The 1,082,015-nt window shown below is 38.4% G+C and overlaps 7 protein-coding genes, 1 long non-coding RNA gene, 1 other non-coding gene and 1 pseudogene across 27 annotated transcripts in view; 4 read left to right on the forward strand and 6 right to left on the reverse strand.

The window, feature by feature from the left end:
* The first annotated feature begins 51,297 nt into the window (after positions 1–51,297).
* VPS54 (VPS54 subunit of GARP complex) lies at positions 51,298–179,128 on the forward strand. 6 transcript variants are annotated; one of them, XM_030921131.1, is made up of 24 exons: positions 51,303–51,834; positions 68,086–68,203; positions 78,859–79,014; positions 80,978–81,219; positions 90,823–90,901; positions 94,048–94,082; positions 97,661–97,792; positions 101,821–102,206; positions 117,274–117,400; positions 118,945–119,052; positions 121,772–121,827; positions 123,847–123,943; positions 132,817–133,157; positions 147,563–147,692; positions 148,289–148,470; positions 148,936–149,048; positions 152,015–152,078; positions 154,674–154,779; positions 155,648–155,735; positions 156,286–156,407; positions 156,521–156,601; positions 171,358–171,465; positions 173,351–173,445; positions 177,746–179,114. In XM_030921131.1, exons 3-24 carry the CDS (start codon positions 78,879–78,881, stop codon positions 177,849–177,851), a joined length of 2,934 nt encoding a protein of 977 aa, XP_030776991.1. In that variant the 5' UTR covers positions 51,303–51,834; positions 68,086–68,203; positions 78,859–78,878; the 3' UTR covers positions 177,852–179,114. The 6 variants fall into 6 exon arrangements, with proteins under 6 accessions (XP_030776994.1, XP_030776991.1, XP_010379970.1 ...); XM_010381668.2 differs by lacking the exon at positions 68,086–68,203 and having other exon boundaries at positions 51,350–51,834; positions 177,746–179,128; XM_010381669.2 differs by lacking the exon at positions 68,086–68,203 and having other exon boundaries at positions 51,350–51,834; positions 81,014–81,219.
* A 589-nt stretch (positions 179,129–179,717) lies between these two features.
* On the reverse strand, positions 179,718–240,439 carry UGP2 (UDP-glucose pyrophosphorylase 2). Of its 3 annotated transcripts, none has more exons than XM_010381665.2 (10): positions 239,299–240,439; positions 222,820–222,947; positions 221,297–221,404; positions 188,676–188,861; positions 187,237–187,370; positions 185,458–185,755; positions 184,766–184,963; positions 183,641–183,883; positions 181,107–181,211; positions 179,718–180,160 (listed from the first exon to the last, which is right to left on the reverse strand). In XM_010381665.2, exons 2-10 carry the CDS (start codon positions 222,931–222,933, stop codon positions 180,053–180,055), a joined length of 1,494 nt encoding a protein of 497 aa, XP_010379967.1. In that variant the 5' UTR covers positions 222,934–222,947; positions 239,299–240,439; the 3' UTR covers positions 179,718–180,052. The 3 variants fall into 3 exon arrangements, with proteins under 3 accessions (XP_010379967.1, XP_010379966.1, XP_010379968.1); XM_010381664.2 differs by lacking the exon at positions 239,299–240,439 and adding an exon at positions 238,297–239,265; XM_010381666.2 differs by lacking the exon at positions 239,299–240,439 and adding an exon at positions 237,961–237,981.
* On the forward strand, positions 201,494–203,305 carry LOC104659174 (actin, cytoplasmic 1). The gene has a single exon (XM_010359323.2). The coding sequence runs from the start codon at positions 201,579–201,581 to the stop codon at positions 202,704–202,706; it is 1,128 nt and encodes a 375-aa protein (XP_010357625.2). The 5' UTR covers positions 201,494–201,578; the 3' UTR covers positions 202,707–203,305.
* Positions 240,440–241,201: 762 nt separating the features above from the next.
* Positions 241,202–375,866, forward strand: LOC115894263. Of its 2 annotated transcripts, none has more exons than XR_004054341.1 (3): positions 241,202–241,497; positions 279,853–279,938; positions 375,566–375,866. It is a non-coding gene; the product is annotated as an uncharacterized LOC115894263 (long non-coding RNA). The 2 variants fall into 2 exon arrangements; XR_004054342.1 differs by lacking the exon at positions 241,202–241,497 and adding an exon at positions 277,638–277,825.
* Positions 375,867–478,328: 102,462 nt separating this feature from the next.
* On the reverse strand, positions 478,329–501,015 carry MDH1 (malate dehydrogenase 1). Its single transcript, XM_010372130.2, has 9 exons — positions 500,903–501,015; positions 494,160–494,258; positions 493,258–493,354; positions 490,895–491,070; positions 489,185–489,307; positions 480,802–480,978; positions 480,277–480,390; positions 479,630–479,719; positions 478,329–478,663 (listed from the first exon to the last, which is right to left on the reverse strand). Exons 1-9 carry the CDS (start codon positions 500,903–500,905, stop codon positions 478,538–478,540), a joined length of 1,005 nt encoding a protein of 334 aa, XP_010370432.1. The 5' UTR covers positions 500,906–501,015; the 3' UTR covers positions 478,329–478,537.
* A 153-nt stretch (positions 501,016–501,168) lies between these two features.
* WDPCP (WD repeat containing planar cell polarity effector) lies at positions 501,169–974,426 on the forward strand. The gene is given in 19 exon segments (XM_030920555.1): positions 501,169–501,728; positions 501,731–501,747; positions 593,712–593,796; positions 599,304–599,351; positions 600,210–600,254; positions 602,149–602,219; positions 602,473–602,532; positions 645,400–645,514; positions 647,727–647,860; positions 651,346–651,537; positions 679,908–680,517; positions 697,626–697,814; positions 701,494–701,617; positions 774,382–774,445; positions 830,919–831,021; positions 920,825–920,987; positions 942,462–942,541; positions 943,095–943,126; positions 971,950–974,426. Coding segments are annotated over 19 exon segments (2,238 nt in total). The 5' UTR covers positions 501,169–501,673; the 3' UTR covers positions 972,001–974,426.
* On the reverse strand, positions 820,970–822,672 carry LOC104669213 (annotated as a pseudogene). The gene has a single exon (XR_748956.2). The product of XR_748956.2 is annotated as an ornithine decarboxylase pseudogene (transcript).
* Positions 974,427–1,029,918: 55,492 nt separating the features above from the next.
* LOC115894497 lies at positions 1,029,919–1,030,025 on the reverse strand. Its single transcript, XR_004054602.1, has one exon. It is a non-coding gene; the product is annotated as a U6 spliceosomal RNA (small nuclear RNA).
* A 6,124-nt stretch (positions 1,030,026–1,036,149) lies between these two features.
* On the reverse strand, positions 1,036,150–1,043,172 carry OTX1 (orthodenticle homeobox 1). Of its 3 annotated transcripts, none has more exons than XM_010369132.2 (5): positions 1,043,085–1,043,172; positions 1,042,667–1,042,735; positions 1,040,883–1,041,088; positions 1,039,778–1,039,929; positions 1,036,150–1,038,472 (listed from the first exon to the last, which is right to left on the reverse strand). In XM_010369132.2, the coding sequence occupies exons 3-5, from the start codon at positions 1,040,977–1,040,979 to the stop codon at positions 1,037,657–1,037,659; spliced, it is 1,065 nt and encodes a 354-aa protein (XP_010367434.1). In that variant the 5' UTR covers positions 1,040,980–1,041,088; positions 1,042,667–1,042,735; positions 1,043,085–1,043,172; the 3' UTR covers positions 1,036,150–1,037,656. The 3 variants fall into 3 exon arrangements, with proteins under 3 accessions (XP_010367434.1, XP_010367435.1, XP_030777283.1); XM_010369133.2 differs by having other exon boundaries at positions 1,039,778–1,040,044; XM_030921423.1 differs by lacking the exons at positions 1,042,667–1,042,735; positions 1,043,085–1,043,172 and having other exon boundaries at positions 1,037,011–1,038,119; positions 1,038,150–1,038,215; positions 1,038,297–1,038,472; positions 1,040,883–1,040,979.
* Positions 1,043,173–1,047,491: 4,319 nt separating this feature from the next.
* EHBP1 (EH domain binding protein 1) overlaps positions 1,047,492–1,082,015 on the reverse strand; it is a 352,471-nt gene continuing 317,947 nt past the window's right edge. For 4 of the 8 annotated variants that reach the window (XM_030921086.1, XM_030921089.1, XM_010369131.2 and 1 more), the window contains 4 exons: positions 1,056,451–1,056,550; positions 1,055,271–1,055,344; positions 1,048,800–1,048,914; positions 1,047,492–1,048,569 (listed from right to left, as the gene is read on the reverse strand). In XM_030921086.1, the coding sequence (XP_030776946.1) occupies positions 1,048,479–1,048,569; positions 1,048,800–1,048,914; positions 1,055,271–1,055,344; positions 1,056,451–1,056,550 (380 nt within the window). In that variant the 3' untranslated portion in view covers positions 1,047,492–1,048,478. The remainder of the gene's footprint in view (positions 1,048,570–1,048,799; positions 1,048,915–1,055,270; positions 1,055,345–1,056,450; positions 1,056,551–1,082,015) is intronic. The other 4 variants (XM_030921087.1, XM_030921088.1, XM_010369130.2 and 1 more) reach the window with 1 other exon arrangement.

Below are 1,082,015 nucleotides of genomic sequence, written 5' to 3' on the forward strand. Positions count from 1 at the left end.
CATAGGGGCACTACTGGCATTTTGGGCAGGCCAGTTTTTCATTCCACATAACTGTCCTGTGCATTCCAGGAACTTTGAGGCTCCTAGTCTCCCCCTCCCCCATCCCTCCTCCAGTAAATGCCAGTGGCACTGCCAGTCATAGCAACATTTCCAAATACTCTGAAGGAGGCAGTGCTGCTCCCAGTCAAGAACCTCTGATCTAAATTAATCATCATGATCTCAACTCCCTTGTCACTGTAATTGGCTCAAAAATGGATCACTTAGTTCAGAGCTAAGCAAATCAGCACATGGCATTCCCCTAGTCACCATGATTGGTTCAGGTCGTTGTAATTAATGAAAGGCCAGGATTTTTGTTTGATGGTTAAAGACTCACTCCTCAGTTTGTCTGGACTTAATGCAGAAGCATGCAGGCTCAGTGGCTACTGACCTCCAGCCTGTATAACCACGAGGGGAGCCAATCCCAGAATGAAGCTCACGTTAAGGGTAGTAGAGTGGAGAAAGAGAAGAAACAAGGCCCTTGGTGTGTCTGTCTGGCAGCTAACCCAAGGCCTTTGCCTCTGCTGAATTCTCAGTTACTTGAGTCAGTAAATCCCATTAATGTTTAAACCAGTCAGACTTGAGTTTCCTGTAGCCTGCAAATGAAAACATACTACTTAAAAGAGGGAAGCAGAGGGAGGTTGAGTCAAGGGAGTGAAATACAGGGAAGGATATAAATGACAGTAAGGGATACAACAGATGAATGAAGAGGCTTATGTCTTGGGTAGAAACTGAGGAATACAGGGACAATAGATATGCTGAGTTTGGCTGGATGCAAGATTTTACAAAAATTAGTCTGGTCTCTTAGACTGGGGGTTGGAGTAATCAGAACAGTTCTAGCATTGTGTTGTGCTAACCCAGTGAGGTTTGTATTACTCCAGTGTATAGCAGAAGAAACTTGAGACCCACCCAAGTACCTAAAGCTAGTAGCTGGCAGAGGTAGTCCCTAGCAAATTTGATTCCAGCACCTAAGATCTTTCCACTGCTTCCCCATTGCTATGTGATGCCAATGGGGTAGAAATAACCAGGGTGAGAACAAAAAACCCTTATTTATCCTTCCCACACCTCAGTCCAGGATGAAAGGCAAGACCAAATGGGTCAGTGGAATTGTTTTCCCCTGTGAAAGGCGTGGGCCACCAATAGGGTCGGTGGTGCAGTGTTTGGAGTACTAATCGCAAATGGGCCATGGGCTGGCTGGAGAGGCAAGACAGACAGCTTACCCAACACCTACACAAACGAAGAGAATAACCACAAGGTACAATGAGGAGAAGCGGCTCAGAGATTCTGGTGAGATGAAAACTATTTAAGGGTAATTGCCAAACACTGAATATCACATTCTGTGCATCTGCATTTTTCTCATTTCAGAAACTTATTTTTCCCATTTTAATTTATTTTTGAATAGTTAATGCATACATATGGAAAAAATGCAAAAGGTACAGAAAACGTTCCATGGGAAATAGGTGTTTCTTCCTTCTCTGTCCCTCGGTTTTCTTCCCTGGAGGTAACCACTGTTGACTGACTCCATCTTCCCCCTCCCTCTCCTTCCTCCCCCTCTCTCCATTAGAGGCAGGGGTATGTCAAGCTGAGTTCTCTTTATTTGATAACAATACAGACCTTACTAATGCAGCAGGGTTTAAATGTACCCACTAAAAAATAGATTTACAAAAAGAAGTAACTTCATTGTCAATAATGATTTCTTGCTGGAAACCCCCCATTCCTGGCGTAGGTGGGAACACTTGGTCTTGCCAATTAAAGGTAACGCAGTCTCTTTAGGCTTAAAACAGTTTCCCTTGGAAAATCAGTCAATCGTTCAAGGTTTCTTCCTGATCCAACAGTTCTCCTCTCCCACTTGTTTCTTAAGATGTCATTCGGGTCTTGAAAAACTGGCAGAGCAAGTCTATCTGCCATCCTACAGGCTCTCCTGGCCTCCCTTGATGAGGAAATTATCTCCGGCTTTTGGGCCTAGAACCATTTCCACTGCTGACAACCACAGCCCTTGCTGCCATGGCTCCCAGTGGCAAGGACCATAAGCCTCACACCTTTTTGGCCCAAGGGCCAGGCCTCTTCCAGCCCATTCATCCCGTTTTAGCCTTTGTCGTTCTGCCACTGGATCTCCTAAAGATCATGCACGACCCCAAAGAACAGAAATCACTATCTCAAGCCTGTTGTGCCTAATCATAGCATTTCCACTTCTCTGTAGTTACTCCGGTTCCAAACAGAAAGCAGGGTACATGCCTCCTCTGCTTTACTGCACCCTTCACTCATCTGGGGCAACCCTGTGCTCATACTCTCTGGATGTCCCAACTTCCTGCTTGCTGCCTTTTTTTTTTTTTTTTTTTTTTTTGAGACAGAGTCTCGCTTGTTGCCCAGGCTGGAGTGCAGTGATGCGATCTCGGCTCACTGCAACCTCTGCCACCCAGATTCAAGCGATTCACCTGCCTCAGCCCCCTGAGTAGCTGTGATTACAGGCACCCGCTACCACGCCCAGCTAATTTTTTGTATTTTTAGTACAGACGGGGTTTCACCATGTTAGCCAGGATGGTCTCGATCTCCTGACCTCATGATTCGCCCGCCTCGGCCTCCCCAAGTGCTGGGATTACAGGCATGAGCCACCCACTGCGCCCAGCCTCTGCCTGCTGCTTTTATCTTCGCTTCCAGTCATGAGAAAGTGGCTCTGACATCATATCCTGTGTTCTTCTCGGCTGTATCTATGATCTGTTCAGGGGCACTTTTCCAAGTTCTGCCTCACTAGTGTATACAAATACATTTTTTTCTTCCAACAAAGTCTGGTTTTGCCACTCAAAAGCACTTGATTTCAAACTATTGTCTTCCTATGAATTAATCCTATTTTGAAATTCTAAGCTAAGAGATGACTTATCGGATCTTGGCTGGGTTTTTTTTCTCCCTGTGACTCAATGCATGCCATTGACTCAAGGGCAGAGGAAGCCACAGAGACAAAGACTTACTGGGCAGGCAAATACACTGATTTAACGTCTCACAAAGGTTATCTCCATTACATCAGCATAAGCTTCCCAGAGCCAGCTAAAAGGAAACCAGCGTCAGTGTGGCAAATGCCACTGAGTTTTCACATTGTAACGGGGTGCACCCGCTGCATGGGGAAAATTTCACGGTCCTGAAAGTGAACATGATCAAAATTGAACTACTGATTCCATAACTCTCCAGCCAATTATTGAGGTGCAAACTTGAGTCATTCTGGATTCCTCTCTTTTCTTCACACCTCATGTTTAATCCATCTGCAATCAGAGCATCTAATGGGAAAGAGGAGCCTTTTTCTAATTTTCACAAAGGCACCGTATGAGCCGGTAGTGGTCTGTTGCTGAAACCCTAGGCCAAGCTGCCAGTGTCTGTCACCTGGACTTCTGCCATAGGCTCCTCCCAGGTCTCCCCACTTCTGTGTTTGACCTCCTATAATCCATTCTCCACAAAGCAGCCAGATTAAATACAAATGAGATCACACCCCTTCCCAGCTTCCTTGCTTTAAATCCTCCTCCAGCTTGTCATCACTCTGATATGGCTCTGCTGCTTTCATCCTGGCTCTTGTTCAGCCTTATCTCTTTCCAAGCTTTCCCTCTAACTACTTCCCTCTAGCCACACTGCCCATCTTGTTGCCCTCAAGTACACAGTACACAAGGATCGTTTCTACCCCAGGTCCTTTGCACTTACTGTTTCTTTGCTAGCAGAGTTCTTCCCCAGATTCTCACACTGCTGCCCCCTTCCCAGCCTTCAGGTCTCAACTCAGATGTCACGGAGCAGCCACTCCACACCCCAGGTACCATCTACCATAGTACTCCGCTTTATTTTCTTCATAGTCCTTAGTTCTTGAAATTGTATTATTTATTCGTTTGTTTACATGTTTATTGCATATCCCCCTTCTCTTAGAATGCAACTGCCTTAAACAGGGACTTGCTTTGTCTTTTTTCAGCACTGTGTTTCTAGCATTAAACAGTTGCCTGGCACATCGTAAACACTCAGTAAATATTTGTGAACTGAAACCAACTAATGTCAACCAGGGGAGGGAAGGAGGAAGACAGTATTTTTTTAACTCCACAAGCACCAGTGGATACCATTTTATTTCTTTGCTAGGGAATATTAATTTCTAGGTCAGGAAATCATTCAGATTAATGTGGCTTTCTCGTGAGATACTTAGCTGCAAAACAGAACTAACATCTATATTTATGTCACAGAAAAGCAGTTTTTTCAAATAATCAAGTCGGTCAAAATATCAATTGTTAGCCTTATTTGCCGGGTACAAAATTTGACTGGTTTGCACGTGTGTTAGTGTGTGCTTAACCCGCGGCAGATCGCCTGCTATTTTAGGGTCCCTGATTGCTAAAAGTTTACTTGATTTCTTTCATTTGAAGTGTGGCTGAGGAGGCAGGCCTGATCAGAGGCAAGTGGTAAAAAGAGAAACAATGTGAAAGATCTTTTTGGGTGTGTTATAAAATAACCACCAACAATCTTTAGGTATTTCTTGGACTTTCGAGACTGAAAACTAAGCTCTCTTTGATAGGTGCTTTAAAATTTTGAATGACTGATAACATTGGAAAGTCCTGAACAGCTGTACAAACACTGAAGCAAGGACTTTAACATTCTGCCCTGGGTACTGGGCGTGGTGGCTTATACCTGTAATCCCAGCACTTTTGGAAGGCAAGACAGGAAGATTGCTTAAGCCCAGGAGTTCAAGACCAACCTGAGCAACATACAAAAAATTAGCTAGGTGTGATGGCGCACATTTGTAGTCCCAGCTCTCTGGGAGGCTGAGGTGGGAGGATTGCTTGAGCCCAGGAAGTTGAGGCTGCAGTGAACTGAGATCATAGCATCACTGCATTCCAGCCTAGGTGACAGAGTGAGGCCCTGTCTCAAAAAAAAAAAAAAAAAAAAAAAAATCTGCTCTGAGTTACATGTTTTGAATAAAGGTGCAGAAAAATTAAGCCTTATCTTGATCAGAATAAACAAGATCAAACATCCTTCTCCATCCCTGGTTCATAGTGTCCACAATTTCTACCATTAGAGCTCTATATTTTTATCCTGGAGTCCTTTTTTAAAATGCGTCTATTCCTGGCAATATGTTAGACCAATTCATGAAGACACTGAAACCACTTAGATCCATGTTCCTCCCTATGAGCCCTGAAAGAGGAAGGAAGAGATGCATCAGGGGAGGCTAGATGTACCAACTCTGACTATGCTGAACCTAGAATGGATCCAGTACAGTACAGTATAGTACAGTAGTTGTTGAGCCTTTGAATAATGATATTGTAAAGCAAATTATAAGTTTTGCGATGTAAGTTACTTAATCTAAGAAAATAGATTTTTTGGCTGGGTGCAGTGGCTCATGCCTGTAATCCCAGCACTTTGGGAGGCCGAGGCGGGTGGATTACGAGGTCAGGAGTTCAAGACCAGCCTGGTTAACATGTTGAAATCTTGTCTCTACTAAAAATACTATATATATATATATATATTAGCCAGGTGTGGTGGCACATACCTGTAGTCCCAGCTACTTGGGAGGCTGAGGTTGCAGTGAGCTGCGATCACACCACTGCACTCCAGCCTGGCTGACAGAACACCACTCTGTCTAAAAAAAAAAAAAAAGAAAATGGATTTTTTCAAGTTCAAATGTTGCTATGCAATATAAAATTTGATGGATTTTTTTCTAGTGAGGGTCCCAACAGGCAACAGATGACACACTTGAATTAGGATAATTTGAGGAGAGTTTATTATTTTTTTAATTTTTTTTCGAGACAGAGTCTTGCCCGGTCACCCAGGCTGGAGTGCAGTGGGGGAGATTTTATTTTTAAAGGGACTATTTACAGGAGAGCTGGTGGGGTGTAATGGAAACATAAGGCTAGTCTAGAAACCAGTGGTTAGAAGCCTCAGAATGGCTTATGCCCGTAGGCCCTAAGGGAGTAATGATCAGAACCTGGAAAGGGAGTAGCATTTGGAGGAGACCACCTTGAGAGGAGCAGTGACCTTTACTCAAGGGACACATACAGCCAGAGTCAACCTCTCTAGGAAAAAGCCAAGGGAATAAAAACTTTGATCTTGCACTTCTTCCTTTTCTGCCAGAGCTCCCCATTAGCCAAAACCAACTGGAAGCCAAAGGGAAATGGAGCATATACACATGGGTCAGGCAGAGGGGGAGGTAGAAAGGGTCGAGAGGAATCTGGAGGAGCATAATGACACCCCCATTCACTCCACAAGAAGCACTGAGGAAGAGCCATCCACATCTCTTCCTTTCCCACTGTATGCTTTCAAGCTTTCAGAGTAAAGCAGTCTTGGGCTGGAAGAGTGGAGAGGATGTGTCCTTAAAATCAGATTTGGAGTGTTGATTAATATCTTACCAGATTTGGAGTGTTTATATATATATATATACACACACACACACATATATATATACACACATACACACACACACACACACACACACACACACACACACACACACACACATATATATATATATATATATTTTTTAGTTGGAGTCTTACTCTGTTGCCCAGGCTGGGGTGCAGTGGCGTGATCTTGGCTCACTGCAACCTCCACCTCCCAGGTTCAAGCGATTCTCCTGCCTCAGCCTCCTGAGTAGCTGGGATTACAGGCATGTGCCTCCACGCCCAGCTAATTTTTGTATTTTTAGTAGAGACGGGATTTCACCATGTTGGTCAGGTTGGTCTCGAACTCCTGACCTTGTGATCCACCCACCTTGGCCTCCCAAAGTGATGGGATTACAGGCATGAGCCACCACACTCGGCCTGATTAATATCTTACACTGGACATCCTAATCTCTGCATCAAGACTGTGTTTGTAACTGAAAGTGATAATCTATAGTGATAGCAATCATTATAAGCCAGAAAATGTAAGGACTTACCAGAATTTTCATACTAGAACATATCTATAGACAAATAGATATGTAGACGTCTAGATAGATAGATGGATAGACTTTATATATGTAAAGGGACAATAGGGACAAAAATAAAGTTGCTTTTTTTCTTTTTAAATTGAGACAGGGTTTTGCTCTGTCACCCAGGCTGGAGTACAGTGGCATGATCTCAGCTCACTTGGCTCACAGCCTTGACCTCTGGGCTCAAGTGATCCTCCCACCTCCGCTTCCTGAGTAGATGGGACTATGGGCATACGCCACCACACCTGCTAAGTTTTGCATTTTTTTATAGAGACAAGGTTTCACCATGTTACCCAGGCTAGTCTCAAACTCCTAGGCTCAAGTGATCCACCCACTTTGGCCTCCCAAAGTGCTACAATTACAGGTGTGAACCACTGTGCCCAGCTTAAAGCTTTTTTATTACATCAGAGAATTGTGCTTATTCAACATAATGTTTTCCAATTTCTCACTTTACAGACAATGAAACTGAATCTGAGAGAGCTTGATTCACATACCCCATCTCAGCAAGCCACTTCACACCAAAATCCAAACTAGAAGCATAAATTGAGGCATTTACAGGACATGCCACTGTGGGCTTACAAAAGAAGTTAGCACTGTTACAAATTTCAAACAAGGTCTAAGGCAAAATTTTAAACAAGGTCTATGAGCTATCTTTGCTGTATCGCTTGGCAGCAGACATTACCCTTAGGTAGTGTGGTATCAGGTAGTTGGAGATGTCTCAATGGCCAAGCTAGGCTTCCTTGTTACAGTGACTTATACCTCTCCTCTGAGGTTTAGACCTTAGTTCTGTGATTCAGAAATTCAATTTCATTTTTTCACCCAAGAATAATCAGGTTCTGATGAATTGATGTACTTGTCAACCTCACAAACAGAGTTACTGGTAAATAAAAATGTGCATTCAATTATGCTGAGAAATGTTACTGTCAAAGAAATAAGACTGGTATCAGCTAGTCAGCATATTCTCTGGCTGAATTGTTTGGAGGGAGAATATAGATAAATCAGACATTCATTTTCATTCTCAAGAAAATAACTCCAAGTGTAAATCCCACTGTCAGTGGGTCAAAGGCATAAACTTCACACATAAATGACAACATATAATAACAATTTACTTTACTAAGCATATGTCCGGTTTTTTTGTTTTTGTTTTTTTGTTTGTTTGTTTTTTGAGACGGAGTCTCGCTCTGTCGCCCAGAATGGAGTGCAGTGGCGCAATCTCGGCTCACTGCAAGCTCCGCCTCCTGGGTTAACACCATTCTCCTGCCTCAGCCTCCCGAGTAGCTGGAACCACAAGTGCCTGCCACCACGCCCGGCTAATTTTTTTCGTATTTTTAGTAGAGACGGGGTTTCACTGTGTTAGCCAGGATGGTCTTGCTCTCCTGACCTCATGATCCGCCCGCCTCAGCCTCCCAGGTTCAAGTGATTCTCCTGCCTCAGCCTCCTTAGTAGCTGGGACTGCAGGCATGTGCCACCATGCCCAGCTAATTTTGTGTTTTTAGTAGAGACAGGGCTTCTCCATTTTGGTCAGGCTTGTTTCGAACTCCCGACCTCAGGTGATCTGCCTGCCTCAGCCTCCCAAAGTTCTGGGATTACAGGCGTGAGCCACAGCGCCCAGCCATGCCCTGAATTTTTACAAATTCCTTGGTGTTTTGATGTGCATCCTCCATAGTGTGGTAAAACCTTAGCATCATAAAACTTTGGTTAGACAGAAATTAATTAGAACACTTCATTTAAAATAATTTTTTCTGATGCATCAACTTCTTTCCTCTCAGCTCCAAATCTACCCTGCACTGCTCTGCTCTGTGATGCTGGAGCTAGGCCCTGTAAACATTTCTCCTTTGCAGCTGGCAGAATGTTAAGCTTTGTCTGCAGGGCTGGGGGGCCACTGCAAGAGGAAAGTGCTTCTCTCTTCTTTGTTCCCATGTGATTTTCCTTCTCTTGGGGTAACCTGACAGCCAGTGGGTGCAGGAATCCCAAAAGTGCTCAATTGCCCAGGGAGTCTCACAGGCAACCCAGAAGGTGGTTTCTTGCTTCCCGACACTGACTTGCAGAACCTGGGTGGACTTCTTTACCATCCAGGAGGTGATAGCTACATCCGAGTGAAGTGACTCCAGTGAAGTCAGCCTTGGAGAGAGGGCTCTTCCAAATTTGTTCCTTCCTTGGGTACTCAGCATTCGCCCTGGGGCAAGCATTCTCAGTGGGGGTGAAAATTGGTTCTTTGCGGGGGTGGGGAGTATGTGTGAAATAATCTTAGGTTATTCCTCCAAAGGGCCACAGTACACACACAGATATACAGTATACCTATAGAATTAAGGTTTCATGGGGATGAGGGGACAGGTGGTGATAAGGGGCAAAAAATATCTAAAAATGTCTCCTTAGAGGGGCAAATTTTTTTTATATAGGTTGAGAAACTCTGGTCTAGAAAGTAGCAGCAGCTCTTTATATCCGCCATTCTTGCATTCTTAAGAGTTATGTTTACCCCTTAGTAGTTAATCCCATTTCTAGTTAATATACTTTAAATTTCCCCTATTGGACTTATTGTGTGATTGTTTTCTGGCTAGACCTTGACTGATACAGTGCACTTGACTTTTATGGAAAAAAGGCAAATAATTGTCTGGAGCCGTGAGGCCCGGAAATTGCCGCGGCCTCTGTTGCTTAAGCTCCGCATTGCGGAGACAAGATGGCGCACTTCCTGGTTCTTCATCATCAACTTTTCCCCTGCGCGCGAACTATTCCCGCCGGCGCCTAGATAACTTCCCGCGCCCGGGAAAGACTAAGTCTACTGAGCATGCGCCTGGTGACATCTCTCATTATTCTCCTCCCTGCCTGCTCTGCCGCATTCCTCTTCCCTGCCAGCCTATATAAGGCATTGCACCGCCGCCATTAAACGAGACTTGATCAGGATACTGTCTTGTCTCCATTTCTTGTGTCTCTTGCCTCTCTAAATCCCCACACCCTCCTCCAAGGTCTGTGTTAACGATCCCGCTGGACGGGACAAATAATAATTGAAAATATGCTAAAATCAAAGGCTTGAGTTTTTAAAATTCTAGGACATTGTCTTTTTTTTTTTTTTTTTTTTTTTGAGATGGAGTGGCGCTCTGCTGCCCAGGCTGGAGTGCAGTGGTGTGATCTTGGCTCACTGCAACCTCTGCCTCCTGGGTTCAAGCAATTCTCCTGCCTCAGCCTCTCGAGTAGCTGGGACTACAGGCACTTTCCACCACACCCAGCTATTTTTGTATTTTTATAGTAGAGACAGGGTTTCACCATGTTGGCCAGGATGGTCTCGATCTCTTGACCTCGTGATCTGCCCACCTCAGCCTCCCAAAGTGCTAGGATTACGGGTGTGAGCCACCACACTTAGCCCTCTAGGACATTTTTTATAGCCTGTAGAGCTGAATCCCCAGCTACTTACATCCCCAGCTACTTACATCTTGCACAGTGGGAATATATGTTTGGAATGATGACATTGGGACCACGACAGATGAAGGATGGCCAAAGATAGGTTGCTAGTCTGTACTAGCCTTTCACTAGTACAATGCATTCTATATAGATACGGAACACATTTTTCATTTATAACTATTTTATTAAGTGCTTATAAATGCCAAGCTGCATAATAACAATAATCATCATCATCATCATCATCATCATCCTAACATTTATTGGGCACTTACTATGTGCCAGCACTAATCTAAGCTCTATCACTCTGGTAACACAGCTGCAAATGAATAGGAAAAAGCTGAAAATATAAGCCAGGAAGCCAGTTAGGAGGTTGCTGTAAAAGTCCAGGCATGAGATGACAGTGGCTTGGACTAGGGTGATAGCACGGAGATAGCATGCTGTTGGCTTAGTAAGGCCCAGAGCAGAAAGAGCTCTCCACCCTCTTTAGCTACAAAACAGTCTGTAGCAGAGGCGTCATTCAATCCACTTACCAGAGAAACAAGGCTAGAGAAAGAAACATAATTTATTTGTTAAGTTCCTACAACATGGCCAGTACTGTGTTACACAATGTTAGGGGTAGCCAACAATAATCATATATTTATGAGTACCTTATGACCTGTTATACAGCTATAAAATGATAAGGTGAATAGAAGAATATATAGAATATATTTGAGATTTTGGAATGGGAAAGAATTTTGTAAATCAGACCTAAAAAGCACAAGACATGAAATTTTGACTGCACTAAAATTACAGATTTCTGTTCAGTGAAGCCCATCATAAACAAACTTACACAGACAGAGGATAGACAGAAAGAAAACATTTGGAAGATATTTCACACCAATAAGGAATTCAAACCCAGAATATACAATAGTCCTCCTTATCTGCAGGGGATACATTCCAAACCTCGCCAAGTATATGCCTGAAACTGGATAGCACCAAACCTTATATATACTATGTTTCTTTCTTTTACATACATACCTATGATAAAGTTTAATTTATAAATTAAGCACAGTAAGAGATTAACAACAATAACCAATAATACATTACAACAATTATAATAATATAATAGCATTACTACTCTTGCAGTTTGTGGTCATTATTAAATAAAATAAGAGTGACTTGAACACAGCATGGAGATACCACAAATTATTCTGAGAACTGGGAGGTCTACTAAGTGACTAAGGGGTGGGCAGCGGGTGGATATGTGCTGCACAAAGGAATGATACAGGCCTTGGGCAGGATGGAGCGAGATGACACAAGTTTTCATCACACTAGTCAAAATGGCATGCAGTTTAAAACTTATGAATTGTTTATTTCTGGAATTTTCCACTTAATATTTTTGGACTAAAGACGGTGGGTAACAAAATTCAGAAAGCAAAACCTCAGATAAGTGGGGACAACTATATAAAGAACTCCTATAAATCAGATAAAGTACCCAAGAGAGACATTGACAAAAAGTATGAATAGCCAACTCTCAGAAGTGGAAACCCAAATGCCTAAGAAGGATTGAAGAGAAGTTCAGTGTCACTAGTTAACAGAAGAATGGAAATTAAAACTATTTGAGATACCCAAATAGTGATACTTACATTATACCCAATAGATTTATAAAAATTAGAAAGTTGGGAAATCTTGATAATCTTGGCAAAAGTGTGCGAAACAGAAACCCTCATGTGCTGCTGCCGGGAGCATACACAGATGTAGGTATCCTAGAGTGCACTGTGGCAGTATCTCATTGTATGTGTGTGTGTGTGTGCTCACGCACGTGCATGCTCATTGACAACCTATGATCCAAGAATCCCTTTCCACACAGGTTCATGAAGAAATACACACAAAGATGTCTGTCACAGGATTGTTTGTGGACAAGAGAGTTCGGGGCAGTCTGGGAGTCCATCACTAGGGCCACAGGTATTTTAAGAGGATCAGATGATCATGACATGATCATGACACATAATATGGAACCTTATGCAGCAGTTAGAAGAAATGCACTAGCTGTGCATAAAGCAACATGAATAGAGCTGTAAAACAGTATTGCATCAAAAAGAAAGAAACAGAATGAGAGCCATTGAACAGTACAGATTTAACACATATATTCATAGAGCAGCATTATAGAAAAAACAACCTGGAGATACACTCATGTCCGAACACTTATTAAATACATCAGAGTGACTGCCAATGCTGGCAATCAAGGAGGAAAACAATGAAGTAAAATAAAACAAGGAAAGGGCTCTCATGGATGATCACGTACAGTGATCTGAGGAGGGCAATTAACGCAGATCTTTGCACTTTAAGTCCAAAAGAAGAAAAAAGGAAAGATCTAAATCCCGTCTTCCTTTCTTGAAGCTTTTTCATCCCATAAATGAGATGCGACATCTGATTTTTGAGATAATCCATGTAAACGTCTGTGCAACTAGCAACTCAAGGATCATCCATCTAGCTGGTTCTTCCCGGTCTCTGGGGACACTTGAGCAAAGCACACATCCATGAGAAGCCAGAGGGTAGAAATAAAACAGAGTAAAGGATACCCTTGTAAACTCAATTCCATAAACCAAAGCCTAAATACGGCCTTATTTAAGAAACTAGAAGTGCAGTGTAAGACCAAGAATGAAGAGATTGCAGTGTCAGATCAGTGACCCTAGCGTGGTTAATTCCATCAAACAAAACAGGGAGTTCTCTAACAATGAAGCACAGAAAAGAGAAAACAAACAGGTAGCTCCGCGTCATCTGCAAAGACAATGTAGTTGGTAAAGGCAGATTATTTGGCATAATCAGGCAATATAAAATGTATATATGTACGTATATATATACAATTTTTAAAGTGAGTCAATCTTAGGATTTTGTTCGCTTCAAATTGGTTTCAGCCAAACAGGAAACACAAAAGAGCCTGGTTTGATTCCAGAACTCCTCCTTTTTAAGGCTGCCAGGTCTGTCCTTTTGCAGGGAATGAGAGTGAACAAGGCTGAATATTTCTCTGTGTTTCTGAGAAGGGCTTGTCTGACCCAAGTCCTTGCAGCTGCATGCACCACCTGTGGCATGAGTCTGTTGCCCTTTTTCAGTTTGTTCTTTCTTGTCTCCAACTGTCTGCCTAGACAGATGACTGCGGGGAATTCACATGTTTTTCGTTCTCCTTAGCTTCAATATTATAGCCACCCCACTTAAATTACACTCCCAGGTAAGCAGGAATTGGTTTTAATGGAACCCTAAGAGATGGGGAAGTGAGGAAGGTGGGGGATGACTTCTTGATTCCTTGGTGCTGTATTATCACTGATTCTTCCTCTGAGTTATCTTTTGTACTCAAAATTCCTTTATTTGGCCATTAAAGTGAATGAACCTATAAACTGTACTCTCTCTGGATACTTAGGTATTTGAAAATGATTTTGGCTACCATTTCATTTGGCTAGCATTTTATATTGGACTCACCTACAGCTTTAACTAAATGTCTAAGATATCCTTTAGCAGCACATCAGTTTAGGGAAAGCCAGCTTTAAAATGTATAGAAACTTAAGAGTACATAACTTTAAAAATATATAAAGACATACTACTAAACTAAAACAATCACAAAATCTTAGAATTTTGTAGGAGAAAAGAACCTTAGCAAGCACTGACCAGTTCTCAGCCTCTTTTTTTTTTTTCTCTGCCTCCATACTGTTTACGTTTGCAAATTCTCAGTAACATGGCTTCTACTTAATGAGTCTCACCTGGGAAGAACAAACATGTACTGTAGCTTGGAAAGATCACCTCTCTCCCCATGCCAAGTTTATTAGTTTTCAGAGACCATTTGTTGCTAATTGATGATAAAAGTAATATTGTGATTCACAGACTTACCCTGTTTTTTATCTACCAGCCTGTGCCTCACTTTGAACTTTGTGACATAAGACAGGACCATGGCTGGGCACGGTGGCTCACGCCTATAATCCCAGCACTTCGGGAGGCCAAGGCAGGCAGATCACCTGAGGTAGGGAGTTCAAGACCATTCTTACCAACATAGAGAAACCCCATCTCTACTAAAAATACAAAATTAGCCAGGCGTGGTGGCGGGCGCCTGTAATTCTAGCTACTCAGGAGGCTGAGGCAGGAGAATCGCTTGAACCCAGGAGGCGGAGGTTGCAGTGAGCCGAGATTGAGCCATTGCACGCCAGCCTGGGCGACAGAGCGAGACTCCATCTCAAAAAAAAATAAAAATAAATTAAAAGGGCCATGAACACAAAACAACTGTGTCCCCATCTGCAGAGAAACACTGAGTACCTGGACATTGTTTAGTGTCCTTTTTAACCTTATAATTAAATTCCACACTCCCCCTGCTATTATTTAAAGTATTTAGCACTCAACCAAATGTATTTTTATTGGCTACTAGTACTAAAGTAGTTACTATCTTATCAAAAGCCTATTAACAAAAGCCAAAGCACAATTTTTCCCATGCAGTCTCTGGCTTTGATTTTTTATTTTTTATTTTTTAGACGTAGTCGTGTAGAAAAGTTACAGAATACAGATGAACAGAAAAATAGTTTTTCTTAATCTCACCACCTAGAGAAAACAGCATCTCCCATGTACACTTCTAGTCTTCATTTTCATCTTAAACAAGAATATTTTACTTCAAAAATGTCACCCAAACACACTTGTGCCTACAAAGGTGAGCTTCTGAGAAACCAATTTCCCTTGTGCAGCAGCAGACTCTGCTCTAGGGGGAAGGAAGTGGCTCACATCCTGACTAACAGGGGGTCATTGTTACTCTCTCAGAACTGGCATAATGCCTTCTTCTTCTTCAGCCAGAAAGACAATTATGTGACAGAAAATCTAAGAGGTGGGCCTGCCTTAGGGGAAAGTGGCTTAAAAGCAAATTTGACTCACATATAGAGAATCCTAGGCATTTTCCTTGCTTGCCTTCTCTCTATTACAACCCAGAAAGACATGGGTTTGAGTCCCAGTTATTCCTTACAAGCCAGGTAACCTTGGATAAGTTACTAAACTCCCTCTCTGTTACAGTTTCCTCATTTGTTAAATAGGAACAATAATAGTACCGACCTGACTGAGTTCTTGAAAAGACAAGCAAGTTACGCAGGGGCCAAGGGAGAGCTTTCCCCATGGCCCTCAGAAGGTTTGTTGAAAAACCAACTCAAAAAATGATAGATTAATTGGAGAAAAGATATTCAAATTTATTTAATGGGAATACACAGGAGCCTTCAGAATGAAGACCCAAACACACAAGGGAAACTGTCATTTCTATGCTTAGGTTCAACAAAGTATGGCCAGCTGTGTAGGAATATGACTGGACAAAAAGGGTAAGATCTAATGCTAATGGCCTGAGTGGGGAAACCCAGCAAGGCCTGTCTGTCTAGATTCTTCTTGGCTTCTCTAAGCATGCATTCCTTCCTTCTGGGTGTGGGACAGGACCCTCTCTGGAACCAGGGTCTTATGTCCTGCAGTCAAATAAGGGAGGTCAGGTAATTTCTTCATGGCCAGTTTTTATACAGAAAGGTGGAGGGAAAGTTAGAGTAAAATTGTAGGTTTTATGATTAGCTTTGGGGCAAGGGGTTCTGGTTTCTATGACCTACCTTGGGGAAGAGGGATTCTAGTTTCTGCGGCTGGCCTCAGTGGAGAATGGATTGAAAGACAGGAAGGCAGGAGAAGGTCAAAGAAAAACTTCTGTTTCTGAGGTTGTTTTCTGAGGCCTTTGTTTTAGGGTATTGTTTTCTGAGCCCCAACAGTTATTACAAAAGAGTTTTTAGTGTCTGGCCTGCAGTAGTAAAAAGGTTTCAACAAATGTCAGCAGCCTTATTGTGATTGTGGATTAGTATGAGGATTATATGAGATACTCTATTTGAAACTCCTGCTACACTTAGGAATTAGTATTTCAATAATTAGCATTACAGGGAGGGTTTGTTCTTAACTACTCACCTTTTCACTTGGCCATACTCCGTTTTTTTCTTCTAGTCCACTGCTGTCTGGTAGAAGTTTCTGTGATAAAAATGGTCAATTATCTGTGCTGTTCACTATGGTAGCCACGAGTCACATGTAGCTATTGAGCTCTTGAAATGTGGCTAGCGCAAATTAGGAACTTAATTTTTAGTTTCAATTTTAATTAATTTTAATATTCCACTTAGTTCCTTGATGTCTGTCTGCTCCTATCCTTGTCTAAACACCCCTATTTCCTTTAGGCATAAAGTAGATTCATCTATAGGGACTTTGGTCAGTCTCTACTCATTTACACTAAGTTTTGAATAATGTTTTCTACATAGCACTTTGTTGATAAATGATACATACAATCCTACCATTAAGAAATCCAAAACAGACCTGGTGCAGTGACTCATACTTGTAATCCCAGCACTTTGGGAGGCCGAGGTGGGTGGATTATTTGAGGTCAGAAGTTTGAGACCAGCCTGGCCAACATGGTGAAACCCCATCTCTAATAAAAATACAAAAAACTCCCTGTAGTCCCAGTTACTTGGGAGGCTGAGGCATGAGAATTGCTTGAACCTGGGAGGCGGAGGTTGCAATGAACCAAGATCATCCCACTGCACTGCAGCCTGGGTGACAGAGTGAGATCTTGTCTCAAAAAAAATAAAAAATAAATAAATAAAAACAAAAAAGAATTCAGAAACAAACTGGATATATTTCCAGCATCAAGCTTCTCCACCAAGTCTGCCTTTCCTTCTGTTAAGCACTTAGCAAATTTGAATGCAAATAACTTAATAACCTTAAGAAAACCATTTGGCAGATTAGTTTAAAAGGCTGCTTTACACATCTGGAATGGAAAGGGGGTACTTCTGCTATCAAAAGCCATCCTTCACAAAATACAGCAGGGTAATTCTTGATCTGCTCCAACCCGTGTCTTCCTATGGGCCCTTGCTCAGAGGTGCCATGTGGTGTCTGAACTTGACCAGATGCCCTGAGGGCAGCCACCAGTTTCCTCAGAGGGAGCAGCTGTAGGATTGAGCCCCAGAAGTGAGTTTACACTCCCTTTTCCAGGGTTTAGGGTCTCTGCTTCTCTTCCCTCTGTGATAAAGCCTTTTTCAACTTCAGGGTCAGATAATCACTTGAAACGTCTATCAAGGAAAAGCAATAAAACCCTAAACAATTTTGCATTAGATCAGGCTAGCTCTGTCTTCTCTCCCAGGGAAAGGCTGCCACCTGCTGTAAAACATCAGCATTGGGCTTTTCCAAGGTCACTGAACAACCACTTCCTCCCATACAAAATTAACGAAAGCACAACCCCACTTGCGTTCACCTCTGCGTATCAGGATTGTAAAGAGGAGGGCAAACCAGGAGGTACTGACATAGAACAAGAGGCAAACTCATCCATATGAATGGTGCCCAGAAGGAACTGGCATAGCCATAACTCTGAATACAAGAGCAGCCTCTCTTCAGCAATTAGCAACAAGGTATCACAAATTAGCTAATTCATAGTAACCTTTAGGAAATCTCCCAAGACGGGCTCATTATTTCCTCCATCCTTCTAGTTCTGTGTATCTTTATGTATTCTCCATGCCCCTAGCAAGACTTAGGGAGGTGAAAGGCTTTCAGGAGAATAAAAACTGATCATTTTCGGGACAGCATTCCTGAGCCTTGTTCCTGATTTCCTGCAAAAATCCCAGGTTGTGGCCGGGCTCAGTGGCCCACGCCTATAATCCCAGCACTTCGGGAAGCCAAGGCAGGCGGATCATCTGAGGTCAGGAATTCGAGACCACCTTGGCTAACATGGAGAAACCCATCTCTACCAAAAATACGAAAATTAGCCAGATGTGGTTGTGCACACCTGTAGTCCCAGCTACTTGGGAGGCTGAGGCAGGAGAATCGCTTGAACCCAGGAGGTGGAGGTTGTAGTGAGGTGAGATCCTGCCATTGCACACTCCAGTCTGGGCAACAAGAGTGAAACTCCGTGTTAAAAAAAAAAAAAAAAAGAAAAAATCCCAGGTTGCTCCTTGGGATTTTTGCAGGAGGCCAAAGATGGGGGCAGGCCTAGCACAGTGTCTATCCCATTGCATAAAAGCTTGAATTGTTTGTTTGTTCCGTCTTCTTGGTGGGGACAGTGTGCCCAAGAAAAGGAAGAACATTTCCCAAACTCAGAAAAACGAAAGCAAAGGCATTTGGGACGTGCCACCCCAAAATATGCTACTTTGGTATACTAATTATTTTAAGCTGAAGACACTTGAAAGACAGCAAATGCAGGGAGAGGCTTTCTCTGAACTCTCTCTTACCTGCCTAAAGACAGATCCTCCAAAAGGAACTCAGTTGTCATTAATTCCCCTCCCTGGTAGGTTAATCAACCAGGGAAGATTGACTATTACAACAGGACAGAAGACTAGAAGTGGACACCACTTCTATTACATCTGTAACAGAATGTAATAGTTTGCTACAGACGATTCCATCTCCCTAAGGGCTCATTCTTTCCCCCAAATTATTTACTCTCCCCTAAGTCATCCATATCCCTCTTCTTCTTTCCCCTAGGAAGACGGCATGAGCTCCCAAATCTCACCACTTTTTTGGGTATTCATTTTTTTTTCTTGTGACGCCCCATCCATGCAATAAGTTTGTATACCTTTTCTCCTGTTAATCTGCGCATTGTCAGTTTGTTTCACAGACTCAAATTTTACACCTAGGAGTGTAGAGGAAAAGTCTTTCGCTCCCCTCTAAAAGCAAGAATGAGGTGCTATGTAGGGCCCATCATTTTATGCCCCAGAGCCTCCTCTTCCCTGTCTCCATTCTCCACTCCCACCCTGAGACCATTCACCACCCATGAGCTACTGTAGTCTCCTGTCCCCCCGACAACTTTTTTTTTTTTTTTTTGAGACAGAGTCTCGCTTTGTTGCCCAGGCTGGAGTGCAGTGGCACAATCTTAACTCACTGCAAGCTCCGCCTCCCAGATTCACACCATTCTCCTGCCTCAGCCTCCCAAGTAGTGGGACTACAGGTGCCCGCCACCACACCCAGCTAATTTTTTTGTGTTTTTAGTAGAGATAGGGTTTCACCGTGTTAGCCAGGATGGTCTCGATCTCCTGACCTCGTGATCCACCTGCCTTGGCCTCCCAAAGTGCTGGGATTACAGGTGTGAGCCACTGTGCCTCCCCCCGCCCCCCAATTTTTAAGAGTACTAAACCTCTCTCTCTAAATTGTGCCTTTGTATCTGGGAATTTACCAAACTTCAAGAATTCCTTAGGGATTCCAATGTTGAGTAAGCTCAAATATAAACGACCTGACATTTATAACTAAATATCCCATATCCAAAAAGTTTACAATATAAGAAAAATAAGACCAAACACTAATAACTTCTAAGCAAAAATAGCTGAAACACAAATGCCTTGCTGCCTGATTTTTAGCCTTGTAGAATCTATGGCATTGTTATGGTTGATGCAATTGTAAAATATCTGCAAAACGCTTGCCAGCCTCTTGATGAAACTGAGTTATTTTCTTCACTGTAAACCACAGGAGAGCCCCAGATTGCCACTCCAGCATCTCCTACCTGTATTCACAGACAGGAAGAGGTAGGCTATGAAAGCAGGAAAGGACAAGAATATTTTTGTTGGTGGAAGAGAAGTCTTTCTAAAACTTGCCTCAACAGCCAAAGAAATGAAATGAAGTCTTGCATTATCTGATCCTTCTACACATTTGTGTGTGTGTGTATAGTGTTTCAAGTAACTTTTTTTTTTTTTTTTGAGATGGAATCTCCCTCTTGTCGCCCAGGCTGGAGTGCAATGGTGTGATCGCGGCTCACTGCAACCTCTGCCTTCCAGTTTCAAGCTATTCTCCTGCCTCAGCCTCCGAGTAGCTGGGATTACAGCCGCCCACCACCACACACGGCTAATTTTTGTATTTTTATTAGAGACAGGGTTTCACTGTGTTAGCCAGGCTGGTCTCAAACTCCTGACCTCGTGATCCGCCCGCCTCAGCCTCCCAAAGTGTTGGGATTACAGGCGTGAGCACTGTGCCCAGCCTCAAATAACTTTTAAGGCAATATTTTATTTAAAATTCTACCTCTTTAACTTTTATTTCATTTTTTTGCTTCTACGGTTTTTTATTCGCGTTCATTTAACTCACAGTTTTATAATTTACACATTTTTAATGTCTTGAATTATTCCTTTGAGTTGTTATACAAAAATTTACCCAATTGTTGAAGATTTAGTTTCCTATGTTTTTCATTTTAGCTCATACTGAAATAAATATCTTTCTGGAAAGTGCTTTTCTCCTTACTGCAAGTTGATCTACAATCCATTACAGTGAAGAGCATGTGGCAATGCTCAGCAAATATTATAATTTTGTATAATAATGAGAATATGGGGTAAAACAAACATTAAAACAATTCTGGTGTAAAAAAACAATGTCTTGATACAGATTACTAAATAGCTTTCTAAAAGAATACTACTTATTTGCTATGTCAACAGATAAGTTGTTTAACACGTCATTTCCATTGATATATCTTTTTAAATCTTATTCATTAAGAAGAGGTTAAGGTATGACAAGAATACTGCTTAAATCAAAGGACATAGAGAGTTTGAATGAATATGGAGAGTGTGGGTCACATTTTCAATTTTTTTTTTTTTTTTGAGACAGAGTTTCGCTCTTGTCTCCCAGGCTAGAGTGCAGTGGCGCGATCTCGGCTCACTGCAACCTCTACCTCCCATATTGAAGCGATTGTCCTGCCTCAGTCTCCCAAGTAGCTGGGATTACAGGCGACTGCCACCATGCCCGGCTAATTTTTGTATTTTTAGTAGAGACAGGTTTCACCATATTGGCCAGGCTGGTCTTGAACTCCTGACCTCAGGTGATCCACTCGCCTTGGCCTCCCAAAGTGCTGGGATTACAGGTGTGAGCCATCATGCCCAGCCTCAATTGTTTTTAAAATCTAAACTTGACTATAGTTTAATTTTTCATTAAGTCTGCATTCTAACTTGCAGGGCAGAACATGTAATGGGATCAGTTAACCACTCCAATTTGAACATCTTAAAGTTTGGATCAGTTTTAGCCCAAAGGACCAAAGTGGGTTAGAATTTGTTATAAGGTGAATTTCCAGCTAGCAGGGAAGGACAAGAGGCCACAGAACTTGGCCATTCAAAGTGCGGTCCACAGACCAGCTGCGCCAGCATCAACTGGGAGCTTGTTATTAGGTTGATGCAAAAGCTGTTGTGGTTTTTGCCATCAAAAGTAATGGCAAAAACCTCAATTACTTTTGCACCAGTCTAACTGAAATGCACAGTCTTGGGCTTCAGCCCAGAGCAACTGAATCTTAATCTGCATTTCAACAAGAGCTCCAGGTGCTTCTTATGCACATCAGGTTGGAGAAGCTGCCTTCTAGACAGTGAAAATTGCTACTGCCAGTTGTCTAAGGGCTTTAGTAGAAAAGATAGTTCACTGTGAATATTAAAACATGCTATCCAAAGATAGCAAAAAACCTTCAATAATTTTAATTTGGCTGGTTCTTTTGAAAACATTCTTTATAGTAGAGCCCAGCTTTAAAAAAGTGAAATATCGGCTGGGCGTAAATAGGGGGTAAAACAAACATTAAAACAATTCGGGTGTAAAAAAACAACGTCTTGATACAGATTACTAAAGAGCTCACGCCTGTAATCCCAGCACTTTGGGAAGCTGAGGCAGGAGAATTGCTGGAACCCAGGAGGCGGAGGTTGCAGTGAACTGAGATCGCACCATTGCACACCAGCTTGGGCAACAAGAGTGAAACTCTGTCTCAAAAAAAAAAAAGAAAAAAAAAGTCAAATATATTCTGGAGAATATATATATTCTATATAACAAATATATATATAATATATATTCTATATAACAAATATATAGAATATATTTGTTAAATAAAACAAGGTTCTTTTATTTAAACCATCCTAGCAAATAATGGACTATCTGATTTCTAAAACAAAGCTCTTCAGGACCTGGAAGAGAAAGCTTGGCAGATCAGGAACAAGAAAGTCTGGGGAAGGATGGGTATATGTGAATAGGCCCAAAGTGGGCATGAAGATTACATGGTAATGCCTACCAGCAAGCACCATCTACCACCAAGGAGGCACTAAACAACCAGAAGTCAAAATGACTCAGCTGGTTGACTTCAGCCAGCTTTCTTCATCAGCATCTAGTGCTAATATGTTAGATACAAACAGTGTACCATGGCTGGGCATGGTGGCTCACATCTGTAATCCCAGCACTTTGGGAGGCCAAGGCAGGCAGATCATTTGAGGTCAGGATTTCGAGACCAGCCTGACCAACATGGTGAAACCCTGTCTCTACTGGAATACAAAAATTAGCCAGGTGTGGTGGCAGGCACTTGTAATCTCAACTGCTTGGGAGGCTGAGGCAGGAGAATTGATTGAACCCAGGTGACAGAGGTTGCAGTGAGCTAAGATCATGCCACCGCACTTCAGCCTGGGTAACAGAGCAAGACTCCCTTTCAATAATAATAATAATAATAAATAAAAATAAACAGTGTACCATCGTGGCAGAGAGTAGGCTATGAAAGGTCTTAAAAGCATGGGCTCTTGGGAAGTCGAGGCTGCAGTGAGCCGTGATTGCACCACTGCACTGCAGCCTGGATGACAGAGTGAGACCCTGTCTCAAAAAACAAACAAAAAAAGGGGCTCTCTATGGGGTCAGCTGAAGCATTAGTTGAAACTGCACCACAGCCCAACTTCTGCCTCTGTCCAATTTTGCCTCTGCTCCATCCACAGGTGTTAATCCCAAGAGCAACCCCTAATACGTTTTCTACATGATAATCTCCTCGGAGTCTATCTCTCAACTGACAATGCCAAGTGTTAATAATGATGCGGTACAATTGTTAACAACTGTTAACTCACATACACTGTTTGTGGGAATGTAACTTCGTATAACCATTTTAGAAAACTGAAAGAATCTACTAACGCTGACTATAGGAATACCCATGATCCGGTGGTGCAACTCCTGTGACAGAAATGCAGACATATGTGCAGCAAAATACTTGTTTAAGAATGATCACAGCAGTATTATTTTCTTTTTTTTTTTTGAGATGCCCAGGCTGGAGTGCAATGGCTCAATCTCCTCCGCCTCCCAGGTTCAAGTCATTCTCCTGTCTTAGCCTCCTGAGTAGCTGGGATTACAGGCATGCACCACCACACCCTGCTAATTAGTAGAGATGGGGTTTCACCATGTTGGTCAGGCTGGTCGCGGACTACTGACCTCGTGATCCTCCCGCCTTGGCCTCCCGAAATGTTGGGATTACAGGTGTGAGCCACCGTGCCTGGCTGCAGCACTATTTTCAATGGCCCAAAATAGAAAACAACCCAAATACATATCAACAGTAGAGTTAAAATCTATGGTATATTCATACAATGAAATCAACAGTAGAGTTAAAATCAACAGTAGAGTTAAAATCTATGGTATATTCATACAATGAAATACTCTAGAAACTCTTCATAGCATGTAGATAATCTACATACTAGAGTATAGTAAATATGGTATGTATGAACAAACTACTGCTACACATGACAACACAGCTAAGTCTGACAAACATAATGTTGAGTAAAGTGAGCCAAACACCAAACAATGTGATACCATTTATATATGTAAAGTTTGTAATGCAATTCTATGTATATAAAGTTCAAAAATAGGAAAAACTGATTCAAGCTGATAGAAGTCAAGACAGTGCTTAACTTTGAGTAGTGACTGCGAAAAGATGAAAAGGGGGCTGCTAGAGTGTGGAAATATTCTATTTCTTAATATGGGATGTGGTTATATGAGTGTTTTCATTTTGTGAAAATTATTTGAGGCCGGGCGTGGTGGCTCAAGCCTGTAATCCCAGCACTTTGGGAGGCCGAGACGGGCGGATCACGAGGTCAGGAGAGCGTAGACCATCCTGGCTAACACGGTGAAAACCCGTCTCTACTAAAAAAAATACAAAAAACTAGCTGGGCAAGGTGGCGGGCGCCCGTAGTCCCAGCTACTCGGGAGGCTGAGGCAGGAGAATGGCGTAAACCCGGGAGGCGGAGCTTGCAGTGAGCCGAGATCCGGCCACTGCACTCCAGCCTGGGTGACAGAGCGAGACTCTGTCTCAAAAAAAAAAAAAAGAAAATTATTTGAGCAATATAGATATATTTTTAGACAGGGTCTTACTCTGTTACCCAGGCTGGAGTGCAGTGATGCAATCATGGCTCACTGTAGCCTCAAACTCCTGGAACTCAAGGGATCCTACCACCTAGGCCTCCCAAAGTGCTAGGATTACATGCATCTGGCTGAGCCATATATTTTAATGTATATATTACACATCAATAAAATGTCCTTGCCTGTTAGAGAAACATATGAAAGTATTAATGAATAAAATGGTATGATACTTTAGATTTTCTTAGAAAACTTCAGAAAAATAATTAGGCATGGGATAGATGAAACAAAAATATAGACTGCTAATACTTTTTTAAGCTGTGTGATAGTTACATGAAAGTTCACTATTCTATTCTCTCTACTTTTGTGTATTGGAAGAATGTTTTTATAATAAAAAGCTACAAAAAAACCACAGGTACAATTTTAGTCTTAGTGTAGAGAAGGACATAAAACCCAAAAGTCATAAATGAAAAAAATGTTGATGGCTTTAGCATCCATTTCAGTTCCCTTCCTCCCTGTCTTCCGTTGTAAAGGCTACAAAGTGAAATGTCGGCATTGCTAACCCCCTGGCACTGAGCTTGTCCATATGACCCTTAATGCTAATTAATGAGCTTTAGGCAGAAATGTATTCTACCTACATACATAAGCAATACAAATCAAAATAACAATGAAGTGCTATCCATTTTCACCTATTAGATTGATAATGATAAAAAATTTGTTACTCCCAACTGTTGTTGATAGTTCGAAGACACATTCTTCTACACTATTGGTGGAAATATAAGTTCATATAAAACCCTTTGGAAGAGTACTTTGGAAATATCTATCGAAATTCTCCTGAAAGCAAGAGCCACATTTGAATGGTAAGAGTAAGAATGGAAAGGAAACAACAGATATGAAAGCCTAAGTAGAGTCTAATTAATTTGCTGACTGAATATGGATGAAAGGGTCAAACGTTACTAGGGCATTAATAGAAATAAGGAAGTCATACACACTTGTTCGGGAAAGCAGTTAATAATTCAGTTTTTCTGTTACTGCACAATGAAGACAATTTTTTAATTCCCTCTAGGTCCAGAATCTAGATGTTAATACATATATTTATATAGAAGATTTGTAATTTCATTAAGTATTAATCCAGGAACTCAAAAGGAAGGAAACAGAATGCCACTTAGCCTTAGCTACAAGTAGGACCTACTCATAAAGAAAACACACTTCAAATAGTGGTGAGAGACTTTTTTTGCCTGACCAACTGGCAAAGATTTTTTTTTTTTTTTTGAGACGGAGTCTTGCTCTGTCACCCAGGCTGGGGTACAGTGGCGTGATCTCGGCTCACTGCAATCTCTGCCTCCCCGTTTCAAGTGATTCTCCTGCCTCAGCCTCCTGAGTAGGTGGAACTATGGGCACCTGTCACCACACCTAGCTAATTTTGTACTTTTAGTAGAGACGAGGTTTCAGCATATTGGCCAGGGTGGGTCTCAAATTCCTGACCTTGTGATCCGCCCACCTCAGCCTCCGAAAGTGCTGGGATTACAGGCGTGAGCCACCGTGCCTGGCCAAAGATTTTAAAAAATAACCTAGATTAGCAAAGATGCAGAGAAATGGGTACTGTCATATACTGCTGGTGGGAGTGCAAGGGATTACAACTTTTAGAAGACAATTTTACAGTAGATAGCAAAAACTTTTAAAAAACGTTAGGTCTTGTGATCCAGCAATTCCAACTCTATCTGAAAAGTATATGCAGATATGCTTAAAATAATTTTTTAATCAAAGTAATATATGCACATGGTTGGGTTTTTTGTTCTGTTTTGTTGCTATTGTTTTTAGAGACAAGGTCTGGCTAAGTTGCTCAGGCTAGCTTCAAACTCCTGGGCTCAAGAAATCCTCCCAACTAGCTCCAGCCTCTCCAGCAGCTGGGAAAACAGGCATGCACCATCATGTCCTGTGTGCACATGGTATTTTTAAAATTAATACTCTAGAAGATTTAGATGGGAAAGCAGTGTACCTCGGCTCCATTTCTTACCCATACTGCTCTCCAATCTACCACTTTCAAGAACGTTTTAGTCATTTCATCTACTACTTACTTCTTTGTGTTTAAATAATTTGCTCATTCAGGCTTTTTCTTGATTTATCAACTTAAGACATTGTCTACAGATATCCTGTTAAAGTAGTTGAGGATTTCACTCTCTTACTCAGTCTCCACTTCCTTTCCCCACTTCCTCTCACTATAGCTTTTTCATAATCTTTAAATGTCATAAGGCAGGACTTTTTGGTAAAAACAAAACCTTGTTTTCATAGGGCAAAAGTGTTTTGATTAATTTGGTAATAAGTATTTACGTAATTATGACTATGTAAAGATTTCTAAATATCAAAGGGATAGCAATATTTTTTTCCAAATCTCCAAACATAAAAACATCCAACAACCTAGCAGTTCCATTTTTTTCTCAAGACCTTCCTCTCATATCCCTCTAACTCCTCATCTAATCAGGACTGACTGCTCCACAGACTTGGGGCATAGTTGTCATTCTTGGACTTCTCCTCACTATCCTGTGTTAGCTCTCTCATTTCCTGGACTACTTTTTCTTTCTTAGTTTACTCTCCAGTATTCCTGAAATAGAATTTCCTAAGAAAAGGTACATATAGGTAAAATTCTGAGTCCTTGAATCTCTGAAAATGTCTTTTTTTGAGACAGGGTCTTACGCTGTTGCCAGACTGGAGTGCAGAGGCATGATTGTGGCTCATTGCAGCGCCCATCTCCTAGGCTCAGGTGATCCTCCCACCTCAGTCTCCAGTGTAGCTGGGACTTCAGGTGCGTGACCCTCCATGCCTAGCTAATTTTTTTTTTTTTGTATTTGTAAAGACACGGTATTGTCATGTTGCCCAGGTTGGTCTCGAAATGCTGAGCTCAAGTCATTCACCTGCCTTGGCCTCCCAAAGTCCTGGGATTACAGACATGAGCCACCACACCCGGCCAAAATGTCTTTACTCTATCCTCATACTTTATTGGTGGTTTGGTTGGATCTAAAATTCTTAGCTAAACCTAATTTCTCTTCAGAATATTGAAGATAATAGCCCTTTGCTTTCTAGAATTCAGTGACAATGTTGAGAAGCATGAAGTTATTGTTTCTCCTTTCTTTTGATCTGATCCTTTTTTCTCTCTTTGGAAGCTTTGATGGTGTTTATTCCCAGTGCTGTAGTTTTTTTCTTCTTCATTTTTATTTGATACTCTCTGGATCTCTTACTGGCTAAACAATAGAATTTCTGGTTGATTCTTTAAGTCTCTTACCTTTTTTCTCCAGTGTTCCATCTCTTTGTCTCCTTGTTTGACTTTCTGGGAGACGTCATCAATGTTCTCATGCTCTTCTTTTCTGCTTTTAAATTCAGTGATTGTATTTTAAATTCCCAAATGCTTTTTAAAAATAATTTTCTTTAGTTCCCTGCATCATCTGGGTTTCCTCTGAGTTCCTTTTTGGTTGGTTTGTTACCTTTGCTATTGTGAGCTTTTCCCAATTATCTGGTGATTCTTGGGTTTTTGTTCTTTTTGCATGTGTGTTTACATGACAGAAATAAACTAAAAAGATATATTGGAAGGCCTTGCTGGAGTGAGGAGGACAGGTCAAATGGTGGGTTTCACTTATGGTGATCGGTTGGTACATCAGTCTTTTTATTGACCAACTACCAAATGTCAGTACGAGAAAGGAAAGTAACTTAGTTTCTCCATAGAAGAAACTAAATTCTCCCATCTTAAGTTGCATTTTGTGAGCAAGGTATAGAAATGAGTCTGACTGTCCACTGTTCAGCCAGAACATGTAGGCTGATGCAGCCAAGGAAATTCAGGTTAGATGTCTGTAACATGTACATCTGCATCAAAAAGTAGTCTGAAAGTACATATACCAAAATGTTAAACTAGTTATCTCTTAGTTGTGGATTCATGGGTTATTTAAATTCTCTTTTTTTCTTATGTAAATTTTCTAATTTTTCTACAGAATTAACTATTTGATTTTTTAAAGTATGTAAATAAAATCAAACCATAAAAAACACCCAATTTCTTAAATGGACAAAATATTTCAACAGATATTTCATCAAAGAAGATACATAGATAGCAAAATAAGTACATGAAAAGATGTACAATACTTTTTGTAATTAGAGAAAAACAAATTAAAACCACAACGAGATACTACTATATACTCATTGAATGGTTTTTATAAAACAACACATATACTACCAAGTGCTGGTAATGGTGTACAGCAATTTTCATACATTGTTGATGGGAATGCAAAATGGTACAGCCACTTTGGAAAACAGTTGACAGTTTTCATGAAGTTAAACACATACCACATGGCCAATAATCCTACTCCTAGATATTTACCAAAGAAAAATGAAAGTATATGTTCATACAAAAATCTGTACATGAATATTTACAGTAGATTTATTCATAATAGCCAGAACCTGGAAACAACCCAAATATCCTTCAACTGTAGGATATTCCTTTGATATTTCATAGTATGACTACCTCCATACTATGGAATACTACTCAACAATGAAAATAAATGAACTATTGATACATATTACAACAATATGAACAAATCTCAAATGCATTATATTAAGTGAAAGAAGCCAGACTCAAAGGCTATATGCTTTCTAATTTCATTTATATGACATTCTGAAAAAGCAAAACTATAGGGACATAGGACAGATAGGTGGTTGCCAGGGGTCAGGGGCAAAGGGACAAGCTAACAAAAGGACAGTATGAGAATTTTTTGAGTGATGGCACTTTCTGTTTCTTGATTATATGACTCAATGCATTTGTCAAAACGCATGGTATCATGTGCTAAAATGAGTGACTTTTAGTGTATAGAAATTTTTTGGGCCAGGCGAGGTAGCTCGCACCCGTAATCCCAGCATTTTGGGAAGCTGAGGTGGGCGGATCATCTGAGGTCAGGTGTTCAAGACCAGCCTGGCCAACATGGTGAAAACCCGTCTCTACTAAAAAATCCAAAAATTAGCTGGGCATGGTGGTGGGCGCCTGTAATCCCAGCTACTTGGGATGCTGAGGCAAGGAGAATTGCTTGAACCTGAGAGGCAGAAGTTGCAGTGAGCCGAGATCACACCACTGCACTCCAGCCTGGTGACAGAGTGAGGCTCCATCTTAAAAAAAAAAAAGAAAAGAAAAATAAATTTAAAAAATACAAATATAAAAAACACTGTGTGTTAAAATTACAACTTACAAAACTCTTAAATTAAAAGCTAAATATTTCAGAAGGATCCTATGTATGGTTCCTCTAAATAGCAAGACCCCTCTGGCATTAAAATATAATGAAATTTGGCCGGGCATGGTGGCTCACACTTGTAATCTCAGCACTTTGGGGGCTGAGTCAGGTGGATCATGAGGTCAGGACTTTGATACCAACCTGGCCAATATAGTGGAAACCCCGTCTCTACTAAAAATACAAAAATTAGCTAGGTGTGGTGGCATGCTACCACATAAGGTTGGAAGCAAATTAGCATGATAGGCAAAGCAGTCCCAGCTACTCAGGAGGCTGAGGCAGGAGAATCACTTGAACCTGGGAGACGGAGGTTATGGTGAGCCGAGATCATGCCACTGCACTCCAGCCTGGGCAACAGAGTGAGATTCCATCTATATATCTTCATGTATATATATTTCATATATACATGAAATTTATAAAATTTATAAAATGTATAAAATTAACTCACACAGAAAGATTCTGGCATATATCTATTGCACATTGTCTGAACACTGGCAATGCTGAGCCCATGAAGTCATAAGAACTGCATCTTTATCCTCGGAAAAGATGAGACATTGGTCAAAGAGAAGCTGATGTGACACAGTGAAATTAATACAACTCCATTCCTACTATTCCATTCATTAAACACATATTTATAATTATTTGTAAGTATTTGTTAGTTGCTTATTATATAAAAGCTTATGACAACGCAGAGAATACAGAGATAAATCATGAATCATATGCAAAGATCTAGTAAGGGAAACTAACCACAGAGTATGTCACATAGCCACATTACCAGGCAGGAAATGACTAGTGCTGCATGAGCGGTATGGAGGAGGGATTCAGAGTAGAAGATTACTCTGTCTTAGTAGTGAGGTCAGAGATGGCTGTTTGGACTACACTGCATTTTTAAAAGGGTATTTGAAGAAGAGGTCAAATTTGAAATGCAGAATTGGGCATGTGGGAGCTGGGAAGGAGCCCAGGGAAGGCAATTCAAGTAAAAAAGAAAACAAAACGAAATGAAACTCATATAATTTTTCTTACATATGGTGGGGAAGTAGCTGTAAAAACACTAGCTATTACCCTTATCGTCATCATCATTATGTGAACACTATGTGACACATGGACTACTTTGCTTATCATGCTAATTTGCTTCCAACCTTACTTATCGTAATAGCCATTGTGTTCTTCCAGCAGAATCTTCAGTGTTAGCCCAAAAGTTCTTGGGGTCTAATCACCTGAAACATGATTTTGTTGACTCTGTCATTAAACGCTAAAATGTGTGATTATTCAGTAAAAAATATATCTCTTCTGTCACTTTTTCCCCATGCCTCCTTAGCCATTGTGAATAATATCCTCTTAAAAATGCCACATAAAATCATACATCTCTGGTATTCTCGTTAATATTAAAATGTATTTTAAATTCTCTTGTCCCTGTATTATTCAACCAGATAAAAAGGAGGAACAGATCAATTTTCATGTGCCCTCTGTAATTGCAATTTTCAGTACTTCAACCTGTCCCTTTATACTCTTTTCTCTTTTGCAGGCTAAATAATCACTTTGAGTCAGTTGCTGCAGTGAAACTTGAAACCTGATCATTGAAGAAGCCTGCAATTTAGCAGAAAACAAGTCACACCAGGCTCTACTGCTCCAGCTGCATATTGAAGATCGAGTCTCTTTAAAAATACCCTTATATTTCTAGTTAGTTTTGTTGCTATAACATAATTCAAGCCTTAAATAACTTTGCAAAGTTGTTTTTTGAAGAATATTATATATTCATACCTACCCACAAGTTCTAAGCGGCTCACTATAATCTTGTAAGATCATAGTGATGTGATATATAACTGTATAGTGATATATGATATAGTGACGATGTATGATGTAACTGTAATCTTATAAGACTGTAGTGATGTGATATATAACACGGCTTAAGCATAATTTGTGGGAAATGACATGTGCTGATTAAATGAATTTTCTGGTTAAGCCCTTTTATCTTTCAATCTTGTCTCATGATTCAGGATTTTGAGTTGCTTCGTTTCTGAAAATGATGCTGTTACTGAGAGCAGAACCTATGCTGCTAGATGCTGTTTTGATGTTATTTTGCTGCTGTTGTCATTTGTTGTCATCATTTGTCTCTACTAAGGGCAGATCCTTTCCCCTTCTGTCTTCTCTCTTCTGTCTCTTCTCTCTCTCTCTTTTTCTCTGTCTGCTTTATGTGTGTGTGTGTATGTGTGTGTAACTGAGGTGCCAATTAATGCCAGTTAATTGGGTTCTGATTAACTTGGGGTTTTACTATTAGCAGGCCAAATTACCTCACCCCTAGAAACACCTGGAATATATTCCCTTCTTTTTTTTCCCCCAGTCACTATGCCTTCTTAATTAAAACAAAACAAAACTTATTCACAAAGCTATGTCTCCCAACTACTTGTGAAAACCCATTGTTAACAGCTATGAAAAGCCCATTTATACTTCAATTTGCCAAGTTGATATTTGGTAGTTCTGAAAATATAAAACCCCTTTGGTTATCAAGAGAGATTACAGCCTATATTAGTTTGTTCTCATGCTGCTGTGAAGATATGCCGGAGATTGGCTAATTTATAAAGGAAAGAGGTTTAACTGACTCACAGTTCCACAGGGCTGGGGAGGCCTCAGAAAACTTACAGTCATGGTGAAAGGGGAAGCAAACACGTCCTTCTTAACATGGCAGCAGGAAAGAGAAGAATGAGAGCCAAGAGAAGGGGGAAGCCTCTTAAAAAATCATCAGATCTCGCGAGAACTTACTATCACGAGAATAGCACGGGGGAAACTGCCCCCATGATTCAATTACCTCCTACCGGGTCCCTCCCACGACATGTGGGGATTATGGGAACTACAATTCAAGATGAGATTTGAGTGGGGACACAGCCAAACCATATCACAGCCTATAAGGTATGAAGAAATAGGGCAGATCTAACAATGATTTGCACAGTCCTAAGCCCTAGACAGTGGGGGAAATGGTTGGCATACCAAAAAGTCACCACTACCACCATTAATTTATTCAGCAAATTTTTAAAAAGTCTACCATGTGCAAATCACTATACTAAGGGCCATAAAGAGGACAAGGCATGGTCTAGTAGTTTAATATGGAGACTAATAGTTTGAGCAGAGCTAGTATGTCATACACGCCATGTTCATGGTTCAGGAAATAATATAGCAATTCAAAGGAGGATGATGTCACTTCTGGGTATGTGATAAAGGAAAATTCTGTAAAAGAGATGATGTCTGAGCTGATCCTTGAAGAAGGCGTAAGATTTTAGTAGGCAGAGTTGACAGAGTCCGGTGAAAACAAAGAGGCAGGAAAGCCCAAGTCTGTTCAGGGTCTGTGAGGAAAGATGCACGAATGAGAAAAATGACAAAAAGGGTTAGAAAGGCAGGTAGGATTCAATCAGGGAAAACTACTCCCAGCTAGATTTTGAACCTTAATTCAAATAAATGAACACTTCTGACCAAAGCCCTGGTCAAAGGCTCAGACTTTTTATCAGATAGATTTGAGCTCCAATCCTGATTCTACTTACTATTTCTGATATTGAGCAAGTCACCTACCTTACCGCTCTAAGCCTCAGGTTGATCACCTCTATCTCACCTGGCTGCTGTCAGGTTTAAGTTTAACTGGGATATGAAACACTCACTCATTCTGAAAATATTTACCGACTCTTCACTGTACATGTCCCAGACACTGAGCTTTGTACTGATAATACAGAGATAAGGGTAGAAACCCTTCCTTCAAGGAACACATGAGCCAATGCTTAAGGCAGATAAGTAAACAGAAAGCTACAATATAGTATGAGTGAGCACAGGGGCAGAGGTGTTCAATAACTCAGATCAGGGGTGGGGGTGGTAAAGAAAACTGACCTGAGGAGGTACTCCCTGAGGCACCTCAAAGGATTCTTTGAAGAGGGATAGAAATAGAACTTACTTTCTAAGGTCTGACTATTTTTATTAGCCTTTATGTTAACATGTAGTTTCTAGCAGACACAAACATTTAAAACTCTAAGTAAATTTTTGTTGTTATTGTTATTCACTTTCATCTGTCTGGTTGATTGTTTTTGTCTTATTTCAAAGTCAGAAAAATAGAGATGGAGTAGGAAAGAGTACCCTATTTCTCAGGTGACCAAAAGGAAGAAGAAAAGAGTCCATTTGCAATCATGATAGCAGTGGAAGAGCCAAATCCCTGAGACATGTGATAAAATGAAAGAATTAAAGGGAAGTTAGCCTAACACGAAGTAGGAAATCTGGGTTCTCATTTGCAGGAGATCTGTTACAGACATTTGTTGGGTTTTCAACCCACATTTATTTCTTCTTTTGAAACAGGGCCACCATTTTGTTCTGTTTGAATCTTTACCTATTTGTATTATATGTGTTCTGGTGAAGCTGACTATTTGACTCTGACTTCATGCTTCTCGAGTTGGCTGTGATTCAGGCTTGGCCAATTAGAGTGTCACATTGGTCAAGGTGATTGGATCAGAGATGAAGGCATGATCCAATTAGAGCCAGTCAGAGTCTATGTGGGACTTTTGCGGAACTCCTAAGACAAGTATGCCTTGGCTTCTACTTGTTTGAACGTGGCAAGTTGTAGACTATGAGGTACTGGTCGCTATATTTCCACCACTTGCAGCCTTAGATTGAAGTCAGTCAACAGGGAGGAGAGCAGGGATCCTCACAGTAGAATGTAAAGTCCATGGGGGCAGGAAGCTTGGCTTTATTTTTAAATCTTTTTTTATTGACACATCATTCACATACAGAAAAAAATGTACAAAACAAATGTTTGAGTCAAAAATTATTACAAAATGAATATACCCATTTGTCTACCACCTAGATGAAGAAATAGTACATTACCCCCTCATGCTTCTCCCAATCACTATACCTTCTCTCCTCCTAACTAATAACATCATCGTTTGACAGTTTTTAAAGTTATATAGATGAATGGAATATATACTTGTGTATCTGGCTTTTGTCACTCAACATTGTAAATGTCTTTGGTACATATATGCCTTCATTTCTATTGAATATATTGCTGAGAATAGAATTGCTGGATCATGGAGTACACAAATATTCCACTTTAGAAGATTATTGCCAAATTATCTTCTGAAGTGATTGTATCACTTACTCTCCTACCCTAGTGTGTACCTGTTATTGCATATCCTAGGCAACATTTGGTATTATGAGTCTTTAAACATGAATGTACGGTATATCATATTGCACTTTACTAATTACTAATGAGGCTGAATACCATTTCATATGTTTATTGGCTATTTGTATGTCCTTTTTTGTGGAGTACCTATTCAAGTGTCTATTGAGTTACCCATTTTTTTTTCTTTTTTGATTTGTAGGAGATGTTAAAATTTTTATCTTTTAAAATAGCCTGAATATAAGGCCTTTTTAGCTACAGGTGTTGCAAATACCTTCTCCCACTGGGCTTGCCTTTTTATTCTCTTAATGCTGCCATTGGACAAACAAATGTTCCTAATTTTTTTTTTTTTTTTGAGACAGAGTCTCACTCTGTCGGCCAGGCTGGAGTGCAGTGGCTCAGTCTCGGCTCACTGCAAGCTCCGTCTACTGGGTTCACACCAGTCTCCTGCCTCAGCCTTCTGATTAGCTGGGACTACAGGCGCCCACCACCATGCCCGGCTAATTTTTTGTATTTTTAGTAGAGATGGTGTTTCACCATGTTAGCCAGAATGGTCTCGATCTCCTGAGCTCGTGACCCACCCGCCTCGGCCTCCCAAAGTGCTGGGATTACAGGCATGAGCCACTGTTTCTAATTTTAATGTGCTCAAATTTACCCACCTTTTCCCTTATGGTGGTTCTTTTTGTGTCCTAGAGTAAAATATTCTTCAATATTATCTTCTATAAGCTTAATTATTTTTCCATTTAACATTTGGATCTATAATCCACATGGAATTAATTTTTTGTGTGGGACATAAAGTAGGAATCAAGATTTGTTTGTTTTTTAAAACATACGGCTCTCCAACTGACGCAGCCCTATTAATTTGAAGACATCATTTCTTAATGCTCTGCAGTGTAACATTTTTCGTAAATCAAGTGTCTATGTATGTAAGGGTTTGTTTCTGGACTATCCATTCTCTTTGATGAGTCTGTCTATCCTGATATTAATATTGCTTTACTATACTAATACCATATTATATTATTGTTTTATAATAAACCTTTATAAACAGTAGAGTAAGTCCTTTCACCTTGTTCCTCTTCTTCAGAGTGTTTTGGCCATTCTTTGCCCTTTGTATTTCCACACACATTTTAGAAGCATGTTTCTGTTTTCTACAAAGAAACCTGTTGAGATTTTCGATGGGATTGCATTGGATCTGTAAATCAGTTTGGGGAGACTGACATATTTACAACATTAAAATTTCCAATCCATGAACATGACATATATTTCTATTTATTTAGGTTAACTTTAATTTCTCTTAATAAAATTCTGTAGTATTCTGTATAAAGAGGTCTTGTAGTCTTTCATTACTTTTGTTCATAGGTATTTGATATTTTGTGCAATTGTAAATATTAACTAAAATTAAAAATTTTTTTCTGTTTGTTACTGGCATATAGAAAAATAATTGAATTTTTGTATATTGACTTTATCTATTAGGTCCCTATGGCTGCAAGACAAATTGTTGCACATTTTGTGTCTTAAAACACAAATTTATTACCTTGCAGTTTCCATGAGTTAGTAGTTTAGTAGTTTACATACAGATTGGCTATGTCAAAAGATCTGCTTAGGGTCTCAGTGGGCTGAAATCAAGTTATCAGCCAGGGCTAATATCTCACCTGAGGCTCAGGATCCTCTACCAAACACACAGGTTATTGGCACAACTCAGTTCCTTGCAGGGTAGAGCTGAGCTTCCTCTTTTCATATTGATTGTCATCCGGCAGCCACTCTCAGCTTCTAGAGGCCACTACAATTTCCTGCCATGTGGTCCTCTCCAAAACATGGCATTTCACCTCTTGAAGGTCAACAGGAGAGCATCTCTCTTGCTTCAAATATCTCTGACTTCTAATGTCTCTGACATCTAGACTGCCTTCTAAAAGGGCTCACCTAATTATATAAGGGCCACCATGATAATCTCCCTTTTTGACTAATTCAAGTTCAACTGACTGAGAACCTTAATTACATGCACAAAATTCCTTCACCTTTGCCATACAGCATAACCTAACCGTGGAAGTGAAATCTCACAATATCACATGTCTACCACACTTAAGGGGAGGTGTTCACATAGATTGTACATCTATTGTACTGGCATCTTTGGGGACAACTTAGAATTCTACCCACTACACCTTGTTTCTAGCAATTTATTAATTCTAGTAATATATTGATGGAGTCATTGGAATTTTTTTAAAATGCATTCATATTATCTAAATATAATAACACTTTTATTTCTTCTCAATTTTTTTTTTTTTTTTTTTTTTTGAGATAGAGTCATGCTCTGTAGCCAGGCTGGAGTGCAGTGGTGCAATCTTGGCTCACTGCAAACTCCACCTCCCAGATTCAAACGATTCTCCTGCCTCAGCCTCCTGAGTAGCTGGGACTCAGGTGTGCACCACCACGCCCAGCTAATTTTTGTATTTTTAGTAGAGATGGAGTTTCACCATGTTTACTAAGATGGTCTCAATCTCTTGATCTCATGATCCACCCACCTCAGCCTCCCAAAGTGCTGAGATTACAGGCATGGGCCACAGCGCCCAGCCTTCTTCTTAATTCTTATATTGTTAAAAATGTCTTTTTCTTCAATTATTGCACTGACTAGAACCTCCAGTACAATGCTGAAAAGAAGCAGTGATAGTGGGCTTGCTTGTCTGTTGTACCATTGCATCTCTAGTGCCTAAAATGGAGTATGAGACACAGCAGCTTTTCAGTAAATATTTTTAAATGAATGACAGCACGATTGAGAGATGGGGAAAGACTGGTTCCTGCTCGATCATTTAAGCTGCTAGATCCCACCATGTCTTAAGTCATCCCTAACCTTGGACTTTTTAATGACAAGAAGCAATAAATTTGTTCTCCCTTTTTATGTTGTTTTTCACCATGTTAGCCAGGATGGTCTCAATCTCTTGACCTCGTGATCTGCCAGCCTCGGCCTCCCAAAGTGCTGGGATTACAGGCGAGAGCCACCACGCCCAACTGGAATCATTTTTAACAGCTACCCATTTCTTAGCTTCTTTGTCCAACCAATCACCCAGTACCATCAAGTCTGTCTCCAAGGATACCTCTTCGATCTGTTGTTATGGACTGACTGACTGTGTCCCCCCACAAATTCATATGTTGAAGCCCTAACCCTCAATGTAATGGTATTTGGAGGTAATTAGACTTTGGAAGGTAATTAGGTTTAGAAAGGGTCAGGATGGTGGGGCTCCCCTGAAGGGATTAGTGTCTTTATAAGAAGAGGAGGAGACTGAAGTTTCTCTCTCACTCTCTACCATGTGAGGACATAGGTAGAAGGCAGTCATCTACAAGCCAGGAAGAGAACCCTCACCAGAAACTTGACCATACGGGCACCCTGAGTTCAGCCTCTGGAACTGTGAGAAATAAATTTCTGGTGTTTAAGCCAACCAGTCTATGGTATTTTGTTATGGCACCCCAAGCCAACAAAGACATCTGTCTAACTGCTCTTAATCTTTACCTGACACCTGGACCCCTTGGATACCCTTCTAACTGCAGGTGCCACACCTTCTCTTGATCATCTTCACTAATTCATGTTCCACATAGCGGGTCAAACTGATCTTTTAAAAACATGCTTATGTCATCTCATTGCCCAAAGCCCTATTATAGTTTATAATAAGGCTCAAACTCCACCAAGACCTACACCTTCTTGTATGCTCTGGCTTTGGCCTAATTGTCTCATTTAACGCCAGCCACATTGGTCCTTTGTTTCCTCTACTCACCTACTAGTTCTTCATGCCTCAGAGCCTCTTTCTGCTGGCTGTTTCCTCTTCACCACCAGTACTCCTCTTCCCTGACCAACTCCTATTCATTTTTCAGTTTAAATGTTGCTTTCTTGGGTAAGGATTCTCTATTTATCTATGTTAAATTATACTCACTTTGACAAGCTCTCCTAACTTCTGCCTTCTCATGATATACATCCTAACTATTGTCTAACACTTCCTATAATTGTTTAATGTCTGTCTTCTCACTCCAGATTGTAAGTTCTATGACAGCATGAACTGAACCAGTCTTGCTTGCTGCTAGCATATAGGACCGAGAATGCCCTTGATAAATATCTGGATGTTTATTTGGGAATGAGGATGTGTGCTGGGGGTTAAGGAGTACTTGGATAGAAATATTTTTCCTACCACTTCATTACAATAAAAGACTTAGAATGAGGATCACAATATTGGTTCCACCATTAAGAGGAATCATAATTTTGATAAAATTTAACCTCATTCTGGGGGCAAGTAGTGAGTAACTGCAGTAGCCTCCAATATACTAGAGCAAAATATAGGTGGGTCAAGCAGGCAGTAAAGAATAAGCAATTTCCTTCTTGGATGCCATTAACCAAAGAGAGATGCTGACCACCTGGAATCAAAGCAGCACTCCACTGGCATGCATTGAGTGAGCCAGTTTAATCATAAAGACAAAGCCATTTATACAAGCTTTTTGTTTACTCATTGATTTGATATATGCTTGTTATAGAGATCTGTAGGGGGAAAAACTGTCAGTAGTCTGACTTTCAATTTGTAATAGACATGGAAATACATATGCTTTGTAAATGTGTCCTTTATGCTCATTTTACCATTTCTTTTGCTATGCATACTGATCTGCAAAGTAAAGTTGGGACAAACTTAGAAGAATAGAAATAGGCTTTTGCATATTTATGAAGGAAGAATACACAAAAATAGGCTATACATTTTCTAAAATACTGGATTCTTGCAACCAAACATGAGATCTATCTTTGATCTTAAGAACTGGTAAAGAGTATTTAAAATAATAAATTAATGTATATTGATTATTTCCTAAGTTATTAAATATCTGTTACCAAGCAAAATCTTTCCTACAAGATGTTTTTTTCTTACAATTAATGAAAAACTTCATATTTCATATTTTAGTGAAAGTTCTAACTTTTCCTTTGGGGACAGTGAGAGGAGAATACCTTTTTTTGAAATTCAACTAATAAGTAATTTCATTTAAGGTAATTCTTACTTTTTCAGCTATTTGTTGTTATAGCATTCCCTCAGCATAGTGTGAGGCAAAGATCACCTAGTCTTAATGTCCTTAAACCTGGTTTCTGATTGGAAATCGGCTGCCACCACTAAAACATGATCTGTCTCAGCCCTCGTCTGTCAAATGAGAGACATCTGCTATTCTAAAAGTCTGATTTCAGTGATGTTTTCTTTCTCTTGAGTTTATGAATTCTATTTTATTTATTGGCTTAAAAGCTATTAAATAAAAGCATGGAAGGGAAAAAATGCTGTTCTAAATATAAAGTTAGATTTTTGGAAGTAAGACTTCTAAATTGAAACCAGATTCTGATTGAGAACTTTTTATTAGAGCTCAGGAATTCATAGCAGTAAAGAGAGTAAAAAAATACAGATGTTTTACTGCCTGGTGTAACGGGAACCAAATGACCAGACAGTGGCATGAGAATTAAATGATCTTCATAATGCATTTTGGTATCCAGGAAAATCCATTACATAATTGCAATCCATTGTTATATTAATCTCTTTGGATTATGTTGTTAAATTTTCCTAGTTTTGTGATGCTCAGGGTTGTTTTGTCTCTATTTGCCTTGTAAAATTTTCCTCACTGCTTGATTTTTTTTTTTCATTTAAAAATATTATATAGTGGGGTAAGAATTTGTATCCCTTGTATTCCTACTGCTTAGGGGGTTCTTCCTGAGCAATGACTGGTGTTGTCACATACCCTGTTGATGTATAAGGTGGTTCCTGAGAAAATCCTTTGCAAGGCCAACCCTGGCTTCTATTTTTCTGGCAATGTATGGCTTGAAAATTGCAGAAGTTTAAACAAAATTTCTCCTTTCCCTAAAGAAGTTTTAAATGAGAAATTTTTTTCCTGGCTGGGCGCAGTGGCTCATGTCTATAATCCCAGCACTTTGGGAGGCCGAGGTGGGCAGATCACCTGAGGTCAGGAGATTGAGACCAGCCTGGCCAACATGGCGAAACCCCATCTCCATTAAAAATACAAAAAATTAGCCGGGCATGGTGGTGCATGCCTGTGGTCCCAGCTGCTCAGGAGGCCCAGGCAGGACAATTGCTTGAACCCAGAAGGTGGAGGTCACAGTGAGCTGAGATTGCGCCACTGCACTCCAGCCTGGGCAACAGAGCAAGACCTTTTGTCTCAAAAAAAAAAAAAAAAAAAAAAAAAAACAAACTTTTTCCTAATAAATGTTTGACTGTTCTATCCTTATAGTTCTACTTCATTATAGAATTGCATATTTAAAACATTTTTCAAATCATTATTACTTAAATTACTCCAAATGTAAAATAAGCCAAGACTATCATCTTGATCATAAATACAATAAATTAATAGTGGCTTACAAAAATCTTGAGCCCTATAACATATCAATGGCAAGTTGTTTTCAAGATATTAGACTAACTGGTTATTTATTCTGCTTAGTGTATGAAAGAAAGTGGTGTATACTTATAAGAGCCAGTTTTTTTTTAGTCGTTCATTCATTATTTCAAGTATTTATTGAACTCTTACTTTGAACAGGCACTGTTCCAGGTGTTGGGTGGCAAAGTGGTAAGCAAAACAGAAAAAAAATCCTTGCCCTCAAAGAGCTTGTGTTCATGTCAGGGACAGATAAACAATAAATAAGTAAAACATATGGAGGGTTAGATAATAATAAAGGCTAAAAGGAGAAAGTGGAAAAGCAGTTAAAGCATAGCGTTGTAATGAGAAATATGCATGTCAAGAAACACCTCACTGAGAAGGTGACATTTGAATGAAGACCTGAAGGAAGTAAGGGAGTTAGCTATGTGGACATCTGGGGAAATTCCAGGTAGAGAGAGGGGTAAGTGCAAATGCTCTGGGGCAGGGCCATGTCTGGTGTTTCCCAGGAATCATGAGGAGCTCAGTTGTGAGAAATAGGGGGAGCAGGAGCAGATAAAGTCAGATAGGTAACAGTGGGATGAGATCACCTAGGGCCTTGCAAGAACGTTAACTTTTCTCTGAATGAGATGGGAGCTTCTGGAGGAATGACCTGATCTGACTTAAGTTTCAACAGGAGCAAGCTGACTATTGTTTTGAGAATAGACTGGTGGGGTCAGGGGGGAGAAGGCAGATATGGGGAGATGGGCTAGAAGACTTTTGCAACAATCCAGGCAAGTAGGATCATTGCACCGCACAACTCCAAGAAGCATTATTCACCCTGCTGTCTGTATGAACGGTGTCTTCGGTAATGAGCAGTATATTACAGTCCAACAGCCACAGTCAAGGGCCCTGCAGGCAAGATGGCTTGGATCAGACTGGATGCAGTGTAAATGGTGAGAAGTCTTTAGTCTAGATATATTTCAAAGGTAGAAATAATAGAATTTGCTGACAAATTAGATGTGGTACATGAAAGTCAAGAATGATTTCAAGGTTGCCCACTAGTTTTATACATTATTAATATTCATTATGCCACATACCATTTACTAAGGAGGGGTAATTCATAATTATTTTAGTTCAACAAGCATCTACTGAAAGTCTACTATGTAGTATACTGTTCCAGATTCTGTAGGGAAATTTTTTAAAAGTACGCTGCAACAACAACAGAAAATCCTGCCCTGGAAATATTTACAGTTTAGTTCATTAGACAAATTCTCCATAGAATAAAGAACCAAATACTGTATAAAGCAACATAAAACAAAAATATGATAGCAGGACTAACAAAATGGTATATATAACTACTTTTCTAGGGAAATGGTCCAATTTGAAAGTAATCTTATATTTGACAAGATATGCCCGTATCTCTGATTGTCATGCTCCTCTATTCTACTCAACAACGTAGTCACTGTTTTCCTTTTTTTTTTTTTTTTTTTTTTTTTTTTTGAGACGGAGTCGCTCTGTCGCCCAGGCTGGAGTGCAGTGGCCCGATCTCAGCTCACTGCAAGCTCCGCCTCCCGGGTTCACGCTATTCTCCTGCCTCAGTCTCCGGAGTAGCTGGGACTAAAGGCGCCCACCACCTCGCCCAGCTAGTTTTTTTTGTATTTTTTAGTAGAGACGGGGTTTCACCGTGTTAGCCAGGATGGTCTCGATCTCCTGACCTCGTGATCCGCCCGTCTCGGCCTCCCAAAGTGCTGGGATTACAGGCTTGAGCCACCGCGCCCGGCTGTTTTCCTATAGGAATATGACTCTTGTATTTTCCATTCAAAATAGTTATTGAACTCTTACCTTGTATCAGGCATGGTACAGACACGTACCAGATATGCTCTGTGGTTGACTCCTGCTCCAGCAGGAAGTATATAAAAGGATTCACGTTTGAAGTAGGAATTATTTGTTTCATGTGGTCTTCTGTTGTGTCTTGGGTTGCGTTTTTCAGTTTGGTTGAGAATTCATAATTTTGCCTTGGCCCCCAGTTCCTATTTGTCCAGTTTCTGACCTGTCAATGTTCTCTCTCTCTCTCTATATATATATATGTATATATATAACTGTTAAAAATTCTTTTAAGAGATGAGGTCCCACTATATGGCCCAGGCTGGTCTCAAACTCCTGGGCTCATGTGATCCTCCCACCTTGGCCTCCCAAAGTGCTGGCATTACAGGCATGAACCACTATACCTGGCTCTGACTTGCCAATTTTTATACCTTCTGACCACTGATCTTACTTGCAGCCCATGGGCTTATAAGGACTTTTGAGATCTTCTGGCTTGTCATGCCTCACCGCAGCCACCTCATTCACAGTCAAATTTTGCCCCTTCCTGCTCTGTGGGTTTCATTAATATAGCTTTCCTAATAATAATGATATAGTGAAGATTATAATAATAATTATGATAGTTAACATTTTAAAGTACCAACCATGAACTAAGCATTAAATTATGCTATTTAAGTACAATAGTCCCTCAGTATCTGAGGATGATTGGTTCAAGGACTACCCCCTCTGCAGTTACCAAAATCAGGGATTTGAGCAAGTCTTTTATATTAAATGACTAAGTACTTGCATGTAACCTACGCACATCCTCCCAGATACTTTAAATCATCTCTAGATTACTTATAATACTTAATGCAATGTAAAGAGTTGTTATACTATATTGTTTTTATTGGTTTTTTATCATTTTTAAATATATATATTCAATACACAGTTGGTTGAATATATGGATGTGGAATCTGCAGATATGGAGGGCTAACTGTGCACTTTAAATGTAATTCTCACAGCACATCTATGAAGTCTAAGTACTATCATTACCCCACAACGAACTGAGCTTTACAGAGCTTAAATAATATCCCCAAGGTTACTTAGAAAGTGGCAAAGCTAGAATACAAACTCAGAGCCCATGAACACTATTATGCCAGAACACGTCCTTTTGTGCCTTGTACCTATTGAACATGATTCAGAGGGAGAACTGAAGCCAACCCCAGCAAAGTTCTCTAAACTCTCAAAGCCTCTATGTCTAATAATGATCTTTCTAATGTTATGCATTTATCATTTTATTAATTTTTCCAAGCTCAAGTTGGAGATAACATTTGCAATACTATCCATCCTGTTTTTTAAGGTGTTGATACTAGAGTTGGTTTTGAATGGCCCTAGATACAGATGCACACACATACATGAACTCTGGACCCAGGATAAATACGTAGCAGTTGAAAGGGTAGAAATGCCAACTGGGACTTCTAACAGACCAGGTTCAAAATAAGAAGAGATGAAAGAGGGGTAACAAAGGGAGAAAACTAACAAGTGTTTATTGAGTATTTCATGTTACCAGTTACTGTGTTAAAATGCTCATTTAATCCTTACAGCTGTATTATTAGCCTCATTTTACATGGCAGAAAAATAAAGTGTAAAGAGATTATTTTTCTCTTTGCAGATGAACAAACTATGAATTAGAGGGACTGATAATACAGTCACATAGCTAAAGTGTCACAGCCAGGTTTAAAGCCCAAGGTTGGCCAAACTTCAAAGCCTGTGGTATTTTAATTACAGGCTCGAGGGTAGCCCTTCATGATTGGTACCATCAAAGGCAATCATGACTGTTCACACTTTTTGTGTGTGAGTGAAACTTGTGTCCTGCTTGTAAACCACAGACTATAGAAAATATGCTAGGATATCACTCCATTTGGCTAGCAGACTCACTTTAGAGACTTTAAAGACACTCCTCACTGGCTGATGAAGTAAACAGCTGTGTTAGGGAAACCCACAAGGTGAGGAACTGCAGGTGGCCTCTAAAATCTGAGGGCAGCCTTGAGCCAGCAAGGAGCCAGGGCTCTCAGTCTGTAAATGCAAGTAAATGAATGCTGCCAACAACCTGAGGGAGATTGGAAGCAGATTCCTCCTCAGTCAAGCTTTCAGATGAGAATACAGCCTGATGGATGCTTTGATTGCAGCCTTGTGAGACCTTAAGCAAAGACAAGTTAAGTTGTGCTCAGACTCCTGACTCACAGAAACCATGACATAATAAATGTGTGTTGCTTTAAATTGCTAAATTGGTGATAATTTGTATACGCCAATAGAAAACTAATATACCATAGTATCTTGGTTTTTCCCTATGCTTGGGGTGCAGTAAATTCTTAGTAGATTACAGCTGCTGTTATTATAATAATCAAAATGGAAATCTGAAATATCAAGGTCAAGAAAAAAGTTAACAGAGAAATTTAACAGAGTTAAATAATTGTTTCCAAAGTAACCAAGCGGCTGATGTAGAAGACAAAAAGATATGTTGAAAACTTGTATATTACTCCCAACAAGTATTGAGTACATTATCACAGAAAATATTATAAATTTTCTAGTGATGCTTATATCTACATTTAGCTTTAATATCTTACACCATACTCAAAGTAAACTGGAAATTTTCCTACATTAAGATAGTCCCATATTACCTATGAAGAAATATCAAAACACAGTTTCAGGTTAGAGTCATATTCTTATAAATTATCATTTATATTTTTAAATACTATACATTGGCTATATCAAAAATTATTAAAAAATTTAAATTATAAAAACACATATAATTAAATCTTTATATATATAACATTTAAGAATAGCTCAAATATGATGCATAAAATAATTCAGGACATTGGATAGAAAACCCAAACCCTAATGAAACAATTACCAGCTTGATACCTTCAGTTCATGAGTGCATATAAATTTTGCTTATCAAAGATAACTTATTTATACTAAACACACGATATAATTACACATATTTAGCTGAAGAGTAGGTTAAGAACTTGGATGGGTTTCCATTTGATAGATTCAAGGTTTTCTATCACAGAAAAAAGAAGCTAGTGCTTCTATCTTATTAAATTGCAAAATGATTTTTCTAATTGTTCATTCTATCAGTGCCCGCTTTCCCCTCTGTATTTATATTGCACGTGAATGTATAGTTTCCATCAAATAAATCATTAGAAAGGCAATGTTCAGGCTTGGCACAGTGGTTCATGCCTGTAATCCCAGCACTTTGGGAGGCTGAGGCGGGTGGATTACGAGGTCAGGAGATCAAGACCATCCTGGCTAACATGGTGAAATACCGTCTCTACTAAAAATATAAAAAATTAGCCATGCGTGGTGGTGGGCACCTGTAGTCTTGGCTGCATTGGGAGGCTGAGGCAGGAGAATGGTATTGTGAACCCGGGAGGTGGAGCTTGCAGTGAGCCAAGATTGCACCACTGTACTCCAGCCTGGGCCACAGAGCAAGACTCCGTCTCAAAAAAAAAAAAAAAAAAAAAAAAAAAAAAAAAAAACACAAACCACTGCTCAGTGAAATAAAAGAGGACACAAACAAATGGAAGAACATACCATGCTCATGGATAGGAAGAATCAATATCGTGAAAATGGCCATACTGCCCAAGGTTATTTGTAGATTCAATGCCATCCCCATCAAGCTACCAATGAGTTTCTTCACAGAATTGGAAAAAACTGCTTTAAAGTTCATATGGTTCATATGGAACCAAAAATATAAATAAATAAATAAAGTTCATATGGAACCAAAAAAGACCCCGCATTGCCAAGACAATCCTAAGTCAAAAGAACAAAGCTGGAGGCATCATGCTACCTGACTTCAAACTATACTACAAGGCTACAGTAACCAAAACAGCATGATACTGGTACCAAAACAGAGATATAGACCAATGGAACAGAACAGAGTCCTCAGAAATAATACCACACATCTACAGCCATCTGATCTTTGACAAACCTGAGAGAAACAAGAAATGGGGAAAGGATTCCCTATTTAATAAATGGTGCTGGGAAAATTGGCTAGCCATAAGTAGAAAGCTGAAACTGGATCCTTTCCTTACTCCTTATACGAAAATTAATTCAAGATGGATTAGAGACTTAAATGTTAGACCTAATACCATAAAAACCCTAGAAGGAAACCTAGGTAGTACCATTCAGGACATAGGCATGGGCAAGGACTTCATGTCTAAAACACCAAAAGCAACGGCAGCAAAAGCCAAAATTGACAAATGGGATCTAATTAAACTAAAGAGCTTCTGCACAGCAAAAGAAACTACCATCAGAGTGAACAGGCAACCTACAGAATGGGAGAAAATTTTTGCAATCTACTCATCAGACAAAGGGCTAATATCCAGAACCTACAAAGAACTGAAACAAATTTACAAGAAAAAAACAAACAACCCCATCAAAAAGTGGGCAAAGGATATGAACAGACATTTCTCAAAAGAAGACATTCATACAGCCAACAGACACCTGAAAAAATGCTCATCATCACTCACCATCAGAGAAATGCAAATCAAAACCACAATGAGATACCATCTCACACCAGTTAGAATGGCAATCATTAAAAAGTCAGGAAACAACAGGTGCTGGAGAGGATGTGGAGAAATAGGAACACTTTTACACTGTTGGTGGGATTGTAAACTAGTTCAACCATTATGGAAAACAGTATGGCAATTCCTCAAGGATCTAGAACTAGATGTACCATATGACCCAGCCATCCCACTACTGGGTATATACCCAAAGGATTATGAATCATGCTGTTATAAAGACACATGCACAAGTATGTTTATTGTGGCACTATTCAGAATAGCAAAGACTTGGAATCAACCCAAATGTCCATCTGTGACAGACTGGATTAAGAAAACGTGGCACGTATACACCATGGAATATTATGCACCCATAAAAAAGGATGAGTTTGCGTCCTTTGTAGGGACATGGATGCAGCTGGAAACCATCATTCTTAGCAAACTATCACAAGAACAGAAAACCAAACACCGCATGTTCTCACTCATAGGTAGGAACTGAACAATGAGAGATCACTTGGACTCAGGAAGGGGAACATCACACATCGGGGCCTATCATGGGGAGGGGGGAGGGGGGAGGGATTGCATTGGGAGTTATACCTGATATAAATGACGAATTGATGGGTGCTGACGAGTTGATGGGTGCAGCACACCAACATGGCACAAGTATACATATGTAACAAACCTGCACGTTATGCACATGTACCCTAGAACTTAAAGTATAATAATTAAAAAAAAAAAACAAAGCCAGTGTTCAGTGATAGACTAGATATGTTAACCTCACTACTGCCACCCACACAAATATGCACAGAATACACAGTAAACATAAACATAGGCCTTTTATAGGTGTTATGGCATTAGAAAATTTGCCATTCTCCCTCTGATTAGAACATATAACCTGGATGGACTATCACCTTTCATGTGATTGGTGGTTAACAAATATAATAACAGATATAATAAATATGCCAAATACACTGTTAGTGACATGGTAGCTAAATATTTTTTTCCTGATTACTTTTTTTGAGGGCAACGATGGAATCTTAACTCCTATCAATTTCTTAATTTTTTATTAATTTCTTAATTTTCCATCACCTGTGCTTTCTGGAAACGTAAACTAATAATATAGCTATACCTACTTATTTGTGCTTTGGCTTTTAGTTCTCATACTGAAATGATTCAAGTGATAGCAAGTGAACATACTAATTAATTTGAAATTTATCTAGCTTTAAATGAAATTGCTTGCCCAGTTTACACTCTTTAAAAAAATTTTGCAAACTTGATCATCAGCATTTGCTTTTCTGTTTAGATTCAAGATTATGAACTGTTCTGTGGAAAAGTAAAAGTAAAAGTAAACATTGAGCTGGATCCCTGAAAGAACTAAGCACAACACTCAATGTGTATTTTCTTCCTATGGTATGTTATCAACAGATGGATAATTAAGAAGCAAACCAGACAGTCTTGTTCCAGTGTCTGGGAGACAGCTGATGGCTATCATGTAGTCCAAGTGCCAGCTTGGAATCTTCTATGGAACAAGGTGGGGTATAAACACAAATATTTTGTTAAAGGCCAAACCAGCCAGGCTTAAGGAAGTTTTTGAACTGTTGTTGACTTCCTGAGGTGGGTCAAATTACAGGAATTTGCTAAATCCAATTCTTAGTATAATCTATGAGCTGATTCTAGACATAAAGAAAAATTATTTTCCTTTCTGGCCTTAGACAAAACTTGGTTAATCCTCTTCTTAATATTTTCCCAGTATAAATTATACACATCCTTTTTAATAAAAAATTTTTAAATTGACAAATAATAATTATATATATAGGATCCAATGTGATGTTTTGATATATGTATACACTATATATCAAATAACTAAACCAAGCTAATTAACACATCCTTCACCTCACCTACTTTTTTTTTTTAAGATATGGTGTCTAGTTATGTTGTCCAGGCTGGACTCAAACTGCTAGTTTCAAGGCATCCTTCCAGTTCAGCTGAGACTACAAGTGTGGGCCACTGTACCCAGGTTATTTTTTTTATGGTGAGAACATTTAAAATGTACTCTTGGCCGGGCGTGGTGGCTCACGCCTGTAATCCCAGCACTTCGGGAGGCCGAGGCAGGTGAATCACGAGGTCAGGAGTTGGAGACCAGCCTGGCAAATATGGTGAAACCCTATCTCTACTAAACATACAAAAATTAGCTGGGCGTGGTGGTGCGCACCTGTAGTCCCAGATGCTCGGGAGGCTGAGGCAGGAGAATTGCTTAAACCTGGGAGGCTGATGTTGCAGTGAGCTGAGATTGTGCCACTGCACTCCGGCCTGGGTGACAGAGCCAGACTCAGTCTCAACAAAACAAAACAAAATACTCTTTTAGCTATTCTGGAATATTAACTACATTGTTATTAACTGTGGTCATCATGCTGTGCAATAGAGCACTAAAATTTATTCCTCCTACCTAAAACTTTATACCCTTTGACCCACATTTCCCCTTTCCTCATCACCCTTTGCCCCCAAGTCTTTGGTAACCACCATTCTACTCTGCTTCTGTGCAAACTCAACTGGTTTTATAAGCGATCAGGGATTTAAGAGGACTTTACTATTTTATAGTTAAATTTATTTCATACTGGAGAATGATTTTCTCACCTTGTTTATTACATAATTGTAGAGGATTGAATTTAGAAAGATATAATGTAAGGGTTTTCTCTTAACTATTTTTGATGCTTCCTTACTTTTTGTTCTCTTCCCCCAGTTTTCCCCCTTTGGTGGGTAAAATATTATTTCATAAAAGTTATGTTTGCAGTTTTCAAAGTGACTTCTTAGAAGTGAAACTTGGATCAACTTTTTTTTCAACCCCCCAGCTATAAGAGTATTTTCACTTTTGATTTGTTAAAACATACTATGTCTTATAAATGCTTGAAATGTATTTTTAGGCAAGAATTTCAATTGAAAAAAATCTTCCCAAAATTAAGCCACAAGCACTCAAATGATTGAGGACCTTTTTCTTCCACATCCATATATATATGTGTGTGTCTGTGTGTGTGTGTGTTTGTATTTATATACTAAGACCTTCCCTTTCTTGTGGACTGTATTTTATTGGTTTAAAGTTGCAAGTCCTGTGAAACCAGGCTGAAATCAGAATTAGAAGGTATTAATTATCATACACACTCCAAGTATCTCAGTCAAGTAACAGGAATAACTGATTTCAGTGCCTGGGAGGAAGGCCTGGAACTTGGGAAAGACTTGGAGCAGAGGACTGGATGGGAAAAAGTCCTCAATAGAGACAATTGGGTTGTTGCGGAGGGGTGACCTTTAACCTTTGGAAGGGCATTTATTTGGGAACAGCTGAAAAGCATTTACTTCGAGGGGGTGGGAGAGAGGTGGAATCTCGTGGAAGTATTTGCTTTAATAGGTCCCGGGTGATTTAGGGATCGTTCGAGGCGGTTGGTCTTGTGGGTGGCGAGGGCTACGCTGGAGGGGTCGCGTCCCAGTCTCCGGGAAGGCGGCAGGAGGCATCTGGGTGTTCCTGAAAACTGGGAGTTGGAGGGAAGGGTGGTGGGGAAAGTGGAATTCAGCGTGGATTTCTGCCTGCGTGTAGGACTATTAGAGTAGGCGCAGGGGAGCCACGCGGTGTACTCCCCGCCCCGAGAGAACTCTGGCTGCGCCTGCGACGGGCACGCCGGCCTGCGCCAAAGCCGCTTTCCCCAGGCGGCGGGCGCTCCCCCCCGGCCCGGGCCGCGGCCCTCCCGCCCCGGCGGAGCCGCGCGGTGGATTGTGGGCTGGGGGCTGCGGCGGCCTCCGGCGCTGTCTCCCCGCACCCGACCGGGCCAAGCCGGCTGGGCCGGCAGGGTGAGGGAAAGCAGTGGAGCCGGGAGCAGAAGCACTAGAGGCAGTGGTCGTGGCGCGGCGGCGGCGGCTCCCCTGGAGGCCGGGGATGTGGGAGAGGCGGCGGCAGCAGCGGCGGAGGCGGCGCTGCGGACCCGGGGGAGACTGCTGGCTGACAGGACACCCGGGAGAGACGTGAGGTAGCCGCCGCTGCCGCCTCTCACCCTCGAGTGGAGCTGGGCTCGAGAGGGCGGCCCTGTGCTCCCCGGGCCGACTGGCCAGCGGGCGCGGGGCGGGAAGCCGGGCTCGGGCCCGGCCGGGCGCCGGGCGGCGGCGGCCGTGGAGCAGCAGCCTCGGTGCGACGTGGAGGGCTGGAGGCGGCGGCGATGCACTAGGCCTCGCTCAGGGCGGCTGCCCCGGGACCCGCAGGTAGGTGTGCCCCGCGGCCCCCGCGCGTCGCGGCCCACTCTCACCCCGACCTACTGCGGAGAGAGGGACCGAGACCCCACCCCCTCGGCTCTCCTCCCCAGCCCGAAGCGGACGGAGTTTCGGTCACAACTGACCGGCGCTGAAGCTTCCATTCTCCTCGCCGCCACCTCTTTTTTTTCCTTTTCACTCTCTCTCCGGGATCGGGGCTGGCAGCTGTGTTCCCTACCTCCTGTCGGCGACCGCAAACGCCGCTCTAGCCCCTCTCTTTCCGGGATCCCAGCTTTGGAACTTCCATCACCCCCTTAGACGCTGCCCCCAAACTTTCCCTTTTCTTTTTCCAGCCAGGCCCCTAGTCCTGTTGGATTCTATTGGAATCGTTTAAACATTTGTTTGTTTTTCTCTCCGGGGAAGGCTAACCCAAAGAGTTACTCAGTCTTTTGCATTTTGACAATGTAGCTTGAAATAATTTGTTCAATAATTAATTTTCTTCAGTTCTGCCTCCTTCCATCTCTGCACAGATAGAAAGGGCAGGCCCTCCCTGCCGTCTCTGCTCTCCCGTCGTTGACTTGGGAACTTTGGCTTGCCAATTATAATTAGCCATTTGGTCTGTTCATGTGTTGAGTTCAAGATGGTATTTTTAGCATTTTGACTGACCGGGATTGCGAAAAAAAATTTTTTTCCTTCTAATCAGCTTTATTTTTTGGTCTTTATTGAGGCTCTTACTTTCGAAGAATTAAATTATACTGTTTTTGTTTTTAATTGGCTGTATTTCTGATTTGTCAAATCCAGGGCAGTCTTAATGGTAAACGACTTTAAGTAATACCATGATAAATTACTTGTAGTAAACTGAGAAATGTTATTGCGATAACCTAAACTGCAGATTTTGATGTACATTCACTTTTATAAATCCGAAGGAGAGTTCTAATTGCAAAAAGCACCTTCAGAGCCTAAATGATTTCTAAGCAGTTAAATGATGGAACAGAGGGCATGATGGGATTTGTTTGTTTGACTGTATTTGTAGTGTAGTCAGAATCGGATTTCCTAGAAATGGATGTTGATGGTTCGTAGTGATCATCGTTGCTCATGATAGGTTTGGGTAAAAATGATCAGTATGTGTAATTGATGTTTGGGACAGTAGAGTTTGCAATTTTATTGTAATTTGGCTATTTTAAAATTATGTTCTGATAACTTAAGAATTATTACACTACCAATCTAAGAGGCAGTCTGAGGATCACTTTTTAAATAAATGAAAAATGTTTTAATGGGTTTTTAAAATAAAGAATGCATCACAACCAAATCGTAAACACTGTTTTGTTGTTGTTAATATTCATATATTTTATTCTTGTAGAACTATTGTTACTACAGCATTTGGCTTTCTGAAGTGTTTTTGAAATTAGAATTTAATACTAAAAGTTTACAAGGAAAAGGTGATTACTTTTGCATATGTTTATATTTTCTGGAAAGTTAAAATTTATTTCTGGATAAGGTAATTTTTTGTGTCAGAATTAAAGTCAATTCCTATATAGCTCATGAAACGGTAAATTTTGCAGAATTTGTTCTTCATCACACTATTTTTTTTTTTTTTTTTTTTTTTGAGACATGATCTTGCTCTGTGGCCCATACTGGAGTGCAGTGGCGTGATCTCGGCTTGCCGCAACCTCCGCCTACCGAGTTCAGGTGATTCTCCTGCCTCAGCCTCCCGAGTAGCTGGGACCACAGGTGTGCCCACGCCTGGCTAATTTTTGTATTTTTAGTAGAGACGGGGTTTCATCATATTAGCCAGACTGGTCTCAAACTCCTGACCTTGTGATTCACCCGACTCGGCCTCCCAAAGTGCTGGGATTAGAGGTGTGAGCCACAGCCCCAACCCATCACACTCTTTGTTTTAATCAACAAAAGTTAATTACAATTCCTTTTTCCTGCTCTTAACTTTTTAAAAACTGCTTTATCGAGATAAAATTAACATACCATAAAATATGTCCATTTAAGGTGTACAACTTGGCCAGGTTCGGTGGCTCATACCTGTAATCCCAGCACTTTGAGAAGTCTAGGCAGGTAGATCACCTGAGGTCCAGAGTTTGAGACCAGTCTAGCCAACATGGTGAAACCCCGTCTCTATTAAAAATATGAAAATTAGCCGGGAAATTAGCCGGGCATGGTGGCGAGTGCCTGTCATCCCAGCTACTGGGGAGGCCAAGGCTGGAGAATCGTTTGAACCTGGGAGGTGGAGGTTGCAGTGAGCGGAGAAAGCACCACTGCAGTCCAGCCTGGGTGACAGAGTGAGACTCTGTCTCAAAAAAAAAAATGTGCAATTCAGTGGTTTTTAGTTTAAGTAGTTGTGCAAACATCACCATAATCTAATTTTAGAACATTTTCATCATTCCCTCAAAAAACCTTGTATCCATTAACAGTTACTCCCCATTCTCTTCACCCCAGCCCCATCTTTAGGCAACCAGTAGTCTACTTTCTGTCTCAATATTGGCCCAATGTGGGCCTTTCATATAATGCTGTGGGCTCATAGCTTTTTGAAAAGCTTTTCCTTTAAAATCAGTGTGCATGTTAAAATTTTTTATTTGAGCTAGGGAATAAGCAACTGATCACCAATATTAAAAGTGATGTTGTAAATAACAGTTACACTTTTTGGTTGTATTCAGCATGAAGTTGGAGAAAGAAGGCATGAATGTCTTCAGTAACCTCAAGAGGTGGTTTGGTCAGGTCGGAATCAATAAGTAAAAGTGGGCATTTTTGTCATTGAATACTAGAATATCAGGGTTGGAAAAGATCTTAAAGGTCATCAGCTTACTTCCTACTTACCTCACTATTAGTTGGCAGCAACCAGATGAGGAAATCTGGAGATTAGAAGCTTGAATCTCTAGGATGTGGCTCAAGAACCACAGCGTGGCCATGTAAAGCAAGAAATGGGACTTTGGAAGTTAGAATTGTTTAGATTCTTGTATATATGTATGTATTTGACATTTTGCTAGCACAGCTGAGAAAGAACTGGACATTCCCCCAACTTTGGGGGAAAAGTGAGTGACTATATGTAGCTACATTGATGAAACCCATATTACAAAATCCTCTAAAAATGCTTTAACCTAAGGAAGGATAGCAGATGTATTATTTAGGTATCTTGTACTATTAATGTCTTATTTTTAAAAAAAACAAATTTTAAAAAATTATAATTAACAGGGCCAGTTGGAGGTTTCCTTTTTCAAATATCCAGTGCCCTAACATCTAAAACAATGGCTCTGCAAGGATGGTTTTGACCTCCAAGGGAAATTTGGCAGTGTCTAGAGACATTTTTGGTTGTCATAGTTGAAGGAAATGCTATTGGCTAGGGACGTTGCTAAATACCCTACAATCCACAGGACATATTGCATCCACCTCTGCAAGAAATTATCCGGTTCAAAATGTCATTGGTACCATTGTAAACCTAGGGGTTGCGTGATTTCTGGTAAGAACCTAGTGTTTTTGATTCCTACCAGGTGGGAAAATAGTCTCAGTGGGCATTGTTTGGTGAATTAGATTAACACCTTAGATCCTCTAGCAACTAACTCTGTTTCTTTGCAAGAGGAGGAATTGAGGGAAAAATGAAATCTATTTATGACACAATGCAGATATTCTTTTGTATATTTAGGTTGTCTTCAAATCTGAAAAAAGAAACCCTTTTTTTCCTAAAAATAGACTTAAATTTACTGCAAATTTGGATATTGTTTTGCATTGTTAGTTATTTTTGCATATGTTTTTGAAATTGTAAATAGAATATATTCATATCTTTTATCCAGAAGTGATTTTTTTTTTCCTGGCAGCTTCAACTACCAAGAAAGGAGAAGTAAGCTCAGTGTTTAACTTAATGTATGTATGTTGTGAATATCCAGAAAAATTCAAAGCTTATAATGAATCTTTTTTCCCCCTATGAGCTCCACTTTTGACTATTTAATGTTTTTAACAAGCTTAATTTGTTGATGAAAGAAGGTAATTGACAGTTGAGATCACTTTTGCTATTTATCATCCATACCTTATGGATAAGTTACTCAAGTTATTCTTTCTGAGCCTCAGTTTTCTCATCTATAAAATAGGGGTAGTGATAATCCATGTATTACAAGGCTATTGTAAGAATTATTAAATAAGGTAATATGTATTAAGATGCTGTGTCAACTATAACATACTGTAGAAGAGTTATTCGCTTCAGAAGAATCAAACTAGGAAGGAATATAGGGGTTGTCAAAGGCAGGAATATAGATAGTAAGGCGGAGAATAGTGATGGCTGACAGCCTCTCTAGGGAGGAGAGAAGCACTAAATACAAATATTGATAACTAGTAAAATAACTAGTGTATCAATATTTGAAACTCCTTAATATAGGCAAACTGAAACTCCTTAATATAGGGGCAAACTGACTTCCTTCTGTAGCACCCGAGAGTATCACCATTATAGCACAGTAAAATAACTGATTATTAAAATGGTGAAATTAAGTTATTAAGAAAAGATTACCTTGTTTTCAAATATGCTATTTGAGAAGACTTGAAAATATGTATTTTATTTCAGAGTTAAAAATTTTTGTAAGTGGCTTATACAAATAGTTTTAGTCTTTTTAAGAGTATGCTATAGTTATTTGGATTAATTCCCTTTTTGGGAGTAATCCTTTTGTCTTCATTTACTATGCCTGCCTTCCTGTGTATTTGAAGAGTTTTTCTACCAGTGGTAATTGTTCTTCAGATGTGAGGATTTAACTGAAGAAATAGGGGTTTTAAGCCTACTCACCATTTGTAAAATCTCATTTCCTTCTAGATTTTTTTAAAAATTATTTTTAATCTTTCTATGCAAAAAAGTCACTTTGATTTTTCTATATGTCCAGTAGTCCACAGTTATGCTGTAGCGTTTAGAGTTGAATTAATTAAAATGCATGAAATGAATGGGCAAAAATATAATTTCTTACAATTTTATTATTATTTAAAAAAATAAAGTCTCACTCTGTTGCCCACCCTGGAGTGCAATGGCACAATCTCAGCTTACTGCAACCTTTGCATCCTGGGTTCAAGCGATCTCCTGCCTTACCCTCCTGAGTAGCTGGGATTACAGGTGCACGTCACTGCGCCTGGCTAATTTTTGTATTTTAAGTGGGGACAGGGTTTCGCCATGTTGGTCAGACTGGTCTCAAATTCCTGACCTTGTGATCCGCCTACCTCAGCCTCCCAAAGTGTTGGAATTACAGGTGTGAGCCACCATGCCCGGCCAATTTCTTACAGTTTTGTTAACTGGTCACCTCTCTTTCACAATCATATAAAAATAAGGGTAGAGGTGGTCAAAGGCCCAGCTATTCAGTAAGATTTTTATGGGGTAATTTGAGGGTAGAATAGTTACAGATAATATTCAGAATAAGTAATGTGGTATTGATAGGTATTATATATGTTTTATATATATATATATATATATATATCAGTATTAATAACATTATTTGAGGTATACTCTATACTGAAGTCTTCCCAGTTATCCCAAAAATCTTTATAGCTTTTTCCCCCCTCAAATGCAGGATTCATGCAAGGTTAATGCATTGCATTTGGCTGGTATGTCTCTTTAAGTCTCCCCCAGTCTGGACTAGTCCTACCGCCTTCCTCTCTTCTTTAGGTTTATCTCTTGAGAAGTAGAGACTGTATGTCCTGGAGCATGTTCCACATTCTGAATTGGTCTGCTCCTCATGATTAGATTCTAGTCAGACATTTCTGGTGAGACCACCACACAGATGATGTGTATTTCTACTGCTGTATTACATCAGGAGGCACGTGATTTCAGGCTGTCACTCTATTGGTAATGCAAGTTTGATCACTTGGTTAAGGTGGGACTGACAGATCTCTCTACTATTTAATAAATAATTTATAGAGGATACTTAATAGCCATGTAAATATCCTATTCCCTGACAACCCTTTAACCAGTGATTTTGGTATCCATTAATGATCCTTGCTTGCATCAGTCATTATGTTGGAGGATTACAAATGGTGACTTTCTTTTTCATTCCTTCTGCTTTTATTACCTCCTTTGACTTTTTCAGGGCATTGAGGTCAGGTTAGATAAATTCTGAATATAGGCCACTGAATGTAGAAATCAGGTCATTCCTAACCTTTCCTGGAGCCAAGTAAGTGGTGAAGATGGAAGACAGCTAAGGAGGTAGACCAAAAAGAGAATAGAGGTTTGCCAGTGAAGGGGAGGTAAGAAGTAGTAGCTGGAGGAGGCAGGGAGGAGGGAAAGGGCCTTCATTTGGTGCTTGAACTTTTTTTTTTTTTGATGGGCCGATGAAGAGATCAAAGATAGAATTGGGGAATAACTAATAGAAAAAGGTCCCAGATGAAGCAGGAAGAGGTAAGATCAAGAACAGCTGTTAGGGGATTAACTGTGGAAAAGAGTAGACATCTATACTCTATCTCAGAAAGTTAGGAGTTGTGTATGGATGAGAATTAGATACATTTGGATATGGAGGGAAAAAACTACATCTGGGGCCTTTTTTTTTTTTTTTTTTTTTTTTAAACAGTTACTTTTTGAGCCTTGGGTTGTTGAAAGTAGGCAGGCTAGGGGACTTGAGAGTGTTGAAAGTGTTACACACGTTGTGGGGAATGGAGAAGAGAAGTGTTTCAAGATAAATAAGTGAAAGAATTGCTGAGCAGCATCAGAGGCTCATTGGAGATTGGAACTCATAAATTTGTAATCAGCATATTTTACTGTTTTTTTCTGGCAGTGTTCTGCAACCAGGAGAAAAGCAAAGACAGATTTTATTGAAGGTGGATGAGGGAGGAGAGATGCAAGGGAGACGAAGTAATGGGGATATAGGCTAAGTAATGAAGTTAGTAAAGTAGAACAGGGCTACGATACCCAACCAATGGGGAGGGATGTAAGGGTAATGCCAAGCAGTGATTAATTAAAATACTAATTTATTGTTCGTTTGAGGTTATAGTAATCATAAACCCTGTATTTACTTTTCCCTTAAACTAACATTTAATATTTTTATTTGTGAACTATTTACTGACTTAATGCAGATGTCTCTTAGCTATTTTGCTTTATTTTCCCTAAAATGAAAATTCCTTGAAAGTATCATCTTTGTTACTTAATAAGTGTCTAATAGTTTATATATTTGAGATATTTATTCAATAACTCTGAATGAGTGATTTTAAGATTATCTTGCTAATATTTGGCTGGGACACCAAGAAGAGAATACAAGTGTCTAATGTGGTTCATTTTGACTGACAAAAATTTCACTAGTTATACAGTCATATCAGTGGCCCAAAGGAGTAAGAAACCATCCAAGTTTTTTGTTGTTGTTGTTGGAATTTTTACATGCTAGAGACAGATTTTATCTTAGTATAGTTTATTCATATTCCAGGCCTGTGACCCTTAATCAATTTTTTTTTTTGTTTTCTTTTGAGACGGAGCCTGGCTGTGTCGCCAGTCTGGAGTGCAGTGGGGTAATCACAGCTCACTGCCACCTTCCCCTCCCATGTTCAAGTGATTCCCCTATCTTTAGCCTTCCGAGTAACTGGGACTACAGGCATGCACCACCACGCCCAGCTAACTTTTTATATTTTAGTAGAGACAGGGTTTCACCATGTTGGCCATGATGGTCTGGATCTCCTGTCCTTGTGACCTGCCCGCCTCAGCCTCCCAAAGTGTTAGGATTACAGGCATGAGCCACCGCGCCTGGGCCTCCCCTTAATTTTAATGGCTGCTATAATGTTATAATTCTCTGATGAGTGCTGGGGAAAAAAAGACATTGCTTTTATTTGGAATATTATCTAGACTTAAAAATTATATATTATTTTATGAGGATATTTATGATTTTTATTCCTGATAAAGATGTCACATGAAATAGCATTTGTTTTATAAGCCATTTAAAAATATTTAAATCTAAGGTTACAAATTGTTATAATTTTTATCCTTCTAGTCACTATTATTTCTTATTTTTCCTTGTCACTAAATAAAAAGTAAATAAGTAACTTTAGGAAGCGCATGCATTCAGAGTTTCCTGCAAAGCACAGGGTCTCGTAAATGCTATATGAGGATGTAAAGAAAAAGCAAATTAGATTACTACGACTTTGTTCTTATTTTCTGGGTTCCTTAAGCCTCTTCCATACTTCTTTAATGCTCAAGAGGACTATAGAAGTTCTTATTTATATGACAGCCCCAATGTTAGTATTTCTTGAGAGTATGTTTAGATTGTACCTTCAATATTGAGATTTTTGTGAGCAATAATATATGTGATATGCATTTAAAAAAAATTTAAGGATTTTTAAAAATTATGATTAAACTAGATTTTGTCAAATGATAAATCTTAAGTATAGTGTAGAAGTATATTGCTATTTGTTTATAGGTAGTGTGAAAAACTTAAGTATACCATTTACCAGAAATTGACTCCTACATTTCAAAAATGTTGTGGAAAGTACTTCTTAGAATGTGAGATATTTGATGTATTTTGTAGGCAAACAGCAAGAAACCAACTGAAGGATGAGATTAAAGAGGAATAAGATAAGGTGGTGGAGAAAGGAGGGGGCAGAGTTTTTACTATGGTAACAGACTCCTGAGTTCTATCAAACTGATCTTTGGTAGGACATTACAGTATGGTTAAGTTTTTCTTGCATATTATCAGTACTTCTAAATTTGGGGAAATGAAATTTAAGATTTTTTTTTGTTGCCTTTAAAAAAATAGCAGTCAAGTATGGACTTTAAAAAAAATTAGGTCCAAAATTGTATCAAAATTATGTCAAAAAAGCTCTGTCCAGCTCCAGTGTTAAAAAGAAATTCCACTTTATCCATGTTTTCTCAAATTAGACATTTTTTTTTTAAAGTTAATTTATAAGTCAATTATACGGGGCCAGGCGCGGTGGCTTATGCCTGTAATGCCAGCACTTTGGGAGGCAGAGGTGGGCGGATCACCTGAGGTCAGGAATTTGAGACCAGCCTGGCCGACATGGTGAAACTTCGTCTCTACTGAAAATACGAAAATTTAGCCAGGCAAGGTGACAGGCACTTGTAGTCCTACTTTCTTGGGAGGCTGAGGCAGGAGAATCAGTTGAATCCAGAAGCGGGAGGTTGCAGTGAGCCGAGATTACGCCACTGTACTCCAGCCTGAGTGACAGAGCAAGACTGTGTCAAAAAAATAAATAAATAAAAGGGTCGATTATATGGAATTCAGAAGTTGTTGTTGAGAAGGCCTCTCTCCATTGCCTCGGTCAGAGTGCGGTGACGCCATCACAGCTCACTGCAGCCTCAACTTCTTGGGCTCAAACTTTCTTGAAAGTGCTAAAATGATGGGCCAAAGTAGTGTATTTATCTCCCATTACAGATGCCAAATTAATTCCTTTGGTAAGAAAAATGCAGTAGATTACACTGATGAAAGTGTAGGCTGGGCGTGGTGGCTCACACCTGTAATCCCAGCACTTTGGGAGGCTGAGTCAGGCGGATCACCTGAGGTTAGGAGTTTGAGACCAGCCTGGGCAACGTGGTGAAATCCCATCTGTACTAAAAATACAAAAATTAGCTGGGCGTGGTGCCGGGTGCCTGTAGTCACAGCTACTAAGGAGGCTGAGGCAGGAGAATCGCTTGAACCTGGGAGGCAGAGGTTGTTGTGAACTGAGATCTTGCCACTGTACTCCAGCCTGGGCAACACAGACTCCATCTCAAAAAAAAAAAAAAAAAAATTGTATAGTATCTTTTTCCTTTTGGAATAATCCTAGTCTTATAAAATTATCACAATTAGATGTTAATTATATCATTCAATAGAAGATGGACATAAGTAATAGTTATGAGAGTAAATAATTATTGGTTCAGTCATCGATCTGATAAGGAGACAGACAGAAAAAGAAAGCACCAGGTGCCTGAAATGGGTGGGAAGGAGTAGTGAAATAATTTAAAATTTTTTTATTGGTGCAGAGACAGAGGCATGGAACTTAGAATCAGAAAATCTGAATTCAGATTCCCTCTTCACAGTTAACTCACTAAATGGTCTGAAATCAAGTTACTCTTGAACTTGTTTCTTCATTCATGTAATAGAGATCATTGATTCATTGATTCAGAAATGTTTTTCTTACTAGGTTAATTTGAAGATGAACAAAAATCTGAAAGTAAGCAAGTATGAACTGTATAGTGTTCACTGTATTTTACTGTAGAGTCAGATATTAGTGATGATGCAATTCTTCTTGTCTTTCCATTTCGTTCTTCCCTGTCATCCTTCCTTCTTTCATTGATAACGTATTTTTACTGCGCTCTTGATCTAACACTTCACAGAACCTTGAGAACCTGCAGTCCCAGCTGATTTCCACTCCTCCTACTCACACATTGGGCACAGGAATAGGGTGTGAGACAACTTTTCTAGGTCAGCCTGCTTATTTTCTCACTGTTGCTTGACAAAGTCCTGTCTTTCGCAAGGTGTGGCATAAACCTGAGGTACCTTATAGTCCCTGGGCTTGATCTTCTTTCTTTCTCACTTTGCCTTTCCTTTTCCCATCCCCTCTCACCCCATTCCTGTGTGTACGTAACTCTGACCATCTCCTTTCGCCACCATTTACTTGTTCCTTTTTTTTTTTTTTTTTTTTTTTGAGACAAAGAGTCTCGCTCTGTCACCCAGGCTGAAGTGCAATGGCGTGATCTCGGCTCATTGCAACCTCTGCCTCCCAGGTTCAAGCGATTCTTGTGCCTCAGCCTCCAGAGTAGCTGAGATTACAGGTGCCTGCCACCACGCCCGGCTAATTTTTCATATTTTTTGTAGAGACGGGGTTTCACCACGTTGGCTAGGCTGATCATGAACTCCTGACCTCAGGTGATCCACCCGCCTCAGCCTCCCAAAGTGCTGGAATTACAGACATGAGCGACCGTGCCCAGCCTCTTGTTCCTCTTTAATCTCACCCTTCAGCTGGCTTCTTGCTGTTTGCCTACAAATACGCCCAGGTCTCGGTTTGCCTAAAAGATTCTTGCTCAACTCTTGTTTTTTTTTTTTTTTTAACCATGAAAGAGATGTTGATACTGTTGCCTTTATTACTTCATCACTTACTTCTTAACCTCAGTGGGATGGCTTCTTCCCCAACCACCGTCCTGAAACTGTTCTTAATCCAGTATCCTTTCTAAAGTTAGTAATCTCCTTGACCTCTTTGCAGCATGTTGATGCTACTTACTGTTTGCACTTTACTTCCTGATACATCTTCCCTGTGTAAGAATGGTATTTCTGATTGCTGTTGTCTTTTCCTCTAAACAGATTTGCCCTACCCCTTGCTCAGAGCTTCCATTAGCTCTCTTCTTCGGCACTTTCTCCACTTGTAACATCACTTTCCTGTGACTATCTGTAGTTATCTACTAATTCATTCCTATAATGTAATTGAACTAGAAGCAGTAATAGAAAATTCAGGGAGGCAGGATTCTGTTCACTACAAGAATTTTTTTTCTCCAAAGTAATTATGGTTGTTTTACAGTAGTACTCTGCTTTTGAAGTAGTTAATTCTTCATTATTCAGGTTTTCAAGTAGAGGCAGATAGACCCCTTGTAGAAAGGATTTATATATGAAGTAGAAAGTTGAGGCAGACATTCTTTTAAAGTCTTGTCCAACTCAGACATTGTAATTTTTATCTCGTCTACTCTACTTCCATGGACTTAACTTTGACCTATACTCAGATGTCTTCCAAACCATTATTTCCAGTCACTCCCCTACCACCTCCTCATCTCTCTTCTCTCCCACAGGCACAGTTTTTGTCATCAAAGTTGCTTTTGTTCTAGGCCACCATGTTTTCTGGCTTCATTATCACTTTCCAGTATTCTTTTTACCACCTTCAGTGTCATGGCAGTGAGGATCATTTTTCTTGCTTTGGTGACTTTTCTGAAAGTAAATTATGTGTGCCCATATTGGTTTGTTTGTTCTTGCTCTTTCCCCTCTATTTCCCCTACCCACTACCTCTCTCTCCAGGATTAGGAATGCTCAAGCACAGAAAAAGACACCAGAAGAGGAGGATCAGGATCCTAAAGTTTGTAGTTATTTTAAAATTTTCTATGGCATAGTTGAAATGTTAGTATTTGTTGACCGTTTAAAAAGTAAGATGTTTGCCGGGCATGGTGGCTCACACCTGTAATCCCAGCACTTTGGGAGACCAAGTTGGGTGGATCACCTGAGGTCAGGAGTTCGAGACCAGCCTGACCAATATGGTGAAACCCTGTCTCTACTAAAATTACAAAAATTAGCTGGGCATGGTGGTGTGTGCCTGTAGTCCCAGCTAATCAGGAGGCTGAGGCAGGAGAATGGCTTGAACCTGGGAGGCAGAGGTTGCAGTGAGCTGAGATTGCGCCACTGCACTCTAGCCTGGCGACAGAGTGAGACTCTGTCTTAAAAAAAAAATACAAAATGTTTATAATAATGGTTGTTGCAATTATTTATTGAATGTCTACTGTGTACCAAGTATTATGCTATGAACTTATATAAGTTATTTAAATCTTACGACATTCCTATGAGGAAGATACTGCTGCTGTCCCATTTTACAAATGAGGACACTGAGACTTAGGAAGGTAAGACAGTTGTCGCACAACTAATAAATGACAGATCTGACTCATTGTATGGCCAATACTCTTAACTAGTTTATCGTTTTATAAGGAAGGTGGAGATCTAGAATCAAATTTCAGAAAGTCAAGTAATGTTATACAAACAAGAAAATATATTTTGGATTTATATTTTTAGATTATTTGAAATGTATGTGAACATTTTGAGGTATTGTATTAGTGGTTTATGTGTCTTTACCCACTCGCTGTGATACTCATTCATTTGGTCATTCATTCATTGAATAGTCATGCGGTTTATTGAATGCTTAGACTTTGTATTGGGTGTGGTATAGGAAAGTGAATGAAACAAATGTAAGTTTACAGTATAGTGGCAGAGATAGGAAACAAGTAGGTAAATAATCACGTAATTTATTTATTTTAGTCTAAAGTTTTACCACCTTTTTAAAATGACTAAGTATCCAAGCCAATTTCTTAATAGAATATCTCATACTCTTAATTTGTCTCATTGTTTCCTCATATATGGCGGTTTAAACCTTACTATCCTACTTCCTTCTGTTTACTGTAAACTCAAAGGTAGGTCTAGAGCCAACGGAACTGAACCTTGAGTTCACAGACTCTGTAGGGTCTGTAGAATTCAGAGAATCTGTGAACTTTAGATGGGGAAAAAATGACATCTTTATTTTAACTTATCTCTAACTCAGTGGTTCTCAACTGGGGTGAGTTCGTCTTCTCCTTCCCCAACCCTTGGACATTTGGCAATGTCTGGAGACGTTTTTGATTGTCACAGCTGGGTGGGTACGAGAGAGTCCCTGATAACAGAATTATCCCATTCAAAATGTCAGTAGTGTCAAGGTTGAGAAACTCTGCTCTAACAGGATTTTAGCATTTCCTTTAATTATAAATATAAGAAACCCTTCATAGATACAGTATGGGCAGTACATTTACAGTACCTGTAGCTTTGTCACCAATAGAAATCTTAGGTATTCTCATATCACATTCAATTGCTGCAGATATCTTAAGATTTAATTTATGCTCATTTGTTGTCTATAAATTAAGGTAGTTGCTAGATTTGTATTAAGCAATAATAGACTGGGCATGCATGGTAGCTCATGCCTGTAATACCAGCACTTTGGGAGGCTGATGCGGGAGGACTGCCTGAACCCACGAGTTCAGGACCAGCCTGGACAATATAGCAAGACTTCCTCTCTATAAAAATACAAAAATTAGCCAGATGTAGTGGCGTGCACCTGTGGTCCCAGCTACTCAGGAGCTGAGGTGGGAGGATCGCTTGCACCCAGTAGGTTGAGATTGCAGTGAGCTGTGATTGTGCCACTGCACTCCAGCCTGGGTGACAGAGTGAGACCCTGTCTGAAAAAGAAGAAATAATATTACTGTTATAATTTAAACAATTATTATGGTAACTGTATTTCAGTATAATTGTCCATTGTAGTCTTGTGTGTTTTATGCATTTAGAAACATTATTCTAAGAAGGCATCCATAAGCTTTACCAGACTGTAAAAGAAATCCACAGGACAATAAAGCTTAACTCCTGATCTAGAGATTTGATGGGGTTGGATTAAACATTTCTGGAGAGACTATTTCATAGGTAATGATGTTTATTTCCTATTTTGTCATTTCATGAATTACATAATATCAGGTTGTCCTCCTATTATCAGTAACATTAAGTTTAATGACTTACAGTGGTGACAGCCAGGTTTCCATTTTAAAGATACATTTTCCCCTTTGTGTTGCTAAGTAATCTGTGAGGTAATACTTAGGCACCATGAGAATATTCTGTATTTAACAACTTTTCACCTAATGGCCTTAGCATACATTGGTGATTTTTGCCTGAATTAGCTTTTACATTGGAGGTTGCAAATTGGTGATTTTCTAATTTGGTCATTCCTTCTGTATTTATTACTGGAATTCTTCAGCGGAGATTTTCTTTCCCCACCCCCTTTCCTTATCTCTTTTTCCTCCCTTAAGTATCTCTGTGTATCCATTAAGTTTCACTTATTCCATATGTTATACTCTATTACTTTTAAAAAATATGCTTAAGTTGTCCCAAATGTGGCCCGTGGGAACCCCCTTTTAACTTGGCCCTTTGTCCTCTTGATAGGTCCTACTGGTCTTTGAGCATATCTTGCTTTCTGATGCAGGAGTGCTCAGGATAGACTTGTTCTTTCTGTATTCCATGTCTGGAGTTACATATTTCTTCAAAGAGTCCTGGTTTATTTTAGTTGGAGGCAGTATTTAGAAACAGAGGTCTGGGCACCAGGTGTGTTCATTGCTTGGTGGGGTTCTGGCTGGTGGTTGGGGTTGGGGGAGGTAATGCTTCTAGTGCCTTTCAAAAGAAGTTTTTAGCTGAACATAAAAAGATATTTTGAGCTATAAGAAAGAAAATCAAATCTTTACTCATCCTTAGAAATCCCCCTTTTTTTTTTAGAGTGGATGATTCTGTTTTTTCTTTTCCTTATTAGCCCAGACCCATTCTGTTATTCCTTAAGTATTACTGGCAGCTATCTGTTTTGTCTGTCTGTTCTGATATGTTCTACATACCATCCATTTCATTCATCTATAAAATTTTTATTATGTGTGTGACAGTAACTGTGATAAGCAAATAGAATGCACAGGAAAACAGAAACATCAAGAAATTCAAAGTCTGATAGGGAAGGAACTATATGAAAACCAAAACCTCAGTATGATTGATGCAGAAATTGAAATACATAGAGTGACTAAGTGTGAGAAACCAAAGAAAGCTTCAAGAGAAAATACTATTCAAACATAGTATTGATACAATTACAAGGAGATTACCATGTGAAAAAGGTAGAGCTGTTTATAGATTCTCATTACAGTTGTTAAAATGCCAGATTTGTTTCTAGATGGTAGTTAACTTGAACTATCAGAAATCAGTAGTTCCCTGCGTTTAGTGCTTAGAGCTTTCCATTTTCCTGTATTCTGTGTATTTTGTTTGCTTGTTTGTTTTTTCGAACTGATTTTTTTTCTGAGTAGACAAACTATGCATTGCTTATCCTGAAACCTTCTTAAGGTGTCTCATCATTTTTGTTCTTTAGCCTTTCAATGACAGATTATTTATTTGCCAAAATTTTGTGATTCAGATGTCATGTACATTTGTTATATTTGTTTGTACATCTATGTCTTATGAATAAATCTATCATGTTTTCTTACCAGTGATTGTACTTGTATAATTATGCGATAATCAGTACAAAGTTTGGTTCTTACTGTAGGGAGATCTTCTTAATAATAAGCTGTGGATGGTGAAGGCAGTGGAGAGTCAAATGTTTGGAAATTGGGACTCACCTTTATAGGCTGTCCCCTAGGTTTTTGTAATCCCCTTTTACTAGAGCTCTTCCCTCTTATTATAAGAATTAAGAGTGGTGTAGGAAAAGAGAGAATGTGCATGTGTTTTCCAATTCAAAATCTTTGAAGAGTAAACCATGTGTTTTTCTCCCCAGATACAGAAATAACTTAAAAGAATCTAGAAGTATTTTTTCCTGCTATCTGCCTACATATTTCTAGGTTTCTAAAATGCCACTTAGGGTTTCTTTTTTTCTGTAAAAACTGCATGGTAAATAGAATAAATCAAGATATCAGCATAGTATTGTTAGAATGAATATCTAATTTATCTGACATTAAGCAATGGATGTTTCACATAAATACATTTTCCACATATCTGTGGCATAACACTTTGTGTCAAAATGTATTTATTTTAGATCTTGGGGTACAGAGCAAGATGGTGAACTAGAAGGCTCCACTGGATGTCCCCCTCCACAGGAACACCAAATTTAACAACTACACACAAAAAGCACTTTCATAAGAAACAAAAATCAGGTGAGCACTCACAGAACCTGGTTTTAACTTCATATTGCCCAAAGAAGCACTGAACAGGATAGGAAAGACAGCCTTGAATTGCTGATACCACCTCTCCCCCATCCCCCATGCAGTGACTGTGTGGTGTGGAGAAATTTGTATGCTTGGGATAGGAGGAGTGCAGCAATTGTGAGACTTCTCATTGAATGTATTGTAACAGCAAAAAGCAAAACCAGGCTGAACTCAGCTGACGCCCACACATGGAGGGAGCATTCAGACCATCCCTAGCCAGAGGGGAATTGCCCATCTCAGCGGTTGGAACTTGAGTTCTGGCAAGCCTTGCCACTGTGGGCTAAGGTATGCCAGGGTCCTAAATAAACTTAAAAGGCAGGGTAGGCCAAAAGGACTGCAAGTCCTAGGGCTGAGCTGGGCTCGGCACCAGTGGAATTGGGGGCACATGACTTACTAAGACATCAACTGGAACACCTAAGGGAGTTGCTTGTGCCACCTCTCCTCCAAGCCCAGGAAGCCCAGCTCGCAGCTCCAAAAGAGACCCCCTACCTTCTGCTGGGGGAGAGGAGAAGGAAGAATAAAGAGGACTTTTGTCTTACATCTTGGATACCAGCTCAACCACAGTAGGATAGGGTACTGGTCAGGCCCCCATTACAAGCCCTAGCTCCTGGATAACATTTCTAGACACACGCCTGGGCTAGAAGGGAACCTGTTGCCTTGAAGGGAGGGACCCAGTCCTGGCAGGATCCATCCTGTGCTGACTAAAGGGCCCTTTGGGCCCTGAATAACTAGCAGTGATAACCACATAGTACGCCATGGGCCTTAGCTTGAGACTCAGACATACTGGCTTCAGGTGAGACCTAGCACATTTCCAGCTGTAGTGGCTACAGTGAGAGACTCTGCTTGAGAAAAGGAGAGGGAAAAATAAAGGGGACTTTGTTTTGTATCTTAGATATCAGCTTGGACATAGTGGGTTCAAACACCAAGTGGGCTCTTGGGGTCCCTGATTCTAGGCCTTGGCTCTTGGACAGCATTTCTGGACCTGCCCTGAGCCAGAGGGGAGCCCACTGAAGGGTGAGTCCCAGGCCTGGCAGCGTTTGCCACATGCTGACTAAGAGCCCTTGGACCTTACGTGAACATTGACAGTAGCCTGGCAGTACTCCCTATGGGCCTTTGGTGGTGGTGGCCACAGGGTAAGGCTCCTCTGCCTGTGCAAAGGGGAGAGAGAAGTGGGAATGATTGTGTCTTATGATTTGAGGGCTAGCTTGGCTGCAGTATAATAGAATACCAGGTAGACTTCTAAGGTTTTTGACCGATCCCTAACTCCTGGAGAGAACCTCTGGACTTACCTGAGGACTTGGGGGAACTTGCTCTCCTGAAGGGAAGGACAGAAGCTGGGCTGGCTTTGCCACCTGCTGACGGTAGAGCCCTACATCCTTGAGCAAACATAGGCGGTAGCCAGGTAGTGGTTACGGCGGGCCTTGGGTGAAACTCAGTGCTGTGCTGGCTTCAGGTCTGACCCAGTGCAGTGCCAGTATTGATGACCACAGGGTGCTTGTGTTGGCCCTGCTGCAAGTCCCAGGCAGCTCAGCAGAAAGAGACTTCGTTTGTTTGGGAGAAAGTAAGGGAAGAGAACAAGAATCTCTGCCTGGTAATCCAGAGAATTCTTCCAGATTTTATTCAAGACTACCAAGGTGGTACCTCTGCAAGTCTTCAAGAACCACAGCATTACTGGGCTTGGGGTGCCCCCTAAAGCAGATACAGCTTAAATCATAACACCCAAGTCCATTAGAGCATCTGGAAAGCCTTCCCAGGAAGGACAGGTACAAATAAGCCCAGACAGTGAAGACTACAATAAATACCTCACTCTTCAACATCCAGACACTGAAGAACATCTACACCCATCTACATCATCCAGGAAAATATGACCTCTCCAAATGAACTAAATAAGGCACCAGAGACTAATCCTGGAGAAACAGAGTTATGTGACCTTTCAGACAGAGAAATCAAAACAGCTGTGTTGAAGAAACTCAGAGAAATTCAAGTAACACAGAGAAGGAATTTAGAATCCTATCAGATAAATTTAACAGATTGAAGTAATTAAAAAGAATTAAACAGGTATTCTGGAGTTGAAAAATGCAATTGACTTGCTGAAGAATGCATCAGAATGGCTTAAAAGCAGTTGATCGGCCAGGTGTGGTGGCTTATGTCTGTAATCCCAGCACTTTGGGAGGCCGAGGAGGGTGGACCATGAGGTCAGGAGTTCGAGACCAGTCCAGCCAACATGGTGAAACCCTGTGTCTACTAAAGATACAAAAAATCAGCTGGGCGTGGTAGCACATCCCTGTAATCCCAGCCACTTAGGAGGTTGAGGCAGGAGAATCACTTGAATCTGGGAGGTAGAGGTTGCAGTGAGATGAGATTGTGCTATTGCACCCCAGTCTGGGTGACAGGGCGAGACTCTGTCTCAAAACAAAAACAAAAACAAAAAAAAGGCAGTTGATCAGGCAGAAGAAAGAGTTAGTGAGCTTGAAGACAGGCTTTTTGAAAATACAAATCAGAGAAGACAAAAGAAGAACAAAAACCAATAAGCACCCCTCCAGGATTTAGAAAGTAGCCTTGAAGAGGCAAATATAAGAGTTATTGGCTGTAAAGAGGAGGTAGAGAAAGAGATAGGGGTAAAAAGTTTATTCAAAGGGATAATAACAGAACTTCTCAAACCTAGAGAAAGATATTAATATCCAAGTACAAGAAGGTTATAGGACACTAAGCAAATTTCACCCAGAGAGGACTAACTCGAGACATTTAATAATAAAATTCCCAAAGGTCAAGGATAAAGCAAGCATACTAAAAACAGCAAGAGAAAAGAAACAACATACAATGGAGCTTCAATATGGCTGGCAGCAGACTTTTCAGTAGAAACCTTACAGGCCAAGAGAGAGTGGCATGACATGTTTCAAATGCTGAAGGAAAAAAAATATTTTACCCTAGAATAGTATATCCAATGAAAATATCCTTCAGACATGAAGGAGAAATAAAGACTCCCAGAAAAACAAAAGCTGAGGGATTTCATCAGCTCCAGACCTGTCCTACAAGAAATGCTAAAGGGCTGGCCAGGTGCAGTGGCTCACACCGGTAATCTTAGCACTTTGGGAGGCTGAGATGGGTGGATCATCTGAGGTCAGGAGTTGAAGACTAGCTTGGCCAACATGATGAAACCTTGTCTCTACTAAAAATGTAAAAATTAGCCAGACATGATAGTCCATGCCTGTAATCCCAGCTACTCAGAAGGCTAAGGCAGGAGAATCACTTGAACCTGGGAGGTGGAAGTTGCAGTGAGCCAAGATGGTGCCACTGCACTCCAGCCTGGGTGACAGAGTGAGACTCTGACTTAAAAAAAGAAATGCTAAAGGGTATGTACTTCAATAAAAAAAGAAAAAGAGGTTAATGAGCAAAAAGATACCATCTGAAGATGTAAAACTAACTGGCAATATAAGTACACAGAAAATCATAGAATATTATAGCGTGATAACTGGTGTATAAACTAGTCTTAATTAGAGAAACTAAAAGATGGACCAATAAAAAATTATAACTACAATTATTTCAAGACATAAGGACAGTAAAATATAAATAGAAACAACAAAAAGCTATAAAGTGGGGGGACATAAAGTGTAGAGTTTTATTAGTTTTCTTTTTGCCTATTTATGCAAGCAGTGTTAATTGTTATCTGCATAAAACAATGGGTTCTAAGATAGTATTTGCAAGGCTCATGGTAACCTCAAATCAAAAACCATAGAACAGATACACAAAAAATTAAAAAACCAAGAAATTACGTCACACCACCAGAAAAATATCACCTTTACTAAAAGACAGGAAGGAAGAGAAGACTACGAAACAACCAGAAAACAAATAAATAAATGGCAGGAGTAAGTCCTTATCAGTAGTAACATTGAATGTAAGTTGACTAAACTCTCCAATAACAAGACATAAAGAGGCTGAATGGATAGAAAAACAGGACCCAGTGATCTGTTGCCCACAAGAAACACACTGCACCTATAAAGACACATGTAGACTGAAAATAAAGGGATGGAAAAAGATACTCCAGAGTAGTTATATCAGACAAAGTAGATTTCAAGACACAAACTATAAGAAGAGACAATGAAGGTCATCATATAGTGATAAAGGGGTCAGTTTAGCATAGGATATAACAATTGTAAATATGTATGCACCTATTGGAGCACTCATATATAAAGCAAATATTAGAGCTAAAGAAACAGATTGGAAAGAAAGAAAAAATTGAAATAATATCAATCATCTTCTCTGACCACAATGGAATAAAACCAGAAATCAACATTATGAATTTTGGAAACTATACAAACACATGGAAATTACCTAATATGCTCCTGAATGACCAGTGAGTCAGTGAAGAAATTAAGAAAGAAATTGAAAAACAATAACGGAAACACGACATACCGAAATCTATGGGGATACAGCAAAAACGATACTAAGAAGAAAGTTTATAGCTATAAGTGCCTACATCAAAAAAGAAGAAAAACTAAATAAAAACCTAATGATGGATTTTAAAGAAATGGAAATGCAAGAGCAAGCCAAACCCAAAATTAGTGGGAAAAAAAGAGATAACAAAGCTCAGAGCAGAGATAAATGAAATTGAAATGAAGAAACAATACAAAAGATCAACAAAACATTGGGTTTTTGAAAAGATGACAAAGAAAAAAAAAAAAAAAAAAACAACTGACAAATCTTTTGCCAGACTAAGGAAAGAGAGACGACCTCAGATCACGGATGAAAAAGGAGATGTTAAAACCGATACCACAAAATTCAAAGGATTATTAGTGGCTACTGTGAGCAACTGCATGCCAATAAACTGTAAAATCTAGAAGAAATGGATAAATTCCTATATACATACAATCTTCCAGGACTGAACCATGAAGAAATCCAGGGTGTGAACAGACCAATAACAAGTAATAAGATAATAGTTGTGATGAAAAGTCTCCCAGTAAAAAGTACAGGACCTGAATGGCTTCACTGCTGAATTCTCCCAAGCATTTAATGAGGGTCTAATACCAATCGTAGTCAAATTAGCCTGAATAATAGGAGGATGGAATACTTTTAAACTCATTCTATGAGGGCAGTATTACCCTGATACCAAAACCAAACAGACGCATCAGAAAATGAAACTGCAGGCCCATATCTATTGGAGGAACAAGCCCCCGATGTTTCAACGTAGGTTCTTTTCTATTTTCCCTAAGTGTTGGCCAGTCTGAGAAATAAAGGGAAAGAGTACAAAAGAGAAATTTTAAAGCTGGGTTTCCAGGGGAGACATCACATGTCAGCAGGTTCCGTGATGCCCCTTGAACCATAAAACCAGCAAGTTTTTATTAGCAGTTTTCGAAGGGGAGGGAGTGTACGAATAGGGTGTGGGTCACAGAGATCACATGCTTCAAGGGCAACAAAATATCACAAGGCAAATGGGCAGGGCAAGGTCACGAGGCCAGGGTGAAACTAGAATTACTAATGAGGTTCCTGGTCCCGCTGTGCACACATTGTCATTGATAAACATCAAGAACCGGGTTGAGAGCAGACAACTACTCTGACTAAAATTTACTAGGCAGGAATTTCCTCATCCTAATAAGCCTGGGGTGCTGCAGGAGACTACGGCATGTTACATCCCTATCTACAACTGCGTAAGGCAGACACTCCCAGAGCAGGCCATTTTAGAGGCTCCCTTGGAAATGCATTCTTTCCCCAAGGCTGTTACTTATGAATATTCCTTACTGGGGAAAGATTTCAGCAATATTTTTCTTACCCATTTTCTGCAATAAGAGAAATATGGCTATGTCCTGCCTGGCTCCCAGGTAGTCAGATCTAATGGTTATCTCCCTTGTTCCCTGTTACCCTGTTCTTTTTTCAAGGTGCTAGATTTCATATTGTTCAAACACACATGCTTTATGAACAATTTGTGCAGTTAACGCAATCATCACAGGGTCCTGAGGTGACATACATCCTTGGCTTACGAAGATGACGGGATTAAGAGATTAAAGACAGGCATAGGAAATTGTAAGAGTATTGATTGGGGAAGTGATAAATGTCCATGAAATCTTCACAATTTATGTTCAGAGATTGCAGTAAAGACAGGTGTAAGAAATTATAAAAGTATTAATTTGGAGAACTAACGAATATCCATGAAATCTTCACAATTTATGTTCTTCTGCCATGGCTTCAGCTGGTCCCTCTGTTTGCGGTCCTTGGCTTCCCCCAACACATATCTCTGACTATTGATGCAAAAAATCTTCAACAAAAATACTAGCAAACCAAATTCAACAACAATTGAAAATATTATTCATCATGACCAAGTGGGATTTATTTTAGGAATGCAGATAGTTCAACATTTGCAAATGTGGTACATCATATCAAGGGGATGAAGGACAAAAAACATCAATTGATTCTGAAAAAGCATATCATAAAATTAAACATCCTTTCATAATAAAAACCCTTAAAACTGGGTATAGAAGGAACATTCCTCAAAACAGTAGAAGCCATATATGACAGACCCATAGCTGTTATCACACCTAATGAGGAAAAACTGAAAACCCTTCTTCTAAGATCTGAAACACAGCAAGGATGCCCACTTTCACTACAGTTATTCAGTATAGTACTGGAAGTCCTAGCTGGAGCAGTCAGACAGGAGAGAGAAAGAGCAACCAAATTGGAATGGAAGAAGTCAAATTGTCCTTGTTTGTAGATGATATGATCTCATGTTCGGATAAACCTAAAGAATTCATCAAAAATGATTAGAAGTGATAAATTCAGTAAAGTTGCAGGATACAAAATCAGCATACAAAAATCAAGTAGCATTTCCATATGCCAACACTGAACAATGTGAAAAAGAAATCAAGAAAGTCACCCCATTTACGATAGCTAGAGATAAAATCCTAGGCATTAACCAAAGAAGTGAAAAATATCTACAGTGAAAGCTATAAAATGTTGGTGCAAGAAATTGAAAACAAATACACAAAGGAAAGATGTTCTATGTTCATGGATTGGAAGAATCAATATTGTTAAAATGTCCATACTAACCAAAGCAATCTACAGATTCAATGTGTTCCCTATCAAAATACAAATTACGTTCTTCAGAGAAATAGAAAAAACAATCTTGAAATTTGCATAGAACCACAAAAGACTTGGAATAGCCAAAGTTATCCTATGCAAAAAAAAAAAAAAAAAAAGAAAATTGGAAGAACCACATTATGTGATTTCAAATTATACAATGTATTGGCCTATAACTATACACATAGAACAGTGGAACTGAGTAGAGAATCCAGAAATCCATTCATGAACAGTGATCTCATTCTTAACAAAGGACAGTCTTGGGGAAAAGGACAGTGTCTTCAATAAATGGTGCTGGGAAAACTAGATACCCATGGTTAGAACAATGAAACTGGACCCCTGTCTCACCATATACGAAAATAAAATCAAGATGGATGCAAGACTTAAATCTATGACATCAAACTATGACACATTGAAAAGAAAGCCTCGGGGAAACTGTCCAGGTCATTGAAGTGGGCAAGGATTTCTTGAATAAATACCCCACAAGCACAGGCAACCAAAGCAAAAATGAACAAAGGGAATCACATCAAGTTACAAAGCTTCTGCACAGCAAAGGAAACAACAAAGTGAGGAGACATCCCACAGAATGGGAGGAAAATGTCTGCAAACTACCCATCTGACAAGGGATTAATAACAAGAATATATAGAGAGCTCAAGCAACCTTATAGATAAAAATCTAATACGTTGATTGAAAGATGGGCAAAATATCTGAATAGGTATTACTCAAGAGAAAACATGCAAATGGGGGTATTTATCATCAGAGAAATGCAAATCAGAAGTACAATGAGATATCTCACCCCAGTTAAAATGGCATTTATCCAAAAGACAAGCATTAAGAAGTGCTTGTGAAGATGTGGAGAAAAGGGAACCCTCATACGGTTAGTGGTAATGTAAATTAGTACAATCACCATGGAGAGCAGTTTGGAGGTTCCTCGGAAAACTAAAAATGGAGCTGTATCATCCAACAATCCCACTCCTAAGAATGTGCAATAAAGGAAATCAGTATATTGAAGAGATATCCATGTTTATTGCAGCAGTATTCACAATAGGAATTGGAAACAGCTGAAGTGTCCATCAACAGATGAATGAGTAAAGAAAATGTGGTACATATACACAATAGAGAACTATTCAGCCATAGAAAAGGATGAGATCTTGTCATTTGCAACAGATGGATGGAAATGGAGGTCACTATGTAAGCCAGGCACAGAATGAGAAACTTCACATGTTCTCCCTTATTTGTGGGAGCTAAAAATGAAAATAATTGAAACTAGGGCAATAGTTACCAGAGCCCTGGAAAGATAAGTGTTGAGGAAGGGGGCCTGGAGGAGAAGTAGTGGTGGTTAATAGGTACAGAAAAATAGAAAGAATGAATAAGACTTAGTATTTGCTAGCATAACAGGGTGACTAGAGTAAAAAGCGATTTTAATTGTACATTTTAAAATAACAAAGTATAATTAGATAGTTACACAAAGGATAAATACCTACTGTGTACTCACAAAAATTTAAAAAAATTTCAAAAATGTTTTTAGCCATTTTGTTTAATGGGAAAGTTAACATGGTTGATCTTAAATGTAGAATTGTCTTTATCACTTCATACACAGTGTTTCTGTGTTGTACAGTGTATCTTACCTTTTAAATAAGTATGTGTATTATCCTTTAGATAAATATGTATGTTTATCTCTCTTAAATATGTGTAAACCTTTATACAGAAACAACCATACACTTAATGTGTGTGTATGTAAATTAAAGAGGTCTTTCAAAGACTCTTAATTTTCCCAAATACCATTTTCTTCACAGAACTTTTGCTACCAAACCTCTGATGTCTCCTTATTGCTTAGAGAATCAACTACAATCTAGCTATGCTGTGTGCGTGTGTGTAAATATAATTTATTTGTCACTTCTTCCCAGTGTAAACATTTCACTTTAGTCAGGTCAATTTCCACTATAGTCACTTCCTTAGTCTTATGATTGATTATTCAGTGTTCATTAACTTTTGTTCATGTTATCGTAGGCTTTCTGTTGAAGCACCTTGAGGAAGTTGTTTATCTTTGTGTATTTTTAAAGCAGCTTGTTTCTTACAGTTTCAGTGAATGGTATATTTGGTTATGTTTCCTTTGCATTGAAAGTACTGAGACAGATACATATTTTTAGTTTTCCAGCAAACTAGAGAGAAGTTAGAACAGATGAACTATTTGTCACGGGTTCTTGCCTCATATCTCTGCTCCTTATTTTTTATTTATTGTTTGTTTGTTTGAGACGAGGTCTCACCCTGTTGCCCAGGTTGGAGTATAGTGGCGTGAGCTTGGCTCACTGTAACCTTTGCCTCCTGGGCTCAAGCGATCCTCTCACCTCAGCCTTCTGAGTAACTGGACTGCAGGCATGCACCACAACGTCCAGCTAATTTTTGTAGATAACGAGGTTTCATCATGTCGTTCAGGCTGATCTTGAACTTCAGGACTCAAGCAATCCACCTGCTTTGGCCTCCCAAAGTGCTGAGATTTACAGGCATGAGCCACTGTGCCCAGCCTCTGCTCCTCATTTCCTACTCTTGTTTATCTATTCACCAGATTTTCTAATTTGGCTTTTTGTTTTGTTTTGTTTTGTTTTTTTGGAATTGTTAAACCTCATATTCTTTCTGGGCCTTTCTTTTCTTATCTCCGTTTTGAGAGAACTTAGACTAGGTGATCTCTAAACATTTCAATAATAAAATAATGCATGTTCTTTAGTATCCAGTTTCAATATTGCTTCATTTATAAAATCTTACCTGACACTGTAGCCTATTATGTTGTCTTGCCCTACAAATTCTTTCAGTACTTACTTTAAAATGTAGACATAGGTTAACTTGTGTTTTGCTTACATATATTTGTTTTAATTAATTGCAAGCTCTTAGAAGAATGACACTTCCTTTTTAAAGAATTTCCTGTTAATTTTTTAATCATGATATTACTATGTAGCAGTCACATCATAGTAATAATTACAATGACAGCAACCTCTCTGAATACTAACTTTGAGGCAGACATTATTTTACATGCTTTACTTATGTCCATTCTCATAATTCACACTGGGATGTTTATGAGATAACATCTTGTTTCATCTCCATTTTACTGATGAGGAAAGATGCATACATAAAGGTTAAGTAAATTTCCTCACCACTAGTGAGTAAACATAGGATATGGACCTAAGCAGGCCCATGCACTTGCCTGTTTTGCTATAATGCATAACTATTGTATACTTGTTGAATTAATAGAGTGTTTTTAATCTTTAATATGTGTTGGGTACAACCTTGGTATTTTTTGTACTTTGAATAAAAGATTAAGGATGTTTCACTTTTTAAAAAATAGGGACAAATAACTGTCTTAGTAAATAAATGTTGTGATCAATTTTCCCAGTTAAGAGCAAATATTCAAATTGCGTACTTTGAGGTATTTTGAAAAATTCTTCTGTTTTTGAAAGAAAGTTTGTGACATATGTAATACTTAGAGTTGGATTTTGATTTGCAGTAAGTGTCTTAATTATTATTTCTTACTCGTTTTCAGTTGAGTGGTGATTTTATGCAATGGCTTCAAGCCACAGTTCTTCACCAGTGCCTCAAGGAAGCAGCAGTGATGTTTTCTTTAAAATAGAGGTAGATTCGTCAAAACACATTCGACCTGTACCGTCACTGCCAGATGTGTGTCCCAAGGAACCCACAGGTAATGCTTTTTTTTTTGTAGGAGTTTTACTGATGATTTCTATTATCTTTAAATGAGTAGTCAGGTTTTATATACCTATGTTAGAAGAGTAAATTTTATGATGTTAAAAATCATTTGACGGGGCTGGGCGCAGTGGCTCACACCTGTAATCCCAGCACTTTGGGAGGCCTAGGCGGACGGACCACGAGGTCAGGAGATCGAGACCATCCTGGCTAACGTGGTTAAACCCCGTCTCTACTGAAAATACAAAAAATTAGCCGGGCGTGGTGGCGGGTGCCTGTAGTCCCAGCTACTTGGGAGGCTGAGGCAGGAGAATGGTGTGAACCTGGGAGGCGGAGCATGCAGTGAGCTGAGATCGCGCCACTGCACTCCAACCTGGACAACAGAACCAGACTCCATCTCAAAAAAAAAAAAAAAATCTTTTGGGGCCAGGCATGGTGGCTCACGCCTGTAATCCCAGCACTTTGGGAGGCCAAGGCAGGCAGATCACTTGAGGTCAGGAGTTCACCACCAGCCTGGCCAACATGGTGAAACCCCATCTCTACCAAAAACATAAAAAATTAGTTGGATATGGTGGCACGTGCCTGTAATCCCAGCTACTTAGGAGGCTGAGGCAGGAGAATCACTTGAACCTGGGAAGTGGAGGTTACAGTATACTCCAGCTTGGGTGACAGAGCGAGACTCTGTCTCAAAAAAAAAAAAACTTTTGGAAATGATTGGGAAATTGGAATATAGTTTTTTTCATGTATTTCATGCATTACTTATATAAACTGAAGAAGTTTTGAAAATGAAGGTACAGATTGAAAACTGCTTAGTTAAAACATGGTACAGTCAGCCCTCATCATTTGCATATTATGTATTTGCAGATTCTCCTGACTCCTTAAAATTTATTCACAATCCCCAAATCACTACTTGTGGCACATTTGTGGTAATTTGCAGTCATGTGCAGAGAAGTGAAAGATTTGAAATACCTGACACGTGCATTCCCAGCTGAAGCTGAACAAGGCAAAGCTATGCCTTCTTGTTTCAGCTCTCATACTATAAACTAATGTTCTTTTTGTGGTCTGTTTTTACTTGGTGCCACATGTTTGGAGCTTGGTGATTTTGCTATTTAAATTGCCCCTAAGCGTAGTGCTGAAATGCTATCTGGAGTTCCTAAGTGCAAGAAGGCTATGATGTCCCTTATGGAGAATATACATGTGTTGTGTGAGCTTCATTCAGGCATAAATTACAGTGCTGTTAGCCACAAGTTCAGTGTTAGTGAATCAATGATGTATACTGAATAAGGCATCTTTAAACAAACAAAACAAGGTTATGTATTGATCGGTTGATGAAACTATTGTGACCAAAGGCTCACAGGAACCTAACTCTTCAGTTTCCCTACAAGCAATGGTTCAATGTTTGCTAATTCCATATTCACAATAACTTTATGGAACCAAAATACTATTGATAATGAGAATAGAGTATATATTTTTCCTTCTTGTATGATTAATGCCACAGCAACATTTATGTCACCTAATTATAAGCCAAAGGATATTTTATCCAGGAGAACCTGCCATGATATAATAGAAAAGAAGCCTACCTCTAGAAAACAGTGGGGTATTAAAGGATAGAAAATTTATAATAGAAGGTAGCATAGTTCTGATGTTAAAAAAAAAGATAGAGTAATTGTACATTAAGGAAAAGAATTCATGAAAGACTTTGACTATTCACTCCACCCTGCAACTATAACTCTCAAATTTTGCATATCTTTTATCTTGTGCATGTTTTTCAAAGCCTTAGTAATTGATGCTGGCGGCTGAAGATTATTCAATCAGATTGATTTTTATTAAATCATTTACTGTGGAAGATTAGTTGGTTTGCGTAAGATGAAATCTATGCATTTTTAGTTTTCTAGTGTGTACTTTCAAACATAGAACCAACTTTACAGCATTTACAGAGTTCTCTTGTTTACTTTTTGCAGGTGATTCACATAGTTTATATGTTGCCCCATCTCTAGTTACAGATCAACATAGATGGACTGTATATCATTCCAAAGTAAATCTCCCAGCAGCATTAAATGATCCTAGATTAGCAAAAAGAGAATCTGACTTCTTCACAAAAACATGGGGATTGAACTTTGTGGATACTGAAGTCATACCTTCATTCTACCTCCCACAGATCAGCAAGGAACATTTTACAGTATATCAACAGGAAATCTCTCAGGTAATATCTAATCTTGGCTAGTTATCGTCAGGCCAAACGTAATAGAAATATTTTTAGTATGCTTTATTATAGATTTTTGACCAGTAATGTTTGATGAACCTATAGTATTCTTTTTGTTCATACAAATTATACTGTCCTGGGCTTGCATTTAATTCTTTGCTTAAATATATTTTAATACATTTCTCTTACAGTAGTGATTTTTCAGAATTACACATTCCAAATAATGCTAAGATTCAACATGAAACCTACCCTACTTACTAAGGAGAATGATTCTGTTAGGCCTGTGAAGTCCAGATGATTTGTGAGGTTTGAGAAATTGGCAGAATATTACTGTTTCTTTGTCTGATTCACTGCATACAATTCTATAGAGCACCCTAGCTCTAGCAGATAGTTATAATATCTCTAGACATAATTATAACTTAATATATTACTTTAAACCCAGTCTGAGAGCAAGAACTGAGTATAGTACAGAGTTTTAGATGGTCTATCAATTCATTTTTAGATTATTAGTAAATGCCTGTTATCAATATAATTAAAATCATTAAAGTGGTACAAGGGATATTACATTTTTATAACCATTCCTTTTTATACTTTTTTCATTAGCAAGCCTAATTTGAATTTAGCTGGTTTTATTTTACTTACTTTGCACTTTTTTGAATATGGCTGTATTAACCTTCATACTATATAGCATCTGGTTCATTTTTATTACTATCAAATATTTTTATACAGAACCTGTATATTTTGTTTGCCTTTGTATGTATATATTGCCATATTAACAATCACTTAGATCTGATCATTGAAAACAGAACACAAAAACTGTTTTCAGTGATCAGATCTTAGTGATCGTTAAGTGGATGAACATTACTATGCCTTTGTAACCTATAATTTGGTTTTTCTATTTGTGTATTTATCAAATATTTAATGAATGTCTTCCATGTGTCAGGTAGTCTTCTAAACATGAGGATACAGCAGAGAACAAAACTGACATCAATTCCCTGTCTTACAAAGCTTATGTTTCTAGCAAGGGGTTTAACAATAAACCCTAAAGCAACTACTAAAATAGCAAAACAAAGAATTACAGCTAATAATGGAAGAGAGAAATGGAATTTTAAAAATTCTCAATCCAAACAAAGGCATAAAAAGAAAAAAAGAATGGATAGGACATAAAATAAATTTCAAGATGATAATCTTAAGCCTAATTATATCAGTAATTACATGAAATCCAAATGGTTTAAGCATCCCAATTAAAAGATAGAGATTGTGAGATTTGATGACCCAAGTATATGCTATATATAAGAAACATACCTTCAATAGAAAGAAAGAAACATTTAAAAGGATGAAAAAATATATACCATGCTTAACAGTAGTCGAAAGAAAGCAGAAATGGCTATATTAATAACAAAGTAGATTTCAGAGCCAAAACTATTAATATGTATAAAGAATGTTATTTTATAATGATAAAAGGGTCAGTTAATCAGGAACACATGATAGTTTTAAACATTTTTGCCCCTAATATGCTTCAAAACATGTGAAGCAGAAGCTGAGAATTTTATGGCAAAGTAGCTATTCATAATTGTGGAGATTTCAAATACTCTTTCAATAAATGATGGGACAAGCAGCGTATCAGCGAGATTATAATAGACTTGAACCATTAACCAACCTGGCCTGACTTGAAAGAGCACTCCATATAACATAGAAGAATATACTTTTTTTTCCAAGTGTTCATGAAACATTTATGGACATAGACTATATTCTAGGTTTGAAAACAAATTTTAATACATTTAGAAGACTTCACCTCATACACAGTATGCTCTCTGAACACAGTATAATTAAAATAGAAATTAATAATGGAAAGGTTGGTGGAAAATCCACAGATATTTGGAAACCAGAACTTTATACTTCTAAATAAAATGTGAGTCAAAGAAGAAAGAAAAATCAGAAAGTAGTTTGAACTGAATGGAAATGAAAGCACAACATATCAGGATTTGTGGGGTGATGCTCAGTTAGCACTTACGGAGAAATTTGTAGCACTGAATGCATATATTATTGAAAGAATAATGATTTCAAGTCAGTGACCTCAGCTTACACCTTAAGAAGCTGGAAAAATGGCCAGGCACAGTGGCTCACGCCTGTAATCCCAGCACTTTGGGAGGACAAGGTGGGCGGATCACCTGAGGTCAGGAGTTCAAGACCAGCCTCGCCAACATGGTGAAACCCCATCTCTATAAAAATACAAAAAAATTAGCCAGGCATGATGGCAAGTGCCTGTAATCCTAGCTACTCAGGAGGCTGAAGTGGGAGAATCGCTTGAAACTGGGTGGTGGAGGTTGCAGTGAGCCGAGATCGCACCATTGCATTCCAGCCTGGGTGACAGAGCAAGACACTGTCTCCAAAAACAAAAAAATTAAACAGATAAAGAATAAACATCAAAGTCAAAATCGGAGAACAACAGAGAAAATTAGTGAAACCAAAAGCTGATTCTTTGAGTAGATAAACTTGATAAGCCTTTGGCAATACTGATTAGGAAAAAAAGAAAAGATACAAGTCACCAATAACAAGAATAAGAAAGGTGATATCACTACAGATTCTACAGAGATTAAAAGCCTAATAATGAAATATTTTGAATAACTTTGTGCCAGTAAATTCAACAGCTTAAATGAATTTACAGAGTTCTTGAATGACACAAAATACCAAATATCTTTCGAGAAAAAATAGATAATCTGGCTGGGCATGGTGGCTCATGCCTATAATCCCCGCACTTTGGGAGGCCATGGTGGGCACATCACCTGAGGTCAGGAGTTTGAGACCAGCCTGGCCAACGTTGTGAAACTCTGTCTCTACTAAAAGTACAAAAATTAGCTGGGCGTGGTGGTGCACACCTGTAGTCCCAGCTACTCGGGAGGCTGAGGCAAAAGAATCGCATGAACCTGGGAGGTGGAGGTTGCAGTGAGCTGAGATCGTGCCATTGCACTCCAGCCTGGGCGATAGCAAGACTCCATCTCAAAAAACAAAACAAAAAGAAATAGAAAATCTGAAATCTGAAATAGCTTTATATTTGTTACATTGATGTATAGTTAAATACCTTTCCACTAAGAAAGCTCAGGTAAACATGGCTTCACTGGAGAATTCTACCAAACATTTACAGAAACAGTAATTCCAAATCTACACACATTATTTCAAATTTTGGTGAAGATGTGGAAGACAGAGCTGGTTCTAGGATAAGGTGAGGCAGGTGAGCAAAACGTGAGAGGCACTGGAATCTAAGAGTGGGTACCTCCTTAAATATTGTACCATATGCTTCTTGCTTGCTTCATCCTACTGCCAGCCTTCATGGAGTAACTGGAACTCTCATATACTGTTGGTGGAAATTTAAAGTGCTACAACCCCTTTGGAAAAAAGTTTGACAGTTTCTTAAAAAGTTAAACAGACTTCTGATCTGTCATGTAAGGAGCTTGGAAGTTGTCACTCCTGTTCTCACAACAAAAAATCTGAGCAAACTGAAAATCAACAACTGAGAAGTACCTGTGAAGGTCACAGTCCAGGGACACAGGCTCACTAAGACTGAAACCTAATCATAAGATCATAGAATGCTTCCCCTCCCTTCACACATTACCTCCACATCAGTGGGGTGCTTGAATAATGAGAATACAACTGAAAGGACTACATATCTCAGACCTTATTTAAGAGGTCTGCAGGGAAACCTGAATATAGCAGGAGAGATGAAAAACAAGGACACCAGTGGAAATTTTAGCCTCTGACACCTGAAGCTATAACAATGAGTAAATAAAGCCTAATTCTTAGCCAGATAAACAAAACTTCATACTAAAGTCCTATTTACCTCAGTTCTTTTTAACTTTGGTATATCATATCTGGCTTTCAGCAAAACATTACAGTGCATACCAGACAGAAAACACTGTTTAAAGAGACAGATCAAGTATCAGAATCAGACTGAGATGCGGTTGTGATGTTGGAATGATCAAACTGGGAACTCAGAGTAACTATGTTTAATATACTAAGGGCTGTAGTGGAAAACATGGACAACATGCAAGAACAGATGTAAGCAGAGAGATGGAAACTAAGAATCAAAAGGAAATGCTACAAATCAAAGATAGTATAACAGAAAAGAAGAATGCTTTTGATGAGTTCATCAATAGACTTGAAGTGGCAGGGGAAGAAATCAGTGAGCTTAAAGAAATGCTGATACAAACTTATAAAAATGTGTGGGATGCAAGGGAAGTAAGGCTTCAAGGAAGTCTTGCTTAAATAAGCACTCAAAGCTTCATTGAATGCTTAAGAAGAAAATTTAAAATTAATCTAAGCTTCTACCTTAGGAAATTATCAAAAGAAGAGCAAATTTAATCCAAAGTAAGCAGAAGAAAAGCAGTAATAAAACTTAGAGCAGAAATCAGGGAAATTGACAATAGCAAATCAGTAGAGAAAATCAGCAAAAGCAAAAGCTGGTTCTTTGTGAAATCAATAAAACTGATAAACATTTAGCTACATTAAGAAAAAAGAGAAGGCTGTGTGCAGTAGCTCACGCCTGTAATCCCAGCACTTTGGGAGGCTGAGGTGGGTGGGTCACCTGAGGCCAGGAGTTCAAGACCAGCCTGGCTAATATGGTGAAACCCCATCTCTATTAAAAATACAAAAATTAGCTGGGTATGGTGTGGTGGGCGCCTGTAATCCCAGCTACTTGGGGGCTGAGGCAGGAGAATCACTTGAACCTGGGAGGCGGAAGTTGCAGTGAGCTGAGCTTGCGCCATTGCACGCCAGCCTGGGTGACAGGGCAAGACTGTTTTCAAAAAAAGAAAAAGAGAAGATATAAGCTATTAGTATCAAAAATGAAAGAGGGGCTGTTTCTACTGATCCCGCAGACATTAAAAGGATAATAAGAGAATATTGTGAACAATTCTGTGCCCAGAAATTTGATATCCTAGGTGAAATGAACCGATTTATTTTGAAAGACACAATTTTCCAAAGCTTACACAACAAGAAATAAATATTTTGAATAGGCCTGTATTTATTAAAGAAATTGGATCAATCATACTGCTCAAAACCGAAATCACCAGGCCCAGATGCGTTCCCTGGTGAATTCTACCAAACGTTTCGGTAAGAAATTACCCCAATTATTTATAATCTATTTCAGGAAATAGAAGCTAAGGACATACTTTGTAATGCATTTGGTGAGGCCATCATGAAGCTAGTACTAAAATCAGACAAAGACATTATAAGTAAAGAAAACTTTAGGCCTTTTTTTTTTTTTTGAGACAAGGTCACGCTCTGTTGCCCAGGCTGGAGTGCAGTGGCAGAATCACAGCTCACTGTAGCCTCAACCTCCCCGCTCAAGCAATCCTCCCATCTCAGCACCCCCCAAGTAGCTGGGACTACAGGTGAGCACCACCACAACACCACACCTGGCTAATTTTTGTATATTTTGTAGTGATAGGGTTTTGCCATGTTGTCCAGGCTGGTCTCAAACTCCTGAGCTCAAACAGTCAGCAGTCTGCCTGTGTTGGCCATTCATTATTTTTTTAAAAAAAGAACTCTCAGAAAACTAGGAACAGGAAGGAATTTCTTTAACTTGATAAAGAATGTACTGGGCGTGTTGGCTCACGCCTGTAATCCCAGCACTTTGGCAGGATGCTTGAGGCCAGGACTTGAGACCAGCCTGGCCAACATGGTGAAACTCATCTCTACTAAAAACACAAAATTTAGCTGGGCATGGTGGCACACGCCTGTAATCCTAGCTATGTAACCACCAATGGGTTCACCTTGCCTGCTGCCTAGACAGCTGATTTATTGAGATAGGGGAATTGCAATAGAGAATGAGGAATCCATGCAGAGCTGGCTGTGTGGGAGACTAGAGTTTTATTATTACTCAAATCAGTCTCCCCGAGCATTTGAGGATCAGAGTTTTTAAGGACAACTTGGTGGGTGAGGGGAATCCAGTGAGCTGGCTGTGCTGATTGGTCAGGTCAGTGATGATATCATAGGGAGAAGCCATCTCCATGTGCTGAGTCAGTTCCTGGGTGGGGCCCACAAGGTCAAATGAGCCAGTTTATTGATCTGGGTGGTACCAGCTGATCCATCAAGTACAGGGTCTGCAAAATATCTCAAGCATGGATCTTAGGAGCAGTTTAGGGGGAGGGTCAGAATCTTGTAGTCTCCAGCTGCATGATTTGACCCCTAAACCGTAATTTCTAATCTTGTGGCTAATTTGTTAGTCGAACAAAGGCAGTCTAGCCCCCCGGCAAGAAGGTGGTTTTGTTTTGGAAAAGGACTGTTATCATCTTTGTTTTAAACTATAAACTAAATTCCTCCCAAAGTTAGTTCACCCTGTGCCCAAGAATGGACAAGAACACCTTGGAGGTTAGAAGCAAGATGGAGTTGGTTAGGTCAGATCTCTTTCACTGTCTCAGTTATAATTTTGCAATGGTGATTTCAGCTACTTGGGAGGCTGAGACATGAGAATCACTTGGACCCAGGAGATGGAGGTTGCAGTGAACCAAGATCACACCACTGCACTCCAGACTGGGCGACAGAGTGAGACTCTTGTCTCAAGAGAGAAAACAATCTACAAAAACTCTATTGCTAATGGGGGAAACTAGATGCTTCCCACTACAAATAGGATCAAGGTAAGGATGTCCCGTCTCACTATTTCTTTTAACATTGTCTTGGAAGTCCTAACTAATGTAATAAGACAAGAAAAGGAACTAAAATATGTAAAAATTAGGAAGAAGTAAAACTGTTTCCAGATGAAATGATTGTGTGGAAAATCCCAAAGAATCCAAAAAGAAACTCCTGGAACTAATAAGTGACTGTAGTAAGGTTGCAAGATACAAGGTTAATATATAAAATTAATTACTTTCTTATATACCAGCAGTGAACAATTGGAATTTGAAATTAAAAACCCAATGCAATTTACATTAGCATCAAAGAAAAGCCTTTATGTATAAATCTAAATATATATAAGATCTATCTGAGGAAAACTACAAGACTCTGATGAAAGAAATTAAATAAATAAATGGAGAGGTAGTTCATATATGTGGATAGGAAGACTCAATATTGTCAAGGCATCTCTTTTTCCCAACTTGATCAATAGAGTCAACATAATCCTGATTAAAATCCTAGCAGTTGGTTTCGTGGATATTGAAAACTGACTCTAAAGCTTATATAGAAGAAGACTCAGAATAGCTAACACAGTATTAAAAGAGGAACAAAGCTGGAGGACTGATACCTCCCAATTTGAAGTTTTGCTATAAAGCTACAGTAATCAAGACAATGTCATATTGGTGAAAGAATAGACATACGGATCAGTGGAACAGAGAACCCATAAATAGACCCACACAAATACAATCAACTGATTTTTAACAAAGGGGCAAAGATAATTCAATAGAGAAAGGATAGTTGTTTGAACAAATGGTACTGAAACAACTAGACATCCACTTACCAAAGAGAAAGAATATAGACACACCACCTTGCACTATTCATGGAAATTAGCTCAAAGTTGATGCTAGGCCTTAATGTAAAATGCAAAACTATAAAACTTCTAGATGATAACATAGGAGAAAATCTAGGTAACCTTGGGTTTGGTAATGACTTTTTAGATATGAAAGAAAAGCACAATCCATGAAAGAAAAAATTGAAAAGTTGAACTTCATTAAAATTAAAAAGTTCTACTCTGTGAAAGACACTGTTAAGAGAATGAAAAGACAAGCCAAAAACTGGGAGAAAATATTTACAAAACATGTATCTGTTGCAGGATTGACGGTCGGGTGTGGTGGCTTATTCCTTGTAATCCCAGCACTTTAGGAGGTGGAGGTGGGAGAATCACTTGAGACCAGGAGTTCAGGACCAGTCTGGGCAACATAGTAAGAACCCATCTCTACAAGAAAAAATTAAAAAAATTAGGCATGGTGGTGTGCATCTGTAGTCCTAGCTGCTCTGGAGGCTGAGGCAGGAGGATTGCTTGAGCCCTGAAATTTGATGTTACAGTGAGCAACTTCAGCCTGGGCAACAGAACTAGACCCTGTCTCAAAAAATAAAAAGGGACTGGTAGCAAAAATAAACGAAAGAGTTAAAACTCAACAACAACAAAACAGCCAAATTAAAAAATAAGTAAAGGACTTAATAGACCTTTTCCCAAAAAAGGTATAAAAGTGTGCAATTAGCACATGAAAAGATAGTCAACATAGCAAATAATTTTACATGATAAATTTATGTTATATGTATTTTACCTTCAAAAATAAGAGCGAAAGATCTAAATACCTCACCAAAGAAGATAATGCAGATGGCAAATAAGCATATAAAAAGATGCTCAATATCAAATGTCATTAAGGAATTCCTAGTTAAAATGAGATGCCATTACATATCTATTAGAATAGCAAAAATCTAAAACACTGACAATACCAAATGTTGACAAGGATATAGAACAACAGGAACTCTTATTTATTGCTGGTGGGCATGCAAAGTGGTATGGCCACTTTGGAAAACAGTCCTGTGGTAACTGATAGAATTGCTACCAGAACTCTGAACACTGCTGGCCTGCTGCTTTTCTTAGTACCACACTTCACTTTCTCAGGTATCCTTTCGGTGATATCTCTGAAAATATAATAATGTTGTTAGTGTTCATCTAATTCTAAATCAGAGTGAGATTTTTTTTGTTTTTTGACTCAGAACATGTCAATAATCCCTCCCTCCCTCCTTCCCTCCCTCCCTCCCCTCCTCCCCTCCCTCCCTCCTTCCCTCCTTCCTTCCTTCCTTCCTTCCTTTCCTTCCTTCCTTCCTTCCTTCCTTCCTTCCTTCCTTCCTTCCTTCCTTCCTTCCTTCCTTCCTTCCTTCCTTCCTTCCTTCCTTCCTTCCTTCCTTCCTTCCTTCCTCTCCCCCGCTTTCTCCCCTCCTTCCTCCACTCCTTCCTCCCCTCCTTCCCTCCTTCCCTCCTTCCCTCCCTCCTTGGAGTCTCACTTTGCCACCCAGGCTGGAGTGCATTGATTGGCACGATCTCGGCTCCCTGCAGCCTCCGCCTCCTGGGTTTAAGCGATTCTTGTGCCTCAGCCTCCGCAGTAGCTGGGATTACAGGTGTGCATCACTACTCCTGGCTAATTTTTGTATTTTTAGTAGAGATGAGGTTTCACCATGTTGGCCAGGCTAGTCTCGAACTCTTGACTTCAGGTGATCTGCCCACCTTGGCCTACGAAAATGCTGAGATTACAGGTGTGAGCCACAGCACCTGGCCTAATTTCTATCTTTCTATCTTAAATACATAGGTTTTTGAATTTTCTTTCTTGATTCAAATTATTCTCCTAATTGATTTGTTATATAAATATTTCCCATTTGCTTTCCCACTTTATTCAAAATATGGGGAATTTACTATAATTATATAAGATGGAATGGATATAGGTATATAGATGTGTGTAGATCTCAGAGGTATTTGGTGTATTAAGCACACTTGTTACTTGTATTTAAGTTCAGGGGGCTACTGATTTCATATTCAAAGTTGTAGGACTAATTTGGCATATTCTGATATTCTGTTGCAAAACATTTTCATGCTTTGAATACTCATGTTTACACATACATTGATCATGTTATTTGTCTTTTTATTAGAGAGAGAAGATTCATGAGAGATGCAAGAATATTTGTCCTCCTAAAGATACCTTTGAAAGGACTCTTTTACATACTCATGGTATGAATATGTGTTATTTATAGATAATAAAGCATAGCATAAATATTAGTGAACAAGATCTTTATTTTGAGACCTTATTGCCTATTATATCTATAATTTTTATTTCTAGTAAAATTTTTAAAACCTATGATTATAATATTTTCTGAGAACTTCTAAGAGAAAAATAGATCTGACAGTAGTATAATCCTTCAGTTCAACAAATATTGATTGAATATCTTTGTGCTTGGTATGTTCCTTGTTGCTTAAAAATAGATGAGTAAGCTAGACATGATGGCACATGTGTATATTCCCAACTACTTGGGAGGCTGAGGTGGGAGGATTGCTTGAGCCTGTGAGTTTGAGAACAGTAATGTAGTGAGACCCTAAAGTAAACCTATAGATGAGTAAAAAGTAGCTTTGGTCCTCAAAGAACTGATGTTCTCCTGAATAAGTTTAAAGAAATAAACCAATAATTGTATCATTGTATATTAAAGAGTAAGTTCAGTGTGGTAAAGTTGTATAACATGCCTAACTTAGCTGTAGAAGCATTCCTAGAGTTGACAGTGATTACGTGTGTTTTAAAGTTGTTAGTTTGAAACATTTACATGGGAGAAGACATTCCAAGAAAAGGGAATAGTTTATACAAAGCCATAGAATAAAGAGAGAGCAGAATGTTCAAGAAACTGTAAGAGTTTAATATGTTGGTTCTACTGGGAGCAAGAGATGAGACTGAAGCATAGGCAGGGGTCAGATCATGAAGAAACTTATATGCTATGATAAGGAATTTTACTTTTTCCGAAGACACTGTAAAGCTACATAATATTTTTAACTAGGCATGATCGGATTTATGATTATACTTTTCTGTGAAAATAGTTGTGGATAGTGAATTATGGGATGATGATTAGACTAGAGGCAAGGAGACAGTGGAGGCTACTGCAGTAATACAAATGAAAAATGATATTCCAGTAACAGTTACAATGGAGATGGAGAGGAAATTAGGCCTTTGGGAAGTAACTCAGAGATTGAGACACAGGTTTTGGTGGCCAGTTATTGGTAATGGAGCAAGATGATTCAAGGACAATTCCCAGGTTTCTTGCTTGGACAACTGGATGGGTGACAGTGCAATTCAATGAGAGAGGCAATATAGGAGGAGGAATTTTGAGAGAGATGGAGGCAAGTTTAATTGCAGATTTGCAGTGAAGGACATGCCTTTTTGGCAATGTGGAGCTCAGGTTGAAGATTTAGGCTGAAGATGTAGGTATGGTAGATACCATCATAGACGGGTATGCTGGACAATAGCATGGTGGTTGAATCCAAGGACATTGGGTGAGATTGCCCAGGGAAGATGTGAATAGTGAGAAGAAAACGACTGGCGATGGAGCACTAATTAAGCTGTCGCATTTAAGGGGCAGACAGAAGGTGAGATACCTGTGAAGGAGACAGAAAGTGGTCAGAGAGATAGGAAAGTCAACCAAGAGAGAATTGCACCTTAAAAGTTAAAGCTAGCAAAGATTTCAGAAACTAAGAACAGTTAGTTGGTCTATAATGTCAGAATACTTCAGGGATAGATCGATTTGTACACTGAGAAGTCTCCTTTGTTTTGGCAATTAGGACATCTCAGGGAGAGCATTTATGGCAGGTCCAGAAACCTCAATACTATATATTAAGGAGTGAGCACAAGAGAAAGAAATGTAGACTACCAGTATTATGTCACTAGAAGATTTGAGATAGATTATTGACTACAGGGAACAGAGTGGAAGAATATTTTTTCATGGCCAGGACTAGATCAGGTAAGAGAGGCATTTGACTGTCCCTGAGAGTGAGTACTTTTGCATCTGAGGTCCCACCCTTGCCTCAACCTGGTCCTGGCCCCGTTTTATCTTTTTCTTTACATATATATATAAAATATATATGTGTGTATGTGTGTATATATATACACATTTTAATGGGAAAGAACTGAGCAAGTTTATATACAGAGGTAAGAGAGCTAGTACAAGGGAAGAGGCTGAAGATACCGAGACAGAATAAACTGATTAACCTGACGGCAGAGGCAGGAAGGAATGGAGTCTAAGTGCAGAAAGGTTGGTTTTGAAGAGAAGAGTAGTACCTTATCTAAGTTTGGATTGGCAGGATGAAAGTAAAGTAGGTTCATTTGAAGATGTGTGTATCTCAGCCTTAATATGACTGAGAAGAAAATTAATATAGTATAAAAAAGCAACCTTTGATCATAAGAAATTCTGGATGGGATGATAGATCTTTTAAACAATAAAAACAGTATTCCTACTTTAGAATTTAATTCATTAAAAAAAAAATCTACATAGCATGCCATATCCAATCTTACCAAAATTTAAAAAGATAGCACAGCAGTCCTCAATCTTTTTGGCACCAGGGACTGGTTTCGTGGTAAACAATTTTTCCACAGACCAAGTGGTTTGTGGGGAGATAGTTTTGGGATGATTCAAGTACATTACCTTTATTGTGCACTTTATTTCTACTATTACATTGTAAAATATAATGAAATAATTATACAACTCATCATAATGTAGAGTCAGTGGGAGCCCTGAACTTATTTTCCTGGAACTAGATGGTCCCATCTGGGGGACATGGGAGACAGTGATAGATAGTCAGACATTAGATTCTTATAAGGAGGGCACAACCTAGATCTCTGACATGTGCAGTTCACATTAGGGTTTGTGCTCCTATGAGAACCTAGTGCCACCACTGATCTGACAGGTGGAGCTCAGACGGTAATGTGAGCAATGGGGAGTGGCTGTAAATACAGATGAAGCTTTGCTTGTGGCCACTGCTCACCTCCTGCTGTGTGATCTGGTTCCTAACAGGCCATGGATCACTACCTGTTCGTGGCCTGGGGGTTGAGGACAACTGAGATAGCATAAAGCCTTGTATGTCTGATTAAAAAGATTTGAGATGTATTTAGTTGTTTTATTGCTGCTATGTAATAGATTACAATTACGTGAAACATTGTTTTGTTCAGTGCTTTGCTACTAGGCATATGATAGGTGCTTGATAGATATTTGTTGAAGGAATAAACTTAAGTAGCTATTTGGATGTGACCCAGTACAATACTGAATCTGTCAAAATGCACTTTATGGAGTTAAAATGAAAACAAGTTTTAAAAATAATATTTTCCCTTCTTTTTTAAATAGATAAATCCAGGACAGATCTGGAGCAAGTACCTAAGGTAACAAAGCTTAAACATGAGAAAATTGCTTTTTAATATTTGATCTTTAATTTTGCCTTACAAGGAGATTTCATTTGGCTTTTTTTTTTTTCTTTTTTTTTTTTTTGACACTTTGGCTACTTTGTCTCTTCTGGGCTGTGTTGCATCACTTTTCTTGTTTCTCGTTCTTTGTTTTTTTTCTTTCCTTCTTTCTTTGTCTTTCTTTTTGCTTTTCTTTCTCTTACTTGAGACAGAGTCTTGCACAGTCTCACAGGCTGGAGTGCAGGTCTGTGATCTCGGCTCACTGTAACCTCCCTCTCCTGGGTTCCGGTGATTCTCCTGCCTCAGCATCCTGAGTAGATGGGATTACAGGTGCATGCCAACACGCACAGCTACTTTTTTTGTTTTGTATTTTTAGTAGAGACAGGGTTTCACTGTGTTGGCCAGGCTGGTCCCTAACTCCTGACCTCAAGTGATCCGTCCACCTTGGCCTGGGATTACAGGTGTGAGTCACCGTGCCTAGCCTTTTTTTAAATGAAAAAATGTTTTTAATTGACAAATTAAAATGATGTATATTTATGGTGTTTTTTCTCTTTTGCATCATCAGTCTCTTTCTCATCACTGAAACCTACAAATATTTTTAAGTCTTTCCCTTAAAAAAATTTTGCTGATCATTCAACTTCTTCAAATTATTAAGAGATACTTACTCTGTATAACAAATTTTGTTGAGATGTATAATAGATCCATTTTTTTTTCTGGGAAGAGTTGATTACTTTCATCAGATTCTCAGATAGGTCTGTGACAGTTGTTCTTTTTTTTTTTTTTTTTTTTTTTTTTTTTTGAGATGGAGTCTTGGTCCGTCGCCCAGGCTGGAGTGCAGTGGCCGGATCTCAGCTCACTGCAAGCTCCACCTCCCAGGTTTATGCCATTCTCCTGCCTCAGCCTCCTGAGTAGCTGGGACTACAGGCGCCCGCCACCTCGCCCGGCTAGTTCTTTGTATTTTTTAGTAGAGACGGGGTTTCACCTTGTTAGCCAGGATGGTCTCGATCTCCTGACCTCGTGATCCGCCCGTCTCGGCCTCCCGACAGTTGTTCTTTAGAGTAAGAAAGAGAAGATGAAAGACACAAAAATGGGAGAAGAATATCATTTTTATCATTTATTTGATCCTACAAAATAATATTCAAAGTTTGTCATTTAAGGCTCATTATTCACTTTGATGTAATCTTTACACATTCTTTACTTCAGCCAAACTTTTTTTTGATGGCTCTGTGCATTATTTGCACTGTTTCTTGATCCTGGAAGACTTTTCCGTCATCTTCCCATATCTAATTCTGTATAATCTTTTGCTTAAAATGGCACCTTTACATGGGTACTTTCTTGTTCTTTCCAACAGAAGATAATTGACCCCTTTGCCAAATTCCCATAACATTTTATCTGAGACTCTTCCCTCATCCCTCTGCTACCTCTTTAAGGATTTGTCCCTCTTCTCCTTAAAAGATTTTTTTTTTTTTTTTTTTTTTTTTTTTTTTTAGGCAGAGTCGCGCTCTGTTGCCCAGGTTGGAGTGCAGTGGCACAATCTCGGCTCACTGCAACCTCCACCTCCCAGGTTCAAGCAATTCTCTTACCTCAGCCTCCCGAGTAGCTGGGATTATAGGCGCCTGCTACCAGGCCTGGCTAATTTTTGTATTTTTAGAAGAGACGGAGTTTTGCCACGTTGGCCAGGGTAGGCTGATCTCGAACTTCTGACTTCAAGTGATCTGCCCACCTGGCCTCTGAAAGTACTGGGATTACAGGCGTGAACCACCGGGCCCAGTCTCCTTATAAGATTTTATATACATATTATATCACATCCCTTGGATTGAAGCTCCATGAGATGAGGGTCTCTTTATTAAATTATCTTTGTTTCTCCCTCAGTGCCTAGCATCGGAAACAGTCAGTAAATATTTATTGAATTAATACTTTTAGTTACAATACCAAAGCGGGGATTAGAAAATTTACTCATGTCTCTAGTTAGATTTTTTTCTACCATATTCATTCTAATTTTTGTATGTAGTTAAAATCAGCAAATAAAATATAGCGTATAAATAAATACATAAATTGATTAAACCACGTTTTAGGCCCTATGCTTCGTACTAGAGATACAAAAATAAGCTATAAATCTAACCCTGCAAGAACATATGGTCTCCAGGGGGAGATATGCATACTAAATAAATAATTTCTATAAAGTATGAGGTAAATAATTAAGTATGCATGATATATTTGTGTTCAGAGATGGGAGTCATTATGTCATGCATAAGGAAGGACACATTTGCCCTTTTGATTGCATCATGTTTTTCAGGAAGATGTATAAGAAAAGGCATTCTAGGCCAGATGTATGTATATAAAGATATACATACTTTATATATAAAATATATATATATATATATATATATATATTTTTTTTTTTTTGAGATGGAGTCTTGCTCTGTCGCCCAGGCTGGAGTGCAGTGGCATGATCTCAGCTCACTGCAAGCTCTGCCTCCCGGGTTCACGCCATTCTCCTGCCTCACCCTCCTGAGTAGCTGGGACTACAGGCGCCCGCCACTGCGCCTGGCTAATTTTTTGTATTTTTAGTAGAGACAGAGTTTCACCATGGTCTCGATCTCCTGGCCTCATGATCCGCTTGCCTTAACCTCCCAAAGTGCTGGGATTACAGGCGTTAGGCACCACACCCAGCCCATACTTTATATATTAATACATGCATTATAAAAAGAATAAGAGTATGGAAGAGAATTGAATATTGCTAGAGTGTAATGGGTAAATAGTGGGAGTGACAAGATACAAAGAGGTAAGTGGGTCCAGATACAAAGAGGTCTGTGGGTCATGGGAATCTATTGGGAGTTTTAAACAGGGAAGTTAATACAGTTATACTCAACATTTTAGAGGAGTATCTCTAACAGTAGTATAGGGGATGGATTAGGGAAGGATATCAGTAAGTAGATATTTACTGTAACCCAGAGATATTGAAGAGCTGAACTACTGAATGCTGTGGAGATACAGGAAAGCAGAGATTCAAGGGATATTTACAAAATATAACGGATAGGTCTTATTGCCTAGCTGGTCATGATATGTAAGGGAAAAGTAGTCTATTCATAAAATTGAATTTGTTTTGGTTTTAATATTTATTGTACGCTTAATCTAAACTAATTTTAAAACAATTTTGAGCAGGAGAAAATAGAAATATAGGTTAGAGAAATTGATATTTGGCATTTTAAAACACTATCAGTGGGAAATAATGTGGAAATTTTAGGATAAATATTATATCTGCCTCTGGTATGTACCTGTAGGACTGCATTAGTGAGTATGATCATGTAGTAATAGAATGACCATCTCCATTGGTAAAGGCAAAAAGCATTTTCTATCTTTTATGAGTATTTTAAGCTTGGTGAGAAATTTACACATTTTTCTTACGGATATTTGTGTAAATAACCGTTATTACTTGCTTTTGCTATTCATACTCAAGATCCACGTTAATTTTGTTTAATGATCATGATGTTAGAAGAGATAATGGGTATAAGGAAAATACTTATCTAATTGAGGGAAATGCATTTTTTTAATAGATTTTTATGAAACCAGATTTTGCCTTGGATGATTCCTTAACTTTTAATTCAGTTTTACCATGGTCTCATTTTAATACTGCTGGTGGAAAAGGAAATCGTGATGCAGCTTCCTCAAAGTTGCTTCAAGAAAAGGTAATTTCTTTTTGACTTTATCCATGTAGGAAACTATTCTAGTTAAGCGGTACTGTTTGCATGGGTTCAGATTTAGTTATTTAGTAAGCTGTACTTTTAAATTCATTTTTGTTGTTACTGATAACTATAAGCTTCCCAATCTTAACTAATAAACTAATAGCATTTTGGCTCAGTGGAACACAAGTTGTGCAGATGAATAAGGCAAAACTTACTATTTGAGTACTTCTTACCTGAAAGAGCAGTTGATGGAATTTTAATTGAAAGGATATATTAGCTAACACAATAAATTGCTTTGCATTTATCCCAGATATTTTATTTACATATTGGCTAATTTTATTTATTTATTTATTTATTTATTTTTTTGAGACGGAGTCTGTCTCTATTGCCCAGGCTGGAGTGCAGTGGCGCGATCTCCACTTAATACAACCTCCACCTCTTGGGTTCAAGCGATTTTCCTTCCTCAGCCTCCCTAGTAGCTGGGACTACAGGTGTGCCCCACCATGCTTGGCTGATTTTTTGTATTTTAGTAGAGATGGGGCTTCACCATGTTGGCTAGGCTGGTCTTGAACTCCTGACCTCATGATTTGCCCACCTTGGCCTCCCAAAGTGCTGAGATTGCAGGTGTGAGCCACCGTGCCCAGCCCCATATGGTTTAATTTTAGAGAATGATTTAAAGCACAGAAAACCAATGTTTTCCGAGGTACTGTTTTTCTTTTTCTTTTTTTTTTTCTGAGGCGGAGTCTTGCTCTGTCGCCCAGGCTGGAGTGCAGTTGCCGGATCTCAGCTCACTGCAAGCTCCGCCTCCCGGGTTCCCGCCATTCTCCTGCCTCAGCCTCCCAAGTAGCTGGGACTACAGGCGCCCGCCACCTCGCCCGGCTAGTTTTTTTTTTGTATTTTTAGTATAAACGGGGTTTCACTGTGTTCGCCAGGATGGTCTCGATCTCCTGACCTTGTGATCCGCCCGTCTCGGCCTCCCAAAGTGCTGGGATTACAGGCTTGAACCACCGCGCCCGGCCAAAATCATGTTCTTTTTTTTTTTTTTTTTTTTTTTTTTTTTTTTTTTTTTTTTGAGACCGAGTCTCACTCAGTCGCCTAGGCTGGAGTGCAGTGGCACAATCTTGGCTCACTGCAAGCTCCGCCTCCTGGGTTCATGCCATCCTCCTGCCTCAGCCTCCCAAGTAGCTGGAATTACAGGCGCCCACCACCGCGCCTGGCTAATTTTTTGTATTTTTAGTAGAGACGGGGTTTCGCCATTCACAGGATGGTCTCGATCTCCTGACCTTGTGATCCATCTGCCTCGGCCTCCCAAAGTGCTGGGATTACAGGCGTGAGCCACCATGCCCGGCCCTGTTTTTCTTCATTTTCACATAGGGATGATTATTTTGAAACAAAAATATCTTAGTTAAAGAAATACAATATTCCTGTTGTTTTTGTAGCTTTGCAAAGCCTAGTCTTTTACATGTTACTAGTCAGCAATTCTTTACATTTTACAATGTTCTATATAGTCCAGAAGTCAACACCTTGAAAGTCATTTAATATTTAGACCTTTAAATATAATTTACTTATCAAGAATCTTCTAAAGACATTTCATCTCTGTTCTTTTTTAGCATTCAGTTTAGAGCTCTTCTGAAACTGATGGTAGTTCTTAAATGAGAAGTAGTGATTTTTGTTTTACTTGTTTGGTATCCCCTGGCAATCTGAAAGCTTGTCTCAGGAAGACATCAATAAATTAGGTTCAGTCCTCTTCTGAAACTGAAGAAAAGACTAGCTTGGGGAGGAGAGAAGAAGAAATGTGGGGAAGGAATCATGAGTATTCCTTTTCTCACAATTGAAAATGAAAATGAGCTTTTTCCTTTGGCAACATTTTCACCTATAGAAAAGTTTTTCCATACATAAGAACAAATTCATAAATCTGACAAAAACCATGGGTTTAGAGACACAGGCTTGCTCAAGACACAGGCTTTCATATTCTAAGTATATGCCCTGATAGAATAATACCTTAAAAAGAGAAAAACAGCAAAAGCCAGTAGTCTCATCAATCTATACAGATACTTTTAATACAGATAATTTAAAAATTATTTCCTGTATAGCATTTTAATAGGAAATAAACTATAAAAATGTTATGCCTTGAAAAGAGTAAATCAATGGATTATTGAAAATTCAAAAAATCTTTGAGACTCAAATGTTTTTCTTATGCTGAATGTTTAAAGTGACTAAAGTAATGGAAATTTTTTTTATTTGTAAATTGCAGAATCAGATTTGCTATATTTACATTCTGACTCCTTTTCATTCTGCTCTGTTCTTAGAATAGGAATAGAAGACAGGATTCCAAGAGAGCACTTTTAAACTCTTTTTATGAGGACAACAGCTGGTTTATCGTGTTTGCTTTAAAGAACAAGGATGCTATAACTAGAATTAACGAAATTTGTATTCTATTGTGCTCTGCAAAGTGCTGGTCTGCAGTAAAATAAGGAGTTTGCACTGGAATGCAAATCACTGCACTGCTTACCTCATTTAAAAAGTGTGAAAAAAATACAGTGTGCTTAATGATGTGGTTGATTTATTTTCTAGCAAAATTCTTTATTTTATTATGGCCATGTTAAACAGTCCACAGACTGGCAGCAGCATATAAATCACATTCTGGGTAGCACTGTCCTAAAGTTATCTGTTCTCCATTTACTGTTTTGGGAATTGTGTCCATGTTACCTTGCAATTTACCCTAGTACATTTGTGCCCATTTTGCTTTTTTAGTGAATAAATGAACAGCCATATTGAAGATGAAAGAGCAAAAGGGCATAAACTCAAGATTTAAACTATGGAAAAATGTGTTTGTAACCTATTTAGATATTGTAAGATTATTGAAGGAGCATTATTGAAAATTTGAATGATACTCTGTGTTTCCTTAAGGAAACAGATTTGATGACTAAATAGTCTCTTCTAATCTTATGAGACTTAAATGTTGAAAGTTCATTAACCCTTTGAAACTATGAATTATCCCGAGACATTCAGAGATAATGCCTGAAGTCTGAGCTGTGGGTTAAAAAAAATCTCAAAGTAAAAATTGGGTGAAAAATGGAAAGATATTATAGCCAAAAAAGGCATATGCAGTTAGAAAGGAAGAAAAAACAAGTTTTAGAAGTCTATATTTGAAATTTAGAAAGCATTTTAAATATATAAGAATTAATCTTGGTAGTACTACTAATAAAATATATATGAGCTAATTGTTTAAGGCGTTTGTGGAACTTTTAAGAGGAAAATACATTGGAAATAAACTGAGTTTTACAAATTGATAAAAGAATCACTTTTGAAATGTAAAATAAGCAGCCTGAAAAAATCCAAATGAATTACAGTACCTTATCTATAATTTGTGACTGAACCATCAGCCTATCTTGGATTATTCAGCACTTTGAGGCAGAATGGTATAATAGAAACAGCTTCAGTTTTTCAGTCAGAGATATACCAACATTTTACTTTTGCTACTTAGTAACTACATGACTCTCTGTGTTTCCTCATCTGTAAAATAATAATAATATCTATATTTCAAGATTGTTAAAATTAGAAAAATTAGATGTGTATAAAATACCTGTGCCTAATCCATAGGAGGTGGTCAATAAATGGAAGGTATAATCATCTATTTAGTCAGATAAATGATGTGTGATGATATTGGGGGCTAAGGAGATCATTCTCTTTCTCTCAGATCTTAGAACATATGAAACTTGAATTGTAATTTGAGATGTCTGTGGGGTACTCTTTTAGAAAGCAGTTGGTGTTTGGAAGGTGGTAATGACAGGAACAGAGGAGGAAAGTAAATCACCTTGTACTCTTTTGTCTTACATTTATATCTTTGGGCTGTACTCTTTATCTTCCTTCCATTTTGTTGTACCCAATTTCAAGAATCTCACAATCAAACAATTCACACAATGGAATTTAAAGTATATGTAGAAATCTTTTATCATTGTCATAAAGTATTTAGATAATCAAGGAAGGTATGCTCATAATACTTCATATTTTTTTCCTTCTCTTTTAAGCTGAGCTATTATCTGGATATTGTGGAAGTAAACATTGCTCACCAGATCTCTCTACGTTCCGAAGCATTTTTTCATGCAATGACCTCTCAACACGAGTTGCAGGACTACCTCAAGAAAACTTCCCAGGCTGTAAAAATGCTTCGAGATAAAATTGCACAGATTGATAAAGTAATGTGTGAAGGATCACTCCACATTTTAAGACTGGCACTTACCAGAAATAATTGTGTTAAAGTATACAATAAGCTGAAGTTAATGGCCACTGTACACCAGACTCAGCCTACAGTACAGGTGTTACTATCTACTTCTGAATTTGTTGGAGCATTGGACTTAATAGCAACAACACAAGAGGTTCTACAGCAGGAACTTCAGGGCATTCACAGTTTCCGGTATGTCCATTAAGTAAGCCACTAGAAATAATGTTAGAAATTTTTAAAGGATAAAATTTAGCATTTAATGTTAAAAATGTGAATGTATTTAAAATTAAATGGATATTTTTTCTTCCAGATTGATCATTTGTTTAATGATGTTATCTGATATTATAGTATTAGCAAAACAAAAACCATAAGGAATAATATTTACAGAGACATTTGGATGGAGAAGCAAAATTAAAATTTCTAGGAGATGAGATAAATGCAAGGCCAGTCACATTAAAAATAACATTTTGAAAATGTTGAAATAGCTTTGTGTCACAGTGGTAGGTCAAGGTGGAGAGAATACCAGTATATTTAAAATTAAGTTTGTGTTAAAAGCCTTTAATAGATTTATAATTGAATAATTATTAAAATTCATTTCTGATTCGCAGTCTGTTTATCAAATTGCAAAAGAAAAAAAAATATAACATAGTGATAGAAAAGACCCAATTTCTCCTATTATTTTGAAAATACCTTAGGTTTTAGATATTTTATATGAAATAATTCCAAAGTATTTATTTTATAGACTAATTGCAAGCCATCAAAATTTCATTCCATTAAGCAGGCTTGCAGTATCCTTGTAGAAGTTCCTGTCTACTGGGAAAACCATCCAAACCACATACTAGTAAGTGACTGTAAAGTTTTATGGAAGATGTGCTCTGTAACTTAATCCATTATGGAAAAGTTGGCCTCAAAAAATTTTATTTTAATTGAATTATAAATTCTTATTGACTGAAGATAAGTAATTGGAATGTTTAGGATGCACTTTTAAAGCTTGAAGAAAATTTAATTAGATGAACAATTGATTGATTCATTCAGTTAAGGTATGGCTGTTGAGCACCTATTACATGTCAAGTACCAGACAGAATGAATACTGGGAATATAGTCAGGAATAAAGTAGAGATGTTCATTGATCTAAAAGTCTCTACAATTTATTTGGCATGGGGAAGGAAACACAAATTACTGCATAGTTATGATATAGTGTAATACAGTGTGATGAATGGAAAGATTGCTGTGGAGCTCTGACCTTAGGAGTGGAACCTAATCCAGACATGCATGGTTATAGAAAATGTTCTGAGTCACAAACCTCTTTGAGAATCCATTGAAAGCTACTGTTGCACCATCTTTCCACAAAAATATACCTGTACATAAAATTTTGCAATCAATTTTGGGTGATTCATGCTTTTTTGAAGTCTACTTTGAATTCCCCAGCATGGAAACTACATTATTTTTAATTTTTCTTTCACCTCTGAAATTATAAGGATTTATCTTTTTTGAATTTGTATGTGGTATATATTTTTTCAATAAATGTCAGTGTTGTCATTGCCTTAGAAAAATGAATTTCTGTAATGACAGAAGGTGTGTTTTTAACTTATCACTTACTGTATAATATCATGAGTGTTGATGAATATTGGGAGCCAATATCCTGTAGATAGTACAGGGCTGAGAAGTAGAATCAAAGATTGAATGCTGCCTTGGCAAACACAAATTCTCAAACTATTCTAATTTTTACCTCAGAGTTCATGCAGTTTACTTTTGTTTTCCTTGACTTAGATTTTATGGTCAATACTCATGAAAAGTGATTTTAAGAAGCGGGTTGGATATTTATTTATTCTCAGTAGTTTATGATTTATTGGGCTACAGAATAGAAATTTTATAATCTTGTATTTATTATGAGCTCAAGGAAGAGCTTACCTTTGTTTTCAACTTTACTTTTTTTTGTAACTTAAAGTATAAAATATTCTTCATTTAAAAATGTCTATTATTTATTTTTTTATTTCGAGACAGGGTCTTGCTCTGTTGCCCAGGCTAGAGTACAATGGTGCGCTCTCAGCTTACTGCATGCAACCTCTGCTCCCACCTTCAGTCCCCCTACCCACCACCGGCTCTAGCCATTCTCTCACCTCAGCCTCCTGAGTAGATGGGATTAAAAAACACATACCACCATGCCCAGCTAATTTTTATTTATTTTATTTATTTTTTATATTTTTGAGATGGAGTCTAGCTCTGTTGCCCAGGCTGGAGTACAGTGGCACGATCTTGGTTCACTGCAACCTCCACCTCCTGGGTTCAAGCAATTCTCCTGCCTCAGCTCCCGGGTAGCTGGGATTACAGGTGACCGCCACCATGCCCAGCTAATTTTTGTATTTTTAGTAGAGAGAGGGTTTCACCATATTAGCCAGGCTGGTCTCGAACTCCTGACCTAGGTGATCTGCCCATCTCAGCCTCCCAAAGTGCTGGGATTACAAGTGTGAGCTACCATGCCTGGCCTGATTTTTATTTTTAGTAGACGGAGTCTTGCCATGTTACCCAGGCTGGTCTCAAACTCCTGAGCTCAAACCATCTGCCTTCCTTGGACCCCCAGAGTGCTGTGATTACAGGCCTTAGCCGCCATGCTCGGCCAAAAATGTCTATGATTTTTAAAAAGACTTTCAGATGTTCTGATTTTCTACATTTTGCTCAATATCTATTTTTTTTTTTAGAACCACATGTGTAAAGAATGTTATTTCTTCATGTAAAACATTTCTGTAAAGTTTCCGATCAAATGTCAGTTCCAATATGTTTATAACTGTTTAAAAGTTTGGTATCAGAACTTGAGTCTCTAACTTCTGATAAACATATAGCAAATTATTTTCAAAAACAAAAGTAGTCTAAAAGAATATGTTTTTATAATCAAGGAAGAATACTGAATCATACTTGAAGGTAGTTTAAGACTTGTTATTATAACCCTATTCTTTTGTTTGTGTTTTGTTTTAAATTTCTATCAAATCCTGTATGATGATTTACTTTCTTGACTTTATCTTTCCTTTTGCTAAAGGTTGTTAAATATCAACATTACTTTCTTGTATAGCTTCACAGATATTTTTAAGGCCGTTTAACTTTATTTAGAAGCGTAAGAATTAGTTTTGGATGCTTTATAGATTGATTTTTATCCAGGAAAATATGTATTGGAGGTCTCTTATGGTAACATAAGCATAAGAGATAATTATACTCTCCCATTAGGAAAGAAGAAATATTCTACTTGAATTTCACACACTTTTGTCTTTTTTATATCAGAGGCCACATTTTAGTCATTTTGTGGTCCATATACTAAGCATAGGGTCTTACTTGAAATAAGAAATCTTTCAGTAGGACAAGCAAAGGATTCTTTTGAATTTATTTGTTAATAGTCTTTCCATTTTATGGATATTAGTCCAGGTTTTGCTTTTGGCTATAATGCTCTTTCTATTGCTTTTTAAAAATGCTCTATTTAATACATATATATGCAGTCTTGCCCTGTCACCCAGGCTGGAGCGCAATTGTGCGATCATAGCTCAACTATAGCCTTGAACTCCTGGGTTCAAGTGATCTTCCTGCCCCAGCCTCCTGGGTAGCTAGGACTGTAGACCTGTGCCACCATGCCAGGCTAATTTTTTTTATTTTTTTGTAGTGATAAGGTCTTGCTATATTGCCCAGGCTGGTTCTATTGCTTTTAAAGGAAATTTTCATACCAAAATTTTCTAGTAGTTGAACTACCACAAATGCAAATCTCTGTTTTCCAAAAGGAATTTTAATAGTTTTATTTGTCTACCATTTTTCTGTGTACTATTAACCTAACATCACATTTTTTCTAGTCATTAGTAGCAAATAATGCTTATGTATGTATTCTTTTTTCTCATTCCTTCTGTATTTTTTGACTTTGAAATTATTTTTTATGTAAACCTTTTTGGTGACTTCTGAACTCCCAGAGCACCTTGTTTATATTCTCTAACGAAATTTTACAGTCTCCTACCATGTTTTGTTATGGTTTGTGTTTTTATTTTAGATCTTTCTATTGGGCTTTGAATTTAAATGTCTTGGTTAAGAGCTATGTTGTACACATCTTAATACATATTTGTAAAATCTATGAATTATTCAGTATATTACCAAATGTGTCTTGACCCTTTATTCCACTCTTTTTTTTTCCCATCTATAATCTTTGTCCCTAATTTCCCATTTATAGTCTATATGACTGTGGTTCTTAATCCTGGCTGCATAATAACATCTCCAGAAGAGCTTTTAAAAAAGTGTGCCACACCCTACCCAGCCAATTAAGTCAGACTTTCTAGAGGTTAAGGCTTGAGCATCTGTATTTTTTTGAAAGCTCTCTGGGAAATACTAATGTGCACCATAATTGAGAAGCCTGATTTATAACTACTGTTGGGTTCTCAACTTTTTCATGATTTGTAATTAAAGTGGTAGCATCTTCCTATATAAATTTGTTCTTTCTAAAACAAAATTTTCAACTAACACATCTTCCTGTCTCTATTCAAAGAGGTTTCTACTAATGGATTTGGGGGTATGATGTATCTGTGTTCCAAAGTTCCAAAGTTTGATTTCCCCTCTTCAGAACTTGAAGGGTAATATTGACTCACTGCATAATTCATAATTATAATTCTTTTGTACATTTGTTGAATTTATAAATTTAAAAAATTTTGAATGATTTTACTGCCTGAATTGTTGCAGAATTAGGTGATTTTAATTATTAGGACATAAATTTTTTTTTTTTTTTTGAGACGGAGTCTCGCTCTGTTGCCCAGACTGGAGTGCAGTGGCGTGATCTCGGCTCACTTGCCAGCTCCACCTCCCGGGTTCATGCCAGTCTCCTGCCTCAGCCTCCCGAGTAGCTGGGACTACAGGCGCCTGCCACCACATCCGGCTAATTTTTTGTATTTTTAGTAGAGACAGGGTTTCACCGTGTTAGCCAGGATGGTCTCCATCTCCTGACCTCGTGATCCGCCCGCCTCGGCCTCCCAAAGTGCTGGGATTACAGGCGTGAGCTACTGTGCCTGGCCGGGATATAAATATTTTTAACTATTACATATGCAATGAAATTTTGCTATCTATTACCAATAAAAATGATAATCATTGAAACAATATATATCATTTATATACTAATTTAGCTAAAAGTATTGCTGAGGCTAATGGCATTCAAATGCTTAAGCACATGTAGTACAAAAGTCTCATTATGAACCCACAAGAATGCATTTGAATGTTGATATCTTGCAGATTTTGATACAGAAAATCTTTAGTTACCTTGAAACTTAGTGCTATAGTGTTGTTATTTGTTCTTTCTTATTGTAAAGCTTTGTGTAGAAACTCTTAGTTTTCATCATTGTTGTTAACATTCTTTTCCTATTGCTTCATACCATGATTACTACCACCACCATTCTACAACAGAGGACATATATTGAATACTTAAGTATTCTATACCAGATACTGTGCTAAGTATATGGACATCGCCCACTCCCCAAAAAACTATGAGATAGGGAATGTTACCCACACTTTACAGATAGGAAAACTAAGGTCATATAGCAAGTTAAGTAACAGTACAGTAGAGATTCAACTTGGGTCCCTCTGGACTCGAGAGCTATGCTTTTTAATATATTTGTTTGAGAATCTTATAGGACCTCAGAGAGATCACTCTGAACATCAATACTAATTTAATTGTACAAACTGTGGGCAATTGAACTATAGGTTTGCTCAGCAGCCACGAACTACCATATTAATGGATTTTGGCATAAAAATGACTGCAGCTAGCTTGTTTTCTACTTGTAAGCTTTTTTTTTTTTTTTTTTGAAAGAAAAGATGCAAAACACTCAGTTTATTATAGGTCCCAGTTTATTATGATTTCATTGATTAGTGGCCACCTTGAGATTCCATCTAAGGGATCTTTATTATTAGATCTATCAAAAGGTATTTAACATGTTATTTGACCTTAAATCTCCTATAATTTAGATTTTAAAATATTGTAGTAAGAAAACATCCACATTGTATGTTTTGTGATGAAGAAATCAGACTTCTTGCTATTTGATGAAACTAGAATTGCTACAGAGTTTATTGATATACAAGGTTTTCTGATAAGAACAGCACAGAGGTCACTGTATTGAACATACAACTTAGTAGAAGGTCTGAATTAATGTGCAAATTGAGGCATATCTAAGTAGAAAGTATTGGGATTGTTTCAGTTTACTTAGCTGGATATATTTTTCAGAAAATGATATTTTAGTTGTCATTTCAGTAGATTCTCTCACCACTCTAAATTACTGTATGTGATTATTAGGATACATACTTTTAAAACAAGGTGTTAGCAGATTTATCTTAAATATTTTTGTTAAGATTAATAATAATGCATATGTCGTTATTATTACATCTATTGTCAAAGTAGCCGAGAATATAAAAGAACAATTAGATTGAGGATGAATAGGTGAAAAATATTACAGTTCTGAAAGTTGCATTTAAGGATTTATTTAGACAAATTCTTGCATATATAAAGTACCTGTGATTATAAAATAAATACTATTTGGTGTTAGTATTGAGGTTCTTTATTAAATTAATTATATAATCTGTATTAGATAATTAAACTTTAAAATTACTTTAAGGATGCATAAAAATGAAGCTACTCAAGTTTTATTTAAAATAATATCTAAGGTCAAATAGAACACTGCATTTAAGTTATGCCAAAATAACAGAAAGTTTTATTTTGGTGCCCAAATATCAGTAGGTATAGTCATATGGACCTTTCACCATAATTCTTTATGGTGATTTGTTGAAGAGTATTTACACTTGAAGGTAACACATACCTGAGTGCTAACCTCTAGTCTGCATTAAAAAAGAATCAATGGTCTTCATAAAAATAATTGAGAGCCAAGCAATATTAGGTCTAAATTTATATCCTACACTGTCACTGTTTTTTTTTTTTTTAAAAAACAAACTTATAAAGACTCAAACATACACAAAACTAAAGGAAATTATATGAAAAGAGTTATAGGAAGCTAGATAAATTGTTTATCATCTTTGAGTTGTCAATGCAAAGCCGAGTTTGTGTTATCTATATCCTTTATTATTTTGAAACAAACCCCAAACATTTTGTTTCATTCATAAATATTTCATTAGGTATCTTTGAAAGGTAAGGATTTTTTTAAAATGTAACTCTAATGTCATTTATATTTTCAAATATAGCTAGTCAGTGTTCAGATTTTCCCGTTTGTCTCAAAATTCTTTCTTACAGTGTGTTTATTGTAATCAGGGTCCAAATAATATCTATATATTGCAGTTGGTTGATATGTCTCAAGTGGTTTTTGATCCATAGTTATCCATTCTAATTTTCTTTCAAAATATTAATCGAAGAAACTGGATTGTCTTATAGTGCTTCTCATAGTTTGGATTTTGTAAACTGTTTCCATGTTTAGCATGTTATTTTTTCACCTATATTCTCTGTAATTGATAGTTAGATTTAAAAGCTTGATTAGCTTTACATTTTACTCTTTGACAAGAGCACCTAATAGACAGTGGTGTGTATTTCAGTCAAGAAGCATAAAAATCTTTTTTGATGATTAGCAGCCATTTAACAGTTCTCTAGATTTATCATTAATTATGGGCTACAAATTATGATACGTTAATTCTGTCCCACTTTTCTTTACTTATTCACTGGAACATTTCTATGAGTTGATGTTTCCCCATAACAATTATTTGGTCACCCTTTGAAGGACAGTTCTTACAAGATTAGACAGGATAAATGCTAGATTATTTTCCTTTATTTAGCTGTTTTCAAAATAATGAATTGGAAATCTAGCATCCTCCAAAGATAACTGATGAATTTTTAAAGATATTATAAATACATGGATTTATATGCTTTCAAAGTGTTTTAACTTCTTTGCTTTTTAATTTTTATCAATGTTCAAATTGAATTATCATTTGTAGGAACCTCCTCAAGTTCATTCTTGAGTCTTTTGACATGACTTCCTAAGTAGTTATTGACAGTTTTCTTACTTTGTGTTATGACAGGATGTTTATATTATATATTTCCTACCCCAGACCTGTAATCTGCCATTTGTCTAAGGAGCCCTACTTTCTTTTAGTAGGAAATAGTATTTAGAAATCCATCTGGGTAGTAGGCGTGTTCTTGCTACTGGATTGGCCATTATTTCTAGGCTTTTGTAGTGGACAGAACTGGGAAATAATTTTCTTTTTAAAGTGACTTTAAAACAGTAATTTAACTGTTCATCTTATATGGGATATATCTTAAGGAAAAGAGGAAAAAGTCCTATATTGTTTGTATTAATAATATTGTTCTGAGACAATCTGTGTATGTTGTGGGATAAAACAAATGATGAATTGTGTTAGTGTCATTAGTAATCACAATTTTCAGCCTGATTAAAAGGAAATACATATGTAAGACTGAAGAAGTAAAAATCATATAGTCTTGAATTTAAATTGGAAGTATCAGTATGACCCCATTTTTCTCCCCCACAACCCCTACAATAAGTCGCCATTTAAAAGTTTTAGTTTATATCTGTCTATCCATCCGTCTGTCTGTCTCTCATCTTAGATAAGCATTAGCCCACTGTAGATACTGTTCTCCACCTGCTGTTTTTACCTTACAATATACTCTGGATATTGTACATGCTCTACAGCATGCATTCTCAATGGGAGATACTACCTCAAGAGGGCAAACATTGGCTCTTGAAAGGTGAAAAAAAATCTTGAATATAACAATGGTTTGTGACCCTTCAAAGGGCCATGGTACATAAACAGATATATTTGTGGTATTAAAATTTCATAGGGGTGACTGAGTACGGTGGCTCATGCCTCTAATTCCAGCACTTTGGGAGGCCAAGGAGGGTGGACCACTTGAGGTCAGGAGCTTGAAACCAGCCTGGCCAACATGGTGAAACCCTGTCTTTTACTAAAAATACAAAAATTAGCTGGGTATGATGGCACATACCTTTATTCCTAGCTACTTGGGAGGGTGAGGCATGAGAATTGCTTGAACCTGGGAGGTGGAGGTTGCAGTGAGCTGAGATTGCGCCACTATACTCCCACCTAGGCAACAGAGGGAGACTCTGGAGAAAAAAAAAAAAAAAAAAAAAATTAAAAATTTCATGGGATTGTGTGTGTGTAAGATTAGAAAAGGCTTCTGGAGGGGAAATAATGAAAAAAGACTGCTCTCTAACAGTATGTATAGGTATTTATCAATTCTTTTAAAAGTAATATCTATTTAAAATAAATGCATTGTGATTTATTCAACCATTCCCCACTGGTCAGCATTTGGGTTGTTTCTATTCTGTTACAGTTACCAATAGAAGGGCAGTTAATGTATGTTCTTTGGTATTTTTGCTCATGCATCTTTGAGACAGATTCTAAGTGAGATTCCTAGGTCAAAATTCCTCTGTAATTTTGCTAGATACTGCCAAATTCCTCTTGCGACAATGTTTTAGCTTGTACTGGTGGATCTATTCTAAATTAGTCTACTGTAAGATATTGATGCCATTTATGAGAACCTTTTTAGTCTATTAACTATAAGAAATACAATTTTCATGTAGAAAAATGCAAACTTTTATGTTATTTCACTTATCAGATTTGTTTCATAATTATCACTACTCCTACTTACCATATGTTGTTTATAAAAGAAGAATAATGCATCTACCCAAAAGGTCAAATGGTTTTAACTAACTTTTTAAAAATTGTGTTATATCTCATCTTTCTTAGTAGATATAGTTGTCAATATTAAGGTTTTCTTTTTCAAGTAAATGTAGTGTAGGTATATTTTAAATGTTTTTTTAAAAATTTTAATGTAATATTTAAATGTTTTAAAACTGCCCCTCAAAATAGAGCTTAAAACATTTTTTTCCACTGAGATGTAAACATGTTCCATTGGACTCTTTCACTTAAGTTTTGAAATTCTTTGGACCAACTAGGCTTCTTTAGCTCATTGCTTTTATACAGCTATTTGAAAGTATGGCAAAAATCCCTATGTATGAAAGTACTTCATCCTTACATTTTTCAGTCTTGTGTTTCAATGACTTTCAGCTTAATGACTTAAGGGATGTTACACAGTAACTCAAACTGATTATGGGAAAGATTGAATTGAGTCCATCTGTACATATAGTCCTTCAGATATTTATTTGCACCCAGGACAGGGCCTAGTGCAGGATAGGCACAAATGTTTGTTGAATAATGGGGAGCTACCAGCACTGACATTTAGTAAATGGTTAATAAGGAAAGGACTTAGAATGTCAATATTTTGTCTGTGGAAACAATCATGCCCAGTAACCAGGTTTTCTAGAACACATTTATTTGGAGGCTAAAGATATACCTCTGACCTTGAACAACATGGGTTTGGACTTGTGGGTCCATTTATACACAGATTTTTTTTTTCAGTAAATATATTGGAAACGTTTTTGGAGATTTGTGAAAGTTTGAAAAAACTTTCCACATAGCCTAGAAATATATATGCCATGAATGCATAAAATATATGTAGGTACCAGTCTACTTTATCGTTTACTATCATAAAATATATTTAAAAAGTTAAAATTTATCAAAGCTTACACATAGACTGTACATGGCCCCATTCATACAGTATTAAATCATAACTCCAAAAAACTAGCTGTGGTACATACTGTACCACTGTAATAATTTCATAGCCACCTCCTGTTGCTACTGTGGTGAGTTCAAGTGATGCTAGTCATCTGTATTTGACCAGTTTCTCTCTCCAGTAAATTATTACAGTAACAAGTGATCTCTTACAGTTTTTGCATATTTTTGTTTTTTATTGTTTTTAATACATACTATACACCTTAAATAACACCAAAGAGGAGCTGGTACCATTCCTTCTGAAACTGTTTCAATGAATAGAAAAAGAGAGAATCCTCCATAACTCATTTTATGAGGCTAACATCATCCTGATACCAAAGCCTGGTAGAGACACAACAAAAAAAGAGAATTTTAGGCCAATATCCCTGATGAACATCGATGAGAAAATCCTCAATAAAATACTGGCAAATCGAATCCAGCAGCACATCAAAAAGCTTATCCACCACCATCAATTTGGCTTTATCCCTGGGATGCAAGGCTGGTTCAACATACACAAATCAATAAATGTAATCTGTCACATAAACAGAACCAATGACAAAAATGACGTGATTGTCTCAATAGATGCAGAAAAGGCCTTTGAAAAAAATCAACAGCCTTTCATACTAAAAACTCTCAATAAACTAGGTATTGATGGAATGTATCTCAAAATAATAAGAGCTATTTATGACAAACCCACAGCCAATATCATACTGAATGGGCAAAAACTGGAAGCATTCCCTTTGAAAACCAGCACAAGACAAGGATGCCGTCTCTCACCACTCCTATTCAACATAGTTGAATTGGAAGTTCTGGCCAGGGCAGTTAGGCAAAAGAAAGAAATAAACGGTATTCAGTTAGGAAAAGAGGAAGTCAAATTGTCCCTGTTTGCAGATGACATGATTGTATATTTAGAAAACCCCATCATCTCAGCCCAAAATCTCCTTAAGCTGATAAGCAACTTCAGCAAAGTCTCAGGATACAAAATCAATATGCAAAAATCACAAACATTCCTGTATACCAATAATAGACAAACAGAGAGGCAAATCATGAGTGAACTCCCATTCACAATTGCTACAAAGAGAATAAAATACCTAGGAATCCAACTTACAAGGGATGTGAAGGACCTCTTCAAGGAGAACTACAAACCACTGCTCAGGGAAATAAGAGAGGACACAAACAAATGGAAAAACAGTCCATGCTCATGGATAGGAAGAATCAATATCGTGAAAGTGGCCATAGTGCCCAAGGTTATTTATAGATTCAGTGCCATCCCCATCAAGCTACCACTGACTTTCTTCACAGAATTGGAAAAAACTAATCTTTATATGGAACCAAAAAAGAGCCCGCACACAGGGAGGGGAACATCACTCACTGGGGCCTGTCGGGGGTGGTGGGCTGGGGGAAGGATAGCATTAGGAGAACTACCTAATGTAAATGACAAGTTGATGGGTGCAGCAAACCGATATGGCACAGGTATACCTATGTAATAAACCTGCATGTTGTGCACATGTACCCTAGAACTTAATAAAAAAATTAAAACATCAATATTTACTAAAAACTTAAATTTATCTCAGAAACATAAATATAAAATACAAAACATCTAAATTCTTATCAATAGACAAATTTGCAATCATGATATAACAAAATTTTATCTTGTCACATTAAAATAATTTTCAAATGCTGAGTCTGAAAACACAATAGTATGTTAATTATGAAAACAGACAATACAGACAATAATCAAATATGAACAAAGAAGCTTACATTTCACAGTGATTTCCTGCTATAGTGATCTTTGCTGAATACCGTTCTCTCAAATGTTTTAATGCTCCTACAGTAGGTAAACAGTCTTTCAATTTCGGAAGAGCTTTGTCAGAAGGCAATAGTATTATATCTACCATTGCTCTACCTAGAAAGAGAAAAAGGCTTTTTTGTAATTTTTTAAAAACGTTAGGTCTGAAGTGTCTCAAAATAGTACCCTGAACAACTGAATTTTATGTTTATTTAGAAGAATGGATTTTATATTTATTTAGAAGACAAAGGAAGATTTTTGTTTTAATTTCTGAAATTCTTCAAAACAATATATGCCCTTAGGAGTTCAAACTTTTTAAACGTTCATCATTTGATTTAAAGCCATGTTATCTTGAAATAGCTAGCATATACTAGAAAACAATAAACTATATCATAATTACTTGTCAAAAAAGTTAAAATTTATCAAAACTTACAGACTGTATTGTACATGGCCCCATTCATGCAGTATTAAATCATACCTGCAAAAAACTTTGGTACATATTATACCCCTGTAATAATTTCATAGCCACCTCCAGTTGCTACTGTGATGAGCTCAAGTGATGCTAGTCATCTATGTTTGAGTAGTTCCTCTCTCCAGTAAATGGAGTATCACAGTAAAAGGTGATCTCTTACAGTTTTTGCATGTTTTTATTGTTTTTAATACATGCTGTACACCTTGAATAACATCATGGAACCCAAACTAAGTTCACTGGTGATGCTGGAAGTACTCCCAAGAAGCAGAGAGAAGTGATGACATTTACAATAAAAAGTTTAATTCCTTGATGTGTATAGTAGATTGAGGTCTGCAGTTGTGGTTGCCCACGATTGTTTTAAAAAAAAAAAAAGTTGTCAAGTCCTCACTCTAGCTACAACAGCATTTACAAAAGCCTTGTACTTTTTGCAAGTACCTTTTTATCCAGTATTGAAAATGCAGATTTTATGTAGGTGCAGGCTTACTATGAGAAAGGCATACCTATAGACTCTAATATTTGAGAAAAAGCTAAGATATCAAACGATAATTTAAGGCAAAAGGAAAGTGAAGGATCTAAAGCTGGAGAACTTAATGCTAGCAAAGGATGGTTTGATAATTTTAGAGGTTTGGCTTACAGAAAAGTCACGATAATAGGAGAAGCAGCTTCTGCTGACAAAGAGCAAATGAGTTCCTGGATGCCATTTAGAAAATAATGGAGGAGAAAGAATATCTACCTGAAAGGTTTTAATGCAGACAAAAGTGCCCTACTCTGGGGAAAAAAAGCCACAAAGAACATTTATTAGTAAGGAAGACAAGTGAGAACCAGGATTTAAGACAGGAAGGGATAGGCTATTTCTTACTGTTTTGTGCAAATGAAGTCAGGTTTGTGATCAGGACTGCCCTTATCTATAAAGCTGCTAACCCACAAGCTTCAAAGGGAAAAGATAAATAACAGCTGCCAGTATTTTGCTTATACAACAAAAGACCTGGATAACGCTCTTTCTGGATTGGTGCCATTGATGCTTTGTCTCTGAAGTCAATAAGTACCTTGCCAAAAAGTGACTGCCTTTTAAAGTTCTTTTGGTGTTGAACAATGGCCCTGTCCACCCAGAACCCCATGAATTCAACACCAGAGGCATTAAAATGGTCTCTTTGCCCCAAACACAACATCTCTAATCTAGCTTCTAGATCAGAGAGTCATAAGTACCTTTACAGCTCATTACACACATTACTCTGCAGGAAGGATTATCAGTGCCTTGGAAGAGAACCCCGATAGAACATCACAAAAGTCTGGAAGGATTACACCATTGAAGATGCCATCATTGTTACAGAAAAAAATTGTGAAGACCATAAAGCCCGAAACAATAAATTCCTGTTAGAGAAAACTGTGTGCAGATGCTGTGAGACGATCAGGGAGATCATGAAAGAGATTGTGGATGTGACAAAAATGGGTGAGGAACGAAGGATTTCAAGATAAGAATCTTGGAGAAATTCAACAGCTAATAGATACCACACCAGAGGAATTAACAGAAGATGACTTGATGGAGATGGGTGTTCTCAAACCAATGCCAGACAATGAGGAAAAAGATATAGAAGCAGCAGTGCCAGAAAACAAGATGACATTAGACAGTCTGGCAGCAGAGTTTGCGTTATTCAAGACTGCCTTTGACTTCTTTTATGACATGGACTCTTCTATGATATGGGCACTGAAACTAAAGCAAATGGTAGAAGAAGGTTTGGTACCATATAGAAACAAACATTTTTAGATAAATGAAAAAGTAAAGTCAGAAATTACAATGCATTTCTGTAAAGTTATACTGACTGTGTCTGCCTCTTCTGCCTCCACTTCCACCTCCTCTGCCACCCTTAAGATAGCAAGACCAACCACTCCTCTCCCTGCTCCTCCTCAGCCTGCTCAGTGTGAAGAGGACCTTTATGATGATCTGATTCCACTTAATAGTAAATATATTTTCTTTTCCTTAGGATTTCCTTAGTAACATATTTTCTCTAGCTTTATTGTAAGAATATAGTATATGGTACGCACAGTATAGAAAAAAATGTGTTATTGACTGTTTATGTTATTGGTAAGGCTTCTGGTCAACATAAGCTATTAGTAGTTAAATTTTGGGGGAGTCAGAAGTTATACACAGATTTTTTATTGCACTGGTGTTTGGTGCCTCTAACCCCCATGTTGTTCAAGGGTCAACTATAAAGAGAAAAATGGAATTTAGAAGATGAAATATTTGCAGTTATTTTGGTAAGTTAAAGGACTTCATTTTTTGAAAACATTGCATTATTGCACAGGTACTGTCAGCTGGAAAAGTTTTACCTACTAGTTCCCTTGATTGTGTGGAGCGAATTTGTAGTTTTTAGTGAATATAAATCTAACATTTTCCTCTTCCTTTTTAGGCATTTGGGATCACAGCTTTGTGAATTAGAAAAACTGATAGATAAAATGATGATTGCAGAATTTTCTACTTATTCTCACACTGACTTAAATAGACCACTGGAAGATGACTGTCAAGTTTTAGAAGAGGTATGTGTTTTAACTGTGGAATGAAGTTGATGCCATTGCTTAACAGTCTTGGTTTAGAATACATTGTCTTCAGATTATAGGAAACAAAATTATCTTAAATTTCAAGGGCTATCAGACCTATGAAGTCCTTCACTAGCTATGTGACTTTAGCAAGCACCATAATTGTTCACTATCCTATGGAATTAGAGAATAATATAATTGTATAGCTTAATTAGAAATTAGAGTTAGAATGAGCTTACAGACCGAGTTAAAAATGCAGACATAGGATGAATTAATTTATATTCTGTGTGCATGCGTGCGAGTGTTGGAGCTTGTCTTTTATAAAAAGTGATCATAGTTGGCTGCATTGGCTCCTGTTATAATCCCAGCAGTTTGAGAGGTTGAGGTGGGAAGATTGCTTGAGCCCAGGAGTTTGAGACCAGCCTCGGCAACATAGGGAGACTCCATCTCTACAAAAAATAAAAAATTAGCTGGGTGTAGTGGTGCATGCACACCTGTGGTCCCAGCTACTTGGGTGGCTAAGGCGAGAGGATCACTTGAGTTCAGGAGTTTGAGGCTGTAGTGAGCCATGATCGTAACACAGCAAGACCCTGTCTCAAAAAAAACAAAACCAAAAAAGTGATCATTATCATATGGTAATTACCCGTCACTCAAATTTACTGAGTACCTATTATGAACATGTTTTATATATATGTATATACAAATACATAATATCCAGGCTTCACTTAGCTGGTAACTTCTCAGTGTTAATCACTGACAACAACTAGTAAAGAATCCCAGAAACCCTGATAACCGCCTAAGTAAAGAAACTTTTGTACATGTTAGCAGTTGACTTCCCACAGAGAGTCTAGGTCATTATTTCAGTCTTCTAGACCATGCATTAAAAAGCACAGGGGCAAGGCACAGTGGCTCAGGCCTGTAATCCAAGCACTGTAGGAGACTGAAGCTAGAGGGTGGTTTGAGCCCAGGAATCTGAGACCAGCCTGGGCAACATAGTGAGTCTACAAAACAAATTTAAAAATTAGCCAGGTGTGGTGGTGCATGCCTGTAGTTCCAGCTACTCGGGAGGCTGAGGTGGGAGGATCACTTGAGCCTGGGAGATCAAGGCTACAGTGAGCTGTCATCACCCCACTACACTCCAGCCTTGGCAACAGAGTGGAACCCTGTCTCAAAACAAACAAACAAGCAAAACCCAAAACAAACCACAGGGCCCATGGAGTATTTATTGGTCATCAGGGTGTGAGAAGGGTATTTTTTACTTGTTGAAACTAGAACAAAAAATACCCTTGTATTGTTTTACCCCAAAACCAGCTTCATTGGTTCACTGTGGTGGGGTAGGATTTATCTGTTTTAGAATGCTGACTCCAAAAATCTCATGATAAGATTGCTGTGGGAGGGGGTTTTTCAGGCTGCTAGAAAATACTTTGTGTAGGATAGCAATCTGAGGATCAAACAGAACTCCTGATGCTGAATATTTCTACCTCTAAGTAAAATTACTTCCTATTTAAAATGTCAGATTACATACTTTTATTTTATTTTAACAGGAAAGACTGGTATCTCTTGTATTTGGACTTTTAAAACAAAGAAAACTTAATTTTTTAGAAATCTATGGTGAAAAAATGATTATTACAGCAAAGAATATCATTAAACAGGTAATCGTGCATTTTTATTTGATATATTTTGGTCTGGAACCTTTGCGAAGTTTACTTTTATGTATCCTAGTAATAATATATATAGTGTAATAGTAATATAGCTAATTTATCTAAAAACTGAAAATATAGAAAAATGAAAGTAAAACATAGTCCTACCAGCCAAAAGATTATTGCTATAGGAATATTTCTATGTGTAGACTGTTGATTTTCTTATGTTGTCATTATGTGTTTATGATTTTATACATATATTTGTTAGAATCATAAGCATTTTCTCATTATAAAAGCTTTCAGAAACATCATTTTTAATGATTGTGTAAAGTCCCATTAACATTATGTTAAATCTACTTAACTTTTCCTCTGTATTTAATATTTAGATTGTTTTTAATTTGATATGATAAATAGCACTGTGACAGATGTCTGTGGTATAAAGTTATTTTGTTTGTTTTTCGTACTTAAGAATATTTTTTCTTAGACCGATTCCTAGAAGTATTGGTTAGAGAGTGAAAAGCATTTTTAAGTTATTTGATGTATAGAATTTAATTCCTATTTAAAAAGATTTACCAATTTATACTCCCACTAGCAGTAGACAAATGTTCATTTCCTTTTTATCCTAATCTCTAAGAAATTATAAACTAAAATCCATGTGTTTTTCAGTATTCCCTGATCTTTGTTTTGACTTTTTTTACTCAGATAAATCTTATCCACTGAACTTCGGTTTTTAAATATATGAAAAAGATAACATAATTTTAAATGTATTTATTAGGCTTAATTGATTATTATCATTAAGGTTGAATGTACATATATGAGTTTTTAAAGTTTAAAATAAGTTTAAAAGTTAAATAAGCAAAAAAATTATAATCATCCCCTCTTTCAAGCACTGATTAAAACACTGTATTTTTAAATTGGTACAACCACTTTGAAAAATTGTTGGCAATACATAGTAATGCCAACTTTGCATACATGTTGGGACCCAGCATTTCTATTCCTAGGTATGCACCCAACAGAAATATGTATATAAGTTCACCAAAACACAGCAGAATGTTCATGGCAGTACTATTTGTAATTTTAAAAACTGGAAACAGCCCAAATTCTATCACCAGTAGAAAAGATAAATAGAATTTTGATGTATTTATACAATGGAATACTATACATTAATGAGAATGAATAGATTACACAGAATAACAAATGAGTATTATAGACATAATGTGGAGCCAAAGAAACCAAACACAGAAAGTATACAGTATATGATTCCACTTATGTAAAACTCAAATGCAGGCAAAATTATTCTATGGTTTAAAAATCAGGACAATAGTATATTTTGGGAGGAAGTAGTAACTGATAGGGAATAGGGGAGGAGCTCTGGGTATCAGCAAGGTTGTTTCATGAGCTGAGTTCTGATTACACAAATGTACTTCATTTGTACAAAAGTATTGAGCTGTAAACATAATTTGTACAATTTTCTGTATATATATTTTAAGCAATTTCTAAAAACTGATATGTTTCAATTCCCAGACTTCAAATCTAAGCATTTATTTTTTAATTTTAAACTGTTGCATATATCACAAGGAAATGTAACTTTCAATATGAACTTCTTTTGGGATTTTAATATGGGGCTTACACCTTGTTCCTAAGTATTATAGTTCTACTTTTCTGGTGTATGATTTTGAACAGTTTTGAATAGTAGGCGATATTATTACAATTCAAACATACTCTGAAGTGATTATTTAATTGGCTAATTGTAATCAGCTTTTCAAACACTATGAGAGATGCGTAAGATATAAAAATCTGGTAAAGTAATTATAGTAAGTAAGAGCCTTTTAAATTTTTTTAAATCTTAATAATATTTCAGGGGTACATGTGCAAGTCTGTTACATAAGTAAACGTGTGACATGGGTTTTTTTGGTATAGATTATATCATCACCCAGGTATTAAGCCTAGTACCCATTAGTTATTTTTCTGATCCTTTCCCTTCTCCCACCCTCCACCCTCCAATAGTCTCCACTGTGCGTTGTTGCCCTTTGTGTGTCTGTGTGTTCTCATCATTTAGCTTCCACTTATAAGTGAGAACATGCAGTATTTAGTTTTCAGTTTCTGCATTAGTTTCTAAGGATAATGACCTCCAACTCCATCCATGTCCCTGCAAAGGACATGATCTCATTCTTTTTTATGGCTGTATAGTATTCCATGGTGTACATGTACCACATTTTCTTTATCCAGTGGATCATCGATGGGCATTTAGGTTGATTCCATGTATTTGCTATTGTGAATAGTGCTACAGTGAGCATACGTGTGCATGTGTCTTTATTAATAGAACAATTTATATTCCTCTGGGTATGTAACCAGTAATGGGATTGCTGGATTGAATGGTATTTCTGTCTTTAGGTTTCTCAGGAATGGCTACACTGTCTTCCACAATGGTTGAACTAATTTACACTCCCATCAACAGTGTATAACAAGTGTTCCCTTTTCTCTACAACCTTGCCAACACCTGTTATTTTTGACTTTTTAGTAATAGCCATTCTTACTTGTGTGAGATGGTATCTCTTTGTGGTTTTGATTTGCATTTCTCTAATGATCAGTTATGTTAGCCACATGCATGTCCTCTTTTGAAAAGTGCTCATATAGTAAGGGCCTTTTTAATATACAAATGGAACATGGACTACTTAGGATTTGAAAGACAATTAATCAAATTGTTTTTGTTTTTTCTTGAATTTTGCAGTGTGTTATTAATAAAGTTTCACAAACAGAAGAAATAGACACAGATGTTGTTGTGAAGTAAGTATAAATATATAGGTTGGTGGTTATCAGTCAGAAAAGATGATACATGCAAATTCGAATAATTTGAAGTGGATTTCGTAAAGGAATTATTTACTAAGGTGTGAGCAGAGTGTAGGAAAATCACAAGTGACAGTGCAGGACAAAGAGAGTGGTTAACAGAATTGAGGAGAAGGTAGTTGATAAAAAGCTGTGACCTTGAGTACAGGGAAGCAGTCACCCTGAGGCAACCCTTGAGAGACACAGGAGAAATAGGTACCTTTACTAGAAAGCTAGAGGAGTAGATACCTTTACTTCTTCCAGTCTTCGTAAGAGCTCCTCATGGGCCAAGCCCACAGATTAGCTTCCCAGAGCAGAGAGCAGGATAGAGAGGGGCAGAACATAGATATGGAGAGGTGAAATTGAAGATAATTCATTACAGGGGCATAGCAAGTATTATGTTTAAATTTTTAGCTATATAATTAAACTTCAACTTTTAATTGGCTCTGAGAAGTTTGAGTTTATGATTTTGAATTGCCCATGTTTGTATTTGTTTGTTTGTTTGTTTTCACCCTAGAAATTCCTATTCTTGGCCAGGTGCATTGACTCACACCTGTAATCCCAGCACTTTGGGAGGCCGAGGTGGGAGAATTGCTTGAGCCCAAGAGTTTGAGACCACCCTGGGCAATAAAGTGAGACCCCATCTCTACTAAAAATAAACATTAAAAAAATAAGTTGGGCATGGTGGCACATGCCTGTAGTCCTAGCTACTCAGGAGGCCAGGGTAGGAGATGGATTGAGTCTGGGAGGTCCAGACTTCAGTGACCCGTGATTGTGCCACTGCATTCTGGCCTGGGCAACAAAGTAAGATCCTGTCTCAAAAAAAAAAGAAAAGAAAAAAGAAAAATTCCTATTCTATTATTTTAAGAAGAACAGTGATAATATTTTATGACTGAATTTCTTGTTCATATGGATATTTAAATGTTTTTAACTGGCTTAGATATGAATAGCAATATGTACAACTGTGAAACTTTCCTGGGCCAAACTCACAGAATGCAGTATTAATTTCCACACTATTACCTAGGGAAAACTCAATTTCAGAATTAGTTGAAGCAACTATAATAATGAGAGAATTGTTAGTGGTTGGAAAACATTAAGTCATTGGGACACTGTTAGAAGCTCCATGGATGTGGAGAGTCAGTTTTTCTTCTTCCCTAGGGAATTTTATCCATATAAGTAGAGAACTTTCTGTATATCAAGTGTTGTAGTATCTTTTTAGAATAAACTCTTAGCTGAAGCTGCATTTATTAAAAATTTAGAGTAATAAGTCATTTTGGTACTATAAAATATCTTTAGGGAATGAATTATATTTTGTATTACTTTTTTTCACCTTGAAGTTAATGATTTGTGTCAGCTATCAAAATAGTATTAGCTGCTGCTTACATGGTACTTTTAAAAATGTGTCATGCATTGTTCTAAGTATTTTTTATTAACTCATATAATATTTACAACAACCACATAAGGTCAGTTCTATCAGTTTCCTCATGTTAGATGAGAAAATTGGAGCATGGAGGGGTTAAGTCACTTGCCAGAGCCACATAGCTAGCAATTCCAATAAGCTGCTGCTATTTTAAACCAAGGCATTGTGTTGTGGCAGTGCTCTTAACTACCATGCCATATTACCTCTCATATGATATTTTTAAAGTTGTAGTTAGAAAAGCAGATTATGAAATTTTGGGCAAAGATGTGTTTCCATTTTTATTCCAGAGTATATCTTCACACTTACTTCTCTATGGTTTATTCATTCAGTGGTCATAAAGCTTGTTCATATGAAATTGATGTATGATATACTTAACTTACCATCTTAAAAATATTTAAATAAGCCATAACTCTTTGGTAATATACCTCTTCAACATTTTAGGTATCTGGATAAAATTGCATTTTATCACTAGATAGTATTTAGTATCATTTCTTCCAGTTTGTAGATGCTATATTGGCCCAGAGACAATCATTATTTTTGTTTGAATTGTTTTTTTCTAGGCTTGCAGATCAGATGAGAATGTTGAATTTTCCCCAGTGGTTTGATCTGCTCAAGGATATTTTCTCTAAGTTTACAATTTTCCTACAGAGAGTTAAGGTAAGCTTATATATTAGTTTGTCCAGAATATCCCTAAAATTAAGTCAACTTTCTAGATACGTAATATGTAAATAAAGAATCAAACTAGAATAAAACAGTTTCTTTGTTTTTGTAATTTTTCTAAAGAGGCTTGGTTTTAAATAAAAATTTAGGTACCTCAGAGTTTGACAATTTTAAGAATTTAATAAGTTATAATTTTATAACTTGAAATATGCTTACTTGACATTAAATATTATACAGTAATATTTCCTCTGGTGATTTTTTTGTTTTCCTAGGTTATCTAGGGGTACAATATTGTTAAACACCCCAAAATCACCCCAGACTACCAACTTTTCTGTAAAGTCAATGTTGATATAATGGTATTTTAAAATACATTGTTCATATTCAAATTACCTTGCTAATTTACTTTTTTTGAGATGGAGTCTTGCTGTTACCCAGGCTGGAGTGCAGTGGTGCAATCTTGGCTCACCACAACTCCTGCCTCCCGGGTTCAAGTGATTCTCCTGCCTCAGCTTCCCGAGTGGCTAGGATTACAGGCGTGTGCCACCACGCCTGGCTAATTTTTGTATTTTTAGTAGAGATGGGATTTCACCATGTTGGCCAGGCTGGTCTTGAACTTCTGACCTCAAGTGATCTGCCTACCTCTGCCTCCCAAAGTGCTGAGATTACAGGTGTGAGCCACTGCGCCCGGCTGCTAATATTTATTTAGATTTTTATTTCACTTTTTGGGCACGAATCCAATCAAGCATCATGTGTTACATTTAATTATTTTGTCTCTTTAGTCAAGCCACTTAATTTTAAACCACTTAGTATAACAAAAAGAACAGGTCACATATCATTTTACAGAAGATGTCAGACTCATATATTAGTTTGAATCACCAACAGGTCATAGCTTTGTTTTAAGAAGAATACAGGCTGGCAGTAGATTACACCTGTAATCCTATCACTTTGGGAGGCCAAGGCAAGAGGATCACTTGAGCTCAGGAGTTTGAGACCAGCTTGGGCAACATAATGAGACCTCATCTCTACAAAATATTTTTTTAAATTAACCAAGCATAGTGATGCACACCTGTAGTCCCAGCTACTTGGATGGCTGAGGTGGGATGATCACCTAACCCCAGCGGGTCAAGGCTGCAGTGAGGCATGATTGTGCCACTGCACTCCAGCCTGGCCAACAGAGCAAGACTCTGTCTCAAAAAATGAAAAAAATAGAAAAAGAATAGAATCATTAGGAATTACCATGTGTAACAGTTAGAAGGGGCCATTTGTGAAATTAGATAGTCTTTGAGTTATCAAGTGTTATTAGCATTGTGTTTTATGTGCTAGTTAACATCCCCAGCATCTCCTGAGTACCATGTTGAATAGTGCGGGGGACTTTGCTACTTGTGTATGACATGAATTTTCATTTATTCACATTGGAGCAATGCTAAGTCACATGTGTAAGCTCTCCAATCAGGTTCACGAAAGTTTTTTTTTGTTTTTATTTTTTTTTTTTTGAGACAGAGTCTCGCTCTGTCGCCCGGGCTGGAGTGCAGTGGCCGGATCTCAGCTCACTGCAAGCTCCGCCTCCCGGGTTCACGCCATTCTCCTGCCTCAGCCTCCCGAGTAGCTGGGACTACAGGCGCCCGCCACCTCGCCCGGCTAGTTTTTTGTATTTTTTAGTAGAGACGGGGTTTCACCGTGTTAGCCAGGATGGTCTCGATCTCCTGACCTTGTGATCCGCCCGTCTCGGCCTCCCAAAGTGCTGGGATTACAGGCTTGAGCCACCGCGCCCGGCCTTACGAAAGTTTTATAGAATGGGATTCACTGTGCTTTATTTAGACTGCTTGTAAAATGTTGGTCCTACCTATTGATAGTGATAGACACAAACTTGTATCTATAGGTGTTCAATAACTAAATCATGTTTTCACTTCTTATATTCTGACCATGACCTCATCATCACACACTTCAATTATTGCATGTCTAGATATATAGAACTCTTACATTGCATAGTGTAGAACTGGCCAACTTTTTGTCAGTAATTTTTTAAAGTACAGTAAGTCCTCAGTATGATGAATAGGTCTTGGAAACTGTGACTTTAAGTGAAACAACTTATACCAAAGCTATTTTTTTTTTCACTCATCATTATAGTGAAACATTTCCCTCAATATTTTTTTCAATAACATTGAAGGAAACAGTGTTATTCAAAAACCTGCTGTATGTTGTTTCACTTAAAGTTACAGTCTCCCAGAACCTATCACCCATATTGAGTGATGATTTACTGTCGTTATGCCACTTTAAGGCTCTATGTCAGTTAAACTAAGTAGAGTTATTTTATGTATGTACAGTATGGAAACTGATTTATCATAGTTGTAATTTCTCATTTTTACATTTGGACCACTTAAACTAGTACTTATGTACATCTTTGCAGATGACATGGAATACGGTACTTTTTTCTGTGAAAAAAGTTTGTGATTCTGTCAAGTACTATTTCACTGAAAAATAATGTTAATTACAAGCTGTTCATTTTTATTGAAGAATTTAAAAATAGCTACAAATTGGAAAGAACCCAGATGTCTAACAATAGAGAAATGGTAAAATAAATTATGCTTTACACATTCTTTACCATGGAATATTATATACAGCCAAGGATTTTTAATGGTAGGAGAAAATACATACATTATGATATTCAGTTAAAAATGCAAGACACAGGGCCAGGTGCCGTGGCTCACACCTGTAATTCCAGCACTTTGGGAGGCTGAGGCAGGCAGATCACGAGGTCGAGAGATCGAGACCATCCTGGCCAATATGGTGAAACCCTATCTCTACTAAAAATACAAAAATTAGCTGGGTGTGGTGGTACATGTTTGTCCCAGCTACTTGGGAGGCTAAGGCAAGAGAATTGCTTGAACCTGGGAGGTGGAGGTTGCAGTGAGCCAAGATCATGCCACTGTACTCCAGCCTGGTGACAGAACAAGACTCCGTCTTAAAAAAAAAAAAAAAATGCAAGATATAGATGTACTTATATAGTGTGATCTCAGCTATGTCAAAAAAAATTTTTTTAAACCTTTTTATCTTCCTAGAACAAGGAGAAACCTTGTTTTTTTTTTTGGTAGTTTTCTTTAGCTGGTCAGATTATATGTCATTTAAAAATTTTATTCTTTGCATTTTCCCTGAATTTTCTACAAAGAGAAGCATTACTTTTATAATCAGAAAAAGTTGTTTTGTTTTTTAATAGTACTACATTACAGGAATAGACTATTTGAATTTCTTGTTTGATTAACCAGGGTTAATAATTTACTTTCCTACATTTTGCATTTATTTCTCAAAGACAAAGGATATCCTATCCTATATGTCACTTTAGTATTATATATATATATATTTTTTTTTTTTTTTTTTTGAGATGGAGTTTCACTCTGTCCCCAGGCTGGAGTGCAGTGGCACAATCTCAGCTCACTTCAATCTCGCCTTCCAGATTCAAGTGATTATCTTGCCTCAGCCTCTTGAGTAGCTGGGATTACAGGTGCATGCCACCATGTCCAGGTAATTTTTGTGTTTTTAGTACAGATGGGGTTTCACCATGTTGGCCAGGATGATCTCAATCTCCTGACCTCGAGATTCACCTGCCTTGGCCTCCCAAAGTGCAGGGATTTAGTATTATACTTTTTAAAAGAAATTAAAGTGTACATTTTCAGCCAGAATATTTTAATAGTATTTTTATTTTGAATGGATAAATAATAAACTATTGGGATGTATAAATTTCATATTTGAGTAATTGTTAACAACTTGAGGATCTGTTGCTGTTATTTGTATTTTTTTAGTGTCTGTTTTTTCTTTCTTTTTGGTCATGGTAAAAATAAACATACAAAACTTACCATCTTAACTGTTTTTAAGTGCACAATTCAGTGGCATTAAGTTCATTTGCACTATTGTGCTACCGTTACAAACATCCATCCACAGAACTCTTTATCTTGCAAAGCTGAAACTCTGTATCTATTACATAATAACTCTGGGCCTGGCATGGTGGCTCACGCCTGTAATCCCAGCACTTTGGGAGGCTGAGGTGGGTGGATCACCTGAGGTCAGGAATTTAGACCAACATGGCCAACATGGTGAAACACCGTCTCTACTAATAATACAAAAATCAGCTGGGCGTGGTGGCTCATGCCTGTAATCCCAGCTATTCGGGAGGCTGAGGCAGGAAAATCACTTGAACCCAGGAGGTGGAGTTTGCAGTGAGCCAAATATCGTGCCATTGCACTCCACCTTGGGTGACAAGAGCAAAACTTTGTCTCAAAGTAATAATAATAATAATAATAGTTATAATAATAATAATAACAACAACAACAACAACTCTGGCCAAGGTGGAGCTGAAAGTCCCAACCCTCTAATCCTGCCTTAGTCTTTCAGGTGACCAGCCTTCGTCCTGTGGCTATGTAGGGGCCCTCGGCTGTTTGTCATCTCTTTAGCATATGAAGACATTTTTACCACTCTGGAGATTCCAAGGTTTTTAGGAGCTGTATGCCAGGGAATGGGGACAAAGACCAAATATAGGCCTGACATAGTAGCTCATGCCTGTAATTCCACCACCTTGAGAGGCTGAGGCAGGAGGATCGCTTGAGACCAGCAGTTTGAGACCAGCCTGGGCAACCTAGGAAGATCCTGTCTGTACACACACACAGCCATGAACACACACACACAAGTCCTGGGCAAACCTAGCAAGATCCTGTCTAGACACACACACACACCACCACACACACACACACACACACACACACACACACACACACACACACACAAACACACACACACACACACACACACACTTTTCCACTTTATCCCATCCCCTGGCAACCACCATTCTACTTTCTATCTCTATGAGTTTGACTCATAGAGCACTCATACTGTGTACTGATTATCAGGTATTTCATGTAAGTGGAATCATACAATATTTATCCTTTTGTGACTGGCTTATTTAATGTAGCTTAATGTCCTCAAGGTGCCATCTGTGTTGTAGCATGTTAGAATTTCCTTCCTTTTTAAGGCTGAGTAATATGAATAATATTCCATTATATGTGTATACACTACATTTTGCTTATCCATTCATTTGTCAGTGGACATTTGTGTTGCCTTCACCTTTTGGCTGTTGAGAATGAACATGCATTTGCCACTCTGGAGATTCCAAGGGTTTTAGAAGCATATGCATATACCTCTGTATATTTGCATGCATATGCAGATACCTCTCTGAGGCCCCATTTTAGTTCTTATTTTTGTCAACCCCAGAATTAGAACTTCTGGATCATATGGTAATTCTATTTGTAATTTTTTGAGGAATCTTCGCACTGCTCTCCATAGCAGCTGAACCATTTTACACTTCCACCAATAGTGCGCAAGGGTTTCAGTTTTTCTACATCCTTACCAAAATGTATTTTCTGGATTTTGTGAGACTAGTCATCCTAATGGGTATGAGGTGGTATTTCCCTGTAGGTTTAATTAACATTTTTCTAATGATGAGTGATGTTGAGCATCTTTTTTATGTGCTTATTGGGCATTTTTATGTCTTTTTTTGGAAAAATGTTTTATTTGCCTATTATTTAATGGGGTGGTTTGGTTTTTTTGTTGTTGAGTTGTAGAGGTTCTTTACATATTCTGGATATTAACTTTTTATCAGATATGTGATTTGCAAATATTTTCTCCCATTCCGTAGGTTGCCTTTTTACTCTGTTAATGGTGTCTTTTGATGCATAGAAGTTTTTCTATTTTGATGTAGTCCAATGTGTCTATTTTTTTGTTGTTACCTGTGTTTTTCATTTCATATCCAAGAAATCAATGCCAAATCCAATGTCATGAAGCTTTTTCCCTGTATTGTCTTCTAAGAGTTTTATATTTTTAGAGCTTATATTTAGGCCTTTAATTGATTTTAGTTAGTTTTTATATGTGGTATAAGGTAGAGGTCTACTTTCATTCTTTAGCATGTGGATATTCAGTTTTCCCAGTACCATTTGTTGAAAAGACTGACCTTTCTGCATTGAGTGGTCTTGCCACCCTTGTCAAAAAACATTTTACTATATATGTGAGAGTTCATATTTGGACTCTGTGTATTCTATATGTCACTCTTTATGCCAGTACCATACTGTTATGATTACCATAGTCTTGTAAGGTTTGAAATCGGGATTATAAGACCTCCATACTTCATTCTTTACTATTGTATTTTGACTTTTTATTAAATTCTTGTTTATTATTTGCACCCTATAGATTAGGCTAATTTTTATAGGTAAGAAAGATAATAGGCTTTAAATGCAGCTTACCTTCTTTTCAAGGAATTCCTAGCTTTTAAATTTCATTTCATTGTGTGGATAAATAATCCTAGTCTGTCATTTCAGAATGACAATATCAGTTGTCATTATGGTTATCAATATGACTATCAGATATTTCATTAACTCCATTCTCAAGATTTGAAAATTATATTTGGCTTAGCTGTCCTGGTGTTTTTGAAACATGAACTTGTCTACAGACTATGTAATAGTTCAGAAAGTAAGCGATGTATCTACTGTTGAACCTATTATATATTTTTAAATCTTATTTTTTGGATACCAGTCTTCTGGCATTCTTAAGAATGGCTTTAGACTTGGAAAAAATAATTAGCAAATCTTTAGAAGTGTAGATATGGTGAAAACAGCAAAGAAGAATCCCTAAGAGAATATCTGATATACTTTATGTGGAAATTTTTAATAACTGTATATAAGCCAAGATGTTATTAAAAGGAATGAAGTATTCAAATCAAACTAGTTTAAGCAATACAAGGAATGTATTGGCTCTGGGAATTAAAAAAAAGTCCAAGACTAGGAAGGGCTTCATGCATGGTTTTGTCTTGGTTCTCCAGCTTAGTTTCTCTGTTTGCAATTCAGCTTTGCCTTTCTCTTTCCTCTTGGCTTCATCAGTTCTGGGTCTGCCACATTTGCCACAATTCTATACCACCTAGAAGTTTTCTATTTTTTACTTAGAGTTTTTCTTCTTCAGTCACCAAATGAAATTCCTTTATTGATTAAGCCAAATTTAGAATTTTTCACCTGGAGTTTTTCTTCTTCAGTCATCAAATGAAAGTCCTTGGCTTTAATTGATTGAACCAGTTTAGGTCACATGTCCAGTCACTGTGATCAGGAAAATACTGTGCACTGATTATTAGTTTAAATCTGGATTTTCTTCTCATCTCTAAGCTAATCAAGAGGCAAGGAGGTTGGGAGTACACTGAGTGGGCTATTTAGAACTGATACTTGAAGCTGGAAGGTGGGCTTATTTCTACCCAAATTACATGGCTGTTGTACCGTGGGAAAAGTGATGTAGAATAGATGTTGGATAGGTCTATCATGTCTTTTTATTTTAAAAAGAAAGAAAATTAGCAAGACAGAAGAGGTAAGGAAAAAGAGGCAAAACAAGATGGGGGAACTAAGTATATCAAAGATTGGACAGCAGTGAGGATTAAAGCAGCAGTAGTGGAGCAGCTAGTTTGTGACAATACAGAAGAAGTTAGTGAGCAATGAAGAAAGAAAAAAAAATGCAGTATCCATAGTAGACACTTTGGTCTTAAAGCTCTTGAAGGCTCTATTTTTGATATACTGTATGCGCTATTGGCTCATTTAAAATGCTTTCAGTTTAAGGAAACACAACTCAGAGTGTCTCAGACAGTTAAGGGGATTTATTAACTCATATAACTAAAAAAAATACACAGAGGTAGGTCAGCCTTTAGGTGCTTCATAGAGAGGTTGTTGATGTCATCAAGCCTTGGCTTTATTTCTTGGCAATTCTCTCTTCTATGTACCTTCCTAATCATTAAGCTCAGATTGTGGTGGTTCCATGTACTAACTGGACTAGCTTAGATCCTTTTCTTGATTTTGGAGACCCGAAGTTGGAGTCTGCTTCACTAGAACCGTGGAGATTCCAAAAAAAGTAAGCGTTTTGAGAAAGGGAGAAACAAATTTTAAGATTGCAACTGTGAATGTTAAAATAGGCAAGCAGTCCTTTATTTCCTAATTGTCCATAAAGACATTAGTTTACATAAATTTACTCTTCATTTGCCTAGCTTTCAGTATTTACTGAGCACCTCCTATTTGCCAGGCACTATTCTAGGCATTAGGATTATAGTGTCATGGAATGGAGCTAACATTCTAGTAGGAGACCTAGAATAAACAAAGATAATTGTAGATAATGATTTTTTTTTTTTTAAACTGGATAATGGGATAGGGTTGCTGGGTGAAGAGTCAGGGAAGGCCTCTTTGAGGAAGCGACCACTGGTGCCAGAACCTCAGTGATGAGAAGGAAATATGTGCAAAGATCAAGGTGAAGAGCATTCCGGATAGTGGAAACCAAAGAGGCACTGAGGTGGGAACAATCCTGGAATGAGGGAACAGTAGAAAGAGAACTAGAATGTCTGGAGAGTAGTGAATAAGTGAGAGAAGATATGAGAAAAGGAGAGAGAGAGGTGGGGGCTAGGCATGGTAAGTAACACAGATTCCTTTTCTTTTAGGCAGGCATATCAATGTATATGATTCTGTGATGGGCAAGTTATGTTTAGTGTTACCTTTTTAAGAGGTCATAGTGTAACCTTTTTAAGAGGTCAGAGAAATATGCAACATATTTTAGGGAGATTTCCATTTTAAAAATTAGTTAAAATATAGGAACTTTATTTCTAAGCTTTAGTGAACCCATTTCTCCTGGGCAGTTCTTTTTCACATCACTTTTCCTATGTAATAAAAGATGGTAGAAATTCTGATATACATGACTTTGACTCATTTATGATTATAGATGTCCAAAATTACATGCACAGAATTCTCTTTTGGGAACTTCGGGTAAGAGATATTTTATGTCCCTTAAAAGTGTGTCCTATTTTCTTGTAGGCAACATTAAATATCATTCACAGTGTTGTTCTCTCAGTTCTTGACAAAAACCAAAGGACTAGAGAATTGGAAGAGATTTCACAACAGAAGAATGCTGCAAAAGATAATTCACTGGACACAGAGGTGGCTTATTTAATCCATGAAGGCATGTTTATAAGTGATGCATTCGGTGAGGGTGAGCTAACACCTATAGCAGTTGACACTACCTCTCAAAGAAATGCATCTCCAAGTAGTGAGCCCTGCAGCAGTGATTCTGTATCCGAACCAGAATGTACTACTGATTCTTCATCCAGCAAAGAGCACACATCATCATCTGCTATTCCAGGAGGTGTGGATATTATGTGAGTATAGTGGCTACTGCCAAGTTGACAAGATTTTGAGTCATCTTATTAATGGCTTCAGTAAGACTGATTATTCAGTTTATTGAAAAAAATATGTAAATTTTAGAATTTAACAAAAATTAATTTTCTGAAACGTATCTCTATAAAAAATGTATGAGAAGTAAGGAGGTGAGCATTAGAAGTAACTGAAAATTATAGAGTTTTAAGACTGGAAAAGAACTTTAAAGACTATTTTATTAAATGCCCTCATTTCAGTGATAAGGTAATTGATGCCCAGAGAGCTTAGATGACTTACTTAAAGTGACTAGTGGCAGAACATATACTGGAACCCAGGTCAGTTTTTGCTTTGGTCATTTTTCTGTGTCACCTTTGTAATTTATATGTTGTGAAGATCTGTTTGATTTATAACTTTTGGTTTTTCAAAGACATGAATTTCCAAATGGATCACATCTTTTCTTAAACCTTATTATTATTATTATTATTTTGAGATGGAGTCTAGCTCTGTCACCCAGACTGGAGTGCAGTGGAATGATCTCGGCTCACTGCAAGCTCCGCTTCCCGGCTTCACGCCATTCTCCTGCCTCAGCCTCCTGAGTAGCTGGGACTACAGGCGCCTGCCAGCACACCCAGCTAATTTTTTGTATTTTTAGTAGAGATGGGGTTTCACCGTGTTAGCCAGGATTCTTAAACCTTATTTTTAAAAACTTCTTATTTTGAAACCCTGTCTCTACTAAAAATACAAAAAACAAAAACAAAAACAAAAAATTTATTTTGAAATAATTTCACATTTACAGAAAAGTTACCAGAATAGAATAAAAAACTCTCATATAACCTTCATCCAGATTCCCCAGGTGTTAATAGTTTACCACATTGCCCTCTGCCTCCCTCCCTCTCTTTTCCTCTTTCTGTCTCCTTTCGTCTTTATTTCTTATGCTAATATTTTTTCTGAATCCTTTGACAGTAGGTTACAGACATGATGCACTATTATCCCTGGGCACCTGGTGTATATTTCCTAAACACAAGAACACTCCTATATAACCTTAGTATACTGATTAAATACAATAAAACATTGATGCAATAAATTACTAATATTACCATCTAATCCACAGATCCCATTTAAACAAAGTTTACCAATTGACCCACTAATCTCTGCTATCAAAAAAATAGAACCAATAAAATATTTCTGGTCCAAGAATGTAGTTTGGATTTAGTTATTGTTCAGAATAACAACAGTTGTATTATCTTTATATAAATCAACTCAGTACTTTATTTGTTGTTGTTTTTTTTATTATACTTTAAGTTCTGGGATACATGTGCAGAACGTGCAGTTTTGTTACATAGGTGGATAGGTGCCATGGTGGTTTGCTGCACCCATCAACCTGTCACCTACATTAGGTATTTCTCCTAACGTTATCCCTCCCCTAGCCCCCCACCCCCTACAGGCCCCGGTGTGTGATGTTCCCCTCCCTGTGTCCATGTGTTCTCATTGTTTAACTCCCACTTATGAGTGAGAACATGCAGTGTTTGGTTTTCTGATCTTGTGATAGTTTGCTGAGAATTATGGTTTCCAGCTTCATCCATGTCCCTGCAAAGGACATGAACTCATCCTTTTTTATGGCTGCATGGTATTCCATAGTGTATATGTGCCACGTTTTCTTAATCCAGTCTATCATTGATGGACATTTGGGTTGGTTCCAAGTCTTTGCTGTTTTGAATAGTGCCACAATGAATGTACGTGTGCATGTGTCTTCATTGCAGAATCATTTATAATCCTTTAGGTATATGTCCAGTAATGGGATGGCTGGGTCAAATGGTATTGCTCGTTCTAGATCCTTGAGGAATCGCCACACTGTCTTCCACAATGGTTGAACTAAGTAACACTCCCACCAACAGTGTAAAAGCGTTCCTATTGCTCCACATCCTCTCGAGCATCTGTTGTTTCCTGATTTTGTAATGATTGCCATTCTAACTGGAGTGAGATGGTATCTCACTGACATTTTGATTTGCATTTCTCTAATGACCAGTGATGATGAGCATTTTTTAATATGTCTGTTGGCTGCATAAATGTCTTCTTTTGGGAAGTGTCTGTTCATATCCTTTGCCCACTTTTTAATGGGATTGTTTGTTTTTTTCTTGTAAATTTGTGTAAGTTATTTGTAGATTCTGGTATTAGCCCTTTGTCAGATGGGTAAATTGCAAAAATTTTCTCCCATTCTGTAGGTTGCCTGTTCACTCTGATGATAGTTTATTTTGCTGTGCAGAAGCTCTTTAGTTTAATTAGATCCCATTTGTCAATTTTGGCTTTTGTTGCCATTGCTTTTGGTGTTTTAGACATGAAGTCTTTGCCAATGCCTATGTCCTGAATGGTACTGCCCATGTTTTCTTCTAGGAGTTTTATGGTCCTAGGTCTTACGTTTAAGTCTTTGATCTATCTTGAGTTGATTTTTGTATAAGGTGTAAGGAAGGGGTCCAGTTTCAGTTTTCTGCATATGGCTAGCCAGTTTTCCCAACACCATTTATCAAATAGGGAATCTTTTCCCCATTGCTTGTATGTGTCAGGTTTGTCAAAGATCAGATGGTTGTAGATGTGTGGTATTATTTCTGAGGCCTCTGTTCTGTTCCATTGGTCTATGTATGTTTTGGTACCAGTATCATGCTATTTTTTTTTTAATTTTTTTGCAAATTTTTATTTTTTTATTATACTTTATGTTCTAGGGTACATGTGCACAACGTACAGATTTGTTACATATGTATACATGTGCCATGTTGGTGTGCTGCACCCATTAACTCGTCATTTACATTAGGTATATCTCCTAATGCTGTCCCTACCCCCTTCCCCCACCCCACAGCAGGCCCCGGTGTGTAATGTTCCCCTTCCTGTGTCCAAGTGTTCTCATTGTTCAATTCCCACCTATGAGTGGGAACATGCAGTGTTTGGTTTTCTGTTCTTGCAATAGTTTGCTGAGATGGTTTCCAGCTGCATCCATGTCCCTACAAAGGACATGAACTCATCCTTTTTTATGGCTGCATAGTATTCCATGGTGTATATGTGCCACATTTTCTTAATCCAGTCTGTCATTGATTGACATTTGGGTTGGTTCCCAGTCTTTGCTATTGTGAATAGTGCCGCAATAAACATACGTGTGCATGTGTCTTTATAGCAGCATGATTTATAATCCTTTGGGTATATACCCAGTAGTGGGATGGCTGGGTCATATGGTACATCTAGTTCTAGATCCTTGAGGAATCGCCATACTGTTTTCCATAATGGTTGAACTAGTTTACAATCCCACCAACAGTGTAAAAGTGTTCCTATTTCTCCACATCCTCTCCAGCACCTGTTGTTTCCTGACTTTTTAATGATCGCCATTCTAACTGGTGTGAGATGGTATCTCATTGTGGTTTTGATTTGTATTTTTCTGATGGCCAGTGATGATGAGCATTTTTTCATGTATCTGTTGGCTGCATAAACGTCTTCTTTTGAGAAGTGTCAGTTCATATCCTTTGCCCACTTTTTAATGGGGTTGTTTTTTTCTTGTAAATTTGTTTGAGTTCTTTGTAGGTTCTGGATATCAGCCCTTTGTCAGATGGGTAGATTGCAAAAATTTTCTCCCATTCTGTAGGTTGCCTGTTCACTCTGATGGTAGTTTCTTTTTTTTTTTTTTTTTTTTTTTTTTGAGACGGAGTCTCGCTCTGTTGCCAGTGCTGGAGTGCCGTGGCCGGATCTCAGCCCACTGCAAGCTCCGCCTCCCGGGTTCACGCCATTCTCCTGCCTCAGCCTCCCGAGTAGCTGGGACTACAGGCGCCCGCCACCTTGCCCGGCTAGTTTTTTGTATTTTTTAGTAGAGACGGGGTTTCACAGTGTTAGCCAGGATGGTCTCGATCTCCTGACCTTGTGATCCGCCCGTCTCGGCCTCCCAAAGTGCTGGGATTACAGGCTTGAGCCACCGCGCCCGGCCGATGGTAGTTTCTTTCACTGTGCAGAAGCTCTTTAGTTTAATTAGATCCCATTTGTCAATTTTGGCTTTTGTTGCCATTGCTTTTGGTGTTTTAGTCATAAAGTCCTTGCCCATGCCTATGTCCTGAATGGTATTGCCTAGGTTTTCTTCTAGGAGTTTTATGGTTTTAGGTCTAACATTTAAATCTCTGTTCTATCTTGAATTAATTTTTATATAAGGTGTAAGGAAGGGATCCAGTTTCAGCTTTCTACTTGTGGCTAGCCAGTTTTCCCGGCACCATTTATTAAATAGGGAGTCCTTTCCCCATTTCTAGTTTTTGTCAGGTTTGTCAAAGACCATATGGTTGTAGATGTGTGGTATTATTTCTGAGGGCTCTGTTCTGTTACATTGGTCTATGTCTCTGTTTTGGTATCAGTACCATGCTGTTTTGGTTACTGTAGCCTTGTAGTGTAGTTTGAAGTCAGGTAGTGTGATGCCTCCAACTTTGTTCTTTTGGCTTAGGATTGTCTTGGCAATGCAGGCTCTTTTTTGGTTCCATATGAACTTTAAAGTAGTTTTTTCCAGTTCTATGAAGAAAGTCATTGGTAGCTTAATGGGGATGGCATTGAATCTATAAATTACCTTGGGCAGTATGGCCATTTTCACGATATTGATTTTTCCTATGCATGAGCATGGAATGTTCTTCCATTTGTTTGTGTCCTCTTTTATTTCATTGAGCAGTGGTTTGTAGTTCTCCTTGAAGAGGTCCTTTACATCCTTTCTCAGTTGGATTCCTAGGTATTTTATTCTCTTTGAAGCAGTTGTGAATGTGAGTTCACTCATGATTTGGCTCTCTGTTATTGGTGTATAAGAATGCTTGTGATTTTTGCACATTGATCCTTTTTGCACCTGAGACTTTGCTGAAGTTGCTTATCAGCTTAAGGAGATTTTGGGCTGAGACTTCTAAATATACAATCATGTCATCTGCAAACAGGGACAATTTGACTTCCTCTTTTCCTAATTGAATACCCTTTATTTCTTTCTCCTGCCTAATTGCCCTGGCCAGAACTTCCAACACTATGTTGAATAGGAGTGGTGAGAGAGGGCATCCCTGTCTTGTGCCACTTTTCAAAGGGGATGCTTCCAGTTTTTAACCATTCATTATGATATTGGCTGTGGGTTTGTCATAAATAGCTCTTATTATTTTGAGATACATTCCATCAATACCGAATTTATTGAGAGTTTTTAGCATGAAGAGCTGTTGAATTTTGTCAAAGGCCTTTTCTGCTTCTATTGAGATAATCATGTGGTTTTTGTCTCTGGTTCTGTTTATATGCTGGATTATGTTTATTGATTTGCGAATGTTGAACCAGCCTTGCATCCCAGGGATGAAGCCCACTTGATCATAGTGGATAAGCTTTTTGATGTGCTGCTGGATTCAGTTTGCCAGTATTTTATTGAGGATTTTTGCATTGATGTTCATCAGGGATAGTGGTCTCAAATTCTCTTTTTTTTTGTTGTGTCTCTGCCAGGCTTTGGTATCAGGATGATGCTGGCCTCATCAAATGAGTTAGGGAGGATTCCTTCTTTTTCTATTGATTAGAATAGTTTCAAAAGGAATGGTACCAGCTCTTCCTTGTACGTCTGGTAGAATTCAGCTGTGAATCCATCTGGTCCTGGCCTTTTTTTGGTTGGTAGGCTATTAATTATTGCCTCATTTTCAGAGCCTGTTATTGGTCTAATCAGGGATTCAACTTCTTCCTGATTTAGTCTTGGGAGAGTGTATGTGTCCAGGAATTTATCAGTTTCTTCTAGGTTTTCTTGTTTATTTGCATAGAAGTGTTTATAGTATTCTCTGATGGTAGTTTGTATTTCTGTGGGGTCAGTGGTGATATCCCCTTTATCATTTTTTATTGCATTTATTTGATTCTTTTCTCTTTTCTTCTTTATTAATCTTGCTAGCGGTCTATCAATTTTGTTGATCTTTTCAAAAAACCAGCTCCTGGATTCATGGATTTTTTGAAGGGTTTTTTTGTGTCTCTATCTCCTTCAGTTCTGCTCTGATCTTAGTCATTTCTTGCCTTCTGCTAGCTTTTGAATGTGTTTGCTCTTGCTTGTCTAGTTCTTTTAATTGTGATGTTAAGGTGTCAATTTTAGATCTTTCCTCCTTTCTCTTGTGGGCATTTAGTGCTATAAATTTCCCTCTACACACTGCTTTAAATGTGTCCCAGAGATTCTGTTATGTTTTGTCTTTGTTCTCATTGGTTTCAAAGAACATGTTTATTTCTGCCTTCATTTTGTTATGTACCCAGTAGTCATTCAGGAGCAGGTTGTTCAGTTTCCATGTAGTTGAGTGGTTTTGATTGAGTTTCTTAATCCTGAATTCTAGTTTGATTGCACTGTGGTCTGATAGACGGTTTATTATAATTTCTGTTCTTTTACATTTGCTGAGGAGTGCTTTACTTCCAATTATGTGGTCAATTTTGGAATAAGTGCGATGTGGTGCTGAGAAAAATGTGTATTCTGTTGAGTTTGGGTGGAGAGTTCTGTAGATGTGTGTTAGGTCCGTTTGGTGCAGAGCTGAGTTCAAGTCCTGGATATCCTTGTTAATTTTCTGTCGTGTTGATCTGTCTGATGTTGACAGTGGGGTATTAACGTCTCCCATTATTATTGTATGGGAGTCTAAGTATCTTTGTAGGTCTCTAAGGACTTGCTTTATGAATCTGGATGTTCCTGTATTGGATGCATATATATTTAGGATAGTTAGTTCTTCCTGTTGAATTGATCCCTTTACCATTATATAATGGCTTTCGTTGTCTCTTTTGATTTTTGTTGGTTTAAAGTCTGTTTTATCAGAGACCAGGATTGCAACCCCCCTGCTGTTTTTTTGTTTGTTTGTTTGCTTTCCGTTTGCTTGGTAGATCTTCCTCCATCCTTTTATTTTGAGCCTATGTGCATCTTTGCATGTGAGATGAGTCTCCTGAATGTAGCACATCAATGGGTCTTGACTCTTTATCCAATTTGCCTGTGTCTTTTATTTGGGGCATTTAGCCCATTTACATTTAAGGTTAATATTGTTATGTGTGAATTTGATCCTGTCATTATGATGCTAGCTAGTTATTTCGCCCGTTAGTTGATGCAGTTTCTTCCTAGCATCGAAGGTCTTTACAATTTGGCATGTTTTTGCAGTGGCTGGTACCAGTTGTTCCTATCCATGTTTAGTGCTTCCTTCAGGAGCTGTTGTAAGGCAGGCCTGGTGGTGACAAAATCTCTCAGCATTTGCTTATGTGTAAAGGATTTTATTTCTCCTTCACTTATGAAGCTTAGTTTGGCTGGATATGAAATTCTGGGTTGAAAATTCTTTAGGAATGATGAATCTTGGCCCCCACTCTCTTCTGGTTTGTAGGATTTCTGCAGAGAGATCTGCTGTTAGTCTGATGGGCTTCCCTTCGTGGGTAACCTGATCTTTTTCTCTGGCTGCCCTTAACATTTTTTCCTTCCTTTCAACCTTGGTTAATCTGACAATTATGTGTCTTGGAGTTTCTCTTCTCAAGAAGTATCTTTGTGGTGTTCTCTGTTTCCTGAATGTGAATGTTGGCCTGCCTTGTTAGGTTGGGGAAGTTCTCCTGGATAATATCCTAAAGAGTGTTTTCTAACTTGGTTCCACTCTCCCTGTCACTTTCAGGTACACCAGTCAAGCATAGATTTGGTCTTTTCACATAGTCCCATGTTTCTTGGAGGCTTTGTTCATTTCTTTTCACTCTTTTTTCTCTAGTCTTGTCTTCTCGCTTTATTTCACTAATTTGGTCTTCAGTCACTGATATCCTTTGTTCTGCTTGATCGATTCGGCTATTGAAGCTGTGTATGCTTCACAAAGTTTTCATACTGTGGTTTTCAGCTCCATCAGGTCATTTAAGCTCTTCTCTAGACTGGTTATTCTAGTTAGCCATTCATCTAATCTTTTTTCAAGGTTTTTAGCTTTCTCGCGATGGGCTAGAACATGCTCCTTTAGCTTGGAGAAGTTTGTTATTACTGACCTTCTGAAACCTACTTCTCAGCACGTCAAACTCATTCTCCATCCAGTTTTGTTCCCTTGCTGGCGAGGAATTGTATTCCTTTGGAGGAGAAGAGGTATTTTGGCGCTTGGAGTTTTCAGCTTTTCTGCTCTGGTTTCTCCTCATCTTTTTGGTTTTATCTACCTTTGGTCTTTGATGTTGGTGACCTATCGAAGGGATTTTGGTGTGGATGTCCTTTTTGTTGATGTTGATGCTATTCTTTTGTTTGTTAATTTTCTTTCTAGCAGTCACGTCCCTCAACTTCAGGTCTGTTGGAGTTTGCTTGAGGTCCACTCCAGGCCCTGTTTGCCTGGGCATCACCAACAGAGGCTGCAGAACAGCAAATATTGCTGCCTGATCCTTCCTTTGGAAGCTTCGCCCCAGAGGGGCACCTGCCTGTTTGAGGTGTCTGTCGGCCCCTACTAGGAGGTGTTTCCCAGTCAGGCTACACGGGGGCCAGGGATCCACTTGAGGAGGCAGTCTGTCCGTTATCAGAGCTTGAACGCTGTCCTGGGAGAACCACTGCTCTCTTCAGAGCTCTCAGGCAGGGACGTTGAAGTCTGGAGAAGCTGCTGCCTTTTGTTCAGCTATGCCCTTCCCAGAGGGGTGGAATCCAGAGAGGCAGTAGGTGTTGCTAAGGTGCGGTGGGCTCCACACAGTTCGAGCTTCCCTGCTGCTTTGTTTACACTGTGAGCATAGAACTGCCTACTCAAGCCTCAGCAATGGCAGACGCGCCTTCCCCCACCAAGCTCCTGCGTCCCAAGTCAATCTCAAACTCCTGTGCTACCAGTGAGCAAGACTCCGTGGGTGTGGGACCCACCGAGCCAGGCACGGGAGGGGATCTCCAGGTCTGCCGGTTGCAAAGACCATGGGAAAAGCACAGTATTTGGGAAGGAGTGTCCCACTTTTACAGGTACAGTCACTCACGTCTTCTCTTGACTAGGAAAGGGAAATCCCCCGACCCCTTGCACTTCCCAGGTGAAGCAATGCCCCGCCCTGCTTCAGCTCAACCTCTGTGGGCTGCACCCACTGTCCAACCAGTCCCAATGAGATGAACCAGGTACCTCAGTTGGAAATGCAGAAATCACCCATCTTCTGCATCAATCTCGCTGAGAGCTATAGACCAGAGCTGTTCCTGTCCAGCCATCTTGGAAGCGACCGGTCAACTCAGTACTTTATATAAATCAACTTATGGTCCTGGAGCTTATAAAGGTCACAGTTACAACATAAAGTCAGCTATAACACTGCTCTTCAGTACGAACAAACCAAACCCTGAGCTTACTTAATAAAGTTTACTTAATATAAGAAACTTAATAAAGTTTCTTCTGTGTGCAGGCTAGTATTTTCACATTTACTAGTTAGGGTGCAGTCTAAAACTGCTATAAAAAGAGATGTAGAAACTCTGTAGCTTAAACAATGTAAAATTTATTTTTATATTTATGTATTTTTATATTTATATTTATATTTCATGTAACATTTCAGAGGTAAGAGATCGTCAGCTGAGAAGACAGTTCTACTATTCTCAGTGTGTAGTTTCCATCTGTGTCTAAGGTGGCTGTTCTAGCTTTTAGCATTTCATTTTCATCCCTAGCAGCAGGAAGGAGAGGACAAAGGGCTGATACCTTGCTTACTTTGTTTTGCTTTTTAAACATTTTAACAACAGCCATGTAATTTGGGTAGAACTAAGCCCACCTTCCAGCTTCAAGTATCATTTGTATTCATCTTCCTCTCAGCCCTTTCATGATCCGTTTGGAACATAAGGCACATGTGGGAAGATGTAGCAATTATAAAGTGTTCAGCTCAATTAACTAGCACAAGGTGAATTTGTTGGTGTAATTGTCACCCACCTCAAGAAATATAACTTTACCAGCTCTTCAGAAGCCCCTCTTGCCACTGTAATACTATGCTACTCCTTCCCATAGGAAACCATTAAAACAATTGGTTTTTCCAGTTTTTAAACTTAATGGAATCATATATTTGCTCTTTTGTCTCTGATTTCTTTCGTTAAGCATTACAGTTGTGATATCTATCCAGGTTGTTGGATGTAGCAGTGATTTTATTTTTTCTGTACAAATAATCCATTTTATGATACACTACAATGTATGTATGTATTTTACTTTTGATAAGATTTGGGTTTTCATTTTGGATTGTCATGAACATTCTTCTAGATACCTTTGATGCACATGTTACAAGCATTTCTGTTGAGTATATACCTGGAAACACAGTATGTGAATGGTTAATTTAGCTAACGCCAACAATTTCTCAAAGTGATTGTACTCACTTACGCTCCCCTCAGAAGTGTGGAACAGTTTGTGTCACTCCACATCATCCTTCACTCTTGATATTATCAGTCTTTTACACGTTAGCCGTTTTTGTTGGGTATGTCGCAAGTGTAGTCATTTTATTTCCCTGATGATTGATAGGAGAGCACCTTTTCATACATTCATTGGCTGCTGGGATATCCTCTTCATACATTCATTGGCTGCTGGGATATCCTCTTCTATGAAGTGCCTATTCAAGGTCTTTACCCATTTTTCTGTTGGTTTGTATTGATTTATGAAGGTTCTTTATGTTATGTCAGCACAAACCTTTTGCCAGTTGTCCATATTTGCAGATATCTTCTCCCACTTTCTGTATTGACTTTTCATTCTTACTGGGTTTTTTGGTGAACAGAAGTTCTTAATATAATTCTATGATTCATTACTTTCCTTTATGATTTATGCTTCTTTATGTCCTATTTAAGAAATCTTTCCCTACTTTAAAGACTTGAAGATATTTTTTGGTTACTGTCTAGAAACTTTGTTACTGTCTTTTTCACATTAAGACCTACAGTCCATCTAGAATTGATTTTTATGTTTAGTATGAGGGTTAAGATTTTTTCCCATATGGATATGTTTTTGACGTTGCACCATTTATTGAAAAGGTTGTCTTTCCTACTGCTCTATAATGTCACTCTTGCCGTAAATCAAATATTCAGATAGGTATATCTGTTTCTGCACTCTATTTCGTTCATTTTTCTGTCTTTACACCAGTACCATTAAGTAAAATTGTCATAGTTACTGTAGTTACTATAGCTTTTGTTTTCTTAAATAATTTGTTTGTACAGATTGGGTCTTACTATGTTGCCCAGGCTGGTCACTCCTGACCTCAAGTGATCCTCCTGTGTCAACCTCCCATTGTGCTGGGCATGAATCACATGCCCAGCAACTGTAGATTTTTAATCCATATTAATATCTGGGAGAGTAATTTCTCCTACTTTTTCTTCTTTAGGATTGCCTCAACTCTTCTTGGTCTTTTACAAATCCATATACATTTTAGATTTGTTAGTTCTCTGTTACCTTCACATATATGTTTATATTTTTTTCTTTCTTTTTAAAAACAAGCACAATCCAGAATTCGTACTTATTACTTCCACTCACATCCTAGTGGCCAGCATAATTACGTGACTATGTCTAGCTATAAGGGAAGCTTGAGAAATAAGTCTTTAGCTTGTGGACTATTTGCCCAGCTAGAGCTGTCATTGTGGCAAAAGAGAGAACAGATACTGAAAGATAGTTAGCTTTCTGCCACACCATTTGAGATCCTTTTAAACTGGATGCAGTCTCACAGTTTTGATTCTTCCCCTCCTACCTCCATTGTGGCTTACTTTATACATTGAACCTTCTCTGGCTTTCCCCAATCACATCTTCCTACAGCATGAAGCATAGGTTCTGCAGATGGTTCTTTCTATGTTCAGTAGGCACATAAATGTCTGGGAACTACCCAACCCAAAGGGGCAATGAATTGAGTATATTTATATGTGTGAGTCTAACTAGTTCTTTCATACAAGGGCTCTGACTATTCCTGTAGCAAGTGTGTTTGCAGTATATAATTGAATCACTGATATAGAACATGCAAAAATACATCTGACGTTTTAACTTTGTTAGTGGTAGATTTTCCCTATTTTCTTACTTCAAAATAACCTGCAATTTTGTAAGTTTATTGCAATGCAAATATGGGCACAAAATAGGAAATACTTTTCTAGGCAGGAAATAGGAAAAGAAAAACAATGGAAAAAATTAGAGTTGCAGAACATAATGTCCTCAAGTTTCATCCATGTTGTAGCATATATCAAAATTTCCTTCCCTTTTAAGGCTGAATAATATTCCGTTCACATGTATGTGATACATACATACAAGATGTGTATGTGTATATCACATTTAGTTTATCTCTTCATCCATTAGTTGACACTTGGGTTGCTTCCACATCCTGGCTATTTTGAATAGTGCTGTTATGAACCTGAGTGTACATATAAATCCTAGAGATCTTACTTTCAGTTATTTTGGATGTATACCCAGAAGTAGAATTGCAGGATTATGTTTGAGTTTGTTTGCTTTTTTCCTATTAACGTGAAAGTTAGAGATCTAACTGAAGTTAAAAAATAACAAATCTTTTTTTTTTTCTTTTTTTTTTCCTCGCTCCTTCGCCCAGGCTGGAGTGCAGTGGCGTGATCTCGGCTCACTGCAAGCTCCGCCTCCCGGGTTCATGCCATTCTCCTGCCTCAGCCTCCCAAGTAGCTGGGACTACAGGCGCCCACCATGCCTGGCTTATTTTTTTGTATTTTTAGTAGAGATGGGGTTTCACCATGTGTTAGCCAGGATGGTCTCGGTCTCCCAAAGTGCTGGGATTACAGATGTGAGCCACTGTGCCTGGGCCCCAAAAAATCTTTTTAAAAGCAGAATTACAATGAATGAAATGATTTTTAAAAACTAACTTTGTGGCTTTTTGGATTAATTCAGTCTATTTTTTTTTTTAAGGACTTGAGTTGTTTTTATTTGCTATTTCCTGTTTATATTTTTGTGAATTGGTAGCATATTGTCAAGAGTTTCAAATTCATTAATCATTCTGTTACATGGGGGAAATTGTAAGTAATCTTTCAGGAATTAAAAATTTACTTCAATAGTAAAGTTGACTTTGAAATTTAAGCAAGAATTTTGCAGGTATTCTGTTTTGAAATACCACTAGACTGTTTATGTAGAAATAAATGTCAGAGCAGAGGAAGCTTACTCGATTAGAAGTAGACTGATGCTGGGTTCTAGTTCTACTCTCTAGGTCACTTCAACTTTCTAAGATTCAGTGTTCTCCTCCATAGGTAGTTATTTATTTACCTACCTCAGAGTGTGAGAACCAAACAAGATAATGTTTCTGAGAATACTTTAAGAATATTAATTCCTCTGTTATTTTGAAGCATTAGTAAACAAATTTGGTGATACTATAATTTTGAAGTATAGCAGGTAATAACCTTCTTTAATGCCATAACCAATTAGAATGGTAGTTTACCTCAAAGCAATATACACCAGAGTCTCTTTGTAGTATCTTTGAAAAGTATTTTTATTCAACTGAAAGAGAGAATAATGATGTTAAGGTACTTAACTTGGCTCATGGTAACACTAAACTGAACTGATGGCATGGAATCATTGGTCTTTATATATACCCCTGGGGGAAAATGTTTAAAAACAAAGTTTTACATTTCCCCTCAAAATTGAAAAAAAGTACATTGTCTTACAAATACTCCTCTTTGAGTTTACATTCCTTGAAAGCAGCAACCTGTTATATTCCCTCTAGTGCCTAGCACTTAAGCACAGTAAATGCTTGGTAAATATTAGTTCAGTTGAACTGAATATTTATATTCATTCATAATTATAAGTAAAAAGAGAGTCTGTTTTTCATGAAATAACATTCCTTCCCTCTTTTGCTGCCACTGTATCATCCTAAGTGCCTATGCACAACTGTCCCCTGACATAGCTACTACCTTGTACCTAATCTAAAAATTTAATTTTGCTATGGTTTCTGCAGACTTTCCAATCGGAGTCTGAACTAAGTGTTAAAAATACTACAGTGGAAAATGAAAATTCTTATTTAAGGTTATGATAAAACACATTTGTGGTTGGGCACAGTGGCTCACACTTGTAAGCCTAGCACTTTGGGAGGCCGAGGATTGCTTGAGGCCAGGGATATTTGAGACCACCCTGGGCATTGTAGCAATACTCTGTCTCTACAAAATTTTCAAAAAAGATTAGCCAGGTGTGGTAGTGCATACCTGTAGTCCTAGCTACTTGGGAGGCTGAGGTAGGGGGTTCACTTGAGACTAGGAGTTTGAGGTTTCAGTAAGCTCTGAATGTGCCACTGCACTCCAGCCTGGGTGACAGAGCAAGACCATGTCTCAAAACAAACAATAGCTAGATATAGTTGCATTATCTGAGTATGTTTAAGTAATATTTCACTATAAAAACTATAAGATATTTGGTACATCATAGAAATTTTCTTCAAATGTGAATTTTATAGCTTTTTCATCCTTTTTATTGATAGGTCACCTATGGAGAATACTATGTTTACAACTTTCCCGGACTAAATCTTATTTTATCATTTTCAGGGTTAGTGAAGACATGAAATTAACTGACTCAGAGCTAGGAAAGCTGGCAAATAATATCCAGGAATTATTATATAGTGCCTCAGATATATGCCATGATCGAGCTGTCAAATTTCTGATGTCAAGAGCAAAGGTAGTTATTTTCATAAAGCTTTATATATTTTATATTTTATACATAATAATTTTGAAGATCTGGAATTATGTCTTTGCTTCCTGTGTTCCCCATAATGTATATTATATTTTTAACATTTAATGTAATGTAATGACCTAGTCAGTGTTACCACTAATGTGGTCTACTAGGGAGATGTTGAGATATAAAATAATCTAAATAAAAGAAATAGGAATTATTAAAGCAATATTTTCAGATAAATGATTAAATGACTTGAAATATATGTTAATAACTAATTTGAAATTAATGTTGTTTTACATATATATGTATATATATATATGTATACCTAAATATATGTAGTTAAACAAGTTTATAATAAAACTCCAACATTGTGAAAATTTCATAGTATGATCTAAATTCATTTGAACTACCATATTAGTTATAAAGGGATCAGAATCAAATTTGGACCTCTTAAGCATTTCATGCTCAATTTCTGAGTCTGAAGTATTGGGAAATATTATTAAAATAAAAAATATATTATAATTATTGTTAAACTAACTTGGTTTCATAACTCAGTTTGGTGTTACACTAACTCTCATGATTTTTGTATTAAAATTTAGGATGGTTTTCTTGAGAAGCTAAATTCCATGGAATTCATAACACTTTCTAGATTAATGGAAACATTCATTTTAGACACCGAACAGATCTGTGGAAGAAAAAGCATGTCGTTACTTGGAGCACTTCAGAGCCAAGCTAATAAGTTTGTAAATAGGTTTCATGAAGAGAGAAAAACCAAGCTCAGGTATCATCACCATGTCTGTTCTGTTCTTTGATTTTTTCATTTTTCTTTGTGAAACACAGTTCTATTTAAAAGAGTAAATTTAATTGGCCAGTGAAAATGATAAAGGTTTTTTTTAAATTAAAGTTAGATTGTGGAATTAAAATCACATTTCTTGGCTTTTCAAAGCTGAGTTAGAATGCTTACTTCTATTAAAATACTTATCAGGAAGATCCTCAGTAAGTTGACTTTTTTTGCCACTCAAAGTTAAGTAAATTGTTTCATCATTCTTTTTGTTTAGGCTGAGATATAAAAAGAGAACTATTTTCTAAGTATTGGTCCTGCTTATGAATGATTCCAGTTTATTAAAGTGTTCAGCACTTTTTAAATCTTATGTTCTCACTCAGCTCTTCTTCCTTTTCTTTTAAACCAAGGAAGATGGTATTGAAATGTTAAAGTTTACCTTCTTTTCTCTTTACTGTGGACTAGCCTCCTCTTAGACAATGAGCGCTGGAAGCAAGCAGATGTTCCTGCAGAATTTCAGGATCTTGTTGATTCTATATCAGATGGGAAGATTGCTTTACCTGAAAAAAAATCAGGAAGTATGTGTATTCCTTCACACATTCTCTTTCAATTTTATATTGTTTATTCATTTTGTATTAATGCTTAATATTTCTTTAATTGACAATGCCTATTTCGAAGCTAGAACCAGTATTTCCAGCTTAGTAAATACTTGACAGGAAACCTGTGGTAATTTATAATAATGATTTCAAATATTTATTGTGTGTTATAACCGTATGCCAGACACTGGACCATGTTCTTTACATGCATTACTCCAGTTCATTCTCACAACGATCTGTTATACAGGTACTGTTGTTACTTTGTGTAACAGTGAGGAGCCTTGAGGCTCAGAAGGGTTAAGGAATTTTTATACAAATGATGAGTTGGGATTTGAAACCAGCTTTATATAATTTCATAGCTATGTTCTTAGCTACTGTACCATATTGTTTACATACGTGTATTGAGTAAGCACTAGTTAGCTTCTACTTTGTGTCCTATATTGAGACAGAATTGAGACAGAGATAACAGCTATAATTCTGCTTTAAAGAGGCTAAGTCTAATGTACAAAACCAAAACATGTATAAGCAATCCTAAGTAATGTAGTTACACGATAGCGAAAATCCAAACGTAAAGAAAGAAAACCATGAAGGGGACAAAAAAAGAAGAACCACAGAGGTAGGGAGAAATCTAGAACATAGACGTAAAATGATGAGAGAGTTGTCACTGGTATCGAATACCAGTTGAGTTTTCATGTGGAAGAGATGGCTGGGAAATACTTTTGTACACTAGTTCAGGTAGAGTCATCATGTGATAATAGTGTAAATTTATTTACAATAATCCTATAAGATTTACAATTATGAAATTCTTGAGTATTTCTAATAGAGGAGGTAGTTGCACTATTTCAAATTTTATGCATTTAATCAAAGTTTTACATTTCTACACAGAAATATTTTTAAACTTATACTTCACATTCGCACAAAATGCAACTAAACTACAAGAGAAAGACTTGAGTAAAATACAAACAGTAACCATTAGTTTGACACATAGATCATTTGCAATCTCAGTAATTCAGTGGAGTGATAGTCAAATTGCAGTTCAGTGCTTAGTAACTGGAAAAGTGAGGAAGGGTAGACAAGTATAGACTACTTTTTCAACAGATTTGGTTGTGAAGGAAAAGTGAGTGATGAAATAATAGCTAAAGAAGTTAGAGAGGGAAGGTGATTTATGGGGCAAGGTGCATGGAATCGAATCCAGAGTTTAAGAGAAAGGCTACTACTTCTGCCCCTGTGACAAGGAGAAGAGGGTTAAGGACAAGTATAAAATAGATTAGTTGATATAGGGCAGAGAGAAGAATTGAAGAAATTAGGTAAAGTTTTGTCATATGACAGTTTTTAATAGGTAATAGCGTTGGGTGGTAGAGTTTTCTAACTGTATGATATTGGCACAACTAAAGCATTCAACTAGCAAGAGCTGATGGAAAAATAAAACACTCTGACCATTCTAAATCACTAGTTTAAAATTATAAGACTTATCACTCATCTAGTCTTTCAATCTATATTTAATTGACTTCTCTCTATGTGAGGTGGTGTGCTAGATGACTAGGATATATTTTCTGTCCCTGAACAGCTCATGGTCTTTTGATTCCACTGTTAAGCAAACAGAGTGATTTCTGAATTAAAATCATAAATGTGGAATAATTGAATTAATTGTGTATTTTGTTTGAAACATGAACTATTTATTTTTACTTCTTTGGAGGATATTGATGGTAGGAGGTTTCTCTTACATACCTTTCTTCTCAGTCTTTTTTTTCCTCTCTGAATAGCATAGGTGTATGCTATTAGAAGTCCATTAACATTTTACTAGTTCTTTTCAAGTTAAGGATCCTGGATTGTTATCCATTTATCCATGATATATTAATTGGGTTACTAGCCATTCATCTAGGCATTGGAGAAATGAAGGTTAATGGATAGCAGCTAATATTATTTGAGTATTTACTTACACTGTTTTGTTCTAAGTATTTTACAGGTGTTATCTCATTTACAGGTCCATGAGCTAGACATTATTAGTATTCCTATTTTACAAATTTAGAAACTAAGGCATAAAGAGGTTAAGCAACTTGCCTAAGTTTACATAGCTAGGAAGTGGTAGAGCTGGGATTCCAGTCCGGGCAGACTGACTTTAGGGCCATTTCTCTTTTCTACTATGCTATGCCACTTCTCTGTAATATAGAGAAGTGGTGAAGACACAGTCCTTACCCTCAAAAAATATACGTCTGACATATGTAGTAAATTGTGATCGGAATATATATAGCTCTCAAATATTCAAATGTATATACAAATCCCAGAGGGCCTTGAAGCTTAGGGAAGCATAATGAGTTGCCTATGGTGATCTAATCAATTTGGCTTATCCAGGATACAATCCAGTCCACTGTTCTTTTCACCTTAATATCTTGAATTTTGTTTAAAGAAATATCACATGCTGAAAATAACTTCTGGGTTGAAGTATTAAAAACTAAATATATATCTTTCCATCAAATTTAGAAATTAACTTGTATTCAATAATTATAATAGTAAAGACAACCAATTTAAATGCTAGTTCTGCCTTTCCAAACCTAGTAACTTTTTAAAAAACTATTTGCTGATGATTTACCTTGTGCCAGTCCTAAGGGACAGGCAATTCATAATATTATTTCTACTATTAACAACCCTGAAAGACACTGTTGTCCACATTTAATAGATTCAGGTAGTGATACTCAAAAGAGGTTAAATAATTGCCCCGAAGTTATGTATCCAGTAATTGGTAGTACTGGTACTCAAATCCAAATCTCTCCACCTTCCAGTATACTTTATTTACTATGTGCCAGATAGTTTCCCAGGAAGTAGATGTTTGTTTTCAGAAATGAGATAGTTTTAGGCCTTAAACAGAAACTATCTTCTTCAGCTTTTTCTCCATTATTTTGTTTCATCTGGTACTCATGTCTCTCTTGTTTATTTGCTTTACTCTCTAGCCACAGAAGAAAGGAAACCAGCTGAAGTTCTTATTGTTGAGGGACAACAGTATGCAGTTGTTGGGTGAGTGACACATTTTTCTTTAGTTGTTGAGTCAACTATTTAAAATACAAGTCTTCTAGTTCTCCCTTGAAGTGAATTGGAAATTTTGGATTCATGATTTTAACAACGTTAAATTTCAATTAACAATTTTAAATCCTACAACGAACTTAAAGGAAACTTTATGGATTTCTTTATCTTCTCTATTCTGTAGCATGCATTATTAAGGACTACACTGGCTTGACACAAAAGGCTTGATTTTTCTCATATAACAAGAAATCTAGACAACCCAAGAGTAATTGTAGTGGATCCCTGATATTATTACTATCCCAGGCTCTTTCTTTCTTTTCTTTCATTGCTTTCTTAGAGTGTACCATAACATAGTAGTTTAAGTTGTGGACTCTGGAATCCACACAATGTGGAAAATAGTACTATACACAGAATTATTGTGAAAATTAAGTAATTCATGTAAAGCATTTAGCGCAGGTCTAGCACCTAATAAGTTGATAGTTGTTGATAGTTATTTTCATTGGCATCATTTGATTCACTAGATCTTTTACCAATAAAAGTATCTCAAATTCAAGTTAACTAAGAAGCATACAAATTCCATCATTTTTTGTCAAGTACTATGTCTTTTATTAAATTGGTAATTAAAATATATCTTAATATTCTTTAACAGTATTTCACAGCTTAAGTGTTTTCATATATATGTGATCTCATTTGATCTTTACAACTACATTGTAAAATAAAGATATTGGGGATTATTATTTCCTTTCTACACTATGAGAAGAAGCTTAGAAGATTAAGTGGTTCAGGTGACCCAAATGGAGTCAGAATTAGAATCTAGGTCTAACTCCCAGTATCTACACGAACATTCTTTTTCACTTTTCTTCTTTAGTTCTTGTCACTGTGTAAGTGTTTTTTGAAATGGCCACCCCCTCCAGGAAGAACGTAATTATATGTCCCTCAATTATGGCACTTACCATAGTATAATTGAATTATTTATTTATGTATATGTCTTCTAATTTGGTTCTGAATTCCTCAAAGGTGGAGATCAGGTCTTACCATTTTTATTTTTCTTGGCACGATAATAAGCACTCAGGAAGTATTTATAGAATTAATCCTTTTTCTGAATCTGTATTCAAATACCTGAAGTCCACACATTCTAAACTAAAGCCTCCATTCTTTTCTCTTCTAGAGTCCGTCCCTATTTCTGGTAGAGAAAGCTTTCTTCAGTCCTCCTGTAATCCCATCCCTTCAATCTAATTATGATTTCCCTCCTTAACTACTGGTTATCTGGTTGCTCTTCACTTGCTTGATGGAAATGGTCCCCTCTGACCATCTTGCTTTTGGTTTTTTAGGCAAAGAGTCGGTTGCCAAAAAACTGAATTCCCTGGCTAAAGGAGAACTATTATAATTTCTGAGAGACAATTATAAAAGATAAGCAAGGGACTCATGCTCAGTGAGGCAGGCTCTAGGAGAAATAAGCATAGAGACCAGTATGCATATATGGTCTGACAAGCTGTAATAAAGGCTAGACACCATCTTTCTTGAATCATTAGTTGCTGATATCCTTCAGGCTTTTATAAATCCTTATTTTACATAGATCTCATTTCTGAGCATCTCATAGAACTTAGATATCCTATGATGAATGGCTTTCTCCTTAATTTCAATCTTATTTAACCTCCCAGTAGTGTGTCTTTTCAATGTGTGATTTGTCCTACTATGGAAGTGATAACTTTAACTTTATCCTCTTTGGAGAACTTTTTTTTTTTTTTTTTGAGACGGAGCTTCGCTCTTGTTGCCCAGGCTAGAGTGCCATGGCGTGATCTCAGCTCACTGCAACCTCCGCCTCCCAGGTTCAAGCGATTTTCCTGCTTCAGCCTTCTGAGTAGCTGGGATTACAGGTGTGCGGCACCACGCCAGGCTAATTTGGAATTTTTAATAGAGACGGGGTTTCTCATTGTCAGGCTGGTCTCAAACTCCCGACCTCCAGTGATCCGTCCACCTTGGCCTCCCAAAGTGCTGGGATTACAGGTGTGAGCTACCGCACCCGGCCAGAGAACCTTTTGTGACCTACCAATAAAATTCTTAGGAGATATGTTTTCCTTAGAAGCATTATAGTTTTTTTTTTTTTTTTTCATCTTGCTAAGAAAATCTGGATTTGGTTTTCTTCATCAATTCATTAGTTATGATGGAGGACCTACTATGTTGCTAATCAGAAACACTGAATAGGCTTTTTGTCAGTGTTTCTGAATTGGCTAAGGAATGCAATACCTGTCTTATTGAAGCGACTCCCTTAATAAGAATGCCATACAGAGAGTGTTATGCCTGTTGTGCAGAATTTAAGGAGCCACCCATTCTCAGTGTTGTGCAAGCTGATCCTGCAATTGCACAGAGTAAGTGCCTCTTTAAATTTTGCATTCTAGACACCTCTCTTGTCTTGTGTTAGTCAAGAACCTGCTGTACTAGTAGGTAAAACGCATACTTTAACAGTTACCAAGATCGTTATATTCTCAGAGATCCTTTGTGCCATTGAGTAATTTGATTTTTATATGCCAAATCCTTTTGATTTTTCTTGTTTTTATTTCCTATTGGGCCATTTTTCTTTTCTTATAGAACCGTATTGCTGTTAATAAGAATTATCCTTGAATATTGCCAGTGTGTGGATAACATCCCATCTGTTACTACTGACATGCTTACTCGTCTGTCAGATTTATTGAAGGTGTGTATGACTTCATTATGGAAAAATTGTTTGAAGAATTAATACATTAGGGTGTGACTAATCTTTTAACTCAAAGACATTTCAAGGTCAAGTTATCTTTAAGACGTTAGTTTTGTAACATTTGATTGTGGTTGAATCACAACATGTTGTTGGAAACAGGCTGCCTGCTTCCTTCTTACTCCACAGTTAGTGATCCTCATTCACCCATAGAGTTGTTAATGACATTGGAGACAGGAGATGATTTGTTCATTAGGTGCTGAATATGACTGAGGCCACTTAGGTCAAAAAACCTGGACTGGCTTCAAATGTGCATGGAAGGAATTCACTGAACTTTACAAAATTCACCTCACTAAGGTTAGAGATTTTTCTTGCATCATTCTTTCAGAACCATTGATATAAAATGAAAATGTGATGATTTTATTCAGCCATTTCATATTGAAATATTTTAAACTACCAGTACAGAGGAAAGGCTTTATTATTTTTTTTCAAGCCTCTAATCTATTAATTCTGTTCTGACTTGAGTTGTCATGTTTTAGTGGAGAAAGATTTTTATAACTTTTGAAAATAGAACTTCCCAACAAGAATGACTGAAACCAAATTTGTTTTTTAAATGTAAAGTGAAGTTTAATTTCTGCGAACTGATTTTTAGAATTTTTCAACTTTTTTCTTATGAGTAAATATTATAATTTAGAATTTCCCCTTCTCATTTCTTTTTCATTAAATAAATAGATACTAATTGCTTCTACTAGATAATTCATTTGGCCATTGAATGAGAGGAAAAGAGAATGTATTTTTATAACGGCACATTGCCAGGATATAAAGAATAGTTTTTAATACATTTGGGGTTTTTTTCTCCTTCTTTTGTTAGTACTTCAATTCAAGAAGTTGCCAGTTAGTTCTTGGAGCTGGTGCACTGCAAGTTGTTGGACTAAAAACGATAACTACAAAAAATTTGGGTATGGATTCTTGCATTTAATTCACTTGCTGAAGTGTTGACAGTGATGTCACTGTACTCATCAAGTTTTTTTATACCTGATGTTTTCATGGCTCTAACCAAAGTGGCATTACTCTAAAAATAAATGCTACTTACTCTTTTATGTATACTCATCACTGAAAACACTAACCATGGGGAAAAGGTTACGATGCATTTCCCCTCCAAGTGTAAGTTACTTGGAAGTTACACCACTCTAGAAAATATTAAGATATAATGTGTATAAAGTATTTGGGGGTGAAAGGTATCTGAATGTCAGAAGAGAATCAGTTGTCTTGTTATTGTGATACTGATAATACAACTTGAGTCCTTTGTGAAAGCAGCGTGTTCATTACATTATTCAGTATCAAATTATTAAAATGAAATATGTTGCCTTCTGCCATAGCGCTCTTCATTTATGAAATAAACTGGATCTTTATAAGTGATGTTTTTTATTTGATTTGATTTGTAATTAAAATCAACTAATATCTTTTTTAAAAATCTCTCCATTATATATCCACTCCCTGGACCTTCAGCTCTTTCTTCACGATGTTTGCAGTTAATTGTGCACTACATTCCTGTGATCCGGGCTCATTTTGAAGCTCGACTACCACCTAAGCAATATAGCATGCTTAGGCATTTTGATCATATCACTAAGGTACTTTTTCATATATTTTCTATTGGAGTTCCATAAGTTTAGATCCTTAATTGTTAAGTATTTTTTAAATGTGTCCCAGGGACTTAAAAATACAATATCATTTCTCATTGCAGGACTACCATGATCACATAGCTGAAATATCAGCTAAGCTTGTAGCGATAATGGATAGCTTATTTGACAAGCTGTTATCTAAGGTAATGATTTATAGAAATTATTAGAGTTTGTTCAAAGGCATTATGATTGTCTATTTTATAAGGAGTACTTTATAAATTAAGATGTGAAAAAATAATCTAAACTTTCATAGGATATTTACCAATTAGTAGAATTTTAAATTTTTTTTCAGGAAAATGTGACGATGTGCTGTGGCCAAGACCACCCATAGTGGTCTAACCTGCAGTTATCTAACAAATTATTCAGGGTTTAGAAAACAACTCAACAAAATTTTCAGATTTCCAAAACAGTTGATATTCTTACTCTAGGGGGCTGGCGAGAGTAGGAGAGATGATTCTAAGGATGGTAGAAACCCTAAGCGGAAGTATTTTTGTGTTAATTCATTTCAACATTCATTTCTTGTTTGTTTTTCATTCCCAATATGTCATTAAATGAAGCAGTGTTCCCCAAAGAATTCGCAATTATACTGGGAGAGTATCTTCAGAAAAATGTCATTTAGTCAGCCCCAATCACTCTTGATCTGTCTTTCACTCTTTCCTTTCCCTAAGTTTTTCAATTCATGTCTTAGGGGAAAGGCCAAAATTTCATAACTTGAAAGTCTGAAAGTTTACTCACTGTATACGTTCTGTCCAAGATCATATTTGGAGTAACCTTAATAGCAAGGAACTTTGATTTGCTTTTTATCCTACTTGCATCCTTCAGATTCCAAAATGACAGAACAGCAGGTACGTAAGAATCAAAAGGGCAAGATAAAGTGGTGCCCGTTCACTCACACAAGACTACCCAAACACATACTCTATTAGCCTTCGGAAGAATGATATCACAAGTCGTCTAAAAATCCCCACTGTTCAATCATGAGAGAATGAGATTAAAATAGATAAATAACATCTTATTAATAATATTATTATGAAAGTGACTTTTACTTCCCAGATTCCTTGAAACGGTCTCTGACTCCCAGGAATCCCCAGACTACCCCAACCTCTGGTGTAGTTGATAATACAGATGTTTTATGCTTCACTTTTAAGAAGTGTAAGGAATTCGTAGTTATATACAAACATACCTATACTATGTGATGCCTATTAAATTAGTTTCTAGTTGTGAAGGGAGAAAAATTACTGTTTAGAGATGCTTTATTTTCTTCATGGGTGCTAAGTACAAGCTACATTCAAAAGCAATTCTACCAGTTTCCTTTTCGATATACAGCATTCTTCTGTGTACCAAAAGTCAGTAACATACTGTGTCAGTTCTCAAGAAGCTTACCATCTAACAAGGTAGAAGACTGTAAACAGCTAACAGTGGAGAATAAAACATATGTTAAATAGTGGAACTAGGCTGGGAATAGTGGAACTAGGCTTGAGTCCAGGAGTTCCATCCTGCAGTGAGCTGTGATCATCCCACTGCACTCCAGTCTAGGTGACAGAGCAAGACCCTGTCTCTAAAACAAACAAACAAAAAAATTAGTGGAACTATTAATAGGCTGTGGAATGTAATGAAGAAAAACCAAAAATGTGCTAGTACTCTTAAAACTCTGACTTTAGTCTGTCACTTTGGTCATCCACAGAGTTTTTGAATAAGAATTGTCACAGTGACTAGACTTTTTCCTATGGCAACTTAGTCTTTTTTCTGTAAAGAAAAGAGAATTGGGCCGGGCGCGGTGGCTCAAGCCTGTAATCCCAGCACTTTGGGAGGCAGAGGCGGGCGGATCACGAGGTCAGGAGATCGAGACCATCCTGGCTAATATGGTGAAACCCCGTCTCTACTAAAAAAATACAAAAAACTAGCCGGGCGAGGTGGCGGGCGCCTGTAGTCCCAGCTACTCCGGAGTCTGAGGCAGGAGAATGGCGTGAACCCGGGAGGCGGAGCTTGCAGTGAGCTGAGATCTGGCCACTGCACTCCAGCCTGGGCGGCAGAGCGAGACTCCGTCTCAAAAAAAAAAAAAAAAAAAAAAAGAAAAGAGAATTGTTTAATGAACTTCCCATGTATGCATCACCTATATTTGTTATTAACAATTTGCCTTTTCTGAGAAAATATTTTATAATAAATTCAGGCATTATGGTATTTTATCCTTAAATACCTAAGTATGCATTTTTAAAAACTAAGAACATTTTTACATGACCACACTATTATCACACCTAACAAAATTGACAATTCCTCAAAATCATCTAATATTTATTTTCCTATTTGAAACTTATTAATTGTCCCAAAAATGTCTTTTTATAATAATTTGGACAAAGGCTTCTGCACAGTTCATAGATCGCATTTGGTGATTATGTCTCTTAAGTCTTTTAAGTCATTTAAAAATATATATATCATTGACCTGTTGAAGAATATGGACAGGCTTTTATAACATAATGTTCTCTCTAGTATCTTCTCCATTGATGATTTTTCCTATTACTCTGGCATATTACATTCTTCCTGTGTTAACAAGTCTCTCTTTGCCACTCCGTGTTCTGTTTGCTTTCGTGTGTTGCTCAGGAGTTTGACCCTGTTTTTAATTAATATCAAAATAGCAGACAGTGTTTGGTTTCGGTTTGCCTTTCAGTTTTTAACCTATCATGTTCTTATCTGAAAATATAATTTTAGGGAAGAAGGATGACACAGTAGCATATGGGTTGATTCTAAGAAGCTAGTAAGTGGCCATGCATGGTGGCTCAAGCCTGTAATCCTAGCACCTTGGGAGACTGAGGCACGTGGATCACCTGAGGTCAGAAGTTCGAGACCAGCTTGGCCAATATGGTGAAACCCTGTCTCTACCAAAAATACAAAAAAAATTAGCCAGGCGTGGTGGTGGGCACCTGTAATCCCAGCTTCTCGGGAGGCTGAGGCAGGAGAGTTGCTTGAACCCGGGAGCAGAGGTTGCAGTGGGCCGAGATGGCACCATTGCACTCCAGCCTGGGCAACAAGAGCGAAACTCTGTCTCAAAAAAAAAAAAAAAAAGCGGCCAGCATGGTCACTCACGCCTGTAATACCAGCACTTTGGGAGGCCGAGGTGGGTGGATCATGAGATCAGGAGTTCAAGACCAGCCTGGTCAAGATGGTGAAACCCCGTCTCTACTAAAAATACAAACATTAGCCGGGCATGGTAGCAGGTGCTTGTAGTCCCAGCTACTCGGAGGCTATGGCAGAGAATTGCTTGAACCCGTGAGGTGGAGTTTGCAGTGAGCCAAGATCGCGCCACTGCACTGCAGCCTGGGTGACAGAGCAAGACTCTGTCTCAAAAAAAGAAAGCAGCTAATAAGTAAGGGTACCATTGCCTGGGTAGAATGAAACAATATCTAACTGTACTAAAAGGTAGACTAATGTTCCAATCACCATTCATTTATTCATTCATTCTGTAAGTTATGTATTAATATAAATATAAACTGTTTTGTTCAGTATCAGGGATACACAAGGGTGAATAAGCCTTTGACCTTGTCCTCCAATAGCAAAATATTTAGTTGGGGAAGTAGATCAATAACTATGACAGGATGTAGGATATATGTAAAGTGTTATAAATAAGGAACTAATTTAGTGCTGGAGCTTTTAAGGCTTTGAAAGAGATGGTTGTCAGCTGGTGAAGAAGATCTGGGAAAGCTTTATCAATGAGGCATGCATATAAATTTTGCTTTTAAGGATAGATAAGATGAAGGCAGATGAAGTTGAGGGGAAGAGATCTCTGAGGTAACAGCATAAGCAAACATGTTGATAGAAATCTTAAGGCAATTCATTATCAGAGTTTTGGAATCAGGTAGACCTAAATTCAAATGTCTTGTCTGTCACATACTAGCTGTTGAAGGACGTTGGGCAAATTATTAATCTCCTTAAGCCTCTGTTTCTGTCTCTAAATGAGGATAATAGTGGAGCCTACTTCATAAGGTTGTATTAATGAGATAATATATGTGGACTGCTTTCCTTTTATCATGTATCTGACTATAGCAAGTTCTAGTAAATATTGACTGCTAATGCTTTTGCTGTTATTGTTATTAATAATAAAGATAATAGTTCTATTTGGCTAATGCATCAGAGTGGGCACACATGAGTGGGAGATATGGTGGAAAGATAGTAGAGAGCTGTGACTACCAGTAGAAAACTAAGCAATTTATGTCAGGTCTATTGAGGTATAATTTACACTCAGTAAAATTCACCTTCTCTAAGTGTATGGTTTAATTAGCAAACACAGAGAGTAGAACTGCAAGTTATAGAACGTCATTGGTAAACATTCTCTTGGGCACTTTTGTAGTCAGTTCACTCCCCATACTCGGCCTCTGAAAGCTACTGATCAGATGTTTATCCATGTAGTTTTGCCTTTTCCAGAATATCCTCTAAGTAGAATTATACAGAACGTAGTCTACTATCCCACACTTCATTTAACATGTTTTTGGAGTTCATGGATGTTACAGCATGTGTCAGTGGTGTGTTCTGTTTTATTGTAGAGTAGTATTCATTGTATGGATTCACTACTATTTGTTTATCCATTCACCAATTGATAGACATTTGAGTTTTCTCCAGTTTTTGGCTGTTATGAAGAAAGCTACTATAAGCATACATGTATAGGCTTTGTGTAGGTATGTGTCTACATTTCTTTAGTATAAATACCTTGGACTAAGATGGGCAATTGTGGATTATGGAAATATAAAACTTTATGGTAACTTTATAAGAAACTGCAACATTTTTCTAAAATTTTCTGAAGCGCATCATATTGCCTTTTTACTTGCCATGTAGAAGAGTTCCAGGTGCTCTTCACCATCACTTTATTTTTTAATGTTAGTCCTCTTGTAGGTGTGTATGGAGTGATATCTCATTGTGGTTTTAAGTTGCATAATGACAGATATGTTAAGCATCTTTTCATGTGCTTGTTTTCCATTCATATCTTTTCTTTGGTAAAGTGTTGGTTCAGATTTCTTGCTCGTTTAAAAATACTAGGTTGTTCATCTTCTTATAAGAGTTCCTTATATATCTTGGATACAAGTTCTTTATCGGGTATGTGGTTTCTAAGTGTTTTCTCCCAGTTTGTGGCTTGTCTTTTCATTTCATTAACAGTGTCTTAGAGCAATTTTTGATTTTGATGAAATTAAATTTATTTATTTTTTATTGTTCATGCTGCTTGTGTCCTATCCTGAGAAATCTTTTTTTTTTTTTTTTTTTTTTTTTTTTGAGACAGAGTTTTGCTCTTGTTGCCCAGGCTGGAGTGCAATGGCACGATCTCAGCTCACCACAACCTCCGCCTCCCGCGTTCAAGCGATTCTCCTGCCTCAGCCTCCTGAGTAACTGGGATTACAGGCATGCACCACCACACCCAGCTAATTTTATGTTTTTAGTAGAGATGAGGTTTCTCCATGTTGGTCAGGCTGGTCTCGAACTCCTGACCCTCAGGTGATCTGCCTGCCTCGGCCTCCCAAAGTGCTGGGATTACAGGCGTGAGCCACTGTGCCCAGCCAAGAAATCTTTGTATAATGCAAGTTACAAAGATATTCTCCAAATTTTTTTCTAGAATGTTATTGTTTTAGGTTTTATATTTATGATTCATTTCTAGTTGATATTTATATATAATGCAAAGTGTAAGTCAGTGTTCATTTTTCATAGTTCCAGCACCTTTTGTTAAAAAGACTATCATTTCTCCATTGGCACCTTTGTTAAAAATCAACTGTTTTCATTTGATTTTATTTTGACATTATATTCTGTTCCAGTACCACACTCTTAGCTACTCTAGCATTATTGTAAATCTTGAAATAAGATAATGTGAGCTCACTAATATTGTTCTTTTTCAAAATTGTTTTGGCTATTCTAGGTCCTTAGCTTTTCCCTATAAATTTTAAATCAGCTTATCAAATACTACCAAAAAGGCTGCTCAGATTTTGATTGAAATTGCGTTGAACTTATAGATCACTTGGGGTAGAATTGACGTTGAGTCTTCTGATCCACAAACAGGGTATAACCAGTTTTGTACTAGAGCCAGATTGCACCTGCTAGCCAGAACCTATGTTGTGTATCTCTTCCCAATACTACATTCAGTAACAGCACACTGGTAACTTTGCGCATGGTGTGAATATTTACACCACAGAAATGAACAAATACTACAAACCAGTGCTTTTCCCCCAGCGAGCCCATTAAATGTTTACCACACACCACTGGGCCTATCTCTTTACTCCTTACATCTTTAATGTCTTTGAGCAAAATTTTGTAGTTTTCGGTAAACAGATAATGCACACATTTTATTAGATTTACCCCTAAGTATTTCTCGATTTTTGATGCTATTGTAAATGGTATTTTTTTAAAGATTTACATTTCCAATTATTCAATGCTAGCATATTAAAACACCTTGAATTTTTCTGTATTAACTTTATGTCCTACATCCTTGCTAAACTCACATATTAGTTACAATGCCAATTTTGTAGATTCTTTGGGATTTTTCTACATGCACAGTCATGTTGTCTACAAATAGAATCTTGTATCTTTTTGAATCTGTATGCCTTTTATTTCTTTTCCTTGCTTGATGGCACTGGCTAGGACTTTCAGCACAACGTTGAATAAAATTGGTGAAAGCAGATATGCTTGGTTTCTCCAGTGTTGGGACAAAATGTTCAGTCTTGAACCATTAAGTATGATGTTAGCTGTAGTTTTTTTTTAGAGGCCTTTATCAGGTTAAGGAAGATTATTTCTGTTCAAGTTTGCTGAGAGGTTTGTATGATGATCAGATGTTGAATTTTGTCAAATACTTTTTGTGTATCTGTTGAGATGATCATATATGGTCTGCCTTTCTTAGTCTCAAGAAATTAATTTCTTTATTTCTAAATATTTTAGGATTGCCTTTAGGATTGCCAAGGTGAATTACCTTAATTGATTTTTTACTGTTGAGCCAACCTTGCATTCATGGGATAAACCTACTTAAGGATTTTTTTGTGTGACAGGGGGGATTATGAAGGATATTAGTCTATAGGGTTCTTTATTTTGTTTTGAAGTGCCTATTTGACTTTGGTATCAGAGTGATACTGGACTCATAAAATGAGTTGGAAAGTATTCTTCCTTCTATGTTTCCTGTAAGAAGAATTTGTGGGGAATTGGTATTATTTTTTCCCCAAGTTTTAGATTAGAATTTTTCAGTAAAGCCATTTGGTCTTTGTTCTTGCTTTATAGGCACATTTTTAATAAGTTCATTTAAAAAAATACATATAGTTCTATGTGGGTAATCTACTTGAGTACACTTTGGAAGTTTGTTTCTTTGAATGGATTTATCCATTTCATCTATTATTAACTTGGAAGCATTAACTTGTATATAATATTCCTTTACTCTTTTAATGTCAGTGAGGATCTGTGTTATCTGCTCTTTCTTGATATTGGTAATGGTATTAATTTATAAAGTCTTCCTCAACTCCCCCTTTCTGGCTAGAAGTTTATCACATGTTTTGATCTTTTACTTTTAGTAAAAGTAAATATTTCCTGCTCTTTTTCTGCTTTTTATTTTCCTACTCCAGTCTGTATTATTTATTTTCTCTTTTCTTTTAACCTTGCTTTGAATTTAATTTACTGTTTTCTAATTTCTCAAGGTAGAAGCCCAGATTTTTGATTTGAGACCTTTCTTTCCTTTTTTGAATGTAAGCGTTTGGTGCTCTGTATTTTCCTTTGTGTACTGCTTTTGCTGTGTCCTGTAAATTTTGATACTCTGTGCTTTTATTTTTATTTGATTCAAAATATTTTCTAATTGCTCTTGTGATTCTTCTTTGGCCTTGGGTTATTTGGAAGTCTGTTACTTAATTTCTAAATGTTTTAGGCTTTTCCAGCAATCTTTGTTTTGATCTCAAGTCTCATTCTCTTTTGGTCTGCAAACAAACTTTGTATGACTCCAGTTATTTTATGTCTGAGATTTCTTTTGGGGCCCAGAATGTGGCCGAAGAATATCTTGGCTAATGTTCCACATGCAAATGAAAAGAATGTGTATTTTGCTGTTGTTGGGTAGAGTGTCCTGTGTATATCAACTAGGTGGTGTTGGTTGGTAGTGTTATTTAGGTCTTTTCTGTCCTTACTGATTTTCTGTCTACTTGTTATATCAATTACTGAGAGATGAGCACTGAAGTTTTTTACTATAATTGTAAATTTATCTGTTTTTGTGTTCAGATCTTTGCAAGTTTTTGTTATATGTATCTTGAAGTTCTATTGCTGCATACATGCACATTTAGGATTACTGTGTTTTATTAATATTTGTTATGTGATGTCTTTTTTATTTTTTATTTTTTTATTTTTTATTTTTGAGACAGAGGCTTGCTCTGTTGCCTGGGCTGGAGTGCAGTGGTGCAATCTCGGCTTACTGCAACCTCTGCCTCCCAGGGTCAAATGATTCTCCTGCCTCAGCCTCCCAAGTAGCTAGGATTACAGGTGCCCACCACCACACCTAGCTAATTTTTGTATTTTTAGTAGAGATGGGGTTTCACCATGTTGGCCAGGCTGGTCTTGAACTCCTGACCTCAGGTGATCAACCCACCTCTGTCTTCCAAAATGCTGGGATTACAGGCATGAGCCACTGCATCCAGCCTGTGATATCCTTTTTACGGCTGGTTATATTCCTTTTTTTGAAGTGCACATAATCTAATACGAATGTAACCATTCCAGTTTTTTTGAATAGTGTTTTTATAGTGTTTCTCTTACTATCCTTTTGTTTTTAACATATCTATGCCTTAATATTTAAAGTTAGTTTCTTATACCCAGAATGAAGCTGGATCTTGCTTTTTTGCCTTAGTCTGACAATTGCTGTCTTTTATTGACCTATTAAACCATTTAAATTTTTTTATATAGTTAGATTTAAATCTGTCATCTTGCTAGTTGTCTTCTGTTTGTTCCTTCTGTTTTTTGACTGATTTTCCCCTCTTTTTTCAGATTAAATGTCTTTTATAGTTTCATTTTGTTTAATCTTTAAAGTTGGTATACTAGCTATATTTCTGTTTGTTTCTAGTGGCTGCTCTAGGGATTATAACATACATCTTTAAGTTTACCTTTAAATAATATGGTGACATTACTTCCCTGATTGTATAAGAACTTTATGATAGGATACCTGTTTTCTGTCTCTCCTACTGTGTGCTATTGTTGTTATACATTTTACTTCTATGTATTTTATAAAACCCGTGATACCTTGCCACTGTTTTTGCTTTAGATTATCAGTTATCTTTTAAAGTGATAAAAATGACGAAAACAATGCCTTTTATATTTATCCTCATTTTTATGAAAAAATGAGGGTAAATTTTTGGAGCTCTTCATTACTTTGCTTGGATCTGTCCAATACCATACTCTTCTGCCTGAAAACATTCCATGCATATTTCTTATGTATATACTGCCAGCAATGAATCACCTCAGTTTTTGTTTGAAAAAGCCTGTATTTCCTCTTCATTTTTCAAAGATAGTTTTGCTAGATGTAGAATTCAGTTCAATTGTTTTCTGGCTTGCACAGTTTTCAACAAGAAGTCTGCTGTAATTCTTTGTTTTTTGCTGTATTTGCCTTCAAAATATTGTCTTTGATTTTCAGCAGTTTCACTATGATGTGTCTAAGTTTTGTGTGTTTTTGATCATGCTTGAGTTTCTTCTGCACTTCTTGAACCTGTTGTGTGTTTCCTTTTTTATAGTTTCAGTTTCTCCCTTGAGATTTCAGTTTCATTAGATCCTTTAACATGTTAATCAGTTATTTTATTTATTTTAGTTATGTTATGTTATGTTATGTTATGTTATGTTATGTTATGTTATTTTTGAGACAGTCCCACTCTTGCCCAGGCTGGAGCACGGTTGCATGATCTCAGCTCACTACGACCTCCACCTTCTGGGTTTAAGCAATTCTCATGTCTCAGCTCTGGGTAGCTGGCATGCGTCACCACACTGAGCTAATTTTTGTATTTTTAGTAGAGATGGGGTTTTGCCATGTTGGCCAGACTGGTCTCAACTCCTGACTTCAGGTGATCCACCTGCTTCAGCCTCCCAAAGTGCTGGGAGTACAGGCATGAGCCACTGCACCTGGTCTAATCAGTTATTTTTATGTCTCTCTCTAATCATTTCAACATCGGGATTATCTCTGAGTCTGATTCTGTTGGTTGCTTTGTTTCTTGACAGTGGGATATTGTTTTCTTTTTTGTATATTTTGTAATTTTTAAATGCTGAACCTTGTATGTAGAAGAACAGTAGAGACTGTGAGGGAAATAGTGTTTATGCATGGAAATGGACTTGCCTCTTCTGTCAGGCTATTTTTGTTATGGTTTGAATCAAATTATTCAATAATCAAGCTGGGTTTCTCTTTTGTTGTTGCTGCTGTTATCCTTAGTATGCCAGAGGCTTCCACCTCCTTCAGTAGTAGGCTGCTACTCCCTTGTGTTTAATGTAGGGCCTGAGGTGTTGTTAGAGGGTTTTTCTCAGTGTTTGTTTCACCCTCATCTTTTAGTCATCTCTGTACATCTGCACTATAGAGCAGGAGTCTTTCTCTAGACTCTCAGTGCTGGGCTCTTAAGGGTAATAGGGGAAATATCTGTTCTTCTTGTCTGGTCTCCATCTTAGGTAGAGTCTATATACCTGGCCTTGAATGTGGAGCCCATACTTCTGCTCACAACCTCTGCTTTGATTGGTGCAAGATCCTGGGCTTCAGGTGTTTTTGTCCCTTCCTTCAGCAGCAGGCATGTTTTTTCGTTTCGTTTCGTTTTGAGACGGAGTTTTGCTCTTGTCTCCCAGGCTGGAGTGCAATGGCGTAATCTTAGCTCACTGTAACCTTTGCCTCCCGGATTCAAGCGATTCTCCTGCCTCAACCTTCCGAGTAGCTAGGATTACAGGCATGCACCCTCATGCCCAGCTAATTTTGTATTTTTAGTAGAGATAGGGTTTCACCATGTTGGCCAGGCTGCTCTCAAACTCCTGACCTCAGGTGATCCACCCTCCTTGGCCTCCCAAAGTGCTGGGATTACAGACATGAGCCACCATGCCCAGCCCAGGAGCAGGCATGTTTTGTTCCTGCCTTCACACAGTGACCCCAGTGGTGAAAGTTTGGTGCCCCTTCTCAGTGACTTAGGCCTTTTACTTTGTATGAGAATAGGGTTTGGGGGAAATGGATGGCATTTGTTTCTATTCCCTTGTGGCAACTAATCACCTCCTGAATACCTGTGCTACTGAGAGTGGATTTATATGGTCGTCTCCCTTTGATCCTCCTGTTTCTTCTGAGTACCTCCTGGAGGCCGTGAAGTAAAATGTGCATGAGTGCAGACTCTCATTATGGCTAGGGTTTTCACTTATCGTAAATCTATCCTAGCCCACGTTTGGCCTTTAGGAATCTGTTAAAATTTTAGTTATTTTCTTCTTACTTGCTTCTCTTGTGGTTACCTCTTGTTTTTATGCTCTGCCAAAAGTGAGACAGTTCCTGTGTATCACCTCTCCTCAGAGGGCCTTTTCAGTCTTTGGAATTAGTTCCCTTGGTTCCCCTGATCTCTGTTCTCTGATGTCAAGAAAAATTATGATTTTATAGATTATCTTAGTTTTTTGTATTGTTAAGGTAGTAGCAATGTTCTATTGCAGCTTTCTAAATTTTAAATAAAAGTTTTTTAATCAATGAATCATATGATTAGAATGGTACTTTAGAAGTATTAATCAGAAAGTATATAAAACAGATTTGAGGCCGGGTGTGGTGGCGCATGCCTGTAATCCCAGCACTTTGGGAGGCCGAGGCTGGTGAATCACGAGGTCAGGAGATCGAGACCATCCTGGCCAACATAGTGAAACACCATCTCTGCTAAAAACAAAAAAGTACCTGAGCGGGGTGGCGAGCTCCTGTATGTAGTCCCTGCTACTCGGGAGGCTGAGGCAGGAGAACCACTTGAACCTGGGAGGCAGAGGTTGCAGTGAGCTGAGATTGTGCCACTGCACTCCAGCCTGGCGTCAGAGTGAGACTCCATCTCAAGGAAACAAAAAAACAAACAAAACAGATTTGAGATGATATGGCGTGTCCTCTATTTGGAATACCTGTTTTTTTTTTCCCCTTTGAAGACTGAACACCTCAGGGGGGCAGCTTGGGAAGCCATTAGACATCATTGTGTAAATGTCCTTCACTTGAGTTCCTATAGCATTCATTGTCCACTTTTTGGAACACCAACCAGCTTTTAGACAGTTATCTCCCCAAAGGGACTTTGTTTCATCTTTGTACACTCCAGACAGCAGTGAATCTGATACATTCATTCAAGCATACACACACACACACACACGTACATATATACACACTTTCAGAAGAGTGTTATACAGGTAGTAGACGAAGGTAGTTGGCTGGTGGCAGGAACCAAATTTTATAAATTGAGAGTAAAGAAGTACAATCTCAAGTTTAGGTGACTAAAGAAATGTGTAAAGGTAATATAGAAAGAATAGTACCTTTAGGAAAAGCAAGGGTGAAGGAAGGTTTGGGGGAGTATCTTAGGTTTTTAGGGCCCCCATAATAAATTACCACAAATTGGATGACTTAATAGAAGTTTGTTCTTTCCCCGTTCTGGAGCCTAGAAGTCTGAAATGAAGGTGTGGGCCAGGCTCTGCTCCCTTTGAAGACTCCTGGGAAGAATTCTTCCCTGCTTCTTTCCAGCTTCAGGTGGTGGCTGTCAGTCCTTGGCATTCCTTGGCTTGTAGTTGCCTCATGCTGGTCTCTCTGCCTGGTCTTCACATGGTTGTCTTCCCTCTGTGTGTGACTCTGTGTCTGAATTTCTCTCTTCTTTCTTGTATAAAGACCCCGGTCAGTGGATTTAGGTCCCACTCTAATCCATTATGACCTCATGAGGTACCAGGTGGACATGAATTTTGAGGGGACACTATTCAACCCAGTACAGGGGCCCTGGTAGTTAAGAGGATGTTACCATAAATTATACTTACTAGGAGACTAAAATTAAAAAAAAAAAAAAAAATAGCAAGTGTTGGTAAGGATGTGGAGAATAAATTAGAGCCTGCATACACTGCTAGTGATATTGTAAAATGATGCATCCACTTTGGAAAACAGTCTAGCATTTCCTCGAAAGATTAAACCTGGAGTTACCATAAGACCCAGTAATTCCACCACTAGGTATATACCCAAGTGTACTGAAAACATTGAAAACATTGTAAAAAGAAATGAAATGCTTAAGCTGGGTGTGGTAGTGTGTACCTGTAGTCCTAGCTACTCAGAAGGCTGAAGTGGAAGGATTGCTTGAGCACAGGAGTTCCAGGTTACAGTGGGCTATGTTCACACCACTGCACTCTAGCCTGGGTGACAGAGTGAGACATGTCTCTAAAAATAAATAAATAGCAATAAAAAAGAAATGAAGTACTGATTCATTCATAAACAAAAGCATTATGTTTAGGGAAAGAAGCCAGTCACAAAAAGCCACATATTGTATGATTCCATTTCTATGAAATGTCCAGAATAAGCAAATTCAGAGACAGAAAGTAGATTAGTGGTTGCCAGGGGCTGGGGAAAAGGGAGAGTCCAGAAGGACAACTTTTGGGTTTGGAATTTCTTTTGGAGGTAATGAAAATGTTTATAAATTAGCAGTAATAGCTGTGTAACTATGAATTTACTAAAACCCAGTGAATTTTATATTTTGAAAGAATGAATTTTATGGTATGTGAATTATATCTCAAAGCTGTTATTAATAAAAGAAGATACAAAGATAAGAGGATGTTTGATATCTTTCTAGGGTGAAGAGAGACAAACCCTTGGGTTTGGGTGGTCACAGCTTTGCTTAATTCAGTTACATAGTGATCTATACACAGTTCTTTTACAGCAGTTTATTGGAACTCATCACATTTTAATAAACTAGTGTATATTAGTACATTCTAATGAAGCATACTAATATAAAATTAGTACATTTAAAATATAGTATTTAGCCTAAATTTGTCTTATAAATAAAATGGTATATAATTTCAGCTGTGTGAATTCTAAAATATAAGCTAAAAGATGGTTTTTAAAGTCATACTACCATATTGTTTCATATGTAGGAATAGTAAAATGAATTTACCTAAGTTTAAATTTTTAGCATAGAACATTGCTGAAAAAAAATCCTCCTTTTAGTGTTAGGGTAAAATATGATTACTATATTGACCCACCTACAAAATAAAAAACATCTTAATTCTGCCATATTTTTCTGTTGATTTCAGGTATGATCATGTTCACACATTCTTTTTTTTTTTTTTGAGACAGAGTTTCACTCTTGTCGCCCAGGTTGGAGTGCAGTGGTGCTATCTTGGCTCACTGCAGCCTCCACCTCCTAGGTCCAAGCAATTCTCCTGTCTCAGCCTCCCGAGCAGCTGGAATTACAGGTGCCTGCCACCATGCCCTGGCTAGTTTTTAAATTGTTTAAAACATAATCTGTTTTTTTGGAGGGGCTGCATTGTATATTGAGTCAGATTAGTAGCTAACATTTTTTTGAGTACTTACTTTGTATCAAGTACTGTTTTGCATTCTTATGAGTCCTCTTAAAATTTTAATTCTCACAGCAGCCCTTTGAGATAGATAAATTAAGTAACTTGCCCAACATCACGTAGCTTAGAATGGGAGGAGCTGGGATCTGAACCCAGCAGTCTGTTTTAAGATTGGAAGCAGCCTTTGTTCTTAGTCACTGAGCTATTTTAGCTCCTTTAAAGTGGATTAAGATATTGAATGAAAGGTTCTCAAGATTTGTATGCGTAGTGCAGATCACAGTTGAAAAGTGTAAGCTTGAGTACTATGCCAGAATTGGATATGTGGAGGGACAGTAAATATAGGTCTCAGGGAATGGTGGAGACATTATGCAATTCAGAGGACATGACCATAATTACCATTATTTTTCCCTACCAGTATGAGGTGAAGGCTCCCGTTCCTTCTGCCTGTTTCAGGAATATTTGTAAGCAAATGACAAAAATGCACGAAGCTATATTTGATCTCCTTCCAGAAGAACAAACACAGGTGAGTAGTGATTCCTAAAACTATTCATGTATATATAACATACAATATCTGCAGAATTGGGGTGGTTTTACATGCTTTTGGCACAGTTAAGCTGTTCATGTTCCAATATAATTATCATTTTTTTACATCGTTATATTGACTGGTAGAACATGGATAAAAATTTCTAATTTCTAAGTGCTCCTTGCAGTGACAGACCAGAGCTATAGCTTTACTATATGATAAACAATTCTAAAAAGTAGGTTTTCTGTTTGTCCATGATCAATAGTCCCAGATTCTACTTACGTCATTTATTATGCCATTCCTTGGAAAATTAGAGTTGGCCCTTATCAATTAGTAGCAAAATATGTTATGGTGATTGTAATTCAAATTGGCTATGGGAAGAATTAGTGATAAAGTTAATAAGATTAACACATGTAATTAACTCTATCTGCTTTATTCTTAGATCAGCATAAGTGATCTGTAGTAAAGACAAACTAGGAAAAAGAGCAAAATGCAGGGTCGGGGAGCCTTTGGCACCTCTCAGCTATGAAGTATCCACCCTTCTATCTCTACTGTATTCCCCTACAAAAGTATTATCACAGAGTTCGCTTCACTCTTCAGTAACAACTCTACCCCCTACACCCCTGTTCCCCTCTCCTGGAACTTTGAAGTTTCCAGTATTCTCTTTTTTACCAGTTTTTTTTTTTTTTTTAATTAATGTTAGCTTATTTCCTCCATACTAAGTGTGCCTAGTTTGTAGAATAAATGCTCTCATATTAAAGTCTAGTTGCTGTATGACTAAGGAATTTAACTTTCACTGGGATTTTTGCTATTCAGACAAGTTTGTTTATTTCAGTTTGTCTCTCTTACTTGGTTGAGTGCATGGAAATGGCATTTGGGAGCAGAGGGTGGCTTTCTTAGTATCTCTTGCCTGCTGTTGCTCCTGCTGGTCTCCTTTCCTGTGCCACCTCAAACTTCATCCTATACTAGCTAGTAACATTTTCTTCATATTTCCCTAGGTTTTCATAAATCATACCAAACTCATGAATAAATATCATGGAACTCCTTTGGGACTCACTGAGGACTGAAGGGGAGCCATAAAATATGGCAGACCCACTAGGGTCGTCTTCTTTTTCCTTCTAATTTCTTCTTAGCCAAGCCATCCTTTCCATTCCACATGTAAGATCCTCCACCTCTGACATTCTGACCTTCTGGATTTGCCATCTGAGTTCTAATTCTAGAGCAGGACTTAGCCAGATCAGAGAGCTGGGCATACAGGTACTTCATGTGTTTTTATCTGTGGCATAAAGGGTACTCTTGTCAAAGCCGGGCAAATGTTATTTTATGTCACTATTGCCACTTGAATACTAGTAATTCCACAAAACTTCCATAGATTATTGTATATATTTTCCCCACAGACAATGTTATTTCACAAAATCATTTTATAAATTCATTGTATATAATTTTAGGTTAGGTATTTCCCAAAGAAATATTGGGTCATTGCTTGCGAGAACAATAAAATACTTTGAAGTGATTTCACTAGAATAGAAGCACGAAGGTACCTTTGCCTCTAACATTATGACATTCTTTCCCCTATCAACTTCCTACTTAATATATTACAAAATTCCCCACTACTTTTTATTATTTTTACCTGTCACAGTTGATCCCACTTACGGGCTTTCTTTCCAAAAAGGAGTACTAAGGAGATTAGAAAGCTTTTATCCAACTAAGGAGAAAAAATGTAGTGAAATAGCAATAGAATACTTTCAGGGGAGGATTTTAAAAGTATATGCCAAAGCAAAGGTTTTGGTTTTTAAAAATACTTTCTTTAATATTGATAACTCAGATATTTACATATTCTATTTCAGTAGAACTTTAAGAAACTTAGTTTTATTTTCTTTTTCAGATGTTATTTTTAAGAATTAATGCAAGTTATAAACTCCACTTGAAAAAGCAGTTATCTCACTTAAATGTGATAAATGATGGAGGACCTCAAAATGGGTATGGATTTTTTTTTTTTAACAGTTTCACCATATACTCCCATATTGAATTGTTTTAATGATCAGTTTTGATTATTTATGCCATCCTTTTCTGCTATAAACACACCGAAGACCAACGTTGTAAAATCAGCAAGCTTTTGTGCTTTTTTTTCCCCCGTGGAAATACCTGTTTCTATCTAACTATCTAAAAGTGGTTTATACATGGACAATCACTTACCTGACCTTGTGTATCTGTTTTGAGGCAGTGTGAGTTAGTGCTTCCTTAGATACCCAATAGCTTTCCCCAATTCAAACAGGATTCAGAAGTCCTACTGTGTGACCATGTGAATGTCACTTAACCTCTGTGCCACATTTATAAAATAACAAGGATGAAATATGTCTTAATTCCTTCACAGGGTTATGAAAAATAATATATGTGTGTATATGTATATATTTTATTGTAAGCTATTGAAAAAATTGTATATATTGCTGTTAAAATAGCATAGTACATAGAAAGCATAGGATAGGATTTAGAATCTGAAAATTTGGGTTAAGTTCTAGTTCTGTCACTTACTAGCTGTTGTAACTTTGGGCAAATCACTTACTCCCCCTCAGTTTAGGTTTTTTAGATTTGAAAATAGGGATGATGATAAAAGTTTCCTTAACAGGATTTTTGTGAAGAGTTATGTAGATAAAGATATGGGGAAGATATTTTATAAAATTTAAAGCAGTGATCATTTAGTTATATCTTAGTATCAATTCTTTAGTGTGCTAGGGTTTTTAGGAATAAAATTTTATTCCCTGTTAAAGGAATTTCAGGTTCAAATTTCAAACTCATAAAGAACGAATGGAAAATGAAAAAACCTATGTTGGGGTTAGAAGTTGGCCTTGCCATTTAAAAAGAAGTACAGTGAATCAATTTTGCAAAAACCTATGTGAAAGCTTTGTTCTGTTGAATCTGTTAGGCTGAATTTAAGAGTTTTTTTTTTTTTTTTTTTGAGATGGAGTCTCGCTCTATCGCCCAGGCTGGAGTGCAGTGGCCGGATCTCAGCTCACTGCAAGCTCCGCCTCCCGGGTTCACGCCATTCTCCTGCCTCAGCCTCCGGAGTAGCTGGGACTACAGGCGCCCACCACCTCGCCCGGCTAGTTTTTTGTATTTTTTAGTAGAGACGGGGTTTCACCGTATTAGCCAGGATGGTCTCGATCTCCTGACCTCGTGATCCGCCCGTCTCGGCCTCCCAAAGTGCTGGGATTACAGGCTTGAGCCACCGCGCCAGGCGAATTTAAGAGTTTTATGCAAGAATGATACTCTCTCTTATGACCTGATTCTTCTTTTTAAAGAATCATTTGTTTTCAAAAATTTCAAAGCCATTGAACATTTAAAGGACGATGATGAACACGGAATACCTTTTACCTAGATTTATCAACTGTTAAAATTTTGCCACATTCTCCCTGCCACTTTTGCTCCTTCTCTCTCCCACCCCCATACCTCCCTTTTGCCAAACATCCAAAAAAGTAGGCTGCAGTCATAAAATTTAACCCTTAAATACTTTGGCGTGTGTCTCTAAAAACAAGGACATTTTTATACAATCATAATACCTGAACCCCACCTAAGAAAATCAACATTAATTTAATAATGTTAAACCAACATAGAGTCAGGTATTTTCAGCAAGAACGTCACATGGGTGACACTGTGTATATCTCTCTCTTGATGTCAAATGATACAAATCGTACATACATAAGAGACCTGCTCCTGAAAAATAATAGCGTATGAGAAACTTAGAGACTCTTGGTAGAGATGTATACTGTGTACCCTAAAGAGGCTGTTCAAAAAAAGCTAATAATATTTTTAAGGCCTACCCCGCTCATACCCTTTTACTTTTATTCCCATAACTAAATCTGGGTTGGTTAGTTGGGTTTTTTTGCAGACGAGTAGTTCTGATCTGAAGCATCCAAGCTAACTCGTTAGCTATTTTCTTTTTTAATATAGCTATTTGGAAGTCAGTCTGACCTTAAAGATCCTCACTGTCACATACTAACAGAAACTCATTCTTTGTAAGTCAATTCATGTCTTTGAAAGATGCCTGAAAATTAACCTCTATCCTCTAGCCAAGGACATAAACTACCTGCGTAAAAGGAATTTTTGTTTCTGAAATTGCACTAAAAATGTAGCTTTTGACTTTTTTGATGTAAACATAAAATTAACCATTTTAAAGTGAACAATTCAGTGGCATTTAGTGTCTTCACAATGGTGCGTAACCACCACTTCTATCTAGTTCCAAACATTTTCACTACTCCAAAAGAAAATCCTGTACCCATTAGGCAGTTACTTCCTATTTCTCCCTCTCCCCAGCCTTGTACTTTTATTTTTATTTTTTGAGATGGAGTATCGCTCTGTCACACAGGCTGGAGCGCAGTGGTGTGATCTCAGCTCACTGCAACCTCCACCTCCCAGGTTCAAGTGATTCTCCTGCCTCCGCCTCCTGAGTAGCTGGGATTACAGGCACGTGCTACCACACCTGGCTAATTTTTGTATTTTTAGTAGAGACAGGGTTTTATCATGTTGGCCAGGCTGGTCTCAAACTCCTGACCTCTGGTGATCTGCCTGCCTCGGCCTCCCAAAGTGCTGGGATTACAGGCATGAGCCATGACGCCCAGCCCAGCTCTGTACTTTTTAATGTAATTTTTTCCCTCTATTTTAAAATATTTTAAAAATAGAGACATACGGAGAATAATAAAATATTTATATTTCTACTACCCAGAATTGATCATTAATATGTCATTTTCACTTGAAAAAAAATTTATTGTATTTTTAAAATGGTATTCAAAAAATTGCATTCCAGATGAAGCTGAAGTACACGTTTACACCGCATCTGCAGTTCCTTTCCCTTTTTCTCCTAGCTTTTAGGTAACATTCCCAGTGAGTTTAGTCTACATTCTTTTAGTCTTTCTCATTTATTATACCTAGATTTATGAAAAATAGGTAGTGCTGTTTTGTAAATTTCCTTATATGGTATATTGCATATATGCAGCTTGCTTTCTACTTGGCATTTTTATTGATTTATCTCTGTTGATCTGTGGAAGTAGTCTGTTTTTGACTGCTGTATAGTGTTCCATCACATCAAACAACTTTTTTTTTTTGGAGACAGGGTCTCATGGTCACACAGGCTGGAGGGCAGTGGTGTGATCATGGCTCAGTGCAGCCTCAACCTCCGTTGGCTCAAGCAATCCTCCCACCACAGACTCCCCAGTAGCTGCAACTACAGGTGTGTGGTACCACACCCAGCTAATTTTTTTAGTTTTTTTTAGAGATGAGGTCTCGCTATGTTGCCCAGGCTGGTCTTGGAACTCCTGAGCTCAGGTGATCCTCCTGCCTCAGCCTCCCCAAGTGTTGGGATTACAGGCGTGAGCCACCACTCCATGAATCAACCATAGGTAAATTAGACATTTCCCCTAGTGATAAATTGCTAAGTCATTACTTTTTTCCATTATAACCATGCCATACTGAAGATCCTTATACATGTCTAATGGTGTGACCATTTCTTCAGGGCATATACCTGAATATAAGTGAATTGGAGCTAATACACATTTTCACATTGTTAGGTATTGACAGTGGCTGTTAATACTCCATTAGTGGAGTAGTTTGTGAGAATTTGTTTCCCACATCTTGCCAACATTTGCTATTAGATTTCTTAATTGTTGCCAGTCTGATGGGGGATAATAGTACCTTGTTTTGATTGGCATTTTCCTGACATTTACCATTTTTTCAGTTTATTGGTTATTCAGGTGTTTTCATCTGTGACTTCTTGTTCATGTTCTTTCCTATTTTTCTCGGGTTTTTAAAGAAATATCTAGTAGGGCTTATATACATGAATACTAGTCTGTATTTAATCGCTTAGATGACACTTAGAAAACCTGGCCTGCTTTTCCCTTGAGTTTACTATTTTAGTCAACACACCTATACTCTAGTGCTAACCAATCAAAAACATTTTATTTTAACCTGTTATTTTCTCTGTATATTAATTCATGCTGTTTTAAGATAGATGATTTTCTTGGGCTGAATGTATCATGAAACTGACTCCAACATGCATTGGTGTATTCATTTTCCAAATATTTATTATTGAAATACAGCATTAAATGGCCTACTTGTTGATAACAGGAATCCTGCTAAGATAATATGTTGACACTTGGGTGCTAAGAAATCTGAATTTTAGATAATACTGTAGCAGCCAGGATAGGACTCTGAGTTGGTGAGCACTGTTACTTTAATTATCTGAATAGAAAGCTTGAGATTTAAAAATAATTTTCTCTCCATTATTTAGGTTGGTCACAGCGGATGTAGCTTTTTACACTGGAAATCTTCAAGCCTTAAAAGGCCTTAAAGATTTGGACCTAAATATGGCCGAAATTTGGGAGCAGAAGAGGTGATGTCATACTGGAAAACTGGGTAGTTCATCTGACCATGGGATGTGTTTGTTATGAAGAAAATCTGGATGCCTGTGATTCGAGAATTGAACCTGAAACCCAAAGTGAACTGGGGTGGGGGAAGGGAAAAAGGAAAGTATCAGTGTTGGGAAACTGGATTCAGTGGGATCTACAAGGAATGTCATTTTTGTGCATCCTACAGTGAGGAGTAACTGATCAGGTGTCTATAACATTTTTCATTCTCTCTGGAAACAGACTCAGGTTTCTTTGGACCAAATCCAAAAGAACACATAGCTGTAACACAGCTGTAGTTGACTAGAATGCTCTGTATACTTTATATTAAAAAATGCTTTGCATTTCTTCCAGTGCAATGAAATTCATATGGTGTCCCACCTTATTTAATGATGGTACAATTTAAAATCTTAAAATCTTAGTCAACCTCTGTAGAAAGTTTTCTCTATGAAAGTAAAGCTGTTTGAAAAATTATTTTTTTACAGATCTTTCTATGAAAAATAAACATCTTTTGATTGCTTGGATTTAGGAATTCAATTTTTGTTTCAGTGACCAATGTCAAGTTGCAGGCTTTGTGTGTTGCATATTTAATATTTCTACTACCACCGTATGTCAACTGGGTAAAGCCTTCCAGAGCTGTCTAAATATCTGAAAGAAAAGACTTAAGTCTTTTTTTAAGTAATACTTAAAAAAAAAAAGATACATATTTATGCAACTACTTTTCAGAAATGGTATATAAAAGGCTACAGTTTAATATCTGTATTTTTATAAAAGTATGAAGGGTTTGGGGTGTTTTTATTTGTAGCAGAGGTAAGAATATGTATTCATATAATCTGCCTACTTTTGAGTTCTCATTTTAACATTTACATAACATAATGAAGTATGGCCCCCTTGGATCCTTGTTTTTAAGTTACTTTTGATGTGTATATGAACAAAGACCAGGGAGAAACAGAACTTTTAAAAATATCGGCTGCTGTGTTGGGGCCAGAAATAAGGTGACAAGTAAAGACTTTTATAATACCTACCTTCAAAATGAGAATCAGCAGCACTCTACAGATGAAAGTGCCTGTGCCTCACCTCACACCAAGAATCTTGCCTAACCCTGTCAGAGTGCCTAATATCCTGTGGTGATTATGTACAATGAAACAGTCTTATTTTGTGCTCTTTGGTTTCTTAAAAGGAAACCTTGTTTTCTTTCCTTTATCATTACAGAGGTATGTCATTGGTTCTTAAACTATCTGTCTAAAATAAAGCTGTAAAAAATTAACAGACTTTAAAAGGCAACTTTTTTTTAAATGGTATACAGTGAACTTTAAGTTAAACAAGCAGCCTACTCAAAACAAGTATGGATGAATTTTTTAAAAAGGCATAAACTGAACTACCAGCAGACCTGATTGGAAAGATTATTAATGATCATTTTTCAGTGATAATAAACAAGCTTCAGGAAATGAAGCTTCAGGGAAAGGGAACTTTTTATGAAGCTCTACCCCCTGCACTTCACTATAGAAGAGTACAAGGATGTGAAAGAAATGCCTTCCCTTTGCCCGCCCCGTCAGCTGGGAAAATAAATGCCACTTTGTTTCAATAAATGGAGAGTCTGTGGAAAGCATGGCAGGCATCCCAGTTTTAGAACTAGATGAAAGGTACTAAATACCTTCAGTTTAATTCCTATGGAAATAATGGTATGATTAAGATTCTTAGAAATGCCAAAAACTGGACTTGTTAGGTAACTAACCAGTGTGTACTTCAATATTCCAAGGGCAAATCTTCCAACTAATATAGTAACTGTCTAGCAAGAATAAACCATTTTATTTTACCATTTCATAGTTAGCATTATAAAGTACAAGTGTACACAAGTATTGCTTCACTGCTTTATTTTTGAAATGACAAGCAATTCAATGTGACCATCATTGAGGCTTCTGTTAAAAGATCTTCCAGAGTTGCCCCAGTTTTAAGATTAAACAATATTGCACTTTAAGATGAACTAACTAACTTTTGGGATCCTCTTCAAAGAAGGAAAGTATTGCTCCATCTGTGCTTTTCTTAGACTAAAAGCATACTGCAGAAAACTCTAAAAATCAACACTGCAGGGTACAGTAACATAGTAAAGTACCTGCCTATTTTAGAATCCTAGAGAACATTTCATTGTAAGAAACTAGCCCATTATCAAAGCGTCCACAGTATTTTTCATTTCAGTGGTCCAAGATGCGAAGGTTTCCAGATACAATCTTGTTCTCTAATACTGCTCCAGGTGGGATGTCAATTCTGTCACCATGATTTGCAATGATGATAACTGTTCCCTAAGTGACAGGGAAAACAAGAGTGTACTTGCAACTGCAACGCAATTTGATTAGCAACGCAATTTGATTATCTTACAGTGATCAAGTTTATGTACAACACTTTTTTACAGTGGAGTAACTGTATTTATAAACAATATTAAACACGAAAAACAAGTAACAGTTAAGGAAAATTGTAATGTGTCCTTCTGTAACAATCCTGGCAGTAGTTCTAGATTCTCTGTCTCCTTGTTAGAGGTAGAACTAAGAGTGGGAGGTGGACCCGGTACCACAGCATGGCCAGCCCCCTTTTGAAGGCCTACTTGCAAGGCCACCAGGATTATCCAACCTTCATAGAGAAATTAAAAGGTGCTTGGTTTATATTTACATATAGGGCTTTTGTTGTTGTTTTTATAATGGTTTACTGATAACATTTTTCATGTCTTAAGTCTTTAGGCAGTCTCAGCAATAAAATTCAATATATGTATTTGTTTTTTCAAGATCTTCATTTAAGTAAGCTTTAATGGGAGGAGTACATGAAATCTAGTTAGATTTTTTAAAAAATTACATGATTTGGAAAAAGCTATTGTATCTTTGGTGAGCTTTAATACTTTTATACCCCCATTTCCCTCCTATTTCTTACATGAGGCTGGAATGACACTCAGAGTACCTGAGTTACATTACAATAATGTAAATGAATATTCTTACAGAGATAACATTCCTTTAATATATTCAGTACAAATTAAGTTGTCATCTTTTTCTACTTTTATTCAAATATTCATCTTTCGTAAGCTAACGCTAATAGTGATCCTATTTTAAAGATTCTCATTTCAGTAAAATAGTACCAACTTAATTACTAGTGTAATTAAGACTAACAAGTATTCCTTAAAGTAAATGTAAATTTATGACTAGAAAATGAGACCTATATTGTAAAGGTGTAAGAAAAATGATTTTCACTGTAACAACATACCTTTAATGAAACATTTTTTCCAAATGTCACATCTCCTGAAACTGTGAGGTGATCCAATTCAAGCATATCTGGTATACTTTCAAATCTTCTTAGATAATCTTGAACCTTACAGAAAAGTAGAAATATAAAAATTTGTCTCAAATGGGTTCACAGAAAGGAAAAATATTAAAGTTTAACTGAACTGTAAAAATATTTTATGGCAAAGCTCAGGTCCTCTAATGGGAAAGCACCTATTTATTAAGCACTCATGATATGCTAAATGTCGTGCAGAAAAGACCAGGAACTACGAACACTGTTTCTATACCAAGCAATTTACAAGAGAGTTGAGCAGATCTTTTTTTTTTTTTTTTTTTTTTTTTTAAAGATAATCAACATGCCAAGAGCCAGATGAGTAGTTCACATAATCTGAATTTAACTGGAAAAAAAGAGATCATGCTTTGAAGCAGGCTAGACTGGAGCTGGACTTTAGTGGATAGGTAGGATTCTGAACAATTAGAGCACATTTTAAGAAGAGCAACAGCACAAATTTATAAGTTATCACCATCTTTGTCTTTTTATTTTCTCAGATTTTACAAGCACTAGAGATTGTCCTATGTGAACCCGTTTCCTATTTTTCTGGGAAAATGGGAGCAATCAGAAAACTTCCACTTGTTTCCATCCACCACCACCACCTTGCCTGCATTGCCCATTACTCTGTCTTACTAGTACTGGAATTGGACTGTTTCTATTCCTAAAGCCAACCTCTCCACTTGTGCATCAGATCCCTTCTTATGGCCTATTGAGTGTTGTTTCAGCAGTTCTCCCTCTTCAGTGTTTTTTCCCTCCTGACTGCATTAATTCCCATTAATGTATAAACATCCTCCCATTAAAAAACTCAAATCCCATATTTCTTTCTACCTATACCCCCATTTCTCTTTTTCTCTTTAAGGCAAAACTCTTGAGTTTTCTACATTCATATCTCCAATTCCTCCTTTTTCATTCTCTTTTAAATCCACGCCTGTGAGGCTCCCAAACCTCCATACTGATACATCTAATTCCCATCTTTCTTGAGTCAGCAGGAGCATTTGACAGATGATCATTCCCACTGTCTTGAAATATTTTCTTCATTTGACTCTGAGGACACATGCATTCATAGTTTTCTAATTCCCCATCTGCATTCTACACATCCACAGCAGGTGGCACCAAACCACACCCAGGACTAAAATAGACTGGGATGGCAGAGCAGGACCCCATAGGCCAACCACAAAGGCTCACAGTGTCATATTTCATTGATTACATTTTTTAGATTTCACTCATCAGGCTAAGGTGGAGTTTTACAGCAGGTCCACAGATAGTGCTGTTTTGTTCAATGTTATTTTGTTATCACACTGATGAGGAAAAAAAAAAAGATTCCCAGCCAGGACTACTGTCTGTGTGGAGTTTGCACATTCTCCCCACATTTGTGTGGGTTTTCTCCAACTATTCTGGTTTCTTCCCACATCCCAAAGATGTGCATGTTAGGTGAACTGGTGTGTCTACATGGTCCCAGTATGACTGTGGGTAGGCGTGAGTGTGCCCTGAGATGGGGGCGGCCTGTCCAGGGTTGGCTCCTGCCTTGTGCCCTGAGCTGCCGTCTGGTCACCCATGAACCTGAACTGGAATAAGTGAGTCAAGAATTATCTTGTTTTTATTAGTCAATGTATGTACAGCTCACATTTATTTCAGAGTTTAATATTAGAAGTGTTTTGTTTTTGTTTTAAAATTTGGTGATATTTTTGTGACCAGAAATAAACTATAGGAAATGAACTCTTGTTTATATAAATTAGCCTATGGTAAAATGTGTTATACATTGTTTTGCTTAATGTGGCAGTTTCCAAGAACATACTGATGACACTTAGGACTTAACTGTACTTGCTATTCCACCTATCTAGAACACTTTTTGCACTTTTGCACTTTTGCACCCATTTGTCAGACCCAATCAACTTCTCAATGAGGCTGCCTGTGGCCACTCAACGTAAAATTACACCATCACCACCCCCCTCAATCCCCGCCCCCCGAGGCATTCCCTTTTCTTTATCCTTGCTTTGTTTCTCCATAGCATTTTCCACCACTTGGCATATCATACATTTACTTATCATCCTTTCCCCACTAGAATGTCAATTCTGTGAAGACAAAGATTTAGTCTGTTTTGTTTACTACTAAATCCCTAGAACCTAGAACACTGCCCAGTACATGATAGGGGCTCAATAAGTATTTGTTAAGCCAGAATTAACCTTTTCCCACTGATGAAAGCAGTACTTGTCTTGGAAGAGACAGAAGATAAAATGCCCCAAAATTTAAAGATTATTTTCTACTCCCCATATGGAAATCATGTTTCAAATGTGAAGTAAAATCTTTATCTTCTATGATCAATTCCCTTTAAAAGATATCAAAGACAGAGGAATACAACAGGTCAGGAGTAGAGACTGTAATTAGTCTCCAATTCACATGTATATCATATTTTCATAATTACACATTTAAGAAATATGAACTCACATATCTTTATAGTTACATACCTTTGTAAAAGAACTGCCTAATTTAACCAAGGGCACTGTAGGAAATTCCCGCTTTTCACTCATTGTCAGAGATCCTGCATTAAGGCTATAGAGGTTTGACATCACCAGCAAGAGATCTGATGTGGTTTTGACAGGCAGAAAACGGCTCCTTGGCACATTAATACCTAGAGAATTCTCAAAACTTTTGATGGCAGCCCCTACTGCAGTTTCTAACTGAATGACATTCAGGCCTCCATCCAAAGTCTGTAAGAAATTAGGGGTGGGGAATAGAGAATAGAGGTTTTAAGCACCTACAACTTAGTTCCATGTAGGTTAGTTAATATTTGGGAAGTGACTTCAGAGATCCATTGATGGAAAAAAAAAATTTTCTTTTTGAGACGGAGTCTTGCTCCGTCACCCAGGCTGGATGGAGTGCAATGGCGCGATCTTGGCTCACTGCAGCCTCCACCTCCTGGGTTCAAGCAATTCTTATGCCTCAGCTTCCCAAGTAGCTGGGATTACAGGCATGTGCCACCATGCCCAGCTAATTTTTTGTATTTTTAGTAGAGATGGGGTTTCACTATGTTGGCCAGGTTGGTCCCGGCCTCAAGTGATCTGCCAGCCTCGGCCTCCCAAAGTGTTGGGATTACAGGTATGAGCCACTAAGGTATGAGCCACTAAGCCTGGCCAGAAAAATAATTTTGAGAACTGACATTTATTAAGCACCTATCATATGCCAACCTCTTATACATGTAATCTTTTTTCAGTCTTAAAACTCTTCTGTTCAGTAATATCATTTCCATTTTATGATAAACAACCACAGGCTCAGAAAACTCATGCAAAGTACCGATGGCCAAATGACTTATGAGTGTCAGCAACAACTAAGACTGAAGTAGGTTCTCTACTTTTGAAGCCTGATGTTTTTGCCACTACCACAATCCAGGGTCAAGTATAGGGCACCATAACTTGGCATACTAGAGGGGTGACAGCAGATTCTGGAAGACAGGGCTAGGAACTAGAGAGTCTGAAAAGGCAAAAGGGAGTGACCAATGGAATCGATGGGGCAGAGGGAGTGGGCGGTGGGGTCTGTGTGTAGCCTATGACCTTAGGAACCAGGAAGCTCAATGGGCCACAACCTTGGCTTACCTTTGGATTCACAATGATTTCCATGTCAATGGCATTCTGCTCCTGCAGTCTTTTAACTGCTCCAAGAGAAATCCATAGGTTGTTTGTGTTAAATATTTTGAACTTTGATACAGACTTGAACTCATCAACATGTGCTTTTGGCACCTGAGCAATTTCCACCAGTCTCAGTTTGCCTTCATATTGAGTGAGTGTCCCGCCCTAGAAAGGCAGAAAATAGTGAGTGCCTCCACATCTGTCCCAAGTGCATTTTTTTGTAAGTACAAAGATAGTGATAATATAAAAAATATATAAATACATTATGTAGAAACAGTACATTTTCATAAAAGGGACAATGGAATAACATTTAAATGCCAAACTAAAAGAGTATTAAAGGTCTGGACAACTTTATTGAAAGTTTCACGTTTCAGATTTTTGCCATAAATACATAAGAAACTATTTTAGTTAAAATTACTGATGTAGCTTATCCAAAAAAATAGAGATGATTTTGATACTATTTATTATGGATTTATGATACATATTATTATGTCAAACAGAACTGAAAGTATTCCACATATCATCTCACCCTTTCTTATGATACCAAGTGGTTAAATGTGTTGTTTAACATAGAAACTTTCAAATAAAAAAGACTTGAACTTCATAACTTATGAAATGTGAAAACATGAAGCCCTAAACTGCTTCCTCTCAGTATTTACCTTTACATCTGCACGTGTTTTATTTGTGACTTCCATGACAAATTCACAGCGTTTTCCATTGGGTGGGTTCATTAGATGATTAAGAATATACAGATCCACTGTGGCACCCAGATTATCTATGTTAGACACAAAAATATATTCTTTGCCTTCTCCTATAAAGGTATCAAGCAAACCAGAGTTGTAGAAACTGGCGTAAATATCACCATGACCTGGAGGGTACCAAGCTTCTGTATTTTCCCCTGAGTAAGACACATCCTTTGCTACAGGAAGTAAAGATTCTTTATTAATCCTCGGGTACCTTAAAAAAAAAAAAAAAAAGTTCTTTTTCAATATTGACCCTGTAGAGCATTTCAGACCTTTAAATAAAATAATGCATTAAAGTTAAATAAAATTTCACTTCTTTTCAGAGTCTTATCAATAATTACAGGTGAATCCATTTAAGAAAATCTCTCAGTATCTGTGTTGTCCAAAATCTGTTTTCTAGATGGTGATAGCTGCTGCAAAAACATGTCTCTATGGTTATAAAGACGGGAGGACCCATTATATTTTAAAAATATTAATGTTTTATGACTCTCCAAGATGAGGGATATATCAAATAAATTTTCTCAAACCTATATAGTTGTAGGATTGTTCTTTTCCCTGAAAATCTATCTGGGAAAAACTGCCCATTCTTACAAACGGCTATATTGAGGGGTGGATCTCTTTCTTTCCCAGAAAATAAGCACCAGGTTAGCATTCCAAGATGTCTGCTTCCCACCACTAGTGAGAAAGGTAAAGCTGGTGATGGGGCAAGAGGAAAACAGGAGCTAGCACTGCAACAGACGGAAGACCAGAAAATAAAGGCAAAACATCTGCGAAGTAAAAAAAAAAAAAAGTAACCATGGGAAATAGATCTTAAAAACAACCAAACAAACTAATGGTACAACTGTAGAAATGTCCCTTTTTTATTTTTATTTTATTTTTGAGATAGGGTCTTGCTCTGTTGCCTGGGCTGGAGTACAGTAGCATAAACATGTCTCACTACAGCCTCGACCTCCTGGGCTCAAGTGATACTCCCACCTCAGCCTCCCAAGTAGCTGGGGCTACAAGGGCACACCATCAATGCTAATTTTTAAATTTTTTTCGTAGAGACGACGTCTCATTATGTTGCCTAGGCTAGTCTCAAACTCCTAGGCTCAAGCAATCCTCCTGCTTTGGCTTTCCAAAGTGTTGGAATTACAGGCATAAGCCAGCACACCCAGCCTCGAAATATCCCTTCTGTACAAGTTCATGTGGACTGATGTCCATCCCTTAAATGGAAGTCTTATTTCTCCAGTTTCCTGGCCTTCAGTCACAACTCATCATCTGAATTTACTTTTTACTCACTATTCCTCAAAAATTTTCTCCAGAATTTATTAAATTACCCCAAGCCCATAAAAGATGTTGAAGAAATTCCTTTCCATAGGAAAAGTTATCAATAATGTAGGAATATAAAAAGATTTTCACAGACCCACCTGGAGACCAAATATGCTCTCAGAAAGCAAATGCTTAAGCTATCCCCAAATATTCTGGACATGGAACAGAGTCTCAAGCAGATTGAATTTTAAGAACTGGAAGTTAGAGAACCAGAGTGATTATAACAATCACATATCAACAAATGCTTAGCTTTTATGGGCATCAAACACTTGTGAACATCAATATTTGGTGCCTTTACATCTTGAGACTGCTCTGTTATAAACAAGATAAAGAAGTCCTTTCCCAGGAGTAACACACCCAGAGTTAATTTTTTACTCATTGTACCTGCTTTGATTGAAAGTGTAGATTTTCACACGACAATGATTGTACTTCTGTAGTATTTTTTTGGTATCTTCATCCGTGTTAAAAGAGTTCATTAAAACAAGAGGAACATCTGTATTGTAGGTTTTATTCAAATGCTAGGGAGGAAAATGACAATTAGATTACCCAGACTCACTTTTCTTTTGCTCAAATATGCAAAATTAATTCTTAAGGGTTACATCACAAAATGTCCAAAACATCATCTGTACGTATCCAAATATACAGATTTGACATAAAACTGCTCAGCACAAGCCAGACATTTTGCTAAGCAATTCACCATGCACTTGCTCATTAAATCACCACCCTCTGAGATAGAAACTACTGTCTGTATTTTACGGATGACTAAACTAAGGCCCAGATAGGTGATGGGTCTGGCAATGGCAGAGGCAGGACCCCCACCTTCCCACCCCAGGCAGTTTGAGTCTGGAGCTTGTGTACAGCTACAGTGCTCTGTGGCCTTACTGGGTAGGCAAGTGCTGATTAAGCATTTACTCTATGTTAACATCTCTGTAGGAATGAAAGTACAAATGTGACAAAGACATGGCTCCCTACTCTCAAAATTAATGATGAAAAATTTTGAATCACACCCCAACTGAAATCTTTTCAACCTCAGAAGAGCTAAGAGGCAACACAGAGTGTGAAGAAAACAAGGTCTTAGAAGCCAGACTGCCCTATGTTAAAATTTTAATTCTGCACTTACTAACTAGCTTGGGAACCTCGGACAAGTAACCAACCTCCTTGTGCTTTGGTTTCCTCATTGGTAAAATGGGGATCACAGTACTTACCTCACAGAGTTGTTGAGAGGAACAAATGAGTAAATTCATATCAAGAGCTCAGAATAATACTTGGTGGACAATAAGTGCTGAATACATGTTAGCCACTGCTACAACTAGCCGTTAGGATTATAGTTGCCAGCACCATACTAGGCAATAGGATAAGGAGATGGCAAAAATAAGGCCACTGCCCCAGAAGAGCTTATGGTATACGATTAATGACTGTCGTAAGAGAGAAGCCAAGTACAGTTCTTAGCATGCAGGGCCTGCAGCCAAATACATAACATCTTCTCCACCCTCCCAAAAGGGTAAAGCAAGATCATCCCAGCCTTGATGAAGGCTGCCCCCAGAAAGAAAGTGGGTAGAAGGGTGGGATATCAAAAGAGAATCTCAACAGACCCAGAGATTTCAACAACCACAGGTGCTATTTAAGATCAAAAGCCTTTACATAACCTTAAGGATTTGCCCTTAAGAACACTAAACCTTTTTTCCACCAATAGAGACTAAAGATAGCAAGCTCTTTGGTTAGCTCAAATTCACATCTGCTACATTTTATAATATAACATTTATGATAACTTAAAAACTAAAAACTAGTTTAGTATCTCATGAGAAATGCTAAATGTTACTCACTTCAATTTGCTGAACAGTCAGATCCAGAAAAGTATTCTCATTCCTCACACCAATCAGACTTTTAGGGCCTTTGCAGCCCATGCTGGTTCCCAAACCACCATTGAGTTTCACCACCACTAGTTTGTTCAACACAGAAGATATATTATCAGGCAAGCCCCTGGCCTTTATCTTTTCATAGGGTTGAATCTGAAAGAAAAATAACATTGTAGGAGTAATTCAAACAGCTTTAAGGGACATTAAAACATATCAATCCCAGGGTTATTTCCATGCTTCCATAAAGAGTTTTGGTTTTTCTGTGGAAAATTTTAATCAACTTTTCTTTAATGTCATAGTCCCTTGTGGTTCAAAATCAAGTACTTTAACAGGCAACTTCCCTTGCACACAGTAGTTCAGTGGATCATTTACTTTACAAAGGAGTACGAGAAGGGGGAAAAAGTTGTAGGCCCCATATATTGTCTGGCTGGTAAGAACATCCAGATCTCTTGGAGTATCTTCAAATACTCAGAATTCCCAATTTGCATCAACATAGCAAATGATCAAGTCATTTATTTAGACTCATCAAGTCTAAATATTTCTGGTGTATTATGGCTCTACTTCAATTCTGGAGAACCAGATAAAAAATTACACATTATTCCTTTTACCATAGGAGGCAAATACCAAAACACACTTGTTCCTTGCCATTCTCCTCTATTCAGTCATAAGTTTGCCTTTCAAAGGAAGGTGGCATAGACTTTTTGTCAAGTATGCACAAGGACAGAATTCCTTCCTCAAGAATTTAACTTTCAGGTGTCACCATATAAAAGCCAATACTGGAAAATTAAGTGTTGTCACTGTTCTAAGAAATGCCCTGGAAGGGAGGGAAAGAGCAAGAGATGGGGCTGAAGAAAACCCCAACTCAATCTCCTCCCTAGCATCCTCATCTGTTTCTGTGAGCAGAGGGCCTTAATCTATAACTTCTCCCTTATAGGAAAGGAACAGGGACAACTTACAGTGGAGGCCCAGATTCTTTTATTCAAAGCAGAGGCACAAGCAAGTCTAAACATCTTACAGTAAGAAGGAAACCTTTCAGAAAGATCGCAATGTATTTTCTATCCATTTATGTGACATGTTTGCTGTTATTTTGTTTTAATGGAATAGGTCCTCAAACTGACTCTTCAGTTACATCATGGTGTAGGACAGCTAACACATAATGGACTGAAAAAAGTAAAACTACCCCATAAGTGCTTTGTGGACATTAGCTGTTATTTGTTCTGCTACTGTAGGAACGTGTGTGAGAGAGAGAGAGAGAGAAACGTGTAGGTGTGACTGGGAAAGAACTTGACAGGCTCACACTCTAGTGATCTAAGCATATGGAAGCAAAAATCTCTTTATGCTTGGTCAAAGGAGAGGAGAGGAGACAGGAGAGGAAGGGAGGGGAGGGGAAGGAAAGACCACTATGATGCAATGGCTGTAAGTAGTCGATTAATAGTTTAGAAGAGTCAGCAAATGGGACCAGGCCAAATGTTTTCCCATTATTTTGTAAAAGCCAAGAATTTCCATTTATCAGTTATTTTTCACTTCCTAGCAAGAACCTAATATTTACACAGGTCTCACAACGATGTGGAAATCAGTTGAAAATCACCAAAAACTCCTAGTTCTTATATTCATTTTAGGTTAAATTGTTAGTTCAGAGATAGTGTTACCTATTTATGTTTTGACTACACTTAAAAAAAAAAATAAGAGTACGTAGAAGCTATTTTCCACATGGTAGGACAGGCCTGTCTTCCAATTTTACCTAAAATTTTTAATTGTGATACATCACATGCATAAAAGTTTATAAAAGATATAAAATATACATATACAGTTGAAAGAATAACATTTTTAAAAAGGAACACTGCCATGCATCTGTCCCTAATCACATTCCTCTTCTACCCCTATGGTAACCATCATCTGGACTTCTATAGTTTTACCACCTATGTGTGTAACAATATTTTACGCCATTTTATTTGTCTCCAAACTTTAAAATAAATTGAATCATACTATAAAGTAAGACCCATCTTGTCATTACAATATCAGGAATTTCAGCAAGGCATACATATCACTGGGTTTGTTGTTGATATTTGAATATTCTATTTCAAATAGGGGTAAACATTATCTAGATGTAACTTGGAGTGAAAATTTTCATGTAACATCAATATTTTATCAAAGTATAAATGCTTATTATAAAAGTAAAAATGCTACAATAATTCTGAAAGCTATTAATTTTATGTATAACAATTAATGTTTTCAAACAATTCAATAAGTTGGAAAACAGAATGACAATAAACATAAAACTCAGTACATCAGATAGGTATCTTTAGGAAAATATCCTTCCCTTTTTGAGGGAACAAATATTTATACAAATTTAAATAATAACGTGAGGCAGAAAACTCTAGATTACATCTTAATTCGAATCTTTACAGAAATGTTTGGAATACTAACATTCATAGCATTAAACAAAGTGAGCTTTAGGAACCATGTTTAATTTTTAGCTATTTAATTTGATTTAGGACATAAGTCATCAAGAAAAAGTACTAACAGGAACTTTTTTTTACCTCCAGTGAAAATGAATTAAAAACCAAATGTCAACCTTGCTGCCTTAAAATTTCACCAGGAGAAAACAGAACTCCAAAATCATATGTATTCATGCTAAATCAGCTTTGATCCACACACCATAAATAACAGAAAGTTCTGGCTGGGTGCAAGGACTCACATCTGTAATCCCCGCACTTTGGGAGTCTGAGGCAGGAGGATCACTTAAAGCCCAGGAGTTTGAGAACAGCTTGGGCACTATGGTGAGACCTTGCCTCTACAAAAAACAATTTTTAATTACCTGAGCATGGTGGTGCATGCCTATAGTCCCAGGTACTCGGGAGGCTGGAGTGGGAGGACTGCTTGGGCCTGAGAGGCTATACAAATATATTAAAAGCACATAAAAATGATTTATATAGACTGCCAACCCTTTTAAGTAGGAGAAAACAAATTATTTGCCCAAGTTCTGAGTCCTAGGTACAAAGTTCCTTGTAGAAACATGTTACTGGAAAGTTTTATTATAAATTTTAGTTAATGAAATTAAATGTGCTGCTTTTCTTTCCTGTACTTAGTCATGGAGACATAATCAGAGTCTGTTTTAAGTGTGAAAGCACAATACAATGATCAATTCAACAATGCTAAAAACATATCTGATTGAAGAACTATTAAAGATAAAAGTGTTATGCAATTATCAGTGACAAATAGGGTGAGAGAATGATTTAGGAATCACCAACATTCAGTGTTTCACCCACACTTTTCACCTGCTGGCTATGAGCTCTCATCATTCTGCTTCAAAGAAAGGCTATCAGAGAACATTTGCTTATATGAGATGTTCACACAAGATGGAACGGCAGTTATTACATTTTATATAGGCTGTCTGCACAAAAAAATAGTCCCAAAATTATGCTTTGGAAGCAACAAAACCAACACAGCAGGACTTACTAACAACAGTTCAATTACCAGAACCTGCTAAGAAGTAACCAACTTATGTGTCCTAAGCATGCAGACTTCTTACAAGATACGCTGTGAAGATCTTCCACTCATTCTGTTTTACAGAAAATGTAAAAATGTATGTTTATGCAATGAAAACTGATATTCAGAGACACACTTGTCAAGAGAGCCATTACTCCATCGTCACATTTCTAGATCCAAAATCTAAGATCTCAAGTGATTGTGGGGAGGAACAAGTGCATGCTGAAATATTTTTGAAAACACACACAAAATAAGGTAATATAAATGAGAAAGTATTCAGAAATTATCTGTCAACATGCACAAAACTTCAGTTTGTGAGATAACTTCAAGGAAATGGCATCATTGCCATAAATTAATGAAATTTACAAGCTCAGGATACTGAGAGGACAGAGCTTCACTTCAGTCAGTTACTATTAGAGAGGAAGGAAAACTTAACATCATGGCATCTATATCATAATCAGCACATTCACTACTAGCAAAAATAGTTGGAAAATATCTTGCTCCTCCAACAACCTCTGTTGACCAAAGTAAGTCCATTTACTGTTACAGATGTGCATTATGGTGACCGCAACGCAATCTACCAGATAACCATGCTGATGAACTATTGTTCTTGCACTGTAACATCAACATGTTAAAGCTTGGTTACTAAATTTCTAAATAGAACTGTAACAACTGCAATTTCTTTGTTATCCCAAAAACTTACTCTATGATGGTGATCTAGATTCTCAGCCTCATATTGATTTTAACACTAGGACATCTGGCCTTCAGCCAAAAGGTATACTAAATATACTTCTAGTTTTAACTCAAATATCCCCAAGGTTGGCATCTTAAGAAACTGAGTTTGAATTTAAAATGTGATTCTGAATACTGTTCAAATATTTGGTATAAAATAAAATGAGCTGATCCACGGACAACATTCAGAATTCAAAAACCAAGTTAATAAAGACTTTTGGGAACAGGTCCTGGCAACTCACCATATAAAGACTTATTTACCATTCAAGTAAGTGCCAGATTTCTCTGTGATGTGTTGTATTTATAACCTTGCATGCTAAGTTAAGGGGGCAGAAAGTCACCCCACCTCTCAAAATGTCAAGGAACCATGGTTCTTTATGTGGTGCTTTCAACAATACCTTCTTGTCTTGCTACATCCAACCCTTAAAAGCAGCTAATTAAATGTAGGTCCTGCTGAGGAATTTGTTAACCACAGAGGACTCTCAGAATAACTGTGGAAAGGAAAGAAGTAACAGGGTATGAAGACAGGATAAATATTTAAAGTGGTCAAGATAATGTTACTGTTGGAAGCCTCCAGGGGAGGTCTTTCACTGATGTTCCCTGACGTACCCAGCCCCTACCCACCACCACCCCTCAACAGACACAGAGGTGTGCACAAAGGCACTAGTCATTCAATTCCAGGAAGCCAGGACACTTTTTGTCTAAAGCTTATTACATGTTAAATTTGGTGGTAAGCACAGCTTTCCATCACACAAATCACCCTATATCAGCAGAGGTGCTCTTTCTTGGTGACACTGTCCACACTCTCTACCAGGCACCTAACCAAGCAGTCCCACAGAGCTTTGTTCAGTTCAACAACCCAAGGGGCTATGTGTTAGAAAATTGCTTTGCAACAGCTGAAGTCACAGAGGACACACCTAGTCACAGTGACAAGTTTTAGGCCTGCCTTCCACTTTCCCTACTTAGCTCCCCCAGGAGAATGCACAAAGACATTTACTCAAGCAAAGATGGCTAGTATTCAGAGACAATCAGGGAGCATCACATACTGCTGGATACAGCCTCAACGTTACTCTGACTGAATCACTTTAGTCAGTCACTAGTGCAATCTTTGTGCTCTCAATCCTAATCACCCTGTTTCTCTCTTTCCCAAAACATGAATAAAATTCAGTGTTCTAAGACCTCTACTGCAACTAAACAGACAGGAGGGAAAACTCCACAGGTGAGGTGGGGCGAACCGCATAAGGCTCCTGGCAAAAGGTCCAGAGGAGGCCAGGCCACTCATGTTCTCCTCTCACTGGTGGAAAAGAATTGGCCAAATAGCTAACATCCTCTGGGGAATAAGTGAAAGAAAGTAATTGGCAATCTACTGAAGAACATGCTCTCAACGACATTCAGCCCTCTAGGATGTCAATGTAGTTTTTCTGCAGAAACTGGAATGAGAATTTTAAAAAGATCTTTTTAAAACTATCTACCATGATCTGTACCTTGCCAAGTTTGTTCACAACTTAGTTTCCAGTTAGAAGAAAAGCCAAATTCATCACACAGTCATAGACACACTGTTCCCATTAGTAACAGGATAACCCAGTTCTTGGTAGCATATTTGTGCTATTTCTGGAGACACTGCCAAACACCCAAAGCAAGCTAACAGTACCTGCCCTGTATGCTTCACAAGGGTATGATTATTGCAATCTGAAAGAATTTTTTTTCAACAAAAGCAAGTTTGCTTGAAGGGAAATGAGCTGTGTAAACAGTTAACAAATTAGGAATGCCACTCCATATGTACAGAAAATGTTCCAAGAACACTGGCTTATTCACTAAACCCTTACTGCACAGGGTTTGTGTGCCAAATTCTGTGCTAGTCACTTTCATGTACTATTTCACATTTCTAAAGGTAATCATCAAAATCTAGATCATTTGCAAGATCCTACAAATTTACTTTATAACAGAAAAGTCATACCTAGAATATTGTTTTTGTCCGGTTGTGTTGCCATAAAGGAATCCCTGAGGCTGGGTGGTTTATAAAAAAAAGAGGTTTATTTGGTGCACAGTTCTGCAAGCTGTACAAGAAAGAAGCCTGGTGTCAGTCAGCATCTGCTTCTGGTGCGCACCTCCAGAATCTTCCACTCATAGTGGAAAGCAGAGGGGAGCTGGTTTGTAGAGATCACATGGTGGGAAGCAAGAGAAAAGGGAGGGAGATGCCAGGCTTTTTTTTTTTTTTTTTAAACAATCAGCTCTTACTATAACTAATGGAGAACTCATTCATCACCACAAGGACAGCACCAAGCCATGCATGAGGGATCCGTTCCCATGACCCAAACACCTCTCACTTTGCTAAGTTGCTAAATCCTATCAATAACATCAGTACTTCTTATCTGCACTCGCAGATACATGTGACACAACAGACCACTCTCTAAACCTTGAAGTACTCTATTCCCCTTGACCTATGAAACACCATACTCTATTTTCCTCCTCTTTCTGCCTGCTCCTTGAAAATCTCATTCTAAGTAGACCTCCTCTTCTACACAATCAGCTTCAATTACTCCTGTCTCTATGGCAACATAACATACTCGGCTGCAAAGACAGAAGCCTGCTCATATGTGATCAATGACCAAGTCCTGTCAGTCTCATGACCTGTGTTACTGCAGTGGTCTCTATGATCCTTTACTTCTTTCCAACCCACCCTCCATCTCTCAAGTGGCAATCTTTTAAAAAAAGAATTTGGCATGTTTCCCTTATTGCATCATTCACAAAATAAAGCACTGGTACGGCATGGCAGAGATTATTAGCTGCCTACCCCAACATCATTTTTTTCCCTTTCACTTTAGAACCCTGACTTTCAGCTGGGCACACTGCCATCCAAAATAAAAGACTCAATTTCCAGTCTCCCTTGCAGCTATTTGTGCCAAAGTTCTGGTCAACATAATTAACTAGAAGTGAATTAAAAGATTTTCAGGAAGTCTCTGTGAAAGGGCAGGGTCTGTGCCATCTTCCTTCTTCCTGCTGTTTGGACTAGAGGCATGATGAATAGTGTTCATTCTGGTGGCCATCTGGACCAAGAGGAGATACTCTAAGGATGGCAGAGCAGCCAGACAGAGAAGCCCAAGTTTCTGATGACCACATAATTGTCCTACCAACTGTGGATTGCCTCTCTCCAGATCTATTGTATTATTCTGGGTTTCTCTATTCTATGTAGCTGAATCTAATCCTAACTAGAAGACAGAGTTTGCAAGGTCCTTAATGATTTGACCTTTTTTACCTTCCACTCTTTCTTCTCCTACTACCCCTAACATGCTGCTCCAGGAACATGGAGCACTGGGTTCTCTAACATACCACATCTCTTGCTTGTAAGGCCTTGCACTTTTTCCCCTCACACAACTTCACCAACTACTTTATCTTTCTCCTCCACATCTCAGCTAAGACTGGCAATTTACAGGTTTTATGAGTCAACAGGTACTTGTGAAGATAAAAAAATGGACCCTCTTTCAGACTAGTTCACCACCCCCCAAAAAATAAAATGTTTGCTTACAATTTACTTCACTACATTGGAAATTTCATTCACAGAATATAAAATTAATCTTAGTAAGAGAAGTCATTTATTTCCCAGTGAAAATTAATGTGCAAATAGAGTAAAAAATAAACTTTACCTCTCTCCAAACTAAGTTTCAATGAGAAGGCTTCTGTTTGGCTTGAATAAGAAGTTGATGCTGTGATGTGGTTTGAGATTATTACATGCATACCATCTTTAACTGCCATTTCATTTTGACTTTTCTTTTTGATGGTCACAAGTGCCGAAAACCCTAATGCGCTCAAAAGCAAGTTCCCACAACTTTTGTTCTGTTAGTTGTATGCAGCCTGTGCTACAAACACCAGAATTCTCTAAGACTCTGAGAACTGAGTGATTCATGTGTGTCCTATTTCTTTGAAAGTCAATAGGGTCATCTTTGCAGAAGTCTGCATCATTCATGCAGGATTGCACCATCCTGGATGTAAGGCTCACAGATGCAGAAGGTGAAATTGCAGTAATATGTGGAGCTCACTCTCCTCTGCAGCAGGACCAGAAGTAGTGCTGGCTAGCATCATAGACACTCTACTGGCATACAGAGCATCAACACCTTGTCCAGCAAGTTTTGCATGTTATCATTTAAAAAACAGTTTCAGAAGAGGTTCGTAAATCTTTTTTTTTTTTTTTTTTTTTTTTTTTTGAGGGCACTGGCACACAATAGCTGGCTGTACTGAGAAATGTCTGAAATTGCAAGGACATGCTGAAGGGAAATTATGTAGTTGCTGTTTCCTCCATGACCCGATTCAATAAACTACATCAATTCCAACATGAATTATATCATTTGACAAAAAGCCTCTTTTAAAATTGAATGAGGCATTAAAGTATAGTAACTGAGAGAGAACACAGGCTTTAATGCCAGGCTACCTGGGTTTCTTAGAATCCACCACTTATTCTGGCAAATTATTTAACCACTCTAAGTCTTTTTCATTTACTTCATTAATTTGCTATGAAGATAAATGAGATAATGCATATAAAGTGATTAGCAAAGTGCCTGGCCCCACAGTAAGTACGCAAATGTTGGCTGGTATTATTATTGCTTCACTGATTGAGACACACTCCCTTCACCCCTACCCAACATTTTAACATTTCTGAAAACAAGATCCACCATATAACCAACAGGTTCTTACAATTAGTTGGTTGATTTATTTTCTTTTTTAGTGGTACATAAAAGGTGTAACTTAAAAACAATGGCCCAAATTTGATGAAATACCGTATTGAATTTCTAGGTTTCAAGTCATGAACTAGCTGAATGATCTCCCAGACATGGGCTTCAGCCAAAGTTTCTCTCCAGTCATGTGTAGCCTGAGGATATTAAGACAGAGGTCAACGAACTATGGGTCTGAGAGAGCTGCCACTTGTTTTCATAAAGTTTTATTGGAACATAGTTTACATAGAGTCTACGGCTATTTTCATGCTACTATGGCTGAATTGAGTAATCATCCCCAGATTGTATGGCCTATAAAACCTAAAATATTTACTATCTGCCCCTTACAGAAAAGGTTTGCCAACCCCTGGTTTAAGAAAGTCTTCTGGGAAAAACCCAAGTTTTGATAGTATTTCTCCCTTTTCAAACCATGCTGCTTCTCCTAAAATAGCACCATACTGCCTGAGATGCCTCAGGATGGCCAGAGAAAAGAGGGTCTCTCTAAGGCTATATGTTGGCTTCATGCTTCCCCTGGCAAGAACACTGCCATATAAACAACCCCCTAGGGCTTTTGTATGTTCTCAGATTTCCCCAGGAGAGCAAAACCAGTAATATGTAATTGGTAACAGAAATCAGGCAATTTTCAAAACAACAGAAAGAAAACTTGAGATTTAAAAAGGTTTTTGTGGCTGTGCACAGTGGCTCACGCCTGTAAACCCAGCACATTGGGAGGCGAAGGTGGGCGGATCACCTAAGGTCAGGAGTTCAAGACCAGCCTGGCCAACATAGCGAAAACCTGTCTCTACTAAAAGTACAAAAATTAGCCGGGCATGGTGGCAGCCGCCTGTAATCCCAGCTACTCAGGAGGCTGAGGCAGGAAAACTGCTTGAACCCGGGAGGCGGAGGTTACAGTGAGCCGAGATGGCGCCACTGCACTTTAGCCTGGGCAGTAAAAGCAAGGAGGAAAAAAAAAAGGCTTTTGTCCACTTGTGAGTCATCTAAAGTAATCAAATTCATAGAGACAGAAACCAGAATGGCACTTGCCAGGGGATTAGGGGAGGGGGAGTAGAAGGGAATGGGGAACTGTTCATTCTTTAATGCTTCCGAGTCGCAGTTTCACAAGATGAAAAAGTTCTGAAGATTGGTTGCAAAATAATACAAATATACTTAACACTGAAGGATACATTTTAAAATAATTAAGATAGTAAATTTTATGTTATATGTATCTTACAATTTAAAATTTAATTAAAAAATATTTTGTGTAAGTGTGTATGTGCAGTCACACATGCATGCCCCATCAAGGACCAAAAGGCAAAAGTATCACTTCCTTTAGAAGCCATTTGTGACCCTCATCCCTAGTAGTGAATCTGGTGCAGCTCCTGGCTTCAGGCACTACCACCTCCTATCACAGCAATTCTTACAGTCTCCAAACTGTCTGCTAAGTTCTCTGACTGTTATACGACCTTAAACTCCATAAGGGTAGTAACTGCCACTTGATACTCCCCACCATATTCATCACCTTTAACTAATGGGTTAGCTCCCCAGTGTTGGCAGCACTCAAACATTTGTGAATAAGTGAATAAATGAATGAAACAAACAGCTATTAATTAATGAAATCTGTTATCTGAAAATTATTCCTTGTCCTACTTTTAAATCTTTAGTTTAAAACAAAAGTGGTTTGATCACTGATTAGAAACCAGATTACAACCACCTACTACTTTAATTCAAAAAATAAAATACTGGATCAACAGATATTATATACAAGTTTGATGAAAGAAAACCTAAATAGAAAACTTTGCTTTGCATAAGAAATTTTATAGGTCACAAAACTAGTACAGGAATTACAAAGCAATCCCTCTGTAATAAACAAATAGAATGAACAATCACATATTACAAGCCTGGAAAAGTAAATTTCCTAAGAAAGTTTTTTGTCTTCTACCACTTATAATTTATAAGCAAATTATCAAATCAAGTACATATTTTTATTTTCCCAGCTATTAACTCCCATATATTTGGGGTTTTTAAAAATTAATTTTAGGGCCATGCGTGGTGGCTAACACCTGTAACCCCAGCACTTTGGGAGGCCAAGGCAGGTGGATCATGAGGTCAGGAGATCGAGACCATCCTGCTAACACGGTGAAACCCCATCTCTACTAAAAATACAAAAAATTAGCTGGGTGTAGTGGCAGGCGCCTGTACTCCCAGCTACTCGGGAGGCTGAGGCAGGAGAATGGCGTGAACTCGGGAGGCGGAGCTTGCAGTGAGCCGAGATCGCGCCATTACACTCCAGCCTGGGCAACAGAGCAAGAGCAAGTCAACGAACGAGAAAAATAACCAGTTAATATCATAATGACAGGATCAAGTTCACACATAACAATATTAACCTTAAATGTAAATGGACTAAATGCTCCAATTAAAAGACACAGACTGGCAAACTGGATAAAGAGTCAAGACCCATCAGTCTGCTGTATTCAGGAGACCCATCTCACATGCAGAGACATACATAGGCTCAAAATAAAGGGATGGAGGAAGATCTACCAAGCAAATGGAGAACAAAAAAAAGCAGGGGTTGCAATCCTAGTCTCTGATAAAACAGACTTTAAACCATCAAAGATCAAAAGAGACAAAGAAGGCCATTACATAATGGTAAAGGGATCAATTCAACAGGAAGAGCTAACTCTCCTAAATATATATGCACCCAATACAGGAGCACCCAGATTCATAAAGCAAGTCCTTAGAGACTTACAAAGAGACTTAGACTCCCATACAATAATAATGGGAGACTTCAACACTCCACTGTCAACATTAGACAGATCAACGAGACAGAAAGTTAACAAGGATATCCAGGAATTGAACTCATCTCTGCAGCAAGCGGACCTAATAGACATCTATAGAACTCTCCACCCCAAATCAACAGAATATACATTCTTCTCAGCACCACATCGCACTTATTCCAAAATTGACCACATAATTGGAAGTAAAGCACTCCTCAGCAAATGTAAAAGAACAGAAATTATAACAAACTGTCTCTCAGACCACAGTGCAATCAAACTAGAACTCAGGACTAAGAAACTCAATCAAAACCGCTCAACTACATGGAAACTGAACAACCTGCTCCTGAATGACTACTGGGTACATAACGAAATGAAAGCAGAAATAAAGATGTTCTTTGAAACCAATGAGAACAAAGATACAACATACCAGAATCTCTGGGACACATTTAAAGCAGTGTGTAGAGGGAAATTTATAGCACTAAATGCCCACAAGAGAAAGCAGGAAAGATCTAAAATTGACACTCTAACATCACAATTAAAAGAACTAGAGAGGCAACAGCAAACACATTAAAAAGCTAGCAGAAGGCAAGAAATAACTAAGATCAGAGCAGAACTGAAGGAGATAGAGACACAAAAAACCCTCCAAAAAATCAATGAATCCAGGAGTTGGTTTTTTGAAAAGATCAACAAAATTGACAGACCGCTAGCAAGACTGATAAAGAAGAAAAGAGAGAGGAATCAAATAGACGCAATAAAAAATGATAAAGGGGATATCACCACCGACCCCACAGAAAAACAAACAACCATCAGAGAATACTATAAACGCCTCTACGCAAATCAACTAGAAAATCTAGAAGAAATGGATAATTTCCTGGACACTTACACTCTCCCAAGACTAAACCAGGAAGAAGTTGAATCCCTGAATAGACCAATAGCAGGCTCTGAAATTGAGGCAACAATTAATAGCCTACCCACCAAAAAAAGTCCAGGACCAGATGGATTCACAGCTGAATTCTACCAGAGGTACAAGGAGGAGCTGGTACCACTCCTTCTGAAACTATTCCAATCAATAGAAAAAGAGGGAATCGGCCAAGACCGCGTCCGCCCCGCGAGCACAGAGCTTCGCCTTCGCCGCTTCGCCGCCCGTTCACACCCGCCGCCAGCTCACCATGGATGATGATATCGCCGCGCTCGTTGTCGACAACGGCTCCGGCATGTGCAAGGCCGGCTTCGCGGGCGACGATGCCCCCCGGGCCGTCTTCCCCTCCATCATGGGGCGCCCCAAGCACCAGGGCGTGATGGTGGGCATGGGTCAGAAGGATTCATATGTGGGTGACGAGGCCCAGAGCAAGAGAGGCATCCTCACCCTGAAGTACCCCATCGAGCACGGCATCGTCACCAACTGGGACGACATGGAGAAGATCTGGCACCACACCTTCTACAATGAGCTGCGTGTGGCTCCTGAGGAGCACCCCGTGCTGCTGACCGAGGCCCCCCTGAACCCCAAGGCCAACCGCGAGAAGATGACTCAGATCATGTTTGAGACCTTCAACACCCCAGCCATGTACGTGGCCATCCAGGCTGTGCTGTCCCTGTACGCCTCTGGCCGTACCACTGGCATCGTGATGGACTCTGGTGACGGGGTCACCCACACTGTGCCCATCTACGAGGGGTATGCCCTCCCCCATGCCATCCTGCGTCTGGACCTGGCTGGCGGGGACCTGACTGACTACCTCATGAAAATCCTCACTGAGCGCGGCTACAGTTTCACCACCACGGCCGAGCGGGAAATCGTGCATGACATCAAGGAGAAGCTGTGCTATGTCGCCCTGGACTTCGAGCAGGAGATGGCCACGGCAGCTTCCAGTTCCTCCCTGGAGAAGAGCTACGAGCTGCCCGATGGCCAGGTCATCACCATTGGCAACGAGCGGTTCCGCTGCCCTGAGGCTCTCTTCCAGCCTTCCTTTCTGGGCATGGAGTCCTGTGGCATCCATGAAACTACCTTCAACTCCATCATGAAGTGTGACGTGGACATCTGTAAAGACCTGTACGCCAACACAGTGCTGTCTGGTGGCACCACCATGTACCCTGGCATTGCTGACAGGATGCAGAAGGAGATTACTGCCCTGGCGCCCAGCACGATGAAGATCAAGATCATTGCTCCTCCTGAGCGCAAGTACTCCGTGTGGATCGGCGGCTCCATCCTGGCCTCGCTGTCCACCTTCCAGCAGATGTGGATCAGCAAGCAGGAGTATGACGAGTCTGGCCCCTCCATCGTCCACCGCAAATGCTTCTAGGCGGACTGTGACTTAGTTGCGTTACACCCTTTCTTGACAAAACCTAACTTGCGCAGAAAACAAGATGAGATTGGCATGGCTTTATTTGTTTTTTTTGTTTTGTTTTGGTTTTTTTTTTTGGCTTGACTCAGGATTTAAAAACTGGAACGGTGAAGGTGACAGCAGTCGGTTGGAGAGAGCATCCCCCAAAGTTCTACAATGTGGCTGAGGACTTTGATTGTACATTGTTCTTTTTTTTAATAGTCATTCCAAATATGAGATGCATTGTTACAGGAAGTCCCTCGCCCTCCTAAAAGCCACCCCACTTCTCTCTAAGGAGAATGGCCCAGTCCTCTCCCGAGTCCACACAGGGGAGGTGATAGCATTGCTTTCGTGTAAATTATGTAATGCAAAATTTTTTTAATCTTCGCCTTAATACTTTTTTGTTTTATTTTGAATGATGAGCCTTCGTGCCCCCCTTTTTTGTCCCCCAACTTGAGATGTCTGAAGGCTTTTGGTCTCCCTGGGAGTGGGTGGAGGCAGCCAGGGCTTACCTGTACACTGACTTGAGACCAGTTGAATAAAAGTGCACACCTTAAAAAAAAAAAAAAAAAAAAAAAGAAAAAGAGGGAATCCTCCCTAACTCATTTTATGAGGCCAACATCATCCTGATACCAAAACCTGGCAGAGACACAACAAAAAAAGAGAATTTTAGGCCAATATCCCTGATGAACATCGATGCAAAAATTCTCAATAAAATACTGGCAAACCGGATTCAGCAGCACATCAAAAAGCTTATCCACCATGATCAAGTGGGCTTCATCCCTGGGATGCAAGGCTGGTTCAACATTCGCAAATCAATAAACGTAATCCAGCATATAAACAGAACCAAAGACAAGAACCACATGATTATCTCAATAGATGCAGAAAAGGCTTTTGACAAAATTCAACAGCCCTTCATGCTAAAAACGCTCAATAAATTCGGTATTGATGGAACGTACCTCAAAATAATCAGAGCTATTTATGACAAACCCACAGCTAATATCATTCTGAATGGGCAAAAACTGGAAAAATTCCCTTTGAAAACTGGCACAAGACAGGGATGACCTCTCTCACCACTCCTATTCAACATAGTGTTGGAAGTTCTGGCTAGGGCAATCAGGCAAGAGAAAGAAATCAAGGGTATCCAGTTAGGAAAAGAAGAAGTCAAATTGTCCCTGTTTGCAGATGACATGATTGTGTATTTAGAAAACCCCATCATCTCAGCCCAAAATCTCCTTAAGCTGATAAGCAACTTCAGCAAAGTCTCAGGATACAAAATTAATGTGCAAAAATCACAAGCATTCTTATACACCAGTAACAGACAAACAGAGAGCCAAATCAGGAATGAACTTCCATTCACAATTGCTTCAAAGAGAATAAAATACCTAGGAATCCAACTTACAAGGGATGTCAAGGACCTCTTCAAGGAGAACTACAAACCACTGCTCAGTGAAATCAAAGAGGACACAAACAAATGGAAGAACATACCATGCTCATGGATAGGAAGAATCAATATCGTGAAAATGGCTATACTGCCCAAGGTTATTTATAGATTCAATGCCATCCCCATCAAGCTACCAATGAGTTTCTTCACAGAATTGGAAAAAACTGCTTTAAAGTTCATATGGAACCAAAAAAGACCCCGCATTGCCAAGACAATCCTAAGTCAAAAGGACAAAGCTGGAGGCGTCACGCTACCTGACTTCAAACTATACTACAAGGCTACAGTAACCAAAACAGCATGGTACTGGTACCAAAACAGAGATATAGACCAATGGAACAGAACAGAGTCCTCAGAAATAATACCACGCATCTACAGCCATCTGATCTTTGACAAACCTGAGAGAAACAAGAAATGGGGAAAGGATTCCCTATTTAATAAATGGTGCTGGGAAAATTGGCTAGCCATAAGTAGAAAGCTGAAACTGGATCCTTTCCTTACCCCTTATACGAAGATTAATTCAAGATGGATTAGAGACTTAAATGTTAGACCTAATACCATAAAAACCCTAGAAGAAAATCTAGGTAGTACCATTCAGGACATAGGCATGGGCAAGGACTTCATGTCTAAAACACCAAAAGCAACGGCAGCAAAAGCCAAAATTGACAAATGGGATCTAATTAAACTAAAGAGCTTTTGCACAGCAAAAGAAACTACCATCAGAGTGAACAGGCAACCTACAGAATGGGAGAAAAGTTTTGCAACCTACTCATCTGACAAAGGGCTAATATCCAGAATCTACAAAGAACTCAAACAAATATACAAGAAAAAAACAAACAACCCCATCAAAAAGTGGGCAAAGGATATGAACAGACATTTCTCAAAAGAAGACATTCATACAGCCAACAGACACATGAAAAAATGCTCATCATCACTCGCAATCAGAGAAATGCAAATCAAAACCACAATGAGATACCATCTCACACCAGTTAGAATGGCAATCATGAAAAAGTCAGGAAACAACAGGTGCTGGAGAGGATGTGGAGAAATAGGAACACTTTTACACTGTTGGTGGGATTGTAAACTAGTTCAATCATTATGGAAAACAGTATGGCAATTCCTCAAGGATCTAGAACTAGATGTACCATATGACCCAGCCATCCCACTACTGTGTATATACCCAAAGGATTATAAATTATTCTACTACAAAGACACATGCACACGTATGTTTATTGCGGCACTATTCACAATAGCAAAGACTTGGAATCAACCCAAATGTCCATCTGTGACAGACTGGATTAAGAAAATGTGGCACATATACACCATGGAATACTATGCAGCCATAAAAAAGGATGAGTTTGCGTCCTTTGTAGGGACATGGATGCAGCTGGAAACCATCATTCTTAGCAAACTATCACAAGAACAGAAAACCAAACACCGCATGTTCTCACTCATAGGTGGGAACTGAACAATGAGATCACTTGGACTCGGGAAGGGGAACATCACACACTGGGGCCTATCATGGGGAGGGGGGAGGAGGAAGGGATTGCATTGGGGAGTTATACATGATATAAATGATGAATTGATGGGTGCTGACGAGTTGGTGGGTGCAGCACACCAACATGGCATAAGTATACATATGTAACAAACCTGCACGTTATGCACATGTACCCTAGAACTTAAAGTATAATAAAAAATAAAAATAAAAATAAAAATAAATAGTAATTTTAATTATTCTAAAATAAACGTTACTAACCTATGGAAAGGAAAATGTGAAGGCAATTTTTCCAGTGGTGGATTGAATCAGTTGACATATTCATAACCCTCACAGTCCAAAGGCAAAAATTTGTAACATTTTTACATGTAAGTAAACAGGTCTTTTCAAAGAGCTGGTTAGAAATCTTGGCACCAACACTGTCCTCCAAACAACTACATACACCAGTACTAACCCAATCATTCATGCTCAATATCCTTCAATATAATCTGCTACTTCAGCAGTTACTGAAGTCAGCCTTAGTAAAATTCTAAGCAAAAACTATATATTTGGGAGCCAGAATTATAAAACTCACTTATTTTCAGTCTAAATTTTGCACTGTATTCTCTAGGAAGCCAAACTTGAATAGTGTGCCTTTTTGTTATATTAAAGCATCAGAGCAATTCAAAATCCAATGACCGATTACTACAAATAAAAGGTTAGTTCTGTATTAAATGTGTCAAACAGCAGTTAATACAACAGCCAATGGAAAAATGATCAACTTGCTAATAAATAAAAATCTAAAGAAAAATTTAGAAATTTAAAAATATTTTTCATCTCAACTGGCAAATATGTTTCAAAGTGATAATATTAAATGCTTTAATAAATACAGTGAGATTGGCAATAAAACAGACTGTAGGTCTCTACTCAAACGTCAACTTAGAGAGAACTTCTCTACCCAGCCTATCTAAAATATTACCTCTACCCCTTCATTCTCTGTTCCTTTATCTTTCTTTTTCTTTATTTCACTTATCACTATTTGAAATCACATTACATATTTTTCATTGTCCACTTCTTTACTAGATTGTAAACTAGAAACTAGATGAGTGGAGGGTTTTATCATTATGGTTCTCTACTAATATACATACAGTTGGTGCTCAAAAAATAGCTGTTAGACCAACAAATTAATATGAATGGGAGTGCAAATTGATATACTCTTTTTTTTTTTGAGACGGAGTTTCACTCTTGTTGCCCAGGCTACAGTGCAATGGCACGATCTCAGCTCATTGCCTCTCAGGTTCAAGTGATTCTCCTGCCTCAGCCTCCCAAGCAGCTGGGATTACAGGCACATGCCACCACGCCCGGCTAATTTCTCTATTTTTAGTAAAGATGGGGTTCCACCATGTTGGCTAGTCTCGAACTCCTGACCTCAGGTGATCTGCCCACCTCAGCTTCCCAAAGTGCTGGGATTACAGGTGTGAGCCAGTGCGCCCAGCCTGATATACTCTTTTTGGAAAGTAATTCGAAATACATAACAAAACCTTCAAAAGTTCATATCGTCTGAAGAAAACACCATTTCTGAACATTTATTCTTAGAAAATTCAGAAATGTAAAGTTTTACATTTATTACACGGTTTTTATAATAGCAAAAAATCGGAACCAACCTACCCAACTATAAAAGAATCCCAAGAAGTAACACACGCTGATACGCTCACACTACCATCAACTACAATATTTCCTTCAAGTGATTAACTGAATCCATTGTCTTATTTTCCACCATCAAGAAATTAAGAAAAGACATTTCATTTCCAAGGTTTTGCCATGCTTAATGATAGATGATCAAAGAACTGATCCTATGATGGCCATTAACCATCCTTCCTAAAATTTCACCTAAACTTTGACAACTTAATGCCAAGGACACTGTGCAAAGCCTCCTCGGCCCACTAAACACCACATAATGAACACACACCAATTCTTTAAACATCTCCACCTCCACACAATATGAAAACAGGTACTTAATTATTTTAATAGCTACAACAGTCCTCTAAGACAAGGCCTCTTACATTTATCTTGAGTTTGGTAGACACAGAACCTATAAACATGGTTGAAGTTGCTGGTTAAAGGTAATTCTACATATAACCTAGCGCTTGCAGTATGTGAATCTAGATATCCTTCAATAAAACTCATCAAACAAAATACTCACCTAAGCATGTTCATAATGTTGTTTAGTCTCATCAACCTGACAGAGTAGAGGCCTCCTGCAATCCTGAAGGTTAAAGAATTAGCTAAAGCGTATCTTTGCAATAACAAAAATTTGTTAGGATAGATGAGGTTATTTAATACAATGAAAACTGCAGACTAACATGTTTGATAAAGAAAATTATAAGAATGTAAATATGGTTCTTCTACTTTATAGAATATTTTGCTAAAAATAAAAACAAAGTATTAAATTATTCATGAATCATAAATGAAATGTACATCAAATTAAGTACACTGATAACAAATATATAAACATATATTTAAAACCAAAGGTGAAGAATAAATATGAAAGTTATAGAATTTTAAAAAGAAGCACAATCTAGACTCTTAATTCCATTGTTTTTACTATGCCCAGCATAATACCTGACATATAGGAGGCACTTCATAAATATTTGTTGAATGTGTAACGATAGCAATCTTTGCTATGGTGGAGCCTTTGCCAGAATGCCTGGCACACAGCAAATGCTTTTATGAATTTTATCAATAATCCTCACTAAAATCCTATGAAGTAGGTTCTTTGATTATTTCTAATTTTTATGAGTCAGGAAACCAAACTTAAAGCAGTTAAATAACTTGCCCAGTGTTACATGGCTAAGGAGCAATGAGGCTAGGACAAATCTCTTAAGCCTGTTTTTTTATCTCACTGCCATTACTAACAAATTGAAAAAAAGTGTTAAATACACTGAAGGCAGAATGAATTCAAAATGTATACGTAGGTGGTCTTTGTAATAGTAGGATTTTTTAGTGATTTACATAGAGCTTGAAGTAATTTCTCAGATACCTGTTCACTGTGCACTTGGTTAAGATTATAGTTCTCTATCATAAAATTAGGGATTTTAAAACTATAAAAATTCACACAATAAACATCATAAATATACAGAAATTAAACTACAAGGTCAGCTATCCCTGATAAAGGGTGTTAAAAATAAAAAAATAAAAAACCAGGGAAATTTCAAAGTAGCCACTTCAATAACAGTGACCAAGAACCATGAGAAATCTGTATTTCCTATGTAATTTGGGGTTTCAGATTGAGGAATTTAAAGCACAGCTACTCCCTATTTGCTTCCTAAAAAATACATTTCGCTTAGCCTGCTATAAGGCACAGGACCGACCTTCCATCCCCTGTGTTTTCCAGCATCTTCTTATTTCAGCCACAATGATCCCCCAATTGACAATGAGCTTGCGGCGTGGCCCCTACTTACCTTGCCTACCTTCATTTCCCACCTATTTGCATTCTTATTCTCTAGGAGTACTATAAAAATTACAGTTCTTAGAGCACCTTCTGTTCTCTCATGTCTGTGGGCCTTTGCATACCACATTCTCTTCAACCTGGAGTTATCTACCCCTGATTTTTTGGGCAAACTTTTACTCATACTTCAAGTCTCGGCTCTAACATTACCTCTTATCCTTAACTTGATTAGGACTTCACCAACTCACCAGCTGCTCCTTCTCCTGCTACACTGAGCACATATACCAGAAACTCACTTATTTAATTATTTAAAACATCTGAACAAGTAGTCAGTTAATTTTAAAAATAAGTGCAAGCACAGAATCATGAAAAAGTTTTAGATATATTAACTATTTTAACTCTTTACAAATAAGCCTACACTCATTCACCAAGGTCTTTTGCTTAGTTATAGCACGAATCTGTTGACCAGAGCTGTGTCATATTTCTTATATAAGCCACATCAATAATATACATTCTGCGATTTTCAGTTTCAGTTTCTTCCAAGTGGACCAAGAGCTTAGACATTTGTGAAACAATTTGCATGCAGAAGAATCATTCTAGATTTATGCAATTTTCCCAGTCTTTCATAGTTGTCACACCTACTCAACATGTTTTTTTTTTTTTTTTGCTATTCATCTTTATCCAAGTTTCCCAAAGCATTCAACTCAGTTTTCATAGTAAGAGTTTTTTAAAACCCATTTCACTAGTTTATATAAAATTTAATTATATTATGTCATTATAACCAAGATAACTAGCATGAACACATTTGAGAACAAGCACAATTAACTTTGGTGAGCAAGCCACTCACTTTGGTGGGAGAACATACGCATAATAAAAAGTAGACCCAAGGCCAGGTGAGGTCACTCACACCTATAATCCCAGCACTTTGGGAGACCTAGGCAGGAGAATCGCTTGAGCCCAGGAGTTACCAGCCTGGGTAACATAGTGAGAACTTGTCTCTACAAAAACTTGGAAAATTAGATGGGCATGCTGACACATGCCTGTAGCCCCAGCTACTCAAGAGGCGGAGGCAGGAGGATCCCTTGAGCCTACAAGTTCAAGGTAACAGTGAGCTATGGTCACACCACTGCACTTTAGCCTGGGCAACAGAGTGAGACCCTGCCTCTTTAAAAAAAAAAAAAAAAGTAGACCCAAGCATTCTGAGAATGGAGAACACCAGTTATTCTTTGTAGGTAGAAGCCAGTTAGTGAAATATCTCCTAAACCACATTCATAGCTATTGCCCAGTTGCACAATAAACATATTTTTGTACAAACATCTCACTAAACCAAAAATTCAGAACTGGCTTGCTATTGCATGCCTGTGTTATTGATTCCTTCAGCCCTCTAGGCAGCTGGGCAGGGCTGGAGGCAGTCACAGTCTCCTTCCCAACTAAACGGTCTCTTTACCCTACTCATTTTCTATGTAAGTAACATGGGAAAATTTGGGAAACACTGTGTTATACAAAATTTTAAGTTCTTTAAGGGGAGTGACTGTCTTTATTTTTGCATTTCCAATAATTAAAATAGTGGGTATTTGATAGGTTTGTAGAATAAACGTAATGAATAAAGGAGACTTCGATAGCCTCACATAGTGACTACAAAAACTTGGAAAATTAGATGGGCATGCTGACACATGCCTGTAGCCCCAGCTAAACCAGAAAAAAGGACTTCAGACAGGGAGATAGATGTGACTGTTAGGGGTAAGACTGGGCCAGAAGAGCAGTGATGGGAAATTAGTCTTCTAAATTATTTTATTTATTTATGAATTTATGTTTTATCTCTCCCACTAATATAGAGCTCTATGAGTATTAGGCCCTTGACTATCTTGTTCGCTTGTATCTCAGTGCCCAATGCCTATCACACAGTAGCTATTCAATAAATATTTGTTAAATGTATCACGGGAAGAACTTCAAAGAGAAGTGAGGGTATTTCAGGCTCTAAAGGAAGGAATGGAACCTGCTCTACTCTACTCAAGGAAAGACGGAGAACTGATGGAAAGGCCATACTTTAAAGACTTTCAAGTTTCTTTCGAACATCGATGGCAACTGGTGAGTGTTCTACAATACATCACAGTGATGAGGAATGTGGGCTGAGGTAGACCTGGACCTAAATTCTGCCTTATTAGCTAAGGAAACTTGTGTGGATAACTCAATCCCTCTCAGCCTCCACTGTGTCTTCCATTATGAAAAAAGGATAATAGTGAGCTCCTAGAGTTATCTGAGTAACATGTAAGAAATACATGTAGAAGAGTTGAGAACAATGCTTAGCACATTAGTGCTGAATAAATGTTTGTTGCTATTGTTATTAATACTGTTGTTGATAAGCACATAAAGTATGCCACATTCTGTGCACTAGAGATAAAGAAAGGGATGTACTCCTTATTGTTACTACGGGATACCAAAGAACCAGGTCTTGGGGCCTATGTACCTGGTTCATCAGGGCCCCTTCTCTTAGGCAACTTACTCTGAACTTCAGTTTCCTCTTTTGTAAAATGACATAATAGTACCTATCTTCCAGGTCTGTTATGAATATTAAATGAAATCACAAACATAAAGGATTCAGCACAATGCCTGACATATGAGTACCCAAACATTAGCAATAATCATTAACTACAGGATATAGAGCTTTGCATACATAACTTTTTACAAAGTTTTTAAAAAGGAAAAATGCTTAAAGCTTTGCTTCATTAAAAACCAAAAACTCTTTGAAATGGTGTTTCATGTTCTTTTGAAATAAGAGAATATTTTTCAATCTGCTTTTGGCATTAGGACTATATGTACAATGAAGACACCTGTCTTAAACAAGCCTGTCTATAAATAGAAATCTGTATTTAATGGCCCACTTCTACTTCTTTCCATATTTAGTCCAGTCATAGGTATTCTCCTTGTACATCCATGTTTCTTCTCAGCTATCTTTTATGTATTTTCACTTTTGACCTTGAAAGAAAAATTCCATCAGTACTCTTAGTAATTACCTTGTGCTTTGTTTGACTCAGTGGGAATTTTAAAAATGAGATACAGGTAACAAATTAGCTTGGATAGCTTTATAATGTTTCTAGTTAAAAATAGTGTATCTTTGCAACTTTTTGTAAATCAAACTATTCTAAAATTAAAAGTTAATTTTAAAACACATATTGTAAGTTGCTTCTCACTTATTCAATGCTCATGTGTTAACCTACTTATAGCATTTTATTTCTTCCTCTTGATGTACTTGCCTCTCAAACTCCTGTAACTACTGCCCTTTCAATAAAAATTGTAGGAATTTCTAAAATGCTAAAGAGATATAAAACTATAATGCTCCCAACTGTGCACTTTAAACCTGGAAAACTAGAGAAGAGATGACAATAAAAGAATTGGCAGAAAACTCAGATGAAAAAAAAAGAAATAAGTAAAACACTGTGGTTACAGATGGCAAACAATCCTACAAAGTAGATAGTACCTATGAAGAAAAGGTACCAATTGCTCCCTAAACCTTATTATAATCTAGAATTTTTATAGAAATTTTAAGAAGTGGCCAGGTGTGGTAACTCATGCCCGTAATCCCAGCTCTTTGGGAGGCCGAGGCGGGTGGATCACGAGGTCAGGAGATTGAGACCATCCTGGCAAACACGGTGAAACCCCGTCTCTACTAAAAAACAAAAACTTAGCCAGGCATGGTGGCGGGCGTCTGTAGTTCCAGCTACTTGGGAGGCTGACTCAGGAGAATGGCGTGAACCCAGGAGGCGGAGCTTGCGGTGAGCCGAGATTGCGCCACCACACTCCAGCCTGGGAGACAGAGCGAGACTCCGTCTCAAAAAAAATAAATACATAAATTTAGACATTTTAAGAAGTTCAAAGACTTCTGAGTATTTTCTAAGTGTAAAAGGTAAAAGTGATATACAGATGGTTTAAAAAAATTCTAACACTACAAACAGATATGTATATTCATCACCTTTTTGTAGAAATCAGCTGAAGTCATAAAATTAGTCAGCCTTGTGGAACATCTGACCCATATCCTTATCAGCTAAGAAGACAGTTTTAAAAGAACATTCCACTTTAGTATGGATTAGAAAGGACAAAGGTAGATGACTCAGGGAGCTGGAAAGGAATGCTAACAGAAATGGAGTTCCAAACACCAACCTGCTTACGACACAATCTGTTCCAGTAAAGTCCTTAGTAAAGGACTAGCTCTTTACTAAAATCATCTTGTATCTCCCTTCTTGTTAGCCTACCTGTGGGCAAAAGAAGCTTCAGAATAACTAATAATCCTAAATGCCAAAAACAAAAAAACCCCACAGCCTCTTACATCATCCTGCTTATGCTGTATACTAGCCTTAAACTCTGAGGTATTGAATAGCCTGTGATTAAAGCAGTGTAAAATACAATGATAGTTGTTTTTTTTATTTGAGGCAGAGTTTCGCTCTTTCACCCAGGCTGGAGTGAAGTGAGGCAATCTTGGTTCACTGCAAACTTTGCCCCCCAGGTTCAAGTGATTCTCCTGCTTCAGCCTCCTGAGTAGCTGGGATTATAGGCACCTGCCACCACACCCGGCTAATTTTTTGTATTTTTAGTAGAGATGGGGTTTCTCCATGTTGTCTAGGCTGGTCTCAAACTCCTGACCTCAGCTGATACACCTGCCTTGGCCTCCCAAAGTGCTAGGACTACAGGCATCTGCCACAGTGCCCGGCCTACAGTGGTAGTTTAATTATGTAATTCACATTGTTGGAACAGCTCCAGAGAAATGGGTGGGAATGGGGAAAAGGCCAGAGGCTTTATTAAAAACAAAGTTCTCTATAAAAGGTTAAAGGGCTGGTATGGGTGTGTTAGACAAAAGACAAGATGACATAAAACAGTGAGGAGGCAAGGCTGACCTCTTTTTTGGATGTATAAATGAAGAAAAAGGCAAGATCTGCTTAGCTTGCATGTTTAAGGGAAAATCTATAAAGAAGCCCATTTCAAAGGGGCACAAGAAAAAGGTTGGAGATGATGGAAAAGTTCTGTATATTGATTGTGGTGGCAGTTACATGACTATGAGCACCTGCCAAAACTCATAAAAATGTGCACTAAGAGGGGGGAAAATCCCAAAGCTATTAACAGCTAAAACTCTGATTAACCTTATGAGGTTTGCTTATCACAATGGAAAACAAAAACAAGCATCTTTTAACTAACTAATTGGGTTGATGTTTTATAATATTGAAAAATTGAAACCAACTGTTTGAGTTTTATAATGAAGCATGGTTTTACGATTTTGTTTCAATCTTCTCTCCCTCAAATGGAAATTGAAGTTTCTGATATCTCCCCAGTGCAACCCACCAAGAGAAGAGGGAGGATCTCAGTCTGGAACAGGGGCTGCAGTGGCAGGCAGACAGACTCAGCATCTGGCTCTCAGGGGCTTTCTTCTGGCTCCAGACATGGAGCAGCAGACCCATCTACCACATGCTCCACCACCAAAGAACGGCTACATGCTATTCAGTTTATTATTTTTAGACACCTACTACTCTCAAAGCTTTTTTCTCTTTGATCATCCCTCTATCCTCAGGGAAATCTTGCCTCAAGGTTACCCCAGGAGTCTAGCCTAATGCCAGAAAGTCTTTGCTGAGCCTCAAGCCAGTAAGATCCTTCCACGGCACCCTATGGACTGTTCCTTGCTTGTTCTGTAGTTAGCTGTTTCTGGACCCATTTCCTCCACAAACATGGGGCCAAAATTCTGAAAAGAGATCAAGACTTATTTTTGTAGCACCAGCAACCAACTAGTGCCTCACAGAGAGAAGGTACCCGAGAAATGTATCTTGAATGAGATTCTAGGACAGTATTTCTTATAATCTTTACAGGTCATGAACCCCCCTTTGAAAATCTAATCAAAGTCAGGTAATCTACTCTAAAAATGTACATTTATACATAGTTTCACATATAATTTTAAGAAATCTATGAAGGGACTGCAATTCCTACAAAGACCTCCCAAATTGAGATGTCTGGTTAAACATTCTAGTCTCATCTGAGCTATACAATGCAACAAGTGAAGTGTCAGCTGTTTAAGTCTGATCTAGAACAAAAAAATGAATTAGTAGGCGATCCCCCAAGTAAGAGATGTCAGGAAAGAAAAGAAGTAGACATGGGCCGCCCATCCCATTTTATACAAAGATTCCCCCAGTATCTGTATTAAATAAAGATAATGGGGCCTGGCATGGTGGCTCATGCCTGTACTCTCAGCACTTTGAGGGGGCCAGGAGTTTGAAACCAGCCTGGATAACACAGTAAGACCCAGTTTTCTACAAAAAAAAAAAAAGATTTTTATAGTTAGCCAGCCATAGTGACACATGCCTGTGGTTCCAGCTACTCAGGAGGCTGCGGCAGGAGCGTTGTTTGAGCCTAGGAGTTTGAGGCCACAGTGATAAAATCATGCCACTGCTGCACTACAGCTTGGGCGACAGAAGAAGACACTGTCTCCAAAAATGTATATATGTGTTTTCATTCCATTGTAAGACATATGATACACTTAGGGAGTAGAATACCAAACTTATCTTTATTAGTTATCACTAGCCCTGTGACACATGAGTTGAGGTCTAAGAAGACTATCTGTGGGGTAGAAATTGGAATTGGAGTGACTGGCAATGTTCAAATAGTATTACCACCTAAACTCACACTCTGATTTTCCTAATAAATTCAATTCTGTGGAACTGAACTGTCCTCTACTTTGGACACAAAGGCAGTAGTTAGAGACCCTGGTCCAACAATAATAACCTGGAGTCTATCAAATCAAATATGTAACTGCCATTAAAGTTCCATGTATTTACTATTGCTATTTCTAAAGTGAAATTATAGACATGTAACCAGAATGGAATGAATAATTATGGGCTTGTTGTCAGTTCCTTTATCAGGTCCCCATTTCTGAAAGTCCTGTACACAAAGGAATGTGAAGGAAGGTAATCCCGAGAGAAATTCAAAAACGGTTTAATTCATCATGAAATCAAAAGCTGAAGCTTTGGCAATATTTGCTAAATCAGTATTAGTATGTTCGCTTAGTATCAGTATTTCTATACATTACTGTTTTAAAACTTTACGTCAAAGAAACGATGAGACTCTTTGGTATTCAGCCATATCCTCAGAGCCATTTCTTTAAATGCCACTAATTCTTTTCTGTGGAATACTTTTTAGAATCTCATTTGTGTGTGTATCTCTACATACACACAAAACAAGTCTCTAACGGCTTTATTACTGGCTAGTTGCAGCTGGGAAATCTTTACATGCCCAAAGCAAATCATCCTATATGGCATACTGTGTCAGATGCTTGGCCAGACTGCCTCAAGATTTTTTTTTTAATGTGCAAACTTTAAATGCACAGTGTACTATGGTTCACCTTCAGGAAAAAAAAATGCTATGTATCTGTACACATAAACTATAAGTTGCTCAGACTTCCTTATAAACAAACAATAGCTTTTAATGTTTTTGTACTGACAGACTAAGAAAAACTCTCAGCAATTTTACAGAACAAAACAAAAACTCCATTGGAACTAAATACCACATTGATGCATGCTATTCTCTTCATGCTAATTCTCTACCCTATGACCCCATGTGACTCCTCCCCATTCGCAAATATACCTTCACTCTTTTGATCATATTTAATATTGAAATGAAAAGTCGTGGGTTTTTTTTTTTTTTTTTTTTTTGACACAGGATCTCGCTTTGTTACCCAGGCTGGAGTGCAGTGGCGAGATCACAGCTTACTTTAGCCTCAAACTCCTGGGCTCAAGTGATCTTCCTACCTCAGCCTTCCAAGTAGCTGGGACTACAGGCACATGCCACCAGGCACAGCTAACTAAAAAAAAAAAATTTGTAGAGGCGAGATCTATGTTGCCCGTGCTGGCAAAAAAGCCTTCTTTAGAGAATATTTTGTATAGAAATGAAAATACATCATCACCAGGGGTCAGTGCCAGCCATGTGACTAACAGATTTTAAATTAGCGTTCAACAGAACCTGTCAGCTCCAATACCTTCTTGAACAGGCCCCATACTTTCTCATAACTCTGATCTATTACCCATTCCTCTCCATGACCAACATGTAAGCTTGGCAAGGACCAAGACACTCTCATAACCTCTCTGGAAAACAATGAAATGGTCCAATGAAGCTACACATGCTGGCTTGTCCTTCCTTGCCCTAATTTTAAAACATTAACCTTAATATATATATATATATATATTTGTATAATCTTGATTATTACATTTAGTTAACATTTACAAAGAAGGAGCAGAGTACTATCCATAACTCTATAAACTGGGTTCTTGTTAGCCATAATTCAATAAAACATGAACTCAAAAGACTTCTCACAAAACATCTATGTACTCACCAAGAGTTAAAACGAAGCATTCAACACAAAAGGTAAGAATGAGTAAAACCTCACAATATCAAATTTCAATGTCTATCTATAAAGTATGTCCTTCAATCTAGTATTTATGAAAAACTATTTTTATCTAAAAAGTGGTTAAGGCAGGAGGTCACTTGAGGCCAGGAGTTTAAGACCAGCCTAGGCAACATAGTGAGACCCTGTCACTACAAAAAAAAAAAATTGGCCCAGCCTGGTGGCACATGCCTGTAGTCCTGGCTACTCAGGAGGCTGAGGCAAGAGGATCCCTTGAGCCCAGGAGTTCGAGGCTGTAGTGAGCTGTGGTTGTGCCACTGCACTCCAGCCTGAGTGACAGAACAAGACCTCATATCTAAAAGAAAATAAAAAATAAAGATAAAAATTCTAAAAGTGATCATCTGAAATGACAAAGGCATATGAGGTCAGTTTTCTGAGAGCCAAAGAAATAAAGAAAGCTACTAAAGATGTTCTGAAAATACATACGCTAAAATGGGGTCAGTAAACGGGCCAGATAATAAGTATTTCAGGTTTTACAAGTCACACTGTCTCCACTCCAACTATTCAACTCTGCCATTGTTGCAAAACAGCAGTTATAGACAATACGTAAATGAATGTGTGTGTGTGTTCCAATAAAACTTTACTTACAAACCAGGTGGCTGACTCTGCTAATTGTCAACCCATACACAAAAACATAGATTCATTGGTATGACAATGTTTATGTCACACCTTTGATACAAGACATACAATGTTTATGTCACACCTTTGATACATTTCTCATTGACATGAGAAATGTTACTCTAAATGGCTGTTCTTCCACAGTAATTTCTTTTCACTTAGGAATATAAAATATTATTTGTATTTTTTTAAAAAAAGACCTATGTTCACTTTTAAAAATTACGTTTTGAAAGGAAAATTGACCTCTATATAATCTCTAAGGCCTGAGAAAGGAAACCTATGGGAAAGAGAAGAGTGGGAAGAGGAGGCTGGAAGGAGGCATCCAATAGAACCAAGGTGAACAAACATTAACCCACAATTTGTATTCTCAGAGCTATCTACAAAAGCTGGTAACATGCATACTGTATATAAAACACATTTGTGCCCTCAAGAAACTCATGACATAGTTGAAGAGCAAACTTATTTTTTGCCTCTGCATTCCAAAATTTTCAACATTAAGGGCATACAAGATTGCAAAATACATTTTTTGAAGAAGCTTAAAACTTAGGCTTCAAAATAAAGACACTTTTAATGAAGACTTACACTTTTATAAACAGAAAAAGACCGCATGAAATCATATTACATCCAGAATTTGTTCTATATTTCTATTCTTTTGTCCTACATCAATTCTGTATTACTATCAGTAACTATGGCTCACTACACGGGCATAGCCTCCTGAAAGAATTTATCAGAACTTTCTTGGGAATGGGGTAGGGTAGTACTGAATTGAAAAAATCCCAAGGTGATTCTGATTCCTCTTCTTCTTCCTTCTCCACCCTCTGAACCCCACTTCAAGGATCCCTACTATATATCATGATCTCTCAAAGTACAAAAGATAGATTTCTCCACTGAAAAAAAAAATTCTTGAACCTTAAAATATACTGAACATAATAAATCTGTGTGCCTTCCTTCAAGTAGGCTCTATCTCCAAAAAGTTAAGTTTGTATAGTAGAAAACAAAAAATTCCCAGGTCTGCAAGCAAGAATTAAGACCAAAACCACTGTCAGGAACAGTGGTTCATGTCTGTAATCCCAGCATTTTGGGAGGCCAAGGGAGGCAAATTGCTTGAGCCCAGAAGTTTGAGAACAGCCTGGGCAACATGGCATAACCCCATCTCTACAAAAAAACCCACAACAATTAGCCAGACATGTTGGTAAACACCTGTGGTCCCAGCTACCGAGGAGGCTGAGTGGGAAAACACAAGCCCAGGGAAATAGAGGCAGCAATGAGCCTTAATCATGCCACTGTACTCCAGCTTGGGTGACAGAGTGAGACTGTCTAAAAAAAAAGAAACTATACTTCTATACCTAGGTCCAGGTCCATCATAAACTATATAAGGGAGGTTACTTAAATTAGGATAATTCCTAAGCAAAAGGTGTAAGTGTTTCAAGGAGGGGGGAAATAAATAGTGCCTAAATTTATTATAAGTTTAGGCTGTTCCCAAACATTTTTAAAAATCTGACTGAATTTATACCTACTTATTTTCTTAAACAACATACCTATCCAGAAGAATTCTCTTCTAACTCTTTCTTGAAAGAAAATACTATTAAATCTACTACTTAAAAGTAGAAAAATAAATCACTTCATTCACAAGGGCCAAGGAAATCAAAGACCAAAATAGCAGACGCTAAAAATGCATATTGTAATTATTAAGCATTACAGCCAAGAGGAATTTTAGCTTTAACATCAAAAATAAGAGACTCTTTAGAGTGAACATTATGTGAGATTTTTATTTTTTGGCTTCTTTTTTTTATACTAAGAATGTCATGCATAATTTTTAACAGTTTAAGAACTGAAAGACATTTTCCACATGTGCAAATAAACATACTTCTAACTAGGCACTATATATTTAATTTTCTCATTAGGAAAAATAAGAGGGATTCCATTAGCTTGAGCTATGGTAGATAGTATATAAATTAATGAGTGAAGCTGTATTCTAATAATACTTCACAAACACGGGTGGCTTTCAAGCAATAGTTTGCCATACCCCTGCTGTATAAACAGCCCAATTTTTAAACCAATATTAGATTATGTAAGATTATAGACATATAAAAAAATGAACTATCTATATTTAATTATTCCACTGTTATCAAGTCTTTTCTACTTGCAGTGAAATGTGCCAAAAGAAGCATGGTTCCAAAGTGCTGAAAGGACAGGGAAGAAAGCCAATGTGTTAACCAAATCCTTAAACAATCACTTCATTTAGATCATCCATTCAACAAGTATTTGCTCAAGACACACGAACCCCTGGCTTCGGGATCTAATATGAAAGACAACACAGTTACAAACACGACTAATTAGGCTAAGTGCCACATGATGGTAGAAATAACCACTAACATTTGCAAAATGCTTCAAGGTTTAACATATTTCCACAGAAATTAAAAAAGCTTCAAAATAACCCTGTAAAGTACATAAAGTACTTGGTATTATTCTCATTTTACACAAAACTCATAAGCAGAAGAGCTAGGATTTGAACCTCCAATACTACTACTCCATACCTCCACAGTGCAGCTTTCTGCTAGAGGCTGACAGATGTACAGGCATTTGAATAGAACCTCCAAGAATGGGCAGTATTTTGATAGAAGAGACCCTGGCATTCCGAGAAAAAGCACATACAGAAGTCCAGAAGCAAGGGAATACAATGTGCGCAAAGGTAATGCTAGGCTAGTTCACATAAGGCAGATGGGAAATAAGGCTATAAAGATGAGTTGAAAGCCAGAAGAGAGCTTTAAGGTCTGGCAAAGAATCCATGACCCTATGGGCAATGAGAAATCAAATGTTTTGGAAGAGAGAAGGAAGAAACAAAGTAAACGAAGCTCTTATGGTATATTTAGTACTTTGCAAAACAGTCGTTTCATATCCAGGGATATTGGGTACTGCCACAGGGAGATTAGACTGTTAGAGGACCTCAGCAAGACTCTGAGAGGTCTAAAAGAAGAGAAAGGAGCTGAAGCCTGTCTCCATAGTTTCAGGATGAGGGGTCAGAGAATTTAAAGAAAGTCCTGTCTTGTCTCACATGACGATTGTAACAGGTCCCCTATACTACCCTACCCTCCTAAGTTAAACCAGCATCCAAAATTACCCTAGATTTTCCTACATTTAATCTAAAACTTACCGAATCTTCAGGGGGTCTCTGGATTTTTCCCCAATCCACAGAAGGCCCCTTTTCTTGCAAAAATCTATGAAATAGCTTCCGAAATCCATCCAGGTCTTTTTTAGTGTGCTGTGAAAATAGAAGTCATTGTTACAACCAGCACAATGCTAAATATTTAATAAAAACATAAAGACAGATACAAGTTACACATTTAAAATATCTTTGAATGAAATTCTTATACCATTAGGACATGGAGTGAGCAGAGATTTTTTCACATCCTAAAAGCTAATAGAGGCTGGGCATGGTTGGTGCACACCTGTAATCCCAGCACTTTGGGAGGCTCAGACCGGTTGATCACTTGAGCTCAGGAGTTTGAGACCAGCCTGGGCAATATTGCAAAACCTGGTGTCTACCAAAAAAAAATACAAAAACCAGCCAGATGTGGTGGTGTGTGCCTGTAGTCACACCTACTCGGGGGCTGAGATGGGAGAATCACTTGAGCCCAGAAGTTGAGGCTGCAGTGAGCAGAGATTGCACCACTGCACTCCAGCCTGGGTGACAGAGTGAGACCCTGTTTCAAAAAAAACAAAAACAAACAAACACCATTTGTTTAATGGGAATTCCAACTGGCTCTGTATTTTTTTTTTTTTTTTTTTTTTTTTTGAGACACAGTCTTGCTCTGTTGTCCAGACTAGAGTGTAGTGGCGCAATCTCGGCTCACTGCAACCTTCGCCTCCCAGGCTTAAACCACCCTCCTACCTCAGCCTCCCCAGTAGCTGGGACCACAGGCGCACACCACCATGCCTGGCTACTTTTTGTATTTTTTGGTAGAGACAGGGTTTCACCACGTTGTCCAGGCCAGTCTCAAACTCCTGAGCTCAAGCAATCCTCCTGCCTTGGTCTCCCAAAGTGCTGGGATTACAGGTAGAACCACTGCTCCTGGCCACTACACTTACTTACCAGTATCTTTCTCTACTTCTAAATGAAAATTAATCTTCACTAAAAGAACAAAGAGAAATAAAACACAGCTAGCTTCAAAACATTAAGTATAAATTGAAATATAAAAATGAAAATACTAACCCATTGCTTTATAAGTAAAAAAGTGAATGCCTCCCAGTTCTGGGAAACTTCTATTACAATTGTCAAAGTAGCATGGTTCTAACAGAATTGACTCTTTGGAAACAGCATGCAGGACATATGAAGCTAACCTCTCTCAATTCCAACTGAACACAGGTATGCATTCCTCCACCCAATGACATCAAAACACAGAACAAAGTATAATTTGGTTCTCATTATTTTAATGACTTTGAAAACTTCCTAGGCTTAAATGAAAAAAAGATGATGGATTTACAAAGGGCAAATGTTAAAAGCCCTTAATTGTTAAGCAATTCTATTTTTTTTGTTGTTGTTTTTGATGTTATCGTACATCTTGTGCTGATTTGAGGCTGAATGATGATGATCATCACTGGCAGTAACTCAGCATGAAGACAGATGAAGCAGGAAAAAAAAAAAAAAAAGAAAAACCACTGTAGAGACCTCCTTACCTCAAACTCATGTGATGATGCTGTGGTGAGTATTTTTTCTAGTTCCTTCTTCACAGATAATTCTAGCTCTTGCCGAATGACTTCTTGGAACTGAGAAGCACCATCTTGAGACATTGCTTTGCTAAGATCTTAAAACAAAAATATAAAACCATCAACTGAAAACTCCAGGAAGCCACTCAAACAGCTGGTAAGCTATAACTGATCTATTTCTGGTATTCAGCAAATGAAAAGGGCTCAGTCTCATGGTCCCCTTATCCTGTGGCAGTAATTCAGTGGTGTCAACTAGTTAGGACTTGTTTCACTCCAGTTTCATATTCTCCACTAAACAAGAACCCCTTGAAAGGTACTGGCAATTCCAAGGTGCCTCTACTTTCCTGTATCAACGTTTTCATTTTAAAAGGAGAAGGGCATAGGGCTGCCTGCCATCTTCTGGTTCCCAATTTCAGCTAAGACTTACGTGTGTCAGACTAGACTTTTAATGCTTTTGGCACACCTGGGCACTTCTGTGACAGATGGATCTCACTAAAGGTGACAGAAATCCCTTTTAAATAAATACAAACAAAAAAATAGAAAACCACAGAAAAAGGCTGGGCAACGGCGGCTCAGGCCTGTAATCCCAACACTGCGGGAGGCTGAGGCGGGTAGACCCTGGAGCCCAGGAGTTTGAGACCAGGCTGGGCAACATGGCAAAACCTCATCTCTACAAAAAATACAAAAATTAGCCAGGTGTGGTGGCACTTGTCTGTATTCCCAGCTACTTGGAAGGCTGAAGCAGGAGGATACCTTGAGCCGAGGAGGCAGAGGCTGCAGTGAGGCAAGATCGTGCCACGGCACTCCAGCCTGGGTGACAGAGCCAGATCCTGTCTCAAAAAGAAAAGGAAAAAAACAAAAAACAAAACAAAACAAAAAACACAAAAAGAAACACCCCAGACCCAAATGCCTTGGGAGAAAAACACCAACACAAGCGGCTGTTTTACACTTTATCTAGAAAGTAATCATCTTATTTACTTCTCATAAGATAGGGACAACTGGATTATTGTCCACCCCTCCCCTTCTATCCTCAGTACTTGATTCAATCTTATTTTTAAAATGTATTTGTAAAGTTTATATTCAAATATTTTGTTTGATAACTAGTTATTTTTACAAATGTCTGTTAATTTAGCAGAATCACATTTCATTAAGGCTAAAAACTCTTTCCTCTTATATACTCCACCTACTATAAATTCTTTCACTTATTATTTGAACAGGAGAAGACATTTATACAGATAGAATTAAAGCCAACGTATTTTAAAGATACTTTTGAGAACAGAAAATAGTAAACTATGTTAACTCTTGGGGTAATTTATTTAATATAAATAGCCTCTACCTCCTGCAAATAACTAAAAGTGTTAACAAATGAGGTATTTAACATAGCTCTTCAAAAATCTTTTCATATATATGTTCCATCACATCTAAATCCATGAGAAAAAAATCCAAGGAAATTTGCTGAAATTGAACTCTAAAATACCCAATTTCCAACCATGGTCTTTTTACAGTTGTAAACCCTAACACAACTAAGTTAATACTCTCCAGTAATACTATCAAAGTGGACAGGGATTGGGTGGTCCACACCTGTAATCCCAGCACTTTAGGAGGCTGGTGGGGGGAAGATGGCTTGAGGCCGGGAGTTCAAGACCAGCCTGGGCAATACAGCAAGACCCAGTCTCAATGAAAAATACAAAAATTAGCAGAGCGTAGTGGCATACACCTGTAGTCCTAGCAACTAGGGAGACTGAGGTGGCAAGATCATTTGAGCCCAGGAATTCCAGGCTGCAGTGAACTACGATCATGCCACTGTACTCTATCTAGCCTGGGAACCAAAGAGACCCTCTGTGAGCCAAGAAGCACCATACACCATGTGTGCTTCATAAACCACCTAAAGGTAAATTGTGGCTAATAAGTAGCAATCTGATTATAATCTGTAAAAACCCATGACAATGGATGAGCACATTTGCCTAAACTATGAGAGGTAACTAAAAGTTATTGCAGAACAGTTCAAACTAGAGTTAACATTACATCATCCATATATGTTCATCCCTTGACAGATTTAGCTGTAATTTAAAATTTGTCCCTGGTTAAGTATCCTACTCCAACACCCCATGTGTACCTGGGATGCCTCTTTCCCTAATCTTTAAGCCAATCCTCATTCAATGTTTGGGAAATAATTTGAAATAAAAATCTACTAAATACAGAGGAAGAAAAACCTCTATATTAAAGAACATATGAATTGATTCTTTAATTTTATTTTTTTTGAGATAAGGTCTTGCTCTGTCACCCAGGTCGGAGTGCAGTGGCATCATCAAAGCTCACTGCAACTTCCACCTCCCAGGCTCAAGCCCACCTCAGCCTCCCAAGGAGCTGGGACTACAGTCATGGCTAACTTCTGGTTTTGTTTTGTTTTGTGTTTTTGCAGAGACAGGGTTTCCCCATGTTGTCCAGGCTGGTCTCAAACTCCTAGGCTCAAACAACCTGCCCACCTCAGCTTCCCAAAGTGCTAGGACTATAGGCATGAGCTACCATGCCTGGTTTGAATAGTCTGATTCTGATCAATTAAAATACATCAAGAAGTAACAATACAATAATTTTTTAAAATAAGTTATTTTGTTAGACTCAAACACATCTATAGACTTGTTACTTTGTTGCTGAAGTTAGATCCTGAAACTCAGCATTCACAGGCACATTCCTAAAAAATCATGACGGAATCATTTAAGTTACACACTGGAAAAATGCCAAAATGATAAAACTAAATGTAACTACAAAGTTTAGAAGTAACTAAAGTAGCTGTTTCAGATTTGCCTAAATGAGAACCATTTGAAAACAAAAACAAAACATTTTAGAAGCTCCCTCTGCAGAGCAATAACTTATTAATTTACATGATTTAAGGCCAAAACACACAGAACCCAAGTCACTATCCTATCAAGCCAAGCTAAGGCTGGCTGGCTAAAAGACTCATATTTAATATTGCATGTGCTCTCTGTCAACACAGGTCTAAGTTTCAGAGGCAGATTTGAAAAAATCCCAGACAGAGGTTCAAACTTGAGAAATGTCTGTAACCTTTGTTTCTTCCTTTTGTTTGATACAGCACCAATGCACACGAAGAATAATTTGTTTTCTTCCACCCTCTTTAAACATACAATCGGCTTAAACAAAAGAACATTACAACAAGCCTGTCACCTCTTCTACCCCTCTAAAAGCTCTGTTTTTAGTGATTAAAGAATCAGTAAGGGCTTGTAACAAACAAAAAATATTCAAGAATAAAGAACAAGGAAGAGTGCTTAGACAAGAAGAGTAGCTATCTTAAGCATCTGGGCACAGACCAGAGGCACAGAGCAGGGAACCATTTCCCTTAGTGGTGACTTCCTCATCCATCCTGAATTTTTTTAAGAAAGGTCTGAAATTTCTGGTAGGAAAAGTAGTACAGATGTTAGAAGCTTTCTTGGATTTAACATTCTCAGGTTACACTTCTGACAAGGACAGCTGAGTTTTTTAAAGGAAGGTCAACTAAAATGCTCTGAATAATGCAAGATTTCTAACCTCATAAAGTGTTTTGTCCCTATTTCCTAGCAATGTAAAATTGATTTCCCCACGACTTCAGACATAGAGTGGATTGGGAATCAAACATTTCACTACCTTAGTCATAAACATTTTTATAGATGGGTGGGAGCATTTAACCTACTCTCATCATTTTACAGACGAGGAAACAGGTTGAAAATAGTTAAATGACTTACTCAAGGTCACAAAGCAGGCCAGTGTTGGAGCCCAGAAGCAAAGCCATGTTTTTTTAGCTGCATTCTACCATAGTGAGGCAGACATACCTTGCTAATGTTTTTTTCCTGGCCTGGCTCTCTTTAACCTTGACGTAAAAGCCCTAAATACCACACTCTCCTCCAAAAACATTTATATCAGAACCTCTTCTTATGTTCAATCAACAGACAAGATAATTTCCCACCACATAAAACTGGACTTACTAGACACTTTAAGTCAATTTCAGATAGAACAGGCAGTAACTTTTTTCACAAGTTCCTCCTTTCCACCAACTTCCTAATTCTTCCTGTTCACAAGAACTAAAATTTCAACATCATGGGCTTTTTTATCCAGCTGGAGCCAAAAAAGAGAGAGAGATACAGTCAATCTGACAAGTGAATGTTTTTGTTTCTTAATTCATGGATCTCATTTCATGTATTTCAGCAAGTCAGAGGTATATAAAATATCCTTCCCTGACACCCCGACACTGGCGCAAACAAAATAAGTACACAAGCTAGTTTCAGAATGCACAGGCCACGGAAAAACCACAGGGAAGGCACCAAGAGCAACAAAGAAGTTGAAGAGCCATCCCCAGGCCACCGCTATCTGATCAGTCCCAACCTTCCTGGAAAACCCACAATGAGAGATACTCAAAGTCAGAAAACTGGAGAGCCCGCTTAATCTTAAATCAGGAAATGATGTGTGATCCAAATAACCATAAAACCCCAAGAATTTAATGGCAACTGGAAATAATCAAGATAAAGCTATCTTTATTATTTCAAGATATAAGTAAAAAATAATCAAGATAAAGCTGTCTCTCATCCTAAACTTTTTTCCTGAGCTCCAGGATCACATTCTTTACTGCCTTAAACACTTCTGACACCTGGATACCCAGCTGGGTACCTCAAACTCAGCATGTCCAAAACATGACTGACCATCCAAACTAAATTACTCTTTTTGCCCTCCCTGTTCCCCACGGCATTAACATTTTCACAGAAACTAAGGTTTAAACCTCATAGTCACAGCTGGCTCTCCCCACCTTTCCCCTCGCATTGCACAATCCAATATCAAAACTTCTTAAATGATTGCCATAATTCCATTCACTGTTTTCCATTTTCATTACTGCTACCTTAACTCCCCTAGCATTTTTACTCTCCTAGTCATGACAACCACTTTCTAACTAGTCTGCCCATCACTCTAATCTAATGGTGCCAAGGAGGATGGATTGATCTTAAGTTGCAACCCCCATCATATCACTTCTCTTCCTTGTTTGATGAAATTCTCATTGCCTACAGAAATAAATACAAATTCCTTATCCAGGCATGTCTCAAAAGTCAAGCTGAAGTATCTGAGTAGACAAAGCTAATGAAAGTGTGAAAGCAGACTGCCTAAAGGCTGCAATTTCCTATTCCATTTGGGACATCTAGAATAGTGCTTCTAAAACTTTAATGTACACACAAATCACTTGGAGGCTGGTTAAAAGAGATTCCTGGGTAAGCTCCCAGAGAGATTCTGACTCAGTAGGTTTGGGGTGGGGAGGATATGCATATCTAATAACCAAACATTGCCAGTATGGCTTTGGGTAGCTCTGGTAGGTTACACTCCATTTATCTTAACATATTTGTAACAGCCATATTCTTCATCCTTCTTGCTACTTCAATGCTATTCTGTCACCAACCCCCTGCCCCAATGCCCTGTGTTTCAGAGATGGCACCAGGCCCAGATTGGTCCAAAGCCTTCCTAGTGATTTGGTTTAAGCATAAAACGTAATACGATTCTGGTCAGTGAGCCATAAGGGTATAATCTGTCAAAGAACTTTGGAGAAAGGTGTTCCTCACTGAAAAAAGACATACATCAGAAAAGATAGTATTTTTTCTACTCACATAATGAGTATGTGTCCACCCATCACCCCACATTTCTTCTGTCATGATTAGTGCCCTTGAAGGAAGCTGACCCAAGAATGAGGCAGATATGTCAAAGATAGCACAGCAGAAGGAAGGTCTGATAAACTTTTGTACTGAATTAACCAACCCTGCATATCGTACTTCAGGATTTATGAGATAAAAAGACCCTCATTTTTGAAAGCCAAGTGAATTGGTATTTTTCTGCTCCATGAAGTTAAAAGCATCCTAACTATAAGATTGTTCTAAAACATGCACTTCAAATACCACTCAACACTTTTAGAAAAGGGGAGGCAGAAATGAGAAAAAAAAATAGAAAAATAAGAATGGCCCAGTATGAGTTCCAGAATAATGAGCATCATCCCAATCTCTGGGAAACTGCCCTGATCTCTCAGTACCCAAAGACTCAAACTGTTTTACTTGATTAGCTTCTGTCATTTTGATGGTGGTATTCCTAGTGCTCTAAGCAGTGGCTTCTGAACATTCAAAGAGGCCTTTCTTTCTATCACAATTGATTTGGGAGTTTTAATCATTCCTGTCTCTGTACTATATCAAACACTCCTCAAAATCCCAATTCTTTAAATGTCTGTCTGCAATCCTAGAACATATTCTCTTGAGGGGGAAAAAACTATATTATGTCATGCAACTTTGTTTTCCCAAAACCTATCTTAGCACCTTGCACAGTATAGGTGCCTAATAATGGTATGTAACGAAACTGTAGATCACGACTTAAATACTCATATAGTAGTAGTTTGAATAGCTCCTATTCATTTGTCAGAGTTCAGTTTAAATATTACCTGAGATTATCCTCCTAGAAATCTTTCTAAACTAAGTTACCTATTACATGCTCATATGCTAGATCCTTGTACCTCTCCTTGATAACATCATACTTTTAAAAATTTATTCAATGTTTATCTTATCCAATAGACTGTAAATTCTGCAAAAAGTATATGTCTGTAATGTTCACAGCTGTATTCCCACTGCCAAACACAGAGCCTGAGATACAGTAGATACTCACGTAACATTTATTAAGAGCCTATTATGATCCAGCTATGCGCCGGGTATACAGAAGGCAAAATCTAGTCTAGTGTAGGTAGTGCCTAATAAGACTACAGTGAAAGTGTACAAGAGCCATGATGTCTGGTCACAGAAAGGCAGAGTTAATATAAGTACAGACTGTCATAAGTACTTGAAGCTCCAGTCCCTAAGGTTTCTCAAGCAGAGGCTGATTTATTAGTCACGTATCAGGCATATGGTCAAAGAAGTTTCACACAAGTAGGTAGTCCAGATAAATGACTACTAAATTTCTTTTCAATTTTATTAACCAATATAAATGCCAATGTAATGTTTTTAGTAACTTTAGAGATTAAACAAAACTGGGCAATTTATGTTTATATTTAGTTTAATCTAGGGAAAAAATATAGAAAAAATATTCCAAGTCATTCAATGATATATTAGGAAAAGTAAATTCAATTAAATTGTATCTTACATGATTTTATGTGATCTTTTCTTACTAAAATTATTAGACTGTCAACTATAATATGACTACACTGAGATATTTTTAGATGACTCAGCTTTACATTCATATGAATGCTTAATAAATGCTTTTTGATAACAAAAATAAAAGGATATCAGGCTTTCAACAACTGTGGCAGCAACAAATATGCAGAGCAGGTTGCTAAATAAGATTTTTGGTAATCATGCAATGATTTACTTAAAAAAAAACTGCTACAATTTATATATAAACCAGACTTCTCATTAACAATTAAAATTAATCCTACTCTTACACAATAGAGTAGCTCTTAAAATCTCAGGAAAAAGAAAACACTACTTATGGAAAACAGAATATTCAGAGGAGATTTGTTAAAAAATACCACTTTGTTTTATGTTTAATAACATAAAACACTCCTTTGTTGAGAAGAAAAGAGGTATGACATAAAACCACGATGAAAAGCCAAAAAATGATCAGGTAGTCCTGCCCTGTAACTTGATAATGTGTGCATTTAGAGAAACTTTTATGCTTAGAAGGGTTTTAAGGTCAGTGAGTCCAATTCCTTATTTTGGAGATAAAGAAACAGGGGCCCAGAGATGCTGACTTGCCTAAGGACACAATGCCAAGCTGGAACTCAAACCCTGTTGCCTGGTGCCCTGTTTCTCCTTCTTCTGGAGCAAGGTCTCTCCTTTCTCAGTTACAGTGCATTTATGTGGTTTACAACATCCAGGTGTTTCCCATCAAATCTGAATGAAAACCGGCAGCTCAACTATGTCTGCTATGTGAGGTTAAAACTACAATTAGAATAATACTTTCTTACTGCATCTCATGCTCTTCAACTTCCTTATACACTGTGTTGTCTAAGCAATGAAAAAACTTGAAGAATGCTTTTATGCGTTCCATAAATATTTTATTACCAAGGCTAAGCATTTTGCCATTGGCACAAATAAACGCAAAACAGTGGATATAACTATGTTGTTGTTTTCCTGTGCTCTTTGGAAGTTTTAAAATTCTAGGCAGGCATATAACACAAATGAAATATCACATCAGCCTCTGCCAGAGCAGCAACTACAAGAAAATACAAACTCCAATCACATTGTTATTGTGGCCAAGGAGCAAGAAGAGCTACTGTCAAAGAAAGGATCCCCTAAAATAGTATTTTTACAATATGTTGACTAGCAAGTAAAAAGGAGACTAAGCATAATACAATTAATTTCTGGTCCATGAAGACAATGAATGGCTTTTTTTTTTAGGACACAAGCGAAATCACAAAGAAACAGGGAATTCTCTTGATTTACACAGAAAAAAACTAACGGAAATATCTAAAAATGTTTAGGGAAATGAAACATTTTATTGTTTATGTACATTAACTGAGATAACATAGCCAATTTCTCCATGTTTCTCAAAAACAATCCTTAATTGTCAAAATGGATTGGGGGCACAATCGATTTCATTTGTGCATTTAGAGAAACTTTTATGCTTAGAAGGGTTTTAAGGTCAGTGAGTCCAATTCCTTATTTTGGAGATAAAGAAACAGGGGCCCAGAGATGCTGACTTGCCTAAGGACACAATGCCAAGCTGGAACTCAAACCCTGTTGCCTGGTGCCCTGTTTCTCCTTCTTCTGGAGCAAGGTCTCTCCTTTCTCAGTTACAGTGCATTTATGTGGTTTACAACATCCAGGTGAGAAAAATAAACAATGGTACTGTTGGCAGAGGCAAAATTTGAGTCTTAGACAATTACTGTGCAACAAATTAAAGGAGATGCCTGCATCACTAATCAAGAAAACTGGGAAACAGCTTTCAAACAGAGTGTTATCTCTTTTCTCACACTTAAGTCACCCAATCAAAAAACACACAGTTTAATTTTCTTTGATAGCTTCATAAAGCCAACTTTTGAAGAATGTGTTATTAATAGAAGGATATATGCCTGGTAGTGGAATTTTAAATATCTAAGAAGTGGCTGGGCGCAGTGGCTCACACCTGTAATTCCAACACTTTGGGAGGCCAAGGCAGGCGGATCACAAGGTCAGGAGTTCAAGACCATCCTGGCCAACATGGTGAAACCCTGTCTCTACTAAAAACACAAAAATTAGCTGGGCATAGTGGTGTGCACCTATTAATTCCAGCTACTCGGGAGGCTGAGGCAGGAGAATCACTTGAACTTGGGAGGCAGAGGTTGTGGTGAGCCGAGATCACACCACTGCATTCCAGCCTGGGCAACAGAGCGAGACTCCGTCTCAATAAATAAATAAATAAATATCTAAGAAGTATGGTTTCAATTAATATTGTGCATGGGACAATCCATTCAATTACCAAGACTAAGATGGCCACAATTTCAAACACTATTATTCCAAATTCAAAATATGATATTTAGAAAAGAAATTGTAGGCTATGTCAAAAAGGCAACAGTCTTTGGAAAAACTCTGTCTTCTAAAGAGATTCTATCCAACCAAAAAGGTAGTAACTGAATCATATTTTCTCATCCATTAACTCCCAAGCCAGAGAAATTGCCCCACTAATTTATTCATATTGCTGGAATTTTCTCCAACAGTATAAATGCTGGACATCAGGATGAATGGTATTACAGAAAGTTAACATACTCTTCTTCATTTTCACAGACAATCCAGGTTGACTTTCAAACATCTGTTTAACTTTTCAGTAATTAATATGGCTAACTTTCTGAGAACTCATAATGCCTACACTTCTGTTCTGAAAAAAAATTGGTAGGAACTAGGAAACTACAGTATATTTTCTTTTATTTGAAACACTTTCATTATTAAGCCAACTGATGTTCCCTACACAATCTAAGTATCCCATTACTTTAATTAAACTTGCTACAATTCATTTATGAAGGGAAAAATAATACATACCGACAAAGGGAACGGTCTCTGTGAAGCAATATTACAAGAAAATACCTATGGAGTAAAATAACACCTTAGAGTAATTTCCTTTTAAGGTCATTTTTCAATTTATTCAGAATATTAAAATGGTACTCCCCAAAAGTATACCAGTTAATATTTCTAATTTCTCAAATGTCCCTCATCAATTTTTTTTCCTCAATAGACTTTCACAAATGAAAATCATCCATCTTATTAGAAGAAAGGCTGAGTTAGCAAGAACAGGGACAATTTAACCACAGAGATTACAAGGTCCATGTTGGAAGACAGTCAACACTTTTCATCAGCTCAATTCTTCATTTTAGATTTCTTTAGAATTTTTTTTTTTACATTTATAACTGTGACCAAATTTAACTAAATCCTTCTTTTCAAACAACATAGTAAATCTTAAATCAGATCTTTAAAAAATGAGGGGTATGCCCTGGTCATTATTTTCATGCCTCTTGTCCTCACTCAAATCCATGCCACTATCCCTGTGCTAAAAGTGTCCTCATCATCTAAACAATCAGCAACAGGCTAAATTTGGTTTAAGGATTTGGGAGGAACCAGGCCTCAGAATGCTTCTCATCTCTGTATTCCTCGGAGACCCCCCCCGCCCCCCCACCCAGTTATAATTAGCTCAGTAATCTTCCCTGGCTAGTTGCCATCTACCAAATAGGAGTCACCAAAAAAGTTACGAAAAGATTTTTAACAAATGGGAAAGCTGATAGGCCTCAAGCATTTTTTGAGTGACAGAGGTACTTAAATGGCTTTCCCTGAAATGTAAGTACGTACCTTAATTTAAGAACATTAGGGGCATTTTTACATAATTTAGATAGATAATGGCATATTTAAAACCATTTAAAAAAAAAAAAAGTGCCTCTAATATTAGAGCATAAGCATCCATTATGGCTTTAGCTGGCTAGACAACATTAGTCTCTTCACTATTAATTAAGTTTCAAAACGTTTAGAGTGATTACCCCAAAACTCTCAGAACTTTTTAGAAGCAAAATTCCAAATGGCACCCACTGACAAACATGACAAAAACCCACAGCTGCTGATGACCCCCACCCCTGGTACCTTCAACTATGACAGGGAGCCCCCTTTCTCACTCAGCTAGGGAAGAGATTCATTTAAAATAACTGGGGGCCCTGGAACAATCCCTGGGGTAAGGAAAACCAGAAGAAGAAATGTCACAAACCAGCAGAAGGTGACTCAACAGCAGAATAGCTAGGAATTCTGTTGCAGATCCAGTAAGGAAAGGTCTTCCTAACAGAACGAATCTTAAGTGCCTGAGGGACAGAGACCTGGGGATGTGGCCAAAGAAACCTGAACCTTTTTTTGGCTAAGAAATATATACTAAGAACTCTCCTGCCTACCTAAATATTTTTATTAACTGAACATTTCCACTTAATAGTCTGTGGTCAATGCGCTTGAGGATGGAGATACACGGCTTTCCTGTAAGGCACAATGCCTAGATTTGGAGAAGGAGATACAAGCCAAGTAAAGCAACCATTCTATCACATTCAAAACAGGTGTACACAACACTTAGGTGTAATGCCCAGATCTGCTCAACTTCAGTGCCTACCATAAGGGATACGCCAGAAATCCTAATACAGTATATTATACATAGTAAGAGCTCAAAAAAAAAAAATGTGTTCACTGTATTCAAAAGAAAACTGTTACCAACTTGTACTCAAGTTAAGAGGTTATAAAAACTAAAACCAAATTCACATTGTCCAAACTTTACCTTGCCCCACCCCTGCACATTTGTTTTTTTAACACAGTAACACCTAGGCCTGAACATGAAATCTGGAATAAGAAAATAAAGAACTGTTATACCTGCCTTTTTTCAGTTCTGTAGATGACATGTGGTTATATTTCAGGTGGCAATGCTATCTAAAAGGCCACCATTATTTCAGGAAAGAAAAGTAAAATTGACTGGCCACCTAATATGTGCCCAGCACATCCACAGAGTTCATCTCATTTCAGCTTCTCAATAACCCTAAGGCATAAGCATTACTGCCCAATTTTTATCTAAGAAAAAACTGAGGTTTGAAAGTTATGTGTCTAAGATCACCTACTAGTAATAGTATTCAAATCTAAGTCTGTACCCTTCCATCTTTCTCAACATTTATGTAATCTAAGAAGTGTTATAAAAACTACAACCAAAAATGTAAGATAACCTACTAAATAGCACATGGAAAGTGCTAAGCTGTGGGCTTCTCATTCGTCAACCATGACAAATTCATTTAGAGTATCCACCACTTACAAAACACTGTATTTCTCCCAAGGATATAATATTATCTTTGGCCAATGGGAACTGACAGTCTAGCTGGAAAAACAGGCCATTTCCACAGTTGTTAATGTCAGAAGCAACAAAAGATGTCAGGAAAGACAAGGGTTTTAGACACATTCACATAAGAATTTGTGCTGGGCGCTAGCAGCTCACACCTGTAATCCCAGCACTTTGGGAGGCTGAGACTGGAAGATCACTTAAGGCCAGTTTGAGACCAGTCTGAGAAACATAGGGAAAGCCCGTCTCTTTAAAAAAGGAGAAAAGTGGCCGGGCGCGGTGGCTCAAGCCTGTAATCCCAGCACTTTGGGAGGCCGAGACGGGTGGATCACGAGGTCAGGAGATCGAGACCATCCTGGCTAACATGGTGAAACCCCGTCTCTACTAAAAATACAAAAAACTAGCCGGGCGACATGGCGGGCGCCCGTAGTCCCAGCTACTTGGGAGGCTGAGGCAGGAGAATGGCGTGAACCCGGGAGAAGGAGCTTGCAGTGAGCTGAGATCCGGCCACTGCACTCCAGCCTGGGCGGCAGAGCGAGACTCCGTCTCAAAAAAAAAAAAAAAAAAAAAAAAAAAAGGAGAAAAGTAGCCAGGCATGGTGGTGTGCACCTGTAGTCCCAGCTACTCAGGGGGCTGAGGTGGGGGAGATCAAGGCTGCAGTGAGCTGTGATCACACCACTGCACTCCAGCCTGGGCAACAAAGTGAGACCCTGCCTCAAAAAAAAAAAAAAAAAAATTCAGTGATTTATACAAGCTGCGAACTTTGGACAAGATACTCAATTTTCCTCACCTGTAAGGGCAGGCTAAAAATCTACATCTCAGGACTCTTAATAAAGCTTAATGAGAAAATTCATGAAAAAAATAGTTAAAAACCTAACATTTGTTAACTCTTTCCCCTGTGAAGGAGCATGAACTACTAGGTGTCAGTGATTGGAAATATCAATATTTTCTGCAGCAAAGATCAAAGAATTTGATTTGCTTAAAAAAAAAAATCAAAACCAAAATTTCCAACCCTTATACTTGAAAGCTCTTTTGTGGAGACAGCTGTGTCATTTGTCAATTAGGTTTATCATTTATAACAGCAGCAGAGTTAAACATAAAGAGGGCTCACACTGTACAAAATTTAAACAAACAGGAGCACATTCATGTCAAAAGATTTTGAGGAGGTGTCATATTTTTGTGCAAAACTGCCCACCTTAAAAGGAAAACTACCATTTAAAGCAAAAATGTATGGCAACCATAGGCTATGGCACATGCCTAAATCCCATCTACTCAGGAGGCTAAGGCAAGAGGACAGCTTGAGCCCAGGGGCTTGAAGCTGTAGTGCACTATGATTGCTCCTGTGAATACCCACTGTACTCCAGTGTGGACAACACAGTAAGACCTTGACAAAAAAAAAAAAAAAAAAAAGAAAGAAAAGAAAAGAAAGAAAGAAAGAAAAAGAAAAAAGAAAAAAAGGAAAGAAAAAAAGTGGCTGGCAACTAAATGCAATCTGGTATCTAGGATTGAATCATGGCAACGGTAATCTGAACAAAGTCTTTAGTTAACAGTAATGTACCTATGTTAATTTCTAAGTTTTGACAAATGTGCAACTTTTCTATAAATCCAGAAGTATTCCAAAACATAAAAAGTTAAAAAAAAAAAGTGGATGACAAAGTAATGACATACACAGCAATTCTTACCACTTGATTTTGAATCTCCTGAGGACAGCTGGCCTTACAAAGCAAAGGCTGTGAAATCAGTCAATGCTTGCCAATTCTGTAACCTATTCTAAAGCATAACTCTACATAGAACACCTTGGGTTTAACAATACTTCTAACTTTTAAAGAGAAGTAACTTGTCCACTTTTACCTAGCATATTCTTGCAAAATACCGCCTTTATGGTAACTGAATATTGTTATTACAAAACCAGTACGTTTCTAACAGTTCTGCCTTTCTATTCTTGAATAAGACATTTACTCAATCAGAACATAAGCATCTCTTACCACATATAAGGTATAACATGAATTTGGAAGTCTAATAACAAGTGACATTTCTGAGCTTAGTGCTAAAGACAAGCATAGTGTTCGATCTGTTTCGGTAATAACACATGCAGTCGAATTCTCTTTAATCTACCACACAAAATTTAAAGAAGAGTCAATAAAGTGATGTAGAACTCAGTAAGGCATTTTTATTCCCAGGGTCAAATGATGGCCATTACTGACACTTTTTTTTTCCCAAAAGTACACCTACATTTATCAGGAAGCACAGTTAAGTGTTTGTGAACTTTACTAGCTGTGTGTTCATCAAGATGGCTGAAGCTTTCACACACTGGAGTCTACAAGTAAAGAGTTTACTTGCATACCAGAAGGCAAATCTCATGCTACAAACTGGTGTCAAAGGTTTATGGCAGCACCAATTTCAATGAGTACACCGTACACACATGCATTCATACACACAATGTCATTGATAATCTCAGTTGTGGCATTCCCTAACCCTTTTTTAATACACATGTGGAATTTAGAGGACAGTTTTCAAATTTCAAAGAAACCTTAATCATCTTTTCATAGTTCAAAAAAGGAAAAAAATAAACACAGCAATGCAGCAAAGTCATTTCTCCAGCTGAAATGACCTCCAGCTTCTTCGGGCTACTCCCGGTTTCGCAATAAGTGAATCTGAGACGCAAACCACATACACACAAGCGAAGTAAAAGCGAACACTAAAGCTTCCCCAACAGTCCCAGCAAAACCCACCTGGCCTTTCCCAATCCTCCCGCTTCCCCAGCCCTTCCCGTCTGCGTGCACGCACAGGTACCTTGACACAGACCAGGAAAAGAGAACAAGATTAATCAGCAGCCAAAATCCTGTTTTATCACTTACAGCCACTATCCAGAAGAGCGACAGTACTACTAACCTGATTTCAGGGAGGCAAAACTAAACCCAGCAGGGTACAGGAGCATAAATTATACGTGTCTGGAACGTCAACCCAGCAGCTCAAGGCAGCTCAGATGACAATTCAACGAAAAGGATTTCGCAAATGTTATCTATCTCAAATGAACATTTCCACTTGCAAACCACCCACCAACCTCTCCACTGTCAGTACCGAAATTCGGCTGAAGCAACCCGGGATATAAGCAGCAGCATTTCTTACCTTGTACAAATCTCGACATTTTAGGGGTTTAGTAAAATACTCCGGTTTGTTTTTTTTTTCTAGAGGAGTCACGCTATAGGGCAGGTCTCTCCTCCTCTCCCGCTTTAACAACCGACGTATTCTTTCTCCTCCTATATTTAACTACTTAAGGGAGTATTTATTCAAAGCCATTAAAACTGGCTCAAAAAAAAAAAAAAAAAAAAAAGAAAGAAAAGAAAGAGAAAGAAAAAGAAAAGAAAGAAATTCCTTCTCCAATTCCAAAAGATGGAAACTTGGTGCGACTGAGTCGACTTGGGAACTCCTAAGCTCCTGACACAAATGAGGGCCAGCTGGAGACTCCCGGAAAAGGTAAAACCACACGAACTTAAATTTCATCAATGAAAGAGGCGGACCTACAGCGGCTATTTCACCGCCCCCCAGTCCCCACGCCCTTCGGGGCTGGACTGCAGGAGGCACTGGCAGGCCGCGCCCCTAGCTGCCCCCTCCCCGCCTCGCCGTCCAGCCCCAAGCCGCTTCCCCCGAAAACCTCGGTTAACAGCGGCTCCCGCCCAAGCAGGGGTCGGGGAGGCGGGCGAGGCCGGCAAGCGGGGCAGTGCAACCATTTTCACCCGCCATAAATATCCTGGGACTAGGAGGCGCTACCAATTCCACGCTCTGGCGGGCCGACCCGTCGGGGCCTCAGCTCCCCCGCCTTCCCGCCTCGAGCAGTGAAACCGGCCGCAGCTTTTTCTCGGGTGGGGCCGAAGGCTACGTTGCCCCTCCCCCGCAGCGGACACTAAGGGGTAACTGGCTAGGGGTAGACCCGTGCACCGGCGCGGGAGTCCCAAGGAAGGGCCCTGACCCTTCCCACATATTCTCGCCCCGCCTGCCCTGCGCTCCTCGGAATCCCAAATTCCGCCTCTGAGACCACACAGCGGGCTAGCGAGAGGGGAGAAACACACCCATCCAGGGGGTCGCCGGAAGCCCAACCCCGCCCCTCCTCAAGCCGCCAGCGAGACCCACCTTCCTCTTCCTTTAGCAGCTGGGGAATTGGGGGCGTTTATGGCGCCCCGGGAAGAAGGCTCGCAGGCTGAGAGAAAGTCACCTCTGAGGCGCCCTTCTCTCTCTCCCTCTTCCCTCACACATGCACACCTTAGCCCCTCGCTAACGGTCGCAGCCCAGCTGCTAAGCCCCCCTTGTCCACCCGTCAGCCGGCTCCCGACACCCAAGGCCCCCACTTTCGCCTAAACACCTCCCCTCCCCCTCCATTAGGAGCAGCCCCTTCAATGCGGAAATGTCCCTGCCGCACAGACCGACAGGCGCAGTCACCAGTCAGGAGCCGAGGCGGAAGCAGGCTCTGGCCAATGAGATGTGCGGAGGTGGCAAGAGGCGGGGCATTGCGGCACCTGGGAGCCGGTCGGAGTTGGGCAATGAGCAGTACCCTGGGATCCCGCGCGTGGGAGCGGCACCTACGGCGGCGTTGCGGCCAGGGAAGCCTCGGCAGTATATCTCAATAAGGGAGAGCACCTGAGCACGACTGGTTATTTTTTTCCAATCGGTAAAAATGTTCCCGCTGACTAGGAACTGAAGAAAGCTCTGCGGATAGAGCCGGACCTCCCCACCGCAGCTGTCCCGAGGGAGCCCAGACACTTCTCAGGGGACGCTTGCTCCCCTCATCACATCTGGTTGGGGGAGGGTGAGGATGCGTTAGGGAGTAGGCAGTGGCCTGTGTGGGGCCAGCTAACAAAAGGAGGGTTTAGGCATTGAAGAAAGTGACAAGTGAAGGCTCCCTCACCGGAACCACCACCATCCCCATTGCCCGGGTTCCTAATCCTGTAGAGATTTCTGCTGTAATAGGCATTTACTTTTCTGTTCAACATGGAACTGGCTTAAGTTACTCCTCAAGAGATGCTTTTCTTTTGGTAGATTCTTGAAGTCCTCAAGGAAAAAGGATGTTAACACGGAACTTGACACCAGCCTGGGGACTGTTACAGGGCCAGCCCATGGCTTGTCAAATCACACCTGGTATCGCCAACCCCACCTGCACCTAAGACTCAGTGCGCCTGGCAACGAGTGCATTTCAGACTTTACATTTCCACTTTAAGACTCAAATAGCAGGCACCAGGACCGATGAATTGCCAGGCCTTCTCTTAAGTGCCTCCAATAAACAAGTACAGTAATTACAGAAGAGTTTGAGGCTTTGGGCAACACTAATCAACCAAGGTAAAGTGAGAATTTTTTAATGACTCATTGTCTAAACAAAGGAACTTTGATTTTTTGGTTCCACGTCTTCATATGGAAATGTTACTAGAACAACACGGAAAAGGCTAGTGAAATTTTGTTATACTAGAAAATGACAACCGTTGGTACTGTGTTTCTTAACATGAAATCCAAAAACATTACACTCGAAAACCTCTCAGCCATAAAACGAATTTTCCCCAAACAAAACCAAAGAAGTGTCTAAAATCCAGATGTCTACAGTTTAATAACAGCATTTGGAGACTGAAGATCTTAACAAAATCTCTGCATTCTTTGTGTACAGTACAAAAATTGTTCCAGCACTGAAAAAGCAGTCTTTACCAATAAGCATTAGTACCAAAATAAAATACTACCAAAAGATTTGGGCCACATAGGGTTACCTAGCCTGCAAAAGATAAAGGACAATGAAGAGATTTATTTGTTGTTGTTTTGTTTTTGTTTTTGTTTTCGTTTTGAGATAGAGTCTTGCTCTGTTGCCCAGGCTGCAGTGCAATGGCACAGTCTAGGCTCACTGCAGCCTCCGCCTCCCGGGTTCAAGTGATTCTCCTGCCTCAGCCTCCGGAGTAGCTGGGACCACAGGCTCGTGCCACCACACCTGACTACCACCTGGCTAATTTTTGTATTTTTAGTAGAGACAGGGTTTTGCCATGTTGGCCAGGCTGGTCTCAAACCCCGCCCCCCCCACCTTGTGATCCTCCTGCCTCGGCCTCCCAAAGTGCTGAGATTACAGGCATTAGCCAACGCGCCTGGCGAGTTTTTAATTATGCAAGGTTTATTATAAGAAAGAATGATCAGTTACTGTATTTTCTGCCTTCACAGAAGATTAAAGAAGAAATAGATTTTAATTGCAGCAAGAGCATTTGTTAATACCTAAGAATGGCATCTTGATTTATGAGTGATTAAATTTTGAGATGTAGTACCAAAGGTGGTTGTACACTTGCTGCCTCAAGAACGCTCCAAAAAGTAAGTAACTACCCATCTTCAGTGGTTACACCTATAGCTACTCAGTCACTAGTTCTTAGGGAAGTAGCACTCTGGAAGCCAAATTTCCAAATATTTCTAAACAGTACCTTATAAAATGAAATTTCTTTATACATCGGTATAAATTTAAATTTCGAACCCACAAACACTTTGTAAACGAGCTTCCCACTCTCTCAGAGCCACTAGGAACAACCTCACTTGACAAATCATGTGGAGATAGGAAAGAGGTGGAGTTCTTGACGGCCATGGAGCAAAGGCATGCTTAGAAAGCAGTTACCTATTTCCCTTTATGTATTTCAGTCATTGAAAAATTGCTTTCTCTGGGCAAGTGTGTGTATCTTTAATCCTTTTTTTCGTAAGATACTACTCTGGAATATCCCTTGGAGATGCATGATGTTGATAATCTGTATCATTAGAAATCTGTAACATCGGTAGATTTACAGATTTTACCTTTGCAGAAACTTGGGGTGGGGGGATCTAAAGAATGAAGATGGGGGCTGATAAGAGTGTGTGCAGGGTTAAGGAGTGAAATGGATTGCGAATTAAAAAGAAAGCCTGGAAGCCAGTTTTTGTCGGGTTCCATATGCAACCATCCAAGGATGATACAAATTCTGCCTATAATTTCTTCCTTCTTTCTACTTTCCCATAGAAGCTTGAGGAAACTCAGTCTGGTTTACCCAGTCCCATATCCTGAGATGTATAACAACTTCACCATATCTTTTTCCTTTGCTTTAGACAGGAACTTTCTATCAACAACAAGGAAACCATGTCTGCGGTCCTATTTCTAAGCATCTTTTTTGGTGCCTTTTTAGATTTAGTGCTTGGCACGGTGTCTGGTACATAGCAAAGATTCCATAAGTGTATATTGAATGACCAGTTTAGTGCCACTAAATCATTTTAACTCACAATGTTGTATTCTACCCTCCACTCTTTTTTTTTTTTTTTTTTTTTTTGTTTGAGATAGAGTTTCACTCTGTCACCTAGGCTGGAGTGCAGTGGCGCAATCTCGGCTCAATGCAGCCTCTGCCTTCTGAGTAGCTGGATTCTCCTGCCTCAGCCTCCCAAGTAGCCAGGATTACAGGTGCCCACCTGGCTAATTTTTGTATTTTTAGTAGAGACAGGGTTTTGGCGTGTTGGCTAGGCTGGTCTCGAACTCCTGACCTCAGGTGATCCTCCCGCCTCGGCCTCCCAAAGTGTGGGATTACAGTCTTAAGCCACAGGCTTGTGCCTACTCTCTACTCTTTGAGAGCCATATAAAACATAAAAAGTTTATGTTTAGAGATAAGGTTTTTTAAGTTTCAGTTATTTCCACCTGGGAGGTGAACCTGGGCCAAAGTATAAGAATAATAGCAGCAGATGTCCTGATGACTTTACAATAAGCTGTGCTAACTACCCATGAGCATTATCTAATAAGGAGTGGTTTAGGAATTGTTAAAGTATGAAATAAGTATACAGATTATCAATGTGTGGTCTTTTATTTTTTTCTTGCCTGTCCTGCCCTATCCTCTACATTCAAGAAAATAAAGCAGTGTAGTTTGAGTGAACATGTAACAGGCATAAAAATTTCTGTGTCATGCCCAACATGTTTAGCCAAGAGACCAGGCAACAGTTATTCACTGGACTGTTGCCCATACTCAATATTGGCTCCCGTCTGTACCCATCTAAATCCTAGGCCACCCACATGAGAGAGGAAAAAGGGGCTACTGTTACTCAGTCAGCAGTTGCCAGTTACTGACTACATCTAACAATAGGGCATTTCACTTGAGTAAAAAGGTAACCAAACAGGCTTAACTGGAAAAAGATATCAAATTATATCTATGAGGTGGACTACTAATGAATGAGTTGTCTAAAAATGAATGGGTTTCCAAATACTTGAGGAAGAGAAAGACTTCGTTCTTTCCTGTTGCCAACACCCTGTTGTTAATGAACCAGGAAGTTTGCTGAAACAAGTTGTGAATTTAAATTATGAAATATCCTTCCGTTTGTTCACAGTATGATTTTTAAGTTATATTTGAGAGTTATATAACTTTTACATCAGAACAGTAGCAGTTATTTCAAATAACTGAGATGCTTTTAAAAAAATGAAGTTAGTTCACATTATGGATTGTGAATTAATGGTTCATAAACCAATCTTCTAAGTGGTTTTAAAAGTCATTAGGCTCCCAAGCATGTTTAATCAAAACATGCATTATGTTGTTCATGTTTATCAATAATTCCCCTCTAGATTCTCCTTTGAAAGTTGAAGGAAGCAGGTCCTTACTATTTTGTTTTCTGTTTAGTCTGTTCTGCATGTTCCCCAGAGGAGAGTGTTGGTGAGAAATGGTGACACCCATGAGGTTGTTGTATTTCTGTCATGTGCAAAACTGTATCTCCAAATCGTGCCCGCCCCTTTGATTATAGAGGCAGTAGAGCCATTCCCTTTAGTGAATAGGCCCAGGAATAAACATAAATGAATATCCTATATTGTCTCAGGATTTTTAACAAGCATAGATTGTAATGTGATTATAATTTGGAAAGATAAAAAAACTAATAAGAAATAAACCATCTTTCACCAAACTCATAGATAGAATAAATACTATTTTGGTTTACTGTAGTGATATATGTATAGATGATCAGGTTACTTACTGACTTTGAAATCCTCATAGAGAAGAGCTGTGAAAGAGAAAAGCATTCAATTTAATTCTATTTTTTCTCCCTCTTTCAACTATATTAAAGATTCCCTGTTGTGCATTCCATCAAATGGCTTTTGATGGTTTTCTGAACATCTCTGCCTCTGGTCTAGTTTATTAAATTTCCTGCCAGTGCCACCACTGGGAAGGGAAGGATAAAGAACTTCTGTTTCCTAACTTAGTCTCAGGGAATTTATTTTAAGCATTTCACACCCACCAACCTAACTAAATATTAAAAAGAATATTCTCAGCCGGGTGCAATGGCTCACACCTGTAATCCCAGCACTTTGGGAGGCCAAGGCTGGTGGATCATCTAAGGTCGGGAGTTTAAGAGCAGCCTAGCCAACATGCTGAAACCCAGTCTCTACTAAAACACAAAAATTAGCCGGGCTTGGTGGCAGGCGCCTGTAATCCTAGCTACTTGGGAGGCTAAGGCACAAAAATCACTTGAACCTGGGAAGCAGAGGTTGCAGTGAACCGAGGTCGTGCCACTGCACTCCAGCCTGGGCTACAGAACAAGACTTTGTCTCAAAAAATAAAAATAAAATACAGAGAAGATTCTCAGGACCGCTCTTTGCTCTTTGGGTGAAGATTAAATAATTGAATAATTCTATGTCATTAAATGGATAATATGATTAGAGAATAAAAGGTAACTTTTTTCTCTCTAGAATGAAAAAGAGGAGGAATGTCATATTTAGAGAAAAAACTACAGGAAAAATATGGAATGTTAATGTTAACTTCTGGTGCCATTTTATTTTTTTTAATTTAATTTAAGTTAATTTTTTTCTTTTTTTTTTTTTTTTTTTAGATCACACAGCTACTGTGTGACAGAACCAGGATCTGAACTGAGGCTATCTGACTCCAAAAACCCACAGGGAGGAAAATTTTCTCCCTTTGGTTTCTGGAGGTTGATTTGCTGCCCCTCTCCATCAAAACAGGAGGAGTGCAATGGTCAGGCCTTTATCAGATCAGGGACAAGTAATCTCTTAATGACTGACATTCCCTAGTATTACTGTCTTCTTCTTCTTTTTTTTTTTTTTTTTTTTTCAAGATGGAGTCTCACTCTGTCGCCCAAGCGGTGCAATCTTGGCTCACTGCAACCTCCGCCTCCTAGGTTCAAGCAATTCTCCTGCCTCAGTCTCCCAAGTAGTTGGGATTACAGGGGCCTGCCACCTCACCTGGCTAATTTCTGTATTTTTTTGGTAGAGACAGGGTTTCACTATGTTGGCCAGGCTTGTCTCAAACTCCGGACCTCAAGTGATCTGCCCACCTTGGCCTCCCAAAGTGCTGGGATTACAAGTGTGAGCCACCACACCTGACTTCTGGTGCCATTTTAAATTGCACTTCAATTTTTTTTTTTTTTTTTTAGTTTCAGTAAGAATACACAGCTTAAAAAAAAAATCCAGATAGTACCAAAATTCCAATAATGAATAGCCGTACTTTTTTCTATAAAGTACTTTAAAATAATGGTGAAGCTTTAATTTGTAAAACATGCATGCATTGTTGGATCAGTCAGACCAAAACTACTTTGGATGCCACAAAAAGGGCACTTCAGCTGCTAACAAAAAATATTCGATGTCTATGAAATCAGAGTTTCAGAGCCAGCAGAGCTGCACCATCCAGGAGCTCCATGTTGGCTGCAATGTGCTGCGCACAGCCAAGGAGGTAGGTATTCCATTATCTGGACATCTACTTCAGGAACCAGCTGCTGAACATACCACTGTTCAGCTTAGATAAGAGGCCTTTGGAATTATTAGATGTTTTCCATCATCCACTCTCCCTGTGGAGGCTGTTCCTCTTGGCCACCTTCCAGGAAGCTCTGGTAAATGCTGCTAGCAGCTGGAATGCAACCAGGCCAGGGGCTCCCAACTTGCGTGCCTCAGGCCTGAAAGGATCAATATCATGCTTCACAGCTTTAAGTCATTCAAAACATATAATTAGAAAATTCTGGTCTATATTACCTCTCTCACAACTGCTGAGCAGCATATTTTAAAAAAAGAGAGAGAATTTGGAGCAGAGAGCAGTACTGGAAGAAAGAGGCCATTCTCAATTTTCAGTGACTTACAACAAGAGTTTGCAAAGAAAATGTTAGAGGTCAGCAACTTACTGAAGTTCTAGCTTTGCATGGATCTGTATAGCAACAAATTAAAAACAGGACTATTTGAGTAATAGAAATAAATTTATTGAAGACTACTGTCTGAATTTGGAGCATCACAGACAGACTGAGAGACTTTCAGCTGTTTGATATGTAAGCCTTTCTAACACAGACCAGCATGGGATGGAGACCAGATAAAGTCACAAATGGAGTAATAGGATAATGAAAGAAAAAAGCATACAGATAGACCTTTGCTTAAGCCATGTTAGGCTGAAGGTTTTACCAGTTTCCTAGTGAGAAGGAATAAAACAGTGCTAAAACCACATTGATATTTATTTGAAATTTGTGTGGGGGTGTGTGTGTATATATTATATATGTTGGCATACACTTACACATGTTCACATATTTGTTTATAATTTACATTCTTATTCTAAAAAGAATTTGAGGCCAAGCAAGGTGTATATATTCCTGATTAAGTTCATTGCTTAGTAAACTGACCATACTGTAGTTCATTCTATAGTGGAAATTCACTTTAGTCATTCTCATCTAAAATTCTTTTTCTTATCTTTAGATTGTCATGTTAAAGAACCTTTTCTTATATTATTTTTTAAATGGCTTTTTCTCAACCCAGTGAACCCAAGTGATAACACTCTAGATTCTGGGTCTAGAAAGAGTTAGGAAATAAGCAAAATTCCTCAACATTATGGGTGATATTCTAGATTATTCTAGGTATTCCTAGATATTCTAGGTATGCTGTATATTACATGGTCAGTCTCTGAAACTGTAAACACTGAAGTCTCTTCAAAAGAATCTCCACAAAGTATGTACCATCACGTAAGGGTTGGTTGGTTTTAATTTATTGGTGTTTTTTCTGTTTTCGCATATTGGTGTCTAGGGAAGCAGAGGAGTACATTGGAAAAAGCAGAGTTTGGAAAATAGGTCTTGTTTTTTAATTTCAAATTTTGTTACTTAGAACCTGAGTAACCTTGGATAAATTACTTGGATAACCTTATGAACCTTAATTTCCTCACTTAAAGATGAGAATGACAACTAATAGCTTGTCTCGCCAGACAGAGACAGAGACAGAGACAGAGTTATTATATAATATAATACAGAGGTTTTTTTTTTTTTTTTGAGATGGAGTCTCGCTCTGTCACCCAGGCTGGCATGCAGTGGCACAGCCTCAGCTCACTGCAACCTCCATCTCCCGGGTTTAAGCGATTCTCCTGCCTCAGCCTCTCGAGTAGCTGGGATTACAGGCGCCTGCCACCATGCCCGGCTAGTTTTTATATTTTTAGTAGAGACGGGGTTTCACTATGTTGGCCAGGCTGGTCTTGAACTCCTGACCTCAAGTGATCCTCCCACCTCAGCGTCCCAAAGTGCTGGGATCACAGGTGTGAGCCACTGTGCGTAGCCTGAGTTATTATAAAGATCTTCTCGCTCTGTTAGCACAGAGTATAAGTTCAACTAATGATTATTCCCTGTATTGCCCTGTCATAACATTAATCTCAAGTTATTGTTATTTCTCGATTTACTATTATTACTTATTAAATATTTATTTCCCCTCCATAGACTATAAGCTCTTTAAGAGCAAGGACCATGTCTCTCTTGTATCCCCAGAGTTTATCATAGTGCTTGACACATAATAGGCACTCAAAAGAAATTTGTTCAATGAATTATCAAATGAGATATTTATGAATGAATTTAAAAACTGTAGAGTACTGTATAGGTGTATATTAGAGTTTTCCCATTATTTCTATTGGAAACATGTTTTGAATGGCAAATAATCAACTTATAAATGTACTTTTGTAACACAAAAGTGATCACTTCTCAGCAAGTCCTGCAGTAATAGATTGTTTGCAGAGATGGCCACAAGTCTTCCCATCCCTGTGCCCCTTGCTCTTTTGCAGTGTGACTTTGTCACTCCTCCCATTAGGAGGTGGAATGTTTTCCCCTCCGACACCTGGAGTCTATGTTGGCCTGGTGATTTTCTTTGACCAATAGAATACAGCAGAAGTAATGTTATGTGACTTCTAAGCCTTGACCGCAAGAAGCTTTTCAGTTTTCAACCTCATGCCTTGGAATACTGACCTGAGACTGCTGCATGAGGAAGGCCATTATTACCTGCTGGAAAATGACAAGCTACATGAAGTAAAGATGAGTTTTTCCAGTTGAGGCCCCCCTAGACCAAACAGTACAGACAAATAGACTGCCAGACGCGTTGTAGCCCATCTTAGGCTATCCAGCTCTCGTTAAACTGCCTAATGAGTGGAACTGGCCACATGAGTGAACTAGGTAAGAGTAGTAGAAGGATCACCCAGATAAGCTATATCCAGTGCAGTGTATTGATACATTGTAAAAGTTAATTGATATCGTAATTGTAGTATCAAAGAAAATTCAAACCACACTTAAATGAGTGGCTCTTTGCTTAGTCCCAGAACTGCTCTACATCTTTCCACAATGGGACTATGTTTTCAGCCCACACATTTTTCACCTCTAAACTGTGTTCTCCAAATCATTCTGAGGAAGAGATCTCCTTTTATCACTTTCCTTGTCAAAGCAATGCCCCCAAACTCAGAGATCTGCTTTTCCACTACAGTTCTGAAGATTCTTTAAATGGAAAAAGATTGATGTTAAAATCTGTTTTTACACATGATTTAAACATATTGCTTTGGATATTTGCTGTATATACACAAATATTCCATACAGTGTTTTAATAGTTTAAAAACATTTTAAACATTTAAAAACTATTTAAATGTTTAAAAACGAGGATATAATTCAAATATCACTAATATGGGGATTTAAATTATGTTAAATACATTTAGCATCAATATAAAAGGATAGTGTCACTCTTTAAAAGATGTGGTGGCAGTGTGTATATTGACAAAGATATTCTTTATGTCTCAAGTGGAAAAAAGATCAGCCGTATAATGACCTGTGGAGCAAGTATGCCATATAGAAAGTCAAGAACCAAGGCTCTGAAACAGATCATTGTGTATTCTAGGAGAAAGGAGACTGGAGTGAGGAAATGAGTAAGTGCAGAATGGCAAGAGGCAAGAAATTAGTTTGGAGAGGCAAGAAATGAGTTTGGAGGGCTGGCTGTATATGTTTTAAATTTATCCTAAATGCAGTATAAAGCAATCTAATCCTTTTAAGCAGAGAACTGACATGACCTGATTTACATTTTTAAGAGTTTAGAGATATATTTTGAAAGTGGAAATAACAGGAATTACTGATGGCTTAGATGAGGAGGGAGTTGTTAGGAGGAGGGAATGAAAAGGAAGAGTCAAGGGGAACAGTTAACCATAGGACCATTTTTTGAGTGGTAAAGGGTGAAGGAGATCCAGATTTAGAGAAAGAGATTCATTTTGGCCGTTTTAATTTTGAAATGCCTAGGAGACGGACAAGACAGAGGTCAAGAAGATATTTAAAGATGTGAGTCTGAAACTCAGAAAAAAAATCTAGCCAACTGATATAAATTTAGGAATTGTCAGCATATAGTTTTTAAACAATGAGAATGGATGAGAGCATATAGGGAGAAGACACAGAGTAGAAAAGTGGGTATAAACTCCATCATTTAGAGCTCACATAGAGAAAGAAAAACTGAGAATGAGGAAGAATAGCCAATTATTTAAGAAAACCAGGATAATGTGTGCTATAGAGCCCAGAGAGGAGGGTATCAGATATGGCCAGTTATGAAGGTTCAGTTAACTGTGGAGAGAAAAAAGAGTCAGCCAAACAAAAGTTGTCAGTTACCCTTATAAGAGCAGTAGAGTGATAGGAAGATTAAAGTAGACTGAATTTTGTCATTTATTGGCAACATCGATTATTAGATGACTATTATTAGATTATTCAAGCAGCAATACCTTTATAGTTCTGAGAAAAAATTATTCGGAACCTACAATTCTATAGACAAAACATTTAGGGATGAGGATAAATTAAAGATGTTCTCACCTTTTTTTGACTTTTTACCCATTTCAGGGGAAAAAAATTGCTTAAGGAATTGTTCTAGCAAAATAAGAAGAGAACTGAAGAAAGAACATGAGATCCCAGTTAGGAGATCTCAGTAATGGGGTTCCAGTAAAAATCTGTTGTAGGTGTACAATAAAAAGGTATTTAAGGACCACAAATATTTAGGCCATTAAGAAAATTGATAATAATAGGACAAGAAGCTAGAAGATTTCAGAGAATGGCTTTAAGAAAAAAGTACATTTACTTTATGAAATAGCATTATTAAAACCGTAATCATCTTTATGATATGCTGATGATGCTTCTCGTCATCAAGACAGAAGAAATACAATTGAAATCTTTAGTAAAGGCAAAAAAATTATATGAGCCATGGCTCGAAGATGAAATGAACTAAAATGTGTCATTATTATGAGTAATCAATGGACATAATAAGAAAAGAAAATCCGTTTGACATTGACACCTAGAACATTCTCCTTCAATAGAAGCAGATTAAATAACACAGTTTACATTCCTCTTCTCACACGTCCATTCATACCACTTGATTCTGCAGTGAATAAGATTTACAAAATTATAATGCTGAAAAAATCTTTAATTTTCAAAATAAAAGACAAAATTTAAGACAAACTGCACAAGACAATTATTCTAACAGAGCAAATAATACAAATATCAACAGTGTAAAAGTACTGGTGTAGCCCATGGTATTTGGGAAATGGAAGGAAGTGAAAGGATAATTTTTTTTTTTTTATACTTTAAGTTCTAGGGTACATGTGCACAATGTGCAGGTTTGTCACGTATGTATACATGTGCCATGTTAGTGTGCTGCACCCATCAGCTCATCATTTACATTAGGTATATCTCCTAATGCTATCCCTCCCCACCCCCCCAACAGGACCCGGTGTGTGATGATCCCCTTTCTGTGTCCAAGTGATCTCATTGTTCAATTCCCACCTATGAGTAAGAACATACGGTATTTGGTTTTCTGTTCTTACGATAGTTTGTGAGAATGATGGTTTCCAACTTCATCCATTTCCCTACAAAGGAAAAGGACAAGAACTCATCCTTTTTCATGGCTGTATAGTATTCCATGGTGTATATGTGCCACATTTTCTTTTTTATTTATTAATTTATTTATTTTTATTATACTTCAAGTTCTAGGGTACATGTGCATAACGTGCAGGTTTGTTACATATGTATACTTGTGCCATGTTGGTGTGCTGCACCCACCTACTCGTCAGCACCCATCAATTCATCATTTATATCAGGTATAACTCCCCAATGCAATCCCTCCCCCCTCCCCCCTCCCCATGATAGGCCCCAGTGTGTGATGTTCCCCTTCCCGAGTCCAAGTGATCTCATTGTTCAGTTCCCACCTATGAGTGAGAACATGCGGTGTTTGGTTTTCTGTTCTTGTGATAGTTTGCTAAGAATGATGGTTTCCAGCTGCATCCATGTCCCTACAAAGGACGCAAACTCATCCTTTTTTATGGCTGCATAGTATTCCATGGTGTATATGTGCCACATTTTCTTAATCCAGTCTGTCACAGATGGACATTTGGGTTGATTCCAAGTCTTTGCTATTGTGAATAGTGCTGCAATAAACATATGTGTGTATGTGCCTTTATAGCAGCATGACTTATAATCCTTTGGGTATATCCCCAGTAATGGGATGGTTAGGATGAATGGTATTTCTAGTTCTAGATCCTTGAGGAATCGCCACACTGTCTTGCACAATGATTGAACTAGTTTACAGTCCCACCAACAGTGTAAAAGTGTTCCTATTTCTCCACATCCTCTCCAACACCTGTTGTTTCCTGATTTTTTAATGATTGCCATTCTAACTGGTTTGAGATGGTATCTCATTGTGGTTTTGATTTGCATTTCTCTGATGGCGAGTGATGATGGGCATTTTTTCATGTGTCTGTTGGCTGTATGAATGTCTTCTTTTGAGAATGTCTGTTCATATCCTTTGCCCACTTTTTGATGAGGTTGTTTGTTTTTTTCTTGTATATTTGTTTGAGTTCTTTGTAGATTCTGGATATTAGCCCTTTGTCAGATGAGTAGATTGCAAAACTTTTCTCCCATTCTGTAGGTTGCCTGTTCACTCTGATGGTAGTTTCTTTTGCTGTGCAGAAGCTCTTTAGTTTAATTAGATCCCATTTGTCAATTTTGGCTTTTGCTGCCGTTGCTTTTGGTGTTTTAGACATGAAGTCCTTGCCAATGCCTATGTCCTGAATGGTACTACCTAGATTTTATTCTAGGGTTTTTATGGTATTAGGTCTAACATTTAAGTCTCTAATCCATCTTGAATTAATGTTCGTATAAGGAGTAAGGAAAGGCTCCAGTTTCAGCTTTCTACTTATGGCTAGCCAATTTTCCCAGCACCATTTATTAAATAGGGAATCCTTTCCCCATTTCTTGTTTCTCTCAGGTTTGTCAAAGATCAGATGGCTGTAGATGCGTGGTATTATTTCTGAGGACTCTGTTCTGTTCCATTGGTCTATATCTCTGTTTTGGTACCAGTACCATGCTGTTTTGGTTACTGTAGCCTTGTAGTATAGTTTGAAGTCAGGTAGCGTGACGCCTCCAGCTTTGTCCTTTTGACTTAGGATTGTCTTGGCAATGCGGGCTCTTTTTTGGTTCCATATGAACTTTAAAGCAGTTTTTTCCAATTCTGTGAAGAAACTCATCGGTAGCTTGATGGGGATGGCATTGAATCTATAAATAACCTTGGGCAGTATGGCCATTTTCACGATATTGATTCTTCCTATCCATGAGCATGGTATGTTCTTCCATTTGTTTGTGTCCTCTTTGATTTCACTGAGCAGTGGTTTGTAGTTCTCCTTGAAGAGGTCCTTGACATCCCTTATAAGTTGGATTCCTAGGTATTTTATTCTCTTTGAAGCAATTGTGAATGGAAGTTCATTCCTGATTTGGCTCTCTGTTTGTCTGTTACTGGTGTATAAGAATGCTTGTGATTTTTGCACATTAATTTTGTATCCTGAGACTTTGCTGAAGTTGCTTATTAGCTTAAGGAGATTTTGGGCTGAGACGATGGGGTTTTCTAAATATACAATCATGTCATCTGCAAACAGGGACAATTTGACTTCTTCTTTTCCTAACTGAATACCCTTGATTTCTTTCTCTTGCCTGATTGTCCTAGCCAGAACTTCCAACACTATGTTGAATAGGAGTGGTGAGAGAGGTCATCCCTGTCTTGTGCCAGTTTTCAAAGGGAATTTTTCCAGTTTTTGCCCATTCAGTATGATATTAGCTGTGGATTTGTCATAAATAGCTCTTATTATTTTGAGGTACGTTCCATCAATACCGAATTTATTGAGCGTTTTTAGCCTGAAGGGCTGTTGAATTTTGTCAAAAGCCTTTTCTGCATCTATTGAGATAATCATGTGGTTCTTGTCTTTGGTTCTGTTTATATGCTGGATTATGTTTATTGATTTGCGAATGTTGAACCAGCCTTGCATCCCAGGGATGAAGCCCACTTGATCATGGTGAATAAGCTTTTTGATGTGCTGCTGAATCTGGTTTGCCAGTATTTTATTGAGGATTTTTGCATCGATGTTCATCAGGGATATTGGTCTAAAATTCTCTTTTTTTGTTGTGTCTCTGCCAGGCTTTGGTATCAGGATGATGTTGGCCTCATAAAATGAGTTAGGGAGGATTCCCTCTTTTTCTATTGATTGGAATAGTTTCAGAAGGAATGGTACCAGCTCCTCCTTGTACCTCTGGTAGAATTCAGCTGTGAATCCATCTGGTCCTGGACATTTTTTGGTGGGTAGACTATTGATTGTTGCCTCCATTTTGGAGCCTGCTATTGGTCTATTCAGGGATTCAACTTCTTCCTGGTTTAGTCTTGGGAGAGTGTAAGTGTCCAGGAAATTATCCATTTCTTCTAGATTTTCTAGTTGATTTGCGTAGAGGTGTTTATAGTATTCTCTGATGGTAGTTTGTATTTCTATGGGGCCGGTGGTGATATCCCCTTTATCATTTTTTATTGCGTCTATTTGATTCCTCTCTCTTTTCTTCTTTATTAGTCTTGCTAGTGGTCTGTCAATTTTGTTGATCTTTTCAAAAAACCAACTCCTGGATTCATTGATTTTTTGGAGGGTTTTTTGTGTCTCTATCTCCTTCAGTTCTGCTCTGATCTTAGTCATTTCTTGCCTTCTGCTAGCTTTTGAATGTGTTTGCTCTTGCCTCTCTAGTTCTTTTAATTGTGATGTTAGAGTGTCAATTTTAGATCTTTCCTGCTTTCTCTTGTGGGCATTTAGTGCTATAAATTTCCCTCTACACACTGCTTTAAATGTGTCCCAGAGATTCTGGTATGTTGTATCTTTGTTCTCATTGATTTCAAAGAACATCTTTATTTCTGCTTTCATTTCGTTATGTACCCAGTAGTCATTCAGGAGCAGGTTGTTCAGTTTCCATGCAGTTGAGCGGTTTTGATTGAGTTTCTTAGTCCTGAGATCTAGTTTGATTGCACTGTGGTCTGAGAGACAGTTTGTTATAATTTCTGTTCTTTTACATTTGCTGAGGAGTGCTTTACTTCCAATTATGTGGTCAATTTTGGAATAAGTGCGATGTGGTGCTGAGAAGAATGTATATTCTGTTGATTTGGGGTGGAGAGTTCTATAGATGTCTATTAGGTCCGCTTGCTGCAGAGATGAGTTCAATTCCTGGATATCCTTGTTAACTTTCTGTCTCGTTGATCTGTCTAATGTTAACAGTGGCGTAGGGCCGGGCACGGTGGCTCAAGCCTGTAATCGCAGCACTTTGGGAGGCCGAGACGGGTGGATCACGAGGTCAGGAGATCGAGACCATCCTGACTAACACGGTGAAACCCCGTCTCTACTAAAAAATACAAAAAACTAGCCGGGCGAGGTGGCAGGCGCCTGTAGTCCCAGCTACTCGGGAGGCTGAGCCAGGAGAATGGCCTGAACCCGGGAGGCAGAACTTGCAGTGAGCTGAGATCCGGCCACTGCACTCCAGCCTGGGTGACAGAGCGAGACTCTGTCTCCAAAAAAAAAAAAAAAAAAAAAAAAAACAGTGGCGTGTTGAAGTCTCCCATTATTATTGTATGAGAGTCTAAGTCTCTTTGTAAGTCTCTAAGGACTTGCTTTATGAATCTGGGTGCTCCTGTATTGGGTGCATATATATTTAGGATAGTTAGCTCTTCCTGTTGAATTGATCCCTTTACCATTATGTAATGGCCTTCTTTGTCTCTTTTGATCTTTGATGGTTTAAAGTCTGTTTTATCAGAGACTAGGATTGCAACCCTTGCTTTTTTTTGTTCTCCATTTGCTTGGCAGATCTTCCTCCATCCCTTTATTTTGAGCCTATGTATGTCTCTGCATGTGAGATGGGTCTCCTGAATACAGCAGAATGATGGGTCTTGACTCTTTATCCAGTTTGCCAGTCTGTGTCTTTTAATTGGAGCATTTAGTCCATTAACATTTATGGTTAATATTGTTATGTGTGACCTTGATCCTGCCATTATGATATTAACTGGTTATTTTGCTCGTTCGTTGATGCAGTTTCTTCCTAGCCTCGATGGTCTTTACATTTTGGCATGTTTTTGCAATGGCTGGTACCGGTTGTTCCTTTCCATGTTTAGGGCTTCCTTCAGGGTCTCTTGTAAGGCAGGCCTGGTGGTGACAAAATCTCTAAGCATTTGCTTATCTGTAAAGGATTTTATTTCTCCTACACTGATGAAACTTAGTTTGGCTGGATGTGAAATTCTGGGTTTAAAATTCTTTTCTTTAAGAACGTTGAATATTGGACCCCACTCTCTTCTGGCTTGGAGAGTTTCTGCCGAGAAGTCTGCTGTTAGTCTGATGGGCTTCCCTTTGTGGGTAACCCGACCTTTCTCTCTGGCTGCCCTTAAGATTTTTTCCTTCATTTCAACTTTGGTGAATCTGGCAATTATGTGTCTTGGAGTTGCTCTTCTGGAGGAGTATCTTTGTGGCGTTCTCTGTATTTTCTGAATTTGAAAATTGGCCTGCCCTACTAGGTTGGGGAAGTTCTCCTGGATGATATCCTGAAGAGTGTTTTCCAAGTTGGTTCCATTTTCCCCCTCACTTTCAGGCACCCCAATCAGACGTAGATTTGGTCTTTTTGCATAATCCCATACTTCTTGCAGGCTTTGTTCATTTCTTTTTCTTCTTTTTTCTTGTGGTTTCTCTTCTCGCTTCATTTCATTCATTTGATCCTCAATCGCTGATACTCTTTCTTCCAGTTGATCGAGTCGGTTACTGAAGCTTGTGCATTTGTCACGTATTTCTCGTGTCATGGTTTTCATCTCTGTCATTTCGTTTATGACCTTCTCTGCATTAATTAGTCTAGCTGTCAATTCTTCCACTCTTTTTTCAAGATTTTTAGTTTCTTTGCGCTGGGTACGTAATTCCTCCTTTAGCTCTGAGAAGTTTGATGGACTGAAGCCTTCTTCTCTCATCTCATCAAAGTCATTCTCTGACCAGCTTCGATCCGTTGCTGGCGATGGGCTGCGCTCCTTTGCAGGGGGAGATGCGCTCTTATTTTTTGAATTTCCAGCTTTTCTACCCTGCTTTTTCCCCATCTTTGTGGTTTTATCTGTCTCTGGTCTTTGATGATGGTGATGTACTGATGGGGTTTTGGTATAGGTGTCCTTCCTGTTTGATAGTTTTCCTTCTGACAGTCAGGACCCTCAGCTATAGGTCTGTTGGAGATTGCTTGAGGTCCACTCCAGACCCTGTTTGCCTGGGTATCAGCAGCAGAGGTTGCAGAAGATAGAATATTGCTGAACAGCGAGTGTACCTGTCTGATTCTTACTTTGGAAGCTTCCTCTCAGGGGTGTACTCCACCCTGTGAGGTGTGGGGTGTCAGACTGCCCCTAGTGGGGGATGTCTCCCAGTCAGGCTACTCAGGGGTCAGGGACCCACTTGAGCAGACAGTCTGTCCGTTCTCAGATCTCAACCTCCATGTTGGGAGATCCACTGCTCTCTTCAAAGCTGTCAGACAGAGTCGTTCGCGTCTGCACAGGCCTCTGCTGCTTCCCCTGTTGTTTTTTAGCTGTGCCCTGTCCCCAGAGGTGGAGTCTACAGAGACAGGGAGGTTTCCTTGAGCTGCTGTGAGCTCCACCCAGTTCGAGCTTCCCAGCGGCTTTGTTTACCTACTTAAGCCTCAGCAATGGCGGGCACCCCTCCCCCAGCCTCGCTGCTGCCTTGTGGTTAGATCGCCACAGACTGCTGTGTTAGCAATGAGGGCGGCTCCGTGGGCGTGGGACCCTCTGGGCCAGGTGTGGGATATATTCTCCTGGTGTGCCAGTTTGCTTAAAGCGCAGTATTGGGGTGGGAGTTACCTGATTTTCCAGGTGTTGTGTGTCTCAGTTCCCCTGTGTGCCACATTTTCTTAATCCAGTCTGTCACTGATGGACATTTGGGTTGATTCCAAGTCTTTGCTATTGTGAATAGTGCTGCAATAAACATATGTGTGTATGTGCCTTTATAGCAGCATGACTTATAATCCTTTGGGTATATCCCCGGTAATGGGATGGTTAGGATGAATGGTATTTCTAGTTCTAGATCCTTGAGGAGTCGCCACACTGTCTTGCACAATGATTGAACTAGTTTACAGTCCCACCAACAGTGTAAAAGTGTTCCTATTTCTCCACATCCTCTCCAGCACCTGTTGTTTCCTGATTTTTTAATGATTGCCATTCTAACTTATGTGAGATGGTATCTCATTGTGGTTTTGATTTGCATTTCTCTGATGGCCAGTGATGAGCATTTTTTCATGTGTCTGTTGGCTGTATGAATGTCTTCTTTTGAGAAGTGTCTGTTCATATCCTTTGCCCACTTTTTGATGGGGTTGTTTGTTTTTTTCTTGTAAATTTGATTGAGTTCTTTATAGGTTCTGGATAAAAGCCCTTTGTCAGATGAGTAGATTGCAAAAATTTTCTCCCATTCTGTAGGTTGCCTGTTCACTCTGATGGTAGTTTCTTTTGCTGTGCAGAAGCTCTTTAGTTTAATTAGATCCCATTTGTCAATTTTGGCTTTTGTTGCTGTTGCTTGTGGTGTTTTAGACATGAAGTCCTTGCCCATGCCTATGTCCTGAATGGTATTACCTAGGTTTTCTTCTAGGGTTTTTATGGTTTTAGGTCTAACATTTAAGTCTCTAAGCCATCTTGAATTAATTTTCGTATAAGGAGTAAGGAAGGGATCCAGTTTCAGCTTTCTACTTATGGCTAGCCAATTTTCCCAGCACCATTTATTAAATAGGGAATCCTTTCCCCATTTCTTGTTTCTCTCAGGTTTGTCAAAGATCAGATGGCTGCAGATGTGTGGTATTATTTCTGAGGACTCTGTTCTGTTCCATTGGTCTGTATCTCTGTTTTGGTGCCAGTACCATGCTGTTTTGGTTACTGTAGACTTGTAATATAGTTTGAAGTCAGGTAGCATGATGCCTCCAGCTTTGTTCATTTGGCTTAGGATTGTCTTGGCAATGCAAGCTCTTTTTTGGTTTCATATGAACTTTAAAGCAGTTTTTTCCAATTCTGTGAAGAAAGTCATTTGTAGTTTGATGGGGATGGCATTGAATCTATAAATTACCTTGGGCAGTATGGCCATTTTCACAATATTGATTCTTCCTATCCATGAGCATGGTATGTTCTTCCATTTGTTTGTGTCCTCTTTGATTTCACTGAGCAGTGGTTTGTAGTTCTCCTTGAAGAGGTCCTTGACATCCCTTATAAGTTGGATTCCTAGGTATTTTATTCTCTTTGAAGCTATTGTGAATGAGAGTTCATTCATGATTTGTCTCTCTGTCTGTTACTGGTGTATAAGAATGCTTGTGATTTTTGCACATTGATTTTGTATCCTGAGACTTTGCTGAAGTTGCTTATTAGCTTAAGGAGATTTTGGGCTGAGACAATGGGGTTTTCTACGTGTACAATCATGTCAGTCATCTGCAAACAGGGACAATTTGACTTCTTCTTTTCCTAACTGAATACCCTTTATTTCTTTCTCCTGCCTGATTGCCCTAGCCAGAACTTCCAACACTGTGTTGAACAGGAGTGGTGAGAGAGGTCATCCCTGTCTTGTGCCAGTTTTCAAAGGGAATTTTTCCAGTTTTTGCCCATTCAATATGATATTTGCTGTGGGTTTGTCATAAATAGCTCTTATTATTTTGAGATACGTTCCATCAATACCGAATTTATTGAGAGTTTTTAGCATGAAGGGCTGTTGAATTTTGTCAAAAGCCTTTTCTGCATCTATTGAGATAATCATGTGGTTTTTGTCTTTGGTTCTGTTTATATGCTGAATTACATTTATTGATTTGCGTATATTGTACCAGTCTTGCATCCCAGGGATGAAGCCCACTTGATCACGGTGGATAAGGTTTTTGATGTGCTGCTGGATTCGGTTTGCCAGTATTTTATTGAGGACTTTTGCATCGATGTTCATCAGGGATACTGTCTAAAATTCTCTTTTTTTGTTGTATCTCTGTCAGGCTTTAGTATCAGGATGATGTTGGCCTCATAAAATGAGTTAGGGAGGATTCCCTCTTTTTCTATTGATTGGAATAGTTTCAGAAGGAATGGTACCAACTCCTCCTTGTGCCTCTGGTAGAATTTGACTGTGAATCCTTCTGGTCCTGGAGTTTTTTGGTTGGTAGGCTATTAATTATTGCCTCAATTTCAGAGCCTGGTATTGGTCTATTCAGGGATTCACCTTCTTCCTGGTTTAGTCTTGGGAGAGTGTAAGTGTCCAGGAAATTATCCATTTCTTCTAGGTTTTCTAGTTTATTTGCGTAGAGGTGTTTATAGTATTCTCTGATGGTAATTTGTATTTCTGTGGGGTCGGTGGTGATATCCCCTTTATCATTTTTTATTGCGTCTATTTGATTCTTCTCTCTTTTCTTCTTTATTAGTCTTGCTAGCAGTCTATCAATTTTGTTGATCTTTTCAAAACACCAGTTCCTGGATTCATTGATTTTTTGGAGGGTTTCTTGTGTCTCTATCTCCTTCAGTTCTGCTCTGATCTTAGTTATTTCTTGCCTTCTGCTGGCTTTTGAATGTGTTTCCTCTTGCTTCTGTAGTTCTTTTAATTGTGATGTTAGGGTGTCGATTTTAGATCTTTCCTGCTTTCTCTTGTGGGCATTTAGTGCTGTAAATTTCCCTCTACACACTGCTTTAAATGTGTCCCAGAGATTCTGGTATGTTGTATCTTTATTCTCATTGGTTTCAGAGAACATCTTTATTTCTGTCTTCATTTTGTTATGTACCCAGTAGTCATTCAGGAGCAGGTTGTTCAGTTTCCATGTAGTTGAGCGATTTTGTTTGACTTTCTTAGTTCTGAGTTCTAGTTTGATTGCACTGTGGTCTGAGAGACAGTTTGTTATAATTTCTGTTCTTTTACATTTGCTGAGGAGTGCTTTACTTCCAACTATGTGGTCAATTTTGGAATAAGTGTGATGTGGTGCTGAGAAGAATGTATATTCTGTTGATTTGGGGTGGAGAGTTCTGTAGATGTCTATTAGGTTCGCTTGGTGCAGAGTTGAGTTCAGTTCCTGGATATCCTTGTTAACTTTCTGTCTCCTTGATCTGTCTAATGTTGACAATGGGGTGTTAAAGTCTTCCATTATTATTGTATGGGAGTCTAAGTCTCTTTGTAAGTCTCTTAGTACTTGCTTTGTGAATCTGGGTGCTCCTGTATTGGGTGCATATATATTTAGGATAGTTAGCTCTTCCTGATGAATTGATCCCTTTACCGTTATGTAATGGCCTTCTTTGTCTCTTTTGATCTTTGATGGTTTAAAGTCTGTTTTATCAGAGACTAGAATTGCAACCCCTGCTTTTTTTTTTTTTTTTTTTTTTTTTTTGAGACGGAGTCTCGCTCTGTCACCCAGGCTGGAGTGCTGTGGCCGGATCTCAGCTCACTGCAAGCTCCGCCTCCCGGGTTCACGCCATTCTCCTGCCTCAGCCTCCCGAGTAGCTGGGACTACAGGCGCTGCCACCTCGCCCGGCTAGTTTTTTGTAGTTTTTAGTAGAGACGGGGTTTCACCATGTTAGCCAGGATGGTCTCGATCTCCTGACCTCGTGATCCGCCCATCTTGGCCTCCCAAAGTGCTGGGATTACAGGGTTGAGCCACCGCGCCCGGCCTCCCCTGCTTTTTTTTGTTTTCTATTTGCTTGGTAGATCTTCCTCCATCCCTTTATTTTGAGCCTATGTGTGTCTCTGCATGTGAGATGGGTCTCCTGAATACAGCAAACTGATGGGTCTTGACTCTTTATCCAATCTGCCAGTCTGTGTCTTTTAATTGGACCATTTAGTCCATTTATATTTAAGGTTAATATTGTTATATGTGAACTTGATCCTCTCGTTATAATATTCGCTGATTATTTTGCTCGCTAGTTGATGCAGTTTCTTCCTAGCATCAATGGACTTTACATTTTGACATGTTTTTGCAATGGCTGGTACCTGACGTTCCTTTCCATGTTTAGGGCTTCCTTCAGGATCTCTTGTAGGGCAGGCCTGGTGGTGACAAAATCTCTCAGCATTTGCTTGTCTGTAAAGGATTTTATTTCTCCTTCACTTATGAAACTTAGTTTGGCTGGATATGAAATTCTGGGTTGATAATTCTTTTCTTCAAGAATGTTGAAGGCCGGGCGCGGTGGCTCAAGCCTGTAATCCCAGCACTTTGGGAGGCTGAGACGGGCGGATCACGAGGTCAGGAGATCGAGACCATCCTGGCCAACACGGTGAAACCCCGTCTCTACTAAATATACAAAAAATTAGCCGGGCGATGTGGCGGGCGTCTGTAGTCCCAGCTACTCGGGAGGCTGAGGCAGGAGAATGGCGTAAACCCGGGAGGCGGAGCTTGCAGTGAGCCGAGATCGCGCCACTGCATTCCAGCCTGGGCAACAGAGCAAAGTCTCCGTCTCAATAAAAAAAAAAAAAAAAAAAAAAAAAAAAAAAAAAGAATGTTGAATATTGGCCCCCACTCTCTTCTGGCTTGGAGAGTTTCTGCCAAGAGATTTCCTGTTAGTCTGATGGGCTTTCCTTTGTGGGTAACCTGACCTTTCTCTCTGGCTGCCCTTAACGTTTTTTCCTTCGTTTCAACTTTGGTGAATCTGACCATTATGTGTCTTGGAGTTGCTCTTCTCGAGGAGTATCTTTGTGGCATTCTGTGTATTTCCTGAATTTGAATGTTGGCCTGCCTTACTAGGTTGGAGAAGTTCTCCTGGATGATATCCTGCAGAGTGTTTTCCAACTTGGTTCCATCTTCCCCATCACTTTCAGGCACACCAATCAGACGTAGATTTGGTCTTTTCACATAATCCCATATTTCTTGGAGACTTTGTTCCCTTCTTTTTCCTCTTTTTTTCTCTACACTTCTCTTCTCACTTCATTTCCTTCATTTGATCTTCAATCGCTGATACTCTTTCTTCCAGTTGATCGAGTCGGTTACTGAAGCTTGTGCATTTGTCACGTAGTTCTCGTGTTACAGTTTTCATCTCTATCAGTTCTTTTAAGGTCTTCTCTGCATTGATTATTCTAGTTATCCATTCATCCATTCTTTTTTCAAGGTTTTTAGTTTCTTTGTGCTGGTTACATAGTTCCTCCTTTAGCTCTGAGAAGTTTGATCGACTGAAGCCTTCTTCTCTCAACTTGTCAAAGTCATTCTCCATCCAGCTTTGTTCTGTTGCTGGCGATGGGCTGCATTCCTTTGGAGGGGGAGATGTGCTCTGATTTTTTGAATTTCCAGTTTTCTGCACTGCTTTTTCCCCATCTTTGTGGTTTTATCTGCCTTTGGTCTTTGATGATGGTGACGTACTGATGGGGTTTTGGTGTGAGTGTCCTTTCTGTTTGTTAGTTTTCCTTCTAACAGTCAGGACCCTCAGCTGTAGGTCTGTTGGAGTTTGCTTGAGGTCCACTCCAGATCCTGTTTGCCTGGGTATCAGCAGCGGAGGCTGCAGAAGATAGAATATTGCTGAAAAGCGAGTGTTGCTGTCTGATTCTTGTTCTAGAAGCTTCGTCTCGGGGTGTACCCCACTATGTGAGGTGTGAGGTATCAGTCTGCACCTAGTGGGGGATGTCTCCCAGTTAGGCTACTCAGGGGTCAGGGACCCACTTGAGCAGGCAGTCTGTCCTTTCTCAGATCTCAGCCTCCGAACCTCCATGCTGGGAGATCCACTGCTGTCTTCAAAGCTGTCAGACGGGCATTTACCTCTGCTGAGGTTTCTGCTGCTTTTTGTTTAGCTATGCCCTGTCCCCAGAGGAGGAGTCTACAGAGGCAGGCCGGCCTCCTTGAGCTGTGGTTGGCTCCACCCAAATTGAGGTTCTTGGCAGCTTTGTTTACCTATTTAAGCCTCAGCAATAGCGGGCACCCCTCCCCCACCCTCGCTGCTGCCTTGCAGTTAGATCTCAGACTGCTGTGCTAGCAATGAGGGAGGCTCCGTGGGCGTGGGACCCTCTGGGCCAGGTGTGGGATATAATCTCCTGATGTGCCGTTTGCTAAGACCCTTAGTAAAGTGCAGTATTAGGGTGGGAGTTACCCGATTTTCCAGGTGTTGTTTGTCTCAATTTCCTTTGGCTAGGAAAAGGAATTCCCTTCCCCCTTGCGCTTCCCAGGTAAGGCGATGCCTAGCCCTGCTTCAGCTCTTGCTGGTCAGGCTGCACCCACAGACCAGTGCCAACTGTCCGACATGCCCCAGTGAGATGATCCCGGTACCTCAGTTGAAAATGCAGAAATCACTCGTCTTCTGTGTCACTCACGCTGGGAGCTGGAGGCTGGAGCTGTTCCTATTCGGCCATCTTGGGCATGCCCTCTTCTCCAGGATAAAGTTTTTTAATCTTACACAATGGAAGAGTCAGGAGACGCTTTCTAAATTAAGTACATCAAGAAATAGGTTTACATATTCTTTAAAGGAATAAAGTAGCAAATAGAATGTAATGTAATTTCATTTTAAAAATTGCAAAGAGAAGACTAGGGGAAGAAAAATGGAGAGTACTGGAACTGAGCTAAATTCTCATTGTTCATTCTCAAAGTGTAGAATCAATTTGTTAAAAAAGCTAGGAGTTGAACCAAAAAGTGGCAGTGCAGTATATGCATATTATTTTAAATTATGAAGTAACTATCAGAAGTGCTAAAAACAGTTTGTTGGTACCTTTTGGGCAGTGTTTTCAAGCTGTGGGAATGAAATCAATTTAGTAGGTTGCACCCTACATTAGGGGACAAGAAGAAAAAAAAAAATCAGGTTGCGTTGCACTAGTAAAGACAGTAAAGACAAGTAAAATGTGTGAAACGTTTTTCAGCTTTCTGCATACCTGTAAAATGTCTTTCCTACTTGGGTTTTGGTCAACAAAGTACTGTAGGAAGTAGAACTTGGTTGTAAGACAGTTGTTTGGCTGCATTTTTATGTTTTATTTTTCTGCTCATCTGTAGTGTTTGAATTTTTAAACTCGTGTATTACTTTTATCATAATTTTAAATGTTTCTGTTTTAAATATATAAAAAATACAAGTTTATAAGCCTTTGTAACACAAAGTGGTATACGTATTTTCTAACAAAAGCAACTATTAGACAATTTTCTTGAGTAAAAAAAATGACAGGCAATCTTACCATTGCTTAGCAAAAATAAAAAGTTAAACTTAATAATTTTTAAAGATTACTTAAGGCTCACAAGAGGGAAGGCTAGGGCAGGGGCAGGAGTTTAAAACATTAGAATCCAGGCAATGGATTGAGTAGGAAGAAGACAAAGCAAAAGAAATAAAAAGTCTTAGGTATCATCGTCACAAATAAAACCAATGCTAAGGATGATCTTGAATACAACCTTATTGATTGTATGTAGTAGTGTTCCATCTGACAGTGAAAATATTTGGGCCTTCTGCATAGTTACACAGGAAACCTCCTCTGCCTAGAAAGGAGAAAGTGAAGCATAGAGAAGAGTTATTTTTTCATTAAGTCAACAAATGTTTGAGCATTAGGCACTGTTCTAGGTACTAAGTATATAGCAATGAGTAAAACAGTCTCTCCCTGTGTAAATATATGTTCTTGGGGGAAGGAGAATGATGAACAAATATTTCATATAATATCAAGTAGTACTAAGCTCTATTTATAAAGCAGGGTGAGGGATAGAAAGTTTGAAGAAGTTGGGTTCATGGAAGTCCTCTCTGAGGAAATAGTTGGAGCAGAGGCTTGAGGTAGTTGAGAAAGCAAGCCAAAAATATATCTGGAAGAAACACTTTCAAGCTGCAGTGCTAGGACAATTAAAGACTTTGAGTTGGGAGCATTCTTGGGAAATTCAGGAGACATAGTGGCAAGATGAATGAAAAAGAAAAGAAAAGTAAATCCAGACCTAAATAAAGATAAAGAAGAGATCTTAAAAACATCCAGGGAGAAAAGACAGATTTCTCAATTGTTACATAAATGGGTTCAAGATGGCCCCTGTGTATTAGCCCATGCTTACTTCTTTGCAGCAGGCTCGGACCATTAGATCAAAGCCTCCAGTGCCAGACTCAAATTCTTGCATGTCTAGTTGCCTTAAATATAGCTCAAATGAGCATATTTTAGCCATTAGATCATACCTGCTTGGCATAGTCCCACGAAACTGCACCCAACATCTTCTAGCCATAGATAAGACAAACTCTGTCACTGTAAAAGACCACAAACTGCTGCTGCCCTTCAGAGCTATCTGACCTACAGATTCCTCACCTTGCTGCTTAGTGACGTTACCTAGACATTTTAAAATCCCTCTTGTTAGAAATTCCATGATGCCTGAAAATGAAGTCAACATAGTAGAGAATGAAGAGACAGAGTTTTGATTACAAGGTTTGAACCCTTTAACGGAGACCCACCTCTGCAGGCTATCCATGGACTTTTAAATTATGTAAGCCAATAATTTTTTTATTTGTTTAGGCCATTTTAAGTTGGATTGTCTGTCTTATGCAAATGAAATGATCGTGTTAGAGATGGTAGACTCAGCTCACTTTCTTAAATAAATTATAGAATCCATGATCAGTGAATTTCTTAAAATGTTGCTGGCTATAAAGATGGCTGTGAGTAATAAGGCCAATGTGCAATCAGCATATATAGGAGACCATAAAGCCTGTGCACTGGTTTGATTGAACTGTTTGAATCATAGTAATATTACATCTTTTGAGAATTCTCAGAAAAACAAAGAGAAAAGAAACAAGAAAAATATTGAGCATATTTTGTTTAATAAAACAAAGCTGAAGGATTGAGAAGAATACAATGACATAGGGTCAGAAGGAGGGCTTAATTTTGTTAGCCAAGTAATAGGGTAACAGGGGATTTATAATAGAAAATAAACTCTTGCCTCATTTTTGGGGTTTATTGAAGGAATTTTTACAAATATGCAATATAAGCTGCTTTTAAAATATGCACGTTTTGTTCACTAGGGAGTCTTACTAGGATGACTTACAAGGAGGAAAGATTCAAGGTAGTCTAAAAGTCTGGAGACACAAGAGATTACATTTGCATTTTCAGAAGATTTTTCAAAATATGAGAGATCTAAAAGTCAAATAAACACCAAATGAATTTGTGATGAAGAAAATGGTCTACAGAAGTAGTTCTCAAAATTAATTTTAGCTTTGGACCATTTTTCCAAATTAAATCTTACAGAGAACTTCAAAATTAGAACTTCAAAGGTAGAAAAATGATATATTTGTTAGTACAGATTTATTTTTTAAGTTTAACTGTATAGCATTTATTTTTTAAAGAGTAGAAGAAAGATGCTATTTGGTGAACATGCAAAATATTTAAAATCAGGAGTTATGGATGACAGTTCCACTCTTGTCTGCATTATCATTTAATTTATTTCTCTTTTGGTTATGCAAGAGTAAGGTAAATATTTGCAAATGGTAATTTCAGGATACTTCTCAAACTAACTTAGAAGCCTAAGAAAGAAGTAGCAGACTTTTTAAAAATTTTATTTCAAAGTTACACCACTAGTGTGTCTGTTAGTGGAATTAATTATCATAAATATAAAAGTTAGAGAAAAAAGAACTAAAAGTTACAAGGACTGCTTAAAATACCTGTAATAGGATACAGAATACTGTATTCTATTATAGCAAGTAAGACACCATACTTACTTGTTAATGTGTTATTTTTGGTTCATAAGTGACTATTTTTCCTCAACAGAGAATTTGGCAAACTGATGCATCTGAACTTGTAATGGCATTGAATTGAGCAAGATACATGTGTATATTGACTTTTTGCTCATTTTTATAATTTTGTGTCAGGAAATATTTGCTGATGTGTTTTAATTAAAAAAAAAAAAGATAATGCAGGACTGTAACTTTCCATTTAATCCTCATTTACAAGAAGTTTAAATGAGCACACAAGGATGTAGATAAGGAAATCATAAGGACTGTTCACAAATATTCCAATTCTCCTCCTGGATATTTGGTAAGATTGCTCTTCCTTGTCTTCTTTGGAGTTAGTTGTAGCTATGTGCCTTGTTTTGGCCAGTGAAATGTGAGCAACAGTAATATGTATCACTGTGGGGCAGACATTTTAAGAGTAAGTGCCAGTGCGCAATTCTCTGTTTCCTTTTCCCTGCCACATGATTAAAGTTCACTTTTGAGATGGAGTCTCCATCAGCCTCAATTCCTGGGTGATGATGAACAGAACTGGATGTGTAAAGTCAGAAACCATGTACAAGCAGAAGAATGTAGTTAGCAGAGAAAAGAGAGTGGGACAGACTTGCAGAGAGAATTGGAGATGCCATCAGAGAAAGATAAGAGAGAGCAGCTGATCCCTAGAACTCTTTTGGTTCGAGGTGCTTGCCAAGTCCCATGGGTTCTAACAGTAACCCTCACATTATCCTATGAAGCTTGAATAGGGCTCCCAATCCTTGAACAATAGTAACAACAAAAAACCTATATAAAACATTATTTCCACTCAGCAAGATGTCACCGTAAGGAATATTGAGAATTTTGCTGAGTCAGAAGATAAGAGCCTTTTAATATGTATTGCCAAATAGCACCCACTAGCAAGGCAGAGTGGCCTTTTCACAGTACTCTTAACTCCTGATTCTGAGGATATGTATTAAAAAAAAATTAAGCAAAGCAAAAAAAAAAAAAAAAAAAAAAAAAGGAAAAACTTTCCTAGTAGGCAAAAAAGAAAAAAACTCTTCATCGGTATTTATTAGTGAGACTGAAATTTTTGAAATGTTTCTAAGTCATTCACCCTTTCCTTTGTAATTTTAAAAATTTATCTTGTGCACACATTTATTAAGGTCTTAAAGATTTCTTAAATATTTATATGAGCTTTTTGTATTATAATACCTTTCACAAATATTTGCCCAATTTGCTTTCAGCTTTCACATTTTTATTATGTGAAAATGTCAATTATTAACTGTTATATTGTAAAATATGTATTTTCCTTTACTAGTTCACCATTGTGTCTAAGACTAAGAGTTTTATCTAACCAAAGATTATTTGTTCACTTATTTCCCCTTTACTCTCTTTTTCTCATCTATTTGATTCTCATTTATATTGTACAAAAACATTTATATCAATTGAAGAAAACTATAAATACAAAAACAAATACACAAATGACCAAACTATTATTTTCTCTTTTAATGGTAAGATTTAAGATTTTTTTGACCCATAATTTATAATCTATTTTAATTTGGCATACAGTATAAGATAAAGGTTTGATTCTTTTAAAAAATGGCTAATTATCCTGGCATTTTATTGAACAACGTGTCCTTTTCCTGCCCTTTTTTTTTTTTGAGACATGGTCACTATGTTGTCCAGGCTGGAGTGCAGTGGCGTGATCACAGCTTACAGCAGCCCACTTCAGCCTCCCAAGTAGCTGGGACCGTGGGTATGGGCCACCATGCCTGGCTAATTATTTTTTTGTAGAGTTAGGTGCATTAGTGCATTTTTATGCTACTATAAAGAACTGCCTGAGATTGGGTAATTTATAAAGAAAAGAAGTTTAATTGATTCATAGTTCCACATGGCTGGGGAGTCCTCAGGAAACTTACAATCATGGTAGAAGAGGAAGCAGGCATGTCTTACATGGTGGCAGGAGAGAAGATGTGAAGGAAGAACTGTCAAACGCTTGTAAAACCATCAGATCTCATGAAAACTCACTATAATGAGAACAGCATGGGGGAAACTATCCCTGTGATCCAGTCATCTTTCACCAGTTCTCTCCCTTGACATGTGAGAATTATGGGGATTACAATTCAGGAAGAGATTTGAGCGGGGACACAGAGCCAAACAATATCAACGGGGGTCTCCCTGTGATGCTCAGGCTGGTCTTAAACCCCTGGGCTCAAGCAACCTCCTGCCTTAGCCTCCCAAAGTGCTGATATTACCAGGCATGTGCCACCATGCCCAGCCCATTTCCCACTATTTTGTTGTGCTTTTTCCAGCATCATTTTTGACCAAATATAATGAAGTCTTTATTTCACTTTATCAGTTCTACAGTTCACATTTATCTGTTTCTTTGTTTCATGGTGGCTCTTGAAAGATTCAATTGAGTATAACAAAATTTGGTTATCAAAATATCCCTTAAAGGTTACTGGTGTATTTAGGGGGAAAGTGTGATGATGTCTATGATGTTTGCAACTTAATTTCAGTTGGTTCTGGAAAAAGAGAGAGAGAAAACAAATGATAAAATGTTACTCTAGTGATTGTAGTGTTCATTGCACTATCCTCTATCTTTTATGTAGGTTGGAAAAGTTTTTTTGTTTGTTTATTTTCGTTTTTGAGACGGAGTCTTGCTCTGTTATCCAGGCTGGAGTACAGTGGCATAATCTCGGCTCACTACAACCTGCGCCTCTCGGGTTCAAGCAATTCTTCTGCCTCAGCTAGGAATACAGGCGTGCGCAACCATGCTTGGCTAATTTTTGTATTTTTAGTAGAGACGGGGTTTCACCATATTGACCAGGCTGGTCTCGAACACCTGACCTCATGATCTGCCCACCTTGGCCTCCCAAAGTGCTGGGATTACAGGTGTGAGCCACTGCGCCCGGCCAAAGTTGTTGTTGTTGTTGTTGTTTTTTAGGGTGAAACTTTTTGTTCCTAAATGGAATTTTTTAAATTGAGGTGTAATTTACAAACAGTAAAGTAGTTTTGAAATTTTACAAAATGAAAATGAGAAAAAAAAAATAAAAACAATACATTTTAAATGAGATTTGGGATTTGGTTCAATGTTTAAAACGAAAAACTTGGTATCAGAGTTTTTCTGATGAGTTATTTGTTGTGCCATTTTTTCAAAGATTTAATTAAATTTGTCAATGGTTGTTTTGTGTTTTTACAGATGCCAAGATAGGTTAATGATAACAGAAGCAGATCTGATCAAATAAATGAATATGTATACTGAATATATATATCAAATAAATATATATATTCTAAATATACATATCAAATAAATATATATATTCTAAATATACATATCAAATAAATATATATTCTAAATATATATATCAAATAAATGTATATATTCTAAATATATATATATTTAGAGACAGGGTCTCATTTTTTGCCCAAGCTGAAATGAGTTGGCTCAAGCAATCCTCTCACTTCAGTCTCCTGAGTAGCTAAGACTACCGCTGCATGCCACCACACCCAGCTAATTAAAAATGTTCTTTTAGAGACAGGGTCTTGCTATGTTGCCCAGGTTGGTCACAAACTCCTGGCCACAAGCAGTCCTCCCACCTTGGACTCCCAAAGTGCTGGGATTACAGGTGTGAGCCACTGTGCCCAGCTGACTGAATAATTTTCTCTATCACTCGTATTTTGGGATCTGTGTAAAAAATAAGAGCTACTTTTAATTATTATTTGACTTTTTCAAATCTGTGAGTTATATGTTATTAATATAATAAAGTAAAATCCAAATTTAGTGTGTGCAAACTGATACTTTGAAAGTTTTAAAATAAATCTCCAAAGCTGAATTTTAATATAAAAATTCTACAAACTCTTAATTTCTTTTAATTATGTCATAATAAATAAGTAGCATATTGGCCAGTGCTTTGTGTTTTGACAGCTTCAGTGTCAACGGTACAGAGAGTGGACCATGGTGAACTACCTCAAACAAAAAGTCTAGTTAGGATGTGGTCATAACAGGCGGTCTATTGTTGTTTCCAATGTTTGACTCAATGTTACTCTCAAATTCTATTTTAAAATTGTTACATAAAACAAAAACAGTCATTTTATATAATAATTTTTAAAACAGAGAATAAAAAACGGGATAATTTTAAAAAACAGGGAATAACTATTAGTATTATTCCCCATATTTTCCCTTTGAAGTTCAGATTGATTGATTCACAAACCCCATCTCTTTTCTACTTTCTTTAATAAAATATTGAGTTGTTTCACAGTTTATCTCAGCAATCATAATTCCTCTTCCCTCACACAAAGGTGGCTCATATTTTAGTCTTATGTTAATTAGTTGAGTGACTGAAAAGGTGCTGAAAACCTGTCCTTACTACTTAACTTCATACCTTAAGTGTGTGTTTGTGTGTGTATTTTTTTCTGAAATCCTTTGATATCGTCAATTTTGAGCTTTAGGCCTTTGAGTTGGGCCTATAGTTTTAGCTCATTTTCACTGTTTTCATTTTATGTAACAATTTTAAAATAGAATTTGAGACTAATATTGAAATATGTCAGCATTGGAAACAGCAATAGACAGCCTGTTGTGACCACATCCTAACTAGACTTTTTGTCTGAGGTAGTTTACCATGGTCCACTCTCTGTACTGTTGACACTGAAGTTGTTGTCAAAACACAAATCTGATCTTGTCACTCTGCTGCTTACAAAGCTTCCATGTCTCCCAGCCACCTACAGGTAAAATCAAAACTCCTTAGAAGAGAAAAAGAACCTTTCACCATCTGGTCTCACCTAACTCTACCTTCCTTGTTTGTACTACTCTTAAAGAAACACAGGAGCTGTAGCCACGCAGAGATACTTGTAAATCTTAACAATTATTTTCCATGTCAATGCTTGTGCACTTATTCTGTTATTTCCATTTAGATTGTCCTGCCCTTCTCTCCCTACCTCCTCACCCCAAATGTTAATATCCTTCAAGAGCCAACCCAGAGTTCACCTTCTCAATGACACCTCCAAGTTCAGACTCCCTGGCAGAGTCAGTCACCTCCTCCTCTAGAGACCAGACCAATCATAGTCTAGTGGGTGAGAGAGACATGGAAACAAATAATCAAACACATGGTCAGAAGAACTGTGAACTCCTCAAGGACAAGGACATCATCATTTATTCATGTCTGTGTCTCCACTACCTACTACTCACTTGTTGATTTAAATGTAACTGAATCATGTAGAATGAATTTATAATTGCATTTTCACTTCTAAGAATATTGGCTATGTAGATTTTCTGAAGCTGTAGGCTCATAATTTGGCTTTAAAAAACAAACCACAAAGTGGTTGCTGAAGTTATATAAATAAGTGTACATACTATAGTTTTTAATAAATTTAAGTTAAATTTATATGGGATTTTTGTTTGGCTTTTTCTTTTTTACTTTAAGGTTTGTGTAATTCCTAGAACCTAGGTAAATGCCTCAGAGTAATTTGAAAGTGTATAAAGCATAGAAATAATATTGGAATGGATAACTAAGATACGAATATTAAGATTGTCCCCCCAAAAACCACCAACTGTTGCCTGCAAAGAACACACGTTTTTTGCAGAGACCAAAATGCTAAAATATTTAATGAGGCATTGCAAAATATACAAGCCCCCACTTCTAAGGGAGACAAAGTCAAGGTTCAGACTGAACTTCGCTTAGCAACTTTGGAACCATGTGTTTAAAGAATGAGATAGGTTTGTCAAGACTTTCTGCCAAAGCACATCACAAGCTTAATATGTGCTTACTGCCTGCTCTCAAAAACGCGTCTCTATGAGCCAGCCAGCTGCTAGCATTTGTGTTACCCTCTAGCTAGTTAGGTCTCAAACTGGGTTGCATCACTATTTCCCAAGAGAAGCTCCACAAGCTTTCTGTTGTCTCCTGTGTCTCTCAGATTACTAATCAAGTCTGTTTTATAAAATCCCCCAAGTTTAACCTTAGAGCCATGATATAAAAATTCATAAATATGAAAATAAATATAAAATTTGTAAATATTAAAATGTTCCTAACTAAACTATTCATTTTCCTGACAAACCTGTTCATCTCACATACTGTTTCTGTTACGATGCAAACAGCCACTTCAAAAAAGTTGAAGTCATAACAATGATGGCTAACATTTATTAAGCACTCTTAATGTCCCAGACATTATGTTTTTATCTCCCTTAATTCTCACAGAAGTAGTTTCTGGGAAGAAAATGAACACATGTTCCTGATCTCTCTCTTTCCACAATTCCTTACTGGAGCAACTCAGGGACTAAAAGCAACCACCAGAGTCCCTTGGAAGTAATCCATGCTTCTGAGGACATCTGTGAGCTCTCATAGGAGAGGGTAAATGGGGGACATATGAAGTCTGTAGCTCAGGAAGGCTGACCCCTGTCTAAGAGGAAAAGGGGGCCTGCATAGGTAGATGGAGTCAGTCTCTTTCCAACTGTCTGTGAAAACTGTCTTCTTGGTAGTTGGAGAGACTGAGAGCAAAGAAGCTCCTTCCTCTCTCTTTTAAGTGAAGGGGACCAGTTTACCAACTTTTCTGATATTGGACTAGAATAGAGATTCTAGAAATACTGTGCCTGGACCAGAAGCAACAGTATCACCCGGGAACTTACTAGAACCTGTTAAATAAATTCTAATTCTCATGTCTTACTGCAGGTCTATGAATTAGAAACTCCAAAAGTGGGGCCCAGCAAGCTGTATTTTAATACAAGTCATCCAGGAGACTGTGATAAACACTCATGTTTGAGAACTACTGGGCTTGCAGAGCAGAAAGCTTAATATCCTCCACCTGCTGGTTTATGAATATTAGACTAACCCAAGCCACCTGACCTGTAAAGGTGCTGAGGAGCTCACAGCCATTAATAAAGCACAGGAAATTACAATGTAGGTAATAACTTCAGTAAATTGAGGGAGATCCCTCAGCTGATCAATCAGAAAAGGTCACAGAAAAATAATCAAAGACAGGTCAAAATTTTAATCCTAGTAACAGCCCTGTTAGTTCCCCTGATACAAATTGAAGCTTGGAGAGGTTAAATAACTTGTTCAAAGTCACACTGCTAATAAATAATAAAGATTTGAACCCAGAGCTGATTCCAAATCCTTGGCTTTGCCCTCCATACCTAATTAAGTTGTAACTAAGTGTACCTCAGCTGTTGTCGTATAATCCTTTTTAAAACCTTGATTTACACTGTGATAACGGAGAAAACATACATAAGAGTGCATATATCTGTGTGTGTATATTATATATGTGTGTATACATCTATGGTAAATATATATCGAGACATTTTTGTTTATATATATTTGTATTTGTTATTGTTACACAGCCAGCACCCATATAATTGCCACCATTTAGGGCAAAATAGAACATTGCAGCCCCAGAAGCTCCTGTATGCCTTTCTCTTCCTCCTGGAAGTAACCATTAATTTGACCCTTATGATAATTGTTTAATCACTTTTTCTTACTAAATCACCTCTATAAGGATTCACAAACAATATAGTTTGGTGGTTTTTTCCCCCTGTTTTGCACTTTTGAAAGGAATCATACTGTTTATATTCTTTTGTATCCTGCTTCTTTTGCTCAATATAATGTTTGTGAATGCATCTGTGTTGTATGTAGCCATAGATAATTTTCATTGCTATGTTGTGTTGCATTCAGTGGGTCATAAACATTTTCTTTATCCTGGAATTCATTTCTTCATTCCCATTGTCACTCTCCTAATTCAAGCATTCAGTATATGTTTTCTTATTAATTAAATTATCCCAGTGACCCCTAACTGTCTCCTCATCTCCAGGCTCTCTCTGATGGTTGGCAGAGTAATTTTTCTGGAGGTCAACACTGATCATGTGCCTCCCGTTAAAAGTTGTTGTCAAAAGAGAGGAAGAAGAAAGGCTGGTGGTAGACAGTGACCATATTATTCAAGGCATTGGTGACCATTTTAAGGATTGTGGTTTTTATTCTAAAGGCAATGGAAAGCCCTTTCTGGCTGATAGCTTTGACTTTCTAAGTTCAGTTACTCCTACACCAGAGTCCCTAGACCATCAGCTTAGACCCTTTTGATAATTATGTCTGCAATAATACAATCAAGTGTGCTAGGCCCTTATTATGCTCTGCATAGTGCCTTGGGATTGCTTAGGCTGCTAGTTGGTTCTGTCAGCCCTGGCCCCATTGGTTGCCAATTCTCTTTCATTACTCTGTAATGAACTATTATGTGCCTAGCATATCTCACAGATGAGGCCATATAAGTTAATGCATTTGTGGATTAAATGTGACGACTTTTGATAGTACAATAGTGAACTATTAATTTTGCTAAAAATGGCAAGTGAAAGAAAAATAAATGGAATAACTAAGAATTGTAAGATTCAGCTCAAAATCTCACCTAAGTGCCCTAGGGTAAAGACATTTCAAGTATCTTAACAGACATCTCTGATTCATACCATTAAATATATGAGAATCACAGAATGTTAGAGCAAGAAGAGGCTTCCATAGTTATAAATGTAGTTACAGACTATAATTTTCCCCCCTCTTGCTGTCATCTTACAGACTCTAGTAGAGAGGTTGGCAAACTTTTTTGTAAAGGGACAGATACTAAATATTTTCAGCTTTGCGGACTGTATGGTCTCTGTCACAGCTACTGAACTCTGCCTTTGTAGGGTGAAAGCAGCCATAGACAATATGTAAATGATTGGGTCTGGCTATGTTCCAATAAAATTTTATTGGTGGCAGGCAAGATTTAACCCCTGGACTGTAGTTTGCCAACCCCTGCCTTAATGTATAATTTCAGTCCTCATTGCTGTTTTTTTGTTGTTTTGGTTTATTCCTTAGTTTTTAAAAATTAAGATCTAATTTACACTCAATAAAATGTAACAGCTCGGCCGGGTGCGGTGGCTCACTCCTGTAATCCCAGCACTTTGGGAGGCCAAGGTGGGTGAATCACGAGGTCAGGAGTTCGAGACCAGCCTGGTCAACATGGCAAAACTCCGTCTCTGCTAAAAAGACAACAATTAGCTGGGTGTGGTGGTGGGTGCCTGTAATCCCAGCTACTCAGGAGGCTGAGGCAGGAGAATTGCTTGAACCTAGGAAGCGGAGGTTGCAGTGAGCCAAGATTGTACCATTGCACTTTAGCCTAGGTGACAGAGAGAGACTCTGACTCAAAAAATAAAAATAAAAAATAAAAAATAACAGCTCTTGAGTGCAGTGTCTGATGAGTTTTTGACAAACTATTCACCTGTGTAATCCCACTGTCCTAATCAAGATATAGAGTATTTCCGTTGCCCCAGAAATTTCCTTCGTGCCCCTTTCCCATCAGTCCTTACCCCTGCCCCCAGAGGTTAACCACTGTTCTGGTTTCTATTCTCATAGAATAATTTAGCCTGTTCTTGAACTTCATATAAATAAAATTACACAGTGCATGTCTGAGTGTATGGCTTCTTTCACTCAACTTATTTGTGAGAGTCATCCATGTTGTTGAGGGTGTCAGTAGTTCATTCCTTTTATTACTGAATAGCATTCCATTTTATGAATATACCAAGGTTTTATGAATATCCTTGTATTAGTTTCCTAGGGCTGCCTTAACAAATGACTACAAACATGGTGGCTTAAAACAACAAAAGGTTATTCTCTCATAGCTCTGGAGGCCAGAAGCCCAAAATCAGGGTATTGGCAGGGCTGTGCTCCCTCTAAAGACTCTAGGGGATAATCCTGCCTTGCTTCTTCCAGCTTCTGGTGGCTCCAGATATGCCTTGGTTTGTGGCAGCATAGCTCCAATCTCTGCCTCTGTCTTCATATGGCCTTCCTCCCTGTGTCTCTATGTCTTTCTTATCTTCTATCTCTTATATGGACAGTGTCATTGATCTCATCTCAAGATCCTTAATTACACCTGCAAAAATCCTTTTCCCAAATAAGGGCACATTCACAGTTTCTGGGTGGACTCTTTTAGGGGGTCACTATTTAACCTACTATAATATCACAGTTTGTCAAGTCACCTAATAATATACATCTGAAGTATTTCTTTTTTGTTGTTATTATGAATAAAGCTGCTATGAGTCATACCATACCAGGCTTTTCGTAGATTTGTTTTCAGGCTCACAGTTTTTGAATTCCAGTTTTAATTATCTTAATATAAAATGTGATTAATTTTCTTTTTAGTGATAATTACCCATAATATTTTTAATTTTGGCAGGAATTTCTGTAAGAATTGTTCAACCTGTATACATCTGATTTAGATATTTTGTACAACTGAAAACATAATAATGCCAAGATATAAGATATGGAATTCTACTATCTTCATTTTTGTTTCTCAAGATACCATCAAGAAATGAACAAGTTCCATGAGGCCGTGGCTTTAACTCCTTAAAATATCGGGAGTACCTGATTGAAGCGAAAAAAAAAAAGCAAAAAACAACAACAGCAACAAAAAACAAAGACAATTTGACTCCATTGTGTCTTCTGTTTTGTTATGATGCTTTATTAGTGCTTGCAGGTATGACCTAGGCTAAATTTGATACATTTATCTCATATGGGAATGACTAATACTGACCTTACACTGTTTTGGAATTTAAATGCAGCTCCTTAATAAACAACCAAATAAAGCCATTCATCTGGACTGCCCTCCCACCCTTAGATTCTGATAGACCTAAATACTACTGGTATGTGGTTTAGAGGCTTTCCGGCTGTATTTAAGAGTGTGTGTCTGAATCCCACTTTGCAATGAAATCTTCTTAGAGAGCAGGAACTCGGTCTCATTTATTTGTGTATCTCACAACTCTGGGCCCAGCTCAGTGCTTTCTTAATCTTACAGGTGTTTCCTGGCTAAATAGTACCTGTTAATAAAAATTAAGGAAGAGAGTATCTTATTTCATAGTAGAGTAATTCCACTAATGTAGAACAATTCCAGCTAATGAAATTTTTAGAAATAGGTTTAATGAATGATTCCTTTTTTTAATCCACTAGAAAGTCTCTATGATTATTATTTATTACGCTGGTGGTTTCTTACTGAATATTTGTTCCCTTTGTTTAAAATTCTAGGAACTGGTGAGTGGCTTCACTACTCATTTATAAAAGCAATTTAAAACACTTCTCAGTCCCTGTTGACACTTGGCAAATCTAACAGAGAAAAGTAGAGTTCTCATTATACTTTTTAGACAGCTTTAAAATGTGGTCCTGTAAATGATTTGGAGTTTTTTTTAATGGGCACAGAATTATGTAATGTGCTTTGTCATTACCACTCCAATCTTTTGCAATGTCTTTAAATCAAAAATCTTATTTAACTGTTTTAGAAAAGTATAGATACAGCTTCATTATTTGGAATAGAATTACTTTGAAACTTTTGGGTAAATAAATTTGGAAGTTTCAACTAATCCTGATTTCCATTTTACTTTATTCTGTTCCTTTTATTTCCCTTTTGGTTGTAATAGTTTTACCTCTGAAATCAGAGTTGACAAACATATCCTATTGAAACCATATTTTCTTCATTTTTGACAAAATTATTCACAGGATGAGGTGTAACAGAAAAGACAGTGAAGACTATGACAACACAGCCACATGCTAGATAGTGTAACTTATGATAAGTATATTTAAAGGCACATAGTGCTATTTTCAAAAACACAATTTAAAATCAAATAGGCATTTTAAAGTCATTTCGTGTGTGGCATTATTAACCAGATAATATTATTAGCCAGGATTTCTAAGATATCTTCCACTAGTTCAGGAATATTTTCAACTGTAAGTAACAGAATAACAGACTAATAGATCTTAAACTAGAGAAGTTTGTCTAACAACAAGAGTTAGGTGCCTTCTGGCATCAGTTTAGTGGCTTAATGTGAGGGCTCTGGATTGGTATCTCTGTGATTTCCTTTGCCTTCTCTTCATAGTCACAAGATGGATGCAAAAGCTCCAAGCACCAAAATTTTCAAACGTAGGAAGCAGGAGATATGACTAGACAGATCTTTCTCCTTTTTTTTTTTCCAGACCAGGGAAGACATTTTTCTTTTTTCAAATCATCCATTGAGTAGATTTCTCCTGCATTTCATTGACCAGAATGTGTCACATGACTATCTCTAGCTATAAAGGAGGCTGGGAAAATAATTGTTTACTTTCACCTCTTAATTAGAGGGAGGCAAGGAAGAAGGGGTTGGGAATGACTTTTGCGTAACCAGTCACATATTGTATATACTAGGTGTTGGGTAACTATATGTTAAGTGATCCATACTCTTAAACAGAGCTAATGTTCAGGTATACATCCACCCCTTCATTATCTTTCCTATCAAATTTGTATTTTCTTTTCCTCATTTGTTCAGAAACAGAAGTTCTTAGTTGTACTACTAGTTATCAGCAAACATTTATATCTATCTATCTATATATATATATATTTATATCAGCAAACATTTATATTTATATGGAATACATTAGTATTTATTCTGTGACTGGAGAGAGAATAAGGAATGGCTTTATATAAGACATTTATCCATTCATTCAATAAATATTTATCGAGTACCTATTATATTCCAGGTTTTTGAGACATCTGTGGGGAAAACAAAGTGCCCTGCCCTCAAGAGAGCCCACATTCTAACAGAGCATATCGACATTTTTAAAAGGTGAGTAGGATTTTTATAAATTTGATGAGAGGGGATTGCATTTCATTCAAAGTGAACAGCATGAGCCAAGATATGGACTTGTGCATAGGCATGCCCTGTTTGTGGAGCACCAAGTAGCTCCGTGAAGTGTAGAACACATGATGAGGACTGAAAGGGCAGCTCACTGTCAGATTGTGAGCAGGGAAATGTGAGTTTTTCCAGATCAGAACTAGCATCTTACAAAGTTAGTACTGAAGCTTAGTAGACATCTTCACCTGGAGGACCTATAGACACTTCAAATTATCGTGTCTCAAATAGACTCGGTATATTAATACTTCTCATGAAACCTGTGCTTCTCCTTTATTTCCTAACTTGTTAAATGGCACTGCTGTTTTTCTGGTTTAGGCCTTCACCATTTCTCACCTGGGTTATTGCCATTATTTCTTGCCTTTTGAATCCATTCTCTCTCAAACTGCCAAGTGATTTTTGGCTGGGCATGGTGACTCATGCTTGTAATCCCAGCACCTTGGGAGGCTAAGGTGGGAGGATCACTTAAGCCCAGGAGTTCAAGACCAACCTGGGCAATATAGTAAGACCTCAATATAGTAAGACCTTCATATATCAAGACCTTGATTAGCCAAGGGTGGTGTTGTGTGCCTGTAGTCCCAGCTAATCAGGAGGCTGATGTGGGAGAATCACTTGAGCCCACTGCACCACTGCACTCCAGCACTCCAGCTTGGGCACCAGAATGAGACTCTGTCTAAAAAAAATTAAAGTGATTTTTTTTCTAAAACTTACATAACCCAGAAGTTAGATAGGGGACATAGATTATGGAATATCTGTAAATTTGAGGGATGGGGTACTGCAGAGGGAGCAAATATTTGTATTAGTTCTCTATTACCATGTAACAAATTACCACAAATTTAGAGAGGTTTAAAACAATACCCATTTATTATTCCACAGTTTCTGTGGGTCAGGAGTCACAGGCACAGTTTAGCTGGGTCTTCTGCTTAAGGTCTCACAAGGCTGCAAAGTATGGACAGGCAGAATGGCTATTATTAAAAAATTGAAAAAACTAACCGATGTTGGTGAGGCTGTGGAGAAAAGGGAATGCTTACACACTGTTGGTGGGAATGTAAATTAGTTCAGCTACTGTGGAAAGCAGTCTGGAGATTTCTCAAAGAACTTAAAACAGAACTACCATATGACCCAGCAATTCCGTTAGTGGGTATATATTCAAAAGAAAACAAATCATTCTACCAAAAAGACACGGCACTACATGTTCATCACAGCACTATTCATAATAGCAAAGACATGGAATCAATCTAGGTGCCCATCAATAGCTGGCTGGATAAAGAAAATGTGGTACATATACACTATAGAACGGTGCCATAAAAAAAGAACAAAATCACGTCCCTTGCAGCAACATGGACGGAGCTGGAGGCCATTATCCTAAGCAAATTAACACAGGAAGAGACAGCCAAATACCAGCCTGGCATGGTGGCTCATGCCTGTAATCCCAACACTTTGGGACGCCGAGGCAGGAGGATCTTTTGAGCCCAGGAGTTTGAGACCAGCTTGGGCAACATGACAAAACCCCGCCTCTACAAAAAAAAAATACAATTAGCTGGGCATGGTGGTGTACTCCTGTAGTTCCAGCTACTCAGGAGACTGAGGTGGGAGGATCACCTGAGCCCAGGGAGGTCGAGGCTGCAATGAGCCTTGATTAGGCCACTGCACTCTAGCCTGGGTGACAGAGTGAGACCCTGTCTCAAAAACAAAAAGAAAATCAAATACTGCTTGTTCTTATAAGTGGGAGCTAAACATTGGGTACACATGAACACAAAGATGAAAACAATAGACACTGAGAATTCCAAAAGGGGAGGGAGAGTGGGGGACAAGCAATGAAAAACTGCCTATTGGGTACTATGTTCAGTACCCGGGTGACAAGGTCTTTCGTACCCCAAACCTCAGCGTCAAGCAATATACCCAGGTAACATACCTGCACATGTACTCCCTGACTCTAAAATAAAATTTGAAAAAAAAAAAAAATGTGTGGACAGGGCTGTGTTCTCATTTGGCAACTTGACTGGGAAAGAATCTGCTTCCAGTTTCACTCAGGTTGTTGGCAAACTTCATTTCCTTGTGTTGGTAAGGCTGAGCCCCAGCTTCTTTCTGGCTATTGGCTGGAGGATGCCTTTAGCACCTAGAGACCACCTGTAGTTCCTAGAGGCTACTTACGTGTGGCCTTTTCCAACTTGGCTGCTTACTTCATCAGACCAACTTGGCTGCTTACTTCATCAGACTAGAGTGAGTCTGTGAGCAAGACTAAGCAATATAATTATGGGAGTGATATCCCATCACCTTTGCCATATTTTATTAGTTATAAACAAGTTACAGGTCCTGCCCACACTCAGAGAGGTATGAACACCAGAGATGTGAACACCAAGAGGCAAAGATCATGGGGAGCCACCTTATGGTGTGTTTATCATATTTTCAGAGTCTTCTCTGTCCTTGGGGTCCGCTTCACAAATACCGTCTCTGGGATTGATCTTGAAGTGAAGCCTGGTTTCTGCCAACGAACAAACCAAAAAAAAAAACAACCACTCAAAGTGTTTATAAGTTAGTATTTTATAGAAGATATAGGGGCCCTCTGCATTTGGCAATTTTGCTGGTTTTTCTCACTTTTCTCCCGTTTTCCTACAGTTGTCCTAGGAAATTCCTTCTCCCTCTGGAAAGCACAGCAGTCCAGCTTTTCTAGGCTTCCACTCACAAATATATACAGTCAAACTGCTTCAGGGCTCAGCACGACAAATTTAGTCCATATTGTTTAGAAAGCAGTAGGGATTAAAATAGAAAAGCTTTTCCCCACATTATATCCAAATTTGATCCTGTTTCTCCTTTGCTTAAAAAGCCCTTTAATGCTTGCTTCCCTATTGCTACATAATAGGTATAAAAATTACGGAATAAATTTGAATTCCCAAGTATGACGTGTGAGACCTTCCCTGATTTGGTACTTGCCTGATTTCTGGTTACCCCCACCCTGTACTATAAGGCCCAGATTTTAGCGAATTATTTTATAGCTTGCTTCCTGGTTCAGAAACTTGACTCCCACTGTTCTTTTTCCCTCCAATGCCAGTTGTCTGTCTCCCTTTCTGTCACTCCCTCCTCTAGACATCTACTGTAGTATTATTTCCTCTAGGAAGCTTTTCCTGTCTTCTTATTTTGTAAACTCACAGAACCTTGTATGAACTGATACTAGTATCTATAACACTTTTATAAACTTGTTTATATGCCTGTATCTTTTTAGAAAACTTGAAGAGGTTGTCCTATCACAAAGATAAATACAGGTCACAGCAGGACAGAGGGGATAGCTGGAGTATATATCTGAAAGTAATTAACATGAAAGTGGTATTTGAAGTCATGGAGTAGACGAGATCATCCAGAGGAAAATAGAAGAAGGCAGAACAAAGCAGTATAGAACCTGTAATTAGGATGCCCAGTGAAGTATAAAACCAACTTCTGTTTACAGTTCACCAGGTCTTTAGGCGCTATTTGTATATTGCTTGTTTTTTGAATTACTTTTAGTCTACACTAGATTAGTCAAATGTTGTAGAGTAGTGTGGATTCTGACAATAGTCTAAATAAGGTATACGATGAGAATTTTCATTTAAGGAAAAAATATTCCTCATGAAGGAATTAATTTTAAGGAACCTCAGATAAAATACTCTCTATGTTTTATAATTTGAGCAACTTAAATAATTTTTCAGTCTCCTGCCAGTTTAATTTCAGTAAATTCCTGTCCTAAATAGCATTTCTATTACACACCATAACATACAAACTTACAACCTTGTGGCCTCAGTTATTTTCTTGAAATGATGAGCCCTGAGTGAATTAAAGGTCTTAATGTTCAGAGATAAGAGCTCAATTTCTCCAGATTTTATGTAGTCACTCTTTGTAATAATTCAGTAAGTACATTGAATATCTATCATATGAATCTGTTATTGCCTTTGTTGGTTTGATTGTTTTCTGACAGATGGCTTCCATAAGATATTTGTAAACTTCGTCAACCTAGTATAATGTCACTTCCTCAAATTTAATTTTTGGTTTTAAAAATACTATAAATTAGAATTAAATTGCAAGCAAAACTCAGTTTTAATCTTCAAGTTCTTTCGTACAGAACAGTCTTATATTTAGTATTCCTTCCTTCAAAATAAGTTTATTGCTGAAATTATTCACAGTTTGAGAAGTGAGACAAATTGTTGTGATAAGATTTTGAGAGAGGAAAACATACTTATAATGGTTTTAAATTTATTAACTTTTTTTGCTAATATGTTTGTGAGAGATTAGTAAAAGCCTTTTATATTTATTTATTAAGAATAGAGTTTTATGTTATTCCACTTGCATTGCCATAAAGAAATACCTGAGGCTGGGTAACTTACGAAGAAAAGAGGTGTGATTGGCTCATGGTTCTGCAGGATGTACAAGAAGCATGGTGCCAGTATCTGCTTCTGGTGAGGGCCAGAAGCTTCCAATCATGGTGTAAGGCAAAGAGAGAGCAAGCACATCACATGGCAGGAGTGGGAGCAACAGAGAGAGACAGGGGAGGTGTCACACTCTTTTAAACAACCAGATCTCATGTGAATTCAGAGCTGGAACTCACTCATTATCTCAAGAATGGCGCTAAGCCATTCATGAGGGATCCCCTCTTATGGTCCAACACCTTCCTCTAGGCCCCTCCTCCAACAATGGGGATTACATTTATTTTCCTTTTCTTTTTCTCTTTTTTTGAGACAGGCTCTCACTCTGTCGCCCAGGCTGGAGTGCAGTGGCGCAATCCTGAATCACTGCCACCTACGCCTCCTGGGTGCAAGTGATTCTCTCACCTCAGGCTGCCCTGGGACTACAGGTGCTCACCACCACGCCTAATTTTTGTAACTTTTGTAGAGATGGGGTTTTGCCATGTTGCCCCTGTTGGTCTCAAATGCCTGAACTCAAGCAATCTGCTTGCCTCAGCCTTTCAAAATGCTGGGATTACAGATGTGAGCCACTGCACCCAGCCGGGGATTACATTTTAACATGAGATTTGGAGGGAACAAACATCCAAATCTCATACTAAGTTCTGTATTAATAATTTGTGATACATTCCTGTTATACTGCTCTCAAATTATTTTGAAATGAAATGGAGGATTTTATTCATCAGAATTCCTATGGCATTGCCCCTCCTAATGTTGGGAGGTGGTGTGCTTCTCCCTACTCTTCTGTTTTCATGTGGAGGGACTTCCCCAGAGTAGTAGCACTCTGACCTCTTATTCCACCTGGTTGGTGGCTGACAGCCATTAATCTACAGATCATAACCGCGTGGAGTGAATCTATCAAAAAAATCATATGCACATAAACGTTCAGTTCTGGACCAAACTGAGTCAGTTTCAATTTCTGTTCTGGGGTCTGATTTGGGGACAGAATGTGAGTGGGATAGGGCAGAATATGTTAGGAAACATTAGCTAGCTCATTTAGCCCTCAGCCCTAACCCTCATTCCACAAACAGTTTTATCAATAATAAAAGTGACAATTTGACCTCTAACTTCCTAGTTGGAGTCACTAAGATTCCTTCCAGTTCTGAAATTCCGTGATCTTAAATGAAATTAAATGGGTGGGTACACTCACTGAGCATATGGGTTCAAAACCCAGTAGAAAGCAATAGGCTTATCAAAAGTACATCTACTTCTTGATTTAAATTGTAAATTGTCCCTGACACTTTTCTTTCTCTTAAGGGAGAATAAAACTTAATAAATTTGACATGAAATGAGTAGTTTTGTTTTGTTCCTGTCTTCAGCCAGAGACAACCTGGCATGGATTCTTTTTCTTTCCTTTTCTTTTTCTTTCTTTCTTTTTTTTTTTTTTTTTTTGAGATGGAGTTTTGCTCTTTCACCCAGTCTGGAGTGCAGTGGCGCCCTCTCGGCTCATTGCAACCTCCGCCTTCCGGTTTCAAGCGATTCTCCTGCCTCAGCCTCCCGAGTAACTGGGATCACAGGCGCCCGCCACCATGCCAGGCTAATTTTTATATTTTTAGTAGAGACGGGGTTTCACCATGTTGGCCAGGCTGGTCTTGAACTCTTAACTTCATGATCTGCTCGCCTTAGCCTCCCAAAGTGCTGGGATTACAGTTGTGAGCCACAGCGCCCAACCCAACATGGACTCTTAATATGACAAATCCAGACCATCAGGAGATAGGCCTGAGGGAGAGGGAGTTGTAGAAAGAGAGATCTTGATTCCTTCTGAGTTATTCTAGCACCAACATTATCTTGCAAAGGTGGGATCTGGCGACCTTGCAGCTAGGAGAAGGACAAATACATGGAGTTAGGATAAAAGTGTCTGGCTTGGGTTGGGCGAGGTGGCTCACGCCTGTAATCCCAACATTTTGGGAGGCCAAGGCGAGCTGATCACAAGGTCAGGAGATCGAGACCATCTTGGCTAACACGGTGAAACCCCGTCTCTACCAAAAAATAAAAAAAAAAAAAAAAACAAAATTAGCCTGGAGTGGTGGCGGGCGTCTGTAGTCCCAGCTACTCAGGAGGATGAGGCAGGAGAATGGCGGGAACCCGGGAGGCGGAGCTTGCAGTGAGCGGAGATCGCGCCACTGCACTCCAGCCTGGGCGACAGAGCAAGACTCTGTCTCAAAAAAAAAAAAAAAAAAGAGTCTCTGACTTGTTCTTCAGGACATTTTTATGCCTCAAAAAGCCTAGGATAGGAACTGAGAAAAACACTTCTCCTTAATGTACTGGGTAAAGTATGGTGCCACCCCTGCTCTAGATCTGAAGGGAATAATTCAGCCTGATAAAATTTCATAGTCACAAGCACATTACCAAGTGAAGTATCATCTAGGATAAACCTGGTTTTAAATTAAAAGTTCCCCCTAGAGGCAACTATTTCAATTCAATGCCATTTTTTCTCAGTCTATCACATGTAGTTTTCTGGTAATAGAAGAAATATGGAAATAGATAATTGAAAGAACAATGTGAAACTAAATATAAAAGCGTGGCATTTAATTGTCAGTAATGTTAAGTACATATCTAAAACTAAACACTGAAATTGTGTGTTTTCATGTTCCATAACTTAATTTCCCAAAACATATCTGAAAATGCCTAACATGTAGTAGAACACTGAATTTCATACATGTTGAGTAAAACTGAGGAGAGCCAGCCCTAGTTGTAGCCTCCTTAGTAATAATAAATAGGTAAGTTAATAGGAAATAACATACTGTTGTGTGCGTCTGTTTTGTAAAAATAATGAAACAATAAATAAATGTGATATTTAATGGCTTTCTATATTTTTATATAATTTCTATATTAACAGCCATTAAAAAGTACCCCAAAAAGCCAGAAAAATAAAGAGGTAAGTGTTACAGCAGATGGTAAATGCTGGCCAATTATGTAACTCACTACTCAAAGTTACTTAGGTAGAGAGCCAAAATTTTCTACATTTGGAGTATGCTAGTTTCATATTATTTAACAATATAATATGGTAAAATGGTGCTTTTTGGGTTTACATTATACAAATTCTGCCAAAAAGAAATACCATACCAGTTTTAGTGGGTATTCCATATATTTATTGCAAGAAATAAATCCAATAATCAAATTTTTTTTCAGTATCAAAATAGATTTTTCCTTGTATGTTTAAAATACTCATGTCATACTTAACAGCATTGTCTGCCTTTAGGGTTGGTATCTCTGCCAGAGTTTGAATGTCAAAGTGAAAATGTCTGAAATCTCATGAGTCAGTTTCATAACAGCTTAATTTATTCATAATAAATACCTATAGATTGAAAACAAATGCTTGTGGGCAGGCATGTGTTCCTCTGATCACCCGTTTTAGGTGTCTGTGTTACTCTGTATATAGTTTTCAAGGTTTGGGCCTGTGAAATGTCAGGGTCTCTAGAAATGCCATAAATGAACTAACTACAAAATGAAAACCTTGAACTTTTTGTGTTATTACAATGTAAAAAAGGTTCACTCCTTGAACAGGTGCAGTGTTTCAGATGGGTAGAATTTGAATAATGCCCCAAGCTATATGTGTACAGTAATGTCCCAAGTTACTTCCAATAATTGGTTTAAAATGTCCTAAGGAAATCTAAGAATCAGAATTCTTCACAACTCTTGCTGTTTCTCTTCTGGTGGAAGAAACATAATACATCTCCGTGTGTCTTTTTTTTTTAAAGCTCTACTATATAGACTAACAGTAATATAGACAATTTCCTAATACATTTTCCGGGCTAGGTACAATGCAGTAAAATTCTTAGGTGAGATGTTGTGAATTCTATGCAATTAAAAAAATTCATCATCTGTAGGAAATGTTCCTTTAAGAAATTCAGTCCAAAATTCTTCACAATTTTTTTTATCTTCAGTCACAGCTAGAAAAAATCCAGCAAGATAGTTCTTTAGGCCAGTACTATACCTTGTGACATCTGTAAACCTTATCATGAGACTGAAATATCACTGGAAATATTGTTATATGGAGGAAATTCTGTAAATGATATTTGGTATATATGGGTTAAAAGAAATATTTTGGTAAACTACTTGAGGCTGGTGAGTGGGACCTCCTTCCCATAGGGCATGCTGAGAATAATAATTTTTTTTTGTTTGTTTGTTTTTTTAAGAGACAGGGTATCATAATGTTGCCCAGGCTGGTCTCGAACTCCTGTATTCAAGTGATCTGCCCACGTTGGCCTTCCAAAGTGCTGGGACTACAGGCGTGAGCCACCACGCCCAGCCTGCCTTTAATGATGATGTTAGAATATGCAAGTTTGAGGTTAAAGCTAAATCATTCAGAAAAAGTAGAGGAGAGGCAATGTGCACGTTCTTTGCTATTTGTTGTGGTTAAGACGTGTCCACAAATTCTTTGATACACATTTCTTGAAGAGGTGGTGCTTACTGACTTTCCTCTTGACTTTATGGACTTGCTTTCCCCTGCTTGACTTTATGGACTGCATGATTTGCTTCTTACAGATAAAATAGGGCATAAGTGACAATGTATGACTTCTAAGACTAAGTCCTAAAAGACAATGTGACTTCCTCTTTGCTCTTTTTCTTGGATCACTTGCGTTGGGTGAAGCTAGCAACCATGTCATTGAGAAGTGAAGCCAACTGGACTTCCTGGGTAGAGTGGGAACTTGGGGAACTTTCCTGTCTTACAAGAGGTTTGTAAAATGCACCAATCAGTGCTCTGTAAAATGCACCAATCAGTGTTCTGTAAAATGCACCAATCAGCTGGAGTCTAAAAGTAGCCAATTGCAAGGAGGATTGAAAAAAGGGCATTCTGATAGGACAGAAGTGGAACATGGGCGGGGACAAATAGGGGAATAAAAGCTGGCCACCCCAGCAGCAGCAACCCGCTAGGGCCCCCTTCCAACCTGTGGAAGCTTTGTTCTTTTGCTCTTCATAATGAATCTTGCTGCTGCTCGCTCTTTGCGTGCATACCACCTTTAAGAGCTGTAACACTCACCACGAAGGTCCGTGGCTTCATTCTTGAAGTCAGCCAGACCACGAACCCATCAGCAAGAACCCACTCTGGACACACCATGAGACACTTAAGGAGCACTATGGAGGGGCTCCCATGGGTGAGGAACCGATTTCTCTGAGTGAGCCATCTTGGAAATGGATTTTTTAACCTGAGGCAAACCTTCATATGATTCCTGCCCCGGCTGACAGACTGACTGCAAAGTTATGAGAGATCCTGAGCTGGAACCAACCACCCAGCTAAGATGCTCATCAATTCTTGACCTACAGAAATTGTTAAAGAATAAATGTTTGTTGTTTTATTTTTATGTATTTATTTATTTTGAAACATGGCCATACTCTATAGTCCAGGCTGAGTATAATGGTACAATCCCTGCTCTCTGCATCCTTGACCTGCTGGGCTCAAGTGATCCTCCCACCTCAGCCTCTGGAGTAGGTGGGACTACAGGCGCACACCACCATGCCTGGCTAATTTTTAAGTTTTTTTTTTTTTTTTTTTTTTTTTGTAGAGATGGGGTTTCTCTCTGTTGCCTAGGTTGGCCTTGAATTCCTGGGCTCAAGCAGTCCTCCCACCTCAGCCCTCCCAAAGTGCTTGGATTACAGGCATGAACCACGGTGCCTGGCCTGTTTGTTGTTTTAAATTGCTGAATTTGGGGGTAATTTGCTATGTGGCAATAGGTGCACTCTTTTCCATGAAGCATTAGTGTTACCTATAAATAAATGTTGAGCATTTTTTTTAGATATTGCTTTAAAAAATGCCAAATTATTACTCTGCCTGGGGGACCCACATATTTAACCCTGGAGTATTCCCCAGATTTCTCCAGGTTCATATCTGCTATGGGCAGTAATCTTTCCAACATACTTCTGAACTTTTGATTGTTTTATTTTGTTCATTTATTTATTTAATTAGAAAAAAATACAAGTCTTCTATGCTTGATGCTGTGGGAATATGGAAACATGGAAAAAATATGGTCTGTGTCTTTAAATAATTTACAATCACTTTTCTTACGCGACACCATAATAAGAGACAGGTCCTGAAGAAAGGCTATTTCCACTATGCAAGAACCAGAAATGCAGCTGGACTGAGCTCCATTACTCACTGTACAAAGTAACATTTTATCACACAATAAAAGGAACTCAAAAGTTTCTCAGTGGTTCTGAAATAATTGCCAGACTTCCATTGGGGTTTTTTTAGAATTAAGTTATATGTTGCCATTCAGTTGTGAATCCCATTTGGATACATTCTAAAAGCCTAAGATGCCTTATTTGGAATCAGTGAATATTCACAAAGACTCTTAGATGTTGAGATTTCAGGGAATAATTATATATATGTAATTTCCAATTAGGTATGTAGACCAATAATTTTTTTTAACCAAGGAAGAACATAAAAAACAGGACAAGCAAAATCTTACTATCTATATCATCACTATTGCATACAGGAGAGAACATTTTAATGCTTTTCCATCCCCCAAAATGGAGGAAGGGCATGATTTCAGAACAAAGGATAGTCCTTTATACTGAATGAATTTAGTTCACTACATTACCCTTACTTTTTTCATTTTGCTGGGCTAATTAAAACTTTACTGACCAACACTCGCTGACATATAACAGGTATTGAAAAACTACTAGCCTAGGGATAAATCTGGCTTTCAGCCTTTTTTTTTAACTAGAACTCAAGCTAAGAATGGTTTTTATATTTGCAAAGGGTTACAAATTTTTTTAAAAAGGATTATGAGACAAAGACTTTTTGTGTAAAATATTTACAAGCCTTTACAGAAATGTTTGCGAATGTCTTGCCTACGTCACCCTAGAATTATATCCCTTGAGAAAAGACTCTGATGTTGGTACAAACCATTGAGGCTACTACTGAGTGGTTGTCACCATCAGGGCTAGTGTTAAGGAAAGACTGAAGTCAAGGCTACTTTGGTATATTCCAAAAAGTGCCACTAACTCTGAGATCTTGGGCAAATCACTGAATTTCAGTAAGCTTCAGTTATCTCATTTATAAGTTGATAATAGTTGAGGTCACTTCCAAATCTAAAAGTCTGTTTCTAGAATACTAATTATCTTCTATGGTTCACTCTCCTTTATATTCAGTTTTTCCCCCTGAATTCAACAACTAACAAGATATTGGTGTCCCTCTTAATTTCCTCATAGGGTAGATTTCTTGGACTTTACTGTTCACTTTGAACAACATAGCTTTTCAGAAATGTAGTTGATTTACGTAACACGGAAAATTCCAGGAACAGAAAACTATTAGTGGTATTGGCAGACTCTGAAGTATGAAACATTCTTAGTAGGTATGGTAATTAAGCAAAGGTAAGAAACACACATTTATTCACTTCTAAAGTATTTCAGATCATGAATAAATCTTAGATGTAGGAACACTGATAACCTACCAAAATTCAAAGTAAGTATTTCTTGAAATCTATTTTGTTTGATATAAGTATAGCTACTTCTGATCTGTTTGTTTGTTTTAATTGGCATGGAGTATGTTTTTCCATTCCTTTATTTTCAGCCTATGTGTGTCATTTTAGATGAAGTGTGTTTCTTGTAGGCAACAGATCATTGGGTCTTGATTTTTGTTGTTGTTGTTGTTTATTTGAGACAGAGTCTCACTCTGTCGCCCAGGCTGGAGTGCAGTGGTGCAGTCTCAGCTCACTGCAACCTCCGACTCCCCAGTTCAAGCAATTCTCCTGCCTCAGCCTCCCAAGTAGCTGGGGCTACAGGGGCCCACCACCACACCTGGCTAATTTTTTATATTTTTAGTAGAGACGGGGTTTCGTCGTGTTAGCCAGGATGGTCTCAATCTCCTGACCTTGTGATCCTCCCGCCTTGGCCTCCCAGAGTGCTGGGATTACAGGTGTGAGCCACCGCACCTGGCCTGGGCCTTGATTTTTAATCCATTCAACCATTCTCTGTCTTTTGATTGGAGAGTTTAGTCTATTTACATTCAGTGTTACTATTAATAAGTAAAGACCTACTCCTGCCATTTTTTATTTATTTTCTGTGTTTTTTTTTGTGTGTGGTTTTTTTTTCTTTTGTGGTCTTTTTTTCTTTCCTTCCTGTCTTCCTATTAGTAAAGGTGTTTTTCTCTCATGGTGTGATTTCGTTTCTTGCTTTTTATTTTTTGTGTATCCATTATATGTGTTTTGGCTTGAGGTTACCATGAGGCCTGAAAATACTATCTTACAATTTAAGCTGATAACACTGTCTGCATAAGCAAACCAACAAACAAGCAAAAAGAAAACTAATGAAGACTATGCCTTAACTTCTTCCCTCTGCTTTTTAACATTTTAACTGTTGTTTCTATTTATATTTTATTGTACTATGTCTTGAAAAGTTGTTGTAGTTATTTTTGATTGGTTCATTTTTTAGTCTTTCTACTTAGGAGTAGTTTACACACCACAGTTACAGTGTTACAATAGTTTGCGTTTGTCTGTGTACTTAATTACCAGTGAGTTTTGTATCTTCAGATGATTTCTTATTACTCATTAACATTGTTTTCTTTCCAATTGAAGTTTAACGTTTGTTGTAGGACAGGCCTTGTGTTGATGAAATCCCTCAGCTTTTGTTGGTCCGGGAAAGTCTATTTCTTCTTCATGTTTGAAGTATAATTTCACCAGGTATATTATTCTAGGGTAAAAGTTTTTTTTTTCCTTCAGCACTTTAAATATGTCATGCCACTCTCTCCTGGCCTGTAAGGTTTCTACTGAAAAGTCTCTGCCAGACATATTGGAGCTCCATTGTATGTTAATTGTTTCTTTTCTCTTGATGCTTTTAGGATCCTTTCTTTGCCCCTGACCTTTGGGAGTTTGAGTATTAAATGCCTTGAGCTAGTCTTCTTTGGGTTAAATCTGCTTGGTGTTCTATAACCTTCTTGTACTTGGTATTGATATCTTTCTCTAGGTATGGGTTAGTCTCTGTTATTCCTTTGAGTAAACCTACCCCCGTCTCTCTCTGTATTTCTTCTTTAAGGCCACTAACTCTTAGACTTGTTCTTTTGAGCCCATTTTCTAGATTTTCTGGGTGTGCTTTATTCTTTTTCTTTAGTCTCCTCTGAATATGTATTTTCTTTTCTTTTCTTTTCTTTTCTTTTTTCTTTTTTTTATTTTATTGAGACTGAGTCTCACTCCGTTGCCCAGGCTGGAGTGCAGTGGTACAATCTCAGCTCACTGCAATCTCTGCCTCCTGGGTACAAGCAGTTCTCCTCCCTCAGACTTCTGAGTAGCTGGTACTACAGGTGTGCACTACCACACCTGGCTAATTTTTGTATTTTTAGTAGAGATAGGGTTTCACCATGTTGGCCACGATGGTCTTGAACTCCTGACCTCAGGTGATTCACCTGCCTTGGCCTCCCAAAGTGCTGGGATTACAGGTGTGAGCCACTGTGCCCAGCCCTGAATATGTATTTTTGAACATCCTGTCTTGAAGCTCACTAATCCTTTCTTCTGCTTGATCAATTCTGCTATTAATAGAATCTGATACATTCTTCAGTATGTCAGTTGCATTTTTCATCTCCAGAATTTCTGCTTGATTCTTCTTAATTATTTCAATCTCTTTGTTAAATTTATCTGATAGGATTCAGAATTCCTTCTCTGTGTTATCTCGTATTTCTTTGAGTTTCCTCAAAACAGATATTTTGAATTCTTTATCTAAAGGTTACATATCTCCGTTTCTCCAGGATTGGTCCCTGGTGCTTTATTTAGTTCATTTGGTAAGATCATGCTTTCCTGGATGGTCTTGCTGCTTGTGGGTATTCGTCGGTATCTGGGTATTAACAAGTTAGGTGTTCATTGTACTTTTCTTCAGTCTGGTCTTGTTTGTACCCATCCTTCTTGGGAAAGCTTTCCAGATATTTGAAAGGATTTGGGTGTTGTAATTGAAGCTGTATCTGCTTTAGGGTATACCCCAAGTCCCATAATGCTGTGGTTCTTGCAGACTTGTAGAGGTACTACCTTGGTCATCTTGGATAAGATCTGGAATAATTCTTTGTATTACCAGGCAGATACTCTTGTTCTCTTCCCTTACTTTATTCAAAACAAACAAAGTCCCTCTCTCTCCCCCCCCCCCCCCCCCCCCCCCCCCGTCTCTATCCTGAGCTGCCTGAAGCTGGGAGAGGGATGACATAAATACCTCTGTGGTCACCACCAGATCTGAAGCCAACACAGCACTGGGTTTCACCCAAAGCCCGCAGTAATCAGTCTGGCTACCACCTATGTTCACTCAGGGCTATGGAGCACTACAGTCAGCAGATGGTGAAGCCAGCCAGCCAGGCTCCTGTTCTTCTCTTCAGGGTGGCAATTCCCCCTCAGTCCCAGGCAGGTCCAGAGATGACATCTGGGAACTAGAACCTAGAGTTGGAAACCTTAGGAATCTACCTAGTGCTCTATTTTACTATAGCTGAGCTGACACCCAAGCCACAAAACAAAGCCCTTCCCATTCTTCCCTCCCCATTCCACAACCAGAGGAGTCTCTCCTCATGGCTACCACTGCTGCAAGCCTGTGGCACATATTCCCTGGCTATTGTCAATGTTCAATCAAGGCCCAGTAGCTCTTCAGTCAGTTTGTGGTGAATGCTGCCAGGCCTGGGACTCTTCCTTCAGGGTAGTGTGCTCCCCTCTGGCCTAGGGTATGTCCAGAAATGCCATCCAGGGGCCATGGTCTAGAATCAGGAACCCCAAGAGCCACTTGGTGCTCTGTCCTACTGTGGCTGAGCTGATACGTAAGCTGCAAGACAATGTCCTCTTTACTCTTCCCTCTCCCTTTCTCAAGCAGAAAGAGTCCTCCTCATAGCCACTGCAGCTGGGAATATTCTGGGTTACACCTGAAGCCAGCACAGCTCTGAGTCTCACCCAAGGCCCATGGCAAGTACTACCTGGGTATTGCTGCTGATTATTCAGGGTCCAAGGTCTGCTTAGTCAACAGGTGATGAATCCTGGCAAGTCTGGCTTCTTCGCTTCAAGGCAGCATGTTCCCTTCTGGCCCAAGGCATGTCCAGGAGCTAGGGCCTGGAAGGGAGCCTCAGGACTCTGCCTAGTGCCCTATCCTTCTGTGGCTGAGCTGGTATCCAAGTGGCAGGACAAAGTCCTCTTTAATCTTGCCTTTCCTTTTCTCAAGCAGAAGGAAGGAATCTTTCCTGGAGCTGCAAGCTGCACTTCCTGGGGTTGGGAGAGGGGTGGTGCAAATGCTCCTTTGGCCACCCCAGCTGGTGTCTTTCTAGATCTTGTGCCCCCCAAGTCCACTGGCTTCAAGCCCAGCACAACACCAGGACTTGCCCAGGAACTGGAGTTCTTGTGGCCTAGACTGCCTTTCAAGTTTATTTAGGACCACAGAGCACTTTATCCTGTGGTGGTAAGAACTCAGTCAGTTAATTCTCCTCTGGCTAGGGCTGCTGTCCTCTGGCTGGGGCTGCTCCCTCTGTGGGCTGGCTGAGTTCTGCCCCATGTTGCTTTCCACCATGACAGGGCAGCACTGAGTTCCAGTGCAATGTTTCACAGTCATTGTGGCCTCCTCCCAAGCACACACATTATCTGTCTGTGCCACATGGCCATTGCCAGGGGATGGGGGTGGGAATAGCACCAGCAATTCAAGACTGCCTTACACTCTTCAATGCCCCTTTCAATGATATGAAGTTAAAGCCAGATACTGTGATTGCTCACCTGATTTTTGGTTCTTATGATGATGCCTTTTTATGTGGATAGTTGTTCAATCTGTTGTTCCTGCAGAGAGGACAACTGGTGGAGGCTTCTATTTGACCATCTTGCTCTACCTCCTCCTGCTCTAAGACTGCTTGATTCAATGTCTGAAGAACACTGTTTCTTTCCGTTGTTTTCCTCTTCTTAGCATGTCAGCTTTGTACTTAGTATAAGGGTCTCCTCATGGTCACCAGATAGCTGCAGCAGGTCCATGTATCACAACCTGACATGATAAATTACAGCACACAAAGAGAAGCTATAACTCTCTTGTATCTTTTTTAAAAAGTAGAGAAACCTTTACCAGAAGTCTTCTAACAGACTTCTCATGTCTCCTTGCTCAGCACAACCATGTCTAAAATAATTACTAGCAAGGGGAATGGGAGAATCATGATTGGTCTAGACCAGTCAGGATTTACCTCTTTGGAGAAACCAATCTCTCCTGCTGCACATGGACACATAGAAGGGAGTGGGTACCTGAACAAAAGTAAGATTCCTTAAATAAGGAATAATGGGGGATGGATGTGAAGTAGATAGCCAGTAGTATCATATATGGTTAGTAAAGTTTCATTCCACACACACTATCTTGCCACACATACTGCCACACATACTGTCTTTAAAAATGCCCAGGCAGGCACAGTGGCTCATGCCTGTAATCTCAGCACTTTGGGAGGCCAAGAATTCTTGACCTTTCCTTCTTTACTATGGGTTTTTAGTGAAAGCCCTAAGAAATAGCCGGTACATACCAATGTTTTCTCTCTCTCTCTCTCTCTCTCTCTCTCTCTCTTTCTCTCTCTCTTTCTGTCTCTCTCTCTCGACAGGGTCTTACTATGTTGTCCACCTTGGTCTCAAACTCCTTGGCTCATGTGATCCTCCTGCCTCAGCCTCTCCGGTAACTGGGATTATAGATGTGCACCACTGCACCTGGCTCAACATTCTTATTCTTACCATTTTCCCTAATACTAGAGTCTCAGAAGGCTGTGCTCAGGTACAAAGTGAAATGTTGTTCACCCACAGAACAAGAGTGACCATCCTCTCAGCATGAAACAGTGGGATCCTCGTTGTTGTTCCGCTCATCCAACTCCACAATTTTAGGGTTGTTATTTGCAGAATTCCACATTCTGGTAGCAAATTCTTTATCATTTAGGTTATTTTCAAATACAAACAACAGAATGCCCTAACTCAAATTGTCTTAAACAATGAGAATTTTTGTTAATCAGATAACAAGAAGGCTGGAAGTAGAGTATTCCAGCAGTTAAATGACTCAGAACTTTTTCCACTTTTCTGTGTTGTCATTTTCAGCATATTGACTTTGTCCTCAGGCAAGCTTCTCTCTTGGCTACACAAGGTTCAAATAACCTGTCCTACATGATAATGTCTAGTGGAAGAAGCTATGAACAAATATTGGGTAGACAACAAACAGTGTTTACTACAAATGACTAGATAGAAGAGTGCTGGTGATTAGAGCTAAAAATGGTGCACCTGATTGGAAGCAAAGATGGTTGTCAAAAGTGGTAGGAAATTGCATCACTTAGAATGCTTTCAGCTGCAAGTAACAGAAAACCCAACTCAAAGTGGTGGCTTAAACAGTAAGGAAATGTAGTGGTGCACACAACTGGAATTCTAGAGGTAGAGTAGGCCTCGGGTTTGGCTGAAATGCAGTTCAAGAAGGTCATCAAGAACCCAAGATAATATCAGGCTTATCCTAAGGTAGTTTCCTACTGGTCATAGGATGATAGTAACAAATACAGCTATGTGCTTTGCTCATGCCAGCAGGGGAAAAATTCCATCTCTTTTTAAGAGTGAGGAAACTTTTTCCTTAGCAGTCTTTTTGACATGGCTCATTGGCCTAGATACTATTACATATCTGTTCCTAAGTCAGTTAACTTTTTTTCTAAGGGAATGCCATGTGCTACTTGGTTTAAGCATGGGTTCCTAGACCATTTACAGGCAAAGAAGATTTTCTTGATTGAATCAGACTTATCTGAGGCTGTCTCAGTTGCTGGGGTCAATTCCTTAAAACATATGGCTACTGTACAATGTTGGAGGGGTGGAATATATGTTGAAGAGATGACTTCAGTGTCTACTACACAAATAGAAGCCAACATTAAGGAAAAAAGGAGAAATGGCAAAGTACAAACATGAAAGAGAGCATTCAGAGTGCGGCTTTGGCTGGAATATGCCTTTTTTTGCATAACATGCCGGGTTGACCCCATGCAAAATAGAGGTTTCAACAACCAGTATCTAACATCTTTCACCTAATATTTTATCTGTATATATGATTCAACAGTTGTCTTTAATTATAATTCAGTTTCTGTAAGTGCTTTTATAATCACTTCTTAAAAATTAAATTTCCTGCCAGCATTCTAAAAATGGCAATATGATACTCACACACACACTATGCAAGTACTAAGTATTTTACAAAATTAAGATTTCTTAACTTAAATGTCTTAATATAAATTGTCAGTAATATTTATAGAGAGTTCAGTGTAGACATAGGTTTACCCTGGTCCCTGAAAGAATAAACATTTCACATTAATTTCCATTCATAGTAATTTTCAGTCAGACCTGTGACTATCGGGGATGCATGTACAGCTATTAAGTTCATAGATTTGGGAGCACATGTAGGGATCCTGATATTTCATTTTATTATTTTATTATTTTAACTTTTTTTTTTTGAGACAGAGTCTTGCTCTATCACCTGGACTTTGGTGCAATGGCACAATCATAGCTCACTATAATCTCGAACTCCTGGGCACAAGCAGTCTTCCTACCTGGGCCTCCCAGAGTGATGGGATTACAGGTATGAGCCACCACACCTGGCTAATTAAAAAATTTGTTTTTAATAGAGATGGGATCTTGCTATTTTGCTCACGCTGGTCTTGAACTCCTGACCTCAAGCAGTCCTCCCACCTCAGCTTCCCAAAGGGTTGTGATTACAGGTGTGAGCCACCATGCCTAGCCTCATTTCAATCATTTTGGAAAATGTATAGTTTTGTTCTTAAAAAGAATCAAGAAACTCAGCCTGTGGTCCCAGCTACTCAGAAGGCTGAGGAAAGAGGATTACTTGATCCCAGGAGTTTGTGGCAATAGTGTGCTATAAATGTGCCTGCAAATAGGCACTGTACTCTGGTCTGGGCAATGTAAGAAGACCCTGTCTCTAAAAAAAATCAAGAAGCTCAAACTGAAAGACTTTTTATTCTAAAAATGTTTTATTTTCATTATCCTATTGTCTTTGAAAGTATTCTGTGATGACATTTACATTTCAAAATTAAGAAGAGGAGAACATACCTCTTGAGTAGCACAAGAAGGAGAAACTGTCAAACACTTATGGGCTTCTACCATGGTAGTTCTGCCTTTTTTTTTTTTTTTTTTTTTTTTTCAGTGTTATTTGAATCTATGATGTTGTTCATGAGGGCTTTGGAGTGATTTTTTTTCTAAAACACAAATCTGATCATCTTGTTCCTTTGCTTAAAACCCATCACCTGCCACTCATAGCCCTCAGGTTTGATCCCACATTCCTTTGCCCAGCCACAAGGGCCATAGTGAGAAACCCCTACTTAATTTCCACTTCCTGCTCTGACTCACCTCCCTGCTCTCTCTCTGTATTCCAGCCACGTTGATAGATTACTTGCAGTTTCTCAAATGAGTCAAGCTCTTTCATGCTCTCCCAGGATCACCTTTTATCCCTCTTTTCTCCTAATCATCTCTTTTCTTTAGGATACTCTTACGGGATTGTCTCTCCTGGTTGAGACACCCCTCATATGTATAGCCATATCACTTCCAAGAAGAATGCTAGGTGGAGGCTATGGGTGTAAGATGCAGGATTCAGTCTTTTAGGAGACAAGATCCAGAGCTAACAATGCATCAGATGCCCAACTAGGAAGACTAGGTCTTAGAATAAGTCTCCATCCCATAAAGAGTTGGAATACTCAGTAAGGAACTGAGGTTGGAGCACAGCGATAGAAACTTAGCCAACATGGCAGCGTTAGAGACTAATATGTGGTCATCCTGAACTTGTCAGCAAGTCTATGCCAACAAGGCAAATTCTAAATTCTACTTAAAATATATTGAATCCTCTAAAGTATTCCCTACCCTAGACCCAGGAATTGAGCAATTATATGTGGGGGTAAATGACAGACCCCAGTGACGTCCAAAATTGGAAACAGCCTATCTCCCTGGTGAGTCAGGCAATGAGTCAAGAGAAAAAATATGCTGAGCAGCTTCCTAGGTGAGGAATTCATGTCAAACAGTTGCTAAATCAGTATTAGAAAGAGAAAGCAGCTTTCTTTATCCTAACTTAATCCTTCCTGAATTTTTAGAAAACAGTCCTTAATTACATTCTATATTGACACTTATTTTCTTGCCTTATGATATGTAAAGGAAAACTGAAGAATGTGTGTTTTAAAAATCTGATTATTTCTTTCTCCCACTAAAAATATTTCCCCCTCACTAAGAGGTCTTCTCTTTCTTTAAGTAGCAAAGAAGATTCAAGTTATTTTCCTTATGTCATTAAGTTTTATTTATGTGTTCTCTTTTGATGTTTTATTTCAAAAGTCCTGTACAGAAATAGGACTTTCCTTTACTTCATCATCAGTTAGTTCTTGCTTGGCTCCAAGTTTCTGCAATTCCCTTCTTCCCTCAGCAAAGGCTTCATGGTCCTAACCATGAGCTGAACTTATCCTACTGTCTAATACACAACTTGAACGGAAGAGATTTAAGGGGTTGTAGCCCAATACTATGGGATTCAGCATCAAGTCACTCATGTTGCGAGGCCAACTCTGACTACTTGCTGAAGTTCTGATTACAGGTCTCTGTCTCATCCTCCAAGACCCACTTGTGTACCTGCTTGTGCTTCAGTTTAGTTAATGGAGTTTCTGCCTTTCTTCCCTTTGGCTGGTACTGACTCTGTTATTGGTTTGGTTTCCTCTCAGATTCATATTTTCTCCCATTTGGGGCACCCCACTCTGAGTATCAGAACCCATAGCATCAACTGTATGAACTTATCTATTGTTATACTCTTAGGTATCATGCTGCCCTATAATTTCCCCCAGCACCTTGAGTGAGGATTGCCTACCCCATCTCTCCCAGCAGGCTCTGGGTGATCCCACCTGGTCAGATGGGTGGCTCTAGTTCTAAGTGCTGGTGCCTCAGAAGCAGCTCCATCATGACGCAGTTAACCCAGCCCCTTATCTAGATTTGACTTTATCTTTAGTTAAGGGAGCTTCCTGAACTTCTAGCACTTGATGAAGCAATCTAGAAAATTTGAGGTTAAACATTATTTTAGGGTAGAAATAGTACAAACATAAATAGAATAACAATATCACAATTCACAATTCACAAGCTAATTTAAGTAAAGTATTTTAACTTGGAACTCTATGTGGAAGACTTCAGTCACTTCCAAACACTGATATCTTGGGACTTGATGTAATCCTACTCACATATGTTTCACATTATACAGTGTAAAGGGAAGGGCGAGTAACCATTTTCTTCAAATGAGAAACATAACTCAAAAGAATAAATTTCCAAGCACATGAAAATTAATTTGCATACTCTTTGGAGACAGAAAGAGTTTCTTTTCATTAATTCCAGTACCCTTCAAAAATGAAAGCATAAGGAAAAATATTGTTTCTTCACTGTAAAACAACGTGACAGTCTTCAGCCTCATTTTCTCTGCCTCTGCTATCTCGGCTTCCCACTAGCTGAGTTCAGGATCTCTGCTGGCAGGTGTAGTACTACCACTCTCCCCAAACTGGTCCAGCCTGGAGGCTGGATATGCAATGAGATCACTTGGACTCGGGAAGGGGAACATCACGCACTGGGGCCTATCATGGGGAGGGGGGAGGGGGGAGGAGGGAGGGATTGCATTGGGGAGTTATACATGATATAAATGATGAATTGATGGGTGCTGACGAGTTGATGGGTACAGCACACCAACATGGCATAAGTATACATATGTAACAAACCTGCACGTTATGCACATGTACCCTAGAACTTAAAGTATAATAAAAAAAAAAAAAAAAAAAAAAAAGAGCTCTCAGCACAGGCTGACTCTACCTTCACTAAGCTGAGTATCAAGTCACTACCCTTGGGTTGATAGAAACAGAGTGTTCCTTTCAACAAACACCTAATGTGCCAGGTTCTGAGCCAGGCACTTGGCAAAGGCAGATCCAGGTTTTGTGTGGCCTGAAATCATGTAATTTGGAGGCCCTTACTAAGAAAAAAAACACTTAATTGCAGACCAAAATTGGTATGAAAATGAATAGGAGAAAAAAAATTGTGACAAATTTAATTTTTCAAAAACTGACAAATACCACTAAAAATTACAATATCCAGAAAAATGATATAAGGTTTTTATTAACTTATTATCTGGCACATCTCTGTTACATTTTTCTATATTTTTGTCTGCATATTCTTTAACCATCTTTTCATATAACAATAATTATGTGAATTTTTTTATAGAAATAAGAATAGTTGTAAGAATGACAATGTTAAGCCAGGTACAGTGGTGTTTACCTATGGTTCCAGCTACTAAAGAGGCTGAGGTGGGAGTATTGCTTGAGCCCAGGAATTCAAGACCAACCTGGGCAGCATAGTGAAGATCTATGTTTAGGGTTCGAATGCTCAGAATTATAGGCATACTCTACAGATAGATGTGTGTGATACTGAAGTCTGGCAATGCCAGGAGCATAAGGTGATATCAGTGGATAGGTAAAGAAAGAAAAGGGATTTGAAAATGTGAGGTCAACCAAGGCAGATAGAATTTATGCGCGCCTAATCATAGTTTTTGAAAATCATTTGCAGAATTGGTGCAAAAAAATTAAGGCAAGATTTTTCTTTGATTTATTTCTTTTTTTAAATCAGTAGCACAAGGAACTTTGGCAGTTTGTTTCTCTTAGTAAAAATAAAAATGTCCTTTAGATAATATTCATGTTGATTATAATGAATGATACAAGTAAGTAAAATAGAACTAAGTCTGTATTTAGCATTAGAAAAAGAAAAAGTCCTTAAAACAGTTCTGAGAGAAGTCTTAAAGATGTGCTCCAAGTTGTAGCTGCAAACAGTTTTCACAGGCCTCCCACTACTGCTAAGTCTGTAAGTACTGAACCATATGTTTCTCTCAAGTATAAAAATATGAAGTTGTAAATTTTACTAAGAAAAATTCTGTTTATCGTTATATCTGTTGAGTAGACTCCCTATTGGAAAATTGCATTAGCTAATGCCCTGCGAGTCATACCCACCAATGACATATTGCTCATTTTGTTTTTTTATGGTACTTGACTGTACTGGAACATCATGGTCTGGAAAATTATACTACTTGTTTGTACATGTGTCTTGAAGGGCTGTGTAGTCATTCTAGCTACAAAATGTTGCAACATACAACTACAAATGTGCTAGATATCCTGAGTTCTTTACAAGATTAAAATAAAAAGAGATAATATGGTATTGGACTCATTTTATTTTATTTTATTTTATTTTATTTTATTTTATTTTATTTTATTTAGACAGAGTCTTATTCTGTTGCCCAGGCTGGAGTGCAATGGCACACGATCTCGGCTCACTGCAACCTCCGCCTCCCAGTTCGAGCCATTCTCCTGCTTCAGCCTCCCAAGTAGCTGGGATTACAGGTGAGCGCTACCACGCCTGGCTCCTTTTTGTATTTTTAGTAGAGATGGAGTTTCACTATGTTACCCAGGCTGGTCTTGAACTACTGACCTCAGGTTATCTGCCTGCCTCAGCCTCCCAAAGTGCTGGGATTAGAGGCATGAGCCACTGTGCCTGGCCTGGACTCAATTTTACCAATCAAATTTATGTAGTATTTTGGTGCCATAGTTTAGTAATTACTTATATTTACTATAATTTTAATTGACAGAAAGTAGATTATTGTCGGTGCTCAAACTTACCTATAATTTTAGACAATGCTGTTCCATGATGTATGTTTTAAGTGTATCTTTTTAATGTAATGTGTTCTGGAACAGCCAATAAAAATTAGTCACATTTGATTCTTCATAGTTTTAGTGCCCTTAATTAATCGGGCCCTTACATTTTTTTAAGTCAAAATTACTTTGGTCTAAGGTAAGACAAACCCTCCCCCAAGACTGCATATTTCATCTTTTTGTCCAGTAGTTTTACCAGTAGGTATAAGTAGAGAAACTTCTCTATTTTTTCCACTCTACTTGCTTAAGCACACTTTGCTTGTGGTGTAGGAATCTGGTTGACCCTGGCAAAATTACAAAGAAGAAACATTTGTCTTGGATGCCTGTCTCTTCTTTCCTAGAGGCACACTTCCCCACAGGGGCCCATCTCCAGCACTCTGTCCTTCTAGATTCTTCCCTTCAGTTCCTAATACCTTATTCTGTAAAATCACAAATACCATAAATTCTTTCTCCATTTAAGGTTTAGTTATTCTGTGTTTATTTTCTTAGGATCCAAGGATATCCTAGTTTATTTGATTTTTTTAAATGTCAAGGCAGATTTACTCATAGGAGAGGGTTAGAATCGTCATGATCAAGGAATGTAAGAATCTTCTAGAAATAGTACCCTTTCCTCATTCGTATTGTCTCAATCATTCATTCATTTGACATATATTTATTGAATGCCTATTGTGTGCCAGAAATATTCGAGGCACTTGGAATACATCAAAATAACAAAACATAAAATTCCCTGTGTTTGTTTTTCATATAACAATAATTTTGTGATTTTTTTCTATGTGATCACATTTGTGCAATTTTATCTCTCTTGAGAGTATGAATCATTCTTTTTCATTTTGTAAGTTGTTACTTCAGTGCATGCAATTTGGATTTTTTGCAGTCTGTTTCTGTGGATCATGCTTTACGTATGTCTGTATTACTTGATGAAACACAATTTAGTGTCTCAGATGTGGCCATGTAAGTGGCCAAGTGACATACTTGCTTCTCACCATATTGAAAACAAAGTGAGAGGCTGACACTTAAAGGTCACCATTTTCATGGAGGTAAGAATATAGATCAGAATTTAGCGAGAGGCTGTGCTCAACACACATATGGCACTGGCAGTATCGTGAACAAATCCTAGACATTAAAATTTTTCCAGGACTCCTATAACTTTGGACTAAAATGGTTACTTAGATGCTCTCTTCCAAATTGCATAGAGCCATTCTCCTAAAGACATTCCATAATGGGACTTTTTTTAAAAATTCAAATGTTTCACTTTCTGCTTAGTTGAATATCACATTAAAAAAAAAAAAAAAATGAGGCCGAGTGTGGTGGCTCACACCTGTAATTCCAACACTTTGGGAGGCTGAGGCAGGAGGATTGCTTGAGCCCAGGAGTTTGAGACCAGCCTGGGCAATATAGTGAGACCTCGTCTCTACAAAATAATTTAAAAATTAGCCAGATGTGGTGGAGGCTGAGGTAAGAGGATTGCTTGAGTCTGGGAGTTAGAGGTTGCAGTGATCTGTGATTGTGCCACTGCACTCCAGCCTAGGCAACGGAGAGAGACCTTGTCTCAGAAAAAAAGAAGAAAAAACAAAAGGGAAGCATAAATATTTTGAATGAGGAATTTATCTGTGGAAAACACATAACTCTTTTTTAAAAGTTTAGCTAAGCCAGGTCAATGTGGTTAATCTTGTTTGCAATACATGAAGCTATGCTACCAAATGTGTACTCTCTTTTTCGTAGTAAAAATGTATCAATTGTTATTGTGATCATTCTGTCTCAATATAGTCTTTTAAAAAATATCTTTGTCTTGCTACACAGTCACATAAAAACTAGATGTTAAATCAGGTTTCTCCAGATGACCTAATTTAAAACTCGTAAGGCTCCAATCTGGGGACAGAAAATGAATCTAAGAAAATTGTCGTGGTTGTTTTGCTTCAGTTAAGTTGAAGACTGCATACATTTATAAGATGCCTGATTTTCAGCTCACCAACAACAATAAAATATAGAATATAATAAGGAGAAGAAGAGAGAGGGTTTATCATATTTCCTAAACCTCTCCTAAAATATGGCACTCTAGGGAACAAATTATCTGCTGGAGTGTTACATGAGAATTTTATAAATATTAAAGCAGAAAAGTAAATGTATATAATATAATATTTATGGGTTCTTAATTTATAAATGTCAATGTAGTATCTTTTCAAAGTAGCTACTAAAAAAAATGACACTACCCTTCTTCAATAATGAATGAGTTCAGCTCTCCACACCGGATAGAGGGAAAAACAGTGAATGTGAACGCATGCTAAGTAGCCAGTCTAGGTGTGTACAAAAGAAGCAGAGGGAGAAGGGAGGAAGGAGGAGTAACTCCTCTGGTGTGAAAAGAACCTGGGAACAAAAAAAGACATTTTCTCTCCCCTGTGCCTACAGAACATATTTTCACTAGCCTTGACTTGGAAGAATAAGAGTATGTTTAAATATTCTTCTTCTGGTTGAAGGAAAAAACCGACTCATTGTAATTAAAGAGCAAAACCAATGAGAAAGACTTTTAAGAAATATTTTTAAATGTTTGAAGGAGATAGTTTCATTTATTTAACAGTAATTGTCATTTATTAAACTCTCACAGGGTAAGCGTAGCCAAGCGCTATGTATATTGTTTCATTTAATCTTTACAACTTTATGAGGTAGCATGATTATTTTCATGGTCCATATTAAGAAACTGAAGTTTTCAGAGATGAAACCAACCTAAAGCATTAAGATTTATACCCAGGATTTGCCAACTTTAAAGCCTGTGTCCCAAACATAACATTGGTTCCTCATACAGTTTCAATACTGAGATTCAAGTACTATGATACAATTGTATACATGGGTTGTGATTTTAAATTTATAAGAATATAATAATCTTAAAACATCTCAGATTGCTAAATTTGTATTGAGTAATTGGGCCTAAATTTTGTCTTGTTTCTTCACTGTCTTTCCCTATTACACCAAGATCTTTGTTAGAATTTCCCTCTAGAAGTTTCATATTCACACTCACACACACACACACACACACACCAGCTAGAGATATTTTTTCAAAAGTTCAGAATTTTAAAATCATCGTTGAAGAGTTGTCTTTCACATGTTGGTGACTCGCATTTGTAATCTATATTATTAACATTATAGAAAGAATAAGAGCTTTTTTGGACACACATTCTCTTATGCCCAAATTCTGCTATTAAGTGCAGGCACGTTTCATTATTTTCAAAAGGAATTTCATATGCTAGCTGACCTAAGACAACATTATTTTAGTCTTGGGCCAAAATTTGTCTTTGGGACCCCTTCTATCTTCCTTTGAATGCCCTTCTAACTGCTTCAGAGGTCCTTTTCTGGGACCTTCTTGATGACGCTGGCTACTCAGAGTACCCCACCCTTCCTTGACTTTTTCCTGCTTGCCCTCATTGATACACTTTTGTTCATTCACACAACAAATATTTATTGACCATATGTCTCAAGTACAGTGCCAGATGCTAGATATACAGTGATGAGAGAAGAGACATGTTCATTGCCTTCATGGAATTAATGATGTAAAAAGGAATTAGGTGCTAATCCAATGAATAAAGATTGCACAAACAAAAGCAACACTGCAAACGTGAAATGGTGCTGGATATTTGGTACTGGGATTTGGCTAAGTCAGGGAAATCAGGCCATTTGGCTAAGTCAGGGAAATCAGGCCAGACTTCTTTTTTTCTTTTAATTTCTATAAATTCAAGGGGTACAAGGGCAATTTTGTTACATAGACATATTGCATAGTGGTGAAGTTGGGACTTTTAGTGTCACCATCACTTGAATAGTGGTCATTGTACCCATTAAGTAATTTCCCATCATCCAGCACCCAAACCTGCCCACCCTTACAAGCCACCAATGTCTGTCATTCTACACTTTATGCCAAGGTGTACACATTATTTAACTCAGACTTCTAAGTGAGAACATATGGTATTTGTCTCTTTCTGAGTCACTTCACGTAAGATAATGGCCTCCAGTTCTATCTATATAGCTGCAAAAGACATTATTTCATTCTTTTTTATGGCTGAATAGTATTCCATTGTGTGTGTGTATGTGTATATATATATATATATATACACACACTATTTTTATCCAGTCATCTGCTAATGGATACTTAGGTTGATTCCACTTCTTTGCTGTTGCGAATATTGCTGCAATAAACATATGACTACAGCTATCTTTTAAAAGATTATTTATTTATTAAAAATTTTTTTTAGAGACAGAGTCTTCCTCTGTTGCCCAGACTGTGGTGCAGTGGTGCGATCATGTCTCACTGCAGCCTTGAACTCCTGGGCTCAAGTAATCTTCCCACCTTAGCCTCCCAAGTAGCTAGGACTATAGTGTGTACCATGACACCTGGCTAATTTCCTTTTTATTTTATTTTATTTTATTTTATTTTATTTTATTTTATTTTATTTTTAGAGACAGGGTCTTGCCATATTGTCCATGCTGGTCCTGAACTCCTGGCCTCAAGTGATTTTCCTGCCTTGCCTCCCAAAGCACTGAGTTTACATGCATGAGCCACTGTGCCTGGCCAGGTATCTTTTTTATATAATTATTTCTTTTTCTTTGAGTAGATACCCAGGAGTGGGATTTCTGGATCACATAGTAGTTCTATCTTTAGCTCTTTGAGAAATCCCCATACTGTTTTCCATAGAGGTTGTACGAATTTACATTCCTATTAAGAGTGTATAAGCATTTTCTTTGCTTCTTCTTAATAAGTAAGTGACACTTAGCTGCAGTTTGAAGGATAAATTAACACCGGAAAGGGGAAGGAAGGAGTTTCTGGACTAACTACCCATTTCTCTCTGCATTTTCCAGGCCTGAGGGAATGTGATGGCTCCAGGTTGTCCTTTTATATATTACACACACACACACACACACACATTGCCTGTGGACTGACAGCTTCAGATTAGGTGGCCAACTTTGACCCACCTTTGCCAACATTCATTATTTTTTGTCTTTTAAATACTATAAAAGAATTTTAAAATTCTGACTGATGTAAGACAATATCTCATTGTGGTTTTAATTTGCATTTCTCTAATGATTAGTGATGTTGAGCATTTTTTCATATGCTGCTTGGCCATTTGGATGTCTTCTCTTGAAAAACGTCTATTCTTGACCTTTGCCCACTTTGCCCAGTTTTTAATTGAGTTGTTTTGTTGCTGTTGTGGAGTTCCTTCTAGATTCTGATATTAGTCCCCTGTTGGATACATAGTTTGCAAATCTTTTCTCCCATTCTATAGGTTGTATATTCACTCTGTTGATTATTTCTTTTGCTGTGTAGAAGCTTTTTAGTTTAATTAAATCCCATTTGTCTATTTTTGGTTTTGTTGCTTGTGTTTTGAAGTCTTAGTCATGAATTCTTTGGCTATTCAAATGTCCAGAAGAGTTTTCCCTGGGTTTTCTTCTAGTATTTTTATAGTTTCAAGTCTTACATTTAAGTCTTTAATCCATCTTGAGTTGATTTTTTAATATGGTGTGAGATACAGGTCCAGTTTCATTATTTTGTATATGCAAGCCAGACTTCTTAATAAGAAAGTGATACTTAGCTGCAGTTTGAAGGATGAAACAGTTTGAAAGATGAACACTGAAAAGAGGGGAAGGAAAGAAAGGCTTTCTGGGCTACCCAATTCTCTCTGCATTTCCCAGTCCTGAGGGAATGTGATTGCTCTAAGTTCTCCTTTTATATACACACACACACATAGATTGTCTGTGGACTGACTGCTTCAGATTAGGTGCCCACCTTTGGCCCAGAGAGCTGTGGCTGGGTGAGGGAGAGCTCCTGGGTCCTGGGCTCCTTAACAAGATCTGAGCTAGTGACAACTTCACTTACTAGAACTATGGCTGTAATAATGCATTTTGGGGACATGCTGCTGCCTCCAATAAGCTTCCCTAGTTTCCCCAGGCAAAGTGATTGCTCCCTTCTCTTTTTTTCTCTTGTATCTTATACCTGCTTCTGTTGGTTGCATATATCCCACAGATTGTTTCGTTTCTGTTGTTAACATGACTATCTGCCTCCCAAGTAGGCTGTATTTCTTGAGGACAGAAAATACGTCTTACGTACGTCTGTTTTCCTAGAACCTAGCATAGTGACTGTACAGTGCCTTGAGTAAGCACTCAATAAATGATGCTGAATTAATGAATGAACTGACAAACTACCACTGGAGTACTTCTCAAAAATGAATGAAATAAAGAACAGGAGAGTAAGCACTCTATCCCTTCCTTCTCTTTCTCTTCCCAAGTCACCCCACAAATATGTGTCCCATTCAACATTTCTGGCACACATATTTGGCACATGTGACACATGCTATATGGACAGGCAAGTGTGATGGCAAATATATACCATGGAATGCCCATGCTCAGCAAATACCTACATGGCATTTTAGAGCCAGCCCAAATCCTGGCATTTGGACTGGAATTAAGTATGGAAATACTATAGGAAACAAACAGCAAGATCTTATGGTGTCCACCAGTGGTGCAGATTTGAAGTAATAATACAGGGTGCGGGAAAAGAGCACTAATTAAGCTGAATGGCTCAAAGAGCAATACCCTTTCTCAAACCAATTCTGTAACAGACCTGGTTCTTCAATTTTCTATTGTTGGCTCAATTCTAACTGTGTCACGATTCCATCCACTTCTGAAGTGGTTTTATTTGGTGAGGGAGAAATACAAAATGACTACTTGGCCGGGGTTTCAGGTCCCACGTGTTGTTTGGTTTTTGTTTTGTTTTATTTTGGATTTTATTTTAAAGAGTCTAAAAGGGCTTCATTACACTGGAATCTAACTACCTCTTTATTTTCTTTACTGCTTCCATTCTGCCTAAAGTTAGTTACCATAATAAATGTTGTTCTCCAAGCTGTGCATGTATTATCCATCAGTGCTAGGAAACAGAGAAAGATGTGTTTTCCTGAGAAGACTGCTGTTGTTAAACAAAGCAGCAGGTGTCTTGAATCAGACCATGCAGGCTGATTAAAACATTGTGATTCTCGTCCTGACTTTGCCTTTCATTTCTTACACTTCAGCTCCTACTTTTGATTAGACCAAGTGTGTCCTTGGGAGTTACGTGCTTAGAAGGAAAAACATGTAACAGGAAAAATACCTACTTCTCTATAATTGAGGATAATAGTGTTCAGCTTGGTTCATTAACAGGGTATCCTTCTGGTGAAGAGCAGAATAATCCTTCTATCTCTTTCTTCCAGATTGTATGCTGGCAGTCACAGTCCTCGAAGACCCGCACGAGAACCCTTTCCACTAGCTTCTTTTGGTGTCTGGGAGTTTCTCTCAGGGTAGAGTGATATAAACAATATGCATTCATTAAACTAAAATGTGTTGAACCAAGCCTTCTCTGGTCCAGGTACTGTACCCAGGACTCAAACAATCATCGACTGCCAATCACTTTTTGGCACCATACGTTTGTGACTTCTGCAAGATAGAAACAAACAGCTGTGCAAAGCTGAAAACGTGAGTGCAGGGCACAGAACTGGAAATAAAAGACAATATTCCTAGATTGTTTGGAGTTTACAAAACAGCCATGAGGGGGTTATAGGTAGGCAGGGGAAAGATTGGGAAAAACCTGAGAACAGGAATTATGTGTTTATTCACCTTTGCATACCAAGAACCCTAACTATTCGATGAATTATTAATAAATATGTCAAAGATAAGGATGGTATCTTGACTCTAAGAACTAGTTTTTGGAATCTTTTTGGAAAAAGAAATGAAAGTATAATTTAGATCTTATGTATCACAAAACTAGATTAAGCTTTAAAATCCTTTGCTCACACAGTGGATTAGAAATCGAGGCTGAGTGAGGTTTAAGGGCTTTTTTCAACAGTATTTTCAGCCCCTCGGAGAAAGTGATTTGAAAAATTTTGGTGAAACAGCCTCCTCTCTTTGCACTCAAGAATGGAAAGCATCGACTATTTATTCCTCACAAGGGGCTTAATCAACATCGAGCCCTCTTCTTTGCCCCAAGGATATACACACCTAGAGATAGATGGTGATTTAACCTCAGGAGGGAGGTGTAGGCACCCCTCCCCACCAAACAGGGTTGAACAGCCTTGCTCAACCATAGAAGCACTGTGTTGCCTCTCAGGCTCAAGTGGAATCAGAATAAGACAGGACAAGCAATGCCTTATTTCTCTGAAATTTTATTTTGGCTCTTCCCAACTTAATATAATTACCCCAAGTACTCTAACATCCTACCTGTTACTGTGGGAATGAAAGTGAGATTCCAACATCTGTTGTTCCCTGAGTCTCTGCTGAAAGTATGTCTTATGGTTGGAGGCCATAGCAATACATCCTACCATAAAGTAGGTATAAAACCCATGTTTTATATTGGGTTGTGTGTGTTCTATTTATGCAATAGGTTACACATTTTGGAAAACAGTTCCAGCATTTTCACAGTTCCTGCCAGGTCTTTCAAATTCTTGAGAGGATGCCTGCTTATCGCAGTGATTTATCTAAAAATATTTTATCACTTAATTTTGAACCTTCTTGTGAGTTTACTGTTATTTTCCTATTGAGCCTGTCCTCCTCAAAATATAGTTGCAATTCAATTAGATTTTGTAAACCTTCGTTGAGAGTCTACTGTGTGTCCAACATTGGGTTTCAAAGAAGGAAAAGTACATTCCCCTTCTTTAGTGAGGTGTTTCTCAATTGGGAGAGAGATGGATGTATGCCAAAATCTCCTAGGCAGCAGAAGGGAGGGAGAAACACATGTAACTTGAAAAAAGTATATTCAATGATAAAATATTGTCTTTTATTTGGAAAACAAAAATATGTTATTTTATAATACAAATGACAAAAGTAAAGCTTGAACAAAAATTTTGGACTGGCAATATTGTATAGAGGATGCAGAGATTCTCAGAACCAACAGTGAGACTAAGGGTTAAGATATGTATGTTTATCAAAAGAGAGCATAGAGTTTTTAAAAGCTGAAAAGTGCTGCTCTGGCCAGTGGTAGAGTTTGAGATATAAAAAGAACATAGAATCAGTGTGTTGTAAGTTCAAAAATGTGTTTATGCAAACCATAACAGAAGGAACATAAGACACAGGAACTTTCAGTAGGAAGTTAGGAGGCCATCTTAGAGGTCGAGACATTTTAGTTGGCTCTGGTAGCATGGGCAGAAGTTCAACAAGTGGACAAGGGAGGCCGGGTGCAGTGGCTCATGCCTGTAATTCCAGCACTTTGGGAGACTGAGGTGGGTGGATCATGAGGTCAGGAGTTCAAGACCAGCCTGGCCAAGATGGCAAAACCACTGATCTGCCTTTTGTCACTATAGATCAGTTTATATTCATTAGAATTTTATATAGATAGACTCATACACCATATATTCTTTTTTGTCTGGCTTCTTTCACTCAGCATAATTATTTTGAGATTCATTCATATTGTTGCATGTATCAATAGTTTATTCCTTTTATTAATAAGTGATATTTCATTGTATGGATATACCCCAATTTGTTTATTCATTCACCTGCAGATAGACATTTGGGTTTCCAGTTTAGGGCTATTACAAATGGAGCTGCTGTGAACATTCAACTACAAGTCTTTGGATATATGCTTTCAATATGGTAGCTGTATGTTTAACTTTTTAAGAAACTGCCAAACTCTTCCAAAATAGCTATGACATTTTACACTCTTATCAGCTGCAGAGAGTTCCAGCTGTTCCACATCCTCACCAATTGTTGGCATGTTCAGTTTTTGAACTTTAGACTTTCTAGTAGGTATGGTTTTAATTTGCATTTTGGTTTTTTAGAAGTTGTAATTGACACATAATTTTTTTTAAAGTTTTAATGGACATATAATAATTATACCTATTTATGGAGTACAATATATGTCAATACATGTACACATTGTATAATGGTCAAATGAGGATACTTAGGATATTCATCACCTCAAACATTTGTCATTTCTTTGTGGTGGGAACATTCAAAATCCTCACTTCTAGCTATTTTGAGGTATACAATACCATATTGTTGACTGTGGTTATCCTGCTGTGCAATAGGACACCAAAATTTATTCAGTCTTTCTAACTGTAACTTTGTACTTATTGACCAACCTCTTCCCATTCCCTTCTATGCACTACTTCTATGAGATCAACTTTTTTTATGTGTGAGTGAGATCATGTGGTATTTGTCTTTCTGGGTCTGGCTTATTTCACTTAACATAATGTTCTTCAGATTCGTCCATGTTGTCACAAATGACAGGATTTCATTTTTTATGGCTAAATAGTATTCCATGGCACAGTGGTTTTAATTTGCATTCCCTAACAACTAATGATGTTGAACATCTTTCATGTGCTTGTTTTCTATCTGTATATCTTTTTTTTTTTTTTTTTTTTGAGACAGGGCCTCACTCTGTTGCTCAGGCTGGAGCGTAGTGGCACAATCATGGCTCACTGCAGCCTTGACCTCCCAGGCTCAGGTGATCCTCTTATCTCAGCCTTCCTAGTAGCTGGGATTATAGGTATGCACCACCACACCCAGGTAATTTTTTGTGTTTTTTGTAGATATGGGGTTTCACCATGTTGCCTAGGCTGGTCCCAAACTCCTGGGCTCAAACAACCTGCCCACCTTAGCCTCCCAAAGTATTGGGATTACAGACGTGAGCCACTGCACCCAGCCTATCTTTATAACTTCGTTGGTGAAATGGCAATTCAGATCTTTCCATGTTTTATATTGGGTTGTGTGTGTTCTTATTATTGAATTTCAATAGTTCTTCATGTATTCTGGATACAATTCCTTTATCTGAGGTGTGATTTGCAAATATTTTCTTCCTGTCTGTGGCTTATCTTTTCATTTTCTTAACAGTTTCTTTCAAAAGTTCTTTTTTTTTTTTTTTTTTTTTTTTGAAATTCAGTTTATCAGTTGTTTCATTTGTGGTGCAACTTGTGTTGCCTCACACAATTTGGATATATGTGTTTCTTAACTTTTTAAGAAACTGCCAAACTGTCTTCCAAAATAGCTATGACATTTTACACTCTTATCAGCTGCAGAGAGTTCCAGCTGTTCCACATCCTCACCAATTGTTGGCATGTTCAGTTTTTGAACTTTAGACTTTCTAGTAGGTATGGTTTTAATTTGCATTTTGGTTTTTGTGTATGTGTGTGTGTATATATGTATGCATGTATGTATTTATAGACAGAGTCTCACTCTGTTGCTGAGGCTGGAGTGCAGTGGTGCAGTCATAGCTCACTACAGCCTCAGACTCTTGGGCTCAAGCATTTCTCCCATCCCAGCCTCCCAAAGTGCTGGGATTACAGGTGCGAGCCACTGCACCTGGACTGTTTTCATTTTTTAATACTAATGCCTGGGCATCTTCCCTTAAGATCCTCATTCAATAAGTCTTGAAATAAGCCTGGGCATCTGGGTATGTATAAAACTTCAGAAATTATTTTGATATCAGCTACTGTTGAGAATACTGCATAAAAAAACAGAAGGTAGTAGGATTTTGTATTTATTTATTTGAATATTTGTGTATTTATTTAGTTATCTCCTTTTATTTCACCTTGTTCCAGAAAGACTCTGAGATAGTTTATAAGGATCCAAGATAGCATAATTTGAAAGTAGATAGAAGAAATAAAAGCAAAGTGGAACTGAAGCTACTAATGAAGCTAAAGATGCATACTTTAATGATGTATATATGAGGCCGGGCGCGGTGGCTCAAGCCTGTAATCCCAGCACTTTGGGAGGCCGAGACGGGCGGATCACGAGGTCAGGAGATCGAGACCATCCTGGCTAACACGGTGAAACCCCGTCTCTACTAAAAAAATACAAAAAAAACTAGCCGGGCGAGGTGGCGGGCGCCTGTAGTTCCAGCTACTCGGAGGCTGAGGCAGGAGAATGGCGTAAACCCAGGAGGCGGAGCTTGCAGTGAGCTGAGAACCGGCCACTGCACTCCAGCCTGGGTGACAGAGCGAGACTCCGTCTCAAAAAAAAAAAAAAAAAAAAAAAAAAAGATGTATATATGGACTCTGAGCAGGACACAAATTTGCCTTTAACATTTCCAACAATTCAATGCTTATAAGACACAAACAAGCCAACTGCTTAGGAGACATACTAGTACTAAAACTATATATGAATTTCCTCCAAAGAACTTCATAAAGAGGGAGGAACATTGTTGCAGACAGCAACAGTAAGTTTCAAAGGGCAGTTTGTTATAACAATGTTCAGTATGGGCTGACCGCATCACAATTGGGTGCAGTTCAATAAAAGCCATTCTTTCAGAGAGCCAATACAATGAAGAATAGGTATCCAGCTCACTGCTGATCTAAATTGATGCAAGAGTGTACTTAAGACTATCTGGACTATAAGGAAGGGTAAATAATCTTCATTTCAGACAACGATCCACATTTTCTCTTAAACAAGTTTTTGAAAATATCAGTTGGGGTCTGTGAGGTTGAGCCCAAGATTATGCTGCCTGCTTTTCTATGCTGCTTGTTGAATATATACTTTATATATTAAGGGAGACAGTTGAATTTGGGATTAGCATCTCTTTGCAAAGGCTGTTGCCTAACAGAGTCATTCCACCTCTCCCAGGATATCAAGGAAATCTTATAGTTAGGGATGAGAACCATTGGAGGTCTTAAAGCATAAGATTGATGTGACTTATATTTCAGAAAGATGAGTTTGGTAGCAGTGTGAAGAACATAGTGAAAGGGGCAGAGAAGTTAGGGAGATGGGTGACTATTGAAATAGTCTAGGAAAATGAAAATGAGGGGCCTGCTCTGAGACCATTGTAGTGGAAACTTAGAGGTGGGGATTCAAGAATGATTTGAAGAAGTTGAAGAAGAACTTGAAAACGACTCCAAGATTATTCTAGGCTGGCCAACTAGGAGGACTGTTGGCCAACTCACTACAATTTAGAACAATGGATGAAGAACTGGGTATGCCAGAAATGATCATGAGTTTAGCTTTTCACATTTGGAGGTTATGTCTTTGAGTTATTCAAGTGAAAATAGCAGCAGAACATTAAAAATAAATGTCTGGAGCTCAGAAAAGAGAGGTGGCTGGATATAAAGATTTGAGGACAAATATACACACATAGGTGGTGGATCAAAATCTTGGGAAGAATTGAGATTTCCTGGAAAGATTTTGTAGAGAGGAAACAGAAGAGAACTGAAGTGAGAAAATTGATACTAGGGAGTTTAGATATAAGATATTTTCTAAAATATTTTTCAGTAAAGATGAAAGCAAAAAAGGTTCTATCTGCAGCTATTCCTTCATTTTACATTTGCCCCATAATGCTGACCTGATTCCACTAATTTTCAGTCTGATTTTGAATATTTTCTGTCATAAACTTTTGTTATTAGATTGTATGGCCCTGGAAAGATATTTCCATAATTGTTTTGCACTGTGTAATTTCTGACCTACCATTTCCTAGGCTTTACTGATCTCATTTAAAATTATACCTATTTTACTTTGCATCTAGCCATGGCATATTTTTATTAGAGTAAGAGGTTTTTTAATCTGGGGTTCAATTTTTCCCCAACTTCTAAAATATTTTATATAATCCCTAGAATATACAGTGACTTACTGTATTTTGAAGTCTCTATACCATTGTTTCCTAATAATGCTCATACTTTTTAAAAAAAATCTTATTTTTTGCTGCTCCTTGCGGAGCAGGGCTAATCCATAGCCAGTGTGCCCAGAGTCAGCTAATACTCACGTTTTTATCAAAGTTTCAAACAGTAAAACAACATGATGAGATTTAAAAATTGTTTTATCTTTCAGAATGATGTTGGACTGAATTACATTCATTAAATTATATAGCTCTTTTGGCAAAGTTTGATTTATCTCAAAAATATTTTTGCATTGAACCTGGTATTTCTCAAAGACTTCTTATTAAACAGCCATTCATTTGCCCATACAAGCAAAAAAGATTTCTTCTTTAGTATCTTGTACAAGTATCTTTATGAATTATTTTATTGAAGTATATATACAGAAAAGTACAGAATTCATAAGTACTCAGCTTAATAAAAATTTTTTTTTTTTTTTTTTGAGACGGAGTCTCGCTCTGTCGCCCGGGCTGGAGTGCAGTGACCGGATCTCAGCTCACTGCAAGCTCCGCCTCCCGGGTTCACGCCATTCTCCTGCCTCAGCTTCCCGAGTAGCTGGGACTACATGCGCCCGCCACGTCGCCCGGCTAGTTTTTTGTATTTTTTAGTAGAGACGGGGTTTCACAGTGTTAGCCAGGATGGTCTCGATCTCCTGACCTCATGATCCGCCCGTCTCGGCCTCCCAAAGTGCTGGGATTACAGGCTTGAGCCACCGCGCCCGGCCAGCTTAATAAATTTTTATACAATGGATATATACATGTAATACCCACTTAGATGAAGAAATAAGGCACTACTGGAACCTTAGAAATCCCCTCTTGTGCCCTTCCCTGTCACCCTTCCCTGCTTTCTAAATGGTAATTGGCCTTCTGACTTCTCATAAATTAGTTTTGTCTGTTTCTAAGTGTCATATAAATGTTATTATACAACATTTACTGCTTATGTCTGGCTTTTTTCATTCAACATATTGCTTATGAGATTCTCCATATTCTTGCATCTATCATTAGTTTGTTCCTTTTTGTTGCTACATAGCATACCATTACATGAGTATATCTCAATTTATTTTTCCATTATACTGTTGTGGGCATTTGGATTATTCCCATTTTTCTGGCTATTATAATTAATGCTGCTGTAAATGTCTTTTGGCATACATATGTACATATTTTATTGGATATATATATGTGAATGAAATTATATAAAGAAATGCAATGCTAATGGTTTCTCTAAAGATTCTTTTGGATTTTGTACATATATGATCATATCGTCTGTCAGTAATAACTGTTTTATTGTTTTTCTTTCATTCTAATACTTATACCTATTTTATGTTCTTCTTGACTTATTGTAGTGGCTAGGCCATTCAGAAAAATAGTGAGTCACAGTGGTGACAATAGGCATCCTTGACTTGATCCCAGTGTCAGGAGGAAAACTTTCAAAGTGATAAGACATTTGCTGTAGGTATTTTGTAACTACTCTTTATCAGGTTAATGAAGTTTATTTTTATACTTCATTTATTATGAGGTTGCTGTTGTTTTATTTTATTGCCATGAGTAATTGTTGAACTTTTTTATTGTTGGTGCCTTTTCTGCATCTACTGAATTGAGGCTATAATTGATATCTTTTATTCTATTAATGTCATGAATTACATTGATTGATTTTCAAATATTAAAGCAATATTGCAGTCGTAGAATAAACCCAATTTGGTTTTAGTGTATTATTCTACTATGCATCCTTGGATTAAGTTTGCTAATCTTTTGTTTAGGATTTTTGCATCTGAATAATTCAGCAAGCAAAAACCAAATAACCCCATTAAAGAGTGAGCAAAGGACATAAACAAACACTTCTCCAAAGAAGACATACAAGCGACCAATAAACATGAAAAAATACTCAACATCACTAAGCATCAGAGAAGTGCAAATCAAAACCACAATGGGATGCCATCTCACATCAGTCAGAATGGCTATTATTAGTATCTATAAGGAATAATTCAGCAAGCAAAAACCAAATAACCCTATTAAAGAGTGAGCAGAGGACATAAACAAACATCACACCACTATTCACAATAGCAAATATATGGAATCAAGTCAGGTGCCCATCAGCGGTGGACTGGATAAAGAAAATGTGGTACATATACACCATGGAATACTATGCAGCCATTAAAAAATATCAAAAGTAAGTCCTTTGCAGCAACATGGATACAGCTGGAGGCCATTATCCTAAGTGAATGAATACAGGAAAAGAAAAGTAAATACATGTTCTCACAAGTGGAAGCTAAACATTGGGTACACACAGACACAAAGATAGGCACAGTAGACATCAGGGGCTCCAAAAGAGGGCAGGAAGAATGAGGGGCAAGGAAAAACTACCTATCAGGAATTATGCTCACTACCTGGGTGACAGAATCAATAGTACCCCAAATCTCAGTATGATGCAATATAACCATTAACCCAGACCTGCACATGTACTCCCTGAATCTAAAATAGAAGTTGAAATTTAAAAAAAGACAAGTTGACAAGTTTTCACTTTTAGTCTATTCTCTTGAAGAGTTTGTGTAAGATTGGTGTTATTTATTCTTTAATTGTTTAGTAGAATTCACTGGCAAAGTCATCTGGGCCTAGAGGTTTTGTGTATGCCAGAGAAAGGTTTTAAATTATAGATTAAATGTTTAAATAGATATAAAACTATTTGTATTTTCTATTTTTTTGTGTGGCGCTTGAGTAAGTTTTATATTGTTAGGTATTTATCAATTTATTAAAATTTCAAATCAATTAACATAAAGGTGTTTATAATATCTTATTATCTTTTTCATGTCCATAGACTATATAGTGATATCTCTCTTTTATTCTCAGTATTAGAGATTCATGCCTTAATTTCTATTTTTTCTTGATCACCATCACCACTGATAAATCAATTTTATTAGCTCAGCGATTCTCAGGACTCTACACTTTTAAAAATTATTGAGGACCCTAAAGATATTTTGATAAATATTTATGTTATAGGTTAAAAATGTGAAAATTTTTAAATATTTATTTTTTAATTTACTTAAAACTCATTATACTTTAGCATAACATTTTATGTTTTTAACATAATAAAGATTAAATAGAGATAAAATGTTTATCTCTAATGAAGACAGTAATTTTTTTTAAAACAAGAAATTGGGAAGAGTGACATCGTTTTACATTTTAAATCTCTTTTAATGTCAGGCTTAATAGGCAGTTGGAGTCTTTTACCTATTTTTGCTGTCAATCTCTTGCAATAGTCGCTGTCATGCATCCACTGGAAAACTCTGTTGTATACTTGTGAGGGAATAAGGATGAAAACGAGCATATTATTATTGTTATAAAAATAATTTTGACCCTCTAGACTCCTTGAAAGTACCTCAGAGACATCCAAAAGTCCTCAGACCACACTTTGAGAACCATTGTATTAGACTTCATAAAGAAGCAACTTTTAGTTTTGATTCACACCACTATAACTTTTTTTTTTTGTTTCATTATAGCTTGTTAAGTTCTGTGATTTGTTATTTATTTCTTTCTATTAAATTTAACAAAATGAAATTGCTGTTTTTGTGGGTAAAAAATAGTTGAATACAGATAATTTAATATGCTTCACTTTAACACTTCCTTTAGGTTTAATTTGGTACTCTTTTCATGACTTTTTCAAATGGGTTTCACCTTCTTTTTGAATATATTCATTTAAGGATACAAACATTCCTCTGAGTATAACTTAAGTTGCACTCCAGTTTGAATATGTTGTATTTTCCTAATCTGAAACAAAATATTATTTTCAGATGAGATTGGGCATGTTCAGGGTGGTATGGTGGTAGACTGAAGTATTATTTTCAGCTCAAAAAGTTCCCAATGTTTGTTGAAGTTTCCTCAGAACCATAGGTTATCTAGAAGTGTATGTGTAATTTCCAATGACTTAGCAATTTTAAAATTATCCTTTATTGTTAATTTCTAGCTTAATTCAACTGTAGATTGAGAAAATGCTTTGTATAATTTCAATCATTTGAAATTTGTTCAGACTCACACATGGCATTTGTCGTGGGCGGGGGGGGCGATTCTACCCGCTTAATGCTCCCAAAAGGAATGAGCCATGTTGAATAACACAAGGAATGATTGAAGGAAATAGTGACTCTGAACTTAGAGAAAAACTGAGAGAAACTTAAAGAAAAACTAACATAATTCTGTATCCCTCACACAGAATTAGTTACCCGCCAGCAATGTATTCATTTTTTCCCCATCAACCTTGAAATATGAATTATAATAAACCTACAGTTGTGACCCAACAGTATAATGTAGCCATTTCATGAAAGTTTCATGAAAAATTTTAATGAAGTATTTCATGGAATCAGAAACACAGAGTAGTTACCAAACTCAGAGTAGTTCTTGCTTGTTGAATTATTCTGTATAGATTCTGTATATAGAGGTCTAATAGACAACTTGTTTAATGAGACCACATAACCTGGTACCAAAACCTCACGAGCCCAATACAAGAAAGAAACACAGGCCAATCTCTTCTATGGTTCAGAATATGATCCATTTTGGTCAAGGTTCCATATGCCCTTGAAAAAACTAATTATATTTCTAAATCTGTCAAATATTTTAACTGCTACTTTAACTCCATATAAACTATACTCCATATAAACTTTACATTATCCTGGTCATGTAATCAATGCAATAGCTTCACCCCACATATTTTATGTTACTGGAATTTCCTACCCACAGAAGTTTCATGGTTCTGAGCTTCTTTTTCCAGTGAGACTGTCTCATTATTACTATTTCTGTTCTCTCTCCTACATAATGCTGTATGCCCCTGTGTGTTCTTATCCCTCACACAGAATTAGTTACCTACTGGCAATGCATTCATTTTTTTTCCCCAACAACCTTGAGCTATGAATAATAATAAAACCTACAGTTGTGGCCCAACAGTACAAAGTAGCCATTTCATGAGAATTTTATGAAGAATTTTCAAAAAGTATTTTATGGAATCAGAGACTCAGAGTAGTTATCAAACTCAGAGTAGTTCCTCCAAGAACTCTTCTGATACTGAAAAGCCTCTGCAACTTTCTTATCAGTACATTGTAGGGAGTTGGTGAATGTACAGTGAATGAATCCCACTAATCTCTAGAACCAAAGAGATCTCCCCTCCTAGAAAACCCATTGTTTCTGAGGACATCATTGACTGTTGAAAGTACCTCCTTGGGCTAAGATAATGTCTGATTCCCTGAAGTTTCTGTCTGTTGGGTTTGCAAGAATCTAATTCCTCTCGTATATGATAACCTTTCAAGTCCATGTCTCCTTGAAAGTTTTTCTCTAAGCTCAGTGTCACTATTTCCTTCAATTATTCCTTGTGTTATTCAACATAATTCATTTCCTTTGGGAGCACTAAGCAGGCAGAGCTCCCTACAAGACAGATGCCAGAGCTCAGGGTTCACAACTCTGGCTGCACATTAAAAGCACCAGGAGAATTTCTTAGAAAATGTGATGGCTTGTCTCATCCCCAGAGATTCTGATTCAATTGGCTTGGAGTAACCAATACCCAAGTGATTGAAGACTTAATTTTTTTTTTTTTTTTGAGACGGAGTCTCGCTCTGTCACCCAAGCTGGAGTGCACTGGCCAGATCTCAGCTCACTGCAAGCTCCGCCTCCTGGGTTCATGCCATTCTCCTGCCTCAGCCTCCGGAGTAGCTGGGACTACAGGCGCCCGCCACCTCGCCCGGCTAGTTTTTTTTTTTTTTTGTATTTTTTAGTAGAGACGGGGTTTCACCGTGTTAGCCAGGATGGTCTCGATCTCCTGACCTTGTGATCCGCCCTCCTCGGCCTCCCAAAGTGCTGGGATTACAGGCTTGAGCCACCGCGCCCGGCCCTGGAGACTTAATATTTTTTTTTTTTTTTTTTTTTTGAGACGGAGTCTTGCTCTGCTGCCCAGGCTCAAGTACAGTGGCCGGCTCTCAGCTCACTGCAAGCTCCGCCTCCCGGGTTCACGCCATTCTCCTGTCTCAGCCTCCCGAGTAGCTGGGACTACAGGCGCCCGCCTCGTCGCGCGGCTAGTTTTTTGTATTTTTTAGTAGAGACGGGGTTTCACCGTATTAGCCAGGATGGTCTCGATCTCCTGACCTCATGATCCGCCCGTCTCGGCCTCCCAAAGTGCTGGGATTACAGGCTTGAGCCACCGCGCCCGGCCTGAGACTTAATATTTTTAAGACATCAATTATCCCCAAATTCATCTATAAATCCAATGCAACCGCTATCAAAATTTCAGCAGAGTTTTAAAAAGTTGACAGATTGACTCTAACACTCATAAAAATGCAGAGGACCTGGAATAGCCAAAACAATTTGGAAAAAAAGAAAAAAAGGAACAAAAATGGCGCACTTATACTGTCTGACTTAAAGACTTAAAGATAGTGGCATAAAAATAGTCAAATAGGGCCGGGCACAATGGCTCAAGCCTGTAATCCCAGCACTTTGGGAGGCCGAGACAGGCGGATCACGAGGTCAGGAGATCGAGACCATCCTGGCTAACATGGTGAAACCCCGTCTTTACTAAAAAATACAAAAAACTAGCCGGGCGAGGTGGCGGGCGCCTGTAGTCCCAGCTACTCGGGAGGCTGAGGCAGGAGAATAGCATAAACCCGGGAGGCAGAGCTTATAGTGAGCTGAGATCCGGCCACTGCACTCCAGCCTGGGCGACAGAGCGAGACTCCGTCTCAAAAAAAAAAAAAAAAAAAAAAGTCAAATAGTTCAATGGTATAAAATAGAGACTTCAGAAATAGGCCTACACATGTATGGTCCATTGATTTTTAACAAAAGTACAAAGTCAATTCAGGAAAAAAGCATAGTTGTTTTCAACAAAAGGTACTAGAACAATGGGACATTTATATGCACATAAATGAACTTTGGTCCATACCATGGAAGGTAAATAAAATCAACTCAAAATTGATCATAGAACTAAATATAAAACCTAAAATATAAAACTTCTTTTTTGTTGATTTTAAATTTTTTCTTTTTTTCTTTTTTTGTTATTTTCCTAGACATCAACCTCAACTGAACTAAAACTATAAAACTTCTGTAAGGAAAAATTAGGAGAAAATCTTGGTAACCTTGGGCTAAACAAAGCTTCCTTTGATACCACATGAAAGAGATGATACATTTAAAAATTTTGATGAATTAAGCTTTTATCAAAATTGAGACATTTTGCTCATAGAGACATCAAAGAGAGTGAAAAGCCACACAGACCAAGATAAAATATTTGCATATCACATCTCAAATAAAGGACTTCTATCTAGAATACATAAAGAATTCTTGAAACTCAACAATAAGAACACACATACACAAATAAACCTATAGATAAGATATTTGAACAGACTTTTTGCCAAAGAAGATATTCAGATGGCAAATAAGCACATAAAAAGATGTTCATCATCATTGGTCATTACAGAATGCAAATTAAGACCACAATTATATACCTATACCCACTAGAATGTCTAAAATTAAAAAGACTAATCATACTAAGTTTTGGAGAGGTTATGGAACAACAGGAACTCTCATACAATGCTGATGAAAATGTAAATGTTATTGTTGTTTTGGAAAATGGCTCAGCAGCTTTTTAAAAAGTTAAGCCGTACATCCACCAAATGACCCATTCAACTCCTAGGTATTTGCCTAAGATAAATGAAAACTTACATCCACACAAAGACTTATACATGAATATTCACAGCAGCTTTATTTGTAATAGCTCAAAACTAGAAACAACTCAAATGTCCATCTACAATGATTGAATAAGCAAATTAAGTATATATACAATGCAATATTACTCAGCAATAAAAAGTAATAATTATTGATACAAACAACAACATGGAGGAATCTCAAAGTAATTCTATTGTATGAAAGAAGCCAGACTTGACAGAAAGTGTACATACTTTGTAACTCCACTTATATAAAATTCTAGGAACAAAAACTAATCTATAGTGATATAAAACAGATCAGTGGTTGTCTGGCAGATGGGGTGAGGGTGGGGCAAGAAGGTAGCATTAGAAAAGGACAAGATGAACTTAGGTAGTCAAAATCATAGAAAGTAGAATAGTGGTTTCCATGGGCTGGCGGTAGAAGGGAATGGGAGTTATTATTTAATGGGTATGGAGTTTCAGTTTTACAAAATGAAAAGAGTTGTGGAGTTATATGGTGGTGATGGTGCATAACTTTATGACTATATTTAATAACACTGAACTGTATACTTAAAAGGGTTTGGGGCCGGGCGCGGTGGCTCAAGCCTGTAATCCCAGCACTTTGGGAGGCTGAGACGGGCGGATCACGAGGTCAGGAGATCAAGACCATCCTGGCGAACACGGTGAAACCCCGTCTCTACTAAAAAAATACAAAAATCTAGCCGGGCGAGGTGGCGGGCGCCTGTAGTCCCAGCTACTCTGGAGGCTGAGGCAGGAGAATGGCATAAACCCGGGAGGCGGAGCTTGCAGTGAGCTGAGATCCGGCCACTGCACTCCAGCCTGGGCGACAGAGTGAGACTCCGTCTCAAAAAAAAAAAAAAAAAAAAAAAAGGGTTTGGATGGTAAATTTTATGGCTATGTGTATTTTGACAAGAAGAGTCTTTTGAGAGTGATCCATATATTCACTATCTTGATTGTGGTGATGTTTTCACAGGTGTATTAATGTGTTAAATTTTTTCATAGTGAGACTTTAAACATCTGCATTTTATTGTGTGCCAGTTATACTTCAGTAAAGCTGTTTTTTTCTTAAGTAACATTCCTACCTTGGAATACAGAAATCCAACAGAGTAAGATAACTATACTTAATCCTATTGTCAAAAAATTAATATTGGCTAGGCATGGTAGTACATGCCTATAGTTCCAGCCAAATGGAAAGCTGAGGTGGGAGAATCGTTTGAACCCAGGAATTCAAGGCTTCAGTAAGCTATGATCGTGCCACTGCACTCTAGCCCGGGTGATAACTAGCACAAGATCCTGATCACCCCCCCCCCAAAAAAAGTTAATATTTAGGCATATTTACTTCCAGCCTAATTTCTTTATAAATATAGTTTTAAAACATATCTTAAATAAAACTGTATATGTATGTAATGTATATGTACAGGGAGGGATGAGACTCACTGATTTAGCTGCTGGGTTTTCACATCTCTGTGAGCAAAGAATGCTAATCTTTTGGGTTAGCTGGGAACTGCTTTAGTAGAACTGCCTGCTCTGTGCTCTGCCTCCACTCATCTGTTACAATGATATTTCTTGATTTCCTAAAATGCACCTGTGCTAGGTGCTAGTGCTCTAAACAAGATGGACAACTTTTGAGGCTCCCTGGAGCTATGGATTGTTGGAGGTGCTGTCCCTACCCATAGTAGTTCTACCCAAATATCTGATAGGAAGCCTGGCCCTGATGTGACTGAGATATTTATGGCTCTTTATGCAGCTCATTCCTGGTAAAATGTTTCTGCTAGGTAAAGCACAAGCATGGCTGCATCCTTCCTACAACAGAAGAGTCAATGTTGTGAGGGGTTTCCCATGCAGATGAACAAACACATGTGCCCCTGAATTGAGCCAAAATTGTTAACCAGGCAGTACGCCAACCCTGTCAGCACCACATGCCTTAGCTGTGGTTCCTGGTCTGAGACTTGATCCAGAGTCTAGAATAATTTTGGAGTTTCTGGAAGGGATTGAATCCATGTCTTTGGGACAATGTTGCATAGAAACTAGAGGCATGTGACATGGCCACACAGAAGGCCCAGTGCATCTAGCTAGAGGGGTAACGAGACACCTGCCTAATCCATTTACCAAGCCCCTCAAGGCCCCAGTTCAGTTCATACCCCACAACCTTACAACAGTGAAGGTCTCTCTGCCCTGCCTGTAGCTGGTTTGCTTGCTGGCAGGACACTTCACAAGTGCAGGGAAGTAGCCAGGCCCTTCATAAACTGTTCTGCTGCTTTTCTTCTTGGCCCCTATGCTTAAGCCTACTGGCCTCAAACTCAAGCCCCTCCCACCTCAAAACATTTACACACACTGTGCCTACTGTCCCCACCCTCTTGCCTTCCCCACTCTTTATTCTTCAGATCTCAGCTGAAGTGTCTCCTCAGGGAAGTCTTTCCTGTCCTTCCAGACCGGGTTAGATTTCCACCATTAAACACTGCCATTGCCTAGTGAACTATTCCTTTGTAGTCTTTATTGTAATCAATATTTATGTAGTCCTATTTTAAATATCTACCTTTAGACTGTAAAATTCTTGGAGACAGGGAGTGTATCTGACCTGTTTACTATTGTATCTTTCATGTTTAACAAATTCCCAGCACATAGTGCTTTCCACACATCTTTGCTGAGTGGATAAGCTACCTTAGCCTAGTCAGGACTCCTTCTTAGATAAGTAGCTCTTTCCATTTTCAATTTTTTATTTGCCATGTTCCTACTCTACCCCATTCAAACATGACCTCAAAGAGAATCTGGGCTAGGAAAGTAATCTGAATGATAATATAACCCTGGAATCAGAAAGATCACACCCCTTTGGTGACTTAGCCTTTGTTTCCAGCCCAAACTCTTCCTTCATGGTCTTAACTTTAAAATAGATTTTTTCCTCAGGATCCCCTAAATAAACGTAAGCCCTTTTACCAGCACACATTCCTCATCAAGAAAGTCAAGGTTGTGAAGAGGAATTTCCTAGAGTCTGTCAGTGTGTAGTGTTTGTGGCTTTTTTCACACTCCAGTCCATTTATATTTAATCTGCTTTTTTAATCACTTACCATATCTACTCTTTGCCTGGTGTTTGACAATTCAAAAATCACATAAGTCTGAAAACCTTAAATACACTTAAAAACTCACTTGACATTTTGGCCTTCCAGGATCATCCCAGGTAGCTTTCTCAGAGGCCTATGCAGAGATATACCTGCTGCCCCTCTGGAGGTTAGACCGTGTCCATATGTTCAGCATCAGAGGTCACCAGGGCACCACTCGAAGGATCACAGGCTAGCCCTTGACTGGTCTTGCGAACTCTATTATTAAATTTACAATTTTTATACTTTTTGGAGGAAAATACTTTTCCTGTTATTTTTCTATTATAGAGCTGATAGGACTGCTGCTTATTATGTGGAGCCAGAGATTAAATAATTCTCAGGGTGACTGCTTAATGGGTATGAGGTTTTCTTTTGGGGCAATGAAAATGTTTTGAAACTAGAGAGAGGTGATAGTTGTACAACATTGTGAATGTACTCAAAGCCACTGAATTGCACGCTTCAAAATAATTTTATCTTATGTGACTTTTACCTCAATAAAAAGTAATGATAATTATCAGGGAACAATAATTGATAATTATCAATAATTATTAATTGTAGAATTCCTCTCACAAGAAAAGTCCAGGAATTTTAGTCAGTCATCACTGAGGTCATAGAATTCCCTAGAGATCTGGCCATCTGTGACCCTCCCCCCAATACCACCACCCTGTACCATTTGAAGCCAGCTGGATTGAATCTACCACTTAAAGATTCCATTTTTAAAAACAACTTCTAACAGCAAATTTTTGGCACAAAGAAATAGCCATAATGGAAGAAAATGAAAATAACTCCTGACAAATCTCTGAATATATCCTTTTTAGGTATATTTTTCTATATAATTTCATTAATCAAAGTACTTTTTTGGTGCTACATTTCAGAATATATGAGAAGAATTTTGGTTTCATGAAGTTTTAGTCATACTAAATTAACAACATGTGTATTTTGGATGCATTTTATGAGTTATGTTATTCTTACTGCAAATGAATTCATTTATTCCATCAACAATTTTTTTTTTTTTTTTTTTTTTTTTTTTTGAGACAGAGTCTTGTTCTGTCACTCAGGCTGGAATGCAGTGGCGCAATCTCGGCTCACTGCAACCTCTGCCTTTCAGGTTCAGGTGATTCTTGTGCCTCAGCCTCCTGAGTAACTGGGATTACAGGTGTGCCACCACGCCCAGCTAATTTTTTGTATTTTTAGTAGAGACGGGGTTTCAGTGTATTGGCCAGACTGGTCTCAAACTCCTGGCCTCAAGTGATTCACCCACCTCAGCCTCCCAAAGTGCTGGGATCACAGGCATGAGCCACCGTGCCCGGACCATCAACAAATACCTTTTTGTACTTTCTGTGTGTCAGTCAGGGTATTAGGTGCTAGGAAAACTGAGAACAATAAAGCATACCCCCAACTCAAATACGTATGGTTTTGATAATCACCTTAAATATATAGATGATCATGTTTCAAATATAGAGAGAGCTGTATCAGAAGATGAAGGTGAACTTCAAGATATCAAGACTCTGTTTTTCATGGTCACCGCTGCATCCCCAACATATACAACAGGTCTGGTATACTGGAGGAAATCAGCAAATTTTTTTTATGAATGGATGAAGCTTTCCACAATTATATACCACCTTTATTATTTTACATAGTTCTTATTGCTATGGTTTGAATAGCCCCTCCAAAATTCATGTTGAAATTTAACCCCCAATGTAGCAGTATTGAGAGATGGGGTGGAGCCCTTAAGAAGTGATTGGATCATGAAGGTTCTGCCCTCATGAATGGCTTAATGTATTCATGGATTAATGTGTTATCATGAAAAGAGAACCAGTGGCTTTATAAGAAGAGAAAAAGATCTGAGCCAGTGTGTTAGCACACTCAGCTTCCTTACCAGGTGATAACCTCCTTTACCTTGGGACCCTTCAGAGAGTTCCCACCAGCAAGAAGCCTCTCACTGGATATGGCCTTTCAACCTGGGATTTCTCAACCTCCAGAATTGTAAGAAATTAATATATTCTTATAAATTACCCAGTTTCAGGTATTCTGTTATAGGCAACAGAAAATGGGACTAAAGACCCTACATGGTCCTACATTAACTCAAACCAAAAATGCCCAGTTTATTGACATAATCTGAAAGGGGTAATGAGTGCATTTTTTCTTACCTTCCTCAGTGTACAAATGTCATTTCATTTTCGATTTTCAGATTGTCTGATTTTAATTCATTTAGCTTGCTCACATAATGATCAAAGGGCCACAGAAAAAACCCTTATAGAAAAAGGCATCCATCCTCCTCTGCAGCCTCATTGGTCCCCTCAGCCACCAACTCCTCTCTTTTCCCCAATGATTCAGACTCCCACATTAACCTCTTCTCTCTGCCCGACCAGTTGGACTTAGTGGTTTGGTTTGGGGCTATTTGCACTGATTTGGGCCATAATGCCCCCACTAAAGGCAACTTTTAGTATCTCAATCCTGTCCTGAACCTTGGCCAGAAAGAGATGGCAATCTTGCGATGGTCTTGAAGAACCACGCTAAGACTTTTACTAACATCTCTATTTATCTGATGCACATATTTTTTTAAATGTAAGTATTATTGTCCAGGAATTAGCAACTAGACCCCCAGCCCAAAAGATGTGTTTAACACTTGAGAGTACTAAACTCTCAAGCAAGGCTTCCTTCATGGGCACAGTCTCATAAGGCCTCAGGCTCAGAAGGGGGCTTTATGCTTGGGGTTTAATGTTCTGTTGTCACCATCTTAAAGTTCTTAATACTTTAATCTTCAAATTTACGTTTGGTAAGTGAAGTCTGATAAGACAATGGAGCATGTACCTGGGGCTTGGAGCCTGGGCTCATGCCCAGTCCTGCCTCCCACCACCTTCCCAAACAGCTTTTTCACTGCCCACTCCCTATTCCCCCTGGATGCCCAGAGACTCATCCAGCCTCCCTCTTACTGTCCCCACCCAGTGACAGCTATCACCCATCACCCCCTGGGTGTAGGCATGGGGAGGTTTGGTACCAGTTGGGCATGGGCAGTGCCATCTTCATCCTGTACTGACAGTGCCACAGTATATTAGGCAAGAACTTGGCCGAATGAGCCTCTAGCCTCACCCTCATCCAGGTATCTGGTATATCTGGAGGTTCTCCTGTTCATTGTGGATTGTGGCAGCAGGCTGGTGAGAAGGAGAAATGCTTGACTTAAATTTCTCACCCTGACTGTGGGCAAAGCATTGGTTTAGTGCTTGGTGGGAGGACAAACCCAGTAGTTGGTGTATCGTGTTGGGGCAGGGTCCCCCTGGCTGCTTGAGAAGATCTCCATTCGCACCAAGCCTGCAGGAACATAACATTAAATGGCAAATTGAAAATACCATGACAGGTTGAGAGAGAGAAAGTGGAAGAAAGGAAAAAGATTTATGTATTAGTTCCTGTAACAATACATGTTTCCTGCTTCCTGGACAAAAAGCCTCACATTTTCATTTTGTACCAAGCCTTGCAATTGTATAGCTGGTCCTGTGCTCAAGCCCCCTTTCCCCAGGGAAGGATTAATTTCCTAATATGGAGTGTCCTCTACTGGTCTCCCAGTGCCTGAAGCTGTGACAAGACTTTCCATGCCAGTTTACTGCCTCTATACAGAGGCGACACAAGTTGCATGGACCTGAAGCTCATATAATTTAGGGGGCAGTCCTTTAAAAAATTACAATTACAAAATTGCTAGGTCCCCTCACAGGACCTTAGAAAGGACCTGTGCAAGTGAGGGGTCCTAAAGTTTATGCCTTATGAGCTTCATGGTAACTCCACCCCTGCCTTCCCAGAATGCCTTCTATTCACTCCTGGGTTCGCTTTAAGAATCTGGAGCTTTTTTTATTGGCCGGGCATGGTGCCTCACAACTGTAATCCCAGCACTTTGGGAAGCCAAAGCGGGTGGATCACCTCAGGTCAGGAGTTCAAGATTAGCCTGGTCAACATGGTGAAACCCCGTCTCTACTGAAAAAATACAAAAAATTAGCCGGGCTTGGTGGCACGCACCTGTAGTCCCAGCTACTCGGGAGGCTGAGGCAGGAGAATCGCTTGAACCCAGGAGTCTGAGGTTGCAGTGAGCCGAGACTGTGCCACTGCACTCCAGCCTGGGTGGCAGAGTGAGACTCTGTCTCAAAAAAAAAAAAAAAAAAAAAGAATCTGGAGCTTTTTAAAAAAGATTCCAGAACTGGGCTCATGCCTATAATCCCAGCCCTTTGGGAGGCCGAAGCAGGCAGAACACTTGAGCCCAGGAGTTTGAGACCAGCCCGGGCAACATGCTGAAATCCTGTCTCTACAAAAAGATACAAAAATTAGCCCGCCATGGTGGCATGTGTCTGTAGTCCCAGCTACTTGGGAAGCTAAAGTGGGAGGATCACTTGAGCCCAGGAGGTCAAGGCTGCAGTGAGCCGAGATCGTGCCATTGCACTTCAGCTGGAGTGACAGAGCCAGACGCTGTCCCAAAAAGCAAAAACAAAACAAAACAAATATATTCCAGAACCTCTCCTGGTTACCCTGAAACCCACAAATTAAAAGCTAAGCAGTCATTTTTTTTTTTTTTTAATAAAGGACAGGGTGAACTTTCATTGAGGCCCTCATAATTTCAGTGTTTTTCTCTTCTGTCTTTCACTCTTCTTTGCTGCCACAGAGGAGTTACTTGTGGCCTCCTCAAAGTGCCTCTTCTGCTGAACCAACCCTAGACTTCTCTATGAAACTCTTTCCAATTCAGTGGTGCTGGGCTGCTGAGGTGAGATAGTTGACTTTATTAAATTTTTGGTCAACAGTTTTACCTAGTACTGGGAAATACAATGTATTAGGTTGGTTATAGAAAAAAAAAAAAAACAATAACACTTTATCTCAGGTTGATTGACATTGATCCTATTTGTCTTTGTGAAGGAAATAATTTCAATGAATTAATAAAATGTGTGCTTGTATTAATAAAAGTCTACTGCCTTTTACTGCAGTAACAAACAACTTTCATATCACAGAGACTTGATCACAATAAATATTTATTTCTTGCTCACTCTACATGGAGAACTCAGGTCAGCAAGGAAGTCTCTGTTCATCTTAGTGACTCAAGGACCCAGGCTGAAAGAGTTTCCATCTATACATGTGTTTCTGTGATCACTACGGCAGGAGAGAAGAGAAACATGTGAATAAATGAATTTTGCCTGAAAGTGACACATATCATTTCCACTCACATTTCATTGGCCAAAGTAAATTACCTGTCTATGTCTAACTTCAAGGGGCAGGAAAGTACAGTTTCATCATATCCCTGGAAGAAGAACTAGAATATTTAAAACAGCTCTAATGGCTACATGCCTTTTGGTCACCAAATGTTTGATTTGCTCTATTTCTCAGATGCAAAATATACCCACCCACTCCCTAAGGGAGAAAGCCCCAAAGTCCTAGGCAAGCACAGCATCAAGGTCATAATCTGTGACATCTGGGTGAGGTATGGTAGTTTCTAATCATGATCTGCTTCTCTAGATTCTACTTACACCCGTGAAATAAAAAAGACAAATTTTCTGCCTTCTGTCACCTGATACGTAAGGGCTGATAAATGAACAGGATAATTGTAATATTCTCCTTGGGGAAAATGGAAAACACACAGCAAATACATGTCTATAGAATTCTGAAATCCTGTTGGGAACAACTTTTGAGGGCCCCCTACCTGTGTTTGAGGAGTGTTACCTGATTAATTCTGATTTTGAGATGCTCCTTTTACTCATTGGTCTCTATAGCCCCTGGATCTGCCTTCTGAAAGTTTTGTCCTTTTTCATTTTCCTCTTTGGCTGAATCTAAAGTGGACATTGGGAAATATACCTACTTTCAGGACTGAGCAAATTTCTCATATATAACCAATTTGGACTAAGCTTTTCCTCAGGGTGCTAAAATACTCCACATTGTAGTACCCCCAACTCCCACTACACATGTATAACCAACCAGTTAGGTCCCATACACATTCTCCTGCAATTAATTGGTTCATCTGTCCCCTGCAAGAGACTTTGATATGAGCACAGTGTAGTGATAAGTGCACTAGAACATTTCTTGGATATATGATCTTAAACAGGTTACTTGACTTCTCTGTCTGAATTTTCCCATCTATGAAATTCTATTTTTAGATTAACAGGATTAAAGGACCAATAAACAAAACCTTTATGTACCATATCAATGTTGGCTAAGTTCTTTCACATTTTTCCCTCTTTTAATCCATACACAGTCTTAGAGGGTTATTAGTATTTGTTTTTATATGAGGAAACTGGAACTCAAACAGACTAGATGACTTGCCCATGTAAGAAATTACAGGCCAGGCGTGGTGGCTCACGCCTGTAATCCCAGCACTTTGGGAGGCCGAGGTGGGTGGAGCACGAGGTCAGGAGATCGAGACCATCCTGGCTAACACGGTGAAACCCTGTCTCTACTAAAAATACAAAAAATTAGCTGGGCCTGGTGGCGGGCGCCTGTAGTCCCAGCTACTCGGGAGGCGGAGGCAGGAGAATGACCTGAACCCGGGTGGCGGAGCTTGCAGTGAGCCGAGATCGCGCCACTGCACTCCAGACTGGGTGATAGAGTGAGACTCCGTCCCCCCACCCCCCCAAAAAAAACCAATTATATGGCTTGCCCATATAATAAGTGATACGATAAAGCTAATAAATGATAGAGTCAAGATTCCCAACTCGATATCTTGTGTACATTCTACTCCCTCACAGCTGCTCCTTGTTTTGAGGTAAATGTTACTAAATTCTATAGAAAATACATAATGAATATTTGGCTTTTTATCATGAGTCAAAATGTCACAGAGTGATCATAATCATTGACAAGAATTTTGCCACCTGATTTACACATGTCTCCATTACAAAAAACTGATAGACCCTGAAATAAGGCTATTGCTTTCTTAAGGACGCAGCAATTCAGAGGATACAGAAGTTTTTACAATGTGCTACTTCTATCATTCCAATCAAATGTGGTCAAGCAAACTTACTTTAAAAAGAATGAATATATACTACCTTCAGTGGAAATGTGGGCAAGACTAGCTCTGAGTTGTTAAATGTTTAGGAAAAATCAATGACATTCTGAATTCTAGTTCATTGACGCAGAATCTGACTTAAAGCCAAAGTAGAATGTTTGGGACAAATTAGGAAGAAAAATATTTTTCACTTGAGGTTCTTGTTACAACTGAGATGATCTCTTTCTCATTAAGCAAAACTAATTTAAAAAATCTTTTGGTTCAATATTTAATCTTCTATCTCAGATTTTACTGTTTTAATAGGAAATGCAGTGAGAATTACCTGGTCTCTGACCTATGTCAGTGCATAGGAAACATTTCTGCAGGGGAGATTCTCAAAGAAGGGGTAGAATATTTTGCACCTTGATTACTAATTTTCCAGGCAGCGAGTGTGTAGACAAATTTTATTTTCCCTGTTGTATATGTGTCTGGGATTTCACTAATGGACATTAGTATTTTTTTGCACTATTTTAAAAAGTCAGTTACTTAAAGTAAATTGAAAACATTTGTTAAGGCCATGCATGACTAAGAGGTTGGATTTTTAAAAACAATCTATCAGAATTTAAGAGCTTTTGCCTGTGAGATTCTATAGACAAAAACAATTTTATAAAATCAGAAAAAAAAATTTAAGCATTATGGAGGTTTGGGTACATACAGAAATTTGCTCACTAACGTCAACTTTTGTTGTTGTTATTTTAGTTATTCATGTCTTGAAGATTTTTTCTTCCTGTTTCATTTTCCCAATTGTAGCAGAAGCTGCCAGATGTGCATTTAAATATTTCCCTCCTCCTTCCACTGTAATAAAAGGCACATGACTAACCAACTATACAACATATCCTTGCTTCTCCTGCTATTAGATGTAGCCATGTGAGTAAGTGTACTCCAATGGAATGCAAATAGGATTTGTCCTTAAAAACCTCCCACACGTGCTCCTCTAAGATGATAGCCCACCTCCAAGATGGCTCTCAGTGATTGTTGGCTCATGGTATTTATGTCCCTGTGTAATTCCCTCCTCCACTGAATATAGCAGACCTGTGTAATGAACAAGATAGTGCAGAAATAATGGAATGTGATTTCCAAGTCAAGGTCATAAAGGACGTTTAGGCTTTCATCTTGGTCTCTTAAATTACTTTCCTGAGGGAAGTCAGCTGCTATGTCATGAGGACGTTCCAACAGCCCTTATAAAGAGGCCTGAGTGTCAAGAAACCAAAGCCAGCTGCCTATAGCCAGGACTAAGGAAGCCACATTGGAAGCAGATACTTCAGCCCTAGTCAAGCCCTCTTATGACTTTACCACAAAACACACCTGATGGCAAATTCATGAATGACCTTGAGCCAGAACCATTCAGCTAAGCCACTTCCAAATTTCTGATCCAAAATTACAATGAGATAATAAATATTAATTGTTATTTTAAGCTGCTAAGTTTGTTATGCAGCAGCAGATAATTAATACACCCAGCCAGCTGGATGGCAATACTCATGAGAGTCTTAGAAATCACGTCTTGAAGATTGCAGAGCTGCAGTCAGCTCAGGTGCATGAATGATTGTGTAAAGGAGGGCCCTTTCCTCTAGTTTCTCCACTCCCCACATCAACCTGGACTGTTGAGAGAGAAGTAAACTTTAGAGCCATTACATGTTTGGGGTCTAAAATTTATAACAATATAGCCAGCCCTAACAAATATACCAACTTTGTATTCTATTTCTTTCTTATATCAAGTCTTATTCATCTGTGAGGGTATTATTCCCCTGAACAAGGATTATTATTGGCATAGTTCTTCAAACACTATCAAAAATATATTGGCTACAAGGTATTATATTATATATTCAAAGCACTTCCCCCACCTGCAAATTCTATTTTATTTGCCTAGGACTCTATGTTTACTATCAGAGTTATGGTTGATACTATGGTGCCTTGCCCAGATCCTGTTCACTTGGTTAAAGCTTCTATCCCCGAGGTCTTGTGAGTGGTGGCTGGTCATAGCTTACAGCTAGTCCTCTTCTCCAGAGAATTGCCATCAACTGATGGGAGCCAACTCACTAGGGAAGTTATGCTCCCTCCATAGATGACCCACAACAGTGGCCAACTGACACGATGGCATAGAAGTCCAGCCCTTGCCACCAGGGATGACAACTCTGCTGCCCTGTTTGTATTTCAGATCCCTCCCTTCTGAGGATTGGGCCAGGACTAGACTTTACCTAAGACCAAATCCTTGCTTGGCAGCTCTTTTCCCTTCCCTATCATGCTCCTCTCCCTCACTTACAGGTTGTTCCCAAGGAGTCCCTCAATAAAACACATCCACCCAAATCTCTGTCTCAGATTCTGCTTCCAGGGAATTTTATCTAAGGCTACCTACTTCCATAATACTGAACACAAGAGGTGAGATCCTCTTCTCAGGTACTTACATTACTTGTATGGTTTGGATCTGTGTCCCGACCCAAATCTCATGTCGAATTGTAATTTCTAATGTTGGAGGTGGGGTCTGGTGGGAGGTGATTGGATCATGGGGGTAGTTTCTCATGGTTTAACACCATCCCCCTTGGTGTTATCATAGCGAGAGTGAGATATTGCAAGATCTGCTTATTTAAAAGTATGTAGCACCTCCCACCTCTCACTTTTCCTCCTGCTATGGCCATGTGAAGTGCTAGTTCCCCCTTTGCCTTCTGCCGTGATTGTAAATTTCCTGAGGCCTCCCTGGAAGCCCCTATGCTTCCTGTACAGCCTGTGAAACCAAGAGCCAATTGAACTTCTTTTCTTTATAAGTTACCCAGTCTCAGGTATTTCGTTTGTTGTCGTTGTTTGAGATGGAGTCTTGTATTGTCGCCCAGGCTGGACTGCAATGGCGCGATCTTGGCTCACTGCAACCTCTGCCTCCTGGGTTCAAGTGATTCTTCCACCTCAGCCTCCTGGGATTACAGGCACCTGCCATCATGCACGGCTAGTTGTAATTTTGTGAAGAGGGGGTTTCATCATGTTGGCCAGGCTGGTCTTGCACTACTGACCTCAATGATCCGCCCGCCTCAGCCTCCTAAAATGTTGGGATTACAGGCGTGAGCCACTGCGCCCAGCCCCTAGTCTCAGGTATTTCTTCGTAGCAGTGCAAGAATGGACTAACACAATATTAATATATTTTATGAATGATAGGAAGAATATATATTCAGTTCAAAACTTTGACAAAGACTTAAAAACAGAAAAACAATAAAGAATATTCAGAAATCCAAAAGTTGGCCGGGTGCGAGGGCTCATACTTGTAATCCTGGCACTTTGGGAGGCTGAAGTGGATAGATCACTTGAGATCAGGAGTTCAAGACCAGCCTGACCAACATGGTGAAACCCAATCTCTACTTAAAAATTACAAAAATTGGCCGGGCGCGGTGGCTCAAGCCTGTAATCCCAGCACTTTAGGAGGCCGAGACGGGCGGATCACGAGGTCAGGAGATCGAGACCAGCCTGGCTAACACGGTGAAACCCTGTTTCTACTAAAAAAAATACAAAAAACTAGCTGGGCGAGGTAGCGGGCACCTGTAGTCCCAGCTACTCGGGAGGCTGAGGCAGGAGAATGGCATAAACCCGGGAGGCGGAGCTTGCAGTGAGCTGAGATCCGGCCACTGCACTCCGCCTGGGCCACAGAGCCAGACTCCGTCTCAAAAAAAAAAAAAAAATTACAAAAATTAGCGGGCTGGTGGCGGGCACCTGTAATCCCAGCTACTCAGAAGACTGAGACAGGAGAGTCGCTTGAACCTGGGAGGCAGAGGTTGCAGTGAGCTGAGATCGCACCACTGCACTCCAACCTGGGTGGCTGGCTGAGTGAGACTTTGTGTCAAAAAAAAAAAAAAAAAAAGCAAGAAAGAAATCCAAAAGTTGACTATCTGAAGTTATCAACAAAATTGATAAATCCTAAAATGGATTAAGAATATAACATAAGGATACATTCGTTAGCTTACTTCTTTCTGCCTGTGGTCGCCACCAAGGAAGAATTGCTAAAGTCTCTCTTCCCACCGCCACCGTCATGTCTAAATCAGTCTCCTAAAGAGCCTGAGCAGCTCTTCACTGGAGTGTTGAGCTTTCATATGATTGATGAGAGGCTGAGGAACCCTTCTGAGCAATGGGGAATGCTCACAGGCTGTGTGGTCATGAGAGATCCCAACACCAAGAGCTCCAGGGACTTTGGGTTTGTCACCTGTGCCACTGTGGAGGAGGTGGATGCAGCCATGAATACAAGGCCACACAAGGTGGATGGGAGAGCTGTGGAACCAAAGAGAGCTGTCTCAAGAGAAGGTCTCAAAGACCAGGTGCCCACCTAACTGTGAAAAAGGTACTTGTTGCTGGCATTGAAGAAGACATTGAAGAACATCACCTGAGAGATTATTTTGAACAGTATGGAAAAATTGAAGTGATTGAAGTTATGACTGATTGAGGCAGTGGCAAAAAAAGGAGCTTTGCCTTTATAACCTTTGATGACCATGACTCCGTGGATAAAATTGTCATTCAGAAATACCATTGTGTGAATGGCCACAACTGTGAAGTTAGGAAAGCCCCGTCAAAGCAAGAGGTGGATAGTGCTTCACCCAACCAAAGAGGATGAAGTGGTTCTGGAAACTTTGGTGGTGGTTGTGGAGGTGGCTTCAGTGGAAATGACAACTTTGATTGTGGAGGAAACTTCAATGCTGTGGTCATGGTGGATATGGTGGCAGTGGGGATGGCTATAATGGATTTGGTGATTGATAAGCAATTTTGAAGATGGTGGAAGCTACAATGATTTTGGCAATTACAACAATTAGTCTTCAAATTCTGGACCCATGAAGGGAAGAACTTTGGAAGCAGAAGCACTGGCCCCTATTATGGTGGAGGCCAATACTTTGCCAAACCACAAAACCAAGGTGGCTATGTCAATTTCAGTAGCAGCAGTAGCTACAACGGTGGGAGAAGATTTTAGTTACTACCAGGAAACAAAGCTGAGCAGGAGAAGAAAGCCAGAGAAGGGACACAGAAGCTACAGATTACAACAGGTTTGTGAACTCAACCAAGCACAGTGCTGGCAGGGCCTAGCTGCTACAAAAAAAAAGAAGCGTTTTAGATAAATACTCGTGTATGGGCAAAAAACTTGAGGACTGTATTTGTGACTAATTGTATAACAAGTTATTTTAGTTTTTATTCTGTGGAAAATGTACAGCATTCCAACAATGGGTTTTAATGTAGATTTTTTTTTTTTTGCACCCGTGCTGTTGATTGCAATAATCTGATCATGACGCAGAATAAATGTGTCTTTAAAAAAAAGAATAGAACATAAATCACCAGTATCAGAAATAAAAGAGAGGTTATCACTCTAAATTCTACAGGCATGAAAAGGATAATAAGATACCATTATTAATATTTTATGCTAAAAATATGGCAACTTAAATAAAATGGATAAGTTCTTTGAAAAATGCAATTTACCAAAGTCAATACAGATTAAACAAAAATATGAATAGTCCTGTATCCATTTTTGAAATTAAAATATTCCACAGTGTAAGTCTAGATTCAGATGGTTTCACTGATGAACATTCACTGAAGAAATAACACTAATCTTACACAAACTCTTATAAAAACAGAAGGAGGGAACACTTTCCTACTTGTTCGTGAGGTCACCATAACTCTGATACTAAAACCTAACAAAGAAATTACCAGAAAAAATTTGCCTACCAATATTTTCCATGAACATAGACATAAAAATCTTTGAAAACTTAATGCATTGATTGCAGCAATATATATCAGTAATAATATACGGTGACCAAGAAGGGCATATCACAAAAATGTAAGATTGGTTTAACACCCACAAATTTATCACTATAACCACCTTAACAGAATAATGAAGAAAAAAAAAAGATTATTTCCATAGATGCAAAAATAGCATTTTTCAAAATACATCACCCAATTATAAAGACACTTTTAGCAAATTAGGAATAGAAGGGAACTTCTTCAATTTCGTAAAAGGCAGTTACAAAAACCCAGAGCTAACCTAACACTTAATGATCATACATTGAATGCTTTTCCCCTAAGATCAGTAACAAAGAGCGAAGGCCCACCCTTACAACTTGTACTCAGCAGTGTAACGAAGGTCCTAGCTATTGCAATAAGACCAAAAACAGGCAGCAGTGGGGAGAATAAAAATTTGAAGTAAAACTATGTCTATATTCAGGTTTTTTAAAAAAGTATATGCTTTCCTGTTTATTTTACCAAGGTTGTGCGTGAAATAAACCAAAGTATTTCAGGAAACCTTGAGTTTAGATAGGCTTGCCTTCTGAGTTAGAGTTTTTAATTTCATAGGAATTCTGTTGTAAGTTATTCTAATTATGCTTATATAACTAAACCTAGGCAAAATTGTGAGGCAAGAGAAATTTATTTTAGTGCCTTCCTATCTTTGGGAGTTTTAAGTATATCTCTCATCCATTCTGATGCCTCCCTGTGTCTCCCAAACATCTATTGCCCAGAGGTAATATACCGTTCCAGTCTATTTTTCTTCAATAATATCTCATTCTTCAAAATCACTTCTCTTTTCTTACCTATTTTTGTCACAAATATATATATTCTCCCACTGTTTCAGAGTTCTAGTCACAGTTGTCAGAGGAATACATCTCAAAAACTATTTCAAACAAAAACTAAGTTCACAGTTAATGTGTTGTCCCTCCGAAGCATATTTGCATTGGAAGAGCATATTTATAAACAATAATAGCAAAATGAAGATAACAGCAAGAGTATAGGATGGAGATATAAACATTTAATATAGTAATTTCACATAATATGGATAACTAGGCACCTAGTTTGCACTTTTTTAAGAAAACAACAAGAAATTCTAGATTATGTGTTCAAGAAATCTTAAAAGCATCAGTGAACTACAGATGCTTCTTATAATGGGGTTATTCCCTGATACACCCTTTGAAAGTTGAAAATATGGTAAGTCAAAAATGCGTTTAATACACCTAACTTACCAAACATCATGGCTTAGCCTAGCCTACCTTAAACAGCTAGGTGGGTGCTAAAACACCTACATTAGCCTACAGTTGGGCAAAATCACCTAAGACAAAGCCTATTTTATAATAAAGTGTTGAATATTTTATGTAATTTATTAACTCGTGTACCAAATATGAAAAACAGAATGGTTGTATGGGTACTCAAATGGTTTCTACTGAATGCACATCACCTTTGCACCACTATGAAGTCAAAAATTATAAGCAAACTATTGTAAATTGGGGACTGTCTGTTCAAGAAAGTAAGGAAGCCTCAGACCAGGGACTAAAAGGGGAAGGGAACTTGGAGAAGTGTAGCATTTTAGCCAGTTTTCTTTCTGAGTCTATTTGCTAACTTGTATAAATTTGAGCCTTGGTTATCCTGAATCTTCAGAGCCCACAGAGCAGGAAACAAAGACAAGGTAGCTCATCCCCTACTTCAAAAGAACTGAGACGTCCAAGTTCTAAATAGTCAGTGTAAGCATGACCTGGAAATAAGTCCATCCCTTTCCTGTCCCTGAGGTCTAAAAAGAAAATATCCTTGACCTTTAGCAAAGAATACAGGAGGTAAAAATAGTTGCTGAAAATTTGGAATCACAAGATGGTCCTCACACAAATTTGTAGCACAAATTCACAGAAACTGTGTGTTACCAAAAACCGCAAGTTAAGAATTTAAATTAGAGCATCCCAGACTTGTCGTGCCTTCATATGGCTGGTCAGAAACAAATGCAAATTAATCTGTAGTATCCCACCATCATCTCAGTTTTCAAAGACTTCAAAGAAATAAAACTAAGTAAAATGAACAACTCACAAGAAAAAAACAACAAAATATACCAGTGAACAAAAGCACCATGAGTGATAAACAGCAGAAGCAAGAGCTACAAGGAATATGTCCACATGTATTTCACTACCAGCTATAAAATTAAAATGTTTACTACTCTTAAAGAAATAAGGGATAAGCTTCAAAGTATATGCCAGTAATAAAATATTACCAAAAACATACCCAGCAATGGGTATGAAATAATATATCAAATTAGGTTTATCCTAATAATTCGGGATTGGTTTATACTAAAAAATTAGTAATGTCATTCACCACGTTAACATGTTAAAGGAGAAAATTTAAACGATCATCTCAATCAATAAATGCAGAAAAGGTATTTGATAAAATGTAACATGGCCGGGCGCGGTGGCTCACGCCTGTAATCCCAACATTTTGGGAGGCCGAGGTGGGCGGATCACGGGGTCAGGAGATCGAGACCATCCTGGCTAATACGGTGAAACCCCATCTCTACTAAAAAATAGAAAAAATTAGCCGGGCGAGGTGGCGGCGCCTGTAGTCCCAGCTACTCGGGAGGCTGAGGCAGGAGAATGGCGTGAACCTGGGAGGCGGAGCTTGCCGTGAGCCGAGATCGCACCACTGCACTCCAGCCTGGGCGACAGAGCGAGACTCCGTCTCAAAGACAAAAAAAAAAAAAAAAAGTAACATTCATGTATAATAAAAACATCTAGTTAACTAGGAATAGAAGGAGCTTCCTCAGTCTAATTTAAAAATAAATAAAACTAAGGAAAATATATCTTGTGGTTACTCATTCAAATAATTTTATCTAAGATTAGGAACAAAACAAGAATTCCCATTTCTGTTTAACCTTACACTGTATGTACTAGTCACTGAAGAAAAGCAAGAAAACATATCAAAAGAATAAGGATTGAAAGAGGGATAATACCCTCACTGCTTTCAAATATACTGTTAATATGTAAAAAAATTCAAAACGAACTACCAATAAATTTTTTAAATGAATGTAAATGTAATAAAAGTTGCCAGATACCAACTGACTATAAAACTCTATTTCATTTCTGTATAGCAGCTAGAGTTAGCAAATAACACATACACTCTCTCTTTCTTTTTCTCTTTCTCTCTCCCTCCCTCTCTCTCTATATATTCATTCCATCCTTATGTATTTTTAATGGAAAATACCTATGAATTAATCTAACAAAATATACAAAACTTTTAAGAAACAATAGAACGAGAAGATTCTATATTATAAAGATATCTGTTGTCCCCAATTTGATGTGCAGAATCAATGCAATCTCAATCAAATCTCTGATAGATTTTGTTTAAAAAGTCAAACATTACCATCATATTCTAAAATGTATATGGAGTAACAAAGGACCAAAAATAGCCAAAACACTCTTGAAGAGGACAAATGAGTTTGGGGGGGTTGCCCTACCAGCTTTCAAGACATTAATAAAGCTGTGGTTCTTAAGGTAGTATAGTATTAGTGCTGGATAGACAAATAGATCTATGAAACAGAATTAAAGCCCAGAAACAGATACTGACATATATAGATACTAGATATGTGGCAGAAGTGGTATTGCAGATGACAGGAAAATGACGAATTTTTCAATAAATGGTACTAGATAAAGATATCTGTATGGGAAAAAAATTATATTGAGTCTCTACCTCACACTATAAACAAAATAAAATTTTGGGAGAATAAAGACTAAAAGTAAGAGGCAAAACCAAAACATTTAAAAGATAATATAGGAAAATATCCTCATGGCAACAGAGTACAGAAGGATTTCTTGAACAAAGTATGAAAAGACAGGCGAAAGATTGAAAATTTAAACTAAATTAAAATTAAGAATTTTAGATAATTTTCAGATCATCAAAAGACAACATAAAAAGTGCAAAGACAAGTTACAGATTAGTAGAAAATATTTGTAGCATATGTTACTAAGATGTAACCTCTATAGTATATAAGAGCTGCTACAAATCAGTGGGAAAATGACAAAATAGTAGATAATTGCACGAGACACTTGACCAGACATTTCACAAAAGAAGAAACTCAGATGGCCCATAAACATATGAAAACATGCTCAACTTCATTAGTGATTAAGAAAATGCAAATGCAATGAGATATTTCCTATCTATCACATTGACAAAAATTTTAAAATAGCCAATACCGTGTGTTGATCAATCAGCATTTGTCTTAATGGAAACTCAGCTGTGCTGGTGGGAATGTAAATGGGCACAAAAACAGTTTGGCAATACTTCATAAAGAAGAAAACAGGCATACTTTTTACCCTAGTAACTCTATTAACTCCCTCATACTCATCAGGAGACATACAGAACATTCATGGAAACACTGTTAATAATAGCCCCTATATTAGTCAAGATTTTCCAGAGAAAAGGAACAAATAAGATGGAGTACAAGTGTGTGTGTGTGTGTGTGTGTGTGTAAGTGCATACATGTGCATATGATTTTAATTATAATGCAGAGCTATAAGACCAATACCCAGACTCTAGACCTTCCAGATGAAAGGGCTATAATCAAACAACAGTTGAAAAATCATTACCTTGTCTAATTAAAAATATATAAAACTAACAACTGTGAGTTCTAGCTATGCATGTAGATACTATATATATGTTTTTAAATTTAATAATGAGAGTAATCAACCAACAGTGTGGAGAAACTGGTACTCATAGTTGCTGGCAGCATTGCCAGTTGATATGATCATTCAGTGGAATAGTTTTAACCATATTAGAAATATGAAATGAGATATTAAAACATTGCCATTCTTTGACTCAAGTTTCTACTTTGGGAAATGTAAGGTTATTTAAGAAAATAATTTTTAAAGGGCAGAACAAACCAATGTGTAAAATAATGTTTAAGGCAGAAATATTTATAAAGACAAAACTTAAAACAATTCAAATTCCTTACTCTTTATAAATCCTCAAAGTAGAGTACATTACTTACAAAAATAACATTATAAATATATACTTTGTGTTGGTATATGGATATATTAACACCAAATGAACAACCACACTAATGATAAATTCACATGTTGTTTGTATGATTAAAAAGATCTGCAGAAGCACTGAAAATATCAGAGAAATTTAAAGTAATATAAATAGTTGTGTTCAGCTTATGGGAATGTTCAATGACGTGATTATTATTTTTAAAATAAGTGGGTATATATTTAATCTGAAGGAATATATTTAATGATGGAATTTCAGGCAGTGTTATAGACAGATGGTGAAACTATTTGTGCAGGAGGTGGGGTGGGTAGGGGAAAGGGGGACCTAGAATCTCACCACATGGAAGTTTCTATAATCAGAGGGTTTTCTCTGGGTTGTGCAGACTGTGGAGCCAAAAGGCAGACTCATACAGAAGACTTCTCAAAGGGGAAAAAAGAACTGAAAGGACTATAATTAGAAAAATGTGATTGTAAGTTAATTTCCCTTTAGGATGTAAGCTGCTTTTCTTTTGTTTCTTTTATTTATCTATGTTTAAAGCAATTGCAACTTAGTGATTTACTACAATATAGGAGAGAGGCTGTTTTCCAGAGAGTCTGAGTTCTGTGTCCTTGGTCTGACTAATTTGTTTGATTTCAACATTGAGAGAAGTATGGACAGTGTTAACTATGGAAGAAGCTTATCCATTAACTGGCATATCCAGTTCCTTTGACGGCAGCAACATTAAGGTGGTTCTCTTCTCAGACTCTTATCTTATTTACTGAAGATAAAAACGAGGAATGATGTGCCATTCTGAACCAAAGGCCAGCATAAAAGAAGTCAGGGAGCAAGAGCAGAGGGCTGCATTGCTGTTGCAGCTTTCAGATTGGAGTATATTGGAAACAAAGAAGAAGGCACTATTTCCTTAAACTGAAGCTATAAAGTATGAGTGTTCTGCTCGAGAGAAAGTGCAATGCAGCTAAAAGTGTGTTGTGCGTCCAAGAACACTATGACCTCAACAGATCACTTCGCTATTTTAGTTTATCCAATTATAAAACAAAATGAGAAATAACTCCCTCTGTCTACTATCCCTTCACACCCCCACTGTTCATACATCTGGAACATATTATGACAGATTAGAGAAATCAATACCATCTTTTTAGAACATGATGTGTATAAGCTGTCCCTGCCATTAAGGGGCTTATTACACTTTAATTAGTACTGCTTTCTGTTTTGTACAGTAAGTTATGTGATTTCTACTCAAGTGTTTTGTTGAGAGTTCTTAAAGTCACAAAGAGTGATAAGCAGTGAATAAATTTTTAAACTTAATTTTCCATGTTATTAAAGTTGCAATAAATATATCACAATCAGTTGTTACTTTTGAGCAGCTCATGATTTAAAAAAGCTTTTAGTATCACAAGGTCTACAATGTAATCTCCCTAATAAGATCACTTGATATCAAGTTGCTCAACTGTGCACATGGCCTTTAAAATAGAATCTCTTAATGCTGTGGACTGTCATGCAAGCATTCATAACTTGGGATTAAATTTCATACACATTATTTGAGAAGTCTAGATAATGCCAACAAAATAATTTTCTAAAAACCTCATTATCTTATTTCCAGGTATATCTTGATGTATTTTTTTAAAAAACTATAGGATCAACACATCCCTTGGGAATCTAAAGTTTAGATAATGTCACAAACTATTCAAAGGAATTAGCAAATCTTTCCAGCAGCTCTTCTTCCATTTTCCCTGGCAGCATCAGGTGGCAAGGACAGGCAGTAACCAAATCCATTTAGTGTTAAGTGTGACTCTAACATTGATGACCTTACTGAAACAGTTGGGTCTGATGTTCTGAAGAATGATTAAGTAGGGAAGCCACGTAGCAGGCTGCACATACCACCTTATCACAGAGCTCATTTAGAATATAGTTTGAAATTTTGCTGGAATAACAACTTGCAGGTAGGAAGAACAGCTCAGGAAAAAGAGCACTGGAATGGGACATATCTGGATTCAAATTCCAGCTCACCACTTACAACATCAACCCCTCCAAGCCTTGTTTACTCATCTGTAACATGAAAATACAAACAATATCAATTCCACGCGGTTGTTTGGGGATTAAAAAGATGTAAACATCCCTTTTGGGATAAAATAGAGGCTCAAGAAATGTTAGTTCCCTTCTTTCCGTTCGCCTGTGTCATGTGTCATGCTGGCCTTTCTTATTAAATTTTCAGTTCATTTTCAATTATAGCACCCTTAAATTCTTTACAGGCTAGTAATGAGATGCAACTGATAACATTGGGCTCTGTGTTACTGAGGCAAGGACTGGGTGTAGAGTTTCCCTGGTGCTGCTTGGCACATTACCCAGACGTCCTACAAGGTCATGGTCTGTGGCATTGTGTGGAACATACAATAAACAATCCACCAACGTTTTTATGTCATCTCGTATGGGTCTTTTGTTTTTGTTAGTTATCACTGCTCTCAAGTTTTGTGTTGATAATCTACAGTTAATCTCATTAGAATTTATAAGAAAAAAGAACCCTCGTTAACATGGCAGACTGCATAAAATAGATTGAACAAGACGAGGCTTTTAATGCAATCTACCTCATTAGTGAGAGGATAGGGATCAGGCAGGGCACGATAAATTCTGATGACCATCCCAAAATGATCCTTGGGACCTATTCTGTAATGAAGTAGGAAGGCCAGACAAATCTTACAAAACACTAGGTCTCCCTATAATGCTGGGTGTAGTATCATCCACAGGTTACATGGCACTTTAATTAAGAGGACCACTAAAATTATAAGCTAGAATATAGACGTTGAAATAGAAACTTTCCTTCCTTCCTCCTCCCTTCCTTCCTCCTCCCTTCTTTCCTTCCTTTTCTCCTCTTCCTGTTTCTTTCTTTCCATTTTATCTTTTTACAGAAAGAACAACAGGCTACTAAAAAAACACACATACTGTAATAAGATGAACTATTAGAGATAGAGGAGTCTAATATTCCTGGACGTACAGTCAAGAAATTCCTCTGGGTTTATGCCAAGAGATAGACATTAGACTGAGTCAAGCCCAAGCGCACATGATTGAGATTTCTAAAATATGCCTGGCATGTGAGAAAAAATTTATCTGGAGTTCAGCTAATCCATATCATTCAGTTTTCTTTTTCTTTTATTTATCTTGCTTTTCGTTTGTCTAATCTTTTATCTGTATATAGGCATAGAGAAGTCTGGAATAATATTCACCTAACGTTAGCAATAGTCATTTTCTGAGTAGTAAGAGGGGGCTTTATTTGATGTGCTTTTATGAATTACTTGAATTTTTAAAAGATTTATTTAAAGAAATCAGAGGGTTTTTTAAATAAAATAATCCACAACACTGATTTTTCACTTACCCAGTTTCTGATTAAAAGTGGCAAATGAGGAATGAAGTTACATTGTTAAGCCATTAAATTTGAAAAAAAATGCAAATACTGTAATCATGCAGGTGAACCAAAAAAATTTAAGATGCAATTTATCAAAGCCAGAAATCATTCAAAGTAGGCAAGCAGAGAAAGTAAACATTAAGCATAGTGAAGTACAAGTGACCAACTCTACTTAACCCATTTTCCACTCAATTAAACAATTAAATAAAGCATTTATTTATAACAGCTGGCTACCAGAGATGCCCACGAGAAACCCAGCTCTGTGCAGGTGCCTTAACTCAGGGTGTACAGCAGATAAATGAGCCTGAAAAAAAAAATAAATCAAAGAAGGTCTGAGGGGTCTGAGAGTGACTCCCTAGCTAGTGCTTGATGGTGCCACAAAAGATGTCTTTATTAAGTGCTCTGTCTCCGTATTTTTGAAGGATCAGCTTTCAGCAAAGTAAGAGACATTGCACAACATCAAAAATATGTTACTGATCATTACATTCAACCTTTGTCCAGAAAATTCCAGCTTTCTTCCCTAAGGACAGACATTATCCAGAAACATCTGACTTCCCAGATATCCCATTAAGAATATAAAATTTCTCAGCAATAGCTTTCCACATACCACAATTTTGGTTAATACCAAAACTGGTTAATACCAAAATCATCAGGACAGAATTTCACAAAATAGATGTGCCAAGAATGCATAAGCAGAAGGAACGAGAAGTAAAGCAATTATATATCCCTCATTCCCTCATGGACAGGAGAAAGAACTATGTTTTTATACCAAAAGACAATTAACTGCTCATATGTTTGGCATGGCTCTGGGCCGTAGGAACTAGGAGCAGCAAATGGACAAATTACCTTATACAGTAAGACTAGAGTGAAGTCTTAAACTTCTTACTGTATTATGGAAATTGTGATTTGAAGAAGAGTGTCACCTGCAGGAAGAGTTGCTACAAATAACAACTGCCTGTTACCAAATGCAATGTTGGTTACACATTTAGATTACAGCTGCAAACACAGAGAATAATCATGTCTTCCCATTCAGAATATACTCCGTGGCTTAAAAACAAACAGATAATTTATGGCAGGAGGAATATTCACTTAGACAGCAAATTCACTAATTAATGTATCTATTTACAAATTGATTGCAAAGCCCAATCATTTATTAAAGAAAGATGTATGCCTTTATTGCTTGAGAGTGATAGAAGTTGTGCAGTGAACTTAAGATGTATGAAAATTAGGCCGGGCGCGGTGGCTCAAGCCTGTAATCCCAGCACTTTGGGAGGCCGAGACGGGCGGATCACAAGGTCAGGAGATCGAGACCATCCTGGCTAACCCGGTGAAACCCTGTCTCTACTAAAAAAATACAAAAAACTAGCCGGGCGAGGTGGTGGGCTCCTGTAGTCCCAGCTACTCCAGAGGCTGAGGCAGGAGAATGGCGTAAACCCGGGAGGCGGAGCTTGCAGTGAGCTGAGATCGCGCCACTGCACTCCAGGCCGGGCGACAGAGCGAGACTCCCATCTCAAAAAAAAAAAAAAAAAAAAATAGTAGAGTGGCTAAATTGTAGTGTAATCACATAATGGAATACTATACAGCAATGACAGTGAACAAACTATGATTATATATAACAATGTTAATGAACATAATGTTCATTAATGACGTTAATGTTTATTAGCAATGTTAAATTTACAAGAGAAAAACAACCTCATTAAATAGTGGGCAAAGGACATGAAGAGACACTTCTCTAAAGAAGACATACATGAGGCCAACAAGCATATGAAAAAAAAGCTCAATATCACTGATTATTAGAGAAATGCAAATCAAAACCAGAGTGAGATACCACTTCACACCAGTCAGAATGGCTATTATTAATACAAGTAAAAAAATAACAGATGCTGGCAAGGTTGTGAAGAACAGGGAACACATACACTGTTGATAGAAGTGTAAATTTGTTCAATCATTCCTCTTTGAGGAATCACCACACTGCTTTCCACAAAAGTTAGATTGCTGCTTTCCACAAAAGCAGTGTGGTGATTCCTCAAAGAGCTAAAAGAAGAACTACCATTGAACCCAGCAATCCCATTACTGGGTATGTACCCAGAGAAATATAAATCATTATACCGTGAAGACACATGCATCCAAACGTTCATTGCAGCACTATTCCCAATAGCAAAGACATGGAATCAACCTAAATGCCCATCAGTGACAGACTGGATAAAGAAAATGTGGTACATATACACCATGGAATACTATGCAGCCATAAAAAAGAATGAGATCATGTCTTTTATGGAAACATGGATGGAGCTGAAGGCTGTTATCCTCAGCAAACTAATGCAGGAACAGAAAACCAAACACCACATGTTCTCACTTATAAGTGGGAGCTAAATGATAAGAACTTACCAATGCAAAGAAGGAAACAACAGATACTGGGGTCTACTTGAGGTTAGGAGGGTGGGAGGAAGGAGATGAGCAGAAAATATAGCTATTGGGAGCAAAGACTTGGAATCAACCCAAATATCCATCAGTGACAGACTGGATTAAGAAAATGTGGCACATATACACCATGGAATACTATGCAGCCATAAAAAAGGATGAGTTTATGTCCTTTGTAGGGACATGGATGCAGCTGGAAACCATCATTCTCAGCAAACTATCACAAGAACAGAAAACCAAACACCGCATGTTCTCACTCATAGGTGGGAATTGAACAATGAGATCACTTGGACTCTGGAAGGCGAACATCACACACCAGGGCCTATTATGGGGAGGGGGGAGGGGGGAGGGATTGCATTGGGAGTTATACCTGATGTAAATGACGAATTGATGGGTGCTGACGAGTTGATGGGTGCAGCACACCAACATGGCACAAGTACACATATGTAACAAACCTGCACGTTGTGCACATGTACCCTAGAACTTAAAGTATAATAAAAAAAAAAAAGAAAAGAAAACAAAGGAAAAGAAAAAAAGAAAGAAAATATAGCTATTGGGTACTGAGCTTAATACCGGGGTGATAAAATAATGTGTACAACAACCCCTGTGACACGTGTTTACCTATATAACAAACCTTCACATGTACCCCCAAACCGAAAATAAAAGTTAAAAAAAAGTTAATAAACATAATGGTGGTCCAAAAAAGCCAGACATATGGAGTACATATTGTATAAGTTCATTTGTACAAATTAAAAAATAGGCAAAACTGATCTATGATGTTAGAAATCAGCATAGTAGTAACCTTGGGAGTTAATATTTGAAAGGGTTGTTGGGGGAGATTTTGGGGGGCTGGTAATGGTCTCTTTCTTGCTCTGCGTGGTGATTACATGAGTGTGTTCAGTTGTGAAAATTCAATGATCTGTACATTTATGATGTGTGTACAATTCTATCTGCTATACTTCAATAAAAAGTTTAAAAAACGTAAGTACCCTTTAAAACAGATTTAAATTATCTGTAAATACATATTTACAGATAAAAATACATATTTACAGTAAATCACATATTACTATGCCTATAGCTATGAATATAATCAGCATTTGGTTTTCAGGCAATGTTTGGTCTTTGACCAAGGTATAGATTAAAATTTCAAATACAGATATGCTTGAAAAATCACCATTTAATTCTAAAAGTGACATGATCAAACACAGACAAAAATGAAATTGCTTTCTAATTTGTCATAAGCATTCTGGCCTTTCTCATTTTCCACTTCTGGATTGAGCTGATATCAAGCAGATCTATGCGTACAGGAGAAGGAGTGGGGGTGGTCTCTGGAACAAGCAAATGTCAATAATGGACCTGATAAAAAATAAGACTCCATTTGCTGAACATTCTGTTGTGAGGTCATAGATAAACCACGTATTACAAGTGAAATAAAGTGGATAATATTAACACAATCATCTCCATGAGTCACACTGTAAAAGGGATTTCACCTGAGATATTGAGACTCGCAGACTTTTCAGACTCACAGGCCAAGCAGTTAGTAATAGAAGTGAATAAAACGGGTCAGATAAAATGCAATGGGGACTGGTGGGGGTGTGGGAAAACTACAGAGCACCTAAGCACTGGTCCTCAGAATATGTCTCCAGATCCTACCTAATTAGGAATTAGGTAGACATTCAAGTTATCTGGCCCCCAACCCAGAGCCATGGAATTAGAAATGATGGGGGTGGGGCCCAGTAATCTAAGTTTTTGTTTTTTTTTTGAGACAGAGTCTCGCTCAGTCACCCAGGCTGGAGTGCACTGGCGGAATCTCGGCTCACTGCAAGCTCCGCCTCCCGGGTTCACACCATTCTCCTGCCTCGGCCTCCAGAGTAGCTGGGACTACAGGCGCCGCCACCACACCCGGCTAATTTTTTTTGTATTTTTAGTAGAGACGGGGTTTCACCGTGTTAGCCAGGATGGTCTCGATCTCCTGACCTCGTGATCCACCCGCCTCAGCCTCCCAAAGTGCTGGGATTACAGGCGTGAGCCACCGCGCCCGGCCCAATCTAAGTTTTAACAAGCCCTCGAGTTGTAACAAGCTTGATTCTGAAGCACATTCAAGTGTGAGAACCACTGATCTAGATGTATACTAACTCAAACAAAAATTTTTTAAATCATGTGTGCTTAAAAAAAGTCATCTGGCCAGATTCAGCCTACAGGCTGCCAATTTGTAAATTCAAATGAAAAACAAAAACTTGAATTATTTGTATAATTATGTCAGTTCTGTATTTTCCTTTTTTTAAAATGAAGAGAGAGAGCATGTGGTAAAGTTTGAGCCTAAGTTTTATCTTCCCCAGGATTCAGGCGTATCTGAACTTGCCTGGTATCTAGTGGGATGAGCCTTCTGGAATTCTACTTATAAGACAACTCAAGTAGCCTCCAGGAAAGAACTCATCCCAGTGGAAGGAAGAACCAAGTACAGAGGTTGTATTAAGACAGCAGATGGGGTTGAACATGTCTGAGTACACATGATGTCTGCCACTCAGGTTGCTTCTAGCCCAGCCAGGAGGACTAATTCATTCTTTCAACAAATAGCTATTGAACACCTACCTCATCTGTCTCTGAGTTCTGTGACCCCAGAGTGTCTGTAATATAAGACCTAGTAGAAACTAAAGGAGTTGGTGATTGCTAATCTTCTTAGGACACGGAGAGTGCAGCTTGTTTGTGGCATGAATATTGGTGCCAGCGGCAGCAGCCTTGGATCCAGGACCATCAACATCTTTGATGCCCTTGAAGTTGAACTTTGAGCCTTGGAGGCCTGCTCACACACATCAGCAACTGCAACAGTGGTGGTAGTGCTTTTGGTGGGCAGTCAGATATGGCTTGAAGGATTGGCAGCAGCTGCTTATATCAGGCAAGGAGAATTGTGAACCACATGGCAGCCAAGAGAACTGTTTTGGGAGCACACATGAGACATCCCTGTGCATTTTTGGAGGATGAGAGCCCTCCAGGAGAGGTAGAGAAATGCTAGTTTATAGCTGTGGTTTTTTACTGTCTTATGAGTTGCATATGGAAGAACTTTTTTTTTTTTTTAAGAAAAACAAGGATTTCTTAAATTTGAGTCTATAAGGTAATCTGTGGCTTTTTTTTTTTTTTTTTGACTTTGGCAGCATTTAAAGAAATTACATGCTGCATCTTGTAATAAGATTGATGTAATGTGGCACATATACACCATGGAATATTATGCAGCCATAAAAAAGGATGAGTTTGCGTCCTTTGTAGGGACATGGATGCAGCTGGAAACCATCATTCTTAGCAAACTATCACAAGAACAGAAAACCAAACACCGCATGTTCTCACTCATAGGTGGGAACTGAACAATGAGATCACTTGGACTCGGGAAGGGGAACATCACACACCGGGGCCTATCATGGGGAGGGGGGAGGGGGGAGGGATTGCATTGGGAGTTATACCTGATATAAATGATGAATTGAGGGGTGCTGACGAGTTGATGGGTGCAGCACACTAACATGGCACAAGTGTACATATGTAACAAACCTGCACGTTATGCACATGTACCCTAGAACTTAAAGTATAATAAAAAAATTAAAAATAAAATAAATAAATAAATAAATAAATAAATAAATAAATAAATAAATAAATAAATAAAAAGATTGATGTAATGTGCCCGCAGTGAACATGGTGGACTCAAAATCAAATCTCAAACATTTGGTTTTGTTTTTTAAAAATAAAAAGCAGCAAAATTATTATAGATTTTGAGATATGAGGTTTAAAAAAATCACAGCATTCATTCCTTTTTTTTTCTCTCTCTTTCAAAACATCCCTGTAAAATCAAACAACATTGCTGATGAGCTGTTCTTTGGCACCAGCAAGCAGCTTATTCCAAAGGAAAAAGAACTTTGGAAATAGCCACTCCTTTCCTGCCAGAATTTTGAGAGATTGATGCCCTTTTCCTTCATTTCTGCAATGCCTATAGGCTGCAGATTTTCAGTTACTTCCTGAAATCCTAAATTGAATTCTATTAAAAACATATTTGGTGTTCTCAATAAAAAATGTTTGGTATTATATTTTGGAGGCCACAAGTTCTCTGTAAGACCTAAGGAATTCCCCTAAGTAATCAGAGTTTTCCACAGAGTCAAGTGGTTGCTACATTGCATTTAAGCCAGTATTTTATGATGCCTGGTAAGTAAGGCATGTGGTACATCAGTATTCCATCCAGACAGCAATGCCTTGCAGATTTCCAATTTTCTGATGGAGTCATATTTTTTGTTTGCTATTTATTTGAAACCAATTTTTTAACCCCATATGAACTAAAAGAGTTACTTTATTTTGATACCTCAGTTCTAGCCAACATAGACTATCCATAGCAGAATATGCATTAATGAGATGAGGGTCAGAGATCAGGAGATTTGCATTCTAACCAGCAAGTCAGTTCCTCTATGGTGCTCAGTTTCACTGTCAGTAAAACTGGAGGTGGGGCAAACTGGCCTAGAGCTCAGTGTCTAGAATTCGCATTCCTTAACTTCTGGATTATGAGAACTCTCCCTGGAGAATCCTAATGATGAATTAAGTATTTGAAAAAGAGAAATTTAACTGGAAAGGACTCTTGAAACCACTGGTGTTATAAGTTTCTTTTCTTAACAGAGAACTAGGGTTATTTTCTGTGTATCTTTGCTTACAGGTGCCTGATATTGTCACCAGTCAATCAAAGCTTGTTTCTATATTAACTTAATAGAATTTAGCTTTCTGGAACACAGTTAACAACAAGAATATGAAACATTTATTCGATTCTGATTTCATAATATTTCTTTCTTCCATGCCCCTAGTCTGACGGTGTCTCTCTCTTGTGGACCATTGTAATAGACTCCTAACTGGTTTTCCCACCTTGGACCCCTTCCTCCAACCCTTTTTACATGATTTTATACTTGGATTACGAGTTAATGTTTCCCATATACAGCTCTTCCCTATTACTTTCCTGCTCAAATCCCTTAATAGCTCTCTGTTGGCTACAATATAAAATAGGAACTCTTTCTCATGGCATCCAAGGCCTTGCACTGTCTGACCCAACCCTGCTTCCCATCCTGTGGCCCATTGCTCCTTGTCCCACAGCCTTCTGAGCTTCCTGTTCTTCCTGCACATGCCCAGAAATGCTCTGATTTTGTCCCTTTGTCCCACTGGTTCTTGCTTCCTGTTTCTACCTGTTCAGATTCTACCTCTCCTTACAGTTTAAGGCCATCGTTCTGATATCACCTTCTCTGCCTGCCCAGCTTTTCTTGGTCTTTCTTAACTGCAAGGGACCTATAATTTTTCTGAACTCCTGTGACAATTTATTTACATCTCTATCATGGGAGCTATCACTTCCACTCTATATTTGTATTCATATTTATTTTTTTCACTAGGTACTCATTTTCATGAGGTCAGAAGCAATATTGTTCTGTATTTGTAGCCCTCAAGATACCTAGCACAGAGTAAGTAGTTATTCTACAAATGTTTGCTTAATGAATAAATATCAGAGTTACCATGGAAATCTGAACTTACCCAAACTCCTTCAACTAAATTAGAACCACTCACAGGGCATATTTTTTAAGTGGGAAATTTCATCTATCTATCTATCTATCTATCTATCTATCTATCTATCTATCTATCTATCTATCTATCATCTATCTCCATCTATCTATCCTTCTGCAACTTAAAATTTCTCAGCCTATGTTTGGTTTCAGTGAGGAAAATTAAGAAAAAAAATAAAAAGGTGAAATAACTTAAATTGCAGGTTTAGCAAGTAATTTATATCCAGCTCCTTTCTTTCATGCATTTTGCCGTGGTCAGCTTTCAACAATGGTTTAGGTTCACATTTGTTTGCATACTGATGTTCAAATGTTTGTTAAAGCTGATGCAACTCTGTGAGAAAGATCAACACTAACTCTGTAGATGGAACATACAAGTTTTAATCCAGTGAAGTGAAGATTTACTTGAGATATTGTTTCACGTGGAGCACTGAGAAAAGTCATGGCCTTTTAACTAATTAATTAATTTTTTGACAAAGAGCAGCCATTCGATGGAAAATGTGTACCTAAATAGGGAAAGTTAGATGTTAGAGAGGGCTCATTAGATAGGCATTATATGCATTACATGTATAATAAAGTGGTTATATATGTAAATACATACAAAAAGCCACTTTATTCATTTCTAGACCATTTGTGATGTTTGCCAATTTTTGTACAAATTATCTTAAAATTAATCTTAAGAACCTTTTATCACATACTCGGAATATATCTAATTGAATGTAAGAGTAATTCCCAAATATCTGCACACTAAAAAAGAATTAAAGGAAATAAAAAATGAAAATGTCCATCAACTGGTGAATGGATAACAAAACGTAGTTTATCTATACAATGGAATATTGTTTTGCCATAAAATGGACTGACTATTCATACCTGCTACAACATGGATGAACATTAAAAACACTAAGTGAAAAAAGCCAAACACAAAAGGTTACCTATTGTATGATTCTATTCCTGTGATATTTCTAAAATAAGCACATTCATAGAAACAAAGTAGATTCTTGGTTTCTAGAGGCTGGGAAGAGAGGGAAATGAGTGGCTACTTATGGGTTCACAGGTTTTTTTTTTTATGGTGATGAAAATGTTTAGCATGAGATAGTGGTGATGGTTTCACAACTTTGTGAATATACTAAGAGCCACTGAATTGTACACTTTAAAGGGGTGAATATTATGGTAGGTGAATTATATCCCAATTTAAAAAAATACAAATTGAAGATTCTGCACAAGAAGATTTTCCGGAGGGTTTTTTTCCAGCCAGCACTGAAGAGTACAGAGATGACAGTCATTGGCAATCCCAGTCTTCAACACACTTGCCCTTGCTGTTCACTGTGTTTTATGGTAACTGAACAGGACCAGCTAAATGCTTCTGCCCTCCTTGCCTGGGCTGTGTGAAAGCCCATCACTGCTATGCTCCAGTGAGATAAAATCATTTATTTGTATATTAGCTTGTAATTTTTAAAGTACTTTCGCCCTCACTAACTCATTTGGTTCTCAAATGTTTTCTTTCCAAACATACTTATATTTTATACCCATTTATAGTTGTTCATCCACCAAAACAGAAAAGCTTTATTTCTTAGCAGTGTAATGGATTTCTCTTGTCTGTCTTTGCTGATACTTTTGTTTCACTCTCCTCTTTCTTCTAATATATTTTGCTCAGTTCTCCAGTACTGTGCATATATGTCCAATTCTCCTGACTTTTTACATATCTGTAGTTCTTCATGTTTCTGCCTTCTGAGTCTTTATTTTCAAGTTGGTGATTTACTCTTCATCATTCTCCCTTCCCCTGAATAAGACCAATAAGCTTTTTCTTTGAAACTATAATTCACTTCTTTCCTTCCCTTAATCTTGGCTGAGTGACTCCAAAAATAATGTCATATCTCATGCAATGGTATTTGCTGCCCCTATCGAATATTTTTATTGTAGAACCGTCATTTTTTAATTAAATAAAACATTTGTAAGATGTTTCTGTTTTATATTTACTATTAACTGGTTATACTTATTCCTTTATTTCCTGTAGACTCCTATATGTTATTTCAATGTAGTACTCTGGTTTATTATTTATTCTTTAATAAGTGTATATCTCCTTTAAGAGTACTTTGATAATTTCTTATCATAGTTTTCAGGTCCTCAATATTTACATTCCATTGATGATCTTCTTCATTTTATCTTATGGAAATATACCCCTCTTCTCTATTTACAAATCACCTTTCTTTATAGCATGATTTGCCATTTCGTCTTGGTCAGGGTGGAATTTGAAGCTTAGTCTCCAGCAGTTGCATTTTCTTCCATCTTGGAGCATAAGCCTAGTCTTCATAGCTTCAATGCTATGGTATTCCTCTTTATGTTCCATTTTTATTTTGTTGGCATCCATGGCAGCTCATGTTGCTCATTCTTGATATGTCCTAAATGCACAAATGATGCCTTGAAAGCTATAATTGCATAGCACCCTCTTTTCATTTTCCCCCATCTGTGTCTTGGATTTGGCTTGTACTTTATTGTAAGAGTGTCTACCTACCATAACACCATAAAGACCAATAGTCACATGGAGCCTTAACTATCTCCCCTCTTTCCTCATTTATTCCTAGGGAGTGGGGATTCACGTCATATGCCCATGTAACATTTGCCTTGATTTTAGCAGTTTGTCTGGCATTTATCCTCTCTTCATAGTCTTAAAGAGAAAATCGTCATTGGCTCAAGCACTAGACTTTGCTTAATCTAAACGGAATAAATATACTTCTTATCACCTTCCTTTGGTATCTTATCCTTTTTCTATCCAGTCCCTTGTCTCTTGCTTGCCTTGTACCATTGATGACATGTCTGAATTCATCTTGAGATTACAAGCTCTTTTGTAGACTAAAATCAGATTGCATTCATATTTGCTACCTTCCCTATCCTCCTTCCAACCACAGTATCCAACAGTCTGCACAATACATTGTACATTATAATGTTCCAGCAAAAATTTGGTAAATACTATTTTTTAAATATTTATTTATTTTATGTTCATCCTTAAGCCACTTCTCACTTATTGCCACACCACTGGAACTTAGTATCTTACTTTCCTCCATTTTGCCAACTTTCCTAATAGTATTTCTGCAAACCGCATTATTATGGGTACAGGGCTGCCTTGTGGGATGATGAAAATTTCTTGGGAGTAGTTAGAGGTGATAAGTTGCACAATATAATGAATATATACCAAGTGCCACTGAATTATACATTATGGTTAATAGGTTAATTAGGGTTATGTGAATTTTACCTCAATTTTTAAAACTGCACTACTATGAGTTAATAATACAAAAAAAAAAACAAAAACAAAAATCCAAAAAACAGTTTATAACCAGTCTCATTCTTGTCTTTTTTTTTTGAGATGGAGTCTCACTCTGTTGCCAGGCTGGAGTACAGTGTCACAATCTCGGCTCCCTGCAACCTCCGCCTCCTGGGTTCAAGTGATTCTCCTGCTCAGCCTCCCGAGTAGCTGGGACTACAGGCACATGCCACCATGCTCAGCTAACTTGTGTATTTTTAGTAGAGACAGGGTTTCACCATGTTGGCCAGGATGGTCTCGATCTCCTGACCTCATGATCTGCCCACCTCGGCCTCCCAAAGTGCTGAGATTATAGGTGTGAGCCACTGTACCCGGCCTCATTCTTGTCTTTTAAGATAGTGCTTGTATTTTTTTTTTTTTTTCATGTACTTGGCTATTTTACCTTTCTCCCATATATCATTGAAAATAACAGCAAAAGGTGAGTCCAGCCAACTTTCTAAAGGTTGGAACTCAGCAGTGAGGACATCAACATTTAATCACTGCTTATTTTTTGGCTGTAATTCCTACTAGTAAATCATTATCTTTTCACTCTTTTAATGATACTTTCCTATTAGTGCCCATTCTTTCTTTTCTCTTTTCTCAGTACCTTTTCTTGCTCTTGAATTTAACTTTGCCTTACCACAGTGGTCATGTCATATCTCCTGGGGATGTCATAAAGAAGACAGTAAAATAAAACAATTAGCCAGGCATGGTGGCGGGCACCTGTAATCCCAGCTACTTGGGAGGCTGAGGCAGGAGAATCACTTGAACTCGGGAGGCAGAGGTTGCAGTGAGGCGAGATCACGCCACTGCACTCCAGCCTGGGCAACAGAGCGAGACTCAGTCTCCAAAAAAAAGAAAAAAAAAGAAGAAGACAGTATTACTAGAGAACTTCAGTCATTAAGAGATTACTTGTTCCTGATAAAGGCCTGACCATTTTCACTCCTTTCTATTTTGATGGCGAGGGGTAGCAAATCAACCTCCAGAAACCGAAGGGAGAAAATGTTCCTCCCTGTGGGTTTTTGGAGTCAGATAGCCCCAGTTCAGATCCTGGTTCTGTCACTCCCTGTGGGTTTTTGGAGTCAGATAGCCCCAGTTCAGATCCTGGCTCTGTCACATAGTAGCTGTGTGATCTTGGGTCAGTCACTTCATAAGTCAGATTCCTCATATTAAAAAAAATGAGAAGAACAATAGTACCTACCTCCTAAGGTCCTTGCGAGGGTTGCATGAGATAATGCATATAAATGTCCCTTGGAATTACACACTTGCCTGTGTATCAGTGTCCATGTTCACACTTACTCTTTTTCTACTTGTCTCCTAGTATCTGAAACTACTCTTTGCCTTCCTTACAACAAACACTGAGCTACTTATGCCCCTGCCTGGGGAATGACTCTTTCTCCCATTCTCACTATGCATAAATAAATGCCAGCCAAGGAAGCACCAAGTAGAAAAATGAGCAAGGACTGTATTTGATGAATTTCAGCATTATAAGAAAATAATACAGGAGCATGTGTCAGGCACAGGAAAAACAAACAACCTAATTTCTCTTTGTGATCCTTACTTTTGACTGTATTTTTTTTTCACTACATAAAGTAGCATAGGAAACATAACTAGTGTGCAGAAATTTGGTTAAAACTGCTGTATCCCTTTAGTCTGGGGGAGAGAGTAGCCTTAAACTATAGATGAAAGTTATTCCACATGTTAAATAAGAAAATAGAAAATTGAGTTGTGCAATATTTCTGGGGGTTTTTTGTTTTGTTTAGTTTTGGCATGAAAGTGAAATCACCTGATGTGCTATCAGGAAGCAGCAGGGTTCAGAGGAAGAGCTTTGAATTGGGGATTAGGAGATGTGGGTCCTGGGCCTGCCACTAACTGGATGACCTTCAACAGGCTACTTCTTCTAACTGGGGCTGTGTGTTTCCTGAAAAATACAAACTGAATCTGCAACCCCCACCACCGCCTATTCTGTTATTTATTTTTACTCCAAAACTCCTTTCCACAGAACAACTCCACTTCTTAGGAATTAAAAAATATATATTTTTTTTTTAAATCATTTTTTGTGGTGTATTACAAAATGGTTTTAGGTTAAAAATTTTTTAGGTCAGATTTAATACAGCATCTATTAACATAATTTTAATACAATCATTAATGTATAATCAGAATCCTATATTTCCTTTTGTGACAACACTGGGTTAAAAAATACTGAATCATATTATCTCCAAGTCAGTGTTTTATGTAAAAAATTTTTTTAAGAATAATTTTGTTTAGTGACATATGGCACTATGATTGATACTTACTTGGACGTTCATACTGAAGAAAATATCATGAGTGTGGATAACATGGAGTGGTCTCTTTGAGGGGTATAATTAACTCTTGGTCAAAAGCCATTGAAAGTGTCAGTGTGTGTTCTTAGAAAATATGAATCAAAGATTCTTTTTGTTAGAAATACATAACTCTTTAGTGCTGGTCCTAAATAGCGATTGGATGATAGTTAGATGAAGAATGAGTTTATTTTAACTTCCCAAATATTTTCAGTTCATGTTCATGAGATTGTGTATTGAAAATGTCCTTGATGCCTGCTGGAAGGAATCCCTGTGGAACTCAGAGAGAAGCAGTCTGTGATGGCATGGGAATGGAGCACTGAGTGGAAGGATGCCAGTGCTAAAGTCACAAGGCCCATGTTCAAATCATGCTATTCAACTTGCAGTGGGATAACTGGGCAACTCACTTAACCTTGAGCTTCAGTTGCCTCATCTGTACAATGAGGATAATTATATATTTACTTCCTAGGGTTATTATAAGATGTAAATAAAGTTTAGTATATGGCATTACTTTTAAAAAGTATCACATTTGTCAAAAAGCATTTTGACAGGACAAGGGTGAGGTGATTAAGATGCCAACCAGCCTAGCGGTCAGAATTTAAGGAGACCCCCTTCACTCTCAGGATCATACAAGTGCAAAGTCAGCCTTGAAAGTGAGCACCTACTCAAAGTTTGAACCCAGGCTCCTCAGTTCTCTCACTCTCGTCCAGGCCCTGGTGTTTGGCCAAGTAAGCACCTTTGAATATGAGCCATACAGCTTCAGATGTGGGTCCGGTTTCTGAAAGACCATTTTTGTTCACATACACTTAGTAGGTCAGGAGCAACTTTTCCTAACAGTTTCCAAAAAATATAATGCTGCTGATTTGTTTTTCTAAGACCACCAGAACGAGCACAAAAGAACCAGCAAGTAGGCAAGGCTAGGAGCAAAACTGCAAATTTATTCTTTGATCACCTAGCTTCAGGGAAGAAGGTGTGTAGGGTGAGGTCTGTCGGCCTCCAGCAAAGGAGGCCAAGAGAGTCGCCCGGTGGAGCTCTCGGGCGGAGTTCCTGATGCAGTCCCGACAAGAGTGGGGGCTGAGGAAGCCCGCAGGGCGGAAGGGCAATAGGCGGGGCACGGGCGTGTGGGGGGCGTTCCGTAGGTGCGACCAGGTGAATCTTGGTCTCTTCGAATTGACATCACCTGGCGCATGCCAGGTTGGTCTGCACCTTCCTGGGTGCCGGCTGCATTTTCGCACCCACGGGAAAAGTTGGTGATGAAGAAACCGGAAGTGCGCCATCTTGCCTCCCTTCGTCCAAACAGCTGCTGCTTGTATGAAACAATCTTCCTCTAACTTCTTTTTTTCTTTCAATTCCCTTATTATGCTTCTTATATCTCTGTGTATAGTTAGATGTTACAAGATACATTAATTTTGTCTTCAGATATTCTCCTGGAGGTAGTATTTCATTATGACATATTGCTAAACAATACCATGTCTGCATTATTATTTTCTGAAATTTGTAGTAGTGAGGGGGAAGATCTTTTAGCTTTAGTTTCTTTAAATTGCTTGCTTTCAAAAAATAAGATTGATAGACTGCTAGCTAGACTAATAAAGGAAAAAAGAAAGAAGATCCAAAAAGCACAATCAGCAATGACAGAGGGGACATTGTCACTATTATGAGCACCTCTATGCACACAAACTAGAAAACCTAGAAGAAATGCATAATTTCCTGGAAATATACAACTTCCCAAGACTGAACCAGGAAAAAATTGAAACTCTGAACAGACCAACAATGAGTTCTGAAATTGAATCAGTAATGAAAAGCCTACCAACCAGAAAAAGCCATGGTCAGACAGATTCACAGCTGAATTCTACCAGACATAGAAAGAAGAGTTGGTACAAATACTACTGAAACTATTCAGAAAAATAGAGGAGAAGGGACTCCTGTCTAACTCATTCTATGAGGCCAACATCATGCTGATACCAAAACCTGGCAGAGACATAACAGATAAAGAAAAATTCAGGCCAATATCCCTGATGAGCATAGATGCAAAAATCCTCAACAAAATACTAGCAAACTGAATCCAGGAGGACATTAAAATGCTAATCCACTACGATCAAGTAGGCTTTATTCCTGGGATGCAAGGTTGTTTCAACACAGGCAAATCACTAAATGTGATTCAATACATGAACAGAACTAAAAACAAAAACTACACAATTATCTCAATAGACTCAGAAAAGGCTTTCAATAAAATTCAATGTTCCTTTATGTTAAAAACCGTCAACAAACTAGGCATCAAAGGAACATACCTCAAAATAATAAGAACCATCTATGACAAAGCCATAGCCCATATCATACTGAATGGGCGAAAGCTGAAAACATCCTCCTTGAGAGCCAGAACAAAACAAGGATGCCCATTCTCAGCACTCCTATTCAACATAGTACTTACTGGAAGTGTTAGCTAGAGCAGTCAGGCCATAGAAAGAAATAAAAGACATCAAAACAGGAAGAGAAGAAGTCAAACTTATCTCTTTGTAGACAGTATGCTTCTGTACCTAGAAAATGCCATAGTTTCTGCCCAGACTCTCCTAGAACTGATCAACAACTTCAGCTGTTTTAGGACATAAGATAAATATACAAAAATCAGTAGTATTTCTCTGCATCAATAACATTCAAGCTGAGAGCCAAATGAAGAACTCAATCCCATTCACCATGGCCATGCAAAAGGAATAAAATGCCTAGGAATACGTATAGCTAACCAGGGAAATGAAAGATCTCTACAATGAGAATTACAAAACACTGCTGAAAGAAATTAGAGACAACACAAAGAAATGGAAGAACATTCCATTCTCATGGATAGGAAGAATCAATAGTGTTAAAATGGCCACACTGCCCAAAGCAATTTACAGATGCAATGCTATTCCTATCAAACTACCAATGACACTTTTTACAGAACTCGGAAAAACTATGCTAAAATTCATATGGAATGAAAAAAGACTAGACAAAGGCAATCCTAAGCAAAAAGAACAAAGGCAGAAGCATCACACTACCCGACCTCAAACTGCACTACAGGGCTACAGTAACCCAAACAGCATAATATTGGTACAGAAACAGTCATATAGACCAATGGAACAGGTTAGAAAACCCAGAAATAAAGCCACACACCTACAACTGTCTGATCTTCAACAAGTTCAACAAAAACACGCAACAGGAAAAGGACTGCCTATTCAATAAATGGTACTGGCATAACTGGCTAGCCATATGTGGAAGACTGAAACTGGACCACTTCCTTTCACCATATACAAAAATCAACTCAAGATGTATCAAAGACTTAAACGTAAAACCTAAAACTATAAAAACCCTAAAAGAAAACCTATGAAATATTAATACTATTCTGGACATATACCCTCGCAAAGATTTCATGATGAAGCCTCCAAAAGCAATTGCAACAAAAACAAAAATTGACAAGTGGGACTTAATTAAGCTAAAGAGCTTCTGCACAGCAAGAGAAACTATCACTGGAGTAAGCAGATAGTTTACAGAATGGGAGAAAATATTTGCAAACTATGCATCCAGTAAAGGTCTAATATCCAGACTCTATAAGAAAGTTAAAAAAATTAACAAACAAAAAGAAAACCCATAAAATTAGCAAATGACATGAATGGCCACTTCTCAAAAGAAGGCATACACGCAGCCAACAAGCACATGAAAAAATGCTCAACATCACCAATCATCAGAGAAATTTAAATCAAAACCACAATGAGATACCATCTCATACCAGTCAGAATGTTTATTATTAAAAAGTCAAAAAATAACAGATGCTGGCTAGGTTGTAGAGAAAAGTTAACACCTACACACTGTTGGTGGGAGTGTAAATTAGTTCAGCCACTGTGGAAAGCAGTTTGGAGATTTCTCAAAGAACTTAAAACAGAGCTACCATTTGACTCTGCAATCCCACTACTAGGTATATACCCAAAGGAATAAATCATTCTACCGCGAAGACACATGCATGTATATATTCATTGCAGTACTATTCACAATAGCAAAGACATGGAATCAACCTAAATGCCCATCAATGGTGGACTGGATAAAGAAAATGTGGCACATATACACCATGGAATACTATGCAGCCATAAAAAAGAATGAAATTATGCCCTTTGCAGCAACATGGATGCAGCTGTAGGCCATTATCCTAAGCAAATTAATGCAGAAACAGAAAACCAAATACCACATGTTCATACTTATAAGTGGGAGCTATATTGAGTACACATGGACACTAAGGGAACAACAGACATGGGGGCCTACTTGAGGGTGAAAGGGTGGGAGGAGGCTGAAGATCAAATAACTACCTATCGGGTACTGTACTCATTACCTGAGTGATGAAATAATCTATACACCAAAACCTTGTGACACACAATTTCCCCAGGTAACAAACCTGCACATGTCCACTCTGAACCTAAAATAAAAGTTTTAGAAAAAAGAAAAAAAACTGCCTGCTTTCAAGGTAGAAGCCATTTACTTGCCAAGTAAAAAGATGTCACAGGTTATCATTTTTAAAAATCCCAGAGGATAATGGATATGAAAGCAGTTCTTCCAGGCTCAGAGCCAGAGTTCAAGAAACAAATATGAGTTGCCCCTCTGTACAAACAGATTTTTCAAGAGTTGTTCACATGCCCACATGCGCTGGCAGAGGTGGGCTTTTCAGGGTAACAGTTCAGTGACAAACCTCTCAATGAGTTATTTAAACAAGAGAGGCTAGTGTTACTAGTTACAGTTTCAGAGCTTTCTAAATTGCTTGCTAGTAGAGTTTTAAACTTTGTTGCCCACTTTTCCATTTGGGTTTCCTCATGCTGCTGTTAAAAGGTTTGACTCACTCTTAAATTTTGCTTTATGATGCCCCATACTTGTCTTTTAAATCTTTGCAGATACCCAGGTTTTATATCCTGAAATTTTATATTTGTCTCTGATGCTCCCATAAGCATTGGTGTGATTTTATTAGTGATATTTTGAAACTAAATCTGTCAGAGATGAATTGTGATTTTTTTAAAGATATGACTATTTAGGGTAGGCTCAATGACTAGCAAAATCCGTAGAAGCAGGAGAACTGGCAAGTGGGTTCCTCAGAAAATGTGATCAACAGTGTAAGTATTGACGAAATTCTTTCAAAGACTGCATTTTTTGCCCTTCAGTAGTTTAGAAGATGAAAAAAAAAAAAAAGACTGCAGACCATTTTTTAAGTCTATTAGTTTAATGGAAACTTAGGACATAGATGAAATGTGGTACTTTTAGCCCATTTTTATTCTGTTGTTAAAGGTAGATATATATATGGGTAAGAATTGCAGCATAGCAATGAACAAGTATGTATCTACATCAAACTAAATATTTATCATTCCGGCATTTTCCTTTGCTACTCAGCATTCTGTATGTTTTGGTTTATAAATTATCTCTCATACAAACTGCTCAAATTGGGCAGGACATAGCTATATGCTAGATGTGTAGGTTGTTAGTTAAAGATGAAAAAATTTCAAATTGAAACTTAGGTAGCAAATCTGCTGAAATGGGTATGAAAGCAGTTCTTCCAGGCCCAGAGCCAGAGTTCACGATGAGTTGCCTCTCTGTACGGATTTTTCAAGAGTTGTGTAATACCACACAAATTTATCAGAGGTTTAAAATGGACAATGTCCTGGATATGAAAGTTACGGGAAATTTTTCTTCTCCTTTTTTTTTAACTTTGCCAAATTTTCAAAATAAGAATGTCATTTAATAAGGATTTGTAATGCATGTTGCCTCAGCTTTGTTGGAGGTGTGCTAAGATCTCAGTGGTGCTGCAAACCAGCATTGGGTGGTGCCAGAGGTGTCACCCATCAGTAGTTTCAGTTGTTGGGGAAAAGGTAAACTTGAGTACTCTCCAAACTGGCATTAATATATATTTAGTTGTCCATAATTCAACAACTATTTGTAGAACGCCAACTATGTGCAAAGCATCATGTGAGGGGTTAGGCAGCCACTGATGAGCTCCAATATGGAGATTCTGTTCTGGGAGAATTCTTTAGATGACATTATGATAATTTCTACAAAGAAATTAGAAGATTCTGAAAGAGCTTGTAATAGCAGAATCTGACCAGGGAAAAGGGCAGAAAGACACTGGATGGTGACGGTGAAGAAGTGACATGTACTTTGAAATCTGAAGAGTAAGCAGAAATTAGCCAAATATGAGGGTAAGAAAAAGGGACCATTCTAAGTAGAGGGAATGGCTTGTGGGAAGGCCCAGAAATAGGAAAAAGAGTGTCAAAGTCAAAAAATTGAAAGGCCATTATGGCTGGAGCCAGCAGAATGAGGAAGTTACTGGTTATGAGATTTTAAAAATTTATTTATGTGTTTTTTAAAAAGACTCTCTGACTGCTCTATGGAGTGAGACTAGAAGGGGTAAGAGGGGTACAGGGAGGAGGAGGCTATTACAGTGGTCCAAGTGGGAAAGATGGTGGTCTGTGTGGCAGTTGGGGCATCAGGCTTGGGGCATAATAGACAAGTTCCAGAGATAACACAGGAGATAGAGTTGACAAGAATTGCTGCGTGCTTGGTTATGGGAAGTTGTCAAGAATGACTTCCATCAGCTGGCATATACAACAGTCACAGCACCTCCCCTCATGACACCCCTCTGAAGTGGACAGATCAAGAATACTCACTGTCATTTTGTAGATTTGCAAACAAATAAATCAAACAATTGAGTGGTAGCCCCATTTATACAGTCATGCCAATTCTCCTTGACTTGTGTATCTAAGTCAGTGTTTGGAACTTCCATTCACAATTGCTTCAAAGAGAATAAAATACCTAGGAATCCAACTTACAAGAGATGTAAAGGACCTCTTCAAGGAGAACTACAAACCACTGCTCAGTGAAATCAAAGAGGACACAAACAAATGGAAGAACATACCATGCTCATGGATAGGAAGAATCAATATCATGAAAATGGCCATACTGCCCAAGGTAATCTATAGATTCAATGCCATCCCCATTAAGCTACCAATGAGTTTCTTCACAGAATTGGAAAAAACTGCTTTAAAGTTCATATGGAACCAAAAAAGAGCCTGCATTGCCAAGACAATCCTAAGTCAAAAGAACAAAGCTGGAGGCATCACGCTACCTGACTTCACACTATACTACAAGGCTACAGTAACCAAAACAGCATGATACTGGTACCAAAACAGAGATATAGACCAATGGAACAGAACAGAGTCCTCAGAAATAATACCACACATCTACAGCCATCTGATCTTTGACAAACCTGAGAAAAACAAGAAATGGGGAAAGGATTCCCTATTGGCTAGCCATAAGTAGAAAGCTGAAACTGGATCCTTTCCTTACTCCTTATACGAAAATTAATTCAAGATGGATTAGAGACTTAAATGTTAGGCCTAATACCATAAAAATCCTAGAAGAAAACCTAGGTAATACCATTCAGGACATAGGCATGGGCAAGGACTTCATGTCTAAAACACCAAAAGCTATGGCAACAAAAGCCAAAATTGACAAATGGGATCTAATTAAACTAAAGAGCTTCTGCACAGCAAAAGAAACTACCATCAGAGTAAACAGGCAACCTACAGAATGAGAGAAAATTTTTGCAATCTACTCATCAAAGGGCTAATATCCAGAACCTACAAAGAACTCAAACAAATTTACAAGAAAAAAACAAACAACCTCATCAAAAAGTGGGCAAAGGATATGAACAGACGTTTCTCAAAAGAAGACATTCATACAGCCAACAGACACATGAAAAAATGCTCATCATCACTGGCCATCAGAGAAATGCAAATCAAAACCACAATGAGATACCATCTCACACCAGTTAGAATGGCAATCATTAAAAAATCAGGAAACAACAGGTGCTGGAGAGGATGTGGAGAAATAGGAACACTTTTACACTGTTGGTGGGATTGTAAACTAGTTCAACCATTATGGAAAACAGTATGGCGATTCCTCAAGGATCTAGAACTAGAAGTACCATATGACCCAGCCATCCCATTACTGAGTATATACCCAAAGGATTATAAATCACGCTGCTATAAAGACACATGCACACGTATGTTTATTGCGGCACTATTCACAATAGCAAAGACTTGGAATCAGCCCAAATGTCCATCAGTGACAGACTGGATTGAGAAAATGTGGCACATATACACCATGGAATACTATGCAGCCATAAAAAAGGATGAGTTTGTGTCCTTTGTAGGGACATGGATGCAGCTGGAAGCCATCATTCTTAGCAAACTATCGCAAGAACAGAAAACCAAACACTGCATGTTCTCTCTCATAGGTGGGAACTGAACAATGAGATCACTTGGACTTGGGAAGGGGAACATCACACACCGGGGCCTATCATGGGGAAGGGGAAGGGGGGAGGGATGGCATTGGGAGTTATACCCGATGTAAATGATGAGTGGATGGGTGCTGACGTGTTGATGGGTGCAGCACACCAAAATGGCACAAGTATACATGTGTAACAAACCTGCACGTTATGCATATGTACCCTAGAATTTAAAGTATAATAATAATAATATATATATTAATTAATTAATTAATTAAATAAAAATAAATAAATAAATAAATCAGTGTTTGAATTGTGAAAACAAAAGTTGTCAATGTAGGTTCTGCCTTGTATAAGGAAGCCTGTTAAAGAACTGTTTCTTGCTTCAGAGTTTTCTATTCAAATGTTCCTATTAACACTTGAAATATCAGATGAGGTATTACTTTGCTATTGACATTTCAGGCTCCAGGTTAATGACTATCTGTCAGGTATGGCAACATACTCAGAGAGCTGCTAGCTGTTTCTGACTGGGGGAATTTGGCTTAAAAATGTATAAGGTAATTTAGATGCTCCATTCTTGACATTCATTTCAGTGGGCTGTGTTGTTTCTGTTTAACTGCCATATGAGTGACTGCCATCCCTGGCAGGAATTCCCAAAGAACAAGACAATATGTATATGCAGAGATCACAGGAATATTGTTTGTGTTCAGAAGTTCAGCTTTTATTTTTTCAGATATCACCTCAACCTAGGGGTCAATGGAAAGAGACACATTAGACTTATAATGTTATTTTCTATGTAGGAAAAAAAATCAATAGGGAGGGTAAGTGGAAATTTGGCAGAGCACCAGGTAAGCCATGGCAGCTCTTAATCATGCTACAAAACTAGCTAAGGCTTCTGCCTTGAGAACTGATTATTTTAAATTGAGGATAGTATATCTCAATTCTATTTAGCTTTTTGTTTTGTTTTTTGTTTGTTTGTCTGTTTGTCTTTTCGAGATGGAGTCTCACTCTGTCGCCTAGGCTGGAGTGCAATGGTGCAATCTCGGCTCACCGCAACCTCTGCCTCCCAGGATCGAGCAATTCTTCTGCCTCAGCCTCCCGAGTAGCTGGGACTACGGGCGCATACTGCCATGCCTGGCTAAAATTTTTGTATTTTAGTAGAGGTGGGGTTTCGCCGTGTATCCAGGCTGGTCTCGAACTTCTGAGCTCAGGCAATCCACCCGCCTCAGCCTCCCAAAGTGCTAGGATTACCGGCGTGAGCCATCGTGCCAGGCCTATTTAGCAATTTTTAAACTAGGGCTTTATTTGTTGTTTTCTGGGGATTTTTTGTTCTTTAGTAATGATACAAATATTATAAAAGATTCAGAATACCAAAAAGAAGAAAAAGGTAAATTACCCATCTACCCCAGAGGCAACCACTGTTCATAGTTTCTTGGGTATCCAGGTACTTTCTGTGCATATATAAGTAGAGATAGATGATTGCTATATAAATACTAGTGTAATATAGGTAACATTCCACATCTTGTTTTTTTCGCTCAGGAAGGCTAATTTCTAAGGCTAATTAAGGTTAATTTCTGCATTTGATTTTCTTATAGCCTAGTATATGGTAAACTTTTATAAATTTTTATAACTTATAAACTTTGATAAATTATAAGCCTTGTGATTTATAAACTTTTATAAATATGTCATTATGCTCCGAAATACTTCATACACTCAGAAAGAATGTATGGGAACATATATTCTTGGAAACAAGTTGTCTCTCACTGTCTCCACACAGCCCACCTGCCACGCATTTATTAAATCAAACTTGTTAATTGTGTTGAACAAATATTCTGTATCTGCCTAATTTTTGGTCACTTTGTCTATCAGTTTCTGACAAAGTGATGTTAAAATTTCTCACTATGATTGTCATGCCAGTTATTCTACGTTTCTACATCAAATCCATTCTCAGCCTTTCTCTACCCACCTCCTTTGCCATCTGATTTTCAGCTAGGTTTTGTTGGTGGGCTTGGTACCATCAAATCAGAGAGCAGACAGAAAAATAAGTCAGGGGATTTAACCTCTCACTACTGTCACTTGCCCTGTCCCACATTCCCTCCCTGCACCACCCAGGTTCTGGCTGCCATCCTCTATGGGTGTAACTCATTCTGAGTAGCCCCTCCTTCACATTCCCAGTTCTCTCTGGCTCCAGTAATATTGTCCCCACCTCTTGTACTCTCATGCCTGAGGAAGTAATGTCATGCCACTCTTGCTAGTTGTTTGGTCCCTCATAGTCCCTCTTGTTCCTTCAACATATACCCCTCTGTAAATAGTCTGTTCATTACACTATATTCAGTTAAAATCTCTTAAGCCTGGTAACTGTTTCCTTGTCAAGACCCTGACTAAATTTTCCAGATCTTCTTTTAAGTCTGTTCATTTTTGTTTGTAAATTTCAAGGCTATATTGGCAAGTACCCATACAATTATGATTAATGTATCTCCTTTGTGGATTTCTCCTTTTATATGTTAATTGTTTTTTAAATATTATTTTATCTAATAGTAACTGATAAGCCAGTCTTCTTTTGGTTTGTATTTACCCAACATAGTTGAGTTTTTTTCATCTTTTGTTTTTCAACCTTTCTGTATTTTTTTGAAGTATTTTTTTGAAGCATCTTTTAGAAAGTTTACATACTTCTACATAGCAAAAGAAATGATCAATAAAGTAAACAGGCAACCTACAGAATGGGAGAAAATATTTGCAAAGAATGCATTCAACAAATGGCTAATATATAGAATCTACAAGGAACTCAAATAACTCAACAAGGAAAAAACAACCCCATTAAAAAGTGGGCAAAGAACATGAACAGACATTTCTCAAAAGAACACATACAAGTAGCCAACAAACAGGAAAAAAAAATGCTCTGCATCACTAATCATCAGAGAAATGCAAATTAACACCACCATGAATACCGTCGTACACCAGTCAGAATGGCTATTAATAAAAAGTTGAAAAGCAGCAGATGTTGGCAAGGATGTGGAAAAAAGGGAACACTTATACATTGTTGGTAAGAACATAAATTAGTAAAACCCCTAAGGAAAGTAGTATGGAGATTTCGCAAATAACTAAGGATAGAACTACCCCTTGATCCAGCAATCTCATTACTGGCTATCTACCCAAAAGAAAAGAAGTCATTACATAAAAAAGATATTTGCACCCTTATGTTTATTGCAGCAATATTTACAATAAGATATGGAATCAACCTAAGTAGTGTCCATCAGTGGATGATTGAAGAAAGAATATGTGAGATATATATATCATATATATCATATCATACATATATCATATATATGGGATAACTATTCATCATTTGATGTTTTAATATATATTTTTACCTCAAACGTATTTTCAGTGCTTCAGTTACAATTTAATCTTAAGTCTTCAAAGACCTCCTGAAATAAAAAAAAAGAAGTACACTTTCTTTTTAAGCTTTTTTACTTTCTGGTAGTCAGTTTCCCCCACAGTCTTCAGTTTTACCCTTAGAATTCACAAACTTCATCAGACCATCTGTGCTCATGGACTTGGACCTCTCCAGAGGGAAGCCTCGGGCTCGCCTCCAGATGCGCTGTGCCAGTATACCCACTGCTTGTGACACCCCAAAGAGGACTATGTAGTAATTCGTCGCCATCATACCATAGTCCTGGAGCAACACCCCACTGTGAGCATCAACTTGGGCCAAGGATTCTTGGCCTTGCCCTGCTCTAAGAGGATATTGGACAAAATCTTGTACAGTTGAGCAGTCAGCTTAACATGGAATCACTAGGCAGGTGTTTCAGAGCAAACTCTCACTGACAGGTATACCATGAATCAGTCTTCCTTAGAAGACTGCATGACCAGAGCCTGGGACAACCTGTCCTGAGTTTGTTCCAGATGTATTCTCTTAAATGCTCATCTGACACAACTTTGCCACCCTTAATTCTTTTCCACCTTTAGTTTTTGGCAGCAGTCTCTGGCATTCAGGGACACCATGGCCTTAAAAAAACAGATACTATAATCAGGATCAAGAACTGACGTTTCATATAGCAATCCTTGATGCTTCTCATGCCATCATTTTTCATGTTCACAGTGATTTGGCCTGACACCATCTTGCCATGTTGCTGCCTGAAGGTTTTAATTCTGGCCTGCTTCTTACGCATCAGGTCAGCCAGTATATCTTTCAAATTCATGGAGGAAGCAATGGCATGCTGGACAGCAAGAATACAAAAAGATGCATTCTTCATTCCCAAGAGCAAGGTGGCAACGGTGAGTAATGACGTTGCAGGTGAACTGCAGGATATGGTGGAGACAGGAGGTAAAGGAGCTGCCTCAGGAATAGGAACCACCACCACCTCTCCAGACGTCATACCAATGAAGTGGACAAGGTTGAAAGGAGGCACTTCACAATATATTTATTTTATATTAACTGAGCTTCCAAATGTGGGCAGCCTAGTGCAGTACATGTGGCACTGAATTCCTAATAAAGTACTCCTAACGTCAGTTCTGCTACTGATTGGCTGTGTAGTAGTAAGTAAACTATTTGTTGTTTCTTTGCTCCCTCAATCCTTTGGCCTTTAACTAGTAAAATATAAATGTAGCACAAGAGTTCTGGTCAGATGAGTCTTTAATATTTAATTTGAGGAATTCCTGGCTCCAGGGCCAGTTTTTATTTTCTAATGAAGTCCTCATGGGGCAGTGCATCAATACCATCTCCTCCTTCCTCCCTGTCCTCCCGTCGGCCCCACACTGCACACCCCAGCCTCTTCCAAACAAGGTTTTTCTGTGACCCTATATAAAACGATAGCAACTAGAAACAAAATGGGTGGACAACTCATGCATTCTATTATTTTTGCATATTTATTTAAGAGCACTTACACTTCTTTTCAAAAGTTGGGCTCCCCCATCATAGAGATTACTTCCGAGGGCAATAAAGAGGTGTAAAATAATGAGAAAAATGCCACAAAGATGATTAAATAGATTTGTGAGAAAAAAGTTAAGAATTAAGCCAGAGAATGAAAAACTTATATGGGGTAGGGAAGAGCTTACTGCAATAGTGACTTTGATCCTTGCCCTCATTAAGGTCAGGACAATAAGAAAGTAATCATGAAGGAATTAATTATAAAGTAATCATGAAGGAATTAATTATATTAGATACAGGCAGAGAGGTCTATTAAGATATTAGAAAGAAAGTTGTCCTTTCTGTCCTGATCTGTTACAGCTTTCCCAGAGTCAGAGAAGTGGACTATCCCTTCAGAGCTCATCAAGTCCACCAGCTTCCCAGAGAAACGCTTACTAACCTGAGTCTTTTTTTTTTTTTTTTTTTTTTTCTTTGAGACGGAGTCTCGCTCTGCCGCCCAGGCTGGAGTGCAGTGGCCAGATCTCAGCTCACTGCAAGCTCCGCCTCCCGGGTTCACGCCATTCTCCTGCCTCAGCCTCCCAAGTAGCTGGGACTACAGGCGCCCACCACCTCGCCTGGCTAGTTTTTTGTATTTTTTTAGTAGAGACAGGGTTTCACCGTATTAGCCAGGATGGTCTCGATCTCCTGACCTCGTGATCCGCCCGTCTCGGCCTCCCAAAGTGCTGGGATTACAGGCTTGAGCCACCACGCCCGGCCTAACCTGAGTCTTAAAAACGTCTCCTGGGCCGGGCGCGGTGGCTCAAGCCTGTAATCCCAGCACTTTGGAAGGCCGAGACGGGTGGATCACGAGGTCAGGAGATCGAGACCATGCTGGCTAACACGGTGAAACCCCGTCTCTACTAAAAAATACAAAAAAAAAAACTAGCCGGGCGACGAGGCGGGCGCCTGTAGTCCCAGCTACTCGGGAGGCTGAGACAGGAGAATGGCGTGAACCCGGGAGGCGGAGCTTGCAGTGAGCTGAGATCCGGCCACTGCACTCCAGCCTGGGCGGCAGAGCGAGACTCCGTCTCAAAAAAAAAAAAAAAATTAAAAAAAAAAAATTAAAAAAAAAAAAAAAAAACGTCTCCTGAAGAAACATTATACTCTCCTTTAGTGTCTTATTTTGATGTCTTTTAATTCTTGCAGCAAGAACACATTAATGCCAAATAGAAACCCCTCTGCAGTTAAGCACATTTCCTCTTTCCTCTGGGAAGGAAGAACAGAAGATCACCAGCCTCCACTGCATGTGACATCCCTCACTAAATTCCTCTACCATGTCATTCTTTTCTTCCTTTATTTCCCTAGCCGTCACTGGGTCTAGGTCCCAAAACCTTAATTATTGTTCTTACCTCTCTGATTTTATGATGAATGACAATCCTGACACCTCCTGACACTGAGAAGTAGAGAATTCTTGACTTTATCTTTGTATTAAAAATTTAAATGCAATGGAATGTATGAGCAGAAATAGGCTCTTTTTCTTCTGCAGATCACCAATTGCAAGATTCTTTTCATAAAAACAAGTGTATCATTTTTCTATTGGAAGTACATTTTTTTGTGAATCATGAAAAACTTAATCTCAAGCCCTGTAGCTGTCAGAGAAATGAATGGCTCTTCTATTTTGAAATGGCTGTCAACACATATGAGGACTGGGTAATGTTTCTTTTTGGTGAACTGTCAGGCTTCTCTTTATGAAGCTGGCATGTTACAGGTAGCTAAAGTAGCTTCTCATTGTCAGGAATTGGTACAAGCAGTTGTTTCTCTACCCATGGCTTATAGTCCTCTTGCCTAAGGCTGAAGGGTATTCTGAGTTGCATCATACTTAATGCAGAGAATTGAACAAAATGCTGTTTTGCATTTATTTTCAAATTATTTTATTGAGGCAAAATTTGCATAACATAAAATTAACCACTTTAAGGTGAAAAACTCAGAGGCATTTAGTATATTCACAATATTTTGCAAGTACCATGTATATTAAATTCCAAAATATTTTATCACCCCATGAAGAAAATCCATACCCACTTACCACAAGGCCCTAGAAACCATCTACCTGCTTTCTATCTCTATGAATTTACCCATTCGGGATATTTCATGTAAATGGAATCATCCCATATGTGACCTTTGTGTCTGGCCCCTTTCCACTTAGCCTAACGTTTTCAAGGTTCATCCATGTCACAGCATTCTCTTTTTATGACTGAAAAATATTAAATTGTATGCATATACCACAAGTGGTTTATTCATTCATCTATTGATGGACACCTGGGTTGTTGCCACCATTGACTATTATGAATTGTGCTGCTATGAACATTTGTGTACTATTATTTATTTGTTGTTTGTTTGTTAGTTTGTTTGTTTCGAGACAGAGTCTCACTCTGTCACCCAGGCTGGAGTGCAGTGGTGCAGTGGTGCAATCTCGGCTCACTGCAACCTCCGCCTCCCAGGTTCAAGCCATTCTCCTGCCTCAGCCTCCCGAGTAGCTGGGACTACAGGTGCGTGCCACCACACCCAGCTAATTTTTTGTATTTTTAGTAGAGGTGGGGTTTCACTGTATTACCCAGGATGGTCTTGATCTCCTGACCTCGTAATCCTCCTGCCTCAGCCTCCCAAAGTGCTGGTATTTATTTGAATACCTGTTTTCAGTTCTTATGACTGGAATTGCTGGGTTGTATGGTAATTTTATGTTTTACCCTTTTAGGAATTGACAAATTACTTTTCTATATTTATTTTTGAAAGAGAAAACCCACAGCATTAATGAAATGAACTTGAGGTATAGTTCCCTGAACCTGAGGAGGATTTTCTGAAGAATAAAAGGAAGGCCAGGTGCAGTGGCTCAAGCCTGTAATCCCAGCACTTTGGGAGGACAAGGTGGGTGGATCACCTGAGGTCAGGAGTTCGAGACCAGCCTGGCCAGCTGGCCAAGATGGTGAAAACCCATCTCTACTAAAAATATTTTTAAAAGTTAGCCAGGCATGGCTGTGGGCACCTGTAATCCCAGCTACTTGGGAGGCTCAGGCAGGAGAATCACTTGAACCTGGGAGGCAGAGGTTGCAGTGAGCCGAGATGGCACCATTGCACTCTAGCCTGGGCAACAAGAGCGAAACTCCATCTTAAAAAAAAAAAAGAAAAGAATAAAAAGATACATACTTGTTGGCAGCAAAGATATTTTAGCTGACTGTCCTCTGCTCCTGGACAGACAGGACCAAAATATACTTGGAACAACAACAATGACCCACAATCTCTGTAAATAGCAGGGGAAGGAATCTCAAATTAGCCCCAGAACCCAGTTACATTTTTGCCATGTTGTTTCTCTGAGATGCTTCAATCAGTACAATCGATTGCCCTTTGGCTATGTTCCTACTATAATTAACCTCAAACCTAATGATGAGAATTGGTTTAAATGAAGAAGTCAATTCTGATGAGGTATATTCTAAGGAAAACCCGAAAAACATTCTAAGGTTGGCGGAAGTCAGGTTTGTGCCCCTTTCTTCTTATCAGCTTAAGTATCTACCCTTTGAGTGTTTGACTAATGTTAGCAAATTAATTACCATTTAATTATGATGTAGAAAGACATCTACCTATTTTCCAGAAGCTGCTACTCTGTTATAGGTAAATTGGTATGAAGATTAATCTAATTTGCCTGTTGTAGAAATAGGCTGGACTTTAAACAATTCATGCCTTATGTTCAGTTTTCAGAATGTTCCTATAGACATTGCCTTTTATGACATTGCTATTGAAGATGTAGTAGAGGCCTGAATGATACCCATCCTACAGTGCCAGTGAAAGGCTGCAGGAGACAATTCACCATTCCTATCCCTCTATGCTTGATAAAGCTGTGCTGGTCATAAAATGAACTTGTCTTGGTAAGGGAGGTACAGCCCTCAGAACCTGAGGAGGATTTTCTGAAGAATAAAAGGACCCAAAGGGGTGTGTATGGAATGGAGGTGTGTGATTGGATGAAAACTATAACAGGGTCAAAATAGAAACATTAGAAACAAAGGCCTCCCTTTCTTGGAGGTTTTGTTCAAGTCAGTATAATTGAGATAAATGGCCATATAATGCACCCAGAAAATGAGCTCATCCGTTGTGGATCCTGCCGTGTTATAATTCAGAATTACTCCTCAAAATTACAAAGCTGTTACAGTCTGAGTGGCAGGGTTGCCAGAGAATGAATCCTCAGAGAACCCTGGCTAGCCCAAGTCAGAGGAACCACTCCTTGGCTGCTAATCCACTGTGTCTATAATAGTTCCCTGACATTATGCTGCCTGAGTCACATGCTCTTGGAGAAGATGACATCAGGTTTAAGTAGAAAGGTCAAAAGAGGACAGGGAGGCAGGGCAAGTTGGTGCTAGGCAGATGAAACCTCAATCAGATGTCTTAGAAACAGATTAAGGTGAACACACTACAGGGGATCTCACTGTCTTCACACAGAAAATGACTTCTCCTTGAGGAGGGCTCACAAATTCCTGAGAGTAATGATTATGCCTGTGGAGAAACAAAATGTCCCTGAAGTGGAATTTTTGAACCCACTTATATATAATTGGTCGTGGCAGACAGGAGAAAGTCTGACACTGCAGGCTTCAAACATATTCAGGAAGATGTAGTTCATAGAATAGTTCATATTAAAACCTTAAGTCTCAATCTCTCCTTATCCCAGGTTGTCACTTTAAGATATTAGGCTAGTTAGATCTCTAAAGTTTGATTAACATTTTCCAAGGACAGGAGAAATTATTCTTGGTATGGGAGTTGATATTCCTCTTTCAGTAATTTATCTCCTTGAGCTATTACAAAACACTGAATATATCGTTACTTTTGATATTTTCAAAAAATCTTGGAAAATGCATCTGATGCAAATTGGTAACTCACAGCAGTATTTTTGGATGATACCTGGGTTCACTGCCCACATGAGCTGAGCCCAAGCTCCACATTACATTGTGGAGGTTGTCAGGCGATATCCTTTCAGCTGGCACACCAGGCCCTTCCTTTTCTCACCAGAGCAGAGAACAAGTTTTTGGTAAACGTGAAGGCTCATATGACTAATGAGACTTGGTTTGGCCCCTAATGAGATTCTAAGTCCCATTATACCAAAATAGAAATCAGAGCATCACATCAACCTTGTGAAAGCCCCAAGAACTATTCCCGTCTCTAATACAGGGAGAATGAATTGCACAACCTCAATTTAAAAAAATCCTTAAATGTTTTCATACTCACCGAATCCTGCATTCTGATCCCAGCAGCAGTAGCAAGGGAGTTTGTGGGAGGGCTCAGTTTCTCCAGTATCAACCCAAAAGGTCAGGAATGTGTTTAAGCTGCCGTCAGGAAAGTACTATCAATTTATCACACATAAGGTTTACCTAACCCCTTAGAAGCTATCTCTGTGTTGTTTGTTTGTCTGTTCATTTTAAGAAATGTGTCGCCGGGCGCGGTGGCTCAAGCCTGTAATCCCAGCACTTTGGGAGGCCGAGACGGGCGGATCATGAGGTCAGGAGATCGAGACCATCCTGGCTAACACGTTGAAACCCTGTCTCTACTAAAAAATACAAAAAACTAGCCGGGCGAGGTGGCGGGCGCCTGTAGTCCCAGCTACTCGGGAGGCTGAGGCAGGAGAATGGCGTAAACCTGGGAGGCAGAGCTTGCAGTGAGCCGAGATCCAGCCACTGCACTCCAGCCAGGGTGACAGAGCGAGACTCCGTCTCAAAAAAAAAAAAAAGAAAGAAATGTGTCTTGCTCTGTCACCCAGGCTGGAGCACAATGGCACCATCACAGCTCACTGCAGCCTCAACCTTCTGAGCTCAAGGGATCTTCCCACTTTAGCCTCCCAAGAAGCTAGGACAGTTGCACGGACAGTTGCACACCACCAGACCCAACTAATTTTGTTTTGTTTTGTTTTTTAGATAGATGGGGTCTCACTATGTTGTCCAGGCTGATCTTGAACTCCTGGGCTGAAGCAATCCTCCAACTTTGGCCTCCCAAAGTTCTGGGATAATAGGCATGAGCCACTGTGCTTGGCCTAGAAGCTATTTCTGTAACCCATTTATTCCCAGATTCCCAGTCTATGACTACAATGGAAAGTATCCTTCCATTTCATACCAAAAATATTACAGTATTCTCTCCTATGAACCCACTTGCTGGAAATTCACCTCTCTCAAAGTGGTTTCAACTATATGTGAAACTTTACTGGTGCTACCTTATATTTGCTCTAAAGCAGAGCTCTCCCATGCTTCCTCTCTCACTTTTTCAACTCATTGTTTTGACCTTCAGGAGAGCTCTGCTGTCATGTTTTCATATCTACCCACTGATGCCCACTGTTATCCCGACTTCAGCCTCAGGAAAGATAAACTTTTTCCTTTGGTCCAAAGAAAACATCCTGATAATGATTCCTGCTTTTTGGTGGGGGCTAGGATGAAGATGTAATACCTTTTGGGCCTAGGGGTTATTTACCTGGAGCTTCTTATCAAAATATGCTGGTTGTTTCCTTCTCTGAACTGCTGTTGTCCCTGTTGCCACTCTGACAAAAATAGAAGCTTGATGTTGTAGCTTCCCTAGGCACAGCTTACTCTCAGCATGAGCCTACCTTTTCATACCTCAAAGTCCAGGACCAAATAGATCCCTAATTCAGAGACAGGTGGAGGTCCCTCCTTCTACAGTCCATAGTTTTTGTTTATTTCCCACATGGGGATTATCCACTTCCAAGGATGACTGATAGTGGGAACATTCATTCTCTCAAAAGAAAAAGCCTACTTCCACCCAGCCATTCAGCCCAACAGGTGCTCCTTGGCCCCAACAATACAATCTAAAAATGGTCTAATATTCACCTGTTTCCCAAAGTCAGGACTAGTGTCTTATCCATGGTGACTTTTTAAACATTTGTATTTTCTACCCTTACTATTTCTTAGTTACAGAGATCTCTTGGTCCATTAATTAGTACATCAGTCAGGGTTTGGTATGGGTCTGGAAAGAGAGGGCATACTCCATGTGGGCAATTGAGAGTAGTCAAGGCACTATTTACAAGGCCTGAGCAGGGTTTCCAGAAATCAGCAATAGCACATAGTATCTGGAGTTTGCAACAATGAGGTGCTATTACTGCTCATAATTCTGAAATGGAAAGGGGAAGATGTGTTTACCAGAACTCACAAAGCATATGGAGAGAACTGTGTGACACAAGTGCTAGCTTTCAGTAGACAAACTCAGCCAACCTTGGGCACCCTGGTGGGGCGGAAGCTGGGGAATAAATACCCCGACCTCACTTTCCTCCATTTTCCACTCTTCTGCCACAGTGCTGCTCATCACCACAGTGCCACCCCACTCACCAAGCTCATCACTAAGCCAGAAGGTAAAGGTGCTTGTTGATGTGGTCAGTGTAGATCAGCCTCCTAGGGCCATAGCAGGGTAGAAAAGGACAAAAAGTAGCTCCAGAGGGGCAAAAGAAATTACCTAATGAAATTTACTGTTGGGAAACTCAACCTTTTTTTCTCAATTTATTTCTTAAAAGTTGCAAGAAATCTTCTAGTGTTAGTGTAAGGATTCTACAATTAGATTCACCTCATTTTTGCCTCTTGATTTTAAAAGCTTTCACCATGTGCCCTCTAAATCATTGCTTTCACAAACCCAAGAGCTCTAATCGTTTTTGTTGTTCCCTACTCAGCAGTAGCCCTTCATCGTCAAACTTTTTTTGTTGTTTTGTTTTGTTTTTTTTGAGACGGAGTCTTGCTCTGTCGCCCAGGCTGGAGTGCAGTGGCCTGATCTTGGCTCACTGCAAGCTCTGCCTCCCGGGTTTACGCCATTCTCCTGCCTCAGCCTCCCGAGTAGCTGGGACTACAGGTGCCCGCCACCTCGCCCGGCTAGTTTTTTTGTATTTTTTAGTAGAGACGGGATTTCACCGTACTTCACCATATTAGCCAGGATGGTCTCGATCTCCTGACCTCATGATCCGCCTGTCTCGGCCTCCCAAAGTGCTGGGATTACAGGCTTGAGCCACCGCGCCTGGCCTATCGTCTAACATTTTATTGTAACTCTCTGCTCCTGAATATCTTCAATAATTTCCTTAAGGTTCAGCAACTAAAACTGCATGCGTTATTCTAGAAGCATACATCCCAAGGTAAGAATGGAAAATGTGCTAATTAAATCATAAGAACTTTCAGAACAATAAAAATTAAAATAAAATTTAAGGAAATAAGAAACGATAACAGTGTTAAGAGTTGAAACAATTTAGAGGCAGTCAGGAATGATTAGGAATTAGCACCACATAGACCATAGACTTAAATTCATAGCAGGCCTTGGGGTAGAAGTTTCCATAAGTTTAATGTATTTCTGGTGGCTTGAAATTGATTCTGTTTATTGAGAATATTTTGCATAGCATAATCCAATACCACCCGTGACTATATACAAAATGTGCATAAATCTAGCCCCCAAATAAAATGTCAAATGTGATAATAGCACCAAAGCCTGAAGGGGATGGGACTAAAGGTAAGAACGGGGGAGGGAAAAAGTGGTTAAATTTTCCATTCTTTTTTTTTCGAGACGGAGTTTCAGTCTGTTACCCAGGCTAGAGTGCAGGGGCACAATCTTGGCTCACTGCAACCTCCGCCTCCAGGGTTCAAGTGATTCTCTGGCCTCAGCCTACCTAGTATCTGGGATTACAAGCATACATCACCACGTCTGGCTCTTTTTTTTTTTTTTTTTTTGTATAGACAGGGTTTCACCATGTTGGCCAGGCTGGTCTTGAACTCCTGACCTCAAATGATCCGCCCCCCTCGGCCTCCCAAAGTGCTGGCATTACAGGCGTGAGCGCCCGGCCAAATTTCCAATTCTGTTTAAGAATGGGTAGCTATTAATTTTTGATGTTGATGTAAAAATGTAGGCTTAAATATGTCAGGGCAACCATTAGCACTGTAAAGATGTGAATTAAAACTGTTTTAAATTTTACTTTTTATTGATATATAGTAGGTGTACATATTTTCAGGGTACATATAATTCGTAAAGATCAAATCAGCGTAATTAGAAGATCCATCACCTTAAATATTAGTCTTTGGCCAGGCGCAGTGGCTCGCTCCTGTAATCCCAGCACTTTGGGAGGCCGAGGCGGGCGGATCACCTGAGGTCAGGAGTTCAAGACCAGCCTGGCAAACATGGTGAAACCCATCTCTACTAAAAATACAAAAATTAGCTGGGTGTGGTGGTATGCGCCTGTAATCCCAGTTACTCAGGAGGCTGAGGCAGGAGAATCGCTTGAACTCAGGAGGCAGAGGTTGCAGTGAGCTGAGATCGTGCCATGGCACTCCAGCCTGGGTAACAAGAGCAAAACTCCATCTCACAAAAAAAAAAAAAAAAAAATCATCTTTTCTTTATGCTAGAAACAATTGAATTATTCTCGTCTAATGATTTTGAAATATACTATAGATATTGTAAAATATGATCATCCTATTGATCTATCAAACACTAGGTTTTATTTCTTCTATCATACTGTATATTTGTACCCATTAGTCTACCTCTCTTCACTCCCTCACCCCATGCTTTCTGGTGCCCGTGGTAACCACCAATCTATTCTCTATCTTCATGATAGTCACTTTTTAAGCTCCCACATATGAGTGAGAGCAAGTGATATTTGTCTTTCTGTGCATGCCTTGTTTCACTTAATATAATGACCTCCAGTTCCATCCATATTGCTGCATGTAACAGGATTTCATTCTTTCTTGTGGCTGAATAATGTCCTGTTGTGTATATATAACACATTTTCTTTATCCATTCATACATTAATGGACACTTAGGTTGGTTCCATATTTTGGCTATTATGAATAGTGCTACAATCAACTTGGAAGTGCAGAAGTCTCTTTGACACGTTGACTTCATTTCTTTTGGATATATATATATAAGTAGAAAAATTGCTGAATCATATGGTAGCTCTATTTTTAGATTTTTGAGGAACTTCTATACAGTTTTCCATAGTTGTTGTACTAATTTACATTCCCACCAACAGTGTGTGAAGGTTCTCCTTTCTTCACATCCTTGTCAGCATCTGTTATTGCCTGTCTTTTTGACAAAAACCAATTTTAATTAGGGTGAGATATCTCGTTGTGATTTTGATTTGCATTTCTCTGGTGACTAGCAATGTTGAGCATTTTTTTCATATTATTATTGGTCATTTATATGTCTTCTTTTGAGAAAGTCTATTCAGATCTTTTGCCCATTTTTAAATTGGATTATTTGTTGTTTTGCTATTGAGTTGTTTGAGCTCCTTATATATCCTGGTTATTAATCCTTTGGCAGATGAGCAGTTTGCAAATATTTTCTTCTATTCTGTGGCTTGTCTGTTTACCTTGTTGCCTCCTTTGCTGTGCAGAAGGTTGATGTAATCTCATTTGTCTTTTGTTTTGGTTGCCTGTGATTTTGAGGTCTTACACCAAGAATTCTTTGCCAAGACCAATGTCCTGGAGCATTTCCCCAATGTTTTCTTCTAGTAGTTTCATAGTTTCAAGTCTTAAATTTAAGTCATCAATCTATTTTACTTGATTTTTGCATATAGTGAGAGATAGGGGTCTAGTTTCAGTCTTCTGCATATGGTTATCCAGGTTTTTCAGCACCTTTTGTTGAAGAGACTATTCTTTCCCCATTGTATGTGCTTGGTGTCTGTGTTGAAATGAGTTGGCTGTAAATACGTGGATTTATATCAGGGTTTTCTATTCTGTTCCATTGGTCTGTGTGTCTGTTTTTATGTGAGTACCATGCTGGGTATCAAAACTTTTAAACACTGTATGTGGGAGAAAAAGAATAACAAAATTTTACCATTTAGAAAAAAATCAGTAACGGAAAAAATGTCCAACGAGAAAGCATAATGAGTAGGAAACATAAATTACAATGACAGGCATACCACATTTGTCTTTGTTATACATCTACAATTCTTTTTTTTTTTCTTTTTTTTTTTTTTGAGACGGAGTCTCGCTCTGTCACCCAATCTGGAGTGCACTGGCCAGATCTCAGCTCACTGCAAGCTCCGCCTCCCGGGTTCATGCCATTCTCCTGCCTCAGCCTCCCGAGTAGCTGGGACCACAGGCGCCCGCCACCTCACCTGGCTAGTTTTTTGTATTTTTTAGTAGAGACGGGGTTTCACCGTGTTAGCCAGGATGGTCTCGATCTCCTGACCTCGTGATCCGCCCGCCTCTGCCTCCCAAAGTGCTGGGATTACAGGCTTGAGCCACCGCGCCCAGCCTACAATTCATTTTTGACTCCTCTCTCACTCACCATGTCTGTGCAGTTGACTCACTTGATTTTTCCTTGGAAAAGGCTGTGTCTGACCCTTTCCATTCCCACTACTACTCCTCTAGTTCCCTGGAGCCTGTGCTAATTAAGTAGCTCTAGCACAGTGGTTGTTTTTCTTTTCTTTCTTTTTTTTTTTTTTTGAGACAGGGTCTCACTCTTGTCGCCCAGGCTGCAGTACAGTGGCAGGATCATGGCTCACTGCAGCCTTGATCTCCCCAGGCTCAGGTGATCCTCCCACTTCGGCCTCTCAAGTAGCTGGTACTACAGGTGTGCACCACCATGCCTGGCTAATTTTTGCATTTTTTTGTATGAGGTTTGGTCATATTGCCCAGGCTGGTCTCGAACTCCTGGGGTCAACCTATCTATCTGCCTCAGCCTCTCACCATGCTAGGATTACAAGTGTGAGCCACCATTCCCAGCCCACAGCATATTCTGCCTCGGCCTTACCCACAGCAATGAGCAATCTTCATAAAACATAACCTCACACCCCTGCTCAAAAGCCTTCAGGAGCTCCTTATTTCTCACCATCTACCCTCATAGCTGGTTTTTGAGACCTTGTATAAGATGATCCCATTTAACTGTGTTTTGTCAATTCTTAGACGCATTTTTTTAAAAAGACCTTTGAAACATCTCTGAAATCAGAGTGCATGTTATAGTCGATGGCAATCATGGTGTCTTAGATTCAATGGTTCTTTTCCCAGTTTGCCTTGGCTACAGGATACCTCTGTGCTAGAAAACAAGACTTCTCTCTTTGTTATGCCATGACTCATTCTTTTATAGCTCCAAACTTTTATTTAGACATCTCCCTCTGTCTGGGTATCCCTCTTCCTCTGCCTCCATTAACATATCTCCCTGTAAAAATCAGCTCATCTTTAATAAGGCCCAGCTCAAAGGCCACCGCCTCAAAGAATACTTTATCCACCACCCTAGTGGGAACAACCATCCCTCTGAATCCTCTCAGTCCCTTCTTTCTAAGTCTAGCATCTGGTATCACATAGTTCTTTTTAGTTAAACACTTGCATCCAGATTCAGTCCTGCAAATTGCTTGAGAGGACAGCTAAAATTGTGACATTCTATGAAAGAACATGGGTTTGTTTCACGAGGACATTTTGAATAATTTCATTACAATCTGTGAAGTACTACCATTCCAGAACTCAGTGAGAATCCTGCTTTAACTGCCCTCTAGGGGTAGTACATTATCAGCGAGCCAGAGAGAGACCTACAACCACGGATGGGTGAAAGAACGGCTGCTAACCAGCTGAGAAGGGGAGCTGCTGAGAGTGTTTCTTCATCAGCAGGACTCCCTAATTGGCCCTGTTTGTGGGAGGAGCTGTTGGAAAGGTCAAGCTCTGGGAAACAGTGTTGCTTGGAGATTGCCAGCCCTCTCCACTTTGCTCAGATGAGTCACTGTGATGTCTTGGAAGGGTGGGGCCTGACTAAGTAATCCCTCAGGAAATCCAGACTGGGCTGGAAGTCCAGGAACTCTGGGTCGTTTTTCCAGGGAGATATTGAGCATAACCCCATCCTGTCAGAGGGTGTAATCTGGGAAAAAAGGGCTACATGTCCACGTCATTGTCTGCAACAGGATTCTTCTCCATCACAGCTAATGTTAAACTCTCCCAAGCATACATCTTTACTGCAATACATTCACAAAATTTTATTCCCCCCTCCCTCTTTTTCTCAGTAAACTTCTGTGGCCACGAGAAGATAAAAGTCATCTCAGGTGCTGTCTTGCTAGCCAGGATATTCTGTGACTAAATTTTAAATGACTTGTGAAATTTTCTGCTTAGTTCTGCTTCCTAGGGCAAGTTCCATTTTCTGTAAGGGCCTCCCTTGTTACCTGACTTGACTTTCTATAGGCATCCCCTCCAGCCTCAGTCTCTGCCAACAGAGGGATTAGACTCTAGAGGCTCCAGGTCCCTGCCAGCTTCAATATTCTAATACCTGCTTGATGCTCAATATAGCTTGCCTTCCAGGCACTGAGTTTATGCATTAATGAGTTTGAAGCTCATTTTCCTCTGAGGCAAATTGCTTGGCGTGATGTGATCTGCGGATGTCCTTTGAAAGCTTTCCATAGGATGTGACTTCTCTCCACATCTTCACACCAGAAGACTTTGCCTTAAGGTCACAATTGTTGAGCTGATTTAACCACAAGAAATCATGTTGTCTTAGAATTTTTTCCTCATTAAAAAAGTCAAGCACTTTGGGAGACCAAGGTGGCAGATCACCTGAGGTCAGGAGTTTGAGACCAGCCTGGCCAACATGGTGAAACCTCATCTCTAATAAAAATACAAAAGTTAGCCAGGCATGGTGCTGCACGTCCGTAATCCCAGCTACTCAGGAGGCTGAGGCACGAGAATTGCTTGAACCCGGGAAGTGGAGGTTGCAGTGAGCCAAGATCGCGCCACTGTACTCCAGACTGGGCGACAGGTGACAGAGCGAGACTCTATCTAAAAAAAAAAGTCATAGGCTGGGCATGGTGACTCACACCTGTAGTCCCAGAACTTTGGGAGGCCAAGGCAGGAGGATCACTTTTGAACTCAGGAGTTCAAGACCAGCCTGGGCAACATGGCAAAACCCCATCTCTACAAAAAATACAAAAATTAGCCTGGCATGGTGGTACACCCCTGTAGTCCCCGCTACTCCAGAGGCTGAGGTGGGAGAATCACTTCAGTCCAGGAAGTCTAGGCTGCAGTGAGCCAAGATCACACCACTGCACTCCAGCCTGGGTGACAGAGTGAGACCCTGTTTCAAAAGAAGGAATCATAAAGGTTTATTATAGAAAATATAGACATTATAGAAAATCATTAAAAAGGAAATAAGAATCACTTAAATGCAGCTTCTCAGAGGTAATACTATTAACACTATGGCAGGCAACACAACAATTTTTCTGTGTGTATATAATCATATGATTTTTTAGTGTTTGATACAGAACTGGAATCACACTTTTCAAACTATTTTTTAGCCTGCTTTTCTCCTGTAATTATAAATGATTAACATTTCATTTGTTATTATGCAACAGTTCATAGACTGGACTCTGGATCTAGCCTATCTGAATTTGAATCTTGGCTCTGTCACTTACTCTGTGACCCTTGGGTGTGTCCTTTAACTGAAATAGTTTCTGCAAATTCCTCATCTGTAAAATGGGGATAATAATGGTTCCTGCTTCACAAAGTGTTGTGAATATTTAAGTGAGTCAACATTTGTCCAGTACTTAGAACAACGCTGGCAGGTAGTGTGGGCTTTATGAGGCCCACACTACTGCAACTACTATAACTACTACTACTACTACTACTACTACATTTTCTTCTACAATATCATTTTAAGACTGAATAGGATTACATTGTTTGGTTGTAGTGTAATGTATTTAGTCAAAGTTCCATTCTTGAATAGAGCGTTCTGCTTTTTTGGTATTATGAACAATACTGCAACAAATATCCTCTTCTGTAACAGGACAGACTATGTATCAGGTAGGGGAGGAATGCAGTGATGGGAGATGGAAGAACTATGTTTTGCCTTCTTTGTTTTGAACTTGGTGGAGAGGCAAATATTTTGATGTCTCACTTTTGCCTGGAAGGCTGCTACAGAGAAACCATTCAGACTTTCTGGCACCAGCCAGTCAAATATTTGGTGGTCCTTGCAAATTGAATCGCCAGGATTCCTAACGTAAGATTCTGGTCAGAAAAGCATCCTTAACCACCCATGTCATATACTCCGGCTCTTTACCCAATTACTCAGTTGCTGCCATGGGTGTCTCAGCCATGTGGGCTCTGCTCCAAGGAAGCATTGGTGGGCACCCAGTGAATTGTAGTGGGTCCCTGGAGCCTCCTTTTCCAAGCTGGTGGAGATGAAGGTCCTGCTCTGCCTTCTCTTGGAGCTCTGTTTCTGTGGTCCTCCCCCTCAATACTACTGGAGAGAAGGGGAAGGGACCCCTTCTGGTTTCTGTCCTTAGTTATGGGAATGGTTGTGATGCATTCTTGTAGAATGGGTGCAGTTATCTGTCTACAAACTGAGGAAATGATAGAAAAATTTCGTGGTTTCATGAAACAACTTTATACAACAAAGCTGTGCCATTGCAGACAAACACTGCCAAGAAGAAACCTTGCTGGGGGATCAGCAACTGAACAGATCACTTCCATGAAGATGTGCATGGGGGAGTGTGTCAAATGCCTAGTTCTTACAGTCTCTCAGGTGTCATTGACCAAACCACCTGCTTGGTTCTCAGCCCCTCCTAGCCAAAATTCATAACCTGACCACATCCTGGAAGACCCACAACTTCTAGATTTCTGCCTTTATTATCTGTTAGGTCCACTGGAAGGATCTACCCATGTGCTACCCACTGTGGAGTTCTAGATAAATACCACTCCCTAGAGAATTCCCTTAATACATGGAGGTGGGAGAGCTGTCCCCCAACCTCAACCATCTCCAGTCAACTGGTCATTTAACCTTGTGCCAGGGGGTCTTTGTTTCTACCAAGTGAGTGGATATTCTTTTAGAATACAAGGATGAGGCCGCTGACACTAGATAAAAACAATTGTGAAATAAGCAAAACTAGTCTATACTTTTAGAAATCAGGATAATGGTTACCCTTAGTGCAAAGGTCAAGCTCTGGGAAACCATGTTGCTGGAAGAGGGTACAAGGGAGGCTTCTAGGGGGTGGATAACATTTTAGGTTTTGACCTGGATGCTGGTTACATGGGTGTGTTCAGTTTGTGAAAGTTCAATGAACTGTACACTCATGATAAGTATACTTTTTTCAATTAAAAAATTTTAAGTAGGAGATATTGATAAACCAGAGTAAATGCATTAAAATAAAGAGCCCAAGGAGATGAACCTCTATTAAGACTAGTGGCTGTTTCCTAGTAGAGCTACCAGATTTAGCAAATAAAAATACAAGACAGGCAGTTAAATTTGAATTTCAGGTAAACAATGAATAATTTTTAGTTTAACTATGTTCCATGCAATATATGGGACATGTTTATGCTAAAAAAGTATTCATTGCTTACCTGAAATTCAAATTTAACTGGTTGTCCTGCATGGCAGGATTTGATCTAGCAACTCTAATCTTACATCTTCTAAATATGTCTCGTCATCAATATAACAAAGTAAAAAAAGGATGTCTATTGAATGATATATATGAAGGATATATAGCCTTGGAAGGGCATACTAAAATCTGTAAATAAAATATAGGAGACAAAGAAATGAGAAAATAAATGTTTTAATTTTCTGTTTTATCCATTCCTTATTCATTTCATATTTCTCTTCTGTTGTTCCTTGTTTTCTCATTCCCACATTCATGTCAATGAAAATAAGGGAAATAAGATAAGTAAAAAAAATAAGATAACGCCACATACTTCACACTTTCATTTAGTAAGTTTGAATTCACAACTCCGTTGGTCAATGTTTCTGAAAATATTGTTCCTGTATTTGTCTGTGTTTTTGTTTCTTATTTTTGACTGAACTATTTCCTCCCTATTTCACTGTCTTTCAGAACTTGGCCTGCAACCTTTGACCAGATGGAAGTTGAACCCTTCTCAGTCTAATCAGTGTTTTTTATCTTTAGGTTTCATAGGCTAAATGTGAAAAATCTATTTGTTATTGATCTCAGAAAGGCCACGTTTTCCTCTCCAACAATGTTAACTTATACACACCTGCTACATTTCAACTGTGTTTCTTAAACAAATATGAACTGAAGTCAGAATTCCATTTCATTTCCTTTTTTATGCTTCCTACTCTCAAAGATGAAGAAATTCTGGTACAAATTATTTGGTACAACTAGGCTCTATCAGTACATGGAATTGAGTCCCCAAGATTTTGTGCTTTGATACATTTTCAGTATATATTGATGGGTGGTAATAAAATAAAATTATTTCCTGCTTGAAAAGGCTCCTAAATTGTGACTTTGTCACCAAGAGTGTCATCCACTTTATTCAGAGTAAAATACTCAATAATTATTTTTTTTTTCATTTAAACATGTGTTTACATGTCCTACAATACTTGAGGAGATGAGGAAGGGGAAAAGAGGGAAGCTGCATCAACATCAAAGAAATATAAGGTGCCTCTCAACAACGCATATTTGGAATCCTAACCATTTAAAGGCTAACCATCCTAGTCTTTTCAAGTTAGTAGTTTTCTGCAATATTGTCAACTAAAAGTATATTTTTTGGTTGAGTTACTTCACCAATCATTGATCTACTCTAAATGACTTCAGACAATATTTTTCCTTTATTATCTTAGATACAATTGATTAAATCAACTGATTATCTTGCCATGGAGACAACTCTTTTTCTATACCATAAAAGAGATATATTTAACCTTAAACCCTGTGTTCATAAGTTTTGCTGTGAGAATACAGTAGAGAAGAGGAGGGAAGAATGATAAAGGTTTAATATGTGCAGAGAAGAATTTAAAAATATACAAAGACAAATTAGTATGAAAGCATTATAAATAAGGTAGAAAAACAACATTAATTTTCATGAAACAGTATTAGCAGAAATACTTAAATCAAGTAGCTCTGGATTTTTCAGAACACTCCATAAGCATTAGTGAATGGTCCGTTAATCAATAAATGATGTATACAATTGCAGAATCCTTAACAACTCTAACAGTATTTTCAACTCTAATATTCTACAGCAAATGCAATAATGACTTTAGCAGCTAAATGAGCTCCCAGGAATGTGCTGGGTTGTTAGCAATGACTTATCAATTACTTGCCCTTGTAGTCTCTAGCATTCCTAACATTCAAAGATCTCCAAAATCTGCTCCCTCCTACTTGTCCAACCTTATTTTCCACAACCCGCCTTGGGGGTCTGTTCTGATCAGGTCTTATTGGTTTCTAATCTCTGTACTCCTGGGGCTGCCAGAATAGTACCTTTCCTACGTCCTCCCTGTGCCCTCAAATCCTCCCCACTGTTCAGGCCTAGCTCCATTCAACTCCCACCACCTCCATTAAATTATATCTGCCTACTGTAGTCTATAGCCATCTTTTCTTTTGGTTGGTTATATTATTAAATTACTGTCTGTACCACTAATATGGTATTTTATTATACATACCAGCTTATACCATCTTCTGCACTGTTTTCTTGAAGTTACTTAATATTCATGGGTATATGACCATACTTTTGTAACTATAAAACATCCTACCAATGTAAAGTTTATTCCATAGATTATAGTCCCCTTGTGCATACATTTTTATATGACATCTAGGAGAGCAGTGTATACTCCAATTAATATTTTCTGATGAGTGAATGCATGGAAGACCACTGGAATTGGAGCTAAACCACCAGCCTTTGCATTTGCCACTTGTCCCCTCTCTGACTTTGAACTAGTTATTTAATCTCCATACCTCAGTTTTTTTTCTGTAGAATGGGGATAATAATGGTATCTACCTCATAAAGTTGAGAATTAAATGAATTTATACATTTTAAGTGCCTAAAACAGCTTGCTTAGCACATAGCCAGTGCTCTATAAATGTTGGTTGAATGAATGAATGAGACAGAATGCATTTCAATTAAAATCTAGAAACAGCAATGTTTTGTTTTATTATCCTGGAACAGTGATTATAAAATAACACATAATACATAAGAATATTCCATCCTAAGGCCGGGCGCGGTGGCTCAAGCCTGTAATCCCAGCACTTTGGGAGGCCGAGACAGGCGGATCACGAGGTCAGGAGATCGAGACCATCCTGGCTAACACGGTGAAACCCCTGTCTCTACTAAAAAATACAAAAAACTAGCCGGGCGAGGTGGCGGGCGCCTATAGTCCCAGCTACTTGGGAGGCTGAGGCAGGAGAATGGCGTGAACCCGGAAGGCGGAGCTTGCAGTGAGCTGAGATCTGGCCACTGCACCCCAGCCTGGGCGACAGAGCAAGACTCTGTCTCAAAAAAAAAAAAAAAAAAAAAAAAGAATATTCCATCCTGGCTAACACGGTGAAACCCTGTCTCTACTAAAAAAATACAAAAAACTAGCCGGGTGAGGTGGCGGGCGCCTGTAGTCCCAGCTACTCAGGAGGCTGAGGCAGGAGAATGGCCTAAACTCGGGAGGCGGAGCTTACACTGAGCTGAGATCCGGCCACTGCACTCCAGGCTGGGCGACAGAGCGAGACTCCGTCTCAAAAAAAAAAAAAAAAAAAAAAAAAAGACTATCAAAGGAAATCAGTATTTCTGTTTGAGGTATAAGCCATTATGTATATATTTATTCCTAGAGATATTTTTCAGAAGGAAGTTTATATTCTGTATTTACCTAATTTGTACTTTTTAAATTTCAAAAATCATTTCAGGTGTATCTAAAAGAGATTTTAGTACAGTCACTTTTCTAAACATCACATTACTTTTAGATCTGAATAAATAATGATTGCTGAATATTCTTGACCTTGGTTTACACTATTTAGAAGATGACACTTAAAAGCAGCAATTAATTCCGGACAATTTGCTCTTGATATCTGTGTTGAACTACTTTTGCATATATTATGGGTAAATTTTGATGTAGAAGTTGACAGTAATAACTTCATGATGAACTTCTTGAAAACTATTTTCTTCTAAAATTTTACCAAAACATTTAGCTTGCCTAAGTTAATTTAACAAGTTAAATGTTTTCATTTTTACCATTCCAGTTTCTCTCATACACACACATACACACAGAGAATGTAAAAAAGATTTCCTGTAATAATGATTTACACATACATCAACTTTAAATCATGTCGTGATTTTTTTGTTGTTGCTCTGTAGAGCCATCTGCTGGTCAATGATGTGTTTTATATACCTATATTTAAGTTTTCTCTGTGTAATGTAAGGCTCTAACAAAATCATGCACTCCCAGTAAGAGTAGAGCTAGAAATCTGTGTCTCAAACAAAACTTGAAGAAAGTGTCCTTCCCGGAATAAATATTGAGAGTAACTTGTAATAGTATAATGGAGAAAATAATCATTTATAGACAATGAGTAGGTCCTAGATTTTGGATAATTGTTTCACTCATTCAGTAAATATTTGTAAGCTTCTTCTTGCTAATAGAATAGAAAAATACACACACACACACACACACACACTTTGTGGTATATAATTTTTTAAAATCTTGTATAGATCATACCTTTCTACTTATTAAAGTTAATAAAATAAACCAAAACATTTTTATTCTCCTTTCATATGGCAATTAAATTTTTATCACTTATATTTAGCATTCCTCCTTCAGCATCAGTATGAACGTACAGCCTTTTACAGTCTCAGCTGGTTTCAATTACTCATTATTATTGATATTACTACTTCTTTTTCATTTTTTCTTTTTTTGAGATGGAGTTTCGCTTTTGTTGCCCAGGCTGGAATGCAGTGGCACAATCTTGGCTCACTGCAACCTCTGCCCCCCAGGTTCAAGCGATTCTTTCACCTCAGCCTCCTGAGTAGCTGGGATTACAGGTGCCCACCACCATGCCCGGCTAATTTTTGTGTTTTTAGTGGAGATGGGGTTTCAACTTGTTGGCCAGGCTGGTCTCCAACTCCTAACCTCAAGTGATCTGCCCGCCTCAGCCTCCCAAAGTGTTGGGATTATAGGCATGAGCCACTGCGCCCAGCCTACTACTTCTTTTCTGATACACAAATGTTCATAACCTGTTCAGGGGAGGCCCCCTTATATAGTGCCTTCTGTCCTCCAAGCACTTCTATCCTTGTATCCTATCCAAACATCCTGATGTGTCAGATCCAACATAATTTTTTCCTGCCCTCAAACTATGGAGTAAACCATCCTCCGAATTTCCTGGTTCATATTAGTGGATAATAGTATTAGAGACTAAAAGCTGGATGCTAAGGTGCCCACATGAGATTAGTTGAGAGCAAAAATGCTATCATTGATGTTATTGTTGCTTATAACAGAGCTAGATAAATAAATGTTTTAAGGTTATGCATGTACATTGATTTTTTTCCCACTGATATACATTTGTATTACATTTCCCTATCCTACTTTTCTTGAATTATGTGGGATTTTTTCCTATCACCATGGCATTCCGCTATGTAATTTAATGTGCCACCTTTGGTAGATATTTATATTAATTCCAATCTTTTGCTTTTAACAACTATGCAATGGAATCATTACAGGTAAACTTTACACATATTCATAATTATTACCTCAGAGGAATCTGCTTGAAGTTTTTTGTGGATTTTTGTTTATTTGTTTGTTTTGTTTTATTTTGTTTTGTTTTGTTTTTTTGAGACAGGATCTCACTCTGTCACCCAGGCTGGAGTAAAGTGGCACAATCATGGTTCACTGCAGCCTCTGCCTCCTGGGCTCAAATGATCCTCCCACCTCAGCCTCCTATAAGTATGCCCTGCCACACCTGCCTTGTTTTTGCATTTTTCATAGAGAGGAGATCTTGCCATGTTGCCCAGGCTGGTCTCAAACTCCTGGGCTCAAGCAATCTGCCCATTTCAGCCTCCCAAAGTGCTGGGATTACAGGCATGGGTCACAGCTCCTGGCCTGCTCCTGATCTATACAAGCAAGTTTTTGATGTTACTGCTGAACTACAGAAGGCCAGGATGTTCCTAAGTGGGACTTACTGGGATGGTGTGAAAAAAGCACAGAATCAGGAGTTAAATAGGGATTAAATATCTAGCTCTACATAAATCACTTAACTTCATTGTGTCTCAGTTTCCTCGTTTGTAAAAGTATGATAATGATAATTAGACTTTCCAGTTGAATTTAACAGTTTTAAATAAGGTTTTACAATAATTTCTCTCCAATCTACTTCACAGGAAATTGTTTTACAGGTTAATTAAAATAACCTGTTAGAAGTGCTTTGAACAGGGTAGAATAGACTGGAAGAGACAGATGGTTCACCTCATGACTGTCCTTTGTGCATGGGTCCACTTAGCCGTAGCTGCTTGGTTTCTCCTCATGCCCTCATTCTTGACCTCTTTAAACACTCATTCAGGGGTATCCACCACCATCTGAATATAAAGGTGATAAGTTCATACATTATAGGGTATTGCTTACATCTTTCTTAGCTCCTCTTTGAAGTCTGTGCTAGTCACTTTGCAATGATGTTTTACGGCTTTTATTATTGCTTCTGTGCAGTACACTGTGCTAATAACATCAAGTTGAGTCCTTGGCAAGGAAGGTTGAATAGGCCCTGGAAGTTTCTGGAGGTCTTTATTTCATATGATATTGAGCACCTGAATTATTCACTCTGTATAAATAAGAATAAAATTCATTTCTATTTCAGAAATCTTATATCTGAAGAAATAAGAGAGAATGCTGAGAAAATGTTGGATCAGGCCTACTTTGAAAGTAAGAAACTAGGCATCAGAATCGATGATGCTGTTTTCTCCACTGAGTAAGGTTAACCCCCAACAGGCATTTTTCCCTTCAACCCCTTAGAAGTATCCCTCCTGAATACATCTGTATTACTTGCATCAGGAGTTTCAGTTACTTGGGTTCACCACAGCCTGACGGTAGTTAGTCAAAAGCAATTAATTTAAGAACTATCCATCACAATTACCTTAGGTATTTACTTCACCCTCCTACAAATCTCAGAATATTTCAAGGCCCCCTTTACTCCACTGAAAAGCTTTTTAGTGGAGAAAACAGTATCATTGATTCTGATGCCTAGTTTCTTTTCTGAAGTTAGAGGGTTTGACCTGATTATCTACATTTGTGAATTCTTCTGCTCTTTGAAGAAAAATTTATAGAGGAGAATAAACTAGTTGCTGAGAATACCCTGGATCATTTTTTTAAAAAAACAATTTGATCTATTAAAATTATATTTCCCCTTGCCATCCCAACGCAGACCTTAGTAATAATCCTTTGCCACTTTCCACAAAGTCCTGCAAGAGAGATGTCTTAGCTCATTTTCTGTTGTTAAAACAGAATACCACAGATTGGATAATTTATAAAGAAGAGAAGTATATTTGGCTTACAGTTCTGGAGGCCGGGAAGTTCAAGAACATAGCCTTCATCCCATGGCAGAAGGCATCATATAGTGAAAGGGGGCAAGAGAGAGAGAGGGCAAGAGTTCATGAGACAGAAAAAAGAGGGCCCAACTCCTGAGATAGCTAATCCACTCCCACAATAATGGCATTAATCCATTCATGAGGACAGAACCCTCATGACCTAATCACCTTTTAAAGGCCCCACCTCCCAACATCATTACACTGGCAATCAAATTTCAACATGAATTTTTTTTTATTTTTAATTTTTGTGAGTACATAGTAGGTATATATATTTATGGGGTATGTGAGATATTTTGATATCTCAGGCATGCAATACATAATAATCCTATCAGGGTAATGGGGGTATCCATCACCTCAAGCATTTATCCTTTGTGTTACAAACAATCCAATTACACTCCTTTAGTTATTTTAAATGTACAATTAAATTGATTTTTTACTATAGTCACCCTGTAATGCTAGCAAATACTAGTTCTTATTCATTCTTTCTATTTTTTGCACCCATTAATCATCCCCACTCTCCCCACCCCCGCAATAACCCTTTCCAGCCTCTAGTAATTGTCCTTCTACTCTCTATCTCCATGAGTTCAATAGTTTTAACTTTTTTTTTTTTTTTTTTTGAGGCGGAGTCTTGCTCTGTCACCCAAGCTGGAGTGCAGTGGCCTGATCTTGGCTCACTGCAAGTTCCGCCTCCTGGGTTCATGCCATTCTCCTGACTCAGCCTCCCAAGTAACTGGAACTACAGGTGCCCGCCACCATACCTGGCTAATTTTTTTTGTATTTTTAGTAGAGACAGGGTTTCATCGTGTTAGCCAGGATGGTCTCGATCTCCTGACCTCATGATCCGCCCGCCTAGGCCACCCAAAGTGCTGGGATTACAGTCGTGAGCCACCGCGCCAGGCCAATCGTTTTAACTTTCAGCTCCCACAAATAAATGAGAGCATGTGATGCTTGTGTTTCTTTGCCTGACTTTCCTTGCACTTAGCTATAATGACCTCCAGTTCCATCCATGTCGTTGCAAATGACAGGATCTCATCCTTTTTATGGCTGAATAGTAATTATATCTAAGTACCACATTTTCTTTACCATTCATCTGTTGATGGACACTTGGGATGCTTCCAAAATCTCGGCTATTTTGAGCAGTGCTGCAATCAACATGGGAGTACAGATACATCTTCAATATTATGATTTCCTTTCATTTAGGTATATACCGAGTGGTGGGATTGCTGGATCATAGAGTAGCTTTATTTTTTGTTTTTTGAGGAACCTCCAAACTGTTTTCCATAGTGGTTGTACTAATTTACATTCTCACCAACAGTGCACGGGAGTTCTTCTTTCTCCACATTCTCATCAGCATTTCTTATTGCTTGTCTTTTGGATAAAAGTCCTTTTAACTGGGGTGAGATGATATCTCATTGTAGTTTTGATTTGCATTTTGCTGATGATCAGTGATATTGAGCACATTTTCATATGCCTGGTTTGTTGTTTGTATGTCTTCTTTTGAGAAATGTGTATGCGCATCTTTTGCCCATTTTCTTTAGTGGGATTATTAGATTTTTTCCTATTGAGATATTTGAACTCCTTACATATTCTGGTTATTAATCCCTTGTCAGATGGGCAGCTTGCAAATATTTTCTTCCATTCCGCTAGTTGTCTCTTCACTTTGTTGATTATTCTGGTTATTAATCCCTTGTCAGATGGGCAGCTTGCAAATATTTTCTCCCATTCCGCTAGTTGTCTCTTCATTTTGTTGATTGTTCCCATTGCTGGGCAGAAAGCTTTTTAACTTGATGTGATCTCATTTGTCCATTTTTGCTTTGGTTGCCTGTGCTTGTGGGATATTATTCGAGAAATCTTTGCCCACTCCCATGTCTTGAAGAGTTTCCTCAATGTTTTCTTTTAGTAGTTTTGTAATTTGAGGTCTTACATTTAAGTCAAGCTTGTCCAATCCATGGCCTTGGGCTGCATGAAGCCCAGGATGGCTTTGAATATGGCCCAAAAGAAATTTGTAAACTTTGTTAAAAATTATGAGTATTTGTGCAATTTTTTTTTTTTTTTAGCTCATCAGCTATCATTAGTGTTAGTGTATTTTATGTGTGGTCCAAGACAATTCTTCTGATGTGGCCCAGGAAAGCCAAAAGATTGGGCATTCATTTCTCTGCTTTTTAACTTTTGTTGTTTCTATTTATAGCTTAGTGCAGCATCTATGTCTTGAAGAGTTGTTATAGTTATTGTTTTTGATTGGTTCATCTTTTCGTCTTTCTACTCATAATATGAATAATTTACCCAACACAATTACAGTGTTATAATATTCTGTATGTTTTTTGTTTCTTTTCTCTTGCTGCGTTTGGGATCCCTTTGATCTTTGGGTCTTTGATCTTTGATCTTTGGGTGCCTTGAGGTTCTTAAATTTGCTTGGTGTTCTATAAGCTTCTTGTACTTGGATATTTATATCTTTCTCTAGGTTTAGAAAGTTCTGCGAGGTCAGGAGATCGAGACCATCCTGGCTAACACGGTGAAACCCTGTCTCTACTAAAAAAATACAAAAAAAAACTAGCCGGGCGATGTGGCGGGCACCTGTAGTCCCAGTTACTCGGGAGGTTGAGGCAGGAGAATGGCATAAACCTGGGAGGTGGTACTTGCAGTGAGCCGAGATCGCGCCACTATACTCCAGCCTGGGCGACAGAGCGAGACTCCGTCTCAAAAAAAAAAAAAAAAAAAAAGAAAGTTCTCTGTTATTGTCCCTTTGAATAAACTTTCTATCCGTATCTCTTTCTCTGCCTCCTCTCTAAGGCCAATAACTCTTAGATTTTCCCTTTTGAGACTATTTACTATATCCTGTAGGCATGCTTCATTGTTTTTTATTCTCTTTTCTTTTGTCTCCTCTGATTGACCTAATCAATCAAGCTCACTAATTCTTTCTTCTTCCTGAGCAATTAAAAGATTCTGATGTATTCTTCATCAGATTCTGCTATTAAAAGATTCTGATGTATTCTTCAGTGCATTTTTTAGCTCCAAAATTTGTTTGATTCTTTTTAATTATTTCAATCTTTGTTAAATTAATTTCTTTGAGTTTCCCCAAAATAGTTATTTTGAATTCTCTGTCTGAAAAATCACATATCCCTCTTTCTCCATGATTGGTCCCTGGCACCTTATTTAGTTCATTTGGTGAGGTCATATTTTCCTGGATGATCTTGATGCTTGTGGATATCTGTCAGTGTGTTTTGAAGAGTTAGGTATTTGTTTCGTCTTTGCAGTCTGGGCTTGTTTGTACCTGTCCTTCTTGGGAAGGCTTTCCATGTATTCAAAAGGACTTGAATGTTGTGATCTATGTGGTATCTGCATTGGGGTCACCCCAAACCCAGTAACACTGTGGTTCATGCAGACTTGTGGAGATATCACCTTTGTGGTCTTGGGTAAGATCTGGAAGAATTCTCTGGATTACCAGGCAGGGACTCTTGCTTTCTTCGCTTACTTTCTCCCAAACAAAGGGAGGGTCTCTCGCTGTGGAAAGCCACCTGGAGCTGATGGTGCAGTGATACAAGCACCACTGTGGCCACCACTGCTGGGACTGTGCTTGGTCAGACTAGAAGCCAGCATAGTATTGAATCTTGTCCAAGGCCCTCTGTAGCTACTGCCTCACTACCGCCTATGTTCACTCAAGGCCTTGGGGCTCTATAATCAGCAGATGGCAAAACCAGCCAGGCCTGTGTCCTTCCCTTCAAGGTGGTGAGTTGCCCCAGGGAAATCCATAGGTACCGTAGAGGTGTCAGGGACTAGAGACAAAAACCTTAGAAATCTGTTGGTGTTCTATTGTTTGCAGCTGAACTGGTACTCAAACCACAAGATGCAGTCCTTCCCACTCTTCCTACCCCTTTCCAAAGGAAGAGGAGCCCTACTCCATGACCACCACTACCATAGGCCCATGGGGAGTACTACCAGACTATCACTGGTATTTCCTTAAAGCCCAAGAGCTCTTCAGTCAGCTTGTGGTGAATGCTGACAGGCCTGTGACTCACCCTTCAGAGCAGTGGGCTCCCCTCTGGTCCACAGCAGATCCAGAAATGCCATCCAAGAGACAAGTCCTGGAATTGGGGACTCTAAGAACCCTCTTGGTGCTGTACGTCCCTGTGGCTGAGCTGGTAGCTAAGGGCTGTATGTCCCTGTGGCTGAGCTGTAGTTAAAGTGCAAGACAAAGTCCCTCTCAGTTTTCCTTCTGCTTTTCTCAAGCAGAAGGAGTCTCTCACCATAGCTAATGCAACTGGGAATGTGCTGGGTCTCACCTGAAGCCAGCACATCTCAGTCTCACCCAAGGCCCATGCTGTACTACCAGCGTATCACTGCTGGTTTCAGGGTACCCAAGGTTTCTTTGGTCAGCAGGTGATGAATCCTGCCAGGACTGGGTCCTTCCTTTCAAGGCAGCAGGTTCCCTGCTGGCCCAGGGTGTGTCTAGATATGTTGTCCAGGAGCTAGGGCCTGGAATGGATGCCTCACAACTCTGCCCAGTATGCTATACTGTGGCTGAGCTGATATCCAAGATTCAAGACAAAAGTCCTCTTGACTATTCCCTCTCCTCTTCTCAAATAGAAAGAAGAAGGAGTTGCTTTTGTTGCTGTGAGCTTTGCTGCCTAGGGTTGGGGAGAGGTGGCGCAAGCACTGTCTTAGCCACCCTGGGTGGTGTCTCATTGGGTCACAGGTCCCCCAAGTCCCAGAACAGCACTGGGAATTGCAGTCCTTATGGCCTAGATAGCCTTTCATGTTTATTTAGGACCCCAGAGAATTCAGCCTGTGGTGGCAAGGCTTGTGGAAACTCAAATTCTGACCTCTGGGATGGGTGATTCCCTTCCGGCTAGGGCTGGTCCAAATTCTCCCTCTGTGGATGAGTGTTGGCTGACCTCAGCCTGGTTTTGCTTTCCACTGTGACAGGGCAGCACTGAGTTCAATGCAGGGTCCCACAGTTGTTGTGCTGAGTCTCCCCTAAGCACACGGATTCTCCATGCTGTGCAGCCGCTGCTAAATGGGGGAGGGGTGGCATCAGCTATTCAAGACTATCTTTCCTACCCTCTTCAGTGCTTCTTTCAGCTATGTAAAGTTAACTTTCAGTTATGTAAAGTTAAAACCAGGTACTGTGATTTCTCACCTGATTTTTGGTTCTTACGAAAATGCTTTTTGTATAGATAGTTGTTCAATTTGGTGTTCCTCTGTGGGAGATGATCAGTGAAGGCTTCTATTTAACCAGCTTTCTCCACCCTCTCTCACTATGAGTTCTGATGGGGATATTCAGACCCTAGCAAGGGATGAACTTGGCCTGGAAGTAGCCAGTGTAGAAAAGATGAATGAAAACATAGTTTTGCTGAGAGAAGTGATCTCTGCCTGTTGCCTACACTCTAAATTGCCTGCAAATGTTACCGTTTAGAACCTTGTAGCAGGGACTTTAGGCCTTTCTCAAGTGTTTTCCCTTAAAAGCTCTCTAGCAGTGAGCAGAAAGAGAGGCTAGTCTCTAGGGGAAAAAATTGATTAAAGGTGATATCTTTCCATAGAGGGCTATTGATTCAAAGTGCCCCATGCAGTGGCCATGAAGCTTAGAGACAGAGAGAACAGAGAACTCAGGCCTGCAGGAAAAAAAAAGAAAAACTTCAGGCTTAAAGTCTATTTAAAAATAAGCTTCTGACTATGGCTACTCATATCTGGGATCTACAAGAATCCAACTAACTAGAAACATACTAAGGAGGTTCGTGGAAGCTTCAAATACATGCTGGCCTCGCTTGCTGTCAGCCAGTTGCTAACTACTCAGCCTTCAGGCTCCTTAATCCACCTCAAAAGGAGATAGTTTATAAAATCTGTATAGGAATGGCATGCTCTCCACTGACCAAATATTCATAAGATGTGGCTTTGGGGGATAATGAGAAGATTCTCCTATAGGGCAGAACCAGGACTGACAGACAGTTGGCTCAACCAAGGAAGTGACTCCACTGTCAGCATAGAGTACTCACCACTCCTGCCCAACAGGATTCTGCATGTGCCTTGACCACTGACAGCTCTGTGTGTCATGTTCATAGTGTAGTCATTCTACTTCTCCACACACTGTACACCGAGAATGTAGAAGGCAGATTAATTCCATGACTCCATGGGGACCCCATATAGGAACTTGACAGGAATAAAAATCACTCAAGCTGATTGCAAGAATTGAGTTTAACCTGAGGGAAGGAATAACTCCCTCTAAACCAAGTATATATTTGATGAAAAGATTGAGTAGGGGTACTGGGAACCTAAAAGAGATGAATTGAGGCAGATGATAAAAGCCAGAGTCAACTGCAGAAACATAAACTAGCTATTTTAAGCAAAGGTATTTATTTAATGCATGGGATTAGAAATGTACAACATTTTAGGTAGGGGCAAGCTCCAGGCTAGGTCTTCAAAAATAACTCCCAGAATGACTCTGCAGAAGTAACCACCAGAGATATCATTTCTGCCACCATAATTGGAACTGTTGGCTTCAGAAGCATGTACCAGGGATCAGGTAGCTGCTGCCACCACTGCCACTACTGCTAGCTCTAGAACTATGCTGACTCTCTTAGATGTGCATGCTCTACATCAGGCACATCCTTACCCATGAAGCTAGTGACTTGCCACTGAAATGCTGGCACAGAAAAAGCCAGTGCTTCTCTGCCTGACTGTGCCTGCCAGAAGAAAGAATCGAAAGAAATAGCAGAATTGCTTTCATCCCGTCACTTCCAGGTCCCAAATCTTGCACAAGTGCATCTGATTAGCAAAAGCTAAATCACACAGGAACCTAGTTGGGAAAAGTAATTTTTAGCTCCCTAGCCTCTGCAGTACAAAAAGGTACACTAAAAGGAGGGTAGAGTCAATGTTTAGTGAGCTAGTTGACCTTATCCCCCATGCATGTACTGTAGGCTGGCTTACTTCAAATTAATTCCCTGCCCCATTCCCTTTTGCCTTCCTGTACATTAGAGGCTGAAAAGATAAATCAATCAATTCTTAATCAATTCTCCCACCTCTTTTGCAACTGGAGGTGCCCTGTGAAACAGTCTGACCAAGAGGATGTGAGCAGAAGTTTGATATGTGGTTTTGGGAAAGTATTGTTTCTTCCCTAAATGGAGAACAAACTACGTGATGCAGGCTTTTGCTCTTCCCTTTTCTTCCTGCCTCGGATGAGACTGTGATGCCTGGATGTACAACCATCTGTTGACCATAATACTGAAAGCCAACAAACTGAGAACAGTGGAGCAAAAAGAAAAAGCCTGAGTCCTTGATTACATTCAGCAACTGCAAATACCATAGATTGGCATTTGCATTAATTTCTTGTTATATTAGAAAAGTGAACCCCTATTTTCAAGCTTTATTTAGTTTTCAAATACTTGCAACCCACATTCCTAAATGATACACAGACTTTCCTGTCATAGAAAGATTATGAAGATGATATATCTTATATGAGAATACTTTTTGAAGTGTTGTTACATAAACAAATATTTTGAAGCATCTACCAAAAATATATTTAATAGAATATATACAGGCAATATTCATGTAGATTTACCCACATATTTACCATATCCATTGCTTTTCCCAAATTTCATCTGGGATTGTCTTCCTTCTGCCGGAGAACACTCTTCCGTATTTCCTTTAGTGACAAATTCTGTCAATTTATAGTAGTCTGAAAATGCTCTTATTTTACTTCATTTTTGAGGGATATCTTCATTGGGCATAGAATTCTAGGTCGGTAGTAATTTTCTTTTAGCATTTTGAAGATATCACTGCATTTATTCTGACTTTCCTATTTCTGTTAGGAATTCAGCTGTAAGTTTAATCTTAGGACTCTTCCTTTATATTTTTATTCTGTGGCTGCTTTTAAGAGTTTTTGTCATTGATTTTTAGTACTTTTGTCGTCGTGTGCATAGGCATGGTTTTCTTTGTACTTTTCTCTGCTTTGAACTTTTTTCTTTGTGGCTTTTCTGTTTGTATAGCTATTTTAAGCATGGTTATATTTTAAATCATTGGCTGATAACTTCAGTATCTGGATCTTCTGTGGATCGGTCTCTATTATCTGTTTTTATTCTTAGTTTTGGATGAAGTCTTGTCTTGATGTATACTCATTATGAAAAACCAAAGAGATAATTTGTGATCCTGAATGATGTTATCTTATTTCATAGAGGATTTACTTTTGCTCTGGAGGGAATAGGCCTAGTGCTACACTTAATCTATTCAAGTATTGAAATTATTAAAAGTGGCTTCAGTCCCTGTAAGTCAGTGATTCTCAATGCTGGATGCACATTAGAACCACACAGGAAGCTTAAAAAATATGCATGTGCCTGGACTCCACTTCAGAGATCTGACTCAACTGATCTGGAATGAGGCATTGATTTTTTGGGGGAGAGTAGTTTTTAAAAACATTTTTTGAAATAATTATGGATTCACAGGAGGTTACAAAAAATGCACTGAAAAGCTCATGTAGCCAGCCCTTCCCTAAAGCTTACCCCATTGAATGCAAACATTTCATACAACTGTAGTACAGTGTCAACACCAAAAAACTAACATTGGCACAGTCCATAGAGCCTATTCAGATTTTACCAGTTATACATGGACTTGTGTACGTGTGTGTGTGTGTGTGTGTGTAGCTCTATGCAATTTTTTCACATCTGTAGCCTCCCTAAAAACTACCACAAATGAGATACTCAACTGTACCATCACTCCCTGTGTTATTCCTTTATAGCCACACCCATCCTCTCTCTTTTCTAACCCCTAGCAACCACTGATCTGTTCTCCATTCCTGTAATTGTTCCATGATTGTTAGACAAAAGGAGTCATGTAATATGTATCCTTTGATTTTGGTTCTTTTCACTCAGCATAATTTTGTAGAGATTTTTTGAACTATGGGACATTGATAAATTTTTTAATCTTTGTAGGTAATTCTCATGTTTATTCATGATTGAGAACCACTGCTATAAGGGTTGGTCTGTTTCTGGTTCACTGTTACACTCTTAGAGCATAGCCTTTAGAAGTCCCAAAGGAAAGGCTGAGGTGTTTTCCAGGGTCACTCCTCCTTTGTGGGCTTTTCCTAGCTCAAGAATCTTGCCAAAAGTTCTGCTCAACTTCTCGTGCACTTAGATACCTTTCACTCTCAGAATTAGCAATTGCCTTGAAAGAAATGGAGACCAGGGCCGGGCGTGGTGGCTCAAGCCTGTAATCCCAGCACTTTGGGAGGCCGAGATGGGCGGATCACTAGGTCAGCAGATCGATACCATCCTGGCTAACATGGTGAAACCCCATCTCCACTAAAAAATACAAAAAACTAGCCGGGCAAGGTGGCGGGCGCCTGTAGTCCCAGCTACTCGGGAGGCTGAGGCAGGAGAATGGTGTGAACCCGGGAAGCAGAGCTTGCATTGAGCTGAGATCTGGCCACTGCACTCCAGCCTGGGCAACAGAGCAAGACTCCATCTCAAAAAAAAAAAAAAAAAAAAGAAATGGAGACCAAATGCCCAGCTCCCCTCTGTAAACTGCCTTCTTCTTTTGGATTCTTGGCCCTGTAAATTCTCACTCTCTCAGTGGCTTTCTGATGTCTTTGAACAGATATTTATTTTATATTATGTCCATTTTATGTGGTTCTTATCAATGCCAGGATTACTCCAAAATAACCTAGCCAGCTATTGTCAAAGGTAGAACTCTATCGAATAATATCTAAGTAAAAGTAAAAAAGATTAGTCCTAGAGAAAATGTATAGACTAAAGGGAAGGTAATCGTAAACTATGAGGAAGAATTGGTCATAGAGTATCTGATCATAAGGTTTTAATACTCGGTATAACTAAACCATAAATTTGTCTGTGTTGTATTTGGCAATGCTTTGATATTAAATTATAGTTTCTATTCATTTTATCACTACATTACACTTAAATAAACGATATTATTTCATATATTTGGTCTTCAAGGGGAAGACGGCTATCTCTTAAGACAAAATGGCAACTGAATTCCCAAACAAATTATTAAACAGATTGAAACAATAGGCTGAAAACATTTTTATTTGCAAAACTTAGTATTTGTTAAAAGAGAAAACAATTTTCTTATCATTCCACACTAGATTTAAATAGAAAATGCCAAATTTGGAGGACTAAGCATAATTTATATAAAACTGGAGTTGAAAGGAGTGCATGACAACATATAATGGAGATTTTTCTGCCCTTGCCACCCCCGCACCCCCTGAAGAAAGGAAATGAGAGAGCTTGAACAGCAGTTAGAGGATATTTTGGAGGGAACCAAATAAAGCATAGACTTTTTACCTTAGAACCATTCCCCTTACCTGCTCCATTATATACATGCCACCCACCTGGAGTTAAATAAAGCCCAGATGGAGAGAGTATCATAGAAACATCCAGAGAGCTTTGAGGGAATCCCAGCCAAGGAGACTGCAGAACTCATAGGGAAGCCTAGAGTTAAGTGAGTTCAGCCAGGATTCTGAGAAACTCACTGCCTGGGTGGTAGAAGAGCCCCACTGAAGGAGACGTGTAGGCAGATGGGCCTAAGAGGCGCTTGGCAGAGTCTCACAATCCTGGGTAGTTCCAGAAGGCGCTGAAAATTCCTGAGCTCCCAGTGGAGGTTAAAAAAAAGTGATAAGAGAACCAGATGACAAAAGGAAGTTTGGGATGGGGTTCAAAAGGATCCCCAAGACCAGGGCAGGTGAGAACCAGTTATACTCTCATGTAGACATAGGCTGGCATGAGAACAAGAGGCTGCTGCCCCATGCCAGGACATCTGCTATGTCCCCAGGGTAACTTAGATCACACACACACATACATACCTGTCAAGAAGGTGGGTATTCTCAGATCTTAGGGTGGACTAGATATTTACTTACAAGGAACTACATTTTAAACCAAACTTACTGAGTTAAAATATGAGGGAAGATTTAGTATTTTCCAGCGTCAAGGAAAATGAGAGTCAAAAATTGAATTCGTTTATAACACATATGTTGTACAAATTTTAAACCACTGACTGCTTTTCTTTTTTTTTTTTTTTAGTGTCAAGAACACTTAACATGAGATCTACCCCTTAACAAGTTCCTAAGGGTACATAGAATACAGTATTGTTAACTATAGGCTCGATATTACACAGCAGATCTCTGGAACTTATTCATCCTGCATAACTGAAACTTTATACATATTGAACAGCAACTCCCTATTTCTCCCTGCCCCCAAACAAAATTATCATTCTACTCTCTGCTTCTTATGCGTCTGACTATTTTAGATACCTAATATAAGTGGAATCATGCAGTATTTATCCTGCTGTGACTGGCTTATTTCACTTAGCATAATATCCTCTAGCTTTACCCCTCTGTAGCTTTTCTTTTTCAGGAATGTTTTGACTCTTGTTCCTTTTTCATTCTACCTGATAAACTTCGAATCACTTTGTTAAATTTTCCAAAAACCCGTGGCAAGCTTTGATTACTCTACATAGGTCTATACAGTAATTTTGGGAATTATTTAAATTAAAAAAAAAAAGTTTAACCTGTTAAAGTTGCAGCCAAAGGAAAGAGGAAATATGTAAAATCAATTGCATTGGTTTTTTTTTTTTTTTTTTTTTTTTTTTTTTTTTTTTTTTTTTTTTTTTTTTGAGGCGAAGTCTCGCTCTGTCGCCCGGACTGGAGTGCAGTGGCCGGATCTCAGCTCACTGCAAGCTCCGCCTCCCGGGTTTGCGCCATTCTCCCGCCTCAGCCTCCCGAGTAGCTGGGACTACAGGCGCCCGCCACCTCGCCCGGCTAGTTTTTTTTTTTTTGTATTTTTAGTAGAGACGGGGTTTCACTGTGTTAGTCAGGATGGTCTCGATCTCCTGACCTCGTGATCCGCCCGTCTCGGCCTCCCAAAGTGCTGGGATTACAGGCTTGAGCCACCGCGCCCGGCCGCATTGGTTTTTTTTTATACATGAGGAGAAAATATTTGTTTTCCCAAGCCCAGTGTGGCCTTGGGACTCTGATGTGGGTTTGGTTCCTGGAAACCAGAGTTGGGATCAAGAACAGGGCAGGGCTGGCCTGAGGCTTTGGGAACATGAGACAAATACAGAAGCAATGGCAGTATTATGCAGAAAAGTCAGAACTGGGAACCAATAAAGCATACCCAGCTTCACATCCAGCAGGAACTAGGTAGAAAGGCAAATTCCATAGCAACTGGAACTGGAAAAATGGAACAGGTTCCTAAGGACAATTAGAAAGACATGTGGTAAGATCGCCTCAGATGGGCATGCAGAGTGCCAAGCCCTTATGAAATTTTGCCTGTACTTGGGGAAGAAGTTGTTATAGGGACCAAGTTTGTTGAGATGCTCAGGAAGACTTTCTCAAATAAGACTTTTTATAGATTGTACAGACATATGATGGAAATGTTTCTTATCCTCACAGCAAATGCAGTAAATGAGTAATGGGTTTTTGATAGGTCATTATGGGGAAGGGGCATGGAGATGTGCTTTTCAGGTGTCCTGTTAGAAGAACCTGTTGTGGAGAGTGTAGCTGACCAATAGTCTCCAGCCTTTCCCACCAATGACTGGTGGCACAGTGGGGATACTCAAATCAGGCCATTCCTGCCTGATGGGGATTCCTTTAATGGGCCGTTCTGGCTCAGGGACTCCCATCAGCCTGGACAAAACTTGCTCAGAATTGCAGTATTTGAGACTCTTCCTACCCAATCTTCTTTCCTTCTCTCTCTGCTTTCACATGTGTCAAGCTGATATTGTGGTCTGAAAATGATTCCTACTTCAGCTCCCTACACTTTATCCTTCACAGGCATTTTCCCAATAAGTCTCCTGTATATCTAATCCCACCTTGGCCTCTGTTTAGAGGAGTCAATTTGACACAATTGTCTAAGTGGTTTAGTATCTCCTCTGTAATCTACTCCTACCCACACACATCTGCATACCTGTACATTTATCAAGCACTTAGCTACCTTATGCACTTAAGGTATTATGCTGATTAACACATATTTATTATTGTATTTAATCCTTGTAAAGAAGTGCACAGTCTAAAATGGTTAAAATGGCCCAAGAGCAATGGCTCACACCTGTAATCCCAGCACCTCGGGAGACTGAGGCAGAAGGATTACTCGAGCCCAGGAGTTAGAGACCAACCTGGGCAACATAGGGAGACCCCCACCCTGTACCTACAAAAAAATGTTTTAAATTAGCCTGGCATGGCAGCGCATGCCTATGGTTCCAACTACTCAGGAGGCAGAGGTAGGAGGATCGCTTGAATCCAGAAGGCTTCAGTCAGCCAGGATCATGCTACTGCCCTCAGCCTGGACAACAGAGTGAGACCCTATCTCAAAAAATAAAATAAAATAGAATAAAGGCTTCAGTGAGCCAGGATCATGCTAATGCCCTCCAGCCTGTACAACAGAGTGAGACTCTATCTCAAAATAAAAAATAAAAATAAAATAAAAAATAAGGCAGTTAAAATGGCAAATTTTAGGTTATACATATTTTATCACAATTGTAAAAAGTAGAAAATCTTGGTGTCTCAAGAAAATAAAATGTCTTCTTATTTAGACGTTTATATTGTTGGAAATTTTCTTTAAAAAAGAGAAAATACTATAGTTTGCATGTTTTCTATGCAAATATTTCTATGACAATTTCCCCAAATGTGTGTTTATTGTGTTTACATCCTCTGATTTATATAGTAATTATAAGCTCATTAAAGTAATGCTTCTCAGGAAAACAAAACAAAACTGAGGATATAGCCTTAGACTAAACTCAGTTATTTCTTTTTGATCCAAGATGAGCTGCACAAGTATTCAGCTTTCTGATAGATCTAATGATAAATTTTAGAATCTGCAGGATTGGCTGGACAAACAAGACTCCCATGTGTCATTCTAAATAGGCTTCCTCTCTAATGGGGCAGTTCAATGTCAAGGTCTCTAAAAAGTACTAGAGGGCGAGTACTCTATGTCTTACTTAGGTTAGACCCCCGATAATGTAGAGAGCATACATGTTAATGCCACAGTTGACTTCTTTCTAGTGGGGTTTGAGGAGTAAAATCAAGCCTTTTACCTGGAAAAATGGATATCCCACCTCCCCACAGAGATGGACTGAGAGGGTGCCCACTGACAAAGCCAGAAAAATGGGTTTATTTGAGCATGGGAGTGACTAGCCAAGTCACTGAAGTGTTTACGTCACACTCAGAGCATGGTAAGGGTCTCTTAGTATAATTGAGCAAGCACTGATTTAGGGCCTTGCATTGTATATGACGTGTATTGAGAGCTGGGATTTTATGTTTCTGCTAGTTCTTGGATATTATATTAGTCTGAAAAGCAGGTGCCAATTTGGGATTAAATATGCAAAGATTGGTGGGGTATGGTGGCGTGCACCTGTAATCCCAGCTACTAGGGAAGCTGAGGCACGAGAATTGCTTGAACCTGGGAGGCGGAGGTTGCAGTGAGCTGAGATTGCGCCACTGCACTCCAGAGCCTGGGTGACAGAGTGGGACTCTGTCTCAAAAAAAAATGCAAAGATTATATTTCTTTCACCATTTGTGAAAGAAAATGAAGAGGTAGCCAGACAAGGCTGAGTGAGCATCAGCTAATGAAGGAAGTCTGACACTAGGTGAAGGAGAGAGAGAAGGTAGGTTGAGTAGAAGCATCCTACACTGCTGGAGTCTAAGAAAACTTCAGTTAGGCTGTTTGGGAGTCCCTAAGCCAAAGTAGCCATCAGAAGACTCCTGTGCCTCTGAGATATGGGACTGTTAGTATCCCTCCTGCACTTTGTCATCGGCTAGGAGCAGCCTATGGGAAGCATGGCCTGGGAACAAATGTGATGATGAATTTCAGAGTCAGGAGCTGGACCCTTAATCAATTACATGCTATGTAGTTGGAGGTCTAGTAGGCACATACTCATGGCAGTCATTGGGATAGGAGAGAATCATGAGAGCAGAAGAAAGAGGGCCCCAGCTACCCTCCTGGGCAGTCTAGGAATTACTCTAGTTTCTCTAAAAATCTCAAAACTGAAGCTGAGTAGGGTCAGAATTAAAGGTTCAAACTGTGCAGTGGGATTCCCATCTTTCATTCTTTTCTCTGCACAATACTTTATGTGTAGCAGTGGCAACCGTGCATGTTACTGGTTCTCCAAAAGCCGAACTTTTTATTTAGCCTTCCCTTTTCCCTTTCCTTTTCTCTAATTTTTTTTCTACTTCTTTTTGCCTCTCTTTCATTTCATATTTGTGCCTTAGATGTGCTCCCACTACCCCAAGGTAACAAGAGATTGCTACCCTTGTTATTTACGATGTTAACTTGGTCCAAAGGTGAGTGTGATTAATAACCTCAGATGCCATTTCTGACCAGGTCCCAGACCTTGAGGCCAGTTGACAAAGGGCAGATGGGAACATGGTCTCCAGTAACTGTTAGGCTCTCATCACCACTTTCCTCCATCTCATTTTCTCTCTTCTTCCCTGTTTTTTATACCATATCCACTCTACCTCTACACACACTCACCCTTGGGCACTCACATTCCTAGAATCTTCCTGCTGCATTGCTATTTTGCTCTCTCTATAATTTTCCCTCATGGTCCCAGACCTGGCATTCAAGGGCAAGAAATTTAAAAATCCAGAAGCCACCTTTCCCAGTGTACTTAGTCCTGATACTTGTAGCTCCCTACACTAGATCCCAGGATCACACTTTCCTTAGGTTCTAACTCTGTTCAAGATGCATATAAATTCTCTAGGGTGGGCAGTCACTGGGCTGGGAGAACAGAGGAAAAGGGGCCGTGTAGCCAGAGCCAAAGTATACCAGACAGCACTGGCTATGTAGCAATGCCAGGACTGCAGCAGAACTGAGGGAAGACCTGGTAATATAAAAGCCTGGCACCTTGAAAGAGCTCTCTGGAAGTCAAGATTCATAAAATTATATCATGTTAGAGCCTTTGAAAAGCTTTCCTGCCCTATGCAAATGTTCCATTTTATCAACATTACAGATTGTGCTCTATGTGGCTGAGATATCAGAGAAATGGGAAGCTTATTTGTTATTTTTGTCAATAATACCTAACAATTATTACCATATTCTTAACTACCTCATTTAATCCTCACAGCAATCCTAAGGGGTAGATACCATCATCACACCCTTTCTACAGTTGAAGAATATGAGGCTTATAGAAAATAAAGAACGTCCCCGAGTTCACACAGCTGGTAAGTAGCAGACCAGGACTCAAACCAGGAGCTCCATGTACTGTCCTGCAGGCTGTGCACTGGACAACTCCTGGGATTGCTATTCACAGACCATGATGTGAATGGTGCCTCTTGGAATTGTATAGTGCAGCAGCCCTGACCAAGCAAGAATGCTTAAGCACAACACTGGGGTTTTGAGAAAATGCATGTAACAAGAGAAGAGCTTTTTAAATGTGTCTAACAAGAGATATACTCTTTAAATTAAAAATTAGGCTGGGCACGGTTGCTCACACTTGTAATCCTAGCACTTTGGGAGGCTGAGCAGGTGGATCACCTGAGGTCAGGAGTTCAAGACCAGCCTGGCCATCATGGCAAAACCCCATCTCTACTAAAAATATAAAAATTAGCTGGGCATGGTGGCGTGTGCCTGTAGTGTCATCTGCTTGGGAGGCTGAGGCACAAGAATTGCTTGAACCCAGGAGGCGGAGGTTGCAGTGAGCCAAAATTGCACCACTGCACTCCATCCTAGGTGACAGAGCGAGACTTTGTCTCAAAAAAATTAAATTAAATTAAGTTAAACTAAAAATTAGACATTGTAGAAGAATCAGGTTGCTTAGATTGCATTTAAGCACATATCCATGTCGTGCTTAGACATTTTACTACTTTGTACTCTGCAGACTTTAGCTGCTATTTATATCCTGCCAGATTTCATAGTTTTACCTTCTGGATTTCTAAAGAAAATGGGTAGAGTTCAGAGAAGCTAATGACGACTCTTTCTCCCTAATGTTTTGCCTGAGTATGGATCTTGGGACATCACTATCTACTTCATATCAGAAAAGAACAGATGTGTTACTGACCTAAGCATTCAGCAGAAGTTTACCTAGCAATGCTAAGTTTGGAGTGTTTTGTGTAACTCGGTGCTTTTGACCAGGGTCTAGCCAAAAGCATGCTGGCAGCAGTTCCCAAAGCCTGTGCTTTCTCTCCTGGGAAAGGAGGGTTATTCTAGAAAGCAATTTAGTGTCCCTAAAATTACACCAAGCACTAATTTATGGGTGATATGCCAAAATCAGATTTAGATCTAATTCCTGCGTATTAGAATCTGCCATAAAATAAGAAAAGATATAAACCTAGAAGAGAAACAGGAGTGTACAGAAAGGAGGAGGGGAGAGAGGGAGAAAGACATGTAGAAACAGAAGAGGAAAGAACCGAAGTCTTCAGTTTACCCTGGAAAGTGGGGGCAGGGAGTAGGGTGGGTGATAAATCTACCATCCTATTCTCACCGCATTTGTGGGATTGCCAGCATGGGAGGGAAGCACAGACCTTGGTCTTGTGTCCTGCCCATGAATATATATTTACATTATAAATAAAAAGTATAATTTCACAGTTCTGGTCAGTACCCTTTTTTACTAAAAGTACAGATCTGGATTTTCTTTTGGGATAGACAGTTCTACTGGGGTTGGGTTAGGAATACTCTGAATGGTTCTTTAGTTATGCTAAAACCTAATCCAGAAAAAACAGGTATAGAACAATGTGAGCTAAAACTTTCCTGCTGGTTATTGTAAAACAATTGGTTTATTTTGGTGGAATCTTTTTGTGTTGTCTTCTCCAGTTTTCTGGGAACATTGAAGTTACAGTTTTGAGGCTTGGGGAGTGGTGGGAGAGGGGATGCAGGAGAGAGTGAGAGATGACCCCAGCCAGGGAGAGATGGCCAGGGACAGCCACGGACTTCTACAAAGGAGGGTAGCCAGTGGGCTCTAGGAACAGAGATATCTGACATCGCACTTTGTGTCCTGTTCTGCCGTATAGTGGCCACCTATCTACCTATCTGTTGCCATTCCACCCAGCAAAACCCTTTAAAAGGCTTTTGTTAATCATCACAATTTAGTATGAGATTTGGATTAACATTGCCTTAGGGAATTCAAGTTTTAGAACAAAGAGAACTGGAGAAAGGGCCCAGTATCCTGGAGAAGCACTAATCAGATAGAGAAAAGTGGGGAGTAGGAAGGAGTCCAGAGTGTGTGAACATTCCCTGGCAGCCCTAGGAAACATATGAGAAGGGACTGGAGCGTGGGGCTTGAGTTACTTTATTTGAATATTAAAGGAAGGAAACCTGGATAACATGAAGACTACTTGGGTTTCCTTAGCCCGAATCCAGAGGGTGCAGCAAATATTAGCTAAAGCCAGCAGCTCTTCTTCCTGGGTTATTGTGGGACCCTATCCCCATATGTTCCCTGTTCCTCTGCATTCTCCAACCTACCCTGCAAAAGAGACCCACAGAGGCTCTCTAGAGTTTAATGTAGCTCTAGAAGAAGAAGGAAAGAGAAGAAGAAAACATGATAACAGGGAGAAAAACACCAGAAATGTTTTGAACTGCTTTTGAATGTGCATAACATAACTCCACCTTGAAAAGTAGCCAAAAAAAAAAACTGAACAAACAAAAACTGGCAACAAGAAGACAACTAAATCCACAAGCAATTAGCTATTACTGTTAAAACGCTAGCAAAACATCATTTCAGAGTTCCATCCAGAAGTCACTGGATTACTTGTTCAGGTTTTTGTAATGACTTTGCGTGTGGTGTGAAGTTCATACCTATCCCCAAGATCTCTGCCAGCCCTGTTCTGCCCAAGAGGACAAGCCCAAGCCCATGCCAGCCTCACCCCATGGTGAATAAATGGGTGTGTGAACATCACTTGCCAAATTCTGAAATACAACCATGTCAGTGAGAGACCACACACAAAAACAACAGACAAGTTTGTTCAGGGGCCCACACATTTTCATAACAGTTTTCTTGGCGTACACTTGACATAAACTGCACTTATTTAATGCATACAATTTAAGTTTTAATGTATGCATCCCTGAAATCATCACTACAACCAAGATAGGGGCCCACCACTTTAAAAAACGTTTATGGGTGTTTCCAGAAGATGGTTCTATTTAGCCAAGTATCTCATTAGGTGAAATAAACTTCCCCAAAAATATTTAACAAAAAGCATCTGCATTGTGATTACCTAAGCTGCTCTTTTTATGGGTCTGTTGGGCTATATTGGTGGGAAATTTGACAAGGTTCCAATGTTGATTTCCTTGATTCTCCAGCAAAAAATGTCTGTGGAATTGAGAGTGTGGTGTGGACATACTGACATGGGGTAGGATTCGTGGTGAGGTTCCGACACGTTCAGGATTGCAGCTCCCCATGTTAAGCAGATGAAAATGGTAGGGTAGAAAGAGAAGGAAGTGAAAAATGCCCAGCACTGAGAAATCTTGGCCATAGCAGGAACTTCAAAAGATCCTGGCAGCCAGGTGGTCACACTCTGCACACTCTGGGAGAATCAGTCATTAGCAAACAGTACTAAACTGTTTCCAGCCCGAGGGCCGCTGCACAAAATTCAGTTCAGCAGGATCATGTGCAAAATGAATTCACCAAAACAGTAGGGAAGTTTGAAAAGGAATAAAGTGTTTCTTTCAAACTGGAGTTTTAAACATACATGGAGAACCAAATTCTCAGTCACACATCTTTGCTTTCAGAGATTCTCTGTTTCTGAAATACAGCAACTGGCCCTAGCAAAGAGAAATGGAAACACACAGCAAGCACTGAAATCAGGCTTCTAAATCCTAACTCCTTCCTGCTAGCAGTACAGCTCAAAAACTATTTGGATTTGCTCTATTTGAGCTCTTGCATTTCAGAAGAGTATCTCCAGGTAGAAGACCTGTTTCATTTTCAGGAAATGAAAGGCATTTCATTTTCAAGGAATGAAAAAATGTCTGAAGTGCTCTATTACTCATTTAAATAACATTAACATTCAGGAGGAATATATGTAAAGGTCCTTAGTATCTAAAATTATGTCTTCATTTTGGAACACAGAAGCTTCAGTGTAAATATCCTACCCTGAATTCCTCACTATGAATCACTATGGCAACACCACCACATGTTGTACAGATGTCTGCCCAAAATCAGTTGTTGACTTAAATCACAATTCCTAAAAATTTGGATTCACACATAGGAAATGACACCACCAAACCATAAAATTTCTGTTTATAGTATCAAGTATCTTGGTAAAGGCTATGCAGGGATCTGCCTTCCCGTGTAGAGAAAGTCAACCTTTCTTGACACATCAAACTCCTATAGAGAATTGTCTATGCTTATTCCCTCATGTCCTCCCCAAGCCCTTCCTCCATGTCAACTTCTATAATATATATGTACCAGCACCATGCTACTGAAATTGTTCTTGCCAAATCTCTAGCCACCTCCTAGTTGTCAAATTCAGTAGGTAATTTGCAGCCAATATCCTTCTTGACCTTTCTGTCACATTTGTGTAGTTGACCACTGCTGTGGGTTGAATTGGGTCCCCCAAAATTCATATGTTGAAGTCCTGACTCCTAGTATTTCAGTGTGCGATCTTATTTGGAAGCAGGATCATTGTATAATAGATGTAATTAGTTATGATGAGGTCATACTGGAATATGGTGGACCCCCAATTCAATATGACTGGCGTCCTTACAAAAAGGAGAAATTTTGAGACAGACATACACAGAGTGAAGATCGTGTGAAGAGGCACAGGGAGGATGCCATGTGAAGGCAGAGTTTGGGATGATGCATTTACAGGCCAAGGAACATCAGATTGCCAACAAACGACCAGAAGCTAGGAAAGAAGCCTAGAACAGATTCTTCCCTCGCAGCCCTCAGAAGAAACCAACCCTACTAACACCTTGACCTTGGACTTCTAACCTTGAGAACCATGGGACAACACATTTGTGGTGTTTAAGCCACCCAGTTTGTGATAGTTGGTTACAGCAGCCCTAGTGAGCTAATAGAACCATCATTCCTTTAAACTCTCTTATGCTAGGCTTCTGATAGAGCACTCTCCTAAGAGATTCCATTAAGAGATTCCATCCAGCTCTACAATCATTTATTTCTTCTCAGTGCATCTCATTTTCTCTATCTGCTCCCTAAATGTATGTTTCCTAGAATGCCATTTTCATCCTCTCCATGCAGAGGCAGTGTAGTGTTGTGGTAAGAGTATAAGTTCTGGAGTCACATCTTGTTGGGTGACCTTGGGCAATGTGTTTGATCACTCTGTTGATTCAGTTTCCCTACATGCAAACGAATAATTCCTAATCGAAAGGGTTATTCTAAGAAATAAACTATTATATATATATATTATATATATATATATAAAGTGCTGAACATATAAGTGCTTAGCGAACTTGCTATAATTATTATCTTCTCTTCTTATTTTCACATTTTCTCTCTCATAATCTTGGCTTCTATTCTGGTAGTGGACATTTGTTATATCTTTTGGCTACACTGCACATTTCACCCCTTTCCCTGCATTAACAGCTTCTGCCTCCTATTATAGAGGACAGATTGCTAGTCATGTTTCCAGCTTCACTTGCAGCTATGATGCAAGCATTTCAGTTGTACCCACAATAAACTGAGTTGGGAGCCTGTGCAGAAAGAAGGAGTCCCTCATGGAGCTCTTTTGCCAGGGATGGAAGCAGCACCTCCAGTACCCAGGGGCAGTTGCAGCAGAGCTGATGGTAGTGTCCAGTCCCACATATTGGCAGTGTCGATGGTACCAGCTGCAGAGACAGAGCCCAGCCCTGCAATGTGATTTGAGAATTGTTTCTTGTCATATAGTCTAATCTTGGTTCTCTATCTTCCTGGGCATTCTTCCAGCCACCCATTTTCACTAATAAATAATTTTCCTACTTGCCGGGCGCAGTGGCTCAAGCCTGTAATCCCAGCACTTTGGGAGGCCAAGACGGGCGGATCACGAGGTCAGGCTAACACGGTGAAACCCTGTCTCTACTAAAAAAAACACAAAAAACTAGCCGGGCGAGGTGGCGGGCGCCTGTAGTCCCAGCTACTCGGGAGGCTGAGGCAGGAGAATGCCGTAAACTCGGGAGGCGGAGCTTGCAGTGAGCTGAGATCCAGCCACTGCACTCCAGGCTGGGCGACAGAGCCAGACTCCATCTCAAAAAAAAAAAAATTATTTGCCTACTTAAACTAACCAGGGTTGGTTTCTGTTGTTTGAAACCAAGAACTCTGATGGTCATAACTTTGGTTTTAATGACCACTTATGTACAAATAATGCCTAAACTGAGATTGTCAGCTTCTACTTCCCACTTGGAATTCCATCTGGGCCTCTCTATCTGCATGTTCTAAAAATGACCTTGAGACAAACATGTGCATAACCAAAAGAAATTATTTAATTATCTCAAATTTCCCTAAACTGTATTTTCTCAATTTAATGAAATTGCTAGATGCTCAAATGCCCTTCAGTACTGCCTGGGTTAAAGGTGGGGTGGTTGTTGGCCGGGCGCGGTGGCTCAAGCCTGTAATCCCAGCACTTTGGGAGGCCGAGATGGGCGGATCACGAGGTCAGGAGATCGAGACCATCCTGACTAACGTGGTGAAACCCCGTCTCTACTAAAAAAAATACCATCCTGACTAACGCGGTGAAACCCCGTCTCTACTAAAAAAAATACAAAAAAATTAGCTGGGTGTGATGGCGGGCGCCTGTAGTCCCAGCTACTTGGGAGGCTGAGGCAGGAGAATGGTGTGAACCCAGGAGGCGGAGCTTGCAGTGAGCTGAGATCCGGCCACTGCACTCCAGCCTGGGTGACAGAGCGAGACTCTGTCTCAAAAAAAAAAAAAAAAAAAAAAAAAAACAAAGGTGGGGTGGTTGTTGATATATGAGGAAAAATGTCCTCTTGACTTCTCAAACTGTGACGTATGTTTCTATTGAAAACATTTTTTAAAAATCCACAAATACATGAAATGAACATCAATTATCAAATTTTAAAATTCCCATTCTAGTTGTTCCATGACAGCATGATCAAATATTTTTATCTAAATAGTGAAAGCGCAACATTACAACATCCAATTAATCTATAACTTCCGTCCAAATGTTTTAGTCACACAATACTCAGCTTAGAAACTGAATTCACCGTGAACTCTGCCCTGTTTCTCAAACTGTATTCAGTCACCAAGTTTCATAAATCACACCTACAAAATCTTTTTTTTTTTTTTTTTTTTGAGACAGAGTCTCGCTCTGCCCCCAGGCTGGAGTGCAGTGGCCGGATCTCAGCTCACTGCAAGCTCCACCTCCCGGGTTCACGCCATTCTCCTGCCTCAGCCTCCCGAGTAGCTGGGACTACAGGCGCCCGCCACCTCGCCCAGCTAATTTTTTTGTATTTTTAGTAGAGACGGGGTTTCACCGTGTTAGCCAGGATGGTTTCGATCTCCTGACCTCGTGATTCGCCCGTCTCGGCCTCCCAAAGTGCTGGGATTACAGGCTTGAGCCACCGCGCCCGGCCTACACCTACAAAATCTTAAATCCTCCTGTGTCCTTTCTCCATTTCTATTGCCAGGGTTCAAATGATCATATCTCATCTATAATCTGCAATTGCCACTTTATAGGAGTTTCCATCTCTGCTTCCTCTCTCTCTACTCAGACTGAGCCAGGCTGGTAGCCAACCCACACCCACGTTCACGATTGCTGTCCTCTCTCGTGTTTCCTTCTATTTATCTGTATCTAGTCCTAAGATAGAGAAGGAGTACATTATGCAACTGGTTTTATAAAGTTCCAAATATGTGCTTCAAGTGTGAACCAGAGATCTTGAAGAAGTTGGCCTCTTTGTTCTCCAGTTCCCTTATAGTAAAATTTCCCAAAATAATAGTCATCCTGCATTGTAGCTGCCGATAGTAGCAGAGGACAAGGGGCAGGGTACAGGGAAGCTACCAATTAGTAGTTAAAATGGTTAGCCCTCCAAACACAAGATACTCTCCAGAATCTCTAGTCCACAGAAATTGTATGTGTGAAAGAAGCCCAAAAAAGCCAACAGATTGTTGAGTTGTAAGGCAGGAAATGACCAATTGGAAGCAGGTATGACCTAATATGGTCAGGCTGTTCACCTTGAGATATCTCATGGCTGGTGAGCTTTTGGTCTCTCAACAACAGTGGCATCTGTGGGGAAAGGTTTGAAAGTAAAGAGCACTGTTTTCAGACTCATGAAAGGAGATAACCTTTACTGACTACCTACTGTTGGGATGCAATTCTCCATGAATATTTTCATATTTCTGCACCGTTTGGGCTTTCTGAACAAAGAATAATGGCAAACTCGGTTAAAGAATGATTGAATGGCAAACATACCTAGGAAATTAGAGATATAGTACTGTTCCGGAGAGATTTAGAGGCTTGTCTTTCCTGGAGCCACCTGCCCCTCTCTCCAGGAGACATTTGCTTAAATTCCAGAGCAAAGATAAACTCTCTCTCTCTCTCTCTCTTTCTCTCTCTCTCTCTCTCTCTCTCTCTCTCTCTCTCTCTCTCTCTTTCTCTTTCTCTCTCTCTCTCTCTCTCTCTCTCTCTGGAAGAGATGATGGGCAGATACATCAGCAGCCCGTATATAAGCTCCAAGTCTCATGACTTTGGTGTTCCTCTCCTGTGCTGCAACCCTGGCTCTTATCATGGGCTTAACATGGTAAGCTCTTACCATGTTGCTCTGCAGGGCTTGGGGAACCGGTGCTAAGATACTGTGTGAAAAATGAATGGTATGTTCTCTGATCCAGAGATCTCATGTTTTCTGTCAGAAATATGAATTTGTGTGTGTATGCATGCATACATATACATACATACACAAACAGACCATGTGGCAAACCTAGTACTATCTAATTTAATCCTCAAAAAACCCTGCAAGTGGTGTAAACTATTATTACCATTTACAGATGAGGAAACCAAAGTTCAGGGAGGTAGCTGTTTGCCTAAGGTCAATCTGACAGGTGGCAGAGCTATGTTTCAGATCCAGCTATTTACCACCAAAGTATGTGCTGTTTATACTCTAGTACTTTCTACTCTGTACTGGCTTGTTGCGGCACATAGGGCAAGTCATTTGACCTCTTTGTGCCTCATATTCCCTGTATTTAACATGAAAAGATTAGATTATGTGACCATTGTGATCCATTCCAATTTCATCATTTTAAGATTTTATGCTTCCCCTCTTACCTTGTCTCTAAGATTTCCCTAGAGGCAATTTCTTTCTTGCCAGCCGTTCTATTATGGATCCCTGTGTACAACATATACACCTCTGCCTTCACATCTTTGTCCCAGTGATTTTTGCCATCCGGAATCTCCCCTTTCTGACTTCCACTCATCAAGGTCCTGTTCATCAATCAAGGGACAGGAATCATTGAGACAGCCTTGGTGATGGCTCTCCCTATAGCAGCCACTGTCTGCAATATTCATTTGCCTTGTATTGTATTTAGCATCTGTTATGTCACCTACTATTTTATTTGTTTCATAGATAACTTCAAAACACAACCTCAGTGTATAGCTATTTCTCCATAGATTGACAACAGAACATTGTAACAGAAATTGTGTGTGTATCAAAGATGATTCAAGCAATACATGTCATGAATGATACTTAAATATCCTTTTGTCTTGTTCAAGCATCAATAATTATAGCAAATATGTTCATTCTACCATTATTTTGACAAGCATGTATCAAGTCCCACTTTTTGCCATGCATTGTACTAGGTGATAAGAACTTTGTCCTGAAAAATAGATGTGGTCCTAGCCTTCAAAAAGTTTACAGTGTAATGAGTAGGGTATGGAGGACAGACATTAACTTAATACTCACTAAGGAAACAGCATGTGGCAAGAACCCAATAGCTTATAAGGAATTGAAGCCTCAATTCGGTAGTCTGAGAGGAAGTGAATACTACCAACAACTATTTGAGTAGGCTTAGAAGTAAATCCTCCCTAGTTGAGTCTTTAAATGAGATGTTCCCAGATGACACTTTCATTGCAGCCTTGTGAGAGATCCTAAAGCAAAAGACCCAGCTAAGCTGTACTCACAGAACCTGTAGAAACTGAGATTATAATTGTGTGTTGTTTTAAGCCACTAAGTTTTGGGGAGATTTGTTGCACAGCAATAGATAACTCAAACATTCACACAAAGGAACCACAGATGATGTTAAGTAAGTGCTATGAAACAAAAGTGAAGAATGGAATGAGAGATTATACCAGGATTTCCTAACTTAAATTTAGATTTAGATCTCCACTAAAGGGAGTTAAACTTTATCAAATAATGTCATTAAATGGTCGTGTTTAGTGATATGGAAAAAAATATTTGCAATAATAATTTATACTTTAACTCTTACATGAAGAGTTCTCACTAAACTCCACTACTAAATCTTTTGAAAATAATACTGTGTTACGAAAATGTTATTCAAAATTAACCATACTTCTGTGTCCCTGAAATTTTCATTGTCTAATAATACAAACATGTTACTTAAACACAAAAATTAAGGATAGTTTAGAATTCCATATTTCATTTTGGGACTATTCAAGAAGCTGTAGTTTTTTTATATTTCAACTTGTTTTTTTTTTTTTTTTTTGAGATGGAGTCTCGCTTTGTCGCCCGGGCTGGAGTGCAGTGGCCAGATCTCAGCTCACTGCAAGCTCTGCCTCCCGGGTTCACGCCATTCTCCTGGCTCAGCCTCCCGAGTAGCTGGGACTACAGGCGCCCGCCACCTCGCCCGGCTAGTTTTTTGTATTTTTTTAGTAGAGACAGAGTTTTACCGGGTTAGTCAGGATGGTCTCGATCTCCTGACCTCGTGATCCACCCGCCTCAGCCTCCCAAAGTGCTGGGATTACAGGCTTGAGCCACCGCGCCCGGCCTATATTTCAACTTTTATTTTAGATACGGGGTGGGGGTACATGCACATGTTTGTGACATGGAGCTTTAGTTTTGAGGTAACAGAATAACGATATAGAGCAGAGGAGAGAAATTGGACTGGGAGGCAGGAAGCCTGTTGGAATGGACTCTTGTTTTCATCGGCCTGTAGCCCATCCCTTTCTTACATCCACGTTCTTAGGACAACTACTCTTCTCCTACTCCCTGTAATTTTGCTGCAACTACCAATTACAATTCAAGCAAGGCTTATCAGAGTTCTTCCCTGGAATTCTTTGCCTTGAAACTGGGAAAGGAATTTTTTCTTTCTCCTTGGTTTGTGAATTTTAAGGGTGGAGCTTAGATTTACCAGTGTGGAAGTAGGGGCATCCCAGGGACTTTGACCTTGAGTCCCAACTTAGAAATTGATCTAGGGCTTGTAGTCCTGGTAAATTAATTAATAATGAATTAAAAAAAAAAAGAAAAGTAAACAACTCAACTCCAAAATATCTAAGTTACAGCTTATCATTATATTGCCAAAGATAAAAGGCTATATTTACCTTTGGGAACCAGAACTCTTGGTTTTGTGAAAAATACTTTAGTGGATCTTTGACTGTGAAAAAATAATCTAAAAAGAGATAAGGATAAATATAATATACAGCATATTATTTAAAAGCCAAACTGTGGCCAGAGTTGCATCTTTGCAAAGATTATTAAAATGGTTAGATTATTAAAATGAAAATTTTTCTCTGTTCTTCAGAGTAAAAGACAAGTTGGGATCCTAGAACATGACAGAGCAAGCTGGTCCTACAACCTTGCCACAGACCAGGGGCTAAGGATGGAGGTGGCCATTAGAGGATACTCTGTGGAAGCTCACGGCCTCATATATAGTTGTATCTATGTATTAGTTCCTCTAGGGCTACTCTAACAAATTGCCACACATTAGATGACTTAAAACAACAGAAATGCATTCTCTCACAGTCTGGAGGCCGGAAGTCCAAAATCAAGGTGTCCTCCCTCCCAAGGCTCTAGAGGAGAATCCATAGCTTGCCTCTTCCAGCTTCTAGTGGGTATAGGCCTTCTTTGGCTTGTGGCTGCAATACTGTAACCTCTGCCTTCATGGTCACATTGCCTCCTCCTCTTATTTGTGTGTCTGTCTCCTGTGCTTTTTTGATATAATATCCCTCTTTTTTATAAGGATACACACGATTGCATTTAGGGCCCACCTGGCTAATCCAGGGTAAACTTCTCCTTTTAAGATCCTTACCTTAAAATCACATCTATAAAGTCCTGTTTTCCAAATAAGGTAGCATCACAAGTTTCAGGGATTAGGAAGTGTCATTTAGGGGACCACTGTGCAGCTCACAATATCTAGTTTTAATGTTTTTCTCTCCACCATTATTATAAAGTATTTCTGACATCCTGAAACTTCCAGTTAAACGTGGTTAGACCTAGTCTTATTTTGACAGAAGAGCTCACTTAACTCTTTTAGCTCATTTCTAGCCACAATTTAGCTTTTGAATAATATGCTATACACTATATTTACCCCTACCTTTTGTTAGATTTACTTTTTCACAGCCAAAGATCCACTAAAGCATTATTTACAAAACACGAGTTCTGGTTTCCAAAGGTGAATATAACCTTTTATCTCCAGCAATATGATGACAGCTATAGCTCTAAGTTAGGATTCAAGGTCAAGGTCAAGTTAGTGAGCAGAGACCTGAGGAAACGAAAGCAGTGGATCAGAGCCTGTTGGCCAGCTGAGATGATCAACAAAAAGTGGCTCATGTTTGTGGAACATGTCAGCATTTCTCAGGAATTCCCAGAAACACTTGGATCCAGCAACCCAATAAATCACAGGACTTCCTGCCATTACACAGGATGGGGGTGCAAACTATTATTATTTGAGCATTAAAGGCCAGGGTAGCTCCTGACTTTGGGAACTGCTAAGTTATATGTATTTCCTAAATTTTTCATAATGTTTTGATTTTCTGATAAATAAGAATAAATATAAATTTGGGGGTCTTGTTTGATCGAAATACCACACTCAGTGCTTTTTTGAGTGGTTTCTTCTTTGGTATTCTCTGCTGTTTGTCCTATACAGCTATTTTCACTAACTACTGACCTTTCTGCATAGTTGGTACATAGGTCTGATTACCCCATCACAGAAATGGAGAGGAAAAGCACCTGGCTGAAAAACAGCTATCACATCCCCATAAGGACTTTCTGAAACCATTTTACTCTTTTTCCAGGGATGCATTTTGACATTAGACAGAGATCACCCAGGGCAGAGATTATCTGGACCTTGTATACTCTCCTTTCACTCTGTCAGGGTATATATGAAGCAACTCTATTCAAGCCATATAAAACACACACTGGGACTTTTCTTTTTTTTTTTTTTGAGACGGAGTCTCGCTCTGTCGCGGCCCAGGCTGGAGCGCAGTGGCCGGATCTCAGCTCACTGCAAGCTCCGCCTCCCAGGTTTACGCCATTCTCCTGCCTCAGCCTCCCGAGCAGCTGGGACTACAGGCGCCCGCCACCTCGCCCGGCTAGTTTTTTGTATTTTTTTTAGTGGAGACAGGGTTTCACCGTGTTAGCCAGGATGGTCTCGATCTCTTGACCTCGTGATCCGCCCATCTTGGCCTCCCAAAGTGCTGGGATTACAGGTTTGAGCCACCGCCCCCGGCCCACACTGGGACTTTTCTTAAAACCAAGAATCAGAATCAAAGTCATAATGTGAAGCAAGATTAGGGCCATGGAGTTGTAGAACACTACTCAGACCCATAGAGAACAATGTGATGTCCATAGAGGGTGGAACTTCAGTTTTTTGAAGCTAAAAAGATGCCATTAAAAAAATTATAGATTGTCCTTTATCTTCCAGAAGGAAACTAGAATTTGTCTTGGAGGAAAACCAGTTAGGAAGGCAACTTTGATGGAACCTTTTTAATTAAGCAGATACAAAGCAAGGTTTGTGCTCCACAAACCTAGAGATGCCTGGGTATTGTAAGTGGTGAGGGGTGGACAGGTCCCTGCAAAGCAGAGGCCAGCTAGACAGACTGAGGGACTCTACTGTAAGGATGGGCCTGTGAGTTCTGAAAGTAGCTATCTTCACAATACTTTTATAACTTTTTTCTATTTACAAACAATGGGAAATACACTCAGTGTTTTTGCGCAGAATGTTTTCAGGAACAAATTAATGACAGTAAGTGGGAAATGTCAGTATATCTCAAATCCGCCCGCTTATCACCACCTGCACCATCTACATTTTAGTCTGTCATAATTTCTTGCCTAGATGATTGCTGTTGCCTTTAAATATTCCTCTGCCCCAGTCTCTTCACAGAACAACCAGAGTGACTTTTTAAAAATATCACTCAGAACCAGTCTCATCTGTACTCAAAACCCTCCCCAATAATTCACAGCCATAATTAAAATAAAGTAGCCCTTACCATGGCTTGAAAGTCCCACACAACCTGGCCCTTGCCAACCTCCCCAGCTTCAGCTCTTAGCACTCTGTCACTAACTCCACTCCAGCCATCCAGGACTTCAAGCTTTTCCTTTACTTTGTGAAGCATGCTTCAACATCAGGTCTTTGGCACTTACTTGAAATTCCCTTCCCTAAATAGCCTCATGGTTGTTTCCCCAACTTTGTTCATTTCCCCAAATGCCATCTTCTTGTAGAAGGCTTTCCTGACTTCTCTGTCTTAAAAAGCAGACACCTTTCATTCCTCAACCCCCTTACTATGCTTCACTTTCCTTCATTGAACTTTACTACCTTGATAGCCTTTGTTTATTATTTTATTGTCTGTCCCTACATTGAGTGTAAACCCATGAGGACAGTCACAGTCTGTTTCATTTATTGCTCTATCTTCAGCACCTTGAATAGTGCTTGGCACATAGTAGGTACTCAGGACGTTGTTTTTGAGGTTGTTGTTTTAGTTGTTCAAGTCGGCTTTTAATCTTGACTATGTTTTCTCAGTGTCCATTCTATACATGGCTCCTGAGTAATTTCTGGCTAGCTGCTCTTAGCTCGTGAACTATATCCCAATGTTTGTATGTCTCCTTGGCTTTGGCCCATTTCTGGCTTTCAGTCAGGTTCCATGGCCCTCTCAACCCTCTTGTTGCCCAGGTATTTGGCTTTGGCACTTCCTGATGCTAATGCCAGTCATTCTCCATGAATCTCAAGAATTGTGAATCTCTGTGACTTCCAAGCCACCAATCCAGTCTGCATCTGGGGCCAACCAAGCCTGACCCACTGTAGGGCTCCAGGTCTGAGGCAGGGAGGCAAGCAGGGTGTGGTCTCCCTCTTCACTGGAGTTGGGGAAGTAGACAGGTTGTTGGAGCAAGATCTTAAGATACTGATACACAATAGTCAAAAGTGCTACTTGGGATCTTCATGTTTTCCCAGAACTGGCAACTGGAACTCACAGTTGAGAAAAAAAGGCACCAAGCATCCACATTCTAAGTTCAGAGAAATAGGAGCTGTGATGCCAGCCATTTCCCCACAGGGCTTGCAAAGAGGTTCTTTTCAGCAGAACCAGCACAATAATCCCCCCTCCTTCATGAGATTAATTTATATTAATGGGTAGGAAATCCTGTTTCTGAGAATACATCCTACAGAGTCATTTGCGCCATGTGAATTGATGTATATACAAGGTTACACATTGTTGTTCATAAGAAACTGGGGAAATAAATAATATGGTACATACATACAATGGAATACTATATAACTGTAAAGAAAGAATGAGAAAGTTCTCCATGTATTAATGGGGAAATATCTTCAAGATATATTGTTAAACTTTAAAAATGGTTTAGAACAGCATATGTAGTATGATACCTTTTGTGTAAAAAGGTAGTAAACAAGGACATATATAGATTTTGCTTCTATGTGGATCAAGAACCTCTGGAAGGATGCACAAAAGCTAATAACAGTGATCACCTAAGAGGGAGGTATGTGAACAGATAGAGGACAGAAGTAGTTTCTCTTTTGAATCACGTGAATGTATTAAAATATAAAAATTAACCCCTCTTAAAAATGAAAAATAAGAAAATTATCATGTACTGATATGGAAAGATCTCTAAGACATAAGATTAAGTGAAAAAAGTATAGAAGAGTGTATAGCAAGGTGTTATTTAAATATGTATACATATGTGTATATATATACACACATGTATATACACATATGTAGCATGTATATATGTGTTTGTAATACTAGAATTTCTGTGGCAGAAGACACTGTTAATGGGCTTCCCTCTGGAAAAGTAAACCAGACGGCTGGAGAAAGGGAAGGGATAATATGAAGAGACAGCAATGCTCACCAAGTTCTCATTTGGTGATGAGCCAAAACGTGTGAAAGTATGAGTTATGAGTCACACTTTCTGTGGGTTATGAGCCACATTTTCTTTGTATCCCCCATTTGCTTCTTAACATTTCCCGGCCCTTTTGCAATTGGGCAGACCCACATGCATGGTTTTGGCCAATGAAACATGGGTACAAATGATATGTGCCATTTCTGAGCTGAGATGGTGAAAGTCTATGAGTGATTCTCTAATCTCTAATCTCTGGCCTGTTCTGGTTACTAGAAAGGGGCTGAATATTCTATGGAAGATGAGTGGGCTCAGGCAGGAGGAGCTGAGAGCAAAAGGCAAAGCCTAATCCCAGTATAGTCAGTCCTCCGTGTCTGTTGTTCCACATTCATAGATTCAACCAACGATGGATTGAAAATATTTGAAAAAGAGGCCGGGCGCGGTGGCTCAAGCCTGTAATCCCAGCACTTTGGGAGGCCGAGACGGGCGGATCATGAAGTCAGGAGATCGAGACCATCCTGGCTAACACGGTGAAACCCCGTCTCTACTAAATATACAAAAAAACTAGCCGGGCGAGGTGGCGGGCGCCTGTAGTCCCAGCTACTCCGGAGGCTGAGGCAGGAGAATGGCGTGAACCCGGGAGGCGGAGCTTGCAGTGAGCTGAGATCTGGCCACTGCACTCCAGCCTGGGTGACAGAGCAAGACTCCGTCTCAAAAAAAAAAAAAAAAAAAAAGAAAATATTTGAAAAAGAAAATAAAAATATATAAAATGTAAGACCAATACAGTATAACAATTATTTGCATGGCATTTACCTTGTACTAAGTGTTATAGGTAATCCAGAGATGATTTAAAGTATGTAGGGGAATTTGCATAAGTTATATGTAAGTATTACAACATTTTATATAAGGACCTAACCCATCCGTAGATTCTGCTATCCCTGGGGGGTCCTGGAACCAACCTCCCACAGATACTGAGGGACAACTGTGCATATGTGGCTAAAGAACATGCTCCCTATTGTGAAAAGTTTGTCCTTTCACATCAAGCTTTTCCTCTGAAAGGAACAGACAAGAGAGTGAGGAAGGAAGAAGGCATCCAAATATTCAGCAACATGAAAAAATACATCCTCGGATCAGTGGACATCTCAGCCTGATTGTCCACATTTTCATCTTCCAATTAGTGACAAATGCCTTGCCCATCTAGACCTACAGTCATTTTTTAAGTGGAGAGAAATAATTTTCACTATTCTAGCCCCAAGAACCTCTATTCTGCCACTGCTTGTACCATAATCTTACAATCTTTTCTCTCTCTGTGCCTCGTTTTAGATTATTTTTATTGTCTTCTCTTTAGCTTCATGGTTTATTCTTTTGCAATATATAACCTGGCTATTTAATTCTGTCAAGTAAAATTTTCACTTCAGATATTTTATTTTTCATCTCTAAAAATTTCTTTTTTTTTTTACCCCAAGGTTTCTATGTCTTCCATTTATCTCTTTATTGTGCTCATGTATTCTTTTAAATCCTTGAGCTTATTTATATTATTTCTGATAAGTCTTTTAAAGTTCTTGTCTAAATAATTTCATCATCTGTCATTTCTGGGTCTGTCAACTGATTTTTCTCTGGGTTATGAGCCACACTTGCTTGTGTCTTTGCATGTCTAGTAATTTTTTTTTTTTTTTTTTGAGATGGAGTCTTGCTCTGTTGCAGTCTGGAGTGCAGTGGCACAATCTCAGCTCACTGCAACCTTTGTCTTCCAGCTTCAAGTGATTATCGTGCCTCAGCCTCCCGAATAACTGGGATTACAGGCACCCGCCATTAACACGTGGCTAATTTTTTTTTTTTTTTTTTTTTTTTTTTTTTGAGACGGAGTCTTGCTCTGTCACCCAAGCTGGAGTGCACTGGCCGGATCTCAGCTCACTGCAAGCTCCGCCTCCCGGGTTCACGCCATTCTCCTGCCTCAGCCTCCTGAGTAGCTGGGACTACAGGCGCCCGCCACCTCGCCCGGCTAGCTTTTTGTATTTTTTTAGTAGAGACGGGGTTTTACCGTGTTAGCCAGGATGGTCTCGATCTCCTGACCTTGTGATCCACCCGCCTCGGCCTCCCAAAGTGCTGTACTTTTAGTAGAGATGGGGTTTTGCCATGTGCTAGGCTGGTCCAAAACTCCTGACTTCAAATGATCTGCCTGCCTCAGCTTCCCAAAGTGCTGGGATTACAGGCATGAGCCAACGTACCTGGCCTCTAGTAATTTTTATTGGATATTGGACTTAAATTTTACATTGCTGAGTGCCAAATATTATTGTATTCCTTTAAAGATTATCTTTACTCTAGCAGAAAGTTTTTTGCAGATTAGCTAATATTTTCCAGACTTGCTTTTAAGGTTTTTTGTCAGGGAGTATATCTGGAGTAGCCTTACTCTAGATCTAGTTTAGTCTCCCTATTAAAGTTTGACCTATCTGAGGTGTCTACTGAATTTTCCATGTATTCAGCAAAGTCTCTTTACTCTGGTTTGTGGGAACCTGATTCAGTCCCAATCCAGTGCAAGCTTTGAGAGTTATTTGGCTTATAGTGTCCCAATAATTACCCTTTCCCAGCTCTTTGTTCCACCTCATAAAGTTTCATCCTTTGCATGTACAAATTGATAGTCAGCCAAAGTCTCAAAAAGACCTCTATATAGATTTCTGGATCCTTTTTCACTGTAAAGCTCTCTTCTGTCCACTATTTATGATCTCTGTCTCCACTCAGCAAGATCACCAGGCTCTATTTGGGTTCCCTCTTCCTGAGCTACTGCCAGGAAATTGCTTCCGGGAAGAAAGCCAGAGCAATTGAAGGATTCGTCTTATTTTACTATTTTCTCTTGACCATTATAGTGCTGCCCTGCCTATTATCCAGTATCCGAGAATGGTTATTTCTTTTTTGTCTAGTTATCTAGGTTTTTTACTGGCAGTTGGGGAAGAGTGCAAACTTTTAGTAGTTACCCCTTAAGGGCCACAGTCTTACATTTAAACTCCCTTATCGGGGATTATATCCATCTATATGCTTCACACTTTTGCTGAGAACAAATAGGACCAAGATCAATAGCCCACACTGAGTTGGACTTAAGTTTTCCAACCAGGTACTAAGAGCAGTTTAACTTGTAGTAAATTTGGCAAATTTTATCTTCAGAGCCAGCTGCATTTCATTTCTGAATCCTTTTATCCTCAGGTTCCTGTGGTCTCTATTCTTTTGATCAAATCTTTCCTAAGAAAGCCCAAAACATTTTAGAAGTGATCAAGCCTTAGCAGAAGAAAATGAAGCTCCAGTGCTGATACATTGCAGCAGATGGTAGAGACTTTGTGGCAGGCAAGGAAGCCATCTGGTGGGATCCTTCCACACAGTTGCCTACTTGTAGACCCAGTGGCAGTCCTGATTTCAAGCAAGTGAATTCTTTCCTTCTCTTCTCAAATAAAAGCACACCTTTGCTTGTGTTGAGATCTGCTTCAGCTGAGGGCTTTCCTGTTTCTCAGCAATAAGTTCAAGTACTTGAATTTCACAAAAATTTGTGAGTGTTGTGACCCACCTTCACCTACAGGTTGTGCTATCCAAGTTGCTGGAAACCATATGCAAGCCTCCAAAGTTAACTGGACATTGTGTCTGTGTCTGTGTGGGTGGCCATGGAACTTATACTGGGCTAATGTTCTGTTCTTGCCAGAGCTTCACAGAAGCCTTCTACAAATGCATCATGCCAGTGTCCATGTGTGGAACCATCAGGGCCACTTGCATCATTCAATATTGCATTATCTGAACAAATGGCCCTTCACAATTGCAGCATTTAACTCACTGATTGAACCAGACTGTGGGTTTAAATTAATCTTTTTCTCCATATGGAGCCACGGCTTAAATTAGGCTGTTTATATCCTTGAGGAAAGTTATTATAGCTCCAGGAACACATGGCCAGATAAGAAGCATGCAAAAATCAGCCTGATATAAGTCATGTGCTTATTGAAATTTTATTCATTCTTCAGGGTTAAGCTCAAATACCACTTTTTATGAGAAGTTGTGATGGGTAGTTTTGCATGTCAGCTGAGTTAGGCTATAGTACTGAGTTATTAGATTGAGCACTAATCTAGATGTTGCTGTGAAGGTATTTTGTAGATGTGGTTAACATCTGCAATCAGTTGACTTTAAGTAAAGATTACCCTCAGTTAGGCTGTAGACCTCATCAAATCAGTTGAAGGCCTTAAGAGCAAAAACTGAGGTTTACCCAAGAAGAAATTCTGTCTCAAACCTGCAATATTAACTCCTCCTGAGTTTCCAGCCTGCCTGCCTACCCAATGGATTTCAGACTTGCCAGCCCCCACATTGCACATTGCATGAGCCAATTTCTTATTTCTTAAAATAAGTCTCTGACTCGTATGTGTGTGTGTGTGTGTGTGTGTGTGTGTGTGTTGTACACACATATAAAATAGAGTTTGTTTCTCTGGAAAACCCTAATTGAAACAGAAGCCTTTTCTGACATCTCTAGACCAGAGTGATTTCCCCTTCTTCTGACTTAGCACTTAACTGTACACTACCTTTATTTTTATAATTTCATGTCTTCTATCCCCAAATATTTATGGTGTGTATTTATAATATACCCATACTTGTTAAAGGACAGACTAAACTGCTATAATTAAGAAATTCAAAAGTATAGTGGCTTTTAAAAAAATAGAATTTTCTTCTCTAAACATTCCAGAGGATGAGCAGTCCAGGCTGACAGGGTGGCTCTGCTCTACATGGTCAGAAAGTAACCTAGGAACAATATTGTTGTTCTGTTACCTCCACGGGTGTTGTCTTTATTTGATAATGGTCTCAAGTTTGTCTCTTTGTATTTGAGGGATTTCCAAAGCTCTGTACATCCAAGTCCACTGGGCTACTGCCAGCTCCCCACACTCCATCTTTCAGCCTTCTTGGCAAGGCATCTGGCAAAGTATTTGAAAAGTACTTATGTTGTTTTACCTCCTACTAACAATACTACAATTGTAATCATGTCTTTCCACCACAGACTTTGCCAACCCCAATGCATTGCACCTCTCATTGCGTGTGAGTGATGGCTCCTGTTCTATTCTCTCACCTTCCAACACCATGAAGTCCATGCCAGCTGGTCAGTTACTAAGAAAACTACCTGATGGTTACCAAGAAGGACCTCCAGGAAAACTCAGATTGCCCAAGGATCACTATAAGAAGTAACAGCATCAATTCAGGATCCTTTTCACTTCACTTACCTTCATCCAATTTTTACTCGCAGCTTCCTGAGTCATACTAAGAACATATTTTTTCTTCTTTATCCCAGTTATCTCCCTAAAAGAAACTTAAGTAGGGTGAACATATGGATCATAAAAGACAAGTAAAGAAGCCATGGCAAACTCCGGTACTCACGTCACTGGGCGGGGCAAGTCCTGAAGGAGTGATAGTAGGGACCACCTCCCTTCAAAATGTTTTTCAGTGGGATAAAGTAATTCACTAAGACAGAAGTTCTCAAAGTATGTGTGGTCCCTAGACCAGCAGCATAGGCATCATTGGGGAACTTGCTAGAAATACCAATTCTCAGGCCCCAACAGTGTCCTGAGTTTGAGTCATAAACTCAGGGAGTGGGGTCCAGCAATCTGTGTTTTAATAAGCCCTCCAGGTGACTGACTTAAGCTAAAGTTTGAAAACTACTCTACTGAACAAATCCTGGGAAACTTCATGTCATTTCATCTTGAGCAAATTTCTTGGACGTGACATCCAAACTGGTTATGCCATTATCTCATTCCAGACCCAGAGAAGAAGGCACAGCCTCTGCTGGATTCTTGGCTGTACACAACACTGTCTCAGGGGATCTCTCTGTAACACATCAACCGGTCTTCTCTTATTGCCTTTGGTTCTCATTCCCGATCCCAGAGGTTGTCTGTCAGACTTGGTTTAAGCCTCTCTGGCCAAATACTGTATCTGTTGCTTTATCTGGTCTGTCTCTTTGGTTTCTGAACAAACCTTTCCCTTGGATCCTGTATCTGTTTCCCTTTTACTCCAAGTCCTGTAGCCATCGATCATTTCTGCTTTACTCCAGACCCCTCCCCGCAAGTCCCTCTTTCTGGGAAAAGGAGTCAGAGTACCAAATTAATTTTTTCCTTTAAAAAAACAAAACAAGTTAATAGGCTGGCTGAGCAGGGTAATGATATTTGTTGAATGATAAAATGTAAGAAGGACAAATATTAGGTATTTCTATGGAAAACAGTTATTCAGTTCCTTAGAAAATTAAACAGTTATTTTATGACCTAATAATTTTGCCATAGCTATATATACCCAAGGTGTTTGAAAACATATTCCCACAAAATCTTGTACACAAATGTGTTTATAGCATCACTATTCAAAATAACCAAAAGGTGGGGAAAAAATCTAAGTGACTATCAACTAATGAATGAGTAAACAAAATATGGCATATACATACAACGAAATATTATTCAGTTATAAAAGAAGTGCAGTTGTTACATGTCACCACATAATGAACCTTGAAAGCATGCTAAGTGAAAGAAACCAGACACAAAAGACCACATATTGTATGATTCCATTTAAATGAAATGTCCAGAATACACAAATAGATACAGAAAGTAGTTTAGTAGTTACCACGGGATGGGGAAGGGGAGAATAGGGACTAGGTGCTAATAGGTATGGGGTTTCTTTCTGGGGTGATGGGAATGTTCTAGAAGTAGGTAGTTATGATAGTTGCTCACCATAGTCAATATACTGAAGTGTACATACAAAATGGTGAATTCTATGTTATATGAAGTATATATCTCAATTTTAAAATGCTATAAAAGAAAAAAAAGTTGTGTTAAATATTGTACTTGGGCCCAAAACATCATGAGTCCTAGCGGGCACCTGTAATCCCAGCTACTCAGGAGGCTGAGGCAGGAGAATCATTTGAACCCAGAAGGTGGAGGTTTCAGTAGGCCATTGCACTCCAGCCTGGGTGACAGGGCGAGACTCCATCTCAAAACAACAATAACAACAACAACAACAACAACAACAACAACAACAAAATGCATGGTCAGAAGAGATGAAAGAAAAAAGAAGAAAAAACAATGAAGCACACTTACAGGATATAGAAGATAGTCTCAAAAGGGCAAATCTCAGAATTAATGGCCTTAAAGAGGGGGTAGAGGAAGAGATAGGAGTAGAAAGTTTATTCAAAGGTATAATAAGAGAAGTTCCCAAACCTAGAGAAAGATATCAATATCCAAGTACAAGAAGATTATAGAACACCAAGCAGATTTAACCCAACGAAGACTACCTCAAGGCATTTAATAATCAAACTCCCAAAAATCAAGAATAAAGAAAGGATCCTAAAAGCAGCAAAAGAAAAGAAACAAATAGCATGCAACAGAGCTCCAATATGTCTGGAAGCAGACTTTTCAGTGGAAACCTTACAGGCAGGAGAGAGAGGCTTGATATATTTAAAATGCTGAAGGAAAAACAAAGTTTTACTTTAGAATAGTATATCTGGCGAAAACATCCTTCAAACATGAAGGAGAAATAAAAACTTTACCAAGCAAACAAAAGCTGAGGGATTTCATTAACATCAGACCTGTCCTACAAGAAATGCTAATGGAAGGACTTAAATCAGAAAGAACAAAGATGTAAACAAGCAATAGGTAATCACCTCAAGGTACAAACTTGCTGGTAATAGTAAGTACACAGAAAAACACAGAATATTATAATAATGTAACTGTGGTGTGTAAACTACTCTTAAGTAAAAACATTAAATGATAAATCAATAAAAAATAATAACTAGGACAACTTTTCAAGACAGAGAGTACAGTAAGATACAAATGGAAACGACAAAACGTTAAAAAGCATGGGAGGAAAGGTGAAGTTAAGGCATAGAAATTTTATTAGTTTTCTTTTTGCTCATTTGTTTGTTTATGCAGAGTTGTTGCTGTTGTTGTTGTTGTTGTTGTTTTTAAGACGGAGCCTCGCTCTGCCGCCCAGGCTAGAGTGCAGTGGCCGGATCTCGGCTCACTGCAAGCTCCGCCTTCCGGGTTTACACCATTCTTCTGCCTCAGTCTCCCGAGTAGCTGGGACTACAGGCGCCCGCCACCTCGCCCGGCTAGTTTTTTGTATTTTTTAGTAGAGACGGGGTTTCACCTTGTTAGCCAGGATGGTCTCGATCTCCTGACCTCGTGATCCGCCCGTCTCGGCCTCCCAAAGTGCTGGGATTACAGGCTTGAGCCACCGCGCCTGGCCAACTATGCAGAGTTGTTATCACCTTAAAATAATAAATTATAAGATAGTATTTGCAAACTTCATGGTAAACACAAACCATAAACCATACAATGAATACACAAAATATAAAAAGCAAGAAACTAGATCATATCATCAGAGAAAATTATCTTCACTAACAGGAAGACAGGAAGGAAAGAAAGAAGGAAGAGAAAACTGCTAAATATCCAGAAAACAAATAACAAAATGGTAGGAGTAAGTTCTTATCAGTAATAACAATGAATGTAAGTGAACTAAACTCTCCAATCAAAAGACATGGCTGAATGGATAAAAAACAAGAACCAGTGATCTCTTGCCTACAAGAAACACACGTCACCTATAAAGACACACATAGACTGAATGTAAAGGGATGGAAAATGATAGTCCATACTAGTGGAAACCAAAAAAGAGCAGGAGTAGCTATACTTATATCAGACAAAATAAATTTTAAGACAAAAACTAAAAGACGAGACAAAGGTCACTAAATAATGATAAAGGAGTTAATTCAGCAAGAGAATATAACAATTGTAAATATATATGTGCCCAACAATGGAGCACCCAGATATATAAAGCAAACATTATTAGAGCTAAAGAGAGAGATAGACTCCAATATAATAATAGCTGGAGACTTCAACTCTCCACTTGCAACATTGGACAGATCTTCCAGAGAGAAAATTAACAAAGTTACACCAGACTTAATCTGCATTATAAACCAAATGGACCGAATAGATATTTTCAGAACATTTCATCCAATGACTGCAGAATACGCATTCTTTTTTTCAGCACTTGGATCATTCTCAAGGGTAGACCATATGTTAGGTCATAAAACAAGCCTGAAAACATGCAAAAAAAAATTGAAATACTATCCAGCATTTTTTCTGATCACAATGGAATACAACTAAAAACTAATAATGAGGAATTTAGGAAACTATGCAAATACATGGAAATTAAACAATATGCTCCTGAGTGATGAGTGTGTGAATGAAGAAATTAGGAATAAAATAAAACATTTCTTGAGACAAGTTATAATGGCAACACAACATACCAAAACCTTTGTGATACAGCAAAAGCATTACTGAGAGGGAAATCATGTCAAGTTACAAAGACTTTGCACAGAAATGGAAACAGTCAACAAAGTGAAGAGACAACTACCAGAATGAGAGAAAATATTTGCAAGCTGCCCATCTGACAAGGGATTAATAACCGGAATATGTAAGCAGCTCAAACAACTCTATAGGGAAAAATCTAATAATCCAATCCAAAAAATGGGCAAAAGATGTGCAGACATTTCTCAAAAGAAGACATGCAAACAACAAACAGGCATATGAAAAAGTGCCCAATATCATTGATCAAAATGCAAATCAAAACTATAATGAGCCATCCTGGCTAACACGGTGAAACCCCGTCTCTACTAAAAAATACAAAAAACTAGCCGGGCGAGGTGGCGGGCGCCTGTAGTCCCAGCTACTTGGGAGGCTGAGGCAGGAGAATGGCATAAACCCAGGAGGCGGAGCTTGCAGTGAGCTGAGATCTGGCCACTGCACTCCAGCCTGGGCGACAGAGCGAGACTCCATCTCAAAAAAAAAAAAAAAAAAAAAAAAAAAACAAAACTATAGTGAGATATCATCTCACCCCAGTTAAAATGGTTTATATCCAAAAGACAGGCAATAAGAAATGCTGGCAAGGATGTAGAGAAAATGGAACCCTCATACACCATTGATGAAAATGAAATTAGTACAACCACTATGGAGAACAATTTGGAGGTTCCTTAAAAATCTAAATATAGAGCTGGGTATATACTCAAAAGAAAGGAAATCAGCATATTGAAGAGATATCTGCACTCTCATGTTTATTGCAGCACTGTTCACAATAGCCAAGATTTGGAAGCAACCCGAGTGTCCCTCAACAGATGAATGCATAAATAAAATGTGGTACATAGACACAATGGAGTACTATTTAGCTATAAAAAATGAAATCCTGTCATTTGTAACAACATGGACGGAACCAAAGATCATTATGCTAAGCGGAAAAAGGCAGGCATGGAAAGACAACCATCCCGTGCTCTCATTTATTTGTGGGATCTAAAAATCAAATCAACTGAATTCATGGAGATAGAGTAGAAAGATGGTTACTAGGGGCTGGGAAGGTTAGTGGGAGGTTAGGAGGAAGATGGGGATGGTTAATGGGTACAAAAAATAGTTCGAAAGCATGAATAAGACCTAGCATTTGATTGCACAGCAGGTTGACAAGTCAATAATAATTTAATTGTACATCTAAAAATAACTAAAAAAGTATAATTGGATTGTTTGTAACACAAAGAATGAATCCTTGAGGGGATGGATACCCTACTTTCCATGATGTGATTATTACACATTGCATTCCTGTATCAAAACATCTCATGGTCCTTATGAATATATACACTTACTATGTACCCATACACACAAAAAAAGAAATATTTTATTTCTTTTTATTGTCAAGTAGTATTCCATGGCATGGATGTGCTACAATATGTTTAACCAATTATTCACCTGGTGAAGGACATCTAAGTTTGTTCAAGTTTTAGATCATTATAAATAAAAATATATAAACACTCATTTGCAGGGTTTTGTTTGGTTTTGTTTTGTATTTTTCAGAGAGTCTCACTCTTTTGCCCAGGGTGGAGTGCAGTGATGTGATCACAGCTCACTGCTGCTTCAACCCGCCAGGCTTAAGCAATCCTCCTGCCACTGCCGCCTGAATAGCTGGGAGTACAGGGAAACATTGCTACATGCAGCTAATTTTTCATGTGCAAGTTTGTATATTAACATTAAATCTTGATCTCTCTGGAATAAGCACCCAAGAATGCAACTTCAGGGTGATATGGTAGTTGCATGTTTAATTTTTCAAGAAACTGCAATATTGTTTCCATAATGTTTTCCATAATGACTGTACCATTTTACTTTCCTCCCGGCAATGTGTGAGTGATCTAGTTTCTCCACATTTTTGACAGCATCTGGTTTTGTCACTATTTTTTATTTAAGCCGTTTTGTTACGTTTGTAGTAATAGCTCATCATGGTTTTAATTTGTATCTCTAATGGCTAATGATGTTAAATATCTTTATATGTTCTTACTTGACACCTGCATATCTTCTGCTATGATTTAAATGTTTTTGTCCTGTGAAACTCATGTTGAAATTTAATCCCCAATGTAACAGTATTAAGAAGTGAGGGCCGGGCGCGGTGGCTCAAGCCTGTAATCCCAGCACTTTGGGAGGCCGAGACGGGCGGATCACGAGGTCAGGAGATCGAGACCATCCTGGCTAACACGGTGAAACCCCGTCTCTACTAAAAATAAATATAAAAAACTAGCCGGGCGAGGTGGCGGGCGCCTGTAGTCCCAGCTACTCAGGAGGCTGAGGCAGGAGAATGGCGTGAACCCAGGAGGCGGAGCTTGCAGTGAGCTGAGATCTGGCCACTGCGCTCCAGCCTGGGCGACAGAGCGAGACTCTGTCTCAAAAAAAAAAAAAAAAAAAAAAAACAAGTATACATATGTCACAAACCTGCACGTTATGCACATGTACCCTAGAACTTAAAGTATAATAATAATAATAATAATAATAATAATAATAATAAAAGAAGTGAGGACTTGCCAAGGATTAATGAGTTACCATGGTAGTGGGTTAGTTAATATAAGAATGGGTCTGGTATAAAAGCCAGTTTGACTCTCAGTGTGCCCCTCTCACCTTGATCTTAGACTCTCCAGTCTCTAGAACTATAAGAAATAAATTTCTAGGCCAGGTTAGGTTGCTCACACCTGTTACCCCAGCATTTTGGGAGGCTGAGGCAGGAGAGTTTCTTGAGGTCAGGAGTTTGATAGATCAGACTGGGCAACATAGTAGACCCTGTCTACAAAATTATTATTATTATTATTATTATTATTTTTTTTGAGACGGAGTCTCGCTCTGTCGCCCAGGCTGGAGTGCAGTGGCCGGATCTCTCAGCTCACTGCAAGCTCCGCCTCCCAGGTTTACGCCGTTCTCCTGCCTCAGCCTCCCAAGTAGCTGGGACTACAGGCGCCCGCCAACTCGCCCGGCTAGTTTTTTAAGTTAGCCAAGCATGATGGCGCATGTTTGTAATCATAGCTACTTGAAAGGCTGAAGCAGGAGGATCTCTTTTTTTTTGAGATGGAGTCTCATTCTGTCACCCAAGCTGGAGTGCAGTGGTGCAATCTCAGCTCAGTGCAACCTCCGCCTCCTAGGTTCACTCCACTGCACTCCAGCCTGGGCAAAAGAGGATTTTGAATTATGAATTCAGTTTACTTAGTACCTATACAATGTTTCCAATTCTCTATTTCATATTGGATGAATTGTGCTTTTTAAGAACTTGAGGGCCGGGCGCGGTGGCTCAAGCCTGTAATCCCAGCCCTTTGGGAGGCCGAGACGGGCGGATCACGAGGTCAGGAGATCGAGACCATCCTGGCTAACACGGTGAAACCCCGTCTCTACTAAAAATACAAAAACTAGCCGGGCGAGGTGGTGGGTGCCTGTAGTCCCAGCTACTCGGGAGGCTGAGGCAGGAGAATGGCGTGAACCCGGGAGGCGGAGCTTGCAGTGAGCTGAGATCCGGCCACTGCACTCCAGCCTGGGCGACAGAGCGAGACTCCGTCTCAAAAAAAAAAAAAAAAAGAAGTGTGATGCCAGCCTGGATGACGTATTGAGACCCTATCTCTACAAAAAGTGAAAAAAGATTAGCCAGGCGTGTAGTATGTACCTGTAGTCCCAGATACATGGGAGGCTGAGATAGGAGGATGTCTTGAGCACAGAGATTGAGGCTGCAGTGAGCCATGATTGTACCATTGCACATTGCACTCCAGCCTAGGTGACAGAGTGAGAATCTGTCTCAAAAAAATGAAGGAAGGGTGATGCCACCAGCTTTGTTTTTTCTCATGATTGCTTTGGGTGTTTGGGATCCTTTGTGATTCCGTCCAAATTTTAGTATTGTTTTTACTATTTCTATGAAAAATGATGATACAATTTTGACAAAGATTATGTTGAATCTATTGATCACTTTGGATAGTATGGACATTTTAACAATACTCTTCCAATCCATGAACATGTGATATCTTTCCATTTGTTTATGTCTTCAATTTCATCATCAACGCTTTGTAGTTTTCAGTATACAGACCCCTTTTACCTCCATAGTTTAATTTATTCCCAAATACATTAATTTTTTTGATGGTATTTTAAATGAGATTGTTCTCTTGATTTGTTTTTTGGATAGTTCCTTGTTGAAATGTAGAAACTGATACAACTGATATTAATATGTTGATTTTCTATCCTGGTATTATATTTAATTTGTTGATTACTTCTAATCAATTTTAGGTGAAGTCTTTAGGATTTTATATGTACAAGACCATATCATCTGCAAACAGCAATTTTACTTCTTCCTTTTCAATGTAGATTCCTTTGATCTCTTTTTCTTCCCTAATTGCTCTGGCTAGGACTTCCAGAGCAATGTTAAATAGAAGAGGCAAGAGAGGACATCCTTGTCTGTCTTGTTCTGCTTCTTAGAGGAAAACCTTTCAGCTTTTCACCATTGATATGATATTAGCTGGGAGCTTGTCATATACGGCTTTATTATGTTGAAATACATTACTTCTATGCCTAATTTGTTAAGAATTTTTATCATGAAACATGTTGATTTTTTAAAATGCTTTTTCTGCATCTATTGAGATGATCATATAATTTTTATCCTTTATTCTGTTAATCTGGTGTATCATCTTTATTGTTTTGTGTCTGTTGAACCATCCTTGCATCTCACTTGATTATGGTGTTTGATTCTTTTAATGTGCTATTGAATTCAATTTGCTAGTATTTTGCTGAGAATTTTTGCATCTATGTTCATCAGGGATATTGACCTCTAATTTTCTTTTCTTACAGTATCCTCATCTGGTTTAGGTATCAAGGTAATGCTGGCTTCATAAAATGGGGTTGGAAGTGTTCTCTCCTCTTCAATTTTCTGGAAGAGTTTGAGAAAGATTGGCATTAATTCTTCTTTCAACATTTGGTAGAATTTGCCAGTAAAGCCATATGTTCCTCGTCTTTTCTTTTTTGGGAGATTTTTGATCTGATTCAATGTTCTTATTAGTTCTTATTAGTTATAAGTCTATTCAGATTTTCTGTTTCTTCATGTTTCAGTCTTGGTAGGTTGTATGTTTCTAGGAATGTATACATTTCTTCTAGGTTATCTAATTTACTGGTATATAATTATGTATAGTAGTTGCCTATGATCCTTTGTATTTATGGAGTTGCAGTTGTAATGTCCCCTGTTTATGATTTTCTTTATTCAAGTCTTCTCTGTTTTTCTTACTTAATTTGGCTAAATGTGTGTCAGTTTTATCTTCTCAAGAAACCAGCTCTTAGTTTCACTGATCTTTTCTGCTGTTTTTCTACTCTCTATTTCACTTGTTTCTGCGCTGATCTTGTTGTTTCCTTTCTTCTGAGAACTTTGCACTTAGTTACCCTTTTTTGGTTCCTTAAGGTATAACATTAGGTTATTTATTTTGTTACATTCCATAAGTTTTGGTATGTTGTGTTTTCAGTTTTATTTGTCTCAAGATATTGTTAAATTTCCCTTTTGATTTCTTCCTTCATCCATTGATTGTTCTGGAGTGTGTGGTTTAATTTTAACATATTTGTAAATTTTCCAGCTTCTTAAATTTGTTAAGACTTGTTTTGTAGCCTAACATATGATCTATCCTGGATAATGTTCCATGTGTGCTTGAGATGAATGTATATTCTGCTGCCATTGGATTAAATGTTCTGGATATGTCTGTTAGGTCCATTTGATCTAAATTGTAGTTCAAGTACAATATTTCCTTATGGATTTTCTGCTTGGATGACTGTCCATTTTGAAAATGAGATGTTAAAGTTTCTACTATTATTGTATTGCTATAGATTTCTCCCTTAAGTCCTTTAATATTGGTTTAATGTATTTGTGGGTTCCAATACTGGGTGCATATTTACAATTGCTATATCCTCTTGATGAATTGACCCCTTTATCATTATTTTGACTTATAGTTTATTTTGTTTGATATAAGTATAGCTATCCCTGCTCTCTTTTGGTTTCCATTTGCATGGACTATCTTTTTCAATTCCTTCACTTTCAGCCTATGTGTTTTCTTAAAGTTGAAGTGAGGCTCTTGTAGGTAGCATATAGTTGTATCTTTTTTGTTTTTGTTTTTGTCTATTCAGGCACTCTATGTTTGTTTGTTGATTGGGGGATTTAACTCCCCCTTTTTTTGAGATGGAATCTCACTTTTTTGCCGGAGTGCAGTGGTGTGATCTCGGCTCACTGCAACCTCCACCTCCCAGGTTCAAGCAATTCTCCTGCCTCAGCCTCCCGAGTAGCTGGGATTACAGGCATGCACCACCACATCTGGCTAATTTTTGTATTTTTGGTAGAGACAGGGTTTCACCATGTTGGCCAGGCTGGTCTGGAACTCCTTAACACAAGTGATCCACCTGCCTTGGCCTCCCAAAATGCTGGGATTTCAGGCATGAGCCACTGCATCTAACTGAATTTAACCCATTTAAATAAAAAATAATTGTTTATAGGTAAAGACTTACTATTACCATCTTGTTAATTGTTTCCTGGCTGTTTTTAGTTCCTTCGTTCCTTTCTTCCTTCTTTCCTGTCTTCTTTTGTGATGTGATGGTTTTCCATAGTGGTATGCTTTGATTTTTTTCTGTTTATCTTTTGTGTATCTACTATAGTTTGTACTTGGTTGTTACCATTAGGCTTCCATAAAATATTTTATAATTATAACAATCTATTTTAAGTTGATATTAACTGAACTTCAACTGCATACAAAACTCTACTCTTTTACTGACCTCCATTTTATTTTATTCCATTTTATATTTTGATGTCATAATTTACATTTTTTCTTTTTATATTATGTATCAATGAACAAATTATTGTAGCTATAGTTATTTTGAATGCTTTTGTCTTTAAACTTTTATACTATTACAGTAATTAGTGCATTCTGAATTTGATTATATATTTACCTTTACCAGTGAATTTCATATGTTTTCATGTTTCTATTAGTGTCTTCTCATTTGAATAACTCCCTTCTGTATTTCTTATATGGAAGTTCTAGTGGTAATGAACTCTCTCAGCTTTTGTTTGTCTGGGAATGTCTTTCTCTCTCATTCATTGCTGAAGGACAGCTTTGCTGGGTAAAATATTTTTGGTTGGCATTTTTTTTTTCAGGATTTTGAATATATCTTACTCTCTCCTGGCCTATAGGGTTTCTGCTGAGAAGTCTGCTGGTAGCCTTATGAAGACTCCCTTGTATGAGATGAGTTTCTTTTCTTTTCTTTTCTCGTGCTACTTTGAAAATTTTGTCTTTGATTTTTGATAGTTTTATTACAATTTGTTTTGGTGAAGTCCTCTTTGGATTGAATCTGTATGGGGATCTGTGAGCTTCATGTTCCTAGATATCCATACATATCCCCAGATTTGGGAAGTTTTCTGACATTGCTTCTTTCAATAAGCTTTCTGCCTGCTTTACTCTCTCTCTCTTCTTCTGAAACTCCCATAATGTACACATTGGGCTGCTTTTTGGTGTCCTATAATTCACATATGTTTTCTTCACTTTAAAAAATTTCCTTTTTCTATTTCCCTGTCTAACTGGATAATTTCAAATGACCTGTTGTTGAGTTTATAGTTTTTCCCCTCCACTTGTTCAAGTCTGCTGTTGATGCTCTCTATTTCATTTTGCATTTTATTCATTGTAATCTTCAACCCCAGTATTTGTTTCTTTTTTATAATTCCTATCTGTCTGTTGAGCTTCTCGTTTTGCTCTTGCATTGTTTTCCTGATTGCATTGAGTTGTCTATCTGTGTTCTGTTATAGCTTACTGAACTTCTTTTAAGCAAGTATTTTGTATTGTTTTCTTCTGTTATAGCTTACTGAACTTCTTTTAAACAAGTATTTTGTATTCTTTGTTCAGCAGTTTGTAGATCTTTATTTCCTTGGGGTTGGTTATTATAGAATTATTGTGTTCCTCTGGTGGTATTGTGTTTCCTCTATTTTTTTTTTTTTTTTTTTTTTTTTTGTTCTCATGTTGATGTCTGTGTATGTTTCCTCTATTTTTTTTTTTTGTTGTTGTTGTTGTTCCCATGTTGATGTCTGTGTATTTTATGGAGCAAGCCTTTCTTCCAGATTTTACAAACTGATTTTTGTGGGGAAAGACTTTCAGCAAGGTGGTGCTGGGCTGGTGCAAGGGCACTGGAAGAATTGGGTGATAGTTTCACCTCTATAGAAGGAACAGTGTTGTAATATCTGTGCAGCTCTGTCAGCTGAGGTCATCATCAGTAAGGATTGCAGGGGTCCTCAGCACACACAACAGCCTATCCTTTTCTGGGAGTGCTCAGCAGTATCTCTCTTTCTGGGGAGTCTGTGGCAGCAATGACTGTTCATTATCTCAGTAATGAAAGAAGCCAGTGTCTTCTGCAGAGCAGGATTCTGGGGCTGGCATCAATGAACACTACAGGGTTCTCCACAGTGAAAGCTCCATAGTCTGTGGCTGTCATCAGGGCTATTGAGGTCCTGAGCAGCAAAGAAGAAGGTTGCCAGAGTCCTCCATTGAGCAGGCCACTTGGAGTTACAATGGCACCTGCTGCATGGCTGATAAAGGTAGCCCCCATGCCTTGCCTTTACTCCCAGCCATCTCCAGATGTCTCTAATTAGCCAATCTCCTTAGCAATCTTTTCTGTATGGTTATTATCTTTTTTTGCTCCACTGTGTTGCTGTAGTTTTTAAATGGACATTTGAGTCCTCTCAGGTCTATTTTTATCCTTGGATAGCTGTTTAATTATTATTTTTTGTTAGAAGAGGGAGGCTGCTATCTCTTACTCCTCCATCTTGCTGACATCACTCCTCTCCCTATTGTTTTTCTATTTTCAATTTTATTGGTTCCACTTTTATGTTCATTTTTCCCTTCTGCTTGCTTTTTTCTCTCTTCTTTTTCTAGCTTCCTTAGGTGAAAACTTAGATCATTAATTTGAAACTCTTCTTTTCTACTGTATGCATTTAGTGATATGAATTATTTTCTCAGCACTGCTTCAGCTGTGTCTCACAATTTTTCTATAATTTATTTGAGATGGAGTCTCACTCTGTTGCCCAGACTGGAGTGCAGTGGCGTAATATCACTCACTGCAACCTCTGCCTCTTGGGTTCAAGTGATTCTCTTGCCTCAGCCTCCTTAGTAGCTGGGATTACAGGTGTGCACTGCCACACCCAGCTAATTTTTTGTATTTTTAGTAGAGATGGGGTTTCACCATGTTGGCCAGGCTGGTCTCGAACTCCTGACCTCAGGTGTTCCATCTGCCTAGGCCTCCCAAAGTGCTGAGATTATAGGTGTGAGCCACTATGCCCAGCCCACAATTTTTGATATATTATATTTTCATTACTTGTTTACTTTCCAAGTGTTTAGTGATTTTCCCATTGTCTTTCTATTGTTGATTTCTAATTTGATTTCATTGTGATCAGAGAACTTACTCTATATTATTTCAGTTCTTTTACATTTGTTGAGGTTTGTTTTATTGCCTAGAATAAGGTCTATCTTGGTACATATTCAGGAAAACTTGAAAAGAATACCTACTCTGCTGTTTGGGGGTAGAATTCTGTTGTTTGATGTTGTTGAGTTCTTCTATAGCTTGCAGATCTTTCTGTCTCATTGATCTATCCATTGTTGAGAGAGAGGTGCTGACATCTCCGACTATAATTGTGTATTTGTCTATGTCATTAATCCTGTCAGTTTTTGCTTCACATATTTTCCATCTCTGTTGTTTGGTGCATACATATGTGGGATTGCTATGTCTTCTTGGTGGAATGATCATTTTGTCATTATGTTAAAGGCCCTCTCTGTCCCTGGTAGTTTTTTCTCTTTATCCAGTATTAATGTAGACACACTTGCTTTCTTTTTGATTAATGTTTGCATCATATCTTTTTTCATTCTTTTACTTTCAACCCTGTTTCTATCATTATACTTGAAGTAAGTTTCTTTTTTTTTTTTTTTTTTTTTTTGAGACGGAGTCTCGCTCTGTCGCCCAGGCTGGAGTGCAGTGGCCGGATCTCAGCTCACTGCAAGCTCCGCCTCCCGGGTTTACGCCATTCTCCTGCCTCAGCCTTGGGGCTACAGGCGCCTGCCACTTCGCCCGGCTAGTTTTTTTTTTTTTAGTAGAGACGGGGTTTCACCATGTTAGCCAGGATGGTCTCGATTTCCTGACCTCGTGATCCACCCGTCTCGGCCTCCCAAAGTGCTGGGATTACAGGATTGAGCCACCGCACCCTGCCGAAGTAAGTTTCTTTTAGACAGTATGCAATTAGGTCATCTTTTTAAATCCCTTCTGTCTATCTGTCTTTTAATGGATGCCTTCAGGCCATTTGCATTTAAAGTAATTATTGATGTATTAGAGTTTATATTTGTCACTTCATTTTTGCTTTCTATTTGTTTCCTCTGAGTTTTGTTTCCATTTTCTTTTTCCTTACTTCTTGTGGGTTACTCGAATATGTTTGTGAATTCTATTTATTTAGATATGGTTTTTTGAGTATATCTTTTCGTTATAATTTTTTCATGGTTGCTATGATTTTGCACATCACTTATGCTTAGATTTTATGATTTTTCATTTGTTCCAAGCATGTTCGTAATTTCTCATTGAAGCATATATAATAACTGCCTTTAAATTTTTGTTGGATTTAAATCCTAATGTTGCTGTCATCTCAGTATTGGCATCTATTCATTGTCTATTTTCATTCAGTTTGAAATTTTTTAGTTCATGGTGTGACAAGTAATTTTCAATGGAAATCTGGACATTTTGCGTATTACATTATGAAACTCCAGATCTTAGTTACATGTTTTGTTTTACATGCCTTTCTCTGACACTACTATGGCAGGAGGGGGGGTGGGTACCACCTCTTTATTGCCAGCTGAGGGTAGACATTTAGGTCCCTCACTCAATCTCCACTGATACCCAAGTGGAGTTGAGGCCTCCTTGTTACTGCCAGGTGGGAGTGGAAGTTCCAACTCTCCGCTAAGCCTTTACTGATACTGCCTGACTGAGAGCTCTGAGTAGGAATGTGTCATCATTGCTTCCCACATGGCCTCTACTGCCACCAGGAGGGAGGTGGCCTTCTTTGCTGATATAAGTCCTTACTGTCCACTGGCTCTCCTCTGACACCACATAACATGTAGGTAGGAGAGGAGTGCCTCGTTAATACTGAGTATGGTGGAAATCCAGACTTCCCATGTAGTCTCCACTGATACCATAAAATTTATCAAATTTCCCAGTGGGATGAAAGTCATAGAATTCTACTTGGCCTTCTCTGATACTTCTCCAGTGGTGGGGTTAGGATGCCCTTATACAGCATGGCCTGAAGGGAACTTTGGGCTCCCCATTTAACATTTGCTAGCATAGGTAGGGTGGGGTTACAGTTCTTTTCTGTGGTGGAGTAGAGCAATTATTGCCTAGAAGTTTTTTCTCTTGCAAAACTACCCCCTTTCTTGGTCCTTTGGCTAGAGAGAGCAGGCTTATCATGGGCTTTTTTCTTTGTTTGTCTATGCCTGTTGGTGTTTCCAGTTTGCTGGCTTCTGGGATCTATACAAAGTAAAAATAAAGCCCAGAGAACTCACTGCCATCTTATTCCTTTAGTTATACTTAGAGGAAAGAATAGATGAAAGAATATCTACTCTACCTTTCTAGAAGCTAAAGCCCTGTGAAACTTTTTGTTTTGTTGGGTTGTTGTTGTTTTGTTTTGGAAACTCATTGTTGAGTCCAAGTGTGGGACCACTAGACTAGGTAACTGTGAAGCCCATTCCAGCTCCAAGTTGGTTTTCTGTATTGTGGTCCTGGATCTGGGTTTTTTAGGAGGCACCTTGCAGGCATTAGGTCAACTGGTTGCTAAGCCAGTTGCCATAGGATGTACCCTTCTCTCAGACCCCTGTGATTTTCTATTAAAAAGTTGAGCAGTTGCTGTAAAGGATATTGTTACCAACTCCCTTAGGCCACATACCAGGATGTCAAATTGGGAGCTGGTCCTCTGTATGGAAAAACTGAGGCCTCCTAAACCAGATGGTATCTAAACTCACAACTGTGAATTTCCTCACAGAACAGAAGCTTACAAAATTGTCTGTTTTGAATCTTAAACTGAACCCTCTCTATTTTAAGATCACTCTGTCTTAGTTTTTCCTCAGTTGAAACTTATGCTTTTTAGATAGATTATTTTAAGATAAGCTCTGTCGTGGTTTCTGTTTATAAAGTCACAAATAGAATTGTCAGAAGGTATGTTCATTAGCAAAATATTTTATATTATATTTGATATTATACAAAGAAGATGATATCTGTATATATTATTTTCCTCTCTCACTGAGTGAATGTAATTACCTTTATGATATTCATTTTGTTTTGAAAATTAAAAAGGGGGAAATAGCATGTTTTTTAATTGAAAAAACAACAATTTTTATCGTTATAAAATAGAAAAATAGTAGTTACCATCATCCTATTTTGCAGAGCAGAAAGCTGGTATATAGACTATGTATAACATTACTGAAACAGGAGATTTTCCCTGACCCCTTTGTGGGCCTCAGCGACAAGGGTGCCTCGCTTACTCAACCCACAGCTCTCAACCCCTAGCAGGAAGGGGAGCACGCAGGTGAGTGGGTGCCAGGAGTCCTGGCAGCAGGATCTAGTCCGGGGGTACCCATGACCCCTAAAGCCCCAGAGGGTGTGCGTTACAGTACGCTCTTTTAGCTTTGCTATCCGAGGACAGCTCAAATGTTAAACAGCTCAGTGGGCCCTCTGCATTTTTGCATGAGGCAGTTGCTCTCCACCAGGAGGGCAGAGGGTCAGTGTGATAGCCTTTATCATTTGCAGCCATGGCACCCAAGCTCTTGTTCGGTGTCCAGGAAAAATCAGGTCCCACGAACAAATTGAAGGGTGGTGAATGCAGAGGATTTTATTGCCGATGGAAGTGGTGCTCAGCTGGAAAGGGAGTGGAACGCGAAGGTATTCTTCCCCCGAAGTCTGGCAGTCTCTGGAGGGACTCTGCTCCAAAGTTCCGCTGTCAAGCCATCCCGTTGAAGTTAAGCTGCTTCTCTCCAATGTTCAACTACTCCTTCTCTTTTCCCCTTCTCTGCTATCTTTCAGTGGAGCCTGGGGTTTTTATGGGTTACAAGATGGGGGGCAGGTCGGGCCATGGGTGGTTTTGGAAAAGGCAATGTTGGAGTGGGAAAATGGGAATGCATGTTCTCACTTTGGGCTGTGGTTCCAGGCTTGAAAGTGGAGCTTGGCAAGGGAACCCGCCCTTTTCTGCCTAGAATTTCTCTGCCTCCTGTCTCTATCATTACAGATACGATTTTCAATATTTTTAAAGAACGAAAATAAGTTTCTCTATGTCTCTCTAATCTCTGTGTCTCTCTAGTCTAGTCACTAGAGAGTGTAAAAATTGACTAGGGTGTAAAAATTGTCAGTTAAATACTCCTTGAATATTATAACTCCAGATCATGACAATCTTGGGGGGGAGGATGACAAAACATGAGCTTTGTCTTTTCAACTAAATGTTGTCTTCTAGTAATCCTGTTATTGGAAAACTGAGAACAAAAATTATAGCATTTGAGATTAATGTTGGGCTGGGCACCGTGGCTCATGCCTGTAATCCCAGCAGTGGGAGGCTGAGGTGGGTGGATCATGAGGTCAGGAGTTCGAGGCCAGCCAGGCCAAGATGGTGAAACCCTGTCTCTACTAAAAATACAAAAAGTATCTGGGCACGGTGGCGGGTGCCTGTAATACCAGCTACTTGGGAGGCTGAGACAGGAGAATTGCTTGAACCAGGGAGGCGGAGGTTGCAGTGAGCTGAGAATGTGCCACTGCACTCTAACCTGGGCGACAGAGCAAGACTCTGTCTCAAAAAAAAAAAAAAAAAAAAAAAAGAGATTAATGTTTTAGATAACAAAATAACTAAGGTCAAAGTAGAAAAATTACTTTTTAATGAAAGTAGTCACCAAATGTGTCATTTAATCCTTGGATTTTTTTTTTTTGTTTATATATTTTATTCTCTTGGGGTTTGTCTTTTTTTTTTTTAATTATACTTTAAGTTCTGGGATACATGTGCAGAACATGCAGGTTTGTTACATAGCATGACATGTGCCATGGTGGTTTGCTGCACCCATCAACCCGTCATCTACATTAGATATTTTTCCTAATGCTATCCCTCCCCTATCCTTGCACCCCATGGCAGACCCCAGCATGTGATGTATTGTATTTCTGGTTCTAGATCCTGGAGGAATTGCCACACTGTCTGCTATAATGGTTGAACTAATTTACACTCCCAACAACAGTGTAAAATCATTCCTATTTCTCCACATCCTCTCCAGTATCTGTTGTTTCCTGACTGTTTAATGACTGCCATTCTAACTGTCATGAGATGGTATCTCAATGTGGTTTTGATTTGCATTTCTCTAATGACCAGTGATGATGAGTTTTTTTTTGATATGTTTATTGGCCTCATAAATGTCTTCTTTTGAGAAGTGTCTGTTCATATCCTTTTTTGATGGGGTTGTTTATTTTTTCTTATAAATTTGTTTAAGTTCTTTGTAGATTCTGAGTATTAGCCCTCCATCAGATGGATAGATTGCAAACATTTTCTCCCATTCTGTAGATTGCCTGTTCACGCTAATGATAGTTTCTTTTGCTGTGCAGAGGCTCTTTAGTTTCATTAGATCACATTTGTCAATTTTAGCTTTTGTTGCCATTGCTTTTGGTGTTTTGGTCATGAAGTCTTTGCCCATGCCTATGTCCTGAATGGTATTGCCTAGGTTTTCTTCCAGGGTTTTTATGGTTTTAGGTCTTACATTTAAGTCTTTAATACATCTTGAATTAATTTTTGTATAAAGTGTAAGGAAGGGGTCCAGTTTCAGTTTTCTGCATATGGCTAGCCAATTTTCCCAGCACCATTTATTAAATAGGGAATCCTTTCCCCTTTGCTTGTTTTTTTCAGGTTTGTCAAAGATCAGATGGTTGTAGATGTGTGGCCTTATTTCTGAGGCCTCTGTTCTGTTCTGTAGGTGTATATATCTGTTTTAGTACCAGTACCATGCTGTTTTGGTTACTGTAGCCTTGTAGTATAGTTTGAAGTCAGGTAGCATGATGCCTTCAGCTTTGTTCTTTTTGCTTAGGATTGCTTTGGCTATATGGACTCTTTTTTGGTTCCATATGAAATTTAAAGTACTTTTTTATAATTCTGTGAAGAAAGTCAATGGTAGCTTGATGGGGATAGCATTGAATCTATAAATTACTTCAGGCAGTATGGCCATTTTCACGATATTGATTCTTCCTATCTGTGAGCATGGAATGCTTTTCCATTTGTTTGTGTCCTCCCTTATTTCCTTGAGCATGGTTTGTAGTTCTGCTTGAAGAGGTCCTCCACATCCCTCATCACATCCCTTGTAAGTTGTATTCCTAGACATTTTATTCTCTTTGTAGCAATTGTGAATGGGAGTTCACTCATGATTTGGCTCTCTGTTTGTCTATTATCGGTGTGTAAGAATGCTTGCGGGCCGGGCGCAGTGGCTCAAGCCTGTAATCCCAGCACTTTGGGAGGCCGAGAGGGGCGGATCACGAGGTCAGGAGTTTGAGACCATCCGGGCTAACACGGTGAAACCCCGTCTCTACTAAAAAATACAAAAAGCTAGCTGGGCGAGGTGGCTGGCGCCTGTAGTCCCAGCTATTCGGGAGGCTGAGGCAGGAGAATGGCGTAAACCCGGGAGGCGGAGCTTGCAGTGAGCTGAGATCCAGCCACTGCACTCCAGCCCGGGCGACAGAGCAAGACTCCGTCTCAAAAAAAAAAAAAAAAAAAAAAAAAAAAGAAAAAGAATGCTTGTGATTTTTGCACATTGATTTTGTATCCTGAGATTTTGCTGAAGTTGCTTATCAGCTTAAGGAGCTTTCGGGCTCAGATGATGGGGTTTTCTAAATATACAATGATGTTATCTTCAAACAGAGACAATTTGACTTATCTCTTCCTATTTGAATACGCTTTATTTCTTTCTCTTGCCTGATTGCCCTAGCCAGAACTTCCAATACTATGTTGAATAGGAGTGGTGAGAGACGGCATCCTTCTCTTGTGCCGGTTTTCAAAGCGAATGCTTCCAGCTTTTGCCCATTCAGTATAATACTGACTGGGTTTGTCATAAATAGCACTTACTATTTTGAGATACATTCCATCAATACCTAGATTATTGAGAGTTTTTAGCATGAAGGGGTGTTGAATTTTATCAAAGGCCTTTTTTGCATCTATTGAGATATTCATGTGGTTTTCATCATTGGCTCTGTTTATGTGATGGATTACGTTTATTGATTTGCATATGTTGAGCCAGCCTTGTGTCCCAGAGATGAAGCTCACTTGATTGTGGTGGATAAGCTTTTTGATGTGCTGCTGGATTTGGTTTGCTAGTATTTTTTTTAGGATTTTTCACATCAGTGTTCATCAGGGATATTGGCATGAAATTTTCTTTTTTTGTTCTGTCTCTGCCAGGTTTTGGTATCAGGATGATGCTGGCCTCATAAAATGAGTTAGGGAGGATTCCCTCTTTTTCTATTGTTTGGAATAGTTTCAGAAGGAATGGTATCAGTTCTTCTTTGTACCTCTGGTAGAATTCGGCTATGAATCCATCTGGTCCTGGGCTTTTTTTGATTGGTAGGCTATTAATTACTGCCTCAATTTCAGAATTTATTATTGGTCTATTCAGGGTTCGACTTCTTCCTGGTTTAGTCTTGGGACGGTGTATATGTGCAGGAATGTATCCATTTCTTCTAGATTTTCTAGTTTATTTGCACAGAGATGTTTATAGTATTCTCTGATGGTAGTTTGTATTTCTGTGGGATAAGCGGTGATATCCCCTTTATCTTTTTTTATTGTGTCTATTTGATTCTTCTCTCTTTTCTTCTATATTAGTCTGGCTAGAGGTCTATCTATTTTGTTAATCTTTTAAAAAAACCAGCTCCTGGATTCATTGATTCCTTGAAGGGTTTTTCGTGTCTCTATCTCCTTTAGTTCTGCCCTAATCTTAGTTTATTTCTTGTCTTCTGCTAGCTTTTGAATTTGTTTGCTCTTGCTTCTCTAGTTCTTTTAATTGTGATGTTAGGGTGTCAATTTTAGATCTTTCCCACTTTCTCCTGTGAGCATTTAGTGCTATAAATTTCCCTCTAAGCACTACTTTAGCAGTGCCCCAGAGATTCTGGCATATTGTGTCTTTGTTCTCATTGGTTTCAGAGAATTTATTTATTTCTGCCTTAATTTCATTATTTACCCAGTAGTCATTCAGGAGCAGGTTGTTCAGTGTCCATGTAGTTGTGCAGTTTTGAGTGAATTTCTTATTCCTGAGTTCTAATTTGATTGCACTGTGGTCTGAGAGACGGTTTGTTATGATTTCCGTTCTTTTGCATTTGCTGAGGAATATTTTACTTCCAATTATGTGGTCAATTTTGGAATAAGTGTGATGTGGTGCTGAGAAGAATGTATATTCTGTTGATTTGGGGTGGAGAGTTCTGTACATGTCTATTGGGTCTGCTTGGTCCAGAGCTGAGTTCAAGTCCTGAATATCCTTGTTAATTTTCTGTCTCGTTGATCTGTCTAATATTGACAGTAGGGTGTTAAAGACTCCCATTATTATTTTGTGGGAGTCTAAGTCTCTTTGTAGGTCTCTAAGAACTTGCTTTATGAATCTCGGTGCTCCTGTATTGGGTGCATATATATTTAGGATAGTTAGCTCTTCTTGTTGCATTGATCCCTTTACAATAACATAATGTTCTTGTCTTTTTTTATCTTTGTTGCTTTAAAGTCTGTTTTACAGAGACTAGGATTGCAACTCCTGCTGTTTTTTTTCTGCTTTCCATTTGCTTGGTAAATATTCCTCCATCCCTTTATTTTGAGACTGTATGTGTCTTTGCACGTGAGGTCATCTCCTGAATACCGCACACTGACAGGTCTTGACTCTATCCAATTTGTCAGTCTGTGTCTTTTAATTGGGGCTTTTAGACTATTTACTTTTAAGTTTAATATTGTTATGTGTGAAATTGATCCTGTCATTATGATGCTAGCTGGTTATTTTGCCCATTAGTTGATGCAATTTCTTCATAGTGTCGATGGTCTTTACAATTTGGTATGTTTTTGCAGTGGCAGGTACCAGTTTTTCCTTTCCATATTTAGTGCTTCCTTCAGGAGCTCTTGTAAGGCAGGCCTGGTGCTAACAAAATCTCTCAGCATTTGTTTGTCTATAAAAGATTTTATTTCTTTTTCACTTATGAAGCTTAGTTTGGCTGGATATGAGATTCTGGGTTGGAAATTATTTTCTTTAAGAATGTTGAATATTGGCCCCCAACCTCTTCTGGCTTGTAGAGTTTCTGCAAGCAGATCCACTGGTAGTCTGATAGGCTTCCCTTTGTGGGTAACCCGACCTTTCTTTCTGCCTGCGCTTAACATTTTTTCCTTCATTTCAACCTTGGTGAATCTGATGATTATGTGTCTTGGGGTTGCTCTTTTTGAGGAGTATCTTCGTGGTGTGCTCTGTATTTCCTGAATTTGAATGTTGGCCTGTCTTGCTAGGTTGGGGAAGTTCTCCTGGATAATATCCTGAAGAGTATTTTCCAACTTGGTTCCATTCTCTCCTTCAATTTCAGGTACACCAATCAAACGTAAGTTTGGTCGTTTTGCATAGTCCCATATTTCTTGGAGGCTTTGTTTGTTCCTTTTCATCCTTTTTTCTCTAATCTTGTCTTCACATTTTACTTCATTAAGTTGATCTTCAATCTCTGATATCCTTTCTTCCACTTGATCAGTTCAGCTATTGATACTTGTGTATGCTTCATGAAGTTCTTGTGCTGTGTTTTTCAGCTCCATCAGGTCATTTATGTTCTTCTCTAAACTGGTTATTCTAGTTAGCAATTCCTCTAACATTTTTTCAAGGTTCTTAGCTTTCTTGCATTGGGTTAGAACATGCTCCCTCTAGCTCAGAGGAGTTTGTTATTACCCACCTTCTGAAGCCTACTTCAGTTAATTCATCAAACTCATTTTTCATCCAGTTTTCTTCCCTTGCTGGTGAGGAGTTGTGATCCTTTGGAGGAAAACAGGTGTTCTGGTTTCTGGAATTTTCAGCCTTTCTGTGCTGGTTTTTCCTCATCTTCGTGGATTTATCTACCTTTGGTCTTTGATTTTGGTGTCCTTTGGATGGGGTTTTTGTGTAGGTGTCCTTTTTGTTGATGTTGATGCTATTGTTTTCTGTTTGTTAGTTTTCCTTCTAACAGTCAGGGCCCTCTGCTGCAGGTCTGCTGGAGTTTGCTGGAGGTCCACTGCAGACTCTATTTGCCTGAGTATCACCGTCAGAGGCTGCAGGACAGCAAAGATTGCTGCCTTTTCCTACCTCTGGAAGCTTCATCCCAGAGCGGCACCTGCAGTTTGTATTTAGTCTGGTTATTCTCAGACGGGTGGGTGACAGTTCAGTGGACTGCCACTGAGCCTCAGGGGGCGGGGCTTTTTTCAGTTGAGTAAGGTGGACCTAAGAACTGTGGCCTAAGAGTTTGGCTGCTGTGGAAGTGGTAAGAATTACTGTGTATGGACCTTTCCACTTAGGGGTAAGGCCTTTTGCGTGCAGGTCCTTGAGTAAAACCTGGTCGCCTGGAGAAAGGGCTGAGGGGGCTTCCGAATTTCTTTGTGTAGGGTGGGGAAGTGACCTCTCAGCGTGTTCTCTAAGTAATTGTCTTAAGAGAGAAAGGTATGGAAGGTAGGGTGCTAATGGCGTGGGGAGGGTAGGGAGTTCTTGTAGTGCGAGGGGGCGTCCGTATACTAATTCAAAAGGACTGAGGCCTGTGGGGCCTCTAGGTGTAGCTCATAGCCCGGTAAGTGCAAGGGGAAGCAAGGTTACCCACGAGTGACGTGTCTCTATGGAAAGTTTGGTTAGTTGTTGCTTGATGAGTCCATTTGCCCGTTCAACCTTTCCAGATGACTGGGGATGGTATGGAATATGTAGCTTCCAAGTAATGTTGAGAGAATCTGTCACTAGCTGGATCACTCTGGAAATAAAAGCTGGGCCGTTATCAGATTGGATGAACTGGGGAAGCCCAAAACAAGGAATGATTTGTTCTATGAGAATGGAGGCTACAATGGATGCACTTTCTCCTGTGGTGGGGTAGGCTTCTATCCATCCTGAAAAGTTATCTACCAGGGTGAGTAGGTAACGAAGCTTTTTGTACCTAGGCATGTGGGTGAAATCAATCTGCCAATCCTCTCCGGGTTGATGTCCTCTAAGCTGATGACTTGGATGGGCGTTGTGTATTCCCCCTTGAGCATTTGCCTTTAGGCAGATTGAACACTGTTGGCTAATTCTCTTGAGGTGAGAAAGAAGGGATGGACACTCAATGATGGGGTTTAAAAAGTTGTATAGGGCCTGGTGTCCGATGTGTAAAGAGTTGTGAATATCTCTTAAGATGTGTTGTGTTTGAGCTTCAGGGAGGACGACACGGTTATGGATAAAGATCCATTGGTCGGGGGTAATAGTTGCATGTGGGTTCTGTAAAAGCTTGTTTTTTTCTTCTGAGGAATAAAAAGGGGTGTATTGAGGAGTTAAGAAACATCGGGATCGAGGGTTTTCTGTAGATAGTGCTATGGATTTTGCAGTGGCATCGGCCAAGTTGTTGCCTTGGGCAATGGGGTTGGTAGGTTTTTGATGTCCTCTACAGTGAACTATAGCTACCTCTTTAGGGGAGTTTAGAGCTTCTAGCAACCGTTGGATATGTTTCCCATTTATGATAGGGTTTCTTTTGGTGGTTAAAAACCCACGTTCTTGCCAGAGGACGGAGTGTGTGTGTGCTATCATGTATGCATACTTGGAATCAGTATATATATTAACTGTTTTTCCTTCAGAGAGATGGAGTGCCCAGGTTAAGGCAGTGAGTTCTGCTTTTTGTGAGGTTGTGCTTAATGGTAGAGGCTTGGCTTCTATTACCTGTGTGTTAGTGACTACTGCATATCCCGCGTGTCTGTTTCCATGGGGGTCAACGAATGAACTCCTGTCCACAAAGAATGTCAGTTGTGGGTCTGGGAGGGGTTGATCCCGTAAGTGGAGATGGGTTGGGAGAGCTAACTGGATAATCTCTGGGCATGAGTGTTCTGGGGTGTGTGAGGTATTTGGGGTAGGCAGGAGAGTAGCAGGATTGAGAGAAGAACAGGTGGCTATTTTAATGTCAGGATTTTCTTTCTTTTTTTTTTTTTTTTGAGACGGAGTCTCGCTCTGTCGCCCAGGCTGGAGTGCAGTGGCCGGATCTCAGCTCACTGCAAGCTCCGCCTCCTGGGTCCACGCCATTCTCCTGCCTCAGCCTCCCGAGTAGCTGGGACTACAGGCGCCGCCATCTCGCCCGGCTAATTTTTTGTATTTTTTAAGTGGAGACGGGGTTTCACTGTGTTAGCCAGGATGGTCTCGACCTCCTGACCTTGTGATCCGCCCGCCTCGGCCTCCCAAAGTGCTGGGATTACAGGCTTGAGCCACCGCGCCCGGCCTTGAGCCACCGCGCCCGGCCTAATGTCAGGATTTTCTAAAAATAGGACATGGAATAACTGTATGTGGGAAGGAGTGAGATGACTGATGCATTTGTGGGAAATTAAGTCTTGAAGACGATGTGTGGAATGGACCGTAAGGGGGCCTCCTAAGGTAAGTTTTAAAGCTTCTTTGGTTAGTTCTGCCGCTGCAGCAAGAGCGCGTAGGCAGAGCTGCCATCCCTGTACTGTGGTGTCTAGTTGTTTGGAGAGATAAGCGACCGGTCTGAAGGTTGTGCCTATTGGCTGGGCCAGGAGACCTGTAGCTATCTTGTGACGTTCATCAGTGAAGAGGTAGAATGGGTACAGGGGGTTGGGTAAGGAGAGAGTAGGGGCGGACAGGAGACATGATTTAAGGCGTGTGAAGTAGCTATTAATTTTGGGTCTGATAGGGGTCCTGTTGGGGATTCCTTGGCAGCTTGGTAGAGGGGTTTGGCCAAGACTCCAAAATTTGGGATCCAATGTCGGAAGAATCCTACAAGACTTAAGAAAGATAGGAATTTTTCTCCGTTAGATGGCGGGGGTGAGACTCTGAGTCATGCCAGGTTAGATCATATGCCTGACATAGGTATCGAAACTCCTTAGAATATAGGGTGGGGTTAGCAGAGAAATCGCCGAGCCGTTTTTTAATCTTGGAAAGGTCTGCCAAGGAAAAAGGGACATGGACTCTAACTAGTCCTTCGGCTCCAGCGACCTCTCGGAGGGGAGCCAACAAACTAACAGGGGAGGTTGAAACAGACTGACCAGTCGGGTAGGTTGAGACTGGCTGACCGGTAGGGGGCGTTGGGGCAGGCTGACTGGTAGAGGGGGTTGGGGCAGGCTGACTGGTAGAGGGCTGACTAGTGGGGGCCGCTACCGTGGTCTTGGAGCGAGTGTGGGCGGAAATGGGAGAGGTAAGAGGAGTGGCTGAGGGAGGGGCGGTAGGAGGAGCATAGGGAGGGGGGTTGGTAGGTCGGGAGGGAGGTGCCTTGCCATAGGCCTTATCTGAAATGGAGGTGGAGTCCTCCTCTGATGTTGAGGTAGGGGCCGAGGGCCGGGTTTTGACTAACAAGACCTGGGCCATTGAACATTGGGCGCACAGGTCTGGGCGAGAGTGCAAGTCTGAAAAGCCTTGGACATAGATAATTTCTGACCACTTTCTAAGCCTTGGACAGAAATTAGAGAGATCTAATAGAATGTTATAGTCAAGTGTGCCGTCTGGTGGCCATTGAGATTGGTTGTCTAATTTATACTGCGGCCATGCCACAGTGGAGAGGAAGGCTTCCAAGTTTTGGAGGAGACACCCTAAGGGGGTGTTCTGAGGGATTTTCGATTGTGAAGTTCTTATTGTTTAACCACCAGAAATGGAAACTGACTTCACGCAGTGGCAAAGCGTCCTTTCAAGAACTTCAAGACAGACTTCTCCGGGTTGAAGACCTCACTGCGCCACAGGGTGGCTACGTCCTTGGGCGTACATACGACTCTAGGCCAAGGACACGGAAACGGACGGAGATGGTTAACAAAGGGGAGTACTCACCGAAGAAGAAATTCTCAGAGCGGCACTAGTGGAAAGCTGGAACACTTGTTCGGTGTTGGTGGCTGGTTGGGTTGGGAGCCAGTGCGCTGGGGAGGAAGTTCTTCAGACCCCTAGGGGATGTTGAGGAAGGGTCTCCTCCGGTGTCGGGTTTCGGCACCAACTGTTTTGTTTAATTTAATTTAATAGAGCTAAATAATTAAACATGAGGCCAAAGTACATAAGAAAGTGGCAGTCTTTTATTGCAAATATGCGCACACTCTCAGGCGAAGTTCTCTAGTCCTCAGGTGTAGGAGGCCAAGGAAGTCGGCCGGCGCTCTCAGGTGAAGTTCTCCAGTCCACAAGTAAGAGAGGCCGAAGAAGTCACACCCGCGCTTACCGGTGGCGGACTTTTATGCCTAAGAGCTAGAAAAAGAGGAGTTTAGGGGTGGCTTCTTGAATTTCGGTGTCCCCGGCTTGACGTCACTCTGCGCATGCTCAGTTGATTTAGTTCTTTTCCCAGGCACAAGAATTTTTCCCAGGCGCAAGAAAATCTGTGATGAAGAACCTAGAAACAACAAAGACTGCTCCATCTTGTTCACCTTCCTCCATTTTGTCCCTTCTCCCACACCCAAACATAGAGAAGATGACAATTGAATCAAGTGATCAAGGGTAGGAAGGATGTGGATATATGAAGGTAAAGAAGGTTGGGTATTCCAAGTCTTGAAATCTCTTCCGTTAAAATTTTCTCTGATGATCTGTTACCCATGACCCAACATACTGATACCAGTTTAAAACTCTTCTCTGCCCTTCACTATTTTTTCATGCTCCCTAAATGGCCAGCCAACTAACAGGGATTGGAGGAAGGGAGTGGTGGTCAAGAAACAAAGAAGATGAGAGAATAAAGTCCTCCTGGGAGACCTGATAGTGGTTGTGTTTAATTTTACGTTTTAACATGGATCAGGATGAAATACATCCTTTTCACACCATGCAATTTACAACCCATTTAAAACAAAAAATGATTATCCAGGCCAGGTGCTGTGGCTCACACCTGTAATCCCAGCACTTTGGGAGGGTGAGGTGGGTGGATCACCTGAGGTCAGGAGTTTGAGACCAGCCTGACCAATATGGAGAAACCCCGTCTCTACTAAAAATACAAAATTAGCCGGGCGTGGTGGCTCATGCCTGTAATCCCAGCTACTCAGGAGGCTGAGGCAGGAGAATTGCTTGAACCTGGGAGGCAGAGGTTGCGGTGAGCCGAGATTGCACCATTGCACTCCAGCCTGGGCAACAAGTGCGAAACTCCATCTCAAAAAAAAAAAAAAAAAAAGAAAAAAAAATTACTATCCCACTTCTCTCCTTCTATCAAAAGTTAACACATTTTAAAAGGCCCACAGTACCCATGCTTCAAAAAGTGAAGCAAGGGCATGCAGAATTGTCACCTAGAGCCCAAGAGTGTTGAATAAGAAATTGTTCCAGTGTGGTAGGGGATAATCACGGATCATTTCACAATTGCAGTCAATTAATTCAGGAAAAAAAAGAAAATGCTTAACACCTGGGCAATTAAGTTCTTAATAATAAATTGGTGATCAGACTCAAATGTACTCTGTGTGTTGAAGGACAACAATGAAGTCCATTTCTACCTTAGTTGCTGATTGTACTTCCCCTCGAGCTATTAGGTTCAAAGGTGCAGTTTCCCTCCAGGAGATACAGCCTTCCAGATAAAGCTTTCCCAGTTCATTCCACTCTGTGCTGGCTGAGTTTTCATTCTAAGCACTTGCCTGAGCATTTTGGGGAATCTTCTTCTCAACAGGGTGCTGATATTTGAGCAGAAAAGAAAATTGTTCTCATTTCTGATTCAAAGGTGGTATATTTACATAAGCCCCTCTTTCATTTAAATCTGTCTTAATCCTCAAGGATTTAGTAATTGAAATGCAAAATGCATTTTTTGTCAATGAAAAAAACCATAAGAGAAAACAAACAGTACAGATGAAGAATTTTTAAAAACCATTTTCATTTTTATTTTCATGTTGTCTTGCCTAAAAGCAGTGTGGTTTCAAGATAATTGTTTGTATATTCCTGATCTGGGTTGAAAACGAATGTGTACATATATGCATATGAAGGGGTTCAGAACATGCCACTCCAAAATATGTTGCTTTGGCATGCTGATTATTTTGAGCTAAAAGAAGAAATTGAGAACTAACTCTTTATCTCAACTGCCTAAAATGAAGTCTAAATTTCCCCTTTTATAAAGGAAATTTTCATTAGTCAAGGTATTTGTTCCAGGAAGACAGCCATCCCTGATGACAACTTTTATCACCTGAGAGACTCTTATCTGTATAACAAGGCAGGCAACCTTTATTCACTATACATTTCCTCCTCTAGCCTTCCCACAATTTGCCTCCACCACCCCTGAGCAGCCCTAAACCCCTATTCCTTTCTGTAACTCCCGACGATATGAAAGTCTCAATCATCTGGCTGCTTAGTTTCATATTTCTGTGGGACTCCTATGTGTCCATATGTAATTATTTTTCTCCTATTAATCTATGTTAGTTTAATTCTTAGACCAGCCACAGAACCTAGAAGGGTATAAGAAAGCAATTTTTCCTACTAAACACAAATGAAATAAGGAAGATATGAGATTACAATTTCATTTGAAAGTACAATGTAATCATTTTAATCTTACTTTCAACCCATCTCTAAGTTCAAGATAATTCTGATAATTTTTATTTTGAATTTCATAGCTGAATTGAAAGGCAGCTGGTCTACATTATCACTCCAACAAATACATTAAAATATGATTAATTATCTCTTATGGTTGCAAGAGCATGGCAAATGTAGAATTTATTCTGGGTCTTGAATGGCTTTCTTGATAGTTATTACAAATTTCTCCTGTGGTGAGGTGCTAATTACAAGTGCTCAGTTCTGCCCCAGAAGACCTACTGCTAGATCAGAGACAAGGCAAAAGCTCCTGGTTTGCATCCACTTCTAAATTTGTTTTTCCACTTACTCCAGCTCTATTTTTATTTTTGGGGATGTTAGAGAAAGGCATTTTGTTTTTACAAACAAAAAGTTCTTAAACCTTAAATATTCTTGTCATTACTTCAATTAAAAAAAAATATTTTGCTGGATAATCTCAAAGGTTTCTTCCAAGTTTAAAATCCTTCTATGGATTGTAATTTCATTTAGTCCTTTCCACATTATCACTAATATCCTTATTTGCATATACTTTTTTTTCTTCTCCATGTGGGTTGATGTGTTTAAAAAATGCTACTTATTTGCATTCTAATATAGGAGGAAGGGAGGAGAGTAATAAGGTCTCTTTCCACATAAGCAAAGTTGTCCACTAATCAACATTATTGGCAATACTAAAGCCACTAGAATCTTAAAGTTATTTCTATTTTTGTTTTATATTTCTTATTATATGCTATAAAGGATATATAAAAGACTCAAATGTGTACATTAGACTTACTTTTGCATGTTAAAAAGAAATCTAGCCTATTAGGCTAAGGTGAGGGTCTAGCATGGATTGGCTCCTACTTACCTCTCCAATTCCCTTTTGAGCCCCTTTACCCTCCCTGCCTTAATTCCTCCCAGTTTGTTTTAGGCCTAAACAGACCTTTTCTTTCCTAAAACAGGAGGAGTTTTTTCCAGGTTCAAGGCTTTTCCATTTATAATTCCCTTTGTGAGGTAAGGAAGGAACTCCCCCTCTCCCTTCTTATTCTTCAGATCTTGGCCTTAAATATCAATGCCTCAGAAAGATGTAGAGAACCATCCCAATCTAAGTAGATTCTCACCTCTGTAAGTTTCTTAACATTGTACTATTTCCTGCAAAGAACTTATTGTAACATATGTGTGTTATTTATAGTATGTTCCATAAAGATAGAATTCATCAATGTACCTAGAATTAGCACAGTGCCATGCACAGACTAATCTCTCTGTTGAAAAAATAAATGAACAGGAGAGCATTAACTCTGAGCAAGTTTATTCTGGAAATGCCCCAGCTCAAGCCTGAGAATATTATTATTATCAAGGTAACTTCCAGCCAGAATAATTAGTGCTATGAATTTAGCTCTATGGTGAAACAAGAAAGCTTATTCTCAGGGCCACAAAGTAAGAGAAGCAGCATGAGAAGAAAATCACGCAGACATAAATCATGTGCAGAACCCAGGTGTAATCCTAAGGGTTGTGGCTGACACCCCTCTTGAAATGGCCTCATTGCCTGGGGTGCCACCTGAAGTTCTTGGTCTCGTAGCCAAGAAATCAAGGACACAATCACACCAAGGATGAGGTTAGAGCAGAAGTTTAATAGGCAAAAGAAACAGCTCTCTGCTGCAGAGTGGGGTCCCCAAAAGGGTTGCCATTCTGCAGGGAAATGCAAGGGTTTTTATAAATGAGTTAGTGGGGAGGGGGTATCTTATTTACCTAGGGTGTGAAAAACAGGTTAGAACCAGGTGTGCTATCTGCATAGAGCACGAATCTCTGGCAGCCCCCACCCCTACCTTTTATTATGCAGATGGCTTCTTGGCCTGAGCTTCTTTGCCTTGCTTATTTCTTTTCTACTGTGCATGTGCTAAAAAAGGGGAGGTGGAGCCTGCATGGTAGACAAGCCTGGCCCCAGGTACTCCTTTCCGTTGGTGCAGCTGCAGGCATCCCCCCATGAGTATGTCCAAAAAAGGAAAGGAATATGCTCACTAAGGCCCATTGTGTTTACTGGGAACCACTGTATGTATGTGAAACTTGCTGATTACCCAGGAAACTCCACCTCTGTGTCATAGCTGCTTTCTTATCTATTTTTGCAGCCTGATCTTCCAGGCTGCTCTTTGTTAAAAGAGAAGTGATTTCTTGGGCTGCTTTTTGTTAGAAGGGAAGTTCTGCTGAGAACTCTTTGCCCTAACTGTCTGCCTAGCTAGTTTCTTTCTACCTCCTCTTTCACTATAACAAAAACAGGTTAACAAGAGAAAAGCATAACAAACTTATTTTATCAAAGTTTGGTGTGATACGGGAGGCTTCAGAATGAAAATCCCAAGACCTAGGGAAAATTGTCTGTTTTTATGCTTAGGTTCAAGGAAGAATAGACAGTTGTGTAGAAATGTGATTGTATACAGGGTATGATGTAATGGTAATCAACTGAGGGGAGAAACCCAGCAAGGCCTGTCTGTTCAGATTCTTGAAACGCCTCTGTGGGAAGCATTTCATCCTCCAAGGTATGGGGCAGAATCCCTATGGAACGAGGTTCTTCAAGTGAAAGGGAGAAAGTGGTCTTTCTAGGTTTTATAACTTGTTTTGGGGAACAGGAGTTTTAGTTGCTATGACTCACCTTGGGGAAGAGAAATACTAGTATATAGGCCTGCTTTTGGGGAGGAAAAGGGGTGGGAGACAAGAGGATGAGAGAAGGTCAGAGAGAGACTTTGCTTCTGTGGTTCTTCCAGTCTCTTTCATTTCAAAGTACTCAGCGTGCCAAAGACACCATACTTTGGACTATTGTGTTCTGAGCCCTAACAGTGCCATCTCCCTTTATGTATAAAATGGTAGAGTTCATCTAGGCTTCATTAGGAGTAAGACTGGGTAGACATAGGAGTGGAGGGAAAGTTTGCCATTTGCCTTCTGAAGGTTTGCTGAAATGAACTGACAGTAGAGACATTAACAGGAAAAAGAGGCATACAAATTTATTAACATGCAAGTGTGTACAGAAGCCATACAAAATATGAAACTCAAAGAAGGGTCAGATGGTTAAGGTTTAAAAATCTTCTTCATAGGGGTGAGGGAATGGGGGATGTAGGCAATTTTGAGGGATAGTAAATGATTTTCAGGATAATTGAATAAGCCCAAAGAACAGACATTGGCCTGGAACAAAACTTCATTCTGAGCACTAGGGGAGGTGGTGGGATAGTGAAAGGGCAGAACTTCCCTGTGAATGAAAGTTCCTATATCATGTAAATAAAGTCTCCCAGGTAATCTCTTGGAGCTGCTCTCAGAAAAATGAATAAAAAGTCTGTCCAAGCATGGTGATGATGTTTAGTCTTTTCTCCAGTGGTTAAACTTGCCTAGTTGTTTGATGAGATTCCTAGGGAGGGGTTCTTAAGACAATTGCATTTCTTTTGAAAGAAGTTTTCCTCAGTCAGACGAGGGAAATTCCAGAGACAACCTCTCCTTGTGCTTGGAGTTTGGGGTAGAAATAAGAGAAGGCTAGGCAGGTTCTAAGGCTTTCCAAGTTCCTTCAATTCAGAAGTGTTCAGCATGACAAAGCATCACAGTTTGGGGTATTGTTCTCTGCACTCCAACAGTGGAAATGGTGAATAATGTTGACGCTTCTGCCCAGATCCCTTTTAGCACCCATGCTGCCATTCCCTTGGACTTTCCTTTGCTTCTAACAGCTAGCATCTGGGGTTCTTTTTGGAGGACTGTGCCTGTACTGCTACAGCCTGCTTTGCTGGCAGCATAGAGAGCAGGCAATGGCTGGGAATTACATTATCCACCCCCATTCCATGATTAGGAGGATTGGGAGCATGAAATAAAAGCCCTAGGCTCCTTGCCTCAGAACAGAAGTTCCCTGATTTCATCAGGCTGGAGCCATCCTTGGCTAGATTCACCATTGCTTGGCTTCCTCCTTTTCCCTGATACTGCTCTTCTTCCTTAGAGATTTCTCCTGGGAGCACTGCCTTAGTAAATCACATGCACTTGAATCCTCAAAAACCTAATTTTAGGGTCTACTACTAGAGGACTAGTCTTAAGACAGTGGGACAAAAGTTCTTGGGATTTTTTCCCCCCTTAATCAATATGCACAGATTGACTACCTATGTGTAAGGCAGTCTAGAGAAGCAGAGAAGAGCATTCTAAGCAAAGAGAATAGCCAAACAAAGGCATGGAGCCATGCACATGACTAACTGTCCAAGTACTTTAACATGGCCAGCGTGGAAGGTATGTAAGGTAGAGAGAATAATAGTCAAAGACGGGGCTGGAAGGTGTCACTTGAGGCCACATTAGAATAGACTTTGAAGTGATGCTAAGAAGTTTTTTTTTTTTTTTTTTTTTTTTTTTTTTTTTTAAGGAAAAGAAAAGCCAAAAACCTATGGGGAGAAAAAATAACATTTTTCCCCTACCTGCCTAGGTCCTAGCCTCCATCTTGGGCCCTGGAAATGTAACTGACAAAAGACAGATTAACAAAAGAAAAACAGAATTTACTAACACATGTAGTACACATACATGTGGGAGAAACTCAGTGATGAGTAACTAAAAACAATGGTTAGAATTTGAGTTTATATAGCATCTTCACAAAAAACCAGCCCACTTAGATGTGACAAGACAAAGGAAAAGGCTTCAAGCTTTCAAGGGTGGTAAACTGTGGAAAGGTAAGTGTATGGGGGAAACTAAAGGAATAAGGTTTGTTTTCTTGTGTCCATGTCAGTGCCAACTTTCTGTCTTCTTCATGGTCATGAAACTTCCCTAGGAGAGAGGATTTATGGCAGTCCTCACTTTCAGAAGTTTCTGCTTTTAGTCAGACAAGGGAGGCACTGGGAGGGCTGCTTCTGTATCTGTTGAATCTGAAATAACTTCAGCTCAAACTACTTCTTATGCTAACGTGGCATATTTTGGGGTGGCGTATTTTGATCCCCTAAAAACCCAATAAGGAAATTGAGCCCTTACCATGTGCTTTCCATTTAAATAATCCTCATAAAAACATTATAAAGGAGATACTATTAATATCCCCATTTTGTATCTGAGGGAATCAAAACATAGAAAGGTTGTTTAAGGACACCTAAAAAGAGTCAGAGCTGGAATCCAAGCTTGTCTGACTTCCAAGCCCATGAGTTGGTCTATTCTTCACAAAACGTGAAGCAAAATATCATCGCTAATCAGTAACTGGTGCAAGTCTGTATTGGACTAGGGAGAGAGGGGAGGCATAGACTCCAAACTGAGCTCCCATTCCCATTGTTATTGCAGACGTCTTTTATGAAGAAATAATGATGGCTTGGACCAGGGTGATGGTGGTAAGGACATGAGAAAACTGGATAGATTTAGAGATGTCTATTCTGCTTAAAAGTGCTTTACTGAATTGTGCTACCCAGGTCAGGCTATGAGTTTGATTTAGAATACATGTCTATTCCCAGCAGAGTTAGAGGGCAAATTGACAAGGACCCATTTATTCAACATTGTGTATTGAACTCTCACTGTATTGTGCTGGGTGATGCCAATTAGGTGACATTACTAGAATGAAAGCTTATATGTTTCTTTTTTTTTTTTTTTTTTGAGACGGAGTCTCACTCTGTCGCCCAGGCTGGAGTGCAGTGGCCAGATCTCAGCTCACTGCAAGCTCCGCCTCCCGGGTTCACGCCATTCTCCTGCCTCAGCCTCCCGAGTAGCTGGGGCCATAGGCGCCCGCCACCTCGCCCGGCTAGTTTTCTGTATTTCTTGGTAGAGATGGGGTTTCACCGTGTTAGCCAGGATGGTCTCAATCTCCTGACCTAGTGATCTGCCCGTCTCGGCCTCCCAAAGTGCTGGGATTACAGGCTTGAGCCACCGGGCCCGGCCAAAAGCTTTTATGTTTCTAATGAGTCAATAACCATTTTAGGTTGTCTAAGAACCCATCAATATTCAGAAATCAAAACAGATATGTTTATTGTTTTGAGTTTTGTTTAAAGCCATAACGATCATAAAGATAATGAGTTCTCATACCAATTTCACAGGGACAACTAGGAACCTATTTTTGTTGCTTTTTGTTTTTTGTAGTCAAATTCTTAAGCTTACATACCAAAAAGGTACTTTCTAATAGATTTTTCCCCTGGTCAACGTTTCTTGAGAAATATTATGGCTGGTTTAATCAAGGTATTGTTTAAAAAAAAAAAGTGGGGGGTTAGAAAGGACAGTTAAAATGATATTAAATGTACATATAATATCGAATCCAGAGGCTGCTGCTTTCATAACAAACTAGATTCAACAGTGTTTAAAAAAAAAAATCTGTTGTGTTTTAGGAATTTATCCTGCAGATACACTTGCACATGTATGAAATAACCAACTTACAAAAATGGTCCAGCATCTTTATAGTAGTAGAAGATTGACAAGAATCTAAAAGTCCATCGATAGGAGACTGGCTAAATAAAGTTTGGTATATCCATTCAATGGAGTACAACATAACTTTAAAAATGAATGGGGTGGCTCTGCAGGTATCTATATAGCTTTTATGTTTTTTTTGAGACAGGGTCTCGCACTGTCACCCAAGCTGAAGTGCTGTGGCATGATCTCAGTTCTCTGCAACCTCTGCTTCTGGGGCTCAAGCAATCCTCCCACCTCAGCCTCCCGAGTAGCTGGAACCATAGGTGTGAGCCACCACACTAGGCTGTCTTGTTTTGTTTTTGTAAGATGGGGTCTTGCCATGTTGCCCAGGTTGGTCTCGAACTCCTGAGCTCAAAGTGATCTGCCTACCTTGGCCTCCGAAAGTGCTGGGATTACAGGCATAAGCCACCGTGCCTGATGCTAAGTATCTATATAGTTTTAAGATGTATTACTAAAGGAAAAACACAGAGTGCAGAACAGTGTGTTATAATTTATGTACAAAAGGCGATGGTTACATGCACACACATATATTTACATACATACTTTGGTTATGCATTGAATATTTCCGAGCTATAGGCCATGGGACAAAAACGAGGCTTAAATGGGTGGGAGTCGGGTAAGCAAAGAACATTTCTTTTCACTATGTATTCCTTTTTTTTTTTTTTTTAACTCTCAAAATAAATATGTGTATTTGTTTTCCTGTAAGGATAAACAAAAACTTGGTTTCATTTAACATCATTTTATTGATTTTCTAATGTATTTATAACTTTTATTTAAATTATGATTAACTGGCAGTGGAATTATAGGGATTTTCCCCCTCTCCTTCTTTATGCTTTATTAGAATTAAATAAAGCTGCACTGGCCGTCCACTTCTGTTGTTCAGGAAACATGACCAGGGTCATGATCTGCAGAGGTCAATATTCCCTTAAGGTTTAGGTTTATACAGATTGTACCTCTTTTGGAAAGCTTCTTAATCTAACTTTATTGGCTTAAAATGTAATGTCTTTTGCCCTGTAATGCACCCATGTATCATTTCTTCAAATACTAGTAAAAATGCTTAGGAAAGACATAGACTTTTCACATATTATCATGCTGCTTAAAGACAATTTCCTGGGCCTGGACTCCATTAAGAGACGGGGCAACAAAATGCTTTGTTCTCTTGGTGAAGGTGACGAAAGTGAAGAGCATTAAAAAAAATGGCATAAAGTGGTAATCAGTTTCACAATGTGAATATTCAAACTGAAATCCATGCTTCAAAGGCACAGTTAGTGAAAAATTACTTGTCTCTACAAGTAATCTAGATCTCTCCAATAACTTTCATATATACATACTTTCTTCATGTAACATTTTCTTTCTTTTTTTTTTTTAAAGACAGTCTTGCTCTGTCACCCAGACTAAAGTGCAGTGGCATGATCATGGCTCACTGCAACCTTGACATCCTGGGCTCAAGTGACCCTCCCACCATGCCTGGCTAATTTTTTATTTTTAGTAGAGATGGCGTCACACTACGTTGCTCAGGCTGGTCTGCGATCCTCCCACTTAGCTTCCCAAAGTGTTGGGATTACAGGCATGAGTCACTGCACCCAGCCAAGATTTTCTTTTTAATTCTACATGAAATGAGTTTTCATGCTTCCAACTAATTGCTCTTCTAAAGATATGTTTGATTCGTTTGTTTTCTTCTTTTCTGGCTTATATAAAGTGGATAGAAGGTAATGATAGAGGAAATCAACAGGAAGGAGTAAGAGCATGTTTTCTTTATCAGTGTGTGTGTGTATATATATACATATATATAAATTTTTTTTTTTTGAAATGGAGTCTTGCTGTCACCCAGGCTGGAGTACAGTGGCATGATCTCAGCTCAATGCAACCTCCCAGGTTCAAGCGATTCTCCTGCCTCAGCCTCCCGAGTAGCTTGGATTACAGGCATGCGCCACTGTGTCCGACTAATTTTTGTATTTTTAGTAATGACAGGGTTTCACCATGTTGGCCAGGCTAGTCTCGAACTCCTGACCTCAAATGATCCGCCTTTCTCAGCCTCCCAAAGTACTGGGATTACAGGCATGAGGCACCACGCCTGGCCTATTAGTACTTTTTTTTTTTTTTTGAGATGGAGTCCCGCTGTGTCGCCTGGGCTGGAGTGCAGTGGCCAGATCTCAGCTCACTGCAAGCTCCGCTGCCTCCCGGGTTCACGCCATTCTCTCGCCTCAGCCTCCCAAGTAGCTGGAACTACAGGCGCCTGCCACCTCGCCCGGCTAGTTTTTTTTTGTATTTTTTAGTAGAGACGGAGTTTCACCATGTTAGCCAGGATGGTCTCGATCTCCTGACCTTGTGATCCACCCGTCTCGGCCTCCCAAAGTGCTGGGATTACAGGCTTGAGCCACCGCGCCCGGCCAGTACATTTTTAACAAGGAGCAGCAGGTAAAGAAATGTGGCTTGCCAAGTTCCAGTCCTAATATCACGAGAATATAGAATGGAGTGTTTGGAACCGAAAGAAAATAACAACTGGTCCAATTCATACTTACTTTACACAAAATTTTGTTCCTTCTATAGGAAATTTTGTTTTTTTGCTTCCAATTAATAGTACTACCAAACGTAGTTTTACTCACTTGCTTTTTCTTTTCTACATCATATGAGATAATGATCTAGGTAATTTTTAATTTTTTTTTTTTTTTTTTTTTTTTTTTTTTTTTTTTTTTTTGAGACGGAGTCTGGCTCTGTCTCCCAGGCTGGAGTGCAGTGGCCGGATCTCAGCTCACTGCAAGCTCCGCCTCTCGGGTTTACACCATTCTCCTGCCTCAGCCTCCGGAGTAGCTGGGACTACAGGCGCCCGCCACCTCGCCTGGCTAGTTTTTTTTTTTTTTTTTTTTTTTGTATTTTTAGTAGAGACGGGGTTTCACCGTGTTAGCCAGGATGGTCTCGATCTCCTGACCTCGTGATCCGCCCGTCTCGGCCTCCCAAAGTGCTGGGATTACAGGCTTGAGCCACCGCGCCCGGCCAATTTTTAATTTTTTAAAAAGGAGACGGTCTCGCTCTGTTGCCCAGGCTGGAGTGCAGTGGTGCAATCCTAGCTCACTGCGGCCTTGAATTCTTGTGCCTAGGTGATCCTCTTGCCTTACTTTCCTGAGTAGCTGGGATTACAGGAATCCACCACTGCACTCAGCTAATTTTTAAAATTTTTTGTAGAGATGGGGTCGTTTGGTTGCCCAGGCTAGCCTTTAACTCCTGGCTTCAAGCAATCCTCCTGCCTTGGCCTCCCAAAGTTGTAATTTTAAATACATCCAACCAACACATATTTGAGTATCCATGAAGAGTACTACATTAGGCCTGGAGATACTTATTAATACAATATTGTCTATTCCATGTGGACAGTGTGTTAAGCATGAGGACAAAAAGATAGAAAATGGCTTCTGCCATGATAGGTTTGGGGAAAAAGCAAGACTATTAAAAAAACTCCACTATTTTTCTAGTAATAAGCTTAGATTGAAAACTCCTAACATTAGCATAAACTTCTGTGGCATTTAGTGGTTTTGAAATATAAATGATTCCTTATCAGCTAAAAAGTAACACTTCCAGTGAAAACCTATTATCCTTTTTTTAATATAATGAAAATGTTCCAATTTCATCCAATGGCATGACACTATTAACAATATTATCCGCGGGCCGGGCCCAGTGGCTCAAGCCTGTAATCCCAGCACTTTGGGAGGCCGAGACGGGCGGATCACGAGGTCAGGAGATCAAGACCATCCTGGCTAAGACGGTGAAACCCTGTCTACTAAAAAATACAAAAACAAAAACTAGCCGGGCGAGGTGGCGGGCGCTTGTAGTCCCAGCTACTCGGGAGGCTGAGGCAGGAGAATGGCGTAAACCCGGGAGGCGGAGTTTACAGTGAGCTGAGATCCGGCCACTGCACTCCAGCCTGGGCGACAGAGCAAGAATCCGTCTCAAAAAAAAAAAAAAAAAAATGATCTGCAACTTATTTAATATTAGTAGCGAGCCTTAAAATTGAATTATCTACAATGCGTGAACCTTTAAGATTTTTTTTTTTTTTTTTGAGACAGAGTCTGGCTCTGTCGCCCAGGCTGGAGTGCGGTGGCCGGATCTCAGCTCACTGCAAGCTCCGCCACCCAGGTTCACGCCATTCTCCTGCCTCCGCCTCCCAAGTAGCTGGGACTACAGGCGCCTGCCTCGTCGCCCGGCTAGTTTTTTGTATTCTTTAGTAGAGACGGGGTTTCACCGTATTAGCCAGGATGGTCTCCATCTCCTGACCTTGTGATCCGCCCATCTCGGCCTCCCAAAGTGCTGGGATTACAGGCTTGAGCCACCGCGCCCGGCCGAACCTTTAAGATTTTAAAAATACGGTATGTGTTCAATGTAGGTAACGTTTAAAAATATATACTGAAATAGACTGATTCATTATCACAAGGTGAGTTTTTTTTTTTTTTTTTTTTTGAGACGGAGTCTCACTCTGTCGCCCAGGCTGGAGTGCAGTGGCCAGATCTCAGCTCACTGCAAGCTCTGCCTCCCGGGTTCACGCCATTCTCCTGCCTCAGCCTCCCGAGTAGCTGGGACTACAGGCGCCCGCCACCTCGCCTGGCTAGCTTTTTTTTGGTATTTTTTTAGTAGAGACGGGGTTTCACAGTGTTAGCCAGGATGGTCTCGATCTCCTGACCTCGTGATCCGCCCGTCTCGGCCTCCCAAAGTGCTGGGATTACAGGCTTGAGCCACCGCGCCCGGCCACAAGGTGAGTTTTATGCTTTATCTTTCTAGCCTTACTGCTTTTCTCTGGTTAGAAAAAAAAAAAAAAAAAAAAATATATATATATATATATATATATATATATATATAAATTCTTTAGGCAAGCTGGGAAACATCCAAGTTTGTTTTCTTTTCTTTTTTTTGAGACGGAGTCTCGCTCTCTCACCCAGGCTGAAGTGCAGTGGCGCCATTTGCTCACTGGAAGCTCCGCCTCCCGGGTTCACACCATTCTCCTGCCTCAGCTTCCCCAGTAGTTGGGACTACAGGCGCCTGCCACCACGCCTGGCTAATTTTTTGTATTTTTAGTAGAAACGGGGTTTCACTGTGTTATCAAGGACGGTCTTGATCTCCTGACCTAGTGATCCACCCACCTCAGCCTCCCAAAGTGCTGGGATTACAGGTGTCAGCCACTGTGCCTGGCCGCAAGTTTGTTTCCTGAATAGACACTAAATATTAGCTAGAAACAGAGTCTGAGTCACTTTCATTTGGGTATATATTTATTTAGAATGCATACTAACAGCATGATGATAAACTGTCATTCACAAACCTGTACCAAGAAGCACATAATCTTTAAAATGTGTTGTTTTTCACAAGTAATTTAAGTGAGCATTACTATTATTTGGTACTTGAGTCAAAGACGACATTTAGATTCTTCAGCTTTGAAGCATTTAGTAACATCCTTGTTTAGTCAGGCAGAGGAAAGAAATTCAAAAGCAGTTTCTTTTTCTTCTGTCAGTTCCTTTGCAGTAACATCCATCTTCTCACGTGAGAAATCATTAATAGGGAGACCTTCAACAAACTTCCAGGTCTTATTCTGTTTGAAAATAATGCAAATAAGAGATTTAAAGTGGAACTGATCTTTTAATAAGCAACAACCTAGTTTGAACTTATATTTAGAGGTATATCTGTTTTAAAGTCTGATTCTAAAGAAGTAAATCAAAATCCAGATTTTAATTAATAGATAATTCTAATAAAAACTCAACACTTGAATTTTAAACCTCTTGAATCTAAAAAAAAAATCTTTAAAATGATTGACTTTAGCACGTTTATAATAAACAGCAACAACACTGAAAACCATTGCTTCATTTAGAAATATACTATTTGTAGGTCTCCAATACTAGAGGCATAATAACATACTGTGTCTAGTAGGAAGAGATTAATTTTCCTTTCAAGATTAATTTCAATCACAAAAACTTTTAATGACCTGAAGTTGAAATACATATAGTTTTATTTTTAAAATTTTTTTAGAGTTTTTTTTAAAAATTATTATTATACTTTAAGTTCTAGGGTACATGTGCATAACGTGCAGGTTTGTTACATATGTATACCTGTGCCATGTTGGTGTGCTGCACCCATCAACTCGTCAGCACCCATCAACTCGTCATTTACATCAGGTATAACTCCCAATGCAACCCCCCCCCCCATATAGTTTTAAAGCTGAGAAACATGTCTATTTTAGTAAAGGAACAATTTTCTAGATGAAGTTATACCATTCTGTTTTATTTTTGGGGAGACAGGGTCCTGCTCTGTTGCCGAGGATGTGGGACCACAGGTGTGTGCCACCACGCCCGGCTAATTATATTATTTTTGCAGAGATGGGGGTCTCAGTATGTTGCCCGGGCTGGTCTTGAACTCCTGGGCTCAAGCAATCTTGCCACCTTGGCCTTCCAAAGTGTTGGGATTATAGGCATGAGCCACTGTGCCTGGCAAATAATACCATTCTTAAGGGAAACATATAACTACTTTCTCAAAGAAGAGAAATAGCTCCAAAATACCTTACCTTGATTACAACAGGGAATGAGTAGAGCAGATCATCAGGAACACCATACGAGTTGCCATCAGAGATAACACCCATGGACACAAACTCTCCCTGGACATAACAATGTTTCACATACTCATGGTGATTAGTTTACACAACTGACACATGAACTAATAAAATTAAACCAGGTGACCCTTTCTTAGTATGTTCATAACATCATTACTGTGTAAGGAACTATCATCAGCACCAGGTACTTCCACGACAAGATAACTTTCATGGATATTATTTCATTTCATGCTTCCGTATCATATGTGAAGTAGCCAGGGAAACCTAATCCTCATTTCCTAATCCTCACAGATGAGGAAGCTGTGGCCTAGAAGAAAAAAATTCACCCCTACTATGTATGAGGCATTGCGCTACGTGTTTTCCATATACAATCTCCTTTAACCCTCACAACCCTGTGTATAATAGTAATGTCATGTAAAAGATGACAAAACAGCTCAGAAAGGTCAAGGCTAAGAAACTCCAAAGTTTACTTAGTTAATAGGCAGCTGAGCTGAGAAAACAACCTAACCTGACGATAACCTAAAGGCTATATCCTTTTTATATTATATCACCAGGCAACAAAAATAAAACAGAGTGACCTGTGCAAATCATTAAATCCTTACCTCTGGGGTTCCAAACCAGATGTCCCTGACGTGGTCACAGATGGCTTTTGCAGCAGACATTGCACTGGATAGTTTTCGAGCCTTGATGACAGCAGCGCCACGCTGCTGCACAGTCTGGGAAAGGGGCAGGTGAAAGCAGCAGTGTTACTTGGTCATGAAAGCAACATTTTCATTGATTCCAAGTCGAACTTGGGGTGAAAGGCTATGACCAGAGTTTAATGTGTCCCCTCCAAAATCATGCAACAACCTGATGTTAGCCTTACCAATCCTTCTGGAAAAAGAAAACTGTATCTTCCCATACAGTTTATCATATGTCAAAGACATGGGTCTTGGTATAAGTCGCAACTGCTGTGCTACAGATCACATCAGATCAGACTGGATCATGACTGGCTTACTAAGATCCCAACAGTATGCAGTCATCAGAGCAACTGTCAAAGACTTGCCCTCCTTGAAGGTTTCCTGTCCTAAGAGTCTCTCAAGAGTTCTTTATGCTCAGCGTTAAGAAGGCTCACAGATTTTTCTTACCGTGACAAATTCTCCCTTGAGCCAGCTGTCATCTTTCAGAGCTTCGTAAACACCAACTTCCTTTCCTTGCAGTTTCACCTTGGCATGGTTGACATCTGGATACTGAGTCGAGGAATGGTTTCCCCAGATAATGACATTCTTTACATCATTAGCAGTCACACCAAGTTTAAGAGCAATCTAGTTAAATTGAAAACAAATATATTACTGAGGCAAATGCTTTTTATTTCCAATTGGGACCTGTTTTGACAAACGCCCTTAAATAAAAACCTTCTGAAATTTCAAGAGAACACAAGAGTTATACTGACTTGTAAAAAATGTAAATTTATTGCTTGGCAATTTCCTACAACAGATTAACAGTGGTAACAACTGTGGACTTGAAGCTTATGGAGTACAATGTTTAAGGGTATGAAGCATCCCATAGTTTGTGGTTATTAGTACAGTAGGTATATCAAACAAAAACCATTAATCAAGTTACTATTAATTATTAATCAATTTACTGTTTCTTGAATATGTAAATGTGATCTTTTGTTTCACTTTTAATGTTTATGTTGAGATGTCTTCTCAGTGCTTCTGAGTAATCAGGTATTTAGGCACTTTAGGTAAAATTTTTATTATATACCATACACAAATTAATTTTCTTTTATTTTTTTTTTAGTAGAGCCGGGTTTCACTGTGTTAGGCAGGATGGTCTCGATCTCCTGACCTCGTGATCCGCCCGTCTCGGCCTCCCAAAGTGCTGGGATTACAGGCTTGAGCCACCGCGCCCGGCCAAATTAATTTTCAAATAACCCTAAATATGAAATTTTGGAGTTGGATAGGACTCAAATTACCAAGATATGACTGTCCTCATTTTATATATCAAGAAACTGAAGGAAAGAGATTTTATATATGTGTGTGTGTGTGTGTATACACATATATACACACTAAAATTCTAACATATGTAACAATCTCTAGCTATAACTCCAGAAAGCACTTTAGGGTCCTGCAATGCCTTGCAATCACATATAGTATAATAGCCACAAAAAGGGTTAAAAAGTTATGTCTTGAGCTGGGCATGGTGGCTCACGCCTATAATCCCAGCACTTTGGGAGGCCAAGGCGGGCAGATCACCTAAGATTGGCAGTTTGAGACCAGCCTGACCAACGTGGAGAAACCCCATCTCTACTAAAAATACAAAGTTAGCCGGCTTTGTGGTGCATGTCTGTAATCCCAGCTACTCAGGAGGCTGAGGCAGGAAAATCACTTGAACCTGGGAGGTGGAGGTTGTGATGAGCCGAGATTGCACAACTGCACTCCAGCCTGGGCGACAGAGTGAGACTGTCTCAAAAAAGAAAAAAAAAAAAAAAAAAAGACATGGCTTGGTAGATTTAAATAAAATCAGCCTGTTTGTTATTTGTCTGATAAGTTTATGTGCAGAAAATAAATTGTGATCAGGTGTATGTATAATTTGTTCCTAACTAGACAACAGAATTTATGATGAACCAGAAGGGAATGTGGAAAAATATTTTAAGAAGCTGATCTGTTTTGGTGACATGGTGGGCAATTCTTCCTTCCTCGGTGTCCCAGTAAGAATGGGAGAGAAGGCCGGGCGCGGTGGCTCAAGCCTGTAATCCCAGCACTTTGGGAGGCCGAGACGGGCGGATCACGAGGTCAGGAGATCGAGACCATCCTGCCTAACACGGTGAAACCCCATCTCTACCAAAAATACAAAAAAAGTAGCCAGGCGAGGTGGCGGGCGCCTGTAGTCCCAGCTACTCAGGAGGCTGAGGCAGGAGAATGGCGTAAACCCAGGAGGCGGAGCTTGCAGTGAGCTGAGATCTCGCCACTGCACTCCAGTCCGGGCGACAGACTCCGCCTCAAAAAAAAAAAAAAAAAAAAAAGAATGGGAGAGAAAATTAGTTGTGCCAGAGTCTGTAGCTTTAGCACATAAATAAAACATTTGAGTATTTACCATGTAATAAAAGGAATACACTTTGATATTTTAAGGAAAATTTTAAAACAAGGGTAATAACAACTCCAAACTGAAACAACTCAAATGTCCTTCAAGAATGGTTAAATAGCCGGGCACGGTGGCTGAAGCCTGTAATCCCAGCACTTTGGGAGGCCGAGACGGGCGGATCACGAGGTCAGGAGATCGAGACCATCCTGGCTAACACTGTGAAACCCCGTCTCTACTAAAAAATACAAAAAACTAGCCGGGCGAGGCGGCGGGCGCCTGTAGTCCCAGCTACTCGGGAGGCTGAGGGAGGAGAATGGCGTGAACCCGGGAGGCGGAGCTTGCAGTGAGCTGAGATCCGGCCACTGCACTCCAGCCCCTGCGACACAGTGAGACTCCGTCAAAAAAAAAAAAAAAAAAAAAAAAAAAAAGAAGAAAAGAAAAGAATGGTTAAATATGCCAGGCATGGTGGCTCACGCCTATAATCCCAGCACTTTGGGAGGCCGAGGTGGGAGGATCATGAGGTCAAGAGATTGAGACCATCATGGTCAACATGGTGAAGCCCCGTCTCTACTAAAAATACAAAAATTAGCCCAGCTACTCAGGAGGCTGAGGCAGGAGAATCTCTTGAACCTGGGAGGCAGAGGTTGCAGTGAGCCGAGATCGTGCCATTGCACTCCAGCCTGGGCAAAAGGGCGAGACTCCGTCTCAAAAAAAAAAAAAAAAAAAAAAGAATGGTTAAATAAACTGTATTACGTCTTACATATGCAATAGAATAAATAAAAAGGCTAAGTGGGGCCCGGCGCGGTGGCTCAGGCCTGTAATCCCAGCACTTTGGGAGGCCAAGACGGGTGGATCACGAGGTCAGAAGATCGAGACCATCCTGGCTAACACGGTGCACTCCGTCTCTACTAAAAAATACAAAAAACTTGCCGGGCGCGGTGGCTCATGCCTGTAATCCCAGCACTTTGGGAGGCCGAGGCAGGCGGATCACGAGGTCAGGAGATTGAGACCACCCTGGCTAACACGGTGAAACCTCGTCTCTACTAAAAATACAAAATATTAGCCGGGCGTGGTGGTGCGTGCCTGTAGTCCCAGCTACTCGGAGGCTGAGGCAGGAGAATGGCATGAACCCAGGAGCGCGGAGCCTGCACTCCACTGCACTCCAGGGCAACAAAGCGAGACTCCGTCTCAAAAAAAAAAAAAAAAAAAAAAAAAAAAAAAAAAGGCCGGGGGCGGTGGCTCAAGCCTGTAATCCCAGCACTTTGGGAAGCCGAGACGGGCGGATCACGAGGTCAGGAGATCGAGACCATGCTGGCTAATACGGTGAAACCCCGTCTCTACTAAAAAAATACAAAAAACTAGTCGGGCGCGGTGGCGGGCGCCTGTAGTCCCAGCTACTCCGGAGGCTAAGGCAGGAGAATGGCGGGAACCCGGGAGGCGGAGCTTGCAGTGAGCTGAGATCTGGCCACTGCACTCCAGCCTGGGCGACAGAGCGAGACTCCGTCTCAAAAAAAAAAAAAAAAAAAAAAAAGGGTAAGTGGAAAAACAACAAAAAGGAACAAGCAACAACCTGGATGGATCTTAAAGGCATTAAACTGAGTGAAAAAGAGACAGTTTCAAAAGGTTCCTTACTGCATGATTCCATTTTTGTAAATTTTTTTTTTTTTTTTTTGAGGCGGAGTCTTGCTCTGTCTCCCAGGCTGGAGTGCAGTGGCTGGATCTCAGCTCACTGCAAGCTCCGCCTCCTGGGTTCCCGCCATTCTCCTGCCTCAGCCTCCCAAGTAGCTGGGACTACAGGCGCCCGCCACCTCGCCCAGCTAGATTTTTGTATTTTTAGTAGAGACGGGGTTTCACTGTCTTCGCCAGGATGGTCTCGATCTCCTGACCTTGTGATCCGCCTGTCTCGGCCTCCCAAAGTGCTGGGATTACAGGCTTGAGCCACTGCGCCCGGCCTTTGTAAATTTTCAAAATGACAAAATTATAGACGTGGAGTGCAGATAAATTATGTCAGAGACAGAGGGAGGTGTGACCATAAGGGAGAGTATGAAGGAGTTCTTTTGTGAGTGATGAAGAAATTCTGTACCATGACTATGGGGGCAGTTATAGAAATCTACACTTGTAATCAAATGTCATAGAATCATTCATAAAGACACATAAAAAAAATGAATATAAAACTAGTGAAACTTCAGTGAGTCTAGTTAATAGTATTGTGTGCAGTTCATCAACTTCTTGGTTTTCGTAATACTCTGTAGTTATGTAAGATACTATCAATGAGTGATGGGTACAAGGGACTTCTCTGTACTATTTTTTTTTGCGACTTCTGAGTCTAAAATTATTTCAAAATAAAAAGTAAAAAAAAAAAAAAAAAAAACCAACCAACCAACCAAAAAGGATAAAGATGAAAAAAAAGGCCATTATCTAAAATGTCTGCAATGACTTGACTGGTCTTCACACTAATTTATTCAGTTAAGTAAGAAGTAAACTGTCTTTACTTTCACTCTCACTCTTAAACTAGTTGAGACTGCTTTCTGAAATCCTAAAATAGTTAAAAGTTTACTTAAAAATTTCTGTTTGTGATATTGTAAATCACTTTTGACCGATCGAATCCCTGCAAGTCTTGCAAGTATCAGGGCTATTACCTACAATATTTGCATTAGTCTCCACAAATTAGTTGATGGTTGGTTTCTGGGGTACCCAGCTATTGATCTGCTTAGCCTGTGGGGTAGGGTAGAGTGGCACACTGTTCAATGAGTACCATTTTTTATGGGTGCCATGACCTGAAAGAACTGGGAAAAAAACTGCTCTTACTTATATTTATACTTAAATTTAGCTGGTATGGTATAGAAAAAGATTTATACCTTGAACAATTAACTCAAGATATATATCACCAGGAAGTTAGAGCCTGTACCTTCCCTGAATGTCAGCTTCAATGCTCCCAAGTACAGTGAAGAAAAAATGCCTCTAGGCCTCTCTGCCCTCAGTCTTCCTGGGCTCCCCTGCCTTCCTTTGTTCTTGTTGCCCTCCTCCTCTTGCTCCTTTGATCTCCTGAGCTAATCCAGTTCTGTCTGGACAGCAAAGGCCAGGTACTTTGTACACAGCAGATATAATTTCTTAATATGATTCAAGTCACAATTAGTCTAAATTTATACGTACCCGGGATAACAGTTCTTTACTCCCCTAGACACTCATGTCTGTCATAGAGGTCTGTTAAAAGTTTTTGATTAATTCTCCAGCCCTAGTAATTTTCTTACCAGCTAACTGGTATTACTGTCAAATTACCTTATCTGGTATCACTGTCAAATTACCTTGTCAGCAGACGTAAATATAGCACTGGTTTGCAAATACACAAGGAAGTTCTGCAGATGTTAAACAGTCCCTAAGTAGCTAAGGCCTCTGAATTCCAAGACAAAATATCTAGCAACCATTCCTGTAAGAAAAACTTATCTTTGGGTTTGTTATGTTTCTCACTAAACAACTTCTTTTAGAGGAAGAAAGTGCTTCTTCAATGACTCCTTAAAAGCTCTCACTATGCCAGATTGACATGCTGAAACAGTGCCAAGCCAAGGTCCCAGGAGTAACAAAGAACATGTCCCAAAGTGCAGGTTAAAGTCTGAGGAGAGCACTTCCTTTCCTCTTTGCTCATTCAGACTTTAGCCCTGCAGTGAAAACTGTTTCAGGCATTAGGACAAAGTATCTCTTAGCAGTACCTTTGGAAGGAGAATATTCCAATGCCTGTCTCCACCAAAGCCTCAGGTGAAACAACAAAAAGTGGTTGTTAGTGTCATCGTGTTACCTCTTTCTTGTTGCAGGAACTAAATAAGTCAATTTCTGGCAATCCAAAGTTTACAACTGTAAGGCGTATAACATCTCTTCCTTTACAACTGTCCCACAGTACTCAAACTGCCTGCCTCCAGTCATTCAAACAAACTCCTATTTGTTCTCAGCTACCATCAGACCCAGCCCATAGCTTAAAGCCTCTCAGGGAATATCTGCACTTTAAGCTAAAAATTTAAGGGTTGTTACCCAACAACCCTTTAAGTTAGGAATGTTTAGGCTGTATGCTTCTTAGAAAGAAGAAATCAACTAATAATAATAGCAGCCAACCTTTCTTGCATTTACTATGTGCAGGCACCATGCCAAGGGCTTAAAATGGATCTTATTTAATCCTCATAAGAACTGTCTGAGTTAGATATTGGCTGGCACAGGTCTCTGAGTTCCCTTAGTATTTACTGATAATTATCTTTACCATCCTAAAGATAAGGGAGTGGCAGGATAATAGGATCATTGTAGGGAGAAAATCAGCAGTAAGACATATGAACAAAGATCTCTCTTTATTTTTTTTCCTTTTTGTGGAGAATGGGGTCTCGCTGTATTACCCAGGCAGGTCTCGAACTCCTGGGCTCAAGCTATCCTCCCGCCTCTGCCTCCCTGAGAGCTGGGATTACAGGCGTGAGCCACCGCGCCCCGCGAACAAAGATCTCTGTGACATGAATAAGTTTAAAGAAAAATGCTGTGCCTTGATATGCATATGCAAACATCTCCATAAACCTTTTAGCAGCATTGTTCAGTAAACAGAGCATATAATCTACATGGAGATGTTCCATTGCCCAGGGACTGGCAGGAGACAAATGCTTTTCTCTTACTTGAGATTAAGAGAATGGTGATGACCTTTAACCAGCAAGCTGCCTTCAGGCACTTGTTTAACAAAGCACACCCTGCACAGCCCAAAATCCCTTAAACCTTGAGTCACCACAGCACATGTCTCTTGCAAGGACAAAGTTGGGGGTAGGGTCACAGATTAACAGCATCTCAAATACAGAACAAAATGGAGTCTCTTATGTCTGCTTCCTTCTATATAGACACAGTAACGGGCTGATCTCTCTTTCTTTTCCCCACAGATATAATTATTACATTTTAATCATTGAATGTACTTTCTCAAATTCACAGAGCTAGTAAGTGGACTAAGGTCAGTTGATACCATTAGGTAAGACCATACATAAGGGTTTCGAGTCAGGCAAATCAAGTGGCTCCATAATTTATGAGCTGTACGACTCTGAGCAGGTTCTCTGACTTCCCTGGGTCTCAGGTTTCTTACCTAAAGCAGGGATAATATGAGATACTTCATATAGTTAGTATAAAAATTAAATGGAAAATTACATGTATAGCATTCAATCTACAGTAGATGCTTAACAAATGTATATTCTTTTCTCTTTCACTAGGCATTCCAGTGCTGAAGGATTATTAATTCTTAGGTTAGGGCAGCAGTGCTTCAACTTAGACCTCACAGCATCTTCTGGTTAACAATTTTGGCCGGGCGCGGTGGCTCAAGCCTGTAATCCCAGCACTTTGGGAGGCCGAGACGGGCGGATCACGAGGTCAGGAGATCGAGACCATCCTGGCTAACACAGTGAAACACCGTCTCTACTAAAAAATACAAAAAACTAGACGGGCGAGGTGGCGGGCGCCTGTGGTCCCAGCTACTCCGGAGGCTGAGACAGGAGAATGGCGTAAACCCGAGAGGCGGAGGTTGCAGTGAGCTGAGATCTGGCCACTGCACTCCAGCCCGGGCGACAGAGCGAGACTCCGTCTCAAAAAAAAAAAAAACAACAACAAAAAAAAAAACAATTTTTTTTGAAACTAAAGTTATCTTTCTCTAGAAGAAAAAGCACTGAACTCATAGACCTATCTAGCAGTGATGACCTACAGACAAGAAGGGATGGCCAGAAAAGCATTAGGGCAACGGACAGAGGTTCTGTCCAGGAACGGGCACCAGGACCAGTTAGATCTGAAAAAGCCTAGGAAACTAGCTCAGATCAGTTGTTGGCTTCTAATTTTTTGAAAAGCTATTGTTAATTCCTTGGTCACTGGCTCCTTGGAATACTTATCTATGGCTCCAAGGGTAAAGAAAATTAGCAACAGAGTTTAGCTCCTAAGTAGTGAAAGTAGCAAATTTCACAGATACACATAGAATATTAAAAAGACATAAACTGAAAATTAAATATAAAATTACAAAATCTGAATTTGATTGCTTAGCTGCAGGTAAAACAGAAGCAGAACCACACAATCACGCAAAGCTCAAGTCTTTGTTTATATAATCTCCTATGTATCTGAAAAAATTAAAACTAAATTATGTACCATCATGTATACTAATTTTTAACCACTGTAACAAGAGAACATTAGTAACTGCATTTCATTATAGTTAGCAACTGAAATATAGTTAAAGACAAAATCAATTAGGAAGTAAAACCTCTGGTTCTTTACGAGAATATATTTAAAGACTCCCTAACAAATTAATAATAATTTACTTTTAATTTAATAAAAGTAATAGGTTCCTACTAAACAAAAACAAGAAAAAAGCACAAACTCAGATTCAGTTATTTTAAAAGTGAGAGAAAAATGTTTTAAAGTTGAACAATCACAAGATTTAAAAGACATTTTTCTTACTTGAGCTTTAGCTCGGTTGTGATCCAAACGAGTCAAGCAACTGAAGTTCTCCTTGGGGATGGATGGAGCCGACTTGGACGCAGTCAGGCAGTTGGTATTGGCTGGGTTACCCACAACAATAACCTAGGAGGAATGGAAAGCACTGAAGACTTACAGACTATATACTTACTAACCATGTTAAAATTTGACTGAAAATGTCTAACAGGTAGCCGTACAGGGGAGGCTTGGGAAACACCAAATACAATATAGCATAGGAAAATACATTTTAAGTTATAAAAATCTTTAATAAAATGGTAATAAAATTTTTGAAATAATATCAGATTTATAGAAAAGTTACAATCATATTACAGGGACTGACTCCCATATATCTTTAGTCTTTTTTTTTTTGGTACCTCTTTTGACAAGCTGCAGACAAGATACTTCATTGTCTCTAAGTACTGCAGTGCTGGCAAATATTTCTCACAAACAAGGATGCTTTGCGGAGGTGGAATTACTGTGCAAGGAGTACTTTACCTCCAAACAGCCTGCAATTTAGCAGTTTGAACAACCTTCTAATCTTTTACTGGCACTTGTGGATTTCTATTCAACTCATATATATTATTTTCTGTGATGACAGAAAGTAAGTTAACTATTTAAAATGAAGTCCACAGAAAGCAAAAAATGCAGACATCTATGAAATGTTACTGATAGAACATTATAATGGGCAACTTAAAAAATTTTATAAAAATTTTCTTTCACCTTTTTTTTTTTTTAAATAGGAAAGTATATGGAAATCAGTTAAACCTTTAACCGGCAAGCCTATTTGCTGTATGACAATTAAGTTCTAGTTAATTGATAGTTCACGAATAAAAGAAGGTTTGGCTGGGTGTCGTGGCTCACACCTGTAATTCCAGCACTTTGGGAGGCAAAGGCAGGTGGATCACCTGAGGTCACAAGTTCGAGACCAGCCTTGGCCAACATGGTGAAACCCCATCTCTACTAAAAATATAAAAATTAGCCAGGTGTGGTGGCGCGCGCCTGTAGTCCCAGCTACTCAGGAGGCTGAGACAGGAGAAATGCTTGAACCCGGGAGGTGGAGGTTGCAGTGAGCCAAGATTGCACCACTGCACTCCAGCCTGGGTGACACAGCAAGACTCCATCTCAAGCAAAATAAAAATAAATAAATAAATAAAAAGGGCTTATTGCATTATTAAGACATATTTACAATCTAAATAGTTTTAACACAAAGAGACAGAACTATAAGTCATACTGACTCAATTCTTCAAGAGACAAGCATATTAAAATTCCTCTGCATTCAGAAAATCTGAGCATTCAGAAACCACTATCTTCTACTCCTGAGAATAAACTTACCTTACAGCTAGCTATCTCTTTTCACAATCACACACAAATTTAAATGTGTAAATAAATATTCCCACTCAGCAAAAATGCACCAGAAGGTCCTATGCCTTCTCTATAGGTTTAAGAACTAATATTAAATTTTCACGTTATACTAATAGGAAAAATATTTTTGAACACTCTGAATATAGATTTCTACACTGTAACAAAAAACCCAGAAAGGGAGAGCTTATGAAGCAAAACTCTATAGCCATATTTACTGATGATTGCACAGAACTAGAAAAAAGGACAAATAATTTTGGTTTTGCTTAAATGCTAAAAGCGTACGTTTCAAATGCTAATAATGAAAAATCCCTAAAATACAGTGTTGGTCACCTTAACTGACTTCTTGGCGTATTTGTCTAAGGCTGCACCCTGGGATTTGAAGATTTTCACATTTGCTTTCAGTAAATCTTTTCTCTCCATGCCTTCCCTTCTTGGCATGGAGCCCACGAGAATGGCCACATCCAGGTCTTTGAAGGCAACCTCTTCTTTATCTGTTGCGATGACATCTGTGGACATGGCAATAAATATGCAGAGCTACTTAAACACCAAAGTTTTGAAGTTTTCTTTTTCATATTGAATCTACCCATTAATTCTTTCACTTGTTGCAAGTGTTTATATATCACAATGATATGCATTTCAGGAGCCTAAGAAAAGAAAGATAATATATTAATTTAACAATCATAACATCAGAAATGTCAATAGATTTATTTTGCTTTTCCTATTTCAGTAATTATCTTAAATGTCAAAAACTCCATAGCTTTTATCTTTTATAATCATATATGATGCAAGGTATGATGACTTTTGAAGCAACACTTGTTATTCACACTAATTACCACACAACACAAAAGAGCAACTAATTCACCTAACCTTTAAATTACAATTACTTTAAGGTCTAAGACACCAATCACAAATTTAAAAATAATAAATGTTTATTGAGGAGTTTTGTGCCAGGGATAATGCTGAGATTTATATTATTATCAAATTTAATCTTCCTATTTTATAGATGGAGACACTGAGATTTAAAGAGTTTAAGTCGCCACCATCAAAGGATAATGGAGTTGTAATTCCAGCCTAGGTTGCTCCAGAGTTCAGCCACTATGCTCCAGTGTTAGTACAATAAGCAAACATCACTTGCTTTTTGAATGAAGAACATACGTCATCACACTTCTTTGTTGATTGTATTAAAAAAGCTATGACCAACATTCAGCATTTTCACTGGAAAATTGGCTAGTTGCATCATAGTCAAGGCTGCCATAAGTCTGAAAATGGGCATAGACAGGAACACCAGTTGGAGGAAAACAAAATTATCTTCCTTAAAAAAAACACGTCCTTATTTGCTGAACTTTCCCTTCCCTCTCATATTCACATCTGGCAGAGGACAAACCAAGTGCAATCTGGGCCTTTAGAGAAAGCACAGGGAACTCAGCAAAGAAAGGAATACAAATGGGAAAAAGCAGCAAAGTTGATTTGGAAGGAGCTGTGGGTGAGAAAAGGGAACCAACAAAATAGTGTGGGCAGTCACGTATTCTTCTACAGAACTTTGCAACCAAAAGACTTAGATGGCAGATTATCCCTTCTAGCAAATGTTTATTCAACAGATGAAGAATTTTAAGGAAAGTTTTTCTTGGAAGGTATATATTATTTTGCTTTGTGCAAACTTCTAGGAGAGTTTCATTAATTAATCCTTACCAAAAGAAAGACTATGATGAAGATATAGCTGAAGAAATATATTCAAATTAATTTAGAATATTTTAATAAATTTTCAATCAAATTTAAGGCTTCCTTATTATATTCGTGTTATAGTTCAACGATCTGCAAAGGCCCTTAGCTGAGCTCTTCTGGGATTTTTCAAACTATAGAGCATATGGTAAGGACAAGTTATACTATGTCTCAACCTGATGATTGGTAGATGGGATGGGGACCATATAAGGAACCAACCAACTTCCAGAGCAATGTATAGCTATGAAGGACATCCTTCAAAACTGAGACAAGTTTTCCATTACAGGATGCTACTATTACCATTTAAGGAGACTCCATAACAACACAACATAGACAATTCCTACGTTGTCTATAATATGTGTGTGTAGACAATGTCAGGTGTATAACCCTTGTGCCATATTACACTTAACTGGTATAATAAATTATACACACATACACATTGGGGGAAAAAATGACAGTCCTTTACCTGACATTGATTGTTTCTCATTTTTTACCCTTATTTATCCTTGGTATACATAAGTAGTTAATAAGTAGTGGAAGTTCAAAATAAAAAAATCCTCTTATGAATAATTTCTAATTAAGAGCCTTTAACAAAAACCTAAAACCTGTGTATTTTTTTTTTTTTTTCTAGACAGAGTCTCGCTCTGTTTCCCAGGCTGGAGTGCAGTGGCACAATCTCGGCTCACTGCAAGCTCCGCCTCCCGGGTTCACGCCATTCTCCCGCCTCAGTCTCCCCAGCAGCTGAGACTACAGGCGCCTGCCACCACGCCCGGCTAATTTTTTTGTATTTTTAGTAGAGATGGGGTTGCATCGTGTTAGCCAGGTTGGTCTTGATCTCCTGACCTCGTGATCCGCCTGCCTCGGCCTCCCAAAGTGTTGGGATTACAGGCATAAGCCACCGCGCCTGGCCCTAAAAACCTGTATTTTGTAAGAAATCAAATACTATAAAATCCCTTCTCTACTCTCCAACTCACCTTTCAGGAGGGGAAGGGCACAGTCTTGCAGTTCCATTAGGACACCGTCAAGGACACCCATCATGGGGGTGATATCCAACAGCACAAGAATTATAGGCTACCAAAAAGCAAGGACAGCATCTGTTAGTGTAGGCTATTTCACTTAGACACAAAAAAGTTTTTTCACATACTTTTTATTTGGTATGTACATGCATGTAATTCCCATTAATTAGTCATGATCATTATTTCAGGAGGTCAGGTATCTAGCACTATGCCACTTTCAGAAAGAAGGATGCTATAAAACCAGCATTGGTTTGCTAACAAACACAGGAGAGGAATCACCACTACTCAGTTTTTTAAGAGTACATGAAAAAAAACATTAAACTGAGTGACATGCCATAGTTTGCTCTTATTGTTAATAGCTCTATGTTTGATTTCAGTTCATGAAAGAATAATTCAGTATCCATGGGTCAAGAAACTGAATAAATGAATACCTTAGAAAAGGATTTTAGTGTATATTAATCAGGCTTGCTGAAAGTCAGAGTGCCTGCTTCAACTGGGAAGCAGATTTCCTGACTCTTTTGGTTCTAAAGGCCATTTATTAACAAGGGAGTGCTTATTGAGTAACTCTCTCCCACATGACTGTCAGTTACTGTCATTAGTGATATCTCCCATTGACTGACACCTGCTGGTTGCACCAAGTCAACTAAGTACAATATATGGAAGAGTTCTCATTTCCAAAGTGTTTTCAGTGCCTGGAGGCATACATACAAATTTACTTGCTTCCAATTATAGCAATGTGCCTATTACATGTACTGAGATTACACATTCCTTCACTGTTTTACAATTTGTGTACAAATACAGAATTTTACTAACCATATTCTTACTCTAATAAGTTAAGATTTATAGACACCTGTTCCTACCTGATCTTTACCAAAGACAGATCCATTTCCAATACTATACAGCAGTGAATATGCAATTTGACCAGCTGCTCCAGTCACAAGGACTCTGATTGGTTCAGACTGTAATGAAAAAGACCCATTAACATCTTTAAGTACTACTGTACCTTAAAAATATCCAGGATTTTTATCTATAGTAAGAAATCCACATACTTTAAAAGTGAATGTAAAATTTTAAAGTCCTTTTGCATCTGGCTTAGTAGAAAATGAATGTGCTGCATATTTACATGGTGTTATTTAACTCTCACCATATAGGGAGCTAAAAGTGTTATCCTGGATTTACTTACATAATCTTATCAACTTTTTTGGGGTATTTTACCACTAAAATAGGCTCAACAATGTTGATGTGTTCAGTATGTGGTGATCCAAACCCTGGCAGCCACTAGAGCCACACAAATCCTTATTATGCAAAGCCCCCACTCCCATCTGCTCAATAGAATCTTCATACCAAGAAAAGGAGTAAAAGAGGCTAAAACTTTCCATTTACATTGAGCCAATACATTTAAATAAGACAATTAATCGGCAGGGCGTGGTGGCTCATGCCTGTAATCCCAGCACATTGGGAGGCTGAGGCGGGTGGATCACGAGGTCAGGAGTTCAAGACCAGCCTGGCTAACATGGTGAAACCCCATCTCTACTAAAAATACAAAAATTAGCCGGGTGTGGTGGTGCGTGCCTGTAATCCCAGCTACTTGGGAGACTGAGGCTGGAGAATCGCTTGAACCCAGGAGGTGGAAGTTGCAGTGAGCTGAGACTGTGCCACTGCACTCCAGCCTGGCAACAGAGCAAGACTCTGTCTCAAAAAAAAAAAAAGGACAATTAATTGCTATTCAACTTTATTGTCTGGAGGAGGAAAAACAAGATTTTTTATTTCAGGAGAAACAACAGTAACATGTAGTGACAGACAGCTGACAACCTGATTCCAAGGGAAAATTATTTTTAAAAGCAAGGAGGGAAGACATACAAACAGAAATTTCAACAGATCCTGAACAAACTACAGACATAGAAACAAAGATAACTGATATTCAAGGTGATGACTCTGAGTAAAAAAAAGACTAAGCTGACAGAATTGTAAAAAATAGAAATATTTCTATTAAGAACAAAACAATGCTTAGAAACATAATGGGTAAGTTTAATTAGACAGAAAAATTCAATTAAGGTGAACCATTCCTTTCCCTGACAATGCTGGGTAAATGTACTTTCACTGTTACCTTTACCCCTACCTGCATGGAGAAATGGTCCACTGATGTGACTAAGCCTAGAAGTATTTGGTTTCTTTTTAAGATCCTTCCTTGGCTCAAGCCTGTAATCCCAGCACTTTGGGAGGCCGAGGCGGGCGGATCACGAGGTCAGGAGATTGAGACCATCCTGGCTAACACGGTGAAACCCCGTCTCTACTAAAAAAATACAAAAAAACTAGCCGGGCGAGGTGGCGCGCGCCTGTAGTCCCAGCTACTCGGGAGGCTGAGGCAGAAGAATGGCGTAAACCCAGGAGGCGGAGTTTGCAGTGAGCTGAGATCTGGCCACTGCACTCCAGCCTGGGTGACAGAGCGAGACTCCTTCTCAAAAAAAAAAAAAAAAAGATCCTTCCTCCAGATGAGAGTCATGGCTCTGAGACGAAACAAGGATGGATAGTCTCGAAGGCTTCTTTTAAGCTTCTAACTCTAAGCTCTGAAGGTCAGCAGAACTCAGCAATTTGGTACTCACTCACAGAAGTCAAAGAAAAAATAAAATTCAAAAAAGAAGTGTCAGGCCAGGCACGGTGGCTCATGCCTGTAATCCCAGCACTCTGGGAGGCCGAGGCAGGCAGATCACCTGAGGTTGGGAGTTTGAGACCAGCCTGACCAACATGCAGAAACCCCGTCTCTACTAAAAATACAAAATTAGCTGGGTGTGGTGGCAGGTGCCTCCCAGCTATTTGGAAGGCTGAGGCAGGTGAATGGCTTGAACCTGGAAGGCAGAGGTTGCAGTGAGCCAAGATAGTGCCATTACATTCCAGCCTGGGCAACAAGAGCGAAACTCCATCTCAAAAATAAATAAATAAATAAATAAATAAATAAATAAATAAATAAATAAATACTGGTGTAGAGAAATGAATTTGATCATAACAGCTACATACTACACAATATTTGTTTTCCAATTTATTGCTATTTATAGAAAAATCTTTAATGGCCTACATGTTTCATTCTGTCATTTTCCCTTCTTTCCTTGAAGTCAAGTAGAGTAGGTGAGGAAAAGGGAATACAGGAAGAAATTATTACTCCCTTTTCCTTTAGAATGCAAGATCCTTAAGAACATGGACTTTGTCTATTTTATTTACTGCTGTATCTCAATTGCCTAGAACAACACCTGGCCTGTAGTTGGAACTCCGATATTTGCTTGAAGGAATAGCTGGATCCTATAAAACTACCAAAAAGATGGAAATGTAAAAGAACTGTTTGGGAACATATGTAGTATGCTTTAACTTTTTTTTTTTTTTTTTTGAGACGGAATCTCGCTCTGTCGCCCAGGCTGGAGTGCAGTGGCCGGATCTCAGCTCACTGCAAACTCCAACTCCCGGGTTTACGCCATTCTCCTGCCTCAGCCTCCCAAGTAGCTGGGACTACAGGCTCCCGCCAACTCGCCCGGCTAGTTTTTTTGTATTTTTTAGTAGAGACGGGGTTTCGCCGTGTTAGCTAGGTTGGTCTCGATCTCCTGACCTCGCGATCCACCCGTCTCGGCCTCCCAAAGTGCTGGGATTACAGGCTTGAGCCACCGCGCCCGGCCGCTTTAACATTTTTTAAAAGGTATTTTCTTTATTTAAGATATTTCAGGCTGAGTGCAGTGGCTCACGCCTATGATCCCGGCACACTGCGCCGGGGGCCGGGGTGGCTGGATCACTTGAGCCCAGGAGTTCGAGACCAGCTTGGGCAAAATGGTGAGACCCTGTCTCTTAAAAAAACAATTTAGCTGGGTATGGTGGCACATGCTGTAGTTCCAGCCACTCAGGAGGCTGAGGCAGGAGAATCACTTGAGCCTTGGAAGTTAAGGCTACAGTGAGCCATTACTTTGTCAGTGCACTTCAGCCTTGGTGACAGAGTGAGATCCTGACTCAAACAAAAACTTATTCATATGTACCATGAAAACAAAAGGCATTTTATTCATATATACTATGTATTGAGAAGGCTAGAAACTTAGTGACCACAATAGTTTCAACTATAGTTAACAAAATTATTTATGTCATTAGTACTAATGATATTACCTTATAAATCCACTGATGAGCTGTTGTCTCATTTAATTCATTCATTAAACAAAACAGCATTAAGTTCCTATCATGTAGTTGGTACTATTTTGGGCCAGGGAATCCACTGGTGAATTACGTGAAGGAAACAAAAGGATACACCAATTTTCTAAAACAGGGGGCTAGAGAGGCAGTAGAGAGTAGTAATTAAAGAGATGGACTCTGGAGCCAGACTTTCTGGGTTCAAGTCCTGGCTCCACAACTCATTAACTGCATGCTCTAGGACAAGTTACTTAACCTCTCTGTATCATTTCCCCATAGTAAAATGGAGATAATAATAGCAATTACCTAACGAACACAGTAGTTTTAAGTATTTACAATTATCATCAGAGAATTTTCCTCTAAAGACTTTAATAGCCTGTGGTTTTCTATTTGCATTTCTGTTGCTCTGTATTAGGCCATGAAGCCCCCTTAAGAACAGTCTGCCTTTGATACGGATTTGCATTTCCATATAGTGTTCAACCAGTATTTGTTGAATGAAGGAAGGTTAGGGTATAAAGTACCAACACATACTACTTCAATGTATAGCAAACTAGGATAAGAAAAGGGGGGCTGGGCCGGGCGCGGTGGCTCAAGCCTGTAATCCCAGCACTTTGGGAGGCCGAGACGGGCGGATCATGAGGTCAGGAGATCGAGACCATCCTGGCTAATACGGTGAAACCCCGTCTCTACTAAAAAATACAAAAAACTAGCCGGGCGGCGAGGCGGGCGCCTGTAGTCCCAGCTACTCGGGAGGCTGAGACAGTAGAATGGCGTGAACCCGGGAGGCGGAGCTTGCAGTGAGCTGAGAGCCGGCCACTGCACTCCAGCCTGGGCAGCAGAGCAAGACTCCGTCTCAAAAAAAAAAAAAAAAAAAAAAGAAAAGGGTGGCTGGAGAGATGGAAGATCACTATCTATAAAGTTTAACCTCCCATAAGGTCACCTATATGGTTAGAATAATGCAGTCAATTTTAGTAGTTACTTAAAAACATGTTCACAGTATCACAGTCCTTAGTGAAGGGGTTGTGGCCATCTAATGAACAGTTAATTCCACCTCAGCAGTTTTCTTCTGTATTTTTGGGGAAATTACTTTCACAGGTAGGTAATTCCATCTTATTAATGGTAGTATGAGGCTTAGTTAGTGTTTGAATGTTTGAAGATGAAACAGAGAAAGAAAAGTCCACATATGGTTCTTTCCGCTCCTCTGCAACACTGCAGCTGAAAAGCAGGAGGGTGGGAGAGTCCTGCTGACTTTCACTATGTTACAGTGTGAACATAGGTTACTATTCTTTGCTCAGATATCTGGGCAGTCTGCCAAGATCCAAAGAAGGAATGTCTTTGCTCTTAGCAGGGCACCAATGACTTTCCTGCAGATGCAGGCTCTGTGCTAACTTCTCAGCTGTAAAGATTGAATGTAAGTGTCTCTGTTATTCCACAGACAGATCCACATATTCCTTTTTCACTTTCAAATTTATATATATTTCTAAATTACATGCATTTCTATAACACAAAAAACTAAGCAGTACCGTTTAGATTCCTTCATACAGTTTATTTTGCTGTCACTCCCTATAGACAACAAGCTCATTCCCCTTTGAATGAGCTTACAAAAGAAGGCTCTTTTCTAACTCTGTCCATTCACACACTCCCCTGAGGGGGGCAGGGAAATTAAGTCATGTGTGAGTTTGCTGTCAGTTCCAGCAAACTGCCCAAATTCTTCCTCATGTTCTGTCTCTGTGTTATCTGGCACCCCAGTGACCTTCCAGCGGTGGGGCCTTACTAGGGAAAACCAGCTAAGAATCTGTGGCCCAAAATCTCTCTGTGACCTTGAGAAAATTATCTGACCTCACCAGACTACATTATAAGAGTAGATAATATAATCTCCAAATCCTCTTTCAATTCTATAATTCCAATATTTTGAATTGCAAGGAATAAAGCTATCAAGTAATCTACATGCTGATAACACAGTTGAGTTTGTATATGCAGTATGAACTGGTAACTTCATCCAGAATCTCAGTTAGTAAAAATTAAGTTTTCAGGGAGTTGAGTACATGTCTCTCCCCCGCTGCAAGACCTCACTGCGGTGGTCCCTATAAAAATAAAAATTCAGAAAGGCTTGATAAGTGTAAGACACAATATAGAAAAATGGCAAGAGTGTGAGACTCTTGGGGCAAATCACATTCTCTCTGGGTCTCGATAAACTCAATTTTAAGATGTGAAGTGGGGGGAGATTCATCAAGATGACCTTTAAAAGATCCCATTCAGTTCTAAAAGCAAAAAGTCCAAGGTTCTCACATAATAAGTACCGCTGCTTTCTAGCTAAGATTATTAGGACAGAAACCACTGAAACCACAATTTAAATGACTAATTATGTGACAAAATATACAGGAAGCCCAGGTGTAACACCTACTGGAAATTAGTAGCTGTCTCCACTGGCCCGTTACACAGGCAGAGAGAGTAATGCCCTTGCCTTGAAAACGTTGTCTTTTCAGGTTCTGGGAAATTTCCAATTCATTCAAACATTTCTCCACATTCTCCAGCCATTTTAGTATTTTGGACATAAAGTAGGAAAAACAGTCGCAACTATAAATACAAGCCATTGTATTGATAGTAGGAAGCGATTTCTCTGAGTTTGATGACAAATGTCACCTTCAAGCAGTACGCAGAATATTCCTACGTCAGAGTTCCTTCACCAACCTTCCCCCTCCCCCTCTCCTTCTGCAGAGACAAGCGATGGAGATCTAGGTTATCCAGGTCTTCCATGACAAAATGGTTACTCTGTTACATTTAAAAGAGGTGCTTCTGGAATTCGTAACATATAGTTCAACAAAGACTATCCGCAGTAGTTATCTGGCTAGTGATGCCGTCACTTCAACATGTCCTGGCATTACAAAACAGGTCAATGAACGGGTTCCAAATAACATTTCGAGAAATCAGACATGGCGGAAACACGTATCCTGCAAACGCAGATCGTAATCTGGATCACCAGGTAAATAATACCTTTCCAGCTTTTTGCTTTTTCAAGGGCCCTGTGACAAAAGCTCTTATAAACACTGTGGGCTAATGAGGAGAAAAAGGGGTTAGCACCCAACCTTTCCCTCCCATCGCAAACCTTATTGTCCTTATCAAACAAACAAACATCCTTTGGAAAATAGCTGCAGCGTCGTATTCTGTCCTCCTGCTAAGCAGCAGGATTAAGATCGCGCCTCTCCCAGGACAACTACTTCTCCAGAGTCCTCCTAAGAGCGCCCTATGCCCCGCAAGGTGGAAATCAATCCCTTCCCAATTACTGGGTCACTGCGACAATCCCAAGAAGATGAGTCCGAGCTTGTCAAAGGGCGCGAAGGACGGCACCTTGCACAGCTGCCTCCCAAAAATCCCTAAAGTGCAAGAAACCCCACAGAAGGGCGCGAGGGCCGGAGGTAGGCAGGAACCCGGGGCCCACACTCACCATGACTGAAAACTGCGGGGACAACTTCAACAACTGCAAAATGAGCCTCAGAGAGTCAGGTCACCTCTACGGCGGAACTGACTCGGAGAGGGCGAGCGGTGTTAGCGAGAAAACGCTCCGCTCCCGACGCGGCGCTCTCTGGGAACTGTAGTTTATCCTGCCCTGCTTCTGGCGCAATCTCCAAAGCGTTTCCTTCAAGTGTTGAACTACACTTCCCGATCCGAGAGGGTCCTCTCACTTTCTTCTCACTGCGCTCTGCTCCGATTGCAAAGTAGTCCCGGAGGATGAGCCGCTGTGATTGGAGGACGACGACAAGCGGATGGTTTGGGCTCAGGAGGAAAGGACCTGCCTGATGGCGCCCGGCATTTGGCGGGAGAGATTTCGTTTGTAATTCTAGGGAGGAGAGAATGACCCCTTAGCGACATCACCCCCACGCGCGTGACTGAGACTTCGTCCTCCCGTGAGGATAAACGTGGGAGGTAAAGAGACCTTCCGCTGCGTAAAGCTGGATCGACCCGGAAACAAAATCATTTAAAAAACGATTCACACTCTGGAAGGGCGGGGGAATTGATAAGTTGGGACTACCGGACAGCTTCTCAGGTTGCTAAGCGACGATGCGGGAGCGCGCGCACATCTCGGACGCTTTATAGCACCTGAGGGAACTGTGGTGGCGGCGGCGGCCTGGAGACCCAAGAGACCAAGTGAGCTTGTCGCTCCCTCTCGAGTCCAAGGACCTAGCCCAGGAACCTTCTGCCCGGGTAGTGTCTGGTGATGAGGCGAGAGTTTTGCCGGGACGCCTACTCCGAAGCGGCTGGGAGTCGCGCTTCTTCCCCCTCCCGAGGCAGGTGAGCCCTGGCCCGAGGGCAAGGGGTTTTCTTTTAACCTTAAGAGTCCGGAATGCGGTGGTGCGCCGTCCCACTTTGCTTTTATCCACTGGGCGGATTCCTGCTAGCTCGCGGGTCCCTTTACTGAGCGGAGTACGAGGGGCGTGGGAATGCAACTATTCTGCAGGGGGTGGTGCCCTGGAGTAGGTGCACTCCCGATCCCGAATGGAGCTCTTCCAGAATTACATCAAAAATATTTATTGAGCATCTACTTTGTAGGAGGTGAGCGTCTTCCTTCCAGGACGTCACGGTTTACGGATCTAATTTTCTCTAAGCCCTCCGTGAATGTTGAGTTTTGCCCATTCTCTTTTGGAAGAAACAGGATGCGTCTTATACCATCTTGATTCTTAAAGTTATGCCAAACCGGCATTTCTGAGGAAAGACTGGCAGCTGAATGGGAGACGCTGGTTGTTTAGTCATTCAGTCTCAGCTGGTAAAACAACTTAAGAGGTTCTCTTTAAAATTAATGCTGCCAAGAGAATTGCTGTGCTCTTTAAAAGCTTGTTTCATGTGGATGTTAAAAGGAAGATATGATGCTCGGCAGTACCATACACAGCATATACGTAATGAAAATGAATAAAACATCTCGATTAGATAACAATGTTAGAACTTCCGTTTTTTGTCTGTCACTGATAAATGAATGCCAAGTAATATCTTTCAATTTTTCTCTATTTCAGTTTGAGGATTTGCTATTTTTGGAAAGGAATGTAATGCTTTACTTTTAGCATTTATTAATATACCTGAATGACTCTCCTTGTATCTGTTTATTCATTTGGCTCTCAGCCAACATACTTTCCTGGTTTTCCTTTTTTATTACTGGTTCTCAGTCCTTCCGAGTTTTAAAAATTTTTTTTAGTTGTGATCTCTTAACATTGGGGTGCCTGTATTCTCTGTCTATACTCAATCCCTCAGTGAGCTGATTTCATGCGTTGCATCACTTCAAATGCTACTTTTATGTCAAAAACTCTCTAATTTATGTGTCTAGTCCTGAATTAGTAGATGTACATTATTCTCAAGCCTAGGTTCTCCGAGTTTTTACTCTGAGCAGTTACGAAAAATTTCTCCCGTTTTCCTCCTAAATGAAATATTCCACTAGCTGCTAACAGAAAGATTTTTCCATGTTGTTGTCTTTAAAACTCTCATGATTTTACCTAATGTAAATGACGAGTTAATGGGTGCAGCACACCAACATGTCAGGTATACATATGTAACAAACTTGCACGTTGTGCATATGTACCTTAGAACTTTAAGTATAATAAAACAAACAATCCCGTGATTTTTGTCCTTGATTTACAGTGAATTTTACAAGGGAGAGTTTTTATAACCAGAATTCTCACTGCAGTCCTATTCCCATACTCCAACAAGACCACAAACATGTAAGCCCCCGTATTCCCATCCAGTCCAGACATACAGAATTGAAGTCACCTGTATGGTAGCTCATGGGCCTTGTTCTGTTTATAGCTAGTTGACCTTGTAAATCAGGTTAAGGAGCATATTAGCACTGATTATAAGTTACCTTTCTCAGGTAATGTAATACACTGCAAGAGAAGATGTTTGGTCAGGTGGATATGTCAGCACATTTCCAATTATACTAATAAGATTGTCTGTGTTCTCTTCCTTTTGAACTGTCTTTGGTAATAGCTAATGTCAAGTAGCACAATATGTCATTGCACGTTCATTGTGAGTTTGAATCTCCAGGTGGTTTGTGAATGTGTTGCAGACTTTCATATTTTGTTAAGGCAACAAACAGAGCATTAAACTGTTGTGCTATATTTGGAGATATACTTAACATTTTTTTTTTTTTTTTTTTTTGCCCAGCCTCTCATTATTTAGTAAGGTAATTTTTTTTTTTTTTGAGATGGGGTCTCGCTCAGTCGCCCAGGCTGGAGTGCAGTGGGCGGATCTCAGCTCACTGCAAGCTCCGCCTCCCGGGTTTACGCCATTCTCCTGCCTCAGCCTCCCGAGTAGCTGGGACTACAGGCGCCCGCCCCCTCACCTGGCTAGTTTTTTGTATTTTTTAGTAGAGACAGGGTTTCATCGTGTTAGCCAGGATGGTCTTGATCTCCCGACCTCGTGATCCGCCCGTCTCGGCCTCCCAAAGTGCTGGGATTACAGGCTTGAGCCACCGCGCCCGGCCTAGTAAGGTAATATTTGATTCAAATTGTAGAAAATGTTTGAAATAGTATTCTAACAACATCCAGCAAAGATATTAAAGGAGCATTAAGTTAAAATCCCTGAAATAGAATGTTGGCTCCTGATACCCAAGGCACTTTGGAACTCACGATGATACCCAAGGCACTTTGGAACTCACAAGATCTTATGCTTTTTTATATTATAAAATTATTTAACCTCAGCTAGGTGTGGTGGCTCACACTTGTAATCTCAGCTCTTTGAGAGGCTAAGGCCAGAGGATTGCTTGAGTCCAAGAGTTTGAGACCAGCCTGGGCAATATACTGAGACCTTGTCTCTACAAAACATTTTTTAAAAATTAGCTGAGTATGGTGTCGTGCACCTGTAGTCCCAGCTCCTCAAGAGCCTGAGGTGGGAGGGTTGCTTGAGCCCAGGAAACAGAGGTTGCACTGGCACCACTTGCACCCCAGCCTAGGTGACAAGGTGAGATCCTGTCTCAAAAAAAAAAAAAAAAAAAAATTATGTAACCTCATATTAATTTTATCTCTAGCATATATAAAATTGTTATAGATCTAGTTAAAACTCATTCATTTTAATGTTTTCCTTAATGAAGTTCTATTACACTTTTAAGCTATTTTATAACAATTTTATTATAATCTGGTTCCTTTTTGTTAAAAGTAACAATGTAATATTTACAGAGTACTATAATGTGAAGATGCCTTTACACTGCTGTAGGTCTCAGTAGTTACATTTTTAGAAATATGTGCTTTACCATAGGATCATGTAATTAATAAACAGCCATGTTAGATAATAAAGTGTGATTGAAAATAGGATTATTTATAAAGCAAGATTAAGACTTGTGAAATAAATCAGAGACCAAATTATTACAAATATTTTTTAAAGGAAAGATTGCAGAGCTAAATAGTTGACCTTAGCTGAAAAAAAAAGTTGACTTTTTACGCTTTTTAAAATTTAAGTTAGGGCCGGGTGCGGTGGCTCAAGCCTGTAATCCCAGCACTTTGGGAGGCCGAGACGGGTGGATCACGAGGTCAGGAGATCGAGACCATCCTGGCTAACACGGTGAAACCCCGTCTCTACTAAAAAATACAAAAAACTAGCCGGGTGAGTTGGCGGGCGCCTGTAGTCCCAGCTACTCGGGAGGCTGAGGCAGGAGAATGGCGTGAACCCGGGAGGCGGAGCTTGCAGTGAGCTGAGATCCGGCCACTGCACTCCAGCTGGGCGACAGAGCGAGACTCTGCCTCAAAAAAAAAAAAAAAAAAAAAAATTTAAGTTAATGCTAGGTATCTTGGAAATTGTTTGGTTGGCTTAAATGACATGCAGGACATTTTTGAAAGTATTCTCAAGTAATTTCTAAAATGAATATGTAGTATTTAAAAAATAATTATTACATTCACTTCAGTGAATCTTAAACGTAGTAATTCCAAATTTAGTTATGGCAAAAATAAAAGTGCTTGTAATTCAATTTAAAACTAGTCACAATGAGAACCACTTTATTACTGTGTCTTACAATTTTATACATACACAATTTGTACACGTTTTAAACTATAACATTTGACTAGAATTTTCAGGAATGGTGAAATATGGGATATTTTAATAGAATAAAAGTTTTAATCATGATCATTATGTAGTCAAGTTGCTTCGAGTGGTCAAGTGGTAGAATTGAGTGGAATAATTTGCTAGGACTTCCTCTTTTAACTTTAGGTAAAACAAGGTAAAACATCAGGATTCTGTTTGATAGTTACATGTTTCCAGAAGTATGAGCTACCTAACCTTGAGTTTTTTTCAAGTGGAAGGAGCAGAATTTATTGGTCTTAACTTTACTACCTAGCTGTGTGACCTTGAACAAGTTTCCTGGTCTCTATAAGCCTTCATTTATTAATAAAATGAGGCTAATAACACAGAGTGATCATTATATCTGGAAACATAATATAGCAATTCCATTCCTTTACATACCCACTTAAGAGATGTACAAGATGTTCATAAGCACTGTTTCTAAGAGCACAGCTCTAGAAATTACCCATATGGCCATCAATAGGAAAATGTAAAAATCTATTGAAAATGAATAGAACAGAGCTACACACCAACATGGATGAGCATCAAAAATACAATGTTGATTGAAAAAAGCAAACCATATAAGAATATATACAGTATGATTTAATTTTTATAAAAATTAAAAATTAGCAACAAATACCATTCAGGATTTCATACACATCTGGTAAAACCATAAATAAGAGCAGGGGAATGATTAATTCAGAATTCAGGATAGTGGTTGCTTGGGGAGGAGAGTAGGAGATGGGGTACTGGTGTCTTCAAAATGTTAGTAATTTACTTCTTTTTAAGATGTGTTAGTATGTGGATATTTATTCATTCATTTATTTTGAGGTCGTCTCACTCTGTTTCCCAGGTGGGAGTGCAGTGGTATGATCATATCACTGCAGCCTTGAATTCCTGGGATCAAGTGATTCTCCTGCCTTGGCCACCCAAAGTGCTGGTATTATAGGCGTGAGCCACTGCATATAGTCTGGTTTTATTTTTTCTTTTAATTTAAGATACAGATATACCTCTGACCACTCTTTTTTCTTCTTCTTCTGCTTTGAGATGTGGTCTCGCTAGGTTGCTGAGGCTGGTCTGTAACACCTGCGCTTGAATGATCCTCCTGCCTCAGCCTCCCAGGTAGCTGGGACTACAGGCACTGACCACTCATATGTATTCGATTTTATAGAAAACATGGTGACTTAGAACTTTATCTTTTATTATTGAACAGCACATTTGAGAAAGAATAAAGTAAGTCATGAAACTTGTACCCTAAAATAACTATTTACATTTTTCAAAAAAAAATTTTTTTTTTTTTTTGAGACGGAGTCTTGCTCTGTCGCCAGGCTGGAGTGCTGTGGTGCAATCTGGGCTCACTGCAAGCTCCGCCTCCCTGGTTCAAGCAATTCTGCCTCAGCCTCCCGAGTAGCTGGGACTACAGGCACGTGCCACCATGCGTAGCTAATTTTTGTATTTTTAGTAGAGATGGGTTTTCACCATGTTAGATGATCTCCATCTCTTGACTTCGTGATCCACCCGCCTCTGCCTCGCAAAGTGCTGGGATTACAAGCATGAGCCACCGTGCCCTGCCAGGTTTTCAAAATTTAGAGGTTAAATTTAAATGTCGTCTTGCTATTTGTCTTCCATTTGTCCCATTTGTTCTTTGTTCTCTCTTCTTTTCTTCCTTCTTTTTGATTAATTGAAATTTTTTACAATTCCATTTTATCTCCTTTGTTGGCTTATTGATAGTAACTGTTTATTTTAGTGACTGCTGTAGGTTTTATAGCATACATCCTTTTATCATAGTGTATTTTCAAGTAATATTATACCACTTCATGTATAAAAACCTTTCAATAATTTACTTCCATTTCTCTTTTTCTGACTGCTTTACTTTTACATGTTATGAGCCCCATACAACATCATTGTTATTTTTGCTTAGTCAGTTATTTTTTAGAGATTTAAATAATGAGAACAATATCTTAAATATTCGTCAATGTAGTTACTATTTTCAGTCCTTTAATATCTTTTTATAGATCTATATTTCTAATATAGTATGATTTTTCTTCTGTCTAATCTAGTTCCTTTTTAAAAGTATTTCTTGAGGTTAGGATTGGCTACTGAAAAATTCTGTCAGCGTTTGTATGGAAAAATGTTTGTTTGAAAGATATTTTCACCGGGTATAGAGTTCTAGGTTGACAGTTTTTTCTTTCAGTACTTTGAAGATCTTGATCCACTGTTTTTTTTCATTTGCCTTGTTTCTGATGAAAAATCTGGTATCTTTATCTTTCTGTATTTGTACTTACGTTTCTGTTTTTCTCTGGCTGTTTTAACATTTTTCTCTTTATTACTGGTTTTGAGTAATTTCATGTGCCTTGCAAGTGTAGTCTTTCGTGTTTCTTATGGTTGGGGTTTATGGAGCTTCTTGGATCCATAGGTTTGTAGTTTTCAATGAATTTGGGGAAATTTTGACCTTGTTTCTTGAGATATTTTTTTCTATTTTTTCTGTCTGCCCTTTGATTCTTGCACTGTTTTGGGGATGACAGTTATATGTATTGTGAGCTGACTGAAGTTGTCACAGCTCATTGGTGCTCTGTTTATTTTTAAAATTCTCTTTTCTTTCCAGGTTTCATTTTGTAAAGTTTCTGTTGCTAGGTCTTCAAGGACACCAATTTTTTATTTTGCAATGTTTAATAATGCTGTTCATTCTATTCAATATATTTTTCATATATATTTTTCATTTCACATACTGTTTTTATGTGTAGAAGTTGGATTTGGGTCTTTTAAAAAATATCTTTCATGTCTACTACGTTTGTTTAACATGTGGAATACAGTTATAATCATTGTTTTAATATTCTAGTCTCTGGATTATAAATGTCTGCCAGTCCTGGTTTGGTTTTAATTAATTTTTATTTCTATTATGGGCCTTTTTTTTTTTTTTTTTTTTTGAGACGGAGTCTCCCTCTGTCGCCCAGGCTGGAGTGCAGTGGCCGGATCTTAGCTCACTGCAAACTCCGCCTCCCGAGTTTAGGCCATTCTCCTGCCTCAGCCTCCTGAGCAACTGGGACTACAGGCGCCCGCCACCTCGCCCGGCTAGTTTTTTGTATTTTTTAGTAGAGATGGGGTTTCACCGGGTTAGCCAGGATGGTCTCAATCTCCTGACCTCGTGATCCTCCTGTCTCGGCCTCCCAAAGTGCTGGGATTACAGACTTGAGCCACCGCGCCCAGCTATGGGCCGTATTTTTATACTTCTTTGGAAGTTTGATAATGTTTTAAATTAAATGTCAGATTGCGAATCTTACATTTCTTTTTCTTTTTTTTTTATGATAGGGTTTTGCTCTGTTGCCCAAGCTAGAGCGCGTGGCCAGTGTAGCCTCAACCTGCCAGGCCCAAGCAATCCTCCAGCCTCAGCTCCCAAATAGCTGGGACTACAGGTGTGCACCAGCATGCCTGGCTAATTTCTTGTAGTTTTTTGCAGATACAAGGTTTTGCCATGTTTCCAAGGCTGGTCTCGAACTCCAGGACTCACACGATCCACCCGTTTCAGCCTGCCAAAGTGCTGGGATTACAGGCCTGAGCCACCATGCCCAGCCTGAATGATTTTATCTTTCTATAAATAGCTTTGAGCTTTATTCTGTGATGCAGTTAAATATTTGAAATTAGTTTAATTTTTCAAAACTTGCTTTTAAGATTTATTAAATATTAGTCAGGATCTGAGTAGTGCTTAGCTACTAGGGCTAATAATTTCCTACTTCTGAGCCAAGACTTTTCTATATACTCTACCCAATGACTGTGAATCACAAAGTTTTTCTGTCGGGCTGGTGAGAACAGGCACTATTCCCAGCCCGATATGAGTGCCAAGCACTGTTATCTGTAATCATTTCTAGTTGCTCTTTCTCCAGCCTCATGGTTTTATCATATGCATGTGCTGTCAGTACTCAGCTGAATTCTCAAGGGGATCCCTCTGAAAATCTCTGGAGTTCTCTCTGTATGATTCTCCCTCTCCAGGGAACTACCTACCTTGTCTTCTCCAGTTTTTCAGTTCTGTCTCCTCAACTCAAGTTGTTGCTGGGCTACTCCTGGTTTCCCCTTCCTTGCACTGTACATTCTCTCACACAAAGACATATGGAAATATGTCTTAAGGAACTAAGCTCTAACACAGCTTTGTATGCCTACCACGTTGGTTTTTAGTTCCTACTTTTTGGTGAAGAGAAGTGCTCTCTCTTACAAACTCAGCTATTTTTTTTAGTCTTTTATTTTGAAATAATTTCAAATTTACTGAAGAGTTGTAAGAATAGTAAAAAGAACTTCTAAGGCCCCCTCAGCTAGATTTACCATTTTAAACATGTTGTCACATTTGCTTTATCACATGTTCCCACCACACTATCCCCTTGCCACACATTACTTTCAAATGATTTTTTCTGAATCATTCGAGAGTAAGTTGCAGACAATGTGTCCTTTTATATTCCTATATTCTTCAGTGAATATATTCCAAGGACAAGGGCATTCTTTTGCTTAACCACTATACAGTTAGGAAACTTAACGTTGATGTATACAGTTATCTAATATACTCTCCTGTTGACCCGCTGCCAGTTGTCTCAGTAATGTCCCATAATGTTTTTCCCCTCATACAGGATTGTGCATTTGATTTAGATGTCATATCTCTTTAATCTCCTGTAATCTGGAACAGTTTAACAGCCCTCTTTTCTTTCATGACATTAACATTTCTGAAGAGGATAGGCTAGTTTTTTGGAGACTGTCCCTCAATTTGTGTTTGTTTGATTTTTTTTTGTGATTAAATTCAGGTTTGTATTTTTGGGAGTAAGATTACGTGGTGATGTTGTGGCCTTATCAGGGCATTAAATCAGTATGTGTTATTATTTATGATGTTGATTTTAATCATTTGGTTAAGGTATTCCACAGTTTTCTTTACTGTAGAATTACCATTTCTTCCCCCTTGTAATTAATACTCAGTGGGGACAAACATTGAGACACATTAATATCCTGTTTCTCACCAAACTGTTACTCATAGTTTTAGCACTCATTGATGATTTTTGCCTGGATCAGTTATTACTATGGTTGTAAAATGATTTTCAAAGTCTGTCATTTTTTCACCACTTAGTAAATGGCATTCTACTGTAAGTTTGGGTTTTTCCTTCTCATCTGCCTTTGTTTGCTGCTCCTATAACAAATACCACAGACTGAGTGATTTATAAAGAATAGAAGTTTATTTGGCTCGTAGTTCTGGAGGCTAGGAAGTCCAAGAGTGTGGCATTGGCTTCTGGTGAGGGTCATCTCATGGCAGAAGGCATCACATGGCAAGCAAGTGTGAGAGACAGAGAGAGGGAGGGTGCTGAACATATTGGGAGCCCACTCCCACAGTAATTAACCCATCCTCATGATAACAACATTAACCAGTTTATGAGGACAGAGCCCTCATGGCCTAATCGCCTCTTAAAGTCCCCACCTTTTAATACTATTACAATAGCAGTCAAATTTCAACTTGATATTTGGTGGAGACATCCAAACTAGCATTATCTATCTTGTCTGTCTGTCTGTCTGTCTATCTGTGTATCTACCTACCTACCTATCTATCTGATCTATCTACTCCGTTTGGATTCATGACTTCTCATTTTATTTAGTGGATTGCATCAGTACTAAAGGCTTTGTTTTTCTTTAAGTGATTGTTGATTTTTTTTTTTTTGAGATGGAGTCTAGCTCTGTTGCCCAGGCTGGAGTGCAGTGGAGTGATCTTGACTCACCACAACCTCTGCCTCCTGGGTTCAAGTGATTCTCCTGCCTCAGCCTCCTGAGTAGCTGGGTTTACAGGTGTGTGCCACCACACCCACCTATGTTTTGTACTTTTAGTAGAGATAGGGTTTCACCATGTTGGCCAGGCTGGTCTCAAACTCCTGACCTCCAGTCATCCACCCACCTTGGTCTCCCAAAGTGCTGGGATTACAGGCATGAACCACTGCGTCCAACCAGCTGATGACTTTTTTCTAACTTGGCATGACTTATTAACAAGAAATGAACTAAACATCAACACAGATGATCTTTGATTTAGCATCTTTTATTTAACACTTATTTACCAGCCTCCAGACTGTGTGAGGTGCCCATTCCTAGTCCACTCAGGTTTATGTGTGGGGCACAGTTGGAGAAGAATTATGTTTACGGCACACATGATCTTCTATTTAGCACTTTTAGTGAAAAGTGATATAAGATGCGCTTTCAATTATTTTCTGGAGAACATAAGGAACAGAGACCACCTCAGATGCTTTGTCATAGGATGCTATAGTGTAAGGATATGCATGATAATAAGAAGAGACAAATCTTGACCACTTAGGAAGACCTCAGGGGAACCCAGGGAAAGCCAAACTGTGAGATTCCAATCCTATTCTCTCCTCTCCTAAATAGGAACAAATAGGGCCGTTATTTGAGCCTCATTAAGAATAAGTGAATCTCATGGAGAATAGAATCGATATGCCATTCTAGAATCTCCAAAAGTTATGGGTTCTGTGTTACCTGTCCTAGCTTCAGCAGTCCACAGATCTTAATTCTAGTGTTTTATCAATAACCTAACTTAACTTTTAAAATCTTTCTGCTTTTCTTCTTGCTCTTGTCTGGGTGTCCATAGTTCCTTAGAGAGACAGAGATGGATTGGCCTAGGAGTTCATCGCTGCTGTTGTTTTGGCAGAGCTTCCCCTCTTAAGTTTCTCATGTTTTACTTACCAACCTCCAGGCTATGTCAGGTGCCCATTCCCAGTCCACTCAGGTGTGGGCATGGTTGGAGAGGAATCATGATGTTTAGAACACATATTTTTTTTCATGGAATATGTTGTGGCTCCCCTTGTGGTAGGGTTGGTGGAAAGGGCAGTTTTCATAAGTTGCAATTATAGATATTAATTGGCAATATGGATTTGCATCCTGTTCTTCATCCTAGAGACAGAGTCCTACTCAGAGCTCTACTCTGCCTGTAGGTAATATAAGCTAAGTGGTTTACTTTTTGAGTTATTTTTGGAATACTGATATGGTGAGATTTATTTAAATTTATTTTATTTTATTTTATTATTATTATTTTTGAGACGGAGTCTGGCTCTGTCGCCCAGGCTGGGGTGCAGTGGCCAGATCTCAGCTCACTGCAAGCTCCGCCTCCTGGGTTTACGCCATTCTCCCGCCTCAGCCTCCCGAGTAGCTGGGACTACAGGTGCCCGCCACCTCGCCCGGCTAGTTTTTTGTATTTTTTAGTAGAGACGGGGTTTCACCGTGTTAGCCAGGATGGTCTCGATCTCCTGACCTCGTGATCCGCCCGTCTCGGCCTCCCAAAGTGCTGGGATTACAGGTTTGAGCCACAGTGCCCGGCCTTAAATTTATTTTAAATAATAATGCTGAAAATTGGTATAAAACTGGGACAAGAATTTCCAGTAATTTGATACCTTGTATTATTCACTAAAATTATTGTGAAACCATAACTGTTAATTGGGTCTGCCTTATTAATTTGACCTGATTAAGAGTTATAAATATAACACAGTGTATTTTTTAAAAACTTTTCTGTTGTTACCACGTCATTTAGTATTTCCTTAAAAGAGCTATTCAGTATTTCTGTGAACATCTGTGTATATTATTTGCAGTTAACATTTTCCAGAAGCCAAAACTAGACTTCTCACAATGTATAATTTACCTTTGAAGATTTCCTGTGTTGGATATCACTTGTTCATGTGTTCTTGTTATTTAATATGAATGAAATATTAATAATTAATTATTTAAAGTGTAGTATTTAAGTTAATTCCATGTGTAATTAAAAAATTTAAATACATTAACATTTCACAACATAGTCTATGATTGGGATTAGGACTGTTTGTGTTTGCTGTTCAAATACTCAGTATAATATTTGATATTTGGATAAACTGCCATTTTTCATATCAAGTATATTTGTTTAAAATTTTAAAGGGGATAGACCAGGGAGCTTGGAAAATTTGTATTTGACATAAAATTATTTGATTATTTTCAGATATTAAAAATGTAGAATAGTTTTTGGCAATCTCACAGGCTTACATGACTATTAGATTTTGCAGGTTTGCATCCTTTAAAGATATGTTACTTTTTCTGTCTACATAAAATATTTAATTTCTGGGTCATGCTTGAAATGGGATAAAGGAAGGGAAAAGTGAGATGAGATGCCTTTTCACTTCTTTTCTAGAGAACATAAAACTGCATTTCCGTTCAGCAGACTCTCCCAAACAATAAACTTTATTTAGAGGAAACATATGTTTAATTTAAGGTACAATACTTTCTATGTACATTGTGTGAATTGTTAAGGGTGTTGACAGTTGAAAAACTGTCTGACCGAACCAATTATTTACAACAAGCCCAGGCCAGCCAGAACTACTTTGAGAAGGGGGATATAGACTTACTAATATAAGGCAAGATTACTCTAGAGACATGAAGTCTGGGTTTTTGGCTTCAGGAAATATCACTTTGGAAATTACACTTTAGGTCGGATTAAATATAAAAAGTTGAAATATGCATCTAAAATGAATTAAGTTACCATATTGACTAGAACTTCTTGATTGCAAAGGGATTTTTAAAAAGCATTTTTGTTACTGTTATTTGAAATTACATTCAGAATGTTTGAAACTGCGTTGTGGAACTACCTTATAGTGAAGACTTCAAAAGAACATGGTCTTTTCTGGCTAGGAAAATCTGATTTTATTATTAAGTTACCTATGAGAAACCTATTAATGATGGATATTTAGATATGGTTTATGATATAATTAGAAGTATATGTTTGGTCTCTGCCCCTGGTTCCTGGCACACAACAACCCAAACCCTTGGAATCTCTAAAGTGATAAGTGTTTTTTGTATGCTAATGAGATGACTGGTAGCTGGAGGCTCCTGGATAGCCTCAGGATAGGGGGGCTGGTTGCCAGAGGAACCAACTTTGTGATTAGAGGGTTGCCTCTTTCAGCTGAACCCCACATCCTCTAGAAGCTGAAGGTTGGATAGATTCCCTTTTGACTATTGATCTAATCAGTCATGCCTACATAAAGAAACCTCCATAAAAACCCAAAAGGACAGGGTTCAGAGAGCTTCTGGATAGTTGAACAGCTGGCGGTGCCTGCAGAGTGGCATGCCCAAAGAGGACATGGCATTCTCTGCCCCTTCCCACGTGTCTTGTCTTATGCATCTCTTCCATCTGGCTGTTCATCTGTATCCTTTGTAGTAACTTTTATGATAAATGGATAAGTATAAGTAAAGTGTTTCTCTGAGTTCTGGGAGCCACTCTAGCAAATTAATTGAACCCAAAAAGGGGTTCATGGGAACCCTGATATATAGCCAGTTGGTCAGAAGCACAGGTCACAACATGGGGTTTGTGATTGGCATCAGAAGTGGGGGGTGGGGGACAATCTTGTGGGACTGAGTCCTTACCTGTGGGATCCGATGCTATCTCCAGGTAGATAATGTCAGAATTGATTTAAATTATAGGACAACGCATTTGGTATCTATTAGAGAATTGCTTGTAGTGTGCAGAGAAACACACATACATCTGGTATGAGAAATGTGTTGAGTGGTGTGTAAGGGTAGGAAAAACACTTTGGTTTGTCCTGTCTCTATACTGTATATAATTGAAAAGATAAAATTACTTAACTGTGTGCCTGTAAAAAGGAAATAAACTCTTGATGCCAAATTATGAATTGTGCTCTTATTGTATTGTATTGTATTAAAATAGTATACAACTGGATGAAGAGTTAAAATGCCAGAGTTAGTCTAGGATTCATGTTATTTACTGGATTCCTATTCTAAATAATATAAATTGTCTCCCATTTAAATATTGGCACAGTTATTTTCTGTATTGTCTATCATATACATACATGCACACGTGTGTTTGTATATACTGAATGCTGTATACTTTATATGTGTAAGTCTCTATATTGTATAGTAAATAAGATATATTTAGTAGTATACAGTATATATAGTATAGGAAATCTCTTTAGTAGTATACTATATATAGTATAGTAAATAAGATATCTTTAGTTATACAGTATATATACTGTATATACAATGTATACAATATATGCCATATATACTGTGTATGTATATATGTACATACTATATATGTGTATATAATATATATGTTTTATATGTAGACATACTATCTATAGTAGAGAACAATACATTTCTAGAGTATTTCTATTATGTAATATAGAGAAATAATCATTGTATTGATCCCAAGTCTGTTTAGTTATAGCAGTTGTCCCCTAGGCAGCCCTCCTTTGCCATATTTTTCAAGGTTGCATTACAGAATTATTGATGACAGGTCTGTAGGTTTATCTTTCTGTTTTAACCCTCTACCAAGCAGACCATTTTTAAAGGATGAAGTTAAAAAGTGAATATGATCATGATTCTCAAAAAAATATAAAATGATAATTTGTCAAAGATTATATTTAACTAAATAATGATATTATTGCCAGTTGAAGTACCACATATTGAATGCAAAACTGGCAAAACTGATGAATATCCACTGAGCAATAATCAGTACCATTCTATAGGATATAATTTGCATTTCTATAGATGGGAATTATTTGTATTATTATCAGTTTTCTACAACTTTTCTCTCCACAGAGTTGTAGCATGGCCTAGTCAATGACAGTCAAATGGACAAGCTAGCCAAAACACTCACTGAAGTTCAGTCTTTTACATTTTTTTTCTTATTGTTCAATACTGTTACCCCTGGAACTTCATATTAGCTTGATTTTAGTAGCTTCAGTAGAATAATTGATTCATGTCTACCCATGTTTTAAATTTATTCATGTCTACCCAAGATGGAAATTCTGTGAGGGTAGGCACCTTAAAATGCATGAATCTATAAATGAATAAAATGATGTTCTTGATATAAAAGCAGAAATTGATCGGTTAAAACCTGTGTCCTGATTCAGAAAGGAAAAGAAAATAGGGTTTTTCTAAGTCTTATTTCAGTTGTAATGAGGGAGCCAGTTATATAAAGGAATCCAGCAATGAATCCTTTTTTTTTTTTGAGACAAGTCTTGCTCTGTCGCTCAGGCTGAAGTTCAGTGGCATGATCATGGCTCACTGCAGCCTCCACTTCCTGGGCACAGGTGATCCTGGCCTCAGTCTCTTGAGTAGCTAGGAGTACAGGCACATGCCACCAGCCAGTTAAAAATTTTTTTTTTTTTTTTTTGTAGAGAAGGGGTCTTGCTATTTTGCCCTGGCTGGTCTCAGACTCTTGGTCCCAGTCAGTCCACCTGCCTTGGCCTCCAAAAGTGCTGGGATTTTAGGTGTGAGCCACCATGCCTGGCCAATGAATACTTTTGAAGAGCAGAAATCCTCTTCTAACTGAAGTTATTTCTTGCCTTATGTGTTTAAAAAATGAGAGCTTTGTATATCAGATCTTAAGTTAGGCATACCTTTATTTGTTTTATTTTGAGACGGAGTGTTCGCCCAGGCTGGAGTGCAGTGGCGTGGATCTCGGCTCACTGCAAGCTCCGCCTCCTGGGTTCACGCCATTCTCCTGCTTCAGCCTCCTGAGTAGCTGGCATTACAGGTGCCCACCACCACGCCCGGCTAATTTATTTTGTATTTTTAGTAGAGACGGGGTTTCACTATGTTAGCCAGCATGGTCTCTATCTCCTGACCTTGTGATCCACTAAGTTGGGCGTAACTTTTAACTCCAAAATAATTAGAAGCACTGAACCAAGGAAAAAGCAAGCATGACAAGTTATTTTTACAAATTTCTTATATTGTATGATTTTGCCCTCTTTACTCTCTTGCTAGTGATTTATGCTGTCCAAGTTTTTTTTTTTTTTTTTTTTTTTTTTTTAATTGAGACAGAGTCTCACTCTGTCGCCCAGCTGGAGAACAGTGGTGCTATCTTGGTTCACTGCAACCTCCACCTCCCAGGTTCAAGTGATTCTTCTGCCTTGGCCTCCCAAGTAGCTGGGATTACAGGTGCCCGCCACCACGCCTGGCTAATTTTTCTATTTTTAGTAGAGATGGGGTTTTGCAATGTTGGCCAGGCTGGTCTCAAGCTCCTGATTTCAGGTGATCTCCCCACCTCGGCCTCCCAAAGTGCTGGGATTATAGGCCTGAGCCACCATGCCCAGCCTACTGTCCAATTTATAATTAATAATAACATATTAGAAATAACTTACAGCTGGATACCCTTTTTATTTGGGGCAAATACTACACATGATAAAGTAGGTTCTACCTATCTCCTCCTGGCAGTTAGACTGAGCCAATCAGATAGTCCTGCCCAAGGCGCTTACTCTTAGGGAAACTATTGGTGTTAGATTAGTTAGATTAGATGAAGTAGCTGTGGAATATTTGAGAGTCTAGCAGTATGGGGGTAGGGAGTGAAGAAAAGTATTCAGTGGGTGTTGTGGGAAGTCAGGAACCCCAAATGGAGGGACTGGCGGAAGCCATGGCAGAAGTACATAAATTGTGAAGATTATATGGACATTTATTAGTTCCCCAAATTAATACTTTTATAATTTCTTACGCTTATCTTTACTGCAGTCTCTGAACATAAATTGTGAAGGTTTCATGGACACTTATCACTTCCCTAATCAATACCCTTGTGATTTCCTATGCCTGTCTTTACTTTAATCTCTTAATCCTGTCATCTTCTTTGTCATCAGTGGATTCTATAACTGGTAGGTGAAATTTTTTGTGGAAATTTTTTATTTTTAAAAATTTTATTCTTTTTAAAGTTTTATTTTAAGTTCCAGGATACATATGCAGGATGTGCAGCTTTGTTACAAACGTGTGCCATGGTTGCACCTATCAACCCATCACCTAGGTATTAAGCCCCACATGCATTAGTTATTTATCCTGGTGCACTCCCTCCTGCCACAACCTCTGACAGGCTCTACCCAGTGTGTAGTGTTCCCTGTGTCCCTGTGTTCTCATTGTTCAGTTCCCACTTTTAAGTGAGAATATGTGGTGTTTGGTTTTCTGTTCCTGTGTTAGTTTGCTGATGATAATGGCTTCAGTCCCTGCAAAGAACATGATCTTGTTTCTTTTTATGGCTTCATACTATTCCACAGCATATATGTGCCACATTTTCTTTATCCAGTCTATTATTGATGGGCATTTGGACTAATTCCATGTTTTTGCTATTGTGAATAGTGCTGCAGTGGAAATACGTTTGCATGTATCTTTTTTTTTTTTGAGATGGAGTCTCGCTCTGTCGCCCAGGCTGGAGTGTAGTGGCCGGATCTCAGCTCACTGCAAGCTCCACCTCCCGGGTTCACGCCATTCTCCTGCCTCAGCCTCCCGAGTAAGCTGGGACTACAGGCGCCTGCCACCTCGCCCGGCTAGTTTTTTGTATTTTTTAGTAGAGATGGGGTTTCACCATGTTAGCCAGGATGGTCTCGATCTCCTGACCTCGTGATCCGCCCGTCTCGGCCTCCCAAAGTGCTGGGATTACAGGCTTGAGCCACCGCGCCCAGCCTGCATGTATCTTTATAACAGAATGATTTATATTCCTTTGGGTATGTACCCAATAATGGGATTGCTAGGTCAAATGGTATTTCTGGTTCTAGATCTTAGAGGAATCATCACACTGTTTTTCACAATGGTTGAACCAATGTACATTTCGACCAACAATGGAAAAGCGTTCCTGTTTCTCCACAGCCTTGCCAGCATCTGTTGTTTCTTGACTTTTTAATAACTGCCATTCTGAGTGGCATGAGATGGTGTCTCATTTTGGTTTTGATTTGCATTTCTCAATGATTAGTGAGTCTAGCTTTTTTTTCACTTGTTTGTTGGCTGCATAAATGTCTTCTTTTGAGAAGTGTCTGCTCATGTCTTTTGCCCACTTCTTAATGGGGTTGTTTGTTTTCTTGTAAATTTACATTCCTTGTAAATTCTACATATTAGACCTTTGTCAGATGGATAGATTGCAAAAAATTTCACCCATTCTGTAGGTTGTTTGTTCACTCAGATGATAGTTTCTTTTGCTATGCAGAAGCTCTGGTTTAATTAGATCCCATTTGTCAATTTTTGCTTTTGTTGCAATTGCTTTTTTTTTTTTAAATTATTATTTGAGACAGAGTCTGGCTCTGTTGCCCAGGTTGGAGTGCAGTGGCATGATCTCAGCTCACTGTAACCTCCGCCTCCCGGATTCAAGCAATTCTCCTGCCTCAGCCTCCCGAGTAGCTGGGACTACAGGTGCATGCCACCACATCCAGCTGGGTTTTTTTGTATTTTTAGTAGAGACAGTGTTTCACAGTGTTAGCCAGAATGGTCTCGATCTCCTGACCTCGTGATCTGCCTGCCTTAGCCTCCCAAAGTGCTGGGATTACAGGCGTGAGCCACTGTGCCCAGCCTGCAACAACTTCTTCATTGTGAAATCTTTGTCCATGCCTATGTCCTGAATGGTTTTGCCTAGATTTTCTTCTAGGGTTTCTGTAGTTTTGGGTTTTACATTTAAGTTTTTAATCCATCTTGAGTTAAATTTTGCATAAGGAGTAAGGAAGGGGTCCAGTTTCAGTTTTTCTGCATGTGGTTAGTCAGTTCTGTCAGCACCATTTATTTTATTGTACTTTAAGTTCTAGGGTACATGTACACAACGTTCAGGTTTGTTACATAGGTATACATGTGCCATGGTGGTTTGCTGCACCCATCAACTCGTCATTTACATTAGGTATTTCTCCTAATGCTATCCCTCCCCCAGGCCCCCACCTCCCAACAGGCCCCAGTGTGTGATGTTCCCCTCCCTGTGTCCATGTGTTCTCATTGTTCAACTCCCACTTATGAGTGAGAACATGTAGTGTTTGGTTTTCTGATCTTGTGATAGTTTGCTGAGAATGATGGTTTCCAGCTTCATCCACGTCCCTGCAAAGGACATGAACTCATCCCTTTTTATGGCTGCATAGTATTCCATGGTGTATATGTGCCACATTTTCTTAATCCAGTCTATCATTGATGGACATTTGGGTTGGTTCCAAGTCTTTGCTATTGTGAATAGTGCCACGATAAACATATGTGTGCATGTCAACACCGTTTATTAAATAGGGAACCTTTTCCCATTGCTTATTTTTGTCAGGTTTGTTGAAGATTAGATGGTTGTAGATATGTGGTCTTATTTCTGAGATCTCTATTCTGTTCCATTGGTCTTTGTGTCTGTTTTTGTACCAGTACAATGCTGTTTTGGTTATTGTAGCCTTGTAGTATAGTTTGAGGTTGGGTAGCATGACACCTCCAGCTTTGTTCTTTTTGCTTAGAATTGTTTTAGCTAAAACACCTCACGTTCTCACTCGTAGGTGGGAACTGAATAATGAGATCACTTGTACACGGGAAGGGGAACATCACACACAGGGGCCTATTATGGGGAGTGGGGAGGGGGGAGGTATGGCATTGGGAGTTATACCTGATGTAAATGACGAGGTGATGGGTGCTGACGAGTTGATGGGTGCAGCACACCAACACGGCACAAGTATACATATGTAACAAACCTGCACGTTGTGCACATGTACCCTAGAACTTAAAGTATAATAATACTAATAAAAAAAGAATTGTCTTGGCTATACACACTTTTTTGGTTTCATATGAATTTTATTTTATTTTACTTTTTTGTGACGGATTTTTGCTCTTGTCACCCAGGCTGGAATTAAATGGTGCGATCTTGGCTCACTGCAACTTCCACCTCCCAGCTTCAAGCAATTCTCTTGCCTCAGCCTCCCAAATAGCTGGGATTACAGGCATGCAATACCATGCCTGGCTAATTTTTTTTTGTACTTTTAAGAGATAGGGTTTCACCTTGTTGGTCAGGTTGGTCTCGAACACCTGGCCTCAGGTGATCCACCTGCCTCGGCCTCCCAAAGTGCTGGGATTACAGGTGTGAGCCACCATTCCTGGCCCCATATGAATTTTAAAGTAGTTTTTTCTAATTCTGTGAAGAATGTCAATGGCAGTTTAATGGGAATAACATCGAATCTATAAATTAGGCATTATGATCATTTTCACGATGTTGATTCTTACTATCCATGAGCATGGAATGTTTTTCCATTTGTTTGTGTCCTCTCTGATTTCCTTAGGCAGTGCGTTGTAGTTCTTGAAGAGGTCCTTCTCTTCCCTTGTTAACTGTATTCCTAGATATTTTACTCCCTTTATAGCAATTGTGAATGGGAGTTCCCTCATGATTTGGCTCTCTGCTTGTCTATTGTTGGTGTATAGGAATGGTTGTGATTTTTGCACATTGATTTTGTATCTTGAAACTTTGGAAAAGTTACTTATCAGCCTAAGACACTTTTGGGCTGAGGTGATGGGATTTTCTAGATATAGGATCATGTCATCTGCAAACAGAGACAGTTTGACTTCCTCTCTTCCTATTTGAATACCCTTTATTTCTTTCTCTTGCCTGATTGCCCTGACCAGAACTTCCAATACTGTGTTGAATAGGAATAGTGAGAGACCGCATCCTTGTCTTGTGCTGGTTTTCAAAGGGAATGCATCCAGCTTTTGCCCATTCAGTGTGATGCTGGCTGTGGGTTTGTCATAAATGGCTCTTACTATTTTGAGATAGATTCCATCAATACCTAGTTTATTGAGAGTTTTTAACATGAAGCGATGTTGAATTTTATCAAAGGCCTTTTCTGCATCTATTGAGATAATCATGTGGTTTTTGTCTTTAGTTCTGTTTATGTGATGAATTATACTTACTGATTTGCGTATGTTGAACCAGGCTTGCATCCCAGGAATGAAACCAACTTAATCATGGTGGATAAGCTTTTTGATGTGCTGCTGGATTTGATTTGCCAGTATTTTATTGAGGATTTTTGCATTGAGGTTCATCAGGGATATTGGCCTGAAATTTTCTTTTTTTGTTGTATCTCTGCCAGGTTTTGGTATCAGGATGATGCTGGCCTTATAAAATGAGTTAGGGAGGAGTCCCTCCTTTTCAGTTGTTTGGAATAGTTTTAAAAGAAATGGTACTACTTCCTCTTTGTACTTGTGGAAGAATTCAGCTGTAAATTCATTTGGTCCTGGCCTTTTCTTGGTTGGTAGGCCATTTATTGCTGCCTCAATTTCAGAACTTGTTATTGGTCCATTTAGGGATTCAACTTCTTCCTGGTTCAGTCTTGGAAGGGTGTATGTGTCCAGGAATTTATCAATTTCTTCTAGATTTTCTAATTTATTTGCATAGAGGTGTTTATAGTATTCTCTGATGTTGTTTGTGTTTTTGTGGGGTCAGTGGTGATCTCCCCTTTATCATTTTTTAATTCTATTTGATTATTCCCTCTTTTCTTTCTTTCTTTTTTTTGACACGGAGTCTCACTCTGTTGCCAGGCTGGAGTGCAGTGGCCCGGTCTTGGCTCACTGCAACCTCCGACTCCCTGGTTCAAGCAGTTCTCCTGCCTCAAGGCTCCCAAGTAGCTGTGATTACAGGCATGCACCACCATGCCTGGCTAATTTTTGTATTTTTAGTAGAGACAAGGTTTCACTATGTTGGCCAGGCTGGTCTCAAATTCCTGACCTCGTGATCCGTCTGCCTCAGCCTCCCAAAGTGCTGGGATTACAGGCATGAGCCACCGTTCCCAGCCTCTTTTCTTCTTTATTGGTTTAGCTAGCAGTCTATTTTGTTAATTTTCAAAAAACCAGCTACTGGATTCATTGATTTTTTTTTTTTTTTTTTTTGAAGAGGTTTTTATGTCTCTCATCTCCTTCAGTTCTGTTCTGAACTTGATTATTTCTTGTCTTCTGCTAGCTTTGATTCTCTAGCTCTTTTAGTTGTGATGTTATGGTGTTGATGTGAGATCTTTCTAGCTTTTTGATGTGGGCATTTAGTACTGTAAATTTCCCTCATGACACTGCTTTAGCTGCGCCCCAGAGATTCTGTTATGTTTTCTCTTTGTTCTCTTGGGTTTCAAAGAACTTCTTGATTTCTGTCTTAATTTCATTATTTACCCAGGAGTCTTTCAGGAGGAGGTTGTACAATTTCCATGTAGTTGTATGGTTTTGAGTGAGTTTCTTAATCTTGAGTTCTGATTTGATTGCACTGTGGTCTGAGAGACTTTTTATAATTTCAGTTCTTTTGCATTTGCTGAGAAGTGTTTTACTTTCAATTATGTGATAGATTTTAGAGTAAGTGACGTGTGGCGCTGAGAAGAATGTATATTCTGTTGTTTTTGGGTGGGGTGTTCTGTAGATGTTTGTCAAGTCCACTTGATCCAGAGCTGAGTTCAAGTCCTGAATATCCGTGTTAATTTTCTGTCTAATATTGACAGTGGAGTGTTAAAGTCTCCTGCTATTATTGTATGGGAATCTAAGTCTCTTTGTAGGTTTCTAAGAGCTTGTTTTATGAATCTGGGTGCTCCTGTATTGGGTACATATATATTTAGGATAGTTAACTTTTCTTGTTGAATTCAACCCTTTACCATTATGTAATGCCCTTCTTTGTCTTTTTTTATCTTTGTTGGTTTAAAGTCTGTTTTGTCAGAAACTAGAATTGCAACCTCTGCTTTTTTGGCTTTCCATTTGCTTGGTAAATTTTCCTTCATCCTTTTATTTTGAACCTTTGTGTGTCTTTGCGCGTGAGATGGGTCTCTTGACTATAGCACACTGATGGGGTCTTGATTCTTTATCTAGCTTGTCATTCTGTGTCTTTTAATTGGGGGCATTTAGCCCATTTACATTTAAGATTAAATGATTGCATTTGATTCTGCCATTGTGATGCTAGCTAGTTATTTTGCAGACTTGTTGTAGTTGCTTCATAGTGTCATTGGTCTTTGTACTTCAGTTTGTTTTTGTAGTGGCTGATAACATTTTTTCCTTTCCATAGTTAGTGCTTCCTTTAGGAGCTCTTGCAAGGAAGGCCTGGTGGTGATGAATTCCCTCAGCATTTGCTTGTCCAAAAAGGATTTTATTTCCCCTTCACTTATGAAGCTTAGTTTGGCTGGATATAAAATTCTGGGTTGGAAATTCTTTTCTTTAAGAATGTTGAATATTGGTCCCCACTCTCTTCTGGCTTGTAGAGTTTTATGCTGAGAGGTCTGCTGTTAGTCCAATGGGCTTCCCTTTGTAGTTGACCTGACCTTTCTCTCTGGTTGTCCTTAACATTTTTTCCTTCATTTTGACCTTGGAGAATCTGATGCTTATGTGTCTTGCAGTTGATCTTTTCATGAAGTATCTTACTGGTATTCTGAAAACTAAAAAAGCCAGAGTGCCTCTTCTCTTCCAGATGATTTCACACCTCTTCAGCAAGGCCACAGAACTGGATGGAGGCTGAGATGAATGAATTGACAGAAATAGACTTCAGAAGGTGGGTAATAACAAACCTCGCTGAGCTAAAGGAGCATGTTCCAACCCAATGCAAAGAAACTAAATTTGAATGTTGGCCTGTTTTGCTAATCTGGGGACGTTCTCCTGGATGATATCCTGACGTATGTTTTCCAACTTGGTTCCATTCTCCTTATCTGTTTCAGGTACCCCAATCGCAGATTCGGTCTTTTTACATAGTCCCATGGTTCTTAGAGGTTTTGTTCATTCCTTTTCATTCTTTTATCTCTAATCTTGTCTGCCTTTCTTATTTTACCAAGATAGTCTTCAAGCTCTGATATTCTTTCCTCCACTTGGTCTATTTGGTTGTTAATACTTGTGGTTGATTTGTGAAGTTCTTGTGTTATGTTTTTCAGCTTCATCAGGTCATTGATCTTCCTCTCTAAACTGGTTATTCTGGTTAACAACTGCTGTGATGTTTTCTCATGGTTCTTAGCTTCTTTGCAGTGGTTTAGAACATGCTCCTTTAGCTCTGAGAAGTTTTTTTTTTTTTTTTTTTGAGACAGAGTCTCGCTCTGTCGCCCAGGCTGGAATGCAGTGGCCAGATCTCAGCTCACTGCAAGCTCCGCCTCCCGGGTTTACGCCATTCTCCTGCCTCAGCCTCTTGGTAGCTGGGACTACAGGCGCCCGCCACCGCGCCCGGCTAGTTTTTTGTATTTTTTTAGTAGAGACGGGGTTTCACAGTGTTAGCCAGGATGGTCTCGATCTCCTGACCTCGTGATCCACCCGTCTCGGCCTCCCAAAGTGCTGGGATTACAGGCTTGAGCCACCGCGCCCGGCCAGCTCTGAGAAGTTTGTTATTACCCACCTTCTGAAGCTTACTTCTGTCCATTCATTCATCTCAGCCTCCACCCAGTTCTGTACCCTTGCTGGAGATGATTATTTGGAGATGAGCGAGGCACTCTGGCTTTTTTAGTTTTCCGCGTTTTTTCATTGATTCTTTCTCATCTTTGTGAGTTTGTCTAGCTTCAATCTTTGAGGCTGCTGACCTTTGCATGGGGCTTTTTTGGGGACTTTTTTGTTGATGCTGTTGTTGTTCCTTTCTGTTTGTTTTTCTTTTAATAGTCAGACCCCTCTTCTCTAGGGCTGCTGCAGATTGCTGGGGGTCCACTCCAGACTTTATTCACCTGGGTCCCTCCCACACTGGAGATGTCACCAGTGGAGGCTGCAGAACAACAAAGATGGCTGCCTGCTCCATCCTCTGGGATTTCCGTCCCAGAGGGGCACCGGCCTGATCCAGTGGGAATGCTCTTGTATAAGGTGTCCTGCAACACCTGTTGGGAGTGTCTCACCCAGTCAGGAGGCACGGGATCCGGGACCTGCTTAACGAAGCACTCTGGCTGCCCCTTGGTAGAGGGGGTGTGCTGTACTGTGGGGAATCCCACTGGCCTGGACCGCCTGGATTCCCTAGAGCCAGCAGGGGGAAAGACTAAGTCTGCTGATCTACAGAGATCACTGCTGCGCCTTCCATCAGGGGCACAGTCCCAGGGAGACCAGAGTTCTGTCCATAAACCCCTGGCTAGAGTTGCTGAAATTCCCTCAGGGAGGTCCCCCCAACTGGTGAGGAGGAATGGGTCAGGGTCCGGCCTAAAGAGGCAGTCTGGCCACAGTCTGCCACAGCTACTGTGCTACGCTGTGAGGAATTCCTCCTGTCTCCAAACCGCCCAGTCTCCTTGGCACTGGCAGGGGAAAAATAACAGACTGGAGCTGCAATGATGGCTGTCGCCTGTCTCCCTGGGAACTTGGTAGACTTAGGCAGTCTCCAGCCAAGTGGCTGTAGAGAATCTGCACAACTCTGTGCTTTAGACTAAGGCCCTGCTGGCATGGGCTCATGAGGGGATCTCCTAATCTGTGGGCTGCTCAGATCTGTGGAAAAAGTGTGGTTCCTAATCTGTGGGCTGCTCAGATCTGTGGAAAAAGTGTGGTTTCTTGGGCAGAGTAGCACAATTTCTGACCCCCTCCCTTGGCTGAGGGTGGGAGCGTCCTTTCCCCCATGTGGCTCCCAGGTGGGCTGTCACACCACCCTGCTTTTCCTCACTCTCCATGGGTCTCACCAACCGCCTACTCAGTCCCAGTGAGACAACCTGGATACCACAGTTGTTGTTTTGGGATTCAATCACCGTTGTTATTCTTCTCAGTAGTAGGTGAAATTTTTATGAGGAGGATACTCGCATAATTTCATAGTATTTGCTCAAAAAATATGTATTACAAATCTTTTTTTTTTTTTTTGAGATGGAGTTTCGCTCTTGTTACCCAGGCTGGAGAGCAATGGTGCGATCTTGGCCCACTGCAACCTCTGCCTCCTGGGTTCAAGCGATTTTCCTGCCTCAGCCTCCAGAGTAGCCAGGATTACAGGTGCCTGCCATCACGCCCAGCTAATTTTTTGTATTTTTAGTATAGACGAGATTTCACCACGTTGGCCAGGCTGGTCTCGAACTCCTGACCTCAGGTGATCCAGTACAAAATATTTATTAACTGGGGGAAATCATGGTAGACACCAATTAATCAAGTGATGTAAGTTGCCAACCCCAATAATGGGACAAATTGACATTGTGTGCCTCCTGATATAATGAACCTAGAAGAGCATGGCATCAGTTCTGCAGTATTCTCGCCAAAAATACATAAGCCACATCTAATTCCAAGGAAACATAAGAAAAACACAAAGTGAAGAACCTTCTATGAAGTAACCAGCCTTTATGCATCAGAAATGTCAAAATCAAGAGACAGCAGAAAGTGTTCCAAATTGAAGTGAACCAAAGAGACATAACAGTGAAATGCAAAGCATAATCCTGGATTGGATCTAAACATTATTGGAACAATGGCTGCAACTGGAATTTGGTCTCTGGTTTAAATGGTAAAATTGTGTTGATAGTAAATTATTAATTTTGATGGTGGTACTGTGGTTATGTGAAAGAGTGTCCTTGGTTTTAGGAAATACACACTGACATATCAAGGGGTAATGGAGCATTGTGTCTGCAACTTAACTTCAAATGTCTTGAAAGAAATTTGTGTGTGTTTGTTTGTATAGGAGAACGCTAAATTTAATGAGGAAAAATGTTAATTGAGGAATCTGGGTCAAGGGTATGTAGGAGTTTTTTTAAAAAAATTATTTTTGCAACCTTTCCATTAACTTGAAATTATTTCACAGCAAAGCTAGAAAAACAATCCTCTTTTCTTCTAAAATTGAATATCCCTATGACCCAATTCACATTGAATGCTCTACTTACCAAGAAAAACGTTTTTTTTTTTTTTTTTTTTTTTTTTTGAAAGGATCGGATTGATGTAAAGGTGGGCTTAAATATTTATACAAAATAGAAGAATGGAAAATTATGTCTTGAATATGTCGAGGTCAATGTGAGACATGTTGATATTTTAAATCTTTAAAAAAAATACCCTGGACTCCAAAATGCATAAATCATTTCTAAACAGAAATGAATTTAGGAAAAATAGCATCCTGGAGGACAAAACACCTCAGGCATTCATCCCCTGGCCTAACCAAATGACAGATCTTGAAGCAGCTTCAAAGCTGCAAAAATAACTGGCTCTGACATGTACCAAGATTGGGAGGATGGGCGGGAAATACTTCCCACAACCTTGAAATAAATGATTAGTTCTTAAGGAGAATAAAATAAAAAGTTGTATCATATTTCATAAATGGAATTTAACTGTTGAAGAGTTCACATCACTCATTTGTAATTTTATTATTACTTGGCAAAAGCTTGTAAAATTAAATCAAGCTTATTTTTATATCAATTCTTCCTTTCTCCCCCTTACAGTGGTGTGGGGAGAACGAAACACTTAAAAAATACTGTTGCTTTACCCAAGTGTCAGTGAGTCTGTTGGATGCTTTTCTTTCAGTGCCATCAGGCCTAGAGAGGTTAAATTTCATTTCATAATTCTTAGTTTGGCATGCAAGGCCTTCTATAGTTTAGTGGTAACCTATCTAAGTTTTCTTAACTTTACTGCTTAGTAGAAATCACCTGCAGACACACTTGTATTTATTTTATGCTGAAAACAATCTTTGGTTTTTATTATGTGTGATTCTCTTACCTCTGTTATTTTCTAACTGTTTGCTACTCATCTGACAAAGCACAGGTTCTATTTCTTCCAAGAAGCTGTATCTAATCACTGTTGGTCCATAGTGATTTCTCTGTATTAAGTAATTTATAGCTTTCTTGTTAGTGCTTTTTATTTGGCATTTAGTCACACATTTCCTGTTAAATATTCTGTATTTTTGTTTTGCTGTTTGTGTCTGTGTCCTTTGTCGTCTCAACTAATTTGTAAACTCTAAAAGAAGAGATACCCAGCATCATGCAATGTACCCATATAACACCCACACATGTACCCCCTGCATTTGAAAGTTGAAATAAACAGAGGAGATACTACGTTTATACCTTATGATCTTCCTGACACTGTCTGTTTTTTAAAATTGAATTACTTCTTTATTACTTTTTAAAATGCAGATATCTTTTAAACACTTTTTACTTAATATGAGAATAAATCTTTAAAAATTGGCATTTTATTATTGCTTTCTGGAATCTATTTAAAATTAAATAACTTTTTATGCATTAGAGTAGGTATATACATCTCTGGGAATAACTGGAAAAAACAATATAAAAGAGAAAGAGAAAATTTATTTTTTATAAGTCTTCATTCTGCTCAATTTAACAGTGCCTGAATACAAACTAAATGTTGATATTAGTGAAATAACTTTTCACAACTTTTTTGGGTTACAATAATAGAATACTTGGATTTTAAATAGAATATAGAATATAAAATATTGTTTTAAAGAAAGCATGGCCATGTGTGGTGGCTCACACCTGTAAACCCAGCACCTTAGGAAGCTGAGGTGGGAAGATCACTTGAGCCCAGGAGTTGAGACCAGCCTGGGCAACATAGCGAGACCCTGTGTTTAAAAAAAAAAAAGAAAGAAAAAGTAAACAAAAGCAAAACAGAATATACATATTTAGGTCTATACTAGGATAAGAAGATATAAGAAGGAAAGACTGATGGGGATAGGTTAAAAAAAGGCAATGAGAAATCTAGCACGTTATAAAAATATCATCCTTTTCAAATGGGTGCCTTTTATATAACAAATAATTCACGTGTGTCTTTGGTTTTAGAAAACAAAAGCATTTATGCCAGCATTTTGCTTTTAACATATTTTGAGTCTTAATTGCCTTAATATTATCTAAGATCAGTGTGTCCAACACGTCCTTGTCATGATAAGAGGTCTATATTAGTCCATTTACATTGCTATAAAGAAATATCTGAGGCCGGGTAATTTATAAAGAAAAGAGTGTTATTTTGGTTCTTGGTTCTGCAGGCTGTACAGAAAGCATGACACTGGCATCTGCTCCTGGTGAGGCCTCAGGAAGCTTTCAATCATGGTAGAAGGCAAAGGAGTCATTGTCATTGTATCATAAGAGGGAGAGATTCCAGACTCTTAAATAACCAGATCTCACCTGAACTTAGAGTGAGAACTCACTATCTGGAGGAGGGCACCAAGCCATTCATGAGAGATCTGCCCCCATGACCCAAACAACTCCCACCAGGCCCCATCTCTAACACTAGGGATTACATTTCAACATGAGATTTGGAGGGGACACACATTCAAACTATATTACAGTCATATTTTTTACTAGTGGATTTTTTTGTATTTATTTATAAATGAAAGCTAATTTTTCTTGTTGATTAGGAAAGTTTATACTGTACATAAGAAATGATGAATTTGAGCGTCTTAGTTTTTGAAATCTTAGAATAAATGCTGATGTTTCAGAGAGGAGATTTAGATCATTTTGAAAGATTTATAAAGTAGGCTTTAGTGGATAGTGGTTGACTGGATGTGAGTAGCAAGGGAAAAGGAGGAGAAAAGACATATATATATGTTTCTGCCTTGAGCAATTGAATGAATGATAGTATTATTTACTAAAACTGGAATCACAGGAAAATAGACAGATTTGCCTGGTGAAGAGAAGTTCAATTTGGTCCTTGGTAAGTAACATTATAAGGAATTCTTATTTCAGGAGTTGGGGGTAGGTGAAAGGGAAACAGCATACCTTTCTATGGGTGTGTGTGTGTGTGTGTGTGTATACACGCACACACCCATGTTAGTTTTTGTTATATATATTATATATGTATGCTTGAGATTAATTTTGTAGATGGAAATTGAAGCTGTGGAAGCAGATATGATCACCCAAGGATAGCAGATAGAAGAGGACCTAGGACAGAATTTTGAGAAATATTAGACACAAGCAGAAAAATGATACTTAAGGAAAAGTGGGCAGAAAGATAGGAAGTAAACTAGTTTGGGAGCAAAGAGAAGAAAATATTACTAGAAAGAGGAGATGTTAACAGTGTCAAATAATAGGAGAAACCTCAAGTGAGATAAGGCCTGAGAAAGGTCCATTAGCTTTAGGAACAAGGAAATCATTGGTGATCTTAGCGAAAACAGTTTCCTTTTGTGGTGAAAATAGAAACCATAGTGCAGGGATTGTGAATACATGAAGAAAACTCTTTCAAGAGTTGGTTTTTAAACCAAGGAGAATGGTGGTCATTGGAATTAGAGGAAGGGGTGTGTGTGTTTCTTAAGATGGGAGACACTTAAATATAGTTAATACTGTTGGGAATGTGTGAGATAAAGAATCTATGCATGAGAACATAGGAGAAGCCAGTATAATTATGGCAGAACCAAGTTTTACAGAAGATAAGGAGAGAGAGAGAAAGCATTGGATGATGCATTTGAAGATGTTTAAGACAGAATGGAAGGAAGTTCAGAGGGTACTGCAGACAGGTCTGGCCTGGAGGGAAGCAGTGGGAGATGGCATAGGAAAGACAGGGAGTTGAGCACATTTTTATTGTGTAAACAACTAAGTTTCAGATCTCCCTTTCTTACTATTTGGAGCAACAAGATCAGAACCTTGAGTGGAAGTAGCCACTGATGTAGGTGTGTTCTTATGTCCATCTTCCTAATTCCTGTTTATGAGAATAGTTTTTTTTTTTTTTTTTTTTTTGAGATGGAGTCTCACTCTCGTCCAGGTTGGAGTTGCAGTGGCTCGATCTCAGGTAACTGCAACCTCTGTTGCCCTGGTTCAAGTGATTTTCCTGCCTCAGCCTCTCGAGTAGCCGGGATTACAGGCTCCTGCCACCATGCCCGGCTAATTTTTGTATTTTTAGTAGAGATGGGGTTTTACCATCTTGGCCAAGCTGGTCTTGAACTCCTGACCTTGTGATCTACCTGCCTCGGCCTCCCAAAGTGTTGGGATTACAGGCGTGAGCCACCGCGATTTGCTGAGAATAGTTTTAAATATCTTTTATGCTAATGACCTGGTAACTTTTTTTTCTGATTTCCATTAAAGTATAAAACACTTTCTTGACTATGGTGTTTTTGTTTCTGAATCATTAATTCTGCTAACTTTATTCTTTCCCTTTAATTCAAATTTCCATTGAGGCTCTTTTTATTTTTAATTCCTTTAGGTGGATGCTTAGCACAAATGATTTTTTTTTTTTTTTGAGACAGAGTCTTGCTCTGTTGTCCAGGTTGAAGTACAATGGCAGGATCCTGGTTCACTGCAACCTCCGCCTCCCAGATTCAAGCGATTCTCCCTGCCTCAGCCTCCTGAGTAGCTGGGATTACAGGCATCCACCACCAAGCCCAGCTAATTTTTTTTTGGTAGAGACTGGGTTTCACCATGTTGGCCAGGCTGGTCTCGAACTCCTGACCTCAGGTGATTCACCCACCTCTGCCTCCCAAAATGCTGGGATTACAGGTGTGAGCCACCATGCCCGGCCAACAAATGGTATTTTCATCACTGTTTAACATACATACTTAAAACTTTTTCTGCTGATACGTTTCTTTCACCCATGGTTGTTTAGAAGTGTGTTTCCTGATTCTTAATATATGGACATTTATTTTTATTCCTTTTTTGTTGAGTTCTAGCTGAATTAGTTAGAAATTGTGTTTTACTGGGCATGATGGCTCATGCCTGTAATCCTTGCTACTCGAGAGACTGAGGCTGGAAGATTGCTTGAGGCCAGGAGTTTGAGATCAGCCTAGGCAATGTGGCGAGACCCCAGTCTCAAAAAAAAAAAAAAAAGGAAAGAAAATGTATTCTTTATGATCAAAGTACCTAACATTTGTCAAGATATGGTCCATTTGATTTTTTAATGTCCAAATTGAGTTTTAAAAGAGTACGTATTCTGTAGCTTTTGAGTGTAGTATTCTCTACATGCGAATTGTGACAGATTGGTTAATGCTGTTCTAAAATCTGTATCTGTTCTGATTTTTTTTTTTTTTCTGATTGCCATTCAGGAAACTAAGAGTAGATTTACTAATGTTAGTTTTTGTTTTATGTATTTTGAAGATACGTTATTGGATGCATATTAATTATAAATTGTTTTTTCATGGTGAGTTGAACCTCTGTCATTATAAACTGACTCTCTTTATCTTTAGAAATAATTTTAAAAGCTTTTTTTGCTTTATATTAATATAACTGTACCGGTTATCTTTTTGTTAGTATTTCCATGAAAAATCATTTTTCTTTCTTCTTACTTTCAATCTTTGTGTTTCCTTATATTTTAGATGTGTCTCTTATAAGTATTATGTAATAATTATGTTTGCTTTTTTTTTTGTTGCGACAGAGTCTCGCTCTGTCACCCAGGCTGGAGTGCAGTGGCTGGATCTCAACTCACTGCAAGCTCCGCCTCCTGGGTTTACGCCATTCTCCTGCCTCAGTCTCCCGAGTAGCTGGGACTACAGGCGCCCGCCACCTCGCCTGGCTAGTTTTTGGTATTTTTTTTTTTTAGTAGAGATGGGGTTTCACCATGTTAGTCAGGATGGTCTCGATCTCCTGACCTCGTGATCCGCCCGTCTCAGCCTCCCAAAGTGCTGGGATTACAGGCTTGAGCCACCGTGCCCGGCCTATGTTTGCTTTTTTTAAAAAAATTGGGATTGCTTCTAGTATTTATTATGTTTCTTTTGAGTTATATGTCTTAAGTTTTTAGTAAGTATTTTTTGTTGATACATAATAGATGTACGTATTTTCAGAGTATATGTGATAATTTTGATACAGTCATCAAATCAGGGTATGTAGAATCTCTCACCTTAAATATTTATCTTTATGGTAGAAAGATTTGAATTATTCTCTTCTAGCTATTTTGAAATTTATAATAGATTACTGTTAAGTATAGTCATTCTACTGGTCTGTGAAACACCATTTGTATCTTGTAATAAACTGCTCTTCATCATCCCCCACTCCACCTTCCCAGCCTCTGGTACCCACCAGTCCGCTCTCTGTCTTCATGAGAGCCACCTTTTTTTTTCTCTCTTTTTCTACCTTCCACATAATGAATGAGAACCTGTGATATTTGTCTTTCTCTGCTTGGCTTACTTCACTTAACATGATGACCTCCAGTTCCATCTATGTTGCTGCAAATGACAGAATTTCATTCTTTACAATGGCTGAATAATATTTCAATGTGTGTGTGTGTATGGGTATATACATACCACATTTTCTTTATCTGTTTATCCATTGTTGGGCACTTGGATTTATTCCATACTTCAGCAAATTTTGAATAGTGCTGCAATAAAATGGGAGTGCAAATATCTCTTTGATATATTGATTTCCTTTCTTTTGGATATATGCACAGTAGTGGAATTGCTGGATCATATGGTAGTTCTACTTTTAGTTTTTGAGAAATCTCCATACTGTTTTACATAATGGCTGTATTGATTTATGTTCCCACCAATAGTGTTTAATAGTTGAGCTTACTCTCCTTTTTCTCTACATCTGTGTCAGCATCTATATTTTTTTGGTCTTCTTGATAATAGCCATTATAACTGGGATAAGATGATGTCTCTGTGGTTTATATTTACATTTTGTTGATAATGAGTGATGTTGAGCATTTTAAATATATTTCTTGATCATTTATATGTCTTTTTTGAGATATGTCTTTTCATCATTTGCCTGCTTTTTAATAGAATGATTTGTTAAACTGTCTTTTAAACTAGGTCACTCTTTCATGTTTCCCAGATCTCTAATCTGAAATTAATTATTTCTATTGAGTTTCTAATTTCAAGTATTATATTTTTCATTTGTAGTTTATTTACTTTCTCAGAAATCTTTTGTCTTTTTCTTTTTTATTATACTTTAAGTTCTAGGGTACATGTGCACAACGTGCAGGTTTGTTACATATGTATACATGTGCCATGTTGGTGTGCTGCGCCCATTAACTTGTCATTTACATTAGGTATATCTCATAATGCTATCCCTCCCCGCTACCCCCTCCCCACAATAGGACCCTGCGTGTGATGCTCCCCTTCCTGTGTCCAAGTGATCGCATTGTTCAATTCCCACCTATGAGTGAGAACATGCGGCATTTGGTTTTCTGTTCTTGCGATAGTTTGCTGAGAATGATGGTTTCCAGCTTCATCCATGTCCCTACAAAGGACATGGACTTGTCCTTTTTTATGGCTGCATAGTATTCCACGGTGTACATGTGCCACATTTTCTTAATCCAGTCTGTCACTGATGGACATTTGGGTTGATTCCAAGTCTTTGCTATTGTGAATAGTGCCGCAATAAACATATGCATGTGTGTGTCTTTACAGCAGCATGACTTATAATCCTTTGGGTATATCCCCAGTAATGGGATAGCTGGGTCAAATGGTATTTCTAGTTCTAGATACTTGAGGAATTGCCACACCATCTTTCACAATGGTTGAACTAATTTACAGTGCCACCAACAGTGTAAAAGTGTTCCTATTTCTCCACATCCTCTCCAGCACCTGTTGTTTCCTGATTTTTTAATGATTGCCATTCTAACTGGTGTGAGATGGTATCTCATTGTGGTTTTGATTTGCATTTCTCTGATGACCAGAGATGATGAGCATTTTTTCATGTGTCTGTTGGCTGTATGAATGTCTTCTTTTGAGAAGTGTCTGTTCATATCCTTTGCCCACTTTTTGATGGGGTTGTTTTTTTCTTATAAATTTGTTTGAGTTCTTTGTAGGTTCTGGATATTAGCCCTTTGTCTGATGAGTAGATTGCAAACATTTTCTCCCATTCTGTAGGTTGCCTGTTTACTCTGATGGTAGTTTCTTTTGCTGTGCAGAAGCTCTTTAGTTTAATTAGATCCCATTTGTCAATTTTGGCTTTTGTTGCCGTTGCTTTTGGTGTTTTAGACATGAAGTCCTTGCCCATGCCTATGTCCTGAATGGTATTGCCTAGGTTTTCTTCTAGGGTTTTTATGGTTTTAGGTCTAACATTTAAGTCTTGAATCCATCTTGAATTAATTTTCATATAAGGAGTAAGGAAAGGATCCAGTTTCAGCTTTCTACTTATGTCTAGCCAATTTTCCCAGCACCATTTATTAAATAGGGAATCCTTTCCCCATTTCTTGTTTTTGTCAGGTTTGTCAAAGATCAGATGGCTGTAGATGTGGGCTTTTTTCTGTTCCATTGGTCTATATCTCTGTTTTGGTACCAGTACCATGCTGTTTTGGTTACTGTAGCCTTGTAGTATAGTTTGAAGTCAGGTAGCATGATGCCTCCAGCTTTGTTCTTTTGGCTTAGGATTGTATTGGCAATGTGGGGTCTTTTTTGGTTCCATATGAACTTTAAAGCAGTTTTTTCCAATTCTGTGAAGAAAGTCATTGGTAGCTCAATGGGGATGGCATTGAATCTATAAATTACCTTGGGCAGTATGGCCATTTTTACAATATTGATTCTTCCTATCCATGAGCATGGTATGTTCTTCCATTTTTTTGTGTCTTCTTTTATTTCACTGAGCAGTGGTTTGTAGTTCTCTTTGAAGAGGTCCTTTATGTATCTTGTAAGTTGGATTCCTAGGTATTTTATTCTCTTTGAAGCTATTGTGAATGGGAGTTCATTCATGATTTGGCTCTCTGTTTGTTACTGGTGTATAAGAATGCTTGTGATTTTTGCACATTGATTTTGTATCCTGAGACTTTGCTGAAGTTGCTTATCAGCTTAAGGAGATTTTGGGCTGAGACAATGGGGTTTTCTAAATATACAATCATGTCATCTGCAAACAGGGACAATTTGACTTCTTCTTTTCCTAACTGAATACCCTTGATTTCTTTCTCTTGCCTGATTGCCCTAGCCAGAACTTCCAACACTATGTTGAATAGGAGTGGTGAGAGAGGGCATCCCTGTGTTGTGCCAGTTTTCAGCGGGCACACTAGTTTGTTATAATTTCTGTTCTTTTACATTTGTTGAGGACTGCTTTACCTCCAAGTATGTGGTCAATTTTGGAATAAGTACGATGTAGTGCTGAGAAGAATGTATATTCTGTTGATTTGGGGTGGAGAGTTCTGTAGATGTCTATTAGGTCCGCTTGGTGCAGAGTTGAGTTCAATTCCTGGATATTCTTGTTAACTTTCTGTCTCGTTGATGTGTCTAATGTTGAGAGTGGGGTGTTAAAGTCTCCCATTATTATCGTATGGGAGTCTAAGTCTCTAAGGACTTGCTTTATGAATCTCGGTGCTCCTGTATTGGGTGCATATATATTTAGGATACTTAGCTCTTCCTGATGAATTGATCCCTTCACCATTATGTAATGGCCTTCTTTGTCTCTTTTGATCTTTGTTGGTTTAAAATCTGTTTTATCAGGGACTAGGATTGCAACCCCTGCTTCTTTTTCTTTGTCTCTTTTGATCTTTGATGTTTTAAAATCTGTTTTATCAGGGACTAGGATTGCAACCCCTGCTTTTTTTGTTTTCCATTAGCTTGGTAGATATTCCTCCATCCCTTTATATGTGTCTCTGCATGTGAGATGGGTCTCCTGAATACAGCAAACTGATGGGTCTTGACGCTCTATCCAATTTGTCTGTCTGTGTCTTTTAATTGGACCATTTAGTCCATTTACATTTAAGGTTAATATTGTTATGTGTGAACTTGATCCTGTCATTGTGATATTAGCTGGTTATTTTGCTTGCTAGTTGATGCAGTTTCTTCTTAGCATACATGAACTTTACAGTTTGACATGTTTTTGCAGTGGCTGGTACCTGATGTTCCTTTCCATGTTTAGGGCTTCCTTCAGGATCTCTTGTAGGGCAGGCCTGGTGGTGACAAAATCTCTAAGCATTTGCTTATCTGTAAAGGATTTTATTTCTCCTTCACTTATGAAACTTAGTTTGGCTGGATATGAAATTCTGGTTTGAAAATTCTTTTCTTCAAGAATGTTGAATATTGGCCCCCACTCTCTTCTGGCTTGTAGAGTTTCTGCCGAGAGATCTGCTGTTAGTCTGATGGGCTTCCCTTTGTGAGTAACCCGACCTTTCTCTCTGGGTGCCCTTAATATTTTTTCCTTCATTTCAACTTTGGTGAATCTGACAATTATGTGTCTTGGAGTTGCTCTTCTCGAGGAGTATCTTTGTGGCGTTCTCTGTATTTCCTGAATTTGAATGTTGGCCCGCCTTACTAGGTTGGGGAAGTTCTCCTGGATGATATCCTGAAGAGTGTTTTCCAACTTGGTTCCATTTTCCCCGTCACTTTCAGGCACACCAATCAGACGTAGATTTGGTCTTTTCACATATTCCCATACTTCTTGGAGGTTTTGTTCATTTCTTTTTACTCTTTTTTCTCCACACCTCTCTTCTTGCTTCATTTCATTCATTTGATCTTCAATCGCTGATACTGCTTCTTCCAGTTGATTGAGTCAGTTACTGAAGCTTGTGCATTTGTTACGTAGTTCTCGTGTTATGGTTTTCATCTCTATCAGTTCTTTTAAGGTCTTCTCTACATTGATTATTCTAGTTATTGATTCATCCATTCTTTTTTCAAGGTTTTTAGTTTCTTTGCACTGGTTACGTAGTTCCTACTTTAGCTCTGAGAAGTTTGATTGACTGAAGCCTTCCCTCAGCTTGTCAAAGTCATTCTCCATCCAGCTTTGTTCCATTGCTGGCGATGAGCTGCGTTCCTTTGGAGTGGGAGATGTGCTCTGATTTTTTGAATTTCCAGCTTTTCTGCACTGCTTTTTCCCCATCTTTGTGGTTTTATGTGCCTTTGGTCTTTGATGATGGTGACGTACAGATGGGGTTTTGGTGTGGGTGTCCTTTCTGTTTGTTAGTTTTCCTTCTAACAGTCAGGACCCTCAGGTGTAGGTCTGTTGGAGTTTGCTTGAGGTCCACTCCAGACCCTGTTTGCCTGGGTATCAGCAGCAGAGCTGCAGAAGATAGAATATTGCTGCACAGTGAGTGTTGCTGTCTGATTCTTGCTCTGGAAGCTTCATCTCAGGGTCCCCTCCATGTGAGGTGTGAGTTGTTGGTCTACACCTGGTGGGGGCTGTCTCCCAGTTAGGCTACTCAGGGGTCAGTGACCCACTTGAGCAGGCAGTCTGTCCATTCTCAGATCTCAACCTCTGTGCTGGGAGATCCACTGCTCTCTTCAAAGCTATCAGACAGGGGCATTTACCTCTGCCGAGGTTTCTTCTGCTTTTTGTTTAACTATGCCCTGTCCACAGAGGAGGAGTCTACAGAGGCAGGCCAGCCTCCTTGAGTTGTGGTGGGCACCACCCAATTCGAGCTTCCCGGTGGCTTTGTTTACCCATTTAAGCCTCTGCAATGGCGGGCGCCCCTCCCCCAGCCTCGCTGCCACCTTGCAGTTAGATCTCAGACTGCTGTGCTAGCAATGAGGGAGGCTCTGTGGGCGTGGGACCCTCCGGGCCAGGTGTGGGATATAATCTCCTAGTGTGTCGTTTGCTAAGACCCTTGGTAAAGTGCAGTATTAGGGTGGGAGTTACCCGATTTTCCAGGTGTTGTGTGTCTCAGTTTCCCTTAGCTGTGAAAAGGGATTCCCTTCCCCCTTGCGCTTCCCAGGTGAGGCGATGCCTCGCCCTGCTTCAGCTCTCGCTGGTCGGGCTGCAGCAGCTGACCAGCACCGATTGTCCGGCACTCCCTAGTGAGATGAACCTGATACCTCAGCTGAAAGTGCAGAAATCACCTGTCTTCTGTGTCACTCACGCTGGGAGCTGGAGGCTGGAGCTGTTCCTATTCGGCTACCTTGGGTGCGCCCCCTCTTTTGTCTTTTTTTAAAAAATGTTTTCTGTTCTCTGCGGTATTTCCAACCTTGTTTTTTATGTCTGTAGATATAAATATAGTTTGTTTATTATCTGTGCCTGATTCCAATATATTAAGTTTTTGAGTTTGTTTCTGCTTTCTAATGCTTTTACTGGTTCTTTTTCATGATAGCTTGTTTTAATGTCATTTTTTAAATTTGAAGAATTAAATAAGGGTTTGGTCTCTTTAATGATAATGTAATTATTCTCCCAAGAGGAACTTTGTTTGCTTATGCTGTGCATTTGAGGTCACTTACATGCCTGGCACCAGTTTGGGCTAAATCAAGATTTAAAATGCTTTGAATACACCAGTCAAGAGAATTTGGACTGTAACTCTATGCAGTGGCTTGCTTCAGGCTATAGTGTCTCAGGTACAGAATCCCTTGGCCTCCTTTCAGTGCCAATGCAAATTTCATTGGCGTTCTCTAGAGGTAGGAAAGATTGGGTGAGTTTACTTTTCTTTCTCTTTTATGTTGAGAATTCAAACTCGTTGTTAGAGTTGGATTGTCTTTTAGATCCCCTATCTTGGGCAGGCCTGGACTCTGTCTTCTTTCCTCTTGAATTTAAAAGCTACATTACTGTTTTGCTCTGAGTTCATATTAAAGTCTCTGAGTTATCTAATCTCCTTTTACCATTTTCATTTCATTTTATTCTTTTTTTTTTTTTTTTTTTGAGACGGAGTCTCACTCTGTCTCCCAGGCTGGAGTGCAGTGGCGTGATCTTGGCTCACTGCAAGCTCCGCCTCCCGGGTTCACACCATTTCCTGCCTCAGCCTCCCGAGTAGCTGGGACTACAGGTGCCCATCACCATGCCTGGCTAATTTTTTGTATTTTTAGTAGAGACGAGGTTTCACCATGTTAGCCAGGATGGTCTTGATCTCCTGACCTCGTGGTCTGCCCGCCTTGGCCTCCCAAAGTCCTGGAATTACAGGCGTGAGCCACCGTGCCAGCCCCTTTTATTCTTTAGGAGGAACATTTCTCCATTTCTCCATTTTGTTGATCTGAGGAGCTAATTTCTCCATTTCTCCATTTCTCCATTTTGCTGATCAGAGGAGCTAATTAGAGGCTGAAGTGGTGGCCTGCCCCTCTACACCTGTGGGTGTTTCCCGTTAGGTGGAAGGAGAGACTTGAGAAAAGAAATGAGACATAGAGGCAAAGTATAGAGAAAGAAAAAGTGGGCCCACCAGGGGACGGGTGCTCAGCATATAGAGGACCCATACCGGCCCGGTCTCTGAGTTCCGTTAGTATTTATTGATAATTATCTTTACCATCTTAGAAAAAGGGAAGTGACAGGATAATAGGATCATAGTAGGGAGAAGGTCACCAGTAAGACATATGAATAAAGATCTCTGGGACATGAATAAGTTTAAGGAAAAGTGCTGTGCCTTCATATGCATATGCAAACATCTTCATAAACCTTTTTAGTGCTGAAAGAGCAGCATTTCACTAGCAAGTCCCACCTTTCGCCCTGAGGCGGTTTTCTCTTTTCTCAGTAAACAGAACATAAAATCGGTTTTACATGAGATGTTCCATTGCCCAGGGAAGGGCAGGAGACAGATGCTTTTCTCTATCTGAACTGCCAACAACCACCAAGAAGCCTTCTTTCCTCTTGTAGTAGTCCTCCTCAGCACAGACCCTTTACGGGTGTCAGACTGGGGGACAATCAGGTCTTTTCCTTCCCACGAGGCCATATTTCAGACTATCACATGGGGAGAAACCTTGGACAATACCTAGCTTTCTAGGCAGAGGTACCTGGGAGACCTTTGTCAGTGTACGTGTCCCTGGGTACTTGAGATTAAGAGAATGGTGATGACTTTTAACCAGCATACTACCTTCAGGCACGTGTTTAACAAAGCGCATCCTGCACAGCCCAAAATCCATTAAACCTTGATTCACCACAGCACATGTATCTTGCAAGGAGGAGGTTGGGGGTAGAGTCACAGATTAACAGCATCTCAAATACAGAACAAAATGGAGTCTCTTAGGTCTACTTCTTTCTATATAGACACAGTAACAGGCTGATCTTTCTTTCTTTTCCCCACACAGGCTAAGGCCCTCCCAAGCATGGGTCTCATTTTTCTGCTTCAGTGAATATAGTATCCTGCAACATTTTTGTAGGTGTAGTTCCTTGGTGTGCTGGGTTAGATTTAGGATCCTGAGAGGCATGACTGTGAGATCTTAGGAGATTGTATTTGTTACATTTGGCCTCTAGGATCATGGGAGCAAGACCCTGCATCAGTCTAGCAAAGGGAAAGTTTTTGGTAAGCTTTATGTAAGTCAGGAAAAGCCTTCAATCCACAGGCACATTTCACAGTACTTTTTTTTTTTTTTTTTAATCTGAACTCCTCATATCACTATAAAACTTGGTTCTCAGGATGACTAATAAGAACCTGTCAGAAGAAACTGGAGGGGCTGGAAGAGCAAGCCTTTGTAGACCATTGTTCCGTTTTTTGCTAAGGAGGTATCATATTCTTGTGTACCTTCAGCCTCTAGAGAATACACCGTGGTCCATGATCACTTGAATGTTTCTAGGTGGATCTGAGCTCTACTTGACATCGTGGCACCAAGGAAATCACTTGGATTTTTTTTATATCCTGCTTTAGAGAAACAAATTATATAAATCATACCTCGAGTAGACAGAAGGTGAAAAATAAAATGTTCAGGTAGCTTATCACAGAGTGGATAAGAAAATGTATCATTATAGAAGCCTGATGCTAGAGAACAAAGGATAATAGACACTATCCAAAGAAGATGTGATTGCATACCTTTGCAGTTTAAATGAGGAGCCTGGACTAGTTTTCAATTTGGATTGAAGCCCTCCATTTTAATTTCTCTCTCTCTTTTTTTCTTTTTCTCTCTCTCCTCTCTCTCTCTCTCTCTCTCTCTCTCTCTCTCACACACACACACACACACACACACACACACACACACACACATTCTACTCACACACTTTAACACTTAGGACTACTACTCTAAGCCAAATTGTATTTGGCTCTCTCCTGGCTTTCAACACTGGAGGTTGGCAAGTTGGAGAACTGGTATACTTACCAGCCAGGGAATTCTGTAATCCATGGCCGTGGCACCCTGCTGCTAGAAAAGGAATAGGATTGGCTCTCCCAAGTGTAGATAATGGATTATAAAGTCTTTGGAAAGGCCTTAGAGTACCTTTCTGTTCTGCCTGAGTTACTCTTTTTCTCCTTCCAGCTTACTTTATGAATTCTTGGTTTTAACTATGTAAAGTCAATGTTAATTCTAGTAATTCACATGAATAGTTTATCACTTATGCCTGATTAACATGTACAACTGTAATAATGATTTGTAATCAGGTACGTTATTAAATAAGTGTCAGGTTAATATTTTAAATTTAATATAATATGGTAATTTATCATTCACAGATGCACATTTAAATAAGTTATTGTGCAACACTGTAACAGGAACATTAATTTAAAAAAATCTAATAACTTGATGAAACTATAGTAGCATACCTTTCCTTATATACAGCTTTTAAAATATGATTCTGAGTGAAGAACAGGAAAAAGAGCCTACTCTGCCTACTACTCTGTTGTCCTCAGGAAGCCAAATGAGTAGAGAGAAGAGGAGATGTACACCATTATCGCTTTTGCCCATGAAGAGGCCACCTACTATTCTCGTTTTTGTCTATTAATTTTGACGTTGAAATACATTCTAGATTTTTTAAAGTGAGTCTTTTTGAAATAATAATCAGTTTGAACACATTTGAAATATGTATTTCAGTGTATAGTTAGAATATTTTAAATAGATTATAATTAAAATCTAAAAATTTAATATATCCCAAACTTAATAGTTTATAAGTCTTTTATGAGTCAAACAAAGTTAAACTTTTATAAGTTAAAGATAACAAAGTTTATATGGTTGATGTAGTATGGTGGTATCATGGTGGTGATGGTAGGGGTTTTTGTTTTGTTTTAAATGCTGAGAAAACTTTATAGATTTGTGGAATTGTTGAGTAAACACTAGGTGGTGCAATTGTTCAAGGACTATATAATGAAGTATGCATTTTTTGAAAAAAGGTGTCAGGATGAAATTAAAATTATGGTTTGAAGAAACTCTTTGGAAATAAGAATTCACAAAATATTAAAATTGAGTGAATCTTGCTTTGCTATTAATTGGTCTGGGATTTAAATGGGGACCTATCTTGTGATTTACATTAGAGGTCTCAAGCTATTGGTATATTGTTTGTATTGCATTTTAAGCTCAACTAACCATACCACCCTCCCCAATGTACAAATAAAGTACATAAAATATAAAAGAAAATATAACGATAAAAAACTGATCCAATTTGGTTTTCTGTAAAATTTAAATATTAAATTGCTCTCTGACTGCAATTAAAGAGGCTTACCTTCTACTATTTCAAATTATTCTAAAATGCCCTAGGATTTGAGTAATTTTCTGTAATATATCTCATCAAGTAATTGTTGATCAGTTAAAACTTGAAAAGTAGCTTTCCTTTTGGCATATGTGTCTTCTTTTAGTCACTGAAAAAACCCTTGCATTCCTATGTAAGCTCAAGTTGTTAAATTATTAAAGAGTCAGTTTCTGAAATGAAAAATAATTATTATTGTTTTATTTACATGTTGAAATAAAGTAAAAAAATTTTATATGGAGAATAATTTAAAGCCTTAAGTCTTAATTCGGAGAGGTTTTATTTTCCTTTTAAGTTCTTTTCCAATTTGAGATACAATACTTTTTGGGAATTAAAAAGAAAAGCCATCTGTGTTTTCCAGTGATTTTGTGAGTAATGTTTTTGTTACATTTGTATTTAAATATTTTTCAATATTTTTGAAGCACAAAATGAGGCTGTGTTACCGTTTCAAAGCATTTGTTGGTAATCACAGAAAATCAGGATCAATTTAAGTACTTCAGTAGGCTATTTATAACAGACAGAATTACACAAACTACATGTGTATTTGTATATGTTATTTTCCTGTGAATAAGATAATGCTCTCTCAGATACAGAGTCATACAAAACTGATTTTTATACTTCACTAATGTAGTGAAACAATATAGGATATAAATGATTTTCTTTTAAAACTTATTTTCTATTAACAAACAACTGTACAAAAATTATAGCATTTTTGGAAATCTAGATTTATGTTTTATGAAATTCTTTCCCTATAATGTTATACTACTTCTCTTCAAGATTACCACCTTTAGTATTTTTCTTTTGAATATTTGATATTTTTATTTTGAGGTAATGTTTCATTGCTTATGAATAAATTATTACACATTTATTTCAGATTATGTTCAAGTTTCCTTATATATAAGAATAATTTGATTTTTTACTACTAATTAGCAGAGGAGATTTGAAGGGAAGAGTTGTTTTCCTTCTGTTTGTGAAACAGATGTATATGTGCACAGACTCATGGACACACATATGCATCAGAGACTGCTTGGGATTACTGTAAGTCCAGGTGGCTGGGCCATTGCTCATGGCTTTTTTGATGATACATATTTTCATTTTAAATTTATTTTAAGTCTCCTTTGAAACTTTTGGAATGAAACATGTAATTAATATTTTAAAAATACATATTTAGTATTTGAGTAATGCAAGCCAGTTTTAGATGAAATATTATAGAAATAATTTGTGGAATTGAAAAATCACTATTTTTTATAATTGTTGGGAGCCTTTATAAAGTGACTTGCTGCTTAACAGATATATCCATTATCGCAATTGCCACTATTTAATGGCACCCATAGTAGCTACATTACCCAGGGGGCTGAATAGCCATGAAAATGGGAGTAACCTCTGACCTCAGAAATTGTTCTTTTAAAAGAGGATTGAAACATTGGTGATAGGAAATTTGAATTGCTCTTGCAGCTGCAGTGTTTGTTCTGTGAATACTTAATTTAGTTTAGAGCTATACTTTCTCTTCCAAATCTGTCAGTCTTTCAGAAGCATCAAATTCACTTCAGGAAGAAAAAAAAAATTGCTTCCTTCCCAGGCCTGTATTACTGAATGCAGTATTCAGGCTTCAAATAGTTTTCATTTAGGTAATACATATAGTCTCAAGAATGGGAGTCCTCACATTTGACACGCTCTGTTAAATATACATAGTTCATTCAAACCCCATCCAAGATATTGCTATGCAGTCACTTATTTTGGATAATCCTTTTAATGACTATAACTTAACTTCTTAGCTATGTAAGGAACTGGTAGAGAGAGAGAGTGTGTGGTGTGTGTGTGTATGTGTGTATGTATGAATTAATATATAAATATGTATATGTGTATATATACATTAGGTAAATATGTTTAGGCGTTATAAAGAATTTGGATTTTTTTAATACTTGTAAAAATTATTTAGAGATTTGAAAGATAAACTATGTATAAACTGTGAAGGCTTTAGTTGGGTGCATAGAGAGTTACACATAGAATACTTATTAATGTAATGGGATTACTGTGAATAATTCTCACATGCTGACCGAAAATTTAGCCCAAAGAGATTTGGAAGTGTTGTCAAAAAAGCAAGTTGGTCTGTGGTCTTACTAGTTTGACGTTATTAACTAGTTGGTATGGCACTGGCTTTTATGTGACTCTTATCCCCTTACCTTTAACATTAAATAATGCATTTATTGATCAGAGAAGAGGGAAATAAGGACAGAAACCCAGCATTTGCTGGTTAATAACAAATGGGGGAAAATCAAAACATTTGCTATATATATTAATATTTGTTATTCTACTTTTCATTTTGATCAATGGTTTTGAAAAAACACGAAAGGATGTTATGGTGGAAAAAACAGTATTTATGACAGTAATCTGAAATACACTTCTTTTTCAACATTACACAATTAAGAATAATGTGAAATGAAAAAATGTGTAATTTTAACTTATTTTATTATACACTGTATTGCATTATAAATCTTGATAGTAACAAACCATTTGTTTTCATGCAGTTTTGGGGAAAAAAAAAAAGTACTACTGAAGCCCATTTGGGCTAAAATGCTTATTAGGCTGGGCATGGTGGCTCATGTCTGTAATACCAGCACTTTGGGAGACCAAGGTGGGTGGATCACTTGAGGCCAGGAGTTCGAGACTAGCCTGACCAACACGGCAAAACCCCATCTCTACTAAAAACACAAAATTAGCCAGATGTGATGGCACATGCCTATAGTCCCAGCCACTTGAGCGGCTGAGGAAGAAGAATCACTTGAACCTGGGAGGCAAGGTTGCAATGAGCCGAGATCATGCTACTGCACTCTAGCCTGGGCCACAGAGGGAGATTCTACCAGAAAACAAACAAACAACCAGCCTGGGGAACATGGTAAAACCCCATCTCTACAAAACCAAAAAGAAAACACAAAAATTAGCCAGGTATGGTGGTGTGCATGTGTAGTCCCAGCTTCTTGGGAGGCTGAGGAGGGAGGATCACTTGAGCCTGAGAGGTTGTGGCTGCAGTGAACCGAGATTACCCCACTGCACTCCAGCCTGGGCAACAAAGTGAGACTCTCAAAAAAAAAAAAAAAAAAAAAAAAAAAAAACACCAACCAACCAACCAACCAAACAAACAAACCACTATACCAAAATGGGTCCAATTAAAAACTGAAATACATAATTTAATCATGTTTTAATTATGAAAATGTATAGCATAGTTCTAGTTTGCTACTTTTTGCATTTCATATTTAACATAAGCAGTTACATACAGAGACGATTATAAGCACGTATGAAACAGTCTCATGTATTTTCTGGCACATCATTAGTATCTCCTCATGTCTTAAGGTTTAGAGATGTTTCTTGGTGAACACTGAGTCCTTTCCTTAGACAACCATAAGGGGGATCTTTTATGTCAACAAGTTGCTCTCATTACTCTCCTTATCCCACCATGAAAGGAGGTCTTTATACCAACAAGCTGCTCTATTTGAACAGTTTGTACATAATTATCTACTCTGAAGGTGAACATTTTGTGTAATTTCAGAATTCCATAACTCTTAATTCATTAGAATAATTGTGTTTGTACTAATTGTTTATACTCTGACTTTATATGAGTTTAAATAACCTAGTCATAAAACAGAAATATTTTGATGTTTTAGAATACTGAGGCCAAATCAATATTTGTCTATTGTTTATAAAAATAATTAGTAAATTAAATACTACTTCTTATGTAGAAAACTTGTTTTTGTCTTGAATGTACTTATACATACCATCTTTAAGTCACCTTTAAATAGTGATACCGAAAAGTTTCTATGTAGTTAACAAAAGTAATTGTTTTTAAAATTTAATTCTCAAGAGACTATTCGTTACATAGCTCTTGGAACATAACCTTTTCATAGAATATCCTGCTTTTATTTAACATTCCAATGAGAATGGTGAAATTATTAAATTAAGTACTAAAGAATGCAAAACATGTCCTGAATAACTCAAGAGATGACTAATTATTATTTATCTACTCATCCGTCTATCTATAAATAAATGGCAATACTCAATGGAATTATTGGTTAACATTCTCTAATTATCTATAGATGATAGAATAGTTTACTGGAAAGAAATATAGTACTAAAAACTTAATTTGATACATGATCAAAGTTTTACCTGAGTTTAATTTTTTAATTTTTTTTTTAGACAGAGTCTTGCTGTGTCGCCCAGGCTGGAGTGCAGTGGTGTGATCTGAGCTCACTACAACCTCCTCCTCCCAAGTTGAAATGTTTCTCAAGACTTAGCTTCCCGAGTAGCTGGGATTACAGGCATGCACCACCACACCTGGCTAATTTTTGTATTTTTACTAGAGACAGGGTTTCACCACATTGACCAGGCTGGTTTCAAACTCCTGGCCTCAAGTGATCCACCCTCCTTGGCCTCCCAAAGTTCTGGGATTACAGTTGTGAGCTGAATATTTTTTAAACCATCATTTGTGGGACAGATCTTATTCAGTGAATTCGGTTTAGTTTTACTACATGTTACAGAAGCATTGGCAATGCAAAATAATTTCTGTCTACTTTCACCTTGTAATATCTGTACAATTTCTCCTTCAAAGGAAACAGGGGCTTTAGCTATCAAAAGCCAGATTACGATAAGATAATGCGGTTTTTCACATAAATGTAAATTATGGGTTAGCTGTCTTAGTAGAAAATAGAAATTTTAAAAAACTAATCTAATTGCATATTGGGGAAAGTTTCACTTTTTATCAAATACTATTTTTGATAAAATATGTTTCCTATAAATATATGAGCAACAAACATTTAGACAATATTCTTTAATGGTATGTTAAAGGTCTAGGAGACTTGGGTTCAAGAATTGCAAAGGAGAAAATTGAGAAAAGTCTGAGAAATAGATACTAGCTGTGAATTTTAATGACTGGCGTTATATTGTTTTGAAAATATTTTTACTAACCACAGTTATTTTGCAAGTCACCTTACATAATTTTTCAGAAAAGGATAAAAGTGACTGATTTCTGTTGATAGGATACTGACTCTCAGAGCTATTATACAATGAAATTCTATCAGGCTAGTTTTATCTTTTCTGCTACTTTATTACTCTGAAAAATATAAATCCTTATAACTGCTGAGTTCTTGTCAGTTTGAAAATACATGTCAAAATATATATGCTTTAAAAATATTTTCCTTGAATGATGCATGAATGTTTTTAAAGGAGGTGTTGACACTAGTGATTTTGATGGTTGATATTAAGCTATAAAGAAAATATACAGAGTGATGCAGTATATTTAAAGCAGATTTATGTTAGTATATGCTAAAATTGTTAGGATATGGAAATCATCTTTATAGCTGGGCAACCTTGCTTGTATGAATTTCTCTCCCATAGAATGCGCAAAACAATTTGTCAAAGGCAATTTTTTAATTATAAAGTGATGGCTTCAAATATTTTAAAATTATGAAAGCTCTAAACTCAAGTAGATTTCAGCATTCTAATTCAGTGGGATATTCACATTTCTCAGTGTTTCTTCTTTTTCTACACTAGCATATTATTGAATTCATGTATAGTAAGTTCATTTTTATTTTAATATCATTTGGGATTCTGTACATCTAATTTTGTAATTTTACATGTTATTTTTAATAATATTGCTGACAGTAATTTATAAATACTTGATTAAAGCTGAGGGATTGGCCAGGTGCGGTGGCTCAAGCCTGTAATCCCAGCAGTTTGGGAGGCTGAGACAGGCGGATCACGAGGTCAGGAGATCGAGACCATCCTGGCTAACACGGTGAAACCCCGTCTGTACTAAAAAAATACAGAAAACTAGCCAGATGAGGTGGCGGGCACCTGTAGTCCCAGCTACTTGGGAGGCTGAGGCAGGAGAATGGCCTAAACCCGGGAGGTGGAGCTTGCAGTGAGCTGAGATCCGGCCACTGCACTCCAGCCTGGGCGACAGAGCGAGACTCCGTCTCAAAAAAAAAAACAAAAAACAAAGCTGAGGGATTGATTATCTTTTATTTGTTTAAAGGCAGGGGCTTGAATTGTGTTATTCTTGAGATCCCTTTCTCAACCTTATAAATATACTTTTCTATTATACATAATGTTCTTTGAAGTTTAAGGTTTATTTTGACCTATCTGAAATTTAAAAAAACCTCCAAAACCTCATTTTTTAGAGCATATTATATGATGATTGCAAATTTATCAGATTCAGATTTTGTCATGTGGGACTTATGTTCTTGTTCAGCAGAGATGGCATTCGTTTATTCATTCATTGATTAATTTATCTGACAGCAAATATTTGTAGAACATTTACTATGTTTAAGAACCTGGGTATAAAATAGTAAGTTACCTGTTATGGCTCAAGTTGCTTACAGTTTTGTGGAGGAGACAAGTAAATAGGTAGTTAAAATCTAAGTGTGTAAGATGATGTTATGATTGAGGAAGGCACAAGGAACTCTGAAAGTACCTATGGTGAAACTGGGTTTGCCCATCTAACTGAATCCTAGTGGGGCCTGATGTTGGGGAAAGCTCCCTGGAGAAAGTTTTGGCTAATCTGAGGCCTAGCATGTATAAGCATTAGTCAGGTGAAGGGTTGGAAGAGAGAGGAAAGCACTGATAGGTAAGTGCATTTCAGATGAAATGATATGTAAAAAGGCAAAGAGTCTAGGGAACATGGTATGACTCATAGGACCCTAAGACTTTAGTGTTCAGAGGTGAGGCCAGAGCTGTGAGTAAGGATCATTTCATGCATGGTCTTGTGTATCATCCCAATTTCATCCTTGGTGCAATGAGTATTCATTAAGGGTTTTCAGAGAAGTGACATAATTGTTTTTTGGAAAAATTGCCCTGGCAACAATGTGGAGAATGGATTGGAAGGAGTCAAATTAGAGGCAGGGATACAAAGCGAGGACTTTCTGAGCAATTACTTGAGAGGCATTAGCAGCATAAACTATGATGGTAGCAGTAGCGATGAAAAAAACTAGATGAATTTGTGAAATATTGAACTAGTAACAACAACAGAGTTGATTTACTACATGTGGAGGTTTGTGGAAGAAACAGTAGTAAAGGTGGCACAAGTTTTTGGCAAAGATAACTACGTGATTGGTGCTTCCATTCAATGTGATTGGAACCATGGAAGGAGTCTGAAAGCAAAAAATGTGAATTCAGCTTTAGAAATGGTGAGCTGGGCTCCATGGCTCAGGCTCCTAATTCCAGCACAATGGGAGGCTGAGGTGGGCAGATCACTTGAGGCCCAGAGTTTGAGGCCAGCCTGGCTAATATGGCAAAACCTCGTCTTTCTTAAAAATACAAAAAGATTGGCTAGGTGTGGTGGTGCACACCTGTAGTCCCAGCTACTTGTGAGGGTGAGGCACAAGAGTCGTTTGAACTTGGGTGGTGAAGGTTGCAGTGAGCCAAGATTGCGCCACTGCGCTAGCCTGGATAACAGAGAGATTCCATCTTAAAAAAAAAAAAAAGCATGAAGAATCTGAGATTAATACCATTTTTTTTGTTTGTTTTTTTATCTTTCCATTTATCTTCCACCTATCCATTAATCCATCTTATTTTCTGATGCACTTCAGAGTATGTTACGGATAATTTACCTTTGCTTTTTTAAAAAAATTCTACGTTAAGTTCTAGGGTACATGTGCACAACGTGCAGGTTTGTTACATGTGTATACATGTGCCATGTTGGTGTGCTGCACCCATTAACTCATCATTTACATTAGGTATTTTTCCTCATGCTATCCCTCCCCCTACCCCCACCCCACACCAGGTCCTGTTGTGTGATGTTCCCTGCTCTATGTCCAAGTGTTCTCATTGTTCATTTCCCACCTATGAGTGAGAACATGCGGTGTTTGGATTTCTATTTCTGTCCTTGCGATAGTTTGCTGAGAATGATTGTTTCCAGCTTCATCCATGTCCCTACAAAGGACATGAACTCATTCTTTTTTATGGCTTCATAGTATTCCATGGTGTATATGTGACACATTTTCTTAATCCAGTCTGTCATTGATGGACATTTAGATTGGTTCCAAGTCTTTGCTATTGTGAATAGTGCCACTGTAAACATACGTGTTTATGTGTCTTTATAGCAGCATGATTTATAATCCTTTGGCTATGTACCCAGTAATGGGTAATGGTAATGGGATGGCTAATGGGTCAAATGATGTTTCTAGTTTTAGATCCTTGAGGAATCGCCACACCATCTTCCACAATGGTTGAACTAGTTTACAGCATAAACTAGTGTAAAAGCGTTCCTATTTCTCCACATCCTCTCCAGTTGTTTCCTGACTTTTTAATGATTGCCATTCTAACTGGTGTGAGATGGTATCTCATTGTGGTTTTGATTTGCATTTCTCTGATGGTGAGTGATGATGAGTATTTTTTCATGTGTCTGTTGGCTGCATAGATGTCTTCTTTTGAGAAGTGTCTGTTCATATCCTTTGCCCACTTTTTGATGGGGTTGTTTGACTTTTCTTGTAAATTTATTTAGGTTCCTTGTAGATTCTGGATATTAGCCCTTTGTCAGATGGGTAGATTGCAAAAATTTTCTCTCATTCTGTAGGTTGCCTGTTCACTCTGATGGTAGTTTCTTTTGCTGTGCAGAAGCTCTTTAGTTGAATTAGATCCCATTTGTCAATTTTGGCTTTTGTTGCCATTGCTTTTGGCGTTTTAGTCATGAAGTCCTTGCCCATGGCTATGTCCTGAATGGTATTGCCTAGGTTTTCTTCTAGGGTTTTTTTTTTTTTTTTTTTTGAGACGGAGTCTCAGAGCTCTGTCACCCCGGCTGGAGTGCAGTGGCCGGATCTCAGCTCACTGCAAGCTCCGCCTCCCGGGTTCACGCCATTCTCCTGCCTCAGCCTCCTGAGTAGCTGGGACTACAGGCGCCCGCCACCTTGCCCGGCTAGTTTTTTGTATTTTTTTTTTTTTTTTTGAGACGGAGTCTCGCTCTGTCGCCCAGGCTGGAGTGCAGTGGCGCGATCTCGGCTCACTGCAAGCTCCGCCTCCCGGGTTCACGCCATTCTCCTGCCTCAGCCTCCTGAGTAGCTGGGACTACAGGCGCCCGCCACCGCGCCCGGCTAATTTTTTGTATTTTTAGTAGAGACGGGGTTTCACCATGTTAGCCAGGATAGTCTCGATCTCCTGACCTCGTGATCCGCCCGTCTCGGCCTCCCAAAGTGCTGGGATTACAGGCTTGAGCCACCGCGCCCGGCCTCTTCTAGGGTTTTTATGGTTTTAGGCCTAACATTTAAGTCTTTAATCCATCTTGAATTAATTTTTGTATAAGCTGTAAGGAAGGGATCCAGTTTCAGCTTGCTACTTAAGGCTTGCCAATTTTCCCAGCACCATTTATTGAATAGGGAATCCTTTCCCCATTTCTTGTTTTTGTCAAATTTGTCAAAGATCAGATGGTTGTAGATGTGCAGTATTATTTTTGAGCTCTCTGTTCTGTTCCATTGGTCTATATCTTTGTTTTGGTACCAGTACCATGCTGTTTTGATTACTGTAGCCTTGTAGTATAGTTTGAAGTCAGGTAGCATGATGCCTCCAGCTTTGTTCTTTTGACTTAGGATTGTCTTGGCAATGCAGGCTCTTTTTTGGTTCCATATGAACTTTAAAGTAGTTTTTTCCAATTTTGTGAAGAAAATCATTGATAGCTTGATGGGAATGGCATTGAATCTATAAATTACCTTGGGCAGTATGGCCATTTTCACAGTATTGATTCTTCCTATCCATGAGCTTGGAATATTCTTCCATTTTTTTGTGTCCTCTTTTATTTTGTTGAGCAGTGGTTTGTCATTCTCCTTGAGGTCCTTCACATCCCTTGTAAGTTGGATTCCTAGGTATTTTATTCTCTTTGAAGCAATTATGAATGGGAGTTCACTCATGACTTGGCTCCCTGTTTGTCTGTTATTGGTGTATAAGAATTCTTGTGATTTTTGCACATTGATTTTGTATCCTGAGACTTTGCTGAAGTTGCTTATCAGCTTAAGGAGATTTTGGGCTGAGACAATGGGGTTTTCTAAATATGCAATCATGTCATCTGCAAACAGGGACAATCTGACTTCCTCTTTTCCTAATTGAATACCCTTTATTTCTTTCTCCTGCCTGATTTCCCAGGCCAGAACTTCCAACACTATGTTGAATAAGAGTGGTACGAGAGGGTATCCCTGTCTTGTGCCAGTTTTCAAAGGGAATGCTTCCAGTTTTTGCCCATTCAGTATGATATTGGCTGTGGGTTTATCATAAACGGCTTTTATTATTTTGAGATACATCCCATCAATACCTAGTGTATTCAGTGTTTTTAGCATGAAGGGCTGTTGAATTTTGTTGAAGGCCTTTCCTGCATCTATTGAGATAATCATGTGGTTTTTGTCTTTGGTTCTGTTTATACGCTGGATTACGTTTATTGATTTCCATATGTCGAACCAGCCTTGCATCCCAGGGATGAAGCCAGCTTGATCGTGGTGGATAAGCTTTTTGATGTGCTGATGGATTCGGTTTGCCAGTATTTTATTGAGGATTTTGCATCAATGTTCATCAAGGATATTGGGCTAAAATTCTCTTTTTTCTGTTGTGTCTCTGCCAGGCTTTGGTATCAGGATGATGCTGGCCTCATAAAGTGAGTTAGGGAGGATTCCCTCTTTTTCTATTGATTGGAATAGTTTCAGAAGGTATGGTACCAGCTCCTCTTTGTACCTCTGGTACAATTTGTCTGTAATTCCATCTGGTCCTGGACCTTTTTGGTTGGTAGGCTATTAATTATTGCCTCAATTTCAGAACCTGTTATTGGTCTATTCAAGGATTCAACTTCTTCCTGGTTTAGTCTTGGGAGAGTGCTGTAGATGTCTATTAGGTTTGCTTGGTGCAGAGCTGAGTTCAAGTCCTGGATATCCTTGTTAACTTTCTGTCTCGTTCATATGTCTAATGCTGTCAGTGGGGTGTTAAAGTCTCCCATTATTATTGTGTGGGGGTCTAAGTCTCTTTGTAGGTCTGTAAGGATTTGCTTTATGAATCTAGGTGCTCCTGCATTGGGTACATAAAAATTTAAGATAGTTAGCTCTTCTTGTTGAATTGATCCCTTTACCATTATGTAATGGCCTTCTTTGTCTCTTTTGATCTTTGTTAGTTTAAAGTCTGTTTTATCAGAGACTGAGATTGCAACCTCTGCTTTTTTGTTTGTTTGTTTTCCATTTGCTTGATAGATCTTCCTCCATCCCTTTATTTTGACCCTGTGTGTGTCTCTGCACATGAGATGGGTTTCCTGAGTACAGCACACTGATGAGTCTTGACTCTTTATCTAATTTGCCAGTCTGTGTCTTTTAATTAGAGCATTTAGCCCATTTACATTTAACGTTAATATTTTTATGTGTGAATTCGATCCTGTCCTTATGATATTAGCTGGTTATTTTGCTCATTAGTTGATGTAGTTTCTTCCTAACATTGATGGTCTTTACAATTTGGCATGTTTTTACAGTTGCTGTTACCAGTTGTTCCTTTCCATGTTTAGTGCTTCCTATAGGAGCTCTTGTAGGCAAGCCTGGTGGTGACATAATCTCTCAGCATTTTCTTGTCTGTAAAGGCTTTTATTTCTCCTTCACTTATGAAGCTTAGTTTGGCTGGATATAAAATTCTGGGTTGAAAGTTCTTTTCTTTGAGAAACTTCAATATTGGCCCCCACTCTCCTTTGGCTTGTAGAGTTTCTGCAGAGAGATCTGCTGTTAGTCTGATGGGCTTCCCTTTGTAGGTAACCCCACCTTTCTCTCTGACTGCCCTTAACATTTTTTCCTTCGTTTCAACCTTGGTGAATCTGATAATTATGTGTCTTGGGGTTGCTCTTCTCTACGAGTATCTTTGTAGCATTCTCTGTATTTCCTGAATTTGAATGTTGGCCTGCCTTGGTAGTTTGGGAATGTTCTCCTGGAATATCCTGAAGAGTATTGTCCAGCTGGATTTCATTCTCCCCTTCACTTTCAGGTACATCAATCAAATGTAGGTTTGGTTTTTTCACATAGTCCCATATTTCTTGGAGGCTTTGTTTGTTTCTTTTTACTCTTTTTTCTCTCAACTTCTCTTCTGGCTTCATTTCATTTATTCAATTTTCAGTCACTGATCTGCTTTCTTCCACTTGATCGAATTGGCTACTGAAACTGGTGCATGCGTCATGTAGTTCTTATGCCATGGTTTTCAGCTCCATCAGGTCATTTAAGGTCTTGTCTACACTGTTTATTCTAGTTAGCCATTTGTCAAATCTTTTTTCATGGTTTTTAGCTTCCTTGCAATGGGTTTGAACATCCTCCTTTAGCTCGGAGAAGTTTGTTATTACCGATCTTCTGAAGCCTACTTCTGTCAACTTGTGAAAGTCATTCTCCATCCAGCTTTGTTCTGTTGCTGACAATGAGCTGCGATCCTTTGGAGGAGAAGAGGCACTCTGATTTTTAGAATTTTTATCTTTTCTTCTCTGGCTTCTCCCCATCTTTGTGGTTTTATCTACCTGTGGTCTTTGATGATGGTGACATACAGATGGGGTTTTGGTGTGGATGTCCTTTTCGTTGATGTTATTCTTGTTTGTTTGATAGTTTTCCTTCTACCACTCAGGACCCTGAGCTGCAGGTCTGTTGGAGTTTGCTGGAGGTCCACTCCAGACCCTGTTTGCCTGGGTATGACCAGCGGTGGCTGCAGAACAGCAAATATTGCAGAACAGCAAATGTTGCTGCCTGAACCTTCCTCTGGAAGCTTCGTCTCAGAGGGGCACTCGGCTGTATGAGGTGTCAGTCGGCCCCTACTGGGCGGTGTCTCCCAGTTAGGCTACTCGGAGGTCAGGGACCCACTTGAGGAGGCAGTCTGTCTGTTCTCAGATCTCAAACTCCCTGCTGGGAGAACCACTGCTCCCTTCAAATCTGTCAGACAGGGATGTTTAAGTCTGCAGAAGTTTCTGCTGCCTTTTGTTCAGCTACACCCTGCCCCTCGATGTGGAGTCTATAGAGGCGGGCAGGCCTCGTTGAACTGTGGTGGGCTTCACCCAGTTTGAGCTTCCCAGCTACTTCGTTTACCTAGTCAAGCCTCAGCAATCGCGGACGCCCCTCCCCCAGCTTCGCTGCCACCTCGAAGTTCCATGTCAGACTGCTGTGCTAGCAGTGAGCAAGGCTCCACGGGCGTGGGACCTGGTGAGCTAGGCACGGGATATAATCTCCAGGTGTGCGGTTTGCCAAGACTGTTGGAAAAGCACAGTATGAGGGCAGGATTGTCCCGATTTTCCAGGTACCGTCTGTCACGGCTTCGCTTGGCTAGGAAAGGGAATTCCCCGACCCCTTGTACTTCCTGGGTGAGGTGATGCATCACCTTGCTTTGGCTCACACTCTGTGGGCTGCACCCACTGTCCAATAAGTCCCAGTGAGATGAACCCAGTACGTCAGTTGGAAATGCAGGAATCACCTGTCTTCTGCGTCGCTCACACTGGGAGCCGTAGAGGGGATCTGTTCCTATTTGGCCATCTTGGAACCGTAACTGACCATGTTTTCAAAATAACAAGTTGGACTGCCAGTTGCATGGATCCTGTTAGAAAATATGACCTTGGGTCAGAGATGGACAGTTTATTACTCATGGTAACAGAGTAGCTGAGGTACCAACATTTTTGCACTGGCTCTCTGAACCTTAATTACCTTAGGGTGACATGAAGAGGGCCAGATGACACATGTACATACAGTGTGTTGTTGCATTATAGGAGAGGAACTCCAAGCTTAAGAAACCCAATTCTTTTATACTGGACATAAAGCATGCCTGCCCTTTGCTCCATTAGAGAAACTAGCTTGATTTTCTAAGGCTGGTTGCTATCTTTGAAAAAATAGTCAACAACAAAGCAGTGCCTTGCTGGCAGAAATGTGAGAGACCTCTAGAGAATTATTGTCCAGCACCTGAAAACATAATTTTTATCCTTATTTCACTCATATTCTAAAAATAACAGTTACTTCTTTTGATGGCTGACACTCCAAGTTTATGAGGAAACCTTGTTTCATGAGCTGGGTGTTGTCTTCCCTAATCTGCATTCATCGAATATTTATTGAATACTTTGATACATTGGGGAATATTATAGAGCAAATTTATGTGGCATTCATTCTGGTTCAGGTACTCAAATGAGTAAGCAAAGAAATAATCAGATAATCCTGGACTATGATAAGTTCAATAAAGTTAAAAGCAAAACAGAAAGTGATAAAAAACTGGGATTGAAGTATGGGGGTTATTGGAGAAGACTTTTAGGAAGAAATAACATTTGCATGGAGATCTGAATCATGAGAAGCAGCCAATCTTGTAAAAAACACAGGGAAGAGATTTCTACCTAAAAGAACATCAGATACAAAGGCTCTGAAGCAGGAATGAGCTTGGTATTTTTTGAGGAATAGAAAGCACAGGTTTCTGGAGGATAGTCAGCTATGGAGGAAAATGGTAGAAGATGAATTTTGAAAGGTAGGTCATGGCAAGAGGTTTGAAATTTATTCTGATATCTTTAACCTTTGTTACTTCCCTGTATCTTTCTTCTTAACTTACAAATATTGTAGGCATTTTCCCTTTAAAAAATTCCTTTTCAAACAGTTGCCAGTGCTTCTCCTTTTTCCCTAAAATATTTTAAAATAGAGGAGAATAAAAATATAAACATAACAGTAGTGGACAACAAGAAATAGTGCCATCAAAAATTGTAAGGAATTCCTGAGAGACAGAAGCAGAAGGCTGGAAAACAAGTACTCAAAATGGCACACGAGAAAAAACAAGTGTGCGTGAAAGTAGAGCCTCAAAAACTTCAAGACTTGGTTGTAGGGATCTGTGCCTTAACTAGAAGGGCTGGTATGTCTTTTTTCCCAATTCCTCATCTCTTCTCAAGATATGTGCATGCGTGGGAGAGCACATGTATACACACATACATACACGCACACACACAGTAGCAACAGCAAGCAACAGTAGTACTTGCCCTTTCCTGAAATTCAAAAGCCGTGCATACGTAAGGTAAGCCACTTATGTGTGAAAGGCTTCCAGTGTGGCTGTTGCAGCCTGAGGAAAGAGCAGAACCTGAAGTGACTTGGGACTTAACCTATGTTACAGACACGGATGGGAGGAAAAAATGAAAAGGAAAGGCAGCCTTGCCCAGGAGGAAAATACATTAAAGTACTCCAGTGTACCTTACCAGTGTAAAGCTCTTTTTTGCAGTTAGGGTGCCCTCAACTTGCCTCCCTGGGCCCACACATCTTAATGTGGCCACGGCCACTAACATAACGGCAGTCAGCCCTTCTCTCTAGGAAAGACACCAGGTGGAGGAAGCTGAGCCGTGTGCACTCATCAACTTAGATCTTCATTTATAAATATGAATGATAGCTCAGGCTCATCAGACACTTAAGAAAACCAATAGCCGGAAAAAGAAGAACCAAGATGAACAGACAATAGATTTGGATGAAACATAGAGTTTAAAGAATAGAAGAGTATCCTTATTAATTAAAATGTATTTTAATCAGTGATTCCGGAAGTTAATAAAATAAGAACAGATCACTATCCAAAAGAAGCAATGAGAGAAAGAGCCTTTTTTTTTTTTTTTTTTTTTTTTTTTTAGTTTTTAAGATTTTATTTTAGGTTCAGGAGTACATGTGCAGGTTTGTTATATAGGTAAATTGTATGTCACAGGTGTTTGGTGTATAGATTATTTTGTCACCTAGGAAATAAGTGTAGTACCCAACAGGTAGTTTTTCTGTCCTCACCCTCTTTCCACCCTCCACCCTTAGGTAGGCCTTGGGTCTGTTGTTCCCTTCTTTGTGTCCATATGTAGTCAGTGTTTAGCTCCCACTTATAAGCAAGAATATGTGGTATTTGGTTTTCTGTCCCTTTGTTAGTTTGCTTAAGGTAATGACCTCCAGCTTCATCCACATTGCTGCAAAGGACACAACCTTATTCTTTTTTTGGTCTGAGTAGTATTACTTTGTGTATCTATACCACATTTTCTTTATCCAGTCTACTGTTCATGAACTTTTAGGTTGATTCTCTGTCTTTACTATTGTGAATAATGCTGTGATGAAGATAAGCATGCATGTGTCTTTGTGGTAGAATAACTTAATATTCCTTTGGGTATATACCCAATTGTGGGATTGCTAGGTTGAATGGTAATTCTGTTTTAAGTTCTTTGAGAAATCATTATCTCCCATTGTGTAGGTTGTCCATTTACTCTGTTGATAGTTTATGTTGCTTTGCAGAAGTTCTTTAGTTTAATTGGATCCCATTTGTTAATTTTTGCTTTTATTGCATTGCTTTTGGCATCTTCATCATGAAATCTTTGCGAAGTCCTATGTCTAGAATGGTATTTCCTAGATTATCTTCTGTGGTTTTCATAGTTTTAAGTTTTACATTTAAATCTTTAATCCATCTTGAGTTGATTTTTGTATGTGGTAAAAGGAAGGGGCCAAGTTTCAATCTTCTGCATATGGTTAGCCAGTTATTCCAACACCATTTATTCAATAGGGAGTCCTTTCCCCATTGCTTGTTTTTGTTGACCTTGTTGAAGATCAGAGAGTTGTGGGTGTATGGCTTTATTTCTGGGTTCTCTGTTCTGTTCCATCGGTCTCTCTGTTTTTGTGTTAGTACCATGCTGTTTTGGTTACTGTAGCCTTGTATTGTAGTTGGAGGTCAGGTACTGTGATGCTTCTGCGTTTGTTCTTTTTGCTTAGGATTGCTTTGGCTATTCTTTTTTGGTTCCATATGAATTTTAGAATAGCTTTTCCTAGTTCTGTAAAAAATTGTCATTGGTAGTTTGATAGGAATAGCACTGAATCTGTACATTGCTTATGGGCAGTATGGCCATTTTAACAATATTTCCTATCCATGAGCATGGAATATTTTTCATTTGTTTGTGTCATCTCTGATTTATTTGAGAAGTGTTTTGCAATTCTCATTGTGGAGGTGTTCCACCTCTCTGTTTAGCTTTATTACTAGGTATTTTATTCTTTTTGTGGCTATTGTGAATGGGATTGCATTTTTGATTTGGCTCTCAGGTTGGATGCTGTTGCTGTATAGAAATGCTACTGATTTTTGTACGTTGCTTTTTTTTTTTTTTTTTTTTTGAGATGGAGTTTCGCTCTTGTTGCCCAGACTGGAGTGCAGTAGTGTGATCTTGGCTCACCACAACCTCCACCTCCTGGGTTCAAGCAATTCTCCTGCCTCAGCCTCCTGAGTAGCTGAGATTACAGACCTGTCCCACCGTGCCCAGCGAATTTTGTATTTTCAGTAGAGATGGCGTTTTGCTATGTTGGCCAAGCTGGTCTTTAACTGTTGACCTCAGGTGATCTGCCCGCCTCGGCCTCTCAAAGTGCTGGGATTACAGGTGTGAGTCACCATGCACGGCCTGTTCATTGCCTTTGTATCCTGAAACTTGCCCAAGTTGTTTATCAGATCAAGGAGCTTTTGGGCAGGGACCACAGAGTTTTCTAGGTATAGAATCATATCATCTGCCAACAGGAATAGTTTGACTTCCTCTCTTCCTATTTGGATGCATTTTATTTCTTTCTCTTGTCTGATTGCTCTGGCTATGACTTCCATTACTGTGTTTAATAGGAGTGGTGACAGATGACATCCTTGTCTCCTTCTGGTTTTCAAGGAGAATGCTTCCAGCTTTTGCCCATTCAGTATGATGCTGGCTGTGGGTTTGTCATAAATGGCCCTTATTATTGTGAGGTACATTCTTTTGATGCCTAGTTTGTTGAGGGTTTTTAACATGAAGGTATGTTAAATTTTATGGAGAGCCTTTTCTGCATTTATTGAGATGATCGTGTGGTTTTCGTTGTTAGCTGTTAATGTGATTAATCACGTTTAGTGAATTTACATATGTTGAACCAATCTTGCATCCTAGGGATAATGCCTACTTGATTGTGGTGGATTAGCTTTATAATGTGCTGCTGGATTTTGTGTGCTGGTATTTTGTTGAGGATTTTTGTGTCTATGTTCATCAAGGATATTGGCCTGAAGTTTTCTTTTTTGTGTGTGTCTCTGCCAGGTGTTGGTATCAGGATGATGCTGGCCTCATAGAATGACTTAAAGAAGAATCCCTTCTCAGTTTTTGGAGAAATTTCAGTAGGAATGGTACTAGCCCTTTTTTGTACATTTAGTAGAATTTAGCAGTGAATCTGTCTGGTCTAGCATCTTTTCTGGTGGGTAGGTTTTTTTTATTACTGATTCAATTTTGGAACTACTTATTGGTCTTTCCAGGGATTTAGTTTCTTCCTGGTTCAGCCTTGGGAGGTTGTATATTCTCAAGAATTTACTCATTTCTTGTAGATTTCCTAGCTGTGTTTATAGAGGTGTTCATAATAGTCTCTGAGGGGTTTTGGTATTTCTGTGGGGCAAGTGGTAACATCCTCTTTGTCATTCGTGGTTGTGTTTATTTAGATCTTCTCTCTTTTTCTTTATTAGTCTAGTTAGTGGTCTATCTTATTAATTCTTTCAAGGAACCAGCTCCTGAATTGATTGATCTTTTGTATGTTTTGTGTGTGTGTGTGTGTGTGTGTATTTCCTTTAGTTCAGCTCTGATTTTGGTTATTTGTTGTCTTCTGCTAGCTTTGGGGTTTGTTTGCTCTTGTTTCTCTAGTTCCTCTAGGTGTAATGTTAGGTTGTTAATTTGAGATCTTTTTAACTTTTTGATGTGGGTGTTTAGTCTTATAAACTTCTCATTTACTATGTTCTCACTCATAAGTGGAAGTTGAACAATGAGAACACATGGACACAGGGAGAGGAACATCACACACTGGGGCCGGCCGGGGCATAGCATTCAGAGAAATATCTAATGTAGATGACAGGTTGATGGGTGCAGCAAACCGCCATGGCATGTGTGTACCTATGTAACAAGACTGCACATTCTGTACATGAATCCCAAAACTTAAAGTATTAAAAAAACAAACAAACAAAAAACATTGCTTTGGCTGTATCCCAGAGATTTTTGGTATGTTGTATCTTTGTTCGCATTAGTTTCAAAGACTTCCCCTGATTTCTGCCTTAATTTCACTGTTTGCCAAGAAGTCATTCAGGAATAGGTTAATTTCCATATAATTGTATGGTTTTGAGTGATTTTCTTAGCAATAATGTCTATTTTTATTGCACTGTGGCCCGAGAGTGTGGTTGCTATAATTTTGGTGTTTTTTTAATTTGCTGAGAGTTGTTTTATGCCCAATTGGGTGGTCAGTTTTAGAGTATGTGCTATGTCCAGAGGAGAGGAATGTATATTCATTCTATCGGTTTTGGGTGGAGAGTTCTGTAGATGTCTGTTAGGTCCATTTGGTCCAGTGTTGAGTTCAGGTCCCAAATATCTTTGTTAGTTTTCTGCCTTGATGATCTGTCTAATACTGTCAATGGGGTGTTGAAGTCTCTCAGTATTATTGTGTGGTTATCTAAGTCTCTTTGTAGATTTCTAAGAACTTTACTTTATGAATCTGAGTGCTCCTGTATGGGGTGTGTATTGAGCCTTTTACCATTATGTAATGTCCTTCTTTGTCTTTTTTGATTTTTGTTGGTTTAAAGTTTGTTTTATCTGAAATTAGAATAGCAACCCCCTGCTTTCTTCTGTTTTCCATTTGCTTGGTAGATTTTTCTCCATTCCTTTACTTTGAGCCTATGGGTCTCTTTGCATGTGAGATGAGTTTCTTGAAGACAGCATATCATTGGGTTTTGCTTCTTATCCAAGCTGCCACTTCGTGCCTTTTAATTAGGGCATTTAGCATGTTTACGTTCAAGGTTGGTATAGATATGTGTGGATTTGATTCTGTCATGTTGTTAGCTGGTTATTATGCAGATTTGCTTGTGTGGTTGCCTTATGGTATCACTGGTCTAAGTGTTTAAATGTGGTTTTGTAGTGGCCGGTGACAGTCTTTCCTTTCCATTTTTAGTGCTCCCTTCAGGACCTCTTGTAAGGCAGGTCTGGGGGTAACGAATTCCAAATTCCCTTAGTGTTTGCTTGTCTGAAGAGGTTCTTATTTGTCTTTTGAGTATGAAACTTACTTTGGCTGGATATAAAAGTCTTGGTTGAAAATTCTTTTTTTTTTTTTTTTTTGAGATAGGTTCTCACTCTATTGCGCAGGCTGATGTGCAGTGGTACAATCATGGCTCACTGCAGCCTCAACCTCCCCAGGCTCACATGATCCTCCCGCCTCAGCCTTCCAAGTAGCTGGGACCCACAGGTGCACCCCACCATATACCTGGCTAATTTTTGTATTTTTTTTTTTATAGAGATGGGATTTCGCCATGTTGCCCAGGCTGATCTCAAACTCCTGGGCTAAAGCGATCCATCCATCTTGGCCTCCCAAAGTGCTGGGATTACAGGTGTGAGCCACCACGCCTGGATGAAAATTCTTTTTTTAAAAAAATGCTTAATGTAGGCATGCAATCTCTTCTGGCTTGTAGGGCCTTTGCTGACAGATCTGCAGTTAGCCTGAATGGGTTCCCTTTCTAGGTGACCTGTTCCTTCTCTCTAGCTACCTTTAGCATTTTTTCTTTCATTTTGACCTTGGAGAATCTGATGACTATTTGTCTTTGGGATGATCTTCTTGGGTAGTATTTTGCAGGAGTTCTGTGCATTTCCTGAATTTGAATGTTGGCCTCTCTAGTGAGGCTGGGGAAATTTTCTTGGAGGATATCTTGAAATATGTTTTCCAAGTTGCTAGGTTTCTCTTCCTCCCTTTCAGAGATACCAGTAAGTTGTAGATTTGGTCTCTTTACATAATCTCATATTTCTTGGAGGTTTTGTTCATTCTTTTTTATTGTTTTTTTCTTTATTTTTGTCTGCCTGAGTTATTTTGGAGAACCAGTCTTCAAGCCCTGAGATTCTTTCCTCAACTTGGTAGATTCTTCTGTTAATATTTGTGAGTTAATTATGAAATTCCTGTAGTGTGTTTTTTAGCTCTGTCAGATCAGTTTGGTCTTTCTTCCAATGGCCATTTCACCCATCAGCTCCTGTATTGTTTTATTGTAATCTTTATATTCCTTGGATTGGGTTTTTACTTTCTCCTGAATGTTGATGATCTTTATTCCTATCCATATTCTGAATTCTGTATCTGTCATTTTAGCTAGTTCAGCTTGGTTAAGAACCATTGCTGGGGAACTAGTACAGTGAATTGGAGGTGAGAAGGGACTGTTTTTTTTGAGTTGCCAGAGTTTTTGTGCTGATTCTTTCTCATCTTTGTGGGCTGATGTTCCTTCAGTCTTTGAAGTTCCTGCCTTTTGATATATTTTTTTTCTTTTATCCTCCTTGATGTCCTTGGGGGTTTGTCTTGTGGTGTAAGGTGGGTTCAGTTGACTTCTGGATAATTTTAGGGGCCCAAGGCTCCGCTCATGATGCCTGGGCTGCATGCTCTGACTCTGGGGAGCTGATATCAGGTCCCCAGATTTGTTCTGTCACCTCTTGAGGTTAGGAAACTTCTGTGCTGGAGGGACTGAGGTGTTCCAGACTACTGGTCACTAATGGTGGTGCCGGCCAAAGCTCTTCATTGGGCAGTGGGCTCCATGCCCGTTTGCATTTGCCGGCCACATGGCAGAGTGTACTCTCATAGGCTGTGGCAGGGCACTGGTGGATGCAGGAGTGCCAGCCTCTCTGTGGGCATTTGCAACAGTGGTGGTTTGGCATGGGGGTGGGGCACTGGCAGGTGTGGGGTTGGCATTCTCTATGCCCATGTTCATGTGGGTGGCAGTGGCTCTGCAGGGCAGAGGGCAGGACTACTGGTCTCTGTGTAGGTTTACAGTAATGGTTGGTATGGGGTGGGGCGCTAGTGAAAAAGAGGCTGGTGATCTCTTTGTGCATGAACGTGCTGGGATCAATGATGGTGCAGTTTGGGGGCTGGGGCAACTGGTCTCCTTGTGTGCCTTCAAGTTGGGAATAACAGCATGGAGGGGGAGTGGCAGGATGTGCATATGCTGACAGCAGTGGCACAGTGGGGTGCATGCGTACTGTGCACTGGCAGTGAATGGGAGGTGAAGTATGCCCAGGTGCACATGCACCAGCAAAGTGATATGCGGGTGGCCATGGGCAAAGGGGAGTCTGTGGTGGGAGGTGGGCATGAGCAGGTTGGTGTGCATTTGTGGGGGCCGCTCTGCTAGAATGCTCTTATGGTCAGATCCAGCTTGTCCCTGCAAGAACTATGATGCGACTCTATGTGGTACCCTAGTTGGGTATCCAAGGCTGCACTGTAAGCAGGCATGGTCAGGCTGGGGCCCCAGGAGAGTCCAGGTGAAGGGGGTGCTCAGGTTGGACTGGCCCTGTCTCATGGGCAAGATTGTCCTGCACTGTTCAGGTCTGACAGTTCCCCTAAGGCTAAAGTCTCCTAGGGGTGCCTGGTGAGCTTTGTGGGGTATGGGCATCCATGGCCATGCCCCACTACAGATGCTCCCACACCAAACCCTCTGGGCTCCCCACTGGCTTTAGTTCTGCCCCTACCACTCCTCTAAGCAGCTCTCCCTGCCAGCTCAAGTGTCTGTAGGGGTTATGGAATCTCCTGCTACCAGAATTCTAGAGGTTCCTGGTGAGAGCAGATGGCCATTCACCTGCTCAACTCACCCTGTCTCTAGGAGTCATTGGGGACTGGGAACAAGTCCTGATGTTTGTAGCCATGTGCAGTGTTCCCGGCTTCCTTCCCCTTCAGGTCAGGATTTGTGTCTTCCCTCTGTCCATTCCCAGTGCTATCCCTTCATCCACCCAATGCCTTCCCTCTGAAGATCAGAAAGAGGTCTTTGAAATTAAAAATATAATTTTTAAAAATATGAAACTAGGCCAGGCGTGGTGGCTCATACTCATAATCCCAGTACTTTGGGAGGCCGAGGTTTGTGGATCACTTGAGCTCAGGAGTTTCAGACCAGCCTGGCCAATGTGGTGAAACCCCATCTCTACTAAAAGTACAAAATTAGCTGGGTGTGGTGGCACATGCCTGTAGTCCCAGCTACTTGGGAGGCTGAGACAGGAGAATCGCTTGAACTCGGGAGGCGGAGGTTATAGTGAGCTGAGATCGCACCACTGCACTCCAGCCTGGGCAAGATAGAGTGAGACTCATCTAAAAAAGAAAGAGAGAGAGAGAAAGAGAAGAAAGAGAGAAAGAAAGGAAAGAAAGGAAAAATAATGCGCTGTGTGTGTATGTGTGTGTGTATGTGTGTACATAGAGAGCAAAACAATGTTACAGGTCTAACTACAGATTGAAATAGTAATATGACATACAAAACAAAGAAAGATTTACAGATTTAAAGCTAAAAGACAAAGTGTGACAGGGAAGTTGAGACATAGAAGGGCCATCCTGTAAATGCAATACAACTAGAAATTAAGAAATAAAGGATGGCTCCCTGCATCTAACCTCTGGCCTTAGGGAACTATTCATATTAGTGGTTGGAATGGGGCCCTGGACCTTGCTTCAACCAGACTCTACTTGTACAAGTTTTATATATTGGAGTCTTGTATAATGTTTTATTGTAAGAAAAAGTGTTCTGGCAGAAAAAATGTTTGAAAACTATTCATCTATGGGATACATTTAGACTTGTTGCATTTTATCCTAGATTCTTTATAATTTCACCCCAATTTGTCTTTTTTAGGGTAATAAAGGGAGATTATGTAGAAGAGACAGGCAGAGGCAATCTCACATGTGTATATAAGCCAGTATAAGAACTTTGAAACATAGGCAATGAAAATCTTTTGAAGGGCATTAGACAAACAAAATGATCTAATTCATATATTTAAAATACACTTTTTATTAATATTATATGTAATATATGAACATGTAAAATAGTATCATATCTTTATAGGAAATGGGTTATAGGGACTCAAAAGTCAAAATGGGAGTCTAGTCAGAAAGCTATTGAGGTGCTCTAAGCAAGATAAGATGAGAGCATAAACTACAGTGGTAATAGTAGAGATGAAGAAATAGAAAGATTAGGATGTAGTTTAGAAGAAGATGAGCCAAGAAGGGAAAAGAGGACATGAAGTGGTGATAGAGAGTGAGATAGACTCAAAAGGCTGGGTTTTTATTTTTCTTTTTTTCTCTTTCACTTCTTTCTCCCGCCTTCTTCCCTACCTCCCTGTTTCTCTCCCTGTCCTCATCCCCCTTAATAAAAGAGTGAGCAATTTTATGTAGCCACTATGTTGCTGGGAAAGGAAAAAGAGTTTGTATTAAGAGTGGGAAGGTTGCTCACATTTAAAATGCATTGCTCATATTTTAAAAAAGAATATCAGAACTTAAAAAAAAAAAAAAAACGATTATCCTCATAGTTTCTGTGCATCAGATATTTGAGAATGGACCAGATAGGCCACTCTGGCTCATGATTTCCTATGAGGTGGCAGTCATCTGAACGCTGACCTGGAGCTGGTGGATTTCCATCCAAGGTGGTTCATTCACATGGCTGACAAAGATGTGCTGGTCATTGGCAAGTGTCCAGCGTCCCCTCCTGTTCACATGGGCTTCTCCACAGGCTCTTTGAGTGTTTTCACAACACAGTGGCTGGCTACCCCTCTCACTCTGGTCAGAGGTGAGAGATGTCTGTGAATGAAGGCTCTGAGCCTCACCGAGGGCTGTAGCAGCCCCATCATGAGGCAAAGTAGTCAGAACTTTAAAAATAAAAGTAGGTAGAAGAAATAAGACTAGTGTTTAATAAATCAGTAGAGTGACTAAACAATAATCTATTGTATATTTCAAAATAGCTAGTAGAGAATAATTTGAATGGTCTCAGCATAAAGAAAAGATAAATTTTGAGGGTGATGGGTATCCCATTAACCCTCACTTGATTATTACACATTAATGAATGTATTGAAATATCACATGTACCCCAAATATGTCTGTTATATATCAAAAAATTGTTCTAAATACCTTACAATGAAGGAAGCATATAGTGACAAAATGATGGGCTTTGGAATTAGACAGATTTGTGTTAAAAATATAGCTACATCACTTTTCCACTTTATAAAGTAGGGAAATACTACCTTATATGGTGATTAGAAAATCTTTTTTTTTTTTTTTTTTGAGATGGAGTCTGGCTCTGTCGCACAGGCTGGAGTACAGTAGCGTGATCTTGGCTCACTGCAACCCCCACATCCTGGGTTTAAGTGCTTCTCCTGCCTCAGCCTCCCAAGTAGCTGGGATTACAGGCGTGCACCACCACGCACAGCTAATTTTTGTATTTTTAGTAGAGATGAGGTTTCACCACGTTGACCAGGCTGGTCTCCAACTCCTGGCCTCACGTGATCTGCCTGCCTCGGTGTCCCAAAGTGCTGGGATTATTGAGCCACTGCGCCCAGGAGTGATTATAAAATCTAAATGAGAAAATGCACATAAAGCATTCAGCACATAGTAGGCACTCTATAAATAACTGAGAAGAGAAATTTCTTCTTGATCAAACATAAAATGAGTAACATTAAAACTTTTGGCAATTTTCCAAATTTGCCAAGATTTAGAAACAAATAAATGCAACCACTAAAGGCAAACTGCACTTTTCCTAGCATAATAAGTTATTTAAATTATAAGTGAGAGGTTAACAACACCTCACACAAATGCAGTTTTTAGGAATTGATCATTTCTTTGTAACAGCATTAAACCTTTTATTGAACATCTTTAATGGAAAGTACTTTTGAGTGTGCCACATATTGGATAACCTGCAAGTCACACTATGGATAACCTGCAAGTCACACTATGAAGTTTATATTTGAGATACCTAAATCATGTTCCGATAACAATTTTGCAAATTAGGTACTTTACATAAGTATGAATTGGAATGTTCATCAAAAGAGAATATATAGTTATCAGTGCTATGCCAAATCTACCACACACTCATGTGTATTAAGCTGTACCAGAAGAAATTAATACTCCTCTGGTATAGCTTACTATAAAGCTTTTAATTTATAAATATGTTAAAATATTTTACAGTTAAAATATGTATATCATCTAATTTTCATTAGAAAATAACTGACACACAGTATTTATTACCTATTGAAAAAATGGCAGACCGTCCTTTGAATACCTAGGCATCTTCTCGTTGGCTGGAACTGACTGTGTTGATTTACAGACACACAGCTGCAGCCTGAATTGGCACCAAAACCAATTACTGATGCTGTGTTATTTGCAGCCCTGGCCCTGGCTAATTTCTCTTGAAAGCAGGGTATGGGAAGAGAGGTTGCAAATACAGGAGTGGTAAGAATAATTGATAGTTCATATCTATTCTGTCTTAAAATATAAACCCTCTCTTTGTCTTGAGAATCCTCTAGCTACCACTCTCTCTCTATCCACATCTGTGGCTTCAAATGCAGGGTTGGCTCCTAAACTTGTATTTTCATTCCAGATCTAACTCCTGAGCTCTATATCTGTATTGAGGTGTTTAACATCTATCTAGCGCTATAACTTAGCCTGCCGTTTTACAGAGCATGTAACTCCTAAATAATAAATGCTAACTGTGGGCAGCCCAGCAGTTTTGTACCTATTTTTAAATGCCAGGTGACATCATGGAATGTTGCAAAGCCAAAGTGCTGAATTATACTGGAAAAAATCCTAGTTGCACTTCTAATAGAAAATATTCTTTCATGGAAAGTGCCTGTCAAGGTAATATGATTAGCTGTATCAATGGTGCAACCCATGTAGTTAAACGGACTATCAATTTGAAGGAAGAATAAAGGATGCTCACCAGGACATTAAAGGCATTAGCACAGGAGAGAGCAAAGCACCTGGGATAATGCATTTACTCAGTGTTCACTGTTATTCCCATCTTCAAATGTGTTCTGAGTGAACTTGGTAGGAGGTGGGGCACTTAAAAAAATCAATGTAGCCCATATATATATAGTATAAATAGCCCAGATATTAGTATACAAGGCCAAAGAATTCTACAAGGCTCATTACTAGCAACAGCATTCATCTTTCCCAGCTCTCTCCAGAGGCAACCAATTTCAATTCTTTAGTTATTTCTTCTGGTATTTGCTTCCATGTTTATAAACAACATGCATGTACTTATTTCATCATTTTAAAAAATTTAATTTTTAACCTATTACCTTCTTACTTTGAAAGAAGAGAACTTAACTCTGGAGGGGTAGCAAGGGGTGATACTTTTCCTCACCCATTGTAAGAGTTACAGCCAACACTCCTTTAACAAAGGACAGGTTAACAAGATAAAAGCATAGTAAATTTATTTAACCAAAAGTCTTATGTGACACAAAAGCTTTCAGAAATGAAGACCCAAAGATTCAGGGAAAACTGTCTATTTTCATGCTTAGGTTCAATGAAGAATGGACAGTTGTGTAGAAATGTGACTGGACATAGTGGGGAATAATGGTAATAGACTGAGAGGGGAAACCCAGCAGGGCTTGTCTGTTCAGATTCATCTTGGCCTCTCTGTGTAGCATTCCTTCCTCAGAAGTATGGGGCAGGACCTCTGTGGAATGAGGGTCTTCAAGAGAGAAAGGAGAGAGTAACCTCGCTAGGTTTTATGGCTTGCTTTGAGGGAGAGGAGTTCTAGTGTCTGTGACACTTGAGGAAGAGGAATTGTGGTTTCTGTGAATCACTTTTGGGGGAAAAAGAGGAGGGAGACAGGAGAGCAGTAGAACATCTGAGATAACTTGCTTCAGAGGCCTTCAAATCCCCTTTAAAGTGCTCCGCATGCCAGAGTGCCATACTCTGAGGTCTAGTGTCTGAGACTCAACAACCCTACTTCAGCACTCATCCTCTCCCCAACATACTTCCTTTCTCCCATCCAACATGGTTCTACCACCATTTTTGGTTAATCAATATTGTATGTTTACATTTTTTAATGATGTATTCAAAGCAAAGCCCATATAATTATGTAGCATACTATGTATTTTGTACAACTTTTTTCTCTGCAGTAAATAATTGCCTTTACTTTTTAAATATGCTTTTTTAAAATAGACCTATTATTCTTCATTCCCAACTTCCCCAGAAGTATAAGTCTTCTTTAAGTAAGTTCAGAAGCCTCAGGCCTCTATTACTCTATAAATTTTATTTTTTGTTGAAGCTATCCCTCTGAAACTTCTTCGTTCTCCTGCTTAAACCTGAATTTACTGTCTTCCTTATGAGACACAGATATCCTTGTAGGATTTCCTTTCATCATTATTCTGGAAATTCTTTTTTCTTTGTTCTTGTGTTGAATCCCTTATTTCCTGGATTCTTTTTTTTTCAAATTTTAAAAAATTATATTTTAAGTTCTGGGATACATGTGCAGAATGTGCGGGTTGTTACATAGGTATACATGTGCCGTGGTGGTTTGCTGAACCCATCAACCCAACATCTACATTAGGTGTTTCTCCTAATGCTATCCCTTCCCTTTCCCCCCAACTCCCAACAGGACCCAGTGTGTGACATTCCCCTCCTTGTGCCCATATGTTCTCATTGTTCAACTCCCACTGACGAGTGGGAACATGAGGTGTTTGGTTTTCTGTTGCTGTGTTAGTTTGCTGAGAATGATGGTTTCCAGTTTCATCCATGCCCCTGCAAAGGATATAAACTCATTCATTTTTTATGACTGCATAGTATTCCATGGTGTATATGTGCCACATTTTCTTTATCCAGTCTAACACTGATGGGCATTTGGATTGGTTCTAAGTCTTTGCTATTGTGAATAGTGCTGCAGCAAACATACATGTGCATATGTCTTTATAGTAGAATGATTTATAATCCTTTGGGTATATATCCAGTAATGGGATTGCTGGATCACATGGTATTTCTAGTTCTAGATCCTTGAGGGATCGCCACATTGTCTGACACAATGGCTGAATTAATTTATACTCCCACCAACAGTGTAAAAGCGTTCTTGTTTCTCCACATCCCCTCCAGCATCTGTTGTTTCCTGACTTTTTAATGATCACTATCCTAACTGGTGTGAGATGGTATCTCATTGTGGTTTTGATTTGCGTTTCTCTAATGACCAGTGATGATGAGCTTTTTTTTCATATGTTTGTTGGCTGCATAAATGTCTTCTTTTGAAAAGTGTCTATTTATATCATTTGCCCTCTTTTTGATGGGGTTGTTTTTTTCTTGTAAATTTAAGTTCTTTGTAGATTCTGGATATTAGCCCTTTGTCAGATGGATACATTGCAAAATTTTCCCCCCATTCTGTAGGTTGCCTGTTCACTCTGATGATAGTTTCTTTTGCTGTGCAGAAACTCTTTAGTTTAATTAGATGCCATTTGTCAATTTTGACTTTTGTTGCAATTGCTTGTAGTGTTTTAGTCATGAAGTCTTTGCCCATGCCTATGTCCTGAATGGTATTACCTAGGTTTTCTTCTAGGGTTTTTATAGTTTTAGGTCTTACATTTGAATATTTAATCCATCATGAGTTAATTTTTGTATAAGGTGTAAGGAAGGGGTCCAGTTTCAGTTTTCTGCATGTGGCTAGCCAGTTTTCCCAACACCATTTATTAAATAGGGAATCCTTTCCACGTTGCTTGTTTTTGTCAGGCTTGTCAAAGACCAGATAGTTGTAGATGTGTGGTGTTTTTTCTGAGGCCTCTGTTCTGTTGCATAGGTCTATATATCTGCTTTGGTACTAGTACCATGCTGTTTTGGTTACTGTAGCCTTGTAGTATAGTTTGAAGTCAGGTAGCATGATGCCTCCAGCTTTGTTCTTTTTACTTAGGATTGCCTTGGTTGTACGGGCTCTTTTTTGGTTCCATATGAAATTTAAAGTACTTTTTTCTGATTCTGTGAAGAAAGTCAGTGGAAGCTTGATGGGAATAGCATTGAATCTATAAATTACTTTGGGAAGTATGGCCATTTTCATGATATTGATTCCTTCTATCCATGAGCATGGAATGTTTTTCAATTTGTTTGTGTCCTCTCTGATTTCCTTGAGCAGTGATTTGTAGTTGTCCTTGAGGAGGTCCTTCGCATTCCTTGTAAGTTGTATTCCTAGGTATTTTATTCTCTTTGTAGCAATTGTGAATGGGGTTTTGCTCGTGATTTGGCTGTTTGTCTATTGCTGTTTAGGAATGCTTGTGACTTTTGCACATTGATTTTGTATGCTGAGACTTTGCTGAGGTTGCTTATCAGCTTAAGGAGATTTTGGGCTGAGACGATGGGGTTTTATTTATTTATTTATTTTTTCAGACGGAGTCTTACTCTGTCTCCAGGGTGGAGTGCAGTGGCATGATCTCAGCTCACTGTAACCTCCGCCTCCCAGGTTCAAGCGATTCTCCTGCCTCAGCCTCCTGAGTAGCTGGGACTACAGGCACCACCACCACACCTGGTGAAAATTTTTTTGGTGTTTTTTAGTAGAGACAGGGTTTGCCACGTTGGTCAGGCTGGTCTTGAATGCCTGAACTCGTGATCCGCCTGCTTTGGCCTCCCAAAGTGTTGGGAGTACAGGCGTGTGCCACCACGCCAAGCCAGATGATGGGGTTTTCTAAATATACAATCATGTCATCTACCAACAGAGATAATTGACTTCCTCTCTTCCTATTGGAATACCCTTTATTTCTTTCTCTTTCCTGATTGCGCTGGCCAGAACTTCCAATACAGTGTTGAGTAGGAGTGGTGAGAGAGGGCATCCTTGTCTTGCGCCGGTTTTCAAAGGGAATGCATCCAGCTTTTGCCCATTTAGGATGTACTGGCTGTGGATCTGTCATAAATAGCTCTTGTTATTTTGAGATATGTTCCACCAATACCTAGTTTATTGAGTGTTTTTAGCATGGAGGAGTGTTGAATTTTATCAAAGGCCTTTTCTGCATCTATTGAGATAATCGTGTGGTTTTTGTCATTAGTTTTGTTTATGTGATGAATTATGCTTATTGATTTGTGTATGTTGAACCAGCCTTGCATCCCAGGGAGGAAGCCGACTTGATCGTGGTAGATAATCTTTTTAATGTGCTGCTGGGTTTGGTTTGCCAGTATTTGTATAAGGATTTTCGCATTGATGTTCATCAGGGATATTGGCTTGAAATTTTCTTTTTTTGTTGTGTCTCTGCCAGGTTTTGGTATGAGGATGATGCTGGTCTCATGAAATGAGTTAGGGAGGAGTTGCTTTTTTTTCTGTCGTTTGGAATAGTTTCAGAAGGAATGGTGCCAGCTCCTCTTTGTACCTCTGGTAGAATTCGGCTGTGAATCCATCTGGTCCTGGACTTTGGTTAGTAGGCTATTAATTACTGCCTCAATTTCAGAGCTTGTTTTTGGTCTATTCAGGGTTCAACTTCTTCCTGGTTTAGTCTTGGGAGGGTATATGTGTCCAGGAATTTATCCATTTCTTCTAGATTTTCTAGTTTATTTGTGTAGAGGTATTTATAGTATTCTCTGATGGTAGTTTGTATTTCTGTGGGATCAGTGGTCATCTCCCTTTATCTTTTTTTATTGTGTCTATTTGATTCATCTCTCTTTTCTTCTTTATTATTCTCTCTAGTGGTCTATCTATTTTGTTAATTCTTTCAAAAAAAAAAACCGGCTCCTGGATTCACTGATTTTTGAAGGGGTTTTTGTGTCTCTATCTACTTCAGTTCTGCTCTGATCTTAGTTATTTCTTGTCTTGTGCTAGCTTTTGAATTTGTTTGCTCTTCTCTAATTATTTTAATTGTGATGGTAGGGTGTCAATTTTAGATATTTCCTGCTTTCTCCTGTGGGCATTTAGTGCTCTAACTTTTCCTTTAAACACTGCTTTAGCTGTGTCCCAGAGATTCTGGTACATTGTGTCTTTGTTCTTATTGGTTTCAAAGAACTTACTTATTTCTGCCTTAATTTTGTTATTTACCCAGCAGCCATTCAGGAGCAGGTTGTTCAGTTTCCATGTAGTTGTGCGGTTTTAAGTGAGTTTCTTAATCCTGAGTTCTAATTTGATTGCACTGTGGTGTGAGAAACTGTTTTGATTTCCATTGTTTTACATTTGCTGAGGAGTGTTTTACTTCCAATTATGTGGTTGATTTTAGAATAAGTGCTTTGTGGTGCTGAGAAGAATGTGTATTCTGTTGACTTGGAGTGGAGGGTTCCATAGACGTCTATTAGGTCTGCTTGGTCCAGAACTGTGTTCAAGTCCTGTATATCCTTATTAATTTTCTGTCTTGTTGATATGCCTAATATTGACAGTGGGATGTTGAAGTCTCCCACTATGATTATGTGGGAGTCTAAGTCTCTTTGTAGGTCTCTAAGAACTTGCTTTATGAATCAAAGTGCTCCTGTATTGGGTGCATATATATTTAGGATAGTTAGCTCTTCTTGTTGAATTCAACCTTTTACCATTATGTACTGTCCTTCTTTTTTTTTTTTTTTTTTTTTTTGAGAAGGAGTCTCGCTCTGTCACCCAGGCTGGAGTTCACCCAGGCTGGAGTGCAGTGGCCAGATCTCAGCTCACTGCAAACTCCGCCTCCCGGGTTTACGCCATTCTCCTGCCTCAGCCTCCCGAGTAGCTAGGACTACAGGTGCCCGCCACCTCGCCCGGCTAGTTTTTTGTACTTTTTTAGTAGAGACGGGGTTTCACCGTGTTAGCCAGGATGGTCTCGATCTCCTGACCTCGTGATCCGCCCGTCTCGGCCTCCCAAAGTGCTGGGATTACAGGCTTGAGCCACCACGCCCGGCCTGTAATGTCGTTCTTTGTCTTTTTTGATCTTTGTTGGTTTAAAGTATGTTTTGTCAGAGACTAGGATTGCAATCCCTGCTTTTTTTCCTTTCCATTTGCTTGATAAATATTCCTGCATCCCTTTATTTTGAGCCTATGTGTGTGTCTTTGCATGTGAGATGGGTCTCCTGAACACAGCACACCGATGGGTCTTGTCTCTATTCTGTTTGTCCGTCTGTGCCCTTTAGTTGGGGCATTTCGCCAGTTTACATTTAAGGGTAATATTGTTATGTGTGAATTTGATCCTGTCATTGTGATGTTAGCTGGTTATTTTACCTACTAGTTGATGCAGTTTCTTGATAGTGTTGATGGTCTCTAGATTTTGCTTTGTTTTTGCAGTGGCTGGTACTGGTTTTTCCTTTCCATATTTAGTGCTTCCTTCAGGCCTCTTATAAGGTGGGCCTGGTGGTGACACAATCCCTCAGCATTTGCTTGTCTGTAAAGGACTTTATTTCTCCTTCACTTATGACGCTTAGTTTGGTTGCATATGAAATTCCAGGTTGAAAATTATTTTCTTTAAGAAAGTTGATTATTAGCCCCCAATCTCTTCTGGCTTGTAGGATTTCTGCAGAGAGATCTGCTGTTAGCCTGATGGGCTTTCCTTTGTGGGTAACCTGACCTTTCTCTCTGGCTTCCCTTAACATTTTTTCCCTCATTTCAACCTTGGTGAATCTGATGATCAGTTGTCTTGGGGTTGCTCTTCTTGAGGAGCATCTTTATGGTGTTCTCTGTATTTCCTGAATTTGAATGTTGGCCTGTCTAGGTTGGGGAAATTCTCCTGGATAATACCCTGAAGAGTGTTTTCCAACTCGGTCCCATTTTCCCTGTCACTTTCAGGTACACCAATCAAATGTAGGCATGGTCTTTTCACATAGTCCCATATTTCTTGCAGGCTTTGTTTGTTCCTTTTCATTTTTTTTTCTGAAGTCTTGTCTTCACACTTTATTTCATTAAGTTGATCTTCAGTCTCTGAAATCCTTTCTTCCGCTTGATCAATTCGGCTATTTATACTTGTGTATGCTTCATGAAGTTCTCGTGCTGTGTTTTTCAGCTCCATTAGGTCATTTATGGTCTTCTCTAAACTGGTTATTCTAGTTAGCAATTCCTCTAATCTTTTTTCAAGGTTCTCAGCTTCCTTGCATTGTGTTAGAACATGCTCCTTTAGCTCGGTGGAGTTTGTTAGTACCCACCTTCTGAAGCCTACTTCTGTCAATTCATCAAACCCATTCTCCATCCAGTTTTGTTCCCTTCCTGGATTCTATATCATCGTCCTTCTTGGATTTATTTCATCCTTTGGCGAGACACATCCTCCAGTAACTTCCTTAAAAATAATACATGATTGTTAATTTTTGAGACTTTGGCCCTCTGAATGTTTTTTTCTAACCTCACACTCAAGTGACAATTTGGCTAGATATAGAATTATAGGTAGGAAATAATTTTCTTTCAGAAATTGAAAGCGCAACTGCTTTGTCTTCTAACAACTCCCAGTGTTGCGATTGAGAAAGTCTGTTGCCCTGATCCTTTTTATGTGACCTATTTTTTTTCCTTCTCTGCAAACTTTTAGTATATTTGATTTATCTCCAGTGTTTTGAGATTTCACAATTATATGCATAGGGATTGTATCTTTTGTAATTCATTGTATTGGGTACTTAGCGATTTCTTTCAACAGAGAAGGTCATGTACTTCAGTTCTGGGGAATTTTCTTGCATTATTTCTTCATAATTTCTTTTCTTCCATTGTGTCTGTTTTTTGTCCTAGTCTGATGTCTAAGAATCACTGTGACTGATCACCCAAACTTCTTCTCTCTCTCTTTCTCTGTGTGTTTCTTTCTTTCTTTTTTTTCTACTTCCTCAAAAGTATCTTTCAAGTCTTCTTTTGTTTGATTTTGTTTTGACTCTCATATTTTTATTTCCAGGAGTTCCTTTTCTCCCTGTTTTCAGCATAGCCTTCCCACTCTCAGCAATGTTTTACTTCTTAAGATGTTGCTTTGATATAACCTCTCAAGAGTCCATTTTCAATTTTATTCTGTGGTAGGGAGAGATCATTAACCAACTGTGATGGCAGGGAAGAGCACCTAGAATTCTAAGTATTATATCCATAGAGTTTCAAACAGTTCTCTTGTTTTCAGTTCTAAGCACAGCCATTTCTTCAGAAGTACTTGGTGCTTCCAGTTTCTGAGCTTCTCTAGGGTTCCAGTACATGTGCTTTTTGACTTCATCCACCCTGCCATTGGTACTTGCTTTCTGCTTTCTCAGATTTATTGTCAGTTATCTCTTGCCCATCTGCTTTTTACCCTCCAAAATTTTGATGACATCTGTTTTGTGGTTACCTTGCCACTAATTCCTTTGCCTTGTGAGGTTTTTTTTTTTCTCTCTCCTTTGTCATTTTTGTGAGAATTTGGAAGGGCATGCAAATAACTACATGTGCTCAATCACCCATCTTTTTTTGGATGGTCCTCTATGTAGGACTTTGTATATATTGCCAAGTCATTTGGAGCTGGTCTTGCTGCCAAAGGAAATCAAGCACTGGCATATATACTGTGTTTCCTTGTTTCTAATTTACCATTGGTTGTAAGGTACTGTTCATTTAGGTGCAAGTTTGATGAAAACAACACTATATTAAATGTACACATTGATTATAAGATACATAAAATTTCAGGAACTCTCAAGTGTGAATTACAGTGACTTTAGAATTAGTAAATTTGTGTGGATCACGTGCTTGATATTTATTTTCTTTAAAGAAGTTTCAGGTTCTGAAAATGAATATATGATTTCTATTTTTATTGCGATAGAGATTTTGTTAGATGCTAGAAATTATAACTCTCTTCTTTGTACTAAATTCCTGGACATGGTTCTATTTTATTTGCCATACTCTGATGTAATTGTATTCATTATTTTTCTCCTCCATCCCCGAGCTCCGCACTTAAGTTTTGATCTCCTCAAGAACAAGTTCTTTGGCTTGTTAACTTCATATTGTGAATGCCTAGCATGGTGCCGCTCAGTGGTTGCACTTAGTAGATGCTTTGGAAATGTAGGTTGAACCACACTAAAAATAATTAGAAGATAAAATGATATCCAGTGAAACTTCTTTTTTTTCACATAGGTATTTTTGAGATCAGACTCATTATTTTAAGGATATTGAATATTCATGAAAGAGAAACACATTTATTGAACAATTATTTGCTACAAATTTTCAAATATGTTTTTCCATGTACTCTTCTATGTCTTAATATAGAACTAAAAAAGCATAGGAAACATTTTTATTAACCTGTAACTTGTTTGGGCTTTAGGGCAAAACATGATCATAATCTAGAATCTTCCTTATTTTATTCTACTGATTTTTAAATATCAGGTAATAATTTCCTACTATATTAGGGCATTAACATTTTAAGCTGTGATGATGTATGCCTGTGTTAAATATATTATGGTGAAGTTGATCCATTCTCAGGGGACCTTGGTGGTTTATTCATAGGCTTTCATTTCAATAAGAAAAGGCTGTTCTTTCCTAAGTTATCTACTTTGGTTCTCTATTCAACCATTGAAACAAAATACTAAAAATTTTATATAACTGAGAACACTGTGACAAACTGTTAGTAAAGCTGAAAGCAAACAATCAGGGAAGAAAATGAAGGAAGATCCATTTACAATATTAAAGAATTCACTGAAGAATTCTTATAAATTGTGACTATTTAGGGCTTGTTTACATTTCATTAAGAACTTGCCATAAAGACTAAGGGGCTGAGAACTTCATGGGTGCCACTACCAAATGAGGGTAGTCAAAATAGAAATAAATCTTCTGCGATATAACACAGTAACTTAACAGGAACACTTTATTTACCAATCAGCCATAAATATTAATGATTCATATCGGAGCTTACTTTTATATCATCTGTGAAGTTTGCTAGGCAATAGTGGGAAGATTCTTTAGGGCATAATAAACATCAAATTTAATCCAATATTTAGATAATCAACTTACTTATGAACTATTGATATACTAATTTAAAATACTCTTTAGTCATTCAGTTAACTTTCTTCAAGAGCTTTCTAAGCAAAGTAAATTAAAATAAAAGTTTGTCAGAAGATAGTTTCCATAGATATCCCTTTCCATGGATTAATTATACAAGTCTAAACTGACATTTGTCTCAGGGGTCAAAAGGCTCCATTTAGCATAGCACTTAGGCAGAGGGAGAGAGAGTTGAAAGAGCACTGCACAGATAATCTGTGGACAGAAATTTTAGTCCTAATTGTTTCTCTAACAAGATGATTGAATTTGTGCAAATTACCCTCATAGATTTCAGTTTCCATATTTGTAAATTAAGGGGTTTAGGGCCTGTCAGAGTTGATTTATGGGAGAGGAGGCACATGGACTCTTTGGAGAAACTGCTATTCCCTGCCCAGAAAAATGGTTTTAAGAATACATGAAAAAATACGTAACACACACAAACACACACACACACAGAAAATTTGGTACATAATTTCAGAAGACTCTTGTGAGGATTAAATGAAGTAATGAATATAAAGTGCATTTAGTAGGTAGCTTAAAATGTTATCCACCTTTCTCTTCCCCATGTTAGGAGGGTTCTTTAGCTTCTAAGTTTTTCTAGAAGCCATAGAAAACAGTTTTTCAGGTCTCTTTTGGAAAAGAAATATTTAAAAGTATACAACTATCAAGTTGCATGAGATATTTCACTTTTTATAAGAAGCCATTTCTTTCAGCACTTACTAGAGTTTGTTTTTCAGAGGAGTGGGTAGCAATCTGTCATCAAAGTGTTGACAAGTGAAATCTGACAAGGTAGAGGTGGTATAGCTGCGGGCCACTCCAAAATTTTCCACTATCTTTTCTATGTGTAGACAAAGGATTTCTTTTATTTTTTTCATTCTAGCTCACTTCATAACAGTCTTTTATTTCTATGCTTTTCAAAACAATAACCCTGAATTGATAAATTATTTTGATATTTAAGCATTGGTTTAGATAAGAGCATTTCAGTGTTCTCTTGCCTTTATTTTAGCTACTTAGGAGTTATTCCTGAAATTCAGTTTATTTTCTCTTCAAAGTTACATTTTTTTCTATTTATTCAAGTGTAACATAAAATTATACTTATAGAGTTTTAATCTAGAATTAATTATCATTGTTACATTGCTAACAGTTATGTTTTCTTTGTCCTTTTATTGTTGTGGTTGAGGTACATCCTAAAAAGAACGACGTTCGTATTTTTGAAGATCAGAAAAGTAGGTATCTGTGTTGAGAGAGATATCTGATATCTGAGTATACAGATATCTGAGTAGGTATCTGTGCAAAGTGGTATCTGTGGTGAGAGATGATGATGATGATTATTGTTATTTGCTTATGCAGGCATACTTCCCCCCAATGCCTGATATAAACTATTGCAATTATTTTTTGAGGTCATGGAAAAAATGCACTTCAACTAGATACAAGTCTCTTTGGGATAATGGAAAATTGTGTGCAGCAAAATATTTAAAATGAGCATTAGCAAACAAGATGTTTGTATTAATAGGAACCTAGAAAATGACTATGCAAAGGTCAGCACCGATCTTTAAATATTAGTGAAATTTAATTTGTTGCATGTAATGAGTAGAAAGAAGAGGAAGCAGACCACAATGAAGAAGCCATTGATAAATTGTCTAAATGTCAAAACTGCTTATAATACGGAAAATGTTAAATTGACAAGATCTATTTAACTAAGTGAATTAAACTGTTTGAACAATGCCCTAGAGAAATATTTTCCAAATTTAACTATAACAGAAGATTTTTAAAGATTTTTGCCACAATTTCTTTGAGGAAAGCGAAGGGATTCCTACTTTTCTTTCTAGGCATAGAATTTGTTCTAATCTCTTTTAGTAAGAACGATGCACAGATTATCTTGGAACATAGAAATCTGTCACCTTTTGCTTCATGTTGAAATAGCATCGTCTGACCAGTGGTTAGCAGCTGTGAAGAACCACAGTCTGGCTGGGGTCTAAATCTCTTTGGCACTTTGCACAGCACTAGCTTAATTGAGTTTAAAGAGCTTTTTATGTTATGCCCAGTTTTTTTTTTTAAAATCAGTTTCTACATTCTCTTATTTTCTTCATATATAATGTTAGTGAAAAAAATTTTAAATGACTAAACATGCACAAACTTCATAACAAAGAATTAATATTATTCATACACACATAGGGATAAAGAACTTAATAGAAAGATGAGCAAAATATAGGAACAGGTAATTTATAGAGGGAACAAATTGTTTTAAAAATCCATAAAAAAATATTTGGTTTCATTAATGAATGGAGAAATGAAACTTAAAATTACAAGATAAATTTTCACCTACCAGGTTGGCAACAACTTAAAACTTGGATAATGCTGCATGCTGTTGAGGATATAGGAAAAAGTACAGTCATGTTATGGGTGGAAATGTAAATTTACCAATCATTTTGGAGGCTAATTTGGCAATACCTATCAAAATGTAAAGTGTGCATGTATATTTTCATGGTTATATTATTTATAAGGCAAAAATTAGAAACGGATTGTTTATTAAGAGAATGGATAAGTCAATTATGGTCACTATTCAATTGAACGTATTGTGGCTATTAAAAACTTAGGTAGATCTATCTGTTTATGCTAACAGAGTATCCATGATGTGGTGTTCAGTGAACAAAGCAAATTGCATTTCTAAAAAAAATTTTATCTTTATGAAAACACAAAACAAACAAGTCAGTATGGGTATGCACGTGTTGTAAGTACATTTAGAAAGTCTGGAGGGCCACATGCCACACTGTGCAGTGGCTTCCTTCAGAGTGAGGAGGGCAGCTTGGAGGAGAACACATTAATTTTTACATCAAATACTTATGTATGTTTGCTTTTTTTTTTTTTTTTTTTTTTGAGACGGAGTCTTGCTCTGCCGCCCAGGCTGGAGTGCAGTGGCCGGATCTCAGCTCACTGCAAGCTCCGCCTCCCGGGTTCATGCCATTCTCCTGCCTCAGCCTCCCGAGTAGCTGGGACTACAGGCGCCCGCCACTTCGCCCGGCTAGTTTTTTGTATTTTTTAGTAGAGACGGGGTTTCACGGTGTTACCCAGGATGGTCTTGATCTCCTGACCTCGTGATCCGCCCGTCTCGGCCTCCCAAAGTGCTGGGATTACAGGCTTGAGCCACCGCGCCCGGCCATGTTTGCATTTTTTAAAAAACAATAAGTACGTGTTACTATTGTAATTTTAAAACCTGAGAAGAAACAAAAGACCCGTTTGGCCTGGTGGCTCACACCTGTAATTCCAGCACTTTGGGAAGCTGAGGCTGGCAGATTACCTGAGGTCAGGAGTTTGAGACCAGCCTGGCCAACATGGTGAAATGCTCTCTCTATTAAAAATACAAAATTAACTTGATGTGGTGGCTCACACCTGTAATCCCAGCTACTTGGGAGACTGAGGCAGGAGAATCACTTGAAACTGGGAGGTGGAAGTTGCAGTGAGCTGAGATCGCGCCACTACACTCCTGCCTGGCTGACAAGAGTGAAACTCCATCTCCAAAAAAGAAAGAAACAAACAAAAGACCACACAGAGGCCTAATGCATGTAAAAGTTGTTTTTTTTTTTTTTTTTTTTGAGACTTGTTCTTGCTCTGTCACCTAGGCCGGAGTGCAGCGGCAGGACCATAACTCATTGCACTCTCCAACTCCTAGGCTTTAGCCATCCTCCTCTCTCAACCTCCTGAGTAGCTAGGTGTACAGGCAAGTGCCACCATACCTGCCTAATTTTTATTTATTTTTTGTAGAGACAGGGTCTTACTATGTTGCTCAGGCTGATCTTGAACTCCTGACTTAGAGCAATCCTTCTACCTTGGCCTCCTAAATAAAGTCCTTGGATTATAGATGTGAGCCTCTGCACCTGGCTTTCTCTCTTCATTTTTTGCACACTTTGAGGTTATAAAGCTTGTTTTAAAAATAGGGACTTACATAGTATTTTTAACATAATGCTTTGTGCTTTTGCATTTTGCTTCTATTTAGTTGCTTAGTGTTATTTGTGAAATCTGAAATTTTATAATTAAAAATATTACTTTTGGTATTTATTGAATACTTGCAGTGGGTGCTCATTTTCAAATAAATATGTACTGAATACTTACACTTAATATTTAGGTTGAAAAAGTGTCCTAGGCTTCTGAACTGATTTAGAACTTTATATACCATGAGATGACACTTGTAAAAGAGATCTAGATACACATTTAATAATAAATTTAATAATAACATTAGAAGGTAAATATCACTAAGGGAGTTAGAACATTTATTTGATAACTGCTATTTGCCTAAAATTAAAGGATAACATTTTTGGTATTATAGACAAGTAGTTATGTAATACTCACTAATAATGCTGAGCACTTTTCATCTTCAAAGCATTATACAATACTAGTTAATCCTTACAACACCCTTACAAATGTAGGTCAATATCATTATCCCTATTTTTGCAGGTGGGGAAATTGAGGTAGAGGTTAAATGATTTGGAGTCAGTTTGTCATAGCAGGATTAGAATGAAGGCATTTTTGGCTTAGAGCCCAGCATTCAGAACAGTAGAACCACACCTTTAGCAGACTTAATTTCTATGTACTTGATAAAACATTACTTCTCATTAAATCATATTGAGGTCATCTCTACATTAAAATTCAGAACCAACAAGTTTGATCACTTCACACACACACCATTTTCTCTTTCGAGGCTTTCTTGACACTGTATTATCTTAGTCTGCCTTTTAAATTGACTCTTTATTGGAGAATTACCAGACTATCTATCTTTGACTTTATGTTTCTTCTGTGATCTTACTCAATGGCTTTACTCTCTATTTAGAAAATTCCAAAGTAGTTTTTATGTAGTCCAGGCCTCTCTTCTGTATTTCTAGCTACCAGCTAGACATATCTACCCAGAGCACTTCCTTGTACCTTAATCTCCCACTGAATCTAAAATTCAACTTATTAACAAAACTTGCTCTTCTAGACTAACCTGTTTCTATGTGTGTTTCAATCCAAGTCCTGCCCTTGAAACTAGGATCAACTAGGTGGGAACAAGTCTGGGTAAGGGGTTCCTGGGAACTAGGTATGACAAAGAAGAATAGTGTTCATGGGTTCTTTGACAGGATGAAGAAGTTGAATCAGTTTAAGAAGAAGAGCCAGAGTTACAAACTGAGGGGCAAGGTAGAAGTAAAACAGGAGACCACGTAGCCAGGTTAGTAGCTAGGAACATTGAGGTGTGTGGTTTGAGTGATTGAGGCAGTCATTGTGAACAGTTGGAATGCACTGGCACCCATTTACTGGGCACATGATGATGCAGGCATGCCTGTTCAGTGAAGGCATGGTCAACGCGAGGGGCACTATATGGGCAGTTACCAGATCCCCATCTATTGATGGTCACTCCAGATTCTTCTCTCTTACTCCCTTACACTGTCTTTTACAAATCATCGGTGCCCATATGCTGTTGATTCTTTCTTCAAAAGATCACTTACATCCCTTTCTTTCGTTATATTCCAGCTGCCACCATCCCAATTCAGGTCTTTGTTACTGAATATTAGTGTTATCTGTTCCTTTAATACCTTTCTAACAGGTCACTTGTATCAAACTTTCCTTCACTCCTCCAATATTTTACCTACCAGTTAATCTTCCAACAACAATTCTGATCTATTGATTATTCTTTTTAAAAATACCTTCCCAGATCAGAAACTTCCTTACTCCTAGTTAGCTACCTAGCAAATATAAAGTCCTAATACCTGAGCTGGCAAACACTTTCTTATTATGGCCCTGATTTATCTCTTCTACCTGTGCACCAAATCAGATTGTTTATTATTCCTCAAATAAGCCTTGCATCTTTCTAATTTATACTTTTGGGTATTATACCCTCCTTTTTATCTGTCTCCCTCTAGCAAAATCTGACAATCCTCAAATGCCCTTTGAACCCCCCTAGCCCTTTGTTTATGTTACCAAATTAGCACTTACCACACACTTCATATTGTTTTTGTGATTATTTTATCTGCTACCCTGATTATATGGTGTTTGATAGTAGAGGCCCATTCTGTAAAACTTTGTATCTGTGACTCAGTAAACATATACATAAAGTGCTCAAAGTGTTTATGATATTTAATTGGTATTTAAATCTCATAAGGTCCTGTGAGGTACAAATGAGCCATTGTTTCTAGTACTCCGTTCTTTGGGTACAATAGGTTAGTCTAAGCTTGAGGTCTCCTTATTTACCTTAGGTTCTTTGCAGTCTTCTGCTAATATACATCCATGTTAAATGTCTTATTGATGCCATGCTATCATTTATCCTTGTTGTAACTACAGCAATGTCTTCTATTTCTTAATTCTTTCTTTGCTATCATGTTTCACATTTGGATTTTCTTTGCCCTCAAGCTTCCTGTCCTTCCCATGTCTACCAAAATAGCTGACTTAAACTGGGGAACTGCATAACATACTTTACCCCGGGGAGAGTACAGGTATTTTGCAGATTTATTCAGTGGCAAGTAATCTCTACTTCTAAAACGTATATTTTATTTTTCAAAAGGAGATTATCAACAGTATAGTAGTGAAACTATTTCTATTTTGCATATTACTTTCTCAAAATTTAGTCTATATGGTAAAATTATTCTTAAAACCAATAAACATTAATTTACTCTAATGTAACCCAAATTGGAGTGAAGGTATTAAACACTGAAATGTTTTAAGGATGTAAGTAGAAAGTGAAAAGGGGCTTTCTAGGATTCTCACATTTCTGTCCTCAAAATTTGGGCAATCATAGATTGCCCCCTATATAAAAAAGAGCAGCCGTCCTAAACGTATGTGAGGCTTAATTTAAATCATGCTATTTATTGTCTCATGTAGGAAGCTTGGATTCAAAGTGGCCTTCTGAGACTGTCATCAACTGCCTTATATAATTAAAGAGCAAACTGTAAAAGTTAAAAAGGTGTTTAAAAATAAATGAAGTTACATTATGGGTGATTTTTTTTGTTTGGGTTTTTCATTCTACTATTTTCATTTGGATAATTCTTTTTTCCTATTCAATATTAAATAGTTGGACAACTTGCTATATATTTTATTCATTCATTCTTTCATTCATTTCTCCCAATACAGCTACTTCTATTACAGTTCTATGCCATGTACATTGGGTTTTATTGATCAGAGAAATGTACAAGGGCACTAAGTGGGGCAGCATTGCTCAGCTTACTTTGGTAGATGCCCCCTGACTATTTCACTACCTTTTTAATCCCTGCCCACACCCCCTTCTGAAAATGCAGAACCCGGCATTCTTCTGAAATTCTTTTCTTCTCTCCTTCAAAACAACTATTTATACACAAATACAATATTTGAATAATACAAGCTTAGTCTTGACTACTTCCTCCAGGCAGATTTTTCAAACCAGGAAATTACCAGCATTGTTTTTAACTGGTGGCACACTTGAGTAAGATTCAAGATGTTTAGAGGTCTTTAAAAAACTTGAGTCCTTTAAAAAACCTGCAGGACATACAAAGCTTGAAGACTAAAAAGGATATTGATTTGGTCCTCCCACCTTGCCCATCTACTTATTATAGATTTTTACAAACTTGTTTTATTTACTCCATTAATTTTCTTTAGTTTTACCTGATCTTCTTGGGAGATATTTGAAGTTAAGGAAAAAAGGAGGATGAATAACCCACATTTGACTGTCTTCCCCCCGCTCCCCCGCTAATGCATGACCACTTGCAAAGCTCCCTCCTTAATGACACAGATCTTGGGGAATCCACAAGAGTTGTGACATTTTGTTCATAAACCAGTCCAGTCATCTACTAATGGACATTGGCCATTTTCTTCTCATCCATGTACCCACTACTTGCTAATTATTGCTGCTATTTCTTCAGATGATACAGGCCACTCCTTGACCACCCATGTCTGCTTTTGCTGGATACAGATTCTGCTTTGTCTAGATACCACCACATTCACCATTCCTGCTTACTTTCTGCTGCGCACCACTTCCTGCAGCCACTTCTCCATTCTTTTTTTTTTTTTTTTTTGAGATGGAGTCTCACTCTGTCGCCTAGGCTGGAGTGCAGTGGCATTGAGGAGTGGAAAAATACTGAATATCAGAGGTCAGAAAAGTCAGGAAACTCCCCTTAATGCTAAAACAAGAAGGTTATCTGGAAAGTCCCTAGCAGGGCAAGCGGCCGTTTGTGGTTTGGTCAAAGGGCGGGAACCAATGAACAACTGACTAATGTTTAACTTTAAACGTCAGCCAATTGTAAACCTACAACTAAAAATCCCCAGTGACTCTGTAACTTGCTGTAACTCGTTTGTGTCTGACTATAAAAGACGGCTGAACACCGAGCTCGGGGTCTCTCCCTAGGATCTGATACCTAGCTGGAGGGAACCGAGTTCGAACTCGAAATAAAGCAATCCCTGCCGCTTGGCTTTGTCTCTGGACTCTGGTGGTTGCTTTTGGGTCATCGCGGGTCTGGGCATTACAGCATGATCTTGACTCACTGCAACCTTCGCCTCCCGGGTTCCAGAGATTCTCCTGCCTCAGCCTCCCAAGTAGCTGGGATTACAGGTGTGTGCCACCATGCCCAGCTAATTTTTGTATTTTTAGTAGAGATTGGGTTTTGCCATGTTGGCCGGGCTGGTCTCAAACTTTTGGCCTCAAGTGATCCGTCTGCCTCGGCCTCCCAAAGTGCTGGGACTGCAGGTGTGAGCCACCCCGCCTGGCCAGCTTCCCCATCCTTATATGATAGGTCCCTTGTGGGGCCACAAAGGGATCCTTTATTAAGTAGGAGGAGAATGTCTCTCTCCTTCTTTTGTCCTGTGCTTTTTAATGGGAAACTAGAGCAGCGTTGTTTGTACATCAGAGCATTTTGAGAAATATCTTGTATATTTTTCTCAGTCTTCCCACCAGCATTGGACCTAGATATGGATCGTGGGTGCTGAGCTGGAAGACAAGTCCAGGTCATAGACTCTGTACTGTACTATGCTCAGGATTTCCCGTGTTCAAATGTAGAGAATTAATGGCTTGACTCTTGGCTTTGAAGCTCTTCACAGATCTCATTTTGCTTATTCTCCATGAAACAGTATAATTTTTTTATTAATTTAGGACTTTCAAACTTAATGAAGATATGGGGAGTGGACCTATCAGTTTTTCAAGTAAAAGGTGTTTTTCTGCCTCTTAGAAATAGCCAGTGTAGATTATAATGAAAACTACACTACATTCTCCATTTCTGTCATCAGGAGAAAGTTTTGACAAATTATTACTAAATTGATTTAAACTGAAATACAGAATTTCAAGTGTTATCTTCTTTTGATATGTAAGTAAAGGTGCAGTCTTTTGGTTTTATCTATAAAATTTTATCTGTATTTAATTTACATGATAAGACTTTTTATATAGCAACAAACAGCTAAACTTCAGCCTTGTCTTATGCAAGTTGTCATAAATTAGTATTACTGGTATCTGAATAAAAACTAAATTGAGGAATATAACTTTTATTTTTCTAGTATAGTATAGAAGTTGGTGACTTTTGATGCTGAATGTCAGAGGAAGTATACACCTGTTTTACCATCTTTTTTCTTTCTTACTTGCAATGGAATATTAACCCATTTGCATGTCCTAATTCAAATACCTTCTCTTGTATAGTAATTCTCCACATCTGGATGTTTTTCCTTCATAAACCGCCTATTGTGCTTAGTAGTTATTTATTTCATACTGTGAGATTACCACATAAGGTCAGAGATCATATTTATTGTTTTATTTTTTTCCATACAAATTTGCGTAGTGATAGATATACTGAGTAACAGAAAGCAGCAACTGCAGTGTTAAGGTAATTGAGTAAGTGTATCCTGAAAGCAGTCCTGATCCAGGTACTTTATTATACCCATTTTATAGCTAGGGACTCTTAGAAATAGAGAAGTTAGGTAATTTGTCCAAGTTAGCTACTAAGCTGAGAAATTAGAATAAGAAAACAGGCAGGCAGATTCTAGAATCCACACATTAAGCTAAATAGATGAAAAATCAATATTTAATTCATTAACTGATATTTTAAAACAAACATTCCAGACCTCACATTTCCAAATGAAAAGGCTGCAGTTTACATATTCTAATACAGTAAGTATTTTAGTTAAGAAGAAAGCTTAACTGTAAGATGACAATTCTAAAATTAGCCTCATAAAACTAACTGAAAGCAATTCCAAACAACACTGCATTGGAAACATTTTCAGTAATAGTAAGCTCACTAGAGTCACTTCCAAAGTGACAACTCTGAAAGATAATACTCAGTTTAACTGAAAAATTAGTAACTAGCTTAATATCCCTTTTTCTCTACTGCTTGCTGATAATGAACTGCATTCTTTCTGTTAGTAATGCAGTCCACTAGCTTTCCAACTCCATACCTGTATACAATGGCAGCCAGCATCTAGGCACAGCAGGGCAGATCTGGGGATTGCGGGACTCCTTATTTCATCTCTTACCTTTAAAGGCATTTAATGCATGGAAGAAAGTAAATTCAGATCAACCCAAAATTTACTATTGTAGCCTGTTTCCTCCTTTTTTTTTTTTTTTTTTTTTTTTTGAGGCGGAGTCTCGCTCTGTCGCCCGGACTGGAGTGCAGTGGCCGGATCTCAGCTCACTGCAAGCTCCGCCTCCCGGGTTCCCGCCATTCTCCCGCCTCAGCCTCCGAGTAGCTGGGACTACAGGCGCCCGCCACCGCGCCCGGCTAGTTTTTTGTATTTTTAGTAGAGACGGGGTTTCACCGTGTTAGCCAGGATGGTCTCGATCTCCTGACCTCGTGATCCGCCCGTCTCGGCCTCCCAAAGTGCTGGGCTTACAGGCTTGAGCCACCGCGCCCGGCCACCTGTTTCCTCCTTACCCTTTCTAACTTCACCTTTCTATCCCTATCCACGGTGCACCTTAATATACTGTCATCCTTGGGTCATGCCATCTCTTTTTATTTATTTATTTATTTTGAGATGGAGTCTTTCTCTGTTGCCCAGGCTAGACTGCAGTGGTGCGATCTCGTCTCACAGCAAGCTCTGCCTCCCGGGTTCACGCCATTCTCCTGCCTCAGCCTCCCCAATAGTTGGAACTACAGGCGCCCGCCACCATGCCCGGCTAACTTTTTGTATTTTTAGTAGAGACGGGGTTTCACCGTGTTAGGCACGATGGTCTTGATCTCCTGACCTCGTGACCCATCCACCTCGGCCTCCCAAAGTGCTGGGATTACAGGCATGAGCCACGGCACCCGACCGGGTCATGCTACCCGACCGGGTCATGCTGTATATACTATATATACTCCCTCCCATAACTCTGTCTACCCCAATACAGTAGAATACTGTGGTTGCAAACAGACTCTGGAGCTAGTCTGTGTAGATCCAAAGCCTCCACCACCTGCTTGTTATGTGACCATTCTGTGCCTCAGTTTCCTCATTATAGGAATACTGATGGTACTACCTCAAAGAGTAGCTATGAGGATTAAGAGAGTTAATACATGTAAAATGTTCGAAACAAGTGTTGTCTGTTGTTATCACCATCATTTTCTTCCTCATCTTTTTCATCATCATCATCATCATCATCATCATCATCATCATCATCTGGTGAAATCCTATCCTTCTTTGAGGACCCACTAACATTTCACAACTTCTCTGAGCTTTCTCACAGCCCAGCTGTTCAGTCAAGATTGGGCCCCTCTTCTGTGCTGCCACATTTTTCACTCTGCCGTTTCAGTCCGTAGCATACTGTATCGCATTAGTTCAACATGCATCTGTTTCTCGATTGTAAGTGCACTGAGGTCACATAAATGTAAGGATGAAGGGCAGGCCAAGGAAGTTTGTACTATGTCTGAAATTATTTTGGATTATCACCCATATGGATACTATGGGAAATATTTTTAGTCACTCCTAATGTTAAAGAAGCTGAAAGATTTTTCCTCCATTAAAATGTCTTAAAATATTTTTCAAACTTCATCATTCAGAAGTTTACTAGAAAGAACATTTCTTTCATGATTCTATAAATAAAATGTCTATAGTTTAAATTATTGTATGTATTTCTAATATGTAGTATAACATAAATACAGTCTAGTACTATATGGATTTCCAAGCAAACATTTGAAAATTATATAAATTCCTTTCAAACATTTGTAAAATGTTGACCTTTTTTCTAATGTAGACTAGCCTTCTCCCAATCAGTCTAAATCGATGAGGTAGTATTTGATTAAAAAGAAAAGTATTGATAGTGTCCATCCCTTGCCCCTGCTAGGGGGAATACAAAATGTATATTATTACCATCTTGTTTTTAAAAAAAAAACAACCCACAGAATAAAATATCTGGATCCATCATGACATGCAGATTAACATACTAAGCTGAATGCTAATGTGGTTTCAGAGTTTACGTTTAAGTAATTATGTTTCTTATAATAGTAACTATATACCATTTACCTTGCAAGTTTCACTTTAATTAGCCTGTTTGTATGTAGGATATTGTAAATATTTGCTTTATATACCAAAGATGCACCACAAAATGTGCTTGTACTTAATAACTACCAACAGATGTTTCCTTTCCTTAAAAATAAAACTTAAAAAAAAAATGCTTAAATACTAAATAATTCTAAATATACTCAGAGCCTTAACCAAACATATGCTATTGAAAACCCAAATACTATATATATTCTTCTTACCACATTTCTCAATGTGATGACATACTAAATCCAGGAAAAGGAGTGTATTTTTCCTCTTTCTAGAGTTTATTTCTGGATGGTTAACCAAGGATACACTAGAACATGTTTATTCTAATGGACCATATTTCAAATAACAGTTGTGGCGAATGATTCTTTTTACTATTTTTTAAGGTATCTTGGTTTTATTGGCAATAGAAGATAATTAATTGGCACTTCTTTTTAATTATTTTTTAAACAGGACAGAGATTCCTTCTGCCATCAGATGTCTTTCTGCTTGACTGAACTGCACCTGTGGTCTTTGAAGAATACCTTACACATTGCGGGTAAATGAGCTCTGGATTAATTTCAATATTTTTCAAATATGTTACACCATTATAAATAAGTACTAGCAAAGGTTAGAGCCTGAATTCTCCAGCTGGAGTTGCAGTCTTTATTCTTAATGAAAAACTAGTTAATGGAAAATAATTCCTTTTAATTACTCTTACTAACTTAATATTTACAGCTTGAGTTAGTTTTTCAGTTTTGAAAATTAATCTTATTGGCTTAATGTTTGTTCTCTCTTAAGATATACACATGTTCAATTTTTTCTGGGATTCTTCATAATAACATTTATATTTATAAATATGTACAGGATAGCTAATGGTAAAGGCATTTCTATTTGATATTAAAATAACATTTCAAACTTATAGCTAAGATGTACAATTATTTTCATGTTCTTTGTTTTTCACATTTTTGGGGGGGAGAATAATATGTATGTTTTAACAATGCTTATTAACATAGGATGTAGTATACTTTATAAGAAATATCTTTTAAAATTCTTTAATTATACAAAGTAACACTTGTATTTAGGAGAAGAATATTATTTATATCACTTAAGCATCATTATTAAGAAAATGGTTTACCTTACAAAGTCTTGTTCCTTCATATCAAATATAGAATTAAGGATGATTGTGATATTTTCATCAAGTTTATCTGCTTTAAAATGTAAATAGATTTAAATTTCAGTTAAAGTAGATTTAACATTCGTTTGCTTCCTCCTAAAACTCTTCTAAAATGCCAATAAAGGAATAAAAATAAAGAAGGCATAAACCCTTTCGAGAGAGGGGACAACTGAAATTGGACAAATTTTGGAAGATGGGAGGGAAAGAGGAATTAGCAGAGCTGTAAAACCTGAATATAAATTGCCTGCAGAGGAGAGTTCCGGTGACAGCCAATTTAGGACTCAAAATTCTGGAAAGATACAGAAATTTGAGGAGCCAGATATTGTAGAAGATGGTATGTATCATGAGAGTGACAGTAAAGGGACGTGAAAGTTTGCAGAAGAACTTGTGAGATACCTTTCATGCTGTGGAAATATTTAATTAAGGAGGCTCTAAAGTTGGGAACACCAGGGGCAGTGGAAGACCTGCTGAACAGAAAACAGGCATGAAATGGAAGGAAGCCTACATACTGATGGGTGAGGTCTTCTTAATCCCACTTGGTTCTGAGAATGTCATACCTATTTGTACACTTTCCAAGAAAGAAGGGGCTTGAGGTATTCCTCCCTGGAATGACTGAATGACCCTAGAAAGAAGACCTTTGTACATAGATGTTTGAGGGAATTCTTTGGTGAAATACCCGGATCCTTTCCTGACCAGTGAAGCTCACCAGTTGGCAAGCTCTATTTGTCTACACAGGGCTTCCAATCAGTTTTTTAGTGCCTCACTTGTAAATACAAACAGAGAACTAAGGATCACCAGATATTTGAGGAATATCTTCAACAGGAAAGAAAACAAAATGAATAGGTGAATGGATCTCTGAAGAAACAGAGATGATGTAGGAAGGGGGAAAAAAAGTACAACAGGGACCTAAGGAAAAATACTAAATCCATGAAGCAAGAAACAAAAACAGAAGCTTCAGAAAACATTTGAAATTATACAAATCTCTTGGAAATTAAAAATATGTTGCAGAAAAAATTCAAAATTCAAAAGTGTAAAGAAATCTCAGAAAATAGAAAAAAGAAATCCCAAAGTGAACTTATTTTACTGCTGGTGGAAATCTTTAATTGAAATGTTTTCTTTTCTAATCATAATTCCCCATTTCTCATCTTATTCCCTTATTCTCATATATCTAGGTTTTATGCTTCTTCAAGATGGTCAATCTTTTAATTGCTTGACATTCTCCTAGTCCATTGGGACTTCTTCACTTATCTTCCTACCCATCTTGGACCCCATAGTTGGAAGTGATCCCCTTTTACCCCTCGTCTTCTGTTCATGCCCAGCAAATGCCTTCCCTACCCCTCCGTGTGTCCTCAAGTTTTCTATCCCTGTTCCTTCTATTCTGAGTCAGTGAATGGTTTTTAGAGAAGAATCACACAGTGGTGCACAGTAGCCCCATGGGAATAGTCTTCAACCCCAACTGCATTTTTGCAGGACCTACCCATTCTCTCTATTGGGACATTCTTCTATTTAACCTTTTGTGAATCCTACTTCTTTAGGGCTCAGGTTTATTAAGTCACTTAGAGAAGCCTTTCCTGCTATCTAGACTAAATTAGTAACCCTGTTAATGTGCTGTCATTATGCTCGATGTTTATTTTTAAAATGTTTGAAATAATCACAAACTTACAGAAAAATTGTCAGTACAGAGAATTTTTTTTCTTGAACCATTTGAGAGTTGTAGCCTGATGCTTTATCACCCCAAATACATTCATGTATATGTCCTACAAAAAGGATTTTGTCCTGCATTACTGTATAGCCACTGAAATCAGGAAATTAATAATGATGTACTTCAGTCTAAATGAACCAGTTCACCAGTTGTCCCATCATTGTTCTTTTGTTAGGAAAAGGATTTTTGTTACAGTAACACATTGCATTGTTACCATGTTTCTTTTTTTTTGAGACGGAGTCTGGCTCTGTCGCCCAGGCTGGAGTGCAGTGGCCGGATCTCAGCTCACTGCAATCTCCGCCTCCCAGGTTTACGCCATTCTCCTGCCTCAGCCTCCCGAGTAGCTGGGACTACAGGCGCCTGCCACCTCGCCGGCTAGTTTTTTTTTGTATTTTTTAGTAGAGATGGGGTTTCACCGTGTTAGCCAGGATGGTCTCGAGCTCCTGACCTCGTGATCCGCCCGTCTCGGCCTCCCAAAGTGCTGGGATTACAGGCTTGAGCCACTGCGCCCGGCCGTTACAATGTTTCTTTAGTATCCTTCATTCTGGGTTATCCTTCATCCTTCTTTTTTTTTTTTTATTTAAACTTTCATGACTTTAACATTTTTGAAGATATTAGGCCAGTTATTGTGTAGGATGATCCTAAATTTGGTTGTATTTGAAATTTCCTCACAATTAGATTCAGGTTATACATTTCAGTGCATCCTATCAGGTGGTGCATAATTTCAATTTGTCCCTTTCCTGATGATATTCATGATTACCTGATAAGATAGTGTCTGCTAGGCTTCTCCACTGCAAAGTTACTTTTTTCTTTGTGATAAGTATTTCATAGGGAAGCACCTTGAAATTATGTAAATATTCTGTTCCTCATCACACTTTAAATATATTATTATATATGATCAATTTATTTTATCTCTGTGGATTCAAGTTTTCCACTTTATGCAGTTGTAATAATATAGTCATATCATTATTTTATTTTATTTCATTATTTATTTTGATGTTTAAATTGTCCCTGATGTGGCCAGAGGGACCCTCTTCAGACTGGCTTCTGTGTCTTTTTGACATGTCCCTGTCAAAATCTGAGCACTTTAATTCTTTCTGGTACAACAAATGTTCCAGACTCATGTTGTGATTTCTTCTTCCTAGCCTAGGAATCAGTCACTTCTCTAAGGAGCTTTATTCCTTTTAGAGTGTAAGGGTGTCTAGAAGCCAAGTTCTGCTTTAGGTGCACTCATTATTGGAGTATTGCTGCTCCCAGGCCCTCTCAGTGGACAGAGCTTGCAGAATGTATGTGTGTATGTGTACACACATATTTACATCCACATTTATTTCTATATCTGTCTATCTCTCTATATTGAAACCATGAGTTCACACTGGTACATCTCATTCCTATCTACCACCATAGGGTTCATTCTAATTTTCTCCCTTTCTATATTTGTATTTTTCTTCTCAGACAATGGGAAACCTGGAGCTCCCTTATTTTTTATTTATTTACTTAATCAGTCACCCTGTTTGCAGTCAATCCACTATCTCTGTGGCTGCTCCCTCCCCTGTATGGATACCCTTCTCACCCCATGTAGATTTGATATACCATGTTGGGCTGCCCCCATATGTAAATGTTCTCCTTACCTTGTTTAGCCTCTAATACCCACACCAGGCCGTTGCTTCATGAGAATGTTCTTACCCTGCTGGAGTTCCAACACACCGAGTCAGACTGACTCTCTGAATGGACACCTTCCTCATCCAGCTCTGGCACCCATTGTAGGGCAGGTTTTCTTAACTGGATGCTCTCTTTATTCTGCTTGTGTTTTGACAATCCCACTCTGGGCCAGATGCAGTAGGTCAGACTTGTGCAAATAATTCAGGATTCTTTATGATCTTCATAGTTCTATTCTAGAATTGTGGCATATATTTGGATGTATGGAATGATGGGTATAATTATAGGGTGGAATATTTTAATAGAGATATTGTCTGCCTATGTAGTGCCTATGGTTCTTAGATTTTAAAAAGCCTTTTTATTGAAGTATAACGTATGTACTGAAAAGTGTAAAGATCATAAGATTATGTTGTGAACCATCAGAATGTGAAAACACCCATAAAATCACCATCCAGGACAACAATTAAAATATCAGTATCCAAGAAGTCCTACTCATGATTTTTCACAATAAATCCTTATTAGATATATTCAGTCTAACCAGTAGACATAAACTGCATTCTTTAAAATTGTATGCCTCTACTAATGGCATGATGAATAAAATAGAGCTTTAACAAGTACATGCAATTGACTATTTTGAAAGACTATATTTGAAAAGTTAATTATAGCAGTAATACTTTTTTTTTTGAAGTCTTATCATTCAGTTTCAGAAAGTCTGGAGCAGTCAGTCACTAGGGGGCAGCCTGTACTGCTTCCACCTATACTCTTTATCCTTATGTTAGTAACTGAGAATTATTTTGTATGGAAGAAAACAAACGTTCCTTCAATGAAAGAAATATTTTATTATTCATAGATATGAAGAAAATGGACAAAATTATTTTGTTATCTTATATTTAAATTGGAATAATTCCTTGGTTAAATGAATCTTGACATCTGGGAAGCCCAACTTTGCTTCTTAGGTAGCCCCAGCAAAGTGTCCGAATTTAGGTTTAGAAGGGATTTTCCCTGCCTAACAAGTTTCAGATAATAATTTATCCAAACGTTTCTCTAATCTTCCCTTTCTCCTCTGCGGATTTCTCCCAAATGCCATAGGATAAGAACTAGACTCTTGAGCTAAATTAGAGAAAAGAAAACCACAGCTCAGAATCCAACAGGGCATTTTCTTCCATCCACTGATTTCATTTGGCATTGCTCAGTGGCAGTTCCTTTTGGTAGCGCCCTGTGAAAAATATCAGAGGATGTGTGAAAGAGAAAACTTGGTCTTTCTTGATTTCAGTTCTTTACTAATCTTTTTCTCATGCCATTCTAGTTTTGTGTAAATCTTTTCTCATTAGATTGATAAACTTTCCAGTTTCTGCATATCCCTAGAATACATGAACTCATCTCCAGATGCTTTTGAGCCATTTTATTTCTAGTAACATAAGGAGACTGTTGCTGCTTTTCTCCCTACCCTTCCCCTAATATAGTATGGCTTGGCTTCTTATTCTTGGGGACTTTTTAATCATAATTTAATGTTATTTCTTCCTTTCTATAGATAGAAACATTGGGATTTACCAGTATTATGACAAGAAAGATCCACCAGGTAAAGTACCCATTCTGTGCAATTAATTTTTATTAACTAAATATTCTAAACCATGAAATACTGACCATTAAAAACGCTCTTCTTATGAGCTTTAGATAAATTCTAGAATTTTAAGAAAAGTCCCTTCAGTTCTTTAGAAAAATGCTGAGGTTGATATCTATCTGTTCTATATAAAATAAAGTAGTATCGAAAAAATGCTGTAGAAGGACATGAAAATTTTCATTTTCCTGCTGATCAGGCTGATAACAGGGCAGTCTATTCACGTTTATTTATCAGTGTCCCAGTAGAGGGCATTGTTAATGCATGGGTCCTACTGATGCTGGCCTCCTGGATCCTCACCTGATATCTGAAATAGGCATTTCTGAGTGAATGATCAATTTTCTTTATCTGATTAATCCTGTTAATCCCAGAAGTTTTATGATGGGCCAAAAGGTCTTTCTAGCTAGAGTTACTTCCTGTTTTGGTCTCCGTTGAAGTGGGCTTGTGTGAGCATCCTGTGTGCTTAGCTTAGTGGTTAATAGGCTGACTTCATGGTTCTGATGACAGACTGAAGCAGCTTCTGTTCTGGGCTCTGTTGCAGTTCTCTTTCCTATCTGATGAGATTGGAAGCTCAGGATATTGGTCCAGCTGTTGTGCCCTTTCACTGCAAATTTAGGAAATATCTCTATGAAATGAAAACATCCAAATTATAGCCTTTTTTTCAACTGTCTTTTTAGAATCTAAGCATAATTTATTAATCTCAATAATGCATGTAATGTTAATAATACATTATACGTGTACATATTAAAATGTAAGGCATTATAGTAAAAATAAATTCTACTTTTTTTTTTCTTTCTATCCCTTCTGCTACAATATCAGCGACAGAGCATGGTAACTTAGAAGAAAAGCAGAAGCTGGCAGAGTGTAAGCTTGCTTTATATTTTTTGGAATTATTATAAAACTGGAAAGTTCAGTATTATAAAATATTCATCTGGAACAAAGAGGAAACATTATTCCCTCCAAATTTCTTAAATTCCCATTACTTAGGAATATAAACATATGAGTAACAATTGTAATTTGTCAGGCTTTTCTAATTTAGACCATTGAAATCTCTATTCAGTTTTGATTAAATGTATGTTTATATAAACATAAACTTTCATAATGAACTATATATTAGTGTATTTAAGATAATTATACCAAGCTTAAATTCTGATAGTAACATTTAATTATTCATACTTTGCCTAAATTGTTAACATGTCTTACCCATTTTAAGAAAATAATATTTGTAATATCAGTATTAGCATTTTATTCACTCTAGTCTTTTCTGATCTCCAGTATATGTTATATATATTATGGTGACAATGTAATATGGTTTCAATGACATAAATTAAACATACATTAAGATTTTTTTGGATTATAGCTAGAGCTGAAAATCCCATTTGTTCTCTTGTTTTTTAAATGGTTGAATTGACATTTAATTTAAAAAAATAATGTATTAGTAGCTGCAACACAGATTTAAAAATTTGCACATACGTTCTACATCAAAATTGTTTAGAGACCCAAATTCATTTGCTGAAATAAGATATATAGCAATTCTACTCTCAAATTTAAGTATCTATGTATACTACATATGTATATGTACATGCAACACACACATAAGCACAAATATACATGTAACTCTTGTTTGGAATTATTAATGAGGAGAATCCAAAGATGAATTCATTTTTCTGATAAAATAGATATGAGTTTAACATTTTTAAATTATTTTAAACAGAACTATTTTTAATTTATTTTAGGCTAACGTGATGACTACTAAATAATTTTATCTTTCAATTAAATTTATTTAAAGCAAAACAAAGGCTTACCATTATTCGATTGTGGTGTATACTTTAAAGAGAACTGTTTTAAATTAAAAAGAGCACTATTAGGGCCTAATTTGTTAAAACTTGGATTTCCCTCAGATTTTTCCATAGTTTTAAAATGTGGAGCTTTAATGCCTAACTTCATATATTTTTATGTACAGTTTTATTTTTTATTTCTTTTCATTTTATTTTATTTCTTTTTTTTTTTTTTTTTTTTTTTTTTTTTTTTTTTTTTTTTTTTTTTGAGACGGAGTCTCGCTCTGTCGCCCGGGCTGGAGTGCAGTGGCCGGTTCTCAGCTCACTGCAAGCTCCGCCTCCCGGGTTTATGCCATTCTCCTGCCTCAGCCTCCGAGTAGCTGGGACTACAGGCGCCCGCCACCTCGCCCGGCTAGTTTTTTGTATTTTTTAGTAGAGACGGGGTTTCACCGTGTTAGCCAGGATGGTCTCGATCTTCTGACCTCGTGATCCGCCCGTCTCGGCCTCCCAAAGTGCTGGGATTACAGGCTTGAGCCACCGCGCCCGGCCTTTATTTTATTTCTTTGCTCATATTCATTTACTCATGATAATTTTTTTTTTTTTTAGGTCTGAGTAGGTTACTTGTAGAATTTAGAATTTCTTTTGGATTCAACATTTAATTATTTACATGAAAAAGTTAGTAAAGAGTACATCATTTACCATGAATTACTTGATTCACAAGCCTAGCAAACTTTCCCTGGGATTCTCCAAGCCTTGTTGGTTGTCATCATAAAATTATGATTAGGGAGATTGTTTTGTGGTAAAAATCCTGTTCCTATGACAAAGCCTTTCAAAAGGCTTGTCATTTGATGATGGAAATGAAGCCCACTTCCTCTCAATTATAGAGGTGTTTTATTTTAATCTTCCTAAGGCACACTGCTAAGCAGAATTTCCTTTTTAAATCTTGTTTAACTAACTGTAGTACATGTTTTATTTGCCAGCACGAGATTATCCTTGGACGCTCAAAAACAGACGCCCAGAAAAACTCCGAGACTCACTCAAAGAGTTGGAGGTATCTTTCAAAAAGTTTCAAAAATGGCAACAAACAAATCTGTTTTTAAAACATCTTTCAACAGCTTTAATTTTCATAAAGGATCAACTCTCATGGTGATGATAGCTTTGCTTTTGTCCAGTGATGAGTTCCAAAACAGTTGCATCTTTGTGTGGCATGTTGATCTTTTTTTGCTTGCAAATCGGAGGCACTTTAACTGATAATGACAATGTGTATAGCCAACTATGCTCTCTGTTTTTCTGTTGTACTTCAGGAGCTGATGCAAAACAGTCACTGTGTGCTGAGCAAATGGAAGAACAAATATGTCTGTCAGGTAAAATGGTTTGACAAGCCTTTGCAGTGTTTAACCAATGGAGCTGAAAACTATGTAGTAATTGGTATTCTTGTGTTATGTTAGGTAATAGACAAAAACTTTTTTAGCAGTGGTTATTTCATAGTTTGAGTTCTACTTGTTCTAGAGCTAACATTAGACAGATTGACACAGGCCACTAGGCCCATTGATCAGTATTAATCAGTATAGTTGTACTGACATACAAACACTAATAAAAAACTTTTCATATTGCATTTTTTTGTTTGAAGTTGTCTGAATGTTGTAGTAGATGTTTGCTGGCATAGATTTAATATATTTTTGAGTGAAGATGAAACCACAGGGCAAAAGACTTTTTGGCGTACTATTCTTGTAAGCATTTGTGAATATCATTGCTTACGCAAATCAGCAACCCAACTACACACAGTTAGACCTATGATAACAAGACATTTGGTCCTACTTTTTGAACCCTCTAAGCTGTGCTGTTTACTATGGTAGCCACTAGTCATATGTGACTGAATAATTAAATAAAATAAAAAAATCAGTTCTTCAGTTGCACTACCCACATTTAAGTGTTCAATAGCCACATGTTACCATATTGGACAGTACAGATACAGAACATTTCCATCTCAGACAGTTCTTTTGGACAGTAGTGTTAAGGCCTGGACAAATGATCTAAGTATTGAATGGGTAGATTCAGGACATAATAATTAGTGTACACTGATTACAAGATAATGACAAATGCTTTAGCTTTTCTGATAGGCTTAAAAAGTACTATATGTCTAGAAAAATGTAATATACTTGTGATAAAAAGAATAATTATTAGTCATCTGTGGAATTGAAGTTGCATTAGTTCTAATAATAATTGTAACTGATATATTGAATCAAATATTCCTATATTAATTTAAATTATTTTTTACAATGTGATTTATTTTGTGTAATCATTCTTGTTTGTAGTTTAGGCCCATAGTTCTATTCATAAAGCTACAACATCAAATTTGTAGCAATTATAAACAGATCTTAATCTACTACTTGAATATATACTATCATTTTTGTAGATTCTAGTTTTTCCTCGTTTTTTGTCTAAACTAGTCTACCTTTACTCATGGAGGCAACTAGTTAGTTACCTTCTCAACTGGCATAAATTTTTATTTTTCAGAGATCTTTTACAAGGGTGAATTAGCATTTTTAGAATCATAGTACTTCTTAAATTTGCCTTAGGATACTATTAAAAAGGATGGAATTTAAAAAAATTATAGCTTATTTGCATAATAGTACATTTCAATCAGATTTTAAAACTTGAATGCAAAATACGCTCCAGAAAGTTTCAAACTTACTACAACTCAAACTTGTAGTTTTCAATGCCATTACTCACGTTAAAAACAGGCTCAGAATTATTTGACTGGAGGGCAAGCCTGCCACCTATAGTAAGAGGCATGTCTCATGGCCTCCACCCTTACCCATCACACAGGGTAAATTGCAACATGTTGGGCATCTTAAAATATGCAGTGGAGCATCCCAATAGACAATCCTTTTTAGATAGGGTTTAATCAATTTTAATTTAATAGTAATTTTGTGTGTGTGTCTGATGAAGGGATGTCTGGAGAAGAATGTCCCTCACTATTATATTAATTCAACTCAGAAAGGGAGTTTTCATGATAAAATATATGTAAAATTACTTTTTTAATTTACAGTAATCTAATTGGTTAATTGGGCTGGTGTACTAATGAGTCTGCTTTTTTTTTTTTTTTTTTTTTGAGATGGAGTCTTACTCTGTCACCCAGGCTGGAGTGCAATGGCACGATCTCTGCTCACTGCAACCTCTGCCTCCTGGGTTGAAGCAATTCTCGTGCCTCAGCCTCCCAAGGAGCTGGGATCACAAGTGCGCATCACCACACCTGGCTAATTTTTGTATTTTCAGTAGAGACGGAGTTTCACCTTGTTGGTCAGGCTGGTCTCGAACTCCTGACCTCGTGATCTGCCCACTTTGGCCTCCCAAAGGGCTGGGATTACAGGCGTGAGCCACCACGCCCGGCCCAAGTCTGCTTTTAACATTTCTAACAGGACGTATCTTTTTTGGTTGTTCTGTTATATTCTGTGCTTCATTTCTATGATTATAAAGATATTTCTAAAAGAGACCTTATACTCTCAGCACATTCTTGATGTGATATATTTTCACAAGATAACTTCACCTCCACACTGCCCACAGGTCTAGGTTAGTCTTCATATATTTAAAGTCTTTGAGAGACCTCCTAACATTATCCCTCTACTTCTTCAGTGTCTAGTTAAGACTGTTAGCTAGTTCTTCTAAAAATCTGTGTGTGTTCTATTTCAAAAGATCTCTGTTATAACAATAAATTAAAATGTTGATGTTCAAGCTACATTATTAGCATAAGGAAATGACCCCCTTAGCCCTTTCAGTTAATTTTTTGTTAAATTTTTCTTAGTTATAAAGTAAGTAAACCACTTCAACAGGCTCCCCAAGGGACCTCCTTTTGTGCACATATCCAGTATGGTGGTTCCAGAGATAATGTGTCAGCTGACCGCAACATAATGCTCTATAACTCTTAGAAAAGGAGTGAAAAAGTTCATCAACATCTTCATGCTAACACATTTGGACTCTCAGTCTTTTAATTTGGCTACTCTTCTGCTAATGTACATTATTTCCTCCCAAGAAATGGTAAATTTAGGATTTGCGAATTTATTTTAGTTGTTATCCCGTACTGCTTTAGAAAGTGCAGTTGTTTAAAAATGAGCCAGGCAACCACAGCAACGTAAGATTTCAGAGGATGCAATCTGAGGTTGGATCTTTCTATGTGTCAAACAATGAGGATTTGTAGGTTTTCATCATTTACTGAAGCTTAGTTGATGTTGTCAGTCCAATGATCTGCACATTGTACCATTTAGAAACTAATTCCCCCCACCTATACATTCAGAATAATTTTCTTTCTTACTTTGGAGGATAGTAGTTTATTTTATTTTTCAAGATCTTTACTTATTTTTTCTCCTGTTTTTATTTTTTAATTTTATTTTTGTTTTTTATTTCCATAGGTTTTTGGGGGAATAGGTGGTGGTTGGTTACATGAATAAGTTCTTTAGTGGTGATTTCTGAGATTTTGGTGTACCCATCACCCGAGCAGTATTCACTGTATCCTATTTGTAGTCTTTTATCCCTCACCCACCTCCCACCCTTTCCTCTGAGTCCCCAAAGTCCATTGTATCATTCTTATGCCTTTGCATCCTCACAGCAAACTCCAACTTATGAGTGAGAACATACAGTGTCTGGTTTTCCATTCCTGAGTTACTTCACTTAGAATAATGGTCTGCAATTCCATCCAAATTGCTGTGAATGCCATTATTTCATTCCTTTTTTATGGCTGAGTAGTGTTCTATGGTATATATTTACCACAGTTTCTTTATTCACTTGTTGATTGATGGGCATTTGGGCTGGTTCCATATTTTTGCAATTGCGAACTGTGCTGCTGCAAACATGCATGGGCAAGTATTTTTTTTCGTATAATGACTTCTTTTCATCTGGGTAGATACCCAGTAGTGGGATTGCTGAATCAAATGGTAGTTCTGCTTTTAGTTCTTTAAGGAATCTCCACACTGCTTTCCATAGTAGTTATACTAGTTTACATTCTCACCAGCAGTGTAAAAGTGTTGCCTTTTCACCACATCCCTGCCAAATCTATTATTTTTTTGATTTTTTGATTATGGCCATTCTTGCAGGAGTAAGGTGGTATCACATTGTGGTTTTGATTTGCATTGCCCTGATCATTAGTGAGGTTGAGCGTTTTTTCATGTTTGTTGGCCATTTGTGTATCTTCTTTTGAAAATTGTCCCTTCATGTCCTTAGCCCACTTTTTTATGGGATTGTTTGTTTTTTTCTTACTGATTTGTTTGAGTTCATTGTTGATTCTGGATATTAGTCCTTTGTCACATGTATAGATTGTGAAGATTTTCTCTCACTCTGTGGGTTGTCTGTTTACTCTGCTGACTGTTCCTTTTGCTGTGCAAAAGCTCTTTAGTTTAATTAGGTCCCAGGTATTTATCTGTTTTTATTGCATTTGCTTTTGGGTTCTTAGTCATGAAATCCTTGCCTAAGCCAGTGTCTAGAGGGATTTTTCCAATGTTGTCTTCTAGAATTTTTATAGTTTCAGATCTTAGGTATAAGTCCTTAATCCATCTTAAGTTGATTTTTGTATAAGGTGAGATATGAGGATCCAGTTTCATTCTACATGTGGCTTGCCAATTATCCCAGCACCATTTGTTGAATAGGGTGTCCTTTCCCCACTGTATGTTTTTGTTTGCTTTGTCAGAGATCGGTGGGCTGTAAGTATTTGGGTTTATTTCTAGGCTCTCTATTCTGTTCCATTGGCCTGTGTGCCTATTTTTATACCAGCACTATGCTGTTTTGGTAACTATGGCCTTGTACTATAACTTGAAGTTGGGAAATGTGATGCCCCCAGATTTGTTCTTTTTGCTTAGTCTTGCTTTGGCTATGTGGGCTCTTTTTTGGTTCCATATGAATTTTAGGATTGTTTTTTCTAGTTCTATGAAGAATGATGATGGTATTTGATGGGAATTACATTGAATTTGTAGACTGCTTTTGGCAGTGTGGCCATTTTCACAATATTGATTCTACTCATCCATAAGCATAGGATGTGTTTCCATTTGTTTGTGTGATCTTTGATGTCTTTAAGCAGTGTTCTGTAGTTTTCCTTGTAGAGATCTGTCACCTCCTTGGTTAGGTATATTTCTAAGTATTTTTTTTTCTTTTGCAGCTATTGTAAAAGGGGTTGAGTTCTTGATTTTATTTTCAGCTTGGTAGCTGTTAGGCTACTGATAATGGCAGGGCTACTGATTTGTGTACATTAATTTTGTATCCCGAAGCTTTGCTGAATCAGTTTATCAGTTCTAGGAGCTTTTTGGAGGAGTCTTTAGGGTTTTCAAGGTGAACGATTGTATCATCAGCAAACAGTGACACCTTGACTTCCTCTTTACCCATTTGGATGCCCTTGATATGTTGCTCTTGTCTGATTGCTCTGACTGGGACTTCCAGTACTATGTTGAATAGAAGTGTTGAGAGTCAGCATCCTTGTCTTGTTCCAGCTCTGACTGGGACTTCCAGTACTATGTTGAATAAAAGTGTTGAGGGTCAGCATCCTTGTCTTGTTCCACTTCTCAGGGGAAATGCTTTCACCCTTTCCCCATTCAGTATTATGTTGGCTGTGGGTTTGTCATAGATGGCTTTTATTACATTAAGGTGTGTCCCTTCTATGCCCGTTTTGCTGAGGGTTTTGTCAAATGCTTTTTCTGCATCTATTGAGATGATCATGTGATTTTTGTTTTTAATTCTGTTTATGCGGTGTATCACATTGATTGAATTTAGAATGTTAAATTATTCCTGCATGCCTGGTATGAAACCCACTTGATCATGGTGGATTATCTTGTTATATGTTGTTGGATTCAGTTAGCTAGTATTTTGTTAAGCATTTTTGCATCTATATTCATCAGGGATATTGGTCGGTAGTTTTCTTTTTTTTGTTATGTCTTTACCTGGTTTTGGTATTAGGGTGATACTGGCTTCATAGAATGATTTAGGGAGGATTTCCTCTTTATCTTGTGAAATAGTGTCAATAGGATTGGTACCAATTCTCTTTGAATATCTGATAGAATTCAGCTGTGAATTTGTCTGGTCCTGGACTTTTTTTGTTGGCAACTTTTTATATTATCATTTCAATCTTGCTGCCTGTTACTGGTCTGTTCAGAGTTTCTGTTTCTTCCTGGTTTTATCTAGGAAGGTTGTGTATTTCCAGGAATTTATCCATCTCTTCTAGGTTTTCTAGTTTATGGGCATAAAGGTGTTCACAGTAGCTTGAATGATTTTTTTTTTTTTTTGTTATTTCTGTGGTATTGGTTGTAATATCTCCCATTTTGAACTTATTTTGATCATCTCTCTTCTTGGTTAATCTTGCTAACGGTCTGTCAATTTTATTTAACTTTTCAAAGAACTGGCTTTTTGTTTCATTTATCTTGTGTGTTTTTGTTGTTGTTGTTTGTTTCAATTTCATTTAGTTCTGCTCTGATCTTTGTTATTTCTTTTCTTCTGCTGGGTTTGGGTTTGGTTTGTTCTTGTTTCTCTAGTTCCTTGAGGTGTGACCTTAGACTGTCTGTGCTCTTTCAGACATTTTGATGTATGCATTTAAGGCCATGAACTTTCCTCTTAGCACCATCTTTGCTGTATCCCAGAGGTTTTGATAGGCTGTGTCACTATTATGGTTCAGTTCAAATAATTTTTACATTTCCATCTTGATTTCATTGTTGACCCAACAATCATTCAGGAGCAGGTTATTTAATTTCCATGTATTTGCATGGTTCTGAGGGTTCCTTTTGGAGTTTTATTCTACTGTGGTCTGAGAGAGTACTTGATATAATTTCAGTTTTCTTAAATTTACTGAGACATGTTTTGTGGACTGTCCTATGGTCTGTCTTGGAGAAAGTTCCATATGCTGATGAATAGAATGTATATTCTGCAGTTGTTGGATGGAATGTTTTGTAAATATCTGTTAAATCCATTTTTTCTAGGGTATAGCTTAAATCCATTGTTTCTTTGTTGACTTGGTCTTGATGACCTGTCTAGTGCTGTCAGTGGAGTATTGAAGTCCCCTGCTATTACTGTGTTGCTGTCTATCTCATTTCCTACGTCTAATAGTAGTTGTTTTATAAATTTGGGAGCTCCAGTGTTAGGTGCATATATGTTTAGGATTGTGATATTTTCCTCTTGGACAAGTCATTTTATCATTATATAATGTCACTCTTTGTCTCTTCTGTGCTGTGTCTGCACTCCCAATTCACCCCTTCCCTTGAGTTCTGTCCAGCAAACTTCACATTCACATTCGGTTAAAATTGTCACAAAGTTGAGCTGGAAGTTTCTTTCTCCCTGTTGTCTTTTCCCAGGGAACCCTTCCCAAGGACCTCTGCAAGACAAAAGTCAGAAATGGCTTCCATGGGGACTGAGAGCCCATAATTCTCTTCCCACTGCTTCTTCTACCCTTGTGTTTCACCTGGCTCTCTAAAATTTTCTCAGCTCCAGGTAAGGTGAGATCCTTCTCCTGTGATCTGGACGTTCAGGTTCCCCAATGAGGGTGTGTGTTCAGGGGTGGATGATCCCCCTTTCCCACTTTCACACTTTGGGCACTCACAGTTTTGGGGCTGTTTCCCAGGGCCTGCAGGAGCAATCTGCTTCATTCAGAGGGTCTGTGGATTCTTTTGGCTTTTCTGTTAAGTTCCTGTGGTAGTTCTTGGAGCAAAAGTTCATGATGTGTGTCCCCACGTGCTGCTCTGTCTGTCTGAGTGGGAGCTTTAGTTTAGTCCTGCCTCCTATACACCATTTTCCTTCTACGTCCCAGATGATTTTCAAATCAAGACTTAATCTATACATATGTTTAGGATAAAGATTGTCTTTTAAAGTTTTTTTCAGACAATGCCTATCTCTAGTTTGGGATACATTAAAAGGTATGAGATATACAGTTTTAGTTTTACCAGCTATTCAATGTATTTCTCACTTTTTTTTTTTGGTCGCCTAAAATCATTTCACTAAAAGTGTTTAATAATTTTCTGCTTTGAATTTCTTAAACCATTATAAATCTGTTCCTAGAGAATAATAGTTTTAACAGTAATATACTATTAAATTGTTCATCAGTCTGGTGGAATTCTTGAATTTAATAAAGTATTATGGTTTAAGTCACATTCATGTTTGTAGATTATTATGCAATTAGTTTAAAACAGTATTATCATTAACTGTAGATGTAACTTCATATATGCTCATTTTGGATTAAATTATTTGAATTGTGCATGTAAATTTAGCTATAAAAGTATATAACATAATCAGCTGTACCATGGTTTCCATCCATAACAATTCTGCATTTTCAGGCACAATCTTAAAAGGCCAACAAAAGATAGTTTCCTTTTTAAATGCCTGTGGTGAATTATTTGACAGGCTATGTAAAAGTATGAATTATTGGCCGGGCGCGGTGGCTCAAGCCTGTAATCCCAGCACTTTGGGAGGCCGAGACAGGCGGATCACGAGGTCAGGAGATCGAGACCATCCTGGCTAACACGGTGAAACCCTGTCTCTACTAAAAAATACAAAAAAATTAGCCGGGCGAGGTGGCGGGCGCCTGTAGTCCCAGCTACTTGGGAGGCTGAGGCAGGAGAATGGCGTGAACCCGGGAGGCGGAGCTTGCAGTGAGCTGAGATCTGGCCACAGCACTCCAGCCTGGGCGGCAGAGCGAGACTCCGTCTCAAAAAACAAAAACAAAAACAAAAACAAAAAACAAAAAAACAAAAGTATGAATTATTTTCCAAGCCTATGACAGATAAATTGTGACCTTATGAAACTCATTTGATCACAACTCCCTTAATTGTAGAACTTGATTTTTCTTTTTGTCAAATTATGCGAAACTCAATTTACTTTTCTCATAAAATAATAATAGACAAACCATGTTTTCAAGTTATAACTATTAATAGTAGCATATTATTTATACAGAACTCATCACACAGTATTTATTGATTTCAAGCATTGTGGGAAGAACTGTGGGAGTCACTAAAGAAATATAAGGCATGGGCTGGGTCCACAGCATAACCTAGTCAAGGAAAATAGACACATGAAATCACTAGGACACTAATGAGTGCTAAATTGTATGACACTGAGTAAAAAGACGATAGAAGTTTAGAGAAAGCATAGCATAAAATAAGAAAAAAGTTGTGGAGAATTTAGACCTGAAAAGCTGTGTAAAATTTGGTTAAGCCAAAAGGAAAAGTATTCCAGAAAAAGGGAATTATATTAACTGAGACTTAAATAGGGTGTGTACATAGTAGTGAGGAGGTGAGCCCATTTAGAAATACGTGGTTCATGTTGAAGAATGAAAGGGCTAGAAAGGCACCTTGGAACTTCTTTGTCGGGGACTTTGAATGTTATATTAAGGAATTGACACATTGTCCTGTAACAGTATAAACACTTTCACTTATAGAAGGACTTATAGAAGGATTAGACTTATAGAAGGATTTAGACTTATAGAAGGATTAGACTGGCAGTGGGATGTAGGGTAACACATGAGAACCAGAGGCCCTGAAATCATTTCAAATGATAAGTACAGTGACGTTAAGGTGCAGAGGGTTTTGAAAGCCAGAAACATTTAGAATGACAGGTAAAAAAGCTAGTTTTGACTCTGTTACATGTGAAGTGACCAGAGATAATCAAATGATGGTATTATTGGAAGTATTGAACTGGAGTGAAAGGTTGGAGTTGAAAATTTGGGAGGAGACAACCTCCCAAATCACCTAAGAGGAGGTGATATTAAAATCATCTAAGAGGGTGCCCTCAAGAAGGAGGAGGTGAATATCTTGGGAGAAGAACTAGAGCCAAGGATCTTCTCATTTGGAGGACAAGAGAGGAAAATTAAGCCAACAGAAGAAACAGAAAGAGCAATTAGAGTAATGAGGAACTGTGGAGAAGTTTATTTCCCCAAAAATTAGAGGGTTTAGAAGTCAGAGGGCTTGAAAAAAGGCTTAACTTATATTTTGATTCCTGCTTTAATATTTAACTACTCACAAGTCTCAATGTTGTTATTATTAAGCTGTCTATCAACAGGCATTTGTTGAGGCCCAATAAGAAACCCATCTTTATGTTAGGGACTAGTGAAAATATTAGATGGAAATTTGAAATATATTTGGGAAATGAAACTCATGTATAAAATATTAAAGGATAATTTGATATTAAATGTTATATTTGTTGATGCAGTATCTAAAGTTTAATATCTAAAGTACAGTATCTTAAGTTCAGAGATTGTTGCTGATTAAAGTAGTTGATTAAGATTTCATAAAGGAGACTGGACATAGCTGGGCTTTGAAGGAAGGACATACTTCAGGCAAGTAGAAAGGGAAAGGACAACACTCCTAGTCAGGGGAAATGTACCATCAAAGAAAACTGTCTTTCAATAAGTACAAATTAAGGACTAGAAAGGTAGTCTGAAAAGATTGCTCCACAGATGTGTATTTGATTTCCTCTTTTGACGTACTCTAAAACTGTTTTGTTGCAGGGTTGGGCTAGGTTCACTATTATGATAAACAAATAAATAATACTGTCTTGGGGCTACTGAACTTAGCCAGTATGTGGCAGCTTAGCACTTTATATTTTCCCACTTAAAAAAAAAAAAGTATTTACTGGTTTTCTTTAAAATTACAAAAATAACAGACATGCTTAAGGCAGAAAATTTTGAAAACACAGAAAAGCCCAAAGGGACATAAATCATCTAATTCAGCCACTCAGTATTACCCACTATTCACTATTTGATATTTATCCTTTTACTGTGCAGACATTTACTTACAAGTATTTGCTTAAAAGATTACATACTTGATATACATATAATGTACATATGGCCTAATTATTTTAATACATAGTATTTGAACTTACATTTGTACATTACATATATTCTTTTTCATGTGTCATAAAATAAACACATGAACCCAACACTGAACTAATGAATTAGATTATTACCAATATTGTTGATCTGCTTATTATTCTTCCTCCACCCAGTTCCCCCATCCCTCTCAGATACAGATGGTTTTAAAGAGCTTTTCCTACCAACCATTAAAATGTGCAAATTAAAATAGCAGTGAGATACTATTTTTTCCACTCAACAGATAAGCAAATATTTAACAGCCTCAGATATTAGTGGTAAGTTTATAGGAAAATGAGTATTTTCATAAATCACTGGTTAGAGTGTACAATTGCCAATTGGAGGGCAATTCTATTGTTAGATATGTATACTAGAGAAACATTCACATAAATGTCCAATTAAAGTAAATGTTTAAAATTGAGAACTATCTTATGTCTGCCAATTAGTGCAGAACCTTTTATGTATACTGTGATTCCATTTATGTAACATAAATTTTCTAATTTGCCATGGATATGTATTTATGTGTGTGAAATTATTCAAAAATGCACTGGAATTCTAGTTACCTCTGATATCTTGTAATTGGATATTCTTCAATTCTGTATGTATTTATTTAAGTTCTATATTACCTGAATATACATTTTTTATTTAAAATTTATATAGCATTGTCCATGTGCCAGGCAATCTTTAAGTATTTTATAAATATTAACTTGTTTTCATTTCTCATAGAACAAATATTAACTCGTTGTACTCCTCACAGCCCTATGAGATAGTTATTATATCTCCATTTAATAGATGAGAAAACAGAAATACAGATTAATTACACAACTAGTAAGTCATACCAGGATTCAAACTTAAACAAGGTGGCTTCAAAGTTCATGCCCTTAGTGACTGTATATCATACTGTTTTTCAGCAAACATAATTATAGAAAAAATATTCAAATAAAAATACCCTCAATCACAGTGAGATATGGAACACACATAGGTCTTCCCATTAAACGTGGGTAATTAAAGCTATATGATTATTCTCACTTCCTCTTATAACTTCACTAAATTATAGTAATGGAATGGGAAAAAAGATATAAAGTCATGAGGACAAAGAGAATACAAAGGCTGTGAAAATAGGAGATATCAGTATTTGGAAGTTGCAAACCAGATGGCTATGTGGTACCTGACTTTGCAGACCACAGGCTTTCCTGAAATATCAGTGGTTGCAGCAAAAGACACCAATGGGGAGTAAAAGCTTTGTACTATAGAACCCCAGAAAGGCACAAATACTGGGATGACCAGGTGCATTAGGAGGTAGAACTTAAAATAAGGGGATATGTTGAAAGTTTGTATAAAGAGAAAATGAGATGGAATAATTTTTGGGAGACACCAACCCACATGGTTTCTGAACTTGAAAACACTAAGCACGTTCAAAAGTAAACATGAGGTGGCTAGACTGAAAATAAGGTGATTAATTGATTCTGTACCCAGAATAGTGAGGTTTTTCCCACCTCCTTTCCTGCTCCAGAAGCTGGGCTTATATCTCCATGTTACTTGCTTAGAGGATCCTCCTCTGGAAAAATAGATTATGCTTCCCAGAGTAAAACGTAGACATACTGGTACGTGGCAGTTCTCTCTGAAAAGGTAGCTGTGCCAACTAACCTCCTTACAGTGAGGCCCAAGTTAACAAGCCTACCCACGTAAACCAACTTCCTAACCACTTTTAAATATAACCAGAGAGCCAGAGATCACCATACTTTTGTGGAAATTCTCCATCTGTAATCTCAGATCGATAAGTCTAAGGCTTCAGAAAATAGAATCAGGGACAGTGCCGTAAATGGAACTAAATTCAGAGAATTAAAATGCATATCCATAAAAAAATAAGAGAAGATGTTGCATCCTATAAACAAGAATGGTATGCTGTTTTTAACAAGGAATAATTGGCCGGTCACAGCGGCTCATGCCTGTAATCCTAGCACTTTGAGGGGCCGAGGCGGGTGGATCACCTGAGGTCAGGAGTTCCAGACCAGCCTGGCCAACATGACAAAACCCTGTCTCTACTGAAAATGTAAAAATCAGCCAGGTGTGGTGGCACGCACCTGTAATCCCAGCTATTTGGGAGGCTGAGGTAGGAGAATTGCTTGAATCCAGGAGGCGAAGGTTGTAGTAAGCCAAGATCCCACCACTGTACTCCAGCCTGGGAGACAGAGCGAGACTACCTCTCAAAAAAAAAAAAAAAAAAAAAAAAAAAGTAATCAGGAAAAAGGGAAAGGAATTCTTGCCAAGTTAAGAACATGACAGCATAAATAGAAAAATTAATAAATTTGAAAGATAAAGTTGAAATATCCCTATAATGTGGAACAGAATGACAAAGGTGATAGGAGATAAAAAAAGAAATTAGAGTATTAGGCCAGAAGATTTAATATCTAACTAATAATAGAAAACAGAAGGGAAGAATCAAAGAAATAATAAAAGAAAATTTTATGAAATTTGATATGAAAGCACTTCTTGCTTTGCTAATGCGTGTTTTTTTAGTACCAACAATATGCCAGATAGTATTCTAGGTGCTGGGGATAGCAGTGAACAGAAGGGACAAAAGTGACCAATATCCCTGTTCTCATGTAGCTTATGTTCTAAAAGAGGAGAGAGTCAAGAAAAGATGAATAAGGGAAATAAATAGTATGTAAGAGAGTGAAACTGCTAGAGAAAAATAAAAGCAAGAAAGAAAGCGTGATGGGGGATGGTAGGGCAGGATGGGCCTCATATTTGGTGGCCAGGAAAGGCCTTAATGAAGTATCCCCAAATTGAGATTAAGATATGAAGGAAGTGAGGGAGTAAGCCATGGAAGATACTGGGGAAGAGCGTTCCAGGTACAGGGAACAACAGGTACAAAGGCCCTGAGATGGGAGTATACCTGGCATGTTTGAAGAACAGCAGGGAGTTGATATGAGTGGGGTGAAATGAGCAAGAAGAGTAGTAGGAACCGAGGTCAGAAAGGAAATATGACACTAGTTATATGTCTTCTAGGCCATCCAGAGGGCTTGGCTTTTACTGTAAATGAGAAGAGAAGCTCTTGAAGACCTTTGAGTGGAGAAGTATGATTCTATTTATTTTTTAATTGGGTCGCTGTAGCTATTGATGGGAATAGATTGAAGAGAGTGAGAAAGCAGGGAGATGACTTAGAAGACTGTTGCCATAGTCCAAGGTAAGGTGTGATGGTGGCTTTGACTGGATGATAGCAGTGGAGTGGTGAGAAATGGCCAGATTCTGAGTATATTTTGAGTGTTGAGGCATCAGAATTTGCCGATGAGTCAAATGTGGAGTATAGAGGAAATTTCTGAGGAACTGGAAGAATGGAGTTGTCATTTACTGATGTGGGAAAGATTGAGAAGAGATATTTTTGAGGGATATATCCAATTTTGGACATGATATGTTTGAAATGCCCATTAGATAGCCAATTGGAGAAGTAAAGTAGATTGTTGATTATTGGAATTTGTAGTTCAGGGAAAGATTTGGCCCAGATGTATAAATTTGAGTGGCAGCAACACAGATAGCATTAAAAGCCAAAAGACTGGTGAAGATCACCAAAGGAGTGGGTGTAGACAGAGAAACAGAGGTGAATGAAGAGCTGAGCCCTGGATTCTACCAACATTTTAAGATTGGAGAGATGGAGAAAAGGGAAGATGAAGAAAGGAGACAGAATGGAGTAGCTAGAGAAGTAGAGCACAATGAAGGGAGTGTGGTGTCCTGGAAACCAAGTTTCAAGAATTAAGTGGAGTGTTACTAGAATGCCAAGATACCTGTAACAAGATGCTGGTCATTGGCCACTGCATGGGAGGAGCATGCAGGTCATTCATGATCTGGATAAAAGCAGTTTCAATGGAAGGTGATGGTAGATGCCTGATTGGAAAGTATTTTTTAAAAAACTTTAATTTTAGGTTTAAGAGTACATGTGCAGATTTGTTATATAGGTAAACATGTGTCATGGGGGTTTGTTGTACAGATTATTTTGTCATCCTGGTACTAAGCTGAGTACCCAGTAGTGATTTCTTTTGCTCCTCTCCCACGTCTCACACTCCATCCTCAGGTAGGCCCCAGTGTCTATTGTTCCCCTCTTTGTGTCCATGTGTTCTCATCATTTGGCTCCCACTTACAAGTGAGAACATGTGGTATTTGGTTTTCTGTTCCTGCATTGGATTGCTAAGGATAATGGCCTCCAGCACCATCCATGTTCCTGGAAAGAACATGGTCTTATTACTTGTTATGGCTGCATAGTATTCCATGATGTGTATGTACCATTTTTTCTTTATCCGGTCTCCCACTGATGGGCATCTAGGTTGATTCCATGTCTTTGCTATTATGAATAGTGCTGCAATGAATATATGCATGCATGTGTCTTTATGATGGAACTATTTATATTCCTTTGGGTATATCCCAGTAATGGGATTGCTGGGTCAAATGGTATTTCTGTCTTTAGGACTTTGAGGAATCTCCATGCTGATTTCCCAGTGGTTGAACTAATTTATACTCCCACCAACAGTGTATAAGCATTCCTTTTCTCTGCAACCTCACCAGCATCTGTTATGTTTTGACTTTTTAGTAATCGCCATTCTGACTGGTGTGGGATGATATCTCATTGTGGTTTTGATTTGCATTTCTCTAGAGCTCAGTGATACTGAGCTTTTTCTCATATGGTTGTTGGCTGCATGTATATCTTTTTTTTTTTTTTTGAAAAGTGTCAGCTCATGTCCTTTGCCGACTTTTTAATGGGGATTTTTTTTTTTTTTTTTTGTATTTAAGAGAAAATGGGAGGAGAGAAATTAGGGGCTTATAACAAAGGGTTAATGTTGTAAAGGAAAATGGAGAAATAGGGTAGGAGCTTGACAGAGAAATGGAGTCAAAAGAGGTTTTAATTTTTTCTTTCTTTTTTAGATGAGAGAAATAACAGATGTTGGTATGCTAATGGGAATAATCCAATGGAAAGGGGGAAATCAGTGCAGAGAAAGGGGAGCATTAATTGCTGGAGCTGTTAGCAAGAAAGAAGGAGAGAGACAGAAAGAAAGAAAAACATACCTGCTAAGGGGGAAGAGAATAGAAAGTAGGTGCCTGGTATCTGATGACATCGTGGAGATGCTTTATAGTCCTGGACTACTCAACTTCATATTTCTTCCTAAGTGAGAACAACCCCTATTTGGTTAACTAATGAGTTTTCAGGTTTGTGTTACATATGCAAGAATGCATTTCTAACTAACGTATCATGTTATTTAGAAGTGTGAGGTAGCAACAGAAGAAGCTGCTAAGAGAATTGAAACTGATTATCTTTGAGACTGGGATGACAGGCTGTGGGGTAGAGGTAAGACAGTAAACAGCTGTTTTAATTCCAAGTATTCTCTGACATTTTAACAATTTATACATGCATTCCTTTAATTGAAATCCTTTTCAATTATGCTCAGTGTCAGTTTAGGTCTTCTAAGAAGCAGATGGCAAGATAGTACTAGCCATGTGAGAGATTTGTGGGGGAGATGTGAAAGATGATGAAGAAGGGAGCAGGAGTAGGTGGGGAGAGCTTTTAGACTATGATGCTAGTCTGAAACATGTGAAAGGAGAGAGAAGGAAGGAGGGTTGGATAGAAAGAGGTGCAGGCTGAAGCATGGTGCTGAGAAAGTTTCAGCCAGGCCAAATGTTACTCATTAGAGGAATCCCCTGTTGGACAGGATTGGGCTGTCCCTAGTACCCCGTGATGCTCAGTCGTTGGCTGGTAGCCACCCAGGGAAAGTGTGGCTTCTCTCCGTCAACTATACTGCCAGCCTCAGTTCCTCTTGAAGGAGTTCTGAGTGGTACACAGCCATAGCCATTATACTCATGAAGATTTACATTAAAATAAAGAATTGTGTGTATGTTTGTGTATACACACAACATTGTACCCGAGGAATCTTAAATGTTCAGCTAGTGAGTTTAATATCATGCCCTTGATAATTAGTCTGTCTTGGGCAAAAAAAAATTTTTTTTTTTGGAGATGGATTCTCGCTCTGTCACCCAGGCTGGAGTGCAGTGGCGCAATCTCTGCTCAATGCAACCTCTGTCTCCTGGGTTCAAGCAGTTCTCTTGCCTCAGCCTCCCGAGTAGCTGGGACTACAGGCATGCACCACCACATCTAATTTTTTATTTTTACTAGAGACGGGGTTTCTCCATGTTGGCCAGGGTGGTCTTGAACTCCTGACCTCATGATCCACCTGCCTTGGCCTCCCAAAGTGCTGGGATTACAGGCCTGAGCCACCATGCCTGGTATTTTCTTTTGTTTGTTTGTTTGAGATGGGGTCTCCCTCTGTTGCCCAGGATGGAGTGCAATCTCAGCTCACTGCAACCTCTGCCTCCCAGGTTCAAGTTATTCTCCTGCCTCAGTCTCCTGAGCAGCTGGGATTATAAGTGTGTGCCACCACGCCCAACTTATTTGTGTATTTTTAGTAGAGACAGGGTTTCACCATGCTGGCCAGGCTGGTCTCGAACTCCTGACCTCAGGTGATCTGTCCTCCTCGGCCTCCCAAAGTGCTGGGATTACGGGTGTGAGCCACCGCTGGGCCTTGGGCAAAAATTTTATTCCTTCCCAAGAAAAACAGGAAATTTACGTTGTATCTTGACTACTTCAATCCAAAATTCAATGACCTATGATAATTGACTGATACATTGTTTATGCTTAAGAATACAGTAGAATATTTACCTGATTTTGCAACATGGTTATGATACAAAGAAACTCTTGGTCTTCTTTTTAATAATATATCTTTGTATCATCAATCAACGTTTCCTTCCTGTTCTCTTCATAAATGGTTCTTTCTTTGCTTTTATTAATTGTTTTCATTTTAAAACATTTCTTTAAAGAAACTCTTACTTTCCTGGTTCCACTATTGGCATTCATGACTAATAATGTCTTGGAAGCTTCCACGTATTTTGCTACAAAGGAAGCCAGTTCAGGACTATTAATTTTTCTCATATTTATTCAGTTATAGTTAATCATATTTGTCAAGCTAAATGAGTTCAAAATCTGAATAATCTAACTCCTCTCTTGTTGTTTTTCACATGTCTTTTACAAACACATACCAAATATTTATCTAGTTTTTAAAGGGAGGGTAAAGTTGTACTTCCATAGTTAGCTAATGAGAAGACTTTAAATATATTATATTTAAATACTGGTACTGATTTTTTAATCAGGTTTTATCACTTTTATAGAAACTTAAAAAGTGACTTATTTTAAATTTATAACTTTGTATTAAATGTACAAGTTAGAATGTGATATAAGTGTATGTATAAACTAAGCATCTAAAGTTAAGTGGGAAAACAGAGCAAATTTATATTCATGATATTTGAGAATATTATGTTACATATATGTCAATGTAACTAATAGAGAAAACACATTAGGTACTTTTGCCAAATTGTTACTTGTATGTATGTCCCTTAGTTTTTTTTAATAAAGTGTTTTTTAAAAATAAAAATATTAACTTAGCAGATAAGCTACTTAACAAGTGACTGTGAAATGAAAAGCGGTTATAACTACTCATAAAATAGTATTGTATATAAAATGTTCACAGTGGCTGTCCACAGTGAAGAAGTACCTGTCCTTGGTAGTCCCATTGGTCTTAGTGGAATCCTAGGTTGAGTTGTGAGGCCCCACTAAGCATATAAATTGCTCTAGTTTTGTGTTCATCATTCTCCCGTAATAGAACAGTCCCTTGTTTTATCTGATGCCAAGTCTTCCACCTAGACCTAAAGTTCCAAAACTATGCACCGAGGCACCCTGGATACTACAGTGAATTCACAGGCATGCTGCGGGATATTTTTTAAAGTCTCAAGGAAAACACAGAGACTACTGTCGAAGATACAAACTATTAGCTCCAGATAGTTCAGAGTTTCAATGTTAGTTTATGTTACATTCCTTTTCAGGTTGTCATAGCTATTTGAAGCTGGGCTTTCAGGGCTTGCTGTGATAAAAAGCAACTACTACACAATAATTAGCATAGAACAGGCATTAGGGTGAGGATGTCTAATTTGATTTCAAAATTTGACAAGTTTTGTGGTGCCTGTCTTCTGTTAGTACATACAACTTGTTAGTAAGTAATTGTAGTTATTTAGGAATGAAATAAAAATCTTTTTAACATATTGACCTCCAGTTCCATTCATGTTGCTACAAAATGGATGATTTCATTCTTTTTTATGGCTGAATAATATTCCATTGGTTTTTTACACCACATTTTCTTTATTCATTGATCTGTTGATAGGCATTTAGATTGACTGATTCCATATCTTTGCTGTTATGAATAGTGCTATGATAAACATGTGAGTGCAGATATCCCTTTGATATAAATATATTTCTTTTCCTTTGGATAGATACCAAGTAGTAGGATTTCTGGATTGTATGGTAGATCTCCTTTTGTTTTGTTTTTCTTCTTTTTTTTGCAACAGAATCTTGCTCTATTGCCTAGGCTGGAGTACACTGGTGCAATCTCACCTCACTGGAACCCCCCTCTCCCGAGTTCAAGCCATTCTCTTGCCTCAGCCTCCTGAGTAGCTGGGACTACAGGCGCATGGCACCACTTCTGGCTAATTTTTTGTCTTTTTGTAGACACAGTGTTTCACCATGTTGGCCAAGCTGTTCTCAAACTCCTGACCCCCGGTGATCTGCCCGCCTCAGCCTCCCAAAGTGCTGGGATTACAGGCGTGAGCCACCATGCCAGGCCTCCTTTAGGTTTTTGATAAATCTCCATACTATTTTCCATAGTGGTTGTACTAATTTACATTCCAACCAACAGTATGTAAGAGTTTCCTTTGCTTTCTTGCCAGCATGTTATTTTTTTTTCTTTTAAATAATAGCCATTCTAACCGGGGTGAGATGAAATCACAGTGTTTTAGTCATATACCTGTTGGCTATATGTGTGTCTTTTGAGAAATGTCTGTTCATGGACTTTGCTCATTTTTTTAAATGAGATTTTTTTTTTCTTTTTTTTACTGTTGAGATGTCTGAATTCCTTGTATATGGTAGGTATTAGTCCCCTATTGGATGAGTAATTTGCAAACATTTTTTCCCATGTAAGAGGTTGTTTCTTCACTCTGTTGATTGTTTCTTTTGCTGTGCAGAAGCATTTAAATGTAATATACTCTCATTTGTCTATTTTTGTTTTTGTTTTCTGTGCTTTTGAGGTCTTAGGCATAATATCTTTGCCTAAACCAATGTCCTGAAGAGTTTTCCCTGGAACTACTACTACTTCTAGTAGTTTTACACTTTTGGGTTTAATCCATCTTGAGTTGACTTCTGTATATTGTGAGAGATAGGGGTCCAGTTTCATTCTTCTAGAAGAATAAGTGGTTATCATTTATTGAAGAGGGTTGTCTTTCCCCAGTGTATGTTCTTGAGGGCTTTGGAGAAGATCAGTTGGCTGTAAATATGTGGATTTATCTCTATGTCTCTAGTATGTTTCATTGATCTGTGTGTCTGTTTTTATATGAATATCATGCTGTTTTGGTTTCTATATCCTTGTAATATGTTTTGAAGTCAGGTAGTGTGATGCTTTCAGTTTTGTTCTTTTTGGTCAGGATTGCTTCAGCTGTTTGGATTCTTTTTTGGCTCCATACAAATTTTAGGATTATTTTTTCTATGTCTGTGAGAAGTGGCATTGGTATTTTGATAGGTATTACATTCAATCTCTAGATTGCTTTGGATAGTATGGTCATTTTAACTATGTTAATTCTTTTAATCCATGAGCATGGTATTTTCTTTTCACTTGTTTGTGTCCTCTTCAATTTCTTTCATCAATGTTTTATAGTTTTTTTTGGTAGAGATCTTTCACTAAATTGGTTAAATTTATTCCTAACTATTTTAATTTTTGTAGTTACTGTAAATGAGATTGTCTTCCTGATTTCTTTCTCAGCTAATTCATTATTGTTGTATACTGATTTTTACTTGTATGCTGATCAGTGTACTATTGATTTTTATATGCTGATTTTTGTGTGCTGCAACTGAATTTGCTTATCAGTTCTAAGAGTTTTCTGGTGGAGTGTTTTGGTTTTTCTAGATATAAAATTATGTCATCTGCAAAGAGGGACAGTTTGAAATTCTGTTTTCCAATTCTAATGCCTTTGATTTTTTTTTTTCCCCCCTTGCCTGACTGCTCTATCTAGGACTCCTAGTACTATGTCAATTAGGAATGGTGAAAATAGGCATTTTTGTCTCTTTTTTTGAGACGGAGTCTCGCACTGTTGCCAGGCTGGAGTGCGGTGGTGCGATCTCGGCTTACTGCAACTTTGGCCTCCTGAGTTCAAGAGATTCTCCTGCCTCAGCTTCCCGAGTAACTGGGACTACAGGTGCACACCGCCACACCCAGCTAATTTTTGTATTTTTAGTAGAGATGGGGTTTCACCATGTTGGCCAGGATGGTCTCCATCTCTTGACCTCATGATCTGCCTGCCTTGGCCTCCCAAAGTGCTGGGGTTACAGGCGTGAGCCACCGTATTCCAGTTTTCAGAGTAAAAGCTTTCAACCTTTCCTTATTCAGTATGATGGATGGTCTTCCTATGCCTAGTTTGTTGAGAGTTTTTATCATGAAGGAGTGTTGAATTTTATTACATGCTTTTTATGCATCTTTTGAGATGATCATATAATTTTTGTCTTTCATTCTGTTAATGTGATGTATCATGTTTATTGATGTGCACATGCTAAACCATCCTTGCACCCCTGGGATACATTCTTCTTGATCATGTTATATTATCATTTGATGTGCTGTTGGATTTGGTTTGCTAGTATTTTGTTGATGATTTTTGCATCTATTTTTATTTAGGGATATTGGCCTGCAGTTTTATTTTTTTGTTGTATCCTTTTCTGGTTTTGGTATCATGGTAATGCTGGACTCATAGAATGAGTTAGGGAGAATTCACTCCTCTTCAATAGTTTGAGAAGGGTTAGTTCTTTATACATGTGGTAGAATTCTGCAGGGAATCCAGCTGGTCCTTGGCTTTTCTTTGTAGGGAGACTTTTTATATTGATTCAGTCTTTTTATTGGTATGCTCAGGTTTTCTATTTCTTCCTGATTCAGTCTTGGTGGGTTGTATGCATTCAGCAATTTATCCATTTCCTCTATATTTTCTAGTTCGTTAGCATATAATTGTACCTATTAGTCCCTGATGATCTTTTATATTTCTGTGGCATCGGTTGTAATGTTTCCTTTTTCACTTATAATTTTATTTATTTGGGTGTTCTCTTTTGTTCTTGGTTATTCTAGCTAGTAGTTTATCCATTTTGTTTGTCTTTTGAAGAACCAACTTTTCTTTTCTTTTTTTTTTTGAGACAGAGTCTTGCTCTGTCATCCAGGTTGGAATACAGTGGAGCAACCTTGGCTCACTGCAACCTCCACCTCCCAGGTTTAAGTGATTCTCATGCCTCAACCTCCCTAGTAGCTGGGATTACAGGCATGTGCCACCATGCCTGGCAAGTTTTTGTATTTATAGTAGAGACGGGCTTTTGCCATGTTGCCCACGCTGGTCTCAAACTCCTGACATCAAGTGATCCTCCTGCCTCAGCCTCCCCAAGTGCTGGGATTACAATAGTGAGCCACCGTGCCTGGCCTGAAGAACCAACTTTTCATTTCGTTGATCCTTTATAATTTTTTTTAGTCTATTTTCTTTGGTTTTGCTCTGATCTTTATTATTTTCTTCTTTCTGCTAATTTGGGGTTTGATTTATTCTTGCTTTTCTTGTTCCTTGAGGTGTATCATTAGATTGTTTCTTTGAAATATTTGTTTTTTTAATGCAGGTGTTTATTGCTATAAATTTCCCTCTTAGCACTGCTTTCACTGTGTCCCAAAAACACAGCACAGGTTTGGGTATATTGTGTTTATATTTGCATTTATTTATTTATTTATTATTTATTTTAGATGGAATCTCACTCACTCTGTTGCCCAGGCTGGAGTGCAGTGGTGCGATCTTGGCTCACTGCAACCACTGCCTCCCGGGTTCAAGTGATCCTCCCACCTCAGCCTCCCAAGTAGCTGGGATTACAAGCGTGCACCACCATGCCTGGCTAATTTTTGTATTTTTAGTAGAGGTGGGGTTTTACCGTGTTGGTCAGTCTGGTCTTGAATTCCTGACCTCAAGTGATCTAACTGCCTTGCCCTCCCAAAGTGCTGAGGTTACAGGCGTGAGCCACCTCGCCTTGCCTCCATTTGCATTTATTTTGATATATTTTTCAATTTCCATCTTAATTTCTTCATTGATCCAATGGTTATTTAGGAGTATGTTATTTAATTTCCATGTATTTGTATACTTTTTAAAGTTTCTCTTGGTAATGATTCCTCATTTTATTTCACTGTCTGCGAAATATGTGATACGATTTCCATTTTTAAAATTTTGTTGAGACTTTTTTTGTGACCTAAAATATCTAATCCTGGAGACTGTTCCATATACTGAAGAGAAGAATGTGTATTCTGTAGTTTTTGTATAAAATGTTCTGTAAATGTCTGTGAGGTTCATTTGGTCTAAAGTCTGGTTTAAGTCCAATGTTTCTTTGTTGGTTTTCTGTCTAGATGATCTGGCTAATGCTGAGAGTGGGCTGTTGAGGCCTCCTACTATTATTGTGTTGGGGTCTGTCTCTTTCTTTAGATCTGGCAATATTTGCTTTATGAATCTGGGTGCACTAGTGTTGGTTGCATATATATTTAGAATTGCTATATCCTCTTGCTGGATTGATCCCTTTATCATTGTATAATGACCTTTGTTTTTATTTTATTTTTTTACAGTTTTTGAATTAAAGTCTGTTTTATCTGATATAAGTGTAACTATTCCTGGTGTGTTTTGTTTTCCATTTGTGTGGAATATCTGTTTCCATCCATTTACTTTCTGGATATATATATATAGACACACACACAGACATATATATATCTTTATAAGTAAAGTGCATTTCTTATAGGCAGAATATTGTTGGATCACGGTTTTAAAAAATCCGTTCAAACAGTCTATATCTTTTTAAGTGGAGAATCTGATCTGTTTACATTCAGGTTTATTGCTGATATGTGAGGTTTTGTTCCTCACATATCAATATTGTCACAAAAGACAATATTGTTAATTGTCTTTTGGTTGCTTTGTATAATACTCGTTCCTTTGTTTTTTTCCTTACTGACTGTCTTTTTGGATTGCTGATTTTCTGTGGTGATACCATTTGAGTCTTTCCTTTCTCATTTGTGTATTTGTATTACCAGTGATTTTTATATTTTCATGTGTTTTGATGATGGGAATTATCATTCTTTCACTTCCATGTTTAGGACTCCCTTGAGCCTTTCTTGTAAGGCAGGTCTTGTAGTGATGAATTGCCTCAGCATTTGCTTGTCTGGGAAAGTATTTCTTTCTCATTTATGAAGGGTAATTTTAATAGTATCTTTAGGTGGTGATATTTTTCTTTCAGCAACTTGACTATATTTTTTCATTCTCTCCTGGCCTGTAAGATTTCTGCTGAGAAGTTTGCTGTTAGTCTGATAGGGGCTCCTTTATGACTAGATGATTTTCTGTTGCTGTTTTTAGAATTTTCTCTTTGTTATTGACTTTAGACAGTTTGCCTAAGTTTGCCTAAGGCCTTTTTGCATTGTATCTGACTGGGGTCACTGGATTGCCGGTGTCTGGATGTCTAAATCTCTTGCTAGACTTGGGAAGTTTTCATCTTTTTTTTTAAGTAACTTTTTGAACTTTTTCATTATCTCCACACCTTCAGAAATACCAGTAACTCCTGTATTTGGTTGCTTTATGGTATCCTATTTATCACAGAGACTTTGCTCATTCTTTTTTATTTGTTTTTCTTTATTTTTGTGTGACTGGGGTGTTTTAAAAGTCCCGTCTTCAAGTTCTGAGATTGTCTCTTCTGCTTGGTCTAGTTCATTACTGATGCTTTTGACTGTATTTTGTATTTCATAGAAGGAATTCTTCAGTTTCAGAATTTCTCTTTGGTTCTTTTCTATGATATTTCTCTTTCTGGTAAATTTCTCATTCATATCCTGAATTCTTTTTCTTATTTCCTTGTATTATTTTTCAGGATTCTCTTGTATCTTACTGAGCTTCTTTAGTATCATATAGTATCATACTTTTGAAATCTTTTTCTGGAAATTCTTGTGAATTCTTTTTGATCAGAATCCGGTGTTGGGGGATTATTGTATTTCTTCGGAGGTTTTATATTTCCTTGATTTTTCATACTTCCTGTGCTCTTACACTGATATCTGCACATCTGGTGTAATAGTTGTTTATTCCAGTTTTTTGAATTTGTTTTTGTAGGGGATGACTCTTTCCTGAAGATATATCAATTCTGTTGGATGGGGTCTTTTGGCTTTGATTCTGAGTGTGTTCAGTAGTGTAGTCTCTGTATGATTTCTTCATCTGTAAACAGCATCAGTGGTATCTGTGATTTCCTCAGTGGTTTAGAGTGTGGTTATTTGTGGAGACTATGGTGAAGTTTTCCTGAGGACAGGGGTGCCAGTTGGGCCAGTCTTCAGGCCTCAGTGGTAGCAGTGGTGGGCTGAGTGTTCCTGGTCTTAGTTCCTGGGGCTGTGTGCAGTGGCACTGGTGTTAGCAGTACCAGGCAGGCCAGTTACTGGACCTTCAGGTGGCTTGTTGAAATGTTAGTAGTGGCAGTGGTGGGCCAGGTGTGTGAGTGGGTTCGTGAGTCCCTGGGCAGCTGGCATGGTATGGGTGATGCCAGTAGCAGTGGTGTGATGACTCTTTTGGTGCTGGGTGGTGCATACTGTTGTTGACTGTGACTGCAGTGCAGGGTTGCCACCCACAGCCCCAGACAGGCAGCAGCACCACAGCGCTGCTCAGCATTGGAGGAGGAACCCTGCTTCTCACATGTAAGCCTAGGCATGGAGGCCATGCCATTAGTTGGGGCTCAGTCACCACTCATAGCCCCAGACAGGCAGCCCTCCAACTCACTTGCCCTAGCCTCCAGGGGCAGCAGCAGTGGCTATGCCTGCAGTGGTGTGTGGAAAGGAAGAAGGAGTCCTGGTCTCCGTGTGTGAGCCCAGGAGCACAGAGTTTGTGCTACTGCTCGAGGCAGGTTCACTTCTCACATCCCTAGATAGGGAGCTCTGAGGCTCTGGAAAGCATGCACTTTGCTTTCCTTTGTCCTAGAGGCTCCCTTTTTGGTGCACTGCACCGTTCTTTTCCCCGAGGATCAGTACTCTCTGTAGGCTAAAGTACTGGAGACCCCATAGCACCTTTGGGGCCAATCAATGCTGTACTGCTGTAGCCTTCTGGGTGGACACTGGGATGTCAGTGGAAGCTCTTAGGATGTGGAGACCTGGGGGTTGTGGTTTTCAGGGCAGGATGCAGTCCTGTGACAGCTGTGCAATGGTGCCCAGCTGCAGCCACTTAGGTCCCAGGGATAGGGTCCATGACCCAGTACAAGTTTTCTATCTGGTGTATTGCCCTCTCAGGGTCTCCAAATCACACCCATGCTAGTGTTGGGGTTTGTGTGGGTAGAGGAGGTCTCTTGTGGTTTAGATTGCAGCAGTCCTTGGTGGGGATGTGGACTGCTGAAGTTCTGTGATTTACTCTTTACTGGCAATACCAAGCCCCTCGGGGCTCCCAGTCAATCTTGGATGAGGTGGGTACTTGCTTTCTTTTTCTTCTGTACCTCAGGTGTTTCCCATGACTTCTCTGTTAGACTTTAGTTCTCGCCTAGATTTTCTATCCAAGGTATAATTATCTATTCATAATTTTGGTCCTTCTTTCTGGAAAGGTGGTGTCTGATGTCACTAATCAGCCATATTGAACTGCATTTCACTATGTACTTCTTGACACTTATTACAGTTCCAGCTGGACATTTATTGTGTGACCATCTAATTACTAACTACCTCACAGACTTGACTGAAAGTTTCAGAAGAGAGGTGTTTTTTTTTTATTTTTTTTGAGACGGAGTCTCCCTCTGTTCCCCAGGCTGGAGTGCAGTGGCGCGATCTCGGCTCACTGCAAGCTCCGCCTCCCGGGATCATGCCATTCTCCTGCCTCAGCCTCCTGAGTAGGTGGGACTACAGGCGCCTGCCACTGCGCCCGGCTAATTTTTTTTGTATTTTTAGTAGAGACGAGGTTTCACCGTGGTCTCGATCTCCTGACCTTGTGATCCGCCCGCCTCGGCCTCTCAAAGTGCTGGGATTACAGGTGTGAGCCACCGCGCCCGGCAGAAGAGAGGTTTTCAAATATTTGGGAGGAGAAGTTGTAAAACTCCCTGCAAATATTTTGCGATGGATTTTTTCACTTTTATTCAAGTTTTTAATTGATAAATAATAATTGCATATATTTATGGGGTACAATGTGATATTTTGCTGTATGTATACATAGTGGTATAATTAAATCAAACTAGTTAACATACCCATCATCTCACATACCATTTTTTTCTGTGGTGAGAACATTTAAAATCTAATAGCAATTTTGAAATATAGAACACATTAACTTTAGCCACTATGTTGTACTATAGATCTTTAAAATGTATTTCTCCTGTCTAACAAAAACTTTGTACTTTTGACCAGTATCTCCCCATTTCCCCTACCCCTAGCATGGTAACTACCATCATACTCTCTACTGCTATGGGTTTGACTTTTTAAAATTCCACATATAAGTGAGATCATGCAGTATTGAACATGCAGTATTTGTCTTTCTGTGCCTAGCTTATTTCCCTTAGCATAATGTCCCACAGGTTCATCCATGTTGTCACAAATGACAGAATTTCCATTTTTTAAGGCTGAATAGTATTCCACTGAGTATATACACCACATTTTCTTTCAGTGATCGTTTTTATTCTCAAAGATTTTGGGGTTTCATATTTCTAACTAAACAAAACATAATGGTAACAATTTAACAATACTTACCCTAAGAGATTTCTGCTGTGCTTAAACTCACCATAATACTCTTTGCTGATAAATTAGGAAGCATATCTCATTGCATATTAAGGGACTGTGTTTGTGTGTGTTGTGTGTGTATATTTAAATTAACTCAGGAAGCATGGTTGTAAGTCTTTGAGAGGGGCCTATTATATGAAAAGTTGCCAAGCTTACTTTCTTGAAACATTATTCAAAGATTATTATTTCATGGACTCTGCTTTGAGAAATGGTCTTTTTTCATTTATGCTACATTAGTATGGATTATGGAGAAGAACTGGAAGTTGTAAAAGGCAACCGTTGAGTTTGGTCCTAGTAAAAGAAAATGGACAAGGAGGTATATTAAAAGTGGTAGATCTGAGATAAATGGAACAAAGAGAATCAGCAGAATTTACTGGTCAATTTGAAGTTTGTTAGCTAAAGATGAGAGATTAAAAAGGGCGATCTCATACCAAATGAGCTAAAAAGAGATTTAGTGGAGATCTTTATTCCTTCTTTTAATGTTTTTAAATTTAAAATAATAAAATGATTTCTGGTAATCATAAAATGGCATAGTATACAAATAGATATATAGTAAAAACTATATGCCTACCCCAAACTCATTCCCTACTCCAGTAGTAACTGTGTTCAGCAATTTAGCTTATATAGTTTTTCAAACACTCACCTGTGTATGTGTATGTGTACACACATTAAAAAAACGGAATCACTGTATACATATTTTTCTCTAACTTTCTTTACATAACAATATATGACACATCTGTCATTGATCTATATCTACCTCCCTGTTTTTACTAGATACATAGTAATCCATAATTTGGATATAACATACTTTACAATTATTAATGTCAATCATTTTAGTAAATATGGAAATTGGACATAGATGAGTAATCAAGGCAATGTAATAAGAACAAAATGGTCTTAAAATTTTTTAATAAGTTAAATAGCTTACAATCAGACAAGGGACTCCTTTCAGGTTCCTATTTGATTCTTTTAGTGAGGAACAACTCTTAGTGCATTTTCAGTATTCTGGCTTTTGAGAAACACATTTCTAGCATCTCCTTAAAACCATAAGAAATATATTTGTGGCCATATATTTTAAGCGTTTCCTTCTTTTGAAAATTTTTATAGAAAAATACTGAATAACACATAAAAGGTTTAAAAAATCATCCCTAATATCATTTTAAAAAAATTTTATAAAGCAAGAAGTTGAAGTTTGTGCCCTCTGGGTACCAATTTTATCTCTGTGAGATGCCTGCTATCAACAGCTTTGGTTTTATTTTTTCTGACATTTTCTTGTGTTTCTACAATTTCTTTTTTTTAAATTATTATTATTATTATTATACTTTAAGTTCTAGGGTACATGTGCACAATGTGCAGGTTTGTTACATATGTATGCATGTGCCATGTTGGTGTGCTGCACCCGTTAACTCGTCATTTACATTAGGTATATCTCCTAATGCTATCCCTCCCCACTCCCCCCACCCCACGACAGACCCCTGTGTGTGATGTTCCCCGCCCTGTGTCCAAGTGTTCTCATTGTTCATTTCCTACCTATGAGTGAGAACGTGTGGTGTTTGGTTTTCTGTCCTTGCGACAGTTTGCTCAGAATGATGGTTTCCAGCTGCATCCATGTCCCTACAAAGGACGCAAACTCATCCTTTTTTATGGCTGCATAGTATTCCATGGTGTATATGTGCCACATTTTCTTAATCCAGTCTGTCAGTGATGGACATTTGGGTTGGTTCCAAGTCTTTGCTGTTGTGAATAGTGCCGCTATAAACATACGTGTGCATGTGTCTTTATAGCAGCATGATTTATGATCCTTTAGGTATATGCCCAGTAATGGGATGGCTGGGTCAAATGGTATTTCTAGTTCTAGATCCTTGAGGAATCACCACACTGTCTTCCACAAAGGCTGAACTAGTTTACAGTCCCACCAACAGTGTAAAAGCGTTCCTATTTCTCCACATCCTCTCCAGGACCTGTTGTTTCCTAACTTTTTAGTGATCACCATTCTAACTGGTGCGAGATGGTATCTCATGTGGTTTTGATTTGCATTTCTCTGATGGCGAGTGATGATGAGCATTTTTTCATGTGTCTGTTGGCTGCATAAATGTCTTCTTTTGAGAAGTGTCTGTGCATATCCTTTGCTCACTTTTTGAAGGGGAGTTAGATTTTTTCTTGTAAATTTGTTTAAGTTCTTTGTAGATTCTGGATATTAGCCCTTTGTCAGATGAGTAGATTGTAAAAATTTTCTCCCATTCTGTAGGTTGTCTGTTCACTCTGATGGTAGTTTTTTTGCTGTGCAGAAGCTCTTTAGTTTAATTAGATCCCATTTGTCAGTTTTGGCTTTTGTTGCCATTGCTTTTGGTGTTTTAGTCATGAAGTCCTTGCCCATGCCTATGTCCTGAATGGTATTGCCTAGGTTTTCTTCTAGCGTTTTTATGGTTTTAGGTCTTACATTTAAGTCTTTAATCCATCTTGAATTAATTTTTGTATAAGCTGTAAGGAAGGGATCCAGTTTCAGCTTTCTACAGATGGTGAGCCAGTTTTCCCAGCACCATTTATTAAATAGGGAATCCTTTCCCCATTTCTTGTTTTTGTCAGGTTTGTCAAAGATCAGATGGTTGTAGATGTGTGGTATTATTTCTGAGGGCTCTGTTCTGTTCCATTGGTCTATATCTTTGTTTTGGTACCAGTACCATGCTGTTTTGATTACTGTAGCCTTGTAGTATAGTTTGAAGTCAGATAGCGTGATGCTTCCAGCTTTGTTCCTTTGGCTTAGGATTGTCTTGCCAATGCAGGCTCTGTTTTGGTTCCATATGAACTTTAAAGTAGTTTCTTCCAATTCTGTGAAGAAAGTCATTTGTAGTTTGATGGGGATGGCATTGAATCTATAAATTACCTTGGGCGGTATGGTCATTTTCACAATATTGATTCTTCTTATCCATGCGCATGGTCTGTTCTTCCATTTTTTTGTGTCCTCTTTTATTTCACTGAGCAGTGGTTTGTAGTTCTCCTTGAAGAGGTCCTTCACATCCCTTGTAAGTTGGATTCCTAGGTATTTTATTCTCTTTGAAGCAATTGTGAATGGGAGTTCACTCATGATTTGGCTCTCTGTTTGTCTGTTATTGTTGTATAAGAATGCTTGTGATTTTTGCACATTGATTTTGTATCCTGAGACTTTGCTGAAGTTGCTTATCAGCTTAAGGAGATTTTGGGCTGAGACGATGGGATTTTCTAAATATACAATCAGGTCATCTGCAAACAGGGAATTTGACTTCCTCTTTTCCTAACTGAATACGCTTTATTTATTTCTCTTGCCTGATTGCCCTGGTGAGAACTTCCAACACTATGTTGAATAGGTATGATAAGAGAGGGCATCCCTGTCTTGTGCCAGTTTTCAAAGGGAATGCTTCCAGATTTTGCCCATTCAGTATGATATTGGCAGTGAGTTTGTTATAAATAGCTGTTATTATTTTGAGATACGTCCCGTCAATACCTAGTTTATTGAGAGTTTTTAGCATGAAGGGCTGTTGAATTTTATTGAAGGCCTTTTCTGCATCTATTGCGCTAATCATGTGGTTTTTGTCTTTGTTTCTGTTTATATTGATGGATTGTTTTTATTGATTTGCATATGTGTTTGAACCAGCCTTGCATCCCAGGGATAAAGCCAACTTGATCGTGGTGGATAAGCTTTTTGATGTGCTGCTAGATTCGGTTTGCCAATATTTTATTGAGGATTTTTGCATCGATGTTCATCAGGGATATTGGTCTAAAGTTCTCTTTTTTGGTTGTGTCTCTGCCAGGCTTTGGTATCAAGATGATGTTGGCCTCATAAAATGAATTAGGGAGGATTCCCTCTTTTTCTATTGATTGGAATAGTCTCAGAAGGAATGGTACCAGCTCCTCTTTGTACCTCTGGTAGAATTCGGTTTGAATACATCTGGTCCTGGACTTCTTTTGGTTGGTAGGCTATTAATTATTGCCTCAATTTCAGAACCTGTTATTGGTCTGTTCAGGGATTCAGCTCCTTCCTGGTTTAGTCTTGGGAGAGTGTATGTGTCCAGGAATTTATTCATTTCTTCTAGATTTTCTAGTTTATTTGCATAGAGGTGTTTATAGTATTCTCTGAGGGTAGTTTGTATTTCTGTGGGATTGGTGGTGATATCCCCTTTATCATTTTTTATTGTGCCTGATTCTTCTCTCTTTTCTTCTTTATTAGTCTTGCTAGCGGTCTGTCAATTTTGTTGATCTTTTCAAAAAACCATCTCCTGGATTCATTGATTTTTTTTAAGGGTTTTTTTGTGTGCGTCTGTCTCCTTCAGTTGTGCTCTGATCTTAATTATTTATTGCCTTCTGCTAGGTTTTGAATGTGTTTGCTCTTGCTTCTCTAGTTCTTTTAATTGTGATGTTAGGGTGTCGATTTTAGATCTTTCCTGCTTTCTCTTGTGGGCATTTAGTGCTATTAATTTCCCTCTACACACTGCTTTAAATGTGTCCCAGAGTTTCTGGTATGTTGTATCTTTGTTCTCATTGGTTTCAAAGAACATCTTTATTTCTGTCTTCATTTCGTTATTTGCCCAGTAGTCATTCAGGAGCAGGTTGTTCAGTTTCCATGTAGTTGAGTGGTTTTGAGTGAGTTTCTTAATCCTGAGTTCTAGTTTGATTGCACTGTGGTCTGAGAGACAGTTGGTTATAATTTCTGTTCTTTTGTATTTGCTGAGGAGTGCTTTACTTCCAACTATGTGGTAATTTTGGAATAAGTGCGATGTGGTGCTGAGAAGAATGTATATTTTGTTGATTTTGGGTGGAGTGTTCTGTAGATGTCTATTAGGTCTGCTTGGTGCAGAGCTTAGTTCAGTTCCTGGATATCCTTGTTAACTTTCTGTCTTGTTGATCTGTCTAATGTCGACAGTGGGGTGTTAAAGTCTCCCATTATTATTCTGTGGGAGTCTAAGTCTCTTTGTACGTCTCTATGGACTTGCTTTATGAGTCTAAGTGCTGCTGTATTGGGTGCATATATATTTAGGATAGTTAGCTCTTCTTGTTGAATTGATCCCTTTACCATTATGTAATAGCCTTCTTTGTATCTTTTCATCTTTGTTGGTTTAAAGTCTGTTTTATCAGAGACTAGGATTGCAATCTCTGCTTTTTTTTGTTGTTTTCCATTTGCTTGGCAGATCTTCCTCCATCTCTTTATTTTTAGCCTGTGTTTGTCTCTGTATTTGAGATGGGTCTCCTAAATACAGCACACTGATGGGTCTTGACTCTTTATCCAATTTGCCAGCCTGTGTCTTTTAATTGGAGCATTTAGCCCATTTACATTTAAGGTTTATATTGTAATGTGTGAATTTGATCCTGTCATTATGTTGTTAGCTGGCTGTTTTGCTTGGTAGTTGATGCAGTTTCTTCCTACCATCGATGGTCTTTACAATCTGGCATGTTTTTGCAGTGGTTGGTACCAGTTGTTCCTTTGCATGTTTAGTGCTTCCTTCAGGAGCTCTTGTAAGTCAGGCCTGGTGGTGACAAAGTCTCTCAGCATTTGTTTGTCTGTAAAGGATTTTATTTCTCCTTCACTTATGAAGCTTAGTTTGGCTGGATATCAAATTGTGGGTTGAAAATTATTTTCTTTAAGAATGTTGAATATTGGTGCCCACTCTCTTCTGGTGTGTAGAGTTTCTGCAGGGAGATCCGCTGTTCCCTTTGTGGGTAACCCAACCTTTCTCTCTCGCTGCCCTTAACATTTTTTCCTTTATTTTAACTTTGGTGAATCTGACAATTACGTGTCTTGGAGTTGCTCTTCTCGAGGAGTATCTTTGTGGCATTCTCTGTATTTCCTGAATTTGAATGTTGACCTGCCTTGCTAGGTTGGGGAAGTTCTCCTGGATAATATCCTGAAGAGTGTTTTCCAACTTGGTTTCATTCTCCCCATCACTCTCAGGTATACCAATCCAACATAGATTTGGTCTTTTCACATAGTCCCATATTTCTTGGAGGGTTTGTTCATTTCTTTTTATTCTTTTTTCTCTAAACTTCTTGCTTCATTTCATTCATTTGATCTTCAATTACTGATCCCCTTTCTTACACTTGATCGAATCGGCTACTGAAGCTTGTGCATGCATCACATAGTTCTCGTACCATGGTTTTCAGCTCCCTCAGGTCATTTATGGACTTCTTTAGACTGTTTATTCTAGTTAGCCATTCATCTAATCTTTTTTCAAGGGTTTTAGCTTCTTTACTATGGGTTCAAACATCCTCTAGCTCGGAGAAGTTTGTTATTGGCAGTTGTCTGAAGCCTTCTTCTCTCAACTCGTCAAAGTCATTCTCCGTCCAGCTTTGTTCTGTTGCTGGCGAGGAGCTGTGTTCCTTTGGAGAAGAAGAGGAACTCCCATTTTTAGAATTTTCAGCTTTTCTGCTCTGGTTTCTCCCCATCTTTGTGGTTTTATCTACCTTTGGTCTTTGACGATGGTGACGTACAGATGGGGTTTTGGTGTGGATGTCCTTTCTGTTTGTTAGTTTTCCTTCTAACAGTCAGGACCCTCAGCTGCAGGTCTGTTGGAGTTTGCTGGAGGTCCACTCCAGACCCTATTTGTCTGGGTATCAGCAGCGGAGGCTGCAGAACAGCAAATATTGCACAATGGCAGATGTTGCTGCCTGATTGTTCCTCTGGAAGCTTTGTCTCAGAGGGGCACCCGGCTGTATGAGGTGTCAGTCAGCCCCTGCTGGGAGGTGTCTCCCAGTTAGGCTACTCAGACGTCAGGGACCCACTTGAGGAGGCAGTCTGTCTGTTCTCAGATCTTAAACTCTGTGCTGGGAAAACCACTACTCTCTTAAAAGTTGTCAGACAGGGACGTTTAAGTCTGCAGAAGTTTCTGCTGCCTTTTGTTCAGCTATGCCCGGCCCCCAGAAGTGGAGTCTACAGAGGCCGTTAGGCCTCCTTGAGCTGTGGTGGGCTCCACCCAGTTTAAGCTTCCTGACCGCTTTTTTTTTTTTTTTACCTACTCAAGCCTCAGCAATGATGGATTTCCCTCCCCCAGCCTCGCTGCCGCCTTGCAGTTCCATCTCAGACTGCTGTGCTTGCAGTGAGGGAGGCTCCATGGGCGTGGGAGCCTCCGAGCCACCCCCAGGATATAATCTCCTGGTGTGCCATTTGCTAAAGTCGTTGGAAAAGTGCAGTATTACGGTGGGAGCATCCTGATTTTCCAGGTATTGTCTGTCAAGGCTTCCCTTTGCTAGGAAAGGGAATTCCCTGACCCCTTGCACTTCCTGGATTTGGTGATGCCCCTCCCTGCTGTATGAGCTGCACCCGCTGTCTGACAAGTCCCAGTGAGATGAACCTGATACCTCAGTTTGAAATGCAGAAATCACCTGTCTTCTGCGTTGCTCACACTGGGCGTGGCAGACTCCAGGTGTTCCTATTTGGCCATCTTGGAACCTCCCCTACAGTTTCTTTATGTGTATATGTATACCCATACTACTCTTGTTTTTTTCCTGGTAAAACGGAATGGTGCTACTTGTGTAGGTCTGTAACTTTTAAAAATGCCTCCCCCTACCTTCAAGAAGGTATCATGCTGTTGGGAAAAAAATTTCTGATTAATTAAACTTACCTATCTTTTATGTTATCTCCATTTATTTTCTTGTACTAACAACATTAACAATAGCCAAATTCAGAAGTGACTGATTTATTACGTGAAATGCCAATTTATTAATTTACTATGTGAGATTTATTTGGCATCATAGACATTGCTCATTTCCTTGGGGCATTACCTCATGGATGAGTTATTCAAGAGACTGAAGTATAGATAAGAAGGCTGATTGGTAAGCAGAGAATGAGAACAACGGCAAGGAGGTGTTCTAACAAGTTATTTCTTTCAAGCTAAGGTAGCTCGATTACTTGCTGTGGGGGCACTTTCAGTCTTGAAAAGTAGCATTAGTCATCAAAGTGATAGCCCTGAACATGGTTAGAGACTCACAGGGTGGGTTTCCTGTGGACTCCTGACCTGAACTGTGCATTGCCCACCACTCCATTTGAGATATCTGACCAGGCTATAATACATGAGAGAGGGTAGCTTATCACATTACCCTTTCTTTATGTGAGAAGAGGGTTGATTGAAATTTGAGAAGTTTCCAAATCTGCCTAATGAAGACATGGAAAACATCTTTGCTTCCACAGCAACTCATTTACAAGCACTCTTTTAAAGAGAGGCTCTGTGAAGATGGCTAATATATATAAAGGTGGTGACAAGTACAGTGTCTCCAGACGTTGCTAGATGTCATGTCTCCTGGTGGCCAAAATCATCCCCAGTTGAGAACTGGGGAACAGCAGTTTAGAACAGTGGTCCTCTGGTGGCACCAGGGACTGGTTTCATGGAAGACAATTTTTTTCACAGATCTCAGATCATCAGGCATTAGATTCTCATAAGGAGCACAAAACCTAAATCCCTCACATGCACAGTTCCCAGGAGGGTTTGCCTCCTATGAGAATGTAGTGCTGCAGCTGATCTAACAGGAGGTGGAGCTCAGGCGGTAATGCTTGCCCACCCATGACTTACTTCCTGCTGTGTGGCCTGGTTCCTAACAGGCCACAAATGGGTACTGGTCAGTGGCCTGGGCGTTGGGGACCCCTGGTTTAGAGAGAGACTGGTTTGAATGAAGAAAAGAGCTGGAGAGAGGAAAACCAGATGGGATATTGCATGGAAGTCAACTGAGAAGTGAGAGTTAAGGATATTAGTTCCTCAACAGTGGTGAAGGAGTATATAGGATTTGTCATTAATCGACCTGTCTTGGTCTCTACTTTCCCACTAATTATGAGACCTTTGATTTATTGCCTTACCTTTCTGATTGGGAATTAGTATGAGGATGAGATTAACCATATTACTATTGTTTTTAAAACTTGCATACTTATTTTGTATCAGTTATACTGGCATTTTACATGCATTATGGTGTATGTAAAAGTCTTCTGTAAATTATAAAATACTATAAAAAAAGTGTTATCTGATTTGCCTTTCTCTTTACTTCTCACCACTGCTTTTAACTCTTTAGATCTTTAAAACTACTGACAAATACAAAATCTACTTTCGGACCTTGTTTTATTTTGAGATGCCTCCCTTTACCACCTTGCCTGCTGTTTATTTTCTGAGCTACCAGAAGCCTCCCTCCAACCCCTTGCAATGGAAAGGACACTATCTTGTTGCTCTTTTTCCTTTTTGTTCTACCAAATTTGACCATGGTTATAAATACTTTCTAGGAATGATCACTTTTCTTTTATGCAAATATAGTTAGCAGGATTTTAAAGTTACATTAGGGATTAAAATATGGCATCATTTGTTTTGTAATGAGAATAAGTGAGAAAATTAGATTTATTAAATTGAAATAGACTTTGCAGGCAGATTTCTAGGTATGTATGTATTCCATATATTGAATAACACCATACAAATTTTTGGGAAATCTCGCTGGGAGACCCCAGTGAGGAACCTCACTTCTCTATCCAGGAAAATACCTGTTTATTTCTTGTTCTTTTGTTTTTCCTCCTTAAGTCAATTCTCTGTAGTAAATCAACTAATTTTTTTATCCTTAACTATATTCACTTTAGTCTCCTGACATGTAGGAGGCACTCACATGTTTTTCTTTTTTTAATCTACTGAATGAGCAAAACTCAGATGTTATTTATGTTTTGTTTCAATTAAGGATGTCATCTGATATAATTTTCTCATTCTCCTCAAAGTACCATTTCACTTCCAATTTAATCCTCAATCTAAGTACTGTAGACTTTAGGGTTAAGAGAAGCCAATTTGAAGAGCCATCTGGAGATTGTGGAAATCATTTCTGAGTTTCTTAAAGAGAAAGCTTACCTTTCCAGTATGAGCTTATTGAAGAAAATGAAAAGGAGAAAATGAGAAAGGCAACATAAAGAGACATGGTCAGAGCAGGAATAATAAGGAAGGTACTTTTTGTCTGGAGGGGTGTTAGAGAAAAAGAAGAGTTTCGGTTTCTATTTGCCTCAGTTATCTCCTGCACAACATTTAAACAACATTCAAATTGGGACAATGTTGGGAGATGCCAGTGGCCTTCTCATTGCTTCATCCTGCGGGCCTTTTCAGTTCAGATCTGCTTCACAGATGCCTCCCTTTACTACTGCCTGCTCTTTTTTATTTTCTGAGCTACCAGAATCCTCCCTCCAACCCCTTGCAATGGAATAGGACACTGTCTTGGTGCTCTTTTTCCTTTTTGTCCTACCAAATCTTACATAGACCCTTTCCATTTTGGAGGTCTTAAGGACTAACCACTCTGGGGAAACAGGCAGAGGTGAGAACAGCACTTTCCTGTCTGGGCTGGAATATTCTTTCCTTGACTATATTTTTCTAACTCTAGTTATCTCCTTTACAATATCCAGGAGTATCTTTGGCACCAGTACTTGGCAACTCTATGCTCCCCCATAGGCTGTTTTATAAAACTGCATTAATTAGCTGATTAATTGATTTATACCTTCTTATTCCAAAATCTGGTGTCAGGGATGCCTCTAGTCCATAGGGCATTTGGAGATACGAAATGGTGGACATACTTGATCTTTCAAGTATCCAAACTTGGTTCAATAAGAGGGCTAAACTGATCTTTTGGGTTAGAATGTCCCAGAGCTCAGACCTTAGATCTCTTTCTGTCTTTCCACTCTTTTTTTTTTTTTTTTTTTTGAGACGGAGTCTTGCTCTGCCGCCCAGGCTGGAGTGCAGTGGCCGGCTCTCAGCTCACTGCAAGCTCCGCCTCCCGGGTTTACGCCATTCTCCTGTCTCAGCCTCCCGAGTAGCTGGGACTACAGGCGCCCGCCTCGTCGCCCGGCTAGTTTTTTGTATTTTTTAGTAGAGACGGGGTTTCACCGTATTAGCCAGGATGGTCTCGATCTCCTGACCTCATGATCCGCCCGTCTCGGCCTCCCAAAGTGCTGGGATTACAGGCTTGAGCCACCGCGCCCGGCCTCCACTCATTTTTTAAAGGAGAGCATGTCCAGTACCATGGCTTTAAATACTACCTTTGTATTGTTGATGACTCCCAAATATACATCTGTAGTCCCCCATGAAGTTCAGACTCATTTCTGATTATGTACTAGATCTCTCCACTGGTATGTCCATAAATACTTTAAACTTAACATGTCAGAATCAAACTCTTTATTCTCCATAATCTACATTTGCTTTTCCTGTAGCATTCCCAATCACAGTAAACTGTTGCTCAGGTCAAACATCTTTGAGTCTTTCTCTCATATGCCACATTCAATTTTTCAGCAAGTGCTAATAGATACTTTTTAAAATATATCTCAAGTCTGCCCACTTACCATTTCCTTCAGCATTACCATTCTAGTTCCAAGCCATCATCTTCTCTCACCTTGACCACTGCAATAGGCTCATAATGGTCTCCTTGCTTCACTTGCCCTGACCCCCTGCTTTCAAACATAAATTATATTATAGTTCTGTGCTGCTTAAAACTCAGTGACTTCCCATCAACAAGGTCTAACCTAACCTGGCCCTTGACTGCCTCTCTGTCTTCATCCTCTATGAATATCCCTTTCACTCACTCCCCTCCAGCCACACTGGCCTAGCGTTCTTCAATCAGCCTAGGAACATTCCCACCTCAGAGTTTTTGCAATTGCTCTTCTGTCTGCCTCGAACTCCTTTTCTCCAGATATTTATGTGGCTTGTTCTTTTACTTCATTTGGGTCTGTATTCAAATGTTATTTCCTCAGAGAGGCTTATTTCTTTATTAGTCATCTTGCTTCAAGTAGCACCCTCCTAAATTTGCTCTATAGTTTTTATTGCTGTTTTACATTATATTAAAACTATTTGTTTTATTATCTGTGTCCACACTTGAATGCAGTCTCCATGAGGCCAGGCAGGGCAAGGGCATTGTCTGTTTTGTTCACTGCTATATTCTCAGCACTTGGAATAGTGCCTGACTCATATGATATACTATATATATATATAGTGGTAAATGAGTGAATTTATGAAAAAGTGGCTGCACTTATTCTTTGAGAAGGATTGTGAAGGAATGTCCAACCTCAACAGTGGATCCATAGTCTCCAAATCACTGCTCCTGCCTCCATGCATAGATCAGTTATCTAACCAATGTATGCATGCTTTTGGCTCCATGACACTCACCCCTCTGAATCTTTTCTGGCATCAGGTCCCTCATTTACTTCATCTCACAGGCTGTACTTTCCTTCTTCATCCCATAAAAGTGGGTTTTTAAAAGAATTTTATAACAAATGCTCATACATAGAAAAAGCAGTTTTTGTTAGGATATGAGAGTTATTTCATGACAGCAGTGGTGAGAACAGAAAACAAGGTAAAAGAAATTAGACACTTGGAAAAATTTCCAGAGTTCTGAAGGAACTTGCAAATATTTTGGAGAGAATATCTTTGTGAAATCATAACAAATGGAAAAGGCAACAAAAGATTGCATTTTTTACTAGTTATAACTCACCTGAGTGTCACACGTCTAACATTCAGTCCAACCTGAGTTACAAGGTTTTTAAAAAGACAAAATGTCTTTAAAAGGACAGAGTTGGTAGGCCAGGCGCGGTGGCTCAAGCCTGTAATCCCAGCACTTTGGGAGGCCGAGACGGGCGGATCACGAGGTCAGATCGAGACCATCCTGGCTAACATGGTGAAACCCCGTCTCTACTAAAAAATACAAAAAACTAGCCAGGCGAGGTGGCGGGCACCTGTAGTCCCAGCTACTCGGGAGGCTGAGGCAGGAGAATGGTGTAAACCCAGGAGGCGGAGCTTGCAGTGAGCTGAGATCCGGCCACTGCACTCCAGCCTGGGCAGCAGAGCGAGACTCCGTCTCAAAAAAAAAAAAAAAAAAAAAAAAAGACAGAGTTGGTTAACAATGTGGTGAGGATATTTGTTATTTGATGTGGGATTCAAAGGGGTGAGTGTCATGGAGCCAAGAGCATGCATACGTTGGTTAGATAACTAATCTATGCCTGGAGGCAGGAGCAGTGATTTGGAGACTATAGACAGCATCCTACAATTAATGGTTGAATAATAATAATAATTGCAAATACTATGTGCTAGGCATTATTCTAAATGTTTTTTTTGTAAGAAGCTATTTAATCTTCATTCTATGAAGTAGATACTATCACGTTTATTTTCAGATGAGGAAATAAAAGAACAGAGAGGTTAAATTACACTGTCAATGTCACACAGCTAGTAACAAGTAGCCAATACTGGTTTTATTCTGATTTCAGAGTCTGTGTTCTTAACCACTGTATTACTATCCTTGAATATCTGAGGTGGGTGCTACTGAAAATAATTGGGGTGACCGTCAAAGTTGTAGGGAGTCAGTTGTATCCTTAGCCTCAATCTCAAGAGTCACCACCTCCTTTTCAGTTCTCTGAGTCTACCCACTATATATCTCTATCATAGGTCTGGTAAACTGGCACTTTATTAGTTATTTGCTTTGATCTCAATCTTTTTCTGTTAACCTACTTTATTTAAGCTACTTTAAGAATTATATTTGATTTCTTTTTGAGCCCTTTAATTTAATGCTTGCCATATAATGAATATTCAGTTTTTGCTGAATTAAAAAAATGAATGAAGGTTCTTTAAGTTGATTACAACTGACCCATGGTAGAACAGTTTTCCTGTGAAGTAGTGAGCTCCTGATCACTGGCAGTATTCAAGCATGGGCTAGATGCTTGAAGGGATGCTGCAGAAGGAACATCCATGTCATATGGAAATGGAAAATTAGACCAAGTTTTTTTTTTTTTTTTTTTTGTAACTCTGAATTATCTGATGTTCCATTGAGTTAGTTGTGATTCTTTCTCCAAACATTTGTTGAGTACCTGCTGTATTCCTGACACTACAAAGATAAATGTGGCCAAGCCAACATACATAAGGAGCTGGTAGTCAATGAGTAATTAGGAAAAGAAGTGCTTAAGAGTATAGGTGTAAAGCTTTAGTAGATAAAAATAAATAGAAAAGGATAGATTTTAGAGATGTTTTGAATAAAGGTGGAAGGGGAGAAGTAAATATGAAAGATGTGCCTAAAGTTGCCTGTCTGAGAATGAATTTGGGGAGTTAAGACCACATGCTGTGTTGTTATGGGGGTATTCTTCAAAAGGGAAATATCACTATTAGCCATTAAGGTATGTGGTAGGGCTGGGTGTAATTCAGTAGATATTAATTTGTGAAGCGTTGTAAATTTCTTAAAACAAATGTGCCTTCTCTTAGTAGTCTCCAAGACCCACAAAGATGATTAAGTACCCTTCCCCTCACTCTCTGCCCCTGTAGAGGTATTAATGCAAAATGGAATAATCTGTTAAGTCAAATAAAGGTTAGTTTTCTGGTGACTAGGACAAGAGTTCTAACAGAAATGCAAAGTGATTCTTCAGTTTCTTTTCTGAATCATGTGCCTGGAATCTGTTAGGCAGTGAGGAATGGTGGTCTGTCTTTATATTACCCTGGTCCCTCATGCTGCTTATCTTTCACACATGTCCAAATATGTCTCAACACAGAATCATCCTCTCTAGCTGGGACATGATGCCTAGGTGGGTGGGGGATTCCCCTGTTTTGTTTAAAATCAAAGTTGTCTTTGAATTTGGCTAGCATGTTTGTGATTAGTTTACTGACAATTGGTTTTTTTCTTCTTATACCATATGTTATTCCATGATTCATCAGCTTTGAGTCTGTTGCCTTGAAGGTGAAACAATTTCTTCCAATGTTGATATTTCATAATCTCATAGATAACAAGCATACGCATATGCATAGTCCTTTCAGAAGTTTTAAACATTTGGAGATGAATGAATTATGCTGCCATAAATAGAAAGGAGCAGTATAAAATTATAATGGTGATATCCAGTCATCTTTTGTTGTGTGGTTTTGTGAACACTGATATTGATAAAGCCTGGATGCTCTACTATATTCCTTTATCTCTCCTTGTGAAATTGTTTCTGATATGTATTTGTTTATGATTTTAAAAATTTAACATTTTACTTAATTGCTTTGATTTACATGTATTTTAATATTTTAGACTGACAAGATCTTTATTTTTAGAAGTAGTGTTTAACTTCCAAATAAATGCATAACATTAGCTGTTTATATTGTAATAGTGGCATATCTTCTATATTTAATGTGTAGCAATGACTATTCAAACCTCAAGAAATGTTTTATAATAGTAATTTTTCAAAATATCTCAATAGAATACATTACATTTTCTGAATCCAAAACAAAGCAGTTATTTCAGCTTATGTGCTTTCTAAGTATTTAGAAGATTAGATTTCTAATAAACATGGACTAAATTAGGTGTCTTCATGTAGCTTTAATCAGTGCACTTATTGTGTTGCATCTTTTAGCCACCTTTCTCTTTTTACCACAATGTCAATAATTGTTTTTCAGTGAAGAAAATTCTTTATAATTTCATAGTGTAGACGCATGTGTAAAATATCTGTATAAGTTGTACATTTGGAGAGAGGTTTTTTAAAGATTCTAAATCACAGCATGTCTTCCTTCCCATCTCCCCCGCTTACCTGGTTTTAGCTCCTCTTTGGTTCAGGTGTGCTGGTGTCTCTAAGCCTTTCTGGGCTGCAGCTGGAGAAAGTGGTGATTGACAGAAGCCTGGTGGGGAAGCTCATCTCAGACACCATCAGTGATGGTAATTACCCCCATGTGCAAATCAATTGCCTACATTAACAGTGGGGCAGGAGAAATAGTATGTCAACAGGTAGACTAATTATTACCACCGGGGACTTGCAAACAAAACAAGTAATTGCTTGTAATAGCATACTTACACCCCCTGGGACCAATATAAGTTTTGACTAATATTTAATATCAAAGTTTTTTTTCTTCTTGTCAAGTGTTAAGCTTATGTTCTGAGTTGTTTTTTACTTTTTCCTTAAAAGAAGTGAGGATTGTTTTCAGAATAGGGTTTTGTTTTCATTCTTTCAAAGTTAGTTCTCTAGAACTGGTACTTCAAATATATATTTCATTTCCAGATGAATTTTGAATAAATAACACAAATATACCAACACAGCCACCAGTAAACAGTTGATGCTTTGGCTCTCATAGGAAGATTCTTTGTTACTAAAATCTTATGAATACTAACTTTTGAGAGATTTTGGGCTATATTTTCTAAATAGTAAAGATCAATGCCTAATATACTGGATAATCAGGTCCTTTTAAGTGATATCACAATCAGTCTGTAATTGGTACAAAGCACATAAGAAAAAGATATTAAGCCAGTTATTGAATAGGAAGGATACTGGTATTTACTGAGCCAAAAGGCTCTATATGCTGGGTTCCTAACCTACCTATTTAATACAAGAAAACAATTGTATAAGGTATAGTTTTTTCCATTTTTACACATAAGGAAACTGAAGCTGAGCTACTAAGGAACATGTCCAGAGTCATATAGCTAGAAAGTGACTGAGATGAGATTTGAATACAGGTTCTGGCTGCGAAGCCCATTTTCTTTTCACTATACTGTGCTGACTCCTGAATTTTTAAAGATTATATTCTTTTTTTCCAAGGTAAAAAGGTTGAGAAACATTGTATTATCACGATAGATTGAAAATGGTCAGTATCTTAAATTTAGTAATCAAAGGAATTGTGTCCTAGTGGAAAGGACAGAGGTGAGAATAAAGAAATCGTCCGTCTGCTGTGTTCTCTCACTAGCTACCTCTGAATAAATCAGACACAATCACGTCATCTTGAAGAAAAGAACTCTGCAGGATGGCCATAATTAGCAACATTACTGATAGTAATAAGCTGGGGGTAGGATTGTAAGCATGCCATTTCCCCTTCCTTACAGGAGTAAGGTGCTGAGGAAGCTTCCCTGTAGAAGAGGTTCCATTTTCATATGTCTAATTATTGACCCCTTCGTTGGTACTGCAAATAAAATACTGGCTGTGATGATTTTGTTATATTGATGCTCCTCAATGAGAAATAAAAGGAGACTTTTCAGCATAATTTGTGTCTCTGAGTTATCCCTTTTCACATATTTCTTTTATTTGTACCCAAAATAATACACTCTCATGGGAACATGGTAACAATGTGATTTCTTGGCAGTTCTCCAGATTCTCTTGTAATTGTGTAGATCCACTTTTGGTCACTGTTTGCATGGTCAGGGGTGTGAAAGTAAAGGAAAATGTATAAAACGTAATAATTTCTTTATACTAGGAACAATGCAAAGCATTTCTCAAATTCCTGTAACATGTTTTTATCAATAATTTTATGTAACATCAATAGCCCTTTATATAATCCACAAATATTAGTTATTTACCTACTTGTGTGCTTAATGACAAAGCTGTAGAAATTGCTAATTTTCATTATTAAATATTAATTTATGTAATGTACATATTGGGTATAATATGCTTTATTTCATCCAGCTTGTATACCCCTAAAAGAAGATTCATTGATGAAAATTTTTTAAATAAAGAGACTGGTTGAGAACACTGATCAGTATCCCCTAATAAATCCACTTTATCCTCAGATGGTTTCTATCATATAAACATAGGATTAAAGTCTTAGCACGAATAAAATGGAATGTTTTCATCTCTACATTCAGGTGTGAAATAGTTTTTTAAAAATACCTTTATAGCCCTGGTTCTAAATACATCTCATCCGGTGGTGGTCCCCAAACATCAGTGTATATAGAAATAGTCATAGAAAAAAAACCATACATGATTAGATTGATAATTATTGTTTATTCCTAATATCTTTAATATTTTTATAAAATGCTATAATCAGGAGACTTTAGTGATTTCAATTAATATGTATGTTTGAAAATAGCTTTTTGTAACATTTCGGTGGGAAAAATCTATCCATTATTTTATTCTAACTTGGTATTATCTAATTATGGTTTTTAGCTCTTCTCACAGACAGTTTTATCATCTTATCATTTTTGGCACAAAACAAGCTATGTTTTATTCAGTTTACCAAGAAGATGGATTCTTCTGATGTAAACAAAAGACTGGAAAAACTCTCAGCCTTGGATTATAAGGTAGATATTTTGATTTATGTAGTCATATTATTAATTATTAAGGTATATGAAAGTATCTCATAAGTTGGTATGCTGCTCATTATTCTTAAACATTCTGGATTTCAGAAACACTGGAAATATTACAGGATTAAGCTTAATTAACTGCAAACAGTGGCCATTCTAAGTTTTCTTTTATACTCTCACTATAGGGGGATGTCTAACAGTGGCATGTTTGGAGCAATTTATATAGTATTTATAGACGTCAAAGACAGATAATAGAGGCAAGTTACACTTTGAAAATGGTTTTCGTGCTAGTGGTAGTATATATACCATTATCATTTTCCCCTAAGACCCCATATCATCTTTCTAGGGTAGGATAGCTGCTCCGGTTTCCACTTCACAAGAAAAGAAAGAAAGAAGAAGGCACTTTCAAAGGTTAATAGAAAAGTGTAATAAATAAGGAGGGGGAAGAACCCTCCCCTTCCAACTATAACTGGACAAAATGCAAAAAGAAATCTCCTTCATGTGTTAGTATCTCTCCCTTCACTAACTCCTGGTAATTTGTTTCCTTCCTGTATCAGGGGCTTTACATCTGTTAAGGCAGAATTCTTATTTTAAGTGATGTGTTTCAGTTTTGCCACATTACATTTTAACTGCTGGGAAGGCATATTCTCTGCTAGGATGAGTATCTAATACATTTTCCAGGCTGTTTCAGTTCAAGGCCTCTTTTCAGCAGTGACTTGTGTTTGCAAGATTGATCCAACCTCTGTGATGTGGATTTGAGACAGTTCACTGTTCACTGGGAACAGAGCTGATACACAGCTTCCTTAAAAAAGATGCACACTTATGCCATACCTGGAGCATCTACAGCAAGAGCAAAGAGTTTGAGAAGCTAGCTCTGTAGCTTGAGATGTGTGTGTGTTTTTGGCAAACTAGTATTTAACCTAACCCTTTGCCTTTTGGGATTATTACTTATGAATGAGATGGTGGTAGTGTGGGAGGATTTAGTTTTATTTAGTAGAAACATTTATTCTGAAAAAAAGATTTTTAATGTAGAATAAAATAAATGAGTTTTTCATTGTGGTAATAAACTACCATCTAGTTTTGTTTGCCAGCTTTGTGAAACTTCTGTAAAACCTTAATATAGATTTTTTAAAACTGGCAATTAGTGCTACCTATTATATGTGGTTAGCCAAAACAAAAATAGTATTAGCATTCTTAAAAGGATGTTAGTTCTAGAACGGCTAACTCCAGATTTACTTGAAATACTGTTTACTTACTAAAATTGATCGGTCTTTAAAATGCACTAGTGTGCATTAACTCAAACCATTTAAAGTAACTGTATATAACATTTTGGATGACTAGTTTCTTTATCTTAGGTGTGATAGCTTGATAAAATCTTCTCAACTGAAGAGTAGTAGCTACCTGAGAACAGAGAGAAACTGTAAAGATGTCATCTTTTCTTATGAAAAGATGTGGAAAACAGATCTAGCATTTGGGTCCTTAAACCTTAAGTAAGGGAATTACTTACTTGCTTATTTGAATATGCCTTTGGATTTAGGAAAATAGGAACATTGGCACTCCATGTCATTTCTATACATTAGAGAAGTAATCTGTTTCCCTTTGGAAAGCTCATTAATTTCATTTCCTGGTTTAATATTTTAAAAATATATTTTTAATATTTGGTCAAATCTGCTATTTGTCCATTGGAAGGATATTTTAAGAAATTTGTTTATTTTACATTCCCTCTTGGTCATCATGACAGAGTACTGATAATATTAAACTCATAGGAAACATGAAATATCCTAACATTTCATAACGTAAGTGATTTGCATTATGTGACAACTAAAAATGTCAGTCACTCATTGTAACTCAATTTCGTCATCTAGAAATTCATAGGTAACATACTTATGCGGCAAATCAGATGTCAAAATAATGTATATGTATTTTTAAGTACTTAGCAATTTCATTGTGGTATTTATCTCAAATAAGAAGACTTAAAACAATGATATTGAGAGCTTAAATATAAGAAATTATACTTAATAGTATAAAGTACATCTGTGTTGTCTGTCATTGCCCATTTGGATTTTAAAACAAGGAAGTGGTATAGAGTATTGTACTTTTGCTTTTCTTTACAGCTGTACCATAGTTTAATTCTTTCAGATTGACATAATTTTGGCAAAGAAAATTGCAGGGTAAACATCCTTAAACTATTGACCTTTAACAAGTTTTCCTGTCTACATCTGAAAAATCCGATTCAATTTATTTAAAGTGAAGGGACACTGCGAGGAGTTAAATGTTTACCGTGAGAGAACAACACTGGTAATTACTTTGATTTCGGTTCCTTTTGATGTGCATTCAGAGGATGAAGAGGTCAATAATATTATGGCCATGCAAATAGAAAAGGGTTCCTTTTGACCATCTTGAAAAAAAATAGCAGAGGATTATTAAAGCATTAACCTTGGTTTTAATGGCCTTGGTTGAGTGGTGAGATCACAATTTGGATGAGCCTGATTATTTACTAAATACAATACATAAATGCAACGGGTTCTTAACACCCATTGCACTCTGGCATTATCGCATTACTGCCATCCTTTGTTGCCTTGCAGACAGGAATATGAAAGCAATCTGTCATGTAGTGAGACTGGCTCCAGAAGCATTTCTCTGATAAGAAGACCCCCTGCCCTTTGCTAGTGTCTGGTCCAGTAGGCTTAGCCATGCGCTTAATCCCCAGAAAGTGGTTCGATTATTGCTGACCAGCAATGGCAAGATAGTTTTTTTTTTTTTCTTCCAAGCTATCAACCTTCCATTAATTCCTTAAGCAGAAATACGGTGCAATCTATATTTCCTTGGCATGTGTCACACAGATGGTGCCGTGCTTATGTTTTCAAATAACCATGTTCCAAAATAACATAGTTTGAATAATAAATTATACAAATCCTGCCTAAGAAAGAGAAGCATAATTCTCAGAAGCTGCATAAACTTTTATGCATGATGCTATGGCTTATCCCTTTTATGCAGAATATATGTGTATATGTTGCATATATTCTTTAAAGAGATATTTGCCTCAAGTTGTTTTTCCTTTTTTTGTTGTCAGTCATTGTTAACATGTTATGTCTTAAACAGTAGTGAGACACTCTTGGTCAGCAGTACTGAACTTGTCATTTTATACAGCTGGTCCTAAATCCTATGTGTAGGTCGATGCTGTCAAGCAACCATGACTGTACATTTTGGTATTGATTGAAATTGCTACATTCAATTCCTTCCTAACTCACATTTCTTCTTTTCCTTCCTTTGCTAAAAATGGGGAGAATTTTGAACATATGTCTTTTTTATATATGTGTCAGAAGAATTTGGTAAATTCTGACACCTTCTTAAGCACATGTTTAACATGCATATTTACTTGCATGTAACTACATTTCCAGATGCTTTAATTTTTGTAATACTTGAGGATTTTGCATCTTTTAAAGAAATGTTTCATGTATGCTTTTTTTTTTAATCATTAGATTTTCTATTATGAAATACCTGGCCCAATAAACAAGACAACAGAGCGACATCTAGCTATCAACTGTGTTCATGATAGAGTTGTTTGCTGGTGGCCACTGGTCAATGATGATGCTTGGCCTTGGGCCCCCATTTCTTCTGAGAAGGACAGAGCCAATCTACTCCTCCTGGGTTATGCTCAAGGAAGACTAGAGGTAAATCTAAAACAAATATGTACATTTTAATAAAGTGTAAATAAAATAGGATTGTTAGATTTTCTATTCTGAAATAAATGTGAATTATTTTTTACCTATAATTTGTTTTTTCAAATATTCAAAAAAGGAAATTACATATGAAATGAGATCCTAAAAAGTATCGTATCTAGAAGATACCCAGACAATTCGAGGGCTGGCTAGAATAGTATAGTAATTAAGAGTCTAGGCTTCCAGATTCAAATGCTAGCTCTGCCACTATGTAACTTCCTGTCCTTGCCCAAGTTACTAATTTGTATGTGCTATAGTTTCATTATTTGAAAAATATGGTTAGTGATGATAAATGAGTTAATACATGCATTTAGGGCAATATCAATATATAGTAAGCCCTGATTCACTGTTCACTATTATGACTCTTGTTATTATCATTATTAGTTCTATTGTTACTGTTTACTCATGATATCATGCCTGTGAAAGCTTTTATTACCACTTACTCTCTTCAAACCTCTGTCAATTAACAAACATTAGTTAAATGTCTATACTGTGTAAGTCCCTGTCATGCCAGACCACATTTGGGGCAAGGATATGTAAGGAGAGCTATAGATTATAAGGTGAGGACAGTATCCTCTATCAATTCATGATAATGGTTTGATCATTCATTCATATATGTGAACCTATGTGTATTTTCAGTTTGTACTAGTACTTTGGTTACAAAATTCTCTGTTTTTGCTGTATTATAACTGTAAAAAACAAGCTTCCTCTCCCCCACTCTTCTTATGTAGGTAAAATAGTATGTTCCTGTATTTGCCTCTAAATCAATTATCTTTTAGACTTTTAAGGAGTATTTCCCAGAGTCAGCATTTGAGATAAGATGAGTAAGTTTAAGTTTTCTCTATCCCTACGTACCTCTCCTGGTTTTATAAACTTTCAGGCTGTCTTTTTAAGACCGAAGAGTCCTAAAATTTGATGTGTAATATATATGTATGTATGTATATATGTCTTCTGTAAAAATCCTCTTAATCACCTATAGATTTTTTAGTTTCCTTTTTCTAGAACTTTTCTAATTCTGTTACAGTGACTAAAATCACTTGTAGTGATAAAGGTGTGGATTTTATGAGGCTAAATAAGTGCTGTATTCCTACTCACTTCCTGTTCATGACCAGTATTTTCTTGATCTTGAGTTCAGAAGTTCATTGAGTAAAAGACTTTGTTAAAATGACTTAATGTAATTAAGATAATTAGAATTCAATTAAATGGGTGTCTTATAATAAAAGTAAAAATAATTAAATTAGCTTTTAGTTATATATTTTACAAATTACTTTTCTTTGAAATGAGTCCTTATATGAAATTAGGACTGTCCTAAAAGGATATACATAGTCTACATACCTCATTGCCTGGTGTCATCTAGATCATGGACTTTGGACTTTGTTCAACAAACTTGGGGTTGCCTGTTGATTGCACCATATACTAACTATGTCACCTTAATCAAGTTTACTGCCTCTAAACTTCTGCCTGCTTCTAGCTAATTCTGTGTTCTGTGGCTGAGTAGATCACCTACCCTGTCTGACTTTAGTTTTCTTACTTTTAAAACAATAGATTTAATTCAGATAGGTCACCTCTAGGTCTTTTACAGCTCTAAAAAGTGCTTCTATGGATCCCGAAGCACAGATCTGATTTAGACATTGCCTGCCCAAAATTCTTCTGTAGATGCTAAAACCAAACTCAGCCTCAGCACTAAAAAACCTACCCTGATTGAGCTTGGCCTACCTTTCCAGTGTTGTTTCCTTCCATGTCTTAGTCAAATGAATTTACTTGCTGACTCATTATTTCCTACCTCTGCATGTGCACATTAATGGTATTTCTACTTGAAATAGCCATATCATTTAGCAATTACTGAACATGACCATGGGGTAAGCACTGTATTTCATACTAGGGGATATGAATAAGAAACTGTCCCTGCCTTCAAGGATCTTAGTGTCTGCCAGTAAGAGACAAATATGAAAATGTGTAAGTGCATTAAAGTGTTAATGGTGCTGTGGGTAGAGTATGTGTAAGCTATAGTGGGACCCAATGAAAAGTGGTGATCAATTCTACTTAGATGTTAAGTAGGGAAAATTGAAGAGGCTTCCCAATGTGCTTCAATATGAGCTTGGCACACAGTTTTACTTTTTTTATTATCCTTTATTATCTAACCTTTCTAGAGTTGATATCAAAGTTTTACTAGCTCTGTGGAACAATCTGGCTAGCTTTTTCCTTTTCTCGTCTCTGTAACAGTACCAAAAGGAATTGATACTTGAAAGTTTGGTAAAACTTACCTGTAAAACTTCCTGGGTGTGGTATCTTTCAAGGAGGGTAGATTTTTTTTGTTATTGATTCCATTTTTAAAGGGGTTTTTTTCCTTTTGTTTCCATAATTGGTGTTTCTAGAAAATTATTCATTTTATGTATTTGAATATTTTTTCATAAAGTTGTATGCAAATTTGTACATGAGTCTTTATTCACCACTGATTGTATAATTTCCTCCCTTTTGATCTTATTAAGATATATAATTCATTTTTTGTCAAGAGCTTTTGTTTTAGGAATTGGCCCTTTCAGTTATTCTATCTACTGGTAAAATTTGTAAAGATTTCTTTTTTAGAGCTTCATGTGAAATTCATTATGCAAAAAGTATAATCTTGTAGAAGAAATGTCTAGGGCACTAATTGTTTTTCTTCTGTGTGTGTGAAGCCATAATCTTTAAATATGAAGTAGAGATTTTTTTTTAGAATATCAGGAACCGAAAGTACCAGTTTATTAAAGTAGTATTGAGGCATATTCCTTTAATTTTTTTTTTTCAGTAGCAGCCAAGGGACTTCTTGGACTAATCATCAGAATAAAAATAGAATATGCTCTTAAATCCTAAAATTCAAACTAAAAAATTAGCAGCCTTGTAGAGAAGAAATTTAATCATTGGATCTATTGAACTATAGAATTTTTAAAAAGCATTTATCATCTAGGTTCAATCAGAAAAGATAATAGCTTTTATTTGGACAATGGCAGGATCCTAGAGCAGTAGTTCCTAGCTTTGACAACACATTAAAATCACCTACAGGGCTTTTAAAAGAGGCCCACCCAGAGCAGTTACATCAGAATCTCTGGAGGGGAGGGAGTATCAGTATCTTTTATGGGTTCCCTAGGCGATTCTCATGTGCATCCAAGTTGAGAAACACTGCTATACAGCAAACTTAAAAAATGTTTCTAAGCCATCTTTTTTACATAACAGACCATGAAAAGGATAAAGCCCATATACTGAACCAAATGAGAGTTTTAACAGTAGATTCTAAGTAGAAAATTGGCTTACCAAGCAGCTCAAAACAAAACAAAACAAAACAAACAAAGGAAACACAGAAATACACTCTCCGTGACTGAATTATGTGACTTTCAGAGGAGAAACATTTTAAAATTATTTTATGGATATTAGAAAACTGCTGGTCTAATTTCACACCACAGAACTCTAAGCAACAGTCCATATCTTTTTTTTTTTTTAAGGTGAGTCTCGCTTTGTCTCCAGGCTGGATTTCAAGATCTTGGCTCGCTGCAATCTCTGCCTCCAGGTTCAAGTGATTATCCTGCCTCAGCCTCCCAAGTAGCTGAGACTACAGGAATGCACCACCACACCCAGCTAATTTTTGTATTTTTAGTAGAGGCAGGGTTTCAACATGTTGGCCAGGATGGTCTCGATATCTTGACCTCGTGATCTGCCTGCCTCGGCCTCCCAAAGTGCTGGGATTACAGGTGTGAGCCACTGTGCCCAGCCCAACAGTCCATATCTTAATTAGAAGAACACAACAGAGAGAATTATGTAGTTTAAGAAAAACTTCTTTTGAAAAATATACAGTAAATAGTACAGAAAAAAATTTTATCAGTAAATTCATTTAAAATAATATATCTTAATGTTCTATATGTAGATTATCACATATAACATGGTAGTTGTTTTCATTTGAATTTCCACATACTCTTTTTGTTTTATTTTTCAACTTATTTTAGAATTGGGAGGTACTTGTGCAGGCTTGTTACAAAGGTATATTGCAGGTGGTTGTGTTTTGGGGTATGATTGAAACCATCACCCAGGTACTGAGCATAGTACCCAGTAGGTAGTTTTTAGTCCTTGTCCTCCTCCCTCTTTCCCTGCTCTATTAGTCCCCAATGTGTATTGTTTCCCTCTTTATGTCCGTGTATAACCAGTGTTTAGCTCCCACTTATAAGTGAGAACTGTTGTATTTACTTTTCTGTCCCTGCATTAATTCACTTAGGATAATGGCCTCCAGCTGTATCCCTGTTGCTGCAAAGGACAGACTTTCGTTCTTTTTTATGGCTGCATTGTATTTCATGGGGTGTGTGTGTGTGTGTGTATGTGTGTGTATATCACATTTTCTTTAGACAGTCCACCATTCGATGGGCACCTGGGTGGATTCCATGATTTTGCTATTGTGAATAGCACTGCAATGAATTTACAGGTGCATATGTCCTTTTGGTAGAATGATTTATTTTCTTTTCGGTGTATACCCAGTAATAGGATGGCTGGGTCGAATGGTAGTTCAACTCTTAGTTCTTTGAGAAATTTCCAGACTGCACTCCACAGTGGCTGGACTAATTTACATACCCACCAACAGTGTGTAAGTATCCCCTTTTTTCTGCAGCGTCACCAATTTCTGGTATTTTTTGACTTTTTAATGAAAGCTATTCTAACTGGTGTTAGATGGTATCTCATTTTGGTTTTGATTTCCATTTCTCTGATGATTAGTGATCATGAGCATTCTTTCATATGTTTGTTGGTGATTTGTATGTCTTTTGAGAAATTCATTTCCTTTGCCTACTTTTTATAGAGGTTGTTTTTTGCTTTTTGATTTGTTTATGTTCCTTATAGATAGTATGTATTAGACCTTTGTTGGATGCACAGTTTACAAATATTTTCTCTCATTCTGTAGGTTGTCTGTTTACTCTTTTTATAGTTTCTCTTGCTGTGTGGAAGCTCTTTAGTTTAATTAGGCCCCACTTAATTTGTGTTTTTCTTGCATTTGCTTTTGAGGACTTTACCATAAATTCTTTGCTAAGACTGATATTGAGAAGGGTATTTTCCTAGGTTTCCTTGTCGTATATTTATAGTTTGAGGTCTTACATTTAAGTTTTTAAAATGAATTAATTTCTGTTTAATTTAATTTAATCATGAATTAATTTTTATTTATGCTGATAGGTAGGGTTCCAGTTTCATTCTTCTGCACATGAATAGCCAGCTATCCTAACACTATTTATTGAATAGAGAGTATTTTCCCCATTGCTTATTTTTTTCAAGTTTGTTGAAGATCAAGATGGTTGTAGGTGTGTGACTTTTTTTCTGGGTTCTCTATTCTGTTCCATCTCTAGGTTGCTTTGGGAATTATGGCCATTTTAACAAGAATGATTCTTCCAATTTCTGAGCATGGAATGTTTTTCCATTTATTTGTGTTGTCTCTGATTTCTTTCAACAGTATTTTGTAGTTCTTATTGCAGATATCTTTTACCTCCCTAGTTAGCTCTCTTCCTAGGCATTTTATTCTTTTTTGTGGCTGTTGTGAATGGGATTGCATTCTTGATTTGGACATTATTGGTGTAGAAAAATCTTGCATGATTACCCTGGCAAGGACTTCCAGTACTATATTGAATAGGAATGGTGAGAGTGGGCATCCTTGTCTTGTCCCAGTTTTCAAGGAGAATGCTCCCAACTTTTGCTCATTCAGTATGATGTTGGCTGTGGGTTTGAAATAGATGGCTTTTATTATGTTGACGTATGTTCCTCGACACCTATTTTGTTGGGGGTTGTTAAAGGATGTTGGATTTTACCGGAAGCCTTTTCTGCATCTATTGATATAATCGTGTGGTTTTTGTCTTTAGTTCTATTTATGTGATAAATCACATTTATTGATTTGTGTATGTTGAACCAACCTTGCATCCCATGGATAAAACCCACTTGATTGTGGTGAATTAACTTTTTGATGTGCTGCTGGATTTGGTTTGCTAGGGTTTTGTTGAAGATTTTTACATCTATGTTCATTAGGGATATTGGCCTGAAGTTTTCTTTTTTTGTTGTGTCTCTGCCAGATTTTGGTATCGGGATGATGCTGGCTTCATGGAATGAGTTAGGGAGGAGTCCCTCCTCCTCGATTTTTTTTTTTTTTTTAATAGTTTCAGTAGGATTGGTAGCAGTTCTTCTTTTTACGTCTGGTAGAATTTGGCTGTGAATCCATCTGGTCCAGGGCTCTTTTTGGTTGGTAGGATTTTTATTACTGATTCAATTTCGGAATTCATTATTGGTCTGTTCAGGTTTTCACTTTCTTCCTGGTTCAATCTTGGGGGGCGGGGGGAGGTTGTGTGTTTCCAGGAATGTATCTATTTCCTATAGGTTTTCTAAGTTTTGTGCATGGTGATGTTCATAATAGTCTCTAAGGATCTTTTGCATTCCTGTGGAATCAGTTGTAATGTCATCTTCGTCATTTCTGATTGTGCTTATTTGGATCTTCTTTCTGTCTTTGTTAATCTAGCTAGCACTCTATTAATCTTGTTTATTCTCTCAGAAAACAACTTTTGGTCTCATTGATCTTTTGTATGGATTTTTGTGTTTCAATTTTGTTTGGTTCTCTGATTTTGGCTATTTCTTTTCTACTGCTACCTTTGGGGTTCATTTGTTATTTTTTTCCTAGTTCCTCTAGGTGCAATGTTAGATTGTTAATTTGAGAGTTTTCTAACTTCTTGATGTAGGCATTTACTGTGGTAAATTTTCCTCTTAACACTCCTTTCACCTGGAGATTTTGTATGTCTTGTCTCTGTTTTCATTAATTTTAAGAATTTTAAAATTTCTGCCTTAATTTCATTGTTACTCAACAGTCATTCAGGAATAAGTTGTTTAATTTCCATGTAATTTTGTGGTTTTGGGAGAACTTTTGGTATTGATTTCTATTTTTATTGCAATGTAGTCCAAGAGTATAGTTGGTATGATTTTGATGTTTTTAAATTTATTGAGACTTGCTCTATGGCCAAGGAGGTTGTCAGTTTTTGAGCGTGTCCCTTGTGCAGATGAGAAGAATGTATATTCTGTGGTTATTCGGTGGAGTATTCTCTTACGTGTCTATCAGGTCGAATTGGTCAAGTGTCGCAATTTAGTCCAGAACTTCATTTTCAGTTTTCTGCCTTGATGATCTGTCACATGCTATCAGTGGGTTGTTGAAGTCTCTTCTCTATTATTGTGTGGCTAAGTCTTTCACATAGGTCAAGAAGAACTTGTTTTATGAATGTGGGTGCTCCAGTGTTGGGTGCATATATATTTAGGATAGTTAGATCTTCTTGTTGAATTGAATCTATCTTTTTTTATTATGTAATACCCTTCTTTATCCTCGACTATTGTTAAAGTCTGTTTTATCTGATGATGAGAATAGTGGCCCCCGCTCTTTTTTGATTTCTATCTGCATGATAGATCTTTCTGCATCCCTCAGTTTGAGCTTGTGGATGTTGTTAAATGTGAATTGGCTCTCTTAAAGACAATAGACACTTGGACCTTGTCTTATTCAACTTGCAACTCCATGACTTTTAAGTGGGATGTCAGGACCATTTACATTCAAAGTTAATACTGATATGTGAGATTTTGATGCTGTCATTGTGCTACTAGCTGGTTGTTTTGTAGATGATGTGTAGTTGCTTTTGATGTGTAGTTGCTTTATAGTATTTGTGGGCTATGTGCTTACTTGTGTTTTTGTGGTAGCAGGTATTGTTCTTTTGTTTCCAGGTTTAGCACTCTCTTAGGGACCACTTGTAAGACTGGTGTACTGGTAATGAATTCCTTTAGCATTGCCTGTTTGAAAAGGATTTTATTTCTTCTTCACTTATGAAGCTTAGTTTGGCGAGATATGAAATTCTTGGTTGGAATTTCTTTTCTTTAAAGATACTGAAAATAGGTGCCCCCCCCGCTTTTTTTTTTTGAGACAGAGTCTCACTCTGTCACCCAGGTTGGAGGGCAGTGGTGTGATCTCGGCTCACTGCAACCTCCGCCTCCGGGTTCAAGCGATTCCCCTGCCTCAGCCTCCTGAGTAGCTGGGACTACAGGTGTGCACCACCATGCCCAGCTATTTTTTGTATTTTTTAGTAGAAATGGGGTTTCATCATATTGGCCAGGCTAGTCTCGAACCTCTGACCTCATGATCCGCCTGCCTTGGCCTCCCAAGAGTGCTGAGATTACAGGCGTGAGCCACCATGTCCGGCCACCTTTTTTGCCTTTTAAGTTTCTGCTGACAGGTCTGCTGCTAGCCTGATGTAGTTCCCTTTGTAAGTGACCTGACCCTTCTGTGTAGCTCCCTTTAAGATTTTTTCTTTGAGGTTGACTTTGGGCAATCTGAAGAGTATGTGCCTTGGGAATGGTTGTCTTTTATAGTATCTTGCATGAGTTCTCTGTATTTCTTGAATTTGCATATCAGTCTCTCTAGGAAGACTGGGAATGTTTTCTTGGACTGTATTCTTAAATATGTTTTCCAAGTTGCTTACTCTCTCTTCTTCCCTTTCAGAAATGCCAGTGAGTCATAGGTTTGGTTTCTTTACGTAATCCCATATTTTGCAGAGGTTTTACTCATTTTTAAAAATTCTTTAAAAAATTTTTGTCTTACTGAGTTGATATGAAGAACTGGTCTTTGAGTTCTGAGATTTCTTTCCTAGTTCAGTCTATTATGTTGTTAATGCTTCCAACTGTATTTTGAAATTCTTGTAGTGAATTTTTCAGTTTCAGAAGTTGAGTTTGGTTGTTTCTTAAAATGGCTATTTCATCTTTCTACTCTTGAATCATTTTACTGGATTCACTGCGTTCTGTTAGGTTTCAGCTTTCTGCTGAATCTTGATGAGCTTCATTGCCACCCAGATTCTGAATTCTATGTCTGCCATTTCTGTCGCTTCAATCTGGTAAAGAACCATTGCTAGGGAGCTAGTGCACTTGTTTGGAGGTAAGGGGACACTCAGACTTTTGAATCACCAAAGTTCTTATGCGGATCCTTTCTCATCTGAGCGGGCTGGTATTCTTTTGTGTTTTTAGATTTGCTGTCGTTGAATGGGGCTTTTTGTTTTTATATAATTTGTTTCCCTTGAGCTTTTAACTGTGGTGCAAGTTGAGTATAGTCAATAGGCTTTGTTTCTGGGTGCTTTCAGAAGGCCAAGCGTCTGCACAGGATCTTCATTTGTGGCTAGATTCTTGCCCTCGGTTTCACAAGCTATGCATACTGGAAGAGTATTTTTGGTGTTGTAATTTAGGCTGCAATCCAGTAGATGGCGATTAAGAGTAATGACTGGCAGATAAGTTCTTAGCCACGTGGCTCCTGTGTTTCAGCACATTCGCAGCATCTCTCTGTGGTGTAGAGGGAAAGATAACCCTCTCACCAGATCCATTCCCGGGCCTTAGGGGATCCCCCTCTGATCACTCGCACCGCGCTCAATACCTTTGTTAGGTGTTCTAGGCCTCAGACTTTCTTAGATAGGGGCTGTGGCTGGCAGGCTATACCCTTCCCAGATAATCCTGTGGAGGGAGGCATGCCCCAGGCCCCTACCAGCCCACGAATACCCATGTTTCACTCTTCTGAGTGTTCTGAAAGTGGGAACTCTTCCCCCGCTTACATGCTGGCCACAGATCTCAGCTTGGCTCCCCTGATCTGTGTGCTGTAACCCTGGGGGATTGGAACTGGGCCTGCAGCTTTGCTCTCTGGCCCCTGGTTTGGGTGCCGGCCCTGCTGGGGCAGTCAAAGTGCTCTAAGGCCACCAGCAAAACACTCAGGCTGGGCAGTGGAAGCTGTGCTATGTACACACTCTTGCAAGAGTGGCCAAGCAGGGGCCTTGGGAGGGGCTGGTGGACAGAGAGGGTGTGAAGAACAGTCATGCCTCAGTCCTATGAGAAAGACAGTCCTCTTCTCTCCTGGCTCAGTGGTCAATTGGGAATAGGACTACTTGGAGGAAAATGGAGAACCTATGACCACATTTTGCTGCAGCTGCCCCACTTAGACACACGCCCCCCCGACCCCTGCACCCCCACATACACTGCGCGCCTCCCTGGGCTCCATGCTGGCTGAATCTCTGTCTCTGCTTACACTCTGGGCAGATACCCCTGCCAATTCAAACGTGTATGGGGGTTGTGGGATCTCTTGTAGCTAGGATCCCAGAGGTAAGCGGCAAGAGAGCCGTTCCCCTGCCATCACTTCACACACCCTTTCCTTAGGAGATGTTCAGGGCCAGGATCTAGTCCTGGTGCTCAGCAATCCCATGCAGGGTTCCTAGCTTCCTCCATCTTTAGCTTTGTGTCTGTATCCCTCTCTATTGAATGTCAGTGTTTTTTCTCTGAAGATCTGTTCCAAGTACCTTGGCTTACTCAATATTTTGGTCTCTCTTAGTGGTAGAGGTACGTCCTGGCTGTGTCTAGTTGGCCATCTTGTCCCTCATTAATCTCCACATACTTTTAATATTTCTTTTTGGAAAGTTATTACCATCCTCCTAGAACTAGCATTGTATTCATTTGCTTTGTCACATAATTCATTTGTCAACAAATACCTTTAGCTTGAACCAACTTTTATCAGTAATGTGAACCAGTATCAATCATGTGATGACAATCTATTCTGCCCTTACTTTAGTATCTAAGCAAGTACTTTAACTTTTCAGATGTATAGACTTGATAATGCTTTCTGAGTATGGTGGTAATTTCATGATCTCTTACTCAGAACAGGTCCTTGAATTTGTTTACCAAATTAACCAAAAATATATAAGCAGAGCTATTAAACCTTAAAATATGTTGTCATAAACATATTTTAAATATGGTAAAACATAACATCATGGAAACAATTTTCCCATAAGGAGAAAAAACTATTTTTCCGAGGATTTTCAGGAGCAGTAACTGATGGGAAAGTAATAATGTAACCAACTATTAATGTAATTTGATACAGTAGGCATTCCAAAGGCATTTTAAATGCATCCAATTTAAAAGACAAAATACTTAAGAAACCTATCTTCCCCCAAAATGCATATACTGTGTTAGCTTTCAACCAGTGACAAAGATACTCTGCTTTAGGGATGGCAATTTTTAAAGAAACCTCTTTATTATAAAAATAAAGCACACGTAAAACCACACAAAATAAATGCATAGTTTAATGAGCTATTACAAAGGAAATAGCTGAAACCACCATCCAAGCGAGGAAATAGAACAGTGCAGGCACCCAGAAGTACCTCTATGTGCTCTGTCGTGATCTTAACCTCTTCCCTGTCCCCCAAAGTAACTACTATCATGACTTTTTGTCACTTTTTTGTATACCCATATAGCTTTTATCACCGAGTGTGCATCCCCAGAAACCATAGTTTAGTATTAGCCATTTAAGACATTTTAATGTATATCTTAAATCTCTTTTAATGTACAAGTCCCCCATCCATCCTTTCTTTTTCTGTAAAATTTGTCTGTTGAAACTGTAGTGTCCCACAGTCTGGATTTTGTTGCTTGCATATTCATGTTTGGTTCAATGTTTCTCTGTTATTTGAAAATTCCTCAAGTTAGTAGTCAGTTTTGGCAAGACTATATGAGATAGTGTGTTTTTCGTCAGGAGGCACATAATTTCATATTTTCTCTCAGTTCTTTCTCTTTTTTGATGTTAGCAGCTATTCGATGTTCAATGCCTAGATCCATTAATTCATTAGGGTTGCAAAATGGTAATATTGTAATTATATTATTTATTTTTCATTGATTACTTGGGATACTTTTATAAAGACACACTTCTACTCAACTCCTATATGTTTCCCAATGGTTGTACTTATATAGGATAAACAGAACAAATGTCTGGTTATTTTCTGTTTACCAGTTTTTGAGATAATGAATTGATTCTCTAGTACTCTCTGAATGTGCCCTGTTAGCATTTGTTTTTAAAATAGCATTATTAATTCATGAATTTTAATACATTTGATTTGATGGGGTCCTAAATTATAACTGTTATCCTTTGGAAGCTCAGATTGTCCCATCTTAGGCCAGTGGGAGGCTCTTCAGGTTGACTGTTCTTTTTGTATGGCCTCAGCAGTCTTGGGTAGCTTCTTTCTATCTGGTATGACAGTATATTCCTTGTTTATCTTGTATATTTTCTGCCCCACACCTGGAATTAGTCATTTCTCCAAGATAATGTGGTTTCCTTTTTAATGGAAAATGGTATTTTACGCCCAAGTCAGGGTGTTAGGGATATTAGGCTGTTGTTTTTGGGTTGATCATTGTTTCTATGTTTCTTCAGTAGAAAGAGTTGGAGATTTTATATATATACATATTCATAATGAGTCCATGCCAATACTTACAACTCAGATTCAGGACTACAGAGTTTTTAGTTTAACCTCTTCTGTATTACATTTATATCTCCTTCTTTCTGTATCAAAAGTCCTAGTTTGTAGGGACACAGGATGAATAAGAATGTCTTATAATTTCTCACTTACTTTGACTCACAGTACACACTTAATAGTCTCAGGATAATCATGTTAATACTACCACTACATATAATGTTCTCTTTCTTTTAATCTTCATCTAGTTGTCCATGGGTTTTGGGTTTTGTCCTTTAGTTTAACTGTCTGTTTTATGTGGGGACTTACAGAAATTAAAAATCTGTGGTACTCCCCGTGACAGCTCTCCAGGATTAGAGATGCCATGTTCATGGTAATGATGAACACCTTTAGTTTGAACCAACTTTTTGTGAAAGCTTAAGGCCTGTGTTTAGATTCACATTTTTGCATGTAGATGTCCAGTTGTTCCAGCACTATTTCTTTGAAAGACTATCCTTTCTCCATTGAATTGCCTTTGCTACTTTGTCAAATATCAGTTGATTATATTTGTGTGGGTCTATTTCTGGTCTTTCTATTCTGTCCCACTGATCTATTTGCCTGTTTTTAAAATGAAATAAAGTTTTTAATATATTGTGTTGACTGTTATAACAAGTAGTTCTGTGGATTGCAGGATTTTATTAATATAAACATAATTTGTAACTTTCACATACCCAAAAATATGCATAAAGAAATGCTTTTACTTACTAGTAAATATGTATGTTTTCCTAAACTTTTCTTTTTATGCTTGTAAGACATTTATATATTTATCCTGTATACAATGACAGATTTCATTGAAAACTATTACAAATAAGAGGGGCATCCATTTGAAAACAATTGCTATTATTTTGTTTTTAATTGATAATTTGAATAAGTAAAGATGTAGAGCAATCGGGAAGTCTCATTCACTATTATTGTAGATAATGTCATGAAACATGAGGATCTTAAGCCTATCTCTGACTATTGTTTTTCTGCTGTTTGTGTTTTTGTGATTTTAAATATCTTCCAGAGATTGGCATTAATCATATTGACTGATTATTTTTCTTCCATCTTTGATGGCATTTGGATCAATTCTATCTACATATTTCAAATGTAGCTTTTTAAAAATTAAAATGGATCATTTCAGTGAGGTATTTTTCAGCAGGTTTCAACCTTAAATAAGACAATATATGACTGATTTATAGCTGGCTAAAACAATCACTTTAAGATACACTAAAGGGGCCGGGCACAGTGGCTCATGCCTGTAATCCCAGCACTTTGGGAGGCCAAGGCGGGTGGATCACGAGGTCAGGAGTTCAAGACCAGCCTGGCCAAGATGGTGAAACCCCATCTCTACTAAAAATACAAAAATTAGCTGGGCATGCTGGTGGGTTCCTGTAATCCCAGCTACTCGGGAGGCTGAGACAGAGAATTGCTTGAACCTGGGAGGTGGAGGTTGCAGTGAGCCAAGATTGCGCCACTGCACCCCAGCCTGGATGACAGAGTGAGACTCCATCTCAAAAAACAAAAACAAAAAAACAAAAGATACACTAACGAATAAACTACTACCTTGTTCGTCTTTGAAACTGGGAAATCCCAGGACTTTTAGGGACTCTTTATCTTTTCTACTCTTTCTTAGTTGGAATTTTTCAGTTCTTATCATTTCTTTCTTTACCACACAGTTTTCTTTAAAAGCAAAAAGAACAAGAAAAACAATACACTGGACATTGGCCATCCATTTCTTCTGTAACAGTCTTCCCTCCCTGGCCATTTTTAACACTGCATAGCCTGTGGTTTAGCTAACATACTGCCTGTGTTTCTGTGCTTTTCTTCTTTGTACTACCCTATTGCCTTAGAATTAAAGCAGAGATATTTTTCTTTAGATTTTTAGACTTTCATCAGACTTTTCACCTCATAAAAGTTTTTTCTTCATCCCCTAATTATCTGTACCGGTTTTCCCCTTCTCATTGTTTGCCTTTTCACCATGCCTTTGTTAGAAATTTTTATCCTGTTTGTTATCACAGGCATTCCCTTTTGAATTCTAATGACCAGTTCCTGAAATCTCTGACATATATTTTAAGAATCTTTAGTTATTAGATTTCAGAATTCACCACGTCTAGGAAGTACCTGAAGACAGGATTAAGACCAAGAACCCAGTAAGTGAAGGAATTCTTGATCATGAAGTTTGTTGATAACAATAAGCATGCCTCATGGAAGATGGGAGTAGACTTCAAATTAATCTTGATAGATTACACTAATGTCACTAACCACTATCCTGTCTTTTTGGATTCTTCTGTCTCCTTTGTACTTTTCTTCAGGGCATTGTCATTTAACATTTCTCCCTTCATTACATGCCATATATTTTGTTCTTTTTTCTTAGCATCATATCTTGGACTTGGTCATCTCTTGACTAGTAATTCAACCTAAGCTGATTTTGGGAGAAAAACCAGCTGCATGAATACAGGATGAGAGATGTCTTAGTATGGACAAGTTTGGATTTTTAAAAGTCTGTTTTTTTTCTAGGTATTTTCAATAACTACATAATTCTATTTGGTGTTTGCACCTTCTTATTTGCACGGATCTGCGAACAGAACATCTTATAGGTAGAAAATACATTAACATATTTTTGTCTTTATATAGTTCTTTAGTCAATAGAGTACACTCTAATAACTTTAAAGCTGCTAAAATGCAGGTATTTGCACTTCATCATCTTGGTCTATCACATTAGCATTTTCCTAGAAGAACTGAATGAAATTTTCTTCTACTGATTGCCTTATTTTATCTGAGCCCATTTTTATTAATGATTGTCCATTTCTCCCTACTTTTTAAATACAAAATGTCTTACTTCAAAATTCTAATTGAAATTCCAATCTACTTTTTCTTTCAATTAAAAATATTAATATAACATTTAATGTTGTTTCACTCTTCTTGATCGACTTAAACTTTTGCACTAAGGGTCTGTGCTGTGTGAATCAAATTACTTATAAACATTTCCCTGTGCAGATTTGTTGTCTCTACATGCTTATTCTTGTTTCTTGTTTATCATAGTACACGATACCTTTATCATAGCAGTATACAAATTTATTATTTTCATAGACATTATTTTCATTATTTCATAGACATAGAAACAGAAATGTTTCATTCTAATAATATTGGTTATCTTTAAAAATCACGTAGGTATGAATAAAAGTAATTTAAAATTATGAAATTAAATATGAAATGTATATTTTATTTGAAACGTATTCCACCAATAGTGTTTATTGAGCCACTACCATATGCCAACTACAGGGTTAAATTTCATAAATCAATTACATGAGTTTAATATTGACTTTCAGGTGACATCCTCACTATGTTTAAAACAGTTTGCACTATATAAACATCAGCCATAAATTCTAAATAACCAAATATGGATTTTATATAGTGTCCGTGTTTTTCATTATTTTTGTTGTTTCATTCTGCTATTCTTGCCACATAATCCTGGGCTTTCTCATTAGAAACAACAATAACAGCCGCTATTTACTGAGTGCTCCTCTGTCCTCTGCATTTAGTTACATTATTTTTAATTTGTGCAGTAATCCTGTAACACAAGTGAACAAATCCTTATTTTACAGATGAGAAAACTGCAGTTCTAAGAGGTGATCTTGCTCAAGAGCCCAGCATTCTCTATTGTCAAAACAAGGGATCAGGCCCTGTTATTTGCCTTTTTAACTGTACAGTGTTGTCTGTGGCTATTAGACAGGGTCAGGTCCAACTCAGAATTATATTCTGAACCCAGGTATTTAAACTACTTTAAACATAAAAGTATTTTGGGCCAGGCACGGTGGCCCACACCTGTAATCCCAGCACTTTGGGAGGCCAAGGTGGTTGGATCACGAGGTCAGGAGTTCGAGACCAGCCTGGCTAACATGGTGAAAATCCGTCTCTACTAAAAATACAAAAATTAGCTGGACATGGTAGCAGGGGCCTGGAATCCCAGCTACTCGGGAGGCTGAGACATGAGAATCGTTTGAACCCGGGAGGCAGAGGTTGCAGTGAGCCGAGATTGTACCATTGCACTCCAGCCTAGGTGACGGTGAAACTCCATCTCAAAAAAAAAAAAAAAAAAAAAAAAAAAAAAAAAAAAGTATTTTGGGTGTTAATGCTAATGTCATATCGTTATAAGGGTCATATAAACTTCACCCTGTTTGTTCTTGACATTCTACTACCTTCAAAAGATTCCAGCCAAGTGTGGTGGCTTGCGCCTGTAATCCCAGCACTTTGGGAGGCCGAGGCAGGTGGATCACTTGAGGTCGGGAGTTTGAGACCAGCTGGGTCAACATGGCAAAACCCTGTCTCTATTAAAAATACAAAAATTAGCTGGGTGTGGTGGTGTGCACCTGTAATCCCATCTACTCGGGAGGCTGAGGCAGGAGAATCACTTGAACCCGGGAGGCGGAGGTTGCAGTGAATCGAGATTGTACCACTGCACTCCAGCCTGGCGACACAGCAAGACTCTGTCTCAAAATAAAAAAAAAAGAAAGAAAAAAAGGAAGAAAAGGTTCCATGCAACAGCATAGGAGAAATTTGGTTTTCCTTTTTATCTTCTATATAAACAGATGCAAAACTAGCAATAATGTTTTGTATTTGTATAATTTTTGTTTTGAGGAGATAATTTAGTTTTTATTTGGTTCATTTTAGAATTTTTTTTCATTTACATTTACAAAGCATTATCTTTATTTTTAGTGCAAATCAATCAATGAAAGAATGAAGTATCTTTATGAGAAGTCAGCTTATTAAGAACTTCCCCTTCCAAACTTTTTCAACCATTCAGAGCAAAGTTACCTATATTATTAGCTACTTGACAAAAAGCACAAGCTTTTTTCTTTTTCACTCCAAAGTTAACAGGCTGTACTGTCATTTGCCCTCTCCTCAGTCCTTCACCTTTTTCTCACTCTTCTTTCTTCTGTGGGTCTCCCTCAACCTCACTTAAGGTTCCCAGTGCCCTGTGGTTCCCATTTCCTCTTTCTGATTGTATAAAGGAAAAACTGATATAGTCATGTAAACTTACTAGTTACCTATGCTTGACAACATGCAGCATGTCTTGCAGAGATCTTGGTTTTTAGAGTCAGACAGACCTGGATTCAAACTGCAACTCTATCACTTATTAGTGGGGACCAGGTGCAATTTATACCATCTTTCTGACCCTCACTTTCCTTATCTTTAGAATGCAGATTACAATACCTAACTTTGGTGTATTGAAAATATTAAATAAGACAATGCATGAAAAGTCACACAGTGTCCTATTGTCTTGCTTACTACTATTATTGATGAGATTACTCTTTATGGAAACTCATGCACACTCAAGTATTTTGCTTTGTTTTGTTATAGACAGTCTTGCTCTGTCACCCAGCCTGGAGTGCAGTGCCATGATACTAGCTCACTGTAGCCTCAAACTCCTGTGCTCAAGTGATCCTCCCACCTCAGCCTCCTGAGTACTAGGATTATAGGCACATGCCACCATGTCTGGCTAATTTTTTAAATTTTTTTGTAGAGACGAGGTCTTGCTAAGTTGCCCAGGTGGGTCTCAAACCCTTGGGCTCAAGTAATCCTCCCGCCTTGGTGTTACTAAGCACTGGGATTATACTAAAGTACTTTTTTTAATCCTCAAACTTTTATGGTATCTTTATGCTGTGCAAGACATTTTCCACCCTTAAATGAGTGTTACCCATCTATCATTACGTGGACAGTTAGTTGAGAAGACAGCAAGTGATCCTCTAGCCTTCACTGGTTTTTAAGGGTAATCTGGGATTGGCAGCTGGGGAAAGGGGGGATATAAGTCCATGGTCTTACTCCCCTTTTTATTATTTTCCCATAACTTATTGGGGTAAAGGTGATATTTGGTTATATGAGTAAGTTCTTTAGTGATGATTTGGGAGATTTTGGTGCACACATCACCCAAGCAGTATACACTTCACCATATTTATAGTCTTTTACCCCTTGCCCCCTTCCCACTCTTTCCCCCAAGTCCCCAAAGTCCTTTGTATCATTCTTAGGCCTTTGCATCTTTATAGCTTAGTTCCCACATATCAGTGAGAACATACGATTTTTGGTTTTCCATTCCTGAGTTGCTTCACTTAGAATAATAGTCTCCAGTCTCATCCAGGTCACTGCAAATGCTGTTAATTCATTCCTTTTTATGGCTGTGTAGTATTCATATATATATATATATATGTGTGTGTGTGTGTGTGTGTGTGTGTGTGTGTATGTATGTATGTGTGTGTGTATATCTCACAGTTTCTTTATCCACTCATTGATTGATGGACATTTGTGTTTATTCCACAATTTTACAATTGTGAATTGTGTTGCTATAAACATGCCTATGCAAGTATCTTCTTAAAATAATGACTTCTTTTCCTCTGGGTAGATACCCAGTAGTGGGATTGCTGGATCAAATGGTATTTCTACTTTTAGTTCTTTGAGGAATCTCCATGCTGTTTTCCATAGTGGCTGTACTAGTTTACATTCCGAACAGCATTGTAGAAGTGTTCTCTGATCACTGCATCCACGCCAACATCTAGTGTTTTTTAAATTTTTTTATTATGGCCATTCTTGCAGGAGTAAGGTGGTATCACATTGTGGTTTTGATTTGCATTGCCCTGATCATTAGTGAGGTTGAGCGTTTTTTCATATGATTGTTGGCCATTTGTGTATCTTCTTTTTAGAATTGTCCATTCCATTCCTGTCCTCAGCCCACTTTTTTAAATGGGATTGTCTGTTTTTTCTTATTGATTTGAGTTCACTGTAGATTCTAGATATTAATCCTTGGTCAGATGTACAGATTGTGAAGATTTGCTCCTACTGGGTTGTCTGTTTACTCTGCTGACTGCTCCTTTTGCCTTGCAAAAGCTCTTTAGTTTAATTAAGTCCCGGCTATTTATCTTTGTTTTTTTTTTTTGTTATTGTTTGTTTTGTTTTGTTTTGTTTTGTTTTGTTTTGTTTTGAGATGGAGTCTCGCTCTGTAGCCCAGGCTGGATCTCAGCTCACTGCAAGCTCCACCTCCCAGGTTCACACCATTCTCCTGCCTCAGCCTCCCAAGTAGCTGGGACTATAGGCGCCCACCAGCACACCTGGCTAATTTTTTTGTATTTTTAGTAGAGACGGGGTTTCACCATGTTAGCCAGGATGGTCTCGATCTCCTGACCTCGTGATCCACTCGCATCAGCCTCCCAAAGTGCTGGGATTACAGGCTTGAGCCACTGTGCCTGGCCTTATCTTTGTTTTTATTGCATTTGCTTTTGGGTTCTTGGTCATGAAATCCTTGCCTAAGCCAATGTCTAGAGGGATTTTTCCAATGTTACCTTCTAGAATTTTTATAGTTTTAGGTTTTAGCTCTAAGTCCTTAATCCATCTTGAGTTGATTTTTGTATAAGGTGAGAGGTGAGGATCCAGTTTCATTCTTCTACACGTGGCTTGCCAATTATCCCAGCACCATTTATTGAATAGGGTGTCCTTTCACCACTGTATGTTTTTGTATGCTTTGTCTAAGATCAGTTGGCTGTTAAGTATTTGAGTTTATTTCTGGATTCTTTATTCTGTTCCACTGGCCTGTGTGCCTATTTTTATACCAGTACCATGCTGTTTTGGTGACTATGGCCTTATAGTATAGTTTGAAATCAAGTAGTGTGATGGCTCCAGATTTGTTCTTTTTGCTTAATCTTGCTTTGGCTATGTGGGTTCTTTTTGGTTCCATATGAATTTTAGAATTGTTTTTCTAATTCCATGAAGAATGATGGTGGTATTTGGATGGGGATTGGATTGAATTTGTAGATTGCTTTTGGCAGTATGGCCATTTTCACAACATTGATTCTACCCATCTATGAGCATGGAATGTGTTTCCATTTGTTTATGTCATCTATGATTTCTTTCAGCAGTGTTTTGTAGTTTTCCTTGTAGAGATCTTTTGACTGCTTGGTTAGGTATATTCCTAAGCATTATTATTATTATTTTTTTTTTTTTGCGGCTATTGTCAAAGGAGTTGAGTTCTTGATTTGATTCTCTGCTTGGATGCTGTTGTATAGAGCTGCTGACTTGTGTACATTAATCTTGTATGCAAAAACTTTGCTGAATTCTTTTATCAGTTCTAGGAGCTTTCTGGAGGAGTACTTAGGGTTTTCAAGGTAAATGATCACGTTGTTAGCAAACTGACAGTTTGACTTCCTCTTTACCAGTTTGGATGCTCTTTATTTCTTTCTCTTGTCTGACTGCTCTGGCTAGGACTTCCAGTACCATGTTGAAGAGGAGTGATGAGAGTGGGCCTCCTGTCTGTTTCCAGTTTTCAGAGGGAATACTTTCAACTCTTCCCCATTCAGTATTATGTTGGCTATGGGATTGTCATAGATGGCATTTATTACATTGAGGTATGTCCCTTATGTGCCAATTTTGCTGAGAGTTTTAATCATAAAGGGATGCTGGATTTTGTCGAATGCTTTTTCTGCATATATGGAGATGATCATGTGATTTTTGTTTTTAATTCTGTTTATGTGGTGTATCACATTTATTGACTTGTGTATGTTAAACCATCCCTGCAGCCCTGTTATGAAACTCACTTGATCATGGTGGATTATTTTTTTGATATGTTGTTGGATTCAGTTAGCTAGTATTTTGTTAAGGAGTTTAGCATCAACGTTTATCAAGGATATTGGTCTGTAGTTTTCTTTTTTGGTTATGTCCTTTCCTGGTTTTGGTAAACGGTGATACTGGCTTCATAGAATGAATTAGGGAAGGTTCTTCCTTTCTCTATTTTGTGGAGTAGTATCAAAAGGATTGGTACCAATTCTTCTTTGAATGTCCATTAGAATTCTGCTGTGAATCCGTCTGATCCTGGACATTTTTTTGTTGGTAAGTTTTAAATTACCATTTCAATCTCACTGCTTGTTATTGATCTGTTCAGGGTATCTAATGCTTCCTGACTTAAGCTAGAAGGGTTGTATTTTTCCAGGAATTTTCCCCTCTTTTCTAGGTTTTCTAGTTTATGTGTGTAAAGGTGTTCATTGTAGCCTTGAATGATCTTTTGTATTTCAGTGGTGTCAGTTGTAATATCGCCTTTTTTGTTTATTAGTGAGGTTATTTGGATTTTCTGTCTTCTTTTCTTGGTTAATCTTGCTAATGGTCTATCAATTTTATTTATCTTTTCAACGCACCAGCTTTTTGTTGTATTTATCTTTTGTATTTTTGTTTAAATTTCATTTAGTTCTGCTCTGATCTTGGTTATTTCCTTTCTTCTGCTGGATTTGGGTTTAGTTTGTTCTTGTTTCTGTAATTCCTTGAGGTGACCTTAGAATGTCAGTTTGTGCTCTTTCAGTCTTTTTGATGTAGGTGTTTAGGGCTATGAACTTTCCTCTTAGCAGCGCCTTTGCTGTATCCAAGAGGTTTTTGTAGGTTGTGTCATTGTTGTTCAGTTATAAGAATTTTTAAATTTCCATCTTGACTTCATTTTTGACCCAATGCTTATTCAGGAGCGGGTTATCAAATTTCCACATATTTGCAAGGTTTCGAAGGTTCCTTTTGGAGTTGATTTTAGTTTTATTCTACTGTGGTCTGAGAGAGTGTTTGATACCATTTCAATTTTCTTCAATTTATTGAGGTTCATTTTATGGACTATCATATGGTTTACCTTGGAGAAGGTTCCATGTGCTGTTGAATAGAATGTGTATTATGTGGTTGTTGGATGAAATGTTCTGTATGTTAAGTCCATTTGTTCCAAGGTATAGTTTAAATCCATTTTTTCTTCGTTGACTTTCTGTCTTGATGACCTGTCTAGTGCTGTCAGTGGAGTATTGAAGTCCCCCCCATTATTGTGTTGCTATCTATCTCATTTCTTAGGTCTGTTAGTAATTGTTTTATAAATTTGAGAGCTCCAGTGTTAGGTGCATATATGTTTAGGATTGTGATATTTTCCTGTTGCACAAGGCCTTTTACCTTTATATAATGTCCCTCTTTGTCTTTTTTAACTGCTGTTGCTTTAAAGTTTGTTTTGTTTAATATAAGAATAGCTACCCCTACTCGCTTTTGGTGTACATTTGCTTGAAATGCCTTTTTCCACCCTTTACTTTAAGTTTATGTGAGTCCTTATGTGTTAAGTGAGTCTCCTGAAGGCAGCAGGTAGTTGGTAGGTAAGTTCTTACCCATTTTGTAGTTCTGTATCTTTTAAGTGGAGCATTTAGGCCGTTTACATTCAATGTTAGTACTGAAATGTGAGGTGCCCTTGCATTCATAGTGCTATTTGTTGCCTGTGTACTTTTGGTTTTTTGCTTATTGTTTTGCTTTATAAGTTGTATTTTTGTTTTATAGGTCCTGTGTCATTTATGGTTTAAAGGTGTTCTGTTTTGATGTGTTTCTAGGATTTGTTTCAAGATGTAGAGCTCCTTTTAGCAGTTCTTGTAGTGGTTGCTTGGTAGTGGCAAATTCTCTTAAGCATTTGTTTGAAAGCAGTCTGAAAAAGACTGTATCTTTCGTTCGTATATGATGCTTAGTTTCAATGGATACAAAATTCTTGACTGATAATTGTTTTGTTCAAGGAGGCTGAAGATAGGACCCCAGTCCCTTCTAGCTTATAGGGTTTCTGCTGAGAAATCTGTTGTTAATCTGGTAAGTTTTCCTTTTTAGGTTACCTGGTGCTTCTGTCTCACAGCTCTTAAAATTCTTGCCTTTTTCTTAACTTTGGATAACCTGATGACAATGTGCCCAGGCAATGATCTTTTTGTGATGAATTTCCAAGGTGTTTTCTGTGCTTCTTGTATTTGAATGTCTAGGTCTCTAGCAAGACTGGGGAAGTTTTCCTTGATTATTCCCCCAATTATGTTTTCCAAACTTTTCAAATTCTCTTCTTCTTCAGGAACACCAATTATTCTTAGGTTTGGTCGTTTAACACGATCCCAGACTTCTTGGAGGCTTTGTTCATATTTTCTTATTCTTTTTTCTTTCTCTTTGTTGGAAGACCTTGTCTTTGAGCTCTGAATTTCTTTCGTCTACTTGTTCAATGCTATTGCTGAGACTTTCCAGAGCATTCTGCATTTCTGTCAGTGTTTCCAATGTTTCCTGAATTTTTCATTGTTTTTTTTTCTTTAAGCTATCTCTTCCCTGGAGTATTTCTGCTTTCACTTCTATCATTTTTTAAATTTCCTTGCATTGGGATTCACCTTTCTCTGGTCCCTCCCTGATTAGCTGAATAACTAACTTCCTGAATTCTTTTTCAGGTAAATCAGGGATTTCTTCTTGGTTTGGATCCATTGCTGGTGAACTAGTGTGATCTTTTGGGGGTACTAAAGAGCCTTGTTTTGTCCTGTTACCAGAGTTCGTTTTCTGGTTTCTTCTCATTTAGGTAGGCTCTGTCAGAGGGAAGGTCTAGGGTTGAAGCCTGTTGTTCAGATTATTTTGTCCCTCTGGGTGTTCTCTTGATGTAGAACTCTTCCCCTTTTCCTATGGATGTGGCCTCCTGTGAGCCAAACTGCAGTGATTGTTGTCTCTCTTCTGGGTCTAGCCACCCAGGAAGTCTACCTGGCTCCAGTCTGGTACTGGGGGTTGTCTGCACAGAGTCCTATGATGTGAACTATCTGTGGGTCTCTCAGCTGTGAATATCAGTGCCTGTTCTGGTGGAGGTGATGGGGTATGCAGTGGACTTTGTGAGAATTCTTAGCTTTGGTGGTTTAATGCTTTATTTTTGTGGTCATTGGCCTCCTGCGGGGAGGTGGCGCTTTCCAGAGAGCATCAGCTGTGGTAGTATAGAGAGGGACCAGCGGTGAGCAGGGCCCTAGAACTCCCAAGATTATATGCCCTTTGTCTTCCACTACCAGGGTGGGTAGGGAAGGACCATCAGGTGGGAGCAGGGCTAGGTGTGTCTGAGCTCAGACTCTCCTTGGGTGGGTGTTGCTGCGGCTGCTGTGGGGGATGGGGGTAAGATTCCCAGGTCACTGGATTTGTGTACCTAGGATTATGACTGCTTCTGCTGAGTCATACAGGTTGTCAGGGAAGTGGGGGAGACCCGGCAATCACAGGCCTTACCCAGTTCCCACACAAACCAAAGGGCCCGTCTCACTCTCACTGTGCCCCACACAATAGTCCCAAGTCTGTGTCCAGGCAGTGGGCGAGCAGGGCTTGAAAACTTGCCCTAGGCTACCTGCCTCCTAGCTGCGAAAGAAAAGGGCTTGTGTCTTTCCCTTGCCTGTGGAGTTTGCATCCCGGATTTGCACCCTCCCCCAAGTTCTGTCCAGGAAGCTTCTTGTCCCATTCAAATTGTTACACAGTCCAGCTACAGATTTCCTTCTCCCTGTGGAGTTTTACCCCCCTTTCTTCTGGCCACCGCCTCAATGGATCCCTGTGGTGCCAGGTAGGAATGGTCTGCTTGGGGACACAGTGAGCTCCCAGGGCCTTTCTGCTGTTTCCACTACCCCTGTATTTTGCTCCGCTCTCTATAAATTGTCTCAGCTCCAGTTAAGGTCGGAAACCTCTCCTGCAAACAGACCTTCAGTTTCTCCATTTGGCGGGTGTGTTCAGGAGAGGAGGCTCTCCCTTTCCCACTTCCGCAGTTGGGGCACTCACAGTATTTGGGGTGTCTCCTGGGTCCTGCAGGAACAGTCTGCTTCCTTCAGAGAGTCTGTGGCTCTTCTTGGGATTACTGGTTTGTTCTTGCAGTCTATCTGTGCTAAAATTCACAGTGCGAGCCTCCACACACTGCTCTGTCTGGAGCTGCACTCTAGACCTGCCTCCCATCCACCTCCACTTTTTACCTTTTTTCTTGGTGAAATTACAGAGCCTGTGAGAGAACTTCTCACAAACTGGAAACAAGGAGGCCTAGGACCCTTTTTTCTGGATCATGAACATAACTTGTTCAAGTCCAAGACTGCCATCTGTTTGGGCCCCTTCTTTTAGGTTGCCCCTTTGTGAGTACAGGCTCTACTCAACATCACCTGGCCTCTCAATCATGTGCCCTAAGGCTTTCTTTGCAAATCTGTAAGCTTTCTGGAAGTATGATATTTCAACCAGCATTACAATTTTCTTTTAATTCATAGTTTAAGAAACTTCCTACCAGCACAGTTTTTGGCTAGCTGCTACGCAGGTACAAAAAAGTGTAAAATATATAAGACAGATCTTTTTTTTTTTTAAAGATGCCATCAAGCTAGAAGGAATCCAAGAAACGAGGATACTTTTGGTGTAGCATATATGTAAGTATGGTTAGTTAAGTATGGTTGGTAGGACAAACAGAGTGTGTAGGTGAAGATTGTGGAATTCAGGCAAAAGACATGAATGAAGTTATATAGCAGGGAAAATTGGGACAGGTTTTAGTTTGAACTTGGAGTAGGAGTCCCGGAGGGGAGACCGTAGGAGATAATATTGGAATTTGCAAAGCAGATCATGTCCCTCCTTTGTTCAAAACGTACAGCTTCTCATCTTATTTAGAGAAAAAGTCAAAGTCCCTAGTGGCCTACAAGCTACCACACAATGTCCTCCCTGTGCCTCAATTCCCATTTCCCATGACTTTCTTCCTTGCTTCTCCTTCTCTAGCTGTATTAGTCTCCTTGATCTGGCCAATAGAGATTCCACCTCAGGGCTTGTTTCCTCTGCTTGAAGCTCTCCTTTCCCACATGGCTGCATGGCTCACGCCTCTTTCAGGTAACCTTTATCAGAGAGGTCTTTCTTGATCTCTCTGTATCACACCCTGAGCCCCACTCCTGCCACTCCCTATTCCCTGTACTTTGCTTTTTTTTATTTCATAGTGTTTAGGATATCTATATGCTTTTATTATTATTGCCTTTGTTTCTGCTATTAGGGTATAATGGTATGTGGAAAGTGCTACCCCCAAATACGGCATTTTTGGCATGCTGAATATTTAAAGCTGAAGGAAATTGAGAAAACCACAGAGGCAGAAAGGTCCCTTTGTCTTTGTCATTCTCTTTCTCTGACCTCCTTCCACCTTTCTCCCCTGAAGCCATGAAAATAATTCTCTGACCTAAAAGTAGATCATAAGACCCTCATGTGGTAAGTGTCTGCCCTATACCTGGTGGAAAGGAATGAGTACACAGAGACCCAGAGAAAAATCCGAACAAATAGAACTTGCTAAGTTCCCCTCAGTACATTAGGTCATACCTGCTTTTTGTCCACTCATACTTCTATATGACTATCCATTCTTCATCAAACCTAAGCATAAAATAGACAGTTTTCCCTGGTTCTTTGGGTCTTCATTTCTGAAGGCACCTGTGTTGCGTAAAACTTTGGTTACATAAAATTGTTAAGCTTTTCTTTTATTAATCTGTCTTTAGATATGGGGTGTCAGCTATGAACCTTGTGACAGGAGGAAAATATATTACTTTTTCTCCCTTACAAGTGTATGCTCCTGATTGAGGGGATTTTACGTACTGCCATATCCCTAGCCCCCAGAACCAGTGCCTGGCACATGGCTCGTATTCAAATATTTATTGGACGAAAAAGAAAATGACTGCAGCAAAAAGAGAGTGAGGGAGGGAAGGAGTTGGATATGGATCCTATGGTGGTTTAGTTCCAGGCAAAGGAAAACAAATTTAACATACTAGTCAGTGGGTAACCATTGAAGGATGGGAGTGAAGGCAAAAGCGTTTCGTTTAGGAAGATTAATTTGGTGATAAGGTGCAGGATGGATTTTTTTTTAAGTCACGTCAACTCCCCACCCCTCCCCAATCCAGCACTCTGCCACACAGCTGTATGTGCTTTTTTAAGAAATGATTTTTAATCTTGAAATAGTTTGACTCACATTACATTTCTAAACAGTACAGTAAATGCTCTTTCCGTTCTTTCCCTGCAGTTTCCCCAGTGACATTTATATTATTGCAATACACTGTCAAATACAGGAAAATGACCTTGTTACTATTCTGTTAATTCAGGTGCAGACCTTAGACAGATTTCATCAGATTTTAGTGCACCTTTTTTGGGGGATGTACAGTTCTATAAAATTTTAACATGTGTATATATATGTTATTTAATATTTCTGGGTCTGACCTTCTTTAATACCACTCTCCTGGTTCTTGCACTCCCATCATTTACATATGAATAAAGTGAACGGCCTATTGTTTTCTTTGATGTTCTTCTGCATTGTGTTCCATGTTGGTAGATAGCCTTTCCTTTCTACACCAAAGATGCTTTTAAAATTTTACTCCACCAGGACTGACAAATCATATTGCAGTTGTCTCTTGATATATGTGGATGATTGGTTCCAGGACCAACCCCCAACACACACACACACACATACACACACACACACTATACCAAAATCAGCATTGTTTGTAAAACATCCACTTGTAAGTGGACCCTACAGTTCAAACTCATGTTGTTCAAGGACCGACTATATATTCTAGGTCTTAATTTTTTAATGTTTATTTTAAAACTAGTACATTACAGTATTTCTTTCTATTGGTCACTTGTCTACTTAGAATTCCTTTATATCCTTTCTGATAGTAAAATATTTCTACAAGATTGTTAACAGGGTTCTAAAGTTTTTTCCTTTGTCTACCCAGCTCTACTAATTAGAAATATATTTCTTATTAGTAATTTACCAATAATTTCAGAATTGACAAGGGTGGTAGGTTGAAGGAGATTAATCATTTTAAAGTCCAACTTTGTGTTGGTAAGTTCTTGTTCATTCTTTTTAAGATATTCTGCTAACCATATTATTTTACTAAAAGCTGACTTTCTTAGTTTTTATATACTGCGGGACATATTTAAAGTGATTTACAGGCCTTCCAAAACAAATTGTTAAAGTTAAAATCTTATAGTTTAATTCTTGCAACTGTGCTATATGTATATTTTTATTTTTTTAAGACAGCATCTCACTGTGTCACTATATATACATGCTGCATATGAGATAGACGTGCTATATATACTTTATATATTTATATGTTGCTGATGTTTAAGATAGTAATTTATGTTCTTTATAGGTTTCTGAATAAATATGCAGGCCTAGGTGTGAAGTTGAAGAAAAACCAAAGTCTATCTGAATGTACTTCATATATTTCTTAACAGGTTCTGAGTTCTGTCCGCACAGAATGGGACCCACTGGATGTTTGCTTTGGCACCAAACAGCCTTATCAGGTGTTCACAGTGGAGCACTCCATTAGTGTAGACAAAGAGCCAATGGCTGACAGCTGCATCTATGAATGCATTCGGAATAAAATCCAGTGTGTGTCAGTCACCAGAATACCACTGAAATCAAAGGCCATCAGCTGCTGCAGGAATGTTACTGAAGACAAACTGATTCTGGGCTGTGAAGATTCTTCACTAATTCTGTATGAAACTCACCGTAGAGTGACTCTCTTAGCACAGACTGAACTTTTGCCTTCATTAATAAGCTGCCACCCAAGTGGTGCCATTCTACTAGCTGGCAGCAACCAAGGGGAGTTGCAAATTTTTGATATGGCTCTATCACCTATTAACATCCAACTACTGGCTGAAGACCGCTTACCCAGGGAGACTCTGCAATTCAATAAATTATTTGATGCCTCCAGCAGTCTTGTTCAAATGCAATGGATAGCTCCTCAGGTTGTTTCTCAGAAGGGTGAAGGTAGTGATATCTATGATCTCCTCTTCCTCAGGTTTGAAAGAGGACCTTTGGGTGTGCTGTTGTTTAAATTAGGTAAGTCAAGGAAAGTGATGAGTAAGTAAAGTGTTTATGATAGTGACATAATTAAGGCAATAAAACTATTCTTAGAATGTAGATTTTTCTATTTGTCATCCCATAAATATGGTTGTGTTTCAAATATCCATATAGTTTCCTTTTGTGGATGACTTTCTAACTGCCAAAGGAACAATGGATATTGAATAATTTGGAAATTGCACTAATTGTCCATCATGATGCTTCAAAAGCCCTAACTTTTACATTTGATACTCTCTCAAATAAACTACACTACTAAATAATTCCTTAAGAAACAGACATGTGAATATTTTAAAAGGACTTACTTTGTCCATTGAAAAATTCTGTGTTTGTAGGAATGGAATAATTTTTCCATAAAAATTATTTTAGATTATTGGTGTCTGTTGCTTCCCAGACTGGAATTGTGTGAAGCAAGTGTTTTAAAAGAAAAGAAAGCAGATATTTAGTTAGAATTTGCTGAAGATACCTGTATAACTTTGTTTTAGTTTCTCTTTTGGATAAAAATATTCAGAAGGATAGATATGTTTATAGATGTTAAGTTAATATCTATAAAATTATATATTAATGTAGCCCGTTTCAACCAAGAAACTTTTTTTTAAACTTTTATTTAGGTTTGTGGGTATACATGCAAGTTTGTTATATAGGTAAACGTGTCATGGGGGTTTGTTGTACATATTATTTCATCACACAGGTATTAAGCCCAGTACCCAATAGTTATCTTTTCTGCTCCTCTCCCTCCTCCCATCCTCCTCCCTCAAGTAGACCCCAGTGTCTGTTTTTTTTCTTCCTTGTGTTCATAAGTTCTTATCATTTAGCTCCCACTTATAAGTGAGAACATGCGGTATTTGGTTTTCTGTTTCTGCGTTAGTTTGCTAAGGATAATGGCCTTCAGCACCGTCCATGTTCCTGCAAAAGACATTATCTCATTCTTTTTAATGGCTGCATAGTATTCCACAGTGTACCACATTTTCTTATCCAATCTGTGACTGATGAGCATTTAGGTTGATTCCATGTCTTTACTATTGTGAATGGTGCTGCAACAAACATTTGTGTGCATGTATCTTTATGGCAGAACAATTTATATTCCTCTGGGTATATATCCAATAATGGGATTCATAGGTCAAGTAGTAATTCTGCTTTTAGCTCTTTGAGGAATTGCTATATTGTTTTCCACAATGATTGAACTAATTTACACTCCCCCTTCACAGTGCATAAGCGTTCCCTTTTCTCCACAACCTTGCCAGCATCTGTTATTTTTTTTACTCTTGAGTAATAGCCATTCTGACTGGTGTGAGATGGTATCTCATTGTGGTTTTGGTTTGCATTTCTCTAATAATCAGTGATACTGAACTTTTTTTCATATGCTTCTTGGATGCATATATGTCTTCTTTTGAGAAGTGTCTGTTCATGTCCTTTCCCCACTTTTATTTTTATTTTTATTTTACTTTAAGTTTCAGGATACATGTGCAGAACGTGCAAGTTTGTTACGTAGGTATATATGTGCCATGGCGGTCTGCTACACCTATCAACCTGTCATCTAGGTTGTAAGCCCTGTGTGCATTAGGTATTTGTCCTAATGCTCTCCCTCTCCTTGCCCCCCACCCCCAAGCAGGCCCTTGTGTGTGTTGTTCCCCTCCCTGTGTCCATGTATTCTCATTGTTCAACTCGCACTTATGAATGAGAAAATGTGATGTTTGGTTTTGTGTTCCTGTGTTAGTTTGCTGAGGATGATGGCTTCCAGCTTCATCCATGTCCTGGCAAAGGACATGATCTCATTCTTTTTTATGGCTGCATAGTATTCCATGGTGTATATGTACCACATTTTCTTTATTCAGTCTATTATTGATGGGCATTTTGTTGGTTCCATGTCTTTGCTATCATAAATAGTTCTCTAATAAACATACATGTACATGTGTCTTTATAGTAGAATGATTTATATTCCTCTGGGTATATACTCAGTAATGGGATTGCTGGGTAAAATGGTATTTCTGGTTCTAGATCCTTGAGGAATGGCCACACTGTCTTCCACAATGGTTGAATTAATTTACATGCCCACCAACAGTGTAAAAGTGTTCCTATTTCTCCACAGCCTAGCCAGAATCTATTGTTTCTTGACTTTTTTTTTTTTTTTTTTTTTTAAGGCGGAGTCTCACTCTGTCACCCAGGCTGGAGTGCAGTGGCATCATCTCAGCTCATGGCAACCTCCACCTCCTGGGTTCAAGCGATTCTCCTGCCTCAGCCCCCTGAGTAGCTGGTTTTACAGGCATGTGCCACCATGCCTGGCTAATTTTTGTATTTTTAGCAGAGACAGAGTTTCACCATGTTGCCCAGGCTGGTCTCAAACCAGCCTCAAGTGGTCTTGAGCTAGTCTCAAATCCTGACCTCAAGTGATCTGCCTGCCTCAGTCTCCCAAAGTACTGGGATTATAGGTGTGAGCCACCGCATCTGGCCTCTTGACTTTCTAAATAATCGCCATTCTGACTGGTGTGAGATGTATCTCATTGTGGTTTTGATTTGCATTTCTCTAATGATCAGTGATGATGAGCTTTTTTTCATATGTTTGTTGGCCGCATAAATGTCTTCTTTTGAGAAATGTCTGTTCTTATCCTTTGCCCACTTTTTGATGGGATTGTTTGTCTTGTTCTTAAGTTCCTTATAGATTCTGGATATTAGCCCTTTGTCAGATGGGTAGATTTCAAAAATTTTCTCCCATTCTGTAGGTTGCCTGTTCACTCTGATGGTAGTTTTTTTTTGCTGTGCAAAGGCTCTTTAGAGTAATTAGATCCCACTTGTCAAATTTGGCTTTTGTTGCAATTGCTTTTGGTGTTTTCATCATGAAGTCTTTGCTCATGCCTGTGTCCTGAATGGTATTACCTAGGTTTTCTTCTTGGATTTTTATGATTTTGGGTTTTACATTTAAGTCCTTTATCCATCTTGAGTTAATTTTTGTGTAAGGTGTAAGGAAGGGGTCAGTTTCAGTTTTCTGCATAAGGCTAGCCAGTTTTCCCAGCACCATTTATTAAATAGGGGATCCTTTCCCCATTGCTTGTTTTTGTCTCAGGTTTGTTGAAGGTCAGATGGTTGTAGACGTGTGGTGTTATTTCTGAGGTGTCTGTTCTTTCTGTTCCATTGGTCTATATATCTGTTTTGGTACCAGTACCATGTTGTTATGGTTACTGTAGCCTTGTAGTAAAGTTTGAAGTCAGGTAGTGTGATGCCTACAGTGTGTTCTTTTTGCTGGGTTCCTTTTGGGTTCCATATGAAATTTAAAGTAATTTTTTCTAATTCTGTGAAGAATGTCAATGGTAGTTTTATGGGAATAGCATTGACTCTATAAATTACTTTGGCTTTGCCCACTTTTTAATGGGTTTATTTGTTTTTCTCTTGTAAATTTGTTTAAGTTCCTTATTGATGCTGGATATTAGACCTTTGTCAGATACACAGTTTGCAAATATTTTCTCACGTTCTGTAGGTTGTCTGTTTACCCTCTTCATAGTTTATTTTGTTGCAATTACTTTTGGCGTCCTTGTCATGAAATCTTTGCCTGTTGTCCAGGATGGTATTGCCTAGCTGTCTTCCAGGGTTTCTATACTTTTGGGTTTTACATTTAAGTCTTTAATCCATTTCAAGTTGATTTTTATGTATCAACCAAGAGACTTTAAAATAAAATTTTATTATGATGATTCACTTGCCTATTGTAGCTTTGCATTACTAGCTAAGCCCTGAAATATATGATATACTTTAGGTAGATTTCTACAATTTAACATTCTTGAGAGAACCGCACTTAGGTGTAAAAAAAAATTTTTAATTAATATACATTATGGCTACTTGAAAACATAGAAAGGTAAATACATTTTAAAATCTTTTATGGAATTTGGCTCTGTGGTACAAAGTTAGGTTTTTAAAGACATTGTAGTGTTTGTTAAATAGCTTTCAATTTACTTTGTTTTTTCATGAATCTGCTTGTCTCTGAAATTCAATACATGAAATAAATCTAGTGAACATGATTTGATTAACCTGAAAGATATAATGCATATAATGTGAGACCTGTGTTCTTTTCACATAATAAAAATGCAGCTAAATCTATTCATAATGTTAATATTGTTCAAGAAAAAAATGTTTGGAGTCTCATTTATTATGAGATAATCCAGTTATACTTTGCCCAACTACATGTTTAACAGTTGTATGTCTCCATACACAACACTAATTAAAGTGGATGTTTGATGTTTTGCGTGTCTGTTAAAACACACACACACGCACGCACTCATGCTCTCTCTTTCTCACGCACTCTCTCTCTCTTCCTGCCCCCCGCCCTTCTTCCTCTCTCTCTCTCAATCTCTCCTTTCACCCTCTAAATTACCCAGTTACCTGTCAAACAGAAGGCTTTCTGCCCATGTACACCTAGCTTTTCTTCAGCCCTCCCTTGTGGGCCTACTCACAACAGCTTTGCAAAAAGCACAGCTTTCTCTTCCTATCTCTAGCACATTTGCCTTCTTACTAAAGTAAACAGGCTCTCAGTGTAGGGATTTAGAGGGCTTCCTGCTAATTGCCAGCTTGTAAACTTAATTGGACTGTCTCCCTGGGCACTGTTCCTAAATCAATTAGGCAATGAGTTGGCTGTCACCTCTTTTTCCCAAGAAGGTCTCTTGGAAGAGAATTATCCAATAGAAGTCAAGCATTCAAATGAAAAGGTGATAACTTTTGCAACTGACATTTATCATTTAAATTTTACTTTCAATATGATTCTTAAGTTTTATAGAATAGGGAAATTGTAGAGTCTTGTAGGCTCTTTAAAAGATCGAAATGTGGAATTTCCAAGGATTGTTTAAAGTTTTGTTTCTCATTTTTAATTTATAAGATTAATATTTATTACAAATTATTTTTCCTGGGAAGAGTAGATTCCTTGAAATAGAAGATTCCAACTAGCAGATTTCTTAAAGAAAACCCAGTATAAAGAACAGATTTTTCTTATGATCTGCTACTAAATACATCCAAAAAAATTAATATACTTCTTGAATTTGTCAGTGCTGATTCTGGGCATCCATGTGGAGTTTTCATGTATAATTCAAGTTACTGCATATATAAACAGGTAGTTGCATGTGCAGTTTCCCCACTAGGGAGCATTTATGAGATTTTTTTTCAGATGCTTGTTATGCAAGCCTTTGGAAAATTTGACATGAAAGGTGTAGCTTACAATTTAAAATTGTAAAGATAGATCATGGATCGTAGTTTAAAATAGAATGCTTTCATATGTAAACGTGACAGTGCCTAATGCCAATATGCTAAGATATTTGGAGTTAGACTCTTAGATTAGGTCAGTTAGTGTAATGTTGAAGGAACACTGCTCGAAGGCTAGAGCTTCCATTTCTTAATCCTTACAATGATCACACAAATGTGTTGGGCATTGAAAGTCCATCATTCTTGTTATTAGAATAATTCAAAGATTATGTCTTCCTTAGGAGGTAATTAGAAGTGTCATTACATGGAAGCCAAGAAATGTTTTATAGAAAGAATATGTATTCAGAATCTCTTTATGTGACAATAATTATAACATATTTCTTCATATATAGACTGAGATTAATTTTAAAAAGTGGAGGCCCTAATTATACTATTAAGATATTAAAGCTTTTCCATTCTCTTCGGTACCTTTTCCAAGCTTCACTGCTCTCCTTAAACTCACATTATCAGCTCCCTATTCCTCTCAACAGAGCATCTCACCAAAATTTTGTCAGTTCATTAAGTTTATCTGCTTCTTACCATGTACCCATCCAACCATTTATCAATATGCACATGAATCTTTCCCTCTCAGTTCAGTGAAAAAGTATCCCTTCCTCTTGTCCAAGACTAGTGCCACCACTATTTTCTCTGTGGATCCCATAACATTCCCTTTGACACCTTTACTTTGTCACCCTCCCCGGTCCCATCTATCTTGGAACAGCAGCAGATAAACAGGCCCAAGCTACACCATAAAAACAGACTGACAAAACTCTTCCTTAAAATGGTTTCCCCTCTGTTACTGATCTAATATTCACCTTTGTTTCATAGCCAAACTCACTGAAATAATACTGAACATTGCCTTTTCTCTGCTTCTTCACTTCTCACTCCTCAGAACACTGCGCTCTGGCTGTATCTTCAGCGGTCTCTTGGAACTGCTCTTGGAAAAGTCCCCAGTGACTTCATACTTGATAAATACATTTGCTTTACGTTGTTTGATGACTTTGCAGCATTTGATGGTTGCTAACCACTTCCACTATCACAGAACCCTCATCAAACAGCCTTCTATGACCCCAAATGCAACTTTCAATGACTTTTTTATACTCTTCTGCTTACTTAAGAAAATGTTGGGGCCATCCAGGGTTCCATTTTTAGCCTTCACTTTGTGCAGGTTGAGACTTTATTTTCAGTTTTGTTATCTGATCTCTGACTCCAGCCCAGACCATTCCTGACTCCACATCCACATATTCATCTGGCTTGCTGAACACCTTCTCTTGGATGTACATGTGTGCCTCAGAATCATTATGTGCAGACATGAAGTCATCCTTTTGTCTCCAGACCTGCTTTTCCTCTTGTATTCTTGTTTTTGGTGAATAGTACAATTATTCAGATGGAACATCCAAGTCAAAAGTCGTTCTAGAATCCTCCCTCACTCCTAATGCCACATCCAATTAGTGACCAAATCCTATCAATTTGGCCTTCTAAATACAGCCGAAATATCTCATTCAATTCAGCCTCACTGTCATTCCTTTAATCTAGACCTTCTCTGTTTTACCATGATCAAGCAGAGGCCCTGTATCTATATTCTTCTGCCTTCCAGTCTTCTCATCCTACTCCCCAGTTAATCCCCTGAGTGCTCTCCTAGTGATCCTTCTAATAGTACAGATTTGGTCATGGATTCTCCAGTTTGAAATACTTAATGTCTTTTGTGGGAACATGGATGGAGCTGGAAGCTGTTATACTTAGCAAACAAATGCAGGAACAGAAAACCAAATACTGCATGTTCTTACTTATAAGTAGGAGCTAAATGCTGATAACTGATGAGCACAAACAAATGAACAGCAAACACTGGGGTCTACTTGAGGGTGGAGTTTGGGAGGAGGGAGAGAAGCAGAAAAGGTAACTACTGGGTACTAAACCTAATACCTGGGTGATGAAATAGTCTGTCCAACAAGCCCCTATGATATGAGTTTACCTATGTAACAAACCTTCACATGTATCCCCAAAGCTAAAATAAAAGTTAAAAAAAAAAGAAAGAAAGAAATACTTCAGTGGTTGATAAGCCCTTTCCTGCCACTTGGTCTTTATGTCCCCAGCTGAGTTGCACTGGTGTAGCGTCCCAGCTATAGTGTGTGCTCTCACACTCACTCCTTCCATGTTGTGATGATAGTATTCCATTTGCTTGGAGTATCCCCATGATGCCCTCATAGAGTCTGCAAAGTTGGGAAAAGGTTAAATGTTCAAGTGATGATGTTAAACAAGAGGTAAAGCTAACATCTTCACTCTCATAGAATTTTGAAAATTACAGGCAACCTGTGTATGTGTGTGTATGTCTGTCTGTCTCTCTTTCTAAAAAATAAACAGTATGATTTTTCTCTTAGAAATTTTGTACAAAGCAATTTTCCTCAAGAGTTATTTTCAAATAGTTATTTTAACATTATACTTTACCCAAGTGGTATTAGGTAATTTATTGCTGAAAATGCTAGACACTTGGTTAGATGCCTAGTCATCTTAAAATTGGATCTCATATCATTTAAAATGAACTTGTATTCTAGACAACATTCTACTTTCTTCAAACTAGAGTGATGATGAATTTTTAAATCAAATTTATTGAGGTATAATTTACATAAATAAAATGCAAACATTTAAAATGTACAGTGAAGGCCAGGCGCGGTGGCTTACACCTGTAATCCCAGCACTTTAGGAGGCCGAGGTGGGTGGATCACCTGAGGTCAGGAGTTCGAGACCAGACTTACCAACATGGTGAAACCCCGTCTCTACTAAAAATACAAAAAAAATGACCTGGGTACGGTGGCACATGCCTGTAATCCCAGCTACTCAGAAGGCTGAGACAGGAGAACCGTTTGAACCCAGGAGGCAGAGGATGCAGTGAGCCAAAATTGCACCATTGCACTCCAGCCTGGGCAGTAAGAGTGAAACTCCTTCTCCCAAAAAAAAAAAAAAAAAACACTACAGTTCAATGAGTTTCAGCAAATGTATATACCCTCATGATTACCACCACAATCATAATATAGAACATTTCCATTATCCCAAAAAATTCTCTCAAGGCCCTTTTCAGTTAATTCCCACCTCTCTGGAAGCTGATGAGCATTGATATGCTTTCCATTATTATAGATTATATTTGCTCATGTCCTTTGCAGCAACATGGATGGATCTAGAGGCTATTATCCTAAGTGAAATGGCCTGTAAAACAAAGTCAAAAACTACACATTCTCATTTATAGGTGGGAGCTAAACAGTGGGTACACATGGACATACAGAGTAGCATAATAGACACTGGAGACTCCAAAAGGTGGGAGGGTGGGAGAGGGGTGAGGGATGAAATACTGCCTATTGAGTACAATGTTCACTATTTGGGTGATCGGTACAGTAAAAGCCTCAACTTCATCAATGCAGTATATCCATGTAACACAACTGCACTTGTATCCCTAAATCTATAACAAACATTTTTTTAGATAAAAAAATAGATTAGGTTTGCCTTTTCTAGAGTTTCATAGAAATGGGATCATGTAGTAGGTACTCTTGTGCCTTGGTACTTTCACTCGGCATTATTCTGTGAGAATCTTCGATGTTAGTATTTTTGTATTTATTTTGTTTGTTATCTTACTGAGCAGTAGTTTGTTATGTCAGTATACCACAATTTTTTTAACTTTTATTTTTAGGTTCAGAGGTACATGTACAGGTTTGTTTTATAGGTACATTTCATGTCTTGGGGGTTTGGTGTTTTGATTATTTCATCACCCAAGTAATAAGTACAGTATTCAATAGGCAGTTTTTCAATACTTACCATCCTCCCACCCTCCACCCTCAACTAGGCCCTGTTGTCTATTGTTCCCTTCTTAGTGTCTGTAAGTACTCAATGTTTAGTTCCCACTTATAAGTGAGAAATGTGGTATTTGGTTTTCTATTCCTGTGTTATTTCATTTAGGATAATGGCCTCCAGCTGCATCCATCTTGCTGCAAAGCATATGATCTCATTCTGTTTTATGGCTATGTAGTATTACATGGTGTATATGTACCACATTTTCTTTATCCAGTCTACTGTTGATGGGTATTTGATTTGATTCCAAGTTTTTGCTATTGTGAATAGTGCTATGACAAACATACGTGTGCATGTGTCTTTATAGTAGAACAATTTCTATTTCTTTGGGTATGTACCCAGTAATGAGATTGTTGGATTGAATGGCAACTCTGTTTCAAGTTCTTTGAGAAATGACCAAACTGCTTTCCACGATGTCTGAACTAATTTGCATTCCCACTAGCAGTGTATAAGCGTTCTCTTTTCTCTGCACCCTCACCAGCATCTGTTTTTTTTTTTTTTTTTAACTTAATAATAGCCATTCTGACTGATATGAGATGGTATCTCATTGTGGTTTTGATTTGCATTTCTCTGATAATTAGTGATGTTGAGCATTTTTTCACATGGTTGTAGTCTGCATGTGTGTCTTCTTTTGAACTGTCTATGTTCTTTGCCTACTTGTTAATGGGGTTGTTTGTGTTTTGGTTGTTCATTTGTTTCCGTTCCTTATAGATTCTGGATACTAAACCTTTGTCAGATGCATAATTTGCAAATATCTTCTCCCATTCTGTAGGTTGTCTGTTTACTCTGTTGATTATTTCTTTTGCTGTGCAGAAGCTCTTTAGTTTAATTAGGTCTCATTTGTCAATTTTTGGTTTTGTTGCAATTGTTTGTGGCGCCTTTAATTAGGTCTCATTTGTCAATTTTTGGTTTTGTTGCAATTGTTTGTGGCGCCTTTGTCATGAAATCTTTGCCAGGGCCTGTGCCCAAATGGTATTTCCTAGGTTACCTTTCAGGGTTTTCATAGTGTTAGGTTTTACATTTAAGTCTTTAATCTATCTTGATTTGATTTTTGTATATGGTGTAAAGATGGGGTTCAGTTTCAATCTTCTATATATGGCTAGCCAGTTATCCCAGTACAATATATTGAAAAAGAAGTCCTTTTGCTGCTTGTTTTTGTTGACTTTGTCAAAGATCAGATGGTTGTAGGTGTGTAGCATTATTTCTGGGCTCTCTATTCTGTTTCACTGGTCTCTGTGTCTGTTTTTGTACCAGTGCTATGGTGTTTTGGTTACTGTAGCATTGTGGTATAGTTTGAAGTCGGATATGTTGTTTTGCCTCCAGATTTGTTCTTTTTGTTTAGGATTGCATTAGCTATTCAGGCTCTTTTTTTGGTTCCATATGAATTTTAAATTAGTTTATCTTTTTTCCCCTTATTTATTTATTTATTTATTTATTTATTTTTATTATACTTTAAGTTCTAGGGTACATGTGCACAATGTGCAGGTTTGATAAATAGGTATACATGTGATATGTTGGTTTGCTGCACCCATCAGCTAGTCATTTACATTAGGTATTTCTCCTAATGCTATCCCTTCCCTAGACCCCCACCCTCTACAGGCCACAGTGTATGATGTTCCCCGCCCTGTGTCCAAGTGTTCTCATTGTTCGATTCCCACCTATGAGTGAGAGTTTGGTTTTCTGTCCCTGTGATAGTTTGCTGAGAATGATGGTTTCCAACTTCATCCATGTCCTTGCAAAGGATATGAACTCATCCTTTTTTATGGCTGCATAGTATTCCATGGTGTATATGTGCCACATTTTCTTAATCCAGTCTATCACTGATGGACATTTGGGTTGGTTCCAGGTCTTTGCTATTGTGAATAGTGCTGCAATAAACATACGTGTGCAGAAATCACCCGTCTTCTGTGTCAGTCACACTAGGAGCTGCAGACCAGAGCTGTTTGTATTCAGCCATCTGGGAACGGATCTCAAATTAGTTTTTTTTTTTCTAATTTTGTGAAGAATGTCATTGGTAGTTTGATAGGAATAGCATTGGATCTGTAAATTGCTTTGGGCAGTAAAGCCATTTTAATGATATCAATTCTACCTATCCATGAGCTTTGAATGTTTTTCTATTTGTTTGTGTCATCTCTGATTTCTTTGAGCAGTGTTTTGTAATTCCTGTTGTAGAGATCTTTTACCTCTCTGGTTAGCTGTATTTCCAGGTGTTTTATTCTGTTGCTATTGTGAATGGGATCGTGTTGCTTATTTGGCTCTCAGCTTGGATGTCGTTGGTGTATGGAAATATTACTGATTTGTATACTTTAGTTTTGTATCGTGAAATTTTGCTGAAATTGTTTCTCAGATCTAGGAGCTTCTGGGTAGAGACTATGGGGTTTCCAGGTATAGAATCATATTTTCTACAAACAGAGATAGTTTGACTTCCTGTCTTCTATTTGGATGTATTTTATTTCTTTCTCTCACTTGATTGCTCTGGCTAGGACTTCCAGTTCTATATTGAACAGGATTGGTGAGAGAGGGCATCCTTGTCTTGTTCCAGTTTTCCAGCTTTTGCCCATTCAGTATGATGTTGACTATGGATCTGTCATAGATTATTATTCTTATGTATATTCCTTCAATGCCTAGTTTGTTGAGGTTTTTTTGTTTTGTTTGTTTTTTTTTTAAACATGAAGGGATGTTGGATTTTATTGAAAGCCTTTTCTGTGTCTATTGAGATGATCATGTGGTTTTCGTTTTTCATTCTGTTTATGTAATGAATCACATTTAGTGATTTGCGTATGTTGACCTAACCTTACATCTAAGGATAAAACCTACTTATTCGTGGTAGATTTTCATTTTGATGTGCTGCTGGATTTGGTTTGCTAGTATTTGTTGAGGATTTTTACATCTATGTTTATCAAGGATATTGGTCATAAGTTTCCTTTCTTTGTTGTCTCTCTGCCAGATTTTGGTATCAAGATGATGCTGGCCTCATAGAATGAGTTAGGGAGTCCTTCCTCTTCATTTTTTTGGAATAGTTTCAGTAGGAATGGTACCAGCTCTTCTTTATACACGTGGTAGAATTTGGCTGTGAATTGTTTGGTCGTAAGCTTTTTCTGGTGGTAGCCTTTGTATTAGTGATTCAGTTTTGGAGCTTGTTATTGGTCTGTTCAGGGATTCAGTTTCTTCCTGATTCAATCTTGACAGGGTGTACATTCCCAGAAATTTATTCATATCTTCTAGGTTTTCTAGCTTGAGTGCATAGACGTGTTTCTAATATCCTCTGAGGGTTTTTTTGTATTTCTGTACCACAGTTTTTTAATCCTTTCACATATTGATGGACATTTGGTTTGTTTCCAGGTTTTTGCTAACAGATTAAAAATACTATGTACTTTCATCTATAAATCTTTGTATGAACATATATTTTCATTTCTCTTGTCAAAAACCTACAAGTTTAAAATGACTGGGCCATATGCTAAGTGTTTGTTTAACTTTAGAAGAAACTGTTTTCTAAAATGATTGTGTCATTTAGCATATCAGCAATTTATGGGAACTCTAGTTGCTCCAAGTTCTAACACTTGAAATTAATGGTCATTTTAATTTTACCCATTCTAGTAAGTGTGTCATGGTATTAATTTGCATTTCTGTGGTGACTGTTGGAATTGAGCATCTTTTCATGTGCTTATTTGTTGTATATCTTGTCTGATGAAGTGTCTTCAAATCTTTTGCCCAAATTTAATTGAATTTTTTGTTTACTTATTCTTGAGTTGTAAGAGGTTTTTAATGTATATTTTATGAATACAAGGCCTTTGTAAGATACTTGTATTGTGAATATCTTCTTTCAGCCTGTAGTTTACCCTTTCATTATTTTACCATTGTGTATAAAGTAGCAGAAGTTTTTAAGTTTTTAATTTTAATGAAATTCAATTCATAATGTTCTTTGTTTTATGGCTTTTGCTTTTCATGTCCTAAGAAAACTGTTTAATGTAGGGTCACAAGGATTTTCTTCTAGAAGTTTTGTGGGTTTAGCTCTTACATTTAGGTTTATGGTCTATTTCATGTTAATTTTTTGCATATGGTATGAGGTATGGGTTGAGATTAATTTTTAATATGAATATTTATTGTTCCAGCACCAATTGTCAGAAAGAGTATTCTTTCTCCCACTGAATTACTTTGACCTATCAATAACTGTATTGTCTTTTAGTGAATTAAATGTCTGTACTTAAGCAAGTACCATTCTGACTTAATTCCTGTGGCTTTACAGTAAGTGGTTTTACAGTAAGTCTTGAAATCAGGTACTGTTAGTCCTTCAACTTAATTCTTCTTTTTCCTATTATTTTGACTATTCTAGATCCCTTCCATTTCTATATAGTTTTGAAACTGGCTTGTTTCTCCTGATGGGATTTTGACTGAGATTGTGTTGGATCTATAGATCATTTTAGGGAGGAATGATTCTTAACAACATTGAGTATCCTAATCCATAAAAGTAGTACCTCTCTCCAGTTATTTAGGTTTTCATTAGTTTTCTCTGCATAGTTTTATAATTTTAAGTGTAAAGGTCTTGTACATGCTTTGTTATATTTATCCCTAAGTATTTCATGTTTTTGGATTATATTGTAAATATTTTTAATTACAATTTTTATTGTTCATTGGGATTATGTAGAAATAAAATTTTAAAATATTGACCATATATCCTGCAATCCTGTTAAACTCATTCTTAGCTGAAGTGACTTGGAATCCTTAGGATTTTCTACATAGATGATCATGACAACTGGATTTAGAAGTTTTACATCATCTTATCTAAACTGTGTGCTTTTTATTTTATTCTCTTCACTTCTTACAGCTAGGACATCTGGTACAATATTAAATAGACATGGTAAGAGAGGACATCCTTGCTTTGTTTCCAATCTTTGTTGGAAAACGTTCAGTCTTTCACTATAAGTATGATGGTATTACATTGAGGAAGTCCCTTTCCATTCCCAGTCTGCTGATATATATTATCTTGAGTAGATGTTGAATTTTTTTCAAGTGCTTTTTCTGCAGCAATTGAAATGATTATAGGTTTTTTTCTCTTTCTTCTCATCATAAGGTAAATTATATTGATTGGCTTTCACATGTTTAAGCAACCTTGCATTTGTGGGAGTAATCTTGCTTGTTCATGATATATTATCTTTTTAATATATTGCTGGATTTGCTAATATTATGTTAAGGGTTTTTGTGTTTGTTTATGGGAAATATTGGTCTATAGTTTTCTTTTTATTGTAATATCTTCATTTTTGGTGTCAGTGTAATTCTAACCACATGAAATGAGTTGGGAAGTATTCTCTCTTATAATTTGAGTTGTATTGAATTTATGTTATTTCTTCTTTTGTTAATTTTTTTTTTTTTTTTTTTTTTTTTACGTATTACTATTTTTTTAGAGACACAGTCTTGCTATCTTGCCCAGGTTGGACTTAAAACTCTTGGGCTCAAGCAGTCCTTCCGCCTTCGCCTCCTGTGGGGCTGGAACAATAGGTGTGCACCACTGTTCCTGGCTTTATTATTTCTTCCATTAATGTTTGAGAGAATTCACCAGTGAAGACATCTTAATATGCAGGTCGTGTTTAATTATGTGTGTGCATTGGTGCACGTGTGTGTGTGTGTGTGTGTGTGTGTGTGTGTATGTGTAAAGGTTTTTTTTAACAGTGACTTCAAATTTAAGTAATATAGAGCCATTCAAGTTTATTCCTTCTTGAGTGAACTTTGATAGTTTGGGTCTTTCAAGGAATCCATTTCATTTGGGTTATATTTATTCATATAAAAATAATTATTCACTGATTTTAAATGTCAGTAGTTCTGTAGTGATCATTCTTATTTTGGTAATTGTATCATCTCTCTTTTCTTCTCAGCTGAGACAGAAGTTTGTCAATTTTACTGATTTTTTGAAAGAACAAGCTATTGAATTCATTGATTTTTCTGTATTTGTTATTTCCTATTGTCTTTATTATTTCCTTCTGTTTACTTTGGGTCTTACTTTAATTCAATTAAAAATATTTTCTCATATACTTTGTGACATCTTTTTCTTTGACCCATAGGTTATTTAGAAGGATGTTGCTTAACTTCTAAATATTTGGAGATTTTCCAGATAATTTTTCTTACTGATATTTAATTCTGTTGTGGTCAGAGAAAATGCTCTTATGATTTTAAAACTATTTAGCTTCATTATATTACCCAGAATATGCTCTATCTTGTTCAATGTTCTGTGTGCACTTAAAAAGAATGTATTTTACTGTGGTTGGGTGCAGTATTTTATAAATGTCAGTTAGGTCAAATTCATTGATAGTGTTTTTCAAGTATTTCCTATACTTATGAATTTTTTGCTTACATGTTCTCTTGATTAGTAAAAGTGCTGAAATCTCCAATTATAATTTGATCGATCGATTGATTGATTGATTAATTGAGACAGAGTCTCACTCTGTCACCCAGGCTGGAGTGCAGTAGTGTGATCTCGGTTCAACGCAACCTCCACCTACCAGATGCAAGCGGTTCTCCTGCTGCAGCCTCCTGAGTAGCTGTGATTACTGGCCCTTGCCACCACACCTGGCTAATTTTTGTGTTTTTTGTAAAGACTGTTTTGCCATGTTTGCCATGCCTGTCTTGAACTCCTGACCTCAAGTGATCCGCCTGCCTTGGCCTCCCAAAGTGCTCAGATTACTGGCATGAGCCACCACCCCTAGGCACCAATTATGATTTTAGATCTGAGTTTTTCTCCTTTTAGTTCTGTCCATTTTTGCTTTATTATTTCACAGCTCTGTTATTAGGTGAATTTAAGGATTGTTATCTTTCTTCATGAATTTTGGATCATTTTTGTAAAGGTGTAGAATTCTAGATTAATTTACTTTTTACCTCTCAGTACTTTTAAAATGTCTTGTTATTGTTTTCTGGATTACATAATTTTAGATGCAAAGTCTGTAATCATTCATATCTTTGCTTTTTTGTATATCCAGTGTATTTGTTTTTCCTGTGGTTGCCTTTTGAGGTTTTCTCTTTATCACTTTTCAATGATTTTATTATGATTATATGTTAGCTTTTCTTCTCAATAGATGAGTTCTTTCTCTTGTTACTAGTAGAAGTATTAATAGGGTATAGGTGGAGTTAACAGACTTCAGATATTTTTGGTTTCCTGCAAAGTTCCTATGGATTAATATCTACTGCTAAGGAATCACCCTGATTTATGAGAACTTCCAATGCTGACTGCAGGCTCATGAAGGCTTTTGGACAGTCACATTCTTTGATTTTACCAACACAAAAGGAATAGTAAAGTTTTACTGCTTAGTATAGTCAGGGCAATTCCCTAGATTCCCTATCAAGTTGAGTCCTGTTAATAGCACAAGTTTTCATTTTGATGTGATTTGAAGTTAGTATGAAGAATTTTAGCATCTTTCTCATGAACTAATACATTTTTTAAAATCCTGAAGCCTATAACTACTCTAGTTAAATGATGATGATAGTAATAAAAAGAATTACAGTAATATTTTATAATACTTTGTGGCTTAGAAAGTAATTTCACATGTTTTTTCATTTTCTTTCATGATTATTTGTACTGAGAGGAAGTTTTTTAGACTTTAATCAGTAAACATTGAAGAAAAAAAGATTTGGTAACCTACCATTTTGAAAAGATTAAAAAAGTTACATAAAACAAACAAGCAAAAAATCTTGTTTAACAGCTCTAGTACTTATTGTCATTTAATACACAGAAATTATTAATTTCAAATGAGGTCAGCCATATTTAAAAGACAATAAAACCACAACAGAATACCACCCCCCAGTCTTTGTTTTATGCTCTTGGTCCTAAGAGTAAAAGTGAATTTTCTTTCATTTTAAAAGGATCAACAGATGTGTTTTTGTTGTACCAGTGTGTCTTACAGCAAATATTAGTTGAGAAGGAGATCAGTCCCACATTTCTAGTACTTATGCAAGCAATATAGGTTTTTTTCTTTATGGAAAAGTTAACTCTTTTTGTTATTCTACTTTTATTTTAAAAGATTCACCTGGTTTTCCACGTTTTGTGATAGGTGTCTTCACTCAAGGACAGCTGGGCCTGGTAGACATCATCTTCCAGTACATTCACTGTGATGAGATCTGTGAGGCAATAAACATCCTGAGCAGCATGAACTGGGACACTCTAGGCCATCAGTGCTTTATCAGCATGAGCGCCATTGTAAACCATCTTCTTAGACAGAAGCTCACTCCAGAGAGAGAAGGTCAGACTTGAAATATTTTTCATAGATGGGTTTTGTATATACATGAAATATATTTTATTGAGTTATTTTTTGAGGTTGTTTTTGAGTCATGGCATTGGACAATAAATGATAAAAATGTTAGTGCTCTATTAAAACTGAAAGGATCAGATATCAAATAATTGCTCCCATGTGGTACTTACTGTATAGTATTTGTCAACATAAAGAACAACTTTTCTGTATGTGCTTATGTTGGAACTTATACTGCAGTAATTGTACAATTCAGTCTAAGCTCACAGATGGAACGTGCTCAGATTTCAAACTTTGATCAAAAATTTCATGTACTCCGTGGGGTCTGCTAAACAAAGAGCACCAAACAAAGGTCTTTATTCCTCCCTCACATTAGACATCAATATTTTTTTCTCACACCCAAGTCCTCTGTCCAGACAATAGTCCTTAACACTTACTTTTTTGTATATCTGAATTGTAGCCCAGGCTGCTTCTTCTTGTTTTCCTTCTGACTTATAGTTGTGACACTCTTCTCTCTTCTGCCTGCTTGAATTTCCTTACCTTTGCCCAATAAGTAATTTTGTCGATCGGGATCTAAGATGTTTAATTTTAAAAGAGAAGTTAAAAAAGCTAAGGTCATGGGTTGGGCAGTGGGGAATGCTGTGACACATACAATAATGAAATAAATCTTTATATTTGCCAATTATCCAGTATTATTTTTCTTGTAAGTTATTTACTTAATGTACAATGCACCTAAACATTCTAACATTTGCATCTTTCATATCTTTGTAGTAAGCACTGACATTAATGGCAGAAAATCACGGCCAATGAGAAAGTGTCCCTAGGTAATTTACAAGATAGGAGGAACAGGAAATATGTCAAAAGGTCTTTACTTGGAGAGCTTTTCTTTTCTATTTCTTTGCATTTTTATAGATTTTTCTTATCCCACCTTATTACATTGCCAAAATAAACAAGTTGTTTGGAAAGAATTTTGTAGGTAACCTTCATTTTATTAATTTTAGAGAAGAATAATTAGTAAGCACATGCTCTTCCAGGAAATCTATATCATGGGTCTTGGCCCAAGTCACACATGGCCCACAATAAATATTTATTTAATATTAATTGAATGTTCTTTTTGGAGGTAGTCAAAATTTATCTAGGGAAATTCCAATATTTTTCTTTATATATTTAGAGACATAGTATCACTCTGTTGCTTAGGCTGGCATGCAGTGGCATGATCTCGTCTCACTGCAATGCCTGCCTCCTGGGTTCAAGCAATTCTCCTGCCTTAGCCTCCTGAGTAGCTGGGATTACAGATGTGCACCACCATGCCTGGCTAATTTTTCTGTTTTTAGTAGAGGGGTTTCACTATGTTGCCCAGGTTGGCCTCAAGTGATCTTCCTGCCTCAGCCTCCCAAAGTGCTGGGATTACAGGCATGAGCCCGTACTGCGCCTGGCCAAGAAATTCCAGTATTTTTACAATGAGAAAATGCCTAGTGTATGGCCCACTACTTAGGTACTCAGTGAGTTTAGCTAAAAATAAAAAGAAGAGTATAACTCCATAATTTTAGGGTACAAGGTACTCTATAATATTGCTGTCTGCAGAGTTACCTTTTTTTTTTTTTTTTTTTTGAGACGGAGTCTGGCTCTGTCGCCCAGGCTGGAGCGCAGTGGCCGGATCTCAGCTCACTGCAAACTCCGCCTCCCAGGTTCACGCCATTCTCCTGCCTCAGGCTCCCGAGTAGCTGGGATTACAGGCGGCCGCCACCTCGCCCGGCTAGTTTTTTGTATTTTTTAGTAGAGACGGGGTTTCACCGTGTTAGCCAGCATGGTCTCGATCTCCTGACCTCGTGATCCACCCGTCTCGGCCTCCCAAAGTGCTGGGATTACAGGCTTGAGCCACCACGCCCGGCCTGCAGAGTTATCTTAACTAATTATTTCTTAGTATTGATATACTGTAATGACTGAGTGTATACTTAAAAAAAAAGAAAGAAAAAGTTTTAAAAAGCAAGGTCCCTAAAGAATGCTTATGTTATACACAATCTATATAAGAGATCATAAATTTACAGTTAAAGAAGAAATATGGAAAAGATAAAATATTGACTCTCAGCACACTGAAAAATTGCTAGCACCTTAGTGAATTTGTCTTGTAAGATTACTGTGTTATAGGAAAGATTATTAGGGAATATACAAATGGGCATTATCAGATTCTTGATATTTTCAAGGAACCATATTGGGGAGATAGGGAAATAAAAAGCTTGTATGATACTAGGCTATTAAAATAAAATTTTTGCATGATGCTGGGTTATCAGAATATGTACATTTTAAGTAGGTATGTGCATTTTCCCCCAAGTAACTGTAAAACATATTTCTAAAACATTCAGAATTTTTTTTCTCTCATGAGACTTATTCTATCTCAATCTAACAAATTTGACATGGTAATTTGTTTCCTTTTATTAGCGGAACCCAGTGAGCTCTTTTATTTGTAGCCGTATTGTAGTTATCTTTGAGATCTTCATTTCTGCCTTAAACATCAAGCTGGGCTAGCTAATGAATCTATAACTGTGCTGGGAGTTATGAGTATTCCATGTAGGTTCGAACATTTCAGATGTACAAAACATGCTGTCAAGAAAACAAGCAATGGGAAGAGAATCTGGCTTGTTTTTACAATAGCATGGCTGTATTCAATTTTAATCTAAATTGACTGCTGCTTTGAAAGAAAATACCCCTAAAGTTCATCTTACTTTACTGTCTAGATTTGAGATTAAAAAAAGAAATTACTAACAGCTTAGCCAAGTCCATAGTAATTATTCTGATGAGGCATTTAATACTTTCAAACCCAAATATGCCTAAAACTAAAGAGTTTTGCTAAATAAGGAATTGTTTATTCAACTCAGTGCTAGTAGCATAAAAATCAGAGGAGTCTTACTGTGAACTGTCGTGTTCTCATACATACTCTCACCATTATGGTAATTACTTAACTTCCAGATATTTCTGGGAAAAAAACCTAGTCCCATGAGCATGTCTTTGTAAAATTGTGAAACAGGCAAAATGTGCCCTTTCCCCCAATATTAGCCCTCTAGTTTATTAAAACCTGCCTCTCCAGTCCTTCTTTCCTCTCCCAGAGGTCTTAGCTTTCACACTTGGATAAAACCAAGACTTTTGCTGTTTAGGGCAGAACTTAGGGAAGATATAGGGACATTCACGGTTGTCTTAAAATTGCAATAGAGACATATTTCTACTCCAATATGGCTGTTTATTTGTATTATTTTAAAAAGCATTTCTGCTATATCGATTCCAGTTCCCAATGAAGAAAGGTCAGTTTTCTCCTTTTAGCCAAAGAGAGTAAATGTTTAGCACACTGTGAGTTGATTTTACTGGAAGTACTAGTTCAAACTGTGTTACTGTGACGAGTCACTGTTTTAATTACCCATTTGTGGTGAGAGGTTGGTTCATTATGGATTTCTTCAGTTTTGACAGCTTTTTGTTGCTCCGAGTCATTGTCAGCTTTGCCTCAAGTGAAAGTTTATACACAGGTTTGTTTTTGTACCAGCTGTCATATTTTAATTTCATCTTTCCTGCAAGCTCACGTTTCATCCAAGTTTGCAAAACCTGCCTGACTGCAAACATGAGTATTTTGTTGTAATTGATGGAGTTTCACTTGTTTTAGTGCTGCTATGTTTGAATTCCACAGCACAGCTTGAGGCAAGCCTTGGAACCTTCTATGCTCCAACAAGACCACTTCTGGATACCACTATACTGGAATATAGAGACCAAATCAGCAAATATGCAAGGAGATTCTTCCACCACTTGCTCAGGTGAATGATATGTTTGGATTGATTAGTGTCAGACTAATTACTTATTTCAGGAGACACCCTCTTTAATTAAAATACTCCATAGTAAGGCTACATGTTTCCTAACAGTCCATCTCTTCAAAGAAATATACATCTTCTTTTGATCTTATTTAATTTGTTATTGTTTTCATTTTAAGGAAATATTTGAATATTATTTGGGGGTTTTATATCATCAGTACTTTTTAATATACCTTCCCCTTTAATATGAAAGAACAAATATCACCTATGTAAAGTCAATGTAGAAATATTAACTGGAATTGTGCTACTAGCACTAAGTAAATATTTTCTTTTTAATTGAAGCTAATGATATGAATGTTCTGTAAAGCTCTGAGACTGTCATTGGTTTGTTTTTCTTTCAGAATTACTGTAGAAAAACTTGTCCGTTGTCTGCTCATAATGTGGCAAGTTTCTAGCTTCACTGTACCCCATTTTCTCTGCTTCAAATGGGTATAACAAATTTTGTTAACCTTAGAAAATAATGTGAAAAATAATGTCAAGAAATTTCTCTAAGTATTACAGAAGTTGAAGGAAAAATAGTGTATATATATATACATATATATATATGAAGTTCAGAAATCAGGATTAATGGATGGAAAGAAGGAAGATGAATGCGTGGATAATTTAGGGATACATACATAAATGTGGCAATACTGTAAGTAAAAGCAAGCAAGCAATTAGCACACAATTTAAAGCAGTCTGGAGTGAAGGAAAAGAAATATGATAAAATAAGCATATAATAGTCTCCAAGGTATTAGTTAATGTTGTATTTCTTAAGATGAGTGGTAAATATCAGGGTATATTAAAAATTATTTTTTAACTATGTGTATATATACACATACATATAGGTATGTCTGTGTATTTTTGCATGTATGTATACATATATGTATAGTATACTTTTGTATATGATATGTTGTATAATGGAAAGTAACAGAGTTTTCAACTTTGTACCAAAAAGGAGGATTACATCATGGAGTTGATTTTAGACTTTTAATTTTACTAAAATATAATCTGTTATAGTGTTTTCACTCTTTCAAGGGCTTTGATATATATTCTCTTATTTTGTTCTCAGAAACCCCTGTTAAAGCAGTAGTATCATTTGACAAATGAGTAAACTGAGGCATAGATAAGTGGCTTGCTTAGATCGAATAACAAGTTTTTGGTGGTGCCAGATCTTTGAACTGATTTTGATTCCCTGTTCCTTACTCTTCCCTTAAAACCATTTATCTATTATTGGTTGTGTATTTTTCAGATCCTAGCTTATAAAATAACTGGAAATTTTTATTCACCTAAGAGTAGACTGATAACTATTTTTGACTGCCCAAAAAGAAGGGGGATACTTCAGATTGGTCAAGATTTGAGAAGTTGTATTGTTGTGTAGATATTCATGTTCTATAATTAGATTTTTATATATAAAGCGGCATTTTGAAGTCTACCAAGCAGTGAAGCGTCTGGAAAATAGCAGTTTTAGAAACTGAGAATTGCAAGGGTTATGATATGTAATTGAATCTTGCCTTTTCATCTGAATGACGTTAGCATATTCCAAGACTCTTCATATAAATGAGGCTGTCTTCTATGAATGAACATATGGTGAAAGTGCTGGGGTTAACGTCACATTTATTTGGAGCTTTGTTCTTTGCTCTCATTGCTAATATTTGTTTCTCTGTGTCTGGGGAAAATTAATTAATTATCTTCCTGCCTAAAGAGCCCACAAAGATGAAAGTGAATAAAACAGAAGTTTTGGAAGCATATTCTTTTTTTTTTTTTTTTTTTTTTTTGAGACGGAGTCTCGCTCTGTTGCCCGGGCTGGAGTGTAGTGGCCGGATCTCAGCTCACTGCAAGCTCCGCCTCCCGGGTTTACCCCATTCTCCTGCCTCAGCCTCCCGAGTAGCTGGGACTACAGGCGCCCGCCACCTCGCCCGGCTAGCTTTTTTTGTATTTTTTAGTAGAGACAGGGTTTCACCGTGTTAGCCAGGATGGTCTCGAACTCCTGACCTCGTGATCCGCCCGTCTTGGCCTCCCAAAGTGCTGGGCTTGAGCCACCGCGCCCGGCCTGGAAGCATATTCTTTGTGTCCTCACTGTCTCTGGCCTCTGAGACTGTATACAGTGATTTAGTTTTTGCATAAGCATCGTATTTGTAACCATCCTGCTGGCTCTAGGATGCTCTATACTACTAATGTGCAATTTTTTGTTCATTGGTTTTTCTCAAATGGTTTTCTAATTATTTTTTGGACATACTTTGATAAGGTCACTATTATTGTTATTATTATTATTCTCTAGCTTTTCTATGTGGTTACATCTGGAACTGGATGTTTTCCCTTGGGGTATACTAGCTTTTTCATGTTTCTTCCTTTGCATACTTTGCTACTATTTCAATTATAATGAGTGTTCTATTAGTTCTTCTTTTGATAGTAGGCTATACAGTATTATGAAAAAAGAAACAAAAGTTTTGAAGAAATTAAATGAGATAGCTTAAGTTGGAACCATTCTTTTGTTTAATGTGCTACCAAGAAGTTCTCATGCTTAGGGGAAGAGAAACAGGCCAAATACCTTTTTGTATTTGTGAAGTGCTAGAATTACATTACTCCCTGTCCTTTGGTTAGTCAATATTTTAGTACTCTGAAAAAAGAAACCTTATTAGATAATGGAATAAGCTCTAAACAAAAGACCATCATAGGGAATTGTAAATTAAAGATGAGGAAAAGTAGCCCCACAGAGATTAGGGGCGTGCCTAAAATTACTCACATGGGACTCAGATTGCCTGTATCTGGATTGGATTATTTTGATAAAGAGTAAAATACTAAATTGGTTTTAATTTAATCCAGCATATGAATGGTAAGGTCATAGTACGAATTTGTGATAATACACAAGTATACCATGTAGATTATTAAAATAAATATTTTATATACAATTTTGTTTTTCTCTTGAGAGGAGAGGAATTCTACAGACATTGCTTTACACTTTTTGGTCTTTTTTGTCTTTAACAAATATAAAAAACTACCTGAAAGCCTTTTTCCAAATTCAAACAAATCTAAACTTGAAAACTCACTTCTCGTCTTTTTGTATGCATTCAAAGTGATCAATTTTCATAAAGAAATGCTCCCTAGAAATGTAAATTATGCTCCTAATGTTAAAGATAGGAAGAGAAAACAGTAGAAGCACAGTCTTAATATGGTAGCTAATAAAGTGTTTATTATAATAAATAAATTTTTAAAGAGATGATAGAATCTAATTTCTAAAATCATTAAACTGGAAGACACTTACCTACAGAAGGTAAATGCAACTTTGCCTAAACTAAGTTTAAAAGGTAATTAGTCAGCTGCCTCCATGAAACTGAGTAGTCTTCCACAAGTACTGAACAGGGAAGTGATGGCAAGTGAGAGCTTTTCATCATAAACAAATAGAAACTATAATAGGGACCCCTAAATATTGATGAAATGAAAGGGCAAACATTTCAAATGAATGTGCCACATATGAGGCTTATTACTAACATGGAAATATAATGTATTATAAAAAGTTAATAATTTATTTTTAACTTTTCCCCCTTGTTAACTGTGAGACTGTTGTTTTCTGACTCAAATGTTGTTATGTGATTGTGGCACAGAGAGTTGTGCTTTTTGAATGCTTATAAAACTGATAAGCAAAATTTGGGGAATGTGAGATTTATTGCCTAGAAATAAATTTTTTTTGTTTATGAAATATTGGTGGGGAAATGTATTGATGTCAGCATTTACCTTTGTAATGTAACAACAAAAAGTAATATGAATTGATGGATAAATAGAGGGATAGATAGATATGTGATAAGCAATATTATAAAATGACAAAGTCAGAATACACATGGTAGATAATCTTTTAACATTGCTCTGTGTTGGAAATTTTTATAAGACGTTGGGGATAATATATTGGAGTCAATATTTACACTTAGAATTCAGAAAAAAAGGACCATCTTTTGGAAATGGCTTTTAGCTTATGTAAAATATATATGATAGGCAAAACAAAAATCATTTTGTGACTAAAACAGTTCTTAAGCAATTCCGTGTATACATGGCTTTTTCAGTTATACTTTTCACTGATGGAACATATATAGTAAATACAACATCTGTATGAAATCATTTTAAAGAACATGAATACTAAAAAAGTTAACCTAAGAACATTCAAGGCAACAAGATAGAATGATTTTTAGAGAAAAGCTCCTAGTTAGATCATCCAAAAAGTGCTAAATAGTATATTCAAAATATTTACTGAAAGCATAGTTGAGCTGGCAGTAAAGTAAGGGAAATAGGCTGAAATGACAAGGATGCTTGATTCCACAAGAGTAAGCAAACTCAGCGTTCTCCTGGAGGGCATCTTCTGGCTCTCAGTAAGATAGGTGCTTGGTTTACAAAGGTTGGGTACTCAGAGGATAGGAGACATAACTGAGAGCTCATGCAGAATGGGAGGTTGCATCAGACGTCCATACATAAATCTAGAACCCTTGAATGGGACAGCATCCTTCCTGAGAGAACTAGAATGAAGGAAGTCATGAGATGCAAAAGTAATGGTAGTCAAAAAAAAAAAAAAAAAAAAAAAAAAAAAGTCATAAACTTGTGGAAACCTAACAAAAATTGATCCTATAAAGCATATACACCAATGTCTAATTCAGGGGGTTAAAAATTAAAATCTTGGACAAAAACTACATATAAATCAGAAGAGGAGTGAAGAGAGTTAAAGCATTCTAAGGTCCTTATCCTTTTCAAGAGAAAGATAAAGATATTTATTAATTCTAGATTTTAGTAAGTGAAATACAGAATTTCTAGGGTAATGACTAAAAGGAAAGAAATAGAGTATATAATTTTCAAGCAGGGAGAGGGAAAATGTTGGATAAAGAAAAAAACCCCCAAGATGGTAAGAATTAGGAGAAAGTGCAGCATGCAGGGGAAGAAACATGGGAAAAAAGATGGAAAATAGAAAACTCACGATGAGATACTAGCAATGAATCAAAAAATCAATAATCATTGTTAATGTAAAACAGACTTTTTTCCTCAGTTTTTTTTTTTTTGTTTTTTGTTTTTGTTTTGTTTTGTTTTTTTTTTTTTTTTAAGACATCTAAAACAGAGAAGGTAGCTGGGTGCTGTGGCTCACACCTGTAATCCCAGCATTTATGGGAGGCCAAAGCAGGAGAATCGCTTGAGCCCAGGAGTTTGAGACCAGCACGAGCAGTGCTGTCTCTACAAAACATTTTTAAAAAAATTAGCCAGGCGCATGGTGGCACATGCCTGTAGTCCCAGCTACTTGGAAGTCTGAGATGGGAGGATCGCTTGAGTCTGGGTGTTCACATCTGCAGTGAGCCTTGTTCTTGCAACTGCATTGGGTGACAGAGCAAGACCGTATGTCATTTAAATAAACACCAAATACAAACAAACAAAAAAAACTCCTCAAACAAAGAAAGTTTAAATGTCAGAGAATGTAAAAAAATTTATACCAGATAAATACTCCAAAGAGAACTAATATAGTAGTAATGGGTTTGTTTGTTTGTTTGTTTGTTTGTTTTGAGATGGCGTTTCACTCTTGTTGTCCAGGCTGGAGTACAATGGAGTGATCATGGACCCCTGCAACCTCCGCCTTCTGGGTTCAAGCAATTCTCCTGCCTCAGCCTCCCAGGTAGCTAGGATTACGAGAATGTGCCACCACGCCCAGCTAATTTTGTAGTTTTAGTAGAGACGGGGTTTCTCCATGTTGGTCAGGCTGGTCTCAAACTCCCAACATCAGGTGATCCACCCGCCTCAGCCTCCCAAAGTGCTGGGATTATAGGCATGAGCTACAGTGCCCAGCCTATAGTGGTAATGTTATACAAGTAGTCTTTAAAGCAAAATCTTTAGTAGAGATTACTAGAGATCAATATTGACAGAAAAATCAATTCACCAGGAAGATATAACAATTCTAAATGTGTGTAACATAGCTTCAGTGTACACAAAAGTCCACTGTCAATAGTTAAAGAATTTTAACTCCTTTCATTTAGTATTTGATAGATTAAGCAAACAAAGTGTCAGGAAATAGGTGATTTGAACAATACTGTATAATTGAAATCTTGACTTAATGGACATGTGTAGAGTCCAACAAGTGAAGACTATACTTTTTTCCCATGAATAAACATTCATATAAGTTGATCATATTCTAGGTCATAAATTTCTTTCTTTCTTTCTTTTTTTTTTTTTTTGAGACAGAGTTTCGCTCTTTTTGCCCAGGCTGGAGTGCAAACCTCGGCTCACCGCAACGTCCGCCTCCCGGGTTCAAGCGATTCTCCTGCCTCAGCCTCCCGAGTAGCTGGGATTACAGGCATGCGCCACCACCCCGGCTAATTTTGTATTTTTAGTAGAGATGGGGTTTCTCCATGTTATATTTTTAGTAGAGATGGGGTTTCTCCATGTTGGTCAGGCTGGTCTTAAACTCCCGACCTCAGGTGATCCACCTGCCTCAGCCTCCCAAAGTGCTGGGATTACAGGCGTAAGCCACCGCGCCCGGCAATATATGAAAATTTCAAGGATTAATTTTTATTTACTCCACAATTAACTACTGAGTACCACATGCCAGGCACTTAGCTAAGAATATGGCAAAGGGCAAAACAGACCAAAAAAAAAAAAAAGTTTGTATATTTGCCCCTGCCTAAATCTCAAGTTGAAATGTAATCCCCAGTGTTGGAGGTGGGGCTTGGTAGGAGGTATTTGGATCATGGGGGTGGATTATTTATGGCTTGGTGCTCCCTTTGATAGTGAGTTCACAAGGACAGCACCAAACCATAAGGGATCTACTCTCATGACCCAAATGACCATATTTGGTTGATTAAACATGCATGGCTCTCCCACCTCTTGCTCCCGTTTTTGCCATGTGAGATGCTGGCTCCCTGTTTGCCTTCCGCCATGAGTGAAAGCTTCCTGAGGCCTCACCAGAAGCTGAGCAGATGCTAGCACCATGCTAGCTATACAGGCTGCAGAACCATGAGCCAGTTAAATCTTTTCTTTTTTTTTTTTTTTTTGAGACGGAGTCTCGCTGTGTCGCCCAGGCTGAAGTGCAGTAGCCGGATCACAGCTCACTGCAAGCTCCGCCTCCCGGGTTCACACCATTCTCCTGCCTCAGCCTCCCGAATAGCTGGGACTACAGGCGCCCGCCACCTCGCCCGGCTAATTTTTTGTGTTTTTTTAGTAGAGACGGGGTTTCATCATGTTAGCCAGGATGGTCTCGATCTCCTGACCTCGTGATCCGCCCGTCTTGGCCTCCCAAAGTGCTGGGATTACAGGCTTGAGCCACCGTGCCCGGCCAAATCTCTTTTCTTTATAAATTTCCCAGCGTCAGGTATTTATAGCAATGCAAGAATGGCCTAATACAATAAGTAAGTGGGTAAAATACATAATATGTCAGGTAATGATATATGCCATGAAAGCGAACGTGCAGGGACAGGGCTAGGAAGTATTGGGTGAGTGGACTGCAGTTTTAAATAAGATTGCCAGATTTCTTAAATTTTACTCCTGAGGTAAATTATCTTGTTCTCCCTCATTCATCTCACCTTAGCCTTAGCCTTGGCCCTGGAAAATACAAATTGTTATGAAAAAGGCTTTTTTGGGGGAGTGGAGGCTTGTTTTACAAAATAAAGAATCATACTATTAAAAAAAAAAAGATTGCCAGGGAAGGGCTCACTAACAAGTTAAAATATTAGTTAAATCCCAGCAGTTTGGCTGGAGCAGTGAATGAGAAGGAGAGGAATCAGACAATGGGTCAGAGAGCAACAAGTGGCCAGGTCATAAAGGACTTTGTAGATTATTGTAAGGAATTGAGAGTATTCTCTTGAATAATAGGGAATCTCAATAGATGATTTGAAACTATCTATTGAATGGATAACTCAGATCCTGTGTTGAGAATTGTGCTTAGAAGGTCAAGGAGAAGGAGACCCATTGGGAGGCTACTGCAGTAATTGAGTAAGCAATAGTGGCCAATTACAGATTGGTAGCAAAGGGAATGAAGATAGAGTGGTGGATTTTGAACATATTAAAGGTTTTGACAACAGGATTTTCTAACAGATTGGATAAAGAATATAATAGAGAAGTGAAGCATGACTTCAAGTGTTTTGACCTGAGAATTGTTTTTGACAAGATTGATAAGGCTCCAGAAAGAACAGGTATGTGGGGAAAGAGTAGTAGTTTGGTTTTGGAAATGTTGAGTTTGAGTGAGAAATTCAGAAGTGAGTTCTCAGACAGGGCTATGAAGGGAAATATATATATTTAAAATGTTTTTCTTGGAAAAGAAGAAAGACTCAAAATTAATGAGCCATGAAATTTTTAAAACTTGCAAAAAATACCAGTAAAATAAATCTGAAGAAAGAAGGAAGGAAATAAAGATATGTTTAGAAATAAAGTAACAAAAACCAAAATTATAAAATAGGATTAATAAAGCTAAAAATTTCTTCTTTGACTCAATATTAGTCAAACAGAAAAAAAAGTAAAGGGAATACCATGAACAATTTATGACAGCAAACTTGAAAAATGGGGAAAACTGAAAATTTCTTAGGTACATAAAAACCAAAACTGACCAAAAAAGAAACAGAAGATTTAAATAGTCCTATACACATGAAATAAATTGTTAATTAATGTTTCTCCTATAAAATAAACCACAGTCCCAAGATGTTTTTGGCAAGTGAGGTTCCGTTGCTATATTCACACAACTCTTTTCTATGTTGTTGTTGTTTTTTTTTCAGTCCTTTTTATCAAATGCTTTTTTTACATAGTTGTAATCATTGAATAACGTGAAATTTTAACATTTTTAAAAAATCCTAAGAAGTTTGATTCATTATGATGGCATTCCAGGAGACTTTGTACGGTAATTGAGTGAACTGCATCTGCAGACCCACCATACTCTTGATGAAGACAGTTGTTGACCTCAAACTCCAGACTGTCCCCTGCTGATGACCTCATCATGCTTCTTGTCAGCAAGCTTGGCTCTCTTTAGTTTGGTGAGGATTAAAAGACATACAGTGCCTACATTCACTCTATTAAGTAACTGGCCTTTAAGGACATTTGATTACAGCACCAGCAGAAATTAGTATATACTAGAGATGGCTATAGACACTTCTATTACAAAGCTACAGTTGTATTAAAGCTGTGGGATGAGGACAGCCTTTACCAACATGGTCAAAATCAAAAACTTTTTTTTTTTTTTTTTTTTTACTGTGTAGTGAAGGGCATACATAGTATGTGCAAACTGCAGCTATTAAGAGAGATATGATGATTTTTGGCTGTTTACATTCATGAATACTTTATAAAATCTAGAATTTTATAGTTAGATATTCTACTCTATTGAAGTCTGAAAAGAAACATGCAGAGAAAATATAATCAAGAATTTATTTGGCAGATTTATAATATCTGCAGAGCTCATAGCTCTAGGAAAGGCCATAACACTTAAAATATGAACATCGGTAAATGTTCAGAATGTGTCACTGGATGTGAAATATATTTGTATTTCCTTTCTGTTTAATACAATGTAGACACAACCTTAATAATCCTCTACACTATTATTACATATTTAAACTTAACTGAACTTGCCGGGTGTATGCCTGTGGTTCCAGCTACTTGGGAGGCTGAGGCAGGAGGATTGCTTGAATCCATTTTATTTTTTAATTAAAAAAATAAAATAGGCTGGGCATGGTGGCTCACGCCTATAATCCCAGCATTTTGAGAGGCCGAGGTGAGTGGATCACCTGAGGTTGGGAGTTCAAGACCAGCCTGGCCAACATGGTGAAACCCTGTCTCTACTAAAAATAGAAAAATTAGCCAGGCGTGGTGGCAGGCACTTGTAATCCCAGCTACTCAGGAGGTTGAGGCAGGAGAATCACTTGAACCTGGGAGGTGGAAGCTGCAGTGAGCCGAAATGGCGCCACTGCACTCCAGCCTGGGTGACAGAGCGAGACACTGCCTCAAAAAAAAAAAAAAAAAAAAGAAAGACATAAAATAAAATAAAAATAAACTTAGTAGAACTCAAAAAACCATGGACAGGTGATATAATCTTTTTTTATTTCTAGTAAGTGCTCTCAAGCATCTGTCTCCTAGAGGAGACAAGGATAAGTACAACTCATTTCTTTTGTTTTGAATTCTCCCCCTTTCATTTTCCTTCTCCATAGATATGCATGTTTAACTAATAAAATATTCAGCTTGCTATAGATTCTTGTCCTTATTCTCTATCTCATTACATTTTATTTAAAAAGGTATTTAAGTTTTGTCAATACCTGGAAACTGAAGGTCACCTGTCTAAATTATAATGAGGTAACAAATATTAGCATTCCTCAAAGATCACATTGTTTATGGGCCTCAGCAGTGTTGAATTAGTTGAAAAAATACATCACTTTTGTGAAATCTTTTTTTTTTTTTTTTTGAGACGGAGTCTCGCTCTGTCACCCAGGTTGGAGTGCAGTGGCCGGATCTCAGCTCACTGCAAGCTCCGCCTCCCGAGTTTTAGGCCATTCTCCTGCCTCAGCCTCCCGAGTAGCTGGGACTACAGGCGCCCGCCACCTTGCCCAGCTAGTTTTTTGTATTTTTTTAGTAGAGACGGGGTTTCACCGTGTTAGCCAGGATGGTCTTGATCTCCTGACCTTGTGATCCGCCCGTCTCGGCCTCCCAAAGTGCTGGGATTACAGGCTTGAGCCACCGCGCCCAGCCACTTTCGTGAAATCTTTAATGAACACTCTGATCACATGTGGTTATTGCTATGGAAGGGTATGTATTTGTCTTTTGGTTCATAGGTTTAATAAATAAAAGTTGTTTAAAACTAAAGCCCTCCCATTAATTCAGGTTTTCCTGATCCATAGACTGCCTAGCCACTATAGTTCTTTGGAACACTTATGTTTTTTCTAAAGCAAAAATAGCTTTCGGATTACAGGAATAACACATGATTTTTTTTTCAAGACATAAATATTATGGCCTTCTATTTATGTTAATAAACATAGATCTACATCACACATTATTAAGGATAGACTACCATAATTTATTCAACCATCCTGCTATATATAGACATGAACAATTTCCAGTGTTTTGCTACTATCAACAGTGCTGCAATAAATAAAAATAAGCACCAACTTTTGCCCCCTTGAAGGTGATGCTGCCCTTCATTGACAGTATATATTTTGAAACAAAATGCCTCCTTTTGAAAATTAAACAGAACCCCACACCATCAAACTAGTAGGAGAGTCATCCTGGATTTGGGAGAATTAGTGGAGGTATGTGAGATTTCCTCATACTTTTAAGATTCTTTCCAACATGAGATTCTGTGATCCTATTTATCAGGCTCCTTTGAGTAGAAAAGTCACACACATTATTTGTGTGTGTATAAAACATACACACATCACACATTTCTCTGTACATTTATCTGATTATTTCCTGAAAATAAATTTCTATAAATGGAATTACTGAGTCAGAAGTGTGTATACATTTTAAGGAATCTTGATACATATTGTCATATATTCCTGTCACTATTTTTTTGTGAAGTTTACTTACTACACCCACAGTTGAAATAATCGGTATTTTAAAGTGTTGACATTTGGGAACACTTTGGCTTCTTGTTGTTTTATTTTTTTTAATGTATGAAATTCTTACTTTTTTATTGATTTTTAAATAATTATAAACTTTATTTTTAGAGTAGCTTTAGTTTCACATTAGTATTAACCAGAAAGAACAGATAATTCCCATGTACTCCCTGTTACCACCTGCTTTAACTTTATTTTTTTTACGAATGATGATTGCATACATTTCATATATATAAATGAATATATATTCATATAAATATATGGATTGAATGACTACTATTTAATGTGTGCTGGTCAAAGCTAAGGGCTTTATAAACATGCTCTCATTTAAACCTCACATTCCACCATGTAACCATATATTATTCCTATTTTATAGATTAGTACACAGATTAAATAACTTGCTCAATAACCACAATATGTGATAGACTGGAATTAGAACTTCAGTCCATGTGTGTGATGTGTGTATGTTTTGTGTGACCTCAGAGTCGATACCTTTCACCTTCATACTATGAAATAAACCACTTCAGGATACAACGAATTTTCTTCTAGAGGTATTTGATAAAAAGGGAGATACATATTGGTGTAGAGGGCAGTATGGTATAGAGGATAACAACACGAAAGTTTGAATATGAGGACATTCTTTTTTTTTTTTTTTTTTTTTTTTTTTGAGAAGGAGTCTCGCTCTGTCACCCAGGCTGGAGTGCAGTGGCCGGATCTCAGCTCACTGCAAACTCCGCCTCCCGGGTTTACGCCATTCTCCTGCCTCAGCCTCCCGAGTAGCTGGGACTACAGGCGCCCGCCACCTTGCCCAGCTAGTTTTTTGTATTTTTTTAGTAGAGACGGGGTTTCACCGTGTTAGCCAGGATGGTCTTGATCTCCTGACCTTGTGATCCGCCCGTCTCGGCCTCCCAAAGTGCTGGGATTACAGGCTTGAGCCACCGCGCCCGGCCAGAGGACATTCTTAATATATCTTAGCTTCAGTTTCTTAATTTGTAAGGACAATCATGGTACTTGTCACACTGGGGTGTTGTGAGAATATAATAATTCATGTAATAAGAATTTAGGGTATAATCTGGCAGATAATAAGGGCACAATGAATGCTAACTATTATTGATGACAGTGTTCTAGAGATATATGAATTAGATAAAGATAGACTAAATGATCTTTAGAACAGCATTTCTCAACCTTTTTTCATTATTGCCCCCTAAAGGAGAAAAATATATTTAAGTTAATTTTAAATTAAGTGATTTTAATTTCTTTCTAACAAGATCAATTAAATGCTAAGGAATAAGACTTTTCATGTAGGGCTGAGCTTTGGAGGGACAGAAATCACTGGTATTAGCTAAGAGTTTTTTCAGTCCTTAAGCACCAACTTTTGCCCCCTTGAAGGTGATGCTGCCCTTCATTGACAATATATATTTTGAAACAAAATGCCTCCTTTTGAAAATTAAACAGAACCCCACATCATGAAACTAGTAGGAGAGTCATCCTGGATTTGGGAGAATTAGTGGAGGTATGTGAGATTTCCTCATACTTTTAAGGTTCTTTCCAACATGAGATTCTGTGATCCTATTTATCAGGCTCCTTTGAGTAAAAAAGTCAAGTCTCAGTGTCCTAAGCTAAGCTTCTCCTGTCTAGTGGGTTCAAAATTTTCCAAGTTCTCAGTGAACAATTAAGGAATATCTGTAATAAGTCATGAAGAATGCCACACAAATAGTTTACTGTAGGGTTAAATAAATTTACAAGTGTTTATCTGAGACGTCCAGTAATATTTACAACCATAGCTTGGCTACATGCTACTAAGTGAGCTTACATTTTTTACAATGAAACTTAGTTCTGGGAGTGGTTAGGCAAATGGGACCATGTGATGTCAGTTGAGGGTGCTGCTCTGCATTGAGCCATTGTGCAGTTGTCTAATGTCTGCATAGAGCCATTTTCTCTTACTTCGGGCTGAGCGAAGCTGTAATGAGGAGCTTTCAAAAAATACTGGTGCTCTGATTAGTCTTACCATTAGGAAAAAAGAAGGGCTACCCCAAAAATGCCAGTCCTAAGAGATCAATGGTTTTAGAGGTCATAGTCTACTTCTAATCTGCTATAAGAATGGGAATTTAAATTTTTTTGTAGTTACCACTTTTCTTAACTTTGTCATGGAGAGAACACCTACCATGCATACTTCTACAGTAGTTATTGAGCTCAAATGAAATATTTGAAAGTTCTTAACAAAAGGTAACTGAATATTATTACCATTTTTGTTATAGCTGTAGTAAATTCCTGCCATTCTTTGGGGTTACATACAGCAGAAAAGCCTTCTGAATCGCTTTAGTAGAGCATACCACTGATTAGAATGCTGGCACTGAAGAGACCTTGCTAGGTCAGCACATTACCTACACTGACTCATTCTTCCACATGGGCCATGAGGTGCTGAGTTCAAATTTGTGCTAGTTGGCTATTAATATAATCCTTACAGCAATGCTATTTCAGTCCACCCATTCCAAGTCAGTACATGGCCAGGGACCTTTACTTTGACTGCAGTTGCCAAAGTTGATTGTATAAAACAATAGTCAGCAAATTACAACCTGCCTCTCATCTTTGTAAATACAGTTCTTTTGGAACACAGCCAAGCCCATTTGTTTGCATATTGCCAATGGCTGCTTTCACACTATAGTGGCAGGGTTTACTTGTGACCGGGTTCATATATCCCTCAAAGTGTATTACTGTTTGGCCCTTTACATAAAAAGTTTGCGAACTTGTTATAAACTAAACAGCAAGAGATAGTTTTTTGGAACATGCAGTCTGAATACGAAAGGAAAGAGAAGGAAGATGTAAGAAGAGTTCCATTTGTAATATTGTGTTAATTTTTTCATAAGTAAGAGGTTATTGAATAAATGATTTCATAGGTCCTAGCACTCAGTTGAGAGTTTTATTGTGAGAATAAATTAAGAGGTTATTTTGACACATGAAACACTACAGACATGGACCAACCTAGGTGTGCTATCGCAGTGGTGGGTTTGGGTCCACATATAGTAGCATTGAGCTATGTGTCAGTTGGGGAAGAGGTAGGACAGGTGACAGGCAGGGAATAAAGACAAACAACCATGAAAATCAAGACAGACTTGAAATGATCACAGTGAATGCACATGAAACACAAAGAGATTAAGGCAATTAGAAATATGTATTTGATATAGAAGACAGATGACTCAACATTAAACTAATAGGAATAGAAGATTACTCAAATATATAATGCAATAAAAAGTCTCTGAAATGAAAAAAGAATCTAGAAGTGTGACCCAAGAATATTATACCCAGTTGAGATTTTTGTCACGTTTAGAGGCAACAGGCAAATATTCTCAATCATGTAAGTCTTCAGAGAATAATAGCATCTGTGAGTCCTTCATGAAAAAACTGCTTAACAACAAATGTTAATAGAAGACTTATCAGAAATGGAGAATCTGAATGAAAAAACAAAGAATCATGGTGGCGAGCAATCCACTTATGAGTAACTAATGCTAAACAACCATAGATATTATGATTAGAAAAGAAATTGAGTATTGTTTTTAAAGACAGGGACTTGCTGTGTTGCTGGAGGTGGAGTGCAGTTGCTGTTCACAGGCATGATCATAGTGCATGTCTGCCTTGAACTCCTGGCCTCAAGCAATCCTCCTTGCTCTGCCTCCAGAGCAGCTGGGACTAAGGCACAGGACACTGTGTCTGGCAAAAATTGGCTATTATCTTGGTTAATGTAAAAATACAACTATATGATAAAAATTGGACTTTGGAGAAAAGAGAAATGGAGAAAATATCAGTTATCACTTTCAAAACAAAGAGTCCAGAATACTGTTTAAAAGTCATATGAATAGCTAAAAAAAAATTCTGCATAATTTCTTAACTTTAGAGGGATCTTTTAGAAAATAATGTATGATCAGGAAACATGTATTTGAAAGTTAATAATTCCTATAAAATTTCGCTTTTCTTTTTTAAGTAAAATTAAATTTAATACTCTTTATTTTCTTTATTTTTTTTTTTTTTTGAGACAGGGTCTCTGTTGCCCACTCTGGAGTGCAGTGGCCTGTTCATGACTCACTGCAGCCTCAACCTCTCAGGCTCAATCAATCCTTCCACTTCAGCCTGCCGAGTAGCTGGGACTACAGGCTCACCCCACCACACTTGGCTAATTTTTAAATTTTTTGTAGAGATAGGGTTTTACCATGTTGCCCAGGCTGGTCTCAAACTCCTGGGCTCAAGCATTCTGCCTAACTCAGCCTCCCAAAGTGCTGGGATTACAGGTGTGATCCACTGCGCCCAGCCATAATACTCTTTATTAATAATAGGACGTATAACATAAACCTATTAACATAGAAGAATCCCTTCATATCCCTCCATCTATTTGTTATATACTCATAAAAGATATGGAGGGTGATGCATATCTAATGTGAACCATGTTAATTTCTGGGTATTGCAAAGTGCAAGTGATATATATTTCCATCTTTGTGCTTCTTGTATTGTTTGAATTATTTTTATGAACACAGATACATTTTACGAAAACAAGAGTGATTATTTTGTCCATATTAAAAAAAACTAACTAAATAGGTGGAAGTATATCTATCCAGATGTGAACAGTGGTAATTAAGTTGTTCTTTGTATTTTCTTATTTTCAAAATTCTTAAGTTTTTAAATTACAAATGAATAATAGTACTAAAATTGTACCTGAACTATAGTCTTAAGGACTTTCATGTTATAGGGAAACTGAAGCAGGAAGTATGCCTAAGAGTAATCTAGTTTGTAAATAAAACATTTTATCATACTTGTTAAGAAAACCGATTTTTAGCAGGGTATGGTAGTTCACACCTGTAGTTCCAGCTACTTAGGGGGCTGAAGTAGGAGGATCACTTGACCCTAGGAGTTTGAGGCTGCAGTGAGCTATGATTGCACCACTGCCCTCCAGCCTGGGTGACAGAGCGAGACCTCATCTCTGAAAAAAAAGAAAAGAAAATTGATTTAATTTATAGAAGCAAAAAGTTTCACGTTCATGTAAAGTAAATTAATTTCTGAGGGAGCCAGCTCATTTTTCAAATCTATGGGATCACCTTAGAGTTTCATACATTGGGCTCACTCAGACCACAGGGGACAAGCAGAGCTAAGAAGATCAGTATTATTAGCATAATTTGTTCTCCTGGCAGTACTCGGTACTATTCATAGTCTTGGTGACTAAAGTATTAATAAACACCACTGATGACCCAAAGAAGAATAACACATTTTCTAGTCACTCTGAGCAGAATATTGTTTTACTTTCTATTTCCAGATAATCTCTCTCTCTCTGTCTCTCCCTTCCCCTCCCCTCACCCCCGACTTCTTTTCTACACACCCACACATACACCTGACCAAAAAAAAAAGGGGGGTGGGGGAGGGATTCTACTGATTTTACCAGGATATGCATGTAACAATACCTCATTAAAGAGGAAAAAATTGGTTGCAAAAAATAGTTAGATGGAAAAAATAAGTTCTGTTATTCAATAGTACAGTAAGAAAATTATAGTGAACAGTAACTTGTATATTTCAAAATAATTAATAGCTAGAAGAGAAGTGTAACATTTCCAACACAAAGAAAAGATAAATGAGGTGACAGATATCCCAGTTACCCTAATTTGATCCTTACACATTGTACACAGGTGTCAAAATATCACATGTACCTCCAAAATAGATGCAAGTATGATATATCAATTTTTAAAACGTGGGAAAAAAGGAAAAGCTCAAAACCTTCCTCCCCAAGCCCACATTTTTAGGTGACGCTTCCATGCCCTGAGATACTGTGAATCTTGGAGCTTGAATGCCTCACCACTCTCGCTCTGAGAAGCACAGCTTTAACCTTTGTCAGCCTTGTCCTCACTGCTCCTATCTCTTTTCACCCCCTCACTTGCACCGTTTGCAAAAACAAAACAAAACAACAACAACAACAAATAAATGAAAGAATCAGGCTAGTGCTTGGAGCAGGTCATGTGCTACCAACATAAAATTAAGTAGGGAGAGTGTTCTACCCTAAATGGTGACACATGTGCATAGTTTAAATGGCACTAGACTTAACTGGCTTTATTTTCATGTTCCCCACTTTATTGTTGCTTTCCTCATAATCTTCTACAAATTTTTCTTTAGATTTTGCAAACATCATTAACTCAATAGATACTTGTCTACCATATGCCTTGCACTATGCCAAGAGTGAAGAATAGAGCTCAAAAGTCTACTTTGTTGTAGTTATTGAGGCTGTAACCCCATGCTTGGTGTAATTTAGGATTAGGAACCTGTGATCAGTATCAGGATATTCCAATTTACACATGTATTATCTCAGTAGCTGTTTTGGCCACAATATTACACTGTTTAGTCTTGATTTCTTTGTATGATCCACTCTGTAAATGTTTCTGAATATTCTCATCTAGTCCCTCCCCATCTTATCAATTTTATGAATTTTATTTCCAGTGACTCACAATTACTATTAAAGAACTTTAATCTTTTCTGACTACATGTACTAGGTGATTAAGGTCACTATGAATTCTGACCTGGTCCTTTTCTTCCATCTTGTCCTGTCATGAAAACACTCTACTAAGATCTGCAACACAGCTGGAAGACAGACATACATTTAGTTAATTTCCCAAGTTCCTGTTCTTGTAGTTAAAATTATTCAGACACTGCATCCAGATAACTGACATTTATCATTAGAACATATTTCATTCTTTTTTGTTGTTGTTGAAGTATGTTGAATTTTTATTAATTTACTCTGAAGGTTTTAAGATATAATTTCTAGACGTTATCTTACTGTTATATATAACAGTAAGATATATATAATGCTATATATTAATATATATAGCACAGAGTTGGAAATAACTATGTTCTTTTCCTATTCTTTTATTGTTGGCTTTAAACAGTGAAAGAATTTGACCAACAATATTTTTGAATTCAAATCTCAAAAGATTCTAAAACACACTTCTTGGGTAAAATATTCACAAAAATTTAGAATTCCTGTCATTTTTCTATATTTTTCAAAATAAAATGTTACTTAAGTTACTGCTTACTTTTCCAACATGACATTTTTCTAGAATTGCAAACAATAAAATTTAAACAACTATGAAAAAAAATTCTGTATAATAGATTAAATTTTACAGTTTCAAATTTTAGGTTATATATTCAAAGAGAGTCCATTTGCTATCTTGGTTTTCTTTTTTTATTATTATTATATTGTAAGTTCTAGGGTACATGTGCACAACGTGCAGGTTTGTTACATATGTATACATGTGCCATGTTGGTGTGCTGCACCCATTAACTCGTCATTTACATTAGGTATATCTCCTAATGTTATCCCTCCCCACTACCCCCACCCTACGACAGGCCCCGGTGTGTGATGTTCCCTGCCCTGTGTCCAAGTGCTCTCATTGTTCAATTCCCACCTATGAGTGAGAACATGCAGTGTTTGTTTTTTTGTCCTTGCGATAGTTTGCTGAGAATGATGGTTTCCAACTTCATCCATGTCCCTACAAAGGACATGAACGCATCCTTTTTTATGGCTGCATAGTATTCCAAGGTGTATATGTGCCACATTTTCTTAATCCAGTCTGTCACTGATGGATATTTGTGTTGGTTCCAAGTCTTTGCTATTGTGAATAGTGACGCAGTAAACATACATGTGCATGTGTCTTTATAGCAGCATGATTTATAATCCTTTGGGTATATACCCAGTAATGGGATGGCTGGGTCAAATGGTTTTCTAGTTCCAGATCCTTGAGGAATCCCCACACTGTCTTGCACAATGGTTGAACTAGTTTACAGTCCCACCAACAGTGTAAAAGTGTTCCTATTTTTCCACATCCTCTCCAGCACGTGTTGTTTCCTGACTTTTTAATGATCGCCATTCTAACTGGTGTGAGATGGTATCTCATTGTGGTTTTGATTTGCATTTCTCTGATGGCCAGTGATGATGAGCATTTTTTCATGTGTCTGCTGGCTGCATAAATGTCTTATTTGAGAATTGTCTGTTCATATCTTTCACCTACTTTTTGATGGGGTTGTTTTTTTTCTTGTAAATTTGTTTATTTGTAGATTCTGGATATTAGCCCTTTGTCAGATGAGTAGATTGCAACAATTTTCTCCCATTCTGTAGGTTGTCTGTTCACTGTGATGGTAGTTTCTTTTGCTGTGCAGAAGCTCTTTAGTTTAATTAGATCCCATTTGTCAATTTTGGCTAGAACATATTTCATGCTTAAATTAGAGCGGTGACTTAGGGCTGCCTGCATTGATTCTGTGTAGTCATCCTGATAGTTTTGCTCAGTAAAACATGGCTTTTCTGTAAGTTTAAATGATCATCACAGTGAAAGACCTACAGCTGGAATGGAAGAAAAGCTGCAGAAAATTATTGAAATAAAAGATGGGATTTCAACCACTGGGGCTTGAGCAAAAGAAGTGTGAAACAACAGGTGCCATGGGATGTTATCTACGTTTTTAAATTAACATCTGTTTTTAGCTGAAAGCAATTTGCATTGAATGCACCACGTGCCTTTATTAAGAGCTAAACACTGACTCCTGAGACGCAGCTAAGTAGTAAGGGGTTAGTAAAATATAAAGATTTTCCTTGGGAGGAAAGAATAATGGAGATTACTCACTGGATATAGATGTCTAAGGGAAATCTCTGTTAAACCTATGTTTGGCATAAGGTATGGTAGCAGTTTAAGAATTTTTTCATGTTTTGACAATTGAAAGAATCTAAAGAATTGAAAAAGCCAACAAGTGTTTGTGGAAAGGAGTCAAAGTAGTCTTCTTCATTAGGTTTTGTCAGATAGAGAAATATGTACTAGTTGAGGCTAACTGTACAATATTGGTGCTTAAGTTTCTTTGCATAACCACTGCATAACTGAAGTTATAACAAGACACAGACTTCCATTATTCAGCCTAACATCTAATTCAAAGCTAAGGTTTGGTTTGGTTTGTACTGTTTTGAGGAAAAATAATTCTTAGAAATGTTTTCATAGATACTTCTTTGTAATGTATATATAAAGCTGCTAGTCTGGCTCTCCTAAGAAATGTTATTTTATAAAGTACAATTTTTTTTTTTTTGAGACAGAGTCTCACCTTGTCGCCCAGGCTGGAGTGTAGTGACATGATGGCAGCTCACTGCCTCCTCCACCTCCTGGGTTCAAGCAATTCTTCTGCCTCAGCCTCCCGAGTAGCCAGGACCACAGGCGTGGCTAATTTTTGTAGTTTTTAGTAGAGACGGGATTTCACCATGTTGGCCAGGCTGGTGTTGAACTCCTGACCTTGTGATCCACCCGCCTCTGCCCCCCAAAGTGCTGGGATTACAAGCGTGAGCCACCGTGCCAAGCCATAAAGTACAATTTTTAAAAATCATGGAATTCATTTGTCAAGGGGTATTATGGTTGTGGCCAGTTTGGGGCTATTACAAATAAAACTTTTGTGAACATTTAGGTACAGGTTTTTGTATGGATGTGACTTCATTTCTCTGGAGTAAATACCTAAGAGGGTGATTTCTAAGTTTGGTGCTAGACCGTGTATGGTTAGTTCTATAGGAAACTGCCATACTGTTTTCCAGAATGTCTGTGTCATTTTGCATTCCTACCAACAATGTGTGAGAGATCTGGTTTCTCCTTGCATTGCCATTATTTTTTATTTTAGCTATTATAATAGATGTGTAATGATATCTCATTGGGGTTTTCATTTGCTTTTTCCTGATGGCTGATGATATTGTATATCTTTTCACGTACTTATGTTCTATCTTTATGCTCTAGTGAAATACCTTTTGATGTCCATTAGCTATTTTCTAATTGAATTGTTTGAACATATGCTTCTAAAAAGGTTTATGGATTTTTCTTCGGAAATGCAAGGTTGCATGTCTTAAGCATGAGAGAAATATTGCAAGACAATTTGATGATATTATAGATGTCTAAGTGTAGATGTAGGAACCAGAATGTTGTGATTGGATTATGGTAAGACTCAAATATTGGCAAAGTAGTATTGACATACGAACATACAAGGGAGGGAGAAGGAAAAAGAAGGGAAGGGAATGAGGGAAAGTGGAAAGAGGAAAGAAGGGAGGGAAGGAAAGAGAGAGTACAAGAACAGGGAGAAGAGATAGGTATACATAGAAATAAGAAAGGGGATAAGTAAGGGAGAGAGTGGCTCTAGGGAAGAAAATGAAATATGTCAAGTCTAAGTATAACCTAGAAACAAAGGTTTTTGTCAGGGACTAGAAAATATGGGACTAATGGGCAGTGAGACTGGGTAGACTGTATAGAAATTTTGGGGATTTAAAAAATGAGTTATAACCTGTGATAGTGGAAAAGAATTTGACTTCCCTTAAATTGCATCTATGCTGATTGTTAATGGTAGAGTTAAGTGAGCATTAGAGGCCATCCTGGTGGCTCACACCTGTAATCCCAGAACTTTGGAAGCCAAGGTGGGAAGATGGCTTGAGGCAACTCGTTCAAGACCAGCTGATGCAACAAAGTGAGACCCCGTCTCTACAAAAAATAAAATAATTAGCCAGGTGTGATGGTACACACCTGTAGTCCCAGCTGCTCAGGAGGCTGAGGTGGGAGGGTTGCTTGAGTATGAGGCTGCACTGAGCTGTGACTGCATCTGCACTGTAGCTTGGGTAACAGAGCAAGACCCTGTCTCTACCAAAGAGTAAGAGATCTTTGACAAGCTACTTATCGATATACTGGGAAATCAAATCATCTGAATCTCCTATATTTCTGGAGTGTTGTATCCAATAAGACAATTACTAGAAAACATTTTTAAATCTGTAAGGTGTACTGTAAATAAAAGCCGTGAGTGCTAGTTTAAAAAAAAAAAAAAGGAATATAGTAACAGGACTGAAATATTATAAGAATGCAAATACAACCATTATTTTTTTTTTTTTTTTAAATTAGGTTCAGGATACATGTGAAGGTTTGTTACGTACATAAACACGTGTCATGAGGTTTGTTGTACAGATTATTTCATTGCCCAGGTATTCGGTCTAGTACTGAATAATTAGCTTTTGTGCTCCTCTCCTTCCTGCCACCTCCACCTTCAAGTAGACCCCAGTGCATATGTTTGTATCATTTAGCTCCCACTTATAGTTGAGAACATGCAGTATTTGATTTTCTGTTACTATGTTAGTTTGCTAAGGATAATAGACTCCAGCTCCATCCATATCACTGCAAAAGACATGATCTCGTTCTTTTTTATGGCTGCATAGTATTCCATGGTGCATATGTACCACATTTTCTTTATCCAGTCTGTCACTGACTGGCATTTAGGTTGTTTCTATGTCTTTGCTGCTATGAATAGTGATGCAGTGAACATTTGCATGCATGTGTCTTTATGGTAGAATGATTTATATTCCTCTGAGTATATACCCAGTAATGAGATTGCTGGGTCGTCAAATGGTAGTTCTGCTTTTAACTCTTGGAGGAATTGCCAAACTGCTTTCCACAGTGGTTGACTAAGTTACACTTCCACTCACAGTGTATAAGCATTCTCTTTTCTCTGCAACCTTGCCAGCATCTGTTGTTTCTTGACTTTTTTTTTTTTTTTTTTTTTTTTTTTTTTTGAGACGGAGTCTCACTCTGTTGCCCAGGTTGGAGTGCAGTGGTGTGATCTCGGCTCACTGCAAGCTCCATCTCCTGGGTTCATGCCATTCTCCTGCCTCAGCCTCCCAAGTAGCTGGGACTAAAGTTGCCTGCCACCACGCCTAGCTAATTTTTTGTATTTTTAGTAGAGATGGGGTTTCACCATGTTAGCCAGGATGGTCTCGATCTCCTGACCCCGTGATCTGCCCGCCTTGGCCTCCCAAAGTACTGGAATTATAGGCGTGAGCCACCGCACCCAGCCGTTTCTTGACTTTTTAATAATAGCCATTCTGACTGTGAGATGATCTCACTGTGCTTTTGATTTCCATTTCTCTGGTCAGTGATACTGAGCTTTTTTCCATATGCTTCTTGGCTGCATGTATGTCTTCTTTTGAGGAGTGTCTGTTGATGTCCTTTGCCCACTTTTTAATGGGGTTGTTTTTCTCTTGTAAATTTAAGTTCCTTATAGATGCTGGATATTAGACCTTTGTCAGATGCATAGTTTGCAAATATTTTCTCCTATTGTGTGGGTTGTCTGTTTACTCTGCTGACGGTTTCTTTTGCTGTTTAGAAGCTCCTAAGTTTAATTAGATCCTATTTGTTAATTTTTGCTTTTGTTGCAGTTGCTTTCGATGTCTTTGTCATGAAATCTTTGCCTGTTCTTATGTCTAGAATGGTATTGCCTAGGCTGTCTTCCATGGTTTTTATAGTTTTGGGTTTTACATTTAAGTCTTTAGTCTATCTTGAGTTGATTTTTGTATGATGTAAAGAAGACCTCCAGCTTCAATCTTCTGCATATGGGTAGCCAGTTATCTATTCCAGCACCATTTATTGAATAGAGACTCTCTTCCCCATTGCTTGTATTTATCCTTTGTTAAAGGTCAGATGGTTGTGGATGTGTGGCCTTATTTCTGGGCTCTCTCTTCTGTTTCATTGGTCTATGTGCCTGTTTTTGTACCAGTACCATGCTGTTTTAGTTACTATAGCCTTGTAGTATACTTTGAAGTTGGATAACATGATGTCTCCAGCTTTGTTCTTTTTACTTAGGGTTGCCTTTCAATGTGGGCATTTAGTGCTATGAAATTCCTTCTTAACACTGCCTTAGCTATGTCCCAGAGATTCTGGTGTGCTGTATCTTTGTTCTCATTATTTTCAAAGAACTTCTAGATTTCTGCCTTAATTTCATTATCTATCCAAAAGTCATTCAGGAGCATGTTTTTTAATTTCCATGTAATTGCATGGTTTTGAGCAATACTCATAATTTTGACTTCTATTTTTATTGTGCTGTGGTCCAAGAGTGTGTTTGGTATGATTTCAGTTTTTTTACATTTTTTGAGGATTATGTCCAATTATGTGGTTGATTTTAGAATATGTGCCAGGTGGCAATGAGAATAATGTATATTCCTATTGTTTTTGGGTGGAGAGTTCTTTAAAGGTCTATCACATCCATTTGGTTCAATGCTGAGTTCAGGTCCTGAATATCTTTGTTAATTTTCTGCCTTGATGATCTATCTAATACTGTTAGTGGAGTACTGAAGTGTCCCACTATTATTGTGTGGGAGTCTATTTCTCTTTGTAGGTATCTAAGAGCTTGCTTTATGAATCTGAAGGCTCCTGGTGTAGGGGTCATATATATCTAGGATAGTTAGGTCTTCTTGTGGAATTGAATCCTTTACCATTATGTAGTGTCCTTCTTTGTCTTTTTTGATCATTGTTGGTTTGAAATCTGTTTTATCTGAAATTAGGATTGCAACCCCTGCTTCTTTCTGTTTTCTATTTGTTTGGTAGATTTTCCTCCATCCCTTTATTTTGAGTCTATGAGTGTTATTACCTGTGAGTTGGGTCACTTGAAGACAGCATACCATTGGGTCTTGCTTTTTTAATCCAGCTTGCCACGCTGTACCTTTTAAGTGGGGCATTTGGCTTGGTTACATTCAAAGTTAGTATTGATATATGTGGGGTTTTTTTGTTTGTTTGTTTGTTTTGAGACAGAGTCTCACTTTGTCACCCAGGCTGGAGTGCAGTGGCACAATCTCAGCTCACTGCTACCTCTACCTCCTGGGTTTAAGCAATTCTCCTGCCTCAGCCTCCCAGGTAGCTGAGATTATAGGTGTCCACCACCATGCTCAGCTAATTTTTGTATTTCAGTAGAGATGGGGGGGGGGGGGGGTCTCACCATGTTGGCCAGGCTGGTCTTGAACTCCTGACCTCAAGTGATGCACCTGCCTCAGACTCCCAAAGTGCTAGGATTACAGGCATGAGCCACCATGACTGGCTGATGGGTGGGTTTGATCCTGTCATTGTGCTGTTAGCTGGTTATTATGTTGGCTTGCTTGTGTGGTTGCTTGATAGTGACACTGGTCTGTGTGTTTAAGTGTGTTTTTGTATTAGCTGGTAGCAGCCTTTTCTTTCTGTATTTAATGCTCCTTTCAAGATCTCTTGTAAAGCAGGCCTGGTGGTAATAAACTACCTCAACATTTGCTTATCTGAAAAGGATCTTATTTCTCGTTCACTTTGGAAGCTTAGCTTGGCTCAATATGAAATTCTTGGTTGAAGATTTTTTTTTCTTTAAGAATGTTGAATATAGGTGCCCAGTCTCTTCTGAGGTTTCAGCTGAGAGGTCCACTCAGCCTGATGGGATTTGCTTTGAAGATGACCTACCCTTTCTCTTTAGCTGTCTTTAACATTTTTTCCTTCATTTTGACCTTAGAAAATCTGATGATTGTGTGGATGTTCTTCTTGTGTGGAATCTTGGAGGAGTTCTCTGTATTTCCTGAGTTCAACTGTTGGCCCCTCTAGCAAGGATGGGGAAGTTTTCATGCATGATATCCTGAAATATGTTTTCCACGTTGTTTGCTTTCTCCCCCTCTCTTTCAGGGATGTTAGTGATTTATATATTTGGCCTCTTTGCATAATCCCATACTTCTACAAGGTTTTGTTCATTCCTATTTATTGTTTTTATTTTTGTCTGTCATTTCAGATAATCTGTCTTCAAGTTCTGAGATTCTTTCCTGAGCTTAGTTTCTTCTGCTATTAATACTTGTAATTGCATTGTGAAATTCTTGTATTATTCAGCTCTGTCAGACCTGTTAGGTTATACACACACACACACACACACACACACGTATGTATGTATGTATGTATGTATGTATGTATGTGTGTGTATATATATTTTTGATGTTGCAGCTTTGGGATGTGATCCAGCTGATGGCACTTAGACTTATTGGTCAGTTGGTAGACTCTTGCTTAATGAGTGTGACTCCCCTATGTTTGCTCCCAGTTGCAGCCATTTTCCCTCTCAGTGCTCTGAATATGTGGGTTCCTTTTCCCCTTGAGTGCTGGCTGTAGATCATGACTTGGCACTCCTGGGATGCCTACTTAAGCTCTGGAGAGATCTCAGTATTTATGTTCCTTCCCCAACTTGGAGGCAGCAGAGGAAGGGACCTCAGTAGCAGTTATGGCCAAGTGTTGTTTGCTTGTCTCCTGGAGGCTCTTCTCCAGAGATATGGGTCAGCAATCACTCAGTGCAATCAGCCCAGGATGGAAGGTCTGTGCTGTGGGCCTAAGCCAGGGGTTCCTTGTCTGGTGACAAGCAGTGGGGGATGTGTGGGATTGATGGGAGATGGAATGGCCTCTTCTTGGGTCTACTGCAGTTTGTAAGAGGTGTGGATAAGGCATTTAGGGTCTTTGCCCCTTTGTTAGTCTGAAGGTGGCAAGGGCGGTTTCACAGTAGAGGCAATGGCAGAGAGGCTTTCAGTTGCCTCTGAAGGCTCTGTTCAGGGACTTGCTGACTTGCTACTGGCTTGGTAGCTCTGGCAGGCGATGGCTGGAGGCTCAGACCTGGAGGACCTGCTCAGTGAGGAGATATGGGAATGGGCAACCACATAAGTCTGGCCACTTTTCTGTAGGGCTGCTGCGGTGTTCTGGTGGCCTGCTCCAGTCCCTTGTCACTTGGGAGTGACCTGCACATTTGGGAGGTCCTGCCCCAGTGAGGAGGAACAGGATTGGGAAACTGCTTTAAAAAGCAGCCTGGCCACGTTTTGGTAGAGCAGCTGTGCTGTACCGGGGATCCGTTCCACCCCGGTCAGCTCGGACTCTCCAAAGCCTGACTGGAGCAGCTAAGGCACCCAAACAGCAAAGACTGTGGCCTGCCCCTCCCACCAGGAGCTCCTTCTCAGAGAGGTGCAATGCTACTACCAGGGACTGGCAGGAATTCCAAGCCAGTGGGTCTTGTCTTTTGAGGTGCTGTGGAAGTGGGGCCTGCAGGCTGTTTTTGCTCAGTCCCTTGGATTCAGTTTCTTTCTTAGGGGTATGTTCGGATGTCTAACCTCCCACTTTGCTGGAGCCACAGCTACTTTTCCAGAAAGCCCGAGTATCTAAGCTTCTATGGTCTCTACGTGTGCTTTAGGGACTATTCTACAGAGACTCCAGGTAGCCCTGTCTGTCAGACTGAAGGCCCCGGTGGAGTGGGTTTGCAAAGAAGATCTCTTGACCCGAGGGTTGCAAAGATCTTAGGAGAATCGTGGTTCCCTGGGGTCACACATTCATTTACTGCTTCCCTAGCTCTGGGTTGCTTCCGGGTGGGCCGTCATCCTGTTGTGCTTTTCTTTGTTCTCTGTGGGTCAGGTTGTTTCCTTGATTAGTCCCAATGTGAGTACACAACCATGATTTTTTTTAAAAAAGGACTTTACTAATTTTCATTAGAATGGGCTACTACCTTACTAGTTTTTTTTTATTAGCATAACTATCATTACACACCAATAGGACATAGCAGGAGTCAGTAAATTCATGTCATATTCACATTATTTGTGAAGAATGAATACCAGCATCCAAGGCACAGAGCTTGCACCCTCAAGCTAGAGAATGTGTCATCCCTTTATGTATGTTCGTAGCCTTAATGGAGGCCAGGGAAGGTGTCTGGCACCAAGATCATATGCTCAACAGCTGCCCTTACACTGTAAGAGACACTAGCTCCACGTTCTTCTCCTCTTTGCTTTTGAACCCAGATTGAATTAAGAATTTTGAACTGTATTCAGGCTTCTGGATGTTGTCTTTTCAAGTACAACTTTCTATGATTCCCTGAATGTATTCATCCCATGATTCAGTTAAATATCCATTCAGTTTACATTTTGTCATACTACTAAGTTATAAAGTATCGGCATTAAACATTGAAAATGATTTCACATTGATTTCTGAAGCATATTTATGCCATTAATTTATCACTGTAATCTCATGAATTTGTTGGGAGCAGAAATTATATCATTCTTGCCTTTTAGATAAGAATATGAAGCGCAGGAAAGTATTGCAACTTAACACTTTAAAAACATTTTCAACTTTTAAAAAAACAAAAATAAACAAGTAGATCCTGATAACATGAAAGAGCTTCTGCACAGCAAAAGAAACTATCAACAGAGTAAACAGACAATCTACAGAATGGGAGACAATATTCACAGACTATGCATCCAACAGAGGTCTACCCAGAATCTATAAGGAAATTAAACAAATCAACAAGAAAAAACAACTCCATTAAAAAGTGGGCAAAGAACATGAACAGACACTTCTCCAAAGAAGGAAGACATACAAGCAGTCAACAAACATGAAAAAAAGTTCAACATCGCTAATCATTAGAGAAATGCAAATCAGAACTATAGTAAGATACCATCTCACACCAATCAGAATGGCTGGCATTAAAAAGTCAGAAAACAGCAGATGCTGGTGAGGCTGCAGAGAAAATGTTATGCTTATACACTGTTGGTGGGAATGTAAATTAGTCCAGCCACTGTGGAAAGCAGTCTGGAGACTTCTCAAAGAACTGAAAATAGAGTCACCCTTCAACCCAGCAATCCCATTACTGGGTATATACCCAAAAGAATATAAATCATTCTACCAAAAAGACACATTCACTCCTATGTTCATCGCTGCACTATTCACAACAGCAGTGACATGGAATCCACTCATGTGCCTATCAGTGGTGGATTCGATAAAGACAAATGTGGTACATATATACCATGGAATACTATGCATCTGTAAATAAAGAAATCATGTTCTTTGTAGCAACGTGGATGCAGCTGAAGGCCATAATCCTAAGTGAATTAACACAGGAACAAAAACCAAGTGCCACATATTCTGATTTATAAATTAGAGCTAAACATTGAGCATACATGGACATAAATATGGGAACAATAGACACTGCGGACTACTAGATGTGGGAGGAAAGGACAGGGTCATTGGTTGAAAAACTACATATCAGGTATTAGGTACATTACATCGGTAATGGGATCCATACCCCAAATGTTAGCATCACACAATATTCCCATGTAGCAAACCTGCACATGTACGTCCTTTATCTAAAATAAAAGTTGAGCCGAGCACAGTGGCTCACACCTGTAATCCCAGCATTTTGGGAGGCCGAGGTGGATGGATCACTTGTGATCAGGAGTTCAAGACCAGCCTGACAACCTGGTAAAACCCCATTTCTTCTAAAAATACAAAAATTAGCCAGATGTGCTGGCACACACCTGTAATCCCAGCTACTTGAGAGGCTGAGGCACGAGAATCACTTGAACCCAGGAGGTGGAGGTTGCAGTGAGCTGAGATCGAGCCATTGCACTCTAGCCTGGGCAACAGAGTGGGACTCCATCTTAATAATAATAATAATAATAATAATAATAATAATAATAAATGTTGATATTTAAAATAATAAAATTAGAGACAAATATTTAGAAATTTTCATTGTTTCAAAATAGTTTATTATTTAATCAGATTTCAGGATAGAAAGCAAGAGAGGGAGGAAAGGTCTAAAAAGTATATAAATTGGCTATTTGCATTTAGTAGGTAAACAAAGCATCATAGAAGCTTATAATTTGCCTTGCTGTGCCACAGAAATGCTTGCAAATTGCTAGTAGACACCCAAAGCTTTACATAATCCCTACACTAAGCAAGAATACAATTTGGAGCCAGAATGGAGTGGGAAGGAAAAGTTAATAGCCATTCTATTACAGTCTTTCCTCTTTCAGCATACCCTGTACTGTGCCCTGCAAAGAAAGGGCTTAGACCTCAGATCAAATGGACAGTAGTAAGCCTTAAACCCACAACTTGCAGGGACTCACAATGGATTAGCTCAGATATGCCTGTAAGAGAGAGGAGGGTGTGTGCAAAAGAGAAGCACAACAAAACAATATTTTTGTTTTGTTGATTTTCTCTATTTCCTATTTTCTTTTTTTTATACTCTAAGTTCTAGGATACATGTTCACAACGTGCAGGTTTGATATATAGGTATATATGTGCCATGTTGGTTTGCTGCACCCATCGACTCATTTACATTAGGTATTTCTCCTAATGCTATCCCTCCCCCAGTCCCCCACCCCTTGACAGGCCCTGGTGTGCGATGTTCCCTGCCCTGTGTCCAAGTGTTCCCATTGTTCGATTCCCACCTATGAGTGAGAGAGAATATGTGGTGTTTGGTTTTCTGATCTTGTGATAGTTTGCTGATAATGATGATTTCCAACTTCATCCATGTCCCTGCAAAGGACATGAACTCACCTTTTTTTATGGCTGCATAGTATTCCATGGTGTATATGTGCCACATTTTCTTAATCCATCTATCATTGATGGACATTTGTGTTGGTTCCAAGTCTTTGCTATTGTGAATAGTGCCACAGTAAACATACGGAGAAGCACACAGTATCAAGGAGAGGAAATCCTATACCCCATGAATTCTTCCATTTCAGTCTTTTGGAAGAGGAGGGCTGGAATCTAGCCTATTCCCTGAATGTGATCTGGGAGAGCCTGCAACTAAATTGGAATAATCCTGCTATTTTTTTATTCAGCAGAGATGAGCAGTGCTATAAGAAACCAGGGGGTGGAGGCAGTCTAGTAAGTTAGTTTTTATAAGCTTCCCTCTTCCTAAAGGTACTTTCCTCTTCAAAGGATGAAAATAAGACTGTTCCTAAGCCAAATGACTTCAACTTCAAATGTGTCATTTTAATGTAGGTTTATATACCTTTTTTATATGGAGGCTAAAAGGAAAGAAACCAATTTATCTTTGAAAGTAATTCATATAGAAAGAGATAGTCTAGAGGTACAAAATAGTCATGAGTAGTGGTTAATTTGATACAGCTTAGAATAGAGGGAAATTTTGGATGGGTTTTAAATTAACTAAAATAAAATTAAAATAAATTTTTAGTACTTTATGACTTAGAATAATAAAATTGCACTTCTATATATTTAAGCCAAGATCTGAATTATTTTATTTTTGAAATTTATACCCTATACATATAAAAACAATGAGTTAACATTTCTAGTAAAGAAACAGGTACTTTCAACAACCTCATATTTCTAGAAAAAAAAAAAAAAACAGGAACTTTGGCTAAATCGTTACTTCTATTCATACTTCAACAGACAGAATTTAACACGAACAACCAATCCAGTAAATTTTTTACAGATTTATTAATCACAAATTTTCATCCCTATACTCAACATACAGGCACAGACCTCTCCTACTTCAACAGGAGAACTCAGTTGTAGTTTCCATGAAGTGGCCATGAGAAACATTTCTGAAAACTTCTGTGGACATCTCACTATCTCAACATGTTTTCGGGTCCACAATTTATACTGCTATTTTTATCGACTTGGCTTTTCTAAATATCCTTGATGTCTGAAGAGCCAGAATATGTTCACACTTGTTATTCCTCAGAAATCCTTAACAGTTTTCTCCAGAGGCATATCATTGGTTAAACAGTAGTGCTGAAACTCTCCTTTGTCAGGTCTTATCTTTTTACTCATATTCTTATTTTTTAAATATACTTGCTATTAATTTGGAGTTTTCTATTTTATTTTAGACTGATTTACTGTAATGGAATTATTCTTCAGCTTAGTATTATTTTTCATGTAATTATAATGTCTAGTCATTTTGTAACATATCATCAATACACATATAAGCACAATAAATATACATGATATCTTCTACCATTATTATATGGTAATAGGGTTAGTCTGTTATCAGTTAACTCATCAGTGCTGTCAGAAAAAAGTCTTAGAAATAATGTCTTTATAAATATAACACCAACAATAAGATTAATTAGTACATGTCATCTCAATAATCAACAGCAATTATAATTATGAATAGCCCCTCTACTTGGTATTGAGGAGGATGCACTAGTTATGAATGCTTCCCTAATTCTTCATTGACAGCTCTGCTACAGCACTTATACTCGGAGGGTTAAGTCATTTGTAGAGATAGCATGCAGTAATTTTTGAACAGTTCAAGCCTTGGAGTCAAACACAACTAAGTTTGAATCCCAGCTTTCTAATTTATTGGATGGGTAACTTTGGGTGAGTTACTTAAGCTATTATTATTATTTCCATTTTTATAGATGAAGAACTTACCAAACTTTAAATGCCAAGATTATAAATAATAAATAATAAAGTGACTAGCATGTATTAAGTACTTTGTAAGTGATAGCTATTATCATTGTGTTTGTGGCTATCTCACCTACTAGACTGAGTTTCTTGAGGTGAGAAAGACTAATGTCATTAGTTTTTCTAACCTTTTTAGTCCTACCACAGGACATCAAGCATTAGAGGATTTTGAAAATACCTCATAAAGGCAAATGTAGTTATAGCTGACATCTAGCTGATGATAACTTTTGAATAATACTAATTTTAAAACTTGCAAGGTCCAAAATGACAGAATTTTAGGTCCCTAACATATAAGTCAAAGAGGGGGCTGGCATTAGGGAGGGGCACAATAAAAAGTCAGGGCCATGGCTGGGACGAATACCCAGTGCGGGGGGCAACTCCCCCTCTCAGAAGTTATTTCTCCAACACCCAGTGACCCCCCCAAAACAGCCCAACATGGGAGCTACTTGATCATTCCTTTTCAATGACTACAACATGGCATTTCTAATCTTGAATTCTGAAAACCAAAGAACCATATCTGAAGAAGGATCTATAAGCCTGGGGCAAATAGTTAATTCTTTTCCAATGACAGTAGAGCAGCACTATGGTAAAGAGTGAGTTTTAGAGCCAGACTGCCAGGCTTCATGTCCTACTATGCAATTGAGTAGCTATGGGAGCTTGGACAAGTTAAGGGTTGCCAGATTTAGCAAAAATACAGAATGCCCAGTTAAGTTTGAATTTCAGATAATAAATAATTGTTTCATATAAGTTATGTCCCAAATACTGTATCAGATATACTGATAATCGGAAATTATTATTCATCTGAAGTTCAAATTTAACTAGGTGTCTTTTGTTTCACCTGGCAACTATTATTTAACATCTCTGTACTTGCCTTTTCTCATCAGTTGAATGGGGATAATAGTACTTCCAACTTAATAGGGCTGTTGTGAAGATTAAATGAATATATCTAAGGTACTTAAAATAGTAACTAGTACACAGAACATCCTAATAAATATTACCTGTTGTTACTGTGGCTATTGTTGTTAGGGTTGTAATATTTAATGAAAATATTATTTGAGAGTTCCTTGTGTCAGCAATGATAATTATTTGGAAACAGACTGATCCTATTGCCATAGGCAATTATTATTATTTTTATTATTATTATACTTTAAGTTCTAGGGTACATGTGCACAACGTGCAGTTTGTTACATATGTATACTTGTGCCATGTTGGTGTGCTGCACCCATCAACTCGTCAGCACCCATCAACTCGTCATTTACATCAGGTATAACTCCCAATGCAAACCCTCCCCCCTACCCCCTCCCCATAATAGGCCCCGGTGTGTGATGTTCCCCTTCCTGAGTCCAAGTGATCTCATTTTTCAGTTCCCACCTATGAGTGAGAACATGCGGTGTTTGTTTGGTTTTCTGTTCTTGTGATAGTTGGCTGAGAATGATGGTTTCCAGCTGCATCCATGTCCCTACAAAGGACACAAACTCATCCTTTTTTATGGCTGCATAGTATTCCATGGTGTATATGTGCCACATTTTCTTAATCCAGTCTGTCACAGATGGACATTTGGGTTGATTCCAAGTCTCTGCTATTGTGAATAGTGCCGCAGTGAACATACATGTGCATGTGTCTTTACAGCAGCATGATTTATAATCCTTTGGGTATATACCCAGTAATGGGATGGGTGGGTCATATGGTACATCTAGTTCTAGATCCTTGAGGAATCGCCATACTGTTTTCCATAATGGTTGAACTAGTTTACAATCCCACCAACAGTGTAAAAGTGTTCCTATTTCTCCACATCCTTTCTAGCACCTGTTGTTTCCTGACTTTTTAATGACTGTCATTCTGACTGGTGTGAGATGGTATCTCATTATGGTTTTGATTTGCATTTCTCTGATGGTCAGTGATGATGAGCATTTTTTCATGTGTCTGTTGGCTATATGCACGTCTTCTTTTGAGAAATGTCTGTTATATCCTTTGCCCACTTTTTGATGGGGTTGTTTTTTTCTTGTAAATTTGTTTGAGTTCTTTGTAGGTTCTGGATATTAGCCCTTTGTCAGATGAGTAGATTGCAAAACTTTTCTCCCATTCTGTAGGTTGCCTGTTCACTCTGATGGTAGTTTCTTTTGCTGTGCAGAAGCTCTGTAGTTTAATTAGATCCCATTTGTCAATTTTGGCTTTTGTGACCATTGCTTTTGGTGTTTTAGACATGAAGTCCTTGCCCATGCCTAAGCCATAGGCAATTATTAAACTGGATAAAATGCATTGAAAATTTGTCTTTAGATATTAAATGATTGACAGTTTAGGACTCTGATCCCTGAGAATTAAAAACAAATGAGGTCAACCTTATGATCCTCTGGTTTTATGATGAGAGGCACTTTCTAGACCAGAGAGCAAAGAGAGGGAATGCAAGCAGAGCATGGCAGTTTTTTTAGTTAGTTGGAGTTCAGGGAAGCTGAGGCAGCTTGAATTTGCAGGTTTGTGTACTGGAGAGGCAGGTGCTATGTGGAGAAAGAACTCCATAAATCTACATAAGAGTCACCTTGAGTCGTTGGCTGAACTCTAAGCTATGCATTCATAGAGTGAGATGACATGAGGCTGGGCAAAGAACAATGACAGGACTGTTCCATGTCTCTCAGGAAGGGAGCTGCCCTAGAATCCCTGCTGGGGATTGGCTGGTAGCAGCGTGTGGGAATTATATCCTCAGTGCAGATGCACTAATGGATTTCAGACCATAGCAGCCGGGGCTGCTGGTCTGTTTTGTTGCATGAAGTCAGAAATCTGAGAGGTGCATTCTCAAGATCTCCACTATCCACCTTTTGGCTGAATAGGTCTACTTTTCCACATAGACTCAACTATTCCATAGTAACTGAGGGGAGGTGAAATGGGAGGTTCATAACATAAACTGAACCCACTGTCACTGCAGCTCATCTCATGACTTCCAGTGATTCTTACCCTCCCTCCTATGCTTTTCCATTTTTTCTTGGGCCATAACAATTGGGGTATTTACACTTCATTGAGTATTGGGCATTACCTTTTCCAGGCATCTTAGAGCCATTCCAGCAGCAATTTGCTCCATCTCTTGGGCTCCTCAATAAGATGTTAAATCTTGTGTCCTGAAAAAGTACCTCCACATCAATAGACTCTTACCCAGTTTTCCATTCCAGCTCCCATGTTTAAGCGTCGTCTTAATCCAATCCGAGGTGTGCTCCCCTATTTTTGCTGGCACATAGTGTCGAATTCTTGCAACTCTTTAGTTGTATAGTCTCTTACCTTATCAGGTTCATCATGTCCCCAGCTGGATTGTGCTGAGATTTAACCATAGTTACCATCCTGGCAGCCAGGACAAAGGTAGAGACATTTCCTGAGAGGGGGGAGTATGTACTACATTGTGGGGAGAGGTCTCTGAGCTTCTTCTAGTACAGTGCAGTGCTGGCTCAGATTCAAGAGTTCTGCAGTATCAGAATCCTCAAGGGCATCTATTCAGAGGCACCCATTTCATATTTCAGGATTCCAAGTGTTATTAAGCAGTTCCCTGACTTTAGTAAAGCAGACCTGCCTTAATGTTGCATCTTAACATCTCTGGAGTTCTGATCAACAATTACATCTTTTACCTGTCTACTATGTCTGCCCTTCAAATTAAGAAGATAAGAACGTCTGTGAGCTACCAGAGAGATTCTCTGTCACATGTAATCATTACCTGTAAATAGCACTCAGTCTTTCATTAGCCTTCCTGAAAGCATATACAGCTTAGTAGTAATCAGCAAATTCCACTGACTTAGTGAGCCTTGCCAATCTGTGCCCTGCCAACCGCATGTACTGCAGAGCAGTTCTTTCGGGCACTGGAAGTCTTCAAGCCAAAGTTGCCCAACTAAAGTGCCTTATGTCACCTAGAAACAGACTGCCTTAGTATTGCTGTTTCTGAATAATCACCCATTGCCTAGGAGCAGCTTATGGAAAGTGGAGTCTTAACATGAAAATACAATGATAAACTTCAGAATGCAGCAACTGGTGCTGTAGTAAATTATTTTCCATGTAATAGGAAATTGGAGAGATATATGTTAGTAGATGCCACATTGGGGTTTATAAATAGAAGCAGGAGTGATATCATTAAACACAGCAGAGTAAGAAGCTCCAAGAATTAATGCCTCCACTGAAGCAGCTATTAAGGAGGCAAAAACTGACAGAATCGATTTTTTGAAAATTAGATTATAAAGAATCTAATAGAGCATTCACGTGAGTGCTTAATGAAGATAGAAGCTGCTAAATTTTGGTTAGAAAGCATGGTGGTATTTGATTATCTGTCTATCACCCCCATTTCCCAGTGTGATAGTGGCCATGAGGACATTTCTGGTGTGGTTAGTTGGTGCCAGAGGGCCATTACAAACCTTGTTCTCAAAAATTGTGGTTGTGTATTTTGACCAGTCTGGTGGTTTCCAGAGGAACTGATACAGAGGCTCGGTTTTTTCACCTCCCTCAGGCTGGAATAGCATTTCTGGCAGTGTCTGTCTAAAGCATGTAAAGACATGTAATACCTTTATGTCTGAGAAAATACCTAGCTTTCTCAGTCAAGGAATGGCAAATGGGGAAAGCAGCAGACAGACCAAAAAAACCTGGGAAAGAAAAGGATGAGGAGAAAGATATTTGGGTGAATAGGAGCCATGAATGACTACTTGCATATGTCAGTGAATTGTGTACAACACACATGCCAGAGCTGGACACAGGCTCAGAAATAATGAGATGCACCCTGGGTTTACACCTCTGGAGGACTTTCAGAGTCTGCACAAGTAAGAAAGAAATGGTAAGGTAGAACGTCAGGCAGTCTGGCTAAGCAGTGAAGACAGTGCCCTAGTTCTCGGAAAGTTTTTGTTTTTGTTCATTTGTTGAGCTTCAGGATTTAAAGGCTCTGGGTTAGGTCACTGGCTAATGACAGAGATAATGAAACAGAGACTTCACTGACCACAAATGGCAAGGAATACAGGCTTTGCAACATTAGTTTGGGAATGTCACTAATAAAATGGATGACTGCAGCCCTCAGCAGTAACAATAGCAAACCATGGAGAGGGAAATAATCTGATTTCCAGAGTTATAACATTAAAATATTTGAAATTTAGTCAACAAAAGTTTAAAAGCAGGAAAGTATGGCCCATTCACATGAAAAAGAAAAAATATAGAAAGTACCCCTAGGGAAGCCCAGACACTGAAATTACTAGACAAAGACTTAAAATCAACTGTCTTCCTTTAAACTCAGAAAGCTAAAGGAAACCATGGACAGTAAACTAAGGGAAACCAGGAGAATGATGCCTTACCAAATAGCGAATATCAATGAAGAGATAGAAATTATAAAAACAAACCAAATAGAAAAGTTGGAGCTGGAAAATATAAGAACCAAAATGATGAATTTGCTAGACATTCATCGAGTTTGACCTGGCAGAAGAAGCATTAAAATGGGACATGAAAATAGGACAATTGAAATGATCAACTCTGAGGAACAAAAATTTTAAAAATGAAGAAAAATGAACAGAATCTGTATATGCAGCATAGCAGCATATATATTATGGAAGCCCTAGAAAAAGAAGAAAGACTGTCAGAAGAAATTATGGTAGAAAAATCCCAAATTTGATTGAAGACATGCATCTGTACATGCAAGAAGCTCAACAAAATTCAAGTAGAATCAACTCAAAGATCAATATCAAAACACATTATAATCAAAACCAAATGACAAAGAGAGAATCTTAAACAGAAAGCAAGAAGTATTTTGTCATGTAGAAAGGATCCTCAATATATTAACAGATAATTTTCTCATTAGTAATCCATGTAGAAGGGATCCTCAGTATATTAACAGATACTTTTCTCATTAGTAATCATTGAGGCCAGAAGGCAGTGAGAAGACATATGCAAACTGTTTAAAGAAAAAAAAAATCGCCTGTAATCCCAGTGCTTTGGGAGGCCAAGGTGGGCAGATCACTTGAGGTCAGGAATTTGAGACTAGCCTGGCCAACATGGCAAAACCCCGTCTCTACTAAAAATGCGAAAAAAGAAGAAAAGAAAAAAAGCCAGATATGGTGGCACAAGCCTGTAATCCCAGCTATTGGGAAGGCTGAGGCAGGAGAATTGAACCTGGGAGGCAGAGGCTTCAGTGAGCTGAGATGGCACCGCTGCACTCCATCCTGGGTGACAGAGCAAGACTCTGTCTCAAAGAAAAAAACTAACAACGAAGATGTTTATATCTAGCAAAATTATCTCTTAAAAATGAGGGAGAATTAAGACATTCTAGATAAAAGATGAGGGAGTTTTTGCTAGTATACCTCTCTTACAAGAAACGCTAAAAGGAGTTCTTCAGACTAAAATGAAAAGACACTGGACAATAACTCAAAGCCATAGAAAGAAATAAAGAACCTGTAAAGCTAACTACATAGGTAAATATAAAAGACAATACTACTGTATTTTTAGATTGTAACTTTTCTTCATGATTTAAAAATTAATACATGAAACAATAATTAAAACCTATGTAAATGGGGATACTATATATATATATATATACATGTAATTTGTGACAATAATAACATAGGGTAGATAGAGCTATAGAAAAGCAAATTATTTGTATGTTATTGAAGCCACGTTGGTGTGAATTGAAATTAGATTGTTACAAATTTAGTAAATTAATTATAATCCTTAGGGTAACCGCTAAGAAAATAACCAAAAATATATACAGAAAAGGAAATGAAGATTAAAATGGTACACTGGAAAAAAATGTGCAAAAGAAGGCAGTATTGGAAGAATTATATAACAAAACACATGAGTTATGGAAAACATAGCAGAATAGCAAATGGTAGATGTACTTTCTTATCAGTAATCAATTTAAATGTAAATAGATTAAATTTGATACTTAAAAGGCAAAGATCGAAACAATGGATTAAATCAGGGGTCCCCAATCCCCAGGCCATGGACCTGGTTAGGGTCCCCAATCCCCAGGTTACCATGACCTGTTAGGAACCAGGCCACACAGCAGGAAGTGAGTGGTGGGAAATCGAGCATTACCACCTGAGCTCTATCTCCAGTCAGATCAGTGGCAGCATTAGATTCTCATAAGACAATGAACCTTATTGTGAACTGTACATGTGAGGGATCTAGGTTGCATGTTCCTTATGAGAATCTAATTCCTGATGATCTCAGGTGGAATGGTTTCATTCCAAAACTATCACCCCCTCCCCACCCTGTCCATGGAAAAATTGTCAAAAAGGTTGGGAACCGCTGGATTAAATAACATGATCCAACCATATGTGTTCTTGAAGAGACTCAATATCCAAAGGTACAAACAGGTTAAAAGTGAAGGGATGAAAAAATATATTCTATGTAACGGTAACCAAAAGAGATGTGGGGTGGCTAATAACAAATAAAATAGGTGCTAAGACAAAAATCATTACATGAGTCAAAGAAGAACATCATACATTTAATGAAAGAGAAAATGCATCAAGAAGATACTACATATTTAACATGTGTGCACCAAACAGCAGAGACCCAAGATATATGAAGCAAACATTGATGGAATTGAAAGGAATAGAAAGTTGTACACTAATAGTTGATGACTTCAATAGCCCTGTCCCAATAATGGATAGCACATCTAGAGAGAAAATCAGTAAGGAAATTGAGAGTTTGAACAATACTATAAACTAATGACACCTAACAGATACATAAATAGAATACACTACCCACTACCCACACCAGCAGAATATACATTTTTCTCAAGGGCATTCTGCAGGATAGATCCTATGTTAGGTCACAAAACAAGTCTGGGGCTGGGCATGGTGGCTCACGCCTGTAATCCCAGCACTTTGGGAGGCCAGGTGGGTGGATCACCTGAGGTCAGGAGTTCGAGACCAGCCTGGCCAACATGGCGAAACCCTGTCTCAACTAAAAATACAAAAATTAGCCGGGCATGGTGGTGCGCACCTGTAGTCCCAGCTACTCAGGAGGCTGAGGCAGTAGAACTACTTGAACCCAGGAGGCGGAGGTTGCAGTGAGCCGAGATCATGCCACTGCACTCCAGTCTGAGCAACAGAGTATCTTAAAAAAAAATTTTTTTTAAAGTCTGAATAAATTTAAATTGACAAATCATACAAAACAGTTTCTATCAGAGCAGAATGAACCTAGAAATTAATGAAGGAAAACCGAAAAATTCAAAAATATGTTGAAATTAAACAGAAGACTCTTAACCAAGAGATCCCAGAAGAAATCACATCGTCAAACTTGACAGAAATAAAAAATGAAAACATAATGAAACGTATGGGGTACAGCAAAATTCACACGCACAGGGAAATTTATGGTGGTAAATGCCTACATTTTTAAAAAGGAGGAACTTCTGGTTTTAAAATGGCAGTGTAAATACAAGCTGGCTTAAATTAATTCCCCCTCCCACAGAAAACCAGAAATAAATATACAACGCTGAGATTTCTACAACAACCACCCAGAACTCACATATGAGGATAATACAGATCCCAGGGCCACAGAGAAGTGAAAAAATTCTGAGCAGATGGTAGGAGAATTGGACTTTCCCATCCATCATACCTCTCACTCCCATTCTGCCTCGCAACAAGTGAATGGAAAATCTTCCCTTCAGTTCACAGTTTCTATACTGGAAAAAGTGAGATTGAGGTGGTCGACCAGCAGTCACACTATATTGGGGTCCCTGGCAGGAGACCTGCTCTTGTGTTAATCCACAGGAAGCATCATGACTGCCTGAGTGAAGAAATATCTCTTAGGAGAGGCAGAGACAAAGTAGGTAGGCAGGACTACTATCCTCCACCCTGGAAACTCTGCTCTGTAACTTGGCCAAAGGAGATGCCAAATCACAGTGTTTGTTCAGCAGCACCACACTTTAGGAGGTATGTTTCACAGGTCCCTTGGACAGGAACTTCTAGCCAGCCTTCATATACTACTGGGATAATCCCTTTAGGACTGTACCATTTGGGACAGGCAGAACTCTGATCATTTACTATAGCTGAGGAGAACCTGGGCTTAAAGAGCCACCTTGAGCCAAAAAGGAGGCAGTGACCTATAGTAAAGATAGGCTTAGCAAATATATATTCAATAAAAAATGAAAAAGCTGGACAGAGAAAACTGGAATGAATAATTCTTCAATGCAAAGACGTAGATGTATACCCGTAAGAAACACCAACAAAGAGAACGATAAGCTTCCCAAAAGGACTAAGTAAAAATCCAGTGACTGACGCTAAACATGGTATATCACATTAACAGAATAAAGAACAAAAACCATATGATTATTTCAATAGATGGCAAAAAAAAGCATTTGATGAAATTCAATATAGCTTTATGATTGAAAACCCTCATCAAAATAAGTATAGAAGAAACATACCTCAAAATAATAAAGGCCATCTATGACAAACCCACAGCTAAAATCATACTGAATGGGGAAGAATTGAAGACTTTTCCTCTAAGGACTGGACAAGACAAGGATACCCACTTTTCACCACTTTTATTCGACATTATATGGAAACTCCTGGTGAGAGCAATTAGGCAAGAGAAAAAAAGAAATAAAAGGCATCCAAACTGGAAAAGGAGAAGTCAAATTAGCCCTGTTTTGCAGATGACATGGTCCGATATGTAGAAGAACCTAAAGACCCCACCAAAAAGCTGTTAGAACTGATAAACGAATTCAGTAAGTTGCAGAACATAAAATTAACATACAAAAATCAGCAGCACTTACATATACCAACAGCAAACAATCTAAAAAATAAATCAGACTGTTCACAGTGGCTCACGCCTGTAATCCCAACACTCTGGGAGACAGAGGTGGGCGGATCACTTGAGGTCAGGAGTTTGAGACCAGCCTGGCCAACACAGTGAAACCCCGTCTCTACTAAAAATACAAAAATTAGCTGGGCGTGGTGGCATGTGCCTGTAGTCCAGCTATTCGGGAAGCTGAGGCAAAAGAATTGCTTGAACCGGGGAAGCAGAGGTTGAAGTGAGCTGAGATTGCACCACAGCCCTCTAGCCTGGGCGACAGAGTGAGACTCCATCTCAAAAAATAAAAATTAAAAAAATAAGAAATCAGGAAGGCAATCCCATTTATAATAGCTACAAAAAATATTAAGTACCTAGGAGTCAATATAACCAAAGAAGTGAAAGTTCTGTACAAGGAGAACTATAAAACTCTGATGAAAGAAACTGAAGAGACACACATACAAAATGGATATTCCATGCTTGTAAATTGGAAGAATTAATATAGTTAAAATCACAATACTACCCTATCAAAATTATCCCTATCAAAATACCAATGACATTTTTCACAAAAATAGAAAAAAACTATAAAATTTATATGGAACCACACAAGACCCTGAATAGCCAAAGCAATCCTGAACAAAAAGAACAAAGCTGGAGGCATTACACTACTGACTTCAAAATTTACTACAAAGTCATAGTAACTGAAACAGCATAGCACTGGTATAAAAACAGACACATAAACCAATGGAACAGAACAGAGAACGCTGATATAAATTCATACATTTATAGACAATTCATTTGCGATACAGACACCAAGGACATACAATGGGGAAAGGACGGTCTTTTCTAATCCACATATATATATGTATAGTTTCTTTCTTTTTTTTTTTTTTTAGAGATGGAGTTTTGCTCTTGTTTTCCAGGCTGGAGTGCAATGGTGCGATCTCAGCTCACTGCAACCTCCACCTCCTGGGTTCAAGCAGTTCTCCTGCCTCAGCCTCCTGAGTAGCTGGAATTACAGGCGCCCGCCATCATGCTTGGCTAATTTTTGTATTTTTAGTAGAGACAGGGCTTCACCATGTTGGCCAGGCTGGTCTCAAACTCCTGACCTCAGGCGATCCACCTGCCTTGGCCTCCCAAAATGCTGGGATTATGGGCATGAGCCACTGTGCCTGGCCCTAGGAAAGTCTTTTCAATAAATGATGCTGGGAAGACTGGATTACTCTTTGAAGAACAATGAAGGTAGACCCCATCTCTCACCATACACAAAAATTAAATTAAAATGGATTAAATACTTAAACCCAAGACCTGAAAGTGTGAAACTACTAGAAGGTATCATTAGGGAAAGACTCTGGGATACTGGTTTTTGAGAAGACATTTTGTGTAAGACCTGAAAAGCACAGGTAACCAAAACAAAAATAGACAAATGAGATTACCTCAAGCAAAAAAGTTCCTGCACAGCAAAAGAGATGATCAACAAAGTGAATAGCCAAACCACAGAATGGGAGAAAATATCTGCAAATTATTCATTTGACAAGAGATTAATAATCAGAATATATTAGGAGCTCAAATAACTCAATAGCAAAAAAAAAATCCTATTTTTTTAAATGGGCAAAAGATCTGAATAGACATTTTTCAGAAGAAGACATACTAATGGCCAACACATATATGGAAAAACTGTTCAACATCACTAATCAGAGAAATGCAAATCAAAATCACAATTACCTATCATCTTATCTTAAAACGACTTGTATCCAAAAGATAAACAATAACAGATGCTGGTGAGAATGTGGATAAAGGAGAGTTCTTATACACTGTTGGTGAAAATGTAAATTAGTACAGCCACCATGAAGAACAGCATGGAGGTTCCTCAAAAAACTAAAAACAGAACTATATAATTCAGCCATTTTACTACTGCTTTAAGTATATACTACTGCATATATATCCAAAAGAAATGAAATCACTATATCCAACAGATTTTTGCCTGCCCATGTTTATTACAGAACTATTCACAATAGCCAAAATATAGAAGCAACCTAAGTGCCCATTAATGGATGAACGGATAAAGAAAATGTGGTATATATACAGAATGGAATATTATTCAGCCATCGAAAAATGAAATCATGTCATTTGCTACAACATAGATGGAAATGAAGGTCATTATGTTAAGTGACTCCAAGCACAGAAAGACAAATATTGTATATTCTCACTCATAAGTGAAATCTTAAAAAGTGACTCTCATGGGCCGTGCATGGTGGCTCACGCCTGTAAATCCCAGCACTTTGGGAGGCCGAGGTGGGTGGATCACGAAGTCAAGAGATCGAGCCCATCCTGGCCAACATGGTGAAACCCCATCTCTACTAAAACTACAAAAATTAGCTGGGCATTGTGGCGCAGGCCTGTAATCTCAGCCACTTGGGAGGCTGAGGCAGGAGAATCACTTGAACCTGGGAGGCGGAGGTTGCAGTGAGCTGAGATCGTGCCACTGCACTCCAGCCTGGTGACAGAGCAAGACTGTAGCTCAAAAAAAAAAGTGACTCATGAAGATAGAGCATAGACTGGTGGTTACCAGAGGCCAGGAAGGGTAAGGAGGAGGATAAAAGGGGAAGAAATATATATAAATATATTTATTAGCAGTGAACTGTACATGTAAAAATAGTAAAGGTGGTAACTTTATGTGTATATTTTACCTCAATAAGAATTAAAAAAGAGGAGAGATCTGAAATCAGTAACCTAATGGGTAGATTTACCACAGGAATACAAGGGCATTTCAACATAAGAAAATCTGTCAATCATAAGTGGAAGCAAGAGGGAAAGCCATACAATAATCTTAATTGATGCAGGAAGAGTGACCACATTCAATACCCATTCATGTTAAAAAAAACACTCAGAAAACTAAGAATAGAGGTGAACTGCCTCAACGCGATAAAGGCCATTTATGGAAAACACATTATGGAAAACACACAGCTAACCCTATATTCAGTGGCTGGGTGCTTTCCGCCTAAGATGGGGAACAAAATAAGGATGTTCGCTTTCACCACTACTAGTCAATATTGTTCTAGAATTGCTAGTCAGAGCAATTAGGTAAAACAAAAGAAATAAATAGCACCTAAATTGGAAAAAGAGAAGAAAAACTATATTTGCAAATGACATGATTCTATTTTGAAAATTCCAGAGGGTCCACATAAAAACCATGTTATGTTACAGGAAAGGGGTCCCAGTCCAGACCCCAAGAGAGGGTTCTTGGATCTTGTGCAAGAAAGAATTCAGGGTGAGTCTGCAATGCAAAGTAAAAGCAAGTTTATTAAAAAAGTAAAGGAATAAAAGAATGGCTACTCCATAGAGCAGCCTTGAGTGCTGCTGGTGGCCCATTTTTATGGTTATTTCTTGATGAAATGCTAAACAAGGGGTGGATTATTCATGCCTCCCCTTTTTAGAGCTTATAGGGTAAGCTTCCTGATGTTGCCATGGCATTTGTAAACTGTCATGGCTCTGGTGGGAGTGTAACAGTGAGGACGACCAAAGGTCACTCTCATTGCCATTTTGGTTTTGGTGGGTTTTGTCTGACTCCTTTACTGCAACCTGTTGATCAGCAAGGTCTTTATGACCTGTATTTTGTGCTAACCTCCTATCTCATCTTGTGACTTAGAATGTCTCAAGTTTCTGGGATGCAGCCCAGTAGGTTTCAGCCTCATTTTTACCCAGCTCCTATTTAAGATGGAGTTGCTCCGGTTCACACACCTCTGACAATTAGACATAATAAATGAATTCAGCAAGGTTGCAGGATACAAGATCAACATACAAAAACAGTAGCATTTTTCTACACCAGCAATGAACAGTTTAAAAAGGAAATTAAGAAATCCTGGCCAGGTGTAGTACATGCTTGTAATCACGGCTATTTGGGAGGCTGATGTGGGAAGATCTCTTGAACCCGGGAGGCAGAGGCTGAACTGATCTGAGATCCTGCCACTGCACTCCAGCCTGGGTGACAGAGCTAGACCCTGTTTCAAAAACAAAACAAAACAAAACAAAACAACCAAAACTTCATTCTATTTACAATAGCATCCAAAAGAATAAAATACCTAGTATAAATCAAATGAGCAAGGAGAGTCTCAATCATTTTAGGAGGTTTATTTGCCACAGTTAAGGACATGCCCAGGAAAGAACAGAGATTCACAGGAAAAATTGTGGTCCACGCTTTTTCCAAAGAGGGTCTGGGGACTTCAGTATTTAAAGGGAAAAGGGCAGGTATTGGTGAAAGAAGAAATTTTGAAAGGGCATGGGTAGATAAGAGGCAAGGGGTTGCATTCTTTTGAGTCTTTGATTACCCATATACATGTGAAAGGGGTAGAAGAATAGTCACTTATGCATCCAGCTCATTACATGTGCATTTTTTATATAAGATAAACACAGAGCAGAGGAAGCAATCAGATATGCATTTGTCTCAGGTGGGCAGAGGGATGACTTTTGAGTTCTGTCCTTTGTCCCTTACCTGTGAAGATAAGCTATCAATTTACATTGTCAGGGTGAAACTCAACAGAACTGTTTTAGGGTAAAGATCTTGAGGCCCACAAGAAATTTCCTCGAGGGCAAATGGTGAAGGAGGTCTATCACTTTTAAAAATCTTTGTAGCTGTCCTATTTAGGAATAAAATTGGAGGCAGGTTCGTGTGACTCAATTTCCAACTTGACTTTTCCCTTTGCCTTAGTGAGTTTGGGTCCCAAGATTTACTTTCATTTCACACTAGCAATAACTATAACCAAGGAGGTTGTGAAAGGAAAATAAATCTTGGGGCCCCAAACTCACTAAGCCAAAGGGAAAAGTTAAGCTGGGAACTGCTTAGGGCAAACCAGCCTCCTACTGCTCCCCCTACTCACTAAGATAAATGCATATCTGATTGCCTCCTTTGGTGAGGCTAATCAGAGGCTCAAAAGAATGCAACCATTTGTCTCTTATCTACCTATGACCTGAATGTCGGCTCTCCATCTCCAGTTGTCCCACCTTTCCTTCAAGTTGTCCTGCCTTTCTGGACTGAACCAATGTTCATCTTGCATATGTTGATTGATGTCTCATGTCTCCCTAAAATGTATGAAACCAAACTGTGCTCTGACCACCTTGGGCACATATCAGGACCCCCTGATGCTGTGTCACAGGCGCGCATCCTCAACTTCGGCAGAATAAACTTTGTAAATTAACTGAGACCTGTCTCAGATATTCGGGGTTCGCAAAGTGAAAGAAATAAACACTGAAAGCTATAAAACATTCCTGAAATTAAGACTTAAATAAATGTAAAGACACCCCATGTTCATGGATTAAAAGACTTGGTATTGTTAAGCCGGCAATTGTGAACAAAGTAATGTACAAATTTGATGGTACCCCTCCCAGAATTCCAACGGATATGTTTTTTGTTTTCTCAGAAATAGGGAAAGCCAATCTATGAATTCATATGAAATTACAAAATGCCCCCAACAATCCTGAAAAAGAACAAAGTTTGTATATTTACCCTCCCTGATTTCAAAACTTACTACAAGTGGGTTTTTATTAACTTGTCAAGATAATTCTATGTGGAATGTGTTGTCGAAAAGAGTCAAACTCTGTAAAATATTTTAAGAGATTTATTCTCAGCCAAATATGAGTGAACATGGCCCATGACACACCCCTCGGGAGGTCCTGCGGACATGTGCCCAAAGTGGTCAGAGTGCAGCTTGGTTTTATATATTTTAGGGAGGCATGAGACTTAATCAAATACATTTAAGAAACACATGGGTTTGGTTCAGAAAGGCGGAACAACTCAAAGCAGGGGCTTCCAGGCTATAGGTAAATCTAAACATTTTCTAGTTGGCAATTGGTTGAGTTTATCTGAAGACCTGGGATCAACAGAAAGGAAACGTTCAGGTTAAGATAAAGAATTGTGGTGACCAAGTTTTATTGCGTAGCGGAAGTTCTCAGCGGACTTCAGAGAGAGCAGGTTGTAAAATGTTTCTTAGTGGACTTAAAAGTGTTCCTAGCTCTTAGTTGATTATCTCCTGGATCTGAAAAGGAAGGAAGGAAAACAAAGGGGAAAGGGGATTCTCTACAGAATGTGGATTTTTCCTACAAGAGACTTCACGTGGCAATTTCAAGGTATGGCAAGGAAATATATTTTGGAGTAAAACATTTTGATTTTCTTCCTTGTTATGCCAGAGTCAGATTGGAAAGTAAGTCATGATATACAGGGTTAAGTAAAACCCATCTGATGAGAATTTTTGGTTTGTAGGGCAGGACTCCCCAGACCCCTTTTATAGGAATTTGGGCAAGATAAAAAAAAAAAAAAATCAGAGCTTAATCATCAAATGAATAATCTTTTCAATAAATGGTGCTAAAACAATTGGATATCTTTGTGGGCCAGAAAAAAAAAAAAAATCGGTTCTCATGCCAATACAAAATATACTTGAAATGAGTAAAGCCTAAATACAAGAGGTAAAACTGTACACCTTCAGGAAGAGTGGATAGAAGATAAACATTAATGATTTTGGTGTAAAGATTTCTTAGATATAACATGGGAAAAATAGGTCGAGTGTGGTTGTACCTGTAATCTCAGTGCTTTGGGAAGTTAAGTAGGAGGATCGCCTGAGGCCAGGAGTTCCAGATCAGTCTGGGCAGCATAGTGAGACCCCATCTCTACAAAATCAAATGAGGAAAAAATAAAGAATAAAATAGATCTTCATCAAAATTGGAAGCTTCTGCTCTTCAAAAGACACCATTAAGAAAATGAAAACGCAAGCCACAAACTGAGAATATTCTCAATGTATGTGTCTGATAAAACAGTATCTGATTATTGTATCCAGCATATATAAAGAATTCTTACACTTAACAGTAAGATAACTCAGTAAAAAATGGACAGAAGATTTGAAGAGACACATTACCAAAGAAAAAATGTGGATGTCTAGGTAGCACATGAACAATGTTCAACATCATTAGTCATCAGAGAAATATAAGTTTTACATAAAAATAAGAAGCCACTACGTCAGGAACCATTAGAAGGATAAAATTTAGAAGACAAATAATACCAAGTATTGGGGAGGATGTGGATATACTGGGAAATTTTCTGTGTTGCTCTTGGATATATAAGATGTTATAACCATACTGGAGCATTGTTCAGCAGTTCCTTTTAAGAATACATTTACCATATTACCCAATAATTCTAACCATTCTAGTCATACATATATACGTATTTCTCTTAGGGAGGAGATATATATTTATACATTCTAACCATTCTAATCATATGAATAGAATTATTAGAATATGATTAGAATGGTAAGAATGTACAAATATAAGTAAACGTGTGTGTGTGTGTATATATATACACACACACACACACATATATATATATATATATCTCCCCTCTAAGAGAACTAAAAATACGTCTCCACACAAGAACTTGTACATGAATACTTAAATCACCATTATTCATAACAGGCCCAAATGGGAACATCTCAAATGACTACCAATTGGTAAATGTATAAAAAAAACTGTTGATTAATGCTACTCAATTTTTAAAAACTAGCTGCCTGAACAAGATGGATGAATCTCTAAAGATTTAAGAAAAGAAAGTTAAAAACAATACATTCTGCATTATTCCATTTATGATATTCTTGAAAAGGAAAAGCAAAGCCTGATACAATTTAGACTTTATTCTGTTTGATATCACACATATGACATGCTAGGGAAAAAAGCAGAAGTATAGTGACAGAAACAAGATGGATGAATTGTTTCTCAAAGCCTGACGTGGTTGGACTAAGGGCATTTGCTGCAAAATAGCACGTGGAAACTTTTTTGAGATGATTTAAAAAATATTTATCTTGATTGTAGTTATTATAACATAACTATACATTCATCTAAACCCCTTGCACTATTTACTTAAATTGGTGAATTTTATTACAAATGAATCATACTTCAGTAGGTGATTTAAAACATTCGAGATATCTTTCCTGAAACAGATGACTTGAATGTACATACTGAAAGAACTCACCGTGTACCTGGAAAATTAATCCAAACAGTCAGACTGTTCCATGAAATATCTTAGTAAAACAGACTTTAAAGATAATATATCCTCCCAGTCTGCAGGCCAAACATTAAATCATTTTGAAAGGGTAAAAATAATCAAGTTAACATGAGATTTTGTACCAACAAGAGAACACTGGTGCAGTGACTACAAAATACTCAAGGAAAAAGGGGATGGGCCAAGGATTTTATATCTTCCCAACCTATTCTACATGGTGTCAAATCTGTCTTTAAAAAAATATGGCCGATGGCTTTAAAAAAATTAGGCATGATGGCTTATGCCTGTAATCCCAACACTTTGGGAGGCCAAGGCGGGTGAATTGCTTGAGCTCAAGATCAGCTTGGGCAACAGAGCAAAACCCTGCCTCTACTAAAAATAGAAAAACTAGCTTGATGTGGTGGTGCATACCTGTAGTCCTAGTTACTTGGGAGACTGAGGTGGGAGGATCCTTGAACCTGGAAGGTCGAGGCTGCAGTGAGCCATGATAGTGCCTCTGCATTCCCACCTCGGGTCAGAGCAAGACCCTGTCTCAAAAAAAAAAAAGGCCTTGGGGAACAGTGAACATATGCTTCCTAAGGATGAAACACACAATATACCAAAACGTAACTAGATGCAGCAAAACAGTTCTAAGAGGCATGCTTCTCTTACACCATAAAAGCAAGTTAACTTAAAATGGATTAAAGACTTAAACATAAAACCTTGAAACTAAAACTGCTAGAAGAAAACAAAGAGGTAAAGTTCCTTGCCATTGGTCTTGGCAATGAGTTTTTAGATTTGATATCAGAATCATAGGCAACAAAAGGAAAAATAAAGAAATGAAACCACATGAAACTAAAAAGTTTCTGTACTGCAAAGAAAAAAAATCAGCAAAATGAAAGGCAACCAACTGAATGAGAGAAAATATTTGCAAACCATATAGTTGGGAAGGGGGTCAATATCCAAAATATATAAGGAACTCATACAACTCCATAGCAAATAAACCACCAAATTTTAAAATGGGCAAGGGACCTGAATAAACATCTTTCCAAAGAAGATACACAGATGTCCAAAAGGTATGTGAAAAGATACTTGACATTACTAATCATCAGGGAAAAGAAAATCAAAGTACAAAGAGATAACACCTTATATCTGTTATGGTACCTCCTAACCAAAAAGTCAAAAGGTAACAACTGGCTGGCAAGAATGTACATAAAAGGACACCACTTGATGAGAATGTAAGCTGGTATACCCCTGTGGAAAAGAGTATAAAGGTTTCTCAAAATATTAAAAATAAAACTATCGAGCGGTACCAAGATGGCTGAATAGGAACAGCTCCAGCCTCCAGCTCCCAGCCTGAGCAACACAGAAGATGGGTGATTTCTGCATTTCCAACTGAGGTACTGGGTTCATCTCACTGGGACATGTCAGACAGTGGGTGCAGGACAGTGGATGCAGCCCACCCAGTGACAGCTGAAGCAGGGTGAGGCATCGCCTCACCCAGGAAGCACAAGGAAGAAGGGAATTCCCTTTCCTAGCCAAGGGAAGCCGCGACACACAACACCTGGAAAATCGGGTCATTCCCACCCCAATACTGTGCTTTACCAAAGGTCTTAGCAAATGGCACACCAGGAGATTATATCCTGTGTCTGGCTCAGAGGGTCCCACGCCCACGGAGCCTCCCTCATTAGTAAGCACAGCAGTCTGAGATCTGACGGCAAGGCGGCAGCGAGGCTGAGAGAAAGGTGCCTGCCATTGCTGAGGCTTGAGTAGGTAAACAAAGCAGCCGGGAAGCTCAAACTGGGTGGAGCTCACTGCAGCTCAAGGAGGCCTGCCTCTCTCTGTAGACTCCACTTCTGGGGACAAGGCATACCCAAACAAAAGGCAGCAGAAACCTCTGCAGATTTAAATGTCCCTGTCAGACAGCTTTGAAGAGAGTAGTGGTTCTCCCAGCATGGAGTTTGAGATCTAAGAACAGACAGACTGCCTGCTTAAGTGCGTCCCTGACTCCCGAGTAGCCTAACTGGGAGACATCCCCCACTACAGGCAGGCTGACACCTCACACAGCCGGGTACCCCTCTGAGACGAAGCTTCCAGAGGAACAATGAGGCAGCAACATTTGCTGTTGAGCAGTATCCACTCTTCTGGAGCCTCCACTGCTGATACCAAGGCAGACAGGGTCTGGAGTGGACCTTGAGCAAACTCCAACAGACCTGCAGCTGAGGGTCCTGACTGTTAGAAGGAAAACTAACAAACAGAAAGGACATCCACACCGAAACCCCATCAGTACGTCACCATCATCAAAGACAAAAGGTAGATAAAACCACAAAGATGGGGAAAAAGCAGTGCAGAAAAGCTGAAAATTCTAAAAATCAGAGTGCCTCTCCCGCTGCAAAGGAATGCAGCACCTTGCCCGCGATGGGACAAGGCTGGATGGAGAATGATTTCGAGAAGTTGAGAGAAGGTTTCAGACGATCAGACTTCTCCGAGCTAAAGGAGGAAGTTCGAACCCATCACAAAGAAGCTAAAAACCTTGAGAAAAGACTGGATGAATGGCTAAATAGAATAACCAATATAGAGAAGTCCTTAAATGACATGATAGAGCTGAAAACCATGACACGAGAACTACGTGACAAATGCACAAGCTTCAGTAACCAACTCGATCAACTGGAAGAAAGGATATCAGTGACTGAAGATCAAATGAATGAAATGAAGTGGGAAGAGAAGTTTAGAGAAAAAAGAGTAAAAAGACATGAACAAAGCCTCCAGGAAATTTGGGACTATGTGAAAAGACCAAATCTATGTCTAATTGGTGTACCTGAAAGTGACAGGGAGAATGGAACCAAGTTGGAAAACACTCTGCAGGATATTATCCAGGAGGACTTCCCCAGCCTAGCAAGGCAGGCCAACATTCAAATTCAGGAAATACAGAGAATGCCACAAAGATACTCCTTGAGAAGAGCAACTCCAAGACACAAAATTGTCAGATTCACCAAAGTTGAAACAAAGGAAAAAATGTTAAGGGCAGCCAGAGAGAAAAGGCGGGTTACCCACAAAGGGAAGCCCATCAGACTAACAGCAGATCTCCCTGCAGAAACTCTACAAGCCAGAAGAGTGGACGCCAATATTCAACATTCTTAAAGAAAAGAATTTTCAACCCAGAATTTCATATCCAACCAAACTAAGTTTCATAAGTGAAGGAGAAATAAAATCCCATTCAAACAAATGCTGAGAGATTTTGTCACCACCAGACCTGCCCTACACAGGCTCCTGAAGGAAGCACTAAATATGGAAAGGAAAAACTGGTACCAGCCAATGAAAAAACATGCCAAAATGTAAAGACCTTCGATACTAGGAAGAAACTGCATCAGCTAACGAGCAAAATAACCAGCGAACATCATAATGACACGATCAAGTTCATACATAACAATATTAACCTTAAATGTAAACGGGCTAAATGCTCTAATTAAAAGACACAGACTGGAAAATTGGATAGAGTCAAGACCTATCAGTTTGCTGTATTCAGGAGACCCATCTCACGTGAAGAGACACACATAGGCTCAAAATAAAGGGATGGAGGCAGATCTAACAAGCAAATGGAAAACAAAAAAAGGCAGGGGTTGCAATCCTAGTCTCTGATAAAACAGACTTTAAACCAACAAAGATCAAAAGAGACAAAGAAGGCCATTACATAATGGTAAAGGGATCAATGCAACAAGAAGAGCTAACTATCCTACATATATATGCACCCAATACAGGAGCACCCAGATTCATAAAGCAAGTCCTTAGAGACTTACAGAGACTTAGTCTCCCACACAATAATAATGGGAGACTTTAACACCCCACTGTCAACATTAGACAGAGCCATGAGACAGAAAGTTAACAAGGATATCCAGGAATTGAACTCAACTCTGCACCAAGTGGACCTAATACACATCTACAGAACTCTCCATCCCAAATGAACAGAATATACATTCTTCTCAGCACCACATCGCACTTATTCCAAAACTGACCACACAGCTGGAAGTAAAGCACTCCTCAGCAAATGTAAAAGAACAGAAATTATAACAAACTGTCTATCAGACCACAGTGCCATCAGACTAGAACTCAGGATTAAGAAAATCACTCAAAACCACTCAACTACATGGAAACTGAACAACCTGCTCCTGAATGACTACTGGGTACATAACGAAATGAAGGCAGAAATAAAGATGTTCTTTGAAACCAGTGAGAACAAAGATACAACATACCAGAATCTCTGGGACACATTTAAAGCAGTGTGTAGAGGGAAATTTATAGCACTAAATGCCCACAAGAGAAAGCAGGAAAGATCTAAAATTGACATCCTAACATCACAATTAAAAGAACTAGACAAGCAAGAGCAAACACATTCAAAAGCTAGCAGAAGGCAAGAAATAACTAAGATCAGAGCAGGACTGAAGGAGATACAGACACAAAAATCTCTTCAAAAAATCCATGAATCCAGGAGCTGTTTTTTTGAGAAGATCGACAAAATTGATAGACCACTAGCAAGACTAATAAGAAAAGAGAGAAGAATCAAATAGATGCAATAAAAAATCATAAAGGGGATATCACCACCGACCCCACAGAAACACAAGCTACCATCAGAGAGTACTATAAACACCTCTACCCAAATAAACTAGAAAACCTAGAAGAAATGGATAAATTCCTGGACACATACAATCTCTCAAGACTAAACAAGGAAGATGTTGAATCCCTGAATAGACCAATAACAGGTTCTGAAATTGAGGCAATAATTAATATCCTACCAACCAAAAAAGTCCAGGACCACATGGATTCACAACCGAATTCTACCAGAGGTACAAAGAGGAGCTGGTACCATTCCTTCTGAAACTATTCCAATTAATAGAAAAACAAGGAATCTTCCCTAACTCATTTGATGAGGCCAACATCATCCTGATACCAAAACCTGGCAGAGACACAACAAAAAAAGAGAATTTTAGACCAATATCCCTTATGAACATCGATGCAAAAATCCTCAATAAAATACTGGCAAACTGAATCCAGCAGCACATCAAAAAGCTTATCCACCATGATCAAGTGGGCTTCATCCCTGGGATGAAAGGCTGGTTCAATATATGCAAATCAATAAACATAATCCAGCATATAAACAGAACCAAAGACAAAAACCACATGATTATCTTAATAGATGCAGAAAAGGCCTTTGACAAAATTCAGCAGCCCTTCATGCTAAAAACTCTCAATAAATTTGGTATTGATGGAACGTATCTCAAAATAATAAGAGCTATTTATGACACACCCACAGCCAATATCATACTGAATGGGCAAAAACTGGAAGCATTCCCCTTGAAAACTGGCACAAGACAGGGATGCCTTCTCTGACCACTCCTATTCAACATAGTGTTGGAAGTTCTTGCCATGGCAGTCAGGCAAGAGAAAGAAATAAAGGGTATTCAATTAGGAAAAGAGGAAGTCAAATTGTCCCTGTTTGCAGATGACATGATTGTATGTTTAGAAAACCCCACTGTCTCAGCCCCAAATCTCCTTAAGCTGATAAGCAACTTCTGCAATGTCTCAGGATACAAAATCAATGTGTGAAAATCACAAGCATTCTTATACACCAATAACAGACAAACAGAGTGCCAAATCATGAATGAACTCCCATTCATAGTTGGTTCAAAGAGAATAAAATATCTAGGAATACAACTTATAAGGGATGTGAAGGACCTCTTCAAGGTGAACTACAAACCACTGCTCAGTGAAATGAAAGAGGACACAAACAAATGGAAGAATATTCCCCGCTCATGGATAGGAAGAATCAATATCGTGAAAATGGCCATACTGCCCAAGATAATTTATTGATTCAGTGCCATCTCCATCAAGCTACCAATGACTATCTTCACAGAATTGGAAAAAACTACTTTAAAGTACATATGGAACCAAAAAAGAGCTTGCATTGCCAAGACAGTCCTATGCCAAAAGTACAAAGCTAGAGGCATCATGCTACCTGACTTCAAGCTATACTACAAGGCTACAGTAACCAAAACAGCATGGTGCTGGTACCAAAACAGAGATACAGACCAATGGAACAGAACAAGCCCTCAGAAATAATACCACACATCTACAACCATCTGATCTTTGACAAACCTGACAAAAACAAGAAATGGGGAAAGGATTCCCTATTTAAGAAATGGTTCTGGGAAAACTGGCTAGCCATAAGTAGAAAGCTGAAACTGGATCCCTTCCTTAGACCTTATATAAAAATTAATTCAAGATGGATTAGAGACTTAAATGTTAGACCTAAAACCATAAAAACCCTAGAAGAAAACTTAGGCAATACCATTCAGGACATAGGCATGGGCAAGGGCTTCATGTCTGAAACACCAAAAGCAATGGCAACAAAGTCCAAAATTGACAAATGGGATCTAATTAAACTAAAGAGCTTCTGGACAGCAAAAGAAACTACCATCAGAGTGAACAGGCGACCGACACAATGAGAGAAAATGTTTGCAATCTACTCATCTGACAAAGGGCTAATATCCAGAACCTACAAAGAACTCAAACAAATTTACAAGAAAAAAACAACCCCATGAAAAAGTGTGCAAAGGATATGAACAGACACGTCTCAAAAGAAGACATTTATGCAGCCAACAGACACATGAAAAAATGCTCATCACCACTAACCATCAGAGAAATGCAAATCAAAACCAGAATGAGTTACCATCTCACACTAGTTAGAATGGCAGTCATTAAAAAGTCAGGAAACAACAGGTACTGGAAAGGATGTGGAGAAATAGGAACACTTTTACACTATTGGTGAGACTGTAAACTAGTTCAACCATTGTGCAAGACAGTGTGGCGATTCCTCAAGGATCTAGAACTAGAAATACCATTTGACCCAGCCATCCCATTACTGGGTATATACCTAAAGGATTATAAATCATGCTGCTATAAAGACACACAAACACGAATGTTTACTGCGGCACTATTCACAATAGCAAAGACTTGGAACCAACCCAAATGTCCATCAATGACAGACTGGATTAAGAAAATGTGGCACATATACACTATGGAATACTATGCAGCCATAAAAAAGGATGAGTTTGTGTCCTTTGTAGGGACATGGATGAAGCTGGAAACCATCATTCTCAGCAAACTATCACAAGAACAGAAAACCAAACGCCACATGCTCTCATTCATAGGTGGGAATTGAACAATGAGAACACTTGCCACAGGGTGGGGAACATCACACACCAGGGCCTGTTGTTGGGTAGGGGAAGAGGGGAGGGTTAGCATTAGGAGATATACCTAATGTAAATGATGAGTTAATGGGTGGAACACACCTACATGGCACATGTATACGTATGTAAGATACCTGCACGTTGTGCACATGTACCCTAGAACATAAATTTTAATAAAAAATAAAATAAAAGTAAAACTATCATATGTTCCAGAAATCCTACTTCTAGGTATATGTCTAAAGGAAATGAAATCACTGTGTTGAAGAGACATCTATACTCTCATGCTTATTGCAGCATTATTCACAACAGTCGAGATACGGAAACAACCTAGTTTTCCCTCAAAAGTTGAATGGATAAAGAAATGAGATAAATATCTATATCATGGAATATTATTCAGCCTTTAAAAAGAGGGAAATCCTGCTATTTACAACAATGTGAATGAACCTGGAGGACATTTTTAAGTGACTAAGCCAGACACAAAAAACTGCATGATTTTACTTATATGTGTAATGAAAAAAAGTTGCACTCACAGTGATACAGAATAGGATGGTGGTTACCAGAAAGTTAGGGAAATTAGGCATTCTGGAAAAGGAGAGTTGTTAGGCAAAGGATACAAAGAAAATTCAGTCACCCCTGGAAAAATTTGGATATTACACGTTTAAAATTTTTAAAAAGAAAAAGACCTTTGGTTGAAGGGTAATAATGAAAAAAATTGAGAAACATTGATATCCAAAACCAGAATAATAAAATTCACAGTACCAACTTCATTTACAAGGCAAATTGGGAAGTTCTGTGAGGATCAGTCAATCTCTAATTCTTAGCAGAATTAAATATAATTCAAATACTTACAAAATTCTATTAATATCATCTGTATCATTCACTTGTATTGCAGTACAATCAATAAAAGCTATTTACTTGCAAAAAAAGGTGTGGTATTTACATAAATACAATATCATTTTGCCTTATAAAGTAAAGCAAATTACAACATGAATGAACCCAGAGCACATTTTGCTGAGTAAAATAAGCCAGGAACATATACTGTACTGTATACTTAAAAATTTGCTAATAGGGTACATCTTAAGTGTTCTTATCACAAAAGGAAACAAGTTAAGGGGGCCAGGCATGATAGCTCATGCCTGTAGCAGTTTGGGAGGCCGAGACCAGCAGATGGCTTGATGCAGGAGTTCGAGACCAGCCTGGAAACGTGTCGAAACCCGCTCTCTACAAAAAATACAAAAATTCGGCCAGGCATGGTGGTACATACCTGTAGCCCCAGTCTACTTATGAGGCTGAGGTGGGAGAATCACCTGAGCCTGGGAGGTTCAGGCTGTAGTGAGCCATGATTGCACCACTGTACTCCTGCCTGGGTTACAGAGTGAGACCCTGTGTCAAAAAGAAAAAGTAAAAATTTACAAACAGAGTAAGAGGAAATTTTTGAAAGTGATAAGATATGTTTATGGCATTGAGTGTAGTAATGTGTCCAGAATTGGTGGTTTCTTGGTCTCATTGACTTCAAGAATGAAGCTGCGGACCCCCGCAGTAAGTGTTACAGTTCTTAAAGATGGTGTGTCCAGAGTTTGTACCTTGTGATGTTTGGATGTGTCTGGACTTTGTTCCTTCTAGTGGGTTTGTGGTCTCGCTGACTTCAGCTGTGAAGCCGCAGACCTTTGCGGTGAGTATTACAGCTCTTAAAGGCGAGGCATCCAGAGTTGTTCATTCCTCCTGCTGGGTTCATGGTCTTGCTGACTTCAGGAGTGAAGCCGCAGACCTTTGTGGTGAGTGTTACAGCTCATAAAGGCGACGCGACCCAAAGAGTGAGCAGCAGCAGCAGCAGGATTTATTGCCAAGAGCAAAAGAACAACGCTTCCACAGCACTGAAGGGGACCAGTGGGAGTTGCTGGTGCTGGCTGGGGTGGCCTGCTTTTATTCCCTTATCTGGCCCCACCCACATCCTGCTGATTGGTCCATTCTACAGAGAACTGATTGGTCCGTTTTGGCAGAGTGCTGATTGGTGTGTTTACAAACCTTTAGCCCTACCCGATTAGCTGGTCCTAGAGCGCTGATTGGTGCATTTCCAGTCCTTTAGCTAGACAGGAAAGTTCTCCAAGTCCCCAACCGACCCAGAAGCCCAGCTGGCTTCACCTCTCAGTAATAGCTTTACTGGTGTCTACTTCCCTCCAAATGAATCAAATTGTATACATTAAATATGTACAGCTTTTTGTGTCAATAATGTCTAAGTGATATGTAAAAAGAAGACAAAAAGAAAAGTGAGCTCAAGAGAATTACAATAATTACACATATTTGAGTTTATAAAAATGTAAACATTCCTAAATACAAAACAAATATGAAACCAAAACAATTTTTTACAAAGTAAAGCAAAGTTGCCACGTATTAGAAAATACAAACTAAGCAGGGATTGTTATATACTGAATAACAAGACAGAATTATGCCACAGGTTATTAAACAGAACAAAGAAGTCACTCTACAATGCTGTGGGCTACCTTTCTTTTTTTTTGTTTTTTTGAGACGGAGTCTTGCTCTGTCGCCCAGGCTGGAGTGCAGTGGCCGGATCTCAGCTCACTGCAAGCTCTGCCTCCCGGGTTTACGCCATTCTCCTGCCTCAGCGTCCTGAGTAGCGGGGACTACAGGTGCCCGCCATGTCGCCTGGCTAGTTTTTTGTATTTTTTAGTAGAGACGGGGTTTCACCGTGTTAGCCAGGATGGTCTCCATCTCCTGACCTCCCGTCTGGGCCTCCCAAAGTGCTGAGATTACAGGCTTGAGCCACCGCACCCGGCCTGTAGGCTACCTTTCATAATAATAAAAGTTATATCTGTGTACCAAATAAAATGATAGGAATCTTCATAAAGCAGAAATTGTAGGAGATATCGGAAGAAACAGACAAAAGCAAACCAGTAGTTAATTTGCACATAACATTTTCAGTCTAAGACTGGTCAAAGAGACCAAAATGAATAAATAAATGAGCAAAGTAGCAGAATCGATAAGGAGCTCTCATGTAGATGGATACACACACACACACACACACTGAATTTATCTATACACACACAAAGTATATATATATACTTATATATACACTCTGATAATAGAGACACGCTTTTCGGTACTTCAGACTCATAGTGTTCTATAATATCAGTTACATGAAGATAGAGGTCATCTATTTCTTTATTTGTTTTACTTTCCATTTGTTTAACTTGCTGATTGAGGAGTGCTAAAAGCAACTGTTAATATAATTGTCTTCTTTAATTCTGTTACCTTTTTTTGTTTCATATATTTAAGACATTCACACTCATGATTGTTAGGTCTTCCTGATGAACTGGTGTTTTTATCATTATGAAATGTCTCTCCTTTAATACTGTTTTTTAAATTATATTATGTCATAGTTATAGGCATTCTAGCCCTTTCATATTTATACTTTTCTATTTATGTACTTTCAAACTATCTGTGTTTGTATATTTATAGTGGATTTCTTACAAGCAGCATATATTTGATGCTTGCTCTTTTGTGAAAGTCTTTGTCTCTTGATTGGAATGTTAAGTTCATTAACATTTAATGTAATTATGGATGTAGCTGGAATTCAGTCTGCCATTTTGCTTTCTGTTTGTACTAATTTTTACTAATTTTTGTTTCTTCACTCCTCCTTTCCTTCCTCCTTTGGATTATTTGAATATTTTCCAGATTTTTTATTAATTTGCTTTTTTAGTCATACCTGCTTGTACTTTTTTTTAATGGTTGCTGTAAGGGTTACATTTATAACCTTACTGTTCTACAGTCCACTTAGAATTAAAAGGTAGAAATCTTCACATAGTCCACTTCATGTAAAATGTAGAAATCTTGAAATGAACTGAATCTGTTCATTTACCCACCTTACCCCATCCTTTATGCTACTGTTTCCATATACATTACCTACATGTTATAACCCTCACAAAATGTTATAATTTTTGCTTTCAACAGACAAGTGTATATTAAATAAATGTAATGGAGTTCCTTATATTTGCCCAGGTATTTACCATTTCTCCTACTTTTCATTCTTTCTTGGAGATCTGCCTTTCCATCTAGCATTTAATTTAGCCTAAAGAACTTCTTCTAGTCTTTCTTATGGTGTAATTCTACTTGTGATAAATTTTCTTAGTTTCTTCCTGAAAATATCTTTATTATACCTTCATTTGTAAGTCTTTGCTGCATACAAAATTTTGTGTGTGTTTCTTCCTTTCGGTACTTCAAACATGTTATTCCACTGCCTTCTTGAGATTATTCTGCTATTTTTCTAAATTATTAAGTTGGATATTTAGTTTATCAATTTTTAATCTTATTTTCAACACAAGCACTTAAGGCTATAGATTTCCCTTCAAATGCCTCATTTGTTTAAGTGTTTTTTATAGTATTAGCATTTATTTAAGTATTTTTAAATTTCTATTTTTTTTTAAATTTTTGAATATAGTTTATTTTTATAGTAATTAATCTATCTCAGTTGCATTTTTAAATTATATTGAGATTTACAAGATATTAACATACATGGAATTGTGTGGGGGTGCTGTTAATTGCAAAACAGCACACGTTTTTCCTTAAGTATATTGTGATGATAAATTGAAATGTATGTTCTCTTTTTTTTTTGTAATTTTTTTTTTTTTATTATACTTTAAGTTCTAGGGTACATGTGCATAACGTGCAGGTTTGTTACATATGTATACTTGTGCCATGTTGGTGTGCTGCACCCATCAACTCGTCAGCACCCATCAATTCATCATTTATATCAAGTATAACTCCCAATGCAATCCCTCCCTCCTCCCCCCTCCCCATGATAGGCCCCAGTGTGTGATGTTCCCCTTCCCGAGTCCAAGTGATCTCATTGTTCAGTTCCCACCTATGAGTGAGAACATGCGGTGTTTGGTTTTCTGTTCTTGTGATAGTTTGCTAAGAATGATGGTTTCCAGCTGCATCCATGTCCCTACAAAGGACACAAACTCATCCTTTTTTATGGCTGCATAGTATTCCATGGTGTATATGTGCCACATTTTCTTAATCCAGCCTGTCACAGATGGACATTTGGGTCGATTCCAAGTCTTTGCTATTGTGAATAGTGCCGCAATAAACATACGTGTGCATGTGTGTTTATAGCAGCATGATTTAGAATCCATTGGGTATATACCCAGTAGTGGGATGGCTGGGTCATATGGTACATCTAGTTCTAGATCCTTGAGGAATCGCCATACTGTTTTCCATAATGGTTGAACTAGTTTACAATCCCACCAACAGTGTAAAAGTGTTCCTATTTCTCCACATCCTCTCCAGCACCTGTTGTTCCCTGACTTTTTCATGATTGCCATTCTAACTGGTGTGAGATGGTATCTCATTGTGGTTTTGATTTGCATTTCTCTGATGGCGAGTGATGATGAGCATTTTTTCATGTGTCTGTTGGCTGTATGAATGTCTTCTTTTGAGAAATGTCTGTTCATATCCTTTGCCCACTTTTTGATGGGGTTGTTTGTTTTTTTCTTGTATATTTGTTTGAGTTCTTTGTAGATTCTGGATATTAGCCCTTTGTCAGATGAGTAGATTGCAAAAATTTTCTCCCATTCTGTAGGTTGCCTGTTCACTCTGATGGTAGTTTCTTTTGCTGTGCAGAAGCTCCTTAGTTTAATTAGATACCATTTGTCAATTTTTGCTTTTGCTGCCGTTGCTTTTGGTGTTTTAGACATGAAGTCCTTGCCCGTGCCCATGTCCTGAATGGTACTACCTAGATTTTATTCTAGGGTTTTTATGGTATTAGGTCTAACATTTAAGTCTCTAATCCATCTTGAATTAATTTTCGTATAAGGAGTAAGGAAAGGATCCGGTTTCAGCTTTCTACTTATGGCTAGCCAATTTTCCCAGCACCATTTATTAAATAGGGAATCCTTTCCCCATTTCTTGTTTTTCTCAGGTTTGTCAAAGATCAGATGGCTGTAGATGTGTGGTATTATTTCTGAGGACTCTGTTCTGTTCCATTGGTCTATATCTCTGTTTTGGTACCAGTACCATGCTCTTTTGGTTACTTTAGCCTTGTAGTATAGTTTGAAGTCAGGCAGCGTGATGCCTCCAGCTTTGTCCTTTTGACTTAGGATTGTGTTGGCAATGCAGGCTCTTTTTTGGTTCCATATGAACTTTAAAGCAGTTTTTTCCAATTCTGTGAAGAAACTCCTTGGTAGCTTGATGGGGATGGCACTGAATCTATAAATAACCTTGGGCAGTATGGCCATTTTCACGATATCGATTCTTCCTATCCATGAGCATGGTATGTTCTTCCATTTGTTTGTGTCCTCTTTGATTTCACTGAGCAGTGGTTTGTAGTTCTCCTTGAAGACGTCCTTTACATCCCTTGTAAGTTGGATTCCTAGGTATTTTATTCTCTTTGAAGCAATTGTGAATGGAAGTTCATTCCTGATTTGGCTCTCTGTTTGTCTGTTACTGGTGTATAAGAATGCTTGTGATTTTTGCACATTAATTTTGTATCCTGAGACTTTGCTGAAGTTGCTTATCAGCTTAAGGAGATTTTGGGCTGAGACAATGGGGTTTTCTAAATATACAATCATGTCATCTGCAAACAGGGACAATTTGACTTCTTCTTTTTCTAACTGAATACCCTTGATTTCTTTCTCTTGCCTGATTGTCCTAGCCAGAACTTCCAACACTATGTTGAATAGGAGTGGTGAGAGAGGGCATCTCTGTCTTGTGCCAGTTTTCAAAGGGATTTTTTCCAGTTTTTGCCCATTCAGTATGATATTAGCTGTGGGTTGATCTGTCTAATGTTGACAGTGGAGTGTTGATGTCTCCCATTATTATTGTATGGGAGTCTAAGTCTCTGTAAGTCTCTAAGGACTTGCTTTATGAATCTGGGTGCTCCTGTATTGGGTGCATATATATTTAGGATAGTTAGCTCTTCCTGTTGAATTGATCCCTTTACCATTATGTAATGGCCTTCTTTGTCTCTTTTGATCTTTGATGGTTTAAAGTCTGTTTTATCAGAGACTAGGATTGCAACCCCTGCTTTTTTTTGTTCTCCATTTGCTTGGTAGATCTTCCTCCATCCCTTTATTTTGAGCCTGTGTATGTCTCTGCATGTGAGATGGGTCTCCTGAATACAGCAGACTGATGGGTCTTGACTCTTTATCCAGTTTGCCAGTCTGTGTCTTTTAATTGGAGCATTTAGTCCATTTACATTTAAGGTTAATATTGTTATGTGTGAACTTGATCCTGCCATTATGATATTAACTGGTTATTTTGCTCATTAGTTGATGCAGTTTTTTCCTAGCCTCCATGATCTTTACATTTTGTCATGTTTTTGCAATGGCTGGTACCGGTTGTTCCTTTCCATGTTTAGGGCTTCCTTCAGGGTCTCTTGTAAGGCAGGTCTGGTAGTGACAAAATCTCTAAGCATGTGCTTATCTGTAAAGGATTTTATTTCTCCTTCACTTATGAAAGTTAGTTTGGTTGGATATGAAATTCTGGGTTGAAAATTCTTTTCTTTAAGAACGTTGAATATTGGCCCCCACTCTCTTCTGGCTTGTAGAGTTTCTGCCAAGAGATCTGCTGTTAGTCTGATGGGCTTCCCTTTGTGGGTAACCCAACCTTTCTCTCTGGCTGCCCTTAGGATTCTTTCCTTCATTTCAACTTTGGTGAATCTGGCAATTATGTGTCTTGGATTTGCTCTTTTGGAGGAGTATCTTTGTGGCGTTCTCTGTATTTCCTGAATTTGAATGTTGGCCTGCCCTACTAGGTTGGGGAAGTTCTCCTGGATGATATCCTGAAGAGTGTTTTCCAACTTGGTTCCATTTTCTCCCTCACTTTCAGGCACCCCAATCAGACATAGATTTGGTCTTTTTACATAATCCCATACTTCTTGCAAGCTTTGTTCATTTCTTTTTCTTCTTTTTTCTTTTGGTTTCTCTTCTTCCTTCATTTCATTCATTTGATCCTCAATCGCTGATACTCTTTCTTCCAGTTGATCGAGTCGGTTACTGAAGCTTGTGCATTTGTCACGTACTTCTCGTGTCATGGTTTTCATCTCCGTCATTTAGTTTATGACCTCCTCTGCATTAATTAGTCTAGCTGTCAATTCTTCCACTCTTTTTTCAAGATTTTTAGTTTCTTTGCGCTGGGTACGTAATTCCTCCTTTAGCTCTGAGAAGTTTGATGGACTGAAGCCTTCTTCTCTCATCTCGTCAAAGTCATTCTCTGACCAGCTTTGATCCATTGCTGGCGATGTGCTGCGGTCCTTTGCAGGGGGAGATGCGCTCTTATTTTTTGAATTTCCAGCTTTTCTGCCCTGCATTTTCCCCATCTTTGTGGTTTTATCTGCCTCTGGTCTTTGATGATGGTGATGTACTGATGGGGTTTTGGTATAGGTGTCCTTCCTGTTTGATAGTTTTCCTTCTAACAGTCAGGACCCTCAGCTGTAGGTCTGTTGGAGATTGCTTGAGATCCACTCGAGACCCTGTTTGCCTGGGTATCAGCAGCAGAAGTTGCAGAAGATAGAATATTGCTGAACAGCGAGTGTACCTGTCTGATTCTTACTTTGCAAGCTTCCTCTCAGGGGTGTACTCCACCCTGTGAGGTGTGGGGTGTCAGACTGCCCCTAGTGGGGGATGTCTCCCAGTTAGGCTACTCAGGGGTCAGGGACCCACTTGAGCAGGCAGTCTGTCCCTTCTCAGATCTCAACCTCCGTGTTGGGAGATCCACTGCTCTCTTCAAAGCCGTCAGACAGTCGTTTGCGTCTGCAGAGGTTCTTGCTGCTTCTGTTGTTGTTGTTGTTAACTGTGCCCTGTCCCCAGAGGTGGAGTCTACAGAGACAGGCAGGTTTCCTTGAGCTGCTGTGAGCTCCACCCAGTTCGAGCTTCCCAGCGGCTTTGTTTACCTACTTAAGCCTCAGCAATGGCAGGCGCCCCTCCCCCAGCCTCGCTGCTGCCTTGCGGTTAGATCACAGACTGCTGTGTTAGCAATGAGGGAGGCTCCGTGGGCATGGGACCCTCCCGGCCAGGTGTGGAATATATTCTTCTGGTGTGCCCGTTTGTTTCAAGCGCAGTATTGGGGTGGGAGTCACCCGATTTTCCAGGTGTTGTGTGTCTCAGTTCCCCTAGCTAGGAAAAGGGATTCCCTTCCCCCTTGCGCTTCCCAGGTGAGGCAATGCCTCGCCCTGCTTCAGCTCTCGCTGGTCGGGCTGCAGCAGCTGATCAGCACCGATTGTCCGGCACTCCCTAGTGAGATGACTCCAGTACCTCAGTTGAAAATGCAGAAATCACCGGTCTTCTGTGTCACTCGCGCTGGGAGTTGGAGACTGGAGCTGTTCCTATTCGGCCATCTTGCTCCGCCCCCTGTATTATAATTTCTTTGACTAATGACTTCATTTGTAAGTACATATGAATATATTGCCTTTTTGTCAAACTTAATTACATTGTTGATGGATTAATTATAATCTTTAAAATATATTGAGACATGCTTTTTTACTTACTACATAATATAATCTTGTAGATATCCCATTTGGGTTTGAGAAGAATGTGTATTCTCTGATTTAAGGTTCTCTGGGCTTAACGTGGTGGCTTACACCTGTAATCCCAGCACTTTCCGAGGCTGAGGCGGGTGAATCATGAGGTCAGGAGATGAAGACCATCCTGGCTAACATGGTGTAACCCTGTCCCTACTAAAAATACAAAATATTAGCCAGGTGTGGTGGCAGGTGCCTATAGTCCCAGCTATTCGGGAAGCTGAGGCAGGAGAATGGCGTGATCACAGGAGGCAGAGTTTGCAGTGAGCTGAGATCATGCCACTGCAGTCCAGCCTGGGCAACAGAGCAAGATGCCGTCTCAAAAAAAAAAAAAAAGATAAAAAAGATTTAGGGTTCTCTGATTTAAGTCCTGTGTATTCAATAACTATAACTTTGTAATTATGTTAAGTCTCCTATTTCTTCCTAGTTTTTTCACTGCTTAGACTAGCAAAAATTTAGAGATAACCCTTAAAGTCTCACACAGTGATGGTAGGCTGATCATTTGTTTTAATTCTATTCATGTTTTGCTTTATAGATTTTCGAGTGTATTTTATTAAGTACATTCAAGTTTAGAATTTTTTTATGCACCGAAGATTGAAACTAGGCCCCTTCCTTTCACTGTATACAAAAATTAACTCAAGATGAATTAGAGACTTAAATGTAAAACCTAAACCTATAAATCTCTCAGAAGAAAACCTAGGAAATATTGTTCTGGACATAGGCTCTGGCAAAGACGTCATGACAAAGACTCCACAAGCAATTGCAACAAAAACAAAAATTGACAAATTGGAGGAGTCTCTGCTCAGAGATTTGATGCTTATTTTTCCTCCATAATTTGAAGATATTTTCTCACTGTCTTCTACCTCCCATTGTTGCCAATGAGAAGTCTAGGGTCAGTATTTGTAGTTCCTTTATAGATGATATGTCTTCTCTCTTTTTTTTTTTTAAACTTTTTCTTTTTTTAAACTTTATGTATATATTATTATTATTATTTTATTTTATTTTATTTTTTGCACTTTTAGGTTCAAGGGTACATCAGCTGCTTTGTTACAAGGGTAAATTGCATGTCATGGGTGTCTGGTGTACAGCTTATTTCATCACCCAGGATAACTGTGCTACAGATGAGCACAGTATTTGATAGGTACTTTTTAAATTCACCCTCCTCCCACACTCCAGCCTCAAGTAGGCCCTGGTATCTACTGTTCCCTTCTTTGTGTTCCTGTGTACTCAGTGTTTAGCTCCCACTTATAAGAGACAACATGTGGTATTTGGACTTTTGTTCCTGCATTAATTCTCTTTGGATAGTGGCCACCAACTCCATCCATGTTGCTGCAAAGGACTTAATCTCTTTCTTTTATATGACTGCATAGTATTCCATGGTGTGTATGTGCCACATTTTCTTTATCCTGTCAACCATTGTTGGGCATCTAGGTTGATTCCGTGTCTTTCCTATTGTGAATAGTGAACATACACATCACATATCTTTATGTTAGAACAATTTATATTCCTTTGGGTATGTACCCAGTAATGGGATTGCTGGGTTGAATAGTAGTACTGTTTTAAGTTCTTTGAGAAATCTCCAAACTTCTTTCCACAGTGGCTGAACTAATTTACATTGCCACCAGCAGTGTATAAGTGTTCCCTTTTCTCTGCACCCTTGCCAGCATCTTTTGTTTTTTGACTTTTTAATAATAGCCATTCTGACTGGTATGAGATGGTATCGCATTGTGGTTTTGATTCACATTTCTCTAACGATTAGTGAAGCTGAGGATTTTTCCATATGCTTGTTGGCTGAGTGTTTGTCTTATTTTGAGAAGTGTCTGTTCATATCCTTTCCCCATTTTTTTAGTGGGATTTTAAGTTTTTTGCCTGTTAATTTGTTTAGATTCTTTATAGATTCTGGATATTAGACCTTTGCCAAATGCACAGTTTGAATATTTTCTTATATTCTGTAGGTTATCTGTTTACTTTTTTGATAGTTTCTTTTGCTATGCAGAAACCCTTTAGTTTAATTGGTCTTCCTATTTGTCAATTTTTTGTTTTTGTTGCAATTGCTTGTGGAGTCTGTGTCATGACATCTTTGCCAGGGCCGATGTCCATAATGATATTTCCTAGGTTTTCTTCTAAGGTTTTTATAGTTTTAGATTTTACATTTAAGTCTGTGATTCATCTTGAGTTGATTTTTGTATATAGTGAAAGGAAGGGGTCTAGTTTAAATCATCTGTATATGACTGTCCAGTTATTCCAGTATCATTTATTAAATAGGAAGTCATTTCCCCATTACTGCTATTGTCTGTCTTGTCAAAGATCAGATGGTTGGTTGCAGGTGTTTGGCTTTATTTCTAAGTTCTCTTGTTGCAGGAAGTCAGGGACTCCAAATGGAGGGACCGGCTAAAGCTGCAGCAGAAGAACTTAAATTGTGAAGATTTCATGCACATTTATTAGTTCCCCAAATGAATACTTTTATAATTTCTGACGCCTGTCTTTACTGCAATCTCTGAACATAAATTATGAACATTTCATGGATACTTATCACTTCGCCAATCAATACCCTTGTGATTTCCTATGCCTGTCTTTACTTTAATCTCTTAATCCCGTCGTCTTTGTAAGCTGAGGAGGATATATGTCACCTCAGGACCCTGTGATGATTGTGTTAACTGCACAAGTTGTTTGTAAAGCATGTGTGTTTGAATGATATGAAATCTGGGCATCTTGAAAAAAGAACAGGATAACAGCAATGTTCAGGGAACAAGAGAGATAAGACTTCTGACTGCCGGTGAGCTGGACGGAACAGAGCCATATTTCTCTTGCTTCAAAGGCAAATAGGAGAAATATCACTGAATTCTTTTTCTCAGCAAGGATCATCCCTGAGAAAGAGAATGCGCCCTGAGGGTAGGTCTATAGATGGCCCCCTTAAGGCAGCCGCCTTTTACGGTCAAAGCCCAAGGGATGAAATAAGTCCCGGTCTCCTGTAGCGCTTCCAGGCTTATTAGGACGAGGAAATTCCCACCTAATAAATTTTGGTCAGTCAGGTTGTCTGCTCTCAAACCCTGTTTCCTGATAAGATGTTATCAATGACAATGCGTGCCTGAAACTTCATTAGCAATTTTAATTTCGCCCCATCTGGTGGTCCTGGGATCTCGCCCTGCTCTGTGACCCACACCCTATTTGTGCACTCCCTCCCCTTTTGATAATCGCTAATAAAAACTTGCTGGTTTTACAGCTCAGGAAGCATCATGGAACCTGCTGATGTGTGATGTCTCTCCCGGACACCCAACTTTAAAATTTCTCTCTCTTGTACTCTTTCCCTTTATTTATCAAACCAGCCGAGATGCTTAGGGAATAGAAAAGAGCCCACAATAAATATCGGGGGTGGGGTTTTCCCCCAATATTCTCTAATCTGTTCCATTGGTTTATGTGTCTGTTTTTGTACCAGTACCATGCTGCTTTGTTTACTGTAGCTTTGTAGGAATTTGAAGTGGATAACCTGATGCCTCCAACTTTGTTCTTTTTGTTTAGAATTGCTTTGGGTATTCAGGGTTTTTTTTTGGTTCCATATAAGTTTTCTTTTCTTTTTCTTTCTTTCTTTTTTTTTTTTTTAATTTTGAGTTGCCGTTTCACTTTTGTTGCCCAGGCTGGAGTGCAATGGTGCGATCTCGGCTCACTGCAACCTCTGCCTTCCATATTCAAGCGATTCTTCTGCCTCAGCTTCCCAGGTAGCTGGGATTACAGGCACCTGCCACCATGCCCAACTAATGTTTTGTATTTTTTTTTTTTTAAGTAGAGATGGGGTTTCACCATGTTGGCCAGGCTGGTCTCGAACTCCTGACCTAAGGTGATCCACCCACCTCAGCCTCCCAAAGTATTCCTGAGTATTTTATTCTTTTTGTGGCTATTGTGAATGGAATTGTATTCTTGATTTGACTCTCAGCTTGGACATTATTGGTGCACAGAAATGCAACTCATTTTTGCACTAATTTTGTATCCTGCAACTTTGCCAAAGCTGTTTATCAGATCTAGGAGTCTTTGGGCAGAGACTACGGGATTTTGTAGGTATAGAATCATATCATCTGAGAAGGGAGATAGTTTGACTTCCTCTCATCCTATTTAGTAATAGATGCCTTTTATTTCTTTCTTGTCTGGAAGCTTTTAATTTTCTTTCTTTTTTTTTTTTGGCAGTCTCACTCTGTTGCCCAGGCTGGAATGCAGTGGCACAATCTCAGCTCACTGCAACCTCTGCCTCGTGAGTTCAAGCAATTCTTGTGCCTCAGCCTCCTGAGTAGCTGGGAATACAGGCACCCACCACTACACCTGGCTCATTTTTGTATTTTTAGTAGAGTTGGGGTTTCACTGTGTTGCCTAGCCTGGTCTTGAACTTTTGGCCTCAAGTGGTAAAACCATCTCAGCCTCCCACAGTGCTGGGATTACAGGCATGAGCTACCGCACCCAGCCTAATTTTCTTTTTTTGTTCATTTCTGCATTTCCATTACAAATGTGAATATTTTAAATTACCTTTTTATGTCTCCTGGCTGATATACCTTGTTTCTTTTGTGTTGATTGTCTCATATCGTTTCTCATCTCTGGAAATTCTCAAGCATTAACTTAATTCCCTGTGTAGTCATATTAGACTTTCCATATTTTCTCATTTGCTTAGCCTCTCTTTATATTTTTAATTTCTTTTTCCTCTGCAACATTCTGTGTTATTCCTGACTTATACATAATTTATGCACTTTTATTTCACCAATTCTTTCTTCAAATGTGTCAAATTGACTGAGCACAGTGGCTCACACCTGTAGTCCCAGCATTTTGGGAGGCTGAGGCAGGCAGATCACGAGGTCAAGAGATCGAGACCATCCTGGCCAACATGGTGAAACCCCATCTCTACTAAAAATACAAAAATTATCTGGGCATGGTGGTGCACACCTACTCCCAAGCTACTCAGGAGGCTGAGCCAGGAGAATCGCTTGAACCAGTGAGGTGGAGGTTGCAGTGAGCCGAGATCACGCCACTGCACTCCAGCCTGGCGACAGAGCAAGACTCTGTCTCAAAATATAAATATATATATACATATATTTATATATATGGATAATTAGTATTGCCAGATAGTTACAATGGAATGGGGACAAATGCAAAATTGCAGTGAATGCATGGACAAATAGTACAATTTGCTAATCTTCTGACCTCTTCCTTAGTATATCTCACCTCCACTGAATATATAATGAATCAATAAGCTTCCTAGTACAAGACACTCTTCATTCACAAAAATAAACACAATTGCCTTTTGATTTCTATATCTGAGAGGGATTCAGGCAAATACAGGAGGTACTAACAAGAAGAGGCAACATATTTTCTAAGCTATCATCGTCAGCAGTGTCTACTTGGGTTTATGTTTATTCTTGAATGTTATACTTAAGGCCTCCACAGGCTCTGAGCCTCAGCCCCTCCTAAATGTAGTAACTTTTCATATATGGAAGATCCTAGTAGGCCAGATCCCTTCTGTCTGAAAATATTTTTCCAATTAGAAGGACAAAAACAGTATCATGTAAATATGTTAAATAAACAGCTCTTCTCTTTTATATATTCTTGTTCACAACTAACATAACATTTTTTTCTGCCTTGTAGGTACCAGAGATTTGAAAAGGCATTTCTCCTAGCTGTTGACATTGGTGCTCGTGACCTCTTTATGGTGAGTCATTTTCGGAGATGATTTTGTACCTTCAGTTCTAAGGCTGAGTAAGTTGTCAGCTTTTGTGACCATTAAAAAGGATTAGTGTCATTTTGCAGGCTTAGACACATGGCAGGAAAGCATTATTCCATCTTGACTTGCAGGTTTGCTTTCGTGAAACTGGTCATTAGCCATCTAGTATCTTTTGATTTGTTGACATTTTCTTTGCTGGCTCCAATGGATCTTTTATGTTTTCTAAGAATTTATAATTCTTGAACTTTTCTCCTCATGTATCTTGATGCAAGGATATGACACCTATCTATCTAATAATCTTAAATGTCTTTCTAATCCATTCTCTGAAGAAAAGCTATAGAATCCAGGACATAGGGCAAAACATATCCCACAGATCTTGAATGTGCTCAGTTTGTCCCTTAGATTTTAGTGTAGAGTAACAAAGTAGGAATGTTCTCACATGTAATTTTTAAGTAACTATAGTACAAAGTGGATCCAAGAGGTTAAATTCACATATACTCTGGCTCTCCCATTTGTTAGCTACAGAATAGTAAAACTGACCAGTTTCTTACAAATCCTTATACTCTGTATCAGGTCTCTGTTTTATAAGATCTTGCACCACAGTGCCACATTGAGATCAAATGAACAAAGGAAAAGTCCTTTCCTGGTTTCCCAGCATATTCTGTTAGACAGCAATTTCATTGTTTTCACAGAAACAACAGAGCAAAAAGTTCTTGAAAGAAGAAATAGTTCTAGAAGGTGCTTTTTCCTGAATCTTTTGCACAATTAAGACATTTTATAGTTTAAGCTTTGATGTTTCAGATATTCTGTTATATAGCAATTACATTGCTGTCACAAACAATAGAGCAAAAGCCTCTTGAAAGCAAGAAATATTTCTAGAAGGTGCTTTTCCAGAATCTTTTGCACAGTGAAGTCATTCTGTAGTTTAAATTAAGCTTTGATGTTTTAGATAATATTATGGATTCATCACATTAAATCAGTCCTCTTTGGATTGAGTTTGATATTTAAATTCTAATTGTATGTCATTCAATTAATTATACTTTTATTGATCATTAAAAATCTAATTTCAAAAGTGTGAACATTCTTTTATTCGTCATCTGCATTTTGTGATGTCTAACTGAGCACGCATATTACATTGAGGGAAGGTTTTATTATTTTCATCAAAATCTATACATGCAGAGATCACAGTGTCAGAAAAGTAATTACACCCTTTAGATTTTCCAGCCCCATTAACTTTTTTCCTTATTTCCACCTTTTTACCTTTGCCACTTACCTCAATAATGGTAGATTTTACCCATATTTCTTTATTTTTTATGTCTATAGTTTCAGTCTTTTTTCTAGCCACGATAAGAACTAAAGAGATGTATATTTAAATGTTTGGTGCCTGGTAAAATTTATCTCTCAAGGTATTATGTTCTGTAATTTCTAATATTGTAATAATTACAAACATTATGAAAGGCACCTTCTAAACTTTTCTCAAATCATACCTGTTTCAGCTTTCAGTCTCAGTTTAGCCAATGACAATATGAAGTATCCAGGTTAGTTCAAATCACCTTCATCCAATAGCCTTTCTACTGATAGGCTAACCCTAACCTATGAGGATTTTTACATAAAAAAGATGAAAATATAAAATAAGGATAGTATAGAAGTCGTTTTACTGTCTTTTATTTGCAAAAGCAAACAGTCGTTATTCAGAATGCTGCATTGTTACTCTTCATGCATAACTTTATTTATAGCCTATGGTCTGCTTTAAAGAAGCTCAAAATATTAAGGGCATTAAAGCCTCAAAGTTCTGTTTAAGCTCATGAATCTACTGTATACATTTAAAGTTCCATGTAGAAATTGCCTAAAAGAATTTCTTTTTTAAATAGATTGATTCTTACTATCTAAATTTCATCTAGCCAGAGGTCTGTAGCCTATAGACTGAAAAATGTTACCTCTTTTGAAATTAAAAGCTTGTAAAATAAACAGGATTATTCCTACTTATACATGATTTTCTACCCTTGAGTTATCTCTTGGTAAAAGACTAAAAATAATAACACGTGAATCACAATGCGATCACATAAAAGTGTATCAGTTAACCTGAAAATAGTCCTTTTGCATTAGCATATTATCAGTGGTAAAAAGTTACAAGACATACAACATAAGAAAGTTGATATGGCTGGAAAGCAGAGAAACTAAAGGGACTTACATTCCATATAAAGGAGTTAGAATTTATCTCAAAAGCAATAAGAAGTTACTAAATCATTTTAAACAGAAGAGTGATATTATCAGTATTTTGGCTAGGAAACTTTTCCTATAAAGGGCCAGGTAGCAAATAGTTTAGGCTTGTTTCTTGCACGCTTTATTGACTGACTGACTGACTGACTGATTGATTGATTGAGTCAGGGTCTTGGTTTTTCACCTAGGTTGGAATGCAGTGGTGTGATCATAGCTCACTATAACCTTGAACTCCTGGGCTCAAGCAATCCTCCTCTCTTAGCCTCCGAAGGAGCTAAGACTACAAGCATGTGCCACCATGCTTGGTTAAGTTTTGTAAATATTTTAGCTTTTTTACAAGCCATATGGGCTCTGTTGCACCTACTTAGCTCTGCCATTATAGAGCAAAAGCAGGCACAGTCAATACATACACAAATAAGTTTGGCTGTGTTCCAATAAAAGTTCATATATGGACACTGAAATTTGATGTCACATAAAACTGTTCCTGTAATTTTTTTTTTTTTCCCAAAAACCATTCTTAGTTTGGGTTAGACTTGGATGGCGGGTCACAGTTTGCTGATTCCTTGTTTACAGTATGATCATGTAAGGCTGCACTGTAGAAAATAAACTGAAAAGAGACAAGGCTTCTAGGTACAAGTGTGAAGTAAACAAAGAGGTGGGTTCTTTCAGATCCATTTCCTCAGGTCCAGCACCCTCATAGTAATTTTCTTATATTTAAGTCCTGTTGATTCAACTCCAAGCTCTCTCAGTTATTAGCTGCATAATTTTGTATAATTTACCTAACTGTTTGCTTTCATTTTATTACCTGTGGTGATGATAATGCATAAATCCCTAGTGTGCTTTAAGTATCAAATGAATTAATAATATATATGAAGTGCCTGGCATATTGTAATGACTTAAGAACTACAGTTCTAGTATATATTTTATATTACTCACTTTTCAGATATTTAGGTAGTACTACATTTTACATTATTTATACATTTGTCAGATTAACAATGCTGGAATTTAGGTAACTATTGATATTTAGGTGTTTAAAACTAACTAGTCTCTACCTGAGAGATTGGAATTGAATCAAGGCAGCCTATTTCAGACTACATACTCAATCACTGTGGTATATAGCCTAGAAATAGATTCATATGCATATATATTAATTTAGTATACAGTAGAGGTAGCATTTCAAATCAGTGGGGGAAAGCTTCAATAAGTTGTATTGGTCCAACAGACTCAACATATGCCATACAAAGGGTTAATACACCTAATATACAAAACCAATAATCAGTATAAAGTAAAACACCCCAGTGAAAAGCTAGCAAAAGTCAGGCCAGGTGCAGTGGCTCATACCTGTAATCCCGGAACTTTGGGTGGCCAAGGTGGGCGGATCACCTGAGGTCAGGAGTTCGAGACCAGCCTGGCCAACATGGTGAAACCCCATCTCTACTTAAAAAAAAAAAAAAAAAAAAAAAAAAAAAAAAATATATATATATAGACACACACACACACAAATTAGCTGGGCATGGTGGCAGGCTGTAATCCCAGCTACTTGGGAGACTGAGGCAGGAGAATCACTTGAACCCAGGAGGCGTAGGTTGCAGTGAGCCGAGATCGAGCCACTGTCGATCAACAGAGCACAACTCCATCTCGGGGGGAAAAAAAAAAAGCTAGCAAATTCACAATCAGGCAAGTCACAAAATAAGAAATACAGATGACAATTAAACACACAGAAAAATGTTAATCTCTTTCTCTGTGAGTGAAAGAATAGTTTGGGCTAAGGTATCCAGAAACAGGCAGTCTGAAGCAGTTCATAGGAGGGTACATTGGTAAGCTTTTCTTGATAGCCTTATCAAAAATCATGTGACCGTATATAGGAGCGTTTATTTGTGGACTTTCTGTTTTATTCCAGTGGTCTACATGTCTGTTTTTGTGCCACACCACATTATTTTGTTTACAGTACCTTTATATTAAGTTTTGAAATCAGAAAGTATGAGTCCTCCAACACTGTTCTTGTTTTTCCAGACTATTTTGGATATCTGGGGTCCCTTCGGACCCATGTAAATTTTAGGATGGTTTTCTATTTCTGCAAAAACAGATATTGGAATTTTGATATAATTGCATTGAGTCTGTTGGTCACTTTGGGTAATATTGACATCCTAACAATATTAAATCCTCCAATCCAACTTCAGTACTATGTTGAATAGATGTGGTAAAAGTGGGTATATTTGTCTTGTTGCTGATCTTAGAGGAAAAGTTTTGAGTATTTCACCACTGAGTATGATGAATGGTGGGTTTTTCGTATATAGATTTTATTGTCGAGTTAGTTTTCTTCTACCCTAGTTTGTTGAGTGTTTTTATCATGAAAGGATGTTGAATTTTTGTCAAATGCTTTTTCTACCTCAATTGAGATGGTTATGTGGGTTTTTCTACCTTTATTCATGTTATATCACATAAATTAATTTTCATATGTTGAACCATTCTTGCCTTCCAAGAATAAATCTTACTTGGTCATGATGTATAATCCTATTAATATGCTACTGAGTTCAGTTTGCTAGTATTTTGTTGAAGATTTGTGCATTAATGTTGATGAGGGATATTGGTCTATGGTTTTGTTATTTTTTTTTTTTTTTGTATTGTTTTTGTTCAACTTTTGTAGTATGGTAATACTGGCCTTATAGAATGAGTTAGGAATTAGTATTATTTTCTCTTTAAGTGTTTGGTAGAATTTACCAGTGAAGCTATCAGGGGTAGGGCTTTTCTTTGTCAGGACATGTTTGATTACTGACTCAATCTCATTATTTCTCAGTCTATTTAGATTGTCTACTACTTTCTGATTTATTTCTAACAGGCTTTGTGTTTTTAGTAATTTGTCCATTTCACCTAGTTAGCCAATTTGTTGGCATAAAATTGTTCATTGTACTATCTTATCCTTTTTATTTCTATAGAATCAGTAATAATGTCCCTATTTTCAGTTTTGATTTTAGTAATTTGAGATTTTTCTAGTTTTTTGTTTGTTTGTTTGTTTTTTAGGTAATTAGATACAGGTTTGTCAATTTTGTTGACACTTTTCAAATAATTTTTGGTTTACTAATTTTTTTCTACTGTTTTTCTACTGTCTATTTTGTTGATCTCTGCTCCAATATTTATTATTTCCTTTTCTAGCTTTGGGTGTAGTTTTTTTTTTCCTTTTTCTAGTTCCTTAAATTGTAATGCTAGGTAGTTGGTTTCAGATCTTGCTTTTTAATGTAATCCTTTATAAGTATAAATATCTCTTTACCATTACTTTCACTGTGTCAGATAAGTTTTGATATGTTGTGTTTTCATTTTTATTTGTCTCTTAGCATTTTCTAATTTCTCTTGTGGTTTCTTTTTAAATCTGTTAGTTGTCTGAGAGTGTTATTTACATAATTTCAAGAAGTCAGGTAGCATGATGCCTCCAACTTTGTTCTTTTTGCTTAGGATTATCTTGGCAATGAGGGCTCTTTTTTGATTCCATGTAAAATTTAAAGTAGTTTTTTTCTAATTCTGTGACAAAACTCATTGGTAGCTTGATGGGATGGCATTGAATCTATAAATTTCCTTGGGCAGTATGGCCATTTTCGTGATACTGATTCTTCCTATCCATGAGCATTGAATGTTTTCCCTTTGTGTCCTCTCTTATTTCCCTGAGCAGTGGTTTGTAGTTCTCCTTGAAGAGGTCCTTCACATTCCTTGTAAGTTGTATTCCTAGGTATTTTATTCTCTTTGTAGCAATTGTGAATGGGAGTTCACCCATGATTTAGCTCTCTGTTTGTCTATTATTGGTGTATAGGAATGCTTGTGATTTTTACACATTGGTTTTGTATCCCAAGACTTTGCTGAAGTTGCTTATCAGCTTAAGGAGATTTTGGGCTGAGATGATGGGGTTTTCTAAATATACAATCATGTCATCTGCAAACAGGGACAATTTGACTCCCTCTTCCTATTCGATTGTCCTTTCTTTCTCTCTTGTCTGATTGCCCTCACCAGAACTTCTAACACTATGTTGAATAGGAGTGGTGAGAGACGGCATCCTTGTCTTGTGCTGGGTTTCCAAGGGAATGCTTCCAGCTTTTGCCCATTTTGTATGGTACTGGCTGTGGGTTTGTCACAAATAGGTCTTTTTATTTTGAGATATGTTACAGTAATACCTAGTTCACTGAAAGTTTTTAGCATGAAGTGATGTTGAATTCTATGGAAGGCCTTTTCTGCATCTATTGAAATAATCATGTGGGTTTTTTCATTGGTTCTGTTTATCTGATGCATTACGTTTACTGATTTGCATATGTGGAACCAGCCTTTCATCCCAGGGATAAAGCTGACTTGATCATGGTGGATAAGCTTTTTGATGTGCTGCTGGATTTGGTTTGCCAGTATTTTATTGAGGATTTTTACATTGATGTTCATCAAAGGATATTGGACTGAAATTTTCTTTTTTTGTTGTGACTCTGCCAGGTTTTGAAATCAGGTTAATGCTGGCCTGCCTCATAAAATGAGTTAGGGGGGAGTCCCTCTTTTTCTATTGTTTGGAATCATTTCAGAAGGAATGGTACCAGCTCCTCTTTTTACCTCTGGTAGAATTCAGCTGTGAATCTGTCTGGTCCTGGGCCTTTTTTGGTTGGTAGGCTATTAAGTATTGCCTCAATTTCAGAACTTGTTATTGGTCTATTCAGGGATTTGACTTCTTCCTGGTTTAGTCTTGGGAGGGTGTATCCAGGAATTTATCCATTTCTTCTAGATTTTCTAGTTTATTTGAGTAGAGGTGTTTATAGTATTCTCTGATGGTAGTTTGTATTTCTGTGGGATCAGTGAAGATATCTCCTTTATCATTTTTTATTATATCTATTTGATTCTTCTCTCTTTTGTTTATTAGTCTGGCTAGCGGTGTATCTATTTTGTTAATCTTTTCAAAAAAAATCCAGTTCCTGGATTCATTGATTTTTGAAGGGTCGTTTGTGTGTCTATCTCCTTCAGTATGCCTTATGAAGTTCTTGTGCTGTGTTTTTCATCTCTATCAGGTCATTTATGTTCTTCTCAAAACTGGTTATTCTAGTTAGCAATTCCTCTAACCTTTTTTTCAAGGTTCTTAGCTTCCTTGCATTGGGTTAGAACATGCTCCTTTAGCGCAGTGGAGTTTGTTATTACCCACCTTCTGAAGCCTACTTCTGTCAATTCGTCACACTCATTCTCCATCCACTTTGTTCCCTTGCTGGTGAGGAGTTGTGATCCTTTGGAGGAGAAGAGGCATTCTGGTTTTTGGAATGTTCAGCCTTTTTGCCCTGGTTTTTCCTCATCTTCGTGGATTTATCTACCTTTGGTCTTGGATGCTGGTGACCTTCGGATGGGGTTTTTGTGTGGACGTCTTTTTTGTTGATGTTGATGCTATTCCTTTCTGTTAGTTTTCTAATAGGTCCTACTGCAGGTCTGCTGGAGTTTGCCTGAGTGTCACCAGCAGAGGCTGCAGAACAGCAAAGATTATTGCCTGTTCCTTCGTCTGGATACTTCGTCCCAGAGGGGCATCCATCAGATGCCAGCTGGAGCTCTCTTGTATGAGGTGGCTATTAACCCCTGCTGGGAGGTATCTCCCTGTCAGGAGGCACGGGGGTCAGGGACACACTTGAGGAGGCAGTCTGTCCCTTAGAGCTCAAGCGCTATGCTGGGAGCTCCACTGCTCTCTTCAGAGTTAGCAGGCAGGAATGTTTAAGTCTGCTGAAGCTGTGCCCAAAGCCACCCTTTCCCCCAGGTGCTCTGTCCCAGGGAGATGGGAGTTTTATCTATAAGCCCCTGACTGTGGCTGCTGCCTTTCTTTCAGAGACGCCCTGCCCAGAGAGGAGAAATCTAGGGAGGCAGTCTGGCTACAGCAGCTTTGCTGAGCTGCGGTGGGCTCTGCCCATTTTGAACTTCCGGGCAGCTTTGTTTACACTGTGAGGGGAAAACTGCCTAATCAAGCCTTAGTAATTGTGGATGCCGCTCCTCCCACCAGGATCGAGTGTACCAGGTGGACTTCAAACTGCTGTGCTGGCAGCAAGAATTTCAAGCTAGTGGATCTTAGCTTGCCGGGCTCCATGGCGGTGGGATCCGCTGAGCTAGACCACCTGGCTCCCTGACTTCAGCCCCCTTTCCAGGGAAGTAAACGGTTGTGTCTCATGGCATTCCAGGCGCCACTGCAGTATGAAAAAAAAAAAAAAAAAAAAAAACTCCTGCAGCTAGCTTGGTGTCTTCCCAAACAACCGCCCGGTTTTGTACTTGAAACCCAGGGCCCTGGTAGTGTAGGCACCCAACGGAATCTCCTGATCTGCAGGTTGTGAAAACCATGGGAAAAGCGTAGTATCTGGGCCGAAATGCACCCTTCCTCACGGTATAGTCCCTCATAGCACAGTCCCTCATGACTTCCCTTGGCTAGGGGAGGGAGTTCCCCAACCCCTTGTGCTTCCTGGGTGAGGTGATGCCCCACCCAGCTTTGCTCGCCTTCCGTGGGCTTCACCCACCATCTAACCAGTCTCAATTTGATGAGCCAGCTACCTCAGTTGGAAATGCAGAAATCACCCGCCTTCTGTGTTGATCTCACTGGGAGCTGCAGGCTGGAGCTGTTCCTATTCAGCCATCTTGCCAGCCACCCATATATCACATTTTTTAAATACAGTCAACCACTGATGAAGACTTAGGTTGATTCCATGACTTTACTATTGTGAATAATACTGCAATAAACATATGAGTGCAAGTGTCTTTTTTATATAATGATTTCTTTTCCTTTGGGTAGATGCCCAGTTGCGGGATTGCTGGGTTGAATGGTAGTTTCATTTTTATTTCTTTGTAAAACATCTATAGTGTTTTCTATAGAGGTGGTATTAATTCACATTCCCACCAACAATGTACAAGGGCTCCCTTTACTCCATATCCCTGCCTGTATCTGGTTTTGTTTTTTTGTGTTTGTTTTTGACTTTTTACTAATAGCCATTCTGAGTCATGTAAGATGAAATGTGTTGTTTTAATTTGAATTTCTCTGATAATTAGTGATGTTGAGCATTTTTTCATATGTTTGTTGACTGCTTATATGTCTTCTTTTGAGAAATGTCTATGTCTTTTGCCCACTTTTTTTTTTTTTTTTTTTTTTTTGAGACGGAGTCTTGCTCTGCCGCCCAGGCTGGAGTGCAGTGGCCGGCTCTCAGCTCACTGCAAGCTCCGCCTCCCGGGTTCACGCCATTCTCCTGTCTCAGCCTCCCGAGTAGCTGGGACTACAGGCGCCCGCCTCGTCGCCCGGCTAGTTTTTGTATTTTTTAGTAGAGACGGGGTTTCACCGTATTAGCCAGGATGGTCTCGATCTCCTGACCTCGTGATCCGCCCGTCTCGGCCTCCCAAAGTGCTGGGATTACAGGCTTGAGCCACCGCGCCCGGCCCTTTTGCCCACTTTTAATGCGATTGTTTGTTCTTTTCTCTTGCGGGGTTGTTTACCAAGGCCTTCTTTAGCATCCCCATTGCCCCAGAGAGTCAAGATCAATTTGCATTCATCTGGGAAAAGACAGCAATGCATCTTTACTGTCTTGCCCACAGTGTTTTCTTAGCCCCACTGTCTGCTGTGGCCAAAGGCCCTCCAACCTCAGTCAGTGGACCACTCCAGAGGGGTATGTATTTTCCATTATACTGATGATAACATGCTAACTTCTGAGTCTTTTTCTAGCTTAGAAACTGCCGCCCCCACCTTGCTGTCTCACTTGACCTACAGAGGGACAGTGGGTGGTCAATACAAAGTCCAGGGTCCGGGTGTATCAAATACCTGGATGTCATCTAGTGGGGTGAGACTAAATTTATTCAGTCTACTATTATAGAATAAGGTACAGGCCAACCCATATCCTACCACACCAGAGCAGTAGCAAACCTTCTTAGGCCTTCTAGGGTATTGGTTTCCTTTTATTTCCACATTTGGTACAATTCCTTAGGCCCCTAGATGGCTTAGTCAAGAAGGAGGAACACTGGAACTGGTCCACAAGAGAGGATGTGGCCTTGAACAAGCTAAAATCGCCGTGAAATAAATGCAGGCCTTGGAAGTTCTAGTGCAGGGATAGACTTGTGAATTGGAGGTAGCCAGTTACTCTGAGGGGCTTGGGTAGGGCCTGTGGGAAACACATGGACATATACATGTGCCTCTAGGATTCTGGTCCCATCTATTGAAGTGACTACTTTGGGGTGTATACCCTGACCCCGCTCAGAAAACTGGCTTCTGATTTTGTGGCCCTCACCCAGGAACTGACTTAGAACAAGAAGACAGCCACCATTGTAAAATGGCGGAGACTAAAACAAAATATTGCCATATGTTTACAGGTCATGTTCCCAAGGACATGAAACAAGATGGAGGCCTGTAGCCAAGTTTGTTACTGATCATTTTGTTGGGCTGGCTTGAACAGCAGTCTTACGGGGTCCTAGGTCTGCATCCTAACCTAAGGTACCCTTTCTTCTGACAGAACCATACAGAAAGACACACAAAGCACACCAGATTGTCTACAACTTGAGACCAACCTCACAAATCCTTTTTCATTAAAACTTTACAGAGAATATTAGCAACTATCCTTATTTATCTCTTTTACTAGTTTGCACATGGAGAAAGACGCCAAAAGCCCAACTGGTAAGAAATTTTTACCCTTTTGTTGGCATATCAGGCTTCTGGGTTCCCTTCCTTCTAGCTCAAGTCTAAACCAAGCATATTAATGGTTGGCAAATTAATTTTTCCCAAGTTGGAAGAACATTATAAAAGAGAAGCCATTTTAAACCATGAAAGAAGGAAAAACACCATAGAAAAGTTTGGTAGTTTCAATTAGGGTTGTGAACAGCTATTTCCTATTCCTACGGGGAATGGTGTTTCCCTATTTCTTCCCCTTTCCTATTTTCTCTTTTGGCCTACTATAAGTGACATATTGCTTATCTTTGATATTCTCTGATGCTTGCAGAGCTGCCCGCTTCTCAGCTGTGGTTAGGGTTTGGCTTAGGAGCAGCATAACATCCTTCTATGAGAGGTCAAATACCTGAGTTAAAATTTTGGAAAGCTTCTATATACCTATCAGAGTCGTCAGAAAATTGACCTAAGTCTCCCTTTATTTGCCTAAGGTCCTGTAATGACAAGGGAATTTGAAGGGCCCCCAAATGAGGGGGATCATCAGGTGGTTCCCTTGGAAGTTGCTTCTCTGATTTTGGAGAATTATTCTTTTTGGGCCTGCCTGATATGATTGCTAAAAGCACTAGGTTGATTTTGTAATACTTGCAAAGATCTAGTAAAAAGGCCATGCCCTTGTGTAAAAGAAAATAAGCTGCTTTTTCTTTAAAATCTCAGGGTGAAAGAAGTCCCAGTGCTTCAGAATTCACTCCAAGGGAGTGCAGGCTTAAGATAGTACCCATCTAGAAAGAAAAGTGAAAGAAAAAAAAAAGGTATCCCTTTGTCTCCTTCCTTTTGGTGTGACTCAGGATAGAGAGGAAGACAGTGGGGGCGTCCCCCCCTGCTGTTTTCCCTCTATGGTTCCTGGGTCCTGACACCTTGTTGAACATGCTGCCCATGGTTGCAGGTGTGACCCCCAGCCATGGGACCAGAGTAACTAAGAGATTGGGATTAGTCATGCTCACCCAGGTGGCTCTAGTTCTCTGCCTGTGATTTCCCTTTGACTTCCTAGATTTGTGTGACCTGCCTGGCTCCCTGAAAAATTGATCTCCAGAAAAACTACATAATAGTTGGGCAAGGCCACTTTAATGGAGGCGGTCTGCTAGATTGAACTTCGTATCCTGCTATTATGGCCCATGCTGAAGCGTTTACCCATACTGAATGGTTCCTGTTAACTTCTGAACTTAAAATCCCCTTACTAATTAAGTACCACTCTAATTGGAGGCAGAATAGGTGCCTTAAAAGAACATAGGGACCGAATGGCCATTTTCCTGCCGATGGGACAGGATCAATACTAAAATTTGGCTTTGGAGGATATTTTAACCCAATTGTTGAAGGCAGAATTTTCCCAATTAGCAAAGTGGCATAAAGCCTGGTTTCTAGTAGAGAGGCTCAAAAAGGGAAGATAATTGGGAGGCTAGGATATTTTGGTGAAGGACTGACAATGTGACTCATGGATCCTTGTTCCACTAGGTGGCACTGTTGACCTTGAAACACCATTTGCTCTCTAGACCAAGGGCAGAGTGACCTTTACATGCCATGTGCTCTTCAGACCAAGGACAGAGAGAGACCTGGAAATGCCATGTACTCTCCAGACCAAGGGCAGAGAGAGACCTGGAAATGCCATGTACTCTCCAGACCAAGGGCAGAGAGAGACCTGGAAATGCCATGTACTCTCCAGACCAAGGGCAGAGACCTGGAAATGACATGTGCTCTCCAGACCAAAGGCTAAGAGAGAGACATTCACTGTGGTGGGGGAAACCCTCTGTTCCTAGAAAATCACAAAGACATCTTCCCTTGAAGCTACATCCCCAGTTACTAGACATTCTCTGATCTTGCCAAACAAGATTACTTCCCTGAACTGTAAAACTTCTCGCATATTTCATACACAGGATAAGAGATATAATGGTTGCAAACAGGAAAGGAGGAAATTATGATAGGAAAGTTGGGGATCCTGTTGCTGATACCCCATCACAGGGCAGTTAGAGGCTGAGGTCAGTCCAGAAGCCTTTGGGTAATACCGGTGGCAGCCCTGGCCAGAAATCTTCAGTTTCCCCAGGACTTCTCCCAGTCCCATGCGACAACTAAGTCCTCCATGAAAGGTCTAAAATGGAGGCTGAGAGTCTCAGAATGAAAGGACAGAGTTGGAGTTTGCTCCCCTCTACTCACCATTTTGTTGAATGTTGTATTTGGTATCCCAGACAAGGTGCCCATTATGAAGTGGCTACGTTGTCTGGGTTATAAACCCTGGGGCTCATTGTCATGCGCCAGGAAAATTTAGGACACAGACATACATGAGGAGTTTAGGAATGGAGGTTTAATAGGTAGAACAGAAGAGAGAAACAGCTACCTCCATAGAGGAAGAGGTCTCCAAGTGGAAAGGGCCAGCTGGTGGTCAATGCACCAAGTTTTATAGTCCAGTTTGAGGAGGTGGTGTCTGATTTATAAAGGGCTTATAGATCGGTTCCATCAGGTATGATGTTTACATAGCAAGCTGGGAAGGCTGTTCCTCCCAGGGCTTTCCAGTTGATCCATGCCATCTTATCTGTTCCTTACAGCACACGTGCCTGGTAGAGAAGGGAAGATGGAGCCGCCATCTTGAAAATGTCTAGTCCTTAGTTCCTGCCGGCATTCATCCATGTAAGCTCCCAGCTTTGCAGGCTGTTCTTTGTTAGAAAATGATTTGAGGCTGCTTTTTATTAAACAGAAAAGCCTTTCCAAGGACTCCCATATCCTTGCTATCTGCCTAAGTGATTTCTTTTGAACTCCTGTGTCACTATGGAAGGGAACTGGAGTTAAATGTAATGTCACAGAGCAACAACTCTGTGCTACATATTATGCCTTGCAAGTTGAGGACATTACAAAGAGGGTCTCAATGCTAGTATACACCCCGTACCTCACAGCAGGTTGGCTGAAGGGTACCTTCCAGAAACCAAAGTCTAGGAATGCCCAGACACAGACTGGCCAAATGGCAGGCCTACCTGCAACAGAGGAGCGCCATGAACTAATTGCCCCTTGGTTGCAGAGCTCCATGTGATGCTTGGACCTGTCACCTATGTTACAGCTGAAAACAGTCTTCAGTGGAGAATGCTGGGCCTCCACAAATCCCTTCCTTTATACAGTAGGGCCAAGGTCCAATTCCTAACCAGGCCTGGTACACAGATGGCTCATCATGATGCAGGCCTTGCACCTAGACAGTTGTGGCCACTCAGCCATCCACTGATAGTATCTGGTTTGATACAGGTGAAGGACATAGTAGCCAATGTGTTGAGCTGTGGGCAGCTTGGATGGTCCTCCTTCATATGCTGGATCCAGCAGTCCTATGCACTGACAGCTGGGCTGTTTTTAAGGGACTCACAATGTGGCTACTATAGTGCAAAACACAGGATTGGTCAACAGCAGCCTGTGCCCTTTCAGGTGCTGACGTGTGGAATGAGGTTCTCCACGCATCCAGAGGATGCATGTAACAGTCTACCATGTGGATGCCCACATTTCATCTACACCACCTGGAAATCAACAGGCAGACAAGCCTACCCTATATTCACTTCCTCAAGGAAGTACCCACAAGAAGATGTGGCTTACTGGATACATAAAAAGACAGGACACTGGGGACAACATACCTTTTGGGCCGTAGTGAAAATTGAGGACTACCACTATGATATAAAGATATGGTACTCATCTATAAGCAATGTCCTACCTGTGCACAGAAACACCCCAGGCCCTTTCCACACAATACTGAACAGATAGGCCAGGGCTGGACCCAAGTGCAACGGTGGCAGGTAGACTACATAGGACCTTTGGCTCTATGTAATGGCTGCCAAGGAAGCCAGTAATGGCTCAGCCCAAATCCCAAAACCTCAAAAGTAAGGAAGCCAAGAGTGTAGCCTCCCATCTGTGGCTGAAGGCCCAAGAGCCCCTGACAAACCACTGATGTAAGTCCAAGAGTCCAAAAGCCGAAGAACTTGGAGTCTTGAGAGTGGGAAGCATCCAGCATGGGAGAAAGATAAAGGCAAGAAGACTCAGCAAGTCAGCTTCTTCCACCTTCGTCTGCTTGCTTTCTCTAGCCATGCTGGCAGCCAATGGGATAGTGCCCACCCACATTGTGGGTGGGTCTTCCTGAAGGTGGTTCTTCCTCTCCCAGTCCACTAATTCAAATAATAATCTCTTCTGGCAACACCCAGAAACAGTACTTTGCATACTTCAATCCAATCAAGTTGTCAATATTAACCATCACAGATGGCTATCCCCACAGCAATGTAACCGATCCCTTCAAATAACCAAAGATATATGGCTGGGTGGCAGTATAACTCTCTCCACATGGGGGCCTACCCCTCCCCTTGGGGATTGTTATGGGTCATGGTACCCACAGCTGGCCTTACTTACGCTCTTATTGGATGGGTATATGCACCTGGTGGCATCCTTGTCAGTATGCATTGTGTCCCGTTTAGATACATGCATTCCTATTCACTGGAAGAGTGTAAACTTCAGGTACTGCCAGGAGCATGCATCCTGGCGGTTTTACCCTTTGGCCATTTTTTCTCCCCAAGTGGCAACAATACATATAGATAGAGCCACAAGTTGAGGCTAAACATATGGCTGCAGCCATTAATGATACCAACCATGCTATTCTTCTTCTTACTGAAGAGACCACCCAAATCAGACACATTACTTTGCAAAATGGCATGGCCCTGGACATCTTAATTGCTGCCGAGGGTAGAACCTGTGCATTAGTTAAAAACTGAATGTTGTGTATATATCCCTGATTACTCTCACAATGTAACTAGGCCCTGTGGGTCCTAAATACCAGTATTTAGGTCTACCCTGTGCATTATATTATATAGTGTATATTATAATAACACTATAGAATCTCTGTCTTACACCCCTATAACAACATGGTTAAATCAACTTCCAAGAACTTAGTAGAACTTTGTATCCAGTGAGATTGTTATTATATTTGTTACTATTTTTTGTTGTTGTTGTTTGTATTGCTGCTGTAGCATCTGGCTGAAATGCTCCTCCACATACCTGACCCTAGGAGAATGATAGAAGAAATGGCATGATAAGAATGTGAGGGCCATTCAAGAGTATGTTAGGGTGGAGTGTATGGCACACACACCTGACAGCAATAATTTAAGCATACCCTGAGAATGATCCTATTGTCTTATGAGAATGTGTGTCTGGAGTCCTAAGCTAAGGAATCCAAGAGTGAACAACTTGAGGATCTATTCCATATTTACGGAGGACATCTGAACCCCCAGCCCATCCCTTGGAATGCAGGCCATACAGGGAATTAATGCCCTTTGTTTTGGCCAATTGGAGGCTGCTAAGTGAAAATGCTATATAAACCACATGCTTTTTACAAACGGTAATAGTTCTCCTGTCCAACTCACCACCTCTGGACCATCCTTTTATGTAAGTTCCCTCACTAAATGCTATGCCTCGTTTGCTGACTCCGGGTCTCTTCTTCAGCCTCTCAGACATGGTGCCATCCTTAGTGGAGTCAGTAGGCATCCAGAACAACAGCAATCAGATAATGTGATGCCTTCAGCTTTGTTCTTTTTCCTTAGGATTGCTTTGGCTATTTGGGCTCGTTTTTTATTTGATATGAACTTTAGGATTGTTTTTTCTAATTTTGTGAAATGACATTGGTACTTTGATAGGAATTGCATTGAATCTGTAGATTGCTTTGGGCTTTATGGTCATTTTAACAGTATTGATTTTTCAAATCCATGAGCATGGAATGTTTTCCTATTTTTTTTTTTTTTTTTTTTATCATCTGTGATTTCTTTTATCAGCATTTCTAGCTCTCCTTGTAGAGTTCTTTCACATCCTTGGTTAAATATATTACCAGGCATTTAAATTGTTATGGCTATTGTAAATGGGATTGAGTTCCTGATTTGCCTCTGAGCTTGAATGTTATTGGTTTATAGAAATGCTCCTGATTTCTGTATGTTGATTTTGTATTCGGAAATTTACTGAAGTCATTTTTCAAGTCTAGAAGTCTGTTGGAGGAGTCTTTAGGATTTTCTTGGTATAAGATCATGTAATCAGTGAATAGAGATAGTTTGACTCCTCTTTTCCTAGCTGGATACATTTTATTTCTTTCTCTGGCTTGATTGCTCCAGCTAGGACTTCCAGTATTATGTTGAATAGTAGTGCTGAGAGTGGAAATCCTTGTCTTGTTCCTGTTTTAACAGGGAATGCTTGCAAGGTTTCTCCATTCAGTATGATGTTTGCTGTGAGCTTGTCATAGATGGCTGTTATTATTTTCAGGTATGTTCCCTCAATGCATAGTTTGCCAAGGGTTTTTATCATGAAAGGATGCTGGATTTTATCAAATGCTTTTTAATTTTTTTTTTTTTGCATCTATTAGATGATCATATGGTTTTTGTTTTTAATTCTGTTTATGTGGTGAATCATATTTATTGATTTGTGAATGTTGAACCATCCTTGTATCCCTGGAATAAAGCCCACTTAATTGTGAATTACCTTTTTAATATGCTGTTGGATTTGGTTTGCTAATATTTTGTTGAGGATATTTACATCTGTATTTATTAGGAATACTGGCTTGTATTATTAGGAATATTTGTTGTGTCTTTGTATGATTTTGGTATCAGGATGATACTGGTTTTGTAGAATGAATTAGGGAAGAATCCTTCCAACTTGATTTTTTTTTTTTTTTTGAGATAATTTCAGTAAGATTGGTACCAGCTCTCCTTTGTATATCTGATAAAAGTAGTCCACAAGTTCATCTGGTCCTGGACTTCTTTGTTGTTGTTGCTGTTGCTGTTGGATGATTTTTTTATTACTGATTCAATTTCAGTACTCATTATTGGTCTGTTCAGGATTTCTATTTCTTCCTGGTTCAGTCTTGGGAGGATGTATAGGAATTAATATATTTCCTCAAGGTTTTCTGGTTTATGTGTGTATATATGTTCATAGTAATCTCTGATGACCTTTTATATTTATTATCAGTTGCAATTTCACTGTTATCATTTCTGATTGTACTTATATAACATTCTTATTTTGATCTCTTGTAACCTTTTTAAATTTAAAGTCTGTTTTTTTTTTCTAAATATTAGTATTACCATACCTGTAATTTTGGTTACTATTTGCATGGAATATCTTTTTTTTCGTCTTTTCATTTTTAATCTATTAAAGTCTTTGGATCTATAGTAAATGTTGTACAGACAGCATATGGTTGAGTCAGTTGTTATCTATTCTGTTAATATGTCTTTTCATTGGAAGTTTGATCCATTTGCATTAAAATTACTAATACAGAGGGCCTTCTGTTATTTTGCCTGTCGTTTTTCATACCATACAGCTTTTTTTGTCCCTCATTTCTTGGATTACTGTCTTTTTCATGTTTGGTTGATTGTTTTTGTAGTGAAATATTTTTTTTCTCTCTTCAATTTGTGTATATTCTATAGCTGTTTTCTTTGTGGTTATCATGGGGATTACATTTAAATATCCTAAAATTATAAGGCTATAATTTGGATTTACACTTGCTTAATTTTTAGTAACACGCAAAAACTCTGCTCCTCTATGCCCTTTTCGGTTTTTAATGTCACAAAACTACTTTGTTACAAGTTGTTTACTCTATAATATAAACTAATAATTCTTTTAAATGTATCTGTCTCATATAAAATATAAAATGTGGTATTACCAACCAAAGTTACAGTAATGCTAGCTTTTAGACTAATAATTTTTAAAATGTATTCGTATCTTAATTTGTATAGAGAGCAAAAAGTGGAATTTTGAACCATTGTTACAATAATGCTAGCTTTTATAATATACCTGGTAGTTACTTTTATTGAGATTTTTTTTATCTTTATATGGCTTTGAGTAGCTGTCTAGTGCCCTTTTGTTTCACCCTACAGGACTCCCTTGCACATTTCTTGCAGGCAAGGTCTAGTGGTAATGAACTCCCTCAGCTTAGGTTTATCTGAGAATTTCTCAATTTCTTCTTCACTTTTGAAGGACAGTTTGCCACATATGGGATTCTTGGTTGACATTTTTTTTCTTTCAGCACTTTTTTTTTTTTTTTTTGAGACAGTCTTGCTCTGTCGCCCAGGCTGGAGTGGAGTGGTGTGATTTCAGCTCACTGCAACCTCCACCTCCCAGGTTCAAGTGATTCTCCTCCCTCAGTTTCCCAAGTAGCTGGGATCACAGGGGCCTGCCATCATGCCCAGCGAATTTTGTGTGTGTGTGTTTTTAGTAGAGAAGGGGTTTCCCCCTGTTGGCCAGACTAGTCCTGAACTCCTGACCCCAAGTGGTCCGCCTGCCTCGGCCTCCCAAAGTGCAGAGATTACAGGCATGAGCCACCACACCTGACCTCTTTTGGCACTTTTATCAGCCTGGTGCTTTCTTACCTCCAAAGCTTTTGATGTGAAATCTTCTGGTAGTATTAGTTAGGGGCCCTCGTATGTGAAAAATCACTTCTCTCTTTCTGCTTTCAACATTCCCTTTGTCTTTGTCTTTTGAACATTTAATTATAGTGTGTCTCACAGTGGGTTTATTTGAGTTCATCTTACTTGGAGTTCATTGAGCTTCTTGGATGTTTGTATTCATATCTCTCATCAAATTTGGGGAGTTTTTAGCCATTATTTCTTTTAATATTTTCTCTGGCACTTTCTCTTTTCCTTCTGGAACTCCCACAGTGCATATGTTGATCAGCTTGATGGTATCCCTCAGGTCCCTTGTCTATTCACTTTTCTTCAATCTTTTTTCTTTTTGTTCCTTCGGTTGATAATGTTTATTGTCCTGTCTTCAAAGTTCCTGATTCTGTTTCTGTCTGCTCAAATCTGGCTTTCAAATCATCTTGTCATTATATTTTCCAGCTCAAGAATTTCTTTTTGGTTTGCTTTTAGCTTTTCTTTTTATTGATGTTTTCATTTTGTTCATTCACAGTTTTGACTTTCCCCATATCTTCCTTTAAGTCTTTAAGCATATTTTAGACAGTTGTTTTGCAGTCTAGTAGGTCTGCCATCAGGTCTTTTTTTTTTTTTTTTTTTTTTTTTTGAGGGACAGTTTCTGTTTATTTTTTCCTCTTAAAATAGACCATACTTTCCTATTTCATTATATGCCTTGTGATTTTTTGTTGCTGAAAACTGGACATTGGAATCTAATAACATGGTAACTGAGAATCAGATTCACATCCTTCTCCAGAGTTTGCTGTTTTTTATTATTGTTTTAGGGTTTTTATAATTGTTTTAGGCTGACTGTGGGCCAAAGATTGTACTAAGGTGAATGTTAAGGTCTTCTCAGGCCTTGTCCAAAACTATACTTTTCCTGCACTTGGAATGTGTGGTAACTTTGTAATTTTCCCCATATATGCAGTTGCATTTAAGTGTCCTAGTCTTTAATGTTTGGTTCCCAAAAGGGCAACAAAGAAAAATGAAGGGGGTAATGAGAGTACAGCTCTTTAAATCTCTAAGTCACTTCAGGCAAGGAGGAGGGGTTTGCAACAATGAGGAGTGAGGTGCAATGAGGGGTGAGGTACCCTGTCTCCCTGTCTGCACCTCTGCAGTCAAAAGCATCAATTCACAGAGCACAGAACCCCTATATTTTGCCCCCCGCTCGTTCTAGCCAGCTGACTGCCAGCTGCTCTGGAAGGTGTGCACAGTTGCCCACCATACAGCTGGGGAGGTGGATGGGTGACAGATACTGTGCTAAGAGCTGAAATTGATGAAAATTAACTGCAATTTACCATCCAAGCCTTTCCCTAAATGTTGCAAGCCTCAATAGACCCCATAGTTCCAAAACAATTACATCAGACAATTACAATCAGAAAAAAATATTTTTTCCTATTTTAAGAGGAAAAAATAAACAGAAACTGTCCCTCTGAAATAATTGTCTGTCCCTCAGAAATAATTCTGCCAATGTAATTATTATTTAGGTTCCAGATTCCTGGTGCTTCCTACTCTGTCATCTTCCCAGAGATCAGTGTTCAGAATTCAGGGATAAGGGATCTAAAATTTGTGATATATCAGAAAGGGGGAATCTGTGTGAAGAGGTGAGACCCAGAAGTCTTTATTGTTGTCCCCTTTGGGTCCTTAATGGAGAGCTAGACTACAGGTAGACAAGGCATAGCAAAAAGTCACTGCTGTGAGATTAAGGGCTAAATGGAGATGCTAGAGTTTTCACAGTTCTGAGAAACACTGGAATTCTGACTCATCCAAACTTAAGCAACCTCACTGGGCATTTATATAAAATCCCACATTCAACATGTCTTATATTGACTAAAAACAACCAATTCAACAATTTGTTGTTCTGTTGTGAGAGTTTTAAAAAAAATAAAACTGTTACGACAGAAAATCCAGCTGCATTAAATGATGATAATGTTGATATCCTTCTCCATAATCTTCATCCTGATAATTCTATTACAGGGTTATTTTGTGGTCTTTTAAAACCTTCTCATAAATTCATTATGGAAACTAAAAGAGCCGACTTTCAAATTGCTAACAAGATCTTTCCATTTCCTCTTTGGTCCCTCCCCTCCCCTCCCCTCCCCTCCCCTCCCCTCCCTTCCCTTCCCTCTGTCTCTCCTCTTTCTCCTCTCTCTCTCTTTCTCTTTCTTTCTTTCCTTTCCCGTCCTTCCTTCCTTCCTTCCCTCCCTCCCTCCCTCTCTCTCTCTCTTTCTCTCTCTCTCTCTTTTTCTTTCTTTCTTTCTCTCTTTCTGTCTTTCTCTCTCTCTCTCTCTCTCTCTCTCTCTCTCTCTCTCTTTCTTTCTTAACAGAATCTCACTCTGTTGCCCAGGATGGAGTGCAATGGCGCAATCTCAGCTCGCTGCAACCTCTGCCTCCTGGGTTCAAGTGATTCTCCTACCTCTCCCTCCCAATTACCTGGGATTACAGGCATGAGACACCATGCCCAGCTAATTTTTGTATTTTTAGTAGAGATGGGGTTTCACCATGTCAGCCAGGCTTGTCTCAAACTCCAGGCCTTAAGAGATCTGCCCACCTTAGCCTCCCAAAGTGCTCGAATTACAGGTGTGAATGACCATGCCCAGACTCCTCTTTGCTTTTCATTTCCCTAGATTTGTAATCCAAAAGTCAGAGACACAAAAACACCATCACTATGGAGACATTAATTTGCTTTATTCTTCCTTCTGTTTGACAATGAAAAATAAGTCTGTGTAGCACATATAAAACTGTAATTGACACTCTTGTGCAGCTGCCATTGGGTCTTTCCCATAAGAAATTACATTAGCCTTCCTTTTAATGTGTTCTGGGTAATAAGTCATCAGAAATGTTCAAGGATTTTCAAGGAAATGATGAACATAATGACTGAAAAGATAGGGTTTCTCAGGAGAAACATAGAAACTGTACTTTTTTTAAAAGCAAAATAGAAATTCTAGAAGTAAGAAATATAAAATCTGCAATGAAACATTTATTCAGTAGAAGATTGGACATAATTAAGGGTCAGTGAACTTAAAGACAGATCAGTAGAAAGTATCCAATCTAAAGAAAACAAAAATATACGGCCGGGCGCGGTGGCTCAAGCCTGTAATCCCAGCACTTTGGGAGGCCGAGACGGGCGGATCACGAGGTCAGGAGATCGAGACCATCCTGGCTAATACGGTGAAACCCCGTCTCTACTAAAAAATACAAAAAACTAGCCGGGCGACGAGGCGGGCGCCTGTAGTCCCAGCTACTCGGGAGGCTGAGACAGGAGAATGGCGTGAACCCGGGAGGCGGAGCTTGCAGTGAGCTGAGAGCCGGCCACTGCACTCCAGCCTGGGCAGCAGAGCAAGACTCCGTCTCAAAAAAAAAAAAAAAAAAAAAAAAAAAAAAGAAAACAAAAATATTTCAGAAAGTGAGCAGAGTCTCAGTGACTTATGGAACAAAATCAAATCGTCTAAAATACATGTAATTGGAGCTTGGTGAAAAGCATTGGCCTACAGATGCAAAAATCTCAGTGAATTCCAAATATAAGAAATCAATACCTAAGCACACCATATCTTGGCACAGCATAGACAAATTACTTAAAACTAGTGATGAGGGATAAATCTTTAAAATACCCAGGAAACAAAAAGTTGTATCTTTAAAATACCCAGGAAACAACAAAGAGCAACTGCTAGTATGAATTATGACTGACTTCAAATCAGAAACAGTGATGCCAAAAGATAATGGAACAGCATCATCAACATGATAAACAAAACTAAAACTCTCAACTCAAAATGTTATATCCAGCAAAAATCATCCTTAAGTGAGGGTGAAATAAAGATACTTTTAAATTAGTGAAATTAAATTGAAATCAGCAGCAGCACTACCAGAAAAGCTGAAGGAAGTTTTTCAGATAGGACAAAAATGATACCAGGTGAAAACTTGGCTCTACATGAAAGAATGAAGAGTCCTAAAAATCATAAGCATGTGGACTAATATTAAGTCTTTCCTCCTTATTTTAAAATTTCTTCAGAATATAATTATTTAAAGCAAAAGTAATCATTGTGATAATTATGTCTACATGAAATGAATAACAGCAACATCAGAGGAGGGGGTAAATGGAATTATATTATTGTAAGACTTGTGCCTTTTAACTGAAGTAGTACAGTATTAATTCTAGGTAGACTGTGATAAGTTAAAATTGCATATTATGGTGCCTAGAGGATTTTTAAAAAAATGTAAATAGGCATGTTGTTTTAAAAAGTCAAAAGAGGAAATTTTAAAATACTTTTAAAATATTCAATCCAAAAGAAGACAGAAAAGGAGGACAAATAGAAAACAAATAATAAGATGTTACACTTAACCCCAAATATATTAATAAATAACGACTTTAAGTTCAAACTGGATGGACACTCAAAAAGCAGACACGAAGTTTTTCTTAAAGTTGGAGTTTGTCAGACTGGATAAAAAGCAAGACCTAATTATGTTCAGTGTATAAGGGAAACACTTTAATTATTATGACACAAATACATTGAAAGTAAAAATGTGAAAAATACATATACTGCAAACAGTAAATATAAGACAAAGTGACTTCAAAAAGAAAGAAAGTATCACCAGAAATAAAGAGAGACATTATAATGACAAAAGTTTAATCAGGCAGACATGACAATCCTAAAGAAGATAACTGAGCTTCAAATGCATGAAGCAAAAGCCGACAAACCAAAAAAGAAATAGATAAATATAATAATTCATAGAACATGTCAAAAAATCATGAATATATAAAATATGTGAACCAACTTGATCTGACATTTTTTGAACCTGTATCCAACAACTGCAGAATACACATTCTTTTCAAATCTACATGGCATATTCCCTAAATATAAACTGTATCCTGGTTCATAAAATAAAGCTCAATAAATTCTGGGAGATTGAAATATGACAACAAAGGAATTAAATTACAAGTCAATTACATCCAAATATATATGAAGTTCCCAAATACAAAGTAAATAATACTTCTCTAAAAAGATCACGGATTAAAGAAGGAATCACAAGAGAAAATGGGAAATATTTTGAATTGAATTTTAAAATGAGAACATAATATATCAAAATGTGTAGGATGATTATAACATGTAGCATAAAATAAGGCACCATGACTTCATAATGATACAAGTAAATAAATCCAACTAATAAATATAAAAGTAAAGATAGAATTAGAAAATGACAATTTGGCAAACATCATAGTGATAATTTTCTAAGACAAGAATCCATAATGGATGCTATAACTGGTGAGAAAAAGTTTCATGAAAAACAGGATATTTACATAGCCTCAAAATATTTTCTCATGAAATATCTATGATTTACAAAGGGAAAAGGAATAACTTTGCAGTGGAGAAGGCTGGCAGATGCCCTGTGAATCAAGTAATCAAAATTTATATTTATATCACCAATAATGGAAGAAATAAAAGTAATTTGTCACCTCATATATTGCAATAAGAACACAACATCCTTTCCATGGTATTCTTGAAAAAAAAAAAAAAAATGGCATAACCTGAATCTGGTCATGGGGAGTATCGATTGAACCTAAATTGAGAGACATTCTAATAACCCGCCTATAGTCTTCAAAAATGCTAAGTTCATATAAGAGAAAGTAAGACCAAAGAAGTATTCTGGATTAAAGGAGACTAAAGAAACATTACAACTAAATGCATCAAGAAATGGATCTTTGTGATAGGAAGGACATTATTCGAACAACTGTTGAAACTTCAGTGATTAAGTTTGAGTAATTATATCAGTGTTAATTTCATGATTTTATTGGTTTGATTGTGGTTATATAAGCAAATGTCCTAATTTGTGGAAAATAAACACTGAAGTATTCAAGAATGTGTTGGCAACTTATTCTGAAATGGTTCAGAGAAAAAGTGATCTTTGTACTGTACTTGAAACTTTTCTGTATCTTTGAGATTACTTTAAAAATATAAATTTTCACTTATCACAGATCTAGACTCTACTATTACATGCGTTCTCTCAATAGATGCTGTGTGGTTTGGAAGTCGATTTGGCCACAGAAATGCTGCTTTTAATTCTTTGTCTTTAGGACATTATTCTGCTTTTGAAAATTCAGGTAACCTCTCCAAACTCATTATTACTGTGCCATAAAAGCTACTCATTTTACTTTACTCATTGTGGCATAAAAGCCACCCAAGATTGCCTCTCTGGCTTCTTGTTGGATGGCATGAGGATGAGTATGCCTTCTGAACATTCTCATGTTGGCATCCCTAATTACCTTGGCCATTGGCGCAGGTCCAGTTGGAATGTCAACTGTGCCATCTGATAATGCTATAAAAAGACCTATAGCTGCTGCTCTCCAGCCATCTGTGCCTTCCCTTGGCATGATACTGTTGGGTAGTTTGTCTTTCATTGGCATGATTTTTGTAGGATGGCTTACATCTGCCACTCCTAGGCACTTGCTTGGTGATCAAGTTGACATAGAATTGCTTTGTTGGCACTGTTTTTATATAGAGGAGTTTTGTACCTGCTAACTTCTGAAACAAGACTTACCATTTATTACATACCTTATAATTGCACTTTTAAATATTATGATTATAAACTCGTTTTTGCCTCTGTTGACTCAAACCTAGCTTGGACTTTCAAGTTTAAATTCTCCCAATTAGAACTCTCCCGTCAGAAGAATTAACTACTAAATGAAATGTACTTCTGTTTTAAGATATTAGATTGAGTGTACACATAAATCTCTTCTACTTCTGTGCCAAATCTCCGGAAATGATGGAAGATGCATGTGTATGTGTATGTGTTTTTAAAAATTTATAACTGGAATTCAAGACAAGAAATTCTATGGACCACAGTTTCTGAGGAATCTATTGAAAACTGTAAAACGGAATGAAATAGAAGAACAAAGCATAAACCAAAATGTCAAGAGGTGAAGACTGCTACCAAAATTGGGAGGAGCACCAAAAAGTTCTTCATGCCCTGAGGAAAGGGATACTAGGAATGGGAAAGTGTTCCTGGGCAAGCAAGGATGAATAATTAGGGTGTTACAACAGGAAGAGTAGGGTGAGTGAGTGGAGACAAGTCAGAATAAGTGGATACTGATTAAACCCTAGGTATTTTTAGAAAAACAAGTTGATATGAGTATGTTGAAAACTTAAGGATATTCAGCCAAAAAAAAAAAAAAAAAGAATGGATGGTGTCATGGACTAATTATATTCACCCTTCCTCAGTTCATGTGTTGAAGCCCTGACCTTCAGTGTGACTATATTTGGAGACAAAACCTTTAAAGGAGGTAATTAAGGTTAAATGAGGCCATGAGGATGGGCCCCTCATCCAGTATGACTGGTGCCCTTACAAGAAGTAGAAGAGACACCAGCAATGTGTGTGCACAGAGGTAAGACCATATGAGGACACAGCAAGAAGGTGGCCATCTACAAGCCAAGGAGAGAGGTTCAGGGAGAAACCAAACCTGCCAGTTTGACAATGAATTTCCAGCTTCTGGAACTGTGAGAAAATAAATTTATGTTGTTTAGGCCACCCACTCTGTAGTATTTTGTTATGACAGCCTTAGCCAACTACATAAATGGTATAACTTTATAACTAGTAAATAGGAAAAACACAACAAAGAAAACTTGATAAAAAATGTAGAAGCAAATAGGAAATAATCAAAAGGAAATAGTTAAAGGTATGGTAAGAAACCACAGAATAAGCTTGCTAGAATGTCTAAACATCATTAATTATAATAAATGTAAATGAATTAAATTCACTTGTTGAAAATCAGTGACCACAAGATTGGATTTTTAAAATATCCATGTCACACGTGTCCGTGTGAAGAGACCACCCAACAGGCTTTGTGTGAGCAACAGGGCTGTTTATTTCACCTGGGTGCAGGTGGGCTGAGTACAAAGAGAGTCAGCAAAGGGTGGTGGGATTATCATTAGTTCTTATAAGTTTTGGGATAAGCGGTGGAGTTAGGAGCAATGTTTTGCCGGCAGGGAGTGGATCTCACAAAGTACATTCTCAAGGGTGGGGAGAATTACAAAGAACCTTCTTAAGGGTGGGGGAGATTATAAAGTACATTGATCAGTTAGGGCGGGGAAGAAACAAATCACAATGGTGGAATGTCATCAGTTAAGGCTATTTTCACTTTTGTGGATCTTCAGTTGCTGCAAGCCATCTGGATGTATACGTGCAGGTCACAAGGAATATGATGGCTTAGCTTGGGCTCAGAGGCCTGACAATCCAGATATATATTACATTTAAAAAATTTAAAAATTAGCTGAGTGTGGTGGCGTGCGCCTGTAATCCTAGCTACTTGGGTGGCTGAGGTGGGAGGATTGCTCGAGCTGAAGAGTTTGGGGATGCAGTGAGCGATGATTGTCACTGCCCCTCAGCTTGGGTGACAGAAAGATCCTATCTAAAAAAAAACAAAATGAGAGAGAAAGAGAGAGAGAAACTTGTTTTATGACCTTGTGTTATTATTGAATGTTCCATGCGTACTGAAAAGAATGTGTATTTTGCTCTTGCTGGGTGTTGCTCTTTAAATGATAATTAGGTCAATTTGTTAACAGTGTTAAGTCTTTATATCCACTGACTTTCTGTTTGTTCCCTCAACTACTTAGAGAGGAGTGTTTAAATGCTCTTTATCTTAGAATTGTGGATTTCACTACTTCTACTTTCAGTTCTTTCAGAGTTTGCATCAAATATTCTAAAGCCATTGACCTTCTTTTTCATGAAATGACTTTTTCCCCTAATAATAGTTATTGTTCTGAAGTTTACTGGTCCTTTATTAATATAGGCATTTCAGCATTATTTTGATTGGTGTTTGCATTATATATCTTTTTTCATTCTATTATTTCTAACCTATCTTTGTCTTTAGAGTGGGTCTCCCATAGACAAAATGTAGTTGATTCCTGCTTTTTCATCTAGTACAATACTCTCTGGGGTTTTATTTTTGGACTTTTTTTTTTTTTTTGAGACGGAGTCTCGCTCTGTCACTGAGGCTGGAGTGCAGTTGCACGATCTCAGCTCACTACAAGCTCCACCTTCCGGGTTCACACCATTTTCCCGTATCAGCCTCCTGAGTAGCTGGGACTACAGGCACCCGCCACCATGCCCAGCTAATTTTGTTTTTGCATTTTTAGTAGAGATGGGGTTTCAGCATGTTAGCCAGGATGGTCTTGATCTCCTTACCTCGTGATCCGCCCACCTCGGCCTCCCAAAATGCTGGGATTACAGGCATGAGCCACCGCGCCCGACCTTATTTTTGGATGCTTTAGGCCATTTTCATTTAATGTTATTATGTATTTCGATTTAAACCTGTCATCTCGTTTTTTTGTCATACCTGTTCTTTGCCTTTTCCTCTTTTTTCCTTTTTTGGTACTTTTGAATTAATGTTTTTTTGGGGGGGTATTCCAATTTACCTTCTAGGTTGTTTTATTAGCTATACTTCATTTTAAAATTTTTATGTTTGTGTATGTCCATGTGCAAATGCTTGTTCTAGGGCTCAAAATACAGTGGTCCCCTCTTATTACCAGCAGCTTCACCTTCCATGGTTTCAGTTACCCACAGTCAACTGCAGTCCAAAAATACTAAATGGAAAAGAAAATTCCAAAAATCAACAATTCATTTTAAATTATGTGCCATTTTGAGTAGCATGATGAAATCTTGTGTTGTCCTGCCCCATCCTGCCCAGGATAAAAATCATCCCCTTCTCTAGCGTATCATACTTTATACAGCTACCTGCCCATTTGTCACTTAGTAGCCATCTTGGTTACTATATCAACTGTTAAACTATTATAGTACTTGTGTTCAGGTTACCTTTACTTTACCAAATTATGGCCCCAAAGCACAAAAGTAGTAATTCTGACAATTCAGATATACCAAAGAGAAACCTTTTTAAAGTGTTTCATTTAAATGAAAGTGCGCAAGTTCTCAACATAATAAGGAAAGATTAAAAATCATATGCTGAGGTTGCTAAGATATATGTTTAGAACATTTTCTGTCCATGAAATGGTGAAGAAAGAAAAATAAAACCATGCACAGTATATATAGGATTCAGTATTATCCATGCATTCAGGCATCCACTGGGAACAGGTAGGGGGGACTACTGTATGCATGTTTAAGTTATAACCATCTGCTTTCAAATAATATACCACTTCATGGATAGTGTAACACGACAACAGTATATATTCATTCCTCCTATCTTCTGTGCTATTGTTACTCATTTCACTTTTATATATAATACATGCCATAATACATTGAAACTGTTTTTGCTCCTAGTTTTTAATGTAAAAAAAAAAAAAGTCTTATGTGTACCCATGTATTTACCATTTTGGTACTCTTCATTCCTTTATATCATTCCAAGTATCCGATATATTTTCTTGGGTATAAGGTTCTAAATAGTGCTGGGTATAAGGAATTAGAGACAAAAAGTCACAACCCCTAATTCCAAAGTACTCAAAATGTTACAGATTTTGAAGCACTTTGGATTTTTAGATTTGGGATGTTCTGCTTGTCCTAAGTGTGTAATTGTATTGGAGAGAGAGCTAGAATAGGGGTTGGCAAACTTTTTTTGTAAAGGCCAAGATAGCAAATACTTCAGTCTTTGCAGGCCACACAGTCTCTATCACAACTATTAAACTCTGCCACTGCAGCTCAGAAACAGCCATAGGCAATATGTAAACAAATAAGTATGGCTACGTTCTAATAAAACTTTATTTACAAGAACTTGTAATAGGCTGTATTTGGCTCACAGTACATATATACTACGCTTTATCAACATATGTACAATGTTTATAGAAAATGGTTTTGAATAATTATACAAATATTAATCCTACTTGTAAAATTATAAAAACATTCCAAAAGTTGAGTGTGGTGGCATGCACCTGTAATCCTAGTGACTCAAGGGGGTTGAGGCAGGCGGATTGCTTGAGCCTTTGAGGCCAGCCTGGGCAATATAGCAAGACCACTTAAAAAAAAAATCCTAAGATTTCTTTGTAGTTCCTTTCTTTGTAAATACATCCCACAAGGGATAAAAGACATTCATATTTTAAAGTGACTTGAAATCATTTTCTTCATGAAGTTATGCCACAAATTTGATATAAAGTCAGCCCACCATTATCTGTTAGTTCTCCATCCATGGATTCTACCAACCATGGATCAAAAACATTCAGAAAAAAAAAATTCCATGAAATTCCAAAAAGCAAAACTTCAATTTTTCCCAAGCCAAACACTATTTTGAGTCCACATTAATAATGTGTAGGAATTATAGTAACTATTATAAGTAATCAAGAGATGATTTAAAGTGTTTTGGGAATATGTATGTAGGTTATGTGGAGATACCAGGCTATTTTATATAAAGGACATGAATATCTGTAGATTTTGGTATACTTGGGGGTGGGGGGAGTCATGAGACAAATCCCTCATTAATACTGAGGGACCACTATACTACTAAGTTCATTTAGTTAATTTTGCTTTTGATTCTTGAGAACTGCCTTTCACTCTTATTTATTTTATAATTATGTAAAAATGTATATGGCTGTAAAGTAACATCATCAAAAAAATACATTCAGAGAGATCCAATTTAAATCCATGTTTTATACATCAGTTGGCTGTAAATATGTAGATTTCTTTCTGGGTTCTCTATTCTGTTCCATCGGTCTATGTGTCTGTCTGTTTGTTTATTTATTTATGAGACAGAGTCTCGCTCTGTCGCCCAGGCTGGAGTGCAGTGGCACGATCTCTGCTCACTGCAACCTCTGTCTCCCAGGTTCAAGCAATTGCCTTGCTTCAGCCTCCTGAGTAGCTGGGAATACAGGTGTGCATCACCACGCCTGGCTAATTTTTGTATTTTTAGTAGAGATAGGGTTTCACCATGTTGGCCAGGCTGGTCTTGAACTCCTATCCTCATGATCCACCTGCCTCAGCCTCCCAAAGTGCTGGGATTGCAGGCGTGAGCCACTGTGCCCAGGCACCTGTGTCTGTTTTCATACCAGTTCCATGCTTTTTGGGTTACCATAACTTTGTATTATATTTTAGTAGAGTGCCTTCTGCTTTAGTCTTTTTCCTCACATTGCTTTGGCTATTTAGATTTATTTGTGGTTCCATAATACTTTTAGGATTATTTTTTCTTTTTCTGTGAAGAATGTTATTGATATTTTGGTAAGGATTGCAGTGAATCTGTAGATTGCTTTGGGTGGTATGGTTCATTTTATTTTTTATTTCAATAGGTTTTAGGGAAACAAGTTGTGTTTGGTTACATGAATGAGTTCTTTAGTGGTGATTTCTGAGATTTTGGTGCACCCATCACTCAAGTAGTGTCCAGTATACCCAATTTAAAGTCTTTTATCTTTCACCCCACCCCTACCATTTTCTCTGAGTCTCCAAAGTCCATTGTAGCATTCTTACAATATTGCATCCTCATAGCTTAGCTCCCACTTGTGAGAACATACGATGTTTAATTTTCCATTCCTGAGTTACTTCACTTACAATAATAGTCTCCAATTCCATCCAGGTTGCTGCAAATGCCATTATTCAATTCCTTTTTATGGCTGAGTAGTATTCCATAGTACATTTATATACCACATTTTCTTTATCAGCTCATTGATTGATGGGTATTTGGACTGGTTCCGTATTTTTGCAATTGCAAATTTTGCTACCATAAACATGCACGTGCAAGTATCTTTTTTGTATAATGACTTTTTTCCTCTGGGTAGATCCCAGTAGTTGGATTGCTGGATCAAATTGTAATGCTACTTTTAGTTCTTCACGGAATCTCCACACTGTTTTCCACAGTGGTTGTACTAGTTTACATTCCCACCAACAGTGTAAAAGTGTTCCCTTTTCACCACATCTGCACCAACATTATTTTTTTAAATTCTTTTATTATGGCCATTCTTGTAGGAGTAAGGTGGTATCACATTGTGGTTTTGATTTGCATTGCCCTGACAATTAGTGATGTTGAGCATTTTCCCATATGCTTGTTGACCATTTGTTTATCTTCTTTTGAGAATTATCTATTCATGTCCTTAGCCTACTTTTTTATGGGATTGTTGGCTTTTTTCTTGCTGATTTATTTGTAGATTCTGAATATTAGTCCTTCATTAGATGTATAGATTGTGAAGATCTTCTCCTATTCTGTGGGTTGTCTGTTAACTCTGCTGATTATTTCATTTCCAGTGCAGAAAAACTTTTTAAGTTTAAGTACCATCTACTTATCTTTGTTTTTGTTGCATTTGCTTTTGGTTTTTTGGTCATGAAGTCTTTGCCTAAGACATATGTCTAGAAGGGTTTCTCTGATGTTACCTTCCAGAAGTTTTATGGTTTCAGGTCTTAGATTTAAGACTTTGATCCATCTTGAGCTGATTTTTGTATAAAGTAAGAGATGATAATCCAGTTTCATTTTCTACATGTGGCTAGCCAATTATCCTAGCACCATTTATTGAAAAGGGTGTCCTTTCCTCACTTTATGTTTTTGTTTGCTTTGTCAAAGATCAGTTGGCTGTAAACATTTGCCTTTATTTCTGGGTTATATATTCTGTTCCATTGGTCCTATGTGCCTATTTTTATACCAGTACCATGCTGTTTTGGTGACTGTGTTCTTAGGGTATGGTTTGAAGTTGGGTAATGTGATGCTTCCAGATTTGTTCTTTTTGCTTAGTCTTGCTTTGGCTCTGTGGGCTTGATATGGTTTGGCTGTGTCCCCACCCAAATCTCAACTTGAATTGTATCTCCCAGAATTCCCACGTATTGTGGGAGGGACCCATGGGGAGGTAATTGAATCATGGGGGTCGGTCTTTCTCATGCTATTCTTGTGATAGTGAATAAGTCTCATGAGATCTGATAGGTTTATCAGGGGTTTCTGTTTTTGCTTCATCCTCATTTTTTTCTCTTGCCTCAGCCATGTAAGAAGTGCCTTTCACCTCCCGTCATGATTCTGAGGCCTCCCTGGCCATATGGAATTGTAAGTCCAATTAAACTTCTTTTTCTTCCCACTTTTGGTTATGTCTTTATCAGCAGCATGCAAATGAACTAATATAGGACTCTTTTTTGGTTCCATGTGAATTCTAGGATTGTTTTTTCTAGTTTTGTGAAGAATGATGGTGGTATTTGTAAATTGCTTTTGGCAGTATGGCCATTTCCACAATATTGATTCTACCCATCCATGAGCATGGGATGTGTTTCCATTTATTTGTGTTATGTATGATTTCTTTCAGCAGTATTTTGTAGTTTTCCTTGTGGAGGTCTTTCACCTCCTTGGTTAGATATATTCCTAAGTATTTTACTTTCTTTTCTTTTTTTTTCTTTTTTCTTTTTTTGCAGCTATCGTAAAAGGGGTTGAGTTGTTGATTGCATTCTCAGCTTGGTCGCTCTTGGTGTATAGCAGAGCTACTGATTTGTGTGCATTAATTTTGTATCCTGAAACCTTGCTGAATTCATTTACCAGTTCTAGGAGCTTTCTGGAGAGTCTTTAAGGTTTTCTAGTTATATGATCATAACATCAGCAAACAGCAACAGTCTGACTTCCTCTTTACCAATTTGGATGCTCTTGATTTCTTTCTCTTGTCTGATTGCTCTGACTAGGACTTCCAGTACTGTGTTGAAGAGAAGTGGTAAAAGTGAGCATTCTTGTCTTGTTGTAGTTCTCAGGGGGAATGCTTTCAGCTTTTCCCCATTCAGTAATATGTTGTATGTGGGTTTGTCATAGATGGCTTTCATTATATTAAGGTCTGTCCCTTCTATGCTGACTTTATTGAAGGTTTAATCCTACTGGGATGCCAAATTTTGTCTAATCCTTTTTCTGCATCTATTGAGATGATTATGTGATTTTTGTTTTTAATTGTGTTTATGTGGTATATTAAACCATCCCTGCATCCCTGGTATGAAACCCACTTGATCATGGTGGATTATCTTTTTGATAGGCTGTTGGATTCAATTAGTTAGTATTTTATTGAGGATTTTTGCATCTATGTTCATCAAGGATATTTGTCTGTAGTTTTCTTTTTTTGTTATGCCCTTCTCTGGTTTTGGTATTATGGTGATAGTGGTTTCATGGAATGATTTAAGGAGGATTCCCTCTTTCTCCTCTGGAAGAATGTCAGTAGGAATAGTACCAGTTCTTCCTTGAATGTCTGATAGAATTCAGCTGTGAATCCATCTGGTACCTGGACTTTTTTTTTGTTGGCAGTCTTATAACCATTTCAATCTCACTGCTTGTTATTGGTCTGTTCAGAGTTTATGTATCTCCCTGGTTTAATCTAGGAGGGTTGTATATTTCTAGGAATTTATCCATCTCCTCTAGGTTTTCTAGTTTACACACAAAAAGGTGTTCATAGCAGCCTTGAATAATCTTTTGTATTTCTATGGTATCTGTAGTAATATCTCCCATTTTGTTTCTAATTGAGCTTATTTAGATCTTCTCCTTTGCTTGGTTAATCTCACTAAAGTCTATCAATTTTATTTTTTCAAAGAATGAGCTTTTTGTTTCACTTATCTTTTGTATTTTTTTGGTGTGTTGTTTCAATCAATTTCATTTAGTTCTGCTCTGATCTTCAGTATTTCTTTTCTTCTACTGGGTTTGAGTTTGGATTGTCCTTGTTTGTACAGTTCCATGAGGTATGACCTTAGGTTGTCTCTTTGTGCTCTTTCAGACTTTTTGATGTAGGTATTTAAGGCTATGAACTTTCCTCTTAGCACCACTTTTGCTGTATCCCAGAGGTTTTGATAGGTTGTGTTACTATTCTCATTCAGTTCAAAGAATTTTTAAATTTCCATCTTGATTTCATTGTTGACCCAAAGATCATACAGGAACAGGTTATTTAATTTCCATGTATTTACATGGTTTTGAGGATTCCTTTTGGAGTTGATTTCCAATTTTATTCCACTGTTGTCTGAAAGTACTTGATACAATTTAGGTTTTTCTTAAATTTACTGAGATTTGTTTTCTGGCCTGTCATATGGTCTTCATATGCTCTGTCTTGGAGAATGTTCCATGTGCTGATGAACAGAATGTATATTCTGCAGTTGTTGGGTAGAATGTTCTGTAAATATCTGTTATGTTCATTTGCTCTGGAGTATAGTTTAAGTCTATGGTTTCTTTGTTGACTTTCTGTCTTGATGACCTGTTTAGTACTGTCAGTAAAGTATTAAAGGCCCCCACTATTGTTGTGTTGCCATCTATCTCATTTCTTAGGTCTAGTAGTAATTGTTTTATAAATCTGGGAGCTCCAGTGTTAGGTACATATATATTTAAGATTGTGATATTTTCCTGTTGGACTAGCTCTTTTATCATTATGTAATGTCTCTCTTTTTAAACTGTTGTTGTCTTAAAGTTTTTTTTATCTGATATATAAATAGCTACTCCTGCTCACTTTTGTTGTCCATTTGCATGGAATATCTTTTTCCACCCCTTTACCTTAAATTTATGGGAGTTCTTATATGCTGAGTTTCCTGAAGACAAGAGAAACTTGGTTGGTGAATTCTTATGCATTCTGCCATTCTGTATGTTTTAAGTGAAGCATTTAGGCCATTTACATTCAACATTAGTACTGAGGTGTGAGGTCCTATTCTATTCATCATGCTATTTGTAGCCTGAATACCTTGTGGTGTTTTTTTTTTCTTCTTTGTGTTATTGTTATGTAGGTCCTGTGACAGTCATGCTTTAAGGAAGTTCGATTTTGGTGTGTTTTGAGGATTTGTTTCAAGATTTAGCTCTTTTTAGCAGTTCCTATAGTACTGGCATAGTAGTGGCGAATTCTCTCAGCATTTGTATGTCTGGAAAAGACTGTATCTTTTCTTCATTTATGAAGCATAGTGGATACAAAATTCTTGGCTGATAATTGATTTGTTTAAGGAGGCTAAAAATAGGACCCTAATTCCTTTTAGCTTGTAGGGTTTCTGCTGAGAAATCTGCTGTTACTCTGGTAGGTTTTCCTTTGTAAGTTACCTGATGCCTTTGCCTCACAGCTCTTAAGGTTCTTTCCTTCATCTTAACTTTAGATAACTTGATGACTATGTGCCTAAACAATGATCTTTTTGTGATAAATTTCCCAGGTGTTCTTTGAGCTTCTTGTATTTGCATGTCTAGATCTCTAGCAAGGCTAAGGAAGTTTTCCTCGATTTTTCCCTCAAATATGTTTTCCAGACTTTTAGATTTCTCTTCTTCCTTGGGTACACCAATTATTCTTAGGTTTGAACACTTAACATAATCCCAAACTTCTTATAGGCTTTCTTCACTTTTATATATTATTTTTTCTTTGTCTTTGATGGATTGGGTTAATTTGAAAGCCTTGTCCTCAAGCTCTGAAGTTCTTTCTTCTCTTTGTTCAATTCTATTGCTGAGACTTTCCAGTGCATTTTGCATTTCTCTGTGTCCTTGATTTTCGGAAGGTGTGATTGTTTTTATTTATGGTAGCTATTTCAATGAAGATTTTTCCTTTCATATCCTGTATCATGTTTTTTATTTCTTTAAGTTGGACTTCACCTTTTTCTGATGCCTGCTTGATTAGCTTAATAATTAACCTTCTGAATTCTTTTTCTGGCAATTCAAAGATTTAATCTTGGTTTGGCTCCGTTGCTGGTGAGCTAGTATGATCTTTTGAGGGTGTTAAAGAACCTTGTTTTATCATATTACCAGAATTGTTCTGGTTCCTTCTCATTTGGTGGACTGTATCAGAGGGAAGATCTGGAACTCAAGGACTGCTATTCAGATTCTTTTGTCCCATGGAGTGCTCCCTTGATGTGGTGTTCTCCCCCTTCCCCCTAGGGATGGGGTTTCCTGAGAGCAGAACTGCAGTGATTGTTTTTGCTCTTCTGGGTTGAGCCACCCAGTGGAGCTACTGGGCTCTGGGCTGGTACTTGGGAATGTCTGCAAAGAATCCTTTGATGTGATTTGTCTTCAAATCTTTCAACCAGTATTCTGCACAGTTTTTCAGTGTCTGAGGGAGCCTGCACGGTGATCAAGTTCCTTCAGAGAGTCTATGGATTCTCTCAGCCTTCTTGATATGTTCCTGCAGTACTTTTTGAAACAACAGTTCATGATGTGAGTTTCTATACACTCTTTTGTCTGTCCAAGCAGGAGCTGCAAGCTAGTCCTGCCTCCTATGCACCATCTTCCTGGTTCTCCCTGATTCATTTTAATGAGACTAAATCTTCTGATCCATGAGCATGGGATGTCTTTCCATTTGTTTGTGTCCTCTTTGGTTTTTTTTACTGGTGTTATTTCATTTTCCTCATACAGGTCTTTCACCTTCTTGGTTAAACACTTCTTATGTATTTTTTTGTAGCCATTGCAGATGGGATTTCTTTCTTGATTTATTTTTCAGCTAGTTCCTTATTGATATATAGAAACTGCTGATTTTTATATGTTAATTTTGTAAACTGAAATTTTACTGAGTTCATTTGTCATTTCTAATAACTTTCTAGGTATAAGATCATGCTGTCTGCAAATCTGACTTTGTCTTTTCCAGCTTTCTTTCTCTTGCTTGATTGTTCTGGCTAGGACTTACAGTACTGTATTGATCAGGAGTGGTGAAAGTGGGTATCCTTTTCTTGTTTCAGGTCTTAGAAGAAATGCTTTCAGCTTTTCCCTATTCAGTATGATGCTAACTGTCAGTTTTTCATATATGGCCTTTATTATATTGAGGTAGGTTCCTTTTTGGCCTAACTTGAGAGTTTTTTTTTGTTTTGTTTTGTTTTTACCAGGAATGGATGTTGAATTTTATCACATTTGTTCTGCATCTATTTGATGATCAAATGGTTTTTGTCCTTCATTCTGTTCTTTTATCAATTTGCGTATGTTGAAGCATCCTTGCATCCCTGGGATAAATCCCATTTGATCATGGTGTATTGTCTTATTGATGTCTTGTTGGATTCAGTTTGCTAGTATTTTGTTGAGGATTTTTGCAACTGTGTTTATCAGGCGTATTGGCCCATAGGTTTTTGGCCTATAGGTTTTTTTTTTTTTCTTTGTCATATCCTTGTCTGGTTTTGGTATTGAGGTAATGCTGACCTCATAGAATGAGTTAGGATAATTTTTGCTCTTCAATCTTCTGAAATAGTTTGAGAGGAATTGGTATTCATTTCTAAGTTTGGTAGAATTTGTTCTCTTCAGGTTTTCTATTTCTTCCTGGTATAATCTTGGTAGGTTGTATATGTCCAGGAACTTATGCATTTCCTGTAGGTTTTCCAATTTGTTGATGTATAGTTGTTCATAAAAGTCTCAGATGATCCTTTGTTTCTTTGATATCAGTTGTAATGTCTCCTTTACCTTTCTGATCTTATTTCAGTTTTTCTCCTTTTTTCTTGTTAGTCTAACTAGAAATTAAACAATATGTTTTTATCTATGTTTTATCTTTATCTATAGATTTTTATCTTTTCAGTGAACCAATTTTCTTGTGTTATTTATTAGTCTCTATCTTGTTTAGTTCTGCTCTGATCTTTATTATTTTTCTTTTTCTACTAATTTTGGGTTTTGTTGCTTTTCTAGTTCCTTCAGGTGCATTGTTGTTTATTTGAAATCTTCTTACTTTTCTGATGTACAAAAAAGTACTTCTTAGCACTGCTTTGGCTGTATCCCATTGGTTTTAGTATGTTGTATTTCCATTTTCATTTGTTTCTATTTTTTTTATTTCCTTCTTAATTTCTTCTTTGATTCAGGGGTCACTGAGGAACTTGACTATTGAGAAATAAACTATTACTTAATTTCCCTGTATGTGTACATTTTCCATAGTACCTCTTGGTATTAACTTCTAGTTTTCTTCCTTTGTGGTCTGAGAAGATACTTGATAATGATTTTTTAAAAATTTGTTGAGAGTTGTTTTGTGGCCTAACGCATATGGTCAATCCTGGAGAATATTCCATGTGCTGATGAGAAGAGTACATATTTTGTAACTGTTGAATAAAATGTTCTGTAAATGGCTGTTAGGTCCATTTGGTCTGCAGTGCAGTTTAAATCCAATGTTTCTTTGTTGATTTCCTATCTAGATTATCTGTCCAATGCTGAGAATGAAAAGTGTTGAAGTCTCCAACTATTACTGTATTTAAGTCTGTCTCTCCATTTATATATAATAATATTTGCTCTGTGTGTGTGTGTGTGTGTGTGTGTGTGTGTTTCAGTGTTGGGTGCATACATATTTAGAGCTGTTAGACCCTCTTGCTGAACTGATCCCTTCATCATTATATAATTACCTTCCTTGTATCTTTTTAGTTTTGTATTTAAATTCTATTTTACCTGATATAAATATAGTTACTCCTATTCACTGTTGGTTTCCATTTGTGCAGCAAATATTTTTCTATCCCTTTACTTTGTTTATTGTACCTTTACAGGTGAAGTCAGTCTTATAGGAAGCATATAGTTGGGTCATGTCTTTTTAATACATTCAAGCTCTCTGTATCTTTTAAATGGGGAATTTAATCTATTTACATTCACGGTTATTGTTAGATGAGGACTTATTTCGGTTTTTTTGTTGTTGTTGTTACATGTTTTAAATTTGTTTTGTATATCCTTTATTCTTTTCTTCCTCTCTTCCTGTTTATCATTGTAGTTTGTTGGGTTTCTATAGTAGTAACATTTGACTCCTTTCTCTTTCTCTTACTGTGTGTCTGCTCTACCAGTGAGTTTTACACCTTATGTGTTTTCATGATGGTAGATATCATCCTTTTGCTTCCAGATCTAGGACTTCCTTAAATATTTCTTGTAGGACCAATCTAGTGGTGATGAATTCCCTTGGTTTTTGCTTATCTGGGAAACACTTTATTTCTTTATTTTGCCTTCATTTTTGTTAAGAAGCTTTTCTGGGTACAGTACTCTTGGCTGACAGTGTTTTTTTTCTTTCCGTAGTTTGAATGTATCATCCTATTCTCTCCTGTCTTGTAAAAAGAGAAATCCAGTGTTCGTCTGATGGGATTCCCTTATATGTGACTTGACACTTTTGCTGTTTTTAGAATTCTTTCTTTGACTCTTAACAGTGACTATAACGTGGCTTGAAAACCTTTTTGGATTGTATCTATTTAAGAACCTTTTGAGATTCCTGTATCTGAATGTCCATGTCTCTTGTAAGATTTGGGAAGTATTGGCTGGGCACGGTGGCTCAAGCCTGTAATCCCAGCACTTTGGGAGGCCAAGATGGGCGGATCACGAGGTCAGGAGATCGAGACTATCCTGGCTAACCCGGTGAAACCCCATCTCTACTAAAAATACAAAAAATTAGCTGGGCGAGGTGGTGGGCGCCTGTAGTCCCAGCTACTTGGGAGGCTGAGGCAGGAGAATGGCGTAAACCCGGGAGGCGGAGCTTGCAGTGAGCTGAGATCCCTCCCCGGCACTCCAGCCTGGGTGACAGAGCGAGACTCCGTCTCAAAAAATAAAAGATTTGGGAAGTATTCAGCTATTATTTTGTTAAATGGGTTTTCTATACCTTTGCCCATATTGTCTCCTTCTGGGACTCTGAAAATTCAAATATTTGGTAGATTTATGGTGTCAAAACCTGTCTTCCAGTTCTTAGATTATTTCTTGTATTTGATCTAATCTGTTGTTTAAACCCTCAGTTGTATTTTTTATTTCATTCATTGAATTCTTCAGTTTCAGAATTTTTTAAATGATGTCTGTTGAATTTCTCATTCAGATCATGAATTGTGTTTCTGATTGTTTTAAAATTTTTATCTGTATCCCATTTAGCTTCTTTAATATTATTATTTTGAATCCTTTTTTAGGCATTTTACAGATTTCTTTTTCATTGGAATCTTTTGCTGGAGAATTATTATGTTCTTTTGGCAGTATCGTGTTTCCTTGCCTTTTCATGTTTCTTGTGTCTTTCTGTTGACACCTGTGTAACAGTTGTTTCTTCCAGTTTTATAGATTGGTTTTCATAGGGTAAGACATTTTCCTAAAGATGTATCTATAGTGTTGGTTGGGTAGGTTGATTTGGCTTTGATTCTGGTTGGGCACACTCATGTAGTCATCATATGATTTCATTGGCTGTCATCAGAATTAGTGGTGCCTGTTAATTCCACAGTTGCTTGGGCTGCAGTTGTTAGCGAAAGCTATAGTGAGGCTTTGCTGAGGATGGGAATGTCAGGAGGGCTGGTCTTCAGGCAGCAATAGTGGTGGTAGTGGGCTGGATGTGCACCACATATGCAGGCACTGGTGGTTAAGTGCATGCAGGCTGACCCTTGGACCTCCCAGTTGCTTGTTCAGGAACCAGCAGTGGCAGTGGTTGGTGGGTGGGTGGGTCCTTGGGCAGCATGTATGATGTTAGCAATGACGGTAGCAGTGTTGGGACAACCTAAAGGCCCCTAGGCAGTACATTCTGGCACCAGTGGTTGTGGCAGTCTTGGCAAGCCAGTTTGCTGTCTCCCAGGTGGCACATGTACGCTGATGTTGGCAGCAGTAGTGGCAGCAGGCTGGGTGGGCCTGATGTCATGCTCTCAAAAGGCATGTGCAGGTGCTAGTGTTGGTGGGTGGGATGAGTTGATCCCCACGTCCCCAAATGGTGTGCTTGGGCAGTGGAAGCAGTGGTAGTGGGCAGAGTAGACCTTATCTTCAGGTTTCTTTATGGTACATGCAGTCACTGGCAGTGGGCAGGGCAGGCCTGTTTCCAAGTCCCCCTTTCCCCCCACCACAATGGTGCATGTAGGCACCAGGGACGGTGATGGGATGAGTTAGTCCCCAGGACCCCAGATAGTATACTCAGATGCCAGTGACCAGGGGAGACCTATTCAGAGGCCCCTCAGTGGCACATGTGGGCACCACCAGTGGTGGCCAGATAGGTCTGTCCTGAAGCTCCTTAATATTTCTCTCAACCACAGGCTGTGGCAGACAAGCAGATCAATCCTCAGGACCCTGGACAGTGCACTCATGCAGCAGTGGGTAGGGTGGGCCTGTCCTTAGGCCTTAGGATGGTGCCCAGGTTGGCTGGTTTCTGGGCTGCTCAAAGGTATGTGCAAGTGCACATTGGCTTTGCTGCTGGGAGCAAGGAAGGGCTGCTATCAGTGACAATGGACCCAGGAAGTTGGCTCTGGTGAGCACACACTTTGGTTCTGGCTCCCATTGTCCCAGAGGCAGCCTCCCCATTACACATCACTGCCCATTTCCCAGGTGCAGGACAGTATGTGGGCTAGAGTGCTGCAAACCTGGGCATACCACTGAGTCTAGCCAGTGCCTCAATGCTACAGCCCTCTGGGCTGATGTTAGGGGAAATGTCAGCAAGGCTCCAGTGATGTGGACATTCAGGAGCTCTTGTGCCCCAGGGAAGGATATCATTTGTTGTGACTGGGCTCTCAAAATGATGTCATGCTACAGCTGCTTGAGTCTTGGGAGATGTGGTTTGCAGTGCAAACTACCTGTCTGGAACAATGCCACTGCATGGACTTCAAGAAGTCCCTATACTAGTCTCAGGGTCCATAAGGACTGAGGAGCTCTCCTGTGGCTAAGACTGTAGGAGTCCATCATGGGAGAGCAGACTGCTATGGACCTCTCACTTTAACCTTTTCCCTTCACTGGGGAGTTTCTCCCGGCTCTGTGCCAATCCTGGCTGGCTGGCAACTTTTCTTCCCTCTCCTTCTGTGACTCAGAGGTTCCCTGTCACTTCCCTCTGAATTCTAGTGTTCTCTCTTAAATGCTGTATTCAGTATGTGATTATCTACTTGATATTCTGGTCCTTCTTTGTGGAGGAGGTGAGTGCTGGTACCTCTGGTTAGCCATCTTGAAAGCCTCCTTCCCACTGAATAATTTCCAGAAAAATATAAATGGCTAAAATTGACATAAGAAATAATAAAAAAAAATTAGTTCAGTAACCCCACAGAGAAAATTCAAAAAGTAGTCAAAAATAGAACTCCTGAAAGGAAGCACTTGGTTTTATTTATGAGTTCTACAAAACCTTCAAAAACATGTAATTCCTACAAGCTTATTCTAACATGAGAATATATGACAAGTAAATTCTTAATTTGGTAAAATAAAATATCGATTCTTTCCATATATTTTCACTTTTAAAGTGATAATTCATTGTTCTGACCTAATATGAAAAAGATTGTGGAACATTTATATGGACGTTAACAATTGATTACTAAAATTTTTATTTCTATTAATGTAACTCTGAGATAAGTTATTTAACATACTTCCTTATCTTGAAAGTTACATTCATTCTCCTCAAAGCTACAAAATATGATGCTTCTAAAATATAAACACAGTATTAGAAACAATATTTTTCCCCAGTTCTTAAAGCTGCTTGTTGATCAGATTTGTCCAAAGGGAAATGTTATTTTAAAATAAGCACAAAGAGGATTGTATCAATATTTTACACATTTATGTTTAGGTGAAATAGCATGAATTTGAATGTGTTGAAGGCAACTTTGACCAAGGTTTAAACCTGCAAAACTGTAGAATATGCATAAAAATGTTCAATTATCAATGGATTTGAACTAATCAAAGCATCATACAGGACAAGGACACAGTAATTATAAATATGTATAAGCTGTTGCATGTCTTTGTTAGTGCTTCCATATCTCATAGAAACCTATCAATCTTAGGAACATTTCACAAATTAGAAAAGGTTATAACAACATCAATATATTATAGTACTTATAATTATCTGTCAATAACTGATCCAAAGTATGATTTAAGATGAAACTCCATTCAATATTTTTTTAGTTTTAAAACTTTTTTGCTGTAAATTTGCATATTCATTCTGGTAGCACATTCAAAAGTCTTCTGTGAAAGGTAATGAAGTCCCAGGAACAGCAAGTTTTTTATTTTAGATCTTACATGTATAGGCAGAATATGTGTAAATTTTGAAATCTGGATCATGTCCAGAGACTGTCAGTTTGTCATCTTTTGTTGACTGGAAGCCAATTTCATTTAATAGTGCTAAATGATGATGCTAATATAAGTCAAATTGGCAAATGATAAATTATAAAATTGTCATTGAGAATGACAGAAACTAAGTGGTGTTCATTCTTCTGAATATCTTTCTGAAAACTTGATTCCAAGTTAGTAACACTTTTATAACTTAACCATCTATCAACTAAGTAACACTGGTTGGGTTGAAGTAAAAGTTGAAAATTGTCAATATGACACTTTTCAAATCAATTATGTATATTGTCCATTTAGACTTGTGATATGACATTTTAATTTTATACAGTGACTCCAAAAAAGGGCCAACAAATAAAAAAAAAACACTAAACATCTTACAATGCCTTTCTCCAAGATGCATGATTCTTTTACATTTTTAATTGACAGATAACAATTGTGTATATTTATGGGGTACAATGTGATGTGTGTATATTTGTGGGGTACAATGTGACATTCTGATCTATGTATACATTGCAGAAAGATTCCCTTGAGCTAATTAGCATATTGTTACCTTACCAATTTATTTTTTGTGATCATAACATTAGAAATCTTTTTTGAAGGCCAGGAGCAGTGACTTATACCTGTAATTCCATCACTTTGGGAGGCTGAGGTGGGAGGATTACTTGAACCCAGGAGTTTGAAACCAGCCTGGGCAACATGACAAATTTGTCTCTACAAAAAATAAATAAATACATACATACATACATACATACATACATACATACATACATAACTAGCCAAGTGGGGTGGCATGTGCCTGTAGTCCTACTACTTGGGAGGCTGAGATGGGAGGATCACCTTGAGCCCTGCAGGTCGAGGTTGCAGTGAGCCATGGTCGTGCCACTGTACTGCAGCCTGGGTGACAGAGTGAGATCCTGTTTCACAAAATAAAAAGATAAAAAATAAAAATCTATTTTGAAATATACAATACATTGTTATTAACGGTGGTCATCATATAGTGTTAAAGATCACTAAACTTATTCCTACAGTCTAGCTGAAACTTTGTATGTTTTGATCAGCATCTTCCCTTTCCCCGCCACCATCACCTCCAGCCTCTGTCATCACCTTCCTGTTTCTCTGAAGTCAACTTTTTAAAAATTCTATATATAACAAGTGAGATCATACAGTATCCGTCTTTCTGTACCTGGCTTCTTTCACTTAGCATAATGTCCTCTAGTTCCATCCATATTGTCACAAATGAAAAACTTTTATTTTTAAAGGCTGTATATAATATCTCATTGTGCAGATATACCACATTGCCTTTATCGATTCATCCACTGATGGACACTTAGGTTGCTCCATAACTTGGCTATTGTGAAAAATCTTGAAATATATGGGAGTACCAACGTCTGCTTGACGTATCAATTTCAATTCCTTTGAATATATACCCAGAAGTGCGATTGCTAGATCATATAGTATTTTTAGTTTTTTTAAGAAACCTCCATGCTATTTTCCAAAATGGCTGTACTAATTTGCATTCCCAGCAGCAGTATACACAGGTTCCCTTCTCCTCATATCCTCACCAACACTTACTCTTTTTCTCTTTTTTGACATTAGTAGCTATTCTAACAGGCATGAGGTGATATCTCACTGTGGTTTAAATTTGCATTTCCTTGGTGACTAGAGATGTTGAGTGTTTTTCATATATCTTTGGCATCTATCTCTCTTATTTTGAGAAAGGTCTGCTCAGATACTTTTACCATCTATCTATCATCTATCTCTATCTCATACCATCTATCTCTCTTATTTTGAGAAATGTCTGCTCAGATACTTTGAGTTTTCTTACTACTGAGTTGTTTGAATTCTTTATATATTTTGGATATTGACCCCTTATCAGATGTATGGTTTGTAAATACCTTCTCCTAACACATGGTTTATCTCTTCACTGTTACTTCTTTCTTTTGCTGTCCATAATCTTTTTCATTCATTGCAGTCTCATTTATCTATTTTTGCTTTTACTGCTTGTCCTTTTGGAGTCCTAGCCAATAAATCATTGCCCAGGCAAATGTCGAGGAGCTTTTCCCTCCTCCACAAGTTTCACATCTTGTGCTTAAATTTCAAAATGGAAATTTTATCCATTTTGAGGTTTTTTTTTTTTTTTTTTTTTGCCTAATTATTTCAAGATACTTTGTTTTAAAAACAGGTCACAACACTAAGCTTTTGGCCCATTCTGCCATTGTACAAGCTACAAACACTTGTTCAGCAGCTGAGGGGCACTCTTGAATAGCGTGTCTGAAGAGTGAATAAAAATCCATATAAAACAAATATTCAAATAGTTTCCATAGGAACACAGATAAGTGTGACCCATATCCTAGTCTTCCATATGGCTGCATCGTGCTGACCCTGCTCTAACAAAGACATTTCAAAACTAGCAGTAATTAAGTTACATGGTCCCCACAAATCCCTTAATTCAAGCTAAACTTGTAGTTAACAGCTACCAGAGTGATATCTACACATTAATACCAGCTGAAGCACAGGCTGCTGGGTGGCGTTTCATCCCACTCTCCCAGGCACAAGACACAGGCAGGGTGCTGGTGTCTTATTCCTCTACTTCAGGTGGGAAGTCGGGGTTCTGGAATTGCTGCATGAGTTGCCACGCAGGCCCTGACATCACATAGTAGATCACCGACCTCTGGAACCCACTGAACGTAGAGGCAGCAGCAACAGTGTAAGCGCCCATGTTTTCAAAGAGCATCCAATCACCCACATGCATTTCGGGCAGGTCACAGCGCTCCACAATCCGATCAAGGCCATCACATGTTGGTCCCCATATGCTGGATGAATAATACTTCTCATCTGGTTTAGGTCTCTCTTGCAGAAGGGGCTTTACATGTGCGTGATCATATAGTATGCAATTAAATGATCCATAGACGCCATCATTCACATAATACATAAAGGTCTGTTCACTCGACTCATCTTCATCATCAGAGCCAGTCTGTTCCTTTAATACAATTTTCTTGGAGATGATATTAACCGCAAGTGTGAAAGCTGATGCAACATAGTATCTGCCAGGCTCAGCTATGATTCTCACTCCAGAGTCTGGGTTGATTATGCTGGTGATCTCTTCAAATTTAAGCTTCAATCCTCAGATCCAGGAAAGCCACCACCAATATCAAGCAGATACATGCTGAAACCAACCTTAGCCCCCGTGTCAAAAACACAGCGGGCATCAGAGATTGCCTGCACGAAGGTCTCAGTATCGGTACAGCCGCTTCCTACGTGGAAGCTGACACCAACGACATCGATATTCAGCTCTTTTGCCCATTCCAAAAGGAGCCTGCTATTTCTGAGCGTGGCACCGAATTTAACACTGAGACAACAGACTGCTTTGGAATCATCAGTGGCAATCCGCAAAACCAACTTTGCTTTTGGATGTGCTCTGGCAACTTTCATCAACTCAAATTCACTATGAAAAGTCATCATCTGGACTCCATTATTAGCAGCATACTTAGTTTGAGATACTTGTTTACATGGATTTGCATAGATAATCCTCTCTGGAGGCACCCTCAGACTCTGCACCAACTGTATTTCAGTCTTGCTAGCACAGTCAAATCCTGTCCCCACAGCAGCAAGGGTCTTCACGATGGCTTTGCTATCATTACATTTGACTGCATAAAAGGGGGTGACATGAGGGAGAGCTTTTAACCACCTCAGATGTTTCTTTAGAATGTTTCCCAGGTCTGCCACATAGAAGGCAGCCTTATCATCAGAAAAACAAACTTCATTAATTTTTTGATCCAGAATGTCCTTGGCAGTAAAACCTTCATCGAGGAAGTGGCAGTTAAATTCTTCATTACCAAAGTTGTTCATGATTTCTTGATGTTCCTATGGAAAACTAAGAGATGGAATTGAAAGAAGTATTTCCAGCTTCTCACAAAGGCAACTCTCCAGGAATTCCAAATCCCTCTGCGTGTGCCCTTGGAGCAGTAGTGACAATCTCAGAGCGCCCGGACGCCGCGGGCCAGCCCCATGGGGAAGCGCAGACGCCGGAGTCTGAGCCACAGCCGCAGGAGCGCTCGGCCGCCCCCGTCGCGCCCGTCAGCGCCTGGCTCCCGCCGGCCTGAGACGCTGGCGCGAGGTGGCGCCGGAGCTGCTGGCAGAGGGGCCACAGAAGGGACTGACCTTGAGTTGATTTTTATATGTGGTTTGATGTAAGGGTCCAATTTTATTATTCTGCACATGAATATCCAGTTTCCCCAACACCATTTATTAAATACATTGGAAAGGACAATAAATTGTTCTTTCCCCATTGCATGTTCTTGGCCACTTTGTTGAAAATCAACTGACCATAAATACTTGGATTTATATCTGGGCTTTCTATCCTGTACCATTCTTCAGAGTGTCTGTTTTTATACCAGTACCATGCTGCTTTGTTTCAACAGCTTTATAATATATTTTGAAGTTATTGTGTTGCCTCCAGCTTTGTTCCTTTTATGCAAGATTGTTGGCTCTCTAGGGTATTATCTGGTTCCATATTAATTTTAGGACTGTTTTTTCTCTTTTGCTTAAAAAAAAAAAGACATTGGAATTTTGATAGGAATTGCATTTAATTAGTAAATTACTTTGGGTAGTATGAACACTTTAACACTATTGTTTCTACTAATCCATGAATAAGGGATATCTTTCCATTTATTTATTTTTAAATTTATGTATGTGTGTATGTGTGTGTATGTATTGAGACAGAGTTTCACTCTGTTGCCCAGGCTGGAGTGCAGTGGAGTGATCTCGGGCTCACTGCAACCTCCACCCACTGATCAAATGATTTTCCTGCCTCATCCTCCCGAGTACTGGGATTACAGGCGCCTGCCACCGCACCCAGCTAATTTTTGTATTTTTAGTAGAGACGGGGTTTCACCATCTTGGCCAGGCTGGTCTTGAACTCCCGACCTCGTGATCCACCCACCTCAGTGTCCCAAAGTGCTGGAATTACACGTGTGAGCCACTGCGCCCAGTCAATATCTTTCCATTTATTTGTGTCTTCTTTAATTTCTTTCATCAGTGTTTTATAGTTTTCAGTGTATAGGTTTTTCATCTGTTTGGTTAAATTTGCTCCTACGTGTTTTCTTTTTTGGTGCTAGTATAAATGGAATTGTTTTCTTATTTTTTGGATAATTCATTGTTAGTCTATTGAACGAGTACTGATTTTTGTATGTTGATTTTATAACCTGCAACTTTACTGATTTTATAAGCTGCAAAATCAACCACATGTTGGTTTTGCAACCTGCAAATTTATCAGTTCGAACAATTTTTTGTTTTTGTTTTTGTTTTTTGTTTTTTTGAGACCGAGTCTCCCTCTGTCGCCCAGGCTGGAGTGCAGTGGCCGCGATCTCGGCTCCCTGCAAGCTCCGCCTCCCGGGTTCATGCCATTCTCCTGCCTCAGCCTCCCGAGTAGCTGGGACTACAGGCGCCCGCCATCAGGTCCGGCTAATTTTTTCCGTTTTTAGTAGAGACGGGGTTTCACCATGTTAGCCAGGATGGTCTCGAGCTCCTGACCTTGTGATCCACCCGCCTCGGCCTCCCAAAGTGCTGGGATTACAGGCGTGAGCCACTGCACCCGGCCAATTTTTTGTTTTTTCTGTAAGATTGTGTCATCAGCAAACAGAATTTCACATTTTCCTTTCCTATAAGGATACTTTTAATTTCTTTTCCATGTATAATTGCACTGGCTAGGATTTCCAGTACTGTGTTGAATACAAGTGATAAGAGTAGATATCCTTGTCTTATTCCTGATCTTAGAGGAAAAATTTTCAACTTTTAACAAATGAGTATGATGTTAGCTGTGGGCTTATCATATATGACCTTTATTGTGTTGAGGTATATTCCTTCCATATTTTTTTAGTTTTTATCGTGACCAGATGTTGAATTTTGTCAGATGCTTTTTCTATATCTATTGAGATGGTCATGCAGTTTTTGTCCTTTATCTTGTTAATACATGTATCACACATTGATTTATATATGTTGAACCATACTTGCATTTCTGGGATAAATGCCACTTCATCATGGTGAATGATCTTTTTTAATGTGCCATTGAATTTGGTTTGATAGTATTTTGTTGAGTATTTTTGCATCTGTGTTCATCAGGGACATCGGGCTGTAATTAATTTTCTTTTATTGTAGTGTCTCTGTCTGGCTGGTATCAGGGTAATGCTGGCCTCACAGTGAGTTTGGAAGTACGTCCTCTTTGGTTTGTTGGAAGGGCTTGAAAAGGATTGCTTTTACTTTTTCTTTCAGTGTTTGATATAATTCAGCAGTGAAACCATCAGATCCTAGGCGTATCTGATTATTTATTCAGTCTCCTTACTCATTATTGGTCTGTTCAGATTTTCTATTTCTTTTTTTCCTGACTTATTCTTAGTAGACTGCATGTTTCTTTGAGCTCATTCATTTCTTCTAGGTTATCCAAGTTGTTGGTGTATAGTTGTTCATAGTACTAGTAGTATGTTGTGATTATTTGTATTTCTGTGGTATACACTTATAATGTCTCCTCTTTCATTTCTGATTTTATTTGAATCTTCTCTTTTTCTCTTTGTTAGTCTACTGAAAGGTTAGTCAGTTTTGTTTATCTTTTCAAAAACCAACTTTTAGTTTTCTTGATCTCTTCTATTATTTTTCTAGTATCTATTTTGTTTCTTTTTTCTCTTTATTATTTCCTTCCAAGTTTGGGCTTATTCTTCTTTTTCTAGTTCCTTGAGGTGTAATGTTAGATTGTTTATTTGAGATATTCTTTTCTGAAGTAGGCACTTTTTACCATATACTCACTCTCTTAGGACTACTTTTGCTGCATCTTATACGTTTTGGTATATTGTGTTTTCATTTTTGTTTGTCACAAGGTATTTTTAAATTTCATCTTTGGCCAATTGGTTGTTCAGAAAGATGCTTCATTTATACCTATTTGTGAGTTTTCCAAGATTGTTCCTATTACTGATTTATAGTTTCATGCCATTGTGGTCAGAAAATACATGATTTCAGTCTTCCTAAATTTGTTAAGACTTGTTTTGTGGGCCAGCATATAATATGTTCTGAAGAATGTTCAATGTACACTGGAAAAGAATTTATATTCTATTTCTGTTGGATGCTAATGCTGTAAAATATCTGTTAGGTCCCCCTTTTTAATTGTAGTTTAAATTGATGTCTCCTCATTGATTTTCTCTTCTTTAGATGATCCAGTGTTGAAAGTGGGGTTAATGAAGTCTACTATTATTGTATTGCAATCTCTCTCTCCCTTCAGACTTATTAATATTTGCTTCATATATTCATGGGCTCCAATGTTTACTGCAAATATATTTACCATTGTTATAACTTCTTGATGAACTGAACCCTTTATCACTACAAGATGACCTTCTTTTTCTCTTTTCATAGTGGGGTTTCACCATGTTAGCCAGGATGGTCTCGATCTCCTGACCTCGTGATCCACCCACCTCGGCCTCCCAAAGTGCTGGGATTACAGGTGTGAGCCACCGTGCCCAGCCTTTTTACTAAAAGTATATCCTGTCTGATGGAAGTATACCTATCTCCAATCTTTCCGTTTCTATTTGAATGGAATATCTTTTTCCATCCATTTACTTTGAGTCTGTGTGTCCTCAGAGGTGAAGTGAGCCTCGTATGTACAGCATATAGTTGGGTCTTCCAGACAAGTGATTCTAAACAAGTAACATATAGTAACATAGTCCACTAGTCTGTTAGAACCATGATAGCTAGGCATCTGGCCAGGGGTACATCCATGTTTTACAGGGCCTGAAGCTGATATAATTTGAGGAATTTTTTTTTAAGAAAAAGAATTTAAATTTTCAGATACAAAATTAGATACCACAAAGGACTTCTACAAGTAAGAGGTAATGAAGCTTAAGCTTCATTAGCTTCATGGAAAATTCATCTCTGTATCTGGCACACAGTAAATTTTGCATAGTTATTTGCGGAATGATTTTTGATTAGCTAATATCTGTTGATTAAAACTAATGTTACAATGAGTATGACTACCCTGCTTGTGGGCCACTTGCTTGCAATTTCTTCAGTATATTTAGACTTAACAGTACCTTAGCATTAGTCTCAATGAGCTTACTCCATGTCCATTATTCCTGTATGTGCTAGCCTACCCAGGTAAAGGACGTAAAAATGAAATATACAGCCAAATGGGTTTTATTTTATTGATTCATTTAGACTATAACCATTTCCCAGATATTTGTTGTCTTAATCTGTTTTCTGCTGCTACAACAGCATACCACAGCCTGGGTAACTTATAAAGAAAACAGATTTATTCAGTTAACAGCTCTAGAGGCTGGGAAGTCCAAGAGCTTGGTGCTGGGATCTGGTAAGAGTGATCCCATGGTGAAGGGTGGAAGTCAGAGTAAACACATGAGACAGAGAAAGGAAATTGGGCCAAACTCACTTTTACAACAAACCCATTCTTTTGATAACTAACCCACTCCTGTGATAACAGCATTAATCTATTCATGATGGCGGAGCCCTCATGACCTAATCCTCTCTTAAGGGCCCCACCTTCCAATACCATTGCACTGGCAATTAAGTTTCAACATGTGTTTTGGTGGGACATTCATACGATAGCATTTAATTGTGTAAATCCAACATTTAAACTAAATTCCTAGGCTAAATCTGTCAAAAATTATTAAACAAAGTCAGAAGATAGCCACTTGAGAGGTGATATAGATACTAGATATGTCTTTCACCAGATCCTAAAGCTTAATTAACTCTGTCAGACTAAGGGGCATGGAATTATAGAGATATACTCTTGAATGCATTTTGCTTAAGTCCATATTCAAATATATGAATAATGAGGAGGTCCACAGGTGAATGAGCAAATAAATGGACTGCATAGCATGTTTCCAAACAGATTATGAAATTAAAACTTTCATGGGAGAGATATAATATCAATTTAAGAACTATTAATGTTTGCCCTCTTAGCCAGCACCTGTAGTCCCACCTACTCAGGAGACTGAAGCAGAAGGTTCACTTGAGCCCAGGAGTTTGAATCTAGCCTGGGCAAAGTAAAACACGATCTCTTTTATTTTTATGTTTTAATTTGCCTTCTTCAAATCGATGACCCCAATTCCCTAGAACTATTTTTTTTAATACAGGGGAGAAATCAGAGAATTAAGGAAGAATGCATAAATGAGAAACAGAAAACGTTCCAGAAATAATTTGTTGACCACAGATCTTATAGCCCACACTTACTTCTAAACATAAAGTACTCATAATGGTACCACAAATAGAACCATCTATATATGAGTATTTTTTTTTGTTTGTTTATATGGCTGTATATCTGTGTTCTATAGTTTTAAAATTAACTAGAATAAGTTTTAGATATTCTTCACCATTTGTTTTGACATATTAATTTTAAGATCAATTTATCAAGTTGAGGGGATTTTGATTAGAACTCCACTGAGTTTTACAGAATATATGGGGTCAGAATTGAAATCTTTATAAATGTATGGTCTTCCTAGATATAAGCACGTGTATGTCTGTATTTTAATCAGATGTTCATTTATGTTCTTTAGTAATGGTTGGTAATGTCCTCTCAAATGTATTGCATATTTTTTGCTTTCAATAATAAATACAAATTTTATCAAAGAACAGAAAACAGGGAAAGCCACCTAGCTCATTTTATAAGGCCAGTGTAATCTTGATACCAGTCAAGGGCAGTTCAAGTAAACAAAGTCACAGACTATTCTTAAGAGCGTAGATGTAAAAATCTTAAATATTAGCAAAGTTGAAAAAAGTATATATTTTCAACTTACCAAATTCTTCTCTGAATATAAGAATATTATTAAAGTATCATGCTATTCTTGGATTAAAAATTAAAAACCACATAATATTTTGATTGTACATTTAAGTTGCCTCCAGTTTTTCACTGTTATAAACAATGCTTTAATTACCAATCTTGGATACTGTCCCATCATTTCCTTAGGAAGATTTACCAAAAGTATATTTTAAATTATGATACATTGTTAAAATACAGGTCCAGCAAACTTTTTTACAAAGGGCCAGATAGCAAATATTAGAGATTTGTGAGCCAAGAGGCAAAACTGAAGTTATTATGTAGGTACTTATATAACAAGACAAAATTTCCATAAATCTTTATTGATGAAATTAAAAGAGTACAATTTTTGTGATATAGCTCTACATATGTGAAGAATGGAATCCTTTTCAGAGGAGGTAACATTTCACTTAATTGGGTTTGAAAGCTGGTGTTTCCTATCAAAATCTTTAGCTAACGTTCATCTGTTAATGCTTATCTACAATGAGATTTTACATATTTCACCTTTGAAAATGTCTTTCCACATATATAAGTACTGCCAAATACTGATATCAATCCATGAGTATATGCTTTTAATTGAGTATATTCAACAGACTGGCAGGCATTTTTAGAATTCTATTAGCTAAAAGGCTAGAATGCCTTTTAGCATGTCATTACATTGCAAATCACTTCCAATTAAAGTTCCTCAATTGCACAGTTAAATAGATTTTGGAATATGTAAATTTCCTTTGCACTTGCACCAAGGTCTGAAAAACACTGCTGTAATTTGAAATCAGAAAATATATTGCTGAAAATTTGTGTAGGAATGGAGATGATTTAAAAAAAAAAAAAAAAAAAAAAACCTTTCGACAGTGCAGGAAGTATGTGGTGCAGCCTGACATTACTTGCAATTCAAACAATGTTCTCATTGAAATGACTTTATCACATTATGTTTCACATATAAGTTTCACATATAAGCACTGTTTTACTTTGTAACTTTAGCTTGAAACCTTTTCAAATTTGCAGCAAAAGCTAATTTCAAAGCCACTCAGTGTTCCATAGCAGTGATTGAGCACAGTTCTTCCAACTGTTAAAAATGTAAAAACCATTCTTGAGGACTGTATCAAAAGCAGGCTAGATTTGGCCCATGGGCCATAGCTTACTGACCGTTGGCTAGTGCAGTGGCTCACACCTGTAATCCCAGCACTTTCGGAGGCCGAGGTGGGCAGATCACAAGGTCAGGAGTTCAAGACCAGCCTGATCAACATGGTGAAACCCTGTCTCTACTAAAAATACAAAAGCTAGCCAGGCATGGTGGTGCATGCCTGTAATCCTGGTTACTCAAGAGACAGAGGCAAGAGAATCACTTGAACTGGGAAGGCAGAGGTTTCAGTGAGCCGAGATCATGCCACTGCACTCCAGCCTGGCAACAGAGTGAGGCTCTGTCTCAAAAAGTAAATAAAATCTTAACTAATTATATTCCCAGTAAGTGTTACATGCCTGTTTTCCCAAAACTTTGCAACTTGTAATTATTATTTACTTTTAAAGATTTATCCAATTTGAAATTACATTTTTCAGCTTGCATTTATTTACATAAGGTCACATATCTTTTAATGATTATAAGCCATTTATATTTATTTCTTCACTGTAAGTGGTTGTTCATATTCTTTCCCCATGTTTATTTCAATAAAATTTTCATTCCAACAATCATTCTGCATAGCAAAAAGAGATCTAAATCCTTTTTAGTGACTCCACTTGTTCAGTATTACTTTTCACTGCTTTCTCCTACACATCCAACACTCCTTCCATATCGAAAGATCTGCCATTGTCTGAGAGTTGTGTTTTCTCAGGCTTCTCTGCATATCTGCACCAGACGTCATTCATTCCGTCACCTTTTCTCCATTTTCCCCCTCTTATAGTAACTCTTACTCACTCTTCAAGACTACCATCAGAGATCAGTTCCTCCTCTTTGGTTCCACAGCACCCTGCACGTACGTGCTATAAAATCTATCATACTTTTTTGTAATTAACTATTGGTTTACAATGGTCTCTCTCCCCACTGGGCATACAGCTTTTTGAGATATGGTATTATAATTGACCGCCATAGTCCAAAACAGTGCCCAGCACTTAGTCGGTACTAATTACTTTATTTCAAAATACTAGTAATATTAATAATAACAAATATATGCCAGACGCAGCAACCAATCTATTTAGTATCCCTTGTATTGTGCTTAGCATAATATACAATTAAAATCTGAAGACACACCCTCGGATATTAATGTCTTACAAAAGAAAAATAGCAATTAACATTTTTTATTCCCTGACAAAACTGAGTATGTCATAGACTTTATTAAAAACTTGTATTTTCCCTCACAGCTTAAAATAATTTATTTAAATACTTGCCTTTAGTTATAGCTGTGATCTCCAATTCAGAAAAATTTGCTTATACTAGAAAACTAAGAAACTTAAAATACAGAAAAGAATATTTACAAACTTTCTATTTTGTAATCTGAACAATAAGTTTCTTTCAAAATCCTCTTTGTAATTTGAGCAAGATTCATTTTGAATCAATCTTTTATTTTGCTTTATTTCCTCAGGATATTCATTACCTTGCACTAGATAAAGGTGAATTGGCACTAGCTGAAGTGGCAAGAAAAAGAGCTAGTGACATTGATGCAGAATCAATAACCTCTGGAGTTGGTAAGAACTAATGCTATTTTTAAGTGCTTTTTATTTTAATCAATAGTTAGTATCATTTCTATTTATGTTTGGAGGACATGGTTGGTTAATTTGAATTACTTTGTTTATAAAGACAGTGCCTTATAAAAAGAAGAATTAAGCCTTGACAAACAGCACAGTATTGATACACAAGTTGGAATTGTGTTTATGTGAAAATTTCTAATCAGTGATTACTATTGTCATTTAGCAAAAAGTCAAAAGGATATTCTTTTCATAAGATTTTGTGAGTATTATCATACTGTTGTTATTAAAATTAACCAACACAGAAATTTATATAATCCTTTATACACAGACATGTCATTTCTCAAAAGAATTCTCTCTATATCAGGCAAAGTATTTCATATGGGATTTTGGGTTTGATGGGTGATCTGTTTTTGTTTAGAAGCTGCTAGAATCATTTTAAACTGTAGTATTCTAAAGAAGACAGATCAGAAGCCTTAGAATGAATTTAAAAGTTCCTTTAAATTTTATAACATAAAAAATGAAAGTTTATAAAAAGTATTGTAATATTAACACTAACATCTTTTTTTCACCTCAGTTTATCTAATGCCACTAAATTGAGCAATATTGATACTTAGAAATCCAATTCCTTTTCTTCCTGAGTATTTATTATTCTTAAATTAGGCAAAGAACCCTCAGGATTGTACTAGAATTCATTCTTCTGTGGAACTCCTCTGAAACAAGTTTTAAAAAGATTTCCATTTTGTAAGTGCTTGAAAAAATCTTATACAAGCCTCTCCACTGACAGATCTTGTGCATTGTTTTTGTAATGCTGTTTGCAGCCAAAGGGACCAATTGTCAGCTTCTTTCTGACACCACCACATAGATCTAATCTTCAAGGTGGTACTGAAGGACTCAAAGCCATTCCAGCAGGGTAGCTCTAAACCTGAATACCAGGGCTGACAGGTACTAGCAAGATAATTCCATTCTCCTTCCCCCATCCTGAAAGAGTTCCAAATTGATTAGACCACTTTCATATCTCTGTTTCTAATGGATAAGGAATACTCACTGTTAATGCAGTATTGGATAAGAATAACTGTAATTGACCTATCACTATATCTTGTTACTTGCTAGGGGGGGATATTAATGTGTGTACTACTACTACTAATAGCACCTAATATTTATTGAATGCTAAGTTACAGATAACTAATTTTCACCACAACTCTGTGAAGTAAGTACAATTTATATTTGCTATGAGAAGTCACTTCTAACTAAATGATGAAAGCATACCATGTTTATAGAAATGATGATGTTATATGATGGGGAAATATCCTCCATCCCCATCCCTCTAGCCATTTGGGAAAACACAGTAGGAAGTTAAGTCATAGCCAGTTTTCTGGGAAGTTTCCTTAGCTGTCCTGTACCCTGCCTTTTCTTCCAGTATATCAGATATCATGAAGGCCATCTTTGCATTTTAAAGCTATCTAAAAATAGTAACAGTGAAAGAGAATGTGAAGAGATTATCACAAAATTTCAGCAAAACAAAGAAACTCCCCGATTCACCAAAATGCATCTCATTTCCTGTATATTCTCTGATGAGGTTACTGTGGCCAGCGGATAATTCCTAGCCAGAAAGCTTAGTGTACCCACTTTGAGCCCTGCGTCATTTCTAGCAAATATATTTTCAGTGATACCCTGTGACTTCTCTTTTCTCAGTCTTGTCTCAGGCCTCAGACTTTGACCTAGATTAATATGTTTTGACAAAGATACTATTAAATAACATCAGTAACTTTCAAGACATTGCCCTATTACATGAATGTTCTACTCTAGTTTGCTGCAGAAAACTGGGTGATTCTCACTCATAATTCCAAATGGAATTAGCAAAGAATTTCTGGTTTCCTCATCATGGTCTCTGCCTAGTTCTTTTTTGCAGCCCACATCATGCTGGGGAAAGCTAATTTTCTCTCAAATTCCCTCAATTTAATTCAATTATTCTCTTAAACTTATCCCAAAGCTGAAAGTTATTAAATTTTTGGCTTTCAAAGTGGTTCTTTGATGCAAGCAAGGAGCCAAATTATGTAAGACAGCGAAAGAGTAGTTCCATTTACATGGGAGAGTCTGTAAAAAAGCATCAGACATAAATACTGTCACCATAGTTAAAAGCAAGAGTTGCCAAAGGAAAAGCTGGATGATGATAATCTGAACAATTTGGTAATTTTTAAAACTTTTTATTTAAGTCTAACATGCATACAGAAAAGTGCACAAAACATAAGCATGTGACTCAATGAATTTCACAAAGGGAACACATCCTTGTAAAGAGTATCCCGACCAAGTAACATGTTACCAGGACCCCAGAAGCCTTCCTATACCCACTTCAAGATGCTATAATCTCAGCCCAACTGTCCAGATTTGTAACATTATTGACTAGTTTTGCCTTTTTTCAAACTTTAAATGGATTCAAACCTATATTCTTTTGTATTTGGCTCCTTTTATTCAACATTACAAATCTGAGAATATTTCATATTGTTGCATATAGTTATAATTCTTCCACTCTTATTGCTGTATAACAGTATTCCAATGCATGAATGTACTTCAATTTATTCTGCTTTAGATGGATATTTGGGTTGTTTCAAGTTTGGGGCTAATGTGAATAGTGCTGCTATGAACATTCTTGTGTGTATGTCTTTTAATGGACATAGGTAGGCAGATCTGTTCAACTGTGCTTAGAAGTGGAATTCCTGTGACATAGGATATGCAGCCTTAGTACCTACTTCCAGTATTCCAAAGTGGTTGTTAACAATTTCCCTTCTCACCAGTAGTGCGTAAGAGTTCCAGTTTTGGCCATCCTCACTGATGCTTGATACTGTCTCTCTTTTTCATTTTAGCCATTCTGGTGGAAAAGGTATTGTAATTTTGTATATGTGACAGTATAATATATAGGCTGTTTCTGGACCATGTTCTATTTTATTACTGTTTGTCTATACTTGCACAGATATCTCACTGCTTTAAGCAACTCTGGCTGTCAATATTATTATTTAGTAGTGCAGATTGCCCAGCTTTGTTCTTTAAGATGGACTTGTCTATCTTTCCATATAAATCGCAAAATCAACTTATACCCTGACTCAAGGGAAAAAAAAAAAAAAAAAAAAGTGGGGGCTGAAATTCTAGTTAGAATCTCATTTAACTCATAGATATATTTAGGCTGAATGTATTTCTTTATAATATTGTTTTCCAATCCATTAATACGATCTATCCCTCCATTTATTTAGGTCTTCTCTATTTCTTATGAAAAATGTTTTGTAGTTTTCATAGTAGTGGTCTTCCACATCTTCCTTTAGATTTAAGTATTTCTTTTTCTCCTTTGTATGTGGTAATCTTATTTTAAAATTTCATTTTCTGTTTTATTTCTGGTATATATATGATTGACTATTATATATATTGACCTTATATCCAGCAATAAGTGCTAAATTCACTTATTAATGCCAACAGTTTGTAAATTCTTTTGAATTTTCTGCATCCCAATCATGTCATCTGGAAATATGTTAGTCTCTTTGCATTGCTATAAAGGAATACCTGAGACTGAGTAATTTATAAAGAAAAAAGGTTTATTTTGGCCCAAGGTTCTTCAGGCTATGTGAGAAGTATGGTGCTGGCATCTGCACCTGGTGAGGCCTCAGGAAGCTTCAAATCATGGCAGAAGGTAAAGGGGGAGATGCCGTTATCACATGGTGAGAGAGGGAGAAAGAGAGAGAGAATAGGAGGACCCAAACTCCTTTAAACAACTAGCTCTCATGTGAACTAACAGAGCAAGAACTCACTTCTTACTATGGGGAGGGCACCGAGCCATGTAAGAGGGATCTGCCTCCATGACCCAAACACCTCCCGCGAGGCCCCACCTCCAACATGGGGATTACATTTCAATATGAGAGTTGGAGGGGACAAACATCCAAACCATATCAGCAAACAAGGACATTTAAATTCCTTCCTTTCTAGTTCTTATGCCTTTTACTTCTCTTTCCTTGTTACTGTACTGACTAGAAGCTCTAGTGTAAAGATAAGTAGAAGTTGTGACCAGCATTATTTTCTGTTTCTTGATTCTTAGGGAAAGCTTTCAATAATTCACCAGTTAGCATAAAATTTTCCCCAGGTTTTTAATAAAACTTTCATACATATTAATAAAGTTCCCTTCAATAAACTAGTTTGCTAAGAGTTTCTATCATGAATAGGTATTAAATTTTATCAAATACTTTTCCTGTGCTTATCAAGATTATCATGATCTTTCTCCTTTGTTCTATTAATATAGTGAATTGCATTGATTTTCAAATGGCAAACCTTACATTCCAGAATAAATACTTCTTAATTGTGATGATGTATTTTTACATATTCCTGGATTTCATTTACTATTTTTAAATGTTGGCATTTACATTCATGAGGGATCAGTCTGTAAATGGTTTTACTTCAGTATCTCTGCCTAGTTTTGATAGCTAGATTATTTTGACCTAATACCTAAATGTCAAGCATTCTAGAAAGGATACATTTGAACATGTAATAGTACTTTATGTCCAGTTATTTATATATGGCATATGTAACACTTCCTACAACTTAAAAATTTTACATTAATCTTGACTGTATTGATGTGAACATTTTGGTTGTAACATTGTATTAAATTTTTGTGAAATACTATCATTGGAGGAAACTGGGTAAAAGAGACATGGGACCTCTCCATTATTTCTTACAACTGCATATTAATATACAATTATCTTTAAACGTTTAATTTTTAAAGTTTATATTAATATAGTGTCCTATGTTAAGTACTGTAATAAACATTACCTTATTTGGTCCTCCCAAATTATCTCTAAAGGAGAAACTACTCTTGGTGAATTTTTTTAGAAGCTTTTTTCTTTAATAATTTCAACTTTTATTTTAGATTCAGGGGGCATATGTGCAGGTTTGTTACATGGGTATATTGCATGATGCTAAGATTTGGGGTATGAATGATCCCCATCACCCAGGTGGTAAGCAACAGTACACAAGAAGTAGTTTTTCAGCCCTTGCTCCTTGCCCTTCTATTAGTCCCCAGTGTTTATTATTCCCCTCTTTATGTCCACGTGTACCTAATGCTTTACTCCCACTTACATAGGAGAATATGTGGTATTTGGTTTTCTATTCATGAGTTAATTCACTTACAGTAATGTCTTCCAGCTACAACTATGTTGCTGCAAAAGATGTGATTTCAGTCTTTTTTATGGCTGTATAGTTTTCCATGGTGTATATATACTACATTTTCTTTATTCAATCCATCATTGATGGGTTCCTAGGTTGATTCCATGTCTTTGCTATTGTGAGTAGTGCTGTGATGAACATACAAGTGCATGTGTCTTTTTGGCAAAACAATTTATTTTCCTTTGGGTATATACCCATAAATGGGATCAACAGGTTGAATGATAGTTCTCAGTTTTTGAGAAATCTCCTGTTTTCCACAGTGGTTGAATTAATTTGCATTCCCACCAGCAGTGTATAAGCATTCCCTTTTCTCCACAACCTCACAGCATGTGTTATTTTCTGACTTTTTAACAAAAGCCATTGTGACTGGTGTGAGATGGTATCTCATTGTGGTTTTGATCTGCATCTCTTTGATTAGTGACATTGAGCATTTTTCATGTTTGTTGACTGCTTATATGTCTGCTTTTGAGAAACGATTGTTCATGTTATTTGCATGCTTTTTAATGGACTTGTTTTTATCTTGATTTTAAGTTCTTCATAGATTCTGCTTATTAGTTCTTTGTTAAATGCATAGCATAGTTTGCAAATATTTTCTCTCATTCTGTAGGCTGTCTGTTTACTTTGTTCATAGTTTTTTTTTTTTTTTTTTTTTTTTTTTTTTTTTTTGCTGTGCAGAAGCTCTTTGGTTTAATTAGGCCCCACTTGTCAATTTTTGTTATTGCTGCATTTATTTTTGAGGACTTAATCATAAATTTTTTATCAAGGCCAATGTCCAGAAGGACATTTCCTAGGTTTTCTTCTAGGATTCTTATATGGTATGAGGTCATACATTTAATTATTTAATCAGTCTTAAGTTAATTTTTGTATATGGTAAAAGGTAGGGATCTAATTTCATTCTTCCACATATGGCTAGCAAGCTATTCCAGCACCATTTATTGGATAGGGAATCCTTTCCCAGTTTCTTTTCTTGACTGTCAAAGATCAGATGCCTGTAGGTGTGTGGCTTTATTTCAGTGTCCTCTATTTTGTTACATTGGTCTCTGCATCTGTTTCTGTACTAGTACCATGTTGTTTTGGTTACTGAAGACTTGTAGTATAGTTTGAAGTTAGGTAATGGTGATCCCTCGAGCTTTGTTCTTTAAGCTTAGGATTGCTTTGGTTATCTGGGCTCTTTTTTGGTTCCATATGAATTTTAGAATGGTTTTTGTTGTATTTCTATGAAAAATGACCTTGGTAGTTTGATAGATACAGAGTTGAATCCATAGATTGCTTTGGGCAATATGGACATTTTAATGATACTGATTCTTCCAGTCCATGCACGTGGAAGTTTTTCCATTTGTTTGTGTCATATGTGATTTCTTTCAGCAGTATTTTGTAGTTCATTCACTTCCTTGGTTAGATGTATTCCTACGTATTTTATTTTGTGTATGGATATTGTAAGTGGGATTATGTTCTTGACTTGGCTCTCAGCTTGAATGTTATTGTTATATAGAAATGGCACTGATTTTTCTATGTTGATTTTGTATCCAAAACTTTACAGAAGTCATTTATCAGGTCTAGGAGTCTTCTGGTGAAGTCTTTAGGGTTTTCTATTTACAGAATCATATCATTAGCAAAGAGAGATAATTTGATTTCCTCTTTTCCTATTTGGATGCCTAGGTCTAGGAGTCTTCTGGTGAAGTCTTTAGGGTTTTCTATTTACAGAATCATATCATTAGCAAAGAGAGATAATTTGATTTCCTCTTTTCCTATTTGGATGCCTTTCATTTCTTTCTCTTCTCATTTCTCTGGCTAGGACTTCCAGTACTACTTTGAACGGGAATGATGAGTGTGGGCATCTTTGTCTTGTTCCTGTTCTTAAGGGGAATGCTTCCAGCTTTTGCCCATTCAGTATGATGTTGGCTATGGGTTTGTCATAGATGACTCTTACTTTGAGCTCTGTTCCTTCTATGCCTAGTTTGTTGAGGGTTTTTTATCAAGAAGGATGTTGGATTTTATCAAAGGCTTTTTCCATGTCTACTGAGATGATCATATGGTTTTTGTTTTTATTTCTGTTTATGTGGTGAATCATGCTCATTGATCTGCATATGTTGAACCAACCTTGCATCCCAGGAATAAAGCCTGCTTGATCATGGTGAATTAACTTTTTGATTTGCTGCTGGATTTGATGTGTTGGAATTTTGTTGAGCATTTTTGCATATATGTTCATCAGGCTTATTGGCCTGTGGTTTTCTATTTTCATTGTGTTTTTGCCAGGTTTTGGTATCAGGGTGGTTCTGGCTTCACAGAATGAGTTACAGAAGGAGTTCCCACCTGCCTGATTTTTTGAATAGTTTCAGCAGGATTGGTACAAGTTCTTCTTTGTACATCTACTATAATTCAGCTGCAAATCCATCTGGTCCGGGGCTTTTTTTAAATTGGTAGACTTTTTGGCCAGGCACGGTGGCTCACGCCTGTAATCCCAGCACTTTGGGAGGCTGAGGTGGGTGGATCATGAGGTCGGGAGATTGAGACCATCCTGGCTAACACGGTGAAACCTCGTCTCTACTAAAAATACAAAAAATTAGCCAGGCATGATGGCAAGCACCTGTAGTCCCAGCTACTTGGGAGGCTGAGGCAGGAGAATAGCGTGAACCCAGGAGGTGGAGCTGGCCGTGAGCCGAGATTATGCCACTGCACTCCAGCCTCGACGACAGAGCGAGACTCCGTCTCAAAAAAAAAAAAAAAAAAAAAAAATGGGTAGGCTTTTTATTGATTGAATTTCATAACTTACTGTTTATTGTTCTGTTCAGGGTTTCACTTTCCTTCTGTCTCAGTCTTGGGAGGTTGTGTGTTTCCAGGAACTTATCTATTTCCTCTACATTTTCTAGTTTGTGTGCATTGAGATGTTTGTATTAGTTTCTGAGGATCTTTTGTATACCTGTGGGATCACTGATAATGTTATCTTTGTCATTTCTGATTGTGCTTATTTAGATCATCCTTTTTTCCTTTGTTATTGAACTAGTGATCCTTCATACCTGTTTATCCTTTCAAAGTATAAACTTTTGGTTTTGTTCATTCTTTGTATGGATTTTTGGATCTCAAGTTCATTTAATTCTGCTCTGATATTAGTTACTTCACTTCTCCTGCTATCTTTGGGGTTAGTTTATTCTTGTTTTTCTAGTTCTTCTAGGTGTGATGTTAGATTGTTAATTTGAGATCTTGCTAACTTTTTGTTGTAGGCCTTTAGTTCTATAAACTTTGGAGAGATCTTTTTTGTATAGGCAGTGAAATGAGGTTACAGTGGAAATGCTCCGTAAACTGCAAAAAACTTGAGAGCCACTGTTCTATAGCAATTCTAATCAGTTTTCTATGGATATAGTTCCTGGATTGAACTCCCTAATACAATAGTGCCATAAAACACTCAGTAAAATAAAATATATATGGCTAAATACTTAAAAGATGTATTAAGACAAACTGATTTCTTTAAAAATTTCTGGGGTACATGAAATGTTCTCAGAAATCACAAATTTATTTATCTGAACATTTCCAAAAATTTTGACCATACAGCCCTCATCTTTGTCCTCGTTCCAGGCAAGAGCTATAAATTCATTGAACTTGAGATTTTTATAATTCACTTGGGGAAACTTACAGATTAATTGCACAACTGTAAATCTTTATCCTTGCTAACAGGCTTAGCATGAGGTACTAGCTATTAAAATAGTAATCATCATTCATAGAGGTAAAGAACTCAAACATTTATACTGTTATTATAGTAGTCCTCCCTTATCTGCTAATTTCCTTTCTGTGGTTTGAATTACCTGCAGTCAACCACAGCCCAAAAATATTATATGGAAAATTCCAGAAATAAATAATTCACAATTTTTAAATCGTGCACTGTTGAGTAGTGTGATGAAATCTCATACTGTCCTGTTTTGTTTTGTCCAGAATGTGAATCCCTTTGTCCAGTGTACCCACACTGTATATGCCACCTGCCCATAAGTCACGTAGCAGCCATCTTGGTTATCAGATGGACCATAATGGTGTAGCAGTGCTTGTATTGAAGCAACCTGTATTTTACTTAATAATGACTCCAAAGCACAAGAATAGTGATGTTGGCAATTCAGATATACCAAAGAGATGCACTTTATGGTGCTCTCAGTGAGTAAAAAGGTGAAAGTTCTCAACTTAATAAGGAAAGATATCATATGCAGAGCTTGCTAAGATCTATGGTACATATGAATCCTCTATCCATGAAATTGTGAAGAAGGAAACAAATTCATGAGTTGTGCTGCTGCACCTCAAACTGCAAAAGTTTCAGCCACAGTGTGTGATAAGTGCTTAGTTATAATGGAAAAGTCATTAAATTTGCAGATGAAAGACACAAACAGGTGTTCGAATTGACAGCCATCAGATTCGATAGTATCTGCTATTTCAAGCATCCACTGGGGGTCTTTGAACATATACCCCATGGATAAAGGAAGACTACCATACCTGGAAAATTCCTCTCCCCTCAGCTTCTTCCTTCTTTCACTTCCACACTCTGAGTGACATACAGCAAAATTTCAGAATAGGAAGTTCTTTGTCCTTGTTACCCCACAGTTACATAAAAAAATCAGAGGTAAAGACATGTGCAGCTGGTAATGTCTCAGACTTTCTTGACAAAACTGGAGAGAGCGTTTTCATGAGGAGTTATATTGCCAAAACTCATGATCACTGTAGAGGCTGGATAAAACATCTTTATTAGGGATTAGCTATGCTACAGGCATTGTCTAAAGAACTTGCTGCAGAACACCTTGGTATGTAGGAGTCAAACATCTGTCATGTCAGTTTTGCTTCAAGATGACATCACTGTTGCCATGCAACAGGCTATTTTCTTACAGAAATTAAGGCATTCAAAAGCAGCCATGTATACAGGGGAATTGGGAAAGCCACACACAGGCCCAGTCAACACACATTTCAGAAAAGACCTGAGAACACCATAAGCTTTTACCTCAGGCCAATTCCTATGCTCAGAGCAAACCTAGCTAATTAGTGAGACTGTCCCAGCACACAGCTAGTCTGCTGAGAGATGGCTTTTTCAAATGGCCAGTTTCACACACACACAACCCACAAGGCATACAAAGAAACAGGAAAACATGGCCCATTCAAAGGAGCAAAATTAATTGGTAGAAATTAAACCTGAGAAAGCACAGACATCTTGCTAACTAGGCAAAGTCTTTAAAACAACTGCCTTAAATATGTTCAAAGAGCAAAAGGAAACCATACAAAAAACTAAAGAGTATTTTAAAAAAACATAAGAACAAAATGAAAATATCAAAAAAGAGAAATTATAAAAAGGAACCGGCCGGGCGCGGTGGCTCAAGCCTGTAATCCCAGCACTTTGCGAGGCCGAGACGGGCGGATCACGAGGTCAGGAAATCGAGACCATCCTGGGTAACACGGTGAAACCCCGTCTCTACTAAAAGCTACAAAAAAGTAGCCGGGCGAGGTGGCAGCCGCCTGTAGTCCCAGCTACTTGGGAGGCTGAGGCAGGAGAATGGCATGAACCCGGGAGGCGGAGCTTGCAGTGAGCTGAGATCCGGCCACAGCACTCCAGCCTGGGTGACAGAGCGAGACTTCGTCTCAAAAAAAAAAAAAAAAAAAGGAACCAAATTCTGAAGCAACTGAAAAGTCCTTATAACTGAATTTAAAAATTTACTAAAGAAGTTCAAGGTTTGAGTAGGCAGAAGAAAAAAAATCAGCCAACTTCATGATACAATATTTGAAATTATCAATTCTAAGGACCCAGAAGAATTAAGAAAAGTGAACTAAACCTACGAGATTTATGGGACATCATTAAATATACCAATATATACATTACAGGAATCCCAGAAGGGGAAGAGAGAAAGGATCAGAAAGATTATGAAGAAATAATGACCAAAACCCTCCTAAATTTGAGGAAATACAGGGATCCACAAATCCAAGATGCTCAGTGAACAGAGAAAGGATCAGAAAGATGATTTGAAGAAATAATGACCAAAACCCTCCCAAATTTGAGGAAATACATGGATCCACAAATCTAAGATGCTCAATGAACTTCAAGTAGAATCAACCCAAAGGACACCTTATAATCAAATTGTTGAAAGAAAATCTGCAAGCAGCAAGAGAGAATAAACTCATCATATACAAGGGATTCTCAATAATAGAAGATTCTGACTTCTCAGTAGAAGCTTTGGCGGCCAGAAGGTATAATTAAAGTGCTAGAAGAAAAATAAAGATTAACCAAGAATTATATGTCCAGGACTGGGCAGTCAAATATAAAAACCAGTATTATTATAATTTTAATTTGTAACTCTACTTCTTATTATCAACCTGAATTAAAACACAAAGGCATAAAAATAGTTATAAATCTCTTTAGTAGGTACACAATATATAAAGATGTAATTTGTGACATCAATAACAAAGTAGGGGAACAGTGACAATGCTTTATAAGAGTTTTTGTATGCGCTTGAGGTTAACTTGGTATCAATTTAAATTGATTGTAACTTTAGAATGTTATACATAATTCCTATGATAACCACAAAGAAAATAACTATCGAATATGTACAAAAGGAAATGAGAAGGGAATCAAAACATGTCACAACTAAAAACAAAAGAAGGCAGCAATGGAGGAAATGAGTAACAAAAAGCCTATATGTGAAAAACAAAACCAAACAAATAAAGAACAGCCCTAAGACATAAGTCCTTCTCTATCAGTAATTAATTACAGGCTAAGTGTTCACTGTCTGAAATGCTTGTGACCAGAAGTGTTTTGGATTTGGGGTTGGTTTGGTGTTTTTTGTTTTTTGTTTTTTTTTTTCAATTTTGGAATATTTGCAGGTACCTACTGAGATATCTTGAGGATGGTACCCAGGTCTAAACACAAAATTCACTTACGTTTTATATACACCTTACACACATAGCCTGAAGGCAATTTTATATAATATTTTTGATAATTTTGTGCATGCAACAAAGCTGTCTACTTTGAACCATTAGAATGCAAAGGTGTCACTGTCTCAGCCACCCATGTGGACAAGCTGTGATTGTTTGGTATCACCATCATTCCTGACTGAATTTGTATGCTACCAATAAGCAGTCATTTTCTTACACATTCATTCGTAAGTACTTAAGAGTAAACATATGACATACCATTACTACAGTAAAACAATGTGTTCAGGATAACTAAGTAGTACAGTAGCATCATCAGGATACCTGTTATCAGCGGTTACACAACAGCAACAAAAAACAATGGCAAGCTTTCTGCTTCTACTTACAATGCTGTGTTTTGAGTAAAAGATTACTACATAGGGCATTTTATTTTTCTGGGTAAGAAAAACATCAGCAGCAGTTAAAGAGTCCGGAAGTGGGTCCTATAGGGATAAGAAGGAATCCTGTTCGATGGCATTTTAAAGTGTTTCCTTTAGAGTTATCTGCCTCATAACAAAGGTTTTTGTCTTACAGATTTCTTTTTGGTTTTATAAACTGACATGATTTCTTGTTCATGCTGCTCTAGTCTTTCAATAAACCCATCACACATTTTCACAATGTCACTTCCAGGCACTTTTTCTGCAGTGTTAACAGTTTCATCATCACTATTATCATAATCACCTTGATTCAGAACTGTTTTGGCTATTTCACCATTGGTCAATGAATGAACAACTGGAGGTTCATTATTGATGTTAAAAACCTCTTTAACATCCACCTCTTCCAGCTTACTGATAGACTCTGAAGGTATATTTGTTGCTTATGTAAGGAGGTCAGACATTTTTCTCTCACTTGATATACAGAATCCTTAAAGTCATCACCTTGTTTGTCATCATCGGTGAACATAATCACAGGCCAGAGATTGTGCCAGTCATGCACAACTGTGTCTTCAGTCATGTGTTCAAAGTGTTGGCAAAAGCATATGTGGCATCCTTCATGCTAAACATCCTTTTAAAACCTTGTGCACCCATGCCTCAGCTCACTGCTGATAGGATACTCTTTAAGAAAGTGTTTTTATATTTACTCTTCAGTGATCTAAGGATACCCACCCTGGTCACATGGCTGAATTAATGAAGTCACACTTGGGGGAAAATACATGGCATAAACATTTTTTAATGAGAATTTCACCTGGAAGATGAGCAGAAGTTATTAAGGAATAACAAAATCTTGCAGTCATCACCCAGGCCAGCTTTCCTGCAGGGAGCACAAGCTACTGGTATAAAATGTTTGAGAAACCAACCAGGAAAGATGTCCCTGGTGATCCGTGCCTTTTTGTTAGCATAATAATGGACTGGTGAGAAATTCACTCCTGGAAAATAGCAAGGATGCAAACTTTTGCCTATCATAGCAAGTTCATAATTATGCAGGCGTGCTGTATTAACATATCTCAGCAGAGTTCTTCTGTCATTAGCATCCTTAATTCATATAGGGGCTGTCTCATCTGGGGCAGTAACATCAAAAACAGTGATGTTTCATCAATATTATAGACTTGTTCTGGTGTCAGATTTTTATTTCTGATGACCTTAGTGAACTCGTCAGTGAATTTGACCACTGCTTTATAATCAGAAGATGCTTTATCACCACACATGTTTAAAACAACTAAGAGAGTAGAATTGTAATGTTTCTAACATGAAAAATAGTAAGTGCTAAGGTGATGGATACCCCAGTTATCCTGATTTATTATACATTTTATCCCTATATCGAACATCACATATACCCATAAATACATAAAACTATTATGTGTCCATAATTGAAAATAATAAAACTTTAATGCCATATCTTTTCTTAAATTTCTGCAACCAGCTTATTGAATATTCAGTTCCCTTCAATTTTTAGTTCATCATGATCTTTGTGTGTTTCATGATCAGTATACCATTAAGTGGCATGTGTTCACTGCAATACTGATGAATCCAGTCAATACATGATCAAAATCTTCATTTTTAGCTTTATGGCATGCATTGTTTTTCTGTTTTTCATTAACTTAATCACTTTTAGCATAAAACAATAGTTTGTCCTCCTGTTTATACAAGTCATTTATGGTGGTCATTCCAACACCCTTCTGCTCTCTAAGATGTTTTATACTTACACCACTGTCCTGTTTCTCAAAAAGGTCGACTTTCTGTGCAATAAATATAAATGCTTCTTCTTTTTCTTATCACTGTTACCCATACAATTATTTAATATAGACTGTTTGGACATTTCATGAGTATCTTTACAAAGGGCAGAGAATATGCAAAACAACACAGTAATACACATAGGTCTTGGCCTCATGCAGGGCATCATGGGGAACCTGACATTGGCACACCTGGCTTGCACTTGTGCCATTTTATTAACCTTTGTGGGTGTGCTTGTGTGAGGGCATCTAACTGTGTCTGGAAAAGATATGACAGCTGAGGGGGTGGGGGAAGGTCTTTCTTCCTTGGGAACATTTAATAAACTGTGTGCACATGCATTTTTATTGCCATTTGTCACAGGCGGTCAGATGTAGAATTTTCACTTATGCCATCAATATAGGCACTCAAAAAATTTCAGATTTTGGAGCATTTCAGATTTTGGATTTTTGGATTGAGGATGCTGAACCTATGCTTTAAATGTAATGGATTAAATTCTCCAGTCAACTTCACACTGATAAAAGTTGCAGATAGGACTTGGCCTGTGAGTTATGTGAATAAGGACAACTGACAGACACCCATCTCAAAATAAATGAAAATGGGAATATGTCATTGCAATCATGGGATATATACTAGCAACAAAGAGTAGAAATGTGTCTGTATCTCAGAAATAGCTGGACTTATTAAGAATTACGTATTTGATTTTGGAATTTGTTATTGGTCTGTTTAGGGTTTTAATTTCTTCCTGGCTCAGTAGTGGGAGGTTGTGTGTTTACAGGAATTTATCCGTTTCCTCTAGATTTTCCAGTTTGTGTGCATAGAGGTGTTCATCACAATCTCTAAGGATATTTTATATTTTTATGGGATCAGTTGTAATGTCATGTTTGTTATTTCAGATTGTGATTATTTGGATCTCTTTTTTTCATTGTTAATCTAGCTAAGCTAGCAGTCTACTAATATTGTTTATCCTTTAAAAGAACCAACTTTTGGTTTCATTGATCTTTTGTATGGATTTTTGCTTCTCAATTTTGTTCAGTTTTGCTCTGATATTATTTCTTTTCTTCTGCTGTCTTTGGGGTTGTTTTGTTTGTTCCTTTATGTGTGATGTTAGATTGTTAAACTTTTTCTAACTTCTTGATGTAGGTGTCTAACTATACACTTTCCTCTTAATACTGTTTTTACTGCACCCAGAGATTTCAGTAAGTTGTGTCTCTGTTTTCATTAATTTCAAGAAATTATTTGATTTCTGCCTTAATGCCCAAAGTAATTCAAGAGTAAGTTTTTTAATTTCCATGTAATTGTGTGGTTTTGAGAGACCTTTGATATTGATTTCTATTTTTATTGCACTGTGGTCTAAGAGTGTTATTTGGTATGATTTTAATTTTTTTTTTTCATTTATTGAGACTTGCTTTATGGCCAAGCATGTGGTCAATCCTAGAGTATGTTCTGTGGGCAGATGAGAAGAATGTATATTCTTTGGTTGTTGCATGGAGCATTCTGTAGATGTTTATTAGGTCTAATTGGCCAAGTGTCGAGTTGAAGTCTAGAAGTTCTTTGTTACTTTTCTGCTTTGATGACCCGTCTAATGCTGTCAGTGTGCTGTTGATGTCCCCCATTATTATTGTATGGTTGTCTTAGTCTTTTCATAGGTCTAGAAGTACTCGTTTTATGAATTTGGGAACTCCAATGTTGAGTGTATATACATTTAGGATAGTTAAGTCTTCTTGATAAATTTCACACTTTATCATTATGTGATACCCTTCTTTGTCCTTTCTGATGCTTGCTGGTTTAAAGTCTGTTTTCTCTGATCTAAGAATAGCAACTCCTGCTCTTTTTTGGTTTTTGCTTTCATGAAAGAGCTTCAGCACAGCAATAGAAACTATCAATGAAGTAAACAGGCAGTCTACGAAATGGGAGAAGATGTTCACAAACTATACATACAACAAAGGCCTAATATCCAGAATCTATAAGAAAATTAAATAAATCACAAGAAAAAAATTACCCAATTAAAAGTGGGCAATGGACACGAACTATGCGAAAGAAGACATACAAGTCCCCAAGAAACATGAAAAAACTGCTAATCATCACTAATCATCAGAGAGATGCAAATCAAAACCACAATGAAATACTCTCTCACACCAGCCATTTGTGTGAGGAAAGTAATAGAGATGGCCATTCAATAAAGTTTTCTCTTAAATAAGACTGTATTTTTATATTGTGTCATTTCTAGCATAAGCCTGAGAAGTCAGATTGACATCTGTCTATAGTACAATACAGTTATGAAGTGAAATAGTCTAAGCTACTGTAAAACAAGAGACCATGAAACCCAGTAACTTCAGGAAGAGAATTTTCTTACCTTCTTGTATAACAATCCTGGGACATGTTCCAGGACTGGTAAGGCATGCTAGTATTACAGTACCAGGCCTTATCTATTATGTTACTTTGTCATCTCTAGGGTAAAGCCTAGTTCTACATCACTGAAGATTTGCATCCCAGTCTACAAAAGGAGGAAAAAGGAGGCAGGCATAGTCCTATCTTGTTCAGGCTACAAGCCAGGAGTTGTTGTCACTTCTGGACATATCTGTGGTCGATATCCCATATATCCCATTGGACAGAACCTGTTCATAAGGATACACTAACCGTAAGAAAGTCTGGAAAGCATTTTTAGTGGGGTGATTATGCACCCAGCAAAACACCAGTTACTATAAAAGCAAAAGTCATTTGGGGACAGCTAGCAGTTCATCTGTTACACTGAGATTTGAAGAATAGCATTTATTTATTGTTTAGAGACAATGTCTCACTCTGTTGCCATGGCTAGAGTGCAGTGGTGCAATCATAGCTCACTGCAGCCTCAAACTTCTGGGTATAAATAATCCTCCTGCCTCAGCTTCCTGTGTAGCTGGGACTATAGGAATGCAACACTATGCCTGGTTAACTTCTTATTTGAAGAATGTTATTTAGAAAAAGAAAAACATGGAGAAACAACTTCTTTTATATAATCCTCATATGCAGAGAAATGAAAATATAAAATAAATCCTATTCAAAGACATCCCAGCTGTACTTAATGTGGCTGTCTACAAATTTGCATATTATGAAATCCTTCCAAATGCATTATATTTCCAAATACATTTATCATATATGATCTTGCAGATACTATGCTATAAAAAAGCTGTAGCATTATAAGTTGCCATCTCCTTTTAAAATGTATTTAAAAATTCTGATATAAAAGCTTATTCATGCTTAAATGGGTAACTTTAGAGAATGTAATATAGAGAATGTAAAAAAAAATCACTCATATTATTACCTGGGGATAACTGATAAAAAGAGTTATTTTAGTGTATTTAATTCCCTTTTTTCTATGCATATATTTAACAAAATTGGAATCATTATTTATCTTCCTTTTTGTTACCAGAGATATGTCATCACCACATTACCATGTCATTTAAAAAATCATTCAAAAGCTTGGTTTTTTATGTTATCTTCTTCCTAAAATGGCATTAAAGTCATGAGCCTAGGTGCAGTGACTCACGCATCATCCCAGCACTTGCAGAGGCAGAGGCTGGAGGATTGAATTACTTGAGCCCAGAAGTTTGAGACCACTCTGGACATCACAGTGAGACCTCGTGTCTACAAAAAATTAAAAATTTAGCTGGGCATGGTGGCAAACACCTGTAATCTAGCTACTTTAACAGCTGAGGTGAGAACGTCATTTGAGCCCAGGAGTTTGAGGTCACAGGGAGTTATGATCAGGCCACTATACACTAGCCTCGACCACAGAGCAAGACTGTCTCTAAAAATACTTTAAAAATTAAAAATCGGCCGGGCGCGGTGGCTCAAGCCTGTAATCCCAGCACTTTGGGAGGCCGAGACGGGCGGATCACGAGGTCAGGAGATCGAGACCATCCTGGCTAACACGGTGAAACCCCGTCTCTACTAAAAATAAAAAAAAACTAGCCGGGAGAGGTGGCGGGCGCCTGTAGTCCCAGCTACTCCGGAGGCTGAGGCAGGAGAATGGCGTAAACTCGTGGGCAGAGCTTGCAGTGAGCTGAGATCCGGCCACTGCACTCCAGCCCAGGCGACAGAGCAAGACTCCGTCTCAAAAAAAAAAAAAAAAAAAAAAAAAAAAAATTAAAAATCATGGTACCATTGTAAACATATATAAAAATTCTATCCAAGAGGTGATACATGGATGAAGGTAAAGATTTGCTCTTATACTTTAAATATCTTATTATAAGTACAAAATTCTTCTAAAATGAAGCACAAAAGTAGTTTTTAATTCTATAACCAACTGAAACTGTGGCCAACTGCTTAAATTCCTATATACTGTGCATTACAGGGTGCATTATATTATTTGTTTGACTTAGGTATATTCCTGCCAATCTACTTTTGGCTTCACTTCACCCTTCCTCCTTTATTATGTAATGATGTCAGTTTTGATCTAAACCTTTCTACCTATAGGCATCTTTCCCTAAAGACATCCTAAATATTTCATAATTATGAGCACATCAAAGACTAACTCTTGGTTGGCTGCAGAGGTCTATACAAGACTGTATTACTTGTATATCTTAAGAGATGTACAGTTTTGAGTAAACTTAAGTATGCTATGATTATCAAACCTTTGTTCCTTTCTTTGTGGTGACATAATGTTGTCAATCACAGAATGTGACATATGGTAATTAAGAATTGGTGTTATTGAATAAGTATGGATTTTCTCTAAATTAGTTATTTTCAGATGGAAACTTTCCATAATTTAAATGTTATTTAACATATTTTTGAATTCTGAAATATGACATTACTATATTCCAAAACAAGCTGTCAACTCTTCAGAACTTACCTAGTCATAAATTGACAGTTACTAAGCAAAAGGTAGTGGTCTTTCCCTGTGGAGAAAGGTACAAATGTTAAACTGTTATGCTTTAGCCCTTCCATTTTTCTTTCTGAGACAGGAGTTGAATGTCTCAAACCTCTTTCTCTGCTTTACTTATTAGACTAGGAAGTTATGCCAATCTGGGGCACAATAACCCATATTCACATTTTCTATAAGAAAATAACGAAAGAATTTTGCTCAAGGATTGGTATATAACATTAAGGGTAACTAATGAAACTATGTAGTTAAAGAATAAGCACAATACATGCCCAATGTAGCTAGTGTGGAGTATAACAAAAATATCTTCTATCAATAATCCCAAATGTGGATGGACAAGTAGATTTATGCAGTTATATGGTACAAACTAAATACTAAGGATGGGCGAGTCATGGTGGTTCATGCCTGTAATCCCAAAAACTCAAGAGGCCAAGGTGGGAGGATAGCTTGAGGCCAGGAGTTTGAGACCAGCTTGGGCAATATATCAAGACCTCAACTCTACCAAAAATTTTACAGCTAGCTCGGGGTGGTGGCGCACATCTGCAGCCCTAGCTACTTGAGAGGCTGAGGTAGGAGGATCAGTTGGACCAAGAGTTTGAGGTTACAGTGAGTTGTGATCATGCCACTGTACTCCAGCCTGGGCAACAGAGAGAGACCCTGTCTCTAAAAAACAAAGAATACTAAGAGTGATAGGAAAGCTGAGGTCTAGTCTTGGCTAAACTAGTAAAGACTAGCCAAATAACACTTAAACAGTCCCCTTTTGGGGTCTCAGTTTGCTCTATTGTAAAATAAGGATATAGAAGAGTCTGTCTTTTCCAGCAGTAAGATTTTATGCGTGTGATTAGATATGACAAAATGGAATCCAAACTCAGGCACTATAAAATTCTAGCCAATATATAACTCTGTGAAAAAATCATTTATTCATATACATTTAATAGTGCAAACAAACCCATACTAAAATAATAAGCTTGAATATTCTCTTAGAGGATTTCCTTAGAGGGGAAATTGCTTTATTCAAAAGATACTTTTAAATTAAATCCTCTTAGATACTGCCTTTAAAAGACGTTATACTAAATTTAAAAGTGTAGCAAAAAGCATAACATTAAGGTGCCCAAGCAGAGGAGCTATTATAGAAACAAGAATTTCTAAATAAACAGAATGATTTAACATATATTAGCTAACAAAACTCATAAAATTATCGAACTTTAGAGCTAAAATTTGGACCTCTTACAGATATTTTACATGTATAAAATTCTCAATATGTCAGAATTTATATCAATTCTGAAGGTAATCTTTCTATGCCCTTATTATGTCCCTAGGAAATCTCTATTCACAAATCTTTGTTATGTAGTTGGCCTACTAAGTTTCTAAGTTACAATCATGTATCTTGTTTTATCAAAATTAAATGTCTTCACCTGTTTTTACCATTTTACAGTTTACAAAATGGCTTCATATAACCATAAATCTATATTCTCTAGGGGAATTTGGAAAGAATCAGAGTTTTTATAGTCATTTAGGTTCCAAAGGCTTAAAGAAAATAAAATGCCCTACTTTCCTAGAAATAATAATCCTATAATACTTTTTGCTATAGGGCAGAATTTAATTTAAAGCTGATCTAGTTCAGCTCCCATATACATACACATATACACACACATCCTTCAAGAATATAGATGTCAGCAACTCAAAGTATTCCAGTGGTGCACTGAGGCTGGACTCTACGGCCTCATGGGTGCCAATTATGTGCATCTCTTCCCAACTGCATGTTCAGTGACCATGCTGGTAGCTCGAAATTAACCCTGGTAGGAATATTTATGTCATGGAAATTGGCAAACTCTACAAATTGGTTGGTTTTTGGTTTGGGTTCTGGTTTGGTTTGTGGAGAGCTACTTGTTAATCATTTAATAGTGCATAACTGAAGTAATGCCAGGTCATAGTTCCTGAAGGCCATGTCTTCACCTATAACAGAAAAGACCTATTACTCCCCTATTCTACAAATACAAGAACTGAAATGTTCTACTTTCGCATATACTCTTCCAACTTCCTAGGTTTGAACTAGAAGGATAAAAAGGGGAGTAAGGTCCATATCATATATGATTTGTCATGTGTCTTTAAACCTATGTAGCAATGATGTCCAATAGAAGTATAATGCAAGCCACAGACAGAATTTTAAATTATCTACTACATCTTAGGGTACATCTCAAATCAGATGTTAAATTTTCATTGGAAATACATTATCTATATTCAAATTTTATAAAATTTACAGTTGAAGTAGTTTGTTACCCAAGTTGTTGTACACATTATTTAAAATGTCATAATTACTGAATGGAATATCAATTTTTTTTTTTTTTTTTTTTTTTTGAGACGGAGTCTCGCTCTGTCGCCCAGGCTGGAGTGCAGTGGCCAGATCTCAGCTCACTGCAAGCTCCGCCTCCTGGGTTCACGCCATTCTCCTGCCTCAGCCTCCCGAGTAGCTGGGACTACAGGCGCCCGCCACCACGCCCGGCTAGTTTTTTGTATTTTTTTAGTAGAGACGGGGTTCCACTGTGTTAGCCAGGATGGTCTCGATCTCCTGACCTCGTGATTAAATTTAATTGAAATTAAATAAAATCTTAAAGTGTAGTTCCCCAGTCACATGAGCCATGTTTCAAGATTCAGTAGTCACATGCAGTAGTGTCTACCATATTGGAAACTGCAGCTTTACATCAATAATTCAGGAATTTCCCAGAAGCTTAGGCCTTTTTCTGTGCTAAATTGTAGAATCAAAAATGAATTATTTCACTTTTCAGTGCCGTAATTACCTGAGACAAAAATAACCTTTGAAGAATGAGGTGCTAATAGTTATTAATAGCTGTTTAACAAAAGAAATTTGTATTATTGCTATAATCATGAAAAGATTCACGTGATATACCACCTGCCATTTCAGGCATATCATCTTATTTAACAACTTATGAAGCTGTAGCTGCATTTTGTTTTTTTTTTTTTTTGTTTTTTTTAGAAAATTTTTAATTTTTATTTGAGATTAGGGGAATGCATGTGCAGGTTTGTTACAAGGGTATATTGCCTAATGCTGAGGTTTCAGCTTCTATTGACCCTATCACCCAGAGAGTGAATATAGTAACTAACAAGTTTCTCAGCCCTTGCCCCTCTCTTTCCCTCTCTCCTTTTGGAGCCACCAGTGTGTGTTGTTCCCATATTTACATCTGTGTGTACCCAGGGTTTAGCTGCTCCTACTTTATAAGAAAATATAGGATATTTCATTTTCTGTTTCTGCATTATTTCACTTATGATAATGCCTCCACAGTTGCATCCATGTTGCTGCACAGGACATGATATTTTATGGCTACATAGTATCCCATGGTGTATATGTACCACATTTTCATTATCCAGTTCACCACTGATGAGCACTAAGGTTGTTTCCATATCTTTGCACTTGTGAGTAGTGCTACAACAAGCTTACAAGTCCAGGTATCTTTGGTAGCACTATTTTCCTTTGGGTATAAATGCAGCAGTGGGATTACTGGATGTAATTGTAGTTCAACTCAGTTTTTTTTGTTTGTTTGTTTTTTTTTAGAAATCTCCAAACTGCTTTCTACTGGGGCTGAACTAATTTTTACATTCCCACTGTATAAGCATTCCCTTTTCTCTGTAGCCTTGCCAACATCTGTTGTTTTTTAATTTTTTAACAAAAGTCAATCTGATTGGTGTGAGATGGTATCTCATTGTGGTTTTGATTTGCATTCCTCTGACGATTAATGATACTGAGCATTTTTTTAATGTTTGGCCCCTTGTATGTCTTCTTTTAAGAAGTGTCTTTTCACGTCCTTTACCCACATTTTAATGATTTTTTTTTTTTCTCTCTTAATGATTTAAGTTCCTTCTAGATTCCGGATATTAGTCCTTTGTTGGAGGTGTGTAGTTTGCAAATATTTTCTACCATTCTGTAGATTATCTGTTTATTCTGTTGATAGTTTCTTTTGCTGTGCAGAAGCTCTTTAGTTTAAGCAGGTCCCAATTTTCCATTTTTGTTATTGTTGCAATTGCTTTTGAGGATGTCTATCAAGTCATAAATTCTTTGACTATGTCGATTTCCACAAGAGTATTTCTTAGGTTTTATTCTAGGATTTTTATATTTTGGGGTTTAACATTTAAGTCTTATCCATCTTGACTTAATTTCTGTATATGTTGAGAGGTAGGGGTCCAGCTTCATTCTTCTGCATATGGCTAGCCTATTTTCCCAGCATCATTTATTGTATAGGGAGTCCTTTCCCCATTGCTTATTTTTGTTGAATTTGTTGAAGATCAGTTGGTTCTAGGCGTACAGCTTTATTTCAGCATTCTCTATTCTGTTCCACTCTTTTCTGTATGTCTGTTTTTGTACCAATACCATGCTGTTTTGGTGACTGCAGTCTTGTTATACAGTTTGAAGTCAGATAGTCTGATGCCTCCAGCTTTATTCTTTTTGCTTAGGATTGCTATGGCTATTCAGGCTCTTTTTTAAATTCTATATGAATTTTAGTTAAGTTTTTTCTAACTCTGTGAAAAATGACCTTGGTAACTGGCTAGGTATAGCATGTAATCTGTAGATTGCTTTGGGCAGTATGGACACTTTAATGATATTAATAATTCTTCCAATCCATGCACGTGGAAGTTTTTCCATTTGTTTGTGTCATCTATGATTTCTTTCAGCAGTGTTTTGTAGTTCTTGTGGAGATCTTGCACTTTCTTGGTTAGGTGTATTCTTAAGTATTTTATTTTGTGTGTGGCTACTGTATGTGGGATTATGTTCTTGACTTGGCTCTCAGCTTGAACGTTATTGGTATATAGAAATGGCACTGATTTTTCTATGTTGATTTTGTATCCAAAACCTTATAGAAGTCATTTATAAGGTCTAGGAGTCTCCTGGTGAAATATTTAGGGTTTCCTATGTACAGAATCATATCATCAGCAAAGAGAGATAATTTGACTTTCTCTTTTCCTATTTGGATGCCTTTCATGTCTTTCTCTTCTCCTGATTTCTCTGGCTAGAACTTCCAATACTTTTTTGAATGGGAGTGTGGGCATCTTTGTGTTGTTCCTGTTCTTAAGGGGAATGCTTCCAGCTTTTGCCCATGCAGTACGATGTTGGCTGTGGGTTTGTCATAGATGGCTCTTATTATTTTGAGGTTTGTTCTTTCTATGCCTAGTTTGTTGAGGGTTTTTATCAAGAAGGATGTTGGATTTTATCAAAGGCTTTTTCTGTGTCTATTGAAATGATCATATGGGTTTTTAAATTCTGTTTATGTGGTGAATCACATTTATTCAATTGTGTATGTTGAACCAAACTTGCATCCTAGGAATAAAGCCTGCTTGATCATGGTGAATTACCTTTTTAATTTGCTGCTGGATTTGATGTGTTAGAATTTTGTTGCAGAGTTTTGCATATATGTTCATCAGGGATACTGGCCTGTGGTTTTCTATTTTCATTGCACCTTTGCCAGGTTTTGGTATCAGGGTGGTTCTGGCTTCATAGAATGTGTTAAGAAGGCGTTCCCTTCTACTCAATTTCTGGAATAGTTTCAGTAGGATTGGTACAAGTTCTTTGTACATCTGGTTTAATTCACCTGTGAATCCATCTGGGCCAGGGCTTTTTTTGATTGGTAGCCTTTTTATTACTGATGGATTTTCATAACTTCTTGTTTACTTTTCTGTTCAGGGTTTCACCTTCTATCTGGCTCAATCTTGGGTGGCTGTGTATTTCCAGGAGTTTATCTGTTTCCTCTGCATTTTCTACTTCGTGTACATTGAGGTGTTTGTATTAGTTTCTGAGGATCTTATGTATATCAGTGGGATCTGTTGTAATGTCTCCTTTGTCCCTTCTGATTGTGCTTATTTGGATCGTCTCTCTTTTTTTCTTTGTTAATGTAGCTAGTGGTCTATTAATCCTGTTTGTCCTTTCAGAGAACCAACTTTTCATTTATCCTTTATATTATTTTTGGTGTCAGTTTCTTTAGTTCTGCTCTAATTTTAGTTGTTTATCTTCTGTTTTCACAGCATTTTGGAGAAGAGCTTAATGATGTTTATGTTAGTGGTAATAAATGCTAAGCATTTATGGAGTGCTTTTCATCTTTGAAGGGCTTTACAAATAGTTATTAATCTGATAACATAATAATAGATGATTTCTGTTAGAAGTGAATTATAGGGCCAAAGAAGGCATTTCGTCTCAACAAAAACCAGTATACTTGTCATACATTCTATATTACAATGTACATAAACTTGTGTTAATACCTTATTCCTGAATAAGACAAAATATTCATATTAACTAAGTTTTCTAAGTACCATAATAAACTAATCACAGAGAAAAATGATTCTTCTTTAATGTTTATCACCTGTGTATTGTCTACAAAATTAACAAAAGCTAGCCACAGCTTTCTTGATTGTATAGACTTTAAAATGCCATTTTTATGTTATTTATCCTCTCAACTGCCATCCAAATTGTTGTATCATCCATTTTATAGGCATTCCAGCTTTCAAAGGGATTACTTGCATCATTTTTTTAAGAGATGAAATCTTGCTCTGTCACCCAGGCTGGAGTGCAGTGGCATGGTCATAGCTCACTGCAGCCTCAAACTCGTAGGCTTAAGCAATCATCCTACCTTATTTTCCCAAGTAGCTGGGATTACAGGTGCAAGCCACAGTGCCCAGCTCATTTAATATTGTTACCTCAACAACACTAAAAGATAGATGGTAACAGGTGCTGTTATACCCATTTACTCTTTTTGATGAAACTCAGGCTAAGTGACTTGCTCAAAGTTAACATACTGATTGGTGCAAGAACTAGAGCCAGAATCTAGGTCTTGTGATTTTAGCCAACCTTATCTAGTATTTACCATATGTTGGAGAATGTGTTGAACACTGTTCATACATTATCTCATTTTATGGTCACAACCACCTCACAACATATCTATTTTACCCATGAGTAAAAATTATGATGCCGAGAGATTGTTACATATAGGTCCTTTTTACCCTAAGCATATGTTCTTAACTTTTATAATACTATGCTGAATATTTAAATGGAATACTGGGTAGGCTGTTTGGGCACAGGAGGAGGTGGCTGCACCTCCTGCAGAGTTAACCTTGGCTGAGCAAGGGGCTTCAGGGTTGGACACCAGATCAACCACATACCCCTAAGTGAGGGCATCATTAATGTCTGTGGCCTGCAAGTCGAGGTATGCAGGCTATCACTGGGTCAACATCTGAGCACTCCTGGACCAGAACCAGTGCATTCCAGAATTCTTGAATTGAGGATTCTAAGACAGGGATTCATAATGCCCTCTGCTTGATGTGCTGGTGGTTGCCAGGAGGCTTGGCTTCACATTCAGAGGGAGGTACCAAAAAACTGATACTTTCCCTAAATTGGCTTTTGTATTTGCTTCGTTGATGTCTCTCATAGTGAACATCTTAAGAGATGCTGGAATATTTTGACATTCCTGTAGACAAAGTTTTACTGGTTTGAGAAAATAAAGAATGTGGATCAAGTAGGAATATCATTTGTATTATCAGGAAAATGCTTCCATTAGAACTTTATAGAGGACTTAATTTTGAGTTGGTCCCACTCTTGAACTGTGTAGACTGTGGATTTATGGTTCCATCTTTTGCTGATATTTTCTTTTTTTTTTCTTTTCTTTTTTTTTTTTTTTGAGACGGAGTCTCGCTCTGTCGCCCAGGCTGCAGTGCAGTGGCCAGATCTCGGCTCACTGCAAGCTCCGCCTCCCGGGTTTACGCCATTCTCCTGCCTCAGCCTCCCGAGTAGCTGGGACTACAGGAGCCGCCACCTCGCCCGGCTACTGTTTTTGTATTTTTTTTAGTAGAGATGGGGTTTCACCAGGTTAGCCAGGATGGTCTCGATCTCCTGACCTCGTGATCCGCCCGTCTCGGCCTCCCAAAGTGCTGGGATTACAGGCTTGAGTCACCGCACCCGGCCTTTTGCTGATATTTTCTGTGTGGCAAATGATGTAGAAGCCAGCTAGCTCTGATTTTTTAATAGTATACAGAAAAAAGAAAACAACAAAATTGAATATTTTGTAACTAATTTGGGATCCATTGTCACCTGCCCTAAGATATAACAAACCAGCAAAAAAAGATCTGCCTGCAAATGAAGCTGCAATTTTAAAAAGTAGTTGTCCTCGAAGTTTTGTTTTGTTTTGTTTTTGCTGTTGGATTGCTGCAGTTGTGTAAATGCAGGAATTTAAAAGGAGTACAAATTCTAGCTCCTTGGCTTGAACGACAGGCCTATTAGTTTGAGACAAATGCCAGCATTGGGGGCTGCTCAGATGAGGTTCCAACTTGGAGCCAGATCAGTTTCCAAATTCAATGCTTTCTTCTCCTCCTTGCTTCCTTCTCCTCCACCACCACCTTCTCCTCAGTTTTCTTCTCTCCAGCCTCCATATTCCTCCTGTACAACCAGGATCTAATATTTGTAACTCAGATAATCCAGCTACTGAAATGAATGAACAACATGCAAGTGCTAGTAAGACCAATTATAATTATCATTCAAAAAGCCAGAGAAATATATTCCAAACATATTTGATGTTCTAAAGGATATGAAAAAGGTTAAGCTTAATGTAATTAATGGTCACCTGGAAGTAAACCCATCCATAAAAGGAAAAGACAAAATTCATAATAGGACCCAATGTCTTTAATATCTCATGCACTTATGCAGAAATTTGCATTTCAAGATTCTTTTGAGAAAGCAAATACATCTTGAGAGTCTGCATTTTCTAGTCCAATAACGTCAAGGTTTGGACATCACATTTCACAGTAAGGACAGTGATCTCAAGCAAAACTGATAAACACAGCAGCCGCTGGCCAAGGTATCAGCAACGAAATCTGTGTCTAAACTTAGAAGGAAAGATTACAAAAATATACCAGCCTGTCTTTCACTACATTTTAAAGGATCTTCTCTTCTGTTAAATGAAGTCAAATAAAGTCTGTATGCTGGAATATGCTAGTGTAGAGGTCTAAAATGTCTGGACTCTTAAGAATACCTTGTCTCGAAGTCCTTGGCCATGCCTGTGGCTTGAATGATACTGCCAAGGTTTTCTTCTAGGGTTTTTATGGTTTAAGGTCTAACATTTAAGTCTCTAATCCATCTTGAATTAATTTTTGTTTAAGATATAAGGAAGGGATCCAGTTTCAGCTTTCTATATATGGCTAGCCAGTTTTCCCGGCACTATTTATTAAATAGGGAATCTTTGCCCCATTTCTTGGTTTTGTCAGGTTTGTCAAAGATCAGATGGCTGTAGATCTGTGGTATTATTTCCGGGGGCTCTATTCTGTTTCATTGGTCTATATCTTTGTGTTGGTACCAGTACCATGCTGTTTTGGTTACTGTAGCCTCATAGTATAGTTTAAAGTCAGGTAGCATGACGCCTCCAGCTTTGTTCTTTTGGCTTAGGATTGTCTTGGCGATACGGGATCTTTTTTGGTTCCATATGAACTTCAAAGTAGTTTTTTCCTATTCTGTGAAGAAAGTCATTTGTCGTTTGATGGGGATGGCATTGAATCTATAAATTACCTTGGACAATATGGCCATTTTCACAATATTGATTCTTCCTATCCATGAGCATGGAATGTTCTTCCATTTGTTTGTGTCCTCTTATTTCCTTGAGCAGTGGTTTGTAGTTCTCCTTGAAGAGGTCCTTCACATCCCTTGTAAGCTGGATTCTTACATATTTTATTCTCTTTGAAGCAATTGTGAATGGGAGTTCACTCATGATTTGGCTCTCTATTAGTCTGTCACTGGTGTATAAGAATGCTTGTGATTTTTGCACACTGATTTTGTATCCTGAGACTTTGCTGAAGTTGCTTATCAGCTGAAGGAGATTTGGGGCTGAGACGATGGGGTTTTCTAAATATACAATCAAGTCATCTGCAAACAGGTACAATTTGACTTCCTCATTTCCTAATTGAATACCCTTTATTTCTTTCTCCTGCCTGATTGCCCTGGCAAGAACTTCCAATACTATGTTGAATAGCAGTGATGGGAGAGGGCATCCCTATCTTGTGCCAGGTTTCAAAGGGAATGCTTCCAGCTTTTGCCCATTCAGTATGATATTGGCTGTGGGTTTGTCATAAATAGCTCTTATTTTGAGATACGTCCCATGAATACCTAGTCTGTTGAATTTTGTTGAAGGCCTTTGCTGCATTTATTGAGATAATTATGTGGTTTTTGTCTTTAGTTCTGTTTATATGATGGATTACATTTATTGATGTGCATATATTGAACCAGCATTGCATCCCAGGGATGAAGTCAACTTGATGTATAAGCTTTTTGATGTGCTGCTGGATTCAGTTTGCCAGTATTTTATTGAGGATTAAAACACCAAAAACAATGGCAACAAAAGCCCAAATTGACAAATGGGATCTAATTAAACTAAAGTTTCTGCAGAGCAAAATAAACTACCATCAGAGTACCAACACAACACTGTTGGTGGTACTGTAAACTAGTGCAACCATTGTGGAAGACAGTGTGGCGATTCCTCAAGGATCTAGAACTAGAAATACCATTTGACCCAGCCATCCCATTACTGGGCATATACCCAAAGGATTATAAATCATGCTGCTATAAAGACACATAAACATGTATGTTTATTGCGGTACTATTCACAATAGCAAAGACTTGGAACCAACCCAAATGTTCATCAATGATAGACTGGATTAAGAAAAGATTAAGAGCGTATATACTATAAGGAATACTATGCAACCATAAAAAACGATGAGTTCATGTCCTTTGTAGGGACATGGATGCAGCTGGAAACCATCATTCTGAGCAAACTACCGCAAGGACAGAAAACCAAACACCGCATGTTCTCACTCATAGGTGGGAATTGAACAATGAGAATACTTGGACACAGGGTGCGGAATATCACGCACTGGGGCCTTTCATGGGGTGGGGGGAGGGAGGAGGGATAGCATTAGGAGATATACCTAATGTAAATGACGAGTTAACGGGTGCAGCACACCAACATGGCACATGTATACATATGTAACAAACCTGCACATTCTGCACATGTACCCTAGAACTTAAAGTATAATTTAAAAAATAAAACAAAATAAAAAGAATACCTTGTTTCTGGTTTTGGAAGATCCAGCAACATTTTACTGATGATAGGTTTATGGATTTTTTTCATGTGTTAATATTACTGAAAGTTGATATACACTTCAAATAGTTTTCCTAAGCAATTGTGACTTGCTAATTTAAGAGCTTCTGAATCTTTTAAAAATTGGCAGTGATCTCGTGTACATGACCTCCAGCAACTTGGGAGATTTTCAGAAGATAAAAGTAAACTTTTTTCATTAAGAAAGTCAGAGTTGGAGTCATACATGTTGAGCCTTCTAAAATTTCTTCCTGAGATGATAAATTATTCTTAGCAACTGATTTCGACTATTAAATGCTTCAACTAGTAATATTTAAAGACTCTTCTCAACAAATATTGCTATACTTGGTAGTAAATATGTATGCCTGTCATTTTTGTTTCCTTTGTTCCCTGTTATATTTATACTCTGTTCCTTTGTTAAACTGAGTGCAAAATAAATGTACCTTTTGAACTTGAAATAAATAAAAATGAAATATTATCAAGGTTTGAGAATAAAAGAACCAATCTTCATTAAATATAACTACTATGTATTCGCACATGCTATTTGTAAGCCATAATGCTAAGCTCTGTAATTACTATTCTATTTCATATTTACAACTACAGAATTAAATATTACTTTCCCCATTTACAAATAAGGACACAGAGACTCAGCCTGTCAGTGGCAGATTTTGAAACCATGCCTATTTGACTACAAATCTCATACTCTAAATCACTTTGCTGTTCTGCTTTTTAAGTCCACTGCCATTTCCCATATTTTTTACCACCATAGTGTTGCATGTTAAAGATTAGTTGTGTGGTTCTTTTTTTAATTTTGGCATAGAAAAGATAGCAAGAAAGGTTTTCTTTGTCTTCTTTGTTTACCATATTGTATTAACAATGCTACAAGCAAGTGCTTATGCCACTTACATAGCACAGTGCAGGAAAGTAGCGTTGAGCATTGAATCATACAATCTCTATAACACCTTTGCATGGTATCATACTGATAGGTTATAATACTACTGTGGAACTGGAGGTTTTTACCTTAGAGCTTTTAGCTTGAGCTAAATAGTTCCTTCATTTATGAAACGGAAACTTCCACAATTCCTCTAGAACTAAAGGAAGTTGTTCATTCAGTGGGTATTTTAAAACTATATTTATAATAAAATATGAGATAGAGGATAAAACATTGCTTATCATAGCTAAATAATTTATATTAATGGGGAATGACTGTTGATTATGTGCATAGAGTGATTCCTTTTCGTTAGGAAAATTTTTTTTCTACATTACCTGAATATCCTTCTGAGAGCCTCACTTTATTTTGCCTTATTAATCAAAAATAAAAGTGTTTGGAGCTATTCTAGGTTACTTAGATGTTCATAATAATGTTTTCCATAACAAATGGTATGTTAAGTTCCATAAACACTTCCTGGCCAAATTTTCTGTTAACTTTCAATTAGTTCTTTCTTCTTTATTTTCTGGCTAAATTCCACTTGTACTAGATAGTTACCATGTTGTGCATAAGACTGCTTCCAAGAAAGAAGTAAAACAAGTTTGTACATGTACATTCCTATGAAAAGACAAAATGTGAAAGAGAAACATAATATTTCTAGTAAAACTCTACCCTTATCTAGAATTAAATATACTCATATGTACTATAGTAATGTAGAGAGATTACTTTTTCATTATTTTGTAAAGTGTATAATTTTTCCATGCTAATAATCTAGATATTTGGGATGAATTCATTTAAGCGGAAGGAATAGCTGGAAAATATTTTCATGTCAGGTGGTATGCATGCTAGGTTTTTATAACCTTTCTTCTGTTTATTTGACATAAGGTAACTTAATGTGACAGGGTGTGACACATCACAAAGATGACTCAGGTCAGGAATTTCAAGAAATCTTGAAAACCGCATCTTAAAATGATTTAAATAAATAATATTTTAAGGTTATACAGAATATATAGCATTTTTTTCCTGTCTATCAAATAATTTAGTTCAAATGTTTAGGAAAGTCTTTTACTCAAAAAAAAGGAAACTATATGGCAGTTGAGGTAAGGCAGGAATCCCTAGGTTTCTCTGGGTTAGAGTCTCTTCCAGCAGACACAGGTATTTAGTTACAGTTTACACATTCCACTGTTGACCAAACCATTCTAGTAATAAAATTATGTTTTCCTCATCTGCCTTTTTCTAAAGCTTCTGCAGTATATTTAGCTGTTATCACAAACTCCTGTTCCAAAGCACAGGATTTCAACATAGAGAATGGGTAGATGAGTTGATCACAAGATTTGCTTTGAAAGAGACAAATTTTGTTTCTATCATAGTGAATATACATATTGTAAGTGTTCAACTCAAAGAATTTTGACTCAGTGAACACACACATATAATTGGCATCTAGACCACAACACTAAATTTTACCAGCACTCCAAAAGGTTCCTTTGTGTAATCTTCTTATACTGCAAAGGATTAAATTTCCTGCCTTCTAATACTATAAATCAGTTTCACCTGGTTTTGGAAGAGAATTACACATCCTTATCCAGAAACAAGTGCATTCGTAAATATATATACTGTAGTAATATACAGAGATAACTATTTGCGTCTTTTTGTGTGTTGGCGGAGATAGATGGGGAAAATATAATTTTATGTTTGTGAAATGTACCCATATTGTTATGTATATTATCCCACTGTATACCACAATTTGTTTATTCATTTCACCATTAAGAAACATTTGGGTTGAGCTTCACGTCCAAGATGGCCGAATAGGAACAGCTCCAGTCTACAGCTCAGCGTGAGCGACGCACAAGACGGGTGATTTCTGCATTTCCAACTGAGGTACCGGGTTCATCTCACGGGGGCTTGTCAGACAGTGGGGGCACGACAGTGGGTGCAGCCGACCGACCGTGAGCTGAAGCAGGGCGAGGCATCGCCTCACCCTGGGAGCGCAAGGGATCGGGGAAATCCCTTTCCTAGCCAAGGGAAGCTGTCACAGATGGTACGTGGAAAATCAGATCACTCCCACCCTAATACTGTGCTTTTCTAACAGTCTTAACATGAGGAGACTACATCCAGCGCCTGGCCCGGAGGGTCCCTCGTCCACAGAGCCTCGCTCACTGCTAGCACAGCAGTCTGAGATCAAACTGCAAGGTGGCAATGAGGCTGGGGGAGGGGTGCCCACCATTGTTGAGGCTTGAGTAGGTAAACAAAGCCACTAGGAAGCTCGAACTGGATGGAGCCCACCGCCACTCGAGGAGGCCTGCCTGCCTCTGTAGACTCCACCTCTGGGGGAAGGGCATAACTGAACAAAAGGCAGCAGAAACTTCTGCAGACTTCAATGTCCATGTCTGACAGCTTTGAAGAGAGTAGTGGTTCTCCCAGCAAGGAGTTTGAGATCTGAAAACGGACAGACTGCCTCCTCAAGTGGGTCCCTGACCCCCGAGTAGCCTAACTGGGAAGCACCCTCCAGTAGGGGCCGACTGACACCTCACACGGCCGGGTACCCCTCTGAGACGAAGCTTCCAGAGGAACGATCAGGCAGCAGCATTTGCTGTTCGGCAATATGTGCTGTTCTGCAGCCTCCACTGGTGATACCCAGGCAAACAGGGTCTGGAGTGGACCTCCAGCAAACTCCAACAGACCTGCAGCTCAGGGTCCTCACTGTTAGAAGGAAAACTGACAAACAGAAAGGACATCCACACCAAAACCCCATCTGTACGTCACCATCATCAAAGACCAAAGGTAGATAAAACCACAAAGATGGAGCTTCAGACCAGAAAATTTCAGACCAGAAAAGCTGAAAATTCTAAAAATCAGAGTGCCTCTCCCCCTCCATGGGAAGGCAGCTCCTTGCCAGCAACGGAACAAAGCTGGACAGAGAATGACTTTGACGAGTTGAGAGAAGAAGGCTTCAGATGATCGGTAATAACAAACTTCCCCAAGCTAAAGGAGGATGTTTGAACCCATTGCAAAGAAACTAAAAACCTTGAAAGAACATTGTAGGAATGGCTAACTAGAATAAACAGCGTGGAGAAGAGCTTAAATGACCTGATGGAGCTGAAAACCATGGCACGAGAACTACGTGACGCATGCACGAGCTTCAGTAGCTGATTCGATCAACTGGAAGAAAGGGTATCAGTGACTGAAGATCAAATGGATGAAATGAAGCAAGAAGAGAAGTTTAGAGAAAAAAGAGTAAAAAGAAATGAACAAAGCCTCCAAGAAATATGGCACTGTGTGAAAAGACCAAACCTACATCTGATTGGTATACCTGAAAGTGACGGGGAGAATGGAACCAAGTTGGAAAACGCCCTTCAGGATATTATCCAGGAGAACTTCCCCAACCTAGCAAGGCAGGCCAACATTCAAATTCAGGAAATACACAGAACACCACAAAGATACTCCCCGAGAAGAGCAACTCCAAGACACATACTTGTCAGATTCACCAAAGTTGAAACGAAGGAAAAAATGTTAAGGGCAGCCAGAGAGAAAGGTCGGGTTACTCACAAAGGGAAGCCCATCAGACTAACAGCAGATCTCTCAGCAGAAACCCTACAAGTCAGAAGAGAGTGGGGGCCCATATTCAACATTCTTAAAGAAAAGAATTTTCAACCCAGAATTTCATATCCAGCCAAACTAAGCTTCCTAATCAGTGAAGGAGAAATAAAATCCTTTACAGACAAGCAAATGCTGAGAGATTTTGTCTGCCCGACAAGAGCTCCTGAAGGAAGCACTAAACATGGAAAGGAACAACCGGTACCAGCCACTGCAAAAACATGCCAAATTGTAAAGACCGTCGATACTAGGAAGAAACTGCATCAACTAACGAGCAAAATAACCAGATAACATCATAATGACAGGATCAAATTCACACATAACAATATTAACCTTAAATGTAAATGGGCTAAATGTTCCAATTAAAAGACACAGACTGGCAAATTGGATACAGTCAAGACCCATCAGTGTGCTGTATTCAGGGAGACCCATCTCACGTGCAGAGACACACATAGGCTCAAAATAAAGGGATGGAGGAAGATCTACCAAGCAAATGGAAAACAAAAAAAAAAAAAAGCAGGGGTTGCAATCCTACTCTCTGATAAAACAGACTTTAAACCAACAAAGATCAGAAGAGACAAAGAAGGCCATTACATAATGGTAAATGGATCAATTCAACAAGAAGAGCTAACTATCCTAAATATATATGCACCCGACACAGGAGCACCCAGATTCATAAAGCAAGTCCTTAGAGACCTACAAAGAGACTTAGACTCCCATACAATAATAATGGGAGACTTTAACACCCCACTGTCAACATTAGACAGAGCCACGAGACAGAAAGTTAACAAGGATATCCAGGAATTGAACTCAGCTCTGCACCAAGCGGACCTAATAGGCATCTACAGAACTCTCCACCCCAAATCAACAGAATATACATTCTTCTCAGCACCACATTGCACTTATTCCAAAATTGACCACATACTTGGAGGTAAAGCACTCCTCAGCAAATGTAAAAGAACAGAAATTATAACAAACTGTCTCTCAGACCACAGTGCAATCCGACTAGAACTCAGGATTAAGAAACTCACTCAAAACCGCTCAGCTACATGGAAACTGAACAACCTGCTCCTGAATGACTACTGGGTACATAACGAAATGAAGGCAGAAATAAAGATGTTCTTTGAAACCAATGAGGACAAAGACAAAACATACCAGAATCTCTGGGACACATTTAAAGCAGTGTGTAGAGGGAAACTTATAGCACTAAATGCCCACAAGAGAAAGCAGGAAAGATCTAAAATTGACACCCTAACATCACAATTAAAAGAACTAGAGAAGCAAGAGCAAACACATGCAAAAGCTAGCAGAAGGCAAGAATTAACTAAGATCAGAGCAGAACTGAAGGAGATAGAGACACAAAACAACCCTTCAAAAAATCCATGAATCCAGGAGCTGGTTTTTTGAAAAGATCAACAAAATTGATAGACCACTAGCAAGACTAATAAGGAGGAAAAGAGAGAAGAATCAAATAGACACAATAAAAAATGATAAAGGGGATATCACCACCGATCCCACAGAGATACAAACTACCGTCAGAGTAATACTATGAACACCTCTACACAAATAAACTAGAAAATCTAGAAGAAATGGATACATTCATGGACACATACACCCTCCCAAGATTAAACCAGGAAGAAGTTGAATCCCTGAATAGACCAATAACAGGATCTTAAATTGAGGCAATAATTAATAGCCTACCAACCAGAAAAAGTCCAGGACCAGACGGATTCACAGCCGAATTCTACCAGAGGTACAAAGAGGAGCTGGTACCATTCCTTCTGAAACTATTCCAATCGATAGAAAAAGAGGGAATCCTCCCTAACTCGTTTTGTGAGTCCAGCATCATCCTGATACCAAAACCTGGCAGAGACACACACACACAAAAGAATTTTAGACCAATATCCCAGATGAACATTCATGCAAAAATCCTCAATAAAATACTGGCAAACCGAATCCAGCAGCACATCAAAAAGCTTATCCACCATGATCAAGTGGGCTTCATCCCTGGGATGCAAGGCTGGTTCAACATACGCAAATCAATAAATGTAATCCATCGTATAAACAGAACCAAAGACAAAAACCACGATTATCTCAATAGATGCAGAAAAGGCCTTTGACAAAAATTCAACAGCGCTTCATGCTAAAAACTCTCAGTAAACTAGGTAGTGATGGGACGTATCTCAAAATAATAAGAGCTATTTGTGACAAACCCACATCCTGAATGGGCAAAAACTGGAAGCATTCCCTTTGAAAACTGGCACAAGACAGGGATGCCCTCTCCCACCACTCCTATTCAACATAGTGTTGGAAGTTCTTGCCAGGGCAATCAGGCAGGAGAAAGAAATAAAGGGTATTCACTTAGGAAAAGAGGAAGTCAAATTGTCCCTGTTTGCAGATGACATGATTGCATATTTAGAAAACCCCATTGTCTCAGCCCCAAATCTCCTTCAGCTGATAAGCAACTTCGGCAAAGTCTCAGGATACAAAATCAGTGTGCAAAAATCACAAGCATTCTTATACACCAATAACAGACTAGCAGAGAGCCAAATCATGAGTGAACTCCCATTCACAATTGCTTCAAGGAGAATAAAATACGTAGGAATCCAGCTTACAAGGGATGTGAAGGACCTCTTCAAGGAGAATGACAAACCACTGCTCAACAAAATAAAAGAGGACGCAAACAAATGGAAGAGAACATTCCATGCTCATGGATAGGAAGAATCAATATCATGAAAATGGCCATACTGCCCAAGGTAATTTATTGATTCAGTGCCATCCCCATTAAGCCACCAATGACTTTCTTCACAGAATTGGAAAAAACTACTTTTAAGTTCACATGGAAACAAAAAAGACCCCCACATTGCCAAGACAACCTAAGCCAAAAGAACAAAACTGGAGGCGTCATGCTACCTGACTTCAAACTATACTACAAGGCTACAGTAACCAAAACAGCATGGTACCGGTACCAAAACACAGATATAGACCAATGGAACAGAACAGAGCCCCCGGAAATAATACCACACATCTACAACCACCTGATCTTTGACAAGCCTGACAAAAACAAGAAATGGGGACAGGATTCGCTATTTAATAAATGGTGCTGGGAAAACTGGCTAGCCATATGTAGAAAGCTGAAACTGGATCCCTTCCTTACACCTTATACAAAAATTAATTCAAGATGGATTAGAGACTTAAATGTTAGACCTTAAACCATAAAAACCCTAGAAGAAAACCTAGGCAATACCATTCAGGACATAGGCATGGGCAAGGACTTCATGTCTAAAACACCAAAAGCAACAGCAACAAAAGCCAAAATTGACAAATGGGATCTAATTAAACTAAAGAGCTTCTGCACAACAAAAGAAACTACCATCAGAGTGAACAGGCAACCTACAGAATGGGAGAAAAGTTTTGCAATCTACTTATCTGACAAAGGGCTAATATCCAGAATCTACAAAGAACTTAAACAAATTTACAAGAAAAAAACAACCCCATCAAAAAGTGGGCAAAGGATATGAACAGACACTTCTTAAAAGAAGACGTTTATGCAGCCAACAGACACATGAAAAATGCTCATCGTCACTGGCCATCAGAGAAATGCATACAAAACCACAATGGGATACCATCTCACACCAGTTAGAATGGCGATCATTAAAAAGTCAGGAAACAACACGTGCTGGAGAGGATGTGGAGAAATAGGAACACTTTTACACTGTTGGTGGGACTGTAAACTAGTTCAACCATTGTGGAAGACAGTGTGGCGATTCCTCAAGGATCTAGAACTAGAAGTACCATTTGACCCAGCCATCCCATTACTGGGTATATACCCAAAGGATTATAAATCATGCTGCTGTAAAGACACATGCCACACCTATGTGTATTGTGGCACTATTCACAATAGCAAAGACTTGGAACCAACCCAAATGTCCATCAGTGATAGACTGTATTAAGAAAATGTGGCACATATACACCATGGAATACTATGCAGCCATAAAAAAAGGATGAGTTCATGTCCTCAGTAGGGACACTGATGAAGCTGGAAACCATCATTCTCAGCAAACTATCGCAAGGACAGAAAACCAAACACCGCATGTTCTCACTCATAGGTGGGAATTGAACAGTGAGAACACTTGGATACAGGAAGGGGAACATCATACACCGGGACCTGTCATGGGGTGGGAGGAGGTGAGAGGAATAGCATTAGGAGACATACCTAATGTAAATGATGAGTCAATGGGTGCAGCACATCAACATGGCACATGTATACATATGTAACAAACCTGCACGTTGTGCACATGTACCCTAGAACTTAAAGTATAATTAAAAAAACTGAAAAAAAATAGTTAATGTAGAACATGGCCAAACTTAAATTTTTTTCCTAGAAATTTATTAGGATAGGAAATTTTTTAATGAAGTCAATGGAACAAAAGATTTCTTACTGAAAACTGATGTTTTCTACTGAGGACTATTATAATGAGAATGTGGTCTATAGACACTGAATTGGGTTCACCTGAGGGAAATATTTTAAATGGCATTACTTCCAATAATTATTCTGGCAATTGGTAGGTTTCTTGAACCTATCAAATACTTTAAACAAAATTTAAAAAAATACTTCAGTGACATGTTTTTCCTTTGAAGCATAGGTACAGTCTATAAAACAAAAACCAAAACAATCTTTTAGAACAGGGGTCACCAAACTATGTTCAGGCAAAATCCAGGCTGATGCCTGTTATTCTGTAACCTATAAGCTAAGAATGGTTTTTACTTTTTTATGGTCGGAAAAACATCAAAAGAATAATCTGAGACCTGTCAACATTATATAGAATATTTATGTCCATAAATTCAGTTTTATTGAATTCAGCCTTGATTATTCATTTACATATCATCTGTGGCTGCTTTTGGACTACAAGGGCAGTATCAAGTAGTTGTGACAGAAACTGTGTGACCCACAAAACCTAAAATACTTACTATCTGGCCCTTTACAGAAAAAAAATTGCTGACCTCTGCTTTAAAATATTTAATTAATCTGGAAAAGCCAGGTCTATTAGAATCATGAGTTTTAAATCCTTGCACTTAATATTATTTAGGTTCTAACAGAGTGATCAAAGAAATAATTGGTTTGATCCTCAATAGGAAAATTTTTCATTTTCATTCATGATTTAGGTACATTCTTGAGACCAACAAATAAAGTATTTGAAATAGCTTCCTTTCTCCTGAACTAAAACCTTACCTCTCAGCTGTCATCTTAGAGTAAAAGGGAAGACTAACATATCATTTTGTGCTGAGCCACATAATTAATGGACCAGTGCACACATTGATGGGCTTAGATGAAAAGCGACTGAAATTTGAACTATTAGCTTTCTCTTTCTTGTTACTTCAAAACTAGTTTGGGCTTTAAACATCAACTTACAGGTGTTTATCTTTTCTTAGTTGTCAGATAAATGTGCTTCCTCAGACATCATTTTGCAGTTTGGTCTACCTCAAAAAGAAAAACCCAAGAATCCCACAGTTGAAATCTTTGATAAAGATTAGACTACCTAATGTCCCTTAGGTATCTCTGTGGAGATATCCTTCAGAAGTGAAAAATTAGAAGTATCATTATTGAGTATAATTTACTGAGCAGTTACACAGAATGCTCTTTACCTTCAAGTTTGAGTACTAATGAGAATTGAATTTTATAATTTATGGTAAATGGACTAAAACCTTTAATACTTATCTAAAAGCTACATTTGAATTACTACCCTTATTGAAATTTAGACCACAAAAATTAATTTGTTCTAAATAAAGTTTTTGGTCAGTGAAGGAGGGGATTATGGGGCATTTTTATTGAATATATTATACTTTCCTATTCTGTATGAATTTTACAAATGAATATATATTACTTTTATTAGAAATAGTTAGGATAGAGTTATCTTATATTCAGGAAGGGATATTAGCACTATTAATAAAAGTCAAATTGTAATTTTTTTTCATGCCTTAGTTTAGAACTGTACAGTTGTAAGAAAAGTATGATGGGAACATATATTTGTTTCTGTTTAGTATCTTAAAGTTAAATTGGATGTTTCTCATAAAATACAGCATGCTTTAAAATACAGATTGTTCTTTTATTTATTTATTTTATTTTATTTTATTTTATTATTTTTTTTGAGACGAAGCCTCGCTCTGTCATCCTGGCTGGAGTGCAGTGACCCTATCTTGGCTCACTGCAGCCTCTGCCTCCTGGGTTCAAGTGATTCTCCTGCCTTGGCCTCCCAAGTAGCTGGGACTACAGGGATGCACCACTACACCCAGCTAATTTTTGTATTTTTTTTTAGTAGAGACGGGGTTTCACCATGTTGGTGAAGCATGGTCTTGATCTCTTGACCTCATGATCCATCCGCCTCAGCCTTCCAAAGTGCTGGGATTACAGGCGTGAGCCACCGCACTCGGCCAAGAAGCAGATTGTTCTATAGTTCTTTTTAGATAGTAAAAATCTCCAATAAAGTTTTTGTTATTAATTGCAATTTTAATACAGTATATATGGTTAATAGTATGTTTTAAAATATGGCTTAAAACCTGACACAAAACAATAGAATGATTTTCTTTGTCCTCAATCTGAAATACGTTATGAAGTATAATGAAGGCCGAGTTAGCTAATTGTGATGGTTAAATATACCATTTACATGTATGCATAGTGTCATAAATCTTTGCATTGCTCTTTACTATTAGGGTTTGTTATTTAGTATTTTCCAGATGGATGCTTTTATGAGCCAAAACATAGGAACATTTTCTGAATTCACCTCTGGGCATTAGACAAAAGAAGTAGAGGTATTATAACCTGACTTGTTTGAAACATCACTATGCTACTCTGAATGACAGTTTACAATTTACAAGTAGGGTGTGGCTTAAAAAGTCACTGAAGCAGACATAAGCATAGGTTTTCCCTCATACATACTTCTGGCCTGTCAGTCATGCCTCCCTAATGCTTTGTTGCACAGGCATGCCAATAAGTAAAACCATATTTTATCAGTTTGGTGCCCAAAGGCTTTTAAAAGGCCATGCAACCATATCAGTGTTTGAAAACCCCAGATTAAAGTTGAAGTCTTCAAGCAGGGACTTTTCTTCCATTTAAAAGAGTAGTCTTGTATTTTCTTAAAGTGATTGATGTAAGAATGATAAAAATGTAATATTTTAACAAAATTGTTAAAACTTTGGTTATTTTATCTTGCTTCCAACATTTTCTATATAATAATTTTTACACATCTAAAAAATTCTATCAATTAAAATATATATCATTTTCAGGGATTGTATGTGTATTAAGATATAGTAAAAACAGGCTGGACATGATGGTTCATGCCTGTAATCCCAGCACTTTGGGAGGCTAAGGTGGGGAGATCATGAGGTCAGGAGAGTTCGAGAGCAGCCTGGCTAACCAATATGATGAAACCCCGTCTCTACTAAAAATACAAAAATTGGCCGGGTGTGGTGGTGGCACCTATAGTCCCAGCTACTCAGGAGGCTGAGGCAGAAAAATCTCATGAACCCAGGAGGTAGAGGGTGCAGTAAGCCAAGGTCGGGCCACTGCACTCCGGCCTGGGCGACAGAGTGAGACTCTGTCTCCCAACAAAAGGAAAAAAAAAAAAAGAAAAGACACAGTAAAAACAAACAACAAAAGCCTTTGGCTACACTGACCACACCTCCTTCTTCTGCTACCTGAAATATGTCATCCTTAAGTTTTAACTTAAAGGCATAGATTTGGGTAGCTGAAGCCAGAGTTTAAGCCAATAAAAATTGCACATGTATTTTATCACTTTCTGGTTTTAGAAAGCTGATTCCCATTATCATCAATTTCAGAGCTGGCCATGGAGCTGTTGAGTATTTGTTAGCTTCTGGGATTGGAGAATGGGGAGAGAACTTAATGAGAGAAGTAGGGATCAGCAGAAAAAGAGAAGTAGGGTAAATCTGACTGAACATAAACAACTCTAGGCTGACTATTAGATGGTTGGTTAAATCTGTGACCCTGAATGGCTCTAGGAAATGTTTAGCTAAAATTGGTAGTATGGATATGTTCTGAAGGAAAATGGTATCTCCAACTTGGATTATGTCTTCTGATAACTACTGTTTATTGCTTGGCGTATTAGAAGGTTTACTATGAGTCTTTTTAGTTTTTTTTTTTTTTTTTTTTTTTTGTCTGAAGTTCTTTCTAGCTGTTGATTGGCAAGGGTTGGTGAAATTACCCAGTAGTACAGACAAAATGCAGGTAAGGAAGTTAAAGTTACTATACAGTGATCTGTAAATGAATGTAGTACCTTATTATATGCATATTTTTCTTTTTTAAAATTTAAAGTTCCAGGATACACATGCAGGATGTGCAGGTTTGTTACATAGGTGAACATGTGCCATGGTGGTTTGCCTATCACCATCACCTAGGTACTAAGCCCTGCACACATTAGCTATATTTATCCTGATGCTCTCCCTCCCCCTGCCCACCAACAGGCCCCAGTGTGTGTTGCTCCCCTCCTTGTGTCCATGTGTTCTCAGTGTGCAGCTCCCACTTATAAGTGATAACATGCAGTATTTGGTTTTCTGTTCCTGCATTAGTTTGCTAAGGATAATGGCTTTCAGCTCCATCCCTGTCCCACAAAGGACATGATCTCATTCTTTTTATGGCTATATAGTATTCCATGGTGTGTATGTACCACATTTTCTTTATCCTGTCTATCATTGATGGGCATTTGGGTTGATTCCATGTCTTTGCTATTGTGAATAGTATATGCCTATTTTTCAACAATGAGATAAGAGAACCAGGAGTGTTGTCTATATCACATGTAGCTGTAGAACTATTTTTCCAGGATTCATGTAGTATTAGTTTTCTCTTCCCTTCATTTGAATGGTGAATAGAAGAGTATGAATTGTTTCAGCTAAAGCAGCTGTTTCGTAATGCTTTCCACAGTCGCATATGTAAACTGTGGGATGAGGAAATAGGCTGTGGGGAAGTTAACAGTGGTAGAAAACTTTGATGAATGACATACTAATAGAACAGAGGAGCCAATAGGCCCAAAGAAGGTAATAGAGCCCTTCTTGAACATTCTGGGTCTTTGCTGGAGGTATATATATCACAAAAGTAAAGCTTTACTGGAGCTTTTAAAAGATACATAGAACCAGGTGTATTGGTAGATAACTTCCCCTCCATTTCCTGGCCTGCATTCCTTATCTTCAGGGACTTGACTCTAAAAGGTTCTCGATTAGGTCAGGCATTGCTATATGTAGGTGTCCACTTGTTGTTTCCTCCTAATTAACTCAGTTAATTAAAATTATGTGGAGAATTTATGACCAGAACTAAAGCAAAACCTTGTATTTTTTTGAGAAGGTTCATTAGGTAGGGCAATGACATTAGAAAAATGGGTGATGAAATAACCTGCAAATTCTAGTAACATTTAAATATCTTTGATGAGAGGTGCAGGCTGTCCCATTCTGGGTTGGATCCTTTCCCATAGTTGGATAGAACATTGCTTAGAAAAGTCACCATCAGGCTCTCAAAGATACAATTTTAGGGATTGGTCCAGTGGTAGTACTCTTGCAGGCAATTCACCTTTGCCTTGACAGAGACTCATATGCAGTTGAGGCAAGAGAGAAAGCAAAGTTTCATCTATATATATATGTTTACTCCTAATATTACAGACCAAATTTTGTAATGTGCCTATAGTATTTTATGGACTTAAGAACATCACCAGTTACTTTTAGTAACAGACACTTTTAACAGTGTCTGGAAGGCTTCCTCACTTACAATTCTACTGTTTAAGGTCAGCTCTTTAAGACTTCTACCATCAGACTTGTGGGGATTTAGCACAACAGGATTCCCTCAACTCCCAACTTTTGAAAAACAAGACACTGGCATGGACATAGATCAGGAATGTGGGAGCAAGGGCCTTTGGCTTAGATAATAAATACACTGTTTATCATGTCAAGCACCAAGTCTTTCACCTGCAGTTCTGGTGACAATGTAAATCCTTTGTCTCCTCATCTGAGAAGACCTATGGGAAGCAGTACATTTGGTCAGAATTTTAGGAGTAGATAGAGCAGATGGCACATCTAGGTAGGTAGTTTGCAGACTATGCTTAAGGCAGTGCCTGGAGGTGAAGCTTATAATCATTTAAGTCAGCACTACAACATAGCTGTATCAGCTGCATTTGTAGCTGTAACATTTACTGTGATTTTATGTACAGGTATAAGCAACTAAATTATGTCTTTTAGTACAGAATTGTTACATGAATCTATTTTTTAACTTATAAATTATTTTCCATTTATTTCTTCTCTATAAAGTTATGACATGGTATTGTCATTAATAATATGTGTATATGTACATGTGTTCATTATGAGTTTGAGTAAAGTAAAACTGATCTTCTTTGAAATATGTTTTAAAAGGGGGAAAAGGTCTAAGAGGGTTAAGAACACCTGATTGATATGAAACATAAGAAAAAATAGGAAAATGATCCTAACAAACCAATTATCTATAACCAGATAAAATGGGTATAATCTTTTAGTCCTTAATTAAACAAAATATTACTGTATCAGTACTAAATAAATATAAATATGTCCATATGTAGGATGTCTTAAATTTTAATTGAGAAAGCTAGCAATTCCTATTTGACGAAAATAACTCATCTGCTATTCAATATGCTTATGAATTCTATTCATACCTGAATGTTGGGTGAGTTTTTACTAAATTGGGCAATGCATTTGCAACTATTCAGATAACTTCTGATAGACAGATGGCAATCAGCAAAGACCTAGCTTCTTCATTAACCTAATGATATTATCAGAGAATGTTTTACCACCCTCACGTGAGAATCCCTACATAGCATATTGTTTGGTTGAGAAAATCTGATTGGCACTCACAAACTAGCCATTATAAAGGCAATATTCCTACAGTTACATAAAGGCTCCCCTGGAAAAGAGAAACTAAACTGTAATAATCCAATCTGTGCTTTTCTGTGGAGCTTACAAGAGGCCTTATTCCAGGGCAGTAAGCGGGCAAGGATTGAGTGAATTCTGCGAAACATAAGACGCACTACAATTGTGGCATATGGTGGCAGGGCCAGGTAAATACCTAGCAGCAGTATGTTTCAGGAGATTGGCCCTCTGCTTTTAAACTATTTAATCCATAAGGAATTGCTTTGTGTGTATACTATTAGGCAGGGTTTAAAAAACTTACATTTTAATCACATATTTAATCCAAATAACCTAGCACCATTTATTTAAAAGATTATCCTTTCTCTTCTGCACTACAGTGTCACCTTTGTCATAAAACATATGGCCATACTATATATGAGGTGTGTTTCTGGCTTATTTGCTTCCATTGGTCTGTTTGTCTATTCTTCCATCAGCATCACTACTCAGTTACTATAGACTTCTAAAAGTTCTTGATTTCTAGCACTGTGTAAGTCTTCCAGCTTTGTTGTTCTTCAGAATTGCCTTCGTTATTCTTGGTCCTTTGCATTTCCATTTTCATCTTATAATCAGTTGTCAGTTTACACCAAAAATACTGTTATAGACCTAAAGAGACATTTTACCAAAGAAGATCTACATATGGCAAATAAGCATAGGAAAAGATACACCACATCATATGTCATTAAGGAAATGCAATTTTAAAAAAGCAGATATGACTACACACCTATTAGGATGGCCAAAATCTAGCGCATTCATGACATAAAATGCTGGTGGAACAACAAGGGTTCTTATTCATCAATGGCGGGAATGGAAAATGGTACAGTCACTTTGGAGGAAAGTTTGGTGCTTTCTTACAAAACTTAACATACTCATACTGTATGACCCAATACTTGCACTCCTTGATATTTACCCAAGGGAACTGAAAACTTATGTCCACACAAAATCCTGCACACAGATATATAGCTTTATTCATAACTACCACAATTCAGAAGTAACCAAGTTGTCCTTCAGTCGATGACTAGATAAACTGTGGTACATTTAGATAATGGAGTATTATTCAACACTAAAAGTAAATGAGCTATCAAGCGATGAAGAAACATGAGGAAACCTTAAATGCATATCACCAAGTGAAAGAAACCAATCCAAAAAGGCTGTATGATTCCAACCAGGTGACATTCTAGAATAGACAAAAAAAGCATCAGTGGTTACCAGGGACTAGGGAGGAGAGAGGGGTGAACACACAGAATACAGAGGATTCTCAGGACAGTGAAACTAGTCTATATGATATTATATGGTGGATGTATGTCATTGTACATTTATTTGTCTAAACCTATAGAATATGCAACAAAAACAGTAAACACGAATGTAAATTATTATTCTGGGGGACAATGATGTGTTAATACAGGCTCACCAACTGTAACAGATGTACCATTCTAGAAAGGGATGTTGATATAGGGGAACACTGTTACATGTGTGGGAGCTGAGGGTATAGGGGAAATCTCTGTACCTTCAGCTTAATTTGCTGCGAACCTACAATGACTGAAAAAACCCTATTAAAATAATTTTTATAAAGATAGGAATGAAAAAATACTTTTCAGACTTTGGGCTTGTTTTGCAGTACATACATCTAACAAAAGATTTGGATAAGGAATATATGAAGAACTCCCGGAAAGTGTAAGAATAGGGATGATAACTATATAGAACAATAGGCAGAAGGCAAAAGTCTTGAAAGCGCACCTCACAAAAGATATATCCAAATTCCCAATAAACATAAAAAAGAAACTTTATGAATCATCAGAAAAATGCAAATTAAGTAAAATGCTAGTGGCTGTTGGGGGTTGGTGATACCAAGTGTTGGCAAGGATGGGAATGTAAGAGAATTCTCACCTATTGGCACTGAGAACATAAATTGCTACAGTTACTCTCGAATAATCCTAAGAGGTATCTAGTAAAGCTGAAAAAACACATGCCCTAAGACCCAACAACTCAAGTCCCAGATATTATACCCAAAAGAAATGGGTATATACATTCACAAAAGGCATGCAGAATAATATTTATAATAGCCTCAAACTGGAGACAACCCAAATATTTCCTTTTTTTTATTATACTTTAAGTTCTAGGGTACATGTGCACAACGTGCAGGTTTGTTACATATGTATACATGTGCCATGTTGATGTGCTGCACCCATTGACTCATCATTTACATTAGGTATGTCTCCTAATGCTATTCCTCTCACCTCCTCCCACCCCATGACAGGTCCCGGTGTATGATGTTCCCCTTCCTGTATCCAAGTGTTCTCACTGTTCAATTCCCACCTATGAGTGAGAACATGCGGTGTTTGGTTTTCTGTCCTTGCGATAGTTTGCTGAGAATGATGGTTTCCAGCTTCATCAGTGTCCCTACTGAGGACATGAACTCATCCTTTTTTTATGGCTGCATAGTATTCCATGGTGTATATGTGCCACATTTTCTTTTTTTTTTTTTTTTTTTTTTTTTTGAGACGGAGTCTTGCTCTGTCGCCCGGACTGGAGTGCAGTGGCCAGATCTCAGCTCACTGCAAGCTCCGCCTCCCGGGTTTACGCCATTCTCCTGCCTCAGCCTCCCGAGTAGCTGGGACTACAGGCGCCCGCCACCTCGCCCGGCTAACCACATTTTCTTAATACAGTCTATCACTGATGGACATTTGGGTTGGTTCCAAGTCTTTGCTATTGTGAATAGTGCCACAATACACATAGGTGTGGCATGTGTCTTTACAGCAGCATGATTTATAATCCTTTGGGTATATACCCAGTAATGGGATGGCTGGGTCAAATGGTACTTCTAGTTCTAGATCCTTGAGGAATCGCCACACTGTCTTCCACAATGGTTGAACTAGTTTACAGTCCCACCAACAGTGTAAAAGTGTTCCTATTTCTCCACATCCTCTCCAGCACGTGTTGTTTCCTGACTTTTTAATGATCGCCATTCTAACTGGTGTGAGATGGTATCCCATTGTGGTTTTGTATGCATTTCTCTGATGGCCAGTGACGATGAGCATTTTTCATGTGTCTGTTGGCTGCATAAACGTCTTCTTTTAAGAAGTGTCTGTTCATATCCTTTGCCCACTTTTTGATGGGGTTGTTTTTTTCTTGTAAATTTGTTTAAGTTCTTTGTAGATTCTGGATATTAGCCCTTTGTCAGATAAGTAGATTGCAAAACTTTTCTCCCATTCTGTAGGTTGCCTGTTCACTCTGATGGTAGTTTCTTTTGTTGTGCAGAAGCTCTTTAGTTTAATTAGATCCCATTTGTCAATTTTGGCTTTTGTTGCTGTTGCTTTTGGTGTTTTAGACATGAAGTCCTTGCCCATGCCTATGTCCTGAATGGTATTGCCTAGGTTTTCTTCTAGGGTTTTTATGGTTTAAGGTCTAACATTTAAGTCTCTAATCCATCTTGAATTAATTTTTGTATAAGGTGTAAGGAAGGGATCCAGTTTCAGCTTTCTACATATGGCTAGCCAGTTTTCCCAGCACCATTTATTAAATAGCGAATCCTGTCCCCATTTCTTGTTTTTGTCAGGCTTGTCAAAGATCAGGTGGTTGTAGATGTGTGGTATTATTTCCGGGGGCTCTGTTCTGTTCCATTGGTCTATATCTGTGTTTTGGTACCGGTACCATGCTGTTTTGGTTACTGTAGCCTTGTAGTATAGTTTGAAGTCAGGTAGCATGACGCCTCCAGTTTTGTTCTTTTGGCTTAGGTTGTCTTGGCAATGTGGGGGTCTTTTTTGTTTCCATGTGAACTTAAAAGTAGTTTTTTCCAATTCTGTGAAGAAAGTCATTGGTGGCTTAATGGGGATGGCACTGAATCAATAAATTACCTTGGGCAGTATGGCCATTTTCATGATATTGATTCTTCCTATCCATGAGCATGGAATGTTCTCTTCCATTTGTTTGCGTCCTCTTTTATTTTGTTGAGCAGTGGTTTGTCATTCTCCTTGAAGAGGTCCTTCACATCCCTTGTAAGCTGGATTCCTACGTATTTTATTCTCCTTGAAGCAATTGTGAATGGGAGTTCACTCATGATTTGGCTCTCTGCTAGTCTGTTATTGGTGTATAAGAATGCTTGTGATTTTTGCACACTGATTTTGTATCCTGAGACTTTGCCGAAGTTGCTTATCAGCTGAAGGAGATTTGGGGCTGAGACAATGGGGTTTTCTAAATATGCAATCATGTCATCTGCAAACAGGGACAATTTGACTTCCTCTTTTCCTAAGTGAATACCCTTTATTTCTTTCTCCTGCCTGATTGCCCTGGCAAGAACTTCCAACACTATGTTGAATAGGAGTGGTGGGAGAGGGCATCCCTGTCTTGTGCCAGTTTTCAAAGGGAATGCTTCCAGTTTTTGCCCATTCAGGATGTGGGTTTGTCACAAATAGCTCTTATTATTTTGAGATACGTCCCATCACTACCTAGTTTACTGAGAGTTTTTAGCATGAAGCGCTGTTGAATTTTTGTCAAAGGCCTTTTCTGCATCTATTGAGATAATCGTGGTTTTTGTCTTTGGTTCTGTTTATACGATGGATTACATTTATTGATTTGCGTATGTTGAACCAGCCTTGCATCCCAGGGATGAAGCCCACTTGATCATGGTGGATAAGCTTTTTGATGTGCTGCTGGATTCGGTTTGCCAGTATTTTATTGAGGATTTTTGCATGAATGTTCATCTGGGATATTGGTCTAAAATTCTTTTGTGTGTGTGTGTCTCTGCCAGGTTTTGGTATCAGGATGATGCTGGACTCACAAAACGAGTTAGGGAGGATTCCCTCTTTTTCTATCGATTGGAATAGTTTCAGAAGGAATGGTACCAGCTCCTCTTTGTACCTCTGGTAGAATTCGGCTGTGAATCCGTCTGGTCCTGGACTTTTTCTGGTTGGTAGGCTATTAATTATTGCCTCAATTTAAGATCCTGTTATTGGTCTATTCAGGGATTCAACTTCTTCCTGGTTTAATCTTGGGAGGGTGTATGTGTCCATGAATGTATCCATTTCTTCTAGATTTTCTAGTTTATTTGTGTAGAGGTGTTCATAGTATTACTCTGACGGTAGTTTGTATCTCTGTGGGATCGGTGGTGATATCCCCTTTATCATTTTTTATTGTGTCTATTTGATTCTTCTCTCTTTTCCTCCTTATTAGTCTTGCTAGTGGTCTATCAATTTTGTTGATCTTTTCAAAAAACCAGCTCCTGGATTCATGGATTTTTTGAAGGGTTGTTTTGTGTCTCTATCTCCTTCAGTTCTGCTCTGATCTTAGTTAATTCTTGCCTTCTGCTAGCTTTTGCATGTGTTTGCTCTTGCTTCTCTAGTTCTTTTAATTGTGATGTTAGGGTGTCAATTTTAGATCTTTCCTGCTTTCTCTTGTGGGCATTTAGTGCTATAAGTTTCCCTCTACACACTGCTTTAAATGTGTCCCAGAGATTCTGGTATGTTTTGTCTTTGTCCTCATTGGTTTCAAAGAACATCTTTATTTCTGCCTTCATTTCGTTATGTACCCAGTAGTCATTCAGGAGCAGGTTGTTCAGTTTCCATGTAGCTGAGCGGTTTTGAGTGAGTTTCTTAATCCTGAGTTCTAGTCGGATTGCACTGTGGTCTGAGAGACAGTTTGTTATAATTTCTGTTCTTTTACATTTGCTGAGGAGTGCTTTACCTCCAAGTATGTGGTCAATTTTGGAATAAGTGCAATGTGGTGCTGAGAAGAATGTATATTCTGTTGATTTGGGGTGGAGAGTTCTGTAGATGCCTATTAGGTCCGCTTGGTGCAGAGCTGAGTTCAATTCCTGGATATCCTTGTTAACTTTCTGTCTCGTGGCTCTGTCTAATGTTGACAGTGGGGTGTTAAAGTCTCCCATTATTATTGTATGGGAGTCTAAGTCTCTTTGTAGGTCTCTAAGGACTTGCTTTATGAATCTGGGTGCTCCTGTGTCGGGTGCATATATATTTAGGATAGTTAGCTCTTCTTGTTGAATTGATCCATTTACCATTATGTAATGGCCTTCTTTGTCTCTTCTGATCTTTGTTGGTTTAAAGTCTGTTTTATCAGAGAGTAGGATTGCAACCCCTGCTTTTTTTTTTTTTTTGTTTTCCATTTGCTTGGTAGATCTTCCTCCATCCCTTTATTTTGAGCCTATGTGTGTCTCTGCACGTGAGATGGGTCTCCCTGAATACAGCACACTGATGGGTCTTGACTGTATCCAATTTGCCAGTCTGTGTCTTTTAATTGGAACATTTAGCCCATTTACATTTAAGGTTAATATTGTTATGTGTGAATTTGATCCTGTCATTATGATGTTATCTGGTTATTTTGCTCGTTAGTTGATGCAGTTTCTTCCTAGTATCGACGGTCTTTACAATTTGGCATGTTTTTGCAGTGGCTGGTACCGGTTGTTCCTTTCCATGTTTAGTGCTTCCTTCAGGAGCTCTTGTCGGGCAGACAAAATCTCTCAGCATTTGCTTGTCTGTAAAGGATTTTATTTCTCCTTCACTGATTAGGAAGCTTAGTTTGGCTGGATATGAAATTCTGGGTTGAAAATTCTTTTCTTTAAGAATGTTGAATATGGGCCCCCACTCTCTTCTGACTTGTAGGGTTTCTGCTGAGAGATCTGCTGTTAGTCTGATGGGCTTCCCTTTGTGAGTAACCCGACCTTTCTCTCTGGCTGCCCTTAACATTTTTTCCTTCGTTTCAACTTTGGTGAATCTGACAAGTATGTGTCTTGGAGTTGCTCTTCTCGGGGAGTATCTTTGTGGTGTTCTGTGTATTTCCTGAATTTGAATGTTGGCCTGCCTTGCTAGGTTGGGGAAGTTCTCCTGGATAATATCCTGAAGGGCGTTTTCCAACTTGGTTCCATTCTCCCCGTCACTTTCAGGTATACCAATCAGATGTAGGTTTGGTCTTTTCACACAGTGCCATATTTCTTGGAGGCTTTGTTCATTTCTTTTTACTCTTTTTTCTCTAAACTTCTCTTCTTGCTTCATTTCATCCATTTGATCTTCAGTCACTGATACCCTTTCTTCCAGTTGATCGAATCAGCTACTGAAGCTCGTGCATGCGTCACGTAGTTCTCGTGCCATGGTTTTCAGCTCCATCAGGTCATTTAAGCTCTTCTCCACGCTGTTTATTCTAGTTAGCCATTCCTACAATGTTCTTTCAAGGTTTTTAGTTTCTTTGCAATGGGTTCAAACATCCTCCTTTAGCTTGGGGAAGTTTGTTATTACCGATCATCTGAAGCCTTCTTCTCTCAACTCGTCAAAGTCATTCTCTGTCCAGCTTTGTTCCGTTGCTGGCAAGGAGCTGCCTTCCCATGGAGGGGGAGAGGCACTCTGATTTTTAGAATTTTCAGCTTTTCTGGTCTGAAATTTTCTGGTCTGAAGCTCCATCTTTGTGGTTTTATCTACCTTTGGTCTTTGATGATGGTGACGTACAGATGGGGTTTTGGTGTGGATGTCCTTTCTGTTTGTCAGTTTTCCTTCTAACAGTGAGGACCCTGAGCTGCAGGTCTGTTGGAGTTTGCTGGAGGTCCACTCCAGACCCTGTTTGCCTGGGTATCACCAGTGGAGGCTGCAGAACAGCACATATTGCTGAACAGCAAATGCTGCTGCCTGATCGTTCCTCTGGAAGCTTCGTCTCAGAGGGGTACCCGGCCGTGTGAGGTGTCAGTCGGCCCCTACTGGAGGGTGCTTCCCAGTTAGGCTACTCGGGGGTCAGGGACCCACTTGAGGAGGCAGTCTGTCCGTTTTCAGATCTCAAACTCCTTGCTGGGAGAACCACTACTCTCTTCAAAGCTGTCAGACATGGACATTGAAGTCTGCAGAAGTTTCTGCTGCCTTTTGTTCAGTTATGCCCTTCCCCCAGAGGTGGAGTCTACAGAGGCAGGCAGGCCTCCTCGAGTGGCGGTGGGCTCCATCCAGTTCGAGCTTCCTAGTGGCTTTGTTTACCTACTCAAGCCTCAACAATGGTGGGCACCCCTCCCCCAGCCTCATTGCCACCTTGCAGTTTGATCTCAGACTGCTGTGCTAGCAGTGAGCGAGGCTCTGTGGACGAGGGACCCTCCGGGCCAGGCGCTGGATGTAGTCTCCTCATGTTAAGACTGTTAGAAAAGCACAGTATTAGGGTGGGAGTGATCTGATTTTCCACGTACCATCTGTGACAGCTTCCCTTGGCTAGGAAAGGGATTTCCCCGATCCCTTGCGCTCCCAGGGTGAGGCGATGCCTCGCCCTGCTTCAGCTCACGGTCGGTCGGCTGCACCCACTGTCGTGCCCCCACTGTCTGACAAGCCCCCGTGAGATGAACCCGGTACCTCAGTTGGAAATGCAGAAATCACCCGTCTTGTGCGTCGCTCACGCTGAGAGCTGTAGACTGGAGCTGTTCCTATTCGGCCATCTTGTCACCTCCTCCTACATTAACTATTTTACATGAGTTTTAAATTTGTGTAAAGTTAATTTACACACATTTTTATTTTAAAAAATTTTAATTTGTGTAAATTAATTACACCAAAGAAATTTTAGTCTGTGAAAATTTTTAATTTTAAATTACATTTAATTTTTTGAATAATAAATACAAACATGTCCCAGAATTCCAAAGGTTTCTAGTGAAAGGGTCTACTGCCAAACTTGTTCTGTAGTCATCCAGTCTTCTCTTCAGTGGCAAATAATGTTGAATGTTATAAACCAAGCAGTCCATATTAAGTTTGCAATTACTTATGTATATTCTGTAAATATATAACATTTATAAGTTTATATGTGTATTACTTTTATCTTAATTTTATAGCATAGACATTGTTTTCAAAATGTACTCTTCTTTCTAATGACATGTTAATACATTCACATTACATAAAACTGAAACATTTAGAAATTAAGAGATCTGTATCATGACACCAACCAGAAAAGAAATCTTAACATAGTACGTGTTTTCTAGCTTTTCCCCTTTCATATATTTTTAACAAAATATAATCAGGCTTCCAGTTTTGCAACATGACTTTTAAAATATTTAACAAACATTTTGGAAAGCTATATATCAGTATATGTGGACTGACCCCCTTCTCTTTTTTATAGCTATATTATTCAATTGTATGATTATATTACAATTTTATCAGTACCCAATTAGTGGGTGTTTGAGTTATTCCCTGTTTTTAGTAAAATCAGTGCTGCTAGATAATTCTAAGAAAATGCTGTCATTGAAGTATTTTAATCCCCTGGAACCTCTCTTAACAGAAAGAGCAACTACAATAATGAATGCCAATATCCATGGACAGCATCTACAACAAACTTTAGTGACAACATATTCTTATAAACCCCAAAACATAAGTGGATAGGGATAAATCACCAACAGCTACAGGATCCACTAAAAACTTCATGAGGTCTAGAGGGTCCACAGTGGATGTTGAAGCAATGTGATTTCTTTGCAGTCCTCTGAAGGTCAACATGAAAATATTCAGTGAGGCTCAGGTAAGTGGCAGTAACAACTATAAATCTCTTAAGGAACCCAAAAGCTTGGTCATTTAATTAGTGACATGCATGAATGGATGACCAAGATCCCCACTGTCCCTACCTACTATCTAGTGAAACCTCAGCCAAGGGAATAAGTATGGCAGAAGCAGCTATGAAAGGTGAACAATAAGTAGGAGGGAGAACACTTATTCTATTATATTTTATGGAATAAAGTGTTATGCAATTCTACAATCACAAAAAGTAAAATAATTAGAGGCACCCCTGTGAGGGAGTTGATGCAGGCAGCCTTCTGGGCTGCCTGTGAAATATATCACTATTCTTACTGTTTTTGTTTTTGTTTTTTACTGGCCCAGTATGGGGAGAGTAGAAAGTGAGCTCTAATGGGCTGTTACTTCCAGCTGTAAGCACCCAGTCACACTAGCCAGACGCAACCCTTGCCATAGCCAAATTGGGAGTTAAACTTGGGGGTATCGTGGGGGTGGGTATACCTATGAAACAATAATGTAGGTGTCCCATGGCAAGCTCAGGTAGGGTATAAACCTCCTATGGAGCAGAAGGGAAAAGCTGACTTGATCTTGATTTTCAGTATAAATATAGACCATGAAAGCAGAGCCTCACACAAACAAAAATAACAACACCACCACTTTCATGGGAGAAACACATGGAAGGTAGGGGGACTTCTAATGGTCCAGACAGATGAAAAATTCAACTACTAATTGGAAGATTTTTGAAGTCATTCTCAGAACCGCAGCAGAAAACAGAGATGATTCTATAGATTCCAATTTGTGGATACAAGAAAACTGTAGAAGGTATGGTGGTGATGGGATGATCTAGATTCTAGATCCTATAAATGCATAAGACTAACAAATCAAAATAATCTTTCTAGAAAAATCCCAAAACTTAGGAGAAACAGTTGAGAGTAGAGCCCAAATTGAGCACACCAGGCACAATGGGGGCATAGGAAAAAGAATGTAGAAATTAAAAGGGTAAAATAGAAGACCATATTTTTGTCTACGTGATGAACACAACAAACTCAGAAGCTCCAGACCTATGCAGATAAGAAAGCTTTCTTGGCACACTCACCCCCTTAAAACTACAGAAAAGCCAGTTTTCCATAAAAATGAACAAGAACAAAGGGTTGCAATCACATCCCATGCAAAGCAGCATTTGAAAAACAGAATAATTTCCCTATCAACAATGAAAGCACTCTAGAAAGACATGCCCACAAATAGATGAGAATTGACCCCAGTATTTTAAAATAATCTTAAATACAGTGATATAAGTTATGAAAGAATAATGTAAATAAGGATAATAAACTCAGAGGTGATTAAAGAAGATTTTTTAGAGAATGAAAGAATAAGAAACAAAAGAAAAAATCATTTTAGAAATGAACATTAACTTAGAAGGATCACAAGACTAAACACAATTGTTTATGATAACTAGAGAATTTAAAAGAGGAAATACTTAAAAATCAAAGATAAATGAAAATTGACTCAAGAAGAAGTGCTAGAGAAAGATCATAGGCAAAGAAGATCCAACATACATAAAATAAGAATTCCTAGAGAAGAAAAACCAATGCAACACAGCAGCGTCCTGAAAAACTCTTAAGAAAAATTTCCTGAAATAGAAAAATACTTTATAGTAGTAATGAAAGAGCACATCATGACCTGGAAACACCAGCCCAAGCTGGTCAACATCAAGACATGTTCTAATGAAATCCGTTGAGCATTTAGACGAAAATACCAGGTTCTCATAAATGAATGAAAATGGATTATGATCACTTTTTCTCAGCAACACTTTATGTCAGAACACAATACAAAAATATATTTAAGATACTCAAGAAAAAGGTGAGCCAAAACGACCTATTTGCATTAGGTCCATTCTCACATTGCTATAAAGAACTATTGGAGACTGGGTAATTTATTAAGAAAAGAGGTTTAATTGAATCATAGTTCTGCAGGCTGTACAGGAGGCACGGCCGGGGAGGCCTCAGGAAACTTACATCAGGGTGGAAGGGTGAAAGGGAAGCAAGCACCATCTTCACATGGTGGAGAGGGAGAAAGAGAGTGAAGGGGGAGGTGCTACAGAAACAACCAAATCTTGTGAGAACTCACTGTCATGAGTTTGACATGAGATTTGGGTGAGGACACAGAGCCAAACCATATCACTATTATTTCCATGAGCCACTAGTAGGAAATCTATTGGATAATGAGATTTGAACAGCCAACATGACTTGAGACTTCTATGTAAGGACTAGTGATAAGCATAATAAATATATCTACATTTAAAACTAACTGATGAAGCCAGTCACAAAAGGGTAAATACTATATGATTCCACTCATATGAAGTAGCTAAAGTGGTCATAACACATAGAAACAAAGTGGTGGTTGTCAAGAGCTGGAGAAAAGGGAAGAGCAGAATTAGTGTTTAATGGGTTTCAGTTTTGCAAGATTGAAAAGTTCAAGCAATCTGTTGCCCATCAACGTGAGTACACTCAGCACTACTGAAATATTCACTTAAAAATGGTTAAGATAGTAAGTTTTCTTATGTGTTTTTTACCACAATATATAAAAAACTATTAGCTTGTAAGTAAGTTTTAAAAAAACCCTAAATGATAGTTAAAGTGAGATAATGACACAACCCAAAACAAATAAAAATATAGGGAGAATAAGAAGAGTAGAATAAAAATATAGTAAGTGGGATGCTAAGACAGGAGGATCACTTGAGCCCAGCCTGGGTAACATGGCAAAACTCCACCTCTACAGAAAGTACAAAAATTAGCCAGGCATGGTGGCACACTCCTATACTCCTAGCTTCTCAGGAGGCTGATGTGGGAGGATTGCTTGAGTCCAGAAGGTCAAGGCTGCAGTGAACTATGAGCCACTGCACTCTAGTCTGGATGACAGAGTGCGACCCTGTCTCCAAGAAAAGGAAAAAAATAAAATAAATAAAGGACTGTCTTACAGGTGCTGGCTAGAAATGAAAAGTATATTACTTCATATCTGACACTGAGAGAGAAGAAGGATAAAGGGGGAAATTGGTTACTAATTCCTGTAATGCTCACAGTAGAGAACCAACAGACAGTACTCCTCTAAAAATGACAGGAAAAAAAGAAAATGACTGGTAAATATCTCTGATGAATATTGATTCAAAAATCCTCAACAAAATACTAGCAAACCGAATTCAACAATACATTAAAAAGAGCATTCATCATGACCTAGTGAAATTTATTCCTGGGAGGAAAGGATGGTTCAAAATATGCAGATCAATGAATGTGATATATCATAGCAACAGAATGAAAGACAAAAACCATATGATCATTTTCATTTGATGCTAAGAAAGCATTTGATAAAATTCAACATCACTTCAGGATAAAAACCATCAAAAATGGTGTAGAAAGAATATACCTCAGCTTAATAAAAGCCATATATGACAGACCCACAGCTGGTAACATACTGAATGAGAAAAAACTGAAAGCATTTCCTCTAAGAATGGGGACACAGTAAGGATGCCCACTTTCACCACTGTTATTTAACATAGTACTGGAGGTCTTAGCAAGAGCAATTAGACAAAAGAAAGAAATAAAGGGCATCCATATTGGAAAGGAAGAAGTCAAACTGTCCTGGTTTGCAGATGCTATAATCTTATACTTGAAAAAATGTGAAGAATCCACACAAAAGAACTGTGAGAACTGATAAATTCAGTGGGGCTGTGGGTTACAAAATCAACCTACAAAAATCAGTAGCATTTCTATATACCAACAGTGAACAATGTGAAGAAGAAATTTTAAAAGTAATCCCATTTACAATAGCCACAAATAAAATAAAATACCTAGGAATTAACTTAACCAAAGACGTGAAAAATCTGTATAATGAAAACTATAAAACGCTGATGAAAGAAATTGAAGAGAACACCAAAAAGTGGAAAGATATTCCATGTTCATGGATTGGAAGAATCAATATTGATAAAATGTCCATACTACCAAAACAATCTACATATTCAATGCAATCCATATCAAAATACCACTGACATTCTTCATAGAAATAGAAAAAAAACACCCTAAAATTTACATGGAACCACAAAAGACATAGAGTAGCCAAAGCAATCCTTAGCAAAAAGTATCATATTACCTTACTTAAAATTATACTACAGAGCAGTAGTAACCAAAACAACATGGTACCGGCATAAAAATAGACATGCAGACCAATGGAACAAAATAGCTAACCAGAAACAAATCCACACACCTCCAGTGAACTCATTTTCAACAAAAGTGACAAGAACATACACTGGGGAAAAGATAGTCTCTTCAATAAATGGTACTGGGAAAACTGGATATCCATATGTAGAAGAATGAAACTACACCCATATCTCTTGCCATATACAAAAATCAAATTGAAATGACTAAAGACTTAAATCTACAACCTCAAACTAATACGAGAAAATATTGGGGAAATGCTCCAGGGCATTGGTCTGGGTAGAAACTTCTTAAGTAATACCCCACAAGCACAGGTAACTAAAGCAAAAATGGACAAATGGGATCATATCAGGTTTTTTTTTTTTTTTTTTTTTTTTTTTTTGAGACGGAGTCTCGCTCTGTCACCCAGGCTGGAGTGCTGTGGCCGGATCTCAGCTCACTGCAAGCTCCGCCTCCCGGGTTCACGCCATTCTCCTGCCTCAGCCTCCCGAGTAGCTGGGACTACAGGCGCTGCCACCTCGCCCGGCTAGTTTTTTGTAGTTTTTAGTAGAGACGGGGTTTCACCATGTTAGCCAGGATGGTCTCGATCTCCTGACCTCGTGATCCGCCCATCTCGGCCTCCCAAAGTGCTGGGATTACAGGGTTGAGCCACCGCGCCCGGCCCATATCAGGTTTAAAAGCTTCTACACAGCAAAGGAAACAATCCACAAAGTGAAGAGACAAGCCAGAGAATGGGGGAAAATACCGCAAACTAGCCACCTGACAAGAGATTAATAACCAGAATATATAAGGAATTTAAACAAATCTGTAGGGAAAAAACATGTAATAATCTTATTTTAAAATGAGCTAAAGACTTAAATAGACATTTCTCAAAAGAAGACATAGAAGCCAGGCGCAGTGGCTCATGCCTTTAATCCCAACACTTTGGGAGGCTGAGGTGGGCAGATTACCTGAGGTCAGGAGTTTGATACCAGCCTGGCCAACATGGTGAAACCCTGTGTCAACTAAAAACACAAAAATTAGCCAGGCATGGTGGCAGGTGCCTGTAATCCCAGCTACTCGGGAGGCTGAGGCAAGAAAATTGCTTGAACCTGGGAGGTGGAGGTTGCAGTGAGCCGAGACTGTGCCATTGCACTCCAGCCTGGGTGACAAGAGCGAGACTCTGTCTGGGAAAAAATATATATATACAAATCGCAAACAGGCATATAAAAATGTGCTCAACATCACTGATCACCAGAGAAATACAAATCAAAACTACAATGGGATATCATCTCACCCCAATTAAAATGGCTATTATCAAAAAGACAGGTAATAAGAAAAGCTGGTGAGGATGTGGAGAAAAGGGAAAACTCATACACTGTTGGTGGGAATGTAATTTAATACAACCACTGTGGAGAACAGGTTGGAGGTTCCTCAAAAAACTAGAGCTACCATCTGATTCAACAATCCCACTGCTGGGTATCTACTCAAAAGAAGGTAAATTAGTCTATCAAAGAGATATCTGCACTCCCATGTTTGTTGCAGTGTGGTTCACAGTAGCCAAGACTTGGAAGTAACCTAAGTGTCCATCAGCAGATAAATGGATAAAGAAAATGTATATACACACAGTGGTGTACTATTCAGCCATAAAAAAGAATGAGATCCTGTTATCTGCAACAACACAGATGAAACTGGATGAAATAAGCCAGGCACAGAAAGACAAACTTCTCATGTTCTCATTTATAAGAGCTAAAAATTAAAATAATTGAACTCAGCATAGAAGGATGGCTACCAGAGGCTGGGAAGAGTAATGGGGGAGGTAGCGGGGAAGTGAGGGTGGTTGCTGGGTACAACAACATAGAATGAATAAGACCTAGTATTTGCTAGCACAACAGGGTGTCTATGGTAAAAAAAAAAGTTGTACATTTTAAAATAACTAAAAGAGTATAATTGGACTGCTTGTAAAATAGAGAGTAGAAGGATGGTTACCAGAGCTGGGGAGGTGGAGATGGTTAACAGATACCAAAAAAAGATAGTTAGAAATAATGAATAAGACATAGTATTTGACAGCACAACAGGGTGACTTTAGTCAATAATTTAATTGTACACTTTAAAATGACTAAAAGGGTATAACTAGATTGTTTGTAACAGAAAGGATAAATGCCTGAGGTGATGGATACCCATTTCCACAATGTGATTATTATACATTGCATGCCTGTTTCAGAATATCTCATATACTCCATAAAGATCTATACATACTATATACTCACAAAAATTAAAAACAAATTAATAAAAAAAATGACAGGTGCCAACAGTAATAAAGATATCGATATAAATGCAATTATTGGAATAAATACAAACTTTATTAAATATTAAAAGTTTATACACACACACACACATGTACCCCAAATAAGGCAGACAGTACAGACTCTGTATGTGTGTACAGTGAAACAATATGACAAATTTGAGACCAGATATAAAGATCTTATCAATGAATGTAAATGGGCTGAACTCACTTATAAAAAGTTCAGATTAGTAGCAAAGCAAAATCTAAAACTATGCTGAATATCAGATACACAGATAGATACACAGACAAGGGAAGGAAGGAGGAAGAGGAAGAAAGAGAGATTGATTTAGAATGGTTGAAAATAAAGGATAAACAAAGATGCAGACAAATGAAATGTGACACCTAGTCTTGGTATCTGAGAAAGGTATATAATTCAGATCAAAAGCAGACAGAAGGAGGGCTTTCATAATGCTAAATACTACAATTTGCAATAAAGATGTAATGCTTTATGGAATCTCCTAATAACACAGCCACAGCTTTCATTAAGCAGAAGTTACAGGGCTGCAAGTAGAGACAGAAAGAACTGCACTATAAAAGGAAACTTTAACATACCTCTCTCAATTTAAGAAAAATCAAGTGCACCAAAAAGGAGGAAATAGAAAATCTAAACAACATAATCAATGAGGTAGATCTTTTAGATCTGTCATAAACTCTGAATTCTGATAATGGAGGATATGCCTTTTTTTAAGTGCTTATGGGAACATACAGGAAAAGTTGGCCATATCTTAGGCAACAAATGAAACTTCAATCATAAGTCAGTTTCAAAGAACAGAAACAATAGAGAAAAATACACTCTGATCTGGAAGCAATAAAATGAGAAATGATTAATAAAATATAATCAAAAGGCCTGCTATTTGGCATCTTAAAAACATACTGTTGAGTAATTCTTAAACTGCAGAATTTCTTGAAAATAAAACTAAAGAAAATCCTATATATATAAAAAATGAGTTATTAGGGTAAAATGTATAGTACTTAATGTTTATATCAATAAAAATGAAATTTAAGAAAATCAGAAAACCTTAGAAGCTGTGAAATAGAGCAGTCCCCTCCTCAAAAAAAGGGCAGAAGGAAGGACTGAATTTAAAAAGCAGAAATTAATGCTAGAATTTTTAGAAATTAAATCTAGAAAATAGACAACAGAACTAACAAATCCCAAATCTGGCCACTTGAAAAATAAATCACAAAAATAATCAGCTGTTGGAGGAAGGGAAAAGGCACAAATATACAAAATAGAAATGATAAATAATTACCAAACAGAAAATTTTAAGTATTATAAGAGAATACTTCATACAACTCTATGCAAATAAATTTGAAGAGTTACATTGGATGGATAATTTCTCAGAAAATTACAGTTTACCAGACTAACATTAAGTCTTAAATGACAATTTACCTTAGAAGAGAATAGGAAACTTCAAGTGCTCCCTCCACAATAACAGTCCTGGCTCAAAAAGTTTAGTGACGAAATTATACCAACCTGTAAAAATCAGATTACCCAATCGTTCTTAAACTTTACTAGAGCATTAAAAGAGAGGAAATTGTCAAAATTGATGTTATAAATAAAGTATAACATTGATCTAAAACCTTAAAACCTGTTGTACTGCAGATCATTCTCACTCTGAATATCAGTGTAAAAACTTTTTAAGTATTAGCATGTGGAATCCAAAGCATATTTTTAAAATACTATATCATGACCAAGAGGGGTTATTCCAGTTTGCAAGTATGATTTTTGTATTAGTCCATTCTCACATTGCTATAAGGCACTACCTCCTGAGACTGGGTAATTTATAAAGAAAATAGGTTTAATTGACTCACAGTTCTGCAGGCTGTACAGGAAGCATGGCTGGAGAGCCCTCAGGAAACTTAAATCATGGTGGAAGGCAAAGAGGAAGCAGGCATGTCCTACATGTCTGGAGCAGGAGGAAGAGAGTGAAGGTGAAGGTGCCACACACTTTTAAACAACCAGATCTCATGAGAATTCACTCTCTATTATGAGAACAGCAAGGGGGAAATCCTCCCCCATGATCCAATTACCTCCCACCAGGCTCCTCCTCTAACATTGGGAAATACAGTTTGACATTAGATTTGGGTGAGGACAAAGACCCAAACCATATCATTTAACCCCTGGTCCCTCCCATATTGTATGTCCTTCTCACATTTCAAAACACAATCATGCCTTCCTAATAGTCCCCCAAAGTCTTAACTCATCCCCACCCCCCCATAACCCTTCCCAGCTCTGGCAACCATCCTTCTACTCTCTATCTTACAAACAATCCAATTATACTCCTTTAGTTATTTTTAAATGTACAATTATTTTTTACTGTAGACACCCTGTTGTGCTAGCAAATACTAGGTCTTAGTCATTCTTTCCATTTTGTTGTACCCAATAACCTTCCTCACTCTCCCCCACTACCCTTCCCAGCCTCTGGTAACCATCCTTCTAGTCTGAGTTCAGTTATTTTAATTTTTAGCTCTTATAAATAAGTGAGAACATGATAAGTTTGTCTTTCTGTGCCTGGCTTATTTCATCCAGTTCCATCCGCGTTGTTGCAAATAACAGGATCTCATTCTTTTTTATGGCTGAATAGTACACCACTGTGTGTATATACATTTTCTTTATCCATTCATCTGCTGATGGACACTTAGGTTGCTTCCAAGTCTTGGTTACTATGAACCACACTGCAACAAACATGGGAGTGCAGATATCTCTTTGATAGACTAATTTACCTTCTTTTGAGTAGATACCCAGCAGTGGGATTGTTGAATCATATGATAGCTCTAGTTTTAGTTTTTTGAGGAACCTCCAACCTGTTCTCTCCATAGTGGTTGTATTAAATTACATTCCCACCAACAGTGTATGAGTTTTCCCTTTTCTCATCTTAAAAAAGGCAAGTCCTTTCCACCTATGAACCTGTAAAATCAAAAACAAGTTAGTTACTTTCAAGATACAATGGGGGTACAGGTATTGGATAAATACACCCCTTCCAAAAGGGATAAATCAGCCAAAATAAAGGGACTACAGGCCCCATGCAAGTCTGAAACCCACCAGAGCAGTCATTAGGTTTTAAAGCTCCAAAATAATCTCCCTTCACTCCATGTCTCACATCGAGCACATGCTGATACAAGCAGTGGGCTCCCAAGGCCCTGGATAGTTCTGCCCCTTTGGCTCTGCAGGGCTCTGCTCCCATGGCTGCTTTCATGAGCTGCTGTTGAGTGCCTCTGGTTTTTCCAGGTGCATAGTACAAGCTGTTGGTGTATCTACCATTCTGGAGTCTGGGGGATGGTGGCCCTCTTCTCACAGCTCCACTAGGCAGTGCCCCAGTGGGGACTCTGGAGGGGGAAAGGGGGTCCTCCAACCCCACAGTTCCCGTCTGCACTGCTGTAGTAGAAGTTCTCGATGAGGGTCCTGCCCCTGCAGCAGACTTCTGCCTGGACATCCAGGTGTGTCCATATATCCTCTGATATCTAGGCTGAAGTTCCCAAGCCTCAACTCTTACACTGTGCACCTGCAGGCTTAATACTACATGGAAGCCACCAAGGCTTAGGGCTTGCACCCTCTGAAGCAATGGCGCAAGCTATACCTTGGCTCATTTTAGCCATGGCTGGAGTTGCGGCAGCCCCGATGAAGGGTGCCATGTCTGGAGGCTGCACAGAGCAGTAGGGCCCCGGGCTTTGCCCACAAAACTATTCTTCCCTCCTAGGCCTCCAGGCTTGTGATAGGAGGGGCTGCTGCAAAGGTCTCTGAAATGCCTTGGAGGCATTTTCCTTATTGTCTTTACTAACATTCAGCTCCTCTTATGCAAATTTCTGCAGCCAGCTTGAATTCCTCCCCAGAAAGTAGATTTTTATTTTCTACCACATGGTCAGGCTGCAAATTTTCCAAACTTTTACATTTTGCTTCCCCTTTAAATATAAGTTCCAGTTTCAGATCATCTCTACTCATATGACCACACGTTGTTAGAAACAGCTGGGCCAAACCTTGAATGGTGTGCTGCTTAGAAATTCTTCCACCATGTACCCTAAATCATGACTCTCAAGTTGAAAGTTCCACAGATCCCCAGAGCAGGGGCACAATGCTGTCAGTCTCTGCTAAAGCATAGCAAGAGTGACTTTACTCCAGTTCCCAGTAAGTTTCTCATCTCCATCTGAGACCACCTTAGCCTGGACTTCAATAATTTAACCAGTCTCTAAGAAGCTCCAAACTTTCCCTCATCTTCCTGTCTTTTCTGAGCCCTCCAAACTGTTCCAACTTCTGCTCACTACCCAGTTCCAAAGTTGCTTCCACATTTTCAGGTATCTTTATATCAGTGCCCCTCTCCCAGTACCACTTTTCTGTATTAGTCCTTTCTCACATTGCTATGAAGAACTGAGACTGGGTAATTTACAAAGATAAGAGGCCTCAGGAAACTTATAGTCATGGCAGAAGGCGAAGGGCGAGCAGGAGGAAGAGATTGAAGGTGAAGGTGCCACACACTTTTAAACAACCCGATCTCATGAGAACTCACTCACTATTAATAGAACAGCAAGGGAGGGAAATCTGCCTCCATGATACAATCACCTCCCACCAGGCTCTTCCTTCGACACAGCAGATCACCCCTCCCTAAGTTAACTTACAAATTTAACATTATGCATATAAAAATACCATCAGATTATTTTTCCCTGGGGTCCACAAGTTAATTGTAAAACTTATTTGGAAAGCCAATTAAAAAAAAAAATCTGGGAATATCCTACAAAAGAATAGTAACAAGAACCTAGCCCTATGGACATTTAAACATACTGTAAAAACTATTTAATTAAAATTACCAAGTATATTGTTATCCCAATGGAAATGAGCAGAAAATCCATATGGAAATCTAGTGTATAATAAAGGCAGTTCAAATCAGTGAAGAAAAGATGAACTTCAGCTTTTTAATAAATGGAATTTCTGTAAGTATATTAGATTTTTTAATGATAAAATTGGATTCACTCCTCACACTATGATAAATTCCAGAAGGATGAGGGATTTAAATGTAAACAAATGAAACCATGTAAGTACTAGAAGAAAACATGGGTGAAATCTGGTATAAAGCGTAAATGGGAGAACCCTTCCTAAAAATGAATAGTAGACAAAATATCTCCCCTGAGAGATGTTCACATTCTACTCCCTAGAACTTGTGAATATGCTACATTACATGGCAAAAGGGACTTTGCAGATTTAACTAAGATTACAGAGAAATTATTCTGTATTATCCAGGTGGGCCCAATCTAACGAAAAGAACCAGAGAACTTTCTTTGGCTAGTTAGAAAAGGAGGTCTTGCAGCAACATGGATAGAACTGGAGGCCATTAAGTGAAACAAGTCAAACACAGAAAGACAAATATTGCATGTTCTCACTTATCAGTGGGAACTAAATAATGACTGGTTTCAGACATGTTGAAATTTCCTTAATAAATTATGTACGTTTAATCACAAGCTTGCATAAGTACCCTTATACATCTTCATGCTCATTCTATTGATATTTTTTACAGGATATATTTCAATAGGTAGGCTTTCTAGGCCAAATAATATGAATATTTTTATTAATACTGCCAAATTGCCCTTTTAAAAGTACAACTAACCCTTGAACAAGATGGGGGCTTAGGGGCACCCCCATGAAGTAGAAAATCCATGTATAACTTTTGACTTTCCCAGAACTTAACTACTAGTAGCCAACTGTTGATTGGAAGCCTTACCAATAGCGTAAACAATCAATTAACATATGTTTTATATGTTATATTATATACTATCTTCTTACAATAAAGTAAGCTAGAAGAAAGAAAATTTTATTACAAAAATCATAAGGAAGGGAAAATATATTTACCATTAAATGGAAGTGAATTATAAAGGTCTTCATCCGTGTTGTCTTCGTGTTGAGTAGGCTGAGAAGGAGGAAGAGGAGAGGTGGGTATTGCTATCTTGGGGTGGCAGAGGCAGAATACGTGAAGGAGGTTGAAGGAGAGGCAAGAGAGGTAGGCATACTTGGTGTAACCTTATGGAAATACACCATAATTTCTGTTTATTTCTTTTTCATTTCTCTAAAGATGTTTCTATATTGTATCAATCCTTCCTCCATTGTTTGCTTTAGTTTCAGTGCCTGTTTCATAGAAGAGTCTGTGTCAGAAGTAGTCAAAAGCAGTCTTGAACAGTCAGAACCCTTCTGCCAGATTCTCTGTCAATTTGTTTTCTGGCACTAGTTCTTCTATGTCTTCTTCCTCATGGTCTGACTACTCATATGCAGAGGCACTCATGTCTTCCTTACTAATAAATGTCCTTTGTAGCATTTTTTTCCCCAAGAATCAAGCACTTTTATCTGCATTAAACACCTCAGGTTGATATCCTTTCTCCTCAATGATTTTCTTAATGGTGCCTGAGAACTTCTCTGCTGCTTCTTGGTCAGCAGAAGCTGCTTCTCCTGTTATCTTGATATTTTTCAAGCCAAACACCTTTCTAAAATTATCAGACCATCCTTTGCTGGCATTAAATTCTCCAGCTTTAGATCCTTCACCTTCCTTTTGCTTTAAGTTGTCATATAATGACTTCACTTTTTCTCAAATCATTATAGTCTATAGATATGTCTTTGTCATAGGAATCCTGTACCCACATGAAAGCTGTATTTTCAAAACAAGATAAAAGGATATTTTGCAAAAAGTGCAAGATTTTAGCACTTGCTGGTAAATGGTCCTTATGCTGGATTCATTTATCTTGAAATGGTGAGCAACCACAGCTGCAGTTCCCCAGTCTATCGTACATATCAAGCAATTCACCATTTTCTTGTAATGTCAGGACTTTTCTCTACTTCTTGGCAGAACTTCCAGCATCACTAGTGGCACTTCATAGGGGATTGATAGTGTTACTCAAGGTTTCTGGTATTGCACTAAAAATAATGAAAAATACACAAGAACCACAAATGATCACTTTTTACTATGATACACAATTTACTTAAGAGACAGACTACTCGTGGATAGATGATTAGCATCATGAAGCATTTTAAGCAGAGACTCAAAAACCTCAAATCCACAACAACAGCAAGAGGAGGTGGCTATATAATTATTACAGTAGTATAGCATGTGTACTACAATTAATTTTATGTGATTATGATTTAATATTCAATCTTTATGTTTGTTAACATTTCTTTTGATTGAATGGTTCCATGTATAGTCTATAAGTGCGTGTATACATTTTGATAAATTTTAACTTTTTTATAATAGATTTGTATTTATCTTAGACTAGTATCTACATTTTTTTTTGAATTCATGAAATACCTTTTTCTTAATTTTGTTGGATATTTTTAGCCTATGTGGTTCATCTTGTGAGTTTTTCAAATTGTCACAAACCTCCAAAAACTTTTTTTTTATATATTTGTTGAAAAAAATCTATGTCTGTCCTGGCATGGTGGCTCACGCCTGTAACCCTTTGGGAGGCTGAGGCAGGAGGATCACTTAAGCCCAGGAGTTTGAGGCTGCAGTGATCTGTGATCACTGCACTCTAGCCTGGATGCCAGAATGAGGTCCTGTCTCAAAAAAATCAAATAAAAAAAAAGTAAAAAGAAAAAAAAAATCCATGTATAAGTGGACCCATGCAGTTCAAACCCATGTTGTCAAGGGTAAACTGTATTGATTTACCAATAATATGTAAGATGCCCACTTCTAAATGCCACTTGCAACAATCTGAGAGATTACGTGACCTGCTTAAGATCACATGGCAGAGTCTAGAATAAATCTCATAATTATCAGTAATTATTGTTGCCTGACTCAGTACAGTTTATTTGAACAGTCTGTAAATTTGCGTCTATGAAACACTGAATAAAAAGGCTCATCGGCCTTTAACTCCTCTACCAATTATAAAAATGTCATCTTAGTTTTGAGTCAATAAAAATGTAAAGAATAAATACAAAATAAATTAAATACTAACTCTAAAAGATTTTTGAAATGGAAAGACTATTAAGTCATTTAATCAAGACTAGTCAGTCATTTATATATTTCCTAGCCCTATATTTAACAATAAAATTACCATACATTTTTGAGAAAATATATAAAAATAAAACAGTAATAACTAGTATCCTACCAGTACATTTTACTCATAGAAAACCAACTGACTAATATTGAAATACAATAAACAGATTTTGTGATTCCTGATATTTATTATATTTTCTACCTGCAACAAGCAATGAAAACTGAAATCTGATCTTGTTTAATAAAATTTCTTTTCCTACCAAGTTATGCTGGAATAAACTGGTTCAAATATCTGCTTTTTCCTGTATATGCTTTGATAATATATAGACACTGAAACTCAATGTATTGATCAACACATAAAAATGATAATTGAAAATGAAATTTTTAGAAAATACTTTGGTCTCAATATATTTATATCTCCCCAAAGAATGACTGCTTATTTCCATATAGGCACATCAACCCATATCAAAGATTTCTAAGATGAGAAGGGAAAACTCAATGTTAAAAACAAACTTTTATACATAAATATAACACATTGTCATTAATTGCATATTTTTCCTGTTTTGCTTACTTATTTTTCTAATGAAAAGAACTGTCAACAATATATATGCAGGTATTTCTTAAACAGGAAAGCATAACTTCCATAGAGATCACATCAACACTTTGAAGTAACTAAGACGAACAGTGTGGGACTTCATAACATTTACCCTAAAAGATAAGTTGCCTGTTATCACCCTTTTGGGTCAAGGTAACACTATTTTTTTCTTTCTTTCTTTCTTTTGATAAGCTGCTGACACTTAGTGAATATCCTAACACTTCCTCCATCATCATCTTAGTCTCCTGCCTTTTTCTAGTTTTAAAAAATGGAAAAATATTATTTTCCTTAAGAACAGCATGGAAAATATTGTATTTGGAAGGACAACAAAGTGTGAACTAAGTGAACTTGAAGGTAGAAAAAGAATAATATCAAAACATTTTTAAAGGTTTGTAATAATTCCATAATTTATAGGGATATTTAAAAATGAAAGTATGTGGTTTTCTCAAGCTATTAGTATATCGCAGATTTATAAATCACTACCAGAAGGTTTTCTTTCTTTTCAATCTAATGTTCTTACCAGTAAGTAGAAGTCATTAAAGAAATCAGCAGGCTCATGTTATCACAGGATCATGACCAGTAACATTTTTCCATTAACTCAAATTTTGCAAAAAGCCATCTTCACATACATATACATTTTTTTCCTTATAAATAACCTTGGGTTGTAAAAGTTACATATGACTGCTGTATTTTGATAAAATTAATTTTACCCAACAATGCAAAATTTTAATAATTGTTTACTTTAAAAAAAATCACTTAGCTTGTATATAAAATGTCAAATTACTAGCCTAGGCAACATAGTTAGACCCCATCTCTACAAAAGTAATTTAAAAATTAGCCAGGCATGATGGTTCATGCTTGTACCTAGGAGGCTGAGCTAGGGAGGATTGCTTAAGCCTAGCAGTTAGAGGCTGCAGTGAGCTATGATCATGCCACTGCACTCTAGCCTGGACAACAGAGCAAGCCCTTGTTTCTAAATAAATAAATAATGTCATATCAACAGATGAAGGCATAAAATGCAAATGTTCAGTTACTTTTAAACATTTTTGCTAACATATATTGGTTTGCTCTCGATCTATTTCCCACAACTTCTAATTATTTATATAAGAAACTTGGCTGTAATTGTAGTAGAATATAAAACACAAGTGAGTTCAATAGAGATTCATTCATATATAACTATCTTCTAAGAACAAAGCTTTTTTGGGGGGAAAAAAAAACACCTAAAAAACCTAAAGCTTATTAAAGGATTATGTTTGGGGGTTCCCTAAATTGTTTCCAAGATCAGTATGGAAAATTCTTGTAAACAGTTCAGTTCTTACTCAGTCTGTGTCCTTTTAACTTAAAAGGCTTTGTAGTATAATTGCTGTGTAAATATCGGAATTTTCCACATATTGTGCAATGTACATAAAGAAGTCACCAAATGGCTTATCTTATACTTATCAACTTGTTCATTTTTATGCCTCCAAAAAGCTGTACTTTTTTACAAGAGCAGCTGCTACTTTGTAAATATTTTAATGGTTTCTGTTAAGTAGAGCTGTCAGTTTAACAAACAATATTATAAAAGATTTTCGTTCTTCCATGTGATTGAACATCTTGAAAAGTGTTTTACCTTGAAAATCCTTTGGAGATTTTAGACTGGAAAGGGTATCTCCTTTGAAGGCACAAAACCAACAAAAGAACAGATAGGTTTAAAGAATAATGTATAAGATCACCAGAGAAACAGTGCCATTTATTTCAGAAGACAAATGTATAACAGCAATAAGTTCTCTTAGCTCACTTCTCTTCTTTTGACTTTAGCAGTCTGTTGAAATGGAAGAGCACTGGCTTTGTGCCAGACATTTCAGGTATGAACCTTGATTCTTTTGCCACTTAATAGATATTGGTTTAGAGCAAGCCAATTAACCTCTTTGACCCTCAGTTTCTGCATCTGCAAATGGGGTAATGATACCTACCTTAAAGGGTCATTATGAGAATTAGAGATAATATATGTAAATGGACTAACTGAATAAAGGTGGCAATTATTATTCTATCCTACCTACCTAGCAACCAGGAGTCTCCCAATCATTCTTTAGTCTTTGTCCTTTACATTTTTATTCACCCAGCTTATCTCTTCTTTCTTTTTTGTCTACTTCATGGAATTGAAAATAAGAAATATTTTAGAGATGATCTAATTTAGCACTTTTGTTGAACAAATGAGGAAATAGAAGCTCTGAGAGATTAAATGACTTGTCTAAGATCACAGATAGTTAAACACAGAGATCAGAACCCTGGTCTCCTGAGTTTTTCACTGTTTTCATTCTTGCTGTGAAATGGAATTTGATAAGGTAATTCTAGCATGGATCTAAAGGAACATGTTAAGATAGGATAGCAAAAAAACAGTGAAAGAGACAAGAAAAGGAAAAAATTAAAAGGGGGGTAAGGAGAGCTTTTCCTTTTGTTCTGCATCAAGGCTCAGCAAATTTTTTAAAGGGCCAGATAGTAAATAGTTTAGGCTTCTCAAGTCATATGGCCTCTATCTCAACTACCCAACTCCAACACTATAGCACAAAAGCGGCCTTAGACAATATGTAAACAAACAAGCATGGCTATGCTCCAATAAAACTTTATTTGGACACTGAAATTTTAATTTCATATAATTTTCACATCTAAAAATATATCTTTCTTATCTTTTTTCAACCATTTGAAAATATAAAAACCATTCTTAGATTGTGGGCCATAAAAAAATAGATGTAGGGCTGCATTTGGCCCTTGTAATCTGTAGTTTGATGCCTTTAGAAGTATAAGCCTAATAAGTAGAACAGATATTCAGCCTTGATGTCACAGAAATAATAGAGTTTAATGGGGACTGGGATGAAGTGGACTGTGCCTGCCCCCACGAAAGTGGCGATTAGCCATTCTGATTAAGCAGACTGTAGCTCTTAGGAAATGAAGGCCAAACACTGCAAAATCTTCTGACTTTTCAAAAAGCCGGAACGCTGGATTTTTATGCTAAATCTCTCCATTTTTTTATGAATTAGGGTAGCTTCCATTGCACAAAACAGAATGAAAGCTCACCTAAATGTGCCAACTTTTACGTGTTGGTAGATAATTCAAAATAGTTGTTAAATACTGTAGATCAAACATCTGTAAAGTGAATTTGGCACATGGACTCCCAGTTTAAAAATCTGTGTTCTAGGAAGTCAAAGCAAAATTCTAGGTAATTCATGCTTCCTAGCAATAATTCAAATTTACCCAATTCAGGGTCTTTCAGACCAAACCCTTAACCTTTCCACAAACTGAACACAGTGATTATAAAGTAATAGGTCACTCAGGCTATAACCACTCCCTATACCATCCTGTATCCCACCCCCATCAAAATTCTGCCTCTTTGTAGTTTATTACTTTAAGACATTAAGCTTTGTTTAGTAGGTGGTGCCAAAGTACTAGTCACATCTAGAACCTTTTCCTGGAATTGAGTACACTCAATATTATATTTCAAAAATATAATCACATATTATAACTATAATCTAAGACTATCAGATTTAAAATAGTTAATATAAATTTTTTTTCTAACTCTTGTCCTTTCTCAAAGTTATAACCATATTAAATTGCTGCCACTATGGATCTTTCTTTCATTTTATATTCAGGAAAATACAATTTAAACATGTTTACAAATATAAAGGACCCAAAATATGTCCATTAGCATCTTCCAAAAACTTTTCTCCTCTACGTTTTTTTTTTTTTTTTTTTTTTTTTTTTTTTGAGATAAGGTCTCACTCTGTCACCCAGGCTGGAGTGCAGTAGCAATGATCACGGCTCACTGCAGCCTCAACAGCCTCAACCTCCCCAGGTCAGGTGCTTCTCCCACTCAGCCTCCCAAGTAGCTAGGAGTACACGTGTGTGCCACCATGCCTGGCTAATTTTTGTATTTCCTTTTTTTTTTTTTTTTTAAAGAGATGGAGTTTTGCCATGTTGCCCAGGCTGGTCTTGAACTGCTTGGCTCAAGCAATCTGCCCGCCTCAGCCTCCCAAATTGCTGGGATTACGGGCATGAGCCACAGCACCTGGACTCTTCTCTACTTCTATGTTGTCACTATTTATTTTTTTCTGCCCGCCCCCCCACCCTGGAATCACACTGTAAGCTCATTAAGGATGGGATTATGTCCACTTCGTCTTTATATCCCCCAATCAGTAAAGATATCTGCGCAGAATAGACCTTCAATAAATGTTTGCTTTTAAGAATGAACAATCAAACCTAATTTTCACATTTGAAAATGAAACCATCTAAGAACTCCATTTACTGGTAGAGATACATTTTCATTTTATCTTAATGAATAGCAAAGAGTACAATTGGTCCATGTAATGATCTTCTGGAAAATAAGTATGTTAATAGAAGGACCTACTACACTTTTCATCCTTAAAATAGTACTAGCATATCCAAGCAGAATGTATTACAGAAAGTTTTGGGAGGAGACAGTCCATATGCTATATGTATTTTCTAATGGAATATAAAAAGAAATTCAATAACAGTAAGGATTGGGAAAAGGACTCAAGGTGAGAATAAATATAATGTTTGTCTGTCAAGGAAAAAGCATTTAGTCCTTATCTGCTACAGTTTTCATATCTATATATCTATGTAGATCTATATACACACTGTGGAAATAATATACAGAAATGACATTAGCAAGATGGCAGATTAGGAAGCTCCAGGCCCTCGTTTTTCTATGGAGACAAATTATCTGCAACATATACATAAAAATAGCTTTGTGATAAACCTAGAAATTAGTTAATGGACTACAGGACTCAGGCAAGTGCAAAAACAAGAGAATGGATGGTGCCTGAGAGGGTAAGAGAGTTCATTGTATTTTGCTTGCCTGACCCCTCCCGTGGAACAGAAGAAATAGAGTGAAACTTAAGTCCAGCATGCTAACTTCCTTGCGGGCTGCATTACTTTGCTCAGGGAACTGATGAGAATGGCAGTTCCATAGTGTGTATACAAGATTAGAAGCCACTGAAAACAGGTTAATGCCTTAGTATGTTAGACAGCAGAGACTCTGCAGTTCTGCACAGGCTCTAGAGGGGAGCAGGCGATTAAGGGCAGAGGACCAAAACAGAAACAGCTCCCGCGAAGACACAAGAAAGGGAGACAGAAGCACCCAGATATACTAAAAGTAAACATACAACCCCAAAGAAAATGCATCCCCAGGAAAAATCTGAGAGGTCTCAGAACCTCTAGCCAGACTGACTGGTCACAGTTTTCCCCCAAATAAAGGTAGTTCATAAAGATTGAGAAAGTTGGCTGTTTCTTCAAATGCTCAAATCCCAACAAAAGACCACAAGGCATACAAAGAAATGGGACCATGGCTGGAACAAAGGAACAAAATTAAGCTCCAGAAATTTGCCTTAAAGAAATGCAGATCTATAAGCTTCCTAAAAAAGAATTTATAATAACTCTCATAAAGATGATCAAGACCTTCAAGAGAACACAGAACTACACAGAAATCAGGAAAACAATGCATGAACAAAATAAGAATATCAACAAAGAGAAACTATTTTCAAAAAATTATAAAGCCAGGCATGATGCCTCAAGCCTCTAATCCTAACACTTTGGGAGGCTGAGGAGGGAGGATTGCTTGAGTCCAGGAGTTCAAGACTAGCCTGGGCAACATAGCAAGACCCTGTCTCTTGAAAAAACAAAAACAAACTATGGACCTGAAAAATACAAGTGAACTAAATAATTCACTAGAGGGGTTCAACAGCAGACTTAAGCAAGCAGAAGAATCAGTGTTCTTGAAGTTAACACATTTGAAATTATTGAGACTGAGGAGAAAAAAAAAATGAAGATAAATTAACAGAACCTGAGCAGAATAATACATGTAGTATGGGAGTCTCAAAAGGAGGAGAGAAAGAGAAAGGGACAAAGAGCTTATTTGAACAAAAAGTGGTGACAAACTGAGTGGCTGATAAAAGAAATGGACCTACAAACTCAAGAACTCAATGAACTCCAACTGTGATAAACCTGAAGAGACCCATACCAAGACATGTTATAATCAAATTGTTATGAGTCAAAGAATCTTGAAAGCAGCCAGAGAAAAACAACTCATCACGTATAAGTGAGCCAACTAAGATTATCAGCAGATTTCTCAGTAGAAACCTTGAAGGCTAAAAAGAAATGGAATGATTAAAGTGCTAAAAGAAAAAAAAAAAAATCAAGAATACTGTATCCAGCAAAACTGTCCTTCAGAAATCAAGAAGAAATTAAGACCTTTCCAGATAAACAAAAGCTGTTTAGTCAATATTACTAGACAATAAACACTAAAGAGAGTCCTTCAAATTAAACAAAGGATGGTAAGCACCAACATAGTAATATGAAATTATAAAGTTCTCCACTAATGATAAACATTTAAATAAATATGGAATCCTATATTGTAATTCTGGTGCATAAATCCACTTTTAATTCTTGTGTATACAAGTCTAACCAAGTAAATCAGACACACAAAATTATAAATCTATGTTAATTGATACACAATATATACAATAGGTAATTTATGACAATAACATAAGGGGGGAAATGGTGGCTGTAAAGGAGAATTTGTGTACACAATTGAAATTAAGTTCTTATTAGCCTAAAATAGATTTGTTATAACTTTAAGATACTTTCTGCAATTGCAGTGGTAACCACAAGAAAATATCCATACAATGCACACAAAAGGAAATGAGAAGGGAGTCAAAGACAGACAGTAAGAGAAGAATGAGGGTCCAAAAAGCCACAAGATATACAGGAAACAGGTAACAAAATGGCAATAGAAAATCTTTCCATATCAGTAATTACTTTAAAGTGAGGAAATTAAACTCCTCTGCCAAAGACATATTGGCTAAGTGGATAAAAAAAATAAAAATAGGATCCAGTGATATGCTGCATAGAAGCCATTTAGATCTAATAACACATAAAGGCTAAACGTGAAGGATGAAAAAAGATATTCAATGCAGACAGTAACCAAAAGAGAGCAGGGATATCTGTACTAATATGAGACAAAATAGACTTTAAGTCAAAAACTGTCACAAGAGACTAAGAAGGATACTATATAATGATTAAAGGGTCAATTCTCCAGGATGATATAGTAATTATAAATATTTATGCACTAAATATCAGAGCTCTTAAATATGTGAAGCAAACATTGACAGAATTGAAGGGATAAATACATATCAACACATTAATAGTAGGAGATTTCAGTAATGGATAGGACCACCAGACATAAGATCAATAAAGAAATAAAGGACTTCTCTTTTTTTTCCCCAAGGTGGCAGATCAGAGACTTTTCTAGCATGCTTCACCTATTTGGAAGCAAAAAAAAAAAAAAAACAGTGTATAGTCACATAGTGCTCTTTTATTCAAGAACAAGCACAGAAATTCAAATCCCAGAAAAGAAAAGGTGAGAAGGCACCCTGAGTAGCAGCATCTGGCTGAGAACTGTGAGTGAAGCCCCTGATATGGTAGAGGAGCCAAGAGTGTACCTCTGTGATCTACCTTTCCTCTGAGAAACCATGCCCCCCACGCCATGGGAAACTACCTCGGCCCTTCTAAGCCCTGGGGCTAACATGGAGAGCAGCCAGGAGAGTGAGAAAGAAAAATACTGGGAAATGCTCCAGACATTTTCCCAGACCTGGGATCTAACAGGAGGATGCCCTTCTCAATTCTGGCTCACTGGGCAGGATTCAGTAACTTAGCAGCAGTACCCATGGGCATCAGAGATTCTTGGGCTGGAGAATGGAGTGCTGGGACTGGAGTTGGGGAAGGCCTCCCACATCCAGAACTGAGTGGTGATTGTGGAGTGCATTCAAGCCATGGGTTCTGAAATTGGGCTTTTCCCCTTTGTGGAACCAGAGGGGGAGGAGATTTGTTAGACAGCCATGGTTTTCCCCCAGTGACAAGATTTGTGGACAGGGATGGCACTGCAATCTAAAGCCAATCTGCATTGACTTTCCTAAGTGCCGTAGCTCATGCCAGGGTGGGAACTCCATTGGTTCTGAGGAGTGAGAGGGAGGCAGATTCCCACACCAGCTTACCTGGTCTAGGAGCTTTGGCTGCCCTGGTCTTCACATGTGAGGAACTTGGTGCAGCAGCAGTGTTTCTACCCTTTATTGGGCGTATATCCAGGCATTTGGTGACTGCTCCCTAAACTCTCCTCAGAGATAGTGCTTGCATTCACTGTTTGGGAGGTGGGGGGGGTGGTGGGCGGTGGGCAGAACCAGTGCAAGTACAGGGTTGCCTGGTCCAGCTCTGCCCAGCTTCACACACCTCTGAGGCTGAGGATAAAACCCAAACCACTGAGCATTCCACAATCCAGCCCATTGCCTGGGACATTGGAGAGTTTCTCTTGGTAAACAAAGATCAAGCATGAACTTTACTACCACCACAGCCAGCTCTTACCTACAAGTGCCACTGACTGGCCTGGAGGTCAACCTGCACAACACAGGACAAAATCTGGTAACACAAGCCCACAGCACTTAGGAATGAGATAAGCTCCTTGTGACCTATAACCCTTGCTTCACAGGAGGTCATGAGCATACTCACCTGCCTGGTATACCACTACTACAACCAGCATTTGAAAAAGCCACCACATGATGGTAATTTACAGCCAAGGAATTCATACATAGTCTTTGCCACTGAATGCACCTGGTAGCAAAGCCAAACAGCCCTGCACAACATATATTACAGTCACATCCTCAAGGACTTAGTGGTGGGGGGGGATGTCCTGTCCAAACCCTGGTAATTCAATAAGAAGTGACTATTTCTCCAAATGAGAAAAAAAATCTGCATAATACTGGAAGCATGAAAAGTCAGGGGGTTATGACACCCCTCAAAGGATTACACTAACTCTCTAGCAATGGATGCTGACCAAAAGGAAATTTCTGAAATGCCAGAAAAAGAATTCAAAATATTGATTTTATAGAAGCTCAATGAGATCCAAAAGAAATCTGAACACCAATAGAAAGACATCAGAAAATTAATTCTGGATATAAATGAGAAATTTATCACAAAGAACTTTACCAATTTTTTCTTATCTAAAAATGAACAAACATAACTTTTGGAAATGAAAAATTCACTGAAGGAATTACAAAATACAGCTGAAAGGGTCAATAACTGACTAGATAAAGCAGAAGACAGAATCTCAAAATTTGAAGACAAGTGCTTTGAATTAATCTAGTTAGATAAAGATAAAGAAAAAAGAATAAAGTAGAATGAACATTTTGAGAAGCATGGAATTATATAAAGAATCTAAACTTATGAATCATTGGTGTTCCTCAGGGAGAAGGAAAAACATAGTTTTGAAAATCATTTAAGGAAACAATGGATGAAAATTTCCCTAGTTTTATAAGAGATTTGGACATGCAAATACTAGGGGCCAAATGAATACTAAGAGAACACACTGCCAGATGGATTTCACCACAACATATAGTCATTAAATTGTCTAAAATCAATATAAAGGAAGAAATCCTAAAATCAGCAAGAGAAAATAATCTAGTCACCTGTAAAGGAAACTCCATCAGACTAACAGTGGACTTCTCAGTGGAAACTTTATAAGCCAGTAAGAGATTGGGATTCTATTTTCAATGTGCTTAAAGGAAAAAAAAATTATCAACCACAAATTTTGTATTCTGCTAAAATAAGTTTCATAACTAAAGGAGAAATAAGGTATTTTCCAAACACTGAGGGAATGTATCACCACTAGACGAACCCTATAAAAATATTCAAAGGAGTTCTAAACATGGAACAAAATGGTCAATGTTTGCCATCATAAAAATACACAAAAGTATAAAACTCACAGGTCTTATGAAAACAGTTATACAAAGGAGGAAGAGAAAGAAATCAAATTACAACAGGACAGAACTCCGCCAAACCACAAAGACAAACAAAGGGGGGTGGGAAGATGCATATAATGTACAAAGCAATTTGATAACATTATGACAGAAACAAACCTCACATATAACTATGAACACTGTACATAAACAGATAAAATCCTTCATTTAAAGGTATAGATTGGCAGATAGGTTTTTAAAATATGAACCATATGTTCATAAGAACTATAAGAAACTCCCCATATTGGTAAACATTCTTATAGCTTGAAGGTAAAGGGCTAGAAACAGATCTCCCACACAAACAGAAACTAAAAGTGAGCAGGAGTATCTATGCTTATATCAGATAAAACAGACTTTGAATCAACAAAAGTAAAAAAAAAAAAAGACAAAGTCAGTCATTATATAATGATAAAGGAATCAATTCAATGAGAGGATATAAAAATCCTGAACATATACACACAAAACACTGGAGCAGTCAGAGTCACAAAACAAATATTACTGGACATAAAGAGATAGACAGCAATATAATAATGGTGGGAGACTTCAACACTGCACTCACAGCAGTTCACAGATCATTGAGACAGGAAAACAACAAGGAAACACTGGGCTTAAATTTGATCTTGAGACCAAATATACCTAACAGACATTTACAGAACATTCTACCCAACAACAGCAGAATATAGATTCTTCTCATTAGTGCATGCAGCATTCTCAAACATAGACCATACATTAGGGCACAAAACAAACCTCAATAAATTTTTAAAAATTGAAATCATACCAAGTATTTTCTCAGCCCATAGAAAAATAAAACTATAAATCAATACCAGGAGGAACTGCTGAAACTACATAAACACATGGAAATTGGACAACATATTCCTGAATGGTCTTTGGGTAAATGACAAAATTAAGATGGAAATTTAAAAATTTTTAGAAATGAATGAAAATGGAAACAACATACCAAAACCTCTGGGATACAGCAAAAGCAGTGCTAAGAGGGAAGTTTATAACATTAAATGCTTACATCCAAAGAATAGAAAAATCAATTAACAACCTAACATCACACCTCAAGAAAGTAAAAAAAAAAGAACAAAGAAAACCCAAAGCTAACAGAAAACAACAAATCAGGGAAGAACTAAATCAAATTGTGAACAAAAGAACATTATAAAGGATCAAAGAAACAGAAAGTTTGTTCTTTGATAAAATGAAGTTGACAAACTGCTAGCTAATCAAGAAAAGACAGAAGATCCAATAAACAATCAGAAATTTAAAAGGAGACATTAGAACTGATACTACAGAAATACAAGTGATCATCAGAGACTACAATGAACATCTCTGCACTCACAAACTAGAAAATCTAGAAGACATATAAATTCCTGGAAACATAAAACCACCCGAGATTGAACACATAGAAATCCTAAGCAAACCAGTAACAAGTAGTGACACTTAATCAGTAATAAAAAAAGTCTCCTAAGGAAAAAAAAAAAAAAAAAGTCCAGGGGCAAATGGATTCACAGCCAAATTCTACCAAATCTACAAAGAACTGGTGCCAATGCCCCCTGAAACGCTTCCAAAACTTCAATGAGGGAAGCCTCCCTGACTCGTTGTACAGAACCAGTATTATTCTGATACTAAAGCCAGACTAGCACACAACAAAAAATGAAAACTATAGACCAAAATCTCTGATGAACACAGATGCAAAAATTTGCAACGAAGTACTAGCAAACCCAATACAACAGCACAACAAAAATATAATACATCACAATCAAATGGTTTTATTCCAAAGATGCAAGTGTAGTTCAACATACTCAAGTAAATAAATTTGATTCATTATGCAAGGAGAATTAAAAACAAACTATATAAATATCTCAATAGATACAGAAAGCATTTGATAAAATTAAGGATCCTTTTGTGATAAAATCCTCAACAAACTAGGCATAAAAGGAACATACTGCAAAGTAATAAAAGTAATATATGATAAGACCACAGAAAACATTATACTAAACAGGGAAAATTTGAAAGCAGTCTCCCGAAGAACTGGAACAAGACATTGATGACCACTTTCACCACTCCTGTTCAACATACTAGAAGCCCAAGCCAGAGCAATCAGGCAAGAGAAGAAATAAAAGGCATCCAAATTTGGAAAAGATGAAGTCAGCTTATCTCTGTTTGCTCATGATATGATCTTATACCTAGAAAATCCCAAAGACTCCTAGATTTCATACATTCTGTAAAGTTTCAGAATGAAATGAGCGTACAAAAATCAGTGTCATTTCTATACATGAACAACAAACTGAGAACCAAATCAAGAAGTACAATAGCTACAAAAAAAGTAAAATATTTAGGAATATATTTTAAACAAGGGGGTAAAAGATCTTTACAAGGAAAACTACAAAACACTGATGATAGAAATCATACATGACACAAATGGAAAAACCTCCCATGTTCATGGATCAGAAAAATCAATATCATTAAAACAATCATACAGATGTACAGATTGAATATAATTCCTATCTTTAAAATGTAATTTTTCACAGAATTAGAAAAAATAATCCTCAAATTCATATGGAATGAAAAAAGAGCCTGAATATCCAAAGCAATTGTAAGCAGAAAGAACAAAGCTGGAGGCATCACATTACCTGACTTCAAATTATACTACGAGGCTATAGTAACCAAAACAGCATGGTACTTGTATAAAAACAGACACATAGATCAATGTAACACAATAGAGAACTCAGAAATAAAGCCACATACCTATAGACAACTGATCTTTGACAATATCAACACAAACATACCCTGAAGGAAGGACATCCTTTACAATGAAGGACGTCCTTTACAATAAGTGGTGCCGGGAAAACTGGATTACCTGTGCGGAAGAATGAAACTGGACTTCTGTCTCTTACCATCTATAAGCCAACTCAAGATCAATTAAAGGCTTAAATGTAAGACCTGAAACTATAAAAATATTAGAAGAAAACCTAGGGAAAACTCCTCTGGATATTGGCCTAGATGAACAATTTATGACTAAGGCCTCAAAAGCAAATGCAACAAAAACACAAATAGACAAATGGGACTTAATTAAACCAAAGAGCTTCTGCAAAGCAAAAGAAATAAGACAACAGACAACGTGCAGAATGGAAGAAAACATTTACAAACTATGGATACAACAAGGGACTAATATACAACGAACTCAAACAACTCAACAACGACATAAACAAATCAAAGAACATAATATCTCCTCATCCTTTACCCACCTCCTACACTACCGAATGGGCAAAGAACATGAACATTTTTTCAAAAGAAAACATACAAATATCTAACCTGCATATGAAAAAACGCTTAACATCACTAACCATCAGAGAAATGCAAATTAAAACCACAATGACATATTTCACAGAAGTCATAATGGCTATTACTAAAAATTCAAAAAATAACAGATGTTCGGTGAAACTCCGTCTCTACTAAAAAATACAAAAAAAACTAGCCGGGCGAGGTGGCGGGCGCCTGTAGTCCCAGCTACTCGGGAGGCTGAGGCAGGAGAATGCCGTAAACCCAGGAGGCGGAGCTTGCAGTGAGCGGAGACCCGGCCACTGCACTCCAGCCCGGGCGACACAGCGAGACTCCGTCTCAAAAAAATAAATAAATAAATAACAGATGTTGGTCAGGATGCAGAGAAAATGGAACACTTACACACTGTTAGTGGGAATGTAAATTAGTATAACCTGTATGAAAAATCATATGGAGATTTCTCATAGAACTGAAAATAGAACTGCCATTTGAGGTAGCAATCCCGCTACTGGCTATCTACCCAAAGGAAAATAAATAATTAGATCTAAAAGATACCCACACTCATGTGTTTATCACTGCACTATTCACAACAGCAAAGAGATGGAATCACCTATGTTTACATCAGTGAACGACTGGATACAGAAAATGTAGTGTATATGTGCAGTAGAATACCACTCAGCCAAAATTATCTTTTGCAGCAACATTGATAGAACTGGAGGCTATATTCTTAAATAACCCAGAAACAGAAAGTCGAACACCACATGTTCTCACTTACGAGTGAGAGCTAAATATTGTGTATACATGGACATAAAGTATGGAATAATAGACACTGGAGATTCAGTACTATAGGAGGTGGGTAAAGGATGAGAAATAAATAAATGGGTACTGTGTACATTATTCAGGTGGTGGATACACTAAATAGCCAGACTTTACCACTACATGGTACAGCCATGTAACAAAACTGCACTTGCACCCCTTAAATACATACCAAAAGAAAGTAATAGAGGTCTTCAACAACAATTACCACCCTCCCACTGTTCTGAGGCTCCAGTATCTATTATTCTACACTCTACTTCCATGTGTTCACAGTATTTAGCTCCTATTTATAAATGAGAACGTATGGTATTTGACTTTCTGTTTTCTGAGTTATTTCACTTAAGATAATGACCTCCAGGTCTATATAATGAACAGAACATATACAGAACACTCACCCATCAACTGCAAAAAAAAGAACATTCTTTTCAAGTGCACATGGAACATTCTCCAAAATAGACCACATGAAGGCCACAAAACAAATCTTAACAAATTTTAAAAGACAGCAATCACAGAAAATATATTCTCTGGTTACAGTGAAATGACACTGGACATCAACAACAGAAGGAAAACTGGAAAATCCACAAATACATGAAAATTAAGCAATGCACTCTTAAACAACAGGTCAAAGAAGAAATCACAAGGGAAATTAGAAAACCTCTTGAGACAAACGAAAATGAAAACACAGTGTTCCTGTGTTAGGCCATTCTTGGATTGCTATAAAGGAATACTCAGACTGGGTAATTTTTAAAGAAAAGAAGTTTTATTGACAGTTCTGCAGGCTCTACAAGCACAGTGCTGGCATCTACTCAGCTTCTGAGGAGGCCTCAGGGAGCTTTTCCTGATGGCAAAAGGTGAAATGGGAAGAGCAAGGGAAGCCTGGAGAAGGAGAAAGAGAAGGGGGAGGTGCCACACACTTTTAAATAGCCAGATCTCATGAGAACTCACTACTGCAAAGACATCACCAAGGGGATGGTGCTAAACCATTCATGAGAAATCTGCTCCCATGATCCAGTCACCTTCCATTTCACCTTCCTCCATGAGGAAAATCACCCAGAGTCCTCCCCAGAAGCTGAGCAGATGCCAGCACCATGCATGTATAGCCTGCAGAACAATGAGTCAATTAAACCCCTTTTCTTTATAAATTACCCAGTCTCTGATATTTCTTTTTTTTTTTTTTTTTTCCCCGGAGACAGGGTCTCACTCTGTCACCCAGGCTGGAGTGCAGTGGTGCAGTCTCAGCTCACTGCAACCTCCGTTTCCTTGGTCAAGTGATTCTCCAGCCTCAAATTCCTGAGTAACTGCAATAATAGGCATGAGCTACCATGCCTAGGTAATTTTTGTACTTTTTGTAGAAATGCGGTTTTGACATGTTGCTCAGGTTGTGTGGTATTTCTTTATAGTGATGCAAGAACAGCCTAATACAAGGTCCCACCTCCTACACTGGGTATTACATCTCAACATGAGATTTGGAGGGAACATTCAAGCCATATCAGTGCCCAAACCTGTGAGATGCAGTGAAAACAGTACTAATAGAGAAGTTTATGGCTATGTTTACATTAAAAAAGAAGAAAGATTGAAAACTAACAATCTAACTTTGTACCTTAAGAAACTGAAAAAAGAAAAACAAACTAAACCCAAAGCTAACAGAAGAAAATAATAAAGTTTAGAGCAAAGATCAATGAAATAGAGAATACAAAAGCAATAGAAAAAAATCATCAACAAAACTTGAGGTGATTTTTCCAAAATATCTACAAAACTGACCAATTATTAGGTATACTAATTTTAAAAAAGAGAAGACTCAAATAACTAAAATCAAGAGTGAAAGAGGGGATATTACAGCCAGTACGACATAAAATAAAGAGGGTTGTAAGAGAATATACAAACAGTCATATGCCAACAAACTGGAAAACTTACATAAATGGACAAAATATTTTAAACACACAGCCAACCAAGATTGGATAATGAAGAATTACATAATCTGGACAGACTTACAACTATTAAAGAGATTGCATCAGTAACCAACACTCCACACAAAGAAAAGCCCAAGACATCATTCCTTCATTAGAATATTTCAGCAAATATTTAAAGAAGAATGAACACCCATTCTCCTCAAACTCTTCAAAAAAATTAAAAGAAGGTAAAATCCCAAATTCATTATATAAGGCCAGCATTACCCTAATAATAAAGCCAGATGAAGACAAAGAAAACTACAGACCAACATTCTTGATAGATAATGGAGCAAAAGTCATTAACAAAATACTAGCCAACCAAATTCTCAGGCATAGTAAAAAGATAATATACCATGATCAAGTAAAATTTATTGCTGTAAAGTAAGGATGGTTCAACATAAAAAAATCATTTTAATCACATTAACAGAATGAAAGATGAGAACTACATAATCATCTCAATTGATACACACAAAAATAGCGTTTGACAAAATTTGATGTTCTTTCATGCTAAAAATGCTCAACAAACTAGGATGTAAGGAAACTATTAATACCGCAATATAATAAAGGCTATACATGAAAAGACCACAGCTAACATCAATCTCAATGGTGAAAAATGGAAAGCCATTACTCTAGGATCAAGATCAAGACAAAGATGCCTGCACCCCTTCTATTTAACATAGTACTGGAATGTCCTAGTCAAAGCAATTATGCAAGTGAAATAAAAGGCACCAAAATCAGAAAGGAAGTGAAATTGTCTCTGGTTACAGATGACTTAATCTCCTATGCAGAAAGCCCTAAAGATCCCATTTAAAAACTTTAGAATAATTTAATTCTGCAAAGTTGCAAGATACAAGTCAACATACAAAAATCCATTGCATTTCTATACACTAAAAATGAGCAATCTGCAAAGGACAGTAAGAAAACAATTTCATTTACAATAGCATCAAAAAGAATAAAATACTTTGGAATAAACCTAACCAAGGAGGTAAAAGACTTAAAACTAGAAAACACTGCTGATAGGTATTAAAGACACAAATAAATTGAAAGACATCCAATATTCATGTACTGGAAGACTTATGTTGTTAAAATGTCAGTATTGCCCAAAGTAATCTACCAATTCAGTGCAATCCCTATCAAAATCCCAATGGCATCTTTGGAAATATAGAAAAATCCATTTAAAAATTCATATGGAACCACAAGGGATGCTGAATAGCCAGAACAATCTTGAAAAAGGAAAAAGAGGTCTTTCTGATTTCAAAACATATTACAAGGCTACAGTAATCTAAACATTAGGACTGGCATAAACGCAGACATACAGACCAACAAAAATGAACAGAATTGAGAGCCCAGATATAAACCATTAACCATATGGTCAAACAATTTTTGACAGATGTCAACACCATTCAATGCAACAGGAACTATCTCTTCAACAAACGTTGCTGGGAAACTGAATATCCCCATGCAAAAGAGCAAGTTGGACCCTTTTGTTACACCATAAACAGAAATTAACTCAAAATGAATTAAAGACCTAAACATAAGAAACAAAAGTATAAAACTACTAGAAGAAAACGTTAGAGAAAAGCTTCATGATATTGGATATGACAATGATTTCTTGTGTATGACACCAAAAGCAAAAGCAACAAAAGCAAAATAGACAAATGGGACTACAAATGGGGTTTAATCCAATTCAAAAACTTTTATGCATTAAAGGACACATTAAAGTACCAATAAAGTGAACAGACAGCCTAAGGAGAAAATATTTGCAAATCTGACAAATCATTAATATCTAGACTGCATAAAAGCTCCTACAACTTAAGAACAAAAACAACCTAATTAAAAATGGGCAAGGGGGCTGGGTGCCATGGCTCATGCCTGTAATCCTAGCACTTTGAGAGGTAGGATTATAGGCATGAGCCACCACAGGAAACAGGAAGATTGCCTGAGCCCAGGAGTTCAAGACCAGCCTAGGCAACCTAGTGAAAGCCCCTCTCTACAATAATGTTTTTTTTAAATGAGTCATGCATTGTGGCACACACCTGTAGTTCCAGCTACTCAAAGGGCTGAAGTGGGAGGATCACTTGAGCCCGAGAGGTCAAGACTTTAGTGAGCCATGATTGTGATACTACACTCCAGCCTGGGCAACAGAGTGAGACTCTGTCTCAAAGAAAAAAAGGACAAGTGACTTGAATCTACATTTCTTCAATGAAGGTATACAAATGACCAACAAGCATATAAAAAGATGCTCAGTATCACTTATTAGAGAAACGCAAATCAAAACCATAAGGTAGCACGTCACATTCATTAGGATGACTAGTTTAAAAAAAAAAAAAACAGAAAATAACAAGTTTGTCAAGGATTTGGAGAAATTAGAATCTTTGTGCACTGTTGGTAGGATTGTAAAATGGTGAACCACAATGAAAACAGTATGGTGTTTCCTCAAAAATTTAAAAATAGATTCACTGTATGATATGGCAATCCTCCTTCTGAGTATATGTCCAAAAGCACTGATAGCAGGGTTTTGGAGATATCTGCACATCCATGTTCATAGCAGCATTATTCACAATAGCCAGGATGTGGAAGCAACCCAAATGTCAATAAATAGAAAATGGAAAAACAACGCATGGTATATACATACAATAGCTGACTACTCAGTCTTAAAAAGGAAGAAATTTTGTCACATACTACAACACGCATAAACCTTAAGGACATTATGCTAAGTGAAATAAGCCAGTGACAAAAACACAAATACTGTATGATACCACTTTTACAAGATCTAAAGTTATCAAATTCATATAAACAGAAAATAAAATGTTGGTTATCGAACTGGGAGAGGGGTAAATGGGGAATTGTACAATGGGTGCCGTTTCAGTTTTACAAGACAAAAAAGTTCTGGAGATTTGCTTCACAACAATGTGAAGATACTTAACACTATTGAACTCTATGCTTTAAAATGTTTAAGATGGTAAAAATTATGTTTTGCCATGCACAGTGGTCCTAAGAGGTTTTTTTTTTTTTTGGTTTTTAATAAGGTTTATGTTTCTTACAAAAAATATATTTTTCACAGCTTCGTTATGTTTCAAACAATATTTTTAAACAATGCCCTGTCAAAGTTGCCAATATCTCTCTATACACCTCTGTACAGCTCTAAGATATGGGGGCATATATCTCCCTATAACGTTTAAAATGCTAATTGAAAGCAAATATTAGGTAAGATATTTTCCTTTTCTTTTCAAATTATGTGCTATACGTGAAAGAATAAAATCACTTCTTGCAATATTCCAAGATAAAATATTCCAGTAATTGGCTAACAAAAACAAAAAAATATAAATAATATGCTGGTTAAAAACACTATATATAAGAAAGATATAAATGAATTTTTAAAAATCAGTATTTGAAAACATTCACTATTCTGTTATCAAACTGCCGAAGTAAGTATAAGAATGACAGAAGTCATAGGGAACTAGGACAACAAGATTTTCAAATTGACAAAATAAAGAAAAAAGTTCCACTGCGATACGTGAAAGTTGTTCTATAATCTTACTTATGAGGGAGTTAGCAGAAATTGTACTTAGTATTTCACTCATATATTAATCATTTTTAACAGAATTCCTGGGGCCCTTGGACAGAGGGGATATGCTAAATGAAGCTTTTATTGGCCTGTCTTTAGCACCTCAAAGGGAAGACTCATTTCCAGATAACCGCCCTCCCTCTGGCCCAACCCACAGACATATTGTACAACAAAGAATACTGAATGGCTCTTCTAACAGGTAAGAAATGTTGACTGACGAAATTGCTCCATAAAGTATTTAGTATTACCTGTTCAAATGCGAACTAATAGCAAAGCAAGAATATTTCAAAATGTCAAGGAGAAAAATTTGCATTTCTCATGGCTCAGACTTTGCAGGAGTTTGGTTATTCAGAGCAGGCATAATGAATGGCAGAAGTAAATGTAAAAATAATATTGCTACAATAAATGTTATTCTAGGCCAAAATGAAATTACTATAACATATTGTCTGCATTCTGCTGTTAAATTCTAGGATTGTTGGACTGCCTTTAATAAATATGAACTTTTAGAATATGTAGTTTGAATTATAATTTATATAATATTTCTTTAATGCAAGTTTACCATTAGTTTTTGAAATCTGATAAATGATAGTTTAAATATCTGATATCTGTCTAGTTTGCTACATGGGGTTATTGAGAAGATAAAGAATATGAAATTTTAAAAAAGTAATAATGTTATTTACAGTGATAATGATAATATTAATTATGATGATAAAGATTCTCTCAAGCAAGGGTCAGCAAGCTTTTTGTGTAAAGGGCCAGACAGCAAATATTTTAGGCTTTGCAGGTCACACAAACTTTTGCAACTACTCAATCCTGCTGTTACAGTAAAAAAGTGGCTACAGACAATATATAAATGAATCAGAATGGGGGTGTTACAATAAAACGTTATTTATAAAAATAGGCAGTGGGTCAGATTTGGTCCCTGGTTTATGCATAACATTCTGCTTTTGAGGATCCTGACTATTTTCAGTAATTGTAAAGAGGCCAAATTAAAAAAAAAAATGTATATATCAATTATATATACCCACCTACAATACCCTCAAGAAAAATGCCTCAAACTATACACATTAATAGCAAATAAAGAGGGGGAGGATTTCCAAGTATGAAAGTTTATTTGGATATCGGCAAATCCTCTCCCCAATATACTAATATAAAACTAGACAAAAACCATCATTTCTGGGCGTTGGAAATCAAACAAAGGCAAACAACAAATTGAGAAGCATTTATTGATGAAAAATTGCTGAACTTCTAGTAATAAAGTAGAAGTCTTTTATTTTCTTGCCTGAAGCTGCTTCCATCATCCTGCCCGTCCCCAGACTAGTTCTACCAGGGTAGGGCTGGCTTTAAAAACCAACAGCTGACTTGATTTGGAGCTGAGGGTGGAAAAACTCTACCTAGCAGCATTGTCTAATAAAAGTAGCAAACTATTGTCAGTAAAAGTGACAAACTTGATAGCAAATGCCAGTTCTGCTCGTCTGATTAGGGCAAGTGACTGAATGGCAAACTAGCCAAAAATTCAACAGGGAGATCCTGGAAATGAGAAAACAAAAGAGGTGCTAATTAAACTCTCCACCAATTCTTTTTTTTTTTTTTTTTTTTTTGAGACAGAGTTTCGCTCTAGTTGCCCAGGCTAGAGTGCAATGGCATGACCTCAGCTCACTGCAACCCCCCACCTCCCTGGTTCACACGACTCTCTTGCTTCACCCTCCATAGTAGCTGGGATTACAGGTGCCCACCACTGTGCCCTGCTAATTTATTTATTTATTTGTATTTTTAGTAGAGACAGGGTTTCACCATGTTGGCCAGACTGGTCTCAAACTCCTGACCTCAGGTGATCCACTCGCCTCGGCCTCCCAAAGTGCTAGGATTACAGCCACGAGCCACCATGCCCAGCCCACAAATTCTTATGGGATTGTATGACCTCTCATTTTTTGGCTTTCTCTTGTCTGGTATTTTCCACCTTATGCTTCTTTCTTCCTTCACACCCAAATGCCAAAAGTGCCCCTCTCTTTCTGCCTTTTCCCTGAGAAGCTATCCTTTTTGAAAACTGCCTCTTCAGATTGCATGGTACTTTATAGCATCTTCCTTGTAGTTCATGCTCCAATGTACCAGAATATCAGGCGCTAGGGAGATCATGCATTAGCATTTGGTGTTTTTTTCCATTTTATTTACAATTATTTTGAAGTTTGAACATTCTCTGTCTTCAAGTTATGCTAAGAACATGATTGTCATGTAGTTTCATTTTTCCTTCTATAATGTTCTGTATTGTTTATAAAAGAAGTATTGGGAGATAGAACATAGGAGACTGCTATTATCTTCAGCTACCTAGAAGTCCTACCTCTTTATTTTTTTATTTTGGGGCCAGGGTCTCACTCTGTCACCCAAGCTGGAGTGCAGTGGTGCGATCATGGCTTACTGCAGCCTCGACCTCCCAGGCTCAGGTGATTCTCCCACCTCACTATCCCGAGCAACTGCAACCACAGGCACGTGCCACCATGCCGGGCTAATTTTTGTATTTTTTGTAGAAACAAGGTTTCACCATGTTGCCCAGGCAGGTCTCAGACTCCTGGGCTCAAGTGATCCTTTTGCCTCGGCCTTTCAAAGTGCTGGGATTACAGGCATGAGCCACCACGTCTGGATACTTCTTTAAAAACAATTTTACTGAGATATAACTTACATATACCATGAAATTCACCCATTGTAAGTATACAAGACAATGATATTTGGTAAATTTATAAAGCTGTATGACCACCACCACAGTTTAGGTTTAGAGCATTTCCATCACCCCCAAATAGTTCCGTTATACCTAATTTCCACTCTCCTAACCCAGCCTGAGGCAAACATTGCTCTGCTTTCTGTCTCTAGAGAAATTTTATATAAATGAAATCATATAATCTGGACATTTCATATAAATAAAGTCATACAATATATTGTCTTTTGTATCTGGCGTCTTTCACTTAGCATTATGTTACTGAGGCTCATGTTGTAATATATAGTTTATTCCTTCTTAATTGCTGAATAGTATTCTATTACATGGATGTGCCACATTTTGCTTATTCACTCACCAGCTGATAGATATCTGGGTTATTTCCATTTTGGGGTTATTATGAATAATGTTGCTGTAAACATTCACATTGAAGTTTCTAAGTGGACATATATTTTCATTTGCCTTGGGCAGGTATCTAGGAATTGAATTGCTGGGTCTAAGTTTGTATTTAATTTGCTAGTTTTAAGAAACTGCCAAATTGTTTTCCAAAATGCCTGTAACATTTTACATACTCACCAGCAATATATAAGGGTTCCAGTTTCTCAGTATCCTCACCAACATTTAATATTGTCGATCTTTTTTTATTATAACTATTCTGGTGGGTGAAGAATGATATCTAATTGTAGCTTTAATTTGCATTTCCCTAACAACTAATGATGTTGAACATTTCTTATTTGCTCATTACCATTCTTTGTTGTTATAACTATTCAAATTTGTTGTCCATTCTTTAGTTGAGTTGTCTTGTTATTGAATTGTAAGATACTTTTATATATTCTGAATACAGGGTCCTTATTAAATACCTGATATGCAAGTATTTTCTCCCTGTCTGTGGCTTGCCTTTTCATTTTCCAGTAGTGTCTTTTGAAGTGCAAACGTTCCCAAATGTTGGTGAAGCCCAGGAGAGCAATTTTTTCTTTTTTTGATTGTCTTTTATGTGTTGTACTTAAATTTCTTTCTAATCTGAGAATGAGGATATTTTCTCATGTTTTCTTCTAGAAGTTTTATAGCTTCTGCTCTTAAATTTAAGTCCACTTCGAGTTAATTTTTATGTAGGATGTGAATAAGGGTCTAAGTTCATTATTTAGAACATAGAAATACACATTTTCCCAGTACTTTTTTTTGAGGGAAAAAAACTCATTTTACCCACTGAATTGCCTTTGCCCCTTCATCAAAAATCAACTGACTATAGGTGTTAAGTGTTTATTTCTGGATTTGTCATTCTGCTCCATTCATCTATATGTCTATTCATACAGTAACAAGTGCCTAGACTTTGCTCTATTGAGGACCCTACTGAACTAGGATCTCACAAAACATAGCCAATACCACAAAAATAAACAAGAAAAAGATGAAGTTTCATAGAAATTTACGTCAAAGTAACAGAAAATGAAAACTACACGCATCAATTAAGGAAAATTATCTTCCCCCTAAACAATCATGATGTCAAAGAAAACTGTACAACACCACACCAGGCAGAATTAGATACATTGGAACAAGCAACTGGGTATATTGAAACCCACTCTGAATTATAAAAACAAAATGAGGCCAGGCATGGTGGTTCACGCCTGTAATTCCAGCACTTTGGGAGGCTGAGGCGGATCACCTGAGGTCAGGAGTTCAAGACTAGCCTGGCCAACATGGTGAAACCCCATCTCTACTAAAAATACAAAAATTAGCCTGGCATGATGGCACATGTCTGTAATCCCAGCTCCTTGGGAGGCTGAGGCAGGGGAATCGCTTGAACCCGGGAGGCAGAGGTTGCAGTGAACTGAGGTCGCATCATTGCACTCCAGCCTGGATGACAGAGTGAGACTCCATCTCAAAAAAAAAAAGAAAAGAAAAGAAAAAGAAGAAAAAAAGAAAAAGGCAAAAATGAAAAATAGAAATGGACAGGAGAGAAGGAGGGAGGGATGAAAAAAGACACCAAGAAAATTGGCCGGGTGTGGTGGCTTGCACCTGTAATCCCAACACTTTGGGAGGCCAAGGTGGGAGGATCCCTTGAGCCCAAGGGCTCAAGAGCAGCCTGGGCAACATAGCGAGACCTCATCTCTACTAAAAAAAGAAAAAAAAAATTAGCCTGGCATGGTGGTCCATGCCTGCAGTCCCAGCTACTTGGGAGACTGAGGTGGGAGGATAGCTTGGGGCCCTGAACATTAAGGCTTTAATGAGTCCTGATCATGCCAGTGCACTCCAGCCTGGGTTGCAGAGTGATATCCTGTCTCAAACAAAAACAAAAACAAAAAAGTCCACTGAAACAAATAAATGAAAAAAAAAACATAATATTATCCAAAAATGAAAAATAAGTTACAGGGTACCCAAATGAGAATAAACTCATTATAAAACTTAATTAAAAATATTGAAAATGGCAGAAAACAAAAGAAAATGAGAAGTAAAAAGACAAAGTAATGGAATGGGAGATAAGACAAAGAAGCAACAGCACTTGTATAATTGGATTCCATGAAAACGAAAAAATAAAACAATGTAACAGAATACTCGATACTAAAAATCCAAGAGAATGTTGCAAAATGTATTCATGTACTTTTGCTTATGTAAGTTATTTGATCTTTTTACCAGAAGGCCCTAAACATTTAATCATTGAAATATAAGAGTATAGCTAGGATATTTCTTGGAGCTGATGGTTCTAATTTTTCTCAGACACCCAAAGTGCACTTTCAGGAAAAAAGTATTGAACTTTTCAAACAAGTATCAAACTTTTCAAAAAAATAAAATATAAGGCAAGGCAAAAGCAGAACTACAGTTTTCAAAAACTCAGTGACTGAAAGTGTGAACCAAGGATAGTATAGTCATCCATGATCTCCTTCAAGTATGAACGCTAAAAGAAACAGTTTTCAATATAGGGAATTCTGTACCCATGAACCTTTCTTGAGGAATACTAGAGGAAGAGTTTCATCTAACCATAAGATGAGTAAGAAAGTGTCAGTACAAGGACTGACTGTATTTTAATAAATATAAATGTAGACAGAAGATAAAAGGGGTTGAAGACCCATATACAAATACTGTATGTTGTGATTAAGTAGAAGTAATACAGCTTTAGAAAATGGGAGTGGAACAGAGAGTGAAAGAGTAAGATAGAATAAGCTCACTGATTGTTGTGTAGCCAATAGGTGGGAGTTAAAAGATACAATAAAAACTCGTATGCCACATAATAAAAGTTAACTAAGAAAAGAAGAGACTAAGGGCATTAGAAAAGATACAAATACAAAGGTAACCACTAAAACAAAACCACAAACTTTACTACCTACCATTTACTTTTATTTATATTTTTTAAGAGATGGAGTCTCACTGTATTGCCCAGGCTAGAGTACAATGGTTATTCACAGACACAATCCCACTACTGATTGACCCACTCCGTTTCCAGCCTGGCCCAGTTGACCCCACCTTAGGCAACCTGGTGGTCCTCAGCTCCCAGGAGGTCACCATGTTGATGCCAAACTTAGTGTGGCACCCAATGGGCATTCTGCAGCCCAGAACTCGTGGGCTTAAGTGATAAATAAGTGAGAAGAAAGGAAACACACACGTCAGAAAGAAACATAGCGAATATATCAAAATTCACAAAATTATAAAATATTAGTAAAAGAGTTGAAACCTAGCATATCAGTCATATCAATTAATGTAAATGGACTCACCTCACCTAGTAAAAAAAAAAAAGATTTTCAATGTGCTCATAAAGCAAGATCCAGCTATGTACTGCAAGAAAGACATACATCTAAATAAAATGATTCAGAAAGGGTAAAAATAAAGGAATGGGAAAAGATATTCAGGCAAATGAAAATAATAAACCAATAGTAACCATACCAATTACAGAATTCAAGCCCAAAAGCATAAAATCCAACAAATAAATTAATGCAAATTTTACAAAGATAAAACACTTAAGAATATTTGTACAACAAATAATATAGAAGCCACCTTTATAAAGGAAAATCTATAAAAGATGCAAGGAGATATAGAGAGATATGAATAATAGGAAATTTTAACTTACTTTTTTTTTTTTTTTTTTTTTTTTTGGCAGGGTCTCACTCTTGCCCAGCCTCAAGTGCAGTGGCGTGATCATGGCTCACCACAGTCTTGACCTCCTGGGCTGAGGTGATCCATCTCAGCCTCCTGGGTGGCTGGGACTACAGGCATGTGTCACCACATGCAGCTAATTTTTTGTATTTTTTGCAGAGATGGGGTTTTGCCATGTTGCCGAGGCTAGTCTTGAACTTCTGGGTTCAAGTGATCCACCTGCCTTGGCCTCCCAAAGTGCTGGGATTACAGGCATGAGCCACCACACCCAGCCTAACTCACTATGCTTACTACAGAATAGATCAAGTAGGCAAAAAGTAACAAGAAATAATACCTAAACATAATAATGTAGATATTATGAATATTCATCAAATTCTATTCCTTGATAAGAGAATAAGTTTTCTTCCTAAGAATTCATGGACTATTTACAAAAAAAAGTATGTTACTTGCCAAAATATATCATTAAATTTCACTAAATATTACAAACACTCTCCATCCACAATGTAATAAAACCAGCAATGTTTAACAAGAACCAACATGCCCTTCCTTGTAGAAATTTTAAGACTTTTTATTAAACAACTTTTGGATGAAAGAAGAAATACAACATGAAATTTCTAAGAAGTAATTATAATAAAACACTACATATCAGAATATATGGGATGTATTTAAATAATAATCAGAGGAAAATTGATACCACTAAGCACTTTTACAAGGAAAAAAAAAAAATGAAGAAAGAGAACAATTCTAACCCAAAAGCTTTAAAAAATAACAAGAAACTTGGCCGGGCACGGTGGCTCAAGCCTGTAATCCCAGCACTTTGGGAGGCCGAGATGGGCGGATCACGAGGTCAGGAGATCGAGACCATCCTGGCTAACACGGTGAAACCCCGTCTCTACTAAAAATACAAAAAAAAAAACTAGCCGGGTGAGGTGGCGGCGCCTGTAGTCCCAGCTACTCGGGAGGCTGAGGCAGGAGAATGGCGTAAACCCGGGAGGCGGAGCTTGCAGTGAGCTGAGATCTGGCCACTGCACTCCAGCCTGGGTGACAGAGCGAGACTCCGTCTCAAAAAAAATAAATAAATAAATAAATAAATAAATAAATAAATAATAACAAGAAACTAAACCAAAATAAAGCACAAGGAAAGAAATAATAAAGATAAAACCAGAAATTAATGAGGCAGAGAAGGGATTGGCAAACTTTTTTCCTAAATGGCTTCAGTGTAAATATTTTAGGCTGATGGACCATATGTTCTCTGCTGCAACTATTTAACTCTGTTGTAGCACAAAAACAGTCATAGACAATACATAAATGAATGGATGTGGCTGTGGTCCAATAAAACTTTATTTACATGGAACTGGAAAACATTATGTTAAGTGAAATAAGCCAGGCACAAAATGACAAACTTCACATGTTCTCACTCATCTGTGGGAAGCTAAAAATTAAAACATTTGAACTCATAGAGACAGTGAATATAATAGTGGTTACCAGAGGCTGTGAAAGGTAATTGACGGTGGCGGGGGTGGTTAATGGGTACAAAAATGCAGTCAGATAGAATGAGTGAGATCTAGTATTTGATAGCACAACAGGGTAATTACAGTCAACAGTAATTTATTGTATATTTTAATAAAAATAAATAAATGAGTATAACTGGAATGTTTGTAACACAAGGAAATGATAAATGCTTTAGGTGATGGACACCTCATTTGCCCTAATGTGCTTATTACACATTGTATACCTATATCAAAATAGCTCATGTACAGCCAGGCACGGTGGCTAACGCCTGTAATCCCAGCATTTAGGGAGACTGAGGCAGGTGGATCACTTGAGGCCAGGAGTTCGAGACCAGCTCGGCAAACATGGCAAAACCCTATCTCTACTAAAAATGCAAAAAATTTAGCCAGTCGTGGTGACACACACCTCAGGAAGGCTGAGGCATGACACACTGAAACCCGGGAGGCAGAAGTTTCAGTGAGCTCATTGCGCCCCTGCACTCCAGCCTGGGTGACAAAGCAAGACCCTGTCTCAACATTTCATGTACCCCATAAATGTATACACCTACTATGTATCCAACAAATTAAAAATTAGCCAGGCGCGGTGGCTCATTCCTGTAATCCCAGCACTTTGGGAGGCTGAGGCAGGCGAATCACGAGGTCAGGGTCAAGTTTGAGACCAGCCTGGCCAACGTGGTGAAACCCCATCTCTACTAAAAATACAAAAATTAGCCAGGTGTGGTGGCACACACCTGTCATCCCAGCTACTTTGGGAGGCTGAGGCAGGAAAATTGCTTGGACCCAAGAGGCAGAGGTTGCACTGAGCCTAGACTGCTCCATTGTACTCCAGCCTGGGTGACAGAGCAAGACTCTGTCTCAAAATAAAACAGTTAAAATTAAAATAAAAAAAGAAATTTCCAAAGCAAAACAAAAAACTTTATTTACAAAAACAGGCAACCAGTCCATAAGCCATAGATTACTGACACCTCAGGTAGAAGACAAAAAACAAAACAAACAAAAAACCGTAGATGTAATTAAGATATCAAATCCAAATGTTTTTGAAACAACAAAATAGACCAGCTTGATCAAAAAAAGAGAGAGAAAACACAAACATACAAAATAAGAAATGGCAGAAGGAAGGAGGGAGAAATTAACTATTTAAACAAGAGAGGGTTTTTTCTTTTTAATCATAACAGACTACTTTGCAAATTTCTGTGCAAATGAATTTGAAAACTTAGAAAACAATAGATAATATACTAGTTAAATACAGATTGCCAAAAGTGTCCGCCATTGAATTTAGAAATCTGAAGCACACCAGTTTTCACAAAAGAAATAGACAAGGTTATTAAGAAATTACCCTGTAAAAGAGCAAAAGGCCCAGATGACCGGCTAGAATTCTACCAAACCTTCAAAGATCAGATATTCCCAATGCTGTATAAATTATTCCAAAGCACTGAAAATAAAGAAAAACTTTTCCACAGAAAAATGACAAGCCAATATCATCCATGTAAAAAACATTAAGTAAAATATTAGTGAAAAAAATCCAACACTTGGATCCACCCTGAAAATACAAGGTTGTTTTAGTGTTACCAAATCCATGAAATATCATATACCATATAAATAGATCTAAGGTTGATAAAAATCATACAATTATTTATATAGATGTTGAGAAAGCCTTTGACAAAATTCAGCTCCCATTCCTGACTAAAACACAACAGGAATTGAGGGACACTTACTTTACATAAGAAAAACAATATTTTTAAAAATTCTCTTTTAAAGTTTCTCAGTTTGTCTCTTACATACTGTCACAGATCTTAAAAGATTCAAAAGTGATTATTTTTAAATTCATTGTTCTAATCTCTGCCTTTTAATTGGAGGATTTAATCCATTTATTATTAATGTAATTACTAATAAGTCAGGATTCACATCAGTCATTTTGCTGTCATTTTCTACATTTCTTGTAGCTTTTTATTCCTTTATTCCTCACTTACTGCCTTCTCTTGTGTTAAGTAGGTATTTTAATATCCTTGTAGTTTCTTTGGAGGCTTTTTCTTTGTGGTTTACTTGATGATTATAAATCTTAATTTATAACCATTTAGTTTGTTTTAATATCAATTTAACAACAATAGTATACAAAACCTTTGCTCCTGTGTTGCTCCATTCCTCTCTCTAGATCCTTTGTTATAAATTATATCTTTATACATACACATTTGTGTGTAACAAATTAAAACCTTAAACATTATATTGGTCTGACCTCGCATTCTTATAAAGAAATACCTGAGACTGGGTAATTTATAAAGAAAAGAGGTTTAATTGGCTCACTGTTCCTCAGACTGTACAGGAGGCATGATAGTAGCATCTACTCGGTTTCTGGGGAGGCCTCAGGAAACTTACAATCATGGCAAAAGGCAAAGGGGGAGCCAGTACTTCACATGGTCAGAGCAGGAGGAATAGAGGGGTTTGGGAGGAGGTGCCACACACTTGTAAACCACCAGATCTCATGAGAACTTACTTGCTATCACAAGAACAGCACCAAGGGGACAGTGCTAGGCCATTCATGAGAAACCACTCCTAGGATCCAATCGCCTCCCACTAGGTCCCACCTCCAACTCTGGGGATTACAATTTGACATATGTCAAATTTGATTTGGTGAGGACACAGATCTAAACCATGTCAGACAGTGTATAAACAAAATGGATGATCCTAGGACTAAATTAAAAATAATTAGATTAGGTACAGCCCTAAACTAGTTCTTACATTTCAAATAAGTCAACTTCTCTGGTTGCCTCAATTTTCTCATTTGTATTACATTATCCTTTCCAAGGTCTAAAGTTATTTATTGTAGAACAAATAAACCTTGTATTGTAGTAAATATATCTACTTTGATATTTACAGTTAGAAATTAACTACAATATTGGTTGGTTTCCTGCTATTATAATGAACCAGTATTGAATTCATACATAAGAAACTCCAAATGAAATACTATCTTGTTAAAAGTTGTTAAATTTTGGCGTGATTTTATTTGAATCATGTCTAAGCAGTTTTCCTTTAAGTTGGAACAAACCAAAAATACTCATCTATTCAGAATCCTGGTGTGTGCCTATAAACAATATAATGGATGAAAATTTTCAGTGTTTACAAAACAAAGAAATTGTCAACAGAATGCCTGGCAGTAGATTTACCAGAAAAAAAAAAAAAAATTACAGCCTATAATTCATGAAGATTGGCTCAAAACAAACTGTCCCTGCCAACAGTAAATCTGACAATTATTCTGTTGTCTAATTTGGCTCAGCCTAAGTTGACCTTGTTTATTCATCTCAGTCTTTTAATTCTTGTTAACTTGGCATGAGAGGAGAACATATGGCGTATGTCTAGGAAGTCCATTTCTGTATCTTAAACTGAAATAAATGTAGAATATACTAAGCATTTCCAGTGTGTTGAGCTCTTAAGGTAGCTTTAATGTATATTACATAAAACTGTAAGTTCATATTGTGCCCATCAGGTGCTTTATGTTTACTGCCTATAAAACCAGAAACTCACTAGAGATATCCTTTTCTAAGCCTTGGTATATGATTAAATGTGTCTAATTTTAAACATCTTTTCAAAGAAGATAATCTTAAGCTCTTTTAAAACGTAAAAATGAAAGGGTATAATCAATTTGGCAATCTAAAGATGTTTACACGTTTTCAATGACTCTATAGCTATTTTTAAGAAAACTGATAATGTGAGAAAGACAATGGGAGTTGAAGAACAAAAAGATTTCCATTTTCTCTCCAGCTTAATCTGGCCTATTTTCTTAGTTTCTTTTTCTGATCCACTAAAGCTTATTGAGAAGGAGAAGTTATATTTTATTGTGGCTTTAATATGTCTCAAGAAAAGCTGGAAGGAAATGAGCTGCTTTATAGATGTACAGCTCTTTTATGGAACTGCAGTTAGTTCTCCAGCACCAGAACTAGACAAATGGAAACCTTAGAAAATCTAAAGCACCAAATTTTATGTATTTTAAGAAGTGTTTTCACTTGGAATGTTTCATTTTATTTTTAGTAACTAAGTCAAATGAGGTATAATTTCATGTATAAAGCCTTATCTATATTACATGTTTTGAAATCCTTAACCTTTTTTAGTGGACTTCATGTGACATTTACTATTTGCATAGTACTTTTATCCCACAAAGCTCAGAGCATTCAAACTTCATAAGTTGCATTCAAAGATATAATTTTTTAGCTATAGGGGTTCGTATTTACCCAAATATTCATTATCTGAGACCCTGTAGTTACGAGTTTACATAGAACAATAGTCCTTATAACATGAAATATTTAATAATAAGTTAACTACTTGTAAACTCAGTCCTCTCCCCATTCAAATATCCCTCCCCAGTGAAGACTAGCATTTATCTCCACCTATGAAATATCAGTTTATCAGTATTTTCACTGACTGTCAGCTCTTTAAATACCCAACACAGCAATACAAACATATTTTAAAACTACTAAAATTCTTGCAAAAACAATATTTCATGAAGTCAATGAAAGAGATGTTAAAATTCATGAAGTCAATGAAAGAGATGTTAAATGTTCAGATCTCGTGTAAAACTCTTGGTAAATCAGGAAAAGGCACTGAGACCAATTAACTTAAAAAGAGAAATTCAACAATAATAATAAAACTGCAGATGAATTTATCAAAGTATTAATAGAATCCCTCAGAAAAATTAAGTCCTCAAATACTTTTTGAAAAAAAATGGCCCTCTTTCTGAACTTGTATGCTGTGCAAGTTGAATATGAAGTCAAACATGCCATATCATACTGTAAGACAATTTGGTCTGAAAAAGTAGAACCATTCCCCACTCTCCAGATCAAACTGACTCTTTGTTCCATCTAAGAATTTATGCACAGATGGCTGGGCACAGCAGCTCACGCCTATAATCCCAGCATTTTGGGAGGCTGAGGCAGGCAGATCACTTGAGGTCAGGAGTTCAAGACTAGCCTGGCCAACATGGTGAAACCCCATCTCTACTAAAAATAAAAATACAAAAATTAGCTGAGTGTGGTGGCACACGCCTGTAGTCCCAGCTACTCAGGAGGCTGAGGCAGGAGAACCGCTTGAACACAGGAGGTGGAGGTTGCAGTGAATCAAGATCATGCCATTGCACTCCAGCCTGGACAACAGTGCAAGACTCCATGTCCAAAAAAAAGAAAAAAAATGAATTTATGAACAGTTGAAATTGTAACAAAATATTTTATTAATACAAGATAAAATAAGCTTATCTATATATTTTTACCTGTTATTTTTAGTCAAATTACATTGTCACCATTTACTATGGTTTTCAACCCCATTTTAAATTGATTCACTTTAAGGGACTTTTTTTTATTTTACTTTCTGAAAGCAGTTATCCTCAGATATGGACCTCCTGCAGCTTTGTTAGCGAATAATGAAATATTGAAATATGTGTTTCAAAATCATGAAATACTGCTATTGCAGAACAGCCAGAAATGTCTGTCTGCTTTTACTATTTTTCACTATTTCTTTGAGTCTATTTATTATCTCTGTGCCATATTCTTTGAATCTAGGTTCATATACCTTTCTCTGTCAAGGAGAAGTTACAAAAAGGTTAAGAAATTAAAACTTTCAGAGAGGGAATTATGGAAAGTGAAAAGCAACATAAGGAATATGGTGTCATGTATATATACATGCAAAAATTATAAGTAAATAATAGATGTTTTTGTCTTGCTGTTTCATGCACAACTGAAAATAGAGCTAGACAAGGGTACTGAACTGCCTTCTGCAGATATGATAGAGCCCCAGAAAATTCCTTAAGTATGCCCTGACACACTTTCACACCATCATGTAATACTTTCCTTACAGACCATATCTATTAACTATGGTTCAACGTACATCAAGCTTTGTATGCTTCCTCCCAGAGATACACTGCATATCTGGAACAAGGAAGAAGAGAACATGTCATCTGCAAATCCCCTATATTTATACATTTTTATTATTTGGTTTTCTTACTTATGGTTCTATAAGCAAATTTGGGGAAATTATTGCTTTGTGTCCCAAGTAATATATAGTAGATGGTGCTGTGGGCTTCTTATTACATCACAACATGAGGTATATAATGTCTTTTAGGGAAACAAAGACTGATTAATGGAATTCTCCATTATAAACTTCCCCACCAACCTTTCACCTGATGTTTTTGAAATCACTGATAAACATTGCCTAGATTATTTTATTAGGGGTTGTGAAATGATGATTTTCTAATTTTGTAACTCCTTCTGCATTTGTAAGTTTGAGTACTTCTATACATAATAAAAGTTTCCTTATCAACGATTCAATTACCTCGAAAGGCAGAGTAAATGCTTGATAACCTCCCTAGATTTATCAGTTTTTAGGATAATAAATTAACCCAGTAACCCCCAGTAGTGGCCACTATTTTGGGTAGTAGGGGAGGGGAAGTTCATATGGATTTTTAAATATCATTTGATGTGTTTTAATCAATTGTGGTTAATATTCTTTTTGATGGTCAAATTTGTAAATCAGCATCAATCTTTCAGAAACTAATTTTAGCAACATATAACAAAAGCCTAAAAATGCTATAACTTTAAATTTCATTTTTGTAATACAAACAAAAATGTTAATCGCATTGTTATTATATGAGTGAATGACCTAAAAATATATATGGCGAATTAATGACTAAATTACAGTATATCTAAATAACAGATACTATATACTCACTTAAAATCATGATTATCAGGTTCTGGTTCCAGGTAAGATGGAGTAAGCACATTCCTCCTGTCTCACCCATTGAATGCAGCTAAAAATCCTAGGTAGAATATATTGGAGCAGCTATTTGGGGACTCTGAAAAGTAAATAATACAGAAGAAATGAGGAAGAAGAAAAGAATTTGAGGTGCCTCTGAACCTGTGGCGAGTTTACTAGTGTCTTTTCCTTTAGTTCACCACCAGTTGGGCCTAGAGTCAAGTGCAACCATGGAGGTACATGAAAGCATAAGGTAACGAAAGATGCAGCTTCCTGGATCCAGAAAGCACCAAAGGAGATTGCAGACATGAAAGCTTGTGAAAACAACCCCATTAAATTGTTTGTAAACTCCGGGGCTTACCCCAAGGTGTGCATGTGTGGATCTGATTCTAACCAGTATATAAAATACTTTGAGATCTAAACTGATAGATAAACTATCACCCAGGTTATATGTTTGCTGCTGGATGGTACACACACTGAGAGCACTGCAAATATCACCAAATAGCACAACAAACAGCCCTGCAAAGAGGCTTTGAAAAGTAAACTGACATACCATAGCTCACAAAGGAACACTGTAACTTGAAGCTAAACATAATAAGTGCTTGCTAAAACAAAAATAACATTGATCACAGAATTTTAACAAGACCAAGTCTTAAAATATTCAAAATGTCCAGGATACCAAAAATTACTTGATATATAAAGCGGCAAGAAAATCTCAACTCACATGAGAAAAGACTATCAAAAGACAATAACGCTGAGATGACAAATGTTGGAATTATCTGACAAACTTTAAGGAGCTCCAACAATCATTAAAATTACTGAAACCAGCCAGGCATGGTGGCATGCACCTGTAGTCCCAGCTACTTGGGAGACTGAGGCAGGAAGATCACTTCAGCCCAGGAGTTGGAGGGTAGCCTAGGCAACTAGTGAGACCTCATCTCTTAAAAAAAAAACAACCAACAACAACAACAACAACAACAAAAAACAAGTATCGAAAAGAAATAGAAGGTACAAAGAAGAAACAAAGAATTCAAAAGTAAATTAACCAAAAAAAAAAAAAAAGTTTTGAGACAGGGTCTCATTCTCTCTCACAAGCTAGATTGCAATGGAGCAATCACAGCTCACTGCAGTCTTAACCTCCTGGGCTCAAGCGACTCTCCCGCCTCAGCCACCCAAGGAGCTGGGACTACAGGTGAATGCCACCATGCCCTGCTAATTTTTGCTTTTTTTTTTTTTTTTTTGTAGAGATGAGGTTTTACCATGTTTGGTCTCGAACTCCTGAACTCAAATGATCCAACCACCTCAGCCTGCCAGAGTGCTGGGATTACAGGCATGAGCCACCATGCCTGGCCCCCACAAAATTTTTTAACTCATTGATAGGTTTGATAGTAGCAGAATAGAGGTAACACAGGAAAGTCAATGAACCTTAAGACAGATCAATCAAAAGTATCCACTGAATGACAAAGAAAACATATTTTTTTTAAAAAAAAAATGAACCGAGGGACCTGTGAGGCAATGCCAAAAGGTCTAACATTCATGACATCAGAGCCCTAGAAGGAGAGGATAAAGAACGCAATGCTGAAAAAATATATATACAAAGAATACCTGAAAACTTCAAATTTGGTGAAGGAAAACTAAGCAAATATGTTTCCAGTAGATTTGTTATTAAAGAATTACTAAAGGAAGTTCTTGAGACATAAGGTAAATGGTACCAGAGGGAAACTTGGGACACTAGGAAAGAAGGAAAAGATGATAAAAGTCAATTTATCAAGAAAGCATAACAATTCTAAATGTGTTTGCATCTGACAAGAGAATGACATAATATATAAGAAAAAATGATAGAGATCACAAAGGGAACAGACAAATCTACATTTGCATTTGTAGACTGCATCAGTCCTTTCTCAACAACTGATAGAACTAGTGACAGAAAATCATTCCACCCAACAACAGTAGAACACACATCCTTTTGCAGTGTATGTGAACATTTACCAAGACGAACCATATCCTGGGTCATAAAACAAACCTAAAAGAATACACAAAGTATGTCCTCTGACCATAATGGGAATAGATTAGAAATAAATAACAGAAATAGAGAAAATTCTCCAAACACTTAGAAATTAACACACTTCTAAATAATAGGTCAAAGAGGTGGTCTTAATGAAATCAGAAACGATTATAAACTGGAAAAAAAAATCACAGCTTAAAATAAGAATTTTATTCAATTAAATGCTTATATTAGAAAAGAAGAAATGCCTCAGTCAACAATCTAAACTTCCATCTAAAGGGACTAGAGGAAGAAAAGCAAAGTAAACTCAACGGAAGCAGAAGAAAGGAAATAATAAAGAGCATATATTATTGAAGTTGAAAACAGAAAAATTAATGAAGTCAAAAGCCTGTTTGAAAAGATCAACAACATTGATAAAACTCTAGTCAGACAAAGAGAAAAAGAAGACATAGATTATTGATATCAGGAATGAAAGAGGGTATATTATCTTAAACTTTACCGACATTAAGTAGATAAAAAATAATGTCATGAACTACTGTATGCAAATAAGCTTAACAACATAGTTTGAATGGAATAATTCCTTGAAAGCCACAAACTGCCAAACTGGCAGAAAATGAAAGAGATCATTTGAATCCTATGGCTATTAAAGGAATTAAATTTGTAGTTTAAAACAAAACAAAAAACTGTAAAAGGTATCTCCAGGTCCCTATGGTTTCACTGGTGAATTCGTTGAGAGAAAAATATACTATCAATTGTGCACATTTCTTTCAGAAAATATAAGATGATGACTCAACACACCCCAGCTCATTTTGAGGCTACTACCCAAAGACAGTACAAAAAAAGATATCAAGCAGTCCCATGGAATTTTTTAAAAAAGAAAAAAAAAAAGACAGTACAAAAAAACTATAGACTACTGTCTCTCATAAATATAGAAGTAAAAATCCTCAACAAGAATTAAGAATTTAGCAATATATAAAAATAATAATATACCAGAATTAAGTGGGATTTATCTTGGGAATGCACAGCTTATTCAATATTCAAAAATTAATGGAATCCACAATTTCAAAAAGTATAAATCAGAAAAATCAACTGATCAAATCAACTGGTATAAAAAGCATGTCTGACAAAATTCCATACCCATTCATGATTAAAAAAAAAAAAAAAAAAAAAACAAAACTAGGAGTAGAAGGGGGCTTCCTCAAACTATAGAGAGTTTCTACCAAGAAGGAAAAAAAGAATACTATAGCTGTTATCCTACTTGATAGAGAAAGACTGAATGTTTTCCTTGTAAGATTGGAAACATGGTAAAAATGTCCACTTTTACCACTCTTATGCAACACTGCACTAAACAAGAAATGAAACCATCCCTTTTTGCAGACAAAAAGGTTCCTACAACTAGTAAGTGCATTTAGCAAGGTCACAAGATATATGGTCAACACATAAAAATCAATTGTATTTCTTTTTCTTTTTATTTTTTTTTGAGACAGAATCTCACTCTGTCACCCAGCTAGAGCGCAATGGCACGACCTTGGCTCACTGCAACCTCCACCTCCCTGGTTCAAGCAATTCCCCTGCCTCAGCCTCCCTAGTAGGTGGGATTACAGGTGCATGCCACCACACCCGTCTAATTTTTTTGTATTTTTAATAGAGATGGGGTTTTACCATGTTGGCCAGACTGGTCTCGAACTCCTGACCTCAGGCAATCTGCCTGCCTCAGCCGCCCAAAGTGCTGGGATTACAGGCATGAGACACCGCCCCGGCCCAATTGTATTTCTATATACTAGTAATGTACAATTGAAAACCAAAAAAGCTTTTTAAATTACAGTAGCTCCAAAATAAATGAAATATTATAAATCTAAGAAAACATTCCATCTGTATGCTAAAAACTTAAGAAGATTAAAATAAATGGGCCGGGCATGGTGGCTCATGCCTGTAATCCCAGCACTTGGGGAGGCCAAGGCGGGCGGATCACCTGAGGTCAGAAGTTTGAGACCAGCCTGGGCAACATGATGAAACCCTGTCTCTATTAAAAATACAAAATAAAAAAAATTAGCCAGGTGCAGTGGCACGTGCCTGTAGTCCCAGCTACTCAAGAGGCTGAGGCAGGAGAATCCCTGGAATCCGGGGGGCAGAGGTTGCAGTGAGGCAAGATTCTGCCACTGCACTCCAGCCTGAGCGACAGAGTGAGACTCTGTCAAATAAATAAATAAATAAATGGAGAGACGTGTTTATGGTTTGAAGACTCAATATAGTAAAGATGTCAGCTGTCTCCTGACTGATCTGAAGATTTCTGATTAATCTAAAGATTTGATAAAATTCTGATCAAAATCCCAGAAGAATTTTTTAAAGATATCAACAAGCTGATTCTAAAATTTATACAAAGAGACAAAGAAGCTAGAATAACAAAAAACATTTTGAAAAAGGGAAATAATGTTGGAAGAATCAAACATGATCTTAGGACTTCTGCTAAAGCAGGAGCTGACAAACATTTTCTATAAAGGGTCATTTAGTAAAGATTTTTGATTTTGCAGGTCACATAGTGTGTCACAACTACTTAACTCTGTCATCATAGCAAGGAAGCAGCCATAGATAATATAAAAAGAATGTATTCCAATAAAACTTTATTTAATAAAATATGTATGAACTGGATTTGGCCTAGGGACTGTGGTTTGCCATCCCCAAAGCTATAACTAATCAAGAAATTATGGTATTAGTAAAAGGACAGACACACAGATTAATGAAACAGAACATATAACCCAGAAATAGACCCATATAAATATGCCCAGCTGATTTTTGACAAAAGTACAAAGGTAATTCAATGGAGAAAGGATAGTTTTTCAACAAATGGTGTTGGCACAATGGACATCTATGAACACACAGACACACAAAGAATCTCAAACTAAACCTCATACATTACTCTCAAAAATTAACTAAAAATAAATCATAGATCTAAATATAAAATGTAAAACTTTTATCAAACTTTTAGAAGAAAGCATAGGAGGAAATATTTGTGACCTGGATTAACAAAGAATTCTCCAACTAGACACCAAAAGCATGATCCATTTTTTAAAAATTGGTGACTTCATCAACTGTTGTTCCTCAGAAGGCACTATTAGGACCCTGAAAAGACAAGCTGTATGATGGGAGCAAATATTTGCAAGTCACATATCCAGCAAAGGTGTTGTATCCAGAATATATAAAGAACTCTCAAAGCTCAACAGTAAGAAAACAAATAGCCCAATTACAGTGGTCAAAAGACTTGGATGAACATTTCAATAAGGAAATACATGAATAGCAAACAAATAAATTTAATATCATTAGCTATTTGGGAAACTGAAATTAAAACTATGATGAGATACCTCTGTATACTTATTAGAATCTCAATAATTTTTTAAAATACTGACAATTTCAAGTGCTGGTGAGGATGATGCAAAGTAACTGAACTCTCATTCATTGTTGCATGAGATGTAATATAAAATGGTACAACTCTTCTGGGAAACAGTTTTGCAGTTTCTTATAAAGTTAAACATGTATTTACCATATGATTCAACAATCCCATTAAGTATTTACACTAGAAAACTAAAATCAGGTTCACGCAACAATCTGTACATGAATGCTTGTAGCAGTTTTATTCATAATTTTCAAAAATTGAGAAAAACGCCCTTCAACAGGTGAATAAACTGGTACACGCATCTGTAATGGAATACGGCTCAGCAATAAAAAGCAGTGAACCACTGATACATATTTAACAACTTGGATGAATATCAGGGCATTATACTGAATGACAGAAGCCAGTCACAAAAGTTTATATGGTATAATTCCAATTATATGACATTCGTAAAGTCAAAACTATAGTTATGAAGAACATTTCTGTCGTTGCCAGGATGTATAGGTTGAGGGGGGTGTGACTATAAAGTATATAAGGGAGGTTTTTTTGGCATGATGAAACTGTTCTATATTGTTTGTAATGGTAATAAGAATGTAAACATCCGTTAACATTCACAAGACTCTATACCTTAAGAAAGTCAATTGTAACATATAAACAGTAAAAAATTTAAAACAAAAAATATATAAGTGAAAGATGATGACATGAAATTTCACAAAACCACATTATCTCAGTTTTATTTTTTAAAAGATACATAATAATAAGTAGTGGAGCTAAATATCCAGAGAACAGTTCTGGATATTTATATTATTCTTTTTCTATGTTTTGGCGGGGGAGTTTCTACATCAAAAGTGAATTACTTTTACAAGTTTATAAAACTTTATCATTCATTTTAATTTTCTAATAACCATGAGTTCAGAGCATCACATTTGGTTTCCATGATTGTTTCTCTTAAAACTTCATATGTAAAATACATTATTTGTATGTTAAAGTTTAATTTAACTGCTCTTTGAAATGTCCTGTAAAATATTTAATGGTGGAAAAATTAAAAGTGGCTTTCTATGTTTTTAAATATAATGGTATTTAAATGATTACTATATTGTTGAAAGTTTCCAAAGAAATTTTTTAATTACATTTTTTAACCCAGAAATTTTACAATATTTTAATACTTTAAAATCTATAACTTATACTTAATCTTAAAATTTTCTTTTTTAATTCTTTTCCCAATTAAAAACACCCATATACTGCAGACAAATAATTGACGGAAGGAGTGAACTTGAAAAAGACATCTGTTCTGGATTTTTGATGACTAATACCTGTAATGCAGAAGGTAATGGTATTCAAGACACCCAAGTATTCAAAGTATAACAGAAAAACTATGTTATAGCTTGTAAGAACTTTCAGTAAATTAATAAAAGTAAGAAAACTCTGAGCATTTCTAGTCGGTATAAGACTGCTTGTGACTGATATAAAATACCAAGTTGCCTGATTATTACAAAGGTGAAATTTCAATGATCATACAAATAAATATATATAAATTTGGAGATCTTGTTAAAAAGTTGATTCTGATTCAGTAGATCTGGGCTGGAGCCTATGGCTCTGCATTTCTAATAAGCTCTCAAGTTATATGCTGCTAGTATATACTATAGTATATACTATACATAGTAAATACTGTAACCCAAGGTAGCCATACACATATGTATGAAAATGATTGGTACTTTCATACTATGTTAAGGTTTGCTTTTTTATTTCTCTAGAGTTTTCAGCATTTTAACTTATTTGTTATTGTTTTAAGCATTTCTGTTTTTAATGTTGTAAAAAATTTTTCTTAAGGTCCTTTATTAGATTTTTAATATAATTAATGTTTTAATCTTTTACTTTAGACAGAGAACTGAGAGAAGACTGCAGAGAACAGGTAAAACACTTTCCCCTTTTATTACTAGACATTTAAATTCTAAGAGAAAAGCATAATGTATATGATCATTTTGAACTCAAGAAATGCTATCTATTGGTCTACATTAACTGGACTACATTAACTGCATTAACTGGTCTATATTAACTACACTAACAGCTTCTAAAAAACTATTCAGCTTTTCAGTATTCCCAAGTTGTAATTATTATTTAAAAGCTATTTTAAAATAAAATTGTGCATAACAGAATATGTACAAATGAAATTACACATCTTCAAGTTGACTCAGAATAATTCAGTAGGGAAAAAGTAGAAGGGATATAGGTGAATTAAGAGTAACCAGGAGTTGGCCTTGAGGTCAGGAGTTTGAGACTAGCCTGGCCAACATGGCAAAACCCCGTCTCTACTAAAAATACAAAAATTAGCCAGGTGTCACGGCTGCACATGTAATCTCAGCTGCTTGGGAGGCTGAGGCATGAGAATTACTTGAACCTGGGAGGCAGAAATTGCAGTGAGCCAAGATCATGCCACTGCACTCCAGCCTGGGTGACAGAGCAAGACTCTGTGTCACAGAAAAAAAAAAAAGAATAGCCAGGAGTTGATAACTGATGAAACTGGGTAGCGGGTAATATAGCAGCTTGCAAATGTCATTCTCTCTGTTATATGTTTGAAATTATCCAAAGTAAAAAATTTAAAAATAAAAGGTGTATAATAATGATTAAATTATTCAAAACATTTTATTACTTACATATAGTTTTTATAAATAATGCATGTAAAATAGCACATCTAACAAGTAGCTCTGAGCCCCTCTCCATGTCTGTCCCTGATATCACATCTCAGTTCATTTTGAGAGGAAATCACAATTCCCTGTTATACCAATTTCAGTAAGGCTAGGATTTATTGTGAAACTTGAGTCTGAATGATAGTCCCACAATTTCTAGCATTATTACTTTGGGCAAGTCATTTCATCTCTCTAAGCCTCAACTTCTTCATTCCTAAAATAGAAATAATGCCACACACTCCACGGGATTTTTATGAATCCCGTGATTCATAAAATGTGAACACAAATGTGGTAGGACTTTGCTAATTATATGGAACTATATAGTATGATAGTATTGATCAATATATAGTAATGATCAATATCATTGCTTCAATATACTTCTTTCTGGACATACCTGCATTAAAAATAAAAATAATAATCTTTATTTGCTTGGAGGGAACTACGCCATATTACGGTTGAATATACATGCCTAAAAATTTGTTTAATTCGCTACAGCTTCAAGAAACTTTACCATAAATTGTATATATTTTAAATAGCTTATTTTTTTAGAATACTTGTTTTAAAACAACAACAACAACATCCTGGCCAGATGAATATACATGCCTAAAAATTTGTTTAATTAGCTAAAGCTTCAAGAAACTTTACCATAAATTGTATATATTTTAAATAGCTTATTCTTTTAGAATACTTGTTTTAAAACAACAACAACAACATCCTGGCCAGGTGCAGTGGCTCACACCCAAGTACTTCGCAAAGCTAAGGAAGGTGGATTGCGTAAGCCCAGGAGTTCGAGACCAGCCTGGGCAACATGGCAAAACCCCATATCTACTAAAAATACAAAAAGTAGCCGGGCACAGTAGTGTGTACCTGTAGTCACAGCTACTCAGGAGGCTAAGGTGGGAAGATCACTTGAGTCCAGAAGCTGGAGATTGTAGTGAGCTGAGATCACACCACTGCACTCCACCCTGAGCAACAACTGAGTGAGACCCTGTCTTGAAATAAGCAAACAAACAAGCAAACAGCATCCTGTCACAACTTTACAGGCATATCCACTTGGATAAACAAGTGTACATGAAATCCAATCAAGAAACTGACTTCCCAAGGATCTTTCTGGAAGGGTTTTTACAGAGAACAAGGGAAATATCAGTTTGTGTACTAAAGTACAGGATGGTTTTTGTAATGTAATCTGTCAGAAGACTTTGAGGTCAGTTGCTAATATAGCTTAAATTCAGATTAGCACTAACTCATACACACTTTATGTTCAGGGCTCTAGTTTCTTATTTAGAAATTGCTATTATGTACAGATAAGATATAGATTATAACAGGCTGTCATTATTGGTTGCAAAGGTCTTCTCGTGAAATTTCCACATGCTACATTTTAAAGTAGGGTTTGTGCATATGTGTGTCTTTGCATAATTTTCTATTGCTATAATAAATATTTTTCAACATATTATCTCAATCAACTTTTTTTCTCAACCAATTGAATATATTCAACAAAAATAATAACAAAACATTATTGTTAGTATTTATCAAGTACTTATTATTTGTCTGGTTCTGGACTCAGTACCTTATGTTTTATTTCAGTTAATTCTCACAACAAACTTATGAGACAGATACTACTATTAGCCTCATATAAACAATGATACTGAGACACAGAGATTAAGTAATTCCCCATTGTCTCCCAGCTTGTAAAGTGCAGAGCTGGAATTCATACCCAAAGAGTCTGGCCCTTAGACCAGGGTTTCTGAACCTTGGTGCTGTTGACATTTTGGGCTAAATAATTATTTGCTCTTGGGCTGTCCTGTGCATTGTAGGATGTTTAGCAGCAATCCCTGGCCTCTGTCTACTGAATGCCAGTAGTTTCCCCACCCCAGTCACGACAACCAAATAACTCTCCAGACATTGCCAAATGTCTCCTTGGAGGAGGAAGACAGTAAAAAGTTATCCCTGGTTAAGAACCACAACCCTAGAGAAACCCCTACATGACATCACCTCTCTGAAAGCCACATATACAGAAATATGGAAAGCCAGAAAACAAAATAAAAATCACCTTCATCCCACCATTGAGAGAAAAATCATTAACATTAGCAGTACCTTTGAAGTCCCCGGGGTGCCCCTCCTCAATTACATTTCTTCTTCCATCTACTCTCAGTCTTAAATTTTGTCTTAACCATTCCTTTGCTTGTCTTTATGGTTTTCCCATATGAGGCAAGTTCCATAAATAAAATCTTTTTTTTTTTTTTAAGAGAGTCTCACTCTGTCACCCAGGCTGGAGTGCAGTGGCATGAACACAGCTCACTGTAACCTCAAACTCCTGTGCATAAGCAATCATCCTACCTCAGCCCCCTGAGTAGCTAGAACCATGGGTGCATGCCACCATACCTAGTTAATTTTGGGCTTTTTGTAGAGACAGCGTCTTGCTATATTGTTGGTCTCAAACTCATTTAACAACTTGTTTAGTTTTACTTCTTTCTGAACTTTATAGAAGTGGAAACATAGTGCATTCTTCCTGTTACTTACTTTTTTCACTAAATATTATTTTTGAATATAGCCATGCTGACATGTATAGATGTAAGTATATTCATTTTCACTGCCTATAGTATTTCACCAACTGAATACAACTTACTCATCCACTACTCAGTTTATTCATTCTTCTGGGAATGGACATTTATGTTGATTCTAGCTTTCTCTATTATGAACAGGGCAACTATAAACATTCTTCTACATATTCCTAGGGTATGTACTTAGGAGTGAAATTTCTGGTCACAGGCAATACACAGCTTTAATTTTAATAAATAATTCAAATATTTCCCACAGTAGTTTTGCCAATTTATATTTCCACTAAACAAGTATAAGAGTTTCCATTTCTCCACATCTTGCTAATACTTAAACACTCAGGTTTTTAAATGTTTATCATCCCTAGTAGCTGTGTATTGGTTTCTTATTGAGGTTTTAATTTCTATTTGCCTGATTAATAATGAGGTTGAACATCTTTTCATATGTTTCTTGTGATCTTGTTTCTTCTTCCTTGAAATGCCTATTCCTATGTTTTACTCATTTTTCCACTGAGTTCTTTGCCTTTTTCTCACTGATTTGCAGTAGTCTTTATATATTTTAGAAACTAATCCTTTGTCAGTATTACAAATAACTCCTCCTAGGTTGTTGCTTATCTCTTTCCTGTCTTTGTGGCTGATGAAAAAAATTTCTGACTATATTAAAGACAAGAATGCACCATTATACCTTTATGATATGCTTTTATATCTTGTTTAAGATGTCCTTCTTTATTTCCAATCTCATACAGATAATCTCCTTTTATTAAAGTTTTTACCTTTCACATTTGTCTTTAATCCATTGGGGTTTGGTGTATGTGTGTGTGTGTGTGTGTGTGTGTGTGTGTGTGTTGTGTATGTGTTGGCTCCTGTGTCCTTTTAACCCTATTAGTCTTTGGCAGCAGCTTAACTTTTATGGCATGAGATGTCCCAGACTCATCTTGTAAATTCCCTGTCTTAAACCTAGAATCTACTATTTCTCCATTTCTTTCGTTTTCTCTGGATTCATCTTGGCTTTTAGACTTTTTTAGTGGACAGATAAGAAATAGCTTTTTTTTTTTTTTTCTGTCAGCCAGGACTAGTGGTTCATACCTGTAATCCCAGCACTTTGGGGGGTGGGTGGATCACGTGAGGCCAGAAATTCAAGACCAGCCTGGCCAACATGGTGAAAACCCGTCTCTACTTAAAAAAAAAAAAAAATACAAATATTAGCTGGCGTGGTGGTAAACGCCTGTAATCCCAGCTACTTGGCAGGCTGAGACACAAGAATCATTTGAACACAGGAGGAGGCAGTGGTTGCAGTGAGCCAAGGTCATGCCACCACACTCCAGCCTGGGTGACAGAGTGAGACTCTGTTTCAAAAGAAAAAATTAACAACTTTTTTTTTCTAGATGCAGTGTCTCGCTCCGTCACCCACACTGGAGTGCAGTGGCGTGATCACAGCTTACTGCAGCCTTGACCTCCCAATCTCAAGCCATCCTCCCACCTCAGCCTCCTGAGTTGCTGGGACATTTTTATCAACTCTCAGGAATCAGCAGCAGAAAGACATTAATTGGTATCCCCAGTCCAGGCTTCATCCCAGGCTTCAAACTGATAATACCTACAAGCCATTGTTAAGATAACTGTCCCTTCTATGAAGTTCCATACCATCTTGTACTTTTCCTATCACCATAAATATCACTTTTTATTCTAACTCTGGTTTAATTATCTCCTTCACTAGGCTGTAACTTTTTTTTTTTTTTTTTTGAGACAGAGTCTCACTCTGTCACGCAGACTGCAGTGCAGTGGCACGATCTTGGCTCACTGCAACCTCCGCCTCCGGGTTCAAGCACTTCTCCTGCCTCAGCCTCCCAAGCAGCTGAGATTACAGGCATGTGCCACCACTCCCAGCTAATTTTTGCATTTTTAGTACAGATGAGGTTTCACCACGTTACCCATGTTGGTCTTGAACTACTGAGCTCAACTGATCTGCCCACCTTGGTCCCCCAAAGTGCTCGGATTACAGACATGAGCCACTGCACCCAGCCTATTAGGCTGTAACTTTCTGAAAGGCAGTATCTGCATGCATTTTGCTCAACATCTTACTGTTAGCAACAGACATGGAATTCTATAGTGAATGTTTATAAAATAATATAGGCAAAAATGTATGAATAAAGAAGTCCTTGACTAGATGATATCCAAAACATAAGATATCTTAAACCAAACTCATCATTTTCCCCTAACACTCATGTGTGGTCTTTGTCATTCTTGATTATCTATAACCCACTTACAATTAATTCAACCAATCAAATTCAATTGATTATTGCTCCTACATATTTCTAGAATCTAGCCCTATAACCACTGGAATTTAGGTTAATCAATCATCTTCATTTGGAGTACTGCTTCCTAATTATTATCTTGTCTTTAGTCTATACCCACTACCACTACCACCACCTCCTGAAATCTAGCCTCCACAATGCTACTAAAGTAATCTACCTAAATACCATTCCCCTCCCTAAAACCCCACAGGATAAAGTCCAAGCTCTTTATCATGGACTCTCCATTAACTAACCTGTGCTTTCCAGTTTTATTTCCTGCCACTTTCTACCTCAAAGAATCTAAGTTACTTCATTCTTATATCCCTAATACTTATTATATCACTTTGAACACTACAGGTGTCAATAAATGTTGACTGAACCAAACTAGACCTATGTAGACTTATGTACCTTCTCAGTAACACGTTTTACCAACATTTTATTATGAAAAGTTTTAAATATACAGAAAAGTTCTAAGAATGTACAGTAAACATCCATATGCCCACTATTTGGATTTGACCATTAATGTCTTACAATAATTGTGTTATCACATATCTGTCCATTAACCTGTCCCTTTATCAATCCATCTTATTTTTTTCAACTTTTATTATATTGAAACATCTTATTTTTTATACATTTCAAAGTAAGTTGCAGATATCTATACACTGAGCCTCTTTAGCCACTTTAGCATACATATCATTAACACGTTAAAAACTCTCAGCTGGGAGCAGTGGCTCATGCCTATAATCCCAGCACTTTGGGAGGCTGAGGCGGATGGATCACAAGGTCAGGAGATCAAGGCCATAGTGGCCAACATGGTGAAACCCCATCTCTACTAAAAATACAAAAATTAGCTGGGCATGGTGGTGTGCGCCTATAGTCCCAGTTAATCAGGAGGCGGAGGCAGAGATTGCAGTGAGCTAAGATTGCACGACTGCACTCCAGCCTGGGCAATATAGCAAGACTCTGTCTCAAAAACAAAACAAAACAAAACAGCTCTCAATAAACTAGGGTCCGAAGGAACATACCTCAAAATAATAAGAGCCATATATGACAAACCATAACCAAAATCATACTGAATGGGCAAAAGCTGGAAACATTCCCCTAGAAAACTGACACAAAACAAGGATGCCCTCTCTCACCACTCCTATTCAACAGAGTATTGGAAGTTACAGCCAGAGCAATCAGACAAGAGAAGGAAATCAAGGGCATCCAAATAGGAAGAGAGGAAGTCAAACTATCCCTGTTTGTAGACAATATGGTCCTATATCTAGAGAACCCCATAGTCTCAGCCCAGAAGCTCCTTCAGCTGATAAACAACTTCAGCAAAGGTTCAGGATACAAAATCAACGTACAAAAATCACCAGCATTCCTATACACCAACAATAGCCAAGCCAAGAGCCAAATCAGGAACACAATCCCATTCACAATTGTTACAAAAAGAATAAAATACCTAAGAATGCAGCTAATCCAAGAGGTGAAAGATCTCTACAATGAGAACTACAAAACACTGCTCCAAGAAATCAGAGGTGACACAAATGGAAAAACATTCCATGCTCATGAATAGGAAGAATCAATATTGTTAAAATGGCCATACTACCCAAAGCAATGTATAGATTCAATGCTATTCCTATTCAACTACCATTGAGATTCTTCACAAAACTAGATAAAAACTATTTTAAAATTCAGGCCCTTTTCTTTTGCAGCTGGAAGGCAGGTAGCCCAGGACAAGTTTTCAAGCCCATCATGCCCTCTGCCTGGAAACAGACTCAGGGCTGTTGTTGGGGGTCATGGTGGGAGTGAGACAGACCCTTCAGTTTGCATGGAAGCTGGGTGAGGCCAGTGACTTCCAGCTTTCCCCCACTTCCCTGACAAGCTACATTTCTCTGCAGAGGCAGCCATAATCCTCCTAGGTACCCAACTCCAGTGACCTGGGAATCTCACTCCCATCCCCCACAGCAGCCACAGCAAGACCTGCCCAAAGAGAGTCTGAGCTCAGACGTGCATAGCCCCACCCCAACCTGATGGTCCTTCCCTATCCACCCTGGAGCAGAAGACAAACGGCATATAATCTTGGGAGTGCCGGGGCCCCGCCCACCACCGGTCCCTCTCTATATTACTACAGCTGATGCTTTCTGAAAAGCGCACCTCCTGACAGGAGCCCAACCAGCCCAAAAATAAAGCATTAAACCACCAAAGCCAAGAACCCTCACGGAATCCATTGCACAGCCCTGCCACCTCCACTGAAACAGGCACTGGTATCTACAACTGAGAGACCCATAGATGCTTCATATCACAGGACTCTGCAGACAACCCCCAGTACCAGCTTGGAGCCGGATAAACTTGCTGGGTGGCTAGACCCAGAAGAGAAACAACAATCACTGTAGTATGGCTTACAGGAAGCCACATCCATAGGAAAAGGGGGAGAGCACTACATCAAAGGAGCACCCTGTGGGATAAAAGAACCTAAACAGCACCCTTCAGCCCTAAACCTTCCCTCTGATAGAGCCTACCCAAATGAGAAGGAACCAGAAAACAAACCCTGGTAATATGACAAAACAAGGCTCTTCAACACCTCCAAAAAAATCACACTAGTTCACCAGCAGTGGATCCAAACCAAGAAGAAATCCCTAATTTACCTGAAAAAGAATTTAGGAGGTTATTAAACTAAAGAGGGATGAACCAGAGAAAGGTGAAGCCCAATTTTAACGCAAGGAAATCCAAAAAATGATGCAAGAAGTGAAGGGAGAAATGTTCAAGGAAATAGATAGCTTAAAGAAAAAACAACCAAAAACTCAGGAAACTTTGGACACACTTTTAGAAATGTGAAATGCTGCCCGGGCATGGTGGCTCACATCTCTAATCCCAGTACTTTGGGAGGGTGAGGCAGGCAGATCATAAGGCCAAGATTTTGAGACCAGTCTAGCCAACATAGCGAAACCCCATCTCTAGTAAAAATACAAAAATTACCTGGACAAATTAGCCAAGGAATCACTCGAACCCAGGAGGCGGAAGTTGCATTGAGCCGTGCCACGGGTGACAGGGCGAGACTCTGTCTCAAAATAAAATAAAATAAAATGGGTGAATGCTCTGGAAAGTCTCACTAATAGAATTGAACAAGTAGAAGAAAGAAATTCAGAGCTCAAAAACAAGGTCTCTGAACTAACCCAATCCAACAAGGTCAAAGAAAAAAGAATAAGAAAATATGAACAAAGTCATCAAGAAGTCTGGGATTACGTTAAATGACCAAATTTAAAAATAATCGGTGTTCCTGAGGAAGAAGAGAATTCTAAAAGCTTGGAAAACATATTCAGGGGAATAATCAAGGAAAATTTCCCCAGCCTTGCTAGAGACCTAGACATCCAAATACAAGGAGCACAAAGAACACCTGGAAAATTCATTGCAAAAAGATCTTCGCCTAGGCACATTGTCATCAGGTTATCCAAAGTTAAGACAAAAGAAAGAAGCTTAAGACCTGTAAGACAGAAGCACCAGGTAACCTATAAAGGAAAACCTATCAGATTAACAGCAGATATCTCAGCAGAAACCCTACAAGCTAGAAGAGATTGGCGCCCAATCTTCAGCCTCCTCAAGCAAAACAATTATCAGCCAATAATTTAGTATCCAGCAAAAGTAAGCATCATATATGAAGCAAAGATAGTCATTTTCAGACAAACAAATGCTGAGAGAATTTGCCATTACCAAGCTACCACTCTAAGAACTGCTAGAAGGAGCTCTAAATCTTGAAACAAATTCTGGAAACACATCAGAACAGAACCTCTTTAAAGCATAAATCACACAGGACCTATAAAACAAAACTACATGCTAAAAAGCAAAAACAACAAAAAAACCAAAGTACAAGGCAACAGAAAGCACAATGAATGCAACAGCACCTCGCATTTCGATACTAACACTGAATGTAAATGGCCTAGCTCCTCTTAAAAGATACAGAACTGCAGAATGGATAAGAACTCACCAACCAACTCTCTGCTGCCTTCAGAAGACTCACCTAACACATAAGGACTCACACAAACTTAAAAGGGCAGAAAAAGGCATTTCATGCAAATGGACACCAAAAGCAAGCAGGGGCAGCTATTCTTATATCAGACAAAACAAATTTTAAAGTAACAGCAGTTAAAAGAGACCAAGAGGGACATTATATAATGGTAAAAACCTTGTCCAACAGGAAATATTACAATCCTAAAAACAGAGGCACCTGCGGTGGCATGTGCCTGTAGTCCTAGCTTCTCCAGGAGGCTGGGGCAGGAGAATCACTTGAACTCAGGAGGCAGAAGTTGTAGTGAGCCAGGATCACACCACTGCACTCCAGCCTGGGTGACGGCAAAACTCTGTCTCAAAAAATATATATAGATGCACGTGTGTATACACACACACACACCCCTAACACTGCACCTCCCAAATTTATAAAACAATTACTAATAGACCTAAGAAACAATTACTTACTAATAGACCTAAGAATAGACCTAAGACCTACACTACTCCACTGACAGCACTAGACAGGACATCAAGACAGAAACTCAACAAAGAAACAATGGATTTAAACTATACTTTAGAACAAATAGACTTAACAGATATAAACAGAACATTTCATCCAACAACCACAGAACACACAGCACATGGAACCTTCTCCAAGGTTCTCCAACCTTCTCCATAGAGCATGTAATAGCCCATAAAACGAGCCTCAATGAATTTTTAAAAAATGAAATGATATCAAGCACTCTCTCAGACCACAGTGGAATAAAACTGGAAATCAACTCCAAAAGGAACCTTCAGAATCATGTAAATACATGGAAATTAAATAACATGCTCCTGAATGAGCACTGAGTCAAAAATGAAATCAAGATGGAAATTAAAAAATTCTTTGAACTGAATGACAATAATGACACAACCTATCAAAACCTGTGGGATACAGCAAAGGTGGTGCTAAGATGAAAGTTCGTAGCCCTAAGCACCTACATCAAAAAGACTGAAAGGGCACAAACTGACATTCTAAGGTCATACCTCAAGGAACTACAGAAACAAGACCAAACCAAACCCATACCCAGCAGAAATAAGAAAACTGCCAATATCTGAGCAGAACTAAATGAAATTGAAACAAACAAAAAATACAAAAGATAAATGAGACAAAAAGCTGGTTCTTTGAAAAGATAAATAAAATTGATAGACCATTAGCAAGATTAACCAAGAGAAGAAGAGAGAAAAGCCAAATAACCTCACTAAGAAACAAAACAGGAGATATTACAACTGATATCACTGAAATACAAAAGATCATTCAAGGCTACTATGAACACCTTTATGCACATAAACTAGAAAACCTAGAAGAGATGGATAAATTCCTGGAAAAGTACAGCCCTTCTAGCTTAAATCAGGAAAAATTAGATACCCTGAACAGACCAATAACAAGTAGCAAGATTGAAATGGTAATTTTCGAAATTACCAACAACAAAAAAAGTCCAGGCCAGATGGATTCACAGCAGATTTCTATCAGACATTCAAAGAATTCATACCAATCCTTTTGATACTATTCCACAAGATAGAGAAAGAAGGAACCCTCCGTAATTCATTTTATGAAGCCAGCACCACCCTAATACCAAAACCAGGAAAGGACATAACCAAAAAAGAAAACTACAGACCAATATCCTTGATGAACACTGATGCTAAACTCCTTAACAAAGTACAAGCTAACCGAATCCAACAACATAGCAAAAAGATAATCCACCATGATCAAGTGGGTTTCATACCAGGGATGTAGGGATGGTTTAACATATGCAAGTCAATAAATGTGATACACCACATAAACAAAATTAAAAGTAAAAATCAGCCAGGCACGGCGGCTCACGCCTGTAATCCCAGCACTTTGGGAGGCTGAGGTGGGCAGATCACAAGGTCAGGAATTCGAGACCAGCCTGACCAACATGGTGAAACCCCGTCTCTACTAAAAACACAAAAATTAGCCGGGCCTGGTGGTGCATGCCTATAATCCCAGCTACTCGGGAGGCTGAGACAGGAGAATCACTTAACCCAGGAGGTGGAGGCTGCAGGAGCTGAGATTGTGCCATTGCACTCCAGCCTGGGCAACAGAGTAAAACTCTGTCTCAAAAAAAAAAGAAAAAAGTAAAAATCACATGATCATCTCAATAGATGCAGAAAAAGCATTCGACAAAATCCAGCATCCCTTTATGATTAAAACTCTCAGCAAAATCAGCACACAAAGGACATAACTTAATGTAATAAACTCCATCTATGACAAACCCACAGCAAACATGATACTGAATGGGGAAAAGTTGAAAGCATTCCCTCTGAGAACTGGAACAAGACAAGAATGTCTACTCTCACCACTCCTCTTCAACATAGTACTGGAAGTCCTAGCCAGAGCAATAAGACAAGAGAGAAATAAAGGGCATCCAAATTGGTAAAGAGAAAGTCAAACTGTCACTATTTGCTGATGATACAATTGTTTACCTTGAAAACCCTAAGGACTCCTCCAGAAAGCTCCTAGAACTGATAAAAGAATTCAGCAAAGTTTCTGGATACAAGATTAATATACACAAATCAGTAGCTCTTCTATACACCAACAACAACCAAGTGGAGAATCAGATCAAGAACTCAACCCCTTTTATAATAGCTGCAAAAAATAAAATAAAATACTTAGGAATATACCTAACCAAGGAGTTGAAAGACCTCTACAAGGAAAACTACAATACACTGCTGAAAGAAATCACAGATGACACAAACAAATGGAAACACATCCCATGCTCATGAATGGGTAGAATCAATATTGTAAAAATGACCATACTGCCAAAAGCAATCTACATATTCATTGTAGTCCCCATCAAAATACCACCATCATTCTTCACAGAATTAGAAAAAACAATTCTAAAATTCACATGGAACCAAAAAAGAGCCAAATAGCCAAAGCAAGACTAAGCAAAAAGAACAAATCTAGAGGAATCACACTATCTGATTTCCAACTATAAGGCCATAGACACCAAAACAGCATGGTACTGATATAAAAATAGGCACACAGATCAATGGAACAGAATAGAGAACCCAGAAATAAATGCAAATACTTACAGCTTCAACAAAGCAAACAAAAACATAAAGTAGGGAAAGGACACCCTTTTCAACAAATGGTGCTGGGATAATTGGCAAGCCACATGTAGGAGAATGAAACTGGATCCTCATCTCTCACTTTATACAAAAATCAACTCAAGATGGATTAAGTACTTAAACCTAAGACGTGAAACTATAAAAATTTTAGAAGATAACATTGGAAAAACCCTTGTAGACATTGGCTTAGGCAAAGATTTCATTACCAAGAACCCAAAAGCAAATGCAATAAAAACAAAGATAAATATCTGGGACCTAATTAAACTAAAGAGCTTTTTCACAGCAAAAGAAACAGTCAGCAGAGTAAACAGACAGCCCACAGAGTGGGAGAAAATCTTCACAACCTATACATCTAACAAAAGACTAATATCCAGAATCTACAAAGAACTCAAATCAGCAAGAAAAAAAACAAACAATCCCATAAAAAAGTAGGCTAAGGACATGAATGGACAAGTCTCAAAAGAACATATACAAATGGTCAACAAACATGAAAAAACGCTCAACATCACTAATGATCAGGAAAATGCAAATCAAAACCACAATGTGATACCACCTTACTCCTGCAAGAATGGCTATAATAAAAAAATCAAACAGTAGATGCTGGCATGGATGTGGTGAACAGGGAACACTTCTATACTGCTGGTGGGAATGTAAACTCGTACAGCCACTATGGAAAACAGTGTGGAGATTCCTTAAAGAACTAAAAGTAGAACTACCATTTGATCCAGCAATCCCCACTGTTGGGTGTCTACACAGAGGAAAAGAAGTGATTACTCAGAAAAGATACTTGTACATGCATTTTTATAGTGGAGCAATTCACAATTGCAAAATCATGGAACCAACCCAAATTCCCATCAATCAACGAGTGGCTAAAGAAACTGTGGTGTGTATATACCTACATATGTATGTATATATACACGTGTATATACGTGTATGTACATGTATATGTGTCTATACACACACATATACATGCATACACAGTGGAATACTATGCAGCCATAAAAAGGAGTGAATTAATAGCATTTGTAGTGACCTGGATGAGATTAGAGACCATTATTCTACTTGAAGTAACTCAGGAATGGAAACCAAACATCGTATGTTCTCACTAATATGTGGGAGCTAAGCTATGAGGACACAAAGGTATAAGAATGATACAGAGGACTTTGGGGACTTGCGGGGAAGAGTGGGAAGGGGGTGAGGGATAAAAGAGTACTAATATGGCACAGTGTATACCCATATTTGATGGGTGCACCAAAATTTCCCAAATCATCACTAAAGAACTTACTCACGTAACCAAATACCACCTGTATCCAATAACTTATGGAAAAATTAACTAATTAAAATAAAAAATAAAATAGCAATATCTGGTGTTGCCAAGGTTGCAAGGAAATGGGCATTGGAATACACTGCTGAGTGTGCACACATCAGCACAACCTCTCCACAGGGTAGCTTGACACTATGCATTGAAAGAGTTAAATGTGAACTGTAATTCACCCTCTGGAAATTCATCATAAAAAGATAATTAAGGATGAGTTCAAAAATTTAATCATAAGGATGCTCACTGCAGCACAATATTTTATTACAAATAAAAGGTGGAAACAATCTAAATCACCAGAGGAGTGTTAAATAAACTATGTGCACCAAAAAAAAAAAAAAAAAAAAAAAAAAATCATATGGAACCAAAAAAGAGTCCAAGAGGCCAAGGAAATCCTAGCAAAAAAAAAAAAGCTGGAGGCATCAATGCTACCCAATTTCAAACTATACTACAGAACTACAGTAACCAAAACAGCATGGTACCTATACAAAAACAGACACATGGACCAATGGAACAGAATAGAGAATGCAGAAATAGGACCGCACACCTACAACTATCTGATCTTCAAAAAACCTGGCAAAAACAAGCAATGGAGAAATGAATCCCTATTCAATAAATGGTGCTGGGATAATTAACTAGCTGGATGTGGAAAATTGAAACTGGACCCCTTCATTAGATCATATACAAAAATTAACTCAAGATGGATTAAAGACTTAAATGTAAAACCCAAAACTATAAAAACCCTAGAAGAAAACCTAGGTAATACCATTCAGGACACAGGCACGGGCACAGATTTCATGATGAAGATGCCAAAAATAATTGCAACAAAAGCAAAATTGACTAATGGGATCCAATTAAACTAAAGAGCTTCTGCACAGCAAAAGAAGCTATCAACAGAGTAAACAGATAACCTGCAGAAGGGGAGAAAATGTTTGTAAACTATGCATCTGACAAATGTCCAGCGTCTATAAGGAACTTAAACAAATATACAAGAAGAAAAAAAATCTGTTAAAAGTAGGCAGCAGACACAAGCATATACTTTTCAAGAGAATCATACATACACCCAACAATCATGAAAAAATGCTCAACATCTTTGATCATCAGAGAAATGCAAATCAAAACCACAATGAGATACCACCTCACACCAGTCAGAGTGACTATTAAAAAGTAAACAAACAAACAAACAAAAAACAGATGTTGGCAGTTTGTGGAGAAAAAGGAATGTTTATACATTGTTGGTGGGTGTGTAAATTAGTTCAACCATTGTGGAAGACAGTGTGGTGATTCCTCAGAGTCCTAAAGACAGAAATGCCATTTGACCCAGCAATCCCATTACTGAGTATATACTCGAAGACATATAGATCATTCTGTTATAAAGACATGCATGCGTATGTTCATTGCAGCACTATTCACAATAGCAAAGACATGGAGTCAACCTAAATGCCCATCAATAATAGACTGGATAAAGAAAATGTGGTACATATATAACATGGAATACTATGCAGCCATGAAAAAGGACAAGATCATGTCCCATGCAGGGACATGGATGGAGCTGGAGGCCATTACCCTTAGCAAACTAATACAGGAACAGAAAACCAAATTTTGCATGTTCTCACTTACAAGTGGGAGCTAAATGATGAGAACACATGGACACATAGAGGGAAAACAACAAACCATGAGGCCTATTGGAGGGTATTGGAGGGTAGGAGAAAGGAGAGGATCAGTAAAAATAATTAATGGGTACTAGGCTTAATACCTGGATGATGAAATAATATGTACAAAAACCTCAAATCCCCATTACACAAGTATACCTATGTAACAAACCTACACGTGTATTCCTGAACCGAAAAGTTAAAAAAAATATATTTGTTTATACTTCTTCCCCTCCCCCATAAAATGCACATAAGTGAAATGCATGCATCTTAAGTGTTCCATTATGTGTCTGTATATAATACATAATATATATTTTATTATACCCATATTATAATAGATTGTCTTTTTATCTTCCTCTCTCTCTCTCTCTCACTCTCTCCATCAATCCCTGCACAACTTTTTTCCCAAACAATTTTCTTAAATTTTACATTCTGCTCAGACCTGAAAGTTAGTTTATGGTTAAAGTAAGCAGTGAACTATTTTTAAATCACTACTTATTTTAACCATGACTATAAACTTTAATTCCAAGAAAACCGTTTGGGTAAAAGTCCTCTGGGGAATATATATATAATAGCAATTCAAGTATAAAGTTCTCTGACACTTTGAATTAGTTTACTAAACCTTTGATGCTACAATGGCTACATCTTTAATAGAATACATTACTGCCTGTTTACTTCTCAAGAAAAAGTATGTCCCTCAAATTTCCTTGTTCAGTGAAGTGGCTCACACCTGTAATCCTAGCACTTAGGGAGGCCAAGGTGGAAGGATCACTTAAGGCCTGGTGTTTGAACCAGCTTGGGCAACATAGTTGGAGCCCATCTCTAAAAAGATTTTTTTTAATTAGCCAGACATGGTACACGTGCCTGTAGTCTCAGCTACTCAGAAGGCTGAGGCAGGAGCACTGCCTGAGTCCAGGAGTTAGAGGCTGCAGTGAGCCATAATCACACCTCTGCACTCCAGCCTGGATGACAGAGTGAGACCCTGTCTCAAAACAAACAAACAAAAAAACTTAATTTCCTTGTTCATATTCTCTTTTGTGGAAAAACATAAAGAGAGGATTATGTTGCCATAATTATGAGAATTTTATTAACTTGAAATAACAACATTTCACTGGGCACAATGGCTCACACCTATAATCATAACACTTTGGGAGGCTGAGGTGGGTGGATCACCTGAGGTCAGGAGTTCAAGACCAGCCTGGCCAACGTGGTGAAACCCTGTCTCTACTAAAAATACAAATAATTAGCTGGACACAGTGACACGCACCTGTAATCCCAGCTACTCGGAAGGCTGAGGCAGGAGAATCTCTTGAATCCGGGAGGCTGAGGGCAGTGAGCCAAGATCACGCCACTGTACTCCAGCCAGGACAACAGAGCAAGACTCCATCTCAAAACAAAAGAAATAACAACATTTGAAGAACGATTAAATTAGCCTTTGTGAAAACAAAAAAATGTTCTGACAGTGCTTGGCTAATTCCTCCTTAAAGTTTATGAACACGTTCAGAGATCTTAAAAACATCACGTGCCCTGAATTTAGTAGACTATTCTCTGATGGATGGGGTCCATTTTAAGATTTTTGCACACTTTATCCAGAGCTTTTTGTTTTGTTTTATTTGAGACTGGGTCTGGCTCTGTTGCCCAGGCTGGAGTGCAGTGGTGCAATCTCAGCGCACTGCAACTTCTACCTCATGGCTTTAAGTGATCCTCCCACCTGAGCCTCCCAGGTAGCTAGGACTACAGGCCCATGCCACTGCACCTGTAATTTTTGTATTTTTTGTAGAGATAGGGTTTCACTTTCTTGCTCAGGCTAGTCTCAAACTCCTGAGCTCAAGCAATCCACCTGCATTGGCCTCCCAAAGTGCTGGGGTTACAGGTGTGAGCCACAGTCCCCCTCCCCATCTTGAGCTTTGAAAAACACATTTAAATGGACCTTAACTTAGATACACAGCAATCTCCCTATAGTCAGCCACAACGAAGAAAAAATTAGGAAGTTCATAATTTTTTAAATATATACTTCAAAGATGGACACAATACTGATTTAATCAGAAGCCGTCAGAGGTCACTAATAAATGAAGCAATTTGCATACGTGAATTTCACAAGTTTCATATTTTATACCAAGAACAAAAGGTTCTCAGAATTTCACATTTAAAACACCAGTGTTCAAAGTGCTCATATTATAAGCCAAGTATCTAAAACCTTTGAAAACACAGCATTCTATGAAAACAATATGTGTACATGTTTGTGTGTGGGTGTGTGTATATGCATATATATAAATTTACTAAATACTTTTCTTGCATTCTGTGAAACTTAGCCAGAATTTAATTTTTATTTTCTTTATTTACATGTCAAGTGGGTATTATTGATCATAATTGTGATTTATTATATTGGAGCAGGAAAGGATATAAGAGTTAAATCATAGAAATAAAATATGAATTTTGGAGGAAGACAAAATAAAACTGGGGAAGAGAGATACTACAGAGAAATTATATTCTATAACTACAGAAGTGGGGTGGGCAAAATAACAAGGATTTGACCAGGTGGGATTAGAATTTCACTAAAGTTCTCACACTGCATATATTATTCAGGGTTGCATTCACAATGGAGTCCCCTTCCCATGCAGTAAGGAAACCACATACAACCAGAGGAAACAATGATTAGATCTGTCTGGTGAAAATGTATTACCTAGTTATCAATATAGATGTGACATTTATTACTAAAATTTAAAATCACTTAATAAAATAATTTTATTTTGTTAAAATATTATTTTGGGATTTGGGGGCTATACTGCCATTTTTTTTCTTGAGTTTGACTGAAAGACTGATATCTATCTACTGTAGATAAGAAACTATTGAAAATGTATTAGGAATCTGCATGAATGATAGTTTAGTATTTTGAAGTAGTTCCTGTAATATTTTTAAAGTTTTTCTTAGGCAATTATTATTAAAAGATATTGACAAAATCTGCCCTCATAATCATTTAAACTCATAATAATTTAAACTTTCAGAGCAATTTTTCAATATTAAAAGCATCAAGCTTCCCTGACATCTTTTAGTATTCTCTAACACCCTCCATTTGTTTACTTCTTTATATCAAATAACCACCAAAGCAATTACCAAATCCATATAGCCTTGAAGCAACTTAGTGAAGTAATTTAACATCTTTTTGTATCATAGATAGAAACCAATTTTCATCACAGTCTAAAATCAATTGTTTCTCTGTAACTCTTCCAATATCATCATAGAATAAACTACGGGATACAGATGAAAAAAAAAAAAAAAAGAAAAGAAAACCCCTAGGAAGAATGACGTCAGCAAAATGTGATTAAGAAGCTTCAGACCCTCATTCTCCTTAATAAACATTAGAGAAACAACTATACAGTGGCTAAATAACTTTATAGGAACCCTGGAAAACAGTCAAAGGTCTACAGAAACCAAGTAAACAAACAATCAAGAACAAGCTACATTCCGAACAGTAGGACACATCATGGCATTTTTGCTCACCCTTGTTCCACCCCTCCCCAGCCATTGTGTTGGTTTGGAGGAGATGGCAGTTCCCAATTCCACCTGTATTAGTCCATTCTCATGCTGCTATGAATAAATATCCAAGACTGGGTAATTTATAAAGGAAAGAGGTTTAGTTGACTCTCAGTTCTGCATAGCTGGGGAGACCTCAGGAACCGTATAATCATGGCAAAAGGCAAAGGAGAAGCAGACACCTTCTATACAGGGCAGCAGGACAGAGTGAATGTCAGCAGGGGAAATGCCAGATGCTTATAAAACCATCAAATCTTGTGAGAACTCATCACTATCATGAGAATGGCATGGAAAAAACTGCCCCCATGATTCAATTACCTCCACTTGGTCCCACCCTTGACACATGGGGATTATTATAATTCAAGGTGAGATTTGGGTGGGGACACAGAGCCAAATCATATCACCATCCCTTGAACCAAAAGGAACAAAGCTGACCTTATTTGCAAAATTCTAACTTGTCTACAGGCTGCCTGAAGAATTGATCCCTGATTCACCTAACTCAGATCTCTGCTAGGAGACAAGCATGGCCTTAATCTCAGATGAGGAGAAGCAGTAGTCATGGCTCAGGAAAGCTGCAGAGAGACTGAACCTACAGATGCCTGGGGCAAAAGATTATAGGTGGAGACATATGACAGACCATCAAGACCCCACAAAGATCTCTTGGGAAATTTAAGACAATTAAAAGCAGCCATCTATACAGAGATTCAAAAAACTACAAACAGGTCCAGGCAAGATGCATGCTCAGTTAAGACCTGAGAAGACCTTTAGTTTTCTCTTTGATGTGATCTCAAAATTCAGAAGTAAGGCCAAGATAATTAGGAAAGGACTTCCACGGCAAAGAGCCAGTCTACAGAGAATGGGAGAAGTAGCTGTTTTTGGTTTTGTTTTTGTTCTCAAATCCCCAACATAATTATTGTGAATTTAAAATCCCAAAATCACAATGCATAAAAAGAAACAGGGAAACACGGACCATTCAATAATAATAATAATAAATTGGCAGAAACTATCCCTGAAAAAATAGAAGTATCAGACTTACTAGAAAAAGATTTTCAAACAATTGTTTTAAACACATTCAAACAGTAAAGAACAACATGTACAGAGACCTAAAGGAAATCAGGTGAACTATATGAACAAAGGGGAATTTCAACAGAGATAGACATTATTACAAGAACCAACCAGAAATTCTGGAAATAAAAAATATAATGGGCACATTGGGGATAGTCAAACTTAAAAATTCACTAGAGGGATTCAACAGCAGACTTGGACAGAAGAAAGAATAAACAAGCTTAAAGATAACTTATTTGAAATGATCTAGTATGAGGTACAAAAAGAACAAAAGAATAAAAATGTGAATAGAGCTTAAGAGACACTATCAAGCAAGACAATATATCCATTATGAAGATCCCAGAAGGGGAACACAATAAGAAAAATGTAGGGAACTTATTTGAAATATAATGGCCAAAAACTTACCCAATCTGAGGACAGAGATAGACATATAAACTCAAGAAGCTCAACAAACTCTAAGTATAATAAACCCAAAGAGACACACAACAAGACACATTACAATCAAACTGCTGAAAGTCAAAGACAAAGAGATAATCTTGAGAGTTACAAGAGAAAAATGACTCATCACATACAAGGGAGCCTAATAAGATTATCAGCAAATTTCTTAGTATGAATCTTGCAGGCTAAAAAGGATGGGAAAGTATATTCAAAAACATCAACTGGGCCGGGCATGGTGGCTCAGACTTGTAATTCCAGCACTTTGGGAGGCCGAGGCAGGCATACCACTTGAGATAAGGAGTTCAAGCCTGGCCAACATGGTGAAACTCCATGTCTACTAAAAATACAAAATATTAGCTGGGCATGGTGGCACACACCTGTAATCCCAGCTACTTGGGAGGCTGAGACAGGAGAATCGCTGGAACCTGGGAGGTGGAGGTTGCAGTGAGCCGAGATCGCACCACTGTACTCCAACCTGGGAGACAGAGCAAGACCCCATCTCAAAAAATAATAATAATAATAATACTGTATCTAGCAAAACTGTCCTTCAAATGTGAAGAAATTATGACATTCCTAATAAAAGATGTATCGTCAACACCACTAGATGTTCCCTACAAGAAATGCTAAAGAGAGTCCTTCAAATTGAAACAAAAAGATACTAGAGAGCTATACAAAGTCACATAAAAGTATAATGTTCTCCATTAAAGGTAAACATATGGGCAACTATAGAATCCTGTATTATTGTAATTCTGGTGCATAAATCCACTTTTAATTCTTGTATAGAATCTATAAAATTACACAAAAAACTATAAATCTAAGTTAATGGGTACACAATACATAAATGTAAGTTTTAACAATAACAAAAGGAGGAACTGTAAAGGAGAATTTTTGTATGCTAATGAAGATTAGTTATCAGTGTAACATAAATTGCATAAATTTGAAATCTACTATGTAATCACAATGTTAGCCACCAAGAAAAATATCTATATAGTGCACACAAAAGGAAATGAAAAGGGAATCAAAGTATGTCACTATAAAAAAATAATCAATGGATTACAAAGGGAGGGCAGTAAGAAAAGAAATGAGGGACCAAAAAGCCACAAGACATACAGAAAACAGATGACAAATCAGCAATAGTACATCCTTCCATATCAATAATTACTTTAAATATGAATAATCCAACTCACTAGTCAAAAGACATATTGACTGAATGGATTTTTTTAAAAAATCTAACACTTTGCTGCACACAAGAGACTCATTTTAGATACAACACATAAGCTGAAATGGAAAGGATGGAAAAAATATTTCATGTAAATAGTAACCACAAGAGAGCAGGGGTACCTATAATGGTATCAGATAAAATAGACTTTCAATGAAAAATCATCACAAGAGACTAGGAAGGATAATATATAATGATTAAAGAGTCAATTCACCAAGATATGATGATTATAAATATGTATGCACCAAACATCAGAACTCTTAAATATACAAAGCAAACATTAACAATTGAAGAAATAGCAGTGCAGTAATATTAGGAGACTTCAATAATCTGCTTTCAATAATCAATAGGACAACCAGACAGAAGATCAGTAAGGACAACAGAAGACCTGAACAACACTACAGACCAATTAGATGGAAAAGACACATACAGAACTCTCCACTCAATTCCTATCAAAATCTCAATATATCTTTGCAGAAACAGAAAAAAAAAAAATACTCATCCTTAAATTAATACGGAAAATCAAGGGACCTTGAAAAGCCAAATCCATCTTGAAAACAAACAATAAAGTTGAAGAACTCACACTTTCTGACTTCAAAATTTACTACAAAGCTACAGGAATCAAAATATGGTACTAGCATAAAGACAGACATATAGAACCATGGAACAGAACTGAGAACCTAAATAAAACCTTTGTATATGTGGATAAATGATTTCTGACAAGGGTGCCAAGACCATTTAATGGGGGAAAAGACATTCTTTTCATCAAATGTCGCTGGAAAAACAGGATGTCCATATGCAAAAGTATGAAGTTAGACTCTTACCTCACACCGTATACAAAAATCAACTCAAAATGTATCAAAGATCTACACACAGGCCTAAAACTATAATTCTCTTGGAAGAAAACATAGGAGAAAACGTTGTAACATTGAATTTGGCAATGATTTCACAGGTAAGGCACCAAAAGTACAGGCAAAAAAAAAAAAAAAAAAAAAAACAGATGAATTAGACTTCATTAAAATTATTGTTTGTCCATCAAAGGATACTATCAACAGAGTAAAAAGGCAACCCACACAACAGGAGAAAATACAGTTGGCCCTCTGTATCCATGGGCTTCTCATCTGTGGATTCCACCAACAACAGATTGAAAACATTTGGGAAAAAACTGTCTGTACTGAACACGTTCAGACTTTTTTCTTGTAAATTATTCCGTAAATAATACAGTATAATAATGATTTACATAATAATTACATTGTATTAGGTATTATAAGTAATGCAGAGATTAAAGTATATGTGAGGATGTGTATAGATTATATGCAACTACTACGCATTTAATAACAGGGACATAAGCATCTGCAGATTTTAGTATCTGTAGGGGGTCCTGGAACCAACCCCCACAAATACTGAGGGACAACTATATTTGCAAATCACATATATAATAAGTGACAAATAACCAGAATATAGAAAGAACTATAACCCAATAAAAAAATTTAATGTACAAAGAACTTCCAAGATAAACAAATGGATAAAAAGTACGTGAAATGATGTTCAACATCACTAATTGTTAGGAAAATGCAGATCAAACCACAATGAGAAACTACTTTACATACATTGGGAAGGCCATTATTTGATTTTAGTCAAAAGGCTGAGAAGCAGTAAGATGGCCATTATCAAAAAACAGAAAGCAAAAAGTGTTGATAAGGATATGGAGAAACTAGAACATTTGTACATTGCCAGTGGGAATATAAAATGGTATTGCCGTGGAAAACAGTATGGTAGTTCCTAAAAAAATTAAACATAAAACCATTATATGATCCAGCAATTTTACTTCTGGTATACACCCAAAGAATTGAAAGCAGGGACAAGAACAGATATTTTTACACCCACGTTCATAGCAACATTAGTCGCAATACCCAAAAGGTGAAAACAACCAAAATGGTCACTGACAGATGAATGAACAAACAAAAGGTGGTATATACATATAATGAAATATTATTCAGCCCTAAAAAGAGAATGAAATTCTGATACCCGCTACGGCATGGATGAACTCTGCAGACATTACACTAAGCGAAATAAGTAAAGACCTGAAATAAGTAAAGGCTCAAAAGGACAAATATTGTATTACTCCACTTATATGAAGCACCTGGAATAGTCAAATTCTTAGACACACAACGTAGAATACCAGGCGCAGTGGCTCATGCCTGTAATCCCAGCACTTTCAGAGGCCAAGGTGAGTGGATCACATGAGGTCAGGAGTTCGAGACCAGCCTGACCAACATGGAGAAACCCCATCTCTAATAAAAATACAAATTTAGCAGGGCATGGTGGCACATGCCTGTAATCCCAGCTACTCAGGAGGTTGAGGCAGGATAATCGTTTGAACCCAGGAGGCAGAGGTTGCAGTGAGCCGAGATTGCGCCACTGTACTCCAGCCTGGGCAACAAGAGCGAAATTCCATCTCAAAAAAGTAGAACAGTGGTTATCAGAGGCTTAAGGAAGTACAAAATGGGAAATTGTTATTTAATGAGTACAGAATTTCAGTTTGGAATGATTACAAAGTTCTGGAGATGGAGAGTGGTGATGGTTACACGATGACGTGAATGTGCCTAATCCCACTAAAGTATACACTTAAAAAATAAAGTAGTAAATTTTATGTTACATATATTTTACCACAATACAAAACAAAGGAAAGGGAAAAGAAAGAAATGAAACCACTAGTGGTCTAGTTACCTCTTGGGAACATTCTGGAAAAAATTTGTGCTAACAACAGAAACGGAAGGAAAAAGTTTTAATTCTCCTTTAAACTTTAATAGGTAAATTTAGAGGTTATCTTGGGGCTACATGTTTGAGTGAGTTTCTAGGTATGGGGCATACCTCTTGTTTCCTCCCACTGACTTTGCTCTTAGTCAAGGGTAATAAATCATATAGTTACATACCTATGTTGTCTTGTTTGTACTACTCATTGGCATATTGTCTGAAAGAAATCTTATATTTATTTATTTTATTTATTTTTTTTTTTGAGGTGGAGTATCATTCTGTCACCCAGGCTGGAGTGCAGAGGTGTGATCTCAGCTTACTGCAACCTCTGTCTCCTGGGTTCAAGTGATTCTCCTGCCGCAGCCTCCAGAGTAGTAAATTGTGCTACTTTATCATTTTTAGAGGTTACACACTTATACTTCAAGATGCTCTATTAATGTAATTGTCAACATGTAAATATCATGTATGTGTATGTGCGTATATATATATACGTATATGTGTGTGTGTGTGTATAAAAAAACAAAATAAAAATTAAAAACTGAAAAGCAAGCTGGGTGTGGTAGTGTATCTTTATAGTCCCAACTCCTCTGGAGGCTGAGGTCGGGGAACTGCTTGAGCCCAGGAGTTTTAGGCCAGCATTGAGAACCTAGCAAGACCCAATCTCTAAATTTTTAACTGAAAAACAAACTAAACATGTCTTGGAGGTTTGAAAAGGATAGACATTCTAGTCACATAGATGTTTCTTATAACTCTTCTTTACAAGGTAAAATAATTATATTAAAGCATAATTCACTAAAGGCATTCCTGTGGAAAGGTGAAATGACAAGTTCTAAGTACATTCCTTTCTGATGGCTTACTTAACACAGAAGTTAGAAAGTTAGTTAGCTTATCTATCAACTTGTCTCTCTTACGTACCAGAAGCCTCAAGCCAACCTTTGGCAAGTGCTAGACTGTAGTCAGTTGGAGACTGCATTTTCTACAAAAATGTCAAAAAAAAACATTTTCTACAAAAAATGTTTCATCAAACATTGAAATGTTGATGAAAAAGAAACCTATATACGATACCAAATATGCAAGAAGCAGAGTTCAATTTCACAATGTTCAGCAGTGAAACTTGAATAGCTGGTCAGCTTACTCAGAAAAGCATCTCCTGCCACATAGGGTGGACCACTAGCTAGCATGCTTACAAGCAAAAGCCTTAAATGATAGGAATAGAGAATCAGAGGAGTTAACCATAAAGCAGCCTGTGGAACTAGTATTGTTAGTACATTAAAAAACTATACTGGAAAAAAAAAAAAAACACTTCACAGAGAAATAAGAACAAAATTATAATCCCAACTCTGCCACGAACTAACTTTGGATGAAACACTTAACCCATATGAGCCTCAACTTGTTCATCTATAAAATAGAAGAATTTCAGATTAGGGAGTTTTAAGATTTCTTCCATCTCTAAAATATTACACTTCTGGGATTTAATTATTATTAAACCAAATCAGAAACTTCAAGAGAGACCATTAGTAACAGAGAGGAAACCGAACATCATAAACTGTGAGATGATCACTTCCTGTATTAAAATTTAAAAATCTGTATTAAGTGAGCAACATGTCAAAATCCAGTTTATAGCAAAGCAAAGCTTAACCTGTCTGCTGAATTTACTTACAAAAGTCTGTGCACATTTAAAGGAAAGTGACCTGATATCACCCAACATTAGGTAACAGCAAAAGGGTGTGGCTCAGAAAATGCACTTAACCATATGTAGAAAGCAATGAGGGACTGGGGAAAACCCTTTTGTTGCTGTAAAATTACTACAAGAATTAACATGTAGTTTCATTCAGTCAAGGCTGAGCACAATTTCAACACATTAACAAGAAAATGAAGATCAGTCTTCCTTGGAACCACAACTTTCTATTATTGAACAAAATCACCTCCTCCCAAACTAGGAAACAAACAAAGCAAAACTACCAATTCTACAGTGTTTATCCAGAAGCTTAAAATTTCATAAGCTTTTGGTCCAATAATTCTATTTCTACAGTTCTATACCAAGGAAATAATCCTACAAACAGGAAAAAAAAAACTTCATGCCTAAGAAAATCTATCATAGGGTTATTTATGAAAAAGAAGAAATTGGAAACAATATAAATTTAACCAAAAAAGGAGTAGTTAAATAAAGTTATAGTATTTAATGGAATAATAAAATTCAGCCATTAAAAACAGACTATGTAGGAACATTGAAAAGTTTTGAAGTGTTGTGAGGCCAAAAAAAGAAAAAAGATACAGAATTACATATACAATATAATTCGAGCTGTGTTTAAAATAAATAAAACATGTGGAGAAAAAGAGACTAGAAGTAAATTCATGTTAACTTTAGTTTTGTATAACTGGTAGGACTATGGGTAAAGTTTCATACTTTTCTGTTTTCCAAATTTTATTTAATGATTATGTTTTACTTCAAATAATGTTTAAAAAATTGAATGTAAAATAAATTCTTTTATAAATCTTCAAAATATCCCTCTAAGGTACATAGAGTATAAGTCAAGGTTATATAGCATTGGAAACCTTGGAAATGCCCTGAAGTCTTTTTAAAATGCAATAGATTTTAAAGGAAATCCTCCAAAGGGATATTTTTTGTTTTTTTAAATCCTGGAGGATCTTGAGAAGTTAATTCTATGATTCTTACTTTTTAAAATGTAATTCCTAAGGTAAAAGAGGATTAAATCATGGATAGAAGACATTACATAACATCAACAACATGGCTGAACGACATGATACTTCTTAGGTATGCCATCAGCCTTCTAGCAACAAGTATATTTAGATATTAGGAAAATAAAATAATTTACCTAGGATCTCTGTCAGTTGATGAACAAGGCCAAAACCTAACTCATTTTCTCAATGACCATTCTCATGGTATAGAAACTAGACTTTGATATGGTAGTTTATAAGCCAAGAGTTGAAGCTTATGTTTTTAAAATGACAGTGCTTAGTTTTCTTTTTAAATTGAAAGCTACCTAAAAGCCTGAAACTTGCCAGCACACACTCAAGCCCCAGGCACTATTAAATTACGCATTCTTCTTGCTACCTGTTTTTCCAGGTTTTTTTTTTTTTTTCAATTTTGTGTACATCAAGATCTACAGGCACATACCTACATACATGTGTTGCCCTTATTTTTTAGCCCCATATCTGTTTCCTTTGAGATGTGACTACTTAAAATAGTATAAATGCAGACTTTCTGAAAGGCTTCTCTTAGTAAAAATAACTTTTAAGATATAACTTACAGAATAAATTTACTTTTAAAAATTATTTTCACCTATACTTTAAGTAAAATGTCTCCAATTATGACATGATAGTGTAAGTGCTATTATCCCTACTCTCTTTACCTTTTACTTTTACCATTTCAACTCTAAGTAGGTTATCTTCAAATTTTAAAAAATGTCCCCACTGTATTATTTTTCACATAATATTACTCATCTTTAGTCTTATCTTCACACATCATCCAACTTCAGAAGCCCATAAAATCTTCTGTTTTTCTGTAACTGATAGGGTTGGGCGGAAAGTGCAAAAGAAAGAATAATAAATGGGAAATAGATGAAGTTGTTGTCAATATTTCTTTGAAGCTTCATAAAATTTTATGAAAGTCTTATAAAACCACAATCTTTTATATTTTATAAGCCATTACCTCAAAAGCCACTATCAAATACTCAGTAAAACACCCAAAATTAGGAAATATGTTATATAATACCTTTTAGAATACACAGTATTTTAAAATCACACTGTAGAATCCAAATGATGACCCACAGTTTGCAATTTTTCATTGGAGGAATCCTCAGATGCTTCTAAATTTCAATTACTATCCTGTCCTTTCTTTGCCTCTTAATGCTTATTATTTCTTGATTAGTTTTTATGAATATCATATCAAAATTTTGATGATCAAGTCAGGTAAGATACAGTTCTCTTATGTATCTATGTGCAGTACATTTTAAACTATCTTGTTTCACTCTTTTTAAGTACTTAAAAATAATAAAGATACAAATGTTAAGTCAATTACTTCTTACTCTGCTTAAACATTATTTTAATTATTTTTATTTGTTTATTTGCAGGAAATCAGAGATGGTGGTTCTCTGAGAATGATTCACTTTGGTCTGGTGTAAACATTAAGAAAAAAAGAAACCTGCCTTCTTCATATCTAAACTTTTTCATGGCCTGATACAGACTTAAAATTCCCCGTGTGGATTTTTAATAAGAGACAGTATGAATTGTATAAATTAGTTAAGAGTTTTGAGTGTTTTCAAAATAAAGTTTTATTATTTCAAAAACATGCAGCATAACAGCAAAGTGATCCTAAGTAAAAGTCCTTAACCTACTTATTTTCAATAATGTAAAATTTTGAAAGTGTCTTAAATTGTACATTAATTAGGTGCTACAAAAATAGAATATTTAAACTTTGTTCTCCCAGGTACTTTAAAAAAGGGGCAGTAGGGGGCAGGCGTAGTGGTCACGTCTGTAGTCCCAGTGCTTTAGGAGGCCAAGGCTGAAGGATCACTTGAGCCCAGGAGTTCAAGAATAGCCTGTGCAACATAGTGAAACGCTGTCTCTAGAAAATATTTTAAAAATTAGCCAGGCATGGTGGTACATGCTTGTGAAGCTGAGGCAAGAGAACTGCTTGAGCCCAGGAGTTCAAGGCTACAGTGAGCCGTGATCACGCCACTACACTAACCTGGGCAACAGAGAGTGACCCTGTCTCCAAAAAAAAAAGAAAGAAAGAAAGAAAGAAAGTCCTCTTCTGCTCTTGTTTACATTATTAATTTACATTACAAATATAGTACTTATTATGCAAATTTTCAGCCCAGACCCATTGTTAGAAGACAATTCTCCATGGTTCTCTCAAATTACTGCTATGAGTAATTTGCCCTGACTGCCCCTTAGAACACAGATACTGTTTCCCTCTGGAGAAAGGGGCAGGCATGCTTATCAACTATTATATGAAATTTGAGTTCTTTAAGCTCAGAATGCCTCTCCTTTACACTGCCCATTGAGTGTGCAGGTGTCATCTAGCCCTCTTAACATTGCTCTATAGGAATAGGGCTCAGAGAATCCATGAAAAAAAAGAAAAGAAAAAAATGCCTATACCCCAGTTACTATCATTTGTCTCTGACTTAGGAGTCTCATGTCTTCTAACAGCATCCATGAAACTATAGTGTGGTAACTTGTTAGCTAGTAAATAGGGTAAAATCTCATACCGTTCACAGTTATCGACACCCATTCTTTAGCAGATCACTGATATTTCACAATTATGGACATCTATAGGCCAGGCGCGGTGGCTTATGCCTGTAATCCCAGCACTTTGGGAGGCCGAGGTGGGCTGATCACGAGGTCAGGAGATCGAGACTATCCTAGACAACACGGTAAAACCTCATCTCTATAAAAATAAAAAATAAAAAAATTCGCCAGGCGTGGCGGCATGCACCTGTAGTCCCAACTACTTGGGAGGTTGAGGCAGGAGAATGGCATGAACCCGGAGGGCAGAGGTTGCAGTGAGCTGAGATCATGCCACCACACTCCAGTCTGGGCGACACAGTGAGACTTAGTCTCAAAAAAAAAAAAAAAAAAATTATAGACACCTATAATAATCAGCATTGTTTAACATTAAACAATAATTACATTATATAATTAAATCTTAAAGTTCAAAGTTAATCAGACTTAAGGCTTTTATACTTCAAATTTTTCTTTCTACTTCCCATTTATCTGTACATCTTCCAGAGGATATGACAAAAAAAGGTGAAACTCAAATTAGATTTTTCATTTTGTTATTGCGCTGAAAAAATTTTAATAATGTATAACATGTAAGCCAAACTGAGTTACCAGCAAATTTTCATTCTCCTATTCCCAACCTTCTTTATCATACAGATAATCAAAAGTTAACTAGTTTTTAGAGAAAAAATTGTATTTAAAAATATAGGGTGTTATCAAGATTGCAAAATTTTCTCCGGATTTTCTGGGTAAATAGTCATTAACCCAAAATACCATTCCTGTGAGATATTAAAGGTAAAATATGGATACTGATACATCTATGTTGTTCTACATAATAATATTAATAAATGTTTGTCAATTATCTAGGTGAAAATTAAACAAATCAGTTCTTAAAGTACCCATTTTCCCCACTTCACATACCTCTAGAAAAATTAAATGTACAGAAAACCAAGTTTAGATAGTAAGAATATATTATGAATGATCTTTGATAATGTCCATGATTTATAAGTGCTGTTATTTCCCAGATGTTGTAAATCTGAGAATGTTTATTAAACATTACAGTAAATTGATATTCCTGCTTTGCCAGAACCTGAAAGGATTATGAAGGGGCTACCATAGCTATAAAGTAAAGAGTGGTATAGGCAGGAACAGCTAGGTAGTATCTCTCCTAGCACTGACAGGTTCACAGGTTGTCCTTCAGGAAGAGACCCATGAGCTTTTTCAACTATTTTCCACATTTCTCAGATCTGAAGTAATTTCCACAGTAATTTATATTCACTATCACATTGTGTCTTATTGCTAGAATAAACTTTGTTTGGAATGCTAATGTCTAAAAGTTTTTGCTTCGTTAAAAGGCTATGTAACCAAAACTTGGTATTATACTTTCTTCTTACTATTTTGAAATGTTTGTTAAACATTAACATAAGGAGTTAAATTATACCACTCTCTACTGAGAGTTTGATCCGTGCTACAACACACATAGCCCTGTACCAGACACTGTACATAGGGATTCTAAATGAAAAGTCCCCCAAAATTCAGTGAGGAAGATATATCATCATCATCATCCCCACTCTATCGATGAAGAAACCTGATGAACCTTCTAGCACCAGGTTTCACCTAGAAAGGACAGAGGGGCCTGGCCTTCCCTCCCACAATGTGCCAAGTGGAGTTTGAGCTGGCCTGCACTGCCCTCAAGCAGCTGAAGGGTACTGTGTGCGATCAGGAGAAAACTGCTGGTGTATAGCTTCTACAAACAGCCCACCCAGAGCGACTGCAACATTCCTGCCCCTTCAGCCTCAGATGTGAAAGCCAAGGCCAAGTAGGAGGCATGGAATGTGAACAAAGGGATGTTTAAGATGGACACCATGAGGATCTATGTTGCCAAACTGGAAAAGCTGAAGAAGAATGAGGCTGGCTAAGCACACATTAGCAGACACAAGGAAGCAGCACGGCTCCTCTGGTACAGAATGCTCTTCTTTAAAAACCTTGGTGACTGAAATGTCCTGAAACAATAGCAAGTTTAGCTGAGACATCAATAAATCACTTAAACTGCATGAGAGTGACTGTCTACTGCTGGAAAAGAGAAACACAGGGACTGTGAGTGCTCGGGAGGTGTCCAAATGTACAAACTGGTTTTTTGTATGGTTTTGAGTGGAGTTCCCAGGTTTCCTATTTTAAGAGTTAGGTAGGCATTTAGCAGGAGTAGAGGGGTTGGGGGAAAATGTGCTGTGGAAATGCCCAAGGGCTGAGGACAGTGAGACCATTCTCCAGTGACAGCCTCTTGGGAGGCTGAGGCTCCAACCGTTTACCTCTTCAGGGTTGATTCACTAATAACCCAATACTACAGAGGGGAAAGGGACTCTATCCCCCCAAAAAGCTGAAGTCAAGTCCAAAAGCCCCCATTGGCACACAGGCCCTAAGGAGTTAATGTTTTTAGGGAGACCAAGCTTTTAGTGATAATATAGTGAAACAATTGATGCAGCGCAACACAGCAGTTGAGAAACAATGGAGCCCGTACTGTCAAAATACCAGCCTCAGAAAGACTCATCTACAGCCTAGCAACCAAAATTTTTTTGAGGTTATTCTGCACCTAACCCTGGTTTCTGCTTGGGGATGCTTGTGGAACAATATGCATATGTATGTATATGTGGGATTTGTTACAAGAACACAACATACCCCTTGACCTATGCAAGAGCCAGAGTATCTAAGCCCAACTTTTACTCCTCACTGTTAGTTATCGTGGAGGCATCACTGCACAGCCAATATGCCTGGTGGCTGGAGTATAGACTGCTAAATGGTATTCAGTGAAGCAGGTCTACAATGACATGAGATTTCCTGGTACTTTTTCCTTAATTAAAAATTATATTCATAGATCATGACATCAGGTCAGTTCCAGTTCTTGCTGGGAACAATAATAGAAACAACAACCGTAAAGACTTCAGAGAGGAGACCGGGGCGTGGTGGCTCATGCCTGTAATCCCAGAACTTTGGGAGGCCAAGGTGGACAGATCATGAGGTCAGGAGATCGAGACCATCCTGGCTAACATGGTGAAACCCCATCTCCACTAAAAATACAAAAAAAATTAGCTGGGCATGGTGGCACATGCCTGTAGTCCCAGCTACTTGGGAGGCTGGGGCAGGAGAATCACTTGAATTCAGAAGGCAGAGGTTACAGTGAGCCAAGATTGCACCACTGGTCTCCAGCCTGGGTGACAGAGTGAGACTGTCTCCAAAAAAAAAAAAGGCTTCAGAGAACAAAGGCAACCAAATCTCACTGTGTATCTTCAGGATATTCTGTGCACATATACATATTTGCAGGGAGTTACTATAGACAAAGCACATTACTTAAGAATGAAGCCTACCCAGGGCATCACAACAACTAAAGAACTATTTCTTGTAACTATAGACTGGGCAAGAGCCACAGTGTAGAACAGCAGTGCTGTTCTCTCTTCTTTGTAGGATGTTATGAAGACATTTTGATGCTGTTAGGATCATGATTCATGTTAAATGTAAATTAATAATAAAAATAATAGCCGGGCGCGGTGGCTCAAGCCTGTAATCCCAGCACTTTGGGAGGCCGAGACGGGTGGATCACGAGGTCAGGAGATCGAGACCATCCGGGCTAACACGGTGAAACCCCGTCTCTACTAAAAAATACAAAAAACTAGCCGGGCGAGGTGGCGGGCGCCTGTGGTCCCAGCTGCTCGGGAGGCTGAGGCAGGAGAATGGCGTAAACCCGGGAGGCGGAGCTTGTAGTGAGCTGAGATCCGGCCACTGCACTCCAGCCTGGGAGACAGAGCGAGACTCCGTCTCAAAAAAAAAAAAAAAAAAAAAAAATAATAATAATAATAATAATACATTTGCTCCAAAATATGGTAACAACTTAGAAGCTATAATATATAGCCATACCACTCTTCAAATCATAGAACCTAAAAAGTAAAATTGTGCTATAATTAGGACAGTAGAAACTAACTGTAAGATAGATTTAAAAAGGAGAAACAATATGATTTATATATGTGTATTTCCTTAAGATGTGGTTACCCATAGGATGCAGGGGAAATGGGACTGATGAAGATGGGGTAGGAGCAAGATTTTTCTATGGACACTGTGAAGAGTAAAAGAAAATCTCAGGACTCACTAACGAAAAAACTTATACCATTCTGGCATATTAACTATTTAAGTTAATATAGCACTTCAAAAACAGCAAGTGAAAAAAAGATCACTGTGACATTCACGCTGGTTCCTAAGGCAAGAAATGAAATTCCTATATAAAAGATGCTTATCATCGAGGACAAAAAGCTGAGGCCAAAGGAATTCTGTACAAACAAACCTAGTTATACCAACCCTTATATTCTTGGCTACTTACGTACACAATTAACTATCCTAGCCTAATCCCCTTTGCCTTATCACATTTTCCCAACTTACTATTCTTTGTCCAATTCAGTATTTAAGTAATTGACTCTAACAGCTTCTTCAGTTCTTCATTCCTTTATGAAGGCTCCCATGCCACATAAAACTTGTGTTGAATAAATGTGCATGCTTTTCTCCTGTTAATCTAACTTATATCAGTTTAGCTGTTGGGCCCAGTCAGGACCCTAAGAGAATGGAGGTAAAGTTTCACCATCTCTAAGTTAGTAAAGACTGTCAAATTTACAACTAAGACTTTATTTTAAAACATACTAATTGGCCAGGCTCGGTGGCTCACGCCTGTAATTCCAGCACTTTGGGAGGCTGAGGTGGGCAGATCACCTGAGGTCAGGAGTTCAAGAACAGCCTGGCCAACATGGCGAAACCCCATCTCTACTAAAAATACAAAAATTAGTTGGGCATGTGGTGCACGCCTGTAGTCCCAGCTACTCAGGGAGGCTGAGGCAGGAGAATCGCTTGAACCTGGGAGGTGGAGGTTGCAGTGAGCCAAGATTGCGCCACTGCACTCTAGGCTGGGTGACAGAGGGAGACTCTGTATCAGAAAAAAAAAAAAAAAAAGTTACTAATTAACTATATTATTTTACAATATATATATACACACAGACATATAGACCAATGGAACAAATACAGAGCCGAGAAATAAACTTTAGAGTATATGGTCAAATTATTTTTGATAAGGGTGCCAAGACCATTAAATGGGGAGGGAAAGGGCAGTCTTTTCAACAAACGCTGCTGCTGGGAAAACTGGATATCCGCAAAAGAATGAAGTTGGACTCTTACCTTATGCCATATACAAAAAAACTCAAAATTGATCAAAGACCCAAACACATAAGACCTAAAAATATAAAACTCTTAGAAGAAAACAGAAGGAAAGCTTCATTACATTTGATTTGGCGATGATTTCTTGGATATGACACAAAGCCCAGCAACAAAAGTAAAAATGGATAAACTGGACTCCAAATCAAAAACTTCTGTGCATCAAAGGACACTATCAGCAGATTGAAAAAGCAGTCTATGAAATGGAAGAAAACATTTGCAAATCATATCTGATAAGGGCTTAATATCTAGACTATATAAAGAACTCCTACAACTCATACAAAAAATAGCAAAATATTTTTAAATGGGCAAAGAACTTGAACAGACATTTCTCCAAAGAAGATATACAAATGGCCAATGAGCACATGAAATAATGCTCAACACTGCTAATGTAGTTGCTAGTGTAAATGAAAATCAAAACCACAATCACATACTACTTTACATACCTTAGGATGGCTATTATATTATAAAAGGAAGAAAGAAAATAACAAGTGTTAGCAGGGATGTGGAACATTTATACACTGTTGGTAGAAAGCTAAAATTGCACGGCCACTACAGAAAACAGTATGTTGATTCCTCAAAAAATAGAAAATACAATGATCATATGATCCAACAATTCCACTTCCAGTATATACCTAAAAGAATTGAAAGTAGTGACTCAGATATTTGTACACCCATGTTAATAACAGTATTGTTATTCACAATGGCCAAAAGGCAAAGAACCCAAAAGTCCACTGACAGATACATAAACAAAATGTGCTGTATATCTGTACACACACACACACACACACACACTCACACAAGAACACTGAGCCTTAAAAAGGCAGTAAATTGTGACACATGCTACAACATACATGAACCTTGAATATATTATGCTAAGGGAATAAGTTAGTCACAAAAAGACAAACATTGTATGATTCCACCTATACGAGGTATCCAAAGTAGTCAAATTCATAAAAACAAAAAAGTAGAATGGTAGTTGCCAGGGGATAAGGGGAGAGGAAAATTGTGAGTTGTTATTTAATGGGTAGAGAGTTCCAGTTTTGCAAGATAAAAAAAGTTCTGGAGGTTGGTTGCACAGCAGTGTGAATATACATAGCCCACTAAGCTGTACACTTAAAATGGGTAAGATGGCAAATTATATGTTATGTGTATTTATCACAATTTTTAGAAATATATATGTAACATATAGTTTTTCCTTAATATGACTTTGAAAACTCTGAAATTCACTGAGATCTGCTATCTCCTAAAATAACTCAAAAAAAAAGCTGCCTTTCAGAAGTAACAAGATTTTGCTAAGAATATTTCTATGTTTTAATAATCTACAACTATAACCCTAGTTACATAACTACCAATTTGCTTTTTTTTTTTTTAATCATGGAAGAAAATCCAAAAGAATTCACAAGAAAACTGGAATAAGCAATTATAGCAAGGCTGCAGGATACAAAGCTAATATACAAAGGTCTATTGCTTTCCTATATACCAGCAATGAACAAGTGGAATTTGAAATAAAAAACACATTATCATTTACATAAGCACCAAAAAATTGAAATAGGTATAAATCTAACAAAATATTTACAAGATCTATATGAGAAAAACTATAAGTAAATTAGAAGATATTCCATATTCATAGATAGGAAGACTTAATATTATCAAGACATCAGTTTTTCCAACTTGATCTATAAATTCAATGCCATCCCAATCAAAATCCCAGCATGTTATTTCATAAATATGAACAAACCGATTCTAATGTTTATATGGAGAGGCAAAAGACTCAGAATAGCCAACACAACATTGAAGGGGCATAAAGTTAGAGGACCGACACTACTCAACTTAAAGACTTACTGTAACACTACAATAATCAAGACAGTGTGGTACTGGTGAAGGACAAATAGGTCAATGGAATACAAAAGAGAGCACAGAAACAGAGTCACTAAATATGGTCACCTAATATTTGACAAAGGAGCAAAGGCAATACACTGTAAAAATAAATAAATAGCTTTTTCAATAAATTATGTTGGAACAATGGACACCCACATGCAAAAGATGAATCTAGGCCGAGCGTGGTGGCTCACGCCTATAATCCCAGCACTTTGGGAGGCCGAGGTGGGAGGATCACCTGAGGTCAGAAGTTCGAGATCAGCCTGGCCAACATGATGAAACCCCATCTCTACTAAAGAAAAAACAAAAATTAGCTGGGCGTGGTGGCAGACACCTTAATCCCAGCTACTTGGGAGGCAGAAGCAGGAGAATTGTTTGAACCCGGGAGGCAGAGGTTGCAGTGAGATGAGATCAAGCCATTTCACTCAAACCTGGGGGACAAGAGTGAGATTTCTCTTACCAAAAAAAAAAAAAAAAAAGATGAATTCTAAATGAAGACCTTTACAAAGAATTAACTCAAAATGTATCACAAGCTTCAATGTAGAACACAAAACTATAAAGCTCCTAGAAGATAACAGGAGAAAAACTAGATGACTTTAGATTTGGTGCTGATTATTTCAAGCACCAAATGGTGTGACACTGAAGACATGTCTTATAAAAGAAGAGTCAATAAACTAGATTTCATTAAAATTAAACATTTCTGCTCTACAAAAGACACTGCCAAGAGAATGAAAACATGGTCACAGACTGGGAGAAAATATTTGCAATAGACCTATCTCATAAAGGACTGTTATCCAAAATATACAAAGAATTCGCAAAACTCAAAAATAAGAAAACAACCCAATTAAAAAATGGACCACCATCCTGGCTAACATGGTGAAACCCCATCTCTACTAAAAATACAAAAAATTAGCCGGGCATGGTGGCAGGCACCTGTAGTCCCAGCTACTCAGGAATCTGAGGCAGGAGAATGGCGTGAACCTGGGAGGCGGAGCTGGCAGTGAGCCGAGATCGCACCACTGTACTCCAGCCTTGGCGACAGAACAAGACTCCATCTCAAAAAAAAAAAAAAAAAAAAAAAAAAAAAAAAAAAAAATAGACCAAAAACCTTAACAGACACCTCACCAGAGAAGACATATAGATGCCAAAAAAAAAAAAAAAAAAGCATATGAAAAGATGCTCCACGTCGTATGTCAAGAGGGTAATGCAACTTAAAACAAGAAGATAACCACTGTACACTTATTAGAATGGCCAAAATCCAGAACACTGATAGCACCAAATGCTGACAAGGAGGTGGAACAAGAACTATCATTTATTGCACATGGGAACACAAAATGGTACACGCAGTTTGGACGAAAGTTTGGTGGTTTCTCAACAAAACTAGACATACTCTTACCATATATATCATTCACCAATTGAGCTCCTTGGTATTTATCCAAAAGAGTGGAAAATTTATGTCCACACAAAAATCTGCACATGGATGTTTATCAAAGTTTTATTCATAAGTAACAAAACTTGGAAGCAATCAAGATGCCCTTCAGTAGGTGAATGGATAAACTGTAGTACATCCAAATAATGGAATATTATTCAACACTAAAATAAATTAGCTATCAAGCCATGAAAAAACATGAAGAAACCTTAAATGCATAATACCAAGTGAAAGAAGTCAATCTGAAATGGCTACATAATGTATGATTCCATCAGTATGACATTCTGGAAAAAGGAGATTCTGGAAAACTATGAAGACAGTAAAAAGATCAGTGGGTTCCAGGGGTTACAGGAAGAGGAGGGATGAATAGGTGGAGCACAGAGGATTCTTAGGGCAGTGAAACTATTTTATATGATACTATAGAGTAGATACAGCTCATCATACATTTGTCAAGACCCAGAGAACGTACAACATCAAGAGTAAACCCTAATATAAGCTATGGACTTTGGGTGATGATGTATCAATGGAGAGTCATCATCTGTAACAAATATACCATTCTGGTGGGGGATGTTGATAGAGGGGAAGCTATTGCACGTGTAGGGACAGTACATATATGGGAAATCTCTGTACCTTCCTCTCAACTTTGTTGTAAACTTAAAATTGCTCTAAAAAAATTAGGTCTTGCCAGGCGCGGTGGCTCATGCCTGTAATCCCAGCACTTTGGGGGTTGAGGTGGGTGGATCACAAGGTCAGGAGTTCAAGACCAGCCTGGTCAATATGGTAAAACCCCATCTCTACTAAAAATACAAAAAATAGCTGGGTGTGGTGCCATGCACCTGTAGTCCCAGCTACTCGGGAGGCTGAGGCAGGAGGATTGCTTGAACCTAAGAGGAAGAGGTTGCAGTGAGCCGAGATCATGCCATTGCACTCCAGCCTGGGCGACAGAGCGAGACTCTGTCTAAAAAAAAAGTTAGGTCTTATAAAAAATAAGTCATGAAGTTTACCACTTGGGAGGCTGAGGCAGGAGGATTGCTTGAACCCAGGAGGCGGAGGTTGCAGTGAGCCAAGATCATGCCACTGCACTCCAGCCTGGGCGACAGAGCAAGACTGTCCAAAACAAAAAAATTAGGTCTTATAAAAAATAAGTCATGAAGTTTAAAATACAATTCATTTTAAAAATCAGATTTTAACAATCTAGTTCAGTATTCTACTTTTATTCTCAACTTTTTGAAAAAAGCAGTATTCCTTTATCCTCTCACAATTATTCTAACATAAATTACATAATATTGTTCATGTGTTATGTAAAAGTTTATTAATACTTTTAACTTTTTTTTTTTGAGACAGAGTCTTGCTTTGTCACTCAGGCTGGAGTGCAGAGGCACGACCGCAGCTCACTGCAGCCTCACCTCCCAGGCTCAGGCAGTTCTCCTGCCTTAGCCTCCTGATGGGCTGGGACTATAGGTGCATGCCACCACACCTGGCTTATTTTAAATTTTTTATAGAGACAGGGTCTCAACTATGTTACCCAGGCTGGTCTTAAACTCCTGAACTCAAACTATCCTCATGCCTCAGCCTCCCAAAGTGCTGGGATTACAGGCTTGAGCCACTGTGCCCACCTATTTATTTTAACTTTTTAATTAATTTTTTATGTTAATACTTCTGCTCTACAGCTGAACTATTTACCTAAATATGACACATTTAAACTCTTGCATATAACCTCCTGTTAGCACAAAAACACAGTGCTTTACTTTACTTAAATTTCCTTTAACTATTAAATATACATTAATTTCAAACTATAATCCTCACTGCTATCTTTATTTTTCACACTCCCTTTTAACATTCATTTATATGCATACAATTTTACCTATTTCATTGAAAAACATATAAGCAAATGGAGTAATGTTCTCAGAGTATTAACTATTTTGTTCAAATACAAAAGTTTATCTGTACTTGTTTGATGAGAAAATTTAAGTTTAAAATAACGCAAAAACTTTTATATAAAAATACAAAATTATCCTCATTGAGTAACTGTAACACACTTTAACCCTAATAAAGTGGGAAGAATCACAGAATATTAAATTGTTCTATTTCACCACATAAGCTATCAGAGATATCTTTTCCATGAATCCTTAAGAAACTCTGAGAAAAATGCATGATTATGAGGTTTATTTAAATTTAATTTGGAGAATTATACAATCAGTCAAGAAGCATGCATTCTTCATTCTTCATAAAATAATGCAATGGTTACTTATCCATGAAATTTTTTTGGTGAATTACAGTAATGTTTCTATCAGGTCAAGTGACAATCTACGTATGAGAGATTAATCTGACACAAGACAATGAAGCTTAATCCTTCAGTATATCATAATCCACTTACTCTGTATGCTAGAAGAATTTCAGATTTAAAAATTACACAGGAAGTAATGCTAAATATGTACATAGAACAAAAGAAGTTCTCCTAAAATATTTAGTTTAAATGTCTACATAGGATGAATGGACTGATTTTAAAAGGTGAAATACAATACTTATTTAATTTTACGGGGTAGAATTAAAATCATCATTTGATAACCCTTCATAATTTTTTTTAACTTTTTAAAATTTTTGAGGGTACAGAGTAGTTGTATATATTATAGGGTACATGAGATGTTTTGATACAGGCATGCAATGTGAAATAAGCACATTTGTATAATGGGGTATGTATCCCCTCAAGCATTTATCTTTCGAGTTACAAATAATCAAATTACATTCTTTAAGTTATTTTAAAAATACATTTATTATTGACTATAGTCACCCGACTGTGCTATCAAATAGTAGGTCTTATTCATTCTTTCTATTTTTTTTTTTTTTTTGTACCTATTAACCATCCCCACTTCCTTCTAACCTCCTACTACCCTTCCCAGCATCTGGTAACCATCCTACTATGCTCAGTGTTCATGAGTTCAACTGACATGATTCTTCGATCCCACAAATAAGTGAGAACATGCTGAAATCTTCAATCCAGAGATTTACTTAAGACAATTCTATCTAGACATCAATATGTTCCCATTTTGTGACCACTCTATGAAGCTACCATTATTGTGTTCACATAATTCACAAGTACAGTGCAAGACACTGAGACTTAAAAAAAAAAAATCCTTTGTTTTGTCTGTGATTATTCACATTACATATAAAAATTAAAATTATTCACTACATGTATCAGAGATGCCAATAATTTCTTCTTTGAAAATCTGTCCTGCTTATAACCCTGGAAGGAACAGATCCTTTGTACTATTTGACCCTGTTCCTTCACTCCCAACCCCATCCCCAGAACATAAATGACTGAAGCAATTAGATACTCTTTCCTGGGGATTTGGAATTAGAACATGAACATTTAATTATATGTAGGAGAGCCAGAAGTCATGTAGACTCTAGGCCTGAGGCTATCATTCTGAGATGTGCATGATGATGAGACCATAACTAAGAACTTCCAAAAACATGACAACGAAGAAACAAACAACCCAAAAACCCCTTAAATTCCTTTTAAAATATCTAAGAGCTGCTGCTTTTTCAAGTGTGAGAAACCAGGGGAAAATGGCACCATTAAATAGATATTGTCTTCTATCTCTCAGCAATCTTCAGTCACTAAAGTTATGAAACTTCCTCAGCTCAGAAAACTCTTTTTATTCTCATTCTTACAGGATGTTAAGGTGAAGATTTAATCTGGGTATCTACCTTATCTACTTCTCCCACTTTAGTATGGTTTTATTTTTAAAATTCATTATTATTAGATTATTTTATTATTTAAATACTGTATCACTTTATTATTCAATCTTTTACCTTCTGGTTTTAATTGGCTTATATTGATTAATCTTACAATTGATTAATCTTAACAATACATTATTGTCTTACCATTTTTGCTATCTTATCACTTTAAACTCTTTTTTTTCCTCTTATGAATACTTCTTAAGTTTGCATTCATTTCTTTCTATTTCTTTCATACGCAATAGATATCTTTAATTTGCTTATTGATAAATAATTATACAAATTTATGGAGTACATGTGATAGTTTTATACACGCATACAATGTGCAATGATCAAATCAGGGTAATTAGGATATCTATTACCTCAAACATTTATAATTTGTTTTGGGAACATCTCCAATCTTCTTTTTTGAAATATACAGTTAGCAGAAGTGCCCTTTCTTCGTTTCTGATGTAGGCCTACTTGGTTGTTGTCGAAATGGGCAAGTTTGTGACACCTGGGAGAGTGGTGCTGGTCCTGGCCTGATGCTACTCTGGACTCAAAGCCATCACATCATCATGTAGAACAATGATGAAGGCACTTCAGATCGCTCCTACAACCATGGTCTGGTGGCTGGAATTGACCACTGTCCCTACAAAGTGACAGGTACCACAGGCCAGAAGATCACCAAGAGGTCAAAGATCAAGTCTGTTGTGCAAATTTATAACTACTATTACTTCATGCCCACAAAGTACTCTGTGTGTCCCTTTGGACAAAACTGTCTTCAACAAGGATGTCTTCAGAGACCCTGCTCTTAAACACAAGTCCAAATGGGATTATTGTTAACTATAGTCATGCTACTGTGCTATACAACCCTAGCACTTTTTCCTTCCATCTGTTTTATACCCATTAACCAACCTTTCTTCAACTGCACCCCTTCCCAGCTCTAGAACCATCAGAGAACAGATATCTCTTAATCTTACTATTTTTATTTTTCCTCTAAATTTAAGAATATATATTCATGATGGAATATTTGAAAAAATACATGTTATTAAAAAATAAAATTTAAAATGTGTGCTTCCTTTCATTGTCCTTTATTATAAATATATTTTTCTTATAAACCTAGGGTCACATAATATGTATAGTTTACTATCCTGTTTTTTGTAATGAGCATTTTCTAATTACACTTAAACATTTATCTGTTGATCAACATTTTAATCACTTTTCAGTTTAAGGTTTATAGTAATACTAATGCCTTTTTGTTGTGTATATATACATAATATACAACAACATTTCTGGTTATTTCCTTAGGACAAACTGGAATGTTGTGTGAAAGAAAATAAGTATTTTTAAGAATTGTGAAATACATTACCACATTGTTTTCCACAAAGTTTTATAAATTCTCAGGAAACATGTTTGTATGTGGTATTTTTTAAACCGAATCCTCAATATACTGGTTTTATTTTTCTTTGTAAATTTGACAAGTTATTTTCATTGCACTTCTTATATTTTGAACAATTTTTCAAATATGTCTCATTTTATTTTTTGAAAATGGTTTATATTCTACCTTCTAAAGTAGAAATATCTTTATTAATTTTTCTAAGTACAAACATAATAGGTCTTCTGAGAGCTGGGTGGAAAGCAGAGTAAAACCACATCACAGATTCTCTTTGTCAAAGCCTAACAAAAGCAATTTAAGAATATTTTAAATGGCAAAGAAACCAAACAGTAAAGGATAAACAACAATATGCTATGAATCTTCAAAAAATAATAACTAAGGAAATGTGTGGGATGGCTATAATCTCTACCCCAAAGAAGAGGTTCTAAGAAAAGAAAGAGCTTCAGGAAAATCATGAAGCGAGTTGATTCAAGATGATTGACTAGATCCTACTAGTATGCACCTCACCCATAGAAAGGAACCAAAATATCAAATAGATATTTACAATTAGTAAGACCCTCTAGGAGAAAACACCAGAATTCAACAGAGAAGTTCTAGGAAGCACCAAAAGCAAGGAAAGAGACAGAAATGAGGCAGCCTCCTTGGCCAAGATGCACTGGAAACCAGGAGAAGCTCTGTGACACAGAGAAAAGGTAAGTAAGAGACCCCAAGGGTCCACACTCCTGCCACAAACTCTTACAATCCTAGCTAGAGGAGCTCCTCTTGACACTCGTGGGCCTTGAGACTCACATAGGGAGCTGCCTAAAGATTGTGCAGAGGCATTGCTGCACAGAGGAAGCTGACACTGTGACCCACAGGCCCCTAAGCCTCGAGTAGCTACCACAAGGTACCATTCTGAGACCCTAGTCCCCAAAGGACTGTGTCCTGCCCTAGAGCCGATGCTACTGCTGCTACTCTCAGACCAAGGAGGGCGGGGGAGGCTGAGCACTTTCATGTGCCCCAAAGACAAATCCGATCACTTCTGCTGCTGCAAGCTGTTGCAGGACTGAAGTGCAAGAAAATCATACACCCCAGAACTGTCTGCCTTGCTGCTCCCACTAAGAGTGGCCCTACATTCCCCAGTGGCAGGCCTCTGCAGCACAGCTGCCACTATCCCTACCTGAGCATTCTTCTGGTGGCCTAGAGACAACCCCACCCCTATTATCATAGCTAGTGCCTAAACACACTACCAGGGGCCTGATAACAAGTCTGCTGGACCAGTGTGTCCCCCTAATACTTGAGCACGCTGTCCAGGTGCCTGAAAATTGCCCAACCCAGCCCATCGCTGTTGACATCTGAGCACTCCTCCTGAGGTCTGAGACCAGGCTGACCCAACCTGTCAATACCACCATAGCTGGTACCCAAACACATATGCCACCTGTGGATCAGAGGATTGGTCTTCCCAACCCATTGAAGCCACCACCAACATCAGCTTGAACCACTTGGGGTCCAATGGTTTGCCCCACCACTGCCACTACCATCACCCAAATCACACCTGCTGCCTAGGAGCCCAAGAACATCCCCACATGCCTGACCTACCACTGCTAGTGCCAGCATCCAAGCAAACCACCTGGAGGCCCACGAACCAGCCATCTGGACTCGCTAACACTAGAATCACCATACACTACTCCAGGGTTCAAGGATAATCACTTCAGCCTACCACTGCCACCACTGGGGCCCAAAGACTGGCCTACCTGGCATCCCAGTCCCCAGGAAAACTTCAGCACAGCCTCCACTAATAATTGCACCTAAGCTACAAGGAAGTCACAGGTACCACTAACACTGTTTATAGCCAAAGAAACCATATAGGAACTACACTACTGCATGTACCCGAATCAACACCAAAGTGCCCTACCCAACCAACATCATAGATACATCTTCAGGAAAAAGTCCTCCACTACAAAGGCAAATTCAAAAATGTGGAAGAAGCAACAGTTACACCAGATGTACAGATATCAATAAAAGGACATAAGAATCACAAAAAAGCAAGGAAATATGACACCCCAAAGAAACACAATAATTCTCTAGCAACAGATACCAGTTGAAAAGAAATTCATAAAACCTTAGACAAAGAATTCAAAATGCTCATTTAGAGAGGCTCGATGAGATACATCAATAATTCTTAAAAATAATACAAAGAAATTAGAAAAACAATTCAGGATATGAATGATAAATCTACCAGACAGATATTTTTTAAAAGGATCAAACAAATTATGGAATGGAGAATTAATTGAAATACAAAATACATTCAAAAGCTTCAACAACAGACTAGTTTAAGCAGAAGAAAGAATCTCAGAACTTGAAGACGAGTCTTTTGAAATAGTCCAATGAGAGAAAAATAAAGAAAAAAAGGATTTAAAGGAGTAAGCAAAGACTTTGTGACATCTGGGACAACATAAAGCAACCAAATATTTGAATTACTGGTGCCCCCAAGGGCAAAGAGAGAATGAGAGGCCTAGAAAACCTATTTGACAAAATAATTGATAAAAACTTCCCAAGTCTGGCAGGAGACTGACATGCAGATCCAGGAAGTTCAGAGATTACCCCAACAGATAAAATGCAAAAAGGCTTACTCCACAGCACATTATAATCAAAATGTCTAAAGTCAAAGACAAAGACAGGATTCTAAAAACAGAAAGAGGCAAGTGTCTATATACCTATAAAGGAAACCCCATCAGACTAACAGTGGATTTCTCAGTTAAAACCTTACACCCCAGAGGAGAATGGAATGACATATTCAATGAGCTGAAAGAAAGAAACTGCCAAGCAAGGATACAATATCCACCAAAATAAGCCTTCATAAATGAAGAAATAAGGTTCCCAGACAAGCAAACACTAAGGGAATTCATCACCACTGGACCAGATCTATAAGAAATGCTCAAGGAAGTCCTAAACCTGGAAAAGGATGACATTTACCATCAAGAAAGCACATGAAACTATAAAACTCACTGGTAAACCAAATACAAATAAGAGAAAGGACTCAAAAGGTATCAGTACAGAAAACTACCAAACCACAATAACAAGCAATAACAGAAAAAGGAAAAAAAAAAAAAAAAAAAAAAAAAAAAAACAAAGAATAAAGAAAACCACAAGAAAAAACAAATAAAGAAAACCACAAGAAAACAATTAACAAGAACAAATAAAAAACCTCACATGTCAATAATAACCTCGAATGTAAATAGATTAAATTCTCCACTTAAAAGATAGAGACTGGCTGAACAGATAAAGAAACAGGAACCAATTATATGCTGCCTACAGGAAATGCACTTCCCCTATAAAGACAAATATAGACTCAAAGCAAAGGAATGGAAACAAATATTCCAAATATACAGAAACCAGAAGCAAACAGAAGTAGCTACACTTATATCAGAGAAAACAGACTTCGAGTCAAAAACATTTTTAAAAGACATAGAATGTCATTATATGATGATAAAGGTATCAGTCCCACAAGAGAATATAATGATTCTAGACATATGTGCATCCAATACTGCAGCACAGATTCATAAAGCAATATTACTAGATCTAAAGAGAGAGACAGATTCCAATCTAATAATAGTAAGGAACTTCAACACCTTATTCTCAGCATTAGTCAGATCATGTACACAGAAAATCAACAAAGAAGCATTCAATTTAAATTGGACTTTAGACCAAATGGTCCTAAAGACATTTACAGAACATTTTATCAAACAACTGCTGAATATACATTCTTCTTATCAGCACATGGAATAGTCTCTAAGATATGTTAGGCCACAAAAGACGTCAACATTTTTTAAAATCTAAATGATATCAAGGGCCTTCTCAGACCACAATAAAATAAAAGTAGAAATCAATACAAAGAGAAACTTTGGAAACTATGCAAATATGTGGAAAATTAAACAACATGCTCCTGAACAAGCATTGGGTTGCAGCAAAGAGGGAATTTTATTACAATACCTACATCAAAAAGGTGGAAACATTTCAAAAAAGCAACCTAACAATACAATTCAAGGAACTAGAAAACCAAGAACAAACCAATCCCCAAATTGGCAGAAAGAAAGAATAAAGATCAAAGGAGAACTGAACAAAATAGAGACAAAGAAAACAATACAAAGGAGCAACAAAATGAAAAGTTGGTTCTTCAAAAAGATGAACAAAATTGCTAAACTGCTAGTTAGACTAACCAAGGGAAAAAAAGAGAGAAGACTCAAATAAACAAAATCAGAAAAATGAAACAGTACAACTGATACCACAGAAATACAAAAGATCACAGACTATTATATACAACTCTACACTAACAAACTGAAAAACCCAGAGGAAATGAATAGATTCCTGGAACATATATGCTATCAAGACTGAATCAAGAAGAAATAGAAAACCTGAGTAGGCTGGGTATGGTGGCTCATGCCTGTAATCCCAGCACTTTGGGAGGCCAACAGGGGCAGATCAGTTGAGGCCAGGGGTTCGAGACCAGCCTGACCAACTTGGTGAAACCTCATCTCTACTAAAAATACAAAAATTAGCATGCATGTTGGTGCATGCCTGTAATCCCAGCAACTCAGGAAGCTGAGGCAGGAGAATTGCTTGAACCTGGGAGGCAGAGGTTGTAGTGAGCCAAGATCATACGACTGCACTCCAGCCTGATTGACAGAATGAGACTCCATCTCAAAAACAACAACAACAACAACAACACCACAAATCAAAAACCTGAGCAGACCAGTAACGAACAGCAAGATCGAATCAGTAATAAAAATCTCCAAAGAAAAACCCAGGACTGGATACACTCACAGTCAAATTCTATTAATGTAGAAAGAAGTATTAATACCTGTCTTCCTGAAACTATCCCAGAACACCGAAGAGGAAGCTCTCCCTAACTCATTCTAAGAGGTCAACATTACCCTGATACTAAAACCAGACAATGACACAATAAAAAAAGAAAATGACAGGCCAATATCCCTGGTGAACGTAGATATAAAAATCCTCAACAATATTCTAACAAACTGAATCCAGCAGTCCAGCAAAAAGGCAATAGACGATGACCAAGTGGGATTTATACCAGTGATGCAAGGATGGTTCAAGATATGCAAATGTCAATAAATGTGACTTATCACATCAACAGAATGAAGAAAAAAAAAACATGATCATCTCAATAGATGCAGAAAAAAAGCATTTGATAAAATTCAGCATCCCTTCATGGTAAAAACTCTCAACAAACTAGGAATAGAAGAAACATACATCAAAATAATAAAGGCCAAATATAACAAACACATTGCTAACATCATACTGAATGGGAAAAAAGCTAAAAGCCTTTTTTCCAAGATCTAGAAAAAGACGAGGCTGCCCACTTTTACCACTTCTATTCAATGTCATACTGTAAGTCCTAGCCACAGCAACCAGGCAAGAGAAAGAAATAAAAGGCATCCAGATTGGAAAAGAGGAAGTCAAATTGTCCCCCTTTACTGATATGATCCTATATTTAGAAAAACCTAAAGATTCCACCAAAAGCTTCCTGGATTAGATTAATAAATTCAGTAACTGTATGCAAAATCTGCATACAAAAAAATCAGTAGTTACCATATACCAATAATCAACTAGCTGAGAAACCAATCAAGAAAGCAATCCCATTTAAAATAGTTACAAAAAATATCTAGTAATACTTCTAACCAAGGAGGTGAAATATGTATACCAGGAAAACAACAAAACATTAATGAAATAAATTGAAGAGTACACACACAAACAAATGGAAAGACATTCCATGCTCATGAACTGGAAGAATTAATCTCATTAAAATGGCTGAACTGCCCAAAGCAATCTACAGATTCAATGTAATCCCTATCAAAATACCACTGTCTTTTTTACAGAATTCAAAAAAAAAATCATAAAATTCACATGAAACAAGAAAGGAGCATGAATAGCCAAAGCAATCCTGAGCAAACAAAGTGAGAGGCATCATACTGCCTGACTTCAAAATATATTAAAAGGCTATAGTAAACAAAACAGCATGGTATTGGTATAAAACCAGACATACAGACCAACAAAACAGAATAGGGAACCAAGAAATAAATCCACATGTTTACAGCCAACTAATTTTCGATGAAGGTGCCAAGAACATATATTGGGGAAAGGACACGATCTTGGATAAATGGTGCTGAGAAAACTGAATATCTATACACAGAGGAATGAAACTAGACCCTTCCCTACATATACAAAAATCAACTCAAGATTAATTAAATACTTAAATATAAGACCCCAAGCCATAAAACTACTGGAAGAAGACATAGGGGAAACATTTAAGGACACTGGTAGGCAGACTTTATGCCTAAGACCTCAAAAGCATAGACAATAAAAACAAAAATAGACAAATGGGACTATATTAAACCAAAAAGCTCCTGCACAGCAAAGGAAACAATCAACAGAGTGAAGAGGCAACTTGTTGAATGGGAGAAAATATTTGCAAATTATTCACCTAAAAAACTAATATCCGGAATATACAAGAAATTCAAACAATGCAACAGAAAAAAAAATCCCCTGAAACAATGGGCAAAGGATCTGAATAGACATTTGTTAAAAGAAGACAAACAAATGGCTAACAAGTTTATGAAGATAAAAGTTCAACATCACTAATTATCAGGGAAATGCAAATGAGAACTTCAATGAGATATCATCTTACCCCAGTTAGAATGGCTGTTATTAAAAAGACAAAAAAATAACAGATGCTGGTGAGGGTGCTAAGAAAAGGGAATTCTTATACACACTTGGTGGGAATGCAAATTAGTAAAACCACTATGAAAACCAGCATGGACATTTTTTAGAAAACTAAAAACAGAACTACACTATGATCTGGCAATCCCACTAATGGATATTTATCCAAGGAAAAGAAATTTGTATATCAAAAGGATTCCTGCACTGGCATATTTATTATAGCACCATTATATGGAACCAACCTAAGTGTCTATCAACAGACAAACGAACAAAGAAAATGGTGGTATACCCAGTGGAATACTAGTCAGTCCGAAGAATGAATTCCTGTCACTTGCAACAACATACATGGAACTAGAGGTCATTATGTTAAGGGAAATAAGCCAGACACACAAACTCTCAGGCACATCATTTAAAATACAGGCAGCGCTAACTATCCCCAAAAATAAATAGGAATTTAGCAAAACCAAACACCAAACACACAAAGATAGATAACATGTGTTCTCACTCATATGTAGGAGCTAAAAATGTTGGTCCCGCAGAAGTAGTGAATAGGATGATAGATACCAGAGTGGGGTGAGTGTGGGTGGGAGGGTAGCATAGAGATTGGTTAGCAGGTACAAACATACAGTTAGATAGAAGAAATAAGCTCTAATATTTAACAGCAGAGTAGCGTGACTATAGTTAGCAACAATATATTATATATTTCAAAGTAGCTAGAAGAGCAGATGTGAAATGTTTCCAACACTTAGAAATGATAAATACCCAAGGTGACGGATACCCCAAATACCCTAGCTTGATCATTATAGTCTATACATGTAAAAATACTCAGATGCATCCCATAAATATGTAAAATATTTTATTGCTGCACATTATAAATAATTAATTTATTTTGGTAACAAAAAGAAAAATCATGAGGTTTCTCACTGGTGCCCCAATTTGGAAAAAAGCAGACTGAAGAAATGAATAAGTGAATCAGTGGTTCATGGAAAAGAAACTAAAACTATCTTTTTATTTTTATTTTTATTTTTATTTATTTATTTATTTATTTGAGACAGAGTCTCACTCTGTAACCCAGGTTGGAGAGCAGAGGGGCAATCTGGGCTCGCTGCAACCTCTGCCTCCTAGGTTCAAGCGATACTCTTGCCTCAGCCTCCTGAGTAGCTGGGACTACAAGCATGCACCACCACACCCAGCTAATTTTTGTAGTTTTAGTAGAGACAGGGCTTCACCATGTTGGCCAGGCTGGACTCAAACTCCTGACCTCAAATGATCCACCCACCTTGGCTTCCCAAAGTGCTGGGATTACAGGCGTGAGCCACCACACCCAGCTGAAAATATTTTTAGAGTAGACAAACTCTAAATAAAAAGCTAGATTCTAGTGAGGAAATGAGGTACTCTCAGACACATCATTTAAAATACAGGCAGAGCTAACTATCCCCAGCAATAAATAGGGATTTACCAAAACCAAACACCAAAGGATGTGAATTGTTATAAGCTGTAAGTATTGAGGTGGAAATGAGTAAGTAAAATGGGGTAGGATGTTTTTCCCTAACGGAAGAAAAGGCACTAAAGTTACATAACACATTGGAGAAAAACATGTCAACCCTGAGCACATCCCACACAGGAAAAGGATACCTACTCATTAGGAGGAATGAACCCTGGTCAAGGACACTTAATAAAACCTGAAAGAGGAAACAAAACCCATGTCCTTTAGAAAAACTTGCAAAACCCCCGCTGAATAACTGTCTCTACTGCCCTCACATTCCCAACTTTACAAGTACAGAAAGCAGGTACAAGGCATTATCCAACCACCAAACCGTAGCTCAGAAAAGACAAACTGGTCACAGAGAAGTCTAGAAAAATTCACCCATATTGTAGTAGAGCAAACGGAAAGTTGGGGTAGGGACCCAGACCTTAAGAATGAACAAGATAAAAGAAATAGCAAATCAACTAGAAAATCATACGATAGTATAATGAAAAGAAGAAACTGTCTAGATGGAAAATCCAAAGAAGCTTAGATTATTGAGTTGAGTTGTTTTTTTTGTTTTGTTTGTTTTGTTTTGTTTTGTTTTTTGAGATGGAGTCTTGATCTGGAGTCTCGTTCTGTCGCCAAGGCTGGAGTGCAGTGGTGTGATCTCGGCTCACTGCAACCTCTGCCTCCCGGGTTCAAGCAATTCCTCTGCCTCAGCCTCCCAAGTAGCTGGGATTACACATGCACACCACGACGCCCGGCTACTTTTTGTATTTTTAGTAGAGATGAGGTTTCACCATGTTGGTCGGGATGGTCTCGAACTCCTGACCTCATGATCCACCCGCCTCGGCCTCCCAAAGTGCTAGGATTACAGGCATGAGCCACCGCACCCAGAGGAGTTGTTCTTTTCTAATCTAAGTGTTACAGAAAAGGCGTCTGGATCCAGACCCCAACAGAGGGTTCTTAGATCTTGTGCAAGAAAGAATTCAGGGCGAATCCATAGAGCAAAGTGAAAGCAAGTTTATTAGGAAAGTAAAGGAATAAAAGAATGGCTATTCCATAGACAGAGCAGCCTGAGAGCTGCTGGTTGCCCATTTTTATGGTTATTTCTTGATTATATGCTAAACAAGGGGTGGACTATTCATGCCTCTCCTTTTAGACCATATAGGGTAACTTCCTGATATTGCCATGGTATCTGTAAACTGTCATGGGGCTGGTGGGAGTGTGGCAGTGAGGACAACCAGAGGTTACTCTCGTCACCATCTTGGTTTTGGAGGGTTTTGCTGGCTTCTTTACTGAAACCCGTTTTATCAGCAAGGTCTTTATGACTTGTATCTTGTGCCAACCTCCTATCTTATCCTGTATATTAGAATGCCTTAACCATCCGGGAATGCAACCCAGTAGGTCTCAGCCTCATTTTACCCAGCTGTATTCAAGATGGAGTTGCTCTGGTTTAAAGGCCTCTGACATAACCATTTAATGCTATAAATTTCCCTCTATTTTTAGGCCAGGCACAGTGGCTCATGACTGTCATCTCAGCATTTTGGGAAGTCGAGGTGGGCAGATCACCTGAGGTCAGGAGTTTTGAGACCCAACATGGTGAAACCCTGCCTCTACTAAAAATACAAAAATTAGCCAGGCATTGCGGTGGTGTGTGCCTGTAGTCCCAGCTACTTGGGAGGCTGAGGTACAAGAATCACTTGAACCCTGGAGGCAAAGGTTGCAGTGAGCCGAGATCATGCCACTGCACTCCAGCCTGGGAGACAGAGTGAGACTCTGTCTCAAAAATAGAAATAGAAATAATAATAAAAATTTCCCTCTATTTTTAGTGCTATAAATTTCCCTGTATTCTGTATCCCACACATTATGTTATGTTGTATTTTCATTTAATTCAAACTATGTCAATTTCTCATGAGACGTCTTTGACCCATGAGTTATTTAGAAATATGTTGTTTACCTTCTAAATAATTGCAGACTTTCTAGACATCTTTTTTTTTAAAATATTTTTCTAGTTTAAATCTATTACTGCCAGAGAACAGACTTTGTATGATTTCAATTTTTTTAAATGTGTTAAGGTTTCTTTTATGAAGCAGAATATTGTTTATCTTGGTCAGGGGAGTGCAAACAACGGCCTTTACACCAAATCCAGCTGCTGACAATTTTTGTATGGCCCATGTACTAGGGATTATATTTACATTTTAAATGGCTGAAAATATCAAAAGAAGCATATTTCATGACACGTGAAAATTACATGAAATTCAAATTTCAGTGTCCATGTATAAACTTTTATCGGAACACAGTCACACCCATTTATTTATGAATTAGATATCTAAGTTTGCACTACAATGACAGAATTGAGTAGTTGCGACAGAGACCACATGACTCACAATGCCTAAAATATATACCATCTGGCGCTTTACACGAAATATTTGCTGACCCCTGATCTTGGTATGTTCCATGAGCATTTGAAAAGAATATATATTTGGTTCTGTTGGGTTATATGTTCTTTAAATTCAATTAGATCTAGTTGATTGATGGTGTTATTCAATTGCTGATTTTCTTTCTTTCTTTCTTTCTTTTTTTTTTTTTTGAGGCAGAGTCTTACTCTGTCACCCAGGCTGGAGTACAGTGGCATGATGTTGGCTCACTGCAACCTCTGCCTCCCGGGCTGAAGCAATTCCCCTGCCTCAGCCTCCTGAGTAGCTGGGACTACAGGCATGTACCACCACACCCGGCTAATTTTTGTATTTTTAGTAGAGACGGGGTTTCACCATTTTGGCCAGGCTGATCTCAAACTCCTGACTTCAAGTGATCTGCCCACCTCAGCCTCCCAAAGTGCTGGGATGACAGGTGTGAGCCACCACGCCCGATCTCTCTCTTCTTTCTTTATCACTTAGGATAGTGATTGGAGTGAATAGGAAAGGAGTCTTGAAGTCTCCATCTACAAGTGGATTTTCCCATTTATCCTTTCTACCAGTTTTTGGTCCATGTATTTCAAAGCACTGTTGTTAGGCACACAGATGTTTTACATTGGTAGAATCTTCTTGGCAAACAGACCCCTTTATCAGTATGTAATGCCCCTACTAATTTTCCTTGCTCTGAAATCCATTTGGTGAGGTATCATCCAAGTATCTTTTGATTAGTATTTGCATGGTATATCTTTTCCCATCCTCTTATTTTAATCTGTCTGTATCATTATATTTAAAGCGGGTTTCTTGTATAGACAGATACTGTGGGATCTTTTTATTATTATTATTATTATTGAATCTGACAATTGCTGCATTTTAGTTCTTGTATTTAGACCACTTATATGCATATGGATATAGATATGCTTGGATTTAGGACTACCATTTTATTGTTTTCTGTTTGTCTCTGTTTTCTTCTGTTTCCCATTTCCTGCCTTTTTGACAATTTGAATATTATTTAGTATTTGATTTAAATTTATCTATTGTGCTATTATCATATATCTTTGTATCTTTTTTAGTGGTAGCTTTAGGGATTACAATAAAAACTACTCAGTCTTCTTAGAATCACAATTTAACAATTAAAGTAGACTATAGAAACATAACCATCATATAGGTCCTTTTGCCCTCCCCTTTGTGTTATAGTTATCTATATATCTATACACATTGAAAACCCCATTAGACAGTGTTATTTTTTGTTTCAACTGTAAAACATATACTAAAGAACTCAAAAAAAAGTGTTTATGATATTTACCATTCCAGTTGTTCACACAAATGAACAGACTGGTAGCACTAAAAATGCATAGTTACCTATCTCAGTTTGGTTCTCAGCTCTACCAAATAACCCTTCTTCACTTCCCTAGTCAGTTCCCTTTCATTCTTCTTTACTTTCCTGACACCTCCCATCCTGCTATTTCTCTACTTGGTCTCAGTAAATGACCTTGCCTACTGTCTTAGTAAAAGACATCAGCCAAGAACTCCTCAAATTCTTGCCATCACACCTAAAGTGACATACACCCATAACTATCCATTTCTTGGAGCTGGAATAAAGGGTTGACTGACCAAATAGAAGCCTGAGCACCAGTCTTCAAGAAACACTATAACATCATTGGAATAAACTGATAATAAAGAACCATTTAATGCAACTGCTTCATAATCAGGCAAATGTGTAATGGTCCCTAAGTCCTCAAAGTTGAAAGCACTTGAAAAGAAAATTGTAAATACCTCTTGCCAACATCAGCCTATCCTAATCAAATATTTTTGCAGACTGTACTATACAGTACTACTGAAGGTTGTACCATTAATCCTGATCCAGATGGTTAACTGGGACTTAAAACTGATCGTCACAATCTGCAGAAAACTTGAAATTAAACCATGCATTGCATGGTGCTATTTACCAGGAGCAAGTAATTTATTTTTTAAATTTAAATTTGAGATCTTTAATATGCCTCACAGGAAGCTGTCTGGTTCAGAAAACAGCACAAAAAAACTGATGAAGGAAAAAAATACAGAAAAGTGAGAAGCATGTTGCCAACACAAACATCGTAAAAATAACCTGAAAATATATTTTGAACAAGACTTTTCGACTTTAATAGCTTATTCAACAATATTATTGAGCACCAATTATATAACAGGTATAGTTCTGGGAAACCAAGGATATAATGGTAAACAAGACAAACAAGGTCTCTGTTCTTAGGGGATTTACATTCTAGGAGGAATAGATACCAAACATATAAATGAAGATGATACATAATAAACACTATTTTTAGAAAAACATAGGGGGACATATAGAAAAGACAAGGGATAAAGAGGTTGCCAATAGAGATTAAAAGTAAGGAAATTTTTTTGTACCACATTGAGGTACAAAAGACCTAAAGGATAAAAAGGAAACAGCCATGCAAAGATAGAGCAGAGTAGAGAACAGAACTTTTTTTTTTTTTTTTTTTTTTTTTTTTTTTTTTTTTTTTTGAGACGGAGTCTCCGCTGTCGCCCAGGCTGGAGTGCAGTGGCCGGATCTCAGCTCACTGCAAGCTCCGCCTCCCGGGTTCACGCCATTCTCCTGCCTCAGCCTCCTGAGTAGCTGGGACTACAGGCGCCTGCCACCTCGCCCGGCTAGTTTTTTTGTATTTTTTTTTTTTTAGTAGAGACGGGGTTTCACCGTGTTAGCCAGGATGGCCTCGATCTCCTGACCTCGTGATCCGCCCGTCTCGGCCTCCCAAAGTCCTGGGATTACAGGCTTGAGCCACCGCGCCCGGCCCAAGAACAGAACATTCTAAGCAGAGGAAAATGGCAAGTACCAAAAACAGAAACAAGGACCTCTGTGTGGTTGAAATGAACAAGGAAGTAAATTACAGGAGATGACTTCAAAAAGGGAGGGAGGTGTCAGATCAAGTATAGGCCACTACCCCAATCCTTAATGAGTGTGAATAAATAATGCTACCTAATTTTCAGTGGTAGTATATCAATGAGTTTTTAAAAAATATATAAATTAAAATATTAAACTATGTTCTGTGCATGTTAATAAATATTTTCTTATGAACATATAGAGGTATGCAATATTTTTTACTAGAAAGTAAATATCTTCTTACCTTGAATAAAATATTAAACAAGTATTTGAAGGAGACTCTGTTTAGATTTTCCTTTCTACACTCCTACTATCGTTATGGAATAGGAATCAATCACTTCTGGCCTCTGGAACTCATCTCTGTCCACCAGAGCCTCCGAGAGCTCATGCTGTTATACTTTGTTAAGAGAAAGGCTTCTCCTTTAAGTACACAATCTCTACACAAGGGCACAGGCTTAGCAGACAAAGCACACAATTTCAGTCCCTCCTCACCCACTTGGCCCAGCATCCTTTATGCACAACCATTTAAGTTGGCCTTACCAACCACCTTCTCAGAAATCTTATTCTATCAATTAACTCCTTTCGGCTGTAACTTCAACTACTCCCTCATGGGTAAAAGATACATATGTCAGAAACTGTCCAAAGTTATACCTTTTCCCTCAAGAAATGCTGAGCATTACTGTACTGTATGTATACCATTATGTACTGCCAAAATCTTGACAGAGTGCTAAGGCTTTGAATGTTTTGCTAACTTAAAATAATCACAATTATAATAGTTCAAAAGCTCTCATTCTTTTATTAGGCTACCTATTTTTATTTGAGTAGCTTTAAAACCATGTATACACCTAGTTATTTGTAATCTACACCCTGCTTCCTATGGTTGTGAGATAAATCACAGTTTGAGAATGAATTTTTGGATCATCTATAACTCCAACTACCATATATCTGAATTCTGGCATTACAGCTAATTATCCTGCCAAAAATAATGATGCAAAAACTGGCAGAGATGCTGATTTGTCTGTCAAGAAAATCTTTTTCAGATAATATAACATTTTAAAATTTCCTAGTCAGCACTTAAAACTTTCAAATGTTTCTAAGCAGAATAGGTTCCTTAACATGGACTGTAATTTAGTTACAGCAAACAGCCCATTTGTTATTATACTTTCACAACTGGTAAGCTAAGAAAATAATGAAGACTAAATTTAATAGTCTAACAATATATTAAAATTCATACATAAGATAGTTCTCTAATTTAGAACATTTTAATTAACTGTAAAATAATGATTTTAATAATGTGCAAATTATGATAGTTATACAAAATGTTTGCTTCCTCCTCCCCTCCCCAATCTAAAAATATACTTATGAATTACAGGTGCCTGTAATAATTATCAGCAAATTAAACACTCTGCCTTTGGTCATACATTGAGACTGCCTGAAGTAACCCCATAGCATAGAGAGAATTTAGGCTTGAAAAATAAGCTATAACCTTTCAGATAAAAATCACAGCTCATTGACTCTGAACAAAGTGCTAAATCCAGCTCTTCTTCAGCCATTTGTACAACAAAATTGACCCTTCTCATGCACCACTGATTTGGTCATCTCACATTCCACAGATAAGTAAAGAACCCTCAATTACAAAACGCTTTTTACTTTTAATAGTAATAGTAAAGATAGTCCAATCTTTTTAAAATTAAATATTACCCATAATCCCACTACCCTAAAAACAAATAACTTTTTCTTTTTAAGTATCCAGTCATTTTATTAAAAAGTCTATTTGTATAAAAAGCAGACACCTTAAGGAGGAGGTTTTTGGCTTTTTTGTTTTTTGTTTTTATTTCTTATAAATACACTGACAGCTACTCAGGAGGCTGAGGCAGGAAGACTGCTTGAGCCTCGGACTTTGAGGCCAGCCTGGGTGACATAGTGAGAGCCGGTCTCTTAAAAAATAAACAAATACTTTATAATGAAAAGTGGGAAAGTCGCATTTAGGTCAACTGTAAATTAAAAAACTGGTTCAGATCTTAGATGGAAAAATAAAAACGTAGTAAAATTCTAGAATAAGAGTGACTTACTTTAGCAGGGATTTAATCATATTTTGGAACAAATCATGAGCTGCAATATTAAGAGTTTCAATAATATTCAAGTCTATCAGAAACCTTTCAGATAACTTACAACTGAAATGATATGTTTTCTCCCCACCATAGCATTTTGCTTCAAAATAATCTTCGGGAGGTGGCTGTAAGCAAGGAGGAATAAGGCTAGCTGTGTGTTGATAACTGCTAAAGCTCTACTTTAGTTTATATCTTAAAATTTCCAGAATGAAAAGAAAAAATTTACCCCCAAAATCTAAGAATACAGCCATGTATGGTGACATGTGCCTATAGTTCCAGCTACTCAGGAGGCTGAGGTGGGAGGATCGTTTGAGTCTAGGAGTTTGAGACCAGCCTAAGGTAACACAGTGAGACCCCCATCCATTAAAAAAAAAAAAAAAAACTAAAAATATATAAGCTAAAACAGAAAAATATACAAGCTAAAACAGAAAAATCTTTCATGTTTGCTAATTCAAGAATCACCATAAGGAAGTCACTCTACCCAAAATGAACTGACTATATAATCACTCACATAAATCAGGATCTATTCACTACATACCAGGGCCACTGTCTGCTGATAATACACCGAGGGACTCTTCTATCTATTGCTGTAGATGTCAGAAAACCTCTGAAGAAATTCATTCGATTATTCATTCAACAAATACATATTAAGCACTCTGTGCCAAGTACTGCTGTAGGCACTGAGGCTGCACCATTAAATAAACCAGATAAAAATCTCAGCCAGGTGTAGTGGCTCACACCAGTAACCCCAGAACTTTGGGAGGCCGAGGCAAGAGGACTGCTTGAGCTCAGGAATTTGAGACCAGCCTGGGCAACATGGCAAAACCCTGTTTCTACAAAAAGTACAAAAATTAGCCAGATGTGGTAGTATGCACTACTCCACATGGTGGCATGGAGTTCCAGGCTGCAGTGAGTTGTGATAGCACCACTGCACTCTAGCCTGGGCGACAGAGTGAGACCCTGTCCCAAAAAAAAAAAAAAAAAAGTGTATGGATTTTACACTCTACTAAGGAAGGAGTGGACAGATAATAATAAACTATACAGTATGTCGGAAGGTGATAAGTGCTATCGAAAAAATATAGATCCAGGCATCCTGCCTCATGCCCATAATCCCAACACTTTGGGAGACTTCTGGGTGGGGGGATCACCTGAGTCCAGGAGTTCAAGACCTGCCTAAGACAACATAGTGAGACCCCATCACTAAAATAAAAATTAAAAAAAATTAAATTAGCTGGACATGCTGGCACACACCTGTAATCCTAGCTACACAGGAGGCTGAGGCAGGAAGATCACCTGAGCTAAGGAGTTCTAGGCTACATACACTGAGCTATGATTGCGCCACCACACTCCAACCTGGGCAACAGAAGGAGACCCTATCTCTAAAAAATATATATATAGAGAGAGAGAGAGAAGGAGCAAAACAAGAGAGAATTGAAGTAGGTGACATGAAAATTTTAAGCAGGGTTACCAGGGTGGCCCTCACTGAGAAGATGACATTTGAGCAAAAACTTGAAGGAGAAAAGCAAGTGAAACCTGTGGATAGCTGAAGGAAGAACATTCCAGACAGAGAGGACAGCCAATGCAATACGCCTGAGGCAAAGGTATGTCTCACATATTCAAGAAATAGCAAGAATGCCAGAGTAGTTGAAGCATAATGATCAAGAAGAAAAGTAGTAAATGAGGAGGTTAGAGAGACAACAGAAAGAGGTGGGACAAGGCTTAAGTAGGGATTTGTAGGTCACTATAAAAATATTAGCTTTACAATGACTGAAAGAGAATACCAAAATGAAGGGTTCTGAGCAAAACTTGGGAAGGGGATGTATAATCATGTTTTGAAAGCTATGGAAATTTATCCTTTTGACTAATAGAAATAATTTGCATTAACACTGCTTTGTAGATTATACAAAATGGCATGATAACTGGTTTGGTATCAGATTAACCATGATTAAAATCTAAGTTCAAGTACTTAATAGTTGAGTGATCTTGGACAACTTCCCTTAGTCTCAATTTTTGTTATTTGTAAAGGGAGAATAAAAATATATAAAGTCATGTAGGGATTAAGTAAATTAAATATAAAGAATCTATTTCAGTGCCTATAACAGATGGACATTTAATATGTGTTAGATCCATTGCCTTGAATCTCTAAGAGTACTTCCCATTTTGCCTTGCATCCTTGAGAACTCAATCCTAGTAGCTCAAGAGTGTAGGGATCCCAAGAAGAAAAAGAAAATGTCATACTAGCTTAAGTGAGAAGAATCTACAGTTTTCAGTTTAATAGTTGAGGTACTTCAATAAGATATCTATATTAGCATCACATTAAAGGGGCTACATACTTATATACATATACATTTAATTTGATGCTTTCATTTTGAAGAAGCAGCTTTGAGATTAAATTTCCCAAGAAAGGTGGCTTTCCAGACATAATATAAACATGACTGATATAAAAACATGTCTTTCACTACAATTTTGAAAAAATAAACAAACAAAAAACCCAAACAAAACCCCAAACCAGCTGGGTGCAGTGGCTCATGCCTACAATTCCAGCATTTTAGAAGGCCAAGGCAGGAGGATCACTTGAAGCCAGGAACTCAAGACCAGCCTGGACAACACAGTGAGACCCATCTCTACAAAAAATGTAAAAACAATTTTGTTAAAACCCCAAATATCAGGTTATTTTATTGGAATTTCTCTATAGGAGGAGGGGGAAAAATCTAAAACTTTTCCCTTTTTATTTGGAAGTGAATACTTAGGTATTAATATTGAAAGAAAAACACTAAAGTCATTTGACAACATTGTAGTTGTGAGCCCTTGGATTTTATAGAAATGCAAGAATTTTTATGGTAATCAGCATTTATTTCTTCTTCCTCCTTATTTTTGTACCTTTGTTAATTAACCTGGGAGAAAACATAAGGCAGATTGCATGAAAATTGAATTTTCATGTATTTGCCTTTCAAAGTGATAAATGATAATATTTAAGTAATTTATTTTGTTTTTTTTATTTGAAATATTTTCTTCCGATTTTATATGTATCAAATATCATCAATTTGCCATTCACTTTTTTAACCAGCAAATGCAAACAGAATTCTTGTGGCTCTTCTTAAGTGGAAGAATTCTCTCAGGGAGCGACAAAGACTGCTTTTTCAAGCAGTGTTTCACTATAAATTGCCAAGTACCTTTGTATAATCATAAACTGTCCACAATGACTGGCCACTTGTCCCTTTTGGTGCAAGGGCGTGTAAGGACATTACTGCCCTGGTGTGGGAGAAAAGGTTCTGGGTATTTAGCAAGATGGGACATCATGCCAGGTCTTTGTCTCCAGTGGTGGTCCTAACCAGACAGAATCAGGGTTTTGGAAGATGCCTCTAACAACATGGGCATCTTCCTATCCATCATCTAGTTTCCCTTTGGAATCCTCTGCTGTTTTGCCTTAAGAAAACAAAGATGTCTCAACTCTTTTAAATGGTGAGAGAAGTAATGAGCCATTTAATTAAACACACTTACAATTTCTTTCCTGGCTGGAGCATCTCCCCTCAAAATAACTGCATTTAGGATAACTTAATGTTCCCCTTTGCGGGTCCTGGAGTAGCAATAACATGGTCCTGTCATTAACATTTGGTAGAATTACCTATTTTGATATCCTGGGAGAGACAAGCTATAATTTTACTGAACTCAACAGAAAGGATCCTGGGACCAACAACCTGAAGTGTCCACACTCACATTCCTTTACCTGCATTTGATCTTGGTGAATTTCAATAATGTTTTTCACATATTATTGGCACTGTGGATCATTTACCACTGATGATCAGAGTTTCACAGTAGCCAAGGTTTTCTCCACTAAGGCAGTTTTGCTACCTTTAAATTTTTAGGAGATATGATTTCTAGCTTGGACACAGGTCCCTCAAAAGTACAATCACTTTTAGAAGCAGCTGCTCTTATTGACAAACATTCCAAATAATGTTTTGGAAAATTCAGTGAATGGAATGACCCTACATTTCTCAGATAAACGCACCACGGTAATGCTAATCCTATGGACGGATTCAGGGCATGGAGTTGCCATAGTCACTATTTCCTTCTTATTTTCTTCCAGCAAATCTGTATATGAGAATGGTAACCAACCCCCTACCTAAATTCCCATAAAATCAGCCACCTTTTCCTTGAGAGACACTGTGATGATGACATCACCTTGTACAAAGTTAAGGTCTTGTCAGCAGTATGTGAAAAAATCATTTTTATGTTTTTTCATCATGTTCAGTCCAGTTACAACAGAAACCAGTCACTGTTAACAAGGATAATTTGAAGTATTTGTGGATTATTTATCCTTTCTCAACCCTCTGGAACTGTTAACATGCTGTTAAACTTATCAGTCAAAGGTCTGGTATATGTTCTGGCTAAAGGAGCTGGGTACTTTCAATGGAGAGGTAGGGTGGACATAAGTGTGTAGTATGCTTTTGATCTAATTATGTTGTTTCTATTACTGATGAAGGTTGATGTGTTCTAGATATTGAGATAGAGACTAGAGTCTTTATTTTTGCCTACCATATTCATTCATTATTTTCTCTGGTTCTTTGATATTATAATCACAGATTGCTTGCCACCAAGGCAATGTGAAATTAAGTAATTCTGCACACTGTGAGTGATGATAATGTATGTAATTCATAAAACTACAATGTTTGTCAGCCAAAAATCAGACTCCCTAGTTCTTCAAGGGGAGCTTCTTTGCAAACTTCTGTAATAAGTTTCTGGACTTCACTTGAGCAACAAGTAATGGTTTCCAACAAATACATGGAAACTAAAAAACTGCCTCCTGAACGACATGTGGGTAAACAACAAAATTATGGCAGATATGAAAAAATGCTTTGAAACAAATGAAAATAGAGACACAATGTACCACAACCTCTGTGATGTAGCAAAAGCAGTGTTAAGAGAAAAGTTTATAGCACTGAATGCTTATGTCAAAAAGATAGAAAGATCTCAAATTAACAACCTAACCTCACACCTAAAGGAACTGAAAAAAAAAAAAAACCAAAAACAAACTAAACCCAGAGTTAGTGGAAGAAAAGAAATAACTAAAATCAGAGCAGAACTAAATGGAGATCCAAAAAAAAAAAAAAAAAACATGCAAAGGATCAATGAAATGAAAAATTGGTTATTTGAAACAATAAACTAGACAGATCACTACCCAGATTAACAAAGAAAAAAAGAGAGAATATCCAAATAAGTACAATTACAAATGACAAAGGAGACATTACTACCAAGCTCATAGAAATACAGAAGATCCTCAGAGAGTACTATTAACATCTCTATGCACACAAACTAGCAGATCTAGAGGAAACTGATACATTCCTGGAAACACACAACCTTCCAAGATTGAATCAGGAAGAAAAAAATTCTGAACAGACTAATAACAAGTCATGGAACTGGATCAGTAATTTTTTAAAAAACCTACCAATCAAACAAAGCCCTGGACCACTTGGATTCACAGCTGAATTCTACTAGACATACAAAGAAGAGATGGTACCAACCCAACTGAAACGATTACAAAAATTCAAGGAGGAAGAACTCCAATAACATTCAAGTTGAGAACCAAATCAAGAACACAATCCCATTTACAATAGCCACAGGAAAAAAAGCACCTTGGAATACATCTAGCCAAGGAGGTGAAGCAGCTCTGTAAGGAAGACTACAAAGCACTGTTGAAAGAAATCAGAGACAACATTAACAAATAGAAAAGCATTCCATGCTCATAAGTTGGAAGAATCAGTATATTTAAATGTCCATACTGCTCCAATTAATATACAGATTCAATGCCTTCCTAATTACCAGTAACATTTTTCCTAGAATTAGAAAAACTACTCTAAAATTCATATGGAACCAAAAAAACAGACCCAATAGCCAAGGCAATCTTAAGCAAAAAGAATAAAGCCAAAGGCATCACATTACCTGACTTCAAACAATACTACAAGGCTACAGTAACCTAAACAGCATAGTATTGGTACAAAAATATACACACAGACCAATGAAACAGAATAGAGACCCCTGAAAGAAAGTCACACACCTAAACCAACTGATCTTCAGCAAAGTTGACAAAAATAAACAATGAGGAAAAAAATACCTTCTTCAAGAAATAGTGCTAGGAAAACTGGCTAATCACATGCAGAAGAAAGAAATATTGGACTCCTACTTCTTACCATGTACAAACATAAACTCAAGATGAATTAAAGACTTAAATGTAAGACCTGAAACTATTAAAAATCCTAGAAGACAACCAAGAAATACTCTTCTAAATCCTGGCCAAGGGAAAAAAATTATGATGAAGATCCCCAAAGCAAATGCCACAAAATAAAAAATAAACAAACAGGACTTAATTAAACTAAAGAGCTTCTGCACAGCAAAAGAAACTATGAACAGAGTAAACAGACAACATACAGAATGGGAGAAAATATTTGCAAACCATGGATCCAACAACAGAGTAATATCCAGAGTCTATAAAGAACTTAAATCAACAAGAGAAAAACAAAAATCCCATTAAAAAATGGGCAAAGGACATAGACACTTCTCAAAAGAAGACATGGCCGGGCGCGGTGGCTCAAGCCTGTAATCCCAACACTTTGGGAGGCCAAGACGGGCGGATCACGAGGTCAGGAGATCGAGACCATCCTGGCTAACACGGTGAAACCCCATCTCTACTAAAAAATACAAAAAACTAGCCGGGCGAGGTGGCGCGTGCCTGTAGTCCCAGCTACTCCGGAGGCTGAGGCAGGAGAATGGCGTGAACCCGGGAGGCGGAGCTTGCAGTGAGCTGAGATCCGGCCACTGCACTCCAGCCTGGGCTACAGAGCAAGACTCCGTCTCAAAAAAAAAAAAAAAAAAAAAAAAAAGAGAAGGCATACAGCAGCCAGCAAACATACAAAAACTGTTCAACATCACTAATCATCAGAGAGACGCAAATTGTAAACCACAATGCGATACCATCAGTCAGAATGGCTATTATTAAAAATTTAAAAATAACAAGCCAGGCACGGTGGCTCACGCCTGTAATCCTAGCACTTTGCGAGGCCGAGGTGGGTGGATCATGAGGTCAGGAGTTCGAGACCAGACTGGCCAAATATGGTGAAACCCCGTCTCTACTAACAATACAGAAATTAGCCAGGTATGGTGGCACATGCCTATAGTCCCAGCTACTCAGGAGGCTGAGGCAAAAGAATCACTTGAGCCCAAGAGGCAGAGGTTGCAGTGAACCGACATCGCACCACTGCACTCCAGTCTGGGCAACAGAGTGAGACTCCATCTCAAAATAAATAAATAAATGAAAAATACCAGATATTGGTGAGGTTGAGAAGAAAAGATAATCCTTATGAACTGTGGCAGGAATGCAAATTATTAATAGCTCAGCCCATGTGGAAAACAGTTTGGATATTTCTCAAAGAACTAAAAATAGAATTACCATTCAACCCAACAATTCCATTACTGGGTATATACCCAAAGGAAAATAGATCATTATACCAAAAAGATACCTGCACTCACATGTTTATCACAACACTATTAAAAATAGCAAAGACATGGAATCAACCCAGTGCCCATCAATGGTTGATCGGATAAAGAAAATGTGGTACATATATACCATGGAATGCTATGCAGTCATTAAAAAGAATGAAATCATGTCCTTTGCAGCAAAATAGATGCAGCTGGAGGCCATTACGTTAAGTGGACTAACACAGGAAAAAAAAACAAATAAGTCATGTTCTTACTTGCAAGTGGGAGCTAAACACTGGGTACACATGGACACAAAGATAGGAACAATAGACATTGTGGACTCCAAAAGTAGGGAGGGAGGGAAAGGAACCAGGGTTGAAAAACTACCTATCAGGTCGTATGCTCAATACTTGGGCAATGGGATCATTAGAAGCCCACACCTCAGCATCACTCAATACATCCACATAATAAACCTGCACATGTGCCCCCGGAATCTAAAAATTTTAAAATATAATGGTTTCCACATATTTAATTGATTTGTTTTCTTTGTATTCTTTTGTGTATTTCATTGAAATTTCTATCTGAATGTCAATTTTCCTTCAGATTGCTCCAGAGAATCTAATTTATTTCTATGTCCATTTTAGTATATTTTTAGAGATGCATTCATATATTTTTCATTGAATGCTGTCTCCTCTAATTTGCATATAATCCCGTTACAAAAATTATTTGAACTATTAACAGAAGAAAAATTTTATCAGTATTATCAACATAGGAAACCTGGGGTTTACTTATTTTGGCCACTCCATCTTCCTGCCACTTTTAGGTTGATATGCAATATAGTTGTGCAGTATTAGTTTTCCATAAGTTTTTTCGTAACTTTTCCTAGGTTTATTAAATTTCACAGCTCAGAGTTGAATTATTCCATAACATTCTGGTAGAATAGACATGCTTACAAATAATAGTAAGATATATGCAACTCAAAGTTCTCTAGGTGACCAAAGGCTGCCTAGATCCTACTATAAATGGAACACATTACAGACATTATCTTTATCTTCAAAGTGCAACCCACAGAATCTAACATGCCTACAGGGGTGTATTTTAAACAAGTGAGTTCAGCAATTTCCAAAGTACTCCACAATGAAATCATCTGGGGAAATAATGCATCTTCGTCTAGTAAATTGAAAAATATTCATTGACACATTAAAGGTTATGAAAAATCAGGCAATTAGGAGAAAAAGAAAACTATTTTAATTTGACCTTAGACTATTCCCTGCCCCCCATGGGTATTCAGTTAACATGTCAAAACTAGTTCATCACAAAACACAATTTGGTAAGTGCTGATTTCATCTGAAAATCAAAATCACTTTTAACATTATTCTCAATGGGGCAGCATCCCCTAAGAAAAGGGATTTATTTTCTATGGAAAATAAAATTTTTTTGTCTCAAAAATTTGGTGGCAATGGCTGGGCACAGTGGCTCACGCCTGTAATTCCAGCACTTTGGGAGGCCAAGGTGGGCAGATCACTTGAGCCCAGGAGTTCGAGACTAGCCTGGGCAACATGGTGAAACCCCATCTCTATAAAATAAAATTTTTTAAAAATTAAAAAAAAAAAAAAGAAATTTGGTGAGGAGCCAGGCATGGTGGTTCATGCCTGTAACCCCAGCACTTTGAGAGGCTGAGGTGGGCAGACTGCTTGAGCCCATGAGTTTGAGATCAGCCTGGGCAACATGACAAAACCCTGTCTCTATAAAAACTACAAAAATTACCCAGGCATGGTGTCATGTGCCTGTAGTCCCAGCTACTCAGAGGATCACTTGGGCTTGGGAGGTCAAGGCTGCAGTGAGCCATAATCACATCACTGCACTCCAGTCTGGGCAACAGAATGAGACCCTGTCTCAACAACAACAACAAAATAATAATAATAAAATACAGGCCGGGCACGGTGGCTCACACCTGAAATCCCAGCACTTTGGGAGGCCGAGGTGGGCGGATCACGAGGTCAAGAGATCAAGACCATCCTGGCTAACACGGTGAAATCCTGTCTCCACTTAAAATGCAAAAAATTAGCCGGGCATGGTGGTGGGCACCTGTAGTCCCAGCTACTCGGGAGGCTGAGGCAGGAGAATGGTGTAAAAAACCTGGGAGGCGGAACTTGCAGTGAGCCAAGATCGCGCCACTGCACTCCAGCCTGGGCAACAGAGCAAGACTCCATCTCAAAAAAAAGAAAAGAAAAAGAAAAAGAAATCTGGTAGGGACATTTTTGGTTGTTACAATCACAATAATCAGTTGCTACTGATATTTAACGAGCAGTAAACAAGTGGGCAGGAAGTGGGACAGTTACACAGAACAAAGAATAGTCTCATCACTTTCAAGTCCTGATGGACGGTCATATAAGGAAAAAACGTGTTTATAATTATGTGAGCTTAGACTCTCCATGTTACACATAAACCCAATATATTCTTGTACAGTATTGATATGTGCTGAATTTTTCAAGAATGTAAAGTTTGGAACTTTGTAGTTATTCACCATTTCAGAAAATCACGCTACTAAAAGAAACACTACTCATTATACTCATTATATTTTAAACATCGATACAACTTACCTCAATCAGTTTGTATATATAGTTGTCTATTTCATGGTGATTCTGTGTACAAACATCCAACTACTTCATTGGGACTTCCAGTGTGGTCATGCCTAGGCATTTATATATTGAAATATCTAGTATTTTATTATAAAACAGTTTCCTTTATTGCTTCTTACTGTGATTTCGGGCATTCTATTTTATTTTTATATTAGATGTATAAATAGGTTGTATTTATTGTCCATACATCTTTTTTCAGGATAATAAAGTGATTGCTACAAAATATTTAATTTTAAAAGGGGGGTTGTTCATTCCATTGAGATTGAGAATCACGGTTCTATAAGCGTTGGTTCCCTAAAGGTGAGGATTTGAATTAGGATAACTTATGACTGACCAAAAACCTGATTAAATTAAATTGACCCACAAAAATGGTATGGTTAAGGTATGTATTGGAAGATATAGTATTTTAAAATAAAACAACTTATCAGCAAGCCATTTCTATGTGCCTAGCGTTCGATTACACTGGAGCACACACAAAGAGGTATAACATAGGTCTGCCTGCCTTCGCGGAACTTACAGGGTAGTAAAGAAAACAAGGCAATAGGAAAAACAAAGAACTACATGTCAGTCACTTTGTAAACATTTGTGAAATAAATGTTCATAATTCCTTCAGCTGTGCATTCTAGAATTAAATGGACAGCATCAGCAAGGTGTGTTCACCATGACAAAAAGGAGACCAGCCTAATACCAAGGAGTTGGGAGAAGGGCGAGGTTAGATCCTGGGAGGGACCAGTGAGAGACAGATGACCGAACTAGATAATGAAACCTTGAAAGCATAGGAGCCTGAACTTAAAGCAATGGACAAAATGAAGCCCCTATAAACTTCTAGAGAAAGTAATAAAGATGAGTTACTTACTGAGTCAATTAAACCTCTTTATATTTTTAAAATTTAAATTTAAATTATATTACTGATAGTAATATATATGACAGACACACATAGAGAGAAGGACAGATATAAATGATCTTGGGTAGTTGGGGAAAGGAGTCTGACACACAAAAATGAATTAAGCTTTAGATTTGATGAAATTGAGATGATCAGTCTGAACAGACAGCTTTCAAAGTCAACGTAGAAGTAACAGCTGAATCTTTCACCAGAATGAACGAGCCCATGAAGAGAATGAACATGGTGAAGGAAAGAGGTAGAAAACAGAGCCTTGGGGAACACCCACAGGTTAGGGAACCAAAAGAAGGGCCGGCAATGCAGCCAAAGAAGGCGAATATGACTTTCCATTCAAATGATAAAACAATGAAAAGCTTCACTCTTGCCAGGTGGGTTGCAGAAACTAAAGGCATGACAAATCAATCATTTTTTAAGATTTAAGAAAGGTTATGGGCCACCGAATCATGATTGTTTACCAATATGTTATGACAGAAATTCCTAAACTTTTAGGTTGATATCAAAGATTATAGCCCTGTATATAAATAACACATACATCCATGAGGGAGGTTATTCTAAAAGGAAGACATACTACTTACAGAGAAAAAATCCAGTTATACATAGGTGAGTCAAATGGCTCATATACTATTATAAACTCTCAGAAAATAACAGTAAGCAAAAATGAGTATAAATTTATCATCAATCATCACTGAAAGTTGCATTACCACAGGATTACTCTGACTCAATCTAATAGGCAAAGAAATTGCCTAAATGGCAGTACAGCTTTGAGCATAAATTTAGTTGTATGCAATAGCAGAGGCAACTGCAACAGAAATCACTACATTCTTCACAAATTATCCTTTATTTTCTATGTTCATGTGTGAACTGAAGCTATTTGTATCAAATGTCTCAACTTTATGAACCTACCTCTAGATTGTTTTAGTAGTTAATTATTAACAGAAATTAATGTGCTATCATGACTAAACATTCCCAACATTAAATGTTAACTACAGTTGCCATCTAAGAATGTGAAGAACTCTACAAATAGGATATCCTGTGTCCCAGTTTGCCTGGGACAGTCGGTTTATACCTGCTTTTCAGGATCATTACTAGTACCCCCTTTCACTCTTAAAGTATGGATGGTAAATTACATGGACCCCGTATCGATGAAGCCAAGCACACAGGACATTATTATTTTCTACTTCATGTTTATTCCTAATTTACAAAAATATCTGTCATATCCTATGAACATGCATTACAGTTGCTAGTAACTCAGAGAATGCTGCTCATACTTTCAGAAACTAGCCCTGAAACAGCTAGGGACTGCCTCCTAGTGGTGGGGTGAGTCTTGTATATCTCTGACCCCGCCTGTGTTTCAACATTTTGTCAAGCCTAGTGAGGTTCTCCCATACCTACCAATCAGCTTCGAACGACTCTTTCCATTCCATACTTTTTGCTCTTGTGCTTAATAAGCTCTTGTGTTTCCTCATTCAAACCAAGATAATGGAAGTGTATCCCAAATATGAAAGACTTTCTCCACAGATGGAAATTTTTACTTTACAGAAAAAAATAGGCTTGATTTCTTGTAAGATCAGGAACAAGTCAGGGGTGCCTGCTTTTGTCACTTCTATTCAAAAAGTACTGGATTTCTAGTCAGAACAATTAGGGAGGAAAAAGAAAATTACAGGCATTCAAATTGGAAAGGAAGAAGTAAAACTATCTCTGTTTGCAGATGAAATGATCTTCTGTATTAGTCTGTTTTCATATTGCTACAAAGAACTGCCCGAGACTGAGTAATCTATAGAAGAAAGAGGTTTAATTGACTCACAGTTCAGCATGGCTGGGGAAGTGTCAGGAAACTTACAATCATGGCAGAAGGTGAAGGGGAAACAAGGCTCCTTCTTCACAAGGTGGCAGGAAGGAGGAGTGCCTAGCGAACGGGGAAGAGCCCCTTATAAAACCATCAGATCTTGTCAGAACTCACCCACTATCTCCAGAACAGCATGGGGGAAATTGCCCCCATGATTCAGTAACCTTCACCTGGTTTCTCCCTTGACACATGGGGATTGTGGGGATTACAATTCAAAATGAAACTTGGGTGGAGACACAAAGCCTAACCATATCATCTTCTATGTAGAAAAAATCCCAACGAACCCACATAGAATCCAGGCATGGTGGCTCATGACTGTAATCCCAATACTTCGGATAGCCAAGGTGAGAGGATTACTTGAAACCAGGAGTTCAAGATCAGCCTGGGCAACATAGCAAGACCCCATCTCTAAAAAAAAAAAAAAAAAGTTTTTAACCTGTCAGAGCTAATAAACAAATTCTGCAAAGTTACAGGATACAAGAGCAACACACACAAAAATCAGCTGTATTTCTATAGCTTAGGAGTAAACAAGAAAGAAGAAAATAATTCATTTATAACATTATCAAAAAGAATAAAATGCAACCATTAGGAAGACCATTAAAAAACAGAAAACAATAAGTGTTGCTCGGGATGTATAGAAATTGAAACCCCTGTACACTGTTGGTGGGAATGTAAAATGGTACAGCTGCTCTGGAGAACAGTACAGTGGTTCCTCAAAAAATTAAAAATTAAATTACCATATGAACCAGAAATTCTACTTCTAGGTATGTACACAAAAGCAAGCAGAATCTCAAACAGGTATTTGTTGTTATACACTAAATTGCGTCCTCCTCAAAATTTACATGTTGAAGTCCTAACCCTCAGTACACCTCAGAATATGTCTCTATATTTGGAGACAATGCATTTAAAAAGGTAATTAAGGTTAAATGAGGTCACATGGATAGGACTTAATCCAATATGACTGGTGACCTTATAAGAAGAAGAGACACCAGGGATGTGTCCACATAGTGAGAAGATGACCATCTGCAAGCCAAGGAGACAGGCCTCAGGAAAAACTCACCCCGACAACACCTTGATCTCAGACTTCTATCCTCTACAACTGTGAGAAAATTAATTGCTGTTGTTTAAGCCACCCACACTGTGGCATTTTGTTATGCTACTCCTAGTGAACTAATACATTTGTACACTCGTGTTCAGAGCAGGATTATTCAGAATAGCTAAAAAGTGCAAGCAACCCAAGTGTCATCTACCAGTGACACATATATTGTTTATCTCATATATATATCATATATATATACCCCCACAATAGAATATTATTCAGCTTTAAAAAGGAATAAAATTCGGCTGGGCACGGAGGTTCACGCTTGTAATCCCAGCACTTTGAGAGGCTGAGGCGGGTGGATCACGAGGTCAGGAGATCGAAATCATCCTAGCTAACACAGTGAAACCCCGTCTCTACTGAAAATAAAAAAAAAAAAAAAAAAAAATAGCTGGGCGTGGTAGCGGGTGCCTGTAGTCCCAGCTACTTGGGAGGCTGAGGCAGAATGGTGTGAACCCAGGAGGCGGAGCTTGCAGTGAGCCGAGATCATATGAGGCACTCCAGCCTGGGCGACAGAGCGAGACTCCACCTCAAAAAAAAAAAAGAAAAAAAAAAAAAGGAATAAAATTCTGACACATGCTACAACATAGATGAACCTTGAGGACATTATGCTAAGTGAAATAAGCCAGTCACACAAAGACAAATATTGTATGGTGCCACTTATATGAAGTAATTAGAGGATTCAAATTCCTAGAGACAGGAAGTAGAAGGGTGTGTGCCACAGGCTAGGGAAGGAAAAATGAAGAGTGGTTGTTTCATAGATACAGAGTTTGTTTTGACAGATGAAAGGGGTTCTGGCGATTGGTTGTACAACAATGTCAATACTTAATACTGAACTGCACACCTAAAAAATGGCTAAGATGGTTAATGTTATATATATTTTACCATAATTAAAATTTGGTTTAAAAAAAGAAAATACTGAGGAATCAATTTAGCAAAGGAGGTACAAGACTTGTACACTGAAAACTACAAAATTTTGCTGAAAGAAATTAAGGAAAACATAAATAAATGGAAAGACATCCAATGTTCATGAATTGGAAGACTTAATACTGCTAAGATAATACCACCCAAAGCAATACACAGATTCAATTCAAAGACCCAATAACATTTTTTGCAGAAATAGAAAAGTCCATCCTAAAATTCATACGAAATTCCCAGGGTCTCAGAAAAGCAAAAAAAAATCTTGAAAAAAAAAATGACAAAGTTGGAGGACTTTTACATTCTGATTTCAAAAGCTACAAATATACCTTAAATACACAATAAAATTTATTTTTTAAATGCTACAAATAATGGAAAAAGTATAGTACTGGCATAAAGACATACATAAAGACCAATGCAATAGACAGCCTAGAAATAAACCTTAGAGTATATTGTCAAATGATTTTTGAAAAGGATGCCAAGACCACGCAATTGGGAAAAGACAGTCTTTTTCAACAAATGGTGCTGGAAAACCTGGATATCCACATGCAAAAGAAAGAAGTTGTCTTACTTTACACCACATACAAAAATTAACTCAAAATGGATCAAAGACCTAAATATAAGATCTAAAATTACAAAACTCTTAGAAAAAAGGGAGAAATCATCATGACACTGAATTTAGCAATAATTTATTCGATATGATACCGAAAGCACAGGCAACAAAATAAACAAATAGATAAATTGAACTACCTCAAAATATGCTTTCAGCAGAGTGAAACAGCAACCAACAGAATGGGAGAAAATATTTCCAAATCATATATCTGATAAGGACTTAATATCCTGAACATATACAGAATTCCTACAATTCAACAACATAAAAACAATCTGATTTTTAAAATGGACATGGGACTTAAATAAACATTTCTCCAAAGAAAATATACACATGGCCAACAGGCACAAGAAAAGATGCTCACCATTACTAATCATTAGGAAGATGCCAGTCAAAATCACAATGAAATACCACTTCCTACCCATTAAGATGACTCTTATTAAAAGGAAAAAAACAAGCGTCAGCAAGGACATGGAGAAATGAGAACACTTGTGCATTGCCGAGGTAGGGGGAATGTAAAATGGTACAGCTGCTATGGAAAATATGATGGTCCCTCAAAAAATTAAAAATAGAATTACCACATATTCCAGCAATTCCACTTTTGGGTATATACCCAAAATAATTCAAAGCAGAGGCGTGAACAGACATTTGTACACCCATGTTCACACCAGTATTATTCACAACAGCTAAAAGGAAGACAACCCAAGTGTCCAACAAAGGATAAACAAAATGTATATACATATACAACAGAATATAGCCTTAAAAGGAAGAAAATTCTGACACATGCCACATGAATGAATCCTGAAGACATTATGCTAAGTGAAATAAACCAGACACAAAGGGATAAATATTGTATGATTTCACTTACATGAGAATCTAAAATGGGTAAATTCACAGAAGGGGAAAGTATAGTAAAGGTTTCTAGACTTTGGAGGAAGGGGAAAATTACAGTTTATTGTTTAATGACACAGAGGTTCTGTTTGGAATAATGAAAAAAAAATTGGAAATAGTGGTGACGGCTGCACAGTATTGTGAATGTAATTAACACCACTAAATTGTACACTTAAAATGGCTAAAATGGGTCAGGCACAATGGCTCATGCCTATAATCCCAGCACTTGGGGAGGCCAAGGCGGGCGGATCACCTGAGGTCAGGAGTTTAAGACAAGCCTAGCCAATATGGTGAAACCCCGTCTCTACTAAAAATACAAAAACTACCTGGGCATGGTGGTGCATGCCTGTAGTCCCAGCTACTCAGGAGGCTGAGGCTAGAGAATCACTTGAATCAGGAGGCGGAGGCTGCAGTGAGTCAAGACTGCACCACTGCACTCCAGCGTGGATAGCAGAGTGAGACTTCATTTAAAAAAAAAAAAAAAAGGCCAAAATGACAAATCTGTATTTATATATATTTCACTAAAATAAGAATTTTTAAAGGCATGAAGTTAGGCTTCTATTTGGATTGATATGATGAAATGTGAATAATCTGAATTCATTCATCCATTTAGTAATTTTTTTCTTTGTTTTTTTTTTTTTTGAGAACAGATTTTGCTCTGTCACCCAGGCTGGAATGCAATGACATAATCACAGCTCACTGAAACTCTGAACTTCTGGGCTTAAGCAATCCTCCCATTTCAGTCTCCTGAATAGCTAGGACTATGAGCATACACACCACGCTTAGCTGATTTTTAAAAATATTTTTGTGGAGATGGGGGTCTCACTACGTTGCCCAGGCTGGTCTTGAACTCCTGGCTTCAAGCAATCCTCCCATCACAGTCTCCCAAAGTGCTGGGATTATAGGCATGAGCCACTGCACCTGGACTCACTGACATTCCATATAGCACATATTATGTTGTAGGCACTTTGCCAGACTCTAAAGTGATAAAAAGACACTTATGATAATGTTTTTGTTGTCGCTTTTTGAGACAGGGTCTTGCTCTGTTGCCCAGGCTGGAGTGCAATGGCACAATCTCAGCTTACTGCAGCCTCAACCTCCTAAACTCAAGCAATTCTCCCACCTCAGCCTCCTGAGCAGCTAGGACTACAGCGGGCACCACCATGCCCAGCTACTTTTATTTTTTGTAGAGACGAAGTCTCACTATGTTGTTGCCCAGGTTGGTCTCAAACTCCTGGCCTCAAGAAATCCTCCTGCCTCGGCCTCCCAAAGTGCTGGCATTACAGGCATAAGCCACTGCACCTGGGCCACGATAATGTTTTTACAACATTAATAATCATTAATAGTTTTTTTGGTTTTTAAATTTTCAACTTTTATTTTAGATTCAAGTGGTATATGTGCAGGTTTGTTACATGGGTATATTGAGTGATGCTGAGGTCTGGGATACAAATGATCCACCCAGATAGCAAGCATAGTACCTAATAGTTTTTCAACCCTTGCCTTTCTCCCTCCCTCCTACTTCAGTGTCTACTGTGCCATGTTTAGCTCCCACTTGTGAGAACACAGTATTTGGATTCCTCTTCCTGTGTTAATTCACTGAGAATAATGGCCTCCAGCTGCACCCATGTTGCTGCACAGGACATGATTTCATTCTTTTTTGTTTTTGAGCCCAGGCTGGAGTACAATGGCACAGTCTCAGCTCACTATAAGCTCCGCCTCCCGGGTTCATGCCATTCCCCTGCCTCAGCCTCCCAAGTAGCTAGAACTACAGGCGCCCACCACCACACCCAGCTAAGTTTTTATATTTTTAGTAGAGATGGGGTTTCACCACGTTAGCCAGGATGGTCTCGATCTCCTCACCTCTGCCTGCCTCAGCCTCCAAAAGTGCTGGGATTACAGGCGTGAGCCATCACGCCCAGCCAATTTCATTTTTTTTCATGGCTGCATAGTACTCCACAGTGCATACATACCACTGTTGATAGCCACCTAGGTTGATTCTATGTCTTTGTTTAATGATAGTTAACTGTTTTTTGAATATTCTTACATACTCCCAACAAACTTATGGGTTAATTTATATGATTATCTTCATTTTACTGATGAAGAAACTGGAGGCTTAGAGAGAATAAGCAACTTGCAAAAAGATCACAGTGCTCAACTATATATTCTCAACCATTATTCTGCCAGCAAGTGTATTTGCTACTATGAGAGTACATAAGCAATGCAATTAAATTAGTCACCCAGGATTTTAGGGATGTCTAAGCAAAAACTTGTAAGATGAGTAGGAATTTGGTAGGGCGAGGATTATAAGTTATATAAGAAAATGTTTCTAGGCCAGGTGTGGGAGCTCGCTCCTGTATTCCCAGCACTTTGAAAGGCCTAGGTGGGAGGATCACTTGAGGCCAGGAGTTCAAAACGTCTGGGCAACATAGGGAGACACTGTCTCTACAAATAATTTAAAAGTTAACCAGGCATGGTGGTGCATGCCTGTAGTCCCAGATACTTAGGAGGCTAAGGTAGGTAGATCACCTGAGCCCAGGAGTTCAAGGCTATAGTGAGCTGTGAGTCCACCACTGTACTTCAGCCTGGGTGACAGGGTGAGACCCTGTCTGAAAAAAAGAAAAGAAAATGTTTCTAACAGTGGGAACAAAAAGCCTAGAAGAAAAGGCAGAGGGGATTCGGGGAACTTCAAGTAGCTTAGTGAAGGTAGATCTTAAAGTGTTAAAGGTAAACTGTCAGAGATGAGACTGGAGTAGTAAGTACAACAGAGAAAGGTTTAGTTTTGGCTTTACCTATTGTGAAATAAACCACCACAATGTTTAGTGGTTTAAAACAACAACCATTTTGTTATTTGTCATTATTCTGTGGATTGATTAGGCTCAGTTAGACAGTTCTGTAACTCCATATGATGCTGCCCGGGGCTGTAGTCATCTGGGGGCTTTACAGATGTGGAACATCAAAGATGGCTCTCTCACACATATGGCATCTTGTCAGGGACATCTAGAAAGCTAGATTCACTTGGGATACTGGGATGCCTGAGCCCTTCTCTTCCTCCATCTAGTTTCAGGCACACTCTTTCCACTTTCTAGTCCTCCAGCAGGGGAGCTGGAGACTTACTATTAGGCACTTTAGGTGCGAAAATTAAAGCTATCAAGCATTCAACTTTTGCTGTATGGCAGAGGCCTGGAACTGGCACAGCATCCTTTCTACCATATTACTTAGAGTGAGTGACAAGGTCAGCTCAGATTCAATATGGGAGGGAATCCTGGAAGATGTGATTCATTGGGGGCCATCTTTGGACACTAACTACCACAGGTTTTATGTATAGGATCAGGATTGAGGGAAGCATAACCAGTAAGGAGGTTATAGGCGAGAGACTATAGAAGCATTTTGTATTTGGAATATCAACAGGTAAGTAGAATTAAGTTCTACTTAATTAAGTGATAAAATGAACTTAATTTGTTGAGTAACTGATGATGGAAATTGAAGAAGGACCAAGGTGGATGGAATGTAGATAACTTTCTGGTTTCCTTCTTGTGGTCAGGGGTTCATAGAGTTGTTATTCACCGAGATAGAGGATAAAGTAAAGGAGCAGATGTGGTAGCATAGGTACCGTTGTATGTGTATCACACAGATAGAAACTGGGTCAGAGATTAAGACTGAAAACACATATGCAGAGCAACTGAAAACATGGGAGTAGATGAATTACCCATAGAGGGTATGTAAACTGAGAAGACAGCCCAGGTAAGGGGTCTTGAGGAAGAACAATGTTTAATGGGTAAGCAGAAAAGGAGTAGTCACAAAGCAGACTAAGAAGAAAAAAAAAAAAAAAAAAACTGCAAGAATAGAGAATCCCAAAACCCGGGCAGAAAAGGTGTTTCATAGAAGATAAAATGACTACTAATATCAAATGGTATTGAGAAGTCAAATATGATTAAGACTAAAAACTGTCCCCCCCTTGGATCTTAGACATATAATTATTGGCTTTGGCAAAAGCAGTCTTGGGGAGAAGCTTTACTGCAGTGAATTAAGATGTAAACAGAAGGTGATGACATAGAAATAGTAAGGAGGCAATTTCTTCAAGAAGCTCAGCTGTTAGAAGAAGACCTAGTAGTAAGTATAGGAGGACAAAGGATCAAGAGAGGATTTTTAAAGATGGCAGAAGTCATCGCATCTTTAAGTTCTGTTGGGATAAAGCCAATAAGGAGGGAGAAAGAAACTGAAGATGCCAAAAGAAGCCTCTGAGGAAGCTTAAGGGGATAAGAGCAAGAATACAGAATCAGAGATTAGCTTCACACAGAAGAGAATCACTGTGCCTAACATTTGACAGAAGTAAAGGAATGGTTATGAGCCGTGATGGTTAATAATGAGTGTCAACTTGATTGGATTGAAGGATACAAAGTATTGACCTGGGTGTGTCTGTGAAGGTATTGCAAAATGAGATTAACATTTGAGTCAGTGGGTTGGGAAAGGTAGACCCACCCTTAATCTGGGTGGGCACAATCTAATCAGCTGCCAGTATGGCTAGTATATAATCAGGGAGAAAAATGTGAAAAGAGAGACTGGCCTAGCCTCCCAGCCTACATCCTTCTTCTGTGCTAGATGCTTCCTGTCCTCGAATATTGGACTCCAAGTTCTTCAGTTTTGGAACTTGGACTGACTATCCTTGCTCCTCAGCCTGCAGACAGCTTATTGTGGGACCTTGTGATCGTGTAAGTTCATACTTAATAAACTCATATATGAATATCTATATATTCCTTTAGTTCTGTCCCTCTAGAGAACCCTAATACATGAGTAGAGATAAGATTCCAGGTATGGTAGCTGAAAGACAAGGGAATTCCTCTCTGATGCCTTCTACAGTGTTTCCTCAATAAAGTAGGAAGTAAGGTCATCTGCTAAGAAAAAGGATAGAGGGTTTGAGAAGAATAAAGGGGGCTTTAATGGCCACCATGAAGATTAGGTTAAGGAGATAACTAGAGGCTGCACAAGGTGGCTTACACCTGTAATCCCAGCACTTTGGGATGCCAAGGTAGAAGGATTACTTGAACTCAGGAGTTCAAGACCAGCCTGGGCAACATAGTGAGATCTTGTTTCCACATAATTTTTTTTAATTAGCTAGGCATGGTGACATGAGCCTGTAGTCCTCACTACTTGGGGGGCTTAGGTGGGAGGACTGCTTGAGTTCACAAGGTCAAGGCTACAGTTGGCCGTGGTTGTGCCACTACACTCCAGCCCAGGTGACAAAGTGAAACCCTGTCTCAAAAAAAGAGAGAAATGATTAGAAAAACACAGCAACATTGGAAAGATTGTTAAAAAGCTTGAGAATCCAAGGCCAGGTTTGCAACAATGCCTCTATGGAATCCTGCCAGCTCAGCTGTGAGGTTTTCTCTTTTGGCATTCAATAATCAGGTATAAAAAGTAAGTTACATAGATTTAAGGGAGGAATTGTGCTAGAGAGGCATTGACAGGTGGGTAACATTCAAGAAAATTAACAATTTTAGCAAGTGGTCTATTGAGAACTGTAGGCAATTACCTTTTTTATTCAGTTAAGAGACTCGCAACTCACAATGTTATTAGTTTTGTAGTTTGCCAAAAGTACATATTTGTAGCACTTTCGGTTATACTCAGATGTACTACAGAGTATGCATGGGGTCCCCATTTAGAGTTCTTTCTGTCCCTGTAAGAGACAGACCAGAGAACCACACCAGCCATCTTAGGGATCAATATCCCTATTTAGAGGTGAATTAAAGAAAAATAACAGGAACCACATACATCATTTAAAATGTTCTAAAATCTACATCAGAAAAGTAAAGATAAACTAGTGAAATTATTTTTAGTAATATATTTGATTTAACCAGTATATCAACATATTTTTTTTTTTTTTTGAGACGGAGTCTCGCTCTGTCGCCCAGGCTGGAGTGCAGTGGCCGGATCTCAGCTCACTGCAAGTTCCGCCTCCCGGGTTCACGCCATTCTCCTGCCTCAGCCTCCCGAGTAGCTGGGACTACAGGCGCCCGCCAGGTCGCTCGGCTAGTTTTTTGTATTTTTAGTAGAGACGGGGTTTCACCGTGTTAGCCAGGATGGTCTTGATCTCCTGACCTCGTGATCCGCCCGTCTCGGCCTCCCAAAGTGCTGGGATTACAGGCTTGAGCCACCGCGCCCGGCCATCAACATATTTTTTTAAAAGCAATTAGTATAAAAGTTAATGAGATGTCACATTCTTTTTTTTATATATACTAAGTCCTTGAAAACTAGGAAGAGTTGTATACTTACATTGCATCTCAATTCAGACTAGCCACATTTCAAGTGCTCCAAAGCCACATGTGGCTAATGGCTACCATAATGGACAGTGCAGGTCCAGATGTTATGTTTCCACAGTTACTCTTGCTGAATTAACAGAGCCACTGAGGTTTTTCCTTAGATACCATCATCCTACTCCCATAATCAAACATAATTCATAACATATGCTTACATAGCATACTGCATCTATAATGTTCAGTTATCTGTAGGCTCAAAAATGTAGACACGTGTGTCACAACGAGATCATCTCAAGATAGTTCTGGTCCCCCCTAACTTCACGCTGACCACTTGCTTGGAACCACCAGTATCTGCACAGCCACTGGCTAATATTTGCTGTCCCAGCTAGCCAGGTGTGGCAGGTGGAAAATAGCTGCCCAGTCAGGGGTTCAGCGTTCTTTACTAAGTTAGTTACCACTCACCCACTAACAATCCAGCTTCCAACATTCTGTTGATGTCACCTTTCATGTTCCCTTTGTCCTTACAGAATTTATGCCTTTTTTATTCCTTGACTTTTATTTTACTGTGTTTTCATGAGAGAGTAAAAATGAACACGTTATTCAGTTGGCCATGTTTATCTAAAAGTTGCTTTTATGATTAGGGGCTGATTTATTTCAAAATCTATATAATTATTATCAGAAGATACTGATCTGCAGACATAGAAGACAAACTTTTTCAAGTTTCTTTAAAGATCTACTTCAATCCAAATTCCAAATATAAATAATATATATCTTCATGAAAAATCAATTTTCTCTTAAATTTTCTCTATTAAGAACATTTTATGTTCAGAATACTCTTGTGCATATGGCAAATAAGCTAACATGAAAAGAGAGAAAGATAATGTTATCAAACGCTACTAACCCTGCTTCCTCCAGACGAACTGTAAAAAATTGTCTAACTACAATTCAATTGCTTTGTATGTGCTGTGTGAGCCTTAAGTAAATATTTGGACTCTAGTCACCAGAGGTTTTATATTCTGTGGAAGTCTGCAAAATTATCACATGTAGAAACTGTTAACCTATTACCATTATGATTAAACCCAAGGAGTACCTAATTCCAGCACCTTCCAGACTAGAAGTTAGCAAGCACTGTCAAAACAAACATATTCATCAGTATCATAACACTTGTAATAGGATAGACTATGCTCATTAATGTGTTCTTCTAAAAAAAAAACACATTTCTCCAGCAGTGTTGCAAATTTCTTACTTTTTAAAAACTAATTTTTAACTAACTTTGTGTTCTAAGTCTGTTTGAAACAAAAGTCATCCTTTTAAAAATAGGGAGAGTTCAGTCGATTTTATTTGCTCTTTTAAGATTATTTTTGCCCTTTCATTAGCATTAAGCCAGAGCAGTATGCTGTAATCTTTTTAACTAGAACTCACCCACATAAAACAGACCAGATAACTAATTAAGCTGAGATTATGGTACAGCAAAACACAATAGCTTTAATCAACTTCAGAATAGGTAATGGATATGAATCTTTTCTAAAGCAGTTTAGAAATATTGATATTGTACTCTTTCATCAACATTTTTCTCTACTCACGACCTTTTAGTCAATGTATGTATTTCCATTTTCTTTTTAAACATTAGCAAAATTTTTAAATTTAATTCAAGTATGTTTTAGTACCATTATGTATCAGGCACTGCTAGGTGCTAAGAATAAAAATATTACCAAAACATATTCTCTGTATTAAAAGATCTCAAAATCTATAGCACGACAGACTGGTACATAAACTAACAACTATAAAGCAGTATGATAAGTACTGCAATAAAGATACGAACAAAGAGTTATGGGAAGCCCAGAGGCAGGAATGATTAATTCTGTCTGGGAATGGTGGTGGAAGGAATAGGATTTTCCCAGTGGGAAGAGGTAGAAGGAAGACTACTCCAAGCAGAGGGAACAACATGAAAAAAGTCGTAATGAAAGTACGCAGCTTCTTTGGGAAACAATAAGTAGCCTGGTGTGGCTAAAACATGAGATTCCCGCAGAGTAATGGTAGAAGCCATGTGAAAGTTTAAACTTTTTGTTATAATGAAGGCAATGAAAAGCCATAAAAGCAGGAAAGAGGTGTGATTTGTCTTAGAAAGAAAACTCTGTGGCAGTGTGAATGACTGACTACAGAAGGGGGATAGAAGGAAGCCAGGAAAACCAATTAGGAAGCTATTGTACTAGACTATGTGGAACTCTGAGCAGTAATTGTGGAACTGGAGAGAAGGAAAAGAAGAATGGATTTGAGATGTATTTCAAAAGTAGCATCACCTGGACATGATGGCTATTTGGATGGGGAAAGAAAGGGGAAAAATCTCAAAGATTCCACTATGTACTTTGGCTTACATGATGATTTAATCTAAACAGAAAGCAAAAATTTAAAAAATGAGCTCAGTGTAGCAGATATTTTCCAAATTCGTTGTGTTATTGATTGGATTCAAGCGGAAAGATCCAGGAGGCAGCTGGAAATAAGGGTCTCAGCTAAGGAATGTAGTCAATACCAAAAAAATACAGAGTTTTAGCAACATAAAGATGATATTTGCAGTCATGTGAGCAGATGAAGTTTCAAGAAGGAACAGGAGGAATCATTGCCAAATACTTCAGACACACACAAGTCAGATGAAAAATATTTAAGGCAAAACTTTTAAAAGAAATCTTTTATAAGAAAATATAGAGAAGCATTTTCATGATCATGAGGTAAGAAAGGACTCCCTAAACAAGACATAAAAAGCACCAATCAGAAAGAAAAAATTTAACAAATTCAGCTAAGAGTGAAAGTGCAATTCACAAAGTGGGGAAAATATCTGCAACACATATGACTGACAAAGGACTAATATGCAGAACATACACAGAGCTCTTACAAATCAGAGAAAAGGCAGACAATCTAATAGAAAAAAAAGACAAAGGCAAATATAAGAAGAATAGGCACTCCACAAAAGAAGAAATAAAAATAGACAACAAACATATGAAAAGGGCCTCAATCTCATCAGTAATCAAGAAAATACAAAATAAAACCACAACGAGATATTACTACACACCCAACAGAGAGACAAAATTTTTAAAGTCTAACAATACTAAACTCTGGCAAAGATATGGAGCAATTAGAATTCTCATTCACTATTTGAGAACATGAACTAACACAACCAATTTGGAAATTATGCCAGCATTTAGTCATTATACATGTCTTATGGCTCAGAAACTTTACTCCTAGAACATACCCTAGAGACCTGCATTCTTATATGCATCAGGATATGCATAAAAGAATGTTCAGAGTGGCATGATTATAACTGTCCCAAACTGGAATCAACCCAAACACCTATCAACAGTAAAAGAGATAAATTTTGGTATATTCACACTATGTAATATTATATAACATACAGCAATAAAAACGAACAAGCTACAGACACATAATTATAAAAATTACAATGTTAAGTGAAAATAGTTACAAAGATAATACAATATAATTTTATTCTTATAAAATTCAAAACTGGTTAAATAGATCTATAATTGTTTAGGAATATATAGAGAGGTGGTTAAGATAGAAAAGAAATGCAAGAAAAAATTATAGACAGTCCCAAACTTACAATGGTTCAATTTAGGATTTTTCAATTTTATGATGGTGCAAAAGCAATATACATTCAGTAGAAACCATATGTTAAGTTCCTGTGTATTCATTCGGGTTTTCACTTTTAGTACAGTTCTCAATAAATTATATGATATATTCAACAGTTTATTATAAAATAGGCTTTCTGTTATGTTATTTTGCACAACTGTAGCTTAATATAAATGCCTTTAGCACATTTAAGGTAGGTTAGGCTAAGCTATGATGTTTGGTAGGTTAGATGTATTAAATGTGTTTTTGACTTACAATATTTTCTTTTTTTTTAAATTTGACTCTAGTCAATAAACTTATGATATTTTTAACTTACTATTGGGTTTATCGGGACATAACCTCATGATAAGTAAAGGAGTGTCAGTAACACGAGCAACAGAATAGCGGTTACCTCTGGCAAGACAGAAGAGATTATGATGGGTAAAGAAGAACCTAAAAAATTCTGTGGTCCCAATAATATTCTATTTCTTGACATGGGGGTAGTGATTACATGGTGTTGTTGATAACCATCTGATAAAATGTACGTATAAATTTTATGAACTTTTAAATAATTTTATAACATAAAATTTTAATGAAATAAATTTTGAAAGAGATGTGATAGTGAGAACCAAAAAAGTCTTATTTCTAAGGATGACCAAAACAGTCTAAGAAAGGATGCTATCAAATCCATTCAAAACTAACTTTAAAAATCAGAAAGAAACAAAGGCAATTCTGTATCTGAGAAGAATTACATATAAATCTGTTTCATGGCTGATGACTGGGCTTCACTCTTTAATTCACTCAATAAGCACTGCTGAGTCCTACCTTGTGTCTGGCACTGTGCCAAGGGCTGAGAGTACAGGAAAACTTAGTCCAACCTCTTAGGTTTCTCTTAGCTCTAGGAACCCTGCTGATTTCTAATCTCTCTTGGGATAAAAGGTTTAGCTGACTTATTAATTGGAATACAATCTCAGGTAAAGAAAAATCTCAGTTCCTAATAAAAAGTTCAAATAAAAGGTATGCAGGATTATCAGGTGCTGAGCTGAGTACACAATAAAGTTTATGCCTCAACTGAGAAAATACAGGGAGAAAATAGGTGCTATTTTCTCTAAACATAATAAACATGAATAGACAACATTTATTTTTCACATCAAGTAAGGGGAAGACTGAAGAAGTTACCAGCATGAATAGAATCATGAAATAAGGGTTTTTAAAAACCTGAAGAATAAAGGTACAACTTAAACAAGACTTCTGCTCTTTTCTTTTCTTTTTTTAAGAGTTTCTAAAAAATGTGGAATGCTTCACGAATTTGCGTGTCATCCTTGTACAGGGGCCATGCTAATCTTCTCTGTATCGTTCCAATTTTAGTATATGTGCTGCCGAAGCGAGCACTGCTCTTTGCTTTTCAATAAAGGAGACCTATAGGGATATGATCTCTGCTACCCAACTTGTTAACCCATTTCTTAATTTCCAGACTTAGCTCTGAAAAATAAAACTTACCCAAAAAGACAAGGATTTGCCATTAGCGAGATTTTAAAAATCAAGCTACAAGCTTCAAAACTCAAAAATAGATGTTTCCAAGTTAGTGTAGTTAGGGGGAGAAAAAAAGACCTGAATGTTTACTTACACATAAGCCTCAAATACAGAGCCATTAATCTAATCCCAACTCCATATCTGGTTTAAACTTATTCTCTGGATTAGAACTCCTATAATGTAGCAATGTTCTGAGCAAAGAAGACTCACTCAAGAACAGAAAACACCACTCATAAATGTGAACCCACGAATAAGAAATTTTTAAATTACTTAGAAATGAAAATCAGTAAGAAATTAAAATTAATAAGGAATTAATGGGGAAAATAGAAAGATGAGACTTGGTATCACACTAGTCTCCTCAATTAATGTTAATATCTCTCAGAAAATTCATTAAAATGAAATTTAAGTGATGCCCAGAAACAGAAAAGTAAGGACATCCCAAAAAATAATTTTCAATGACCAAAGCTCAAATTTTTACAACTTGAATTTAGATGAAGCATCTTTCATTAATATTAATGTGGCAATCAGATTCTCAAATGATACGGTTATGTATTTTAAAATTAATGTTTGTTAATACACTTAAAAATTTAGGTACCTCTTAGAGCAAATGAGAATAGAATCTGAAGACTGAGTACCAAGATCTGCTACCTACCAATAATGCAATATTGAATAAGTAACCAAACCACTTAGTCTCACTTTACCACTGCCAACTTCACAAGACTTGGGCAAATTAAAGAAAACAATATATGTGAATAATATTGTACAAACACCAAAGCATGGGAAGTGCAATTTTTTCAATCTACTACAAAGACTACTTTTGACAAACTAATAAATATGTTTTATTCACAGTAGAGAAAAAACTTTAAATCTACAAAAGCATAGTATAATAAAGTCTTAGTATTCTCCCTCAGTTTCAAAAATTATCAACTCAAGGCTAATCTTATTTCTTCTATTTTTGACCTACTCTCTCTCTCCCTTGACTATTTTGAAGCAAGTCCCAGACATCATATCATTAACTTCCCTAAGGGCTTAAATTCAATAGCCTCTATTTAGTTCATGTACAGGTATGGTATCCAAAGTCTAACAGAGAAGTCTGGGCTAGAAACATGGATTTGAGCAGTGAAACACCAGCAATGAAATCAAGATTTGAAGCAATAGCTCTGGATGAGGTCAAATATTCACATGCTTGAGAAACAAGAAGGTAGATTATCTGGGTGCTCTTTCATTAAAAATACAAATAGACATAAAGCACATCTCTTCCACCCAAGAAAGAAACCCTATGAATTTACAAAGGCCTATAGATTTTTTGTATCTTACGATTTAAAGTGCTTTTCTCCCTTAGAAAGTGTCCCTGTGTAGTAACAGTAACTACTCTAAAAGATTTAACAAATCCCCCAAACATGAATAGATATATTTTATGCAACATCAAATTTAAACATTGATATTGTAACCAACTACAAATCTACTTTTCAAAGTATTTGTTAAAAACTTGTTGCTCCATGTATATTTTATTCCTTGCAGTGTATAAATCTCTTTTTAATTTCTTTTGTATATTTCACAGCAAAATTTTTAAAATAAATTTTAAAAATAAAATGATTCCTATTGAAATAGCTATGACAGATGATGTATCTTACAAGCATTCAGAGCTCTGAACATACATGAGAATATTTGTGTACTGAAAATGTTTATACATTCTTTAGCCACCAAATGTTTTATACACTCTTTAGAAGCTGAATCACAGATCATTTATTCTTACATTTTATTTTTTACCCCAAGTGTAAAGATTAGTTATGATCTATTTATACTCCAATCCTGAAAAATTTTTGACTCAAGTTCCTTAAATCCTAATTTACAATCCACTTTAAAAGAATTTCTAAAATAGCTTTCATAATCTGTTCAGCAAAGATTAACCTTTGTAAAAAAGTATTTGTGACCATTGGAAAGGAATGCAATTTTGTCCCTTTAGTTATATTAGTCACCAAGTAAAAGATTCAAAGGAGGTAAAAGAGGCACAATTTTTAGAAACACCACAGATTTCCAGTGTTTGAATTTTGATGGACCATCATTGATTAAATGGAGCCTAAGTCCTATTTGGTTAGAAAGAACTCCAATATATTTTAAGCATATCCCTATCTTTCAAGTAATAGTTTTAGAAACAAAAGTGTACAATTTCATAAATTAGAGTGATATGCATTTTAGTTTCAAGCACACCATACACTTCCTTGCTCTATTTTTTTCCCAAGAAAAAAACTAGATATATTTAAAAGCAGTGTCAATTTTGGCTGTATCATGTAACTGCCATTTCACCTAAATTACTGAATTTTTTCACAAATATTTTTGATTTTTGAAACTTTTGAGGAACTGCACCTGTGTTTTAAGTAAAATATAACTCAGTTTTAAAACATGATTAAAGAATCATTCGATCAAAATGGCATGTTCCCCTCCTCCACACACACAAAAATTCAATTATTTTTTCAGATATCAGTAAATAACAGGATAATTAACAGGCACAATTGCTTTCTCAGGAACCATCTACTAAACACAGCCAAAAAAGATTCTGGTTTTCAAAAAAGTGCAGTCCAGACACCCAAACATTTATTTAAAACAGATTCTTTCCTTAAGATAATGAAGATGCTTTCTTGTCAAATAGGCAAGATATTGTCATTATTTAGTATTCATTTAAAATGTGGTGGGTTTCAATTCAAGTATTGTTTAATATAAATATTTCTTGAGGGTTTTTTCATTTTCATTTTAAACATGAAAATGTATGGGGGAAGGGAGAGAAAGTGTGAAAAATATAGAATAACTTGTTGAGAACTTGTTCTGTTTTTAATTAGTGAATTTTATAAAAATATCTTGTTGCTGTTCTTAAATTAATTCCGCATCAGAAGCCAAGTGATTTTTTGGTCTTGAATAGTAATGATACAGATTCTCTTTACCAATAATGTATATAATAACATTTATATATCAGATTTTATTTCTGTACCTCTAAAGAAAACCTTAGGGCTTGTCATCAGGCACTAATGACATCATTAACATTAATGAATTCTGCCAGAGCGAGTAGTGAATTTATATTTTCACAACTGAAAAAAATCACAATTTAGCTGTGGAAATTGCTATTTTGCACAAAATACATTAAAAACTAGTAATTTTCTTTTGATACAAGAAATGAAACCCCTCCGGTTTTTGGTCTCTGTAATTCAGCAGAAATGAATTTGCTGACATACAGCGTCTTAAGGTTTTCACCTGTTTTTCTTCTCAGATTCCCCCTTACGTTTAATGCCCTGTAGCTTTAAGATTTTTTTCTCAAAAAAAAAAAAAAAAAAAAAAAAAAACCACTAATGAATTAGAGAAACACTGTCTCTATCTATACTCAATAACTGGTATAAAAAATTACAGAAAGGCTCAACAAACGAGGTCACTTCACCGAATCTGTTCAGAACTTCAGCAAATTAAAGCAGTGCCCTTGAGAGAGTTTTAAGATTAAAAACAATCTTTAAAATCATAAATATGACCCATCCCTTACCCTTAAAGCACTTCACACACGTTCGTCTAAGAGTAGACTTTTTGCCCCTACAGTATAAGCAGAGAATACAAGGTATGAGTAGAAAACGTCAAGATTTCGTTGACCACTCAAAGAAAGAAAACTGTTGACGTCTGAACGTTGCTAAATTTTCGCTGGTTGCTAAATCTCGTTAAGTTGCTTCAATTCTAGTCGCTCCAATTGAGTCAGGAACACCTAAACCCAAACCGAACAAACTTCCTGGACAGAAGGGCGAGCTGAAGTCGGTTCTCAAAGAACCTGCCTGTCAACAGGTGGCCGGCCGAGGGTGGTGTTGGGGGGGACCTTCTGCGTTCCCGCCGCCGCTGCCCAGGGACTCTCGGCCAACGCCAGCGCCCCCACCCTGCCGGGCCTGGCCACCTCCCGCCGTCCCCCGCCGCCCCCGCCCGGCGGCGCACTCACCCCAATCCCACACGCTCCAGCGTCCCGGCAGCCTGAGGTGGCGCCGCGGCCCGGCAGGCCCAGGGCGCCTTCCCACTTCCGGTTTCCACTCAGCGCCGTGGGGTTTCAGCACCTGCCGGGAGGCCCTGGGAGAAGCACGTGCCTCTTTTCGAAGCCTCGTTCCCCCGGCGGGAACTCCGGCCGGGCCTCGGTGTGCCTGGCCGCCAGCCCCCTCCCGCCTTAGTATCCAGGTGCCGAAGCTTCTAGACACCCCCGAGGGGTCGGCCCACGGGGTCGCATCTGCCCTTCCCGCCCGCAGCCACGACCTAAAGTGTGAAGCTCCGACACGTCCCAGGCCGAGTGGGGTCAAATAACAACTGCGACGAAACTGAGGCCCAAGGATCTAGGTACCTTGCTCCGGAGGCCACACAGTTGTCCAAACGAGTGCAAAGCCGAGTCTCCTGGTTTCGTTCCATTTAGCAGCCAAGAGGACTGCTGGGCCCCACAGAGCTCGCCTCAGGGAGTCGCGGGCCTCGAGCGGCATTGGCAGCTGCTGCTTGAGCCAAAGCGGCCCTGGGGCCGCTACAGGCAGGGTCACTTGAGGGGAGCGCCCAAAAGACCCTGCAGCCCGGGTGCCCAGGCCAGTGCGGCGCAAGCTGGAAGCCTCCTCGTCTTGGCCGCCTGCCAGCTCTCCCCGGCACGTGCGGGGTCCGCACCAGAGGTGCCACGGGGCACCCCAGCATGTCAGGCTTGGCCCCTCATTTCACCCAAGGCGCCGCCTAAGGGAGACCCTACGCGGGCGCGGGCCGGCCCTGCCTTCAGGCCCGGCGCGCCAGGGCGGCGCCGGTGGGCCAAGTGCGGAGGGGCCGCGGCTGCGCCCCCTGTGGGCCTCTGCTGAGTCGGGGAAGATGGTTTGTTGGCGTGGGAAGGGCGCGCCCGAGCGTGGCCTACCGAATCCGGAGGGAGGACGCGGCCGAAAAAGCTTTCCTACAGCCGGGCTCGCAGCCCTGCGACCCCGCTGGGCGCGGGGCGCGGGAGGGGTCATTCTCCGAATCCCGCCTCACGGTGTGTTCTGAGGTCCCACACGGAATTTTTAAAAAATAGGGGATGTTGGTCACTTCGCAGGAAACTTTTCGTTGTTTCCTTGTTTCCTTCCCGCCCGTGGGCAAGTTGAGCAGATTCATGGCCTTACACCCAGGAGGTTTCAGGCCAAACAGAGTCTGGACAGTTCCAGGCTCTGCACTTTCTGGGGGAGGATTTCCCCCCACCCCCGTCTTCCCTCAGAGGGAGATGGAACTGTCCTTCCTGACCCCCCAGATGCAAGCCAGGCGTCTTCTTCCCCTGCCAAAGTGAAACGCGTCCTTGTCGACTTTTCCAGGTTATGAGTTTGTATGTTTTAAAAGAACTTTACAATACGAAGAAAGGTAATTTGGCTACTTCTGGCAGGAGCTGAGGGCTTAGAGGGACATCTTAGCACGTGGAAGGAATGACTCTGATTCCCCAGCCGCGGTGAAGCCACCCGGGACAGCTCAGCAGCAAGGAAGGTTGTCTACTGCCAACATGCAGGACACGGATCGGTTTTTTGTCGTTTTGCTTTCTTTTCCTTTTTGGCTCAGCTCTGAGAGCATTACAGAGCTATCCTTTCCCGCCTCCCGACCCTCTTCCCCTCCCCCTCTTCTTTCTGGTGCAGGCAATTAGGGTGAAGAAATCAGTGCCAGGCTCCTGCCTCTGAAGAGAAAGGAATTGCTTCGGGAATTGAGTCCTGACACCTGTCTCTGTCCTGGATGGCGAGGGGGGATGCGGGGTCAAAACGCCTGGGGGAAGAGGCCAGGCTGACACGGAGGGGTGTGGTGGGGGTGGGGGAGACACTCCCTAAGCGAAAGTTTCTGGGGGCTCCTCTTGCCAGGTCCTCCCGCCTCATCCTTTGGCCTCCAGCTTCACGCAGGTCATTAACACGCGAGTTATTAACACGGAGTTTCCCTCGCTTTTAGCCCCCGGAGACCAAGACCTGAGGCTGGAATCAGAAGAGCAACACTGACGAGCCGTTCATTAATTTGCATTTATTTTCGGGAATTAATGTAGATAAAGAGGAGGAGGGGGACTGCCTTACATTTCAACAAGTAATTTGTGATCTTCACATCAGACAAATCAAATTTACAAATTACTTTCCCACCTACTGGACGAAGCGGCCAAAGCCAAAATTGATACACAGGCGCGCGGGCTCTCCGCAGATTTCGGAGAACGAAGGTGCACTAAAAACTCACTAGACAAAACAAGGGTGTTGAAAGAGAGAAGCCGACAGAGGAGTTGGAACTGGGTTTGGGGCCTGGGTTTGTCTGTTTTTCCCTAATGCTGTACTTTTACGGATTTTGTTTTGTTTTGTTTTTTGTTCCCTGGTTTTGGTTTTCTTGTTTTAGGTTTGTAAACTGGAATTGCGACACTGTGCTTAGACCGGGTGAGGGGGTCAGCCCTGCGCCCCTGCCCAGCCCCCACCTCTGTACCCCAACTTGTCTGTTTCCTCCACACTTCTGATACCCCGTGCCCAGCTTCCTAAAACCAAGCGGTTCTCTTCAATAAATACACAGAGGGAGAAGATGTGAAGAGGGCAGGGCAGCTTTGCAACAACCGAAAAAGAAAAAGCGCCATTGATTGAGGAAGAGCTGAAGGGGAACGGACAGAGGGAAAATATGTTTTGCTTTTGTTTTTTATATATGTGTATATATATGTATATATATATGTGCTGTATATATCTTAAAGTTCTGTTTCCTGGGTGCTAAGACATGTTCAGTTCAACCAACCAACAGCAACTAAAAAGTTTTAAGTGGTCTCTGGAACGGACCTGACTATGTACAGCATTCCCGCCGAGGCGGAAGCTTGAACCAGTCCAGCGCAGGGCGGGGCGGGATGCGGCTCTGTGCGCGGAAGGCTGGGGGCGCGCTCCTCCGGCGGGCCTAGCCCTGGCGCGCCCCAGCGCACTCAGCTGGGGCGGAAGAAACGCCGAGAGGCTCTGGCCTGCAGGCGTGGAGCAAAATCGAGGGCAGCTGAAGGGGCGGCAGTCTGCGCGGGAGGAACTCTTAGTGGTTTTGATTTGGAGTAGTGTGTGGGTGCTCCAATGGGCAGAAACACGCCAGTTAGTGACTCCAGCGTCCAGAAAGAATAAATTAGTGTTGGGCTCAAACAGCGGATCAGAGCGAAGAGCCTCCGAAGGCTGCAAGTGCTTAATAGCTGTCCAGAAAGATTGGAAGGGGAGACTTAGGAGTTTAGTAGGGGCTGAAGGGGGGAGAGAATACATCTCTCCTGTATAGAATGTGTAGGCCAAGCCGAAGCACCGGTCCCCCCATCCAAGGGGTAGGGCGGGTTTGCACATCCCCCCAAGCAAGTGGCACAAAAATGGGGGCGGCAGTGCAGGCAATGGACATCTTTTGGGGGGGTGAAAATTCAGTTTTGGAGAAGTCGAGGCAAAGGCGGGCGGTGCAGCAGCAGCAACAGGATGGGGACCACGGAGGGCGCAGGTAGTTGCGTTTCTTCTCCTCTCTCATTCCTGGGCTCACAAGACCTGGAACCGCCATGAGGCTTGGTCCTTATAGTCCAGACAGTCGGGAGAGTTGAAGTTGAGTTTCCAGGCGGAGGAAGCAGCAGCGGCGCCAGGCTCCTTGTAATCCAAGCAGTCGGCAGAGTTGAAGGCAAGCCCGGAGCCACCGTAGCCTTGGTGGTGGTGGTGGTGATGGTGGTGATGGTGGCCTGAGGATTGACTCAACGGGTGGTGCGCATGTGGGTGGTGGTGATGGTGGCCCGCCATGGAGGAGGGTGCCATGGGGCTGAGCTGGTGCGGGTGGTGATGTGAGTGCATGGGCGCTAGGTATGAGCCGCAGTCCACGCCGCCAAAGTAGGAAGAGGAGGGCGTAGGGTAGCCTTGGCCGTAGCTGCCGCCCTGGCCGTAAGACATGGGGTAAGAGGCTGCTGCGGTGGCGGCGCCTGCAGCTACCGAGCGCTGCATACACGAGGCGTTGCTAGGCGCGGCTAGTGGCTCCGGCACTGACACGGACGCGGGCGCTGAGCCTGGCGAGATGGAGGCCGGGCTCCAAATAGATGAAGCAGCCGGTGTACTCAGTGACGACGCAGCGGCCACCGGATTCCCACCTAGTCCCGCAGCCGCTGCAGCCGCTGGGTTGGCGGAAGAGCTGGACGCTGAGCTAGAAGACGAGGCAGAGCTGGACACAGCTGGCGGCGTGAACTGGCCACTGCTTTCGGAGCCCGAGCTCTCCCGTACTGGAGAGGACTTCTTCTTGGCTGGGCGGCTCTTGGTTCCACTCCCGCTCTGCTGCTGCTGGCGGCATTTGGCGCGGCGGTTCTTGAACCAGACCTGCCGTGGGCCGGATGGGAGGAGAGTGGGTCAAGGGGAACTAGGGGAGCTTGTTGCTCCCCCGCCCCTTGAACCCAACTCCCCGCCCAGAATATCGCAACCCTTTCCCACCGAGGCCTCCGCCCCTTCCTGTCTCTGGCCTGGCCAGACCCTGCCCCCTACTTCGGTTCCCAGCTCCTCCACCCTCCCCCCCATCCTTCTGCTCAAAGCCCCTCCTCAGCTGGCTCCAGAGCAGGGATGCGCACCTCCCCACCTCTACCGCAACTCTGCCCCAGGGCGGAATATTTGAGTCTGTCGAGCCAGAAGTTCTGCCATCTCTAAATTGCTGCTGTTGGCTGCTTCCCTGTATGTTTGGAGGCCCCGTGTGTGTTTGGAGGCCCAGTTTTCTACTAACAGAACTCAGGCAACAGCGGAGAGGTACAGAGCCGAAGAGAAGAGTGTGTAACAGTCACCAAATCTAGGGCCAGAGCCGTTTCACTGAGCAGCTCCTGGAGGCCAGAACTGGGCAGGGCGAGTATTTGGGTGGGGGTAGGAGCAAGGCCAGAGGCTAACTTGAGGGACTCGGGAAGGAAGCCTGGGTGAGATTTCGTTGGACTCTTGGCTCCAGGTGGGGAACCACATGGAATGGTTACTCTTCTGGGAGAGCCCCAGCACATGGCACTGCATTCCTGGTCCCCCTTCTCAAGCCTTCCAGTAAAGGAGGCGAAACAAATGGCTCTTGAGGAGAGTTCTGAGTTAGAATCCGAACATTATCATCGGAACCCTTTCATCTCAAAAACAGAAATAAGAAAGCCGGCAGCAGGATTTTGCACTTGGCATCCTCTGTAAGCAGAGGAAGCGTCTAATGAGACCCAGGCAGAGCACCAGGCTCCGGCCAATCTCCGCTCTTCCATTTCTAGGATGCCCGGGGTGGAAGACAAGGGCAGAGGCAGAATTCAGGCCTCTGAGGGAAACTGCCAAGTCCTGGGGCAGGCAAAGAAGCAGGGGCAAGTGTCAGGCCTGCAGGGCGCTTTACATTCGGGAGCCTCCCTAGTCCTCCCGCAATTCTAAAAAGTACTTTCGATACCGATACCAAAGGCGCTCTAGGGCTAAGGGCGGAATCCAGGGCTCTAAGCCATTTCCTTTAACTTTTGCCCCCTTTCCTGGCTGGGGCCCAGCGCTAGGGGGAGTCCGAGAGGGGCTGCCCAATCTGTAAGCCCATCCCCAGAGGACGGTCTCTTCAAGAACTCCTCAAGAGCCTTCCCAGACCTTCCCCGAGCAGTCTTAGCTCCCCTACCCAGACCCTGGAGCCCGGGGAGTGCGCACCTGGACTCTGGACTCCGGCAGGTTGATCTTGAGCGCCACCTCCTCCCGCATGAAGATGTCAGGGTAGCGAGTCTTGGCGAAGAGCGCCTCGAGCACGTCCAGCTGTGAACGCGTGAAGGTGGTGCGCTCCCGCCGCTGTTTCCGTGGAGTGGCTGCAGGGACACGCGGGGGCGCCGCGGGTCATTGGTGGCCACGCGGACCAGCGATAGAGGACTTGGGCAGGCCCCTGGCAGGCCCAGAGCTCGGCCTTCGCAAGAGAAAGCCGAACTGGGAATAAAAGACACTCCCTCGGGCGGCCGAGCCTGAGAGGCCACAGGTGGGAGAAAGTGCAGATGTGCGACTAGAAGCCAGTGTCTCCAAGATTCAAGGGCTGCCCCTCTTTATGCCTCTCAGAGGTTAAAAAAGTAAGAGAAGTCTACAATCTCTCTTCTTCAACATTCCCCCCTCCCCTGCACTCTCTCTCTCTCTCTGTCTCTGTCTCTGTCTCTCTCTGGCTGGGGGACAGGGAGTGGGGAAGAGGTAGGCAGAAACACGACCTGAAAAACACTTTCGGAGAAAATAAATGGCATAAAGGAGCCAGAGCTAAAAAACCCCGGGTTTGGCTCAGGTCGTCCTCTACAGCAGTGCAAAAATGGATGCAGGACATCGATTTAGAGGACAATTTAATTAGGAAGGAAGGATACTCCTTCAGTCCAGCCTGCCGCTTCGCATAAGGAAAGTTTGGCTCTTTCTGTCAGGGCCTAAGGAGTGTCCAGACTACACATTCCATGTTGGGGGAAAAGGAAAAACACTAGCTGCCCCTGGGTAGCGAATCCGCAGGTAAATGAGCTCTGCGCTGGTGGTGGGACCACAACAGGAGAAAGGTTGCCGGTGACCCGGCCAGGAAGGCTCACATTGCGCGTTTTCTCAGCCCTGCCCACCTCACACGCCCACGACTCTGCCCCGTGCGCCGGCAGTGGGCCCTGTATTGTAAACAGGCAGTGGGCCCTGTATTGCAGCCGACTCCCTGGGCCTGCTCGGCAACAAAGCTTGCACTCAAACCCAACAGTCTGGGGGGTCCCAACATTGGAGAGGCTGAGGCAGGGTCGGGAGGGCTAGTGCTCACCCGGATAGCCCACGGATGGGTGCAGGAGGTCCATGGCAGGCCCGGCCAGGCCCAGCCCGTTCATGCCGTATGGGGGTTGTTTGAGGTAAGACATCATGCTAACAGCTGGGTGGAGGCGCCCCGACGGATCCAGGGGACCAGGGGCCAGAAGCGGTGCAGGGCTCCCACCGCAGTCCTTCAGGGTCTGATGCGTCTGGGGGCCTGGCCTATGAAGATACGAGACACACGGAAACCATCAATCGGAGCCACTTGGCTGCCAAGTCTTGCCCCGGGATAGACAGGGAAGGCAGGTTACAGAACTGCGCAGGGTGGTCAACTGGAATCCACAAGGCCTTAGCCCAGAAACCACAGTTGCTTTGAAAAGTAAAGTTCTCTGGGTCGTCTGGCTCGAGAGTTGGAATGAGCCAAAGACACTGGTAGGGAGTCCATAGGAGTAAGGAGAAGTCAAAAGCCGGGCCAGGCTGGGGAGGTCAGAGCAAGAACCGCGGAGTATGCAAGCTCCCAAGTCCAGGCAAAATTCTGAATCCGGCAGAAGCCAGCTTCATGTTGCACAAGCAAACGTTCACTTGGTGCCCAGACGGCAGGCCTCCCGGAGCATGAGGGGTTGTTTCATTTTGTTTCAAGTGTTTTTGGAAAGGTAGAGACTACAAAGGGCCAAGGTGAGGCAATGTGGAGGGTTAACTGCACCTCAACCTCTTGTCCACTTAGGACACTTAGTTCCTTCAAAGGTCTCCAGGGCTGCGCCCCTGCCCCAGAGCCCGCAATCACCATTCCAGCTGACCTCTCTGTGCCCAGCCACTGAAAGATCGCTGACGCGGAATCCCACCACACCTCAACCGCAATAACCCGCCCAGGCCTCGCAGAGGGCCAGAGGACGCCGAAGAGGCCACTGTAGAGGGGGGCGACCCCAAGACGCAGCCTGAGGTCGGGAGCGCCTCAGCTGTGGCCAGCGTCCTTCGTTGCCAGCGCGCACCCGGCCTTCTCTGTCCAGTCTGGGCTGCGGACCACAGGGTCCCAGCAGGGGGTGAAGGGTGACTGACCTAGCACCTCAAAGGGTCTCGGGGATTTGCGAAGCCGGAGGGCAGCAAGTCCCGTGCTGTCATCCTTGTAGCTGAACCCGCGGCCCCAGGACACGGTCGAGAACAGAGAACTAGGCCTCAGCGGCATAGCCCACGCAGACCCGAGCTGGGAGGTCGAAGCCTCGCCCCCGCCGCTGCCGGGAACCCGGGGCGGCACGCTCAGGGGTCAGGGAGGGGCGCTGGAAACTGGGCCTGGGGCCCTGGGGGGGCCATTGCTACACCCCGCTTAGCGGGATCGCTGTGAAGCAGGCCAGGGACTCGGGCTAGGACGTTCAGGCAGAGAAGTTAGAGCTAAAGAAGCTCCCCCCTGCCCCGTTCCCACCCGGGTCTTCTGGGATCCAAGACCTGGGCTGAGGGAGTCCAGCTTGTAGGAAGGGGACGAGAAGAGAAGAAGCCAGGGCTCTAGGGCCGAAGGAAAATGGGACTCAAAGCTGCGACGGCTTTGCGAAGCTGCAGCGTGAGTTTTCAAAGACTTTCTCCAAACTTAGCACTTCAGCTTGGTTACTTCGGAGGAGGCGGGGGAGGGGGCGGCGGGCCGCGACAGCGCCCCGGGGTCCTCGGCTCACCAAGAGGGGAGCCAGGCCGCTCCCCCAGCCCCGCCCACCTGCTGGTGACCGGGGAAGTAGGGATCCATTTGAGGAGGGGGAGGTAAGGGTAACCAACGCGCTCCCGGAGTCCGGGGTGGTCCCGCGGCTTTCTCCTTACCTGCCCTCAGCTGCCGGGGACGTTCACCATCTACCTGGATCTCTCACAGAGACCCGCCGGGCAGCCAACCTGCAAAACAGAGCGGCACAGGAATTACCCCGGCGGCTGGTGTAGGACCCCAGGTTTCTTTCTTTTCCCAACTTCCTTCCTCCCACCTCTATCTTTTTTTTCAGTGGCTTTGTGCGTGTCCCTCTGGGTTTCACTTTATTGCACAGACACTTTGTTTGCTAAGCCCCACACGTTCTCAGGACATTGCCTCGCCCGGGATCGCGCCGAGGGGCCGCAAGGGGGGGAATTCGAGGGCAGAGTTGGGAGGTGGCTCGGCGTTACCGCGGCACTCCCGGTGCAACGTGGAGGCAGTGGGGACTGGGAAGTCCTGCAGAGTCACTTTGCAAACTAAATAAATCAAGCGATTTACCTTGTCGGAGTGGCTTGTCTTGCTCGGTTGTTTAGGTGATTGGAAATGTAGCCTGATGAAGATTGATCACCTTTCTACTGCCCTCCCCGGGTATGTGAACGCGAGGCGAGTGCGTAACGGGGCTAGGCCGCCAATCGGGGACCCCGCGCGGGCTGAGTGACAGGGAGCCGGGCAATGGCAGCGCGAGCCGGGGGTTACCTCCGCGCGCCCCCGCCCTCCCCCGCCCCCCACACCCCGCCCTCCTCTCCCGCCCGCCCCGCCCCGGTAGCGCGCTAACTCCGGGACTCGGCTGGCAAAAGCGGCTCAGAGCTAGGCGAGGAGGCGAGCGGAGAGCCCGAGTCCTGGCCGCGGAGGGGGCCGCGGGTCTCCAGGTCTGCCCTGGGCGCCCCCGCCCTTCTCTCGCGCTCTCGGCGCTCTGGAGGGAGTGGCAGAGACGAGGCGAAGTGCTGGAGAACCGGTTCCTTCGCTCTCCCGCGCGCCACCGGGCTCAGCCGCCCGGGTGTGGGCGCCAGGACCTGGGGGCGGCGGGCTGGAGGAGCCCGGGCCTCGGCCCCTCTCCTGGCGCCGCGGGCCCCAGCGTTTCCTTCCTCTGCGCCGCCACCTGAGACCGACGCCGCGGGCGGCTCGTGCCGGCGCAGGCTACTTTGCAGAGCGCGGGAGCAGCTCCGGGCGTGCAGATCTCTCCTCGGCGCCTCGGCACTCTCGCGCCTGGGAAGAGCACCCACTGGGAGGGCGCAGCCACTTACCTGCTCATCGGCATCTCCCGGGGTTCCCGGTCCCCACCAAGGGTGTTTGCAAGTCTTAAGCGCTTCTTCTGAAACGTTGGAGCCCAGCGTCCTCTTGCCCTAACATGTACACCCTACTTCTTAATTCAAACATTTTGATAGGAAAGTTTCTTTTTCATTCTTTCTCTCTCTTTCCTAGTCTGCCTCTAACAGGGACTTTTTGATGGAAAATGTGGCCACAGACCCCTGCCCTCAACTTTTTTCCACATGCTGCGTAAGGAGCCTCCTTGAGGCGATTTCCCCGGATTGTTCGTACGGGCGAAGCCCATTTCCCAGTGGAACAAACTTCCCAAACACGTCTGCCTGGGTGGACTTTTAAAAGTGCAAAAAAGAGTTTTCGTTCCAACTCTGAGCTAGGAGAATCTTTTAAATGGCACCTCCTCCTGAAAATTAGGCACTTTATTCCCTTTCGAGGAATTTCTACCCCTTGTTTCTAATCTCCCCCACTCCCTCACCCCGACAGGCGGGGTAAAAAGTTTGCACAGGAGTAAGTGTGAGGGCGAGTCAGGGAGCCTCCAGGCGCATCGCAGTGGGGAGCACCCGTGCTGCCCAGGCTGCGGGGTCGGGCGCGGAGAGCAGACAGGGCGCTGGGTGAGGAGGAGGAGAAGGAAGGGGGAGCCCGCTGAGTGAAAAGGGGCCGCGGCCGCCGCTCATCAAAGTGCTTCCCCCTCCCCCAAGCGACACTTTCCTTTGGAGTTCGAATAAAATACGGTAACAGAATATGATGGAGGGCACACTGTTTCCTTAACTGCTTCTCAAAGGACCCGGGAGATCTTCTTAGGACCTTTAATAAGGCTTTGGTCGGTTCTTTTGTTGATCTCTCAAAATCAACTCCTTCTAATTGAAGTTGGAGCTGAAAGCGAGCTAATGTTCAAAGAAAGTGGCCGCCAGACCAACGAAATTACATTTTTTTTTTTTGACGATGAGGGAACATCTAATCAAAGGGGCAGGGGAGGAGGGGTGGGAGTGGGGGCGTACGAAGGAGAAAAGGAGGTTTTACAAGATCCTTCTCTGGTTCACAAAAGTCAGCGACACGGGCGCTTCTCTCCAGAACAAAGACACCGCGGCCCATTCACAAAAGGGAGAGAAAGAGAAAGCTGAATAAAGAACGAGAGAAATGGGAAAAAATGAGAGAGAGAAGGAGGGAGAGAGTGAGTGAGAAAGAAGCTTTAAGAGGAAAAGAAACAGCGCAGAGCGCAGCGCTAACCCAGGCGGGGACACACCTTAGGCTCGCGCAGGCCCCTACCAGGAGTAGCCCGCGAGGCCCGCGGTCGGCTGCCCGCGGCTCGGAGCCACTGTGATCGTGCTGAGGTTTAAAGAAAGCAACGAAATATACCCCCGCCTTAGGTTCCGAGGAAAGGCGCAGGCTAGAGCGCACTAGTTTTGGGGAAAAGAATATGCGGACGTCCCGGGGTGCGGTTCGTCGGCGTCTGCGTCCATAGCCCGGCGCTGCCCCAGTCCGGGCCAGTCCGCTGTGAGCGGGGGTTGGCCCTCCAGTGCCGGGGCTCGTGCCCTTCCCCATTCCTCCACCTTACGCATTCCTCCCTCCACCAGGCCCTGTTTCGCCTGCAGCCTCAGCACCTGACCTGGGTCCCGCGCGGCGAGGTGGGACGGCAGTGCGCGCTGGAATGTGCCCGCGCGGTCCCCGGGGCACGCCTCGCGGGAGTCCGGCGCTCTCGGTTCCAGATGCTGCCACCATTCTCGGGGAAGTTGGGAGGTATCAAGTAGCACGGATTTTTTTTTTTCCCTAATGAGAGTATTTATCTAATCCCAAATTGCAGGCGAATTTTCTTAACGCTCAGCCCATAAAACCCCAGGATTAAGAAAAGAGAGAGAGGGGGAGAGGGAGGAGAGTGGAGAGGGAGAGAGACTGGGATGAAAGTTTCTTGAAAGCGGCGCAGAGGATTGAGGCGGCCGTCGCTAGGCAAATGTCCAGGTGGGAGACGCTGGGCCAGAAGCCATGACCGTTCCAGCATCGGCCGCGGTGCGGGAAGGGGAAGTGGGGACACCACTGGAGGAGGTGAAGCCGTCCAGCTCAAGGCCCCCGGGCGGGGAAGGGGCGAGGGAGCTGGGTCTGGAAACGCGGATCCAGCATCCAGGTGACCTCCAGGCCGGGCCGGGCTCTGGAGGACACTTGGGACAGGGGGAGGGCTTTGGATCTGAGGCCGAGGGATCTGGCCAGGGGTGGAAGTTCTGCACCTGCCCACAGACTGTGCCCAAGCAAGACCCCCGCCAACGCCCCTACTCCTCTGCGACCTTCGGACCGATAGCCTCTTTTCCCGCAACGCGGGCTTTCGGGTTCCGGGTCCTCCGGCGTGCTGGGCTCGTGCCCGCTCTCGGGAGCCAGCGTCTGGGCACCACGCAGCGATGTCCGGATGCAGCGCCCTTGCCGCGGGCCTGACCCCGCCAGGCGCCGGAGTCCACGCTCCACCGCCGCTGAGGGGCGTTCGGGCGCCACGGAGCAGCCCAAATGGAAACCCCGGGAGGCTTGGGACTAAAGCTGGAGAGGCAGGTAGAGGGGCCGCCCGGCGGTCCCAGACCATCTTAGCAAATCTGGGGCCAGGGAAGGGTTGTCAGTTGGCCTATTGGGAGCGGCTTTGGGGGCAAAGGAGCTGCTTTTCGGCGAGGCCCCTCGGGAGTGAAGGTTCCTCGAATCAAGCGTAAACTGGGTCGGTGCTGCTGGCCGCCCAGGCCCCAGGCTGCTTGGGGCGGGCGATTTCTGTCTGCTGAGTTTTCCCGGGGTTAGAACGGGATTCTGAGAGCGTTCCCCAGAGAGCAGCAGCTCTCTCTGCTCTCCTGCTCGAATACAGAGGGCAAATACCGACTTCATTTACTTAAAATAACTTTTCAATAACTTAAAAGAAATCCTTATCATGAAGGAATTCTACCGTAGCAAGTTTTTATCATTTTGAAAGACTGGCAATTGGAGGTGGCTGCATATTTGGAACGAAATTTGTTTGTGTGTACACACATATGATCTACGGTAAAGTATAAATGCTAGTGGACTGTTTTCTCTAAGTTTCTGGACTTGTTGAACAAGCTTTCTTTGTTTGGACACCCCTGTGGGGGAGTGAAGGAAACTACCACAGAATCGTTGTTGTTGTTGTTGTTTTTTCCCCTGTAGCCTAGAACTTCTTGTTAAAACTTCTCTTTCACTCATTTCATACACACATACCTGCACACATTCTCCCCGCCCCCCAACAATAACCCTCTTCCTTTCACTTCAGTACCTACAGACTTGCCGGTTATCAGAAGACACAACTCTCCCTAATACGACTTCAAAACTCTAACAATTCAAAGTAATGACGTGGAAAATTCAAGATATTAATATTTTTTCATTGGTGTGGAATCACAAATATCCTCAAATCTTTAGCAGACATGACACTTTACAAAAGACATGATAGTTTATACTGCTTAAGAATATGACTAATTACTTTTCAATTCGCATTCGTGTGTCAGCAGGGCCCCCTCTGGGATGGTGTAAACTTATTCAGCTTCAAATGCAGCCCAGTATCCTGCCCTAAGTTCCAGAGGACCATTTTCCACATGAAAAGTCTTATGGATAGACAAACTTCCATTCAAACCAATGTCAAGTTTTCATTGCAAGAAAGTAGCAGCCGTGTTTAAGGTAAGAAAGTTTCTGCTTTTATTGAAAATTTATATATGACTCAGTATTGTAATAAATAAACATAACCATTTTCACAAAAATGACAGTGCTATGCTAAAGAAGAAAATATTAAATGGGGGATTTACTTGTAGTGGCAAGACAGACTTTTTATCAATACAGAATAAATATTAACAGCATTTGTGAGCCAATGTTGAGACCCAACAAAATGTAGGAATCAAGCATGATGTAAGAAATAATTATCCAGAGAAAAAGATGGTGTATTCTCGGATGATAAGACTGTCTTTGTAAACTGGTGCACATCAATTAGTTCCATCCTCACAGCTCACCTTCAAACCACAGGGCTTGTTTCTGGCTATGTTAAAGGACCATCCTCTGAGGAAAGCAGAGGAGAGGAACTCCATTATCCTTACAGTGAAACACAACCACTGCAGAAAAACTCCACTGGTAAATAGAACACAGTTTAATAAGTAGATTGGATATGATCTAACTATAAAATTTAGGTAACAGAGTAAGTTTTACATATGGCAGGACTCGAAAAAAATCATGACATTTTTCTTATCCCCTTGTACCCCCCTCCCACTGTCATTATGCTATTACCAACAACAACAAGAATAATGTTTCAAATTTTCCTCCCATCAAAAAATGAGATAAAATAATGAGGGAAGTGTTTTTGTTCTTTTTTGAACAGTTTCTTGAACACCTCCAATACCAATCACTCACAAGGTGTCTGTGCAAATCTATTTCACAGGATTTCAAGGAAATTGTTAACTCACAAAAAATCCTTAAACAAAGCTATTCTGGAGTTCTGTATATTATTTGGAAAGGAGGGAGGGAAAGGGTGGTGGTGGTAAAGTAGAGGTAAAGTAGTACAATCCAGCCAAACAAAATGTTAAAAGTTTTAAATCAACAATGAGTCTGACTTTTTCTGGTCTGGGAACCAAGACTCTAAAATGTTGGGAGAGATTCTTTCTGATCTGATGGCTACTGAAGAACACATTTCTCCTCTTTCTTGGCCATCTTGCCTTTGTTTTGCTCCAGAGTTCGCTCCAAATGCTCATCTTCTTCTTCGGCCCTGGATGTCAGACAAACAGGACAAACAGGAAACAAAATTATTTTTCTTCGTGGAGGGCAGAGCAGCACTCCCCCGTCGCCCAGTGTTTGGATCCCCAGCGGGAATGGGGAGCACCAGGCCAGTGGGAGGCTGCCCCGGCCCTCCCGCGACCTCTGGACTGAACTTTCCGCATACTTCTCCGGCCCCTCCGCAGGTGGCCCAGCCTCGACCCGACCCCACTGCCCACTCACTGCTTCTCCTGCGCATCCAGGTCCCTGACGAGCGCATCGCGCTTGTTCACCAGGGCCACCAGCTCATCTAGCAGAAGCTGCTCGCGTCGCTTCTGGGCCTCGGTCTTCTGCCAGTCTGCAGAAGACGGGAGGCTAGTTACCCACCGGCAGGGCCTCCTAACACCCGGTCCCCCGCCCTCCCCTTCCCGCCGTTTCCAGTTTCCTTATATTTCTCAGCAAACCACATTATAGAGCCACTAGCTAGTGTTTTCTGGGGAGTTTGGCTGTTGTGGTGAAGGCTTCCTCGCTAAAACTCTACTTCCTAAATATGTCCTGTGAATGGAGATGGCTGCGGCAGGGTTGGAACCTGCCTAGAACCAGGTGTGAACCGGTGGCTAGCCTGAGGTGCGCACCTGAATCCAGCCAAAGTGGGGGAGGGGAGCTAGAGGCCCAGAAGAGGCTGGCCCTGGGGTTGGCAGTGGGGGAAGTGGGTAAATGAGGAGGCGGGAAACAGTGATGGGCGATAAAATCATTCTGAAAAGGCTAGAGAATCTGCCTGAGAACCTATCCTCCTCCCCCACCGCCACTCTCACCCCAAACAGCCCATTCTTCGCTAATTTCCTCTTCGCTCTATTTTAGCAGTTGGATGTATCTCACACTGGGCGCCATATGCTTCACAATAACTTTAAAAGTAGTGAATCGGCTAATTAGCATTTTTCTTTGAAGTAAAAAATAAATTTGCTCTGCAATATTACACTGCAGCTCTCGATCGCATCACAGCCAGTTTTCTTTTGGAGACGTTTGCTGGGTGGTTTCAAATCAAAGCACTTTTGCAAAAGAAAAATTACATATTTCTTTTTGAAACCCTATGTTAAAGGTTGGAAAACCCGATGGGCAGTGCTCTTTCCATGGATGGGGGGCGTTTTTTTTGAAGGTTTTAGACCCCAATAATATATTTCCTAATCTTTGCTAGTCTGATGATTTCCTTAAGATGAGCAGCAGTTTCATTTAATAAAAACAGGACCAAATCGAACATTTAAAACACTTTTGAAACCAAAGCCAACTGCTCTCTGGCCAGACTGTAAGGGCTTGTAGCTGTCAATCAACCCCCAGTCTACCCCGCCTCCCTCATTAGGAAGGTAAACAATGAAAAGAAGAAGTAGATGATGAGGCAGATAGCAGAACAAATGAGGACCTAGAGGGAAACAGGACACCAGCTTTAAAAAAAAAAAAAAAAAAAAAAAAAAAAAAAAAAAAAAAAAAAAAAAAAAAAAAAAAAAACAACCATGGCCACTGACTCCTGCAGCCCCCTCCCCCAGCAAATGCACTTTCCAAAAAACAGAGAGAAGTGCAATCCTTTCGGGTTTCTCTCTTCTCTCTCCATTGCCCTGGGCAATCATGTTAAAACTCACATGGCTGGTGCTTATTCAGATAAACCTAACAATGCACACCGCTGGTTACCATGTGAATCTTCACAAACCACACAAGAATGTGCTGGTTCAAATCCCCCCCGACCCCCTCCAAAGCAAAATTTATTCAAGACAGCAAACTGCTCAGCAGCTTTATGAAAGCAAATGGTGCTAGAGGGAATTCTATCTTGTATTTACAAATTAAAAATTAGATGCATCATCATGCAATAAAGGTTAGAAAAGCAGCAAAAAGCTAGAATGTTTTATTCAATTTATCACTATTTCTTTCATTATAAGCTCTAACACATACATACATATTTATATGAAACATGCTATATGTTAATTATCCACATTTGATATAAAACATCACACAAAAACATTAAATAACTGATCATTATTACATTTTTATTTTAAAAATGAAATATTCTATAGCATAGAGATGAATACAGAAACTATTTGGAAAGGGTTTCTTTGAATATAATAATTTAAAAAATAATAAACAGCAAAACTGAAGAGCAGCCATATATATCACAATTTTTTTCTTTGGATTTAAATGCAACTGAGGACAGGAATGCTGGAAAATTTTTTAATCTGGTTCTTGTTCTTAAATCAGTCTTATTCAGCAGGTAAATTAATAGGCTCTCCAGGTTGGAAAGATCTTAAAGGTCATCTAGTCTAATTTCAGGTAACTATAATTCTAGAAATATTATTTCAGAAAAAACCTAAATGTGTAACAGATTTGAAACTAAATTTTATATTAAGATTACTAGTGTAATGAATATTAAAATTTTCACTTCCAACCTCAAGAAATCATTCTGATTATAAGCTTTGATTTATTTACTTCCAAAACATTTTGCTAAGAGCTTTACAATTGAATAAATTTTCAAAAATAGAATTAAATTGAAAATTATATTTAAACAAATTAAACCAGGAAGACATAAATTTTAACAACATATATAATTTTCTTAATTATTCCTTTTCTGAACTTGATCAGTTGCTTTTAAGGCTTTAATTAGTAATTAAAAATAGCAAGATTTCATTAATATTGAAAAAACTAGGACTTTAACAAAATGGATAAAAGAGGACATTAAAGAAAATTTTAACCTTTTAAGTATTGAGTAATTTAAAATATCTTAACTTTTCCCTAGCTCAATAATGACTTTTTCTATAACTGTAATGAAATCACTTAAAAATTAAGAATATTTAGGTAATTTTCATTATTTCAGAGTCAAATTTAAATGACATTAGAATTTAAAATATCCCAGCATAATTTATAGGATTTTAAAATATTAAATCTGTCATTACAGTGCTACATTAATATCTGTCTACAAAATATTAGTCAACTGTACAGGAAATAGCAATGTGCAGTGAATAGATTTTACATGAGCAAAACTATACTTTTACTTCATGTTTTTCTCATAATGGGAATAAATTATATAATATATGTACACAAACTCATACATATGTTTACATACACATATATATATTTGAATGCTAATTTGAGAAATCAAGTAAACTATTTTTATCTTTTTTAAAAAATGTTAAAAAATTGATCAAAATTCACATTCGCATGTTCAAGCCTAAATTTTTTTAGAATCCTGTTTTAAATAGCTTCACCTAGAAATGTTATGTTTTAAAAACTTGCATGTAAGTTTACGTGTTACCTGTTATGCATTTTAAGAACTGATTACTCACCTATAACACCAGTGACAGCTAGCTAACTGCACTGATTTTGGCTTGGACAAACTACAATGTGGGTTCTGATTAATTTAAAGATTCCAGTGTACTTTTGCTACAAAAGCCATATCCTCTCGTAACAAACAGGATTAAGTTTTGATGCTGCATTTGAGTCAAAGTGTTGAAATAAAGAGATTCTGTTTATGTCCATCTGCACTGAGCTGTTTTGTTACTTTAAAAAACTCTTTTTTATATATAGGGCCAATTATTCACTCCCTGATTCAGTTTATTTGCTGAAGTTGATAATTACCTTGAAAAAAGGCAAGAGAAATACCTATAAACACTTTAATAGACAGGACCTAAAGTTCTTGTAGTAAACCTTCAACCTTGCCACTATAAATAAGCCTGGCACTTTGATGAAAATTAACACTAGTTTTGTAAAGAGCACATTGGGGGATTGCAGTCAAGTCTTATCTTTAGTTCCAGTCAACTAGCAATCCTGAAAGAGTTTGCATCATCATCAGAACAGGCCATTTGATAGGATTCTACCGCTGTACCTAATCAATCTATGGAAGACTGTGGCTGTGCTGTGTAACAAAGCTAAAATAGATTTACAAATGGGGTTTTAGGGGATAAGCTCCTCCACAGGATTACATATTGATTTTAAATATAAAAAGCTTATCATATAAACCATAACTACAAAAATAGTGAACCTATGCATAAATCCCTTTAGAAGAGCACCCACTTCAAACTCTAAGCCAAGAATAAATCAAGATGTACAAAATCCTAGAGAAGATCCATTTCTTGTGCAGAAAATGAACATACCACTTTCTAAAAGCCCACCCCAATGTGTGCAGAAATGAATTTATCTTTCTTGAGGGGGCATTAAATAATCTGGAATAAAAAAAACTATAGGAAAAGTATCTAAAAGATGTTTGTTAGCTTGAGGGATCCTACAACTTAGCTCAGTAGAGTGAAACTCCTGCTATGAAAAACACCTCAGAAAAAAAGGGTAAAAAAACAGGCCAAAGTGATTATGGATTCTCAGAAGAATGGATGTATTGAATATTATTTTTTTTTGCTCTCAAACCAAGCTGTTAATATTTCTTTCAATGTGCTATGGTTATCAGTATTCTACACTGTTCTCCTGGTGAATGGTTTCAGCAGCAGATTTATTTGAAAAGATTTTAGTTTATTTATTATAAAACCATCTTATGGCTACTAAGTAGGAGGGATGGGAAAAGAGAAATGAACTTTAAAACAAAAGAAAGCAAAACAAAACCAACTAATGTTGCTTATTCATGTGTTTTTTTCTGTGGTGTGTTAACACTCGAAAACGCTATTGATCTGAATGTGTGTCCATTCTAAGGGTTGGCTCAGAGGACACTGTCTTCACAGAGCTGATCTTCACAGTGATCACCACCTCTCTGGCACAGCCTAGCCCATGTACTGCCCAGGCTAGTGGGACAGGCCTCTTTCTTAAGACAGTATCTTTATTTGTAATCAACAGGCTGCTCCTTTTCTCAAGTCTCCTTTTTCCCTCAACCAGCAATGGAAACTGGCCGAGGGACTTAAGGCACAGTCATACATGGGTCAATGTATTTAAAAAACAAAAGAGAAAGATAATGCAAAACACTAACAACTATAGTAAAACTGTTTTAAAAAGAAAAATATTTTTCCCCTTTTCTTCAAATATATGACTTTCCACTGCTTTTCTGTATGTGCAAGCAGGTCAGGCAGATAAAATATTAGATTATTTAACATTGTAAATCTGGTATATAGGGATAGGATTGCTGATGAAATTGAATTTTTTAATGTGTCATGGCCCTGCTTTTAAGACAGGTATTTGGTTATAATATTGGTTTTGGGGTTAGAACCAATATCTATCTTAAAGTCAACTGTATTGTATCAAGCTGTATTTTGGGGACAGTTTATCTTTTTATACGTGAAAGGTAGATAAAAATGTAAAGAATATTCTGTGTTGAATGTAGTGTGTACAATGAATCTATAAATAATAAACTATGAGTTATATGCATTAGATATACTATATATAAACATTATATATTACACATACAAATATATGTAATATAAATAGTTTTTACTGTGCCTATTTTTCAACTGACTATTTTGCTTTTTTAAAGACTACACCATGACTACAAAAACTATATAGAGAGGAAAAATACCATTTAGTATAGTTGTGTACTTTATTTCAATGGCAAGTTTCACAGAACTTCTTAAATGATTTTGACAAATTTTATAGTCATTATCAATGGTATAATTTGATACATCTGGGTAGCCACTTGAAGGAAATGGGTTAACTGAAGCCTTTCAAAATAAAGTAAATAAGATTTCTAAATGAGGATATACAAATGTTGCCAGTGATATTTATCAAATGAGTTTATGAATATAAAACTAAAAATGAAATGTCTACAAGCATATATGATAGTATTTAGATAAATAGCATGCATTTTGATGACAATATTTATTAAAATATTTTAAGAATATAAGGCTTCACTTGGCTTTCCCTTACGTACTTAAATTTCCAGTTTCTGAACTAATTAGAATTGACTTATTATGGATCAGGTACCTTATCAGGTGAAGAACAAAATTACCATGGACAGTCAATGGGTTAAGAGGTCAATATAGAATAGGAAAATCAGTTTGCATTGATTAGACAAAAGGTCCATTTTACAGAGCCCAAAGGATTAGCTTTTAAGCAGACATCTTTGAACTATAAGACATTTTCCAACTGAGAGATATAAGGAGAACAGCATTATAAAACACCTAAGAATTTTAAAAAATCATATATAGTAAATGCCAGATAAGCTAGCTGATGTTTACTGATATATGAACCATGCATAGGATTACTATATAATTCATTTAAAAGCTTTATGAAAAGCGTGAAACTTTCATTTATCTCATCTTTGCCCGGATATTCACTGAACACAAGTTGGAATCTTAAGAACTGTAGAAGACTGAACAGGGATATATTTCAATGTTGGCATCAATTAAATATTAAGGTAAAATTTAGAGTCTGGATGTAAAAAATCAAAATGATAAATCTTTTCCAAACCTCCCCAGTGGAAACAACTTTAAATTGCACTTAAGTAAAAGGTAATTAAATCAATCAACTCCTTATATCTTCCATTTTATGGACATATAAGCTTACTGAATCAAAAGTTAAGACAATTTTGTGCCATTATTAATAGCAAACATAATGATTATCTATCTGAATTAGGGTCCTTAAGTTTATATGGATACTGCTTTCTGCCTCCATGGCATTTATTTGCAATTCCGGAAGGTCCCTAGTACACCAGATCTAGTAAGACCAGAAGTATATCATATTCTTTAAATCTCTTCGACAATTGACACGTCACATACCTCACCCCACCATAGCATTTCTTACCTTCAATGGCTAGCATTGCCCGCAATTCCCGGTTCAGCAGCTCATACCGTCGTTCTAAATCATGTTCTTTTTCCCTGGGCAAGTTGCAAAAGTTCATCAATATGCTAATTACTAAATCATTAAACACTTAAAAGAACCTTTAGGTTACATTGATTTTAGGACTCATAACTGACTTTTCTCTTTAACTTTAAGCCACTCCAAACAAATGATACACAAACCTAAAACCTTCCTCAGTCGAATATTACTAGTGCTCTTATTTTCCTCTTTCAATTCTGAAGGTTACATAGGTATATTTTAATCTGAGGATAGTTACTCACTTTCTTCATTGCTTCTTGTGCCAAATGCCAAGTATAAGGCTATTTTCTAAAATATTTTTCATAATTTATAATCTTTTTTCCAAAACTCCATATGAAAAGAATACAAGAAACATGAAAGTACCAGCAGTGCAAATTTAATACAGAGACCACAGTTCAGGATTTGTTAAGTTTTCTGCTTCTTCATAACTCTTTTATCAAGTTCAGGCATAGCAGAAATTATAAAATTAGACTTTTTCACTAAAATAAACCACGTAAGCCTGCTCATTCTCACACTAGGTGGCATACTAGAAGAATACTGCTAGTGAGCAGAAAGGAACAAGCTTAAGTCCTCCGGTGAACTAAAATGCTAAAAACTAAGAACGCTTACATTTTGTCTAGACTCAATTTTACTGTAATTCTTACAATCACAAAAAGGTCACTTTTGTTTTAGTAACTGATCTTTTATCCCAAAATTTAGAGTAACATCACCTGATACTATAAATGTACTTTTGTCCTTATTAAGCGTTATTTTATTTAACTTAGAATTTGTTGTTAAATAAACTTTAATTTTATTTATCTTCCCCTCTAACCCTCAATATAAACCAAACTTCCTTTTCTTGTATAAGTGATTTATTTCTTAAGTACAATAATTATTTATATTTCTCAGCTTTCTGTATAATACTTTTTCAGAGTCTACTGTTCCATTTAAAAGTTCTTATAAGATGAAAACTGTCATATACTATTTTAACTTTTTTTTATAAAACATGTAATCTCTAAGGAAAGGGAAAATACTGAATAAATATGAAATCCCAAATAAGGCAATAACAAGAGGCCTAAGATTTATCAATGTTGTAGGCAAAACAAGCATAATCATGAGTACTTACAGAAGAGAGAGCTGATTCATTCTCCTTATTAAGGCATTTTTCTTATTAACTAACATAAACCATTCCTGCATCATAGCTTCTTCTTCTTCCGTGTTCCTTCCTATAATTCAGGAAGAGTTACCTCTTATTATATGACATTATACAAGCCAAATAATAGTTTAGCACAGAATTTTTTTTAACATAGAAAACATTTTAGTTACTCTAATACTATATATTAAACTGCTTATAAGAAGGTTAAAGTCCAAGTCCTGATAAAAGAAATCCACCTCTCAAAACTCATAAGTCAATCTTCTTAAGGTGATATTTGGCATGCATATTTTAGTCTCCGTGAACATACCTATAGATCATATTAACACTAAGTACAGTAAACAAAATGTCCTACCTTTTAAATTCTCCCTAGAGGCTGACTTGCTGTTATGTTTCAATGAGGAACTCAAAGTGCTGACAGACATATGGTCATGGTTAAAAAAAAATTAAAAAATCATTATGAGACTCATAAGACTAGCAGGAAGATCAGGGAAGTCCAGAGATTATGTGAAAGCTTCATTTGTAACAACCTGCTATTTTCTTATTTTCCTCCCCAAAAGTAAACTAGAGACATATACATATACATGACATTTTGGAACTCATCATCCCTAATAGGGTAGACTACTTATAAATTACTAAATACACTGTAAATGACAAGGCTACAAAAAATGCCCACAGCTATCTATGAAAAAAAAATTTAATGAACATCATGATGTTCAGAAAACATGTGAGCAGAGTGACAACTGAATATTTTAGATTATAAATGATTGTACACAGGAGATACTTAAAATTCTCCATTGGTAATATTCATCCCATCATCTAATACCACCCTGCCACTTCCTCATGAAGGCCAACATAATCCATATTAAGCATTATAATATAGTATATATTTGGCATTTGTTCATGTAGAAGTAGGCCACAATTATACTGAAGAAAAATATTAATTTTCCCATCTTCCTTTCTCTCCCTTCAAATTATACCTAGTCAAATTTCTAATTCTTCAGTGTTTATTTCCTGAAATTTTCCCATGACGGGTTTATTGTTTTGCTAAGTTATTATTTAATATTTCAGTCTAACTTCTGTATGGCATTCATAAGGTTAATTTAAATATCTATTAAAAAATTAAATAATTCCCCTCAGATTATTATTCCCTAAGTTTGATTTTCTTTTCAAGTAAAATGTCAAGGATAGTCCTCTTCCACCAACCCCACACTTCCCTTCTCCAGAGGTATGATTACAGTTTAACATATCTCCTTCCAGACCACATTGATAGCTATGTCTATCACACATGTGTATATACTGTATCTATAGACACATACATGTTTCTTTAACATAAGAGCTCACATTACATATTCATCTATGGTGTGTTCTGTCATACTGTCCAACTATCTATCTCATTCTTTATAGTACTTGCATAAATTATGAGCATACCATAATTTAAATATTTCTACATTAATACAAATTTAAATAATTTTTAGATTACAAATAGAATATAAAAAGCTAATCTGTGTGTTAGGGATTAAACATGTATTTCAGAGCATCCCTATAAAATAGATAGCTGTTGTTTACCATTAGGGAGAATAGTTGAGAATATGTGCCTTCATTCAATGCTGTTAAAACTAATGGTACGAAGCCGACTTAGGATAGATTCTTTTAGAGTCTGAACAAAAGTCTTTATTGTTTTACAGTATTTTTAATCTCTCTTTTAGGGTAGCTGGTTTTGTATTCACTTTGGACCATGTGATGTCTTGACACTGGTCATGTGATATAGGCTGCGATAGGCACAAATCCCTGGGTAGCAACAAAAGAAGAAAGAGTAAAAAGAAAAAGCTGAGAAAAAGCTTGCAATTTGGAAAAAGGCCAATTGTACCCTGGTGAAGGCCTTTTTGATCAGTGAAATGCCACATGTGTGCAATATTAATAGGTGTAGATTTTATGATATTTTACTTTCCGATTAAAGACTTATTGTGTTCATAACCTATGTGACTTCTAAAAATATAGACTTATTAAAACTTTCTTTTGCGTTTAACTTAACCTATAATTTGAGGTTTTCAGGCAATACTAGAAGCAACCAGCCTACTCTTAAATTAGCATCATTTTCTTCAATGGAAGACTGCTTCCTTGAGAATAACAATATTGATGTGGTACTGTGTTATTTTCAGTTTAACTTATGCCTATGAATTCTAGTGAAGAATAAGAGATTCCCTTCCTCTAATTGTTAGGATATGACTAATAACAAAAGAATCTCATGTTTTAGAAGGAAATAAGCCTAACAATAAGAAATATTTAAGGACACATTACTCATTGCTTCACAGAGTATTTAATTGGAAAAACATATTTGAAGATAAATCAATTCTGTATCACCAAATCCTTACCTGCGATAGCATACAATCATGGACATCTATACTTAACCTAATACTAAAAAAATTAAATTTTTTTCTAATACATCATTATACTATTGTTTTTAGGGCTCTTAAAATTTTTTAAATTTAAAAAGCTTTTAAAAGCCAGTAAGTTGAACCATTACAAATTAATCCTGACTTTAATAACTGGTTAAAGACCCCTTTAGCTTTATAAGTAACAAAAAATATTAAAGCCTGTGATCACAGTGAGCTTTTCTCATTTCTCCTCTAACCATTTGTTATTTAATCCAATACTAGTAATCCAATTTGTCCATCAGACTTTTAAAGGGCAGAATGCAACTTCCTCAGCTTAGACACTTTTCAAAGTACAATATATTTTTCAAATGAATGCTGGATGTTTCATTTTTCCCAACTGTTCCTAGCTCTAATGCATGAGGAAAAAAAGAACAAGATGAACATTGTTCATACTGATTAAGTAAGAGCTCATTAAAGAGCTGTCAGTGCCGTACTTTGAATATGCATGAAGCATATAATCAGATCTAGTACCGTCACTAGAGGAGAATACGGTAAGTACAAAGGATTGATTTAATTACTTAGAGTGGGCTGTGGTGGTAAAGCAGTCTTGTTAGTGCAAAAAGAAAAAGAGGTTGTATTCTGGCACTGTTAGAAAAAAAGGCAGTTTTAGCTTCTGCCACAATACCTAATCTCAGAATAAAGCACTTTACATTGTAGCTTAAAATGAAGACTGTCATTATTTTATAAAATGGCCATAAATCGTTTAATCTTATTTAACCTAACCTGGTTAACTACCTCTTTTTCAAAATTATCTTTAATTTGTAATTACAACCACATTTTTATCACCTAGACCAACAATAATGCTTTTAAAATTTTATTTCAGTTTCACCATTTAAAAAATTCAAGACATATACTATTGAAAGCCATTTTGAAATTAAAAATGACAAAATAATACACTACAGTATACAATTACTAAAATGTGAAAGCATGGCTGAGTTGTTACACTGTATTTTAAAACATAGTACCTCATGTTTATTGTAAATAAATTACCAATAAAAACATAAAACTACCTAACTAGTTTTAACCTTAACATTTTAAAGTACTGGACTACTTATATAATCTCTGGTAATATTTTTTCCTACTTTGTTTCTTTAAAAACTTCTGTTTTTTATTTTGCCTTCAAGACAATGTAACATCTATTTTGATATCACAATCCTTAATGTCAGTTTTTTCTTTTAATCCATTATTGTAGCTGGAGTACGATTTGTAAACATTACTAAATAATCAAGGATAATGATAATGGCAGGAAAAGTAATTATTTGTAAATATAACTTCAAATTATTCTTCCTATCACATAGTTAACAAAAACCACTTGATAGAAGCATATGATGCAGAGCACTACATGCAATACTTAGTATTAACTGACAGTATCAACTACTTTATATTATATATCTTCCAAAAAATTCTTCAAAGTTATTATTTTTATTTAGTCATTCATTCATGTATCCAAGAATTTGTATGTGATTTTTATTTATTTTTTCAGAAGTAGTATTTTCAATGTAAGTTTTCAAATGAATAAAATTGATGTCAAAAACCAGAAATTATGAATCGTATTTTAAAAACTGTCTTCTCATTAGCTTTTCATAATTAATCTTTCACCATAAAAGTATCTATTTATAAATATATATTTTAGAGAGTGAATTCTTACATAAATGCAAAATGAAGAACAAAACAATTTTAGCTGAATAGAAGACAAATTCAATGGGAAAAACACATATAAATGTAGGCTGCTGTTATATAAGTATACAAATTCAAGATTTTCTACCATGAAATCATTAAAGAATGCTGAAATCTTGCCATAGCCCCATAGTGGTGATGGCTGAGTAGTAATCACATATAGCCCTTAAAAGACACAACATAGCAAAGCTAAACCAAAGCACAAAAACAAAAAAACCTGCCATTACAAATTGTCCTGATGGTGATTATAAGAATATGATGACCTTTGAAAGACATATGACAAAAAGACATATGATACATGAAGGTATCCAAGTAACTGGTATTTAATAGATGAAAGAGATGAATTTGGTGCAGTTATGTAGGGTCATGTAGACATTAACCCCAAAGCCAACATTATTGCAGGACTCCAGTGCCTCAGTTTTAGAAAATATTTAAACTTAGGAAATACAGTTATATTATGAAAATAAATTTTACTATAAACAAAAGTTTCTGATCCAACAATATCCTCAAACAGCATCAACACAGAAGAATCTGATAATCTTTACTGGTATTTTCAGCAGTTTAATTGTCTTAAAACCATTTGCTCAGCCTGATATATTTATAATATTAAGAGTACAAACTTTGGGAAAAATCTTATCTCCTTTGGTTGAAGCAAAAGAAAAACTGCCATACTCTCTCACACATATGTTTTATTTACCTGTTTGCTAAGATAGAATGTGGGGAGAGATGTGAGGTAGCAACTTTCTACACACGACTTTTAACAGATCCCTATAGCATGGACTTTCTACAGGAGGCGGCACAGACAACTTCACCAAAGTTCTTCCTCAATAAACTTACACATAGAAAGAAGCTATTTCCAAAGGTTAGAAGTTTACTGCAGTCTTCTTGTATCAACTCCTTACTCCTTAATAGCGTCTCAACTGACTTTTTGTTTTGTTTTGTTTTGTTTTGTTTTGAGACAGAGTCTCACTCTTGGCTCACTGCAACCTCTGCTTCCTGGGTTCAAACAATTCTCTTGCCTCAGCCTCCAAGTAGCTGGGACTACAGGCGCCTGACATCACGTCCATCTAATTTTTTGTATTTTTAGTAGAGACAGGGTTTCACCGTGTTAGCCAGGATGGTCTCGATCTCCTGACCTCGTAATCCACCCGCCTGGGTCTCCCAAAAAGTGCTGGGATTACAGGCACGAGGCACCGTGCCCGGCCTGAACTGACCTTTTTTTTTTTTTTTTTTTTTTTTAATAATTTCTTTCTTTTAATTAATTAGTTTATTTTTTAATTATACTTTAAGTTCTAGGGTACATGTGCACAATGTGCAGGTTTGTTACATATGTATACATGTGCCATACTGGTGTGCTGCACCCGTTAACTTGTCATTTACGTTAGGTGTATCTCCTAATGCTTGAACTGACATTTTTTATACCGAAGGTCAGCACTGGATTTCTCAAAAGGTAACACTAAACACAAAGTTAGGGCAAAAATAAACAAAAAAGCATCAAAGTAGTCACTACGGAAAAAATTATAACTGATAAAATTATTTATATTTACTTATAGTTTAGGTTTTTTTTTGTTTTTTGTTTTGAGACAGGGTCTTGCTCTGTCACTCAGGCTGAAGTGCAGTGACACGATCTAGGCTCACTGCAACCTCCACCTCCAGGGTTCAAATGATTCTTTTGCCTCAGCCTCTCGTGTTGCTGGGATCACAGGTGTGCGCCACCACACCTGGCTGATTTTTGTATTTTCAGTAGACACAGGGTTTCGCCCTGGTGGCCAGGCTGGTCTCAAACTGCTGGCTTCAAATGATCTGCCCACCTCAGCCTTCCAAAGTGCTAGGAATACAGGTGTGAGCCATTGTAATCCCAGTTACTCAGGAGGCTGAGGCAGAAGAATTACTTGAACCTGGGAGGTGAAGGTTGTGAGCCGAGACTGCATCACTGCACTCTAGCCTGGGCAACAGAGCAAGACTTCATCTCAAAAACAAAAAACAATATAGCTTTTGTTCAGTTTAGCTTTTTGTAAAAAAATTGAGCCCCTCGATCTCAGACTAATTATTGAAACTCTCTAAACCTCAGTTTCTTCACCTCTGTATGGATAATGGTATTACTTACTTCACGATTGTTGTAAGAATTGAGAAAATGCACGTAAAGCACTTAGTGCAGAACCCAAGACTACAAGCTATGATGATAATAACGAAGGGGGTGATGATGGTGTATATAGCCCTGAGGCAGGAACTGAAGATACAAGATAACCAAGATGTGGTCCCTGCCCTCAAAGGCCGCATAGTCTAGTATGGAGATAGACATATAACCAGGGATAGCTAGAACAAGGGTAAATCTGTAAACAATTTCATGGACACAAATTGTATTTTTAATATTGGATACCATAACAAAGTCTATAGTTAGTGTTCCATTGGTCATATGCAGGATAGGTGAAAAATGTGGGTGAATCAGTACAAACCCATCTCTGCAGCTGGAAAAACAAAGCAGATACCCTACTGGGTCAGCAGTGTCACTGCTGCCTACAAAAGATAGCCATAGCTATGGTAACACAACAATGTTGCTGTGCTCCAAGTAATGATAGTCTAGTTATTGACAGTGGGTTTTAGAGGCTTAAAAAAAAAGTAGATAGTGAAATACTGCTTAATATCAAAAAATAAAAAAGGTACACTTTAAGATTGAAAATTATGGACTAATGGAACACATCTACAAGTTTGCTGGTTATGAACATAAAGTTTAAAAAATGAAAATTACAATATGAAGTACAAATTGATGTAATTTGAAGAAAAGAATGACAACAACAGAATATCAAAAATTTATAAAGCAAAAAGCTTCAGTAGGAAAGTAAGTTTTCACCATTTTTATAGGAAGGTATTTTGATGTTAAAAGCACAGCACCTTTAAAATCAGCTTATGAAACTGTCAGTGTAGATGAAATAGCTCATTTACTAAATGCCAGGTGAGACTGTGGTTAGATTCTACTGAAAGTATGGAAAATTAAATATATATAATTTTTAAAATATAGAAATACAAACTCAGACAGATAGGCTTTAAATGTGTTCCAGACAGGCTCCTTCCTAATAAAGGGTTTCTCCAAAGATGTATTATGCAGTCGGACAACTACTCTTGTAGGTAACCTGCTCCAGTGTTGCTTAAAGTCTCTACAAATTGGCTGGGGGTGGTGGAGCATGCCTATAGTATCAGGTACTCAGGAGCCTGAGGTGGGAGGATCACTCAAGCCTAGAAGTTCAAGGCCAGCCTGTGGAACACAGCAAGACCAAAACTCTTAAAAAAAAAAAAAAAAAAAAGTCTTTAAAAGTCCTTAAAATATCATACCCAGGGTGTCTCCAGATCCTCCAGTTTCCAATAAGGGATGAGTTCAACCCTCAACTAGCTGCCTGCACAGTAAGTTTCTTTTCCACTCTATACCTGGTTTGATCATGCTTGGGTTCAGATAACCAGGTAACACTGCGATATATCCTATGTACCTTCTCATTTACTTATTTAATTGACAATAAGTGTATATATTTATCATGTACATGTTTTGAAATAGGTAAACATTGTGGAATGTCTAAACTACAATAATTAACATATGGATTACATCATATACTTATCTTTTTTTGTGGTAAGAACACTTAAAATCAACTCTCTTAGCAATTTTCAAGTATAATACACTGTTAAAGGCCAGGTGTGGTGGCTCATGCCTGTAAGCCCAGCACTTTCAGAGGCCAAAAGAGGAGGATCGCTTGAGCCCAAGAGTTCAAGGCCAGCATGGGCAACATAGCGAGATCTTGTCACTGAAAAACAGACAAACAAACAAAAACATATACTCACCATGTTGGACAACAGATTTGGTGAACTTATTCCTCCTATTGAACTGAAATTTTGTATCCTTTCACCAACATCTTCCCTGACTTTACCCCTATCTCCCCTACCATCTTAGCTCCTGGTAACCACCATTGTGGCCTCTACGTCTATGAGTTCAATCTTTTTATATTATAAATATAAGTAAGGTCATATGATATTTGTCTTGCTGTGCCAGTCCTATTTCACTTAACATAATGTCCTCATAGGCACCTTCCTAAATGTCTATAAGGGAGAGCTGATGGGAATTATGCCTCCCCACTTGTAGCCCGCACCCACATTTGTTCTCAAACCACAGAAGCCTAAGCAAAGCAGGACGGTGTAGATCCTTCTCCAGCAGCTTTCTAACTTGAACAGGATTTCAATAATTACACAACACCTTGAAATCAAATGTAATAAATGCTGTTCTTCCAGACCAGACCAGGTGATTAGTGTGGGTTTCAACACTATAATACCACATCCAGTGCCCCTCAATGCTTCTCTGGAGAACCATTCTCTTCACTTGGCTACACATTATCTTCACTAGAGTACACTCATAATGAACTTGGGTCTGTAGTGCCATTTCCTGAAGTTGAGAACAACAGTGTCTCAAAGAGACTGTCATGTATTCCCTTTATCAGATCACTGATAACCAATAAGTTTCATATAGGCTTAGAATAATAATGGTGATGATGATGATGATGATGATAATAGCATCAACTGTTTAATGAGGTTATATAATTTACCTCAAGTCATATAGCTAGTTAGTGGTGGAACCAGGCCTCAAATGCAGCCAGGTTCTCTTGTGAGCCACCACTCTTAGCCACCCACTTGACACTTAAGGACTCATAAGTAATCAGTCTTACCAGAACAGACTCTATTTATAATTCAGGCCAACCTTGACAAAGCCTTCAGAGCGGCTCTGATAAACAAATGCACACAAAAAAACCTTCAAAACTCTGATAAACAAGAAAACCCTCATGCTGTTCACGTAGTTAATCCGTAACAGGGGATTTCATTTAGTCTTCCCATGGGTAAGCCATTAGGACTTAGCAATGATGTCAGAGCAGCATACCATTCTTCATAAGAGGAGTCAGCCTTTCTTCCTATGCAAACATGTCCATAAGATCCTTGAATTATAGGTTGATATACGATATCTTACATAAATGGGATGCCTAGAAGAGATCTGTTCACTTCTTGGGTAACTACAAGTTACCTGTGATTCCATTTGAGGCAATGGAAATGACCATTCAATGAAAATGGCCAAGCAAGAGTACTCTGCCTAGCCCTGGATTATCAGGATACAATCAAGTCCAGCTATGCTCTTTAAAAGCTACAGGAACTTGTATACGTTATTTATTCTCCCTAAGACTCTGTTTCCTCGTCTGTAAAATGGAAACAATGGTACTACTTCATAGAGTTTTGTGAAAATTAAATGAATTCAAATATGTAAAGCACTTAGAATAGTGCCAGGCTCACGGTAAATAAATGCCATGTAAAGTAATACAATACTGCTATTATTGTTTCTTTCTCTTGCTCTCTCTCTCTCTACACACACACACACACACACACACACACACACAAACATACACATACACACAAGATAGAGAGCCATCTTCATTACTCAAACTTCAGTGTCCTCCCTTGACTCCTAGAATTATTGATAGAGCAAGGCATGGTGATTTCCTCCCAGCAGAGTGTCAGAGTTTTGCTGATTGTCTATGCAAGCATTAGAAAGGACTATCCACAGAAGTAAATATGTTGGGCAACTTAGTGCAAGTCTGAAGTTGTTAGTTTCATTGAGCATATTTCTAATGCCTTTACATATTCATTTTACTGAACCAATCAACCAAAATGCGTCCTAACATCATTCTACCTTTTTAAATCCCCTCAATGCTCCAAACCCATCAACTACCCATTACCCTTTTGTCTTTTCTTAAAGCAGCTACTCAATTGCAAACTCTCCATGAGACATTTCCCTTTCCAAGGTTACACATGTTCTGTTAAGTCTATTCCAAAGATTCTTGTGCTAATTGCCATTTTGTTCAGTTAGAAGTCTGGAGGAAACCTAATGTGTGACTCCCAGAATCTCTAAAATTCCCAAGGATTAGGTTATTTTCATATTTCTCTTCAACTTAATCCCCAGGATATGTTCAGTTGCCCTTTTATCATGATATAAATTTTAAAATACCCTGTAGAGTAAAGAATATTATGGCATCCCAATAGTTCATCTCAGATTCTGGCATAAATCTTATGGGCCAATCTCGAGCAGTTAGCTTTGTCCTTGTGTTGTAATGTCCTTTCCCCTCTCTCCAAAGCTACAGCCCATTTAAAAAGGGCCAGAGCCTCACGCCTATAATCCTAGCACTTTGGGAGGCCGAAGTGACAGGATCATTTAAGCTCAGGAGTTCAAGACCAGCCTGAACATAGCGAGGCTTTGTCTCTACTAAAAAATCAAAAAAGTTAGCTAGCTGGGTATGGTGGTGTGTACCTGTAGTACCAGCCTCTCAGAGCCTGAGGTGAAAGGATTGCCTGAGCCCAAGAGATGGAGGCTGCAGTGAACTATGACTGTAATCCAGCTTGCGTGACAGATCAAAACCCAGTCTAAAATCTGTTTGGTCCTCAAAACACACCTGTTGACACAGTACTTCATTTTCATTTCCCATACTCGTTGCCATCAAATCAAATTACATATTTCAGAGTTTAGCAAAATATCTACCTAATCTACACTAATAATTTTGTAGGATGATTTTAAAGAAAACATGTTTATCATCTATAAATGATGAAAACTAATCTTTTAATAAAATTCCATTATCTAAAACCAAACTTTGTGGGCTTTATGAATATTTAGTACTTTTTTCTAGAATGATATTCTACTTTTTTATTTTTCCCAGAGTGGATCTCGCTCTGCTGCCCAGGCTAGAATGCAGGAGAGCGATCATAGCTCATTGTAACCTTGAACTCCTGGGCTCAAGCAATCCTCCTGCCTCAGCCTCCTGAGCAGCTGAGACTACAGGTGCACACCACCATGACTGGCTAATTTTTAAACTTTTGTAGACATGGGGTTTCACTCTGTTGCCCAGGCTGGGCTCAAGCAATCCTCCTACCTCAGCCTTCCAAAGCATTGGGATTACAGGTGTGAACCGCCATGCCCAACCAGTATTCTACTTTTGAATAGTAATGTTCAGTATAACTAATTCAAAATAAGCACTTGAGTAAAAACAAATGGTCTTAAAAGTGTTAAATTCTGACTCCATCTAATTTTTTTTTTCTTTTTGAGACAGGGTCTTGCTGTGTTGCCAAGGCAGATATACAGTGGCATCATCACAGCTCGCTATAGCCTTGACCTCCTGGGTTCAGGCAATCCTCCTGCCTCAGGTTCCTGAGTAGTTGGGACCACAGGCACATGCCACCATGCTCAGCTCATTTTTAAATTATTTGTAGAGACAGGGTCTTGTTATGTTGCCCCGCTGGTCTTGAACACCTAGGCTCAAGTAATCTTCCCATTTTTGTTTGTTTTTTGTTCTTTTTGAGATGGAGTCTCAATCTTGTCATTCAGGCTGCAGTGCAATGGCGCAGTCTTGGCTCACTGCAATCTTCACCTCCCGAGTTCAAGTGATTCTCATGCCTCAGCCTCCCAAGTAGCTGGGATTACAGGCACCCACCACCACACCCAGCTAATTTTTGTATTTTTAGTAGAGACGGGGTTTCACCATGTTTGCCAAGCTGGTCTCGAACTCCTGACCTCGTGAACCACCCACCTCGGCCTCCCAAAGTGTTGGGATTACAGGCATGAGCCACCGTGCCTGGCTGATCCTGCCACTTTGGCCTCCCAAAGTGCTGGATTACAGGTATGAAACACGAGACCTGGCCTTGTTTCCCTCTAATTTTATTCTCATAAGAAAATAAAATATTTATGACTATTTTAATAATTCATTTCTCTAGAAAATTTTTACACCTGAAATATAAAACGATCTCTAATTTTTTAAAGCACTAAAACTTGTAATAAACTCATTTATAAAATAAACAATTATATCAGTCTAAATGCCTTCCTTGACTTATATTTTTAACTTTCCTTATGGAGCTAGATCCTTCAAAAGCACAACAAATATAGCCATGAAGAGATCTGTCAGATTCCAGTTCAGAAGTGTCTAATGTGGAGGACAACATGCTAGTAGGGAAGAAATGTTAGTGCTTGACACAATTCCTAGTTTTGGCCACCAAGTGGTGCTATAATTCAGAGTGAACTGGCACTGGGGGCATGGGATTGGGTGGCTTTGGGGTAGGTAAAAAGTAGAAGAGCAGTCTACAACCAGTCAGTAAGTACAAGGGACACTGACAAGTCAGATGTTTGCAGCTCTGTATACTGTGAATTCATGTATCAATGTCACTAGTTTAAACACAGAGGATAAAACTTACATACTTTCATTTTTACAGGTAAAGTCCACTGTCTTTCCTTAGGAAAATAACTGTTTATGTATATATATATGTATCAAATCTTATCCTGTAAAGCTGCACAGCTGTTAAAAATAATCACACTATTTTGATTAATCTTTGTTTCTCTAAAAAGTTCCTCCAAATTCCATTAAAACAAAACAAAAAACCTTTACAGAAAACTAAACTATTCAGCAAACATTACAAACATTAATTAGTAATATTAAGCATCTAAAAATATCGATTATTATTATTATTATTATTATTATTATTTGATGCACAGTCTTGCTATGTCGTCCAGGTTGGAGTGCAGTGGTGTCATCTCGGCTCACTGTAACCTTCATCGCCCAGGGTTCCAGCGATTCTCTTGCCTCAGCCTCCTCAGTAGCTGGGATTATGGGTGTACACCACCACGCCCAGCTAATTATTGAATATTTAGTAGAGATGGGGTTCTGACATATTGGCCAGGCTGGTCTCGAACTCCAGACCTCAGGTGATCTGCCTGCCTCAGCCTCCCAAAACGCTAAGATTACAGGCGTGAGCCACTGAGCCCAGCCTCTAATGTTTTTTAAAAAATAGATATCAACTGAACAGGTTTTTCTTTAACTTACACTGTAAACTTTTCCTGATGAGCCAGCTCCTTTGAGTGCATGAATACTTTTCACATTCCAGCTCAGAAGTGATAAGTGGGGATAGGGAACAGATACAATGACTATATATGTTCAGTTTTCTTATGCAACCCACCTAGAGGCCTATGAAAAGTGTTAAAAACATAATGAGTAACTAAAAGAAAGACTTAATACTCTACCATCCACTAGAAGAACTGGCAATGTCGACCAGGTGCGGTGGCTCATGTCTGTGATCCCAGCACTTTGGGAGGCAGAGGCAGGCGGATCACCTGAAGTCAGGAGTTCGAGATCAGCCTAGTTAACATGGTGAAACCCCATCTCTACTAAAAACACAAAAATAAGCTGAGCATGGTGGCACACGTCTGTAGTCCCAGCTACTCTGGAGGCTGAGGCAAGGATTGAATCAAGCAATTGAATCAATCACTTGAACCTGGGAGGCAGAGGTTGCAGTGGGCTGAGATTGCGCCATTGCACTCCAGCCTGTGTGACAGAGCAAGATTCTGTCAAAAAGAAAAAGAAGAAGGAGGAGGAGGAGGGAGGAGGAAGGAGGAAGGAGGAAAGAGGAAGAAGGAAGGAGGAGAGGAGGAACTGGCAATGTCTCCACAATAGAATGGCCAATGATTCGAAAGCACAGCTTTGTAAGCCTGCATAACAATGAAAGTAAGGTTCACGACTATTCACTTGGACAGTTCTGTCTCCAAGATGAAGGACCTAACAAGGGTCAGTAATGCATCCAGTTGTTTCTATACATTAGCATCCGTATTTTTAAATACAAATGTTTTGAATGCCTGTGGCAGGGGCCTGCACTAGGGAGGCTGAGGCAGGAGAATCGCTTGAACCTGGGAGGCAGAGGTTGTAGTGAGCTGAGATCGAGCCACTGCACTCTAGCCCAGGCGACAGTGCGAGACTCCATTTAAAAAAAAAAAAAAAGTTTCCGTTTGGGGAAACTGGGAGAAAGGTGTCGGAATAGAGCTTGCCCCCTTCCATAAACTACCTTGATTTTGGTTTGGGACTCACACATACTTATCCATCTCTGATGTTATTCTTTGTCAAAACAAATTATGAAATGTTGGCTAATTTTAGGGGATGAAGTCAGGATGAAACAGAGGAAGATAAATGCATTTGTAAAGTTGACTCCTACCTGATGTCCTAAAATACATTTCTCAAAATACAATGTCTAAGTTTGGTTTCTGTAAGTGCCTAACACTCATATAATAAGTGTAGGAATTCAGATAAAAGGACCAGCACAGTTCCTCAGGCTTCCTCCTAGTTATTAATTTATCTGTGAAAATTATGGCATTCACACAAACATTCATCAAAGTTACTTTTCACATATAACCTAAGGGTTGAAAAACAACACAATAACAACAAAAATAATTCTCCAGCCTTATGTCAAATTCCTAAACCAGTACTTTTGGCTTTTCTGGGGGGCTGGGGGAGAGACAGAAGGAGAGACAGAGAGAGTATAAGTGTGCATGTGTAAGTTGCAGAGAAGAGGAGAGTTATGATAGAACAAGATGTGTATATTAGAAGCTAAGGAAAATTTAAAGTAAATGTAGAAACAGCTGGCTGTGGTGGTGCATGTGATCCCAGCTACTTGGAAGGCTGAGATGGGAGGATCACTTGAGTCCAGGAGTTTGAGAACAGCTTGGGCAACATAGACCCTGTCTCAAAAAAAAAAAAAAGAGGCCAGGCACGGTGGCTCACACCTGTAATCCCAGCACTTTGGGAGGCCAAGGTGGGTGGATCATCTGAGATCAGAAGTTCCAGACCATCCTGGCCAACATGGTGAAACCTGTCTCTACTAAAAATACAAAAATTAGCTGGGCGTGGTGGCACGTGTCTGTAATACCAGCTACTCAGGAGGCTGAGGCAAGAGAATGGCTCAAACCTGGGAGGCAGATGTTGCAGTGAGCCAACATCGCGCCACTGCACTCCAGCCGAGGTGACTGAGCAAGACTCCATCTCAAAAAAAAAAGAAAAAAAGAAAAAAGGCAGAAACAATAATAAATTAAACTACTCTAACTGATAGCAGTATCTACTATTTTATTGAGTGCTCACTCTCTGCCAAGCTCTGTGCTAAGTACTCATAACTTTCTGAAGTAGGTATTATCAGTCTTTTTCTTTTCTTTTTTTTGAAATGGAGTCTCATTCTGTTGTGCAGGCTTGAGTGCAGTGGTACAATCTCAGTTCACTGAAACCTCCACCTCCTGGGTTCAAGTGATTCTGACTCAGTCTCCCAAGTATTACAGGTGCCTGACACCACATCCAGCTAACTTTTTTTTTTTTTTTTGAGACAATCTCACTCTGTTGCATAGGCTGGAGTGCAGTGGCACGATCTCAACTCACTGCAACCTCCACCACCTGGGTTCAAGTGATTCTCCTAACTCAGCCTCTCAAGTAGCTGGGATTACAGGCACCTGCCAACACACCCGGCTAATTTTTTGTATTTTTAGTACAGACGGGGTTTCACCATGTTGGCCAGGCTGGTCTCAAACTCTTGACCTCCAGATCTGCTTGCCTCCACTTCCCAAAGTGCTCGAATTACAGGCATGAGCCACCTCACCTGGCCTTAATTTTTGTACTTTTAGTAGAGACAGGGTTTCACCATGTTGTCCAAGCTGGTCTCCAACTCCTGACCTCAGCCGATCTGCCTGCCTCAGCCTCCCAAAGTGCTAGAATTACAGGCATGAGCCACCGCACCCGGCGCAGCCTTCTTTTTTCCCTTTCTTCCTTCCTTCCTTCCTTCCTTCCTTCCTTCCTCCCTCCCTCCCTCCCCTTCTTTCCTTCCTTCTTTCCCTTCCTTCCTTTCTTTCCTTCTTTCCTTCCCTTCCTTCCTTTCTTTCCTTCTTTCCTTCCCTTCCTTCCTTCCCTTCTTTCCTTCCTTCCTTCTTTCCTTCCCTCCCTCCCTCCCCTTCCCCCCTCCCTCTCCTCTCCTCCCCTCCTCTTCCCTTCCCTTTCCTTCTTTTTCTTGTTTTGAGATGGAGTCTCGCTCTGTTGCTCAGGTTGGAGTGCAATGGTGTGATCTTAGTTCATTGCAACCTCCACCTTTCGGATTCAGGTGATTCTTCTGCCTCAGCCTCCCGAGTAGCTGGAACTACAGGTGTGTGCCACCACACCCAGCTAATTTTTGTATTTTTAGTAGAGATGGGGTTTCACCATATTGGCCAGGCTGGTCTCAAACTCCTGACCTCATGATCTGTCCACCTCGGCCTCCCAGCGCTGGGATTACAGACCTGAGCCACTGCTGTCTTTTTCTTTTTTAAAACATCTGATCAAATAGAGGCTCAGAGAGGTTAAGTAACTTGTCTAAGAACACCCAGATTATAGTTGAGATCTTACTGATTTTAAAGTATATGCTCTTAAATCTCTATGCTGTGCTACTTATCTTAGCGCTTGTAACACTATGAGTTTAGCACATCTTCACTCTGTTTCTCAAATGTGGTCTGTGGATCACCTGTATTAGAATTGCCTAGAAGACTGGTTCCATACCGGGTCCAGTGAATCAAAATCTTCTCAGTAGGGCTTGGGAATCTGTGTTTTTAACAAATTTCTCAGGCATTTTTTTAATGGATATAAAAGTTTGAGAATCACTGTCTTGGCCCTTTCACAAAGAAGTCACTGAGATTAATTTTTCTTAAAAAAAGAAAGGGTGATATTCCATGTATAACATGTTATTTTAGCATTGGCATGACATTACACAAATTTAATTTCACATTCACAAGAAAAACATGTCGCTGCCAAGTCAGTTCAAATGCCTAAATTTTGTTTCATAGATAGTTGTTGAGAAAAAACACATTTTCCTGGAATTTCTACTTTTTTAAATGTTAAAAAATTTTATTGCAATCTAGAATAAGGATGTTCCTCACTTCAGGCAACAGACATGTTCCAAATTGAAAATTATGGTGATGTGTTAATTCTTTAGGTTCAAAAATTATACTTTACATTTCCAATTCAAAATTTCTAGTAGTGGAAAATACTTTCTAAATATCATGGGTAGAAACTGTATACATTTGTTTTTCTGGATAAATGAATAAACATGAGTCAGCAGATGAGGAAGTCAACTTAATACTGTATATAGTAAAGAGTTGGGGCATTCAGTGAGTGCCAATGAGAGAAGAGATAAATGTTAGAAATGAGAACCTTAGGAAGCTCTCTGCATTTCTGAATCAGCAAGGTTCCTTTCTAGAAATCCTGTGATCCAGAACCCATTGCATGAACCAGAATGATTCAACAATTAAGTGCTAGTGCTTCTATATGTAATTTGTATTTTCCTTCTTAAATGGTCTAAATAATGAAATACAGATGGCAAAAGAAGTTTGAATTAGCTGAACAAATTGTGAGAATAAAGAAAACCTGAAAGTATGATATTTTAATTTTCCTTTAATTTAACTACAGAAAAAAACTGTAGAAAGACAAGAATTATATTACCAGTTTTTAAAATCGAAAGTATAAAAAGTAAAAAACAAAAGCACTATAAGCACCTTAAATATAAACTCTCCTTTTATTTATTTTATTTCAATTTTAGAGATAAGGTCTCATTCTGTTGCTCAGGCTGGAGCGTAATCATAGCTCACTGTAGCTGCAAACTCTTGGGCTCAAGCAATTCTCCTGCCTCAGCCTCTTGAGTAGCTGGGAACTACAGTCGTGTGCCACCACAACCAGCTAAAGTTTTTAGTTTTTGTAGAGACAAGGTCTCGCTTTGTTGCCCAAGCTTGTCTTCAACTCTTGGCTTCAAGCAATCCTCCTGCCTAAGCCTCCCAAAGTTCTGGGATTACAGGTGGGTGCCACCACACTCAGCCCCCTAAACTCTCCTTTTAAAACAAAATTTACTATTTTCTTTAAACTATATGTCTGTTCATTATTGATCATTCCCAATAATCAAATGCCTCTATACTACATATGTAATACAGAATAATAAATAAAATGTAGAAATGTGAGAAGAGAACAATATTAATTCATTATAGCTTTTTTTAGTGCTTGATGATGATGGGTAAAATTCCCTGCATATTGGTGTTTTTCACCTTTTATTTCAAAGGAGATCTTCACAAATTTAAGTATTAAGAAGATCATATAAATAATAACAGTTAACATTTATTGAGCTCCAAGTGCTTGGTTGCAAATACCAAGTACTTGGTTGAAAATGTTATACTCCAAGTGTTTGGTTGTAAATGCTTGATGTAAAGTATCTAATTTAATTCTCACAATTCTCTTAGCTGCCATACTATATCAACTTTGACTTAGTGTGACCATATGTAAACTAATTAGGTTCACTAACAAGGATTAAGTTTCTACATTCAGTATAAGCATATCAAGGATCAAAACCTCAGGCATAATGAGGAATCCAAGTATATTGGCTGGGCCGGGGACGGTGGCTCATGCCTGTAATCCCAGCACTTTGGGAGGCCGAGGCGGGTAGGTCACTGAAGGTCGGGAGTTCAAGACCAGCCTGGCCAACAGGGTGAAACCCCATCTCTATCACAAGACATGAAAGAATGAAAACAAATTTCATCCTTTATGGGAATTAAAGTTAGGTTCTTTCTCCCAATTTTTATTTCTAAAGTCATAGTGTCCTCATTCTATTAGTGTAGAAACTGAGAGTCCCAGCTGTGAAGATGAGTTAGTAAGCAGGTATCATTCCCCCAGCCAAGGTCCCACCTCACTGCTGCAAGGGATAAGTCCATGTTTTCAGATGAAGGTATGATATGGATTAAGTATTGAAGAACAGCCTCTCCTGTAGTTATGCTAATAACAGTAAAAGACCTCTGGGCCCTGGGTCCTAATGGACAGGAGCATAGGAGCAATGGTTCACATGAAGACCGTGGAACGCTGGGCCTTGGAGTTCTTCTACCTGGCTGTGATTACATCAAGATGTGACAGAATCAATTGTTTGACATGTTCTTATATGCTTTTTTACCTTCTGCATATTGAATTAAAACATAATTGCAGGCTGGGCGTGGTGGCTCACAACTGTAATCCCAGCACTTTGGGAGGCTGAGGTGGGTGGATCACCTGAGCTCAGGAGCTCGAGACCAGCTTGGCCAACATGGTAAAACCCCATCTCTACTAAAAATACAAAAATTAGCCAGGCGTGGTGGCGGGTACCTGTAATCCCAGGTACTCGGGGGACTGAGGCAGGAGAATCACTTGAACCTGGGAGGCGGAGGTTGCTGTGAGCGAGATGATGCCATTGCACTCCAGCCTGGGCAACAAGAGCGAGATTCCATTCCCCCAAGCCCCCAAAACGAAAAACAAACAAACAAGAAAACCCAAATAATTGCATGAAGTTTTATCACTTCTTGTAATTAGAAAATGATGCTGTATTATTTTGCATTCTTGGAGTTAGGTAACATAAAGTAACTAAAATCTTGACACAGTTAAAAACACATATATACAAAACAGACCTATAACACCACATTTATCAAAATCATGTCAGCATTTTGCTACCAGAAAGGAGCAATACTATCAACTCTTAGAGTCTATCAACAGATGTGGCTTATTGCCTCTAAAAATTGTGTTAAAAACTCACTTTGTAGAAAATTTTCAGATATAAAGTATCATTTTTTCTGGTTTCTTTATTATTACAGATTCAATGCTCTATAAATTGTAGTAGAGAAGAATACGGTAACTCTATGCTACTTCAGAACCTTAGTAATCATATTATTTGCTTTATAACATCAAATTCCCTCATTTATTTTGTTTCTGTTTATGAAAAGTTCCTTTGCAGAGGAAATATTAAAGTCTTGTCTGTCCATCTGATATTTTATATGAGTAGATGTCAACTGGTTATTCAACTTCAATAACCTAGAGAACTTTATTTTCTATTCTATCATGGTATATCATATTAGAAAACAATTTTTAATGACAAATCTTCACTTTTTAAATTTTTTTCAGTTCTGTAATTAAAATGCCAAAATAGATACCTCACTTAGTTTAATATATATAATACTTAATATATATAATCATTAATATATATAATCATTAATAAAATATATAATTTTAAATGACATGGTCTCTTTTCTCATTATAATTTGTATGAAAATAGACATATTAATGTCTATTAAAACAGAATCTCTAGCCAAGCAGGGTGGCACTTGCCTGTAGTCCCAGCTACTTGGGAGGTTGAGGCAAGAGAATTGCTTGAACCCAGGAGGTCCAGTCCAGCCTGGGCAACATAGCAAGACCCTGTCTCTAAACAAACAAAGACAAAACCACAAAAACCCAAGAACTCTACAAAATGGAGACATGTTATTACACGAATCCTAATTCCCATATAATCCATACTTATGAGGAACATAGAAATAGCACACTAAATAATAAAAAGTAAAGAACTAGCATATTTTTTAAAACTGTTGTTATATTTAGAAGATAGTCTTCTTTTTCCTGACTTTATTAACTATGGTTGTCCAAGTTACTCCTATTAATATAGGATTTTTAATCTCTATTTTGCTAGAAGGGTGTATAAATTACAATATCTTAAGAGGCAATATTTAAGTCATGTGAACCAAGTACAATGTACAAAAATGTAATTTTTCAGGATAAGAGAACATTTAAAGAACAGTATATAGAAACATCAAATATGTGTGTTAAATGTGAAAAACACTGGCAAAATTTTTCTTCATATAAAATTTGAAAAGTGTTATTGTATCAAACATCTTTTCCTTCCTTTCCTGGTTATTCATTAGTTGTACAGAATCAATTTAACTCTAAGCTCAAATATCTCTCTTTTTTTTTTTTGAGATGGAGTTTCACTCTTGTTGCCCAGACTGGAGTACAATGGCACGATCTCGGCTCTCTGCAACCTCCACCTCCTGGGCTCAAGCGATTCTCCTGCCTCAGCCTCCTGAATAGCTGGGATTACAGGCATGCGCCACCACACTCGGCTAATTTTTGTATCTTTAGTAGAGACGGGGTTCATCCACGTTGGTCAGGCTGGTCTTGAACTCCCAACCTCAGGTGATCCGCCCGCTTCAGCCTCCCAAAGTACTGGGATTACAGGCGTGAGCCACGGTGCCCAGCTGCGTTCAAATATCTTTATATATAAAAATGCACCCAGTTTTGGTTTTTTCTTCTTTCTAGGTATGGATGGATATGGTGAGAAATAGAGTTGACTACTCTTATTCTCCTAGTAAGTGTACAGTGATTGCTAAAGAAAAGAAAGATTGTGAAAAATACATTACTTATAAATAATTAAAATCTCACAAAAACATATTATCAAAGAACTTATTTTTATAACATTTATGCAGATAATCTTAAATTTATGTTGTTATTTATGCCCTAAACTATAAAAAGGTATGTAATATGCCATTTTCTAACTCATAAACTCTAATAGTCTATACAGATCCTGTTTTAATGTTAATGAATTTATAGACACAAACAGCTAGCATCAAGGCTACACGGAAAAGCAGAACACTTCAAGCATTTAATACAGCTAAAGGGGCAGATTAGAGATCAATAACAAAATCACCTGGTAAAAAGGAAAAAGGTGTTGCATTAAAAGGCTTTTTGCTTTACATGTGAAACAATACTGAGAAACCTGTATTTTAGCACTTGTACTCAACAGGCACTCCAAACTATGCAACGATGAGAACAGAAACCCATCCTTTCTAATAATCTTGTGACAAAAGCTAAAAGACATCATCCTATTAACTAGTGATCTCAACTGCTAATGCGGAGTACTTCCTGGTGCCTTTTATGTAGAATGCTGCTATTAAAAAACCACTAAACATTCACTGTGAACAACACAGAATCATTCATCTTTTATCAGCATCTCTTGTTAGAAGAGTATGAGTGGGGCTGAAGGTGTCATTGATATTATGGAGTGGAAATTAATCAGAAATTTTTCTCATATTTTCCTCATCTCACTAATTTACTTTTGTTCAAATTTCCTCCTGTTAAAAAGTTCATACCCAACCCCCTGTTGTACTCTTTTAAGTTGAGAATATTCAACGAGTGCGTCCACTGAAAAGCACCAGGTCCTAACACAAAAAGCATTCGAAATTCTCATTTAGTTGTCTTTATTTTGCTAGCGCCATGTGGTCCTTGAAGATGTAGAAAACACGGGAAGCCGAGTAAAGATCAGAGCAAGCTCATTAGCATTCTGACAAAATTGGAGTGGTGGAGATGTATAGTTTGCCTAGTTTGTCGTTTTGAAAGCTACCGGTGGTAAGCTTTCTATTTCATTGTGCCTTTGTCTTTTGGGGGGGGTTTCAAAGCAGCAGGGTATTTGTTAGCCTTAGGTTTGCACAATGCATTGTGGGAAACTTTCATGCACATTCAGCCCTACATAGTATCATTCCAGTTTGAGTCAAAACGTTTTTTTCACCCTTTATAGGAAAGGACATGTGTGTGAATCTTAATGCATACCTTTAAATATGTTTATCACAGCTCTGACTTTTCCTTTTGCCTGAATCATAAAGTCCAAAGATAGTCAGAACCTAAATTAGATTATTTTCAATTGTTTATAAATGCTGCCAGTCATTTCAGAATATAACATGAAAACATTAATTTACTTTCTGCTCTTTGTTATAAACAACTAACAAGTAACACAGGACTGATTCACTCAGCTACAATGTAAAGGCTTATTGCTCACTGTATAAGACCCAACTCTATTTTTGAAACTGTGCACAGAAAAGAAATGGTCCATGCTTTAGAATTATGTAAATAAATACCTCTTAGAAGATTTAAATAAGTTATTACCCTACTCGTTTGATTTTCTTCATCATCTTCTTCATTTTCTTTTATTTTTTTCTCTTCTTTTTTTAAACATAAGACTCACTTTGAAGAGCTAAATAGGCTACATTAATGCTACTATTCAACAAGAATGTTTCCAAGTTGCAATGAAATGGATAAAGGTCTTTGGGGATGAATTTATCGGCTAAATCCTTGTGGTTGCCCTCGTATCTTGAATGATGACCCAAAAGAATGTCAACAGCTCATTTTCCCAGAGAGCTGGAAGGAGTCTCTATGCAAGCCATAATCTGTACATTCTCAAAGAACCATTTCAAACATTACATTTTACAAGCTGTTTTAAGTGATTTTCCTCTCATCTCTAGTATCCTAACAGTACTTTGGACATTAGTGCCTCTGAAATGAGGGCCAAAATTTTACAAGAGACTTCTACATATGGCATATACATTTTGAGATTTACTTAGTGTACATTTTAGAAACATGGTTATCTTTTGTTACAATAACATATTTGTGTCATAAATGAAATAAAAGTCTAAACTAAAGATTAGTATTTTTTAATCATTGCAGAAAAAGTGCTTTTTTATTATTAGCTATTATATATTTTGCTTAGAATCAAACCTAATTTATGACAAGTATCTACAGTCTTTCTTAATTTATAATTATTAAAAGCCTAGGGGAAGCTAAAGAGCAGTGTGAGTGAGATATAGTGTATGAATAATCTGGTGAAGGTAGATTAACAGTAAGAGAATGGATCATTTCTATATGACACAGTAGCATTTGGTTATATCATATTTTATTTCCTTTGTATGACAGGAAACCACTATTAAGTAGTATGTCATCATCAAGGCAGGTTTTACATATTAACTGTTCATATTATATTAGAGCATGAAATTAAAATGATGCAACTTTTATTTCTAATTTAGGTTCTAATTTTCACCCCCTACAGCTTTGGTTAGCCTTTTCTATGATTTAAAAGTTCATTAAAAAAACAACAACAACAACAATAACAACAAAACTAAAGACCTACTATGTATCATTTTGTGGCTATGATGTGGCTACTTATATTTTGTTAGAACTTGAAACTTGACTAACAAAGCTTAGTATTTAAATGTGTCCCAACATTGAGCTCTTCTACTGCTAGCTTTAAAGCTAAAGAACAGATGTTACCACAGTCATAATGACTGAATTAGTTCTATACTTTGCAATATGAGTATAGCTGCAAAATTATTTATCTCTTTCACTGAATTCTCCTGCCAAAATTTCTTGAATAAAGTCATTTTGACTAGCTATATCAAATTAGAGAGCAGTCAGGAGTGTTTAAGTCCAGCTTTAAAAAAATATTTTAGGAATTACTTAGACATATGGAAAATAGGGAATGTCCCTCCTGAAACTATGTTTAAAATATATTTTCTATCTTGAATTTAGACTTCATTAGAAACTATTTTTGACTTGTAATACCAAGATTACTGTAATGTTATTCTGTTAAACAACCACAAAAAGATGTAAAAAGGCTGAACTTTTTAAAGTTGCAAATTAACAATTTTCTAATTTTTAAAGCACATTACACTTGGATTTATAATACTGTCAAAGTCCAAAAAAAAAATAAGTGGAGTTTAAGTATTATAAGTAAACAAATTCTGTTGTATGGTTAAAGCTACACACACACTAACATAGCTTTTTTATACTAAACCAAACTTGAAGCTTCTTCACAAGTATTCACATTATACTGGTGTTTAGGTTCCTGTGACTTAAAGGCCAGATGTTTTTCACAAATGACCAACAATCGTAGTTAGAATAAATTAATGATTGATTTTTTTAAGCTTTGATGGAATTAAGCAAACTTCTTTTCTCAATGTGCCCATGTGAATGTTTGCCTGTTAAACTTTTTTTTTTTTTTTTTTTTTTGACAAGTGAGGCCACCCGGCAGAAAACAACTGATGCAAAACCCAAGAGTAATCCCTCTGTTTAGTTCAACACTATGGTTAGCCTTAACACTGCCTCTATTATCCAATGGATTTAGAGAAACTTTCATTTATCTGGTGGCCTCAGTTTTCAATTCTGTTGCCCTCTTTAAGGAAACCTAGATTTATTCCTATGTAAATACATTTGCATACTGGTACAAAGAAATGTTCTAAAATTTTAAGCAAGCTAAATTGGGGTTGTGTACTTAAGTAGTTTGAAAAAGTAAGTGAAAAAAATCAAGACATAGGTTAATAATCCTACTAAGGATTTTAAGACATATTGGAATGAACCTATAATGTTCATGGTACAAGACTAATGTAATTATTTCTAACAATATTTTAACAATATATGGACATCTATTTTTAAAAACCCTAAAACTACTGGAACCTAGGAAACTTACTCTATTTTCACAAAGTCAGTGTCAAATTGCTACATTAAAATGTGTTATATTTTCCTAAATAAATCCTTTAACATATATATTCTTCTTATACAGATATTTACATTCTATAACATTTAGAGTCTAAATTACAAAAGGTTTACTCCACATGAGTAAGGTAGACTGTGATTTTTTTAGTTTACTTAGGAGACTCAAATTAGGGATTCATTTAGCTGTGAACACACTATGGAAAATAATCCAGTATAATTTTTTTAATACATTTTAAAAATCTAGATGGTTTTCCTTGAAACATTTAGGTATTGATTTTTCTTTCTTTCTTTCTTTTTAAACAAACTGTGTAAGAGTATGGCTTAAGAGAAGGAAAACAGGCTGGAATGTGAATCAGAAAATACCTGTTCTAATTACAGCTTTGAGCCAATCTCTAATTCTGGATTCAGTGTTTTTATCAGTAAACTAAAAGGTCTATACTAGATT

Source organism: Rhinopithecus roxellana, chromosome 17 (genome assembly GCF_007565055.1).
Source record: "Rhinopithecus roxellana isolate Shanxi Qingling chromosome 17, ASM756505v1, whole genome shotgun sequence".
Classification (NCBI taxonomy): domain Eukaryota; kingdom Metazoa; phylum Chordata; class Mammalia; order Primates; family Cercopithecidae; genus Rhinopithecus; species Rhinopithecus roxellana.

What these genes read in the sequence shown, in the direction of transcription:
- LOC104659174 (XM_010359323.2), top strand. Translation starts at nt 201,579, where the DNA reads ATGGATGATGATATCGCCGCGCTCGTTGTCGACAACGGCTCCGGCATG.
- MDH1 (XM_010372130.2), bottom strand. An exon ending in TCAAGGGAGAATTTGTCACG is followed by an intron (nt 480,391 to 480,801) that starts GTAAGAAAAATC and finishes CCCCTTTCCCAG; the next exon opens with ACTGTGCAGCAGCGTGGCGC. An exon ending in CATTCCCTGTTGTAATCAAG is followed by an intron (nt 478,664 to 479,629) that starts GTAAGGTATTTT and finishes ATTTTCAAACAG; the next exon opens with AATAAGACCTGGAAGTTTGT.
- OTX1 (XM_010369132.2), bottom strand. Translation starts at nt 1,040,979, where the DNA reads ATGATGTCTTACCTCAAACAACCCCCATACGGCATGAACGGGCTGGGC. An exon ending in CCCATCCGTGGGCTATCCGG is followed by an intron (nt 1,039,930 to 1,040,882) that starts GTGAGCACTAGC and finishes GTGTCCCTGCAG; the next exon opens with CCACTCCACGGAAACAGCGG. An exon ending in TGCCGGAGTCCAGAGTCCAG is followed by an intron (nt 1,038,473 to 1,039,777) that starts GTGCGCACTCCC and finishes GGCCCACGGCAG; the next exon opens with GTCTGGTTCAAGAACCGCCG.
- VPS54 (XM_030921131.1), top strand. Translation starts at nt 78,879, where the DNA reads ATGGCTTCAAGCCACAGTTCTTCACCAGTGCCTCAAGGAAGCAGCAGT. An exon ending in TTTTCCTACAGAGAGTTAAG is followed by an intron (nt 123,944 to 132,816) that starts GTAAGCTTATAT and finishes ATTTTCTTGTAG; the next exon opens with GCAACATTAAATATCATTCA. An exon ending in GATGGAGGACCTCAAAATGG is followed by an intron (nt 173,446 to 177,745) that starts GTATGGATTTTT and finishes TCCATTATTTAG; the next exon opens with GTTGGTCACAGCGGATGTAG.
- UGP2 (XM_010381664.2), bottom strand. An exon ending in CATCATCACATGAGTTTGAG is followed by an intron (nt 221,405 to 222,819) that starts GTAAGGAGGTCT and finishes CTATTTTCACAG; the next exon opens with CACACTAAAAAAGACCTGGA. An exon ending in AGAGACCCCCTGAAGATTCG is followed by an intron (nt 188,862 to 221,296) that starts GTAAGTTTTAGA and finishes TTTTTCTTTCAG; the next exon opens with ATTCAACCCTATGAAAAGAT.